The following is a 1,153,433-nucleotide window of genomic DNA, read 5'->3' as shown; positions in this document are numbered from 1 at the left end:
AAAATGCTGCATTCCAATACATCACCATGTCTCTTGTCTTTAAAATTTGCCTGACTTCTTTCTATTTCCTCACAATTTTCAGTTCTCTGCTTCTATGATCTCTGCTCCTTACCACCCTATCCTGTGGTTCGTCTCTTTATAATGCTTATATATTGCGTTGTTGTATCTTTTCAAATTTACGTCATCTTGGTGCTGTTTTATCCTTTCTTCGATCTTTCTTTTTAGTTTCTCCTATGTAAATTTTGCTACACTCAACGCACTAAACAAGAATACATTTCAAAACAAAATTGTATATTACCCCATTTTATCTGTTTCTGCTATTGCTTTTTTCCTTGGTTTTTATGACTACTTCGAATATCCTGATTCCTCCTTTGACATAAAATTGAAAAGGGGCAACAGTGCAATATATAAGCATTTCAAAAAGACAAAACACAGGATAGAGTGGTAAGAAGCAGAGGTTATAGAAGCAGAGAACAGAACATCGGAGAGAAAATGGAAAGAAGCCAGGGAAATTGTGAAGGCTGGAGACAAGAATGGAGAAGATTCTACTTAGAGAAGAAGAAAGGAAAAGAAAAAGAAAGAAACAGAACAAATTAGCAAGGAAATATAACAAAGATAATTAGAGGCCAACAATGTATAAAGCAAAGTTGTATATAATTGGACATGTGTACAGCTGAGCAACTAAAACTGAAAATCACAAGTGGTACTTTTTAATATAAGGGCGAAGCCTAATTAGAAGTTGATCTATGGAAAGTATATAAGAGGTGACTAACTCCCAAGTACCCAGAAGGAGTAGAAGTCTGACAAAAACACAGTGTGTTATATATATACGAGGGTCACTACGAAAGTTTTGAGATGTGAAATACTTAAAATGCCTAAAATCAATTTAACACTTACATCTTCTCAAAGTATTCACCATTACACTGTACAAAATTTGGCATCCTCGAAAACCACTTTTGGAAGCAGTATTGCCAGTCTTTTTCTTCAAGTGTTGAAAGTTCATTCTCGTAAGCCACTACAGCTTCTTCAGGACTGCAAAATCTCTTCCCACGCATGCGATCTTTGATCCTGAGGAACAAAAAATCACACGGGGCCAAGTCAGGGCTATACGGCGGATGAGTCACAAGTTTGACCTCCGTAGATTCTAAAAACTGAATTGTGGTGTTAGCCGTGTGTAGGTGGACGCGTTGTCATGATGAAGCAGGATCCCACGCAATCCAGTTCTTGGACGCCGTTCCCGAAGCTTCTAGAACACTTTTGTTAGGCAAACAGTGGTTTACCACTGGGCAGTGACAGTCTTTTGTTCTTCAAGTGGAACATTTGCAACATGGCTAGATTTGGACAAGAAAATTGCGACCATCTTCTTCGCCACACTTGGCGGTCGCTTCACTTTCGTAAGTGGATTTTCGTCTGGAAAGATCCAAACTGTAGACTGGCCTTTACTTTCAGGGTCAAATTGATAGATCCAAGTCTCATCACCAGTAACAATGTCAGAGACGTGTCGAGAATTGCCTCCATCAAATCGTGCAAGCATTTCTTCACAGCATTCCACACGCATGTGCTTCTGATCTTCAGTCAAAGTGTGAGACACCCAATCAGATGAAACCTTCCTGAGCCGAAGATGATCATGAAGAATTTTTGCTGCTGCTGGCGATCCAATGTTCACTGTAGATTCAATGTCCTTGAAAGTTGTTCGAGGATTTTCTCGAATTATTTGTTCCACAGCGGCAATGTTTTCATCTGACACAGCTGTTGCCGGACTTTCAGCTCTCTCTTCATCTTTAAGCGATGTCCGGCCTCTTCTGAATTCACCAAACCACCGAAAATTGTAGCACGGGAAGGAGTAAGGTCCCCAAATGCCCCCTGCAATTGGTCAAGGCCTTGTGTCTCGTTCAAACCACTTTTGAAATCGTAAAGGATCATTGCCCGAAAATGTTCCCTTTCGAGCTCCATTCTAGACAGCCGAATACTGCTCACATCAACAAACAGGTAAAGGCGATACGGCCACCCCGATAAGCGAGGCTAGTTGAAACTTGCTTCGTTTCGTCGCTCTGGATACCACTACCGAACGCAATTGTTGGAATTCAAATACTGTGCCACAACAATGCATATCTCAAAACTTTCGTAGTGACCCTCGTATATTATATATATATATATCACATAGCCTTCCTCAATGTGTTGTTTAGTTTGACAATTTGCAAACAAAGCCTAATAGAATAGTTTTCTTCTGTGGGGAAGGAAGAATCATGCTGATCATAGATACGAAAGATTACGTTCTGGACATACTTTCTTAGGACGTACAAGTCTTTATAATAAGCACGTCTGTAGACACTCTCCCAGCTTTAGTGTCTTCTTTGGAGCACGTCTTAAACACTTATTCCCCAATACATTAACACTAAACACTTATTAAAAGAGTTACAAACTCACACGCACAAAAACAGGATATAATAATATTGTATACGCTACATGATTGCTAAGCAACGTAACAGTAGGCCTATGTCTTTATTCCGAATTATAACAATGCGTATTCAAGTAAGATTTCTTCAGAGAAAGATAAACAAAATCAAGCAATACTAAAAGTAGGCAAGCAAGCTCCAAATTAAAACAAATATGTACACTAACAAACATTGTTATAAACTGCATAATTAAAACTCAACATGTATTTGACCATTGTTGGTTACTGCTATATAATTTATTTGTAGACTAGCTGAATTGCCCGTTCTTTGCATGGGAAGACACTATTTGAATTCCATTCCCTTTCGTATACGTATTTTAATAAAAGTGTAAAGTGTGGTAAAAATCTACAAGGTACTCTACTTTCAGCATAATGTTTCAGACATCCTTTCCACCTAGAATACATAATTTAATTAAATGTATATGATTTTGAAACCAAGCATGAGGTATGTACGAGGGTAAGTCAACTGAAAACCATAAAAGTAGAAATAAAAATCCGCATATGGCGCCCAGTGAGCTGTAAGTTGGCATGCCTGTTTACGATAGTATGCCGGATGTCTCCTAGGTGGCAGCAGCCGGCAAATGCACAAACACCGGCGCAACAACAGTTCCAAAATGGCAGCCCCACTAGTCACATGCACCGTTGAAGCCATCGTTTTGGAAAACCGCCGTGTGACAATAGACGAAATTGCAGCATGTGTACACATGAGTCATGGATCGGCACATCATATTGTGAATGATGTTCTCCAGTTTCATAAGGTGTCTGCAAGATGGGTGCCCCGACAACTGACGCCTGAACTGAAACAGCGACGTGTTGATGCGTGCGAAGACCTTTTGTGGCGTGCTGAACGTGACGGTAATGCCTTCCTGTCACGAATCGTCACTGGTGACGAAACATGGGTGCATTACCATCAGCCTGAAACAAAGCGAGCGAGCAAGGAGTGGCGGCAGGAAGTTCCACTCCGATGAAGAGGTACGCAACGCGGTGCACGAGTGGTTGCGCCGTCGCCCAAAATACTTTTTTTGTGCAGGTATTCAGGCTCTTCCGAAACGCTGGCGGACCTTGGTGTGTCCCAATCGAGTTTCACAGAATACTCTGCAACCGGACACACTTGAAACGATGCTACAAGAAAAGAAAAGTTGCATGAACATAAATGCATGAAGAAACGTTTGGTTGATTATGTGTAGTTCTGTGTGGGCTTGAGGGAAAGCAAAATAAAGTTTAGTGGATGTCGAATTAGTGAAATTGCTGCTTGTGAAAGGGTTTCTAGGAGAATAGTAAAAGCTGGAGTAGATTTATAGTTTAGAAATATCATCCATTTAAGAGTCAGGTTTAGATTAAAGTACAACACTGTTCTAAAGTGATTTAGAACGGGTTAAATGTTTCTCCGGCTCCAAAAGCTATGAATTCGACACTAAGTCAAGTCATTTTAGATATTTTAGTTTTCACTTCTTTTCACACCCATGCTGGTGCTGAAATTGACTTAAACGGTATTGTTAGATTGACTATAATTTCATCGTCCCCGAAAACTATGGATTGCATATTTAAAATAGCTTGCTCTAGCATATTGTTACATGTCACCTCTCCAAAAACTAATGCATTTAGGTGACACTCCCACACTATTTTTTTCGTGTTGTTACTTGTATGTACAGCAAGTTTGGTTTGCTTCAGGTTTCCCAAAATTATGCTGGAATATACATTCATACGTATACTGCTCCAAAAATAAATAGAATAAATCCAGAAAATGAAATTTATTTCACATTAAAGTACAAATTACTAAATTTCTTCAAAATAGCTCCATTGTTCATCGTCATAACGTTGTCATCAATTTTGTCGGTGTCTGTACGCTTTCCGGAAGGAGCCGACGGAAAATTTGTTCAGGCTCCAAGTATCTTCTTTAACGTTATCCAGGTTTCCAAAATGGATATCTTTCACGCTCCTTCGTATTCTTGGAAACGGAAAGAAGTCCAGTGGTTCCAAATCAGGACTCTAGGGTGGCTGGGAAACCTTTCCACTTTGTACTTGGCCAGGTGTCAATCACGAGGAGGATGATGGAGAGCGCGTCATCATGGTGCAGTTTCCACAGTCCCTCCCTGCGGCACAAACAATTTGTGGATAACGCCTTTTGAGTCGAAAAAGACGATGAGCATCCCCTTCACTCTGGACTAGGTCATCTTTGCTTTTCTATTGGGTCCTAGGGATCTTAGTCCTACTGAACTTGGGCTTGGGCTAAAATGAAATCGAGAATGTCACCAAACAGGTTAGCGGCTCCGAAAACTATTGATTAGACAGTAATGTGTCACTTGCCATTATTTTCATGTCACCCTTTTCCTCCCTCTGGAATACACGATTCATCTTTGAGAATCCGCAAACTATCAATTCAACACTAATATCGGTCATTTTTGATATTTTTATAAGCCCTCCATTCCCACTCCCTTCTCCTAGCTGTGTTAATGGGCGTTTTCCCAAAGAATTCTCTCCCAGATTGTAAATAATGTATATACTATGTTTGGTTAAAATTGCTCCAGGCGCTCCAGAGTTATGCTGGAACAGACATACATGCATATATATGTCTGACCCCCAGACCCCCGCGTTCGCTCGGCCTACGGCCTCGCATCTCTTAGGTATCAGCCTTTGCATCAAGAGTGAATTTTGTGCATTCGCCCTTTAATTAAATTTTCTTAATTTGGCACAGCTGGGGACTTCGCCCCCGGACCTTCACGCTTACTCCGTCTACGGCCTCGCACCTCTTAAATCCACAATTCTACCAAATTTCAAGTTTTTTTTCTATTTCAACTATGTAAAAGATAAGATTTTGTATCCCCAAAAAATGCCCATTTAAATAACATGAGAATTTCTTCATCAACCATTTAGACTCCTTAGAAATTAAAAACATTCACTTTTGGCAGTTTTCCTTTCGGTTAGTCCCGAAAGTCTACAATCATGCGAAATTTCATCATTCTAATCCTGCCGGAAGTGCCTAAACATTTTGGGGTGTAGAAGATGCCTCATATAAATAACATGGGAAAGATTTTTCAGTTAACCATAAAACCACTCTAAAGTTGGAAAATTTTATTTTTAGCGATTTACTTAGTTAACGCTAACGAAAACGTATAAGCAAACCGAATTTCAAGTTCTTATTTCAATTAAAAGTACCTAAAATATGAGATTATGGGTCCAAAAATGATCCATTTAAATAAAATTAGGAATTTGTTCATCCATTCTTTAGCCCCCTAAAAATTAAAAATATTCACTTTTGGCAATTTTTCACTTTCTGTTAGTTCCAAAAAGCTACAATCATGTCAAATTTAATTATTGTAGCTCTACATGAAGTACCCAATAATTTGGGGGTGTAAAAGCTGTCCCATATAAATAAAATGGGAAAGTTTTCTCAGTTCCCCATAAAACCTCTCTAAAGTTAGAATTTTTTTATTTTTAGCGATTTACTTAGTTAACGCTAAAGAAAACGTACAAGCATACCGAATTTCAATTTTTTATTCCAATTCGAAGTACCTAAAACATGAGATTATAAGTCCAAATAAACACCCATTTAAATAACATGGGGAAATTTTTCATCCCTCCTTTAGACCCCCTAAAAATTAAAAATATTCACTTTTGGCAATTTTCCCGTCGGTTAGACTTGGAAAGCTACAATAATGCCAAATTTTAACTTTCCACGTCAACCGCAAGTACCCCTTTAATTTATGTCAGCTCATGTATTTTTATATATAGTTAAGATATATATATATTTCTGAGAAGTATGTAATAACTTATTGATGAATTATGTGTAATTTATACATGCAGTAGAAGACAATTTGAGAATTTAGTAGAAAAATATAAGGGCACAACGGGACGGTAGCTATATATTAAGTTATTGTATGTTTTAAGTTCGCAAGTTCTATAATTAATTATATTTTTAAAACTTTTCTTATAGTCCTAACACCAGCAACTCTGCACAATTTGGTGAATATGTTCAAATCACTGGATACGGGAAACTTTCCAAGTTAAGAAGACGTATGCGAGTTTTAAGAGGAATGGTAGACATTATAGGTACGGTATGTTTAATATCCCAACAATGTTAGAAAGAAATGGATTATCGAAACATGGACCATATATATTTTTTCGTTATATAGTCGTATTTCATGTAAACGATATTTTTAATAGTGCACTAATTCAATGTAAACTATGGATAGGTTAATACAGCTGTATGCTTTATGGGACATAGTATGAATTATAGCTTTATGGAACATGATAAAGTCGCAATTTACTATATTTTTAACTTAAAACTGCATAGGTAAGTCGATTCATTAACATGTTAAATTACAAATTTAATATGCATATGAAACTTCAGTTGGTACAGATACGAGTACTATTTTTTTTAACTTCAACTTATCAGAGGAGAACCACCTGAGATGATGAAACGTACATAAGACATACCGCATTCAACGTCGCTCATTCTCTACACCGAGAGACGTTCAAACACTGTAGAGTAGTAGTCGTGAAACATATCCAAGCGTCCGGCCAAGTGTGAACTATGTGACGTAATCCTATGCTTCCTGAAATTTGACACTATTCAAAAATCATAACTTGCTATTATCCCGAGTCCCATAGTACAAGCCATCATCCAGGTCGTCTGCCGCCATAAAATTACACCGTTGGCTGCTCTTGTTGGTAAGTCCTTAAGCCATCCTTTAAGCTTCTTGTAGCACTTGTGCTAACAGTTATTATTTATGGATTTCCGCCATAACCTTATCTCATTTGACGATGAATTTCGGCAGTATTTTATGTTGTTCCGGCCGGAGAAATAAAATTATATCACGTAGTGTACATTTGGAGGGCATCTCGACTGCAATTCATATAGCAATTCGATTCTCGCTACTTCACAATCAGTGAATAGCAGAGTCTGTCCATCAGTGTGGGGATGGACGATATCCAATGAAGAGCTTCATGTTATCTCTGTTTTAAATCTCATGTGCTTCTGTTCTCGTGGCTGGAAGGAGGATCAAGAAAATGTTCTGGTACGTTAATGTACTTGTTGCTTACATTAAACTATTGCGTCATGTTTTAAAAATATATATATTAAAGATAAATAATCAAAAATGTCTATATCACATTTAAATTGAAGTTTTTTATGCATTCCTGCTAACTGTTAAAAATTAGTTTAAAATGTATCAACTCCGTATTCAAAATAAATAAATAAATAAATACAGTTTGACCTCATTTATTTTCAGTTATCATCCCTTTTAGCACCAAAACTATGTGAGACATGCATTTACATTTATCTTTGGACACGAACCACATGGACTCCAGTATGCAATCAAGATATAACATTTAAAGTAGTATTACTAGGTTGTTAAAAATAAAATGTTCACTCCAATTGCATCATTCCAAAGACAAAATAAATAAATATATTCACAATACTTGGTTAATAAACGTAGTTGCATCAACAACCAGAAAAGTTTCCATCATTTATCCAATGATAGAATTTTTGTTGAAAGAAACCTGAAGTCTGCAATATGAAGATGTCCTCAACCGTACGTTGTACTTTCAATAATCAGAAAATACATATCTGATTTTGTATTGTATTGTATTGTATTGAAATTTTATTTTCCCTAGTAAGAATTGGTAGTGGAAATGGGAGGAGGATACGGTGAATGAGAAAGGGTTTCACACTGAATTAATGGAGTGTCTAAACTTCTTTTAATTTCGACTTGAGCGAGCATTGTCACGTGACAACAAGACGACTTTTGAGCATTTCTGGATGGTTGAGGGCAATGTTTGGGTTGCATTTCATGGAGCTCATTACCTTAACGATCCGTAGTGATGGGCCTCGGCGTTGAAAGATATGATGAATCAACCTTATCACAGATCACCATATCAGCAAGAACATCTTCTACGGGTTTGGAAATCGTCCTTAACTTCGATCAAGATCTAATTACCGTCTTGACCGTTTACGATTGTTGTAGGAAATATATATTTTTTTCTAATAAAGTAACAATCCGATTGCAGGAAATTTTGCTGGTTATTCCTCACACTCTCAGAACTGCACGCATAAAAACAAGGATGAATATTGTTTGCTGTTACCTCGTCTGGCGCCTATGAGTTCAACTTTCTCACCTTATTAGTTGCACGAGCTGCTAAATTAATATGTGGTGTATGCCTAACTTCTCTGTAATGACACGAACATTTTTCCGAAAAATCCTCTTCTACGGTTCGGAACGTCATTTTTTTTGGCAGGTGCTCCTGAGCTCATTTTGTAATACTGTCACCAGAAAGAAAATTAACAAACCAACGTTGAATGTTGCATTCTTTTTTCATTCCTCGGTTAATTGAACTATTAATATATTGCGATTTGATGTTAAGAATGTCTCAATTTGAAGTCGAAGAAGAGAATCATTGGTAATTGTGAGTTTTCCATCCAGCACCTTCATGCGATTCTGCTTAACACTGCTTTCTGATTGTCTGGATCTCCCAACCTGTTTGCTGGACATGTACAGAATTTGTGACGTGAGATGTGTGATCTTAGTTCATTCCTATGTTGTGTTTCTAAGGTGAGTTCCCTACCAAGCGTCAGAGTGGACATTTCATCTCAACATCCTAATATATCGCTAACAAAAATTAGTAACGAACGTATTTGGCGTTCGTTTCAGTTCTGTAATTCATGACGCTTTTTCTCCGTAACTTTACTAAATCAAGGTCATGACATCTCCACCAAATATCACCTTAATATTTCATATATGTTATTTTCTATTTATTGTTAATTTGGAAGCAACAATTTGTGTCGAGTGGTTTAATATTCTTTCTAAGTTATACTTTTATCTCCTTGTTAATGATTGCAGTTATGCAGCGAATGTTTATTTTTTGATAATAAGTATTCGCTATGGCCAAGGATCTTATAAAATAGAGGATCTGCCCTTACAACAAAATCTTGAAGCCATACGTCACAGTTTCGCCACGCCTACTCTGCCCACTCCGCCCAATAGGATCGCAATGTTTTGAGCCAACAATCATGGCGGAAACAAAGGATCCAATCAAATAATGGCAGAAACGAGAGTAGCCAATCAGACGTGCCGATGCTCGGTTGTTTTTTGGCTTCATCGATTTAATATTATGAAGATACATATGTGTAGATCCTCTATTTATAACATCCTTGGGTATGGCAATGATCTGTATACGAAACAGCATACATAACTAAGACTTCCTTTTCTCTTTAGAGATACTACGTACAGTTCTGTTCAAAAATAGTATGATCAAAACACGTTTCTAGTGTTAAACATTACTAATAATTTGAACGTAAAACGATAAAAAGGCAACAAAAAACCTAAGTTCCTCGCATATAGTTCGTTAGAAATACTATAATAGATTATTTGTCTTGCATGGTGTGTTCTCGTACAAACATTTCTCTCTAAATACGCTTATGCTCAAAGCTTATTAGTCACTGATGCAACGCCTTCAGATAAACGAAATCACACGTAGATTTTTTTAAAAAATGTATATCATTTATATATAATAAATTTAAAAAAAATGTTTTGTTGCCGGAATAGACGTTGTTTTGTATTCCGACTCCTTAATGTTAATTTAAAAATGTGTGTTATATAGCAAATGTGCTTGAATTTAATATTCTAGAAGTAATTCAAACAATGCATTAGATAATATGTTGTATGAAGTATATTTTACTAAACGTGGGGAAAATGTATTTCGTTGATTACTCTGTCGCAACAGCTTGTTAAATGTATAGACACTTATTATTATCATCCGAGAGATATGATGTATCTTACTGTTCTACATAGATTGTTCTATGAATAACAGGTTCGCCTTTCGGTGACAATATTGATTAACAATTCTAATATATTTAATTGGTTACATTTTGGAGATTTTCTTTCATTATAAGCTGCTATTTCATCTTGGTAGTGGGAACTCAATTGTACATGTCCGAGTCTGCACTCTAAGAGAAGTCCGATACGTAATATTCAATGTAGCAATGGTAATACTAGGGATGGCCAGAACCGGTTCCTTGTGGAACCGATTTTCGGCTCTGAACGTATCCGATTCTAGAAAATTTTCTTCTGGAACCGGTTTTTCGGAGCCAGTTCTGGAACCGGTTCCTAATATCCGGTTCTGAAAACCTAATCTTCAAGAACCGGTTCCGCCGGAACCGAAACTTTGTAGCCATCCCTACGCTAAACCCGAGCTGCTGGCAGGCTGTGAACAGTGTGCTAAAAAAAATGGAGGAAGTGACAGACAGGAGCCCAGGCGGCGGCCGCTTGTCTCCTTTGGCCAAACAAACTGAGTAACTGGTAAACTCGTTGGCTAAACAGCTAAACTGGCAAACTCATTCGGCTAAACACCCACTGGTGGACCAAAAGCGGGTCTGTGCGGGGAAGACACAAGCACGTGGTTCTCTTTGCGGTATTTTGAAGGTGAACTTTGTGCCTCCTTTACGGGTCTTTGGGGTCTTTCGGATCCAGGTCTGGAACCGGTTCCTAAGATCTGGTTCTGGTACCGGATTTTCGGATCTAGCCCTGGAACTGGTTCTGAAAACTGGATCTCTAAGAGCCGGTTCCTCTGGAACCGGAACTTTTTGGCCATTCCTAGTTAATACAGCTTACGCAGATCCAGAGTTATCGGCATTTATCACCTTCAAAGAGACTTCTGTGTGAGTTTTATAGCCTGAAAATATAGACAACTGTACTATTCACCTATCGTAAGGCGTTACCACTGAAGCGAGAAGATAAGAAGAAGCGATTTAGGCTAAAGGTTAGCATGTATTTAGTCTAAATCGCTCAACTATCGACCATATATTTACTGTTCGTCAATTACTTGAAAAGAAATAAGAATATTATACCCCAGTACATTAATTATTTATTGATTTCATAAAGGCCTACAACTTTATTAAGAAAGAAACATAGTTAAACTTTCTTACATAATTTAATAAAGCGAAAAACCTAGTTATATTAATTAAGATATGTTTAAAAGAACCCCAAAATAAAACGCAAGTATGAAAATAGCAAATTATGGATACAATAAAATATCAAATTATACTTTCAACAAAGTAGACATTTTCAAATAACTACGATGAACATTAGCAGGACAACACCACATCCAGAAAAAGATGAAATGTCGATTAAGCAGAGAATTTGTATTATTATTTTGTCAAAACTCTTTTGTCCTTGCGAATTCTGTAGACGACTTTGAAACAAAAAGTATATAAAATCATAATCATGGCTATGGTGCTTTTTCATTCCGTAATATTGTCGCTTATATTAAGAGAATATTGCACACCAAGAGTATTTGAGATTAATCTTGGGACCTAAGAAAGATGGAAATGGGAATTGGCTTAAACTTCATAACGAGAAAATGCATGTTATACCATTTATGGAACATTGTTGTCGTCTCCAAGCTTGGGATTATCAGGTGGGCAGATCATGTAACCAGAATGGAAGAAAGTAGAAATGCTTTCAAACTTTTTTTTTAGCTGGAAGCCTAATCGAAAAATGATCATTACAGGGAGAACAATATTAAGTTGGAACTCATACACATAGGAATACAAAGTAGAAATTGAATCCAGTTACTAAGGGCTGAAATCATTGGAGAGGATTTGTGAGTATGTCATTGAACCTCGTGATTCTATATATAATCGAGTTAATGTAGTTAGCTTACGTACTTAAACAATAACAAGCAGTTCCATAATTGTACAGTAGGTTGTTAAGCAATAAAAAGCAGCTACACAGTTAAAAAATAACAAGCTGTTCAATAGTCTACAATAACAACCAGGTGCATAGTTATTGAACTACAAACATTTGCATAGTTGCATGATAACAGTCAATTACGTACATAGTTAAACAATAAAACGCAGCTTCATAGTTATGCAATGACAAATCAGTTACATAGTTAAACAATAAAAGTCAGTTTCATAGTTGTACAATAACAATCAATAACACAATTAATGAGTAACAAGCTATTGCAAAGCTGTACAGTAAGTAAATTCCATAGTTAAATGAAACCAAACAGTTCCATGGTTCCGCAACAGCAAGCAATACGTGGTTGGGTAAGCCAAGGCAGATACAGTAACTTTTAGAAATATTTAATAAAAATCTGGGTTCCAGTCTAGCTCTGGACGGCCATCTTATAATTTTCAATTTCTATGTAAATTCTGATTCTGAAAAGGATAATCTAATAATGCATTTCTCGAATTCAAGATAATTACCTGAAGATAATTTTAAGAATATAATCAAGTAGCTTACTTTCTACTGGTGTTCAAAGTTAGCTCTTTCGTCTTCTGTTGGTTATCTGTTGGTACATCTCTTAAACTTACTATCACAGCATTTTCCTAACGAGATTAAGATTGCCGTTCAGAAACCTCATTAATAAGTGTGGCTGTAGTATTTCAATTCACACTAATCCAATTACGAACTGAAAGTATTATTGATTTCTCAAGCATGGAACTTCACAATGATGGAACTTTTCATTTTCCAGAAACCTTTCCCTGTTCAAATAGAGGTGCAGAGGAAGAATAGTTTGTCAAATTAAAAACATGATATTCATTTCACTTTTCTTGCCATAGGTATTTTTGAAGCACTCTGGGCTGTTGTTACTCTGGCGAGTGCCTAAATAACTACGTACAGATTAATAATATGCGTGCAAACTTACGTGCACTTGAAATGAGTACGTACTATATTAGTACAAGCAATTATTTCATCACAAAATTCACTCGCAGTGTCCTAGAAGATTTCTTAGGATAGGAATTGCATTCACAGGTGCAGATTCACATTAACATGATTTCCCTAACGGGTATAAATACGAGTTTGAATGAATGCCATAAAAACTACTGTGCAAAGACATACACCAACTTATGCTAGGTAGGTTCTAAACGTGAGGATGTTATGCAACTGAGTCAAGACAAAAGAACAGCAGACGACTCTCGCACGTGCAAGGATGTGTCTGCAAGAAGCAGGCGCGTCTGCAACGCAGGGTTTGGGTAAGAATGAGGATAAGGGCGGATTTTCATGGAAGCGTCCGTTGCTTTCGATTTCTATGTGTAGCCAACAGAAAGTTGTGTTACACCTAGAACTGTACTTAAACAACTTTCTCAATTGGCTATTAGGCCACATCGCAAGCAAAGAATGCGACGGACGCTCGTATGAAAATCCGCGTTAATGCAAAAGAAACATTTCATATCGCTAAAAATCACATAAGTTGAAGCACTTGTAATGGTTACACACTTGTAACTCTTTACATGTAAACATAAAATTCACTTTTTCTACATCGTGCACAGATGCTCTTTAGGTGGAAATTAGTATGTTATACAGTCGTCTTTGATATGCACTGATTTATTTAAACCCCCAGTATAGCCCTTGTAATGCCATCCTACTTGCAACATTATACTTGTCATCAGGAAATACTGATTTCCTACATCGTAAAACAAATTTCTCCGCCCGTGGAATTTCATATCCTACACAACTCTCTTCAACATGCACTCATTTATTTTAACCCTATAATTGCTATTTGTTTTATGATAGACTGTTCTTGATCAGTAACTTTATAGTAACATATAGTTAACTTTCTGTTACAGTTTCTGTTGGTGGTGTCTCCGGATTTTTCATAGGAGCCAGTGTGATGAGTGTAGTAGAATGCGTATACTACATTTTCTTCAGACCTTTCTTTCTATTCTACCAAAGAAAACTTCAAATAAGAAAAAGAAGAAGAATCATGTCTTTTCCCTAATGTAATAGATCAGATGTGAATGAAGGTGAAAACAACAGACAAGGGTGTGACAAGCTGGAACATGGAAAACGAATGTGAATGATGGTGTCATCTAGTGTTTGTGAAGATAGTGTATTTCGTGGTGTAATGATATTGCTTTACCATGATCAAAACAATTTTCACTAGATTTTAACATGTTTAATACGTTGGCTTAAAATCAGTCAAACATATGGTATTAATTTGCTAGTATTGGTATGGTATTTGCTATGGTATTAACTCTACAAAATATTTTTGCGGTTGAGCACATCATTAAAAAAGGCAATGGTACCACAGATTCTAGTTAGTGTATAAAATTTAGTTTTATGTGATTTGTATATACATATACTTTATATACCCACGAATAAAATGTCTTTGCTGTTCTGTGTTGTAAATAAGAATTTTTGTGTGTAGGTTAGGGTTAGTGTATAGAATTTTGATGTTTTGGCTTAAGTCCTAGGCTTACCTATATTATAAAACACAATAGCTAAAACCATAAAATAGTCACCACTGCACATAACAATGAAGGATACGGACGAATAGTGAATTTCCTGGTGTAATGATATCGTTTCACCATGATCAAAACAATTTTCACTAGATTTTAACATGTTTAATACTTTGGCCAAAATCCATCTAACATATCGTATTAATTTGCTAGATATTACTCTACAAAATATTTCTATGATTGAAAACATCATGAAAAAGGCAATCGTACCACAAATTCTAGTGTACGAAAGTTAGTTTTATGTGATTTATATATATACACTCGGAACCTTTATATTCCCACAAATGCAATGTCTTTGCTGTTCTGTGTTATAAATAAGAATTTTTTGTGTAGGTTAGGAGTTATGTACAGTGTATAGAATTTTAATATTTAGGTTTAAGTGCTAGGGCTATCTATATTTTAAATCACAATGGTTGAAGCCATAAAATAGACACCTCTGCAGATAACAATGCAACAATGTGTATGTCTAATATAACTGAATTTCATCCTATGCACATGTTTAATTTCGATAAACTGGCGTCACAAAGTTAAAGAGAATATATATATATATATATATATATATATATATATATATATATATATATATATATATATATATATATATATATATATACTTTTAAAACAGAGCAAATCGGAGGTCGCATGCTAGAAGTGAATAAGTTAAAAAAGAGAGAGAGACCTCTATTCAAGAAAGAAGTAGTTGCTCTCTTTGAAAGTATAGTTTCTCACTTAATCTCTTTTACCTTGTTGCGCTAATAACAAATAAAAAAGTTTTTAATATTGAGAGTTCACCTTTGCATGTGGATGTGTAAAATGAATGCATCATGACTAGTTTTGCATGTCTATCTTTTAACTTGATTTGAATTCTCTATATGTCCGGGATTTCTCCAGACGAAAGGTGGTAACCCTAGTAGTATCAGAAACAAATTACTCGAATGCTCAATCAACCTACGTGAGATAATGGACTGGATTGCCTTGGAGTGACTGAATCGTGGCTCAATGAAACAGTGAACGACAGTGAACTTAACTTCTCAAGTAATTTCCCCATCTTTCGTAAAGACCGTATAACTCATGGAGGTGGAGTAATGATTTGTATAAATAAGTGGAAGAGCAAGAGAAGATTGGATCTTGAACGGAATTGTGAACTTATTTGGGTGGAAGTTTTTATTTCAAAGTGTAGCTCTGTGTTTATTGTGTGCTTCTATAGACCGCACAAGAACACTCCTCAGTACATTTTAGAAGCTTGCCATGACTCACTGTTACAAGCGTTTTCACACAGTGACGTCATCCTATTGGGTGATTTCAACCTTTCTATCATGTGGCAGCACAGTAAGCATGGCATCGCTAAAGACGGAAATGATAACTATTTCATGAATAATTTTATTCATGGACTTGGACTGGGTCAGCACAATATGCATAATACCCGTAAAAATAGCAATCTTGATTATGTTCTCTCTTAGAACCTCGTTGTATTGTTCCTTGCAGAAATCTTTTTCCCTCGGATCACGATTCCTTGGATATTTCATTCAATTTCCTCCTCTCCTCTACTGCAAACCAACACCTTAAAAGTAGATCACAACTTCTTTGGAAGAAAGCACAATGGGGTGACACCTGTAGGGCTATTGAACTCTTTCCTTGGTGTTTGTTGGGGCAGAATCTGTCGACGAGGCGATGGACCTATTCATATCTGTTGTCCACTCAACTATAAAGGATTTCGTCCCTGGAAAAACACCAAAATCGACAAAAGCATCCAGTCTGTTATGACAATGAGCTACGTGATCTTCTTAAAAACAAAAGGCTTGCCTGGACTCTATGGAAATCACATCCGAATGATTACACATGCAAAAACTTTGCTAAAATTAGAAGCCTTGCCAAGAAGGTACACAGCGGCGTAAGTATTTTGAGTGCATGGACTCAATTGGTGATTTTACTGTTAGCAACCCTAAACTCTTTTGGTAGGTAAATCTAGATCAAAATCTCCGGGCATACCGGCAACAGTTCAAGATGAAAATACTGAAACGAGTGATGATCAAAGACCCGACCTCTTTAATAATTACTTCTCCAAAACATTTACTTCCCTTCCCTCTACAACCCATCTTCCCCCTCTCTGCCCCATCTGTTCGGACACCTTATCCAACTTCTCTACCACCCCGGGTGAAGTCCTGGTTCACTGGCAATCGTTATTTCCGCATAGATCAATTGGACCCGATAACATTGGTCCTCTCTTTCTCAACAAAACTGCTTCAGTTATTGCGGTTCCTCTATCTATCTTATTCAATAGATGCTTCAAGGAAGGATATTATCCCACCAGTTGGAAACTAGCTCACGTAACCCCAATATATAAATCAAGACGTAGAGATCATGTATCCTCCTATAGGCCAATATCTCTTCTTTCTGTGTTATCTATTATCTGCGAAAAATAATCAAAGACAGGCTACTTAAAATCACCTCACCTTACGTCCACAGTTCTCAGCACGGCTTTCTACCGAAATGCTCAAGTCTCACAAACTTAAGTACTGTTCTTTCCTGTGCAGTCAAATGTATGAATAGCAATACTCAGTTAGATGTTATCTATTTTGATATCTCTAAGGTCTTTGATTCTGTCAGTCACATTCATCTTCTTCATAAGCTCTCCAATAGATTTAAGGCACAGTACATGGCAAATTTCTGTGTTTAATCACCAGCTACTTCAAGGGCCGTAAACAGAGAGTTGTTCTTTCAGGGACGACTTCTAACCCCCAACCCGTGATCTCAGGGGTGTCTCAGGGGAGTGTACTTGGGCCCCTATTTGTCCTGTATATGGATGTTCTCTACACGCAGTGGCCTTCTGCTTTTTGCTGACGATTGTAAGTTATACAGAGAAGAATTGCGTCTCCATGACACAATTGGCCTACAGGAAGACGTAAATTACCTTATAAGCTGGTGTGAAATATTGCACTTCAAATTGAACAGTAAGAAATTACTATTACTTTGATGTGCCAGTATTACTATTACTTTGAAAAAGTTTCCTGTTCTTTCCACATATCATATCAATGATTCTCCTATCACACATTCTGCTAGTTATAATGATCTAGGTGTCATCTTTGATTCAAAACATACATTCTCTGACCACACCTCCTCAATACTTAAGAATTCAATGCGCATGTTGCGACTTCTCTATCGATTCACTGAACTACACACTGTTTCGTCAATAGCAACTATTCATAAAACCTTAATTGCTCCCAAGATCGAATACTGCTCTCCCATATGGGTCATAGCAGCACCCACACATCCCTCTAGACTTGATCCTATTTTGAATTTCTTTATTGCTATAGTCCGTTTTCGTGTTCCTACACTTCGAATATTATCTAAGAAGGAACTCTTGCGACATCTTACGATCCAGACTCCGGAAGTACGCAGAATTATCTTTGACCTGAAATATCTTCATAAAGTAGTTAATGGAAACTTAAGATCGGAAATATTACTTCAGGAACTATCCTTTCGTGTCCCTTCCCGCATAACCCGGAATACCCACCTATTCCATCTTGCCCGTCGTAGGTTGGCAATTATACAGAATGCCAAACTGTTATAATCAAGTAACAACTGATGTGGACATATTTTCGAGCTACCCGGTGTTTGAAAGAGCAATTAAACTACTTTTGACGGAACAATATTAGTTTTACACTCTTTGTTGACACTGTTTTATATTGTTGTTATTGTCTTGTTTTTCTCTCTATATTTTGTTATTTCCCTGTGTAAAATGGCAAAGGTATGCTGTATCTGGGAATTTGTTCAAGAAATACAATAAATACAAGAAACCTGGACAAAAACTAAATTTCCTTTAAAAAATATCAGGGTTATATCATATATAGACTTAGACATTTACGATTTGATGAATACCGAGGTCTAGTGAATTGTGTCCAATCCCATATCGTACATTAAGTTACTATCATTGATTTTTAAAATTTACCTTAAAATATGCAACTATCTGGATCAAAATTCGTAATTTGTCAATTGTAAATGTTTACCCACCTCCAAATGTTCTTCCTTATCTTTTCTGGCATGAATTATCCAAGGAAATAGGCAAACCATTTTTTGTAGCTGTAAGAGGTGGTAATTGTCATTCAAGATTATGGGGTAACTCGTATACAGATGAGGCATATATTATTCATCAAGCTCATTTAGTCAATGGGCACACTACTTATTTTAATGATGAAACTCCCATTAGACTTACGTACAATAATACTAGTGTTCCAGATGTTACAATAACAAATTTAGAAAATTACCTTAGCTGTCATTGGAATATTGCAATTCTTTACGAAGTACCTATTACCAGACAAGCTGTCAAATTCACAACAATAAAGCAAATTTGGTATTAAATTATAGTTTTATAAATATGTTTTCATGTCAAAATACCTGCTATTCCGTATTTATTAGATTGGAGTCAATGTTTCAATAATATGGAACATCATTTCAAATAATTTGAGAGTGACAATAATCATATTTGAGAGTGACAAAAACTTTAAGAAAGGCAGTCAAAAACAGATAAAAGTGCAGGTCAACAGATCAAATCCAACTAAGCACAAAAGTCCTATCTGTTGGAGCGTAGAATGTCAAAAGTTGGTAAATACTTGTTATTTGAATATTAAGAACTATTTTAAAGTAAAATCATATTTTTTCTTATATCACAGATCTAAAACTTTGATGAAAATAAACTTTTTTGAGAAGAATTTTTGTAAAGTTTATCATCTAATTCCTTTTCTTATATTTGATGGAAATATGTAAGGAAGCACACTAATCAAACTCAATTGCTTTACACAACTTTTATAGAAAATTCATTCTCGATTGATGAATTCCATAAAGATTTAACTGCAGCTTTTGTGAATAATGACCGTAGGTTATTAGCACATATTCTTTTACCGAATAACTCATGTCCTGGGTCCGCTAAAATTTTGGAACCTCCTTTTAAGTTAATAGAAGTTAAGTACGTTTTGCAACAAGAGAAGAAAGATACAGCCCTAAGTTTAGATGCGGAGCGCTATTCACATTTGCGAAATTTACAGCACTCAGGAATAGATATTCCATTGGGCATTTATAATAAGATTTAGGGCATCTCGTAAATTCCTAAAATTTGGAAAACTATTATCATAATAGTTATAAAAAGTATTCAAAAAGCAATAGTCAGGCTAATAGTTATAGACCAATGCCCTTACAACATCATGCATGCTTAATATATATATCAACAATTGCTTTTAAGTAGACTTATCTGGTATACTGAATTGAATAATCCATTTCCTCCAAATATTGTTGGCTTTAGGAAGAACTTTTTTTTTTTGCTTTAGATGCAGTCGGATTTTTAATTCTAGAAGTATGATCACTTGTCAAAGTGATCAATCAATATTAGCAATATGCGTAGATATAATTAGAGATATAATATTCTATTGGATAATTTACTTTGGACTATGCGCAACCTCGAAATCCCTTCCAAATTTATACGAATGATACATCATATACTACTATACTTATAATATACTTATTAATAGAGAAATGCATACTAAATTGCGCAAGTTCTACAATGCTCTTGGACAGACGTCTAGGAGTGTAAGTCAGGGCAGAAAATTAAGTCTAATCTTTTTTAAAGCTAGCATACAATTATTCAACAAGCAAATTAAACATCATAAACACCTTCACAATAGTTTCCTTTCTTGACGCTTCAACATCGTCTAATTGCCAAGCTTATCCGATGGTGGCAACACTACCGTGACTGTTGCCGCAGTCTCACTAAAATTATGTTTGGAATGGGTATAGAATGTGTGTAAACTACAGAAATCATTTCTAAAAATGTGTCCTGAACATTCATCGAATTTTCTTCATGCAGCTCGTTTTTGTGGACACTCACTATTTTTGGCCAACTTGACAGTTATGAAATCTGGGCTTCATTTCTAAAGCCGTCTTGCCTACCTCACATTATAGTTGAAATGTGTTACGATTCGTCAAATATTTTGTAATGGAAATAATGTAAATGAAACCATTATTTGGAAAGTTATTAAAACAGCCGCTAGATGGAACCCATTGTCTACCAGACCTGAGTAACTCCTTTTAATGGTTACTGAAGTTTCCAGCAGTTGGCGGAAGTAGCAATGACGTAATTCCTCCACATCCTGCTTCCGCCAGATCCCAAACAGGGAGCTAGCTCCCTAAATTTTTGTTGGCACCCTCTAATCAGAAAGTCATTATGTGCTATACAAAAACACTATTTAGATTTCTCTAACAGATGGTTTATTTTAAATTCATTTCAATCCATTTAAAGAATTACAAGATGAAGAAATGTAAAAATCTAGGAATGAATGATAGGAAGTCTTTTCCAGTCTTGGGAAGTAACGTATCGGAAGTAACATGTTACTTTTAAGTAACGTTTCCTAGTAAGGCTTTACATTTTTCCAAAGTAGCTGTAACTGTAACGAGTTGCAAAATTTTAAGTAGTGACCCTAGCTTGTGTTATCTTTTTCGCATTACATTTCGGATGAGTAACTACAATATGTGTTTTCGGAAACACATTATTCTTTCTTGTAACTGTCAAGTAAGAATTTGGTCTTGCATCTACATAAAGCGATTCAAAACGTGCAATATTGCGTTTGTAAAATCAGCGAAGCATATCAAATTTCCAATAAAGTAGCTGCCCGCATGAAAAGATATGGCAGTGCTACTATTATCAACCTACAGTTCTAATCATTTACGATAATTAGGCAAAATCAGAATGTATAATAATAATAATAATAATAATAATAATGAGAAGAAGAAGAATAGTGATAGTAGTAGTAGTATGATAAATTGATTGTTTTCTTTTACATATTGAAAGTTTCGGACCTAAAACTAACGCGTTACTTTCGAAGTAGGGTAACAGTTACTTTTCTGGTGGCAAGTAACACATTAGTAACGCGTTACATTTTAAGGGAAACTAAAATAACTTGTAACGTGTTACAATTTCACAAGTAACTTAACCAAGATTGGTCTTATCAGCGAATTTTTAATACACATTTCTTGGTAATTTCTCAAGGAGATCGTAAATAACATAACATAGCTATTGGAATGATGGTAATCATTAAAGTCCGGAATTAGTGGAGAAATAAAAGCCCGAAAATGGCTTTCAAAATTGCAAAATAAACACCCAAAATTGGCAGGTAAAATGGCAAAATAAAATAAACAAGCAATCACGAACTTTGGGGAAAAAATAAATACTAAAATATGTAAAAGCTATAATAGGCTATAATTCGTTTACTAATCGAATAAAATGTTTCGTTTTGCACTTTGTACTTACCACTTAAAATTCTGAAAACTTACGCAACCCGTGAAGGGACGACATCTAACAATTCATTCACCATTCTTCGGCAGTAACAATGAAACAATAACTTAAAAACACTATCACATTTTATTCACACGCGGTAACATTAGCATAAACATTCAAAGCTCAAGAAATACTAAAGTGAAGTCATTTTACACTACACTAGCAGTTTATTTTCACTTACGAAAGGTTGTTAATAATTTCAGAGAACAAAAATATGAATTTCTTTTTAAATTTTCAACGGAAAGGCTTTGTGTCCTGTCAGAGAGAATTCGCTTTAGATGTGAAAATGATTTTTCCACATCTACAGATGTCACTGGAGCATACTTGAAACATGTAATTTGGAAAGGATCCATGTCACTGTCAACAGTTGTATCAGCATCACCTTCCATAACACTAGCAATGTCCTTCAATTTTCCCAAATCTGGATTAGCACTTACAACACGATCACACTTACGCCAAATGTATTCTCCCTTGTCACCAGGTACAACACTCAGATCGTTGAGAGTATCATTGAAGATTTTCAGAGAACTAGCGAGAGTCTGTTCTTTTTTTTTAAGCTTGGCAATAGCATCTGGTAACTTTACAAAAGATGGTGCAATGAAGACTAAGTCCTTTTTCAAGGAATTATTCTTAAGCAAACTTTGAGCAACCTTAATTGAAGATGCGTCATCTTTATCAAAAGAATCAATGATTCTTTTGATGGGTTCAAAGTTGTTAGCATAATACAAAACAGCTGTAATCCATGTACCCCATCTCGTTAAGACAGGCTGTGGTGGAAGCGGAAGTTCAGGGGCTAATTCGCGAAACGCACTTGTTCGCGAGGGAGCTTTCAGAAATACCTTTTTCGCATTTGACACAAGAAGGTCAACGTCAGGAAAATGAGAACGAACTTCCCCTGCAATTCTATATAGCGCGTGTATCACACAGGCAACATGCAGCATACGTGGGAATAGAATCTTAAGGGCTTTTGCTGCACTTTTCATGTATGCAGCTCCGTCTGTGACAAAAAGAAGGACCTTATATTTTACACATTCTGGCCACATAATACTCAGCAATTTTGTAAAAACCTGTGCAATTGCCGTGCCATTTACTTTCTCCAGAACTTCTGATGCAGTCAAAAATGTTTGTGTGCCTTCTTCCCCTCCCAAAGTTCCAATTACAACGTTGGCAATGGACGTCCTAGAATATCGCAAGTTTCATCAATTGAAATCCATATATTTTTGTCAGCAACACTTTTATGGATATCGCCTATAGTTCTGCTGTACGCGTTATCAACGTAAGTCTTTCTCAAAGATGATTTACTTGGAACTGTTTGTTTTGTGTATTTCTAGAGAAAGTTTCTAAAGGAAACATTTTCTAACGTCCATAAAGGAATGTCCGCGTTAATTAGAACTTTACACAGATCGTTCGCAAAACTGTTAGTGCGCAAAGCGGGATTCGTGACTGTTCCAAGAAGATTTTGAACCTTTTCACCAGCTGATTTGCGTGTCCCTGCAAAATTGTGTTTTGCAGTGCTTATATGGTGTGTTACAAAATAACGCTTTTCAGTGGAAACCACAGTTTCACATAGCTTACAAAACAGTACAGAACCGTCTGATGAAAACACAGTACGCCCGAGCTCACAATTTTTTCCAATTTCTGTTGCCTAGAAAGACCAACTTTTAGCATCTTGAAATACTGAAACGCACATAAATACCAGTTCTTTATCACGTACGTCTAAAATTCACAATAACTCCCCACCTGGCTACTTCTTGAAAGTAAGCATCTTCGTTTGTCATTAGAAGAACGTAACACTGCTTCAAAATTCCAAGAACAAGATACACACTAGCATCCCCGCCCTTCCACTTGTCACATTTGAACGGGAGTAGACCAATTATTATCAGTCACCGAGATCGCTTGGCCAGATAAGAGTGACTAAGATCTGTGGTATGCTGTCATTCGTAAGTAAATAAAGTGTAGTGGAAGAGAAAATCTGTGACAATGGCAACAAATTGTTTCTAAATTGTGAAATTACACTTTTCCTGAAAATATCATGAAAATTGCAATAATAGCACTTATGGCATTTTGCCATTAATTCCAAAATCCGCGATTTCTGACTGAAGTGGGGGTGTTTTTCGCATGTTTGAGCACACATCTAGGAGCTACCATGGGAAAATGAAATTGACAAATCAATGAAAAGCAACAAAGATATTTTTTTCAAACATTGCTTTTTTTTGCAAATGTGAAAGAGCCTGGAAATTGGTATACTGTAATTGAATTTCATATTTAATCGATGGTACTGTCGAACACCAGCTCCAAATCTGCAAACTTTTGGATAGAAGTTTGTTACTTTGCCAAAATATAGTGCTACTGAAGTTATGCAGGTTTTGTCTAAGAACGTGTAATTTCGGGAAGGTTATACAATACTGTGCTCTCCTTCCTTTTCGTAAAATTTATTTCAGTATAGTTTCCACGTACCCTTTGCACGTAAGATCTTGTTCTTTTATATGCTAATTGTTTCTCTTTTTATTTGCAACCGTTGGTAACTAAAATGAAAACAGCACTGATACCAACCAGTTAACTTATTACTATATCACATTTATCGTCTTGTTAGTAACAAATCACTTTATGCATATGTTCAAAATAAGACAAGTACAGTTTCAAAGATTTCAGAAGTTGTGTTCAGAAAATTTTAAAGCTAACTGCGAAAATACACACATCCTCGATATTCATTTGGTAATAACGTGCGAATAAATTGACCTCTGCTATTTTTTTTACAAAGAACCAGATTCTGTCTACGGCAAAGAAAACTGAATTAAAATTGATCAATTCGACTCGTTCCCAAGTTATTGACGGAAGGACGTGTAGGGTTTGTTATCCCATTGCTCAGATATAGCAATGATAAAAACAACTGTTCGGAAATCATGGGCTTGCTTCTTACACCAAATCATGAACAAGGTAGGTGCTTATGTCAAATATTTTTTTAACTAGTCGCCAGTGGCGGATCTGACCCCCAGGGTCCTCGGCTCCCCAGTGTTTGTATGTCAAAAATAACCTAAACTATTATTTATATATTTTTGTAAGTATAGTAAACTCATGATATTCCCACCATAGTCTGGGTTCTGGTTGAACACCCAGTTTTACCTCCTAGATCCACCACTGCTAGTCGCAAATTCTATTGGAACCGTAATTGGTTAGACTTGAAATAAAAGATCACAACTGGTTAAGGATTATTTGTCTGATTTAATTGTACTTGTGGGTAACAATACAGAGGTTTTCACCGTGGTAGAGGATGTGAAGGCAAGTTTTATAAACAAAACCATACATCTGATACGATTTAAACTATAGACATTTTCCCTAAGGTTACTAGAAGGAAAGGTTGGGCTATAAGCGCAGACGCTTTGCTCTTCGTTTCGCGTGACGTCATGAGCAAGGGGAAGCAAGTTTTATAAACAAAACCATACATCTTATACGATTTAAGCTATGGATATTTTCCCTAAGGTTACTAGAAGGAAAGGTTGGGCTATAAGCGCAGACGCTTTACTCTTCGTTTCGCGTGACGTCATGAGCGAGGGGAAGCAAGTAGGTACCGGTATAGAAGTATACGAAGCAGGAAGAACATATAATTTTTTTCTTTTTTGTGCATAACATTTTTGCTGTCGCAATATTGTCCTAGATACAAACTACGAATAAATAAATAAATAAATAAATAAGCTAGCAATAAATAGATCATAATTTATTATGGAAAATTAGCGATGTACCTATATTGCATGACCATTTATTTATTTTTTGATGAGATAGATAATTCTTGAATTATAATTACATCTTAAATTTATTTATATCTTAAATGTTACTGTGAATGTATTTATGCAAAGTTGAAGATAAGTATGTGTTTTACCAGGGAAATCTCTTAAATTTCCGGGTCCTAGAGTTAAAGTAATTGCGGAACCAATGATAAGTTGAGTTCCACATCTGGCATGAATAGATTACTTTGTGATTACTGACAGGAATATGCCAATCATTATTTAAAACAATGGGTAATAATAATAATAATAATAATAATAATAATAATAATAATAATAATAATAATAATAATAATAATATTAATAATAATTACAATATTAATAATAATTAATAATACAATCACTTTATCAATTTATAGTTTTTAAAAAAAATATGAACCTTGTAACACTAAATCAGTGTTTAAAGTCTAATACTTGGGTGAACTAGTGTTCCCAATGAGACTCGTGAAATTTCTAGTCTTGCGCGAAAACGAGACGAGAGCTGCCATGTTTTTAAACTCGAATTTAAAAGATGCTTCTCGTCTCGTGGACAGCACTAATCTCAGCAATGAATTAGAATTAGTAAACCTGCTACTTTTCTTGAACTGTCTAACTCTTCCATTCTGTGGTGCAAGGCGTGGAGCAATAACTTATGTGAGGTAAAGGACTAATACATATGCTGCAACAATATTTAATTTCCCTGTAACGTTTACCAATTGCGCGTAAATCAAAATTAACATCACCATTGTTCTTCTGATTAAATTTTCGCCTTAAATCATGTATCACATGACCCTATTCCTATTTTAAAAACTTAACCTTAATTCAAAATGGCGGATTTCAAGATGGCCGCCATCCGGTATACTCTTACTATATGACTTACCCCTAGTCCTAATATGTACCCATATATTTGTTATTTACCTTTTGTCGTTACAAGAGGTCTTACAGGGATTTTACCTCCAACTGTATGAAGACTATCCTGTACTCCCATGTGATGTTCTGGTAGCTGTATCTCCTAAACCCCTGGAGCTTCGCACCTACAACTTCACTGAAATACTGACCACATTTAGTACTACTTTCTCATGTGTGTCTCAGTCAGCAACTCGATTCACCCAAACGTAAGGTTTACTTGTTAGGGTTCGTCCGTTTCCTTCAACTTCATTCCACCATTTCTCATCATCACAGTCTCCTTTAGCTTAACGGGCATAACTGTAGGACGTAAAACTAAAAGATTTAATTTCATTTTTGAAAAAGAACAAACAGAACAAGAAAATTTCCAGTCTTGTGGTTACATGCTGCATTACCCTATAGATCATAGAAATATTCACGTACTCTGTATCTAGTCTGGCATTTGTTCCATAGAACGATTGTGGACAGATTTCGTTTGTTTATTGCTGGACTCATGTTCCCTCCTTCACGTTCAAACTCAAACTACTACTCGGCACCGGCATTACCGGGATGTGTATGCAAAGCAGCGACGCACCAGTTTTGCCGGCCGCGTGTGCAAAGCCCGGTTCCGAATCCGGCATTGTCGGTGCCAGGGACGTGTGCAAACGCTGTCAATCTTTATTTGAACTTACAAGATAACTCGCAATTTCCTAAACTAGTGTTTTACAACCTTTCCCTTATGACGACAGTACTAGTACACAAGTTTAAACTATACTAGGTGCCTACCCATAGAAAATTTTGTTAGGGAGATTTAAACTCGAAGGATTGGGGATCCGGACGAGGTAGACGCCTCGTGATTACGCCCCTGACACAAATAAAACAAGTGTATTATTTAACAAGTTCCGAAGTTTTGAAAGAATTCAGATTGTGGGTACGCCATTGTATTACACCCAATCACTAGCTTTTCTCCACATATTGAGCATTCTGGTATAGGAAAGTACCCTTGATCGATACAGCATGTGAAATCCATTTTTAAATATTCTTCGGTGCACGGTCTGAAGTGTTCTTACAGTATTAAAAACAGACATCTAGTTATATCATTGAACATTACTCACACAAAACAAATCAACGTACCGATCATGCAATTATGCGCTGAATGAAGATAAGGATATTTAGTATTCTTTTTATCAAATCGTTCATTTCTTTAAAAATTCTGCGTTTCTAAAAAATATCCGCGATATCCTTGATTGTACAATCCGCGGCAAAAAAACCTGCAACATGAGCATATAAGTTTATTGTGAAATGACGAAGTCTTTTGCTCCAAAATAAGTGTACACGGGAGGAGGCCGAGGTTTATCCTGGCGTGATTCGTTTCACTTAGACGTTATGTTCATTCCCTGTGCTGTTAGGCGTAGTTTCACAATAAACTTACATCCTCATGTTGCAGGTTTTTTGCCGCGGATTGTACCATGTGATAACCTTAGCTGTCGCGACACTCAAGTTGGAAATCCCTGTTCTGAACTATCCATCCTGAAATAATTATTCATTAACAGGCATTCCTGTCTTTCACAGGTTGCTTCATTTTTTTTTTTTACAGTGGAATAATTTTTATACAATCTGCGTATACCTCAGTAGAGGTCCACTGAATTGTCGATTATGTTGTGCTTGCGTTGGCAATTTTAATGAATACTGCTATCTGCAATAAGTCTTACTGTAGAAATCGTGAACCATTTCTATATTCAATAACTATAATTTATGCAGTTCTTTATTAACAGCAAAGTATCAGGCTACTTACAGCCTTTAAACTTTGATAAATCGCTGGATACACTAGAGCAGTGACTCCGCTCCCCCTGTCCTGTGCTTTTCTAGTAGTTGCAGTAGATAAACCACTAGGGCCTTAACCAAAATCACTTCTATCCTGGTTAGGTAAACCTAAATTTGCTGAATTGCGTGTATTCGTCTCTTCCGTATTTTGTTACCTCGTATAGTTTTGGCGTCTATTATTGGAAAGAACTTAGTTGTAATAGAGAGTTACCTTTAGTTGATGTATCTTTATGTTTTAAGTGAATCTTTTTACCATTAAAATGCAACAGCACTTCCGCTTGACCCTGCTGTTAACTTTCATTACTGTTAGGCCTGACTTTCCGTACTTCCTTTTATATAATTGTGTAAGTTTTTCTATGAATTCCTTATCTAAGTGTCACTTACGAATTTGGTAATGCTATAAATCCTGGGAAAAAGTTGTTCACCATTCGAGGCGTTAATACTATAGTTCTATCTTTACGAAACTTTTGCAGTAACCTAAAACCTAACTACATTAGTATATAAGCATCCTGAGGTTGAATGTTCATTCAGAAGATTTTTCTAATTACGGTGAACTATATACCTTGGAAACTTATCAATTCAATATTTTCAGTACCGGTATTACGCGGCAGTATTACCAAGTTAAATGTACAGTCATATCCAAAATTGTCTCATGTCTATAAATATGTTGTTGTAGAAATATAATTTGATAACGAATTCGCCCGGTATTTCTTATAATGTTAGTATGTGTATAATCGGCTAAGACATGTATGGGCCAAATTTCATGTCAAAAGAGCAGTAAATAAGAATAGAACGAAAATAAAACTTCCTTGTCCATTTAGCAACATTTTGTTTTACTCATTCTGATTTTCGTATTTATAATTCTTTTCCTATGAAATTTACCACAAATATACATTTTCCGATTATAAACATAGTATCAGTATTAAAAGTACTCTGCAAAATCATTATCAAATTCTTACAAGGGGAGAGATAGATATACGACAATCATTTTGAACATGAGTGTACTTATAAATTGTAAGTTCCAATGAGAATAGTGTTTTACACCAGGGTCGTACACAAGTAATATAATCTGGTTAGAAGTAAATGAAGCATTCTAGCTGCTACAATGTCCTACATTCATTTATAAGTTTAAAAGGTAAACTTATTTCAGCATTTTAAAATTTCATGACTTTTATTAAAGGTCACAAAGTGACCAAGTCAGCAACTATTTTTGTTTTGGATGTGTTCCATATTCAGAGAATCCATCCGATTATTGCAATATGAAAGAGTAAAATTCGGAGAAATTTAGCAGTAGTAGTTCCACTTTGAGAAGGAAATTAAGGTTAACGTTCATGTTTATGCTCATTAGGCTTAGGGAGACGATTAAAGCAAGAAGTGATCATGAGCAGTCTAAGCGAGCATTATCATAATGTCCATCACAAACTTATTTGATCATGGATCGATCCGGAGACCCCACGCACTAGAGGTAAGCGCTTTACCACTGAGCTACCGTGCCCCCTAGTTAAACCTTGAATGTTGATTTGAACTACTAATAAACGATAAGTGTTTTTAAATAATTTTGAAATATTAAAAAAAGGTAATTAGATTGTACTTATTACTAACATATTACCCGCTTCGCTGGGTTAAAACGAAAACTCAAGTGCAAAACTCCGCATCTCATGTGTTTAGTACCCGTGAAATATGCGGTTTTCTTTTTAATGGCATCGATTTGAACAGCTCTGGAAGATCATTGATCTCGGCGACCCCAAAAACCATGGATTCGACACTAATATTGGTCATTTTCGATTATTATTATTATTATTATTATTATTATATAGCTCCCCTCCTCCGTGCTGCGGCACACGGCATCAGAATTGTCACTGTTAATCTCAGCTACTCCTAAAAATATGGATTTGACATCACTTTCGATCATTTTTAAATGTTTATCCCCCTCCCCTCCAACTATCAGGGCTGGATTTGGATTGAAACAGCATCAGAAGTGTCACTGTTTCTCTCACCGACCCCGAAAACTATGAATTCAATACTAATATCAATCATTTTTAAATTTCTTTTTCCTCCCCCACGTTACATCGTCAATATGAATAGCCTAAAGTAATCCCTGTCCCTATACTCATGTATGTAGAAAATTTGATCGAGATCGGTCGGGTGATTCAAGAGCGATGAAGTCAAAGGCAGTCTTTTTTTACATATATCTCCCCCCCCCCCCGTGCTCTAGTTTGGGTCGTCAAAGTAAAACGATAAAAAAAAACACAAGTCCCGACCCTCGTATATGTTGAAAATTTAATCGAGATTGGTTGGGTGGTTCAAAAGTTAGGTTTTATTAGTTTTTATTTATGTCTCCCTCCCCTCCCCTAGGATTTACCGTTAAAATGAAATTACAAAAAAGTTTCCAGATCCGAACCTCATGTATCTTGAATTTGATAGAGATCGGTCGGATAGTTCAAGAGGGTATTAAGTTACAAAAACAGTCACTTTCAAGTTATATTTATATTTATATATATATATATTTATATATATATATATATTTATATTTATATATATATATATTTATATTTATATATATACATATTTATATTTATATATATATATATTTATATATATTTATATTTATATTTATATATATTTATATTTATATATATATATATATATATATTTATATATATATATATATATATATTTATATATATATATATATATATATTTATATATATATATATATATATATTTATATATATATATATATATTTATATATATATATATATTTATATTTATATATATATATATATATATATATATATATATATATATATTTATATATATATATATATATATAAATTTATATATTTATTTATTTATATATCTCCCCTCCTTCTCCCCTACGTTGTTCCGTCAAATTTATATGAAAACTATCCCAAGCCTGAACCTCATCTATGTGGAAAATTTGATCAAGATCGGTCGAGTGGTTCAGGAGATTTGGAGTCAGTAATTTTCATTTTTATATATATAAGCTTTTGAATACCATCCTCGTAGAAATCCGCCGCCTGATTTTACACCCTCTGTCCCTTCTGTCCCCAACAGAGTGTACATGATTTTCCAAGTTGAAATTGTTTGTTGAACTTCACTTTGAGATGTTGAATGCCTCCATTCCATGGATTGTTGTTTCGATTCCGGTGTAAGCCACCCATATTTCGTTGCCTGTGACACTTTTCCTTCAAATATAATCACCTTCCTCACTGTGCCGCTCAAGAAAAATCAACGCACTGCCTAAACTTTTTGTTTAGTGCACCTCCATCAACATTTTCAGTACCAGCATGACCATTAACTTTCGATTATTTAATCACTGAGTCCATTTCATAGAGAACATTTCTTGGAATATTCAAGAAACTTACCAAATAACCACAAAATCGTGATGCATCTGTTCTCTTTCACGTTTTCGTCAACGGTTTGCAGCAAGTCTTTAGTAAAAAGAGATGGTCGCCCACTTCGATCCTCATCATGAATATTGGTGCGACTATCTTTAAAAGCTCTAACCCATTCCCGTACCATTCCATTGCTCATGTTTTCTCCAGACATTGCACTAATCTGGCGGTGAATTTCAGCCGCTTCCATGCCTTTAGCAGGAAGAAAAAGAATAATAGCATGTATGCCACAGTCTGCTCAATGCTCAATCGGTAGAGGCATTTTAACTAATAATCGACTATTAGCAGTTATTTGGTAAGCGTTGCAGCACCGAATTTCAAAGCTTAAAAAAAGAAAACATGCCTCGCATACGTTCTACAAAATATTGTGCATACACTCATAACATTCGTTTCATGTTTCCAAAAATTTTGTAAAATTTTATTCAAATCAATTTATTCAAAAGAAAAAATTGAAGTAAATATCGTGAAACTACATGTAATCAATATACCATCTATATATTGTGTCATCAATCAACATGTATTATAACGTTTAGTAAAACAAGTAAAAAAAAACTCCAAATTCAAAATTATCCCTTTCCTGGTAGTGCACCTGAAGTATTGAAACCAATCCTCTTCCTAACTATATCTAGATACAACCTTGTTTGAGACAATAGGAGTTAAAGAAATTCACTTTTTATTGCAATAAAAGATGCTTTATTTTTAAAAATACCCCGTAATGTAAAAATTCAATATACCAATTCCTAAATACACATTAATTCGTTACAATATAAGACGATTGAAATAATCTTACATAGAATTGTTACAGTTTTTTTTAAACTACATGCTGAAACATGATACACTGGGATACAAGTATACTTTCAATCAAATTGAAAGTTTTACAAATTTACATTTTAAAAAATTGATATTTAAAGAACCAACTTTCAGAAAATCTAAATCATTGATCTTCCGATTAATACGTAAGCAATAAGTTTTTAAAATGTAAAATGATATAAATTGATTATACTATATGAATATATAGAAACAAATTTGTGAATGCACTTTTTTTTTAATTTCAAGTTTTTGATAAGCTACTTCACAATGATCAAAATACAAGTTTCAATACACGTAAAATTATATATTGCTCTTAATACATGAAAAAACTAGTAAAATTTCTGTATCAATACTTAACAGCAATATTTGGATCCTTTACGAGATCTAGTAGATTTGGAACCTGATTTATAACACGACACTGGGGAATCACAATCGTAAAAACAACTATCTGCGGAATCGCTATCACTAGCACCACAGCCATAACCAGTGTGTGAGCGACCACTGTAACAACCTCCAGACCCACAACCACTCTGTGAGCGACCACTGTAACAACCACCAGACCCACAACCACTCTGTGAGCGACCACTGTAACAACCACCAGACCCACAACCACTCTGTGAGCGACCACTGTAACAACCACCAGACCCACAACCACTCTGTGAGCGACCACTGTAACAACCACCAGACCCACAACCATCGTATGAACGACCGCTGGAACAACCATCAGAACCACAACCAGTGTTTGAGCGACCATTGTAACAATCACCAGAATCACAACCAGCGTATGAATAACTGGAGCAGCAGTCCCCATGTCCGCTACCACATGAACCGTATTTGGACCTTGAATTACGTGCACTTCTCTTGTTATTCGAATGATTGTCGCTATAGCAATCGTAACAAGAACTAGATCCATCGCAACTGTTATCATAGCAGTTACCGCTCTCAGAATTGGAGCAGGAGTAAGAAGCACAAGACGATTCAACTGGAGTCCTTGATCTACGCCTGGAGGTTTGTTTTGCGCTTGCTCTAGATGGTAAACAAGAATCTCTCTCAGATCCGCATGAGCTGCCCTTTCCGCGTTTTGATTTCGGAATAGTTGTTGAAATCATTTTCTTAAATCTGGAAATAGAAAAAATGTACGTTAACTCAAGAGCAAATTTCAAGTTTGGAATTTAAAATATTCCATTTTACATATCAATTGTGACATGAAACCAAGTTTACACTTCAGTGAAGTGAGATTATCATTTGCACGAAATAAATCCAAACAAGATTCACGACTTTTCACTTAAATCAATCTTACCGGAAACATGTAATAAATTTATACCCTGTGACAGTTATACGAGGACATACTGAAAAGCAAGACCCTTATTTTTTTGTAAGAACTAAACAGTATAAAACAAAAAAACTCATGCATATTATTCTTATCCATAACTATTAACTCAAGAAAAATTTACGCCTGTTTGTGAATTTACCGTTGCTGCACCTGACTAATGTGGAGAATTAGACAAAGCTATATAGTTTTTTTTGGGGGGGAGGATATAATGGATAGAACTTCCAAGTGCAAATAATGTACAGTAAAGATAAGTGACAACGTAAGAGAAATTATGAAGCAAAGAAAAATACAGAAGATTCGAAATGGGGATATAATTTCCGTAAAGACAATTACGACAACGTATTCAGGGCGAAGTGGTCGTGGTCTAATGGTTAATGTAGTTAATACGAATTTGCAGGACCATTGATAGATACCACTTCAAGTCTCATTCCGAGCCCTTTTTTCTTTTTTACTTTTACGATTCCTCATAGGTCAAACCTAATTATATAGCTCTAAAGTAAGGTAAAAATGGCATGGTCGTTGACGATAAAATTTTAAACTATGAAAACATGAAATTAAATACTTACTTAGGGGATAAAAGAAGGACTACACAGTTATTGCCGAGAAGCAAGTGCAATTACGAAATGCATATTTACAGTATATCATCCAAAACCTTTATTCTGACAAGCAAAGCCACGTCACTACCGTGCAATCTCTAAGTGTTGACAGTACCAAAGAATGGTGAAATTATGAGTCGTGCGTTAAGGCCTGAGAACTTCGTTGTAACCGACGAACTGTTTGCAAATGTTTAGACTGACAGCAGGATGGAGTTAAATGGGATAAATCTTCTCCCACATCAGGTACACCTAGTGCAACAACTTCAATTGGACGTCAGAACAATCTAATACGCCACATATTTGTCGTGCAGGACGAGACTATAGAGTACGGCTGTTCCTACAAAACTAACAGACGAAATGTAGCCTTCCTGAGAACTGTCGTTCTGCCACAAACACCCTTCTTACAAAAGCGCACAAAGCAATGCAGAGTTGGTATAGTTCAACACATTCATATTGAACTAAATCGAGTAATGAGAAGGTATTCCTGCCACGCAATTAAAGGACTCATCCTCTATAGGTCACACGGGACATATATGCCTCAACGTGTACTTCATACAGAAATTCGGAAGGATTGCGGCACACTTCTGAGGTTACATGGCAACCTCTGGCCAAGGAGAACAGAAGCCAGTGCCAGGTGAAAGACCAGCCAGGTTTACATTGATATCCTGAAAAACATCTTGCTACCATACCCACGTGCAAATTTTCCAGACTAATTAGCATGCACAGCAACAGTGCTATACATAGGTCCAGGTATACCCAAGCAGAGCTACAAGAAAACTAGTTTCCATGGGCTCTTAATCTTAACCAAATAGAATATTTATAAGGTTTCATGCTGTATAAATGAGTGGAAGTGAGAGAAAATAGAAACCAGACTTTTCTATAAACATGACAATACTATTGCAATAGTGTCAGGGTCACTTTTTGCATTTGCTGCAAGCATGCAGGAACGATCATGTGCCGTAATTGCAGCACACAGTGATTACTCCAAATTTTAATACGGATGTTTTGTCTGTCTCTTGACATGATCATTTGCAGGAGGCACGTAGCTATCCATATGAGTTTTGGAATGGTCAAACATTGTGACAGTGGATTCTCCCATTTCCTCCCACTTCATTCCACTATTTTAATTGTTTATCCATCATTTGTACTTCAGTTTTCTTTAACTTTTATTGAATTATAGTGGGATTTTAAATGATTTATTTTTTATTTCCCTCTTGTTTATTTTTCGATTACGTAATTATTAGTGTACTAATGCTGGATGCGAGAACAAGAAATCGTTCCGCTTGAAAATGTCATTTTATTTTCATGTTCTACTCATTCCTCGCAGAAATATGTATATACTTAGTTTTATTTCTCATGGTTTGTTTCCACATCACTGAGTAATTTTATCGCTAACAGGCTGAAATTACTCTTTCTTCAAAAGGGAATATGTTTATGGAAAGTATTCGAACCCCTGATACCTGCGAACCCCTGAGGCGAAAGTATCCCCTCATAGAATACTCTTAGGATACGCATCAGAATGGAAGTGATGACAAAAATCTGTAATAGCTATAATCTTTCTATTCATCATCCTCATGCCAATGAAGGCTGAACTGAAATTTTTCATGAGACGTGTCCCGTAGGTGGTCTAAGTTTTTTTTATAATTCCAAACCTCTAGAAGTAAGCATCTCGACCACTAATACACCGTATCAACATAACCAATCATAACTTATGAGCCCACCTACCACATGTGACAAAAATAAATCTATTCTCGCTTTGGCCAAGATATTGTAGTATAAGAAATGTGATTGAGAGTGTCCCTACTCATTTCTGCATCTCAGAAAACTATAGATTAATTAATATCGGTCGTTTTCGATTATTTTTACATGCCAATTTTTCCAATAAAATATGACCCCCGCTCCACCTTAGAGATATGCATTTTCATCAATTTTATACAATCTTCGGGAGGGCCAAGGTTGATAAATTGCAGTACATGCTGAGTTGCAGTACTTATTGCGTGATCCGATCTAACTCTCATTCGTTTCGATATAAGATTGTGTTTCACATCTTACTCAAAGATCGCTATGTCTCGGTCATTACTTTGTTTAGTTCCACCCCTGCTCCGCTAGACCTGTCATGTAACTCATTCGCAACATTGTCTTGTTGAAAGATTGTACCAGTGTGCTCTCACATGATGGGTAATACATGCATACGCAGAATCTTGCTCACGTGTTGCTGTGCTAAGAGATGACTAAAGTCGTACGCGATGGCTCTATACCATGTCAATAATGGCGTGACGTTATACCATATTGGCTGGATGTGACCTCTTCCAGTGAAGCCACATGTACACACAATGGTCATTGTCGTAATGCAGAATCAAGACTCATCACCGAACAATCTTTTGCCATTCATAAGGATTCCATGCTACCCGAGTAGCAACACCACTCCACAGTGTCGTTTATGCACTGGTTTTAACCTACCCAGAAGACTATGTACCTACAATCCAGCTTATACCAGTCGTCAGGACAAGTGACACAGGGCATTGTGGAGAGTCCATTACTTTTATCCAAATGGCAGGCGCAGAAAGGATTACATAATGCTTCACGCACAACGTGAAGATCGCGTGTAGCGGTCTGTGTTGGTAGACTTTAATCTTCATGTTGTGCGTTGATGCCTTCATGTATCTACTGGTCCCAACATGTGGCAACAGTAACATTGGAATGAACCATACGTCGACAATTGCACGAAATGCCCAACCGGCTTCCAGCGGTTCCTTTCGAATGCCGTTAATAGCCGGTAAATTAAAGCAGAGGTGATACATTGTGTATGTTTATTGACCTTACTGCATTGTGCTTACTTCCACGCTTTTTGACACGACCAGGACAGTTTCTAAACACTTACTCCCCTCTGGTGGCCATTCGTGATGTTCACGATCTTCAATAGTTTACAAACAGTTCATGGCGCTACACCTATCGAATGGCAGTTAAATTGGACGATTTCTTGGTGCTTCAGTTATTGAATCAATGATGATTATCGAAGTACCTGTTACACGATTTTACAGGAGCATTGTACAAGACAGTTCAAAGTTTCTTTTAAATGAATATTAAAAGACATTTGAGAAAGCCAATAGTTCATAACTCTTCCGTAAAAGCTCATGTCTCAAAACAACCACTACCACTTATTGAAGTAATGCTTAACTGGCCTTACCTACTCACACCTTATCTACAATGTTAAAAGACTGTCAGATTTACTTAGATATAAGAAGTTTTCAAGTCTAGTTAGTAAATTCGTGACACTTGTTTCACTTACTAACAGCAAAGTAACCAAATGAAAGCTTCGTCAAAATAATATCGCGCAACACATTGAAATCGGCAAAGGAAAGCTGAACTCAGATACAGATCTTTATCAATTTAATAGGAACATCTGGAGCTAGAAAGACATCAGATGTCTGCATTGGCAAATGCCAGTCTATAATCGCAGCACTAGGATGTAACTGACTAGTGTGTGAGCAAATTGTATTATGTGCCGTGTATGGTCAAACGGAGGTGCGGAGTGAACTGAAGAGATACTTGGGTAAAATGGGTGACCTCTAATTTCCAAAGACAAATTGTTGACGCTTGGTTATGTGGTGCAAGCGTGACGAAAGTGGCAAGTACGATTGAACGTATCGCAAAGAACATTATTCAAGCTGATGGCTGCTTACAAAATTCACGACAAAACTAAATTGGCAAAGAGGAACAGTGATCGGAAGAAAACCTTTCGTGATACGTCTCACCGAATATATTATCGAGGATTGTCACTCAATCGCCGTGTGACTGCGGTGAAACTGTTGGAAGTGCTCAAACAGTACCTCACACAGTCTGTATCGGCAATCAGTCTGCCGCTACTTCCATGACATTGTCATACGAGGTCAAGTTGAACGAGAAATTCCTGATAAAAGGTAACGCTTCAGAACGACGCTAATGATGCTGCGAACATGCAATATAGAACGCTGATTGCAAAGTGCGATAAGGTTGGATGGATCATTGTTCACCTTATTTTGAATTACTGTTTGGCACACGCCCAAAGAAGTTTATGATCAGCGGCATGGCATAAGGGAACGCCGGTATGCCCGACATCCCCTGTTAAGAAAAAGTACGTATTTCATTATATAGAAATTATTTGCTTGTAATTATCACAATTATTTCCATTGCAATCTTCTGGATGCGGGCTGCCGGTCTCGCGCCTAGCTTTGACAAGTGGAACCTACGATGCGCCTCACTCAGATGAGCATTTTCTCTTTCCTCTTGTCGTATGCTATGTTCCTTGGACTTCCAGGCCTACTGCAACCATCGGAATTTTCATCTGCTTTCTGACGAATGTGCATGCCCAACTAGTTTCTTCATTCCTTTCCACTCTACATTTGCTTTAGATATAAGCTGAAGTATTCGCAAGTATTACCAACTATTTTGAAATATGCGATAGTTTCTGTACAGAACGTACGAGTGCTATCGTCAAGAAAATACAACGAAACATAAATGGTTAGTTCAACGCCTTTTTAAAGCATGTCGCTTATGTACATGATAATATAGAAATAGTTATACTTTAATCGTAATTAAATGTATCGTATTTGTAATCGTAAATAAAGACAAACCATTAATTTTCATTATAAATACATAGTATGCCTAGTTGCGTTGCCAGAAACTCTTAGAAGGGGCTCATACACACAAGCATAAATATAAAACATTCTGTAGAATCACGGTCACAGACTTTGTAGGCCAAGAGAGCCAGCAGCCCCCGTCCCTCGCAGAATTGTTTTAATTTCTTTCTATTTGCTTATTCAAATGATATACACTCAGGCTCATATTCACCAACAGGCGGACCCAAGATAAATTTCTAGGAGCGATAATTTAAAAAACTAGATTGAATTATGGTATGCGGAGAAAGAAGCTGCCTACAAGAAAGGGAACTATATTGAAAACAATGTTCATACAACAGTGGGGCAGAGTTTCCGTCATAACGGTAGTGGTACGAAGCTGAGACAGTTGCTTATTGGCTTTTAACTCATCTACGCATTTGCTTCTGTATACCCAACTAGGTCCGTAATTAGGGGTGCCAGCCCCCTAAAACTTTTTACAACCTACAATCCTGAGGGAGGATTTCTCTCGTAATAGCTATGTATTGCTGATTGGAGTAGTATTGTATTGCACAAGTGACTAACTTTGGCATCCCCAGTTCGGAATACCATACTACGCTACTGGTTAAGATACGGAGTGCCTCCGCCAATCGTGAAACATGACGTCTGTGATTATAACAATTTTAGATAATCTGGTTCCTCAGGTTCAAGTGATTTCGGGCAATGACAACATTCTAGGATTACATTGTACACGCACACACAGCTGGAGCTGTTGCTGTATGGTTTGAGGAACATCGAGATGAAGTTAAACATTTTCCTTGGCCCACACGTACCTGAATAGAATTTAACATTGTGGACAGTTTTGGCGACAAGAATCCCGTCATCATCTCACGGAACTATGTTCCATGCGGAATGGTGTAGAACTCCATTTCCTGCCATTCACGGCGTCTATGATCGTTCAACGTAGCATCAGAGCTGTTCTGAGGAAGGTAGCTCAGAGCAACCAATCTGGTTAGTTTACTTTTAAATATTATTGAAGAAAATTGAATACATTTATGTCTAAGGAACATCTATAAGTTCCTTTAACCCTTTCGGACCCAGTTAGCCTTTTCTCCCCATGTAGCTTCCTTCGTTGTAGAGAGGTATCCTTAAGACTTGGCAGGTAGATGCCTCGAATGGATAGCTAATTGTTGACATGAATTAGACTGGCCCGCGCACAGTGTAGGCAACTAGGGAAATTAAAACTTCCCTAAATTTGGGTAAAATTTTGAAATTTTCTATTTTTTTGTTTCTAAATCCGTACCTATACGTCCTAGCGCAAGTCAACTTACGCCAGTCGAACATTGGTCCTTATTAAAGAAAATTGCGTCCAGATAGTTACAATGGGGTGATAAGGGGGCACAGTAAAAATTCGTATTTGGGTTCTAACCATTGATTTTTCTAGTTTTTCCCCTACTTGTCTGTTTACCGTAATCTATTTTTTGTAATTGAAAGCTTTGTTTCTTATATATCGCCATGATACTTGTAAAATATATTAGTGGTGTACCAATGATTAAGGTAGTTTGAGTGTCTGGTAGCAGTGTTATCAGCTACAGAAAATTTTAACTCCCGATTTTAGGTGAAAATTCGGAAATTTTCCTTCCCCCCCCCCCTCTCTTATTTGCCTCTTGCTGGCTACATTGGAACAAACTTACCACTATGAAAGCAGCCTCTTTGACCACAGAACGCAATACAAAAAGTTAATAGGATAATTAGGGAAGCTCTTGCTTCTGATGTTTGCTTCTGAGGCGTAAAAAAAATCAAAATTGCATGTGTATGATTTTTTCTTGCTTTGTATAGCAGCCAACGAATTCAGGTTTTCACTGTAGCTTGTCAACATCTCAAACAATTTTTAGATGACTTAGGCCCATTTGACAACAGTGGTGCCAGCTGCAAAAAATCTTGAATTTCAGTTAGGAATTTTTTGTAAATTTATTCCTATATTTCCCTCCGGTTAGCAACACTAATCTGACTTACCCCAAAAAAATAGGCTCATCCCTCTTAAAAACAAGGCCTTAACCATATCAATCGGGTAAAAAGATTTTGATCAATAAGTCACTAAATGAAATTATTGGAAAACGCCAAAAATAACCCGGATCCGAAAGGGTTAAAACTATGTTCTATTTACTTTTCTGATGAAAATTTGATCTGATCTTATTGAAACTAGACATTAAATGACAGCAAAAGGGGTTTTAATCATTAACATATGTTCTCATTTTAAGAAATTTTAAAGCAAATTAAATATTCTGAAAAATAAAATATTATGACATTTCTGGATATGCATATACAAAATGTTTAATAAGAGAAACTGCTTGTATGCATATGAAGACTATTAAATTCTATTTAAGTATCATTAAGGTTACGTTCGATTGTTCTGCGCAAAGGTAGGTTCTAGCCTACTTATCCTATGAAGCTAGCTGATTTCATTAAGCCAGTTTAAACAGCGTAGCCAGTTTATTGTTCTTGTGATTCAAAAAGGATATTGCGAACTCAATAGGGATGCAGAGAGGAGACTAGTAGAGATTTAAGATTGTCTCAACTAGTCTCGAGAAAATGTCTGCGCCAATCTCGAAACTATAGGTTTATCATGACTTGTCTCGAGGATGAGAGAGAGATATGTTGGGATCGATGTAATACTACGAAGGTCTTATTTTTTTCCATTCGCAAATGTCAAATTCAATAACAAGTCCGCTATGAAAGAAAATGTAAGATGGAAACTTGTAAATTTAGTGATAAAAGCACTACAATAAAAGTCAATAACACTCGGATAATATCTTGTCATGGCTATACGAAAAGGGCAAGGAAAGGTCCAAGTTAGTATGAAAGAAAAAGAAATACTAATTGATATTGTACAAGTATGTTGAACTGAAAACTGTTTTAGTGACAGGGGACAAAGAGGCAAGAAATCAGTTACGTAAAAACACGTAATTACAATGCGGCTACGACATGGATGTAACAAGGTAACAAAAACCCTGAGACAACATTCGATGGTAATCTCCGAGCAGTGTTGCTAAGTGTGCTAGGGCAAGGATAGGTAGAAACGAAACATGATGCACAAGCAAATGTTTAATACTTTGTCTAGCTCTACATGCCGAACACAATTATGGGCTTTGCCACGAAGTAGAAATCCATGTGTTAAGTGAATGTCTAATACAGAATAGTTAGAATTCCAAGCTTTCGCTCCAAGCCTTTTCATTACTAGCTATGCCAACATACCTAGCTTGGAAACCAGCCGAGTTGCACCACACATCACTGAACTTACATGACAGGACGATTTGCTGGGCAAAACAATGTTTACTTGCACATCAAACAGGCTGAGCACTTTGGAAAGCACAACGGGTTAAGATCCTCCCTACACGACATGCAGAGACAAAGTTCGTAAAATTGCGACCAGTTAAGCAGTGAATATTGAAGAATAAATGGGTAACTTAAGCCGTAAGTACGTGGTTGTAAGAAAGTGACAGCCAACAGAATCAACATCTTTGGAATCATCAGTGAAAAAGTTTGCTTGAAACAACTACGAGGAAGAGAAACTTGTTGAAATTCGTAACGGCTGGTGTTTGGCTTCTTATATTGGGACAGATGTAAATAAATGGCTGGATGAAGTGCCTTCCATGAGAATATAGGTAGAAAAAACAACTCAAAATAGATACTTCTACGACAAAGTCATCCAAAAGTTCCAGAGCTCAAATTCCCAAAAGCCTGGTAGCGTTCGATCGTGTCTGAACGTTGGTAGTGCTCTCCAACTTCTAGTACAACAGGTGAAAGATGTTGAGGCATTGATTTGACACTAAAAATAGAATATCAACAGATGACGTCGCTGAGTTAAAGATGGCCCGTGCGCTTCAACAAACAAGCCTTGAATAGTGCCGACCTGTTGCCAAGATTGACAGTATTCAGTTGAACTTGGTAACTCGGGAGGATCCATACACGATGCACGGATAGTCCAACTTTGAAAATACTAGGCTACGATACAGTAGCAAAAAGATAATGCGATCAACACTCCAAGGTATATGGAACAACACTTTCAGAATGAGTATTCTTAGACAGCTGTATTTCAGCTCTTAGATGGACTGCCCAAGACAGCCGATGATCCCACTGAAGGACCAGTTATCGTCAAAAGACAAGCCTGTATGCCCCGATAAAGATTTGAATGATGTGTAGCTGCGTAAGCGAAAACGCGAACAACATAAGATTGCGATCAGATGTTGGTCATAGCACCAGCATAGTTCATATTGAGAGACGATTACAAGATTAAAATTGGAATGGACGGTCCGGAAACCGCATTGGAGATCGGAAAGCAGAGTTTTTCTAAGCAACTAGTTAAGGGTATCTCCCTATAACTGGAACTGGTCATAGTTATTCTCCAGAATGGAATTCAGAATAGGAAAAATATTTTTACCCCAGGCTACAAGAAATTATCCTTCAATCCAGTTAGAATATAGAGCTCAAAGATGTTGTGGTTTAACTTATAGGAAGTCAGATGAATAACTAGCCGAACTACAAACTGCAGAAACATGCTGGCCCAATTCGTTAGCAATCCGCTTCCGGCTAGTGTTCAGTTCGTCTTGCACAAGAATAAACTTCGACGGAAGTGGAATAGCCGTGGAGACTACGAGCTATGGAAAAAATAGCACTCATGAAACTATCTGCAGTTCAAGTGGAGATAGTTGCACTAGCTACGGATTAGTTTCCCTTGTTTAATCAACTAGCGTGCTCGAACGATGGTAATGAAACCGCTGATTGTCAACAGTAGGAGGACGATTAAATCGACAACGTGCTCGGCGTAGTGCAGAATAACTTCAGGCATTTCTTCCGACCACCAAGGGTTTTCCAGGATCGCAATCTAACAGTGGAATCGAAGTGTTAGAAGCAGACATCACAATTGCGTGAAAAGGTGTTCAATCACAGTAATCATGGAGTCAAGTATAAGGTCAAAGCTGCCAGAAAATTGCCCTAGTCTACCTGTCAGATTGTAACAAGTCATTGAGCAAATTGTGAAGCAGGAGCACGCCAGTAAATGATCAGAGAGTGATCACTGCCACAAACCATGACAGACACGCCACTCCAAAATTAATTGTAAGTCGTGGGCTGCAACTAAGATCAAGATGTGAATATGTTCCTATAGCAATGGTAAAGTGTGGACTGCCATAGTTTAATAAGGTAAAGTGTGAAGTCTTGAAAAAGTTGCAAATTCTCGACCTCGAGGCTCGGTGCGAGAAGAACCCCAGAATTTATGATAAAGAGTAGGCTATGTCTTCCACCAGAATACCCGGATGTGGGAGAGAGAGTCATCGATATCAGCCGAAGTAAAAGCTTTAGTCTGTAATTTAGATGCAGAAAGTGATAGGATGTCCAAAGGAGATTCGAACAGCTAGAACCTGGAAATAGCTACTCACTTGGATCGAAGTGAAATAGTATTTGTTCCGTATCCCAACTGTTACTCAAGCCAGCCGCACAGTCATTGCCGTCCTTATGCCGGTAACAATGTATGTAGAAGCAAAAGAGCGAGTAGCAACAAGGTGAGTTTCTTCTACAAAATTAGAGATCGAATGACAGTTAAAGGTGTTTTAATTCTTCGAGGTGTGTGGAATAATCATTTACATCACATTGAGAAGAGCTATTAGTCAGAATTAAGAACGAATGAAGATTTGTTTTGTTTTTTCTTTCCTTTAAAAGGAACTAAATTATCAAGATCGTTCTTCTCCATACTTTTCGTCAGATTTATCACACTGTGTAACTGAAAAGTTTTCTTATAGGGAGAACAAACTGATGATGTGCAAGTTTCCATTTGTAACGTGATTCTTTTAGTTACATTCCCTAGTTCCCAATATATTTTTAGTATTTATAAACTACACAAGATTATGATAAATCACACCATGATTATACACTTTAGAATACGTATTTTTCGTAATATATATCGAATTTGACACATTAAATAATGAACATTCAATTCTTACAAGATAGTTCTTCATTCTATATTTCTTAGTTACCCTATCAACAAGATAAACAGGTTATCATAGCAAACAAAACAAGAAATTTGTCGATACAATACAAATATTTAAATTATTTTCATTTATATCATCATCTTAACAGCTTGTCCCTATTTAAATAGCACTCTTGTCCCTAAATAGAAATAATACTGTGAAGAACTTACAAAATATACATTATCGTTGTACATTTTACAGTAGCTTATCGCTAAACTTTCCAATGTGGACTTACATTCTGCAGTAGCATGTTTAATACTTTCAACATAGAAGTGGTGTACTCTAAGAATTGTTCCTACAAGTATGAGAATCTCCATTTGTAGTACTAGATTTCTCCACAAGTTGTGGTGGTTTGGTAGCACTAGATATTTATGGCTATTGCATACTAATCACTGCCGACGCAACAGGAAGATCACATGTGATTGATGAGATCAACAATATTCCGTGTGAACTAGTAATTTCACATCAGATGAAAGTGTAGTAAGCGCTGGTTTAATTTAACGCTTGGCCTCAGTGGGGAAATCCTTACAGTTATCATAAGTTTACAAATTTAGTTTTCGTTCTTGAATATCCAACAGTCACGAGACTAAGCTGGATGTTCTGCTCTACAAGTGGCGCACTTAGGCGAGGCCCACACTGCGCGACTACATGCTGCGTCAAAACAATTGCCACCGATGGAAGAATCACTGCATGACGTAAATGATTGGCCAAAATGCCAGTATTTAAAACAATGCAAAAGGACCAGAATGTATGATCTTACCATTAAGTCGTAATATGCTGAACAAGCAATTCATCCTTGATCTCTGCCTCCGACAAGCTTCGAAGGTCAAAAAAAGTAATCACGCCCTTGTCGATACAGTTGATGTACTTCAACTCGTATTGGAACTACCCAATGTGGTGCATTTTACCAATAACTGTCATTGAAAGTTTGAATAAGAGTCCCATTTCTAAGTTCGAATATGCTCTGGTGGAGAAGTTACAGTGGCAACATGTTGCAAATGTCAAGTAGAAAAAAGTGAAAACATTCAAATTATCACTGGTCTCTAATAACCAAACATCGTGGAACACGCTTCACAATCTTTTCCTCGATCGCATTCTCTGATTATTTGAAACCGACTTAAGAGGATTTGATATCGTGCCATGTTGTGAAAGTAACTACAATCTTCTCCACTTCCCATTTATCGTTCTGGAGGACCAATGAGGCAAGTAAGTAGTATCTACATTAGTCTTTAAGGTGAGCGACGACTCCAGGCCCAATGTGCGAACTCAGAGCTACTTTTTCTCGATTGATTGGTACTTCTAAAGAGACTACCATCCCACCGGTATGGTATAGGCCAGGCTTCTTTGCAGGTCCAACATGCCGCACGCCTTGCCTTCCCTCTCAGCGCATCACTCCATGCAGTATGGCTACACACCAGCAAGCTTCACTTTGTCGTCACAAGGTCTCAGGCCAACTCAACTTTGATCCAAAAATTAGCCAGGTTGAAATAAATAGGAACCCGGCCCGTAAACAATCTTAGATCAAATACTGTAAGATCACAGCAGAGAATCCAGTCGCTGTTATCTAAATCGTAGCCAATTGTCAACGTAAGATCACAACAGGAAATCAGGCCGGTTTCATTCGAGGTATCATTTTATACAGTACTATTTCTCTGTGGCAGACTAGTTATCGAGGTGATCATCCGCAGCAGAGGTTTTGCGCCAAGGGTGATGAGCTCCTCAATCTGGAGGACAAGTGGCTATTGCAGTTCCAAAAAAACTAAGGGATGGGCTCACTACATGCTCGATGCCAAACATGGACAATGTGTGGATGACACGAGAACTACTTTCATCTTCAATGGCTTCGTCAATAAGCAAAATCTCCGAAATTAAGCAGTTGGAAACTACATATTCTAAATAGTGACTTAACACAGCAACAAAGTGACTTCATGGTGTCCAGTGTCATTTGACATGTCCTTAAAGACACGAGTGGTAACCCAGAGAATTCCCAACATTGTTTTCATTGGTAAATATTTTTGTTGGTCCGGGACTAGATCCTTGTCCAGACATTCGTAAGAAAATGAATGGTTAAAACCAAATGGGGTAATATCAATAAAACTCGCCAATCAACTGCAACATTCAGATAGCTGTTAGGCAGTCGTGATTTCACGATTTAGCGACATTCCAAGCCTCAAATTTCTGTCTCATGATCTGATTTCTACCTAGAGACAAAGGTATGATCAATAATTATTTTGAAGAACTGAAGACTGACAATTACCGCTATATTCTTACAGTGATTGATGTGTTTAGTCGGTACGGGTGGGCTGTACCACTAAAATCAAAAAGTGCCGAGGATATAGTGAATGCATTTGAAATGATTTTCCAGGACAGGAAACCAATTGTGCTACGTAGTGATCAAGGAACTGAATTTACCAACAAGACAGTACAAAAGTTTCTCAGGAAACAACGTGCAACATGTTACAACAAAGGATCCAGATATTAAAGCCAGCATCGCAGAAAGATTTAATCAGACATTGAAACATCGTATGTGGAAATACTTTACCAAATATCAAACATACAATTACATCAAAGTATTGCCTTTACTTGTAAAAGCATACAATGAAAGTCGGCATTCCAGTATTAAAATGGCACCTGCAAACGTTTCTCAGGACAATTTACTGGAGGTGTGGCATAACTTATACGACAAAAAGCTACAACGTTCAAAACAAGATACGGATTTATCTGTTGGTGATACTGTTCGTATAAGTAAAACAAAACGTATCTTTGACAAGGGTTACCTCGAGAACTGGACTTGGGAAATATTCAGAGTAAAAGCCATTGTACCAAGAAACCCACCAGTGTATCGACTAGAGGATTTAAATCATCAACTCATCGATGGTGTTTTCTACAGAGAAGAATTACAACCAGTACCGCTCCCTTCGACGTTCCTCATCGATAAAATATTACGTACAAGAACAAAAGGTCGCAGAAAGGAGTATCTCGTCCAGTGGAAAGGATATCCTTCCTCATTCAATTCGTGGATCCCTGCAACTTCATTGAAGAAGAAGAAGAATGGAACCTGATCAAGATTTTTACGTTACACTTCCCAGTAATAGTTCCATGGATTATTTTCCAGAAAATACATTGACTTCATATATTACGAAATTACAACGACGTGTAGAGTTTCGCCAGAAATGGGATGTGGCAATTGTAGAGATTCATTATCCACATTCTTTGCTGAACATTAACAGTGAAAACAATAAAATATATTACAAATCATCAAGTAGTAATGATCAGGAACCGTGGAAGGTTGTAACGATCCCTGTTCGCTATTATAACAATATACGGGATCTTATTCGTGCAATTAATATACATCATAAAGAAACCAATTTATTTATATCCCATGATGCAACTAATAATATATGCCTCATAAGACATCCCAATAAGGAAATCCATACTTCTGTACAAATCTCACCAAGTGTTAGTTTAATGCTTGGATTTGAACCAAAAAGTGATTTAAAAGATATGCAAAAGGGACAATATACACCGGATGTACGATTAGGTTTACCATCACAAATGTACGTCTACTGTGACATTATTGAATCTGTCATTGTTGGAGATACAATGGTACCCTTGCTACGAATTGTCAACATGGATCCTGTGAATCATACTTTTGGAAGTCATGCAGTACAAATCTTTAATCCTGCACATTATGTTCCGGTGGAAAAAATGAATTTTGAGCAAATACAAATCGATATAAGGGACAGCACAGGTCATCCTATGCCATTCACCTTTGGAACGGTGTGTACAAAACTACATTTCCGTCGTCGTCGTCATGACTGATCCGTATTTGCAATACTACCAAAAACAAGCGTTATCCGGTATCGGCAACGTCTATGTGGGAAGTCCCTATCAAGCAGGACATGGCATTGGAAGTTTCCTTGGTGGCTTATTTCGTTCAGTGTTACCACTTGTGAAGCAAGGAGCTAAAACTGTGGGAAAAGAATTATTAAAATCAGGTGCCAATATGATTAATGACGTTGTGATCTCGAATCAACCGCTGGAAGAATCGTTTCATCAACGTATGCAAGAGGCAAAATCAAATTTACAAGAAAAAGCTAAAAATAAGTTGAAAACTATGCTGGGAAGTGGATATCATAAACGAAAATGGGATGACTGCTCTCAGTTTGAGGTTGACCTTCCAACGATCAACAACACCATCAATCCTACGAAGAGACGTAAATTATCACATAAGAAGAAGAAGAGATCATTGGCATCGTCACCAGATATTTTTGATTAATTCAACGATGGCTTTCTTACATCATCAATCCTGTGAATGTGTAAAAAGTGAATTGGACATTTTTTCAACATTACCCACGCAAACCAGTGTTCTGGACAATCGTATTATTGGCTACAAACCAATTAGTTCAATAGCTGAAAATTCACCAATAGAATTTGTAGTGAGTGGTAGCAGTGATGAATATATTGATTTGCCACAAACCTTATTGTACATCCAAGCACAAATTGTGAAACCAGATGGTTCATCCTTCACCGAAACGGATAAAGCAATAATTGCACCTGTCAATGATTTTCTAAATGCTATGTTTAGTGAAGTACAAATCTACTTGAACAATAAACTGATCTCATTTCCGTCACATAATCATCCATATCGTTCGTACCTGGAAAAACTGCTCAATTATAGTGATGGAGCTAAAAATACACATTTACAAACAGCAATGTGGTTTCAAGATACGGCTGGTCATATGAACGCAACCACCAGGGAGAACAAAGGATTTCAACAACGCTATGAACTGACAAAACAAAGTATGAAATTCGATATGATTGGACATCTTCATTGTGACATTTTTAATCAAGATAAATTTTTAATTCATGGAGTGGAATTACGTGTGAAACTTATTCCTGCAAAACCAAACTTTTGTCTCATGGCCGGTGAAAGTGGTGTCAGTGCAAAAATCAATATTCTAGATGCATCGTTGCAGGTGAAAAAAGTCAGCATCAGCCCTAGTGTCAAATTGGCACACAATAAAATTTTACAATCTACACCGGCAAAGTATCCTCTGACAAGGGTTCAAATGAAATCATTTACCATCCCGAAGGATATACAATCCAAAACTATTGATAACCTGTTTATGGGAACATTGCCAAATCGTATTATTGTAGGATTTACATCGAATGAAGCATCCAGTGGAACTATTACCAGCAATCCATTTGAATTTCAACATCTAAACATTAATTTCTTTACATTGTATGTGGATGGAAAAGCTGTACCTTCAAAACCGTTGCAACCCAACTTTGAAGAAAATCTCTACATTTCATCGTACCACACATTGTTCTCAGGTTCTGGCATACATTTTACCAATACCGGAAATACAATTTCAAGAGCCGACTACAAGAATGGATATACACTGTTTGTATTTGACCTAACTCCCGATTCTTCTGCTGGAGATTTTCACTATTGGAATTTACAACGACATGGAGCCATCCGATTGGAAGTTCATTTCCAAGAGAAATTAGCAGCATCTGCAAACTGTATTGTGTATGGAGAGTTTTCCTCACTCCTAGAGATCGACCACCAGCGCAACATTATCCTGGACTTTTAAATTACAAGGTACGTATACGTTATGTATCATTTCCATTCACGATGTTGAATACATTACAATTAGCTAGTGCTTTAAACGGTAGTCCATTATTCAGAAATCATTTTACCGGGGTATTTGCAAGCGATGAGTTACCCTCACGGTTTTCTCTTCCTCTGGCAATCATTGTAAATACAGATCCATCTACAAAACTAGGAAGCCATTGGATTGCAATTTATATTGATCATCGCGGTGTTGGAGAATATTTTGACAGCTATGGCCTTCCTCCTTATGTACCACAACATGTTGCATTCTTAAAACTTCATTGTATATACTATAAATATAATAATAGCCAAATGCAAAGTCTTGGTTCATCCGTATGTGGCTATTATGCTTATTTTTATTTGTGCTGTAAAGCCCAAAGAAAATCTCTGCGTGAAATTCAATATTTGTTCACAACAGTACCCACGGTTAATGATCGTAGACTGCTGCAATATACCTTCCAGGTAATTTTATCATATTTATCATTGAAAGTGTATTTGTTTAATCATCATCTATTTCTATACTAATCATCTTTTTCCTCGTTCTTTTTACAGAATTCACAATACGAAGTTTTGCAAACGGGTGCTATGCTGCAAAAACATGGAAACAAATCATCACAATCAAGAAGAGGAGGTGGTCTAATGAAGAAACCCATCTCAATATACAAACATTGTCAATACCTTAGTGTAACAAGAAAGAAAAAGAAGAAACCAGAAATATGAATAAAATACAATTTATGCTGATCTATGTGTTTTTATTGTTCATTCCACATACAACGTTATCAGATTCTCCTAAAGAACTGTGCGATATAAGACGAGAGCCCTGTGCAAAGTTTCCACCTAATTCCTAGAGAACATTGACCAGGGACCTCGTCGCGCATCAAAACCAAATCATCGATCACGTGACCGTACTACACCCGAGGGGTTATACCAAATTGAAAGGGGATACCCGTCCATACCTTATCAAATAGGATACATTGAGTCAAACACGTGGTTGTACTAAAAAAATTGGCAATAGGACCACCGAAACATATTGAAGTCCTGTACTATGCTTAAATTGGACAATTTCAGTGTACCCCTTGCCAAATTTTAAGAAGGGTGCAACAATATACCCATGTCTTATGATAGGAAATAGATCCCTGTAATCATAGGATCTCATCCAAGGGGATAAAATGGACCAAAAAAACCAAACACGTGGTACAACATATTTCTTACATTTATATTTTTGGCAATTTTGTACCCCTAAAAGGGAACGAGGTGGACCATCCAAATTTATCATGATACATATTGAGGTCCTATACTATAATACCCAATGTTTAAATTGGGCAATTTCCAAAATTTAAGGGGTGGGCCAAGGTACTCCTCCCGGGGTGCACCAATGTACCCATGTCTTATGATAGGTTATGGACCCCTATACATGACCATATAACTATATAAGGTAATAGGACCTCATCAAAGGGGGATAAAATGGACCAAAAAACCAAACACGTGGTACAACGTATTGCTTAGGCTACGTTTATATATTTGGCAATTTTGTACCCCTAAAAGGGAACGAGGTGGACCACCCAAATTTATCATAATACATATTAGGGTCCTATACTATAATACCAAATGTTTAAATTGGGCAATTTCCAAAATTTAAGGGGTGGGCCAAGGTACCCCTCCCAAATTTTTCAAGGGGTGCATTAATATACCCATGTCTTATGATAGGTAATGAACCCCTGTATACGTCCATATAACCATATAGGGTAATAATACCTCATCAAAGGGGATAAATTAGGTCAAAAACCCCCGAAATTTGACTTTTTGGCAATTTTTTACCCATGAAAGGGAACGACATAGACCCCCAATACTGATAGAGGTACATACTATGGTCCTAGGCTACCACACCAAATTTTTAGATTTGGCAATTTCCCAAATTTAAGGGGGGTGGTCCTATGTACCCCTGCCAAAATTTAGGGGGTGGGCCAAGGTACCCCTGCCAAAATTTAGAGGGGGTGGTCCTAAGTACCCCTAGGTCATTGACCCCGGGCCTTGGGGCCCCTCATTGAGGATAATCAAAAGTTAGGTCAAGTCAGGCCCTTACTACTCATATTACCCGCTTCGTTGGGTTGAAATGAAAATTTAAATGCACAACCCTGTATCTCATGTGCTTAGTACCCGTGAAATATGCTGTTTTTGTTCTTAATGGCATCGATTGAAGCAGCATCGGAAAGATCATTGATCACTTCGGCGACCCCGAAAAACGGATTCGAAACTAATGCTATATATATTTCCCCCTCCCCCATGTTGCGGGTCATGGCATCTGAAGTGTCATCGTTATCTCAGTCACCTCAAAAAAATGTGGTTTCAGCACTAACATCGGCCATTTTCAAATATCTCTTCCTCCCACTCTCCCAAGTGACGGAGCTGATTTTCGATTTAAAAAGGATCGGAAATGTGGCTGTTAATGTGAATGATCCCGAAAACTGGATTAGACATAATATGGTTATTATTATTATTATTATATAGCTCCCCTCCCCTCCTCCATGCTGCGGCACACGGCAGCAAATGTCACTTAATCTTAGCTACTCCTAAAAGTATGGATTTGACACTAATATCAATCATTTTCCATAATTTTTAAATATTATCCCACTCCCCTACGTTTACCCTCCCCTCCCTAACTATCAGGGCTTAATTTGGATTGAAACAGCATCAGAAAAGTCATCGTTTCTGTCATCGACCCCGAAAACTATAGATTCAACACTAATATCGGTCATTTTTGATCATTTTTAAATTTCTCTCCTCTCCCCCAACCCTACGTTGCATCGTCAAAGTGAATAGCCTAAAGCAATCCCTGCCCCTAAACTCATGTATGTTGAAAACTTGATTGAGATCGGTCGGCTGGCTCAAGAGTTAAGTTACAAAAATAGTCACTTTCAGCCTTATAAAATGATTTTTATACATCTCCCCCTCCTTCACCCCTACGTTGCTCCGTCAAATTTAAATCAAAAACTATTCCAAGTCTGAACCTCATCTATGTTGAAAATTTGATCAAAATCGGTCGAGTGGTTCAGGAGTTAAGTTTTATTTATTTTTATACCCCCTCCACTCCCTCCCCTTAGTTCTACCATCAAAGTGAATACCCTAAAACCAGCCCAGCCTCGAACCTCATCCATGTTACAAGTTTGATCGAGATCGGTCGGGCGGTTTAGGAGATTTAGAGTCACAGTGATTTTCAATTTTATATATAGAGAGATTTCAAAATGTCCCGTATTTTGGAGAGACTTTATTTATGCTATACGGGACAAGATCTGCAGTTTAATAGGAGCGTTCAATGTTGTCCAACCAGAAATCGAACCCAGAACCTCCTGCTCCAAAGGCATACTTGCTAGTCACTAGGTCAGCGAGGAGTGTAAGTAAGAAATTTAGTAAATTTTATAATTTGGTAGATCTATGTAGGCTCCAGGAACTAATCACATGTCAGCAAGTTCAGAATTTTCATGTAGACATTCATATACATGAAACTCAAGGACGTCAGCGGTTAGGTGAAGGAAACTTCAGAAAAGATGATCAATGCAGGATTAGACAAGCACGTGAATAATACTTTTATTCTGAAGATGCTCAATACAAGTTGTTCAGTGATCTGACATGAGCATTCATTAGGGAACTACATTTGAAAATGAAATGAAATCTTTAAGTTCCACGATTATGCCGGTTAGGCTAAAGGAGACTGGTGAGAGAAATTAAATGGTGGAATGAAGCAAGTGGGAAGAACGGGAGAACGCCGAGAAAACCCACGAGCACGGTGTTTGTCCACCATAAAATCCACACGGCGCGAGGGAATTCCATTTGAGATGGTAATCGAATTGAATTTACCGAGTATGTTCACGTATGAAAATAAAACTGGGTCATCACTATGATTCTCATTCTATAACGCACACAAAGGAGAATTTCTCTTTTAAAAAGTTACAGCAAAATAAAAATATACCATATATGAAATGAAATTGAGTTACGTCCCACGATTATGCTGGCTAGGCTAAAAGAGACTGATGAGAAATGAATGAAATGGTGGAATGAAGAAAGTGGGAGGAAACGGGAGAACCCCTAGAAAACCCACGATCACCGTTTTCCACCACAAAGTTCACTTGACACGAACTGGGATCTAAACAGGGACCCGAAGCACCAGAGGTGAACACACTCCACTAAGCCACCGCGGCCCACTATACCATATATGAATACAGAAGTCACGTGTTACCCTGAAACTAAGCTTTGATACTCGCTCAATTTCAATCAATGTATGTACCACTGATCCTTTACTTGGGACCCTGGTGGCTTAGTGGTAGAGCGCTCACCTCTGACGCGTGGGATCGGGGTTTAATCGTGCAGCGCATCAAGTACGCTTTGTGATTAACAAAATCAGTGAACCTTTTCTTCATCATGAGTCCCCATTAACTTCAGAGCATAACGTGGGATCTTTAAATTCAAAAAAATAAGTCCCACAATTATTTTTGTTACTCATTTAGTAACGAACTATCCATTTTCAAATATTGGCCATTAACAATTTATAAGATACACGTACTTAGTTGGTATAAAGACATTTTAAATGAAATTTGAGTGCCTAACATTTAGGATCAAGTGACCCTTCTGTAAGGAAAGCACTGATAATTATTTAACAGCGTATTTTGCAGATACAACTTCCTCGGTTTATCGTTCTTCATTGTTGATGCATTCACTAGCTTGCTGAGGGCACGGTGGCTCAATGGTAGAGTGCTTACCTCTGGTGCGAAGGGTCCCTGGTTCGATCCCCGGCCAAGTTAGTTTGTGGTGGACAACATAGTGCTCGTAGGTTTTCAAAAGGTACCCCGTTTCCTCCCACTTTCTCATTCCACCAATTTATCCATTCACTTGCTTCAATCGTCGTCTCCCTTAGGTCTAATAAGCATAATCGTGGGACGTTAAACCCAGATTTCATTTTTCCACTATTTTCATTTCTCAAAAAGTAACATTCTTAAAGTTTAGCCTCTTTCCAGTTTTCCCTGCATCCAAATATGAAGATCTTATTCCAATGAATTAGTTAAGCACTCCAAAACTATTTTCAGCAACCCTTTCAATTGATCTTTAATTGCATTACGCAAGTCAGTTATTTGCAACCGATGTGTGACGTACGAACTCCTCTTTAAGATCTGAGAAATGACGTAACATAGCCAAGAAGAGGAATCGAGGTAGGGGAAGGGAATAAAACAAATGCTGGCAGTGTACGAGTAGTCCTGGATTGGCAGTGTATGAGTAGTCCTGAATCCAGAGAACTGTATCTACAAAGCCAATTACATCTCTTGTTCTTGTTTGGCTGCCATTACTATCAAACAAGTTCATCACTGCTTCGTTATTTGTTTTGTTTGATGAGAACAGGAGCAGCAAACTGACGTTAGGAAGCACCCAGTGTGAAATGTCGGGACTAGATGTAATTCTTACCACTGCATAGTTATTAATTTATCTGTTATCAGTACAGTGAAGGGGAAAACTTCAAGCTGTTAAATTTAAATTGATAGTATGATTCACTTACGCCCGTATCAACTGAGATTAATCAAATTCCATTTAAAAAAAAAAGAAAAGAAAAAAAGAAAAAAGAAAAGAAAAAAGGTGACAGCACCCTGTGGCTACATGATCGAGTACGGGGGTCTACATGCTGCCCCCCTTAATTTAACTGTTCACTACGATTGAGATATTTGTATATCTGACAATTAAGCTCATATATAAAGAGATCCCCAAATTACAGAACTATGTGTCGATACCTTGAGCTTCCACTGAGAATTTAGTACGACTAAAATTGACTTCGAATCATCTAGAACAAAATTTTTGTACTAGCAGGAGCTATTACAATATTATTAACTGACCGGAATCTCAATACCTCCTTTCTTGAAACTTTTATCACTAGCGTACTACTAAAGCATACGAACTATTAATACCACCACCAGCGGCTCGCGTACCACGGTTAGAAACTATGATCTAGAAACATTACATCATTCAGGAGATTGAAAACTGCAATCACGTAATCCTGTGGCATTATTTTAGTTCTAATTTTGTTGTGCAATGACACTACCCAGTTCCAAGAGGGTAGCGTTTCTAAGTTAAATTTGATCGATTAGTCATGAAAATCAGCATTACTAACTGAAGTATGTTAGCCAGAAGAACATAAAATATTTCAAACTACACTTTCGAGTCAATTTCCTGAATTTCTGATCTGCCCCGTCCTTCACTATAAAGTAGCCCATAAATTTATTCTTCAAATATCAATCCGTAATTAGATTTCTCCCCTCCCCTCGAAAACACTAGATCGCTCTTATATATAGCCTAACTAATGGTGATAATGGTTAAGTTCATATCAAACATAAAATTACTTTCCCATAGTCAAGAAGTTATTAAATCGCTAACTCAAGCCCGACATTCAAATCATTAAATTAAGCCCGTAGGAAAAATTAAAACTTCTTTCAAAATTATTTTCGTCAAATCTTAAATGGTCTTTCTTGAAGTCTAGAATTTAACGAATCACTTTCCACATTCAAAAGATATAGATTCACCATTTTATGAAAAGAATTGGCGAACCAAAAGTTTTTGAAATCTTGCTCCACCCTCAATGTTACTGTCCAGTTCACTGGAATCTTTAATGTATGAGATGTAGCATACAGTCCTGAGATTCCAAAGTAAATATTTGAAAATTTGACCAATGTTGATCGATTTGTATTTACGTTTTTTTTGTCAGCAATAAGCATAAGACGATCTGGTTTATTTTTGTTTTGGAGTTCATTGTCCCTTTTAGTACAGGTTAATACGAGACTTGGGCCTACAGCTTAGGCCAGCGCTAATTGACAGTAATCTAGGACATTAATTCAAGACAGGATAAAGAAAGTAATCGGTAAGTTTTGCGTTCAGGTCGAGGATTGGCGTCTCGCTTATGAAAGCGCACGATGAACTAAACCAAGGAAAGCGCAGTAATTTCTTACTTAGAAAAGACAAGCAATAGGAATTTATGCTACAGTCAGGACTTGCCATTTTCACGGATGCTTTATAATTAAATCGATGGAAGGCATTAATAAACACTACGAGAAGTAGACCCCGGTATGCTAATGTTCACGTTGAGATAAAGGAAATACTTAATACTCTTTATATTGACTGGTATGGTTTATGCTATGCATAGTCTAAATTCATGTTACAAATATTCCCAATCAATATCCAATAGATTAACTTACTTGGAACATTAAGCGAGTTCTGTTAAAGAAGAAACAAGACTAAGAAATTAATCTTAGAGGTGTCATGGTATAATGTACTGTCAGAAAAAAAAAAAAAATATATATATATATATATATATATATATATATATATATATATATATATATATATAAATACATTATTACAGCTACTTTTGTTACAGTTTTAACGCTGACATTTTGAACAGTGTTTACTCAACTGTACACTACGATTACTTTTATTGGAAACGGGGGAGTATATAAGGGTGTGACACATTCACCTTGTAACAAATCAGGTGCGCACCCAGAAATTTTTGTTGGGAGAGGAATCAAGCTTTAGGGGGAGTCCAATATTACAACCCACCACTTCTATGTAGTACTGCACCCATTGTAAGTAGTTGTAAAATACTTCCATCTACATTTTCAGAAAAGAATGATTGAGCTACATCGTTATTATAAGAGAAAATACAGATGAAGTGTGAAATGAAATATTTAAGTTTTACGTCCCACGGTTATGCAGTGTAGGCTAAAGGAGACAGTGATAATGAGAAATGAATGGAATGGTAGGAGGAAACTGGTTTTCAACACACGGTGTTTGCCTATCACAAAGTCCACTTGGCACGAGCTGGGATCGAACCAGGGACACCATGCACCAGAGTTGAACCCTCTACCTCTGCGGCCCAGATGAAGTGCAAGATCAAATATTCACTCTACATCAATCATTTTTCTGTTCAACAAGTATAGTTTTATTGAAAAAGTAAAATCCTATGTCGAGTTAGGAAGTTCGGGGGGTTGGCGGTCCGGACCCAGTGAACTTCCCCGTGGGTGCGCAACTGAAACAAATATTTGAAAAGACTCACTAAGCTGTCGTGGGATTGATCTTTTCCAAGACAGGCGATTTTTTCTCCTGAACAGTAGTACAAAGTTAATAAATGAATGTAATAGGAATACTTTTACGTTACTTGATACTAACTTTTCTTTCAGCAGAAGTACAAATATGCTTGTAATAGACTTACACTTGCAGAATTCGGTCCGAGAATAAAAATTAATATAATTATTCCTTTTCTTAACTCCAGGCAAAACAGGAAGTACGTAGCTCGCCATCGTTAAGTATACTCTGAGCCTAGACTATTTCTAACTGAAAATAGTTTTGTAACTATTTCCATTACAAAACCCATTCTGGAAGGAAGTTCCTTCGTCGCTATGCGGATAGCGTACACGCTCTTGGCACCAGACACACGCGTTCGACCCCCGTTCGGATTCCACGTCTCATAGCCGCGCTGCCGAAAGGGATGGAAAAAGTCCAAACCCCGGTTTGAAATGGGAATGCGTGCCGGTTTTTTTTTTTTTTTTTTTTTAATAGAAAAACGCAAATTTCATACAATTACTTTCAAATATTCCAACAATTACAGCTTCACCTGTTGCGAGGGATTCCAGGCTCTATCCTATCCAACGTGAGTATTGTAGACAACTTATTCGTAGGTTCTTCCTTATCCTCCACAATTATTAACTTTCGTTAATCAGACTCCTTTAGCCTAAAATGGCAGAGTCGTGAGCCTTAAAATTTAACTTTACTTCCAAAATTCCATCTAAGATTTATTAAATATTGTTCAGTATAAAACTGTTACATAACTAAGAACTTTGTTAAGAGACTTAAACTTAAAAGTCATATGCCACTTTCAGTTTTTTTTTTTTTTTTTTTCTTTTATTCATTTTAGGATCACAAGCCAGAAAAATGGCACTTGGTTATAATTTTACGATAAGAACCATGGGTATCCGCCTACGCTTCCCCTTCAGCTCACGAAAATGTACACAATATAGCAAACCATGTATACACTGTATTAAATATCAGATGTAATATACAACCATGGAGACGTCCCCTCAAGAAAATTTTCCTCGGGCGCCCCTTCACTACAATTTGCAGAATTCTTGAAAGTGTTCCAGTCAAAAAGAAAGGTTCCTAGTTTTTTTTTTTTTTTTTTAATTTATTTATTGGGGCAGCTTTACTTCAATTCATAAGACTATCACCCTCCCACTTAAAAAAACACTGCATTCTGAAACTCCAAGAAAGTTGCAGTTACTGCTTGTGATTCGCTTCATAATATCCTTCATTAGCTTATACAAGTTATCTTCTCAGGCTACACCAATAAGGTTCTTAATTGTGAAAAATATTGAAGTGTTCCATTCAACCTGATAGGAAACTCCCCTACCTCCAGGGGTGTAGCCAGCAAGTTTATGTAGGAGGGGCCCGTCGTTTTTGAAGGGGGCCAGCTATAATGTAAAGAACTCCCCAAAAATTTGTGTTGCAGCTAGTATTCTTGAGGCCTGAAGAAACCGGAAAATTTTGGTTTCTTTCCTGAAAACTAAAAACACTTTTTAGATTATTATTATTATTATTATTATTATTATTATTATTATTATATTTATTTTTATTATTATATTTATTATTTTTATTATTTTTTATTTCTATTTATATATTTATTTATTTGCTTTTTCTTCATAAATTGTATTCCAGGTAGTTTTTATTATGTTTAACCAAGAACTACTGCTCCGAACCAAACATTATACCTTTGTGCATAACTATTTCAATTTAAGCTCTTGACACAGAACCTATGTATAAAGGTAACCAAGAAAGTTGATCGGTTTCTCACTTACCACCTCCGAACATCGATGTCACCTGGGGCTAAGACGCACCTGGAAGATCAAAAATAGTCCCCATCAAAATCGACATTATCTGCCAACGTTCTGGGAGGCCATGGATTCCATCGCGGTAAGAGTTCGTGGGCCGTGAAGCGAAGAAGATATCAAGTGCATTTTGCACCTCTACTAGGGATTTGAACTGGCGTCCTCTAAGGTGATTGTGCAAGGAATGGAACAAGTGATAATCGGACGGCGCAATGTCCGGGGAGTATGGCGGATGCAATAGTTACCCATCCAAGGCGTAGAATGCTGTGCCAGGTCATCCTAGCCACATGGGGCTTAAGCGTTGTCCTGTAACAGGAACACCCCTTTGGATTCAGAAGTGCTGGCTTCCGAGTTTTGAGTTTTTCTTGAACACTGCTCAACTGCTGTCAGTACACAGTTGCATTAATTCTCTGACCAGCTGGTAGCAGTTCTCGATGCACGATGCTGCGAGCAGTCCGCCAAACACACGGGATAACCTTCTGGTGCAGTGATTGTTTCGGCTGTTTTGGAACCCGGTTCATGGGATGCTAACCAATGATGACGGCGCCGTGGAGCTTCGTACAGGACCCATTTCTCATCACATGTCAACACCCTGTCCAAAAATTGCTTCTTCCTCAGACGAGACAGCAAAGAAACAGGTGTCTGCTCGCGTTGCCTTCTGGCCCAGAGTCAAATCATATGTTACCCATCGACCCAACTTGTAGTGTTTCTCCAGTTGAAGGAGGTACGGTGAATTATTTCTCTATTCACACTGATTTGTAGTCCCAGTTCCTCACATGTCTGGCTACTGTTCGCCTCAATTGCTGCCTGAAGATCTTCATTTTGCACATGTGTTGGTCTTCCGGTGTTTCGTCACCGTTCTTAAACTTGTTAAACCACAGTTTCACTGTCAGCGTAGTCACGATATCCTCACGGAAGGCCTGGCATATCTTCCGCCCTGCTGTAGTGGTGTTTGACCCCAGTTTGAACTCTTACAGCATACACGCCTTATGACGCTCTGTGAAGGTCCCATGTTCAATCTTCCTGACGCAAGTTCACGGTGTAACTGAACTGTCACAACCAGAAAGTACGTTGGATATACCCACACCAATAACTTACCTTCGCCTTATCTCCATTCGCATTCAACTCATGGTGTGAGGACCAATAGAACACAGACCTCCACAAAAAGAGACAGAACTTTCTTGGTTACCTTTATACATAAAACGGATTTACTTTGAAATTGCACTTAATTTCTTTAAGATTTCCTGATAAAAGTATTTATTCGTGACTAAGAAACAATGGATATAGTATACATGAAGCTGCATCAGTTCCCGAAGGAGCAGCGCGCTCATACTTTTAGGGATTATTTATTCAGTATGTACGAACTTACAAAGGGGGTAACAAAGCGACTTTTATTTACTTATCGACTGATACGAAAATAAAGAACGTACCTGTACTTTATATCTGCATGTGTAGTGCCCTTGTACTTTATCTATGACTATGTGTATGGGGGCGGGGGGGGGGGGAATTTAACGCATATCGCATGTCTTGTGCACATGGACACTTCTTACTATTGCACTACGTAGAAAATTTATGGTATTTTATGTAGAAGTGGTAATAGAACACAGAAGAAACGCAGATCAGGGGGTTCTCATGTATACTATTACCGAAACAATTATTTTATTAACAGCTATATTTCACTTCCTATTTTACACCAAGTAGCACTGAATAAGCGAACTGAAAAATGAATAAAGACGTTATTTTTCACAAAATTTTCCATCTGAGAAAAAAGAACACTAGTTACCACATATGAAACACAAAAAGTACTTACTAATTAGTTTAGTACCATGGTCGTATTTATAGTACCTTGTTAAAACGTTTGTCTTGAAACTGTCAAATATAAATCGCAGTAAATTGTATAATCTGCTGTCACAAAAAGTATACCATATTATTTTGCGATCGGTATAAGGAAGAGACACCATACTATTTTTCGATCGATATGGTGAAATTGTGTTTTCCACTATTTTACCGTAAATTATTAATTATATATAATATTTGTTATTTTTAAATGACGGAGGTGAGATAACCTTACGATGATGTTTTAAAAGCTGGTTACATGGGGGGACAGGAAATCATTTGGAGGGGCCTAGCCCCGATGTCCCCCCCGTGGCTACACCCCTGCCTACCTCCCACCACTTACCACTGCAGAAGGGGAAAGCAATTCGTTGACCTTCACAAGAAGGGAAGCTTTTCTAATAAACAGAATCGTGTAAACTAAATTCGTACATCAATTCCCTCGCACCTGATGTTGAGAAAGCACTGTTGTTCCTTTTAGCTATCAACCCCGAGTAACAAACAATTACTGTTTGTCTTGTTGAAAAGTATTGCATATTATTTATGTACTAAAGTTTAACCTACTGTAAAACATTTTATTATCTTAAATATCGAAAACATTGATCAATAAGAGTTCAATGTGCCCAATTTTGTATGAATGTCGAAGTTTATCCCTAACACGAAAACAAGAACGGAAACTGCGAGATTTGGAAAATAAAGTGTTGCTAAAAATATTTGGAGCAAAAGAGGCACACATTCAGGTGAATTAAACTGCCATAAAGGGCGCCCATTTGGGGGGCAAAGTGGAGTTCCCCTCCCCCCTAGAGGAAATTTTACTTCGGAATATCGAGACGGAGGAAACTATTAGCTGGGCGAAAGAGAAGGCTCCCAGAAACGTAAAGCAAGATATTTGAAAGATGGTTGATAAACATGATACATTGACTTTTCGCAGGTTAAAATCTAATGGAAATGTTTGTTTCTGCTACGATTACCCTTTGTGCTTAAAGCCAAAGCGTTCGCTATTTTTGTATAATTGAACGAACTCTTATTTATCGTTATTCTTTCTTATACAATACTAAACTCTTGTTAACATTAGACTATCCTGCACGCCTGGGGCCGCGGTAGCTCAGTGGTAGAGCTTTCACCTATGGTGCATGGGGTCCCTGGTTCGATCCTAATTCGCGGCAAGTGAACTTTGTGGTGGACAAACACCGCGTGCGTGGGTTCCCTCGGGGATCTTCAGTTTCCTCTCACTTTAATTTCTCATGTCACCGTCTCCTTTAGCCTAACCGGCATAATCGTGGGACGTAAAACTTATAAAAATTTCATTTTCGGTTTTCGATTAATGAAATTATTGTATTAATAAGTAAATACCCATTCAATTACCAACACTGCCATCACTTGCCATTCCAACATTATGTCACAACCCTGATTGCCAAAGGAAGAAAAATTAACAATACAACTGTTCAATAAAATTTACATTATAACAACACGTGTTACTTACCTCACTAATACAGGCAAATGTAATTGTTTAAAATATGTAGTGTTATTATGAAAGTTGTAATTTATTATTTAAACATATTTAGATACACTATACTTCTGTGTGCAGGGGCTGATGGAAAACTGAACACTAACATTCACCTGTACTTGAGCGTGGTGGGGGAAATAACTTCTTTTTCCTATCAGGTTACGTGAAACAGATTATAGTACACATGTCCAAAATTATTGCCGCATGTCTATAAATATCTTGTTGTAGGAATATAATTTGATAACGAATTCGCCCGGTATTTCTTCTAATGTTACTATGTGTATAATCGGCAAAGATATGAATGTGGCCAATTTCATATCCAAAGAGCAGTAAATAAGAATAAAACGAAAATAAATGTTTAACTATTTAGCAACATTTTGTTTTACTCATTCTAATTTCCGTATTTATAATTCTTTTCCTACGAAATTTACCACAAATATACATTTCCCGATTATACACATTAAAAATACCCTGCAAAATCATTATCAAATTATATTCTTACAAGAAGGCACTGATAGATATACAACAATCATTTTGGACATGAGTGTACATATTGACTTCAGCAAATCTACTGTAAGTACATACTGCATTTATTTAACGTTTGTTGGTTGAAAGAATTCAACTTATATTTCAGCAACGAGACTATGAGGCTTGCGACATACAACTTAACATGGGATCGGAATCACAAGCTCCACCGGGAATCAAATTCAGATCTCCCGCGTCACAGGCGCATATGCTAACTAGTCACGAAGAAGCTCTGCATTTATTTAACATTAGCCCCTAACGTGTAGAAGTTTTTTATGTATAATGTTTGCTCTCAAATTCTTGATCTAGCACTTATTTCTAAGGGGAAGGGTAAGTTTTGACTAAACTCCAGTTTTGGTAAGCAACAACCCTGTAACCACAACATGCAATTCACGAACCTCCAAACAGCCGTAACATTTTACAGATCAGAAATCTGCAGTACACAGCACACAATAGCTTACCCTGCTTACATAAAAGTTACAATTATATAATACAAACATCGCACTCGAATCAAAACAAAAAGAATCTATAGTTCTACGTCCAACGATTATACATAAAGCCCAAGTGATGCTGATGGGGTGGATGATTAAAGTGGAGGAAACTGAAGAAACCCGATATAAAATACGTACACTATTCACCGGAAAGCCCACTTGGCAGGAGCTGAGATCGAACCAAAGACCCACGCGCCTGGGGTAAATGATAAAGGCAAAATAAAATAAATCTGGGCTTCACACCCTACGATTATGTCGGCTAGACTAAAGGACAGTCATGATGAGAAATGAAATTGTGGAATTAATAAAATGGGAAGAAACGGGAGAACCCCAAGAAAATTCACACTCTCCACCACAAAGCCAAATTGGTGAGAGCTGGGACCGAACTAGGGACCTCACGAACCAGTGGTGAACGCTCTACCACAGTCACCGTGCCTCTTAAAGGCAAGAGCATTGAGGGAAAAAAAACTTGCTAGAAAAGAAGTTTCATTTCACCAGTGTTCAATGGTTCTATATTCAAAAACTAATAATGATAATTACAAATCGTTGAAGTATCTACTTGTTAATAGTATCTCACACATTGTGGGCTGGGCATCCCTGCTTTGAATATTACACAATTGAATCGGATTTGACCTAGCGTCAAAATATACTGTTAAACTAGTTCAATAATAATTAACATTTATCTTAAGTTAGTAAGAACTTATGTCAAATGAAACCTACAACAGAACGAAAATTAAGATTATCGCCAACATTTATTACTGAGCTTACGGGCACCCACATTTATATACTATGAAAAAGATCTTGAAAATAATTACATGTATTACGTAGTTGATGTAATAACATTTTGCATGTCATTAATCTCAGTTTCTACACTGGTCAAATTCTTCATTTTTTCAGTTAATTACTAACATTCAACAAATGGGGATGAATTTAGCGAAGGACATTTAATGTCCTTTAACACAAAAATTTCTAACATTTAAGTTTTTAAAGCATTGAATTATTTTAACATACTATGGTTATGCAATTTAGGCTAAAGGACACAGGTAATTAAGGAAACTGAATGATTGTAAATTAAATTGTCTGTGGTCTCTCACCGGGAATCGAACCCGGGACAATTTGTATCAAAAGCACAGGCGCAAGACCAGCAGAGAGGGTTACATTCAAATTAGAAAAATATAAACGAAATCTTTAAGAGGCCTCATAACCGAGAAATTAAAATACCGCTAATTTTATAATAATTATGAGATATCTTCAAATAGATAAAAGATAATCGAAAAGTGGAACAAGAGCTCGCTAGACTATATTATTTTACATGAGATAACGTTATCATGGCTCACTTGTCTGCTTTTGATTTCCAGCCATTTACAAAATAGGCATTTATTTTCGCGTTTCTAAATGGCTGCAAACGGAAAGCTACTAGGTGGCTCGTGATAACGGTATCTCGTGTAAAATAATATTGTCTAGGGCGCTCTTGTTCCACATTTTGATTATCTTTTATCTATTTCAAGATATCACACAATTACTGTAAAATTAACAGTACTCTAATTTCGCCATGATGGGCCCTCTTAAGCGTTATGACCCACGGTTATGCTGGCTAGGCTAAAGGAGACGGTGATTGTGAGAAATGAATGAAATGGTGAAATGATAAAAGTGAAAGGAAACGGGAGAACCACTAGAAAAAACACGCACAGGATGTTTGTCCACCACAAAGCTCACTTGGCACGAGTTGGGATCGAACCAAGGACCCAGTGTACCAGAAGTGAACGCTCTACCACTGAGCCACCGCGACCCCTACAATCAAATTAAAGTGAAAGAAATTTAATTCATCACATTGCAAAATAAAATGTCTCCAAGAGACTGCTTTCGTGAATAGATTAGAGAAACAGTTTTAAATACTTATTTTTGTTTTTGTCTCAAAATAAGTTTATGATAATCTTATTTTTTTTGCCAAACTACAACGGAATCCCAGGAATTCTATCTCCCATTTATCGTTAACCACACTGTGAGGTTGGGTTGCTACATGCTTCATTTCAGATCGCGTGAAATAAATAATCAAATCAATTAAGCCGAACTCCTAACTCCAAATTTAAAAGAAACTGTAATAAATTAGTTTCGTAAGATTATTATAATTATAGCTTCTAGCTCTCTAAAAGTTTTACAAGTAATCATACACCATTGGCTTTACAATAACGTGTATCTTGAAAAGAAATCACTAAACTTTAGCCTTTTAAAAAAAATCAAATTACATTCACTCACAAAATAAAACAAAATATAGAAGAAAAGTTATAGCAAAATATCTATAAATTTAACAAAACAAACTAGCCCTACTTGTAGACTTCAATATAACCACCTACCTAAATCTTTCCAATTAAACTCCAGAACAGCACGGCGATGTTACTGCTGCTTGGCTCAAATAGTCTGTCCAACTTCACACTAGATTCTACGGTGTAATTGTCCATTTTGTATCATCAAATTTTGCTACCAGATGGAGTGGTGGTAGGTATAAACCATGGATTTAGTATATACACTAATAATAATAATAATAATAATAATTTTATTATCCTTGAACCAATTATGGCAATAGACAACGTCAAAATATACATCAAAATTACAATATGTTAACTTTCACATTTAATTTCCGTAAAGTATTCATCTAATGAATAAAACGGTCTTTCTAATAGCCAATTGTATAATTTATGTTTACACACATTCATGGAACTTGAAGATAATTCACTTGGTAACCCATTATACAATTTTATGCCTAGTACATCATAGTTATTCTTCGACTTGTTGAGTCTCTTATATGGTACATCTATGAGTTTATTGTACCTTGTATTGTACGAATGCAAGTTGTATCTGCACTGTAATTCAGGTAGTCTGTTTTTCACAAACAAAATAGCTGTATATATATAAAGGTTTACAATGCACTGTTTGATGTGAATTTGTCATAATTCTAATTACTTTTTTCTGTGTTAATAGGATATCATTGATACGTGAAGTAATGTTGCATAAGCAACCTCAGCCGACCCCAAATCGAACGAGATTCCCTCCCCCACCTCAATGTTAGCTCGTTCATTATTAACAATTATGGGGCTTAAGACACAGAAGCAACAGAGCTGCCGGCAGCATCAAATTTTCGTTTTTGTGATTCCGTTTTCATGTGCAGTGTTTCTTCCATACCTGTTTTTTTGGGGGGGCATTGCCCCCGGACCCCCTGAGAGTGCCCCCGGAGGAAACCTAAATAATACGTCTATAATATAACAATAAACAAAATAGAATCAGCAGTGCCCCCCCCCCGAACATTGTTTCTGAAAAAACACTGTTCATGTGTAATACACGCGAACCGACTACGTGGGTGCTCCGGGACTTTAGCTCCACACAAATACTCTTGTGGGTGCCGCGCACCCACAAGATTTTTAGTTTAATAGAAACAAGATAAAATAAATATTTCTCACTTGCCATTACCAATAATAATAATACTCGTAAGCAATTAAAACATTGAGATGAAAGTTTAAAATTTCTAATCTCTAAAACATAATTGTTTGTTTCAGATGCGTTTGTGCAAAATCAACCAAGCAATACATTTTGTAGTTTGTTCACAACAAAATCCTTGTAAGTTCTTTCTGCAATGCCATTAAAATTATTTGTATTCATGAAGACTTTTTCACTTTAATTATGAACGTAGTATTTTTTTTTTTTTTTTTTTTTTAGTAACATGTTGATAATATCATTGCCTCTTAAAGCATTGTGCATCATGTAAGTTGTTTAAAGTATACACTTAATTTTACAATTACATATGTTGAGAATATTCATTACAGTAAGTTATCCGTAAGCTTGGACCCGGGTTTGAACCCGTTTCTCTTGCGTTTAAGTCTGCCGTGTTACCGACTGAGCTAGCACAACCCCAACTTATCCTTATAATACCGGTATATTTTACTTTATCATAGCACAGCCCTTTATGACAGTGTTCATGAAATATTTTAACAAAAAGGAAGCCGATCAAAAAATATCGAGACTCCCCTGAAAACATATAACACGACCCGCCATTGATCTGCACCTACATAAATATTGGGAAGTCGGCGCCGTTGGTGTAGTATGCAACAAAATGCCGATGATTTTATCATAACACTTCTTTCTGGTAGATCTAAACAACTACGATATACTGCAGCGTCTGAGAAAACGTATTTTCTTTCTTGATAGAATTATAAGACCTGAAGCATTTGAAAATCTTGTGAAGATTCGTTGATTGCTAAAAGTGCACGTAATTGCTTCGATTGATCTAGAAGATTATTTTTTTCTCTCTCAACGTTTCCAACCGGTTTTAGAAGTTGATAGACCTGCAGTTTTGTTTTTCTTTCCATACGTTTTTTTTTTTTTTTTTAATACCTGTGTTTGAGGCGTATTTTCTCACAGCCTTCGCAAAGTTTAAGCGCAAAGTGGGGTCAGCCGCATGCAGTCAAGAAATATTTCGGATACAAAAGAAAATACTACGAATAATATTCAGACTAAATAAAAGAACATCATGTAAACAAATATTTAGATCTCAAAAAATTTTAACCCTTCCAAGCCTATACATATATAATAAATCTATACACTTCGTGAAACAAAACAAACAGATGTTTGTACAAACAAGAGATATTCATGCATACAACACGCGGCAATTAAACATTTACGTAGTACAACAAAATTACTCCAAGTACCAAAAAAATGTTTATTTAAATTGTACGAGACTTTATAATATGTTACCATCACGTTATAAAGAGATAAATTTTAATACTCAGAACAAAATTCGTACTCTGTTACTTTCTAAAATATATTATTCAGTTCAGGAATTTGCAAATGATAACGATGTATGAATATGATGTAATGATGTAACAAATTTAACGTGTGATGTTTATTATAATTTTGTACTTCAAATGGTGTAATAAGCTGTAATTACAATTTGCATTTATATACTTGACAACTATAGAACTTATAGGAGATACTCTCCGTATTGTGTCAAAACAGGCAAAATAAATAAATAAATAAATAAATAAATAAAAGCAATGTAAAAGATGCAACAAGCAAATAAAACTACCATACCGAGTATTGCAAACTAAAACGCAAAATTTGAGTCATTTTGATGTAGACCGTTATGGAATGTTGCCCTTCATTCGTTTATTTCGTAAAGTGGAAACAGAATTGAAATGCATTTCGACACATCGATTCTATTCCTGGAAGGGAAAACCAAAGAGGTTCTGATGTGGAAATAGAATCGAAATACATTTCGACATACTAGTTCTGTTCCCGGAACTGAAAATCAGTGTTTTCGATTCTAGTACCAATTCTTAAATAAATGTAGAACCGAAATATGTTTCAAAATATTGGTTGTGTTCCAGGAACCGAAAACCAGTGTTTTGGATTCCGGTACCAATTCTAAAAGTAAAACTAGAACCGAAATACATTTCGAAATATTAGTTCTGTTTCACAAACCGAAATCCAGAGTGTTTTGGGTTCTAGTACTAGATCCCAAATAAAAGTTTTAATTCGATGCGATTCTGAGAACAGAAGTGAAATACAATGGTTCTGTTCACGGAACCGGGAACAAAAGTCACTAAATTATGTTTCGGAACTGTCTAATTGAAATAGGTTCCCTAGTAGTTCTTTTTCAAATTGTGAATGGTAATACCAGGTAGTGCAATAATATTCAATGAATGTACGTTGAATATTAAAATCAAGTATACCAAATGTATGTATTCGCAGTTGGACGGTTTGGACACATTCCGCCTTATGCAGTCATTTTGTTGTATGATTTGCGTCATACTAAAGGCCTGACTACTGCAGGAAACATATATTAGTCGAACTCTTTAGTACGGTACTAATCACACGTCAGAACGACTCTGCATAAGGCCCTTAAAAACTATTCAGTTAATATTTGACAAATGTGAAAAAGCAATATTTAAGGAGTATTCGGGAAATGTTCTCTATCTAAAGCAATCAAGTGTTAGGATAGCTATATAAATATTAACACGAAGCGCGTCCCGCTAGGTTAAGGCTTTGGAAATGTTTATCCACTTGTCGGTTTCTAATTAAATGAAATGAAATCTTTGAGTTTTACGTCCCACGGTTATGCCGGTTAGGCTAAAGGAGACGGTGATGATGAGAGATGAGTGAAATGGTGGAATGAAGAAAGTGGGAGGAAACGGGAGAACCCCGAGAAAACCCACGAGCACGGTGTTTGTCCACCACAAAGTTCACTTGGCGGGGGCTGGGATCGAACCCGGAACCCCAAGCACCAGAGGTGAACGCTCTACCACTGAGCCACCGCGCCCCCCCGGTTTCTAATTATTTCAAAGTCAAAGTCAGATGTCAAATTATACATTGATATTATAGCATGTTACCTTGATTCCATGTCAGAAGGGCCCGAACGAAAGGATGAAGACAGAAGAGCACTGGTCAAAACGGCCCTAAGTTCAAACGATCCTGCATCAAAGGGAGCCGAATGAAAACGACCCTCGTCAAAAGAGCATAAGACCAAAATATCAAAAACACATTAGTAAAAACAGAAAAGAAATCTGTGGGAAATACTTATATTAGGAAATAAAATATTTGTGTGTGGGTCTGCGTGTGTGCATGTTCTACTTTTCTTGTTTTACGAGGGTCGCTCAATAAGTCCTTAGGAACAGATTTAAAAAACAAATCATTTTGGGTAGATTTTTTTTTTATTTTTCAATCTAATTTCCTTGTAGCTCGACACAATTTTCAAAAGTCTCTTCAACTTTTATAAGTCGTCCAACAAGTAAAGATTTCGGAAGGTCCTCAAAATAGGCATCTGCTTGGGTGATGACCTCGTTACATGGGAATCGTTTTCCTCCCGAGTCATTTTTCAAGTTTTTAAGTAAAACAAGTCAATGGGAGCCAAATCCGATGAATACGATGGATGTTGTAATAATTCAAATTTTAATTCCATAGCCTTAATTTTCGCCATCGAATTTATCTTGATGAAGAGAATTTTATCTTTGCCAAATGACGACGTTTTTCTTGATTTCTTCTCTCAAGCGTTGGAATAACGACTCATAATAATATTCATTTATCGTTTGTCCTTTTCCCAAGTAATCGATATAGATGATTCCACGTGCATTCCAAAAATACTGTGGCCATCACCTTGTTGGCGAAATCACTGTCTTCGCCTTCTTCGGAACTGGATTATCTTTAGAAACACAGTGTTTCGATTGTTTCTTTATTTTCGGAGTGTAGTAGTGTATATATTTCTTGTCTGCTATTATGTATTGACGCAGAAACTCCTCGGGATTGCGAAAAAAATTGCCAAATCAGCTTCTGAATCGACCACACAATTGCATTCATTCTCCACTGAGATATACAAGAGTTGGATTTTTAGTTATGGCAACAGCGAAATATCTTGAGAAGCAGAGTGCTTACTAAGTCAAAGTTTTACAGGCCCTCGATGTAATCACCAGCATTGTGAATCACGTGTTCCCAGCGATGAGGAAGCCGCTGGCAGTGCCTAATCTCTGGATAATGTGGATGGAGCGATCGGTCGCCCCGAGGACATCATCAACTGTACGGAAGCGTGTCCCACAAAGTGGTTCCTTCATCTTCGGGAATAGGTCGTAGTCGCAGGGACTTAAATCTGTTCTTAGATTTATGACCGCACCTGCTGAATGTGCCCTTGCATTGCCATGTAGAATGATGGGTGGGTTCGTCAGGAAGTGTCATCGTTTCCGTCTTACAGCTGCTCGCAGATTGTTTTGTAAAAAATTGCAGTAGTACTCTGCAGTAATGGTGTGTCCTTGGGGGACGGTAGGTTTATGATTACACCATCCCAATCGTATGCAATGATGAGCATATCTTTCACATGGTCGGGGTATTCCGAACTGCTGTTTTTCTCGGTGACCCAAGATGACTCTACTTCTTTGGTTGCCTTTTCAGCTGTGGTTCATACGCTCTGGCCCAGGTCCCATTAATAGCAATGATCTGCCATAAGAAGGCCTTAAATTCACGTTGATACTGCTCCAAGTATTTTCGAGCGACATGATATCGCAGCCACTTGTGTTGTTCAGTCAGATCATGTGGAACCCACCTTGAGGCGCTTATACGCAATCCCAGGTTCTTCTTCAGAATTTTCAGCACAGTCGAATGCACTAGTTCTGTATCGTTGACCAATTAACGAATCGTGGCGTTCCGATCCGCTAGCACTAACGCGTTCACGTTCTGCAAATCTTCTTCACTTACAGGAGGATGGTGGGAGCGAGGCACGTCTGTGACATTTTGTCGTCCACCATTAAAGGCTTTGACCCACCTTGCTACTGTACAGTATGGTAATGCATTTGCACCACAAATATCTTGCAGTACTTCGTAGCACTGTTTTGCATTCCTACCTTTAGCGCATTCAATTTTCAACCAGCTCCTCTGATCTTGCTTCGGAAACATGACTGTATTCGGGTAGGACTTACGCAACGTGACTGTAGTCCACGAGCACTCACTCAGAACTACCTTCTAACTGCTGGCGCTACGCACGCATGGAGTGGAGGGCAGGCGAGTTCATGTGCTCTGAGGAAGGGTCGGCATTTAACCTACCGCTGGTATGAATTATAATGGATTGCTTTGTTCTCGAATATATGTATAGCAGTGTTGTCATTACTAAAAGACTAACCCTTGTATTTTTAAAAAATATGAGAAATTCCGCCAAGTAATCAAATATTACTAGTAATACTTTCAGTTGCCTCGAGCTATTTCTAGCGTCAATCTATCTAATCTGCATGATTTGTTTAATGACAAATTAGTATTTAAATGAGCGCTTACATTATTTTGTGAAAACAGCAACAACCGGTATTGAACGTGAACGTGTTTTACGCTCAAACTTCACCTATATTTTCAGTTAAACTCAACTCACGATCACATTTTAAAGCGAGTTAGCTCATGATGAAACTTACGAAAAACGAGCGCGCTTTAACGAGCTAGTTCAAATGAACGCGCTCATTTAGAACCCTGGATATTGTATACAGCGAAACCTCTCTAAAGCGGACAGCCGTGGGGAATCAAAAATTGTCCGCTATAGAGAGCTGTCCGCCTTAGAGAGGTTTCAATATTTTCTTACGTAAACTAATAAACAAGGTAATATGCGATTAGAAAAAAAATATTTTTGCATGAATCACGTATTTATGAATATTACCAAAATGTTATTGTACCTGCATTATCTTGCGCTATCCAATTCGAGTCACAACCTTAATAAGATGTTACAGTTCTCTGCACTTTACACTTATCGCTACTTACTACGTTTTCGGTGTATTGCTTTAATTTGTGAGTTAATTACAGTCCAGCAATGACTTTTTTAAAAAAGACAATATGCGTACCCGTGGTCAAAAATACCAAACTTGTCTTCTGTTTGGTTAGAGATTCCAGCAGGACAGTAGAATGATGTGTCATCCCAAACAGTGGGCAACTGTCAATCACTTTTGTTTCTGAAACAGGTTGGGTGGGAGTGGAATGCAAGCAAAGGATACAAGGGTGTTGTGAAACAGAGACCCTTCCCCAGAGTTGCTGGACAGACAGTTTAGGAGGCAAAATTTTGTCACACCCACATGTTCTTCCTTGGTGACATAGTATGAATTACTAAAAGTGTATTTTTACTGTACTTTTCAACTTGTTTTTAGAGAAAGTGTCCGTAATAGGAGGTAAATAATACCTATAAAAGGCAAGAAAGACTGTCCGTGTCCGTACTAGAGAGTGTCCGCTTTAGAGAGGTTTGCCAATATGTTTGTTCCTATTACGGTGTTTGGGGATTACAAAATATGTCCGTTATGGGAGGTGTCCGCTTTATAGAGGTGTCCGTTAGTAGAGGTTTCACTGTATATATATATATATATATATATATATATATATATATATATATATATATATATATATATATATATATATATATTAGGTTGAACTTGAAAGATCTGTACAAACTCCAGGAGGTAAATCGTAGCATCAAAAAAGACAAAAAGTCATCTTGCATGTTGTCGGATTCCGCATCGTGTATGAGTGACAGGGATGCAAACTTGGAATCGACAGTCTAATCCTGACAATTGGAACAGGACAGAAAGATGTGCACAGACTCCGGAAGATGATTTCTGACATCAAATAAAGATAAATATTTCACTTGCAATCAATCATAGCACTGCGTTGGCAAAAGTAATCATCGCTCTATGTTTGTTTAAGCATTTGCAATATTTTAGTGAAAGTTTTATCAGATTTACACAAAATTTACTCCAACCCCTTCATTACCGCTATTTCACTAATTCAAAAACACCTTATGTACGACATCACTCAATCGGTATTGACTTGACAATAGTGACGTAGGGAAGGGAGGCCAAGGGGGCGATCCCAAAGAGTTCTGACAATGTACAGTTCGCGGCATAGAAATCATTACACAAATTCTGAGTCCAAATTAATAACGGCAATAGGTTTTAAGTCCCCATTTTCTTATGCACCCAGAAATACATGTGTCAATCGATTAGTTGCTTCTAGTGTTCAATCCAACTCCTCCCCCTCCTCCACTTCTCCTTGTCTAAAGCAGTGTGTGTGACGTAGTACAATCTTTCCATTCAGCTCAAAAAGGAACAGGAATCAAGTTTACAAAGTTATAGCTTCAAACCGTCTTTCCTATTCGTTTGTTCTGAAATATTTTTAAGAGCCTAAATTTCAAAAAAAGTTACACAATGTTCCCAGAGCTTCATAAAGAACTTTAGTTTCATTTTTTCCCTTCTTTAAAGACTGCAAGCTAGTAAGATGCTCCTAAGAAATCTATAGAAATTTCCAATAACGGCAGTAGGTTTTGTACTTCCTAAAATCTGTAATGCACGCATAGAGCTCTAAGATATCTACTGACAGAAATGAGTTTTTTTCAATGATTCATTTCATTTCTTTTCAGTAATTACAAGCAAATGTTCCAGTTGCGTCATTTGGGCAGGACAGGAGGGTGTATTTCCCCTCTCTTGAGCTTCATAAATACGTATTGTTTGATCAAATGTATAGTAATATAACAATAAAAAGTGAAAATCTTGTGTCGGCGGAGAATCTCACTCCCCCCCCCCCCGAATAAAATCTAAAAGACATTGCTTTTAGCAACAAACCTATAGAGTTACGATAGCACATTGCTAGAGAGTTTACATTTGGTTTCAAAAGTCGAAGGTTTGATCTCAAACCATATGAGTTCCTGGGCGACATTAAGAGAAAGGGAGAGAGAGAGAGAGATGATTTATATACACAGATTTAGAATTGGGGGAAAATGATCGGACAGCATTCGTATTATGACGAAAATTGTGATTTTGTAAAACTGAAGAAGGGAAGGTTTCGAACTGCGAGGGTCACATTAGGCAATTGTCGAATTAAGGTGGAGAACTCTTTTTAAAGCGTCAGATGATTATGAAGGGAGAGAAAGATCTCGAGAACTGAGGAATGAAGTATTTAACAAATCTGCAGCTTCCGAGACGGGATACGAACCACGAACCTTGTAGTTATCGAACAATGACTATATCCATTCTGCTACGGAGAACTCTATGTACTCCTCCACATACGTTTCCTTTAGCTCACATTGAAAGCTAACTTAATGGGATATTCCAAAGTTGGCTCGGTGGATGCGCCCTTCAGATAGTGCGTAAACCTCTTGTAACTTAGTTACAATGTGCATAATGAACTTCCCCTTGTTCAGGACACTTTCTAAAGCAATAAAATTTGTTACTATTGTGTTAATTAAGTTACATTTGATAGAAACATCTGATAAAGTAATGTCAAACCCTGTGCGTCATTGTCTGTTAGGTGAATTACTAATGTAAGTTACTCCTTCGTGGATGGTCGGAGCTTCCAATCAAGACCATTCCTATTGATCATTTTCTTTGAGCTACGCTCAAACTGTGAATTCCGCAAGTTCAATTTTTAAGTAATGTAGTCATAGTTACTTTAATTCGAAATTATTTTCAAACATGATATTTGTTATTACATGACACTCCTCACTTGTTTGTAGCCCTGCATAAATGTAAAATTGTTTTAAAAGTATATTTTACTTTCAAGTATGATTGTTTTATTAAACAAAATTGTCCTTCAACTTTATTTTATAATTATTTTCTATTTCTTGTGTTTTCAACTAAAGCAAGTGAATGAAAAAGGCACAAGACATAAACGGCACAAGTCCTAAAAGGCAGAAGTCCTAAACGGCAGAAGTCCTAAAAATCATATTGTGGCACAAGTCCTAAACGACAGAAGTCCTAAACGACAGAAGTCCTAAACTGCAGAAGTCCTAAAATTTAGGTCTAGTGCCTATATTTTTAGGACTTCTGCCGTTTAGGACTTCTGGATGTCATCCGCTTATGTTAAATAAACGTATTACTTATCTACATCCTTTACAATATTACTTATCTATAACAATATTTAAGCAAGTATTCTATTATATATATATATATATATATATATATATATATATATATATATTGAAACGCTCATATATTTACTAACATAAATATGTAAACAATTACAATTTTTTTAAAAAATAAGCGATAACGCCATTTTTGAGCTAAAGTGCTCTTTTCTGTTTTAGAAATAATTACATGAAACTATGTTTTTTTTTATTTTTTTTAAATCGTTTAGAAATTAATTAGGCGGTTTTATTTTCTTGGGTCTGTCAGATCCAGCCCGACCATTTATGTAACCTTTCCCGCCAGACCGTTGTAGGGCTAAATTAAATGAAAACAAGTACAGCTCACAGATCACGAGAAGAACCCTTAAACAGGGTTAGCGGTGAAAGGTCAACGACACAGTCAAGTGCATTTTGCGGGAATATACTTACAAGGCGGTTTATACTTTTGAGGTGCGGTTTATACTTACAAGGTACATTCGCGAAGTGTCCCCTCGGGATTGGTCTAAAATTGATTTAAATGTAAAGTTTTCCGCGGCTTAAAGTGTATTGTACTAATTTTAGCTGCTCATACCATAGGTGTCCAAACTCGCGAGCCCGACGCTCGTGAGCTCGGCACTCAAGCTCAAACGGACTCGGGTTCAATAATTTAGCGCGAGCCCGAGTGAGTCCGAGCCCCAATGAAATAAGTGAGCGCGAGCCCGAGTGAGCGCGAACCTATTTGAGATTAGTGAGAGCAAGTACCAGTGAGCGCGAACCCAATCGAGAGAAGTGGGTGCGAGCCCAGTTAACAGATCTGATCGCGAGCCCAGTTAAAGAAATGAGAGCGAGAGCGAATGAGCGCGAGCTCAGTTCAGAGAAGTGATCGCGAGCCCGAGTGAGCGCGCGCCCAGTTGGGAGAAATGATGGCGAGCTCAAGTGATCGCGAGAATAGTTAACAGAAGTGATCGCGAGCCCAATTAAGAGAAATGAGTGCGAGTGCGAATGAGCGCGAGCCCAGTTCAGAGAAGTGATCGCGAGTCCGAGTGAGCGCGAGCCCGAGTGAGTGCAAGCTCAGTTGGGAGAAGTGAACGTGAGCCCGAGCGAGCGCGAGTTAAATTGAGTGCGAGCCCGCGCTCACTTCACGATCACGTGGATTCATTTGCTTTAGAGCCAAAAAAAAAAAGAAAAAAAAAATAGAAAACTCATTCCATGTGCAGAATTGTAAAGGAAGAATGAAACAACTTTACGAAAAGAAAAAGCACATTCTTGAGGTCTGAGCTGTCATTCTATTGTCCAGAGGACTTCAAACACCTTTCGATAGAGAACCGACTTTTTCATGGTTATTATGAGAGGATGGTATTTGTTTGAGGCAAGTATTTGTTTTTGTTGTTTAGTAACAACTTCCATGACCCAAGCTTTTTTTTTTTAGATCATAGAGCAGCGTTTCCCAACCTTTTTCAACTTGCGGCACACTACGGGTGTAACTTGAATTCTCGCGGCACACTCATAGATATTATTATTATTATTTGCAAATATAAAATACCATGGTATTTTCTTTCTGTGATTACTGTTCTCTTTCTCACAGAGATGAAAGCTCGATCACTGGTTTTCCCCGTGGTAATTCATTATGCTTATTTTTTATTCTAATTTTAAAATTGAATAAAATTGCAATGAAATATAGGACTCAGATTTTTAAAAATACGCTTTCTTTTTCGAAAACTGTATCCAACCTTTCACTAAGAACGAAGATCACTAAATAACGAACGAACAAACAAATGTCTTGTACTTTTAACTTTGCTGTTTTAACCAAAACCGGTGCATATTATTGGAATCACACAGCTTGCGACGCGTCGGACAAAACACAGCTGTTGAACAAAGTGTTGTTCTGTCATTCACGTGCGAATGAGTGTTCTACGAACGTTCACTTGACGCATACTGTACAAGTGCTTCAATTTCTCGGTGTTAGTATGACTCGATTCAATCGTAATATAGCAGCTAACCGTGAAAATGTGTACGAGCCGAAATACTGTCTTCTACACAGTAATAGATGTAGAATAATATATTACAATTACAGTAATTTTTTCCATGGCAGAAATTCATAGTAATGTGAAATACAAAAATATACATTTTTTCCCTTGTCTTGCAATTTGGTTGCTATAGAATTAATTTTGTTTCGATTTCCTCGCGGCACACCAGCGGTCCATTCGCGGCACACCAGTGTGCCGCGGCACACCGGTTGGGAAACGCTGTCATAGAGTAAGGAAACTACTTGACCTTGGGAAGTAGGAAATTTATTTACTAGCAACTAATGAAGCTGTGCGTTCATAGAAAAGACGAGCGAAATAATTATGTATTATTTAATTGTAGCTTCTTTAAATCCCAATAAACAAGAGTAGCTCTTAAGAATGTTGATAACTTGCACCATAATGGTTATTCAACCCATTAATTTATATGAGGAAACATTGTTTTAATTTTTTGAAATAAAAGAGTTTTAGCCTGTTCATTTTACTGACTACTTCTTCTTCTTGAGATCTTTAAATGTATTCTAAGCGAAATTTAACTATTGTATTATGTAATTTTAATATATACCGGTATAAATAAAAACTAAAACAATATTACATTGAATATTTTTAAAGCAAGGAACTCTTAAATAGGCCAGAAGAAGAAATTAGTAAAAATTGAATGATTAAAATCCCGTCTATTTAAAAGAAAAATACTTCCTCATATAAGTCAATGGACTATTAAAAAAAAGAAAGATAACAGTTCAACATCCAAAAAAATAAGACACACACACACCTCCTTTCACTAAAGTCTTCTTTCGAAAGCTACCCTGAAACGATGGCGTGTCGTTTGTTACAACCAGTGTTAAAAGTGAGGAAAAACATGAGGGACGTCATCCACCACTTCCAAAAATATATATGGCGTCTCTTCACTTCCTAAAAAATATAGTGGGCAAAGATAGGCACAGGGGACGGCATGACGTCATGCGTTCCCCAACCTTTTCAGATCCATTTTTACCCCTGATTACAACTCGATTTTGATGTTGTTTGACACAATATTTTCATTGCGGATTTATCAAATATAATTATCGTGAAGATTAGCACATACCTGACGAAATAGCTAAGGGTTGCCAGCACTTATTCGTATTGATTCACTGTGAATAAGTGGTAAGTATTCTCATCTACCAGACGAGCGAAATCTCATATAACCTAAGCTCCAAACAAACAAATATAAAACATTCTAAATTTCACGATAGCTTCGTAAATTGACATAATTACATTTCCTCTTTTAAAGTAGTCCTTAATATTACCTCATTTTATATAAGTACTATTTTTCCGTTATGTTACGCCATTAAAGAACCGGCTTTTAATATACATAAGGAAATGTAAAGATGAATTGAAAACTAGAACCATAATACGCTTACCATTTTCGAAAGTATTACACATAACTTTTCGACTCAAACTGGTGTTATGACATACATTTATTCATAAACATCTTTATTGAGCTTTCATTAACTTCTAATTTTCTTTGGTGTTGTTTTAACAAAATACAGGCTATAATCAACGCATACTTTCAAATTTTCAGTTTTAATACTCTTAAACGTGGCCTAAATTAAGAAATATTCATATTTAATGTATTTTGCACGACAATATGCTTTCAAATACATAATTAAAAGTAGAGGTTGCTCCTAAGGTAAGTCACAAAGTTAAAAAAAAAATTCAAGTTTTCTTGCTTCAAAGTGAGGGGAAAAGTAATCTAATGGACTTAGAAGATGCGGGCCCGAATGGGAACACTATTGTGGGGCTCCAGCTTCCAGAAAAACATATAAAGAAACCGCATTAAAACTATACAAGGTGTGATTGAAAAGTACCGAAACTTTTCCCGCCGAGCGGCTCCCTGGCGTTCGAAAAATGTGAGTGGTGGGGGAAAATATGCGCGGGACCTTCCTCTTTCAAGCGGTACTTGGCCCAGTGCGCTGCGAGCAGCGGTTGAGAAAGCATCGCTGTCCGCGCGAACGTCGTTTTGGTCGTCGGTCACGTTTTATGAGCGCCGAAAATGGAGTCAAAGATTGACCAACGCTACGCCATCAAGTTTTGTGTCAAACTAAAAAAGACGTTCACCGAGACCCAGGACCTGCTCAAGGAAGCCTTTGGGGAAAATGTGATGTCCCGTACTCGGATCTTTGAGTGGCACAAGGCCTTCAGGGAAGGCCGGGAGGACACCGATGACGAACCACGCTCTGGGAGGCCGTCGACGTCGAAAACCGATGAAAACGTCGACCGAGTTCGCGAATACCTGACCCTGGACCGTCGGACAACCCTCCGGGAGATCAGCGAAGAACTTAATTTGACATACTATGCAGTGCAAACAATTGTGACTGAAGAATTGAACATGCGGAAGGTGTGCGCCAAACTGGTCCCCAAGGTGTTGACCGAGGAGCAAAAAGAACTGCGAGTGAAAATGAGTCGTGAAGTGCTGGATTGTGTGGAAGCCGACGAAGAGTTATTAGATAGTGTGATCAGTGGTTATGAAACATGGTGCTACAAGTACGACCCCTCGGTGAACGTCTTTTTTAGTTTGACACAAAACTTGATGGCGTAACGTTGGTCAATCTTTGACTCCATTTTAGGCGCTCAAAAAACGTGACCGACGACCAAAACGACGTTCGGGCGGACAGCGATGCTTTCTCAACCGCTGCTCGCAGCGCACTGGGTCAAGTTCCGCTTGAAAGAGGAAGGTCCCGCGCACATTTTCCCCCACCCCTCACATTTTTCGAACGCTAGGGAGCCGCTCGGCGGGAAAAGTTCCGGTACTTTTCAATCACACCCTGTATCATTCCGGTATTCATGGAGGTGTCATATCACTTAATAGGTATATTTTTTCATAAGAAGTTGGAAATGCAAAGAAATAAAGAAACTACTGCAGAATTAACTTTAGAAAATATTGCGTGTTTGTTAATACAAACTATTCACTCCCTCAAATTCTAGATAGAGGCCAACAGGCTATACGCTCCCTTGTTTATGTTCATGGATGTACTCCCATGCGCAATAAAAATTGCGCGTATACTGTAACTCACGATTTTTCACATTTATTCCATTGTCCTTACGTTTATAGGTAAAATTCAGTTATTAGTAAATGGAGATAATAGAAAGCAATCCATCTAAGGAGATATTTCCAAAAAAATATAATAAAATAATAAAAATATAAGCAAAAAACAAAATTATGTTTGGTTTTGGTATACTGGCAACGATGATTTCTAGGAACTTTTTCAGTAACAGAGCACGATTGCGGAGGGAATTCAGTAAGGGAGTCGAGCTCCATCGTGGCTAAGCGGTTAGCGTACGCGCCTTTGGCGTGGGAGATCCGGGTTCGATTCCCGGCGGGAGCTCATGTGGTTCGGATTCCACGTTAATCAGTAGGTCCACGTCTCATATAGCCTCGCTGCTGGAAGGGACGCTAAACTAAAATCAACTCAACTCAGTAAGGGAGTCGAATTGGATCAAGGAACTGGATAGTGGAGTAAAATGTTGCATTTATTGGTTAAAACCTAGTGTGTAGATTGCCTGCCAAATATAAATTAGGTTCTGTAACTAAGATGTACGAAAATATAGAATGAAACAGGAAAACTCTTATCTTTAGGTTCGAAGCGATACTCACCATGGTTATGAAGATTATTTCTTAAGAAAAAAGAGTAAACACAACGTAGCCTCCGTGGTTAGGTGGATTGAGTGGTGGACTCGTAGTTATTTTATTATTTTGACACCACATCGAATCCCATCCCATCCCATTTTTTTACAAAACATTATAATTTTCATGTTAATAACAACCGAAGCAATATAATAAGAATAACTTATTGATATCCAGGATTAGAGTACTATTGGTAATAGCTATTGTTTTTAGTTCATGCTGTTGTATAGCTTCTCTCATCCTGTTTTCTTGGGAAAATAACAATTTTGTCTCCAACAAAGTGTGAAGGATATATACGGACAGAAAAAGACATCTTACATGTTAGTACCAAACGTGATTTATCGTGATAAAATGGACTAGTTTGCCATTATTAAAAAAAAAGTAATGAAGTTGGCTTCTCTTTAGCTTTTAGCTATTTTTTTTCTTTATAAGACTATACTTTATGAGGAAAGGTGTGTGATCATACCCACAAATTTAGCTAGGGAGTGAAAGATAATTGTTTATAGAAACATTTTACAGGTTTAGGTGGGTGAAACACCAATACACCATGGTCTCCCTTATCCGACCATCCTTTGTTCCACATACCGTATGATCCGATATATCATTGCAGATAGCACCAATCGGCAAAAAGAACTGCAAGTTGTGGTCTTAATCTATATTTCATGCTCTGAAGTCTATCGCCTAGCGCGCCCGTCTACACCTTGACTCATACGTCTATCATTCAGTGCAGACACGTATCCAGGTTTTCTATTTGGAGGGGGTCCAACACGAATCCTCGTAAGCACGTAATTCTAATGTTTTAAAAATATCAATATCAATAATAATAATAATAATAATAATAATAATAATAATAATAATAATAATAATAATAATAATAATAATAAGCAACAGTTCTGTACTTCTCTTAAACTTTTTCCTACTTTTCATTTATAAACCGGTTTACTTTGGAAACTGCATTATAGCACAAACAAAATGAAACATATTTCGAGAGAAATGTAACTAAAGAAAACTGTCTGCTACGTATATCACATAACAAAAATAGCAAGAAGACATTGAGTGTATCGTTCTAATATATTAAAGTTAAAAACAGAGCGGAAACGAAATGTTAATCCTATTTAAAACTGTTGTTTAATTCCAAATGGTATAATGGCATTATGGTATGTTCTTAGAATTATAACAAGACAACAGCACATTGCCCAAATTTTGAACACTGATTACTAGTAAACTGATATAAAAGAACCTCAGAAAGGTAAAAGCAAGTTTATTAAAAGTGCTTGAGTTTTGGAGGGGGACAGCCCTCACGCTGGATACGTCCCTGATTCAGTGCAGTGCAGTTATTTGTTATAAAACATTATTATTAAATGCGTAATATGTAAAATTATATCATAAGTTTTACTTTTAATAGGTCTTTTCTTAACACATCCATATTATTCAGCGTTCTGTCTGCCTGTTTATGTCGGATAAGCGAAACTCTAATGTATTTCCAAAGCTAGCCTATACATGGATTAGAATTGTATCGTCCTAAAACAGATAAAGTGTGAAATGTTTATATTAAAAGGTTGGAAAAAAGCATAAGTACTGTTTTGGTAGCGTGAGAACAAATTAAAAACAATTCAATATATTTCCTAGGTATCAGATTGTCATCTTATTGTGTCGATATGTATTCTTTTTTAAACAGTTTTAAAAGTCATACCATTCGCAACATTCCTAAGGAAATTGAAAGAAAAACTCCTATTGTGCCGTAGTGATCTTTACATTGGTATTATAGAGTAAAATGCATGAAAAAGGGATTTAATTTAAGATTAGAAACAGCGCTGTTTCCTTCTATACTGTTTCCTTCTATATTATTATTATTATTATTATTATTATTATTATTATTATTATTATTATTATTATTATTATTATTATTATTATTATTATTATTGGTAACCTATTCACCTTCCTTTTTCCTCCCTGTATTCCACTACAGTATATTTTTGCGATAGAGAGTTGGTGTTTTCTTAATTTAAATGATCTGGTATTATGGTTAGTCTTTTGTCAATGTCATGTGATTGCTATACTTAAATTTGATTGGTTGTTTATCCTTCCGATGAAGGAGCTTTGAAATTAAGTGATTGGGCCCGTCACTTGTTCTCTTCGCTAGGTATGTGTTACACCATATGTAATATTGTATATAGTATATTTTATTTTGTGAATTTAAAGTTATTCTGGGTTTTTCCGTGAGTATATATATATATATATATATATATATATATATATATATATATATATATATATATATATATATATATATATATATATATATATAACATGTAGATAGAAAATTGATAAATATTCTAATTGAACCATCAGTTCAAATATTGGTATTGAATTTCTATAATATAAATATGTGTATTTCAAATATGGTTTATGCTGAATATGTCTTGTGATAAGGCAGGAGCCATCTTGGACTTTTTACTTCATGCAACATGTGCCTGATAAATTTTTCAGTAATTATAAATTTCTTGTGGTTCTTGCATGAATCGAAATTGTTTAAATCTACTAGTAGTTAAAAATATTTTTCAAAATCGGATAAATTTTTACGAACTTTACAAATTTGTTGTTAGATTCAACATTACGTTTATATATATTTTTTTTACAATAATAATAAAATTTGCTAATGCTATCGGAATTCTTTTTTTGTGTTGTTTATCAAGTAGAGTTATGTTCCTGCAACCTTTGAAGACTTATTATTATTTGTTGAACTTTAGCATACCATTCTCTTTCAGTAGCTTACATTTTTACGTGCGTTAAGCGGCGTTGTAAACCACATACCTGGCCCGGGAAACTCTTCTCGGAGGGGCTACTTGTTTGAGTAGATGGAAGGGAACGTAAAACTTTCTTTCCTGATTTTCAAAGATTTAGTTTTTCTGGGAAGGGACGGTAATGGCAACATTACCCACCTTGGCTGTTACAAAAGAAGAGAACAAGTCTTATTTTTTTTATGGTATGCTTTAGAAGTTTAAAGTCAGTTATAGTCTTCATTGGTAAAATGAAGCAGGCGGGATTGAACCCAATTCTTGGCACATGTTAGTCAATATCCTTGCTTACTTGTTTATAGTCATCATGGCTTTTGGTGGTGATAGTTCCTTTTTTATGGATGAGATACCACTTTTTAAGGAAAATGAAAATGTAGAACACGCAGAGCAAAGAAAGGTCGAATCAATATTTTTAAAAGAAATTGTTATAATGAATCCAATTGACCAAAGACAGGTCGTAGAAACGTTATCAGAAGGAGAAGCAAAATTACTACTCTATAGATTCCTTGCAGATAAAACAGCTGACCCACAGTCGTCTGTTGACCTTGATAAGCAGGAGGTAGCTAACGTAGTACCTGTGAGTAATACAAACACGGTGCCTGTTGTACCAAGTGTTCATTCACCTTTTGCTGGCTCGCTAGTTGATAAGAATGTGCAAGGTCAGCAATGTAACTTAACTTCTTCTTCGAATGCTTGTTTTCCAAAACTAGAACAGAATTCCGCAGCTTTGGTACTTCGATCTTTCTTTGATAATTTACCAAGTTGTGATGGATCTAACCCTATAGTGTTATATGAGTTTGTTAAACAAATAGATGAGTTTTATAATGTAGACCGTTTTCCCTTCCCGGCATTACTGTATTCCTTAAGAGGAAAAGTATCAGGTCCTTTAAAAAATGTATTACTGGAATTGCCTAGTCAGCTTCGTACCTGGGAGCTCACGCGAGATTATATTTTTCATAATTTATTATCGGAATGTGCTATACAATCCATAGTTGTTGAATATATGTATAAGCCCCAAGGCCAGGCAGAGAACTTGAAATACTTTGTTAAACGTTTAGTCACAGTGGATCGCTTGCTTAAATTAAATTGTGGTGATGAGAGATTAATAAGTTTCATTACCAGTGGCGTTCTGCCTCGAATTAAAGGGAGGTTATTTTATAACCAGAAACCTAAAACTATGAGTGGATTACACCGATTGGTTAACGACTATACTTTTCATGAACTCTATTCTAAGCAATTTGATTTTAAGGTGCGTTCTCAAGTAGGGTTGCCAATTGTGAATAAAAACTTTACAAATAAACAAAAACAAAAAACTGTTGCGTGCTTTCTTTGTGGCGGTCCGCATTTAAAACGGAACTGTAGTTTAAATAAAAATTCGTCTTCATCTATGTCGTTTGTTGGAAATAATGAAAAGAAAGTGTGCTCTGTAGAAGATAGTGGGGGTGTTGCCTTGGTGAACCTTAAAGTTGGGGATTTTTCAGTCGTCTCTGCCTTAGATTGTGGGTGCACGGCTAATTTAATTAGTTTGGACCTTTTTAATAAAGTTAAGAACTTAGATGAAGTCCGTGTTAATTATAAAGACTGTTTTCGTGGGAAAGCTATTAACAGAGAAGCATTAGTGTTACGTCCTTCAGTGTTGCTACCCTTGGTTATAGATGGATATAAGTTTCAGTGCAAGTTTTATGTGATGAAAAATCTTGAATATCCAATTCTTTTAGGACTGGATTGTTTTCGTCGAGAGGGATTATGTATTGACTTTGATAAAAACACGTTATATTGGACCAAGTCAAAAATAGAAATTCCCTTAGTAAAATCTTCTCCCCCCTCCCCTCTTACTTATAACAAAAGGAAGTCTGTTGCTGGTTTTTATCCTTCCAGGGAGGGGAGTGTGAGCGAAGCTGCCGCCAAACTTTTCTTGGGAGATTCTTCGCCTCATTCCCGTAGGCCCTGGACTTGTAAGAGAAATTTTGACAACGGAAGTAAACATCCTAGTAGGGAAGATTTGGATGCGACCAGGGCACCGCAGATAAGGAGCCGTAAGCCTTCTAAGCCGACCAGGAGCGACACAGTGGGACTACATGGTTACAGGTACTCTTGCAGCGAAAATTTTTCTTCCAGGACATTTCATTTGCCTTCATCAAATTTAAAAAGAAAAACAAATGTTACTTCGGACTCTAATTTTGAGAAAAATAATATTTCTATGTTAGAAAATGAGCCCGTGCCTGGGCCTTCTTCGCGACCTGATACTTGTAATGTAGTAAATGACGATAACGTCTGTGGGAAAGGTGTGAATTTTGATGTCAATAATGTCAATTATGATAATGAAATAGGGGGCGATCCATTGTTATGTATGTTACAGTCAGGTGATGAGAGTAAGTGGGATATTACTGTAGAAGAGAGAAAGAAAATTATAGATGGTATAGATAAAAAGTTATTGGAACAAGACAAGAGTTTAGGGGCTTATGTAGATAGGTTATTGAGTAAATATGATAATGTGATCACTCATCGTATAGGCTGCATTAGTGATTTTGTATACCATATCCAAAGAAAATCAGATGAAGTGATACGTGAGAGACAGTACCCTTTTTCGAGAACTCAGCAGAAGGAATTATCTCATATTATTGAACAATTATTGGAAAATAATGTTATTCGTCCTTCACTCTCTGAGTTTAGATCTCCCTGTTTTCTTGTTAAGAATAGGGATTCGTCTTCCAGGCTAGTAGTAAATTTCGCTCGGGTGAACAATATCATTTGTGGAGATGGGGTCCCGTGTCCGAACCTCGACGAGTGTATTAGTTCGCTTTCTGATGCAAAAATTATGTCAATATTCGATGCCCGTCGAGCTTTCTTCCAGGTCCAGCTATCCCCTGAGAGTAGACAGCTCACCGCCTTCGTTGTACAAGACAAATTATATGAATACGGGCGTGTACCGATGGGAATCTGCATTGGGACACAGGCCTTAATGAGGGCTCTTAATGATATATTGGGAGACTTGAGGGGAAAGGGAGTTGAATTCTACGCGGACGACATTGTCGTATATGGACGTTCTATTGAGGAACACAATTCCATGCTTGAACAAGTTCTCTCTCGTTTTTCGAACAGAGGACTCACTCTCTCTCCCGACAAATGAAAGATATTGAGGACAAAAATTGAATTTTTGGGCTTCTTGATCGAGGACGGTGAGATTAAGATGTTACCCGAAAGGCTACAAGCAATTAGGGATATTAAACCCCTCAAAACCGACGTGGCCTTGTGAAGATTTTGAGCTTTTTAAACTTCTATTCTCGTTTTTGTAATGACTTCGCGGGCCTTATCGAACCCTTATCGAAAATGCGTTCTCCACGTGAGAAATTTGTTTGGGGTCCCAGAGAGGACTCTTGCTTGGAGCAAATAAAGCGAGCTTTTGAAGAACAGATTATTTTGTCCATCCCCAATTTAAATAAAAGATTTTATTTGCATGTAGATTCGACGTTGAGATCTCAAGCCGCAATTTTGTCTCAGAAAACGGACGAGGGCTTGTTGAAACCAGTTTGGTTTTTCAGTAAGACTTTAAAACCCGCTGATTTTAATAGAACAATATACCAATTGGAATTACTTGCTATATATAATGCGGTGATGCGGTTTCGTTCATTCTTGAGTAACGAATTTACTATATTTACAGATAATAATGCTCTCGTACACATGTTACGTAATCCGAAGAATTTAGGTCGTTATGGTAATATAGTACAGAATTTATTTGAATTTAAATTCAAAATTGTGCACATTTCGAGTGCGAAGAATTTTCAAGTGGATTTTTTGACGCGGATTTATGAAATTAATCCCACGGATGTAGACGTTGATCCTTGTTCCATTAATTCCGCGGAGAATTGTATGTTTAGTCTATGGAGTTTACCATTGTCACATACAGATATTGTACAACATCAACGAACAGAAGCTGATACTAAAGATATTTATCGGGAGGTGGTTGAACATGGTGGGGAATACCAAGATTATAAGATTGTGAAGGATATCTTGTATCAAAATACTAAGGCGAAATATTCACCTTATAAGGTTTTGGTTCCCCGTTTACTTGTCCCTAGGTTATTAAGTTATTATCATTCGATGTTACCCAATGGGGCTCACCTTGGGATTTTGAAGAGTTACAAGAAAATTTCCAAGTATTTCACTTGGAAGAACATGTACGATGAAGTTCGAGAGTATGTGAGGGGGTGCCATGAGTGCCAACTCTCGAAGGCTCGAAATTATCTACCTCAAGGGCAGTTGATCTCAGAATATTGTTCTGAGGTGAATGGCCATAACTACGTAGATTTGGCTGGGCCTCTCCCGTGTAGTTATGGATACCGATACATTCTACTTTGTCTCGATAATGCGTCTCGATTCCTTCATTTAGTTCCTTTACGTAATGCAACGAGCAAGCTTGTTATCAAAGCCCTGAATGATATTTTTTGTCGTTTCGGATTTTGTCGTTCTCTTACGAGCGATAGGGGTCCGTGTTTTTCTTCCGTAGAATTCAAGAATTTCCTTTTTGGAAATGGAATAAAACATATTAGGAGCTCTCCTTACTTTCCTGGTGGAAATGCAGTTGAAAAATACGTGAGATTAGTAAAAACTAGCCTGAAATCCTACTTGAATAGAAAACAGGAGAAATGGGCATATTTTATAAACCAACTGCAGTTTTCTCTAAATACTGCTGAACATTCAGAGTTGAAATTTTCTCCATTTAGATTGTTTCTTGGGAGAGATCCTATTGATACCTTGATGGTTAAGTGGAAAATTTCCTCTGAAGATATTGATGGCCCTAATAATGCCACTATATGGGAGCAAGCTTTAGAAAACATGCACAAAGCTTGGGAAGAGAGACGAAGGATATATAATAAGCGTACTGTTCCTGTCACCTTTGCTGTCGGTGATCGTGTTTTGATCAAATCACAGCAAAAGTCATCCCTACAGGATAAGGTTACAAAATCATTAGCCTTTTATTGGTGGGGTCCTGTTACTGTGATTGCTAAACCTACGGCAAATACATTAAAATGCAAAACAAATGATAATAAAATAGTCGTGACGCATACTACTTTAGCTAAGCTCTACAGAGAGCCCAGAAATGTGTGTGGTGGAACCATGTAAGGAAAATTGTTGTTTCTTGAATTGTATATTTATTGTTCATGTTCATCATCATTCATTCGCTACTAACCCTTTTCATCATCATTTCATCTCATGCTCATTACTATATTGTATTGTACATATGTTTTTTTTTGGTATAAAATGAAAAATATTCTGAAGAATTTTTTTTTTGGAGGGGGATGTTGTGCCGTAGTGATCTTTACATTGGTATTATAGAGTAAAATGCATGAAAAAGGGATTTAATTTAAGATTAGAAACAGCGCTGTTTCCTTCTATACTGTTTCCTTCTATATTATTATTATTATTATTATTATTATTATTATTATTATTATTATTATTATTATTATTGGTAACCTATTCACCTTCCTTTTTCCTCCCTGTATTCCACTACAGTATATTTTTGCGATAGAGAGTTGGTGTTTTCTTAATTTAAATGATCTGATATTATGGTTAGTCTTTTGTCAATGTCATGTGATTGCTATACTTAAATTTGATTGGTTGTTTATCCTTCCGATGAAGGAGCTTTGAAATTAAGTGATTGGGCCCGTCACTTGTTCTCTTCGCTAGGTATGTGTTACACCATATGTAATATTGTATATAGTATATTTTATTTTGTGAATTTAAAGTTATTCTGGGTTTTTCCGTGAGTATATATATATATATATATATATATATATATATATATATAAAACATGTAGATAGAAAATTGATAAATATTCTAATTGAACCATCAGTTCAAATATTGGTATTGAATTTCTATAATATAAATATGTGTATTTCAAATATGGTTTATGCTGAATATGTCTTGTGATAAGGCAGGAGCCATCTTGGACTTTTTACTTCATGCAACATGTGCCTGATAAATTTTTCAGTAATTATAAATTTCTTGTGGTTCTTACTTGAATCGAAATTGTTTAAATCTACTAGTAGTTAAAAATATTTTTCAAAATCGGATAAATTTTTACGAACTTTACAAATTTGTTGTTAGATTCAACATTACGTTTATATATATTTTTTTTACAATAATAATAAAATTTGCTAATGCTATCGGAATTCTTTTTTGTGTTGTTTATCAAGTAGAGTTATGTTCCTGCAACCTTTGAAGACTTATTATTATTTGTTGAACTTTAGCATACCATTCTCTTTCAGTAGCTTACATTTTTACGTGCGTTAAGCGGCGTTGTAAACCACATACCTGGCCCGGGCAACTCTTCTCGGAGGGGCTACTTGTTTGAGTAGATGGAAGGGAACGTAAAACTTTCTTTCCTGATTTTCAAAGATTTAGTTTTTCTGGGAAGGGACGGTAATGGCAACATTACCCACCTTGGCTGTTACACTATGTGCCTCTTGTGGCAAAGCAACTTAAGCGCATGGTCCGAAACAGATTCCCACGTTAAGGTATAGATAGAGTTCCCGTACTTCAAAAATGCAAATCCGGGACGTTACTAAATTACGAGAATCTTTCAAATGCCTAAAATTGAAAGAAGTGTTGAATACTAATTTACTTTCCTCCATTAGATAGAATTGTTCAAGTATTACGTTATCACATTTTTATTCAATTCACTAGACCTTCTTCCAAGGACGCCGATTTGTCTATAAATTTCGGGGGGGGCATTCAAATGCAGAAGATATATGTATGAGGATTATGCCTAATATTGTATATTCATAAATACAAAGAGGGCCTACATGAGATTTGGGGGGGCCTGGCCACCCAGGATCGGCGTCCTTGCCTTCTTTCTAGTTAAGCAAACGTAAGCAGATGATTTACTCCCTCCCCCTGGTAAGCAAAATTGTTTTTTTCTCTCAAAATCTGTTGGGTTTCGTGAAATAACAGCAGGAATTTCTGATTACTTAAACATCTAAATGAATGTTTTCACTTAGAACCATCCCCTCGATTCGCGTTGCCTAGGACTAAAATAAATTAAGGGTCAATAATGAAGATGAGACTTTCATATCAAACATGAAGAGATGTGGATCGGAGATCTTTCTTTGTTCGAGCTTTGATTTTTTCAAATCCATGATGGGTAATTATATTATGAACAATTTTCGAAATGAATACTATACAATCGTAAAAATATCTTACAAAAACGATGGTTTATTGCAAAATATTTTGACTCAAAGAATAAATTACAAGTAATAAACTTGTTACTTTTCCTGAAGAGTCTAAGTCTTGAATGAGACGGAGGCTATCCAGCGTAGTGCTTGGAACGATTGCCTCACTTGTTCTACCTTCCCGTGGCGCAGCCTTGATTCGACTTGATCCTAAACGGTTTATTCAGAAGTCGAAGTCGGAAGATGTTTCCCATTTTTCCTAAACACTCTTGGTCAATTACAATCTGCCTCACTTGTGAGGGGACAACCCCATGCCGTAAGCGTCGGTGGACCACTGATAGGCAACTAGCGACATGTCCCCAAAAACTGGCGGTCCCGCATCCAAAAATTGATCCCACTTCCGTTTTGAAAATTATACCACCAGCGGCAGAGAAGCGACAGAACGCCAACGAACCACAAAATTATTCCCCTAAAATACGTTAAATCGCCTATATGCGTAATTTCTTTGTATTAAGGTGAGTCTACAAACATTTTTAAAAAAGTGCCCTGAGCTGGGCGTGAACCACCAACCTTAGGGTTACTAGTTGCGTGTTCTTCCGAATTCACCACGGAGGCGATTATGAAGGCATAGCTTGTAGAGTGATAAATCGTTGAGGTCTTTTTAATATTTCTAATCAGAGTGTTCCTTTAACCGTGTATATTTGACGATAACTGTTTGGAATCAGATCAAATGCACTCGTCATATAATTTTATAACAAAATGGCAAGCGTCTATTTACTTTTTTCATAGTTCTCCCATATTCAATTGCTAGTGATCGGCGACAGTTGCCAACTAAATTCATACAATTATACGTACCCATCTCAATATTTTTCACTTCATGATGTAAAGGCAGGAGTTACTCTTGACCCCAGGAGCTGAAGTATTGTCCTTATAATAACAATTTGTCAGGGGAAAAAATATATAATAATAACCGCATGCACATGACTGGCGATAGTTTGTGTTGGTCCCTTTGCGATTCTCCGTGACAAATCAAAGGACCGTGGATCAAAATGAAGTCCTCGCTGTTACGTGGTGGTAACTTCAATACCCCCGATTCTAGATATCTGCTTCGACTCGACTAATCCCTGCCACTAGTGGCACACTAGCGGCAATCCTTCGACCCGTCGCTATATCGACGATCGCCATTTACCGGCAAGTGGGCCACTAGGTGTTGGCGACGTTTACGGCATGGGAAAGCTAATAAACAAACAAACCAATAAATAAATCTAAACCCTTATAAAAGTTTTCCCAAAATTTACATCTAGCAAAATCATTTGTTGGTATTCCAGAACTGTAAATTCACCTTTATTCATAATTTACTTCTATCGTAGTTTTGATATGAGAATGATATGTCTGAAATTGTAACACAGGTCATTAATACTTTTTTTTTTTTTTTGCTTTAGTCAGATTTAGCAGTTTTACTTAGCAGTCAGTCAATTTGGATCTGTGATTTCAGAGTTTTAGAGATTTCCTTAAATTTTTCATTTCTACAACCGTTTGCAACTAACACCATTAACGTATCTCTTTCGATATTTCCATACGTAATGGCTTGGTCACTCCCAGTATATTTCAAACAATAAACTATTTACGGTGTCTTACTCCATTAATCCGAACTACATTTAATATCCAACAACTCTGTGCATTTTCTCTTAAATCTGCAAACTTTGTACAAGGTTAAAGCTGAGTATTTTCTATCTTTTTCCTTTCTTGCTAAAACGAAAGTGTTCTTTACAACCTGAAATGATTACTTTATACTACATTACGTTGCATACGGCATTTTATGTAGCATATCATTTGATAGTTGGACACTTTCTTCGTATATTGAAAGCAACAGGGATTAAGTCCTTCTACACTTACATGAGAAGTAAACAAATTCTTTTTAATTCGTGGAATTGTGCCAATGCACTAGGTCCAGAGAGTTGTTAATTTAAGATTATTATTATTATTTTATTCACTTAGATTTTCCTGAATATTAAGCAATATTTCACAAAAAGCTGGTATTTTTAAACAAATGTGTTCGATATCAAGTTTTCATAAAGTAGTCACTCTCTCCTATAAATAATTTCAGAGGGCTCAGTGATAAAGCGTTCACCTCTGGTGCATGGGATCCTTGGTTCGACCCCAGCTCGCACCAAGTGAATTTTGTGGTGGACAAACACCATGTGATTGGGTTTTCTCGGGGTTTTCCCGTTCTCTCCCACTTTCTTCATTCCACCATTCATTCAATTCTCATCATCACCGTGTCCTTTAGCCTAACCGGTATAACCGTGGGTCGTAAAACTTAAACATTTGATCTCAAATAATTCCAACCCAAACAGTTGCAGGAAGGATGTCATTTCGAAAAAAACAAACTACTCAATAAAATTCTGAGTATTATTATTTTTAAATATACAATTCTAGCGGACCTTATTTCTAAATCGAAGAGTAAGAAGACTAAATTCACTCTCTTATTATTATAGATTCATTTCAATTGAAGCAGTTAAAATAGTTGGGAAAAATTAGAAAGCCATACCCTATATTCCAGTGTGCCACAACCGGATAACACGGCACATTGGCGTGCCCAGCAATTTACAAGAATATTTGTCGAGTTTATTTTATTTATTATTATCAACGATTCTTCCACGAATCAGCTGTCTGTATACAGTTAAAGAAACAAGTATCACGTTGAGAGAATGAGTGTAATCATTTACTTTAATAGTAATAGAAAGGTATATTTTCTTATATTTTCTACCGGGAATAACTGCATCAGGTCTAGAAAGCTGGGGCTAACAACGAAGGAACCCGTTGTGCCAAACACACACCACCCTATAGTCGTGTGTACAACAAGTCCTTTTCTAAGTCTTGATACCCTAAGGATTGTTGCCTTCAAAGAGAGAAAGAGAGAAAGAAACGACTTAAGTCCATTGCACTTACATGCTTAAATAAATAAATTATTTATTTAAGTTTCGTTTTCTGTTTCGTTTCGTTTTCTGATTATTATTATTATTATTATTATTATTATTATTATTATTATTATTATTATTATTATTATTATTATTATTATTATTATTATAAATTTCTTAGGAAGTTGACTGCCATATATATGCACACTGCTCTCCCGTGCAGCGCCTCGTGTATGATTTTCCATGCACAAACTCGTATATATTCCAAGTTTGTTGTGTTCGTTTTATAGGTGTGTTTGTAATTAGATGTATATGGCGTAGAAGTCAAAATTTAATGTCCACGCTGCATATATGCAAAACCATAGACAAATAAATTTAAGAACAAAGACATTTACTTTGACATTTACAATCATTAAACTTGAAATTTACTTAACCATGTTTTACTTTCTGAGAAATTATTCAATCAATGTACCTGGATCAGACTCGTCCATAACCCCAATTGTCTTTTTCCCGCCTTCAGCAGACAGTAGAGCCACCTGTAGGTAAAAACAAAAACCAGCTGCCTTTTCTGCAGTAATTTCGACACATCCCGAATACAAGAACCGAGATTCGGGCATGTTCTAAAAATATTCGTATCCATGACGGTCGTTCGAAAAACGTATTGTATGCAATACACAGGGTCTCAGGAGGTTAAACAAATAGTTTTAATTAAGCACGAATTTAACTTATTGTGTACAGTGGCGAAGGCTCAGGAGTTCGCTAGGATCGTTACAATATCGAACCCCGTGAAATGCATTGCAAACCTGTCCGCAAGCCCCCCGTAATGTTCAACAGATATTGTGTGTTAATGCTCATTTCAATGCAAACCTATATAGACCTACGCACTTCAATACTCAACGAAGGTGCAGACTATTCATGAGTTCCAATATTAAACTCTCTCACCTAACATATCTCCCATCGATTACAACATTTTTTTGATATCTCAATCACTTCCTAGTAGGATAGCGTTAACTAGAGACCACTGATTAACCTGGTATTGGATGTTTCACTTTCTTACCTTTGGAGTTGACAGTCATCGGTTGGACATTTTACACGCAAATATCTAATATTAACAACGTTTTTTTCTATAGTTTCGTAATATTGTATTATTTCTTTGTATTATTCATTACCTTGGTTAGGCATGTTTAAACACTTTTCTCTTTGCACCTATACCTTAACGTTGGATAAAAATACACTACCTCTTACCGGGAATCAAATCCAGAACCAATGCACTTGAACCATTTGGCCACAACAAGGCACATTTAAAAAGAAGTTTCCATTTTGTTAGGAAAATCGTGATTAGGTATAACATTTAAAAATATATTTAAGAATGGGTAGGAATGAAACGCACTGAATTTTCTCGCTCGAATTTCTTAAACTGACTCGTGTAAGGCTGCAGCTATTACTGAAACATTTATTTGGGAAGTGCGAATAAAATAATGTGTTTTGGAAAACTTTGTTCGAAGCAACTTACGTCCAAAAGTAAAATACCCATTCGTCATAATTCTGTTAGAGATAATTTATGCCATACATTAGAATTATTAAGGAAATAATTGTATGTGAACTATGAGCAAAAGCGTCTGAGTACTTTTTGAGAAAATCGTTAAAAAAGTCATCCCTAAGAATAAAATATCCCTTGTATATCTTTTCAGGACGAACGAGTTATGCTATTTATGAAATACGAACAAAATTGCCTGAGTCGTTCTCGACAAAATCGTAGCGTAAAACTTGCTCCGAAAAGTAATATACCACTTCTAGCTTTTTAGGATGATGGAATTATACCATATCGTTAGGTTATTTATGTAACATTTATTTATGAAATATGAATAAAATTGCGTTAGGCGTTAATGGGGAAATCGTCGGAGAAGAGTAAATTACTCCTGAATGTTTACAGGACGAACGAGTCGTGTCATATTGTTAGCTTATTAATGATACATTTATTTATGAAATGTGATTGAGAAAATTGTTCGAAAAACGCATCCCATACAGTAAATTACAACTTACGTATTTTTTTCAAAGCAATGATTCATACTATATTTGTAAAAAAAATAAGCAAAATTTTTACAACCGTTTTTGAGACAATTTAATTATTTTAAACTTTCATCCTTCAGTAAACTACCCTTGTTTTTAGGTGTCGGAGGATATAGAATTCGAAACGATAACGTGTTATAAAAACTTCGTGTCTAGAATTTGGTCCAGATACGTCGAACAGTATGGCCTCTATTTGAATGCATGAAAAAGCATGACGAACCGACAGACGAACAGATGGACAGACATCAAAATCACTTTTTTGATATGTGGGGGCGTGTAACTTGAATTCATTGAAATCTCGAATTCGATTTTTATCACTATTACTACAATTTCTTCTTTCATTGCTCGAACGTGAAAACGAATAGGAATACAACGACACGTAAGGTGATAATTTGTAATTCCCAAAATTTAATGAGTTACGTTTAACGTGTTGCCATGCTAGAAAAAAAGGCTAATGTCTGTTTGTTATATGGTTTTAATACAAGTTTTTCACGCTACTATATAATGTAAAAATATGGTATGATTATCGTGCATATTCATGCTATCTTTTGGAAATATTCGTGTTCCGCATACATAGATCTGTATAATTTAGTTTCGTTCAACGTAAACATTCCTTACAAAGACTTATGATTTCATTTTGAAATCGTGTTTTTGTCGTCGTTAGAATTTGGTAAATATAAGCCTAACACTCAAATTAGTTTTTGACTTTTTACAGAAAATCACATTTCTGTAAAAAAAAAATAGCCCAAAAGAAAAAAACTGTGGCTGACTTAATCCCCACCCTCCTTGTGAAGTGCATAATAAAACGCAAGTGTTATATAAATTATCCCCTACTCTCATTCGTGGCCGCTAGCGCAAATTATAAATAAAATTTTTAAAAAATCATTCCCATAAATCAGAAAGGTCATCTAATCAAAGTAAATAATTTTAAAAATAAAAATTAAAAATAAAGTAATTGTTTTAAGCGCTTAGGTTGTTAAATATATAATTTACTTGTAGTTTACATATTGTATATGATTTGTTTAACCATAATATATAATACTCGCAATTTTATTCTCACGTTTAATTCTTAGCCGTAATCGCTCGTAACTTTACAGTGTATTATAACGATTTATAAATTATTTGTTTTAATTTGTTTTATTCATTAATCTTTACGGCAAGCACTCTTCTCTTCCCCAATATCTTTTCAGCGGTCGGTGAAATCGGGAACTGCTTATATAGTTTATAATGACCTTTTATGGGCGCTAAAAACCACAAAGCCAAAGTTTAAAGCAAATGGTTAAAAATGTCGTCTGTTAGCAATACAAAATAAATCGTCCTATTCGCGATAAGCCCACAAAGGTCGGTCATAATTTCTTGCACTTGTGGATATGAAAAAAAGAGAGGGAGAAAATCAATACTCCAAAAAACACAAGCAAATAGTAGAAAAATGATCGATCTGGCTCATAAGAGAACAATCCAAGAGCCCATGGGAAATCGAACAGCTTGAACCGTCCACCCACGGTCTTTTGCGACCTTCATTTTCGGGGTGTATCTGTTCCCTTTTATGAGCACTTTTAGGGAGTGTACTCGTTCTCTTTTATGAGTACATTTTAAGGGGTGGACTCATTCCCTTTTATGATCACTTTTTCCACCCCTTATTTTACCATAGCAGACTACGTAACATAGCAGGGGTGCACTCGTTTCCAACCCTTTAATTAACATAGCAGAAATTACATAAGACTATGTAACATAGCAGGGTTGTACTCGTTCCAACCCATATTTTAACATAACAGAAATAGTAGACAATGAGCACATTATAGCAAAGATTACAACCGTCCACCCACGGTCTTTAGGGATGACATAGCAGTAGCACAGATAGTCATTTTAGGGGGTGTAATTCGTTCCACCCCTAATTGAACATAGCAGAGATGTATTCGTTCCACATTATCCACCCCTTATTATGTTGATGGCCTCCATTTTAGGGGTGAACTTTTTCTCTTTTTGAACATAACAGAGATAATTTTCTTTTACGGGGGTAGCAACCCCCAACCCCCCTCCTTTCTCATCCAGGGCTTGGGATGGCAATGGTGGAGTTAAAAAAAAATAACAACACAATTTAACAAGTCTGGTTTACGCAGAACTTAATCTCAGGCCAGTGACCAACATCATCATCATACTCTCATAAATGAATAAAGCATAATATCATTAGCATCAATAGTGGTGAGTGAGGATTTGTTTTTATTATGTTGATGGCTCTTTTACTTATGACCTCCATTTTAGGGGTGAACTTGTTCCCTTTTATTTTTCAACCCCTATTTGAACATCTGGCAATATATCTGTAATTGCTGAAAGCACTGAGAAGTACATCACATTCTCCAAACATTTTAATTTTAACGGTACACCTATTGAGTTACGTTTTGTGGACTTATATAAATTTCTTCCGTACAGTCTCGAAAATTTGGTGTCAAAATTAAAACCTGAGCAATTCGTATATACAAAGCAAAATTTTTCACACGATAAGTTTCCTTTAATTCTCCGTAAGGGAATTTATCCTTATGAACACATAACAAATTTAGATAAATTTAAAGAAACTGAATTACCTGTAAAAGAGACGTTTAATAGCAAATTGAACGGAACACAAATTTCTGAGACCGACTATCAATATGCACAACAGTTTTGGCATACGTTTAATTGTCAAAAGTTAGGGGACTACCATGATCTGTACTTAGAATGTGATGTACTTCTCACAGCAGATGTATTGGAAAATTTTCGAAAGACGTGTATAAATGCTTTTAGTATTGACACAATTAATTGTTTTACTGCGCCTGTTTTGGCATGACAAGCCATGTTATATAAAACAAAAGTTGAACTTGAACTCTTATCAGATATTAATATGTACAGGGTTTTCATAAAGTATGGACGGATTTAATTCGCTTATAATTTACATAAAAATGTTCATATTTAAATCAAATAAAGTGCAAACGGTAGCGGAAGGATTAAATTGTTACCTGTAATCTGCACCAGCTCAGTTCATTCACCGCCACACCTCCAACTGGGCGCCATTTACGTCCACACATTCGCGTAGGTGGCGCTGGAATCCACTCACAGCGTTCCGCCGTGTTTGATCCGAAATGCCAGCCACAGACGCCCTGATTTTGTCCTTTAAGTTCTCCAAACCACTTGGCTTCTTTGCATAAACTTCCGTTTTCACATGACCCCAAAGCCAGAAGTCGCAGGGGTAAGGTCGGGTGATCTTGGCGGTCAAGCGGTCGGGCCACCGCGGCCAATCCATCGGTTAGGGAATTTCTTGTGAAGGAACTGTCTCACCTTGATTGCATAGTGAGGGGTGCCCCGTCCTGTTGGAACACGATGTCGTTCTGGATTCCACGTGCCTCCAGTTCCGGAATGAGGTATTTCTGCAACATATCCAGGTACGAATCTCCATTCACGGTCTCCTCTTCAAAAAAGTACGGTCCAATCAGATGATCATAGGACACAGCGCACCAAACGTTCACTTTAGGGCTATCTCTCTCATGTGTCTCAAATTCCTTTGGGTTTTCCGTGCCCCAAACGCGACAGTTGTGTCGGTTAACCTTCCCGGAGACATGGAAGATTGCCTCATCAGAGAACATGATGGCTGAAAGGAGAGCGTCGCCATGTTCCAACTGCTTGAGCATGGCGTCACAGAAGTTGAACCGGATGTCCAAATCTTCATCATGCAGATCCTGGACTATCTTGATTTTGTAACCTTTGGCCTTGATCGTCTTCTTGGCTATCTTAAACGCGGTTGTCTGTGGAATTCCGAGTTCCATGGACCGTCTAGGAATCGACTTCTGTGGGCTGTTGATGGTGATTTCCCTTACCCTGCTTACTGTTGCAGGCGATGTTGGCGGCCTCCCACTTTGAGGACGGTCCAGGACGCTTCCTGTCTCCAAGAACTTAGCATGCCACTTTCGGATTGCACTCTCAGTCGGTGCCGGCTTTTTGAACTCTTTGGTGAACTTTCGACACCGACAGAATTGGTGATTTTAGCTCTGCGTACCACAGAACACATTGCGCTTTCTCTTTCAACGACGCCGTCTTTGATACGGTAAAAAAATAGTCTTCTCAGAGGAGTTTTTCATTTATTTATTTCTTTAAAAGATACACACACCAATACAGCTTACAATTTACTTTTAACAGTCAACATTGAAACAACAATGAAAACAACAATGGATGGAATTTGGAAAGAAACTGACCCGTGCCCTCCCTCTCCCTCTCTCAACGTGTTCAGAGTTGCCGCTTATCTAACAGTGTTGCCAACTAAAAATTTAATCCTTCCGCTACCGTTTGCACTTTATTTGATTTCATTATGAGTATTTTTATGAAAATTATAAGCAAATTAAATCCGTCCAGACTTTATGAAAACCCTGTATATGTTTGTAGAAAAATCAATTCGTGGAGGCATCACACAAGCTGTATTAAGGTATGCCAAAGCTAATAATCCCCACGTACATGATTTTGATGAGGAAAAAGAAAAATGCTATTTACTGTATATTGACATGAACAATCTATACGGACGATCAATGATTGATCATTTACCATATGGTGGTTTTCGGTAGGAAGACAAAATTGACGATTGGCAAGACAAGAATAAAATTATTAATTGATCCACTGATAGTGAATGTTTTTTTTTCTAGAAGTGGACTTAGAGTATCCAAATTATTTACACGAATACCATTGTGATTTTCGTGTGCTCCCATGAACGAAATTCCACTGAATGGTAAATACTCAAAATTACTATTAACACTTAAATCGAAATCGAATTATATATTTCATTATAGAGTATGACAATTTTATCTAAAGCAAGGTTTAATATTGGTAAAAGTACATAAAATATGGTTTCGTCAATCTAAATGGCTTGCATCTTATATAGAAGAAAATACTAAGCGTCGTACAAATTCTACAATTGAATTTGAAAAAGATTTCTATAAGTTATTAAATAATTCTGTATACGGAAAGACAATGGAGAATATACGAAAACGAATTGATATAAAATTAATTAATAATGAAATAAATGTAAAAAATTAGCAGCGCAAGATCAGTTCAAAATTGGGTAAAATTAGGAGACAATCTTGCATTATTCCATATGCTAAAAACATCTGTAACTCTAAATAAACCGATCTATGTAGGAGCTACAGTTTTAGAATTATCAAAATTAGCAATGTATGAATTCCATTATAATGTAATGAAACCCCGATATGGAGATAAGATTAGTATTACTTACATGGATACTGACTCTTTCATTTACTACATTAAAACAGACGATATCTATAAAGATATAAAAGATATGAATGAATATTTTGATACTTCTAATTATCCGGAAAATCATGCTTTATATAACACAAAAAATAAGCACGTTTTAGGTAAAATGAAAGATCAAATGAAAGGTAAGCCAGTCAGTGAAGTAATTTGTTTACGTGCTAAAAATTATGCCATAAAAGTAGATAAACAGGAAGAACGTAAAACGTGTAAAGGGATCAAGAAAAATGTTGTCAAAAATCAAATTACTTTTGAAAATTACAAATCTTGTTTATTCTATAAACAAATTATACAAAAAACACGATACGCTCTTCAATGGAAACAGCATAATGTCACGACGAATAAAGTGAAAAAAGTAGCGTTAGACCCTCATGATGATAAACGTTATATAATAGATTGTAATGTTCATACTTTACCATGGGGTCATTATAAGATTATGGAAAAAGATAATCCATTTAAAATATGTAAATAATATTTTAAGAGAAATACATAGAAGTGATGTCTTATCAGGATGAAAGAAAAATATTGTAAATGAATTACTAAATCTGCTAGAAAACACTATGCTAGAATTCCTGTTATTACCAAAGGTATTCACGATTTATGGCAGGCAGATCTTGTAGAAATGAATAGTGGAAAATTAAAAGGTCTAGCAAAAATTAATAAAGGTTATAATTATATGTTAACTATTATAGATACTTTTAGTAAAAAAGCACGGGCGGTGCCTGTGAAACAAAAAACTGGTGAACATGTAGAAAAAGCTTTTGAGTCGATTTTAAAGCAAAATCAGATAAGTCCTAATTATCTTGAGACGGATAGAGGCAAAGAATTCTACAACACATACTTTACTCAATTTATGAAAAATATAATATTAAGCATTATTTTACATATACTGAAATAAAAGCTAGTATTGTCGAAATATTTAACAAAACGCGTAATTTAATGTGGAAACGCTTTACTTTACAAGGTAATTATAAATGGGTCGATATATTACCAGAATCACTAAAACAATATAATCATACTAAACATAGCACTATCAAAATGAGACCTGCAGATGTAACCAAAAAACATGAACAAGTTTTATTATCAACCGTGTATTGTAAAAAAAAAAAATGCTTCCTTTAAAGGAAAACCAAAATTTAAAGTGAATGATTATGTTAGAATAAGTAAGGCGAAGAAGCAATTTCAAAGAGGATTTACTCGTAATTGGACGACTGAAATCTTTCAAATAGCTACAGTATTCCTGACAAATCCACCGACCTACCACTTAAAAGATAGCAAGCAACAACCTATACAGGGACTTTTTATGAACAGGAATTAATGAACACCAAATATCCTCATACGTATTTGATTCAGGGGCGGATCTAGGACTGACTTCTGGGGGGCGGTGGGTTTTCATACTGCTACTTTTAAGGGCTCCAAACTTTGGGATGGGTTTTATTTATATATATAAAGTAAGAATTTCCTATTCTGGGAGGGGCGATCGCCCCGATCACCCCCTGGATCCGCCCCTGATTTGATTGAAAAAATTTTGCGGAAGAAAAATAATAAAGCCTATGTGAAATGGTTAGATTTTCCAAAAAGCGAAAATTCTTGGATTGATTTAAAGCATACTCTATTGTAAAAAAGAAAGAAAAGAAAAGAAAAAAAGAAAATTCAGAGCCTTTATAGGTGAATCATGTCATCACAAGTATTTCTTGTAGATTTCATAATTTCAAAAGTTGAATTTTATATTTTAAATTCTAACAACACTGTAAATTTTCGTTGCTTAGTTAAATTGTCATCATCATCACGAGGTTTATCGGTATCACAAGTAAAAGGTATATTAAATCAAATTTGTTCTTCAACAGACGCTGTGTTTTTATGTAAAGGAGAAAATAAACAAAATGGTTAAAAACGTTATTTAAAATAAATGTGATATATCTGTAATAGAAAGAAAAAACATGGAGTGGAAAATTTCTTTTACATGTATGGTAGCAGGTCCTACAGGTTGTGGAAAATCATATTTTGTTAAAACATTTCTTGACCATTATAGTAAGTTATTTAAAAATATTGTAGGGTGTTATGGTGAATGGCAACCATTGTATGATACTCTTTCAGACTGCACGTTTAAAGAAGGTTTACCTCAAAATAATGAATTTCAAGCACACGAAGGTCCACATCTTGTCATTATTGATGATTTAATGCGTGTGACCATCGGATTGTAGATATTTTTACTAAGGGTAGCCATCATAGAAATGTAAGTGTAATATTTATAACACAGGATATTTTTCATCAACAAAAACGAATGCGGAATATTTCGTTAAATTGTCATTATATTGTTTGTTTTAAAAATCCTAGAGACCAAGCCCAAATTAATTATCTGGCACGGCAATTGTATCCAGGTAATACAAAATTTATTCAAGAAGCATATCAAGATGCAACTCGAATTGCACATGGTTATTTACTTTTTCATTTAAAACAAAATACTACTGATGAGCAGCGAGTTCGAACAAATATCTTTCCAACAGATTCTTTTAATTATGTTTAGGTGCCTGTAAAAGAATAATTGCAATATGGTTTATATTCTAACAACTATTTGTGTATAATAGCCGTAAAAATGATTAGTAAGGAAAATGCACATTTGTTAAAACTTTTAGCAAAGTCAAAACCGAAAGCACGTAAGGCAATTTTACAAAATGCAGATCCTGATTTAATTCGCTCTATTTGCGAATGTTCTTATAACGTATTACAGGGAAATGTTCCATTAAATAAAGCGGAGATAAATAAATTAAAAAAATATAAAAAGGAACTGAGATATTCGGTGAAAAAAAGGTCCGTCATTAAAACAAGAAAAAACGAATAATTTGTACAAAAAGGTGGTTTTCTTACTGCATTGCTTGCACCTATTTTAAGAGGTATATTATCAAGTTTAATTAAGTAATTAGCCAAAACACACAAAAACTTATTTTAATCTCACCGGAAAAATTACATCATTATCAAACGATATCTCATCTTGATGATGAAATGAAAGAAATTTTAAATAATAAAAGTTTAAATGCAGAAGAAAAATGGGTACGATATAGAGAAGTCTTACAAAAATATTTAAATATAATTCAAAAACCGGCAGCAGTTACAACAACAACTACTACTATTGATAAAGAGGAGGAGGAAAAAGAAGAAGACGAGGAGGAGGAGGATGAAATAATATCAACTCTCCCCGAAATTTGGAAACGTAAAGCAAGACCTTTATTACGTAAATTGAAACAAAATCCTAATATTCAATGGGATGATAATGGAAATGTGAAAATTAATAATAAATTAATTTCAGGTGCAAATATAATGGATTTGGTATCCGATTTTGATAGATGTCGTAAGAAAAATATTTCAGTTGCCGGTTGGAAACCTTTTGCTACATTTTTAGCAAAAGCCAATATACCCTTAGAGTACATCGGTAATCCTCAACGAACAGAATATATTAGAAAACTCACACAAGTAGAAGGTGGGGAAGAGGACGATGATGAGAACGAATAGGATGGTCCTCCACCACGTAAACGTAAAGCTATCAACAGATGGCGTACCTATAAGCAATAATACTAATATTCTATTGTTATCTATTGATATATTTGAGTATATAGAAAGAAATATGAATAACCCGTATTTTCGTTATTACAGCAATCAAGCAGGAGGGGGTTACAATGTATATAAAGGTACAGCATATCAAGAAGGTTATGGCATTGCTAGTTTTCTAGGAGGTTTATTCCGCACTGTATTTCCTTTATTAAAACAAGGTGCAAAAACTGTTGGTAAATAGTTGATACGAAGCAGGAGATGTACTAGATAATAATAGACCTATTGAAGAGTCTTTACAAGATCGGTGGCAAGAAGCGAAAACAAATGTAAAAAACAAAGCTCAAAATAAATTATATCAGGTGTTGGTAGGAGCTGGAAGAAAAAGAAAGACAGGTTGTGGTGTGAAGCGGAAAAAAAGATCCAAAGATATCTTAGATTGATTGATTATGGAGCAAAGTGATTATGGAGCAAAGTGATCTCACATTTCCTAGCAATAGTTCTATGGAATATTTTCCTCAAAATAGTCTTGCTTGTTATACTGCTAAATTATATCATCCTATTGTACTGGAGAAGGGAGTGTGGGAAACAGCTTTTGTTGAAGTACATTATACAAGTTCATTTCAGAATGTTTCCAAATATACTAATAATATTTATTACCGTATCATGAATACAAAAAGCTGGAACATAACTAAAATCTTACCAGGACACTATTAGCATGTTGATGATATTCTATCTCAAATTAATCATAAAAGTGATATATTAAATTTACAATTAAAAGTTAAAGCATCAGTAAAACGAATTGAGGTTAGTAGAGTAATAAAAGATCAAAAGAAGCATATAGAAGTACGACTATCTCCTGAACTAGCCAGAATACTGGGGTTTGATCATATACAACAGGAAGATATTGCAGTTGTGCATAATGCTCATTATCCACCTGATTTACAAAAATCGCTACCTACACTTATGTATATTTACAGTGATATTGTAGAACCACAAATGGTAAGTGATACTATAGCTCCATTGTTACGTATTATAAATACAAATATTACAGAGTATGGTATTAATAATGTACAAATTTTTGACAATCCTCATTATGTCACCGTGCAACGTAAACAATTTGATCGAATTATTATTGATTTAAGAGACAGTATAGGTAATCCACTTCCTTTCCAACATGGCAGTGTATGTGTAAAATTACATTTTCGTAGACGTAATACGGTATTGTAAATCTTAACTTGTGTGAATATTAATAGTAAGAAAAAAGACAAAAATGCAGTGTGCAATCTAATAAATCAGAATTAGATTTATTTGCTGGTTTACCCACTCAAACTAGTATTATAGGTAATAAAATAGTTCCATATAAGCCTGTGGTTTCAATATCTGATAATGCACCAATAGAATTTGTTGTTCCCGGTCATGGGGATGACTATATGGACTTACCGCACACAATGTTATATATTAAATGTAAAATTACTAAATCAGATGGTTCTAATTTAACTTTTGCCAATAAGAAAATTGGTCCTGTAAATGATTTTCTCAATGCAATGTTCAGTGAAGTGCAATTATATTTGAATAATCAACTTATTTCCTACTCTTCACATACATATCCATATCGATCATATATTGAAAAAATTACTAAATTATAATGCTAATGCTAAATCAACGCATCTTCAAACATCAATCTGGTTTAAAGATACTGCAGATCATATGGACAGTGTGGCCGATGGTAATTTAGGATTTAAACAACGTTTTCTTCTCACTACTTTAAGTAGTAATTTGAATTATTGGGTTATATTCATGGTGATATATTTAATCAGGAGAAATTTTTACTGAATGGTGTACAACTGCGTATTAAATTAATTCTAGGGATGGCCACAAAGTTCTGGTTCCGGCCGAACCGGTTCCGCGTAGAACCGGTTCTCGGAGATCCGGTTTTCAGAACCGGTTCCAGGCCTGGATCCGAAAACCCGGTTCCAGAACCGGATCTTAGGAACCGCTTCCAGACCTGGATCCAAAAACCCGGTGCCAGAACAGGATCTTAAGAACCGGTTCCAGATCTGGATCTGAAAACCTGGTTCCAGAACCGGATCTTAGGAACCAGTTCCAGATCTGGATCTGAAAACCCGGTTCCAGACCTGGATCCGAAAGCCCCCAAAGACCCGTAAAGGAGGCACAAAGTTCTCCTTCAAAAAATGCAAAGAGGACCATGCGCCTGTGCCTTCCCTGCCCAGACCCGCTTGTGCCCCCAGAAAAAATTTTGGCTCACCAGTGGGTATTTTGCCAAATGAGTTGGCCAGTTTGCCTGTTTAGCCCCTGAGTTTGCCTGTTACCCAGTTTATTTAGCCAAATGAGACAAGCTGCCGCCGCCTGGGCGCCTACCTGTCGCTTCCACCATTTCATTTAGCATACTGTTCACAGCCTGCCAGCAGCTCGTGTTTAGCGTAAGAATGGTCACAAAGTTTCGGTTCCAGTGGAACCGGTTCCACGAGGAACCGGTTCTTGAAAATCCATTTTCAAAACCGGTTCCGGATCCAGTTCCAGACCTGGATCCGAAGAATCGGTTCTAGACCTGGATCCGAAGAACCGGTTCCAGACCTGGATCCGAAGAACCGGTTCCAGACCTGGATCCGAAAAATCGGTTCCGGAACCGGATCTTCTAGAACCGGATCCGTTCAGACCCGAAAACCGGTTCCAGCAGGAACCAGTTCTGGCCGTCCCTAATTAATTCCAGCTAAACCTACATTTTGTCTAATGAGTGACGCAGATGCTGATGGAAAGGTTGTAATTACAGATGCAACATTGCTTGTGAAAAAGGTTGATGTATCACCAGCAGTTAAAATAGTACAAAATAAAGTATTACAAAATCCTAAATTTAGAATAAAATATCCTCTAACAAAAGTGCAGGTGAAGACAGAAACTTTACCACAAGGAATTATGGATAGTACACTTCCAGATCTGTTTTTACTCATAGTGCCTAAACGTATTATTATTGGGTTTGTTACTAATACTGCTTTCAATGGTACTTATCAAACAAATCCGTTCAATTTTCAACATTTTAGTATGTCGTTTTTTACACTGTAGGTTGATGGAATGCCTGTACCATCTAAATCACTACAGCCTGATTTTGATAATAAGCTATATATACAAGCATATTCTACGTTATTTACAGGTTCAGGTATTTATTATTCTAATCAAGATAATGATATTTCACTTGCCGAATATCCTAATGGTTATACTCTACTGGTGTTTCATTTAACTCCCTATTCTAGCGCAAGTGTTGCATTTTATACTAGTCCACAACGGCAAGGAAGTGTACGTTTAGAGGTTCATTTTAAAGAAGCACTTCCATCTCCTGTAGCAGCAATTATTTATGGTGAACTCTCTTCAGAATTAGAAATTGATTTCCAGAGAAAAATATATATTAATTAATTAAAAAATGTTAACTACAATTGAACGTATGAGGCACTACAGCAAAATTTGCCTAAAGATCATTTTATTGGTGTGTATGCTGCAGATGAGCTACCGCTGTTTATTCATACATTTCAAGCCGCCATAATTATAAATACACATTCTAGTGATAAGTCTGGTGAACATTGGGTTGCTGTTTATATATCTAATATATGTGTAGGAGAGTATTTCGATAGCTATGGTATACCTCCCTATATACAACATTATATAAGGTTTTTAAAACGAAACTGTATTATACATGGAATAATAGACGTATTTAAGGTGATTTATCTCAATTTTTGGACATTACTGTTATCTATATCTAGCATGTCGTGCATCTGGTTATTCACTACGCGATTTCTTAAACAAATTCTCACTCACCAATATTGATGGTAATGATATTATGCTTTATTCATTTATGAGAGTATGATGATGATGATGGTCACTGGCGCGATATTAAGTTCTGCGTAAACCAGACTTGTTAAATGGTGTTGTTATTTTTTTAACTCCGCCATTACCGGTCCCAAGCCCTGGATGAGAAAGGAGGAGGGTTGGGGTTGCTACCGTCGTAAAAGAAAATTATCTCTGTTATGTTCAAAAAGAGAACAAGTTCACCCCTAAAATGGAGGCCATCAACATAATAAGGGGTTGGAAAGGTTGGAAGAGGTTGGACCATGGCTGGACGGTTCAGGGGTTGGAACGAATACATCCCTGCTATGTTACGTAATCTGCTGTGGTAAAATAAGAGGTGGAAAAGGAATACATCCCTGCTATGTTACGTAATCTGCTATGGTAAAATAAGAGGTGGAAAACGAATACATCCCTGCTATGTTACGTAATTTGCTATGGTAAAATAAGGGGTGGAAAAAGTGATCATAAAAGGGAACGAGTCCACCCCTTAAAATGTACTCATAAAAGAGAACGAGTACACCCCCAAAAAGTGCTCATAAAAGGGAACAAATACACCCCGAAAATGGAGGTCGTAAAAGACCGTGGGTGGACGGTTCAAGGTGTTCGATTTCCCATGGGCTCCTGGATTGTTCTCTTATGAGCCAGATCGATCATTTTTCTACTACTCAAGCACACACATATACACACACACACAAGCGATAATTTGACATCAGCTTTTTCCTTTCTTCCTTTTTTCATGACAACAAGCATCATTCGATGTAAGGTCATGTCGATATAACAAAGGGTAAGACTAGAAAGACTGTCAAGTTCGCGTATGTTCTTTTTCCTGTTCCTGACACAAAAATCCGAAGTGAGTTGTCTGCTGTTCAAGAACGGGCAGGGGAGGTGTAAAATGCAAGACCATAAACTGAAAACAATAACTGTTTCCAATAGTACATGTATTCTAATACTGAATAAATACGTCGATTAAAGGATACTATCAATAAGTTATTTCCTTATTATACTTTTTCTGTTCTTATTAACATCAAAATTATACACTCTCTATAATGCTTTGTAAAAATATTTTTATATCTGATGAGATGGGATTCCATGTGGTGTCAAAATGATAAAATAATTACGAGTCCGCCACTCTATCCACCTAACCACGGAGGCTACGTTGTTTACTTTTTTTCTTAAGAAATAATCTTCATAACCATGGTACGTATCGCTTTGAACCTAAAAGATAAGAGTTTTCCTGTTTAATTCTATATTTTCGTACGACATCTTAGTTACTGAAGCTAATTCATATTTGGCAGGCAATCTACACACTAGGTTTTAACCAATAAATGCAACATTTTACTCCACTATCCAGTTCCTTGATCCGACTCCTTGACTCCCTTACTGAATTCCCTCCGCAATCGTGCTCTGCTACTGAAAAAGTTCCTAGAAATCATCGTTGGCAGTATACACAAAACCGAACATAATTTTGTTTTTTGCCTGTTTTTATTATTTTATTATAATTTTTTGAAATATCTCCTTAGATGGATTGCTTTCTATTATCTTCACATACTAGTAACTGAATTTTACCCATAAACGTAAGGAAAATGGAATAAATGCGAAAAATCGCGAGTTACAGTATACGCGCAATTTTTTTGCACATGTGGGTACATATATTACAATATGTTATTGTGAGCACTCCACAAGCCAAGAGTAACAATGCCATCTAACAGTCTGATGATCACTAGGCCGAGTGTCCCGCGAGCAGAATGTATTGATTACAAGTATTACTTGCAGAATTTAGTCATAGGATCCAAACTGGTTTCCACAGGGGAACATTATGGTGCTAAGATGGCACTGGATAGTAGATTACACTTTAGCGCGGGACCCGACTGGGAGCAATCGGTCCAATCTGCTGAAGTTCGGCCCTGATTGTTGTATACGACAATTAATATAGTAGGAAAGTTTTCTTCTTCTAGTTTGAAGCAACAAAAAGCCACCTCCGATTAAAAGTAGATTTTTAAAAAATCAGAAAATATTTTTCTACATTTCCTTCTCTCTATATATAAAAGTTATTGCTCTGAAGGTATACACTACCAAAATTTCTCAAAAACTGCTAATTTTCAATGCTTTGATTAGCACGTCCCTGTAGCATAGGCCGGAACTCCTACAAGTATTACTGGAGCCTATGAGACCATTGACATTGCAATACCCTCTGAAGTACTATTTTTCGTTGTGTTACATTCAAACCGATATAAGTTAAAGGGGTCAGAGAAAGTTCCTTTTTTCTTTTGGTTTGCTTTTAGCTTCCGGAGAGGTAGATGTTTTATTATAAAATGGTTTTGACCAATACCTATAGTCACTGATATCAGATCCTGTTACTTCCTTTACCAAACATTTAGCAGACTTTCGGGAAACGTTTAGCTCTTGTTATTATAAGTTCTGTAATTTCACGAGTGTTGAATACCTGTAATGTCTCCTTAAATTTCTACTTCTAATTTTGCTTCTAAAGCTGTCTTCTCACAAAAGTATAAATAAATAAAAATTAAAACCTAAGAATCTGTGTGTTAGTTAAAAACAAGAGATATATATGCGTAATGTAGGTGTCGGACGTAAGCTCACCGGCAGAAAGCTCACCAGACATAAGCTCACCAGCAAAAAGCTCACCGGACATAAGCTCACCGACAGTCTTACATTACAGGGACGATCAAAAGCTCACCGATAGAAAACATAAACTCCCTTGAGGGCCTTGTAATAAAATTCACCGAATATTGAAATTCAGGTGTTAGTTACTTCCTAAGGAGAAAATGGAGCTACTATCTTATATGACTTATCTATTAGGTATAAAAAAATAATAAGGACGTTGCGGAGTTGCGTTGTATTAAACGTGGGTAGACCTTGAGGAACTTCTAATAAAATGCCCTGGATATTAAAATCTAGCTTTTGACTACAATTACAAATAGGCCAAATAACTCGGTAGAAAGTAAAGCTACTAATGTCGTATAGCAGTTATCAGATATCAGAATAAAATAGGGATGTTGCAAGTTTAATGTGTGAAACATAGGCGATAGTAAGCCTAATTTTTGCCCAGGAAATTTTCGAACCAATTTTTTCTTATAAGCCTGACAATTCATCAACTGCATTAAAATAATTTCATGATTAGGCATGAATACTTACATAATAGAATTTTGTTGCTAACAGGACTGGTGATTTTTTTTACGAAATCATCATACACAGATAGGCCTTGCTTCTTAGTGCTGCCGTCGTGCTTGCAGACCAACACTGAAACAAATCTCTTTCTTATTTACTAACACTAAGCTTTTTTGGTTCATAAGTTATTTTGATCTTAGTAAATCAGGAAGAGATTCATTTGATGAGTATTGATCTGCAAGTATGATGACAGCCTTAAGACTTGAACTCTGACACACTCTTAATATTTTATTCTGATGTCTGATAACTCCTATATGATGTTAGTCATGTAGCCTATTTTCTATTGAGGAACTAGGCCTACTAGTAGTCAAAGCCCAGATTTAAATATCAGGAGCATTTTAGTTCAAGTTCCTCAAAGTTCGCCCACGTTTAATACATTAAACCCTGCAACATTCTTATTATTTTATTTTTATATCTGACAACTGATATATAGCATTAATAGCTCTATTTTCTACTGAATTAGGCCTACTGCTAGTAAAAGTCTGGATTTTAAAACCTCTTTATACCCATCATATGTTTTTCTAAAGCGAAATGAAATATATCTCAGATACTTTCAGCCATAGAGAAAAAAATAAGAAGGAGGAGAGGATACCCTTTCCCCAAAATCGTTTCCCGTTATTTCTGTGTTGCAAAATTTCTTACACCGAAAGTTTCAGCATGGGGGAGGGAAATGGATTGCTTTCTTCAGTAAAAGGAAGTAGTATTCTTTTGTTTGTCCAAATCCATTTTCAATTTATATTTTAATATTCAAAATCTACTTCATATTGATATTCAAAGTCTAGTTTTCATTTTTGTCATATTTTCCGTTTGCAATTTTTCCATTGCTTACTTGTATTTGTTTTATTCAGGTTTATTTTCCTTTGCAATTAAATTTATTAACCTATAAATTTAGTTAGTTATCATTATTGTATTCTTTATAGCATTAATTATCTTATAACACAATTATATTATTAGCGGTGAGCTTTGGTCCGCTTTTTCATTAACATAGGTGAGCTTAGGTCCGCGACATTTAAAGAGGGTCGCAATCCTGGCTTGTTTCTTCCCTACTTGACAAATGTTATATTGCTTTGCTTGGTGAATCCGTTTCCTTGAACATTCAGAAAATCAACTTAAACTATTGCTTTTGCAAACTCCTCTTTCTTTTAATCCCCAAATGAAAACATGACGGCAGAAAGTTTCGGAAAGTGTTGCTATTTTCACTGCTACTTTCTCATTTTAGATAGTGTGTATTTACAACGAAGTCGGTGCACGTGCACCAGTTCACCCTCCTAAATCCGGCCCTGAGCTCCCTCGTAGCTAAGCGGTTAGCGTACGCGCCTTTGGCGTGGGAGACCCGGGTTCGATTCCCGGCGGGAGCTCATGTGGTTCGGATTCCACGTTAATCAGTAGGTCCACGTCTCATATAGCCTCGCTGCTGAAAGGGACGCTAAAATCAACTCAACTCAAATCTGGCCCTGTACATTTATGTATGTTATATAGTCAATTTGTATATGAGATCTCGATCGCCCATATTGTTTCATACGGAAAGTACGTACACATGGAACACTTACAGAAAGTATTATAAGTCATGCGTTTTCAGTTATACGTTTGTAGTATGTTTGCAGTCCAAAAACTACAGGATTTACAAATGTAACATACGATTTTACGTACGCCACGTACACTTTTTTCTCAGTGTATGGTTTTGAACCATGGTCTCGGATACATAGCTATAATCTACAGAGCCCGACAATGTGTGAGCCTCGAGGCTTTGTAATACAATAAAACTTGAAGGTTAAGGTCTGCTTTTAACATATCTGGGATTTACTAATTTTGTTGTACTTACTAATTCATGCAGTTCCTGAGCACAAAATTATCATCGGCCAAGGTCGATTTCCGCTTCACTGACTCGGGGTTGGATAGTTGGTTTCTTAACAATGGGGATGGGACGGGGGAGGGTTAACATTCTTCAGAGCACTAACACTTTCACTTTGAATGCCTTGGTGACAGGGGTTCAGAAGGTTTATAGTGGATTGTGGACCACACAATGGTTCAATACTGGTACTATCACATTCACAATCAGTATATCATACTGTAATTTGGACATCTTCGTTAAGCTGACTAAACGATAAAAAATCACCTATAATTTATTCCTAATAAAAATCATTGGACAACAGTATTACAAGGCCTCCCACTGGTCTAGTGGCTAGCACGCGCGACTTTGATGATGGATTCCGTGGGAAAGTTTTGAACGACAGTGGTTCAGATTCTACGTTAAAACTATAAGTCCATGTTTCATATAGCCTCGCTGATGGAAGGGAATGGTGAAAGATAATCAATTAATCAATCAACAATATTTCAAATTTCAGCTGCATAAACAACCTATGAGTTGTAGAACTAGTTCATTTTGTTAAAACAGCTGTTTTAACGAAATTTAGTATTAACGTGTCAGGTATTTCTATGAGATAGGAAAAAACATAATTTTGTAACTAAATGATAGCTCGAGCCTCAATGAAAAAAGGCAGTGCGAGCCCAACTCAGAGGAGTGAGCCCGAGTGCAAGTGAGCTCGCGCCCCAATGAAATACGTGAGCGCGAGCCCAATTGAAAGAAATGAGACCGAGCGCGAGCGCAGTCGAGAGAAGGGAGCGTGAGCCCAAGTGAGCGCGAGCCCAGTTGAGACAAGTGAGCGTGAGCCCGAGTGAGTGCGAGCTCAGTTAACAGAACTAAGCGCGAGTGCGAGCCCGGGTGAGTGTAAGCCTAGTGGAGAAAAGTGAGCGCAAGCCCGAGTGAGTGCGAGCCCAGATAACATAAGTGAGTGCGAGCGGGAGTGAGGGCGAGCCCAGTTAGGAGAAATGATCGCGAGCACTAGTGATCGCGAGTCCAGTTGAGACTGGTGAGCGCGAGCCCAGTCGAGAGAGATGAGCGCGAGCCCAGATAAGATTAGTGAGTGCGAGCGCGAGCGCGAGTGAGCGCGAGCCCAGTTGGGAGAAGTGATCGCGAGCGGTAGTGATCGCGAGTCCAGTTGAGACAAGTGAGCGCGAGCCCAGGTGCGAGAAGTGATCACGAGCACTAGTGATCACGAGTCCAGTTGAGACAGGTGAACGCGAGCCCAGTCAAGAGAGATGAGTGCGAGCCCAAATAAGATTAGTGAGTGGGAGCGCGAGCCCAGTTGGGAAAAGTGATCGCGAGCGCTAGTGATCGCGCGTCCAGTTAAGACTGGTGAGCGCGAGCCCGAGTGAGAGCAAGCCCAGTCGAGAGAGATGAGCGCGAGCCCGAGTGAGTGCGAGCTCAGTTGAGAGAAGTGAGCGCGAGCGCAGTTGAAACAGGTGAGCGCGAGCCCGAGCGAGCCCAGTGGAAAACGGCCATCTATGACGGATTGTAGCAGCTAAAAAGAAGACCACTCCAATGAAATTACGTCTGAACTCAATTCCGGCCTACAGAACCCAGTTTTATCGAAAACAGTGCGACGGAAACTTCATAAAATAAAAATTCATGGCAGGGCCGCTATCGCCAAATCCCTGGTCACAGCAGTAATTGCGAAGAGGCATATCTAGTGGTGCAAGGACGACAAGGCGCGGACTCGTGAGAAGTGGAAACACGTAATGTGGTCCGATGAATCAACCTTCACCTTGTATCCATAACCGGTCGTGTTTACGTATGGAGAACACCGTCGTAGGCCTATGATATAGGCTGTCTGCTCCCTACTGTAAAGCATGGGGGTGGTTCTGTTACAGTATGGGCAGTGATATCGTGGTTTTCTCCAAGTCCCATCATAACCCTGAATGGAATGATGAATGCTAAGGCGTATGAGACAATTTTGGGGGACCAGGTTCTACCCATGGCCCAAATATTGTTTCCTGATTATGATGGCATCTACCAAGATGATTTGGGACCCTGTCAAGCTGCAAAAACGGTGAAATCATGTTTTGAATAGCATGACTAGGAGCTATTACACCTCCCCTGGGTCCCACAATCACTAGATCTGAACATCATTGAGCCATTGTGGTCTGAGTTAGAAAGGCGTGTTCGGTCTAATTACCCTCCACCAGCATCCCTTAAGGAGCTGGAGCATATTTTGAAGGAATAATGATAAAAAAAAAAATTCACACACCACGATTCAGGAGCTATATACGTCCATTCCACGTCGGATCCAAACTGTTTTGGACACAAAAGGAGGCCCCACGCCGTACTAGGTATGATTTTCACAATTTTGCAAACGTTTTAGATATTTTGTCCCACCCCTTTACATATATATATATATATATATATATATATATATATATATATATATATATATATATATATATATATGTATGTATATATATATATATATATATATATATATATATAGATAGATAGATAGATAGATAGATAGATAGATAGATACTGAAAATATTGACAAACATATCCTACCGGTGACATATACTCCTCATTGTGACATACATACTTGTAACAATGGCACATATACACCTCATTGTTACATTACTCTTAAGAGTGACATACATACTGCTAATTGTGACAAGACATATATATCCCTAATAGTGGCATATATACTCTTAATACTGAGATACATACTTCTAACAGTGGCATTCATACTCGTAATATTTACAGACATACTTCTAATATTCACGTACCTATTCTTTTCAGTGACGCACATACCCCTAATAATAACATACTTACTCCTAACATAGTGACATACACATTCCTAACTGTGACATATATACTCTTCATAGTAGCATATATACTTCTAATAATGACATGCACCTAGCAGTGATATGTATACTCCTAAATATAGATGCAAGGGCTCGGAAAACAACCGGCTTTGTTGAAAAAACTCGGTTTTATCTGCTTCGCTTGTTTGCTTGGGAAATTTTGTTTTTTTTTGAAAATTTTGCTTTAAACTGATCATGCAGACTTTGTTTCGCTTCTCTACTACAAAAAATCTCATTTAATTAGTGGTTGATGCAGATAATAATATGAAACCTCGAAAATAAACCATGAATTTCAAAAAAAATTAATTCTTAACATTTTTACATTATGAATTCCGAAGGATTAACCAATATATGTAATAATATTTTAACCTCTTATATACAACAAGTACTTTAAAAATGATACATAAATAACTAGCAAAATTGTATGTAGTATTTTTACTTCAAAATATCACACACCCTCTTTTTGAAGCAAAATAAAGAAAAAACATGAGAAAAATATGTACATCAAGAGCTTTGTTTTGGGTAGCTCTGTACATTCTTGAAATTTTTCAGTTAAGTTTTAACTTTCATATACATTGTATGAATATTTCGAACAAATTTCTCACTGATCACATACGTAATAATCTGTTACCACCTATCAAGTGCTTCGGATCTGCAAAATCGGTAAAGCTCCAAATTCTGTAATGTACTGACTGTCCCTTAAGCTTGTTCGGAATCGGGAAAGTATCGAATTTTCTGTTTATGGATCATATACGTAATAGACGGTTCATCTGAGCGTATGATTTCCTAGGCTGTAGAATATATGACCACCATCACGGTTTATCCAGTCCTGAAAGTTTCTGAATTTTTAACAAGAAAATTTAACATATCGTTACGAAACTTTTTTTTACCAAAAAGAAAAATTATGGAATACATTTAAAAAGAGTGGAAGAATCAATCACTGTTTCAATTCACAAGAAAGACGACAAAATTGATTGTAATAATTATCGAGGCATTTCTCAACATTCTATTAATAAGATTCACCCCATACGCAGACGAAATTATTGGAGATTATTAGTGTGTATTTAGTCGAAATCGATCAGATATTTACCATTCGACAAATACTCGAAAAGAAATGGGAATATATTACCCAGTACATCGACTGTTTATCGATTTTAGAAAGGCTTACAACTCGGTTAGGGGGAAACATTGTACAACATTCTTACAGAATTTGGAATACCGAAAAAGCTAGATTTACTAAGTGTTTAAATGAATCCCAGAGTAAAGTCCAAGTAGAAAAATGCGAGCTTCCACATCGAGATTGGCCTGAAACAATGATATGCGTTATTGCCGTTATTATTCAGCTTTGTTCCGGAGTACGCTATAAGAAAAATCAAAGATAGGAACCAGGGCCTAGAGTTGAATGGTATTCACCAGGCTATGGTGTATGCTCATGATGTAAATCTAATAGAAGAACAATCGAAAGAAATGCAGAGGCTTTATTAAACGCTTCCAGGGACATGAGTAAATGCAGAGATATCTAAATACAAGGAAGTTCACAAGAATCGTAATGTGGCAACTTATGAGTGCGTTAAAATATCAATTAATACTTTCGACAAAGTGGATACTTTCAAATATCTTGAATCAGTATTACTAGACCAAAACCATACCCACAAAGAAATTAAATGGCGACTGAAATAAGGAAATTCATGTTATTATTCAGTTCAAAATATTTTGTCGCCGCGAATTCTGTCAAGGAATTTAAAGCTTAAAATATATAAAATTATAATCATGCCTGTTATGCTTTATGGTTGTGAAACATGGTCGTTTACGCTGAGAGAAGAACGCAGACTGAAATTATTTGAGAATAAAATTCTGAGACGAATATTTGGACCCAAGAGGAACGGGAATGGGGAATGGCGGAAACTTCATAAGGAGGAACTACATAATTTATACAGTTTGCCAAACATCGTTAGAGTCATCAAGTCTAGGAGGCTCAGGTGGGAAGATCATGTAGCCAGAATGGAAGAAAGTAGGAAGGAAGTTTTAACTAGAAATCCAATCGGGAAACGTCCATTAGAAAACCTAGACCCAGATGGGAGAACAATATTAAGATGGATATAGCAGAAATAGGAATACAAAGTAGAAACTGGATTGAATTGGATAAGGACAGAAGTCAATGGAGAGCTTTTGTGGCCATAGAGAAAGAGAGAATACATTTAAGTTTAGCACAACGAACATGAATGAGTGGTTAGCTTTTGGGCTTCTATCGTGAAGTCCGGGATTCAACCCCGCATTCGACCATTTTGACAAAAGTTTTCTTAATCCCATCTGTGAATGTAGAGATAGTGCGTGTACTGTATGTCCTGGCCGACTTCCTTTCTAATCATTTTTAAACCTTTGTTATTACTAATTACCAGCAGTGATGGATTTGCAAAGAGGGCTAGGGTGCGGATGTCTTTCGGATTGAAGCCTATACCTCGAAATTACGGAATTTCTAAAACAAACTAAATATTAGTTTTGCCTTTACTCATAAACTTCAAGCTGTCCTCAAATAAAAAAATAGGAATTTTTAGAAAAACTAAGCATTAATAATAAAAGCCCCCATAAAATAATTTTCTAAATCTGCCACTGATTATCAGTATAAAATGGTCTTCAAGGTTGTGTCTGGAAGATTATAGCTGAATATACAAACAAAACGAAATATTTATTATGCCTATACTCATAAACTTAAGCTCCTTTTAAATAAAAGTTAGGAATTTTTAGAAAAAACAAACATTATTCAGAAAAACCCTTCCCAAATATTTCTCTAAATCCGATACTGATTATTTCTATCAAATGGTATTCAAGGTTGTGTCCGGAAGATTATTGTTAAATCATTGCACATCTACAGTATAACGGAAATATGGAAGTAAGCTCTGATGGATATATTGAAAAACGTAAGTTAAATTATGTGCTAGAAGCTAGGGTTCTAAGCTTTAAGAAATGAAACACGGATGACTAAAAAGAAAAGATCTAGAGAAGAAAAAATGTCGATGATTCAGAAGTTAAAATAAGGTTAAACAGCTTCTAAAATTGCCCTCAAATACTACGTACTTTATGTTTACTTTAATTCATAAACCATGTGCTCCATCCATCATGGTGAATTCCAGAGCGAAATATGGCATTTAGGTCACGAAATCTTATTTAACTTTAGAGTATACTATAAGAAAGCTATTTAAACAGAAAAATCATGAAAATGATAAAAGCCAAATTTCCAAAATTCTCGATTTTTTACCAAAAAAGCCGACTTTTTATGTGCAAAAAACCATCGATTCAAAAAAGCCGGCTTTTTTGAATCTCTACACCTAACAGTGATAAAATACTGTTGGTAGTGACCCACCTACTGGTAAGAAGATACCAATATATCAGAAGATCAAAGTGTCAAGAATAAGAGGTAATAGCGTAGCAGAAGTTTGTCCAGGGGGTCAAGCTCTAAGTTTATATAATTTCAGGTTTTTATATGTACTGTATATCTGTATCTCAATGTGGTGAACTTTTAATTTTTATATTATTTTGCTCAAGGGAGTTTTAAAACCCGAAAGCTTAATTGCGCACGGCACTAGGTAGGAAGTATAATGATTCCAAAAGTTTTATAACCAATGAAGAATATAAGAATACCAAACAAAAACTAAGGAATATAAAAAATACTTAAGAATACTTTTACTCACGTTAAAAAGAATAAGGAAACTAAGATTCTTACAAATCGTAGGATAATAAGGAGTAAAAGTTAAAGAAGAATAAATTACAAAGACAAAAGAACAAGTAAAATAATATTAAAGAAGTTTTAAAAGGATATAAAAAATCTAGTAAGAATAAAAAATCAAAGAAAAATTGTAAAAGGAATGCCCCTGTACTAAACATCTATTCCAGATCAATTGTCCCTCTCATGTTGAAGAATAAACTATCCGTGTTATATATCATTATGCACAGGTCGCGTTAACGATTTTTTAAATACGGCTTTAGTTATATTTGTGTATGTACGAGTGCTCCATGTAAGTTGTTATCTTAACATTTCATTGTCATTATTTTACTGGAGTCTTGTGTAGAAAGGTCACTCAATATATCATAAAAGGGTAAGGGAAAAAAGGAGAAAGGAGGGATGTCACAAAACTGCATTTTCGAGAAAACTGCGTTTTTATATTTTAAACCGCGTAAAAAAGAAAAGGGTAGTCAAATCTTTTGCCCCTTTTTCCATGGACATTTCTACATCCACGCATGCATGGCATATACTGTCAAATAGTACCAAGAGTCACCAACAGACAGGACAAAGCACCCGATCAGTGTTGGGCAAATTTCAATTGAATTAACAATTAACAATTAATATGTAAATTTAATTGTTAATTGCAATTAACAATTGAAATAAGTAATGGTTAATTGTTAATTGCAGTTGGCCATTAATAAAGGAAAATCAATTGCAATTGATCAATCGATTGAAAGTAATTGCAGTGGAAAGTAATTGCAATTGAATTCTGTAATTCAATTGCAATTGAAATTAATTGGCAATTGATTCAATTGCAATTGATTTCCACAGCAATTACTTTCGATTGATTGATCAATTGCAATTGATTTTCACTGATTAATTTTCAACACTGTAGTTCAGAGAGGGCGTGGGGCAATGAAAACTTTAGCCACGACCAATTGACTCACCACTCGTCGTGACCCACGGCCCACCGTGACCCACTGTGACCCACCACCCACCATAAACCACTCTTACCCACTCTGACCCACAGACCCACCAAAACACATTGTCATAAACTCTGACCCATGATTAACGCCCTCTTCACTACTGACTAAAGAGTTTAAACTTGTAATAAAACAAGCCTATAAAATTATCACTCATCGGAGTTTGAATTTCTACGATCAATCGCTCAAGCACCGCACTAAAACAATAACGGCGGATCTGACCTTTTTAATATAAATAAAATAGAGTTTGTTCGTGTGTCTGTCTGTCTATCTTTGTGCGGCCTGTGGACGAGACGAGTGGACCGAAACTTTTCAAAATTTGATCACGGCTAGCTTGGTCTAGGCCCCAGACCAAGACGAAGAGGTTTTTTTTTTTTAATTTCTTACTAGGGGTCTCCAGGGGACGTTCACCGGGACGGCCTGGGGACCAGAAAAGGCTACCGAGAGTTACCAAATTTTGGTCAAAGATACCTTGGTCCAGGTCCCACACCAAGGCAAAGCGTTTTCGACAAAATTCGAACCAGGGGGTCTCAGGGGGCGTTTACCGGGACATGTAAAAGTAGTAGAAAATGAACGATATCAGTGTCGATTTCATAGTTTTCGCGGTCGCTGAGACCAATGGTGAAACTCCGATCGCATTAACTTCCAAATTCATCGTATTCGGCTGCGGGCCGTGGGTCAACAAGGGGAGGGGATACCGAAACGTAAAAGTAATCCAAAATGACCGATATTAGTGTCAAATCCATAGTTTTCGCGGTTGCTGATATCAATGGCGACACTACCATTAGCGATGACTTTCAAATTCATCCACCGTTGTATGCGGGCCTTGGGTCACCAGAGGGGGGAATTCCGAGACATGTAAAAATAATCGAAAATGACCGATATTAATGTCAAATCCATAGTTTTCGGGATAGCTGAGCTCAATGGTGAAACTCAAGACCGCGTTTATTTTCATATTTAGCCCCCATCAGCTAAGAAAGCGGGACATTATAAAGGGGATCACGAGACATGTAAAAATAATCCACAATGACCGATGTCAAATCCGTAGTTTTCGCGGTGGCTGAGATCAATGATGATACTTTCATTAGCAATGATTTTCAAATTTAGCCACCATTGTATGCGGGCCGGGAGTTACCGGGGCTGGAGAATTGCGAGACATGTAAAAATAATGGAAAATGGCCGATATTAGTGTGAAATCCATAGTTTTCGCTGTTGCTGACACGAATGGTGATACTTCCACAGGCGTTGACTTCCAAATACAGCCCCCATCGGCTGAGAGCCAGAGGCATTGTTTTTTCAAAATTGGAACCTGAGGATTAAAGGGACTTTTACCGGCATATGTAAAAAGTAGTAGAAAATGGCAGATGTTACTGTCACATTCATAGTTTTCGCGGTATTGGTTGGGGGTTGGTGGGGGCCAGAGGAGATTTTTTCACAATACGAACCAAGGGGGTCTGAGGGGGGTTCACCGGGACATGTAAAAGTAGTAGAATTTGTGTCGAATCCATATTTATTGGGTTGCTCAGACGTATGACACTCCCGATAGTGTTTACATTGAAATTCAGCCCCCATTGGCCTTCCCAATGAAAACACATGTACGTTGTTGGATATATATTCACACAAAATATATCCAATTTTAGAAATGTTTCTTAATTGTTCTCCCGTTGTTCAGTTTGTTTACATTGATACTTTATCTGATCCGTGCGAAGAACGGGCATAACAGCTAGTAGGAAATGGTAAAGTGTTTGTTATGGAACAAATTACAATGAATTCAATTATATAGATAATAATTATAATTATAATTAATAATTATTTCCTTGTTGAATTATAGATACTTTTCAGTGGAAAACTGAATAAAATTTAAAAGTTCCAAATCAACGTAAAGTAGACCAACGTAAAGGAAAAATGTATAAAATTTTCCATATAATTAAGCTTACAAACTTAATTGGAAATTTAGCTTAATTACATGGAAATTTTTTGTGTCGTTTTGTGCGCCTATTTCCTCGTTTTCTGCGTCACCGGAAATGAATCAATGTTATCCTACAAATATGGCGGAACAAGTTAATGCTGTTCCGTCAGGAACGATTTTAAGGTCGTTTCCTTCGCATCGTCTTGTGCGTGTTTTCTACCGTTTAGTAAGCCTATTTCCACGTTTTGTGAATCAATGGTAGTGGGTTAAAATGGGCATTCAATGTGGGAAGAAAAATGATCCACTCTCCTACCAGTATCGAATTTCAAGGTCGCTTTTCCGCATTGTTTAGTGCATGTTTTTACCGTTTTTGCGCATATTTTCACGTTTTGTAGGCCAACGAAAGTGGTTCAAAGACGACCTACAAATATGGCAGAAAAAAAAACATATTCATTCCACTTTCAAGGTCCATTTTGATCCTCTCCCACTGATGCACAAAGCGACACAAATCATGCATAAAAAATGTGAAGGAAACGACCTCGACATTCGATGGTGACGGAACAGCATTAAGTTATTCCGCTATACTTGTAGGTTATTTTGACCCATTTTCGTTGTCGCACTAAAGTGGAAATAGGAGCAAAAAACAGTACAAAGAAGGCACTATACGATGCTAAAGAAACGACCTCCAAATTCGATAGTGGCGGAACAATGGCTCTATTTCCTCATATACATTGATGGACCATTTTGACACATTTCTGGTGATGCTCAAAACGTGGAAGTAGGCGAACAGAACGGTACAAAATCCACACTAAACGATGCGAAAAAACCAACCGCGAAATTCGATAGTGGTGAAACAGTGAGCCATTTAACTCCCACTTTAAAGCCCCGTTTAACTCACCTCGGGTGATGCACAACACGAGAAATAGGTGCAGAAAACTTTAAAAAAAAAAGGCACTAAACGATGCGAAAGTAACAATCTAGAAATTCGATAGTGTCGGAACAGTGGGTCATTTAACTCCCACTTTAAAGGCCTGTTTAACTCACTTCCAGTGACGCACAAGACGAGGAAGTAGGTACAGAAAGCTTTTTTTAAAAAAATAGGCACTAAACGATGCGAAAGAAACGACCTAGAAATTCGATAGTGTCGGGACAATGGGTCATTTTGGTCACACTTTGGAGGCCCATTTTGACGCACTTCTGGTGACGAACAAAACGTGGAAATAAGGGCACGAAACGGCACGAAACATTCACTAGTCGATGCGAAAGAAAGGACCACGAAATTTGGTAGTGGCGGATCAGTGGGTCATTTTCGTCCCACATTTGAGGCCCATTTTGACCGTGACGCACAAAACGTCGAAATACGCGCACAAAAGGGTACGCGATGTGAAATTAACGACCTCGAAATTCGATAGTGGCGGAACAGTGGGTCATTTTCGTCCCATCTTGGAAGCCCATTTTGTCCCACTTCTGGTGACGCACAAAACGTGGAAATGGGGGCACGAAACAGCACGAAAATTCAGTAGTCGATGCAAAAGGAAGGACCTCGAAATTCGGTAGTGGCGGAGCAGTGGGTCATTTTCGTCCCACCTTCGAGGCCCATTTTGACCGTAATCCAGTGACGCACAAAATGTCGAAATAGGCGCACAAAAGGGTACGCGATGTGAAATTAACGACCTCGAAATTCGATAGTAGCGAAACTCTTGGTCATTTTCGTCCCATTTTGGAAGCCCAATTTGACCCACTTCCGGTGACGCACAAAACGTGGAAATAACGGCACGAAACATTCACTAGTCGATGCGAAAGGAAGAACCTCAAAATTCGGTAGTGGCTGAGCAGTGGGTCAATTTCGTCCCACCTTTGAGGCCCATTTTGACCGTCTTCCAGTGACGCACAAAACGTCGAAATAGACGCACAAAAGGGTACGCGATGTGAAATTAACGACCTCGAGATTCAATAGTGGCGGAACTCTTGGTCATTTTCCTCCCACCTTGGGGACTCATTTTAACCCACTTCCCATGACGCACAAAACGGAAGTAGACGCACAAAACGGCACAAAACGATGTGAAGGAAACGACCTCGAAATTCATTGGTGGCGGAAGAGCAATAATTTGTTCCGCCATATTTGTAGGCCCATTTTGACCCACTTCCGGTGATGCACAAAATGTGGGAATAGGCGCACAAAGCGACACAAAACATGCACAAAAGATGCAAAACAAACCACCTAGAAATTCGTTGGTGGTGGTACAAGTTAATGACGCCGTGAGCACCAATATAAGTATATACTGTAGTTCTTACCATGGGGCGCGGTGGGTCAGTGGTAGAGCGCTCACCTCCGGTGCTTGAGGTCCCTGGTTCGATCCCAGCTCGCGTAGTTTGGACTTTGTGATGGACAAACACCGTGCTCGTGGATTTTCTCGGGGTTCTCCCGTTTCCTCCCACTTTCTTCATTTCATTCATTTCCCATCACCAGCTCGGTAAAGACGAGTTTTCGACTCGGCTCGATTGGAGCCAATGGCTCGAACCAGCTCCGTTGAAACGAGTCCATAGGCTGGGTTCGAGTCAGCTTAACTGAGCCAATGGCTCGAACCGGCTCGATTCGGGTAAGCATTCAGCTCGGTTCGGTTCGGCTCGTGTGAGCCACCGACTCGAGCTGGCTCGGTTGGATGAGCTGTTGGCTCGGCTCACTTCTCGGTTCGGCTCGATAAGTGAATGAGCTGTGAGCGAGCCGCTTGAGTCGTTGACAACCCTAAACCCGGGTCGAGCAGTTTTAAACATGTTTGGCTGGAGTCCCATTACTTCTAACAATTTTTGGCTCGAGCCGGAATATTTGCTCCTCCTGAACTCAAACCAAGAACCGCGTGACCGATGTCCTTGCCTCCTGAAGATTTCTTGACTTCCGAGATGGACAGTCAACTAATTTTTAGTATTCCGATACAAACCGCCTATATTCCATGTTTATACAGGTACACGGTGTTATAATAATAATTAGTTATAGTAGTAGTAGTAGTATCATTGATAATTATATTGTCTATGTAGGATACTTGAAGATAGTAGTACTTGGAACTACACAAAGGATTTAGCTCGAATTGGCTCGACTCGACTGGAAACTCGATCCTAATTCGAGTCGAGTTGGGGGAAATTATTCGAGCCGAGGTCTCGAGTCGAACTCAAAGATGTCTGCTTCGAGTCGAGTCGAGTTTTAAAGAAAACTCGCTCGAACTCGCTCGTGCTCATTCCTATTGTATGCATGACGGGCATATAGAGTTCTTTCGAGGGGGATAGAACCATAAACATAATATATTTAAAAAATACTTAGTTTCACTGCTTTCTTCCCAGGGGGGAAAGGGATGGTAGGTATCCAGCATTTCTTATAAGTACCTTATTTGAAATATGTAAAACAGTAACAAGTGGACAATACAATATACACACATCTTCTTATCTTCAGTTTTAATTGCTGATTTCAATTGCAATTAACAATTACAATTAACAATTACAAGTTTCAATTGTCAATTGCAATTAACAATTGAATGTTTCAATTGCACCCTTTGCAATTGACAATTAACAATTAAAAGTTTCAATTGCCTGGTGACCAATTAACAATTAACAATTGACGAAAATTTAATTGCAAATTTTATGATTGAATTCAATTGCAATTGAAATTAATTGTCAATTACAAATTGAAATCAATTGCAATTGATTTTCAGAGCAATTACTTTCAGTTGATTGATCAATTGCAATTGATTTCAATTTATTTTGCCCAACACTGCACCCGATAAAGCACACACATGAACATTCCCTGTTCTTTCCCGTTACCCTACTTATAACAGCTACTCAGTCATGCAAATTTCATATGTTTATGCTTCATCACCGTGGCAACATATATGCATGTAAATATACGTCAATACTAATAGTCAGAACGGCTGCTTTGGAGGGGTAAATTTGTTGTTTTATTTTACCTGCAGTGATCGTACAAATTGATGTATCAAAGAGCTTGTATTTGTAGTTGGCAACAAGCTGGTGCGATTGGAAGGCTTGTTAAGTATAGTTTGCGAAGTGTTCTAGAAGCATCAGCCTATATCGTCTTTTAAAGGTAAGTTAAAGTATATTTCAGTGTTATACATAGTAAACGTTTTCCTTTTATAACATCTTGCATGTAATGTATTCCTATGTATAGTTGTGGTTTAAACCAGTTCTAAACATTAAACAAAGATTTAAAATCATATTACTTTATTTTAGAATGATAAAAATTTGGCGTTCTCGCAACAGATACCGGGCCGTATATATAACAGGTGATCTACCCTATATTTAACATTGGTTATGAACATAGGTTTACCGCAGGTGGGTTCAGTTGCCTCCATGACAGTTTTTGGGGAGGGCACAATGGCACAATTGAACTTTGATTATACATAACAATGCTTTTAAGAACGCTGTCTGCGAAGGAGAACTTAGCACGATTATCATTTTAAAATAATTAATTGTCATAAAAAAAGAATGCATTCTCTTCTGATTGAACGAACAAAACTGTGACGGAAGGCATAAACAGACATAGACTGGCTCTGTTTTAAAAGAATGGAGCACAGGCTACCACATGAAGTAGCTTGTAATTTGGGCAAAATAATGGCAAATTTAGGGGGAGGAGATTACGCCCAATCACCTGGGAGGATGAACACCAATGGTTTAAAGGGTATTAATCACTTGATTTCTGCACTAGTGTAATTTACGATTTGTAATTTAACCTAACGAGGCAATAGAAATTTTTCTTTCAGTTTAATGGCCCACGATTATACTCTTTGTTTGGGATTATTTGTGTATTTAACAGTGTGTGTGCGTTTAACTGGCAACAGTGTTCAAGTTGCTCAACGCTTTTCTTTTGTTTGTGAACAGGGTACGTGTGGAGGCAAGAACATGCAGTTTTTTGGTGAACCATATATCATGGTTGAATATCATACAATATAGACTGAACAATTAGCCATCGTTGTTACAAGCACTTAGAACTAAAAAGATCTTGAATATGTTTATTCTCGTGTGTTATTTTTGTGTGCAAACTGAAGTTGTAATCATTTAAATACAGTGAATTTATATTTGGTTGCATTCATGTGGTATACGAATCAAGCCTTACAGTTCAGTACTCAGAAGATTGTTTTTAGCACTGACATTGCAGACATTTGAAGCATGAATGCACTGTCATCTCTGAAAAGGTTCGTATTCTCTGTTTTTCAATTTATTTATTATATGTTATGCACCTCAACATCTGTCACTGATGGCGTAGATCATCTTACCTTTCAAAACTGCCTCTGTAGCTTATTTGTCCAAACATTAATCTCCAGACATTATATAAAGAAAGGAGAAAGAAAGAGATGCAACATCTGTAAAATTTATGTAATTCCTTAAGGGGCTATAGGGACCGACTGAGCTAATTACTGCTACTACCGCTTTTCACTCTTCAGGAATTTACTATGACATGTTCGCAGGACACTTTTCTAAGTCCTAAATCTGTGCATGAATTATTTCATTCGCCTCATTGTAATTATTTGAGAATGGGAACTGATTACGCTGAACGTGAATATGTTTCACTGTCGTAAAGCAAGGGCCGTAATAGATGTAAATAAGGTTATCGTGGATATAGTATACGACAGTGCCTCGTTACTTCCCGAGGACGCACGAAGTGCAGTCTTTTACAGATTATTCACTGAACATCTAGGAACTTAAAAATGGGGTAAAAAAGCGAGTGTCGTTCACTTTTGTGGTGGTACGAATATAAAGAACAACGTATGTATTTCACTTTTGGGATCGTGCAACTTGTTTATTTTGATGCACGGTGAACTCTCTTCAACTGTTTGAGAGTTGTATGCAATAGTAGCAGGTCTACCGTGATTGATTACCGGTTTTTGAAGGGTTGTTTTCAAGGGTTGTTTCGTGAAGGTTTGGGCTCATTCCGTAGAGGTTTTTGTGAGCTCGCGGTTTTTTTTATTATTATTATTACTTTCGCTTATTGGTAATTTGCATTTTCGGGATTTTCTTGCGGGCCGTATAACGTCCTGCAGTTCTAGACAGAGGTTCCGCCTACATGGGGTGCCATTTTTTTTTTTTTTTTTTTTTTTGTTCTGCATATATTGACGGAGCTTGTGCTTTGTGTTCTGCAGGTGGCAGTACGGTAGGAAGAAGATGAAAATGGTGATATTTGTACGTGTTAGTAAGTAAAGTGCGTGGATCGTGAAGTAAATGTGCGATCTTAATCTTTTTTTATATTTGTGCTTTAAAATCTTGTATTGCAGATCTTGTATTGCAGATAATAAGTGATTTTTTGTGTTGATTGATAGTTTAATGTATTAAAATTTCAGCACGTTGGCGGTAAGCACTTCTATGTTGCTCAGTAGGTCATTGTAGGCATTAACTTTTCCACAGCTTTATATTTCGTGATTAACAATAATATAGCCCTTGTACTTCGCTTGGTACTCCCTCCCTAATTTTTATTGCATTCTTAAAATGGCCCTTGTACTTACAGATGTTTTTCTAAGAATGTTTTTTTATATGGTATGCGAAGAATAATAATGTGCCCTTGTGCATTTTGTATGAGTATATGTGGGGCATTTGAAACACATATCGCATGTCACGTGCACGTGGATGCTTCTTACTGTTGCACTATGTATAAAAATGATTTTATTACATGTAGAAGTAGTAATAGAACACGCAAGAGACCCAGATCATGTTGTATTCACACTTCATATTGGAGTGTGAATACAACATGATCTGGGTCTCTTGCGTGTTCTATTACCACTTCTACATGTAATAAAATCATTTTCATACGTAGTGCAACAGTAGGAAGTATGCACGTGCACTGGACATAATGAGGTCCTCTTGTATACTATTACCGTTATCGTTAATATATAATATCAGAAGTATTTATTCCGTGTATAGAACAAAAATACAGAAACTAAGCAACATCATAATCACTAACTCCCGCAGGATTTTTTTCCAACGGGGGGGGGGGCAAAAGACCGATACAGAGCTTTTCGGTTTATTCCCAATATATATTAAGTTAAAAGTCATAACATTTATCATTGATATCGTATATCGTCCTTCGCCGCTGTAGCCTATTAGTCAGAACATTCATCTCCAGACATGATGTCGAGAGATTAGAAAGAAAGAAATATGAACAGTGGTGTAACTAATTTTACTGCGCCCTGGATAGATCAATCATCGATTTACTCATACTCCTCCAAGCCCCTGCCCCAGGTATTTCAGCTCCTCTGATATATATATGGTTCCATGTCAGAAAGGCCAGACAAGAGGGCAAATACAGAAAGACCCGAGTGAAAACGACCCTGGTCAAAAGGGCCCGAGTCAAAAGTGCCATGCGTCAAACGGACCCGGACCGAAAGGAGCCCACTTCAAAAGGGCCCGAGTCAAAACAGTCTCACGTCAAATGGGCCCGGGTCAAAAGGGGCCTCGCTGCTGAAGGGCCGAGTCAAAACGGTCCCGCGAAGAAGGGGCTCGGGTCAAAAGGGTCCGAATCAAAACGCTCCTCGTAAAAAGGGCCCGGCTCAAAAGGGTCCCACGACAAAAGGACGCGAGTCAAAAGGCTCTGCGTCAAACGGACCCGGGTAAAAACGGGTCCTGCTAGAAAAAGGCCCGAGTCAAACGGTCCTGTGTCAAAAGGGGCCGAATGAAAACGCCCCTCATCAAAAGCGCCCTGGTGAAAAGAGTCCCACGACAAAATGACCCAAATCAAAAGCTCCTGCGTAAAATGGGCCCGGGTGGAAAAGGGCCCGCTATAAAAGGGCCCGAGTCAAACGACTCCGCGTCAAAAGAGGGCGGGTCAAAAGGTTTCCGCAACAAAAGGGCCGGAGTCAATAGTCCGGAATCAAAACACCCCTCATCAAAAGGGCCCAGGTCAAAAAGGGCCGAATCAAAACGCCCCTCAAAAAGAGCCCAGGTCAAAAAAGTCCCACGTCCAAACGACACAAGCCAAAAGGCCCTGCGTCAACGGGCCTTGTTCCAAAAGGGGGCCGCTACAAAAGGTCCCTAGTCAAACTACCCCCGTCAAAAGTGCCCGGGTCAAAAGGTCTCCGCAACAAAAGAGTCCGAGAATCGTTTCTTAACACACAAATTTGGGATTTAGGTAGCGATAATAAACATAACAATTATAATCACTGTCTGCATTTTTGCATTACGTTACTATACTCAGAACTTTTGCGAAGACTGGTAAGAAGTGGCAACCAACGTCAGTAACAGACGCGACTTTTGAGGAAAGTTACATCGGTAAAAATTAACATTTTACGAATGCAATCCACGAGAAGTTAACTGCGCAAATGTATGATGCAATTTCACTTACAGTGGAAAATATTAATGGGCTCAAAACAAAAGTTCAAACAAAACACATCAACTACTTTTTGTTCATTGTAATGCATATTTTGATTAGTATATTATTATTGTTATTATTATTATTATTATTATTACTTTTATTATCATTAATAATAATAATAATATACAAGGTCAGTGGTAGTCCATGCCTTCAAACCAGTATACGCTACTGCTCGAAACTATTAACTATATTAACAGTTGTCGTCTGTCGATCATTTTATGTTACTCCCTCCCACTCTCCCAAGGTGTACAAGGTTTGCTTACTTCTTACTAGTTCTGTCGAAATCGGTTTTTGAGAAAAACGAAAACCTGCTTTTGAAAAAGTGAAATTTCATAAAACCGAAATGTCGGTTTTGAAAACCGCTTTTGCGGTTTCGGTTTTTAAAACCGCATTTGCGGTTTTCGTTTCTAGAAAACCGGTTTTCTGAAAAACCGAAAACTGCAAATGTCTCAAAAATTCGACAGCACTAATATCAAGTAATGACAAGAAAACTGCAAACAATCTTTCCCCACTCCAGCTCTCAGTTGCCAGATGGAGAGAAATTTTCTTCTGCGTAGGAAAAAAATACTAAAAATTTGCAGACAGGAAAGGTAGTTTTTAAATGTCTTAAAGTGTAGGGAAAATCTTGGTGAGTATACTTTTGCAATTGGCAGAATAAAAAAATAAGTTGCAATTTCTCACAAAGGCACTGCTATCGTCATTGGGAAGTAAAAAGGTACAGAATAAAACATGATCGGTGTTTACGTATAAACTATTGCAGATGTCTGGAACTTGCGATAAGAAACCAGTCAACACATGCAAAACCACAACACTCACATTCATCGGAGAGGCAATAAATCAACAATAAAATTGTGTATTGAGATCGATTTTCTTTCTTTCTTTTCTATTTTTAAGAAAGGGTGGTGGTGATATTTTGTTAACAAAAGAAAGAGTGGCAGTACTATTTTTAAAAACAAGGAGAAAAAGTAATGATAATATAAAAGATCTCAGTCTAAGTGGATGAGATTTCAAATTGAATTTCATGAGTTGCATGTGTAGTGATCTTAAATTGGTACATACGTTATTTTCCATTTAGTTTAGTATTGGCTTATTATCCGATCTTAGCGGGTACCACCCGAGTTTCAGGTTCTATATTCGTACCCCGCTTAAACAGATCTTAATCACGAAAAACCATCCGGGGTTGGAGAAAAACTAAGACGACTTAGTTGATAAAGTGTTGATATATTCAACGTAAACCGCTACATTTCTGACAATCTCAATCGCGATTGAGTTAAATTTGGACTCACGCTCAGTCTCTGGGATATCTGAGCAGTGCGGGTGTGCAGACCCATTTGCGAATAAGAGATTTGCTCTAATGCACAATGGTTTTCTTTGTGTAGTTCATGTGTTTTCAACGTAATGTATTGGAGGTTCTATACGAATCAATATTCATTTCTAGATGTTGTGACAAACATACTTGAATTATTCATGCGTTCATAAGCTAAAAGAATGTCGAACGATAATTTCAAGTGTAACTTTAAAGACTCTTATAGAAGCGAATATACGTTTGCTAGCCAGGGCAAAATTCAGCTTGAAGCAAAATGTACACTCTGGAAAACTGTTTCGTTTGAAAAGCAGGCTGCAGGAAAGCAAACTGAACCTCACCTAATTTTTATATATTTTGTAAATTAGACCGCGAGGAATACGAATCTGATGGAATTTTGACATTCCGAATATCGGAACTCGAGATATTTGATCAAAAATGACCACGGAAGCAAACTGACCCCACCTGACTTTTATATATTTTCTAAACTAGACCACGAGGAACACGAATCGCAAGGAATTTTGGCGTTTCGAATTTCGGAACTCGAGAGATTCGAACATAAAGTGACCACGGAAGTAAACCGGACTCCATCTGATTCTTATATATTTTGAAAATTAATCACGAGGAACACAAATCTGAAGGAATTTTGACATTCTGACTTTCGGAACTCGAGATATTAAAACTTAAAGTTTAATATAGACGCTATCTATCTACATGAAAAACACAATATTCTCTATACGAAACATATTATGTCCTGTGATATATATATATATATATATATATATATATATATATATATATATATATATATATATATAAAGGTAAGCAAGAAAGTTCTGTCGCTTTTTGTGGAGGTCTGTGTTCAATTGGCCCTCACACCGTGAGTTGAATGCGAATGGAAGTAAGGCGAAGGTCAGTTGTTGGTGTGGGTATATCCAACATTCTACCTGGTTGTGCCAGTTCAGTTACAACAACAACTTGTGTAAAGATAGAGTGAATATGGAACCTTCACAGAGCGTCATAAGGGCGGAGATGCTGTACGAGTTCAAACTCGGATCAAACGCCACTGCAGCGGGGCGGAAGATATCTCAAGCCTTTCGTGAGGATGTCATGATTACGCAGACAGTGCAAGGGTGGTTTAGCAACTTTAAGGACGGTGACGAAACACTCACGAAAGACGCACCACACGTGCCAGGAGACCACCACCTGTACAAAATGAAGATCTTCAGATAGCAATTGAGCCGAACAGTGGACAGACATGTGAGGAACTGGGGTAACATTCAATGTGACTGGAGAAACCATTGGCAGCACCTCCATAAACTTGGGAAGCACTACAAGTTGGGTCTATGGGTCCCACATAATTTGTCTCCGGCCAAGAAGGCTACGAGAGCAGACACCTGTGTTTCTTTGCTGTATTGTCTGAGGAAGGAGACATATCTGGACAGGATGTTAACATGTGATGAGAAGTCGGTCCTGTACGAAACTCCACGGCGTCGTCATCATTGGTTAAAATCCCATGAAGCGTTTCCAGAACAGCTGAAACCAGTAATGCAGCAGAAAGTCCTCCTGTGTGTTTGGTGGACTGCTTGCGACATCGTGCATCGGGGACTGCTACCGGTTGGTCAGAGCAGAACATCAATGTAACTGTCTACTGTCAGCAGTTGAGCCGTGTTCAAGAAAAACTCAAAACCCTGGAGCCAACACTTCTCAATCGCTAAGGGGTTCACCCGTTACGGAACAACGCTATGTTCCACATGGCTCGGATGACCCGGGACACCATCCTACGCCTTGGATGGGGAACAGTATTGCATTCGCCATACTGGCCGGCCATTGCACCTTTCGATTATCACTTGTTCCATTCCTTGGAAACTCACCTTAGAGGACTTCAGTTCAACTCTGTAGCAGAGATGCAAAATTCACTTGATACCTTCTTCGCTTCAAGGCAAACCAAGTTCTACCGCGAAGGAATCCATGCCCATCCCGAACGTTGGCAGAAGGTCGTTGACACTGATGGCTACTATTTTTGACCTTCCAGGTACGTCTTAGGTGACATATCGATGCTCTAAGATGATAGGTCAAAAAGCGACAGAACTTTCCTCGTTACTTTTATACCTACTATATAAAACTACTGTATAAATTCTTGTATCAAGAGTTCGGGAAGTCGAAATGTCAAACTTCCTTCATGTTTGCACGTATTTGTTTAGCCTATCTGTTTTGGTAAAATCATTAAGTATGGCCTATCACCTCCTTTCGTCAATTGTCAACTATTGGCACCTGACTTCTTGTCGAAAGGTAGCGGAGGTTTTGAAATATGAATTCCCTAAACATTTCTCAAAACATCTTTTGCTCCGAGGAAAATATTTGTAGCTCATTCACAAGAGGTAATTAAATGATTAATCTATATACATTATTTTAAAGTAGCTGTCGTGCCATTGCTTATTAACAAGCAAGTAATACTAGAAATCCTATTCTGAAAATTCACAAATCACACTTATTTTCTGTAAGTTGGCCAGTTTTCATTGGAACCAATGTTGGCCAACATAGACAGGTTTCACTATATATATATATATATATATATATATATATATATATATATATATATATATATATATATATATATATTAGTATTTGTAAGGCATATGTTTACTCTCTTCCTTAAAGTATAAAATTTTATAATTTCTGAAACTTGGTGTATAGTATTTTTTCTGAAGCATAGATTTCTGAATGGTACCTCATTTGCAAGAAATGGGGGCATTACTTCCCCATACCCCTTATGGATAATCATTTGTAAATACCTTACAAATGACCTGTAAAGTAAACAAAAAACGATAAAAGTAAAAACCATACACCTTACAACACCTAACGTAATACCTAATACCAAATACCTTACCTAATTAATACCTTACACTCTTGTAAATGTGCTACACACTCTGTTCTTCATTTCGGCGAAAATATTAATAACTCTTTCTTTGAATACAGGTATTCTACAAAGCTTCCATACCAAGTTCTTTATGGTAAGTGTCCGTAATTTAGAAAGTTTGTCTTGCTGTTCGTTAAGTAAGTTACACTCTTTTCAGGGCATTCATTGAATGTTTACAAAAAACTGGAGTTGATGGAATGCCCAATACCATATTTAGCAGCTTTGTTGTTTCTTGATATATGCATTGAGGTTCATTAATAAGAATATATTTCAAGTATTCGGGAAGAGAAATGTGTTTGTTCTATCGGAACATATGTTGATAAGTTCATTCTTAAGCTGATCTGAGCAAAAAGTATTAGGAAAGGTGGATATGAAGTCATTCAGTTTGTCGTATGGAATAATTTGTTGATACATACTAAATATTCTATAATTTATTACTTATACAATGACCAGATTTATGTATTTTCCAAATCTTTCATCTGCACAATTATTGAACGAAGAATCTAATATAAATAGAGTTTGTTTGTGTGTCTATCTATCTATCTTTGTGACTGTGCGCCAGAGGACCAGACGAGTGGACCGAGTTACCAAAATTTGGTCACGGGTACCTTGATCCAAGCCCCAGACCAAGACAAAACGTTTCTCTTTTTCAACATTCGAACCGGAGGGTGTTTACCGGGACATGTAAAAGTACTTGTTACTCTCGCGAAAAACATAAAAGTGATAGAATTGCCAATACATATAAATTTTCGTTAGGGAATTTTTTATTCTGATGTTGGAGAAACATAGGGACTATATATATACTAATGTTCTTCAAGGGTAAGTTATGACAATGTAACATTTTATAGAGGGAGCTCGAAAGATGGTTTAAAATAAAAACAAATAACAAGAAATAGAGGTCTGTTTCTGCCACTTACAAATCCAGCTTAAAATTAAGATAGGCAGCCCTGTAAACGAAGACAGAACAGCAAACGTCTTTTTGCAGGTACTACTACACAGCGCGAGTCTGGACTTCTTACGTGGCTGTTTCTCCTACGTTTCTATAGGTTGATGCAAGTTAAAGGAGCAGTTAGAATTAAAAACAAGTTTGGTGCAATAGAAAGAGTAACAAAAATAAGAGACCTGTATTTTTTATATGTTCATAGGCTGTCTCGTTCAGCTTCTATAGGCATTTGTTTTTTGATGAATCGCAAATGTTGACGTCACGTGTGGGCTACACGAGGAACTCAATGTTAGTCACCAACCACTCCCTTGTACGCATCTGATAAACCTTTAATAGTGCAGTGGATTTAATAGATTGTGTTTCGGGTTTGTTACCAGTCTTGAATTGTGTTGAATTCTTGAGGGACGTTTTTGCAAGTTGTTTCTCCTACAGCATTAGTATAAAAAAGAGTAGAGAGCAGTAATTACGTAGCGTTGCGAGAAGCAGTGTTTCTTCCAGACATGTTTTTAGGGAAGCACTGTCTCCCGGAGATCTGAGAGTGTCCCTCGGAGACCAAAATAATACGTCTGTAGTATAATAAATATAATAGTACTGTGTGAAAGTAATGTGCCTCTCCGAATACTATCTTGTCCAACCACCGGAACATTTTTTAAAGAAACACTGGTGTGAAGTAGAAAACACGTGTTAATAGGGCGCGTGCTGTGTCTGCAAAGTGAAGTAGAAATGCCTAACACGTGTTGTGTTTTCGGTTGCAATTATCGCGCAATTAAAGCTGAGAACACAAAGTATCTCTTTTTACGTTTCCAACTCGTGACAAATTACAAGATCGATATAAATATTGGCTCAGGAAAATCAATAGGAAAAACATTTGTGCCAAATAAAAATACTCGTGTTCCAAACATCTTGAAGAGTCCGACTTCGAGCAGTCAGGTTTACTGAAAGAAGAACTAATGCCAGTGGACCCTAGGCACCCCTAGTTTTTTGAGTGACAGAAATAATTTAAGGAATTATTTAGATATTTTTGAAAGTTTATAGTAAACATGATACACCTATCATAGTCTGGGTTCTGACAGCCCCCCCCCCCAGTTTTTACCGTCTAAATCAGCCTCTGGCTAATGCCAGGAGAATCATTTACACGCAAACTGAGAAAGAATGCTGTTGCAAGTATATAATTGAAAGGTTTATAATCCGAGCCATTGAACAAGCAGCTATCTATGTCCAGTTACCAACATAAAAATGTCGTACAAAACGCAATTGACAATTGTAGTCAAGACGAGGCATTAGAGGGTAACACCAACGGTGTCACTCATGATTATGAAGATACTGCTTTAGAAACAAGCTATAAAATATGAATTAGGGAGTAAAATATACCGGCTTGTAGAAGGAATCAGTGACGATGACAGTTTAGTTCCTCCGGATATTGATTCATCGTTTATTTTTTCTGTATTATGTGACAATGATAATGAAACGGGTGATGAGAGTTGTCCCTCGGAGAGCGATGAGAATAAAAGAAATTTAACCGGTAAAGTGTTTTTCGCATTCTGGCAAACTTTGTAGATATTACGCGTATTTCATTTTTGTCTGATATGTCGCGCTCCTGTACATACCTTGAAGCACAAAATTATAGAGTCAGCGTTAAAAATTGCAACGAAACGTGAAAATGAAAATACTTATGTTTGGGAATCAAGAGAATGATTTTTTTTAAAAAAAGGTATTTACTGTAGGTATTGTAGCAATCTCGTCTGCCATCTATTTACATGTTATTGGTTTCGAAAGTTTAGTTCCTTTTGTGAAACGCTGAACTTATGCTTTGTAGGACAAACTACGTTTTATAATATTATAAAAACTTTTCTGCAGCCTACCATCATATATTATCATTTTCTCCATGCTGATGACATTTAAATCATTGCAATCAGTTCTGGGAAAGGAAATCGTACTTTAAAACGTGCCACCGCACCTCTCACAAAGGAAATGCTTGGCACTGTGTGGAAGCCTGATCTCGCTGCTTGACCAAGTATGACGTCATCACAAAATATTTTTTCCTCTGTTACTCGTTAACGACTGAACGTATCGCGATCAAACTAACACCATTTCTTTTAGAATTTCCAAATCTACAAATGGAAATAATTTGTAAAAATGCATTTCTAAGTCGAACTGCTCCTTTAAATAGATGCAGCAGCGGAATAGTTTTCAAGGTTTCGCGAGACGTTTTGCCTTCTGTCTTTCACACAGAAGCATTAAAAAAGCTCAGAATAACTTACAGGAAATTTTAAGTCCAGAATCTAAATTGCAAAATTTTAAGTTAGAAATTCAAGCATAATGGCTTAATACATATAACATTCTAGAGGGTAGAGGCTGTCTACCTTGTCTCACCTCAGACTTTGCCACTGCGTTAAACACAAAATCAAAACTCAATAGATACCTCTTTCTATTTAAAAATATAGTGTGGTATACAATATGCGGAATTCAAGATGGCTGCTATGATGTATACTAAATCATTTAACGCAGTTTCTACACCAATGCCAAATGGTAACATTTGCCTTTCCTCCGTCTATGCGTCTTTTTGTTACTACCCTATCATGATACATTTTTTTTATTAGATACATATGTTAAATTTGGCAAACTCAGTCTCAAATAGATGATGTATCAAAAATGAGTTCACATTCTCGTTTGTGGGAATATTCAAGCCTAAATTGAAGTGTAAAGTCATAACCTTTTACATTTAAAACAATATTGTGTGATATGCAATATGGCGGAATTCAAGATTCCTTCCATGGTGACTACACTCCAAATCAATGCAGTTTTTGCGATAATACCAATTGTAACATTTATTTTTCCTCCGTCCGCACATGTCGTTATTATTGTTCTGTCCCAATACTTTTCACTAACCCTGTATACAGATCCACATATGTCTTCTCACAGTAAAATTAAACTAATCTTTTCCACAGAATATTTTTCATAATATACTTTGATCCAGGTAGAAATGGAATTTTAGAAGCAAGGGGAAAGTCAACAATAGATAAAGATTGATTGGACTATGTCACGAGAATACAAACTCAGAAAGACGGGAATCAGGGGCGGACTTGCCAGGGCCGTTAGGCCACAATCGCGGCCTAGGCCCTCTCTGAAAAAATAATGAAAAAATAAAGAAATAAAGAGGGAAAAGCTAAAACAGAAGAAAGCTAAATAATTCGGCAGAACACTATTCGGCAGAACCTTTACTCCCTATACCTGTTATTTCCCTAGTCAAAGTAAAAACTCTTCAAAATTAATTACAATTTCTTATGCAACCATCCCTTCCTTAGAGTACTGCGCGGTCATATACCCGTCACGGCGATGTAAAAGCACTTTTGGCGACGACTATACAGTGGTCCATTAATAACGTTGTTGTGTAGGCGGACAGCTGTTGTATCTAGGATCAGGCTTCTGGAGTCAATTTCATAGGTAAAAAAGAAAAAAACAGCATTTACAGGTCAGTAGTTTTTTATTCTTCACCTTTCTGCGTAACATTTAATCATGATTGAATCACAGCTGCGTCTTTTAAGACAAAGATTAGCATACAGAGGCCAGTTAACCAGAATAAATACCTTCGGGTCATTCCTATCAAATCACCTAGAGCACTGTGCTTCAATGTCTCACATTCTCTACATGTTTTTCATATATAAATACCAATGAAATTATGCCAAATTATTGTTTTCCGATTTTTTGAATGAGACATGGGCCGGGAAGAAATTTTTGAAAAATGGGAATTTTGGTTCCATTTCACTTTTTGGCACTCAGCGTCATGAAACTAAATTACCATAACCTCCTTTTTTTTTTTTTTTTGAAGTTATTGAGCTCATCCAGGTGTCAAATGAAAGTTTAAGTTTTGCTCTTTCAGCAGATTCTAAGAAACATTGCAAAACATTACACTGTCAGACATTAATGGACACACAAAGTAAATTTTAGGCTTTTTAGAATTTGTGCCATTGCTCAAAAGTTACAACCATGAAACTTTTGAAACTTTTTAAATAGAATCAACTTAGCACATACATGATATGGTTAAAAAATAAAAAGGGTGTTTTCGTAATTATACATATACTGTATTTTACATGTACGGAAATATATAGTTCTAAGTTTTGTTACAAATTATGTCATTGCTCGTAAGTTACATCTATGAAACTTTTGAAACTTTTTGAATAGAATCATCTTAGCACATACATGATGTGGTTAAATAAATAAAAAAGGGTGCTTCTGGTATTTTTGTAATTATTATTTTTGTACGTGAGAGTACAATTCATAAATCGCTCTCAGCCTTCTATATTCTACTGGCCAGAAAATGAATACTGTTGTTGGATACCTTTTGAAAATGTCATCTAGGAAGATCCTGTTCCAACTGTTACAAGCCAATCAGCCCGGACTTATGCAACTGAAAGAAAAATTAAAAGAAGACATCATATCATCAATGAAAAGAATGAGCTGTGAAATATAGGACACAACATTTTGTATGTAAATCTATGTACATCTATGTAGTACTGGTATGTATGTTCATTATTTTCATCTATGTACATTAGTCTATTATTTCTTATCTCTGTTGATAGGGTTTGTAATAATCACTCAACCCCTTACATTGCTAGGTCTATATTTCCATTCACAAAACCGAAAGATTATTACAAAAGAGGCATCCCTTTTTGTTATTTAATCATACCTAGTAAATGCAATCTAATCCTATAAAAAGTTAAACAAGTTTGATAGTTCTAAGCGATGGTACAATTGGGAAAAAGGTTTAAAGTCATAGTTAAAGTACAAAAATATAATATTATGGTAATACCAAAACTACACATTACACCAGTTCTATTTTCAAGCATACCTAATATTTACTAAGATGATTATTTGAAAAAGTTTTAAAAGTGTGATAGTTGTCACTTCAGAGTAGGAATGGCCAAAAATTTTCCGGAATCAAAAATTTCACTTTCCGGATTTTTTCCGAATTCCAGATTTTTCCGAAATCGGAATTTTTCCGAATTCTGAAATTTTTCCGATTTTACTTTCCGCAATACGGAAAGTAAACATTCCGGAATTGGCTATCACTACTTCATAGGAAAGGCATAATCTGTTAACAGCAGTAAAACTGTATATTTCTGTCCATTTAAACACAAATAATAATAATAATAATAATAATAATAATAATAATAATGATAATAATAATAATAATAATAATAATTATTATTATTATTATTATTATTATTATTATTATTATTATTATTATTATTATTATTATTATTATTATTATTATTATTATTATTATTGCAAAAATACCAAAAGCACTTTTTTATTTTTTAACCGTATCATGTATGTGATAAAATGATTCTATAAAAAGAAGCTTCAAAAGCATCATATTTGTAACTTATGAGCAATTACTTAATTTGTAGCAAAACTTGAAACTGTACCTTTTTATACATGTAAAATACCAAAAAAATAATATTTACAAAAATACCAAAAGCACCCTTTTTATTTTTCAACCATATCACGTATGTGCTAAGATGATGCTTTTTGAAAAGTTTCATCGCTAAGATGTATCGCATAGTCAATGTTCATCCAGAAGAAAACCACTGCATCCAGACAAGGACATATTTCTCGTTGAAAGCAAGACGTCAACAATAAAGGTTCAAGAGCGCATTACTGAACGCATTGCTTCAATCATTGCCACTATATTCGATCCATTAGGAATAATTTCACCAGTTGTCATTTCATACAAAATTTTTTTGTAAGAATTGTGGCGACAAAAGGTTCAATGGGACGACAGATAAAATTCGACAGATATGTACTCGTTCAAGAAGACATAGCGGAGATTCAGATCCATGGTTTTTCAGATGCTTCTCAGAGCTCCTTCGTGGCTAAACGGTTAGCGTACGCGCTTTTGGCGTGGGAGACCCGGTTCGATTCCCGGCGGGAGTTCATGTGGCTCGGATTCCACGTTAATCAGTAGTTCCACGTCTCATATAGCCTCGCTGCTGAACGGGACGTTAAACTCAAAATAAACTCATCTCAACTCAGATGCTTCTCAAAGGGCATATGGAGCTTGTATTTATATGTGATCGATCAATCAACAAGGAGAAATATCAGTTATTATGTGCTAAATCACGTGTGGTCCGAGTCAAGAAAATCACTCTACCACGTCTGGAGTTATGCGCAGTAGTTGTTTTGGCAAAATTAATTCACAAGATTTTACAAATTTTAAAATAGAATATAAGTAGGTCCATCTTTGGACCGACTCCAAAATTGTGTTAGCATGACTAGCTTCTCCGTGCAACAAATGGAAACGTTTCGTGGCCAACAGAGTAGCTCAAATTCAAGAATTAGCTGACGTTAGATGTTGGAAACATGTAACTTCTTCACACAACCCAGGAGACTTGATTTCAAGAGGAATAGATGCAGTTTCCATAAAGGACAATTCATTATCGTAGCACGGTCCACAACGGCTTTCTAGTTTAGAATCTAATTGGTCAGTCACAAGTAAGGATTCATGGCAACCAGATCAAGTTCCAGACGGTTAACTCATTAAGGGAGCAATAACATTTACAGTCACTATAGACAATTGGTGCAATGAAACCATAACAAAATTATCAAAATTGTCAAGGTTAGTTAGAACAATAGCATATTGTAGATGTTTTGTTCACAACAACAGACAGAAGCAAACCAAACTAACAGAAGGTCTTTCAGTACAAGAACTCCACACAGCGCTCCATGTTTGCATCAGATGGACACAAGAAATTGGATTTCTCAGGGAATTACAGCGTCTTCGTGATGGAAACATTGTTCCGCCAAGAAGTAAATTGAACAATTTATATCCATTTTTAGATAGTGAAGGCATGATCCGAGTTTGAGCATAGTCAACTTCCGTTTCACGCCAAACATCAAATATTTCTGCCTTCAGATCAATATTTAACAAAACTTATAATTGAAGCAGAACACTTAAGATTACTTCAAGCTGTACCCCATTATTAATATCATCACTACGCCAGAAATACTGGATCATCAGGTGCAAACAAGTAGTAAAACAAGTGATCCATCATTGTTTGACACGTTTCAAGTTAAAGACCAGTGGTTCAAAACAACTTATAGGACAGTTGCCAGCAGCTTGTGTGCGGCAAGCCAGACCATTCCTAAACATAGGCGTGGACTACGCTGGAGCGTTTTACATAAAATCAGGAGCAGTTAGAAATAAATCTGTATTATTTGTTTGTTTGTCCACCAAAGCAATACATCTGGAATTGGTAACAGATCTTAGTGCGCAGTCATTTATAGCAGCTTTACGCAGATTCATAGCCAGACGAGAAAGATGTCTCAATATATACAGCGACAATGGCACAAATTTCGTTGTGGGGGCCGCGGTGGCTCAGTAGTAGAGCGTTCACCTCTGGTGCATGGGGTTCCGGGTTCCATCCCAGCCCCCGCCAAGTGAACCTTGTGGTGGACAAACACCATGTGCGTGGGTTTTCTCAGGATTCTCCCTTTTCGTCCCACTTTCTTCATTCCACCATTTCACTCCTTACTCATAATCACCGTCTCCTTTAGCCTAACTGGCATATCCGTGGGACGTAAAACTTAAGAGCCTGCCTTACTAAAAATAATACGAAATTTACCATTTTTCTTTTGCTTGATTATTCATCAGAGAAAGGAGATAATGAAATGCAGGTCACCACAATCATAGATAATGCTATTCTACAACAGAAAATATGAAACTGAAGAATGTTCAGTGTTGCAATCCATAGAAATTACAGTGTTGCCAGAAATACAATTTCCCTAAAATCTAAGTTAAGACAAAGAGTAGAGGAATGAACTCAACTGCATTTGATTACGTATCATGTTGCTTCGGTTTCTTGTGAACTACTTTTTAATTAACATTATTATTTAGTTTTAATAACTGTATGTTAAAACTATTTTGTTTATTACAAACTAAATACAACTATTCTTTAAAAAGTAGTTCACAGGAAACCAAAACAATATGATACGTAACCAAATGCAGTTGAGTTTGTTCCTCTACTCGCTGCCTTAACTTAGATTTTAGGGAAATCGTTTTTCTGGCAACACTGTAATTTCTATGGATTGCAACACTGAACATTCTTCAGGTTCATATTTTCTGTTGTAGAATAGCATTATCTATGATTATGGTGACTTACGTTTCATTATCTCCTTTCACTGATGAATAAACAAGCAAAAGAAAAATGGTAAATTTCGTATTATTTTTAGTAAGGCAGGCTCTTAAAGATTTCATTTCATTTTCATTTTACAAATTTCGTTGGAGCCAACAATGAATTGAAAGAATTGTATCAGCTGTTTTCATCAGATCCTTTTAGTTCTCAAGTTCATGATTTTAATGGACCGAAGGAATTCAGTGGCACTTCATACCCCCAAATTCACCGCATTTTGGAATGGGAAGCTAGTATAAAATCAATGAAATAGGTCTACCATCCAGTTCGTATTACAAAAGATGCAGTGTTAACATATGAAGAGTTTGCAACATTACTCACGCAGATTAAGGCCTGTCTCAACTCTCGTCCGCTTACAGTGCTATCAAATGAGCATAACGACATCAGTGTTCTCGCACCTGGACATTTCTTAATTGGCAAAGCACTTACAGCTTTACCAGAGACTAACCCCACCGATCTACCAGACAACCGTTTATCTCGTTGGCAGAAGATACAACAACTAAAACAGCACGTTTGGAAGAGATGGTCCTGAGATTATTTACATGGTCTTCAACAACGCTCTAAGTCAACTTCACCGCAACACAATCTCAAGGTTGGAGATGTAGTTTTGCTGATTGAAGACGACGTTCCTGCATTGCAGTGGAAATTGGGCATCATTGAAGAAGTGTTCCCAGGAAAGGATTTCTTATTTCGTGTAGTGACGGTTCGTACTACAACTGGAACATACAAACGTTCGATCAAGAAACTAGTTGCATTGTTATATAACAAGGACTAGAACTGAGATTTGGGTAGATAAAATAAGTACAGTTGTAATTTTGTGTTAATGTTTCGTGTTTGATAAGTATCATTTTATTTTATTTGGTCAGACCTTAGCTGACCAACAGGGGGAGTATGTTTGGGATTATTTGTGTATTTAACAGTAGTGTGCCTTTAGCTAGCAACAGTGTTGAAGTTGTTCAACGCTTTTCTATTGTTTGTGAACAGGGTGCGTGTATGAGGTATAAACATGGAGTATTTTGGTGGACCATATATCATGGTCGAAGATCATACAATATAGTTTGAATAATTAGCTATCGTTGTTACAAGCAGTTAGAACTAAAAAGACCTTGAATATGTTTATTCTCGTGTGTTATTTTTGTGTGCAAACTGAAGTTGTAATCATTTCAATACAGTGAATCTTATATTTAGTTGCATTCATGTTGTATACTAATCAAGCCTTACAGTCCACTACTCTAAACATTGTTTTTAGCATTGTCATTGTAATTTAGTGAAATTACAAATATTCATATTGTATACTCTTTAACCTAAGGAACACAATGATTAAGACAAGTGAATGATGATGAAAGAATTGGCGGAACGACAATGTGGAGGAAACGGCAGTACCCCGAGAGAGCATACGAACAGGATGTTGTTCACCACAAGCTTACTTGGCCAAGGATCGAAACAGGGACTCCATGCACCAGAGGTTTCATCACTGAGCCACCGCCCCCACACAAGCCAATAGAGAAAGCATTTGAAAAAAATGTGTTAATGTGCAAACACGAGGAGAAACTAAATAAAGGAACAGTGCATTGAAATAATTCATTGTGTCAGTTCCATCGATATGTATAGACCAGTCTAAGTAAATTTTCAGTCTTTTTAATGAGTAATAATGTGATTTATTACTGCATATGTTATTACTTCCCATTACCTGATGGTCTAAGTAAGTGGTTCCCAACCTTTTTTTGACCGAAGACACAGTTCACTGAACACCGAAGATATCACGACATCTTTTTTTTTTTTTTAATTAATAATAGTGATGATACCGGCAATAATAATATGTAGTATCTAAATCCAAGTATCTGCCATCCAGTGTACACAGACCGATGTTTACACGCAACTTGTGAATTCTTTTAAATACTGCACGTTGAGTGTCATCAGGGAAAGACAAAACTAAGTGCCTGGAATACCGAACTATCTATACCAAAAGTAATATTTTAATTATAGCACACGCAAATTATTTTCGAGATACATTAGTCTATTCCTCTGTTTAGATTTTACTATTTTCATTGTATTGTAGAAAATGTTAATTCACACAAGTGTAACGTTGGAAATGGCAGCAAAATATCTATGGTACTGTTTGTGATTGTGGGATATTGATATCTCGCATAAAACCAAAAGGACTGTGCTGGGCTGTCTAAAATTTTTTTCATGACAGAGTCGCATAAAAACTCTCACAATTTACTTTTTATTCATAAATAGGTTATTGGTAGTTTTAATGTTCTCAACAAGTACACCAGATTTAACCAGTTATTGAAAAATAGACAAAGTTACCCATCTTACTATGTTTATTTCCTTTGGCCCCAAACTACGTCTAGACACACATAGCAGCTCCCGAAGCAACATAAAGAATTTTACAACTCCAGTGCCATGGTTTTCAAATTGCGGTTAGAGAACTTGATTCAGGTAATGTATTTTATTCTCCCTACCCTATTTTATATAGTATATCGTTTCACCAAAGTTTACATAATAAAAGCAGTATACCGCGACAGATCGGTTGGGAACCCACTGGTGTAATTGATGTTAAAATATTTTATAAGGCGAGGAAAGTGTGATATAGGAGGTTACTTAAGGATGAAAATGAAATACAATTCTGTAGACTTAGGTTTGAAATTTTCAGCCTTCAAATAATTATACATGTTTAAGATTTCTTAAATTTATATACGTTAAGGAGTAACATGTTAGCTCAGTGATTGAGCGCCCATTTCTTTTGCGAGAAGTTTCTGGTTGTCTCGTAGACTATGTTAGTTTCAAATAGAAACATCGTCTCGGTTAGCATTCTTTAGTTCTCCCGCTTCCTCCCTCATTATCATTCTACCTATTATTTCATCATCGTTTTCTTTCGTTCTCAATTTCCTTTAGTCTACAGGGAATAGACGTGAAAGGCAAAACTAGTAATTCAATTTTTGATTTCTATATAATTACTGTGATTGGATAGTCATAAAAACATCATCATTTCAGCAATACGATACGATACTTAAGGCAAAGAGAAAAGACAACTGGGTAAATTTACTTTAAAGATTTCGAGAAGCTGTGTCAAATCATCATCGAAGGTATTCTGCACAAATCATAGCATCATCAAAGGTATTCTGCTGTTATTTGCAGGTCACTTGCAGCAACTGAAAATCTTCCATGCATCCGGTCTTCCGCCAAACTCTTCGTCTTCACATATGATTTTGCTGTTTTAATATCGTCCATTAATTGTAGTCTCTTTCGCCCTTTCTTTCCAGCCACTAAACCCTGTAGTACGTCCCTTATAAGACAGTTCCTTCTTGAATAATGTCCCAACCAATTTATCTTCCTCTTCTTAATAATATCCAAATTTGTTCTTTCCTCCCCAACCATTTTATAACACCCTCTCATTCGTTTTTCGCTCCACCCAGCTAATTTTTTCCATTCTTCTTCACAAGAAAATAAATAAATAAATGAAATTTTTAGAATAAGGGAAATAAGTCATGTATGTTCCACTTATCGCTGGGATGGCTACCAGTGTTATCTTACATATGGACCATTTTGAAGCCAAGTGATAAATCCAAAATTGAAATTTTCCAGGAGAGAACTTTGAACTTCATCTCATGTAAATCGCATCAACAGAATGCTATTTAATATCAGCATTAGAAAGTAAACTTCATAATTATTTTCTTGCGATAACTATAAAATAAATACAAGGTTTTCATGAGAACTTCAAAATTCTCTTCTGAAAATCTTGCATTGTCAAAATTGCACTACCTAGCATCCAAGCGGCCAATGTGATTATAGTAGTATAACAGTTTCATCAACATGTTACCGTGGCTTGAAAGTGCCGTTGTAGAAATGTTTGTCCAATCACAGTTCCTTTGTCAAAGAAGTACGGACCATAAACTTTTGAAGATGAAATTGTACAAAACACATTCGTCTTCGGTGAATCACGCACAATTTCACAGATTTGGTGAGGCTTCTCGGTTCCTCAAATGCGAACATTTTGTTTATTCACTCTTCCTGTCACATGGAACGTAGCCTCATCACTGAAAGAAAGTTTGTCCAAAAAATCATCATCAACACTGCACAACTTTTGAAATGACTCACAAAAAAGTCTTGCGACACGTGTGATCATTAGCTGTTAAGTGTTGTAACAACTGCACTCGATACGGATACATCTTTAAATGTTTGCGCACTACACATCAAACAGTTGTTTGAGGCACTTGAAGCTCTTTGCTAACTCTCCTTTTTGACTTTTGTGGGCTGCGATGAAAACTGGTTCGAACCCTTTCGACATCTGCCTCAGTGGACTGCCTACCGGGCGATTTTTCTTTACAAATGCATCCCGTTCTGTTGAATCTGTCATACCACTTACTTATGGAGTTCTTTGATGGTGGATCTTTATGAAAGTTTGTGTGGAACTCGCGTTGAATACTAACAACAGACCGACAAATGTGAAACTGTAAAACGCAAAATGCTTTCTCTGTACCACAGGCAGCCATCTTGAAACTAATCACTCTGCCACCTAGCGGATGAATTTTAAACTACTACGCTCGTTTCAAACAATACTTGAGGATAATATTGGAAGTATTTCCATGGAGATTTCATTGTTGATACAGTATTATCACTTATAGAACGTTTTCTTATCGTTCACATCATTTTGAATCACGCTGTATTAAAATTGTATGCAGGAAAGTAACACTGACTTGAAATTAAATCACAACTAAATTAAACACGATTTGATCTGCCACTGACTTAATTATCTATATTTGTAGACGACAATACAAGGATTTTCACAGAGACGGGGAGGTGAAAGTAAGTTTTATATACAAGACCGTACACCTGATACGGTTTAAGCTATAGACAGGGCTGGGTTAACCCATTTGGAGGCTCGGGGCTGTAGCCCCTGCTGACTTCCCTTAATGCATTTTTGTGAAAGTACAGTAGGAAAGTTAAGGGAATATGTTTCATATTTTTGGTCATATTTTATTTCATGAAGATAATTGTATCTTCATAATTCTTCTTAGATAGCTAATTGAGATTTTGATCAGAGTGAAGGCCCCTGTCTACCTGGAGGCCCGGGTCTATAGCACCCCAAGCCCCTCCCTTAATCCGGTCCTGGCTATAGCTATCTTGTGTTTCCAGACTGAACTCAGTCCTGTAAGTCAATCGACAAATAGTTGGGCAGAGTTGGTGGAAGGACCGTAACATAAAGTTTTCTTTTCTTTGCTGTTTATTATGGATCGGGATGTCGTCTCTCAGATTCCGATGGGTGCCGCTATGGCACCCTTGGGCATTTTCAGTATGACATCATTTATGACGTCACTTGTGCACCTGCCGAACTTACGTAACAAACTGTAATCCGCAAAAAAAAGTTCGCTCTAATTCACTGACAATACACAATACTAAGGCGATATTTTCAGAATAAGATGTGGCTTATCAATTTCAAAATTCGGATCATTCTGGTGGTCATAGGTAGTATGATGACGTCACAATAATGTCACAAAAATCTTGCATCTAGATTTTAAAGGTTTTCCACTTTATTAATTTGTATAACATAAATTACGTTATCAAATTGAACTAAAGTTAAGGAACTAGTATGAAAGTCCAACCATACAAAGCACAGGTACACGAAAGAACCTGAAAGAAATTCGTTTAGAGTATGAACAGTTATAAAACTTCTTTCAAAATATAACCGAAAACTAACAATACTAATAAAGTATATTAGAATCTTCTTTCTTTCACATATAAAGTATTATATATTTTTTACTGTTCTACAAGTGAAACAAAAGTTAGTAAGTTTAACACAAATCATCAAAGCTTTCACCATCACTATCACTACTTCCATCAACATCGCTTGTAGGGTTGTGATAATTAGAAATAGCTCTGTTGTACACATTCATGCACATATCAGTGCATCCACACTTGCAATACGTTGTACACGATTTACAACTTTAAATACTTAGCTTACAACACACACATCCACAGGACATCAGCTCCATCACTTTTGAGAGTCCAATAGTTGTTAATTCAGTTCGTGGAAGACAACTATCATTTTCAACTTCCCATCCATAGTCATTCAGGCGTAACCCGGAAGAGGAAATTTGTCTGCCGATTTCCAATATATCACCTGTAAGTGGGCACGCTTCATATGTTGCTGCATGCCTCATCTGTTGGTGGCAATGCCTTCAGGTTGCTTGAAGCATCCTTTTTAGTAACAAAGATACTGTCGCAGTTGATTTATAGATTCGCAGGTTCTTGCTCCATACAAGACGGCGAAGAATTTATTATCAGCTTTAAGAATCCCCTTGTGATGCACATGGATCTCTCCAAATAAGTCTGACCCAAGGCTTTCGTGTTTCAGTAAGAGTTTGCATGTAGCAGCTTTACCTTTACGATATGGATAAGAGATTGAATCACTAGTATTTCCTTGCATTTGTCACCCAAATGAATGGCACTCGCATTGATGCCAGTTATATTGTTATTGAACTTTTTCATGGAGAAAAGGGTGTCTGGCTTATACTTCCAGTAAACATGTAACATTAGAACAAACACATCCGTATTATGATTGAGAAGCTGTACGCTTTTCTTTTCATTTTGGGAAATTATCTGAAAAGCGTAAGTGGTAAGTGTGACGTCTGCTTTCTCATGCGTAAAAATGGCTTTCTCACTATTTATAAAGTTTACAATAGGGTAAGAATGTTCAATACAGCACAGAAGATGAATGAGTTGTATCTAATTATACACATTACTAAGAACAACACTTCGCACGAGCAGTGGTGTCGAGGGAGTCAAAACAAGTTACACTGCACCACCAACTAAACGTCTGTCTCGTTCATGAGACTTTATAGATGGAGTCTTATAACTGTCGTAGATTACGTACGTATCATGGTCATAGGAGATTACATATAAGATATTGCAATAAACATCTAACACACTATCCTAACTGGCCACTGCACATGGTACAATAAAGGATTCCTATTCACTAGCAAAACATCTGGTCTTGGGTTTGCTGAAACCATGATAGCAAGTTTATCAGTATTGCTTTGTTACCCTTTAGCATGTTACTATACTTATCAAACAGGGAAAAAAGCTCATATTGAAGAAGAGTATTAAGATCTATATTCCTATGTTGAGAGACAACCAATAATCGAGTGTACAGCTTTTCTACATCATATAACTCTTCTTTTTTTCATTCATTCTATGGTGATTACTTCTTTGCGGATGCTGTCATAGAATCCATCTGCGAGTTTGTTTTTAAAAGCAGTGGCCATTCTGCCGCCAATTACTAATGCACCATGCACATTGACTTTCTTTTAGTGGTACAGACGACGACGATGACATTTATTACGTTTCTTCTTGAACCAGCAGCGGGTGTATATACTGAAAAAGACCTAGTTTATTTTCTTCCGGTCATTAGCATTTACGTTTTGTCTGCGTTGTCTGACTTCTTTATGTGTACCACACTCCACATCATCCGATGAAGTTACGAACATAGTATCCATTAACATAGACAATGTCTTGCAGATACTATGCGAAAGGATCCACCCTTGTGTTTGACCAACAGACATTCTCATCCCAACAATACCTCCTTTTGCTTTGCCATACCTGATGTAAGTTTGCTTTCCAAACTGGTCAAGCGGCACAGCATTCCAGATATCTGATCTGTGTCTACATACATGCTCTCCCTTCTCTAGAAGAGTTCTTACGTTACTATATAAGGCATTTTCCAATTATAGTACAGTCTGTAAGGAAAGTAAATGTAAACCTGTTTTTTGAGTCTGGCATTCCTCCGTTCCATCGATGGAGAGTATGAGAATTAAATCAATCAAATGTTTACTGAGAGACAAGAAGAAAATTCTAATCTGAATAAGACACTGCAGAGGGGCACAAGCTGTGAATACGAATAGTGCATAGTGTAAATAAAATGCGACACCGGAAGAGAAAGCCAGAAACAGCTGCTAACCGGAGAAAAAAAGAGTAAAAATTGTCGAAGTGGGAACATAAAATACAAATACAAGCAAATACACCGACAACTAAACGTCTACCAAGCAATGATCTTAGTGTAATGGTTAAGGTGCTGGCTTATAAATTGAAAGGACGTCAGTTCGAATCCCTTGCAAGGACAATTTTTTAATTTTTTTTAATAATGCATACAGCTCAGGAGAGATGATAAAAGAGATCGTATTTAGTCTTTCGTAGCAATTATTATTGGTAATGTTTAGTACTGATAATACTTTTTGTCTTTCCGTGTTGCCTTTATTCTTGTCTTCATTTCGAAAGAGAAGAATATCCGAACAAATGCCATCAAACTTCCTCTTATTTTGAATGTAAGTGCTATTTGCAATTAGTAAAGAATAAAAATCGAACGTTCCGACGTAGCTGCAAGAAGTAACAAAGAAGTGCAGAGGTTCGAACCCATACTCATGGTCATTAAAAATACAATCACTACATGCCTTAAACCTTTCGACCACGATTTCTACGTTGAGTACTGGAAGGCTTGTGTTTGGGTTAGGCTGGTCAATAAGTTTTGCAAAGAGACCCGGTTTAGCTCTGACGCAGGACAGGTGCGAGAAGAGAGAAGGATGCCAGGTACTTTCTCTCTCTCTCTCCCTCTCTCTCTCTCTCTCTCTCTCTCTCTCTCTCTCTCTGTGTGTGTGTGTGTGTGTGTGTGTGTGTATGTCTATCTATCTATATATATAACGCGTTTTGTAAATGTCATAACCACCTTAATTTTCAGCGGATTGAGACCAAACTTGGAACAAACATAATTGTTGAAATATCTTGAATGAGTTCGTTAGCCAGAACAATCAGATGAAAATGTTCAAAATGGCGGCTCTTCAAAATCTTAAAAAGTTCCAAGGGAACCAAATTTCGCCCATAAATTGGTATTCACAATGTTTCAGTGACTTTTCCTCTTTTACTGGAATATTTGTGTACATGGACTTATCCTCTTTTCTTGACATATTGGACCAGATTAATCACCTAAAGAAGGTTAACGTCCTTTCGCTACGGTCAGGCTTTTTTTTTGCAAGGGGCAGATATTTTCCTATCGAAACAAGATTATTGTTAGTGATGATACGAAGTTACATTTCGAAAGTGAAGTAACTTGTGAAACGTGTTATTTGACAGAATAATATAATAAATGTTCTTTCCCTAACACAGAGAATTGTAAATCATATTTCGAGTTCGAGAGCGTGAATGCCGAGGAGTGTTATTTGATTTGCTTTTTAGTAACACATTACATTGCAAATAGTGGTAGGCAACATTAGTTGTAATTATAATAATAATAATAATAATAATAATAATAATAATAATAATAATAATAATAATAATAATAATAATAATAAGTAGTAGTGTTTGTGGCAACGCAATATCTTCCTCAATTTTTCATCAAACGTAATTGTTGAAACGCCATGTCACCCTTACAATAAAATATTAGCAATTTATATCGAGAGAACGGGAAATGGGAATGATGGGAGCAACGTTGGATAGTATGCACTCATAGTACTCAGAAAAATAAGCGATTTCGAAGCAAAAAGAACAAAGTAGCATTCTCATGAGGAGTCACGGGCCACGGCAGAGCCCTCTTTAGGCAAAATGTCGATAACATATCGAGAGAACAGGAGGTGATAGTGGGATGGGACCAACATTGAACACCGTGGACCCATAAGGCGCATCGAAAAACTTATGAGCGGGCGCCAGCCAGCTTTACTTATTTCCACATGATACAATAAAACTGTATTGTGCGAAATATACGCACGAGTTAGCTAGTAATATTTCATATTATTATTATTATTATTATTATTATTATTATTATTATTATTATTATTATTATTATTATTATTATTATTAACAACAGCGTCTTTTCATGACGTGTGCATGTTTGACATGAAACCAAAGAGAAGATCCATCATTCGTAGAAATAATATGAATAGGCAGTTACTTTAACTGTGAAGGACGACGAAAAATACAAAAAGAGTGACTACCTGTAACGAAAAGAAACAATACTTTCTCTCAAATGGATAAAAAATCAAGCCAAGATAGATTCGAACTCGGGTGGACGGCGCGGAAAGCCAGTGCTTTGTCCACTCATCCACTTTGTCGTTACTGATTAAGACCACTGCATTAACAGCTATCACTTCCGTGGTTTGTATACTATGATCACACGTTCCTTCTTTGCTGGAATTCGACGATGTTCTTACACGTAGTAGTTAAACCTACTTGCTATGTAATACATGAGATATTTAGACCTACATGCTCTTCGTATAATGTAATAAAAGGGTAATGGCATCAGAAATATTTATCTACGAGGCATGCTCAATAATATAATTCAGAATAGTCACTGCTTAGTTCAGTAAACGAAGAAGGGTGTATAGAAAGCAAACATGTCGCGTCAACGAGATCGACCAGAGTTGACAGAGGCGAAAGTAGTGGTTAAATTAATAACTCGTTCTGTATCCTGTAGTAGATCGTATTACAACTTCACGGGAGAGCAGAGAAACACATACTCACGCTATCATATAGAACGCTTTACTTACCCGATCATATAGACTCAAATGAATGTAACTGTAGACACAATACAATTCTTCATACCTCATCCTCCAGTAGCTAGATACATGCTATTTCTGGTTAGATACTGGAACTGTTGTCTGATTTTTATACATGACGTATTGCAGGATACAAAATGCTTTGCATTCCTTGTTTGTTTGTAGACAACTAATAATTTAGTATTCTGAAAGGTTGTGTGTAAACTAGGGATGGCCAATTTCGGAATGTTTACTTTCAGGACTCCCGAAAGTAAAACTAAAGAATTCCGGAACTCGCAAAATACCGTAATTCGAAAAATTCCGTTTTTGGAAAAAAACAAAATTTAGAACTTTCTAACTTCGAAAACATTCCGGAATTCCGGAAAATCCGGAATTTTTACGAAATCCATTTTTTCTGAATTTCGAAATTTTCTGAATTCCGGATTCTTACCGAATTTCGGATTTTTTGCAAATTCCGGAGCTTAACCGAATTCCATAATTTTCCGAAAAGTGAAAATTCTGCTTCCGGAAAATGAATTCTCTTAGTTAATATGTATCGTGGCGGACATAAGTCTTTGACCAGGTAATGGCGACTGCTTTGAGACAAATGCAGAGTATGAGAATTAAATCTGTCATATCTGTAATTTCGTGTGGAGTAAAAACAAACTTGTAAACCAAAGGTTTAAGAACAACTCAAGTTATTAATATAAAGTTTGCCGAAGATTATTCACTTATGTCATCATAAAAGAGATATGAAAGACGTTTTGAATCGAAGAAATATAACATACAACTTTCCAAGCGGAAGCAACGAAACTTAACGTAACCAGACTAAAGAGCAATCGTTTACCGTAGCGATCGCGTTTCAGTGATGAAGGTGCTTGTTCGAATCCACGTAGCACTTTTTTTTTACTTTAGGAGTTTTGATGAGTTTTGATGAGATTGATCGGCGATGACATCATTTTATTATATTCAGATATTTGAATATTCGGATGTTTCAATACTTGAACTATCAAATCTTCAGCAATAATAATAGTAATAATAATAAAATAATAATAATTATTAATATTTCGTAGACGATTAAAAGCTAGGAGCTAAGTATCGCTAAGGTTATATCATTACAAGCAGAAATGTGACATTTGGAAAGAATATTTCGGGTTTGTTTACTGTTGCCCTCGAGAAGAACAATTTCTTATCTCGCTTCTAAAACAAACAAGATAACATGAGAATTAACATTTTACATGCGAGACGGGACAAGGCTTATTCAAATTATCGTCTCGGTTTGGAGATGAGAATCGAGACGAGACGAAAAGTATCGTAAACATGTCTCGTCTTCTCTCGATTCTCGAAATGGTGTATGTCCATTCTTTAAGTAACAATTGCTCTGTAGGCTGAATTTTATAGGCTAATTTGTTTCTTTATATTTCAGAGCTCATTCAATAATGGTCTGTGTAGGTATTTCTGCAGCAAAGCTTTTATATTTCCCTCTATATATCCTAAAAATTAGTTTATTATATGCCTTACTGTTGCGTGATATTCAGTTGTTTTATTACACTTATTTTCCTTAAAACATGCAGTAGAATACATTCTACATGAATATTGGGTGGAACACTCTAGTTTTAAATTTGGGTAGTTCCAGAAATATGTCTTGAACGTACGGAACGCTTTCCCCAAAATCTCTACTTTTAAGTAAGGTTTGCCAAATTTAAGGGCAAGTTTAAGATTTTTAATACCATTATTATTATTATTATTATTATTATTATTATTATTATTATTATTATTATTATTATTATTATTATTATTATTATTATTATTATTATTATTACTCAAGCGTGAATTGAATGGTTTACCTTGTTTTAATATGAGATTTTAATAAATAGAAATGTAAGCGTGGTTTATCTGTGCGTATTGCTGAAACTGCGCAACTCACTACCATAGTTCCATAGGGGTTGTGCGCGTATGGTACAGTAGCCTTGCATCCTCCAACCATAAAGTAAGTTTCGGTTTGAACCTATGCGTGTCCTAAGGGGTAGAAGAGGATTCAAAGAGAGAAAAGTGGTTTAGAAATTATAGAAAAGTAGAATATCTCACGAGGTGAGGTGATATAGCTGCGAGTCTATATAAGACATGGTACGCCCACGAACTTTAGAACCTGGAGGTTGAATATATAAGATATGTAACTTTTTCCAGTAGCAGAATAGTTTCACTGTATGTCTGATAGTTGGACAACCAACATGACAGCAAATACATGCTCGAAAACATAACATACCTGGATTTGGAGGGAAAAGTATTACTATCTGAGAGCATCACTTAGAGAAACAACCACGAGATAAATCTGCAGAAATTCTATTCACGTTAAGTTCTAAGAGAGATAAATTAATGCAAAGAAAACGAAAATAATAATACGCATAATGCAGAGACCGAAAAATTATGGAAAGTTAAACAAAATGAGAAAAAAGGAAAGAGCCAAAGGCATGCGAATAAATTAAATTTTAACACGCAGTCTGCGTCTTTCCCCCTGCCCCCCTGTACCTGTCTTAGTTTTCCTCCCTTCATAGGACGAATCACTTTCAGCATCGAACGCGAACATCATTTATAGTGTTTAATTCCTTGATAGAAAATGTAATTTAGTCTAAGGTGCGACTCGAACATAGAATTTTTAGAACAACAGTTACACACGCTACCCATTTCTCTATAAACGCTATATCAAGTGCATTTATAAATCAGCTATTACACGCGCTGTTATCAAACGTGTTAAATCAGTCATTGTCGGTGAGTCGGTGAACTATTACACACGCTGTTTGTCCACCACAAAGTTCAAATGTCGTTGACTGGGATCGAACCCAGGACCCCAAGCACTAGAGGTGAACGCTCTACCACTGAGTCACCGCAGCTCCAGCTCTATTTAGAAGCTAACGCCTTTGAAAGAATTACCATTCATCTCAGCGACCGTGAAAACTAGGGATTTGACACTAATATAGGTCATTTTGGATTATTTTTACGTGTTTCGGTACTCCACCCCCCGGTGATCCCGGTCTGCATACAATGGTAGCCGATTTTGAGTCATTGTTAATGAAAGTGTCGCCATTGATTTCAGCGACCATGAAAACTATGGATTTGACACAAATATCGGCCATTTTCTAATATCATTACATGTTCCGGTAAATGCACCCCTCCCCTGAGAACCTTGGTTCGAATTTTGAAAAAATCGCTTTGTCCTAGTCTGGGGCCTGGTCAACAGTATCCGTGATCAAAATTTAGTAACTTTATGTCAACTCGTCTGATCCCCAGGACGCATACAGACAAACACAAGCAAACTTGTGCTTCATACAAACAACAGATATAACAAACAGCGTTCTTTGGCATAGAACGTTGCTATGTTGCTTCCACCCAGTTAAGCCTTCTACTAAGTGCCAGAGGACATTAGTCTCTTATACGTAAACACGTCTGTTGAATTTGCCTCTTCTATCGAAGTAATGGGTCGCATGTAATCTTAGTATTAGCTATTTTGTTGTTATTAACCTTGAAGAACCAACAAATAGTTTTTCATGAAGCACAAGTCGCTTTGGTCCGTGAAGTTGATATACAGTAGAAATGACCTATGCATTACTCACCCGTTGTGAAATAGAAAGATTATGTTGGTTTTATCTATAACAGTTTACCCACAAAACTGTTATAGCAAGAGGTCTTTCCACAACTAATTCCAATCTGAATTAAATTTCACGGCTAACGTTTTGAATTATACACAAGAGTATCATTGATATGTTAGTTTTAATAATATTTATGGGACCAAGGACAGGCTTTTAACTTCCAAACTATGCTGTGCATAAAAGTAGGAAAAGTTCCAGAGCCCTGCAAACCCAGACACAAAGACCGGCCCCTGCCCGGTCTGGATAAATCTGTATTCAGTGCCCGGCTCGACCCGATCCGGCCCGGCCCGAATCTCGAGCCGCTCACAAACGGGCCGGACCCTAAACTGGCCGGGCACGAACGAGCCGGGCTCCTAAACGCGCCGGGCGTAACCGGCCTGGGAACAACCAAGTTGATAAGTCAAGTCAATCCTTCAATATGCAATGCGAAATGAGAAATGTGTCGTCATAATATTGCAATGTCTATTTGTCCTTCTCGAATAGGAAAAACGTGTGAAAGGTTGCCAAGGGTTTTCTTTCTATGTCCCTATTCTGTCTGTCTATTTGTTATCTGTGCTTGCTCTGTCCAGCCATGTTTATTATACAATAATATAGCTCATGGACGTAAAAGTCTTATACTACGCTCAGTAGTGCATTACGAGTAGCAGAGAAGATATGTAAAACTGCTACACCATATGTGATACTAATACTACAACTACTACAGCTGATACTACTATTACTATTACGATTACGAATGCTAGTGTTAATTCCACTATTGCTGCCACTGCTACTACTATTACTACTACCACTATTGCTACTACTCATTACTATACTAATACGGCAGCGAATACCACTACTGCTATTACTAGTAATACGAAAACAAAACAATCAAAATGAAGTCTTTGAGTTTTACGTCCCACAGTTATGCCGGCTATTCTAAAGGAGGCGGTGATAATGAGAAATAAATGAAATTTTGGAACGAATAAAGTAGGAGGAATCGGGAGAACGCCGAGAAACCCCCACACATGGTGTTTGTCCACCACAAAGTTCACTTGGCAAGAGCTTGCATCGAACCAGGGACCCCATCCACTAGGGATGCACTTTCCAAGCACTGAGCCACCATTCCAGGAACACCTAATCGACCCTGGCATCTTCGTGATTTATTTAATCATTATATTTTGTTATATTTGTAGTATCATATATGAAGCTTGAACTCCGGTTTCAGAAAACAGTATCATTCTCACTACAGTCAATTCTCGCCTGTTGGGATTAGAACAAACGTTATATTGGTAAGTAGGGTTGAAACTGGTTAAGAATTTTGTGACCTGGAATCTGTCAGACATGTGACTCGGTAAGACTCGAACAAATATGAAGAAAACAAATCATCATACACACGAAGAATTTGTATGACATTGTTAATATAGTTCTATCCTTTCCTGCTGGTGTAGTGGCTAGCGTGTGCGCATTTGGTGTATGTAGTCAGGGATTCGAGTCCCGTTAGAAAATAACTGAAACTTTAACTAGGTAGCTAACTTTATTAATTGTCCGTCTCCTTTAGCCTAAAAAGCTTGGCGCGAGCGGTCGCTGGTTCGATTCCCGGTGGGAGCACTCGGTCGAAAAAATGTAAAAAAGCTTTTTCAAGCCAGCCATCCTGAATGAGGCTTTCCTGGGTTTTCCTCATTCACACCAGGCAAACACCGGGGGTGGGACCTAACTTGTAAGTCCCAGGCCGTTTTATCCTTCCCCTATCCCTTATTCCTTGCCTTTCCCCGGATAGTGTGCTCGCCGAAGGACGTCGTTCCTCAAACGTGACGGGCTAAATGGCCATAGATGCCGAAAGCCCAGAAATCTAAATCCTAAATGACTAAACGTAGGACGTTAAACTCCTTTTTATTAATGTTCATTTAATTTTGAAACATGATTCTAGAAACACGATTCTGCGGTCTCTTCTCACTATATCTATGTTTGACTATCTCTCTTGATGTGTGTTGTTTGTCACATAAGTTTATGCATTTCCGCGGGATAGTATCTTTTATGCCTTGAAGCGATGGAAGATATAAGAAAAGCATTTGACTTAATGTAACTGGCCTTAAAAACTTTTAAAGCTGTGGATCCTGGTAAAACAATAAAATATATTACGTTTGCAAATGCAATTTACACAACAAATAACACAAATAGTGTAACAAGCAGGGAAAGCAGGGAAACTGTTATACGGTAAGACGACAGAAACAAAAATCATATGCTGAATATTTAAAGTGTATAGCAAGAAAACAAGCACGTGAGTGTGTGGTGTAGTGGGTAACGCTCTATCCTACCAATCAGCTGATCCATGTTCAAATCTTCAAGTGCCTTTTTTTCTTTCCGTCGAAAGAACAGCCATTACTTGTGGTATTAGAGTTTTATATATGGTGTCATTCTGTTAGATTTTTAAAATTCTTGTGTAAGGTAGTATTATAAGGCTTCAAGTATCATTCTACCTACGTAGATCAAAAGAAACGAAGTTCTAGATTTCTTTCCATTGATAAAATTTAAAAATAAGCTTACATCCGAAACTAAATATAGAAGTAATTGAAATGAAAGCAGCAGGTTGGTCCAATATAACCTGAGGGCAGAAGAGCAAATGACTAGGCAGAAGAGGAAAGCAATATAACCTGAGTCGCTTTCAAGTGGCTGTCTTATCTCTGTCTTAACTGAACTGAACACCTATTTTGAAACACAATGTTATCAATGAAATACTGATCTGTGTGAAAACGTAAAGAGAAAAGAAACAATATTAGTATATTTTGCTTGTATTATTAGATGTTTCAGTATGTTGAAAAAAGAAATCATATCCACTATTTAATGAGAATGTGATTAATAAACTAGTGTTCATTCCGAGGGAAAGACAGTATGTATTCTGGAAGGTTATATTCTATTTGGAAACATTCACGTGAGAATGAAAAGAATGTAACATTTATGGAATCAACCCTATCAAGAGATTGATTTCTGATGGGAGTTCATTTAGTTTATAATCCCAAGTTAAGTTGTAGAACCATGTCTCATATAGTCTCGGTGCTGAAAGGGATGTTACACTCCCAATGAACCAACTGATCAGTCTTAGAACTATCAGTTTCAGGAAATATGATTGGTTTGTGAACTGTGAAAAGTATCTATTAATCTACAAGCCAAGCTTGGATCAATTTCTATGTAACCTTAAATAGACTAAAGTTATAAATCTGCGTATAAAAGTTGCCCGCTAGCTGAATTATTGTGACCCATAATTAAACTTGATTCTTAGCTTCCTAAAATTGTGTTTCTAGCTTCACTGGAGCAAATCCTGGGGGGATGAGAGGAACATGTCTCCTCCAATCTTGGAACGAGGGGAACTGTCCCCCCAATAATCCGATTTGAAATGTGTTTTAGGGGCAGAAAAGTGATGCTTTGTGTCCGATTGCCAAAAAGGAACGTGAGATGAAATTGAGGTCCCCCAGAATAAACCTCAAATCTACCTGCCTCCCAATTTTGAAGACAATTCTTCTCCCTTGATCCTCCACAGCATTGTTTTTCAACTTCAATAATATTTTGAATATCGCTTAAAAAAGATTGTGATCGGTCTTATCCCCCCCCCCCTCCCACCTTAATGTTAAAGACAGGCTTGCGCTAATATCTAGGTTCCTAATACAGGTTCAAAAGATCTGTAAATATATTCTAAAAATAAAAAATAAATACACAATTCGTTTAAAAATATGGGCTGGAGCAATCTTTAAAGGTGAGACAGAAACTAGTTGAAATGCTCATTCTTCGAGCGAGAAGAATAAGTTTATGGAAATGTTATTCGCGAAGGATTCAAATCTCTTCCCCAATAAAATAGCATATCAAACAAAGTGAAATGAAGATGCAAGTGAATCCAACTGCTAAATATATTGTAGATTTAATTTAAACAGCTAAAATGCTTACTCACATTTGCCAGTTTATGAACACAAAATGGGAAATTGAGATATTGTAGCATTTCCCTTGCTTTCTTTGCTAGAGTTGGAATTTCCGAAAACGATGCACCACGTGGTCACAGATTTGTAAGAAGGAGTTTAAATGCCAATTTTCGTCTTCCTATGGTAAGAGATTCGTTAGAAACTTTCTTTCTTTATATTTTTAATACTCCTTTCATCGCTGAGAACATGTATTGTATGAAAGTAACATGGTTTTTGGGGGGAAAGCGAGGATCTGCGGTGGGGATACTTCAGTTGATATCTTTCGGGGAACAGAATGTGATTGACGGGGAAAATTCCCCTCATCCCCAACGGTAATTCGTACCCTGAAAACAAGGGTACCATAATTAATAATATACAGTAAGGGGTTAATATGAATAAACTGTGTTCTGATGAGCAGGCCTACTGTACTACTAGAAAATAGTTTGTTGATGGTATGTAATAGTGGTGTTCTTTCAGATCAGTTTGCATATCCTACGCTTCTCTATATTCTGTATTTTTAATTTCACATAACAACATTGTTATTATTATATAATTAGTTTAGCAGAATAATAACAAGCTGCCATTTTTTCCAATGCCTTGGGATGGGCACAAGTCGAGCTAAAACTCGACTCGAATTCAAGTCGAGTTTCGAGTCGAATCCAAAGTAATTTTCTCGAATCGAGTTCCGAGACGAGTCACTGTTTTTGACTTCGATTTTCTAGTCGAGCCGTTTGATAAATGGCTCGCTCGTTCCGCTCGTTTTAGAAAGACTTCCAGCATTTATGCACAGCATAGGTTGGAAGGGCTTTTCTACATCAACTTCATGAATTAAAGGGAATTTGTATTACTCGAAAGGCATTTGTTTTGTCCTTCAAGGTCAATAGAAGAATGCAAAATCTGATACTAGGAGTACTTTAACACGCGACTCACTATTCGTTTTTTCACGAAGCTTTGCAGCTCTTGTAAACAACGCAGACGGCAGTGTGTAAATGTTGCCAACTAACAGACTAAAAAGTTTATAGAAAACGTCGAGCTAACAAATTAAGAAAAACCGAAGAGCGGGAGATTGAAAATGAAATGGCATGGACTTCTGGTAGATTACCAAGATGCATTTGCTCTCTTCTGAATCTTTGAAGTAGCATATAAATATAGACACAGAACACTAGAAAGCATGGCTGCCCGCAGCGGGGAAGGGGCAAAGGGGATGTTGCCTCCCTGGGTTTTGAAAGGTTTCTGGAAGTGCATGTCAAGACATACCGGTACTAATTTGCTTACTTAAATGTTATAACACTTAATATATTCATATAAAAATAATATAGTATCTGGTATTATAGATTATTTACTGTAGTTAATAAGCATACGCGCGTAAATAACTGTTGTTTTACTTGATGTATTATGTGCCCTCGTGTACCAATATATTGTGTATTCGCGACTGAGTTTGTGTGTCGGTCTTTTGTCCCCTTCCCCCCCGTGGAATCAGTATTTTACCTCCTTGAGAAAGTCCTGCGGACCGTCTATGCCTGGAAGCCGGGCTGAACAATCTCTTAAATTTTCCCTGTAACTGCAAATCATGGCTAATCGTGGTTGACCATAAATCTTCGTCCTCTGTATATCAGGGAGTTCGCATTAATGGTTCAAAATATTCAATCTATCACTACTAAACTTTATTTAGCCTGCCCATAGCGTCAAGGGATAACATGGAAAATTAGAATCAGAGCTATTGGATCTTACTATGTTCTCTAGTCTTTGTTGTCTTACTATATTTATTAGCTTGACTAGCAGATGTACTAAAACATATGCTCTTTTACCCCCATCCGTTTCAAAACTCTGTTTCGGATGACTACGTGACTCTCAAGTAGAGGCAAGAGAACATGTAGATAATTGTTCATTTAAAAAAAAGCGAAAGAGTTTATTTATTGAATGGATTACAATTTTAGTATCCCTTGAAGATTTTTTCAGATATTTTGTTACTCCTGAGAACGGACAATCATTTTTACGACTCTTCCTAACTCGTCAACGTTGTTTACCAAGCTGGGGTCTTCTGGGGACCCCAAGTATTATTTTAAAATTTCAACATAGTATTGCAACTCAAATTATTATTTTTTGGATGTCTAAAAGCATACCTAAGTTAAATGAGCATTGTTGACATCAAATATTATGTTTACTTGAGTAATATTCAAGTAAACATAATATTAATATTCAAGTAAAGTTTTTCGTACAATTTTATACTTTTGTGTTCGTAAATCTGAAATACAAGTTTAACAATGGAGCTTTTACATTTTCAAGTGTGTTTTTATTTTTTGTATTTTTTTTAACGAACGCATCGTTGATCTAATTATGTAATAGATAGTATATCCCAAACAAATGCAGGACACACATAAAAATCCAGAATAAATTGATTCTTATAGTTGCAGCAGTATCACCAAATATCGCCCTCTAGGGTTCCTAGAAGACCCCGCTTGGTATGTTAAGAGTTAAACCCGATCGTTTCTTTTAATCGATATGCGAATTATAACCAGGGGTAAAAGTGGGGGAACGTGGGAGAACGCCATCCCCGACCTCGGAAAAATATGTACGACGTCCCCCAGTTCCTAAGAAATTAAAATGGGCAAGGATAGGCGGGGGGACGGTGTGACGTCATGCCGCTTGCTAGCGTACCTCTACCTTTTCAAATCTACATTTACCCCTGATTATAACATACAGAATTAACATCAGACGTTACGCTACTTCGAATCGGTGAAATTGCTTTTATCTTTATTTCTTACTTATCTTTAAAATAATAGGCCTACAACTTTTTATATCCAATGAAAGGCTCTCCAATGATCTGAAGTATTATGCATTTAATATATTAAATATAAATTTAGTACAAGGGCTCAGTTTTTCTTTTTGGTAACATAATGAACATTTGCATCCCAGTTCTCTGAAGCTGACTAAACAGTAGAGATGCAAAAAATCCGGCTTTTTTGAATCGATGGTTTTTTTTCACATAAAAAGCCGGCTTTTTTGGGAAAAAAACGAGAATTTTGAAAATTTTGGCTTTTTTCATTTTCATGATTTTTCTATCTAAATAGCTTTCTTATAGTATATTCTATAGTTAGATAAGAATTGCATGACCTAAATGTCATATTTAGCTCTGTAATTCACCATCAAGATGGATGGAGCACATATTTTACGAATTAAAGCTAACATGAAGAATGTAGTATTTGAGGGCAATTTTACATGCTATTTAACTTTATTTTAACTTTTGAGTTATCGACATTCTTTTTCTTCTCTAGATCATTTTAGTTTGTCATCCGTGTTTCATTTCTAAGAGCTTAGTACTCTCGCTTCTAGCACAAAAGTTAAACTTACGTTTTTCTATATATCCGTCAAAGCATACGTTTTTCAATATGTCCGTCAAACCGTACTTCCACATTTCTGTTATACTGTAGTTGTGCAAGGATTTAGCAATAATTTTCCAGATACAACCTTGAATACCAATTTATACAAATAATCAGTAGCGGATTTAGAAAAGTATTTTGGGAGGGGTTTCTCTGATTGTTTCGTTTTCTAAAAAGTCCTAATTTTATTTGGGAGGTTCTTGAAGTTTATGAGTACAGGCATAACTAATATTTCGTTTCGTTTATATGTTTAGCAATAATCTTCCGGATACAACCTTGAAGGTCATTTTATTCTGAGAATCAGTGGCGAATTTAAAAAAGTATTTTGGGAGTTTTTTTCTTACTAATGTTTAGTTTTACTAAACATCCGTAATTTTTATTTGACGGCAGCTTAAAGTTTGAGTAAAGGCATAACTAATAGATATTTCGTTTGTTTTAGACATTCCGTAATTTTGGGGAACAGGCTTCAGTCCGAAAGACCGCCCCCCCTAACCCTCGCAAAACCGTCACTGCTGGTAATTAGTAATAATAACGATTTATAAACAATAAGAAAGGAAGTCGGCCAACTCACAGTACACGCACTATTTCTACTTCACAGATGGAATGAAGAAAAGCTTTGTCAGAGTGGTCGAATGCTGAGTTGAATCCTGGATTTCCCGATACAAGCGCAAAAGCTCCACTCAGTCATGTTTGTTTTGCAGTTGTATTTATCTTAAGTAAAATAGATTCCGTAGCCCTTTTCTTTTGGGTGGTGGTGGGTTGAGGAGAGTCCCATAATGATATGAAGTGTGTGAGCCAAGAACATGATAACTAACAAATTTTTAATTGCTGAGTTATGCAGCACCAGATAGACAGCAACGCATACCGCTTCGTTTAATCCTTCATGTATAGTCTTAATGTGAAAAATTAGCTTTCCGACTTTCAAAATGGATTGTGCAGCAGCAAATCTCTAATTTCTTAAAATAGTAAAATTGTGGGTTACCATGTTCTTGCCTCATACCCTTCATATGTTGAATCCCTCTTGTTAAAAATTCAGAAAACTTGAGAACTGAGTAAACTGTGATGGTGGTTATATAAAACTGTAGAATTTCAAGAATATACAAAACCAAAAGCTCTAGATGTGCAGCCTTTAAGTGCATCATATAAATCTAAGTATTTTTTTATGTTTTATTTTAATTTTATTTTGTTCCAAAAAGAGGGTATGGAATATTTTGAAAAATACTACATAGAATTTTGCTAGTTATTTGTGTATTTTTTTTAAAAAAAATAGTATTTACTTTTAGGGTTGGCTGGTTTACACCAGCAGGTTTATTTTCTTTTTTAAAAAAATAAACAACTGGTTTAACCAAAAATAAATAAATAAATAAATAAAATAAAAAGAACGAAAAATGCGAATCGTGTGAACTTCATGGTGACTGGTGACGTTTCCCCACATCAAACCGTCTGCATTAGTTTTATTTCCTTTTCACCTTTTAATCAAGGTGTCCCAAGTTAAATTCTCGGTCGAACCACAACCCTTCTTTCATGTGTAAACCAAGTAGCGGTTCGGATGTCACTTTAAGCGAAAGTCTTCTCCTTGATAACCTCCGTATTACGTAAGGATGTTAAGTCTAAACATACGAAACGAAACCAAATTATATATTTCTGCATGCCTGAATGCCTGTTTTACAAAGAAGCCAAGGTTGTTTAAATAAATTGATAGAAATTGGTAAAATTTATCGATTGCCTACGTAGCTTCCAACATTAGCTTGGATTGGACTTTCAATGATATCTACATACTAAATTTGTAATTTAATACCTCAGTTTTAGCGTACTGATTATAATACGTTGACCTTTAAATTTTATATAGAAAGCAATAACAGGATTTTCCCGTTATTGTTTTACATTTAAAAGAATGACGGGATTTTCCCGATGGCTAGTTCGGGAGTTTCTCAATTTAAGAAATTTACTGACTCGACTTCTTTAAGCTTATGGGACCTCTTCCAGCATAACCCCGTTGTTGCATAATGACACCAAGGCGAAACAAACTTATTTCCGTGAATATGTAATATAAATACATAAAACAAAATATCTAAATCAAAAAAACTGGTTTAAACCCCAAAAAAGCCTGGTTTAAACTGCCCCCCAAAAACGGGTTTTTGGCATTTTCAGAAATAACCATGGTTCTTGCCAACTCTGCTTACTTTTGTATATAGGAGGTTATTTTTTTTTGTTATATACATTGGTTAATCCTTTGGAATTCATAATGTAAAAATGTTGAAGTAAAATTGTTTAAAACATCTTTTCGAAATTCATGGTTTATTTTTGAGGTTTTATATTATTATCGGCATCAACCACTAATTAAATGACTTTTTGGGTTATAGAGAAGCGAAACAAAGTCTGCTTTATTAATTTAAAGCAGAATTTTGAAAAAAGCCCAAAATTTCCCAAGCAAAAAAGCGAAGCAGAAAAAACCGAGTTTTTTTCCAAAAAAGCCGTTTTTTTTCCGAGCCCTTGCATCTCTACTAAACAGTCTGACTACGACTCTTCACAACAACAAAAAAAAGAAATATAATCAGAAGTGAGCAACACTTGCAATGAGCCAAATGACCATTATTCTTCCATAAGAAAATAGTCCCCAAGAAATTCCACTTGTTCAACCTAAGTAGCAATTATTGTATTTTTAAATCACACAAAGAACATTTTAGTTTCAATTAAAAGCACATCTCTATATGTGAATTGACATCTTACACAAAAATTTAAATTTAACAGGAAAACAGCTACACCCACTGACAAATACGCAGAGCGCGCGCTATATTGATGATGGCCATGCAGGCAGGAAGGTTACCAGTGAAGGATTACATGCACGTGCAGAAGCAGAAATATTGCGGGAAACAGACGAAGCATTTTCTCCTGCACCAATCGCTGAATACTCGTGCGCGGAGTGATACAAATTGAGTTACGCGGTTTGTTTTTGAAGAGTGCAAAGGTTTGTGAAAAAGCGAGTACATCGATATAACATAATTCTGCCCCCGGCTGTTAATAAAAGCCTTAACTAGCTGGAACTCGCTTGTATAATAGCAACGTTCTATGCCAAACAACCATGTGCTGTGTAAAAAATGCTAGGGGTTGTTTTGTCCATGCGCGCCGACTACGTGGGTGCTCCCTGGCTCCAGCACTCACATAAATAATCTTGTCAGGGCGCTGCAGGCAACATTTTTAGGTTCGTAAAAACATAATAAAATAAATATTTCTCACTTACCACTATCAAAAAGTAAACAATTAAAACATCGAGATGGAAGTTAAAATTTCTAACCTCTAAAGCATGATTGTGTGTTTCAGTGCAAAGGCACTAAGTTAGTCACTTTATGCTTTATGTCCACAACAAAATCCTTGGAAGTTCTTTCTGCAATAACATTAAAATTATTTTCTTTTATGATGACTTTTTCATTTTAATTTGTATGAATGTAGTATTTTCTTTTAGTAACTTGTTGATAATATCACTGCCTCTTGCACTCAATGTGCATCATGTAAGTTGTTGAAAATATACACTAAATATCACGATTATATATGTTGGGAATATGTATTACAGTAATTAAACTTGTACCCGGATTTAAACCTGTTTCTTTACGTTTAAGTCAGCCGTGTTACCGACTGAGCTAGGACAGCCCCAACTTATCCGTATATTACCGGTATATTTTACTTTAGCACAGCACAGCTCTTTATGACAGTGTTCATAAAAGATTTTAACTGAAAAGAAATCAATAAAAAAAATCGAGACTCCCCTGAAAACTTATAACATGCCCCGCCATTGATATGCACCTACATACATTTTGGAAAGTCGGCGCCGTTGGTTCTATCTGTTGTGTTTGAAATCAGTGTTTCTTTCAGAAACTATGTTCCCGGTGGGCACATTTCGTATTCCGGGGGACACTGTTGATATTATTGTATTTATTATTATATTATACATGTATTTTTTTGGTCTCTTCCCGGGGTACTCTCAGAGCTCCGGGCGGGCAGTCTCCCATAAAAACACTTCTGGAAGAAAAACTGTTTGAAATACACCTAATCTAATATAAATAAAATAAAAAGTTTGTTTGTGTGTCTGTCTGTCTGTATGTATGTATCTAGGCATGCGCACGAGACAAGGTTTGTGGCTGTCTGGTCTCGAAAATGTGCTGTAAAAGTGATGTCTCGACTCGAAAAATGTATATTTCACTATTGGAAGAGCCGTGTCTCGACTCGAATTTCGTCAGGAAAATCCCTTCTCGACTCGTCTCGTGCGCATCACTGTATCTGTGTGCTGACTGGAGACCAGACGAGAGGACCAAGAGTTACTAAATTTTCATCTCGAGTACCTTGGTCCAGGTCCCAGATCAAAATCAAGCGTTCTTTTTTTTAAATCGAATCAGGGGGTTTCAGGAGACGTTTACAGGGACATGTAAAAGTAGTAGAAAATGACCGATATTAGTGTCGAATTCATAGTTTTGGCGGTCTCTGAGATCAATGGTGGAACTCCGATTGCATTAACTTCCAAATTCAGTCAATTTGGTTGCGGGTCGGGGTACCAGACGGGATACCCTGACATGTAAAAAATGTCCGATATTAATTACCGATATTAATGTCAAATCCATAGTTTTCGCACTCGCTGAAATCAACGGTGATACTACTACAGGTGTTGACTTCCAAATACAGCCAACATGCGAATAATGGGTTTTTCAGAGAGTTATTAATAAACGCAAGAAATAAATTATTAATAATAAATGGGAATTTATAGGAATATACTTTGACAGAAAGAAACGAAAGTGTAAACATACATAACCATATCTGACTTTGCATAATCTGTCCTAAACAACGATTACTAATCTAACAAGAAGAAAGTAGACTTTGATAAATTAATTCGGTGTCATTTTTCGCGAGGTAGTATTGCACATTTAAAATATGAATATTTAGGGATACGCACGAGTCGACATGTCTCGAATCTCGACTGGAATTCCAGTCGAGACACACTTTGTAAAATTCGAGACGTGTCGAGACAAACGTATTTCTCGACTCTAATTTTCGACTCGAGACACGAGTCGAGTCGAGACTGTTCGTAAAAATCTCGACTCGACTCAAATGTCTCGAAAATCTTTCTATAATTTTTAATATTATTTTGAAGAAAGTATTCACTCAGAAACACCCTTGAAACCAATTCCAATTTAGAAAGGTACAGAACAGATAAACTTAATAGTTGATCTTTCGAAATCAAGATTTAATTATCAGCTCAATTCAGTTAATTAAAACTAATAATTAATGTCGTGTTATTGGATTTTGCTTCAAATGTAATAATAATAATAATAATAATAATAATAATAATAATAATAATAATAATAATAATAATAATAATAATAATAATAATGCTCTGGGGAACATTCACGTGAGCATCCATGTGTCTAGTGGAGCTCGAGCAAGGCACAATGACGGCCGAGGAGGAAATGCCCATTGGTAATACTGGATATTGCTATAACCAAAGATGTCCTTCTATGTCAAAGAACTATGTGCTGTGTAATTAAAATACTATGAGTAGTTCTATCTGTAGTGTGTATGAAATAAACTATTAAGAATTGCAACCTATGTGACTTTCCGATTTCAAAAATGGCTTTGGTTCGAATAACATCATAAAACAATAAAAAGAAACTAAATTTTATTGTCAAACCAGCATCCTTTCAAACTCAGGCAGAAAAAGGCTGACACGTTTGTGTCTTTGTTCGGAACGAGAAAACTCATGAAACAATGGTTAGTCACTGATGAAACTGGCATTAAGAGAACTTGTATTTCCATAAAGGATTTTTATACATACATATAACCACCAGCACTCAGAATGAAATCTTCTGTGATCTCGATGAATAGTTTAACATTTTACTTGAATCTGGAACAGTATCACAAAATATTTAAAGTTGAATCGATTGGAAAATGCAAATGAAAGCTGTATGTAAGAATCATTAAAAAAAACTTTAGGTATTCCTTGTTTTTAGGATAGTCCTCATTTGAAATAAACGCTGGTATACTTTCGAAGGCAATAATTTATTCCGAGTTTATGAATTTTTGCATTTTTGTGACATGAGACGAGACGAGACGAGGCATTTCAAGAGACGTCTCGTCTCGTCTCGGAAACCTAGCCGCCGAACAAGCATATGGTCAAGGTAGGAACTAAAGCATACTTTCCAACTTTATCCAGTGTAAATAAAGTAGGATTGAAACCCATTTTATCCAGTGTATACCAGGGCGTCAAGGGAAAAGCGATAATTATTTCACAACTTCACACACGGCACGATCAAGCACTGAATCTATTGAAAACTTACTACGTAATAATTATCGAGTGGCTGCACTTTTTCTATTAAAACTCATAGTATATTATATCATAATATAAATAATCACTCATGTACTGTATGCTAATGTAACTCATGATAAAAGTGTTTTGTTTTAAAACAAAATGAAACGGTTGAGGTGGACTCTGGCGAGTAGAAGACATGCAATTTATTATATCGCCTTGCAACCTACTTGGCCACACGCTTAGGTTACACTCTTCACCTTTTTTCCATGATATCTAAAGTATCGACTAATCTTAAATTCGCGTTGCCAATTCGGGTTTTCTAGCAATTATTATGTTGCAACTTTATTTGGATGCAAAATCCTGACTTAATTAGCATTTAAGAACTTTACAGTGTGAATTAAAATGATGACAGAAATATAGTGAAATCTCAGTTTCAAATTTCATGTCTACCTTGAATCCAAATACCTGTGCCGTCATTTCCTTCAATGTTGAAAGGAGACGAAACTTGCAATAGATCTCAATTTTTCGCTTATATAATCTTTAATTCCTACTATTTGTTCATAAAATTTTAAAGAAAAAAATCAAATGAAATCTTTAGTTTTACGTCCTGCGGTTATGCCGGTTAGGCTAAAGGAGACGGTGATGATGAGAGATGAGTGAAATGGTGGAATGAAAAATGTGGGAGGAAACGGGAGAACCCCGAGAAAACACACGAGCACGGTGTTTGTCCACCACAAAGTCCACACGGCGCGAGCTGGAATCGAACATGGGACCCCAAGCACCGGAGATGAACTGAGCCACCGCGCCTCCAAAACTTTAAAGAACTATTAGTTACAAACTAACAATAAAACTTCCGATGTGTAACACTTTGATTTTGATATAATTTGGCAAGTAGATATTACACATGAAATAAATGAACACGTATCTCCTATTTTCTGCGGAAAACCAGTTTTAGGGGGCAAAAAACCCCACGCAAAATTTTGAAAGTTGGCGCCCAAAAGGCAAAGAAATTGAACAGAAGTCAACGAAATTTTATACACATATTGCAGACAAAATTAGGGAATACGTGCTTCGTATTTTCCTTTAAAAAAACGGTTAGGTGGGTTTCGTGGGGTAGGATCACGAAATATTGAAAATGCTAATAACAGTATGTCAGATGTGTGTAAAGGACATGAAGAATTGCAACGAAACTTTGTGTAAGAACAATACGCAAAAAATAAAGGATTACGGTTTTTTATATTCTGGGGAAAAATGGTTTTAGGGGGCAAAAGCCCCACCCAATTTTTTTTAAAATATTGAGACCCGAAAGGCCAGAGGAAGTCAACCGAAGTCAATGAAATTGTGCTCAGATATTGTAGACATAAAATGAGGAAATACAGGTTCTTTATTTTCTGGAAAAAAAGAAAACCGCTTAGGTGGGACACAGACCCCTCCAAAATTTTGATCGTGAAATATCAAAAGTGCTAATAACAGTATGTCACAAGTGCTTGAAGGACATGAAGAATTGGAACTACACATTGTGTAGGGACAATACGCAAAAAAAAAAAACGAATACGGTTTCTTATTCTGGGGAAAAACGGTTTTAAGGGGGCAAAAGCCACACCCAAAATTTTGAAATTTGAGGCCCAAAAGGCAAGAAGCACTGCACCGAATTGAATTACATTGTGCACAAATATTGTAGACGTAAAATGAGATAAGGTAAGTGCACCAGTAGCTGACACTGCTCCAAAAGCTGACACTTTTATCTTAAATTGAACACAATAAGGTTATTTGTGATCATTAACATATTGCTCAGCGCACACACTTTTCTTGATGGTTTAGCAACATTTTGCTTAGTCGTAGTTAATTTGCGTGCCAACTGATAGAAGTATGACGAAGTTGAATTACGCGCTATGAAGAAATATGCAAAAATGAGAAGAATTCTTAAGAAATACGGTAAGCCTACTTACCTTGTTACTCTTATCTTAATTTATGATTTTTTTCTAGTTCAGTAGCATGTTGAATATGTATTCTGTTGGTGAAACAGTGTAGTGAATTGCGGGACGAAAATTTTGTTCAATTTCAAATTCTAAAGCTTCAGGAGGGGGGTGTCAGGAATTGGTGTCCTTTTGTGTAGGGTTATTCCAGTAGCTGACACTGCATGTCAGGCATTGGTAAACAGCATAACGACATTAATTTATGAATTTCACACATAATTTACACGAGAAAGTAACACTTGTCTTGTGGTATCAATTTCACTAAATTTGGATGTCTCGGTCCAAAAGCTGACAGGGGTTGTCACTTATTAGAGCAGCAAAATACTGTTTTGTACCAAGACCTGACATAAACATTTTCAATGGATTTGAGCAGCGCAATGATGCAAACATCATTTTACAGAAAAAAATGTGGTTGTTCTGAAACAGATTTAAGACAAAATAAAAATTCGTGATCTGCTTCTTTTTAACTTTTCATTGATTAGAACGAACACAGATAGATAGTGGCACTTTCTCCTGTAGTTGGAAACCAGATGAGCCGAGGTGAGTGAACAGCCGAAAGTGCGGTATTTTATCCAGGCACCTTAAGATCCATCCAGAATTCTTAACGCAGACGAGACTGCATCCTTTTCGTTTCCGAAAGGAAATAAGGTGTTAGTTCGTAAGGAAGAAAAAACTATATACACATATGCAAGCAATGATGAAAAAGAATGTATGATTACAATGCTGATTACAACTAGTGCATGTATTTTGGCTCCCCCGATGGTTGTATAGAGTTGCAAACGAATACCAGCTTCTGTAGCTAATTCAATGCCTAAGAATTGGAGTATTGGTAGATCTGAGTAGGTTGGATGACAGTAGAGACATTTTATGAATATATGACTAATGTGTTTCAACCATGGCTTGAAAAGTCAAATATCAAAACTCTTGTGTTGGTTTTCCTTGATGGTCATGCATAGCATCTCACTAAGCCTCTAAGCACTTTTTGTAGTAACAATGGTATTGTGCTTGTAGCTTTGTATCCGAATTCCACTCATGTTCTTCAACCGATGGATGTTTCAGTTTTCCATCATCTCAAGAGCGCTTGGAAATGTGGTGTGCATCAGTGGAGAATCAAACATGACGGTAGAAAGCTAAGAAATGAAGACTTTGCAACTCTTTTGGAAAAATACAATGAAAATGTCAATAACTCCTACTGCAATACAAAATGGATTCAGAGCATGTGGTCTCTACGCATTTAACGCTGATAATATAGACTATCAAAAGTTCAGGAAAGGAGGAACAACTTGAGAGATATCTTCCGGAAATCTCTCCAATGAAACTCATCACGGCCAAATAAATTAATTCTTGTGTTTCCTAAAGCAAAGAATTTGTACTGAGAAAGTTAAAAGAAATCTCCGATGTTGCTTTTAGACAACATAGAAGATAAAAATCTTTTCCTCCTATGGATGCAGAGAAGTGTAGCAGACATGTTTCTGCACCCAGAATAGACAACAAACAAGTTACGGATGAAATATCTACTCAACAAAATACGAATGACACTACTAATATATCAATTTCAAGCACTTCGGAAATTACAGGAACTGACGTTTCTACGCTAGAACAAGTTGCAGAAGTAACTAAAATTTCTACTCATCAAAATAGAAGTGAAACTATGTTTTCAGTTCCAAGGACTTCGAAAACTACAGAAATTGACGTTCCTAACCATGAACAGGGAGCAAAGAAAAGTACTGATACTATTAACTCCCTCGCCATTTAAAAGATCTTTATTTTGCCGCACCATACAATCACGCCTACCTTAAAGAGTAGGAGAGAGAAAATAGTTTCAGTCGCAACATCGGCATAGTGGAAGAAATATATTATAATATAAAAGTGAATATTTTCCAGGAAGGATTTTGAAGACTAAGCAAAACGAAGCTTTCGTCAAAGTTACGCTAAAGAGTAGATATGGCTGGTATTGGCCGAAAGTTGAAGACAAGCTATTGTATGCATATGAAGACATATTAAAAAAATCAATTCACCTAAATCTTATTTGATTCCAAGTTGGGGGCATATCTGATAGAAGAAATTGAGAATTATCGCGTTAACAAAAGGTAAGAAATGTCTTGAAATTTTAAATGGATATATTTGAATAAATACTAAACAAAAAGCATATTCTACCTATTATAAATCTGTTACTTCTGTTTAACCTATATTTTAAAAGAATACGTGATGTTATTTTTACTAATAAATGATTTCATTTTAATGTCAGCTTTTGGTACATTACTATGTCAGGCATTGGATCATTGGTATTTTCTGCGTGTCAGCAACTGGTACAAGTAGGTTATGTTCCATATAAATTTCGGTAACTCATATATGTTTATCTGAAGGTCTTATATCAATTGAAAACCATTCCTTAAACTTAAATCTTTCAGTTACTAAAGGCATAATTTTCCTATGTTGTTTTATTTACAAACCAAAGCATTACATTTAGAAATGCATCCTTAAAGTGTCAGCTATTGGTGCACTTACCTTAATTGGGTTTCGTATTATCCTGGAAAAAAAGCGGTTGAGTGAGGCACGGACATTCTAAACCGTTGATTACTAAATATCAAAATTGAAAATTAGCATATGTCAGACGTTTCTAAAGAATATTTCGAATTGCAACGAAACTTCATATATTCCAAAACAATAAATGAAACGTGTTTCACCTTCAGTGGAAAAACACTTTTGGGGTCTAGGCCCCATTCGAAAAAAAGTAAATATTTCCGTAATAGCGCAGGAAGGAGTGAACCGAAGCAAATTAAATTGTGTGTAGATATTATATACACCCTATGTAAAAAAAAAAAAAAAAAAAAAAAGCCCTTTCGTTTTTCTCAAGTGTCCCTATCCGTTTTGCTTCAAATTTGGCAGATCAAGAGCAAACTGGAAATAAATCGACACGTATTTTTGTTTATGCGCAAAAACATTATAAGGGTTAAAAGTGCCTTCTGAAATACTACAAAAAACGCTATACTGTTTGTGCTTGTAGTTGATCTGAAAAATTTAAAGAAATCGGATGGAGACTAGGGATGGCCAAAAATTATCGTATCCGGATATCCCGGATCCAGTGAGATCCGGATCCGGATCTCGGATCTGGATTCGAAATTCGGATCTCGGACCTGGATCCGGATCTCGGATCTGGATCCGAAATTCGAATCTCAGATCTTGATTCGTATCCAAACCTACATCTGAAATTGTGATGATAAAATTGAATATCTAAAATTCGTTAAAACTTTTCTTAGGATTCACTGATATAGTTGGTTGCTGTGCTTTTAAATGTTTCCATAACACGTTTGTGTTACCTTTGTTCTTTATTTTATTTTAACCTTGCAATATTTACATGTTGCACTTTCTGTCGAAGTCTCTTTTGTAAAATGTTTCTAAGTTTCATTTTTTTCCATTTCAGAGTATAGTGAACTATCTGAAAACTGATGTAAATGGTAAATTCTTCTGTTTAGCTCATCTTCGAAACTTAATGTTAGCTTCACATTGAAAATATTTATTTTATTCTTAGAAAATAAACTTTCTTCTTTTCTCATATACAAATGAAATATCTTTTAGATAAGGCCCTTCTAATCGCAGGAATACTGGACGAAACAAACTCTTTATTAATAGTAGTTTCTGACTGACTAGAGTCCAACCATCAACAAATCTTTCACTTCGAAGGTACAACAAAAAATATAGACTGGTTGGCGTGGAACAACAGTAGAGTTTTAAACATACATACGAGAATTTCAGGAGAGCGATATGGTTGTGTTCGTTGTATGACTTTATTACCTAACTTATGGTTTGTCCTTCTGAGGTCGGGAGTTTGTTGAAGGAGTAAATATGAACGAGATTTCTGTTATTTTTTCTTCACCCTCCAGGTTTCTTTAATCATACAGTGCAGGACGTAAACAAAACACATCCATGCATCGTATCATTGAAGCGTTTTGTGTTTTGTATATTAAAGTGTTTAAAAATATTATTTAACATATTCGCATTTGTTCATGTGATCTCAGGTTCAATTCTCGGTGGGAACATACATGAAAAAATTGAAAGCTGAAACAATATGAAAATAGTATATAAAAGTCAGGAAATTGATATTAAAACTTTAGCTATCCATCGGGACTGTAAGGCTGTAGTTAAATTAACCCACACGTTTCGTGAAGACATATTACGTCGTTATGTTTATTTACTATAAGCTACCAGATACATCCCCAGAGGCCATTTTACACTGTAGTAATCAACAGATGAAAACATTGGAAAAGGAATGAAAGGAAGGTCTCCAGAGCCTTAGATCAAGGTACTAACCTGGCATTTGCCCAGTATAACTGAGGAGCAACCCTGGAAAATTCTCAGTCAGGATGGCTGTTCTCCGAATTCGGACCCGGTATTATCCAATTGCGAAGCAAGAATCCTAACAAGTAACCTGAGCTCGCTCCGTATTATTATTATTATTATTTAATTAACGTAATGTTTTAAAATTAGTGCAAATTAAACCGTACTTTCTTTATTGCTGATGTTATAGTTAATAAGCCTACATGAGACATCAATCCCCCATTAAGAAAGAATACTAGAACTGGAATTCAGGAAGCGGGGGTGAAGAGATTAATAAGGATGACGAAACTATGTACGATGCAAAAACTGACTAATTATGACTTCGTCACAGATATATTCACTTACATACGTCATTTAATATTTCTCTGATACAGTGCACTCTTACTTTCTATAGTGGCAGAAAAACGGCCCGCTTTTGTAAACGAACACACTAAGCACGTGCGTATAGGCGCAATGTCCGTGCAAAGAAACATAGGTAAAACTAGAAAAAAGAATAGGGTAAGCGAGGGGAAAATGATAAACCGCCCTTCAACTTGAAAAACAAAGAAAACTAAAAATAACTAAACTTAGAGCTACGAAAGACGCGAGGCGAATTTTATTGAAAAGATTGTTTTTCCTTAGTGATTAGTTGTGCTAACTATGAACATGAATTAAAAAGAAAACAAGTAGCTAGCTCTGAGTTTCCCAAACTAGTTGAAAAGAAAATATTGGATAAAATTTAATAATAAAGAAGCCATATATGATAATTAAAACAAACTAAATTCTTGGCACGACAGTCCTTTGGTTCTTACCAGCGGGCTTACGTTGAAAGTGGGGATATGTAGTCAACGCATCGACACCCGAAGACCCTAACGCCGGCTTTCTAGACTGCAGTCCGCTATCTCTTACTTAAGATAACTCCCCAATTGTCCTCACGATGCTGGGTCAACATCGAAATTGTTGAGTGCCTCTCCGGGAATTGAACCCATGACCACGGGCACCCAAGGCACGCTCTCTGTCTTCTATAGACGAAAAGCTATAGTTACCCACATTGTCTATACAGAAATAAGTTCTGATTCTCTAATAGCTGCTGATGGTGATAGTCAAGGTTCACCGAAGCATGATCCCAAACCCAAACTGAGATATTGATGTCACTGGAATGCCTGAAAAGGCATTGTGGGTAAGGGAATTGCCCATTTGTCAGGATGAAGGGCGATGGTGATGTGAAATGCGGGGCTGTCAGAGGTACTACTTATGATAATTGGATTTATAATATTCTGTTGCCATAAACCCTCTTCAGGAACAAAACTGTTATTCTTAGCTTTGGAAATGTTACATAAGGAGTTTTATTGCTATCATTAGGTTGCATTAGGAATTATCGGATTTATTTTAACGCTTAACTTTTACATCTCTTCTGATTTACGAATATTTAAATCGCGATTATCCCCTTAAGGTCAATTAGTGATATTTTAAATCATTTCGAACCAACTTTATATATGATTAGTCTTGTTATATGGGAATAATTGAGACCAGAAGCAGTCTACAGGCTAAGTCCAAGAGAATCTTGGCCGACCTCCTGATAAACCACGTGTTTCAGCAAGGTGAATTGTGGCAATCCGATACCCACATGAGGAAATCTTCGGTTCAGTGTGAAAGCTTCCATAAGAACCAGCACTCTAATCAGTGAAATGTGTTTTGCTAATTTTTATTCAATGTGAAAGTACCTAACTTTATTGCTAAAAAAGAAAAGGCATTTATTTCAAACAAGTCGCCATTACAGTTTTCGTATTTGAACACAACACTCATGAAAAGTCATGTTAAAGCGCAACTTGCCCCTGAAAAAGAATATTTATCTGTTTTTAGTTTCTCGGGTTCACCAAAGTACCGGAATATGCGGAATTAGTGCTCGCCTTCCGCTCGCATTACCTAGGTAAAACGGCTACGATCTTGGTACTTGCACTTGTTTTGGTGTCCAGATCTCAAATATTTATCTTTCAGCCTGATTCTATGTATAAATCCGAAATTTCAAATCTAGATAAGGGGCACTAAATTTCATAGTTTATTCTCGGTGCTCATACTGTGATTTACTAAATAATTATTAAATCTAATTGTAAGGTATACATTAGATATTTAGAGCAGACTGAGCAAGATAAATATACGTAAAAACTAGTCAATACTTGTCTTAACTCTTTGTTTTCTTAACTGTCAATGAAATAAGTGTATTGAGGAATTTTAAATATTCGAGTTTTGCATTCCGGTTTCAAATATAAATATGTGTGTATTTCATCTCAGTCCTGCAACCGGGTGGACCTAGATTCGACATTCGAATTCTCATCCGGGTCAAATCAGATTATTTTTTAGTAAGGCAACCATTTGATCTTTAGTGTAGAATGAAGGAGACAAATAGACTTGTCAGTATCCGTCTTAATTTTCTGTTTTCTTCTTCACTGTCAGGACTTCGTGAAAACACTTTCGGCGAATTTTTGATATTCAAGTTTATCACAATTTGGGTGGGATGTGGGTTTGGATAAGAATCAAGATCTGAGATCCGGATTTCGGATGCAGATCCTAATTTCGAACCCAGATCCGAGATCCGAGATCCGGATCCAGATCCGAAATCCGAGATCCGCACCCAGATCCGAGATTCAAGATCCGGATCCAGGTCCGAAATCAGGATCCAAAGGATCCGGACCCAATCAGTTCCGGATCTTCAGATCCGGCCAGATCCGGATCCGGCCATCCCTAATGGAGACACGACACATGTGAAACATGAAGGGCCATAGTTTACACACCCAATATCTACATACAATTACATTCGCTTTTGTCCACCCCTCTAGCCCCTCAAAGCCTCGCTCCACTCAACAGTTTTTCCTTCAGGAAGAATACGAAACACATATTCCCTCATCTTACCTCTACAATACTTGTGCACATTTCATTCATTTCGGTCCATTTCTTCTTGTCTTTCTTGCGTCAACTTTCAAATTTTTGAGTGGGAGCTTTTGCCCCCTAAAACCATTTATCTACAGAAAATAAAATAAAAGCGTATTCGTTTATTTTTTGCGCATTGTTCATACAAAATGTTTCGTTCAAATTTTTCATGTCTTTACAACCATCTGACATACTGTTACTAGCACTTTTGATATTCGTGATTAAAGGTTTGGAGGGGTCCGTGCCCCACCTAACCGTTTCTTACAGGAATATACGAAACTCGTATTCCCTTAGTTTATATCTGTAATATCTGTGCAAAATTTCATTCACTTTGGTTCACTTCTTCTTACCTTTCGGGAGTCAACTTTAAAAATTTTGGGGTGGACTCTTTAGCCCCCTAAAACCGTTTTTCCGCAGCAAATAAAAACAACAGTATTCGTTTATTTTTGGCGTATTGTCCATTCACAAAGTTATGTAGCAATTCTTTATGTCCTTTACACACACCTGACATACTGTTACTAGCACTTTCGATATTTCGTGATCAAAGGTTTGAAGGAATCGGTGCCCCAAACAACCCCTTTTTCCAAGAATATACTTAACCCGTATTCCCTGATTTTATGTCTACAAAATCTGTGCACAGCTTCATTCACTTTGGTTCATTCTTTTTGCCTTTCGGATATCAACTTCAAAATATTTGGTGAGGGATTTTGCCCCCTAAAACCGATTTTCCGCAGAAAATGAAAAGCAGTATATGTTTATTTTTGCGTATTGTCCATACACAAAAATATGTTGCAATTCTCCGTGTCCTTTATAAACATCTGACATACTGTTACTAGCACTTTTGATATTTCGTGATCAAAGGTTTGGATGGTTCGGTGCCCCACCCAACCGTTTTCTGAAGGAAAATACGAAACCCGTATAATCATTTCACGTCTACAATGTCTGTGCAAAATTACATTCACTTTGGTTCACTTCCACTTAGCATTCAGCATCAACTTTCAAAATTTTGGGGTGAGTTTTTTGCAACCTAAAAACCGTTTCTCCGCAGAAAATTAAAAAAACTGCATGCGTTTATATTTGGCGTTTTGTCCATACCCAAAATTATGTTTCAATTCTTCATGTCCCTTACACACACATCTGACATGCTGTTACTGGTACATTCGATATTTCGTGATCAAAGGTTTCGAGGGGTCGGTGCCCCAAACAACCCTTTCTTCCCAGGAATATACTAAACCCGTATTCCCTCATTTTATGTTTACAATATCTGTGCATAACTTCATTCACTTTGGCTCAATTCTTCCTGCCTTTCGAGCGTCAACTTTCAAAATTTTGGGTAGGGGGCTCTTGCCCCCTAAAACCTTTTTTTTTCAGAAAATAACAAACAGTATATGTTTATTTTTGCGTATTGTCCACACACAAAGTTTCGTTGCAAGTCTTCATGTGCTTTACACACATGTGACATACTGTTACTAGCACTTTCGATATTTCGTGATCAAAGGTTTGGAGGGGTCTCTGCTCCACCCAACCCTTTTTTGCAGGAGTATACGAAACCCGTTTTTTTTTTTTTTTTTTTTTTTGTCATTTTACATCTACAATATCTGTGTACAATTTAATTCACTTTGGTTCACTTGTTCTGGCCTTTCGGGTGTCAACTTTCAAAATTTTGTGTTGGGGATTTTGTCCAATAAAATGTTTTTTTTTTTTTCGCAGAACATAAAAAACCCGTGTTCGTTTATTTTTGCGTATTGTCCATACACAAAATTATGTTGAAATTATCCATGTCCTTTACGAACATCTGACATACTGTTAATAGCACTTTTGGTATTCTGTAGTCAAAGTTTGGAGGGGTTCGTGCACCACCCAACCGTTTTTTGAAGGAAAATACGAAACCCTTTTTTGTCATTTTACGTCTACAATATCTGTCCACAATATCGTTTACTTCGGTTCACTTCTTTTTGCCTTCTGGGAGTCAACTTTCAGAATTTTGGGTTGGGGCTTTTGCCCCCTAAACCGTTTTTCTGCAGAAAATAAAAAACGTATTCGTTTGTTTTTTCCTATTGTCCATACGTAAAGTTTCGCTGCAATTCTTCATGTTCTTTACACACATCTGACATACTGCTACCAACACTTTTGATGTTTCGTGATCAAATGTTTGAAGGGGCCAATGCACCACCCAACCGTTTTTCATTAAAATACGAAACCCGTATTCCTAAATTTTACGTCTGCAATATTTGTGCACAATTTCACTCATTTCAGTTCAGTTGTTCTTGCCTTTCGGGTGTCAACTTTTACAATTTTGATTGGGACTTTTATATTAAACCTTTGCATTATATAACTCTTTTATGAGATTCTTTTTGGGGAGCGAAGGAGAGAAATGGCTTCCTCTGATATCTGTTTCTAAACATTCACCTAGTTTGAACTGCTTAAGTAAGAACATTTTGTAACTTTTGATGAAATTCAACTCCTTCACCATAATAAAATTGTCATTCTAAAAGATTTGTCTTATTCTCTTATTTGCAGTTTGCCACACTGATATATTTGTTACAAAATTGAGGTTTGGTCCAACGCCTTTCCAATTCGCAACCAACCGAAGCGCCGAGATTTTTGGGATGCCTGCTATTGCAGGAAAAGGAGAATAGCAGGTGGTAATGCACTTTTGAAGTCGTGTATACAAAGAATGTTCTTTTTCTTATTCTCAGCATGACCCTTTTATTACACTATATGAAGAGCATGTAGGTCTAAATACCTCATGTATTACATAGCATGTAGATTTAACTACTACATGTAACTTCCAGCAAAGAAGGAACATGCGATCATAGTATACAAACCACGGAAGTGATAGCTGTTAACGCAGTGGTTGTAATTGCTAACGACACAGTGGGTGAGTGGACAAAGCACTGGCGTTTTGCGAAGTCCACACGAGTTCGAATCTACCTTGGCTTGAAATTTTATCCATTTGAGAGAAAGTATTGTTTCTTTTCGTTACAGGTAGTCACTATTTTCGTATTTTTCGTCGTCCTTCACAGTTAAATTAACTGCCTATTCATATTATTTCTACGAATGATGGATCTTCTCTTTCGTTTCATGTCAAACATGCACACGTCATGAAAAGACGCTGTTGATAATAATAATAATAATAATAATAATAATAATAATAATAATAATAATAATAATAATAATAATAATAATAATAATAATAATAATAATATGAAATATTACTAGCTAACTCGTGCGTATATTTCGCACAATACAATTTTATTGTATCATGTGGAAATAAGTAAGGCTGGCTGGCGCCCCCGCATAATATTTTTGATGCGCCTTATGGGTCCACGGTGTTCAACGTTGGTCCCATCCCACTATGAAATCCTGTTCTCTCGATATGTTATCGACATTTTGCCTAGAGAGGGCTCTGCCGTGACCCGTTACTCTCCATGACAATGCCTCTTGGCTCTTTTTGCTTCGAAATCGCTTATTTTTCTGAGTACTATGAGTGCATACTATCCAACGTTGCTCCCATCACTCCCATTTCCCGTTCTCTCGATATAAATTGCTAATATTTTATTGTAAGGGTGATATGGCGTGTCAATCTTTACGTTTGATGAAGAATCGAGGAAGATATTGCCTTGCCACAAACAATTTATTATTATTATTATTATTATTATTATTATTATTATTATTATTATTATTATTATTATTATTATTATTATTATTTTAATTACCACTAATGTTGCCTACGACTCTTTGCATGCAATACGTTATTATAAAGCAAATTAAATAACACTCCTCGCCATTCACGCTCCCGAACTCGAAATACATGATTTACAATTCTCTGTAATAGGGAAAGAACATTTATTATATTATTCTGTCAAATAACACGTTTCTCAAGTTACTTCTCTTTCAATGTGTAACTTCATATCATCACTAACAATCATCTTGTTCCGATAGGAAAATATCTGCTCCTTGCAAAAAACAAGCCTGGCCGTAGCGAAAGGACGTTAACCTTCTTTAGGTGATTAATCTGGTCCAGTATTTCAATAAAAGATGATATGTCCCCGTACATAAATATTTCAGTAAAAGAGGAAAAGTCACTGAAACATTGTGAATACCAATTTATGGGCGAAATTTGGTTCACTTTTACTTTTGGTTTGGTCTGGCTCAAACTTTTTAAGAGTTTGAAGGGCCGCCATTTTGAACATTTTCATCTGATTGTTCTGGCTAACGAACTCATTCAAGATATTTCAACAATTAATGTTTGTGCCAAACTTGTTCTCAATCCGCTGAAAATTTAAGGTGGTTATGGCATTCACAAAAAGCGTTATATATATGCAGATAGATAGATAGATAGACACAGTGAGAGAGGGAGGAAAATGGTGCCTCGCACTTTTCTCTCTTCTCGCGCCTGTGCTGCGGCAGAGTTAAACCGGGCTTCTGCAAAATGTATTGACCAGACTAACCCAAACACAAGCCTCCCAGTACTCAACGTACAAATCGTGGTCAAAAGGTTTAAGGCATGTAGTGATTGTATTTTTAATGACCATGAGTATGGGTTTGAACCCCTCCACTTCTATTTTTGTTACTTCTTGTAGCTACGTCGGAACGTTCAATCTTTATTCTTTACTAATTGCAAATAGCGTTTACATTCAAAATAAGAGGAATTTTGGTGGATTTTTTCGGATACTTTTCTCTTTCGAAAAGAAGAAGGAAAAAAAGCAATACGCAAAGACGAAAAATATCATCTGTACTAAACATTACCAATAATAGTTGCTACGAAAGAGTAAATACGATCTCTTTTATCATCTCTCCTGAGCTGTATGGATTATTAACAAAAAGTTTAAAATAATCTCTTTGCAGGGGACTCGAACTCATGCCCTTTGCATTTGGAAGCCAGCACCTTAACCATTACACCAAGATCATTGCTTGATAAACATTTACTTGTCGATGTATTGGCTGGAATTTGTATTTTATGTTTTCACTTAGACAATTTTTACTCTTTTTTCTCCGTTTAGCAGCTGTTTCTGGCTTTCTCTTTAAGTGTCGTCCTTTGTTTACACTATGCACTATTTGGATTCGCATCTTGTGCCCCTCTGCAATGTCTTATTGAGATTAGACTTTTCATCTTGCCCTTCAGTAAACATTTGATTGATTTAATTCTCATATTCTCCAACAATAGAGCGTAGGAATGCCAGACTCAAAAAACAGGTGTACATTTAGTTTCCTGGCAGATTGTACCTGCCACGTAACATATCTCCCACAGTTCCAATGCTCTGCTGCAAAGAAATACGGTACCATGCGTTTCAGGCAGTTCATTCCGAGAAACCAATTTCCTTCTCTCTGGGATCGTAATAGTAAGTGTATTATCATGACGGGTATAATGACCGTGTTTGCCCACAATCCACCATTAATGTTCTGTCGGATTTTCTCAAGTTCTGTCTAAAGAGTATTCACGTTTTCAATTCCAGTTTCCAATTCGGATGGTAATTTTTATGTAATCTGCTTAAACTAAGTAGGGTCCACTGCATTGTATGGTCGATTGTGATATGTTGTTTTTGCTTTGGTAATTTCCATGCATACTGTTATGTTGCTAACAACATCTTCATTACTGCAGAAATTGTGAACAGTTCCTGCATTCAGTAACAGGCCCCTAGTATCAAAAACCAGCAGATCCATTTAGCTTAGTTTCGGGTAATCTCGCAAAACTTACAGTGAATCTCCATATATATGCCTACGAGGTCCCATATTTGAACCAGTTTTTAGTGTAATTGTAATGTGCCATTACAGTCAAGGTAATATAAAATTTTTCTTTTGATACCAATACTTTCCGATCATAGACCGTTCATTGAAAATTTTAACATAATTTTCGGTCTATGTATTAAATCCATTTGTTTTTTATTTAAACTAAAATTAATGCAGGAGCTTCAGAATAACCTAGAAAAAATTTTATTTGGGGAAATACTTTCTTTATTTATATATTATTTCATTATAAACTCCGTGTGTTGTTACTTTTCTGTTTTTTCTGCCGGTGAATACATAAAGAATGCCTGTCGCGTGTCGCTTGTTCGTAACTGCTGGAATCATGTTATTCTTGTTTTCCTCTCTTCTTATCTTCTCTTTTCTTCTTCCGAGCTGATACGTTCGTCATCATTATCCCTGGATATGTTCTTCGGCGTCGTAATGTGGTTTAATTCTATCGATGGAAATATTCTGTTCTGTCTCCCTGAAATTGCTGGGCATGCGAACTCGGTAGAGATTATTATTTAGTTTTGAAAGGATTGTGGCCGGTCCGCAGTACTTGTTGGTCCATTGTGATGACTCTCCGACCCTTCGAAAGGGGAAGTAAATTAACAATTTATCTCCATTGTGGAAAGAATGTGGAAAGAATCTTGCTTATGTTTTTTGTCAAAATACTTCTTTTGCTGTTCGAGAGCCTTTAGTAAATTTTGCCTTATTTTTTTTCTTAGTTTTACAAATTGGTCTCGTTCCAACTGTATCTGAGGAGTTGTCTGTAATTGCCAATCGCTGATTGTTCTAGGCTGGTATTCGTACATTAAAAAGAAGCTTTCTTCCTTCGTTCCTAATTGGACGAAACTGTTTAAATCAAAAGTGATGTGAGGTAATAGTTTTGGTCATGTCTCATAATTCTGTTGGACGAAAAATTTTGAAGTATTCTGTATAGCCTTGTTCATGACCTCAACTAATCCTATATATTGGTGATTAAAAACAGGGCAGAACTAGTTTTTTAAGTTTCTTCCCTCTGTGAACTTGGTGTTTGTCCAGATGAAGGAAACGAAAGGCGTCAAATTTTAGAATAATTTCTTCCAGTAAGAATTGTTCAATTGTATCTCCCGTGATGCTATTAACAGCCTTCGTCACTATATAACGAGTACTTGTTTCGATGGCGACTAAAACGTAGGGCTATTTTGGTTTCCCTTCTTCCTGTGGATAAGGACCTAATTCGTCAAACATACATCGTTCTCCTATAATGCCTGGCGGGTGGTGTAGAAGTTCTCCTTGTGGCTTTTTCGGGAGATTCCTTAAGAGTCGACACTTTCTGCAATTCTTGATTCTAAATACTAAATATGATTTCATGTTTGGCATGTAGTATTTTTAAAGGACTGTCTTATATGTTTTCGAGAACCCGAAATGAGGTTCCGACGGACCTTTGTGAATAGACTCGAACCAAAGTCCTGCCAAACTTTTCGGGATAGGCAAAAGATAAATTAATCCAAGTTCTGGATGTTTCTGTGTACGATACACTATGTTGTCTCTTAATCGAAAATACTTAGCTGCTCTCATGGTAGAACTTTTGTCGGTATTTTCCCTTGAAAGACTACTATTATGTCACCGTATGAGTCATCTTTGCACTGTTCTTCCCCTAAGTTCTTCATAGGCCATGGTTGTTGTATTTGAAAAATGGGTTATTCTAGAGAATTGGATCTGTATGCATATAAATCCTCGGCTACCTGATGTGGTTCCGTAGGTTCTGGAGTATCATTGCTATTTTGTTCTAAGCGGCTGATGATATCGGCCGGCTGCTTCATTCATTCAATATGACAGATGTCAAAATTATAGTCAGCTAAGAAAAGTCTAGAACGTGTGTATTTCTTACATTGCCCGGGTGCGTACGAAGAGAAGTTAGACATTTTGCGTCTGTAAACAATTTAAATTTACGGTTAAGTAGAAAATATCTGAATTTGCGTAGGGCATAAATAATAGCGTATAGTTCTTTTTGCCATACTGAACTTTTAGTCTCGCTAGTTGTAAGGCGACCGCTTCAATAGGAAACAATTCTTTCTTCGTTGGTTTTGGGGTTATTAACAGGCTAATAATCCTCCTAGCTGATGTGAGGACGCATCTGTGTAAAGCCTTATGTCTAGCTTTTCGTCGAAATGATAGAGAGAAGGAGCATTCAAAATATCTTCTTTCAGCTTGTCAAATAATTCATCATGTTTTTCTGCCCATTTAAATTTGGCATTTTTAGTAAGAAGCTGCTGGAAAGGTTCTACCTTGGTCGCGAAGTCCTTGATATGACTTCGTAAATAAGAACATGTGCCAATAAAGCTATTGAGTGTGCTATTAGTAGTCAACCTTTTTAAAATTCTTGATCTTCTTTGCTATTTTTGGTAAGATGCTTATCTTCTCTCCAGATACAAGGAATCCTAGTACTGAGAGTCCTCTATATAGCATGTGCGTCTTCTTGGGATTGGCTTGGAAATCGTGGTTCCGTAATTTTTGGAATAAAAGCTCCAAATCTGAGAGTTGTTGTTCCCATGTATATGAACCGATCACGATGTCATCAGCAAAATTGGTAAGCCGTCTAATAGCGTTTTAATAACAATCGTTAAAGATTGGGAAGAGGAACAGTGCCCTATTACGCATCTAAAGAATTTATAACTTTTGCGCGATTCACCTCAAAAGTCGTGTTTTAGTGCTTTTTGGATGTATAATATTTTGAAGTAGGATTCAGAAATGTCCAGGATTTAATTAGGGTTTTTCCTTTTAAAACTTGCGAAACGTCTTATGTAGACTGGAATGCTATTCTTAAATATTTGGTATAACTATTACATGCCTGTAGATTCAAGACAAGCCTGAATTATGAACTGTTTGGTGTCTTGGTCGCAATTAAAGGCGAAGAATTATTACTCGTCTGTGTCTCAGTTATAATTTTAGCATCTAACAGTTGCTGTAACTGCTTATCAATTTGGTGCCTAATTCCTAATGGAATTGGTGGGGAACGGTGATGGAATGACGCACTTTTATCTATACGAATTTTATGTTCGTATCCTATAAAATAATCTATATCCTCTGTGCTGCATGAAAAAACATCCCTGCATTTGTATAATAAGATCGTTACAGCTGTTCGCTGGTATTCCGGTAAATCAGGATTTATATTTAAAAGATTAATGTTAAACGTTTTAGCGGTCTGTCTTAATTTTTCCTGTATTTCTTCTTGAGTTCTAAATTGATGTATTTTCTTGCCGTCTTCTTCTATCTTGAAAGAAAATTCTTCCGCGTCCTCCTCTGTATACGCCACTAGTGTACCTTTATTTAGCGTTATCATTCGTGTCGTAGGGTTGGAAATTAGTAACGTAAGGTCGTTACTCCGTACCCTCATGGTCATTTCCTCTAAGCCGTATTGGTCTAATAATGATTGTAGTGGAGTAATATAATGTAGAGATATTGCCGAATGCACAAGCGTAAGAATAAGCTACTTCCTTTAAAGTTAGAACTTTGTTAACAATGCCCTTGATACGAGATTGAAATGGTATTAGCGTACATTTTGAAGGTGCGTCTCGCCTGGACCATTGACTAAGACTAGATCCCGTATCTATTATAACTGGTAGACTGCTTGCATTTACTCTAATATTGAGCAATAGTTTATTATTTTCTGTTCCCAGCTTACCATGTTCTCGGTGTTCATTATAGGTCGTCTGGGTGCAAAATTGCCGTGTGTATCCTTAAAAGTTTCCACTATTGCCTGCTCTTTTTGAATGTTATTGCGTTTTGATTGTGGTGGTGTCTGTATGACCCGCAAGGCTTGGCTTTGGCCTGCGAGCCCAGTTTAGCGTTTCCCTGGTTGGAATTTTTAGGATTATTCCAAGACGTGGATGCTCCGTCGTTCTTCTTATAACAAATTGAGCATACTGAAATTTTATCGCCTTTTACAAAATTGTTCTTTTTTCTACTACCGTTATTTCCTTTATTGGTATTATTCGTATCATCTTTCTGTCCGTTTCCTTTACTATTTTCTCCTCCGTTGTTACGCTTAAAATTGGTCTTCATGGCACTCTGTACCACAATTAAAGATAGCTCGGCCATTTTTTTATTAGCCAGTTTGGTGAGGTCCGTGTGTGAGGGCGGGTTTTGACTTTGGTGGGGGTGCGGATTTGAATCTTCAGGTGGAGTGGAAGTTGACTGTAGAGTGGAAATATTCTGCAATGATAGTGCCGAAGGTAATGATTGCGAATAACAAGGAGCAGGTTGGGTGTGATGCACAGCAGAAGTTGGCTGTTGTATATAGGTTGGCAAGTATGAATTAGTATTCGTTGGGCTATGAAAGTCGTTCACAGGAAATGTTCAGGGGCGGTTAGGCTCGCCGATTAAAGAGTGAATCGCCTGTGACAATTCCACATAATTCCTCTTCTACATGAGCTCCTGAGCTTTTTCCAATTCATGAAGTCGATCCTGCAGCCGCTAGACTGTATGAAAAGATTCCAACGCTATATTCTGTAGTAAAATTCTTTGTAACCCCATTGAAAGAAAATGGATTTTCTGTTGCTCCAAAGCCTCTGGCATTAGCTGTCTGATGGCCCTTAATTTCCTTAAGAAATATGAATCGACCGACTCATTTTCGTTTTGCTATATTTGGAAAATTTCTAATTCCGCCTTATACACTGGTAAATTTGGACGACAAAAAGAGATTAATTTGGTTTTAAGTTGATCATAATTTAGGGTGTCAAATTTACTCTGATTTTGTAATTGTAAAACAAAGTCAAGAGTTACGTCCTGCAGATACATTGGGAGAATTTCTTTCATCTTTTCGGGGTTCCATGCCTGGAGTAAAGCCAAATGACATGAAAAATCGATATTACGGTGAGGAATATTAACAGGTATACGGGAGCCTGATTCTGCCATATTATTATCACTTTCTCTATACGTATTTTTTCCAGATCTAGTTGTCGGTATAAATACCTGCCAGCCTAAAACGAATCAATTTACCGCTGAGAGTAATGCATGTGCATATAACAATACGGATATTATTTTTATGTGATGCTGCTTTAGTAACACTAACTTTGAGGCTAGTGGTCTACTGTGCCACACTTAGTTGTATGCACGGAGAGCATGCCCGCGACCGTTCGGTCTATTTAATGGACGGGTTAGGCAAGAATATGATGCACCCCGCCCGTAGTTTCTCAATACGCTATTGATTTCTCGTGCACAATGTGCACCGTCAGAATTTGTCCCCTAATTCTGACTCGCCTAAGCGATGTAACCCCCATTCACTGAGGAAGTTGGATACGCCCACTGCGCGGCCAAACCGAAGTCCTGAGTGCCTACTGGTTGAGGCAGACTGCTAGCGAGTCAGTCCTACCATGGCGCCCGAGCGTTTCAAGGCAAGCTGACCTTCCCCGTACGCTCACCGTTACCCAGATTCCTGGGATTAGCTCCCGCATGGTGCCGAACCCCACGGTATGACCACAGCCCGGCAGAGTCCAACCCAAATCAGGGACCCCAGGCAATGCCCAAGGGGGCTTGTTCAATCCCGGCCCTGCCTACCTCTATCGTTCAACTGGCAACCGCCTTGTCGTGTAGAGGTACCACGCACACGTCGAAAGACTCCTGTCTCTCATCCCGGACCCAATGGTACGTGTTAAGTCACCATTTGAGTTCGGTGCCGGCCCATATCCCACAGAGTTTCCTCCCTTTAGCAGGATCAGAACCGTTACCCAGATTCCTGGGATTGGTCCCTCCCCACCTCCGTTTGGCCCCCCTGCAGGCAGAAATCCGACACTCCCCCCGGTAGGGTCGTCCAAGCAATACGGGACTTCCTCTAATTACGGTAGAGGTACACCGTACATTACCAGAGTCAATGACTGATGTAGACCGTTTGCTCGAAGGCAGACATTGCCATTTGGGGGCCGTGTCTCCCGAGGGAATCGTATCCCCCCTGGTAGGCCCGCCCAAACAATACTGGGCTACCTATCTTTAACGTGTTTAGGTACCACGTACACGTTGTAGCAAAGCTACTTGTCCAGAACCCATTAGACCACCATTAGAAGGGACACCCACACACTTCCTCGGTAGGGCCGTTCAAACAATACGGATCTACCTCTGATTACGGTAGAGGTACACCGTACATTACCAGACCCAATGGCTGATGTAGACTGTCTACCTTTAAAGACAATGGCCATTTGGGAGCGGCGGCTTCCCTGGTAAGGTCGTGGCTCCTGCACCCAGCTCACACTACTGGGACGAAGGAGTGACCCAGTTCCTCAGCGCTGCTGAGGTACGAGTATGCGTTAAGATACTTGGTATCCCATCCCGGACCCAAGAGAACGCATTACACTCTCTTTGAGGGCAGTACTTACATCATCCTCCCGGTAGGGCGCTGGATCCGCCCACACTCTTGGACACACCAGCTACCCACTCTTTTTACCGTGTTGGGGTACCACGAAGTCTTATCTCCCCGACCCAAGGGCACGGCTTAGTTGCCCATTTCGGGGGATACCCGAAGGTTTACCCCCGCCGTTAGGTACGGCAGCCTAAACTACCTACCCCACTGAGGACGTGATGGGGTCACACGTAATCTCCCAGATCCAATGGCACGAATTAGTCGCCGATTTCGGAGGATACCCGAGGGCTCACCTCCGCCGGTAGGTTGTTTGGCCCAGGGACGATCCCGCTGCCATATGCAGTTAAAGTACCGGCAGCGAGCCTGCGAACTGGACCATTCCTAGCTCCCCCGTGAAGGAACCGCTCACGGAAAAGGATGCGAGGATGGGCAAATCACGGGGGTCCCTCCCTCTTTCTCAGCACGGGCCACGATAAAAAGTTTCTAAGTCCGTTTTTTCAAGCATATATAGTCAAAATAATGAATTACCATTAACACGTAAACAGATAAAAGATTTCAACAAATCCAAATCCTGCTCTTACTGTAAAGTAAAATATACACCAGAAAACCACAAAGTTAAACATCACGATCATATAACAAGAAAGTTTGTAGCTGCATTATGTAACATCTGTAATTTAAAAGTTAGAATACCTAAGTTTGTACCAGTGATTATACATAACTTATCAGGATATGACTCTCACTTGTTTATGAAGAACTACGATGTAATAAAGAGCAAATAGAATCGATACCAAATAACGAACAACGCTACATATCATTCAGTAAAAAAGTTGGAGCTATCAAATTAAAATTCGTAGATTCATTTAGATTTATGGCATGCAGTTGAGACAAATTATCATCAAACCTAACGAGAGAACAAATGACTCACACACAACACTTCTATCCTGATGAAGAACAATTTAACCTTGTAACAAGAAAAGGTGTTTACCCGTACGATTATGTTAGTGATTGGAATAAGTTTAGACAAAGAAAATTACCTCCAAAGAAAGCATTTTTCAACAAGCTTAATAAGATACATATAAGTGATGAGGATTATAAGCATGCAAAGAAAGTGTGGAAAACATTTAAAATTAATAATCTCGGACAGTACCATGATCTATATCTAAAAACTGATGTGTTGTTATTAGCAGATGTGTTTGAGAACTTTAGAGAAACATGTCTTAAAGCTTATGGTCTTGATCCAGCTTGGTATATGACAGCACCAGGTTTAGCTTGGGATGCAATGTTAAAGATGACAAATATAAAACTAGAGTTACTAACTCATTACGATATGGTACTGATGATAGAGAAAGGTATAAGAGGTGGAATTTCCAAATGTAGTAAAAGATATGTAAAAGCAAACAATAAGTATATGGAAGGTTACGATGGAAATAAAGAAGATTCTTACTTAGTGTACTTGGATGCTAACAACTTGTATGGATGGGCAATGAGCCAATACTTACCATTTAAGGGATTTAGATGGTTAAGTGAAGACGAGGTAAGAGAAACAGATTTCACAAATATAGCTGATGATTCTGATACTGGTTACATATTAGAAATTGATCTTGAATATCCTAAAGAATTGCATGACTATCACAAAGACTGCCCATTAACACCTAAAAACATGTGTCCACCTGGTTCAAAACAATCAAAACTGTTAACAACCCTATACGATAAGGAAAAATATGTAATTCACTATCGAAACTTAAAACAATATTTATCACTTGGATTAAAACTTAAGAAAATTCATCGAGTAATAGAGTTTGAGCAATCAGATTGGTTAAAGAATTACATAGATTTAAACACACAAATGAGAACAAGAGCAACAAATGACTTTGAGTAAGACTTCTATAAGCTAATGAACAATTCAGTTTTTGGAAAGACTATGGAAAATATTAGAAAGAGATGTAAACCTATAAAAATAGAATATGACCCAAAAATAGTAGAAAAACTAATTGCTAAACCAAATTTTAAAGATAGAATTATTTATACTTAGAATCTATGTGCAATCATAATGAATAAAACAAAATTAACTTTTAATAAACCAATATATGTTGGAATGAGTATCTTAGATCTATCGAAATATTTAATGTACGACTCCCATTATAATGTGATGAAGCCAAAATACCAAGACAAATTAGAAGTATCTTATACATATACCGATAGCTATATATACCATATTCAAACAGAAGATGTGTACGAGGATATGGAAAATTATATTGATTACTTCGACACGAGTGATTACTCTAAAGATAACAGATATAAGATTTCACAAGTCAATAAGAAAATACTTGGTAAGATGAAAGATGAACTTAAAGGAACAATCATAGAAGAATTTGTTGGTTTAAGATCAATAATGGACTCAATGAAGTTCGAAAAAGATAAATGTAAAAAAGCAAAAGGAATTAAGAAAAATGTTGTAAGTAAAGAACTGTCATTTAACGATTATAAAGACTGCTTGCTCAACCAAAAAGAATATTATAAGAAGATGAATTTAATCAGAAGTTGTAAGCACGATTTGTACAGCATAGAAGTAAATAAATTAGCTTTAAGTTGTGTAGACGATAAGAGATGTGTTTTAAAGAATGGGTTAACTACTCTACCATCGGGACATTATAAAATAAAAGAGATGTAGTTTTAGATGTAAGTATAACTTTATGTATATAAATATAAAGTTTTCGCAGCCTATATAAAAATGAATTTAAATATAATATATATATATATATATATATATATATATATATATATATATATATATATATATATATATATATATATATTTCTACAAATCTGAGCAAGACGATTTGTGAACCATGTAACAAATACTTACTAGATATAGAAAAACATAATAAGACTAAAACAAATAAAGAAAATAGTAAAACTAAAATTTGTAAGAAATGTAAAAAAGAAAAATATAAAGCTGTTTAGATATATAGAAAAAGATTCTCTTTGTCGTGAATGTCTGTACGAAACATTACCACCCTTAACATGTTTAATGTGTCAAAAATAATTTTAAATAAACCCAAGATGTGCAAATGCTAAAAAATGTATAGAATGTAGAAAAGTAAACCAGACCTTAAATATACTATAGTTAAAGGTATTTATTTAGAAGGACTACAAGATATTTTTGATTATGTAATTATTCATGGAGAAATTTATGCTGTTTTATCACCTAAAGAAGAACAAGAAGAAACTTTATTGAAACTACCATTTAGATACGAAAAGCACTATGATCATCTTAGAAAACATTAAAAACGGAAAATTACATATATACCAGAATGAATATAATCGAAATTATTATAGAATTATATTTATTAACTCCAAGTCTTTATGTGGTAATGAGGATTGTTTAAATTGTAAATGTATTTTCTAATCATTAAAACTTTATGGTTATTACATCATAAAGTCCTATGCGCACAAAAACTATTTTTTCAATCAAAGACAGCACTATAAGCTATGAGTTTTAGATGTAAGTTTTTATCATTTTAAATGTGTTAAAAGCCAATGCACAGTGTACAATACCCAATCTACTTTGTGCTATTCTTCTTTGTTAAAGTACTATGGACAATGGCGGCTTTATAATTTTTTGGCAGTTAGGGGTGAAAGGGAAAAGTGCGCTCACGGTTAGGTACCTGTGCTATTTAGGGGGTTCGTTAATCGTCATAATAGCCATTATTGGATAGAAGGAGATCCCAAAGAGACCGTTGAAATAATATAGGGCGAGCTGAAAGTGGCAGTGTGGTGTAGATTAACTACTTACCGTATTACTGGACACTACCTGTTGAGAGACACTATGGACGATAAAAGATACCTGTAAATGTTAGAAAATTTGTATGACCTAAAATTTCTGATTGGGACGAGTCAAATGAGCTGTTATTTATGCAAGATGAAATTCTCCCTCATTACATCTTGCCTGTAAGACAGTGGTTTGATGAATACTAACGAACAGCCCCCCTTAGTTCCAGAAGACCCTCACCATCCTTCCCTTTTAATAGAATTTAGACAGGCACATCAGCCTAAATCTTCAACTTCTGAAATAAAACCGCGTTATAATTTTTCCAAAGCAAATTTTTTTTGACTTGTATAATGAACTTTCGCGTGATGACTGGAAACGGGTAAATGATTGTGCTAATGTAGATCTAGCGGTAGAAGAGTTCTATAACATTTTATACTCAATCTTTGACAAATGTGTTCCATCAAAAAGATATTCTCGTAACTATCCCATATGGTTCACTAGAAATATAATTAAACCTGTGAAAAGTAAGAAATACCACCATAAAAAATGGAAACGTGGAGGAGTTTTTTCAGAATATCATCACGAAAAATTTTGTAGTATTAGAGCTTGCCTTAATAGAGAAATCAACGAAGCTTATAAAAACTATGTACATGACTGTGAACAAAATATACTAGAAAGTCCAAAAGCTTTCTGGTCGTATGTAAAAAGCAAAACTAGAAAATCAGATCATAATACTCTTCGATTTGAAAACAATATTTTAAAAGATAACCTAGAAATTGCAAATGCTTTTAAACAGCACTTTCAAAAAATCGTCAGCAACTCATCACCTACCTATGACATACAAAACACTTCAAATCTTGAAACTTCTGAAATAATTGACAACCTAAATTTTCACCCCATACATCTGACCGAAGTAGAAAATGCAATTAAAAATCTCAAGCCTAGAAGCTCCCCTGGCCCGGACGATGTACCTCCATATGTAATAAAGGATGCGCTGAAATCCTAAAATATCCACTACTAGCTATATTTAATAAATCGCTATCGTCATCCCTGTTCCCTTCTAAGTGGAAAATTTCGAATATTTTACCAATACCAAAAAGCAACTGCGACAACCATAACGTTCAAAATTATCGGCCCATTGCCTTAATATCTGCCCCAGCTAAGATATTTGAATCTATAGTTTATCAAAGAATTTTTAACCATATTCGTCCTTTAATATCTTCATATCAGCATGGTTTTCTGCCGAAGAGATCTACAACAACTAATCTCGTTGAATTCATACACTTCATTGCGGAGCAAATTGACAGTAGAAATCAAGTTGATGCAATATATACGGATTTCAGTAAAGCTTTTGATACATTGGATCATGATATTTTATTGAACAAGCTTATTTCATTCAACTTCACTCTCGAAGCTAGACAATTCCTAATGTCATACCTCTTTCATCGCAGACAACATATAATTTATAAAAATATAACAACTCCAAGTTTCATTGTAACGTCAGGGGTCCCTCAGGGCTCAAACCTTGGTCCATTATTATTCTTAATCTTTATAAATGATCTCCCAAATGTGCTACCAAATTGTACTAAATTATTATTTGCTGATGATGTAAAACTCTATCGAAGAATTTCCCAGCCCTCCGATGCTCTCGCACTACAAGAAGATCTAAGCGCACTACATACTTGGTGTATATCGAACAAACTCAATCTTAACATTAAAAAATGTAACGTTATTACATTCACTAAGAAAACTAATAATCTCATATTTAATTACAGTATAAACAACACTCCCGTACAAAGAGTGGACACTGTAACTGATTTAGGGGTCACTATTAGCTCCAACTTTTCCTTCAACAAGCATATCAATCGCATTGTTAGTGAAGCCTACAGAAACCTCGGCTTCGTAATCAGACTTGGCTTTGACTTTTCAAATACTAATGTTCTTAAAACCCTGTTCAATAGTTACGTTAGATCCAAACTTGAGTACTCTTCAATCATATGGCATCCCAACAGTCAGAAAAACAAAACACGTCTTGAAGCGATTCAATCTCGTTTTGTGAGGTACTTAACATATGAGGAAACGGGACTATATCCAAAATTCGAAAAATATACCGACCTCCTTCGTAAGCACGATATCTCATCTCTCGAAGATAGACGTACCACCCAACTTTTGATTTTCTTAATGAAATTATTGCAAAATAATATAGACTCTGAGTATTTACTATCCCAGTTAGAATTACATGTCCCATGTAAACGCACGCGTCCCAGAAATATTACTTTTCATTTACCTACTGCTAGAACAAATACGCTACACATGTCACCTATTAGGAGAATGTGTTATATTTTTAACTCCTATGCTGAAAGTAATTCTGAACTTGACACATTTAATATAAATGACCGTTCTCTAAGAACTATTGTGAAATCCTATTGAAGATTCATTAATTAAAATGGTCATATCAATAAATGTGTATTTGCAATCATATAAGTGAATTCTTGCATGCTCTAACTATGTACAAACTGACTAGGTCACTATCTTTAGATAATATACCTGTTGTGATCTATATTGTGGCAGTATCCGCTTTTAAATCGAAAGATTATGTATAATAATTTTATTTTATCAATCAATGTTTATTTATTTTGCGAAGATCGCGTTTTATGAAAATAATTAGGTGAAGGTGAATAATGGTTACGAGTTGACTTTAATGCAAGCTGAGGAAAAGTTATTATTTAATGGTCAGCGAAATTATGTAAATAAAAATGTTTCATTGAGAGTCTGCCAATGCAGGAAGACAATGCATGCAATGCGTCAATTCCTACATAGGCTAAATTCTGTAAATTATGAAAAGAGAGATTGTAAGCTTTTGTGAACATTTCACACATTTACGGATATGAGGAAATTGCTTAGAATCGGGAAATCGGAGTGTGTCGAGAGTTGCAGTTTTTGAGTCTTGACACAAGGAAAGAATTCGTTCTTCCAAGTGAAAGGAGGTCACACGTGCCGTCCAGCAGACGACAGGAGAAAATTCTAGAAGGACCAAGTTGAACAAAACCAGGAGACGGGAGGTCTTCAGGATGAGTCTTCGAGGAGTCTTTGAGTGATCAGTCAAAGTGATCATTTGGAGCGACAGAGAGCGAGACAGTCAACTGACAGTCAACCGACAGTCAACTTAAAATTTAATATTCTATCTACGGAGATCGTCGATTCGTCCTTAGCATTTGGGAGTAAACCTGACTCAATGCTCATCTACAGCAACCATTCATAAGAAGTATCAACTTGGCGATACTAGATACAACACCTAGGTCATCAGCGAGCGTCATCTGAAGAGATAAGGTATGTGTTACTCCTATTCAGGGCTCAAATGCTCAATACTCGATAGGCGATACTCGACTGGCAAAGTTTCCGATTATCCGTAATCACATCACAACACTTACATTCACAATTTTTATCTAAGAGAAATATAATTGTTATTGAATGATTGAAGTAAATGTTTTATTACCAGAATTAATCCCCGATTGGTATGTGTAAATTAAGTTAACCTCTCGCACATGTATAGGAGATCATTCCCACTCATTCTAGATGGTGAGTGGAAGGCGCTCAGTATCACTCAATTAGCATCCCCAAATTTGGCACAGAGTGACTGGGTTATCATGATGGAGATGCTGACAGACTTAAAGTCAAGGTAGCGATCCTAGTGCAATACATAGATTTTTATGGTGGACATGCTGTGAGGCTTAGGCCATTTTTGTGGCGATCCCAGTGCGATACATAGATTTTAATGGTAGGAGATGCTGTGTCGATCGCAGTACAATTGTAGCATATCATGGTGGAGTATGCTTTGGGTTCGAGTCCAGGCAGCGTAGTTCATTATAAGAAATTGATTAAGTCCCTCCCTACCCACCCTTTCGTGGTTGGATATTGCTGGCTTGTTAAGATCTCAGTAAATAATTAAGCTCCTCCCTACCCACCCTTTCATGGTGTAGAGCTGGGATCAGATCTTAGTAAATTTAATTCCCTCCCAACCCACCCATTCATGGTGAAGTACGCTATATTATGTTACAATAGCAAATTTAAATGGTAAATTTAAGCATTAGAAAAATTAAAATCCCACACATCCCACCATTTCGTCTTAAGCATGTTAAGCATTGATAATATGAACAAATGTAATTACTGAAAAGTAACAAAAATAGTGATAATAAGGAATACCTATAAACCGTGCTGACGAATAGTATGAGTAAAAGTGTTAACAAGTGTGAGTACGTGATCTTGTTGTAATTAGGTTCGATCCCTGATGAAAATAATTATGTACTTAAAGGGATAATATTTAGGTTTTCCATATTGTTTAATTTTATTGCATATATATCTTAGTGTTAGTTTAGTGAAAATAGTATCATATTCATGGTTAGAGGGAGTGTTTGTTATAAGTGGAATTATAGTGAAATTATAATCAAAGTAATATCAGTTAAAGGAAATTTAGTGTGTAAGAATAATAGTCAGAACAAGACAAGCATCATTTTAGCCGATGCGTGTGAGAAGCGCACGGACCACTTGCAAGCGTTAAAGCCGAACGGTTCCGAGCTGCTACGACGTTCAGCGAAGTCGTTGCATGAGATACACAGGCTCAAGGTCGCAAGTACAGCAACGAGCAGAAACGAATCACACAAAATCACAGTGGAATGAGCATGCGCTATTCTAGTAATAATAATAAAGATTGACGTTGTAGAATTTAGACTATTACTATTAAGGTTAAACAATATGCTTTCCTTGAAGAATAATCATAGGGTACACTACCCGGTGTTGAAAGACAATGGGAAACCAGTGTCAATGTTTTCCAAATCTCGGTATTACTGTTTAGATTTAGGAGTGTTAAAACATTTTACCAAGATTGGCCAACTTACAACGTAAATAAAGAGCAAGTATTTAGAGGTAATGTGCTAGGCTATACATACAAACATTACTATTTAATTGAGTTTTCTCAAAGAAATTTTTACATTGAAGAGTTGGTAGAATTAGGATTCCGACATTATTTGTCAATTTTGTCCGGAATAGCCGAGACCAACACATTAATAAGGAATGCTGTATTTTTCGCAGTAAAAGAAGACCAGATTAGATACAAAATATGTGCATTGTTTTCTAATGGTGCGAGCCAGGACGTGGTGAACGGATGGCTAGACAGATTTAGAATTAAGTTTAATTGTACGCAGGCTGTTAAAATAACAGATTTTGTGTCAACGTTGGCTCAATTAGAAAAACAATCGAAGATTGTTGTAGCAAGTGATAAATCCTTACTGGATTTAGCAGTATTTGCAGCATTGTTCAAAGAGAGGACACCATGGTTGTCAACATAAAGATATGTAGAATGTAGAAATGTTGTAAATAAGATTATTAATAGTATTTAGAGGTTCATATACGTATAAGATATAATTTTAGCTCATATTTTTGATTATGAATATTAGTTTGGTGATTAGTTACATTATTAGAATATGTATAGAAATAAGCATGTTATAAGGATATTTAGGAATGTAAGTATAGTGTTAATAGAAATCTGACTATTTATTTTATTAGTGAACTATGTCTTTAAGACATATAGTATTTAAATTTAGTGGCGTAAATAGTTTTATGAATAGATTAAAATTAGGGAAAGACTATGGAGAACAATAAACAAAATTATATGAATGATTTTTGTAATTAGTCTTGTATAAGGGAAAAGTAGATTTAAGAGAGGCAAGAATGAAAAAAAACACAAGTAAAATGAATGATGCAATTGGAATAGATTTAAGCTAGACAAGTAAGTTTAAAATTAGAAACCTAGAGATTAGGCGAACCTTTCATTAGGGGAAAGTCTAATTAGGAAGGAAATCCCATTCTCTTCGAGTTGAATTGGGTGTTTACCAAACTTCGATGAGAATATTTTATTTATCTAGTCACATAAGTCTTCCGTGATTGTTGATAAGAGACACAAAAGTAGACTCGTACATCACGCGTAAAGCCGTGCAATTTTTTTTTTTTTTTGTGGTGATATCCTTCGTTTTTAGCTAAACCCTTAGTGTTAATTAAAATTAAATTACCATTAGATTAGTGAGTAAGTAATTCTGTATCCTAACGAGTAGAAATAGGATGGTCAGAGTAATTATAGATGTTAGAAAAGCATCTAGTATAATAAGAATAGCGAAGACTAAAATATTTAGTTATTTTAGTGTTTTCATATTATAAAGAATTAGTCTAGTTTTAATCTTGATCATTTGTATTGGTTCGAAGGAAAGAGGAAAAGAGATTGTCGGTAGGAATGTGAGTAGTGAGAAGAAGGAAACTTCAGTTGTAAAAATAGATTCTAGAGAAGTGAATTATTAAATATAGAGTAGACGTAAGAAAATTAGTAAATATAGATAGATAACATAGACGTAAATATAATAAAATGTGAATATGGAGAAGAGAAATGTTATAATAAATAGATAAATAAATAATTACTAATGAATAAGAATAGAAGAGTATTAATAGATATTGAATATTTATAGAAAATAGAAATGCATGCATCGTCGAAAGAAATATAGTTATAGAAATACATGTATAGAGATATGTTAAGCGCTATAGTACTGAGATAATATGAGTATATAGAATATGAAGATATAAGCGCAAAGAATAGAAATAAGAAATAAATTTTCGGGGACAAGCAGACGTAGTTTTCCTGCAGAGAGAAGCCCTGAACAAGATAGTACATTTCGAGTTGGACAAGTGTAGCAGTCATACGACCTACTTCGAGGTATCCTTCTCACAAGTTAGGCCCTGTCGGCATACTTTAATAATTTAATACTTTAATAATTTAATATAGTGATAATAATAATAATAATAAGTATGGTAAATAGTAAACAAATAAATAAATAAACAAGTAATAATGGAATATTAATTAATAATGAAATATAAGTAATAAATATTTTGATCTAATGAAATTGTTGTGGGAATGGCCACCCAGAACAAAGTAGTTAGGCAATGACTGATTAAATAAATAATAACAAATCAATATGAAGTCTATGATTATAAGTCTATCAAAATAATAGATCATCAGTTACGTCTATGAATTTAGAAAAGAAAAGCGTCACGAAAATTTTATTGAAAATTATTTTTGAGTATAGAGAAGAATGGAAATTTTGAAAATTAATTTTAGACAGTCAGATTTTTTTATAAATATGTAAATAGTTTAATTGTAAATGTGGTAGCTGGAGCCAAATTTTGATTGGGGTGTACGGCTAGGCAGGCAGCCGTATTTAACAACCAAGGCCTTATCGAATCTCAAGGAAATGTGAGATTCCATCTATTTTTCCCCGAATCTCAATCAATTTTTGTATTCAGTTATCAAGCATTAGGTAATAATAATAATATTTATAGGTAAATATAGATAAGTAGACACAGTGTTAAATTATATATTCGTGTTTTAAATAGGTAAAAGAAAAAGAAAAAATTTTAAATGTACTCACCAATATAAGTATTATTCCATTGTATAGTCCAATGTTTATGTCCTTTAGTTAATTATTTATATTCACTAAGTTGTATTTATCACTTTAATAAAATCTCACTTACACCACATTTTAATAAATGAATAGTAAATAAAATCCAGTTGAGTATAGCATAATCAAGTAGTAGCACGAATTCTGAAATAAGAGTAACACTAGTGAAGTGTATAAGACCACGCATATACCACACACTTTCTGAATACCCGTTAGACATTCGACATGGACAGAAAAACTCCAAAACAACATGTGATGTCATTGTGTTGTAAAAACACAATATTTTCGGCGAAATTAATAAAAATTCCGTAGTGCGTTTTAACAACCAGTGTTCACGAAACCAAACCGACGCGCAAATGGGTTTGTTGGAGCGGAAGTAATCTTAACCTTGGTAAAATTTTGCTGAAGTTGCAGTCGCTACCCAGAAACTCTCGCAGTGTAGCAAATGCCCTAGAGCAGAATTTTATTTCCCCACATCTAAAATTTTAGTCTTCAGTTTTATTGAAGAAAATAAAAACGATTATATTTTCAATTTTTTTTAGTGCTACGATTATACTATCAGTGAATATGTTTTAATCATTTGTTAAAAAGTTTTATCTTCTAGATTTTGAAGTGCATGACAATTGGAATAAACAATTATCATCCGTTACTAATACTGTCAACAAATGCTTGAGTTGGCAAGTATGGACAACCAAGTAATGGAAAGTTCCAGAAATTTGACACTTAAAATTAATTGCGAGGAGAACTTGCAATGCAGAGTACCTTTGAATGTACATACATATATTTTTCGCACAGAGTACTTGTGCTGATGTTATGCTCATCTAATAATTCTGTTACATCTCACAAGATGTCGTGAGTATATACTTTTGAGCATAGAGATTCTGAAGTTTTTGCTTCATGTAGTTTTTTCATCAATTAATGAAAATGGCTAAAAGTTAATATATATATATATATATATATATATATATATATATATATATATATATATATATATATATATATATATATATATATAATATTAATGTTTTGGTGCAGGAAAATCAATTATTGTTTATAATGTTAATTTACGTATTTACACATGTCTCACTCATTTTTAAGTTTATATTCATTTTCAGTATTATTTATTTTTCATATATTGTATATCTACAGGGAGTTTAATAATATATCGCCCTCTTACGAGGTCTAGCTTGGATTGCGAAGCAACCAAGATTTTAAGGGGGGACATGTGGCAGTATCCGTTTTTAAATCGAAAGATTATGTATAATAATTTTATTTTATCAATCAATGTTTATTTATTTTGCGAAGATCGCGCTTTATGAAAATAATTAGGTGAAGGTGAATAATGGTTACGAGTTGACTTTAATGCAAGCTGAGGAAAAGTTATTATTTAATGGTCAGCGAAATTATGTAAATAAAAATGTTTCATTGAGAGTCTGCCAATGCAGGAAGACAATGCATGCAATGCGTCAATTCCTACATAGGCTAAATTCTGTAAATTATGAAAAGAGAGATTGTAAGCTTTTGTGAACATTTCACACATTCACGGATATGAGGAAATTGCTTAGAATCGGGAAATCGGAGTGTGTCGAGAGTTGCAGTTTTTGAGTCTTGACACAAGGAAAGAATTCGTTCTTCCAAGTGAAAGGAGGTCACACGTGCCGTCCAGCAGACGACAGGAGAAAATTCTAGAAGGACCAAGTTGAACAAAACCAGGAGACGGGAGGTCTTCAGGATGAGTCTTCGAGGAGTCTTTGAGTGATCAGTCAAAGTGATCATTTGGAGCGACAGAGAGCAAGACAGTCAACTGACAGTCAACCGACAGTTAACTTAAAATTTAATATTCTATCTACGGAGATCGTCGATTCGTCCTTAGCATTTGGGAGTAAACCTGACTCAATGCTCATCTACAGCAACCATTCATAAGAAGTATCAACTTGGCGATACTAGATACAACACCTAGGTCATCAGCGAGCGTCATCTGAAGAGATAAGGTATGTGTTACTCCTATTCAGGGCTCAAATGCTCAATACTCGATAGGCGATACTCGACTGGCAAAGTTTCCGATTATCCGTAATCACATCACAACACTTACATTCACAATTTTTATCTAAGAGAAATATAATTGTTATTGAATGATTGAAGTAAATGTTTTATTACCAGAATTAATCCCCGATTGGTATGTGTAAATTAAGTTAACCTCTCGCACATGTATAGGAGATCATTCCCACTCATTCTAGATGGTGAGTGGAAGGCGCTCAGTATCACTCAATTAGCATCCCCAAGTTAGGCACAGAGTGACTGGATTATCAATATGTAACCATAAATAAATAAATAAATAAATAAATACTTCGCAGAACGCTGAATAGATCACCGGTGTCCCATAGAATGGCAAACGCGAAGTCCAGACCTCGCTCCACGTGATTTCTTTTTATGAGGGTGGGTTAAGGAAGAAGTGTATCCTAGCAAACCACAAACTCTTTGTAAACTTGAGAATAAGATCCGTGAGGTCATAAGTGGTGTTCCTGCTGAAGTCTTGAGGAATGTCGTAGCAAACGTACCTGTTCGTTTGAGATAATGTGTAGAAAATACTTGACCACACATTGAGTTGTGTCTTTTGGAAACGTAATTGTAGGTAATAAACTACATGTGAGCAAAAAATGAATTTATATCTACAATATTTTAGGAAGGAAAACTATTACAAATAGGGGGTTAGTTTCCGCCCACCCTGTGTGTGTGGTGTAAAAATACATAACTTTATTGACTGTCTCAATTTTATAATGTATATTTTAGTTTGTTAATTATCATATTTTGATTTATAATGGTAGCTTTTCACAATGAAATATTAATTTTCTTATCTCTAATTTTGTCAATTAAATTTTACATGGATTTTCAGTATCTACAACAATCTTCATTGCGTATTATTGAAAACTGTCACCTTTAATTGATTAATATTTGGGTAAGGGCCTATTCAGTTTGCCGTAAGCACCAGACTGAGTCACGTGATCAGGTCAAAAGTCATGTTGCGTGCTAAATCGAGTCTAGAGATCACAAGTCCAGATGTGAGATATTTCAAGCACGTAATCTCAGTGAGTGGCGAACTGGGTAATTCGAAGAAGATGCACATACTTTATGATTATTATTAATATTATTCAGGCTGTAGTTAAAGACTTAGTGCCTTTCCGTAAAATACTTTCTTCAAAGTTTCCCCCGTGGTTTGATGAGGAACTAAAGTGCATACTTCGCAACAAAAAATGAGCATGGAAGCTATGGAATGATTTTCCCAGTGAGTATACTTACAAGACCTTTGCAGATATTAGAAGACATAGCAAATATCTTATGAAAAGAAAGTATGGGGAGTACATTGAACACATCACAATTGATATACGTAAAAACCCTAAGCGTTTCTGGACCCTAATAAACAATCGAAGAAAGAATTCTCGCATACCGACAGAACTGACATACAAAAATGCTTGTGTAAATGAAGAAGACAGGGCAAATATATTTAATGAATATTTTGCTAGCAGCTTTGCAACATCCCCTCCCACCTCTCCTTCTTTCCCCTACCCTCTTCAACCTGTTTGTTCTGAGTTTTTGTCTTGTATCAGTACCACACCGGCTGAAGTATTATCTCTTCTCTTGTCATTGCCCCAACAGTGCACCTTAGGGCCAGATAATATCTATACTTGCTTCCTACGCAGTGTTGCCAGTTCCCTTTCTCAACCCCTTTCGGTTTTACTAAATCGCTTTTTCGTAGACTGTGTCTTTCCTACCAGTTGGAAGAGTGCTAATATCACTCCTGTTCATAAGTCTGGTAAAAATAAAAATTATGTGTCCTCCTATCGACCTATTTCCTTATTATCTCCACTCTCACTTGTTTGTGAAAAGATAATCAAAAACAGGCTCTTTCAATTTGTTGCTCCATTTATAGACTCCTCACAACACGGCTTTTTGCCAGGAAAATCTTGTCTTACTAATTTATCTGATCTTCTGTCCGATGCTGTGGACAGCATTTCAGAGAATTCTCAATTTTGTATTTGGACCTGTCTAAGGCTTTCGATTCTCTTCCACACCATCTTCTTCTATCCAAACTCAGTTCTACATTCAATATACATGGTAAATTACTTATACTCTTTGAAGACGATCCAAGAAAGCTTGAACAAGAGTCTTATTCAAGACCATTCAAGACTATTTGATGAAAAAGACGTCCGCACTGACGTCATTTTTGTCTTGAATTCAATAGTTTCGTTCAAGAAATTTCGTTTCGGTCCTGTTCTAAACAATCCAATTCAAGAACGTTCAATAGCCAATCAGCGCTCGAGTTGAGTGCAGGAAAATACGAAAGAACTATGATGGTGTCGTGACAGAACGGCAGTTGTTGAATAAATATCTTTTCATTACTCTCTTCCATAATTATCTGATGTTCAAAGTGCTTATAATAATAAACGAAGTCTGTCTGCGCGGGAAGATATTGTTAGTATTTTTTTATGATCAGTGCTTGCATGCGTATAAAATATTACAATTGGTAAATTTTGTGGCAATGATATAAGTATTAATTTGAGAATTTAATATACAAGAATATCGGGTGTAGAAAGAAAAGTCCATCAAATAAGAAACATATATTTGATTTTTCTTACTTTAATCAGACGTTTTGTACTGTTATTAATCTGGGATAATTAAAAAATAATTGCATACAGATTGATTATATGCTCGCAAACTGAAGTACCGTGGAAATTATTACATGTTATCCTATTATAAGATTGCAATTATTTTATTACGGAATTCACATGTAGCATTTCAGAAGTTATTTCTTAAGATAGAATTTGCTTCCATACGTGCAGGTTAATTTTACGAGGACTTTCCCGTAAGGTACAAATGCGCATCCAGACATATGCCACATATACGAAAGTGAAAAAACACTAAAATCGAGAATGCTATTTAACAGAACCAGAGCAGGAACATAGAAAGGAACCCACGCGAGAGTACGAAAGTAGGGACCAGGCGCTTCATCGACGGAGATTTTACTGCAAGTAACATAAGAATAAGAATATTGCAACAAACCCTTCATGTCGTATTCACTCATTTGAACTTAACTATAGGCCTTGTAATGATTTGATACCGGTAACATTAAACTTCTAAACATAAAATACTTGTTTCCTACATTATACAGGCATGTTCCGACAGTGGAAATTATTATCCCAAACAGTCCTCTGTCATACGCACTCACACATTTTGAAAGTAAAATTACTATTTGATTGGCGGGTTATTCTTAACCACTACCAAATATGGGATACGTTTGTGAAGAAAGTGTGATGCAGATATGGGCGGTAAGTCCAGTGGCTGAAAACGTTATCATTGCTCTGTTTGGTTTTTGTGCGTTTTCAGCCTTTTCTCTAATCAGTCTTCGATGCCATAGAATAAACAACATCTAAAGGTAGTCACTGCCTCGTGATACAATTTTGGGAAACAGTTCGATTATTTCTTTTTGAATGTGATTCTGCCATCAGTACGCCATTTGAAGAATCAGATTTTTAAAAAGCTTAGTGCAGGGATTTTATATCTAAGCAAGTTTACTCTTTTAACTTAAGCTAGCCTAACCCGCATTTAATGTAAAAGGAGGAAAATACTTAGTGAAAATTCGAAGGGGTTGCTACAAAATCAATTGACCTGTTTTCTAAATGATTTAATATACCGGTAATCTATTAAATTCCAAATGCTTGCAGAAAGTTAGAAAAGATATGCTAACATTATAGCTATTCATGTGCGGTCTGAACTACATCAGTACGCAGTTTTGCTTTCATTTGTTTACATAGTTTCAGTCACTTGTTTTGGACTGCCACTTATCAACAAATATATAAAACATGATTCAATACCTCTATGATCGTATAAAAGTTGTTTCAAGACCATTCGAGACTCTCGTTCAAGTGTCTTGAACAATACTCCTTTGAACGTGTAAATCTGAGATATTGAATGGTCTTGTTCAGGCTTTCTTGGATCGTCTACAAGAAGCATTAGTCTTCTAGAAATATATCTCAGTAATAGGATACAAAGAGTTTCACTTTCAGGTTACTTTTCTGACTTTATTCCTGATGATTATTATTGTAAGTTACGCTTTATTAGATATTTAGCAGACTATACCGTACACAACAGTAACATTAAAAATATAACAATTTTAATCCAATGTAATAATTACTAGAAACTTAGTTGTAAAGTTTTATTACTCTTAATATGGCAGCCTAAATTAGGATTTACTTTTTTTGGCCACAAGAGATTGCTAGGGCCTTGATATCGGTATTGCCAGAGTTGACACAAAAAATCGCTAAATGGGAGATAAAAGACTCCAATTTTCCGTAAAATGTCTCTAAAAATAATTCGCTACTCTGTCCCTCATATAGGCCTACACATTAGATCTGTGATCAGTTTCAAGTCACAGTGTTCTGTAAACTAAAGAAAAGTACAAGTAAAAGCGCAATCAATTACTAACATAATATATCATTTAGATTATAGTACCTTAACAATAACTATTTTTACTACAATATATTTCTTTACTTTACTAGCTATTTCACTTCAATGAAAACAATGTTTTTTTTTTTTAATGTACGAATGTTAAAATCTTTAAAAATTATACATCAACTTCACCTTACCTCACGTTGCTATAGCTAGAGTCTCTCTATCTCAGCTGTGCCCTCTGTAAATATGCAAAATTTAATGTGTCTTATCTCCCGCAGCCGTCGGACGGAGGAAACTCCCTTTGCGTAGGGTAAAGAAGAGAATGACCTCAACTTTGTTGCCAATTTGTCATTCAGTCGTTTAGTCTTGACGAGTGAAGATCGTAGGCTACTTAGAATGGCTAACAAGACAGACCACAGCGATGTTCGTGAAATAATTTATTGTGGCAACGCTTCCGCATCCAACAATTGAAAGATCTCGGTCGCAGCAACTTGTCTCTCCTCTTTCGAAGGAGGTACGGGAAAACTCACATCGACAGCAGCACCAGAAGGGACACAGTTAAAATAGAAAGGCTCCAATCGGCTTGCAATTGGTAATACTGTATAGATTGTGCTTCTCAACGGAAGCTCTAAAAACTAAAGGGAATTGACGGTTGGAACTGTTCTCCATTAGAACATTTCCAGTGAATGTGAAAAGTATTCATACATCTAGGAAAATGATAACATGTAACTTATCACGGTGAACAAACACCACTTGAACTGAAAAATTGTATTTTATTTCTTCAAGTGTAGTAAACATAACACAAAAATACAGTGATATTAAAAATTGGGACTATAGCAAATACAGAAGCTACTATTCGTGCAGGAAATTCAAAAAGGTAGTGAAAAGAAATAAATATCAATCAACAAAAAGTATTCATACATTTCACTTAGTGTCTTTGTTTCCGTCAGATTGGGCCACTTTAGTACTTCGTAGGATATCCTTTTGCTGCTATAATAGCTTTAATACGCTTTGGCATTGACGTTACCAAAGCCTTGGTCTTTGATAAGGGAATTTTCTGCCATTTCTCTTGCAGAGCATTTTGCAGGTCTTGTTTATTTGAAATCGGTCGTTTTCTAATCTGTCAAGGTAGTCCCATAGATGCTCAATTGGATTAATGTCGAGGGATTGGAGAGGTGTTGGCATGTACTTTGGCGTATTGTACAAGATCCAAAGGCGTGTGTTTAAAGCGGAATGCTTTGGATCGTTGTCCTGCATGAATATGACGTTTTGTGTAATGCCCATTTGTTCAGCAGATGAATAGAGATTCGATTTTAAAATATCAATGTACTGATAATGGTTCATCGTACCATCTATAAAGTGCAAGGTCCCTACAACAGATGCCCCCCCCCCCCGAACCATGATAGAACCACCACCAAGTTTCACTGGGTTTCAGGTTTTGTTTTCGAAACTCTGTATTCTTTTGCCTCCACACCATGGTTCGTCCATCCGATGCAAAAATGTTGAATTTGCTTTCATTCGTAAATATCACATGGTTCCAGAATTCTTGAGGTGTATTCCGGTGTGCTTTGGCAAACGTTAACCTCTTCTTCCTATTGTCTTCACTCACAAAATATTTTCTTCGGTCTACCCGACCATGAAAGCCACGCTTTCTCAAGTAATTACGAATCGTAGAATGTGAGACATGCACTTTAAGTTCATTTTAAAGCTTACTTGCAAGCTCTGGCACACTCAGACGTGGATGCGTTTTTATTTTTCGAACTATCAATGACTGACAACGCGTATTTGATTTCACTGGACGACCATTCTATGTGCATTTTTCAGCGTTTTTCTTTGTCTCACTCTATCAATAATATTTTGAATAGTCCCCCTAGGCCTACGAACAATGTTTGCGATTTCAAAAAAGTGACTTAGGCTAGTTTTAGACGGAAGCATTTATCGTAGCAAAAATCGTATCATCGATATCCTACCGTGTAAAGTAGCAAATGCTATAGCATTTCCCATGCCATGGCATATCCTATAGCATTTCTTGTCGATGGAACCTGCTCTATTTCCCAGCATTTTCCCCAGCATTTCTGCTCCGATTGCAGCGCCGTGGTGTGTTAAAAGGAAGCGAAAGATTTTGTGTCAAATATCCATGCTCTTTGTTCTGTGTGGGAAATTGAATTGTAGTAAAGAAAAATGAGTTGGAGTAGGGATACTATTATTATTATGTTGATTAAAAATATGAGGAATATGCTTGTTTGTACAATCCGCGGCAAAAAACCTGCAACATGAGCATATAAGTTTATTGTGAAATGACGAAGTCTTTTACTCCAAGATAAGTGTGCACGGGAGGAGGCAGAGGTTTATCCTGATTTGATTCGTTCCGCTTAGACGTTATGTTCATTCCCTGTGCTGTTAGGCGTAGTTTCACAATAAACTTACATCCTCATGTTGCAGGTTTTTTGCTGCGGATTGTACAAAGTTGAAAGCGTGCAGTTTCACTATACGGATCCACACAGAAATTCATTTTTAAAAAACTTTCTCGTTTCATTTATTGTACCTTCAGCAATCATTTCTGAGGTGTGCTCTTGCATTCTCCGGTGCAGGTTCACTTTAACAGGTGGCAACATGTAGTTTTACTATATGGATCCATAGTATAAGTAGTAGTAGTAGTAGGAGAAAGAGGACGAGTAAGTAGTAGTAGCAGTAGTAGTAGTAGTAGTAGTAAGAGTAATATTAGTAGAAGCAAGTAGTAGTAGTAGTTGTTGTTGTTGTTGTAGTATGAGTAAGTAGTATAAGAGTAGAAGTAGGAGTACTTAGTAACAGTAGCAGTACGTGTAGTAATAGTAAGGATAGTAGTAGTAGTAGGAATAGGAGTAGTAGTAGGAACGGGTAGTAGTAGTAGTTGGAATAGGGGTAGGAGTAGTAGTGGTGGTAGCAGTAGTAGTAGTAGAAGAAGGAGGAGTAGTGCGAACGGGTTAGAAGCCCCGGAGGGGTTGGTTGGGTTCTGTTCTCGATACAAAATGGGGAAATTACAGACTTGCCAAAATTTTATGGCAGCTTATTGAATAATACGTGTATTTCAGGTTCGACTTTAATTTCTATATTTCCACGTAAATACGCATTTCAGATGTAAGTGCACACCATATTTCCATTACTTATACACTACTCTCTTAAAATATTAGAAATTTCTTCTGTAAATTTTAAAATCTATGGATCTGTATAGTATAACTGCACCATTAAAAGTCCTTTGTATCATAATAAGCATATGCGAAAAAGGGCTTTAGAAGAAATAGTGACTGAAATATCTGTTTTTAATTTTGGAGCCATAATTGCGCTCTTTCAGACGTTGAATATTCTCTTTATTCAACGATAATATCTTTCTTATTTTCACTGCTACCAGGTAGTGATCAGTGTCACAGTTGGGTCCTCTGAACGAGCGAACATCAATTATGGTAGACTGTCTTTTTCAATCTACTAAAACGTGATCAATTTGATTGTTTGTTCTTCCATTTGGTGAGGTCCATGTGTATTTGTGAACGTGGCAATATGGACATTTTGTACTCTTCACGATAAGGTTTTTTGATGTTCCAAAGTTCACACGGTTTCCGTTTTCATTACTTTTCTTATGCAAACTTTCTTTCCCTATAACCGGTTTGAAAACATTCTGTGGCTTTACTTTCGCATTGAAATTCTCTAATAGAATTTTCATATGGTACCGAGAAACTTGGTCGAATACACATGATACTTCTTAAAAAGTATATTTTATCTCGTCATCCTTAACTTCTGTTATGGTATATACATTTAAAACAATAGTATCACACCACCGACCAGAGTTGGCGTGGGTCAATGAAAACTTTACCCATGACCCACTGACCCACCACTCACCGTGACCCACTCTGACTCACGACCCACTAACCCACTACACACCGTGTCCCACCACCCACCATGAACCACTCTCATTCACTGTGACCTGCTCTGACTCACCAAAATCCATCGTCATCAACTCTGAACTAGGGATGGCCATTTCCGGAAAAAGAGTTTTCCGGTTTCCGGAAATCATATTTTCCGTTTTTCCGGAAAATTTTCCGTCTTCCGATTTTCCGGAAAATTTTCCGTTTTCCGATTTTCCGGAAAATTTTCCGTTTCCGTTTTTCCGGAAAATTTTATTTTTTCCGATTTTCCGGAAAATTTTCCGTTTCCGTTTTTCCGGAAAATTTTCCGTTTCCGTTTTTCCGGAAAATTTTCCGTTTTCCGATTTTCCGGAAAATTTTCCGTTTCCGTTTTTCCGGAAAATTTTCCGTCTTCCGATTTTCCGGAAAATTTTCCGTCTTCCGATTTTCCGGAAAATTTTCCGTTTCCGATTTTCCGAAAAATTTTTCGTCTTCCGATTTTCCGGAAAATTTTCCGTTTTTCCGGAAAATTTTCCGTCTTCCGTTTTCCGGAAAATTTTCCGTTTCCGTTTTTCCGGAAAATTTTCCGTCTTCCGATTTTCCGGAAAATTTTTCGTTTCCGATTTTTCAAAAAAATTTCCGTCTTCCGATTTTCCGGAAAATTTTCCGTTTCCGTTTTTTCGGAAAATTTTCCGTTTCCGATTTTCCGGAAAATTTTCCGTTTCCGTTTTTCCGGAAAATTTTACGTTTTCCGATTTTCCGGAAAATTTTCCGTTTCCGTTTTTCCGGAAAATTTTCCGTCTTCCGATTTTCCGGAAAATTTTCCGTTTCCGATTTTCCGAAAAATTTTTCGTCTTCCCCGTCTTCCGTTTTCCGGAAAATTTTCCGTTTCCGTTTTTCCGGAAAATTTTCCGTCTTCCGATTTTCCGGAAAATTTTTCGTTTCCGATTTTTCAAAAAAATTTCCGTCTTCCGATTTTCCGGAAAATTTTCCGTTTCCGTTTTTTCGGAAAATTTTCCGTTTCCGATTTTCCGGAAAATTTTCCGTTTCCGTTTTTCCGGAAAATTTTCCGTTTTCCGATTTTCCGGAAAATTTTCCGTTTCCGTTTTTCCGGAAAATTTTCCGTCTTCCGATTTTCCGGAAACTTTTCCGTCTTCCGATTTTCCGGAAAATTTTCCGTTTCCGATTTTTCGAAAAATTTTCCGTCTTTCGATTTTCCGGAAAATTTTTCGTTTCCGATTTTTCAAAAAAATTTCCGTCTTCCGATTTTCCGGAAAATTTTCCGTTTCCGTTTTTCCGGAAAATTTTCCGTCTTTCTAATTTTCCAGTTTCCGGAAGAATTATATTCCGTTTTCCGTTTTCCCTGAAAATGTAGTCATCCCTAGTCTGTAGGAAGTTTAACCTTTTAAAGAGTTCTGGTATATTTATATACCATGGCGTACTATCGTCTTTGACCGCTTATTTAGGTTCTATAACAGGTATTTAAGCCGGGATTTTTTTATTTTTCAAGTCAAGGATGGACCAAAGAACACCGCAGATGCGTTTTGGAACCGGATAGTCAACTTGGCGGCGCCAAGTGGTGCGAAGGGGCGTGACTTTTTTCTTAAGGCAAATTTCAAAACTTTTTCACGCCTTTAGTTTTCAAGATATCAGATTGAAACCTGCATAAGGATTATGTGTAGACCTACCTTTGGGTATTTATCAATTTTTTTAGATCCCTACGTGAAACCGGGGACGGGCCCGAGGGGCGCAAGTGTTACGAAGGGGCGATTTTTTCAGAAAAATTCCGTTTTTTTTTCGATTTTCCGGTTAAGGTTTATGATACCGACACGTGGTACCGTTGGTAAGTATGCTCTATCGTGAGAAAAACGAGGTATGAACCATGATCCTACGATAAAGAGTAAGGAAGCAGTAGCTGTTTGAGTGAAAGTCTAAAATTTTGGACATCCTTAAAGGGTTAAATTTCTTGCAATCTGACGCCTTTGTTACATTTCTATCTGATAATTCATTGTTAAGAGCTCTTCTTTGTTCTATCAATCTCTCAAGCATTTCATGTATGCTGTTCCACCGAGTTTTAACTTGCTGTATAAGGAAATGTACTTCCAATCCTAATAACCTTTACTGTTTTTCCAGTTCTGACATTGCCAACGTACTATATTTAAAGTGGGAAACAATCCGACTAACAACACTTAACATTTTCTCGATTTTCTTTATTGCAAATCCCTTAATTATAGAGAGTTTAGGGTCTGAGCAAAACAACATATGCTTGCATACGGAAGTTCTCGTACCGCACTTGTGATATTACTAGCATTGTCATAGACTATTGCATGTATTTTATCTAAAATATTCCACTACTCTGCAACATGGGCTAAGTGCTGAGTTAGGTTTACCCTTGTGTGCTTCACTTCTATTTCAATTATTTCAGTTCAATGAAGGACTGAACTTATTACGTACTACTACTACGTATTACTCTTACGTACTACTATGTTCCCTTATTTGTAAAACATTTTTTCTGGGATCTTTCTGTTACTTTAGATGCATTTGAGCGTGCGCCTGGTGAAGCGATAATCTGAGATATAGAAGTAGCAGCACCTAGATTATCATCTACGCTTATGAAATAATAATAATAATAATAATAATAATAATAATAATAATAATAATAATAATAGTAATAATAAAACACTTTGATTGCATTAGGAGTTTACAATTTAGTAACAAAACATGAATGTAGAATAATAAGTAGAGCAACCCACATTATGCTTTATTTTTTTCCAAATTATGCTTTATTATGCTTTATTATTAATTTCAATCATTGTTTTACATCAATCGTGTATAACGTATAATATTTACTATACATTAAATATTCTAAATATCTTGATCTATTTATTAATATTTTATGCAACCAGGTTCTTTCATATTTAATGAATTTTCTACCTAATGCACTGTAAAGAGAGGCTTTACTCGAGTCAGTTTTTTTTTTTTTTTTTTTTTAATCACTTGTGTGCGCCTTAGAGGTGCATATATACAGAAAGGGAAAGTAAAAGATGCCACCATTAAGTACAGGAAGTGCTCAACTTCAAGAGGTACACATAACATAGTTCTTGTGTACTATTCATTGTTGGTGGAAGTTTTCTTCTTTTTGTCCTTTATTCTTTTCTCCACGTCAAAAGATTAGACCAAAAAGTTTACAAAAATAAAAATAAGCTTTTCATTGTTGCATTGTTATGTTCTCAATGATTTTGCACTGTAAATATTGTTTCTTAAAAATATTAATACAATATGTTAAACTTGAAGTTAAAGAGATTTTTTAAAGAATTGTGCTATATCTTTTAAATTATGTTTTATGCTTTATTTTCTAAAATTATGCTTTTAAAATTAGTTTCTTCTGGACCCTTAGACAGCCACAACCATGTTCAAGGTACCAACCATATGTGTAAATAGCTATTATGCTTTTTATGCTTTTGTATGCTTTTGGGTTGCTCTAATAATAAGTAAAACTTTCAAATGCATACAGAATCATAGATAATAAGTCAGCATTGAGAACTGAATTGATGTATCGATAACTAGGTGGAATCGTCCTTCAGTTTAAGAGAAAGTAGCGGAAAGTAGCTCAGTTGGAATACGTAGTGTACTCCCGCCAATACTACTGCTTGTGGATTCTATAGAATCAATCTAGGGCCCCGATGGGCGCAAGTGTTATGAAGGGGTGATTTTTTCAGAAAAAATCCGTTTTTTCCCGATTTTTCCGGTTAAGCTTTATGATACGGACACGTGGTACCGTTGGTAAGTATGCTCTGTCGTGAGAAAAACGAGGTATGAACCATGACCCTACAATAAATAGTAAGGAAGCAGTAGCTGTTTGAGTGACAGTCTCATTTTACGTCAGAAAGTGGAAATCCTTAAAGGGTTAAACTTCTTGCAATCTGACGCCTTTGTTACATTTCTATCTGATAATTCATTGTTAAGAGCTCTTCTTTGTTCTATCAATCTCTTAAGCATTCCATGTATGCTGTTCCACCGAGTTTTAACTTGCTGTATAAGTAAATGTACTGCCAAACCTAATAACCTTTACTGTTTTTCCAGTTCTGACGTTGCCAACGTACTATGTTTAGAGTGGGAAACAATCCGACTAGCAATACTTAACATTTTCTCGATTTTTTCTATTGTAAGACCCTTATTTATAGAGAGTTGTAGGGTCTGAGCAAAACAACATATGCTTGCATACGGAAGTTCTCGTACCGCACTTGTGATATTACTAGCATTGTCATAGACAATTGCATGTATTTTATCTGAAATGTTCCACTACTCTGCAACATGTGCTAAGTGCTGAGTTAGGTTTACCCTTGTGTGCTTCACTTCTATTTCAATTATTTGAAGGACTGAACTTATTGAACTTAGATGGAAGCATATAGTGGGCTGTGATTGTAATATAACTTGCCCTGGCCTGCGAAGTCCAGCTATCTGTTGTCAAATCAATCGATTTCGCAGCCACACTTCTCCTTAGAAAACAAGGCCTCAATACGGCGAGTCACAGTTTGCCTGGATGGTGAGTGGTAACTTGATTCTACTTCATTCATAAATTAAAGAAACCGAATTGCTTCAACGAAAGGCAAAGGAAGAAGATCCTTTGGTACCATATTACTTATTTTACTATCAAGCACCTCTGCTCTTGCGGAAGAACAAGGTTTAGGGTTTAGGGTCTCTGAGATAAAACAGAATTCTTTTCTGTTTCTTACGTACTACTATGTTCCCTTATTTGTAAAACATTTTTTCTGGGATTTTTCTGTTACCTTAGGTGCATTTGAGCGTGCGCCAGGTGAAGCGACAATGTGAGATATAGAGGTAGCAGCACCTAGATTATCATCTACATTTCTGAAATAATAATAATAATAAAAAAAACACGTTGATTGCATTAGGAGTTCACAATTTAATAACAAAACATAAATATAGAATAATAAGTAGAACAACCCACATTATGCTTTATTTTTGTTTAATTATGCTTTTCTTTCAAATTATGCTTTATTATTAATTTCAATCATTGTTTTACATTAATCGTGTATAACGTATAATATCTAAATATCTTGATCTATTTATTAATATTTTATGCAACCAGGTTCTTTCATATTTAATGAATTTTCTACCTAATGCACTGTAAAGAGATGCTTTACTCGAGTCAATTTTTTTTTTTTTTTTTAATCACTTGTGTGCGCCTTAGAGGTGCATATATACAGAAAGGGAAAGTAAAAGATGCCACCGTGGAGAAAGTGCTCAACTTCAAGAGGTACACATAACAATATAGTGTGGAGTTCTTGTGTACTATTCATTGTTGGCGGAAGTTTTCTTCCTCTTGTCCTTTTTTCTTTTCTCCACGTCAAAAGATTAGACCAAAAAGTTTACAGAAATAAAAATAAGCTTTTCATTGTTGCATTGTTATGTTCTCAATGATTTTGCATTGTAAATATTGGTTTTTAAAAATATTAATACAATCTGTTAAACTTGTAGTTAGAGATATTTTTTAAAGAATTGTGCTATATCTTTTAAATTATGCTTTATGCTTTATTTTCTAAAATTATTCTTTATTATGCTTTTAAAATTAGTTTCTTCTGGACCCTTAGACAGCCACAACCATGTCCAGGATACCAACCATATGTGTATAGCTATTATGTTTTTTATGCTTTGTATGCTTTTGGGTTGCTCTAATAATAAGTAAAACTTTCAAATGCATACAGAAACATAGATAATAAGTCAGCATTGAGAACTGAATTGATGTATCGATGACTAGGTGAAATCGTCCTTCATTTTAAGAGAAATTAGCGGAAAAAGTTACGAAGAGAATTATGTGGAATAGATCATTATATGAATAGCTGGCGCTAGTTTCAAGTAGTGCTACATACTATGGTATTTATAGTCAATAGTACCGGTATTTGGAATTCGTGACGCTTATAGTTGCAAGATGGTGACACTAGGGTAAACTGTAAAATTGAATTACATCAGTAGAATTGAATTTATCTTAGGGTTAAAAAGTCTATGGCACATGTCGGATGTAACTGAGTAATAAACTTAAAAAACAGTCGGGACGGTAAGGCGCTCGAATCGAACATCGGTCTTCTGAATGTTAATCCGATGTTCTAACGCCTGAGCTCAGTTGGAATCCGTAGTGTACTCCCGCCAATACTACTGCGTGTGGATTCTGTAGAATCTAGGGCGCCGATTTCTCTGTAACTTTGGGGATCCATTCAGATGCAGAAGGTATATATGAAGGTTTTAAGACAAACTGAATTCAAATTGTGCAAAATATTGTATATTTATAAATACAATGCGGGTCCACATGAACTTTGAGGGGGCTGCCCCCGCCCTCCAGGATCTGTGATCTTGACAGATCACCGTGGTCATGATAAGCAATGAAGAAATGGTTGGAATATAACATACTAGTTGTACTAATAACACACTGCCAGCTCTCTTTACTGCCAGGGTTCTGCCCTCAGGTACACGCATAATCGGGGATTCCCCGAAACACACGCATGATCGGAATTTCCTGTTGCAAACTAGGGATGGCCATTTCCGGAAGTGATTTTCCGGTTTCCGGAAATCACATTTTCCGTTTTTCCGGAAAACTTTCCGTTTTCCGGAAAATTTTGCGTCTTCCATTTATCCGAAAATTTTCCGTTCCCGCTTTTCCGGAAAATATTACATTTTCGCTTTTCCGGAAAATTTTCCGTTTTCTGCTTTTTCGGAAAATTTCAGTGCATCGTTTTCTGGAAATTTTCCGTTTTCATCAGTTTGCAGATGATTCCCGCTTTTCAGGCAAATATAACTCAAGAGAAATCCTTTTCTATCTTAGGATTGAGAGTAATCTGTGTATAAGGATAATTACTGGTTTGATCTTTCATAATAGTTATTGGCATATTTTATTACATAGTTGTTTTCTATAAATTGCTACAGTCCTTGAACGACGGGTAAAAGTGTTTCTGGAATTTGGAAATATATGAAGCAATTATGTGTCGATGTGAAAAGTATTCTATTATGCCAACCTTTCATTAATGCAAAATGCCTACGGTTCCGATCTCTCAACTTTTGAGCTTACATACTATGAAATATTTTCGACAATCTTACGGGATAAGTAAGAAGGAAAGCAAACACAACTTTCATGTTTCATCCTGCTTAATCAACAAAGCAATTCCATGAATTTGAAAATATTAGCACTTAAATTATTACGCTAATATTAAGAACAGCAACAAACTGGCATAGATTATATAATTATGCATTTAGGTATTTCCAACGGAGTGATGTCTTGACGACCATCCAACATTTTCCGACAAGGATATGACACTTTTTAAAAATATGCAATTAGATAACAATAATAAATTGATGCATTCTTGCGCCTATTGCCCAATTTAAACAAGACGACAGCCGTTTTGTCGGTAATTATTTAATTTGTAATAGTTGCAACAACAATTTTGAAAATTAAAAAGGTTGAAAAGTCTAATACAGTATTACTGTTTCCCAATTTCATGTCCATTCGACATGAAACTTGTTGGAAACTAAATAACTAGTTAATTTTGAACAAATTTTATAATGTGAATATTTAACGTACAAAATAATAGTTAAGATCAAACTAAAGTGGATAATAAATTTTTCTCAGCAAAATTAAGAAATTTAGGGTTGTCAATTATTCTTTGAGTTTCTTGTATAGTCTATAATGGGATTTATTAAACTGAAATGTTTTGTTAACTCTATAACAACATTATTTCAGTGCTTTCATTTAAACGCATCATCTGGGAAATTTATCTTTCTTTTGATTTCCATGTTTTTAAATCTTTGAAAGAAAAAGGAGAGAGAGAGAGAGAATATAAAGAACACCTGACTTAAAGGTTGGTAGTATTTAACTCTTTACTATCTTTTGAAAATTGTTTCAAAATGATAATTCGAGAATTATTTAATCTACATTCCGCATGTTTACAAACATTAAATAGCATATATTTCCAATTGTGCGCAGCGGCTGGTTTACAGGAGTTTCGCGAATTATTCTAGTATTTTCAGTGAAATGACACGGTGTAAGACCACACTGTTTTAGAATAGTGAGATCGCAACGATATTTTAATGCCGTGATAGGAAGGACATCGAAGAGAGACTACTGATATTTGAAATGTTATTTTAATCTAACTCCACTATAATGTGCAAGTGTTAGGCCTACATTCTCAATTGGGTAGCCATGCAAAAATTCTGAAGCTAAGAATAGTGAAAGAAAGAAAAAATGTTTCGAAACTCCACTATATGTAGTTTATAGGCGTAGCTTCGAGGGAAAGTTTATGATTTGCATCGAACGTTTTATATTGGTCTTTGAGTTCATTATATAAGGACACCTTTATAACACTAACTGCAACTGCAGATAAGGTCAATGCTAAAGTAAGATCCACAGCCTTTTTTTTCCTTTTACATAAAGTATTATTGCAAAGCAGTTTTACACTATTTAACAACTACAAATAATTTCAAAATGCAGTTAAATGCCATAACATTCGTCACATGGTTCCATGTATACACTGTACGTTGAATTATACAGTTATCAGACATTTAATGTCAATGTTGGCGTGCACATGGAAACAGTTAATGAATTAGAATCTTTGTGCTTATTACAATGTTTGTGCTTTAAACAAACCTTTATAATATGGTAATTTCAAATGTAGAAATATGCGTAAGGTAATTTAATCTTTTCTTTTTTCACGTGAACTATTCGTAGAAGGCAATTTCATACTACTTAAGTGCTGCTAATAATTTACAAAATAAAGTAATATAAGTGGGAAAATACGGAGGGAAAGAAGAAGAATCTGTTAAAATTCTTAACTTTGCTAGTCGTGTACAATAAGAACGTTTTGGCAACTTTTTATTTATTATTCATACCCTATTTCAGAAAATGCGAACTATGAATCTGTAATAATAAAAATGACCAGACAACCTAAACCGAATATTATGAATTGACTTTGAAGTTTATCATTTTTGAAGAAAAAGTAAAACAAAGCACTTTTTTGTTCCGTTTATCTTATGTCTGAAAATATACTGTATTGTTTGGTACACACCATACAACTTAATTTCTACATTTTTAACAATAACAACTGCAAATATACGTTTCATACAGAATTTCTTGTAAAAAAAATACACTATATTACTTTTCAATCGTTAGCTTTCATTTTATATGTGCGTATTTCATAGATATTTTCTTACAAGCTAATCTCTCCAAAACAAATATTGTAACACATTTTAAGAATGTATTTGATTCATATATTAATTCAGACTTACAAATTAGATACACAAAGTACGAACAATTACAGAGCAAAAGTACCAAACTATAATAAGCAAGCAAGAAAACACCAGAAAAAAATTCTATATTGCTACAAACATTAATGTAAGATCTCAATAATTGTAAGTTTACGCTTTACACATGAAATTCAATACACTAAAATATTATATGAAATAGATTTTAATCCCAGATTTCTACAGTAAAGCGATACTAAACACATGTATCCGATTCCGAAATTGCCATGTTTTGTTATAATCATTAATTTTTAACTTATAACCATATATGTAATTTAGAAACACATATTATCTATACAATCAGAATAAACAGTGAACTAAAATTTACATAAGATCTCCGAACAGACGACATTCTTTAATGTTGATTTTTCTCAGATAGCCATCCTGCTTGAAAGGAACGCTAAACTGAAGACTAAACTAATGTCGATTTACATTAATGCGACTTCTCTAAAATAAGTTACAAGTGAATTAAACTGATATACTGATTGAGTCTGGACTAAGACCTATCGAAAACTATATTTTGTACATTTACTTTTCTATATTCTTGTTAAGGAAGATAAGTATATTGGCATGTTCTGGTGTTAGTCTGCTTCTTGATGCATTAACTATAAGTCCTGCTGTCGAGAAAACTCTTTCGGCTGGTACTGAGGTGGCTGGAATAGTGAGATACTTCTTTGCAAGCTTTACTAATTTTGAAAACCTATGGGAATTGTCTTTCCACCAGTTCATTGGATCTTCAGACGGTCTTATTGGAGGGTCAGTTTTATACATTGTAATTTCATCCCATTCTTCTGTTTCCTGTACGTAATCTGTCCCTAGTAGGAAGTCCATGGTAGACTGAAAAGGCTCATCTTCGGTATTTTCATCACGTACAAACCGCGTATCTTGTTGTTGCAGTTCAGTTCTGATTAATTCTTCCGTAGTTGTGACGAAGCCTTCTGGGAGGAAGCGCAAACTCTTATATCTTGGATCCAGAAATGAAGCTATGCAAGCCGTTGACTTACTCACAAACTCGGAATCATCAAATTTCATTCTAGCAGACAAATCAGCAATAACAATTTCCTTGAATCTTTTGATAACTTCATGATCCGTCTCCTTTATTTTCAAATGTCTATTTATCAAACTGTAAGCGATAGGAAGCACGCTCGATAAAGTGACGAATTCCTGTCCACATAATACCACAGTTGCTGCCTTTAATGGTTTCAATGCGGCTTCTAGGTGTTCCATAAGCTCCCATTGGTCTGTAGTAAGTTCAAACTTCTTGCAATCTGACGCCTTTGTTACACTCCTATCTGATAATACATTATTAACAGCTCTTCTTTGTTCTATTAGCCTTTCAAGCATTCCATGTATGCTGTTCCACCGAGTTCTCACTTGTTGTATAAGGGAATGCAATGGTAGTCCTAATAACTTTTGCTGTTTTTCCAGTTCTAACGTTGCCAATGAACTGTGTTTAAAGTGGGAAACAATCCGACTTGTAACATTTAACATTTTTTCGATTTCCTCTATTGCAAGACCCTTATTTATAGACAGCTGTAGAGTGTGAGCAAAACAACTTATGCTTGAGTACGGAAGTTCTCGTACCGCACTTGTAATATTACTAGCATTGTCATGTACAATTGCATGTATTTTGTCTGATATGTTCCACTTCTCTGCAACATGTACTAAATGTTGAGAAAGGTTTTCCCCTGTGTGCCTCACTTCAATTTCAATTGTTTCAAGGACTTGTGTTTCAATATTGAACTTAGATGGAAGCATATAGTGGGCTGTGACTGTAATATAATTTTCCGTAGCACGCGAAGTCCAGCTGTCGGTTGTTAAAGCAATCGATTCCGCAGCCACAAGCTGATCTTTCAGCTTACACTTTTCCTTAGAAAACAAGGCCTCAATACGGCGAGTCACTGTTTGCCTGGATGGTAACTGGTAATTTGGTTCTATTTCATTCATAAGTTCCCGAAACCCAACTGCTTCAACGAAAGACAAAGGAAGAAGATCCTTTGCTATCATATTACATATTTTACTATCAAGCAATTCTGCTCTTGCGGGAGAGCAAGGTTTAGAGTCACTCAGATAAGACAGAATCCTTTTCTGTTTCTTACAGCTACGTTCCCTTGTTGGTAAAATACTTCCCTGAGATCTGTTTGTTACTTCAGATGAATTTGAGCTTGTACCAGGTGAAGCGATAATCTGAGATGTAGAGGTAGAAGCACTCGGATTATCATCTAGGTTTCTGAAATCGAAAAAGGAACACTTTGAATGCATTAAGAGTTGACAATTTAGTAACAAAACATGAGTGTAGAATAACAAGTAAAACTTTCAAATGCATACACAAGTCTAGATAATATATAATTTTTTGAAGTCAGCATTAGAACTAAATTGATGTATCAATGACTAAGTGGAATCGTCCTTCAGGTTAAGAGAAACTGGCAGAAAAAGTTATGAAGATAATTATGTGCAGTAGATCATTATGAATAGCTGAAGCTATTTTCAAGTAGTGCGACATACTATAGTATGAATAGTCAATAGCACCGGTATTTGCAATTAGTGACGCGTATAGTCGCAAGATGGCAAAAGTGTGGTATACTGTAAAATTGAGTTACATAAGTAGGATTAAGTTTATCTCATGAGTTTTAAGTATCTATGGCACAGGCTGGGGGTAACTAAGTAATAATTTTACAAAAACCGGGACCGTTGGCCGTGCGAAACAAACACCGGCCTTCCGAATGTTAATCCGACGCTCTAAAGCCCGATCTCAGTTGGAATCCGTGGAGTGCACTCTCGTCCATCAAATAATACAAGACTACTGCGTGTGGAGTCATTCAGCTGACAATCTGACAGATTACCGTGATCATGATAAGCAATAAAGAAATGGATGGAACATAGGGTTAGGCATACCAGTTACACTAAAAACACAAATATAACTGCAGATACCTTCCTAGAATGTTTAAAGTAATTTCTGATTAGTGCATACAATATGCTATAGAGCGTCTCACCCTTAGATTGCAGTACAGGAGTAAATGGCAATGCTTTTCCTTATGCCCATTGTTGCCAAACTAAGCCTGAATTTTAGAAATAGTTTTTTTTACTAGATATGGATAGATTATTGTAGAACATTGTATTCTCTGTCAAATAATCTGTTTTTCCCATATCAAGAAGAATTTTCAAGTATTGAAATAAATTGAAACAGTAAAATCTTACTAATGGCAAATTCTGACGTCGCATTAAATATATCACATCATAAGTTCGGAACTATAAGAGATACAAAGTTGAAACTTAAACAGGTATTAACACCATATTTGGTGTCAATGTTGGAAAAGTTTGCATTCAAAAACCTTTCCGAATTTTAAAATAAAAAAAGTAAAATGTAAGAGAAAGTGCGTACACTACTGCAATGCATTATGTAAAAAGTTGACTAGTGAGAAACTTTTTTATTTTTCAGGTTAAATGGTGGTGCAAAGCGAGAAAAATGTTGAGAAATGATTCAAGTTATTTCTTTAAAAAAATGCAGGTCGATATCTTTCTTTATTTAGGTTTTATGACTTTTAGTGTTAAAAGTCAACTTTCCAAAGCGCCACCTGACCAGAACAAATGCACTGACAAATCTTGCCAATGTTATTTTTCCTTATAATATTTGTTTTAAAGTCACTGATATAGAGTTTCTTGTTATACCGATGAGTTTTTCACTGTTGATGCTATGCGAGCACGAATCTACTGCTTAGAAGCATGATCGCTCGCCAAATCGAATCCTGGACCACACCTGCGAGAAACATTGTCAACTCCACTCAATCTTATGTTTCACTTACTTCGCTCGTTTCCCTTTTATATATATATATATATATATATATATATATATATATATATATATATTCTTTCTTCCAAGAAAGACAAATTTCAATCGCTTGTGAATTGTAAATACAGTGGGCACTTGAATCAGGATAGTAATTCAGATAGCAATAACATAAATCACAAAAATGCAGTTGACACTCAAAGAAAACCAACTGTTTCTTCAGATCAATATCTATGGAAGAGGAAAAAGCAGGCCAATATCTTTTAATAATAAAACTCCTCACTCATTGGTGATGAAAAGTTATTACGTTTTGTAATTGATTCGTTTACAGTTCGCAGTTGGTCTCTAATGTCCTTTCGAATGATGAAAATTTTCTTATTTACTGTGGATACGCAGATGAAAATGAAAAAAAAAGCGTTCATAACAAATAACTTCATGAACTCACAAAACAGAATGAAAAGGCTCTTTGTTCTTTTCCCCCTATGTTTCTTTAGGAAGCATGAAAGAAACAAAATATATTTTCGGAGGGTTTGATTATTCTGTGTGGTTTTGTTTCTTCGCCCAACTATCTGTACCTTGTTGGCTGTCACTAAACGTGATTTAAAGTCACAACTTGTGCGTTTGTTTAGAATAGATATAATAGGGTGTCTTTTCATTCTTCTTCTGTTTCCAGTTTGATAATGTGTGTCTGAGGTGTCAGAAGTGAGTATGGAAACCAGGGCGATTCAATTCCTATTCACCATTACATTTGTAGATTGTTGAAATATTTAAAATATTTGATGTGTCGTGTGCAATGTATTTACTTTATTGTTCTTTACGGAGAGTGAAGTGCGGAAAAGACGTTCAATTGGTAGCTGCGTGGGAGAGAGGGTCAAATAGTGCCGAAAGTGTTTAAGTGGAAGCAATGAAAGTGATTAAAAGGTATTTAGGATGTCTTTTCTCATTTTATTTTATAGCCTATTTACAAATCTGTCGTTAATATTCACAGATGCATTTACAATTTCTTTTAACAAAAGAAACACTGACCAAAGCTTCAAACCCGCTGTATTTTAAACCATAATATGTAACGGTTTCGGATATCTAACATATTCTTCCTTAGACACTATAGAACATAAATGAAAATACATACATAGTCATTATTATGAATAATTTTCTCTTAAAGTTCTTATAACAGGCATGTATATAGTCATTGTTATTTTAAAAAAAAAAGTTTAATTTCTATTTGCTGAAGCCTTCAGCCAACCCCTTAAGTCTCCTGAAAAAGTTGTTTGGCTACTTAGGACATGTCTTAGGGACTTTGTAAGCTGAATACGTATAAGGAATATGTCAGATGGTTTCAATATTTGAAGCGGTTTGAAACAGAAGATGCCTATTGTGGTTCAAAAAATGACAGGGGACAAAAAGGGCTTATTATTCAATGGTTTCAAGTTTGTACCAGTGATGTGCCGTAAACTATAATTTTACGTCTACGCGATTGTCTACTGTAATCTATACGTAATCTACATTACACCTTTTCCCGTGTAGACTATGTAGACAACCACTATCAAATGTAAGGAAGAATTTCATTGCTCGTTTGTTCGTATTTCCTCATTCAGTTGTTTTGCTTCGGTGCAGCGAAAGATTAGGGAAACGACTAACATATAAAAAGTAGAGGGAATTATCTAATCTGTATGTTTACTCTGCTCTGCACAAACCACTTCCTTAGATTTTCCACTTCGAGCACTGCTTTTATAATGAAACTTACAAAACTAATTCTCACCTGTGGGCTTTCAGTCTTAAAGCTGCTGTATTTGCCAATTTTTTTCTTGCATATTTTACAAAATGTATAATATTTTTCATTTTCCTTCATCAAGACGAAACTGAGTATTCGAAAGTTACTATTCACTGGTCTAGGCATTTTATTTTGTACGCAATTTCGCAAGGTAACGACAAAAGAAAGCTCCTTTATTGTCCACGACGCCATATTAAATTACGTGTTGTTGACATATTCTACATAGTCTACGTTGTTTACATTGTCTACGCATAGTTGACACGTAAACGTAAAGTATCGTTTTTTACGCGTAGACGCACATCTCTGGTTTGTACTAGCTTTTCGTGTACGTTGATGATATGATTTAATTGGCGATAATATAGTTATACTACAAAGTAACAACAATGTCTTTTAAAAGTTTGCGAGGAAATAGATTTGCAAGCAAACGTAGATGGAACTAAATACATGGTTTCAACCCGGAACACGAAGGGGGATAAAAGTAGAAGTATAACCACAAAGAATGAGATATGATAAAGTAAATAAATTTAAATACTTAGGGTAGTATGTAACAAACAAGAATGAAGTAAAAGAAGGAACAAAAAGTCACTTGGTAAATGGAACCCATCGTTTTATTCAATTCAGAAGCTCCTAACATCGCGATTAACATAAAGAAAGTTGAAAATAAGAATATACAGAACGGTGATTCTGCAGTAATGGTTTATGATTTCATAAGTTGGAACACGACCCTAGGAGAGAGTTTTGAGAAAGATATACGTGCCCAAATATGACAAGATTACCGGAGAATGGAAAAAACTACATAACAAAGAACTCCACAGGCTGTACGATTTATCCGATGTTCAGAGACTAATGAAATCACGGCGATTAAGATGGCCAGGCAATGTAGCTAGGATGGGGGAAAATCGAAGATTATATTTTGTCATGATTGGGAAGCCGGAGGAAAAGAGACCGAGACAACGTTGGGATGACAATATTAGAAGAAATCTTCGAGATATATGTGCTCCTCATCAGGGGTAAAAGTGTATCTCAAAAGGTAGCGGGACGGTAGGTAGCGGCATGACACACGCCGTCCCCTTGCCTATCATTGCCCATTGTATTTTTTTTAATAACTGGGGAGATGGCATACATATTTTTGGAGGTTAGGGAACGGCGTCCCTCCACGTCCTCCTCACTTTTACCCTACCCCTAAGAAAAAGTGTCTTGAACTTGCTCAGGATAGAATCATAAAGTGAAAGTTCGTTACAACGGCGATGGACTTACGAGTTCCATAAGCCATAGAGTGAATTAGCTTCATTTGCCACATAAATAACGTTTATTTAATAAACGTGGCAGGTAAAATTAAAGTATTTCCCATCTAGCTACAAATTTCCGGTTTGCGCCATCGTCTTTAACGTGATAACTTTCAAATGTACCAAAGTGTGCCGGTTTGTACAATACCATACACATTGTGGAGAATAGAATTTTCGAAGTTTTTCACGGAGATTCAACATTCACCAACATCGTTCAAACTTGGTCACTACATAGAACTCGAGGAATTTAGTGCATACAAGTTCTGGTTGCATGGTCTCGACTTCAGAAAAATGGTTCTTTTTTATTCTCTATATTTCGGTAACGGAAGCATGTAGAATATTACTGTTTTACTCGTATGTAGCGACTGCTTCAGTCCAAGTATGCTGTGAGTTCCATTGTTCTTTTCGGTGCACTTTTTATTCTACAGGGTGTGTGTGTGTGTGTGTGTGTGTGTGTGTGTGTGTGTGTGTGCAAAATGGTACTAAACATAGGCGTGCCAACCAAAAATTTTCTGGGGGGGGGGGACAGTACTCTTCACTTAACATTGTGGGTCAAATTTAAAGAAAGGCTGATGTCATTGCACTCCTCCCCCCCGATTTTTAAAATGTATCATAATATGAATTAAAGTGCTACAATTTAGGATAAATAAATGCTATCAATGGTGATAACAGAATCTATTCCAACGACACGAAAAATCCTATTCATGGTACTATTGACAATATTTATTAAAATTAATGGGGATTCCAGGGCAATGATTGATTTGTAGGTTTCATGACAGTACAATGAACTTATGATCAGTGACTAAGCATATTATTCAAGTTCATGTTTTTATTTATGATTTGTATTGTTTCCCATTTTGACACTGAAATTGGGTCTTTAAGTGTCCTGTTAACAAGCTTCAACCTCTGATAATAAGGTCTATCTCTAGCCATATGAGCCCAAGAAATGTAGATCCTTTTTCAAAAAGCCTCAAAAGCCCAGCTGCTGATCCTAAAAATGTGTTGACAATTCCGTCACTCTTCATCTTTGTTAAACAACTCCCATTATTAGACTGAGTCTACAAACTCACCTAGTGGAACACAAGGGTTTAATGTTTACAATGTTTGAGACGGGACCACCAGCATTAGCCTCGATCAGAGCAGAAAATCTTGACCTTACTGAAAGTGACTGCGAAATCAGTACTCCTAGTTCATGCACCCATTGCAAAGAGTTTCTCACTACTTCTGACGCACTACAGGCATCCTTAATCACAAGATTAGTACTGTGAGCTCCATAGTGTACGTACAAGGCAAGAAGTTGCTGTTTACATATAATAGATGGAACACGAATGTTTGCACCACTCGTATTTCCAGAGCTATCATAAACTTGTCCTCTGAGTTGAGCAATGGGAAGCTGGAGTCTCACCATCTCATTCAGAATAACTGAAGCTATAAACTCACCAGTAGGTTTTTGATATACTGTAGAACACAAGAAAACTTTCATGAGAACAGAGATCTTCATCAACTCACCTGGCATAAATACTTAATTGTTCTTCACCATTCACATCACGGGAACCATCATACACGATAGAGAACAGAGGATGGTTTTGAGGTTTGATTTTGTTACATATATGAAAAGCAATTTCTTGGCCCATTATTTCGACATTTCGTTCTCGATTTTAACATATATGAAACCAAATCTCTTCGTGTTTTCCTTTATCCAGCTCTTCAATCGTGGAAAATCTTCAGAGCTAAGGCTCATCAACTTAAAGAAATTCCTGAACCGGGGGTCATGTCCTCTAGATGCAAGTCCTTGTCTTGCAAGATAACGTATACTTGAGATTCCATTTTTTCCAGGAATTTCCTGGCTTTCAGTTGTTCATCTAAAATTTGTCTGTTTAGTTGGTTTTCTATTGGATTTTTTTTCTGCATGTAGCGCAGTACAGCCAGTTTGTGGCATTCTGAAATTTCGTGTATACGGAATTTCCCTTTAGCCTTCTTCCAGTTGCAAAATCCTACAGTAGAGAGAGCATCTTTCATGGTTTTAGTAAGAACTTTTTAAAAATTGTTTTTCAAGATATTCATACAGTAGAAACAGAAAATGACGTTAATTTTGTTTGGATCGACGTGCAACCACGGAAGGAACCAAGTTGGCACAAATTTCAATGTTCGACATTTCAGAGACTGTTGTGGAAAATTTGTAGGTAACACTAAAGTTTAATTGGGCTTTGAAAATTTCGAAGGGTGGGGAGAATCTGAACTACTTGCTAAACGTGGAGATTGAGAGGTTTCTTCTATAGATGGTGATGGTGATGGTGACCGATACGAGATTTGAATTTCCATTGTCACTTTCAGGTTGTAATCCATCAGCAAACCTATCATTGGAATTAATTTTTCTCTTCTTTTCTTCAATAATGGCACTGCATTGACCCACGTGCTGTTTTCTTTTCATTTTCTTATGACAAATTGATCCATTTCAAAAAATAAAACAACACTAAACAGAAACAACAGATGAAAAGCTTCATATCAACGTTATATTCACAGTAACACACATAAACACTGTTGTCTAAATAACATTACTGTTGGAGAAAATACGCTGCAAAATATATCCTTTCAAAAACAGTGGAGCACTTGCGCACAGCCCAGTTGACGAAATTCAATAGTACATAAGAAAGAACACACAAATAGACCTACGTTACCCGCACACGAAGAAAAAGGTCTTTTTAGGCAGGTTTTGAGTTATATTTCCGAAACTAAACACAGTGCTGTAAGTCTTCCATCGATTGTCAAGATTGACGCAATAATGGTGGTATTTCTACACGAAGCCGATGCAGCAAGAGTCGGTATATTAAATTTAAAAAAAAAAAAATCATTCCACGTTTTCTCTTTTCTCTTTGTAATGCTATAAATGTAAAGGGAAAGGAATCTTTTTAGATACTTAGAAAGCGCCATTTTTTCTTCCAGCTACCCCTTTCGTGGAAGACTAAAGATAAAATCTCAAGGCAGAAATATTTAAAACTGAGCATGAAACTTTTGATAAGTACTAATTCGAATTCGAAATATTTTTGCCTTGGAAGCAAGTTGTAATTTTTTCACAAAGCGGTAGCTGTTCAAAATAAAAAGAGACACTAAGAACTGCGTATTTTCAATTAGAATCTACTATTTTCATAAAGGTACTAGCTCAGCCTGCGCTTACTACACAGAGCATCATTCACATATGAGCATGAATCCCCTTGTCATTCCTCACAACATTTGTACATGTCACTCTACAGACACAAGTGAAGGACGTCTTGATAAAAATTGGCAAGGGGTATCATAAAGTTGAGATTTTTTCGATTATTTTTTCAATATCTTGCACCGTTTGTAAGATTTAAGACTATTTCCGGCTGGAGTTTCTAATTCATGTATGATCAGTGTTTTCTTTCTTCTTGCATGCAGTATGCAATGAGCAAACACATTACACACACAATGAATTATAATGTCAGTGATAAGCTATATAGTGTTCACTGGGCCAAACACTCTAAACAGTAAAGATACATTTTACACTGGAGAAATAGTTATGCTTCGTTTTTCATTATCATTTGAGCATGAAACAAATGACGGAGATATATACTAACCTCGTATACAAATGTGCGGTGTTGGGATATATAACGCGTAGGAGATGACGTTTTACTTTTTAAATGTTCAATACATCCGTGTACTCCTAAAAAATGTAATAAAGAAATAACGTCCCTTTAAAAAGAATATTAAATTAGAACTCAATCTTCACAAAATTTGCAATCGATCAGTGAAAATGGCATTTTTTCAGAGTTTGCAGTTTTCGAGATATCACTGTTAAAATAATTTGCAACAAACATATAAACTTTTCTTGACCACAAACATGTAAACGTAGCACTTTAATATATAGATATTTCAAAATTTTCTTTTTGCTGATAATAGGGATACGCACGAGACAAGATTTGAGACAGTCTCGTCTCGAAAATGTGCTGTAAAAATGATGTCTTGACTCGATAAGTATATATTTTTCTATTGGAAGAGCTGTGTCTCAACTCGAATTTTTTCAGGAAAATTCTGTCTCGACTCGCCTCGTGCGCATCCCTAGCTGGAAATGAAAGTGTGCACGTTTTATGGTAGTTTTCGACGTAGCTAATACAGTGTCCCTATGTTCTGTACTTCATTTGTATACACTGGTAATTGTTACAGAATTTTCTTCAATGAAGCTGTAATTCCTTTAAATTGCAGGAGTTATTAATTGGCAATAGACGTTCCCATTCCAGTATTTCATCATTTTTGTCGAGATATTTGGGGAAGAATTCCTGCTATAGTTTTCTGGAGGGGACAATCTCCTCCTAGAAAATTTCTGGGGTGAACGCGTCCCCCTCATCCCCCCGGCTGGCACGCCCATGCACTAAACGTTGTCTCTAACTACTAAATGCCATATAAAATACAGGTGGCATATTGCAAAAGTTAAAAAGCGATCTGTTTTCGATTGAGGTACAGTAAAAGTTATTGCAGATCCAGGTTTGTCATAATTTTGCTATCGTGCAGGGTGTATCTAAAGTATCAGATCAAATTTTCAATGTACCCCCAAAAGGTTTTAATATTGGCGACCCCCTGCTTGAAAACATTTTCTGTTACTTTTTTTCTAGAGAGAGAGATATACCTTTCTAAAGGGAAAGAGACTATTACATCCGATATGCAGGCAGTCCAGACACACTCAATGACAGCTGAGCCTGGTTTCTTTATGGGAGTTTACATTAGTACAAACATTAAACTAAATGCAATAATTATTCAATTTAATACAGAAGTTTTAAATATTAAAATATGTATTTTCATGTTTAGCCACTTGCTGTAAATGAGTAGGCCAATATGGGGGATTACTTATATTGGCATGATATCTTGCAATATGTCTATATTTAGAAACAAATCGAGACAATTTGCAACTAGACGAGACAACCTAAAGACTCGTCTCGCCGGCAACACTGTTAACTGTCGTAGGCTAATTAGTAGAGTGTTGGCTGTGGTTTGGGAGGTTCGGATTCGATTCCTGTGGTTGGCCATCCACACAATTTTTTCACGAGTTTTCCTCATTCCCACCTGGTAAATACCAGGAAGTTACCTTTAAATTAGACCATGGGCTTACACCTTCTGTTCTGGCACCCTTACTCCTACCTAGTTCCTTACCCTTTCACATGTTCTAGACATTAGAGCATGCCATAGATTCCTAAATTCTACAAAATAAAATTCAATTTTAAAACAATGGCAATTTTATGAGCTGCCCTGCCACGTTGCTCAATTAGGACATACAAATTCACATAATTAACAGTTTTCGAATCTCAGTAAGCTTCGTGAAACGTGTGAAATAAAAGCTGACTCAAAAAATCCTGGCCGACTTTCAAGCTTGAACCTACACAGACTGATTGACACTGTAAAATTATTGTAATTGTTATTTGTAACGTTGAATTTAGGGGCTGAGTATAATAAATATGTAACCCACTTCTAATGTTTCTTAAGAAATTAACGTTAATTGTTCTATGTTTTAAAAAAATACTATGGAATTATTTTTTTTATTATTATAGCACCGCTAACGGGCACAGCTTTCTGTTTGACGATAAAATTCTATCTCCCTGCATGTAACATATATATATGAAAATGAAATGACGTCCCACGTCTTTGTTTTACGTCCCACGCATATGCCGGCTAAAGCAGACGGTGATGATGAGAAATGAATGAAATGGTGGAATGAAGAAAGTGGGAAGAAACGAGAAATTCCCGAGAAAACCCACGCGCATAGTGTTTGTCCACCACAAAGTCCACACGGCGCGAGCTGGGATCAAACCAGGGACCCAGTTCGATATAGGGTCTATTCAGTTTTGTGAGTTACATGTTTGTTACATTCACCCCTTCATTTGAAATTGACTCTCTGTCTTACCTTAAATCTGAAGGTCTTCGCACTTCAGTAACTTCTGTGACATCATCAACGTTTTCATCTTGAGAAATTGTGGCCGTCCCTGTATTGTCTTCTATTATAGTTGGATGTCTTGCTCTCATATGGTACCATAGACCACCAGTACTGTTTCCAATTACAGAAAAACAGTATACACATTTTGAAGTTGAAGAATTCTTCTCACGTTTGAAATGCTTCCAAATGTTCGACTTCCCCATTTTTTAGGTATTACTATTATCTTTCGAGATCTCAATAAGCGATCACTGAACTGTGAATGTGAAATCTAAAGTTCTTTTAACTACTGCCATGAGTCTGCCTTCAGGGGCACGCATAATCAGGTTTCCCCGAAACACGCATGATCGGGGATTTCCCGGTTCATACGAGTGATCCGAAAACCCTCACGCAAACAAAAAAATAAGTGATTAAGCAAGAGTTCAAGTAGATGTGGCAGGAAGGAATATTTCTACTCTGAGTTGCTCGACCTGTGCTCTCCTAGCTTTTTTATTTTTCTTAACCTCTTTTTTGTTGCAGTCCATTTTGTTACGTAGTTGGTCGCGGGCGAGCCAAGCGTTCAGCAAGGTTACCAGAGGTTACCCGCGAAGCGTTCGTCTTCATTTTAACCCTTGTCGTTCTGTCCTTCCTTCTTTTCTAAATACCTTGTCCTCTTCAAATCAGTGTGCGAATTGAAAAATTTTCCCAGGGGGGGATGAATTTCACTCATATGCGCACCCAGTCCTCCCCCCCCACATATATATATATATATATATACTAACAGGTACAAAACAGTTGAGATGTGAGATCTTTCATAAATTTTCACTCAAGTAATATTTAGGTTAGCTACGCAAAGTAAGAATTGTTCCCTTTTTCTATCTTATCTTTATGTCCATTTAAAAATACTCCAGAGGGGGAAAAACGTTATCCCTGCCAGGGATAATTTTTTTCTTCTCCAGGGTGGGAAAGATTTTTGTCAAGGGGGGAAATCCCTGGTATCCCCCCCGCCAATTCGCACCCTGCTTCAAATCATCCTATTTTGTTATTATAGTGTTTTTTTTTAAATATATATATAACGAAGTTATTTCCCTGGATCTAACACAAACATTGAGTTTATCCCTTAATTTGTTGTCAGTGAGCTGACGAAAGAAATAGATCTTCCTCTGAAAGAACAATGTGGTAACAGTGGTAAGGTAAAAGTAAAGAGTAAAGAGAAGCTTGAAACTGCTTTCAGGCAACTTTGGGTCAGACTGCTGTTTTCATTTATTATCTTATGTTCACTTTATATCAGGGATGCAAATAAGCAACAAAATTTTACTAGCCCAAGAAAAAAGCTACTAGCCCACATCCCACAATAGAAAGCATTTACTTACCTTCGGTACCATATTAAATACTCGCCCGCACGGATGAACTATTCGCCCTGGGCGAGTGGTTATTTGCATCTCTACTTTATATTATTTACTTATATTGAATATGGCTTTAAATTCGAACTTAAAAGTTCTTTCGGCAACTTTTAATCAGCCTGACGAATGATGATGGGACGATTGATGGAAATAAGAAAATGGGAGGTAACGGGAGAACCCCGAGGAAACCCACACACGTTGTTTGCCCCACAATGCCCACATGATATGAGCAGGAATAGAACCGTCAATCTCACGCACCGAAGGTGAGCGCTTTTCTACTGAGCCACCGCAGCCCGAAATACGTATACATTTGAAGTTCATGGGTTTTACAAAGTTATGTGTACTTGCAATATAAGAAATAAATATAGACAGAACAAATTAAAATTGTAAGTAAATTATAACAAAATCCTTATAAAAGCTTAAGAATATGTTCAGAAAAACACTTGAAATTTCTCTCGCGCGCACCTATATCATTGTGCTGCTAAAAATGTTGAAAGGTTATGTTTTATTAAAACACATTTAAAAAATTCTATACTGTCACCTACAGTTTGGATGACGAATAGCCAAGCTTTTTTTTTTTTTTTTAATGCGTGAGTTCAAATTGATTAATCTCAAAAGGGGCTTTCACGCTCCTTCTTCTTCTTCTTAAACAGAACCGAGAGCAACAATTCATCTTAGCGTCCCTGAAAACTTGGATTCGACATTAATATTTATGAATTTCGATTACTTTTAAAAACTCATTCCTCCCATTTTCACGCCAGGTATAAATTTGAACTTCATGGAAACTGTCACTATTCATCTCAGCGATCCGAAAATTATGAATTCAACACTAATATCGATCTTTCCGACAAGTTCAAAATGTCACCCCTCCCATCCCCAATCCTAGGAATGCTTGCCCCCAGTACTTCTTGCTCCCTAGGTTGTGCTTTAAAAGTAGCAGATTTGAACTATTTACAGCCCAAACATAAAAATGAATTACAGGCCTAATATATTAACTAACTAACTCTATGGCCTATGGAACCCGGAGGTTCAATGCCGCGTTCACAAAAGCTCTCCACTGACTTCTATCCTTAGCTAACTGCATCCAGTTTCTACTTTGTATTCCAATCTCTGCGAGATCCATCGTAATATTGTCCTCCCATCTGCGCCTAGGTCTTCCTAATGGTCGTTTTCCGATTGGTCTTCCAATCAAGACTTTGAAAGCGTTTCTACTTTCTTCCATTCTAGCTACATGACCCGCCCACCTAAGCCTCCTAGACTTCACGACCCTAACAATGTTGGGTAAACCATATAAATTATGTAGTTCCTCGTTATGAAGTTTCCGCCATTCCCTATTCCCGTTCCTCTTGGGTCCGAATATTCGTCTCAGGATCTTGTTCTCAAATACTTTCAGTCTATGTTCTTCTTTCAGAGTAAGCGACCATGTTTCGCAACCATACAAAACAACAGGCATGATTATCGTTTTATATATTTTAAGCTTCAAATTCCTCGACAGAATTCGCGACGATAAGAGATTTTGAACCGAATAGTAACACGAATTCCCTGCTTTAAGTCGACATTTAATTTCTTCGTGAATATGATTTTCCTCCGTTAATATTGATCCTAGATATTTGAAACTATCCACTTTATCAAAAGTACTGTTTAATATTTTAACGCATCCATAATTTGCTGTATTCCGGTCCCGACGCACTTCCATGTATTTAGTTTTCTCTGCATTTACTTCTAAACCCATGTCCCTGCAAGCGTTTAATAAGATCTCTGCATTTCTTTCTATTGTTCTCCTATCATCCCCTATTAAATTTACATCATCAGCATATGCCATAATCTGGTGAATACCGTTCAACGCTAGGCCGTGGTTGCTATCTTTGATTTTCCTTATAGCGTATTCCAGAACGAAGTTAAATAATAATGGCGACAAAGCATCTCCTTGTTTCAGGCCATTTTCGACGTGAAAGCTCGTGGACAAAAATTTTCCTACCCGGACTTTACTTTGGGACTCATTTAAACATATCTTAATTAATCTAATTAGCTTTCTCGGTATTCCAAGTTCTGTAAGAACGTTGTATAATGTTTCTCTCCTAACCGAGTCGTACGCCTTTCTAAAATCAATAAATAGTTGATGTACCGGGGTATTGTATTCCCACTTTTTTTCGAGTATTTGGCGAATTGTAAATATTTGGTCGATAGTTGAACGATTCCGTCTAAATCCGCATTGATAATCTCCAATAATTTCATCTGCGTATGGGGCCAGTCTTGCTAACAGAATATTTGAAAGGATTTTATAGGATGTTGACAGAAGAGAAAGGCCTCGATAATTATTACAGTCAGTTTTGTCGCCTTTCTTGTGAATTGGAACAATGATTGATTCTTTCCACTCTTGTGGCAATTCTTCCTTGTTCCAGATAAGGATAATGAGTTTGTGTATCTTGTTCCACAATTTTTCGCCTCCAGCTAGAATTAACTCAGCCGGAATTTCATCTACACCCGGAGATTTGTGTTTCTTTAATTTCTTTATAGCAGTTTCTACTTCTATTCGGTTGGGCTCTGGAATATACGGTTCTGCGGTGTGTATCTCCTTTTCTCCACGCACACTAGTTTTCGGTTGCGTGTTAAGCAAATCGTCAAAGAAGTCTTTCCATCTATTTAAGATGCTATCCGTGTCAGTGAGAACTGTACCGTCAGATTTCTTTAATATATAAGCACGAGGTTGATAGCCTTTCTTAAATTCGTTTATTCCCTTATACATGTCCCGGATGTTTTTATTTTTACTATTATCTTCAAGTTCCTTAATTTTGGCTTTCAGAAAATCGCGTTTCTTTGTTCTAAAAGTTTTGGAAGTTTCCCGCCTGATATCTGCGAAATTTTGTGTAGTTATTTCATTCGGATTTTGTAGCCAACGTAATTTTGCCTGTTTTCTCTTCTCTTCTAGTTTTATGCATTCCTGGTCGAACCATGGTTTGTTCCTACGTATTTCCATATGTCCCAATTTTTCTTTTGCTGAAATTTTAATGCTATCTCTAATTTCAATCCAGGTATCCTCAACACTAGTGCACTCCGAATCTTCTAAAGCCGAGAATCTATTCGAAACTTCAATCTGGTATTTCTCTCTTACCTGGCTCTCTTCTAATTTCTTTAAATTGAATCTCTCCGTTTTCGGACAATGAATATTACTTTTATTCAACGATAACCTCTCTCGTATTATCGCTGCTACCAGGTAGTGGTCAGTGTCACAATCAGCCCCTCTAAACGAACGGACATCAATTATGCTAGATTGCCTAATATATATAGATAATTATATATATCGATTTAATGAAAGCACCTAGAATTGGAAATATGTGAGATGTCTTGGTTGGCAACGATCAGGCGGCGATCAGGGTTTCGGACTGTTGTCGTTGGTGTGTTATGGTAAACTCTTTACTACGAGAGGAATAACAGAACTGCAGTGTCCAATGAACTGGGCAAACGGTGATGGTATAAAATGGTCTATCTTTCTGATTTCCAAGGAGACATGTTTATTTAAGTCAGTTTTATGAGCTCTTAAATACACTTCATAAAATTTCAGTATGATTTTTCACTGTCGTTCCTCAATTCCAAATTTCATTTGCTATTTTTTTTTACTTGGGAGCCATGACTTTTGGAAGTTTTTCATTATTCCACTCACTCATTATGTTAATATGGATAATACGCTAAACACTTAAATCTGTGATGTTCACGTATACACAGGTTCGTACAACCATTAGTCTTAAGCATTAACTGCGACAGCAAGACGTTCAGTGCAGTGGCTGATCCGGTGGGGGGGGGGATCGGGGCGATTGCTCCCCCCGGAAGAGGAAACTTTTTTATTATATATATATATATATATATATATATATATATATATATATATATATATATATAACTCATTCTAGAGTTTGAAGCTCTTAAAAGTAGCTCTAAGTAGCAGTATGACAATCCACCGCCCCCCCCCCCCAGAATTCGTCCCTAGTTCAGTGATAATGCAACACCGTAAACTTAAGAAAAGTCTAGTGTTGTCAGATCTTCAGACTGAATAGTAATAAAACAATAATTAAACTGGTTTCGAATATGCTAGTTTTAGTAAAGCTATCGTTCATTATGAACAGAATACTCTATGAAGAAAACTTTTTTTTTACGTTATATAAAACTACTAATTTTTAAAGTAGAAAATAAGAAAGTAGTGCACTCATAAGAGTTATAAAGTTATAACCTCCAGATAATTAAAAGCAGTACAAAACTAACGTGACGCCCAATTTGACATTTTGGTAGCGAGGAATTTTAAAAAATCGTACCCAATCTGAAAATATTAATTCTAAGTCGTATATGTACGAAGTTTAGTTGAAATTAAACAAAGGGTTTTATAATTATGCAGGAAAATGTATTTTAAAGTGCTTGACGATATTGACGAACCTGAGTGTATGGGAGACGGGTGCATCTACAGCATGTTTCCTATAGTGTTGAATTGTGTTTATGCCAAATTGGTGTATGTACCTCCAATGGTACAGAAACCATTCAAAAATATATTTAGGTTGCCAACACTGACAAAGTAGGTACTTTGTGTTCAAAGTAAAATGTAATAAACTCCTTTGAGATAAAGGTCTAATAATGTACCAAAGAAGAACATGATTAATACAGGCGTTTAAGCTTGAAGCGCGAACATGCATCGTACCATTCATTTTTATTTGTAGGTCTATAGATTCACATGTATGTGATATGTGTAGATTATTTCTGGTAAGATAATTTTATGTCCTTGTTTTCCCGTAAATTTTCCGACTTCTGTTTTTCCGGAAAATTTCCGTCTTTTCTTTTCAGGAAAAATTCTCTTATTTTCCGGAAAATTTTCCGTCTTCCGTTTTCCGGAAAATTTTCCGTTTCCGTTTTTCCGGAAAATTTTCCGTTTCCGATTTTCCGCCTTCCGTTTTTCCGGAAAATTTTCCGTTTCCGTTTTCCGGAAAATTTTCCGTCTTCCGATTTTCCGGAAAATTTTCCGTTTCCGATTTTCCGGAAAATTTTCCGCCTTCCGATTTTCCGGAAAATTTTCCGTTTCCGTTTTTCCGGAAAATTTTCCGTTTCCGTTTTTCCGGAAAATTTTCCGTTTTCGTTTTTCCGGAAAATTTTTCCGTTTCCGTTTTTCCGGAAAATTTTCCGTTTCCGTTTTTCCGGAAAATTTTCCGCCTTCCGATTTTCCGGAAAATTTTCCGTTTTCCGTTTTTCCGGAAAATTTTCCGTTTTCCGGTTTCAATTTTCCGGTTTCCGGAAAATATATTTTCCGTTTTTCCGGAAAATGTGGCCATCCCTACTCTGAACACGATCAACGGCCTCTTCTGTACTGACTAAAGAGTTTACACTTGTAATAAAACAAGACTGTGAAATTGTCACTAATCGGAGTTTGAATGTCTAGTCAATCGCTCAAGCACCACTCTGTTACAATAACGGTGGATCTGACCTTTACGATATGATATGGTAAAGTGTTTGTCAGTGAGGAAATTGAAACAGTCCAAAGTGGGGGGAAATTAGTGTGTTCCTAAAATATACTTGTACTAATAAAGTATTCTTGCAAGTGTTAATTTATGAACGCATTCCAAAAGAAAATTCTATTCTCAGGAAAATATCCCTGTACAATATGGAAAAGGTTATGGTTTCTCAGTTCACAGTATTTTCCTCACAAAAGACTTGAAAAATCAGTTTTCCATAGTGTATAAAGGTGCTCGGGTACCCTATGTGAGAGCATCTCCATAAAGTATGCTCATAATTGTAATTTGTGTAATCATTAAAACACCCGTTAAATTTAAGTTACAAATATGCATAATTGCAATTATTATGAATATTTATTCAAAGTAGTTTACCTAAAGCAAAGGAGAGACTTACTAAAAATTAAGTACAAAGTTGAATAACACAAATAAACCATTAGTAATACAAGTATACATTTTCCATAATTCGCAATTTTCCACCATAAAACAAATCTGAAATCGAGTTTATTTCCTGTTGATAACTTTTTCGTGGTAAATCATCCGCAGCGGAATGATATCCATTCTTCAGTCAAGGAAAAACTAGCTCGTCTACTTTGAGCTTGTCTAGCGGTGGGCCATTAACATTGATGAACAACAAGTTAGACAACGTTAGAGCACTTAGTCTATTTCTAATATCAGCCATCTGTAAATTCATAAGGGGATAATGTCGACTCATGGAGAACAGACACTTCATCTACCACACCTTCGATAGGGAGTCTTGTGAATAAATGATCAATTAAAGCCTGATAAACTGATGTTTTCTTATTTGTTTATAAATTTATTTTTTGTAATTACACATGAAGGTTTGATGCTATTACCAAGGCCCCCCATCCCCGTCTAGAATGCGAAAGGGAACGAGGTTCCTGGAAAGTGTTCAGAGGTGAATGGGAATTTTCCTCCTTCTTCCTCTTCAATTACCACACTGATGTTTGCTATGTGCCAAATTACGAGGAATTTCAATTAAATTATCATAGTATAATTATTTCTTAGTTGAATTATCGATACTTTTCAGTGGTAAAAATGATGAAATTTGAAAGTTCCAAATCAAGGTAAGTAGACCAACGTAAAGGGAAAAAAAGTGTAAAATTTTCCATACAATTATGCGTATAATTCAAACTTAAAATTTCCGTGTAATTAAGCTTACATTACAAATTTTATGCCTATTTTTCTCACAAATTTATGAGTTGATTGTCGTGTGCTGTAAGCGCTCCATATAATAAACATAAGCTTTAGCAATTATTATAGTAGAAAGCAATGGATATATGAAGCCAAGCACTGTATTCTTTGTTTCTATTTTTTTTTCTTAAATAACATCGATTGTTTTCGATCATTTTTACAAAACAACTCACTACCAATTTTCCATATATAGAAAGTGCTCCCCTCCCCATAAAGGAGAATTTTAAAAAATGCTACGACACATTCTGTTTATTTTCAATAAAGAGTTAATATACTGAATTTCAGCTCAGTAAGTTTCACGGCTTGCGAGATACTCATTTTTTTCGCAAAAATTCGGATCCTCACTACCTCCTTAGGATATTCTGCATTATAATGAAAGCAATATAAGATCCCAGTTTGGATTAAGGCCTTACTATGTACCAAAAGTAATTTCATTTGACTTTGCAATTTGACCGTGATGATTAGGCACACATAGATACATTCAATTTTTTATATAATAATTTATATATTACCAGTGGCGGCTCGTGAGTATATGATATGGTAGTGCCAAACGTACACAATAAAAAAGCGCATATCCGTAAATAAGAGTATATGTAAAGGCACGAATAACATTATTTTATTACAGTCACACACACACACACACACACACACACACACACACACACACATACACACACAAACATATATATATATATATATATATATATATATATATATATATATATATATATATATATATATAGAGAGAGAGAGAGAGAGAGAGAGAGAGAGAGAGAGAGAGAGAGAGAGAGAGAGAGAGAGAGGAGAGAGAGAGAGATTTAGAATTAAGTTGTTTGTGCCTACAGTAAACTTATTATAAACATAAAGTAGATTTTGTCCAGCTTGCGGAAAACAAAATAAAGGATTGGCTACATCACAACCACAAATTCGAACTGTTTTTCAAATATATGTTCATGCTAAATTGATGCAAACTTTCCTTATTACGGATCACTTGCTTAACACATAATTTTAAGTTAGGCATTTGCTTTCCTAAGTTTCTTGCTTCCAGTTAGATTATCGTCATATGATAGGGACGAAAACGGATATATCACTAAATTACTTGCCGCATTCATCGTAATGTATTGTACTAGTTTCACGGAAAGTAGTTACAAATATAGAGAAAGAAGAAAACAGCACTACACTTAAATACTCAGCATCAAAAGTTCACAAAAATATATAATAGGTCTACACACACCACAATCAACACCACAAACACTCAGGCGTACAATGTGTTTATGTTCAGATGGCGGGGGAAATCACACCTGCGCTGACAACACAATAACGAAATAAATTCAAAATTGATTTTTGGGAGGATCAAATCTAGATGGTACATATTGATATGTAATAAGTAACTAGTTTGGAAACACTGCAATAGGAACAAGTGAATCAGGAGTCACGTGTTAGAATTCATCAAAACATAAGACGAAACAAATCTCCCGCTTCGAGCCACCTTCGATCGTGGCACAAAACGCTAGTTATTTCTCCGTACTTTCCTCCTGCTCTCCAACTAACGAGCATGCGCACAAACCATTTTTTGAACAGTCGGGAGAGCACGGGAGAACTTGGCACGAACAGAGTAGAGATAGGCCTATGTACCGCTAGCGTGCGAGTAATTCTGAGCGCATTCAATCACTGAGCGCAACTCAAACCAGCTTCTCGTGAGCAATGATGACGTTGCAAGTAAACTATTGTGCATAAAATTAAAAAGTTTGTTATTTAGTAAGATGCAAATATTATTTATATTATTTTTTGTATTATTTGTGGCAGTGCCACGGCACATTGGCTCCCCTTCAGCGGCCGCCGCTGTATATTACAGTGATTCAAAAATGTATTTTTTCCAGTAGTTAACTCCTCTAAAACCTCATAGGTCTCGAAAGCCAAGTAACAGTATAAGTCCTATTGCTATTATTACAATTAAAAGTATCAATATCCAAAAGTGCCCGAAGTTCTTTTTTGCATTTGGTTAGATATACTCACCTCAGGTAAGTAGACAGAATCAAATGGAAAAGGAAGGGAAATGAAGGTCTTGAAAATAAAACGAAGACAAATTTACCAGTCTTCAGAAGATACTGTCTACAATGCAGTGAGTAGAGTGGGTCGGTAGATCAGACTGAGTCGGTGAGTCGAAAGGGTCATGGTGGGTAGTGGGTCGCAGTGGGTCACGGTGGGTGGTGGGTCACAGTGGGTCATGGTGGGTGATGGGTCACATGCTGTTGACCCACGAACCACTGACCCACTTAGAAAACTTGACCTACCGACCCACTCCATCTCTGCCACCGACCCCTAAGAGTAATAAAAAAAAGTCTATCATTAACAAGTTTAACCCGTTTAATTGCTGATATTAAAATAATCGAAATTAAAATGCTATTTGTGTGGCCACATACAGAATAAAATTACAGAAATTTACAATTGTTAGTGGAAATTAATGGTGTCACCCATTTTGAACATTTTGAAAGTATATAGTTTCTAATGTATTGAAGTTTCATTTCTTATCGATAGTGTGAAACGTTATAAATAGTAGTATTGTAAATTTCCGTAACTGTTCTTCAAGTGGATTTCTGTACAGTCTGCAGCAAAAAATCTGCAACATGGGCATGTAAGTTTATTGTGAAACGACGAAGTCTTTTGCTCCAAAATAAGTGTACAGGGGAGAACGCCGAGGTTTCTTCTGGCGTGATTCGTGCCACTTAGACGTTATGTTGATTCACTGTTCTGTTAAGCCTGGTTTCACAACAAACTTACATGCTCATATTGCAAGTTTTTTTTTTTTTTTTTTTTTTTTTTTTTTTTTTTTTTTTTTTTGCTGCGGACTCTACAACCAAAGGTAGTTTTGTCAAGTTTAACAAAAAGTCCAAAATAGGCCTCTCGAAAACAAGTCCAAAATAGGCCTCTTCTTATTTGTAAAAAAAAAATACATAATGATCGCTTTTGGCTGTTGCAATGGTCTGGCCAAGCAGCTTAATAAAAAATCGGTGTAGTATGACAATAGCTGCTGTTTTTCTTGTAAGTAAAAAAAAAGAAGGAAAAGCTCGGTGTGGTGAGTGTGGTTGGCGCGCCGAATTCTACTTCGCCCCAGATTCAGAGATCTCTAGTTACGTCTCTGATCGAGAAGGAGAGGTAGTATCGATAGTAGATAATAGGCTAGGCTAGTTTTAGACGGAAGCATTTATCGTAGCATTTCTCGTAGCAAAAATCGTATCATCGATACCCTACCGTGTAAAGTAGCAAATGCTATAGCATTTCCCATGCCATGGCCTATCCTATGGCCTATCTAGTGGATAGAACCTGCTATATTTCGCAGCATTTTCCCCAGTATTTCTGGTACGATTGTAGCGCCGTGGTAGGAGGCGAAAGATTTTGTGTCAAATATCCATACTCTTTGTTTTGTGTGGGAAATTGAATTGTAGTAAAGAAACATGAGTTGGAGTAGGAATGCTATTATTATGCTGAAAGAAAAATATGAGGAGCATCCTTGTTGGTACAAAGTTAAAATAACACAATAACTTAATATGCATATACAACAAAGGGCTTTAGAAGAAATAGCGACTGAAATCTCTATTTTTAGTTTCCGAGCCATAATTGCACTCTTCTCCAGTGATTTGTTTGCTACGTCACTACAAGACGCTACAGTCAAAAAGCACGATATATTTTTGATGCCATAGAATATTATACGACATTTTTGGCAGCACATCTGCTACCAGAAATGCTACGATAAATGCTTCCGTCTAAAACTAGCCTTAGTGCTCGGTATATTATCTTCCTTAAACGATCGGCATACGAACAACGAAAATAATTATTATTTCAGAAATAATAAAAACTAGTACTTTCTTCTAATATTAAACAAGACGGCATGACCATTTTAATAAATATTTGACTTTTATAAAGATCCATCGATTCAATAATTAATAACGTAAAAACAGACAATTATGAATTCAGATTTGTTTACATAAAAGTATATAATGGTGGCTTGAAACAAACTTATCAATTTTTATTGTAACAGTGCTATGCCTTGAAAGGGGGAAGCGAGTGGGGTAACGGCTCCGGGCGCCGAAGTAGGAGCGCAAAATTCGGGTGATTGAAAGAAAAGAAGGAAAGAAAAAAGAGAGGAGAAATTATTTGGTATAATACTATTATATACTTAAAATCTCTTCCTGCTTTTGGAAGTGGTCTTATAATGTTACTCATGTTAGGGAAATGCATGTGCACATATATGAAATGTAAAGAAAAAAGTAATAAAAAGTGCTCAAAATCAAGGAAAAGAAGGGTTTATTTTTATTTTTTTACGCTCCGCGCCAACAACGGTGGCGCTTCACGGCTGGTCTTCCGAACCCACTCAGTCATGTGTAAGGCCGCGCCTCCATTGCTTCCGAATGCGATTGCGAATTTCCCAGCACGTGTAAATAAATAGGAGTGCCTCGACTAGTTCCGACCTGCGAATTGCGAAAGCTGACGAAAAGATGCGAATGCGAACGATCCCAACATGCTGGGATTGTTCGTCCAAACTCGTGCGAACGGAGAGTCGTCTGGAGGGAAATTGAGCGCTAAGTGAGAGAAGAAAGTTTTGCGTGAAAGCAGACGACGTTGCGAGGTGCGGAGATAAAAATAAAAATAACAATGGAAATAGATATTGATGCTTTAATAAATTGTGTATCTGATAAAGTTCCATTGTGAACCAAGCTCATCCAGATTACCACAAACGACAAATCGTGAACAAATTATGGGCAGAGGTAAGTAAAGAACTTGGTTTGGAAGGTATATATATAATTTTCTTCGTTTTCTCTTTAAAATATGAAGATTTAATTAATACACGAACCGCAACTTTTTATTCAATTTATATTTCCTCTTCGTTCCTCAAATAATGATTTTACGAATACATATAATTATTCACTAATATGTGTAAAACAGCAAAAATGAGTTTTTTACTCCTAGAGAAAATTTTCTTAGAAAGTTGGTTGATTTTGCAGTATCTAATTTTATTTAATTAATTTATTTTAAAGTGAAAATAGCGGTTACCACAGAAGCATAATAATAACAGGAGTGACATTCACTCTATTTTGCACACAAAGGAAATTTATTATTATTATTATTATTATTATTATTATTATTATTATTATTATTATTATTATTATTATTATTATTATTATTATTATTATTATTGCTCTGAAAACTTTAAGATATGAATTTTAAAGCAATATTGAACTATCCTTAAAACTACTATACATGCCTTGAGCACCAAGACATTCTCTCCACCCTTGATCAATATTATTATAATATGCACCCCCTACATATAAAGGTAATTTAATAATATAATTCGTTGATAAGTAAGGTAAAAATCATACAAGGTCTGTATGATAAGTAATGAGACTCGCCGCGCCGCGGCGCGCGTGTCGCTGGAGCGGGTTTGTCGGTGATGGAGGATGTAGGGGGGGGTCCGAGCAAAGCAACGCACCGCGCGTCAGTTGGCTCCGAGCCTTAGTGGAGCGCGGACAAGCCTTGGACAAAGCCCTTGTGAACATTCTTGTCACGGCGGAAAATCAACAAACATGGAGGGTTCCATCGAACAGCGTTATGCGATCAAATTTTGCGTTCGCCTGGGGAAAACGGCTACTCAGACGCTTTCTCTCATCACGGAGGCCTACAAAGAGGAAGCCCTATCCAAAGCCCAGGTGTTTCGTTGGCACAGTGCGTTCCGGAACGGCCGGGAAAGCGTTGAGGATCTGGAGAGGGCTGGACGCCCGACAACAGTGACTACGGACGAAACTGTGGCAAAAGTGAGGGATCTCCTGAACTCAGACCGTCGATTATCGTTGAGATTGATTGCTGATGAACTCGATATGAACCACACAACAGTGCACAAGATTGTGACGGAACAATTGGGAATGAGAAAAATCTGTGCGAAACTGGTGCCGCGAGTGTTGACTGACGAACAAAAGCAACGACGTGTTGATTGTTGTCAGGAACTGTTGAACCTCATGAACAGTGACCCTAACTTTGAAGATGACGTCATAACAGGTGACGAGTCGTGGGTGTTCCAGTACGACCCTGAAACGAAACGTCAAAGCGCGGAGTGGCACACTCCTGCGTCCCCGCGCCCCAAGAAGGCCAGAATGTCGAAGTCAAAGGTGAAAACAATGTTGATTGTTTTTTTTGACAATGTGGGGGTGGTCCACAAGGAGTTTGTACCCCAAGGACAAGCCGTCAACGCCGCCTTCTACAAACAAGTCCTTGAGAGACTGCACAGGAGCGTCAAGCGGAAAAGACCGGCGATCGCTAGCCGGTGGAAGTTGCATCACGACAATGCCCCTGCCCACACCGCCTTCTTAGTGACCTCCTTTTTGACCCGGATTGGGGTGGAAGTCCTTCCACAACCACCCTACAGCCCAGATGTGAGCCCGGCCGACTTCTTCCTCTTCCCGAAGCTGAAGCCACGCTTGAAAGGAACCCGTTTTGCAGACGTCACAGCCATCCAAGCAGCCGTGACCACATTTCTAAAGGACATGCCGGCTGCTGACTTCCAGGGGGCGTTTGCAGCGTGGAAACATCGATTGCAGAAGTGCATCGACGCAAGAGGAGAGTACTTCGAAAGCTTTTAAGTCCCTGTACAGATCAGATCAATAAAACAATGTTTCCAGACCTGGTCTCATTACTTATCATACAAACCCTGTATACTTCCTATCATCGTAGAGCTAAAATAAAAATTCACACACATTAAAAACTGGCCGATAGAATAACTTGATAATAAAATGCCAACCCACAAGCCTACTACACTTACAAGTAGCGCGCCCGTTTTTAAGTGTAAAGGTAAAACAACACAATTAACAGTAGGAAAAATCAATCAACTCAATGTTGCACCCCCTAAAATTGCCATCACTACTAATCCTAATATTCCCTTACACATAGTCCAGCCTTCATTATCACTAATAGAATGAATATTACTACCTCCAAAGCCCTTACCTGTTAAATAAAATCTTAAACGTACTGAATAACATACAGTTAAGCCCGTAGAAAAAAATAATAAGAAAAAGCTGACTACATTAATTAAAAACAAAGAAGAAATCTCCAAAATTAAGTCCTTAGAATAAAACCCAGCTAAAATGGTATTGCACATAAAGCCAAGTTAGCTACATTTAAACAAGACAAAGTAAGGGGTATCTGACTTACAAGTGCTCCTATTCTACGAATATCTTATGTATCTCCCACACCATGAATAATTGCTCCTGCACATAAAAAAAGTAATGCCTTAAATAAAGCATGCGTCAATAGATGAAAAAAAGCTAATACAGAAAATCCCATAGACAAAATTATTATTATAAGACCAAGCTGACTTAAAGTAGATAAAGCAATAATCTTCTTCAAATCATATTCATAATTAGCACCAATACCAGCTATAAATATTGTCAATCCTGACAATAAAAGTAACACATCTCCCGCATAAACACTCAATAAAACGTCTCTAAAACGAATTAGCAAGTAAACTCCAGCAGTCACAAGTGTAGAAGAATGAACTAATGCTGATACTGGTGTAGGAGCAGCTATTGCCGCAGGCAATCATGCAGAAAAAGGAATTTGTGCACTTTTTGTTATTGCTGCCAAAATAATCAAGCTAGAAATAATTACTATCTCATTATTATTTAAAACTTGTAACGTACCCTTTTACCGGTACTTTACATTGTTACTGTTTTACCGGTACTTTACATTGTTACTGTTTTACCGGTACTTTACATTGTTATTGTTTTACCGTTGTTAAGTGGCCCCCATTTGGTATAGTCATGCCATTAGTTCAAATACATGTTTTATTTGTTTTTACGTGTTAGTTATTAACGTTAGTAGTTGAAATGTTTCTTTACTATTAATACAATTCACTGGATGGTGGGGTTATTCTATAACTATCCACTATATTCACATATAACTAATATCAATTACAAATGATTTAATATTATATCGGATTCTTCTAAATTTGCTAGGTAGATTCTATTAACACTGTAATAGTAAAATTCTTATTTCCATAACACTCACCCATGACATTGTATAATCAGTCGTGTCGAGCATCGGTTCATGGCATTCAATTGTCTTGTGCTTGCGGCATGCTGGGTAGCGAGGCCAAGATGGCGATAGCCGGGTGAGAAGATATGAAAATGTCGTGAACATCGATTGGTGCTCTTCAAGTAAATGGACAGACACGACTAGGTGAGAATTATCAATATTCTGTTTTTAGTTTGAGGAATTATGTGTCTCATTAAATATATTATAAATATTATTAATTCATTAAGTTCTCAAATTTTAGGGGAGTAACTACAATAGAATATTAAGTTTTACAATATGAAAAATATCGTGTAGTTGAGCTATGTAGTCACCAGGTATTGCATGATGCTCAGCCATCTTTACCGTGCTAAGAAATAGGCGACCCCTTCGGTCATCCATGATAATTTGAAATTTAAATACGTAAATCGTACTTTTAGGACTCAACCTCATCAAAATTTGTGTTTTGATCCAACCTAGAAATAATTGGAATAAAAGAATTGGATGTCGAAGGCTAAATTAATCTTTAACAATTTTGGTAAATCGTCGCCTGATGCAACCACCTATGAATGCTGAAAATAGTAGGTGTCAGGTGGTTTAAAGTTGGATGTATTATCGTCAATGCTTCGGAGTGCACAATTCCATGGATTCGTGAAAAGGTGGGATCCGGAGGAGTGAGGAGGATACAACCAACGTGTCATAAGGTAAAAACTTTCCTTACTTATTTATCCTGAACCGGGAACCATTCAGGTTGATGACAGCAAGGGTACCAGTGGTGCTATAAAACCCAAACTATTTGCAACTTAATGACTGTTTGTGAAATTTTTATTCAGTACATCAATAGCATGACACACATGTGTAAATAAAATCTCGTGTTGTGCCACGCATCTAACAGGATTATCGTGATACTTCCATTAATATAATTATTAAGACTGATATTATTATGAAATAATAGTATGCATTCGGTAAAAAAATCAAAAACTTAGCTTCCGGTACAGAGTTCTAATATGATGTCCTCGTGCAGTCTTAAAGGTTAGGTTAGCTATGCTCAACTTGTCGTTCTCGTATTTCCATATACTGAAATGTCATGTTCACAATATAGTCAGGAAAGTGATAAATATTGTAGATATATTTTTTTTCATACTCATTTGTATATAAATATAGATCATGTTCATTCATATTGATAATCGATGCAGTGTTGTTATATTACAGAAAAATGTGACCCAGTGTCATAGAAATAAACTTGGAATATGCTACAGATATAATTTATGAAACGATTCCTAAGAAGGAATAATAATAATAATACTAATGTAGTATATAGATGTTAAAATGACACAAGTGGGCACGTATGCAACACGTGACGTAAGTGCACGGAGCATATTTTACTTCTTCATAATTTTTTTTATTCTTCACACTTTCCTGAGTCTTGAACGAAAATGAATGGATCAATGAATAGTGAGAATTAATAGGATTGTTCCATTGGAACGTAATATTCTATGTAAACCTGCCTAAGAAGCTAATTATAATGTATCATCTATATGTTTAAAAGTTATTTTTTCTTCTTCTTTCTTATTTGTACCGGTAAGCTACGAATATGTAAACTTTGTTACAATACTAACGTGGTTACTGAAATCTATGTAGTCATAAAATGTGAAAACTGAAACAATACAAAGTCAAGATATTTTAAAGCTAATAGATTCTGAAATCCATAACCTTTGTAGATTGTAATTCGATTTTTTTCTTTCTTTTAATCTTCTTTCTTCGAATCAATAAATGATAATCTCCATTTTTGAATTTATAATTCCATTCCAGAAATTCATATTGAATAACTAGATTATTTGATAGTAATAAGGTACTTTTTTTAAGTTTGTGTCGAACATGTGCTAGATTGCACATCCGCTAAAATCTCATTGAGGGTCTACCGCTACAGCAAGAACCTGTGATAAATGTTAAATTCTTGTTGCGCGTGTAAATTAGAAATCATTATTAATTTTCATTTTGATTTTTTTTATATTGGGTTAAGTTAATCAATCTAATGAATCTTTAAAATACGTATTTTTTTTCAATCCAATCTCAGATTTTGCTCGTTTCAAAATTGGCGACCCTTCAGCCTTAGGATATTTTATTAGCTTAAAAATTAAAATTTGTTAGCTTTAGCAGGTAGGACTAAAATGAGATTTTAGAATGATTAGCGGAAGTATTGGGATGAGACTGAGAGATGCGTAACTCAACTAATATACATGTGAAATGAGTGAAACGGATATAATGCATGAGACTGAAGAGTATAGTTGTAGTAACGGTGCTAACATTGATGAGAACGCTATTGCAATTTGCTGTGAGAGTTGCGACAAATGGTACCATATGAACTGTTTAAACATTCCTGAACCGGAACAAGAGGTGCTAAAGCGGTCAGAGGAAAAATGGTTTTGTGCCAACTGTGTAGTTGAACAGCATGTAGACTCGGGTGCTGAGAAAGTGAGTCGTGCTCGAAATCCAAAGAAAGTGGTTCCAGAAATAGAAATTGGGGGAGGTCCATTGTTAGAGAAATTGATGGACATAATTAAAGATTTAAAGTCTGAGGTTTCAGCTGTAAGGGTAGAACTTATTAATCAAATGACCGTTAACAAGAATTATACGAAAACTGAACTAAATAAAATGAGCAATGGAATAGTAGCCTTAAAAGAACCTTTTGCAAATGTAAAAGGGGAACTAAACGTTGAAGTATCTAAATTACGAAATGAAATAGATGAAACTAAGCAGAATTTAGGTCAATCTGTAAAAAGTGTACGGGAAAATTGTATGGCTGAAATTTATAATGTGAATCAGGGTGTGAATAATGTTAAAGTAGATTTAGATAAGATCACTAGAAATTTTACTGAATTCACTGAGAATGTAGATTGTAAGTTAGAAACTACCGTTAAGGATGTGTCAATGTTGAGAAACGAATTCGGAAATCTAACCTCTAAATTTGAAACTGAGCTAAAGAATGTGAAAGAACGACAAGTTAATGACTATAGGAAATTTCGGGATGTAAACGAACAAACTGTAAATATGATTAAGATATTGGAGCGTGATGTAGTGGATGCATATCGTCAGAACCGGGAACGATGTGAACGGAACACCGAGAATTTGAGAAAGGTACTCGAATCGGGTGATAGAAATACAAAGAGTGAAAATTCTCCTCGTGAAGGGAATTTAGTTGAAAGTGATAGAAGTTATCAGGATGGTAGGGAACCTTCAGTTCCAAATCTCGAGAGAATTCGATTTGAAGAAATTATAAATACGACTGAGGTATCCTCCTCATCTGACGTGGAAGCGATTGGGGATGAATCCGCTAGTAAACGTAAAAAGATGAGACAAAAGAGAAAAGGGAAAGAATCTCGATGTGAGTCGCGTACAAAACAATGTAATCCGTTAGATCTAGTTGTTAATGACCAGGAAACTGTGGAAATATCCAAATTAGACCGTGAAAATAGACACTGGGACAAGAGTCCTTCATATAAAAGGGGTGCAGGAACCTATCTGAAGGAACTGCATCACTTCCCAAAATTTGATGGACAGCTGACTCAGGGAGTGGCGAAAATATTTTTAGATGACTTGTTACAAACCATGAACATGTACGTTCTCACCGACAGGGATCGGTTGTATATATTAGGACGGGTTTTAGAAAAGTCTGCCAAGATATGGTACAGAGGTGTTGCTTCACAAATACGAACCTTTGATGATTTTATAAAATTATTCAAGATACAGTACATATCGGAGCGAATGGAGAGGGCGCAGAAACGTCATCTCTATTCATTGCGATATGATAGATCAAAACATTCTTCGCTTCTGGGGTTTGTCAGTCACATTGTGGAAAAGTATAATTCGATAGTGACTTCTCCATCGGATCAGGAGTTAAAGGACTTGATTTTGGACTGTCTTCCTGGGGAGGAATCTAAAATTCTGAAGTTAAGTTCAGTTAGTACAGTCCAAGATCTGATTTTAAGAATTGCAGTGTTGGAATGTGGTCCGAATTCTATTCCAGAAAGTTATGGGGGTGCAAAATTCCAAAATAGAAAACCACAAATTCGGAAAACATTCCTCTCAACAACTCGTTCCGATAAAATAGATAATGCGGTGCAAACGGAACCAGTGAACAGAGAAGGGTTAGGTAAAGATAATAATTTTGATAATACTAAACCTAGAAAATTTAATCGATCAAATTGGAAGAAACCTAAAAATCTAAAATCCGCCTGGGAAAATCGTAACATAACTAGACCTATGCCACCATTCCCCATGATGTATGGTCAAGTACCGGTATCATATGCGGTACCAGGAATGTATACTTTTAACAGTATAAAACCACCTGTTGGTCAATTCCTGTCTGGTCCAATGGTGACATCTCCATTTTCTTCGAACATGCCTATAGTGACTACGGTCACATCTGCACTGAATCCGCCGTATTCTTCAGTTGCAGCGGAGCCAGTTAGTAACAATAACAACAATCATGTTTCTCAGTTTGTTAGTAATCCTGTTATTAATCAGGAAAACATATTGAGCAGTCGTCATTAAGGGGAGGCGATGGCTGCTCGACTGAACTTCTCTCAAAAGAACGTTTTGAAATTAGAGATGAAGTAGTTCCAAAAAAAGTGAGCTTGTATTACCCTCTTTGAAGTTATTAACATACTTTGTTTTAAAAGAAGAAGAGGAAGGAAATATAGCTAATCAAAATTTCGAGATATATCCTTCCCCTTCTCTAGATTGTAAAGTGGGGGAAACACAGATAAAGTGTATCCTGGATACAGGGGCTGAGTTAAACCTCCTAAATTATAACATTTGGCAAACCTTACAAAATTCTTTTCGTTCGGCCAAACTCCAACCTGTACCCAGTGTACATTTAAATGCATTTGCGGGAAAAGATAGCTTCCCAGTGAAAGGATTGTTGGAACTAACGTTAAATATACAAGATAATCTTTTTGATGTTCCCGTTTTCGTAGTAAAAGACATGAAAGCTGGTCTGCTATTGGGGTCACCTTTCTTCGCGAAGTTTCAAGTCACTTTAGATAGTAGTAATAGAAAATTAGTATTGAAAAATAATTATCAAGAAGAAGTGACGTTGGACCTTTCGTACCCGAATATATTATTAATTCATGTGGAAAATGCTAAATCGTCAACTGAATTAAATAAAAATCTTTCCCCTTCTGAGGAACAAAAACACGACTATGGTGAAATTTCAAAAACAGAAATCCAGGAATACGTAGATAATCGTGTTGATTTAGATAGAAACACTAAAATGAAACTAAAAGATTTGTTATTGAAATACAACCATTTATTTTGCGAATACCCCAAACCGATAAATTGTGAGCCTTATAAGATTGAGCTTAGAGATCAAGACCCTCTTGTGGGAAAAATATATCCCATTCCCCAAGCTATGCAGGAAAAATTCGAGGAAGAACTCAATAAGTGGATAAAGTTGGGGATAGCTAAAGAACAAGCTAGTAGCTATAGAAACCCCATCCACTGCGTGAGAAAGGCTTCAGGGGGGGTGAGGCCAGTGATCGACCTCAGATCCCTGAATTTGAAAGTCATAAACCCTAAAATTCAAGTTGAACCGATTAACGAAATACTTTCTCGAATATCTGGTGCAAAAATCTTTAGTTCAATGGATGCCACCATGGGTTACTATGGTGTTCGGCTTCATCCTGATTCCCTTTCATGCACTAGCTTTATTTATCTAGGACGACAGTATGTTTTATGTGTCTTACCAATGGGACTCAAGTCTAGTCCTAGTATATTTCAAAATGTTATGAATTCATATTTCGGTCTAAACACTAGAATGTTTGTGGTAGTCTATCTGGACGATTTGTTATGTTTTAGTTCAAACTTAACTGAACATTTTGAAAATTTAGAAACCCTCTTCAAAATTCTCGAATTTGGAAATTTTGCCTTAAATTTTAAGAAGTGTCAATTTGTAAAAACTGAAATTTCGTTTCTTGGACATGTAGTGAATGGAAAGGAATTGAAGCCGAACCCTAAACAGAATGAAGCCATTAAGTGTTTTCCGATTCCTAAAAACAAAAATAAGTTAAGATCCTTTTTAGGTATCCTTTCGTGGAGGAGAAAATTTATTCCTCAATTTGCTGCGTTAACGGCTCCATTCTTTGACCTGTTAAAGAAAGATAGGAAGTATTGTTTTACGGAGGAACTAATGGAGAGATTTCAACAATTGAGACAGTTACTAAGTGAACCTCCTGCACTTAGTCAACCAGATTTCAACAAGCCTTTTCATCTATTTTCGGACGCTTCGTTAGAAAATTTGGCGGGTTATCTGGCTCAATATGACGAGGATGGAGAACTTTTGGTCATCGAATACGCGAGTCGAAAATTAAAACTCCATGAAGTGTCTTACTCGATTTTTCAATTAGAGTTACTAGCTGTTCTGTTCCTATGTGAACATTTTTCGTACTATATATTAGGCAGGAAGGTGACGGTTCACTGTGACAATAGTGCAGTGACCTATGCTTTCACTTTGCAAAACCTTGACCCTAGAACGACCAAAATTTTGTTGAAACTCCAAAGGTTTGATCTCCGATTTGAGCATATCAAGGGAGTAGATAATAAAATTGCAGATATATTGAGTAGGAATTCTCCTGAACTCCCTGCCAAATTGGAGGACTATCATGTAAATTTCATAAATTACAATGAGAATACCTTGTTTGATACAAACGAGTTGGCTCGAATGCAAGCATCAGACAAGTACTGTCGTGAGTTGAGAGCTAAAATGAATTCGGAATCTGTGAACTCTAGAATCAAGGTTATAAATAATCTAATTTATATTCAAAATTCAAAAACTAAGAATTGGCTGCTGGTGATTCCACAATCTCTGATTGAAAGAACAGTAAAACATATTCATGACACATTTTGGCGTTGCTAAATGCATGAAATTAGTGCAAGAGCTATTCTTTTGGAAAGGTCAAAAGCGAACGTTTCGGCAACATATAAATAATTGTGAATCGTGCGCGCGAACGAAAATTTCGAACAGAGCTATCTCTCGCGAAGATTTGCATATTGAGGCAGATAAACCACATTACAAGGTGTGTGTTGACCTCGTGGGTAAGCTCCCATGTAGCTATGATATTACTATGTATTGTCAATTGTTGATGTACTCCAGATTCCTTTGTTACCTACCTTTAAGGACAGCAACAACAGCTGAAATTATCCGGACTTTAGAGAAAGATTACTTTTATCTCTGTCCATACCCAAGTTATATCGTCTCTGATCAGGGCCCACAGTTTGTTTCTCAGAGGTGGAAGGATTACTGTAAGGAACATCAGATGCAGCATATTCTGATATCTCCTTATAACGCACGGGCAAATGGGATACTTGAGAGATCGCATCGTGATTTGAATAGGATCATCAGATTGCTATGTAGTAGTAATCATACCAAATGGAAAAATGTCTTGAAGATCGCCCAAGACCTATTAAACTATTCTTACAATAGTTCTATAAATTGCACACCCGCAGAAGTGTTCATTTCTTTTTCGGCTGCAGATAGGTTTCGGGAGAAATTTCCTTGGCCTCCTGAACTTCAAAATGTAGAAAATTCAAGGAGGTTGATACAAATAGAACCTCGTTTGTTGTCGAAGAGGAAGAGGAAATTGAAAAAGAATGTAGTTGAAATTAAAGAAGGGAATCTAGTCATGGTGAAAACTCATTTTCTTTGGGACGCTTTCAAAAAGGTCACGCACAAATATTTTCCTGTGTTTACTGGACCTTATGTTGTGTCAAAACTGCAACATAATTCTGTATTTTTAAAGGATTTAAAGGGGAGAGAAGTACCAGTCCAAAATTTAATAAATGTTAAATTATTTAATTGTTCAGAAGAGAAGCGAATTGAGTTATTAAAAGATTCCGAACAACTTTAACTTAAAAAAAATTAAAAATATTTTTTTCGAGGTCGCTGGGAAAAATGTAACGTACCCTTTTACCGGTACTTTACATTGTTACTGTTTTACCGGTACTTTACATTGTTACTGTTTTACCGGTACTTTACATTGTTATTGTTTTACCGTTGTTAAGTGGCCCCCATTTGGTATTGTCATGCCATTAGTTCAAATACATGTTTTATTTGTTTTTACGTGTTAGTTATTAACGTTAGTTGTTGAAATGTTTCTTTACTATTAATACAATTCACTGGATGGTGGGGTTATTCTATAACTATCCACTATATTCACATATAACTAATATCAATTACAAATGATTTAATATTATATCGGATTCTTCTAAATTTGCTAGGTAGATTCTATTAACACTGTAATAGTAAAATTCTTATTTCCATAACACTCACCCATGACATTGTATAATCAGTCGTGTCGAGCATCGGTTCATGGCATTCAATTGTCTTGTGCTTGCGGCATGCTGGGTAGCGAGGCCAAGATGGCGATAGCCGGGTAAGAAGATATGAAAATGTCGTGAACATCGATTGGTGCTCTTCAAGTAAATAGACAGACACGACTAGGTGAGAATTATCAATATTCTGTTTTTAGTTTGAGGAATTATGTGTCTCATTAAATATATTATAAATATTATTAATTCATTAAGTTCTCAAATTTTAGGGGAGTAACTACAATAGAATATTAAGTTTTACAATATGAAAAATATCGTGTAGTTGAGCTATGTAGCCGCCAGGTATTGCATGATGCTCAGCCATCTTTACCGTGCTAAGAAATAGGCGACCCCTTCGGTCATCCATGATAATTTGAAATTTAAATACGTAAATCGTACTTTTAGGACTCAACCTCATCAAAATTTGTGTTTTGATCCAACCTAGAAATAATTGGAATAAAAGAATTGGATGTCGAAGGCTAAATTAATCTTTAACAATTTTGGTAAATCGTCGCCTGATGCAACCACCTATGAATGCTGAAAATAGTAGGTGTCAGGTGGTTTAAAGTTGGATGTATTATCGTCAATGCTTCGGAGTGCACAATTCCATGGATTCGTGAAAAGGTGGGATCCGGAGGAGTGAGGAGGATACAACCAACGTGTCATAAGGTAAAAACTTTCCTTACTTATTTATCCTGAACCGGGAACCATTCAGGTTGATGACAGCAAGGGTACCAGTGGTGCTATAAAACCCAAACTATTTGCAACTTAATGACTGTTTGTGAAATTTTTATTCAGTACATCAATAGCATGACACACATGTGTAAATAAAATCTCGTGTTGTGCCACGCATCTAACAGGATTATCGTGATACTTCCATTAATATAATTATTAAGACTGATATTATTATGAAATGATAGTATGCATTCGGTAAAAAAATCAAAAACTTAGCTTCCGGTACAGAGTTCTAATATGATGTCCTCGTGCAGTCTTAAAGGTTAGGTTAGCTATGCTCAACTTGTCGTTCTCGTATTTCCATATACTGAAATGTCATGTTCACAATATAGTCAGGAAAGTGATAAATATAGTAGATATATTTTTTTTCATACTCATTTGTATATAAATATAGATCATGTTCATTCATATTGATAATCGATGCAGTGTTGTTATATTACAGAAAAATGTGACCCAGTGTCATAGAAATAAACTTGGAATATGCTACAGATATAATTTATGAAACGATTCCTAAGAAGGAATAATAATAATAATACTAATGTAGTATATAGATGTTAAAATGACACAAGTGGGCACGTATGCAACACGTGACGTAAGTGCACGGAGCATATTTTACTTCTTCATAATTTTTTTTATTCTTCACACTTTCCTGAGTCTTGAACGAAAATGAATGGATCAATGAATAGTGAGAATTAATAGGATTGTTCCATTGGAACGTAATATTCTATGTAAACCTGCCTAAGAAGCTAATTATAATGTATCATCTATATGTTTAAAAGTTAATTTTTTTTCTTCTTCTTTCTTATTTGTACCGGTAAGCTACGAATATGTAAACTACATACAATTGCCATAATGTTTATCCGAATGTAACACTAAAACAATGTAAAGAATCTAATTTATTCTGAAACAAGATTTCAAAATTTATAACCGTTTTTCTTAAGCTATAATTCGATTTTTTTTACAATAAATGATAACTTGAACTTCAATGTATGATTCCGTACCAGTAATTCATATTAAGTACATAGATTATAGGATAATAGTAACATAAAGTGCAAGTTGATGTCGAACATGTGCTAGATAGCACAGTTGCTAAAATCTCATTGACGGTCTACCACTTGACAAGAATCTGAGATTGCTTTCAAAATTCCGATGCGTATGTAAATAAGAAATCAGTTCTCGTTCTTTACTTTAACAGAATTAAGTGATTACAAATTGATAATTCAATCTAAAATGTTGTTTGGTATGTTTTCATTTACTTTTATGTCCCTAAAGCAGGACGTTACAAAATTGGCGATACCATCCAGGATTTTTGGTTTGTTCTCGAGATTTTCTCATTCCTGGAAAAGAACGTTTCAAAATTGGCTACACCAGCTATTACTGATTAAATCATCTTCTTCTTGTATGAGAGAAAGGTGTAGTATAAAATTGGCTTAGTTCAGCCTAAACATTAAGTTTAAGTAACTGTACAGAATTTAGTCCGTTTCAAACTCTATGCAAATAAAAGACATAATTTCAACTTCCATAATTCAATATTCAAGCAATAGCTAATAAAATTGCTACGTCTCCAATACGATTAGAAAGGGCGGTTAACATGCCACCATTATAAGACAGCACATTTTCATAATAAATAACTAAACAATATGATACTAATCCTAGTCCATCTCACCCAAGGAGGATTCTAATTAAGTTAGGAGAAACAATCCATAAAACTATCGAAAGAACAAATATTAATACAAGTATAATAAACCGATTGAGATATCGTTCAGATCCTATATACTGTCCACTGTAATAAATTACCATTCTAGAAATATAAAGTACAAATCTTATAAATATAAATGATATTCAATCAAATAGAAGAGTTATAATAATTTTATTTCTATTAAAAGAAATAACTTCTCACTCAATAAATACGCTATATCTATTAATTAAAAAACTCAAGCCTATTATAAATAAAAAACACTTATTCTATTTAAAAAGGCAAATCTAGTCACACAAATTGAAAAAGGTCAAACCATGGTTTAAGGGCAATAAACCTTCTTTAGTTCCACAAACTAAAATTTTATTCTAAACTACTCAAGCAACTACAATCATAAGAATCTCGGCCCCGCAAAAAAGATCAATAAATTTAAAGGCAATCAGTGTAATATCAATAATAAATATTCTCGTACACTTCCCCCCCAACAAGAATATAAATTAGAATAAGGCATTCCATGTTGAGTATATGAATATAAATACAATCTATAACCAGCTCTAAAAAAAGAAAGTAAAGCTAAACCTAATATACTCAACCAAGATCAACCAACAATTCTATTTAACAGACTAATTTCTCCTAATAAATTTAATGTTGGCGGCGCAGCTATATTAGCAATTCTTAGTAAAAATCATCACAGCCCTAGACTCGGCATAAAAGATAATATTCCTCGATTAAGTAACAGTCTTCGACTTCCTAAACGTTCATAAGAAATATTTGCAAGGCAAAATAATCCTGAAGAACATAGACCGTGAGCAATTATTAATGTAAGGGCACCTCTAAATCCCCATAATCCCATCGTTAGAAGGCCCATCAACACTAAGCCTATGTGAGCAACAGAAGAATAAGCAATTAAAGACTTTACATCAACTTGTCGTAAGCATACTATCTAACTTATCAAATACCTACAACTCTAATACCAAATCAAATTAAATTTATATTTACAGCTACATTTTCTATAAAATATAAAATACGTAATAGTCCATACCCTCCTAGCTTCAATAAAACTCCTGCCAAAAGTATTGAACCACTTACGGGTGCTTCAACATGTGCCTTAGGTAATCAAAGATGAACTAGAAATATAGGCATTTTAATTAAAAAAGCAACAACTAAAGCAAAATATCATATATAATATGTAATTCCTAAATCTATTACACTTCTCATATTAATCATCAATAAGCTACCCTTAACATATTCCAAATAAAAAATACCAATCAAAAGTGGCAGCGAAGCAAACAAGGTATAAAACAACAAGTATATCCCTGCCTGCACCCGTTCGGGTTGATAACCTCAACCCAAAATTAAAAATAATGTAGGAATTAATGAGCCCTCAAAAAAATAAAACATAAACAATCTAGAAGAAGAAAATCTCAAGTAGAGTAATACAAGTAATAATAAAACTAAACTAATAAAACTCGTACTATAAAATGAACTTCTCAATACACTTTCTCTAGCCATAATTATAAGAATAACAATTCAAATACTTAATAAAATCAACGAATATCTCAAACTATCTCTCCACAAATAATAACCTACCTCCCAAGGAACCAGCCCTATACTATTTCTTATTATAAATAAAAAACAAACTCTAATAAGACAAAACTGAACAACTCACCATAATTTAAAATTAAAGCCTAAAGGTATTAAAAACAACATAAATATTAAATATTTTAACATCGTAATACAACTAAAGAATTCAAGTAATCATCTCCATGAGTTCGGACAATAGACACTAAAATTGACAAGCCTAAGCTACCCTCGCTAACACTAAAAGTTAGAAATAATAAACAAAAATAGTTTTCAACATACAAACTGCCTAAAGAATAAGATAGAAGAAAAAACTTATCAACACAATGAATTCAAGTCTTAATAAAACCATCAGTAAGTGCTTATGTTGAATAACAAAACAAGCTATTCCTAAAATAACTAGAAAACAAGAAAACAAAATAAATAATATTTTCATAAGCTTTTATAGTTTAATTAAAACGTTGGTCTTGTAAACCATTAATGAATAAAATTCTAAAAGCATCAAGAGAAAGTATAAACTTATCTTTAGTCCCCAAAACTAATATTTTAATAAACTACCTCTTGAAATTAAAATAACCTGAATATTACTTATAATTTTAGTAGTTTTAAGATTTATTCTGATTCAAATATCTCACCCCCTATCAATAGGACTAATGCTTATTATCAACACTATTACTACCTGCTTAACTATTTCAACTATAAGAGAATCTCCTTGATTTTCTTATATTCTCTTCTTAGTTTTTCTAGGAGGTATATTAGTCTTATTTATTTATGTTACAAGACTAGCATCAAATGAAATATTTACTTTAACACCTAACCTTTTCCTATTAATTTTTCTAGTTCCATTCCTCTTAGTTCTTATAATAATTATCGACCCCCTTCTACTCCCGAACATAATTTCACTACCAGATGCACACCACTATACAACTAATTACCAAGAAATCCCCGGTATAAAATTTTATATAACATCAATCTTAATAAATACTATAATATTAGCGACATATCTATTTATTACATTAATTGCAGTAGTAAAGATCACTTCATTATATCAAGGTCCTCTTCGGCCCTCTAAGTCATATGTCAACACCAATTCGCTTACATCACCCCCTTTCTAAATTGCTAATAACGCCTTAGTAGATCTTCCAGCTCCTATTAACATCTCATATTGATGAAATTTTGGCTCTCTTCTCGGCTTAGGTTTGATTATTCAAATTGCTACAGGCCTATTTCTAGCAATACATTATGTATCAAGTATTGAATTAGCCTTCAATGGAGTAATTCACATCTGCCGCGAAGTAAATTTTGGATGGCTTTTACGTACTTTACATGCTAATGGAGTATCATTTTTCTTAATTTCTCTTTACTTACACGTCGGCCGAGGAATATACTATGGCTCTTATCTTTATCTTCATACTTGAAGAGTAGGAGTTGCTATTCTACTGTTAGTGATAGCAACTGCTTTTGTGGGTTATGTCCTGCCCTGAGGTCAAATATCTTTTTGAAGTGCTACAGTCATTACAAATCTATCATCAGCTATCCCCTACCTAGGAACAATATTAGTACAATGAATTTGAGGGGGATTCGCTGTAGATAATGCTACTTTAAACCGATTCTTTGCCTTCCATTTCCTCTTACCTTTCATTGTAGCTGCCATTTCAATAGTGCACCTCATATTCCTCCACCAAACAGGATCTAACAACCCTCTTGGCCTTAACAGAAACCAAGATAAAATTCCTTTTCACCCTTATTTCTCAACTAAGGACACTATTGGATTTCTAACAATAATAACAGCCTTAATATTACTTACCCTCTGAAATCCCTATATACTAGGAGATCCTGTAAACTTCACTCCAGCCAATCGCCTAGTTACACCAGTACATATTCAACCAGAATGATACTTCTTATTTGCTTACGCCATTCTTCGTTCCATTCCTAATAAGCTCGGAGAAGTTATTGCTTTAGTAATATCGATCCTCATTTTAATAATTATACCATTTTTTCATACTAGAAAAATACGAGGCTTACAGTTTTATCCTATTAATCAAATTATATTCTGAATTATAGTTAGCACAGTAATCCTTTTAACTTGAATTGGAGCTCGACCAGTCGAAGATCCTTACATTCTAACAGGCCAAATTCTCACAGTTATCTACTTCGCTTATTTCCTATTTGTGCCTTATCTCTCCTCCTTATGAGATTTCCTACTAAATAAGACTTAGTTCTTTGGCTGAGAATAAGCATATGTTTTGAAAACATACAACAAAGCAAAGCTCTAAGAACTTATTCTCAATTTAATACACTTAAATTAAAAGAGAAATAAAAAGAAGCTTTATACCCCCTAAGAATAAAAGATAATAAAGAGATAAAGGTAAAAAACACTTTCAAGCCAGATATATTAATTTATCATACCGAAACCGTGGTAACGTTCCTTGTACTCAAATAAACGCAAAAGATATAAATACTACCTTACAAAAAAAAACAGAAAAAATATCATGACCTAAAAACAAAATACTAAATAAAGCTCTCATAAACAAAATACTAGCATATTAGGCCATAAAAATAAGAGCAAATCCCCCTGCTCTATACTCAATATTAAATCCAGAAACAAGTGTGACGCTGAATCCAAAAATATGGTTACATTGCTCTTTATTGAAGGAATTGAGAAGGCTATTTTGGATTAATATGCATTATAAAAGACATTTTCTCTCTCTTGACTTGCTACAAGCTAGCAACAGAAACAGGAAATACGTAAAACTTTCTGAAAGTGACTAATGTTGCTTTTGCTGCGCAATTTTGTAGGAAGTTTACTTGTCGAAGATTACTCATAAGTCATCCTACAGGATACATAATCATGATTTTGGCAACGTGACACCGCATTAATATGTTGAAATTGGTTATATAGATATGAATCTATAGATAAGTCTAGAGATCACGCTATTTAATTCTTCCGGCTGTGACAGTACACGTATATACATGTGTGTCACGCCACGTATTTTGGGTGCGGCAGTCTCTAAGAGCCAATCAAAATGCAAAAGAGCAATAAGTTTCCATATTTGTGGAGATGATAAAACGGATGTACTGACGGATGTGAGGCTTGGGTGTGACCCTCGAGAATAATATAAAAGAACCTCAAGGTCTCAAACGGGTGTGCAGAGATTAAGAAGTTCAGAAGTTCCGGTGCAAAGGTGCAGAGGTTCGAGACGTCGGTTGTGACCAGACAGAATCATCGTCAAAGTTTCTAAGAGTTACAAGAATACTACCATAAGGTATGTATAATCTCTTGTTGCATCATAAAATTCAAGTTTAGAGATGTCATGCGGTACTTCAAAATGAATTGTTTACCTACCATAAAACTTTCAAGATTAAGAACTGTTGTCACATACTTGTATTTCATCTTCCGTTTCTTCTAACTTAAATATTTCAATCTCTAGCCTGTCACTCAATATATATATAAGTTAAGGTATCAATCTATCAAACGAGCTATCAGATATTCCATTACTTTTGTTGAATCACTAAATCAAATGTTGTTATATATTACCATTTTAGTTATGTAATAAACTTACTTTTTATAAATAATGTTGTCGTTCCCCTGGATTAAAACCACCTTTTCCCATGAAAATAATGGTGTAATTTAAGTATATTTCTTTGTGACATCCGCTACAAATTAGCGTGAGCAGATCTCTACATTATGGTGGAATAAAACGAGCTAAATAATTAAAAAGAGTTTGCACATCGTCACAAATGGGGGCTCGTCCAAAGCTTTTCTTCTTTTTTCATTTTTCGGGACGAAAAATTTTGTGGTGCTGCTATGACATCTTTCCTTTTCTATTTTGTGTCTTATGTTTAGGTTTTGATATTATGTTCATAGTGCATGTTATTTTAAGTGAATTATGTAAATTGTCGCATTACTGCAATTGTGTTATTTTGGATTCTAATGGAAATTAATGATCTGATTATATTGCTCATAGTGAAATACCCCCCCCCCCAATATTTTTTTGATTTGAGTAAAAAAAAAAGTGAAAACAGTAATTCAAAATGTCTTCCCATTGGTTCCCCTTTTCCAAACCTAAGAAATCCCCACCAAAATTTAATGCTTGGTATTTTGTAAAATCGGGGGAAGCAAGTTGCAAATATTGCAGAAAAACTCTTACTCAGAACGCCGCTCTTACGCAGGCTTTGCGCTCCGAAGTATGTCCCCTGGCAAAAGAAGCAACAGATCTGCTCGTGCATCAAGCCAGTTTGCCAGTAGCCAGTTCACCTACTTCACTTGAACCGCGGATAAATCATCCACAGCAGTATAGTTTACCAGATCCTGTGGATAGGCAACCGATAAAGAAAACGCAGCGTTATAAGGAAAATTTAGCTAAGTTTGAAGAAACTTGTAATAAAATGCCATCCTTGACTCCTTTGGACAGTACACAGTATAAACCAGTGGTCGCGAAACGCACAATTTTCCTTAAGCCAGAACAACTTACTAACCCTTCTAATGAAGGTGCAGATAGCTCATCCGAAGAGTCTCCTGGCATTATAACGAGTGATTTTAAGTTTGACCCTACATTAGCGTCAACACCTTTAAAGAAAGAAGAACAGCAGCAAATAGTTGAGGATGAAGTTTATATTCCATTTGATATACCACCTCACGTGAAAAAAAAAACTTGGAGGGTCAACTCCCAGAAAATTCACCACCAGAATCAAGTAAATATGATTCCAATGACGAAATTAAACAATTGGCAAAGAAGGTGCTCTATCAGGAAAAGACTGCACGTGACGTAGTAACACCAAGTCCTTTCTCATATGACTGAGGCGAAGAACTTAAAGAGTTTATAAATGAAGAACCTTTTATTGAGAATCTAAGTTTTCCTACATATCCGCAAGTTGCTTCTCACCCTCCTCAAATGAAATATTCCCCCACTGTCGATAACGCACTTGAATTTTTGTTATATAATAATATTAAGCAAGAAATTTTAAATAATCATGAAGTGAAACTCCCTCAGAGGATTCATTACCCTTGGACGAGAATAAGGCAATAGAAGTTAATTCACCCCCTCCGAAAGAACCCCAAGTAGAAAATAGACAAAACCTTGATGAATCAAGTGCAAGAGAAGAAAATGGAGATCGACTAGCCAGTGTACCAGTATTGAAATTGCCGAAATTTAAAGGAAGTCCTAAAGAATCTATTACTAGATTCCTTGATGAATATCAGACCATAGCCGAGAAATATGATCATAATTTGGCAAACTAGTTGAACAAATATGTGTCTACTTCTCCAGAAGGTTGGCCTCTATTTGTTAGAACTGCTTGTTACGCTTATAATACTGCGAGACACGAACACCATCCTTATTCTCCTTTTGAATTGGTGTTTGGTAGAAAGGCTGTATTAGGTATCGAAGTCGAGACACCATGTCGAACCCTGTATGGGAAACTCGTGAAAAAGAATCTTAGTCGTATAAGAAAACTAGCTCAAAAGACCTTAATTAGTCAGCAGTAAAAACAAAAGAAAAGAAAAAATGATAAGTGTAGAAAAGCCCATACGTAAAAGGAAAATGATTTAGTCTTCATTAGAAATTTGGCAACTAAGTCGGGGTTATTTCTTAAATGTAAACGAGGAAGATCAGCCAAAGAAAGTTAATGTTGAACGAATGAAATTATATTATCTAAGTTCTCTAGTTCCAAACCTGATCGATTTTGTTAGATCATCCCACACTGCATAGTCAAATTAAAAATGTTATTTTAATAAGTTATCGCGATAGGCGTAGGAACTTCTAACGTGAAATTCAATGTTGATGCAGGCTTTCTGAAAGAAATGTTATGTTAATACATAAATAAATCAATCAATAAATAAATAAGTAAATAGGTACCTAACCAATTAAGTAAATACATCTATGTGTATAGGAAGAAATAAATAGAGAAAAGAGTAGTATAGAGAAGTACAAGATAGTTTAAATCCATATATGGTCGGAAACCCTGCCACAAAAGAATAAAAAGAAAAGAGAATAAGAAGAATATATATATATATATATATATATATATATATATATATATATATATATATATATATATATATATATATATACACAACTAAGGAAACAGTTTGATTCCTTGCGTAGGTATTATATTCCTGGTGTTGACAGACAGACCGATGGCCAGACAGACAGACAGACAAAAAAACACCAAGAGGAAGAAGACGAGAGAAGGGGATAGATACACAAAAGTTAAATTCTATTTATTAAAAGTAAAACTTCCGTTAGAAGGATTGAAAATCGCATTAATGAGAATATTAAAAAGAGAATAAGAATATATTAAGAGAATAAGAATATAAAAGAGAATAAGAAAAAATAGGATACGCCTTCGTATTTTATACGTCCAGATAGGCTTTTGCCTTCGCAGCCTCCGCTAAGCTTGGTGAACCATTGTCTTATTGGCAAGACGGAATAAAACACCTCATGAACGTTTTCGAATTAAGTATGTAGTTCTAAGAGTATGTACTAAACTATATTTTAATATGAGTGGAAACGACATATATGAAAAGGTTTGGACCCCCGTGCTTTGGAAATTATCTTTACTCGTGAGCCAGGTCGTGTGTAAATGAAGTTAAGAGACTACTTAAATTGTATGAATCTGCTAAGGTTCAAGCAGGTTTACGTGCCCTATCTGATGCTCCCTTGGAGCTCCATAATGTGGAATGTAGTCAACCAAAGTTAAAATCAATCGACAGAGTGTATCGATAAATCGTGGAGAACAATGATACTATAATAATAAGGGTCGTGGTAAAAGAGGTTATTATAATAATAGAGGTCAGCCGCATAATAGAGGGACGGCATTCTAGAAGACGCCTTAATAGGGAGAGACAGAACAATAATGTAGGTAGAACTTAAAATGTAGAAATTCCTAATAATGCCCAAATCTCAAGTGCGTATTGGTACCCCCTCCCCTCACTTTCAAGAATTCGACAAATTTGAATTTTGTAAATAAAATTCACGCAGGACATATCTTTAGAAGGAATTCGATCCACCAGATAACCTCCATAATCTGAAAAACAAGGTACACGAAAACAAAACAACACAAAACATATATTATATTCATTTAGAATATATGAAGAAGCATGAATAAGTTCATAAGTTAGGTTAAGTTGCCTTCGATTACGGGATATTACTCCCCGCCACCAATCTATAACAGAATCTGAAATGTATGATTTGAGAGTACTATTCAAAAGACATCCGTGCACAAAAGCTAGTGCAATGCGAATGTTTAATTCAATTATGATTAATTCAAGTGGCAACAGTATAGTCTTCACTATGTATATAGTAGGTTTGCTGTAAATAAATGTATGTATATGTCAATATACATTTACTATACGTAAATCATTGTAATCATTTAGCCTGTGCACCTACTGTGCAGACTCAACTCGACAATGTGTTATTTGTAGACACCCGTTGTTAGAGTATAGAGCAACATTATAGTATATATATTGGAATTAATATGTTAATGTTATCTGTTACAACGGTAAATATTAACTGCTTGTAAATTAGAAACGCACTTCCTTATTATACCATATGTCTCTATCTCAACTATGCGAGATTAGCTAAGTTGTTCTCTCTCTTTTCTATTTTATGCGACAGGAAATAAGATTTTTTTGCGTACTTATTCGCTTTAAGTGTTCTTATGTTCTTCAAAAGTAAATGAAGTCAGTATAAATTCAATAAAGGAATAGAATATTATGTATATAATATTATTGCATGGCATTGTATGTACCCTTATTAGTTTTTGTTAGCTTAGTATAAGTTGTTCCTTAGTTATATTAGGAACTCTCATTTTTATGTGCAAATATAGGTTATAAATTTCATATACACTGACTACCTATCTTATTCAAGTAGTAGCCTACTACCTTTATAAGCAGATGCAATTCATTATTAGTATTCTATTAGTAATCAATTCCATAATTCTATTAGTATTATTTTACTCTAGAACATTATATAATGAAGCAGTGAGAACGTAGTTGTCATTTGAAAACAAAAACAAAGACAAGAAAAGAACACGAGCGACAACAATCTTAATTTTGTATAATCATGTTTTGCTTCCTTTTACAGATAAAAGTCTCTATTAATTGCCATTGGTCGTAAGTAATTACGTCTTGTTTTGTTTGTATTATTGCAATGCAACATTATAGTATATTCTATATAAAGTATTATAGTTACATACATTATTGTATTACAAATATTGCAGATGGATGACGATTCACAATTCACCGTTTGCGTAAGCACTATAGGTAGCCCCGAAATACCTGTGTACCCCCTGTTTATTTTTTTTCATTGGCATGAATGTAGGTATAGTACTCTGTTACGAAGCTAGGACGACTTCTTTCCCCTTTACTTGTTTTTCCGGTCTATTTTCGGCCTGATCCTGCAACGTTCTGTACCCTTTTTAAAGGTCTCCCTCTCCAATCAAGTATATGTTTTGTTATGTATTTCATATTTATTAAATAAAATATTGTTATATACTTCATATTTGTTAAATCAAATATTGTTTCTTTTCTCAACGATCTTACTTCATAACAGTATTATCTGCTATTATGTAATAATGTTCTCTTGCATAGTTTCTGCATTCCGGAAGTAAGTTATCTACTTCCTTACTCAACTGTTATCAGCACACACTCTTAGTTCTACTATTGGAATTAGGTCAAGTTGAATAGCAGCAACCTTACCCATAAGTTTTCATGCAATACTAATAATGCTAATACTAATAATAATAATAATAACAGTGATAAAATACATATGATTTGTACTGTCATCTAAGTTAAATAGTAATACTAATGAGTATATATAAGCTATTCACTTTTCGATTCCTCGTCTAAATTACCATCGATCCCCACTTACTTAAATTCGTTACATTCAATTGAAGAATGTACATGTTACACAACAATTGCCCTCATTACTCTTCCTATAACAATTGTTGTATAAAACAAGTATTACTTCCTATAACAATACCTTCTTCTAATACCACTACTTCCATTGTGACTACTTGCATAGCTTCCTGTGCGTATTTCTTGTGCGCCCAATATTGGATACGCTCCCTTCTTATATTAGTGAGACTTTCTAATCGTTGTAACTACCATTTACTATTGCAAAGAATTTTATTTTTCTTTGCTCCAAATACTTTTTTCTTTTAATTTTGTTTCCTTATTATAAGTTCATTTTTTTTACTACTTAATATATCTATATAATTTTTATCAACATTGCGTTAGGAAATTCTGCTTATACTATGGTGTATCAGTTTTTTTTTAGTTAAATGGAGAAGTTATTTAGTTATTTATTAGTTATTTAAATCTTTTAATTGAAAATGGTATATTATAAACTAATCGTGTTTTATTCTATTTTCATGGATCTAATTGACTTCTGAGTGCGAGTTCTGTTCCTTGAAAAATGGAAGAATACCTAAGAAGAGTAAACTTTGTAACCCCCCCCCCCTTTGGAAATAATTTGGAAATCCTTACTGTACTTCGGACATCAGACTACAACTTCAAGAAGTAATTGTCTTTAATGGTGTATAGTGGTGTATTTTAGTGGCTTATTTCATTCAAAACGTGGCATTACATTCAAGTGTTAGAGTATTATACTATGTAATATTATACTATGTCAGAATATAGTTTCTACTTACCACTTGACACTTTTCCCATGGTAATCCATAGGTAGGATGCTGAAGTAAATCACGCCGACGCGATTATAATATTTCCAAAATGATTTAAATCCCTAACTACCCGTAGTATTAAACGCACTTTTATATTTTAGTAAGAATTGTTGTACTTGCATTCAATATGCATTTCTTACTTAAACAACACTCACACAAACACCTACATTACGATCACTTCGCGACTCTCAAGAATAAGAGTAACTACGATGTGCATGTCAATCCGCGAATTACCAATGTTTGACTACGTGGTCACAAGCTTTGCATAATACAAAATATCCGGCATCCACCCATCCGCTATTGGAAATAATTAATAGACCAAAAAGAATTGAGACACCTATTACTTTCCTTATATGATGTATGGCGTCATCCTTAGAACATTAACTCGAATAAGGAGTATCCAACCCGACACTTTATTTGTGAATTATGAACACTCAATAACACTCACAATTAAGCCCCTCATTCTTGTGGGTTCCAACAGTAAAAACAAAAAGGAATATAGCATTACTTCTTATTCAGTTGGAAATTTTGTAAACGTTTTCCTAGCTGAATTGGCACACGCTTCCTGTCTATGCAAATTGTAGACAGTAAACAGGAAATGCCTGCGGTTTTACCTAATCTAAGATTGCGAATAATCGCCTGTGGCAATATACTTTAATGCCAGCGAGAAGTTAATAAAATAAAATGTGAATGATTAAAATTCTCTAATTGGCTAAATTCGGTATACCTGATAAACGCCCACAACCTCTAGCGGAAGTAAGAACCACTAGGTGTGGAGGTTCCAAATCTAACTAAGTATTGGTTCAATTCTCCGAAGTCCCCGAATAATAAACAACAAGGGATTCTTTTCCTTCCTCGCTCCTTTTGAATACACCTGTAAACTTTTAAAACGCACAAAAAAAGGAGAAAGGAAAGAGAGGATTATTCATTATTTGGAGGATTACTTAAGACGAAACAGGGTTCCAATAAATTTTAAATTCATGACATGTAGACTCAAGGCAATGGCTACGAGTAAACTCAATATGGTACTATTATTTGTTTGTTTTGTCACGCTCAAAATAATATAACCTATAGTAAAGAGATAAATTAAAATTCAAGATCATAATATCAACAGTTTGACGGTAGTTCCCCCTTGAATCTACATCAACTTAAATATTGGAAATTCATTATAATAAATTAACAAATCAATGGTAGTCAAACATTGTAATTCAACCCTTGTTGATATCTCGAATCCTTATGTAACCAAATCTCTACGAGCTATGTAACTGTAGAGATCTCTATTTAAACCCCATTACTAGTTGACGTTACTAATTACTCATTACTAATTACTTGGGGTGACTAAATTGTAATCATTCATTTATCTTTGTAAACAACGAAACAAGGCTGTCTTGCTATGTAATTACCACAATTTAAGTATTGGCATATCTTCTTTTCCATTCATCTTAGGTGCCAATCTCTTCATCAATGGTTTATGTTCTCTTATTTCATTCAATCACTTCATAAGCACAATATTGAAATTAAAATATGTGTGTAATGTAATGAAATAATGCAAACTATTGTGCTCCTGAGTATATTACATTGTTACTAATTATAACATTACTATTTCTTACTTACTTGTGTAGTGTTAAATTTCTAATGGGACCCTATTTCGTTGAATATGAGATGGTACACATCTCAATAGATCGTAGTATTTAACGTACGTAACCGTATATTAATACTTACTTTTATTAAAGTCCAGAATTTGCCATTAGTGAATCTACTGTACTAAAGAAACTGAATTGAATCTAAGATAGTGTGCTGAACATTACAAAATCACCGTTAGAATGATAAACCGAACGGTTCTCTGTTATTGTCCAGTAGTCTAATTCACTCTCTGTCATTACTTTATTCTCTGTCCTTTTTGCATATATTACAATTCCAATAAAATGTGGATGTTTGTCGTTAAGGGTTTTATGCAAGATTTTTTTTAATAATGAATCTTTAGAACTGAGAACTGTTAGTTGTTAATGAACATTATGTAGGTTGTTCTCCTGTTGCATTCTTGCAATCGTAGCATTTATGATAATTGAGAAAATTGACTTTTTCTCTAAATGTAGCATGTTCAATGTGTCATTGACTTTTCAACTTTAGTGTAATATTTCATTCAAGTGACTTCTTACAAATTTTAGCACACTGAAATGTTGTTCATCTTTAACTTTGTTATAGTACATTAGTTATAAAATGTCAAACTAAAATATTCTTGTTAGTAGAAGTTACTCATTCATAATCACCTGTACCTCCATTTAGCTGAGTTATGTGAAGGAACAGAGACACCATTTTGTTATAAACGTTCTCTGTATTACTGTTAAGAAAAGATGAAATGCGACTATGCTGACAACAGACTCATAAGTATACATAACCTATGCTTTCTTCACTTTGCAAAAACTTTTTTTTCAATATAATTTTTTTACGAGGGGCACTCGGAAAGTAAATTACCCATGTTCCAGCTTTAAACTCGCTTCTTGATGATTTTCAAGGTCGAAAATTATGAAGCAGTGAGAATGTGACGCTGAATCCAAAAATATGGTTACATTGCTCTTTATTGAAGGAATTGAGAAGGCTATTTTGGATTAATATGCATTATAAAAGACATTTTCTCTCTCTTGACTTGCTACAAGCTAGCAACAGAAACAGGAAATACGTAAAACTTTCTGAAAGTGACTAATGTTGCTTTTGCTGCGCAATTTTGTAGGAAGTTTACTTGTCGAAGATTACTCATAAGTCATCCTACAGGATACATAATCATGATTTTGGCAACGTGACACCGCATTAATATGTTGAAATTGGTTATATAGATATGAATCTATAGATAAGTCTAGAGATCACGCTATTTAATTCTTCCGGCTGTGACAGTACACGTATATACATGTGTGTCACGCCACGTATTTTGGGTGCGGCAGTCTCTAAGAGCCAATCAAAATGCAAAAGAGCAATAAGTTTCCATATTTGTGGAGATGATAAAACGGATGTACTGACGGATGTGAGGCTTGGGTGTGACCCTCGAGAATAATATAAAAGAACCTCAAGGTCTCAAACGGGTGTGCAGAGATTAAGAAGTTCAGAAGTTCCGGTGCAAAGGTGCAGAGGTTCGAGACGTCGGTTGTGACCAGACAGAATCATCGTCAAAGTTTCTAAGAGTTACAAGCATACTACCATAAGGTATGTATAATCTCTTGTTGCATCATAAAATTCAAGTTTAGAGATGTCATGCGGTACTTCAAAATGAATTGTTTACCTACCATAAAACTTTCAAGATTAAGAACTGTTGTCACATACTTGTATTTCATCTTCCGTTTCTTCTAACTTAAATATTTCAATCTCTAGCCTGTCACTCAATATATATATAAGTTAAGGTATCAATCTATCAAACGAGCTATCAGATATTCCATTACTTTTGTTGAATTACTAAATCAAATGTTGTTATATATTACCATTTTAGTTATGTAATAAACTTACTTTTTATAAATAATGTTGCCATTCCCCTAGATTAAAACCACCTTTTCCCATGAAAATAATGGTGTAATTTAAGTATATTTCTTTGTGACATCCGCTACAAATTAGCGTGAGCAGATCTCTACATTATGGTGGAATAAAACGAGCTAAATAATTAAAAAGAGTTTGCACATCGTCACAAATGGGGGCTCGTCCAAAGCTTTTCTTCTTTTTTCATTTTTCGGGACGAAAAATTTTGTGGTGCTGCTATGACATCTTTCCTTTTCTATTTTGTGTCTTATGTTTAGGTTTTGATATTATGTTCATAGTGCATGTTATTTTAAGTGAATTATGTAAATTGTCGCATTACTGCAATTGTGTTATTTTGGATTCTAATGGAAATTCTGATTCACCTTCCGCAAAATCAAAAGGAGTGCGATTAGTTTCGGCTAAACAAGAAGCAAATCAAACTAATGCTAAAGGAAACGTGATTCATAAAAATCATAACTCTTCCTGATAGTAACCAAAATTCAACAATCCATATCTCTCAGCTAAAAATACAAAAGACAACAAAATTAAGGCCAAACTAATCTCATAAGAAATAGTTTGTGCTGCGGCCGCCCAGCAAAGAATATGAAGAGTTAGATCAACCAACAATTATTACAGTATATACACCCATACTTGCACAACATAAAAAAAATAATAAACCTAAAAAAAGTCAGTATAACACTTAAATAGGGAATTCTTAATCACACCAACAAAGACAAAAATAAACTAATAACAGGAGCTAGATAATAAGGATAATAATTAGACATAGTAGGAAAAACTTGCTCCTTAGTAAATAACTTAATTGCATCAGCAAAAAGGTTGAGGTAAACCACAAATACCTACCTTATTAGGCCCTCGACGAATTTGAATGTATCCTAAAACCTTCTGTTCTAATAAAGTTAAAAATGCAACCCCAATTAAAACACAAATAATCAAAATCAAATAAGAAACCACACATATAACATAATCATAATACATTATTCCCTGGACTCGATTCATCCATTATTAAATCCTAAATCTAATGCACTTATCTGCCAAAGTAATTGCCCATTATATTTATTCTCTAATAATAAATGTTACTAGTACTTGGTCCTTTTGTACTAAAGTACTATTTTCTAAATAAAGGATAGAAACCGATCTGGCTCACGCCGATCTGAACTCAGATCATGTAAGATTTTAAAGGTCGAACAGACCTATACGCTAAGCTTCTGCACCTATATAAAATCTTAATCCAACATCGAGGTCGCAATCTCTCTTGTCGATATGAACTCTCATAAAAAATTACGCTGTTATCCTTGAGGTAACTTAGTCTATTAATCATTAATAAAGGATCATAAAAATACTTAAAAGTAATTATATTAAGAAGAGTTTATTTTATCTTCTCGTCACCCCAACGCAACAATTAAATAGCAAATTTATTCATTAACAACTACAAAAATTACTACTTAAATATAAAGATCTACAGGGTCTTATCGTCCTCTTAAATCATTTAAGCCTTTTCACTCAAAAGTAAAATTCAACGTTACGAATAGAGATAGTCTTCCACTCGTCCAACCTTTCATACAAGCCCACAATTAAAGGACTAATGATTATGCTACCTTCGCACGGTCAAGATACCGCGGCCCTTTAAAGCCTCACTGGGCAGGTCAGACCTTCTATTTTAACAAAAGGACATGTTTTTGATAAACAGGCGGAGGAAACCTTTGCCGAATTCCTTTAATCATTCTCTCCAATATACTAATAACACCATTATAAATTGTCTTAACTAATTTAAGACAAAAGTACAGTAATAAATTAAATGCAATAAAATATGATAAATAACTCAAATAAGTTAGAACAAAATTACAAATGATGGCTACTTCTAAGCCCACATCTTTCATTTAATATAAAACCACATTATAAATAATAAAAATAAGGATCAAATCCGCCTTACCATTACTCGCAGCAAAGATATAACAAACCAAATTTACAACAAGTCTAACCGCAGCTGAATTAAATTCAATTCCTGTACAACCAGATATAATGGAAACCGAAAGGTATTTCACCACTAAAATAAAATTTATAAGTAATATACTACCTATAATATCATAATATTTTAGCTCTTTCCATTTCGGGAAATAATTATATAATAATATTATTTAGTGCCCCCCTGATACAAAAGGTACAACACTTCATGTTTTCTTCCTCCCCAAAAAATTTCACTTATTTAAACATTCCCTTACGTTACTAATTAACTATAATATCAACAAATTAATTATATACCCTATACAATAACATCAATTAAAGTTGATTCACTTAGCCTCAATATAAAAAAAATATATATATAAGTAAATCCTTCAATCAAAATAATCTGAATTGCACAGAAACCTCCTCGATGTAAACGAATAGCTCAACTAATAAGCTCTATTTTGCTATTAATTCAATCTAGGCACACCTTCCGGTACGCCCACTATGTTACGACTTATCTCACCTAAACAAATGGGAGCGACGGGCGATGTGTACATATCTTAGAGCCCTACTCATAATAGCAACATAACTAACATTACATTCAAATCCACCTTCATTTAAATAATTTCATAATAAAATCCGTATAAACATTACATTGTAATCCATCTCCTCTTACTGATAAGCTGCACCTTGACCCGAAGTCCCCCTCAATAAAGATAATGAAGGTGTCTAACCTCTCCTTAATACCTTCAACTACGGCGGTATACAAACTGCCAAACAACAGTAAGTAAAATATATCGTGGATTGTCGATTACGGGACAGATTTCTCTGAACAGCCTAAAATACCGTCAAATCCTTTGAGTTTCAAGAACATAACTACTATTACCCAGGTATTACATTTTACATTAAAAATAATAGGGTATCTAATCCTAGTTTAACAAATAATTTCATAGCCTCAAACATAGAACTCATTATTTTAAATAATAATTTCACCTAAAAATAAATAAAACAAAGCCCTATAATTCAAATTTATAACTACAGCTTAACCATTACTACTTCTTCCCTTCAACCCCCTCGTCTCACCGCGGCAGCTGGCACGAATTTCGCCGGGTCTCCTTAAACCTTAACTGCTTCAAACATTAATCAATAAACAAAAACAAGTACTGCAACCAATTATACTTCATTATTTACCTTTAAGATCAATAATATTTATTTCTTATCCGGAAGGTTACATGTACAACTAGATAAACAAGAGAAGAAAAGCCAGGATAATATTTTATTATTAATTTATAATGCTAAATTAAATAATTATTAATTATGTATTTAATCTAATTAATAAAAATTAGTATTAAATAAACCCTATTTTCCCCCTTGTCTAGGATACAATTTTGTTTTTCCCCCCTCAAACAAAATTGTATCCTATACAAGTATATTTATTTTCTCCTTACACATATGCTTTAAAAACTAGCATATACTGGATACGTTAAGCTAATTAATATACCTTTAGCCGGTATCTCAGGCTAATTAAGAGGATTTAATAGATTTTCAAGTTTTAATTATTATTAATATATAATATTTCATATATATTATATATTTATGTTAAAGGGAGGTTAGGAGTAAAAACAGACATCATTGGTGCATCAATTTATGTAGCAACCGAGCAAGGAGCATGGAGAGACAGCTCACAGTCCTTAAGTTTATATGAAAAAAAAACATCATGTGTGCTGTACCGTACGTCAAGACAGTGACATAACATGACAGGTTGGAGCCTTTGAAAGCAGGAGATTTAGTAGTACCTGCCGAACATCATGGGAACAAAGTACCGAAGAATAGATATTTACTGTTTCATTTGAAACTTTCATTATAACAGTTTTTTTAATAATCATTGTTATTTTACAATTCTTATGTAATTACTTATGGTTGTATCTAATATATGTATATAATTTAGATTGTAAGAATTAAAATTATTATTATCATTAAAAAAATATATTTCTAAATTTAATTATTACAACACAATATTGATCTATTTAAATTCTCATATACCACTATAAATAATTATTAAATAATAAGATGCCTGATTAAAGGATTATCGTGAAAGGATAAATCAAATATTTCAATATACTCTTATTACACCTAAAATAATTAAACTTTCACCTTTGACATCAAAAATCAACGTGCGCCGTACACTAAAGTGTAGAAAGATAAGCTAAGATAAGCTAGTGGGCTCATACCCCGCATATGAAGATTATTCTTCTTTTTCTAATGCTCACTAATCCTAAGACTCTTTTATTCTCTACAACACTTGTGTTAGGAACTCTTATTTCCCTAACTTCCTTATCATGATTTGGTACTTGAATTGGTCTTGAAATTAACCTCTTATCATTCATCCCCCTGATTTCAAAGACCAACAATCAACGTCACACCGAATCTGCTTTGAAATACTTTTTAGTACAAGCCATTGCAAGATCCTTACTTCTAATAGCAATTATTTTACTCTACATGGGACTGCAAACTACAGACCATTTAATCACTATTTCCTTACTTTTTCAAATAGGCGCAGCTCCCCTCCACTTCTGAATGCCCGAAGTAATAGAGGCCATACTTTGAACAGACTGCATTATTTTAATAACATGACAAAAATTAGTACCCCTTGGCTTACTTTCTTACAGCTTAAAACTCACAAATCTAATCTACCTAACCTTAATTTTATCTTTAGTAGTAGGCTCAATCGGTGGTTTAAATCAAACATCACTACGTAAAATCATAGCATTCTCATCTATTAATCACACTGGCTGAATACTTATAGCCCTACTATTAAGTGATATAGCATGATCCCTCTACTTCCTATTTTATGCCTTACTTTCAGCAATAGCAGTCACTCTTTTCGCAATAAACAAAATATTTCATATTAATCAAACTTTTTCTAATAAAATTGTTGTAACAACAAAATTAGCTATTTTTACTAGTCTTTTATCTTTGGGTGGCCTTCCGCTATTCTTAGGATTTTTACCTAAATGAATCATCATTATAAAAACTGCCGAACAAATGTCTATTATTCTCACCCTAATAGTAATAACAGCACTAATTACCCTTTTCTATTATATGCGAATTGCTTATGCTGCCTTCATTATTAATCATCATAACCAAACATGAACATCCTTAATGAAAAAAAATCAACAAACGTCAATTAGATCGATATTCATTATTATTTCATTAAGAGGCATAATTATTTTACCTTTAACCGTCAACATACTTTAAACAAAGACTTTAAGTTTAAAAAACTAATGGCCTTCAAAGCTATAAATAAAAGGTAATCTTTTAGGTCTTAGTATATTAACTACTACTCCGGAATTGCAGTCCAATATTATAAATATTGACTATAAAACCTAATAGGAGAATTATTAACCATAAATAGATTTACAATCTATCGCCTAATGCTTCGGCCACCCCATTTAATTTCACTTGCAACGATGATTATTTTCTACAAACCATAAAGACATTGGTACAATATACTTGATCTTTGGGGCTTGAGCAGGAATAGTAGGAACATCACTAAGTCTTCTCATTCGAGCAGAACTTGGTCGACCAGGTAGCTTAATTGGTGATGACCAAATTTATAACGTAATTGTTACTGCTCATGCTTTCATTATGATTTTCTTCATAGTTATACCAATTATAATTGGAGGCTTTGGTAATTGATTAGTACCTTTAATATTAGGAGCACCTGACATAGCATTCACCCGTCTAAATAACATAAGATTCTGATTAATACCACCCTCACTAACTCTACTATTAACAGGAAGAATTGTAGAAAGTGGTGCGGGAACCGGATGAACTGTATATCCTCCTCTCTCCAGAGCCATTGCTCACTCCGGAGCCTCTGTCGATCTTTCTATTTTCTTCCTCCACCTAGCTGGTGTATCCTCAATTCTTGGGGAAGTAAATTTTATTACAACTGTAACTAACATACGAACTCCCGGAATAACTTTAGAACGAATACCATTATTTGTTTGATCTGTAATCACTGCTGTATTACTTCTTTTATCTCTTCCCGTATTAGCAGGAGCTATTACGATACTTCTAACTGATCGAAATCTTAATACCTCCTTCTTTGATCCTTCAGGATCCAATTTTATATCAACATCTTTTCTGATTCTTTGGCCATCCCGAAGTTTACATTTTAATTCTTCCGGAGTAGTATAGACCGTACTTCTCCCCGTAATTCGTCGCCAACCCCATAAAATTAAATTATCTGTTTTTATACTTATTTATTAAAATTTTACGAATTTTATGCTATTTTTGGTACAATTTATGGTGATTTTATACAATTTATGGTGATTTTATGATAATTTTATACAATTTTTGGTAATTTCTCCTACATTTTGCCATATTAATAGTGATTTTCAGTGTTGCCATCCAACAAAAAATTATTGTAAAATATTTTTGATAATATATTTTGATATCTAAGAGGGTAACACTTGATAGAAACACACAAATGGTTAAGAATACAAAGGTTACTTACCGTTCTTCCGAAGCCTCTAAGAAACTTGTTCCTTCCCTTTCTTATTCCTCCCTGAAGTGGTGAAGAATAGTTGAATGAGCTTGAGGGGATGCCAAGAGAGGGTTATGGTAATCTTAAATAGAACTGGTGTTTGTATTCAAGAAACTAATTGGAAATGGTTGAAGGAAGGAGAGACATATGGTGAAAGAATGATGGGTCCTAAGGTCAGGTAACAAGTGGGGGAAAGGAGCAGGAAGAGGGGGTGAGAGTAGTGATATTGCTGTATGTTGACTCGGGCCCTCTGATTGGATGATCCCTTTCCTTTGTTTAGTGAGAGGTAGGGGGGATACGATATGAGACGACAGAAAAACGGGTTGGAGGGGGATGAGAAGGTGTATAGAATTCTTTGACGGCATGTAAAGAAAAGGATTAGTGCCAGGTGGTATGCATGTTGATGGTCCAGAGGATTGGAGGTGGAGTGGGAGTCCTTTCATGAGGAAATGAACCTTTTTTAAATTGGCTTGTTATTGTCAACCAGCTTGATAATGACCCTGCTACCTGAGGTTAGGGAAGATCGATCCCTTCTTTACCTGAGTTTAAATTCATTGCAGATAGAATAAAATCTTTACCTGAGTTGAGTCTTTCTTTTTCCTTTAGCAGGAAGGCTTCAAACAAGATTCCTTTAACACATTTTTGCATAAATTAGTTTAATTTTTAAAAATTAGATTAATGAATTAATTATTCATGAATATTAATTAATTGGTAATGAAAGGGTTAGAAAGAATGATTTTTTCGTGTTTAACGTTTATTTTAGAGGTATATTGTGATATGTATAGTATAGAGTAGTACATATTGTACATAAATGTATCAGATATTGTGGGAGGAAACAGACGTAACTCTAAGAAAAGTATTTTATGTATTTATATGGTGTTTTCACTAGCTGATAGGGAATTTTAGCATAGAGTATCATCTTTGGGGTGATGTAAGGGTATATTCGTGTACGAAACTCAGTTGAATTACAAATTAGATATGTATATATGAATAGTTTAGTCAAGGGACGAATGTATACATATTGTTTTGATATGTGGACAGGAATATATGTACCATATTGCCTGCATATCATCTTCCGTTTGCATGTAAGTGTTTTAAGCATGCCCTCAATGTAATGATGGGTTGCATAACCTCTGTGATGTTATGCTAGGTTGTATAACTTCCACCTTTTGGGTTGTATTGTAGACTTATATATTATGACTTTTTATGCATGTAGGGGTTTAATCATGCGTTGAATGTAATGATGGGTTGCATAACCTCCAACTTTTCGTTTGTATTGTAGGCTTATATATTATGACTCTTTATGTATGTAAGTGTTTTAACTTTACCTTGAATGTAATGTTGGCATATATATTGTGATTTTTACGTGTGTAAGTGTTTGTTAAATATGTCCTAGGTGTACTTTAAGTATAAAGGATATCACTGTAGTATAACCCATTTGCTTATGTGTATCTTTTAAGTCATGGCTTCTAATAAAAATATTGATACGTTTACTTACTTATAAAGATGATTCATCTTGTAGAAGACATTATGACGTCAACATGGTTTCCAACTTAGGATGATTTATTGTAGGAACATAAAATATTATAAATACGTATAAATAACCTTATATGAAGCATACGTATTCTTCCTTTATCTTATATAGAATACACATACTTCGTAATATATCAATATTTGTTTGTATATATTTATAGAATAAAACATAATAGCGTAAATTGTAACGATTTATTGTATTTATATAGTTTACAATATTCTATTTCCAATAATGGCATATATTTCTATATTTGCAATATTCTTTAGATAAGATATTTACGATACTTACAATATGCTTTAATAACTTATTCCCATATTTACATTATATATATATATATATATATAGGTAGTAGTACCAACTGAAGGGTGTTGTGAAAAACTTCAGAACATATCTGAGGATATTATGACTATGTTACGACACAATGTTACCTTTACACAGTTTACTATTTACATATTTACTTATATACTTATATTACACAATACCAATCATTTAACACACTTAATACTTTGATAACCATAAGGTAATGTCCTATAGTCAGTAATACTGTCATGATTTAATCGTCGTCTTTTATTTTCAACTTTTTGATGTGTTTTAGCTTCAGTTTTGGACACGATGACAAAACCTGGCTTTCGTACAATCCTCCCTGGGTTGTTAACTGTTTTTTGTCAACTTTATCCCGAACTAGTTGATAAAAATTATCAAAATTAATTTCTTGTCGTGTGCGATGATTTAAAGTTATTCCTCTCATTTTAAATACATAATCTACTTTCCCCGTTTCAACTTCTTTTAAACGATACGCATAATTTTTTGGCCCTAATCCTATAAATGCATTAATTTCCCATCCCTCGGAAACTTCATTAGTTAGTTCACCCACGTAGGAACCTAAAGAAAGTGGAGGCTTTTCATCATGTCACTGTACAAACATAATACTATCAGTGTCGCAGTACAATACACGATCAGCCTGTACAGCTGTTAACAACTCGTAAAGTTTTAGACGTGCCCACGAGGTGATGAATGCTGCAAGGACAACATTTGAAAATTTCCATGGTTTGTTTTTGTTTTCAATGTTTTATACGTTACAATGAGATGTTGCTCCCCAATGGGTAATACAATTTGTACCTCATATTGTCATTTTTAGTCTTACACCAGCTGGGAAACCCTGAAGACTCCTGTTTCATTTTTAGGAAGGAATTCACATAATCTTGAAACAGATTATTTTCCAATCCGGATAATTTGAATTCCCAAATTTCGATAATTTGCAGAATTTTGTATCCGAGCTGTAAAGCTACATGAAGTTCAGGGGTACAGTACGTACTAGTGATGACACGTTCGGAATCGCAATGCATGCAATTGTTAATACTTTGTTCCATACACGTACGGCATAACCCAAACAAAAAGCGTCCATTACACGTATATGGTAAAATTGGAAAATATAAGTCTTTTGGAGGCAAGATGGTGCATTTGACTAATCCATGAATACTTTCCACTTGAGGAAAGGGTGGCCCCTTGTATATTTTTGGTTTACCTATAGGCAATGGCTTAGGTGCCATTATCCACGGGTATAACGATGTTACATCATAATATGCCACGAACTCTTCGCTGGTACATTCGTACAATGCATTGAAACATTCAGTACCTCCACCATGAAAACTATCCTTAGGTACCAAGTGATCGACAAGATCATGACACTGTGTTTGAATAAACTCTTCTAATTTTTTGTCGTTTCTCACCAGGTGGTCCCATTCGCATTCCCACATTTCAACGACATTAAGATTTAATTTTTTAAGAAATACTATTTTCGTGATAGTTTTTTCATACCGGTCTTGTAGTGATGTACATTGCTTAGAGGTGGAATTCAAGGATACGTGTCGCAGTGTAGGATAACAGTTCAAGCACCCGTGATAGTAACATCCATGAAATTCGTAAACTGTATTTGTTTTACTTTCAAATCCATTGACCTTATACCTCTCAAATCGTTTTTCCAAACCATTTCCGGAATGACGGATTTCATTACCAGTAGTACGTTCTAAGTACCGTAACCAGTACATCGCCTTTAGGCTTTGACGATCACGATGGTCGAACCCATAGGGTGGAATAATTGGAATAATTTTTCTGGGTAAATATAAGGTACGATACGTCAGTATTGCCAAACTAGCAATAGTTGGCGCGACGATAAAACATTGGATACCATTTGTTTTGTCCCCAATTAAGTTTGAAAATTTAATGACAGCCTCTGCTAAAATTTTGACATCATTTCTACAATATTCCATCATTTCCTTTTGGAGATCATACTCCTCGCCACTTGCAGCACGTTTTTCGTACCAGGCGATGAGTTGGTTTCGATCTTCGGTGCTCCGTGAATCAGGATCAAAATACATTAGCTCGGGAATTTTGCCTACATAATTTTGGTTGTTTAATGTATTAAACAAGTATGGGAAATCTCCCTTTCGTAAATATGCAGAAAGACCTAATGTCTTCGGGAGTTTTGATAATTTAACTAACATATACAAATACGTGTCACGGAAGTAAATCTTTTATCCTAAACGCATTTCAACAATTTTTTGCCCTGACATTATTACTTCAGGTGTAAAATGATGGTTCATTATTAAAGTTTTGGCACAGAATTGCATATAATAATAACTGCCATTATGTGAAAGTACAATGATTTTTTTAAATATTGGTCGAGTTATTAATACATGATTAACAAATCCATCAATGTCGTAGAAATCAAACGAACGGAATCCGTTTTTATCTCCGCATACAAAGCATGTATCATCAAGCTTTATGTCCTTACACTTGTAGCAGGCATGAATACAAATGAGTTAATGTTCTTGTTCTCCTTGTTCATTTTTAGGAAGCAACATTGTTTCTACATCAAAGATGATATACAAAAAGGTATCTGCGTGCTGCACCATAGCCGTTTGAACAAAACAAATATGGTCATCGTTTTCATATGTACAACATGTTTTACAATAACGTTCACCACATTTATGTTCAGACTTACGTGAACGCATGTCAGCCATATCACCGCATTGGACACAGATTTTCTTTGTTTCGCATAAACTCTTTCCGCAAACAAATACTGTTTTATGATTGGCAGAGCATTCATCCCTAGAAAACAGTCTATGACAATCAGGGCACTCGAGTTTAATATTATTATTACAAACATTGTGATACTTTTTCGCACATTATGCATTTGAAGTTACACTTATGGTTTTCTGTGTGATGATAACCTTTCAAACAAAACAATACTGACAATAACTTTCCTTGTTTAATAGCGTTCTAATATTAGTAATGAATTCATAATGTCCTTCAGTATACAAAATAAAAATTTTCTTTGGTCCATGTATTCCAGGATAAATTACATTGTAGTTTCGAGTTAAACGATTCTTTTCGTAAACAACAATTTGATAATGAGGTACTAGCTTATTTTGAAACTTTTTTACATCATCAATAGTGCATCCATGTTGGATTTCAATGTTAACTTTAGCATTGACACAGAATTCTTTTGCCTGATTTAACAAACGTTCAGAATTGTTTTTCAATGTATGTAAGTAGTTATAACGATAATCAGCCCTACCCATTCCAAGAATAATACCTTTGAGAAGACAATACACATCCTTTTGTATAGGAATAGTACATTGCTGCATGTGTGTTACAAGATCAACATATTTTGCTGAACCCATAGTTCGTCCCCTACCTTTACGTGAATCAACAATATGAATTTTGAAATTTACTTTATCACCAAATAAATAATTTTCATTACTATTTAATACATTTTCAATACTACGAAATAGAATGTCGGAGCGTAAATCTGACTTTTGACGCCACGAAATGTATATTGGTTTATTAATCGTCGAAGCAGAACTTTCTATTGTTATACCAACATACATATCATTGTCGGCATCATTTAACACATTCTCCTTTACAAATTCAAATAACAACTGAATATATTTTTCAGGATCATCAATTCCATTTGTGTGTATACGTTCAATTGTAACTTCCTTTCCTTTAAGTCCAAAATAAGTATAATGTTTGGTTGTATTATTAACAATACGAAAATATTCAGCCGTTCCACCACTCCCATACATGTTAGGTTCTGATACAGAATTAGTGTTAGGACTTGGAAAGTTTATAGAATTTCCCATGAACACGCTAAAGTCATCGGTAGTTAAACCGTTAGTTTTCCTTCAGACACAAGCTTTATAAATTTTTCACGGGCTAAATTCCTCATATTATCTTGATGAAAGAAGCCTACATGATATAAATCAATAATATCTTTCGCAGTCTTACAAGTCTTCAAAACAACATGAGGATTACAACTAAAATGCATAAATAATGCATGCAATAACTTTACATATGATTCATTGCTTACCCTTACACCCGTACCATGGCATTGCGTTAACACTTCCCACCTAAATAAAACTTCGTTAGGATTTTCGTATCCGCGCGATTCTTGTGCTGACAACATGGTGCAGATCACAGAGTGTCCTTCCATTGTATTACTCTTGCACAAAGTATGTAATCGCAGTTTCAATTATTGTTTCTTAAAACAATAAATATTTTACACGACGATGTACTATAAATAAATTAATAGTGTTATTCACCGTGGACACAGAAGTTTTGATAGTTCTTTTCGTAGTTTTCAAATGACAAGGTTCCGTAGCTAGACTTTGTGATATGATCCAGAATGTGTTTACCGAAGATACACTTTTTAAGAATCCTTTCACACTTATCAGTAACTATAAATCAAAATGTCCCGTATCTTTTTCAGTTCACTAAGGATACACTTAATACTGTACTGTTTCAATGTAATACAACTTCACTTAATCCACAAGATTTACCGGCAATACACTTGAAAGCTTATCGGCAATTGCACCAATACTTGCCGTTGCTAAAATAATAATATTTCCCGTAACTTTCAGTTCAGCTTAGATGCACTAGTACTTGCCACTAACTATATTTTATAGTTCACCGAAGATATACTTCTAAGTTTATCGGTTAATCCTTCACTACTTTCCGATAATTGTAATTTACAAATTGCCGTAACGAAATTGTTTTTAGGCTAATTACAGCACGCAGCGTAAACCAGGAAACGTATTCACTTTTTCAATGATTCTTCAATACTGAATTACAAACAATGTATTGTTTTATTATGAACACAGACAATTGGAAATTATAAGAATTTTATACAGTTCTAAGAATTCTACACGAATGTTTCCGAAGATTGCCGAACTTTACCGAAGATGAAACATAAGAGCTTATCGAGAATTCCTGTACACGTTTGGTAAATGTAACTTCCAAAGAATTGTAACTTTAAAGATCAGCAAAGGTATACTGAAAAGTTTATTGTTAGATGTACGTGTACTTTGCAATAATTGTAACTTCGTAACGAAATTGTAGTAACAACACACAGAATATAATGATGGACGGCTTCACTTTAACAGTACTAGTTGTATAGGGCGCGGTGAGACTCTCTGCGCGAAATTTTTACTTTTCAAAACGTAATCGTGTACACAGTTACATTTAGTTTGAAGTCTCGTACTCAGATGTTTGAAAAATAGGTGAAAATATTTTTAAATTAGTAACAGTAATATTACGAAATGTAATAATTATATTATATTGTAATAAACACAAACTAATTTCATCAACATTCCGCAACGTTACACAATATGTTGTAATACTTCGACCAAGTTTAGTTGGTTCGTATCTTTTATTACCTCATAAGAACAGCTACGCTGAAAACCTACAAATAATTCGTTTTACTACGAAAACTCCGAAGAATAAAATTCTGAAATAGTAAAAACTCCTAAGAGCAACTTATTTTTACGGATCGCTTGCTAAGCAAGCTCCGAGGAACTATGTTCCGAAAATACAAATAGTTGCGAAAGAACAAATAATTGTTACACAAACTCCTTATTTATTTATCCTCTCGTATTACTAACAGATTCGTTTTCTACGAAAACTCCTAAGAGCAATCTTTGATTGTGAACCGATAAGAAATGTTCCAAAAATACTAAAATGTGAGAACCTACAAATAATTCGTTTTACTACGTAAACTCCTAATTTTTAATGGATCGCATGCCAAATTATTTTTACGTTTCGCTTCCTATGAAAGCTCAGAACAGCTACGCTCTGATCCTACAAAATACTTCTCTCGTGTTATTTCAAATAACACTCCTTGTTAAAAATGTTTCGAAAATACTTATTATTTTACGGATCGTATCTTTTATTCTCTCGTATTATGAACAGATTCGTTTTCTACGAAAACTCCTAAGAGCAATCTTTGATTGTGATCCGTCAAATAAATTGATTGTGAACCTACAAATAATTCCGAAATATTAAAACTCGGAAGAGCAATCTTTGATTGCGAAAATGTTAAAAATGTGAACCTACAAATAATTACGAAAATACTAATTATTTATATTCTCCTAATAAATTAGTCGGAAGAGCAAATTTCATTTGTGAACATATTAAGAATTCCATAGGAATGTCAGCAAACTATGATTGTGAACTTACTAATAATTCCGAAAATATTAAAACTGCAAACTGTTAAATAATCAGAAATACTAAACTTGACAAAACATACGTTGAACATAAGAAAGTTATTTTTCTTAACACAACACTCGTTCAGTGTGAACCTATTTAAAAATCCATAGAAATCTGAGCAATCTATGATTGTGAACCTACAAATAATTCCGATAGAAACTCAAAGTAACATAGTTGCAAACTGTAAACTAATTCGAAATACTAATTGACAAAACATACGTTGAACATAAGAAAGTTATTTCTGTAACACAACACTCGTACTGTGAACTTAAAAAATTAATTACATGAAACACTTCGATTGTAAAATGGAGAAGTAAAATTTTAAGTCAGTGTTGCAAACCAATACGCAACTAAAAATAAAAAGAACAAGTTACGAAATAAAAATATAGAACTCAAAATTAAAACGCAGAAACAAAATTTAAAACAGTGTTGAATTCCAAAATGCAAGAAAGAAAATTCAAACTACAAGTTACGAAACAAAAGCGTAAAACTGAAAATAGGAAATGCACAGAAACATTTTGAAACACGATGTCGAAATTCAAAATGCAGAAAATAAAAAATAAAAATGCAGAAACAAAATTAAAACTACAAGTTAAGAAATAAAATGCACAACTTTAAACAAAAAGAACAGAAACAAAAAAATTAAAAACACATTGTTGCAATCCAAATTGCGAAAGATAATTAAAAGTACAACTTTTAATATAAGAAATGTAAAACTCAAAATAAAAAATACGGAAACAAAATTTAAAACACAATGTTGCAATCAAAAATGCAAAAAGAAAATTTAAAGTACAACTTTAAAATTAAAAGATGCAAAACTAAAAATAATAAAAATGAGAAGTAAAATTTTAAAACACAATGTCACAATTCAAATTCCGAAAACAAAATTAAAAATACAACTTACGAAACAAAAATGTGAACGAAAAATAAACAATGCAGAAGCAAAACGAAAGCTACAACTTTTAAATTAATATGCAACCTAAAATAAAAAGTGCACAAACAAATTAAAAATGTAAACTGAAAATAAAAATACAGAAATGAGATTAAAACAATAATGCATTCTAAAATACAGAAAGGAAAAATAAAAATGCAGAAAGTAAAAACTCGAAGTGCAGAAACAAATTAAAAATGTAAAAATGAAAATGAAGATACAGACACAACATTAAAACAATGTTGCAATCCCAAATACAGAAAAGAAAAAATGCAGAATGTACAAAACTAAAATCGCAGATACAAAATTAAAATTACAAAAAATAAGAATGCCAAACTGAAAATAAAAAATACAGAAACAAAATTTAAACCACAGTGTTGCAATCCAAATTGTAAAATTTTAGAACACAATGTTGCAATTCAAATTCCGAAAACAAAATTAAAACTACAAGCTAAGAAATGAAAATGCAAAACTAAAATAAAATGAGGAAACAAATTAAAAATGTAAACTGAAAATGAAAATACAGAAAGAAGATTAAACAATGTTGCAATCCAAAATACCAGAAGGAAAAATAAAAATACAAACATAGGATATACACGAAATATTATGTAGTAGTATAGACCGTACTTTTCCCCGTAATTCGTTGCAAACTCATGTCATTAAAATAATGACTGTAGAAGTACGGTCTATACTACTACATAGTGTTTCGTGTATACCCTATGTTTGTATTTTTATTTTTCCTTCTTGTATTTTGGATTGCAACATTGTTTTAATCTTGTTTCTGTATTTTCATTTTGAGTTTACAACTTTTAGTTTGTTTCCTCATTTTATTTTAGTTTTGCATTTTCATTTCTTAGCTTGTAGTTTTAATTTTGTTTTCGGAATTTGAATTGTAACATTGTGTTCTAAAATTTTACTTCTGCTTTTTTTCAGATTGCATCTTTTAATTTTAAAGTTGTACTTTTAATTTTCTTTTTGCAATTTGGATTGCAACATTGTGGTTTAAATTTTGTTTCTGTATTTTTTATTTTCAGTTTTGCATTCTTATTTTTTGTAATTTTAATTTTGTATCTGTGATTTTAGTTTTTTACTTTCTGCATTTTTTCCTTTCTGTATTTGGGATTGGAACATTGTTTTAATATTGTGTTTGTATTTTCATTTTCAGTTTTACATTTTTAATTTGTTTCTGCACTTTGAGTTTTTACTTTTTGCATTTTTATTTTTCCTTTCTGTATTTTAGAATGCATTATTGTTTTAATCTCATTTCTGTATTTTTATTTTCAGTTTACATTTTTAATTTGTTTGTGCACTTTTTATTTTAGGTTGCATATTAATTTAAAAGTTGTAGCTTTAGTTTTGCTTCTGCATTGTTTATTTTTCGTTCACATTTTTGTTTCGTAAGTTGTATTTTTAATTTTGTTTTCGGAATTTGAATTGTGACATTGTGTTTTAAAATTTTGCTTTTGATTTTTATTATTTTCAGTTTTACATTTCTAATATTTAAAGTTGTACTTTTAATTATCTTTCGCAATTTGGATTGCAACAATGTGTTTTTAATTTTTTTGTTTCTGTTCTTTTTGTTTAAAGTTGTGCATTTTATTTCTTAACTTGTAGTTTTAATTTTGTTTCTGCATTTTTATTTTTTACTTTCTGCATTTTGAATTTCAACATCGTGTTTCAAAATGTTTCTGTGCATTTCCTATTTTCAGTTTTACGCTTTTGTTTCGTAACTTGTAGTTTGAATTTTCTTTCTTGCATTTTGGAATTCAACACTGTTTTAAATTTTGTTTCTGCGTTTTAATTTTGAGTTCTATATTTTTATTTCGTAACTTGTTCTTTTTATTTTTAGTTGCGTATTGGTTTGCAACACTGACTTAAAATTTTACTACTCCATTTTACAATCGAAATGTTTCATGTAATTATTTTTTTAAGTTCACAGTACGAGTGCTGTGTTACAGAAATAACTTTCTTATGTTCAACGTATGTTTTGTCAATTAGTATTTCGAATTAGTTTACAGTTTGCAACTATGTTACTTTGAGTTTCTATCGGAATTATTTGTAGGTTCACAATCATAGATTGCTCAGATTTCTATGGATTTTTAAATAGGTTCACACTGAACGAGTGTTGTGTTAAGAAAAATAACTTTCTTATGTTCAACGTATGTTTTGTCAAGTTTAGTATTTCTGATTATTTAACAGTTTGCAGTTTTAATATTTTCGGAATTATTAGTAGGTTCACAATCATAGTTTGCTGACATTCCTATGGAATTCTTAATATGTTCACAAATGAAATTTGCTCTTCCGACTAATTTATTAGGAGAATATAAATAATTAGTATTTTCGTAATTATTTGTAGGTTCACATTTTTAACATTTTCGCAATCAAAGATTGCTCTTCCGAGTTTTAATATTTCGGAATTATTTGTAGGTTCACAATCAATTTATTTGACGGATCACAATCAAAGATTGCTCTTAGGAGTTTTCGTAGAAAACGAATCTGTTCATAATACGAGAGAATAAAAGATACGATCCGTAAAATAATAAGTATTTTCGAAACATTTTTAACAAGGAGTGTTATTTGAAATAACACGAGAGAATTATTTTGTAGGATCAGAGCGTAGCTGTTCTGAGCTTCCATAGGAAGCGAAACGTAAAAATAATTTGGCATGCGATCCATTAAAAATTAGGAGTTTACGTAGTAAAACGAATTATTTGTAGGTTCTCACATTTTAGTATTTTCGGAACATTTCTTATCGGTTCACAATCAAAGATTGCTCTTAGGAGTTTTCGTAGAAAACGAATCTGTTAATAATACGAGAGGATAAATAAATAAGGAGTTTGTGTAACAATTATTTGTTCTTTCGCAACTATTTGTATTTTCGGAACATAGTTCCTCGGAGCTTGCTTAGCAAGCGATCCGTAAAAATAAGTTGCTCTTAGGAGTTTTTACTATTTCAGAATTTTATTCTTCGGAGTTTTCGTAGTAAAACGAATTATTTGTAGGTTTTCAGCGTAGCTGTTCTTATGAGGTAATAAAAGATACGAACCAACTAAACTTGGTCGAAGTATTACAACATATTGTGTAACGTTGCGGAATGTTGATGAAATTAGTTTGTGTTTATTACAATATAATATAATTATTACATTTCGTAATATTACTGTTACTAATTTAAAAATATTTTCACGTATTTTTCAAACATCTGAGTACGAGACTTCAAACTAAATGTAACTGTGTACGAGATTACGCTTTGAAAAGTAAAAATTTCGCGCAGCGAGTCTCACCGCGCCCTATACAACTAGTACTGTTAAAGTGAAGCCGTTCATCATTATATTCTGTGTGTTGTTACTACAATTTCGTTACGAAGTTACAATTATTGCAAAGTACACGTACATCTAACAATAAACTTTCAAGTATACCTTTGCTGATCTTTAAAGTTACAATTCTTTGGAAGTTACATTTACCAAACGTGTACAGGAATTCTCGATAAGCTCTTATGTTTCATCTTCGGTAAAGTTCGGCAATCTTCGGAAACATTCGTGTAGAATTCTTAGAACTGTATAAAATTCTTATAATTTCCAATTGTCTGTGTTCATAATAAAACAATACATTGTTTGTAATTCAGTATTGAAGAATCATTGAAAAAGTGAATACGTTTCCTGGTTTACGCTGCGTGCTGTAATTAGCCTAAAAACAATTTCGTTACGGCAATTTGTAAATTACAATTATCGGAAAGTAGTGAAGGATTAACCGATAAACTTAGAAGTATATCTTCGGTGAACTATAAAATATAGTTAGTGGCAAGTACTAGTGCATCTAAGCTGAACTGAAAGTTACGGGAAATATTATTATTTTAGCAACGGCAAGTATTGGTGCAATTGCCGATAAGCTTTCAAGTGTATTGCCGGTAAATCTTGTGGATTAAGTGAAGTTGTATTACATTGAAACAGTACAGTATTAAGTGTATCCTTAGTGAACTGAAAAAGATACGGGACATTTTGATTTATAGTTACTGATAAGTGTGAAAGGATTCTTAAAAAGTGTATCTTCGGTAAACACATTCTGGATCATATCACAAAGTCTAGCTACGGAACCTTGTCATTTGAAAACTACGAAAAGAACTATCAAAACTTCTGTGTCCACGGTGAATAACACTATTAATTTATTTATAGTACATCGTCGTGTAAAATATTTATTGTTTTAAGAAACAATAATTGAAACTGCGATTACATACTTTGTGCAAGAGTAATACAATGGAAGGACACTCTGTGATCTGCACCATGTTGTCAGCACAAGAATCGCGCGGATACGAAAATCCTAACGACGATTAATAAACCAATATACATTTCGCGGCGTCAAAAGTCAGATTTAAGCTCCGACATTCTAGTTCGTAGTATTGAAAATGTATTAAATAGTAATGAAAATTATTTATTTGGTGATAAAATAAATTTCAAAATTCATATTGTTGATTCACGTAAAGGTAGGGGACGAACTATGGGTTCAGCAAAATATGTTGATCTTGTAACACACATGCAGCAATGTACTATTCCTACACAAAAGGATGTGTATTGTCTTCTCAAAAGTATTACTCTTGGAATGGGTAGGGCTGATCATCGTTAAAACTACTTACATACATTGAGAAACAATTCTGAACGTTTGTTAAATCAGGCAAAAGAATTCTGTGTCAATGCTAAAGTTAACATTGAAATCCAACATGGATGCACTATTGATGATGTAAAAAAAGTTTCAAAATAAGCTAGTACCTCATTATCAAATTGTTGTTTACGAAAAGAATCGTTTAACTCGAAACTACAATGTAATTTATCCTGGAATACATGGACCAAAGAAAATTTTTATTTTGTATACTGAAGGACATTATGAATTCATTACTAATATTACAACGCTATTAAACAAGAAAAGTTATTGTCAGTATTGTTTTGTTTGGAAGGTTATCATCACACAGAACATCATAAGTGTAACTTCAAATGCATAATGTGCGAAAAGTATCACAATGTTTGTAATAATAATATTAAACTCGAGTGCCCTGATTGTCATAGACTGTTTTCTAGGGATGAATGCTCTGCCAATCATAAAACAGTATTTGTTTGCGGAAAGAGTTTATGCGAAACAAAGAAAATCTGTGTCCAATGCGGTGATATGGCTGACATGCGTTCACGTAAGTCTGAACATAAATGTGGTGAACGTTATTGTAAAACATGTTGTACATATGAAAACGATGACCATATTTGTTTTGTTCAAACGGCTATGGTGCAGCACGCAGATACCTTTTTGTATATCATCTTTGATGTAGAAACAATGTTGCTTCCTAAAAATGAACAAGGAGAACAAGAACATTAACTCATTTGTATTCATGCCTGCTACAAGTGTAAGGACATAAAGCTTGATGATACATGCTTTGTATGCGGAGATAAAAACGGATTCCGTTCGTTTGATTTCTACGACATTGATGGATTTGTTAATCATGTATTAATAACTCGACCAATATTTAAAAAAAATCATTGTACTTTCACATAATGGCAGTAATTATGATATGCAATTCTGTGCTAAAACTTTAATAATGAACCATCATTTTACACCTGAAGTAATAATGTCAGGGCAAAAAATTGTTGAAATGCATTTAGGACAAAAGATTTACTTCCGTGACACGTATTTGTATATGGGAGTTAAATTATCAAAACTCCCGAAGACATTAGGTCTTTCTGCATATTTACGAAAGGGAGATTTCCCATACTTGTTTAATACATTAAACAACCAAAATTATGTAGGCAAAATTCTCGAGCTAATGTATTTTGATCCTGATTCACGGAGCACCGAAGATCGAAACCAACTCATCGCCTGGTACGAAAAACGTGCTGCAAGTGGCGAGGAGTATGATCTCCTAAAGGAAATGATGGAATATTGTAGAAATGATGTCAAAATATTAGCAGAGGCTGTCATTAAATTTTCAAACTTAATTGAGGACAAAACAAATGGTGTCCAATGTTTTATCGTCGCGCCAACTATTGCTAGTTTGGCAATACTGACGTATCGTACCTTATATTTACCCAGAGAAATTATTCCAATTATTCCACCCTATGGGTTCGACCATCGTGATCGTCAAAGCTTAAAGGCGATGTACTGGTTACGGTACATAGAACGTACTACTGGTAATGAAATCCGTCATTCCGGAAATGGATTGGAAAAACGATTTGGGAGGTATAAGGTCGATGGATTTGAAAGTAAAACAAATACAGTTTACGAATTTCATGGATGTTACTATCACGGGTGCTTGAACTGTTATCCTACACTGCGACACGTATCCTTGAATTCCATCTCTAAGCAATGTACATCACTACAAGACCGGTATGAAAAAACTATCACGAAAATAGCATTTCTTAAAAAATTAAATCTTAATGTCGTTGAAATGTGGGAATGCGAATGGAACCACCTGGAGAGAAACGACAAAAAATTACAAGAGTTTATTCAAACACAGTGTCATGATCTTGTCGATCACCTGGTACCTAAGGATAGTTTTCATGGTGGAGGTACTGAATGTTTCAATGCATTGTACGAATGTACCAGCGAAGAGTTCGTGGCATATTATGATGTAACATCGTTATACCCGTGGGTAATGGCACGTAAGCCATTGCCTATAGGTAAACCAAAAATATACAAGGGGCCACCCTTTCCTCAAGTGGAAGGTATTCATGGATTAGTCAAATGCACCATCTTGCCTCCAAAAGACATATTTTCCAATTTTACCATATACGTGTAATGGACGCCTTTTGTTTGGGTTATGCCGTACGTGTATGGAACAAAGTATTAACAATTGCATGCACTGCGATTCCGAACGTGTCATCACTAGTACGTACTGTACCCCTGAACTTCATGTAGCTTTACAGCTCGGATACAAAATTCTGCAAATTATCGAAATTTGGGAATTCAAATTATCCGGATTGGAAAATAATCTGTTTCAAGATTATGTGAATTCCTTCCTAAAAATGAAACAGGAGTCTTCAGGGTTTCCCAGCTGGTGTAAGACTAAAATGACAAAGAAAAATATATTGCAGACTATTATGAACATGAATGCATTCAGTTAACGGAAAATAATTTTCAATCGAACCCTGGTCTAAGGTATATTTCCAAATTATTCCTCAACTCGCTATATGGAAAATGGGGACAGCGAACAGATTTATCGCAATCTGTAATTGTTGATACTCCAGAAAAATTTTTGAGTTATCTATGGGTGCCACAATATGAGGTACAAACTGTTTTACCCATTAGAGAGCAACATCTCATTGTGACGAATAAAAACATTGAAAACAAAAACAAACCATGGAAATTTTCAAATGTTGTCCTTGCAGCATTCATCACCTCGTGGGCACATGTAAAACTTTACGAGTTGTTAACAGCTGTACAGGCTGATCGTGTATTGTACTGCGACACTGATAGTATTATGTTTGTACAGTGACATGATGAAAAGCCTCCACTTTCTTTAGGTTCCTACCTGGGTGAACTAACTAATGAAGTTTCCGAGGGATGGGAAATTAAAGCATTTATAGGATTAGGGCCAAAAAATATGCGTATCGTTTAAAAGAAGTTGAAACGGGGAAAGTAGATTATGTATTTAAAATGAGAGGAATAACTTTAAATCATCGCACACGACAAGAAATTAATTTTGATCATTTTTATCAACTAGTTCGGGATAAAGTTGATAAAAAACAGTTAACAACCCAGGGAGAATTGTACGAAAGCCAGGTGAAAATAAAGTTGAAAAAAGTTGAAAATAAAAGACGACGATTAAATCATGACAGTATTACTGACTATAGGACATTACCTTATGGTTATCAAAGTATTAAGTGTCATAAATGATTTGTATTGTGTATATGTAAGTATATAAGTAAATATGTAAATAGTAAACTGTGTAAAGGTAACATTGTGTCGTAACATAGTCATAGTATCCTTAGATAAGTTCATAAGTTTTTCACAACATGCTTCAGTTGGTACTCCTACCTATATCAATCTATATATATATATATATATATATATATATATATATATATATATATATATATATATATATAATGTAAATATGGGAATAAGTTATTAAAGAATATTGTAAGTATCGTAAATATCTTATCTAAAGAATATTGCAAATATAGAAATATATGCCATTATTGGAAATAGAATATTGTAAACTATATAAATACAATAAATCGTTACAATTTACGCTATTATGTTTTATTCTATAAATATATACAAACAAATATTGATATATTACGAAGTATGTGTATTCTATATAAGATAAAGGAAGAATACGTATGCTTCATATAAGGTTATTTATACGTATTTATAATATTTTATGTTCCTACAATAAATCATCCTAAGTTGGAAACCATGTTGACGTCATAATGTCTTCTACAAGATGAATCATCTTTATAAGTAAGTAAACGTATCAATATTTTTATTAGAAGCCTTGACTTAAAAGATACACATAAGCAAATGGATTATACTACAGTGATATCCTTTATACTTAAAGTACACCTAGGACATACTTAACAAACACTTACACACGTAAAAATCACAATATATATGCCAACATTACATTCAAGGTAAAGTTAAAACACTTACATACATAAAGAGTCATAATATATAAGCCTACAATACAAACGAAAAGTTGGAGGTTATGCAACCCATCATTACATTCAACGCATGATTAAACCCCTACATGCATAAAAAGTCATAATATATAAGTCTACAATACAACCCAAAAGGTGGAAGTTATACAACCTTGCATAACATCACAGAGGTTATGCAACCCATCATTACATTGAGGGCATGCTTAAAACACTTACATGCAAACGGAAGATGATATGCAGGCAATATGGTACATATATTCCTGTCCACATATCAAAACAATATGTATACATTCGTCCCTTGACTAAACTATTCATATATACATATCTAATTTGTAATTCAACTGAGTTTCGTACACGAATATACCCTTACATCACCCCAAAGATGATACTCTATGCTAAAATTCCCTATCAGCTAGTGAAAACACCATATAAATACATAAAATACTTTTCTTAGAGTTACGTCTGTTTCCTCCCACAATATCTGATACATTTATGTACAATATGTACTACTCTATACTATAGGGGAAGGTCGGGTAGTATCGGACACTTAAGGAACATGTGATGTAACAACTTTACGATAATCAGAAATTAAATAAAAACCTCATATGTGCAATGCTCATACATATCTTTATAACACTACATAAACCATATTTCACTTTTACTACAAAATTTAGAGAAACTGAAAAAAATGTAAAAGTCTAATTTTTCAAGATATAAAAAACTGGCGGGTTATATCGGACAGATCTGTTATTACCTTCTTAGATTTCTTTCATGTCTTCTTACATACGTTACAAACTGCAGATTGTTATGTTGTATTGCAAATATCACATTTATAATAAAATGCATCTCTCTCAAGACTTTCACAGTTTTCATGTGCCCAACCTTTGCGCGAATTACACTGTATCCAGTTCTCATCAAAGTTTTCCCCACAAATTACGCAATCAGTCTTTGTTTTGCCGTCGAATTTCAGAGACTTCCTTGCTGATCCAACTGCTTGGTTGAGGATCAAATTCGGCTTCTTTCGGGAGCATCTTTCGTAAGTTCTTTGTCCATTCTTACTCTTGGGAACACAAATAATGGAGGGATAAATTGATCACTTGACGCGTTTATGCATAAAAGAATTGTTACGTTTTTGCCTTTCTCTCCAGATGTTAATTTCCCTACCTGCTTTTTCCCTTTTATAGACACAACTTTTAACTGATTTTCATGAACTACTAACACACCAGTTTCATCAACATTAAAAATTCTCGATGGTTTAAAATAATATTTATTCATAGGTTCAGAGAGTTTGTCAAAAAATATATACCAACGTGCTCCTTGTTAAATCCTATAGCCCGCAGCAAACTTGTGGACTCCGCGCACCTCAAACTTAAATTGGGATGTCTCTTCATGAAAGAATAATAAAAATCTTTCCCGGCTAGTCCTTTATTTCTGTTAAATTTATGGTTCAGTTTCAAGTGTTCAGCGAACTTAAAAACTAGTTTCAAAATTTTTTTTCTTGTTGAGAGGCATCAACTGGCTGTCCAGATCTTTGACAAGATTACAAGGTTTGTATGATAAGTAATGAGACCAGGTCTGGAAACATTGTTTTATTGATCTGATCTGTACAGGGACTTAAAAGCTTTCGAAGTACTCTCCTCTTGCGTCGATGCACTTCTGCAATCGATGTTTCCACGCTGCAAACGCCCCCTGGAAGTCAGCAGCCGGCATGTCCTTTAGAAATGTGGTCACGGCTGCTTGGATGGCTGTGACGTCTGCAAAACGGGTTCCTTTCAAGCGTGGCTTCAGCTTCGGGAAGAGGAAGAAGTCGGCCGGGCTCACATCTGGGCTGTAGGGTGGTTGTGGAAGGACTTCCACCCCAATCCGGGTCAAAAAGGAGGTCACTAAGAAGGCGGTGTGGGCAGGGGCATTGTCGTGATGCAACTTCCACCGGCTAGCGATCGCCGGTCTTTTCCGCTTGACGCTCCTGTGCAGTCTCTCAAGGACTTGTTTGTAGAAGGCGGCGTTGACGGCTTGTCCTTGGGGTACAAACTCCTTGTGGACCACCCCCACATTGTCAAAAAAAACAATCAACATTGTTTTCACCTTTGACTTCGACATTCTGGCCTTCTTGGGGCGCGGGGACGCAGGAGTGTGCCACTCCGCGCTTTGACGTTTCGTTTCAGGGTCGTACTGGAACACCCACGACTCGTCACCTGTTATGACGTCATCTTCAAAGTTAGGGTCACTGTTCATGAGGTTCAACAGTTCCTGACAACAATCAACACGTCGTTGCTTTTGTTCGTCAGTCAACACTCGCGGCACCAGTTTCGCACAGATTTTTCTCATTCCCAATTGTTCCGTCACAATCTTGTGCACTGTTGTGTGGTTCATATCGAGTTCATCAGCAATCAATCTCAACGATAATCGACGGTCTGAGTTCAGGAGATCCCTCACTTTTGCCACAGTTTCGTCCGTAGTCACTGTTGTCGGGCGTCCAGCCCTCTCCAGATCCTCAACGCTTTCCCGGCCGTTCCGGAACGCACTGTGCCAACGAAACACCTGGGCTTTGGATAGGGCTTCCTCTTTGTAGGCCTCCGTGATGAGAGAAAGCGTCTGAGTAGCCGTTTTCCCCAGGCGAACGCAAAATTTGATCGCATAACGCTGTTCGATGGAACCCTGCATGTTTGTTGATTTTCCGCCGTGACAAGAATGTTCACAAGGGCTTTGTCCAAGGCTTGTCCGCGCTCCACTAAGGCTCGGAGCCAACTGACGCGCGGTGCGTTGCTTTGCTCGGACCCCCCCCCTACATCCTCCATCACCGACAAACCCGCTCCAGCGACACGCGCGCCGCGGCGCGGCGAGTCTCATTACTTATCATACAGACCTTGTATACAGTAACTTATCTTGTTCATCCGTAAAAGTGTTTTGAAATTTACCCATTGGCGGTTTTACTTGAATTTCTTTTCCAAAGGAAAGAAATCTGACCCTGTCACCTAAAGTGCTTTTCGGGACGGAAGACTGTTTACTTGCTTCTCTTGTACTCATCCCACCACTTATCACTTTTCAATTGCTGTTTTCATATTTTCCTCTGATCATTTACCTCTCTTTTTGTCCATTTTTATCTGAAAAACATGAGAGAATATAAGATTTCGCATTGAAACTTCGAATATTGCTGTCCGATATTGCCCGCCAACACCCTGTCCGATACCACCCGACCAACGTGCATGATAATAAAGAGTCTTGAAATAATTTGTCTTGCAATGTAGGCAATGATATAATGCCAATTAGGATACAAAACTACAAGAAAAATGTACAACTACTTAAATTCATATTTCACTTAATTTTGTTTCTGTAATTAGCCGACAAAATTAAGTACGTGCAACCACAAACCGCACAAAAACTACAAATCGTCGCACCACATGTACACCTTTCAACGTACTATCTCAGAATGTTGGCGGCACGCTTCCCTCACAAAGGACTACTAATACATGGGTAAAGAGTGTCACCATCCTGTTCCGAAAATAGTGAACTATACACTGTCCGATACTATACGCTGTCCGATACTATCCGACTTTCCCCTACATATCACAATATACCTCTAAAATAAACGTTAAACACGAAAAAATCATTCTTTCTAACCCTTTCGTTACCAATTAATTAATATTCATGAATAATTAATTCATTAATCTAATTTTTAAAAATTAAACTAATTTATGCAAAAATGTGTTAAAGGAATCATGTTTGAAGCCTTCCTGCTAAAGGAAAAAGAAAGACTCAACTCAGGTAAAGATTTTATTCTAACTGCAATGAATTCAAACTCAGGTAAAGAAGGGATCGATCTTCCCTAACCTCAGGTTGCAGGGTCATTATCAAGCTGGTTGACAATAACAAGCCAATTTAAAAAAGGTTCATTTCCTCATGAAAGGACTCCCACTCCACCTCCAATCCTCTGGACCATCAACATTCATACCACCTGGCACTAATCTTTTTCTTTACATGCCGTCAAAGAATTCTATACACCTTCTCATCCCCCTCCAACCCGTTTTTCTGTCGTCTCATATTGTATGCCCCCTACCTCTCACTAAACAAAGGAAAGGGATCATCCAATCAGAGAGCCCGAGTCAACATACAGCAATATCACTACTCCCACCCCCTCTTCCTGCTCCTTTCCCCCACTGGTTACCTGACCTTAGGACCCATCATTCTTTCACCATATGTCTCTCCTTCCTTCAACCATTTCCAATTAGTTTCTTGAATACAAACACCAGTTCTATTTAAGAAAACCATAACCCTCTCTTGGCATCCCCTCAAGCTCATTCAGCTATTCTTCACCACTTAAGGGAGGAATAAGAAAGGGAAGGAACAAGTTTCTTAGAGGCTTCGGAAGAACGGTAAGTAACCTTTGTATTCTTAACCATTTGTGTGTTTCTATCAAGTGTTACCCTCTTAGATATCAAAGTATATTATCAAAAATATTTTACAATATTTTTTGTTGGATGGCAACACTGAAAATCACTATGAATATGGCAAAATGTAGGGAAAATTACCAAAAATTGTATAAAATTATCATAAAATCACCTCAAATTGTATAAAATCACCATAAATTGTACCAAAAATAGCGTAAAATTCGGAAAATTTTAATAAAATAGTATAAAAACTGATAACTTAATTTTAGGGGGTTGGCAACGAATTACGGGGAGAAGTACGGTCTATACTACTTTCCGGGATTCGGCATAATTTCACATATTGTAACCCAAGAAAGTGGTAAAAAGGAAACTTTTGGTGTTTTAGGAATAATTTATGCAATACTAGCAATTGGATTTCTAGGATTTATTGTCTGAGCTCATCATATATTCACTGTTGGTATGGACGTTGATACTTGCGCTTACTTTACCGCAGCCACAATAATCATTGCTGTTCCTACAGGAATTAAGGTATTCAGATGAATCTCCACACTTCACGGAGCACAAATAACTTACTCACCTTCAATCTTATGAACTTTAGGTTTCATTTTCCTATTTACCGTAGGGGGTCTCACAGGAGTCGTATTAGCAAATTCATCTTTAGATATTGTTCTCCACGACACTTATTATGTAGTAGCGCATTTTTATTATGTACTATCTATAGGTGCTGTATTCGCTATCATGGCAGGACTTATTCATTGATTCCCCTTATTTAGAGGAACAACAATAAATCCTTCATGACTAAAAATTCAATTCTTAGTAAATATCACATTCCTCCCTCAACGTTTCTTAGATCTAAGAGGAATGCCTCGTCGGTATTCAGATTACCCTGACACCTACACTACATGAAATATAGTATCAAGTATTGGTTCATTCCTCTCCTTCGTTGCCGTCTTAGTGCTTGTAATTATTATATGAGAAGCCTTTGCAAGAGCTCGACCAGTAGTCTTTTCAGATCAACAAACAACATCTTTAGAATGATTTCAGAACCTATTACCCGCAGAACATAGTTATGCAGAACTTCCCTTACTAACAAACTTCTAAGGTGGCAGATAAGTGCATTGGGTCTAAGCCCCAAATATAAGAGTAATCATCTTCCTTAGAAATGGCCATTTGAACTCAACTAGGTCTTCAGGATGCAGCATCCCCTGTAATAGAACAAATAGTATTTTTTCACGATCATATAATACTCATTGTAACCATAATTACAATTCTTGTAGGTTATCTACTAACCTCTCTTCTACCAAACACATATATTAACCGCAACTTATTAGAAGGACAAACCCTAGAGACTATTTGAACGATCCTGCCTGCTATTACACTAATCTTCATTGCTCTTCCATCCTTACGACTCCTATACTTACTAGAAATTCATCAACCAGCAATCACTCTTAAAACAATTGGGCATCAATGATACTGAAGTTATGAATACTCTGACTTCTCCTTAACAGATTTTTGATTCTTATATAATCCCTATCAATGAAATACTTGAGCAAATACTTGAGCAAATAGCAAAACTTCGGATGTAGTAGAGGCACATGAATTCGCAGTTCGCATTCGCATTCGCGTTCGCACTCGCATTCGGATGCAATGGAGGTGCGGCCTAAGTGGGAGCCGTCATATATACTAGCGCCGGGCGCTGATTTTCCACGGCACGTCACTGTCTTGTAATATTAGGCCACTAACATAGGCGAGTACACAATAAATTTTTATTGTGTACTAGATTATACACTTTATTATAGTTTGTCTAGCCTGAGCATTTTGATAGGAGCGTCCCCTGCTAAATTATCTTTGTTTCAATGATATTATAGTCTACTAGTTGTACTGTGCATTTGGAACGAAGTGCAAATGAATAGGAGGAAACAATGGAAGATTTTAAAGAACACAAATTTTTTAAAAAAATATATTGTGGACTTTCTACTTAAATCTCGTAACATCGAAGATACAGTTTGGTTATAAGAGTTAAAGAAAAAGAAAATATAAGTCCAAGAAAGAAGAAGAAGAAAATGAGAGAATGCGCATGCGTAGTTTTACATCAAGTTTCTCTCGGAACGTGGTTAGCCTTCAGCCGAAGCTACCTGGCAGGGATATAAATGAAATTTTGTGATTATAAAAAATGGTAATGTTTTAGTGAGTTACTGAAATCATAATTTAAATTTTTGTGTAAATTTTTCATATATGTGAAAATGTAACGTGGATGGTTTTTGTTGTATGAGATAAAACTAGATATAAAAGTGTTGATTGTACGTGGTCAAGTATCATGGCGGAGAGACAGTGATGTGTTACGGTGTACGAAAAATAAATGTAAACCAATAAAATTACTTTGTACGAACCAATTGTAACTCGTGATACAACAACGAGAATATAATAGTGGCATGTAAAGAGGGCAATGTAACCGAGTGTTTAGAAACTAAATATTGCAGTTTCAAAGTTCGTACCTGTGCTATGTGCAGTATTGTAGAAATGCGCAAAACGGGTAATTTAATGCAGTTATTTCTGATACAATAATGTCTTTTAGTTTATTGAGAGTAAAATTTTATAAGCGTTCGTAGTCCATGTTTCAACTGCGATCATATGTTCTCTTGTTTTAGATGTTCGGGAGTAATGACCTAGTTTTAGAAATGCAAAGAACTTCTAGGAATCATATAGTAGAAATGTACAACAGTTAGCGAACATTGGGATAGTGCAGATTGTGAGCTGCAGTGCTCGGAAAAGGACAAATATGAAAACCGTAGTTGCTAAACCGCAAAAATTATTCGTACAGGTTTAAGAATACCGGGAATGATTGTTGAAAAATTACAATTCACTAATCGTCCTGCAAAATATTTGCGCTGGGCGAAATAATCAACTTACCATAGATGAAATTCTATGGAAGCACAATAAATAATTGTTGAAAAATTAGTTATAGCGTTGGACACATACGGGAAAGTTGATTACTGGTCCCCCATGTAGGTTAGTAGCTGGATTGGTTTCTTTCTGTACTAAAGTTTATACATTTAATTTACACAGTATTGCCGATCGAGTGTGAGTGAGTGAAGGCGGATTAGAGCCACGGAGGGCACGTTGTTTTCTGTCTTTATTACTGCTCAATGGGAAGGGGGACCAGTAATCTAGAACCTTGCCGAGACATTCCATTTGAAAAATTACACTGCAGAAAGACAGAATGCCGAATCGGACCAGAGCGAAGCGGATGGGTGTGTGTGTGTCATGAGATAGTGGGAACACAATGTTTCTCATGTTACTATGTATCTAACAGCTTTTACCTTTAGGGATTGCACACTAGGGTAGTGTATGTTGCATTTACGAGTACCTTAATGTACATTTTTTTTGCAGCAGTGAGAGTTCTTATAGCACTTGAAATAGATTCAGGCTAGTAACGTTACACTTGTAAAATAAAATATAGCTTTTATACACAGTACAGAAATAGTAAACCGGTAGTAAGTATCTAATCTAGTCCTTTCTTGTATGCAGGTACTTACTTTAACAGTTGACGGATTCCATTTCAAATCGTCCAGGCAAACCACAATTGGTCCCCATCATGGTCTCAGATTTAATTTATTTTTTTTATATGGGATCTACATGCAATATTATTAGACCCATATTTTTTCTTTTTGCTGAAAAATATTTTTCCTTCGATATACAGCCTTCCAAAATGGCTGCCCACCTCTCCGATTGCTCGAAAAACTCAAAAACATGTCAAATTAAAAGTTTTGTTGTGGAGAAACGAGTGTACTTAGTAACATAATCGCAATAGCAGGAAGAGTATAAAGTTGTGTGTTTCGGTGGAGGGCCAAAATTCGTCGATTGGTCCAATAGGAATCGTGCAATTCACTCGCAATGTTGCAAACTTTGGTGAAATTTTTGCTAACTTCAAACATTTTTTTTCTGTTCTCATGAACATCAACTATCTGCTTCTAGCATCGAAATCTACTCCATACGGTCTCTTGAAAATGTAAAGGACTTAAGTTTCTGATTATTACATTCCACGTTATAGCATGATGAAAAGCTGAAAATTTCATTAAGACGCCATTTTCTCAAAAACCCCACCTTTTAAAAATTGAATTTTTTACATGTATTGGAGAAGTATCTAAGTATTTAATATCCGTTAACCGTTCATGCGGCTACGGCCCCTAACATTCACAATTAATTATTGAAATTTCGATTTTTGTACTTGAAATGTAAATATTTCCTATGGGCATTTAGATCCTATACACAAGGCGAATTGAAAGGGAGTATGAAATTTCTGAGATATGAAACCTGACATCAAACCCAGTAGAAAAGTTCCTATAAACATGAGTCGAATTCCGCTTAGTTTCCGAGTTACAGGGTTTCCAACTCGGGATCCAAAATCGGCTCGCAACAAGGAAAATAAATATAAATTTCGCGTTAAACCAGAACTATGTGTTAAAGTTATGATAAAGTTCAGAAAGTTGATTTGTATCAATATGATAATTTTTACGTGCGTTGCAATTCGGTTGGCAGTGTTGCCAACTTGGTAGAACTTTTATTTGTTTCCAAATGACACTACATGGTTTTTATTTGATATTTGGTATTCATTAATGATTGTAAACATCACATGAAGCACGATTTTCCCTACACCACCACAGTTTTCGAAAACGTACATGCATTTCATTAAAAGGTTTTATCTCGTGCGTTATTGATAGTTTGCATGATTAAGTGTGAATTTCACTTGATGTTTGCCATCATTAGTAAAACCAAAATATCGAATAAAAACTACATCTTTGTACGTTGTCATAATAATAATAAAAGAAGGATAAGAAAATTTATCTTTTATTATTGCAAAACCTCTCATAACTCCGCGCATCAAGTTCGAACTTGTTCAAGAAGTTCTGCTGCAACCACGAAACATTTTATTACGTGATTCAGTGTCGTGAACATCGTCCTAGTGTTCTCTAGAACTATGAAAATTGTTTTCACTGGTAACATAATATTCTAGTGCACTAGTTGCAGTGTTTGTGTGAATAATAATGGAAAAGTCCTATTACAGTAAGGACCGTATTAAATGTATTGATTTTTTTAAAAGGCATAAGATAATTGTGTACAGAAAGAATTCTTGACAAAAATTTTATCTTGCGGTAAAATATGTGTATTGCTTACAACGCGTCTGCTAAAACGTAGTATTAGGAGAGGATGATTATTTGTGTAAAGGGTGCTTTGAATATTTACCGTGAACAGCGTGGATGTGTGTGAGATATTGGTGACCACGAAAGAAGGTGTAAATATGAAATTATGCACCAGCAAGATAAAGAATTTGTTCCTCTGAATGTAGACTTGGAAACCATTAACCAGACATTTAACATGCTAAACATGAATGTGTCGCCATTAAAATCAGCCGTTATCGGTGAAACCTAGATTACGGTGATTCACCTCTCAAAATTTTTCATACTGCCGTTCAAATCGCCTTGTGTACAGAACACAAATAAACATCCTTCCCTAATAGTACGTTTGGGCAGACACGCTGTACGCAATCCATATATTTTACCGCAAGATAAAATTTTTGTCTGGAATTCTTTCTGTGCACAATCCTCCTATGGCTTTTAGCATATACAACACATTTAATACCGTCCTTACTGTAATAGGAATTCTCCATTATTATTCACACAAACACTGTAATTAGTGCACTACAATGTCATGTTACCAGTCAAAACAATTGTCATGGTTCCAGAGAACACTAGGACGATGTTCGCGACACCGAATCACGCAAACTATCAATAACGCACGAGATAAAACTTTTTAATGAAATACATGTAAGTTTTTTGTGGTGATGTGGGGGAAAATTGTGCTTCATGTGATGTTTACAATCATTAATGAATACCAAATATCAAATAAAATCCACGTAGTGTGATTTAGAAACAAATTAAAGTTTTGCCAAGTTGGCAACACTTCCAACCAAATTGCAACGCACGTAAAGATCATCATATTGATTCAAATCAACTTTCTGAACTTTATCATAACTTTAACTTATAGTTCTGGTTTAACGCGAATTTTATATTTTATTTTCCATTGTCGCGAGCCGATTTTGGATCCCGAGTTGGAAACCCTGTAACTCGAAAACGAAGCGGAATTCGACTCATTTTTATAGGAACTTTTCTATTGGATTTGGTGTCAGGATTCATCTCTCAAAATTTTCATACTCCCTTTCAATTCGCCTTGTGTATAGGATCTAAATGCCCATAGGAAATATTTACTTACGTTTTTCTGGACTCCTTGTGCTAAACATAACCCATTTCTAAAGTTTATTCAAGGAACGTTCAGTACCTCATGTAAACAAATACACGTGGTGTTTGTTTGATTTTATTGGTTAGAACGCTTATAACACCCATGCGGCAGAAGAAAATAGCCCTTGCTTATAAGGCTCATTACCAGAATTCCTTACAATTAGACAACAGAAACAACACTTCACCTAAGATCTAAATTGAATTAATGCAATAAAAGAGAATACGCATGCATTGAAAGTGGTTTTGACCCAACTTTAGCGCGAATTACAATTAACAATATGGCCACATGCGGGGAATAAGTAAAACATCGAGAGGGTACAAGCACGTGCTTCTCGAAAGAAGCGCTGACCGATAGCCAATCACCCGATGACTGGCGGAGTAATACAATTCTGCAATGTTTACATCAGGATCAGAAGATTCGTTGAATGAACTTTAGTTGTAAATGTTAAAATTTAAGTAACGTTTACTAAGATAATCCTCCTCCTGTCCGAGGCTTTTTCAGCCACCCGGTCGTAAATTTCGGTTCTAACTTTTTATTTATTTTTATTATTATTTATTATTATACTTCGTAATGGACATTACTGAATTCGTAAGCTACAGTGACTACCGCGGGCTCGTCTTCAATGGAGTTGAATAATTTCATCATGGATTGATTTGTCACAGTGGAGAAATCCAATGAGAATGATTTTTTTTTTTTTTTTTTTTCTGCAGCAGTTAGTTTTAGGGTTTTTGAAGACAGGATGTGTTCCATTAAATATTAAGTTAGTCTTTCAGTTGAACACAGTAAAACTACCGTACAATAAGCGCATGTTTATTTTATTATTATTTTTTCGAAAATTGTGCTTCTTGAAACATCGTATTAGATTATTAATTTTCCTTCTGCTTTCACCATGCTGCAACAGATGAATGTAGGTGCGACTATATAAGGCAGTAATTTCCAACTGGCGGATGTATGACGTAGGTATGGACTTTTATGATCAGAACCGGGACAGAGAACGTCTTGAACAAATTTGGGAGAGGAAGGGAATGAAATAGATGTTCGCAGTGTTTTCTAGTTTCTCCGCTTCTAAGGGAAGTGATGCGACCGAACGGAATGATACAGTGAGGAAAATGACTGAAACAGTAGAATCACGAAAAAATCTCCCAATGTTTGCTCACCACAGAGCCCACTGTGTGCGAGCTGGAATCAGACGAGACCGCACGCTCAGGAGTGAGTGTTCTACCATCATAAACAAGGAATTATCAACTATACCAATCTTATTGTATGAATCTTCTCGTAGTATTAATTATTTTTTGTATTTGTCTTGAAGTAGTTTGTCACTTAGCGTGAAGACGGTGCGTCACTGTCTCATTTACTTCCAAACATTGGCATCATCTTAGCGGACAAACTATTCGAAGGAAAATGTCCAAAACTGCGAAGAGGAAACAATTAGGATTATAAACCCAATGATTCCTTAATTTGTTCTACCACTAAGCCGTCCGGCTGTGCTAGTTAACAAATTTACCAGTAATATGTACCGGTATATATAAAACTATTGATTGTGTTTTGTTCGCGTTTCACCACTGTTATCTATTAATGTTCGTTGCTCTTTCTATTTAGTTTACTGGGAATATAAGCAACAGGGTGGATTGATTTAAATCAGTCTGATTTAAATCACGATTTTAATCAAGATTTAAATCACTTGATTTTTTTAATAAAAATCGTTGATTTAAATCAAATTCCGAAATGAATTAATTTAAAGTGAAAGTAAGTAAAATCCCGTTTCTCTTCTGTTATTTCGATTATGGAAAATAATAATCATAATACAATGAGACTCAAATGTATGTAAGCACAGTATGAAAACGAGTATCATGTAGGGAACGACCAGGGAAAATCCCGTTTGAACGGGAACGGGTGAACCCTGCTTTCTTCTCTTTGTAACACAGGGTTTTAAAATTTCTACTCCAACGGGGAAATCACCATGGACATTTAAGATGAAAACTCTTTTGTGTTCACGTCTATTTGTTTGTTTCCAGATAATAGGGGCGTATTTAGAGGGGTCCGATCCCCTCTCCGAAACAAAAAAAAAAAAAAATAGATTTTAAAATTTTGGGCGAAATTTATGTACTAAATACATAGAAGTTCCTCGGGATCGTAATACGACAAATTTTGGATGCGTTAAAATATCGAATAATACTTTTGATAAAGTGGATACTTGACCCCATTGCAGAACATGCCGCGATCTGCGATGTGATCGCAGAAAATTTGCCGCACCTGTGCAGAAAAAATTGTTAGAGGAAATAAAATAGCCAACAGAAAAGTATAAAAACGTGCCTGCTATGTATAGATGTCTTAAATGCACGGACAACTCGCATTTGAACTGTTTTTCACGTCACATAAAGCATATTTTTAACAATCACAAGTGTTTCTTCTTCTCGAACTGATCATTTTGATTTTTTTATTTTGGAATTCCTGCAGGGAATTCGTGTTATTATTCAGTTCAAAATCTCTTATCGTCGTGAATTGTGTCGAGGAATTTGAAGCTTTAAAATATATAAAACGATAATTATGCCTGTTGTGCTGTATGGTTGTGAAACATGGTCGCTTACGCTGAGGGAAGAACGCAGACTGAAAGTAATTGAGAATAAAATCCTGAAACGAATATTCGGAACCACAAGGAACGGAAATGAGGAATGGCGAAAACTTCATGATGAGGAACTGCATAATTTATACCATTCACCCAATATTGTTAGGGTCATCAAATCTTGGAGGCTCAGGTGGCCAGGACATGTAGCGAGAATGGAAGAAAGTAGGAACGCTTTCAGTTTTAACTGGAAGTCCAATCGGAAAACGACCATTAGGAAGGCCTAAGCGCAAATGTGAGGACAATATTAAGTTGCATCTCGCAGAAATAGGAATACAAAGTACAAACTGGATCCAGTTGACTAAGGATAGAAGTTAGTGGTGAGCTTTTGTGAACATGGCATTGAACCTCCGGGTTCCATAGGTCATAGAGTGAGTTAGTTAATTTTAGGCGAAATTTACGTATTTTATATGTATTTCGTGCCGCTAGCTAGTCCCAATTGTTTAAAAATATGCCCCTGTCAAATATCAGTAACTTTCGTGAAAAGAAAAGTGTCATGTTGATATACATTGCTGTACTTTTTCCTTAATGCTTAAGAAACTGTTTGGTATTAAAATAGGTTAACGATTGGGAATTAATTCAAAATTAAAACCCAATACTTTCACTTAAATGACATAATTAACATTTAATACTAATTCCTAATGTTTTTTCTTCAGTTCGCGACTTGTATTATACGAAAAAAAAGATTTGATTTAAATCAAAAAAATCGATTTAAATCAAAAAAATCAACAAAAATGATTTTTTTGAAAAAAAATCATGATTTTTTTCCACCCTGATAAGCAATAACTTGTGACACTAAAACGTCTAGTTGGAAATAACTTAGTTTAGTTTAAAGGAGTGCAATTCATAGATGGCAGCCCGTTTTGCTTATCTTTCCACTGTGGTTTGTAGGAAGCTACAATATTTAAGAAATGAACTGTTCATTGACAATTGATTCAGTAATTAGAAAATAATCTGTGCGCTTCTGTGATTTTTGGAAGCATGCATCTGAAGATTGCTCTGTACAAGGAATAAACCAAGATAATCGAAAAATATGGATTACTTTAAGTACTAATCTGTATTCAAACAAAGTTTATATATTCATCTCTTGAAATTGATTCAGTTACTGTCGCTCCCTGTAAAATACCTTAGAAAGATAGGAAATATGTGCTACCAACTGTTTTCGGTAGACAAGCTTTTACGTACCTAGACTGTTCATACGGTTTGTTTCTTAACGCCTTAAGGCGGCAGACTACTAAATATTTTTGAAAAACTAATAATTTTTCTTTTGCCCATTTTTCGTAAGTGGAAAGAGGTAATAAAATGTAACTTACTACAATAATAGATAATGTTATGCTACACCCGAAAATACGAATCGGAAGAATTTTCAGTGTTGCCATCCATAGAAATTACAGTGTGACCAGAATTTGAATTACTCAAAAATCTAGGTAAAGGCAGCGACTAGAAAAATGAACTCAACGGTAATTGATGACTTATCATGCTGTCTACCTTTCTTGTTTACTACTTTTTAAATAACATTTCTATTTATTATATAAAACTTACATATATTATTACAAAATAAATAAGTTATTACAAAATAAGTAGAAACATTTTTTAAAAAGTAGTAAACAAGAAAGGTAGACAGCATGATAAGTCATCAATTACCGTTGAGTTCATTTTTCTAGTCGCTGCCTTTATCTAGATTTTTGAGTAATTCAAATTCTGGTCACACTGTAATTTCTATGGATGGCAACACTGAAAATTCTTCCGATTCGTATTTTCGGGTGTAGAATAACATTATCTATTATTGTAGTAAGTTACACTTTATTACCTCTTTCCACTTACGAAAAACGGGCAAAAGAAAAATTATTAGTTTTTCAAAAATATTTAGTAGTCTACCCCCTTAATTGCTTCCATCAGTAATTAAGAAATATTAAATACAATATACAATAGATACGTTTGCAGGAAGGCTTTTGCTTCTCAACACTGGGAAATGCGGGAGCGAAGGAAGGAATAGCACAGAAGGTTGTTGCATACCAGGGTTTGTCCAAGTGGGCCCAGCCCGAAAAAAAAAAACCATCGGGTTTTTTCGGGTTGTTACCTTTCTGTTAGTATATTATTGGTACAACTAAGGTGATCACATTGAAAGTTATTATTATCATCAGATTTTGAACTTTCTTTGGGCGAATTATATGCTTTCATGTTAAGGTAGTCAACAACATGCAACATAAGACCTTTATAAAGCTCTGAATGCACTGAATGAATTAATTTTAAAATAACTCAGCTTGAGATAATTATAGAACAAATTAATGTGTGGACTATGCTTATAGCCGATATGAAGTAAAATATGCAATTCTGTATTTTAGAAAATACTTTCCGTGAATAGTGTGCTTCCTGACTCTGCGCCGCCGAGGGACGTTATCCCTTATACGTTGATGGGTTTAAGATCATAGGTGCCGTTACTAACAGTAAATATGTAAATACATTAGTATTATTTCTTACCTTTCACGGTGACAAAAGTATTCAGTAAAATTTTATTTTCCAACAACAGTTCAGTTCAGTCATTTGTTGCTACCCGTAAAATAAGCATTGTGTAGAATCGACACCAGCAATAACGTGAAAGTTCTTGTCAAAATTAAGAATCTTAATGCTCGGAGCTCCCAAGACTACGTAACACGTACTATTTTAAGTGCTGAATTCAAACTTCAGTATTAATGGAAGTTTCGATGTACAGTAAAGCAAGCTGCATTTTCAAGGAAAACCCGCCGTGGAAGAAATGTTCAGGAAATTCCCGCAATTGAATCCACAAGGTATCGGAAGTGAATACTTCAACAATAAAACTATTTATTTTACGCTGAAGATATTTAATTTTATTTATGACATTTTGAAACATTTACTTTAATAAAATAAGCATTATAGGCCTATCTTTGTTAATTGTTTTGAATTTTCAGGAAAGAACCGTCTAACAACAAATGCTCGGGAAATTCCCGTAATTGAATGCACAAAGCCTCGAAAGTGAACTTTAACAATAACACAATTTATTTTACGTTGAAAAATATTTATTTCATATGACATTTTGATGAATTATGTCTTAATGTAGATATTTGGTATTCATATTTGGCGAACGTCACAGGCTCTTGGGATGACTCGATCTACATTTGTTCGTTTGTGTGTCTGTACCAGAGGGTGTTCAACTTTTGGTCTTTTAAATTTCAGGATACAAGCTGGAGACATTCTAAATTTTCTGTATAGATTTTTTTGGCATACCAACGTAAAATTACAGAAATAATAAACACTTCTGACCAAAGTATATACACTTGTTTATTAAAAACTAAATTCCAGTATTACTAAACGCTGGAATTTAGTTTTTAATAAACAAGTGTATATACTTTGGTCAGAAGTGTTTATTATTTCTTTAGTGAGTTCCAGAGTCGTGATGGATAGAGTTGCATGTAAAATTACAGAATGGCGCTTTTTTCTTTCTTTTTTTCTTCAAAATAGCGAATGTCCGCGCTACAAAGGGCAGTTTACGGTCTTTCAAGTTAAAATTTTCAAAGTAGAATCACGAGAGATTAAATTAGCTGTATATATTTTGGCGGCATAAAATTTTAAAATGGCGGTCATTATTCAAAATAGCGGCTACGCATGCTACAGGGTGCAATTTTCGGACTTTTTAAGTTGTAATTTTGAGGGTAGAAGCGCAAGATATTTTAAATTTGCTGTATATATTATTTTCGGCTATCCAATATAAAATTTCAAAATGGCGGCCATTTTTTCAAAACAACAGTGAATAAAAAATTATTGCAAGTTGTGACAATGACAATCTTGAGATAAATCATAATTTTAACATTTTTTTACCCCAAAGACATCGAAATATTTCGAAAAAAAAAGGACAAACCCCAAAAAAACCCACATGGGCCTTGTTGGGTTGAGTTTTTTCAAACCCCGTTGCAGACACAGGGGTGTGTTGTTTACTGTCACTGACATTTAAAATTCTCTAGGAAAATGCATTTAAGCTGTGCAGTGCCTTCTTTAATGAAAGATTATATGACAGAAAGGCATGCATTAGTATTATTACTACTGATTACCACTTTAGTGAGTTACCTGCGTTTACAGGATCACTAGTTTTATCTATTAAGTAAGTGGGTTTATGCATATTTGTTTTTTTTAAAAAAAATCTAGGCTTCTGTAATTTCATACTTGTATAATACGTACTTTAATAAAAAGAATTAAGTTTAATTGGCTGGGTTTTAGTGTTGAGGCAATATGAAATGTAAATTACAGCTTAACGAGAGAACCGAACCACATGAGCTGCCGCCAGGAATGGAATCCGAGTCTCCCGCCGATGCTAAGAAAATTACGGTATTATACCCTAGCTTATTAGAGGTTTATTATTGGCCTAGCATATCTATGCAAAATCTATCTAGACATTTTCAATCGGGCACTGTAGTTTCGAAGTTTCCGAGTTTATAAATTTTTACATTAGATTACGTGTGTAAAATTGGATGAATCCGTGATGTACTTCTGGCGAGTTCCAAACTGCTACATGTAAATTTTATAGTGTGTGTGTTGTTTTGACGTGTAAAACTTAGTTGTCCGGTCTAAATTTCCGAAACCTCAAAGATAAGGAAGATTTGCAAAAAGAAAGAAAAAAATATAAATTATGTACTGGCCCATGCTTTACGTAGTAGCCGTACTGTTGGGAAGGAAAATTGCAACCTTTCACTTCGTTGTCAGCGGTGACGAAATAGTTAACTCGTCCATTAATATTCCGGTTTCATGAAGGGCACATATATTCATAAGATTCTATTCATAAACTGCTCAGTCCAGAAGAGATGCTTAATTTTGAATATTTTCTTTCAGTTAAGACTTCATATAAAGAATATGGGTTTATTTGACAGATTCCATTTCAAATCGTCCAGGCAAACCACATTGGTCCCCATCATAGTCTCAGATTTCATTTATTTTTTTTTTTTAATATGGGATCTACATGCAATATTATTAGACCCATATTTTTTCTTTTTGCTGAAAAGAATTTTTCCTTCGATATACAGCCTTCCAAAATGGCTGCCCTCCTCTCGGATTGCTCGAAAAACTGAAAAACATGTGAAATTAAAAATTTTATTGTAGAGAAACGAGTGTACTTAGTAACATAATCGCAATAGCAGGAAGAGTGTAAAGTTGTATGTTTCGGTGGAGGGCCAAAATTCGTCTATTGGTCAAATAGGAATCGCACAATTCACTCGCAATGTTGCCAACTTTGGTGAAATTTTTGCTAACTTCAAATATATTTTTTTTCTGTCCTCACGAGCAATATCAACCATCTGCTTCTAGCATCGAAATCTACTCCATAAGGTCTCTTGAAAATGTAAAGGACTTACGTTTCTGATTATTACATCCCACGTTATAGCATGATGAAAAGCTGAAAATTTCATTAAGACGCCATTTTCCCAAAAATCCCACCTTTTAAAAATCTGAATTTTTTACATGTATTGGAGAAGTACCTAAAAATATTAATATCCGTTAACCGTTCATGCGGCTACGGCCCCTAACATTCGCAATTAATTATTGAAATTTCGATTTTTGTACTTGAAATGTAAATATTTCCTATGGGTATTTAGATCCTATACACAAGGCGAATTGAAAGGGAGTATGAAAATTTTGATAGATGAATCCTGACACCAAATCCAGTAGAAAAGTTCCTATAAACATGAGTCGAATTCCGCTTCGTTTCCGAGTTACAGGGTTTCCAACTCGGGACCCAAAATCGGCTCGCGACAATAGAAAATAAAATATAAATTTCACGTTAAATCAGAACTGTGTGTTAACGTTATAATGAAGTTCAGAAAGTTGATTTTTATCAATATGATAATTTTTACGTGCGTTGCAGTTCGGTTGGCAGTGTTGCCAACTTGGTAGAACTTTGTATTTGTTGTCAAATGACACTGCGTGGTTTTTATTTGATATTTGGTATTCATTAATGATTGTAAACATCACATGAATCACAATTTTCCCCACATCACCATAGTTTTCGAAAACACATGTATTTCATTAAAGTTTATCTCGTGCATTATTGATAGGTTGCAACATTAAGTGTGAATTTCACTTGATGTTTGCCATAATCAAAAAAAAAAAATATCGAGTAAGTTGTAATAATAATAATAAGGAGAAGAAGAAGAAAATTTATCTTTTATTATTGCAAAACCTTTCGTAACTCCACGCATCAAGTTCGAACATGCTCAAGAAGTTCTGCTGCAACCACGAAACAGTTTATTACGTCATTCAGTGTCGTGAACATCGTCCTAGTGTTCTCTGGAAATTGTTTTCACTGGTAACACAATATTGTAGTGCACTAGTTACAGTGTTTGTGTGAATAACAATGGAGTGCTCCTATTACAGTAAGGACCGTATTAAATGTGTTGATTATTTTAAAAGGCATAAGATAATTGTGTACAGAAAGAAATCTTGACAAAAAAATTATCTTGCGGTAAAATATGTGTATTGCGTACAACGCGTCTGCTAAAACGTAGTATTAGGAGAGGATGATTATTTGTGTAAAGGGTGCTTTGAATATTTACCGTGAACAACGTGAATATATATATGAGATATTGGTGACCACAGAAGAAGGTGTAAATATGAAATTATGCACCAGCAAGATAAAGAATTTGTTCCTCTGAATGTAGATTTAAAACCATTAACCAAACATGCTAAACATGAATATGTCGCCATTGAAACGGCCGCTATCGGTGAAACCTAGACTACGGTGAAGGATTCACCTCTCAAAACTTTTCATACGGCCATTCAAATCGCGTTGCGTACATCCCCTAATAGTACGTTTGGGCAGTCACGCTGTACGCAATTCATATATTTTACCGCAAGATAAAATTTTTGTCTAGAATTCTTTCTGTGTGCAATCCTCTTATGGCTTTTAGAATAATCAACACATTTAATACGGTCCTTACTGTAATAGGACTTCCCCATTATTATTCACACAAACACATAACTAGTGCACTACAATGTTATGCTACCAGCGAAAATTTTCATGGTTCCAGAGAACACTAGGACGATGTTCACGACACCGAATCACACAAACTATCAATAACGCACGAGATAAAACCTTTTAATGAAATACATGTAAGTTCTCGAAAACTGTGGTGATGTAGGAAAGATTGTGCTTCATGTGATGTTTATAATCATTAATGAATACCAAATAAAATCCATGTAGTGTCATTTGGAAACGACTAAAAGTTCTACCAAGTTGGCAACACTGCCAACCGAACTGCAACGCACGTAAAAATTATCATATTGATAAAAATCAACTTTCTGAACTTCATTATAACGTTAACACACAGTTCTGATTTAACGTGAAATTTATATTTTATTTTCTATTGTCGCGAGCCGATTTTGGGTCCCGAGTTGGAAACCCTGTAACTCGGAAACGAAGCGGAATTCGACTCATGTTTATAGGAACTTTTCTACTGGATTTGGTGTCAGGATTCATCTATCAAAATTTTCATACTCCCTTTCAATTCGCCTTGTGTATAGGATCTAAATGCCCATAGGAAATATTTACATTTCAAGTACAAAAATCGGGGGCGCGGTGGCTCAGTGGTAGAGCGTTCACCTCCGGTGCTTGGGGTCCCTGGTTCGATCCCAGCTCGCGCCGTGTGGACTTTGTGGTGGACAAACACCGTGCTCGTGGGTTTTCTCGGGGTTCTCCCGTTTCCTCCCACTTTCTTCATTCCACCATTTCACTCATTTCTCATTATCACCGTCTCCTTTAGCCTAACCGGCATAACCGTGGGACGTTAAACTTAAAGATTTCATTTCAAGTACAAAAATCGAAATTTCAATAATTAATTGCGAATGTTAGGGGCCGTAGCCGCATGAACGGTTAACGGATATTAATATTTTTAGGTACTTCTCCAATACATGTAAAAAAATTCAGATTTTTAAAAGGTGGGGAATTTGGGAAAATGGCGTCCAAACATGGCGTCTTAATGAAATTTTCATCTTTTCATCATGGTATAACGTGGAATGTAATGATCAGAAACGTAAGTCCTTTACATTTTCAAGAGACCGTATGGAGTAGATTTCGATGCTACAAGCAGATAGTTGATATTGTTCTTGAGAACAGGAAAAAAATGTTTGAATTTAGCAAAAATTTCACCAAAGTTGGCAACATTGCGAGTGAATTGTGCGATTCCAATTGGACCAATAGACGAATTTTGGCCCTCCACCGAAACATACAGCTTTATACTCTTTCTGCTATTGCAATTATGTTACTAAGTACACTCGTTTCTCTACAATAAAATTTTTAATTTCACATGTTTTTCAGTTTTTCGAGCAATCCGAAAGGAGGGCAGCCATTCTGGAAGGCTGTATATCGAAGGAAAATTTTTTTTCAGCAAAAGGAAAAAATATGGGTCTAATAATTTTGCATGTAGTTTCGTATTTTAAAAAATTAAGCTAAATCTGAGACAGTCGTGTGGACCACTCTGGACGATTTGAAATGGAATCACTCATTTGTAAATAGAAAGTGAATATTGGAATTATTCGCAAGTAGAATGATTTACAAGGTTTTACCTTTAACTGTAGAAGTTATTTAACTTTGGAATTCCGTGTATAACTTTTTCGTAGCAGCTATCTCACGGAAATGTTTTTTAATCGATACATCGTGGTTTCCGGTCAGTCTCATTTGTGTTTCTATCGTCTCGTGAATCTTTCTATTGTAAAAATGTAGGGCAGACAACTGGGCAATTCACATGGAACTCGTCTTATTTCGTAGAATTTTGTTTCATATTGCGTTTGGGCGGTAAGCATTGTAAAGAAACCTTGATATAGTAATGTAAATTCTTGCACTAGGATACTCTCAGCTGCAAGGTATGTACATTATCATCAAGTTTCGTCACATCATTATTTACCGTGTACATAAAATAGTGCGCAGGAGAATTCTAAGAAGTGAAATGTGTTTCGTGTGAGTTGTCCAGATTTGCTGAGGAAGCTGACAGGCAGTTAATAATACATTAACTATTACTCAGTAAATGAAGAATACATTTACGTTTAGAAATTATAAACGTGCATCAATTCTCACTTTAAAATAATCCTGTTCTAGAGCTGTATATTCTTTGTTTCTTTATGTATTGAAGTTAAATACCCATATTTAATAACTTACACTAGAATAAAAATCGCTGAGCAAAGCGACGTTTATTTATAAAATAGACCTAATACGTAACAGTTTCGCCAACTAACTGAACATATTTGCTTCATCAGACTCTGTCATTAATGTAAGTTATTCAATATAGCAAAGCTAGTATGAATCAGTTACCCATATTTAATTTTTTTGATATAGGAACTTAGGATAGGTCGAAGTTTTAGTAGGTTAAAACAACATGGCCCACAAAAATTATAAAAAGCTGCTGAAAGTTCTGAAAATGACATTCGTGTCTTATTTTGTCGCCTGTTGAGTGATAATAGAGCTTAGTTTCCCAAAGGGAATTATATATATATATATATATAATATATATATATATATATATATATATATATATAGATAGATAGATAGATATATCTGATAATCATGGATGCCTTTTGTTCGCGTATTGCTGTTTAATATCTTTGTCACTACACTGCAATAGACGCACATACATTTTTTCTCTAATTTTAGAATTTTGAAATAATAATTACAAACCTCTTAATATACCACTGTTGCCGTGTATGAAATAAAACGGATGTTATTAATTCCGAATTTGACAAATTGTGTTGCAAAAGGTTGTTTGTTTCCGCAATTACTAGTAATTCCCACATATGTGTGACTACTAAGCCCTGTACATGTATTCAGGAATGTTTGTTTGCATTAGGCAGTGTTCGTCGTTCTTCTTTATCAGTTTTATATTCAGGTAATTAGAAGTTCCGCCCTCGTTACTATGCCAAAATTGGAGAAGGTGTGTATCTTAGTAATTTAAGCTTTCTGATCATGTGATTGAACAGTTGGACAAGGTCAATCTCCCTTAAATTCAGTTTCTGTATTGTTACATCTTCTGTTTTAGAACTGTAGTTTATTTCTACTGTGTACGTTTAATGAAGGTTGATGTTAAAAATATAAAGCGGCAGATTCAAAATACTATATTGCAAATTATTTGACAGTGTTGTGGAAATAAATCTTTCCGCAGTATTAAGTTCACAAACACTGGCACTAGAATAACCACAACTGAAAAAGTAAATAACGTAGATGCCTGAATCGTGAAGTCCGTACCAAGCTTTTAATTTTTCCGAGTTTTTTTTAATCAAAATCAAAAAAAATAAAGGTACACAAAGTGAGAGGTGATTTGACGCAAAGTATTTTTGTTTTGAGTATCAAGAAAAGGAGGCTGACTGACTCATGATTAATTGCTAATAGAGCGTATAAAAGTGTGGTATGGGAGCGTGCATGTATTGCGTCACTCGCAAATAATACTGGTGTCCTCAAGTGTCATTGTGTAGGATAAAGTCACTGATATCAGAGAAATCAATTTTGGTCCTTTTTGACTATGAACACTTATTTTCATTGGGTGTAGCCTAAACCTTTAAATTTTGTTCATACTGACTGCAGCAGGAAAAAATTTTATTAACACCAGACGACGATCACAAGATCTTCTTTTTGGAGATGCAATAGCATTTACCATACGTAAACCTCGCTCAATGCTGGTATGCTTGTGCAGGTTCAGATAATCTTAAGTTAACATGGCGCTTGTACGTTTTTTTAATGGGGTTGTAAGATTTTAAAACTACCTATAGCCAGTGATTTGAATCCATGGATGATTGGTATCCATGACTCAGTATTCACTACAGAGACCAAGAACTGACCGCGCCATAATTTTTAAGCAATAGACGATTTTAGTAGAGGGTAACTGCCTTTTTGAGTGGTATTAAAGAAGCTTTAGTAGTTGTAACCGTGCATCTTGTGAAACTAGTTACTTGAGATTTATGTTTTGGTGTGTAACTACGTTTGCCACCTTAGATGTGGACGAATATATAGTTTACTCTTTCATGTGCCCTAGACATATTTGCTTGGAATAATTTCAACACCTTAATCTATAACCGACCTCGCTAAATTTAAAATGATAATACTGGTCAATTTGTTTGAAACTTTGCTGTGGAATATAGTAGAAAAATCGTTGAAATTATTGCCAACAGATATGTCCAAGACACATGAAAGGAGTTACAAAAATGTGGCAAACTCTATCCTTAGCTACATTTACTATTATATCATGCACTTCTAAGTCGGACCGTGATTCCGGTATTTCCTCAACTGGTTCATATGTAGATCTTCACATAAAACGTAAAACAGTATGTAAGGAACGGTTTCGACAGAAGTAATTAATATTTTAAGTAGTAGTTTTTCTACCTGATTTTAAGATTTTTTAAGATCATCATAATCATAGGTATTCTACTCGTAGTAGCAGGTTATTTACAGCAACCGAGAAGTTTTCATGCTCCACGGTCTTCTGCTAACCTCTTCGTATCGTCCATTAATTGTAGCCTCCTTCGTCCTCCCTCTTTTTCCTGCCACCATACCCTCTAGCACGTCCCTCATGATACAGTTTCTTCTCAGGCAATGTCCCAACCAATTTCTCTTCCTCTTCTTAATAGTACCTAAAAGTGTTCTTCTCCCCACCATTTCTAACACCCTCTCATTCGTCTTCCTCTTGACCCAACTAATTCTTTCCATTCTTCTCCACACCCATATTTCGAAGGCTTCCAGTCGTTTCACATCACTTGCGTAATGTCCATGTTTCCGTCCCACACACTTAAAGCGCTCCACACGAACTATTTTACAAGTCTTTTTTTCTCAACTCTCTCTCAAGGTCCCACAAAACACTTTTCTTCCTCCTAACTGCTTCTTTCGCCATTCCTATCCCTGCTTTTATTTCACGTTGGAACTTCATGTCATTACTAAGAATACTACGCAGATATCGAAAACTATTCACTTGTTCTATTTTCCCCCCTCCCACTTTTATGTTTGACACAGACCGCTTCGCTCCAATCACCATGCTTTTGTCTTTCTAACAATTATTTCCATCTCGTGTTGTTCAATGCCCTTCCTCAAGTTTTCTAACATCCAATTGAGTTTCCTTTCTGATTCTGCAACCAGCGCCATATCATCTGCAAATCCTATACATCTAATTATTCCACCTCCTACCGAAGTGCCATCTTCATCATGTAGGCTCTTTTTCACAATCTCTTCTAAAAAGATATTAAATAAAATTGGCGAGAGACAGCATCCTTGTTGAACTCCCCTTCCAATTGCACTTTCCTCTGTCAGTTCCTCCTCTATCATAAAACTTACTTGTTGGTTCATATATAAGTTTGAGTCTTTGATCTTTCCATTCCAATCCAATATTCTTTAGAACTCCAGCAACAATTCCCAATTCACGCGGTCAAAAGCCTTTTCTAGATCAGTAAATACAACATACACTGGTTTCCCTTTTTCTGTAAACCTTTCACCGATCACACTTAATCCAATTGCATCTCTTGTGCCCTTTCCTCTCCTGAACCCAAACTGTTCCTCCTCAGCCGTTTCGTTTGTTCTTCCATATAACCTTCTGTTCAGTATTCGGAGCAGAATTTTAGCTGCATGAGATATGACACTAATAGTTCTGTAATCTTCACATCTCTTTGGGTTCGATTTCTTAGCCATCGATTTTTCCAAAATGATGTATTATAATTTGTAAAATATGGAGCAGAAATACATCAGTACGAGAGCTCGCATCTGACAGCTGGACTTAATATATGGGAGATTGGAGTTACTGTTGACAAAGAAAACTTGTTCGTTTAACAAACCATAATCTGTAATTGTAGTAATATGACAAGATGATTTCTAACGTATGATTTCCAAATAACAAAAATAATAGTGAAATAATTGACAAAAGATTCCACATTCAAGTACCGGCAAAAGTTCGATCAGTGGCCTTGGATGCCTAGAAATAGACTACTGCAGTGATTGGCGAAGAACCTTTTCCTCCGTTTTTTTGAAGCCCGTACAGCTCCAGCTTTCGTTCACCGCACATCAGTAATGTGTAAATACCAATTTGCTCCTTGCGAAGTTGATATTGTCATTTGCATTTTATGATTCATACATTTGAAAGGAATGGTTATTGATAACAGTTCTACTCTGACCGTTTTCCTTTTCCTTGGTGTATAAACGTTAATAGTTCTAATACTAATGAGATAAGATGATTATTTTTTACTTATTTATTTTATGAAACACTTCAGGACACTTTAAAATCTTTGATTTTTCTAAAATGTAACATTCCTTTCTTTTTCAGGGTTTCGTGAAAGTAGTTAAGAACAAAGCGTACTTCAAGAGGTTTCAAGTAAAATTCAAGAGGAGGAGGGAAGGAAAGACAGATTACTATGCTCGGAAACGCTTGATAGTTCAAGATAAAAATAAATACAATACTCCCAAGTATCGGATGATAGTCCGATTCACTAACAGGGATATAATATGCCAGGTAAGGAATTTCCTGAGTAACCTAGATTTAAAAATATATTATTGAAGATTAACTTACGAGGACGGATCAGTAAGTAACGCGCAACAGTTTTTTTTTCATGCGATATACAGATTTAAGATGTGAAAATTGAAAGAGAATTATTTTGAAGTTTACTGTAATCGGCAATTTTTCGATCAGGTGTACCTGTAATGGCAGGAATTACACATATAATTTCTTCAAAAATTATAGAAGTTTTGAAGAAATTAGTTTACGTTGTTGTACTTTAAGTATATAATAATTAAACTTACGTTCGCTCATAATTCGAACACACGATAGGCTAAATTCTAATCCTGGGCGTTTATTTTTGTACTTTAAATTGGATTTAAATTAGAAAAACTTTCATGAACAGTTAGAATAGTAAATAATTGATATCCATAAAACAAACATTCGAAAACGATGGGGGAGATACCATGGCTGGTTGAGCATGACTTCTGGTGTGAGGGAACCGAGTTTGATCCCAGACCATATGAGTTAGTGGAGGACATGATCGTGTTTGTAGGTTTTCTGATGTTCTCCCATTTCTTCCCAATGCACCAATCCTTTCAACATTATTCTCTTAAATTAATCATTCGTGTTCTTTAGCCTTATTTCACATACTATATATAAATTTCGTAACATTAAAATGCTTCCATGTTCTAAGTTTACATCATGATCATTGTTTCCATATAATATTCTTAAGTTGGTAAATTTTTGGGTATTTTTGTAGGCGAGTTCCTTAAGTCTTGATACGGAAAGTTTAGATGCGCAATGGGAGAAACATAAATTTTACAATAATTAATGTACATAATAGTTAATGAAACAAATTGAGGGGGTGAGCGCAACAGTAGTCTAACCCACAGTTTTAAAAATGGAGAAAAGTTAAACAGATGTGGTTTTTTGTACAATATATATATGTACAATGTATGACATATTCAACCACTTGTGGTTGCTTCAGGTATATTGGACAAAAAGCACATTTGTTTAACTTGATTTTTCTCCATTTTTAAAAAATGTGAGTTAGACCACTGTTGCGCTCAACCCCCAATTTTACTTTGCCTACAGCTTTATTATTAAGTTAATAATGTGTCAGGTGTTATTGTATAGTTTATATATGCTTCTACGGACACAATGATTTTTCAGAATAAATAAGATAGTGATATCGAGGTGGAAAATTGGCTTACGTTGTCATGCATGATGGGAGTGAATGATGATACAAACATGTATCTCTATAGAAATTGTAGGGCACTGTTCTTGAGGAAAGTAATTCAACGTTGCATTTCTGGAGTTGATTCTTTCCTCTCTGGGAAAGTCTTCAATACAATTTATATTAATGCGCGACATGATCCTTGCCTTTCTCTCTCTTAATGTAGTTTTTCTTATAAGAATTATTTGTACAGAGTGCCTGTATTTGTAATTTTGGTTTTTAATTTTTAGTAATGATGTCCCTCTATTTGTATGTGTGAAAAAACTATTTTTAATATGTGGAATTTCGCAGTATATCTTGATTTAAACCGAAATTAGTGTGTCAAACAGTGACTTCAAGGAGAAGTACATAAATCAGTGAATAAGGGCATATTGTGCAATTCCACAAATATCAATTTTACGTTGTTTTTTTATTATTATTACAAAAAATTCAAATTGACTGTAAATACAGGACCAGTCATTAAGGGAAATCAGAAAAGGAAATTGAGTTTATGTAATACTGTGTACAAATTATTCTTTAAATGAACTTTAAAAAATACAATAAGAGATGTAAACATCCGGTGACACAATAAGTGCTGAAGACGTTCCCAGAGAGGAAGTAAATTTTCAATTAAAGGAGCAAACACGGAGCCACGAGGTAAGACATTTTTCTTGGTGGTAAGTCGTTCGTTAAGAAATGACAGTCACGCAACAGTGAGGGGAGGGGACGCTATAAGTTAGTATGTAAATCGTAACAGCATATGGTATATTTACAGGGGGAGGGGCTTTCAAGAAAAAGATGAAGTAGACTCATTGATGTCTTTTGATGTTTGTACTTACAGTAAGGTGATATTTAATGAACTCTAAAGAATAGTAGAAAGTTAATATTATTGAACATATTATATATTAATAATATTATAATTAATAACTTTAATAATATTATTAATCATATTATTAAAGTTAATATGATATCTGTTACAAAAGCAGTTGGTAGAAGTATGGTTGACGTGAAGATGAAATCAGGATGTACGATCTTGAAATTTCGAACCGTAGTCTTGCTCTTAGCATTTGTAAGAGTAGGTCACTTCATAAAATTTTTGCGCATGTAATTTTTCCAGGTAATATGACAGTAGTGTTAAGTTCTAAAACTGATATTTAACATAAACTGTAATTTTTATGATTATCAATTAAGACTTTTTTTTTCTAATTTTACAGATAGCGTACGCTCGAATCGAAGGAGACATGATTGTATGCGCTGCATACAGTCACGAGCTCCCTCGATACGGCGTCAAGGTAGGGTTGACCAACTATGCTGCTGCTTATTGCACTGGACTGCTACTTGCAAGAAGGGTAAGTTAGAAGCATCTTTCGATATTTTTTAACTACTGCCAGTATGCTGTTGAGTACAGCCAAGAACTTTGTAAATCAAATTTTTATAATCTTTCTTGGTTCAACAGGTCATGGAAACAACGGTGTAAAGTGAATACTGAGATTAGTCATATAACCAACTATGAAAAGTATTCTGAATAATTTCCAAGTTAAAAAATTAATATATTCCAATCATTACTGATAGAATGTTTATTTGGTTGTAACAAAGAAATCGGGCATAGGAGTGCTAATATTTTTTTTTTAACATGGTACATTACAAGTGGCGTACGTTAGAATGAATTTCTTATGGTTTCGAAAATAGAGTAGGGTTGTGTGATTAGTGTGAAAAGGGAAAGTGGTAAACTTTTTAGCTCACTTAAGTTGGAGACTCAATTTGTTGTTCTTTATTGAATTTCGTTAATTGTGTGCTGTTTTGTCTAGGGTGAATAATGATGAAATAAGTTCAGCACTTACCTAAAAGTTATATTGCGTTTAATTATTGAATATTCTAATCTGAACAGTTTCAGTATATCCTGCTTGCTTCAGTAGAGTTGGATAACTTCTGGCAAATCGTTTAACTATCTTGCACTTGAGCGTGTCCATTGTTGAAGAATAATGAAGACAAAATATCGTATACGCGTGCTTAATGTCTACATTAAAAAAAAAAAATGAAATAAAATTGAGATGCTAAAATACGGGTGCGGACGTTATGCTGCATTTTTCCGGTATTGATTTTCGGTATGAACTGCACTTTGAACCTCCTATGTAATACCGTCATTAATTGAATGAAAATGTGAGGGGTTAGTATAACCAAATTTTCTCTCGCCAAGTGGATATTTCTTCAAAGGTGTATATGACGCGTTTTTTCGCCCTTTTTATTCAGAAAAAAATCCCTCTCACTATGACTAAAAATGAATGAAAGTGATGTTATATGACAAGAATAAAAATACAAATACCCGTAACTCATTTTCAAGTAGAAGAAATCTGTGGTCCAGGGTGCGGACATTATTCGGTTTATATATATAATATAACAGGGATGTGAAAGCCCAGATTTAAAAAAAAAAAAAAAAAAAAAAAAAAAAAAAAAAAAAAACAAGCCACTGGGTTTTATTGGGTAATATTGGTTTTATTAAATTTTTCACGTATATTTAAAGCCATATTCCTACTTAAAATACCATATGAGAATTCATGTTCTATTGTACAAATGAAACAAAGTTCTCGTGCCGCCGCAGAGATTCACCTCTGGCGGGGGTTCCTAGTTCGATTCCAGCTTCCGCCAAATGCACTTTGTAATGGACAAATACCATATGCATGGATTTTCTCGGGGCTCTACCGTTTCCTCCCACTTTCGTCACGCCATCATTATCATCAATCTCATCATCACACCCCCCTTAGTCTCGGTGCATAATCATGAGAAATTGAACTGAACGTAAAAATAACAAAGAAAAAGATCGCGAAATCTGTAAGGCTCATCCACGTTTTGTGGAATACACCTTGCCCCATTGACACTCGCTTATATTTCCCGATGTGAACACTCGTTCGGAAGTGTAAAAACTTTTTCAGGTCAGTCATCGTGACTGATGCTTTTCTGGGTTTTCCTCATTTACATCACACAAACGCCGGGATGGTACCTACATACAGGTCCCAGGAAGCTTCCTTTCTTTCCTCGGATAGTGTGATTAGCTAGGGACGTCATCCTCATACGTGACGAGCTAACATCGCCATAGGTGCCAAAACCCCAGAAATCTAATTCCTAACGTAACTCACTTATATTTCGATTTCTAGAAAGAAGAAAATACACGATTTTCTAGAGTAACAGAGTGGTGGATAATTTTATGTACGGTAATACAGAATAGGAATAAAATCCCCTCTTACACTCAAGTTTCAAATCCTTGAGCCAGCTGTCCTGACTAAAGATTCTTTTAGTCTCCCTCAAAGCACGCCAGGCAAATATTAGAATAGTACCTTAAGTTCAGGAGCCAGAGATAAAAATGACTCTTGAATGGATATCGTTTTTCTGAAAGAAAAAAAGTGTTTTTGTAAGAACTGAAATGTTGGAAATAGATTTTTTCTAATTTTCAGTTACCAAATTGCCTTCTTACAATAAATTTTATGATTGATGGGCTTTTTTTACATAAAATAATTACACTGTGTTTCTATGCTTCCACATAAGCAAGAAGAATTGGGGGTTTTCACAATCTGATTGCCGTTAGTATTGAGAAGATAGAGCTACATCTTTAGTGTTTTCGAAAATGTAGTCATATTACTTATTATTCCATATTAGCTGTAATGCCAATTCTTTGCATGAGGAGAAATAGTTTAATGGAAAATATCTGACCCTCCTCTCTCCCGTACGATACACATATCAATGGAAGTGTTGTCAGATGAGATATTCTATTTTTGATATGAATTCTGAACCCCTTTCTCCCTTAGAATGTGCTCTTCACTAAGGAAAGTTATATAATAAGATCCCACCTAGAGGTAGGTATTAACTGTTGGAAAACTAACTTCAAACTGTTCAACCATTTCCCCGTGACGCGATCACAAACAGGTGTCGTCATTTTAAATGTGAAGAAAGAAATTACAGAAAACGCTGTCTTTCTTCCCTTCAAAAACAGGAAGTGACAAGACCCTTATTTTTAATGAGGAATTTATATATTGGCAGGCTCATGATATGATGTTTTTTTTTTTTTTCACATGATTTTTAAACCCCCCTCTACGCCCTTTCCCTAGGATCAAAGTAATGTTATAAAAAAACCAGCTCTGGGTGCGTACTAAATGTTCAAAAATTAATTTCAAACTGCTTAACCGTTTCCCTGTGATATGATCAGAAACAACAGGCAATATCGTTCTCAGATTATAATAAGTGATCCTCTTTCCCACTTAAAATGGCAATTCTCAATAACGTTGGGGCACAGTTCCCCTTATTTTTAATGAAGAGTTAAGTTTCACTTTCTTAACTCGGAAAGATTGTGACATACTAAATTCTTCAAATAGATATTGATCCCCCTCCCCTGCAACCTCGTAGAAGATTAAAAACTCAGTTTGAGGACCCAATCACCTGACCACGTTCGAAGTCTGAGAGTTCCGGAGAGCGCCCCATTCTGCTTTCTCACGATGTCTAATGACTACTGAGGTCGCTGATAATGAGTACCTGGCAGTAAGTGGCAGCACAATGCACCTAATATAAAAAAAAAGTTTATTTTTGGGGGTGTCCATATACTTTTGATCTAGTGTACAGTCGCGGCCACCGTTAAGTGACCCTTACCCATACCCTTCGTAAGAAACAGCTCCTTCCACAAGCATGACCACAAGTGACCACAAAAGTGTTTTCTGCACGTGCTGAGGGACAAGGTTGTCACATTTTTTCTTGAAAATGTCTGGACACCATATGTTCTTCCTTCTAGAGAGAGCCATTGAGAAAGCCGTAGTAGAAACGTACTGACTCGTGAATTGTGTAATAAAAAGTGATCTAAGAAATATGTTATGATCGGGTGCCAACAAAATTCAAATAGGGCGAAAATACCAAAACTGAACACGAATTATTTATGAGTTTTTAAAAAGATATATACACTATTTTAAAAATTAAAAAAAAAAAAATTATATCTAAAGTGACTTACTCATCAATACTTTACTCAAACTATTATAGATAGAAACATGGATTTGTACAGAATATTCCTTTGTCAAAAGGTAAGGGGTAATAAAACAATTTTAAAAATATATGTCCTATAGGAGACAAAGAGAGTTTTTTTTTTTTTTTTTTTTTCCTTAAAATAGAATATATCATAAATTCTTGAAGTTAAGAAGATGGAACTAGGGGATAAATTCTTCATTAAAATTAACAGAAAACACGTTTCAATGATTGCGAAAACTTCGCTCCTATAGGAGAAAAGAGGGGGTTTGTATTAATATTCAAATTTCCGATTATTTGTTTAGAAAATGCCGAATGTGAGGATTCGCTTAAGAAGGAGTAAAATTCAGCACATACACTCCTCATTAAAAAAAAAATCAGGCCGCGACCTTCGGATTTTCTTTCTTTTTAAAAACAATTCTCTTCTTAAAGGGGAAATGGGGTCAATTTCTATAATATTATAATTTTAGTTTTACTAAAGAAATATCCTCAGGCAATTAGAAACAAAGATTAGTGCAAAATGTCAGCAAAATTGCAAATTTGATTAGCACTCGCTTGCTAAATGTGTCAGTACCGAAACTTAAAATAAAATTGAAAACAAGCTGTTGAGAATATCTGTAAATACTTTACTTTTGTATTGAAATCAATGTAATTCAATTGAGTGCAAGTATCTTACATGAAAACTTATCCTAAGGTTAGTGACGTGGGCTGGGTCTATGGTTTCATCATTGAAGCCAATAAACTAGTGATATTAAATAAATGTTGTTTAGAATTATTTTATATTATTCCGATATGTGATCTTCTTTGATTAAAGTAAGGTCACTGGTTTGGGACGCGCAAAAACTATTTAACGCAGACTTGACTAGTGTTGTCCACGAGAGGAGATGTCTTGTTAAGGTTGAAGAAGTATCGTCTTGTCTCGATTCTCAAATAATTCTTTATCCTCTCTTTCGAAAATGTTCTCGTTTTTTAAGTAATTTTATATCCTTGACTTTTGAGAGTAATGTACGTCAATTTTTGCACTTAGTAATAAGAAAATTAAATGCTTTCTGGGGATAAGTGTTGAATAATTAGCATTAATTAAAAAAGATACATATCGCCCGGATTTCTTAACCAATATTCATATCGAAACCAGACCATAGCTAGGGCTAGCTTCGACCACCTTCAGCCCCCTGAAACTTTCGTGTTTTGCTTCCTCTGCTTTGCTTCACTTCCAAGTACACGATTCTTTATTTGTTACTTAGAATTTTCTGGCCAGAAGAACCAGATTGCTTATCTGGTACCGCCGAAAGAAATTAGACATTTCCAATCAGCAAGAAAATACGTAGACACCACCAGCATACTACAATCTCTTCGAACAAAATCTCAAGGGAAAGTAGAGAACTAAAACTTACCAACTGACAACTGTGAAAAACATTGATGGCATAAACAATAAATTGAAGCGTTCTATAAGGAATGAATTTTTTTGAGAAAGCATTCCAAGCTAAGATTTTCACGTCCTTCTCTTCGTTTCTTTAATTTGCAAAACAATACAAAAAAGTTTTAACTTTTAACTTCTTTTTGTGTTGTTACTCAATCGTGGATGAAGACGTAAAACTTCTTTTTATATATATATATATATATCTATATATATAAAAGAGAACGCACAAATCCTTTGTTACCTCATCACGCTAATACGGCTGAACCAATTTCTTTTATTTTTGGGGGGTTATTAGGATTTGGACCCTAGATGGTTTTTATCATATCACTTTAATTTTTAATTACCAGTGTCTTGAGATAATTGACCATTCAAGTGTCCATAACGTACAAATCCTTTGTTAGTTCATCATAGGTAAAAATAAACGTATTTATATGCAACCCGCATGACCGTGTCACTCGGCGGGTTAACATAAATGACAGGCGATATAATGTTAACATTTACTGCAATCTACTATGGTTTTTATCATATCACTTGAAAGCGAAAACTTCCGGGGTGACCGCAGCGAAGCGGGGCGGGTTAACATAAATGACAGGCGATATAATGTTAACATTTACTGCAATCTTCTATGGTTTTTATCATATCACTTGAAAGCGAAAAAGTAAAAATTATCTAAGTAACAAAGTTTATTGCGTTCCGGGGTGACCGCAGCGAAGCGGGGTGAACGCTGCTAGTATATATATATATATATATATATATATATATATATATATATATATATATATTATAAACTTAAAAAAAAAATGCTTAAATTTACAAATATATGATTCATTTTATTATGGCTTGCAAAAATCGGAAAACTATAACGGGAAGTAAGGAGAACCACCCTATTACCTGCCTTTAGTTGTAAACTATAGCGCCAAAAGTTGGGCTCTTGCAGAAATTGAGAATAAATACCTTTTAAGTGCGTAAATTTTTCCCCTTCAATACTTTTTTTTTTCCTTTAAAAAAATGTCATCCTGAAGAAAATAGAATCCGTTTTAAAAAAAATGAGATACTTCGTTAGCTCATTTTCCCTACAGATATTTTATGGGCAATAAATAAACATATCACTTTATCGAAAACTTTCGAATACTAACATAATACAAGTTGGGTCTAGGTTGAACTAAAAAATAAGTTTTTACTTCTGCTATTCCCATATGACAATCTGGAATGGAAACCTTCAAAACAGAGAGGATCCAGTGCAGTTTGTGGTTGCTAAGCCACAGGGGGTAGAGGAAAGTCTTCCTTCTTCCAGGAAAAATAGTCGCTTATCCATGGCCCCGATTTTATATGGGTTTTTCTGTATTCATCAAACATGAATCGTCTGGGAAGCTACTTCAATTGAATTGATGAAACATGCTGGAAATGAATGCGCTTACCATATATCACGTAATCGATTGTATGCATTTGGTCGCATTTATCTTTGAGTGGGCTCTGGCACCATGATCTTTATTTTCGTGTCCATATTTACTCTTTGTCCACAAACGCGTGAATTATTCATAAGGCCGAAATCACCGCATTAGCGAAGTACTTTTGATACCGCTTCAGTCAAAAATCTCTGTATAAGGTATGCTTCTAGTAGAATACATACATCTACACTTTCTTTAAAGCTGCTCATTAATCAATTCAGCTCGTACCTTCTCTGTTTTCAAAAATATTGCGAGAGAATGAACTAATAAAAGAGAGAGAGAGAAAAGATAAAACTTTTCCTGCATAATTATTTAGCAGTAGAAAGTATAACGCGATAAATTATTTTGGTTATCGATATATTTCCCATTGATACAGAACAAGTTTGCAGCTCAATTTTGATGTCATGTACTACAGACTGGGTAAGAATGAAGAGTATTCTGAAACACTGGTTACTGTGCTAAAGTAGTATTACGTGAGTTTTCACGCATGTATAATACGCACTTTAAAATGGAATAGCTGCTATATTATTGTATTACAACAATCCGCATAGAAAAGTTAAACAGCAAACATATATTCGCTTTCTTTCTGGAAATTTCAATGTTCAAGATACTTTTCTTAGTGGGCGATCAGAGAAAATGTGGATGATATTCTGGCACAAGTCGATGAAGACTGGCCTGTATGCAGTCATGACATCGCCAATGACCCTAACATCCATCACCGAACATGTTAAGCCATTGGAAGAAAGGTAGCTACAGACATATTTTCTATCCCTTGGATTAAGTAACCTACTTTTGTCGAATTTCTGGTTGCAACCTATTTTAGGATGTTTTACTCATTAGTTCAGCAATTGCTTCATTAAAAAAAAAAAAAAAAAATATATCAGTATTTATTTTTTGAAACCTTTTATATGTAAAAATCTTCTCTGGGAATAGTTTATTCGAAGAGTGAAAACTTTATTGAAACATGACCAACAGTTCGCAATATAGTCAGTACAACGGTTCAAACTGAGAACATCTTTAAGTTGTTTAAAAAGGAGTCAATAACAAATTTAGTTTCTTCGATGTATTAATATCTTGAAAATAATTTCACAGGTAGCAGATCAGCGCACCCTCCACAGATGGAGGCCAGCGTCCAGAAAAAGTTTTTCTGTAGGAAGTTCATATCTTGTTTTGAAAAGGGAACGAAGAGTGAAGACTCAATTACCTATTTTTGATTGAAGAGAGGGAGGGGGTAGAAAAGACACGACCTTCTATGTTAGGAGACTCCTCATTAAGGATAGGAATTAATTGGACTAGTGTAATTTTAAACTACACGTAGACACTACACGTGATGATAACTTAGACATAAACGTTATTACCTTTTATTAGAAAATTTGAGAATAATCCCCTAATGCAAGGTAAGAACGTTTATATCTAAATTATTCCGTATGTGTCCTATAGCTAAAGTTAGCAAGCTGAAATGCAATAGTGAAACATAGGAAATATACGGAGAAACATTGACAGTTTACAAAGTAATTGTGTATGCAAGACATGCATATATAGTTACTACGAAAAGAAATCGGTACTAGACTTACGGTGCATTTGAGAGTCGAAGAAACAAGAAAAGCAGCAGCTATTCTTGGTGCCTTCACAACACTGGAAATAAATCTCATGACATAAATGTTACTAAAGTCTTAAGAAAATCCACTAGTAATACCCAGAGATAGTAAAGGTGGTGGTTTATTATTGATTTTCTAAGAACGAAGAATTTTTAATATGCATTTAAGCAGGTGGACAATTAAACAGAAACGAGATTCCAATTATAAATGTTTTACGAAGTGTAGGCGATGCCAATGATTTAATTGGTAGCGAGCCCCATGTATAACTATCACTTAGCTTTTAGTGAGTTTTTACACTTAAAGCCTGGATATCTGTAATTTTTTTTCTCCTCTTCGGAACAGTTAGGTGATAAGTTACGAGCAGTTCCTTACTAGTCTGGTGGCTAGAACGTCCGCCTTTGAAGAACATGGTCTCGGGTTCGATATATATATTGTGAAACCTATCTGTTGGCCACCATCGGTTCCATTGAAAAGTGGCCAACTTACAGAAAATAAGTGTGATTGGTGTATTTTTAGAATAGAATCTCTAATATTACTTGATCGTAAAATTCTAATAAGCAATGGCACGAAAGCTACTTTCAAATAATGTATATTGAGTAATCATAACATATGCAATACTAGAAAAAAATACTACAATATGTTTAATATATGTACATACCTTTCCCTCCCTGAAAACTAATCTTGTACACTGGATTATTCGCACTGAAAACACAATAACACAAACAGCCACAAAATAGAAACACATATACGCAATTCATTGAAATTAATATTGTAACACACGGACTTATTCAGATTTAAAACAATAGAAACAAGTTTATAAATTGAACATTTTTATGCTGTTTATACGACCTTTTCTGTTGTTACTGTTCTTGTCTATTGCAACATAGTCCCCTATTTTTGTCTTTCCATTTTTGAAAAAATCCAATGTGATTCAGTCCTGTTGTACAGACGAAACATATCATCTATAAACTGAGGTTCATAAGTGGATGTGTACGCAAGAAGTTGAGACGCACATTGCAAAGCTTCTGCATGACTCATTAGTGGAACTTTTGCGATTCTTCATCTTCACTATCCTCAGATACTGACACTTTATGCTGCCTATCCTTTACTATAGTTTCTAAGATGTCTTCTGGTGTAGTAGGGATTTCCTCGGGAACAACTAAACCATCGTCGATTCGATAATTTCATCCGCTGGCACTAAATCTGCTTGAGTGTTTAACGGGAACGTGCTGATGACTTCATTTAGCCTCTCAACCTCAGCATCACCAGATTCGCTACTTTGTACTTCGCTGTAAACTCGTGCACGACCAAAACATTTCTTTTATTGTTTCCTTTGAAACTTGATCCCAGGCACTGACCAACCAACGGATAGTGTCCAACACTGTTATTGACTTTATAAAGTCTGCCTTATTGCTACTAGCTTCAGCTGCAGTTACCACATATTGTAGCATGTGCTGACGAAACCGAGATTTCATGTTTTGAATTATTCCCTGGTCAAGAGTCTGAACTTTTGCTGTTACATTTGGAGAAAGAAATTTCACTTCGATATTGCTAAAATCATTTGTTTTGCGGTGGCTCGTTGCGTTGTCAGTGATCAACAAAATTTTGCGATTTTGCTTTTTCATTGACCTTTTTAAATTTTCGAGCCGGTTTTCAAAAATGTCCAGTGTCATCCATACCTTTTTGTTCGAGTACCAATGAACTGGCAAATTCTTAACGTCAATTCGCGTTTCTTTGAACACCCTGGGACGTGCGGCACTACCGATCACCAGTGGCTTCAGCTTTTCACCAGCAGCACTAGAACACAAAAGGACCCTTAATCTTTCTTTAGCAAGCTTTCCTCCTCTGCATTTCTCGCTTTTCTGCACTAGACTTTTCCTTGGGAGTTAACGGTAAAATATTCCCGTTTCATCGGCTTTAAATATGTTTTCTAATGGGTAACCACTGATAACTTCATGCAATTTTGACTTCCAGCCTTCAACTACTTTTGTGTATTCCTGCGGATTCATCGGAAAGGAAACCAAAATTAATGTTATGGCGGGATCTAAAAGATTCTAACCACCCATTACTAGCATGAAAGTTTTCAATTTGAAATCTTTGGGAAATTTCCTTTCGCTTTTTCTTGCAGCATCGGCCCTGTAACAGGAATGTCCATCGCTCGACACACTTGAAAAAATTCAAGGGTTAACGAATTGACTACTTCGTGATCTGTTTTTCATAATTTTCTTTTCCTGTCATTATTGCAGTTTTCTTCCCAGGCTTTAATAATGAATCCCTGTTTTTATTGATGTTCCTTACCGTAGATTTTGATACCCCAAATTGTACAGATATTGAGCGTTGACTGACACCTTGATCTATCAAATCTAACACTTCCTGTTTCTTCTTTACGCACAATTCATTCAACTTCCTACGTTTTGAATCCATTATGAATTCAAGAACTCAACACGTCCCCTTCTACTGAACACACACACAGAAATCGGATTTTTTTTTTTAATTTTTTTTAAATCTATCTTTCTTGCTATCTGTAAAGTAAGAAACTTTCATCTGAACTGACTAAACAGTGACAAATATTTCATGGTTGTTCATTCTAGAAGCATTTCTTTTATTCTTTTTGGCACATATGCACATTCTAATTTTGTAATTCTTGTATAGTATCGTCTACCTCTTGTTAATGAGCTGCAAGTGTTTCCCTCGGAGCAAAAGATGTTTTGGGAAAATCTTAAGGGAATTCAGAACCTCCGCTACCTTTCGACAAGCTGTCAGGTGCCAATAGTTGACAATTAAGATGGTTAGCTTTAACCTTGAAAATTTTCCGGAATTACTAATGCTCCCCACTGATGAAAAGAGCTGATATAGCTAATGGTTTTATTACCAAAACAAACAGGGTAAGCAAATACGTACAACCATTTCCTGAATTCCTGTACGTGCTTTTTCTTATTCTCATCTTCTTTCACCACCCCTTTATCGGGGTAGTGTTTTGGCCATTGACTTCCAAGAACAAATCGTGGGAATTGTTCTTTGTCTCCAGTCACAAATACAGAACATCTGCCTCATATGTAAGTACGAAAGAGTTAAGAAAAATAACAAAATGATATTTTGCCAGGCCAAGATACGCAGGTAAATTTATCATTATAGGATATCATTGCTTCAATGCGGCCAACTTCCAAGATAGACAGGTGGCCAACTTATAGAGTAATAAGTAACGAATCTCTTATGGGAGAATGCAGGTTCAAGACGAACCAGACCAAGATAAGCAGGTGGCCAACTTGACAGGTTATACTATATATATATGGGGGATAGACAAAAACATCTAAAAACACTTCATACAGGGCACGTATGTTTAGCCCTCCACTGTAGAACACGTGTTGCGGTTGCCGATCGCTTTTTGTTTTCAATGTGTCATGTGGACCTTCCTCTTCCCTCAGCAGTAACCAGTTCACCTGTGAGTGGCATGGTATGAAAGTGGTGCGGTAAAATGGGCGACCTGACAGTCTTCCAAAGAGGCATGATCGTTGGTGCCCTTCTGGTTGGAGCTTCAGTATCAACAGTGGCGAACATTCTGGGGGTATCGAAAGGCACTGTGTCCAATGTCACGAGAGCATATACAATTCATGGGCAAACATCTGCAAAGCACAACAGTGGTCGAAAGATAATCCTGTAAGATAGGAACCGGAGGGCATTAAAACGGATTGTAGCAGCTAAAAAGAAAACCACTGCATTGAAAATTACGTCTGAACTCAATTCCGGCCTACAGAACCCGGTTTCATCGAAAACAGTGCGACAGGAACTTCATAAAATGAAAATTCATGGCGGGGCCGCTATCGCCAAATCCCTGGTCGCAGCAGTAAATGCGAAGAGGCGTATCCAGTGGTGCAAGGACCACAAGGCGTGGTCTCATGAGCAGTGGAAACACGTAATGTTGTCCGATGAATCGACCTTCACCTTGTTTCCAACAACCAGTTGTGTTTACGTATGAAGAACACCGTCGCAGGCCTATGATACAGACTGTCTGCTCCCAACTGTAAGCCATGGGGTTGGTTCCGTTACAGTATGGGCAGTGATATCGTAGTTTTCTGCAGGTTCCATCATAGCCCTGCATGGAATGATGAATGCTAAGGCGTATGAGGCCATTTTGGGGGACCAGGTTCTACCCATGGTCCATACATTGTTCCCTGATGGCATCTACCAAGATGATTTGGCATCCTGTCACGCTTCAGAAACTGTGAAATCATGGTTTGAGAAGCATGACCAGGAACTGTCACACCTCCCCTGGGTTCTCTCAATCACCAGATCTGAACATCATTGATCCATTGTGGTCTGAGTTAGAAAGACGTGTTCGGTCTCATTACCCTCCACCAGCATCCCTTAAGAAACTGGAGCATGTTTTGGAGGAACAATGGTACAGAATTCCACACACCACGATTCAGGAGCTGTATACGTCCATTCCACGTCGTACCCAAGCTGTTTTGGACGCAAACGGAGGCCCCACACCATACTAGGTATGATTTTCACACTTGCAAAAGTTTTAGATTTTTTTGTCCAATCCCTATATATATATATATGATATGTATAATTTCAGCCATCCACTCTTATTAACCATCCGGGAGCCGCGGTGGCTCAGTGGTAGAGCATTCATCTCTGGTGCGTGGGGTCTTTGGTTCTGTCCCAGCTCGCGTCAGGTGAACTTTGTGGTGGACAAACACCGTGTGAGTGGGTTTTCTTGGGGTTCTACCGTTTCTCCTCACATTCTTCATTTCACCATTTCATTCATTTCTCATCATCACGGTCTCCTTTAGCTAGCTGGCATAACCATGGAACGTAAAACTTAATTTAATTTCATTTCATTTTTTCTTATTAATCATCCGTCTCCTCTATCCTAACAGACATAATCATAGGACGTTAAACTAAAAAGAAAATCAATTTTTCAAGAATTTCAATTCAAAACGCAATAAAAAAAAATAATGTGTATGAATATTGTAGTTGTTTGTCATTGGTGAATGCAAAGTATAAAACTCGTTGCATGCATTTGCCGACATCTATTTACAGAGGGATGGAGGGTCAGGAATTTTGAACAGGAAAATTTTATTATTATTATTTTAGGATTTGGTGCTAATTACTTTTTTATGCATTGTAATAATCATACTTTTTATTGAATACTATACATAAGTTTATTTGTTTGTTTACAGCTGTTAAAGAAATTAGGCCTCGACGAATTGTATGTAGGATGTACAGAAGTGACAGGAGAAGAATATAATGTGGAGTCGGCTGACACTGGTCCAGGTGCTTTCCGTTGTTACTTAGATGTAGGCCTGATGCGTACAACAACCGGCGCACGAGTCTTCGGAGCAATGAAGGGAGCTGTGGATGGCGGGTTGAATATTCCACACAGGTAACTTCGTTGTGAGGTGTAAATGCCGTACTTAATTGAACTAAGGTAATGTAAGTTTTTTTAGGTAAGTTTATGATCTATTTGTAATTGTAGAGAATAAGTGCATTTTACGTACACAGCGTTTAGTAACTCGAAAGGTATTTTAGTTGTATACAGTAGTACCTATATTACTATTATTACAGTAAAATTCCGTTATAGCCCAGTTGCTGGAGGACATTCTTTATTCTCGACAGCAGTATATCGGGATGTGACCGTAGGAATGACAAAACTCGATTCCTGGAGACGGATGAGACGAGACATCCGTGCAGTAATAAACTACGATATTATACAGTACTTCTAAAAATTAATCATCCGTTATGTTGTTTATTCTAGTACTGTGACAGATCTTAATTTACATTACACTGAACATATGATCAAAACAGGATGTAGGAAATGAATACTGTTCGATTCATTTTGCTCCGTCACCCACGATATCACCTTATTTATGTTGAATTACCACTTCATAAATAACAAGTGTGTTTTCTTCCACCTCACACGATTGATAATTTTCAGTTTTAACTCCTGCTGCTTTCTTGTGCGACACTTTTTACTTTTCACTTGTGCGACATTTTTTAATCGGAACTCGCGACTGTAAACCGATTCAGGCCAAAATCATATTTCAACTAACTTAGATTTTCCTGGTACGTGCAGTTTTTTAGTGTTGTACACTATTGTTTCCATGTCCCCTTTCTTAGGGTGTGAAATCCATTGCATTGCAGTGGTCACGGTCAACTAGGTAAGGGGGGGGGGCGGAAGCGAATCTAACTAAAATTGTACTACAGAACCGCTTTTTGCCGAAATTTTAGTGTTGTAACTTAACTTTTAAAAAGAAAACATAACGTTTTAATAAATTACTATATCTTTTATTGGGGGTCATACTTTCCTTCGCATTGCTATTTCAGGCTTAAACTGTAAATATTATTATTTGTGCTTCTACTAAACGGAGTAGAAAATTTTTTACTCTGCAACTAATTTCTTTCATTAACTTTTGCGCACCTAATGTCTTCGAGGTTATTTTTTCGAGGCACCTTTTGTCCTTTTGTTTAGAATTATATTTTATATTCGTTATGTAATTGAATATTTTTCACAGTAAGCCCAGAAGGCCACACTTGTATGACTGTGCTGCAGGTTTCCCATCTCTGACGTAGATTATTTGTATTAATATCAATAGTTACAAACCCTTCCTGCTAGTCTAGTAGCAAATGCGCGCTCCTGTAGTGCACATGGTCCCTGCTTCAATTACCGTTGGAAGAATTTTGAAATTTGGGCGCAGTACGGTGGTGGTTCGAATTCCATCTGAAACTTTAAGTTCACATTTCATATACTCGTTGGTGAAAAGAGACACTGAACTGCAGATAACAAACAAAATAGTGGCATGAGACTAAGAAATAATTTTGAAGTAGCTGGAGATGAAAGATGCAAGCGCCCATAATTATTTTTCTTTCCTCCAGAAAATTCGATTGATTTTACATCAGGATCTTGCTTTTTCAGAATTTAGTTGAGTAGGGGGAAGTGGTCTAAAAATAGAGATATAATCTGTAAAACATGGAAAAATGGCCTAAAAATTGATAATTATGATTAAATTTGTGTCTGTAACTAAAAAAATGAGTTCAGCGAACATACCAAAGACATCGTGTCCGCGATACCAGAAAAAATAAGGTAGCTTCTTCAGTTGAAAGTTTGATTTTAAATAAAAATAACCAAATAAAATATACATTAAACAATTTAGTGTTTAAGACAGCAGATTATACAGCGTAAAATGCACTTATTTCCCCCCTCCCTCATCTCGGCCTGTTATGTAGCATGGTGTGTTTCCATGTCCTGCACTGTACTACAAACATAAAAAATAGTGTCAAGTAAATCGTTTAATTATTGTTTAGGATTAATAAATTGTATATGAAAAATCAGTGAAAATCAGGACACATTCAGTGAGGGAGACTTTCTAAGCACGCTGCCATTTTCAGCCAAAATAGAGACTGTCGAAAAGGTGATAGATTTAAACGTCAGTAAAGATTTTAAAAATATTACACACCCAAATTAATTTTGGAAATATATAACGAAACTGAGAACTCCCGACTTTTTCCACTTAATCACATATGGTTGCAGTACATTACCATAGTCTTGACAACATAGGAACAAAGACTAATGTCTGTAGTCATTTCCTCTTTCTTTTACTTGTAAATTGTCATCTTATGAGAAAATCTTTACCGTTGTACAAAATCTCGAGCATGTTGTCCAAGTTAAAAGATTGACTAAAAGTAATGAAAAGTTACCGAAACTTAAGAAAAATGACAGGGGAAAAAGCCCTAAAAGCTGAAAATTGGCAGAAATGCACGTTAATTTTTTTTCTTTCTTTCTTTCAAAACGGAGCGTAATACTGTGTGTATTTAATGGGCATTGTATTCGCGATACCAGAAACATGATCACATTTCATTAACTTTAGTTTCCTAGTTATGAAAAATTCATTTTTTCCTCCTCGCTGCTATTGCACGAAAAGTAGAGAGACAAAACTGTCATTACGCAGAAAGAAAAAAGTAAAGGCTTAAAATTTGTCATTTGAAAGGAAAGGGATGTGGTTAGTTCTCCAGTTTCAACGAATAGTTATAGTTTCGTCGAGTTGCTGTCTGTTACATTTGATGTGTGAGCATAAACCGAACAAATTTAAATCGCGGTGTATATATTTCAACGTACCATGATGAGTTCATAACATACCGAAAGGAATAGTTCATTGTGTAAAGTCTTATTTGTATTATGCTCTTCAAGTGGAATGTTTGAAGCTCATTACTCTTGAGGATATGGTGTAAGCGTATTTTTATACTAAGAGGAAAAAAGAAAAGCAAACTACATGTTTATTACTTTTAAATCTTTAATTGAATTTCAGACAAATATTTTGACTAATCCTCCACACATGGTTGAATCAGCGATTCTATGTAAAAGGTTCTGTTGAGAAATTGTGACGTTCTAGAACTACGTGATTTAAAGTTAAGTATTCTGACCAAGAGTTTTTAGTAATATGCGTTTCTATGTGTAACTGAGAAAACAAATGGGTAATGTTTCGTTAAACATAAATTTAGAATACCATTAACTCTAAGATTTGTCATTACAGCACGAAAAGATTCCCAGGTTATGATGCGGAATCAAAGGACTTCAATGCAGACGTGCATAGGAGGCACATTTTTGGTCAACATGTTGCAGAATATATGCGTCAATTAGCGGAAGACGACGACGAAGCATATAAGCGTCAGTTTTCCAGATACATCAAGTTGGGAATTACAGCTGATGACGTAAGTAACTTGCTAATTAGAAATACAGTGATTCGCTACGAAAATCAATCATTCTGAATAAAAGCTAAAAGATAATTCTCTAAAAGCATACAACACATTGGTCGCCAAAAACTTAAATGTTCCAGTAAGAAATTTGAATTGACATAAGAAAGTTCTACGGTATGACATATACGAGGTGTGAGGAAAGTAATGAGACTGGCAACACTGCACGAACCTAAAACGCAGCTGCCTTCACCATCACATGGCAGTTAACTCTTGCCATTGACTCAAAACAGTCGTGAGATGCGTTACGAAAATTCACTGGCAAAAATTTGAGCAACGTTGTTTTTTGGTAAAACTTGGCGAATCAGGTACTCTATGACTTATGAAAAGTTACAAAGAACTTATCGAGATTATTCCCCGTCCAGGCCACAAGTGTTCAAATGCTGTAAGTTTTTTTGAAAAGCCGAGAACAATTGAAGGCGAACCAGTGAGAATGAGCAAATCCAAAATCAAATTGACGCTCATTTGTTTATTGACAGTCGGGCTGGGCCATCGGCCACAAGAAATTTGTGCCCCAGAACTCCTTGAAAGACTAAGGAGAAAAAGTGGTACGTGTGCGACCAGGCGGTGCACATACTTGGATACTGCACCATGACTACGCACCATGTTCTATGACAGTCTTTATCAGTGAATTTTAGCAGAAAAAAAAAAGCATTTTTGTGGTTCCTGAGCTCCCTTTTTTTCGCCGGATCTCAGTTCCTCGTGAATTTTTATTCTTGTTGCAAAAAAAAAAAAAAAAAAAAATCTTAAACGGCTCTATTTTAGTACTTTGGATAATAATCCAGAAGAGCATAAGCGACGAACTGAGAGGTATTCCAGCACTGCTACGAAGGATGGAAACATCCTCCATCGCTGTGTATCTGCCCAACGGGACCATTTTAAAGGGAATAACCTTGATACCTAAAAGTAGTAAAATAAGTCGTTGACAGAAAATCACTCATAGTACTCTAACACATCTCTGTAACATTACTTACACACGGTAGATAGCGTTATTTTTTGTCAGGTGCTGTTGGACTGCTGAGCCACATTTGCTCAAATTCAGTAAGTGTGTTGGTATTGATGAACGGCGAATTATTGCCATATTATTATTACTAGTTCCGCCCTAGCCTTCGGCCCGCTGCATACTAAAGTTTAAAATCGTGCCCCTAATTGTTTACGGTTAACAAATTTGTTTAATTAGTTTTGTCCACCAACCAAACCGTACCACATTTATGTAATTATTCGAGAACTTTATCATACAGGTAAGCGATAGAGCAGGTAGCGACATTATTAACATTAGTTTATTATTAGGATTAACGTGAATCCCAGATGGAGACGACTCTACTATGAATTATTTGTGATTAATTGCAGGACTTAGGAAACTGCTTCGTCACTGCAAAATAAGTTACTTTTATTCTGGATAAAAACAGTCCATTCAGATTCGTTACAATCCATCTGCCCATTACGTATGTACAGTTAAACCTCCCATAACGGATACCTACGAAGTTCTTTTTCCTCTTCGAAAATAAATGCATTATTACGGGACTTCACGGACAGGAATCTCTGTTCTATGCATTTAGCACAGAAAAATGCTTTCTACAATTCGAAAATGAGATACAATGCAGTAGGCAGAAAATCACATACCCCAAAAAGTATCAATGTCAATGACTCTGTGAACCTTCACACACAACAGTTGTAAGCTGGATTTCAAATTCTTTCGTGAAGGGTACAGTGGCTTGCTCAGTGGTAGAGCGCTTTGCGGTCCCTGGTTCGATCCCCGGCCAAGTAAGCTTGTGGCCAAGTCGTGTCCTTGGATTTTTCGGGGCATTCGGAAAATTTAAAGGTCAACGTATCAATCAGTACGCTAAAACTGAGGTATTAAATTACAAATTTAGTGCGTACATATCATTGAAAGTACAATCCAAGCTAATGTTGGAAGCTACGTAGGCAATCGATAAATTTTGTCAATTTATATCAGTATATTTAAGCAACCTTTGCTTCTTTATAAAACAACAGGCATTCAGGCATGCAAAATATACAATTTAGTTTCGTTTCGTATGTTCAGGCTTAACATCCTTACGTAATACCGAGGTTATCAAGGAGAAGACTTTCGCTTAAAGTGACATCCGAACCGCTACTTTGTTTACGCATGAAAGAAGGGTTGTGGTTCGACCGAGAATTGAACATGGGACACCTTGATTAAAAGGTGAAAAGGAAATAAAACTAATGCAGATGGTTTGAGGTATGGAAACGTCACCATGAAGTTCACACGATTCGCATTTTTCATACCTTTTATTTATTTTTTTTTTTTTTCGGTTTAAACCAGTTGTTTAAAAAAAAAAAAGAAAAAACAGCTGGTGTAAACCAGCCAACCCTAAAAGTAAATACTTCTTTTAAAAAAAAAAGTACTCAAATAAGTAGCAAAATTCTATGTAGTATTTTTGCTTCAAAATATTCCATACCCTCTTTTTGGAACAAAATAAAATTTAAATAAAACATAAGAAAAATACTTAGATTTATGTGATACACTTAAAGGCTGCACACCTAGAGCTTTTGGTTTTGTATATTCTTGAAATTCTACAGTTTTATATAAGCACCATCACGGTTTATTCAGTCCTCAAGTTTTCTGTATTTTTAACAAGAGGGATTGAACATGAAGGGTGTGAGATAAGAACATGGTAACCCATAATTTTACTATTTTAAGAAATTAGAAATTTTCTGCTGCACAATCCATTTTGAAAGTCGGAAAGCTGATTTTTCACATAAGTCTATACATGAGGGATTAAACGAAGCGGTATGCGTTGCTGCCTATCTGATGCTGCGTAACTCAGCAATTGAAAATTTGTTAGTTACCATGTTCTTGGCTCACACCCTTCATATCATTATGGAACTCTCCCCAGCCCATCAACACACACACAAAAAAAAGGACTACGGAATATATTTAAGTTAAGATAAATACAACTGCACAGCAAACATGATTGACTGGAGCTTTTGCGCTTCTATCGAGAAGTCCGGAATTCAACTCAGCATTCGACCATTCTGACAAAACTTTTCTTCATTCCATCTATGAAGTAGAAATAGTGCGTGTACTGTGAGTTGGCTGACTTCATTTCTTATTGTTTTTAAATCGTTATTATTACTAATTACCAGCAGTGACGGTTTTGCGAGGGTTAGGGGGGGGGGGGGTCTTTCGGACTGAAGCCTGTTCCCCAAAATTACGGAATGTCTAAAACAAACGAAATATCTATTAGTTATGCCTTTACTCATAAACTTTAAGCTGCCGTCAAATAAAAATTACGAATGTTTAGAAAAACTAAACATTAGTAAGAAAAAAACCCTCCCAAAATACTTTCCTAAATCCGCCACTGATTCTCAGTATAAAATGATCTTCAAGGTTGTATCCGGAAGATTATCGCTAAATATATAAACGAAACGAAATACAGTATTAGTTATGCCTGTACTCATAAACTTCAAGCTCCTCCCAAATAAAATTAAGAGATTTTAGAAAATGAAACAATCAGAGAAACCCGTCCCAAAGTACGTTTCTAAATCCGCTACTGATTATTTGTATAAATTAGTATTCAAGGTTGTATCCGGAAAATTATTGCTAAATCGTTGCACAGCTACAGTATAACAGAAATGTGGAAGTACGGTTAGACGGATATATTGAAAAAACGTATGCTTTGACGGATATATAGAAAAACGTAAGTTTAACTTCTGCGTTAGAAGCTAGAGTACTAAGCTCTTAGAAATGAAACAGACGACAAACTGAAATGATATCGAGAAGAAAAAATATCGATAACTCAAAAGTTAAAATAAAGTTAAATAGCCTCTAAAATTGCCCTCAAATACTACATTCTTCATGTTAGCTTTAATTCATAAAACATGTGCTCCATCCATCTTGATGGTGAATTTTAGAGCGAAATATGGCATTTAGGTCATGGAATTCTTATCTAAGTATAGAATATACTATAATGAAAGCTATTTAGATAGAAAAATCATGAAAATGAAAAAAGCGAAAATTTCCAAAATTCTAGTTTTTTTTCCCAAAAAAGTGGGAGTGGGTTTGTGAAAAAAACCATTGATTCAAAAAAGCCGGCTTTTTTGCATCTCTAAACAAAAGGCTGATATTGTGGGAAAACCCACGCCCTTCGTCGACAAGATTCTATCGTCCAATCAAACTAATGTAGTAGGAGGAGACGAAAGAATCAGCAAGAAAAGCAATACAAATCATTGGACGACAGGTATCAAGAATTTCACCCAACAACAGTGACTGAACGAATTGGATGTGTGTGATGACACACATGATGACAACGGTGGATGGAAAGATATGCATTACTTTGACACTCTTTCACAGTATTGCTATGTGTGTGGGACTAATTCATTTAAAATGAACAATTTCGACTTGGCAAACGAGCAAACGGAACATAACCCGAAAAAATATCGTTTTGGCCTATCTGTGGTGCATACGTGAATATGACTTTTCGAATGTGTTTCTCCAGTCCGTCTACATTTCACACAGTCTTGAGGTGAGAAAATGGCATATGAGAAGTTTACCTGACAATAACGCCTAAGAAGCATGGAAACATTGTTACCAATGCTTACGTCAAATGATGGATTTGCTCGTCGGTAAACCGAAACTGAGAGGTAGTGGGTCCACGAATGACGGTAACACAACTCTGTAGAATGTTCAGTTAGCTATGTCCTTGTTGTTCTTTAATTGCAGGCGTATATTCTTATTTAAATGTACTATGTTCAAATTTATTTATTGTTCCTTGTTTCGATTATTGTGTCTGTATTATATTTATATTCATCTTTGTCAGACTGGGTTTCTAATTACATGAAGTACGATTAAGAAAAAAAAAATCGCACAACATTCGTCACTTTATCGGCATAGAAAGCAGGGTTGGCTGGTTTAAACCAAGGTGGTTTAAACCAGCTGTTTTTTTTTTCAAAAAAAACCAACTGGTTTAAATCAAAAAACAAAAAATGTTCGCAAAAGTGTAAGTGTTTGTAAAATTTTGATGAATACACATTTGTGGGTTATCGCGTTTTACTCCTGTATATTATTCGTATTATATTCAGACCTAAATTCCCCATTCATTACTCAAAAAGATTATATTACAAAAGCAACTCTTTTTATATGTTTATAAATGTTTGTTTTGTGATTTTTGTAGTTGTTATTATTATGTAATTGCAATCGAAGAAAAATTCTAAATATTGTTTCGTTTCAATGTTTACTATTGATAAAATACATCGAAAATGCCGTACTTTTTTTTTTGTGTGTGTGTGTGGGGGGGTCATACAGACCCCACGAGAGGCATTTAGTGAAATAAGTATCTTTGGTATATATTTATGTATAAATGAGTCTGAGCCAAAGTGGACTCAAATAATTCGTATCTTTATTCACTTTTCTTATTGATATGCAGATTAAGTCGGTGTATTTCTTTAATTTGGACCAATAAAAGTCGTTGTTAACTAACTTGAACTAAATTAGTTCTTCTGTACTCCGTAGTACTTTGAAATTGTTCATATGTAATTCTGTGTAATGGTTTCTCTTGTGCAACTATTTATCTTTTTGTCCTTCTGAAATGACTCTTGACAATTATATTAAGAAGCATGTAAAGATCAGTACAACGTATTTTTATCAGGATTCTTTCGTGAGTGAGTCGGCAGACGTATCGCATTTGTGGCCAATTAGTCCTGGTTCCGAGTTCAAATGGAGGACAATTTCTCTCGGATGTAACTCGAGAAGCGGTTTTTATTCCGCTTTAAGCTTATGTGACCCCTTCCAGCATAACCCGGTTGTTGCATAATAACATCAAGGCGAAACAAACTTATTTCTGTCCATATATGATATGAATATATAGAGCAAATTATTTAAACCATAAAAACCTGGTTTAAACCAAAAAAAACGGTTTTTTTGGTTTTTTTAAATAAAAACCATGGTTTTTGCCAACCCTGATAGAAAGACTTCGCGTATAGTTTTCAAAACAATCCAAAATTTGCCATTAGTGCAAGGAGATATGGTCTAGTCGTACTATAGGGCACTGTAGATGCATAGGTAACATATTCAATTGGTTACGAATTACATAATTGGATTGATGCCGGCCCATTTATTACGCACATCAGATTTTTTTTTCTTCCGGCTAGATCCTGATTTTTGTCCACTGTGGCATGGTGCGTAAATGCATTGTTGTCAAATTAACAAATTAAGAGTAGGAAAGCTGACAGTAGGGGTCGATCTAGAAACAGAAGTTATCTTTAAAAATTGCTACCTTGAAACCATGTTTCAACTGTTATTGGTTCCGTATTAATCTTAGTATTAAAAAAGAAAGAACAACTTTCACTTAAAAAATTTGTTATTTTAACATTAAGTTAATGGGATAAATGTGTAAGTGCAGTCTCAAAAATGTGTGTTGAGAACTGAAAAATTAGTCAAAATAAGAATTTCTAATAATTTTGGATATTCCTGATTTCAGTTAAGAGCCACAAGTGTATGAAACGTAATGCAACAAACAATATGATATAGTTGTGCAGTTTTCACAGGTATTGTTTTCTGATATCGGGGTATTCGAATTCTTATAATAATATTGCAGTAGGTATCAAAATTCGGCGACTTGAAAGAATCTATACAAAAAAAAAATCAAATTGTAACTAACATCAAACACTCACAAGAAATACGTGATAGTTTTCTAAAATCAATATTCTTAGATTTAACGTTACTTGTATCAAATATTTGCCGTAATTAGTATCCAGTGCCTAATCTTTAATATTTAGGTACCTGCATAGTAACAAAATTTTGTTAAATTGACGCAATTTTTCTGAATGATTTTTTTTTTTCTCTTTTAGATTGAAGAAATTTACAAAAAGGCGCACGCAACCATTAGAGCTGAACCTGAACACAAGCCAGTGGAGAAGGATAAGACAACTGTTACCAAAAAGAGGTGGAACCGAGCAAAATTGACTCTAGGAGAGCGCAAACACAGAGTTGCTCAAAAGAAGAACGCGCATCTGAAAAAAATAGCAGCGGGGGATGTTGACGCTGATTAACGAAATATTAAAACTATGTATTTGAAGACCGATGGTCAATAAAAGATCCCTTGTACCTCCTGGTGTTGTTTTTAAATACCTAGTTCGTTGGTGGTTAACCTTTCTAAGAAACTAGTAACTCATCAAATTGTGCTTGTTTTCCGAAGTGAATATGAAAATTTAGTATGTGTAAAAGAATAATTCTTAGCTTGTTAGTGGCGAGCTTTTTATAAATACAGAGATTGATTCATCTATAGGAAATGCCTTGTTCACCACCGGTTGTATTCGATCTGCAGAGTCGTCCTCTTCAGTCTATAACTCGGGATTGGACTTTTCATTGCAGGAGACCGCGTTGGAGCTGGACCATGGGTATTGCATCCCACTCATCTTTAGAGGCTTTTAACAGGACGGAGATGGTGCGGACTCGACGATGGGACGCGCCGCGTAGGAAGTCCAAAAGCACAATAGTCCATTAGGCTGGTATCTGGACTCCGTTGACAGGGATGTTACAGAAGGGAATTGCTACATCAGTTTCCTGTTCCATACAGCGATAAAATTCCGCCGGTTTTCTCGCCGTCTGGCTGGATACCATGTCTTGGTGTAATTCAACATCGTTAACATCTTGTCCCTACAATGCTGGGATTTCATACTGGTATATTTGTCAGGACATGTCTGGTAGTACGCATCCCTGTACGAGAAACCGGGCATAATCGTGGACTTGTAAGAAACTCGCTGCGCACTGGCGGAAGAACGTTACTCGGCCCTTAGCATCAATAGATCTGTAAGTAATGGCACGAACTTCGCCACGGTCTGTGAGGTAAATTTACGCGTCATCAAGGATAACAGACTTCCACCGATCACCCGCAAGATGACATTCATACAATTTCTTGCAGTTATTTTTCTGTCAACCATATGGCACGGTTTCAGGGCGTGCACACTATTCTTCCGAAAGACTGAGGCATAAATCCCTGTGAATGGCGTAGGTGTATCATTTGCGGCATTTGCTTGCCATCGCACCCGTGTAGGAGGCCACTATTCACTGAACATCTCGCAATAGCCAGGGTCCTCTTCACGGGAAGCCGGTTTCAATCTGCTTGCGTAGGTGTGGTGGGCCCATGACTCTGTGCCGCATATTCCGTATAATACTTTGCGCGACACCGGGAACTTAGCGTCCGAAAGGACAACAGTGAACCCCCTCCCAGTATCGTTCAGTTTCGGTGGCATCAGATTACGCACGATCACACTGCTCTACTACGTGATTAACGAGATACTGTTGCTTCTTTCGTGGCAATCTCACAGCAATGTGCGCATACGCAGTAATTGCACATAGACTTAGGTTCAATATAAAAGAATCAACCTCTGTTCCTAAATCATTGTTGATTCCGATATAGAAATTGATTTAGGACTTCTAACAGCTCGAGGATTTTCGTATATTGAAAAGTTTCTGCCAAACTTTCTGGTTATAAGTTACACTATTAGTACAGAATACTGCATAGTCGAGAGAAAAGTACCGATACATTACCGTAAATAACCAGGTAGAAGCTGCCAAAGCGCAACATGTAAGGCCGACCGCTGTTGACTACAATGTGGAACAGCCAATCCAAAGGAGAGGAGATAACGGAGAAAGCCTGTTCCGTTCACCGCACGTTGAAAGCAGTATGCAATTGACCAAGTGGATTAGTATCTCGCTTGTAAAAGCGCACGGTGAACGAAACAGCGGAAGCACTCCTGGGGATTTGTACTAATCATGTGTTAACATTGAGTTTCACAATTTATAATTCAGATGATGGAAGCGTTCCTAAGTAATGAGTATACTTTTTATTATTATTTAACGAGAAGCAGAGGCCGGTATGCTATAGAGGAGCTAGCAAGAGGTGGTCTCGGACAGCTCGCAGTGACGTTGCCACTACTCATGTTTCAAGCCTTTTTTTCGGTACATCTATAGTGGCAATTTAATTATTGGTTTAAGACAATGACTGACTGACATAACACTAGTACCAAAGTAGGGGCTGCATTTTCCCTGCGCATGTGGTAAACTCAATGTTAACACATGACCATCTCTTGTTGGCCCTGCTATAGTATTCAGATTAGGATGGAGATATTCTGTTATAATCTTTATATTGACTCAAAAGATTTACTTTATACGTACTGTCAATTCATGTTACAATATCGCCAATCAATATCCAATTTATTAATTTACTTGGAACAGCAAGTAAATTGTGTTAATGACTGCCATGAGCATCATGTGGTGGTGTTCACCTTATTTCTCTGTGGGGCCACGAGCATCATATATGATGCTTATGCTTGATATCACAAATTACTGTGAGACCATAAGTATTACATATGGTGCTCGGCTCCCATTAGTACATTTTCGGGAGAAACAAAATATCGCGACATAAATATCCATAATCGAGCCAAAGGTCAGAAAAAATTTCTGGCCTCCTGGGACCAGTACCCTAAAATCACGTTGGCAGTCAACCTACTATGTATAATCAATCTTAGAAGGGTCATGGTATGGCATACCGCAGAAAATAATCACTAATTATTGATATATTGATACATGATTAGAAAGGGTATGGGTGTTCGAAACACTCAAAGCTTCGTGACTCAAGTTTTTCAGACTGCTATTGCTCAAGAAAGAAAGAAAAAAAAATAGATGAATGTAGTATTTGTTACTTGCTGTTAGTGTGCTCTGCATTAACATGTTTGTTATTAAAACTTGATTTTTTTTAACGTATTTATTAAATTACTCTATTGCTTGACGTGAGATTGGAGTGTATTTGAACACTAGAAATAGGGGAGAAACAGACTTGGTGGATCGGTGTGAAGATGGACATCATAATACACGAAACTTTTATTTTTACCTGCGAAGCTCTGCGGCTCATTCTGCAAGGGAGCTCCCTCGTGGCTGTGCGCGCGCGCATTTGGCGTGGGTGACCTGGGTTCTATTCCCAGCGGGAACTCGTGGTTTGGATCTCACGTGAAGCTGTAAGTCCACGTCTTATATAACATTCCTGCCGATAGGAATGCTAAACTCTAAACCGATTTTTAGAAAAATAAAAATTTCTTTCAGATTGGCCTAGACACATCAAACAAGTAAGGTACGGAAATACAACAAGGATTTAGAAAATGTATGACTTACGCGCATTCGACGAACCCTGGCCTCAAAGTTTAATTCTTATTTTCTGGTCCACGTGCGTTAAAAATTGGGTATCAGTGCAGTAAACTATGAAACTAAGCCTCATACGTTCAAGCGAGAGCAAGCTGGTGAAAAGCCCATCGCCAGGGCCCCACACAACCTCTCAAAATTTCAGTTTGTTGGTATGTGTGAGATTGAAAGATGGAAAGTAAGCCCCATCAAACATTATCTCTGAGCCCCTAGCTACGGTGGCGGTTGTCGGTGATTCTGTTCGAGCAAACAGTGCTGCAAAATAGAAGATATGTTAGTGAAATCTACAGAAAGCAATCAGTTTTGTTGACAGTAACGAGTTTGATTATATTAGCGATAAAAGTGTTACAAAATAATCATGTGATGGCTATCTCAATGATATATAAATTTGTCAATCTATCTATCTGTATATTGAAATACGCCCCTCCCCCCCAAAAATTTATATATATATATATATATATATATATATATATATATGCCTAAATCATAACGGGCCTTATGCAGAGTCGTTTTCAACGTTGTATGGTTTGACTAACGCGTGATGCTAACTTTTGTATTTAGTAACATGTTAGTGAAGTTAACAATGTATATCGAAGAAAGCCAATCTTGACTTTTTGTCAGAGTTGTCCAAACAGTGTTTTAGAGAAATCGGGCCTTATGCAGAGTCGTTTTGACGTGAGATAAGTGACATGCTAAAGAGTTCGACTAACATATGTTTCCTGCAGTAGTCAGGCTTTTAGTATGACTCTAATCATATCTCAAAGCGACTCTGCATAAGGCGGATCAAGTTTAAGTGAGTCGTATTCTATGTCATTGATCTCTCCTATTCTAATTGGACATCCCTGTGGAAAAGTCGAAGTTGACCTTTTTTTTTATTTAAATCGTTAACTTCACTTATATGTTACTAAATACCTAAGTTAGCATCACACTTTCAAGCCCTTAATACAATGCTAAAAACGACTCTGGATAAGTCCCAACGGGCCTTATGCAGACTAGTTTTGACGTATGATTAGCATCATACTAAAGGCCTAACTACTGCATGAAACATATGATAGTCGAATTCTTTAGTATGGCACTAATCACACATCAGAACGATTCTGCATAAGGCCCAACATGTTTAAAAGCTCCTCGTGACTACATAATTTGCGTACGCGCGCTCGATGTGGAAGACACGAGCTTGATTCCCGATGAGAGTTCATGTAGTTTGTATTGTATATCTCATATAGGGATGTTCAATTCCAAATCAGTTAAGGAATCTGGCCCGTTTCAAAGCTAAAAACGAAAAAATTAGGATGTAATGGGGAGTGCAGAAATACAATTCTAATTTACATTAGCTCTGGAACTGCACTTACTGCTAGATGTCACTAGAAAAGTGACTTCTCCCTAGTAATCATGCGTGGAATTACTCGTAGTGGATCACGGTAATAGTTTCCATGTTACTGAGTAACTTTCAGTCTCCAATAAAGAATACTTAACATTTAAAAATTATCTACCTACCATATATATTTCATGAGGCCGCTGGCGCCAAAGGGAATGTTCGAAAACGGCATAAACAGGGCTTCTGCGACCTCATCATCGGAAGGGGGAATGGGTTCGATTACTGCGGTAGTGGTCATAAGCATTTCAAGATGTCGACAATAAATAAAAGGGCAGGCTCAAGTCTCGATTTCTAGTCGTTACATATTACTGCATAGGCATTTCAGGATGGCAGCAAGGAAGCAGATGGTGGACAAGATGACGGTAGAAAAGAAAATGTGAACACTGGCGGAAGAGCGGGCCTAGCTTATTTTTCACTCACATTCAGTAAGTATTTGGTGGAAAGAGATCTTTGGTAATCTAATGAAATTTAGTTTTCTGTTACCATCCCAGTATTCAACTTTTTGATTTTAATTAAAATTTAATTGGGTTGTACGAGGGTCACTACTAAAGTTTTGAGATACGCATTGTTGTGGCACAGCATTTGACTTCCAACAATTGTGTTCGGTAGTGATATCCAGAGCGAAGAAGCGAAGCAAGTTTCAACTCGCCTCGCTTATCGGCGTGGCCGTATCGCCTTCACTTGTTTGTTGATGTGAGCAGTATTCGGCTGTCTAGATAGGAGCTCGAAAGGGAACATTTTCGGGCAATGATCCTTTACGATTTCAAAAGTGGTTTGAACGAGACACAAAGCCTTGACCGTTTGCAGGGGACATTTGGAGACCTTGTTCCTTCCCGTGCTACAATTTTTCGGTGGTTTGGTGAATTCAAAAGAGGCCGGACATCGCTTAAAGATGAAGAGAGAGCTGGACGTCCGGTAACAGCTGTGGCAGATGAAAACATTGCCGCTGTGGAACAAATGATTTGAGAAAATCCTCGAACAACTTTCAAGGACATTGGATCGCCAGCAGTAACAAAAATTCTTCATGATCATCTTCGGCTCAGGAAGGTTTCATCTCGTTGGGTGCCTCACACTTTGACTGAACAGCAGAAGCGCATGTGTGTGGAATGGTGTGAAGAAATGCTTGCAAGATTTGATGGAGGCAATTCTCGACGCGTCTCGTGACATTGTTACTGGTGATGAGACTTGGAGGATCTATCAATTTGACCCTGAAAATAAACGCCAGTCTACAGTTTGAATCTTTCCAGATGAAAATCCACCCACGAAAGTGAAGCGACCGCGAAGTGTGGGGTAGAAGATGGTCGCAATTTTCTTCTCCAAATCTGGCCATGTTGCAACTGTTCCACTTGAAGAACAAAGGACTGTTACTGCTCAGTGGTACACCACTGTTTGTCTAACAAAAGTGTTCCAGAAGCTTCGGGAACGGCGTCCAAGAACTGGATTGCGTGGGATCCTGCTTCATCATGACAACGCGTCCACACACACGGCCAACATCACAATTCAGTTTTTAAAATTACGGTCAAACTTATGACATCCGCCGTATAGCCCTGACCTGGCCCCGTGTGATTTTTTTCTGTTCCCTAGGATCAAAGATCGCGTGCGTGGGGAGAGGTTTTGCAGCCCTGAAGAAGCTGCAGTGGCTTACGAGAATGAACTTTCAACACTTGAAGATTGACAACACTGCTTCCAAAAGTGGTTTTCGAGGATGCAAAAGTGTGTACAGTGTAATGATGAATACTCTGAGAAAATGTGTTAAATTTATTTTAAATATGTAAGTTATTTCACATCTCAAAACTTTCGTAGTGACTCTCGTATAAACTTCCGAAGAGAAGGAAGGAAAATACCTTGAACCTGAACCTGAACCTGAACTTTAAACTATTCTAAGACATATCAGTACCTTGGTAAATCTACCTACTTCACATAACCTGTTAAAGAAGGAAGAAAAAAGGCTAAAATACTGTACTGAAATTAAACGCCATGCAAAAAAATGACTAAATGATTATAGTGGTAATAGTAATAGAAGTAGCAGTAATATTAGTGAAAAAACAGTAATAATAATAATAATAATAATGGTCGTAACATCAACCACATACACATTACAATCCATCGTTAATAGTATCAATACAGAATTAAACATATGGTATTTGGATGACGGGACTATAGCTGGAGGCAAGGATACAGTATTAGAGACATTAGAAATGATCCGTAGACGGGCTAAGGAGATCGGATTGCAAATGAATTTCTCCAAATGTGAGGTCAGCTTTCTCGGAGTTTCCAATGAGCAGTCTAATAACCTCTTCAAGCTGTTTGACGAAGCTGCGCCTGGGATTCAAAGAATTTCGACAGATGACGCCAGCTTATTAGGAGCAGCATTATCTAATGAGGCAAGACGAACAATATTAAAAGACAAAATTTCTAAGTTAGAATTCTTCTTTACACGTCTTTCCTTGATTTCACCTCACTCTGCCTTTTACCTACTACGTGCCTCATTGTCCATGCCAAGGCTGCTATACTTTCTTCGCTGTGCTCCTTCTTGGCGGGATGCTGATCTACTGGAATGCTATGACAACACCTTGAAAACCGGTCTAGAATCTATCCTGAATTGTTCACTCAACAATAACTCTTGGTTGCAGGCGTCCCTTCCTGTTAACCACGGAGGTTTCGGCATTTGCCGCGCCATGGATCTGGCTATTTCATCCTTTCTGTCTTCATGCTATGGCGCTAAACCATTAATCGAGACCATTCTCCAACAAGATCTTAGCCTAGTATCGGATTCGGATGTCAACGATAGCATTGCTAAGTGGTCATCTATAATGGGATCAGATCCCCCTGATCTTGATAAGAGAGGACTACAATCCTCTTATAAATCATCACTTTTCAGCTCTGCTTCAGTCATCCGATAACCCAGAAGATAAGGCCAGACTCATAGATACATCATCTCCAGAAGCAGGTGCTTGGCTCCATGCTATCCCGTCACCTTCTTTAGGATTACATCTTTCCAATGACAGTTTTCGAATTGCCAGTGCACTGCGTTTGGGAGCAGATGTTTGCGAGCAACACACATGTCCTGCCTGTAGAAGTGTCGTAGACAAGAAGGGCCTTAATGGACTCTCCTGTGCCAATAGTGCGGGCAGACACTCACGCAACTTTAGCGTCAACGACATTATCATGAGGACACTAATTTCAGCAGGCGTTCCTTCTATATGTGAACCGTTGGGATGCAGTCGTGCAGACGGCAAGAGGCCAGATGGTATGACCCTAATACCGTGGAAGAAAGGAAAAGCACTTCTATGGGATTTTACTTGTTCCGACATCTTCGCCCCTTCAAATCTACATTCTTCCTCAACACAAGATGGCAACGTGGCTGCTCGCCGGGAAACAGAAAAGTGCAGGAAGTATAGCAATTTACTCGACAAATATCATTTTGTCGCTATAGCTATCGAATCGGGTGGTTCATGGGGTCCCGAAGGCCTTAACTTTATAAAAGAAGTTGGTCACCGCATTTATTTATCGTCAGGAGACGCTAGAGCAACCCCTTTTCTACTACAACGCATCAGTATGGCAGTACAAAGAGGGAACGTTGCATCAGTTTTGGGAACGCTACTGGAGGATCTCTTTTGTCTGTAATCTCGGCGAAAGTTTGAAAATGCTGTTGCAAAGCTTATCACAATAACGTATATTAGTAAATTGCGTTTGCACATACACATTATATTCTTTTCATGGGTCTACAAGCAAAATTGGGCAATTACATTTTCAATGAACCTTTTATCTACAATTTTTCCCCATTACAATAAAGGGCTGTGAATGCTTTTATTTATATTTCTTTACTTCTATTTTGTGAAACAATAATGAATGCAGCAATTACGTAAACAATAATGCATAATTCCAACATATAACTTTTTACATTTTAAAAAAAATTGCTCCATTACAATAAATGACTGCGAATGATATATTTCTTCAGCGGCGGCCGCTGGTAAAGAGCCAAGGTGCCATGGCACTAACACAAATAATACAAAAAATAATATTATTTGCCTCTTACTGAAAAACAAATCACTCAATTTGACGCACACTACTTTAATTGCAGCATCAGCATTGCTTACAAGGAGCAAGTTTGAGTTGCATGGTGATTGAAATGTCTCAGAACCACTCTAGTGCCAGATTTCTCTTAGCTCTCCCGATGACCTGAAAACTGCTTTCTGCGCATGCGTGTTATTCGGGGATCAGGACAAAAGTACGGAAAAATAACTAGCATTTTGTGCCATGGTCGAGGCAGGCTCCAAACGGGAGATTTGTTTCCCAGCTGAATTGTCACGTGACTTCTGATTAACTTGTTTGCATTACAATGTTTCCAACCTAGCTACTTTCTAGCTAAATATTATTTATCATTTCTTAACATTTGGATTTGATCTAAACAAACCATTAATTTGGAGGTTCTTTTTTAATTTTGTTGTCAATGCAAGTATGATTTTTCCTCTGGTTATTGAAACAAAAACAACGTGTTGTGTGGTGGGCATTTGTGGTGTTGCATAGAGTAAGGTGTGAATTCTATATTTTTGCTAAGTTTTGGTGTGCCTTTCAATGTGGTGCTGTTCTCTACTAACTTAAACAAAAAAAAAAAAAAAAAAAGCTAGGCGAAGTCAGGACAGTATATTACGATGAATGCAATAAGTAATTTATTGAAATCTCCGTTTTCATTGCTATCATATGGCGAAAAACTAACTCTTAAAATTTTAGAAAGACAATGTCTGACTTAAAATTGTGTGTGAAGCAACTGACCCATAATAAAGAAATTTAACAAGAGCGTGTATTTGAAAAACAGTTGGATTTGTAGTTGTGATGTAGCGAATGCTTTAGGCTGTTTCTTTGTCTTGTTCGGAGGGAACGCAAGCTGAACAAACTAGCGTCACTGACTTAGTGCATATTTGGGATAAAATTTAAAAAATAAATGAAAGTCAACAATACACTTGAACAATGAATTTTGTCACGGTATTTTTTACTTTTTTTCTTTCTTTTAAGAGTGAAACAAAACACTGCGGTGTGTGTGTGTTATTCCGATTACGAGGGATCGCGATAATATATGTACAGAGAGAGAAAGAGCTATAATCAGTAATTACTGTGTAATAAAACAATTCTAAAATTATGTTATTTGTACCTCTGCATTTTTTTTTATTATGGACATGCACTTTTTATTATCCTGTACAATTTTGGCACTACCACTTCATATAGTTACGAGCCGCCACTGTATTTCTTTAAATTATTCTGTGATGTAAAAAGTAATAAATCCAAGGAAACTTTTTTGTATAACAATGAATGACTTATTTTTCCTTATCTGTGATGTATTTTATTGCAATCTGCAAAAGTAACACAATACTTTACGGTTTGTGCATGTAAAATATTTAACATACAACATACTTAAACAAAAAACACACTGTGCACTGTGATATGTGTCTGCCTCAATTGAGACTAGGAATGTTTTGGAACAACATGCTTATTGCTGGAAAGAGAAACCAACTGATTCACGTGTTCTGCTGACAAAGACATCCTATGATTTGAAACAACATTGCTTCCCATGCTAAACACTGTTGGAACGCTTATTGCTGGTATACAGAGATATTTCGTTGCTAGTTTAGCAAGTCAAGACCAGTTTTTCATGCACCATCCACCACTCGAAAGAATCTTCATCAGTAACCTTGTTCATACACAAATACTTTCACTTCTTTATCTTCTTCCTTCTCTGTATTTTTCTTCTTTAAAAATACTGTAAAGCTTAATTTTTCTTCTGCTCAGGAGTATGTTCCTCGGCATCTTGAATAGTTACCATGTTTATTTCCTTTTGTATTTCAGCACGAATTACTGACAAATCACACATCAAAATACAGATCCGAAATAAGGATCTAATATCAAAACTTCAGAATAAGATTCTTTGTCTTGGTCTTCTTATCTTTGTTTCAAAGGAATTGTTATTTTCTTTGTAATTTCCCTTTCCAATTCCACGAGAGCTTGTAACATAGCTGTAGCTCATCATTTTTCTCATAAGCTTCAGTGAATACTGAAAAATGTTCATTGACTTCATTTCATTATCGACTCTACATTTTGTATCCATGAGTCATATTTTCTACAGAGAACTGTTTCTGAACCATCAATTTCTTTCATATCTTCCTTCAACTGTTGATATATAGAGGCCAAATCCCTGAAGCTGTGACATATTTTTCTGCCAACATAGCTTCGCTCATGTTCTTTAGTGGATTCAGTACTGAAAGGAGCATTTCAACGAAGCATGAGTACTTGTTATTAACAATTAGATCGATAGGTTTGGTTTGACTCAGGACATGGTTAATCACATATTTTTGTTCCTTGTAATACAACGATACGTTGTATATACTTATATTTTTGGGGCAATGAGTATTTCTTTATACGTACTAACCCAGGTTATTATGAAGAAGAAGTTAGTTAAAAATAATATAATTGTCAAATATACAGAAAAGGATATTCATATGTTAAATAATGAGATTGACAATATCCGGTTGGCAGGCAACCAAATAAATAAAAAATAAATAATATATAAATAATAAATGGAATCAAATAGAAACGAAGTGTGCGTATGATTTAATGTGGCTCAGTAATAAAGAACCAGTGTCCGGATTTATCGTTGTAAATGGTACAAGAAACCCGGGAGTTGAGAAGGAGCGTTTTTTTGAAGTTTAGTAAAAACAACGACCAAAATTGAATCAGACATCAATTATATTTGTTTAAGAAGCGGCCGAGTTATATATCGGAGCAGAATGAGTGACATAGATGGTGAAACGATGGACAGCCCAACAATAGATTCATCCAATATGTTGGAAATTTTGAAGGAAATGTCCCGACATCAAGCAGAACAATTTGCTCAATTGAATCAGCAACAAACTGACGTATGTGAAGTTGGCCCCCCCACTTTCAAATTTCGATTCGAAACTGAAGCCAATCGATTGTTTTTCGTTTGTTATTGATTGTTTTGAAGAAAAAATCGTTTGTTTCGAAAAACGTACAGAAATATTCAAAAAATAAAGTTGGGGGGCCAACTTCACACTAGCCCCCCCACATTCAAATTTCGATTTGAAACCGAAGCCAATCGTTTGTTTTTCGTTTGTTATTGATTGTTTTGAAGAAAAAATCGTTTCTTTCGAAAAACATACCGACATATTCACAAAATAAAGTTGGGGGGGCAACTTCACGCTGCCCCCCCACTTTCAAATTTCGATTCCAAACTAATGCCAATCGTTTGTTTTTCGTTTGTTATTGATTGTTTTGAAGAAAAAATCGTTTGTTTCGAAAAACTTACGGAGATTTTCACTAAATAAAATTTGTGGGTTGGCAATTTCCCGCTGAGCTCTCTAGTATGAAATGTCGACTCAGAACTGAACACAATCGTTAGTTTCTCGTTTGTTATTGGTTGTTTTGAAGAAAAAATCGTTTGTTTCAAAAAACGTACAGCCATATTCAGAAAAAACATGGGGGGCAACTTCACACTAGCCCCCCACTTTCCAATTTCGATTCGAAACCGAAGCCAATCGTTTGTTTTTCGTTTGTTATTGATTGTTTTGAAGAAATGATCCTTTGTTTCGAAAAACGTACAGAAATATTCAAAAAATAAAGTTTAGGGGCCAACTTCACACTAGCCCCCCACTTTCAAATTTCGACTCCAAGCTGATGCCAATCGTTTGTTTTTCGTTTGTTATTGATTGTTTTGTGAAAAAATCGTTTGTTTAGAAAAACGTACAGAAATATTCAAAAACTAAGTTGGGGGGCCAACTTCAGACTAGCCCCCACTTTCAAATTTCGATTTGAAACCGAAGCCAATCGTTTGTTTTTCGTTTGTTATTGATTGTTTTGAAGAAAAAATCGTTTATTTCGAAAAACTTACGGACATATTCACAAAATAAAGTTGGGGGGCCAACTTCACACTAGCCCCCAACTTTCAAATTTCGATTCCAAACTAATGCCAATCGTTTGTTTTTCGTTTGTTATTGATTGTTTTGAAGAAAAAATCGTTTGTTTCGAAAAACGTAGAGTAATATTAAAAACAACATGGAGGGGCAACTTCACACTAGCCCCCCACTTTCAAATTTCGATTCGAAACAGAAGCCAATCGTTTGTTATTGATTGTTTTGAAGAAATGATCGTTTGTTTCGAAAAACATACCGACATATTCACAAAATAAAGTTTGGGGGGTCAACCTCACACTAGCCCCCCCACTTTCAAATTTCGACTCCAAACTGATGTCAATCGTTGGTTTTTCGTTTGTTGTTGATTGTTTTGAAGAAAAAATCGTTTGTTTAGAAAAACGTACAGAAATATTCAAAAAATAAAGTTGGGGGGCCAACTTCACACTAGCCCCCAACTTTCAAATTTCGATTCGAAACCGAAGCCAATCGTTTGTTTTTGGTTTGTTATTGATTGTTTTGAAGAAAAAATAGTTTGTTTCGTAAAAGTTAGGGAGATTTTCACTAAATAAAATTAGGGGCTTGGCAATTTCCCGCTGGGCTCTCTAGTATGAAATGTCGACTCAGAGCTGAAGCTAATCGTTAGTTTCTCGTTTGTTATTGGTTGTTTTGAAGAAAAAGTCGTTTGTTTCAAAAAACGTAGAGTAATATTAAAAACAACATGGGGGGCAACTTCACACTAGCCCCCCACTTTCCAACTTCGATTCGAAACCGAAGCCAATCGTTTGTTTTTCCTTTGTTATTGATTGTTTTGAAGAAATGATCGTTTGTTTCGAAAAACATACCGACATCTTCACAAAATAAAGTTTGGGGGTTCAACCTTACCCTAGTCCCCACTTTCAAATTTCGACTCCAAACTGATGCGAATCGTTTCTTTTTCGTTTGTTATTGATTGTTTTGAAGAAAAATTGTTTGTTTGGAAAACGTACAGAAATGTTCAAAAAATAAAGGTAGGGTTGCCATTGAGCCGTTTCATGCTGTAGAATACATTCTGGTCGCCCCTTGATGAGATTCAATTTACACTTCTATAACTTACTCTCTAATTAAAGTAGGAAGATAATTTTGGTATCAATGTGATTATGAAGGATGAAGCATCCCGCCGATATGTATTTCATGTATCTGACAGTACTTCAACGGACGGGGGTGCGAAGCTCTTTTTTTTTTTTTTTTTTTTTTTTACATCAGGATTTTGGAGATGGCATTCCTTCCCCCTTGGGGTGCACTCATAAAAATTGGTTTAGGAAGCAATGAAGTAGTTCACTACATGCTAATACCCCTATATGCGTACTTGTTGCTTGTATGGGGGAGGAGGCCAAAGTTGGTAAAGTTTTTGAGTCTCAGTTTTTTGTCGTAAATTACATTTATTTTCAGGGCGACTTTTTCTAAGAATATGGAGGGGATTGTACAAATGTTACCTCGTTGAGATCTGCGTTCTATAGTTTCCAATGATGTATGAATCATGACTCTGTTGTAATTAAGTGTGTCATCAGAGTTCCTATTGTGAGAGTCTACGATTTTGTTCAAATCAGTACAATTACAAACACAAAATGTGCATCATCAGAGCAAAGAATACAAGTTGGCATAATCAAACCACACCCTTGGGGTTTCATATAGTGGACTACTTTATTACTTCACATACCAAATTTTTTGAGTGTACCCCGAAGGGGGAAGGACAGGGGCGTAATTTAGGGGGCCAGGGAGGGGGCAATTGTCTTCCCAAGAGTTTGAGGAATACATTTACTTTAATCAATTGTCTACTAATATACTAGTACATAACGTGAAAGTCTTATGTCGGTGGTGCTGTTGTCAGCCTCAAGCGAAGTATGAAATGACGCCCCTGGGAAATGAATGCCTTCCCCAAAATCCTGATGTAAGAAACAAAAAAAAAAATAAAAAAAACACGTAGTTACCCTCCCCTGTCCACCGTGGTACCCTCCCCATACATGAAATATATATATCAGCCGAAAGCTTCATCCTTCAGAAACACATTGATATTAAAATTTCCTTCCTAGCTTAATTAGTAGGTGAACTATTGAGGTTTAAATTGAGTCACGTTAAGGGGCGACCAGAATTTGACTGTTAACAGCATCAGACGGCTCAATGGCCGTAACTCTGTAACGATGCATTTCCTGACATATAGTCATATAAACTTTTCTGCTTGTCTACCCATAAGGGATCCACCCCTGAAATTTTGCCCTACCTTTTTCTTACACCCTATATATATATATATATATATATATATATATATATATATATATATATATATATATATATATATATGTAAGTGTGTGTGTGTATGTGTGTTTGTGTGTGATAAATGCTTATTTATGCATAGTACCTTGCTCCAGGGAGGTTTTAAAACGCGAAATCGAATATAGGCTAGATAATAAACTAGTATTTCATTCTTTTATTTTAAAGTTTAAAAATTAGAATTGAAATAGTACAACACATATAGATTAGATAATAACGCGATGCTTTTTAATTGCTATATACATTACAAATTGAGCAGAAAGAGAGTAATACGGTAGTATGTGAGATTAACAAAGATTGAATAAAACAATAGTGTTTCATCCTCTCTTTACACAGTAAACAAATGGCAGTGTCACGTGTACACCACGTGATTTAATTTGGTTTTTATGGTGTGATATTTTTTCAATTATTATTATTGAAATTATAAGTGACAATAGATTTATTTCGCTTCTGGTTTTAGTAGAGGTATTAGGGTACAGAAAATACTAACAAACGAAAAACTAACGATTGGCTTCAGCTCTGAGTCGAAATTTCATACTAGAGAGCCCAACGGGAAATTGCCAACCCCCAAATTTTATGTAGTGAAAATCTCCGTACGTTTTTCGAAACAAACGTTTTTTTCTTCAAAACAACCAATAACAAACGAAAAACTAACGATTGGCTTCAGTTCTGAGTCGAAATTTCATACTAGAGCCCAGCGAGAAATTGCCAACCCACAAATTTTATTTAGTGAAAATCTCCGTAAGTTTTTCGAAACAAACGATTTTTTGTTCAAAACAATCAATAACAAATAAAAAATTAACGATTGGCATTAGTTTGGAATCGAAATTTGAAAGTGGGAGGGGGCAGCGTGAAGTTGGCCCCCCAACTTTATTTTGTGAATATGTTCGTAAGTTTTTCGAAACAAACGATTTTTTCTTCAAAACAATCAATAACAAACCAAAAACAAACGATTGGCTTCGGTTTCGAATCGAAATTTGAAAGTGGGGGGGCTAGTGTGAAGTTGGCCCCCCAACTTTATTTTTTGAATATTTCTGTACGTTTTTCGAAACAAACGATTTTTTCTTCAAAACAATCAATAACAAACGAAAAACAATCGATTGGCTTCAGTTTCGAATCGAAATTTGAAAGTGGGGGGGGCAACTTCACATACGTAACAAACTGAACAATTTGCTCAATTGAATCAGCAACAAACTGAACAATTTGTTAAATTGAATCAGCAGTTAGAAAAGCTAGATCAAAAGACGAATCACCAAGCCCAACATGTTGATGAGCGCCTGGAGCAATTGCAACAACGGAATGACGGTTTGCAACAGCAGTTGAAACAAATTAATCAACAGATCAAAGCTAAATTTGAACATCATGAGGATGAAATGGGCAAAATAGTTCACAGGTGTACTGACATTCAAGATTCTGTGAATGCTGTCGAGACGAGAGAAGAACATGAGAACCGGATTAAACTACTGCAGGAGGAATTGACTTTTATAAAAGAAAATCGTATGTCAGAAGGCGCAGTGCAAGATGGTGGGCACATGAATCCTGCACATCCCACTTCCAATGATTGGGTATCTCCACGTCATCACCGAACAACGCTTGAAGATAACCCGTCTTCGGGTAATGAAGATAGTACAGAAGGAGAAAGAAGAGTGAGGCGATCATCTCAGCAGAAGCGGGCCCATCACAGGTATTTAAGGGTTAAAGCAAATAAATCTTTGCGTGTTAGTGAAGTGAAGTCAATCACAAAATTTAGTGGTATACCAGAAGATATAACTGCGAGGGGATTTCTCGAAAAGTTTGAAGATGAATGTGAGTTGATGGACATAGACGAATCTCAATATTTGAAATTACTGCCCCATGTATTGTTGCCACCATGTCTAACGTGGTTTAAGGCCATAAGGAATAATCTCCATACGTATGCTGACTTTAAAAATGCATTGCTCTCTAATTATGAAAACGACTTCATAATAGCAAATAGAGACGCGCTGTTAAGATCGAAACCCTTCAATCTAAAGCTGCATAAGAATATTACAGAATTTGTAATTTCTACTTTTAATGAGTTGAGAGCGTTAAATCCGGGTAATCCGGAATCAAGAATTATCGTCTCTATCCGTATACTATTGCCCTTTAGATTACAACAGTTTTTAATGTCCGCGCAATGTGTTAACTTTAGTCATTTAATAATGCTTGTTCAGGGTTATGAAAGTCAATTTGTAGCACAAAATTGTAATAGAGGACAGGACAAAGGTCAAAGCAATTCTAGTCGGGGTCATGTACAATATGCCCCAGTGCGCAATTTAAGTATACATTCCGAAAACACAGTTGATGGCAGAACAAACAATGCTACCGGTAACCCGGTGCAAGCAAACCGTGGAAACGCAAACAGGAGAAATAACCACAGTAACAACCGTAATTTTAACAGTAAGAACAACTGTCGCTCTTTTGTGCAAAATAGAAGTTCAAATGGTAGAAATGACTTTGATAGAAGATATACAGATGGCTGTAATTACACATGTAGAAATCCGAGTGCTGTAACAATGCATAATCGCCAAGGAAGTACCCAAGAATGTGGAGTACAGTGTAATTTAACCGAAGTTATGAATCAAAGTAATTTAAACTAGATTGTGCTGATGTGGAAGGGGTTGTACCCACGTCAGCGTTAGATACTTCCAATCAACTTTCTGATTGTGAGACATTTAAAAACCCTAGATACAAACGTCGTTTATCAATACTTACCAATTGTTAATGGTTTTTGGAGATTTGATGATGATATGGAAGTAAATATAGATACCACTGAAAAGGATTTTGTCTTTTTAAAAACCTTTTGTACGGCGAGAGTGAATATAAAAGTTAATGATATTCCCATTCATGCTTTAATTGATACAGGAGCTACCGTATCCCTTTTGTCATATGCTTTTTGGCGTGAAATTACCAAAAATTATTCAAATCCTACATTACAAAAGGTAGACAATTTGATATTGGTTGATTACACAGGCAAGCATAAAAAAAGAGTACTAGGCAAAACACAAATAGAAATTGAAATACAAAATTATAAAGTCACGATACCTATTCTAGTTATTAGTGAATTGAACGAAAAGATACTAATTGGATTAGACTTTTTAACGCAATTACGTACCGTTTTAGATTTTGAAAACAAGACGTTTACTATACATACATTAGATGACGTAGTAATTCAGAAATTAATCCCCGCTAAAGATAACATCGCATCTCAATGTCAACCTTTCATAAATAATGTTTTAGATATTAAAGCTAATGAGTTGGAGAAAGCTAATGCTAGTAAAAGGATGATAGAAAATGGGGATCTTTCTTTTCGTAAATGTGTAGATGATATTCTAAATTCATTGGGTTCTGTTGATAACCGAATTATTTCATCGTTTAAAGATATAATCTATAAATATAAGAGAGTGTTTTCACGTAACCCAGATTGTTGTAAGGATTTTGTATATACTATTGAAGTAGATACTAAAGATCCCATTGTGACGAAACCTTATATTATCCCATATCGATTTAGAGAAAATGTGCGTAAACAGATATCAGAGATGTTAGAGCAAGGAATAATAAGACCTTCTCAAAGTATACATTTAAACCCGTTGCACGTAGTACCAAAGAAAGACGGAAAACTGAGAATAGTGATGGATCTCAGAAAATTAAACTCACATGTTAAGTTACAACAAGTAAGATATCCTCCTGTAGATGAAATCCTCAGTTCATTACAGGGTAATACCGTATTTGGGAATTTAGATTTGGTCATGGCGTATAACCAAATTATGTTGGATGAAAGTTCGAAACCCTTCACTGCCTTTTTGTTTGAAGGTCAGTTATATGAATATAATCGAGTGGTGTTTGGATTGATAAATGGTAGTGCAGCATTGGCATCTTGTTTGAATCAAGTGCTAAGGCAAGATTTACGTAGTAATGTCGTATATTATGCCGATGATATTTTGATTATGGGAGAAACACCCGAGGATTATTTGAAGAATTTAGACTTAGTTCTTCAGCGATTAGAAAATTTCGGCTTAACTGTAAATATTGAAAAATCCAAATTCTTTCAAAGGTCTATTGAATTTTTGGGGTACTTAATCGATGCAAGTGGAATGTGTTACAGTGATTCCAAAGTGCAAGCAATTAGAGATCTACCAGTCCCCACTAATTTGAAAGAAACGACAAATATTAGGTCTTTTCAATTGGTTCAGGAGATCAATCCCAAAATTCGCTAAAATCGCCGAACCTTTATTCTCAATAACCAAGAAAGGAATACCATGGCGATGGGGAGATGCCCAAGAACAAAGCTTTCAACGTTTGAAAACATGCATTATGAAAAATATTCGTTTGAATCATCCTGACTATAATCGTCCTTTCTATGTTCAATGTGATGGTGCACTTACAGGAATTTCTGGGATACTTTGGCAACCTGGTGTTTCTACAAATGAACCTTCTGTAATACATTGTGTCAGTCGAACCTTGAAAAACGCTGAAAAATGGTATACTATTACGGAAATTGAACTTTTGGCGGTGCGTTTATCGTTACAAAAATTCGCTCCCTATCTCAGTGGATGTCATTTTACGGTCATTACGGACCACAGTTCGTTGTCACTTGAAGAAAATACAAGGATATAATAGCCGTTTATTAAGATGGTCATTAGAGTTACAATCTTTTGATTTTGAAGTTAAACACATAAAAGGGGTGGAGAATGTTCCAGTAGATACGTTATCCAGATTATTCCCTAGTGAAAGTCACCATGTGTTATCGATAAATGTTTTCAAAATTTTACAGGAAGAAATTTCCAATATTTCCGTCGATGAATTGCAATATTCCCAAAGATAATATGAACCTTATGCCAAAATTATTCAACATTTGACCTCATGTGCAGATAAATGTGACTGTCCTCGTTCCTGGAACACCCTGTATCAAATGTCGGACAATATTTTGGTAATTAAAGACTTCAGATATGAACATAGGATCAAGATTTGTGTTCCACCAAAATTGGTTCCGTGTATATTAAAGGCGTATCATGATGATTTTGGACACTTTGGATATTTAAAAGTGTATTCCCTAATTAACAAATCCTTTTACTGGAAATCGCTTAGATCCCAAATCAAGAATTATATTAATGATTGTGAAGAATGTATGAAGATCAAGCATAATTATCGATCCATATATAAACCTATGTTGTCCATAATACCTGAACGTCCACATTCGTTCATTTCTATAGATTTGTATGGACCGCTTCCTAGAGCTCCTACTGGCGAAACATTTCTGCTTACCGTAATGGACATTTTTACGAGATATATAGTCGCTTATCCTCTGCGTAGAGCTACCTCATCAGCGATTGTTAACCGTATACTGAACGTTTACATCCCACATTGTGGTCCGGTTCAACATATACTATGTGATAATGGAGGACAATTCCGTAGTGATATATTTATGCGTGCCATGAATACTGCTGGCATTAAAATACACTTCGTAACGCCGTATCATCCCAGCAGTTCAGTTGTTGAGAATATACATCGAAACCTTGGAATGTTATTCCGACATTACTGTCGTGGTAAACATAGTGATTGGGTCAAACATATGACTGAAATTACATATTTTCTAAATTATTTGGTGTCCGATACTTTAGGAGTTGCACCTGCCAATATTCATTATGGGACCGACTATGTCGCACCAATTGAACAACATTTTGAGATTCAAACTGATGGAAATAATGAAATTGATTATTCACATCTTGTGAGTATGATACATTTTCGTAGAATGCAAAAATTCAAGTCTCGAAACTTGAAAGTTGAAGAACAGCAATTGGGTAAAATTAAAATTAAGCCCAATGATTTGGTATTCGTAAGATTACATCCCCAGAGCGATGCTTCATTAAAAATATTAAAAATATATATATAAATTTTGTGATTTGTTTGCTGGACCTTACTTATGTACAAAACAAATTAATCCTAAAGTATTTGAACTAATGGATATAAGGACTAGGAAAATTTTAGGATTACGAAATATTGATGAAATTAAGTTATGGCAGCCTACTGAAAACACTAGAAAACGATGGATGGATTTAGTCAAAACTTTAGTTCCTCCTGAAGTCATAACGAAAGCTAATGTAAAGAACACTTAACAGTATGGAAATATGTGAGTTGATTTAATGTATTTTTATTTTATGCTATTTAATCTTGAGTTCATATGCCTTGATGTTATGTGTATTACTTAATATTTGTGTTTCATACTATTTATGTTCTTTTTTTTATTTTGTATTATCAATCTCGTTATTCGTGTTCCATTCATGTAACTTAGACTGGAATTCCGATGTTTGAAAAGACCGTACTCAATTGATTTTGCTTCAACTATCATTATGATTTCAAGATTTTACTTTATGTTATTTAATCTTGAGTTTCTCAAATGTTCCATACTATTTATGTGTTTTTCTTATGGTTGCCAACATATAACATCAATTTCATTATTCATGTCATGATGTTAATAAGACGTTAATTAATATGCTATGTCCTGATTATTATCGATAATTCAATCTCAATTTATATTTTGTTTAATTATATGTTATATTTGATCATTTTGGCGTTCAAAGAACGACTATATGAATATCACATACATCTTTTTCAAAACCTTTTTCATGATGCCCAAGTAAATAATAATTAAATTGTAACAAAGCATGTAATGGCCCCGAAAAGGAATCAAACAAATTGTAAAAGCTTTTTAATGAACCCGAAAAAGGACTTAAATAACTTCTTAATCTAATTTCGAATGCGCCTCATCGTCGATGAAACGTATAAATATATGAAAATGATAATAAGGTTTAAAATAAATATGATAAATAAATATGATAATGATACTGTTATAGTATTAAATACGATATATATATATATATATATGTATAATTATATGAATTGTATTTTTTTATATATACGAGGTGCACTTGAAAACTCGAATGATCCATATGTATATAAACGGTCCAGAATTCTTTTCCTTTTTATGAAAGTTAATGAATAAAAAGGAAATTCCGTTCGGGCGTCATTATATACAACGATACGTTGTATATACTTATATTTTTGGGGCAATGAGTATTTCTTTATACTACTAACCCAGGTTATTATGAAGAAGTTAGTTAAAAATAATATAATTGTCAAATATACAGAAAAGGATATTCATATGTTAAATAATGAGATTGACAATATCCGGTTGGCAGGCAACCAGATAAATAAAAAATAAATAATATATAAATAATAAATGGAATCAAATAGAAACGAAGTGTGCGTATGATTTAATGTGGCTCAGTAATAAAGAACCAGTGTCCGGATTTATCGTTGTAGTAAGCCCTTAACTGAGGGATGCAGAACCACCATCTTGGAGTGATTAAGGGAAGAGTACGTTCACAGATATCTAGTTCAACTTGTTTTCTTCAGACAAGACGCGTGATACTAACTTAAGCATAAATTCGGTGGCGTAGTGTTCGGTGGAGAATTCACTTCAGGGGGAAAAGTTATGCGTTCAAACCATGGGTGTGTGAAATGGGTTTTATGGTAAGTAAAGACCAAGTGCGCGAATTTCCTTGAGATTCTTCCATTCCTCCCCTATTCACATTCCTTTCGTTCTTGCATCATTAACTCCGTAATTACTATCTCGTTTGTGGGACGTTAAACTAATGCTTTAGTGTGAAATATATATGTTAAGCAGTTTTTTTTTCTGTTAATAGCCGTAAAGCGCTTTCGAGAATTATAAAACAACGAATTTCCAATTGACTTCTTTCATCCGTGTAAACATGGTCCGGGCCACGATTTTATTTTTCTTAGGAATCAGCTGTTCTCTGCTTGCTCTATGGCGTGGGAATTCAATTTACTTTTGCGATACTATTGGTTATTAGAAAACAGAATTTTGTAAATACCCAAATACAAACCTAATGGTTAATACAATGTAATAAAGACACTGTTACAAGAAATTGTAAATGAATAAATAACAACATGAGAATGAGTGTATACACTTTTATTATCGCATATTTAGCGCGTGGTCGTGTTTGTTCAATTCAGCAGAAACCTAACAATGTTTAAAGGTCTAAACAAACAAACAAACAAACAAACAAACAAACATACATACATACAAAAACCTGGCTGTGTCCCAAAATGGGGAAAAAAAGTAACAAATGTTAATTGATTTTTGCAGTGGATCAAGGCGGGGTACATGCCAGAAGAAAAATAATTAATGCAATCGTCGACAACAGACTTTGATTTACGAAAGCATATTCCAATTTACTACCAACGAAGAAACTCTGTAAATATATTCCTCACTAAAAATAAGCTGACAAGTGTGCCAGCGCTTTCAAAATTCGGTCTTAAAAGGGGTCAATTTCTACAATTGTTATCACCACATCAGATTCGACGGTGTATGTTGGTTGTGATCATCACGGAGAAATGGCTGGCCGTTTGGAGCATGGTTAATACCTACCTGAAGCTGTTTTTATCACGTTACTTTCATTAAAGGGCGTTTAAAGTTTTATGTCCCACGGTTATGCCGGCTAGGCTAAAGCAGACGGTGATGACGAGAAATAAAGGAAATGGTGAAATAAAGAAAGTGGAAGGAAACGGGAGAACCCCGAGAAAACCCACGCACACAGTATTTTCCACAAAGTTCACTTGGCGCGAGCTGGGGTCAAAAGGAGGACCCCATGCACCAGAGTTGAATGCTCTACCACTGAGCCACCGCGGCCCCGTTTCCTAAATGGGATAGTGGGGTTCAAAATCTATGCCAAAAATAAGAGTATCTTACGTGTTTTTATTAGTACACTTTCAGTGAAATGCGTATCCTAAAGGAGAGAAAAGGGGTTGAAATATTTTCAAAAAACCTATTCTATCCACGCGAAGAACGGGCACTGAAGCTAGTCTTCTATAAATTTAAATATACTGTAAAGCTCCTGGGTTTCGTACAAGAGAAGGACACTCTTACTTTCTTGAAGTTTGTTTCGTATCTTTTCTTTAAAATTTAGAAATACATAATTGCCTAATCCAAGGAAGAATCACACACAATATGCTAGAATTTAACGACATTACAAACTTATTTTCGTTGATAAACATTAATTAACATCAGTTTACCTCCTCACATTAAATAACAGGTTTCTGCATGATATCTGTACCAAACTGTGAATATTAGAAAAGTAGGAAATAACTGTTCACTCACCTGGTATTTACCAGTGCTGTAGAACCAAAGTACACACAAATGTATTATAGATAGAATTGGTAGTCTTCTCATAACTCTTATAATAAATCGGCGTACTAGTGAAAACCAAACATTTCATACCTTTTTCTTAAGGAGTCTGTGTCTATTCTGAAGCGCTTGACATCTAAATATGCCATTGGATTATCACCATCTCTTATGCATCTTCTAGGTATTTAATCAGCTTGTTTAAACAACTCGATGAATTCAATCGTCATGAATACTCGTTTTGCACCATGCGCGTCCATCCTGTGTAGCTAAAAGGACTGCTGCGGGCTAACAAGGAGAGCTTTGAAGCTCCGCAGCCATCCCCTCAACTTACGGGAAGGTTGCAGGCTTGTTTGACCCTGTAGGACAGCGTTTCCCAACCGGTGTGCCGCGGCACACTGGTGTGCCGCGAATGGGCCGCTGGTGTGCCGCGAGGAAATCGAAACAAATTATTAATTCTATAGGAATCAAATTGCAAGACATAGGGGAAAATGTATATTTGTATTTCTCATTACTATGAATCTCTACTATAAATCTACAATTTTAAGTTTCATACTGTGTTACTTTTCTGTACATTTTTAATGTTGAAAAACGTATTTATCATTGTCATGACCATTATTGCTTCTTTATTGTTGCAGACTATTTCGTAACTGGAAATTTTAACATATCATTCAATAAATTCAACAAAGCAAATATGCATACAAATTACCTACATTTGCTTTAAAAGTATAGGAGATTGTTTATTTATTCGTTATTTAGTGATCTTCCCTTTTAGTTAAAGGTTAGATACAGTTTTCGAAAGAGAAAGTGTATTTTTAAAAACCCGAGTCCTATATGTCATTGCAATTGTTTTCTATTTTAAAATTAAAATGAAAAATAAGCATAATGATTTACCACGGGGGGAAATCAGTGATCGAGCTTTCTTCTCTGTAAGGAGATCAGTAATCACATAAAAATACCATGGTATTTTATATTTACATATATATATATATATATATATGGGTGTGCCGCGAGAATTCAAGTTACACCTATAGTGTGCCGCAAGTTGAAAAAGGTTGGGAAACGCTGCTGTAGGAGAACTCTGCAACGCAAATTATCAAGTATCCCGTACGTGGCCTATAAGTAGCCCGCAGCCCTAAATGTCATAGCACATAACAAAAACACAACTTCCTGTTACAAGAATCTGATTTAACTGATTTTAGAGTTAAATGAAGATGGCAGCGTTATCCAAAACTTTCTCACTCTCTCCTCTTACATTTTAGGTTAAGTGAATCATAAAATGCCAACATATTACAATGGCTTAATATGTACTTAAGGACATTGAAAGGAAACAAAATATTTCTATTATTGCTAATTTTATTATAAAAGTAATATTCAAATAATCAGCTATTTACATAATTGTACATATATTTATTAAATACGTTCTACACAAATGTAACGTGTAGAAACAAAAAGTCACTAGTCTTCATTGAAAAGTCTTGTAATCTTTTCCGCAGACGAATGTGTTTTCTTCTTACGTGGTTACGTATATGGTTAGCATGCACACCTTCGACGCGAGAGACTTATGACCTCGTGGTTCGGATCTGACTAACCTGAAAGGGAGATTAAACTCCAAACCATTTTTTCTCTCAATAATTATATACCCACACACACGCACATTTCGGTAGCAGAATAATTACGAGAGATGGGTGATTAACAAATACTGAACATAGCAGCGTACTACAATTTCCGAGCTTACGACTTAAGTTTCAACCTTGTGAGCTCATTTTACTTAGCCAGGCAGTTTTTTCCTTTCGTTTGTGCTCTTCAATTAGTTTATTGCACTGTACCATACTATTCAATATGTGTTGTAATGTCCAATGTTTTCTTAGCAAAGCATTTTCAAGTGTGAAATAAGCGTATCGAACACACTGGATCTGCGAGCACGTAGCCAGAGTATACAGATGAAATCCTATGTCTCGGATAAGTAGCTTGAAGTATTCTTCAGTTTCGTTAATGCAGTGGACTTCTGTAAGAAAGAGAAAATAAATATATAAATACATAAATGAAATAAATTGAAGTCAGATGGGAAAGGCAGGTTCCAGACTTGCAGTACACTTGCGAAACTGGGGCACTGCTGAAACATAAAATATATTTTTCTAAATCCTGTTCCTGTTATAGTGAACAGAAGTCACTTGATTAAACTCGATTTGAAACGCGTTATCGATCAATTTAAAATTACTACAAGCTGTATCATAACATTACGTTAGGATATATAAATTAAGTGTTCAAAATGTCTTCCATTATTCTCAATCCATAAAACACTGTGTTACTGTCTTTAAGATTTTCTTTTATTGTCTCACATTTAGGCCTACCTGGTCTAGGAATATCTACTACAGATCCACTCTCAAGTTATGGATTGCTTACAGGGTTGCCAAATTTCTAACATCAAAAGGAACACTTTTTTTCCCTTCACGACTAAAATTTTTGCGATTGCTTATATTCAAGTAATCTTCATCCGTGAAAACGGAGCAACCAAGACGGAGAAAAGTGAAACTTTGCACGAAGCAACTATAAGGAAGGGGACATCGTTCCACGTATTAAGCAACACCACCCAGTGAACAGTGTTGCCATCCCGTATAGTTATATTTTCTCAAATGGCACTACGTCAGATTATTACATATTTCAAATCAACATGTTGAACTAGAACTTAAAATACCACATTTATTATTCAGTATTGCAAACTAAGGATGTTATAGTATCATAAACACCCAAAATTTGGAAGCCTCGATCACACATACAGCAAAACGGAAATAGACAAGACAATGCACATCGGAAGTACCTTAGCGTTTAATACTGTGGTCATGGTATGACTTGTTTTGAATGAATATCAACAAAGTTACAAAGGCTTAAAAGTTTTTTTTTTTTTTTTTTTTAATAAGGCTTTATTTCGATAACATGCTTAGATAAGTATCATATCTAATTACTTGTGTAGTTTGCAATTGGCAAACAAATCATTTTGCCGTTTACAGCACTTTGATATCTTAAACCGTTCCGGAAATAAAAGTTCGCAACAATGCTGAAAATGGCGCATTTCTGGACAATATTTAAACTGTTCCTTCTCTTTTATAGCATTGCAGGAATAACGTTTAGTAGGTGTAATTAAAACAAGTCCTCGCAATTACATGATTTAAGCAGTGTTGCAAACTTCAGCAATGTTTATCATATGTCCGGAACGGTTTGAGATATCGACTATTTTGCTGTAAACGGCAAAATAATTTATACATCCATTACAAACCACACAAGTAACTAGATATGATAATTATCTCAGCATTTTTTCGAAATAAAACCTTTCGAAATTATTCAAATTTTCAAGCCTCTGTAACTTCGTTGCATTCATTTAAAACAAGTCATACCATGAGCATAATATTAAACGCTAAGATACTTCCAATGTGTATTGTCTTGTCCATCTCCATTGTGCTGTATGTGTCACAACTTTGGATGTTTGTGATATTATAACATCCTTAGTTTGCAACACTAAATAATAAATGTGGTATTTTAAGTTTTTGTTTAACATTTTGATTTGAAATATGTAATAATCTGGCGTAGTGCCATTTGAAAAAAACTATAACTTTATACTGGGATGGCAACAACACCGTTGTTTAATACGTAAAATGATGTCCACCGCATTGTTTTGGTTTCTCCGTTATCATGAATGTTCCAGATAAATTGTCCACCCTGTATATATATATATAATGCTTTCCACGAAAAAGTTTACACCTGTGATACTGTAGAAACTAAGGTAGATCGAGATATGGAATTTTGTACCATGCAAATATCGGCAGGGACATTTCCACATTAATAGCGTTGTTAACTCAAATGTTTGTGAAGCTGTGCCGCCCACCTAATAACTTTTTCCTTCTTATATCTCCATCGTTAGTTTATGTTACTTTTGCTAAAACTATCGTTAGTTTCATAAAAATACACTTTTTATTGGGAAAATAAATGGGCAGGCAAACTTCACGGTTCGCCATCCCCAAACAAATTTCAACATTTATTCACCTAAAACTATTGTTAGTTTCGCAAAAATACACTTTTGATTCGAGAAATAAAATTGACCGCCAATTGTAAGGTCAGCTTACCCATAAACAATTTCCATAATTTTCCATATATCGTTAGTTTTGCAATATTGTACAAAGCCTTTGCTGCGATTATTTTGACATAATTCTCTCACTCGGTTAGTAACACTTCTTTTTTAATCTTTTATCAAATTCTCTCGGCAGCTGAATACTCTGGCTAAACTTCAAAGCTTCCTCGGAGTTAAAAATGTTTGTATTGATGACGTCACAGAGCACTGATCGGTATTGATCTATAGTATGAATTGACAGACAACAGTGACCACTTAAATGGAGGGAATATTTTTATTCCTGGTGCAAGTGTTAGTGTCCTACAGATGAACTACTTATAGAACTGTAGTAGTTTTACTATTCGGGATTTTCTAAGCTTCAGAATTTTATTGAATGACGCATAATTTGTCTATAAGTATTTTAAAAAGTTAAGAGTATTACTCTGAAGCACGGGACATCGAGCACTTGCCCGGCTACCCTATGTAGAGAGCGCCACTGTTTCAGATTCACTATTCACCAGTTAGTCAGTCATTTGTAAAAAATCTGAAGTTCAGTTTTTACTGTATCAACATTGAGTCTATTGTTAATACCAATCCATAGAAACTTAGTTTTTTAAAATATTCTCCCACATTCAGTATTATTATTTTGTAATTTCTGGAGTACGTAGGGGAACATTACTCCAAAAAGTGAGCGGATACTTTTCTTCGTAGAATTCCTCCATGTTTAGATTCTCATTTTTTTAACAAGAATTTTTTAAGACCCTGACATGCTAAAAATAATACAAAATTTACCATTTTCTTTTGCTTCTTTTTAATAACTGAAACGAGACAGTGAAATGCAACTTACCACAGTCATAGATAATGTTATTCTACAACAGAAAATATGAACCTGAAGAATTTTCAGTGTTGCCACCCATAGAAATTACAGTATTGCCAGAATAGTATTTCCCCCAAAATCTAAGTTCACACAGCTACTAGAGGAACGAACTCAACTGCATTTGATTACGTATCATGTTGTCTTGAAATCCTGTGAACTACTTTTTAAATAATAGTTGTATTTATTTTATAATAAAGAAAATAGTTTTAACGTACAGTTATTCAAATTAAATAATAATGTTATTTAAAAAGTAAATTGTACATTTCCGCTAGGCTAGGCTAAAGGAGACGGTGATGATGAGAAATGAATGAAATGGCGAAATGAAGAAAGTGGGAGGAAACGGGAGAACCCCAAGGAAACCCACGCACACGGTGTTTGTCCACCACAAAGTTCATTTGGCGCGAGCTGGGATCGAACCAAGAATCCCATGTACCACAAATGAACGTTCTATCACTGAGCCACCGCGACTCCTCAGATAAGAAGGAATATTCATTAATTTTAGTCGTAGGTTCCACTAGTGCACAATTGGATATAGCAATGAGCGTCGCAGGGATGAAACCTAAATACACTGAAGATATTTCGTTAACAAAATTGAATAAAATGACCAAATACAACATTGTAACAAGTAGGAATCATAATGTATTGTTCAAGCTAGAATACTACTAGACTTCGAAAGAAGGAGAGATAGACATGTTTAATTAACATACTTTGTCTCAATGCAGAATAAACTCTCGGGGAAAGAACTATGATTCCAATGGACACAAATTTTGAGTGTATGACTTACCATTTACAAAAAATACTGAAATATGTATATTATGTAAGATTTCGCAGCTTTTGTAAGTGTAGGGGGCCGCGGTAGCTCAGTGGTAGAGCGTTCACCTCTGGTACATGGGGTCCCTGGATCGATCCCAGCTCGCGTCAAGTGAACTTTGTGGTGGACAAACATCGTGTGTGTAGATTTTCTCGGGTTCTCCCGTTTCCTCCCACTTTCTTCACTCCACCATTTCATTCATTTCTCATCATTACTGTCTCCTTTAGCCTACCCGGTATAACTGTGGGACGTAAAATTTAAGATATCATTTTTTTTTCAATTTGTACTTTACGAATAATCCACTTTTCTCTCTAAGAACCTACTTTTTCTGTTCTCTATTTTTGATTATAGAATTTATCACACCACATTTCATTTGATGTGATAATTTTATGCCCTAATAAGTTTGATATACTCTGAATCAGGCACGTAGCCAAGGGAGAGGTCCGGACCCCCCCTCTTTTTTTTTTTTTTTTTTTTTTGAAACCAGAAATGAAAAAAATAAGGAAGGATGAAACAAAAAGAAACGAGAAAATGAAGAATCAGCGTTAAAAATAAAAAGCTACAGCAAGCGTTTGGTTACTTTTTCTTATGAGGAGATTTGTATTACTTGCAATACATGGTGGCAAATGAGCAGGATATCCTAGAAGTCAGGGAATTTGAAATTTCTACAAAAATTACGGAATTCTCAGAACTTATGTTACTAGTCAGAGAAATTTCAAGCTTTGGAAAGCATAGTGCCGTTCTGTAACAATGTAGGCATCTTTTTATCATAATTTTTCGTCATCGCTTCTCTGCAGTATCAAACATGTCATTTCAGAAACAGTTTTTTACTGCTCCCTTAACTTGTCATTTGGAACAGACAGTAGTTGACGGAATAATGAAAACAAAAAAGTTACGTGGAAAGAAATTTCTGTTAACATTTGTTTCAACACAGAAAGGAACACAGATATTGTAAAATATTTTACAACACATTATTGAATATGTACTTTTTACAATAGTTGAGGTTATAATGAAAGGAAAATTGTTATATTTGATTGAACAAAGGAAGGAACGTAAATATTTTAAAATCTTTTTCAATACTTTATTTTTCTTCTTTTAATCGAGACTTCTTCATAGTTTGTTATTGAAATACTTACTAAGATATCTTTGTTTTATTGCCCTAACAAACCAATATAGACAATGTTGCCAGTAAAATAGTTTAGATTGATCGAGCTACTGGTATGATAACCACAGTATTTCATGTCACGCCCCTACCCCAATTACGAAATTCTGGCTAAATGAACCAATATATGTTGCCAGTAAAATAGTTTAGAATGATGGGAGCCCCTGATGTGATGACCACAGCAGTTTATGTCACGGACCCCCCTCGCTACGTGCCTGCTCTGAATTATGTAAAAGTTAAGAATCCTTCATAAGTTCCTGTATCAATTTATTCCCAATTTAACATACTTTTCACTCATATAAATTGAAATAACCTGTACTATTTCTTGATGTAGTCGCTTGCTACTTCTACATATTTTTTGCCATCTGGCTAAGAACTTCGGGATCGTAAAATTCTATTTCCCCGTCTCTCCACCATTAGAAAACTGCCTGAATCACTTCATTTCCGTTACACGACTGACAATGCTTAAGAGTCATAAATTGAAGCTACACGATGTGTTTATAAACTATTTATGTAATTTGCGTTTTCTTACAATTAACCTAGAACAATAGTTCTCAGCCTTTTAAGCCCTAAGACTCCGTTTTCGCTGGCCTTATTCTTCGTTACAAATAATAAAAATAACAAAAAATATTTTTTAAAAATCACACGGCAAGCCACTAATGTACTTATCGCTCCCGGATGAAGAAAACTATGAATTCCACATTTTGAACGTCAGTAGTTTGTGTACATTGGTTTATTACACACAGTATTTATTCGACCGACACATTAGATTCATAGTTCTTTCTCCGAAGTGAGGGCACGATGATTCAGTGATAGAACGCTAACTTTTGGTACGAGAGGGACCTGTTTGATTTCAGATCACGGAAGTGCGGTGGAAAACATAATGTCTGTGAGTTTTCTCCGGGTTTTCCCTTTTTCTCTCACTTTCTCATCTTGCGAATTATTTTACAATATTCAACTTTCATTAGTCATCCGTCTCCATTACCTTAAAAAGCATAACCCTGAGAAGCTAAAGACTCGGTTTCATTTCAGTTCTTCCTACGAGAATTTGTTCTGTACTAAGAAATGAGTATCTCTCCTTCTTTCGACTTCTAACAGTACTCTTGTAAATTGAACAATGTACTATGCTTTTTACTCGTTGAAATATTGTACTTGCTGTTGTTTATCTTCGTAATTCAACTCTTGTTAAAAATCCCAAGAATTCCAGTTTCTTTGGGGGTCAACCTTTTCCACACCCCTGTACTACAATTGTGCACTAATAGAATCTACAATGAAAGACACTGAATATTCCCTTTCATTTTCTCGGACGGATTTTTCGCTAGTTGTAGCACCGAAAGGAAGCATACTGGTCCAAACGTTTTGTCTTATCTTGATGCGAGGAATCACCTCCCAAACATTGTTGATGTTGTTTATTTAGAAACACTCTGTATAATACCAAGAAAATTTTCAAATAAAATAATTAGAGAAATATTACCTAATGTAAAGTCTGGTGGTTCGAAGTGAATGCATTTAATTCCATACAGAAGAGGAGGCGAAAGAGAACTTGGTCGAATCGGACCCTGGGATGCCAACTCTCGAGCAGTTTCACTGTGGATATCCACTCCTGCATAGCTTAAAAAAAAAAAAAAAAAAAGTTATTTCTTAAAAGTTACATAAATTAAATCTGATATATATATATATATATATATATATATATATATAGCTACAATGTCATCTAAAGTAAAGCGTCTTATAAGACTTCATTTGGGAATCTGCAATTTCTTACGCTACATGGATTCCATATTCCTATACAAGTTGGCCATCTGAGTATCTTTGAAATTGGCCACATTCAAACACGTTTTTATTATGCCACTAATGCATCGGGTCATCCTATAAGTAAATGTCGTTTCCTGTTACCATGAAACAAACACTTGAAAAATGCCAGATCGAAATCATCAGATATTATAATAACCTCCCTTTATTTACACAACGCTGTGCCACCTGTACCCAGTGTGAATCCCCTGTTGTATCGAAAGAAAGCAAAGAACCTTGAACACATCTTTGGCATAACGCAGTCTTTCCATCAAGTTGGTTTTGAAGACTACAAAACAGATTGAAACTTATCGGTAAATACGGTACGTGGTGAAGCTTCTCGAATCGTGAGATTGAGAAATGACTTTCGACATTACGTAGTATTCACAGATTTCTACATTTATAGGTTCAAGACAGGGTTTGACGAAGTGGGCCCAGCCCGAAAAAAAAAAAAAAAAAAAAAAAATTAAAACCCACCTGGGTTTTTGACCTTTTTGCTAGTATATTCTTGGTACAACTAAGGTGATCACATTGAGTTATTTTTATCAGATTTTGAACTTTCTTTGAACAAATTATATTCTTTCATGTTAAGGTAGTCAACAACATTCAACATAAGACCTTTAAAGTTCTGAATGCACTGAATGAATTAATTTTAAAAAAACCCACCTTGAGATAATTATAGAACAAATTGTGTGGATTATGCTTATAGCCTATTTGAAGTAAAATAAACAATTTTGTATTTTAGAAATTACTTTCCATAAATAGTGTGCTTCCTGACTCGGCGCCGCCGAGTGACGTTATCCCTCATACGTTGACAGGTTTAAGATCATAGGTGCCGGTACTAACAGTAAATATGTAAATACATTAGTAAAACTATTAGTATTATTTCTTAACTTTGATGGTAACAAAAGTATTCAGTAAAATTTGGTTTTCCAACAACAACAGTTAAGTTCAGTCATTTGTTGCTAGCCTTCAAATAAGCATTTTGAAGAGTCAACACCAGCAATAGCGCAAAAATTCTTGTCAAAACTAAGAAGCTTAATGCTCGGAGCTCCCAAGACTATGTAACGCTTACTATTTTAAGTGTTGAATTCAAACTTCAGTATTAATGGAAGTTTCCATGTACAGTAAAGCAAGCGGCATTTTCAAGGAAAGCCCGTCGTGAAAGTGTTCGGGAAATTCCCGCAACTGAACCCACAAGGCATCCGAAGTGAATAATTCAACAATAAAACTATTTATTTTACGCTGGAAGATATTTAATTTCATTTATGACATTTTGAAACATTTACTTTAATAAAATATGAATTATAGGCCTATCTTATTAATTGTTTTAAATTAATTTTCAGGAAAGAACCGTCTAGCAACAAGTGCTCGGGAAATTCCCGTAATTGAACACACAAAGCATCGAAAGTAAACTTCAACCATAAAACCATTTATTTTACGTTGAAAAATATTTATTTCATATAAGACATTTTGATGAATTATGTCTTAAATTAATATAGCTATTTAGTATTCATATTTGGCGAACGTCACGGGCTCCTCCGATGACTCGATCTACATTTGTTCGTTTGTGTGCCTGAATCACACAGTGTTAAACTTTTGATCTTTTAAATTTCAGGATACAAGCTGGAGACACACTAAATTTTCTGTATAGATTTTTTTCGGCATACCAACGTAAAATTACAAAATGGCGCCCTTTCTTTTTTTTTTTTTTTCAAAATAGAGGATATCCATGCTACAAAGTACAGTTTTTGGTCTTTCAAGTTAAAATTTTCAAAGTAGTATTAAATTAGCGAGATTAAGTTAGCTGTATATATTTTGGCGGCATAAAATTTTAAAATGGCGGCCATTATTCAAAATAGCGGGTATCCATGCTACAGGGTGCAATTTTCGAACTTTTTAAGTTGAAATTTTGAGGGTAGAAGAACAAGACATTCTAAATTTGCTGTATAGATTTTTTCGGCTATCCAATATAAAATTTCAAAATGGCGGCCACTTTTTCAAAACAGCAGTGAATAGAAAATTGCTGCAAGTTGTGACAATGACAATCTTGAAATGTAAATCATATTTTAACATTTTTACCCCAAGACATTGAAATATTTCGAAAAAACCCAATTAAACCCGAAAAACCCACATAGGCCCAGGTGGGTTGTTTTTTTTCAAAACTAGCCGGGTTTTTTCAAACCCTGGTTCAAGACCACCCTATATATCCTTCACCCTCCATTTGATATAATTCAGTTTGGGGTAACTACGATATTCTGCTGATCGGGTTTTTTATACTAGATTCGATCTACATTTGTTCATTCGTCCATTAGATCATTAGACGAATATTTCATCTCCATCAGCTCTGACCGTCCTTCCCCCCCCCCCCTTGGAGGCTATCCGCCCCTGATGTACCACACATACTACAGGGTAAGACTTTCGGTCTTTTAAGTTTAAATTTTCAGGGTACAAGCACGACACATTCTAAATTTCCGGTATAGATCCTAGCGGCATACCAATGTAAAATTTCAAAATAGCAGCCATTTTGTTCAAAATAGCTCTTATCCACGTTACGAAGCGCAATTTTCAGTCTTTCAAGTTGAAATTTTCAGAGTAGAAGCACGAGATTCTCTAAATTTGCTGTATAGATTTTCCCGGCGATCCAACGTTAAAATTTCAAAACGGCGGCCATTTTTTCAAAAGAGCAGTGAATAGAAAATTGTTGCAAGTTGTGACAATGATAATCTTGAAATATAAATTACATTTTAACACTTTTACCCCAAAAACATTGAAATATTTCGAAAGAATCCAATTAAACCCGAAAAAACCCATATGGGTCCAAGTGGGTTGGACTTTTTTTTAACTGTTTTTTTCAAACCCTGAATGGCTAGCACAGTAGTTTTAATAACACGTTAATAATATCTTTAATTAAGAATTTCTTGATAATTACTCGAATTTAAGACGTCCTCGAATCTAAGACGAACCCTGATTTCGCTGGGTTAAATTAAGGAAAAATAGTAATATGTTTCGTTTTTACTATTACTAAAGCGCTCTTTGATATTGGTCATTTTCGGTGATTTTTATATATCCCTCTCCCCTCCATGTTGCTGGGCACGGCATCGGAAGTATCATTGTTCATTTCAGCGACCCCAAAAACAGAAGTGTCACTGTTCATCTCAACGACTCCAAAAACTATAGATTCGAGACTAATATCGGTCATTTTCGATCATTTTTAAATGTCTCTCCCCCTCTCTTAAGTTACACGTCAAAGTGATATGATAAAAAACATGGCTGAAAATTTGATCATCTGCTCCCCCTCCCTCCCCTATGTTGCATCGTCTAAATGATAAAAATTATCCCAGGCCCGAATGTCATGTGTTAAAAATTTGATCGAGATCGGTTGGATGGTTCAAAAGTTAAGTTTTATTTATTTTTATATATTAATCTCCTCCTCCCCTAGGTTCTACCGTCAAAGTGAAAATATTCAAAAAACATTTTCCAGGCTCGAACATCACCTATGTTGAAAATTTGATCGAGATCGGTAAAGTGGTTCAAATAACTCTCTCTTCCCCTCCTCCTATCCTAAGTTCTACCGTCAAAGGGATATGATAAAAAAAAACACCCAGATCCGAACCTCATCTATGTTGATAATTTGATTAAGATCGGTTCGGTACTTTAAACGTGACTGAAGTCACAAAGACAGTCACTTTTATTTATTTATTTTTTTTTTACATATATGTCCCCCCTTCCCCTCCCCTACATTGTGCCGTAGAAGTACAATGATAAAAACATCCTAGGCCCGAACCTTATCTAGGTTGAAAGTTTGATCGAGATCGGTCGGATGGTTCAAGAGTAAAGTTTTATTTATTTTCATATATTTACCCTCCTCCCCTCCCCCTCCCCCCCAGATCTACCATCAAAATGAAATAATAAAAAACTTCCTAGATTCGAACTTCATCTATGTTGAAAATTTGAATGAGATCGATCGGGTGGTTTAAGAGTTATTAACTCACGAACATGGTCACTTTTATTTTTATATTTATTGATTTTTGTATATCCCCCCCCCCCTCCTCCCCATCCCCTAAGTTGTTCCGTCAAAGTGAAATGGTAAAATCCATCCCAGGCACCAACGTCACCTATGTTGGAAATTTGATCGAGATGGTCGTTTGGTTCAAGAGTTATTAAGTTTTATTTATTATTATTATTATTATTTTTTGTAACTCCCTCTCCTCCCCCATCCCTAAGTTCTACGTCAAAATGAATAGCTAAAAGCACTCCCAGGCCAGAACTGCATCTACGTCAAAAATTTGATCGAGATCGGTCGGGTGGTTCAAGAGATTAAGAGTCATAAACATAGTTACTTTCAATTTGGATCTGAAGATTTTCGTTCTCAGACCGCTATTAATATATAGATAAGAAGTTAAATACAATTTCCATTTTATTATGTATAGTGCGTACAAGCAATATGAAAACCCTATTACTTTATGAAATGAAGTTTAAGTTGATTCATTAGTTGAGTAAGTTCCCATTCTTGACAATACAGTTTCCACTTACTTATCGAGCACGAATTCCCTGACTTTCCAAGGTCAAAATTTACTAATTTCCAGGTCTATATACAAGTAAAATGCAACTATATTTTCCCCGACCAGGTGTTTTTCGTTTACTATGCATGTGACCCCGCGTAGCGTAGACGCTAACGCACTCGCCTTCGGTGCGAGCGGTCCCGGGTTCGATTCCCGATGGGTCGAAAAGGTGTAAAACGCTTTTCAGGCCAGCCATCCTGAATGAGGTTTTCCTCATTCACACCAGGCAAATGCCGGGGTGGTATCTACTTATCGGTCCCAGGCCGCTTCCTTTCTTCCCTTTCCCCGGATAGTGTGCTCGCCGAGGGATGTTAGTCCTCAAAAACGTGACGGGCTAAATGGCCATAGATGCCGAAAGCCCAGTAATCTACAATCCTAATCATTTACTATACATGTATACAGTGTATGTGAGATGAGAAGTTTTGCAAAACAATCTTAATTGATTTATAATATTCTTTTACTCTATCAAATAGCTGGATAAGGAAAAAAAAAAAAAAAAAAAAAAAAAAAAGGTTTTGAGAAGTATAAAGTCGTACTTAAAATTCCCTGAATTTTCAAGGTTTTCTTTAGCTTTTGGTGAAATTCCCTAAACTATCTAGGTTTTCAAGATCGGTGGGAACCTTACAACTTGATCACTAAGTAGGAAGCTAGTAGGCATCTAGACACGATATTTTGATTGTACTTTTCAGCTACTTTATATCTAAAGAAATGACATTTACGAAGTAATGATATACTTTTGTTGCTTTTAATAAGAGATGTGCTAACTGGTGGCACTAATTATTAACATTACTATTGAATTATTCATACAGTAATCTATCTGAATCTTACAATTCGGTGAGTATAAAGGAAAGAGAGAATATAGCTCAGTAGATACAAAAGAAATCTGATTGAAACTTTATACACCATCGTGCCGTCAAGAAATCATTTAAAATCGTGTAGCTCGCGCATATGAAATACTTTATTAACATACCCATCCAAATTTAACAAAGAAGTGAGTGGGAGAATATATCCATTCAAATTTAACAAAGGAGTCTGAGTGGGAGGGATGCGAAAATGAAAATGAAAATATATAAATCAAGCTTGTAGCACTTACTCGTACATCTTCCTCTGATAGATAGACTGAACTGATGCTATTATTTTATCCAAACCTCTACGTTTCACTTTCTCACACGAAACTTCTTTCACGATTTTGCCATCTATAAAACCATTATCCGTTGCAATTCCCATTTTTCCTTTCACATGGTATGCTCGTAATAAACGATCTGCATGGAGCTGTCTTGCCGTTTTTACGCCACGATTCACACCAAACACTGCAATGGAAAAGATGATTCAGAGTTCACAAGTCATACTATTATTTCTAGCATAATTTGTTTCACGCATAATATAGTGAGAACACTAATAATCTCCATATTGGCTCGAATATTGTACGGAATTTTTAGTATAAAAGACAGTTTCGTTTTTTTTTTTAAAAAAAAAAAAACTCTTATAATCATACAGTAACCATTTACTTTAAAAAAATGACGTAACGTATCAGATGTCAGCATGCAACATATAGAAGAGTTCCTAACTTTTCCTTGGGGACACATACACCTTCATTAGTATATGGGCACCTTGCCCTCGTGATCTTTTCTCCTATATCAAGTCTTTTTTCGTTTTAATCGGTACAATATTAAGCGTGTTGTTAGTGGTTCGGATACAGACGCAGATAAAATGTCTGTCTCATACGTTTTAACTTTTCAGAATGGGGAAGTCGCCTACCTTATTGCTCGTACCTTGTACTTTAAACCTTCCCGTATGTGCTCGTTTGGAGGCTGCCTATGAAAGTAATCATAAACCCAACACGGAATAGCGCAGTGGACCGAGGCCCGTCATCCAGGTACACCTACTGGTAGCGTTGAGGCAAGCTCACAAACTTATTTTTCTATTAGGAGTAGTTCCGACATTGCGAGATACCGAATCCTTTCGTATGACCACAATTCGATGGAGTCCAACCCCTTGCTGGGAACCCCCTGGCAACCAGGAAGGGTCTACTGTCCCAGTACTGCTTACTTCAGATTATGGTGGAGATACCACATGCACTAACCACTCATGCAGGCTGCCCATTTGGGAGTGGGACAAACGTCCCTATTTAAACGCCATGCCCATCGAGTGTCGTCGCAACGTTCCGCGCCATCCAGAAGATTCGCGCTCCTCCCCCTCGCCTTGTTGGCTCCAGAACCTACGTCGACGTTTTTAGAATATTCTCGCTCGAAGCTCGGCGGTGGTATAAATTAAATATTGCATACTTCGGACAACCAACCCAACAGGCCAGATTATTGTAGCTTAAGCTTTAACGATTTTAGTTCACTACTGATTCTCTTAAGACCGAGAATCTGTGCGAGTGTGCGTTGTACTTAACATTACAGTCTTCTTAGTGCGATACACTTCAGTGACATTTTGCATACTTTGGTTTCAAAGTTCGGAAGCAATGGAAAGCAAGAGGAAGAAAAAGCCTCATAGCAGACCAACGCGGGAAAGTGTGAAACGAGGCTTATTTGACGCTCCATGTGAAATGAGTGAAGTGCAGTTACCCACGTACGCCGACGTTATGCGACATTATCATTGGTTTCGAAGTAGTTAAGTGGTGACGAAAGTATAACTGAACTACCAGTGACTGACATTTGTAAACAAGTTGGACAAAGCATTGTTCATTTATGGCGTACAGCAAGCATTCCTGTGGTTTCAGAAAAGAGTGTTTTTGACATGCTTAAAACATTTTATAAGTATCGCACCACAGGAAAACATTTCAGTCGACAAGAACAAGAAGCAATACTTCGTACAGGTTTTGTTGCACACACAGAAAAGTCTCTTTTTGATATTGCGTCCTGCAAATGTAAAACCGCCGAAGATTGCAGCTGTGAGAGAATACGCAAGATTCCCAAAATTGAAATCTCTTGTGGACCAGAGAACATCACAGAAAATAAGCATGGGTAACATAGACGTCCGAACAAGGAAATCTTTGTCAAAGACGTTTTCCCGTAAGATAAATAGATTGAAAGGGAAGGGAATCAAGAAAGAGGCTAGAAGCATTGCATCAAGTCCATCAACTAGTGGGACCAGGTACAGGCCAAAGATCTGGCGTCGTCAGGAGAATCCAGTGAACCTGTTGAATTGGGAAGCACGTCGGAATCTGACTTCGAAGCGCGACCAAGAAGGAAATATAGCCTAAAGCGCATCTATCTTCACAATAAAGCGGAGGCAGCGTTTAGAACTGGAGCTTCAGACAGAGACAGGTAGCTTTGATCGCTTTTGCCGCACTTCAGGACGCGAGACTCATAACGCCACAAGACAAAAATCTTGTTGTTGACAGATCTAAGTTACGAAGAGGAAAAGATACACTGGGTAAGGAGACCCAGAAAGAAAAGGATCACGTAGACCGGTCGATTACAAATATCTACTTCGACGGAAAAAAATTATGCAACTCTTGTAAAAAAAAAAAAAAAAAAAAAAAAAAAAGGAAAACTACGCAGACGAGATGTTACAGAAAAGCAGATCACAGTTCTTTCGGAGTCCGATTCAGAATACTTGGTCATGCCACACCTAAGTCAGGCACTGGCAACGATATAGCCAACTCTATATTGGAGCTTTCAGAGAAGAATCAGTACGATGTGTTGGTCTTGAGGCGGTCGAAAGCGATGGCGAAGCCAAGAACATAGGATGAAATAACGGTGTGATAAGTCAGATAGAAAGATCCCTAGGAAAGGAACTGGAGCATCTCATTTGCCTTCTTCATACAAAACGTTCCACCCTGATATAATATTTGACATAGAATGGAAGAAAAGGGAACAGTTGTAGTTTCCGCACAAGGTGTTGAAATTTCGTGCGAGACTAATCCTACATGAACGATGTAGTAGAACAAATGCAAAATAAACCCGCAGTAACGTGGGAGCATTGGCTAATATAGAGATAAAATTATGAATATTTGAGTGCAAACAATTGATCTGAAAATGAAATGAAATCTTTCAACGTCACGTCCCACATTTATGCACTTTACGCTAAGCGAGACGATGATTGAAACAAGTGACTGATGATGAAAGAATAGGTGGAATGCGAAAATGGGAAGAAACGGGAGTACCCCGAGAAAACCCATGGACACGATGTTGTCCACCACAAACTAACTTGGCCGGGTACCCACGCACCAGAAGTAAGCGCTCTATCACTAAGCCACTCGTGCCCCCTTGAAATCTCTTGAGTCCGTGGCCTATGTAGTCCCTACCTTTCATGAAAATGAGCACTCTCGTACAGTTTAAATAATTAGTGCGTTAGTTCCGTTTAAGATTCCCAATAGGAGCATATAATTTTCAGTGATGACCCAGCATTATGATACCTTTGGAAATATTCGTGTTACGAAGTAGCGAATTTCGTTTCCAGAACGACAGAAATAACGATGATGATTGTCAACATGCTGCATAAGACATAATTAAAAACTTGCCGGTTAGAACCCCTTGTAAAAGTAACGCCCATCGATTTAATAATTAGTTTGGATCAAAGTAAATCTTGGAAGAACATATAAAATTATTGAATATTAGCGTTTATCGAAGGAAAATAAAAGTCGAAAGATGAGACATACATACCAATCGACTGAACTTATTAAGCTCAGCAAAATGATACGGGTGAGTGTAAGTCAGTCCTCATGCGTAGTTTTCAAGAAAGACGAGTGTTCGTAAACCCAAAAGCTGATCGTGTACCATAACCACGCTACCTATTAAAACCGTGACACTAAAGTACACCCTTGTTAAGCTTATTATGACACTAGCAAAATGGAAGTATACAGCGTAATTAACGATATGATTTACTATACACCTTCTATATTTGTCCAACAATCGATAGACTAATCGATAGACTTGGAAAAAGAAATCCTTGAGAATAAATTCTGATGTGTACTGTTTGAGAAAATCAAGATTATTGACATGAGAACGCATCACTCTACGTTTCTGTAATATTTGTCAAATTATACGAGAGTTGTTCCGAAAAGTATTGCCTCTTATTTTTTCATGGAAACTAACGGAGATACAAAAATAACAACAGCACGGTTAAGAACACAGCAATATTTCAGCTAGACTGTCATTTTTCCACATAGTTCCCACCATTCGTTATGCACTTTTGCCAACAATGAACCAGAGCCTGCATGCCGCGCTTGTAAAAATCGGCATTCCATGGACTCTTTTGGATTCCGGCTCCAGCGACGATGCTATCTAGAAAATTGTCACATTCAGTTTCGTACTGGTCCAGCAGGTCCCGACAAATTTCCATTCGCTGAGTTTTATACTCTTTTGTAAGCATCCACGGCACCCATCTCGCACAGACTTTGCGATAACCAAGATGTTCCAGCATTTTTTCCAAAGCATTACAGCAAACATTCAGCTTTGTACACAATTTTCTGGTCGTCACCCGGATATCAGCACGGATGAGTTCATCAAGACGCTCTTCACTGCAAGGAATGACAGCTGTGCAGGACGACCGGGCCGTGGCTTGCCATGAACACCCTTTTCACCACCTTGAAAATACCGTATCCATCGCCTCACAGTGCTCACGTCTATTGTATCGTCTCCATAAACCTTCATCAAGCGTCGATGGATTTTATTCGGCGTAATTCCTTCAGCAGTGAGGAATTCAATCACGATCGTTGTTTTATTAGCACATCCATACCAGGCTCCATTTTGGAACACTCATATCTGGCGCCAACTATCGCAGAACAATGGGACCAGTTGCAAATAATAGAGAAAGGTTCAAGCATTAGCACTACACCAACGACATCTGGCATGGACATACAAGGTCAACACAAAAAAGGAGGCATTAATTTCGGAACGACTCTCGTATGTTAACATATGTGACAAATTTTACCATTTTGCTTTTTGTGCCCATATTACTCAAAATTACCCTATGGCATGTTTAAGGATAATTTCTCATGCGTAGATTCCGAGAAAAACTAACACTTATGGGGCCAATAATAATTTAAACTTCTACTGGAACAGATTCTTTATATATTTATTCACTGAATATATAAAATACATATGTCGCTGTTGACTATAACTTGTGTCTTCTTTTAATAGTAATACTCATACTACACATAATTCTACAATGTTATTATCCTTTCACGGAAAAAAAAAATTACAGAAAAGAGACATATAGCAATAGATTGAATACAGGGTAGCCTAAAAGTAGGTATACACCGATGCATTGATCAAGTATAACATTCTAGTTTGTGAGTTTATTTGCTTCGGCTATTCCGAGCTTAAGATATAAGTAAAAAGACTTTAAGAACAAATAATAAAGAAACTAAGTCTACCTGATGAATAACAACAATAAATGATATAAAATGCAATGAGCTGATCAGTACAGTACTGTATACCTACTTTTGGGTCACCCTGTATACTGAGTCAAGCAAAGTGATATGTATGAGTGTAAAAGATCATCCATAATTTTCCAGAACATGGAGGAAAATCAGTTAATTCATAAACCTAAACATTGATGCGGTACGAGAACCATCATTAAGCTTTTCCTTTATGATACTAGAAAGACGGCAGTACACAGAATGTTACAAATATTTTGGGAATGGATTCCTCATATCAAAATAAGAGAAAAGTTCATATGGACCTGTGGTCGTAAGTGCATCGATTCGTAGCTATAGGCTACGAAAACGTGAAAAAAATGTACTTTAAAAGGTCCATAGTTCCACTACTATAGGACCGATAGTAGTCTGGGCAAGACATCACTGAGGAACTAGTATGTTAACTATCCAAATATGCATTTTTCAGAACCTCCAGTACTTGCACAATCATTTTCAGAGAGGCTGTTTGGAAGTACTTGATTACTCTCCACCTACCTCTCTAAAAATTGATGTGCAAGTACTGGAGCATTCTTGAACATGGATACTTGGATAGTTTACAAACAAATTTCTCAATGATGTCTTGACCCGACTACGATAAATCCCATCGTAGTGGAGCTACTAACTCTTAAAGTTCGCTTGTTTCACGTTTTCGGCACTCCATAACTCCGAAAGTATCCACTTTTGAGCACAGGTCCATATGAACTTTTTTTCTTTTCTTATTTTGATCTGAAGAATCGGTTCCCAAAATAATGCGACACATTCTTTTAACACCCTGTATAACATGGTTAGTGAGATACGATATAGCCTTAAATTATGAATTACACTTAAATTTTAATTTCTTTTTAAACAATTTCATAAATACATCAGCCGACAAATCACGTCAAGCTGAACACAATAAGATACATGAGGGTAAAGTATCATGCGAACTAGTTTCCGAGAAAATAAATAAATAAAAAAGGAGTTTGTGCTGCTAAAAAGTATGCAGTTTGTTGGCAATAATAATAATTGACTTTTATTCTGTTGGAATGCATTTATGTACTGCATATGTACGTATGTTAAGCATACATAAATGTACCTACGTTAAGCAACAGATTATACCTAATGTTATTTGTCTCCTTCAAATGGTACTGACATTGACGCAGATAATACTTCTAAAACGTAACTAAGACATTTGCTATACAGAAAGCAACTTCATAGATATATTATGAAATATCTTCTGACTTTTGTTTAACCAACATAATACCTACAACAAACTCCAGAAGTATTTCTTCCCATATGCGTAGCCCATGCACAGCGTATATCCTTGGGTTGATATTGTGGTCCAATTACTAGTGGATGTTCTGCATAGCTATCTGATACTTGCACAGTTAACGAATTACTAGTATTTCCTTCAATTGATACATATTTTGTGACTTCTCGTGGTTCTAGCTCATTTAGACCTGAGAAAAAGAAGAAAAATATGATTTACAAGTTTATTTTCCCGTTAACTAGATTGTTAAAATTTTACAGTTTCTTGCTAATTTTACACGTTTTACCTACACTAATAGTTTAGAAACCGAAATATAATTTCTTTCCTCACAACGAATGGTTTCGTTTTAGGTCCATTTTCGTAAAAACTTCTGCAAGTCGCAGGACTTTAATATTACGTGTTAACGTAACGTTCGATGTGAAGTTGAAGTTTGGCAATCACAGACGTTAGCATGCAGTGCCAGTTATGTAAATTGTTGCTTCTTGGACTCTGATACTATTTGGCTGAGAAAACGTCTGCAGCAAATACAACATCGACATTTTTGCTCACAATAAAATTCTCTGCTTTTGTTACATCAACACTTAATAGCCCTGTATCTGTCCGCTGTTCTGGTCTCACACATTGAATAATGAGATTTCGTACACGTTGTTCTATAGCATCGAAGAATAATGAGGCCGTTGATCCTGAAGTCTAAAACTTATGCAGAAAGGGCATTTAACGGCTATCATCTTGTAGAAAGCCAGTTTACCTTTTATAAATGGATCACTTCCTGCCTTCTTCATGGTTTCTACAGGTTTCGTGTTTGGTAGCTTTGCCTGTTGTAGAAATTTAATTATAGCCTCAAACTTCTAAAACCCTCTAAAAATAAGTGGCATTTTCCAACCACTGAACATCGCATAACTTCACAGGAAATTTTACGCATCTTGTGATCTCAGTAAACTTTTCTCTATGAGCTGGAAAATCACTGAGTAACTAGTGCAAGTGATGTAAGTTAAGAGATATTCCAGTTCACCGATTCAACATCAGTTTTCATCACATCATGGACAACATGCAAGCCGCACGTACCGAGATTTACCATGCTTTTCCTTGGGTTTCCGATAACCGTTTTGATATGGTCCTGGAGAAGAGAATGGAAGTTTAAATTAATGTTTGGATTATTCATGGAAATTTTTAACAATATCATCAGTGCCAAAAGGAAAAGTTCTTTTAGAAACTGGTCTAACAGTTTTTCTGCAGTTGTTCGTCAGGGACACACTAGAAACGTAAAAACTTTTTGATCGGCATTGTCCCAAAACCTTGCACGATTGATTGTCATTCGCTCCTTCTAAATAACGTCATTTAAAGCCTCGTCGAAGCAGATAAGAAACTCACAACCTTTCAAGCGGTCTATTAATTGCTGTTGAAAAAATGGTCTAAATACATGGACAACTGCCTCTCTGGTCCAATAGTGGACGCTTTAGCAATTTTGTTATTGTGGAACATTGTCCTGAACACTGAATTTAAGTTTTTGCAAAAAGAGAATGACATTTTTTTCTGACACAAGCTGAAGATTTCAAATAATTTCGGCTTTGTACACTTCATGGGTTTTCTCAGGATTCTCCCTTCTCCTCCCACCATCTCATTTATTTCCCATCATCACCGTCTCCTTTAGCATAACCAACATAATCGTGGGACGTAAAACTTAGATTTCACTTCATTTTTCATCTATAACAAAACTATTAAGGTTTTCTGGATCACTTTTTTTTCGCACTCGTATGCTAAAGACTCTGGAGATACAGATCTTTTTTTTGATATTCTGAGTTTGTAGAAACAGAGACATTTGGTTTATTCGTTAAAACAACAACAAAAAAAAAAAAAGTTTACAAAGAGTGATGACTAGTCACGCTCTTGATATTTTTCAAATGGGTTGGTCCTTTGGCGTAAGATTGCAAAGCCTGCATTCCCATAATGCTTAGATTTATAATACTTTTACGTGTTTTAAACTTGTCACTAGGCACAGTTCTTCCTACCCATGACGAAAATAGTTTAGACTGGTTAAAAACAATTCTTTTTTACTGGTAATATTTTCTCTCAGGTTCGCTTAACATTTTTCTCTTGAGCTACAGGATCTATGAACACACACACCAATATATATATATATATATATATAAAATAAAAATAAATAAATAAAAAAAGTCCAGGTGCTGTACGGAGTTGATGGTAAATTTTACTGTTACTTAGTACGGTAATCCTAAAACACAAACAAAGGGAAACTAAAGTTCGGAAGAGTTAAGGAAAAGAGTTTGGACAGAAAGTTAAAAAGAAAGGTCCGTGCACAAGTAAGTGAGAGCAATGCCAGTGATCTTCATAAAATGTAACCCTTTGAGAGATTTGATATAATAAACATCAATGATTCATAGTGGCATTATGTGCTAAGAATTTTGAGTTACGTTACAGATATTTCTGGCAATTTTAAGTGTTGTCTATTTACGAAAACAAATAAGTCCGATGAAACTTAAAATTTTCTCCTGGCTTTCAATCGGTTTCCCTGACATTCTCTGACCAATTTTAATTTCGCTTACTTTCCAGTTTGTATGTACCCTGCTACAGTCCAAATTATGTTTCTGGCTAATTCAGCGATTTTCCAAGATGACAAAGCGCCAATTCACATTTTGATGGAGTTCTTGGGGCGTTGTTTCATGAGTATCGGAATGATCTAAAACACTTTCCCAGACCTGAATACCTGTGGTTAATTCTGGAGCTCAGATTGGAGTATCTTCCTCCATCATCGTTGATGGAACTGAGTGTTGAATTGCATAAGAAATGTTACAATATCGTTCTGAAAATCATTCCACTGTTCTGTAAGCTAACGGTAGTCCCACACCACATGAACAAGCTATTCTACATTTTCTTCGGGTATTTTGATAACCAACTGCACATGAAATGGCAGTGGCATACACGGCATTTTATCATTACCAAGCATGTAATCTCACATGATTTCAAGGTCACGTGTAGTTTCCCTAATATAGTTAAAGTTTAGTTTTCGATATCTTGCTCAAGAAGGCGGAGTTAAAACCTTGACCTCTCCATTTACGTGTGATACTGTGAAACAGAAATTGTTCGAAAGATTTCTTGAAGACGAAAATGATATAATTAGCTAAGAAATCGAAACAGAAAGATGTGCCAGAGGCCAGAGTATTGTGCAACTAGTCTTAATCGCACGCAGCAAAAATTATGCTTTGAATGTTGAACACAAAGCTGCGTGGAAGAAAAAATGAAGAAAAAAGAATAGATAGGGTTTAGAACGGATAACAGTTGTGGTTTAGGACAACACTTGCTATTTTCTTCACGCTCGCAACCACTAACCACGCGTCAAAAATTTATTCTCTCGGGAAATCAGAAAGGTTGCCCATTTTACACCTCAGTTTACTGCAAAACAGGGTGGAAAAATCATGATTCTTTTAAAAATCATTTTTTGATTTTTTTATTTAAGTCGATTCTTTCGATTTAAATCTACTCTCTCTACTCGTATAATACAAGTTGTGAACTACAGGAAAACATTAGCAATTAGTATTAAATGTTAATTATGCCAATTAAGTGAAAATGTTGGAATTCAATTTTCAATTAATTTTCAAGCTTAACCTATTTCAGTCCCAAACAATGTTTCTTGAGCATTAAGGACATAGTAGCAACGTTTATTAACATGACACTTTTTCCCCCACAAAAGTTACTGATGTTTGGCACGGACATATTTTTAAAAAATCGAAACTAATGCATAAATTTCGTCTAAAGTTGAGTTCCTTTGTGGCTAAGCGGTTAGCGTACGCGCCTTTGGCGTGAGAGATCCGGGAGCTCACGTGGTTCGGATTCCACGTTAATCAATAGGTCCCGTCTCATATAGCCTCACTGCTGCAAGGGACGTTAAACTCAAAATCAACTCAACTCATTTCGCCTAGTTATAAAATCTTTAAAAAAAAAAAAAAAAGTTTCGGAGAGACGATCGGACCCCTCTATATACGCCCCTATTTCCAGGAAACAGACCCACACAGAAAAGAATTTTCAACTTAAATGTTCATGGTGATTTTCCCGTTGGAACAGGTAACGATTTACAAACCCAATGTTACGAAGGGAAGATGGTTACCTGTTCAAAACGGGACTTTTCCTAATCATCCGCTCCATGACACTCGTTATCATACTGTGCTGTACATACATTTGAGTCCCATTGTATTATGATTATTATCTTCCATAATTGAAATAACAGAACAGAAATGGGATTTTACTTATTTTCACTTCAAATTAATTTATTTCGGAATTTGATTTAAATCAACGATTTGTATATATATATATATATATATATATATATATATATATATATATATATATATTTAATCTGATGATTTAAATCAATCCTCGTGTAGACTGGCGTTCTAATGCTCTTTACGCAGCACGCAGTTTACCTAAACACACCTCTGTAAAGGTCCCGCGCTGCTGTCGTCCCCTGAAGGTTGTCAACTCAGACGTTAGACGTGTTTCCAACTCAAAGTATTTCAATTAAACTTACAAATATCTGTACCATCTGGAATAAACATCCTTCAACTCACCATGCATTCGGCACAACTCAACGCTATTGATTTCGCACTGACTATGTCGGGACAACCTGGCCTGGGTTTTCAGTGCAAAAACGCCTTTATTGATTTTGGAATACAATACTGTATTCAGGGTTTGAAAAAAAAAAAAAAAAAACGAGCATTTAAAAAAAACATCTGGGCCCATATGGGTTTTTTCGGGCTTATTTTTTTTTCGAAATATTTCAATGCCTTTGGGGTAAAAGTGTTAAAATGTGATTTATGTTCCAAGATTGTCATTGTTGCAACTTGCAACAATATTCTGTTCACTGCTGTTTTGAAAAAGTGGCCGCCGTTTTGAAATTTTACATTGGATCACCGAGAAAATCTACACAGCAAATTTAGAACGTCTTCCACTTCTACTCTCAAAATTTAAACTTAGAAGTCCGAAAACTGCACCCTGTAGCGTGGATACCCTCTACTTGAAAAATGGCCACCATTTTGAAATGGATCATCGCCAAAAAAAATATATATATAGCTAATTTCGAGTGTATCGTGATTCTATTCTCAAAATTTCTATTCAAAAGACCCAAAATTGCGCCTTGTAGCGTGGATACCCGGTATTTTGAAAAACAAAAAAATGCCGCTATTTTGAAATTTTACGTTGGTATGCCGCCAAAATCTATACAGGAAATTTAGGATGTCTTGTGCTTGTACCCTAAAAATTTAAACTTAAAAGACCGAAAGTTGTACTCTGTAATGTGTGTGTGTGGTACGGCAGACAAACTAACAAATGTAGATCGAGTCATCCCAGGAGCCTTAGTAACGTTCGCCAAATATGAATACCAAATATATTAATTTAAAACAAAGATATCATTCATGTATTATAAAATAAATGTTTCAAAATGTCTTATATGGCAAATATTTTACAGCGTAAAATAAATGGTTTTGTTGTTGAAGTTCACTTCCGATACTTTGCGCGTTCAATTACGGAAAATTCCCTAGCACTAGCAAGAGGGTTTTTTCCCGAAAATGAATTTAAAACAATTAACAAAGAGATAATTCTATTTTATAAAGTAAATGTTTCAAATTGTCTTAAATGAAATTAAATATGTTCCAGTTTAAAATAAATAGTATTATTGTTGAAGTATTCACTTCCGCTGCTTTGTGCGTTCAATTGCGGGAAATTCCCGAGCACTTCTTTCACGACGGGTTTTCCCCGAAAATTCAGCTTTCTTTACTGTACATCGACACTTCCACTAGTACAGAGGTTTGAATTCAGCACTTGAAATAGTACTGTTACATAGTCTTCGGAACTCCGACCATTAAGCTTCTCAAATCTGAAAAAGAATTTTTACGCTATTGATGGTGTTGATTCTACAGAATGCTTATTTGAAGAGTATCAACTAATGACGGAACTACACTACTGTTGTTGGAAAACAAAATTTCACTAAAGAATACTTGTGCTACCACCAAATGTATAGAATAATAATAATGTATTTACATATTTACTGGTGGTACAGGCACCTATGGCCTTAAACTCGTCAAATGTATGAGGGATACCGTCCTCCGGTGTCGCCGAGCACACTATTCACGGAAAGTATTTTCTAAAATATAAAACTGCATATTTTACTTCAAATAGGCTATAAACACAATCCATACATTAATCTGTTCTGTAATTATCTCAAGCTAAGGTAAGGTAATGTGATCACCTTAGTTGAATCAATAATATACTAACAAGATGCTCAAAAACCCAAGTGGATTTTAGTTTTTTTTTTTTTTTTTTTTTTTTTTTTTTTTTTTTTTTTTGGAGGTGGGTCCAACCCGAAAAAACCCGGCGGGTTCTTTCGGGCTGGGCCCACTTGGGCAAACCCTGACTGTATTCCTTTTGTAATGTGTCGTGTCATAATATCGGAAAGATATTATTTTGGTAAACTTCACTGACCTCAAGCTCGCCAATCTTATACTGTACTTGGGAGTTTGGACATCTGTACGATAGCAACTCCGTGCTAAATTCGTAACCAATTACCAGTTAATATTCTTCGTATTATTAATATTTATTTTTGTGGGTAACAATGACGAGTAGGGTCCTGAGAAATCGCACAATTAGTTAATTTATAGAGGCGTATTTTGTGAGATACGCAATAGTGAAGAAAAGATACAACAAAAATCAATGTCGTGTACGATGCAATTCCTTATTAATTCAATTCAATTCAATTCAATTATTACCTCTTTTAATTTTTTAAGGTAAATTATAGATTTTCAGTAAAGCAGCTACATCATCATCCCTATTTATCCTAGGATCATGGTTCGTACCTCATTCTCTTCAGCATAGAACAGTCTTTCAAACGGCACCATTTACATTTCCCTGAACGTCTGAGAGAAATCGTGACTTTTTTCTGAAGATCTTTTTCTTTTCAAGTTTTGAACTTCTCTGGACCCCCCCCCCCCCCTCCGCTGTGTTACCGCACAGATCTCAAAATCAACTGAAAAATACTAAGGTGTACTAAATGTGTGTACAAAATTTCGAGCTTCTATCTTGAATAGTAAGGGGGGGGAGAACATTTATCAATAAGCACCACAATGTCCCAGATTATCCCCAAAGACCCAAATATAATACAAAAATTTCCTGAGACATCCCTTTTTATCCTAGGGTCATGGTTAGTATCTCATGCTCTTCAGAACAGAACAGCCTTTCAAAATGTACTATTCACATATCTCCATTATGTATCTGAGGCGGGAAAATCGCGAAAAAATTGATTTTTGTCAAACAAATATCTCTATTTTACCTTTTTGCTCCTCTGGATCCCCCTGTGTTAACGTAGAGATCTGAAAAATACTAAGGGTGCACTGAATGTGTATGCAAAATTTCAATCTTCTAGGTGCAAAAGTAAGTCCGCCAAAAAATAATAAAATTAGGCATAACAAAAAATATTTCTTTAAGTTATGACGTCATCATTCCCTATGTCTCGACGCAGAAAGACATGAAACCAAACGTAACGTGTTCTACAATGCCTCCACGCTTGAAAAAAATAATTGAAATGGAAAGCTTTATTGTTTCTTCTTCAATCGAATAATGAAGACACTACGATAGTACCTAAAAATAGGTGATAAGATTTAAAAACGTTAAAAGAAACCATTGTGCAGTATTTTTTCTTCCTTTCTCTTTCTCTCTCTTAGCAGGTGTTTTTTATGTCCAAGTTCGAATGGTACACTCATGTCCAAAATGACTGTCGCATATCTATAACTGTCTTCTTGTAAGAATATAATTTGATAATCCTTTGCAGGGTACTTTTAATACTGATACTATGTGTATAATCGGGAAATGTATATTTGTGGTAAATTTCATAGGAAAAGAATTATAAATACGAAAATTAGAATGAGTAAAACAAAATGTTGCTAAATGGACAAGAAAGTTTTATTTTTGTTTTATTGTCTTACTTACTGCACTTTTGACATGAAATTTGCCACATACATGTCTTTGCCGATTATACACATACTAACATTATAAAAAATACCGGGCGAATTCGTTATCAAATTATATTCACACAACATATTTATAGACATACGACAATAATTTTGGACATCAGTGTACAAGTGTGAATTCTAAAAGGAAGAGAAACATTATTGCAACACTGTCCTTTATAACGTAACTATTATTCGTAGTGAAAGCGTAAGTAATAACGAAATAAGTGGAAGTTGTCGGCAGTTCTGGAACCACTGGGCCGCATAAATCGAATTGTAATAAAGGAAGATATCAACCTGGAAAACTAACCAGCTTTCACTCGCTCGGCATTAATTTGTGAGTTGAACATTGAGTTTTGACAAAGAAACTCTCCACTAACTCACCTTCACCAATGTATGCGGACAAGCATTCTCAAACCGCCCCGAAGTTGTCTACCGCAATCAGGAGAGACTGAACAAGTTACAGAATAATACGTGCAGTCACGTGGTAGTATTAGAAATCCTATCCTGTGAAAATCTAACAAAGATTGGTCCGTGTCTTTGTTTTGTTTTGCTTTACAGACATACCTACTGCTGCTAACGTACTGCTCCGTACGGACGTAACCTACTGCCCAAAAAGCTTCGACCTGTCCTGAACCAGAATGACCATGTACCCCAAGTTGATTCGTGTTTCTCGCAGGACACCTTTACTTTTGGTGCATCACTGAAAATGATTGTTCAAAAATTAGAAATCTTATTATTGCCTAAATGATTTGCCCTGGGTGACAAAATATCTCACATGGTATAGTTAAAATTCAAAGGGGCCACCATGAGCAATTGTTGAAAAACTACAATTCTTTTACGATATGCATATAAATACGGCGTCCGTTACATAAAAACTAGTGCAAAAACGAAACAACCTATGCTAGGTGGACACTAAAATGCACGAATGCTATCTAATCGAGTCAACACAGGGCGAAGCTGAAGGGCACAAGCGTTAGCGAGAAGTGCGTCCGAAGAGAGCAGGCGCGTCAGCGAAGGTGAGTATCTTACACCATAAGCGATGGTAGTGAAAACGAATGGGTTTTGGCAGTGATACGAGTTTCAATAGCACTTGTCATGGTTTCATACTAGCGTTTCACTAGTAAAAATACAACTTGCGTACACTGTGCAGAAATACACCGCCGGTGGGAAATAGTTCCTAATACAGTTATCTTTCATTTGCACTGACTCACTTAATCTGTAGTAAAGCACTTATAAGGATTTTACACTAGTAACCCGACACCTGAAAACAAAACAAAGGTGTATTACTTTGTATATAAGTCTATCGCTTGCAGAAATTTGTTCTTTATAAATATGTCTTTTCATGCCACATAAATTTATTCCGGAGTATGTTTAGTACAAGGGGTCCAGAAGAACGTAAAAAACACGAAATTTACGGGAGAAATGAATGAAATGAAATGAAATTTTGAGTTTTACGTCCCACGGTTATGCCGGTTAGGCTAAAGGAGACGGTGATAATGAGTAATGAATGAAATGGTGGAATGAAGAAAGTGGGAGGAAACGGGAGAACCCCGAGAAAACCCACGCACACGGTGTTTGTCCACCACAAAGTTCACTTGGCGGGAGCAGGGTTTGAACCCGAGACCCCTAGCACCAGAGGGGAGAAATGAATGATGCAAGTACTTAGACGTAACATAAGAAAATCTAACCTAACCCAACGTAAGCTAACCTGAAATAACTTAAACTTCGTTAATATTTTTTAAAATAAACGAAATTCTATCATTTTTAGGAAAATTATGCGGGACCCTTACACTGATTGAACATAAAATAACCTAACCTACTCTAAACTAACGGAATGTGAACAGAAATTACCAAAACTGTAACATTTTTGAGAGAAAACAGCTGGACCCCTTCTGCTAAACATAGGCCTTTATTCCTTATAAACATGTCTTTTCATGCAAAGTATTGAATTTTAACTGTAATTTTCGAAAATGTGGTGCGCCAAAACTACACCTGCACCCAATACTTTAGGCACTAAACTACACCTGCACCCACTACTTTAGGCACTACCACGAAAAAAAACCACAATTAATTCACGTGTATTACATCTAAAAATACCTTTAGTCAAATTTCCGATTATGGCTTCTCGCACTCTATATACAGAAACACCTGCTGGTTTATATGCACAGAAAACACCATTCAATAATCGCCATGCATCAGGGGCATGAGTAATTACAACCATTCTGTGCACTAATTTCCAAAGATAATCACAGGATACTTAATTTATAGGTTCTCCATATCTCTGAAAATGATATAATTGTTATTTCGGTATAGTCTTCAAACGTAATTCCATTTAAATTACTAAATCTGGACATTTGAAGCCATAGCAATAATTTCAACACCTTAAAAATTGACGGAACTTGTTTTTCATATCTTGAAAGTGTTGCCATACAACACTCAGATATATTTACACTGGAATTAAAACAAAAGTTGGACTACGATTTGCATTAAATAGTTTACGACAAACTTTTCACAAAATTATATATTATTTATAATTGATGACATATAGTAAGGTACTTTTATTGTCAGTTAAATTTGATCATTTTTATTTTAAAATTGATCAAAATTTGTGTTTTCACAAAGTGGCTTTCCGGTCGTGTTCTTGGCAACGATGTTACTTTACGTTTCTTCTGCTTTAAAAGGGGCGTGTTGTTTTGTTTTCGTTGTTTTCGAATGTTCGGCGCTGTTGTTTCGCGAGTGTATAGAGGTAAATATAGAGTAAATTTCGCAAATTATCAAACCAACTTATCTAAATTTTAAATAAATAGAGTATTTGCACAAATAAGTATGTTGTAGGATGTGCAATCAGATTAATTGTAGTAAAAGTAGTACCAGAGGTTATTTATGGTACTGAATAGTATTTATTTTAGGAAGTTTGCGAGTATTTTGGTCTACATTAGGATCTAGTAAAGGGTGTCATTCCATATAAATCTGTTTTGTGCATCCTGTATGCTATGTACTTCTCTAGGCAATATAATCATTATGTAATAGGTTACTATTAGTCAGGTTATGATTTGAATTAACTGAACACTGTGTGCAACTTCAGTCCAACCAAGCTCGTGTTATTATTCAGTCCAAGCTCGACTTCACAAAATCGGTTGAAGAATTTAGAAAGCTTAAAGTATATAAAACGATAATTATGTCTGTTGTGCTGTATGTTTGGGAAAGATGATCCCTTACTCTGATAGAAGTGCTCAAGCTGAAAGTATTTGAAAATAAAACCCTGAGGCAAATATTCGGAACCAAGAGGAACGGTAGTAGCGGAAACTTGATAATGAAAAACGGCATAATTTGTATATTTTACCTATCTAGAAGGCTCAGATAAGCAAATCATGTAGCCAGAGTGGAAGAAAGTGGGAATGATTTCAAAATTTTAATTGGTAACCCAATCGATTTAAAAAGCTCTTAAGAACTCGTAGGCGTGGATGGGAGGCCAGTTTAAAATGCTATTCGTAGCAAAAGGAATACAAAGTAGAGACTGGATCCAGTTGGCCAAAGACATAAGGCAACGGGGAGCTTTTGTAAATGCGGCATTGTACCTCTGGGTTCCATAGATCATAGAGTTGGTTGATTGTACCCAAGTGCGGAAATGCAAGCTAAAGAAATGCATGGAAGCCTATTTGTGAGACTGAAATGAATATTTGAAATATAATAAAAGAATATGTGGTTAACTTTACAACGCCCGCTCCAGCTGGTATACTCACTCAGAAGCTAGAAATTACAATTTATTAATTTTAAAAAAAGGATCAGAACTTCCCTAACCTTACGCTAACTCGTTCTTACCTCCACCATTCTTATCCCTATCTGACTGCTGTACTATACTCTTTTAAACACCGTGTGCGTGGATTTCCTCCGGGTTTTTCCGTTTCCTCCCACTTTCTTCATTCCACCATTTCATTCATTTTCTCATCATCACCGTCTCCTTTAGCCCAAGTGGCATAATCGTGGGCCGTAAAATTCAAAGATTTTATTTCGTTTTTATACCCTTTTAAAGCGGTTCTACTTAGCGATGCACAGCTGGACCGTGTTTACCCCAAATATGTAACCTGAGAAAAGTTTTTTTTTTTTTTTTTTTTTTTGTAGTTTCTTAACCTGAATGTTTCTCAAAGAATTTGATTCGCTGTAAGTGGTTCCACCATCAATCCCTCTTCTGTCAAATCACGAAACAAACCAAAATCATCAACATTCTTGCCGATTTACGTTATGCGTACACTTTGATAATATACCGTAAAAACTATTGTGCCAAAAACGCTAACCAACCTGTAATATGTGGCCACTAAAAGCACGAATGCTGTCTAACCGAGTCAGAATAGGAACGCAGCAAGGAGCCCGCGCCGGAGTGCGTCTATAGGGAGCAGGCGCGTCAGCGACGAGGGTATGCGCATAGGTGAGGATAGTGGAGAAAACACTTTATATCTCATAAAAACATTGCATTTGTAATGATTTCACCTTTGTAAACACAAAATACTGATTTCCTACATTGTGCAGTGGAAATTAATATCTTAGAGAGCTCTCTTTCATATACAGTCATTTATTTTAACCTTAAAATTACCATTTTATAGTAGTGTATTGTAGATCTGCATCTAAGAACTTTAGTTTCATCCATTAATTTTAAAAATCCTCCTTCTCTCTTCTTTTACTTCGTATCATATCCGTAATAAGACTACTTGTTCTCGGATAGTAGCTCAATTACTTTCTTTTTAATTATCTGAAGTGTTATTTGTCTCTTACCATTATTGTTAAGACTTCCTCTTTGAAGTTCAAAGAGTATAAAATGAATGAGTGGGCCTTGGAATCTACTAGATCTTTGGCTTACCATACATTCCGCTTCTTAACCAGACACGAGTTACCACTCTGGAAGTAGATACTCATCCATTTAAATCACATGAAATGTACATCTCGAGTCAATTGCTGATGTCGTGTTTCATTATAACCTTACATATACACAGTAAATGGCACTACTTGCAACCGCAAGGACAAACTGTCATATGAGAAAACGATGAAAGAAACAAATATCCCTTTATACGCATAGTCACCTTCGCTGTAACGCGCCTGCTCCTTATGTTCGCTCCATCACGCAGGCACTTCTACTTCGCTGATTCCTGCGGATACATCTAATACTAGTAGCGACTTCCTAGCACAGTTAGTGTGTGTTTTTGTACTTACTGACATTTTACCGTAAAGATACAATGATGTCATCTATCGCAGAAGAGTTGGAAACTAGTGCTAGTTTTCTATAGGCATGAATTGTGTTCATGGGTTCTCTCAGGATTCCATTTCCTTCTAATTATTTTGTAATCGCTCACTTGCATTAATTCACCCTTTTCCTTTAACCCTTTTAGGATTTCCACTTTTTGAGGTAAATCTTAGACTTTCAATCAAACAGCGTATTATGCACCAGAAGCGGGAAAATCGAAAAAAACGAGATTTTCCAAAGAAAAAAAAAACTTTTGGAAATTTTTGTGCCCTCTGGCTCGGACCTGGGTTCACATTAAGGATCTGAATTTTATAAAAGAAATACGTTGTCATGAACATAATACGTGTGCAAAGTTTCATTCGTGTATCTTGAAAATTGAGGTCGGGAGAAATTTTTGAAAGTCGGAAGGTGACTCATTTTTTTCCTTATCATGCACCTGAACCGGAAAATTAGGGAAAAACCCGAAAGTATTCTTGGGAATTCAACCAAAACACTTTACCCCTCTGGGCCAGGCTTGGGTTGACGTAGGGATCTGATTTTTTTTTTCCTTTTTTTTAAAAAAAAAATACATTGTTATATACATAATACTTGTGCAAAATTTCAATGTTGTATCTTAAGAACAAATGGCGGAAAAATCGTTAAAGTCTGAATTTAGTCTCTCTCTCTCTCTCTCTCTCTCTCTCTCTATATATATATATATATATATATATATATATATATATATATATATATATACGAGGGCTATCCAGAAAGTAGATTACATTTTGGAATAAAAAATCAACAAAGTATAGGAAACAAATTTTATTATATACAGATGAAAGCCACACACAAATACTACTTTTCGACATAGTCACCATTCAAATTAAGGCATTTATCGTAGCGATGTACGAGCTTGGAAATTCCTTCGTCGAAAAATTCGGCCGCCTGCGACTTCAACCACTTCGTTACCTCTTCTTGCAGCTGTTCGTCGTCATCAAAACGCTGCATAGCCAGCCACTTCTTCATTGCTGGGAATAGGTGGAAGTCGCTCGGTGCCAGGTCGGGACTGTACGGCGGATGAGGAAACAACTCCCACTGAAAAGATTCAAGAACTTCACGCGTGACATTTGCCGTGTGGGGCCGGGCGTTGTCGTGAATCAACAAGATCTTAGAGCTCAACATTCCTCTGCGCTTGTTTTGAATTGCTCTTCTGAGGTTTTGCAGAGTTTGGCAATACCTTTGAGCGTTTATTGTAGTGCCTCTTTCCAGGAAATCCACCAAAATCACACCTTTTCTGTCCCAAAAAACAGTCGCCATCATCTTCCTTGCCGACATTGTTTGCATGCATTTCTTGGGTTTTTGGGGAGAACCTGTGTGCCCCCACTGCATTGATTGCAATTTCGTTTCACAGTTCACGTGTTTCACCCATGTTTCGTCACCAGTAACGATGCGATCGACTAAAGAGTCACCATCCTTATTGTAGGCGTCCAGAAAGTGCAACGCTGCAGCCATTCGCTGATTTTTGTGGTCCTCTGTCAAGATTTTTGGAATCCATCTTGCACAAAACTTGTGGTAACCAAGCTTTTCGCTGATGATTTCGTGCAACAAACTTCGCGAAATTTGTGGAAAACTCAAAGAAAGTTCCGTTATTGTGAACTTTCGATTTTCACGGACTTTAACATCGACTTTTTCGACAAGTTCGGCAGTCACTTTGCTGGGTCTCCCACTTCGATCTTCGTCGTGAACATTGGTTCGGCCATTTTTAAATCTTATGACCCACTGTCGCACTCCACCTTCAGCGATAATGTTGTCCCCATACACTTCACACAGCTGCCGATAGATTTCTATCGGTTTACAGTTTTTTGCTGTCAGAAACCTTATTACTGCACGCACCTCGCAGCTCGCGGGATTTTCAATTAACGCAGACATTTCAAACCGTCACAGTATCTTAACGGAGCACAGCACGAACCTCTCACTAGCACGGCTAGATGCCGACTGAGCTGCGCAACGCTCTGACCCCAAGATGGCCGCGCTAGCCCCGCCCCTAGCGGACACAGACGAAAACGTAATCTACTTTCTGGATAGCCCTCGTATATATATATATATACACATATACGTATATACTTATTATAAAAACGGGGGGCGCGGTGGCTCAGTGGTAGAGTGTTCACCTCTGGTGCTTGGGGTCCCGGGTTCGATCCCAGCCCCCGCCAAGTGAACTTTGTGGTGGACAAACACCGTGCTCGTGGGTTTTCTCGGGGTTCTCCCGTTTCCTCCCACTTTATTCATTCCACCATTTCACTCATCTCTCATCATCACCGTCTCCTTTAGCCTAACCGGCATAACCGTGGGACGTAAAACTCAAAGATTTCATTTCATTTTTTTTATTATAAAAATGTACTGCGTCATTACTATTTGGCCTAAAGTCATGGCTAAAACATATTTTTTCAGTATCACGACCCCTTTTCATTGATAACCTCGCATTACATGTCATATACCTGAACCGGAAAAATCAGGAAAAAACAAATTTTTTCTGAAAAAATCACCCCCCGAAAGATTTACGTCCCTCACACAATGCGTATGCAAAGTTCCAACCTGATATCGTGAAAACTAAAGGTGTGAAAAATTTTCGAAATTTAACTTGAGAAAAAAAAAAGTCACGCCCTCCATCCCCACTTGGTGCCGCCAAGTTGACTATCCGGTTTCAAAACGCATCTGTCCACCTTTCTTTGGTCCATCCTTGACTTGACTTTAAAAAAAAAAAAGCTTAAATACCAGTTATAGTACCTAAATAATCGGCCATAGATGATACTACGCCATAATAACAAAATGAAATGAAATGAAATCTTTAAGTTTTACGTCCCACGGTTATGCCGGTTATTCTAAAGGAGATGGTGATGATGAGAGAAGAGTGAAATGGTGGAATGAAGAAAGTAGGAGGGAACGGGGGAACCCCGAGAAAACCCACGAGCACGGTGTTTTTCCACCACAAAGTCCACACGGCGCGAGCTGGGATCGAACCAAGGACCCTAAGCACCGGAGGTGAACGCTCTACCACTGAGCCACCGCGCCCCCTACATAATAACAAAAGTTAACAAAAATCCTAAAAGGGTTCATCTACAGCGCATATTGTCACAAATAAATCTAGAAATTTCTTATCATTTCGATACTTATGAAGATGAACTGGAGCGTGACATGAAAATAAACTCCACAACTCTTTTTATATTTGAATAACCAATATTCATAATAGTGAGCAGACCTTGGAATTACATGGGTTGTTCAATATATATGTTTTCCTATGTCTAAGTTGGTCCTTTCTCACCTCTCCACATAATCCTCACTCAGATTCAGGCACCTCTCCTCCGTTCCACTTCATCTGTTTCAAAACGTCCACCTTGTAATGAAGACTTTAACACCGGAAAAAACAAAACTCGGCGCTAAATTGAGGCTATATAGAAATTGGAGCAGCCGTTCCCACTCTAATTCTTCAATTTTGTCTTGTTTGCGTGCTAAGTGAGGGTGGGTGTTATCGTCAAGAAAAAGAGACCAGGTTGGTTATGTCGAATTGCGTTTTAAGTTCGACATAAGCGACCTGGTCTCCTGTCAAGTGATGATGTAGAAGTGAAGCGAAATGTGAGGAGAATGCTAAATATTTGTTGAGCAACCCACGTACATTGAAATGACAGCAGTAGAGGATATAGTATAAAATCGAATCAGTTGTTAGGTTTGTTTATCATGTACCTTATTAGTTTTGTTACATGCAGCCATTTTCTATTCTTCTCTATCAATATAATGTTTGTGGGTTTTCTTGGGGTTCTCCCACATTTTTATTCCACCATTTATTTCATAATTCTTCTCTTTCATTAATCATCCGTCTTCTTTTCAGTTCATTTTAAGACACTCTATGTATTTTACCATGATTTTAAACTTTTCTTTTCCTTTTATCCTTGTGCTTTACACTTGCATGAGACTTGATAGTAAATGGTAAATCTTTATTCATCCGTTTTTAGTGCATAATAGGTCAGACACCATTACATAGGAATTGTCGTGTAAAGTCGAGATATTTGAGTATAATTACTGTTACATTAAATTTTACTTACAATCGTTTAAATGTTCTTTAACATCGTCGTATCTTTTATTTGTTGACAAATACGTAAACAACACCTTTCTGAATTGTTTGGATATAAAACCTCGTGGCCCAAAATCTCGCCTGGCCAAAACCTCGCGGGACAAAATATCGCCAGGCCAAAACCTCGCGGGTCAAAATCTCACCGGGCCAAAACCTCGCGTCCCAAAATCTCGCCTGCCAAAACCTCGCGTCCGATCTCTGGACACAGAATCTCGCCTGGTCTAAACTACGCGGGACGTGGTCTTGCCTGGGAAGAAATGTCGTCAGTATAAAACCTCGTCACGACGATTTCTTCGATGTAGAATGCTCTATATATTGCTATATATATATATTTTTTTTTTGTAATAACACATAATTGCATTAAACTGATAAGAAGAAACTATTCTAACGCGTGCTTTGAAAATCTGTATATATAAAAATGAAAATTACTATCTTTGTGACATCATACCTCTTGAGCCCGATCTCGATCAAATGTTCAGCATAGATAAGGTTGAGGCCTGGGATGTCTTTTGTAATTTCACTTTGACGGCATAATAAAGTGGAGGGGGATATATGTAAAAATAAATAAAACTTAATAACTCTTGAACCAAGAGACCAATCTCGATCGAATTTGCCAGATAGATCAGGTTACCACCTGGGATGGTTTTTATCATTTTACTTTGACGGGAAGGCAGAGCGAAAGGGGGAAACATATAGAAATACATAAAAAATAAATTGGCTGCGTTTGTGACTCAATAACTCTTGACCCACCCGACCTGTCTCGATCAAATGTTCAATATAGATGGAGTTTGAGCCTCGTATGGTTTTTATTTCACTTTGACGGTGACCTTAGGAAATTCTAAAAAAATCGAATAATATTTATGAAAGTATGAAATAATATGTGAGTTTTTACGTCTCACGATTATGTCCTGTAGGTTAAAGAAGACGTAGATGATCAGGATGAAGGAAATGATGGAATGAAGAAAGTGGAAAAAGACGGGAATACCCCAAGAAAGCCCCCACACACGATGTTTTGTATATTATTATTATTATTTGTAATATGGAATTGCATATTAAGAAACTCATTGGGTAAATTTTAAGGAAAGGTTTCATTCCGCAAACTTTTGGCTAAGCGAGGTTTTGACCAGGCGAGATTTTGGCTCACGGGGTTTTGGGCGGCGAGGTTTTGGCCCGCGATGTTTCGAGCGTCGAGGTTTTGGGCAGCGATGTTTCTGCCGCGAGATTTTGTCCGTATTCCTTCTGAATTTCTGTCTGGGTTGAATGTCTTTTAAATAGTAGTAGTAGTAGAGGTATAGTTTCGATACAGTGTATATAAGTTGTTCTTATTCGAGCTCCCGCGTGGCTATATAGCTGGCGTAAGCGCCTTTGGCGTAGGAGGTCCAGGTTTATTCCGGGTAGGAGCTTATGCGGTTCGGATCCCATGTTAAACTGTAGGTTCACGTCTCATACAGACTTGGTAATGAAAAGCCATTATAAGTCCACTCCAACCAACTAAACCAAGTTCTTTTGTCTTGTATTATATGACTGTACATTATTAATATAACAGGGTTCCCACATTCTGGAAAGTCAGGGAATGTCAGGGAAATGAAAAATGTCAGGAAAGGTCAGAGAAATCATGCATTTTTCCGTAAAATGTTATGGAAAATCAGGGAATGTAAATGTGCAAGTGTAACATTCTTTTTTTCAATCTAACATTGTTTCCTCTCTATCAGTTGTACAGATTGACATGTGAAGAGGACCACATTGATACAGCATTCCCAATGATGACGGTGATGTAGTGTTGCTATTTTGTGCTAAGGCAGTGAAGTACTGTGTGTATTTGTGTGTGAGACAGAGAGGGCGTAAAAGGGTCATGTAAAAGCAGAAATCGAAGTATGACTTGTCATCTTCGTGGACATCGGTTTTAAGGCAGAAAAACTACTGAAAAGAACTGAAAGCATAAGATAAAGATAAACTAGCGTTTAGGCTTGACTGTCGAAACTTTTTGTTGGGCACAATCAAGAAGATTGTGGAAAGGAGCCCTCTGAAGTACAAATTGGTACGTGCTCTGTCAATTTTGACCCCAGAGCTACAAAAGAGCAATCCAGAACTTGCTCAGACTAGGATGAAACGCATCCTACGAACTGCATGAGCATAACAGAATATCTGATTCTGTAGTTGAGAAAGCAAAGTGTCAATTTACGTTTTTCTGTACTGAAATTCAGGGGTCTCATGACTTCAGAGAATACGAAGAGAAGATGGGCAGCATCAGGTTAGATGACTTCTTTGCAAAGGTAATGTCCGAGGAACAAGAATAGTCTGATTTTTGGAATGTAGTAAAAAATGTTTAATTTCATCCCACGGTAATGTCTCAGTGGAGGGCGGGTTCTTAGTCAATAAGACACTTATTGTAGAAAACCAAATCGAAGATTCTCTGGTACGCAGAGGCGGATACATGATGCAATTATGTACTGTGGAGGTGTAGAATGTGTTCGTGTTGATCGAAGAATGCTTCTCTCAGTTATTTCAGCTTGAAGACATTATGATGAGTACCTTAAACAGAAACGAATCAAAAGTGCAGAGGAAGATAAAGTCAAAGGTGAAGAGAGAAAACTAAATGATGAAGTTAAGAAATTGGAAGCAAAGGAGAAACAAATGCAATTATGTTACAAACAAGAACAAGACGCTCTCGTAGAACAAGTTCAAGAACTGAAAGCTAAACAAAATGCAGTTTAAAAAATGTAAATGTGAGAATTAACATGTTTCAAAGTTGGCAATATTAAGACTAATAGTGAGCAATGGTGGCTCAGTGGTAGAGCGTTCACCTCTGGTTCAGGGATCCTTGGTTCGATCCCAGCTCGCGCCAGGTGAACTTTGTGGTGGACAAACACCGTGTGCATGGATTTTCTCGGGGTTCTCCCGTTTCCCCCTACTTTCTTCATTCCACCATTTCATTCATTTCTCATCATCACCATCTCCTTTAGCCTAGACGGCATAACCGTGTAACGTAAAACTTAAAGGTTCCATTTCATATCATTTTAGGACTGATAGTAATAGTTCTCAGGGATAATTGGCAATGTATTCTTGACTGCATGTTATGTTGCTTTTTATTGTTTTTTCAAGCAAAAAAAAAAATCTACTTTGCAATGTCAAGGTATGTGGTACCGTATTATACATATATTATTATATACTTACATGATAAATTTTGTGTAAATAACAATTACTCATGTTGTACTCATTGTGCTCATGGTAATTAAAGGAGTGTGTTGGACGGTTATGGGGATGGAGGTAGCCGTTAAAAAAGTGTATGATAGAACTTATCCCGTATCTTCCTATATATATTCAAAAATTTAGTCGGGGAAGGCAAGAATTTTTGCCAGGGAAAGTCAGGGAAATCGATCTTCACTGTTTTGTGGGAAGAGACTTTCATTATTTTTAACATATATAATAATTTTGTATATATGTAAACAACGAACAGTTAAATTGTACGTGACTGAAACATTACTGATATATTAAAAATGTATCTTGTTGCCTTCTTCTGTAAGCGAAGGAAAAGAGTAGTACTAACCCCGATGACAGAACTTTCTTTGTCTTTCTGCGGTGAGCTTTTATACGTCAAAAATTTTCTGCAACAATTCCAAAATAAAAAAATCAAGATGATCCTATCATATTTTTATTACAGCGTTACATGGCAATTATTCTGCACAGGCTTGGCAGATTTTCTGCGATCACATCGCAAATCGCGGCATGTTCTGCTATGAGGGTACTAACATACGAAATTCCCCGATTTTTTTTTCCGAAACGTAATAAGAATTTGGAACTTAGTATAGTATAAATTGGATTGGGTTAGAGTTTAGTGTCTCTTTACCAATGAAGCTATATAAGACGTGGAATCCGAACTACGTAAACTCCTGCCGGGAACCGAGCCCATGTCTACCGCGCCAAAGACGCGTATGCTGACCACATAGCCACGAGTGAGCTCTGAACATAGTAAAACTATGGAAAAGTAAAGATATACCCCTTCTTTAGATCCTGTTAATGATTTTCGTGGGTTCTTCGATGCCAGCTTTTCTGTTAAAGTTTTCATTATTGATTGTACTAACTTGTAATATAAGAATACCACAAGGTAACAGCTATTTTTAATATTTTAATTCCTTGTATATTTTCATTGGTTATTACTTCCTTTTAGAATTCCCTTGGGAATAGGAGTAAGAAACTCACGAATTTAGCGTATACGTTACATGCAGTGACTTACCTTAACACTTGCTTATGCAAACAATCTGAAATGCAATGCACTATTGTTGAAGTTTAAGGAAAATTGGCAACCATAACAATTTAGTTGTTTCTCTTCTGCAGTGCTTCTGGGCTTTGTGTCCTGCCACAGTTAACGTGTAACGTCTCCAAGATGCAGTACAGGGATCAGTTTGTAGTGAAATCTTGCGCGTTTGGAATACTAATATGTCTGAATGGTAAGGATGCACATATAATAGGAATGGTCCTATACAGAGGTGGGCATTCCCTTCAGACCTCAGTCAGCCTCAACCTCAATGCTAACATTTTTTTAGGGGGGAGGGGGGAGCTGATTGTATACATAGATGTTACAGGATGTCTTGTAGGGTTTACCCAAGTGGGTCCAGCCCGAAAATAAACATTAGGTTAGTTCGGTTTGAACCCACCTTTAAAAGATCAATAAAACTCACTTAAGTTTTTGAGTCTTTTATTAGTAAAACCAGACACTATCACATTGTTTTTCTTTTAACGAAATTTTGCATTTTTATTGGGTATTTTGACATATTATTAAGATATACTCAGTGGTGCTATTCAGCTGGTTCGCACCAGTTCGCTAGAACCGATTGTTAAAATATTTCAGGTTCGCAGAACCGTTTGTTATACGCAGACATAAATACACACATATACATAAGGCATGGCCCAACCAAGAGTGAAAGAAATAAGCCAAACAAATTTGTAAAAACACCTCTGTATTTTCCCGCTCGCGTGCATTGTTATAACAAGCAATTTTGAATTGTTTCAATTCAATGAGTACTGTGCCGCATTTAGGAGTTCGGCGCCCAGTGGCGTCATTTCAGACTTCGCTTGAGGGGGGAAAGAGCACCTCCGACATAAGGTTTTCAAGTTTTGTACTAATATATTAGTAGACAATCTGTTAAAGTATGGCAATTGCCCCGTCCTGCCCCCTAGATGACGCCCCTGTCGGTGCCCTAGGCACTTTTGCTGTCTGCGCTCCCAATGATTACATATTTCTCCAACCCTTCATCCCTAACTTAAAAATAAAACTTAATCCAATTATTATTAATTTGTGAATTAACAGTTTATTATAGTTAAATATCACGCACTAGATGCTACAGCTACAACTACGTAACAGAAAGTAACAAATGGGAAACATATTCTGAATTATTTTTAGATTTCTTACACTTTATTAAACATATTAGAACAGTAAAAAAAGGATTGTTCATGAAATGGTATATTTGCTCTTGATTTTTAAAACTTTTTCACAGTAAACAATTTTAAAATATTATTTAATTTTTAAATTTTGCACCCTTCAAAAATGTTGCGCTGTAGGAAATGAAATCTTTTAGTTTTACGTCTCACGGTTATGCCGGTTAGGCTAAAAGAGACTGTTTGCGCTCTAGGCACGGACCCAGTTGGCCTAATGGAAAATACGGAACTGTGTGTAGACAAATTTGAATAAGCGGGCGCCAAAATATTTATCTGATGCGATCGATAGAGTTTTCAGGGCTTAATTGTTAATTCTTGTAAGTGCTTCATATTTCAATTGGTGAGAATAAATGTTTAAAATTTATAGACACCAAAAGGCTGGTTTTGGTAAAGCTTTGACTAAATCTCACTAACAAAAATACACTATTGTATATTCTGTCATATGTTTTCCCCTCCTGAAGTCGGTTTTGTTTGAAGGTGACGCTAAAAATACAATAGAAACAGTTCTTAATTCGAACCATTGCGTTCTAGGACGTAAGAACTCTTGTATCTACCTTGTATGGTTTGTTTCCTAAGAACCAAATATAGATATAATTCTATATATCTACCTATCCATCTACTATCTCTCAAATTATGTATATATCGGGTGTTCTAAAAATGGCGCCCACGGACAACAGAGCGCTATGTAATTCCATTTTCTCCAGGGTCTCCTTAGCCGCTATAGGTATCAAAACTTGGAACCATTAGTATTGCTTTACGAGTCCGTCAACCAGATACATCGATTGTTTTGCTACCAAGTAATCGTGGTGTCAACTTTAACTTCCATCTTGAAAAGAATCGATGTAACTGTTTGATAGATTGGTAAATCTCCATTCTGGTACCTTATCTACGACGTTGCCATATAGTGCAATTCGCGTCTCCAAACAAAAACCCGAAAGGTACACAATTATACCTAGGTATATCTCTTCAAAGTGACATGTGACAATATTCTTTACTCCTGACAACACTGATGCATTGAGGGAGGAAAGTATTTTAAAGAGAATCGCAAGTGTTATGCAGAAAAAAAATTCTCTCGTCCTGGCTTCTGTTTTCTTCCCCACTTGAGAAATGTTATATTGTTTTGCTTGGTGAATCCTTTTCCTTCAACCTTCAGAAAATCGATTTAAACTATTGCTTTTGCACAGCTCTGTTTTCTTTTAAGTGCCAAACGGAAACGTGATGGCAGAAAGCTTCGGAAAGTGTTGCTATTTTCACTGATAACTTTCCATTTTAGATATTGTATATTTACAACGAAGGGGAAGAGGAGTGCATGTGCATCTTTGTACCCTCCTAAATCCGGCCCTGTATATATATATATATATATATAAAATAGAGAACCGGTTGTTAAAAAATTAGAACAGCACCACTGGATATACTGCATATAATATTTGTTAAATACTAAGGTTATTATAAAACTATCGGGAAATTCTGAAAATACTAAATGAATAACAAAAATAAAATTAAAAAATTCACTCTGGTCTGAGATAACTAAAGAGCAAATTAATGTGTGAATTGTGAACTATGTTTATATTTGAAATAGCATTTGCAATTTTACATTTTAAAAAATAACCAAAGCAAAATTTCGAGAACATTGTGATCAGTGGGTTTGCTGATACTTCTACGTTCCTGAGATCGTTCTTCCACTTGGTCACACGTTCTTGAAATCAGTGGCTCTGGGGTCATTCTTTATATATATATATATATATATATATATATATATATATATATATATATATATATTATTTTATTTGAATCTATTATTCATGAAACAAAGTTACTATTTTTTTTTGTTGAGAGGCTCTAAAACATGTTTTCTGTCGAACTGGGAAACTGATTTATAGATGCAAGATATATGCCATTCTGTTAACATCTGTATATGAAGAAAATGAAAATTATAACCAAAACTAACCTGGATAGTGTTCCTTTTAAAAAGATTTTTGCCAATATTGCCAGCACATCCCACGGGTACTATTCTTCGGGGCTAAGGTTTGAGAATATTCTTTATGCTGTTATTCACATGTTAATGTTTTAACAAACAATGGTGTGAAAATGTGTACAAACTCGAGATATTATGCCAACCATCGAACATAGCGAGAAGAATTTTTTCTGTATGTCAGTCGTTGGGTCAGCGTTAATAGAGGTCTTTTTGCCATACTTGCGTATTTCATTACTGTCTAGTGGTGATGAACCTGTCTATGTAGATGTGTTTCTCAATGACTCATGCGTTTTCATCGGTTGTGACAATTGACGGTCTACCTGACCGTTTGTCGTCCTTCATGCTGCAATCACCACGCTGAAACATTTGAAGCATCGACGCACATGACTTTAATTCGTTGTGTTTGCACCATAGACTGGTAACAGCTTACTGTGAATCGGTGTTGCTGAATTATCCTCAGATTTGTAAACGCATTCGATAACTACACATTGGCGTAGTAAATTTTCACGTTAATCACCCATACTGGCTTACCTGGAACAGCAGCAAATAAAAATTAGGTGTATATTACGTAGTCAAGAATCAATGCTCCACCTACAAAATTTCATTCCTCTAGTGCTTACCATCACTTAGCTACAGAGGCATGTGCATTACCTTTTTGATCTATCTTTTGTATGCATCCTTTAATGGTTCTCGAGTTTATCCTATGATCTTGGGCCTGTGATGTCAAAATTTCCCAATAAAATTTTCCTGGACCCTATCTAATTGTTTTCTTTCTTTGCTGTATTAGTTTTTGTGTAGTGTTATTTATGTGACTGTATGGAAGTTTCTGGGTATTTCTTTTGTAGACGCATGTCGGGATTCGAAATCCACTATTTCGTTGGGATTGAATGTTGCTGTGGGCAATTATTAATTTTCTTTTTTAACAAGCTATTCAACTTAATTGTTTTTCCACATAGAACACTAAAATCTACAATAAATTACAAAATTTTAATGATCACTGCCGGTACCTATATAAAAGCAATGTAAGTTGCTCTTAACACGCATTTCATACAATTTAAATTGTTTCGCTTCATTTGCTTCCTTTTTCTTTTTCTTTTTCTTTAACCCTACATCAACTTACACAGATTTGCCTATATAGAAATCTAAAAAAATGCGTAACTTGTACAATTTGAAGTCACAAAGAATTACGTTTTTGAATATAACTAAATCCCAGTTTTATGTCGTAGTTTCCTTTGTCCAAATTTAACGTTGAGTGTATTGTTCTAATGTTATAGATCCGAACACATTTCTTCCTGCTGGTGATGAGGTTTTACATTCATATAATTTTGACGTACATAATTTTGATGTTGTGTTTAGTTATATCTAGAAATTTTGATAAGCTAGAAATGCAGAGTCCTGAACTTTTGCGTCTCTTATATGTTCTTGTTTTTCTAGTTCCTATATTTCTCTTAGTCATTGCAGAGTAAGAACTGTTACATCGACAAATGGCCTGATAAACCCCCCACACGTTGCTACACTAGGAGTTTATTTAGCTACAAGAACGTAGCCAAGAGAGAGGACGGATGGGACATGCCTCCCCCCTTCCAAAATTTTGGATAACATCAAAAGTAGAAAGGGGAAAAAGAAAAACTTAGGGGAGAGAAAAGAAGGGAAATAGAAAACAAAATAATAGTTCTAATCAAATCTACTCTCTGCTTTAGTATTACGATAGTGGAGTGGAATTTAATACTCATAGGACGAGTTTCACCAAACTAGTTTAAGCTGTTACTCTGGAGTAAATAGGTACTTAATCAGGAATAGGATACAATTTGTGTTTCTTTGGCGCGATTACTCCGGGTAAATTGACTACTCAAGGGATGACATTTACTGTGCCAGGGCGAGTAAATTCAAAATACGCAAGTAAATTGTGAATTCCTGCAAGACATACAATGGTGGTGAGGTTGAGACAGTTAGTGTTTGCTAATGATTCTAGTGAAGATAATGTTTATGCTGGAATTCGGTGAACAATACAAATCAGAGAAAAATCAAACTTGTTTGAAGATTACGATGATGGGCTGAATTTGTAATATTTTCAAGTGAATAAAGATATTAACTTGCACCTACTCAGCATCATTGAACATAAGTTAGAATTTTCCTCTGACATGAAATTTATTTCTTGTTTTCTTTGGTGATATTTCGGTGTAATAACAGGAAGTCTGTAATTCGATGATCTTTTGTTAGGCCTATTTATTTAAATTTAAATCTTGAATGTCGAATGTGAGTGTGTGATCTTTGATTTTTATAGTTACTGAGTACTATTGATTTCCAAATATTAGGTATGATAATACTTAAGGAGAAGGATTGCTTAGAAAAGCACGTCACATTAACAACGCCCAGTTTTTAAAAGCTGTACCAGACGAGGTTGTACTTAGTGCTGCGTTAAAGCGTAAGTACATGTGTGCATATTTGAATTATAAACACTGGCTACAAGGACGACCTCAGTGTGAGGTGCTTTGCTAAGTAGTCCCTCTCCCTAGGTATTACCAAATATAATATTTGGAAGTAAATAACGCAATAACTAATAAAATCCAAGATCACGAACTCATACTCAATATTGAAGATTCAAACTTAAGAGTACGATCAAAAAACATTATCATCGTTATTCAGAAACCTGTTTTCGGGAAACAAGCAGCCCACTGTACTAAGCGAGAGACAAATACCTTATTATTTACATCAGTATTCAGAAACGAATCCCGTGCGCTGGTAGCATCGATAGTTTAAACAAGAGAAGGGCTTAGTTTTCAGTGGTACAAGCTTTTCTGTATCTAAAAACGCGTTTGGCGATATTTTCGAAACTTACTCTAGAAGTTCCTTTGAGTGAAATTCATCCCCCTCGAGTGACTGATAAACAAACGAAAAGATAAAATTCACCAAGAAATTTTCGGAAGAGTATTTCAGAAGAACAGTCTTTGCACGGTGCTTAGATGATTTAATTTGCGGTCGTAAAACAAGTTTTTGTGACAACAAGATAGAGATAGTGTTATGTTCTCTGGAAATACTTTTGGAAGACAATCTGATGAAGAAAATCTAAAAGATCTCGCAAAAATTCAGAACTTTTGGATTGAATTTTCTTCAGGATCCGTCGTCAAGGCTGAAGTATAGTATATGACGTGAAAAATGACATCATCAACCAAATAAACGTGTCAAAATTATGGATGTGTTCGATGCCTGTAATTCACTTTCTTTCCTACAATCGGTAAGCTACTCAATATTTTAGCTTGCTTGCTTGTTTCAATTACGTCGATGGAGAGATAATTTTTCTTCAATGAAAAGAATAAAATACTATCTCCGAAATAGAATATGTGGGGAGCGACTGACGGGACTTTAGTTCCTATCACCGCATTCCCATCTGTTACCTAATGTTGAGTAGGTGATTGATGTTAGAGCCGCTGACGGACAAAGAAAATTACTTCTGCGAACGGTCGGATAAGCTCTTTTTCCATTGTGGGGTCCCTGGTTCGATCCCAGCTTGCGCTGTGTGGACTTTGTGGGCGACAAACACCGTGGTCGTGGATTTTCTCGGTTTCCCGTTTCCTTCCACTTTCTTCATTCCATCATTTTCACTCATCTGTCATCATCACCGTCTCCTTTAGCCTAACCGGTATAATCATGGGACGTAAAACTTAAAGATTTCTTTTTCCATTGTGTTTTGCAGTAAGTGCATGTCTATACTTTAAATAGAAATGAGAGTATTGTTTATTAATAGATTGAAATTTTATGAATGTAGGTGCGTGTGCTTCCCAGTCGCAACATGCAAGCCTTGTACAAACCTTGGAAGATTTTCATGTCCTTGGCCCTTCCCGAAACAAAATTCTGGCTACGTGCCGGTTTAGTTGAGTTGAGTTTAGGATGATGGCATCGTTACCAGAAACTAGCTGAACTTTTCAAAGGATTTTCGTTTAGGTATCCCAAGCTTTTGATGACAGTAATTGACTAATACCGATGCTGAATTAGCTTTGAAATTTTATAGCAAATGAAAATCCAACAGGTATTTGGTTGTTTATTAAAGTTTAGTGTCTCTTTTCAACATGAAACTATATGAAACATGAACATACAGTTTAAGTTTAACCACCGTAATACGATCAGATTTCAATGCTGTCCCATCGAAATTGAACATAGAATTGCGTGCACTAAAGACACGCACGCGCTGGCCAAAATACCAGCAGAGAGAGCCCAACAGGCATTCAGTACACACAATCACTTACAGGCTGAAAGTTCAATTAGTAACTCTCTTTGGAAGCGGGAAAAAAACACGTATGCGCATGAAGGTCCCGTAGGCTTCCGCATCAAAGGACATCTCCCTTGCTTTATATATCTACGGGAACAAATACGATCGTGTAACTTTTAGAATAGACCAGAGTGTGTGAATGTGTGTATTTACCTATTTGTTTGTTTGTTTGTTACAGTTTTCGTGCCGTCATCAGTGCGTATCGTGAAATACGGAATGGCTTTTGAATCAAGGTGGACTGAAAAGCTAAATAGCATACCGGAAGTGGACATTGATGCGGATGGCAAGTTCAAGTATATTCAAGTAAAGGTTTATGCACCAGAACCTAGACCAGATGAAATCAAGACAATTGTCCGAGGCAATAAATCAGCAGCATGGCACTGTAAGTTAGTAGGTTTTAAGAACTTTATCATCAAGAAAAGTGGATGTGTATCCCGCACGCGTTTCTAATATTGTGGGAACGAATAGAACAACGTAAATAGAGATAACATTGAATTACATTCTCTATAGCACGTTATTTTTCCCTTTTTTTTATTATTACTATAAGAAAGCAGAGTGTCTTGTATCTGAGAAATGTTAATTGTGGTAAAGTGGACATCGTGTAATGAAGTACATCGTATAATTGTTGAGCAATAGAAAACGTAGCACCGTTAATCCATATTTATCCACTTTAAATTCCTAATTTGCAATTTTCCATTATTCTTTAAACTACAGGCCATTTTCGGGGGACATTGTAGTCTAAGGGTTAGAGCGTTGTACTTACGTCCACGTGGTTCCGGGTTCGATTCCGGACCGGTGCTTTCGGTGTCGTGAGACAAACTGGGGAGTCACGTAAACGAACGACGTGACGGTCACTATTTCTAGAAAGCTCCTAGACCTAGTACTCGTGGTGCGCCGGTTAGTGATAGGGTGACGTAGCGCTCTGACCACGTGCTTGTCGCTAGACTAGCCGTAGTTCACCCGGTTGCTGACAGATAGCGTTGGAGCGGCTCGGCCTTCAAGATAGGCTCGTTTCGCCAAGTGGTTTGGGTTTGGTACAGGGTAGTTTCAGGAGTGTCATGAAAAGGAACAACACAGATTTCCATTACCTGCTCCATATCATGATAATACCGGAGGGATAATATGGCTGGATAGCTGGATGCTTTATCCATGTGGAAGCGCACCTGTTTTTTGTTGGCTCTGCACAAACGAGGAATAAATTGAAGTTGTGATTGATGACTTGAAGTAAACAACATTCATCTTTACGTTTTTATCCACCTTGCATACCTCCAACTTTTCTTTGTAACCACATCAGCCGGGATAAACATGATTCCGTGCGGGAAGCTTTCTCTACATTGGTGATAAAACCCGGCACGTCCCTCGCTAGAAATATCATAGTACCTAGTTTCCCGAATATTACCGTTACTACTAGCTACAAGCTACTACTACAAGCTACCGTTACTACTAACTATCACTCATTATTAGTCCTATCCGTGTAGATGTTTTTGACATAAGAACCATAGTGAGTAACTTGATGTTGGTGTCACAGCCACACACACATCACCATTTTCCTCTTCTTCAAACAATGGAACTGTAGACTATTTTATTTTAAGGATCAGGATATCGCTTTTCCAGATTCCCTTAATATGGTTTCCTGAATGTCAACTGTAATCACCGGCTTCATACTTTTCTTTCCTTCTTTGGTGCTTATATAGAATTATTGTGATTAACCAAATTTCAGTGGAAATATATATATTTTGAAGAAACGAATAATCTCACCTAAAACTGACGATGACTATATATAAAATATAGACCAGAGCATATGAGAAATATCACACAAAATTAAAGCATCTAGAATTTAATACTAACAACACAGGCAACTACTCCTGAGAACCACAGGCGTGATTTCCGATGCAGGACTCAACGCACCAATATTTATCTAGAACAGGTTCGGCATTTTACTTCGCTCGAACTACTTATCCACAAGACGGTTTCCTACCATGGTATCACCGTGATAATATAATTATAAATTGACCTAGTTATCTATACATGCTGACTTTTCAAGAACATTTCCCATACTCAGTTCTGAACAAGACATTACTATAATATCTATCAGCCATCGTCATCATAACGGAATTAAAGGTGATTTAACTAGCAATCGATCATTTTATCAATAAATTATTCAGAAGATTAGAAATGATGTAAGGACGGATAACAGCATATTGTATGGAGAGACTGAAGCAATTGGAGGACCCTGAACTTGTTTTAGTCGTACATATTTTCTATCGTACACATTGCAAAATCATACTTTAAATTCTTCGCAACAACTTCAAAATTGTTATAGGAAGTTTTAATGATCTTTAATTAACTTACAACACATCTATATCTCCCATAAGATTACCAAATCACTGAAAACAGTATCACTTAATTCGTAACTATGTATATATTACATATTCCACGACAATCTATATTTTTTTACTTTTTTCTTCTTCTGAACGTTAATTAGATTTCCGATTTACATTCTATCGAAACCAATACATATTTAACATATTGTGCATATGAAATCATTCTAATTAACAATATAAATTTTTTAAGACGTATTTTGTGAACATTCAGTGGATTACACACGTTCAATTATAATAATAAATCGTATAGATACAATATAGTATGGTACAAATATTTGAAATTTTACATTAAACAAAAGGCCATCTTGTGATATTTCTTAGCATAAATAATCTCTGACAAGATATTAAATTGAACAATTTTCTTGTTTCTCCGGGATGGAGGTACTTAAAGAGATGTCAGAGTTTATTTTTCTGTAATGGAACAAATCTAAAATTTGGTTCCTTACATTGGTCTGTGTTGGGGGCGCGGTGGCTCAGTGGTAGAGCGTTCACCTCCGGTGCTTGGGGTCCCTGGTTCGATCCCAGCTCGCGCCGTGTGGACTTTGTGGTGGACAAACACCGTGCTCGTGGGTTTTCTCGGGGTTTCCCCGTTTCCTCCCACTTTCTTCATTTCACTTATCTCTCATCATCATCGTCTCCTTTAGCCTAACCGGCATAACCGTGGGATGTAAAACTTAAAGATTTCATTTTTTCATTGGTCTGTGTTATATGTACAGTAGTAATTAGGTGTTGGTCTTCTATTTTTGTTTTGATATCTGTATGAAGGGACTGTATTCATAGTATAGTAATTTGGGTACGGGATTTTCCTTATCTGGATCCATTTCGGCCTATAAAGAACGATATTAACGATTGTCCTAAGCTCTTGCTAGTTCGAACTTAAAGTATTAAAGAACAGCATGACTACACAGTGGTACAGTACACAGAACAGCAGAAGTACACACAGTTATTTCTTTTCTTTTAAATAATAGTAGCAACTCACCTTTGTTATTTTCTTTAAAAAAAACTTTCATGCCTAATTATTATACATTTTGTTTCTAAATTTTCAGAAACTTTCACAGAAAATCAAATTTACGAACAGTGTTATTGTCGAAGGAAGTTGATAGTCTCTTAAACATGAAGATCGATTCGCACACAGTTCAATCATGGAAAATAATCTGTTATTGAAAGTATTTAAGAGTAAATTCAATTTATGTTTATTTTTTATAGTGCCTTAACAGAGAAAAAACAAACAAATATATATTTTTTTCTGTGTTTGTTTTTGATTTACTTATCATCCTTACCCTATTGATACCGTGTATAGTAGTATTCCAAAAACGGACGTAGTAGAAAAAGTTTTTTTTTTTTTTTTTTTTTTCTAATGCCTTCGACATGTTTATTCACTCTGATATGTGTGTTGCCTGATTGCTACTTATATAGTTTAGCTCGTACATCTGGTAACTTAAAAGACTCATTTTCAATTGTGAAAATAGAGCGTTCGAACTGAAACAATAGCACAGGCGTTCTCTAAGGCTTTGTCTAGGCATTTTTATTTGTATTGTGTTTTATTTTTCATCTTTTTTCACACGTACGTAAGTATGATACGTATTAAGTACGTACTACACGTATGGATCTGATACGTCGCGCAGTTACAGTCTAAAATAGAATCACAGAGTATAAGTATGTACTATTAGTGGAAGTACATAATGATTATAGGAGTGTATTCATATATTACAAGTCATAAGTACTAAATATAACCCTCTTCCATCTTTGTAATTCTCCAATTTTGGTATTTATCTCCAGAATAAAAGTAATGATAAAGCAAAATAATGATGCATTATGGGGTAGCATGTAAAGATCGTTTTGGCTTCTAGTATTGTATGAATGTTTGTTTTCATTGAACTATGAAATATGATTCAAGTTTTCTTTAATAAAGATCAAAATTTAAAGGATTTTCTTAAATACATGATAATGTGAAATAGCTAATAATAATAATAATAATAATAATAATAATAATAATAATAATAATAATAATAATAATAATAATAATAATAATAATAATAATAATAATAAATTATTGACACAATTCCCTTTGTTTTTCATCAACAATAAGTGTTAGTAACTCTTTTTGTAAATTCCTGGTTAGAGTTGACATAATTCCGTGTTAAGCTGTGGATCCACGTTTCATATAACCTCTGTGCTAAATAGAACGCTAATCTTTTTTGTGATAAAAATATACGTATACTAGCTGTATTACCGTCCCAAAATTTTATATCATAATTAATAAGTGATTCAAATAGACTTGAGTATACTGATCAAGCACTATTTTCATTTCCTACAGTTTTCTCAAGTTTATGTCGAAGCAAACAGTTCTAAGATTTTTTGCTAGTAGTTGGATATGAATATCCTATCCAGCTTTCACTTGTCAACGACAAACCTAAAAAAAATTACATTACATTAATATTTGTATCCAGCACCATACTCAGTATTCATATGCCATTTTCCGTTAGCTGTATGCTTTCAATTTTATGAAACCAGAACGGCATGGCATACCATTGTATAAAGCCTCACTTTAACGAAGAATACATGTAGTTGTAACTTTGGAAGATTATTAACAAAATAAGATCAATGTTAATATCTACCCATTTACCTACGTTTCCTTTCGTTTTATCTGACGCAAATCATGATTTTTTTAACTAGTATGAACGTTTTAAAATGTTATTCACGTTATAGGTGAATGTGTTGTGTCATCATTTTGCAGTGGCATTATTAAATTGACAAAAAATAAATAAATAAATAAAATAAAAATAAATAAATAAATAATAATAATAATAATGAATAAAGAAAAGTGGAAACTGTGTGCATGGAAATAGAGAATTCCTCTTAAATCAATTAAAATATTATAATCAGTCTATTCTGTAACGTCCATCTTAGGCAGTGGTTCCCAACTTAAACTATGCATCAACCTGTTCATGAGTACGTATATGATTTATTGTATTTATTGCGCCAAATACTGTGCAAATTGCACCTTGGTATAAAGCATATCAGATAACAACCCAATTAGAATATATTATGTGTACAGATAATTAATAGAGTACAGTACAATTAAAGTATTATTTACATGAATGGCATTAAGTGAAACAAAATAATAATTGAAAGACAGGTGTGGAACTGTTGTTTGTGCTCTTTATTAACGAACTCATTTAATAGAACTTTCCTTACTGGTGTCTTGAATATATTAATGTCTTGATTCAGTTTAATGGTTTGTGGTAAATGAACTTCTGCTGCATGTTTCCCGTTTACGTGCAGGAACATGTATATTTTCTGTAGCTCATATATTATGATTATGTACATTTACATTTTTGTATACTTTTTCGTTTTTTTTTTAACATACATTGCATAGTCTAATATGTATTGGCAGATGGACGACCATTTTAGTAATGGCGAATAAAACACCTTAACTTTCTAGATTGATTAGATGGCAAAAGGGCAGATGGAATTGTGAGCCAGTTCAGAGAGTTTTGTTCAAATCCAGTTATAAAACAATTATGAGCCAGAATTTTACTCGTAGAACTGGTCAGCATTTCGATGACTTTTGGGTAAATAATTTGGATATTTCAGAGTGCAATGAGTTAAGAGATGTTAAAATGTTCTTGATTCCTCTCATGAAAATTCAAATCTAGGAAAAGGCTTGTCATTCAATGCTTAATGTGTAGCAGATTATTAAAAGAATAAACTTTAGTAGGACGCAGACTTGTGACGATGCAGTAGCGTCTTCAGATTTCCTTGAAAAACTATCTATAAGGAAATCCATGATTTATTATGCACAAAATGCTCATACTCGTTTTGCAGAAGCAACAAATCAAAAACGAGAGAAAAAGGAAAAGAAATAAATAGAAACGGAAGACAGTAAAAATAATGCAGGATATGTTCAATATTAATGTGTAAATAAAGCGTTTGGAGAAGTGAAACTAATTACATAATGCTATTGATTTGTTTGTAAGAGCTTGTCGTTAATATAGAACAGCCAGTTTTGTGTACATACATCCACTCTTTTTCAGTGAATGTCTCACTGTGACGTTTTCCTTTCATATGCGATGAAGATTTCATCATACGATTAACGTTACAGATTAAAGTTTAAAGGAAGATTAAAATTATTATGTAGGTGTATGAGAGGATGATTTAAATTAACAAAAAATTGGTAACAAACTCCTGTGGGGAATTTAGACACTGTCCACACGTTTCGGAACAACAAGCTACTTCCATTTTCAGTGGTAAGGTGAGAAGGATAATAACAGATGAGAGAAGAAAAGGTGTAAAGAAAAGAATACTTACCTCACAATGAATAAATATAACGTGAGGATACTAATTATATTACAAGCAGAGCACAGTACAAAAGAATGAGCTGAGTTGAAGGAAGCACGATGTCTATATTACGTCACTACTGCCAGATCCAATATATATATATATATATATATATATATATATATATATATCAAAAGCAGGTAACCAGATTCTATCTATGTTGCCAAAACCCAGATATAATCATCATCATAGGTATTCTGCCTTTATTGGCAGGTCACTTGCCGCAGCTGAGAAGCTTCCATGCTCCACGATCCTCCGCTAACCTTTTCGTCTTCGCGTATGATCTTTCTGTTTTAATATCATCCATTAATTGTAGTCTCCTTCGCCCCCTCCCTCTCTTTCCCGCCACCATACCCTCTAGGACGTCCCTCATGATACAATCTCTTCTTAGGCAATGTCCCAACCAGTTTCTCTTCCTCTTCCTAATAATATCTAAAAGTGTTCTTTTCTCACCCACCATTTCTAACACTCTCTCATTCGTTTTCCGCTCGACCCAACTAACTCTTTCCATTCTTCTCCACACCCACATTTCGAAGGCTTCCAGTCGATTTTCGTCACCCTTACGCAATGTCCACGTTTCCGCCCCATACAGCACAACACTCCACACGAAGCATTTTATGAGTCTTTTTCTCAACTCTTTGTTCAAGGTCCCACAAAACAGACTTTTCTTTCTTTTAAAGGCTTCTTTCGCCATTCCTATCCTTGCTTTTATTTCACGTTCGCATTTCATGTCATTACTAAGAACACTACCCAGGTATCGAAAACTATTCACTTGTTCTATTTTCTCCCCTCCTATTTTTATATTTGACACAGACCCCTTCGTTCCAATCACCATGGCTTTTGTCTTCCTAACATTTATTTTCATCCCATATTCTTCAAAGCCCCTTCTCATTTTTTCTAACATTTTATTGATTTTCTTTTCAGATTCTGCAACAAGGGCCATATCGTCTGCAAATCTTATGCATCTAATCATTCTACCTCCTACCGAAATGCCATCATCATCATGTAGGCTCTTTTTTACTATCTCTTCTAGATAGACATTAAATAGTGTTGGCGAGAGGCAGCATCCTTGTCGAACTCCCCTTCCAATTGTACTCTCTTCCGTCAGTTCTTCCCCTATTCTAACACTTACTTGTTGACCCAGATATAAAGCTGGTTTATATTTATGAATAAAGAAAGATTCTTTAATCTCCCGTTGTTTCCTTGTTTTTGCTGAACCTATTACATTAACATGATTTATATTGTTTTTATGTTGTTTTAAGCGAAGCGTCAGTCCCGATATGCCCTCTTCTTGTGACGTATTTTTATTGTCTAATATGTTTTTTAATTCGGATGTTAATATTGCGTATCGTTTGACCTATATATGAGGAGTCACATTCGCATTAAGCATGATAAATACCTGACTTATTTAGTGGGTCAACAAAATAACTTTCAATTCCAGTAAGATGTTTTTCTAAACTTTTCGGGGGGATATTGGAAGCAGATATGTTATGCTTTGCAACAATACGTTGAATTTTTGTCGATAATTGTGGGAAATGAGGAATTCCTATCCATGCTTTTGCTCCTTTGGAAATAACTTTTTTTTTTTTGTCCTATTTGATATAAAAACTGTATTTTATCCTTAAGATCATTTAAACAATCACAAATTAATAATAATGCCCTACGATTTTTAGTTTTTTCAGATATTGGCCTTCTACAGTGGTAGATGGACTGACTGTTGATGTATGTAAGTAGTGCCCGCAGTAGGTTTTCGATATACTTTTGTTATAAATTTATTGTGTGAATGGGTAATCAATAAACTAAAAATGGAAGACATTTATCAGATTCACGCTCGAGGGTGAACTTCAGCCTGGAACGTTGATTGTTGAACTGTTCAAATATTTGTAAAAGTGTACTTTCATTACGGATAAATAGTAAAATGTCATCGGCATAATGGTAATGTCTAATAAACCTAAATGTATTCTGCTGTAAAGTAAAAGTTACAATCTGATTTAACCCACAAATCACATTGATTTCCTGTTAACCTTATAAAGTTAGTTTCAAACATTTTACACAAATACCCATTGTACTTTATAAGCCACACATAAACCTTTGTAGCAAGCTTTGTTTCGTTCCTTTTCTTCAGGTTTTAGCAATTTTATTCAACTTTTTTTGTCAGTAGTTGCATGTGCCTCATGGAATTTTCGAGCGCCTTTCAGCTTCCGGATATATTTTATTTATTCCTATGATAAGTAAGTATGTAACTCCCTAACAATTTATTTTTCCTGTATCTAAAAGGGTGGATAATTACTCTGGTAAAATAGTAATTGTTCATGTACTAAATTAAAGTTGTAAACTACGTCTGTTCCTCGCTGAGTCACAAGTGTCATATTGGGTTTCCAATTCATTCAAAAACACTTTTTGGACATTTCTGTTATCTAAGACCCTCATTTAGTGAATCATGGAAGTTTTGTTCAAAAATTCTTACTTGAACAATGTTTGGGTTTTTGTGGGTTAAAACAATGTTGGACAATATTGGGGATACTGCGTTTCCCATGGCTAGACCATTATTCTGAGAAAAGTAATGATTTTTAAATTGAAATACATTGGTTGTTAAACAAACCGCAAGCAATTGTAATAAAAACTTAGTTTCATAGGTAGATGCACCATTTTGTAATAACCGGGATCTTGTACTATTAATAGTAAGTTCCAATGGTATAGACGGATACATATCAACAACGTCTATGGAAGCAAGTAAAATGGCATTAGCATTTACAAGTGATAATAACTATTGTTCAACATCAAGACAACTTTTCATAAGATATTTGAAACCACTATTGTAATTATTAAGTTTCTTATATATAACCATTTAGATAGTATTTAAGCTGGATGGTTGAAATCTAATATGATCGGACGAAGGGAAATGTCAAGGTTGTGCATCTTAGTATTCTCACGTTATATTTATTCATTGTGTGGTATGTATTTCTTTCTCTACGTCTTTTTTTCTCTCATCTGTTATTATCCTTGTTACCTTAGCAATGAAGAGGGAACTGGCTTGCTATTCCGAAACATATAGAGAGTGTCTAGTTTCCCCACAAGAAGTTTATTGTAAGTAACCAATTCTTTGTTAATTTGAATAATCCTCTCATGCACTTATATAATAATTTTAATATTTTGCTACCAAAAGTGGTGGATTGGCGCTTATTTGAAAATGCAAGGATAAAATTACGAGATGTAATTCTCGATCTATCGTTTTTAGTCATGCATTTATATATCTATATCTATATCTATCTATCTATTGATATATATATATATATATTAATGAAAAGTATTAGATTTTAATCCATCTTTACATAACACATGGTTTACAGCGTACAGAGTAGAGCACTAAATCAGATTATTAGCTTGAAATATGTTTTAGTAAACAGGCTTAATAATTACTGTTATCAGATGTGGTTGTCTTTAACCTTTCGTACTGACCCGTTTTATGCACACATTTTACAGAACAGATAGCATTCTAGGTTATGAATAAAATACAAAATTAAACTTGCACGCTCTGGAATTAAAATTACTCGTCTAGGTAGTATTCTTGTTACCAATAAACGCAAACCGACAAAAATAGACTTACACCCCCTGTTGTAGAATTGTTTGTTAAATCTTACTGTTATTGACATACCTGAGAAATTTTATCAAATTTTTAGGTTAGTTTAAAATTTAGTCACCTTCCGCTTTTCATTCCATTAGAAAAGATCATTTGTTCTGTTCAAAGAGCTATTGACCTTGGACCTGATATTAATTCCGCTTAATCTATTAGAAATGAATGTTTAGCGAATATCAATACATTTTTATACCCATACAGAAAGATAGTTCCATATTCAAAATCAGGCAATGTACAAGAGCTTATTACACAATTTAGAAATTTTCTTAATAAACATGAAACCTGGTGTATAAAGGCCGACAAAGGAAATCAATATGTAATTATGTCAAGACAGAGTTATGCTTCTGATATATTGAAAATAGCAGAGAAATGCAATTTTGTTTCACATTCGCGTAATTCACTGCTACAGGTCATACAAAAGGTACAGTCGACAATTGATTTTTCACTGTTAACTGACTCTAAAACAGACAAGATAAAAATACATGTATCTAGCCTTCCCTTTATTTATGACCTTCTGAAGGTGAACAAGCCGACATTTTCCTTCGTATGATCATATCAGGGTTCAACCATCCAGCTCAAATACTATCCAAATGATTATATAAGAAACTTAATAATTACAATAGTGGTTTCAAATATGTTGTGAAAAGTTGTCTTGATGTTAAACAACAGTTATTATCACTTGTAAATGCTAATGCCATTTTACTTGCTTCCATAGACGTTGTTGATATGTATCCGTCTATACCATTGGAACTTACTATTAATAGTATACGATCCTGGTTATTACAAAATGGTGCATCTGCCTATGAAACTAAGTTTTTATTACAATTGCTTGCGGTTTGTTTAACAACCAATGTATTTCAATTTAAAAATCATTACTTTTCTCAGAATGATGGTCTAGCCAAGGCAAACACATTATCCCCGATATTGCCCAATATTTTTTGAAATCAGATTGAAACTTCTGTTTTACAGTAGGATACATTTAGGTATATTAGACATTACCGTTGTGCCGATGACATTATACTACTTGTACGTGATGAAAATACACTTTTACAAATATTTGAGCAATTCAACAATCAGCACCCTAGGCTTAATTTCACTCTCGAGCATGAATCTGATAATTGTCTTTCATTTTTAGATTTATTGTTTACCCGTTCACACAATAAATTTATTAGAAAAGTATCTCAAAAACTTACTGCGAGCACTACTCACATACATCAAGTCAGCTCATCCACCATTGTACAAGGCCAATATTTGAAAAAAAGAAAAAAAATCGTAGGGCATTATTATTAATTTGTGATCGTCCAAATGATCTTAAAAATGAAATATAGTTTTTATATCAAATAGGACCAATAATAAAAAAAAAAAAGTATAAATTGCGTACCTTACAAAAGTGGTTTAATCAAACACGCAGATCGGTGCAAGTCCCTAAAACAATTATTTCCAAAGGAACAAAAGCATGGATAGGAATTCCTCATTTTCCACAATTATCGACAAAAATTCAACATATTCTTGCAAAGCATAACATATCTGCTTCCAGTATTTCCCCGAAAAGTTCAGAAAAACCGGATTTGAAAGTTATTTCATTGATTCATTAAATAAGTCAGGTATTTATCGTGCTTAATGCGAATGTAACTCCCCATACATATGTCAAACGAAACGCAATATTAATATCCGAATTAAAGAACATATTAGACAATCAAGAAAGTCACAAGAAGAGAGCATATAGGGATTGGGGCTTCGCTTAAAACAACATAATATGAATAATTTTAATGTAATAGGTTCAGCAAAAACAAGAAAACAACGGGAGATTAAAGAATCTTTCTTTATTCATAAATATAAACCAGCTTTAAATCTGGAGTTTGGCAACATAGGTAGAATCTGGTTACCTACTTTTGATGTACATATTTTGGATCTGATAGTAGTGACTTAACATAGACGTCACGCATCCTTCAGCTCAGCTCATTCTTTCGTACTGTGCTCTGCTCGTGATATAATTAGTATCCTCATGTTATATTTATTCATTGTGTGGTAAGTATTCTTTCCTCTACACCTTTTTTTCTTTCATCTGTTATTATCCTTCTTACCTCACCACTGAAAATGGAAGTAGCTTGTTGTTTCGAAACGTGCCGAGAGTATCTAGTTTCCCCACGGGAGGATTTAGTGGTAAGTAACCAATTCTTTGTTAATTTAAGGTAAAATGGTTAATTTTTTGCTTTGTGAAGGAATTTTTATTAGGGAAATGTTCTGTAATTTCATTATAAAATATGTTTTATTTGCTTTTATATTATTTATTGTTCTAGTTGAATAGGGGGAAAATATATTATTTATGTATGGTCTTTTTTTTTTTTTTTTGGTCTTCTTTTTCTATGAACGTAGGAAAGTCTGTGTGACTAATTATATATCAGAAAAAAAATCGAAAAAATGTACTGAAAAAGAGGGAAAATCAGGGAATTCTTTCCCGTAAATTTTGTTGCTACCATGTTCGTCGTGTACATGATATACTTCATCGAAAGATACCAACGCTCTAGCCATCACACTACTGGAAGATACATGATGGTAACGCGCCAGTTCATTGCGCGCAAGTGATCCTAGTCAACTGAAGTTGAGGTATTCCGTACGATCTGTTAGTAATAAGCAACAACATTCCTGACATGCTTCAGACCCACTACTCTTTGGACGTGGCTCCTTTTCAACTTTCGGCTTTCTCTGGAAGCCAAAAGAGAGCTTAGAAGTAGCCGCTGTCAAACAAGAAAGGATAGCATACACGGTGTATTACAGCTAAATTGACATTAATTTCAAAGGAAGCGTTCCAGATCTCCTTGCAAGCAATAGAAGGATCATTGGGTTTGGTGTTTAGAAGCTGCAGGATCTACTTTGAAAGTGGTAGTTAAAGCATATCGGGTTAGTAACTTCATTTATTTATTTATTTTATTTAAATATCGCTCTCTATAGAATGATACTTTTTGACAGAACTAAAATATATTAGACTTCTCGTTAATATATAACCGAACGGTTCAAAAATTTTAAAGAGTTTACAGTTTCTTTCTCTGTTGTGACTTTAGTTTTATGGTGGATAAAATAATACCGTATTGGTCCGAATATGGCACGATACCTTTAATATAAAAACAAGTTTATAAAATTTATACTCGCAGCCCAGTCTTTTACAATTTAAAATAGTTTATTTCATATCTTATTTAATGTAACTCAGTGGCTCATTTCAGTAGGAAACAGGATTAACTGTGAACCTATTGTTAAGAGTTCAAAAAATTCCATGTGTCCAGCAATATGGATGATGATAATAAAACTGACATTTGTGGAATAATTATCAATCTGAAGAAGAATTCAGTTCCACTTCAGGAGATGAGATTGTAGGAGATGATGGTGAGAATTGCGAATGAAAACCATCAGATGAAAAAAGAAAAAAAAAAAAAGCTTGGGATTTAATTATTAAAAGGAATTTGAAATTTAGCAGGTATTTCTATTATACAGGACCGAAAAAAAAAAAGACACGGTTTTCAAATTATTGCGGCTAGACTGATTATTCTGCATAAGATCTTTTGTTTCCAAGCATTTTGGTTACAACAATTAGTGATGAAATATAACCACATCTACAACTATATCTTACTTGTATAACTATTTTATTTATTTATTTATTTATTTATTTATTAAAAAAGATGAATTCTGCGAAGACGTGATTGTTGAAGATGACCGTGACATTGTAGGCAGCTCGCCATGACATTTCAGTCGTCATGGAGCGTTAGTCAACAGACTACCGAGCATTCACCATGCAGACTTAAAAGAAAAAGCGTTAGTGATTGTTACGCAGCGTGCATTTCGTCGGCAATTCAACATTAATCAGAGCTGCAGTGTCATAGTGTTGTCCACCATAGTGTTGTGAGTCAGGAAATTTCGAGACACAGCTTGAGCAGTAAAGAAGAGACCTTAAGGAAAACCACGTACCATTTGAACTTCAGAGAATACTAAAGTGTGGATTGCTTTGTTCTGCAAAGTCCAAGGCGACCTCTAGTAAAACATGCTAGTGTCTTCGGAATTTCTACTGTTCCATATACACAAATATTTTATATGTACCTACACTTCCCTTGCAAATTTGCTGTGGAGCAACAAAATTGACAGCTGCAAATAAGAGAATTCATAGTCTTCGTTGCAATGACATTTTGAATATTCTTAATGGGGAAATCTTTGAAAAGTGTAATTTTCAAAACGAATGAGCGGTATGTTTCATGTTGTAAGCAGGACGCTTTAGTTCAGTTTGGAAATAAAGTATCGTTTGTGAAATAATTGATCTAGTCACAATTTCAATTTAAAAACCGCCTGTTTATTCTGCCGGACCCTGTATAGTATTTTCAAATTGTGTGTAATATTTTATGATGGGTATTTTTATTTTTCAATGACAGTTATCTTAAAGACTATATTGTCATATTGTGTTCGAGTTCGTGCCAATTCATGTTAATACAGCACTTCATGTGACACATTAAATTAATTGTAATTTTAACAGACGCATCAAGAAATTCGTGAAATAAATAAAGTACATAAAAACCTTAACGTATTTATTTAACATTTTCTTTTTTAACAAAATACATATACAGTGTATACAAATATGAAACATCTCAATGTACTTTGTACATTTTTTCTACAAAATTTGACAAAGGTGGACTAGATGATTGATAAATATGAAACAACGTTATGTGATTACATCAAAATGCAACTGTAAAAATAACATGGATATTACCTTTTTAACAGTGACTAAGTTTGCGGTTATATATATATATGTATATATTTATATATGTACACAAAAACAAGATATTTTCTTATGAGCAGTATCACTTAATTTGGCGCACATTATCCCTACAGTTTCTTTCATTGAGTAAAATTATGGAGACAGTTATCCAAAAGAATCTAAATATGAACTCAATATGTAGTGTTACACAAACATTAATAAAAATAACCGTCTTTTTTTCTTAAATAGTGGAGGGGAACAAAATTATTACAGGCCTTTGTAGTTGAAAGAAAAAAAAGTTTAGTGAAAGCAGTATTTACTTTCTTAAAAGACAGTAATCGACATATTTTTCGAAACTCTTACTTTGTTGATTGTGTATACAAGAGTTTTCCTGTACGGTTTCAATAACTTATTCATTGACTTTGTTCACCAGGTTAATTCAATTACATGAAGATCATATCACTTTATAAACACATTTACATTATTGGTGCAATGGTCCTAAAGGTGGAAAACGTGAAAGCAAAAGGCGTAATCAACATAAGAATGTATTAAGCAGTTCAGAGGTCACCCTCTTTGAAAAAATAAAACTTTATGTTGGGTTAGCAACACTGTTAATCTGTTTGTATTGCCGAGTGTGTCAAACAATGTCCCTCTGTTGATATGTGTATCGTACAAAATTTCTATGTTTTTTATTTGTTAGTTTAAAAATTACAAGGGCGTTTAAAAAAAAATGACAGCCCTGTATATGTCGCATTATATATAGGTTGGATAAAAGGTAGTGACAACACTCTTCTCACATCAGAGAACTGTGTCTTAGCATTTTAAGAGTTCCGTGGCTAATAAGAGAATGTGAGGTAATGAAGTGTACCAAGTGGTAACGACTGTGTGTTATCCAATCAGAAGCACCAGTGCCGCAAAGTAAAGAATAATAGAAGCGCCATAACAGTATGTTTCGGAAAGAACAACAACGTGCGTGGATGGAGATTGAAGTGGCACCTGGGCAAATTGAACAACATTTTCAGGGATTTCGTGATGATTTTTTCGTCAAAATGAAGAAGCCATTTCACCGGAAGCACTACGACTGAGGAGAAACCACCATCTGTACCATATGGCGACCCCTGCAGGATATCGAAAAAGATTGACGCGCTGACGACGCATTTCACACGTGTGGCAGAAGGTAATAGGATTAGAGGTGATTATGCTGAAGGAGCAACAGGTGTTCTTTTGTGCATAAAGCCAAGTACGAATTATAACAGTGTTCGCCATTAGTTTTTATCCAGCTTTAGTATGTTGTCTGTTATATTTTATATGTAAAAATCATAACTATAAGTAGACATAACACAATATATTATTTTATTTATGTAGATATGACACAATAAACTTCACGTTGCATCAGTAACATGAATGAATATGTGTTTAGTGCAGTCATGTCCAGCTTTCTTTCTTCCTTTTGTCAGTGCAATGTTCTACTACTTAAAGATATGTATGATATCTCAGCTTGCTTCTCTGTGTGACTTACATTGGATCAAAGCTTACAAATACCGTCAAAATATGCAGTCCTTTGAAACCGCAACATTACCTTTCAGAAAGAAGGGAAGACAATCTGAGACGGACACTGTTACGATTTCGTAATATTACAATAAGTTGAGACTTGGTAAAACTTGTTATTTGAATAAAAAGAAAAAAGAATGTGAGGGATCGAACATGACTGTACTTCGAATAAAACTAGATTACAAATTCAAACATTATTCTTTACGTATTGTTCAATGGATTACATACGTTAAACAATTTATAGAGTGTTAGTGAGTTGAACTGTACAGTAAACAGCGTTACAAACTTAGTTCATGTCCTTCCTCTCCATACTTATGAAGGTGTAAAACTGAAGAAGTTAATAACAATTTGTTGACATCTATTTGGAAAAGGAAGAAAATCATATTGGAAGAAAGAATAAAAGGAAGAAAAGGAATTATGTGTCCGTCTGTACACAAATATTAATACAATTTGGCAGTTCAAGATTCTTGACAAATTACAATACATATATTTATTTCCACATTGTTGAGTAAACAAAATTGATTTTTTAAAAAAATATTACCCAATTCCTACATTGTTTATGGATTACAATCCTAGAATTTTAATTTGATTATTAAAACCTCGAAGATCCATATATGTATAGTCCGTGCTACTTTGTTCCAATATCACAGATGAACGTCAGATTCCTTAGAATTTAATAACTTTACTTAACATTACTTTGGCAAAATTCATAATGTAGTTAATTTGGGATCATCAGTGACAAATAATAACAATATCAAAAATATGGATTTAGTGTTATCAATTTCATTATATTTATATATATAAATATTCAGCTTTAGTGGTTATAAGTTTGTTTTGTCCCTTCTAAATTTCCTTACGAATTTGGAAAGAAATTGAGTATTTGAGTGATGACTTGTATGTAGCTTGTTTGGCTTAAGTGATGAATGTCCAAATTATATATTTTACGAAACGCGTTTGACCCATTAGAGTTTGTAGTAATTACTCTTGCTTTTTAAATAGAAATTCAGTGAATTTATAAACCGAGTGGGTATAGGTGAATGGTTAACTTGAAATTGGGAGGGCTCCGTTTTGTCCGTGTCATCCAACTGTGGTTTTCTAGAGTTTTTCTGTTCTATTCGAATGCTGTTAAGGATTTCATTAGTTACTTCCAGTCTTTCATTTGTAGTTGTTTTATTGTATTTCTAGAGTTAATTGTGTGCTTATTTGCAGCAATATTTCAATAGTTTATACCAGAGTTTCTTAACGTGAGGGTCGTATAGATATATTTTTATGTCCATACTTATCAAATACACCAAAGTATATTAAGCAAAAATTTAAACTGTTAATATATCATTTGAAAATCAATTGAAATAAAATAAATAAAACTGATGATAAAGTACGTTATTGAAATACAAGAAAAATACAAATACAGCAAACACCGAATATTACGAGGAAGAATCAGAAATTAAAGTTACAAGCCTGATATTTGTGGAGTTTCGTCTTTGATAAAGGAATGAGGAGGTACAGTAATTTTAATACATGGAGTTGGTAACTGTGCAGTTTCAGCCACCCGCCACCTACGGCGCTAGTTGCAGGTAAACACAAATGGCGACTCGTTTGCAAAACTGGTCTCGCGAAGAAGTCCGCTCAGTTATTCGATTTCTGCGGGGCGAAACATGTAACCGCGGCTGAAATCACCGGAAAATGGTAGAGGTTTACGGAGAGACTGTAATGTCTCGTCAGCATGTCGCAAAATGGTGTCGAAATTTGCGGCTGGTAGAGGAAACGTCACTAGCGAGGAGCGCAGTGGCCGACCCAGCACAGCATCAACAGATTTGATCATCGACCACCCTCTCTACAGTCTGGACCTCGCTCCAAGCGACTTTTACCTGTTACCGCACTCGAAGGGACATCTAGGAGACCGTCGCTTCACTTCGGACGAGAAGATGAAACACTTCATGAAAATTTGGCTGAACACGCAAGGACAGGATTTTTACCAGGAGGGAATCTTCAAACGCATCCCACAATGCAACAATGCCTCAACCGATATGGACACTGTCGGAATATAACCTAATGTATGTACTATTTGTTGGCTGTATTGGTTGTATGAGATAATATGTACACGTTTCACTGCAGGCTTTGTAACTTTACTTTCTGATCACCCCTCGTAAAATACAATTCAAAAAGGAGGCTACATATACAACTGTAAGCGATAAGCATCAATAATCAGAAACTTATTACAACCCGAAAATAAATTGCGGGAGTCGCTGGCAAGAAGATGTGATGAAAGGAGGTCCCGTAATATGAAGTAACTTTACAAAATCCTGATTTAGGCCTACAGGAAAACAGGAAACAATATCATGGCTTTCAAACAAGATTGAGTCAGCTAATTAGCTTCCAGGTTTGTTAATGATAACGAAACCAAAAATGTTAAGGGTTCCGATCCCAAAACCTAAATAAACATTTTAATTTGGCGTGATTCGAGAAGAGAACCGAAATACACTTTTACTTGTTGGTTATCTTCAGAAAACTGAAATACGTACATTTTAATATATCGGCTCTATTTATGGAACCGAAAACCAAAGTCAACAAAGAACGTTAGCTCAAGATCGTTAAAGCTGTAAAGGATGCCGAGGAAATTTGAAACAATAACTCGTGGGAACCACTTAGAACGAAAGATCGGTTTTGTTGCAATATTTTTTCTGGAATTTCGCTTCCATTTTAATATCAGTCCAGTAATGGATTGAAAAAACTTTTTTCCAAAAAATCGGTTTCAGTTCTAGAATAATAACCGTTTTTCTCAGAAAATTTGTTTCGGTAATGGATCTGAAACCATTTTTTTAAAATCGAAAACTCTCTTCTTCGCGCCTCGAATTGCTTTTTCGGGAAAATCGGTTGCGAAATCGAAAGTTAATAAAATGCGTTACACCTATCGATATCAGTAACAACTGTATTGGCTTCTAAAGCGTTAGATTTCCTTTCCAATCCTAACTTCTATTTAGTTGATAACTATAATAATTTGTGTTCAAGAGAAAGAAAAAGTGTCTCTTGTTTCTGTTTAATTCCTTTGTTATAATAATGTTAGAAACCTGGATAGAGATTATGTAACATTTGCAATATTGTTGTACCTCATGTCTCATTTCATTGAAAAAATGTCTTTGTAAAGTCCTACTGTCTTCACTTAGACATAAAAACGTATTGTTGATATATATATATATATATATATATTTAAAATGTGTTTAGTAAGTGACATATATAGAAGCTCCAAAATAACTTTGTAGTTGGAAAATACAAACAAGAGCTTTATTTTCATACTAGGAGCAAATAAGTTAGGCCATACAGATAACAGTACATTGGTATAGGTAATAAGAGTACTGAATGAGATTGGGAGACTAGCAAGCAACTGTCAATACCAGTAAACATAGCTTTCTCGGGGTTTTCCCGTTCCCTCGCACTTTTCTCATTCCACTATTTCGTTCATTATCATCATTGTCGCCTCCCTTAGCCTTGGAGTGTAATGTGGGACGTTAAACTGAAAAAAATAAGGAAGGTTTACACAATTTCAGTTTGGTTGACTTGTATCTCCATATCGAAAATTGTAGCAGCAGTACTATAGTTCACTATAGTCTGGATAGTCACATTTCTCTATGTTGATCCAGTATCGTGAGGTAATTGGGGATAGATATGTGAATTAAGTAGTATCGAACTCCAGTCTTTATAGCCAGAAATAAAGTAGTAGGAAACCGATGCGCTGACCACGTATTTTCCTGTTGACCGTTCGCCACTTGGGCTTTACCACATGGAAGTTCAGTTTCAGCTTAACTAGTGGGTTGGTAATGTCCATGTGCAATAAATATCCCAAGATGTCACCAATAATATTTCCTGGGTTCGTGAGAGTACAGGCTACTTTAGTTTATACAGCAGAGCTGTGGAAGGTATTGTTTATTGTTATCATGATAGTTTAACAAAATTAGAACTTATTTGATCAGTTGCATGGGTGGATTTTTGAGGCACAGGTTGCACCCAATTTTTGGTTGAAAATGGTATAATCAAACTGGAGAACGGTAAACTGGGAATTCAAAATGGTAAATTTGGGGATGGAAGAATAGTTAGTTGTACATTTCTTGGTTTTATGCAAAAAAAAAAAAAAAAAAAAAAAAAAATCATAATATAGTTTCTCTTCATGAATTCGTCGTATTTTTCAATAGTTTTAGCTAGATAGGTAAACAAAACGATAACTTGTTTTGATTAACTATATTTTTTGTTGATTTTATCCAAGAGAGTGCTTCTGATAATAAAGTATCTCTTTAAGGGTTCGCTGTATTTTTTAAAACAAATTTTTAAAGTAAAGAAAACAGAGACAAAATGGAAATTTGTGTTTCATAGCAGCCCAACACTTAACATACGGAAAAAAGTGATCAGCGAGATATTTTTTAATCCCACGTAACATTTTCTCCTGTTATTGCTACATACAAAGGGTGACGCGGCAATAAACAATATCTCAAGTGTAGGGTTTGGCTACACTATATGTACTTTTCCGGATATAAGGCGTACAAGAACATTTTTGATTGAAATATATTGGATCTTTTGAACCAACAAAAAGCAAATGAAAATAATGGTAAATCCACTGAGACCTCTTCCTAAGCCATACATTATCGTTCTAGATATCATGTTCCTTTTTGTTTTGTAAGGACGAGTATTCGTCCTTACTGTGTTTTATTTTTAGAATAAAGGATTAGTGTAAAAGTGTATATAATTTTGTTATTGTTAAAGGTAAGTCTGGCCAGACATATATATTTAATTACATATATACGTATTATGTGTTATATATTTATAATTTCATCTTGGTTATTACTTACTTATTTGTATGTGTATATCTGCTTAAACTATGTATTTCTTGCTTAGATTTCTTTCAGCTTTATTTAACGAACTCAACATTCGAGTTTTTTCTTATAGTGGTCGATGGAATTTTCCAGAGGCTTGCAACGGTTGCTCGCATTCAAAAGACTTTTTTAAGGATTTTTAAGCGAAAATAAAATTAGGTAAACTAAAAGGAGAAGGGTCGTCGACCATATAAAAGGAAGTCTCTCGGAGCATAGGAGGCTGGATGACTATGGCTGTTAGAGCCGTTCTACGTTGAAGGTCCTGCCTCGTTTTTTTAAAACTTTCCTATCTTGTAGGGAACGGTCTGAATGATGACCGATGACAGAGAATAAATAATTTCTCTGGAGCCTGAGTGATGGCATTAGAATTTTCTGATTTTATAATGAAATAAGTAAGGGACTGGCCTAAGTGATGGCTAGAGCAAGGAATAAGTGATTTCCTTCGATCTGAATGATGACCAAGCTTGATAACATTTAGCTAGCCAGGTGATAAGCTTGAATGATAGCTTATTGGATAAGTGATTCCCATTATCTTCTAGTTAGGAAAAGTAGGTTATATATATATAAATAACCTCAGATGCAGAAAACGCTTTAAGGTTTCTTATGTTTATTGCTAGACCAGAGAAGCCTGATTGATGGTCTTGTCTTTAGAGAAAGAGAACCATCTTCAACATCAGTCTTTGGACCAAGTGATGTCCATCGGCAACAGGGTCTCTTACATTTTTAGACGGAAAGTTGTAGTCAGGCTTTCCTGATAGTGGTAAGCGTCAGACAAAACTGTGAGGGAGTGACGAATCGGTGGAGTCTGACTAAGAAAATTTTTAGGAGTCTGTTGGTCTGAGTGATGATCATCTGACTTAAGGGATAGGGCTCTGAAGTGAAAGAGTTCCGGATTTTTTTTTTTTTTTTTTTTTTTTTACCTTAAGGAATTTCGTCGAATCACTTCAATTTATTTATTTCCTGAATAAATATTTATTTACCCTGATAAGACTAATTTTCATTTGAGAATAAGACAACCCATCATATTTGCTGGTAATTTTAATTATTTGTTTGTGGTTTATTGTGATTGGATACCCTTAGAGAGCCGAAACAGTCTGGAAGGAGTGAACCACAATAGTTTTAGATTTCATAAAGTCATGAGCTAAGTTTTACCAATGTTACGTAGATTTAGTAACAGTTTCTACGATAAATTATACTTCAAAAAAAGATTTGATCTGAAAATATACTGTACGTAAATTTGTAAGATTTTTAAGATAGATATCTATGTGTAGATGTTTTGTCTGAAGCAAATTCTAGAATATTTGCTTAGCACAGCAATCCACTGAAGCAATGGTGTGATGGTCAGTTTCTTTTCGTGAGTGTGTGCAAAACCTGAAGTTAGGGAGCTAGAGTGAAGGGATAGATTAAAAATTAGGATTAGGAACACCACATTATTAGAACTGAGTAGTAAATTCTGTTATTAGGATTAAGGATACCACATACAAAAACTGAGTATCCAGATACAAGAACTGGTATCCAGATAATAATTACTTGCGTACGTTAAGTAATGTTCCTGCTCTAATGTAGTGTTTTTTTGAAATTATATAGTGAAGAAGCCTGATCCTTTAAGAAAGTAAAGCATGCAAAATTAATGTCGTGTCTGAACAGTTGAATCATTTTTATTTCATTCAAGAGATTACTAGAGCTTACTTGCCAGGTCATATCGGATCCCTACGTTCCTTTGGGGAATCCCTCACACTCATCTTGCAGATGTTTGAAACATACATTTTTCAATCGAGCAAGTATGACTTCGAGTGTCGTGTTCTAAACCACACTCTCTACGTATCGTTGTTTGAGAATTACAGCCCTCTGAAGTTCATTTTCCCACGCTTTCGGCACCTTATATCGCCGAAACTATCCCTCACTGACCAACGTTTCAGAGGACTTTTTTTTTTTTGCTTGTTTCGGTGTCAGATATCAGCTCCCCCGTAGTTTGTTCAAATAGTTTCTTACCAACCTGTATATATCATATATATATAATATAAAACAAGTTTCACAACTTCTAATTATTTTCATGATTTAATTTTTTTGTGCAGTCATCCAGGAAAGTTGATGAGTATTCCTTTATCTTCTGTATCTATGTGTCATTCGTTTTCTCTCTTTTGCTAACGTTTATACAGAGTGTGGTAGAGTTCGTGTTCTGAAATACGTGAAGATCTACTTCCATTAACTGCTAATTGATACGGTAGGATGCATACAGTATCTATTAATAGTAATTAAGGTTTCTACGCCTTAAAACATCCAAAGGCACGAAATTTCCGAACGAGAGCTACCACGTAGCTATATGGTTAACGTACGCGCCTTCGGTTCGAACCCTGGTGGGAGCTTATGTAGTTCGAATTTCACATTAAAATGTAGGTCTATGTTTCATATAGCCTCGGTGTTGGAAGGGACGCTTATATCCAAACTAACTAAAATCTGTGAGCGGTTTCGAGGCATTCCTCACATGTTCCTCAGTGCATCTAATGAAAACTTGTAGCTACATAAAAGATGTGATGTATAAAATTCTCTGCGTATTCATTTTGTAGAAGGAAGAGAAGAAAATCTTACTACTTATCTAATCTCTCTTATTCCATAGGATGGTTGGAGAAGAAGGGCAACAAGTGTTCTAGATGCGCTGAGGAAGAGGTGAGGAATACCTCGAAACTGCTTTTGGATGTTTTATCTGCTTCCATTTTTTAACATCTTTTTACGTTTATTTAATAATATTCAGATAAATGATGGATTTTTTTTTTTTGTAAGGTGAGACTTCCATAAAAATAATTACGATTCACTTATTACTTTGGAATCGATCAGTTAGGATTTATAAGCCCGCCATATGATCCTATTTTGACTTATCGGATCTAGTTACATGTATTCCTCAATTCCCTCAAATCTTGCTGTGTATTATCCTCCCATCTTTTTCTCGGCCTAACAAAATGCATTTTTCCTATCTACTGCCTAACTGTTACTTTATGCCACCCGTACCACTTCCCATGAAGCCACGTGTTCCTCTCATCGTAGGAATCTCGATTTATTCTGTTAGTTTAAAATCAGAGATTTAAAGTCTCTCGAATACAACTTTTTACCTCATACTGTTTTCCTCCCTGCTTTCTCCTACTTGCTTTACTCACTATAAATACTAAGTCAATGTGCTCCTGTTGCTTCAGGATTGATCATTTAATCCTGCTATCTTAGTTATATTTTAAGGTCTCTAAATAAGATTAATTAACTTATTTGGGGGTGTATTCTTATACATAAACTGTATGCTATTAATTATAGTGAATACTTTTCACACGTATGTTTTCCGGGTGAATAACATACCATTTTATAGCAGTATTCACAGTATCCGGGTTTGAACCTAGTTCTCACCCAAGCTCTTGCGATGTTGTGTACGTAGACACGTACAATCCATAAACCACTACCACAAGAGCAATTTACCTGTGTATAAGGCGCACTTTTTTTTAAAAAATTTGAAAATAAACCTAAAAATGGAATATGTCTCATACGCCAATACAGAGATTTTAATTGTTTAAATTTAAAAATAAGAATTCCCGATTCTATGTCGTTTGATATCTTCCCTGTTTTCTTAGGATGTGCAACAGCATTCAAGCTATTCAGTATCTCAGTAAATGTAGTTTGAATAATTTTTTAAAGTTTTATAATATATATATATATATATATATATATATCTGGACACACATCCGCTATAGACATTCCCAGACGCGCATATGGTTGTACACTTAGTTAAGCATTGTTAACTCTGTATATGTTTCTTGGCGATATCATTTTGTACTAAAATATCTATTTATAATATGGAATGAATATATATATATAATATATATATTCAAAGTTGAATGCTGAAAATGAGGTGCATTTTATATGCTGCAAATCCGGTAATTTATTCTAATATTATAATGGATAATTTCTCGTAGAATAACAATAAGTAGAAAAATCGCTTGATCTTTTTCTTTTGTTGTTTTCCTTCGGTTGCTGTATAATTTATAAAGTGCTTATTTTTAAAATTATCCTAATTGAAGTACATTTCATGATGGATATAGATAATGTATCTATTCTGAATGCAAAGTTGAATGTGTGTGAACAAATTTTTATTTAAGAAAAATGACTCACCTTGCGCCTTCATCTTTATATTTCCTTCCTCTCTGGAAGTCATCAGCACCATTTTTATTACTGTATTCTCTGATCCTTAGTTTTATATCTTCTATTGTAAATTTTGTTTTATTATTATTATTATTATTATTATTATTATTATTATTATTATTATTATTATTATTATTATTATTATTATTATTATTATTATTATTAATAATAATAATGCGAAGTATTCAGTGACTTAATTTCAATTTGTGATTCCCTTAATAATTGTTCCTATATTTCCGTCAATTTACTGTTTTTACAAAAATACTATTCACAAAGTAATAATTTATTCAAAATTCTCTGTGCACGACACTGAAGAATTACACAAATGTTATCTCCACAAGTATGTAGATATATATTTCTATATGTATGATATGCATGTTGCTTCAAAAACATTGCTTTACGGACTGTGTATCTTTCTATCTCATTTATAAGTATATCTTTAATTTATGCTCTATGGGGTTGTCTATTAATTCATTTTTGGTTATTGTAAATGATAAGTCCACTGGCAGATTTAACACTTCGCAAATTCTGTAAATTTTATGATTAAAGAATTGAAAACTTGTGTAGTTTCTCAATGAAATGTATTCTGAAAGCTATTTCTAGATTTTTGTTGGCATCAGGTGTGCTTAGGTAAGGGCAACCTAGATCACAGATAGAACAATATAATTTACATCCAAGTAGAACGTAAACTTAATGGACAATATTTATTTACATTTTATTACATTATTTATATTTTTTCTACAGACCGTTTCCCGTTCACAAAACTTCATCGTTAAGAAAATTAACAGTCTTATTAAAGAACCTAAATAGGATTTCAATTGGTGTTTCCTGAGGATATTTACAGTACATCAAAAATTGTATCTGAACATATTGCCCTCACTTAAATTCAATTGTCAATTAAAAGTATTTCACTAATTCACATTTGATGCCAACTAAAATGTAGAACTAGCATCCAGAAGAAATCTCATTGACAAACTACACAAGTCAAAATAAATATTTAACTACCTTAGTCCTAAAATGCACAGAATTTGTAAAGTATTAAATCTGCCAGTGAGATTAATGTTTACAACAACCAAAAATAAATTGAGGAACAACCACATAGAGCATAACTTAAAGAATATTGTGGAATTCTGCTTAAATTATTAATGTGAGTAATGGTTTTGTAAAAACAATGATTTGACGGGAAACACAGGGACAATTATTAAAGGATAATCAAAAATCGAAATTAAGTCATTGACTACTTAGCTTTTTTGTTAAGAAAGCAAAACCTACAATAGCACATGTAAAAGTAAAAATCTGGTGATACAATAATAAAACTAGTGCTGATGGCGTTTCCATAGAGGAAGGAAATATTCAATTAAAATAATAAATACGGACGCACAAGGTGAACCTCTTTTCTTATGAATATGTGCCCTTATAGTTCTATTCATAAACTTTTTATTTACCTAATATGATTACTTTTGAAATGGGAGGAATGCAAATGACTAACAGCAAGGATGTAATGGGATATACTGAAGTACGAAGTATACCCACCTAATATTTTTTATAGTTCAACGTATTCTCATTTTAAATCAGGGATGTAATGGAGGGGTATATGATAGTAGGTATACGTTATATTTTTGAAAACGGTCGAGCGTATGCCTACCAAAAATTGTAACAATACACCCTTGGCTGATAGCATGTTATGTAAAGGGGACAATTTTACCAGGGTTAGCAACCTTGTTTATACAGTTAAGGTGTAGGAAACAAGTGCTACAAGAACGTGGAAAGGTGGATAAGTGAAAGAACAGAGGACTGTTACAAAGAGTGACCTTGACGTCAATTGTAAAGTAAAGTATTTTAATTGCACTGCATTCGGTGATGAGTTCATCTTCTTTATTTCCACAGTATGTAAACTTCTCTATTCATTCTTTCATTCGTCTTTGGTTTCTCCGATTAATTAGATATATTGTCAAAAGTCTAACTTCGAGAAGTGTCCACAAACGGGCGAAAATACAAACTATAAAATGCTTCTAGTTCTGCTAGACTCTTCCATTAACTGTCATCAGCTTTTGTGGATCTGTGTACGACATTGAAGAATTACACAAATGTTATCTCCACAGGTATGTAGATATATATTTCTACATGTATGATATGCATGTTGCTTCAAAAACATTGCTTTACGGACTGTGTATCTTTTTATAGCATTTATAAGTTTTGATAGTTTTAAAATAGTAGATAAATGCTATTGACAACCCATTGACTTTTGATTATCGGGAGTAATTTTACATGCAGAGGCATGAGCTGCTGGTGGGTCTCTAATTGTAACAAAACAACAAAATAATCCCCCTGTTGGTTGTTTCTGTTGTTCTTTTTGTTGTTGTTGTTGTGGTTGTTGTTGTTGCTGCTGCTGCTGTTGATGCTGCTGCTGCTGCTGTTCTTGTTTCCTTTCCTGGGGACTTTCCCCAGGTTCGTTTTCTCATGGATGATCATGCACTAGTACTGTATGTTCTTCATGATGGGCACTGTTTTTCACTGCCGGAAATTCACCCAACATACACTTAATTGCTTCTACGTCTTCATTGTGATCTGGTTGTTGGTCGGTTGTTTCAGACTCAGGTTTGGCGGGTTCGATAATGTCAGTAAACACTGGCGTCGTCCGTGAAATTTCTTCATCTTCATCACTATGCATGAGTACGAAAGGAAGTTTTAGGGCCACTTCCCCACCCATTGCACTCATCACTAATTTCACTTTCACATAATATGACACATAAATGGCAAACACATTTCGGTCATCCTGAGCATGTTTCGTAACGGTTGAAGCGAGTGAGGTTCCTGCTTTACTATAGGAGTCTTCCAATGCAATCCAGTTTTTTGTGGCACCTTTCACAGGCTGCATTGTATAGGTACGTTCTAACGTTGCTCCAGGTAAAACTGGACAGTCTTCTTGACTATTTATTTGCGCCACTACGTTTTTAAACTTGCCGTTTGAGAACATGCAAACGTCTACGTGTTGAACTATGAACACCTGAAACATAGGGAAAACATTTATCAGACATGTATTCTTTATATAGTGTTACAGGTTTGCTTCTAGTGTATTAATTTTAAATAAACATATTGTGAAGACAGTTTTAAAATATATAAAAATAGACAATATTCATATTATTAGAATTGTTTTAATCTTAAAAAAAAAAAAAAAAAAAAAAAAAAAAAACACTACCAAATAATACGAGGATGAATCAAATATGAATAAGACCTTGTAAACAACGCAGAATAATTACTCGCGTATGAAATATGAATCAAGATTGCTCGTTGATGTGGCAACAGTGTCATAATTGTCATTTGGTTTAATTTTAAAAGTACTTTGTCAATAGCTCTGTCCATGAAGCTAGTCTATGAAGCTATCTGTCAATGCGATAATTCATACATTGGTATGGACAAGAAAATATTATTTCTAGAATTAGGGATCATGTGAAAGATTCCAATGATCAGAATTCAGCTGTTTCTGGCACGTCACACAGCTCCAGCCACAGTATTAAGATTAACCACCAGAAAATCTAAATTAGGATAGTATTATGCATATCACACCTTGCTCATTGCAAGAGTTCAAAAGTGTTCTCTTAGAAGCAACTGAACGTGTGAGAAATGTTGCACTGACTTAGGAGCAACTGAACATGTGAGAGATGTTGCACTGACTTGAAGCGTGCTTACTAGACAGATAATAATAATAATTTAGCAGTTATAATTTTTATGTCCCTGTATAAGAAGAAATAAACTATGTGAGAGATTCTAGAACGAATTACGCTTTTTTTAAAGATGTTATAATTTCTGTGCAGCTAATGTTGACTAATCAGATGTGTGAGTTCTTAGCTTTAGTTAATTCAACTTATATCGTGACCGTTACAGGCAGCAGAAGAGTTCTTGAAATAGTATCACTAGATGAACATACAGGCAGAATAGATTTAGTTTTTATTAATGTAATTTTTCAGTTTTCAGGGCGCAAAGGCGTTGAACCAACTGAAATTTGCATAGATTGCGAGCACAATTCAGCTATGATTATCGCCAAAGCTTCAAGTGTACAAATGTCTTTTATTTATTTTGTTTATTATTTCGGAAAGCAGGTAAAATATTAGTAATCTTTCTCAAAGTCATCGACACAAGACGAGAAATATACCACAAAACGTTTTGCAAGTGTCAGATCTTATTCACGACGACCGACGAGTAACTGACCGTGGAATTTGTGCAGAAGTAAATAAGTTACGTAAATGTACAGATTATCACTGCTAGAGAGTTCCGGAAAACCTCTCTAAAATGAGTGCCACGAAGTTTCCTACATGATATGATTTTCCAAGACTCCATGGAAAATTGGCTACAATAAACATCCAGCAAGCTTTCGAGAAAACGGAACTCAAAACGTACTAGTGCAGCAAGAATATGTGACATTTACAGAAGATCGTTTCAATAGAGTGATTTAAAATTCTTGTTTATATTTGATTCACCTCGTGTATAAATTGATGGTAATTTTCTTTAAAATTGACCTTAAAATGAACAAAAGGGTACTTTGAATCTTTGATAACTTTTTGTTTAATTCTATTTATATTTTTGTTATTGTAAAGAAGCAGCTAACAATACTTGAAACGTGAAAATTGTAATTATATGTTGAAAGGTTCAGTTCCTTTTGCTTATAACGCATATGCGAAGATATGAGTTGCCCAATTCAAAGAACTTTCTTGTCCACTGTTCGGGAAATCAAGTTTTTTATGTTACCATCTTATTGTGCATATTTTCAGGTGTAGAAACTAAGCACAATAAGTTTTGTAAAATGTAAAATAAATATCTGAAGACATTTAATGAGGTAAATTAGCTGAAATTTATTATTAAGAAATCATAAACAATGAAAAAACATTCCAAAGAAGTGGACAAGAAACATTTTGGAATTTTGCTACTCACATGTTCTTCCCATACACAGATATACCCTAAAACGGTTCTATAATGTTTAGGTTTTTTTTAGGTATTTTTTAAATATCAGTGCTTATATAAACTCAGATTTCATAATCCAGAAATACTGAATAAGAAGAGGATAAAAGACAGATCACTTGACGTCTTTTCGTCTGAATCTGTACATATTTGTGTCCATTATATTCATATACTATTCATATATTTTCGTTGTAAATAGAAACATGGAATTTGAAACAACTCAGACGAATGAGTAAGTAAATAAATATGCAACTTTAAAGCCTGAAGATTTCTTCAATAGAGTCTACCTTATATGAGGCGTTCCGATAGTAAAGGTGAACTAAACAAAGCTTGTTTCCTCAAAGTGCCCACTGAATGGTCAAAATAGTTGTCCATTTATTTTGAAACTGTATGTCCTAAGATCAAGAGGTACGATTCCACAAACTATAGATGTAGCACGAGAACTAGCTGCTGCGGAGCAGTTTGGCATTACTACTCGAGCACCTCAATTGTAGTTTCCGAGCGTTCGGATTGCACGTAGCTTCCCTTACTACATGGAACGCCTAATATATTCTTACATTATCTTTATTTATCATTTACAAAATGTTATGAAATGATACTATTTTGAAGGTGTTAGTTAAAATTATATCACAAAATTAAAAAATTAAATCAATATTAAAAGTTCAGAATACAAAAGTAAGAAAGAACACTATTAAATAATGAATTTTGATTTTATTTTAATAGTGGGAGTTTACGTATGAAATAGAAAGTAATGAGGTTGTTGTCAATATTATTAGTATTTCTATTTAGTGTATAGTGTATAATGTATGAAACTTGTGCAATATTTAAGTAGATGTTGCGGTTACGCTTTTAAAGTGCGCTTTATAGCAATATATGTATGAGAGACGTCCACAAAGTAATGACCGTTTGCGCATCGTCGCCGCGCAAGTTTTGCTCTATCCTTTAGTCAGGTTCGAGTGGTTTCTCCAACATCTTTTCTCAGTATTCTGTGAGTTATGGTTGTATTACTTCCTACTATGCATTTGTTGCATATTAGGATAATGAGCGCATTGATACAAAATACAGTTAACACCCAGGGTAATGGACATAAGACAGCCAAGTGCAACATGGGGATTGTCTAGTTGTAGCGTTCAGTTTTTCCCCTACAATATTTTGAGTATTCTGTTCATAATGTTTTTGTATGTTTTCATTTGTTTATGTAATTATTATTGTTCACTCTTTTGGTTTGGTGTGTTTTTGAGATTGTTTAACTAGTGTTTTTTCAATTGTCACAATTAGTTTTTATAATTTGTATACTGTGCTTTTGAAAAGTATTTCCGTAAAGAAAGAGGGTAAGTTAAACTGTTCACCGTCCAGAATTGTGCGGCATCTAAAGCAAAAAAATTAAAGCGTGTTACGTATCTAATAATTAGCCTTAAAACTCATAATGCATTAACAGGATAAGTATATCTTTTAAAAAAATAAAACATTTAAAATACAACATTCCTTGTAAATTTTAATCTTCAAAGTTATAAATCCAAACTAACGACAAATCAAAGTAAAAATAGCAAGCGGGTATTAATATCATTATAGTGCTACTAGCATGTGGTTTTTGCACTTATAAATAATAATATTATTTTTAAAACATCAAAAAATACTAAAGACTCATCCGCATTCTTTAAGTATTACAGCACAGCTGCAAATTATTACAGGTGTAAACTTACTACGGTAAGATTTACGGCGTACAGTATAAACTGTATAGTAAGTGTTAAATAACTGATATTTTACTATCCTTCAGAAATGACCGCTAGTATTTTTTCAATGACTGGTTCAGATTTAATATAAAGTGTCATGTGGCAACAAAATTATAATAGCACAAGTCTAGAAGCAACAAACCTAAATACGTGAAGTAAAATTAGTTCCTTGATAAGTTTTTTTCTTCTTTTTATAAGAAGTGGCGACCCATAAAAAAAATATATATAACTTGTGTTTTACGTCGTGGCTAGTTCGTTTATAAATAATAAAAAACACAAAATATTACCAAGCGTTTTCCAAAATACAATTTCCGTAGCGTTACATAATAAATGGCGACCCAGCCAGGATATTTGCTTCTAGACGTTGACTGCTAAATTTTGTTTCAATCAAGCCAAGATAGAAAGTATTTTTAATAGTACGGTTATGAACAATTTGTGTTTACTGAACTTTTAAGTGAGCTTCTGAAGGAAATTTAATAGTAAATATCAAAATGTCGAGCGATAGCAGTAGTGGAGAAAATTCTTACGACGAAAGTGTTGGACATAGTTGTTGCAATCGAAAATATAGGTACAGTGTAGCTTGTAGTACCTGTAAACGCTGGTATCATTTAAGGTGTCAGGGGATACCAAATACGAAATATGAAATACTAAAAATGAAAAGTGTAAAATGGAGCTGCTCAGAGTGTACGTTGAAAAATGGTACAGATAGAGAAAAGAATATAGATCGCCGTAATGCCAAAATCACAGATAATGATAACGTTGTAGGGAACAGTGTGGAGGAAATTCAAGTTATCGGTAAGGATATGGAGATAAATGGTGCTTCAAAAGTTACCACACAAAAAGTAAGCAATGACTTAGTAAATGAAACGGAAGATCTTGTTAACGCTAGTAATCAAACTAGTTCAAACGTCGAGTTTGTAATGCTGTTAGAAAAATTAAACAAAATGTCAATAAAACAGGATAATCAGTCAAAAGTGTTAACTGAAAAATTAGACTATCAGGCAAGGGAATTTAGTGAAAGGTTAGAAACCCAGGTTAAAGCAATAAGTGATAATTTTGATAAAAAAATAATTAAGTTACAGGGTGAATTAAAGGCTTTTCAGTTAGAGACTTGCATTGAAATTCGTAGGGACTTAGAACTTGTACAGGACAATGTTGAAACTTTAAAGAACAAGTGTGAAAAAGTAGATTCACAAGTAAAAAAACTAAATGACCGTTTAGTGACTTTAGAAAATGATAAGAAGAAACACAAATCTAGTATTTGTCAGTTAAATGCACGTGTAAGTTCATTAAAAGAAGGAAATAGGGTTATCAATAACAAAATAGAAAAAAGCATTAAAAAAAATGTCCATTTGTGTAGCCAAAAGAGTCAACACCTAAACCAACGTTTAAAAAAATTAAAAAAGCAGGTAAAAATCTTTAGTTCAGGTAAAAATAAAGCTACATCAGAAAGTAATTGCATTGATAATCAAAAACAACTGCAATATACTGTAGGTTCTAGAAATTCTGAAGTTGAGGTGCAAAAAATTCCAATCGCAAGTACTTACAAAAATTGTACTACTACAAGTATTGTTACTACAATAGCTAGTACTACTCCGTGCAATGGACGAATTAATGTTACATCGCCTTTTTGTTTGCCTTTTAAACCACTTAGGGCAAATACAATATATGGTACTAAAGCGACAAACGTTCATAGTAATGCTAATAGTTTTTATCCTTTTAACACTACTAAGAGCCAGTTAGGTTGTTCAACTGCTATTGCATGGTCTGGTTTAAGTTCTTTACAACCAAATACAAATACTTTTAGTGCTAATAGTATTAACAATCCTTTTTACCTTCGACCAATAAATCAAAGTAATACTGGGTTAAGTCAAAACGTAAGTATGTTCCCATATTCAACTCAAAAGTCTAGTAAACGAGAAAATGGTAACAATACAAGCTTTTCCTTAAAAAATTTAAATGCGTTTCCAAAATATAATGGTAATCCTACGCAAGGTGCCGCTCGAAACTTTTTAAGAGAGTTAGTTCAGTGCATGGAATTGTATAATATGTCAAAAAGGGAAAAATTGTTAGTAGTTCAGAGATTGTTGACACATTCGGCGTCAGCGTGGCTAAAGTCAGTTTCAGGAGAAATAAATTCATTCAATGATTTTGTATATCAGTTTAAAAAGCAGTATTTCTCAGCGCGCCTGGAACGTGCACAAAAAAAACAGTTGCAAACTCTTCGTTACGACAAAGTAAAGTTCCCGCAAATGGTAAATTTTGTATGGTACATTGTAAATCAATATTACAGTATTTGCAATACGGTAAATAAAACAAAACTAGTAGATCTGATACTCAAGTGTTTACCAGAAGGGGAGTCAAAATTGTTAAAACTAATAGGTTGTCAAAATACGAAATCCCTAGTTGCTCATTTGATAGAATTAGAAGCACAGACGGACGTTGCAGAGTGTCAATCCTCTAGTGTGAAGCAAACAAAAAAAGCTTTTGTTAGAAATGTTAATATTCAAAAAAGTAAAAAAACAAAAATTGATTCTTCGGTGCAAAAAAAGCAGTTTTTTGGTAATAGAAACAGTAAAACTTCTGACCGTGAAGGTTATCAGTATTCTTACAAGCCATACCGCTACCAACGGAATAATAAGTTCAGAAAAAATGGTCGTGGTAGGAAAAGGATGTATAATAATGATAATAATAAGAATTATAATTCAAATTGGAGACGTGACGACCCCGAGTTTAATTCGTATCCTAATGAGTCGCCAAAAGTACAATATTCATCAAAAAATAAAAAAGGCGAAAGAAATGTAAATTATCGTATGAAAGCTAATTCCATTCAAAAAAATCCTAACAAAAATACGGTAGTGACAAATGCTGTTGTTCATCACTCGCGCGAGGAAAACTTCCCGTGCAGTCGACATTAGAAGGGGGCGATTTCGACTGCAGTTTGAGTCCCCGGCAGTACTCAAATTTCGAAAATACTTTTGGTAATAAATGTTTCGATTTAACGAACACTTTGCATGGTGATAAATCTATTGTTTGTATTAACAATATCCAAAAAAAGGGTAAAAAAATCCAAGTTAATAAAATTTCAGTAAATAGCAGTTGTGCATCAAATAAACTTTCAGAATCGTTCTCAAAATTGGTTTTCAAACCTTGGCAGGATAATTATCCACTTGTACAGCGAAGCCAAAACGTGCCATTGCAAATACGTTTTGTTATCGATAAAGAAAGTGAGTTAAATAATTCTAGGGTAAAAATAACAAAGTGTCATCCTCCTACTGTGGATTGCAAAGTAACTAAACTTCCTATAAAATGCATAATTAATAATGGCTCAAAGTTAAATTTACTCAATTTATCTATTTAAAATAAAATAAAAAATAAATATCCTTCCGCCAAATTACGCCCAAATCCTAATATTGTTTTGTGTGGCTTTGCTAAAAACAAGAAATACTTAGTAAAAGGTTACCAACTTTTAAATCTAAATATCCAGGGCAAAATATTCGAGACGCCAGTGTATGTGGTGAAAAACCTAAAGACTAATATGATACTAAGTGTCCCATTCATTAAAAAATATAATGCTGCTGGCATTCAAAATTTTTCAAATTTAAAAATATTTAATTGTTCCCAAAAAAAACAAAAAAAACTGTTAAAGGACTATATTATAGTTACATAAAGTTAGTTTGTTTTGTGCACTTTTATATATATCAATATTTAATAAATTTAGTTTATTTTCGTCTTCGTTGTATAAATATTCTTTAATAGCATTTGTGTATCTACTAAACACTAAAATAGTAAATTAACTTTACATTATTATTAAACATAAACTTTTACATATTGAAAACTAAGTAATTTTAGTAAAAGTTAGGTTAAAGTAAGGTTAAATAATATAAGCAAAAAAAAAGGGACAATTTAAAAACTGTTAATTTTTTTTCTCATATTATTTTTTTTGTGTGGCAGGGGAGGATGTAGCGTTCAGTTTTTCCCCTACAATATTTTGAGTATTCTGTTCATAATGTTTTTGTATGTTTTCATTTGTTTATGTAATTATTATTGTTCACTCTTTTGGTTTGGTGTGTTTTTGAGATTGTTTAACTAGTGTTTTTTCAATTGTCACAATTAGTTTTTATAATTTGTATACTGTGCTTTTGAAAAGTATTTCCGTAAAGAAAGAGGGTAAGTTAAACTGTTCACCGTCCAGAATTGTGCGGCATCTAAAGCAAAAAAATTAAAGCGTGTTACGTATCTAATAATTAGCCTTAAAACTCATAATGCATTAACAAAATAAGTATATCTTTTAAAAAATAAAACATTTAAAATACAACATTCCTTGTAAATTTTAATCTTCAAAGTTATAAATCCAAACTAACAACAAATCAAAGTAAAAATAGCAAACGGGTATTAATATCATTATAGTGCTACTAGCATGTGGTTTTTGCACTTATAAATAATAATATTATTTTTAAAACATCAAAAAATACTAAAGACTCATCCGCATTCTTTAAGTATTACAGCACAGCTGCAAATTATTACAGGTGTAAACTTACTACGGTAAGATTTACGGCGTACAATATAAACTGTATAGTAAGTGTTAAATAACTGATATTTTACTATCCTTCAAAAATGACCGCTAGTATTTTTTCAATGACTGGTTCAAATTTAATATAAAGTGTCATGTGGCAACAAAATTATAATAGCACAAGTCTAAAAGCAACAAACCTAAATACATAAAGTAAAATTAGTTCCTTAATAAGTTTTTTTCTTCTTTTTATAAGAAGTGGCAACCCATAAAAAAAAATATATATAACTTGTGTTTTACGTCGTGGCTAGTTCGTTTATAAATAATAAAAAACACAAAATATTACCAAGCGTTTTCCAAAATACAATTTCCGTAGCGTTACATAGTTCATGGACAGATGTAACAAATGCTTAAATGTAGGAAGTGATTTTGTAGAGAAGTAAACTAAAGTGTACTTCTGTAGGATAAAATATTGTTTCATTCAACATTTGGTCTTGTTATTACAACCAATTAATTGGTCTTTGCTTTGTGGATGATCCTCATTTAATATATATATCCATTTGAAATTCTCCTGTTGAGTACATTTGTTATAAGAGCAAAAGATACAAAACAATGTGTCAGTGAACTAGATCAGACTAATGAATTCGCATTACCATTCAGTTGTTCATTTCCTAATTATAATCTCCATATACGGTTATAATCTCCATATAATCTCCAATAATAAAGAAGTTTTGAGGGATCCGTTAAAAATGTAAGTCACGTTCTGTGTAACCACTAACCATTTTTTGAGCATTTTTAATATGAAATAATACATTATGATGCACAATTACATCATATGATAGTTATTTTGGCACTATGAACAGGCTACAGAAACAAGGTCTGAAGATAGATAGTGTATAAATATGTCATATATATGCTTTTTGAGTTTAAAGATCGGTTCACGTGTTCACTGAGATCATGTCTAAGATTAAAGATGATCGTTGTAACTAAACATATAAAGATAAAATAATCAGGTTGTGTTACAACTTGTTTGATTTTCCTATATTATGCATTAAGATTACATAATTTAAGATCGTATTTTTTTAATTCTTTAATTAATTATGGGAGTTATTTCCTCTAACTTTTGACATAGTCCTTTAAAGTAACCTCTAGGCACCGGGTTTAACATATGCAGTTAACAGGGTTCCTACTGATCTTCAGAAATCTGTTTCCCTGACTTATCCCTGACCTTTGGCAGGAAATTCCCTGATTTTCATGACAAGTGTCGGATGACGTTGACATATAAAATATAAATAAGGAATAAATGAAAGTATATATATATATATATATATATATATATATATATAATGAGAACATTCATTCTATAGAGACAAATAGTAATCAATTGCTCATATGTACATTCCACTTATCCCCATAAAAATCTGAGCAACGTCCCATACTATGATTACTAAGCTGAAATTGGTGTAGAATTAATGTTAGAAAAAAATATATTTCATAAAATTTCCCTGACTTTCTCTGATTTCTAATCTTTTTCCCTGATCTTCCCTGACTTCCTTGACCAGTAGGAACCCTGGTTAAATATGCAGGTATCGTGAAAGAGAGGATATTTCGTGCAAGAAAAGTCTTAAAGTATGCTTTCTTGTTTCTTTATCATGCCATTTATTTATTTTTATTTTATTTATTATTATTATTATTATTTATTTTTTATTTTATTTTATATATTTATTTATTTTTTTTTATAATAGTGAGCAAAGGGGCTGCGTGCGACAAATGTCAAGCTTAAATACACGCGTAGTTGTTTCGGATTTACTTTTCAGAGCTTAAAAAATGACTAATAATGTTCTTCTTGTTTGTTCATAGTTCAACCAAGAACGTAAGAGTATATGCTTATAATTTGTGTATGAAAGTTTAATCGTGATTGTGAGAGTATTAAAAATCCGGTCTATGTATAGCACCTGTCAACATCTTTTGTCCAATTATAGTGCATGTTGGTGGCGAAGTAGATAAATAAAGGTTTTTCTGATTAATGTTGTCCTCGGAAAATAGTGGCCAACATTTTTCATTTGATTAAGATCGAAATAGAGATTTGCCATTGTTAGGTATAGTGATACACGTGGTTTCTAGCAGGGGTGCGCCGCAAACTGAGATTACGAACTATGCCGAACACCGTGTGACGTCATGAGGTAAGCACAGCCAAGCCAGTAATGCCAGATTGTGGAAAATTTCCCGTAAAATGCGAAATTCTGAGCACTGGCGGGAATTTTTCTTTAAAATAGGCTGGAAACGGGAAATTCTCAACTTTTTTAAAGACACTATAGACGAACAAATATTCCATCATATATTGTATTAAACATTTCATCAAAGTGGAATTTGAACATTTATGATACCAAGTTGTATGCAACTTTTGGGTTGGTTACAACATTTGACACAACTGCTGTAAATTAGAACTTGTTCTATTTCTATCCAACATTATATCAAAGAAAACAAACGAAAACCGCTATGCGGTGACACTAAAATTGAGTATGTGGACACGGGAAGCAATTGACATTATTTTGATGCATACTAGCAGTAATCTGTTTTGTATAACTATAAAATTAAAGAATATTAGGGCTAAGTACCACAGGCGACTTCCCAAAATTGGCGTAGATTGAGAATATTCCGTGACTTTTTTTTTAAAGGCAAACATTTTTTTCACTTGTCTTGATTTAAAAGATTTCTTAAGACGTTCTGGCATGTTATTACTTTGGCGCATGCTCAGATTATTGCGTACAGATTGACAATATGCCTGTATATGATGTGTATGGAACGATCATGTGCTATCTTGTTATATGTAGTTATTTCTTCACGAAATTAATTCGTAATGCCTTAAAAATTGTTTCTCATTGTAGGAGTTGCATTCATGAGTGCAGATTCACTTTACGAGGACTTTCTTTAAGTCTTCACTTCAGCGAAATTAAACTACCGCTAATTTTAGTTTTTCTATAATATCTTCAAAACTAATAAAACTATTCGAAAAGCAGAAACGTAGTGAACTAGACAATACAATTGTGCATGTGATACTTTTACTACAATTCCCTATCTGTTTTTGAGGGTTAAATTCCAAAGTTGGGCGTCCGTTTCCAGCAAAATTTTTAAAATTTACAAGAAAGACATGGATAATTTGATCGTTTGTGTGCTTGATAATATATATGAGACTCGAAAAATCTGTTTATTTGTTATATATAAGCGGTTATAAACATGGGACTATACGGCGAGCGGAGGGAACTACTTGGCGCAAGGTAACCGAACAGTTGCATTGTGGGAAAGAAACGAGCTTTTATGTTATCAACATGGCGAATGTACAAGGGCTATGAACTAACAGTTTTAACATTTGTGAAGCAATACGTTGATAACGAGCAAAATCTTTCTGAAGTTTCTGAAGAGCACGGATTAATGAACCTAATAACAAATTGCAAAAAGTGTGGAAAGGAGATAACAGCGAAAAAACGTGGCGGAAGAGGACGCCCAACTTCGGAATAAATGCCGTTTTTGATATGCCGCTATTTATATAACCCACAAAAACTGTTAAATCTATCTACAGTTGCAAATCGAAAGCAGATAGATGAGTTGTGATATCGGTATCACACACAAAATCGTATTGTTTAGTTTACTACGTTTCTACTTTTCGGGTATTTTTATTTATTTTGAGGATATTACAGAAAAACTCTAAAATTAGCGGTAGTTTAATTACGCAATAGTGAAGACCTCTAAGGTGTAACTACGCATCGAACGAATATCATTTAAAAAGAGACTGCAGGAAAAGCATCTTACGATAGGTGGCCATTAAAAGCGAGGATGATATTTAACGGGTTCAGAGCAGGAGCACAGCATGGGACCCACAAGTTAGCACAGGGTTTTGTTCGCAAGAGGCAGAGGCATCAATAGCTGAAAGTGAGAGCCAAAATGAGGGTAGCGAAAAACATTTGATGTTGCATAAAATCAAAATAGGTTAGAGTGCGTAATATTTTCGCATTTCTAAATATAAATTAGAAGTTTCCTACACCGAAAAATTCCTCGGGTATTTAATATCCCACAGAACCCTCGTTAAAAAGTACTCTCTCATTTTAACTGTAAAACCTAACATTTGGTAACTGTTTAGTAATGGGGGGCCAACACTATCGAAGACTGAAAACAATGTGCCCTGCGAGACTCTAACCCGCCTTTACTCGCTAACGCTCGCTCGGCAATACTGTGTGAATTAAATGTCATTAAGCTAATCTAACCGAATGTTAATAGAAAATCGCAAAAAAGTCAATTAAAAACCTGCCCCCCCCCAAAGCTAAACAATAGCCAAACATTTTTATGACGGACTATTTATTCTTAATCAGTGCCCCAAACTTACAAAAGTTACTCGAAAATTAACTGAATTAGAAGAAATTTAAGCATCGGACTATTAAATAGAATGTAGATTCATACGTATTTACTGAACAAGAAAGGAACCATGAAAATAAGAGTTATTTGGGAATAGCAATAAAGGAGGGACATGAGACAGAAGTAACTGTGAATAATCATTCCATTCATTTCTACAACCTTATTCATTATAGTTACACCAGCAGGTGCCACCATAGAACTCACGTACACTACATATACGTTCATGTGACCTAACAACTGAATCAAGAAATATAAACAACTGAGCAATGATATTCACCTTTATATTTGATCGTTTATAATGGGTGCGAAAGTTTTACCCATCTTATTTGACCAAATTATCGTCAAAGAAAAGTTTGATACAATATTTGATGGAAAAGATTGACGATGTATAATGGGCTTTAGGTGTAAGACCCTTAACACTGAGCTCTTTTGTGATACAAATGAACCTCAAAAATACAAAAAGACTTGAAAAATCAAGTTAATGTAAAGCAATTCCAAAATACCCTGCTTTTTTGGTGACGGAACGGGCAATGTGCTGCAACACAAAAATCGTTAGGCCAAAACAACTTAATTAATTCTGGCTTTCCTGAACAAAGCAGTCTCTTCCAAACGATAAAGAACGACATAGTGTTTGTTACAAAAAAGTTTACACAGTATTTTTTTTTAAAAATTGTTTTTTACCTTATCATGCATAACTATAAATAATACCTTTTTATACTACGAGAATGAATTCCATTGTACATCATTGTCAGTCTAAAGCGGTATTTTTTAAAATTTTTTACTGCTAGATGAAAACTATATCTATTTAGGTTAGCGGGAAATTTTGCATCACATCGGGAAATTTTGTGGCTTTGGACGGGAATTTTGCTGTTAAAAGACTGGCATCACTGAGCCTAGGAAATACTCGCGTCTGCTTACCCGGTGACGTCACACATCCAACGATTGGGCTGGCGCAACCTTGGTTTCTAGTTGCATCTGGATAGCAGTGTTGCCAATTCGGGAGCAAAATCGCTAAATCTAGGGGATTCGACTTGCAGGATAGCAACAAGAAAATAACGTTTTCGATTAGCGACTTTTTTTTGTGTGTGTGTGATTTTTAAGTAACGATCTGGCGACTTACCCATAAATCTGACGACTTTTGTGCTGCGAATAACTTGTCTTTCTAAACTCGAAGCAGTTTAGATATACTGTGTGTTTGTTGTTATTTTGTTTATTTAAATCAGCTCAAGCGACGACAAGCTGGGCAAGTACAAAATGTGGCCAAATCTGAAGAATCCCATTTTGATTCCTGTTATCCCTTGCCCTTTAACGGGGATCAACTCCAACTTTTAATGCCCTTTAGTTTGCAGAACTTCCGTTTAGAGGAGCAAATAATACAACATTACCGATAGCAAGCTGATTATCTGTAGATGCGTAAAGTGAAGTAAATATAAAATTTCTAATAATAAAAAAAATCTTTCTAAACATACTTTTCTGCGTTTTTCTAAACTCGTTTTTGATTTCGTTGAAGGGAAATTGATCGTAAAGTAAAAAGGTGTGTATTGTACTAACAATGAAATTATCGTTGAAGTACTATAATATGAATGGTATATCACTGTTTGTTAGTATATGATTCATTCAATTACATTTTTGCTGTATATAGCTATATGGAGAGAGAAACATGGGATTCCACAAATAATTTTTTAGCGACTTTTTACGCAAAATTGGAGTCATTTCATCTTTCATTTAGCGATTTTCTGTGTCAACTTTTTGGCAACACTGCCGAATAGGGGCAGATGGAACAACTGTGATTTGATTATTATTGTAAACAGTAAAATTTCGTTCTTCATGAATTGAGATCTTTACCGGACTGCGATTATGCCTTGTGGCTGAAGGAAAGAATGATAAGAGCGATTAAATTATTCTGAAATATAAATATGTAGGAGTAGAGTACAGACCTTTAATTCCCGTACTTGTTTTATTTAATTTTCCAGAGCAGCATAATAGAGATGGTTGAGTTGTTATTTCCGTACATTTTCTTTCTTCATCTCTTGCTTTCATTTTTGTGCATTTTCCCTACATATCTGAAAATATTCAGATTGATTTTAAAATTAACTGTGTTGAATACCTGCACCATTTTTGTTTTTCAGCCCATTAATTTATACAGGGGTTTGTGTTCTTTGAAATGAACTGGGATTTTAATGGTTTAGTTTTACTAGTTTCTCCTTCAAATCATTACAAATGCCCCTTGATTCGTAAAAATTAAATTTTGTTATACGAGGCGCATTCGGAAAGTAACCTCCGATTGGTCTCTGTGCGTGAAGTAGTGGGAGCGTCGCTACAATCTTTGTAGATCACTCTACATCCATCCGTGGTAGAGTAAAGGTTGTCTACTTTTGTAAAAACCTCACCCAAGTGCGAGGTGCGAGCTGTTATACATTTTCTTACGGCAATATTCACTGTGTATGGACCAAGCGTGATGAGTGAAGGAGTTGTTCGCGAATGGGTGCGTTAATTTAAAACTGGACGAACAAACATTTATAGTGAAGGTTTAGGGTTTATTTCTGGGCTTTCGGCATCTATGGTCATTTAGCCCGTCACGTTTGAGGGATGACGTCCCTCGGCGAACACACTATCCGGGGAAAGGGAAGGAAAAAATGAAATGAAATCTTTGAGTTTTACGTGCCTCGATTATGCCGGTTAGGCTAAAGGAGACGGTGATGATGGGCAATGGAATGAAATGGTGAAATGAAGAAAGTGGGAGGAAACGGGAGAACCCCGAGGAAACCCACGCACACGGTGTTTGTCCACCACAAAGTTCACTTCGCGGGGGCTGGAATCGAACCCGGGACCCCAAGCACCAGAGGTGAACGCTCTACCACTGAGCCATCGCGGCCCCCAGGAAAGGGAAGGAAGAAAGGATTGGGGAAGGATACCACCCCGCATTTGCCTGGTGTGAATGAGGAAAACCTCATTCAGGGGGCTGGCCTGAAAAAGCGTTTTACACTTTTTCGACCGAGTGACCCCACCGGGAATCGAACCCGGGACCGCTTGCACCTACGCTACGCCGGGCCATCATTCATAGTGAAGAGAGGAGTGACAAGCCATGAATGGTCACTGCTGAACTCGTTCAAAATATTGATGGAAAAGTTCGTGAAAATCCTGATTATTATCTCTTCATGCATATGAAGAAGTGGCTTGGATCTTAGCGCTTTGGTAATTATGAGGATCTGAAAAATGTGGCCATAAGCAGGAGATTTTTATGCTGATGGAATTTCTAAGCTAGTGCAGATATATAGTTAGTGTTTGTATGTTTATGGGAACTATGTTGAAAAATAGAGGAAAGAAGTAGTTTTCAGATGTATATAATTAATTATTCTTATTTACTTTGGTGTTTGTTTTTAACCAATCGGAGGTTAAATTTCCGAACGACCCTCGTAAATAATCATAATATTTAATAATCAAAATTAGTTCAAGTAATGCTAAATTTAAATATAATGCAAATTGATTTTGAAAAAGCAAACTTAAAGAAGGAATTAGTAAAGTTGTATCATTAAAATTCTTGTTTATTTCAATGAAAAAAAAAAAACTCCCTATACAAATCAATGGGCTTAAAACGAAGATAGCATCGGCACTTAATACCATAATAATATAATTTATTTCCACCAAGGAGTCTTATTGGTGCTTTACGGAGCCAAAGGAGAAGAGAACTTCTTTTTTCTCTCTTCTGCATGTTTTGATGATATTGGTTTCCCAGTTAGTAAGGTTATCAGTGTATTTTTGTCTTCTCTGTTGAAGGTCACAAAATCTTTTTGCGCTTTTGTATATTCGTCATCGTTTCTTTACACTCAGCTTAAATTTGCATCTCAATCCCTACCATCTAGGCACTAGCAGATAATTACGTCCTACTAAAGAGTTTGTGTGCAGTTACTGGTTGTGACTATTTTACCTTGATCCTCCTGACAGTCTTATTACTGTTATTAGTGATAGTTACTTTGACGAGAACTGATTCACCGTGATTGTAGAGGCCTTTATCGAGAGAAGCTGACAAACTCACTCGTCCATCGCTCAAAAGGAATGGTTTCTCGATAGAGGCATGAGGAGTTTCCACATCGGTCGATGCACTGGAACTCTGAAGCACACGGATTCCCATTCGCACCATGCTTCTTCGATGGGGTTTCTCGTCTGGACGTTCACCTGCAATTAAAGTACATTCGTATATACAAATAGCTTATACTTGTTAGGTTACTGTTAGAAAACTAACGTGTACTAAACTCAATCTCACTTTTAGACAGTAGCAAAACGGAAGTGATGTTCAACATGATGTCGTGCAGCACGATGTTGCCACTAATTATTACAATGGTAGCAAGAATACTGTCAAGAAAGGGGTAAAATGGAAAAAGAAACGAACCAAATAGCGGTAAGTGACTCAATAATAAATTTAATGCAATTGATCAGTTTTCAGCATTGTATTACGTTGCTTTAAGGATCGCTTTTCTTCCTGGTATCAATCAACAAAATCAAACTGCAAAATCACTGAATTCCTCACATGGGTCACAGTCAGTGAATAGCAACTGTAATCCTGCTTAACAATAGCGACAACAGCTGATTTAAGCTAGTGTTGCTCTATGCAAGAAATTTCACGAGAAAGAATAAACTCGGCCATTTTCTTACTGTCATTCTAACAATTATTCTTCTTTTTATTATTTACCTACTACAAAAATGACTGTTTGATTAAGTTTTATGTACACTTTTATTTGAATACAGTTAACTCTGACAATCTTACTTGAGTCATACTTCTCTTCTTATCGTCTGCAGTTAGGGTTGCAAGTACTTATATGAATATATTGGACTACATAGACTTAAAGTTATACACGTAAAAAATATTTTATGAATAACTACAAAAAGTAACATGTGCCATTCATCTTCCACCATTTCTGCAAATACAAACAACAATCTCATCTTAAACGAATGTTGCATTATATGCACGTGTGTAACTGTAGTAAATAACTCTTAATGTTTTCTGACAGAGAAGTGCACCATTTACTACTTGTTACCCTGTTATGACGTATTTTTCCCACTTCCGTTTTAGTATATTCAAAACTGAGACAGAGTAATCAGATTATATTTGTACATTACGAGAAAATTGCAGGCTAACTTTCTTTCTCAATTTGCTGGTGCATGTAAAAGGAGTTCAAAATAAGGACTGGCCGATCACTAGGGCCAAAATTCATGGTCCCGTAAAGTGAAAGACGCTGTATTCTCGAAGTCACCATTAATCATCTCATCAGATTCTTCATTTCGTACCATATCATCTTACCTTATACATATCTTCCAAATTTCACATTCTAAGATATTAAATTATATGTACTACAACAAAAATTTATCTCATAGTCAGACATAAGGTGCAAAGTAGTGACTGTGAAAATACTTTTAAAAACATCACCTTTATAAAAATGCACTATTTGTAGGAGGGAGTGTAAGAAAGAAGAAGTGGAACTAAGGCTGCAAGGATTAGGCACTCTTCCTAAGGTTAAGGCTAAACTTGGCATGGATATTATGGAAGAGGTTCGCAGTATTCCACATGATGGTAGATAATAAATGGCTACCTATGAGTAAAACATTTTATGTGAACATGCTTCCAATGTTTTTAATCTAAGTCCCATTTCTTCATTTCACTCCACTACTATTTTATAAAAGCATTGTTTTTAAGTTTTTTTTAAATGTTATTTACATTTTAATCATTCTTCAATATTCTGCAAACAACTCTTTGCTCCTAACTTCCTTAACTTGAAAATGCTATGTGATTTCAATGTGTAAACTTATATATTTTCCAAGAATATTTTACAAGAGTTAAACTTTTTTTTTTTTTTTTTTTTAAAAAAAAGGAATATATATATCAAATCTATTTGGAAGCTTGATGAGATTATTGTCTTACTGTTCCGTTAGAGGCGCCAGATATCTTAAACTAGCACTGAACTACTTCGCCACCTACTGACGTTATGCTTAACTAACTGACGTTGCCTACGTATATACGCAACCTAAATACTTTTGTAATATCAAAACTGACGAGTGGTTGATCTCTGCGCCGGTTAAAATATACAGTAAAATTCCAATTATCCATCCTAATGTGTTCTAGACTCGAATCGGATATTTAGAAATTCGGTGGAGCAGTCATCCAATGAAGTTTATGTTGTTGTGAATGTTATATAAAGTGTTATGTAAAAATTTCTTTAAATAGCTTTGGTTTAATAGAAAGGTAGATTTCATACGTGTATTTGGGAATAAGATTATTTGTATTACAAACAGTTTTATAACTACAGTACAATACTTACGTTTAAAAGTAATAGTTGAACTTACTAAATAAACTCAATTGTTTTGCTGTAAGTACAATGGACTCATTTGCATACTGCCATTATATATTTACGAATGAATACATAACCTGTTTGCATTTCAATAAGTTTTTTTTTTTTAAATATTATTTTATTTCTTGATACAGATTCAGATATTTTTGTGATCTGGATGGCTGGAGTTCGGATAATTGGCGTTTTACTGTAGTAATATACGACACGCTATTCTATGCCATCATAATTTAAAATCTACAAAATCATTTTCTTAGCCTTTTTATAGAGGTTGTCCACATGAAACCTCTCTGATTACAAATATTAATTGCATGGAAACTATTAGTGCTAGAGAATAACCGTTTGCGGCATCTTGAAGAGCAACTCAAACAGTTTTTGTTGTTGTTGTTGTTGATTCTTAATCGTTATTTGTTGCAGGTGTTCACGAGCAAAGATGACAACAGCACAAGAGAGAGCGCAGTGTGTGGTGTGGTTGACTGAGACTAAATCACCGATTACCGTGCAAAGGAACTTCAGACGAAAGTACCAACGGGACTCACCAGCAAGCCCATTAAAACATGATTGAGAACTTTTTAGCCACGGGGAGTGCCAACCGACAGCCTGGCTTGGGCAAAGCAAGAACGTCTGAGAAATCTGTGGATGGGGTTAGGGAGGCCTTCATTAGAAGCGCAACAAAGTCAGTTCGCAGAGCGTCACGCGAGCTTAACATCCCACGTTCAACAGTCCATAAGGTGCTCGATAAAAGACTGCGTTTGTATGCATATAAGGTGCAAATCGTTCAGGCGCTACCGTCCAAGGACCTACCAAAACGAATCAGGTTTGCAATGAAGATTCTGGAACAGATCGAGGATGATTCCCCGATTACTTTGGGAGGGTTATTTTCAGTAATGAGGCAACATTCCACATATAAGGCAGGGTGAATCGTCACAGTGTGCGCATTCTTGTTTCGAACCCCATACGTTGTTCGTAAATATGTCAGAGATAGCGAGAAAGTGAATGTTGGTGTACTTTGGGACGTGACAGAATTATCGGACCATTTTTCTTCATGGAGCACACAATAACTGGTCCCGTTTATCTGGACATGCTTTAACACTTTGCTTTTCCATGGCTACTCCCTTTACAACCAAACGTGATATTATAACAGGATAGTGCCCTACCGCACTGGTGTTTAGATGTTCGTAGGGGTTTAGACCGAACGTTTTCACAGCGATGGATTGGACGCGATGGACCCACTCCTTGGCCACCACGATCTCCTGACATAATCCCTATGGATTTCTTCCTATGGGGCTGTGTCAAAGATAGAGTCTATGCCACACCTGTATGTGATATTCCTACTCTTCGTTACAAAATTGAAGAAGCCATCAACTTGATCACACCGGACATGCTACATAACACATGGCGGGAGATTGAATGTCGAGTGGACATTCTTATTCGGAAAGGTCCCATAAGTTGTCGCTCAAATCTGATTGCCACATAGCACATCCGATAAAGCATCATGAGAAATGAAAATGAGCAAAATTTAAGGTGCTATGGACTAGAAGGTTAGGATCTACAGGGCTTCAAAATTTAAATATCCAAAAAATTATATCATGGAATTATGTACGTTTAAAGTAAATATCTTGAAAACCGTTAAAGCAATCGGAACAAAATTTGCACAATATAATGAGAACAAAATGCCCTATCAAAAATCATAAACAATGTTGCCATAGATGAAACAGTGCTGCCAACTCAGCATAAAAATATTTTGTTTAAAATAGCACCATATACAAGTGTGTACAGATTTAAAGTGCACTATTATCACTAAACACAATAGTGAAGTGTATAGTGGTACAGTGTTGCACACTGCTGGAGTTATGCGTGCTGAAAATGTACAGTGGAGAAGTTTGGTATGTGGCAACAGATGGTAATAAAGAATCTGGGTCTCATACTATGAATTTAATTAAAATGCATAACATCGACAGTATAACATAGCAAAATGTCAGCAGTGTCACAAAATATTAATGCATTTAAAAAGCGAAATTGAATTATACCATTTTTACGTCCTGTTTCAGCTCCGAAGCTATATAGGACGGGCCCATAGTGTAAAGTGGGATCCGAACCAGTGTGAAAGAGAAATATAATAAAATGTAAGATGAAAAGTACAACAAAACGATGTCCGAGGCGGGATTGGAACCCGTGATCCCTTATAGACCACACGGCTATCCGGGCCGACTAAAAACGAAATGAGGTAGTATTAAAATAATTATATTTCCAATGTGAATATGGTAATATTGCAGTGCACAAACATAAACATATGGTATGTGGGAGAAGAAGTAAAAGAATATGTCACTTAACGCGAAAGACATAAACCAAGAAAGTACTCTTCCAAATATTGCTGCGATAATCTGGAGAACCAGTTTACAGAATTAGAAAACACCTGTTTCTTTCATCGTGTGTATCATTTTGTTTTCGCCAGTTTTTGCTTATTCATCGGGGCTACAGAAATATAATGCAAACTTTCACTTTTTTTCTAACGCATACCTTTATTACCATCTGCCGCCACAAATCCGACTTCTCCATTAAACATTTTCAGCATACGTAGCTCCAACTGGGTTCAACACTACCACTACACTTCACTGTTATGTTCAGTGATAATAGTGCATTTTAAATCTGTACATTTGTATATGGTGCTATTTCAAGCAAACTTTTATGATGAGTTGGCAACACTTTGTGATTTTCGATAGGGCATTTTGGTCTCATTATATTGGGCAACTTTTGTTTTGATTGCTTGAAGGATTTTCAAGATATTTACTTTAAACGTACATAATTCCATGATATAATTTTTTGGATTTTCAAATTTTGAAGCCCCTTAGGTCCTATCCTGGTCCATAGCACCGTAAATTTTGTTCACTGTAATTTCTCATGATGTTCTATCAGATGTGCTATGTAGTAATCAGATCTGAGCGACAACTTGTGGAATCTTCCCGTGTGAGAGCTACTAACGGAGCCCATATAGAAGTGTATATATAGACCAAAAAAAAAAAAAAAACTACATATTTGCTCTTCAAGATACCGCAAACCGTTATTCTCTGGCACTAATAGTTTCCATGTAATTAATATTTAATCAAGAAGGTTTCATGTGGAGACCCTGTATATACCTTCTTACCATTATTATCATTATTGAATTCCTTGTCGAAACGTTCTTTCAGAAAATCGCACATTTATTAAAACGTTCGAAAGCAGTAGGTTTGAAGGCATTTAACTGAACTTATATTCTCGTCCGTAAAATTTATCATCAGGATTTACTCTTTTCTTCATTTCGATGAAGCAAACCAAATGCCAGTACTAGTAAGAATTTGTTTCATTTTAAGTTTTTCTGATTCCCATGTGCTCAGTGGTGTCAGTCAAATCACTTAACGACCGGTTCTATGGCCAGTATATAAGCTAACTTAATATTATTACTATTTGATTATGTTATTGTTGCTTATTCCAGTTATAATCGTACTAGCAGTGGTAATTGTATTAAATCATGCTGTATAGCATTTTATATTGATATTTTGAATATTGCTTTTCAAAAATAGTACCAGAGCTCTCTCGTGGCTAAACAGTTAGCGTACGCGTCTTCAGCGTGGGAGACCCGGTTACGATTGCCGGCGGGAGCTCATGTGGTTCGGATTCCACGTTAAGTTGTAGGTCCACATCTCATATGGCCTTACTGAGAAAGGGACGTTAAAATCAAAATTATCATCATTATCAAAAATAGTACTAGATTTTTTTCCTAAGTGCTAAATTTAGATGTAAAGAGTCAATTTTAACAACCGGTTCGGGCAAACCGGCTGAATGACATTCAGGGACGCCTGCAGGAGTTTTCCAAGTAGGGCAGAAAACCAGGAGGGCACTGTAGTCCAGTGGTTAGATCATTGGATTCATGTGCACGTGATCCTGAATTCGATGCCCGGTCAGTGCTTCCCAATATTCCGTCCACCCGGTGTCGTGAGGCAAACTGGGGAGTAACGTGAAAACAAGACGTGACGACCACTAGGTCTAGGAAGCTTCTGGTGCACCTGTTAGGACGTTGCATCGTGCTGACCACGTGCTCGCCGCTAGGCTGGACGTAGTTCAGCCGGTAGCTAGCAGATGACGCTGGAGTAGGTTTAGGCTCCAGCCTGGGCTGTTACGCCAAGTGGTTTGGTTTTGGCAGAAGACAACTCGAAGGGGAAAACAAAAGACCGGTTTAAAGAAGGGGGCGAAAGACCGATACACAAACACAGTTGCGAATAGACCCTACACACATACTTCAATGTACACGTGCACATAATCCATAATATAAAACAACAATTATTAATGGCCATGTCCTTATTAACTATAGTAGTATACAGGGTGCACATACGGGAGGTCCACCGTGTTCGGGCCCTCCAAAACTTCCTAACTCAACATACATTTGTACATTTTATAAAACTACACTTGCTTAACAGGGCATGAAAATTGGATCCTACATTTTATGTGCACTTTCTCTTATAAAAGCAATCTAGTTCTATCACTTTTTCCCCCCGAAAATGTAGGTGGAAATATTTTACAATTACTTATTGTCTTTTCGGGTGCAGAATAATACCCGCTCAATACTAAAGTTCATTCAACAAACCTTCTGATCCTGATGTAAACATTACAGAATGGTATTACTCCGCCAGTCATCGGATGATCGGCTATCGGTCAGCGCTTCTTTCGAGAAGCACGTGCTTGTACCCTGTCGGCGTTTTACATATTCCTCGCACGCAGCCACACTGTAAACCGTGATTCGCGCGTAAAGTGGGTCAAAGCCACTTTCTGCGCATGCGCATTCTCTTTATTGCATTAATTCAATTTAGTTTTTAGACCGTGTTGTTTCTGTTATATAACTGTAAGGAAATTGCATTTCTGGTAATGAGCCTTACACGCAACAAAAACATTGAAAAACAGCTTATTTGACAATGGACTATTTTCTTCTGCTGCATGGATGTTCCAAGGCTCTTGAACCAATAAAGTGAAGCAATTACCACGTGTATCTGTTTACATGAGGTACTGAACGTTCCTTGAATAAACTATACATAGTCGTAGCTTGTAGTATTGGACCCTTCCCCCAAAGCTTGGATCCCTCCTAACAGAAATTTCTGTGTGCGCACCTGGTACTATAGTATTTAATATAAATATGTTAAGTATGTGAGAGCAAAATTAGTATATATTTTGACATGTATTTTCAAGAACTGAACATCTTTCGAAAATCCAGGAGGGCAACTGCTCCCCGCTGGGAGCGGCCATGGACACACTGCATATAATTAACTAGTTAACGTCGGTCTTAACTTTCACTAAAGGATGATCTAGTACAATGTATTGATTAATGTTCGTTTTTACTTAATCTTAAATAGTTCTTTCTCATCCGTTCTCTTTATAGAGCATGTCACGGAATAAAGAAAAAAAAAAAAGAAGTATTAGATCGAAACAACCAAATGTCATGGGAGCTGAATGTTTGATTGTTGCGTGCAAGTGAGCATCGTAGGCCAGTGTTGTCAATTTAGTAATTCTGTGGCTAAATCTAGCCATTTTGAATACTGATAAGCTATAATGTTGGCCAATTCTGCGTTCAAAATATCCAATTTCTGACCATTTTTCTCAGCAGTAATTGAATTGTCTTTTCCTGTTTTCCAACCAAAATTTCTTTGAGAGAAGTATTAACTGAAACCAAAAGAAGCTTACTATTTGCTTTCTTCTGCTTGCAACAGTAATTATAACGCCATACCGCAATATGTATCTCACTTATTTCTTACTTACTTGTCAGAGCCTCACCGCAGACCGGGGTTTCTAAAACTTCTAGTCAAGTTCAGCGCGAAGAAGTTAATTTGTGTATAATTTCTTTCGAGTGTATTTTTGGCTTGAGTCAGGGCAGGCCCGTGTCCAGGGGGGTTCTAGGCGCCGGGCTCCCCTAAAATTTAGCCGGCCCCCCAAAATTTTCACGGTAGGCTTGCAAATGAACTATAATATGGTTGGGTCGGGCCCCCTATCTTCAGCCGGACCCCCCTACATTTTTGGAATGGCTACAGGCCTGGGCCAGGGGCGCATTCACGTGATAATCCATCGGGTCCGATCCCCCCAGAAAAAACCCCTAACTCAACATACATTTGAAGGGTAAGGGTAAAAAACAAGTAATGTCCATGTATGTGCTTTATCGGGTGCTTTGTCCTATCTGTTGGTGACTCTTTGTACTATTTGACTCTATATGCCATGCATGTAGAAATGTCCATGTAAAAAGGGGCAAAAGATTTAATAACCCTACTCTTTTCTACGCGGTTTTGAATATTAAAACGGTTTTTTCTCGAAAATGCAGTTTTGTGACATTCCTTCTTTTTTTTTTTTTTCCTACCCTTCATTTGTATACTTTCTCAATAAAATTATACTTGTTTAACAGCGAAATGATCGATGTAACATAAAAATTTTGAACATGCGCTTCATCTGTAGTCTTTCTTTTACAAAAAACAATCTAGTTCTATCATTTTATTCTTAAATATAGGTGGAAGTATTCTACAATTACTTATCATCCTTTCGAGTGAAGAATAATAGGTGCATTTCGCCAGCCCCCCCACCTTGGAGTTTCGAAACAAAACCTATGCCAATCGTTTGTGCTACGTTTGTGCCGGAATGTACCGCAAAAATTTTCTTTTGTACCACTTCAGATACAAAGTTACAAGAGTTTTAAAGTGGGGGGCTGGGGAATAGCAATCCTCTACCTTGGAATTTCGAAACGAAACCTATGCCAATCGTTTGTGCTACGTTTGTGCCGGAATGTACCGCAAAAATTTTCGTTTGTACCACTTCCGGTACGAAGTTATAAGGGTTTTAAAGTGGGGGACTGGAGAAATGGCAGACTCGAACCTTGGAATTTCGAAACAAAACCTATGCCAATCGTTTGGGCTACGTTTGTGCCGGAATGTACCGCAAACATTTTCGTTTGTACCACTTCCGGTACGAAGTTAAAGGAGTTTTAATGTGGGGGCTGGGGAAACGGCAACCCCCTACCTTGGAATTTCGAAACAAAACCTATGCCAATCGTTTGTGCTACGTTTGTGCCGGAATTTACCGCAAAAAGTTTCGTTTATACCACTTCCGGTACGAAGTTATAAGGGTTTTAAAGTGGGGGGCTGGAGAAACGGCAGCCTCCAAACTTGGAATTTTGAAACAAAACCTATGGCAATCGTTTGTGCTGCGTTTCTGCCGGAATGTACCGCAAAAATTTTCGTTTGTACCACTTCCGGTACGAAGTTATAAGGGTTTTAAAGTGGGGGGCTGGGGAAACGGCAGCCTCCAAACTTGGAATTTCGAAACAAAACCTATGGCAATCGTTTGTGCTACGTTTGTGGCGGAATGTACCGCAAAAATTTTCGTGTGTACCACTTCCGGTACGAAGTTATAAGAGTTTTAATGTGGGGGCTGGGGAAACGGCAACCCATTCCTTAGAATTTCGAAACAAAACCTATGGCAATTGTTTGTGCCGGAATGTACCGCAAACATTTTCGTTTGTACCACTTCCGGTACGAAGTTATAAGGGTTTTAAAGTGGAAGGGCTGGGGAAACGGCAGCCCCCCACCCAAGAATTTCAAAACAAAACTTATGCCAATCGTTTGTGCTACGTTTGTGCCGGAATGTACCGCAAAAATTTTCGTTTGTACCACTTCCGGTACGAAGTTATAAGGGTTTTAATGTAGTGGGGCTGGAGAAACGGCAGCCTCCAAACTTGAAATTTCGAAACAAAACCTATGCCAATCGTTTTTGCGGAATGTACCGCAAAAATTTTCGTTTGTACCACTTCCGGTACGTAGTTATAAGGGTTTTTAAGTGGGGGATTGGAGAAACGGCAACCCCCTACCTTGGAATTTCGAAACAAAACCTATGCCAATCGTTTATGCTACGTTTGTGGCGGAATATACCGCAAGCATTTTCGTTTGTACCACTTCCGGTACGAAGTTATAAGGGATTTAAGGTCGGGGGGCTGGGGAAACGGCAGCCCCCACCTAGGAATTTCAAAACAAAACCTATGCCAATCATTTGTGCTACGTTTGTGGCGGAATGTACCGCAAAAATTTTCGTGTGTACCACTTCCGGTACGAAGTTATAAGAGTTTTAATGTGGAGGCTGGGAAAACGGCAACCAATTCCTTAGAATTTCGAAACAAAACCTATGGCAATCGTTTGTGCCGGAATGTACCGCAAAAATTTTCGTTTGTACCACTTCCGGTACGAAGTTATAAGGGTTTTAAAGTGGAAGGGCTGGAGAAACGGCAGCCCCCCACCCAAGAATTTCAAAACAAAACCTATGCCAATCGTATGTGCTACGTTTGTGCCGGAATGTACCGCAAAAATTTTTGTTTGTACCAATTCCGGTACGAAGTTATAAGGGTTTTAATGTGGGGGGGCTGGAGAAACGGCAGCCTCCAAACTTGAAATTTCGAAACAAAACCTATGCCGATCGTTTTTGCTACGTTTGTGCGGAATGTACCGCAAAAATTTTCGTTTGTACCACTTCCGGTACGAAGTTATAAGGGTTTTAAAGTGGGGGGCTGGAGAAACGGCAGCCTAAACTTGGAATTTCGAAACAAAACCTATGGCAAACGTTTGGGCTACGTTTGTGCCGGAATGTACTGCAAAAATTTTCGTTTGTACCACTTCCGGTACGAAGTTATAAGGGTTTTAATGTTGGGGAGGGGGGGCTGGAGGAACGGCAGCCTCCAAACTTGAAATTTCGAAACAAAACCTATGGCAATCGTTTGGGCTACGTTTGTGCCGGAATGTACAGCAAAAATTTTCGTTTGTACCACTTCCGGTACGAAGTTATAAGGGTTTTAAAGTGGGGGACTGGAGAAACGGCAACCCCCTATCTTGGAATTTCGAAACAAAACCTATGCCAATCGTTTATACTACGTTTTTGGCGGAATATACCGCAAACATTTTCGTTTGTACCACTTCCGGTACGAAGTTATAAGTCATTTAAAGTGGTGGGGGTGGAGAGACAGCAGCCTCCAGCCTTGGAATTTCGAAACAAAACCTATGCAAATCGTTTGTGCTAAGTTTGTGCTGGAATGTACAGCAAAAATTTTCGTTTGTACCACTTCCGGTACGAAGTTATAAGGGATTTAAAGTGGGGGGGCTGGGGAAACGGCAGCCCCCACCTAGGAATTTCAAAACAAAACCTATGCCAATCGTTTGTGCTACGTTTGTGCCGGAATGTACCGCAAAAATTTTCGTTTGTACCACTTCCGGTACGAAATTATAAGGGTTTTAAAGTGGGAGGGCTGGAGAAACGGCAGCCTCCAACCTTGGAATTTCGAAACAAAACCTATGCCAATCGTCTGTGCTATGTTTGTGGCGGAATGTACCGCAAAAATTTTCGTTTGTACCACTTCCGGTACGAAGTTATAAGGGTTTTAAAGTGGGGGGCTGGAGAAACGGCAGCCTAAACTTGGAATTTCGAAACAAAACCTATGGCAAACGTTTGGGCTACGTTTGTGCCGGAATGTACTGCAAAAATTTTCGTTTGTACCACTTCCGGTACGAAGTTATAAGGGTTTTAATGTTGGGGAGGGGGGGCTGGAGGAACGGCAGCCTCCAAACTTGAAATTTCGAAACAAAACCTATGCAAATCGTTTGTGCTAAGTTTGTGCCGGAATGTACCGCAAAAATTTTTGTTTGTACCAATTCCGGTACGAAGTTATAAGGGTTTTAAAGTGGGGGACTGGAGAAACGGCAACCCCCTATCTTGGAATTTCGAAACAAAACCTATGCCAATCGTTTATACTACGTTTGTGGCGGAATATACCGCAAACATTTTCGTTTGTACCACTTCCGGTACGAAGTTATAAGTCATTTAAAGTGGTGGGGGTGGAGAGACAGCAGCCTCCAGCCTTGGAATTTCGAAACAAAACCTATGCAAATCGTTTGTGCTAAGTTTGTGCTGGAATGTACAGCAAAAATTTTCGTTTGTACCACTTCCGGTACGAAGTTATAAGGGATTTAAAGTGGGGGGGCTGGGGAAACGGCAGCCCCCACCTAGGAATTTCAAAACAAAACCTATGCCAATCGTTTGTGCTACGTTTGTGCCGGAATGTACCGCAAAAATTTTCGTTTGTACCACTTCCGGTACGAAATTATAAGGGTTTTAAAGTGGGAGGGCTGGAGAAACGGCAGCCTCCAACCTTGGAATTTCGAAACAAAACCTATGCCAATCGTCTGTGCTATGTTTGTGGCGGAATGTACCGCAAAAATTTTCGTTTGTACCACTTCCGCTACGAAATTATAAGAGTTTTAAAGTGGGGGCAAACTTCAGAAACATCAAATTCAATACAACGGGGGCTGGAGAACGTAGCACACATAGGTTTTGTTTCGAAATTCCAAGGTTGGAGACTGCCGTTTCTCCATCCCCCCCACTTTAAAACCCTTATAACTACGTACCGGAAGTGGTACAAACGAAAATTTTTGCGGTACATTTCGGCACAAACGTAGCACATCCGATTGGCATATGTTTTGTTTTGAAATTCGAAGGTTGGAGGCTACCGTTTCTCAAGCCCCCCCCCATTTTGAAACCCTTATAACTTCATACTGGAAGTGGTACAAACGAAAATTTTTTCGGTACATTCCGGCACAAACGTAGCACAAACGATTGGCACAGTTTTTGTTTCTAAATTCCAAAGTTGGAGGCTGCCGTTTCTCCAGTCCCCCACTTTAAAACCCTTATAACTTCGTACGGAAAGTGGTACAAACGAAAATTTTTGCTGTACATTCCGGCACAAACGTAGCATAAACGATTGGCATAGGTTTTGTTTTGAAATTTTTAGGTGGGGGGCTGCCGTTTCCCCAGCCCCCCACTTCAAAACCCTTATAACTTCGTACCGGAAGTGGTACAAACGAAAATTTTTGCGGAACATTCCGGCACAAACGTAGCACAAACGATTGGCATAGGTTTTTCTTCGAAATTCCAAGGTTGGAGGCTGCCGTTTCTATAGCACCCCCACTTTTAATCCCTTATAACTTTGTACCGGAAGTGGTACAAACGAAAATTTTTGCGGTACATTCAGGCACAAACCTAGCAAAACGATTGACATAAATTTTGATTTGAAATTCCTAGGTGGGGGGCTGCCGTTTCCCCAGCCCGCCACTACAAAACCCTTATAACTTCGTACCGGAAGTGGTACAAACGAAAATTTTTGCGGTACATTCCGGCACAAACGTAGCCCAAACGATTGCCATAGGTTTTGTTTCAAAATTCCAAATTTGGAGGCTGCCGTTTCCCCAGCCCCCCACTTTAAAACCCTTATAACTTCGTACCGGAAGTGGAACATACGAAAATTTTTGCGGTACATTCAGGCACAAACGTAGCACAAACGATTGGCATAGGTTTTGTTTCGAAATTCCAAGTTTGGAGGCTGCCGTTTCTCCAGCCCCCCCACTTTAAAACCCTTATAACTTCGTACCGGAAGTGGTACAAACGAAATTTTTGCGGTACATTCCGGCACAAACGTAGCACAAACGATTGCCATAGGTTTTGTTTCGAAATTCCAAGTTTGGAGGCTGCCGTTTCTCCAGTCCCCCACTTTAAAACCCTTATAACTTCGTACCGGAAGTGGTACAAACGAAAATTTTTGCGGTACATTCCGGCACAAACGTAGCACAAACGGTTGGCATAGGTTTTGTTTTGAAATTCCTAGGTTGGGGGGCTGCAGTTTCCCCAGCCCCCCCACTTTAAAACTATTATAACTTCGTACTGGAAGTGGTACAAACGAAAATTTTTGCGGTACATTCCGGCACAAACGTAGCACAAACGATTGGCATAGGTTTTTCTTCGAAACTCCAAGGTGGGGGGGCTGGCGAAATGCACCTAAGAATAATACCCGTTTAATACTACATAGATATACGGCTTGTAGTATTGGATATTCCCAAAAGCTTGGATCCCTCTCTTCCCCAACATAACATTCTGGGTGCGCATCTGCCTTGGACTGAATGTTTTTAGTGTCTTTGTAGATCAACAATGTCGTTAAAATGTAACCAAAGTGACTGCAAGAATTGGAAACAGAAAATAATTCAATCGGTTTGAGCACTCCTCCTCAATGAAGAAGCTTAGTACAAAAAAAAAAAAAAAAAAAAAAAAAAAAAAAATTAAGTGCAAATCATGAAAGTGTTTGATTTGAGTGTATGAGAAAGAATATTACTGAATGTTCGAAATTAGCACGTTAAAATGATGAAATGCTTTGCTCACTCTACTGTTAAATTCTGTTACTGTTATAATTTGAGATAAGTTTAGTCACTTTTTGCCAGACTTTGTACGTCATTTAGCTACTTTGTGAAGACACACGTTGGCTACAGTGCCGTAGTCTTTCGTCTCTTAAAATGCCACTTGAGTTCATGCGCGATGTATTATTAAAGGAAATCGGGGAAATGGCTGTAATGCATTGAATTTGATGTACTTCTCGTTAAATAATTTTAAAGTTTTCTTAAACTGAAAGAGTTTTAAAATCAATTATGACGTCATATGCTCAGATCTTGAACTGAGAAAGAATGAAGATTGTTTCAAAAGTCTTAACCACTTTACTGAGTAATACGGGTGCGTAAAAAAGAATGTCACTCTTTGGACTGTCATTAAAAAAAAAAAAAAAAAAAAAAAAATCCAAACCTACAAGGTTAAATTTCTGGGAAAAATAAGACGACAATCGAATTCGAAAAATAATTGTACTTTTTGGACAAACTGAATGTTCCAAATGGCGGTTAAAGTAAATGTTTAAAATGGTGGCCTTTAACATTGATACATTTCTGAGTACGAGTTACGACTACTTCCGTACTTCATACCAAAGTGACCAATAGAGTTTCTACGCACACCATTTGAATCTCGTCCCAAAATATTTACAGCTTACATGGTTTACTACGGTACACCTAATGTTTCACTGTGCCCCGTAATGAAAAAATCGAGCAGCTTAAGATCTGGAGAGTGTGCAGGAAACTCGATTGATCCCCTGCGCCCTACGCACTGACCATTTTCCTAGTCAACCGTCGATTTTATAAAACATTTAACGTATCAGTAAAGTATGGCGCATTCAGTGCACAAGAGAATCAAGTTCACTTTTTGGTCATTTTGGACATATTTAATCTGTTTTAAGATCTGAGGCTGCCTGCAGGAATTAAAAGATTTGTCCAGGCATTGTAAATAACTTTTATAATGAAAAAAAAAAGTGTTAACTTTTCTATGTACTTAAGCGTACCATACAATCTTTATGTTTCTTTTCTATGTCTTTTTTTTTTCACAACTTTTGTAATATGACATGATTCCCTTGTAAACACTCCAAATACTAATTGTTCTTCGTTAATTAATATCCTACGTAGCGATAATAATATGCATTAGGTAACTTCCTGTGTTTGCTTAAAACTTTGCTTCTCAAGATTACTCGAAACGCAATTCGAAAAGATAAGCAATAGGGTGTTTTATTTTTCATTTTGGACTAATCTGCATTAATTACAGAGACGCCTAATAAAAAGCAAAGAATCTTTTAAAAAAGAAATGAAGATTCTATACTTCTGTTATTCCTAATAATATCTACGAATAATGATATAGAGTTTCTGAGACACACAAGTATTTAACCTAATTATATACTGCAAACATGGCTGCTCGCTGCGGGGGTCCAGGGCGCAGTTGCCCCACTGGATTTTCGATGGACGTTTAGTTCTTGGACGTTTCGGTGCTCATTGTATGTCAAGGCATAGCCTACTAATTTGCCTACTAACATATTATGGCACTTGATATATTCATATTAAATATTGTAGTTTGTTTACTGTAGTAATAAGGATAAGGATATTATACTGTAGTATTAACTTTTGTTTTATATTACTAGCTGAACCTGCACTCTCTATACAACGCATCATTCACATATGAGCATGAATCACCGTGTCATTCCTCACAACATCTGTACATGTCTCTTTACAGAGACAAGTGAAAGAGGTCTTGATAAAAATCGGTAAGGAGTACCATAAAGGGGAGATTTTTTTAAATATTATTTTTGCAATATCTCGCACCGTTTGCAAGATTTGAGCCTACTTCCAGTTGGAGTTTCTAATTTATGTATGATCAGTGTTTCCTGTCCTTTTGCATGTAGTATGTAATAAGCAAATACATTACATACACAATTAATTGTAATATCAATGATATATGGTGTTCACTGGGCAAAACACACCAAACAATAAAGATTTATCTTAGACTGGAGAAATGGTTATCCTTCGTTTTTCATTATCAATTGGCCATGAAAGAAACACCTGAGAAATACACAACCCTTGTATACAAATATGCGGTGTTGGAATGAATAACTCGTAGGATATGTGCTTTATTTTTTAAAAAATTGAACACTTCCCGTGTATTCCTGAAAAATGTAATAAAGAAATTGGCTATTTTAAAACAAAATTCGATTAGAACAATCTACACAAAATTTGCAATTGATCAGCGAAAACGGCATCTGCCTAGAGCTTGTGGTTTCCGAGATATCATTATCAAAAAATTGGCCACAAACACATAAACTTTTCTTGACCACAAACATGCAGTATAAACCTATCATTTTAATATATAAATGATGTATTGTGCGCACACGTGCATCAAAGTATATGTGCATGTGTGTGTATGTATGTATTAGGGATGGCCAGAACCGGTTCCTGGTGGAACCGGTTTTCGGGTCTGAATGGATCCGGTTCTAGAAGATCCGGTTCCGGAACCGGTTTTTCGGATCCAGATCTGGAACCGGTTCTTCGGATCTAGGTCTGGAACCGGTTCTTTGGATCCAGGTCTGGAACCGAAACTTTGTTACCATCCCTACGCTAAACGCGAGCTGCTGGCAAGCTGTGAACAGTATGCTAGATGAAATGGTGGAAGCGACAGGCAGGCGCCCAGGCGGCAGCAGCTTGTCTCATTTGGCTAAATAAACTGGGTAACTGGCAAACTCATTGGCTAAACAGGCAAACTGGCCAACTCATTTGGCTAAACACCCACTGGTGGACCAAAATTTTTTTTCTGGGGGCACAAGCGGGTCTGGACGGGGAAGGCACAAGCGCAAGGTCCTCTTTGCATTATTTTTTAAGGTGAACTTTGTGCCTCCTTTACGGGTCTTTGGGGGCTTTCGGATCCAGATCTGGAACCGGTTCCTAAGATCCGGTTCTGGAAGCGGGTTTTCGGATCCAGGTCTGGAACCGGAACTTTGTGGCCATCCCTAGTATGTATGTATTTCCTACTACGCCTGTATGTCTGTCTTTTGTCCTGCACTTGAAACAAAACCTGCGGACGTCCTTGGCTGCAAGTAAAGATTTTTTAAAAAAAGTTTATTTCTGTGTCAGACAAATTTACTCCGTAAATTCTAACAGAGAAGAACGTATAAGAAGGCAAAATAGTCTGTATTCGTGCAAAGAAAATAAACTAGAACTACAAAAAGAAAAACAAATGAAGTTTTCAATCGTGTACCAATTCAAATAGGTAATCAGAACTGGGAAGTTAACTCTGTAAATAAAATGCGGTGAGGGTAGAATTTTAAATTAGACCAACCTTAATGGGAATTTAACGACAGAGAACGACTGAAAATCAATTAAATCTCCCTTCTAACGAATCAATACCATCTAAAAGCACTCCCCGCAATGCTCATCTAATGAAGCTCAGAGTAGTACGTTAATTTTTGTTAGAGTTTGAAACTTGCAAATTGCAATTATTTTACTGCTTTCAGTTGTTTCTGAGTGAAACTAATATATGTTATTTGAACAAAACCAATCAAGAACTTGTGTCATTTCCCAATAAGCATACTTGCACAATTCTTGCAAATATTTGTTATTACACGCAGCCTTAAAGCATAGTTTCGTATAAGCTTTTTTTTTTTTTTTTTAAGTATAGCTAGAAATATGCTAGTGACTATATCAAATACTCTAAACTGAACCGTGTTTGGATGGTTGTAAATTTTGTTTTAGAAAATAGCCCAATGTTTCCATCAGATACGACGAATCCTTACTTTTGGTGTCCAGGAAAGCGATATAGCCGTCTTCACTTTACGGAAGCTATGTTTGGGATGGTCGTTGGGGATTAACCTGCACTTTCAGCTCAGATATTTTATCAGACATGGACTTACAGTTTAAGATGGAATCCGAACCATTGTAATTCATTCAAATTTCAAAGCTGTCCCACCGAGAAACGAATGCGGGGCCTCGGATACCGTGCTCCAAAGGTGTGCGCACTAACACTAGACCAGCAGGGCTTGAGGTAACTTCGGGAAAACCCTTTTAAGGATTTTAAGATTTTTTATAACTGGGATGAACCTATCAATTACAATTGCAAGAAAAGAATTTAGCAAGATTTCTACTTCAGGGAAAATAATTTTAGTGTGTGTAAGTATTTTTATGAAATAAGATTAAATCTAGTGTTTACGAATACGAGAAATTAAATTGGAGACGTCTTAAATACGCACATAATATTTACATGCGTATATATTGATCAGAAATTACATGCATATAGTCAGTCAATATATTGATTTATTTCAGTTTTTTTCACTATTCAAACATTTTAAACTTCCGTTGTTTCTTACAAACTGTCCAGAAATGAATGTCATTTAGAACATGTTGGTTATAAATTAAAACAGGTGCGTCTCGACACCTTGAAATGTGTTGCAACACAATCGTCCCACTTTTAACGGACTAAAAGGGGGAATACGATTCGATGTTGCCGATTATCCATCCATAATTTCCGACACTATGTTTGCAATGGCTAATATCCACAGTTAACCAGGTCCAAGCATATTTGTCTATATGACTGAAATTAATGACCAAGTTCGGGATATTTTGAATGACTGAAATACAAGTCTCATGACAATTTCAGACTCCTCATGAGACTGAATAATGAAACTATTCGCCAAATAATAATAGTGGGTTTAAAGAAACGGAAGCTGGGTGCACGTTTCTTGCCCCGTTATTTAACAGCGAAACAGAAACTGGAAAGAGTGCACCATTGCCAGGAACTGATGGCTGCTGCTGAAACAGCCAATTTTTCTTCAGAGTACCATTATAGAGGATGAAACGTGGATTTTCGAGCGCATCCGGAAACCAAACAGAAAAGTGCTGAGTGGAAGGATTCTGATTCACACCAATCAAAAAAATAGTCAATCAAAATCAAGATACTCCTGATTTTTTTAAAGATGACAGTAAAGAAATAATTCACCGGAAATTTGTACCCAGGAACCAAATTGGGGCGTTTTATGTGGAAGTTTTGAAAACTCTATTGTAAGCATAAAAGCGGAATGTTGGACTGGCCTCCACAGAAAGCTGTTACATCACAATTTCGCCAGCACACAACGCACAATTTCGATTGTTCGTAAGTTTCTGACCTAAAAATCAATTTGTGTGTTACTACATTCTCCCTGAGATTACTTAAGAAAAAAATAGAACTAAGCGGAATCACAAGGGACCGAACTATTTTTTCAAATTGGACAAGTTTCCGCATTATATAAAATTGTATAAACAGATTACTATAAATCGGAATAACCTTATATTAATTTTAACTACATACCAATAGGCATATTTATTGTTTAGGGGTGTAGATTTTCGCTGATTTCAATCTTACACTGGTATATGTAAAATTGCACAGTATGTTTATCAATCATATAATTATTTATTACATTTGTACACTAAATTTCACTGCACTACACTGCCCTATATTGCATAAAACTATTATGCAGTGCATTTTAGGAGTTTCATTTTGTAGCATTGGTTCAGTTATGTGCATATTCTCTTAATCTAACATCAATGAACCATTCCCAAAAGACTTCGTTAATTTCTTCGTTGCTGGTTTTCTTTGGTTTTCTCTTGATTTGACCATTTCCGTTATTTTGTCTTTACGTATTAGTGCATCATAAATTAATATTTTCGTGCACTTAAATCGCGTTATTATTTCCCGTGCAGAGAGTTTGTGTCTGCCTTTAGCTTTGATAACTTTATCATTAAAAGACAAGACATAGGACTTAGCTATAATGTTCCCTGTTAAAAACTTGGGAACAAACTAGTTCACTAAGATGTAAAAACCTCAATGGATTGTCTTGTATAAAGTCAGTAGGTCTAATAGGAATATTCTCCACGAATTCATATGTTTGCATTCTCTCTCATTCTCTTTGGAATATGCACAAAAGCGCTTTGTTAGCATTGATAAAGCGAAAAGCCAGGCTGTTTGGTCATTCTCACATCTTTTCACTGCCTGCCAGGCTTCGTTATTATTCGTACCCCTATCAATGAAATGTATACTATATTATCCGCAAACAAGAAAAAAGCTTTAAAAGTACTGGAATATACTAAAAAAAAATTTCTATTGTTAATTATTCTGAAAATATATTTCGAAATATTCACGAAGTATATACAGAATTCTTCAATTAATGCTTTCCGTTTTCGAATTGGATGGATTTCGTGTTATGCAAATTATAATAATAAATAAATAAATAAAAGGAAGAAAGAAATGCCTAACCTATTTCCTTGGTTGGAACAATGGAATTTGTTCACAATGAACAAGTTTCCGCTATATCTACATTCCGCTCTAAACAAGTTGTATTACTGAAGGGTTGCATTTTTGACAATGTTTCTATTATCCAAAAAGCGGTGACGAGGACTTTGAATACCATTGTAGCCCAAGAGTTCCAGAAAGTCATTCCAGTGTCTTACTAGATCGTCAAAGTAGTTTGTGGACAAGGGATAGTTGACTCAACTTGTTATAATTTTTTTTAACGGACTTAGACTCGTTTTCTAATTGCCGCACTACTTGTATCGGAAATAATTCAAATATTTCAAATTAATTATATCTACAAATTATTCAATAGTACGAGTTAGCAGTTATATATTACATACAACAGCTAAATACATACAACATACGTACTCAAATTTAAACACATTCGCATATACACGTGCCTAATTAAGAACAGTGTATATACTCGTACGTACAGTGACGATCGTAAGTGCTTGGTAGCAAGACCTAAGGATGGAGCACTGTACTCATCACTTCGAATTTTTGTATTATGTAAATCAGTAATTGAGTTGGGAGAAACTTATCTAGAGTTCTAATTGTCGTTGGCTCAGCAACTAGAATATGAACTTATTGAAAAAAAAAAAAGAAGAAGAAGCTCAAAGAATTTTACTAGATTGTAAGTTCGAAAATCATTATATCATCCAATAAATTTCATATCATTATTATCAAATACTTAGGCTATTTTACATGCAATGTGTGGCAAGTACAGTATATTCACACGGCATTTCAGAGAAAATATCTATAATATCTTTAGCATTGTCCACTGGTCTAGTAGCTAGCAGCAGAGCATGTGCTTTTGATGCTCTGAGTCCCAGGTTTGATTCCAGAATTTCATCTTAAATTGTAGATCCACGTCTCACACAGCTTTAATACTGAAATGAACTACACCTTAACACAACCATTATAGATATCTTTACTAACGACGAGGAGAAATAGCATTAGAAAATCATTACTAGATAGATAGGTTGTTTAAAAATCTGAACGCAAAACAAAAGACTTAAAAAAAGATGTAAAAAAAAAGTAACAACTGCATCTTTTTTTTTTAAAAAAAAAGGAAAAAGAGCATCGCACACTTAAAGATTAATTCACCCATAGTGTCGTTCCTATGCCGTGGTCCACGAAGTTTCTTTTCAGACCTTGACATTGAACATTCATTGGGTTGTCTTTTTTTCATTCACACCTGACGTGCCGTGTCCCGACAGACCGCCTTGAAGAGAAACCAGCCCGGTCGTAGCTCGTTGGCCGCTATCCTTCGGGTTTCTTCGGAGTACTCGAAGCGTCACGAAGTTGACGCTCCTTGCAGTTCATCTTGGGAAATGGTGTAGAAAACAGTAACAGAACGGCATGGCACTGGACGGTATATGTGAATCAGCGTTAAGAGTTTCTAACAAAGGATTTACCACTTCTTTAGAGAAAAACAGAAAGAGAAATAGCATTTAGTTTTTTTTTAACTCAGCATAAAAGTACTATTCCCCCTACGTACATGAACCAGACACCTTCCAATAGTAATGGAGGACTACATAATTTGTTAACGTGATGGAACATTAATTTCGAATATCAGACTATAATACATTTCTTTCACAAAGAACTAACGATTATACACACAACTAGTAAAAAGTCCCCACGTTTGGATAGATATCTAATTTGAGAATATTAAATTAAATGGAACTATTTTGTAAACATAGGTGTCCATTCATGGGATCACGGGGAAAATTACCTCAAATTTTGATTCTTTGAAGCACCGCTTATGTCGTTAGTAAAAGTGTCCATGCTTGGATAAATTTCTGATTTCAATTTTTAATTTGAGGTCGCTAAATCCAATGCAACTATTTGCAAACGTACACATCAATGGGGTACCTAGGAAAGTGATCTCAAATTTGGGGTATAAATAAATATCACAAGTTTGAGTCATTTTTCTCGTGATCCCATGGACAGATGTGTTTAAAAATAATTTCATTAGATTCAACATCCGTAAATTAGTATAAAAATCGCAATTAGAAATTCAAGTTTGGACACATTTTACTAGTAGCATGCTCATTAGTTCTTTGCGCTTTTTTTTATAATGTTAGGAGACTGAAGAGGAGGTAAATTAAAACAATAATAATTCATAACGTTGTAGGAATACATACCAACATAAGCTCGAATATCGTAGCTGGTGCCAATCGGCGCACCGTTATACTCTTTTGCAGGAACTAGTTGGACACTAGGAGGTGCCAAATGAGTTACCTCCAATGAAAATGGATAAGCGTTTGGCCCAAGTCGCTTTATGAGCGCCTCCTGTTGATAAAAGTGAAATTTTAAAATTAGACACTTTATTATGTACAATCTTGCTATATGAATACATTATTGTTTTATCATTTGATTGTAATGCAAACAAAAACAACTAAAAAAAAACAGCGTTTTCCAGTTGATCTTATTATCAAGCAAAAACATCTCTGTCTGTGAGTAACATTAATAATTGGCAAACTTCAAAACATTTAGGGGCACGGTAACTTAGTGGTAGAGCGTTCACATCTGGTGCATGGGGTCCCTAGTTCGATCCCAGCTCGCACCAAGTAGGTTTATGTGGTGGACAAACACCGTGTTGGTGGTTTTTCTTGGGGTTCTTCCGTTTCCTCCCATTTTATTCATTCCACCATTGCATTCATTCCTCATCATCACCGTTTCCTTTAGCCTAGCCAGCATAACCGTAGGACGTAAGACAAAGATTTTTCAAAACATTTATAAGTTAGGAGTTGCATAAACATTTAAACGAAAATATTTAGATATTTTTTAATCCTTATTGAAAACGACAGGTGCCCCAGTCTCTGTCACCTAATTCCCAATAGCTCACAATCAGGCAAATAGTTGTCGTTAGCCACGCTTGCCTCTTACCTGACACCAAGATATGTATTAAGTCTGCCTGCAATTTGAAGACGAGACGGAGGCTTGAAGAAAACAACTAATAATAGCAATAGAAAATAACGAATAACGAGATTTGCTGTAAAAATGTAGGTTTGCTAACTGTCCGAAGCAACACTAGTTTATCCTAGCCGTTAGAAGTCGAATAAAATTTTGCAACGGGCCCAATATCATTGGGGTTAGTGTCTATGAATATCTATTGAATGTCATATATTTATATATATATATATCCTTGCTTTGATATTTATAGGTGCCCAATATGTCAATATTCATATGTTCAAAAATATGATGATCAATACTAAAACATATTTTGTCAGTATTTATATTATAAATTTGTTACAAAATCATTGTATTTGGTATATTTATGGTGAATGATTCTATGATTTTAAAAACCCTAAGGTCAAGATTGGCTGATTTAAACCAGGTGTTAAAGTAAGAAAATTGGTTTAAACCAAAATATGTAATTGCGACAAATCGTGTAAATTCATGAAATTTCCACGTACCTCAAATCATCTAGAAGAGGCTTTCCTAATCTGTGGTCCGTGGATTACAGTGGGACACGAGAAACTGAAAGAAGTTCGCGGTACATTTTATTTCTATTACACTTCGTTATCGTGTTGCTCACACCTTGGATATGTGTAATGTACATTAGCTAAGTTTCAACCAATTGAAAAGAATAGAGTATCAAAAGATAAAAGAAGAAATAACATAATAATTTTAAAAGATATTAACTAATCTCAATAAAAGCAGTAAAAAGTATAAATTATAAAAGTGCTTAAAAGCGAAAGTAATAATAATAATAATAATAAAGCGCTTAAAAGCAGACAATATTTGAAGTATTTGTAAAGCCAAACAAACTAATATCTACTGTATATAAAATTAGTTTGGACGACAGTTTTATAAGGCAATAATTTGTTTGGCTTGATACATATTTCAAAATTTTTATTGGTAATTTTAATGATTTTTCTGCTTGTAAGCGCTTTATTTTTATTTGCTGCTTTTAAGCGCTTTTATTATTTTGTATTTTTTTAGAGCTTTTGTTGAAATGGGATAACATTTTTTTTAAAGTTATTGTCTGCTTTTTAATGCTTCGTTGAAATAGTTTTTTTTAAGCTTCTCCTGTTTCTCAGTACTCCAGTAGTTTAGTTAGATAGCTAAACTAAACTAAACTAAAGGTGGAACAGTATCATTAAATCATGATAAAATTTATGTGAAATCTACAAGAAAGTATACTCTTTGAAACTAAGAAAAAAAAAAGAATAATCAAAATCGGTACATCTGTGTTAAAGTTATGCGTGAACATGCGCATAATGAAGTCAGTTAATAGGATATTAATACAGTCAGCCGTTAAAGAATTTCATGATCTAATTCCAAAGACTATCGTAAAATTAAATAAATTTACATGGAAACAGCGTAGAAAAGCTACTCAGAAAGAAAAAAGAAATCAGTGCACCTATGTCGAAGTTATGCGTGATCATATACACTATTATGGTATTAACACTGTCACCCATTAAATAGTTTTATAGTATAGCTCCGAAGACTATAGTTATATACTAATGAAGTTTATACGGGGCTACCGGAAAAGAATAGTCTTTTAAACAAAATAAGAATCTTCAAAATCGGTGCACCTATGTCGAAGTTATGCGTGATCGTACATACAATTATAGTACGAACATTAACAGCTATTGAAGAGTTTTATGGACTAATTGCAAAGACTATTATTATATCCTTATAAAGTTTATATGAGATCACAAAAAAGTCGGTTAATTACACTTTTTACACTACACTTATTGAGGTATTTCATAGTCTAGCTCCAAAGACTATCATTACATCTTAATCAAATTTATACGGGACCAGGACCACCGGGAAGATAACGTTCTTTCAAACAAAATCGGTGGAACTGTGTTGAAGGAATGCGTGACATAAGATACAATATATACTGTATAAAATATTGTATATGCATATATATACGACTGACAGTCAAAAAGTTCCCGAAATGTAATTTTGGCATTTATGATGCAATCACACTGGATCTTGTATATAGTACAGTTCATAGGTTGCCTAATTATAAATTTGAAAAATGTAAACAGGTCATAACAGGTAGAGTACGAGTAGTGAGCTCAACCGAGGAACTCGGAACCAGTTGGCGCAATGTCGCGGTTCCGGCAACGCTCAAACATCAAGTTCATGTATAAATTCGGGAAATCTGCTTTAGAGATTTTGAGAGCCTTAAAAGAAGTTTAGCACCATCGGATGTTTGGCTCTTCCCAAAGCTCAAAGATATCCGGTACCAACTACGCCATATAGTCACGTGCTACATTCCTTCCTTAAACTTTAAATATGCAAGTGATTTTTATGTTTCTGTTGTGTGGAACGTACTGTATAACAGTTTTTTTCTGTTTTCCCCTGCTTGTTATATTATTTGTGTTATGTATTGTGTAAACTACATTTGCAAACCTTATATATTTTGTTATTTTACGACCAGAATCCACAGCTTTAAAAGTTGTAATAATGTCAGTTACGGGAACGGATTTTCTCGAATCTTCCATAGCCAAAAGATATTGTTCCGCGAAAAACACGCGTTTTCTTTTGGAGCAGGTAATATATATTGACCTTACATTGCAGGACACGTGACCGAAGAGGAATACTAGTGCTGCCGCTGTCCATGAAGAGTCTATAAAACATGCTGCAGGACCTTCATCGACATCGGTTTGGGCTGGTTATTCCCAACCTTTAGTTTGCCTGAAGTAGAGGTCTCCACGGGCCGGAGTTTTTAGCCCGGCCCGTGAGTTTATAACGTGAGATCCGACCCCAGTCCGAAATATGTTTTAGCATTTAGGCCCAAGCCTGGCCTGAGCTCATGTGATAATAATCAAATGAGCCCAAAATAAGTCTGAATTGCAGAAACTTAATAATTAATGCAAAGTTGTATTTTTATTTACAGCACTTAGCGGTTTAATTTTGCAGTTGTGCTTTAAAAGTTCTCCAGAAAGAACGGTAATGTATCGTTGTACAGTATATTTACAAGTTGAGTCCGAAAAGGCCTGAGAAATATGGTTGCACATTTAAAAATTTACGGCCTTGGCCCGAAGTGATATATGCTTTGTAGGCCTGGGTCCGGTCCGCGGGCTCGGCCCGAATCCGTGCAGACCTCTAGACTGGAGCTCTAGGTGTCCTGCCCACTTAGCTTACCTGGAGCTCTGTGGGAACTCAACCCCTCTTATAAAATATCCGCAATATTTGAAAATTCATAAATTTGTTCACAGTCATAGACCAAAGTTGAAATTTTTACTTTTTTTATTTTTTTATGGATGTATATTTGGTTAAAAAAAAAATCATGTCCCACTAGAATTTCGTACTTTAAACTTTGCAAAAATTACAAAATTTCAATATTTTTAATCATGAAAATTGTAAGATGCATTTATCAATGTTGTTACTAACTATAGTAACCATAGTAACATATGTACTTACAATAAAAAAAATCAACTTTGATTTTTCACCTCTTCGTTATAAACTTCAACTATAAAAAGTGGAATTAGTTCGCTTTCGAAATTAAACTTAGGGATTACTTTTCACCTATTAGGGTTCAATAAAGGCTTCTTGGGCTAAGCAACAAGATTAAAAAAGAAGAAGCGCTGAAGAAAATTGAGTTTTCTTTTTCCAATGTTTTTGGATAATCCAGTCCTTAAATATACACACTAATGTCTGCGAAGTCACTAACTGGCACGCGCTTTTCAATAAAAATGGTTGTCACTCACAAACGGGCTGGGATTATTATTTCTTGTTCTTTCTTTCTCTCTGTTTTTTTTTTTTTTTTTTTTTTTTTTAAGAAATCAGTTTTATGTTGTCAATGTATATGGTAATAGTATATAGGAAAACTTAAAGAAATAAAAATGGTCAAGCAATACCCTCCTCAAAAATAAAATAAAATAAAATGGATTACTTCGTATTGATTGGCTCTGAAATTAAAAAAAAAAAGTACTGAAGCTTATGAAAATCTCATTAATATAATGTAAATACATTTAAGTTTCTTCTAATGAACCGCTTAAGTTATGTAGAAATGAATAAAATGGTCTTACTTTTCAGTTGAACGTCCAACTATTATGCTCCGATGCTAAGAAAGACTATGCTGGTGGTGAATGAAATAATGGAATTAGAAAGCGGGTGGAAATCAGAGAACAAAAAAAAAAAAAACGCACACGTGTTTGTTCACCACAAATCCTACTTAGCGCTAGCTAGGGTTGAATCAGAGATCCCTCGCACCAGATATGATCGCTCTACCACTGAGCCACCCTGGTTTCCAAGAATCCATGTTAGCTAATTGCACTCACACAAAATTACCAAAAATAAGAATTTTAGATTAAGTAAAATATAAGTTGTTATAAATCTATATTAAAATAATTGTTTTGTTTTGTTTTTTGCATACTGCCTCCAACTTCCGTATTATTCTTATTGCATTAAAATGCATATCTTTGAGTTAGAATTGCATCTTTTGAATTCCAAAGGATACTGAAAATTCAGTGAAGGATCCATTTCTCCCCGTTCAACGTGGCTTTAATTGATAACATGGCGCCAGACTAGTTGACTCACAGAAACAAATGAAGAACCCTTGTTTAATAATGGACGTGTTTTGAGCCTTTGACAATGCAAAGGTAGCCATTGAATTGTAATAGAGACAATAGAGGACCTGTGGGAATGGTGATGAATCATAGAGAACCAACAAAGGCTAGCATCACTGAAGCAGCATGTTTTCGTTGTCTACCGTGTACCTTATTTTTCTACTTTAGAGGTTCGAAACGTTGTAATAGTTCATAGATTAATGTAATTGAGAGGCTTTCTCGTGTACCTTATAATAATGTCCGTTTGGAAGCTCAAGGGTGCAAATAATATAATGTATAGAAAAAGTATAATTATTTTTTATTATAACGCATAAACACTAAGACAGCGCCCAGGTCAAACTGGAATACAATTTCACGTGAGATCAGCGGAGTGAAGAAATGCTAAGTCTAACCAGAGGAAATATTAATGATCATTCTTACTCACTAGATTGTGTTGACATTGCAGCGTCCACAGAGCGTCATGAAGACAATTGCGGAGCTACTTGAAAGAAAGAAGTAACGAACTCCAGTTTAGAATGCCATATTAACAGCAAGGGAAGCCGGTGTACTGACCACATATAACTCCAAAGGCATGAGTGCCACAAGTCAGCTGATAGGCCCTAAGCCTCTAAGGTCCGTTGTGTTAGGACTTTAGTTTCTTTAGTATAAATATTTTTTTAGAAACTAATAATCATAATTATTAAATAATATATTAATAGATTACTAATTTATCTCAAATAAAACTAGTAATATAGATAGATAGATAGGGTGGACCATTTATCTTCATACGTCCTTGTAACTTTTAAACTAATGAACATAAACGTTGAAATTTTGTACTATGCAAATGTCAGCAAGGTGACATCGTTTAACAATCTGCGATGCACCATGTTAACAGTGTTGACAATTCAACATAAAGTTATACTTTTTCAAATGACACTACATCAGATTATTGCATAATTCAAATTAATATGTAAAATGAAAACTTAAATATCAGGTTTGTTGTTCATTGTTGCAAACTACAGACGTTACAATATTACGAACATCTAAATTTTGATGGCCTTTATAACAAACAGTAACAACGCAAGTGAGACGGACGAGGCAATGCACATTCAAAGTACTTCATTCTCTAATAGTATGGTCATGACATGACGGATTTCGATTGAATGGGGTCAGAATACAAGGAGTTAAAAATTTAACGTTTTTCGAAAGTTTTTACTGGAAAATTTCGTAAGTACCTATCTAATTGCATAGATGGCTTTTAATAGATGTGACTATCATAATGCAGTTTACAGCAACTTGATATCTTAAATCGCTGTTGATATATGGTATATATTTGAAAGTTTACAATACTGCTTAAAAGTATATAATTCCGAGAAATTATTGTAATGTCATAAAAGCAAAATAAATGAAAAAAATTTTCATTTCACATTTAGACTTGTAAAATGATTTTGAGTGAGCGTCAAAATTAAACATTTTTTAAAAAATAAAAGAATTGAACAAAAATTTTCAAACAACATTGTAAATAAAAAAAAATATAGTAAGTGGAAAATTTTTAAAAAACTAAAGGCTTTTAAAAATCTTCAGTAATTGCAATTTTTCAAAACTAAAAAAATATAAAACAAACTTTAATGCAGTTTTATTTTTTCAAAATTAAAAAAATCAGGTAAATTTTTAGTTAGTAAAATTTTCAAACTAAAAAAAATAGTAAGTGGAAATTTTTAAATAATTTTCAAAGAAAAATCGGAGTACACAAAAAAAATACAATTTTCAGACAAAAAGTTTCTAATGAAGAGTGTTCAAATAAAAATTTTGGAGCTGAAAGCCCTCACTGAGCGCAAAAGTTCTCAAACAAAAATTTTATTTTTTCAGTACCGTAAAAATATAACAAAAAGTTTTAAGTATTTCTTCAAACTAGAAAGATAAGTAAGTGCAAACATAATCAAACAGGATTTTTGAACACATTTTTCAGTGAAAACAAAATTTTTCACAGTGTCAAAATTCCAAAGATTTTAAAACAAAAAGATTCAAATAAAAATTTAAAACAAAAATTTTGAATTCAAAAAGATTTAAAGATTTTTAAAAAAAAAGCTTTTTTAAAATTTCAAACAAAATTTTGAAAAACTTTTTTTAAAACAAAATAATTTGAAATATTTTTAAAATAAAAAGTTTCGTGAACACCACTATCAAATTTACCTTCTTAAATTTTGAGAAAAGGTATCTTTTTCTAGGACCCAGACCGGATATACATCTTTTAAGATAGTTCCAATTTGGGAAAAATGTTTGGAAGGATACTTTGAACTAGATGACACCTAACGCTTAAGTACTTCTATGGATCAAGTGAAACGTCATCTAAGGTTCTTAAAATGACTTCCTAAATTCATATACGAAGTATGTCTCCTAAATTTTTTGAAGTAATGCCAACGACCAGATATTACCTCTTTCAAATGTACCTCTAATCATATCTTCCGGAATCTAACATTCAATGTATCATAAGCTATAATACAATTCCAAATTAGAGTGACCTGCAGTAGTGCATTTGAGGTACTGGAAATGGGACCTGGGATGTTATGCCCCAAAGACAAGTGGGATAGTTTCTAGATCAGCGAAGAGGGTAAGTTTTCTTTGCAATACTACTGGATCTTAAGATAAGTTTAACAGGAGCCAGATTTTATTTTTTTTATTTTAAATGCAAATTTGACGATAAATAATAAAATATGCAGTCGTCGAATTGGACCGGTATATCATGCTGGTAGTGAATTAAGATGGAAAATATTGAAATTGGAAAAATTTAGAATAAACTGTACTATATTGAAATAATGCCTAAGTGCAGACGCATTCATTTATTATTTTTCTCTCTTTTTGTTTCTTTCTTGCTCGTCATGAAATTATTACATTTTATTTATTTATAATTGTTCTATATATTAAACATGAAATCTTTGACAGCTCAGTAATGCTATGCTTCTGTTTTATACACTTCTGTAATATGACACGTACGATATTACAATTTGCGCGAAGGAGAAATAAATAAGGAACGTGTTAATATTGGTAAAAGGAGGACAATGGAAAGCGATAATTTATTTAACAACTTCTTAAACAGTATTCTTATCCATATGGATACAAGCATACCGGCAGAAACTCATTTTCAATTTGACCACTAAAAACATGCCAATTTAAGGAATCGAATATGAGACCCCTGGTACTGGTGATGAATGGTTTACAATTGAGCCATCGTGCCACCATGTCCCGTCAAGAGCTTTATTGTCTTCACAGAACTATATAATTTCGGTGCACTTAAAAGTATTCAGAGGCGGTCTCGCATATATTCTGGGTCCAAATTTTGCAATGTGTTATTCTATGGCTGTTAATGAATGATGATGTGACATTCTTTCCGAAAGTAGGTATTTGACCTAAAAGTCCTTGGCAAGGTGAATCCATGGTGGTTTGCCATTGCTTTCCATGGGATGAATGTTCATAACATCCTAAGGAGACGGAACCTAGAGTTCAACATGGTATCCGAACTTGTGTCCAAATTAAAAGAAAAGTTGTGCTGGAATTTGATTGCTGGACCATTAATTTTCGTCAAATTAATAGCATAATTTACAGCAAAACCAGTATAAATTGTTGCTGGATCCAACATTGTTTTCCAGCTTAGAGGTCTCCAGCAATATTTGGCTTTTCTAAAATATCGTCGCCACTATCAACATTTACACGTTTTGGTCGTTTCCTTGGAGGGTGATTTTCCATTATAAAAATGTTTTTATACCACTAAAAGCGCTTGTAGACAACAAAAGAACTCCTCACAACACAATACCACCCAATTCTTTCGGTTCGTTCGGGCTTGTAGCAATGTTGCATTATCGCATTTTATCAACTTTCGCTTTCAACTTATATAGTGTTGCCAGATCTAGAAAATAAAATTACTGACAGATATAGGGCCATTCCTACCATCTCCCACCAAACCTATAGGGCCATCCTACCAAACCACTGTTTGAATTAAACTTCCGAACTAGAGGGGGATGTTTTTGATAAATGCATAGAAAGAAAATATTTATTCCATGTAAAAATATTAGAGATGCAAAAAAGCCGGCTTTTTTGAATCGATGGTTTTTTTCACATAAAAAGCCGGCTTTTTTGGGAAAAAAACGAGAATTTTGGAAATTTTGGCTTTTTTCAACTTCATGATTTTTCTATCTAAATAGCTTTCTTATAGTATATTCTATAGTTAGATAAGAATTCCATGACCTGAATGTGATATTTCGCTCTGAAATTCACCATCAAGATGGATGGAGCACATGTTTTACGAATTAAAGCTAACATGAAGAATGTAGTATTTGAGGGTAATTTTAGAGGCTATTTAACTTTATTTTAACTTTTGAGTTATCGACATCTTTTTTCTTCTCTAGTTTGTCATCCGTGTTTCATTCCTAAGAGCTTTTAGTACTTTAGCTTCTAGCGCGAAAGTTAAACTTGCCCGTTTTTCTATTTATCCGTCAAAGCATACGTTTTTCAATATATCCGTCAAACCGTACTTCCACATTTCCGTTATACTGTAGCTGTGAAGTGATTTAGCAATAATTTTCCGGACACAACCTTGAATACCACTTTATACAAATAATCAGTAGCGGATTTAGAAAAGTTCCTTAGGAGGGGTTTTTCTGATTGTTTCGTTTCCTAACAAGTTCTAATTTTATTTGGGAGGTGCTTGAAGTTTATGAGTACAGGCATAACTAATATTTCGTTTCGTTTATATGTTTAGCAATAATCTTCCGGATACAACTTTAAAAATCATTTTATACTGAGAATCAGTGGCGGATTTAGAAAAGTATTTTGGGAAGGGTTTTTCTTACTAATGTTTAGTTTTTTTAAACATTTGTAATTTTTATTTGACGGGAGCTTAAAGTTTATGAGTAAAGGCATAAATAATAGATATTTCGTTTGTTGCAGACATTCCGTAACTTTAAGGAACGGGCTTCAGTCCGAAAGACAGCCCCCCTAACCTTCGCAAAAAAAATCGTCAGTGCTGGTAATTAGTAATAATAACGATTTAAAAACAATAAGAAAGGAAGTCGCCCAACTCACAGTACACGCACTATTTCTACATTCACAGATGGAATGAAGAAAAGCTTTGTCAGAATGGTCGAATGCTGGTTGAATCCCGGACTTCCCGATACAAGCGCAAAAGCTAATCACTCAGTCATGTTTGTTGTGCAGTTGTATTTAGCTTAACTTAAATATATTCAGTAGTCCTTTTTTTTGGGGGGGGGGGGATTCCGTAATGATATGTTGAATCCCTCTTGTTAAAAATTCAGAAAACTTGAGGATTGGGTAAACTGTGCTGGTGGTTCTATAAAACTTAACTGTAGAATTTCAAGAATATACAGAACCAAAAGCTCTAGATGTGCAGCCTTTAAGTGTATCATAAATCTAAGTATTTCTCTTATGATTTATTTTAATTTTATTTTGTTTTAAAAAGAGGGTATGGAATATTTTGAAGTAAAAAAAACTACATACTATTTTGCTAGTTATTTGTGTATTCTTTTAAAAGAAGTGTTTACTTTTAGGGTTGGCTGGTTTACACCAATTTTTTTTTTTTTTTTTTAATAACTGGTTTAAACCAAAAAATAAAATAAAAAGAATGAAAAATGCGAATCGTGTGAACTTCATGGTGACGTTTCCAGATATCAAACCACCTGCAATAGTTTTATTTCCCTTTCACCTTTTAACCAAGGTGTCCCATGTTCAATTCTCGGTCGAACCACAAACCTTCTTTCATGCATAACCCAAGTAGTGGTTCGGATGTCAGTTTAAGCGAAAGTCTCCTTGATAACCTCGGTATTTCGTAAGGATGTTAAGCCTAAATATACGAAACAAACCAAATTGTATATTTCTGCATGCCTAAATGCGTGTTGTTTTATAAAGAAGCCAAGATTGCTTAAATATATTGATAGAAATTGGCAAAATTTATCGATTGCCTACGTAGCTTCCAACATTAGCTTGGATTGGACTTTCAATGATATCTACGTACTAAATTTGTAATTTAATACCTCAGTTTTAGCGTACTGATTATGGTACGTTGACCTTTAAATTTTACATGCAAAGCAATAACAGGATTTTCCCGTTATTGTCTTACATTGAAGTAATGACGGGATTTTCCCAATGGCTAGGGCGGGAGATTCTCAATTTAAGACATTTACTGACCGGACTTCTTTAAGCTTATGGGAGTTTTTCCGGCGTAACCCCGCTGTTGCATAATAACACCAAGGCGAAACAAACTTATTTCTGTGAATATGTAATATAAATACATAAAGCAAAAAATCTAAATCAAAAAAGCTTGGTTTAAACCAAAAAAGCCTGATTTAAACATCCCCCAAAAAACGGGTTTTTGGCATTTTCAAAAACAACCACGGTTCTTGCCAACTCTGCTTACTTTTGTATATAGGAGGTTAAAAAATTCTTATTATATACATTGGTTAATCCTGTGAAATTCATAATGTAAATATGTTGAAGAAAAATTGTTTGAAATATCTTTTCGAAATTCATAGTTTATTTTCGATGTTTTATATTATTATCAGCATCAACCACTAATTAAATGATTTTTTGTGTTATAGAGAAGCGATACAAAGTCTGTTTTATCAATTTAAAGCAGTATTTTGAAAAAAGCCCAAAATTTCCCAAGCAAAAAAGCGAAGCAGAAAAAACCGAGTTTTTTTCCAAAAAAGCCGGTTTTTTTCCGAGCCCTTGCATCTCTAAAAAATATAATGTTATTTCTGCGAGCCGGGCCGGGGATAAACTTTGACGAGAGGGGATTTCCCCGCCATCCCTCAACATTAATCGCTAGTAGTAATGTGAAAAAGACAGAAACAACAGAAATATCACATTTCGCAGCAATAGGGAGTCTTATTCGCTTTTCAGACCAAAAACAAGTTCATGTATTCGTGCGCGCCCGCGTGTATGTGTTTGTGTGTCAAAATAAAGTCCTAAATCGATGTTGTAATAAATTTCCAATTTACATAGCTTTTCTTTTTTAATGATGTTTAGAAACTAAAGAATGCTTTAATTCTGAAAATCAACCTTGAATAATAATAAATCTCATAAAATGTCTATTGCCCCAATCACTTTTTTGTTCCTGGAGGCATTAACGCTCAACTTAGAAAACTCAATAAATGTAAAATCACTAAATGTACAATTAAATGTAATTCATAAATGTTGCAAGACTGCGAGAAGTCTCGCGAGACTTAACCGAGTCTCGTCTAGCGTCTCGTCTCGCACGGTTTAGTCTCGTCTCGTCTCGCGTGCATCCCTAATGATATGGTATTTGACCTGTACATTGGGACCTACATTGGAACTTATTACTCTAAGAACTTATAATAAATTTAATATAGTTAAATAATTAAAAAGACTAGGCTTTTAATCCAACGTTAGAAATTCAATTATTGTTTAATATTCAAGATCTGCTAACATCATCCTAGTTAGATGGAAACACCGTCAATCTTTTCGTTCAGTAGATTCTATATCGAAATTACCATTCTACATCAAGCTTGTCACGCATGTTCTGCAAACAAAGAGCTATTCGAAACGAAGAATGAAGTTCCAAGCTTCAGAAACAATAGCTTTCACGAGTAACGCTTTCCATATCAACTGAATATAACTGTTTCCAACTTAGAGAACCCACTTGAGCACGCACCTACCTCTCAACTCAACAATAAGCGAGTGGAACATAATTTGAAACCTCTCCACTATTCTCTAAATATATCGAGACATTGACTGAGAGAAGCGATGCCTTTAAAACTTCTCAAAGTTAGGTCGTTACATGAAACCACAATTTCCTAGAAATCAAAGTTAATATTTTCCACTGTATTCTGCACGTAACAAATCCGAGTAAACAACAAACGAAATCAATTAACTAGATTTTCTTTTAAACAAACTAATGAACTCAAATGATCTACTATTAACTGCCTAGTAAAAGCAAGGAAGCAATTTTACTTACATTTAGTAATGACCAGTGATGATTGTAGGAAAGGATTTATTTGTAGAGAAGTAAGTCAAATTATTTCCCTATTCTAGACTTTCCATTCCCTGTGCTTACGTTTAATCTGTCTTCTCAGCCTACGAAAATCTCTTCTCAAACGTCTTCAATACTCTTCGACACAGAGGAAATCTACCTTCTCTACGTGTCAAACGCACATTAAAACTGTGTGTATGTAGTTCTTATTAGTGCTTTTTCTTGTTAAAAATTCCGCATGAAAAAAAATATCAAATTTGTGCAAATATGACAACTTTGCAGAATTTCTCATCTCAGGATAACTCGTAAGCTCGAACTGATTGAGCAAATTTTTGTTTAATCAGATTGGAAGATTTTTTTACATACTTATACTTTCAATTGTGACTGGTTTTTAAACACACACACACACACACACACATACATACATACATACATATATATATACATATATATATATATATATATATATATATATATATATATATATATATATATATATATAGAGAGAGAGAGAGAGAGAGAGAGAGAGAGAGAGAGAGAGAGATGGATTGATTGATTGATATAGTTTCATTTCTGGTGGTAGGTAGGGAACGGTATGGCGTACCGGTACCTTTTTAATTAGAACGGAATATTTTATCTTCTGGCTTAAAAAAAGATTGACGAAAAGCTTCGAACATCAGAGTTTTTATTGTTTTCCTTTTCCTTTTTCCCTTTCAAGAGAAAGAGTTGCGAATCTTTGTTCCTTCTTGAAATCAGTTAATTGTGTTCAGGGACTAGAATTATTTGAGCCCTTCTGTATCTCGCTCGCTGTCACGTCCTCGCGCTTCTCTTTTTTTTCATTCCTTTTTCGCACGGTAATATGAACCATAAAGGCTCTGAACCGACTAGATTTTTTTTTTTTCTGAAAAGACTTACTTCTTACAACGAAATAATCCCAATAAATTTCTCTGTCGCTGAAGTTCTATTAAACTAGAAGCCAGTACAAAAAATTATGTTGGGACTCCACCTCTGTACTTTCTCCGCAGACGAGCCTTTGCTCAGTTCCTATTTTAACGTATCCAATTAATTGTTTTTTTAATTATTCATTATTAGGAAGAGGATTAAGTGAAAACATCCCCTAGTTTGTTTTTCGCAAAGTTTATCCATTAATTGAGCAGAGGTTCATAGAACATTTTGGTATTATGATTAGTATTCTGAAGAACATGTGTACAGTGTACTGTATATGTGTTGTTATTGAAATTCAGTATTTGCGGAACTCTTGATGCCATTGGAAAACAAAAGATAACAGCTTACTTACAGGGTAATTCGAATAGGCGGGGAATTTGAATAATGTTAAGCATTTTGCCAGCTGGAGTGGAAACCGGCTCGCCATGTTAGTGAACCTGTGGTGGATTTGTAGGTGGTGGTTTGCAGAAGTCGCTCTCAGAACTACAAACTATTCCTTCGGTTCTGAAGGCCTATACGATTTTTTGTTTGCTGCAAGGTAAGTTCGAATGTGTGTATTTTTAGGGCGTTATAATTTTCAACGTTGTTTCCTTAAGTGTTCCTTATTGATAAAGTGAAACCGCTCTGGATTATAATCGTATCAGTAGCATATGGGGCATTGATATACTGTACACTGGCGTCAACTAATCAGCAGTTTTCATACCACGTTCTGAATGGAATATTCGTCGACTGCGGGGCAATTCGGATAATTCAAAACGGGGCAATTTGAATAGAAGTGAAATTAGAACTATAGGCCTACTATTTTATATTTGTTTGTCAAAAGCGAAAGCTTCTAGTGTTAAGGAAACTGCGAATTTTTATTTTGACTTACTGGGAAAATTAATGAACGAGTATGATCTCCATAAACCATCGTAACCGTATTTATAATATGGACGAAAGTAATTTTCCTCTAAATAACAGACCCCTAAAATTTTTGCAGAAAAGGGTAGAAAAGAGGTGGTAAGTTTAACATCTGTTGAGCGAGGGGAAAATGTAACGATGATAGCATGCTGCAATGTCAGAAGGTCCTTTATGCGGACTTTAAAACGCAAAATCTCACTCACAACTTTTGCCCTTAGAGTTCTACCAAAGTCATGGCATCGAAATGCTTTACCTACCTACACACACAACACACGTATTATAACCACTCGATCGCTCTGTTTTTAAGGCCCTTAAAGCCAATTACCACCAAGAGGCAACTATCTGGATTCACTAAAACCCGAGGTCAGTGATTAGTAAATCTCAGTTCTGCATTTTGTTCACTGAAGCCTAGAAGTGGACAGCTTCTGTTGGACTGGCAGTTAATGGGTTTTCATGTACTGGTATCTACCCGTTTAGTCCACAAGCTATTGAAGAATTTCGATTCGCCCCTTCGATTCGCCCCTATGGCCTTATTATACATTTTGAGGAGCAGTCTTCTCGGGAAGATCTTAACAACGCGCCGCCTTCTTCCGGTCATGGCTCTCAAAACTTTGTCCCAACGAAGCCTGTAGATGAACCCATACAACAAGTGCTTCCCAACCCAGAAAAAGTTTGTGTGCAGAAGAGACGTCTTGTCGCAGGAAAATCATGCCACTCAACTTCTGAAAATATTCGGGCAATGAGAATAAAACACCTCCGAGGAAAGACGCAAGCATCGGGTGCTACAAAATCCAAAGACACTACAGGAAAGAAGAGTGCTAATACAGAACCTGCCAAGAAAAAAACAAATGAATGCTCGAAAGAAGCTGATATCCTCTACCCCTTCCAGTGACGAAAATGTAGGCCTAAGTCTAAACATGGCTACAGGCGATGAAAGTCAAACAAGGAATTGCTGTTTTTGCCTTCTTAATTACTATTCAGAACGTTCTGCTAGAAAGGGAGACTGGATTCGTTGCCAGCGTTGTAAGACGTAGTTCTACGAAGTCTGTGTGAGTGCAGAAGGTCGAAAACAGTTTATTTGTTGTTGTTGTTGTTAAATACGAACGATGGAAGGTGAATTAACCAGTTACGGCTCTTTGCCTTAGACAGTGTTCTGAACATTTTTTAGTGTAGGCCTACATTCAAAAAGATAGCTATAGGTGACACATATTTACAATTTATGTAGGTCTACTTCTTTTCATTCAAAACTAGCATATTTCAACTACCGTAGAAATTGCAATCTAACTATTAAATAGTTTATACATTATTTCTATAAGACTTGTTTATTTTGTTGGTTATTCATATTACCCCACTCGTTATTCAAATTGCCCCTCACATTTACGTTTTTCGAAATTTCGGCGGGGAAATTGAATAACCAGCTTTCACAATGATGTATTTCAGATATTATCTTAAGAAAAATTGTTAAGTAGTAATAAGGTTCAAAGTTTTTGTTCACAATTTTATATTTGAATACCAATTACAGTTTCCGAGATATATGAGAAAATGTCTGAAATTATTCAAATTACCCCGCTGTACCCTAGGGATGGATCCAGAAATTTCTGACCAGAGGTGCATCAATAACTACTACAACATTTGAATTAAATTTGAATTTTAGGCATCTATGGATGTATGATGTGAATAAGGAATTGCCATGGAAATAGTGAGTGTCTAGTCTCACGAATCGAACCAACGGCTTTCCGAATGCAAGACCTATGCTTTACCAATTGAGCAACGGCTGCTTTGTATCGGTGTAATTATCAATATATGATTAGCTTGCTGTTTCAGATTAGAAATTTCTTTAATCATAGACATTTAGAATATGATGGATACTTGATCGTTCAGAAGCCTTATGAAAGTGTTACTATTTTCACTGCCACCTTCTCATTTTAGATAGTGTATATTTACAACCTAGGGGGCTGCACGTGCACCGGTGCACCTCCCCTAAATCCGACCCTCTCTCTCTATATATATATGCCTCAAATGTCCGTTGTTATAGACCAACTCGATTAAAAGTGAAGATACAAAAAAAAAAAAAAAAAAATGCAGTGGCGTGTGGTGCTGTTTTCGATTGGGGAACATATCGTAGATCAATCAACATTCTCCCGTTTCCTCTCATATTATCATTCCACGTATTATTTCATAATCATCAGTTTTCTTTAGCCTAATGAAATAATCGTGGTATGTTAAAAATTTCATTTTATTTTTACGTGTACTCGGCCATTATTGCAGCTCATAGTTTTCCGGTAGTGTCTGTTAATCATGGGAATCATTTTTCGATCTTGTCACCATGGACTCGATCTTGAGGGACCGAGGGAATGTTGCCTTTTAAATCTGAACATGTTTGTTTGGATATATGACAAGGAAACACATAAAAATGACTTAACGAGTCCTCCGAAAGTTATACAGAAATCAACGCCGCTGTAACAATATTATTCAGAATTGCTACGCCTGCTTTATTTTCTCAAGTAATATTGCGACAAAGGGAGAACTGAAAATTTCACACCACTTCATTACATATTTCTTCTGCTACAGAATTGCTTAGGTCCAATAGTTTCGTACCATATTTTGCAAATTCAGCACTTCAATTTAGTTGGTCTTTTTCATTGACTCACTACTCTCTTCATGTAAGTTCCAATTCATGCTTTGCCAAAGAAAAATCTCTGGCAGTATAGTATTATATTACTTAAAAAGGAACCCCGGTGGTTCAGTGGTAGAGCGTTCACCTCTGTGCATGGGGTCCCTGGTTTGATCCCAGCCCACGCTAAATGGGTTTTGTATTGGACAAACATCGTGTTCGTGGATTTTCTTGTTTTTTTTTCGTTTTCTTCCACTTTATTCATTCCATCATTGCATTCATTTCTCATCATCACCGTCTTCTTTAGCCTAGCCGGCATAATCGTGGGACGTAAAACTGAAAGATTTCATTTCATTTTTGTAACTTGATCTTTCATGATGGCTTATGGATCCGCCAACTACGCCGGGTTCAAGCCTCAGTCGTGGTTCGAAATCACGTTAATAATTGCTCCCGTCCTTTATAACTTCGGTGTTGCATGAAGAAGCGTAACACAAAAACTGAGTATCCTGTAAAACAGTGTTATTATATATATTATCCTAAAATATAGAAGTCAGGATGTTTGTGACTAAACATGCAAAGCAAGGTTTCACTTGTATTTTCTACTTCACTCCAGTACGTGCCTTTGTCCCTCACAAGCGAGAAAAGTCACAGTCTATAAAATGCTTTCGCTTCTCGCTTTTGATCTTCAGCAAAATCTATCTTTACTCTCGCTTCTTCTTCACCTCAAAGAATTTGATATTCTGCTTTTCATGGAAGCTTGCTATTCGCATGGGAGAGTGATGCCTTTATACTGGAAGCAGTCACGTACATGTTTGAAACGATCTTCGGAATTACAATGATACATTTGACAACCTATATTGAGAATCAATGACAACTCAATTTTGTGTCTTCAAAGGAGCATAAATAACTTGAGATACAGGTCGTGCCTGGAATTATCAAAAACTGGAAATTTTTTTAACGTGTGTCAAGATCACATTGAAACATTAAAAGGCGTTATCGTGACATTGTGATATTCTCGAAAGCAATGTCACCACCATTTCAGTTTACACGAATATGTTGCATTCGCAATTAAATTGATCGCAACGAGTCATGAAGCGTGTCATAGAGCTACCGATTTTATCACATAGTAGAACGCAAGAATGTGTTGCGATAATTAACCCTAGCTATAAAATTTTGCCAGTTTCATCTCTTGCGCTGTACGAAGAACGTCTCGTGAGGGTACAATGTTGTCGGATTGACACTAAGTTTCGTTTTGTTAATTGCTTTTTGTTGTTTATATTTTCGTTGCTCTTGTTACTCGGGTTATTGTTACCATTTAATTCAACTGTTATATTTGGTTACTCATTCACCTTGTCTTTTAAAGTTTGACAGTATGGTTAGTGAACTTTCGCTGTTTGACGTTTTCTCACAATCAGATGTGCGTTCGGAAGGCAGCTCCACAAATCGTACCGAAATTTCCATATACTATATTAGAAGATAAGGAAAGCACTTGTATGATTGGAGTAGAGTCCAAGCGTCGTAAATCGTTGCGGTCAGTATAATTGGTTCCAAGAAATGTTCGCACTATGTAAATGCGCGTTGTTCAAGGGTTCAGTTTACATTGGGTTAAATTGAATTTGTTCATCACATACACACAAGGATAATAAAATGTAAAAAGTGAAATGTATATTTATTTTAATACAGAGACATATCTTAACTAAATAGGCACCTCTATTTATAAACTTTTCCCTTGACGCAGAAAGCAAATGGTAACCAAAGGATACAGATTACTATTGTGTATAGCCTTTAGCTTGAAGCAAAATCTTAAGCTGTTGAGACATGGAATTAATGAATTTCGTGATTTTGACCTGGAGAATTAGTGACCATTTTTCATGCAATTGGAGAAATTCTCCAGAGGAAGAGGATTTCTAAAGACACCATGTGATGGCACGATCTAAAATAGCGCAGGCATATTCAATTGGATTCATATTCGGGAACTGACTGACCCATGATAATTTTTAGATGCCATTTTGTGTCTGTTAGATTTGGGTATTTTTGGCAGTATGTATAGCGGTCCCATTTTGCATAAACAGAGTTGTTTTTGGAAGCAATCCAGTGGAAAATATAGGTGGCAGGCTCCTTTGCAAAATGTCTATATATCCAGTGCTGTTGAACGTGTCAACATATTTCAGCAACTTGGAACGTCCAAAGCTCCAAATAATTCTTCACATCATCAGTGAAGACCTTCATGTTTGACCGTTTGTTATAAATAATCCAAGTGGAATTTTAGAAAGGATTGCCTCCAGATCCACGTACGTCCGCTGGATAAAAATTGGGAAAATATGGACTTATCAGAGAAAATTACCTGGCGCCAGAATTTAACATCGAACCGCACCTTGTTTTTGTCCACTGTTTCCGCTTAGCTATGCTCTCTGTGATAGGCAAGGCTTTAAGTCCTCCAAGCTCTCCCATGATAGTTAAATTGATCTAGATTTGACAGTTGTAATCCGGCTTACTTTCAGATATTCTGGCACGTCTCGAGCCTTACATTTGTGATTTTGGTCCACACACCTTTCGGTAGCCCTCAACTGGCGTTACATTGATTGGGCCTGGTCGGCCAGAACGTGGACTCACACTTTCCTTTTTGTGTTTTAATCTGGGTAATAATCCGACTGATGGTGGACAGTGGAATCGGAAAGTTTTGGAACATTTGTCTTTGGCTTGCACCGAAGTCGCATTGTCTCACTATCCGACCACTTTCGAATTCAACGCTCTAGCTCCTTTCGGTCGCGGCATAATTGTTTCTCTTGCGGTATCTTCACACTGTACAAACTTAAAATAACAAGTAAATTACAGCCATTAATGACCTCAAAATCATTATATTTCATTATATGGGAAGGTGTATATTTTATTGTGATTTGTCTCCGTATATAAGGTCCTTTAAACATGTAAAAAAAAAAAAAATAAGTACCGGTATTCCTTTATTGTAAGTGAAAAATAAAATCTTTCAATTTTACATTCCATGCTTATGTTCTGTAGGCTAAAGGAGACCAATAATTAATGAAAGTGAATGATTATGAAAGAATTGATGGAATGAACATGTAGGAGAAAACGCGAAAAACCTGCTAAAACATATGGATGCCTTGTTGTCAACCACAAATTCAAATGGCGTAGGGTCGAACGAAGTACTCCTCGCATCGTTGGTGAGCCCCCTACCAATAAGTCACCGTGCTACCACTCTTGAACTGTAGTTAATATCGTCATATCGCAAACCAACGCATGGATGGACTAGACTTACACAGTACATATTTCTATCTTATACGCTACAGTATATACTGCTTTCATTTGGTTATTAAAAGGAATTGACAAACCTATTGTCAATTTGTAAGTACTTGTAATAATAATAAAAACCGCGTGAGGACAAAGCTTTCGGTTTTTATAAGAGTGTTTATTCCTATATATGTGATAGTACAAAATTATTATCATTGGCTATATCATCATAATTCTGCTATGATTAGCACTTGCCACCAGCGGTATCACTAGAAATTCACTTTCGCGAGGCTTTGACTAGAATTGGTTGCCGTTAAAGGGTCTATTCAGATATATATGGTGTATTTGTAAAGAAAGGATAGTATCTAATATCGGTAGCTTATAAGGATATTCGTTGTATAATGTTACTCTGAAATTATGTGTAAAGCCCCGGAAACGTTTGTATAATTGGAATAAAACTATCTGATAATGTTGCCATTTTGGGAGAAAAGTCGATAAATCTAGGAGATTCGACTTCCAAGATAGCGACCAAAAGATATTTTTCCGGTTGGTGACTTTTGTGTGTGTGCTTTTTAAATAACGGTCTAGTGACGTACATTTCTTGCAACTTTTGTGAAGCGAACTTATATTTCTGTAACTAAGCCCTTTTTGTTAGAGGTAGGCTGGTTTTGATAGCTGTATTTTCCTTTTCTCTCTTTTTGTTTGTTTTAATCAGTGGAAGTGACGAGGAGTTGCGTAAGTATAGAACTTGACTAACTAAGAAAAACTTAACTCTATGGCCTATGGAAGCCGGAGATTCAATGCTGCGTTCACAAGAACTCTCCATTTACTTCTACCCTTGGCCAACTGGATCTAGTTTCTACTTTGTATTCCTATTTCTGCGAGATCCATCTTAATGTTGTCCTCTCATCTGCACATAGGTCTCCATAATGGCCGTTTTCCTATGGATTTTCAGTTAAAATTTTGAAAGCATTTCTGCTTTCTTCCATTCTGGCTATATGACCTACCCACCCGAGTCTCCTAGATCTCATGACCCTTAACAATATTTGGTAAAAGGTACAAATTATGCAGTTTCTCGTTTTGAAGTTTCCGTCATCCCCCATTCCTGTTCCTCTTGGGTTCGAATATTGTTCTCGCAAATCCCGGGGAATGAGGGGGACATGTCTCCTACAATCGTGGAACTAGGGGGGACTGTTCCCCCCAATAATCCGATTTGAAATGTGTTTTTTGGGGAGAAATGTAACGATTGCGACAAAGGAAAGAGAGATGAAATATATGTTCCCCAGAATAAGCCTCAAATCTAGCGGCCTCCCAATGTTGAAGAAACTCTGTTCCCCTGATCCTCCACAGCATTGTTTTTCAACTTCATAAATATTTTGAACATCACAAAAAAAAAAAAAAAGTATTACCCCCTCCCCCAATGTTGAAGACAGATTTGCGCCGCTGCTTTCAGTCTACGTTCTGTACAACTTAACTATCCCTTTAATGTCTTATTTTGTTTCTGTTCCGCTTGCCCTCTGATGGAGCACAATTCTTTAGTTGGAAGGACTCCTTTTGAGAACAGCATTAACGATACCAATCAGCTGCAAAAGTTTGAGTTGAAGTAAATTGAGTACTAGTATTAGTATAATACGACTACTAGGCCTATACTAATGAAAACTATGAAACTCTACTCATATCAGAGGAAACCCCTTTCTTCTTCCAAAGCAAAATCTAAAATAAAGCTACTACTTCAAAATACCAATAAAACTATAGAAAACAATGGTAAATGATCTCCAAATTCAATGATTGTTGGCGTTACCTAAATGAAGATGTGACCAAAGCATAGACCCTATTGTTTGCGTGCGTAGTCGTAGTAGACACTGACCTTGTTGAAAACATGATAACACGTATTAATTGCATCAAAAAATTGAAAGTAGTACATATGGACAAGAAATTTCACGAATAAGTTTTAGCGACTTTGCATATAAAATTAGGGGAGCTCATGTGTTTCGGATTCCACGTTAATCAGTAGGTCCACGTCTCATATAACCCTGCTGCTAAAAGGGACATTAAAATCAAAATCAACTGAACTCATCCAAAATTGGAGTCTTTTCATCTGTCATTTAGCGACTTCTTGCGTCAACGTATGGCAACACTGCTACCTGATGCTACAGTCCAGGAAGGGCTGTGATCAACCAAAAATAAACTTTCAGCTAAGTAACGATTGGTCATTGCATTGGCTTTCAACACCATTGTTTCAAACCTAATTGAAGCAGCTGTGCATTTGCCCCACGATGCTTATTCAGCACTGAAAATGTTATGACTCATCAAACCACAGATAAAGCTGATGTAGGTACAACCCTGTTTAAACGGCAATATACAGGCTTTTCAATTATTGTGCTGCAGATGGCATCAGTGTAGAAACAAAACACCACTGCCGATGAGGCTATGCACTGAAAAAAATATATTAATTCTTCAAAAGTTAGTTCTTTTAATATTTTCTTCTAAAGAAGCATATTTACAGAAGCTAAAATTATAACAGTTCTTGAAAATAATATTATGTGAAAAATATAAAATAATTAGTGACATCTGCACGAGAATTCTATGAAACAATTGAAAACTAGACACCACTGACCGATTGTCATTCTGCATCCTTTAGCAGCACAGTTGATAGACTCTACGTAGGCTAATGGTCGGCCTGGTTGGAAATTGGTAGGCTAATGGCGTGGCTGGAAATTGGTAGCCTAATGGTTGGCATGGTCAAAAATTGGTGCGCATGGCTAGGAATTGGTAGGCTAATGGTCGGCATGGTTGGAACTTGATAATTGCAAACATAAAATACATGACCTAACGTAATTTAAAGTGTATTTTGCTCAGCCAACAATTTCCTATCATTTATCTTACAGCGTCGACCTCGTACTACTCCCAATCGCTGCAGTTGTAAGGACTACGTTGGCAGCTCCTCGGTAATGTGGCTAATTGTAACGAAGGACAAACGTGATATATGGTTATTATAGCAGACAGCTACCGAATTAAAGGCGTTTCACAATGCTTTCTAGGTTCTTACGGCAGTCTATCGGTAAGCTAAAATGACGCTTCGAAGAGCAGCAGTTAGTGGACATCAAATTTTGTGTTATACTGGGTAAGCCATTTACTGAGACGTATACTCTGCTACGAGAAGGAAGAAATGTAACGGATTCAAATTCAAGAGTGCTATAAGCCAACTAACTCATTTACTAACGTGAACTCAACAGCCATTTCGTGTAACTCGGATTGCCAACTTTTACCTACGCTGGAGCAACGAGCTTCATGGTTGCAATGTGTGGTCAATATAGGTACATTGCAAATGTGAAATTGAAGAATGCGTTGGCCCATCGTACGTATTTTAAAGTGTATATTGTGTAGCCAAATATTTGCCACCATTTATCCAACATTTTGTCCCTCGCACTCTCATTTCAATTTTATTTCCTTCGTAGAGTTTACGTTGCCAAGGGTATTGGTTGGCAGAATGGCCAATTGTAATGTACGGCCAACGCTGGCAGTTGGGTAGCCAACCGTTTTACCTGTTGCGCCTACTGTGTGTACTACAAGGGATGGGGTTGTCTGTGATTAAAATTGGTCCAATGCAGACTCAGTATGTATTCTGTTAAGCTTTTAGAATTAACCACCGACTCGCTTCGTAATAGGAAACGCGTTAATCTTATCATTTCACCGCGCAAACGCACAGGACATTTGACTCACGAAGCGTTGACGCTCGTACGTCAAAGATAAACATTCCCCCAGCCCAGCATGCATCACAGAGCCATTTTGTAATTGAGCTTAATAAGGCTCATGCTTACTAAGGACCCAGATTTTGTATCCTCGATTGGGCTTGTACTCACTCGTCGTTCCGTTCACTATTCATATTGAGACTTGGATTGAAGGTCGCTTTTCAATTATTGGTCTCTCGAATTTAGGCGCCTTTGGCACGCATGAGCGATCTGATTTGTTACTTACCTGTTACAGAAAGAATACCACTGTTTTCGGCTTGCCTAGTATTCGACAGCAGTCACTTCCATTTGGCTAATGTATGAGGTGGACACTCTTGTATATACGTAGAATACAGGGAGTAGGAGGGAGTTATGAAACAGTGGTAAATAAATGTTGGTAACAAAGGAGTATTTACGCTTATGCTAATATGGGCAGTGATCCGGGGAGGCAAATTTTCTCGGACCAGTTGAAATTTATATACTATTTTATTTATTGTGTATATTTTAGGTTTTCCATTCCCACTTAAATATTGATGGTTCACTTCACTGTTTCTGTTTTTTCTACACCATAATTCTTGATATTCAAAGGCAGGGCTTTTTAATGGCCCGGAGCGGCAAGATTGTTAAATATGGCCGTGATTGGAAGTGTACGAGTAGTCATGGAACCATGAGTAGTATATGCCTGTACAACCATCGATGCTTTTGTTTGTCTGACCCTGCTGCTGTTTCTCAATGCCACATGTTTTCCTGCTTGCTCCTTGCTCTCTGTCCGAGTGGTTTATTGAGGAAAGGAGCAGTAAGTTAAGACTTCATTGCAAATGCCTCAGCTAACTATTTTAAAGTGATAGCACGGTTCACCACTTTGACCCATGTCCCAATCTCGCTTCTCTGGTCCGGTGATATGAAAAGACCTAGCAATTCCGACAGACTCGATGATACAGAAAGAGCCGAGATATAACCTCTACGCCATTACTACAGAATTTTATAGTGGGGTAATGATATACATTACTCGAGCTCGAGTATTCACGTATTTGGTTTCCTCTAACATAAACTGTACAAAAAGATTTCACAAAGTACTCGCTTATATTCTACACAGGTTATACAGGCTCACTCGATTAAATTTTGACAACCCTCATAAGAAAAGTACGTTGCATTTCTTTTCTGTGATTCTTGCGCATTCATATTCTGATAGATCTTGTAGTTATCTTGGGGGGCGCGGTGGCTCAGTGGTAGAGCGTTCACCTCTGGTGCTTGGGGTCCCGGGTTCGATCCCAGCCCCCGCCAAGTGAACTTTGTGGTGGACAAACACCGTGCTCGTGGGTTTTCTCGGGGTACTCCCGTTTCCTCCCACTTTCTTCATTCCACCATTTTCACTCATCTCTCATTATCACCGTCTCCTTTAGCCTAACCGGCATAACCGTGGGACGTAAAACTTACAGATTTCATTTCATTTGTAGTTATCTTTCAGTGTAATATTTTGACTTAAACGCATATAACGATAGAGAAGGAAAAATATCGATTTAGTGAGAAGAGAGAGGAAAGAAATAATCATATTTCTTAGAATTGCTTTAGCAAATTCATAGTACTCCTCATGTGTATGACGTTTGGTCGTCAGCAGGATTTGGGTCTGACTGCTTCAGGGCCACAGGTTATGAAGTTCGGTCACGGGAAAACTTTTTTATATTTTCCATAAGTAGAAGTTTTGCTTTGTATATACGAAGCAAACAAGCTATTTGCTCAGCAAAACAATATATTCGCATTAAAAAAAAAAAAAAAAAACTACATTTTATTTATTAACAAAAGACGAGAGGGAAACCTTATTAGATTAGGCCCCAGTTACTTTCTTCCTCAATTTCAATACATAAGATTGACGAACAAAAATTGCTGTGAAGTTGAGATTAATTGAGCTTGAGGATCTAGCACAGCGTTTCCCAACCGGTGTGCCGCGGCACACTGGTGTGCCGCGAATGGACCGCTGGTGTGCCGCGAGGAAATTGAAACAAAATTATTAATGCTATAGCAACCAAATTCCAAGACATAGGAAACATGTATATTTTTGTATTTCACATTACTATGAATTTCTACCATGGAAAAAATTACTGTAATTGTAATATATTATTCTACATCTATTACTGTGTAGCAGACAGTATTTCGGCTCGTACACATTTCCACGGTTAGCTGCTATGTTATGCTTCAATATAGAATCATACTAACACCGAGAAATGGAAGCACTTGTACGGAACGAGTCAAGTGAACGTTCGTAGAACACTCATTCGCACCTGGATGACAGAACAATACTTTGTTCAACAGGTGTGTTTGGACTTCGACGCATCGCAAGCTGTGTGATTGCAATAATATGTACCGGTTTTGGTTAAAACAGCAAAGTTAAAGTACAAGACATTTGTTTGTTCGTTCGTTATTTACTGATCTTCGTTCTTGGTGAAAGGTTTGATATAGTTTTCGAAAAAGAAAGCGTATTTTTAGATATCTGAGTCCTATATTTCATTGCAATTGTTTTCTATTTTAAAATTATAATAAAAAATAAGCAAAATGAATTAGCATAGGGGAAAACCAGTGATAGAGCTTTCATCTCTGTGAGGAGATCAGTAATCACAGAAAAAAAAATACCATGGTATTTTATATTTGCAAATAATAATAATAATAATAATATCTATGAGTGTGCCGCGAGATTTCAAGTTACACCCGTAGTGTGCCGCAAGTTGAAAAAGGTTGGGAAACGCTGATCTAGCAGGTTGCTTGAAGTTCAATGAGGCTTCGAAAAATATACATACCTTTGACCAGACTTTAAAATTCGTTTTGTGTAAATGAACATTAAAGATGAATTGAACTTTTTTTTTTTTAATTCTAAGCTATTTTATGGAATCGAAAGGTTGATTTTGTTGGCAACACTGATGATCGATCTCTTTTGCCACTCAGCAGCTATTTATAACCCTTTTAATCCCCTCCCCTTTTACCCGTTGCTACACTTCCTTTTCGGATGCCACAGCTGCTTTCAGTGGGCTAAAACATACGGCTTTTGTAGTGTTAATTGGAAAGGTGGCGGTTTCGGCGATGTTGAAAAGTGTGCTAGATTGAACTTTGTCGATAGCTTGCTCTCAAAGTGTTTCACAAAATTATTCATTTTCGATGTTGTAACTTCATTGGATTTTTTTAAAAAGGAAATACTAAGTATTATTCGACGTCGTTATTTCTTTATTTAAAATATTCACAGGAGTTTTAGAAATGATAAATAAAGACTTCATTGTCACGAGTTACTAACGAAGATGACTACTTGGTAATGAGTTTCTTGACAGTGCTTCTTAGTAAAGATAATTATTACGTATGATTAAAGTTTTTTCGAGACATACTTTCGGGGAAACTTTGCTTATTACTTAAGCAAATATTGTCCCAGTGCAGTCCTCTAACATTTTGATATTGCGCTCCCGGACAAAGTTTTTCGGAAAGAAAGTCTCCATATAATGAATACTGTTACTGCTTTACATTATCGTATAAAACAAAAAATATCCTGAATGATTGACAGATCAACGCCTAAGCTAAAAATTTGAAACCTGGACAGTACAAAGGATTTGTGACGTAAGTAAGTTACCACTAAGAAAGAAATGGAAATTCACATGTAAGGATGTGTGTATGGAGGGGAGATGAGGGTTGTAATTATTACGATAATATGTCCTTATCTCGAAATCTCTTTTTTCCATGACAAGAAAACGTTCAAGGAATTTCCAGTAGTCGGAGGGAGCAGAGGGGCAATTCGAAAATTCACCGATAAAAGCGCTCTAAGAAATTGTCTAGGTAGAACGAACGATCGGTGTTGAAGACTATATATATATATTCTTTATAACTTTGAGATCGTCAATCGAAATAGCAAGTGCACATCTTGATTACTAATGAACTTCATTGGTATAAAAGGGTGTCCCGACAAAACGTACCAGCGACAAAACGTACCACTTGAATTTTCGCGACAAAACGTACCACTTTTGACGACCTGTCATAAATGACAACCTGTCATGGATTAATTAAAGCATTTCTGATATTTATTCCACGACAAAACGTACCACTTATATAAATTACAACCTGTCTTGGACTAATTAAAACATTTCGGATATTTAATCCGCGACAAAACGTACCACTTCAAGTTTTTTTTTTTTTTTTTTTTTTCAGTGTGTTCACAGATTATTCTCCAGATCAAACAAACTTCTCTTAAAGATTCTGTACGTGACAAACGTAACATTAAACACATTTATCAGCGAGTAAGAGAACACGAGTCTTCTAAAATACATTAGACCAATGTGGGTGCTTACATATATAACAAAAGAGAACATAATGTTAAGAAACTACTTCCTCATGAACAGGTAAAACAACGGCAGTATAAGGTTGAGAAGAACAGAAAGGTAATGTATCGAGTTGTCAAAGTGCAGAAACTCATTGGTAAAAGAGGGCTTATTTACAGAGGAAATGTAGCAGCCCATAAACTGAAAGACATAGCTATACATCATGGAAACTTTTTGGGTATTATTCCTTTCTTAAGCAAATTTGATCTTCCGCTTAAAAGTAATTTAGATAAGGTCACCGAGAAGAGTCATATACGAGGAAGTAAGCAGGATAGTGGTCGCATAACTTTTACTAAACACGATGAATTTTGTTTTGAATGCTATCAACACACTTGTCAGAGAAGATATTTCGAAAGAAGTCTCTCAAGCTTCAATATTTTCTGTTCTATTAGACACTACTCAAGATATAGTAGTTTCAGGCCAGTGCTCTGTTGTTTTACGGTATGTTGTTAAAATGGTTGTTAAACAAAGTATTATTGTCATTGTAAAATGCATATCTACCACAGGCCAGTGTCCTTGCGGTTTACTGCTGGAAATTCTGCAGAAGTTGAACCCTGATATTAAGAAGTGTATTTGAAATTCAACCGATGGCTCAAGTAACATGCAAGGACAATATTCGGATTTTTTCAATTCACCTATGATCAGTTACACTGTAATTCAGTTGATTTTAAGTTTAACGGCCCTTTTAGCAGTGAGGCTATATGAGACGGGAATACTGATTTACGGGAAATCCAAAGCACACGAGCTCCCGCCAGGAATCGAACCCAGGTCTCCCACGACAAAGGCGCATACGCTAACCGCTTACCCACTAAGAAACTCAGTTATACGTGTGGTGTTACGCTCATATACTCAATCATGTCATATGTGATCTGACAAAAAATTGTATTGATTCTGTGTCATTGTTCTGCTGAATGACTGTGCGATATTTATGCGTGAGTCTTATCAGCGAATGGACATTTGGAAGATCAAATGTTAACAAAGGCGTCTTTCAGTTATGGCGGAAACAAGATGGTAGAAAACACACTGTTTTTCAGAAAAAGTTTGGTCATTTTTCGAACCCAGAAAGTGCTTTGTATATAGAGTTGACCATAATAATTAAGAAAATTGCTTCTACAGAAAATATCAAACCAAAAGCTAGGTGTAAAGCGAAAGGATATATAAAAGATCTTCTCAAGTTCAAAACAACTCGGACAGCACAAATGTTCCTTAAGATATTTCAAGTGACGACCTCTATGTCAAACTATCTCCAAATAGATGGTGCTGCTAGTGTAGTCCTATAGGATGGTGCAGACTACTCTGTTCCAAGTGAAAGAGTAGAGAGATGATTTTGAATCCGTTAAGAATGCAGCATTAAGCTTTGCAGAATGGGCCAATAACAAATTTGAAGACTTAAAACGTGATTTCTTTTCTTTTTTCTTTTTTTTCTGTTGACCTGTCGACAATTCGCCTTCAGAGGTGGACAAAGATTTTCCTGTGAATATGAATATGAAGCTGCTTCTATCCAATGACCAGGTACTGCATCGAAGCATTCAACACAATATTCGACATGGTAGTTTCGAGTATTTCTTCAAGATTCAAGAAGCAATGTACTTTATGGATTATTTGGAACCTAGACACTTCAACCAAGTAACAGAACTTCCAGACGTGCCTTTCGATAAACTTACATATTTTCTAAAAAACTTCAGTAAAGAAGTTTCCAAGGATAATATAAATGTATTCTCTTGGATTTTTGAAGGACGTGGATATCCTTGAAAGTCAGTCTTGATGACGAGCACAACCGAGAAAAAATGACTGTCCTGATGGTGCAAGTGATTCAGAATTAGGAGAAAATACATTTGTTTTCAAGGAAAGCGAATGCAAAACGTGTTGCAAAATTGTCCAATGTGCTGCTTTTTAATTTGGTGGAATTGTAAATTTTGCAGTAATACTTATCCAGGTTTCCAGCATACAAATTTTTATTAACTTTGCCCGTAACTCAGTTAACATGTAAAAGAAATTTTTCAAAACTTAAATAAACTGAAATACGTTAAAAATAGGCTAACGAGTACCATGTCTCAGGAACATTTGAAAACATTTATGTTGATGTCTATTGAAAAAGATTTATTAAAAAATATTTCGAATGCAAAAGTGATAGATACAGTAGCATCAAAAACTAGTACACTAAAACATCTGCTAATTTTGTAATATAGTATACGTTCTCCTTGAACTTCATATAATATTTTGAACAATTCAAAATAATATACTGATGAAAGAATATCATGTTTTAATTGTCAATTGTTAATACTATTGACTTACTGTAGAAAGAAAACTGTGCAACTTGATTTGTGACATTGAGATACTGGTGGTGGTGGGAGAAAGCGCCCGCGCCCCTCTAATAATACCTATCCGTCCCTGGTCCAAAGCCTGGATAAAGTGTGATGGAAATCAGCAGATATTAAAATATTACATATGCAAGATTCTTGATGGTATTGGTCTGGCGAGAATCTTGCAGGTATGGTCTTGGTGTTGCGAGAATCTTGCAGGCATGGTCTTAGTCTTAGCCTTAGTCTTAGTCTTGGTCTTGCATCGGTACTTTTCTCACCACCAATCTGTTCAACTTTTAACCTTATTTTGGCCGATATATATATATACTTATATGCTGTCCTATCAAGTGGTACGTTTTGTCGCCTGTCATTATTTGATGGCTGATTGGAAGACTCTTCGCAAGTAGCCCTCCAGTCAAGTGGTACGTTTTGTCGCTTCTCATTATTTAAAGTGTTTTTAGAAAACCCTTCACAAGCATCCCTCAGGGTAAGTGGTACGTTTTGTCGGTGGTACGTTTTGTCGCTAGTACGTTTTGTCGCGTATTCGTATAAAAGTGGCTCCGCGTAGCATAGTCGCTAACGCTCTCGCCTTTGATGCGAGCGGTCCTGGGTTTGATTCCTTGTGGGGAACACTCGGTCAAAGAGGTGTAAGAGCGTTTTCAAACCAGGCATCCTGAGTGAGGTTTTTCGTGGGTTTTCCTCATTCATACCAGGCAAATGCCAGAATGGTCCCAGGCCGCTTTCTTCCTTCCCCATTCCTTTCTTCGTCTCCAATTGATCGCCGAGGGACGTCATCCCCCATATGTGTAACGGGCTAACATGGCCGAAAGCCCAGAAATCTAATCCCTAATCTATTGATATAAAATTATGTATTGTATCCATTTATTATTATATTTTGTTTCTTTGTTTCTTTCTCTCTTATGTGTCTGCTTTGTAACAACTTCCAGAGAGGAATACTATTGTAATTAACATGTACAGAAGCAATATTCTTAATTAGAGACATGAAATTTGATGTTTCGACTTTTTATTTACCTATACTAATATAGTATAAAATAATCTGTGCGTGCGTCTGTCATCAGATTTCGCATAGAAAGGACACACCTAATGCCACCAAATTATGTAGACAGGTACTCATGAGACCAGAACTTCCCTTAAAAAAAAATAGAAAGCTATGTTTCTTTGGTTTTAATAAATTACACATTATTCTAAGAACAAATTATTATTATTATTATTATTATTATTATTATTATTATTATTATTATTATTATTATTATTATTATTATTATTATTATTATTATTATTATTATTATTATTAAAAGAATAATGGTTAGACTCAATATTCTTCCTGCCTTGTGCAACAAAATGCTAATTTATTTTAGGTAGAAAATTAACTAAAAAAAAGGGGGAGGGAGAACAAAGGGTTGAGATTGAAGGGAAATAACAATAAAACAATGTAGATCTGTATCTTTTCATGAAGGAAATATATCTAACAATAAGCTGCGTTGCTGTATTGCTTCATGGTTGTTGTCATATGTTGTCATATATATGAAACTTCAAATGATTTTAAGTTTATTTCCCGCGTACAAGCCTATAACGGTCCGGGAAATAGAAATTTGATTTACGTTGAGATTTTTGCTCGTGATGAAATTTTAATCATGCGTGTAAATGCCTTTTATTTGTTTGTAAATTACTTGACTATAAACGTTTCTGCATTATTCATTCTATCGTCGCCAAGCAAAGAATATGTTTATTTCGAAAGCTTTCTACTCGTCAGATAGTTAACTGTTATGTCTGCAGTACGTAAATTCCTGCTTGATTCTCGATAGGCGTGCATTTAAACGAAAGCTACTTCTTCACATGGAACATTATATATATATATATATATATATATATATATATATATATATATATATATATATATATATATACAGTGGCGTATTTAGGGGGGTGGCTTCCGGGCTTTTGCCCCCCCCCCCGAAATCTTACTTAGTATAGTAAAGTAAATGAAATATCTTGCAGAATTTTCACATTTCTAGGCAAAGCCCCCCCCCCGAAAGTTTGCAAAGCCCCTCCCGAAACAAAATCGTAAATACGCCACTGTATATATATATATATATATATTTATTTAATGACATGTATATTCCCTTAAGGGTCTTCACTAAGCGAAATTAAACTACCGCTAATTTTAGAGTTTTTCTGTAATATCTTCAAAGCAAATAAAACTATTCGAAAATCGGAAACGTAGTGAACTAGACAATACGATTTTTATGTGATACCTTTACCACAATTCACGTATCTCCTTTTGGTATGCTGCTATTTACAGAAACCCCCAAAAATGCTAAATCTATCTACAGTTGCAAATCGAAAGCAGATAGATGAGTTGTGATAACGGTATCACATGCAAAATCATATTGTCTAGTTCACCACGTTTCTGCTTTTCGAATATTTTGTTTGTTTTTAAGATATTACAGAAAAAACTCTAAAATTAGCGGTAGTTTAATTTTGCTGTAGTGAAGACCCTTAAGAATCTACTTTACGCTACCCGTCTTTATTTTCCTAAATTCTTGTAAATAACCCTAAAACAATAACATAGTATTTCACTTAGTATTTATAAAATGCTACTAAATATGGCCTGTTTACGAAAAAGTTAGAGATGGCGGATCCTGGACCTGTTCGGGCCTTAGGTTCATTTAATCTAATTTTAACATTCAGCGAAATAATTCTATTTCCATTAAAATTTTAGTTGGCTAATAATGATGTTAGAATAATATTCTTAGTTTATTACTATAGTTATGACAAATTTGCTAGCTTGCTTTATTCTCTTCAAAAACTTTCATGTGTTGGGTTCATTTTGATTTTGGTTGTAAATTGCCTGACTATGAGCGACACTTTGTCGGGAAAACGATGCAATGGGCAAGTTTTAGCAAGTAATGATAGACGGATACTTGTGAAATATTTGATTATTTTGACAGAAATATTAATGTATCTAATGTTATCACAGAATCTACCCTCTCATCCGGATGCTCCGAAAAATAAGACATTGATAACTGGAGACTGGCAGTTGTGGTAAAATGCCACATTTAGCTATTCTTACTAGAAATTGTGAATAAATTCCAATTTTTAATGGGATCATTGGCCATATATACCATTTTATGATTGTTTCTTTAACTGAAGGAAACACACAGTTTTCTCTCTTCAGGTCCTGTCATCATGGCTGCTAGGAAAAGTGAGGCATTGTTGGCTTTTAAGCCACGTTGTCACATTACATGAATCTTGTAGCTGTCATAAAAAGAAATCTCGAAACCCTACTATATTTCTCCATGTAAACATAGTTTTGAAAGGGACATCACATTTTTTTTTTTTTTTTCATCTTGCAATGAGTCAAACCATGTGCAACTTTCTGGGTCGTCTTGTTTGCTATTACCTGACCAGGATATTAGTGCGGTTTTTCGTGGAGGGCGCTAGTGTAGTGTTTACATCAGTTTCTAGGTAAGCGCGGTGGGACAGGGGAACGGAGAGCGTCACTCTGCAGTGTATCCAACGATTTTCAAAAGTTGCAGTTTACATGTTATAAGTAGCCTAATCTGTTTCGCTTAATAAAGAACTCCATAAATTATATAGTTGTTATTGAATGCAGTAATGGTAATTCCTGAAGTAATGCAGATGTATTGTGGATAATGGCATATGCATGGAAATTAACAATTTAAGAACAAGATAGCATACAAGTGAGTTTCTACCGTGTATTAAGCAGATTATATATAAAAAAAAAATGATTACGTTTTATTTGATTTCATTATAAAACAGTAGAAACCTGTAAAACTCAGTAATAAGATGTAATGACTAAAATATTAATTATGGGTTGGTAGCTTAGATACTTGCGCAATATCTTGTAACTGTAAGTTTAAATCAAGTTAAGGCTCGCGATGCTTGTATTTGTTTTAATGTAGGTCTATCGATTGACTAAATTATTTTCTTGAGTTGTAGCCAAGAAAGAATTCCGATACGTTTCCACTCGAGAACTGTGGAAGTTCTCTCCGTTGGCCTATTGGCTAGCGCATGTGTCTTTGTTACGTGGTTCTGTGAGAGCCCAACAATTAATTTTATAAATTGTTTCACTTTCATTAATCATCTGTCTCCTCTAGCATAAAGAGCATAATCATGGGACGTTAAACTAAAGAAATTTCATTTCATTGTTTCTATTAATGTGAACCCTTTGGGGGAAAAAGAAGTGAAGAATAAATTTTCCTTAATTTTTTAAAGGGCTACGGGATTGCCTTGTAAAACCTGATTACAATGTATCTTTCTTTTAGGATTATAATCGTAATCCAGCCTTTTGGTAAATGGGAAATAAAAGTATCGATAAAACATCAGCGTATGGGTAATGTAAGCATAAATATCATTGGTTCAATACACAATAAATTCACAACTTTTATTTATGAGTATAGAAATTCCCTTTGAACTCCCTCTGAATTTCTTTCAGACCCTAGGTTTCTTGTGACAAAGAATTAATTCTATTACCGTATCTGTTTTCATACACAATATAATTTTGAAACTTGGGAGCCTAGTGTTGTCTTTGTGTCTGTAATACGTAATCATTTGTCGATTGACTTCAGAAGACTGAGTTTAGCCCGTGAGCATAAGTTGCATATAGTTCAAACATATCAGATGTACGGTCTTGTTTAACAAATCCTGTGTGTACATATGAAATTCAAAGACAAAGGTAATCAATCGTCTTTAAACAGCTGTATTTTTATTTCAAGGTAAGTACTAAAATGTGCTACGTAGATTTCCGGCCAATTGTTTCATCGCCGGTATCTTTGAGCAATGAGATAGCAGTGGAAGACAAACTTCGTTCTTCTAACTTGATATTTTGAAAAACTTACGCAAGTGGTTTTGTTACTTAAATACATATCTATTCACTCTAATCAATTTCAAAAGTACCATTAAGTTTATAATAACATAATGAATGTAAGAGTTACCCTGAAAATGTATTTTGTATTTCTTTTTTAATATGAAATTCATTTTTTCTGAATTTCACGAGCTATAAGAAATCAATTGTCAGGCTCCCCACTTTAAATTTTAATCGCTCCCCTACCGCCTCAATGTAACATTGGGTTTATTTCTTTTAAATATTTTTTTTTTTTTTCAAAATATGGTAGAAATACTGGATTTTTAAATTACCAAACCATGCTAAATAATGACAGTTTAGATATCAGAGAAAGTTATTTTTGTCTACCTTCTTAATTAGGGGCGGACCCAAATCTCCTTCGGAGGCGGTTAGATTATCAGTTTCTCTCTCACCAGTCTTTTCCAGCACATCCGAAAATGATCTCAATGCAAATTTGTTATTGAAGGTACTGTCAATCGATCGATCACATGGTTCAAATTGGTAGCAATTTCGAAGACGCCTTATCTCAAAACTACACAATAGAACTTGCTTTAAACAATGAAAGCGCAGTTGTATGCCAAAGTATAACTTTGATTCACAAAGATGAACTTCGAGATTTCGTTAACAGATGACTTAGGAATTCCTTACACTCTAATGCTACAAAGTTCTCAGTGTTCCTTTGTACAACACTGAGGTTAGTTTATTCGCAAGTTATTGTCATATTAATATGGAGGGTGTATGTACTTTTTTTTTTTTTTTTTTTTTTTTTGCAGTCCCTTAAAATGTTCTGAAAATAACTTCCATAACTTTTGAAATTGTGTTTGTCTTAACTTGAACATATGCGTGAAGTGGTTTATTATGAGCAGGGCAAAAACAACTGTGATAGATTAATTACAAGTGATCCGGTTAGAAACACTGTTGTTTGTATTTTAGTTCCAAAATCGGCCGCCCGCACTCGTTCGCTGGTGTACTAATACCTGCTATCGCCCTCCCGCTGACATAAAGAAAAAAAAAAACAGTTTTGCAGGTTCCGAAGTAACGGATTCTTTTGGACAGGGAAGTTAAGCGAGCCAAAATACACGTTTTTAATGAGGAGGTTCACTATTTGTCCACTACAATGCAGTGCTGCATGGGTTGAGATATTTTTCTTGCTTTCAGAAAGTTGCAATTGTAAACAGTAAATAGAAAGATCGAGTTACAAGATTTTTTTAATAACAGCTACAAGATTCATGTAATGTAACAACGTGGTTTTATTGAAGCTTATCGTGCTCATCCCGAACTTTGGGACATGCAACATAGCATTTTGTAAATAGGTATAAATGAAGGGTGGCGTATAATGTGTTAAGGCACATTGTCACGCTACAAGAACTTGTAGCTGTCATAAAAAAAAAAAAGCCTTGCAACCCGACCTTTCTATTTACTGTTTAGATGTTACAACTTCGTGAAATCAAGAAAGGTATCTCCACCCATACAGCACTGCACTCTAGTAGACAAACAGTGAACCTCTTCATTAAAAACGTGTATTTTGGCGCACTTCCCCTCCCTGTCCAAAAGAATCCGTTGTTTCGGAAGCGGCGAAACTAGTTTTTCCTTTATGTCAGCGGGAGGGGAATAGCAGGTAGCAAGCAAGACGACCCAGAAAGTTGCACATGGTTCAACTCCTTGCAAGTTGAAAAAAATGTTGTGTGTCCCTTTCAAGACTATGTTTACATGGTGAAATATGGTAGGGTTTCAATATTTCTTTTATGACAGCTACAAGTTCTTGTAGGTGGCAAGGCCCCTTAACAAAATTAAAAGAGTTAGAACCTCAGGCAATACGCGATACCGTTATTTAAAAATTAACAACCTACGGTCGGCATTTAAGAAGGAACTGCGGAAAGTGGACGAATCCAAGAAATCGGGGACTGGAGGTGAGGAAGTGTACATTCCAAAACTTTCTTACTTCAAAGAACTTAAAAGTGCACTCCACAGAACATCTGATGAAACTGAAGTAACTGAACTCGATTAACTGACGGTTCTCCACACACTATCAGTTCAGTTCATCGTACGATCGGTTAAGTCAGTTTCTAGCTCAGTTGGATTGATAAGTTAAAACTGATAGTGTATAGTGGGGTGGGGGGACACTGAACAATTTCATGGTAATTTACGTTATAAGGAAAGGGTTCGCAACGAATGGAAGAAACTTTACATGGAATCGAAACCCCAATATGTTGTTCAACACTCGGTTCAAGCACTGCGCGATATCTGGTATAGAATGGATGCTACGTGCGTGAAAATGAGCACGCGTGTTCTGTTCAGAGTCACCCACGACCGAGAGGTGAAACTGAACAAGGGAGGGGTGACACTGAACATTAAAAAAAAAAACACTAAAAATATGCAGAAATACTAAACGTATATATTTTAGGGAAGAATAATCTGTCCAATGAAAACAAAGGAAGAGATTTACTAAAGTCAAAACAAAATCAATAATATATCTACTGTGTATTAAAACTCCTTGGGGAACGTAGACCCCGTAAAACTAAGCAATGCTGACATGTGCTCACGCACTGGTTTTGCTTCGTCCACAGATAAAAAGTACATTGTAACCAGTGCTAACACAGACTATGCGGTACCAACGACTGCATCTTCAACATTGGATCCAGTTATCTATTGCAGATAACCCAGGATAGAGAATTGAAAGCGCTTACAGCATTACATCACGTGATTAACTAAACATTTTCTCCTTTCTCGGCGAATGTCACGAACACTGCATTTGAACAACCTTTGTCTGCCACAACACGCTTTGGTTTATTGTTGAAAGAAAGGTCAGTCTCTTCCACATTGTAGATGTGTTCCGGAGAGTTGATCAAGCCAGTGCCTTCTACGATTTGATGCAGGAGATCAAAATGTTCTGTGACAACTTCCCTGTTGAAACCTTTTGCTCTTGTAAGAGATAGCTGTTTCAGGGTTCGTAATAATAATTCATGGTTTCGTTTGAGAAACAATCGAAGCCAATCTTTTCCCGCCGATCGCGTCTCCCTGTTGAAAGGATGTTTCAGTGCCTTCTTTTCAGCGTAGAAAAATGCGGTTTTTCTTACATTTTGCAGTGTTATAGGAAAAGCTTTCCGTGCCACCTTGAGCAACACTTCCTCTTCTTTCCCAAACACGGGCTGACCTCCTTGTGACCTCCTACTGACAGATTTCAACCGCAAGTGCAACGTGCCCTTGGGTATCTCGTATTTCTCAGTAGCCTGGCAGAGAGACAGTTTTTAAATTTCTTCGAAGGTTTGCGCCATTGTTTGCTCATTCCATCGTTCATATTTTGTGCCATTCTTTACTCTCTTGTAGTCTCTGGGCAGCTATAATGAAACATGAAACCCTGATAAGGCACTGTATACAAATTGTACAGTAAAAACATCATAACAGCAATACAAAGCTGTGTTCAGTGTCACCCCATCAAATCTGTTCAGAGTAGCCCCACAACGCAGGTTGTCGGTTAAGTGTTCGTAATTTTTCACAGATGGCAGCACCAGTCAGCATGTAGCAGTCAGGCATGACTAAATCCCCGCCAAACTTCCATGCATCAACAACGTGGTTCTGTGCTGTCTCTCATAGAAATTACACACTATATACACAAGGTCTCAAACTACAGTATGACTATTTTATTACTTGATCCTTACATTTGTGTTTGTCTCTTTCGCTTTCCTCTCCAAAACAAACGCGAGTTCCTCACGTCGCACGCATATTTAGCTCACCACACAAACGTCTTCCAATTCCACCACTTTCTATTAAACTCAAGGTGGCAGTTTTTGGAAACAAATGACAAACGTTAATATGTTCAGAGTCGCCCGCCGTTCAGAGTCCCCCCACCCCACTCTATGGGCCTCTTTAAACACATCGTAATGGACTGACGACATAACTTGTGTGCAAGCAACATAAAGAAAATGCTTGTAATATCATGCAATCAACAATGAACTATGTAGTATTTATGTATTGCATGCATGACTGATTTATAAGTGACAAAATATCGTTTAGCAAATATGTATTATTATTATTATTATTATTATTATTATTATTATTATTATTATTATTACATAATTTTTGCTCACAATGTATAGTAGCACATTTTCTCTGCAGTTTCGTGTTTATAATACTAATATTCCCATCATTTGTGATTTTATTTTCTTTTTTCATTTTGATGTGTTCTGGATATCGATACTATACGTAGGGCCTATTATTATTATTGAGTTGAGTTGAGTTGATTTTGAGTTTAACGTCCCGTTCAGCAGTGAGGCTGTATGAGACGTGGACCTACTGATTAACGTGGAATCCGAACCACATGAGCTCCCGCCGGGAATCGAACCCGGACCTTCCACGCCAAAGGCGCGTACGTTAACCACTTAGCCACGGAGGAGCTCCTATTCTTCTTCTTCTTCTTCTTCTTCTTCTTATTATTATTATTATTATTATTATTATTATTATTATTATTATTATTTATTGCTCTTTAGAATCACTAATGTAGATTAATGTACTTAATGTGAGCTTTTGGCTAATGAATGACATAAAAATACAATGAATCTATTCATTTTTCATATATGATATTTTTAATATCATTTTTAAAGTTATCTTCCCTGCCATTTTGGCACTTCATTCTACCATAACTGCTGGTCTTTATTTATAATATTCGATAGGGAAGTATTGCATATCCTCCTTTAAGAATACCAGTTACAGTTGGCGACTGTCCTTATATTTTTTTCTAATAACAAAATGAATGACTGAATGGATAATACAGTCCGAAGTTTACTAGATAATGAGCATAGGCACCATGTAAACTAATAAGTAAATAATTAAATAAACAGAAGGAATGTCTAGCTTATACCAATTCTTTATAAATGAAGAAATTAGATTAAGTCTATGTTCTTGTATACAGGGTGGTAGGTAACTCCACCAACAAACTTTGGGAGGTGATTCCTTATATGAAATGAAAGAAAAAAGTTCTAATAAACATGGAACGAAAAACGTCTCCTTTCAGAGAACCGCCGAAAATTCGAAAATTTACGTTTCGAAACGCTCTGTCTTAGAAATTAAAGGATCGATCCCAAGCGGTTTAAGGAATTACACAGGAACTAGTATGCGAACTATCTAAATATTCATGTTTTACCATCCTCCGTTATCGGCGAAACGAACTGTAAAAAGGAAATGGAGGTATAGGGATACTCCTTTAAGTACTAATAACGGAGGATGGTAAAACATGGATATTTAGATAGTTCGCAATCGCATACTATAGTATTCGCTCCGAGTCGTGAAGCTTGACCTAGATCTACCGATTTCACCACCCAATAGAACGCGAGGGTGTGTTCCAGTCGTCAACCCCCACCCATCAAATTTTGTCAGTCTCTCCTCTCGCGCTACACGGAAAACATCTCCCGAGAGTACAATGTTGTCGGATTGGCGTTAAGTTCCGTTTTGTTAATTCTTGTTTATTGCGTTATGTTTTCGTTGTTACTATTTGTGCTATTGTTACCATTTTAGACTAGTTGTTACAGTAGTTATTGTTGTGTAGTGTTATTTTTGGTAATTTTTAAATGCCTTTTTTATCAAGGATCTTATAAAATAGAGGATCTGCCCGCCATACGTCACAGTTTCACCACCACCTACTCTGCCCACTCTGTCCAATAAGATCGCAATGTTTTGAGCCAACAATCGTGGCGGAGACAAAAGTAGCGAATCAGACGATGGCGAAAACGAGAGTAGCTAATTAGACTTGCCGATGCTCGGTTGTTTTTTGGCTTCATTAATTTAATAGGATGAAGATACATATAGGCAGATCCTCTATTTTATAAGATCCTTGTTTTTTATATACTCATTTACTATGTCTTCAAAGTTTGGTAACATTGTTGGTGAATTTCAGCTATTTGACGTTTCCCCAAGTGTGCGCTCGGGAAGCGGCTCCACGAATTGTACCGAAGTTTTACGATGCATCGGAGCTCAAGCAAAATATTTCTATGGTTGGTTTAGAGCCCATGCTTCACGACTCGGCGCGAGTACTATAGTTCCTGTGTAATTCCTTAAACCGCTTGTTATAGGTCCTATAGTTTCTAAGGCAGGCGTTTCGAAACATGATTTTTCGAATTTTCGGCGGTTCATAAGTCTGAAATGAGACGTTTTTCGATCTATGTTTGTAAGAACTTTTATTCTTTCATTTCATATAAGAAATCACCTCCCAAAGTTTGTCGGTGGAGTTACCTACCTCCCTGTAGAGGAGACATATACTTAATATACTTTTTTTAAACTTCTAATCTAAAAATTTTAAATTAAATTATATGTCTAGTTTTTACGCTCCACAGTTATGCCCTTTAGGCTAAAGGAGGCGGATAACTAATGAAAGTGAATGACTGTAAAAGAATCGGTGAAATGAGAGTGTGGATAGAAACGGAGAACCTCGCAGATACGATTTTTGACACCACTAAACTAACTTTTGACTTTTTTCGCTCGTTTCTTAAGTCCAAGTGCTGCTGTATTATTTAATTTAAAAGTATTTGTCTTGTGCTTTTCATGCTCATTTTTGTTATACTGCATAAAATCATTCCCTTATTTAATGTACTGCAAATGTGTGTGTGTGTGTGTCATAATTGTCAACTATGAAATGTTTTAGTGCAAAACGTTACATAAACTTAATTAAATGGCTCACTTAAAAAAAAGAAATTTCAATTTAAGGTTATAATGTAAAGTTATTCTTTTTTATTTATTTTTGTTTATTGTTTTTCTTAGTGGCAAAAGAGGCGCACTTTATCTTAATAATTAGTTTGTACATAATTTGTAACATTGAAGATTCAGTAAGTCATGATTTGATTCAATAGGTTTAGTAGTTTGATAGTTTATATAGATGTTATACCTTACCACTAGGAAGGACAATCGTCCGTATCCTTTAACATAAAAGGCATAACAGACGTTGAATTAAAGGTTTCTTTTCAATTCCTTATTCCTTTAAATCCTTAACTTGGAACTTTCAGACACTAATGGCCCTCTCTGCAGCTGTGTTTTTTGCGGATTTAAATTTCTACTACTGGTTACTTAAAATAATATAATGTATGTCCAAATATATAGGTTGTGGGCAGGGGTAAAAGTGCAGAGGAACGCGGGGGGATGCCGTCCCCACCTCGAAAAAATACGTACGGCGTTCCCCCAATTCCTAAAAAATACAATGGGCAAAGATAGGCAGGGCAAACGGCGTGGCGTCATGCCGTTACCTACCGTCCTCCCACCTTTTCAGATCCACTTTTACCCCTGATTGTTGGTGCAAATTGATATCATTCAAAGGACCTGTATATATCCAGGTAGTTTATTAAAGAACAATTCTTTTCGTCCTTTATACTACCAGTTTTATGTTTTTCGCGTTACTGCACTCTGTTAGGTGTCGGAAAAGTATGTCGCATTTTTGCAACAAGTGGCGCTAGTTCATTTTCTGAAGTACTTATAGAATCATTTGCATTTATGTTATTGCTATGTAATTTATCAACTGATAGTAGTTGTTTCATTTTTTAAAAAGTTGAGCGACTTTGTTGAGCATTGCATATTTTACTAGTCCAAGATGGAAGACCAAACTGTGCATTTTTGTCATATTTTGCTGTTTTATTCCATAAAATAAAGATCGTGAGCCAAACTTCTGAAAAGTTGCGTAAAATTTACAATGACAGTGCTCTACAAGAAAATCAGCGCCAGTAATGGTTTACAAAATTTCGTACTGATGATTTTTGATCTCAAGAACGTTCCAGGATCAACGACGCCCACTGAGGTTGATGAGGGCAAAATACAACCATAGATCGAATGAAAACCACATCACATGACGCGAAAAATCGCAGAAACATTAAGAGTCTTCATCCCGGCGAAATTAAAATACCGCTAATTTTACAGTAATTATGTGATATCTTCAAATAGATAAAAGATAAATCGAAATGTGGAACAAGAGCGCCCTAGACAATATTATTTTACATGAGAAACCGTTATCACGACTCACTTATCTGCTTTCGATTTCGAGCCATTTTGAAAATCGGCATTTATTTTCGCGTTTCTAAACAGCTGAAAACGGAAAGCCACTAGGTGACTTGTGATAACGGTATCTCACGCAAAATAATATTGTCTAGGGCGCTCTTGTCCCATATTTCAATTATCTTTTATCTATTTGAAGATATCACATAATTACTGTGAAATTAGCGGTATTTTAATTTCGCCGGGATGAAGACTCTTAAGTATCAAGCGTTCATTCGTTATTCGTACAGGAGTTGTAACCTATCACTCGACAACACGTGACCACACTCAAGAATGATCATCTGCCAGAAATTATTGAATCTTACAAGGAACCCTAGGTATCTATCAGAGCCCGATTTTCATGAAACTTAGTATATAGGTAGAGTACCTCGGGAAACACGCACAGCCAAAATTGTAGCTGCAGAGTCCAAGACGTTGGGACACTAGAGCTCGAGAAAGATCAAATGCGGAATGTCAGTACATTAAGGACATGGTGAGAAAATGCACGTTTTTCTTTAAAACTCGTCATGGTAACCACACGAAATTAGCATACATGGATACGAGATGGTAGATATGATCTGTTAAAAGTGATGAAAAGAATATCTGCCATCTTGAAAGAGGCCATGTTGAAACTGGTGCGATTGCTGTAAATGAGAAGAGGGTCCTGCGATGCATCAACTTGAACATAAATATACACAAAAAACAGTTGAAGTTTGTTGTGGGATTACATTATTTCTGTGCTTCTGGCAGTGGTTTAGGCACAAGATGAGCAAAGTGTATCTCATGACACTCGAGTAGATGCAGGTTATGGTGCGTTATGAGTGAGATAAGTGCAACTAGAAAAACAGCGAAATATAACTTCAGCAATACATGATTTGTGTCAGAGTCAACATATAATTGGTGTGAATGTGCTGATATAACGGGTTCTTCATAATAATACCATGGTTAGCATTAATTTGTAACTGTTTATTATATTTCCATTAATTCGAACAGAAATCAGAACGCCTATCAGTTCACTCATAGCTCTCCATACCCTCCATCTGCTCGAGTGTCACGAGATACCTTTATTCATTTTGTACATAAACCACTCTACCAGAAGCACAGAAATAATGTAATCCCACAACAGACTTCACCAACGGGTTTTTGCGTCTATTTGCGTTCAAATTGATGCGTCGCATGACCCTATTCTCATTTCCAGCAATCGCACCAGTTTCAACATGGCCTCTTTCAAGATGGCAGATATTCTTTTCATCACTTTTAACAGATCATATCTACCATCTCGTATCCATGTATGCTAATTTCGTGTGGTTACAATGACGAGTTTTAAAGAAAAACGTGCGTTTTCTCACCATGTCCTTAATGTACTGACGTTCCGCATTTGATCTTTCTCGAGCCCTAGTGTCCCAACGTCTTGGACTCTGCAGCTACAATTTTGGCTGTGCGTGTTTCCCGAGGTACTCTATCTATATACAAAGTTTCATGAAAATCGGGCTCTGATAGATACCTAGGGTTCCTTGTTAGATGGAATGTTGTCACACCTATGATACTCCCCTGAGCTTGCTCCATGCTAACTTCCACGTGTTTGCTATCTTCAAACCTCCTTCCGTGGTTTAACGTTTGAGGATATGAATCAGCACCTTGTTCAGTTTTTCGCCAATGAAGAGAAATTATGAAGATCACTGAAAGATGGCAAAAGGTTATCAAACAAAGGGTACAATATTTCATTGATTGATGTTTGTTCTTTAAATAAATAAATGACCTTAAAAAATATTTTTAAAAAGTGCACCAATGCTTTTTCTACAACCCAAAATTATACAAAAAATTAAGCTCTTGAAATTAAAATTCCACAAGAACAATTCTCAAGTTCTATGTAATTTCAGTGAAGGGAGGAAAAAGTTACAAAACAAATCATGAAAGCAAACAATTATAGAACCAAAGTAAAATAATATCCAGAGACAACTAATAATTATTTGCGAAAAGCTTCGCACCGTGTGGGTTGTTTATTTACATTCCATACTTTTATGAGCGAATTGTTTGTTTTCAGAATCTAGTTAAAGCTGTTTGCCTAACGGGAACAGAATGGATCTTGTCAACATAAAAATAACCACCAGAGTTTTCTCTCATTTTTCTGACTGACACAAAATGTTCGATTTAACAGCAACAGTTTCGCTAAAAATAAATCAAGCATATTAGTAGTACGTTTTCTGTTTGTGGGATTAAGGGAAAGTGAACATGTACGTGTAAAAGATTGAACAATAGCAATTTGCACGTTAGCATTCTTCATGAATTCCACTAGATTGTTCGCTTTTATACTTTTAAATTATGCGGGAGCTCATGTGGTTCGGATTCCACGTTAGTCAATAGGTCCACGTCTCATATAGCCTCGCTGCTAAACGGGACGTTAAACTCAAAATCAGCTCAACTCAACTTTCAAATTATGCAATGGTGCGAAGTTTTATAGAATGGTCGTGTCTATGTGTTGACAACTATCACAGAAAAAACAGTGAGAGATACAGTAGCTACAAATATTTTATATTGATTTACCATCCCTAGAATTCATTGATTTTTTTGTAAGTTCAACAATTATGCACCGAGTCTAAGAGAGACGCTAATGATGAAACACATGTTAATGGCAGAATAAGAAAAGTGGGAGTAACCGGAAGAATGTCGAAAAAAATACATGTTCGTCCACCGATGTATTTTGCTGAGCTGGGATTCAACCAAGGATTCCACGCGCCAGAGATTAGCTCTCTACCCTTGTACACTGTGGGCCCAATCTCTGTTTTTGTCCCTTTGTTTCAACAGAGTGTGATAGAAATTTCCAATTTACGATCTCAATGTTAATCATAATGAGCAAAACTGGTTTTTAAAAAAGTCGAGGAACGATTTCTTGGTATGGATTCAAATGAAAAATGGAATGAAATCTCTCAGTTTAACGTCTCAAGATTATGCCCTTTAGGCTAAGGGAGACGATGATGGAAGAATTGGCGGTGAGAATGCGGGAGGAAACGGGAGTACCCCGAGAAAACCTGCGGACACGATGTTGTCTGCCAGGCACTTACTTGACCGGAGATAGAACCAGGGACCCCAAGCACCAGAGGTAAGCCCTCTATTACTCGATATGGTTTCAGAATCTCACGAACAGACCCCTTGTCTTCCTTTATTACTCTGCTAATACGAGGAATCGTTAAAATCTACTGCAACTTCCCGTTTCAATATTAATCCTTGTAGAGCAAAAGCGGTAATAAATAGTGGAAAATTAATTTACTGTCCCAAGAGTAGATTCAACCTTGGCTCTGGTGCCTCTATTGCAACCAGAAATTTATAGAAACACGTCGTTTTCGTTATTAATATTGAATTTTCATAGAACAAAAAAAAAAAAAAAAAAAAAAACGGTAAGAGATAACGAGATTTATATGTATAATTATGTATATTTATTAGAGGAGGTTCTATCTCGACTATTAAAAACGAAAGTGATAAATCTGTTACTTCTGGTTAGGAGCACGCTAGTGAATCAGTCCGTCCATTATTCTACACGATAATTCTTAAGCGAAAGCGATTCTTCTTTTTATTTTAACGTTCTACGGTTATGCCCTTTAGGCTAAAGAAGACGTATGATTATTGCAAGTAAATGATTGTAAAGTAAAATTTTTGTGCTTTTCCACCGGAAATCGAACCGGGAATCACGTGCACCAAAGTGAAAAGGGCTAAGCGAATTTTTGAATTTTATGTTTTGCTATAGATAGTCAGAGCGTTTATCTTGGCCACGGTCGTTAATAGAGTCAATACATTAACATTTTCACGGGTGACGGTGATTGTAACGGTTGGTATCCAATAAATATGAGTTTCGCATGTTCCTCTTTACTGTCTTTAGCATAGTTTATTAGAACAATGAACCCTGATAATTAGGTAGTCTACCGTAGTTTCGCAATGTAAAAGGAAACTCACTTTATTATTATTATTATTATTATTATTATTATTATTATTAATAATAATAATAATAATAATAATAATAATGAAACTTTCTTGTGTACAAGTTCCTGATTTTTCTTTGATGTTATCCAATAGGGTTTTATGCCTATTAAACACTAATAATTATTGAATTTTCTTAAACAGTAGATGAGACGGTGGCAGTTTAGTGGTAGAGTGCTCTCCTCTATCGCATGGGGTCCCTGAATTGATCCCATCTCCTGTTAAGTGAGTTTTATGATTGACAATACAATGTGCATGGTTTTCTAGGGTTTACCTATTTCCATCATTATCATCCATCTCATCATTACCGTCTCCCTTAAGTTTGCTGGGTTAATCGTGAGACGTTAAATCTAAAATAAGCAGTAGATTTGATTTGAATTGATTTTCAGTTTAGCGTCCCTTTCAGCAGCAAGGCTATATAACACGTGAACCTACAGCTTAACGTAAGATTCAAACCACTTGCGCTCTTGACGGGTATCGAACCCGGATCTCTCACAGTAAAGGCACGTACGCTAACCATTTAACCACGAGGGAGCTTAATAAGTAGTACACACACACACACACACACACACACACATACACACACATATATATATAATGTGTGTGTTTATATTGTTGCTTAGATGAAACAATGCTGCATTATTATTTACAGAATGTGATAATAGTTACTATAGTAAAATATTTCCAAGTTGTTTTTCCTTTGTAAAACTTACGCAGTCGCAATATGATTGTTCACAAGATAGCTGCCGAATGAGTACCAGAGTTTTAAACGTATACTTTATTACAAATTGTATACTTTAAAATAATTTATAATACAAAGAATTCATATTCTACTCAGCCTTTTGTAATACATACATGATGATGTAGGAAATATCCGGCAACAGTATCAGTATTTATTTAAGACAATTTTATTGTTTAAAAATATAACAGGCAAGTCGTACTAATGTCCGTACTATTTTGGTTACAATATGTACTGTAACTAGTGCAATTACTTAAAAATTAAAACAATTTCTACATTAGGTTGGAGCGAAAAAATTCGAATTTTTAAATTTTATTTCTAATAGTATGAAAAGGTTTCATTTTGATGCTGAAAAGACAAAAGAAAAATTTTTAGGGTAATTGGAGCATGTTTTGAAATGCTGCAAGTAGGATAATGTTCCATAAATTTAAAATTTCGTGTACTATTTCAGCCTCTTTCGCTCTTTTATTTGCACTATATAACATTTATTGTAAATGTTATATCTACGTATAAAGGTAACCAAGTAAGTTCTGTCGCTTTTTCACCCACCGCATTCAAACATCGATAAGTCATCTAAGACGTACCTGGAAGATCAAAAATATGACCCATCAGCACCGACGACCTTCTGCGAACGTTCTGGAAGGCCATGGATTCCATCACGGTTGAACTTGGTGGGTCGTAAAGCGAAGAATGTATCAACTTCATTTTGCACCTGTGCTAGAGAGTTTGGCGTCCTCTAAGGTGATTATCCAAGGATTGGAACAGGTGATAATTAGACAGTGCAATATCTGGAGAGTATGGCAGATGCAATAGTGTTTACCATCCAAGGCGTTGAATGGTGTCCCGGGTCATCCTAGCCACATGGGGCTTAGCGTTTTCCTGTGACAGAGAACCCCTTTGCGATTCTGAAGTGCTGGCTCCAGAGTTTTGAGTTGTTCTTGAACACGGCTCAACTGCTGACAGTACACAGTTGCATTGATGCTCTGACCAGCTGGTAGCAGTTCCCGATGCACGATATAGCGAGCAGTCCACCAAACACAGGAGGTCCTTCTGGTGCAGTGCTGGTTTCGGATGTTTTGGAACAAGTTCATGGGGTGCTAACCAATGATGACGGCGCCATGGAGCTTCTTACAGGACCCACTTCATCAGATGTCAACACCCTGTCCAGAAATGGTTCCTTCCTCAGACGAGACAGCAAAGAAATACAAGTGTCTGCTCGCATTGCCTTCTGGCCCGGAGTCAAATCATGTGGAACCCATCGACCCAATTTGTAGTGCTTCCCAAGTTAATAGAGGTGCTGCCGAATAGTTTCACCATTCACACTGAACTGTAGTCCGAATAACTCACCTGTCTGGCCACTGTTTGCCTCAATTGCTGTCTGAATATCTTAATTTTGTACATGTGTTGGTCTTCCGGCACGTGGTACGTCTTCGAGTGTTGCGTCATTGTCCTTGATCTTATTAAACTACCGCTGCACTGTCCGCGTAGTCACGACAACCTCACCAAAGGCCTGGCATATCTTCCGCCCCGCTGCAGCGGGGTTTGACCCTAGTTTGAACTCGTACAGCTTATACGCCCTAATGACGCTCACTCTGTCCTTACACAAGTTCATGGTGTAACTGAACTGCCACAACCAGGTAGTATGTTGGATATACCCACACCGACAACTGACCTTCGCCTTACCACAATTTGCATTCAATTCACGATGTGAGAATCAATTGAACACAGACCTCCACAAAAGCGACAGAACTTTCTTGATTACCTTTATATTTATTTATGAAAGAAACTTCTGGTAGGGGAGGTGAATCGATTTAAATTTATGATGAAGTTAAAAAATAAATCATAAACCAAAAATGAGCAAAATGTATATTTTTTAAAGCGAAAAATTACTGTATGCTAAGATAAAATTATTACTCCTTATTCCTCCTTCTTCCCCAAAACGTTGATTTCTTCAATAACAAGAAATAACATGTACAATCAATGTTTTATAGTGCAAATAAAAGAAAAGTGAAAGATGTTGAAATGAAATAAGAAATGTCACATTTGTAAAACTTTATCGTCCTTGCGGCATCTCAACATATACTTCGATTACCCTAAATTTTATTTTTCTGCGTTTTACATCAAAGGGCAGCTTCTCCTCTCTATTAGAAATAAAATTTAAAAATTCGAGTTTTTTCATTCCACTTGTTTTACATATAACAAACTCATTGGTATAACCGACTCGGTCTTAGAGTTGCGACTTTGAAATTTAACCCTTTAGTGGGCAGTGTTGCTTTTAAGCAACATTGCATTCTATTGCGTTATCCACGAATTATAACTTCAGTGTTCATTTAATTGGCATTATTGCTTTCACACAATATTCATATGTATATGATTGCGGGTATATGTATATGTATACATGATTTGCGGGTCACTTCTTTAGATACTTCTAATCTTCGTCAAGAGGGCACAGTCAAAGTTAGTATGGTAGAAACTTTATCTCCTATGTTCTGCGAAAGTTCTTTTTTATTTTTTATTTGTGGTTTCTTGCTCTGTAGGAAAATATTTCAACGAAACTGTTGGTAATTACTGAGAGTATTTTTATGGTATTTTACCATAATAGGCAATGCTGCTTAGTAGCTACACATAAGACGTGTTTTATGGCAATGTTGCTTTCAGATAAACACACTGTATTTTGTAACCAAAGTACAAAAAATACTTGAAAAATTACAAAGTTCTGATCAGAAGGACATGGTTCAACCATAAAAGCAAACTAAATATTGTAATGCTAATGCTATCAATGCTTGCCCATTAAAGAGTTAAAATCCGTTAAGGATTGAAAAATAAAATATTCGCGAGCAACTGTAAACATCCACTGATATAAATTTTTCGCTGAAGACAATTTTTGGAATATGCAATTCGGTAATTTAAAAAGAGTAAGATTTCTTTAAAGTTTTAACAAACTGTATTCACTCAAATTAGACATACTCTTGTAAAAGAAATGGGCCGTAAAATAATGAGGACTACCTTCTCTTGTTTTTTACTTGTTTTCTTTTTTAAAGGAGAAAAGAATTGGATGTATGCAGCCGTCTTGTTTCTTTATACTTTGTTAACCTTAATGGATATAGTTAAATAATATATATAATTAAGCAATGAATGTAGTTAATTAATATATATATAATTATGCGTATAATTAAGCAATGAATGTAGTTAATTAATATATGTATAATTATGCGTATTACACTCTGAAGCTTTGGACGAAAGAAATTGCAAAAATGAAGTTTTGTTTTCTTTTGTGAAACTTGCGAAGTCATTAGCAAATTCAACAACCGATATAACTTTTGTCACTGAAGACAACCTTTAGAATATTCAATTCTGTTATTTAAAGAGGGCACGATTTCTTTCAAGTTATATCAAACTATATTATGTCAAATTATCTGAAATACTGCGCCGTTTTTGAGAAAAACAAAATCAGGAGATAAATTGGTGGTTGGTTATTTGCTTTTTTTTTTGTCTGGTTTTTGATATCTGATATCTCAGTTCTCATGTTAGGTTAGGTCATTATATACAAAATATATAATCGTAGGCATTAGAAACTCAGTACCAAGAACAAGAAGAGGTAGCAGCAGTTCTAAATGTGACGTACGGATAATTTAGAGTACGATAAGTGTAAAATTGTTATACTGTTACGTACTATCCTTTGTCATGTTTGACAGGTTACAAGGATCTAGGAGAAACTGCAGAGAACAGTAGCGTGTGGGTACATTATGCGTCGCGAATACCTGCAACAGGACGAGGCATAAGGAAATGTAGGTATTACATTGCATGTCACATGCAGTTTCGCATTATCTGTTGGAAAGCCATTCCATGTAGGAACTGCACCAAAGAGCCAACACTTGTTGATGTATTGTATGCTGATCAATAATTCGTCAATACGTATTCTACGTGATCGAGCACGAAATCCAATGTCACTTCCCCCGGGCCGGTGTAGCCAGCGATGCAAAATGCAGGCGTTACTTATATCCAGCCTCTGGCCGTGGTACCGCCGTCGCAGATTTGGCCATCATCATGCAGCGGACGGAAGCGTCAAAATGATGTCTTCCTATTCGACTCTCTATGCACAAAGTTTGCAACACCCTTGCTGTTGCACAAGCCTATACTGTGATGCCAAAAGGAGACACAGCAGTGGCAAATATGTTCCTACTTGCCAGATGATTTTGAAGTGTTCGTAAGGGCAGTGATTGCTGCGTAACAGCACCGAATTCATGAACTCAGAGTGTTGCTGTCTAACCCGCCACAATTATATGATCAAGAAATCTTTACTCTTAACTTGTGTTATGACAGAATGTTGCAATCATGCATGTCATTGTATATTGCCTCACTACATCCATTGATTCCATGTTTGCATTCATTCTAGCATGGGTACTAATGCCGTGGGAGGGGAAATTTGCCCCAAGTCCTTCACGATCAATAAAAGTTGTATTAAACTGAGAAGCTTTATTGATCTGTCACATTTAAATTTTAATGTTTTGTAGTTCATTTGGTTGACTGCAAACATTTTGCTTATTCTGTAGGATCATTAGTGCTTATAATACAATCATTTTATACAGGGGGGGGGGCGCGGTGGCTCAGTGGTAGAGCGCTCACCTCTGGTGCTTGGGGTTCCGGGTTCGATCCCAGCCCCCGCCAAGTGAACTTTGTGGTGGACAAACACCGTGCTCGTGGGTTTTCTCGGGGTTCTCCCGTTTCCTCCCACTTTCTTCATTCCACCATTTCACTCATCTCTCATCATCACCGTCTCCTTTAGCCTAACCGACATAACCGTGGGACGTAAAACTTAAAGATTTTTTCATTTTATACAGTGTTCGAAGTGGGAAAAAAAAGCAGAGATGGAATGTTTTATTATGATTTTGACTCAATAAACCGGCTATTTAAATGTTGTCTTACAACAGAAATAGGGTCCTCATCCAGAACCACAAGTTGAATGACAGGCAACGGTTATCAGCATCGTCAGAACATCGACCAGCTACGAAATACAAGACTAGCAAAGCAAATGACCACTTGACGAAAGACAGTTCAAAGGACCATTGTGACCTTTGTGACCTGTGTATTTAAGAGACGATTCTTTGGGCATCACGACGGCGTGACGTGGATCGCTCCCCCCGGAGGGTGTCCTTTCTGATAATGATAAAGTATCAGACTATGCTGACTGTGGGGAAAATTTGGAATGGACTTAAGAAAGAGATGACTTATTAAAAAAATGGTAGATGTTATTTTGACGGCACATAGTTAGGAAAGGGAAGTTTCTGCAGACTTCATTATATCGAGTTGCGTAAGCTTATATAATGTAAGTTCTCCGACTACAATAGAATGGCTTATATAACTGATGAGACGTTCAAGCTTCCTCCTTGGCTGTCTGGCCGATGTCCTGCCGTGTCACTGGTTCGATAACTGATGCCAATCGGTTTCTTTACATAACAATATTATCAGTGCTGGGTATTATTATTTTTAACTTCTAATACGGTATCAAGTTTCGGTTGTTATTTTAGAAGTCGTTTAAAATGTAGTTTACTTCTGCGCGAATATAAAGATTGATACCTACACGAAAATATTTCGACTCTTGGATTAATTTAAAAGAAAAACATAACTTCGAAAATGATGTCATAGGAAGTAAGATGAAGACACTTCATAAAAGAGTGGAAAACTGACAAAGAGAAGAGGATGATTAAGATGATTAAAGGAAGAACTTGACAAATGAGGACATAAGAGCTTTTGGCGTTAAAAGAGCTGTGAGGCAGAAAAGAACAAGAAGTTTTGTTGTACATGTGTTCAGTTTAAAGCAACATGATGAAGTGATCTGTGATTAACGACATATTGTCGTCTGTGCTTAGTTGTGTGCTGAACTGGAAATCTTATGATAATAGAGGGGAAAACATTGATATTAAGTTTCTCTTCACTACAAGTTTGTTTTTCTTGTGCGTTGTTGTGTTGTACGTAGATTTGCCTGTGTTTGAAATTTAGATAACTCATTTAGCATCATTATCAAAGCATCATTCGTATATTCTTGGAGGAGCAGCATTCATGTTCGTAATACACCATACTTCATATCAACAAATTAATGTAGGGAATCGATGTATATCGCTCATTGAACGTGCATATCTGGTTTGTCAGAGCAATTAAAAAGGCCTTATTTTTACTACTATATGTTGGATATATCGTCCTTGCAATATGCATATAACTTTTATACAGTGGTGTCATTGAAATAGTTTAACAATTGGTTGTATGATTAGTTTAGAAATCGTTATTATTATTATTATTATTATTATTATTATTATTATTATTATTATTATTATTATTATGCCAAAACACAAGACAAGAGGGGCTCCGTTTTCATAGCATTTTATGTGATCACAACGCAAAAATTATTACAAAAAATTAAACAAATGTTACAGGAACGAAATGTGTCTGTACATCGGCACAATTACATATCTATTGATAAAACCTTGTAGAAAATTTAAGTGTCATGTGCCAATCCTAGCATATATTAATTGAATCGCTGAAGTGAAGAGGGCAATATCTACACCACACCTGTATTCAACAAACTCCGGAGATTCGTCTGGTTTCTCAGTCAATACAAACGTTGTCCTGCTGTACGCTGTAGGGTGGTTGTGCCTGTCTTCGACCACCCCCTAGTTACCGACCACTTTTCACTTTAATACCATGTTTTAGGCTTATTTTCTGATAAAAAAAAAAGCATGATTTTCCGATATAATTGAATTATAGCTTATTCTGAACCAATTCCAAAGGTATTGTCAAAATATATTGCACATGCATTCGGTAATAGCCAATCAAATGTATGCTTACGGAAGACGCACTGAGTTTCCGACAGCTTTAATCTGTTGCAAATGGGAACGACAGTGCTCTGTTTTTCGTAGTTTTATCGCACCAGGTAAGAAATGCACATACTATTATGTTGCATGGAACTGTAGAGCACATTTTAGTACTAAAATTTTAGTGACAGATGTAAGATTTGAAGAATAAATCGATAAAATATAGTGGTCGGACAGTGACTTATGAAACATTCTTTGTTAACTAGTGCTCGACCACGGGGTGGTCGAGCACTGAAAATGTGTAAAAACGTAAATAACGACAACTTTCGATTCATCTGCATGAAATGAGTTACTAGTTGCCAATTTTAAGATTATAATGGTGTACAAAATCATTTACTAGTGTTCGACCACTACTCTTCATAATACATTTGCACTGGTCGACGATTAACATTTTTCGTCCAGTGTCCTACCATGCTTTGCGTTTGTATTTCCTCGCAGAATTCCTTGATTCAAGCATTAATTGATCACTGAATTAATGCTTTACGTTTGTATTTTCTCGCAGAATTGCTTGATTCAAGCATTAATTCAGTGATCAATTTACATTTGTATAAGCACCTGCTGAATCTTACTGTTAATAACTGAATATTCATCGAATGGCTGTAGCTCACTGAATATTCATCGAATGGTTTCGGGCATTAGGATTCGGATCATGAGGCAGCAATCCACTTGGGATTCGAATCCCTCTAAAGAGCAAGGTCATTTTTAACTGTCCTCTATTTCTATGTTTGTGTCCCTGTCGTGATTGGATTACGCCAAATTTGCGCGAGGAGCCTTAAGGCTGAATATCTCGGTTGAGACGAATATATATATATATATATATATATATATATATATATATATATATATATATATATATATATATATATATATATATATAGAGACCTGCACGGGCCGGGCTTGGGCGGGCCGACTCTGTTATTTCTTTGGGCCGGGCCGGGCTTGGGCGGGCCGACACTGTTATTTCTTTGGGCCGGGCCGGGCTTGGGCTGACCGACACTGATTTCTCTTCAGGTCGGGCCGGGCTGGGGCCGATCAATTGCAATTCTTTAATAATTATTGACTTTCGTTAAACGATAATTGGAATAAAGCCAAACGTTGAAGAAGTGTGTCCGTGAAAAATGTTACAAAGAATGCAATAGCTATTTACAGTTTGTGTTGCTTAGCGGCTCCACTTTCACTATAGTGGATTGCAGGCATTATGCGGTAAATTGAGCTTTGACCTTGACCTTCACTGAACTCAAAATATAAAAAGAAGAGGTGGGAATGTTTTGCCTGTCGCTAAACAATATTGCCATCTTCACTTTATGCTAAGAAAAATGAAGTAAGTTTTACGTCCCACGGTTATGCCGGTTAGGCTAAAGGAGACGGTGATGATGAGAGATAAGTGAAATGGTGGAATGAAGAAAGTGGGAGGAAACGGGAGAACCCCGAGAAAACTCACGAGCACGGTGTTTGTCCACCACAAAGTCCACACGGCGTGAGCTGGGATCGAACCAGGGATCCCAAGCACCGGAGGTGAACACTCTACCACTGAGCCACCGCGCCCCCCATTTTATGCTAAGAATCAATTAAGTTAGATTTTTGTTACAGGGAATGGAGTTTTTGTTCTCTCGGTGACAGGCAAAGTTCTAGGTGGCAATGGTACCATTCGGGAGGCAAGCGTCAGGTTGTGAACCAGAGTTTAGAAAATGTTTCTGAGGGTTAGGTCAAATTTAGTACTAAATTTTGAGAAAGATTCTGGCTCTAGCTAATTTTTTAAAAAATTTATCGGGCCGGGGTCGGACCAAAACCTTTTAAAATTTATCGGGCCCGGGCCGGGCTTGGGCCAAGAATTTTGAAAAACTTATCGAGCCGGGCCGGGCTCGGGCCGAAAATCTCCAAAACTTTTCGGGCCCGGGCTGGGCCGGGCCTAGGTACGTTCGGGCTGGATTGGGCTCGGGCCGAAAAATTCGGCCCGTGCAGGTCTCTAATATATATATATATATATATATATATATATATATATATATATATATATATATATAACTGGTAGAGAGCGTTGGCTTAGCATTCGGATGACCATCCTGACTGAGGTGTTTCCATGGTTTTTCCTCACCCACACCAGGCAAATTCTGGGATGGACCTACAAAATAGGCCCTGGCCGCCTACCTTGCAACATCCTGTTCCGCACCTTATCCCGGCCGGAACCTTAGATGCCTTCTGAAGTGGTTCAAACCAGAAGTGGCAAAAATCAATCACTTTCGGTTTTAACGTTGATTGCTATAGAGTGTAAACGGTAGTAAATATTGAGAACCAGTTTTCTCCAATCAAGTATTAAAAGAATATATTCCGCCTCTATCTAATCTCTCTACCAAAACCAGAAATGGTAGTAGAAATCTACTACTACTTCCGGTTTTGACATAATTTAAATTAGATTAAATTAGCGTCCCGTTCAGAAGCGAGGTTATATGAGATGTAGCCCTGCAGATTAACGTGGGATTCGAACCATATGAGCTCCTGCCGGAAATCGAGCGACGGTACGCTGTCCGCATAGCCATGAGGAACCTCAATGTTGAGAAAATATCTTGCCGTACATACGAAACTATTTTATGTGCTATACACGTAACATTGATACTTGTTGATAATAATAGTAATAGTAATCAAGGACGTAGCGGCAATGGAAATTCGAAGTGCTATTTCTGCTGAGTAATAGAATAAGCACTAATATAAATAATACAATAATGGTTTCAGAGTAGTCCAGAACAATAACCCTTTACTGGTAGTTTGCTTTCAAGTTATTAGAAACATTATGAGGACGTGGTTTTAGAAATTTAAGGGCACAAAAGCATTTTAAAATGTGGAATTTTAATTACGTAATTTATTTCTTATTGTTAAAAATTTGACTTTGCAAAAATGCAACAAAATTTGTTAACTGCTACATTTATTATCATATTGAGAGAGTTGTTTGGCTCAGACCATGAGATTAAGAAAAAGGCACACTGACAAGACATCCCGGATTTAAAGGGACACTTTTGGTTTTATGCTAGTTGTTCCGAGAACGCTTTTCGGGCCATCTAAATATTCCGGGTTTTAAAAATCGTTAATTTCTTCAATAATAATAATAATAATAATAATAATAATAATAATAATAATAATAATAATAATAATAATAATAATAATAATAATAATAATAATAATAAATAACGGTGCGAGGAAATACCTATCACTTTTGACAATATCTACAAAATTGTGATTTGTTTTATGTGTGTTTGTAATAATGCTTATGTAGAGCGCATCTCGATTGAACGTGCATTGAACTGAGAATATGGTAATGTTCATAGCGAAAACATACTATCATTACTTCCACTCAGAATTTGAGGATTACCTTATGCAATACAAAGAGCCCTTTCAGAAAATTCATTCTTCTGAGAAACATGTAGATTATGAAATAAGTTAAATCCCCTTCATGTTAATACTGGTAGTAACTACTGAGCCGAGCAGTAAATTTTTAAGAAACGATAATATAACGGAACGATGTCAAAGAACTCAGATTGTGTGACTATGTGTAATGTCAGTGTGTAACAAAAATAATAATACTAATTGATCGTATATTGTTATATCAGAAAGTGTGTTGTATAGTATAATATTATAATTATGTAGTAATTAAAGTGGTTATTGATTTTTAGAATAATTCTTGGTTTGTCATTATATTTGCATTAAATTAGCAATTCATGTAGTGTTAATTGCTCTCGGTTAATTCATTTGCACTTACACTAATTAAATTAATTTATTCCTAGGTGTTATATTCTAATAGTTACTTCCTAACATATGCTGTAAGTGTAAAATATTAGTATAGTAATGTTTAGGGACGTAACAAATGACACACTAAAATTAAAATCTGACTTCATGTATAAGATATCCCGGTTTTTCAGTTTGAGAATATGATCAAGTTGAGAGAATAATATTGGGTTAGAAAAAAAAATGTATTTTCTGTTGTTTGAAGTTTACCATACTTTGTTGTGCACGATGACTTGGTTGTATGAGTTTGGTTTCACAGTGTTAGCCGTTGATAAATAAAACACGTATAGGAATGTTTATGTCCAGCGATAACCGTCATCTGAACGTCAGCGGTTTACGATTATGAAAGGATCTGACTGAACCAGGTAGCCTACTTTTATAGCATCATATTTCATTTTGACAATACGTCCGGTATTATAGCTCCACGTATGTCTAGCTGTACAACATAATTGAAGGTTTACTTTTAATCTGCTGAGCAACGTATACAAATGTTTGATTCTCCTCGGAGGCTTCCAAAAAATTTTAAAATCTTAAAGAGTATACTATTTGTTGGTACAAATTTGTTCGTCATTTGTCTGGTGTTCTCTCCCCAGAAATCAAAGAGATCGATAGGGGAATGTCAGATGAAGTTATTCCGTGAAAAATGGCATGTCTTAAAATATTTTGACATTATTACTCAATTAATTCTTCGATGCAAGCTGCGCATATTCCAGCATCATTTACGTCATAGTTCTGTGTTCTTTCTTCACAAAAACATTTATGTTTAGTTGGAGTTAGAGAGTCTTTCACGTTTGCTAGTAGTTTCAGAATCCAGGAACACTTTAGTTTTCCGTGTTTGTGGATCTCTTCCTCGTACAGAAATGGATTCTCTTCTGTTCACATCGGCATTCTGTCTTTTCTCCAAAAGTAAGAATAAAGGACACCCAGGATCGTATGTTAATCATACACTTGTCATACCTTTTACTTGTCATAGGTTCAGCTGTCAGCTGACAGTCATAGTAACACACATCTGTATGGTCAGTCATTCTTCGAATTATTATCGACTTATCTCAACTGCAAGTTTTCATCTTAGCAGAGTTCAGTATGGCAACTATCATTAAAGACATCTATTCTTATTCACAAAGATTCACGTTTTCAATATTAATCACTATAGATCAAAAATGATAATGGATAGCGAGAGGTGGTTTTGCTGTAATCGATTAGATGTCCCAAAAATACATTTAGTCTCTATCCGTAACTCTCTACTATAATAATATGTCATAAATCCACTACAACTTCCGGATTCAATACTGATTTAAATGAAGCAAAAACGACAAGAGATAGAGAGAAACGGTTTCTTGGAATCGATTAGCGTTCTAAGAATGGGCACCATCTTCCATCTTAACCTCTATTCAAACCGGAAGTAGCAGAAACCAACCGCTTCCGGATTACTGTTGATCACTACAATGTAAAAACGATAATACCGTAGATAGCGAGAAGTGGTTTTCTGCACTCAATTAAATAACCCAAGAATGTATTCTATCTCCACTCCACTCCAGTAGAAATCTACCATCACTTAAGAAAATATCACAGCATACAAACCAAACTTGTTCACGTGGGGTACACACGACACCACGTGACCTATTGACTTTACGTTACACTTTTGCCACGTTTTTTTCTTTTCTAGCCGTATCTGCTATTCTGTTTTTCATAATGTAATTCCTTTTCCAACAATGAATGAAATTAGTTTTCATTCATGGTGTTTGCACTTCCTAATTAAGTTTCTCTTCCACTTGGGTAGTTTTCTTAATCAAAAGACTAATTTCTGTATAATTATCTATATAGTTTACAAAGACGAAAAACACAGAGAAATATTAATGAATCTTTTAAAAATCAACTATATACAGAAATTGCATTGTCTTTTAAATACGAAAAACCATATTCTCATCAGTCATTCTTTTTAAAAGTTGTTAGCTTTGAAATTACTGGGTTTCACAGCCCCTGGGTTCTCTGGGAAAATCAGGAAATGTCAGGGAATTTGATTTTTGTCAGGGGAAATCAAGGAAATTATTGAAAAGTTCATAATATCATAGAAATTATTGAAAAGTTCTTAATGTCAGGGAAACCATGTAGACGTTCTCAGCATTGAAGGCAAATTTTAATAATGAAGTAACAAAGTTATTACTTCATGATTACGAATTTCTATTCTATTCTGTTTCTAAATCCCAAATAACTTTATTACTTTAATGAACTAATAATGTTGTGTGGGATTTAGAGATCATACAACACAAGAATATAGAATAAGAGGTCACAGATGCATTAAGTTGTATCAAGGTGTGTTGTGCCAAGATTTATGGTTATATTCTTAACTCTAAAGTCAGTTGAGCTACAGCATCTTGAATCTCTTAATGTAGACAGAGCGTGGCGTCTCTGATCATCTAAGCTTAGATACATATGTCTTTTTAGCTGACTTAAAAAAAGCGTTCTAAATTCTAGCCGTTTATACAGGATGGTAAGAAACTATTTAAACAAACTTTGGGAGCTGATTCCCGACATCGAAACCAGCAAAAAAAGTCCTGTGGCACATTGGTCAGTGAGGGATAGTTTCGGCGATATAAGGTGCCGAAAGCGTGGGAATATGAACTTCAGAGGGCTGCTAATTCAAAAACAATGCAGAGAGTGCTGTATAGAGTATGGCACTCGAAGTCATGCCCGCTTGATTGAAAAATGTTTGTTTCAAACCTCCGCAAGATGTGTGCGAGGGATTCTCTAAAGGAACGTTGGGATTCCTATAACCTGGCAAGCAATTCCTACGTTAGTTTGGAGAATCCCTCGCACACATCTTGCGGAGGTTTGAAACAAATATTTTTCAATCAAGCAGGCATGACTTCGAGTGTCATGCTCTATATCGCACTCCCTGCATTGTTTTTGAATTACAGCCCTCTGAAGTTCATATTCCCACGCTATTGGCACCTTATATCGCCGAAACTATCCCTCCTGACCAAAGTTCCAAAGGACTTTTTTTTGTTGGTTTCGGTGTCGGAAATCAGCTCTCGAAATTTGTTCAAATAGTTTCTTACCATGCTGTATATGTGTGTTTTATGCGTATGTTCAAGCGAAACTCTTTGACACAGGTGCACCGATTTTAATGGATCTTTTTTGTTTGTTTGTTTGTTTGAAAGAGTATTCTTTTCTGGTTGTTCCACATAAATTTCTTAAGAATCTAACCATAGACTTCGGAGCTAGAACTGAAACTTCTCAATGGCTGATGGTATTCATACAATAATTGTGTGTATGATCACGCATAATTTTGACATTGGTGCACCAATTTTGTTGATTTACTTTTTGTTTAAGAAACATATGTTCTGGCGGTGGTTTCATATAAATTTCATTAGGATCCTGATAATAGTCATCGGAGCAAGACAATGAAACTCCCCAACAGTTGATAGTGCTAATAATGTAATTAACCGACTTCATTGTGTGCAGGACCACGTATAACTTCAGCGCAGGTCTACTAACTTTGATTATTCATTTTTAGTTTCAAAGGGCAGACTTTCTCGCATGTTTCGTATAAATGTCATCATTATCTATTGACAACCTTAGGAGTTAGACTGTGAAAATTCTTAACAGCTGACAGTCATAACATTGTGTGTATGTTCACGTATAATTCCGTATGACGTAAACCAAGTATATATTTCGTCATGCATGTTTTCTAGGCTGACCATTTTATGAAAAAAATAGTGCCCTACCTTTAGTTTAGGTATCAAACTAAACTAGTGGGATTACGGAAAAGTGGAAAAATTGGACAAATTGTTGTCAGGGAAATAGGTGAAACTTTGGCTAGGAAAGTCAGGGAAAACAGCTTACAAAATTCTGTGGGAACCATGAATTATTATTAGGTGCTTTTCACTCAACAATTTCAATATCAGGTAATCTACGTATTGTAAGTGGTTAAAAATAAAGATAAAATGAACCGTAAAACTAAATGTGTGTGTACAAAACTTACGCCAGTTGTTGAAGAAAGACAGATTTTAGGAGAAAAATAGTTCAGGAACTAGTGGTGGTTCGTAAACGTTTGTCCTTGCTTAAAGATCTAGAGGTATAAGAAAGTTTGAAAACTTTTCTTAAAGAGCCGTAAACTTGGAAGTTTAAAAAATAAAACATAGTTAAAGAGATATAGACGGGAAAGTTTGTAGAAAGACCTCCGACAAAGGGTTTGAAGCATGGAAAACTTTGGAAAAGGACTCCCCATACAGAGCTAGAGTCACAGAAGATTTTCTGAAAAGTCTTTTCGCAAAGACCAAGAAGAGTAGAAAACTATTTAAAAAAATAGATAAAGAGCCAGAGACTTGAGATATTTCTGTTGAAGTATTTAAATAAATAAAGAACTAGAAGTGTGAGTAACTTTTGTCAAAAAGCTCAAAGAAAGAGTTACAGGAGTGAGAAATTGTATGGAAAGAACTTAGATAAAGAGCTAGAAGCATGGGAGATTTGTGTGAGAAGACAGGTGAAAAAGAAATAAAAACTAGAAGCATGGAAGATTTTTGTGAGAAGGCACAGCTGGAAAAAGAAAAAAATTAGAAGCATGGGAGATTTTTGTGAGAAGACACTGGTGAAAAAGAGAAAACTGAAAGCATGGGGGATTTTTGTGAGAAGACACAGGTGAAAAAGAGAAAACTGAAAGCATGGGAGATTTTTGTGAGAAGACATAGGTGGGAAAGAGAACACGAAGTATGGGAGATTTTAGTAAGACAGATGTGAAAAAGAAAAAACTAGAAGCATGGGAAATTTTTGTGAGAATGCACTGGTGAAAAAGAGAAAACTGGAAGCATGGGGGATTTTTGTGAAAAAAACACAGGTGAAAAAGAGAAAACTGAAAGCATGGGATATTTTGGTGAAAAGACACAGGTGAAAAAGAGAAAACTAGAAGCATGAGTGATTTTTTGTGAGAAGAAGTAGATGAAAAAGAGAAAAACTAGAAGCATGAAGATTTTTGTGAGAAGGCACCGGTGGGGAAAAAGAAAAAAAACTAGGAGCATGGGAGATTTTTGTGGTAAGACACAAGTGAAAGAGAAAACTGGAAGCATGGGAGATTTTGTGAGAAGACACAGGTGAAAAACTAGAAGTACGGGGGAATTTTTTGTCAAAAGACTAAAAGGGTTAGAGGAATGGGAAATTTTGTGGGAAGACTAATGAGTCAGAGGCGTGAGAACTTTTGTGGGAAAACCTCAGGTAAGGAGCTAGACACGTAGGCACTTTTTTTTTTTTTTTTTTTTGTAAAAATAAGTAAAAGAAAACTAAAGTGTAGGAAAAGAATAGATACGTCGGAATATTTTGGTCAAGAGACTTTATGTAAAGTTTTCAGTTTTAAAATGTTTGTTTTACGTTTTTATGCAACACAGAAATTGTGAAGGACGGGACCTACTATTAACATGGGCTCCGATCCACAATTGAGGCTTGTATCCCATGCAGCTGACTGGCACACAGATCAACATACAACATTAACGCTCACAGTATAAGCCGTTCGTACTTTATCATCTCGCCTTCAAAGGAGATGGATAACAGGATCATGCCACCGGCCCCGACTTAGATAAAACGTTAGAGGAGTCAGGATATTTTGTAAAACGACCATTGGTAAAGAACTAGAGGCGTGAGAAATTTTGTAGAAAGATCTTAAATAAAGAACCGGAGCCGAGATAAAGAACTAGAGGCGTGAGAAATTTTGTAGAAAGACCTTTGATAAAGAACTAAGGGGATGAGAAATTTTGTGAAAAGATTTTAGGTTTTTTAATAAGACTTAGGTAAAGAGCTAGGGGTGTGGGGAAATATCTATGAATAGATCTTTCTTCCGTCACTTTTAATTAATCAATATACAACTTCGAATCACGCTTATATGCAGCAACTAAGAGAAATAGGTGTAGGAAAGGAGTAGAGACAACGATACAGGAGATTGTTTAAAGAAGCTTCCTGACTGTTTATGCGGCTCATTAAAAGCGACAGCAGCAAACAGTGATGTCATAGAGTATAGTTTTGGAAATTATTGTCTTGGGTTAAGAACTAAAACCATGGGAATAATATAATGCCTCAACCATGTGGTGAAAATTGTAGTTGTCAAACTGACAAATACTCACGCACAACTATTGACTGATATAATAGCGACTGCCAGAAGTTGAGAAAATCCTTGTTAACGTAGAACTAATTTATCAGTTACTAGCTGTAAGGATCTTACTAGCTGTAAAAAGAAAAATCGTATTTGATGATTGAAAAAAGTGAAAGCACTTTCATTTACTTGGAAAGACTTTCACTTTGCTTAATCTAAAAATAAATAAATAAACCAAAATAAAAATACATCAACTACGTCAGGAATACGCTCTTTCTTATAATTTTAAGTGTTTTTAAGTTAATTATTTAATTATTAAATACGAAACACTTTCCATTACCTTTAGTTCCTCAACAGAAAATTTTGAACTCATTTAAATTACAGTCCATTTATGCTCTTTTCGAATCAAGAATTGATAATGTAAAATTCGCTAGTATTATGTCTATAAAGCATTACGAAGGTCCACTATGATCGTCAAACGACTTTAGGTGATTCCGATTGGTCAGATATTGCTTTCATTTATGACTTTGTAGATGGAAATTCATTATCTTGTAATGCAAGTAGTTCCCTTATTATATCTTGATGCTGGCTGAACTCTGAAAAAAAATAAATGCCTCAACCAGGATTGAACCTGGTACCATCCTCGCTAAAGACACATATGCCTAAAATGCTTTCTCTAAAGAGCATCCCATCATGCCACTAGTAAAAAAAATGCACACGCTTGGATACATTTCTAATTGCACTTTTTTATACTAATTTGAGGACGCTGAATCAAAAGAAAGTATTTTAAAACTTATCCGTCTATGGCGTCACGAGAAAAATGACTTCAGTGTCGGAGTTTTAGAAGTACCACTTATGTCAATTGTAAAAGATCCCATCATTTCTAATTGCACTTTTTATAGTTGTTTGATAGTGCTAAGTCACTTTCCATTACCATTAAGGACTATTTTAACACTTATCCATCCATAGTGTCACGAGAAAAATGATATCAAAGTTGGAATCATTGAAGTGCCTCTTATGTCAATAGTAAAATGTGCACAACATTTCTAATTACTTTTTTTAAATATTTGTTTGAGGATACCAAATCCAGTGCATTATTTTAAAATTTACCATTCATGACGTCACGAGAAAATGATCTCAAAGTTGGAATCATAGAATTACTGTTTATGTCAATAGTAAAAATGCCCAAGATTTCTAATTGCTCTTTTGATACTTGTTTGAGGGTGCTAAAGACAATGGACTATTTTAAAACATATCCGCTCATGGCGTCACGAGAAAAATGACCTGAAATTTGGAATATTTTGCGTGTGACCTCACGGACGGAAACACTTAAAAATTTCATTAGATTTAACTTTCTCAGAATAGTATACGAACTGCAATTAAAAGTGTGTTCAAGCGTAGGCACTTTTATTATTGGTATAAGTGGTGCTTCAAAGAGTTCAACTTTGAGGTTATTTTTCTCGCAACACCATGGATGGATAAATTTAAAAATAATTTACTTGGATTCAGTGTCTTATAAAAAAACGCAGTGTGGAAATTTATCAAAGTGTGGACACTTTTTACTAGTGCCAAGATTGTATGTTTTTTGTTCTCTTATATCTTTTATTTGTCATAGATAAATAGTGTATTTCGTTTACGAAAAATTCACTCTTTTTATGCATTATATACTGAAAAGCTATAATAAGTTTTAATTTAATTTTTTATGGACTACTAGTGCTTGTCCTTCCTCCTGGGCAAAACAAAGAGAGAGAGAGAGAGAGAGAAATATACTGGACAGTTTCTGCTTTTACTGCATATCGTCTAACTTCATTAAGTATTCCTAAATTTAAAATTTAGAATAGCTCAAGTACGTTAACTTAATTTGAAAAACATTTGCATAAATTGTCAGTACCTTTTAGTGAGTCCATTCTGGGAGACCACCTCATAGACTGTAGGTGGCTGTAGATTTGTTCTTCGCAAAAAAAAAAGAAAAAAAAAGAAAAAAGAAAAAAAGAAAAGAAAAAAGAAAAAAAGAAACAATATTTAAGTTTACAGCAACAACTTTTAATTATCATTTCCATTGTCTTCTTTAGTATCATGAAATTGTTCTGTCAATATTAAATGTAACTTTAGTATCATCCTTTCTGTCGTTTTACTGTATATACTGTATTGCGGGACTGGAAGTTTACTTTCTTACTTTCGATCGCTGGTAGAACAGAAGAAAGGATTGTAATTATAAGGGAAAAAATCGAATTCGAAATTTCAACGGTTTTACACGTATCATGGCTTCTACATATTGAAAAAAAGTTATTTTTGAATACTACCCATCCCAAGTTTATATACACTCACCTAGAGGACAATGTTCAACGTATCCGCTCCAAAGTTTAAAATTAACGTTTTCGTAAGATTCTCTGTGACTTTTTCCCGAATGATTTCCTACCCCGAAAAATAAGGATAGTTTACTGAAAAGTGAACATAAAAAAATGCGATTTGGTCGATCATAGCTCTTACGATTTTGTTTATAGGCCTATTTCATTAACAATCCCATACTGTGAGTAGTATTCGGGACCGCTGATATCACTTTGAACTTTGACCCCTCAGTGCCTCTGAATCCTTGATTCAGGACCCATGGTCCCTGGCCCAGCATCAATGACCTAGGGGTACCCCTTAACTCTCTATATTTTGGCAGGGGTACCTTGGCCCACCCCCTAAAATTTGGCAGGGGTACGAAGGACCATACCCTTAAATTTTGTAAATTCCCAAATCTAAAAATTTGGTATGATAGTATAGGACCAAGCTATATATACCTGTATAAGTTTTGGGGGTCCATCTCGTTTCCATTTATGGTAAAAAAATTGTCAAAAACTCAAATTTCGGAGGTTTTTTTTGACTCAATTTATCCCCTTCGATGAGGTCTTATTACATTATATGTTTATATGGGCTGTATAAGGGTTTATTCTCTTTTATGTTTTCAGAAAATGAGTAAACTCAAAATAAAAAAATAAAAAAAATGAAATAAAGTTTTCAAACGAAAAATTCATAAATCAAAATTTTTAAACTAAAAAGAATTCAAATTAAAATTTTCAAACAAAATTCTTAAAATTAAAATTTCGAACAAAAAATTTCAAACCAAAATTTTCAAACCAGAATTTTTATATTAAAAATTTTCAAATTAAAATATACATTTTTTAAATTTAAAATTTCCAAACGAAAAAATGTCAACAAATCAAACTAAAAATTTTAAACAAAATTTCGCTTTTATTATTTTTTTTTAAAAATTTCTGGTTTAAAAATTTTGGTTTGAAAACTTTCAGAATTTTGGTTTTAATGTTTTAATTTGAAAATTTTAATATAAAAATTTTAATTTGAAAATTTTGGTTTGAAATTTTTAGTTCGAAATTTTTTTGATAATTTTAAGTTTGAAAATTTTAGTTTGAATTTTTTAGTTTAGAAATTTTGAATTGTGAATTTTTCGTTTGAAAAATATTTCAAAATTTTGTTTGAAAATTTTTTATTCCGAAAGCTTATTTTTTCACTGAAAATTTTTTTGCTTAAATCTCATGAATCTTGTTCAAAATTTCCACCTGACTCATAACAAATGGCCTAGAGAGCATTGATAAATTATTATTTTTATGACCAGGGGTGGTTCAAAAATTTACAATTTATACAATGTATCCTGGTCGTATCAAAGAGAATGTATCCCCATACCCGTCCAAGGTAATAAAGACTCATCAAAAGTCAATCATCAACCACGTGACCGTACTAATATTTGACATCCAAGATGAACTACCAAAATTTAAAAAATGAGTCCTATCAATTTTTTTTTTTGGACAATTCCCAAATTGAAAGGAGTGATTCTAGGTACCCCTCCCAAGGAAATATCAATGTAGCCATGCCTTATATAAGGAAATGAACCCTGTACACATCCATATAAGATAATACGACCTCATCAAAGAAGACAAATTATGTCAATCGAATATCTTCCACGTGGTACAACTTACTGCTTACTTTATAATTTATCAATTTTAAACCATAAAATGGAACTAGATGGACTACCCAAATTTATAGTGGTATATATTAAGATCCTATTTTAAATTTTGCAATTTCCAAAATTGAAGGGATGAGTCAAGGTACCCCTCACTAATTTTCGAAGTGGTGCACTAATATACCCATGTCTTATGAATGGAAAGAGAACCAGTACACACCCATATAATCATATAAGGTAATAAGACGTCATCAAAGGGAATAAATTGGGCAATAACCGAACACATGGTTGTACTAATATTTGGCAATTTTTACCTATGAAAGGAAACGAGATGGACCACCCAAATTTATAGTGGTATTTATTAGGGTCCTATACTACTGTACCAAATCTTTACATTTGGCAATTTCCAAAATTGAAAGGCTGGTCAGTGTGCCCCTACCAAATTTTCAAAGGGGTGCACCAATGTAGGGTAGAGTGGGGACAACTGGGACATTTTCACTTCTGATTTTTTTTAAACCTACAATTTTGCTTCAATTGAGAAACTAAAGGTGTCATATTAAAAGTTGATCCTTTGGGTTAGTCCACATTTTTTAAGGTCAGTAGAACAACATTTTATTAAAAATTTGTTAAAGTTACTTCGACAGTGCATTTTGTCCCATTTGACCACATTGGCAGGTGAACTGGGACACTTGTTGGGGTCAACTGGAACAAAGTAATATTATGTAAATAATGGAGAGTTTACCTTAAATGGTGAACATTACACGACAAACCAATATCAATTTTAAATATATGACTATTTAAACAAGAAACATCATACGTAGGACATACTTTTAATTGCTACTCTTAGTGATCAAAATTGTACATGTAACCTTTAGACCTATCAAGAAAAATTACGAGAAAAATGTTGAGAATGCTTCTAACTTTTATTGTTATTAGTTCTAATTTGAAAAATTTGTGAACATGAAGCATCTAATAAGTAGTAGGTAGGTTGATTAAACTAGTCACAAGGCGATAAACATGAAGTATGGTAAACAATGCCTGTAACACAGTCCTTACGATTAACTGCCATTAGGTTTACAAGAACAGAATATATTAAGCTATTTACAGTATTAGAACCACTACATACACTACTACTATGCTGTCCCAGTTGTCCCCACGCGAAATTCCCAGTTGACCACTCACGGCTATTTTTCACATTCCATCCCCTCACTCAAACCCGCTTAACGTAGCCATGGAATCGGCTTTATGTGTTGGAGCTCTAAAAGCACGTATTCAACATAGATATTCGCCTTAAAGAATACATAAGTGTTCTGAGATGGAAATTGCATTCATAATACGATACAAAGAATTTAGTTTTACGTATCAAAAATGTTCTTCTTGCTTTCCTCTGCTTTGTGCTTGTTAGATTGTACGACTCACACGCTATAAACAACAACCGTCTGATACTGCATCCACAGTACTACAAACAGTTCTCGTTAGTCCCACCAGGTGGTACCAGCCATGGGCGGCGATTAGGGGGGGCAGTTGCCCCCCCACTTTTTTGAAGCAACCCATTAATGTATATATCGTAGTTTCATTTGGAAGTATAAATTTTATGTATGTATTACTGTTTCATAAGAAAAATGGTGCTATGTAACATTTGCCGTTGCGTAAGCACGTATTGGTTGTCTACCCGTGAAGTTAAGAAAGCTACAGGAATTGCGTTTTAAGTGCGACGGAAAACAACCTAAAATTAACCTATTGGAGCACAACAATTCGAGCACACTTTCAATCCAGAGGTATAGAAGCCAAACCTGCTAAATCCATTTTCAGTTTTGTCAGGAAACGAAAAAGTGATGTCCTTATGTTTCAGAACTGTTTAACAATTTTCTTGTTTAGAGGTCCCTACTTAATACAAATGAGTAAAATCAACCATTAAAAAAAAAAAAAAAAAAAAAAAAAAAAAAAAAAAAAGTTGTTCAACAATTCTGAAAGCACGAGAGCGTCACTTTTTCTTCGTTCCCAGACAAAATTCAAAAATGGATTTAGCAGGTTTTGCTTCTATATCCCCTTCTTACAAGGGCTCGATATGTTAGTCAGCCGCTTTGAAACTAACTGAGAGAACATTTGGCAAAAAAAAGAAGTATTTCACAAGTTATTCTTTAATTGCGCAAAAACTGACAATTCCTAAAATGTCTTATCTTCTTTCTAAAGTAAGGAATATTCATTAAAAAGAGCGTAATAAAAAACAACTTCGACCTTTTCCATTGTTTTGTAATGTAATATACGAGTGAAGTGGTGTGTGTTAAGTGTTTAACTGTATATACAATTAAATTTAGTGAATTCAACATAATTCTAGGTTTTAGGATTATTTTGTATAGCTAAAGTGTAGAGTGATTCTAAGTATTGTTGACTTTTGATGTGTTCCAACAAAGTGAAAACTGCACCTAGTGGCAACAAATATGTTTCGGGAAGCTGCAAAAGCAAATATTGCTTTAAATGTCGTAGCCCATGCTTGTAGTATTTACTGTCTTTCATTTTCTAAGAGTAATAATATGCATTTAATAGCATGTGTGGAACTAAAAATTACGTTGTTCAATTATCCCCAGTTTCAGTATAGCATCTACAAAACAAGACTCCTTATTCATTACTATAATTAATATTGTTATTTCTACAAATTTGTTGTTAAATAATTTGATTACACAATTTTCCAGACAGAATTTTAAGATGTTCATGAGCGAGGAATCAAATCTCTTCTTACATTTTCGTTATTTCAGAGTATAAAGGTCTAGTACCTACTTGCGTTGGTTTTGTCAATTTACTTAATAAAATATGAAATACGATATACAGTATTTTAACTTAAAAATTTAGTATCCTATTAGTTATACAACCTTTCGTGAAACAAAGTGTTAGAAACAACCAGGAAAACTAAGTCTGACATACAAATATTCAGATCATGTCTGCCCCCCCCCCACTTTTAACGTCGAAACGCCGCCACTGGTACCAGCAATCAATGTCCCAGTTAACCTGCCGTTCCAGTTTTCCCTCTCTAACCTACCTATGTCTTATGAAAGAGAATGAACTCCTATATACGCCCATATAACCGTATGAGGTAATAAGACCTCATTAAAGGGGATAAATTGAGTCAAAAACCTCCGAAATTTGAATTTTTGGCAGTTTTTACCCTTAAAAGTGAACGAGATGGATCCCCAAAACTTATAGGGGTACATACTCTGGTCCTATACAACCATACCAAATTTTTAGATTTGGGAATTTCCAAAATTTAATGGGTGGTCCTACGTACCCCTGCCAAAATTTAGGGAGTAGGCCAAAGCACCCTTGCCAAAATAAGTATACAGGGGTTGGTCGTAAGCACCCTTAGGTTATTGACCCCGGGCCAGGGACCATGGGTCCTGAACAGAGACCCAGGAGCACTGAGGGGTCAAAGTCCAAAGTGAGATCAGCTGTCCCAAATACTACTTCCATTAGTACCTTGATAATATGGTATAACTGATTTGTCATGAAAAAAAAAATCGAGAGGTACAGGGTGCGGCACGTAAAACCGGCCCGTCGTAATACGAGGGCTATCCAGAAAGTAGATTACGTTTTGGAATAAAAAATCAACAAAGTATAGGAAACAAATTTTATTATATACAGATGAAAGCCACACACAAATACTACTTTTCGACATAGTCACCATTCAAATTAAGGCATTTATCGTAGCGATGTACGAGCTTGGAAATTCCTTCGTCGAAAAATTCGGCCGCCTGCGACTTCAACCACTTCGTTACCTCTTCTTGCAGCTGTTCGTCGTCATCAAAACGCTGCATAGCCAGCCACTTCTTCATTGCTGGGAATAGGTGGAAGTCGCTCGGTGCCAGGTCGGGACTGTACGGCGGATGAGGAAACAACTCCCACTGAAAAGATTCAAGAACTTCACGCGTGACATTTGCCGTGTGGGGCCGGGCGTTGTCGTGAATCAACAAGATCTTAGAGCTCAACATTCCTCTGCGCTTGTTTTGAATTGCTCTTCTGAGGTTTTGCAGAGTTTGGCAATACCTTTGAGCGTTTATTGTAGTGCCTCTTTCCAGGAAGTCCACCAAAATCACACCTTTTCTGTCCCAAAAAACAGTCGCCATCATCTTCCTTGCCGACATTGTTTGCATGCATTTCTTGGGTTTTTGGGGAGAACCTGTGTGCCCCCACTGCATTGATTGCAATTTCGTTTCACAGTTCACGTGTTGCACCCATGTTTCGTCACCAGTAACGATGCGATCGAGTAAAGAGTCACCATCCTTATTGTAGGCGTCCAAAAAGTGCAACGCTGCAGCCATTCGCTGATTTTTGTGGTCCTCTGTCAAGATTTTTGGAATCCATCTTGCACAAAACTTGTGGTAACCAAGCTTTTCGCTGATGATTTCGTGCAACAAACTTCGCGAAATTTGTGGAAAACTCAAAGAAAGTTCCGTTATTGTGAACTTTCGATTTTCGCGGACTTTAACATCGACTTTTTCGACAAGTTCGGCAGTCACTTTGCTGGGTCTCCCACTTCGATCTTCGTTGTGAACATTGGTTCGGCCATTTTTAAATCTTATGACCCACTGTCGCACTCCACCTTCAGTGATAATGTTGTCCCCATACACTTCACACAGCTGCCGATAGATTTCTATCGGTTTACAGTTTTTTGCTGTCAGAAACCTTATTACTGCACGCACCTCGCAGCTCGCGGGATTTTCAATTAACGCAGACATTTCAAACCGTCACAGTATCTTAACGGAGCACAGCACGAACCTCTCACTAGCACGGCTAGATGCCGACTGAGCTGCGCAACGCTCTGACCCCAAGATGGCCGCGCTAGCCCCGCCCCTAGCGGACACAGACGAAAACGTAATCTACTTTCTGGATAGCCCTCGTATTCTGGTATATTGTGTTTTTGGCAACACTTAAATAATCTACCTTCCTACCAAGAGATGACGTGTCGAGGTCGGGTCGACTTACGTGACCTGCAGCAGTCACGTGCAGCCGCAGTCAGTGAAACTTGTCGAAACCAGTTGAGAAAAAGGCCTCGTTGTGTTAAGCCGGGTGAGTGTCAGTGTGTGATAATGCCGTATTCGATACCCAAGCGTGTTGCCATTGTTGAAGGGTTCATTCTCACTGGATCTGTTGTGAAAACAAAGAATTTGTTTCGGGAGAAATTTCCAGGACGTTCTGTGCCAGCAAAAAGCATTATTCAGGAATTGATTGAAAAATGGCGGCGTACAGGATCGGTTCAAAATGCTCCCAGGAACAGACGACCATCTGTCTGCACACCTGAATTAAAGATGCAGGTGGAGGAGATAATGACAAGAAGTCCTCGAAAGTCAACCAGGAGATTGAGTCAACAAGTTCATGCGAGTGAGAGAAGTTGCAGACGTGTTTTAAGGGGACTGAAGTTAAAACCGTACCGAATAAGTGTTTTGCAAGAACTGAAGGAGCCTGACCTGCAGAAGAGGGTGCATTTCTGTTCATGGCTGTTGAGCAATGTTGCCAATGGTTTCTTAGATCCACTAATGCTCATCATGAGTGACGAGGCGTGGTTCCACCTGTCTGGGTACGTAAATTCCCAAAACAACCGGTATTGGTCGACAGAAAATCCACACGCAATCCACCAGGTACCCTTGCATGATGAGAAGATTGGTGTTTGGTGTGCCATTTTCGCCACATGCGTTATTGGGCCCATATTCTTTGAGACGACAGCGAACAGTGACGTGTATATGGGAATCCTGGAGGAGTTTTATACACACTTGACCGAAGAGGAGCGTCAGTTATGTTACTTTCAGCAGGACGGTGCAACATGTCACACATCAGCTGCATCATTGTCCCTTGTGCATGAGATGTTTACACCAGAGAGGACAATCAGCAAAGGCTTGTGGCCTCCCCGATCACCAGACTTGTCCACGTGTGACTTTTACTTATGGGGACTGTTAAAGGGAAGAGTATACGAAACAAATCCACACACAATTGAAGAACTCAAGACCAGGATCCAGGATGTCACCAATAGCATTACAACACAAGAACTGACAAGGGTATATATGAATCTCCTCAATCGTGCTCACATGTGTGTTGAAGTGGGCGGAGGACACTTTCAGCACCTGCTGTGAAGGCTGCTGTGAAGGTGAGTAGTCATATTCAATACATTACATTTCATTTATGTGTTGTAGTTAATCATATTCAATACATTACATTTCATTTTATGTGTTCACTTTACGGGCCGGTTTTACGTCCCGCACCCTGTAGTTCATTCCTAGGAGTGAGTATTGTTCGGACTACTTCCTCTGAAACGACTCAGGATTTTGTTCATATTTCATAAATAAGCATTTTGTTAATAACTCTATACTGTTCGGTAAATTGTTTCTTACGAAGGTATCAACAAAGAGTAGTTTATTCTCGGGGCGATTTTCTGAAAAACGAGTCAGGTAATTTTGTTCATATTTTACAGATAAATATTTCAGTAATAATCCTATAATGTTGCGTAAATCATGCACATAAAGATATCAATAAAGGGTTGTTTACTTTGGTATAATTTTCTCAAAAACGACTCATATGATTTTGGTGATACTTTATAAGCAAATATTTCCATATAAACTCTAACATATGGTATAATTCATTTTATTTTGAAAAGTCCACAAGGGATAGTTTACTTTTAGGTGTAAGTTTTCTTCAGGCAAAGTTTTTCGATAATGCCTTATAATTTTGTGTGTATTTCACAAGAAAAAATTTCATTAATAGCTGTAGCATAACATCATTTAGTTTAAGCAATTGGAGCGAAAAAGTTTATTGCGGTGGCTCGTACCTTTTATTTAGCGTAAATCAAAATATCAATTGTGAAGTGTTAAGGTGCAGCTTAAATTTGGGATCTTACTAGGATTGCCTTGTACGACATTCCTTCTCATTGTATGGTGCTTAAAATTATGCTCAGTTTTCATTTTTAACCCTTGTTTCTCATATAGACATATACGACATACCTTCCCGCATTATATTGAGATCTTGTGGACCAAATACTAAATATAGAGTACATGGTAAAAGGAAATCACTGTTGTTGAATCTATGTATCTCCGTCCTTCGAATTTTGAAGGTGCGAGTTACATTATAGTATTGTCTTTTACTTTTTCCTCTTGAATTTTAAAGAAAGGGCTTATATTCGGATATTATATTTACTTTTTTTCTCTTGAATTTCAAGAGAGCGGCATTCAATCATTGTGTCTTATTTTTCTCTCTTGAATTGTAAGGAACTGGCTTATTGGATTGTCTTTTATTTTTTTTTCTCTTGGATTGTAAAGGAGAGGCTTATATCCGGGTTTTCCGGAAACTCTTCCCTTTTTTGGAATTAATCGTATGGCAAAGATGTCCATTTTACAATTGCAGGTCACTGAGGCTTACGCGGGGTCAGGCCTACTATACTTAATGAAGTATTCCGTCACTAAACTTAGTGTGGTTTACGCTAGTTCAGGCTCTAGGTTGGGTTTACCATTATCAATGAGACTCGCGGATACTAAAGGCTCGGGCTCGCTCGTGCTTTTGCTTACTAACCTGAGGTACACTGGCTCGGACTTGAGCACTTGCTCACTCTCCACTTATAGGGTTTACGTTCACATAGGGTCGTGCTTAATTATCAAGGTCAAGCCTAGTTAAGCCCGACAGCTCGGCTTGCGAGTTCAGACATTTTTTCTACCATATGGACGGCTATGAAACCAACGTTAGATCGCATAAGTGCCGAAGATCATTCTTACAAGGAACAGGCATGAACGTGTCATCCGGATATCCGAATCAAACCTAGTCTATTCGATAAACATAACAAAGATGTACTAATGTACAAAAAATTAAGTGCCATGAGCCACGGAGTAAGTCCCTGGGGCCCATAACCCTGTTAGTATAATATAAAGAAAATTGAAGACTCGCAGTGAAATAGCTATTATATCAACACTGTTGATTGGAAAGTCATAGTTTCTACTTCATTCTCTTCAGCATGAAACAAGCTTTCCAGAGGTGCTATGTATTGGGGTCCATAACGTACTTGAACAGAGAAAATTGGGAAAATGTCAGGAAATTCGCTCCAAAAATCCCTTCCATCAACTTTGGTCCCCTCTGGAATGGGCCCGGGTAAAAGCACACAATCCAAATGTATCTTGAAAATACTGCAGGCAATAACAAATATGTGTATCTAATTTTGTATTGATAGACAAAATAGGTATGAGGGGGAAAGCGTGTATTGGTATACAAGCTTTTCCGTCATATATATTCCGTCTATCAATACAAAACTTGGTACACACATTTCTTATCCCCTATTTTCCTTATCCTCTATCCGCTATTAGTTAATTTCCCGACAGTTTCCCAACTTTCTCTGTTCAAGTACGTCATGTTCCCAAATACATAGCACCTATGGAAAGCTTGTTTCATGCTATAGAGAATGAACTATAAACCATGACTTTCCAATGAACAGTGTTGTTGATGCACTAGCTATTTCACTGCGAGTCTATGATTTTCTTTATAATAAAGGGCTCCAGGGACTTACTCCATTGCCCATGGCACCTAATTTTTTGTACATGAATATCTCTTTGTGATGTTTATCGAATGGACTAGGTTTGGTTCGGATGTGCGGATGACACGTTCATGTCCGTTCCTTGTTAGATGCTCAAGGTCAATGTAAACCATCATATGAAACCAGTTTTACTCTACAGTTAAGTGGGGTTATTTAATATACAGGGGTTGCTTTTCAGAAATTCAAGTAAAATTTTTTGGGTGAGAGAAAAGGATTGGCAGGGTGAAAAGGTGCCTGTTATGTGTCAGAAACCTATCAGCATCATCTAACGTCTATTTTTGAATTCATGGTAGCAAGAAGATTCTTCAAGGTTACTTTTTTGTTGTGCACATTAAAAGCAAAAACTTTCAGGCATCATCTCGACTTTCTTCGAAAAGAAAAATAAATGCCCCCACAACTTTTGATTGAATTAAATTTGAGTTTAGCGTCCCGTTCAGCAGCAAGGCTATTATGAGACGTGAACCTACAGCTTAACGAGGGATCCGTGTCACATGAGTTCCTGCCGGAAATCGAACCGGATCTCCCACACCAAAGACGCGTACGCTGTACATAGCCAAGAGTTGTCAGAGTTCAAAGCACAGACGAACCTCTTATGGATCCACTTTGCATTTAGCCTTTCCTGCTGGTCAAGTGGCTTGTGCTCAGGGTCCCATGTTCGATTTCGAGTGGAAGAACGTGAAAATGTATAGTAATAGTAGCCACATGTGATTAGGAGTTAAAGAAATTTGTAACCGAAAAGACTTTGAGGATAATCACCGAAAATTTGCGCCGTAGACTTAACGTTGCTATGGCGATTATTATTGTTTTCAAGTAACTTTGTTTACGTGTTTTATTAGCATGTAAGGCTACTAATTGTAGCGAAACCTGTCTATTTGACATTTGCAGACGAGAGTTCAGCTTGGGACTAATGCACGTTGTATTGTGTTGTGTTAGGACTATTCAAGGCTACTTATAAAATCAACTCACAATTAGCATCGTCTGTTAAAAACTAATGACCAATTTGGTAGAGATTTTTAATTCTTATTGTGAATTCGCTCAGTTCAATTATGGATTTTATCAGAAACATATCTGATCTAGTCCAATAAATCGTTTTTAACGCGTAAAGATTTAATTAACTAATTAGCTTTGAAACATCAGTCCAGATGAAATTGTATAATCCTAATTCTAAGAAGAGAACATTTTCTGAACTGAACTTGAAAATAATTGTTTTTTTCCTTTCAGATCAGGATTATGTTTAGCAAAATTTAAGTCACTCATACACAGTGAATTTCATTGCAGCAAAATAACCACGGAAAGTAAGGGAAAGAACTATAATAAACTATACTCTTCACGTTGGAAAATAAGCTGTCATTTATTGCTAACTACGATGCTCATTCTGCAGCAATTTCGCCGTTTTGGCAGCTTTTCTGACAGGTGAAATTGCCCATTCGTTTCACTACCTCTTGAAATTAAACGAAAAGAACGAAAAGTTGGGAAAGATAATCACCAATTTTCTTTCACTCTGGGATTTCAGTATCTTGTTTTTTTTCTTTCTATGCTTTCGTCTACTTGTTTATACACTTCGAGATCAACGATGCGAGAACTTGAAGAGAGCTTTTCCAGAGTTTTCCTTTCTCTAAAGTTTTTATCAACAACTCTGTCCCTTATGCAGTTAGGAAGGTAATGGAGAAAAGGAGAATTAGGAGCTGTGTTTTCTTGCCTCATTTCTTTAAAGTAACATTGACTTTTACTTTACGAAATTGTGAATGTGGGAAACATCAACTTGGATGGCTCTAACCATGTACCTCAGGGATTGCACGAAGAAAAGTTGAGTATCTTGCCGACAGAGAGCATTGCACTACTCTTATAAATTATATATAAGTGCTGATGGAAATGGAAGAGAGAGGAAAGGGGAAACACAATTTTCTAAGTAGAGTACTCTAAGAAAACAGAAAAAGTTGTTTTAGTCTTCTTTCATTATTGACCAAGAATAGGTAAAAGAAAATCAATGATAGCAGCGATTTTGTTAGGAAAGGAAAGCTCGAGGTCTGTGGAGCAAGACGCAAAAAATTATGCATTGTCAATTTTTCAGGAAATTATTCAGAATATCACTAGCTCATCCATCCAGTGATCCTTAAAGTAATAATCTGATACCTGCACATTGTTCGACGAAGAGAAAACATAACCTTATGAATTCTCTCCTTTTTTATAGGAAGGAACAAATTCCTATAAAAAATATGTTAGAATACTATAGGTATCACACACCAAGTTTTTGACCTCTGATCTTCATTCTCAAAGTTTTTTCGTTTGAAGTGTTATATCCACAGGCAGGTTCTAGCCCACTTATTGTAGTGTAGTTAGGTATCGCTGGTAACCAAATAGAGCAAGGAGTAGGATGGCCTGTTGCTTCCTCTTTAGTTTAAGAAAAGATATAAAAAACTGAAATTTAAGATGCTGGAGTGAAGGGAGAGTTTCAAAATTAGAATTAGGGGTACTGTGGATACAAAAACTGGATAATTATGACTTCATTAAGTAGGTTTTAAGTTACGTGTTAAAATTAGGTCTTACAACGTTGTAAATGCATTGTCTCATACGTCTTTGGTAAAGACCCATAAAATGAAGGCAACATTTACTGTTGGTACCGTCATTTTAAAGAAATTGCTTCTATAAATACAAGAACAAGTACCAGACGACCACCTGTATCGGGTGAGAATGTCGACATCAAGAAGAGCCTCCACAGGAAGACCTCGTACGCGTAAATCTATATATCAACAGGTTACTCGATCTTACACCACAATCTTGGGGTTACTCGATCTTACACCACCACTTTCGTCTTGGGGTATGTGAAAGATACTACCTTCGTGCCACTGATTTCGCACACTATGCCTTAACTGCAACGTCATATGCCTATCTCCACTCACAATAAGTCCATATATGTTGATATATTGATAGTGTGCGGCAAAAATTTCATTATTGTTTAATGTATGATTATTTCCAATTTCGCAAGTACGTTGCGTATCTCTGTGTGTGATTCATGAGCACAATTGTTCCAAATATCAAATACCACTGAAATAAAAAATAAAAGATTGGACCGCAGAAGCTCAGGTAGAGTACTCGCCTCTGGTTCGTAGGGTTTCTGGTTCGATCCCAGCTCCCATCAAGTGGGCTTTGTGGTGTAGAAACACTATGAGCGTGGGTTTTTGCGGAGTTCTCCTGTTTCCTCCCTGTTTCTTCATTTCATAGTCATCACCGTCTTTCTTCGCTTCTTTCATAATCGTGGGACAAAAACTTTTTTTAAAAAAAGTTTCTGACCGGAAACATTGACATAAAACTTCTTAATTAAAGGTTGATGAAAACATATATTTGGAGTGTGGCGTTATGCGGATGTGGGGTATGAACACTAGAAAAGAAAAAGAAACGGAGAATTGAAGCGTTAAAAATGTAGCTCTATAGAAGAATAGTGAAATTTAGATGAGAAAATATGATATAGAATTAGAAATAGGAGAATCTGAAGACTATTTCGAAAAGAAAATATAGGTTGATTAGACAGAAGATTGAATGAGAGGAGAAAATTACTTAGAAGGCATGATTGAGATATAAGGCCAAATAATACAATACTAAATGTAGGGAAGAAAAACTACAAGAAAATGAAACTTTTGGATCACACATAGGGAAGAATGGAGAACTACGTCAAAGCCATTAAGAGATTGCTGGCACAAAAAGAAGAGTGAATATGTTCAACCAGATATCAATCAGAATTAGACGAATACCGATATTACTCTGCCTTTGGGTACTCTAGGTTCAAGCTAGAATATTTCTAAATATTTTTCAGAAAACATTTGTTACTCGAACATAATGAGGAGCAAAACATTAGAATAGTTACTTCTAAGTGGCTGATTTATAATACCAAAGCTAAGCTTTCGCTCAGAGCATCGACACTTAGAAACAAATAGGACTAAGTAGGAAAAGAGGCTAAGCGACAAAAAGGTGTAGAGAAGCGTCAGCAGTGTAAATATACGAACATTATTGAGTAATATCTACTAAAATTATTGAGTAATATTATCCATGAGTAATATAACTAGCTGCAAAACCGACGATTCCCTCATCGAAATTCTTGTTTGCTTGTCACTGCTGTGAGAGCTCCTTCGTGGCTAAGCGGTTAGCGCAGGCGCCTTTTTCGTGGAAGACATGGGTTCGGTTTCGGCGGGAGCTCATGTGGTTCGGATTCCACGTTAATCAGTAGGTCCACGTCTCATATAGCCTCGCTGCTGAAAGGGACGCTAAACTAAAATCAACTCAACTCAACTCCACGTTAATCAGTAGGTCCACGTCTCATATAGCCAAGCTGCTGAACAGGCCGTTAAACTCAAAATCAACTCATTATCACTGCTGTCTTAGCCATCGCCAGTTTGCTCGATCTACTCGCTCTACTGGCTTACTGAGAATAGAAGACGCATCATATAACATCGGACCAAAGAGTATCGAGTTAGAAATAAATGCATTAAAACGCCTCGACCTACAAGTTCTTCATCTTTCCTAATCAGCATTCATTTTCTCAAGATAGATGGACAACGTACAAAATAGTTGTAAATGATGACACGAGTTATCTTGGTCATTTAGGTCATGACTTTTGTCTGGGCCTTGGTCTCGCTTTTCTGACCCAGAAGTAGCCGGTATAATTATCACCAGTTTAACTGCAGAATTGTATAGTGAATTATTAATGTCCACTACTCTTAACTCGAATATTCACATATTCAGTTCCCGATACGTACCTCGATTTCTCAATCAAAACACGTACCATGTCTTGAATATTTCAAATGTAATTTTAGGTTTACGCATGTTCTCATGCTGAACATGATTTTGAACACATTAAACAAAAACGATTTAACACTGTTTGGTCCTAACGGCATCTCTCATATTCTACATAACAAGTTTTATAGGTTCGCGTGATCAAACTTTGACATCCTTTATAAGAAAATCATATAGTTTTTTTCTCTGCGATTCTCTCGCGCTTACACTTTGATATACTTTGCAATTATCTTTCAGTGCAATGCTTTGAGAGGCACTTACATAACAAGAGAGAGAGTATCATACTCATGAGAGTTACATTATTAGCCTCATAATATTCTCCATGTATGACAATGTTTCCATTGTCTAATTATCCCACTGTTTGGGTCACCTGTTTTCCCGGTTCACCTTATGACTCCGTGTCACAGGCCACTATGTTGATTATCCGTTCAATTACTGAAGACGCAGATGAAATTATTTTAGTAAGATAATAACTAATATAATTATATAATTATAGAAAATGTATAAAATTCAAATTTTACCTGCAAAGGAGTCAACGGCTCTTGAGCTACTTGTTCATGCACTGGGTAGAGTTGAGCCAGGCACATTACTGCTTCGTTACAAAATTTGAGCCCCATTACTTCTTCGTCCTCTCTGCCATACCGAAATGTTAGCGTTACTTGGCCATACACCTGAAAAACCAAGACAATACACATTGGTTAGACCTCCAAATATTGTATCGTAAAACTTCGAAAATTTTTGTGTCCTTTGTCACAAAAAGCATGTAAAAATATTAAAAATATAAGGTTTCCACTGTGCCATCGCTTTTCTACAAAACAGTAACCTATGAAAACCATAATTGGGCATATATTGTAAACAGAAACAACCTAGACGCATGCATGGATTATTATTCTCATACGCAGTACTCAACGTTCCGTCACAATCAGATCAAGTAGAAACGTAACGACCTGGGTCAAGCAAAAGAGTTCGCCAATGGAATGAATCTCACCGAGATGTGTTACCCTACCATTATACAAAAATCACAAGCACCAACTTCAACGTTCTTCTACTCCAACACCCTTTAATACCCTTTAAGAGTCGATAATAAACTCAACGATGGAGACATAAGAGATGCAGTTAGCTTATTAAATTTCTGAAGATATGATCACCTTATCTAATGCCTTTGTTGTAGAAGCACTTAAGGAGAAACACCATTCACATTCAGACACCTTTGCTTTACCAGATTCTCCTAAAGATCAGCCTAACATACCAAGAGTTTCAATTTCTTAATTACAGTATGCTATAAAATACTTCCCATATGGATGAGCTGATTATATTAATCACAGTTATTCTAGAATTACTTATTTAATCCTTTCAGATAACATACCACATGAAATAAGACCAACTTTTTTGGAACACCACTTATCGCAGTTAGTAATAAGAGTGGTGGAATTCGACCAATTGCAGTGGGCAACATTTGGAGAAAGATATCTGCAAAAGTTAAATGTTCCTAATTTAAAGAATCCGTCGTAACTTTCCTTTACCCTCATTAATTGGGAGTATGCGTCCCCAATGACGCCGAAGCACATGGAGTTTGCACTTTTCTACTCCTAATTCACAACGAAAGGCTTTTCTAAAACTAGGTTTTCGTATCGATTTCAATAAGTTGAACCGAGACGCAATGTTACAATTAAAATTAATTTTCCGTCGACTTTCACTGTCTATCAATACTATGCGCATTCGAGTAACTTATTTCTAGGTGATAATATTATACTTTCACAACGTGAAGTACAACAAGGCGATCCTTTAGGTTCCGCTTTGTTCGCCATGACAATTCAGTCCATAGTGTTTAGCATTAACACCAAATTAAATATCTGGTACTTAGGTGATGGTACTACAGTAAGAGATCATGACACAGGTATAGGTGAGCTACACAATACTCGAACTGTGGCAGTAGCCATTGGATTTCACTTAAATTTTGTGAAGTAGGATTCTTAGGAGTTTCACAAGATCAAATGGAAGTGTTATATTCACAATCTAAAAACTCAACACCGAAAATAAAACTTATCACAACAGCTTCATCCTTTCTACTTGGTGCAGCCCTTTCACCCGAGGCAACACGTAATTTGTTAGTCGAAGCTGTCACGTCTAGCCCTAGTCTTAGCACATTCAGCTTTTTAACTCCTTCATGCGTCATTCTCTATGCCAAAACCAATATTTTTTTACGCCGTTCTCCTTCTTGACGTGAAGTCGTCGTACTAGAGAAGTTTGACTCCATTTTGAAAACTGGGCTAGAATCATTACTTAACTATAACCTAAATAGTAACGCATGGATACAGGCCTTCCTTTCAGTTGATTCTGGATGTCTTGGTGTTTGTCGGGTTATCAATTTGGCATATTATGCATTTTAAGCTTCGTTCTACGGATCCCGGCATACCATTGAGATATTCCTCAATCGGAAGGATGAATCTCACATAGAGTCTGAGTCCAAGATTGTACATCTGACTGGTCTAACATAACCGATTTAAATCCTCCTGAAATAACGGGCAGAAGTTCACATTCAGTTTGGGACAATCTGATATTCAAATTACATCAATTAGTGTTAGTACAGGAAGCAGACAGTCAAGAAAACATGGCCGGACTTCTCGCCTACTCATCTCCAATTTCAGGCTCTTGGCTACAGGAATTATTGTCATACACCCTAGGACTGCACCTTTCAAACGAAAGTTTTCGTATTGCAGTTGCACTTCACCTAGGGGTAGACATCTGTGAACCACACAACTGCTCTAAATGTGGTGCATCAGTCAAACAGAATTATCTATACGGCCTCTCTGGCATAAGTAGCTTCAGAAGATATGTGAGAATGCCAACATGAAAGACATTATCTGGAGAGCACTCACATCAGCGGAAGTTCCACCTGTTAGTGAACCAGCAGAATATAACCGGTCTAAGGCCAAAGACTAGATCAGCGTTTTCCAACCGGTGTGCCGCGGCACATTGGTGTGCCGTGAATGGGCCGCTGATGTGCCGCGAGAAATCGAAACAAAATTATTCATTTTATAGGAATCAAATTGTAAAAGGTAGGGGAAAATATATATTTGTATTTCACATTACTATGAACCTCTACTATGAATCTACAATTTTAAGTTTCATACCGTGTTACTGTTCTGTACATTTCTAATGTTGGAAAAAGTATTTGTTGTCATTGTTATGACCATTATTGCTTCTTTATTGTTGCAGATTATTTCGTAACTTGAAACTTTAAAATATCATTCAATCCTTTCGAAAAATTACCTACATTTGTGTTTTAAAAGTAAATGGAATTTGTTTGTTCGTTCGTTATTTAGTTATCTTCCTTCTTAGTAAAATGTTGGATACAGTTTTTAAAAAGAAAGCATATTTTTAAAAACTTGAGACCAATATTTCATTGCAATTGTTTTCTATTTTTAAATTAGAATGAAAAATAAGCATAATGATATACCACGGGGAAAAACCAGTGTTCGAACTTTCTTCTCTGTGAGAAGATCAATAATCGCAGAAAAAAATACGACTGTGTTTTATATTTACAAATAATATCTATAAGTGTGCCGCGAGAATTCAAGTAACACCCGTAGTGTGCCGCAAGTTGAAAAAGGTTGGGAAACGCTGGACTAGATGGTATGACGCTGGTATTATAGAAGAGGGAGAAGATTCTTCTCTGGGATTTCACCTGCTTTGATGCTTTTGCGTTATCTAACCTTACTCTTTTCTATATGATGAGAAGAAGCTATTGCAATCCGCTGAGAATGCGGGAAAAGAAGAATATATATATATATATATATATATATATATATATATATAAAGTACTTGATAGATACATGTTCGTGGCGATAACCATTGAATCGAACAGCACTTGGAACCTCGAAGTACTCAATTTTATCAAAGAAGTAGGACAACGTATTGCACAGGTTACTGGTGGTAATCGGGCCACTGGTTCTCTTATACAACATATCAGTTCAGAGAGGCAATGTGGTTTCCAATTTAAGTACCTAACTTCCAAAATTACTACTTAAATTATTAGAAGAGGTTTTTATTTTTATACTAACTGTGCAGAGTAAATAGCTGTTTTGCATACACGATAGTTTTCAATGCATTCATGCTTAATAATTGTAGTACTTCAGATCAACTATTGTATGACGTATTATTTCTTCAAATAAGTCAATAAGGGATTCCAAAAGCAAACAATACATATATATTTTTAAGTTAATGTCCCACGATTGTGATCCGAGGCTAAGTTACACTAAAAATACAAGTTTCTGAACAAAACAACGTTTATTTATAAAATAATAAATGTGTGACAGTTTCGCCAACTAACTGAACATATTGGCTTCATCCGATACTGTAACACTGTAACGGTATTTCTGATTTTCCCTGATATAACGTTCCTTTTTTTTTTTTTTTTTTTTTTTTTTTTTTTTTTTTTTGCCGTTTTTCCTCTATATGTTGAAACCGAAAGTAGTCAAAACTACATTCCTTAATAATGGTGGAAATAGAAAGTATTCTTCGTACGATGATGTACATAAAAGTATTGGTGCTATATCTGACCGTTTTTGCTCTATAGGGATCCAAAATTTATTGACACTGGAAGTGGTAAAATCGATCCTATTCTTGGAAAGCTGAGTCCACATCAAAACATCATTTGTCAATATGTAGTGTTTTTGCTGTAACATTTATCAATAGATAAACGGATGTAGTTGTTTTACATACATATATACATACAAAACAATAAATTTACTCTGTACTAGACAGAAAAAGGCCTTTAGCATATTAATTTGCTATTTTGTTCATTGCAATCTATTATTTGGAGGAACGAGGTGAAATGATGAAAGAAGTCGGAGTAGGTTCTAATTTTTGTGTGCGTTGCCGAAGTGGTTTCATGTTGAGGTCTTGTGGCCCTGTTTCTTGCTTTGGTGGTGATCTGTCTGCGATTGTCCACTGGCGTCGTTAGCTTTTTAAATCTGAGGGGTCGGATGAATCAAAATCAAAATCCTGTTTCCGACAAACTTTATATACACAAAGTTGTCTTAGTTTCTTTGAATACATTTGACTAAAATCTGGGGGACGCGTTCCCCCGACCCCCTGCTAACGACGCCTGTGGATGGTCGCATGCTGCTGTTCTGAAACTTGGTCTTCCGGCTGTAGAGTACATCCATAAGGAGTGCAAAAATATGAAACTTGAGGAATTTAATTGAAAAACATCGGTGTGTGTTTTGTGTGAGTTGTTTGTGGGTGGTATTTCTCTTGGTGCCAGTATTGTGTCGTTAATATACTTAGGTGGTGGTGGTGGGTATATGGTGAGTGCTTTGCTGTGTGCTGTTCTTCTTTGTAGGTTTAGTTAATTTTAAATGAGTGATGTAAAAGTTGCCTTATGTCGTGGTGACTCTGGTGAGGATGTTGAGTTGTTGTCGGAAGATGTGTCGGGTAGCTTTTATTAGTTTGGTGCTAGTACGTGTACAGTTTAATGGGAACTGACAACCAATTGAACGCCTATTTTTTTTTTTTTTTAATAATAATATAGCTAATTGGTAAACACAAAAAGATCACGCCTTTTAGACTTTCAGCTAAGTATTGTGAGTGTTGTTAGTTGTTCTAACAACACTTACAATACCTACACTGAAAGTCTAAAGGACGTGATCTTTTTGTGTTTACCAATTAGTTGTATTATTTTTAAAAAGTAGGCTTGCAATTGGTTGTCAGTTTCCATTAAACTGTACACGTACTGGATGTTATAGTTTAGTATGTACTTCAGGTATCCTGCTGAGGCGTCATTTCCGTATTTGTTCGTCATATAATGTTATCACAAAGGACATAGAATGTGCCTTTGGGTAGACTTACTGAAACGTGAATTTCACGGAGACTTAACATTCAATGCTAAAGACATTGGGAAACAATTGTTAATGTTTAATTAGGTAAAATGTGCTGTCTTATTTGAAAGCAGATTAGTCACACTTCGTTAGGCCTATTCATTTTGCTCATTTGCTCATTACGCTTTGTCTTCGGTTTTTCATTTCTGGGAAGTCAAAGCTAAGTTATTTGGGTGTAGCAACACAGTTTTATCAGGGAAAAATGGCATATAGCCTTTTACTACAGTCTTTGAGAATTATGTCCCGTAAAAAGTTTAAAAATATTGTTGTTATTGACATGTTTTCCAATATAACCAAGTTTTCATTCTCTTTCTATCTCTTTTAATTATTACTCTAAGAAGTTCAGACTAACTCGTACTTCCCTTTAGAATACGTATTAGAGATCTTTAATTGATTGGTTGGTTTGTATTTACGCTTTTTGTCAACTATATAGAATCTATAATGTCTTATAGTTTAAAGTGGGATCTGAACCACTGTAACGCGTTTGATGATGTCCCATAGAATATCGAACTCCGGGACCTCGTGGACCTAAGGCCAGTGATGACGACAAGAAAACTTAATAATGGGCAGAAATGGCCATTTTGCAAAAGCGACTCATTCGAGCTCAGGCTTACTATTTTCAATGGAGCATGTGCTCACTATTCTGAATGGGGCCTGCTTTCACTAAGAGCTTAAGCTCATTGTTTTCATTAGAGCTTGCGTTCACAATGAGTTCAGGCTCCCTATCCTCAAGTGGGCTCGCGTTCACTAAGATATCATGCTCACTATTCTCAATGGGATTCGCGCTCACCAAGAGCTCAGGCTCGCTATTGGGGCTCGCTTTCACCAAGAGCTTAAGCTTACTTTTCTCAATGGGGCTCTCGCTCACTACGAGCTCAGACTCACTATTCTCACGGGACTCGCGTTCACTAAGGGATCATGCACACTGTTCTCAATGGAGCTCGCGCTAACTAAGAGCTCAGGTTTACTATTTTCAATAGGCTTCGCGCCCACTACGAGCTCAGGCTCCCTATTCTCAAGAGGACTCGCGTTCACTGAGAGATCATGCTCATTATTCGCAATAGGACTCGTACTCACTATGAGCTCAGGTTTGCTATTTTCAGTGGGGTTCAAGCTCACCAAGACCTCAGGCTCAATATTCTCAATGAGACTCCCACTTGTTCGAAGTCGGGCTTTGGCTCACCTTCCACTTACAGGACTTGTGTTCACATGGGCTTCGGTTCATTTATTGAGCCCATGAGTTCGGGTATCTCGGGTACCTCCGTCGTCTTTGTTTATTTGTGCATTCATTTATATAAGGAAGTATTCTATATTTTCTCTTTGTAATGAACATAGTTTTTAATGATTTTATTTTAGTGATATTTCCCAAGGTAGAACAAAAGCCCAATCACCTGACCACGTTCGAAGTCCGTGAGTTCCGCGAAGCGCCCCATTCTGCTTTCTCACGATGTCTAATGACTACTGAGGTCGCTGAGAATGAGTACCTGGCAGTAGAGGGCAGCACAATGCACCTAATATGAAAAACGTATGTTTTTGGGGGTGTCCGGATATTTTTGATCACATAGTAATATATATATATATATATATATATATATATATATATATATATATATATATATATATATATATATATATATATATATATAAAATTTTTTCCACATGATGAAAATGTTCATTCGAGTGAGTGATTTGTTATCCTTTCGACCAAGAATATTTAATCGATGCCTCATAAATATTCATGATTATCGATTAACGAATTATTGAATAGTCTAACATATTCAGTTTTTTCTCTCTGTCTTACATTTTACAAGTTTAAGCTGAATATTTCAAAGCAGATAATTCAACTTTCTTTCTTTATGAACTGAACTTATTTTATATTTTTTTTCTCCTCTTAACTTACAATTAACTTATTTTGCATTTCATCAAGAAGTTTCGGAATCAAGGAAAGTAAGTGTTTAAAATTTTTATGTAAGTCATCTGACGTTTGTTTCGTCCTTCATTTTATTTTTCTTATTAAAAAATCATTTACAAGAATAAAATACATGGAATTTATGAACACAATGTACAGAAATAATCCGATCTTAACCAAACTTAGCACGTACAGTCCGCAGAAAAAAAAAAACCTGCAACATGATCATGGAAGTTTATTGTGAAACTACGAAGTATTTTGCTCCAAAATAAGTGTGATGGGGAGGACACCGAGGTTTCTTCTGGCGTGATTCATGCCACTTAGAGGTTATGTTGATTTCCTGCGCTGTTAGGCTTAGTTTCACAATAAACTTACATGCTCATGTTGCAGGTTTTTTTGCTGCGGACTGTACACCTTGTATTACTTAATACATACATGAATTATATTCTTCTATAGAACTTTGGTTCCACGTCATTGGCCTTAAAACTTAATGTTTTATTTAAGCCAATTTTTGCAAAAAGTTTCACTAATTGCTGTTTAGATCAAGAATTATAGTAAAATACGTGGAAAAATTTGTTAAATGTTAAATAGATGCAGTGTATACTTAGTCTGTAAAGGTAACCAAGAAACCTGTCGCTTTTTCACCCACTATCTTCGAACATCGAAATGTCACCTAAGACGTACCTGGAAGATCAAAAGTTGTTCCCGTCAGCATCGATGATCTTCTGCCAACGTTCTGGAAGGCCATGGATTCCATCCCGGTAGAACTTGGGGGCCGTGAAGCGAAGAAGGTAACAGATGCATTTTGCATTTCTACTAAGGATTTCAACTGACGTCTTCTAAGATTATTGTTCAAGGAATGGAACAGTTGATAATCGGATGGTGCAATGTCCGGGTAGTATGGTGAATGGAATAGTGTTTCCCATCCAAGGCGTAGCATGATATCCATGGTCATCCTAGCCACGTGGGGCTTAGCGTTGTCCTCTAACAGGAGGACCCCTTTGCGATTCAGAAGTACTGGCTCCAGGTCTTAAGTTTTTCTTGAATATGGGTCAACTGTAGCAGTTCCCGATGCACGATGCCGCGAGCAGTCCACCAAACACACAAGAAGAACTGGTTTCGGCTGTTTTGGAAACAGTTCATTTGATGCTAACCAATGATGACGGCGCCGTGGAGCTTCGTACAGGACCTGCTTCTCATCACATGTCCAGAAATGGCTCTTTCCTCAGACAAGACAGCAAAGAAACACAGGTGACTTCGCGTTGCCTTCTGACCCGGAGTCAAACCATGTGGGACCCATCGACCCAACATGTATTCCTTCCCAAGTCGATGGAGGTGCTGCCGCATTTTCTCTACTCACACTGAATTGTAGTCCTAGTTCCTCACATGTCTGGCCACTGTTCGCCTCAATTGGTGCCTGACGATCTTCATTTTGTACATGTGTTGGTGTTCCGACACGTGGTGCGTCTTCGAGTGTTTCGTTACCGTCGTTAAACTTGTTAAAACTACCGCTGCAATGTCCGTGTAGTAACGACACCCTCACCAAAGGCCTAGTATATTTTTCGCCTCGCTGCAGCGGCGTTTGACCCCAGTTTGAACTCGTACAGCATACGCGCTCTTATGGTGCTCTGTGGAGGTCACATGTTCACTCTGTCCTTACGCAAGTTCACGGTGTAACTGAACTGCTAGAATCAGACAGTATGTTGGATATACCCACATTAACAACTGACGTTCGCCTTATCTCCATTCGCATTCAACTCACGGTGTGAGTATCAATTGAACACAGACCTTCACAAAAAGCGACAGATCTTTCTTGGTTACCTTTATATAATAAATATGTATTAAAATCGAAGAAGAACGAGTTGTTTCCGTGATAAGAAAGCTCCTGTAGTAAATGGCACTTACTGCTTGAACTTGGATCCGAAACAGTAACTGGATTTTTGTCCAATAGAGGATCGAACTCGCGACCACGCATAGAAGAAAGTACGCATGTTGATTAATTGATTGATTCGAGTTGAACGTCCCTTTCCAGTACCAAAAGTAGATCTGTACTGTACGAGAAGGATCCTCCTGATTAAAGTAAGACTCGAACGAGTACTCCTTGCAAAACAAAACTTTTTGCTTTTCAAATGCTTTTTTCCCACATTTTCATTAAACGAAGTGTTATAACCATAAGCAGTACCTAAAGTTTTCCTTTTCTGGCTCTAAACATTCGCTTAAATAAGATTTTAAAACATATTCCCATTTTAATCCTCAAATTTGGTTAAAACTGTTTTAAAGTGAAAATAATTACTTCAGGAATTTGAGTGTTTACTTATGAATAAAGCCCGGAATTAATGGCAAAATGCCGTAAGTGCCATTATTGCAATTTTCATGATATTTTCAGGAAAAGTGCAATTTCTCAATTTAGAAGCAGTTTGTTGCCATTGGCACAGGTTTTCTCTTCCACTACTCTTTATTTACCCATGAATGACAGCATACCACAAATCTGAGTCGCTCTTATCTGGCCAAGCGATCTCGGTGTCTGATAATAACTGATCTATTCCCGTTGGAATGTGACAAGTGGAGGGGTGGGGATGCTAGTCCGTATTCAGTTCTTGGAATTTTGAAGCAGTGTTCGGTTCTTGGAATGACAAACGAAGATGCTTACTTTCAAGAAGTAGCCAGGTGGACAGTTATTGTGAATCTTAGGCGTGCGTGATACAGAACTGGTATTTATGTGCGTTTCAGTATTTCAGGATGCCGAAAGTTGGTCTTCCTAGGCAACAGAGGTTGGAAAAATTTGTGAGTGAGTTCGGGCGTGCTGTGTTTTCAACAGACGGTTCTGTACTGTTTTGTAAGTTATGTGAAACTGTGGTTTTCGCAGAAAAGCGTTATTTTGTAACACACCATATAAGCACTGCAAAACACAATTCTGCAAGGACACGCAAGTCTGCTGGTGAAAAGGTTCAAAATCTTCTTGGAACAGTCACGAATCCCGCTTCGCGTACTAACAGTTTTGCGAATGATCTGTGTGAAACTCTAATTAACGCAGACATTCCTTTATGGAAGTTAGAAAATGTTTCCTTTAGAAACTTTCTCGAGAAATACACAAAACAAAAAGTTCCAAGTGAATCATCTTTGAAAAAGACTTTGATAGCGCGAACAGCAGAACTATTGACGATATCCGTAAAAGTGTTGCTGACAAAAATATATGGATTTCAATTGATGAAACTTGCAATATTCTAGGACGTTCCATTGCCAACGTTGTAATTGGAACTTTGGGAGAGGAAGAAGGCACGCAAACATTTTTGATTGCATCAGAAGTTCTGGAAAAAGTAAATGGCACGGCAATTGCACAGGTTTTTACAAATTCGCTGAGTATTCTGTGGCCAGAATGTGTAAAATACGATAAGGCCCTTCTTTTTGTCACAGACGGAGCTGCATACTTGAAAAGTGCAGCAAAAGCCATTAAGGTTTTATTCCCACGTATGATGCATGCCACCTGTCTGGCACACGCGCTACATAGAATTGCAGAGGAAGTTCGTTCTCATTTTCCTGACGTTGACCTTCTTGTGTCAAATGTGAAAAAGGTATTTCTGAAAGCTCCCTCGCGAACAATTGCGTTTCGCGAATTAGCCCCTGAACTTCCGCTTCCACCACAGCCTGTCTTAACGAGATGAGGTATATGGATTACAGCTGTTCTCTATTATGCTAACAACTTTGAACCCATCAAAAGAATCATTGACACTTTTGATGAGGATGATGCGTCTTCAATTAAGGTTGCTCAAAGTTTGCTTAAGAAGAATTCCTTGAAAAAGGACTTAGTCTTCATTGTAACAGATTTTGCCAAGTTACCAGATACTATTGCCAAGCTTGAAAAAAAGAGAAAAAAAACAGACCCTTGCTAGTTCTCTGAAAATCTTCAATGATATTCTGAACGATCTGAGTGTTGTACCTGGTAACAAGGGCGAGTACCTTCGGCGTAAGTGTGATCGTGTTGTAAGTGCTAATCCAGATTTGGGAAAATTAAAGGTCATCGCTAGTGTTATGGGAGGTGATGTTGATACAACTGTTGACAGAGACATGGTTTTTTCCCAAATTACATGTTTCAAGTATACTCCAGTGACATCTGTAGATGTGAAAAGATTATTTTCACATCTAAAGCGAATTCTTTCTGACAGGAGACAAAGTCTTTCCTTTGAAAATCTTTAAAAATGTTAATAATTTCAGAGAACAAAAATATGAAAAACCTTTCGTAAGTGAAAATAAACTGCTAGTGTAGTGTAAAATGACTTCACTTTAGTATTTCTTGTGCTTTGAATGTTTGTGCTAATGTAACCTCGTGTGAATGAAGTATGATAGTGTTCATATTTTTGTTTCATTGTTACTACTGAAGAATGGCGAATGAATTGTTAGATGTCGTCCCTTCACGGGTTGCGCAAGTTTCCAGAATTTTAAGTGGTAAGTACAAAGTGCAAAATAAAACATTTTATTCCATTAGTAAACGAATTATAGCCTATTATAGCTTTTACATATTTTAGTATATATTTTCTCCCCAAAGTTCGCGATTACTTGTTTATTTTATTTTGCCATTTACTTGCTATTTTTGGGTGTTTATTTTACAATTTTGCTAGTCATTTTCGGGCTTTTATTTCGCCATTAATTCCGGGCTTTATTTATGAATAATAAATCTCTGTATAATCTTTTGATTGTATGGCTCTTCATTTGTCTTTAAATAGAACGTTCCAGATTTCACCACGTGTAGGAGGTTCACCGTCCAATGTCCCCAGCCCAACCACCCATGCGTTTACCACACCTTTAATTTTCGCAGTCCGTTGTAATGAAATTATTCTTTGTTACAACTTCTCATTTTTTTTTCCTTCAATCAATTACGTCTCGACCAGAATTTAGCTCGAGTCTCCATTTTGAACAGCACTGAAATATTTAAGAATTGTTTTATCCGTGAAGAGATATACTGCGTTACTATTGTCATCTGACGTCTCACATAAGAGGCAAGGGTTGATAAACAACTTGAAATTCACAAGATGAATTGAGATTGGAATGAGACTGAACTCTTTCGAATTTGACTGCCGGCAGCCTCTCACATAACTCAAGCTACTGCATATTCCGATAAAGAGTAGGTCTCAGGTATACGTCTATTTAAATAATGCAGCAGGTAACATAGATGAAGATCATTGCCATGCAGCCTACAAATATGTCAGTGTATTAGTTTTCCATCTCTTCTTTTATCAACCGAATAGCATGTCCCTTTGATTGTGTGTTCACTACAGCCCATCGTAGCTAACAACCATTATATTTTCAGTTTTCGTAATAATATCCTTTAGTCAGCAACACTTGATTTAATATCGCTGGATGTAACAGAAAGTAATAAGTATAATGTGATCAGCATATTACGATTGTGGTTTTGCACGCAGAACCTGCTCCTGAATTACAATCTGCATGTCAAATGTTCTTCCCATATTTAATTATTTAATACTTATATTCCTTCTTTCATTACAACCGACAACTTTTATGCTGATAATTTCATCAGATTACTTTTCATTAAATTCACAACTTTTCGTGACACCTTACTTCTGTCAATCGCTTTTGTTTCATCTTCTTTCCTTGATGGACCCTGTTAATCATCAGTCTTTCAAGGCAAACTTGCAGTTTTAGGTCCATCCTTGGAAGGCATTCCTATCGAGTCACACTTGCAAATGCAGGTAACCTAGTGAGCTTTTGAGATGTAACAGTGGGTATCTCTAACTTAACACTTTCTTCTGAGTTTCTGGTGGTGTCTGCTCATTAAAATAGGCACAAAGGCAGAGTTTCTAATTCCATTTGAGGTTGAGAAGATGAAACTCTAGAGGAGCCTGACTCTACAAGCTCCCGTAGAGTAAATGTCGCTTATTGTGCCGAGTCTAAAAACGAGTCGAGATTTTTGAAAGCTCAAAATGAAGCGTTCTCTTGAGGAACTATTTGCCATTGAACTTGGCTTCAAGCTTGGAAAACCCGCTTCAAAGACGTTGACCATGATTAAGGAAGCCTGCCAGGACCAAGCCGTGTGAAAGAGTCTATGCTTTCTGTCGTCATGGAGATGTCAAGAACGGACATGAAAATGTGGAGAACAATGAACATCCTAGACACTCATCGATAAGTTGTGTGGGCAAATTTTCGTCAAAGTGAAAGAACTCTTCCATCGTTTGAGTGTAAGAATGATATCCGAAGAACTGAATCTAACGAAAACAGTGGTGCATGAAAATGTTAGAGAAAATTTGTACGTGCGCGAGATTTGTGCGAAGTTAGTGCCAGAATTGCTGGATGATGGACAGAAGGAAAAACTACTTGATGTTTCATGTCAAATATTAGACTAAGTAAAGAGTGAACCGGACGTTTTTGGACGACATAATAACAGGCGATGGGACGTCGTGGTATTCCAATACGACCGTGAAATCAAGTGCCAAATTTTGAAGTGGCACACCAAGGAGTGCCCGCGTCCCAGAAAGGTAAATATGTCCAAATTCATGATCAAAGCAGTGCTCATTGTTTTGTTTGACAAGAAAGAGTTATAAACAAAGAATGAACACAGTTTACTACATGGAAGTCCTCATATGCCTACAAAACATAGTCAGTCTGGTCAGGACAAAGATTTCCAAATACTGGAAGCTCCATAACGCGCCGAGTCACACCGCATTCGTTGTGACGTAATTTACTGGCTAGCTTCGGTGTTAAGACATTGCCACAGCCACCGTAAAGTCTTAAAATAAGCCCAGTGGATTTTTTTCTATTCCCCAAGTTCAAAAGAAGCGTGAAAGGTCACCGTTTTTACGATGTTTTGGCCATCCAAGCAGCAACGGTGGGTGTTCTGAAGGCTTTGTCGGAAACTGACTTCCAGAAGGTGTATGCTGCGTAATAATCGTGCTGGCAACTGTATGCCGATAGCGAAGGAGAGTACTTCGAGGAATTTTACCAAGTTGGACCGATCAGATCAATAAATTTTATTTTCTGGATCTAGTCTCAATACTTTCCGGACAAACTCTCTACTCATCAGCAATTTATGTAACACTTGGCACTTTTGCATCTGGAACACTACACGTGGGAAACCGAAACTAACGTATCGTGGTTTCATATGTTGGTATAGTTAAGCAATTCTTGTTTTTAGTTGCTTTAAAATTATACAGGCTGCTTTCATTTTATTTACACTATTTTCTTCAGCAGAAGTATTCATTCTGAAGTAAACTCACTAACTCAAGAAAGAAAAGAGCCTATATAGAAAAATATATACATAAACACTGAAAATCCTACGATTCTCGTAAAATCCGTAAGATAAATTCTATTTATGCCCTTTCTAGTTGTGATTGATCGCACGCAAGTACACAATGATTGAGAACGAATGCAGGATTGTTTCCTCGCATCAATGTGGGAACAGAAACCTAGGCTAGATTCAGTACAAGTGAGAACTATCTCGTTGCTAAATGGTTAATGTACGTACCCTTGGCGCGGGAGACCCGAGTTCTGTTTCCGGTGGAAGCTCATGTGATTCGGATTCCACATTATAAGTCCTTGTCTTATATGGACTTGCTCCTGAACAGGACGCTAAACTCCAAATGAACTAACCAAATCGCGACAAACATACAGACATTTTCCTGAAACTGTCAACATGAAATGTTGGCCTAAAACCACCGAAATAACGGAGAGAGATTGTGTTATTAAAAAGTAAAATGAAACTATTAATGTACAAAGTTGATGCTTTTTAAATATAAAACTAGTATATATATATATATATATATATATATATATATATATATATATATATATATATATATATATATATATATATATATATATATATATATATATATATGTGTGTGTGTGTGTGTGTGTGTGTTTAAAAAAAGAAGTATTATTTAATAAAATGTTTGAAAACTTTAGTGTATTCTTATGGTTATAACTCCTCGTTTATCAGAAATATGAAAGAAATGCATTTGAAAAGATTTTAAAATGCGTTGTTTTGCGTGAGCACCGAGAAATGACACTAGTGGTACAAGATGCCCGATTTGATCCAAATCTTGCACGTTTACTATATATATGTGTACACAATTTTTCCGCACTAGGCTGTTTTAAATTTCGAAAAGAAGTTTGAAAGTGCCACTTTTCGATCTAGTGTGTTATGCATGAAGTGATATTCTGACAAGTAAACCTTACGTTTGGGTGAATCGAGTTGCTGACTGAGACACATATGAGAAAGTAGTACTAAATGTGGTCAGTATTTCAGTGAAGTTTTAGGTGCGAAGCTCCAGGGGTTTAGGAGATACAGCTACCAGAACATCACATGGAAGTACAGAATAGTCTTCATACAGTTGGAGGTAAAAGCTCTGTAAGACCTCTTGTAACGACAAAAGATGAATAACAAATATATGGGTACATATTAGGACTAGGGGGAAGTCATAGTAAGGGTATACCTGACGGCGGCCATCTTGAAATCCGCCATTTTGAATTAAGGTTAAGTTTTTAAAATAGGAATAGGGTCATGTGATACATGATTTAAGGCGCAAATTTAATCAGAAGAACAATGGTGACGTTAATTTTGATTTACGCGCAATTGGTAAAAAGTTACAGGGAAATTAAATATTGTTGCTGCATATGTATTAGTCCTTTACCCCACCTTGTAAATTTTGTGTTAATGATAATAATTAAATAAAAAGCAGATGGATAAATATTAGGTCTATGATAAGAGTTGCCTTGATGGCGACCATGTTCAAATCCGCCATTTTGAATCAGACAAAAGTTTTAAACAAAACGCATAACAGTGACACCTTATTAATAGCAATTTTTACCATAAATCCAACGGTATAACCATTTTTGCTTTATCATTAACCAGCACTTGTTATCGCATAAACAAGTTGCTAATTTAAGAAAAAATGACCAAAGTAGAATTGAGTGATAATTGAACTTGGGTCTTTCTTCCAGAAAAGTCCTCAATTAGTACAATCAATATGTAGTTCAGAAAAGAGTGCATGACTTGCACAAATGCTCTGCTCACAGTGAGCACACCTGACAAAGGCAATCCAGTTACACTTAACACATTTGTCGTTAACAATTCCGTCAAAGCAGTAGTCGTAAGGAGCGATCCATTTAATTTTGTGCTGGTTAATGATAAAGCAAAAATGGTTATACCGTTGGAGTTATGGTAAAATTTGCTATTAATAAGGTGTCACTGTTATGCGTTTTGTTTAAAACTTTTGTCTGATTCAAAATAGCGGATTTGAACATGGCCGCCATCAAGGCAACTCTAACCATAGACCTAATATTTATCCATCTGCTTTTTATTTAATTATTATCATTAACACAAAATTTACAAGGTGGGGTAAAGGACTAATACATATGCAGCAACAATATTTAATTTCCCTGTAACTTTTTACCAATTGCGCGTAAATCAAAATTAACGTCACCATTGTTCTTCTGATTAAATTTGCGCCTTAAATCATGTATCACATGACCCTATTCCTATTTTAAAAACTTAACCTTAATTCAAAATGGCGGATTTCAAGATGGCCGCCGTCAGGTATACCCTTACTATATGACTTCCCCCTAGTCCTAATATGTACCCATATATTTGTTATTCATCTTTTGTCGTTACAAGAGGTCTTACAGAGCTTTTACCTCCAACTGTATGAAGACTATTCTGTACTTCCATGTGATGTTCTGGTAGCTGTATCTCCTAAACCCCTGGAGCTTCGCACCTAAAACTTCACTGAAATACTGACCACATTTAGTACTACTTTTTCATATGTGTCTCAGTCAGCAACTCGATTCACCCAAACGTAAGGTTTACTTGTGAGTTTGCATCGCCCGATAAAAATATTGATAGAAACCAATAAAAGCTTAGCTCTGATGATAGGACAGTATGGATTCCGCGAAAATTCGTTTATGTTCTTTAGTAGAAATGATACTGGGATATGATTTTTTCTTGTGCAATAAAGTTGCATATTTTCGCAAAATCCGAAACAAAAATTATAATTAAAAATACGGTGAAATACACAAAAAATAAATTTTAAAAATTATAAAATGTAAACGTAAAAAATCACAGAATAACAGTAGCTTCGAACTATTTATAGTTGTTCATCTCTTGTATTGCACCTGTTAATTTTCTTAGCTTGTACTAAACTCTTAATCAGTCTTTTAATATTTTTATACTATAGCTAATTTATCATATGAATATTCACCTTCTGCTATGTATTCCACCGTGCACCGACGATCAGCAAAACACAGTATATTCTATAGTATTATGGTATGATGGAATTTAAATATGGTAACATCTACAGATCAAAGTATCAAAATTCCACTACTGATATATATATATATATATATATATATATATATATATATATATATATATATATATATATATATATATATATATATATATACACAAAGTGTTTCAAAACAACATCGACAACATTTGGGAGATGATTTCTCACACCAAGATAAGACGAAAAGTATAGACCAACCTCGGTGCACAAATGCTTTCTTTCGGAGTTTGCAGAAAACATGAAAAAAATTAAGTTTAAAGGTCCATAGTTCCAAAACTATGGAACATACCGTAGTCTGTTCAAGACTTCTCTTAGAAACTAATATGTGCACGATCTAAAAATACATGTTTCAAAATCCTAAGGTACTCACGCAACAATTTTTATAGAGGCAGTTTGGCTATGGGCATATAATTTGAAGTACTCACCAACTATCTATAGAAACTGTTGCGAAAGTACCACAGGATTCTGAAACATGGATATTTGGATAGGGCACATACTAATTCCTAAATAAAATCTTGACCCGACTATGGTAGGTCTCATAGTATTTGAGTTATGGACCTTTAAAATTCATTTTTTCATGATTTCGGCATCCTATAACTCCGAAAAGAAGCATTTGTGCACCCAGGTTAGTCTATATTTTTCGTCTTATCTTGGTGTCAGGAATCACCTCCCAAACATTGTTGGTATTGTTTTGAAACACCCTGTATATCAGAGATGCACATCCTCACTCATCTTTGCCGTCAAGAGGCCCACCGTCATCCTCATTTTGATAGATGAGAGTGGTATGGCGAATGAGTGTGAGTGTGAGTTAGTTGATATTGTGAGAGCTAATGAGTGTGAGGGTGAAGTTGGGTGAGTGTGAGCGAGATCATTGAGTATAAGAGCGAGTAAGTGTGAATGAGTTGATTGAGGGTAAGTGTGAGTGAGTAAGTATGAGGGCGTTAATAATATTTGAACGTGAGGGTGGGTGAATGTGAGTGAATTGATTGAGGGTGAGGGCGCGTGTGAGTAAGGGTTAAAAAAATGCCCATCTCAGATAAATATAGAGAGATGGGGATTTATGCTCTGAAAAATATGGAAGCATCTTTTAATAAAATATCACTGGCTTCCAAGTGCTACTATAGTTCTTCAGTGACGAAAGTAAACTTGCTGATATCAAACGTTAATAAACTGTAGAACGATTTATTGGCTATATTTCTTCATTGAAAAACTGAATGAAGACATGATTTAAAACTCATACAAGAAATGTGTAATCAACAGGTTTGGTATATCCGTCCTCTTCCTGCAAGCTTTAATTTCCGGTCAATTAAACATGTGATAGATCTTGGGCGTAATTCTATTGAACTAACAGAAATTTCATATCACAGTGAACTGATAGAGAAATAATATTTCACAGTATATCGCTGTAGGGTTTTCTAAAATATAATATAAACCATCAAGGACCATTTTTTCACTTTAAATTTTTATAGTCGTCCGTAACGTTCCATTATAAATGGACACTTACTTTGATCATCTGCTCTACCGTTACATTCGCTTACAACCGCAGTCGAGCGTCAATTTAAGCCTATGGGTTTTTATCGAGGTCGACTAAGGAAGAAGAGATGACAACGAAAAGCCCAACAGCAAATGCTCGCTTCCCGCATGCAAACACAAGCTTAACACCTACAATGAATATTCTACCTACTAATCGATAACTGCATTTCACAGCTGTAATATCTTTATAGTGGCAATAGCTTTTTTAACTAACCAGATTCTTTCAGTTTCATCTTTTTTTTGTGCTTGTTTTGGAAAGAAAAAAATGTTACGAGAAGCATACACATCAGTGCGAATGTATCCTAATGAGACACTAATCTGTGTTATTGCAAATAATAGTCACTGATATGTATCAAATGACGCATGTTTTCACAACATTTAAGCATTAAAAAGGGAGTTTGACTACGGGCCTATGATATAAAGTACTCTCCAACTACCTCCATAAAAATTGTTGCGTGAGTACCTTAGGAATCTACAACATGTATTTTTGGATGGAGCACATACTATTTCCTAAGTGAAGTCTTGACCCCACAACAGTAGGTCCCATAGTTTTGGAGCTATGGACCTTTAAAATTCATTTTTTCATATTTTCGGCAGCCTATAACACGTAAACTATGAGGTTTTCGCCCTATGTTTATTGGAACTTTTTTGTTTGTTTTACTCTCAGGAATCACTCCTCTGCTTTTGTACAACGAATTTAGCGCCATACTATATATATATATATATATATATATATATATATATATATATATATATATATATATATATATATATATATATATATATATATAAACTTTGTTCGTTGTAAGACGAAATTAAGAGAATCATATAGTTTGCTCACAGTGGTGTTATCTTGGATATGAAATGGTACTGTACAAAATCACAGTTCAAAACGTCAGTAAATACGAAGGATATTTTTTCCTCCAACTTCCTTCAACGGCGATATAACAAATTGTTAATTGGACATTGCCCATCCACCACACCGAAATACAGATTCTGTCGTTGAATCTTTGTGCAGTAGCCAACGAAAAAAATATACTGACTGCAATCAAAGCGCTCGCCAAATGTGTACTACGTGACCCGATTTCCCTAGGCAGAAGAGTATGATGCAGATATAATTCATTGTCGCATAAGGTTAACGCCAGGAACTTGATAAGCGATGGTTGCTTGCAGTATTGCTGTAGAGAATTTAAAGAAAATCTTACCAACGTATACGATAAGAGTAACTAATTGTGGAAATCTATGGCAGCAGACAACGTATAATGAACATGTTCGTAAAAAGGGTTGGAATTTCAGGGAACTCGGCACTCACCTGGAGAATCGAATTACATGATGATGTACACACTTGGTGGGCGCTATGACTTCACTGAGCATGTTTTCATGCTGGCTACTCGACAATGACTGAACGATAGAACCTATCTTTCATTTTGAGAAATGGCGATGTCCAGTAAACGATTTGTCGTATCTCCGTTTCGTCGTCTCACGGTTCTCCTTTGATGGCGTAACGAAGGTTGAGAAGAAGTATTCCTCGCACTTCCTTTTGATAGACCAATAAATTAAATAAAGCCAACGAATTATTGCGTGTAATTGAGCAAATATTTCTTCATATGACCAATTAACTTTCCACTAATAAATGGCATGTACATTTATTTTGAATTTTATATAAAACTACTTTTTCTGTTGATAGTAGTATGAAGAAAATATTCTTGCAATAAATTCTTTGAACTTAGCTACCTGCGTTAAAAAAAAAGAAAAAGAAAAGAAAGAAAAAAAAAGAAACCTGCATTCTACAATAAGGCATGCACTGTGTATTATTCCATAAGTTGATCATTTGACCATCTTGGAGCTTGGCCATAATGAAGCAATGCTATTGTTATGCTATTAATGTTAAATTTACCCATGTATACCCTTTAAAAACATCTATTATTGCCATACCAAGACCGTCTACTAAATTTCAAGACTGTTTTTTCTGTACAAATGTCAGGCGCGCCATCTACCAGCTGATGACGGAAACAGAAATAGTTTTCGACACAGTGGAGACCGAGTTTTGTGTATGTGTGACTGATACTGTTTGTCACGTGTGAGATATAAACAGAGTTGTGCTTGTCATGGATTCGACTGCGGAACAACGAATTGCGATTAAATTCTTTTTTAAAACTGATAAAATGACGATAAACTCTCGGTATGGTAAATGTAGAATGCGGAAACAAAGCATTGTCTCGTTCTATTGTTTTCCGGTGGTTTGTCAATTGAGTATCGAAATGAACAGATCATGGATACAGTTTGATACTTGCTGCTTCGGAACCTACATCTTTTTCCTAGAATGATAGCGAACTAAGTAAATATCGGCAAGGATGTGATGAGGGAGATTGCTGTGGAAGGTTTATTCACGGTTCGTCCCAAAAGATGTGATTCTAGAAGAGGAAGACCAATGTTCTGCCACTTGCCAAGACTTGATCACTACAGCTGACAGAGATCCTGTTTCCTTATAAACAATTGTAACGAATATTGAAACGATGCTACAAGCATGGCTCTCTTTCTAGACGTCAATCGGCTGCACTAGTTGGAGAAATTTCACCAAGATCGAAGAAAGTTCGACTCGAGAAATCTCGTGCAAAGATGATGCTCATTTGTTTTTTTCCAGCTGGGAGGCCGTTATCCACAAGAAATTTATACTAAAAGGTCAAACGGTGAATTGACAGTACTACAAAGGTGTAATGAAAAAAAAATCTTCAAAGGATTCGGCGTTTCTGCCCGATCATAGCTGAATCCAATAACTGGTTCCTTGTCCATGACATGCCCTCGTGTATAATACGATTATTGTGAAGTAGTAATTGGGCTGGCTAAATATCCAAGCTCGCTACATATACCAATCAATGACAATTTTATTTAAAGTTTTGACATTTGGTGTGCCTATATATCTTTTCAATAAACTACAGTATGTTAGAGATAGCCACAATCGTGATACTCGCTCTAGCACATCAACACTGTTGTCGATACCTCGCCATAATACGAATCAAATGGCTAATTCATTCACAATCTCTGGTATTAGAGAATGGAACAGACTTCCACCAGATGTAAGGAATTCACCCTCAATTGCCACATTCAAAAGAAATTTGAAGCAATATCTGATAGCCTTAGCCAATGTACACCAATCTCGGGAATGATGTTTTTTTTTTCTTTCTTTCTTTCTTCACAAAGATGAGCAGTAGCAACCAAATGTAAACAGAAACTTGAGGTATGTATCTATAATACTAGGTTTGTGGGAAGGTATGGAGGAGGGGGGAATGTAAGGTAGTATACTTTTAAGAATACATATATTGTTCTGTGTATGCTGTATGTATAGTTTTCTTGTTTTTATGATAAATAGTATGATGGTATGGCGGGGGAGGGGGTATGTAAGGGAGCATATTCGTGTGTAGGGGTATATATATGTAGGGGTATGTACATATGCATTAATGTAGTAATTGTAACTTTTATGGATTAGACGACAATGGTAGTACATATATCGTGTATACATTTTAGTTGGTTGAGTGTAAGAAAAGGCAAATATAGCCTTAACTCTGCCGTTAAATAAATAAATAAATAGTTTTTGGCGAAAAATGTGACTGTTTTCAGAGCCTACCTTATTCACCCTACTTAAAACATGCAATATGTTTTCTGTTCCTAAAATTAAAATACAAATAGAAAAGTCGAATTTTCGACTCGATTCCAGACATTCAGCAGCTCGTAACGAACAAGTTAAAGAAGATTCCAAAACGGGGCCTCTACCAAGGCAACCAGAGGCTGTGCGATTGTATAAGCAAGCGTGTGAGGTTAGGAGGGATATGTATTGAAAAGTGAACAATGATATTAGTCATTTCTTTCCTTTAAATATTTTTTAACGTGTTTCAGTCCTCAAACTAAAGTTGGCTCATTGTATACGTTTCAGGATGTCAATAAAGATCAAAATGAAAAAGAGTGGAAAAACTTATTCATTGAAAATAATTTCCCCAAAAGTACAGGAGGTAGTGGCTGTTTATAACTTCTATGAATATTGTTGGCAATTAACGATCAGATTCGTGTTACAAAGAAAGAGGAAGAAGAGTTAAAAAGAAAGAGGATAATATAGAAATATATATTTTTGTTTCTTTTCTTGCTGATAAACTGTTTCTAACGGCATAACATAGTCGTTTGTGGCGTCACTGCTTAGAGATATATCGCCTTATGTAGAGTCGTTTTGACGTATGGTTAGTCATACTAATGGCCTAACTATTGCAGGAAACATATGTTAGTCGAACTCTTTAGTATGGCACTAATCACGTGTCAGAACGACTGTGCGTAAGGCCCATAATATTCTTCACACTTAACCGGTCCGTTATTTGAATGTTAATATTTTCTTAATCTACGAGTATGTTAACAAGAATCAGTCTAATAGAGTCTCACTTTCCTTTAAAAAAAATATTATGAAAATAGATATTGTGAGCTTCGTTTTCAATGTTCTCTACAGTAGTAGGTCCTATAGTACAAGGTACCTGTTTCCACCAGGAAAAAAAGAAGTAAAGCTTACATCACACTTTTAATCTAGTGATCAGTTCAATTCATCAAGCGCCTGTTAATTAAAAGATAAAAGGAAGCGATACATAGAAGCGATCATTGTACTGCAGTGATTACATCATACATATTCAATTTGTATGGAAATTTTAGCCAATAATCTATCATTTCTCTTTCCAAAGTTCTCAACTTTTTCCCACCTAGCATACGAAGTATTTTTAAAATCATACATTACTTTAATGAATTTCTGCGATTACAAATCATGCTTGTGTTTTAATTTTTTCCGGCGTATCCACTTTCTTTCTAAAATATTATTTTGTAATTCGTCGTTTCTAATTATGTTCTTTGTACGTACAGACCCGTATTTAGGTAAGTGCTATTCTATGCTCGTGTACAGGGCGGCTAAAATTTTGGACTTGTTTTTAAGATTCACAATAAAATAATATTTAATAGTAGCAGCCCGCAGAGTTCCGCGCAAGCGCGAGAAAATATGTTAATGTGTTTAATTCGCTCTAATTACAGTAGTTACTAATTAGCTACCTTACCTGATTATTTTTAAAAAGTCATCCTCCACCACTCCACCCCAATGGGTGAGGCTGAACTTGAACATCATGAAAACTAATACCGTTAAACTCAGCGACCTCGAAAACTATGAATTCAACACTAATATTTGTCGTTTTCGATTAATTTTAAAATCCCACTCCCTTCCTGGGGAGTGAAATATGACCTTGAAATTTAATTAGATTTAAACTGTCAGCCACCCTAAAAACTATGAATTCAACTCAAATATCGCTCGTTTTCGATTATTTTTAAAATCCCCCATATTATTCTTATGAGGACTTTGCACCCCCATGTCTCAGCTCAGTTGTGACATAGGGATCTGGAATAGGTCGTTTTGATAATTTCTTTGAGAGCTTTAAAACATATTAAAATTTCATGTTGCTATCTGATGGACTGTATCACAGAAACGCTGGTTCGTTCTTTAATAATTTGATTTAATAATATTGTTAATATTTCTTACAATTCCCGAGTTAAATAAAATGCACATTGAACACTACGATGATGTAGCTATAGGCTACGCGCTCACTCACACACACTGCTGCTATGCACAGTTTCAACAAGCAACTATGCCTTGCTTCTTCTTCTTCTACAGGTAACCAGTTACATTAAACAAACATCTTTAAACAAAACTAAACAATTTAAATAAACAAGTTAGGACTAAACATAGCCCCCACCCTTGAACAATCTAGTTCAAGATACACACAAAAGATGAATTAGTAATATATTGGAAATGGAATGTAAAAAGTTAAACAAAACGGTAAATGAAAAATGTCTTTTTCAATCAAATGGCAATGGAGATACTTTCACAACTGGTCTTTTGTAAACTTCATCTGAGGTCTTTACAGTCACTGCACGAACGACGTTATCGCTTCCAGGATGAATATTTACAATACGTCCCAACTTCCATTTTAAAGGAGGTAAGTTATCTTCCACAAGTAAAACTAAATCACCTTCCTTCACATTGTTGTTTCTTTTCCACCACTTTGGACGCTGTTGTAACATAGAGATATATTCTACACTCTACCTCTTCCAGAAGTTTTGCTGAAGTCGTTGCACTAATTGCCATCTTGACAGTCGATTAAGTTTCTTTTCTGTATAATCTGGTTCAGGTAATGCCAACATTGGAACTCCAATGAGAAAATGTCCTGGAGTTAGACTACACAAATCATTGGGATCTGAAGACAAAGGGGTAATTGGCCGTGAATTCAGGCACGCTTCAATTTGACACAACACGGTTGACATTTCTTCAAAATTTAACACAGCATTGCCTACTACTCTTTTCAGATGATACTTCACTGATTTGATTCCGGCTTCCCACAATCCACCAAAATGTGGTGCATGAGGTACATTAAAATGCCACTGTATGCCTTCTTTACTAAGATAATCTGTGACACTAATATTATGATGATCAGATTTTAGCAACGTAACAAAATCCTTTAGCTCTTTGTTAGCTCTGACGAAGGTTGTGGAACAGTCACTAAATATATCTGTTGGTTTTCCCCTACGAGCAACAAATCTTCTTAGAGCAGCTAAGAAAGCTTCAGTTGTACAGTCACTCACAATTTCTAAATGAATTGCGTGAGTAGTAAAACATACAAATAATGCTACATATGCTTTGTAAGTTGTTCGCCCTCTGCCTTTAATTGCTTTGAGATGAATTGGCCCACAATAATCTATTCCTGAACTACTAAACGGACGACTGGGATTTACTCTTGAAGCAGGCAAATCTCCCATAAGCTGTTCTACCGTTAACTTTTTATGGCGATGACATGTCACACATTTCCGAAGTAATCTGCGAACAAAATCTCTTCCATTTATAATCCAAAATGTCTGTTGTAAAGATGATAATACCAGTCTTGGTCCACCGTGCAAGCACAATTTGTGTTCATTCCACACAATTAATTCTGTTAAATGGCTATCCCTTGGAAGTAAAATGGGATGCTTTCGATCTTCTTTAACATTGGCATTTTTAAGTCGACCCCCCACACGTAAAATACCTTTATCATCCACAAATGGGTTCAAGCAAAGCAATTGATTTTTGGAAGGTAATGATTTTCCGTTTTTCAGGTACTCAAGTTCTGATGCAAATGACCTTTGTTGAACAATCTTTATCAGACACATCAAGGCATTAGAAAGTTCTGTCACTGTAAGTGGACCTGTATGCTTGTTTCCTTGCGGCACACGACAATTATTAATAAAGCGCTTACAATATGCAATAGTTCGCTCAAGTTTCACCAACGATGAACAATTGTCAATAATGGAGGTATCAACATGAACATGAATAGAAACTATATGTTTTCTTTCCTCTTGGTTGACTAACTTTGAATCCACTGTATATTCATTGCACTCTGGAAGAATGGGGTTTCTGAGCCACTCTGGGCCTGAGAACCATAAGTGATGTGCAAGTAAGGAAGAAGGTAATAAACCTCGAGAACCACAGTCTGCTGGATTATTCTTTGAATCCACTTTGAGCCACTTCACTGATGGCAAAAGAGGTTGAATCTTTGCTACACGATTCACGACAAATACTTTCCATCTGCTTCAATCCGAATTCAGCCACGATAACACAACAGTAGAGTCAGAATAGGCAATTACATCATGCACTTCCAAACGTAATGAATTTAATATGAGATTCATCATTTTAGCTAATAGCAAGGCACCACAGAGCTCTAATCGGGGCAAAGACACTTGTTTGATTGGAGCAACCTTCGTTTTTCCCATAACAATGTTCACACTCACTTGGCCGTCTTGAGATACAGACCTCATATACACCACTCCACAATAGGCCTTTTCGGAAGAATCACAGAATCCTATTAACTCTCTTCTTGTAGCTTGAGTGATACTGATACACCTGTTGATTTTGATGTGTTTTAATAAAAAAAGCTCTGAGTAGTAATTCCTCCATTTCCTCAAAATCCATTCAGGAACTGGACTGTCCCATTCTAAATTTAGTTTCCAAATTTCTTGCAATAATATTTTCGCAATAATAGTAGTTGGAGAAATCAAACCTAATGGATCGAACACTTTTGCACTTTCTGATAAGATGTTACGCTTAGTTACAACTGACTTAACTGACACAAGATTGACATTAAACGAAAATACATCATTTGATGGATACCCCTGAATTCCTAACGTTTTCACTGAATTACTACTATCAAAGTCTAAACTATTCGTCGCTTGTTTCAAATGAGAGGGTACGGAGTCCAAAACGTTGGGACTGTTGGATGCACATTTTCTCAGTTCAAAACCTCTTTTTTGCAATAATGCACTAAGTTGTTCTTGTAACTGAATTGCTTCACTAACTGAGTTGGCACCACTGATTAAGTCATCAACAAAAAAATCTTGCATCACTACAGCCGCTGCGATAGGAAATGATTCTTCTTCATATTTCGCTAATTGCTGCAAACTTTTCACCGCTAAATACGGTGCTGAAGCTGTACCATAAGTTACCGTCACAAGCCTGTAATCTTTGATCGGAAGATTAGGTTTCTCACGCCACACAATTCGCTGGAAGTCTCTATGTTCTGGTTGGATTCTTACATGTCTATACATTTTCTCAATATCAGCAGTCAGTGCCACATTATGTTGTCTAAAACGCACAAGTAATGGAATTATGTCACATTGCAACCTAGGTCCGACAAGTAACTTATCATTCAATGACACATTAGATGAAGTTTTACAACTACCATCAAAAACTACTCTCAGTTTTGTTGTAGAACTGGAATCTTTTAGGACTGCATGATGAGGTAAATAACACACTTCACTGTTTGGTTTCAGTATTTCACTTTCTGGAATAATCTCCATATGCCCAAGTACCTCATACTCATGCATAAAATCTACATATAATTGACGCATCTTAGGCCTCTTCTTCAAACGACTTTCTACTTGCTTAAGGCGTTTAATTGCCACTTCACGTGACTCACCAAGTCTTGCACTGTTGTCCCGAAACGGTAACTGCACATGAAACCTACCTGTCTCATCTCTTTGATGGGTCTTCTCGAAATAAATTTCACACTGTTTTTCTTCTGACGACATTATATTTTGTGTAGGAATATCTTCCAATTCCCAAAACTGTTGCAAAATTCTTTCACTGTTGCACTGGATATGATATGTTGACGCTGTGAATTCTTTACGTCGCACTTCATCGTCGCCAATAGAACCAAACAACACCCATCCTAATTTGGTATTCACTGCTACGGAAGAACCATTAACACCACTACACACACCCACCAATAGCAATTGAGGGTAAATATCTGCACCCAATAACAGATCAATTCTGTCAGGAACATTAAAATTCGGATCTGCTAATGTTAACGTGTTAACATGCGACCACTTCTTGCTTTTATGAATATACCGTTTTGGTAACATACTTGTTACCTTTGGCAATACAAACGCTTCTATAGAAAATTCTGATTTAACGTCATAACTTGATGTAAACACAATATTAACAACACCTTTTGCCCGAGCAACATTACTGGAACTCAGTCCCGAAACATGTACATAAACCGGCTGTTTTGTAAACCGAGTCGTTGTATGCAGTTTTCTGACACAAAGCTTTTTTCACTGGCTGAATCTAACACGGCTCTCACAGGTTGTAAATTACCATATGAATCCTTCACCATCACTACTGCAGTTTGTAATAACACTGCATGTTGTACATTAGTTTCACTTGAAAAATGAGTCCCCACTGAAACACCTGAGTTCTGTTTATTTGGAAAATGAAGTAAAGTATGATGACGTTTGCCACACTCACGACACGATGCTGATTTGCAACTGGATAGTTTATGATTAGATTGTAAACAATTAAAGCACAATGCTTTGTTTTTCACTAAAGAATGACGTTCGTCAACTGACAACGAAAGAAAGTCATCACATTTATGCAAAGGATGATTTTTGCTTTTGCACTGGCAACACGAAAATTGAGCTGAAGCATGATGCGCTATTGTTGATTTTTTATTACTCTTGTTTGGCTCACTGGGTGGGGTTGATTTTACATTTGAAGTGCTACTTGCTAATGCGCGACACCTATGATCTATGAATTTCACCAATTGGTCGAATGTTGGTAGTTCACTGTCTGACAATGAAAGTTCCCACTGTCTTTTTGTTTCACTGTCTAGCTTCTCTGTTATATGAAATATAAGGAAAGGATCCCATTCGTTTACTTTTATGTCCAACACTGATAACGATCGCACACACTCAACACTTGTATTCAACAACCGACGTAACGCGCCAGCTGATTCTTGCTGCACTTGACCTTGACTTACAAACCGCCGCAAGATAGACGTGACTAATTCTCGTTTATTTTGATACCTTAAATTTAGCAGGTCCCAAGCTTCTTTATAGTTATCGTCAGTTATTTGTATAGATTGAATAAGTGTTGCTGCTTCACCTTGCAGACTAGTTTTTAAGTACTGAAGTTTTTGTGCACCCGTCAATTTTTCATTATTATGCACTGCTGCGATAAACAAATCACGAAACGAAAGCCAATCATTTAAGTTCCCACTAAAGCATGGCAACTGCAATTTTGGAAGTCGAATTTCTGTTGTGTTTTTTTTGATTATTCACATCACTAGAAGAAGCGTGAGATAATTTACCCTGCGCTTCCACTAATTTCACGTTAAGCTTTGTAAGTCTATCTTCAATAGCAGCAAGCTCTTCTTCTTGCACCAAATAAATTTCTTCTTCGGCACACAAGTTACTGGCTAGAAACAAAAGCTCATTTGTTTCACGTGACAGTTCACTCACTTTGTTTTCGTAGACCTGAACTACACTAATATCTTCCTGTTCTGTGATATTGTTTATGCAGTTTTCAGCACGAGTGATCTTACCTTTTAAAACACGCTTTCGGGAATTGTAAGCTTCCATTGTCGCCCACACAGTTTTTTCTTTCTTGTTAACACACAAGCCTTAGCACGTAGGTCACATAAAACACATAAACACGTATTAACATCTGGTTAGGAGGACCAAATCTTTATGATGGACTGTATCACACAAACGCTGGTTCGTAATAATATTGTTAATATTTCTTACAATTCCCGAGTTAAATAAAATGCACATTGAACACTACGATGATGTAGCTATAGGCTACGCGCTCACTCACACACACTGCTGCTATGCACAGTTTCAACAAGCAACTATACCTTGCTTCTTCTTCTTCTACAGGTAACCAGTTACATTAAACAAACATCTTTAAACAAAACTAAACAATTTAAATAAACAAGTTAGGACTAAACACTATCTAATATGGTTTTCAAGTTCAAAAGCGCTAGACAGACAGACAGCTTAGGAATTAATAGAATACGTTTTCCCCGGACAGTAGATTAAAACCTACTTGAATAAATTACATGCCAGTATTGAGAACATGTCCCCCAATGGATGAGTGGCTAAGCTCGTTGCCTTGTAATCAAGGGATCTAGGGTTCGATTACCGGTGAGGACACAAGTGATTCGGATCCCAAGAAAGCTGTAGATCCCGTCCTTAGTACATCATTATCATCCCATAGGAGACAGTGACAAACTACCATGGGACCAGCGACTTTCGGCTCAAGCACCTACCTTCGGGCAGAACACTACATCATAGTCACCATTGAGAGAATTAGGTCACTTAAAATTACGTTGTAACTTTTGTAACTTGTCATATCTAAACTCTGCTGCTCAACAAGAGCTGATATGTTTGCAAAATCACGGCTTGTTTCCTTGTTTGAAACAAGTTCCCTAGTAGCAAGGTTGGTTGGCCCACCGTTGGGGATTGAGTGGGATTTGGTCAAAACAGTGGGTGATGGTCGGTACAAGCCTATAGCGGAGAAACGTACGTTGGCCCACCGTTGGTTAAATGTATGGTTGGCCAACCAACTATTCTCCCGACCTTCACGCAACTATACTCGAGTTGACTGTTTTCCCAACCAAGAAATACGTTACTTTAGCGTTGGCTAAATGACGGGGAATCGCTCTACGAAAAGCACTTTTTCCCACCACACGACCACTGATTTTTATCGTTGGGTAAAGGTCGCTAACTCCATCATACTTCATGTTGGTAGAGTGCTTTACTGTTCATGCGCAGTTCTTCACCACCATATTGTCGTTTAGAGTAATGACAGAAGTGTTGTGGTCATCGCTTGAGTTACAGAAGAGTGTGGTCAAACTGCTTTTCTAAAAAGATTTAGAAAAAGGAAAGGTAAGTAGAATATTTAATCGTTCTATATAAAATAATTTCCATACTTTTTTTTTTATGAAAACATGTGGTGAACAGGTTATGATTGTGCATGGAGTGCTAATGTAGAATGTGTTAACACTAATTAACATTGAAATGATTAATATCCATTTTAAGAAGGCAAAATTAGTTTACGTGAGCCAGTTACACTCTTCACTGGGTTACAGTACAGCAGATGTCTGCATGGAAATTAGAGTTAATAAATATTTCTGGGTTCAGTTTGGCCGATTACCTTTGGCTACAATGCATTGTTCCCGCGCATGCACATTTGGTTAGGTTAATTCTACTCTTCTACCCAAGAATGACATAATGCTTTGACTTTGTATAAGTTTATGCATTAGTAACGATTCTCCAGTCACTTGAAAAAGGGGAAATAGTGCCAAAATGTACTGAAAACAGCATGCAATAAACTTTGACATATGACCCTTGTACTTAGATTTTGGGTGAATTGCCAAAGTCCCAACCAATTTCAGAAACTTTGCCGAATAAATTGAACAATTAGTTTTGGTTTTCAGAGGAACAGTGTGTATCAGTTAGGAGATTTTTGTTTTTATGTACTGAAATGGGCATTACTCGAGCACACGATTCTACCAAATTTTGACACGTTTCCTACATTTTCAAGTTATGTTAGGGCTTTGTATTTATTTTAGCAGAGCAGGCATTAAGTGAGGAGCTCAGGGTTTGCCCAAGTGGGCCCAGCCCGATAAAACCCACCGGGTTTTTTCGGGTTGGACCCACTTGAAAAAAACCCACCTGGGTTTTTGAGATTTTTGTTAATACTTTTATTGGTACAACTAAGGCGATCATATTGAAAGTGATTTTTATCAGATTTTGGACTTTCATTGGGCGAATTAGATGCTTTCACGTTAACGTACTCAACAGCATTCAACATAAGACCTTTATAAACTTTAGAATGCACTGAATGGATAAAAAAAAAAAAAAAAAAAAACTTCTCTTAGCTTGAGATAATTATGGAACAAATTAAAGTGCAGATTATGCTTATAGCCTATTTGAGATAAAATATGCAATTTTATATTTTAGAAGATAATTTCCGTGAATAGTGTGCTCGCCAACTCTGCGACACCGAGGGACGTTATCCCTCACACAAATTACAATTCATAAAACACGAACTAACTTGTACTAGGTGGCCACTAAGAAACACGAATGCTGTCTGAGTCAGAGCAGGGAGGCGCGAGCGAAAGCGAGGGGGTGCGTCCGTATGGGGCAGGCGCGTAAGCGACGGAGGGTGTACGCATAAACGTGGATAGTGGAGACGCACACTTTCACTCACTCAAAATTCATTTAAATATGCTGTGCACTGACAGTAATTTCTTACATTCACACTTCCATTCTTTCACAAAAGATGTTTCACATCGTATATAGCTATAAATTTTCTTTTTGGTAAAACATTCTGCTCGAGTGGAACCGCGAAATATATGCTAGGCCTGGTTGTTGGCTATTTATTGTGTTTTTAAGTAGCACTGTATCTGTACGTGGAAGGAACTGTGATATTTGGCGCAAAGGCACACTTTTTTTGATTTAATGGCGGAAATACGCCTACTATTGTTTTTTTTTTTTTTTAAACAACGAGTCTGCATTGTTCAAACTTCGCAAAGATATAGAGTACTGAACACAACAATTTTTGTTAAAAGTAGAAAGAGGAGAACAATGCAGACTTCAGGGACGTATTTCGGGTGTTCCTCCCCCCCCCCCCATCTGCACCCAAGGTTGGAAACCTTGTGCATTTTACATAACTTGAGTCGAAATTTATGCATCTCATGCCGTAAACTAGTTCTGAACCGGCCGATTTTACACACACACACACACACACATATGTATCATTTTGTTGAATGTTGATATACTTTTTCCTCAATGCATATGAAAAAGTGTTTGGGATTGCAATCAGTTAAAGCTTGGGAATCAATTCGAAATTTAATCTCAATTAGGAAATTTGCTATGAAAATTCATAGCTAATTAACATTTAACTCTAATTCCCAATGTTTTTCTCAGGTCTCAAGATGTATTATCCAAAGCGAAAGAAATTATTAAATTAAAGATAACACTGTTTAAAAGAAAAAGTTAGTATTTTTCACCCTGCACCAAACTCCCGCGTGGTGCAGAGCATGTTTGCGGTCAGTAGATAAGCTGGACTGAACGGCTGAGAGGAGAAATTAAAATACCCAAACTGTAAGATCAGTATCATAATATCGGATTTGGAAAGCAGGCATATAAATGAGTATATCCTAGAATTGTATATTCAAAATATGTTGCAATGAATGCATTTGAGGCTGGCAGAAGTAAACTCCTTCACCCATTAACTACTATATCTTTGAAAGCAGAAATGGTTGGTTGGTTTTGTACCGTCTATGAAACTGAACTGGTGCAAATATTTATTAATAAATGAATAAAATTCTGAAAACAAAGTTCAGAAATTATTAGTAGTACTATTTTTAACTCTTGTGTATTACCATGGGGTCTTTTGGAACCCCAGATTTGTTTCTCATGTTACAGCTGTTAAACAAGTGAGATTACAGTTCATCTTTTCTTGCAGACTATCTCGAGTGTATGCTAAAGATGCATACTAAATATTTAAGTTGTCTCTTTGATGGTTCTGCGTAAAGAACATAATTTAGGTGGGATTCTAGAAGACCCCATGTAATTCCTGTGTAAAAGTGTTCTTGGTAGTACACAAGGGTTAACATTCTTAAACAAAAAATGCCGAAATTATGAGCATTCGAAATCGTAATGTTGCAAAAAAAAAAAAAAAAAAAAAAAAGTTTAAAGTTATTTTCCTTCTATATTTCTTTTTTTCTTTCTTTCTATTTCTTAAAAGTTATTATATATGCAATACAGGTTATACTTCATATGTCCCGCAGGTTTCACGGTTATTGCTAAGCATTTGGCGAACACTAAGGGACGTCTGGAACGCATAGAAGAAACCCAGTCACGCATACTGGAATACGTCCACGGAAATTTACGTTCACCGGGAATTTTGCAACCACTGGTATTACCCGACGGTCTGACTCTACCCTGTGAAACGGTATCGTCGGTTAAATCACTGGAAGAATGGGCACACAATGAAAATAATGCTACAAGTTTGGTAGGTTTTGAGCTCACTGTAGTATTTTAAACCGTAATTTCCGTATTTTTATATTATACGGGGTGATACTTCCCATTAGGTATCTTGCATTTGTTCAATGACACGTGGCAAGTTGAAACTGAATAAACAAAGTGGGTCATAATTTCCTTTGTAGTTTCGAACATTGATAATGCAGCAACTATGATAGAAATAAACTTGTTCATACCAGCAATTGGCGTTTCTCCTAGTATGAATCTATATAACATGCCACATAAATTGTTCATATATTAAGCCGCTACAGAGCAGTCAACGACCTTAACGTGTCTGTTGGGGCGTGTGTGGTAGAAACATTCGGCATCTGTTTCTATGAATGTCTCAGTTGTTGTAATATGAATATTCACAACCGCGGAAGCAATTATGAATAACTTCGTTCCAGTATACATAACCTAATGAAGCCTATAGGGCATATTTATTTTATAGAGACTTGGATTTGCGTTCGTTGTATTTTGGGCTCAAGTTCGGCTCCGCCATCCTAACAGGGACTTTCAGGGTTTTCCCACCAGGAGAATTTTAAGACTATGCCTATAGAAAATTGTCATAACTTAAACATTTTCCCGCATCTTAAGCTGTTATGTAACGTGTGTTGTATCTAGATTATAAACAAAATGTTATACACAATGCAATGGAAATATCCCTGAAGTAGCATCCCTGCTTGCTTTGTTTTTGAATCATAAGAAAACAATTATATATTCAGTGTTGGCGAAATGATTAAAGAGAAATAAATTTTTCATTGTATATTTGCTACACATTTTAAGTATTTTTCATTGTAAATCTTGGGTACAAGAATTATTAAACGGTATGTCACTTTCAGTTAAAGGGGCATTCCACTTTCCGAAAATTATTCGTTATTTGCACAGTATGTTCTTTATGCTTCATTATGCTTTTAAAATTCGGTTCGTCATTATTTTCATGTTTGGAAATAATAGCATATTTTACTGTTTGCCTTATCCGGCTAGTTGTTACGGGATGTTTCATATTAAAAATGTTCTGTTTCCGTTTTTTCGTGTGCAAATTGTATTGCTCTGTGCACTGGTACAAATATATTCTATCTAAACATCTCTAAGTAGTAGTATTTAAGAACCTGTAAAAGTCAGGAAATTTGATTTTGCCAAACGAGCTGGAACCCTTTCATCGATTACTTCTAGTTTTCTTCGTTTCTATGCTAGGCAAGGAAAAAAATTGATATTTTTAGTGGCTATTCGTTAGTAACAACTAGTGTATTGGTAATATGTATAATTATAACTGCTTTTATTATATTTGCTTACAGCAAATAGCTTTGAGTACCTTGGGTGGTAAAAGTGTTGAGAAGTTAGTGAGACGAATGTTAGAAAAAGTATTCAGTAACGACGCAGCAAAGAAATTCAACTGGACCGGTAGAAAGGGTAAAGAAGCACTAAGAACCCTGAGAATAATGCAAATACTGAAAGGTATGCTTTGATTGGAAACTCCTGTCTAATATGCACTTTGTTTGAGGACAAATTTTGGACAGTCACCACTCCTGTCAAGTACATTGAGCAAAATGCCACCTTCCCCTACTTCCTCCCGCGATCTAAGGTTCATATGTGCGTTATTGTTGTGACTGAATCTTGTGTAGGTTCCTTTCGTGGATAACAGACCTATAGGATTTACTTACTATTCATTGATGCTCGTTTCCTCTGATAATATGCGCGAAACACAACTTGTACGCTTTACAAATTCAGGGGTGAAAACGCAAAGGGGCATAACTTGAAAAAAAGTGCGTTTTTCTATTATGACTTCCACGTGTTCTATCAACTGTTAAAATGCAGTATCTCACTTCATTATAGTTCCGGCGATATAAAGATTTAAAAAGCAAATTTCCCGTAGAACTTTAAATCGCTCTCCTGTAAACTTGGGAAAAGTCAAGATGCCCCACTTCGAAATGACGGCTTAAATTTCGTTATAGTTTCCTCGTTGGCTTTTGTCACTGCTTAGATTTTCTAATATTTGACCTGTCGGTATCTTGGGCAAGAACTAAATGAATGATCTTTTATTTATCTGGCTTATCACTCAGTTGTTGCTACTAGTATTTACCAAGACAGTTTCTGTGCGGTCATGCAATGAGAGTGCCTAGCTGGATTACATGCAAAATAACGTAACCTTACACAGCTACTTTCTAGCTTTCATAGTAAAACTTAATGAATCAAATTTGCTCGCAGGTGACATAAAATTTGTTTTCTACGCCATATTAGGACAAACTGGTCCCAAGCTAATTATTATAAAACCGTTTATTAAAAGTGTCGACAAAACGCACAGTAACTACCTTCAACATGGTCGTCATAAGGCGTTCGGTCCTCATGTTATTATTACTCCATCGTAAGGTATTGCCCGATTTCTCCAGCAATGTTGAAAATATGACATGTCCAGACTTTTGCCTCGGCCTGCATACATGTAGAATTTTTACAATTAACAATTTGAAAAAAAAATAGTTAATTTTACTGTTATTACTATTATTATTTAGCTTTATAAGAATTTTTCTTTCCCCCAATACAGAGAATTTTGAATTTTCTTTTTATATTTTTTTATTTTTATTTATTTATTTATATTATTTTATTTAAATGTCAAAAAATTTGAAATAAGTTTTAAACGATGTCCAAAATTCACATATCGTGAACTGTTGCTTCCAAATAGAAGTGAGATTACCAAATGTGAGTGTTTTAGTAAGTATAGTAGATTTGTTTAACAGACTCATTACCTTATCGGCATTATCCTTGTTCTCCATGCTGCAATAGATTATTGACAGTAAGTTGCATTACTACTTCGACTATGTCCTCTCTCTTCACTTTCTTTCTTTTCAAGTCTGTTCTAAAGATAAATGTTCTGTATTCAAGTTATTCGTTGCATGTCAGAAAAAGAATCCTGAATAACGCACGTTAGTGTGAAAGCCTATGATATTTATTACACTTCTTTAAGTTTTACGTCCCACGGTTATGCCGGTTAGGCTAAAGGAGACGGTGATGATGAGAGATGAATGAAAATGGTGGAATGAAGACAGTGGGAGGAAACGGGAGAACCCCGAGAAAACCCACGCACACGGTGTTTGTCCACCACAAAGTTCGCTTGGCGGGAGCAGGGTTTGATACCGAGACCCCAAACACCAGAGGTGAACGCTCTACCACTGAGTCACCGCGGCCCCTTATTACACTTCTATATCAATTTTTTTTCCAGCCAAAATGCTTCAAGGGAACTTTTAAGCATAGAGCGAAGTTTAACATTAGTCTCCATCATTCGACCACACAGCATTTTAATTCGCTATAGTGGTTCGATCCCAGCTTGCGCTGTGTGAACTTTGTGGTGGACAAACACCGTACTCATGTTTTTTTTTGGGATTCGCCCGTTTCCTCCCACTTTTTTCATTCCACCATTTTATTCATTTCTCATCATCATCGTCTCCTTTTGCCTAACCGTCATAACCGTGGGACGTAAAACTGAAAGATCTCATTTTCATTTAATTCGCTATACGTTACAGGGAATAGCCAATTTTCTCTCGAAAATAAATTACAGGTTTCTCAGATCCAATTTTGGTCCATTAATTTTAAATTACTCGGGTGTTCCGTATAGCAACAGTTAACTTGGGTTCACGGTACCATCTCAACATTTAGTCCATGGTTGGGAAGAATATTATTGAAGTATGATTTTTTCCAAACTCTGTAAACAACTAATACTGCACTCACTGACATAGAACACTGTATCATTTTGTTATGCATGGATGAAGATTTTTTTTACTTTTTTTGGATTCGAATGAAACTGCAGACTAACCACTAAATCACATTTATTTGTTTATTGATTGAAGAGAACCTTACAAAATTAAAATATTGAGAAGGAATTTATTGAAGTAAGATTTTTTTAGCAGTCCTTCTAAAAACCAACTAACACCACACTCAGTGATATAAAACTCTCTCTCTCTCTCTCTCTCGGGTTTCCCCGTAGCCATCGTTACGGTTACAGCGCTCGCCTTCAGTGCGCGTGGTCGCAGGTTCAAATTCACCTGGAAACCTAATGCCTCGGATAGCAACTCGAGTAGTCGTTCAGATCCCACCTTAAAATTTAGGTTCTGTCTCTATATAGCCTCGCTGCTGAAAAGGGACGCGAAACTCCCACCAAACAGACAAAACACATTATGTCTTACGTTATTCATGGATGAAATCTTCCATCCATAAATAGCAAGAGAGAATGTGTTTATGTCAGTGACTGTAGTCTTGATTGTTGTTTGTAGGGACTGGAAAAATCTTACTTCAGTAATATCCTCCACTACCATGGATCAAACGTCGAGATGGTACAATCAATACAGGCTAGTTGGTATAGGAAATATCCGAGTGATTGCAAGCGTATGGACCGAAATCGGATCTGGTTACAAGGATCGGAACATTAACACGTCATTCGTGTTTGTGACCATTTAGTACTGTTTATAGGAGAATGGCAGTAAAACTTTTACTTCCTACTTCGAAGGTCAGGATACCAATGTCGGTAATCATCCTGACTGAGTTTTTTGGCGGGTTTTCTCAGTCCCAAAGAGGCAAGTGATATCGCATCTGAATGGAAAGGGACGCCAGATCTCAGGTGTGACGACCTTCGACCCTAATGTTCACTTGGCTACGAAACATTAAAATTGAATTATCTTCAGAATATTCCGAGTAATTTAACAGTGAACGATTGTACTTTTTAATTCATAAGTGTTCTATACATTGCGTTATACATGTTAATTACATTGAAACTTTGTAATCATTCCAGATGGCGTTCGGCGGGTAATACCATCAGCAACCGATGATCAAATAGAAATGCATATAAGGAATTGGTTTAAGTACTTCATCAACAGAGACGGTGGGCGGGAACGAAGACGACCATCCTCTGCGAGTGGGGAATCTGAAGAAACAACTAATACATTTTAAAAAAGGCAGAAAAAGAAGCATTTTTTCGGCAAGTTATTTCGATGTAAAGTAATTGTATTTAAGATGGATAGATTTAAGTTAATATTATTTAAGTCATAATTTTAGTGCGTTTAACATTAACCTGCCGCTAATTTCACCGTTTTTCTGTAATGTCTTCACAATAGATAAATGAATCGAAAATTATCACTTAACTCTGTATGAGCTTATTCCGTTAAAAAAAAAAAAAAAAAATGAGGTGCCGTTCAAAAATTTTGTAGCTCCTGATCCGAAAACTAATTATCGGCCAAGATCGCTATCTTTTGCTGCTTTTTTTTTTTTTTTTGAGGGGGGTTCATTCCTAAAATTCTCTTTATCTTTTAATATGTTGTATAATATGTATAACAATAAATTTGTTTTGTTGTGATACCAAGTAGGATCTATTGCAATAACTGAAAAAAAAAAAATCGGTAGGAATTGGTATGGGCAGCTGTAATGTTCGCTCGTCATAACTTTCATTATGTTAAACTTTCAAATATTTTTGCGTTTGTTGGTGGAAAATTCACAACTTGCATTCTCACAGTTGCATATACATTTACACATTATTTTGAAAAGTTTCTCATTGTTTTATTTTTCATTTTATTGAATTCAAAGAAATATTGAGAAATTCCATTAAAGTATCGTTTTTATTTTGGTTTGTTTACTAAACTTTTAGGAGCGCTTATTTTTTTTCGAAATTTATAGAATCAATTTATTGCCATTTTTTTTAAGAATTCTTAAGTTACAGCTGCTCGTTGTGCAGAAGGATGGCTAATCTTTCAGTGTTTTATATAAAGAAATATAACGTTAGTGTATAATATTATTTGAAGATGTATTATAAAGTCTCTTCACTAGCTCAAAAGGCAATTCCTTGGATAACTTACACTAGTCTACTATTATTAGCCTTTTGTATGGCTCTGTGTCTACTGTATAGTGTTACAAACGGAAAGTTCTTGATCTTTGGCAGCACACAGGTTGAGAATCACTGCCCCAAGTCTTTATTTAGTTTTTACGGGCATTCATCATCAGTACACCATTATGTTATTAAATGCCGCGGGTCAGGGAAAATAGGTGATCTTGCACCTGGAAATCAGGGAAAATGATAAAAGTAATTTGTAAGAACCCTGTGTTGGGTTAAATTCTTATTTTAAAATTCAGCCATTCATTACTTTTATAAACGTCATTTCTAGCGTATTGATTATAATACAATGTCACTAAAATGACGTTACATACTTGTTAATATTGTTGATAAATAATAACGCAGGCATGATTATGACGGGAATTTCCTGGTCTAAAAAATACACTAATAGAACCGCACAACTCTATACGCAAAGTACTATTTCGATTCCCGAATATACTTCGTATAGGAGTTGTAGATCTTGTCCTTTATAACCCCATTGCTGGAAATACGTGAAGGCCAAGTTAATTTATTTCTGTCCATACGTATTTTTTTCAAATCAATCACAGAAACAGGTTGACTTTTTATTTTTTGTAAGAAAACGTTTTTTGCCAACCCTGGTTCGCAACACTTATTACAAGAGAAAAATGTTATTTAAAAAAGATTGAAATAAAAGAACTGCCAAATGAAGTTTTAAAAATATTTTTTCCACTTCATTATTTATTTCGATAGGTTTTAAGGTGTTAAGTGTATATGGCACAAGTCGGAAGGACAAAGGGCTCTGGTAGGGTCTGTTTTGAAAGTTTTATTCCAGTATTCATCTGAGGTGTACATGAAAATTTCTACCCAGTATTGACATTCGCGAAGCACAGAATTTGCAAATGCTAAACCAGTGGTAGAATGGACCTTTATTTGTTTACTTTAGAAAATCGCGAACTACAAATGTATTTAAATTATATTTTATAAATTAAGTTCGGCTGTTTTCACTTTGTACATATGAAATATATATTACGTTGCATTGGAGGGGATTGTTTGTGCTAATAAGCTACTTAACTTTTATTTGCAGTTCTGGTTGGGATGAGAGGCCAGCTACTGAACCTACATCCAATTCTTCGATTTTAAAAGGACAGCTAAATAGTTGAAAAATGGAGGAAACAGTGGAAAAAGAAAACTTTGGAGATTCTGCGAGATCTAAGCGCCGCAAGATTCAAAAGGAGTATGAAGAAATTGTTAATGAATACAAATTTCTCTCTGCAGAAGTAATAGGACAAGAAATAAAGAAAACTAATAAACTAGATTCAGATAACAATGCGAATGAAACTTCGTGCAGAAATGATAATCAAGTTCTACGTGTCAGTGACCTCGACATTTCAGAGGTATCCAGTGAATATGATAATTCTAGTGATTTTGGAATGTGGAGTGATAGTTCACATGGTGAAGTTCCTGATTCTTTGGAAGTGAAGTTGGTGCAGTGGGCAAAGGAATATAACATAACTAATACAGCCACTACCAATCTGTTACATATTTTAAACCAATATTTCCCTCAACTTCCTTTAGACGCACGAACTCTATTACATACACCGTCTTGCTCCAATGTAGATACACGTGCAGGGGGTCTATTTAAATACTTTGGCGTAGAACATAATATTGTGAAGAAAAAGTCATCAGGTTTGATTCCATGTATTTATCCATTTGTAAATTCCAAGTTGTTGGTAGAAAATGAGGGAACATGTTTGGTAACTATTACAAATAATGTGGATGGTTTACCTTTACATTCGAATTCAACCAAATGTTTTTAGCCTTTAATGGGAATTGTGGTTCAGGCAATGATAAAACACCAGTTTTTCAAGTGGACATTATTATTAATTTTAAAAGTGAAAAATGTGTGACAGGACTCGAGATCAAACCCAGGTCCTTAGGTTTATCGCGCCTGTGTGCTAACCAACTTCGCCACCCAGTCGATCCATTTTCCAGTCACACAATTTACACTTTTGAGTACGGTGTTCTTTTTTTTTTTTTTCAGACTACGGTATATGCAGAGTCAGGATACCACAACTTTCTGTTGTGATTGGACTTCCCAGCAGACACTGGGGTAGTCCAAACTCAACGAAGTTGTAGTACACTCCATGTGGTCAGAAAGAATTACAACACCGTCCTCAATAGTTGAAATTGTGTGGTTGGGAGTTAGATCGACTGGGTGACGCAGTGAGTTAGCACATAAGCATGATGAGCCTAAGGTCTCAGGTTCGATTATTGGTCCAATCACACATTTTCTACTTCAAAATTATAATGTCTGCACTTGCGGAGGCTTGGTGTAAAAATCGGAAGTCACCCTAATTTCTTTATTGAGATATTTTTATTTTCTATAGTCCCTACTTTTCGAGTGTTGACTTTGTAATGAAGTATACTTTTAAGAGGCCCCGTCACAGCGAAATTAAAATACCGCTAATTTTACAGTAATTATGTGATATCTTCAAATAGATAAAAGAATCGAAATGTGGAACAAGAGCGCCCTAGACAATATTATTTTGCATTAGATACCGTTATCACGAATCACCTAGTAGCTTTGCGTTTGCAGCCATTTGTAAACGCAAAAATAAGTGCCGATTCTTTAAATGGCTAGAAATCGAAAGCAGATAAGTGAGTCGTGATAACGGTATCTCATGTAAAATAATATTGTGTAGCGAGCTCTTGTTCCACTTTTCGATTACTTTTATCTGTTTGAAGATATCATAATTACTGTAAAATCAGCGATATTTTGATTTCGCCGTGACGGGGCCTCTTAATTTTAGAAAGAAAGCAACGTTTATTGAACTTTAAGCTGTACGTACACAGGCCGGGGGGAAGGGAAACAGTAGGTATGTTTTATCCAAATCATCATCCTGTGCCTTATAAAATCGAATCGAACGTTTAATGACTCTTTGAATTTCCATTCGCACTGTTAGGTCTACTTGTCTTTTCCTATGATGTAGCTTTTTTTTTTTTTTTAATTTGTTTGCTTTCTTGGATTTATAAGATAAAAAGGCATTTACTTGTTTTATCTGATCAGAATATTAAGTTGTGTATGTTAAGAAATTATGAAATATATAGGTTTACTAGCCAGTTACACATCTCAACGTTTTTCTTGTAATGTTACAACATATGTATGGGTGCATGCATTTAGAAAGTAGACACTCAGACGTGTTGTATATATATATATATATATATATATATATATATATATAATCGCATTCAAAAAAGTCTATTTTATACGTATATGAGGCGATGGTGCTGTAAAATTTCTTCATATGTAGTAGAAGTAATAACTGATCTACGCTATCTGAGTATAATTGTAACATTAACAAAATAAGAATTGTATAGTGCTTCAAAATATGCCATTTTCATGCACAGATTTACTTCTATCATTAACCCACCGGCTGGTCCCCTTTCATATGCTCGTACACATATGTGAAATAATGCTGGGATTTCAACATGGATCCAGATTTAATATGCATATCTCATTGTTGTTTACAATGAACAGTTACCAAAATTTTGTTTGCAACTTCAAAATTATTTACTATTTTTATTTGTTATTGTACTTTTTTACATGTAAGAAGATTGTAATGTAAAACAAATGATTTTGCAACTTGCAATTATAATAAAAATTATGTAGTGGAAACTTAAGAACAGTGTTTAATTTATTTCATTAATTAATACTGATCTCTTTTTTCAATTACTTTGTTATTGCAGTAGTATTGTGGATTGGTATATAAGATAGCAAGGAAAAGTTCCTCAATCTCTAATGGGTATAATGCGTGTTTGTTATTTGGCTGTTTGTCTATTGATTTTTATTTTTCAATAATATGCTTGGTTAGTACTAGTATGCATTAAAACGCAGTTCTGAACAGAACAAAATGAATTATATTAATAACTATACGTTACAGTTTCAAGGACCTAACGTCCTCTTTATCAGACGCAAACATTGAGAAAAGACTGTTGACAGCAGATCTTATCAACTGATGGTTATTTAATGGTTAATGGTTTTCCAGAGCGTTTTAATGGTTATTGATTATCCAGAACCATGGAGTTTATTGTTTAGTACTAGTATAAATGTACAATCGGAAGACGTCGCATCCTGATCCAACATGTAAGTATTCCTCTTTAGTGTTTTCCTACATTTTTGCACATGTAGGGGGCTTTACCCCCTCCCTCTTGCCCAATTTTCCTCTCCAATGAACTTGGTATGTACTTTGAACGAATAAATAATCATTAAAAGTTTCATTTGAGTCGGTTCAGATGTTCGAAAGTTGTCGTGAGACCAACACACAATACAAATGCTGAGCGAGTCGAATCTCAGACTGCTTCACACATTCAATAATCCATATTTTCAGTCTTCCGAAGTTAGCCCAGCCAAACCTCTACGTTGAATGGTAGTTCATCATCCAATGCTGTCGTGTGCGCAACCAAATGTAGCATAATTCCCTGACGTTCCCTAACGTGTCTTCGCTGCGGATGAGGTAGGGTGGAGATGCATTCGGTTCGACACATTTTACTTTTTACATGGTATTCCTGATACTCAGATCTGTTATTTATTTAGGCATGAGTTATTATTTATATAGTAATAACGCAAATACACTTGATCATATCTGCGTCATTATATATGAATAATAACTGTGTAAATAAATAATATCCGAATATCTCAGGAATACCATATAAAAAGTCAAAGGTGCCAAACCGAATGCATCACCACCCTACCCCATCTGTCGCAAGGACACGTCAGGGAATAATGCTAGATTTGGTTGGGTAAACGTCAGCGTTTGGATGGAGAACCACCATTCAACGTCGAGGTTTAGTTGGTGTAACGTAGGGAGACTGGTGGGATTTGGTTGGGTGAATGTAGGCCCAACATTCTCAAGGTTGTTGGGGTTTAGTTGGCCCAACGTTGGGAGATGGTTGGGAATTGGTTGGGTAAACGAAGGCCCACCCTTCTTTTGGTTGGGGAATAAGTGGGAAATGGTTTGGGTGGGAATTGGTTGCCAAAGCGGCCAAACATGACGTTGGGCCACCGTTTGTATGTCGCACTACCACCATTTTCCCAACGTTGGGCCAATCGATTTTGCTACTAGGGTTTGTGCGTGGGGAAGGGGGTTGAAGCAAATTGTTTAAGAGTACAGTGGCGCACAAAATGTAAATACGGGTAAAGTAAAATAAAAACTAACTGACATGCTAACAAGTAAACCTTGCAGGTTAAAATCGACTTTGTTGAACAAATTTGGCGGCGAAGTAGGGAATATCAACAAACAAGCGTAAGCGAAATTTAAAGTGTTTCCGTCCATAAACGGAAGCAGTAACCAAAAACCCGATTGATCAGAATAAGCCAGAACAATGAGTGTTAAGTCTGAAAATTGTTGTATGTGTGTAAAACGGGTATAGGGCTGGAAAACAGAAAGAGATTAATAGACACCGGCAGGACATAGACATCTATTAGAGGGTAGGCTTGTCGTGACTGCCATCTTGTATCTCGCTGAATTGTTGTAAATAGGGATCAGATAGTATACCAAACTGGGCTAGAATTGTAAGGGAAATACAATGGTGAAGTCAATGTTGCCATACGTTTATATTTGTAAGACATAATGAAATGGAGACGAGACGATTATGAACCTTAAGCAACTGTGGGAGACAGATGACGTGTTCTCCATTGGAGTATTCGAGAGGAGAATCAAGTTAGAAGACAATCCTTCATAAGCAGACAATCCTTCAGTACGCACTAGCGCACATTAGGTCTCTCTAACTTGAATTTAAGTTGAGTTAAGTTCATTTTTAATCATCCGTTCAGCAGCGAGGTTATATGAGACGTGGACATACTAATTAGGTGGATTACCTGACGTGGAATCCAAACCACATGAGCTCCTGCCGGGTCTCCCACACCAAAGGCGCGTACGCTAACCGCTTAACCCGAAGGAGCTCTAACTTGAATTTTGTTTAAAAAGATACAGTTGTTAAAAACTCTCGGAATCAACGAACTTAACTTGCCATTTCATTATGTCTTATAAATAAACATATGGCAACATAGTAGGGATGGCCAATTCCGGAATTTTTACTTTCCGGAATCCGGAAAGTAAAATCGGAAAATTCCGGAATTCGGAAAAATTCCGGATTTCGGAAAAAATCCGGAATTCGGAAAAATTCCGGATTTAGGAAAAAATCCGGAATTCAGAAAAATTCCGGAATTCGGAAAAATTCCGGATTTCGGAAAAAATCCGGAATTCGGAAAAATTCCGGAATTCAGAAAAATTCCGGAATTCGGAAAAAATCCGGAATTCGGAAAAATTCCGGATTTCGGAAAAATTATTTTTTTCTTTTTGTAATCCTAAGAATTTTGTTCAAATGCAAACGAACAAATTTCCTTTTTGTAATCCTAAGAATGTATGATGCAAGTTAAGTTGAAACTTACATCCTAAAGTATACACTACTCAATCTTCCCATGGTTAATGAGATGTAGTCCAAAACTACGATGTACTCCTAATATTTAATTTTTGTTTTACTGTGATATTGTCCAGAGGTAAGACATATATCACACTGAGATAAACAACTTGACATAATGAAGATGTTATCATACGTAGTTTTCCAGAAAATCGTGAGAAACGATTTTTTATGAAGTTAAAATATGCGTCGCTTGTTGCCAGTGTGATGCAATTGATAACTTTTATGCTGGAATAGTATTATTATTATTATTATTATTATTATTATTATTATTATTATTATTATTATTATTATTATTATTATTATTATTAATCGTTTATGTACTGTAAAAGAAAAATATGAACCGTTAAGTAGTAGATTTTATCTGTTGTTTTTTTATATCTTCTAACAGTAATAACAAATTGCTTGTAAATACGCAATGATTATCAAGGACAATGGCATATTAATGTAAGGACTACTCTGCAGACTAGCAATAAACAATAAACAATAACAGATAAACAATAGTCCCCAAAAAAAAAAGTAACTAACTTGGGCACGTCAGAATGTTCGCGAGAATATAGGGACGCATTGAGACTAGCAAAAAACGTGGTGTTATTATTACTCAAAGGGCCGTAGGATGGAGGCATTAACGTTAATGTTAATGGCACCAATGAGCACTTACTGGCTCTAACGGTTAACCTCATTTTTGAGATGATTCTTAGAAGTGGGCGTGTTGGCATGCAGTTGGAGTACTAACGATTTGCGTCACTATCGAACACTAACGTAGCACTAGCGACGTTTAAAGTCGAAATTGGAATCTGACATAAGTGGCTTGTCAACTTCACGGACATTATATTTTCCTTGAATGCGAGAATTTTGCGCCCGGGAAATTGGCACCCTACCACAAAAATAGGAAAAAATGCGCTCGCAATATATTTGCACTGGGATGTTTGCGCCCTACCCCAAAAAGAGGGGGAAATGCGCCGGCTATATATTTGCACTGGGATGTTAGCGCCCTACAATTCAACTTATTATTGTATTGTGTAAAGTAACTTCACTCGCACTTGAACTAGGCTTGCCTCTCATCGTCTCAGTGAGTTACTCCATCCGTTATAATATTCCGAACAAATGAAAAAAATACAATTTTAGTTCACTAAAGGGCAATCCATACAAATACAATTTTTCATTATACTACAAAATTTACAATAAACGTATAAATGATTGATATATAATTATTTATTAATATAATCAAAGAGTATAATTTAATCTACAAAAGGCTGTTTGGCTCTATCCAGAAATCTCTGTTCACAATCCTTGCGAGTTGTTTGGCTTTTCAGGACACAAAATATAGAAAAGAAAATGTAAAGTGAATGTAAAATCAGTTCAGTAATATTATCAAGAAAACTATGTACAGTGTGTTTACTTGCTGGAATTACACTTCAAACACACAATTGCGTTCAGTCGTTCTTTCAGGAAAAATGTTCCGGGGGGCACATTTAGTATTCCGGAGGGGGGTCACTGCTGGTACTATTCTATTTATTATTATATTATAGACGTATTATTTTGGTCTCCTCCGAGGGGGCCCTCTGAGAGCTCTGAGAAGGCCAGTGTTCCCCCAAAATCATCTCTGGAAGAAGCAGTGATTGCGTTGATCCGTTGTGTTCTTTTGGCTTATATTGAAGTTTATTCTCCCCTTATATAGCCACAATGAAAATAAATCACAAATGGCATGGTTGTGGGGGGAGGATTGTTTATGCTGTAATGTCAGCCCCTCCGAGCAAATGCGTAAGCTCCAATAGGTTCTTTTATTTCGCAGGGCTCAAACTTCCCGGTGGAGGTACATCGCAGGCGCAATTTTCCCTGTTCTTGAGGTAGGGCGCAAATTTCCCAGACGCAAAATTCTCGACACCGTTCGAATGACCTCGGAAGACGATATCTTTTTCAATACTTTTTTTTATATTCTTTTACTCGAGATTTCTTCATAGCTTCTTATTAAAATACTTACTAATATATCCTCATTTTATTGTTCTAACCAATCAATATGGGTATGTTGTCAGTAAAATATTTAGATTGATCGAGCCTCTGGTGTGTAACCACAGTATTTCATATCATGCCCCCATTAGAAATCTTGGCTAAACGAACCAATATATGTTGCCAATAAAATAGTTTAGAATGATTGAGCCCCTGGTAAATAACCACAGTATTTCGTGACAGATCCCCCCCCCCTTCCTATTACCATATTCTAGCTACGTGCCTGACTCAGCTAATTCTCTACATTCTTTACCAAGCACACATTTTCTAAAGCGGAAAATGCTCTCTAAATACCTAAGCTCATTATTTTCAGCAGATGCACAAACTGGGTAACATTCTATCTACATGAATGTTATATATGTCGATTACTGGAAACCGCTTCTCGCTATCTATTACCATATTTACTATATAATGATTAACGTTAAAACCGGAAATGGTTGATTTGTACCGCTTCCGGTTTGAATATTACAGTCATCAGGGAACTCGATTCTTAACTATTGACTCTGTACATCATGGCCAAAATTGATTGGTAATCCATCAGATAGTTCTTGAGACTGTTTGTTTCACTGACGGAGAGAATGAATATATGGCTATAGAGTTTTGATAAACTAAATTCGTTAATGAGTGATGATGGAACAAATATAAGAAAGGGAACCAAGAGTACCACCGGGAAAATTTTCGAACACAAAATTAGCCATCGAAAACCCACATGTCCTGGGTTAGAATACCATAGATGAAAACTCTACCACTGAGTCATCAATCACCCGCTTATTAGTTTTGTTAATTATTATATTAATATAAATTAATGAATGCCTGCTTATGTTAATTATTGAACAATTACATTGTATACTTCGTAAAGTCAAAAATTATAAATTTGTATTTACTGTACATACAGTGAGCGCAGAAAGTGTTCGTACACCTATGCTATTGAAACGAGAATGCCTGCGAAAAAGAAACAGAAAATTTAAGAAGTGTAATAACACACACAATATGAATAATGAAAACTAAGCTTTATGAATATATCAATAAAGAACCACAAAGACAAGTTTAATGGTCAGAAAGTAAATAAATTCCGTAGAAAATGTAGAGTAGACGCAAAAAGTGATCGTACACCTGACGCACAACTGGGGATCACTAGTATTCACCTGAGTATACACCTCTGTATAGCATGACGAGTAACAGAATGAGTTTAGTTGTGAATAGGAGTGAAAAAAACTGCACGGTGGGCTGTCGAAATGGGAAGCAACCGAACAGAAACAAATGAGGAGACAAGAAAAGTAATTATTAAAGTGCATAAGAAGGGTAAGTCTTTGAGAAAGATAGCAAACCTCAGGGGCAGATCCAGAGGGGGGCGATCGGGGCCATCGCTCCCCCCCACAAGAGGAAACTTTCTTATTTTATATATAAATAAACCCATCCATAACAAGTTTGGAGCTCTTAAAAGTAGCAGTATTACTGCCGACCGCCCCTTCCCCAGAAGTCCGTCCTGGATCCGCCCCTGTATAGAGTAGCCACAATCGAGTATTTTCCGCCGTATGTTTGGAGTCGTTGTCTTGCTGAACAATAAATTGTTTTCAAGAACCATCTTCTGCGCACTAGTATGGAGATATTCCTTTAATATGTTAATATACACTTTGTGGATCATCACTCCATCGATAAGGTGGAGGCGACCCACTCCTGAGGCACTCATACAACCCCAAACGAGCACGGACCCTCCTCCGTGTCTTACTTTAGAGACGAGATTTTGAGGATTCATCTCTATATTCACCTTGCGCCATACCATACGCCTCCCATTGGACTCGATAAAATTAAATTTACTTTCGTCCGAAAATATGACCCTATTCCAGAAAGAAGCCTGATCCCTTATCTTTATACTCTTTTTCAAACTTTAGTCTTTTTATACGATTTGTCTTGTTCACCCAGAACATTTTCCTGGCTATCCGACCATGATACCCTGCAAATATTCCGCACTGTACTGGCTGATACTTCAACACCGCGTGTTTCCAGATCCGTTGCCAATTGCCCAGCACTACTTTTTGGAACCTTTCTTCTTTCCCTAATAATGTAACGTTTAACTTGTTCACTCAACAATCTTGGTCTTCCAGTTCTTTTTTATTATTATTATTATTTTTATTATTTTTTTATGGTTTCGCACAGTGATAGAAACATTATACATCGCAATTATTGTTTGTACTGTTGAACGAGGCCTGTCTGCAAGGTTTGCCAGGGGCGGATCCAGGACGGACTTCTGGGGGGGGCGGTCGGCGGTAATACTGCTACTTTTAAGAGCTCCAAACTTGTTATGGATGGGTTTATTTATATATAAAATAAGAAAGTTTCCTCTTGTGGGGGGGGCGATCGCCCCGATCGCCCCCCTCTGGATCCGCCCCTGACTCTATAATACCTTGAAACAGCTTCGCACACCTCCCCAATCCCCAGACATGAACCCCATAGAACATCTATGATCTGTTCTGGAGATAAGAATCAGAAGGCACAGCTTGTCTACTAAAGAAGGCCTAAGAAAAGCTATTCAAGAAGAATGGGACATAATCAGTCCCGAAGCTACAGAACTACGAACTACTACAGGTGAAATCAATGCCACGAAGACTACAGACAATCATTAACGCACAGGGTAATCCCACAAAATATTAAATAACGTAATATACTTTATAAGCATTAATTCAAGCATAAGTGTACGGTGACTTTTTGCGTTTACAAAAAAGGAATTCTCTCTTTTCTTCTGAACAAAACAGTGATTGTGTTTGTTTGGCCTTTCTCTTGTATATAGAAATAAAATGTATGAATGTGTAGTCTTAATTCTGGTTATATATATATTTTCCACCTCCCGTTCTCATGCTAGCTGTTTTCAATATAAAGTATGCACGGTGTACGAACACTTTCTGCGCTCACTGTAGGTACGTTGACAATAAGCGAATGTTGTTAGAATATTTGTTGAGATTTATTTTCCTTCACTGCCTTTCGCCTGGTTAAAACGTAGTTTGCAGTGCTTTCGAGCAGCTGCAGGTGGGAACGCGATAATGTTTGAGACATACCGGCGACTTTTTTGTGTGAAAATAAGACCTTTCTCAAAAAGTAGTAAATAACTGCAGTAGCAATTGTCTACGTAAATGATAAAGACATATCCAACTACAAGAAATTAATACAGTATATATAGCCTATTCATTATTGTTTCTCTTTTAACAGCTACTAGCTAAGGATGGCCAATTCCAGAATTTTTACTTTCCGGAATCCGGAAAGTAAAGTCGGAAAAATTCCGGATCCTGGAAAAATTCCGATTTTTTCTAAATTCCGGATTTTTTCCGAATGTCGGAATTTTTCCGAAATCCGGAATTTTTCCGAATTCCGGATTTTTTCTGAATTCCGGAATTTTTCCGAAATCCGGAATTTTTCTGAATTCCGGAATTTTTCCGAAATCCGGAATTTTTCCGAAATCCGGAATTTTTCCGAATTCCGGATTTTTTTCCGAATTCCGGAATTTTTCCGAAATCCGGAATTTTTCCGAATTCCGGAAAGTAAATTTTCCGATTCCGGAAAACAAAATTTCCGGAATCCGGATTCCGGAAAATTTTGGCCATCCCTACAACATAGACTTCATCATTGTATTTTTCATAAAATTCTAGCCCAGTCTGATATATCATCTTACATGATCCCCTTCCTACTTAAAACAATCGAGCGAGATGCAAGATGACCAAGGTGGTGGCCATGAGAAAGATACCCTCTAATTGATGTCTACTTTCTTCCGGAATCTATTAATGTGTTTTGTTTTTTTGCCCCTTTACCCATTTTACAAATACCCATTGCGCCCGTCGTTGTGGACAGAAGCACTTTAAATTTTGCTTATGCTAGTTTGTTGATATTCCCCACTTCGCTGCCAAGTTTGTTCAATAAAGTCGATTTCGGCCTCGCAAGATTTACTTGTAAGACTGTGTTAATAATAAAAATTCATGTTTGATAGGCCTTCTCACTGTCTGTTTGCTAGCGTCCGTACCTTTCATACACGAGATTCTGGATTTAATACCCGCTAGGAAAGCATGATAGGAACTACAGATTCAGGTTCCTTGTTAAACTCTAGATCTCGTCCGGCCTAGCCTCACTGTCACGACAGGTCATTAACACAAATCAGTAATGTTTTAAATTCTCTACATATCTTATGTCAAACATAGAAGAAAATTGTATAAGTTTCAAAATTAATTTTCTTTTTCACATTGATATATTGCAAAAGTAGTGTATAAAGGGATCAACTCTGATGTGTGCCAATTGTTTTCCTAATATACATTAGCCTAAGTGATCTATTCATTGATTTTTCTGCTTTCGTGATGGAAAATGACTAGGATCTGAAATCGAATTTATTAAACAAACTTTTCATGTACCCGTGAAACTCGATTGCAAAAATAAATACGACATTTCTTCAAGCGCAGTCGTGAAATAGTTAAAAAGGTAATTTTAGTGAAGTGATTTATTTCTTTATTTGTTTATATTTAAGATGGCAATAGTGTATATACTAAGGGCGTTTTAAAGTAAGGGCCAATTTGCAATAAAATGAGAACTACTAACTATTTACAGAACGTTTATTATTCTCAGAATATATCTTCAGCTAGTGTTGCCCACGAGAATAGATTTGAATTTTCTCGTCTCGTGTGGTTCGGATTCCACGTTAATCAGTAGGTCCACGTCTCATTAGGGATGCACGCGAGACGAGACGAGACGAGAAATGGAAAAGTCTCGTCTCGTCTCGCAGCCTCAAATGTTGGTCTCGTCTCGCGTTTCGTCTCGTCTCGCAAATGTGAAGTCTCGTCTCGCGTCTCGCATAAAATTTTGAGTCTCGTCTCGCGTCTCGCGCGAGACTTTCTCGCATGGTCTCGCAGTCTCGCATATATTCTGGTCAAAATTTTGCAATGTGTTATTCTATGGCTGTTAATGAATGATGATGTGATATTCTGTCCGAAGGCAGGTATTTGACCTAAAAGTCCCTTGGCAAGCTGAGTCCTTGGTGGTTTGCCATTGCTTTCCATGGGATGAATGTTCATAACATCCTAAGGAGATGGAACCTAAAGTTAAACATGGTATCCGAACTTGTGTCCCCTCCGCTCCAAATTAAAAGAAAAGTTGTGCTGGAATTTCATTCCTGGACCATTAATTTTCCTCAAATTAACCCTTTCCGGTACCCGGCTTTTTGGGCTATTTTTTAGACTTTCAGTCATCGTCACTATTTATCCTAGGATCATGGTTCATACCTCATTCTCTTCAGAATGAAGCTGGCTTTCAAATGGTACCACTTGCATTATCGTACCATATACCAGGAGCGGGAAAAATAATGTCAAATAGAAAATTACGGAGAGAATTTTTTCTCGCACTTTGGGCCCCTCTGGAGCGGCCCTGTGTGAACGTACCCATCTAAAAAAATCTGATAAATAGTACTTGGTATACTAAATGTGTGTGCAAAATTTCAAGTTTCTATCTTGAATAGTAAGGGCGGAAGAAATTTTATCAGGAATTCCCACCATGCCCCAAATTACCGTAAAACACCATGATCTCAGGTAAAAAATTTCCTGAGACATCCCTAATTACCCTAGGGTCATGTTTCGTCCATCATTCTCTTCAGCTTAGAACTGCCTTTCAGGCGGTATGACTCACATGTCTCCATCATGTATCTAAGGCGGGAAAATCCCGAAAAAAGGATTTTTTGGGTCTAAATATCCTTTTTTTTCAACTTTTAGCCCGTCTGGACCCCCCTGTTTTAACGCAGAGATATGAAAAAATCTGATAAATACTACTAGGTGGGCTGAATGTTTATGCACAATTCCAATTTTCCAGGTGCAAAAGTAAGCCCGCCAAAAAATATATATATATACCGACAATGTCCCATATTCCCGTATACAGAGGGAAATTTTTAAACATTCCCTGAGACATCCCTAATTACCCTAGGATCATGGTTTGCACATCATTCTCTTCAAAATAGAACTGCCTTTCAGGCGGTACCATTCACTTGTCTCCATCATTTATCTGAGGCGAGAAAATCCCGTGAAAGGGATTTTTGGTAAAAATTTCCCTTTTTCAACGTTTAGCCCCTTTGTACCCCATGTTTTAACACAGAAGTACGAAAAGAAATCTCGTAAATACTCCTCGGTGGACTGAATGTTTGTGCACAATTTCAATCTTCTAGGTGCAAAAATAAGCCCGCACAAAATAATACCGAAAATGTCCAAAATTCCCCTATACAGAAGTATATTTTCATAAAAATTCCCTGACACTTCCCTAATTATCCTAGGGTCATGTGTCGCACATCATTCTGTTTAGAATAGAACTTCCTTTCAGGTGGTACCATTCACTTGTCTCCATCATGTATCTAAGGCGGGAAAATCGCGAAGAAATGGATTTTTTGGTAAAATATCCCTTTTTTTCAACTTTTTGTCCCTCTAGATCCCCCCTGTTTTAACGCAGAAATCTGAAAAAATCTGGTAAATACTACTCGGTGGACTGAATATTTGTGCAAAATTTCAATCTTCTACGTGTAAAAATAAGCCCGTCAAAAAATAATGAACATAGACCGGCCCCGCAATATTAAAAGAAAATATATATTTTAGCATTATGACGTCATCAACTCCTATGTCTCGACGCAGGAAGGTGTGAAACCATACGTAAGGTCTTCTACAATGCCTCTGGACTTGAAAAAAAAAGAAAAGAAAAGAAAAGAAAAAACCGGACGAAAAAGCTCAAATAGGAGAGTTATAACGCAATGTACCATGAAACATCCTGTATGGTACAGATTGTACCGAGATCCCCAAAGGGTTAATAGCATAATTTACAGCAAAACCAGCATAAATTGTTGCTGGATCCAACATTGTTTACCAGCTTAGAGGTCTCCAGCAATATTTGGCTCTTCTAAAATATCATCGCCGCTATCAACATTTACACGTTTTGGTCGTTTCCTTGAAGGGTGATTTTCCATTATAAAGATGTTTTTATACCACCAAAAGCGCTTGTAGACAACAAAAGAACTCCTCACAACACAATACGACCCAATTCTTTTGGTTCGTTCGCGCTTGTAGCAATGTTGCATTATCGCATTTTATCAACTTTCGCTTTCAACTTATATAGTGTTGCCAGATCTAGAAAATAAAATTACTGACAGATATAGGGCCATTCCTACCATCTCGCATCAAACCTATAGGGCCATCCTACCAAACCAGTGTTTGAATTAAACTTCCGAACTAGAGGGGGATGTTTTTGATAAATATATAGAAAGAAAATACTTATTCCATGTAAAAATATCATGTTATTTCTACGAGCCGGACCCGGGATAAACTTTGACGAGAGGGGATTTCCCCGCCATACCCCAACATAAATCGCTAGTAGTAATGTGAAAAAGACAGAAACAACAGAAATATCACATTTTGCAGCAATAGGGAGTCTTATTCGCTTTTCAGACCAAAAAAACAGAAGTTTATGTATTCGTGCGCGCCCGCGTGTATATGTTTGTGTCGCAAAATAAAGTCCTAAATCGATGTTGTAATAAATTTCCAATTTACAAAGCTTTTCTTTTTTAATGATGTTTAGAAAGTAAAGAAGGCTTTAATTCTGAAAATCAACCTTGAATAATAATAAATCTCATAAAATGTCTATTGCCCCAATCACTTTTTTGTTCCTGGAGGCATTAACGCTCAACTTAGAAAATTCAATAAATGTAAAATCACTAAATATATAATTACATGTAATTCATAAATGTTGCGAGACTGCGAGAAGTCTCGCGAGACTTCTCGTGCGAGACTTAACTGAGTCTCGTATCGCATGGTTTAGTCTCGTCTCGCGTCTCGCATAAAATTTCCAGTCTCGTCTCGCAAATGCGAGACGAGACGAGACTTCTCGCGTCTCGCGTGCATCCCTACGTCTCATATAGCCTCGCTGTTGAACGGGACGTTAAACTCAAAATCCACTCGTTTCTTGAACAACACTACCTTCAGCTTCTTTTCAATGTATGTTGGTATTTTAGTATTTTTCATAGCGTAGGATAAGTTTTTGTAGATTTTCCATATGAAAGACAGCCACCTGAATCATCACCCCTAGGTTGTTACTTCACATCGTCGATGTTGAAACGTTTACCTCTGAGGAACCTGTTCAGCTAAAGAAGGATTTGATAATCTTTCGATGTAAAGTCTGTGCTGTATGGAGGATGGTCCAAGTGCAATCTTAAAGATGCTAAAAGAGTTTGCATTTGATCTATCTAACTGATAAGGGGAAAGTGAGACAGTGTAAATCGTATGTGCCCCGTAAATATATATATAATAAAAATGTCGCAAATTTAAATAGAATGTAGCCTATGTATTGGCCTGAATGTTACATACCTAAATACATGCAAAGTAGAAAAAAATAGTTAACCATCCCAATACTTTAATGTAATTTTTGTTGTACGAACAGTACCTTTTGTTGCTGTTATTGATTCAGCAGTTACCACTCCCACATCTACTGCTCTCATTTAAATGTAATTCATGGTCACTTGTTGCTGCTGCCTTGACAAATCTATCTTCACCAATTGCAAAGCAATCTTAAAATTTCTGTTGCAAGGCACAGTGCCATCTGCCTGTTATTGTTTTGAGGTTTTCTCTTTTGTTGAAGGCTCTGCATCGTGTAACTATAATAATATCAGTGACGTACAGTTCACCCAAGCAAACCAAGCAGTGCCTGAGCTCTGCTTGATTTTTTTTTAAATAATATAATATCGTCTTGAAACTTTTCATCCCTTATTTTTATAGTCATAAAAATGACGATTATAAATCCATGCGTAAACTTTTTGTTTATTTAATACTGAAATTGTAAAGAATTTATAAATCTGCTCTGTACCTCACGATCGGCTCCAATATACATATCTTCGCGATAACAAGCCGTAGCCTCTGATGTAAGTCATAGATTACTTATTCGGAGACCGATATACACACAAGCAACAAGCTAGTCTTCTCTGTACCAAAGCATGCAGTGCTAACAAGTCGTTGCCATGACAACGCACTTCAACATACCTTTTAACCAATGAGAGAAGCGTCGTGAGCGGAGCGCGGACAAGCCTGAAGCATCCTTTCTCCATGAGGACAAGTCTAACCAAGTATCCTGTTGAATGAATGGGCTAGAACTGGCTTGTAGTGTGTGCTTTGGCTGTACTGTTTTCTTTTCCTCTCTCCCTCTCATATTGTAGTACCTAGTATAGTGTAGTGTTTATAATGTAGTTTGTAAAAAACTTTGAATACGGTAATGATGGAGAGAAGCAAAGAATGAACGAAAAGTAAGAAAATATGAAAACCAAATGCCCAAAATTTGAAAAATATGAAATCACCTTAAGTAACGTATTCATTATATTTCTTAAAACATTATCAGACGTAAATTAACACCATTAGCCTATTTCAATAAGAACAGCTTATGGTTAACAATTGGCGTTGCTAATAGGGGCGTACTCACGAGTGGAGTCTTCATGATAAAGGCTTCCTAATTCCACATACATTTAAACTTTCTTAGTAAATCTATACTTGTTTAGCAGAAAAATGATTGACGTAACATTAAACATTTGATCTTACACTTCATGGGTATTTACCTTTAAAAAAAACATAAAAGTCAGCATTTAACAACTACTTATCGCCTTTTCGAGTGCAGAATAATACTAGTTCAGCACTGCTTAGACTTAGCGTCTCGAAGTATTAGAGTTCTCCAAAATTTGGAACCCTCGCAAGAAAAAGTTTTGGATACCTATCAGCTGTACCTTAAAGGATACGGTAACATACAAGAGGGCACAGTGGATTAGTGGTGCCAGCGTGGTGTAGTCGATCATTCTGAGTCAAGCACTATCCCAAAGTACTTCAACTATTTCTGACATGTTTGCTGAACAAGATGGAATTACTCGTCACGATTTGTCAATACTGTTTATGAAAAAAGGTTAGCTTAGCCTAATCTTTTTAACATCAATCAACAGTGGAATACTTTTTCTGTTATAGGGACATTTAACAAATTGACAAAACGTTGAGTTTTGCTTTCTGTTTCACAGTATATTTTCGCCAACTGATATATTTTAGTGTCCTACGAATTCTTAATTAAATATTGCTTACTGCAGAAGAAATATAACAGAAACGCAAAATACTGTGAAATTTCTTAGAAACGATTTTAAGATGTTTCCGATGATAAACTCGAGGGAAAACGAAACAGAAGTCTTCGTTAATATTTTGTTAATATATATATATATATATATATATATATATATATATATATATATATATATATATATATATATATATTTAGTACTAGCCTATGATGTAGCGTCATTTCAGATTTGGTCAGGGGAAGCAAGGTGTTCATTGAATGTTTGAATGTTTCGCGTTTTTTTTTTTTTATTAGTACCGGTATATTAGTATACAGTTTATTAGAAAACACTTGATTCTCAATCTCAGGGGGGAATTGCCTCCCATGCACTCCCGAAGACGCTTCTGTATCACATATAAATAGTGAAAACGGGAAAAATAACGACTACACTGCTGCTTGGGTAATTTGTTGGATCACCAGACGTCTCTGAATAATATCAATACTATTACTACTATTACTACTACTACGTATACTACTACTACTACTACTAATAATAATAATAATAATATTAACAATGATAGTTACTAATTTCATCAATAGTATATATGAAAGTCGGGACATTTTAAAGTCCGGACAGAGCTGCGTCCCAACGAAAATGGGGACTGGCCCGACAAAATCGAGCCGGGTAGCAACCTTATTTCTGCTGGTATACAATAAAACATTGATATATGTGCTGTCATCGGGTCACTGTTATTTACAATTATGCGTACCAGATTTACGGTTGATATTAAACTAATGATTGATGTTAAAATAATATTCAGTTATTATTTATATGCATAATCTTCGATCAAGATTGAAAATGTTTGTCCACCCCTAGAATCGAACTGGAGTCACTCACCTTAACATTTTGCCTTTCTACTGGAGCAGAATGAATTTGTACATTTATTCTTCGTTTGAGGACCTGGATTGAAAGAGATTCCAAATCCAATTTTTCCTATTTTCATTTTTTTCATTCGTTGGCATCGCATCTATATTTCAAGGGCTATTCACTTGTGTACAATGATATTGCAACCTAAATCCAATTCAAAATCTTATTTTTAATACAAAGTAATTGCAGTTAAAGAGAATAACATCTCAAGTCAAAAGATTTATTGAATTCAGTTGAGGGGTTTACGACTTTTCTAGATCCGCCATTGTTTTTCATCAAATGCACACTAGTATATAGTAATATACAAATGCAAATTAGTATATTAAAATGTAACCTATTATTCACACTTTAAACATGTAACGGTACTTAACAACACAAACGAAATATCAAATTGAAAACCTGATCTTTTTTTTAAAAAAATCCGAACTCCATAGACATACATACATATTTTTCATATTGATATATCTGTTTCACACAGTTGGAACTTCTTTAATAAGGAACAATAAGGAACATAATTAGTAAGACAAACCATAAGAAAGGACTTCCAAACAAAAACATTCAATATGATGGCTTTTGTTCTTCCTCAAAAGAAAAACATTCAGGTAGACTTGAGGCATTTTTCAATTCAGGTCTTCATTTGAGTTTTGTAAGTAAGTAACAGTGTCACTTGTGCACCACGTGAAGGAGTTTGGTTTGTGTTGTGATACTTTCCCAATTAATATTGAAATCGGAAGTAGCAGTAGATTTCTAAAGTTTCTGGTTTCAGTAGAGATATTAGGGTGAACATGGAATGTTTAATTGATTGCTTAAAATAGTTTCTCTCCATACTGTCTTTACTCTATAACGGTCAGCGTTAGAACCGGAAGTGGTTGATTGTCTGCCGCTTCCGGTTTTAGTCTTATTACCCTTCTTATTTTATAACGACCAAAGTTAAAACCGGAAGCAATTGATTTCTATCACTTCCGGTTTTCGTAGAAAGTTACGGATGAAGAGGAAAAGTGTTCTTGCGACGCTTAATCGATTGCAGAAAATCGCTTCTACTATTATCTTTTCTGCTTTATAGTGACCAATGTAAAAACCGGATATGGTTTGATTTCTACCACTTCCGATTTCCTTATCGCCTGCGTCAACGAACTCGATTTCTAACTTTTAAGCCTCTACATTCTGACCAAATTTGGTGGTGATTAATCAATTAGTTCTTGAGAGTTTTGTCTCCTGGACGGAAGGACAGAGTAAATATATAAAAGAGCTTTTGTAAGCCAAACTTCTTAAGGTTTATTCAAACATAGTATGTCGTTCCCATGCCATGTTCAATCCGTGCCGTGGTTTACGAAGTTTCTTTTCAGACTTTGACACTGTAACTCCATTGGTTTGTCTTGTTTAGTTAACACATGCGTACCGTGCCTGTGCTGTTCCTATGCCGTACCTCTACAGGCCGCCTTTTGAAGCGAAACCACTCTCGTCGCGACTGGGCGGCCACGATGCTTCGGCTTTCCTCGGAGTACTCGGAAGTTGCGCGAAGTTGACCCCCCTGGCAGTCCATCTTGCGAAATGTGTAGAAGGTAGTAGCGGGATGGCACGGCACGACACGGTATGTGTGATTGGTCACTGTCGTCGCACAGAAGGAACATGGTAGAGGAACGCCATAAGTACGGTACCCTATGTACGAAACCTATCACAACGTGATCTATAGAATTCATCCGATCATGACCAAATTTGGCACGGGAATAGACCTATACTTGCTCATTACATGTGTATAATGTTTTCGTATGGAGACATTTGGTTCTCGAGTCATGAGCCATCGAAATTGGGTTTGAACTTAGTCAACGAATTTTCCCAAAGCAATTTTACTAATTGTTATTGTGTCCTTTTAATAAATTAGTGTTAATTATCCGCTTCGCTGGGTTAAAATAAGAAAAATTAGCAATGTTGCATTAGTTAGCACTTCTTACCATTTCTGAAACGCTCTCTGATATCGGTCATTTCGATCACCTTTATATTATCTCCTTCATCCTCAAGTTGCGGGGCTGAATTTGGATTTAAACTGCATCGGAAGTATTACTGCCCATCTCAGCGACCCCGAAAACTATGGATGCAGCACTAATATCGGTCATTTTCGATTATTTTATATATCACTCCCTCTCCTTCTCCCATGGTGTAGGGTATAGCATCGGAAGTGACACTGTTCGTCTCAGCAATCCGGAAAACTGTGGATTCGACACTGACAAGGGAACATCTTATATTGATAGTAGCGTTGTCCAATCAAACAATGTGCAATCGATACAGGAGTTTAGGAAAGTGAGAAATCCAAAGTTTTACGGGTCGACACCCAGAAACACAGGAGATACAGAGGAAAGAAGAATCTAAAATCATGTGAAAATAGCAATGCAAAAGATACACTGGCACACAAAGAAGTTCAAAATGATTAAAGTGATCAAAAGGACATTTACACAACAGTATAGTTAACAAACATTGTACCCACAGACATTCTCAATAATATCATATGCAGTGCAGTGTTGCCAACTGTGCACAAAATGAAGTTTTGTTAAATAGCACGGAACACAAATTATAACATGTAGAAAATCTAATTATGAGTAGAACCATACCTGTGAAGTCATGATGTACAATGTTGCCAACGTTTAAAGATAGGTCTATATGAAATCCTATGTGAATCTCGGATGTAGAAAAGAACATACAGTACACGATTCAAACTAGTTAAAATCAAAATATGAGGCCACAAACAAGAATATAATCACTGAAGTACGGAAATAAGGGACGAAGCCCAGTGTCGAAGCAGGTTTGCCCAAGTGGAAAATCAGAATAGTATCAAACACAACACACAAAACTGAAACGATGCATGCTCTTGGATTGGTTAGCAGGCTCACTTTTCTGATGCACGTAATATTGTACCACCTCACACATTATTGGTAGTCAATATTTCAGTGTTGCTGTTGATACAGCGTTCCGCAGCGTGTTCGTACTGTATGTACTCTTCTACATCCGAGATTCATGTAGGAATTCATATAGGCCTATCTTCAAATATTGGCAACGTTGTACACCATGATTTAGGTATGGTTCTACTCATAATTAGATTTCCTACATGTTATAATTTGTGTTCTGTGCCATTTAATAGAACTTCATTTTGTGCTCAGTTGACAACTCTGCATTACATATGATATTATTGAGCATATCTGTGGGTACAATGTTTATTTACTATACTGTTGTGTAAATGTAATTTGATTACTTTAATCATTTTGAAGTTCTTTCTGTGTCAATCTATCTTTTGCATTGCTATTTTCGCATGATTCTAGATTCTTCTTTCCTCTGTATCTCCTGTGTTCCTGGGTGTCGGCGCGTAAAACTTTGGATTTCTCACTTTTCTTCATTCCTCTATCGATTGCACATTGTTTGATTGGGCAACGCTACTATCAATATAAGATATTCCCTTCTGAGATCAATAATTTCCGGTTATTTTTATATCTCTCTCTCTCTCCAACTTGCGGGGCTGAATTTGGATTTAAACGGGATCGGAAGTGACAGTGTTCAACTCAGCGACCCCGAAAACTATGGATTCGACACTAGTGTGCTATTGGTCATTTTCGATCATTTTTAAATATATTCCCTTCCTCTAAGTTGGACCGTCAAAGTGAAATGATAAAAACCGTTCCAGGCCCGAACCTCATCTATGTTGAAATACGATCGATATCGGCCGGGTGGGTCAAGAGTTAAGTCAAAAAGATAGTCACTTTCATTTTTATATATCTCTCCCTCTCTGTCCCCTACGTGGTACCGTCAAAGTGAAATGATCAAAACCATTCCAGGCGCAACCATCCCAACTATCTATGTTGAAAATTTGATTGAAGTCGGTCGATGGTTCAAGAGTTATTAAGTCACAAACATAGACTTTCATTTTTATAATATAGATTATATTAACGGTGACTTTCTTTAGAATGACTATTAAATGAGAAAACTACCTATTTTAAGAAACACTTTCTTTGAAACTGAACTTATTTATAGTGTATTCAAAGGTACAAAACGAAACGTTTCGTTATAATTTGTTCAATATATTTTTCTCTCTTTCTTTCTTTTTCTTTCCTGATGAATCAATTCAGCGAATGACAAAATGAATGTTTTGAAGTATGCAAACAAATTTCAGTTCTCGTTGACTGCTGTTACAGAAAGAATATTTGTTAGCTTCCCTGATTATCTCCACCAATACTTAACAGCTGGATGAAAGCTATTGTCTCTTTTCAGACAGCTCTTTTGTACCTTGAACCTTCTGAGTTCAGAAAGAAGGACAATAGTCTTTCATTTGTTCATTTCATTGCGTTTATCACTTTATTCCATTCCACGTTAGCACAAAGCAGAAGGAGCTCTTACTTACGAGTATTATTTGTTCATGCAACCACCTCAACACAATTAAAGAAATATAGATGAAATGGAATATGAAATTTATACTGTTCTACGATAAAATGTTCATTGATTTTTTTTATATTCGGTAATTGTTATTAAATTGAACAAACAGCTGCATACTTCTATTGGAGAAGCATGATATTTTTATCTTACTTTTCAAGTTCCTTGTTTGTTTTTAGTTTATTGATATTTTATTTATTTAGAAGAAGAAGATAAATGGAATTTTTACAAATTATCTACATTCAGTCTCCAATGTATGATTCAAATTCAATTAAATTTTATAATTATATAAAATATATCAGTGTAACACCAATGATTCTAAAATATTACGAAACAACAGTAAATAAAAATAAAATGTATGATAATTTTAAAATCGCTTTTTTTAAAAGACAAAATAAATCAAACTAAAAAGTATTCTACTAAAAAGTAATAATATTTTTTTTTAAGTATTTCTTAAAAAATCTACGTATGACTGAAAAGAACATTATGAGGAGCACTTTCATATACAATCAAGACAGGGGTAAAAGTGAGGGGGAACGCAGGAGGATGTCATTATTCCACTTCCAAAAAATATCTATGGCATCCCCCCACTTAGTAAATAGAGAGCGTTCAAAAAGTCTCTATACACCTGAATTGTCACATATTCAAAGCAACGAGAAAATTATTTTACTAAAAATTTATTATATTTTATGGCATAAAAGCATTATGTACAGGACGTAACATATACACACACATTTTAACACACATTTTCACAGCAAATGTTGGAAATGTCCCCCATGAGCCTCCAAACATGCTTGCATACGTTTCTTCTTGTTCTCAAATACTCTCACAGGTAAGGATAGGCACAGGGGACGGCGTGACGTCATCCGTTCCCCCTACCTTTTCAGATCCAATTTTACGCCTGGTTATAAGTATGAAGACTGCTTCCCGTGTTTTTCTTTTGAATTATGCATAAGGATTTTTTTTAAATAATTTTCTTAAAAATTGAGTTTTTAAATCATTTTACTATGACATATTTTGTTTTTTAACGAAAACATTTTTATTCTTACTTTTTTAGTACAATTGTTTTATTTTTGAAACAAAGCAAGTATCTTTTAGAAATATTTTTTTAATACTTTTTACTACGTTTTCACGTTCAATCACTTTTTGAAATATTTCGTACTTTCACAATTTGGAATGTAGTTTATGAAGATCTCCAATGTACTATAATATTCTACGGTATTGGCTAACTCCAGAGGGTTCTCGGTTGCATAATGTAGTAAGATATATATATATATATATATATATATATATATATATATATATATATATATATATATATATATATATATATATATATATATATATATATAGTAGAGGGCAATTTTAATAACTTTTATATACAGTATACATATATACAGTGCTTGAAAAATCCACTCGCCTGCTTGCCAGTGGCGAGTACGTTTTTACATTTGGCAAGTCAAGTTAGATCAATCAAAAATGTGAATTCAAGAATAAATAGCATATGTCACTCTTTTTTTTATTTGTAACAGACATGCCAATAAACAAATTACAAAGTATATTGATATGTTTACTGTGTCACAAAGTTATTTTTGTTTATTTGTATAAACTCTGACTTCAAAATGGTCTGGCTAGTAGATTTTTTGGCTGGCGAGTACGTGTAAGCAAGATTTTTCAATCCCTATATATATCCGATTATATATCATCGGATGTTCTAAAATGGTGCCTCAGTGGTAGAGCGTTCACCTTTTATGTGTGGGGTCCTTGGTACGATCTCAGCTCGCGCCAAGTGAGCTTTGTGGTGGGTAAACACCGTGTCCGTGGGTTTCCTCGGAGGTCTCCTGTTTCCTCCCACTTTATTCATTCCACCATTGCATTCATTTCTGATCAATACCGTCTTCTTTAGCGTTGTCGGCATAATCGTGGGACGTGAAACTGAAAGATTTCTGAAAGTGGCGCACACGGTCTACAGAGCACTATTCTACAAGTCAAAATAAAGCTAAAAATATATATAATCTTATTCCTTTCGGGACTTTGTCTGGAGACGTCAATTGCACTGTGTGGCAACATCGCACATAAAGAATCATACAGTAGTTCTACCAATCCATCAAATAGTTACATCGATTCTTTCTAGATAGAAGTTAAACTCGACAGACGTTGACATTAGTACCAATTATTATCGTAACAATCAATGTAACTCCTTGATAGAGTCACAGAGCAATGCTAATGGTTCCAAGTCAATCTGTGACATTGCCAGATAATGGATTTTTTGTTCCCCAAAGTAACTGAAGCGAGGTCTCGGAAGGTGTATCATTATATAACATATTCGCTTAATTTTCCCCATTTTAAGAACACCCCATATATATAAAAGTAAGAATGGGACATTGTATTGTCACCTGACTTACGCTCATGTACAAAATTTCATCATTCTATGACGTCGAGAAATGAGTCAAATTAAGGTTGCAAGATTTGAGGATAAAATTGAACCAGGACATGACTTTCTATGAACCACTGTAGGTTAAAGAAAAGATGCAAAAAGGAAAAGTGAATGTAATATTATTAATTTCATACGCTTTCTTCTCGATCTGATTCATGTAGTTGTATCATGTCTAAAGGATGTTTCCTGGTTAGTTGGAGTTCATTGTTCCTTTTCACAGGCACGTAGCCAGGATTTTGTAATAGGGGGGGGGGGGTCCGTGACAAAATACTATGGTTATCACACAAGGGGCTCGATCATTCTAAATTATTCTACTGGTAACATATATTGGGGGGGGGGGCGTGACACGATATATACTGTGGTTACACACCAGGGGCTCGATCTGTCTGAACTATTTTACTGGCAACGTACCCATATTGGTTTGTTAGGACAATAAAATGAGAATATGTAAGTATTTTAATAACAAACTATGGAAAAATCTCAAGTAAAAGAATATAAAAACATATTGAAAAAGATAGTCTTTAGAGGTCATTCGAACTCGGTTCTTCTTGTTTTCTTTCTTCTTTTTCTTATCTTCGTTTAATACTGCCAAGGACAGCAACAAGATCTCTTTCGGCAGTAAAGACATTCTATAAAATGGATTCAGTTGCCGCAAAACTAAAAATTTCTTTAATAAGTGTAACTGGAATCTATGTAGCCAGGTTCATATTATTGGTAATTGTGAGCATTTCTTAAGTTCTACCTGAGAGTCTATCTGATCGAACCAGTTTATCGATCGTGATTTGTAGTCCATAGGATTAACATGGAGCTCGATGGAATTCGCAATGCTCCGTTACAATAATATCCAATTTAATTTAAACTTGACCTGCCGTTTGCTCCACACAAAGCTACTCAGAAGAAAGAGTAATCAAACGCTTGCTGTAGCTTTATATTTTTAACGCTGATTCTTCTTTTCCTCGTTTCTTTGTTGCATCCTTCCTTAATTTTTTTTTTCATTTCTGGTCCCGAAGGGGGGGATGTCCGGACCCCCCGGACCCACCCCTTGGCTACGTGCCTGCTTTTCAGTATCGAGAACGTAGGAGACGGGGCCGACTACTTGCAGTGGGATCCGACGGAGTTGCCAACCTCAGAGAACAAAATTATCGATTTTTGTCTCTAAAATTATCGTACTTTACAAAAAAAAAGTATATTCGTTATGCACGTGATAATCGTAGAAGCAAGTATACTACTACTACTAGTAAGAGCAATAATACAAGTATACAATAATCTTATATATACTAATAGTAGTATACTTGCTTCTACAATACGATTATCACGTGCATAACGAATATACGATACTTTTCCACTTCAAGTAGTCGGCCCCGTCTCCTACGTTCTCGATGCTGAAAAGGAACGTTGAACTCCCAACTAATCAAGAAACATCCTTCAGACATGATACAGCTACATAAACTTATTTAGTAATTTTCAGTTTTGGGCTCCAAATCTGCATCATTGTCTCACCAGTTTTTAAAATCCTTATTAACACTATCTGGATAAGAACAATATTTCCATCACTTCGTAAACATAATTGAATTTAAAGAATGGAAGTAGGATTGCCATTTCCCAATTTTCAAATCTTTATTAGTGTATTTTTAGTGCGAATGACTGTTAAAAACTTCAGTATGATGCACATCTACAATTTATTTGCACATTCAAAACATTCAAAAAAAAAAAAAAAAAAAAAGTGCGATCTAAAATTATCATATATTCACCTATTATCGCTAGGGCATTATCGTTTATAGCTATAAGGCTTAAATTTTCGTATATCACGGTAAATTATTGAATGGTTCGTAAGCCTTCGTTTCGTTTGTTTGTTTGTTTGTTTATCAGAGACTTTGTACTTCCGCCAGAAATGGAATGTGGAACTACAATTTCTTAAAAAGTTTTAAGTTGCAACCTTTAAAAAGAAGAAAATTTATAAATGTAGCCTGAGCCACCATGTTCACAGATTTTCCCCTTGAGCTAAATGCAAAATTGAAATAAATCACTAAATTAACAATTATACTACAAATTAAGGATAATATCTCTCAATAACATGAAATACTAACAACATTTTCGAAACGTATAATAAATCAAGGAAATAAAGCGAAGCATCTATTGGATGACATATTCTTGCAACATTCCTGGGAGTTGTCTGTGTAAAAAAGTTGACTATAAGTAATAAGAGTGGAACAGACGCAAACTGGTCTGTTACAATAATTGGCGTAACTAGGATATTTTCCTAGAGGGTGGGGCATGGCCCCTTAGTTCTGAAAATTGGAAGAATCTCTTAGAAGACCTTGTTATAAGTTTTTATGTTTCCTTCTGAGTTCTCTCTTTCCCCGCACTCATTATCATCTCTTCAAGTTATTTAGTTCTCCTGACACGACACTGTCATGTAAGAGTTCAGTGAAAATCTATTCCATCAGAAATTTGCTTAAAATTGTATATTTCCTATATACTATTGCTACTAAATACACTACCTAAAATCTGCTCTAATTATGAAAACTCATAACTTTCTATTACTGTTTTACTCGTGCAATTCTGAACGAAAGTACATTATTCGTAAACGTTAACTATCATGTTCTAAGTTTATTCTTACATCTAATAGAAACACAAATAAATATACAAGCAATGACAAAATTATAACTTTTTAAAAAACAGTCATGGGCTAATATTTATTCATTTCTGTATTTAAAGTAAAGTGTAAAATCTTTCCATTTTATGTTTTACAATAAATCATTGTTGTTTACTAGTGTCGCAGCTTAATTACACAAACCATAGCGAACAAAGAAATACAATCATTTTTGATCCCCAATTTTTTTTACCTAAAAAGGTTAATAATGGTATGTAAAACTACCGAATCGGAGAAATATAGTAGGCTAACTTCCTGTATAACTTAAATATTTTTTTTAAATGCAATTAGAAGAGAAGCATGTCAACAATATGAGAGAAGACTTATAGACGGACTTGAGAGACAGCAATAGCAATCAAATTAAGTTGTTAGTGAAAACATCACGTTTATCAAATGCAACATTTCTAAGATTGGTAGTAAGTACAAATTTTTATTAGTTACAATACACAAAAAATCTACGTCTTATATAAACAAAGTCAAAATTAATATTAGTTCTCTTAAAGATTCTAAGTGGGTGTCGTCTACAACCACACAATATAAAAAATAATTAACTATATAAAATCTAAGCTATGCATTCATACACTGCAAATTTTAAATATTAATATAGCCTAATTGCTTAAATTGCAGTTAGTTACACATTTTTGTGATTTTATAAGCAATATATTTAACGTTTTGCAGTATATGTAAGAACTCTTGTATATTCCTGAATTACATATGCACTGTTAAAAGTACTTTCTTAAATCTGAACAACCGTTTCTTATCTGTGCACCGAGAATGTCTTTTCTTAGAAAGAAGAGTTTGAAACTCTCATTAATGAGAAATGAAGAAAAGTAGATAAGGTTGTATAAAGTGAAACGAGAAAATATACTGTTACTTTCCTTATGAATGAGAATTGCCAAATCCCCTTTCTTTTTTTTTTTAAAAAAAAAAGTCTCAGTGCACAGATAAGAAACGGTTTCTCAAACTTAAGAAATTATTTTTAACAGTGTGAGCTTCTTAGCGTACTGTTGTAGTTGCCATGTTAGCACCAACCATCGGAAAATATGGTTACAGCCAGGGGGCACACACGGAGGGGTCCATCCTCGAAAAAAAAATTTTTTTTAAATGATTGTATTTTGACTGTACCAGGGCGTACTCATGGAAAGTCCATCCGATCTGGACCGCATGCAATCTTAGTAACTTCACATTTTTGCACTTTCTTAATAATACCATAGCATCTACAGCCCTCCAGAATTTCGTACCAATTTTGCCTTCCTATCACTAAGTTCAGTTTTCTATATTTCATTTTGGCAACATAAAGTAGTTGCATACAGAGAGAAACAAGTGAACTGGATGACCATATATGCTTTTCGTATATCAAAGTTTTTTTTTCTTTCTTGCTGACATTTGGAGAGTTTTTGTTGCTGCGCGTAAGTGGAAGGAACAAGTAATTGCTCCAGCATATTTAAGATACCTATGTATTGCTTCTACATTCTGATGATTTTAATTTATTATGTACTCCTTTCGTTAAATTTACTTTTATTTATAAACAGAGCGATCCAATTACCAAGGGACACGAATTTTTATGTACCAAAGGACAATACTTTGAATAGGATGATAGCTATTTGATGTAGCCCGAATAAACTTACGAATTTGTATTTTTAATTAATGTGTGATGTGTGTGATGAAATAGATTCTTTTACGTTTATCAGATGTTTAAACATGATATATGCGACTGTTTCACAAAATGTAATTATAATGTATATTTATTTTTAAAATCAATATGCCTAGTATTTTTACAATACTCATTGCATGTTATTTCAGCAAATAATGTGATAAAACTGCAATATTGCTTGTTTTATATAACATTATATTCCTTGTGTTTACATACTTGACAATGCAAAAATTCTCATTCTATTGAGAATGAGGAAGCAAGCTATGGTATCTGTATTGTACTTATCATTGTTTAATTTAACAATCATCAGATTTATGGTTGTCCCTAGGTACAATAATTTAAGTCCCTTGGTACAGTCCGCAACAAAAAACCTGCAACATGAGCATGTAAGTTTATTGTGAAACGACGAAGTCTTTTGCTCCAAAATAAGTGTGCAGGGGAGGACGTTGAGATTTCTCCTGTCGTGATACGTGCCCCTTAGACGTCATGTTGATTCCCTGTTCTGTTAGGCGTAGTTTCACAAAAACTTACATGCTCATGTTGAAGTTTTTTCTTGCAGCGGATTGTACATGCCTCCCACCACCCGTACCAAGAGACGACATGACTTGCTCGGTTAAAATTGCTCTGGTTCTTGTTATTGCTGCGATATTCATGTAACTTTTACAATATGAAACTAAAATATAAAGGAACATTTTTTTATAAAGCGTAGCACAAATATATTCATTTTTCAAAAGCAATATATAAAAAAGTATTCCTGGTGTGCACGACGTCCGCTATTGGAAATTATTTATCATTTACTGGGGTGCAGAATAACGTCGCGTCTGTGTCTTACAATATTGTACCCCTCCCAACTTTCGACACCTTGCACAAAAATTTCTGGGTTCGGGCCTGGTTACAGTTTATACCTTAAGAATCTAAACACAAACATCAGTTCATTAATAATAAATAAATAAATAAATAAATAATAATAATAATAAACGATATTGAATAGTGACTTGAATGGGTATTATATGCATGTATTAGAGACCTGCACGGGCCGGGCTTGGGCGGGCCGACTCTGTTATTTCTTTGGGCCGGGCCGGGCTTGGGTGGGCCGACACTGATTTTTCTTTAGGTCGGGCCGGGCTGGGGCCGATTAATTGCAATTCTTTAATAATTATTGACTTTCGTTAAATGATAATTAGATTAAAGGCAAACATTGAAGAAGTGTATCCGTGAAAAATGTTACAAAATGAAACTTTTAAAATTTATCGGGCCCGGGCCGGGCTTGGGCCAAGAATTTTAAAAAAACTTATCGGGCCCGGGCCAGGCTTGGTCCGAAAATCTTCAAAACTTTTCGGGCCCGGGCTGGACCAGGCCTAGGTACATTCGGGCTGGATTGGGCTCGGGCCGAAAAATTCGGCCCGTGCAGGTCTCTAGCATGTATGTAGAAGGCAACAATCGCGTGAGTTTAGCAGTTCAAGAATTCGGCTTCTTCTTTCTTTCCTTTCTGTTGTTTTTAGTGTATCCTAATTATTTGCTCTGACGTGAGAATTCCTCAAACATTAGTATGCTATAAATAAAATAATAACAATAAGACTGGTTTATCATAAGTCCAATTATATAAACAAGAAAAACATACTACGTCAATAATGTTAATTACTTGAAACAATGAAAAAAAACGCATGTAACTCAAGTTGAGTGGTCGCTATACTGTCCCCTATCACACTGGTCCAATGATTTTATTACATCCAGGCACCAGCCCTTTTTTTAAAAAAAAAAAAATCGATGGGCTGACAAATATAGACACTATTAAATATGTCGAATGCAAGTATCACTAAAATTGTTAGTAAATTTAGATTAATAAATCAAATTATTTTCGTCCAGTAGAAAAATTCTAGGGGAAAGCTTTGCTTCTGGGGAGGGCCGGATCCCTCTAGTTCCGCCTATGGTTACAATAATCAGGCACGCACCCAAAAAAATTTGTTGGGAGGGATCCAAGATTTGGAAGGGGAGTAACCAATACTACAAGCCACTACACACCAGTATTGAACGGGCAACATTCTGGACCCGAAAAGGCGTAAGTAGCTAATTGTTAAATACTTCCACCTATAATTTCAAAGAAAAAAGAAAGAAAGAAAAGAAAAGAAAAAAGAACTAGAATGTTTTTATAAGAGAATGAGTACAGATGAAGTATAAGATCAAATTTTCATGATACATAAATCATTTCCCTATTAATCAAGTATAGTCTTATTGAGAGAATGTATAAATATATGTTGAGTAATTAGAAGTTTTGGGGAGGGGCCTGTTTCTGGTGGACCCCCGTGGGTGTGCTCCTGTATAGATATATTGTATATCCAACGTCCAAGGATAGGAATAATTTCCACCCTTACCTATCTATTGAAACCGGATATGGTACATTTATCACTTTGGTTCCAGTTATACATCAAGCTAACTTGAGAGCTAATCTTATAGTCACAAAGAGAAACGAAACTTACTTGTTTATATTTTACGCTTCTAATGTAAATCAAAAATACTAGAGTTACGTAATTTATTGCACCATTATTGCTCTTTCTTTGTTGTTTTAAAAGCATCTCCTGGAAGTAAATTAAACAAGGAATGACGTCCTTTCATTTTTACTCTCGAGCGTAATATTGGAAACCTTTGCTGAAGTTTCCTTTGAAGAAGTATTGAGAAGTTGTCTGTGATTTTTCTTTGAATTCGATCTGCAAAGTGCTTTCTCTCAGTTTTCATTAAGAGACAGAAAGGAAGGTAAATACTTTTCGGTTCCCTTTGAGCGCATTCATTTAACTCTTTCTTTCTTTTCTTTTTTTAAAGACATCTTGTCGATTTTGATCTTAGCTGCTCTTCGTATGGCTTCCATTAGATTTGCTTCTGTCTAAGGAAATAAAAATATAAAAACTATGCCCCTACTCATTTACATTAAAACGTTCTCATTAGGATTAAAATTTGTTGTCGTCAAATACGGTATTAGATTAACAACTATGATAACATTGTACAGTTTAGTGATTGATTCTTGTACGAATTTCTTATAAACTAGGCTGTTTTCAGAGCAGAAAATCAATTGATTCTAACACACTTGTATCTCTATATGTAATACTCTAATTGCGATCTCAAAATCTTTAAATCACAGAAAACAACATATCCATGAACATCCCTTTATTCTCAATCTATACGGTTCATATACTCATTAAATCATATATAATCTTCTGCATCTTAGTATCTTACTCTTAATCAAAATCTGTATCATATTAATCCGATTCCTAGAGTTCCAATAATCTTCGTAAAACTAATTCAATATGTATCATCAATCTAACACATCTTATCTTGTATCCCATAATCTTGCACATACAAACTCCTCTTTTCCCTAACACGTTTCCTCCCAATTTCTTCATTCCACCATTTCACTCATTTCTCATTATCACCGTCTCCTTTAGCCTAACCGCCATAACCGTGGGACGTTAAACTTAGATTTCATTTCATTTCATTTTTCTTTTCCCTAACAACGGACAGTGTCAATTAATGAGCACTTTGTGCCCTCTTATATTCCAACAATAGGACGTAGATTGAAACGTGCAGGAACATAAGTAAAAATAAATAAAAAGAAAACAAAATATATGAAGTTGTAGCTTGGCCTCAGCCCCGTCTTTCAAGTGAACTTGGCAGCAAAGTAAGATGGGTTTACTGAAGCATACACAGAGAAAGAAAATGTATGTAGTGTACGTAAAAACGTAATTACAGTACAACCCCTCTAATCCGAACTAATTGGGGCTGAAGCCTGTTTGGATTTCGGGGGGTTCGGATTACCCGGGAAATAATATTACGTACTTATTTCGTCACTGAATTGGCGGTAAAACAACGACTGAGGTTAGACAGGGTGGCCCAGTGATCGAAAGGGCAGTGACCTTGACTGGCGGGTGTACACTCATGTCCAAAATGATTGTTGCATATCTATAACTGTCTTCTTGTAAGAATATAATTAGATAATGATTTAGAATAAGCATTAAGTCTGAAAATGTCAAAACCTTAAAAAAAAAAAAAAAAAAAAACTAAATTTGTGTGTCCAGCTGTAGTTATTTTTTTCTCCTGAGAACGTGCTCGGATTTGCCGGGTTTTCGGATTTCCCGGGTTCGGATTTGAGGGGTTGTACTGTACATGCGTAAATCCTGTAGTTTTTGGACTTAACCTACGACTATATGCAAAATCCTGGAGCAAACGTATAACTGAAAATGTGAGTTTTATAACTTTCCGAGTATTATATATAAGTGTTCCATTTATACGTACTTTCCGTATTAAAGAAAGTACTCTATATAGACGGTAAAGATCTCACATACAGATGGACATATGTAACATATAGCTGACGTATATAACATACATATACATATGTAATATACGGAAAACTGTTAGATGTCTTGTAGTGGTATGATGTGACATCTAAGCGGAAAGAAGGCAGTACGGATGTAGTATATGGATAACGTATGCTCCGCAAAGATTTCCATAGTAAACATAGAGATTCCGTATATTTGTACAATATATCGCTGTTCGGATAACGAATTTTTCTCAATGATTTCTTTAAATCTTGTGTTCGATTTCACGCATAATATTAATTAGGGGTGATCAGAACCGTTTCCTTTACAAAAAGTTGCCAACCAGTTTCTACGAAAACCGAGATTTTCTCTCTCTCCAAAACCAATTCGGTTTTTTTTTTAAACCGAAACCTGTTTCCGTTTTCTCCAAGTGGTTCGAGTTTTCACTGAAACGTTTCGTTTATTTTTTTTTATGGAAAAATCGTTTCCGGTTTCTACTGAAGAGTTTCGGGTTGTTACTCAAACCAATATGATTTTCGTCGAAGCCGTTATTTATCTTTTTTTTTTTTTTTTTTTTTTTTGTTCTTGCAGTACTCATCCAAACAACTTAACGTGACCAGTACTGATAGAAAACCGAATCGTGTTTTTTTTTTTTTTTGTTTTTTAGTTTTTTAAAACCAGTTTTGTGCCTGTTACAACTATTAATAGAAGCATTAGTAAATACGGTCATTCAGGGAGATATGAAACTAGATTTTATATATACAAGGTGTTAATGAACTATACCGACAAACTGTAAGAGGTGATTCCTCACATCAAAATAAGAGAAAAAATTCATATGTACATATTGCCAAAAGTGCTTAGTTTCAGAACAAGGGCTGTCCAAAATCGCGAAAAAACTAAATTTCAACAGACCCTATTTCGAATTCCAGAAGCTGTGGATGGTGCTCCTTATGAGCGTAAAAGAAGTCACACATACACAATCCAAAAATGCATATTACGTCAATTTTCAATGGGTGTGCAGGGTATTCTGTACAGAGTATAATTCTCAAATATGCTCTCAATAGATATACCCTGATTCAAGGAGGGCCCAAAGTAAGCAGGAGAAGTCGGAAGTGTTAGAAACCGGCATCACCATTTTTTGTGTGTGTTCGGAATAACGTGTGATGCGATGTATTTCGTCACGGTATATTTCACGTTTTCTTCACTTTCAAGCATGAAGAAAAAAAAAACATGGCAGCATGCTCTTTCCCGAGTACGAGAGACCGTGCTGTTGACGGTCCTTAACACTTTGGACATGGCACCAAAGGATTCCGTGTTCACTGCCGTCAAGGCTTATAGTTTGTCTAGTTTGGATCAATCATAAATTCAGAGCATATCTCAAAATTCGGTTGATGGCTAACTAACTAAACTAACTAACTCTATGGCTTATGGAATCCGGAGGTTCAATGCCGCGTTCACAAAAGCTCTCCACTGACTTATATCCTTAGCCAATTGGATCCGGTTTCTACTTTGTATTCCTATATCTGTGATTCCTGTTCGGTTGATGGCATGTCTGGGAATTTCACCCTGCAGGAAATATTCTCCACACCCATTACACATTAATGAAATATGCATTTATGTGTGATCTTCCTTTACGCTGGTAAGGATCACTACTCCATGATTTCTCGAATTCGAAATAATGCCGCTTGAAATTTGGCTCTTGAAATATATATCCTTGCTTAATTTATGTTGGAAGTGTTTCCGTAAATGGAAACTAGTTGCGTGCTGAACGATATTACACCTAAATAAATAAATCTTCTCTGGCATACTTCTAGCCTCAATTTTTCTGTGTCAAAACTTTACTATTATTTAGTACAATGCCTTTTGAATGTAATATTCTTACTTAGCATTTTATGTTACTGTGCAAATGACTGTTGTTATAACACTAGAATCGCACTAATTCTCTTTGCATCGGTTTCAAACAGAGCCCTGCAAACCCAGGCCCGAAGACGGCCCGGCCCGGCCCGGATGGATCTGAATTCTGTGCCCGGCTCGACCCGGCCCGGCCCGAATCTCGAGCCGGGCTGTAACCGGGCCAGGCACATTCCGGGCCGAACCCGGCCGGGCACAGATCGGGCCGTCCCGGCTCGGCCCGAACACTGTGAAAGACGGATCGGAAACTAATGTTGGCAGCCTGTGTTAATCGTAATGTGTTTGGAAAATTAACTCTTTATTCAAGACTGTAAAGTACTGTACTTCTACTACTCTTATTATTACTACTACTGCTACTGCTATAATTATTATTATTATTATTATTATTATTATTATTATTATTATTATTATTATTATTATTATTATTATTATTATTATTATTATTATTATTAATACTATTACTATTATTACTATTACTACTACTACTACTACTTCTGCTACTACAACTGCTACGACTTCGCGTCAGAGTTGACATGTCTGGTGGTACATACTTTACAATCTTAGTACAGAAAAAATCAAAGAAATACTAGTTATTATTGTCAGTCTACGTAGAATGCGAATAGATGCTTGACTAGAGGCAACAGTGGCTCAGTAGGTAAAGCACTCACATCTGGTGCTAGAGGTCGTCGGATCGATCCCTCCTCGTGTTATGTGAGCTTTGTGGTGGACAAACGCCGTGAGCGTGGGAGTTTTCGGATTAGCCCGTTTTCGTCCACTGTCTTCACTCCACCAATTCATCCATCATCATCCATACGTCTTGAGCTGTAATTGCCTAAAGAACATATGAGAAAGGCAAGTCCTTGACCTACTAATTAGAATTTGTTCCCTACCATTAGACCACGAAAGCCGAAACCATCGCAATTTGTAGTAATGTTCAATTAGCACGGCAGATTCCAAATCATGTTACATGTTCCTGTATTCTTTATAATTCGATGCTACAATAATAATAACAAAAAAACAATGATCAAATAAATCACCCAGACCCCACGGTCGATGAAGTGTTCCTGGAACGGTTCGTAACAAGAAAATAACAGAGCTATATGACGGAATGTGAGGCAGTAAATCAAAACAAAATCCACACATATCATTGTTGAACGAAAAATACCTCAAAAGTCCCCTGAATGATAAATGTATAGATATCACCTATCATAAATGCTTCTTAAGATCACATATAATAGAAGGGATAGTTGATATTAAGAAAATGAAAATATAAGGTTTCTTAAGAAACCAATAGTGCAAAATGAACATCGCTTTACTGTATGTCCTTGTACGCATCGAATAGCACGGAAACAGAGTCAACAGCCTCAGGCTTTAGGGGAAAAACTGAAAAAGCTTGATTTTATAAGGGATTTGGGAGTTATTTTTGATTCAAAATTATCCTGTATTCAACATATTGAAACTATTTGCAAAGAAGCCTACAAAAATCTTGGATATATTTATCGAGTCAGTAAAGATTTCCAAAATGACCAAACTTTAATTGTACTGTATTATGCATACGTCAGGTCGAAATTAGAATATTGTAGTAATATATGGAACCCTAATATACAGAAATACTCATTCTTGATTAAGCGTAGGGGAAAGTCGTCTGGTATCGGACACCTTAGCTTTTTTTAGTCTGTCAGGCTGAAAAATACCTATATCCAATTATTTAATGCACAAAACGATACCTTGGTATCTTATACAGAACATGCTAAAGGTGATTTGACAGGTAGAAACTAATAATATTTATTTTTGTAAAAAATCAAAGATAATAGAAATTAGCGTCCTTAAAAAGTGGAGGGTGGTATCGGACAAACATAAAACTATAGATAATCGCTGTTTTGAGGTAATTTAATAAACCAATTACTTATAGAACCACTTACAATTGCTAGCTGTTTACTTACAGGAGTTCTTATACACAAAATACAGTTTTATTAGGCTTTGAAACAGCCTAAAATAAAAGTAAAACACAAATTTCAAACTTCTTAGTCTCGTCTCCACTTATCTTTTTATTGTAACACAAATCACAATGATAAAACAGTTTGTCATCAACATTGGTATATTGTTCATGGACCCAGTCTTTATATACGTTACACTACATCCAATCTTCATCAAAAGACTTCCCACAGATTATGCTGTTTAGTTTTTCAGCAAGTTTGTAAGTTAGTTTTGATAATTCTGGTTTGCTTAGTGGCATTAGTTGACTATCCAAAGCCTTTACATGATTGTATAGTGTTTCCTCTTGGTCGCGATCAAACGTTCTACTAAACGTGCCTTTGTTATCCGAGAAGCAAGGCTTCTTTTCCTTCCAACAGTTTTTTTCTTTTTTTGACACAATCTCCTAATGTACTCTTAGGAACACTAAATCTAAAACTGGCTAGACGTAGTGCCATTTATTTGGAAATAACTTTATCCATGGCCAACCTTATATTTTCTTCATCCCAATTGCCATGTACTTTCTCAATGGTTTCCTGAAAAAGCCAGAAACGTCATGTTTATTTACCAATGTAATGTCCGATACCACCCGACTCCACTTTGTCTCATACCAGCCGAATGACTTGCAACGTATGAATGGCTATCTACCGGATTGTAACAACACGAATGCAACTATACTCCTAAATTATAATATATACATCCTAATAAATGTTGTGATAACAATAATATATCAAAACACTTATTTGGTAATAAGTTATAGCCACATAAATCTATCTCCATGCACCTGATCACTCGCAAAAATACAAAAACCTTGAAGCACGAGACACACCGTTCATGGGACAAATCCACTATGGTGTGGGCTTGGTTAATTCATTCCGATCAACTCACTGTAAGCTTATTAGGTGCAGTCCTAAGCGGGAAATAACGAAAACTGCTTTTGTCCGATACTACCCGCTGTCCGATACCAGACGACCTTCCCCTACTCAAAATAAGTTTTTGAGGCTTTATGAAAACAAAATTCTACCCGAAATTTGAAAGCTACATTAACCTTGTTGAAAATTTTAAATTTGAAACATTAGAACTCAGGAGAAGAAATATTGATTTATTATTTTTACACAAACTCTTTCATGGCAAAATAGACTGTCCTGATCTTAACGACCAAATATGTATCCACGTACCGTCCACTAAATTGCGCACTGCTTCGAAAAATACATTAAGCAGATCTCCTATATGGAGAACTAGTGCAACCTACAACAAGTTAGTTAAAGAAAATTCCAACCTTGATGTACTGGCAATGGATGTAAGTAGTTTTAAGAATTCTATTAATTATGTAAGCCGAATGTAATTATTACCAATAGTTTTATTAACCTACATAACCTGTATAACGTATATACTATGTAACACTGTAATTAGGCCTGTGCCTGATATGTCAATAAATCAGTAAATCAATTTCTCCGTTCCTGAGCTATATAGCCTGTAGTACTAAAAGCTCTTTCAGTAGACGCACTAGAAGCAGGGATGACGAGATACTGACGCGCTAATTTACACAATTTTGGTAATGTTTGTTCTTGTTGCTTCCACCACTGCAGTATATCTAGTTGTCTTACACATGATGACATGTTGAGGTAGATGTCTACTTCATCATCAAATTCATGAGAGACTGAATGTCTATCTCCCCAATCCATTAGTTTATTCTTCTTGGTAAGTGGTTCCAAGTTATGCCAACTAGGCTAAAGGAGGCGATGATGATGAGAAATAAACGAAATAGTGGAATGAATAAAGTGGGAGGAAACAGGAGAACGCCGCGAACCCCCCACACGGGGTTTGTCCACCACAAAGTTCACTTGGCGAGAGCTCGGATCAAACCAGGGACTCCATACACCAGAGGTGAACGCTCAACCACTGAGCCACCGTTCCAGGAACACCTAATCGACCCTGGCGACTTGGTGATTTATTTGATCATTATATTTTGTTATATTTGTAGCATCATACTATAAACAATACATGAACATGTAACACCATTCGATATTTGCCTTGCTAATTGAACATTACTACAAATTGCACTGATCTTATGAGCACGCCAGTTCATGGTTTTGGCCTCCGTGGTCCAGTGGTAGCGTACCAAATTCTACTTACTAGGTCAAGTGCTTGACTTTATCATACGTTCTTTAGGTAACTACGGCTCAGGCTGTATGGATGATGAATTGGTGGAAAGAAAACAGTGGGAGGAAGCGGGACCACCCCAGAAACTCCCACGCACACGGTGTTTGTCCACCACAAAGCTCACATAGCATGAGCAGGGATTGATCCGGCAACCTCTAGCACCAGATGTGAGTGTTTTTTCTACTGAGCCACTGTTCTCCCTCGTAGATCAAGCATCGCTTCACATTCTAGCTAATAACTAGCATTTCTCCATTTTATTCTGTATTTAGAAGGTAAATTCGGTACCACCAGACATGTCAACTCTGACGCGAAGTCGTAGTAGTTGTAGTAGTATTAGCAGTGGTCGTAGTAGTAATAGTAGTAGTAGAAGTAATAATAGTAATAGTATTACCAGTACATCGCAGTCTTGAATAAAGAGTCAATTTCACTAACACATTACGAATAACATAAGCTGACAGTAAGAACGTACGAACACGGTAAAAATAGAGGTAGTGGAGGACATTTAAAAAAACAAATAGGCTGACAATATTAGTTTCCGAACCGCTTTTCAGAGTACCCGGGCCGAGTCGGGCCGGCCCGGTTCGGCCCGATATGTGTCCGGCCCGAAATGTGCCCGGCCCGGTTAGGGCCCGGTCCAGTTTGATATTACTTGAAACGGCCGGGCGCGCCCGACCCGTGCAGGGCTCTGGTTTCAAATCAATATTGCCACAAGTAAAACTAGTGTTTTCCTTTCAGTGGATTCATTTTGCCCTTTTCCAAACCCATTTTCTTATGCACACACACACACACACAAACTCCACTGCAAGATTAATCTCTGCTGTTTGGAGCGTGTTTTTCAATGAGCTACATATATCAATGGACATATACATGTAAAAAATAAATGTCGATAAATTTTTTATGGCGGGTTGGCAACACTATAGTGGGTGGTAACACTATAGTTTTTATGGTGTGTGGAAGTTGAGCATGCACGGAAGCATGTCTAGTAAACTGTGCTTGCAACAGAGGTAAAATCTGTCCGAATGGAGTTGCGTACGTGCGAGTAGATGGCTACCGTAATATAAAATCGCGCCAAATGTGAAGTGAGATCTGTCATACGATTTCTGAACGCCAGAGGACAAAATGCAATTGACATTAATGGGGATTTATTTGCCATTTACGGACCGACAGTCAGGGGCGGATTCAGGACCGACTTCTAGGGGGGGCGGTGGGTTGTCATACTGCTACTTTTAAGGGCAAAAAGTTTGGGATGGGTTTTATTTATATACATAAAATAAGAAAGTTTCGTGTTCTGGGGGGGGGGGCGATCGCTCCGATCGCCCCCCTCTGGATCCGCCCCTGCCGACAGTAACGTGTGAAGTAAAAGCCAGGCACTAGTGCAGAGAGTTTCGGAAAAGGCGTTCAGATTTTGATGGCGATGTGCATAGCGGATGGGCTAGTGTTCAGACGGACGATCTAGTGGAGCGTGTTAGCAAGAAAAGTGCAATCCAACTGCCGGATCACAATAACTGAACTCACCAGTTTCCAGAATTGTCTGCGGAAACAGTGCATCGAATTGTGACTGACAGTTGGGTTATCACAGACTGTGTGCGAGGTGGATGCCAAAATGCTGACGACGGAGAGCATAGAATGATAGTTGCACTGATTTTTTGGCCCACTCGGGGAAGGATGAGGATGATCTATTTTCTCACATAATGACGGGGATGAAACCTGGAATCGTACGCCACTGGGGAGTCGAAGTAACAGTCAATGCAGTGGCGGCACTCTGGTTCTCTTAAAGCGAAAAAATCCAATAAACACCATCAGTTCACAAAATCATGGCAATCGTGTTTCGGACCAAAAAGGATAGTTCTTGTGGAATTCTTGAAACCAGGACGAGCAATTATAGCAGGTGTGTATTGTCAAACACTGAATAATCTGCAACGTGTCATTCAAAATCGGCGAAGAGGAATGCTACGCTTTGGAATTATTCCGATCCATGACAACGCCTACCTACATACAGATGCTCATACTGTTGAGACGATTCAAGGGTTTTGATGAGAACTATTTAATCACCCCCCTTAAGCCCCGATCTTACCCCAGTGATTTCTGTCTTTCCCTTCATCTGAAAAAGGATTGAATCAAAACGTTTCAATGAAAGTGAAGTGCTCAAGACACCAGTCCTGGACTGGCTGTACTCTCAGACGGCAGATTTTTACACAGAGGATATACAGAAGCTTGTGCCGCGCTACCAGAAATATCAGGAGGTTCATAGTGACTAGATATCAATCATAAAAAATCTCTTCTCTTATCATTTTCTTGTTATTTAAAAAAATATATCGGCCTGTTTTTACATGCGCCTCTTAATTGCCCGCACACATCTGCTAGAATTTCTTCTAATATTTATCTCCTAGGTAACTCTTTCTTCTTCATCTGTAACTCTTTCTTCTTCATCATCATCATCTCTTTCATCCAAATACCTAACTTTATTACATAGTTAAACCCCGACATCCCGAGAAAATTCTATGGAGAAATTATGATTACATATAACACTGATAAAGTATGGATACCACTGAAGTAGGTGCTTTACTTGTTTTGAATTTAGATAGTTAGTTGTTTATAATAATGCGTGGAAAAAATTCGAAATGCGTGTATCACGTGAAAATATGAAAGACCGTATTTTTTTCTAACAATTTGTGAAACTAAATGTGCTCTGCATGACATCTGAAAAGTTAGAAGACGCAGTTCTATTTGAGAAATTTCAGTATGTCATCAAGTATGAATAATATATATTAAAGTATCACGATGCCTAGCTTGCACTAAGACAGAGACATATGTTGCGACGTTCAACAGACAGACTAGAAAAAGAGAACTCGTAAAACCTTATGACAGACAGCACATTAATATATATATCGTTACAGGCCAAGTTCCAAAAATGGAACATTCTAGGAAAAAGAGACTCAGCTAATCACGATGTAAATTAAAGACGATGAAAACATTTTCATTTCAACAGCACTACTTTAAACTCGCAAAGACATAAACTTCAGATTCATAAGGGTAATCAAGAAAGTTCTATCGCTTTTTGTGGAGGTCTGTGTTCAATTGGCCCTCATACCGTGAGTTGAATGCGAATGGAGATAAGGCGAAGGTCAGTTGTTGGTGTGGGTATATCCAACATAATACCTGGTTGTGGCAGCTCAGTTACACCGTGAACTTGCATAAGGACAGAGTGAACATGGGACCTCCACAGAGCACCATAAGGGCGTGTATGCTGTAGGTCCTTATGGTGCTGCAGCGGGGCGAATGATATGCCAGGCCTTTGGTGAGGATGTCGTGACTACCCGGACAGTGCAGCGGTGGGGTAACAAGTTTAAGGACGGTGACGAAACATTCGAAGACGCACCACGTGCCGGAACACCAACACATGTACAAAATGAAGATATTAAGAGAGCAATTGAGGCGAACAGCGGCCAGACATGTGAGGAACTGGGACTACAATTAAGTGTGAGCAGAGAAATCATGCCGCAGCACCTCCATTAACTTAGGAAGGACTACAAGTTGGGTCGATGTGTCCCACATTATTTGACTTCGGGCCAGAAGGCAGCGCGAGCAGACACCTGCATTTCTTTGCTATCTCCTCTGAGGAAGAAGCCATTTCTTGACAGGGCGTTGACATGTGACAAGAAATGGTTCCAGTACCAAGCTCCACGGCGCCGTCATTGATTAGCATCCCATGAACCGTTTCCAAAACAGTCGAAACCAGCACTGCACCAGAAGAAGGCCCTCCTGTTTGTTTGGTGGACTGTTCGTTATACCATGCATCAGGAACTGCTAGCAGCTGGTCAGAGCATCAATGCAACTGTGTACTGTCAGCAGTTGAGCGGTGTTCAAGAAAATCTCAAAACTCAAAACACTTCTGAATTGCAAAGGGACAATCCTAAGCCCACGTGGCTAGGATGACCCGGAACACCATTCTGCTGCTTGGATGGGAATCACTATTGCATCCACCGTACTCCCTGGATATTGCACCCTCGATTATCACTTGTTTCATTCCTTGGAACATCACCTTAGAGGACACCAAATTAAATCCCTAGTAGAGGTGCAAAATGCACTTGGTATCTTCTTCGCTTCATGGCCTATCAAGTTCTTCCGCGATGGTATCCATGGCCTTCGAGAACGTTGGCAGAATGTGTCGATGCTGGCGGCAACTATTTTTGATCTTCTAGGTACGTGTTAGGTGACATATCGATGTTCGAAGGTGGTGGATGGAAAAGCGATATAACTTTCTTGTTTACCTTTACAAAATAAAAGATAGGTTGAATATTTGAAGGAAATAAGATGTTATGGAAAAAATTAATGAGTTTCAGATTACTTAGATCATTCATAAATGCTAAGAAGCAAAAGTTTCGTTACCTGACATATTCTGAACATGCAGACACATATTTCAGAACTAAGGAAGCCACGTATTGAAAAGAAAAAAAAGTTACGAAAATGAATGTCGTTTTATCTTGAATAACATTTTGCTTAGAATATCCTTTGCTAGAAAATATACTTCGTTCAGTTTGACTTTGTTCTCCAATAATATAAGTAGGTTTGTTCTTTGTTTAAAAATTGTAAAGTATTATTTTTCGTGACTTGAATGAGCAAAGATCAAATATTAGAAGTTTCTCTGAGCTAATTGAGTGATTTTGCTCAGATTTCAGTAATCAATATAATAGCAATCACACAGTATGGTGTTACTTATTAGTGTCTTATAAATAGAAAAGGTGAATTACCTAGGTAACTACGGAAGGTAGTAGTAGTCTTACACTGATTTTCGCTTACGGATGAACTCTTTCGGTTTCTTTTACACATGAACTCAGAGTTTCATTTCCAGCTGAACTATTTGAGTAGGTTACCAGATGAACTATTTGAGTTTCATTTATAGGTGAAGTATTTGACTTAAATTTTCAGATGAATGAGTTTTATTTAATTTGAACTACTTGAGTTAAATTTCCATCTGAACATTTGAGTGATAAAGTTAGTAGAGTAGATTCGTGCTCTTAATTGTTGTGTTAATTTTGTGTTTTGTATTATAAATTTCAATTTTCGTGTATATAATTCTATATAGGCTAAATGCTTTCAATCTAATTCTACGATTTTACGAACTTTGATTAAAGCATACAAGAACGGATGTAGACTATTATAAGGTAAAAGGAAACTTATCCCAGTACTTAAAGTAAACTTCTTTGTATGTATGTTCTTGGAAGTTGAGGGAAGGGATTAATGATTTATTTGCGGAACTGAGTGCTTCCTTGGGTATTAAAGAAGTTCCTAGCACGCACGAGTATTAAAGTTAATCCATCACGCAACAAACATAAGAAGCTCGACTGCTTTTAAACGATTTTCATGGAAATTATTCTCGCTTAAAAATCAGCCGAGATTTTCAATTTAGTTATTTCACAGTGATTTCATTACGGGATATTACTACGCCTCTAAACGGAGAACAAAGAAGGCTTACCAGTTTCTCTTGTGAATATGATTTTCAGAATGTCTAACCCATCCAGGAAACATTTGGAGAAAGAAAAGTAAAAAAAAAAAAAAAAAAAGTATTAAATATGTAAAGCAGGAGAAAGCGAGAGAAAATTTTCATTTACAATTGCTTAAATAACTTCCGGAATCATAAAACTCTTAGGAACACAGCCCGACAGCTTTATGAATATTTATTGCTTCTAGGTTACATCGCGGTGACTTGAGAATGTTTTGACGAGGTTTAGTAAACCTTCTGAAGATGAGAAGGGAAACAGCGTTGTGAACGGAAAGCGTAAGCAAGAGAAACTGAACTCGCTTACTGACGTTGAGTTTTGTGAGACAGGTAAAACGTGATGAATTAAATTTATTCTCAAAATATTCAACCAAGATAATTTAAATTCGTAAGTACATAATAAGGGATTTTCTCTTGAAATTAAGCACTGACATGTTGACTACAAGAAATGGAATATTTATGTAAAATGAACTAAGTGGATTACCAATAAAATAAAATATTGAAATTTATTTGTTTAAAAAATGAAATTAAAGATACTATGAAACAGGAAATAAATCAACACTGTGCGTAATAAACAAAACTGTGATAAACTCTGACAGCAGAATTATCTCACAGTAGACTAGGAAAACGCTGTCATACATTGACTGAGGTTACTTTTGCACTCTTAAACCTTGTAAACCCAGTAAAAACGGTTCTCAAATAAAATATTTGGAAGTGTAATACGTTGCTTTCATTCTCTAGACATGTTAAGGTAAAGAGATGCAACAACAATCCTTAGAATGAAGATGTAATGAAGAGATATATAACGATCTTTTTGTGAGAGGAGGGTGCTAACAAGGTGTTTTAAATATGAACTTTCTGGAGGGAAACGTATATTTTAATATGGAAATCGAATATTGAAAAGATTAAAGATGAGAAAGTTTCAAATAGATTTGCTAAAAATTTTGAAGAAAAGTATTTGCATTCAGGAAGAAAGACAGACAGGACCTGAATATCGATGCAAGCATTGGGAAGTATATGTTAAAAGAAAATGGTAGGTAAAGAAAGAGTGGGAAAAAGGGTTACATTAGAAATGTTACGAAAAAGTATCGAAAGAAAGGCGTGAAAAGTAAGATGCAAGAAAAAAGGGAAATAAATATAGGAAGTTAAACAACGAATTGTAGGCAAACCGATGAAGTCAGAAAAAGTGTATTATATATGAGGGTGAAATCAGTGGAAGTAGGCACGAACATTGGAAAAAGAGAATGAAATTACGAATGGAAAGGCTAAGGAAAAAGACAATAAAACTATAAATGGAAAGAATAAACAAGTACCGTGATTGCGGGCTACTTGGACCCAGAAGGTGTTACTTGGACCCATAGCAAAAACTCGTTTAAACTCCCATATACAATGCAATGTTGAATGAGTTCACAGTCAGATTTTTACATGGGATTATAATGCAGGCGTACACAGTTTCAAAATCCATTACACATTTCCAAATCAATTACAATCGGAACAGCAAGAGAAAAAGACTAATCCAGCACTAGCTTAAGATTATGAAAATAAAGAAACAATATGAATTGCAACTACCGTATAAATAAATCAATGAGTTTTATACTAAAGGACTTGCACACGCATGATGTTGAAAAATCTAATGCTGAATCTCCGTTGAAAGACCAACTTCAATAGTTTTGTTCCTGACGATCGTGACGTCAGATACGAGATCGTTGGATGATCTCCACATGTGGTCGGAATATCACAAGTCGAACTTTACCAATTACAAAGTCAACCTTTCCTCTCTCATGTCCTTCAATAACCCAGTCCTGATGTTCCAACAGAAAAGTGGACATAGCATCTGCATTTTCACCAATGTGGCAGGAACAGGTCACATTCTGAAGCTGAAAAAGAATTTAAGACTTGACATTTCTCCAAAGTTTCTCCTCAACAAATCCTTTAGAATCGAAGTTTAACAGATGTTAAAACACAAACTCAAGGCAAAACATATCGATGTATCATGACTTGTGAAACACACGAGTAAGGAACAGGCTATTGGAGAGCACACAATTAAATCAATGTCCGTAAAAATAAAATAAAACTAAATAAAGGTTGCGTAATTACTGAAGAAATAAAATAGTTGCAATTGAGGAAAATAGAGGTGTTGTTATATCCGGGTGATAGCTGCTGGCTTAAGGTTTATTACAGTAATTTACAATTAATCGAATCCCCTCTTGATTCCAATAACAACTGAGTAATTAATTCGTATCGAACTTGATTGAATAAGAATAAAGTAAAAATGACAGTTGGTTATAGTTGGCGTCACCGGCGATGTAGCTCTCGAGGTTAAACAACCACGGTTCTTGACAAAGGTGATTTGACTTCCGTGTGCTGCTCTATTCTCGTGCATGGAAGAGATGGAAATAAATCGAAGAATAAAATCTTCATCCTTTGACTCGGGACCCAGGGGCTATTCATACAACACAAGGATACAGGAATATATCCTAGATATGAAAAATATGTACTTTTATCAAATTATTTATTGCATTCTCTTGAAACAAGAAGAGCAGTTTTTTTTTAATGGAAAAGCTTATCCATAATGGGATAGATAAAGATGTACATTTGTTGTGTTCAGTTTACAATAAAATAAAATAGTAGGTTGTCTTTGGTAGTAATCGAGGAAGTAAATGTATACAGGATATTCTAAAACAGTCATTTTTCATAAGCAGCATTGAAATGTTGTAGATCTAGAACATACACAGTTGAAAAAATAGGATGTAGAATTATAATTTTGGCTTTTTCTTGCATTGTATACATCCAACCCGTGACTTTTACTTCATCTGTGTTAAGGAAAACGTTTAAGGAGATTCTTCGAGTTCTCTTTAAATGCTGTTAGCAAATCGAGGGCTGCGGTATTGCCACGTCTTTGTCTACTTTGTTAAACTAGAGAGCAAGATGTATCCGACCTGTTCACCTGCTAGCACTATAGTGCATCCACTTAGCTACACCCTTTTACCACATAGCAACTTCGCGTTATAATTTTCGTTCATTCGTCAAGACCACACGCCATCGATTGTCTCCCATGCTTTACATTCGTTTGCATGCAGCAAATGTTATTATCATTTTTATTCCAACATTCCTACCTGCAAAAGAAAACTAGTTTCCTTTTTATTTACTCCAACGTTCCTACCTTAAATGATATTTATAATATAGCTATTCAACTAGCAGTATATTGAATTAAAATATTCAAGTTCAGTTAGAATAACAAAGTTTTATTTCCTTAACCCTTAACGCACCAAGCCTAAATCGTCAACGTTGTTTACCAAGCTGGAGTTTTCTAGGGACCCCAAGTATTATTTTAATTTTTCAACTTATTATTTTTTGCACTTTTTTTTAACGAACGTATCATTGATCTAATTATGTAGCATATATCCCAAAAAGATGCAGGGCACATTTAAAAATCGAGAATAAATTGGTTCTTATAGTTGCAGCAGTATCACCAAATATCACCCTTAGGGGGCCCTAGAGGACACCGCTTGGTGTGTTAAGGGTTAAAAAGAAAGAAAAAAAAAAGATTACGTATTCCAAGAAAAATGAGAACAGAAAAATACGTGGATATAAATTCTTCTGTACGTACTGTATGGTGTATAATTTGTATTGAGTTACCATCTCGTTCTCTGTCGCATTGAGAAAAATGACAACAGACGAGATCGCGTGGACATAAACTCTTCTGTATTGCTTTGCATGTAATATTGAGACACTATCTCGTTCTCTATCGCAAAATTGTTATAATAAACCTTTTGGAGCATATGGTACGTTTAGAAATTGTATTACAATGAAACATCATTACGTAAAGTCATAACTTCAACATTGTAACATGCTATTACGTCATTAAATATGTATATGGCTAGTAAAACTCTTTCAGTTTAACGTGCTACGTTTATGTCCGTTAGGGTAAAGAAGACAGATGATTAAGGCAAGTGAATGATGATGGAATAATTGGTGGAATGAGAATGTAAGACGAAACGGGAGTATCCCGAGAAAACCCACGGACACGAGCTGTCTACCACAAACTTACTTGGCCGTGGATTTAACCAAGGACCCCACGCACCAGAGGTAAGCACTCAACCACCTGAACCACCATGACCTCTATTTATGACTAGTGTTGACCACGAGACGAGACAAGACGAGAAACAAGGTTGTCTTGTCTCGTAAATTTTGCACACGTCCCGTCCCGTCTCTAATCTCGAAAGAGTTTTTTTTTTCTCATTTCGATATGGTGCAATGACTTGCGTATCTTTAAACATTGATAGACGGCCTGCATTATGTTTGTACTGTCACTTCATATATATATATAATTTTATACTCTCTCTCTCTCTCTCTCTCTATATATATATATATATATATATATATATATATATATATATATACTATATATATGTTATACTATATATATATATATATATATATATATATATATATATATATATATATATATATATATATATATATATAGTATAACAGTCGCGGATCTAGGATAATCAGGGGAGGGGTTAAACCATAGTTTGCCGCTTTAATCAGTGTAAAGAAAGTAGGATTGAAGCCCATTTTATCCAGTGTATACTTGAGCATCAAGGGAGGCTATAACTCCTGTAGCCCTTCCCTTGGATCCGCACCTGTATATACATATTGACAAAGTGATTGTACAGTACGAACATTGTACTATAAATAATGTAACATTAAACCAGTTTCTAACATCTAGGATTTGAGTGAACTAGTGTCGTCCACGACATTCAAGAAATCTCTCGTCTCGTCTCTGAAACAAGATGAGAATTACCATGTTTCTTCTTTATTACCTAGAATTTGAAAATGTACTTTGTTTCATGGGCAAAACTATTTATGACATTACTTAAAGTGGTTATACTACTTACCACTTACTACTGTAGGAAAGTTTCCGTACGCACCTATTTAAGTGTGAAAAGTGAATATCTGAATCGTTATTTTAATGTAAGAATTAAAACATAGGAATAGGTCTATTTATTTTTCTTAGAAAGTAGAGTACCATAGAAACGAGCTTAAAAAGATATTAAAATTGATGCAATTGAAACACAAAGACGCCATATTCAATTCCATTGTGGATATATATATATATATATATATATATATATATATATATATATATATATATATATATATATATATATATATATATATCTTTCTGGTCAGTAGCAGAAACTACGCAGAAACCCTTTCAGATGTTAGTGTGAAAACACCTTTTAGGCGTGGCGGAATTGCATAATCAATACCAACACCTGTCTAGTCTGAACCCAATGTAAATTTCCTTAGATCTTCATGATTATACCTTTATCTTCTATGAACGGGTTGAATTCGTTACATAAAACTTCATTTCATGTAAATATTCGTTTGTATTGCACAACATTATTTTCTAAACAAAGAAATCTAGTCTTTGGAATGAACGTTTGTTAACTTATACCTTATTTAGAAAGTAGGAGAGTATTAGGAAAATAATGTTGATGTGTTCTAAACCTTAGCATGGTTTAATGAATTTTAAATTTAAATTCGTTACTTAATTACTCGTATTTTAATATTTAATGTAAAAGCTCTTTGTCTGTAGTACCTATTATCCAAAAGACCCAACACAACTCATATTCTCAAAAATTCTCTCTTTACCCTGTTTCATTATGTTTTATAAGCATAACGATTTCTAACACTAGTTTCCACAAGGTCTATGTCGTTTCAAAGCTGGAGTGTTCAAAATAGATGTGTTTGAACTAATGATGTTCGAATATTTTAAAAAATGGAATGGATATCTTTCTCAGGTGCTCAATGTAAAATACCTATTTTCATGCCTGTCTTTTCATGACAATATTTCAGTTCTGTTTATATTTATGAATTGTAGCTGAAGACTCTAGATGACTTAAGCTTATGCGAAATGTCATTGTTTTATTGTTATATGTTCAAGCGTTCTTTTAACGAAAGAAAGGAAAGATTTGATACCACCTAACTCCTTACCGCATGCCGTGCCATATATGGCACATCCCTTTATTTTTTCACTTTAACTTTTGTGTAATTTATCAAAGGCGCCAATTGACTGTTTCGTTTTCTGTGTAAGATATTGACGTGTATGAATAAGATATTTTGGTGTCATCTGGTATGTTCTTTGTGAGTTGTATTAGGCGGGGAAACGTTAACATGTGGTATTTGTGAAGCAGTGGATTTTTATCAGTGATAATTGTTTTGGCGAAACATTGTGCGCACTTTTCCAAACAAAAAACATATTACATTCAAGATAAGTACTTTGAGAAGTGTTTCCAACAATACGATCTTCATTTTGTATGTTCTTTTTGGAGGAATGTGGAAAAAAGAACGTATGTGCCATATATGTCCAACCATGCGTTTACGGGTACTTTTATGTCCTTGAAGTGCGGAAGTGACAACTACTATAGTCGTTCTGCAGTTCTGTTATAGCAATGGATCCAGGGCTTTTTTTTATATATGATGGACGTTCATCAGTAGCTGTTACAGAACTTCCAAATGGTGTAGACAGTGAATTATCAGACTTATCCGAAGATGAATCAGCACTAGATCCAAGAAATACCAATATTTTGTTATCGGACTTGGATGAAGATTCTGTTGCTCCTTCCCCTGAGAGGATCGTCATACCCAATTCTGATGATGCAATGAATTCAGATGATGATGTCCCTCTCTGTTTCATAAATAATTCTCAGGATAGGAGGGCTACGTCATCGAGCGATTTGAAAAACATCAAACGGAGACCTAAAAGTCCCAAGAAGATGAAAAATTTCAAGGACCTCGGGACTTGCCTGAAGAAATCAAACAGCTATAAATGCCAATTGAATATTTCAAGTACTTTTTCATTGATGAGATTCTTCACTACGTAGTAGAACAGTTAAAGCTATATTCAACGCAAGATCAGCCAACAAATGACTACAAATAAATTTGAACAGCTTATTGTGTGGTTTTCTACATGTCAATTATTCAACTCGCAGCTACTAGACATTACTGGAACGGAAGGTTTGGTCATGATGCGGTAAATCAGGTGATGAGTTGTGATCGGTTTGAAGAGATCAAACAATTTATTCACTTCAATGCCAATTCAACCTTTATTCCTGCAGGAGAACTTGCCCATGGCATACTTCATAAGATTACGCCTTTTCTTGAACAGATACGAGAACGTCCGAGAGAAGTCTCCAAAGAAGAATTCATGGGCCACCCTCGCGAGGGTGAACATCTCTGATAGAAACTAATTTTGCTTTCATGATTACTTTACGTCATATAGCCAAAGCGAGCCAAATCCTGTGTAAGTACTGTGGATCAAGGAAAATGGAAGGGACGAGCATATGAAAGACTAAGGATTACACGCAAATTCATTGTCCACCCTTCACAGCACTGACGTCATCGTCAAGGACGAGGGAAAAGGTACAAAATGGAATTGAATTTAATTTAATTACAGCAAACTAATATCTTGGCTTTATGGCATTGGAAAGAAATGGGGGAAATTAGCTGACAGGTTAGTATATGTAGATGCCATCCCGATATCGCCTCGTAGATAAAAACAGCGTACCGTCTTTTTTCCGATGTCAAATAAATGGTATCAGGATAAAGCACTGCAACCGTCACAAAAAGATGCTGAACCAAAACCAACCTTGTAAGTGCAGTTTCAGGCCAAGACCGCCACCAAATATGGTAATTTTTACTTCTTTGGTTATGGGCTATTTGACCACTAAATTCGGTTCAGATCCAGCCAGTGATACTGAGAAATAAAGTACCACATACACACGCACACACGCGTGCGCACATACATACATCTGGAGTGAAACTATAGGTCGGGAGCAAAACTGTAAAAGTTGAAAAAATCGTCAATAACAGTGTATACTAAAGATCTAATCGGTCACAGGTGAAATAAAATAATTTTTAACACTTTTAGTTATTTCTGGCAAGAACTATGCTACATAAATAAAATTTGTTGAATCATAACTTCGCCAACGTTGAAATGTAGGGCTAGTAATTTATGTTTTTTATCAGTGTTAAAACTTTCAGTTGCCGCAGAACGCTTTCATTATAAAAACAAATATACATATGTGAGCTAGCATCTTTGTTTCTTTCTCTCTCTCTCTCTCTCTCTCTCTCTGTCTCTCTGTGAGTGTACCATATTTTTTAGAGTTGTTTTTGCTTTTGTCTGTTGCTCATAATGCTGTCTAGATTACATTAACTTTTTTGTTGTTCCCTCATAATTTTCTATGATAACTGGACAAAATTCACAGAGGACCTTTAATATCATTATTGTTTTTATCATTCTTTTGCCATGACATTTATTTTTGATACTGTTGTGCTTTTTATGCAAGGAGTTGGTTGTTAACATGTAAATGAAGATATTACCTTTAAAGTAAATGTTGGAAACAGGACGTGTATGGTACTTTTTTTGTATTATTTAATGGAACTACGAGTACATAGGCGGACAATTGGAGATGGAACGTATCCTAAGGTCACCAAACATCCACTTTTCTCCGGACACATATTCTTTTATTCTTCCTGGAAAATGCGTCGGAGTGTTTTTTTTTTTTTTTTTAATAGCAAATGTCCGGGTTTTTAAAGAAAAGTAATCAGAACAAAAGAAGGGTATTTATTTCATGGAATCTCCTAAATGAACTTCAAGCGGCAACCAGAATCATCAGCGTGTTTAAGCTACTAGTGATCTTGTTGTGTTTTGGGGTTAATACTAATGATTTTGTTTTGTTTAATCCTTCATTTCCGCACTATATATATTAAGTTCAGTTTTGTCACGTTGAAAGATAAATCCCATGACGTAGGGATTTTTAGTCTAATAAATTTGCAGTCTTAGTGATGTGTCAAGATGTTTAATGTTCGTACAGTCAGCGACAAAAGTTCTTTCAGTTTGGTAAACTTTATTTTGGGAGTAACGGTGGTATGTCTGGAACGTACAACGGTAGTACAGCTGGAACATACAGAAAATTACATTCCTCTTTTAATGTACTGGAAACTGTACTGAAATTGTCTATCCATTCTGCAGTTATTTACGAAACTAATTTTATCAAACGGAAACAACTTTTGTTGTTGACTGTACATGCCGTACCAAGAGTCCAGCGCCAAGTTAAAATACGAAAAATGGACAGGAAAGTTGTTGAAAATAAATGGTTTCCAATCCTAAATGGTGTAAATTTTTCAATCGCGCCAGACATCTAGGTTCTGCACTAGAGATTATCTATTTCAAGTGTGCCCTTGCTGGCACTGCTGTCGATGTGTGTTTTCCCGTACCTCCCACGAAAGAGGAGGAGGAAGAAGTTGCTGTGGCGGATATCCGTCAATGGTAGGAAGCGGACAGGGTTGTCACATTGAATTCTTCACGGGCTTCGCTGTGCACCGTCTTGTTAGCCATTCTAAGTAGCCTACGATCTTCATTCGCCAAGACCACACAACTTAATGACAATTTGACAACAGTCTCATTCTCTTCGTCCCCAAAGCAAAGGGAATGTTTCCTCCGTAAGAGGTCGCCGGGGGTGGGGCCGAAGTATGTTTCACATATTTTCCGAGAGCACACTTGAAATAGAAAGACTCAAGTAAGGCGCTTTATGTTAAATAATAATAATAAAAGGAACGTTCCCAGTTTAGTGGTTCTCTTTAGAACCCTCACCATACTAACAATGCAATAGTCTTCTGTAACGGATTCGACCTAACAGTGTGCACGTTCCCTGTGTCATTTTTGTGTTGCCTTACGTTCCGTTCGAACTGCCTGCTGAACTATAGTGAGACGACTCGTGAAGCCTGGGTTCTACAAAAATCATAGAGCTGTTTTCCTCCACGTGTGACGCGTCGGAAAAATTCGGGACTATTCGTGGAACTGCCTTCCGAACGCACTAGAGAAAAAGAGAAACAGCAGAAGTGCTCTAACAATGTTGCCGAATTTAGAAGACATGGTAAATGAGCGACAAAAAAAAAAAAAAAAAAAAAATTAAAGGACAATAACATGAATACTAACAATAATTCGAATTAAATGATAACGATAATAATAATAGCAAAAATATAAAATAACTAACACAACAATAATAATAAAACGGAACATAGTGGCAATGCGACAGCAATGTACCCTCAGGAGATGTTCTTCATACAGCGCGAGAAACTACACTGCCAAAATTTCATGGGTGGCGGGTTGACGACCGGGACAGACTCTCGCGTTCTATTGGTTGTTGAAGTTAGTAAATCTAGGTCAAGATTCACGAGTCCTTGCGATCACTGTAGAAATATTGCTTTACCAGTGTGGTGCCCAAACAACTGTTGCGATTGAAAAGTTCATCATTTTAAATGATAAATCACCTATTTCCAACAACTTTCCAAGTGTTTGTGTCTGATGAAGAGGACGTTAGGTCCTTGAAACTGTAACATTGTAAGTATAGTTTTTAATATATTTCATTCTGCTCTGGTCAGAACTGTGTTTTATTTGTAACTTTCCCCTCTTTCCATTTTTGGGCATCTTTGCTGATAACGGATATAGCTTATGGTCCCGGATTTTTGACCCACCTGGTATAAATTACTTCTTAGTGCGCCTTGATTCAAATACGAATACTTGAAGGAAGATATCCTCTTTTTAGTTGCATGAAGATTTTGTGACCCTCATGTACTCTGATGAATATGCAGTTACGTTATTTGAGACCACTGAACGTCATTATGTTTGGAGAACGCTCACAAAAGCCTTTTATGTTGATTACCTTCTTCTTACTGTTAAGCATCATGTAGTACAGACTCATCGATAGCATAGAATCGGAAGGTCTCAACAGAATAATATCCAGTAGGGATTAATATTTGTTCTATACTTCAGGTTGTGTTTTGTGTCGAATATGTGTTCCGCTCACGAAATGGATCTATATTCCCTTGAGCGTTTTGCATGACCTGTATTTGTCCTTCTTACATTAATACCAGGTAAAATTCAAGTCGAAGGTAGGCCAAACCAAGTTAATTGAAACAATGTATGAATGTAAGTTATTCAAGCGTAAAACATGTGTATCGCAATTTGAGAAGCCGCTGTACTACCTACTATCACAATGACCCAGCTAGTTTTGTTACATTCAAGCACCAAGATCATATTAAAAGAAATAAACAAGAAAAATAAAATCACTATAAAATTTGTCGAATGCAGATACCACTGAAAGGGACTGTGTAAATTGAGGTAAATTTATCACAATATTTTGGTCCGGTAGAAAGATTCTGAGATGATGTTGAGTTGAATTTGAGTTTAACGTCCTTTTCAGCAGCGAAGCTATATGAGATGGGACCTACTGATTAACGTGGAATCCGAACCACATGAGCTCCCGCCGGGAATCGAACCCGGGTCTCCCGCGCTAAAGGCGCGTACGCTAACCGCTTAGCCACGAAGGAGCTTAGATTCTGAGATTTGCAGCATTGCTCATGGCTGGGGTGTCTGTTTTTGCGGTATATTCCTATTTAAATTTGACTTTTAAATTTTCAGATTCTTGGTTTCAATCTTGAATCTTGATCCAAGTGATAAATACATACGTACTTTTAATCAACAAAATTGTTATCCCGAGATAAGTTTAGAGCGATATAATATTTTTAAAACATAAAATAATTTGCTAATATTGTTGATAAATGACTTATATTTACCTTGCGTTCCTGTAGGTAGTCTGGATCAACAAGAAAGACACCGTGCAACTTGTCGATTTTGTTATCCCTAATTATGAGGTCACGACTGCTGAGATAAATGGTCAGTTTGTTGTTCGGCGATGATTTCTTAAACACCCTGTTGTGAAAAAAAAATAAAATTAGCATACCTTCATTAAGAGCACTTACATTACTTTTGTCCAAAGAGAGAAGATAACAACAGTGTTTAGGTGCTATGTAATTTTTTAGACATGACAAGTATTATGTATAAAACAATTTGTTATTGTGTGCGGCAGCCGAATTGACGATTTGTCTTGACCACAGTTCTCACGTCGACCAACCTGCTTACAGCGCCAATACCGGCACCAAGATGGTCATCGTCTTGTATATTCTTAGTGATACACATATCTTCCCTGGCCCCTGAAAGTACATTTCTTTACGGAGTTTTGGCAATAACGCGTTTTGACTTCATTGGTCTACTTGAAACGTCAATTCGGCTGCCGCGTACTGTAGTCCTTATTTGTGAATGTTTTCAATGATTGTGGGTTATCCTTAAATAACACTTCATGATATAATACTGCGTAACACTCCATGGATACTCATAGCTCTTTACGAATCTTGTTGTATATAATCAATATAAGCTTTCCAGTTCCAAAAGCCACAAAATTGTTGGAAAATGAAGACGTCAATGGTCTTCCCCCTCATATTCCCGGATTCCAACTAGAAGTTTCAGCAATCGTGTGCTGAATATCCACATTTTAGCAGCGATTAGTTAACTTGAAGTTTCGGCAGCAACATATTTCAAGTAAGATAATATCTGACTTGATATTATAATATCTATTATCCTGAGGATAACCGGAAAAGGTCTTTAAAGTTTCTAACTTATATTTTCTCATATTCAGTATCAAGGTGTAATACGTTTCCGGAATTACAAATAAAATGAACATGCATGCAGATAACTTCGATCCAACGTTCTTTCGGAAGTACAAAATTGAATGTGAAGTGTTCATGGGAGTATGGGTGAACTCAACAATACTTACGCACAATCTGAATCTGAATCGAAAATTACTCTTGAAGTGTTCACGTAGTGTACCAAAGTGCTGTGTGGCAACCAGTTCTCGTGTCTTTACGGTATGTATAGTTTCTGAAAGTCGTTTTATCTTTCACTTAGAAAATACAGTTCTAAAATAAATGGACAATTATTTTGTTCAGAGTGCGTTTTCAGGAAATAAGCCTTGCTTGAGTTCACCTTTACTACTCAAAACTCCCTTTTAAACTTCATTGAAGAGTGGTGTGAACATCTTGTTGTGAAAAAAAAATAAAATTAGGATTACTTTATTGAGTGCATCATCCATATTATTTTTATCCAAAGTTGGGAAATAACAACAGTGCTTACGTAGTACTTAATGCTTAGGCACTACAATTATTATTGTAAAAATAAATTGTTTTGTTTAACAAAACGAACCAAATTAACATAGTAGATTGTACTATTACGAGGTGGTATCAAAAAGTATCGAGATTAGGTCTGTAATATGCCAACAAATGGCAGCATAAGGCCGTGCCCATGGTTACACTTAACAACGATTTTCGTAAGTCAATGTGCCAAGAAACATCGTACTGTGTACAGCTCATGCCATTGTGACCACAGCGGCTACCACTTTGCGATTCCAACGTGAACAGCAAGCTTGATCAAATAGCGAACGTGAAGTTTTGTGTGAAACTCGGAAAATCTGCCACTGAGACGTTGTACATGATGCAACAAGTCTACAACGATGCTGTCGTGACTCTTGCAAGGTGTCTGAGGTTGCACGCGCGCTCCAAGACCGAACGAACATCACTGGAAGACGACGAGAGATTAGGAAGACTCTCGACGATTTGAACACCGGAAAATATCGAAACCATCGGCAACTCATGCGTGAGGATCGTTAGAAAACAATCCATAACATTGGTTTCAGTGTCAGTGTGACATATGGAAAGTCCAGGCAATCCTCAAATGTTATTTGAACATGCAATCTGTGCCTTACAAATTTGTCCCCGGGATGCTGATCCAGAAGCGGAAGGAGCATCGCATCGAAGTCTGTCAAGAACTCTGTCAGCATGCTATGGATGATGATATCGAGGATCATTATCATTAACGAATGTTGAATATACGAGTATGCACTTGAGACGATATTATCTGCACACCGAAAGAGACGAAGCAGGTCCGCAGTTCAACCAAGTACATGCTCATAATCTTTTTCAACGTTTGCAGCATTTTGTACGAGAATTTGTCCCAAGTGTTCGGACAATCAATAGCACGTTCTGCTGCCAGGTTTTAATGCAGCTGAGGGAGGACATACGGCAAAAGCGACCAGAGCTGTGGTGCGCGGAAAACTGAATGCTTCATACATCCGCCCAAAATTCGCAGAGCCAAATCCTCGCCACCTAAAACCTCGATGCCCAAAATTTCCCAAAATGTCGCCATAACAATTTAGTCAATTAGTTTCTGTGAGGCAAAATAATAATGATAATAATAAGAGGGAGAAAAAGAAGAAAGACTTAAATAACATGGGGACTTAAATAACATGCTTACTTGAGGCACTAGAAGTGTAAAAAAAGGGGGGGGGTCCTAAAATGAATAGATATATAATCATATAATCCTAAAATAAATCGAAATTAAGAGAAATCTTATCCATCGAATTTAGTTTCGTCTTTTATATTTGTTTTTTACTGAAAATTAAGAACACTATATTGTCCAGTTCAACTAAACTCATCCGATCAGAAACAAAGTTAGTGTGGTGGTGGACTTAGCTACGGCTTCCGAGTTGTTGGCGGTCAAATTTTGTGGCATGTATTCCAAAACAAAAACACATACACCGAATTCATCGGATAGCGGATCAAACTTAGCATGGTGGTAGACTTTGATCTATTCGTTAACATGTGAAATATTACATAATGTACAAAGCTTTAAGTTCTCAGGTTATGCAAAAGCGAATTTCTAAATCACTGCACATAACAAAAACATAACACATGCCGTTTAAATAGCAATCAAAGATCAGTCTTGCTCAGGAATAATAAAGATCGATGCGCTTTTTACTTGCAATATAACTATCTGTGTGTTACCTTTTAAGTTTAAAGATATAGCAATATACAAAACACTCTACACTGAAATAATCGTTATAGAGAGGTTTTGTACTGACGGGATGCTTTCCCAGGTGAAATTGCGTTCCGTGAGGTTCTGGTCAAACGAAATTGTTCCCGCGATATATTGCACGGCGAGGTTTTAGCCAGGAAAGATTTTGGGCTTCGAGGTTTTACCCAGGCGATGTTTTGGGCCGCAAGATTTTGTACTCAAATCGTTCTTTAGTCACCCGTATCCATTGAAGTAGCCATTCTGACTTTTAAATGAATTAATGTGGCACTTGTTTCAGTCAAGTAATATCTAAAATTACTCAAGAGGAAAATAATACCTTGAAGCCAAATAAAAAATACTACTTCTTTAATAATAATAATAATAATAATAATAATAATAATAATAATAATAATAATAATAATAATAATAATAATAATAAAGTTGTCATTTCTAGCACGAATTCAGTAACAACCAGGGGCGGATCGGGACGATCGTTCCCCCCCAGAACAGGAAACTTTCTTATTTTATGTATATATAAATAAAACCCATCCCAGAGTTTGGAGCCCTTAAAAGTAGCACACCCACTGCCCCCCCCCAGAAGTCGGTCCTAGATCCGCCCCTGGTAACAACCTATAAAAGCTTAACCCTTTAATGCGCCATTTTTCCGATCAGACTGATTTTTTTAAAATTTGGAGTGGTTTCGGTGTAGGAAACTTGTGAATTCTTTTAAAAGCATCAATGTAAATAATATGGGGACTATGGGATATTTTGTGGTGTTTGCATGTAGGGTGTATGCAAAGTTGCGCGTTGATATCTACAAAGTCCGCTAAAACCAGATAAAACCAATAAAACGCGATGAATGTCAGCGTACTTGCACTTCTGCACTCAATACACTTCTGTCCAACACAGAAAATGTCAACATTTCAAAACGTGTCCACCTAAACGAGCAAAGAAAGCTCAAAAATGACAATATGGCGTAACTCCGCGTGCAACAAGTAAGACAAAGAATCCAACGTTGGCTTGTTATGTAAAAGCTGGCTTGTTAGCTGATATGCAAAGCTGCTTTTCTATGTCCGAACTAGAAACTACATGGTGTAATACAATTTCAAAGTAAACTTTGCATATATGCAAAGCTGCGCGCTAAAAGTTTAAATCTCTAAAATGAAAATTTCAATGCACTATAAATTGCGAAACATCACTTCAATTACTTCAGAAAGAAGCTACTTATACAGACAAAATAGTAAGTATATAAAGTGCAAGAACATTTCAAAGAAAGGTAAATTATTTCAAATGCATCTGTATTTATATTTGTACCATGTGAAGATTCGTAGACAGTATATAGTTTGAATGGTAACAATAAATTATACTTGTAACTTACATATGTTTTTTGTTGTTATTATTGATTGGTATCTCGAGTGTTGTTAGAATAATCCAGATTAACTATTGGCAATGTGTTGTACCAATTATTTTGAGAAAGTACTGCAATTAGTTATCGGTATAGCTATGCACTTGGCTACAACAAGCGGATGATGTAACGTTGAAATCTGATCGTTTTTAATTAACAATGTACACTGAAATCACGAACTGATCCGGGCACAAATGAGCCTTGAATTTTTAACGTGACGTGTAACAGCAATTCCTCCCACCACATCTAGCGTTGGAGAGAGTCTAATACCAAGATCAAAACAATTAATCCTTGTAATTGGTAGGTGATAATGTAGCAGTAACGACCAGATGAAATTTAATTATTAAACAGTGATCGTTTTTATGCAGAAAAAATAGTAATGTATAAGTAAATTTAGTTCTATACAACGTATATAGAGTTGATTTTGTTCTGGATAACACAAACAGAATCTCAGAGAATGTTACTCTTCGAATAGTAAGTTATTATTCGAAGTAAGTTTAACACATTTTTAAAAAGCAAAATGCAATATTAAAATTTGGAAAATATCATCATGGCGTAGGTAGTATTGATGAATTAGAGGTTTTCGTCCCTTTTTGCACCAAGTTCATACTAAAGGCGGACCTCAAATTAACATGGGATGTAAACTACATGAATTCGTGCCGGGAATCGATCTCGAATGAACTGTTCTAAAAGTAAGTCTTAAAAAGTTCTTAGAAAATATAATATGTAAGCTCACACATTTAAATCATGTAGTATTATTAAGTTACTAAAACTTAGAAGTAAACAGAAGTAAAAAGTTGATTACAGGGTTCTGAGTAAAGATAAAACGTAAATAATAACCGTAAAAGAGCTTTTAAGAAACGGAACTAAAACAAAAACTATGATTAGGACAAAGCATTGGTCGCAATTCAGACTTCACATAAACTGCTTTACTCATAGTGCATCCCATCAAGCATGAGATTCCTTTTATTATAATGAATTATCTACAGGGTGTGCGGAAAGTAGCTCTCTGTTTTTAATATTTTTCCCTTCTAAAATATTGTAGGTATTGGACACATGTAGTTTATTGCCTTTCCAAAAGTGACATCTCAATGTGTGCTTAAGTTCTTTCTACACACTGTCTCAAACGAACAGGTACGTTTGCTATGACCTTCCTCAAGACTTCATCAGGAACACAACTTATAATCTCATGGATCATTTTTCAAGTTCGCCAAGAGTTTGCGGTTTGCTGCAATACACTTCTTCCTTAGCTTACTCCCATAAAAAGAATTCGCATGGAGCGAGGTCTGGACTTCGCGCTGGCCATTCTGTGGGACCCCGGCGACCTGTCCAGGTCCTACGAAACGTTCATCAAGCCGTTTGCCTTACAGACAAAGCGTAATGAGGGGGAACTTCATAGTGCATAAATAACAGTTCATGTCGGTTGGTTTGGGTACAAAACCTCGCGGCCAGAACCTCGCGGCGACAACCTCGCGGACCAAAACCTCGCCTGGCCAAAACCTCGCCTCCCAAAACCTCGCGGCCCAAAATCTCGCCAGGCCGAAACCTCGCCTGGCCAAAACCTCGCCGCCCAAAACCTCGCGGGACAAAATCTCGCCAGGCCAAAACCCCGCCTGGCCAAAACCTCGCGGGCCAAAATCTCGCAGGCCAAAATCTCGCCGGGCCGAAACCTCGCGCCCCAAAATATCGCCATACCCAAAATCTCGCCTGACCAAAATGTAAATGTTCGAACAGATGATAAGGATGACGGTATAAAAGACGCTGTTTCAGAAGAAGTATCACGGGTATTTGACCAAGTCCCGCGATACCATATGAAAATTCTATTTCTGTATTAGAGGATTTCAATGTGAAGGTAGGGCGACAGGATGTTTTTAAACTGGTTATAGAGAAAGAAAGTCTGCATAAGGAAAGTAATGACAACTAACGAGGTTAGTTTCGTGAACTTTGGAACATCCAAAAATTTAAAATTTTAACAAAAATCTAATAATATTTATGAAAGTATGAAATAATATATGAGTTTTTACGACGTCCCTTCATTATGTCCTATAGGTTAAAGGAGACGTAGATGACCAGGATGAAGGAAATGATCGAATAAAGAAAGTGGGAGGAAACGGGAATAACCCGAGAAAGCCCACGCACACGATGTTTTGTATATTACTATTATTATTATTATTATTATTATTATTATTATTTGTAATGTGGAATTGCATATTAGGAAACACATTGGGTAAATTTTAAAGAAAAGTTTCATTCGCGGCGAGGTTTTGTCCCGGCGAGATTTTGGGCGGCGAGGTTTTGGCCCGGCGAGGTTTTGGGCGGCGAGGTTTTGGCCACGCGAGGTTTTGGGCGGCGAGGTTTTGGCCACGCGAGGTTTTGGGCGGCGAGGTTTTTGGCCACGCGAGGTTTTGGGCGGCGAGGTTTTGGCCACGCGAGGTTTTGGCCCGGCGAGCTTTTGTCCCGCGAGGTTTTGGCCGGCGAGATTTTGGGCGGCGATGTTTCGGCCGCGAGATTTTGTCCGTATACCGTTCATGTCACTCGCCTCATTCAGAAATTGTAGGCATACAAAACTTTCTAACATTTCTAGGTATCTTTCAGCGATCATAGCCTCTCAACGGATAGAGTCCAATCATGAGGAAAGAAGTTAATCTACACCACATTGTCACTTCTGGCTTGCCCTACAGTTTTTTCAATGGTTTCTTTGGGATCACTTTCTGCCCAATAATGGCTATTATGATGATTAACGAATCCCCTATGTGAAACACAGCTTCATTACTCCACATTTTTTTTTCTCAAACAGGTGTGGATGATCTTCATGTCATGCCAGCATCAGAAAATTCAATACTTCTATCGCAATCATCTGGATACAACTTTTGGATATAATGATTCTTCCATGGTCTGTAATGTAACTCTTTGTGGAGAATTGCACGCACAGAATAGTGTGTAATGCCATTCTCTCTTGCAGCCTGTCTTCTTGATTTTGAAGGGCTTCGCTCGAGCATCCCCCTCACTGTGGCCACCTTTTCCTCTGATACCGAAGTCGAGGACCTACTTGATCTCGTAATATCCACGATATTTCCGGTAGTTATTAATTTTCTGCGGCATTTGTTTTCATCCAGAATAGCTTGCCTCCCATGTTGACTCCTCCACCACCGTTGGACCCGAATTACAGACTGCCACCCCTCAAATCTTGCTGTAATTTTGGCTCTCTCCTCAATGTTTAATCGTCCTTGCAATTATGTGGCTTCAAAAAAACAACAAAAGTTTACAGGATCTGGAAGAATGAAGTAATTTAGTCTATTAAACAAGATAACTTTCATTGCTATGTACACAAACATCAATTGAAACTAAGAATCTAAAATAGGGAGTTACTATCCGCTCACCCTATAGTATCCATGAAAGTTTTAGATATGGAATGTATAAGATGTAAATCTGAGTGAGTGATTGAATTACTGGCTAAGTAATCAATGCCCAGGCAAAACTGCTTAGGATAGAAACTTGAAATTTTGAAAGTGCACAGGATTTGTGATGTAAGATAGCACCAAAAAGGATTTTTTGAAGTTTGATGAGGAATGAGGGAAATAGTTTTAGCTATTATTATAGTAAAATCTCCATATCTTTGAATTTCTGGAGGGTAAGGACTCAAAATTTGATATATGGATTTCTTATTTAAAATAATTAGACATGTATTTTATCATTTTTAAAGTTTATATTTCCCTTTAGAAAGAAAGAAAAACGATGGGAATTATACTTATCATAATGAGATGCCTGCATCTCGGAATGTCTTAAAGTTAGAAACATGAAATTTGGTATTTTGACTCCTCGTTTAAAAAAATTAAAGAATTGTTTCAACTTTTTTAAAAAGATATTTCCTCTAGAAGCGACATAAAAAGATGGGAAGAAAAAGAATGGGGTCAATCCATCTGAAGTGGTCTAATAATGGCGAAAATGGTTGCTCGACCATATCCGAAAATTATAAAAATTTGAGTGTGACGAACCGTGTGTATGGAAAGGTCAAAAACATCATTCACGTTTCCGTGCGTTATTGATCTTCTCATACACAAGGGTCATCACACTCAATTTTTTATAATTTTCGGACATGGTCAAGCAACCACCTCTGGACCACTTCGTATGGATTGATCCATGGGAGCAGGCACATAGCCAGGATTTCGTGAAGAAGGGGGGGGGGTCCGTGACATGAAATACTGTGGTCATCATACCAGGGGCTCGATCATTCTAAATTATTTTACTGGAATATATATTGGTTCGTTTAGCCAGGATTTCGTAGCCGGGGGGGGGGGGGTAACATGAAATTCTGAAAGCCCAGGAGCTCGATTAATCTAAACTACTTTAGTATAAACATATTTTGGTTTGTTAGGACAATAAAATGAAGATATGTTGGTAAGTATTTCAATAACAAACTATGAAGAAATCTCGAGTAAAATAATAAAACAAATATATTGAAAAAGATTATACAATATTTATGTCCTTCCTCTGTTTATTCAAATATAACAATTTTCCTTTCATTATGACCTCAACTATTTTAAAAAGTACATATTGACTATTATAAAAAGCACATACTAAATAATGTCGTAAAATATTTTACAATATCTGCGTTCCTTTCTCTGTTGTATCAAATGTTAACAGAACTTTCTTTCCACATTCATTTTTGTTTTTATTATTCCGTCAACTACTGTCTTTTCCAAATGACAGGTTAAAGGAACAGTAGAAAATTGTTTTTGAAATAACATATTTGACACTGCAAGGATGCGAGGACGAAAAATTATGATAAAAAATATCCACACTGTTACAAAACGGCACTGTGCTTTCCGAAGCTTGAAATCTCCCTGACTAGAAATTCTGAAAAATCGGTAACTTTTCTAGGAATTTCAAATTCCTTGACTCTTGCAGGATATCTCACTCACTTCGCCACCATGAATTGCAAGTAATACAAATCTCCTCATAAAAAGAGTAGCCAAAAGTTTCCTGTAGTTTATTTTTAACTCTGATACTTCTTTTTCTCATTTCATTTTGTTTTATCCTTCCTTAATTTCTTTCATTCCTGGCCTCGAAGGGGGGTCCGGACCCCCCTTGGCTACGTGCCTGATGGGAGATACAATCGTTGTAATTAGATGACCATATCTCGAGAGCCGATATTGATTCTTATCATTTCACTTTGATTGAAGTGTGTATTCTAAAGGGGAGAGAGATTTAATTTTTTCGCCAAGAATAATGTCATACATGTATTCTTACCGTGTGACGAATGGAAGCAAAGACTAGGTGCGAGGCAGTAGCAAGCAAACACGGGGATCTGGAACAAAATTCCCAGCTAGCTGGAATAAGATGCTGGATAAAAATTAATGGCAACATTGTTATAATTCGATCCTTCTATGTAATTGCTTTCCATTTGCATCACCTTCTGCCACACATGTGCAAGGCGTCGTCCACCGCCAGCGCTCTGTCTTTTGTCAATGTTCAGGAGGAACCACCATACGACACAAATGATAGTTTCTCGTGTGTCTCCTGAGAAGTGATTCCTTCATATTGACAAATAAAGGCCATTGTGAAGTCACTGAAAACATTGTTGTGCATTGCGCCCACGTTCTACTTCAGTCTTGATCCACGCACATTGTCTTTGCAAAACACATTGTTACGACGCTTCACTTTTCTCATCTACAGCGCTGCTGCTGAGTTGTTACCACTTACCACACTTCATTGTCTCACATTTCCTTATCATGTAGTGCTGAATTACAACCTTCAGACGTGAGAACACTATTGCCACTACTTTTGATCCAACCTATGTTCATTTTTACGGTTATTATGTATTTGAACTACGAAAAATCACCTTGTTATCTTACGACGTCATAGAGTTATCATATATTTCTAAGCTGGTAATATTATTGTATAACCAAAATACTTACCATTATGTTCTTAATACCTCTTACAATCAATTATGTAAAGCTAAAATGTTTGTCAGGTATACTTTCAACTGTTTCCAAGAATATAAGCATACGAACTGAAAAAATGTCTAGAGCACATATGTTGGTGTTACTTCCCTTCCCTCAATCATAGTGTGTTCATTGCACTTTTATCAATGAAAATTTGTTTTTTACAAAAAAGAAGTTTACATCCGAAGTGTCATGTGTCGTGGACAACTTACTATAATATGGTTCATGAATAATATAAGATGTTTTACAGTAACTGTGTCCTGCAATTGTTGAAAAAAAATGAATGCAAATGAAATCTTTAAAGTTAACGTCCCACGGTTATGTCGGCTAAGCTAAAGAAGATGGTGATGATGAGAATGAATGAAATGGTGGAATGAAGTAAGTGGGAGGAAGCGGGAGAACCCTGAGAAAACGCACACACACGGTGTTCGTCCACCACAAAGTTCACTTGACACGAGCTAGGATTCAACCAAGCACCCCTGCACCAGAGGTGAAGAATCTACCACTAAGTCACCGCGATCCCAATTCTTGAAATTGACGTTATCACGGAGAAATTTAGAATATCAAAATTCTGTCATTCAAATTAAATAAAATCTTGAAGTTTAACACGCATGGTCATGCCCTAAATTAAAAGACGGGATATACTTTGAGTTAGTTGAGATATTATTGTTACAGGCTACCGTCTTCTCATTTTGAGTTTTTAGATCTGAAAATTCCATATAAAATTTAACTTTTATGAACATCTTTGATAAATTCTTACTTTTATTCAGTGATGTCACCCAAAAAGGAAAACAAGGAGAGTACGAATACTTGTATTTATCCAATTTTCTGCATATACTCGCGTACATAATTTATTTTAAAACCATAAAAATAGCAGGTGAATATATTCCGTATACCTTGGTATAATTTTCGTTACTTTTTGGTTATGATCTTCAGTTTTTTTAATTGTCTTTTCTTCATCGCTGACGTTCCCAATAAAGCTCAAGAAACTAAACAGCCTAATATTACCTCTTAATTTAGAGTTAAGTAGAAAAATGTAAACTATTATAAAACGATGTTTACTCAAATGATATTGAATATTTTGTAACTTAAGCTGATTCATATGTCCATAGATTGTTAACTCAAAAACCCACTGATTGGTTTGCTATTACTTCATCAATTCATCATCGTAAGAATTCAACCATCACTTGCAGGTCACTTCATGTTTATTTAAGAAGTTTCCATTTACTATAATCATTAACTAGCCCTTTCATCGTCACTAATAAGATGCCTGCTTTAATAACGTCCACCAATTACTTATTCCTTCTTTTGTTTTCGGTTCATTCTACCCTATCTTCTGTAATATTATATGTCGGGTTGGTGAAAACTAGCTAAGTTTTTAATACTCTGTAAAAATATAAAATTACTGATTTCATATTAAAAATTAGTGCCATAATATATTTATTAACATTTCACTTTGCCTGCTTCATTTAGTTCAATTGTTGACCATCAGAAGTAACACGCGCAATGTAAACAAACACAGGCCCCAATTGAGCGACCTCATAGCGATAAATTATGAGCGACCTCAAATCGCTGTGCATTAGGAAGTGTAGGTGTAACAATTAATCGTTTAAGTGCAGAGATAATGGTGTACAGTGTATGGGGTGAATGCTACAATTTGTGCAGAGACAATTAAGAACTGCCATACAAGGTTAGTGACCATAGACTCGGTAAATGACATAAGAAGTGGCTGCCCATCCACTGTCGGAGGAAAATGTGGCAAAAGTTCAAGAAAAGTTTATCGCAGCCCGAAAGGATGAACACACCAGGAAGCTTCTGATACTAGATTATCAAGGCATACAATATATATGGTTTTGCATAAAGAACTCAATTTCCATCCATCGAAATACATGGAGGTATGAACTCAAGATGTTATTGCCAATACCTTGACTTCCTTCAAAAACGTATCAATTGTAGTCTCCTACAAGCAGAAAAAAAAAAAAAAACACATTACTTTCAAAAAATTCCTACAAAATATGTCTGTCGACTGGTGTCTTTCTATCACATACTTCTTGAGAGTGAAAAATGTTATCGTGAAACCTGTAAGTTTATTTGACGCGTTGAAATTTAAACAACAATAATACTAACATGGCTCTCCCGCTGGTCTAGTGGATAGTGGTGTGGTGTAGTCAGGGCCGTAACTTATGGGAGGCAGGAGACAATTGTCACTCAATTTAAACTCCCGCCGTTCAGGAGGAAGCTTCAAAGATAAAACTTGCTTACTCCATATCATACGATACGGACTTGAATGTATAAATGACGCATGGAATAGCTTCATCACATCCTAAAAACTACACACGCACAAACAAAATGTCTTAAATGAAGCAAAAATATGATTTAGGCAGTGAGCACATTTCAATAAAATGGTCACTATTAAGGCCCTCAGAAATAATATATAATATTTCTTAAAGGTTTCTGTCAAATATTATCCTCTCAGTTTAACTTCTGAAGCATGAAATAAGCTCACCATACATTTTCCAAAAGAATTGAAAATAATTTTAAATGCCTCACCATCTCAACAAAATAAATTTCCCTAAGATAAAGCGTTAATGTAACCCGGCTCTACTCTAGTATAATACCAACTAGGGCCCCTATAAGAAATAAAAATAGCTACTTATTTTAAACGTTTTAAATTATGATTCACACCAATTTTAGTATTTCATACTTTAACAGGAGCCCAATTTCATATTTTTATGGGTTCGAAACAATAATGTTTGGCTTCTCCGCCTCAAAATGTTCGATTCGCGGCACTAGGTGTGGTGTAGCTGTCTGATGCGTTAAGCTGATGATCGTGAGGTGAAACCTATTGAGGTTCGAGCTCGCTCCGAAGAATATGGCCATTTTTTTAATGTATTCTCGAAATTTCTGTTTCCGTGTTTTTCTCGTATTGGATTAAGTTGAAAAGTGATTAAGGAGAAGTCGGTGGAAACAAATGTTCCAGTTGGAATTAGCATTGCTTTCTAGACGAGAAGTACGTTTTTAAATTCGAGACGAACATTTCACTAGAGGCTTTCTATTTCAAGTGTGCCCTCCGAAAATATGTGAAACATACTTCCACTCCCCACCCCACCCCATCATCCTCTTACGGAGGAAACCATCCCTTTGCTTTGGGGACAGAAGTGAATTACCTCGGCTGAATTGCCAATTTGTCGTTCAGTCGTTTGGTCTTGGCGAGTGAAGATCGTAGGCTACTTACAATGGCTGACAAGAAGTATACAGCCAGGCCAATCAATGTAGCAACCCTATGTAGTCCACATTCAACTATTGAAAAAACTCGACCAAAGCAACTTGTCCCTCCTCTTTGGAAGTAAGTACGGGAAAACACACGTCGACTGCAGCGCCAGCAGCGGTACACTTGAAATAGAAAGGCTCTAGTGTCGTAGACAATATTAGTGCACCCAAGGCATAGATCTCAAACACTGCTTTACTGTTGCACGATTCATAGTATACAAAAAAATAAATAAAGAGATGATATCAATATTTAAAGATATGCAAATCATTACACAATATACTCCAATAACATATTTGGTTTCAATGTTATATCACACACTTCTTCATGCACCTCTGGGGACGCGGAATGATTCTCACAACCTTTAGATAAAATATTTTTAAAAATCAGGCATAAATGAGATGAGACAAAAGCTTTTTCGAAAATCGAGACGAGATCAGAAAGAATTCTTCGAGTGTCAGGACGATACTTCTTCAGAATTTATGACACAAGACGAGACTTCCACAAAATTTGCGATACTAGACGGCCTTGTATCTCGTCTTGTCTTGTGGGAAACAAAACTTAAAACAGATTCTTCTTCTTCTTCTTCTTTTTTTTAAAAAAAAGGGGATTAGCACACTGCTTCTTAACCTATATGTCGCGACACACTGGTGTGTCACGCAGTCTCCTAAAGAGTGTTGCGAAATTTTAGAATTTAAAAACCACGAAGAATTTAATAATAATTAGTTAAAATCGAGACAGACTGTACCAGTCAATACCTCAAGCGGTAGTAATAATGGTCAGTGCTGTATAGGATAATTATAAAATGTAATTGCTTTCATCATTTTAATATATATTATGGGGACATGGTGGCCCAGTGGTAGACCGTTCACCTCTGGTGTGTGGAATCCCTGGTTCTATTCCAGCTTGTGCCAAGTGGACTTTGTTGTGGCCAAACACCGTGTGCGTGGGTTTTCTCGGGGTTCTCCCGTTTCCACCCACTTCATTCATTCCACCATTTTCATTCATTTCACATCATCACCGGCTCATTTAGTCTATCGGGCATAAGCGTGGGATGTAAAACTGAAAGATTTCATTTCATTTTAATAGATATTATTATTATTATTATTATTATTATTATTATTATTATTATTATTATTATTATTATTATTATTATTATTATTATTATTATTATTTATAATAAAAATATCAAACAAGGTGTTACTATGTTCTGGACGTTCAGTAAAGTTTGCCGTCAGTCAAAAAACGTTGAGAACCACTGGGCTAGCACGCATACACGAACTAAGTGCATTGCATTGTGTCTCAGGTTCGATTCCCGATGGGAGAGCTTTGAAATTTGAATGCATTTCTATCGTTTATATTTCACCTTACTAGTAGGCCCATGTCTTATATAGCCTCGGTGCTCAAAGGAACGCTAAAATGTAGTCCAACCAAATCCATAAATAAAATTTTATTTTTGAAGAAGTCAAGTAATTTATCAGTACCCTTTGCTACATTACTTACTTACTCATCTAAATACTGTTGGGGTTGCGGTGGCTCAGTGGTAGAGCGTTCACCTCCGGTGCTTGGGATCCCTGGTTCGATCCCAGCTCGCGCCGTGTGGACTTTGTGGTGGACAAACACCGTGCTCGTGAGTTTTCTCGGAGCTCTTCCGTCTCCTTCCACTTTATTTATTCCACCATTTCACTCATCTCTAATCATCATCGTTTCCTTTAGCCTAACCGGCATAACGGTGGGACGTAAAACTTAAAGATTTCATTTCATTTTCTAAATACTGTTGTATGACGTGTTATTAATAATAGTAATATCTCAATAGAGTGTTTGTAAAATTAAGCTTTGATTTCTGAAACATCCAATAACGTACTCACAAAGCCCATCTTTTGTAGGAAAGTTCTTCTTTAAGCTGGTGTGGTTCTCATTCATCAACAACAAGAAGACAGAGACGTTCTGTAACGTCTTGTATTGAAATTAATGATGCGTAAGGTTAGCATTGATGTATTTCCTGTTTGGGTAGACTGAATCCTTTTGTGATGTGATAAACATATAGGTATTTTGACGTTATTCTGTAGACATCCTTATTAAGTATTAACGAATGTATCTAGTCTGAAACATGGTAAAGTATCTGAACAGCAACGTGAATAATAACAAAAGCTGATCCTGTTGTTATGATTATACAGGAGTTCATCTTTATTTATTACTACCCTGTCTGCCGTTAGGTCTTTGAGACTTTAAAATATCTATCCGAGACCCTTCAGACACGGTTTCACCGCATAAAACTGTTCAAGTCGTTCCTCAGTCAGCAAAAAAATTCTAATACTATAATGATGTAGTGCGTGGTTGTGTAACACGAGAAAATATCGCTTGTTAATGTAAACGAAAACTGCTTTTTACTCTCTCTCTTTAATCTTTATCTTCTCTGTAATTGAGGCATTATTATTTATGGCTTAGTACTTTATTATTTACACCATACAGTGCTATCAGTTGTTTCATTCATTAGGAAATCACGCAGTGGGACTTAAAGATTGTGCCGTTAGTACGTACATCCGTTACTCCACACAGTAAACCTTGAATGAAAGTTTATTTGTAATTTTATTTTTGCAATGGATAGCTAAAGCAATTATCTCAAGAAAAATTCTTAATAAAGTCAATCCGTTGACATTTTAACGAGTAACGGTGACTTTAACAGTGTCTATCCGTGTTCCGTTTAAAATCTATCACATTCCCCTAGCTTATATGCGACTTACACAGTAGCAAAGAAATATTGGTTGCCTATAATAAAGGATACGTAGAGAACTTGCTATCCATATTTTATATCCCATACCGTACATTGAATTGTGCAATCCTCTTTACTGTCTTTTATCAGAGTTTAATAGGATCACACAAGTGGGGCTTATAATATTGTAATATTAGTATGTCCGTTATTTCTCACGGTAACTAATGAATAGATGCGAATTTTTTGAATTCTGTTTCTTGCAATAGAAAGCCAGAGCAAGTGACTCGGCCGAGTTCGTTAACGGAGACCATTCGTTAACATCTTAACGGTTAACAGTGACTTATGTCCATCTGTTACTTCACATGATAACACTTGACGAAAGCGAATGTTTGAATTCAGGTTTACAAAGGTAATAGAAGTTACACATTTCTTCATTAGATGGCGGCAAACGTCCTCCAGCGGTTGACATCTACTGGACGAAATTGAAACTTCTAGTGCGTGATCCTTTTTACTGTCTACCTGAGTTTATTTCCTTATACTTTTGTATTGTTATTTATGCACAAATATAGTAATACTTTATTATTATTACTCATACTTACAAATGATGTGACGGTAAGCTTGTCAATTCAATTTTTTAAAATGTAAGTAGCACGTATGGATATATAGATCGATTCGTTAGTTGTTTGGTTTATTTAGAGTTTAGGGTCCCGTTCAGCACTGTGGACCTACAGTTTAACGTAGAATTGGACCTACATAACCTGCCACCGGGAATCGAACTCGGTTCTACCGTGTCAAAGGCTCGTACATTAGCCATATGTCCATGAAAGAGTACCATGTACAGTTGCAAACATTGAGCCATGTATTGGCTTGTGATGTGATGGAATTAAGGGTCTTCATTACAGCGAAATTAAGCAACCGCTAATTTTAGAGATTTTCTATACTGGTATTATTTTCAAAACAAATAAAAATATTCGAAAAACAGAAACGTAGTGAACTAGACAATACGATTTTGCATGTGATACCATTATCACAACTTATCTATCGGCTTTCGATTTGCAACTGTAGATAGATTTAGCATTTTTTTTTTTTTTTTGCAAGTTTTGTAAATAGCGGCATACCAAAAGCAGATAGGTGAATTGTGGTAAAGGTATCGCATGCAAAATCGTATTGTCCAGTTCACTACGCTTCCGCTTTTCGAATGTTTTTATTTGTTTTGTAGATATTACAGAAAAACTATAAAATTAGTGCTGGTTTAATTTCGCTGTAGTGAAGACCCTTAATTACAATTGAAAAAAAAATTCGGACACGGTGGCTCAGTGCTAGAGGATTTATTTTTCATATGAGCAGTCTCTTGTTTGATTCCAGACATGTACACTCATGTCCAAAATGATTGTCGCATGTCTATAAATATGTTGTTGTAGGAATATAATGTGATAACGAATTTGCCCGGTATTTCTTATGTTAGTATAAGTATAATCGGCAAAGACATGTATGTGGAAAATTTCATGTCAAAAGAGCAGTAAATAAGAACAATAAAACAAAAATAAAACTTTCTTATCCATTTAGCAAAATTTTGTTTTACTCATTCTAATTTTCGTATTCGAAATTTACCTCATATATACATTTCCCGATTATACACATAGTATTAAAAGTATCCTGCAAAATCATTATCAAATTATATCCTTACAAGAAGACAATTATAGATATGCGACAATAATTTTGGACATGAGTGTACGTTGTAGTAGAGAACATTATATCCTTGAGTTTTCCTGTTGTTTTCTTGTTTTCTCTCATTTTCATTCCATATATTTATTCATAATCATTCACTTCTAATAATCACCGTCTCCTTTAGCCTAAAGGGCATAACCATGGGACGTCGAAACGTAACCATAAAGCTAGAACTTTTATATACGAATTTAATTTTCTTCCTGAGTGACTTCTCAGATTTTACTGTTTTTGCACAAATATTTCCGAACGAGTATTCTAAATCAGCCTAATTTCTATTTGTTGTAAGCTTGTAATATACTTTTCCTTTCTTAGTCAATACACATACGTATATAGCATATCTTTCCATCCTTCGCTTGTAACTACAATTATAGGCTATTAAGTGTTCTGAGAGTAAGGGCCGCGGTGGCTCAGTGGTAAAGCGTTCACCTCTGGTGCTAGGGGTCCCGGGTTCGATCCCAGCTCCCGCCAAGTGAACTTTGTGGTAAACAAACACCGTGTGCGTGAGTTTTCTTGGGGTTCTCCCGTTTCCTCCCACTTTCTTCATTCCACCATTTCATTCATTACTCATCATCACCGTCTCCTTTAGCCTAACCGGCATAACCGTGGGACGTAAAACTCAAAGATTTCATTTTCATTTTTGTTCTGAGAGTAAGGACGAACTAAACATTGAGTCTTTTTTTTTTTTTTTGTATGAGAGATAGTTGGAAAAAAAAGTGTTACAAAGCATGTAACTTTTGCTATTCATTGTAACTTAACGAATTGTGCTCTGTGGATGAGTGTATTAGTATGATTCAATTTCATTCCATTTCATTTAGCAACAGGGCGGTAGCCAGCCCAAAAAGTTAAGGGGAGCTGAAGTTAGGGGGGCGATCCAACCATATCATATTTCATCACCATATTATAGTTCATTTCCAAGCCTACCGTAAAAAAAAATAGGGGAGAGCAAAAACTTAGGGGGGCCCGGCCCCCCTAGAACCCTTTGGATACGGGCCTGTTTAGCAACGCACTATTCAAAAAGCGTAGTTAATTTAATGAAGTGCATACTCCTTTGAAAATTATTAGAAAGTAACAATGCTCGTTAATTTCTGTAGTTTTGAACTGGATTTCTGTGAATTTTATTACGTAGTTTGAAATGATTAATATAATTTACAGGCATCTGACGAATTTCTCAGCGTTGAAATGTTCAACCTGCATCCTAGTCCATTATACTACCTGTCTACAATTGCTGCAAAATGCACAGTGAATACGTTGCTAATTCTGAATATGCATGATCACGTAGGTTAAAAACCTCTAGAGACAAATTGAAGGAAAAAAAAAAAAAGATAATTTATGAGGGTAATTAGCATTGCACATAAACTTATCTTGCATTCAGCGGTCCTGAACCTCTGGTAATCAAATAATCGTTTCTGGTTAGTTCACCTGTTACATTTTGTTTTTACTCACTTCATGAGAAGGTATGAGCCGACAGGTTAATTGTGGTTAAAATCGAATTATATGTTATAAATGCTTTGATCTAAATGAAACAGAATTCTTATCAGAGTCCACTGACTGTGTTTATATGGTATGAAAGTATGAGTGGCCTTTCTCCATATTTTCATGTGAGTTCCGTCTAAGTTGATTGGGATTTCATTTTTCTTCTTTTAATGAAACAATAATAGGAAACACATAAGTTTGTTTATACTTAAGTAAACACTACGAGTACAGCATAGAACTAAGTAAAATACAAGTTTTTTTTTTTTTTTTTTTTTAAATGAAGATACACTAAAATATTTTGTAATATTTGTGACCTTTAGATTATATCTTGTTTGTAGTTTTGCGTCATATGGTTATTTCCTTTACACTAAAGGAAACGGATAATTAATTAAAGTGAATTATTATGAAATAATTAATTGAAATGAAAATGTAGGAGGAAATGGGAGAAACCTGAGAAAACCTATGAACTCGATCACAGCTGGCCCTAGGCTATTTGCCACCCCGTGCAATGGAATCATTTTCCGCCCCTCTTTCTCCAGAAAGAACAAATCTTAAAAGCCGCCATTTTAAGTATGCTACTCCATCATGAAAAACCGGAGGGGAAAGGGGACTCGCACTCAGAAAGATCTAAACACTAGAAATAGAATTTCGTGTTTTTTATCTTTAAATAATAATCTTATCAGTTTGCAATTCCAGTACAACTAGCTGTTTTATCTTTATTTTTTGATTTTCTTTCCACATTTTAATTTTTTTAAAAATGTTTCCTCCTTCAATGATAAGGAACTTGCTTGTGACAAAAACAAAACAAGTTTTCATATTAAAACTGTGATAACTAAATGGAACAGGTATTTGCTACTGTTCTAGAGGTGAGTTCTTGTATTTAATAACAATCAACCTATACATGCGGGGATTTGTTTGACTATTTGCTTTAGCACTGTATATGTGACGTTAAAGTAATGCGACCTAAATATGACTTTTGAATGTAGAAGGTCAGCTTAGTAAATTTAACTACCAACAACATAGTGTGTTACCAACAAAAAATATTTTAAATAATATAGTTACGACAGATTTTTCCGCCCCGTGCAAATGCACATGCTGCATATATGATAGAGTCAGCTCTGAGTACAATGATACGTGTCTTTATTGGTCGAGTAGTATTCTTCGCCTAGTAAGCATTATCTATCTACAATTGCTGAACATCGTAGATATGAGGCGCTTAGTATCAAAATCCGGCAATTTATATATATACCAAAATTGAGTTATACCTATATCGCTTGTTATACGAGGACGGGGTGAAAAGTTCTCGGCCTGACAATGAAAGACTGTGAATTTCAGTTCAATAATGATTTTATTTTTCGACATAATCTCCCTTGACTTCAATACACTTTGTCCTGCGTTTCCCTATCAGTATTCCTTCCCGCAAGTGGGAGTCTGAAAGATTGTGAAAATAGTCATCCACGACCCTCTCAACTTCTTCATTCCATGTAAAGCGCTTCCCAGAAAGAAATTTCTCCAAGTTTGGGAACAGATATAAGTCCGATAGTACCAAATCAGGAGAATATGGGGATGGACGAACAAATTGTACCCCAAATCCCGCAGTTTTCCCATCGCCAACGCACCCTTGTGCACAGATGCGTTGTTCTGGTGAAAGATGATTTTATTCTTCTTCAAGCCAGGCCTCTTCTCGCGATTTTGACATCCAGCTGGTCAAGAAGGTTGGAGTAATATTCACCTGTAATTGTTCTCCATTTTGCAATGTAATCAGTTAACAGGATTCCTTTCGCATTCCAAAACACACTGGCCATGACCTTCCCGGCCGATATGATCGCCTTCGCTTTCTTCGGCGCTGCACCACCGGTTTCCACCCACTGCTTGGACTGCTGTTTCATTTCTTGCGTTTAGTGGTGAACCCATGTCTCATCCATTGTCACAAATCGCCGCACAAAATCAGTCGGATCCCTTTTGAATCGGTCGAAAGACTGCTGCGAAAAACGTTTTCGCATTTGCTTTTGGTCGGCAGTCAGCAAATACGGCACCCATCTAGCACAGAGCTTTCACATCCCTAGTTCTTTGTGCAAGATGTTTCGTACCCGTTCCTCCGATATCACCACACTCTCATCTATCTCATTCACCTTCACTCGCCTGTCGTCCAACACGATATCATGCACTTTTTCGATTGTTTTCGGTGTGGTAAGGGCTTTCGGTCTTCCTTCACATGGGTCATCTTCGAGGGATGTGCGATCTCGTTTAAATTCAGCTGCCCACTTTTTAACGGTAGACATGGAAGGAGCAGAGTCCCCGCAAAATATATCAACTTTGGATGAATTTCCGTAGGGATTAATCCATCCAGAACGAAAGATTTGATTACCGCACGATATTCAAGTTTATCCATTTTCACAACTAACACGCAAGACGTCTAACCGCAACAATGCCTGCACACAAACTACTTGAGAGAACAGGTTGAACTTATACGAACAACTGAAAAGCGCCCCTAGGCAAGAACAATAAAATTTTGCTGATTGGAGTGCCATTTCTGGGTCAGGCCGAGATCTAAAGGAATTCCATGGAAACAATTTTGTTTAAAACTTAATATTTCATACTAAAAAACTAGTTCAAATGTGTAAATTTGTACGCGTGTACATGGAGCTTCACACTGCACATTTTGCGAGATTACTCGAAACTTACGAGGAAGGTCCATAAACCATGAGAGTTGAATTTTGATGAAAATTTGTGACAAGATTCAGTTCAAGTTGCTAAGTAAAGTAGTAATAGTCACTCGATGCGCAAATGCTTCGTTGAGCTGCTACACCGACGCCATTTTGAAATCCAATAGGCAATGTCCAAGAATACCCTTTTGGCACAAAAATAAAAAAAGCTTTTGATAGATCTGATTTCAGTATTTAAACCAAGGTAGAGTATCTATATGTGGGAGTACTTCCAGTGCATGATCGCTATTTTGAAAGGCGCCATATTAAATCGCCGTCAAATATGATAAATGGCAAGGGGGTCATGTGGGGTATCAAATAGCACTAGAATTTTCTCCTGAATCACTTCCGCAGCCAAAGTTTAGATATCTGTTTTCACTTCAGAGTTAAGAGCTCTCTTACCCACAGGAATATATATATATAAACTGTGTGAATTAGAATTGTGTTATGAAACACGGTCGTGTGAGCACTTGCATACTAAATATTAACAACATCATTGATCCATGAGAGTACACGAAGTTCAAAATACATAGTAAATTAGCTTCATTTTTGTTTTAGTGCCCGATATGTAACATGTCAATTGAAACCAACTCAAAGATTTGATTGATATACTAACAATATGACCAAAATGTAATTTTCTTTTTTCCGAACAAAAAAATCTTTTTACCAATTTATTTTCTTATAGAAAACTTATGACAGTAATGTTTTTTATTAATTATTAATCTCTTTTCCATGGAACAAGCAAGAACTATTTCTTGTTTCGTATTTTTAGGTTCTTACACAAAATAATAAACATCTGTGTCCTTAGTTTGTTAAGATAGATTAATTTTAAATTCTCTCATTTAAAGAAAAACATATTTTTTGTATTATATTCAAATAAAAAATTGTTAAGGGTTTATATATTTAGCACACTAGTAGGTCTTTAGGATACTAATAGGTGTAAGTGCAACAATTGAGCTATGTTTAGGTATGATATAATATCTATCTTATTTGATGCGTATTTTAGAACTCTATAATTGAGCAGTAGTATATTGTATTCCTTTACAACAAACAAATAAAATGTTGTTTTCATATTCTTAAAGAATCTGTCCATCACAGACATACAATAGAGCGTCGATTATCCGAAGTAATTGGGGGACATGGGTGTTCGGAAAACTGGTTTGTTCGGATAATCGAACTGTACATGTTTATTTACCAAAAAGAAATATTGTACAGTAAATTTATTCATAAAAAGAAGTGTGCTGATTGTTGAAACACAGCGACTGGCGGCTTGGCCGGTCAGCAGCGCCTTATGAAGGCTCCATTAGAAGCAATGTTCCGCCAGCGGTGGCTCAGTGCGGCGACTACTGTGGGAAACTTGGTTTGGGAGTGAGGGGGATGATGGACGGTAGGGTGGGAGAGTAACAGGTGCGAGCGAGTACACAGTTCGGTTAAGCGGTCGTTCGGTTGACCGACGTTCGGATAATCGACGCTCCACTGTATTCATTTTTTGGAACTAAGAAAATTGTTGGGAAACAATTGCCAGGACTTTGCTGTTTCCAGAGTACAATTTTAAGTCCACAAAGAGGCTTTAATGGTAATTTCAACACAAACACGTATTATTCCTAGTGTACCGTTTCGTGCGCTTACGTTCATTGCGTGTGGCTGTGATGGGAAGTTGAAATCTGCTGACAGTATAACTTCTCTGATAAAATACCGAGTAAGGGTTTGAATTTTTTCTTTAAATTAGGCCCCGTCCAGTGACGACACCAGCTTGAATTTATTGACGGTAACGCGGAGGCAGGTAAATTTTGGGGGGAGCTATTTTTTGTATGCCGAAAACAATAGTTCTATATTTCTTGACCTACATTACAATATAGTTTGGTTACAGGGGAAGGTACTGGGGGACACTCACCCTCCATTATCGATCCTCTCTATCGTGTTCATTAGCCCCGTCATTCAGAATCTTGATGTTCCATAAGAACTTAAAACAAAATCATCAACCAAAATTAACCTATCCCTTGATGATTTCGATCGTTGTTATCGTTTTAGATGTGTTAACTAAACAGAATGATGTTAAGCTTTTACTTTAACAATCTGCTATGCACGGGCGTCTCTGGTGGGGGAACGAGGGGGACCCGTCCCCTTCAATATTTTGAAGTACAAAATATTCAATATTTTATTATATTTTTTATTTATTGACGATAGATAGAACAACATATAAATAATAATAATTTTTTATTTGGAATATAATATTCAGGCTGTGAAACGATTATAACAGAGTTCTTGATATACCTAGGGGATTCGTGAAGGTAAGTAGAAGGGTAAAAATGGAATCGAAGATAATAAATAGCTTGGACTAGGAAGTACCATTTAAATCAATTTCTGGGGTCGCGGTGGCTCAGTGGTAGAGCGTTCACCTCTGGTGCTTGGGGTTCCGGGGCTCCCGCCAAGTGAATTTTGTGGTGGACAAACACCGTGTGCGTGTGTTTTCTCGGGGTTCTCCCATTTCCTCTCACTTTCTTCATTCCACCATTTCATTCATTTCTCATAATCACCGTCTCCTTTAGCCTAACCGGCACAACCGCGCGACATAAAACTCAAACATTTCTTCAGATTCAAAAGACAATCAACTTCTTTGATGTCCCCCCCCAAATTTTACATGCCACAGACGCCAGTGCTGCTATGTATTATATATCTATTCGTTGTGCAACAGAGGAGTAACTCAGTTGCTGAACTTCGTAGATACATTAAATTTTAAAAAACAGAAAATTAGTATTAGGAGCATTGATTAGTACGAGAGTGTTTTATGTTAGTGAAGACTCGCGCCCACATTTTTTTTTTATCGGGAGGGGTCCAGTACTACAAGACACCACGTGTATGTAGTATTAAACTTGCTATTCTGCACCCAAAACGACGATAAGACGATAAGTTGCCACCTACGTATTTTTCAGCCAAAATGATAAAACTAGATTACTTTGTATGGAAAGGAAGAAAACAAATGAAGTATAAGATCTAAATCTTTAGGCTACACCAATAATTACTCCTCTAAACAAATATAGTTTTATTCTACACCCTAAACGAGCATAAGTAATTGTTAAATCGTTGCTGCGCCTCGAAGAACCGCTATGTGACATTTTTGTCGAAAATGAGTTATGTCTTCAAAATAAACCAGTAAGCTATCAGGCAGCATCCCTTATAATGTCATAAGTTAATATTCAACTGTTTCGCCACAACGATGAAAAATTATAGATTGAAATTAAAGGCTTCTGGTTCTCATCACGTACGCATTGATTAATGCATACAAATATTCTATGTGCTTATAAAGTCGCAAAAGGTGCTAGATAAACACAAAAATAGTAATATAATACTGTTCAAGCAAGCTACAACAATGTCCAGTGCATGATATACGCAAAACAAATTTTATTATATTTTTCAAGTGTTTTCTTGTATTTGGCAAAATTTTAAGAGTTCGGAATGTGTTTTTTTTTCTCCTGAAAAGTTGTGCTTTTAACACATAGCGGTTCTTCGAGGCGCAGCGACGAAATATTGCAAAAATAATAAAACTAGGACGTTTTTATTTTGAAAAAAGAAACAGTTCAGGTGAAATGTAAGCTTAAATCTTTTTACTACATCAATCATTTCTCTCCCAAATAAATATAGTTTTATTAAGAAAATATACGAATATATGTCGAGTTAACAAGTTCGGAGGGATTCGGACGCAGTGGACCTCACGTGGGTGCATTTCTGTGTTAGTAACAGCTTTTTACATTGCCTTTTCCTGTTAAATCATTTACTGTAACAAGTATAAAAACGGCCAACGTAAACAGTGCATCACAATAATTCATCATTGCCAGTATAATCCGAAAATATGTATCACGTGCCTCCTCCTCAAGCATGTGTTTATAGTACATGAATGATACACAAACATTAAAGACAATAAGCTGTTCTGATAATAGTGTAAACATGTGACGTTTGCTTTTTGGGCGGAGCGCGTAAGAACATATCTATTGACGACAAAGAATAGGTTGACATGTCAATCAATTTCTTATTTATTTCAAGATATTGTTATATAATTTACATAGTTTTGAGAGAACATCAAATCACTACATAGTATGCCCATGGCAATAAGTTGCTATGGAACGTGTGTTTTGTGTTATAATTTTAGCTAGGTAAAATGATTTGCGCTTCGGCTTGGCAAACAGATTTCCTCGCTCTTTTGCAAATTTACAGAAAATTCTGTGCACTGTAGTGAAAGGGGAAAAAAATACGATCAGAGTTAATCAAAAATACCTAAGAGGAAATAATTTTAAAATTATTACTTAGTATACGAAAACGCAGAAAAAGTAAAATTTATCTAATCTCAGGAAATTGTAAACAAGTTAAAAAAAGGAAAATGAGTTATTTTAAATATCTTTTCTATCTAATGTTCTGAGGAAAGGAAAAGTCAATCTCGAGAAAGCTATTTAAAAGAAATTAATTATTTCTGGCCGTCGTGGAAAAGAAAGAAAAAGAAATCGTTCTAAAAAGAAAAAAGAAACAAGAAACTCTGCTTCCAGCGAGATTACTTAGTTGAAAAGAGAACTCTTTAGTGAGCTACGGCATTGTTCGTTGCTATGGTGATTCATAGTACTTCTTTCCCTTTAAAGTAGGCTTTCCATCCAATGTATTGTGCTCTTATAGGTTACCTCAGCGAACATTCACTTTACTATTGTTCTTGTCTTCGGCAAGTGAACTTTTGTAAAGTGAGTACTAAATTCTTTTGTATCATCTTTTGATTTGTTAACCTAACCTTCTTGTGAATGATTTGATAAATTGTTTGGCTTAGTATGTTAGAAAATGAAGGGAATTTTACACCACGCTGAGGATTTTATAAAAAGCATTCGAAGTAACAAACGATTTATGTATTGTCAGGGTTGTTTTGTTTAAAACAAAATGTTTAAAACAAATGATTAAAACTTGTTTTAAACCATTGATTTTGTTTAAAACAAATTTTATATACGTTTTAAGCATTTTGTTTTAAACACGTGTATTTTTAAATGCTTGTTTTAAACATATGTTTATTTTTATTTTATTTTATTTTTGTAAAAAAAAAAGCCAGAGAAAGAAAATTACCAAAAAGTGATTCTGTTCAGAAGGCTATTTTCTTCCTGTACGGTGTTGCCACACTTGGTACAATTGTCAAATTCAGCCCTTTTTGTCATTCATCGGTCCGTTGGTACCACGCTGGCATTTTCAGCCCCTTTTGTGAAAAACGTTGGTACAATCCTATCCAATTCAGCAGCATTTAACAGATACTTGGCATATTTTCAAAAGTGTCAGTAAGACTTTTCCTACATCTCATGATTGATTGATTTGTTCCTCGTTTTATATTTTTCATATATGACCATAATACCGTTTTGGTCTATTGGTCACTTTGAAATACAGTAGAGGCGCGTTTGATTTCTTTACAATACATATGATAACTGTTTTCTCTTTTAATTTGTGGCCTCTGTTATACTTCCTACGTACGAGAAAAGTTTCATCTACTTTCACAATTGTTCGGGGTCTGCCTATTTGGATGTTTTTAAAAAGTAATTTTTAAAAGAGCAATTTCTTGACTTGCAGTACTCTACCGTATTAGTTATATTATCTGTAAGAGTTATTCAGTTATTTAGTAGATAAATTATTATTAAAAAAAAATATTTAAAAAAATATTATTATAGACATAGATTCAATTTTCTGTGACTATATATGCATTGCAACATGCATTCTACATATTTATAAACCTGTATTTACATCGATATTTAATGAAACTGAACCAATTCGGGGTGCATTCAGGTGGGAAGGAAACACGTACCTCTATTCTAAGTATTAGATATTTCTGCTATCATCAATGTTTATTTGGTCCCTACTCAGGGATATAATAAGACATATACTGAAATGTACGTCGTCTACACTGCACACCTAATATTTTTGTAGTCCAGCTCAGACTCTCCTTAAATTTACAAAATAACAAACGTATATGTGGGTGGTCACATCGCCGAAAATTCTAGCATTAATCACTGTGCCTATTGAGTCCTCCTCATTTTAGTACTGTAGATAATACAGCAGTTCTTAAATATGAGAATTTGATGAATATTAAGGAAACGATTAAATACAAAAACGATGTGTACACTTCTGTGCACGGTAAGATTATAATTAAAATTTCAGTGTTATTCATTCAATGTCAGAAAGATTGCCTAAAGTAGATGAAACTACTCGTGAAAAGTATTGACGAGAGATTAATTCTAAATTTCTTACTTGTGTGAGATGGGAAGAATTATCATAAATGTTTACTTTATTACAGTTTTGTACATCGTTAACGGCATTTGAATTGGTCATTTTGAAAAGGCTATATATCCACCAAAGTAAATTATTGAGGAGAAAGAAAAAAAGTTTGGATTGCATACTCGACTGTACACTGGCATCGATGAAATTGAGGCAATAGTGTAGGGTATATAAAAACTGTGACCAGATAATTGGTCTTTTCAGAGGGAATGCGCGTTTCTTCGCGTATGTCTCGATTTTTCACTAAAATGAAAATGTGGAGGGGATGAACATATGGCCCTTTCGCAATGACTGATTCATTTATACTTAAGTTTCTCATAACATACGTACATACCTCCTGCTTTTTTTTTTTTTTTTTTTTTTTTTTAACGTTAGGAATCTCCTGATTTCACGGTTGGTATGTAAGATAATATTAGGAAGAAGCAGTATGCGCGCGAGATAGTCCGTATAACATTTATAATATTGGTCAGTTTTTGAGACGGCAAGCCTTCTTTACAACCGCACCGACCTCAGTGGAAAACTAAAATGTTGAATTATTTGAAATTTTGATAATTTATCTGTTCTACCCAAAATGAACACTTAGGACTAGCTTACAAAATTACAGTAATACACAATTTGATTTTTCTCATTCAGAAAGGGAAAGAGTATATAGACATCCAAGCCATGACTATTCCTCCTTCATTGCAGGGCCTTAACGTTACGTTGCTGCATACAATATTGTATGCAGTTTTATATTCCTCACCGTGTGTTCTTTCGCCTTACCCTCCCTCTGTCTCTCTCTCTCCGTACCTCTCGCTCCCTACATGTGTTGTAGGGGGCAGCGGTGACTCAGTGGCAGAGCGCTAAGTGAGCATTGTGGGGACAAACACCGTATGCGTGGATTTTCTTGGGGTTTTCCCGTTTTCTCCCACTTTCTTCATTCCACCATTTCATTCATTTCTCATCATCACCACCCCCTTTAGCCTAACCGGCATAATCGTAGTACGTAAAGCTTAAAAATTTCATTTCATTTCTTTTTGCACGTGTTGTAAACTGAATCTCATCCAGTATTTACTTAATTCAGTACCTTGCGTATCAAACACTAGTGCGCTAAGTGTTAGATTATTCAGAAACTCCTTTAGTGATTTATGTATTCATTTATTGATTTTTTTTTTTTTTTTTTTTTTTTTTTACGTGTCGAAGTTAAGACTTTCTAAAACCTTTTCCAGGAACAAAAATTGTAACTAGTTAATTTATAAAGTAATAAAAAAAAGAAAAATAAATAAAATAGATCTTTTTTTAAATTCCAATATATTCCATGAATATATATAAATCAATATACATATCTAGGTTAGTATTTTTATATATTATTACCATTCTACTTTAAAAGTGTTATATAATCTCACATTTCAATCCCGAAGATATCTAAAGTTTTTAAAATAAACTTTTCCTGGAACTTTTTCAAGTTGATCCAATTGTGCAGAGGAATGAAAGATAACTTTTCTGCTGCTGGTTGCAGCACACGAAAGCCAAACGGAAAGTTACCTCCTCTCATCATTACGCAGAAGTGGCTTTTAATAGGAGCAGAAAATAAACTTTTAATTAGAATGGAAATTAGGGGGCACAAAAGAAGGAAGAAACCCCAGAGGGGGGAAACCTCTTCAGGTTGTTTGCATTCGTGAGTTTCTCTCATGGATTGACAGTCTCTTTCTCTCTCTTGGACTTTCATCGTATTCCTTCCATCGTGGTTTTACTTTTCGTTTTCTCCAGCTACAAATTAGGGATTTAAGAATGAAAGCAGTCCACCAACTCTTAATCTTCTGTCGTCCGTGAGTTCTATTTTATTTCTGTCATCAAAAATAATTTAAAAAAATAAGTATATATCCCGTAAATAATCTTTAGGCATTAACTTCGGAACGAGTCAGCTAGTTTTATTTTGGTCTTCTTTGATGTTGACATAATTGTCTGTATGGTATCGAAAAACTGTTTCAATTGGTTCATTTGTTCGGAAGTAACTTTTGACTATTGAAAACGTGTATAGTGAAATTCTGAGGAACGGACATCGAATGGACATGGCTATTCGTCCGTAAATAAGAGGTGTCCGTTACAGGAAGGTTACAAAAAATTAAATTACACACAATTCATGCAGTAATTCCATACAGTATATAGTATATATATATATGTATGTATGTATATAGATAGATAGATAAACATGATCGAAAATGACCGATATTAGTGTCGAATAAATAGCATTCGGGATTGCTGAGATGAACAGTAACACTTCCGATGCAGTTTCAATCCAAACTCAGCCTCCAGTAGTACTCCTAAGTATGTATGGTGACGTAAAAATAATTGAAAAGAACCGATATTAGTGTCGAATTCATAGTTTTTAGGGTCTGTAAGTTGATTGGTGATAGTTTTGTTGTCCTTTATGTCCAAAATAAAACGTATTCTCTCCGTGCGAAAAACAGGCATTCTGCCAATTAGTTATACATTTAAATATAAGGTAATAGCGAAATATTGTACTGGGTATTGGAATTGCTGAGGGAAACATTGGAAACAAGGTGATAACTTTCTGTTTGTTTATTTATTAATTAATGACATTTGTTCCTTTATATTTGACGTTGCAGGGGAAGATGCAAGCCAGAGGAAAAGAAGAATTAATTTGTCAGGAAAGGGAATGTTCTAAGTTCCGCGTACAATTCTTGGTTATACGACTCGCTGTCCACGATCATTTCCACTCATTGAAGATGTTTCTTAAAGCAATTTATTGTGGATAGAGAAAATAAGAGTTTCAAGTTCAGTTAGTAACCGTTGTGTGTTGTGATTCACCATGTCATTGACTTCCGATAACGACATTTTTGTAGGGGAATGGATTTTCTGTCTATTGTACTGTATCGCAAAGCACAGTAGACAAGAAAATCACTTCAAGATTAATCTCTCATCAAAAAAGATTTAACGTTGAGAATGGCTTGAAACAAGGAGTTGCATTGTTTCCATTATTATTCAATTTTGTCTTAGAATACCTATAAGAAAAATCAAAGATAGCAACGCAATGGCTAGAGCTGAGTGGTACTCACCAGGTTATGGCTTATACTGATGTTGTAAATCAGATGGAGGGGGAGTGGGAAGGCGGTGATATGAGAACAGTAGAAAGAAATGCAGAGATTTTATTAAGCGTCTTTAGGGATATTGGCTTACAAGTAAATGCAGAGAAAATTAATTACATGAAAATACGCCATGACCGTAATAATGAAAATATCAAATAATTCTTTCGACAAAGTGGATGCTTTCAAATGTGTAGGATCAACATTAACAGATCAAAACCATGTCCGATAAGAAATTGTATCGACTAAAAGTAGGGAATTCGTGTTATTATTCAGTGTGAAATCTTTTGAATTTGTGAATCTTGTCGAAGAATTTGAAGCTTAAAATAAATTTGTTGTACTGTTCGATTGTGGAACATGGTCGGTTACTTGAAGCGAAAAACGCAGATTGAAAGTATTTGAAAATAAATCCGAAGGTGACTATTCGAACCCCAGACGGACGGGTGTGGAGAACGCCAGAAACTTAATAACGAGGAACTGCATACTATATACGATTTACCCCACATTTTAGGGTCATTAAGTCCAGGAGATTCAGATGGGCAGATCATGTCATGAGAATAGAAGAAAGTAGATTGCTTTCAAACTTGTAACTGCAAACAAAATCTAATAAAAGCCATTAAGAGGACCTAGGCGCAGATGGAAGGACAATATTAAGATGTATCACGCAGAACTAGGAATGCAGATTAGAAATTGGATTCAGTTGGTTAACGACACAAATCAATGGAGATCTTATGTGAATGCAGCATTGAACGTAGCTTTAATGTATTGCAGATTGGTTTGAAAACTGCAGAAACTTTCGTATTGCTAAATACGTATGAACTGAAAGTAACTCCTTTCTGTTATGAAGAGGTTACTGAAACGTTGGAGGAAAAGAAGACTGTCCGTGTCCGTATCTGTGAGAGTGTTCGTGAAGGGGAGAATTCTGTTCCGAGGAGATTCTAACTGCTAGTTGTCAGATCTCAAACTGTCTGATGTCTTACATTAGTTACTCACAGAATCTTTCGAGAATTAGAGACAAAGTATAATAAAGAAATTCCAAGTGCAATAAAGGGTAACACTCTGGTAAAGACATTTAAGAGGATGAGACAAAACTGACATTCATGAATGAATCTATGACTCTCATACCCTAACTATATGAGGGGTTTTAATCTCATCAATGTTTTTAGGTTTAACCAAAAATCTTATATTTGAGATTAAAGTTATGCCAAACAACAACAATACTCTAGTCTATATACCGTCGCATACATCAAATATGTGTGTTTTTTTTTACCTTAGCAATATTTTTTTAAGTATTGTTGTTTAAACTGATGACAAACAGGTTGTTTTATATAGCCTCTCATTAACTCACCGATATTTTAAAGGTTTAACCAAAAATATGATCAACCTAAAAGTATATTTTATCTTTCTACTTAAACAAATTCTAACCTTAGCATATATTTTCATGTATGGAATATAGGTAGCCACAGTTAAAGATACCGTTGCCCACGAAGATGTTAACGATTGACTCCACTCACAAACTCAACCGAGAAAATCGCCCTCTTAGTGTAATGATACTTAAATACAATATATGGGATTTAAAAACAATCTCAAAAGGTAATGTAGAAGACACTTTTATTGTGATTCACTGACGTATGCTGTAGACGTTTTAAGAGGCCTAATCAGTGCGGAATTAAAATACTACTAATTTTACAGTAATTGTGTGATATATTCAAATACATAAAATATAATCGAATTGTGAAACAAGAACGCCCTAGAGAATATTACTTTGCATGAAATACCGTTATCACGAGTCACCTAGTAGCTTTCCGTTTGCAGTTATTTAGAAACGCGAAAATAAATGCCGATTTTCTACATGGCTGGAAATCGAAAGCTGATAAGTGAGTCGTGATAACGGTATCTAATGTAAAATAATATTGTCAAGCGAGCTCTTGTTCCACTTCTCGATTTTTTTTTATCTGTTTGAAGATATAACAATTACTGTAAAATTAGAGGTATTTTAATTTCACAGTGATAGAGTCTTTTAAAGCGAGTCACACCGAGACTTGTGTCACTATAGACAAGTAGGGAGTCTATGAATTATGATTCGAAGAACGGAAGACTGAATTACATGTTCAATCCAGAGAATCGTTTTATAAGAATTGTTGGAATGTGTTTTGCATGCCTTTCATATTTCCTTGTCTGAGAGTTTTGCGTGTCTGTCTGGTAGAATTAGATAAACATTTTATTGTCTCAGTAATCCAAATTACATTTTGAACGTTGAATTTGATTTTGGAAACAATCCTGAGTTAATCCACTCAGTTCAGACAGATGGTGCTTTTGTATTTAAGTGCCAGACTTAAAATTTTTACATAAATTTACGAAAGACAAAATTTTAGTATTTACGGATTACAATGATTTTCGGGTATAGTTTTGTTATATTACCCTATAGTAATATATGTTGTTACCGGGACAGAAAAAGAACTTCCGTATTATGGAGGTGTACGTTATTGAAAATGTCCATTAAGGAAGATTTTACTTTCTTTCTTTCTTTTGGCAAGGGAAAGGCTGATCAAGTACTTTTGTAATTTTATTTCCTTTGCTGTATCGTGTAGAATTCAGTTTGATCATTTTTCGTTCACTGTTTGGAATTCTTTGTCTATTGTTTGTACTGCATGTGTAGACGTGTGTTGAACCAAGCCAATTCAGAAATTCTGTGTAATACAATCTGACATTTTCACACTGTCTCCCTTCTAGATAGACAAAAAAAAAAAAAAAAAAAAGATTGTATGTGGCAGTGTATTCGAAAAAGAGAACGAAGAGCGATGGAAAAAAGAAGGACACGGAGAATATAAAATATTTTTATGGCTAAAGGGTAATGGGTGCAGGTGCTTTGCTACTTCAAACTATACAACAACTACAATAATAATAACAGTAATTTTCTTCTTTAAATAAAATAAATAAATAAAAATAATAAAAAAAAATTGTTTAATACTTTAATCCAAGAAAAACACGTCACAAAGTGTTCATGCGTACAGGTGAATTTAACTTCATCAGAGCTACTTACGTAATAGTAGCAAGGTTCTGGATACCGAAAATAATATTTAAATATTATTCTAGAGTTTTCTCCAACAGTTAGAATGAAGCATATTTCTTTTAACGTAAAGTCACTTTGAGAAAACCTAATTTTGACGAGGAAATCACAATATATGCTCGTTCTTATTTTGAAGTTTAATATTCCATTAAAAAAAATCGCTAATGATAATTTAGATTTGCAACTCAACATGGCATCAGAACCATATGACCTCTAGCGGAAATCGATTCCCGGTTTTTCACATCAAAGGCGAAAACTGTAATCACTTAACCACAAGGGAGCTCTCCACTTGCACTAGTAAATAACTTGTTGCGTACATAACATTTTCAAGAAATGTTTCAAACGAGCAGAAGTAGTACGTCTTTTTTCCTAAGTACATTTGAAGGGTAAGGGGAAAAAAGAAGGAATGTCACAAAAATTGATTTTTGAGAAAACAGCGTTTTAATATTGAAAACCTCATAAAAAGAATAGGGTTAGTCAAATCATTTGCCTCTTTTTGCATGGACATTTCGACATCTACGCATGCATGGCATATAAAGTCAAATAGTACCAAGAGTCACCAACAGATAGGACAAAGCACCAGATAAAGTACACACATGGACATTCCTTGTTTTTTCCCCTTACCCTTCATTTGTGGTTTCAGGTTAAACTACATCAATATTTTAGGTTAATTACTTCTGTTCAGGCAGTTGATACAAGAAAGCAATATGGTATGTAAATTGATATTGATAATCAAATTTTTAATTAACAAAAAATCACGCTTACCTATTCATTTATTTTTTTCTTCTTTAATAATAATGTTTGTGTAATGTGGAGACTTGTGACGCCTATTTGAAGCACCGGACCTTCCTACAGTTCAGTGCTAGTAGGAAGTGCCAAGAGTGTTATACGCAGTTTCGACGGTGGGGGTAGGGGTGTTCCAAGAACCGGTTATCCGGTTTCGGTTCGGTTTGTAGTTTAAACCGAATCGGTTTGGACTTCAAATCGGTCCGGTTCGGTTTGGGAACGGTTCGGTTCGGTTTGTAGAATGGTTCGCTTCGGTTTAACAACTGTTAGGCCCTTCTTGAGGACTGTTTTGTTCGGTTTGAGTTCAATATTTGAAATCGGCAGAAATGCAGTTTGCATTATTAGGAACCGTCCACTCAGATATTATAATAAGGCTGAATATTACGTTTTTCGGTATAACTTTATTCAGATTAAAATTATTTCGATATTACTGAAACAATTGAGGGGTCGTACTTGTGTGAGTACTTTCACTGATGCTTTGGATTTTCGAATAAAACTCTTAATATCAGTTGGAAGACAACGTTACGGCATGGGTGGATTTAGGAGATACCTTGGTAGGGGAGGCAGTTACTTGAAAGGTGGGTGTTATTCCAGGAGAAACTACGTTTAGAATGAAACATTAAACTCATCTTCAAATGACTAAGGAAGGGGGAATGATTTACGCCCTGTATGTGGAATATATCGTGGTGTAATATTATCAGGTAACCAAGAAAATTTGTGCTGTTTTTGAGAGCAGTCAGTTTTGTCACGTTAGTGTGGTAAAATTGATTCTGATTACTTGATACAGTATGACGCTAAATTCGTTGTACAAAAACAGAGGGGTGATTCCTGGGAGCAAAACAAGCAAAAAAAGTTCCAGTGCACATAGGACGAAAAGCGTGTCCTTTACTTGTTATAGGATGTCGAAAGCGTGGGAAAACGAACTTTAGAGTTAAATATTGCATAAACTACTGATTGTAGACGTGATGCGGCATGATATCGACAAAGGATCCTAACCTGCTCTATCCAAATTTGTAGTTTTCAGATTTGTGCATTGGTGGCGCAGGGGATTCCCCAAAGGACGTTAGGGATTCCCTGATATTTTATGACGTAAATTGAGTGGATAACAACATGTAAAGAACATTTTACTGCCTGGAAATAATAATACGTGGCAGGTCTATACTCATACACGAAGATAAAAGATGGCGGATGAAGTAAAAATTAGTGTGTGTGGTTGCATATTTCCTCAAAAAAGTACTAGTAAAGTCATTGTACAAGGATCCACTGGAAACTTTACGTCGCTAGAATGTAAAAATACGTACGGCACAAGCCGATAAGTAACAGAAAATTAAAAAATTCCGATTGCTGATCTGCTCATATTAATGATATCGCAACGCTTTTGAGAACCCATCTACCTTTACAACTACAGTAATTGAACAAGAACTACGGACAAATAAAGAACGCGTAATAATAATAATAATAATAATAATAATAATAATAATAATAATAATAATAATACACATAACTGTTTTAGCACATTCATTTCGATCAGTACATCACACAAATGCGACTACAGTACGTTTTTTTTCAATCAATGTTCTAAACTGACGGATGTGAAACAGAATATTCCTTCCATTCACGATATTTGTACGTACTGTAACAGGGCCGATATTTCTGGTTCCAAATCGTATAACGGGACTGCATACAGAAGGTAGTTCTGAGAGCAAAGTACAGAGGGGAGTCTTTGTTTACATGGAAAGAGGATGGTTGTCAGAACGGACACTGCAAAAGGTGTTCAAAGTTTCGACCCGCCACTTCAATGCAAAGGTTACAGCGGCGTCGAAGGGAAAGACACTGCAAACAGGTTGAAACACTCCTGGCGTTTCCTGAATACTCCGCGCTGCAGCAACAATTTGAGCAACCAAATCCTCCTCTGATTGCACAGGTGTCGCGTAGATTAGTTGTTTCGTATGGCGCCAGAAAAAGAAATCTAAGCGGTTAAGGTCGGATGAGCGAGGTAGCCAAGATACCGGTCCTTCTCTGTCGTTCATTTGTTCGGAAAGGATGCGCTGCGACAATTTCGTACCTCCACAGGAAATGTGCTAGAGCACCGTTGTGCATAAACCACATGTTTCGATGAACAGCCAGTGGCACAGTCTCTAGTAGTTCAGGCAAAATCTCTTTCAAAAATATCCAATACTCCCACACCCTTTAGGCATTATCGTAGTATGTACGGTCTGATGAGAATTATCAACGATTCATGCCCACACATTCACAGAACACCGTTCCTGATGGGCACGAGTTGACATTCCATATGGGTTTGCCTCAGACCACAAATGTTGAGTGTGAGTGTTCACTCCATCATGGGAAAACATAGCTTTATCTTTGAAGAGAATACGAGACGTGAAGCGGGATATATTAGCATGGTTCGCGTAGCCACTGGACAAAATCCCGCCTACGTGGATGGCGTGTAATGCACGCACCCTTTGGACATGGAAAGAGTACATCTGATTTTCGTGAAGCATGCTTCAAACCTGCCGATGATGGGTGTTAATTTCAGCAGCTACTACCCGTGTGCTGGTGGACGGTTTTCTCTGATCTCAAGCAAGAATTTCCTCCTTAAAAGTCACAATCCATATGGTTCTGTTTCGTCCATCATTGGGCCTGTGTGCTTCCAGCAATCCTGTTTCTTGTAATCTTCGATCTACACCGGAAAACGTTGCGTGGTGTGGAATTCTAAGATTAGGAAACTGTTGTCTGTACAGCCGTTGTTTCACACGGCCATTACCGTATGCCAGACCAATGTCTTCCAATTCCTCACGTATGTATTCCTCCAGTACCTCTGTAATCACACTCGTTGGCCGTATGTTGATGAAATAAAGCGAAATTAAAGTGGGAAATGGTAGATATTTCCTCGCCATTGTGTTCACTGTCCAGAATCGAAGATAGCAAGATTGCAACTTAGTGCTACTCTTCTGTCAGAGAATGATATTTATGCGTACGATTAGCAAATGTACAAAACCGACATCGTGACGGAGAAGATACCACACCCAGATCCGTAGCTACGGGGGGAAGGGGGAGCTGGTAGCAAGAGGATGCAGAACAAGCAATAAAAAAAATGAAATGAAATCTTTAAGTTTTACGTCCCACGCTTATGCCGGTTAGGCTAAAGGAGACGGTGATGATGAGAGATGAGTGAAATGGTGGAATGAAGAAAGTGGGAGGAAACGGGAGAACCCCGAGAAAACCTACGAGCACGGTGTTTGTCCACCACAAAGCCCACACGGCGCGAGCTGAGATCGAACCAGAGACCCCAAGCACCGGAGGTGAACGCTCTACCACTGAGCCACCGCGCCCCCAACAAGCAATAAGAAAAAAGAAGTGTTGAAAATGAATTAACGATGTGGTGCCCCGTAAAAGTATTGGCACCCTATTAAATCAATATTGTTGTCGGTTTGCAAAGAAATAGATTTGTTAAAAATTTTCTTTTTCACTACGCTCGCAATCCAAACGTTTCAGTAAAACTAACAAGAAGTTTTTACTTATTACTTACAGAAAGTTATTGTATAATGATTTGTTAACGATGTGATATACAAGGTGCCGAGTATTGACTTACATTGTACGTAGGAGCGTTTTGATGATGTTGAGTCTGGTTAGTTAATTACACTTTTCTTATAATATTAATCAGGACGGTGAGAATAAAAGTATGAAAAATGAGAGAAATGAAGACACACATACAAGCTGCTATTTGAGCGGGAATATTAAAAATAAAGGTAAACAAGGGGAATAATAACATTTTCGAATTTGAAGCAGTTGTAGAATAGGGGCTTAACAGGTCAGAACTTAACCCAATGAATTTAATCTTTTTCAAAGCCTGATCACTACCAGTGATTTTTTTTATACCGTTGACACATGAAATGCTTCTAATTTGAAGGAATTTATTGGGATCATTTCTCCATCAAATACTTGTATTGCCTTGATTTTTTTTGTGCATACGTGGTATCTAGTTGTGTGATATTTTTATCTATCTACATACATACAAAAGATATGCAAACATTTTATATATATGCAATGAGTACTTTCAAGATCAATGAGTACTTTCAAGCTCATTGTTATTTTCTTTTATTATATATAAATCTGCTAACTGGTCGTATGTTACGAGTGAGTTAAAGATTAAATTCAGCTCCATTTGGACACAGTTGAATTCGCTTTGACGGAGTTGGCTTAAGTTTTAGTTAGCCAATAGTAAATGAAACCACGTTTCAAACCCTTTGGACAGTTTAGTTTGTCAAAGTTCTACCAACAGTTCTGAACGCTATGATTCGGTTCGGTTTGTGAACGTTTCGGTTTGGGTTCGGATCAGTTCGGTTCGGTTCGGTTTGGGATTGGTTCGGTTCGGTTTCGGTTAACCGTTCCAAACCGGTTTAAGTGGCAAACCGAAACCGCGGCTTACGTTTTCAGGAACTGTCCACTCCTAGGTGGGGGAAAGAAGAAGAAACAGAAAAGTTCCTGCATGTTTTTGACTTGATGTAACTTTTTAGTGCAATATGTTAAGGTTTTACACAGAAGTAGTTGTCAACAAATGGTTAAGTAAGACATATATCGAAACGAAGACCCTACTTTACTAGTTGCGTATTGGAAGAATTGTATTATTTTGCGCGCGCCTGCTCCACGCGTTCACAAGTTTACAGTCAAAACGGGCGAATCCGGACGTTTATGGAAGTGTGAATTCGGACACGTTTATTACGTTAAGGTGAATCCAAACAATGTAATTAATTAACTATGAAGATTCAGAATACTCTCTTCTCTCTCGCGTTTCACGTTTATGAATGTGAATAGGGATGCGCATGAGTCGACAATGGCTCGAATCTTGACTGGATTCAAATCGAGATTAGAGTCGAGACACACTTTGTAAAATTCGAGGCGAGTCGAGATAAGCGTATTTCTCAACTCAAATTTTCGAGTTGAGACATGAGTCGAGTCGAGACTGCTCGTAAAATTCTCGACTCGACTCGAATGTCTCAGAATCTTTCTATAATTTTTAATATTATTTTGAAGAAAGTATTCACTCAGAAACACTCAGCACGAGAATTACGGAAACTACAGGTCCTTAGCTCGCAACACTGATTAATAAATATGATAGCTGTGAGTTTTCGTTTAACATATAGATTTGAAATGTGAAATAATCTGATTTAGTGCTATTTGGAAAAAATACTCTTGCATAACTTTATGTTGGTTTGGCAACTCTGTTAATCTAGTCGTATTATAGGATATGCCAACGTCCCACTGTTGATATTTGTACGGTAAGAAATTTTAGCGTTCTTTATATATTATTTTAAAAATTATAATAGGGTATCTAGATAAATGATTCACCCTGTATATCCAATATAACTTTTCGAAATATTTCTTTATCAAAGACTACTGGTTCTATTTATATGCATGCCTTTCATTCGGATCAGTATTCTGACCATTGTCTTTCTAATAGCAATAACCCGATGAATATGAATTATAGAACAAAGACACATTCATACACACAAAAGTTTTCGGAGAATGTTATGTAACCGCAGGAATTTGTTCAAAATTACTATCAGTTTTATGAAGCATTTTGTACGAGTAATTGTTTTATTTCAATACCTGTTCCTTTGATCTATTGTCAGTATTATAACGGATAAAGTTTAGTTGGGAAATACAATTGATTTATAAAATATTTCATGTTACGTTTTGAAAAACTTTTTTTTTTTTTTTTTAAATGACTAGCTTTCCTTTATAAAGCTACAAGGAAAGCTGCGTGGAACAAAGGTGTATTTACTGTTTTGTTTTCATTGGACATTTATTTAAAAGTGGCGTAGATAAAATAGAGAAAATTCAAGTTGGAGAAAAGAACAAAAAAAAAAAAAAAAAAAAACATTTAACATTTATTCACCACTCGGAATTAACATAATATTAAAAGGAAAATTGAAGATGAGAAGTGCTGGACGAAGAGTGGAAGAATTACAACGGTATTGTATATTTGTATATTTTTACTACTTGTAAATCCTTATTTTATTATAATTTTAGGGCGTAAGATATTTTAAAATATGTACTAGACTGATTATGTAATTCGAAGAAGAAAAAGAAATATGTTAATTATAATATCGATAAGATATTCATATGTTATAAAAATGTTTTAAATAATATGATTTTGGAATGTCGTTGTCAGGACGACCACAAAATAAATAGATTGATTGAGTGAGTTGAGCAGACATATTAGAAAGTTGTGTAAAAGCTATATGTATACATCTCCAGTATATTTATTAAAGATAAGTATATAAAGGATACATTGATGTATTTTAATGGGCTCAACAATTAATTTGATAAACGAACCGTTATAGAATATTGTAAGACATTAGAAAAATGACTATTTATATTTTTCTTTCATTGCTTTTGCTTAATGTCAATGTTTCTACACAATAGAGTACAATTCTCCATACGAAACATTTTATGAGTATTTTATTAACTCTTTGGGTTAAGTTCCAAAGTTGGGCGTCCGTTTCCAGCAAAATTTTTAAAATTATAGGAAAGATATAAATAATTTGATCGTTTATGTGCTTGATAATATGTAAGAGTCTCGAAAAATCTGTTTATTTGTTATATATAAGCGGTTATAAACATGGGACTATACGTACGGCGAGCGGAGGGAACTACTTGGTGCAAGGTAACCGAACAGTTGCATTGTGGGAAAGAAACGAGCATTTGTTATCAACATGGCGAATGTACAAGGGCAATGAACTAACAGTTTTAACATTTGTGAAGCAATACGTTGATAACGTGCAAAATCCTTTAAAAGTTTGTGAAGAGCACGGATTAATGAACCTAATAACAAATTGCAGAAAGTGTGCAAAGGAGATAACAGCGAAAAAACGTGGCGAAAGCGGACGCCCAACTTCGGAATAAATGCCAACTCTTTAATCAGGAACCCATTAAGTACATGCATCTTCTTCGTAAATGCTTTTTTTCGCCATTCATATTCTTTCTTTTATTTCCGTCCGCACTTAATATCTAGTTTTATAAATTTGATTGATCATTACTGTAATATATTTCTTTTTATATTTGAATTTTTATGGGAGCATAGTGGCTCAGTGATAGAACGCCTACTTCTGATGCGTGGGGTCCCTGGTTCCATCTCCGGCCAAGTAAGCTTGTGGTGGACAACATCGTGTCCGTAGGTTTTCTCGGTAGTACTCCCCAGGACGGATCCAAGGGAGGGCTATAGGAGCTATAGCCCCCCTGACGCTGAGATATACACTGGATAAAGTGAGCTTCAATCCTGCTTTACACTGGATAAAACGGCAAAATATGGTTCAGCCCTCCCTTGATCATATCCTGGATCCGCCCCTGATACTCCCGTTTCTTCCCATATTCTCATCCCATCAATTCTTCCATCATCATTTACTTGCCTTAACCATCCGGTTCCCTTAGCCTAACGGGCATAATCGTGGTACGTTAAACTGAAAAATTTATTTATTTTTATGAGTATTTTGTTACTTATTGAGTATTACGTTCGAAAAGCAGTGGATGTTTAACAGAGAATGAATATACCTCAACACTGTAGTAAGAGAACATTTTTTTCAGTTTCGATTGTCGATAGAAATGACGCATTCTGGCTCTCAACCCTTTATTTATAATATACAATAAAGCTCATAAAATCCTTTATAAATAGAACCGAATAAAATGCATAAAAATTCCAACCTCGTACGAAACTTAATTGATTTTTATCTAGAACTAAAATATTCTGCAACCGCTTACATACAACCTGTCAAAGGTTAATAAATATATTTGTTTCTTCTGTGGTAAGCTCGTTGGTTTGATAGAGACTTTAAAGTGCTCTTGAACATTTACGAGAGAGATCACAAAACGAGGGCATTCTCTGAATTTGCCTCTCCAGCAGTTTAGCAGAGCATTAAATTTACCGCGCAGCTCGAAGGGAGACTTGTGGGTAATTGAAACGCTTAATGAAACCTGCTTCCCTTTTTCTCTCTCATCCCTACAAGGGTAGCTTCTCTCTCTCTCTCCATCTCTCTCACTTTGCTGTTTTGTTGGACATGGTTGAAGTATCCCTTCGTGTGGGCTTCTATGAGGAAATAATAAGCTCTATGCTATGTCCAGAATGGTGAGCACATGACCGACGCGGGTGGTAATTTTTGTTTGATGCAACAGCGACTCAACTACTGGCCTTTCTAGCGGTTCTACGCGACAAAGGGCAATGAAGTTCAATGTCTCCACATTTATAACATCACAAGGTAGCTCAGTAGAATGACAAGGGTCTACCGAAGTTAATCACATGCAAGTGTGATACCTTCACGGAGAAAGGTAAACTCAATTTTGTTCAAAGGTAAAGGTTGCCTGTAAGGTACAAAGACCAAAGAGAGAGAACTGTTAATTCCATAACAACTTTGTTCTGGCGGTAATATCTAAACAATTTCTCTTACCTCTGCTGTTAATTATCCAGTTTGAAAATTTGGTTGGATAATATTGCTGTGTGATACTTATTGAAGTAAACTCGGTGGCGAAGTGTAATTCTACAAGTGTTCTCCAACGATAAACTAATAACAAAAATGTTCATTTCGAAACTTATATAATAGCGTACATATTAATATAATTTAAGTGAAGTTGAGTTGAGTTGATTTTGAGTTTAACATCCCCTTCAGCAGCGCAAACCCAATAAGATAATGCATGATATACAAATTTAAAAATGTCAACTCAATAACTTTAGAAAGCGAGTTTCTCTTTATGTATACCGGAATAAAATCTCGTGTGTTTACCAAATATATTGAAATATACCGGATGTTTCAGAGAAAACGTCCATTGCTTATACATTACAAACACCTGAAGATAATAGGCTGAAACAAAGAGTGAAGTATGAAAATGTCAGAAAGACGCATCGAATAGAATGATCTGCTTGCCTTACAGAGCCACTGTCATGGTGGCACCCGAAAGTTTTAAATGGTAGGGTTAGACATTTGGTAACATTATTGTAAATCTCATAGAGACCCTGCAGAATATCTTTGCTAAACACCCTTTAGTCAAGACATTTTTGAGAGATGCAATCAGTAAGAGCAACAAAACTGAGTCGTTGTTGCTTGCTGAGTGCCGGAACCGTTGGCATTCAAGGAAACGAGCGTGATAACACAGCAGTCAAAACGCACTGACAGATGTTCCACAGAAGCACTATTTTCCTTTAGATCTTCGTATATATACTTTCGTCCAATGGATGTGCTCTCATTGGTAAGCAGATTGAAACCAGACTAACGAAAATAAATTCCACACAGGTAAAACCTATTCTGGGCAATCGGTAGTCGTCGTCACGTAGTAGTCGCCGAGATAAAGTGAATTGTACACTTTTACGTATTATTCCTCTTTAATGCGTGGCGCTAATTGTCCACACTGTGATGACTATATATTGTTCCACTGAGTATTCAGCACATTCTGGTAGAATTTCCAGAATACTCATTTCTCAGAGAACATTTAGGACTAGTTAAAGAGCTTAATCAGGTTTTGGGGGATAATGAGGTTTTTATAGATCCTATTCTAACATTTATTCGTACTATTAGAATGGTTAACGTGCTCTGAGGAAGTTGCTTTTTAGATTTGATCCTGTTATGAGTTTCTGTTATTCCTATTATTGAGTCATTTTCTTGTTATATATTTTAGAGTTCGTTGTTGATTTCTTTATCATTATCGCGACCATTGTTTCATTTTTTTAAATGTAGATCTTGTGTTTGGTTTAAACTTTTTAAAAATTTTATTGTGAATTTCTAATGTGTGCCTTGTGTAGGACATTGCCTTTATCGTGACGAGGACAAATATTCTCGCTACTGGCGTCCCCATTAAAATTTAGTCAATCAACTCATTTGCTAACAAAAGAAAACAAAATTGACTCAACCACTAACTATATTAATAGCACTTGTATAATGGTTTTGAAAATGGAGCATCGTCTTTTATCAGACACGCGGCAATGTTATGTTACCGAAACCGTTACAAAGTGTTATTAGATATATTTACTATTTTGGTCAGTTTTGTTGTATTAATACGTGTTGACTGTTTCCAAAGTTATAATGAACATTATGAAACTTAATTGCATTTATAGTTAAAATATCTGCATTGCGCTTAGCTTTCGAGAATGATCGTTACACTGACGTCAAGTGAACGTTTGCAGAGTCTTGTAGAGAAACGACACCCACCAGCACATTCAGAGATACATAATGGTTCTACAATCCAATTGCATACAGATATACTTGCTCGAAATCATATACAGTACTTTTTCAGTAGACGTTTTATTTTATATATGAGCGGATCTGGTGTCAATGAGATCTAAGCAAGATACTGAATACGCCTTTTTATAACATTATAGATTTTGCTTATGAATGCTCATCTATGTTGAATGGATGGTTTATGAGGATCAGTTTGTCGTAATTAATGAAATTGCAAGTGGGTTGAGTATCAGACAAAATTCTGACCGTTAGTTTCCTGTGAATATTTTTTATTGAATACACTCGTGTGTGGAATACTCAATTGTTGGTACTAGTCACGAGGGTCACTTTGCTTATGACTTTTGTCCGGGCCACCTGGGTCTGAGTTTTGCTTCTCAGACAGTCTGACCTGGTTACCCAGAAGAAGTCCAAAAATGACCAAAGCCCGGTAGTCTACGATATTATGGAGAATTTTGGAGTGGATTCATGATGTTCACTATTCGATCTCGAATATTCACGCACTTGATTTCCAGTGAGACATTTCTTTACGTACCATATTTTGCCTATTTCATGCTTATTCACTGAAAAATAATGGAGGAATTTTGAACACAGACTATACAAAATGTTTTAACAAAACACTGTTCGGCCTCAGCGGCATTTCTTATGTTCTACACAAATTTTACAGCCTCGCTCACTTGAATTTTGTCAATCCTGTACAAGAAAAATGTAGCTTTTATTTACTGTGATTCTAACTACGTATTTATACTCTGACGAACCTTGTAGTTATCTTTCAGTGTAGTGCATTGGCACATGCACCTATAAACACAAAATAGAAGAGAAGGAGAAAATTATTGATTTAGTGAGAATAGGGGGCGAAAGAGAAGGGATCATACTTTTGGGAATTCAGTTAGCTGCTTTCTGGGGGACAAACACCGTGTGCATGTGTTTTCTCGGGGTTATTCCGTTTCTTCCCATTTTTTTTCATTCCACCGTTTCATTCATTCTCATCATCACTGTCTCCAATTGCCTAACCGGAATAAACGTGGGACGTAAAACTGAAAGATTTCATTTTTGTAAGCTGCCTCACAGATATTCTCCATGTGTATGATGATATTTCGACATCTCCGGGTCATACCAGTTCAGTGGTCTGTCTGGCTTTGGCTGCTTCTGAGTCACAGAGTATAGTGGGTCATGGAAGTTTCATTACTGGAATACATGTTATATGTCGTGCTTACAATAAAGGAAAGCTAAACCTTTATGCAGAATTCTAAATAAGTGAAGGTTGAGGTCCTAATTAAGTAATAAACATATATTCCTATTAAATGGTGGCTCATAAAGAACGCAACTTTTAAAATGCCCGCCATTTCTGTTCTAGTAAGTTGGCAGCACTGAACGTTATGCTGTTGTCTTTGTGGTTAGTAGTCATGGAGAGCCGAATGGTGCATGATCATCATCGGTTTTTCTGTATGGGTAGGAATGGAGCGCTTCACGATGGGACAGCGTATTGTCGTAATGAAAACTTATTACACATGTGGTGAATGTTGTGTGAAGACACTATTCGGAAACTCCGTAGAATATTTGGCCAACATAACGCACCTAATAAGTCGGCTGTGATGATGTCGATTAAACATTTCACGGAGTTTTTGAACAGTCTCTGAACAACACTCACCACATTTGTAATAAGTTTTCTTTATGACAACACACTGTTTCATCGTGAAGCGCTCCATTCCTACCCGTACAGAAAACAGATGATGATCATGCACCATTCGGCGCTCCAAGACTACCAACCACAAAGACAACAGCGTAACGTTCAGTGCTGCCAACTTACTAGAACAGAAATGGCGGGCATTTCAAAAGTTGTGCTCTTTATGGGACACCCTTTATAATAAAAATCATATTCGAATTAAACAATATATTGCACATTTGACAAGAATGTTCACATTTTCCATTTTTTTCTTTCGCCTGCTTAAGTGTACCAGGTGATGTTTTAAAACAGCTATTTCGTTAGAAAGTATATTGTTGTTAGTAATGAAGATCGTGAAAGGCACAGACAGAAAGGTATTTTCGCTTTTTCGTTACAGTAACCCGTATTGAATGTAAGTAAACGTGTACCATAATATTCTTATGAAGCGAACGTAGTATATATACTGCCGAATCAATATACAAGGTATGGAGCACTTTGAAGTTTTACGGTTTCATTTCGTTTCGTTCTAAAAGCTTGAGCGGAGGCTGTATTTTCCCAATAGCACGTTTCAACAGATATCACCGCAATAAAGTTACATACGAAACCATAACTAACAGAACGTATTGGAATTTAAAAGAATACTCACTATAAAATTATTTTTTGCTTCCGTAAAGGTACTAGATATATATTGAATATTTATTTATTTACTTATTTATTGAAATAAAATACAACATGTATTACACATAATTGTAGTTCCTACGTTTCACTGTATAATGTATGTTTAATGTTAAAACCTTGTAAACCAGTCAGAATACTGTTTGTTATTATATCAGTCAGCATAAGTATCTATATTACTTCTTGTTTTTCATGAGTTTATTGTGACTTGCAGTAATCTTCCAGTTGGTGACTTATTTAGAATATTCATAGGTATTCTTGTGCAATAAAAGAAATCATAGTCTTTTTCATAAGAAATCATAGTTTTTTAAATAAGAATATAGGAAATCATATACAGTATTCTTGATATTGCTTCATCACTCGGTGGTACAGTTTACTGAATTTTTGTTGTGTTTGTGTTACAATTTTAAGTCTACAAAGTCCTAAAGCGCAATCGTTCTCTCCTGAGCCCTGTGCTGATGCCTTCTCTGTTTATTAAGCCAACTAGTGCGACCATTCGCCGGAGTCATAAATTAGCGCATCGTTGCCTAATTTTGCTCACAATTGCCAGTTAGTTTTTCTACAACAAAGGAGATAGTAAAAAATTTTAGTCATTAAATTAAGTGTATGAGGCTCAGGTGGAAGAAAGTAGTGTTGCATTATTGTCCTTCCAACAAAGTAGAAACACTGACTCGAAACCCAATCGTAAAAAGATTATTACGAAACCCCAGACGCAGATGGGAGGCTAATATTAAGATGAATCTCGCATAAATAGAAATGCAAGTAAATTCTGCGTAACGTAGTCGCTAACGCTCTCGCTTTTGGTACGAGCAGATCCGAGTTCGATTTCTGATGTTGATATTCGATCGAAAAGATGATAAAGTTTTTTCTAAAGGCCAGCCATGCTGAATGAGGTTTTCCTACGTTTTCGTTACTCGCACCAGGCAAATGCCGGGATACTACCTAACATAATGGTCTCATGTCGCTTTCTTCCTTCTTCATTCCTTTCTCCCTTCCCGATTCCTCTAGTAGTGGGTTCGCCGAGGAACCTCATCACTCACAAGTGACAAGCTTAAGGCCAGAGATACCAATAGTGCCCAGAAATAAAAACAGAAATACAGAATAAAAACTATCTAGCTGGCTAAGGACAGAAGTCAATGAAGAGTTTTTTTTTTCTGGATGCGGCATTAAATCTCCGGGCTCCATAAGCCATAGAGTTAGTTATTTTTCATTGCACTGGAAAAGGAAGTTGACTGGAACATTTATGGACATGGGAATGTACCTGGGTACATCAGAGTCTGCAGTAGATAAATATTGATGCTCAAAAGTCATATAAGACAGAATAGGTGTTGGAGAAAAAACTTTCTTCTTGCTGACCAGTGTAATAAAAGATATGTAGCTATGTTCTTCCGTCATTTGATATCATCACCATGCCTACTTGTAGAAAGCTTTACTGTTTTCTTTTAGCATACATCAGGATTCCCTTTCGTATTTTATACGTTATTTGAAAGCAGAGGAACAACGTTCAAAGACTGTTTGAAGAAGCCAGTGAAAGAGTAGGCATTGGAGAATGTATTCTTTTGGGAGATTTGAAAGTTTTTTTTCTCTGTGATTTTTCGTTTGTTTCCTTGTGCTGAAAAGGAGACTTTTGTAAGTCAAGGAAAGAAGATACTGGAGTTATACTACTAGAAGAGAATAACAAATAAAATTGTTTTCTTTTGTTGGAAGTAAAGTACAGGTGCATTTACAATATGTGTTTTGAAGAAGAACGAGGAAAGACAAGATCCTGATGGTCAAAAAAATGTTAGGTGTGAAGGAAACTCATTTTACGTATGTTGTTGAATTTGTTTGTAAGTTTCATTTCCTGAATATGCATATAAAATATTCTTCTGTACAGATCTTTGGTTCCCAAGGTACTCACCTTGAAAATTGGGATTGCAACAATGACAATATGTGTATCGTATGCGATGTGCACAACTTATACGATCTTGATCAAACTTGTCATTGAAATAGATCCTGACATGCTTTAGTACATATGCGAAATATTTTTATATGCAGATATTTGATTCCAGAATTATGGTGTATCAAAGTTGGGTTTGGACATATAGTAGAGCGTCGATTATCCGAAGTAATTGGGGGACATGGGTGTTCGGAAAACTGGTTTGTTCGGATAATCGAACTGTACTGTACTGTACTGCACTGTACTGGACTGTACTTCTACAGCCAGTGCCAAACCGACAGAAGTGTGCTGATTGTTGAAACACAGCGACTGGCGGCTTGGCCGGTCAGCAGCGCCTTATGAAGGCTTCATTAGAAGCAATGTTCCGCCAGCAGTGGCTCAGTGCGGCGACTACTGTGGGAAACTTGGTTTGGGAGTGAGGGGGATGATGGACGGTACGGAGGGAGAGTAACAGGTGCGAGCGAGTACACAGTTCGGTTAAGCGGTCGTTCGGTTGACCGACGTTCGGATAATCGACGTTCAACTGTAGTTAAATTTTCAAACTTCAACTGACCTGGTATACAGTGTTTGTAGATTTCCTTAAGAAAATTTTCCTCGACTGACACAAAATTTTCCCCTTTCTTATCAAATGTTCATTACCTAGGTAGTTTGTTGAGTTCCAATTCTTATATAAGAAGTTATGTAAAAAGGTGAATATAACTGTGTTAAAGGAAGTGCCACCCAGATTTATTTGTTCATTTGCTTTTTGTTTCTCTTTGTTTTCCTTCACTTTTCTTTTCTTTTTCTTTTCTTTCTTTCTTTCTTTTTTTTAACATAAAACCACAAATATACCTAGTGAACAAAGGGTGCAAATTATGCTACCTTGAACACACACACTATTGCTATTGTATTGGTTCATGTCGGAAGAACAAAGAAAAATTTATACATTTATATTAATCGAGCAGCCCGCGCGAGAATTTCCGTGTATTTTCACGTTTTACCGAAAAATCTATTTTCCCGTTTTTGCTAAATTTACCTACGAAATTTCCCTAGAGTAGGGAAATTTCCCTCAAACTACGAACACTGCTGGTATCTCGTACCTGACCTACTGAGCTCATCCGATCTTGACTAAAATTTGCATGGAGGCAAACGTTGACTTGCTTTTTTGAAATGACTGCTAAAGTCCGAGCACGGAAGATAGTGCTCCAGTGCAACTCCTGCCTATAAGTCGCGAACTGAAAGCATTTCTTACAACGGATGCGCTGTCGCTGCCAAGCGGATTGGAACCAGACCAACGAAAATAAGGTCCATTCAGCAACAATTTTTGAGTTGAGTTGATTTTCAGTTTAACGCCCCGTTCAGCAGGAAGGCTATTTATGAGACGTGAAGCTACTGATTAACGTGAAATCCGAATCACATGAGCTCCCACCGGGAAATAGTTTTTGAGTGATTGTCAGATATCGTACTAATTGCCGAGTTGAAATGATCTTGAAACGTTTGCATATCGGACCTTATACGCTTGCATAAGACCGTATACCGATGAATACTTGCCTTGCCTAAAGTTGTCGAAATTCTCAAGAAGCTGCCCCTAAACTGAAAGATAGACACATGATTTCTTCCCAAGAATAAAGCTCCAGCACGCTGCTGCAAAGTGTATTCGAGTATTTCGATAGCACTGAAATAAATTGTTAGAGTACCTTCCTCATGCGACTTGCGACTTTGCGCTGTTCCACAGTTTATGAACCAACAGACCCGTATTTACATATTGTGCGCCTTTGTGCTCTAAATAATTTGCCGCCCCCTTCCGCAGAAACTTATGTCTCAAACAAGGAAACAAGCCGTGATTTTGCAAACATACCACTTTTTGTTGTGTGGAAGTTAAGTATTACAAGTTACAAAAGTTACAACCTAATTTAAATTGCCTAATTCTCTTAATGATGATTATAATGTGATGTTCTGCCCGAAGGTAGGTGTTTGACTCGAAGCTCTCTCTGTTCAAGGTGAACCCATGGTAGTTAGCCATTGCCTTCCATGGGATGATGACGTACTAAGGACGGAACCTATAGCTTAACTTGGGATCCGAACCATTTGTGTCCTCAGCGGGAATCGAATCCGGGGTCCCTTGATTACAAGGGAACGAGCGTAACCACTCATCCATTGTGAAAAACATAGGTATGGGGTAAAAGTGTATTGGTATACAAACTTTTCCCTCATATCTATTCCGTCTATCAATACAAAACTTGGTACAGTCATTTCTTATCCCTTATAGTCTTTTTCAAGATACATTTGGATTGAGTGCTTTTACCCGAGGCCACTCGAGAGGAGTACAAAGTTGAAGGAAAGGATTTCCAGAGGGAATTTTCCCGACATTCTCCCAATTTTCCCTGTTCAGGTACGTTATGGGCGCCAATACACAGCACCTCTGGAAAACTTGTTTCATGCTGAAGAGAATGAACCACAAATCATGACTTTCCAGTGAACAATGTTGATACAATAACTATTTCACTGCGTGTGTACGATTTTCTTTATACTAACAGGATTAGTGGGCCCCAGGGACTTCCTCCGTTGTCCATGGCACCTAATTTTTGGTGCATGGTCATATCTTTGTTATGTTTATCAAATGGACAATGTTTGATTCGGATGTCCGGATGACACTTTCATGTCCATTCCTTGCGAGATAAGGGGTACAAAGTTCCCATAAGAATAACACGGGAGCATTTTAAAAATAATCGAAAACTACTAATTCAGTTCATAGTTTTTAGAGTCGCTGAGATGAATAGTGACAATTTTAATTCAGTTCAACTTCACGGTCGTATTTCACTCCCCAGGGAGAAGGCGAGATTTTAAAAGTAATCGAAAACGGCAGATATTAGTGTTGAATTCATAGTTTTCGAAGTCGCTGAGTTTAATTCATAGTTTTCGAAGTCGCTATGTTTTCATAATGTTCATCCTCACCCTTGGGATGGGGGTGGGAGAGGATGACTTTTTTAAAAGAAATAGATAAGCTAGCTAATTAATAACTACTGTAATTAGAGAGAATTAACCACATTATCATATTTTCTCGGGTTTGTGCAGGACTCTGCGGATTGCTAGCTTTAAATATTACTTTATTGTGAATCTTTTTAAAAAATCCAAAATTTTGCCGCCCCCTAAATTCTGCCTCCCTGTGCTTGAACACAGAATAGCACTTACCTAAATACGGGCCTGTGAACCAATTGAAAAGAAGCTATTTTATGAGTCATGATGGTCTCCTAAGGGCTTGGGCTTGAAATAATGAGTGTATTCATATTTCCGACATTGCAAGGTTTGAACAGTGATTTCGAAGACTGAAGGAATGTATAATTCTGGGGTGAAATTTTAAACTGTAAAAATACAGTCTATTGCATAACTTTCCTATACTTCTTTGTACAAAGAAACGTTGTCATTTCCGCCAGTTAGTATTCGTAAACCATGTTGATTGTGCCTAATACATTAAAAAGCATTTTGTGGAAATTTGATTATTGTGATTTATAAAGTATTGCCACTTTGAATTTTATAATAAATCGTTGTCGTTCACTAGTACTGTAAGTCAGTCACACAAGCTCTTTCCAACAAGAAAACACAGACAAACACACACACACACACACACACAATTTCTTCATATACACAATATTAACTAGGAAGAAAGCCGATGTCCGGTCATTTACCGAGTCAGGGAAATAATGCTGTTTTCCCGTAAAATAGAGACAAAACCTGCTCTTTAGGCTGAAGAAGATAATCAGGTGATTGATACGGGTAGAGAAGGTAACAAAATACAGTTTGTTTCTGTATCTGTGACAAAGACAACATTGAGAACATCGAACACATCTTAAGAGTGTATTATGAGTGCAATTTTCCACTTACTTGATTATGATTCATAGGACTTGCAAGGTCTGAGTCATACTTCTATTATCGTTTCCTTACACTTAAACATATACCAACAAAATTACACAGGATGCGCATCACCAGATTGGAATGTAAGCTAATCTAATATTCAGTATTTTATTCCTCATAATTAAGATTCAATATATTTGTCTTGTACTAAATTGTATCAGTTCCTGTTAGGACCTCAAGTGTGCCTGGCATACAGCCCTCATAATAGAAGAAATTGTTAACCAAAATCTGTACTAAGCATGGACACGCTCCAACATTATTGTTATGATAGATATAGACCACAAAGTAAGTTTGATTATTATACTTGCTTGTGATGTTTTCGTTTTTACAGTGTTGTAGCACAGATTTTTGTTCCCTATGAATTCATTTTAATATGCAAACATTGGACAGTGGAGAGAGAGAGAGATCAATGATGAAATAAAACTAAGAGGATACAAATTTGATTCGGCTCGTAAATTACAGATGTTTTCATTTGTGCAGAAAGCGGATGATGTACTTTACAGGCATAAATATATCATGTTTTCGAGAAAGAGAGATAAAACAATCTGAAAAAATTAATATTTAATACTCATCATTTTTCCCTCTAAGAGTGGGTTATTTTGACATTCATTTATCACGGATAGCAATCAAGTTATCTGTTGTTTTCCTCCACATACGTGCCACAACGTGTCAAAACAAGCAGATGTATGAATAGCACACAACCTGTAGATTGAATTATTTCCATGCATCTGGCTGTATACAAGAAATTATTATTTTGTAATTTTGGTCAGGTGTTCAGCACCATTTTAATTGAAATTGTCGTAAGGTTCATGGGTTCTAAACAGTTAATTTGATGTTGTTAATAAGGTATAAATGCATAATATGAACGAATGAGTCTTTTTAATGTATAATTAACAACTGTTATTTATCTATATCATAACATTCCACCAAAATTTCCGATTTTCCCAGTTTAGGCAACGAAAACAAATTGTTGTGCTTGCTTATTCTACAAATATTTGATGATCTTCGCTCTCAGAAATTTTAATCACTTTCCTCAGTTTAAAAAATTCTATAAAAACTACTTATTTTTGACAATAATCATACAATTAATGAAATAAATAGTGGAAACTCATTTAAGAACCATTGAAATTCATTATTTGGCCCAAAGTTAGAAAACAAAAAGGTTGTCTATTATTGATCCTACCATGATGCCTAGGAATTTCTCGTTCGTCTTAAAAATGGGATGAAAATTAGATATTCAAATTCGAGACGAGACAATAAATTTCTCGAGCCTTGTGGCCAACAGTAGTCTACCTAAGTTTTAATTTTCAAACGCTGTTTTAGTATTGCATGATTCATAGTATAAAAACTATAAATTGATCAAATGATTGCGTAAACATAATGAAGATTTATTAACGTTTAAATCATTGCATAATATATTACAATAATAAATATGATTTGAATGTTGTTATATTTGTACATTCTTCGTTAACACTTCGTGACATGGAAGGATTCTAATAACTTCCGGACAAACTTAAGAAAAATTCAGGGCATAAATTTACAAAACAATAGAGATGAGAGAAGTTTTCCTAAAATCATGGCAACAAAGAATCCTCCAAGAATCAAGATACTGCGAGAATTCTAAAAAAAATTACTAAGCGAGACTAGAAAACTATATTCTTCATATCGTCTCCTCTCGTGGTCAACATTAATGGCGCCAGTGAAACATCCCTAATATGTTATACGAGGTGTTTAAAATATACAACACTCAGATTAATATCGTAAGGAGGCACATGATATCAACTCGGGCAAGGCAGTGGTTGGTCGTAAAGATTTGAATATCCGTTTGGAGATATCCACACTCACTGCAGGACTTGTAGAGCTGGACGATGGTCGTTATACTACAACAAGCGTCGTCGTATCATATTCCACACGTTCTTATTTTCAAACAGATTTTGGTATTAGAAGATACTAAAGAAAATAAGAGATCTAATCTTAGAGAATAGGATTTCGTTTGAAAGTATGCGTAAACGACATTACGACTGTTATCTTTGCAAATTACATGTACAGCATGAACTTGTGTATTATCTTGCAGAATCAAGTTAATATTCAGTAACTTTCCCCGGTGTTTACTATTTAATGTTTCGTTTGTTTCAATGAAGATATTAATGTTTAACCACTTCTCAGATAGTTTAAAAGGGGTTCCCTTCTTTTAAGAAATTTGAAACTTTCCCTCAGAATTCAATGGTCTGAGTTTTTAATATTCTTGTATACTAGAGGATGCCCGGGAAATAAGGACGAATGTGAATTTCGCACCGTTTTGTCATATGACAGTTGGCAGCCGTGGTTTTACCATGTTTGTTATCCTCTATCCTTCAGATTAGTAGCCTGTGTGGTGAGCATTGTTGGTTGGTGTTTATTTTGGCATGGAACGTTTGACAACAAAGCAACGCATCCAAGTGATTAAAAGTTATTACAAAATCAAGGGAAGTCCCACGGCAACCGTTCGAGATTTGCGTGTGACACTTGGACGCAATGTTGTTCCTACTGAATCATCAGTTCGGAAGTTGGTCGTGAAGTTTGAGACCACGGGAACAGTAGTGTCAAATGTTAAACAAACTGGAAGACCGTGTTCTGCTGAATGAAAAGTTTCCTCAAAAAATTATCTCTTTGTGAGGAAATCAGGAATGGCCTGCCAGATCATGCGATCTTACCCCTTGTGATTTTTTTTTTTTTTTTTTTTTTTGTGGGGAGTTGTGAAATCGAAAGTGTACGTCAACAAACCACGGACAATACAACAACTAAAGGATGAAATTAAGAGGGTTAGTAACGGCATCACACCAGATGTTTGTGAACGCGCCATCGCAAATTTCAATGAATGCATTGCTCATTGCCGTGCAGCCTTGGGTAGTCATATGCCAGATACAATTTTTCATGCATACATGTGAGAAAATTACCTAATGTGTATGTATACATAAATGGGAGAAGTTATTCAATGTGTTTATAATTTTTTAAAAATATATTTTATATTAGTTTTATAGCACTTTAATATTCGTCCCTATTTCCCGTACACTTTCTATATAGCATTTCCCCGACTTACGTTGTGTCCCGTAAATCTTTACATTACGTAGTTTTACGTAAGTTAATTTTCTAAATTACTTAAGTGTGATAAGAGTAAAACATCATTCAGCAGTACATACTCGGATATAAAAGTACGAGGAATAGTTTTTTCCATCCTCTGCTATGCTACCAGAGACGATAAAACGAGGGAGAGACAAATTGTTAATTGAACATTGCCCATCCACAAAACCTATAAACGTCGTCTTTCAATCATGCTGGAGTAGCGAGCGTGAAAACGTATCGACTGCAATCAAAGCGCTCGCCAAGTGTAAACTATGTGATGAGTCAATTTCTTCAGGTGCTGATGTTTAAACTTTAGAGAACTCAATAGACAGTTCAGAAATCATAATCTCCACCCTCCACTAATCACATGATTCACGTGTTCAGCAAGGTCGTTTGCCGCTTTGACCGTTCTCATCGTGTACGTCGTTCGGTAAGACCTTTAAACCCTCTGCAGCAGTCGTGCACGCAGACATCACTTATAACAGGCATGTGCAAGTTGGAACAGAGGATAAGCCAATCACAAACGCCTTACTAGAGTCGGGGGCCGTAGGAGAAAATATATTACATTTTCACAAGAACTGAACAGCCAAAACAAAGAAACTTGTTCATTGCACAGTAAATTCCAGGAACAGGAAAATTGCTACAACGGTAACCAAAATACTTATTTACTAAAGAAACGCACAAAAATATAGTTACTATTTTAGTGGGAAACTTGATCCTTCATGTTTTGAATTCTTAATATTCAGTGGTAAATTCGATGTTCCAACGCAAATGATATTTTAAAGGTGGATATCAGTTATTCAGGGAAAGATCAATTCAGTTTAAGAGGTTACGTAAGAAATACATTTCCAATAAGGGATCAGGCGGGCCGAATGAAAGGATTCAGTGAGCCGCAACCGGCCCGCGGGCCGGCTGTAGCATATGGCTGAAAGTTCTCTCTGTAATCCTTGCTCATGAATTGCGACTATATTATGCCCTTCTGCCTTGAAGAATACAATTACATCATGTAGTTTACTTCTGTATGATTAGACTGAATTCGATATATTTTCAAGATCGCTACTTCATCATTGTTGAATCTGTCTATCGGTGTAGCAGACGGGGGATATCCAAAGAAAGGCTATGTCTTATTTCTATTTCGTCACCTCACGTGATTCTACTTTTGTGAATTAGCGGGTGTTGAAAAAATATTCATCGTATAAAAATTATACAAGTTATACAAACGTCTTTTATAATATTTTATACACAAAAGTATACAATACATGTTCATACGCGCCAGTAGTTATGATTTTCGGGTGTTACGTAGCTGCTACTTGACGTAACTCGTGTATTATGTAAGCAAGAAGATTTACTACACTTAGAGTTTCTGATCGCTCAAGATTTCTAAGAGGTTTCGTGATATAAATTTTGCTTGTGTCTCAGTACTTGGTTTGCTTTAACATTAACTTTTCATGCTTAAGAGAAGTAGGTAGCTTGAGTCTCTTGAAGGCGAATCATGGAAGAGCCTATTAAATCCGTGTAGTGAGTCAAAACACAACTGTTTCATGTCTGTAACTTCAACAACAATGCATCTAATTCATGCGTAATTAATGGCGTGAAATGTTGAACGGACTTCAACCTAATATTATGTAATATAATTGTAATATGATAATATGTTGAAATACATACCTTTGAGAGTTCATAGTATCCGTAGTCACAGGTGTCGGTTTGCTCCTGGAATATAAACAAAAATATTGTATCAATGCTTCTGTTTTATTATTTGTAAATAATTTAATACTGCATTTTATATTTAATAATAATAAAATGTGCATGTGTTTTTGTATGTATGTGTCTGTCATCATCTTTTCGCATAGAATGGATTCAGCTTAAAACCCCAAATTTTATAAACAGATCAGATATAGAGTGGGTCAGTGGGCCGTGGGTCAACAGGACATGACCACTCTGACCCACCGACTCACTCTGCTCAGTGCATTGTAGACAGACACCGTCTTCCGAACACCGGTGCGTTTGTTTACGTTTTACTTTCAAGGCCTTCATTTTCTTCCTTTTCGTTTATATCTATTTACTTACCTGAGACGAGTATATCTAGGTGAGAAAAAACTTTAGGCACTTTTGGATATTGATAATTGTAACTCTAATAGTAGCAATAGGATCTAATACTTAGCTTTCTATTCACAGTCGAATTTCATTTTGTTTCCTTTACGTTGGTCTATTTTACCTTGATTTGACTTTCAAGTTTCCTTCTATTTTCCACTGAAAAGTATCTTTAATTCAACAAGGAAATAACCACATTATGATAATTAAATTGGAATTCATGGTATGACAAACACTTTACCATTGTATATCGTAAGGGTCAGATCTATCAGTATTGTAACAAAGCGGTGCTTGAGCGATTGACCGTACAAATTTAAACTCCGATTAGTGATAATTTCACAGTTTTATTTTATTACTAGTTTAAACTCTTTAGTCGGTGGAGTGGAGGACGTGGATCATGGATCAGAGTTGATAATGGTTGATTTTGGTGAGTGGTGGGTCAGAGTGGGTTACGGTGGGTCATTGGGTCGTGAGTCAAGTTTCCATTGAGCTACTCCGTCTCTGACACAGATAGATCTTCACCAGATCTAATAGCATAGAAGTCGTTTTTCGATTTTCAGTTCGGAGGATGCAGGGGGTTTAAAAGGTATGCTTGTTTCTCTCGGTTTTTAAGAACGTCTTGCCTGTATGCAACAATCAACATTGCATTTAGTTATGTGGGTTTAAGTAACAGCAGAGGATAAATACGCGGGCAATGGAATAAGGACAGTTTTCTTCCTATCTGTTTTATCCAAATTCTGAATTAAAACCCAGCAATGACGGGTGCTTATAAATGGGTTTATATATATATTATATTATTATTATTATATTATATATATATTATATTATATATATATATATATATATATATATATATATATATATATATATATATATATATATATATATATATATATAATATTATATAAACTGTGGCATAAAATCAGATAAGACTGAACATGTGAGATAAACCTACTCTTTGGATGTTCAATCGATTAAAAAAAAAAAAACGCTTCTCGATATATTTTACTGTTTTTGATCTGATATCTATCCTCAGACAGACACAGCCGTTCTGTGAGACTTCCTGCTTTTATACATATAGTTTGGAAGTCTAAGTCACGTTGTAAAACTGCGGTAGAATACCAGCTAATTGATTCAATATTGAAACCGGAAGTAGTATATATATATATATATATATATATATATATATATATATCCTTTTCCGATTTTAATAGAGGAACAAGGTCGAAGGTGGTGCCTGTTCCCATTAATCTTTGGCTGTCTTGGTTATATGAAATGCATATTAAAATAAGCATTTGTAGTAGATTTCTACCACTTCTGGTTTTAGACGGAATTAATTATTGTCACGCTGAATTAAAAAAAAAATCACCACTTTTCGCTATATTTTGATCAGTGTTGTAACCAGAATTTATACATTGTACCATTTCCATTTTGAATAGACAGTTAAGGAAGAAGATAGAACAAGATTAAATTTTTGAGGTATTGAATCCACGCATTATAGAATACCAAAAAAGCACTTGTTGCTAGCTCTGACCGTTTTTAGCTCCAATACTTATCAGCAGAAGCTCTGATAGACAGATATATAGAATCTGTTTTATAACACTTCCGATATTTATATACGTATATACGTATATAGCATTCTTTGGAAGTCTTAAAAAAAAGATGTTGGTTTGAGCTGTTTTTAATATTAAACGACACATTTGTCAACACACACACACACACACACACACACCGGGTATATTGATTCTTTAAAGCCCATGTATCATAACCAACTAAGAAAAATAATGGAAGTTGGAGTTGTTCTTCCACAAAATAAATACTTATAAATAAAATGAGGCGGTCACTTGAATTACACTATTCCTGTTGGAGATATGCTTCAATGCTTTTACAATAATGTATTACTCACTATCACCAGAATTAATATTTCAAAAGGTTTCACTCGAAAACAATCTTCATAACAAATAGTAAAAGTATAAACAAATATATAATAGAGTATTAAACAATACATTTATATCAAATCTGTAGAATTATTTCTTTTCTGTAAACATTAGAAAATACGCCATTCCAGAGCATGCTTTAAAAATAGTGATTATTTTCTAATAATACTTACAATTGAAATTAAGTAAATTGAGAAACAACCTGATATCATTTTGTACACGTTTCTTTTGTGTCTCGTCTGGTACAACTCACACACATAAAACAAACTGAAATGAGTTTTTAGGTGACATTTTACTGCTCTCCATGATTGATGTATTTGTCCTACTTACGGTACACTTGAATCAAGAGGCGTGGATTATCTGATAGCGGTAACTTATCGCGAACATTGATGAGACATAAATCACGTTACGTGTCTCTAGAGGCTATTCCCAAACAGGCTTTACTAAAAGCGCTATCGAAACTTTTTAAAATATTTTCATATAGGTATATAGTAGATTTATTCAATTAGAAGAACGTATTTCGGAGTTCAAGGAGAGTTTTTAAAAATAAAATTACTACTACTTTTTATTATAGTTTCTGCTGAAAGGTAACATATTCGGTATTGCTATTGTTTCTAAAGTATTCTAAAATACGATATTGTGTAATAGTATTAGTATTCGAAAATATATTTATCCTTTATTAGTGGCGAACCGTGACAGAAGGATAACATGAAACGGAATGAGAAATAGATCCTACCTTATAGGATTACATATCCTATTTTCAAAATACAATTAGCGTCAAATATAAGTAGTTTCTAATGTCAGCTTTATATCTATCTATCTATCTATCTATCTATCTATCTATCTATCTATCTATCTATCTATCTATCTATCTATCTATCTATCTATCTATCTATCTATCTATCTATCTATCTATCTATCTATCTATCTATAGATAGATAGATAGATAGATAGATAGATAGATAGATAGATAGATAGATAGATAGATAGATAGATAGATAGATAGATATTTCAGGATATGTTGTATAGTTTTGTTTTAAAATATACAAGACACCAGTAGTGACTCATAGCCTCTAAAAGCAGCGGCTTCAATATGAAACGCATATGCACAAACTCGGCTGCGCTCCCCAATGTTTAGAAAATATGAACAGACGAATATGTTCTTCTCTATTTTCACATATATTTATTTAAGTTTACATGCGCTAGTGTTACTATAATCATATTCCTATTCATTTTCAAACATTATGAACAATTAATGCTAAACATATTTTTTTTTTTAATAATTGTTTATATATTTGCCGTGATCGTAATACTGTAAACTATGGATACATAAAATATCAGATAATACATTCGACAAAGTGAACAGTTTCAAATATCTAGTATCAACATTAACAAACAAAAGCCATGTCCACGAAGAATTTAAATGCCGCCTGAAAGCAAGGAATTCTTGTTATTATTTAGTCCTATTCTTTTGCCTTCGCCAATTCTGTTGAGGAATTTGATCCTTGAAATATGTAAAATGATAACTATGCATGTTGCACTTTGTGGTTGCGAAACATGACCGCTTACTTTAGTGGAAGAACACAAGCTGAAAATATTTGAAAATAAAATCCTAAGGTGACTAATCGGGACCAAGGCGCATGGGAATGGGGAATGCCGAGAATTAATAATGAAGATTTGAATAATTTGTACGGTTTACCTAACATTGTTGGGGTTTCCATAGAAGACAGAAAATATTTCGATTCATGAAAAATTGTTTCCCTTGTTCCTACATAATACTGAAAATTGTCTGAGCCATGAACATTTTCAGATTCTGTAAACTATCTTTCATTTTTTAACAATTTGTTTAGAACGGAAAATTTTCCGGGAAAATATAGAAGGAAATTTTCCACCTCACATCACGGCTACACAACGGTGTAGGAATAAGTGGAGTATGTTTTTATGAATTGGAAAATTTTCCGGAAAATTTTCATCACTGCTTGCAATAAAATAAGATGATAATGCCTGGTACATATTTTTATAGAATGATAGAAAACGCTTGGGACGGAATACTCTCTATTATCTCGTGAGAAACTAGAATTCAGTTGTATAAAACCACTAAGATCATATTTGTTCGTTTTTGCGAAGCGTATTTGCATTTGATCAATAATCCATTTTTTTACCTCTTTCTACTACTTCGTTTCGTGCCCATAAGTTATTTTAAAAAAGTTTCAAGCACTGTTTAGTCGAGAAATTCGACGGAAATACTGCAATTGCGACAACATGTGGACAATATGAGAAAATAGGAGCGATACAGGTATAAATGTGCTTTTTGATGTTATGAAATAAAAGCTCCGTGTCATATGTCCAATGTTACTTTATGTAGTTACAGCTCTCATGTAACTACAAACGTGAACCACTCTATTTCTTCCGGCCTTTCTTTTACGATGTTTGACAGATCCATCAATATTTGTCTTCTGCTTGGTGGAAGGAGAACTAATGTGAGACGTAATTATAAATATCCAGTTCCATCTCAGTTACAAAATCATTGTGGTAAGCTGTATATTGCATCTATAATAGGTGAAACAGCTTCAAATGAAATCATCTTTAGTTTAAAGTCCTTCGATTATGCTCTACAAATTAAGCACACGAGTAACAAATGCATCTAAATCATGGTGTTAGAAAATTCAGTGCAATAAAGTGTGAGGGAGAGAGGGCTCAAAGGAAATCCATATATACGATAATGTCTATCGCTTTACCAGGTATTTCATCAGGTGAATGTCTGGAAACTTCTCCAAAAACTAAACCAGGTAATGATATTGTGGAACAATGTTTCAGTTATGTCTGATTTATAACATAAAAATATCAAATAATTTTTTACATGTGAGAAGCAAAGGTCAGAACTCAGAGAAGAAGATGTAATGATTATCTTCCGCAAGGATAATATCCAGTCAACTTATCCTCCCAAAAAGAAACATTTAAGATTTTGCTGTTATACCCTATTGTAAACTTTACTATTGTTTTCTGTAAGATGTTCAAACTTTGATAAGGTAAATGTGTCACTGTGAAGTTTTGAACTTAATAATTTACCAATAATGTGTTGTGCGGAGATATAACATGAATTTTATATATTTCACAAATACACATTCGTTCTACACAAATAATTAGATTTTCCGCTTATTATCATGCAGAGAATACCAAACTTATTAAACAAAGATTTATCACACTCATTTGTCATATCGTTCAAGTTTAGCGTCACGTTTAAGCATCGAAGCTTGTGAGATGTGGACCTACCTTTTAAAATGGAATCCAAACTACTGTAATGGGTTAAATTGTACTGCTCTCCCACCGGACTCCCGTTCACTACATGCACACGCGCTAGCCACTAGGCCAGTGGGAAGTGCTCATACTGCTACGTGTCATAAGATATGATTGCACTGTATGTTCTTATTTTTATCCTTATACATTGCGTACTGATCATAAAACTATGACGGGAACCGAATACTGCATATTTATTAGACCGTTCAAATGTATGTGTGCGTACTTAATCTTGCAATCCTATAATCCAAACTAACTTCTGGCATGATTTCCCCGAGAGGCTTAAATTGGCAATGTAGTCAGCACATTGTGGTTTTCATTGCTTTTCTTGCTGGCTTTTGTGATCTTGCATTCAAACAGCTCCACAATTGTTGTCATGAGAACGGATGGACTTCGCACTGAAGAATACCATTTGGTTTTCCCAATGGCTACCCATCAAGTTACTGATTGGCTATGGAAAACTCACGGGAACCGACAAGTCAGCACGGTCGAGGCACTTTTTACCTAAGCAAATTGCAGCTCGTAATTATTTGAAGCCACATACTACAGTTGTTGGTACTTTGAGTGAAGACTAAATAAGCAGATTACTCACTTGAAAAAAAAATTTTAAAAAAAGCGTTAAACCTTCAGTATTATATATGTGTAGATAACGTAGACCCTATGTAAACGAATTCCGAAGTAATTGTTAAATTGTTTAAATATGGATAAGCAAAAGTTTAACAAGCTATCTAAGGGTGTGTATATATAGGGGAACATCTAAACCGTCTTCTTTTCGTAAGAAAGTGTAGAAAAGCTTATGTTGAAAGCCAAGGAAATCGGATTCAAAATGAATATGAAAAATACAAAAAATTATCTTCTATAACTTCACAGAAAATCAAGGATATAAATTGAAAATACGGAATTAGGAGAAGTGAATACCTATATCCAGTGGCGGCGGTTGGACGTTAAAAGTGGGGGGGGGGGGCAAGATATGATCTGAATATTTGCATATAAATGTTAGTTTTCCTGCTTGTTTCTAAATTTTGTTTGACAAAGGATACTATCTTTTTCAGTTAAAATACCGTATATAGTATTTCATATTTTATTAAATAAATTGACAAGAGCAAGAGCAACGCCAGTAGGTAGTAGCCCTTTGTACTCTTAAACAACAAAAGTGTAAGAAGAGATTTGATTCCTTGCTCATGAACATCTTAAAATTCTGTCTGGAAAACTGTGTGATCTCATTACTGAATAACAAATTTGCAAAACAAATAAATAGAAAGGATAATATTAATCATAGTAATAAATAATGATGCTTGTTTCGCAAAAGTCATATTGAAACAGGGATTAATGAACAACTTAATTTTTAATTCCACACATGCTATTAAATGTATGTTATTACTCTTAGAAAATGGAAGACAGTAAATACTACAAGCATATGCTACGACATTTAAAGAAATATTTTTCTTTTGCAACTTTCCGAAACATGTTCGTTGCCATTAGGTACAGTTTTCACTCTCAGGGAGCACATCAAAACACAACAATACTTAAAATCACTCCATACTTCAATTATACAAAATAACACTAAAACCTAGAATTATATTGAATTCACTAAATTTAATTTTATATACACTCGTACACCCCTAACACACAACTTCACTCATATATTGCACTACAAAACAATGGAAAAGATAGAAATTGTTTCTTATTACGCTTTTTCCCCTTCTTTAGAAAGAAGAAAAGACATTTTAGGAACTGGCAATTTTTGTGCAATTAAAAAATAACTTGTGAAAGTCTTTTTTTTTCCGTGAAATGCTCTCTGAATTAGTTTCAAACCGGCTGACTAATATATGGAGCCCTTGTAAGAAGTGAATGTATGCTGAAATTGTTGTGCTCCAATGGGTTAATTTTGGGTTTATAATCTGTGGCAATTAAAACGCAATTCCTGTAGTTTTCTTTACTCCACGGGAAGACAATAAATACATACTCACTGAACGGCAAATATATGGCACCATTTTTTTCTATGAACCAGTAAATACATACAAAAACTTTACTTTTCTAAATGAAACTATATACATTAATGGGTTACTTAAAAAAAGTGCGAGGGCAACTGCCCCCTTTGCCCCCCCTAATCGCCGCCCATGGCTATATCTATTATCTACCTGTGACAGGATAATGCGTGCATACCAACATTCAAGAGAAAATTAAAAGCACGTGCGTATTAAGGTTAAGAGTGTATGTATACTAAAAAGTGAAATGGAAACGTCTCTAAAACATAAAAAGCCAATGTGAAGAAAGCAAAAAAGAAGAAAAAGAAAAAAAGAAAAGAAAAAAACAAGAAAGAAAAGTGAACATTTTGCCTGTTTCGACATACAGATCAAAGGGATATACATATATATACATCAAAGTGACATACAGATTATTGACAAAACCACATATTCATCGTCTGCGAATTACACAATAAAGTATTAAACGTTATATGCTAAGAATCACTCGCAAAGATATAAAATAATTACAGGGATTAGAAAGATTACAGGAATGAGAGAGATTATCGTGAAAGCATAGGGCCTAAGCACAGAAGTGATAGTGGGCAGGAAATATTGCAAGAAGAAATTATTGTTAAACAAGAGCACAATTCAACCCCACTTTCTAAATTTTAGTGAATAACTGTTTGCAGAGCTTTTTGAATAACCGTTTCCAAAACTTTTTTGTCGATTAGAAATTTGGCTGCGCAGTTTATGATGTCAAAATTGCTGGACACTCAAATTTATACAATATATGAAATGTAAACAATTATTACTTAAATATCTAATATAAAAGCGTTTTATAGGTATTGTCTGGCTTGTTTTGTTACGGAAGGAAAAAATCTAAGAAAAAATTCAGGAATACCAACGTTTCACTTATTTCCGAAACTTATAGAACTTTTGTCTGGAGAACAGCTCGCAAACGATGAGGAAGTCAAGCAAGCAGTGACAGCCTGGCTCATATCTTTGTCAGCAGATTAGCATAACATCAGCATTGAAAAACTAGTCCCATGTTGTAACAAATGTCTTGACAACTATGGCAATTACATAGAAAAGTAGAGTAGGGTAATGTAGCTTTGTATATAAAGTTTTGTGCTAATATCTTTTGTTTTTATTTAACCACGCCAAAACGTTCTTTATTTTCTGGACGACTTTTGTACTAACCATTAGATCCAACTGAGGTGAAGAAAATGATGTGAATTAGTCTAAATGCCTAAATAATTTTTTTAGTAAACCTGAAAAAATGTGCTGTATGATTACCTCTTCAGACGAAACTGACGCTAAATTATTCGCTCATTAAGCTTTTGGCTATGATACTAAAAAGAAGGCAGTATACACAGTATTGTAACATAACAGAAATTAATTGGTAAAACGAAAAAATATTTAATTAACTATAATCTCAATACTTTGTAAATTATTTATATTTTAAATAAAAATAAAATTCAACTCCCAGACTGGTGCTGTAGACCCTCTACATATATTCAAAACAATTTTTAAAAATCATGTAGTAACTTAAAAGCTATGTGCAGATAGAACATTCCTTGTAATAAAAAAATAAACTCTATGTTATGTAACAATGTGTTAACGTAATAAAACAAACACTTCCTATACTTCAAGGAATAAAATAAATCGTGAAATATTAAGGTAAGGGAAATAATAATAACGCAACCAAAAACTAAAAAGAGAAGGTAGGTGGACTAAATTAAGAAAAAGAATTCAAAATAGTGTACTACGAGGGTTGCTATATATATTTCTGGCCTAGGCAACACTAAGTGTTGCCAGGTGCAATCTGACATTTCCATTGGAAAGTTTGACATTTTGTAGCATAAATGTACTCAGAACTTTTTGACTTACGACAATTTTTTTTTCTTTTACAGGTACTTGAAGAAATCAACTTGGCAAAAAAATGGAATTAACTCGTGAACATTTTCGTGCGATCATTTTTCACAACTTTCGACGTGGATTATCACGACAAGAGTGCATCGATGAACTTAAATCTTTGTATGGCGACGAAGCACCATCCTATAGCACTGTGAAAAACTGGTACAACGAATTCAATCGTGGCCGACGCTCGCTCAAAGACGAATTCCGTGAAGGTCGTCCAAAAACAGCCGTTGTGCCAGAAAACATCGATGCCGTACGTGAACTGATAATGCAAGACCGTCATGTGACTTACCGTGAGATAGAGGCATGCCTAGGCATTTCTTCCACCAGCATACATTCGATATTGCATGAACACCTGGCCGTAAAAAAGGTTTGTTCTCGTTGGATCCCGCACAATTTGACAATCGCTCAAAAGAAAGCTCGTGTGGATTGGTGTAAAGAAATGCTGAAAAAATACGATCGCGGTGCTTCAAAAGACGTTTATAAGATCGTCACAGGTGACGAATCATGGATCTATGCGTATGAGCCCGAAACAAAACAGCAATCGACCGTGTGGGTCTTCCAAGACGAGCCAAATCCAACGAAAGTTGTTCGTGGAAGAAGCACTTCGAAGCAAATGGTCGCCTGTTTCTTCGGCATAACTGGTCATGTGGCGACTGTTCCGCTTGAGCAACGTAGGACGGTCAATTCTGAGTGGTACACCACCATTTGTTTGCCTGAAGTCTTCGGAGAAATTCGAAAAATGAACAAGAGAAGACGAATCATTGTGCACCATGACAATGCGAGCTCTCACACATCGGCTCAAACCAGCGCATTTTTGACCGGCCAAAACGTCGAAGTGATGGGTCATCCGCCGTACAGCCCTGACTTGGCACCCAATGACTTCTTTTTATTCCCACACATCAAGAAAAAAATGCGTGGTCAACGATTTTCGTCGCCAGAAAATGCTGTTGAAGCATTCAAAAACCATGTTTTGGAGGTGTCTCAATCGGAGTGGAAAAAGTGCTTCGAAAATTGGTTTGAGCGCATGCAAAAGTGTATAAATCTTGATGGAGAATATTTTGAAAAACAATAAAACCATTTTCGTTGATAAATATTCGTATTTTCATTATTAGGCCAGAAATATATATAGCAGCCCTCGTAGTAACCAAAAAAGCGGAAAAATGTACTCCAACATCCTCGCAAAACAAGTTTAGTAAATACAAAGCTAGTCCATAATTTAATAAACGCATTGCTTAAATACAACCATAATTGCTCATTTTTTCTTCTGTTAAAAGTTAACTTCTTAATTTAAATAAAATTAAACATTGCCCAAAACTATCCAAAGGGCCGCAGCACCAATTTTAAATATTTAACTAAATCTCATGTCTCTACAGTAGTTTTATTTAATAAATTAAAACATTACCAACTTGTCGTGGTATCCACGATTATCTAAGTTAAATAAGTTGATTATAAGATATACCAGGCACGTAGCCAGGATTTCGCAATGGGGGGGGGGGTCCGTAACGAAATACTGTGGTTATCACACCAGAGGCTCGATCATTCTAAACTATTTTACTGGCAATATTTCGTTCGTTTAACCAGGATTTCGTAATCGAGGGGGGTGACATAAAATACTGTGGTTACACACTACGGGATAGACCAATCTATTTTACTGGCAAAATACCCACATTGGTCTTTTAAGACAATAAAATGAGGATATGTTAGTACGTATTTTAATACGAAAAACTGTGAAGAAATCTTGAGTAAAAGAATATTAAAAAGCATTGAAAAAGATATAGTCTTCCGAGGTCATTCGAACTCGGTTCTTCTTGTATTCTTTCTTCTTCTTTTTCTTATCTTCGTTTAATGACTGTCAAGGATAGCAACGAAATCTCTTTCGGGAGTAAAGACATCCTATAAAATGGACTAGTATTACCGCGAAATTTAAAATGGCTCATTATTGGTGATTCGGGGCATTTCTTGAGTTCTACCTGAGGGTCTATCTTATCGAACCGGTTTATCGATCGTCATTTGTAGTCCATAGGATTAGCATGGAGATAGATGGAATTCGGAATGCTTCGTTATAATAATTCCCCCTCCCCCTGGTTTCCTCCACACAAAGTTCCTCATAAGAAAGAGTAACCAAACGCTTGCTGTAGCTTCATATTTTTGGCGCTGATTTATCTTTTTCTCGTTTCTTTTTGTTTCATCCTTCCTTAATATTTTTCATTTCTGGATCCGAAGGAGGAAGGGTCCGGACCCAACCCTTGGCTACATGCCTGTCTCGCTTACTACCATATTTAAATAAATTATTTTTGTTGTACTTTAAATCGAACATTCTTTACCATGAAGCTATTATGGTTACCAACTAATGCGTGTGATAGCCCATATTTCGTCATATAGCTATAAAACTAAAAGATTGCACCCTTCTCCCAATATTTTGATACCTGCTGCTCGTGTTGCAAACAACTCGATCAAAATATGCATGATGTTATCCAATGTCATGAACATATTGTAATAAATGAATTTTGTACAGGATTCCAAGTTTAGATAATTGTGTGGAGAGCCTGACTTAATTTTTAGAACATCGCAAAGATCGTTAGTCAGTGGAAGTGTTTAAGAGTAAAGATTGTCCATAATAATCGCCAGTGGCGGTTCTTGGAGGAAGTCACATAGATAAAAATAAAACATTTTATCGTTCCAAACTAAGGGGAGAAACTTTATATGCCTTCATCAAGTTATATGCAAGAATTAAGAATAAGATTTTCCCCTTCCCGAACAGCCCAAGATGTGCTAGGCATGTGCCATTTAGGTGTGCCAGCTACTTTTAGGTACCCGACACTCGGTGTATATGATATTCATGTGCTAATTATGTACTTCAGCTACCTACAGTTTTAGGTACTTGTTACACCTAATTGATATTTGCAACTATGTACCACAAATATAGCATCTATATCCCTCGCTCAGTTTCGCACTCTAACAGTCATTTTTTTTACGTCGTCACTTGGGACATATATCTGTCATGTTCTAGGTACGTCCTTTAGGTACATATTGTTTCAGATACCCTAACAGCACAAGATGTGTTAGGCATTTGACATTTAGGTGTTCTAAATTCATCTTCCACATTTGATGCATTTGTTGCTTCTTTTTCTAAGCGATTGTGTACTAGAAGGAACAAACGAATCAACTTTGTTAGATGGCAACTATCGCCGATCATTTGAAAGTGAATATGGAAGAACCATGAAACGAAGTAAATAGACACACTTCATTTTGTTATAAAATTATATGGCGAGTGAGTAGATTTTATCTGATCCCAAACGGTTATCGTCGAATATACGCGGTTAAAGGAGCACTCTGATCAGCCAAATTCAAAAGACCTCAACAATATATCCCTCTACAAGCGACATTGTCTTCATCGCCTCCGTGGCCAAGTCGGTAGAGCACGCGGCTAGTAATTCAAAGGTTGGTGGTTCGCGTTCACCCTGGAGTACATTTTTTTTACTTTTTAAAGAGTTTTTTAGACATCTTGATGTAAACACATTACGCATATAGGCGATTTAACATATTTTGGGGAAGTAATTTTGAGGTTCATTGATGCTTACGACATGGGGAACATAACTAGAACATACTAGGCACGTTTCCCAGGTATATGTCAGGCATGTGCCTAGGGGCGGACATAGACTGTGACTATTACTTCCTTAATATTTTTCTATTCTGGATCCCCCTTCGAATGGGGGTCCGGACCTACCCCTTGGCTACGTGCCTGCATATACTCAATTGCTTCGATAATTATTTATAGGTATGATCATTAATTTCTAAACTACATATGGGTATATGCATGGTATCAGCGTCTGGGTTTTATTTCGCGCTATATCTTTTTAATGAGATACAAGCTGAACCTGCGCTCTCTATACAGCGCATCATTCACATATAGGCATAAATCTCCTTGTTATTCCGCTCAACATCTGTACATGCCCCTTTACAGACACAAGTAAAATACGTCTTCATTAAAAAAAATTCGGCAAGGAGTACCATAAAGGGAAGATTTTTTCTATTATGTTTTCAATATTTCGCTCCGTTTGCAAGATTGAACCTATTTCTGTTTGGAGTTTCTAATTCATGTATGATCAGTGTTTTCTTTCTTCTTGCATGCAGTATGTAATAAACAAATGCATTACTTACATAATTAACTATAATGTCAGTGATATGTGATGTTTATTGGGCAAAATACTTCAAACCACAAAGATTTATCATGGCCTGGAGAAAGGGTTATCCTTCGTTTTTCATTATCATTTGGCCATGAAACAAACGCCTGAAAGATATACAACCCCTTGTATACAATAATGTTGTATTGGAATGTATAACGCATAGGGTATGATGTTTTACTACTTTTCTTTTAAATTTCAACATTTCCAATGTACCCCTAAAAAATGTAACAAACAAATAACGGCCACGTTTTTTTAAATATTCAATTAGAACTAGACAATCTACACAACATTTGGAATCGACCAGCGAAAACGCCACGTTTCTAGCACTTGTTGTTTTCGACATCTCATTATCGAAAGGATTGGAGACAAACATGTAAACTTTTCTTTGGAGACAAACACATAAACCTAGCGTTTTAATATATAGATAGCTCACAATTATGATAAGTCTCCAACTTTTTTCTTTGTTTCACTGTAATATTTTCCAAAGATGAAACATGTATCAATCAATAGAAACTGAAATGAAATTTTTGAGTTTTATGTCCCACGGTTATGCCGGGTAGGCTAAAGGAGACGGTGATGATGAGTAATGAATGGAATGGTGGAATGAAGAAAGTGGGAGGAAACGGGAGAACCCCGAGAAAACCCCACGCACACGGTGTTTGTCCACCACAAAGTTCACTTGGCGGGAGCAGGGCTTGAACCCGAGACCCCTAGCACCAGAGGTGAACGCTCTACCACTGAGCCACCGCGGCCCCTATATCAATCAATAGAGGACATTGATTTGAACAAAATATCACGCTTGAGAGTTAAGTTTTAATGCATAGTTTTCAAACAAATAAAGGAAACCTAAATTCTTTATGGCGCTATTAAAGTATGTCTTTCTTTTGCCAATAGTAGTTGATAGTTTTCATTGTGCAGCAATAGGTTGTTTATTTGTTTACTAGCTATAAGCATCTATCGTTTCAAGTCTTAATTCACAACATTGATTAAAATAGAGGAAAATGACCTTGCTTCATTCCGGTATTTATCCTACGCTGTTATATATGCCCACACAACCAGAAAGTAATGGGGGTTTCATATACACACGGCGTTGCCAGAAACTGCTAGAAACGTGCATACGGTTTCGCATATATTTTCACTCCCAAAAATTAGCCTCCCCGAGCCAAATATCGAAAAGAGGTTCTACAAGAATAGATCTGGTGAACATCTATATATGTACAAAATCTGGCGGTTTTTGGTCACTTCTTTCTACGCGAAAAGCTGATGGCAGACACACACAATTTTGTTTATTATATTAGTATACATGTACTGTGTATGTAAAAAGAATCACTATCAGTAACAAACTGTATCTACCGTTGTCCGTCTTCCCCTATGATAACACAGATACTTCTAACAGTAACACGCGTACTGCTACCAGTAACACATATAATACTTATAAGACTAACGTTCTTTACAAATGAAAATAACTGTGAATTGTTACGTGGGGTCATACTGGAGAGATTGTTCCCTACCATAGATCAAGAAAATGAGAAATGTTCTTTTAATTGTTGTAGTTTGGGAAACTTGACTTTTAAGAAGGCAAATAGTTTATAGAAGAAAGTTTAAGACGAGAAAAGATTTGTGGAAAAGTGTGAGGATGTTTCTTCAGTAGCACGATTATCCCGCTAGACAAAGCAAACAAATATAATGTTTGAGTAAATATCTTCCTCTTTGTTTCCATGTGAACGACGCAAAATCCAATTAAATAACTTTTTCTTCGCAGTATTCTTTTCCTCACTTCCCTGCCCGAATCTTTTTATCTTTTTTGTTTTTTCAGATGCCTTGGGCGTTAAGACAGAAGTGCACTAATGTTATATCTCTCTCAGAGACTGCTGTGAAGTGGTATGTCGTCATTTTTCTCAAGTTCTCTACTCTGCCACTCTTCTGGCAGTCGTTTTGTGCTTTATTACTTCGGGGATACATCAGTCAACGTGAATAAAGACGGATTTTGTTCGTTACTTAATAAAGACGTTTTTCCTTCTCTATGTCATCTAACTGTAAATGGTCAACCACAAACCTATTTTTTTTTGTAGTCTCATCTGTATAAATTTAGTAACTGTAGACCTATTTTTATGTCCTGTCCGTATAAATTTACCAACCATGGATTTGCTTCTTTGTCCTATAAACTTAGTAATAAGCTTATAGGTATATATAAACTTAGTAATCATAGATCTTTTTTGTTCTGTCCGTATAAATTTAACAACAATAGACATAGCAACTTTTTTTTGTCCTGTCAGTATAAACTTAGCAATCATAATCTGCATTTTGTCTTGTCCGTATAAACTCAGCAATCATAGATCTACTTTTTGTCTTGTTCGTATAAACTTAGCAATCATAGATCTACTTTTTGTCTTGTTCGTATAAACTTAGCAATCATAGATCTACTTTTTGTCTTGTTCGTATAAACTTAGCAATCATACATCTGCATTTTGTCCTGTTTGTATAAACTTAGCAATCCTAGACCTACTTTTTGTCCTGTCGTATAAACTTAGCAATCATAGATCTACTTTTTATCCTGTCCGTATAAACTTAGCAATCATAGATCTACTTTTTATCCTGTCCGTATAACCTTAGTAATCACAAACCTACTTGTTTTTCTTGGTTCTGTCCATATAAATTTAGGACTTGAAGAAACGCTCCTCTTAGTGCCTCATACTATTGTTTTTTTTAAACCTTTACAAGTAGTATGAGCGTCATTGTTAGGACTATGTGCGTCATTATTAGTCGTATGTGTGTCACTGTTAGGAGACAAACAACAATTGAAACAATCTCCTACTTAATAGTGTATTTTTTACATCTACTGTAAATAAATAAATTATAAGCAATCTGTTCCATTAGAATAAAAAAGTATCATTTATTGTTGGCAACGAACGACATGCTTTTAAGCACAACAAAGATTCAATTTTCTCAAAAAACTACGCATGAGAATTGAAAACGGTTGGATATGTTTTAAGTTAATTTTAATAAGGAGTGTATATATACACACAAACTTTTATCTCCCTAAGTACAGGAACTTCTGTAATACTCTATTCTTAACATAAATTTTAAACTTTTTTTTTTATCCAAATGGGATACACTATTTAATTAAAGTGACACGATGATATCTCTGCTTGAGCCAAGTGCTGTGTTCCTTAAATTAATATCAGGTTCAGTCTTCTCAGTTATGATAGACGGACAACATGAATTTGAATGTGAATAATTAGTTGTCCCTTTTCCCGTTAGAAGTAGAATTTTCGAAAATGCTGAAAACGCTATCTAATTATTTTTAATTATTTTTTTAATATACCGGGTTTAATCTCTTTAACTTGAGATACTCTATTTTTGGCATCAATTTTGAACATTCCTTCCCGCCTATGGGTATGCATTTTAATCAAAGTAATATTATAAATCTCAGTTGAAAGTATGTACTAATTATGTCTAAAAATAATTTCTAACGATTAAACCGTCGTTTCGTGATCATGAGACACAACGTCAATTTCATTTTTATATATTATGCTACGTAGATAGGCTTTGTTTCGTTTTTAAGTATAATGAAATAGCTCTAAATATGCTATTTAACGTGTTCTAATAATTTATTTTTGTTTATTTCAGGTGAGTACCTGGTTCGTTTTAAGTCTGTCGTATAAGAGGTAACTACTATTTTATAAGCTGTAATTTTTTAATAGACTTTAAATACTGTGGTTGGTGAATAGTTAAAATCATGGCCCTGCTAACGGGGTAGATAATGTTAGACGTCTTGTATAAAATACAGGATTCTATATTTGATTTAAGTTGTTCTTCAAATGGTAAATTACTTTTGGAGGAAAAGCAGTAATTTCCTGTTTGAGGGATGACTATAATGAAATATAGGATCATTTATCTTCATTATTTCTTTCGCATGTTGCCAGTAGTAGCCTTCTACTACAACGTTTCAAAAATGAACAACAAATTAAGGGTATTATATGAAATATCACTCAGGCGTTTGAAATTCCCGCGATTGGAAGCGAACGCTTAACTACATTTTATGGCCCCTCGCAGGAGAATAACCAAGGCCCCCCATCAAAACTTCTCCTCGGTAGAATGTTACGTAAAATACGGTAATTATAATCAAACTTCGCTATGTGTGAATAATACGTTAAATGCACGCAACATTAAACTCAGTTTGCCGATTTCTATATAACTTTAGGAGGGGGGGGGGTAATCAGATATTTGTTTCGTTGTCAGGTATCATCTTTAAAAGATCAATAAGAATTTTAATATAAATACGGGAACCCAAGCAAATTTTGGAGAAGACAGGTCCCCGCAACGTCCCACGGTCAGCACTCACGATTAAATGTCACAATTATTATAACATGATTGAACAATACTGGTAAGGAAATAGCAAGTTCATTGACCCTATTCTGTAACAGTTTGCTCCAAAGCAACGCGAAATCTACTTTTTAGTTTGCGATAATAGGCAAACTATTATGATCGATTTTTGCATGTTAGCGTTCATGTTACGCTGTAAATTTTTTGCGAAGGCTGATACGGAATAAGGTCCCACATCAATTCAGTTTCCGAAGTCAAAATTGTAAGAGCAAAAGTTTACTTATTATTTCGTTTGAATCATGTTCATTTATTTTTATTATCTATTTAACATTCAAAATTATCATACATTACCAAGACAAAACTAAGAAGGACGTTCATTTGGCCAATTGAAATGCTAGGATGAAGGGGCCACTTGAAACGCTCCTCCTCCTCCCCCACACACATTGTGGGATTTTGCTCCATAGTAATGGTTCGCAACAGATAGTATGGCTTGCTGAGTGGACGCACAGTTGAAACAAATAGCGACGTCCTTCGCATTAATAGAAGAGTAGTAAGTGTTTTATAGATATTAGAGTTTAGGTTAGAAACTAATCGTGTGAAAGCCCAAATGCCCAAATGCGGCCGTTGTTGATTACAGTGTGATCAACTGTTACAGAGGATCTAAGTACTACAAACTATGTGTACACTGGGTGTCTGGAATACTTACTATGAACTGAGAAGGATGCTTGTGTATACTTGTAGGTCACTTTTTGGTGCGGTTTAACGATGAAGGAGATGGCTTCCTAGTATGCATCGTCACAGAGAACAAAATCTGATTATGTCGCTACACTCAAAAGTGCAACACACGAGAGATTCGCCAAAAATGAGTGCCTTTTGTGCAATATCCAAAGAATAAGTGTATGTTTCTTTTAATATCACACACTGTATTTGGGCATGTACCAGCAACGTTTCTACCCTCAACTAGATCGTGAGAAAAAAGGAACTTCATCTAGCAACAAGACAGCATACCCCTTCACTTTCATCCTGAACTACGGAATTGGTTGACTGCTGTTGTTTCCCAATGATAGATTGGTCTTCATGGTGAGAATGACGTGGCTCTTCTGCAATGGCCCCCAAGATCTCTGAACGTCGCTCCCTGCGATTTCTTTTTGTGGGGGTATGTAAACGATCGTGCTTACGTGCCACCGCTACCTGCCGACCTCCCTGAATTGCAACGCAAGATTGTTGGAACAGTCTAGCTTCAGTGTAGGAAGAAATTGATTACAGAACAGTTGTATACTGTATCACAAGGGGATCTGAATACTTGTAACTTGTGACAAAAAAAAAATCAATTTTGAAATAGGCATACCATTCAACGCCTACAACAGCAGCAATAATACTTAATTCTACCCTAACTCAGTGATTCCTAACCTTTTTTGACTGTCAACATTTTGTTGAATACATAAGATATCATGGCACACTTACTTGATTTTTATTAATAATGATATAAATTATAGTAGGGTACGACTATAAGTTTTTATGAAGTAGGGACTCGATGTAGTTCTCAGCATTGTTGCTGCTACTGGAGGCGTTGACTGGTACAGTCTATATCGCAAAATTATTTTTATCTAATTATTAAATATTTCGTGATTTTTACATTCTAAAATTTTGTAACACACACTATGAGATTGTGCGACACACCAGTTGGAAACCATTGCCCTAATCTAAGCTAAGTGTTTCTTTATGTCATAGGCGAGCAGTAAAGTCTGTCGTTAGTCAAAAGAGGGTGGCAGGCAGGGGCTGGGTCCTGGAGGTCCGGATTCCCCCCCCTCCGAAATCCCAACTTTTTTGTAAATGTAGTCTACTTTTAGGGGCAATTTTAGACATGTTCATATAATTTAGCCTCAAATTGTATTTGGACCCCCTCCAAAACGCTTTAGACCCCTCCCGAAATAAATTCCTGTGTACGTCCCTGGTGGCAGGTACTGCTATACACTATACTTAAAGATCTTACCATAACCTATGTTACATCATTGACCGATGGGTTATTTTCCTATTTATTTTCCCATTTTAATATTCTATTAGGTCCTGATTTCAAGTGCCTGTTGCACGTTACGCCCTGATGAATGCTATAAGTTTCCTTTAAACTCTGGATGTCTATTTTTTTAAAAAAAATCAGAGTCAAAGTGATGTACCTTTATAGTACTGTTTAACATTTTTTTTTTCCAATTAATCCTTGGCTATTTGACTACCATATAAGTATGTACTATCAAGTCGAAAGAATATCAATTATATTAATTTAAGGTTACTTTGAATGAATCTGCTTACGCGTTGTAGTTTGTGAAGAGATAATACAGACAATATAACTTGTAATAGTGTTACAAGGAAGAAATGAACAGAGGCGGATCACGAGAGAAGTCACACTGGTAAATATTAAAGTTTTATCACTTGAAACTTAGGAATTGAAGGTTATCTAATATATTAATTTTTGTATATAACAACTAATGCATTAAGAAAGTTTCCTTCTTTTAGTTTCAAAGGGGAACTTTAAGTTTGGCCAGTATGACTTCCCTCACGATGCGCCTCTGCAAAGGAAACAAATAAAAAAATAAAAGTATAATGGAATATCTTGTGAAGCAAGATGTTTATTGAGGCCATGACATCCTCTTCGTTGTAAGTGTTTCTTTAAGAAAATTTAAAAGGTCTCTTCGCGGATTGTCCGTGGACTTCTAAGCGAAGACAGAAAGTCTACCATCAGCTTAGGAAGGGACAAAAGAAAAGAAGGGCGAGAAAGAAAGCCTTTGACGTCAGTCGCGGCGGATGTGATGATAGAAGCTTAAAATAAATGTTAAGAAGAGGACTGAAGAACCCTCTCTCTATGTCTTTGTGTAATGGTAAGTTAAAGGACACGCGGTATTACGGAGGAAGACAGAAAGGCGTAGCTGTAGTTCTAAATGGATACAAGCATTTGCGCTCTAAAGTAGTAAACGTTACTGAATAAAGCATCCTTTATTTGCCATCACACCAGACAAAATTATAAAATGCTGTCTCGATACAGTATTTGTTGTCTATGGAAGTAGTAACAAGAAAGGCTTGTCTAATTAATGGAAAGTCGTTCAACAGGATCAGGGTTTTCTACGAGACAAGATTTGCAGGTGTCTTGTCTCGGAAAGGTGTAGTAAAAGTGACGTCTCATTTTAGAAAATGTATCTGTGTATATTACATACGTGTCTTCCTTTGCACCGTCATCATCATAAGATTTTGCCATTACGTAACAACGTATATGAACATGGCGCCCAGAAAACGTAATATTGACTCTGGTACCTTTTCCATAAATAAAAACTACCTGTACAAACAAGTTTGTGAAGAAGTAAGAAATGCTATACAAACACCAGAAATTATAAAAGCTATCATACAATCAATAACAAGTCAGTCACAAAAGTCGTGATACAGCATTTAGAAGATACAGTAAATATCAACACAGAAATCAGAGAGGTACGAAGAGAAATCTATGGTATGGCAAGCTAGATAATGACATAGAAGAACTAGAGGACAAAACTGATGAACGGGAACAAGACCAACGAAGGGATAATATCAGAATATTTTGGTATCCTTAAAAGCGAGACAGAAAATACTGACAAAATTGTTGTATCTTTGTTCGAATAACGGCTGAGAATAAAAATGAACGAGAAAGACATATCTAGAAGCCACAGGTTTGGTCCAAGAGCAGCAGATAAACACATTCCAATAATTGTGAAGTTTGCCAACTACAGGACACGATTTTTGGTTTTCGGGAACAAGAGGAAACTGAAAAACGCAGGCTCTACCATAATATATCATCTGTGCCAAGCAAGACTCCATCTTTTGAGGAAGGCTACGGGCAAATATGGTGCTAAAATAGTTTTTACAAAACAACGGGAAGATTGTGGTTGTAAATGGTGACTCTAAGCACTTCCTAACAGCAGTGAAAAAGTTTTCCAAACTGACCTTCTATAAACAGAAAAACAAAGTGAGATATTATTTGAGAATTGATTTATTCTTGTCACCGTTTAGAAGAGAAATAGTATAAATATTTTGGAATTTTGACAAGCAATACGAAATTTGACCTAATTTGTTTCAAGAATGACTTGATAACACTATTCCCTTGCCAAAGAAATGTGCAATTGCATACTAGTAATTATCGAAACAACTATAACATTGTTTTAACCTGCTACAAAAAGTGTATATACATCTTGTGTGATTTACATATAGCAGGGATGCAAATAAGCAACAAAATTTTACTAGCCCAAGAAAAAAACTACTAGCCTACATCCCATAATAGAAATCATGTAATTACCTTTGAAATAAATAATAGTAATATTAAAAACTCACCCGCACCAATAAACCACTCGTCTCGGGCGCGTGGTTATTTGCATCCCTGGCATATGGTATACTTTAGAAAACAGTGGAACAATTTTCCGAGTTAATCTTTTGAAGAAACAAAAAAAAATAATATAGAGCATATGTTAATATTTACTCGATTTTATATATTTTAGTCAGAGTTTAGGTTAGAAATAGTACACACTTTTTATAATTCTGGTAGAGTCTATTGCAAGACCAATATTCTAACCTTTTTTAAAAGATAACTCTATTCTCTGTTTCAGTTATTTTACACTATAACCTTGCCGAAGAAATGTGCAATCACATACTATTACTGAATCAACGATAACATTTTTTTACCTTCTACAAATCGTGATTATATTCGCTGTATGATTTGCATATACCAAATACCTTTTCAATTTATATCAATTTCCGGAGTTCTTCTGATTAAAAAAAAGCAATGCATAGTACTACTTGAGTTTATTTATGTCAATCACAGTTTCGATAAGAAATAGTGAGTCTCTCTTATAAGTCTGGTACTGCAATACCAAACACTTTCTAATTTGCTTCAAAAAATGAATCTAAGTTATGCTCTGTATAATTTTCATACATTATCTAGATATACTGTTAGCAAATTGCCATACTTAACAGTACCGTGACTGATAATAGTGTTATTACTGTAATCAGTAGATTCAATTTAGTTTTCAGTGCTTATTCAAGACATGAGTCTCTGTAGAATTTGGAGTTGTCAAACGTACTTGTAAAAATTTCTCACCTCATAAAATAATGATTCATATGTCTCACAATGTATCTGGCCAGTATTTTCAGCAAAGAGTGAAGTAAGGCGAGTAAAAAACAATTTGGGATTCCAACATAATAGGCATGAACGATGTTTAACTGTAAGCACAGACATTCAGCTGCAAAGCTTCTACCCACTAGTGTCTTTTTTTTTTTAATCTAATTTTTAAGTGTAATTATGAGTGGTATTTAAACTACTACAGTCAATAAGTTCGTAAACTGGACACAGTGTGACGCTAGTGTATACTGCAGCTGATAAGTGATATCCTTGACAAAGCAGGGAAGCTCATCTCTCGACCCAGCAAGAGGCAGGTCTGTGCATAGAGTGTAAACAGACATACTATTTCTGTTGTGAAAGGAGTTGATTGCGCCGTGGCGGACTTGGAGAATGTCGCAATTTGAGCATCTGGCAAACATCAAGTTGTGCCGAAAGCTAGGCAAATCCGCTGCAGGAACGTTGCAGATGATCAGGCAACTGTGGTGACAACGCCCTGGGCCGCAGTGCAGTGTTTAAGTGGTACCCACAGTTTACAAGTGGCACAGTTTTCTGGTTCATAATCCTCTAGAGAAAGAGTTTAGAGGATTATGAACTAGTAGGTCGGCCAACAACTGTCTGAACAGAACCCAAGATCGAAAAGGTAGCAGTGGTTGTGCATGCTAACCGTTCCCAGTCGGTAGATGACGTCGCAGCACTACGGATCAGCCATGGTACATGTCACAACATTCTGACGGATGACTTGAACATGTTGCGTGCCACCCAGCACCATGTCCTACGCATTCTGACACAAGACGAATGATCAGAAGCGCTGACGCTGATGGAACATTCCTGAATCGGATAATAACAGGAGATGAAACATAGTGTCTCCTCTACAATCCATAACTAACGGGACAATTAGCCACCTGGAAATCACCATAATCTCCAAAATGCAAAAATCTGAGACAAGACAGGTCAAAAGAGAAAATGATGCTTCAACTATTTTGAATCTGAGCTATTCTGAACAATGTGGATCTGTGTAATTGTCTCTGTATGTATGTGTGTGTGGACGTTTACACTGAGCACAGCAACCATGGATTCTACTGGTTGCCTATATTCAGGGTATCAGTCCACGAATTTATTGACTGTACTACTGTAGTATATGTGTAGTATGTAGTATCAACGAGCTTTCTCTCTACTATAGTTACAGAAAGAAGCATGAGTATCTAAGTTGGAGTTTGGCTGGTGTAGGTCAGGGTAACGCATTATAACGTCTTCAGTTAAATATCTACAATTATTTACATAGTTTTCCACATACTTAATTTATACTTAATTTTTATGCTATGTTCAATAGGTTATGGATAAAAAGTCATAGAGACGTTGTTAAGCCTACGTTTGACTGATTTCGTTCAATCCCCCTCCCGGGCAGAATGGACTCACCCGACCTGGTTCGTGGCGTCCTGAAGTGTTGTGCAGTGGCTTCCTGGGAACGGAATTGTTTTCCCGCGTGGACGACAATAACGCACAAAACAGGACCATTGTTGTGAGTGTTGTGTAAAATTTGTTTCCAAGTGTGTGGGTTTCCGCTCTGTGACCAAAATCCCGCCCAAACTAAGCCGGTTTTGGGAAAGCTATGTTGCGGTTCTTTATGACGCTTACTTTAGTGTTTCAGTCGTTAGAAAACAGTGCAAGAAGAATGGTTGCAACATCAGTTTAAAGGGAATAAAAAATGTTATTAAAAGGTATAAGGGCAACGAAGCTCCACCATTTGGATCACCAACGAAGTTGCCTAGGAGGCGGGAATGCACCAAGGCCACCTCCACCGTGCAGAGGAAACTTCGCAAAATGGCAATGCAAGAAAATCCGCCAACACAAAGGTGTATGCCTAATCGTCTTGACGTGTCTTTGGGGACTGTGAGCCGGACATTACACCATGAACTCAAGCTGGAAAAAGTCATGAAAGCTCGCGGCCATCTTCTCACGGGATGCCCACCAAAAGGAACGAAAGTGTAACACCCGGAAGCTGTACGAACGGCATCTGGCAAAACAAAGGTGGATGTACGTCGTAACCCTCGATGAAGCATGGATTTACCTTTCCGACTGCGGCAAACCGAGAGCCATCATGTACCGAGAGAAAGGCGCCAAGAACTTCAGAAGGTGGGTCCGTGTCTGTTAAGAATTCTTTCCAAAAGGGTTCATGGTCGTTACTGGCTACTGTTACCGAGGTAAACTGAAGATTCGTAGGGTGGCGAAGAACCGCAAAATAAATTCGCAGTATTTTCAGGAGCAGATCATGCGGCCGATCTACGAGCATGAGATTCCAACAATATACGGAAATGATGCCAATCTGGTGCGCATTCATATGGACAAGGCCTCATCACATACCTCACGATCGTCCCTCGCATTCTACAGGGATATGGAGGAGGCAAGTGGTATACAGGTGATACCTTTCAACGAGGTGCCTGTTAAATCTCCAGACTAATGGACTATTGTGGATTTGGATTGCTGAAGCGGGTTTTGGGAAAACGGCGTGTGACAACTGTGGAAGGAATTTGAAAAGCTGTGCAAAGTGAAAGGGACAAGATTCCCCTCCAAGTTCTTCAGAAAAGCCTATTACAGTGGAAATTACGCTGTCGGGCTATTGTTAGGAACCAAGGGAAACACATCGAGCACTTACGGACCTGGCGCCATGGATTCTTCTAAATTTTTAGGTAAGTCAAAATTGGCCAAATGTAGACTGAACAACCTCTGTGTATAACAGGGAGAGATACAGCTCTCACAAACAATGTTAACGTATCATTAATATTGTCTGAATCTTCTAGCAACAAATCAATGAAGTTCTGCATTGCACAAGCAAATGTTTGCTACGTTGCTCCAGACATTGATGAATTACGAATCTTGGCCAATGAAGAAAAATGCCACCTTCTTATCCTAACCGAATTATGCTTTGATAGTATACTAAATTCATGAGCTATATAAAGTGACCATTATTATCTATTGAGAAATGATTGGATCAACAGGCGGGGAGGAGGATTAGCAATCCACTTTCGTAATAATCTAAATGTTAAACTTCTTAATGTCGATATTTCACAGAAAGATGAAATTGACTATGTATGTTTCAATAACGCCAATTCGGTTAGGTTAGATGTATGTGTCTTATATAGTCAACCTAGCGTTCCATACACTAGATTGCGATGATCGAAGAGGTAAATTGGAATATAGGTTTTATGACTAACAATTTGTTAGTCATAGGGTATCTGAATTGCGATTTTCTTACGCTTTGGAAAGAAGACACAGTTTATTTATGTTCAATACCCGGCAGCTTATAGGTGGCGCAAATTATACAAGAAGCGACCTGTATCACGGAGAAAACTGAAACGCTATTAGCTGTATTTATTGCTTGTAACACCAATGTATTAGATTCCGGTGGAATAAAAGTACCAATGGGTAGTTCGGGTACTCTTTGGTATTTTTATATTTACAATTATTAAGGCCAGTAAAGAATAAGGAGAAAACAATCAAATATTTTCTCAGCTTCAACTATTTTAATCTCTCCAGATTTACTCGTGACATGGAAAACATAAATTGGAAATCGATTTAAAACCAGCCTGATGTAGATAAGAAAGTAGAATTCTTAGAAAATACCATTACTAACATTTTTGACAAATATGCTCCTATAGTCCGCGTCATCCGAATTGGCGTGTGGTCTCAACCAATAAGCTCGTAGTGCGCTGTTACTAAACCTTCAGAGAGGAATCTAATCATTCATAACTGTCCACAAATATGAACAAAATCTATTATGAATGGTTAGATTCCTCCCTGAGGGTCTATTAACAGCGCACTACGAGCTTATTGGCTGATGCCACACACCAATTCGGATGACGCAGACTATATACGTACTGCGACAATACGAAAATTAAAGTCCGCGGTTAAAGGACAATGTTAAACTATTAATATATATATATATTAAATAGCGCGTATCTCAAATTCAAAAGGACGCGATCCGATATTCCCTGAAATAAATACAAACAACTACATAATTTCACTACAGTCATAATAAGGCAGGAAAGTAGGGCATAGTTTACAGAATATTTCAATAATAGTAATCTGACTTCGAAATATGGAACAGATTAACATCTCTCGGTATTAGTAGTAGAAAACGTTCCCACGAATTGCCAGATAATCTTGCAGACTACAATAAAATTAACTTATTCTTTGGTAAAATATGCAATGATATGGATTCAGTTAGAATGCAGTTCAAAACCGCATAACTACATATAATAAGACTAATTTATGTTCAAGTCTGAATTCGTTTGAAATCCGTGATGTAACTCATCTTGACTTACAAAGGCAGTTGATGGAATTCATAACGACTTACTCTTAGCTAAAATGAAATACTATAACATTTCCCCTGACACTATTGAATGTTTCAGGTCACATCTCTCAGGTAGTCAACAAAATGATAATAATAGATCCAAAACGTGCAATATCAAACCCAATTGGTCTTCAGAAAGAAGTGCCACAGGGTTCAATACTAGGACCTCTTCTATTTTGTCTATACACAGCAGACGTACCTAGTTGCACAGTAACATACATCTATATGCAGACGACACACCACTCTGCTTATCCACACATCCAAAGCATGCACCATACAGTGCCGTCCTCATAAATGAGAATTTAGAAACATTTAGTGATTGGTGCGTATTCGGTTCCCTGAAAATAAATGTAAGTAGATGCATATTCACTATCATAGGTGTTAGAGAAAATCTGAGGAAGTTGCAAAATGAGCAAATGAGTATTTCAATTCGATAATTTTAAACTACTCATCCATAGTTAAAAAAAAATCTTGGTTTATTACTAGATGAAGAGCTAAATTGGAAGCAACGCATATCTATTGTAACTAATAAATTGTTATGAATCATTTGATTATTGTAAAAATATAACGAACTCTTAAATGGGAACATAAAGCTATACAGGCTCATTCTTCCACTATTCTATTATTGTGACTCTGTAGATGGACCAGCGATCACAAAATCCTTAGTAATATCAACACAAAAAGTCCAAAATGCCAGCATAAGATTTATCAATAACACACAGAAATCTGAACATATACTACCCTTATTAAATAAGAGCAAAGTTCTAACAATGATAGTTGTTGCAGCTACGAGGCTACACTGCCAGGTACACAAAATAATAAACAATAATGGCCCGTTTTACCTTAAAACCAAGCTGACGTTTCGGAATGAAGTCCACTTATATCAAACAAAAAGTTCTCGAACACCCGATATCCCACGGCACACACTAACAAAAGCAGCGAACCCATTTTCTATTACAGCTGTGAGAGCTGTGGGAATTCATTATTTCCCAATATAGCTGTGTTGAGGTTTCTTGACCTTCAAACGTAGGATAAAGCATTTTCTTTTCTGCCAACAAAATCTTAGCTTGGGAACCTATTCCTTGTACTTCAGCGACTAAACTACTTACATATACACTATATAGTATTGATTACAGGTATTAATTCATAAAATAGTTATATTTTTATCGTGGTTTGTATATACAGGGTGCCCAGTGAGGAAGTACAGATATTTTTCGAGGTACTAGGGGAGGTCATATTAAGCCAAATAGTTTATATGAACATAGGTCTATTTCTCCTGGTTTCCGAGATAGGGGCGTACCTTTGCAGTCCCTGAAACTAATTGTACTTCTTAAAATGAGAGGAGGTCATTTCATGAACCAATCATATTCGTCCTTTTCTTTTTAACAATTTTTAATTAATACATATGCAACTTTTAATCATCAACTTTCACTTAAGAGCTAACCTTTTAATTGGCACACCTTTGTATTCTTAATGAATAACTTACACTTTAGAAAAACATAAACTTTTAATTGTCTATCCGCTGTTCAATACACCTGTTTTTTCCTCTTCTTTCTTTGTTTTATCCAATATTTTCCTCCATACATCATGTATATTTAGTCCGCTATTCCAATTCATAAGTTTTTCGTTTCCTTCCTTTCGTATCTATTCTGCCTCTTTCCATTTTCTTATAATTTAAACACGGGTTCGATTCCCGGTAAGATCTGATGAACTTGTTCTATGATATATTTCCTTTTCTGACAAACTGTTTCCACAGTACTAAAACTATTGTTCAAGATAAGTATGGACATTTCAATCTATGGTGTGAAGCACCATCAAGTTGGAAATATCCAGGCTACAGAATTGAGTTGATTTTGAGTTTAACGTCCCTTTTAGCAGCGAGGCTATGTAAGACGGGACCTATTGATTGCCACGTTATCGCCAGAGAAGGAGACATATCGAACATGTCATAACCTAAATTCGAATGTCTGTAGTGCCGTATACATATGCAATACAGATTATGTACTACGTAGTTCCAAACATGGAATCCGAACCACATGAGCTTCCGCCAGGAATCGAACCCGTGTCTCCCACGCCAAAGGCGGGTACGATAACAGCTTAGACACGAAGGAGCTCCCAGGCTACAGAATTTGAAGTGGTACAGGTATATTGTTTTCCTCACATGTCTCAATAATAAATGCCTTTTTGTGTTAAGCCCGTATATACAGAGGGATCAACCTTTTCTTAAAGGAACGTTATTATGTCTATAATTATCAGTAATGGAATTCGTCTTGATAAACTTGACATAATTCTATATGTGGTTAATTATGGTTGCAGATAGTTATTGAAATATGCGATAATCCATCTGTCCTGCAATCTTTCATCTTTGCTTAAAATTCAACCTGGTAGTTATTAGGATCCGTCCAGTCCTGCGAAAATACAAATAAGTAGTACCATATAGTGCACCTACAGACTTGCATCTCGTTTTGTTAATGGATTATTTTTTTGTGCCCAATGTTTCCAAGAATGGGAACTCCGTGTATTTTTTCAGAATGAGAAGGGTATCATATCATTACGGTATGCAAATCCGTGCGTGGTTAAACGAGCAGTGCGGCTATATTGACACTAGATCGGCTACCAAGGTCTCTAAATTTTTCAACGCTTTGAGTTTGATTGCTTTTACCAGGGTTTTTCCAGCTCTTCAATTGTGTTGTTTTCCAGGTGAATGCTTTAGCATCAGCATGATTGATAAGCGGATTTTCCTAAATCTTTTCCAAGGTTATCCCCTTACACTACTCAAACTGTTGAGATAAAACTTTACGAGATTTCTTACCCTCTGTTTGAGTCTTCTTTACTCAATGTTTTCTAGTCTTCCTATAGAAACTCTGATACTAACACACACACACACACACACACATATATATATATATATATATATATATATATATATATATATATATATATATATATATATATATATATACAGTGGCGTATTTACGATTTTGTTTCGGGAGGGGCTTTGCTAACTTTCGGGGGGGGGCTTTGCCTGGAAATGTGAAAATTCTGCAAGATATTTAATTTACTTTAATACACTAAGTAAGATTTCGGGGGGGCTTAAGCCCGGAAGCCACCCCCCTAAATACGCCACTGTATATATATATATATATATATACAGAGACATGTGATTTAGCTTTACTAATTGCGCTACATGTAGCAAAGGCATGAAGTTATATATGTTTGTATCTCATTTCTCCAGTGCGAGCTTTATTTCTCATTAATTTTCGTAATTTCTCTTGGGTGCGCCTGAAAATATGCTACATGAGATGATTCTTGATATCTACTCAAATTTGTGCAGAAAAGTGTACAGCAGCTTTGGACATGTTTCCCTGAGTGGAAATATCGCCTGAAACGTGGTCCAACCTTGCACGCGGAACAAAACAAACATATCATGTAACATGAACTTGTATGGATATTTGCTCTGTATATTACATTTATGTACAGAATAGCAACACTGTTACAACGCAGGACAATTATGCAAAGGAAACTAGTGAAATCGCATTAATCGCATTAGTGAATCGTTTATTCATTTCAACGATAAGAGAGAAGTAATTTTCTTTATCAGTCATTTCCAGTTGGCCTTTGAATGATATAGAATCACCTGTTTACTATCATAGACAAAATAGAAAGAGCATAAGACAGGTAGATCGAGATAGGTGATTGTAATAAAATAAGTGTTGAAAATGTACTTTGTAATCATAGTTTCATGAGTAGCGATCGGAGGAAGGACTAGGAAATAGATGGATCAAAAGAGGAGATAAAACGAGATAGAGAAATGGAATAAAACAAGTATTGTCCGCGTATTTTATAATCAGAGATCTACGAATAACGATAGGAGGAAGGACTGTGGGAAATAGGTGAATCAAAGGAGGCAGGGCGCAAAATTCACGGTCGCCAGGTCACCATTGGCGACTAGAAATTTAGAGCTGGCGACCAGTGTTTAGTAGGAATGGTTTCTGCCTAAGCTCGCAGGGCTGCGCAGTTTCTGTATCGCACTAAAATAATTGTCACTGAGTGAGAGAAAACATGGAATATGAAATCTTTCTTTCTCAAACCAAAGGTCGGGGAGGGGTGAGGCTCTCATAATTTGTACGTCAGAGATACTGACTACCATCATTTTTGGGTTGGAATGAAATAAATAAGTATTATCAGTGTACTTAGTAATCACGGATCCACGAGTAATGATCGGAGGAAGGACTGTGGGAAATAGGTGAATCAAAGGAGGACAGGAAACGAGGTAGTGGAATGAAATAAATAAGTATTATCAGTATACTTAGTAATCACGGATCCAAAAGTAATGATCGAAGGAAGGACTGTGGGAAATATTTGAGTCAAAGAAGGAGAGGAAACGAGGTGGTGGAATGAAATAAATTAGTATTATCAGTGTAATTAGTAATCACGGATCCAAAAGTAATGATCGGAGGAAGGACTGTGGGAAATAGGTGAATCAAGGAGGAGAGGAAACGAGGTAGTGGAATGAAATAAATAAGTATTATCTGTGTACTTAGTAACCACGGATCCACAAATAATGATCGGAGGAAGGACTGTGGGAAATAGGTGAATCAAAGGAGGAGAGGAAATGAGATCGTGGAATGAAATAAATAAGTATTATCAGTGTACTTAGTAATCACGGATCCACGAGTAATGATCGCAGGAAGGACTGTGGGAGATTGCGAATCAAAGGTTGAGAGGAAACGAGATAGTGGAATGAAATGAATAAGTATTATCTGTGTACTTAGTAATCACGGATCCACAAATAATGATCGGAGGAAGGACTGTGGGAAATAGGTGAATCAAAGGAGGAGAGGAAGCAAGATAGTGGAATGAAATAAATATTATCGTGTACTTAGTAATCACGGATCTACTATTAGCAATCAGAAGAAGGATTGTCAGAAATAAGTGGAGCAAAGGAGGAGAGGAAACGAGATAGGGAAATGAATTAAACTAATTTTTACAGTATGATGATCATGAATCCACTAATACCGTATCTGCAAAATCGATTACGTTTTGTTTGCCGATTACCACTGTATTTTGTCTGTTACCACGATAGATTTTTTTCTACTCCTTGTTCCCATTGTGTGGTTTACTGAGTATTAGAGCAGCAAACTGTGCTGCCACAGAGCATCCAGTTGGAAATGACTGCTTTAACTAAATTTATGTAGTAACTGTTAAAGATGGCGCCAGGGTATGAAGCTTTAATACGAAGCATACTACTCGAATTCACTTAATGCATACAAAAATATCAAAATAAAAGCTGAATTAGTTAATGTCAGTGATTGTAATGACGTTGCAATACAATTGTTTAATTTTGGAATGTATCTTTTAGTGTGAAAAGACGACGTAAATTATGTGAACACTCAGGTTACTGAAGCTCCAATTACAGAGAGACTATTGAAACATTGTGTCCTTTGCACCATATTTTATTGCACCTATAAGCTGAGAGTTTGTCTTTAACTATATAATAAAAGTTATTATGTTCGAAACAAATATAATAATAGGGTATATTTCTTGGGTGTTTAATTCATGTTTGTTTCTTTGGCTTGAAGCGTATACGTATATCTTTGGTTCTCTAAAAGGGAATTTCAGATTTGACTGTATAATACGCGAGCGTTTATCATTCCTCATCTCTATTCCTTTAGCTTATTTTCCAGGCTCACGTCAATCCGAGTTCTTGACAGGAAGTCGATCAGGAAGTGAATGCAGTCGTTTCGAAATCTCATCCGCTTTCATTGCGATATTCAATTCTGAGGAAGGAATCGTGGGAATTTTGACTTTAGAAAGAATGCTGGGTATTTTTGCTGTCCCAGAAGCTCAGCATTTTCCCTTTATCTGAAAAGTATTTATTACAAATAATTACGTAGTAAGGCTTGACGATGTTTTAAAGGAGTTAAATTCTTCTGGCCGTAGTATCAACATATTTGGTAAAAGGACGTACTTTTTCCATATAATATGCACGTGGTCGTTGCCAGAAACTTTCGCAAGCAGAGCAGGGCGAGGCAGCAGGAAATTGCACATGATTCTTCATAACTTATGACGTACATTGTCATCACTTTTGAAGTTCAGAAATATTGTTCACCTGGAAAGGAAACACGGTGCAAAAACAATTTTGTGATGTGGTAATGAGTGTGTTTGTTCATTGAAGAATTTGAAGGGAATCATGAATTACTGTAACCACTAATGTAATGTATAATTACTTGATAGTCATTATATTTAAAATATCCGAAAATGTGAATTGTGTGGTTTCAGAATGCTCATAATACATGGCTGAGAAAGAGTTTTGTTAGGTCTGAGCTGAGTTTGTTTGGTCGGAAAGTTTCACAGACACATGTAGTATTTTTCTTATTTTTAAATTTAAGAGAGCATCTTTAATAGTGCATTTGACTAAAAGTTTTACTAGATTTCTTCAATGTAAGTAGAATAAATTTTAGGGAAACAATGTTCTTTCATCGAAAAAAGATGATCAAAACCCCAATTAAACGATTGCAATATGATCTCTATTATACTTCAGTTGTTTAAGTTGAGGACCCTTGGAATGTGGTATGGATTACTCTTTTTGATGGTGTTGCAGTACGGGAACGCTATTAATACTTCTTACACTACAGTGATGTCTTGGATACGAATTTAATCCGTTCCAAAAACCCTATTCAGTTTTAAAACATGTTTCGCCTGTAAAATAATAGAAAATTATATTAATCCGTTCCTGAATCCCACGAACTCGAATAATTTTAACAGCAAATACTTTAGATTTTAAGGTAAAATATTAACAAATAATACTAATACTTGAGTAAAAACGAACCTTTTAGGACTCATGCAAAACACTAAGTTATTGTATTTTAAAAAAATGATACAAAAATAGGTATGAATGCATAAAATCAGCAGCGAAAATCACACGAAATGTTGTCGCTTCATCTTCCGACAACGAACTGAACGAAAACGCGCATGGGTGCGCAGAGAGAAACGTACATTAAAAACATACGTAGAGAAATGACACGAAATACATGTACAGTACGTGTTGGCTACTCGGACTCCAAAGTAGCATTCCTATTCCGACGCAAAATTTGTTCGAAATTTTCGTTTATATTTCAAGTTTCTCGGTGTCTGAGGCGTTCGAATTCTAAGGTACGACTGTACGAATACTACAGGGTCTGAAATATGAAATAAATGATGCGGAAAATAATTGTAATCGAATAAAAAGAATAAGAGCTTTCAAAAGAAATTGGCCCCGAGAGGAACTTTATTAAACTCATGAAATGAATATTGTTGCGATAAGTCTCAATCTTTGAAACGATTCACCACATAGCCCATATAGCTATTTTAAATTTACATAGGTATATATCGGGTGTTGCAAAATAAGTGTTACAACTCTTGGGAGGTGACTTCTGCCACTGAGACAAGAAAAAAAGTTCTCTTCAACTTTCTGCTATCGGACATAGTTTCAGATCTACAAGGTGCCGAAAGCGTGGGAAAATGACTTTTGGACGCCAATAGTTCGGAAACTATCCAACATAAAGGGGACGGGTAAAAAATTCACTAAAGAAGTCATACCTGCTCTATTGAATTTTGTATGTTTCAGAATCCTACCATGCACGCGCAAGGGATTCCCCAAAGGAACGTAGAGTCCCGGATAATCTGCCAAATGAAACTTGTCTAAATAGATATGAATTGATAGGCTTTCTGCCAGGTAACAATAATTCGTTTGTATTAAGTCGATATCTGGATCAAATACAAAATGGCGGACACCTTCATGCCCGTTGTGTGTGGTTGCATAATCGCCAGGTACGGATGCTGGCCAACAGTGACGTTCTGAGTATTAATTGTAGCGAATTTGCACTCAAATGCTCTAGAAAGACATCTAGAGTGTCGGTAGAGCATAACAGATGAAGCAGGGTGATTCACATGTGTGAAAACACTTAACGAAAAATGCCCAGAAATGCACTCATACTCAGTAAACGTGAGTTCAAAGCGTCGGAAATATAAAGATTAGCGTCAAAAACATGAAAGCCATTGCCAATTCACCAATAATATTCCTTCAAACCGATGCAATATGATGTGCACGGTTGCATACCAATAAGGATGCAACAACTGAGGCCAAGTTCAAATTGTGCAATTGTACTAACAAAGAAACTGGGTAAACTAAATTAATGTCACTAGTGGGATCGCATGATCGATATTGAAATGTGGCCAATGTGTGTGTTGATATCAACATGTAGCTGATGAACAAATGTCAACATGTCGCACTACTGCTGGGACATCGTCCCACGTGCGAAAAATAGGAAAATAACTACTCGGGTCTTGAATCTGAGGCCTTGGGCTCACAGTAGGATTGGAAACTGCGACCACGCGAGCAAAAGCGAGCGCTCTAGCCCTGAGGTTCGAAGGAGCCTCACTTTCTCTGTATTTATTTCTTCGAGGAGTACCCACTTTGTTTGGGAAGCCCTCTTGTACAGCCTCCCGATATACTTGTGTGTTTCATTTTGTTACTCCTACTGCACAGTTGTAAACAATCAGAGCTTTAAGATGTTTCTTGCTATTTCTCATGTCGTTTTATTTTCCATATGTATGTGCTCCAGCTGTAGTGTTAAATGTACCAAATCGGTTCATTTTCGTTTTTGTTTTGGCATGTGCACTGCGTGTAAGATACGAATTTCTGGAGGTATTTTCCTATATTTTGAGTACGTCATATGTCTCAGAAGACCTGGGACATGATACAAGTTTGTTATTTTCACGCTCTATCGGAATTTGAACCATGCAATAAGAGATTTCTTTTTATGTGTCGACTGTGGGACAATGTCCCAAAGAAAGAGGGACATTGATACAATCGTGTTCTAGTTACGTTCTACTAAAAGGTGCACCAGATGTAATAGCAGAATGTACAACGTTATTTTCCTAGTTTTCGCACGTGGGACAGTGTCCCAGCAATAGTGCGACATGTTGACATTTGTCCATTTGCAACATGTTGATATCAACAACCGTGCACATCATATTGCATCGGTTTGAAGGAATATTATTGGTGAATTGGCATTGGCTTTCATGTTCATGACGCTAATCCTTACATTTCCGACGCTTTGAACTCACGTTTACTGAGTATGAGTGCATTTCTGGGCATTTTTCGTTAAGTGTTTCCATACATGTGAATCACCCTGCTTCATCTGTTATGCTCTACCGACACTCCAGATGTCTTTCTAGAGCATTTGAGTACAAATTCGCTACAATTAATACTCAGGACATCTCTGTTGGCCAGCATCCGTACCTGGCGATTATGCAACCACACACAACGGGCATGAAGGTGTCCGCCATTTTGTATTTGATCCAGATATCGACTTAATACAAACGAATTATTGTTACCTGGCAGAAAGCCTATCAATTCATATCTATTTAGACAAGTTTTTTTTGGCAGATTATCCGGGACTCCCTACGTTCCTTTGGGGAATCCCTTGCGCGTGCATGGTAGGATTCTGAAACATACAAAATTCAATAGAGCAGGTATGACTTCTTTAGTGAATTTTTTACCCGCCCTCTTTATGTTGGATAGTTTCCGAACTATTGGCGTCCGAAAGTCATTTTCCCACGCTTTCGGCACCTTGTAGATCTGAAACTATGTCCGATAGCAGAAAGTTGAAGAGAACTTCTTTTCTTGTCTCAGTGGCAGGAGTCACCTCCCAAGAGTTGTAACACTTATTTTGCAACACCCGATATATATATATATATATATATATATATATATATATATATATATATATATATATATATATATATATATATATATATATATATATATATATATATATATATCTGGTTTACCAATAAGAAAGTTTAAACTTTAAAATGAGATAGAAAGAAAACTACAAGTGATAATGATTTTTTCTATAACTTTGAAAACTTATCTGTGACATTATATGACATTATATTATGAAGATAATGTCATTCAAAAGTGCTCTTCTTCTTTGGTGGGTAGAATTGATTACTGTGAACTAACTGAACAGAAGTTCCCCGGATGTGTTCAGTCGAGAAGCTACTAATGTGAATTGGCTGCCTAGATCATATAATCTCTTTCCGATGGATTATTTTCTACTAGCTGCCACCACCTGTCGTTGTCAGGTCTTAATTCAGAACTTGGATAAAAGGAGAAAGCACTCATGATTGCCGACTCTTAATTTAATTAATCGATTAAAAGACAAAGAAAAATCCTTACTTCCTTCCCCTATATATTATTCTCTACTGTTATATAAGTCCGCACGACCATGACATAATCGGGGTTATACACACGCAAGGCGTTATTAGTAACAGCAAGAAACGTACCGGTACATATGTTTTCGCATAAATCCTTCTCTAATTCGACCCCCGAGTCGAAAAACAAAAAAAGGGCGTTGTACAGGACTAGATGCGGTGAAGATCTATCATGTAGCCAATTTGGTGGTTGTAGGTCACTTCTTTCTATGCGAAAAGCTGATGACAGACAGACAGACAGACAGACAGACAGATACATATTGTTTTGTTTAAAGATGGGATTATCTCAGATCTCCATGAAATTAAGCCACGAATAATTTCTAAACTGAAAGAAAACTTGAACGCACCATTTCGAATTTACTGCACGTGTGAACAACAGTGTAGTACAATATGGACCTTGAGAATCTAATCCATATATTAAGGCAAAGGAAAACATTATATTTTGCACGACGTTATTTTCAAAATATAATGCTATTGATTGCTCTTCACAATTCTGTCTTATTGAAAGTTCTGACGTTGTTACTGGTAAACCCCACATTAATTCAATTTGGAATAGTAGTGTATACGAAAATGTAGGTTAGTTTTAGTAGTTTGTTCTTTCTAATGAAATCTGAAGGTTTATTTTTAGGAGTGTATCTCCTGTTTGTGTCCTTCTAATTAAACATGGATGATATATTAATTCTTTCCATATAATATTCTTATTGCTATTATACAAACATGACTTTTCGTTATGATCTAATGTCTCAATCTCTCCTTTTAATAATGCTTTCCTTTCATCTATGTTCTCTTAATAAAATAAGGACGAATCTTGTTAATTCTTCTATGTTACATGTCAATCCATATGATGCTTTAGTATTACTTTTTTTATGGTGTACTGTGGCTCAGTGCTTAGATTTCCCATCATTTGGTGCAAAAACATCCTAAGAGCATTGAATCCGTGGATTTTTCCAGATACCCCATTTCCTTCCACATTCTCATTCTATCAATTCGTTATTGATAATCTTCATCTTAAAGATTATAATCGTTGGACTTTAAAGATTTCATTTCATTTAATGATATTGTATCTGTTTAAGAACAGTTGTTTTCAGTTGAACAATTAGTGTGAGACATACTCGTATATTGTGACTAATTTGAACTTTTTTTTTTTAAAAAAATATGGAACATCTTGACTGTGTTAACTACTTTATTAAACATTGTTTACAGTACAGAAAATTACTCAGATTCATTGGTTTCATAATTTTCAAACAAATTCTTCTAGTTAGTAATAACAGGTTATTTCTTTTGTTAGCATGAGAAAAGTGTACGAAATTTTCAGTCTAGATTATTGGTCCAATTAATAGGCTATTCAAACTCTTTAGACACATTGGCAGTATTATTGTAAAATCTGTAATGCGTATACATTCATTTTCAGATAGTTGTCAAATGTGAAAGTCAAATCTTTTTATAAAGAGTAATTAAATCTTCAAAAGATTCGGTTAATAGCTCAAAGATGGAATTTTCCTCTATATATTCATCGTTGTCACAAAATAGAGTTACTTGCCAAAGAGTCTTGTAATATTATTACTGTGATGTAGGAAATATTAGAACTTTTATTTCCCTTTTAAGTAGTAGCTTGCCGTTACTAAGATCTCTGAAATCTTACTGTGAATTTATTTCTCCGTCTCCTTCTTGAGTGTAAAGTATCTTGATACACAAATCTGTTTTAATCCAATTAGGAAGAAGGCTCGGAGGTTTGTGTAGCTATTCGACTGAGTAAAACAAAATCTAATAGGCCTTTTCGTAACTGGAAAGGTGCAGCAGAAGCAACTGGAAAGTTTAGTTCATTCGTGTTTTGAAGAATTACAGTTTAAAATCTTGTTCCTTAAAGGTGAAATGTCTAAGGAGACATTTTGTGATGCTGAAATGTACTTTCAGAAGTTGTATATTTGTTCATAAATACCAATGTGAATAACAAATATACAGCTGTTTTACTACTCGTGTTTATATCAGTGAGAAATTGAGACGTAATTGGGCAATCTAAGATTTTTTTAAAAAAATAAAAATGGGATGGATGAACACAAACAATTAATTTATTATGCAATGAAGCGTGTATTTTAGCCAGAGGTGGGTCTAGAAGGTAAAAACTGGGCATCCCAGCCAGAACAAAGACTATGATAGGTATATCAAGAGTCTTAAACCTTAAAAATATATAAATGCTAGCTTATATTATTTATGTCACTCAAAAAACTAGCCCCCCGGCCCCGAGTTAGATCTGCCACTGGTTTTAAAAGGTTATAATAGATATCATTGTTGGGTTTTAAACAACTTTATTCGATCCCGCGAAATGAGTTTTGTGATAGACAGATATTCTGTGCATGTTTTCTCTCTTTCCTCCCAGTTTCTTCATTCTACCATTTCATTCTTCTCATTATCATCTTCCCCCTTAGACTCGGATGACAATTGTGGCACGATAAATTAAAAAAAAAAACAACAACAACATAGGAACATCTTTCTAATTGCTTTTAAATAACAGTTACACAATTTACGCTTATTATTTCTTCAAAATATAGTTTTCTTGAATAGTAACCAATCCCCACATCTGTTTGGATTATTCGTGGATTATGCCTCTGTGCAGATAACAGGAAACAGAATTTTCAGCTAACCCGAAATAAGGTTACTGGAATACTTTGTACTTTTATACAGTCTAGACCTGCCATGCCAGAACAATGATAACGAACGCCTATTGTGCAACTAAGTAATTTCGAGCGTGTCCATATAGTGAGGCTGTAAGAAACTGCATAGACGTTTCGTAGAATTCCCGTTAGCCTCGGTTATGATGTGTCGGTAATCTTGTAGTATACATCAAGGGAGTAGAGGATTCCTACACCAGATGTGTTCTCCAAAGCTTATCAAATGAAAACATCTTCGATAAGGTTAGAAGTAGAGACTGCAGGAACGAGTCGAATGGAGGCTCAGTGTGTTCTGCAATGATAATCATTTCCGTGTCTGACACAAGGGCAACCAGAGTGCAGTAAAGCATGTATTCATACTTGCCATATATTACCCGTAATCGGTATTCTGGTGTGAAAAAGCAATAAGCTGCACATCCCACTCACCTCTGACAAGGGAACCTTCCGAAAATGATAGTTGCAGGGAAAGATGTGGCCTATGCCAATTGAAAGAGCTGTAACAGAGATTTTCATTCCCAAAAAATTAGCTGCCCATAGCAATAGGTTCAAGAAATATAAGGGGTGGAAGTTCGGGAAACAGCAAGGTTGGACAAAGGAGGAAAAGTGCAAATTCCGCAAAAAAGGGGGGCACGGCAAAATACAATGCTGACAAGTGATGTATAGAAAGAGACTTGTCACAATAGGTAACAAAACAAATGAAGGCCACCAGTAGGGTTAACAGTGTTGCCAACTGCAATGAAAAGTACATGTTTTGCAAAGAGCACTATATGAAGTGAATGCAATATTCAGTGTCAACCTGTAATGTAGAACATAAGATATGACGTGTATAACCAGTGGTACAATCTAACAAAAGAAAATAGAAAAAACAGAAGTACAAAAAATACGGAAAAGATGGAGTTGGCCATAATGCGCCACATTTGATCACGAGCTGTGCGTATTAGAGTGAACAAAACAAGAAGCACCAACTATGCAGGAAACCGACGTACCTAGTGTCGAAAAGAAAAACGAATTCCAAAGTTGGCAACACTGGCCATGAACATCCAGGCAAGTCTAATATAGTTAGGCCAGTCGCTTCACAAAAAGAAAATTCCGGCAACAGGCATCACTCGGAATGCATCAATGCTAGAGTGATTGAGGCAATGTCAAGTCGGGGAACATGAAATGGTTGGGTTGAGCCAACAACCGATAATAGAAGTAGTGAACATTATGTCATGGCTGGGTCGTATGTAGGAATATACAGGGTGTCACACCAAACTTTGTGACCTAAAAAATTTGCAAAACGAACAAAAATATGACGGATTCAGTTGTGCAGGAATGTACCAATGTCAGGGGGTGATAAAAGTCTGTGAGAAGCAAGTGCCCCCATGAGCCAACATCAAACTTTCAAATATCAATAGAGATCGAGTGGTGCCTCTTTTGAGAGATCATGAACTGTGCAACAACACTTATAGGAAACATTTGCTATATGAAGCATGGTTTTCAAAATGAACTCTACAAATATATGTTGGTCTTAACATGGCATTGAACATTGCGATCTCAAATTGCTGCGAAGCGAAAAGAGATCTTGCAAATCCAATTGCACAGGAATGTACTCATGTCGAGGACCAAGAGAACTTTGTAAGAAGCAAGTCCCCCAGGGCCCCCATCATAAGGCTCGAGGGGTCAACCGCAACATTTCAAATGTTAACAGGAAGCGGATGATATTTCTCTGGATAGATGCAACACCGCCAATAAGAAACATTTGCTATATGAAGAACGGGTTTCAAAATGGCCGCAAAAAATGCACGTTGTTCTTATCACCGAGCAGATATTTTTTGGCGGCCATTTTGAAATCCCATATAGTAAATATTTCTGATGTGCGTTGTTGCATATTCCAAGATTTATCGAAAGAATTAATATAACTCGACCGATGGTGCTATTTGAAATTTTGAAGTTGGCCCCCTGGGACCCTATGAATGGGCACTTGGGGGCACTTGCGTCTCACAGAAGTTTGTCGCTCGCTGACATGGGTATATTCCTGCGCAACTGGATGTGGCACATTTTTTCGCTTTGAAACTATTTCAGTCGCAGAGTTAGGTGGAACACTCTGGATATATCATATAGGCGGTGATAGTACTCCAGACAGCAGCACACAGCAGATCAAGCCTTTGATTATGTTTGCTTTCTACAGGTGTGGATATGTGATAGAAAGAACACCAAAGGTTCCGACACCTCTAGAGTACTGTTTCGAGACATTCACAGGCGATCATTGTACCATGTATGACGGATTGGGAGTATTCCGCTGTGGACACTGCAAATGTATATTCTGTTTGGACCATTGTCTCATCGAACAATTGCACGCTACAATGTTGACGAGCATGTACAAATGATGCGAAGGCTAATGTCTGTAGCCGGAATTGGCCTTTGTGAAGCGAGTGGCCTAACTATATTAGAATTGTCTGGATTTTCATGGCCAGTGTTGCCAACTTTGGAACTCGTTTTTCTTTTCGACTCTAGGTACGTCGGTTTATTGCATAGTTGGTGCATTCTTGTTTTGTTCATTCTAATATGCACAGCTCGTGACCAATGTGGCGCATTATGGCTAACTTCGTCTTTTCCGTATTTTTCGTATTTCTGTTTTTTCTATTTTCTTTTGTTAGATTGTACCACTGATTATCCACGTCATATCTTATGTTCTACATTACAGGTTGACACTGAATATTGCATTCACTTCATATAGTGCTCTTTGCAATACATGTACTTTTCATTGCATTTGGCAACACTGTTAACCCTACTGGTGGCCTTCATTTGTTTTGTTACCTATTGTGACAAGTCTCTTTCTATACATCACTTGTCAGCATTGTATTTTGCCGTGCCCCCCTTTTTTTGCGGAATTTGCACTTTATCCCCTTTGTCCAAACTTGCTGTTTCCCGAACTTCCACCCCTTATATTTCTTGAACCTATTGCTATGGGCAGCTAATTTTTTGGAAATGAACATCTCTGTTACAGCTCTTTCAATTGGCATAGGTCCCATCTTTCCCTGCAACTATCATTTTCGGAAGGTTCCCTTGTGAGCTTCTTTTAGGAAAGCTGGACTATGCGTCCTGCGTCATACGTACATTCGCGACGTCACCAGAGTCATGTGGACGTAAAATGTACAAAAAGTTTGTATCTATTTAAGTTTTCGGTTCACAGATTGTAAATGTCGCATTCTTTTACATGCACTCTTGAAATTCCACCTGGGAATGTCGCCTGCAGATTTCACAAGTCCCCCAAACAAATTCAGTGGGAATTTCAAGCTTCAAGGAATCATAGTTGAATGTAAAATCTTTTAAAAAAAAGGTTTTTTACGAGCCCTCCAAAGGCGTGAGTTCCCCGACATTGTCTGGGCTGTCCCACCTTGTGTGCAGTTCTGCACCCGGTAGGGGTATATGAATTTAACTATATATTATTATTACCCTCTTTGAACGATTGTATATAAAGGCATGAAAGTCGTTATATCTTCAAGTGTTTTGATTGTGAATTTATTTGCGTGGTGATTTTATAATTTACTGAACATCTTGTACTCTGTGTTCTTGCGATTTTCCTATTGTTTCATGTCTGTGTCCCTTGTCTCGATTAAATATTCTTCAGATTTATTATTTCTAGATAGCGATTTCATTCCGTGCAAAATTAGATGTGCTTAGGAAGGTTCGAACTTTGCATAGAGTCTGTGATATTTACTATGAAGAGATTTTACGTATTAAGATTTGTGAGTTTGCCATTTATCTTGAAAACTTTCGTTTATTGAACTTTGCAGACAAATCCGGTTTCTCTTAATCTTCTTAAAAGTGTCCGGTGATTAATAGTTCGGGAGATTATAGAGTATATGAGGCACTGATCAGGTTTTAGTTTCAATTTTGATCTTAGCAGTTAAACTGTTTCTTCGTTAATGTAATTTTTTATTGTCGTTTCTTCCTAAGAGTAAGAATAATAAATATAGTTGCTTTTAGTGTGTTTTTTAATTTTTAATTTTAGGTATTTTGGAACTCTTTATTTTGTCAGTTAGAATGGGCTTGACTCAAAGGAAATCTCCAGTTTATGAGAACATAACACAATTTAGATGGGGGGGGGGTTTAAAACATTATATATATATAGGTTTAAAACATTATATATAATTATATATATACACTAATGCTGTTACTTTATATATCTACTACTTCGCGTAGCAAGCTATTACCCTATTCTTAAAATTGTTTCAGTTTAATGTCCCATGCCCTTTAGGATAAGGGAAACAATGATTAAAGAGAGTAAATGATTATGGAGAATTGATGGAATGTGAATGTAGGAGGAAACAAGAGTACCCCGAGAAAACACACGGACATGATGTTATCCACCACAAACTTACTTGGCTGGTGATCGAACCAGGGCCCCACACACCAGAGGTAAGCGCTTTACTAATTAGCCACCATGTCCCCTACTATGTTTAACGTTGGCTAGTGATGTAATAGTGTCACATTACATCACTAGCTATATATTATGGCTAGGCTAATAGTGCCATTAGTTATATTATAACAATATTCATTATTCTAGCTTTGATTACGTGAAGCATTTACGGGGCGATTTATAGTGTCCTACTTGTCTTTATTATTATTATTATTATTATTATTATTATTATTATTATTATTATTATTATTATGTTCATTGTTTGCAAGTGAATATTCCAGTCTTCCTAGCTAATTTGTTATCTTACCGTTTGATGTATAAAGTAAACTAACACAGTGGTGCCCACCCCCCTCATGTCCATGACGCACCCCCCTCAATTGTCTATCCGTAGGTGTTCTTCCATGAAAAAAAAATCTTTTCGAATAACTTTTACACTCCCTCAAACATATTTATATAGATTTTCAACCCCACCAAATATTTCAATGACGCAGTTTGCGTCATAGCCCCCCCCCTTGTGGGCACCCCTGACTAACATACATGCTACATTGTGTGTACTAAGATTTTATCGTTACTGTCAATAAGAGTGATAAAAGAAGTTGACATATTTTCTTTAGAAATGTTCAAATATGGTTTTAACGAAAAGTTTAATCCATTGTTCGTTGAAGTAATATTTGAGTCAGCCTGTACAATATTATTTCTGTTAGGACAAATCCGGTATGTAATATCAAAGGCAGGTATATTGACAAAACAAACGAGACATTTATATTAACCTTAATGCTTTGATAAAATTTTAAATCATGTCATTTCAGTATATGAAATATTTATCTCGATCATAACTCTCCTTCCCTTCACAAAAGAATAACGTGTATTCCCTGTTTTCTTGTACAGAGGTTAATTCTAATCTATGGCGACGAAATTACACACCTTCTGCAGCACCACCAAACGGGAAGAGAAGGAAGTTGCTAGTCGTGTGGGCACCTTGAACCATTGACTGTGCGTGACAGGTATGGTAAGTGCATATCGGGACAAATGCCTCCGAAAATAAGTGCTTATTTTGACGGCTACATAACTGCCCTTTCTGACGTGAACTATAGTTATAGTGCCATTATCAAACTGTAAGGAGCGTGGATTCATTGTGATCAAAAATGGGATATCACGAGTGTTGAAAGGGGGAGATAAGGCGAGGCGTGGGAAGATTCCTGTGGGGCTTAAACAGGCGAACCCCCGTCTTGCTACTAGCCGCACGCGAGCTAGAATTCGAGAAGTCGGGGCTCTGATTACGAGGGAGAATCCACCCGCACACAGGAGTATCGCGAACTTGCTACATACATCACTGAAGACAATGCACACCATCATTCACCACGATTTGAGGATGGTAAAGCGTCGAAAGGGGCGTGTTCATAATCTCTTGCCAAAACACATCCAGAAACGTCGAACCAACTGTCAAAATCTATCTGGCCGGTGAAGAGTGGAAGTTTGTTGTAATATTGATCGAGATATATGTTTATCTGGTTGACTGTCACAAGTCACGTGCAATTTTCTATCGATCGACAGGTGCGATAGACTGTCAAAGATGGTTCACTGAATGGAAGGAATGTTTTGGCACAGGTTTCATGATCATTGCTAGGTACTCGTAGCACGGCAAGCTGACCATACATCGTGTAGCCAAAAATACGAAGATAAATTTGCAATATTATTAGGATAACGTCCTGACATCCGTTTATTGCCATGGTATTCCCCATCTCTACGGGAAGGACAAGAATCATGTGTGGGTGCATCAAGACAAGGCGTCAAGTTACACCTCTTGCTCAAACCGCCTTTTCCTCCAACAAAAGGCAGCAGAAACTGGAATTCGTGCCGTTCCATTTATAGACATTCCAATGAAATCCCTTGATGTGTCACCGATGGACTTTGCGCCTTAGGCCTCCTGAAACAAACCTTGTCTCACAGGAGACCCCGCACTGTTGAAAGGCTATGGAAAGCCTGTCAAGAGGAGTGGTTGCGAGCGGCTTGGCATAACTACACTGCGTGCCAGTCTCCTACAGTGGAAACTTTGTTGTCGAGCAATAGCCCAGAAGCAGGACCATCTAAGACAGCGTTCTAGATGGTTGCGACATGGTTTCTCTTAAGGTAAATGCAGTTTGAAATCGTCACCATAGGTCGGAAACAACCTCTGTAAAATAATTACTTTTCGATACACACTTGGGAAAACATTAACGTCCCTTCCTCAAATATACTTGATGATATAGTAACATTTCTTTCTAGATCTGCATACTTTGTTAGGACAATGTTTGTCACCAAAATATGCTCTCTAAGATAAATTTAGTCACTGGAAAGTATTCCACGTTGTGACTTTAACTCATACTGTAAACGTATTTCTCCCATGAAGTGCACTGCGATTAATAGTATTATGTTTCATATTTTCATAATTACTTTCAGAAGTGAAAACATTTGCGTAAAGCTTTATTCATGTTACAAGTTCACTGTATATCAGTGTGATGAGTGTCTTATTTAAAATATGGATTTTTCCACCTTATACATTATTCAGAACAATATCGGTGTTGAATGTCTTCCCATGTCTTCATTCTTTCTTTTTTATTCTTGTGATAAACTTCCAGCGAAACTTACATCATTGTTGAAAGGGAAACATTCCTATTGGCTGTTTACAGAGTAAATTCCTCATCCCTCTATAACATCTGTAGAGAGAGCTCTTGGAAACGTTGATTTTTCTCTGCTAAAAAGACATCATGTGTACTGAAGGCAGAAGGCGCGGTCGATAGTGTTGAATATTGCGCGAAAGCATGAGATTCCAAGGATGTCAGAAACATTCCAGAAGTTCATCTTAACTGTGTTTTTTGATAGTAGCTTATTTTCTTCTTCTGTTTTCTTTTCTTTTTTAAAAAATAAAGGAAAGAATAAGAGCATTTCGAGGGAACGTGAAGGCAATTCTGGAAATTGAATGTATACAAGTTCTTGTGTTTTGTATTCCTTTTGTGATCGTCTTCGTTATCATCGCCACGGTTCCTGAAAATTGATCCCAGAAGAATGGAGGTTTTCGTGAACAACAACGTAATAGGTATCTTTGGTAAAGTTTTCTTTGTATATTGGCGCACGCATACGCTGAATAGTAGTTTCCAAGATAAGCCCAATAAAAAGAACCTCGTGGCATATGTGATAAGATAGACCTTTGTTAGCAAATTTTAAATTCTTCCTTTCTGTGCGGTTTTTGAAGGGTATTAGATAATTTTGAGTAAGGTTCAGAATAGGGTAAGCTGACCTTCATATGTAAAACTCATTTTTGAATCCAAATGTACAAACACAACATAATATTTTAAATTCATGTCCGTTGTCCGTTGTCTCATAAGTATAACTTAGATTTGGAAAGTAGCATGAGTTTCAATATGAGTTTCAAACAAATAGAAAGTAGAAAACTAACAATTGCCTAAATTTGAAGAGAAAACAGAAATCTCAACATTTACACCTATCCTTATATATTAAATCACTGGCAAGTAGATTACAACCAGAAAAACGAAAGTAAGCTCTATTTTCTTAAACCTTTTTGGGCAATTGGCAGACGTTGTCGTATACTATAGTAGTCAAAGACATGAAGTGGTCCTTCTAAGCTTCGGAATCGGATGCACTCATCTTCCACACTGCTGTTTAATGCGCCATGTCTTGGAATTATTAAAATCAAATTATGAAAACCGTATCATACCTCTGAGCATTCGGCAAATTCTTATAAAATATCCGGAATATCCAGACCTCAAAGAATATTTAGGATATTTAAAATATTAGTAGGTTTTTGGAAGATAATCCTGTTTTTAGTGACTTTATAATCAGTTTTGTTCGTGTAATTTTTAATATCTAGATTTCACCTGATATAGTTTATTATTGTTCTTATTAGTTGTTGTTTTTCTTGTTATATGTTCTCTACTTTTGGATCAAAGATCCGATGTATTTCAATCAAAGATTTTCTTATACATCATATATCTGGAGAGCTACATAATCCCTATAATGTAGCCAAACCCAAACTATCACTTAACTAACTATGATTTGCTTATTCCGTACAAAATTCGTAAATTCGATTTAGGAGCCGTTCAAAAATTTTGGAGCCCCTGACCCCAAAACTAATTCTTAGCCAAGATCGCAATCTTTTGATGCATTTTTTGATCATTCCTAAAATCCTTGTGTTACTTATTAGTTTAGTTTTATCACGACACCCTTTACAGATATTTTTTTTATGATTTCATCGAGCGTATATTAGATTTACATATTTTTGAAGACTTCTTCTTTAATTGGTCTATAATGGGAATTCTTTTTTGAACAGCACGTGTCGGCCATTGCACTTCTCCTGACAGACACAAATATTCTCGATGCTGACGTTTCGATCAATTACATAATCAGTCGATCAATAAATCATTGTACTTAAATATCAAAATAGCGTTTTCATCTAAACGCCCATAACGAAACTTTACGAACGTTTATGTACGCGTTTATGTACACTCATAATAAAACTTTAACGCGTTCATAAATGTTAACATTTATTCTAAATGATCTCTTAATTCCGTTACGTGCTGTAAGTGCATATATAGTGAAATGTTTTAGTTTCTCAATATATTTTAAGAACCAACTTTATGAACAGGAAAGGAAGTTATGTAACATACTTCTAACCCGTTGTGAATTTGAAAATTATGGTGAAACTAATTTTGTTCCTATTTCGTATATATTTTGTATATATTATGCTGATAATGTAAATTTAATAGGGGATGATAGCAGAACAATAGAAATAAATGCAGAGATCTTATTAAACGCTTGCAGGGACATGAGTTTAGAAGTAAATATAGAGAAAACTAAATACATGGAAGTGCGTCGGGAGCGTAATACAGCAAATTATGGATATGTTAAAATATTAAATAATACTTTTGATAAAGTACATCAATATCTAAGATCAATATTAACAGACGAAAATCATATTCACGAGGAAATTAAATGTCGACTAAAAGCAGGGAATCCGTGTTACTATTCGGTTCAAAATCTCTTGCCGTCGCAAATTCTGTCCAGGAATTTGAAGCTTAAAATATATAAAACAATAATCATGCCTGTTGTTCTGTATGGTTGCGAAACATGGTCGCTTACTCTGAGGGAAGATCATAGACTGAAAGTATTTGAGAACAAGACCCTGAGACGAATATTCGGACTCAAGAGGAACGGGAATGAGGAATGGCGGAAACTTCATAACGAGGAACTACATAATTTATACGGTTTACCCAACATTGTTAGGGTCATGAAGTCTAGGACGCTTAGGTGGGCAGGTCATGTAGCTAGAATGGAAGAAAGTAGAAACGCTTTCAAAGTCTTGACTGGAAGACCAATCCGAAAACGACCATTAGGGAGACCTAGGCGCAGATGGGAGGACAATATTAAGATGGATCTCGCAGAGATAGGAATACGAAGTAGAAACTGGATCCAATTGGCTAAGGATAGAAGTCAGTGGAGAGCTTTTGTTAACGCGGCATTGAACCTTCAGGTTCCATAGGACATAGAGTTAGTTATTTAGTTAGTTAGTTATTTTGTATAGCCTATATTAGTATATTCCAGTTTAAAAGTTTCGCAAGTGTGGTGTGACTTGCTTGAGATTAAATTGTTTTTCACATATCGTGATACTTGAAAGTGAATCACATAAGAACTCCAAACTATTATTTCATTTGCAATACACATGCAAACTTTGAGAGAAGTAGAAACCTCTCCTCCACAAATATGCCTATATATATAATATGTTTTCCAAGTAACAAATCCAATAAATAACTTTGGATTAACGTAACTTTTCTCTTTTTGTTTTATTGTTTTTTGGAAGATCGTTCTTGTTATATAAGATCTAAAGTGACAAACTAAAATGCACCCTATCAGTGCAAATAGTCAGCAAGATAGGTTTCATCAGTGCGAAACGAAACAACAGTCAAAACAAATTAAATATTCTGATTCTCCAACTCCAAAGAAGACCATATGTGTAAATTCTGCTAGAAAGATAATAGTTTCATTCTTTTGGGTTATAAAGGGTATCCTTGTCATTGAAGATCTTACATTTGATAAAACCATAACCATTGAGTATTGGCAAGGCTTTTAGACCAATTATGAAACAGATAGTGGGAAAGACCGGCTTTATCAAATAATAAATTAATCTTGCATCAGAACAATGTTCGCTCCCGCATGGTTATCGTTGCAATGGACAGAATCGGCGAAACGAAGGTATAATTTGTTGTCAGTGTCCATCTTATTCAGCAGATTTTGCTCCATCAGATCTTCACTTCTTCCTGAAGCTCAAAAGATTCCATAATGTGCGTAATTTTATTTTTCATATGAAGAGTTTAAAGCATCAGCGTAGGACTATTTTGTATTCCTGGAAGAATATGCTTTCCGTGATTATATAAAGCATATAGAGCATCATTGGAGTATGTGTATGAGTGCCAAGGGAAACTATATTGTAAAGCAAATACAACTGACAAGAAGCAAATCGATGTTTTGTACATTCTGAGAACTTTTCCAATGACTCCCGTAGTATGTATTTCAGTTCGTCGATAATACACACAGTCTGTAGGCAACTTTTGAAGCAAAATTCGTTTCATTGCAGTTTTGTAAGTTGCAGATTTCCTTTTAGCAGTAAATGGTTAGCTGTTACAATAAACTCAACAGGGTTTGTTAAAGAAATAATTCTTGACCATCCACAATTACTTTATTTGGCCAAAGCATAAAAAATTGTGAAGATGTAATGCAATTATAAAATTAAAAGGATATATGGCCATTATTTATTTAGATAGTTGGACATTTTCTTTACACTTCGAGATCTCAAAAATCACCCCCCCCCCAAAAAAAAAATATTTTAGCACACACGTGCATTGAGTAGTAATCACTTGCCATTATGTTGTTAAGGCATACACGTATCTAATACGATGCTCATCAATACGCTAGAAAGATTGATTTGATTGGAGTTTAACGTCCCTTTCAACAGCGAAGCTATATGAGATGTAACATCTACAACTTAACGTGGGATCCAAATCACATGAGCTCCCATTGGGAATCGAACCGGAGTTTCCCACGCCAGAAGCCGTGCGCTTACCACTTAATCACGCTCTACTAGAAACGTGCTAGAAATCTTATACGAGATATCTTCTTCTTTAAGTGAATACAGTAGCATCATTTCATATTTTGCTTTGAGGAAGATGGGATAAAATTCTCCGATATAAGTAGATTTAGCTTTTCATGTTTTTCATTAGCCCAGGAGTAGCAGCCATACCCCTTAAGGATCAAATGGTGCCACCGTAATGAAACGTTTTTCGAAACCATTATTGAAGGTGTAGTATTTGCTACGGATAACTAAACAATGCAGTATTTAATATTATATTTATAGAGTATTCAAATAAGAAAATGTTAATATTCGAATTTCGCAAAGTATTATTATTTTGTCAGATACATGTTGAGTAATTGTCCATACGTGAAACACACATAAAATTTGTTATAGTTTTTTTTATTATAATGAACTAGCATCGATTACTCACTTCGCTGGGTTAAAATAAAAAATTTAAATACACAACTCCTTATCTCATGTATTTGGTACCCGTGAAATATGCTGTTTTTGTTTTTAGTGGCATGAATTTAAACGACATTTTTTTGTGTAGTTGATGGCACACAACGAGGAACATCCTGGACATCAACATTTCCAGTATGAAAGCGACTGGCTGTTGCTTTTGATAACGTATCTTGCCCATAAACTGTACAAATTTCTTCACGGGCCTGCAAAACATTGGCGCCTTCCTCGAAATTGAGAAACGTAGCTTAGTTTTCCGGAAAATTCAGTCATCTTCAAGACGAAATACAGTATGTTACGTCTGATTACAATAATTCCTAGATGTTTTGCTCATCAACTAACATCAACTGTCAGCTGTCAAATAACGCCAGGCGTAACCCGCTGTGACTGATACGCTCTGAGATTTAGGACACTAACACCATCTTGTGCGTAAAAGGCCCACTACTTTTTAGACTACCTAATATAAAAGAATCGGCGCGAAGTGGTAAAGGAGAATTTAATTTTTATCTTAGATAGCCAATTTTGTGGTTGTGGTTAGATTTGCATGCTTCCTGTTGTCTTTGATTGTATATGTTCTCAAAATTTCAAACAATATGAGAGTCATGTAGATAATCTGGACAAGAAAATTAGAAGTTGCATTTTATTAAATTTTGAGGTAATTCAATATTGAAATATTTGAGTTTAAGACACCGATGGTATAGATGAACGTAGTCACCCTGCTCCAAATTACAGTAGGAAGTCGAAAATCCGAACTAATTGGGACCACAGGTAGTTAGGATTTTCAAATTGTTCGGATTTTCGAAAATTTATTGATTGATTTATTGACATAACACAACAGGCACAGGCCTAATTACAGTGTTACATAGTATATATGTTATACAGATTATATAGGTTAATAAAGCTATTGGTAATAGTTACATTTGTCTTACAAAATTAATAGACTTCTTAAAACTACTTACATCCATTGCCAGTATATCCAGGTTGAAATTTTCTTTAACTAACCTGTTGTAGGTTGCACTAACTCTCCATATAGGAGATCTGCTTAAAACGTTTGTTTGTTTTCGCTGTCATACAAAAAAAATGTATTTTTCGAAGCAGTTCGCAATTTAATGGATGGTACTTGGATACATATTCTTTCGTTAATTTGACGAAGAAAATGCCATTTAGGCTTAAATATACTGTACGATATACTCTTTTATCGATACAATGGTTATACAGCATACAGTAATTACAATACCGTACTAAGGCTACTTACATTTAATGTTTCTGAAGAACCTGCTCGTACACTAAATTACACTGCTTCTGTAACTCACACTTTAAACTTAACTTGTATAGGCCTAAGGGAAAATAAAAATATGTATGACAAATAATTACATATGAATGAGCTTTTGTAACAGCACTGACTTCACACAACGCCGACGGACAACCCTATTGTTTGTTTATCGCTAGCGCTAAGACAAAATGTAAAAAACTTCTAGGGACCGCGTTCGAATTTTTGACGTTTCAGATTTTTGACGATGGATTCGGATTGTCGACGTCCTACTGTATTAGTAAATTGCTTTAAAAAAAACATTCAGCTGTAACATTCACAACACACACTATTATATTCAGATTGGATTAATCTTTGAAACGAGAAAAAGGAGAAAAACATGTTTATCTCTGTTCATAGTCCAGTGTTGTTTTGCAAGATTGCTAGAAAAAGGTTAAATCACGTAGGTAAGGAGTGAAGAAACTGCGTATCGTATCGTTTCCTCTTGGCTTCTAAATATGAATACGTGAGTCCAACAAGAAAATAAAAACTACTAGAAGCTTACTGCTTTTGATTGTCTGAGAAGACCTGTGTAAAAAGGAAAAAAAGAGATCTTGGAAACATATTACAAAATCCTGTCACGTGAAGCAGGCACATTTCAAGATCTCGCTAACTCATGTCACGTAAACCATTTCTCCGTGTAATTTGTTGCTACCCCCTCAAAATGAACTCCCGTTTAACGAAAGCAGTCATCAGTTGCTCGATGCTCGTTATTCAGCATGGCTGTGCACAACTTTTGAGTCGATTTGGTTTCTGTTCCATATTTTCCCTATTTCTCTTGCTCTCTCTTTACGTCTCTTATTCGCGCTTTATTTTCTTTTTTAAAGTTAAAATAGTTGTTTTCAATTTTATATTATACTAGCCTTAAGTGAGCTGGATTTTTAAAAGTCTGCGCTGACATTAAAATTTTTATAACTATTTTTTTTTCTGTTATTACGTGATGCATTTGTTTTATAAACCTGAAAGAACGTTTTCAATTTGTTTAATATAAGTTTGCAAATAATTTTATGTTTTACTCAGTTGGATGTTTTGTGTCTGAATGTGTTTGATATTCTTGTAAGACAGATTCGCAGTATGTTAAAAACTTGATTGAAAAGTACCGTGAATACTATTGTAATTTTTGGCTCGGATTGCACTCGAGGCAAGAATTGGCGCTGCCTCACCTCGAATGGATGTCCACAAAGTGATATTGGGTGGGAGGAGATTTAAGTACTCTCGGCTGAAAAGTAGTATTAGAAAATGCTGGGAATCTACATTGAGAACTATGTAGTATACTGTATGGTTTCGGGGGAAATTTCGTGTCTCCGGGGGAAGTTTCCTCTAGGGCTACCCACTTAAATCATCACTGCTTATAGTACTGAATCAATCCCTTATTTGAAAAACGAAAATTACTAGAAAATGTCTGTAGGAAACAAGGAATGCCTAACGACATGAATTTTTTGTATATACAGTATATATATATATACACATACATACAGTGGCGGATCCAGGATATGATAAAGGGGGGGGCTAAACCATAATCTATTACTTTATCCAGTGTAAATCAGGATTGAAGCCCATTTTATCCAGTCTATACCTGAGAGTCAAGGGGGAGGCTATAGCCCCTATAGCCCCCATTGGATCCGCCACACACACTCTCTCTCTCTGTATATATATTTCAGAGATATTCCTATTGTTTTCGTCTGGTGCTCTCATTTTAAAATCATAATTTCACTTTTCAGGATTTCGAACATGGATATTCTAAGAACTACTATGGATACCGCAAATTTATTCATATAAAAAGTTACAGACTTTCTCCAAGATTCCTCCTAGCTTACAAATGTTCGATATTACTCCTCTTTCCTTTCCAGATAGCCCGGCAGACGTAAATCCTGTATTTGAGTTCCTGCCATATACATTTCAATATGTGACGTCGATATCAACAAATACTTTCATGATTCTGCGTTGTAGTTGTGGTAAATCATGTGGCATAGTGCACAGGGGGGGGGGTGCATATACGTTATGGCACGAAATTGCCGTTATACCATCACAATTGATTCACATTTAGCGAATTTTTTGTTTCACCAGTTAATGCCGCCAGTTTGTTTGCCTTCTAGTGACTAAATCTACAACCAATTCATCTCGCTCGTTGTCAGTGGGAACTTATGGGTAATTTAGCTGTGTCTCTCATGGTGGTGTTTCTCTCATTCATGTTCGAAACTCTGTAGAGAATGTTAGAACTAGGATTAGGAATTAGATATCTGGGCTTTCTCATCTATGACCCTGTTGGTCCATTACGTATGAGGGATCACGTCCCTCGGTGATCACACTGCCCGGAAAATTGGGGAGGAAGGAAGGGTTTGGGGAAGGAAGGAAGCGGCCTGGGATCATTATATGAGGTATCATCCCATGGAGTGTGAATAAGGTAAACCAGGAAAAACTTATTCAGGATAACTGGCCTGAGAAAGCTCTTTACACTTTTTGGACCCGGTGTCCACACTGCGAATCGAACCCGTGACTGCTCGCACCAAATGCAAGAGAGTTAGTGACTACGCTACGCAGGACCGCTGAAGAGAATTGTAAATAAACCTTGTATATCTATCCGATCAGTATGACGTGTAAACTACTACGTAGTCATTACGGCATCTTGCTAAGGGTCAGACATTCTCGTAAAGAACAATAGTACAAAAGGGTCAATTTTAAAAGTATTAGTCTATAGACATTTTAAACTAAATATTGTGTGACGTCAAAGTTGACTGCTCCCGTACTTCAGTTTGCTGCGCCCAATTGGGAACGACTGCTATAGATGCTTACTTATAGTACAATCCCATAGAATATTATTAAAATTTCATCTATTAACTTGAAGAAGACAGTGTGAAATATTGGATTAATTATGCCATCATCTGGTAAATATGTTAAATATATTCTAATGAGATTTTAACAAAATTATTTCCAAAATTTGAAGAAGTCAATGCCAAATAATTGATTAATTATGACATCATCTTGTAGACGTTGTAAATGAATTCTTATGAAATGTTAACGAAATTATTTCCAAAATTTAAAGAAGAAAATATGAATTAATGAATTAATTATGTCATCTGATAGATATATTTGTATAAGATTTTAACAAAATTACTTCCGAAATTTATAGAAGACGCGATAATATAATGGATTAACTATGTAGTCATCTGATAAAATATATTGAAATACGTATTAAATAGACTTTAACAAAATACCTTTCAAATTTTAAATAAGACAGTGTAAAATCATGGATTAATTATGGCATCATATTATATACGTATTGATGATATTTTCTTACAAGATTTTCAGCAAAATTCCTTCCAAAATAATAATAATAATAAAATACAATGTCAAATAATGAATTAATTATGCCATCATCTGATAGATGTATTGAATATATTCGTATCAGATTGTAACAAAATTACTTCCAAAATTTATAGAAGACAATGCAAAATAATAGATTAATTATTTCATCATCTGATACACATACTGTACGTATTCTTAGGAAATTTTTTAAAGAAAATTACTTCCAAAATTCATAGAAAACAATGTAAAATTATGAATTAATTATCATCTGATAGATATATAATATTAAATTAATTCTTATGAAATTTTAATAAAATTACTTCGGGAATTTCAAGTAGACAATGCGAAATAATGGATTAATTATGTTATTATCTTATAGATATGTTAAATATATTTGTATGAGATTTTAACAAAATTACTTCCAAAATTTATAGAAGGCAATGCAAAATAATGGATTAATTATATCATCATCTGATAGATACATTAAATATATTATGAAATTTAAATAAAATTACTTCCAAAATTTAAAGAAGATAGTGTGTAATCTGAAAGATGTATTAAATATATTTTTATGATATTTTAACCAAATTCCTTCTAAAATTTAAAGAAAACAATGTAAAATAATGCACTAATTAGGTGTTATCATCTAATAGATGTATTACCTAGGTACATATGTTCTTATGAGATTTTGACAAAATTCTTTTCCACTTTTAATGAAGACAATGTAAAATAATGAATTATTTATGTCTCATATGATAATTATGTTGAGCATGTATATCTTTAATGTAACGTTGTTATATATTGTAAATTATACTTCTTTGAGAAAAATGAAACCTTTAACTTAATGACTCACTATTATGCCCTGTAGACTAAAGGAGAGGAATAATTAATGAAAGTGAGTGATTATGAAACAATTGATAGAATGAGAATTTGGGAGGAAACAGGAGAACCTCAAGAAAAAGCTACGGTCACGATATTGTCCATCGCAAACTTGCATGACCTGGGATCGAACCAGACTCCTTGGACCAGAGATGAACACTCTATCATTGAGCCACCATGCTACTCAACATTTTGTTCAATTTCTTCATTGCTAGACATATGAATAAAAGAAAAAAAGTATATAAATGAATTTGATGATTGGAAACCACTCTTTCTGTTTGAATTCTCTCAGTTGTATCGGTGGGACCACTTTCAATTGTATTTCAGAATATTCTTTAATCGCATTGCAATGAGTAGTAACATTTTCTGCCACTTTTGGCGACAATGAATAAAATTAAGACATCGCTAAATACTATTTAACAACCTGTTAATATGGCACTTTACTAACTGCTGTTTTTGCTGGTCATAATGGTGTCACTGACTAAATTTAACGATTCTAAAATTTTGGGGCCGCGGTGGCTCAGTGATAGAGCGTACACCTCTGGTGCTTGGAGTCCCGGGTTCGATCCCAGCCCTCGCCAAGGGAACTTTGTGGTGAACAAACACCGTGTGCGTGGGCTTCTTCGGGGTTCTCCCGTTTCCTCCCACTTTTTCATTCTACCATGTTCATTTATCTCTCATCATCACCGTCTCCTTTAGCCTAGCCGGCATAACCGTGGAACGTAAAACTCAAAGATTTCATTTCATTTCATTTCTAAAATTTTATAACATTGTTAACTATATTTCAGAGAGGTATTCACCGACTGAAACGAGTTCCTTCCTTTCAAAATCGAAAATTCATCCTATCGTTTTAGCTTATCTATAACTAAATCATTTTAAGATCTAATTGTATACATGTCGTACGTTACAAAACCACAGTATTTATGAGTTTAAAACAGATAGTGGATTATTCTATGCTATGTTGTGTTTGAAATTTCCATTTGAAATTAGAACCTAACACTATAACGGACTACTTCTACTTGTTATTTGGAAATTTCGTTTAAACTTGACATTTACTGTGGTGTCTCAACTCTAACTCAAGTACTTTAGCTTCATTCGTTTCGTTTAATTTTTAATTTTACTGTACAGGTTCTGAGGTACAATGCTTCCGTTTTATTGGCAAACAGCTGTAGCACGTGTGACCCAGAACGTAACTTCTGACCCAGGAACCAATCATTCTTAAAAGCTTTTGACCACTATAGATGTATTAATCGTTGCGAACTTTATAGATTAGCTTCTGTTTTTATTTATTTATTTATTTTTTATTTATTTATTTTTATTGAATATATATTTGTATTTTTCTTAGTATCGCTCATATAGATACCAAATCAAAAGGCAATTATACGAGTAATGTAAACCCAATTAATGTCAATCGAGAATGGAATTGCCAATGAAGAACGCTAAAACAGACAATTATCCAATCAAAATATCCGAAGCAACTCCCAAATACCCCCGAAATGACTGTCATTATTCGTAGTCGTGTAACTTCTATTTGTTTTGATAGTTGCACGTAACTCAATCTTGCTAATGCTGAGATGCGTTGAAGGAAGTTGCAACACAATCCAGTAAATTCGATCGGTTCTTTGCAAGACAACGTGCTAGTAATAAATATCGAAAACTCGCGCGCTCGACGGACGAATAAATGGGAAAAGATATAGGGAGTCTCACGGACCCGCCACGAATCGGTCACGAGACCTTGTGCTCAGTTAAGAGGAGAAATTGATTTGTTTGTCTTCCGGTATTAAGAGTCTCGTCTTGCGTCATCCAATTTTCTTTTGGAAAAAGCTAAATAATATAAGGAACAATACACGTATACACATACGTATTCGGTAAATCTCTTTCATGATCGAAGAGAAACTTTCGGAACTTTGCTTCATTCAACTTTATGTTGCATTAAGAGCATGGGCGTCGTAAGAAACTTCCGTAGAGGACTTCAGAATTAACTTTCTGGTGTTTCTCTTTAGCTCTTATAGAAGATGCGTCAAGGAAGTGTAGGTTAGTAGTTAACGGTTGTACTTCGTAGCTACAGAGGAGGTTCAGAGTTCGAATCCAAATGCCTTGCCTACTAACTCAAATAAAGTTTTTCTTGAGTTTCGCCCAATCCCAGCAGGCTTATGCCCCTTTGGTACCTGTAATATAAAGGACCCAGCCATTTTCCTTCCAAAATTTCCTTCCTTTTTGATTAGTGTTTCAATAGGGTCTTTCGGTTGTATCTGAAATTTTGACAAGTAAAATTTTGCTTTTGATACTAAAATAAATTAAGTCTTGACGAGTATTGTCGTAAGTTCTTAGACCCAAAGCTAGTAAGTTTTTAATGCTCTATAAACATAAAAATATTGCATATGCCAAACAAACGCAAAGCAACAGTGTCAAACCTGCAAGTTCACTTATTTTTAGCTATACATGCATATGTGAAAATATGATTATTAAATATTTAGAATTTCGTTTGTTCTTCTTCGTATGGGGCAGAAACATAGAAATTACGCAAAAATGATGAAAAATGAGTGGAAGGCTTCGAAATGTGGGTGTAGAGAAGAATGGAGAAAATTAGTTGGATCGAGCGGAAAACGAATGTCAGAAATTGTTAGAGAATGTTATAAATTATGGGAGAGAAAAGAACAGTTTTAGATTATTGAGAAAAGGAAGAAAAACTGATTGGGACATTGGCTAAGAAGCAAGTGTATCATGAGGGACGTATCAAAGAGTATGGTGGCAGGATATAGAGAGAGGGGGCGAAGGAGACTATAATTGATGGACGAGATCAAAACAGAAAAATCGTACGTAAAGACGAAGAGGTTAGCAGAAGACCGTGGACTATGGAAGCTTCTTAGTTGCGGCAAGTGACCTGTCAATAATGGCAGAATACCTATGATGATGATGATGAAGATGATTTTCTAACCTTCTTTGACAATAAACCATCTGTTTCTCTCTCTCTCTCTTTTAGTAGTCAGTTTCGTGTGTATGTTATCTATAAACACAACGTGAAGTCGTGAATAATATTTCTCCTTCGCAACATACCAAATCTTAACATAATCTATAAAATTCCATAAATATAAAACTCCACATTCCTTACAGAACACTAATATACTATTCAGCTTTCATTTGAGCACACATCACCTTTCGCACGACATAGTTATGTTCGTTAATCCCTCTTAATAATTCGTTAGACTCTGAAAAACACTATATACTTCAATTTTTTATTTAAAGGTAACCAAAACATTATATCGCTTTTTCACCCACTACCTTCGAACATCCTTATGTCGTCACCTAAGGATCAAAAAGATCAAATATATTCCCCATCAGCATGAACAACCTCCTGCCAACGTTCTGGAAGGCCATGGATTCCATCGCGGTAGAACTTCGTGGGCCATGAAGTGAAGAGGTATTAAGTACATTTTGCACCTCTGCTATGGATTTGAACTGGCGTTCTCTAAGGTGATTGTCCAAGGAATGGAACAGTTGATAATCGGATGGTGCAGTGTTCGGAGAGTATGGCGGATGCAATAGTGTTTCTCATCCAAGGCGTAGAATGGTGTCCTGCGTCATCCTAGCCATATGAGGCTTAGCGTTGTCCTGTAACAGGAGGACCCCTTTGCGATTCAGAAGTGTTGGCTCCAGAATTTTGAGTTTTCTTGAACACGGCTTAACTGCTGACAGTACACAGTTGCATTGATGTTCTGCTCTGACCAGCTGGTAGCAGTTCCAGATGCACGATGCCATGAGAAGTCCACCAAACACGCATGGGGGACCTTCCTCTGTTACAGTGCTGGTTTCGGCCGTTTTGGAAGCGATTCATGTCATGCTAACCAATGATGACGGTGTCATGGAGCTCCCAACAGGACCCACTTCTCATTACATGTTAACGCCCTGTTCAGAAATGGCTCCTTACTCAGACGAGACAGCAAAGAAGCACAGATGTCTGCTCGCGTTGTCTTCTGGTCCGGAGTTAAATCATGTGGGACCCATAGAACCAACTTGTAGTGCTTCCAAAGTTGATGGAGGTGCGGGCGAATGGTTTCGCCACTCACATTGAATTGTAGTCTCAGTTCCTCACATGTCTGACCACTGTTCCTCACATGTCTCAATTGCTGCATGAAAATATTCATTTTGTATATGTTGGTCTTCGGGCATGTGGTGCGTCTTTTTGTGTTTCGTCACCGTCCTTAAATTTATTAAATCACCGCTGCACTGTCTGCGTAGTCATGACACCGTCCCCAGAGTTCTGTCATATCTTCTGCCCTTCTGCAGCGACATTTGACCCCAGTTTGAACTCATACAACATACATACCCTTATGACGCTCTGTGGAGGTCTCATGTTCACTCTGTCCTTACGAAAGTTCACGGTGTAACTGAGCTGCCACAACCAGGTAGTATGTTGGATATACCCACACCAACAGCTGACCTTCGCCTTATTTCCATTCGCATTCAACTCACGGTGTGAGGGCGAATTGAAGACAGACCTCGACAAGAAGCGAGAGAACTTTCTTGACTACCTTTTAAATTATCAGTTTATTTTCATTTTAAAGAAGAAAGTAACTAGATTTGAAAGTTGAATCAGCTAACCCATTTGATCGCCGATTCCATTGCTGACAGATGCTTCAAAGATTGCGACTGACAACATTTATTGTAGACTTTGTATAAACAAACACAACTAGTAATGGGACATTATAGTGTCTATGTGTTGCAAAATGATGCAAGTAGTGTGTTTCAAGTGTGTATTTATGTAGACATATTGAACATTTATAGTCGCACAGTGAGCGTCAAAACAAGCTTAGAAGTCTTTTTAATGTGGGAGAGAGTAAAATGTTTCACTGTGATCTCTAGATTGTTTTCCAGGAAGAAGTCACTGAAGTTGTTACCGAAGAAGGTTTTCTCGAGAAAAGCTTTTGTTATTGTTTCCTTTAAAATTTTTTTTTTATGTAACGAAAAGAAGAACAGAAATCTTGTTGACAAATAGAAGAAAAATTCTCTTCTGATTTTCGTTTCTATAAAGCCAAGGATATACTAAGAACGATGGAAAATGATGAAAGAGAAAGACCGCAAACTGATATTATAAAATCACGGTGGCTGGGTGGTAGAGCGCTCACCTCTGGTGTGGTGAGTCCCTGATTCGATCCCGTGTCATATGAGTTTATGGTGCGTTTCCGTTTGTTTGAGGTTTATTTCGTTTGCTTCCACATTCTCATTCCACAACATTATTTCATAATTGTTTACCTACATTCATCATCCTTCTTCAGTCTAAATGACTTTATTATGGGGGTTGAACTAAAGATTTCATTGATACAACAGAAGAAACTGGCGATGAAAGGATGTTTTTTGTGCCATCTGCTTGTTTTTTCTTCCATCCGGAAAGAGGTTATCTTTTTAACCCTTTGACTACCATTTTTAAAAATGTGAATATACTTTTATATGTACACTCATGTCCAAAATTATTGTCGCATGTCTATAAATATGTTGTTGTACGAATTTAATTTGATAACGAATTCGCCCGGTATTTCTTATAATGTTAGTGTGTGCATAATGGGCAAAGACATGTATGTGGCAAATCTCATGTCAAAAGAGCAGTAAATAAGAACAATAAAACAAAAATAAAACTTTCTTGTCCATTTAGCAACATTTTATTTTACTCATTATAACTTTCGTATTTATAATTATTTTCCTATGAAATTTACCACAAATATACTTTTTCCTATTATACACATAGTAACAGTATTAAAAGTACCTTGCAAAATCATTATCAAATTATATTCTTACAAGAAGACAATTATAGATATGCGGCAATAATTTTGGACACGAGTGTACATGTACGACTCCTTCAATGTGGGATATTCCTGACATCTGAACACAATTTTGGAAACTAAACACAGTCTCCTAGTCACATCTGAACCGATGGGAGAACAACATGTATTTGTTTTAGAAGTTTCTAAAATAAATTCCCAACGATGTTTGAATTATTTGCATGGGACAAATGTATCTTGTTGGTAGTCAAAGGGTTAAAAAATGATGACGTTGAACAATAGACAATATGTTTCTAGAGAAGACAGTCGCTTTCTTTGAAAACTACTTCTTTCTCTTTTGTGGTTATTATCATAAATGAACTGCAAGTAAGAGAAAGCAACAACAAATCAATAGTAATTGTTGTATCTTTTGCATCACCAATAAATCATGATCGCAAAATCAGAACTGCCTCCCTCTCAATGCTCTCTGATGATATTTAGCCGAACTCAGCGATTTTATATACCTTGTCTGTCCTTTCTATGCTTGAATTTGTGGACATATAGCCTATATTGCAAAGTAGAAGAGACTGTTGCTGGAAAGAAATTCCCGTGAGACACACGACTGAGGAAAGTGTCTAACTAAGCTTCATTGCTAGTGGTAAAGGATTGAAGATCTTTGCTGTTGTTTTTAGTTTTCGTCTTAGTTTCTACAAAAAAAGTCGTGTATTTATTGTCTCTTCGGGAGACACAAGATCTCAACAACTAAGAACTAGTTAATGGATCACCATTAATTATAGCCAAGATGTAGAGAGCCAAAAGTTAGGAACTGTAAAAATGAAATGAAATCTTTAAGTTTAACGTCCCACGGTTATGCCGGTTAGGCTAAAGGAGACGGTGATAATGAGAAATGAGTGAAATGGTGGAATGAAGAAAGTGGGAGGAAACGGGAGAACCCCGAGAAAACCCACGCACACGGTGTTTGTCCACCACAAAGTTCACTTGGCGGGGGCTGGGATCTAACCCGGGACCTCAAGCACCAGAGGTGAACGCTCTACCACTGAGCCACCGCGGCCCCACAAGTTAGGAACTGTGTTCGTGTATGGTAAAATGTAAACCATGTTCATTTTAAACGTTGATCATTATAGAGAAAAAACAATGATAGCGAGAAGCAGTTTTCTGCAACCGATTAGGCGTTCCAAAAACACATTTAAACTCCATTCTGAACTCTGTACTAAAACCGGAAGTGACACAAATCTACTATAACTTCCGGTTTTAGTATTGATCTAAATGGGCCAACAAGGGTAAGAAATTACGAAAAACTTTCTTTTGAATCGATTTACCGCTCTAAGAATAGATACCAAACTGAAAGTGACAGAATTGAACCATTTCCGGCTTAACGTTGGTCGCTATAGAATACAAACTGTAATAGATACCGAGAAGCTGTTTTCTGCAGTCAATTAGCTAAGCGCCCTCTGATAATATATTCCATCTTCATTTTGGTCTCTTCACTAAAACCGAAAGGGGTCGAAATATATTAACACTTCCGCTTTCAATATTAATTGAGAAAATATCGCGTCATTAATAAATTTTCAAAAAGTCGGTTGTTGTGGCTTCGGGGAACGGAGGACGAGAGGGAATAAATTGTGTAGCCGTTAAAAAAAATGAACTTCAATTTTCACGTTGTGTGCATTGTGACGAACCAAACTCTTTAGGGTGGTGTACGTGGCACTGCAACACTGCTACTTGCTTCTACGTTTCTGTGCATGTACAGACTGTTCTACGAAAAACTAGTCCGCCTCTCCGAGATTGAACGGTTAGTTTTGTAAAAAGAAATAAATATTGTCTGATAGTACAGAAAAAATATACACCCATGTCATTAATTAAAAGCTCCTGCCTTAACCAGGGCCGGCGCTAGCAGTTTTGCCACCCTGGGTACTTTCACATACTAATCCCTTTAATCCGCAAACCTTATTCTGACAGAAGACGTTCAATTGTCCCAAAAAAATAAGATACATCATTTAAAAACATGTATGGAACGGAAAAGTAATAAATAAAAAATTGAACTATTCTCTCGAATGCTTACGTACGTAATATTTAAACAATCCAGCTGTGCATACAGAAAATATTATATATATATATATATATATATATATATATATATATATATATATATATATATATATATATATATATATATATATATATATATATGCTCTTTATCACAACTAAGCTTATTTTATATCAAAAGGTGTTTTCAATAGAGTATGGAGCATGAAGATAATATAGTAAATTAGATATTTTGGCGAAACTAAGTGATTAGCCTAAGCGTTGAGATAAATAAATTTAACGTACCTTAATTAAAAGAATCTTTTCTTGCTTTGATACAAGCAAATTCCTTGATCACATTCGTGTAGTTCAATGTTTCGCCTAATTCGTGTTCTGTTGATATCATCGCTAGACAATTCAAGCGTTTTTCAGACATGGAAGAAGGCAGATAGTTTTTTCTTAATAAGCTTAAGTTTCGAAAATCTTTTTCTCCACTTGCTACTGTTACCGGTAAGGTTAACAAAATCGTAAATGCAACATTGACATTGGGAGCAAAGTCATGTTTCTTAATTAATTTTAATGTCTCTTTTGATGAACGTTTAGGCTTAATTATAGCGGATAACACTTTCAGCTCATCTTTCAAATCGTTGGGGTTAATATCTTTCGATTCTTCATGTGTTTAAATGCTGGCAAGTTTAGTAGACTTTTCAGACAAAAGTTCAGGTGACATATCTTTATGATTATTTATACCATAAAGAAAATCGAAATACTCGCTGTGATGTTTAAGTTGATCTAACCTTTCTCTTAAATCTAACACAATCGGTTTGGGTACAAAACCTCGCGGACCAAAACCTCGCCTAGCCAAAACCTCGCTTCCCAAAACCTCGCGGCCCAAAATCTCGCTGGGCCGAAACCTCACCTGGCCAAAACCTCGCCGCCCAAAACCTCGCGGGGCTAAAACCTCGCCTGGCCAAAACCTCGCCACCCAAAACCTCGCGGGCCAAAACCTCGCCTTGCCAAAATCTCGTCTTCCAAAACCTCGCGCCCCAAAATATCGCCATACCCAAAATCTCGTCTGACCAAGATGTAAATGTTCCAACAGATGATAAGGATGACGGTATAAAAGATGCTGTTTCAGAAGAAGTATCACGGGTATTTGACCAAGTCCCGCGATACCATATGAAAATTCTATTTCTGTATTAGAGGATTTCAATGTGAATGTAGGGCGACAGGATGTTTTTAAACTGGTTATAGGGAAAGAAAGTCTGCATAAGGGAATTAATGACAACTAACGGGGTTAGTTTCGTGAACTTTGGAACATCCAAAAACTTAAAATTTTAACAAAAATCTAATAATATTTATGAAAGTATGAAATAATATATGAGTTTTTACGACGTCCCTTGATTATGTCCTGTAGGTTAAAGGAGACGTAGATGACCAGGATGAAGGAAATGATCGAATAAAGAAAATGGGAGGAAACGGAAATAACCCGAGAAAGCCCACGCACACGATGTTTTGTATCTTCTTCTTCTTCTTCTTCTTATTATTATTATTATTATTATTATTTGTAGTGTGGAATTGCATATTAAGAAACTCATTGGGTAAAGTTTAAAGAATAGTTTCATTCGCGGCGAGGTTTTAGCCACGCGATGTTTTGGGTGGCGAGGTTTTGGCCCGGCGAGATTTTGGGCGGCGAAGTTTTGGCAACGCGAGGTTTTGGCGCGGCGAGATTTTGTCCCGCGAGGTTTTGGCCCGGCGAGATTTTGTCCCGCGAGGTTTTGGCCGGCGAGATTTTGGGCGGCGATGTTTCGGCCGCGAGATTTTGTCCGTATCCCAACACAATCAAGTCTAAAACTTTGTATTAAAAATCGATCTTGTATCTTGTTTGTAGATTTTCAATAGCTTCATCCTCTGCCTCGTACTGAAATTGTCTTTTCTTTCGACTTCGAGTTTGCACTGTATTACCTATCCGTGGATCATTCATATCTAATGCGCACCTTCAGAATAAGATCTGTCGCAACTCAAAACAGATTTTACGCTGTTAATAATTTTTAACTGAAGTAATTGCAATTTGTATGTATTGTAAAAAGGGTTTTTTTTTTTTTTTTTTTTTTTGCAATGTTACAATTCTCAAAAACAGACAGATAATCAAGTTTCTTTAGATACAGCGATTTTATTTGGCTTACTTGTAAATTGACATTTCAGAGTTACGACAGTTTTATTCTGGGGGTGATGCCAACTACATCGCATCAACTAACAATGAGAAGGCACACTTTGGTAAGTGAACTTCGGGGCCATTTTTTGCGAGGTGGTAGTGCACATTTAAAGAGTTAATATTACAAATTTGGAGAGCACAATGGGCAAAAATGACGGAGAAAAACCGTCTTAAAGTTTTCTACTCGACGCATATATCGTACGACGCACAAACTTATTAAGTGACGGCGTGGCAGAGTGAGAAGAATCAGTGACTCAAGTGCAAAGGGTCTCGGGTTCGATTCTCGTTTGAGTCAAACTTTTTTTCTTGTTTCTTGATTCAACCAATAAAGTAGGCATTTTTAACTATAAGTAAAATATTAATTCACCATATGTTTATAATGAATAAAACAATAGAAATTTTCAATCAGTTGTAAATTCTTTTGATGTTCCATGTTAACTAGGAACAAAATTTAATCTCTTCCGTAAATATTATTGTTACTGCAGTCGTTGTGTAAAAATGATCTTGAAGCTTCGTGTCTACATCTATTGACAGTGTGAGAATTACAAGGGGAATGAGGGGGAAATCTGCTTTGGTTATAGCAACATCAAGTATTGGCAAAGGGAATTTCCCCCCTCAACTCCTTTGTAAATCGCACGCTGTCAACAGATGTAGACACGAAGCGTCAAGAGCATTTATTACACAACGACTGTTGTCAAGGGCGCCGATCATGGGGGGCGGGAGGACCGTCCCCCCAAGCTCATGTGGATCCTATATATTTTTATGAATATGTATTTTCATATGTAATTTTTATTTTTACATGTATTGTTGTATGTATTTTTTATGAATGCCCCCCAAATTTACAGAGAAATCGGCGCTGTTGACTCTCGTAACTTTAATACAACTCGTGATTTCAGTATATTTACGGAATAGATTAAATTTTCTTGTTAGTTAACATGGAACATTGAAATATTCTACATGTGATTTTAAAATTTCTATTGTTTTATTCATTATAAACATATGGTGAATTAATATTTTATTTAGTGTTACAAATGGTTACTTTATTAGTTGAAGCCATAAATCAAAACCGGGATTAGCTCGAACCAGAATCGAATCCGGGACCCTTTGCATATGAGTTGCACACTTTACTCACTCTACCACGCAGTCACTTGATAAATTTGCACGTCGAACAGTATATCTGGCGAGTAGAAAACTTGAAGACGGTTTCTCTCCCTTATTTTTGCCTATTGCGCTCTCCCAGTTTGTAATATTAACTTTTTAAATGTGCACTACCTCCTCGCAAAAAATGGCTCCGAAGTTCACTTAACAAAGTCTGCCTTCTCCTCGTAAGTAAGATTGAAATTTTGCATCATTTATGCTCCTCTCAAAGTACTCAGATATATTTTCAAGAAACCCGCCTTCATCCAACACATGAGAATCAATGCTTTGGAGACTTTTGCTTACTATGTTTATGTGGAGTCATACCAAATAACGAGTGAGCAAAGGAAAGTAAAGTCACTCAGCTGATTTGCTATACACAGAGCTTTGTGGGCGACCATTCTATCTGTTCTATTTTCGTTGCTAATTTGAAGTAAGGCATCACATAAACCTTCCCTATTTGATATTTAAGTGGAGTCACAGCACAAATTCGGCATACAGAAAATAAAATGAATGGGAATGCTCTGAATTCCCTGAGTATTTTCCTGAGTGTGAGTGAAGTAAGTTCAATTACATTCTCAGGTGAAAACAATTTTATTTTTGCATGTGAGCCTATTACGAAGCATTATATTTCAATAGTATTATCTTTTTAAAATTTTGCCGGCCATTAAACTTGCCGCCCTGGCCGTGTCACGGCTCGACCCTCCCTCGCGCCGGCCCTGGCCTCAACACACAATCAATAGCAACAACTACTGATGTCGACTGTGCAGGAAACTATAAGGAGTGTCGTTGCAAACATGTAGGCAGATCAGTTTGTCGTGGACCACCTGTTATAACCTATACTGCAAAGCAGGAGAAATCTCGTTTGCTGGAAAGAAATTCCCGTGAGACACACGACTGAGGGAGAGGTCTAGTCAACCTCCATTGCTAGTTATAAAGAATTGAAGATCCTGGCTATTGGCGAACGTGCTGAAAATGTGTTTTCGTTACTACACGAGAATTACAAAGAAAACAAGTTCGTTTCTATCCGATTTTCTTGTCTTGGGAAAATGTAATGTAATGATGAACAACAAAGCATCACCATTTAATACAATATAATGAAAAATAACTGGAGACTCGGAACACAAATTAAGCTCAAGTCCTGTGCTCGAATTTCAAACTGGGCAAGAAAACTGCCTTCCATTGAGTATGAGGAATAATCCCATGAGCATGAGATCATACAACACCCTCCTCTCAGTAGAATGAAGACTACACTACGCAAGTCTTCTCTTGTAGGAGAACTAACTGGTAACGTAAAGTTTGGTGCTAATTTGAGGCTCCAGCAAGTAATTATGCTAGTTAGCTAAATAAAACGAAAGGACGTCTCAGTAGGAGAAAGCTTTATATATCTTGTGGCTTGCATAGTTAAAATCTGTAACATGAGTGCGTCGAAAGTTCAGAACAGTACCACAGAGTTAGTTTATACTTCCAAACTATGCTTTGCGTAAGTATCGGAAATCGTTTTAGAGCGGCAATGTCTGTCTGTCTGAATAAGCATCAGATCAGAAACGGTCAGAGATATCGAGAATATTTTTTTAAATTAATTAATCTTATACATTAACCGTATACTCAAGCCAAAGTGGTAAAAGTTAACAGCTTTTGGTTTTAACTTTATTGCAATAAAACAAGAACAATAATAGATAATAATAAGCGAGTTTCTGGAATCGTCTCAGCATCTCAAGGGGAAGTACCATCTTCACCCGTATCTCTATACTAAAAGCAGAAATGGTAGAAATTGACCATTACTTCTGGTTTCTATATTAATCTCTATGGGACGAAAGCAAAGTATAATATATGACTTTTTCGTATGGCTTCAGAATTGAAAGAATAAGTTTCAACTATATCTTTGTCCTTCTGTTCAAATCGGAAGTGTTGGAAATTGACGATTTCCGGTTTCAATACTGATTCAAGGGAGAAAATGATAATATGGCTGGTTCCAGTGAATAACCGGCTAAGTTGGGAAAAGTAAATTTTACAGGAGAGCAGTTTAAAGGTAAATTTTACAATAGTTAACAGGGTAATTTTGAAATATCCAAATACTATAACTTCCTCAATTTTTATAGATTCGCCTTAGCCGTTTCCACGCAATGTAGAACTCACCAAAAGAAGCTTATACCTGTAAAATCTCAATTAAGAAAAAAAGTCGACTTAGCTGGTTATTCACTGGAACCAGCCGTATATAGAGAGAAGTAGTTTCTTGATCTGGATTCAGTATCCCAAGAATAGGTTTCATCTCTGATTTTGTGACTCTATTACAACTAGAAGTTGTAGATCTACTCCTTCCTGTTCCCGTAATGAGATCACATAGTTTGAAAGTCTTCCACAGCTTTACAATGTGAAACGAAACTCACTTGTTTATCTACGGCGTTCTATCAAAAATTTTGCCTACCAAGAATATCTTTGTAATCTCTCTTCTCCCTTAATACTGCCAACCGTCTCCAAAGCAGTGACTGATAAACGGAAATATGCAGTTGAATCATCTGTCAGAACTTTTAAAAAATATAGACTTTGAAGGTAACTGAAGAGAAGTTAAATTTATGAATTGTTCTTAGTAGAAGGTAGAAAGAATTATTATAGGCAACAGGCCCATAGATTTGGTCTGTAACTCAACCCGATTACACTGTATTTTAACGTTTGGACCTATAAATTTCCTTCTTCTCTGCTAAATTTTGTTACTAAATTTTTCTAGTTAAAGAAATTTTCCTTAAACATTGATCCGTGGATATGATCAATGTAACCTTCTTAGACCTTTCTATGTTATCATTAGCATAATTCATATTTGAAACCTGTAGCTATTTGTCACATTCAGCATTATTTAACTTCTCATTCATCTATTTTTGCTTCACGTAGTTTCTTCAAAATTTTGTTCTCTAAAACCCTCAACATGCTTCTTTGTGAGTTATCAATGAACTTTTACATCCATACAATATAACTTATAGAATTATGCCTTTATGACTTTTTACTTTCAATCTACGATATTAGTCGCATGGAGTAGAGACATGGATATCCTGTCATTAGTCTACGTGTTACTTTCCCGCGTACTTGGTTCTCACCTGAAATGTCTGTCCTTCGCACAGGAAGAATACTGTAGGTTTATGGAAAATATTTGCTAGATATCTCCTCTTCCTTAGGATGCGTATTTGATTCGTAATGAAATTATAAAATCCTAGATCAACCCAAGAACTATATTCAGAAATTCATTTCAAACGGTTCACTTGTTTCCTCACTTTTGCCATTTTGTGAATACTTGGAAATAGAAATAACGTAGAAATTGCTGCTTTCCCCGTTTGAAAGCATAACTTTCGAAAAGGATTTTAAATCAATACTTGATGTGCCGAATTTCATCTGCCTAACTTGCTGGACTCCTGAGAAACTATAGTGTTGGCGTAAATTTTTTAATCCTCTTCTCTTATGAGACTCATTTTACTAAGATAACATGATAAAAACCCATTTCGAGGCACTATGTTTCAAAATTTATTTCATGTGGTTCAACGGTGTGTGTTTATATAAGAGAGAAACATACGTATAACTTTATACAGAAGAGCATACCTTCGGGAAAGTAAATACAACATGAAACAGAACCCTTTAAATTAGTGATCGCCAAATTGTCGATTGCGAGCTACCAACGCTCCGATTGGCTAACCTTGATTCCCCCTACTGATCTGATGCTAACGACAGGATACACTGACGACAACTGTTTGTTTCTTCTGCGCAACTACCGTTGTCAGTCTAATCTCACAGTTGATTGTATACGCGTGGGGTTGTACACGTTATGTTTTTCATGTGTATATTAGACATTTGCTAACTTGGATAGTTTTGATTTCATATTTACTAGAAATGTAAGTTTATAGGCAATAAACAAATGTAAGATTAAAAAAAAAAGCTGATAGTTCGTTTAGTTGGTAGCTCACAGTAGGATTTAAAAATGGTACGGTAGCTCAGAAGCTTCAGAAGTTTGGCGACCACTGCTTTAAATGAGAGAGTATTAATGTACTAGATATCAAAGTTTCATTCCTTGAGCTCTGCCATCCTGAAAAATCCTGTAACCACCTTTATAGGAGGAGTTAGGCGAGAGATTGATGAACTTGTAATTACTTTTTCTTTTTTTGTAGTTTGTATGTATGAAAAAATAGCAGTATGGAGTTGCAAAAGCGTAATCTATCCTCCTCTAACTTCTAGACAAAAAATATTGTGGGCACTCGGAAGCCTTACGGATAATATTTATTCTGTTGTAAAACAGTTTAGAAGGAAAGCTTAGGAAGTTTTTTTTTTTTTTTTATATATAATTTGTATAAACAAACTATAATGATAAAATACTAACTTTGAATTTCAATGAAGTAGAAGGAAGTTCTATTTCGTTTTGTACTTTTTTTAAAAAAAAGTTCCAGTAACCGCTATGATGATACTTTAATATACTTGTGGTGAATATCATTTCTGTTGGAGTAGAGAGAGAGAGGCTCAACTTTAAAGCTTTAGAAAATAATAAATCCTATGTACGTTACAAATAGCACTTAGATTTGGGAATGGAAAAATAATAAATCCTATGTACGTTACAAATAGCACTTAGATTTGGGAATGGAAATCCATCTTCAAAGTAATCTCGTTCTGCTGGAAGTGCGATGTAATCCCCAAGATTTCGTCTCTCTCTTTTTTTCTGTCGTTTTTCTCTAGATCTCTCTGTCTGACAGTCTGTCCTCTTTTTTGTCTCTTGTTGCACACACACTTGGGCTTCTCTATTTTTTCTATGTATATATTAAGGACGAAAATTTAAGTGAAGAGGAATTTTCTACTGAGAATTCATGAAAATAGATCAAGTGAAAACGGTCGTTTTTTTCTAAGGGCTTCTCCGTCACATACTCAATCAATCTTTGCCACATGGTGTTAAGAGGAGAGAGACGCAAACAGCCAAAGAGCTTTTTCTTTCTTTCTTTCTTTTTTCTCTTTTGCTTCAACTCTTTAATCACGAAGCCATTTTCTCGGAGTTCTCTTTCAATGGATTCTCGGTGTTTGTTTGATGTCGTCTCCTATTATCCTGATGAGTGTATTTTTCTTCAACAGGTATGTTCTAAAAGCTTTCTTTAGTTAGTGAATTGTGTGGTTTAATGGTCTTCTATGTCCTTTGAGAGTAAGTGTAAATTTTGCCATTAACTCGACAGCTGTATTATCACCTCCGTTTTCCCTTTTTTTCCTCGAAGTTCCAAAGGATAGTTTATACCATTTATCATATTTCAGAAAGTTCTCTATACAGTTATAATAGTAACAGAAACGTGGATCAATGATACATCACGTTCAGAAAGATTGCGTACACTGATGGCGATGTCGTCAGATTTAACTTCATGAGCTACCGTTTTTATAGCAGTAAATTTTCAACTAGCCAAGTCCTGCCCACTGGTCTAGAGGCTAGCGCACGTGTGCCTTCGGAGCGCGGGATTCCTGGTTCTATACACAATGGGGGAAACTAGAGATTTTGAACGCATTAAATTTTAAACGCATCTTGAACTGTAGGTTCACGTCTTATATAATCTTGGTGTCGAAAAAGATGTTGAATTTCGATCCAACTAACGTGGCCCAGCGTAGCGCAGTCGCTGACGCTCTTGTCTTTGGTGCGAGCGATTCCAAGTTTGATTCCCTATTGGGACGCTCAGTCGAAAAAGTGTAAAAACTTTTTGAGGCCAGCCATCCTGAGTGAGGTTTTCTTCATTCACACCAGGCAAATGCCGGTATGGTACACAACACACTGAGAAATATCCGTTATCCGGACAGCGGTATATTGCACAAATATACGAATTCCTTATATTTACTACAGAAATTTGTACAAAGCATACATTATCCATATGCTACATACATACTGCTCTTTTCCCCCTTAGATGTTACATCATTCCGCTACAGGATGCCTGACATCTAACAGTCTTCCATATATTACTACATATACGTATGTTACATAAGTCAGCTGTATGTTATGTATGTTCATCTGTATGTGAGATCCTGACCGCATGTATACAATTGTTTCTTTCGTAGGAAAATTACGTTTATTATGAAGACTTACACTGAAGGTACGTATAAAACATATGTTTTCAATTACACGTTTGATGCAGGATATTACGCAGGGTTGTATGTTAAGTCCAGAAACTACAGGATTTACGCATGTAACCTACGTTTTTAAGTACGCTACCTACGTTTTTTTCAGCGCATACAGGTCCCAGGCCGCGTCCTCTCTTCCCTTTCCTCTTTAGTGTGATCGCCGAGAGATGTCATCCCTCATACATGAGGGCTAACATGACCATACATGTTAAAAACCCCGAAATCTAATTCCCAAATCCTAAATTTAGGACACAACTGACCAGTGTATAACGTAGGAGCGCGCTTTTAGAGTCAGATAAATTGCAATGAGAAACACAGTGAGAAAAGGAGGGCAAGGTATGAGGTACAGGAATGGAGAAAACAGGTGTTGCCAGTGTACGAGAGTAGTTATGCATCCACAAGTAGTATGATTGCAAGACCATTGACTACGCTATCGATATTCCTGTTTTGCCTATCACCAATCACCATTGTCTTTTATCAACATCAGCACAGAACGTTTATTAGAAATTACTGCTCTCTACTGTAGTACTTACTGTGATGTCAACACACACGTCGGCTGTATACAGTAATTTCTTCTTTGATTTCATCGCTGTTATTGTTTATTTTTTTTAGCAACAAAAAGGCACTTATAATACACAAAAGTAGATGAAATCATGTAAAAGTTTCATAATATCAATAAGTGAATACAAATTTGTCCACGTACTTTCCTTTCAAGTGATACGAATTGCCTAAGCTATTTTTCCAAGAGCACAGCGAGAGCTTCCAGAGTCAGAATTATTATATTGTCATGTTTAAAATATGTATCTACATGGTTAGCATACGCCCTGTGGACACGGAAGACTATGCTTCGATTCCTACCAGCGTAAGCTCATATAGTTCGGATCTTACGTTAAGGTGGCTGGTATAGGTGGTAGAAAGTTACGTTAAACTCCCAATCAATCAACTAACCATAAAAACCACATTTACACATACAACTCTTTAAAAGGCTATATTTACACAGTACTACATATAACAAATTAATACTCGGCTTGTAATAAAAGACGTAAACAACGGAAGAACATTCACAACTGTTTAATAGATCTGCAATAGAGACGGGAGGAGATCTTAAACAAGGCTATACTTAATTAACCCTTTAACCGCCATGAGGCATCAACGCTATGCCTCACTCTTTTTATAAATTTGTACCGCGTAGCACTTATGGATGCCTCACACTTTTTTGTTTTCGAAGATTATACATATGCAGTACGCAGAGTCGGTCACAATAAAATGAGAAAAATCAAACTTACGTTTTGCCCCCAGGGATAGGTTTTTGCTAATACATTGTGGCAGTTAAAGGGTTAAAATCCTATTAGAGGGTATAATGACAATTTTTAAAGTCCCCAAATTACATCAAGTGCCTACATTCAAATTATTATTATTTTACGTATTGTGTGTGTGTGTGTAGGTGTCATTTGTTCATAATGCAAGCAGCAGATTAGTACGTTATTTACAACCGTTTGCATGAGTTTTAGATTCCATTTATTATTCTTTCAGGTTTGTAAATTGAAATGTTATCTCCCTACGACATGATAACAAGGCTTAATATCAAGCTATAAACTTGTGAACTCTTGTAGACCGCTCTTGTTTCTCTTCTTAATCTACAAGGTTCAGGGAAAATATGAAATTCTAATTTTTGTTATAAAGTGCGTTCGAAGAGTTACTATATATCAATAAACACTTATATGTGCTGAGTGATAATATTCCTTGCGCTGCGAGTAATGTTTTCTACAAAAGTTAGTAATTGGTGTACTTGAAAATGTAATGCAAAACAGGTCTTTTACTGTCTATGTGTACTGACCATGCTCATAGAAGACATATTTAACGAGAAATATCCCTTTTCTGATGTTAACACCGTTCTGAGCGCAAACAGAAAGACATAGTCTCAATTATTCAAAGGCGATGCACACACATTTAGCAATAAAGAACCAGACGTACCTTCTCGTTTCAAAGTCATAAACACTATGTGTGTGGGTTTCCTCAGGGTTCTTCCGTTTCCTCCCACTTTCTTCATTCCACCATTTCATTCATTTCTCGTCATCACAGTTTCCTTATGCCTAAGTGGCATAACCGTGGGGCGTAAGACTTAAAGATTTCATTTCATTTCATTTTCGTTTCAGGATCACCAGCCTGACTGGCTTCCGGTTAAGCTAGAAGCAAATTACACACAACGCTAGATTATCTAAATCACGCAACTGGTATTTTATTTATTTATTGACACTACATGCGTTACTGCCCAATTACTGTGTCTACATGTAAACTTAAATACATAATGTTAGAGTATGACGTAAAACTTGAATACAAAAATTAAATTATAATGAATCTAATGCTTAAATATATAATATTAAAGTAAAATAATACATTTTACTTGATTTTTTTTTTTTTTTTTACAGAACACCCAATATTTATTTTTAAATGACTTTTCAGAACAATGAAATATCTACATCTTCATAACTCTTAATGATTTTATTGTATGTAGCTTAAATTCTCCATGTGGGTGATATATGCAGTGCATTTGTACGTACCTTCCTGCAGTAGAACAGGCCACTATTTCCCTTGTTTATTTTTGCAATTACGTCTATACCAGGACGCAAAATTTCGGATCACCAGTGCCAGGTCGCCATTGGCTACTAGAAATTTCTTGCGACCAGTGCAATAGGAATGGTTTCTGTCTAAACTCACAGGGCTGCGCAGTTTTTGTTTTGCACAAAAATAATTATCACTAAGTGAGAGAAAAACACGGAATTGAAGTTTTCTTTTGATTATCCTGTATCTAATTGCCTGGTTTTGAAATGTTATGCCCTGTTGTAATCTCTTTCTTTGTCAAACCAAAGGCCATGGGGCTCTCATAATTTGTGCATGAGAGATACTGGCGACCATCAGTTTTGGACTGGCGAATGCATCTGACTGAAATTTTGCGCCCTGATCTATACAGTCTATTTTGTTGTGCAAAAGTCTGTGTAAGAAGAGGAGGTTGCTCAACGTCCGTCTTTGTTCAAGTGCCTGAAGTGTAAAGTTATCAAGTAAATTATCATACGGTTCATATTTTGGGTAAAGTCCTGTCCTCTTGTATGTGAGAAAACATATGAATTTGTTTTGTATCTGTTCTACTTTTTGACTACGTGTTTTTATAGAAGTGTTCCAAATAAGTGAGACATATTCAAGTTTGGATCGTAAGAAAAATCAAGCGCTTTTAAAAGCGTTACCATTTGTAAATTCTTTGGCTGTTCTGATGAGAAACCCAAGGTTTCCATATGCATCTTTGGTGATACTTGTCACGTGATGCGAAAAGGTTAAATTTTTGTCAAATAACATACCTAGATCTTTAATTGTATTTAATTTTTCTAAGTTTGCTCCATTAATCGAGTAAGTAAAATCATACGTTTTCACGTCTACTGTATGTCATAGTTTTTCACTTATTAATATTTACTTTAAGTCTATTGGTAGTACACCATTTTAGTATATTAGTCAGATCCTGTTGCAAGAGTAGTGTTCTATAGATTTCACATTCACGAATATTTTTAAATCATCTGCAAAGATTATTGTATAAGAGTTATGGATATAAAATGGCAGATCATTAATAAATAATAAAAACAAAAGAGGTCCAAGATTAGATCCTTGCGGGACTCTGAAATTTACACGAAAGCTTTTAGTTTTATACTCTTTATACATAACGGATTGTCTACTTTCACGTAAGATTTTTTAAAAAGTATCATAGGGTGACTAAAATTGAAAGAGGCAAGTTTCTGAATTAGTATGTCCTGATCCACGGTATCAAATGGTTTAATAAAAACCGTATATATTACATCTACCTGTTCGTTATTATCCAAGGATGAAGTTATGAAATCTGAAATGATGGTGAGATTAGTTATCGTGGATCTCTTCTGTAGGAAGCCAGGTTGATATATTGAAATTGAAGGTTTAACATGATGCATGATCTGATCATAAATGACACTTTCAAATACCTTTGTAATTGTTGGTAATATGCTTACTGGACGATAGTTTCTATGCTATTTTTATTGCCGAGTTTCGAGACCGGACGTATTAGTGACTCTTTCCGTATGTCCGGAAACGTATTTGTCCTTATTGAGAGGCTGAAATAAGATATATAGCGGATATTTCAAAATATTACTACAATCCTTCACAATATAAGGTGGTATATTATCAGACCCAATTGCCTTATTCGGTTTCAGTTTCTTTATTTCATTCTCAATATCTCTTGTACTAACCTCGGTGATATGAAATAAGTTCTGTTATTCCCCATGTAGGTATTTTTTCTCATGTGAGTCAATACTATTTTTAGTTAAGGAGGAGGATTTATTGTAAATGGACTGGAAATGTTGAGCAAAAGCTTTCGCAATTTCATCATTTTTAGTCAGATTCCGTCCGTCATCGGTCATAGACTCAGAAGAAAGATATTGTGATTTATTTTTAATGTAGGTCTAGAAGTGTTGTGGGTCTTCGGTTATATTATTTTCAGTATTAGAGATAAAGTCATTATGTGCTATTTGTATTTCACGCTTAACTTTCCTACGTGGCCTGCAGTACTCGTTATAGTGGTACTGGTGATTAGTAAAATGGCCCCTTAATCCATTTTATGCGATGTTGCCACATTTATTTTTTATATTATACTGTTAGTAAACCAGCAAGGGAAGTTTTTTTGTCGGCATTTTCATGGGAATGCACTTCTCAAATGTCATAAATTACTTTATAGAATGTTTCAACTGCTTTATTTGGATCCTATATTCGTTTACATATTGCCAGTCTATTCTTGCTAATTCATTATAAAGATTTTTCATAATTTCCTTTCTTAAAATTGAAACCAAATACGTTTCTTTTGTTTCTTATTCTAGATGATCTAACACGCGGAAAGCTTATACAAAGAGAGGGTGGTAATTATCTTCTTTAATTGATGGGTGTGGTTCTCTTATTACTGTTACATTTGAAATATTACTTATTACTAAATCTAATGTTCTCCGTAAGCTATTTGTAACATTATTGAGTGATTCCATGTTATGATATAACGTAAAATGATGGAGACTTCATGATTTTTTTGGTTAACTGTAGAACATTAAAGTTTGAACCAGTTATTTCAGGCAAATTCATATCACCCACAAGGAGAATAGTGCTACCTATTGTGCAGTTACTTTCGATAAAATGAAAAAAAAATATTCGTATAAGGAAGGATCTGAGTTTGTTTCAAAATATACAACATAGATATAAAGCGGTTTGTAATTAACCATTGTTTCCACTAGAATGCTTTCTGGGCTCTGGTCAGTAACAGCTACTTGACTTACTTCAAGGTTCTGAACTGCCAGCAACACCCCTCCTTCCCTTGTTTTACCACTTGTATAATAGTCCCTATCTTTACGAGGCACTAGGTATCTGTTATCAAAATACTCTGAATCAAACTAATCACAAGATAACCAGGTCTCTGTTATAGCTACGATATCATAATTGTTCAACGAAATGTTGTTGGAAAACTCACATGCTTTGTTCCTGAGTGATCACGCATTCATATAGTACATTAGAAAATGATGATTTTCTGCGTTATCTATAACTAGGAACGTGAAGTTTTCGTTTTAACGATAACATCGAAAACCAGACCATTAGTCCTGTTATTTTTTAGACTGGTTGGTTAGTGAAGTTTGCTCCTGAGATTTTGCTGCCTGTGCTCTGGAAGCAATATCTTTGCAAGCTTCCAACATTGATTCTGAATTTTTCAGAATACAACTCCGTAATTACGGTAAGGAGGCAAAACCTTGAAGAAGAAAATGTGGAAATATTGACTATTTTGTCATTTGAAAAATAAGGAACATTGAAGAAACAATAAATTCGCCATTAACTGAAAATGTGTGTTGATAACGATATGAATTTCGTTTTAAATAAGCACATTGTGAATTGATTTTTTTTTTTTGAAATGAAGAAAATGTTAAGAAACACTGCAGTGTGGTTTTTAGTTGATATATGTATTCAAATCAAACATTAAATAAATTCAAGTTTAAGAGGGATATTGAGCCAGTTTTTTCTGTCAGATGGTAAGACCAAAAATATAATTTATTCTTTTAAATTTAAGAAGTCAAAATTTAAAACTACCTAGGTATTCGTTTAATTTTAAAATTAAATTTTATTTTAATTAGCTTTCACAGACCACTTTCCCTACGTTTACATTTGCTTTTCAAAACCATTACAATATAAAACAAATAACCCCTATAATCGCGAAAAATAACACCGATTTTGGGCAAAAAATAACACAGATTTTAAGGATAAAATAAAACTTCACGTCCCTACCCATAAAACACAATTGCTGTCATTAATACGTAATACGTCACTGCACTCACTTTGAGAAGTCTTATCTTGTTGAAGGTCATTCTCCCTTATTTGTCAAGGGATCCTTCTTCCTCCAGGGCGTGGTTGACCTCTATCTCTTCAAGCTGAATTTTTTGTTTGTCTCAAAGCTGGAAACTCTTCATCACTTATCACTACAGGCTCCGCAGGTGACCACACATTAAGGGCGCCGATTTTCTTTGTAAATTTGGGGGGCCCATTCAGATGCAGAAAGCATATATGAGGATTTTAAAACAAATTATATTCCAATTATGCCAAATATTGTAAATTTACAAATACAGTAAGGGAGCCCACATGAGCTCTGGGGGGCCCGGGCCCCCTCGGCCTCCCGGAATCGGCGCCCTTGCCACACACTACACGATGCACCTGCAGCTGCTAAGTTCTTTGAAGTGTTTCCATTATTCACACTCACTGAACATGCACCAATTGTATCACTTATACTAAACGCAATGTTAACTTGAGAGCCGCATCACAAGCGCATTAATACATGTCGGCGCGCGAACCTTTTCATAGGGAAGCCTTTGTATGTGTGTGTGTGTTTTGGTTTGGCTCTCAATCGCCAGGGTTTCAACTGGCGCTGTTCTGAGTTTCAGCTGATGTGCGCGGAGCGATGATTTCTCGTCCTTTTCCTGCCGCTTACGAAAAATATGTTTCTTGGTCTATTTGTTTTAATAATTCATGAAGACACGACAATAGTAATAAATGTATTGGAAATTCGCACGTCATGTATTTGCAATCCTCACAATTAAAACCCGAGAGCATGAAAACTATTTTGCTTATTCATTTCAATTGATTAAGGTAAGAAAGGATAAGAAATGAAGTTATTCTCATATATCTACCTGGAAAAGGTCAATCATAAACAGAAACATACAAGCAGCCACCCTTCCACACAATAAATTAAAAATACGATTTTTTTTTTTTAAAAGCACAGCAACTCTACATTGGCACTGAGTAAACCACAGCGAACCGGTAACAATCATATTAACAATTTCTTCAATAGTTTTGTCTGCATATTTTTCTCTTAGTCGAGAGTAAAAATTGTTGACAATTTACTTTGCTTGACTTTAAAGAGGTTTCCCTTCCTCGTGTTTGCGATAATACTTAGAAGATGATAATTCGGATTCATTCATATTTTTAACTTCGCGCTTAACATTCTTCATGGTTTCAGTTTCAGTACACCCACGTACCCACTCTAACGCACGCGCGAAGACGATATTTGGCAGAGCAGTGTTACTCTCTGCACAGAAATTGCAGAAGTTACATGTGAGTTCCGTTATTTCTTTTGTTTCATTTATCAGTAGGCAATGAGCATTTATCAGTTACTCTATTTAATTTATATATCATATAAAAATATTAAGCCATTTCCTATCTATTGTGGACGGTTTCTAACATTGAACAATTAAGTAATTTTACTGGTCCTCTGCTTTTGTTATAAGATTTTTCACGTTTATAATCTTGCAACACTTGCAAGAGACTCGCATCTTAGCTGCCGGCTTTACACTCCTTTCTTTCCTTCTCTCTTTCCGATTCTGAGTCGTGACGTCATTTTCATAACCCTTTACTAATAAATGTAGTATCATTTATTTTAAATATTGTTTCTGTATTGACATTTTTATATACTTGAACTCAATTAGCTCTTTGAATTGATCTCCTAAGTAATGTTTTACTTGTGTAACGGGAGGAACTATGTAATGTGCGCGGAGTCGCCTGAATTGAAGCTGCGTATCTCGGCTATCAGGATAAGGTCGCGGCAAGTATAGATGTTCGTAATCTGTGTTTCGTACACTGAGAAAAATCCATTATCCGGACAGCGGTATATTGTACAAATACAAGGATTCGTTATGTTTACTAAGGAAATCTGTACGGAGCGTACTTTATCCATATACTACATAGGTACTGCCTTTTACCCGCTTAGATATTACATCATGTCTCTGCAGGATGTCTGATATCTAACAATCTTCTGTATTTTACATACGTATACGTATGTTAAATACTTCAGCTATACGTTATATACGTCCATCTGTGTGTAAGATCCAGACCGCCTATAGACACTCTTTCTTTCGCCATGGCTGACGTCATTGAACTACCGTCTTTTGCTTGCGAAACGAGGTTGTTTACAAACGGAACAGAAGAGAGGAAGGAAACCTGGGAAGCCTGGGTAAGTACAATAGTTAACTATTACTTTAGTTAAATATTCCCATTAATTATATATTCTTTTAGTGTAACTTGCTTTAATATAGTACTAAGTAAGTAATGTAGTTTATGACTACAATTCTTACTATTGTAACTCGTAAATGATTGAGGAGAATGGAATGGGTGAATCTGAATTTTGAAAAAACTTTGAATATTAATGTTTTGAAACATATTATGTTTCAAGGTAGCAAAATGAATGTTATGTGTTTATTCATTCCATTTTATATGTGACGATTTATTACTTGGTGCAGATTTACTACAGGACTGCTTAACATAATTGCTAATAAACCGTTTTCAGCGCGGAAATTTCCTTGTGTAGTGAAGATTTAGGATTTAGATTTCTGGGCTTTCGGCATCAATGGCCTTGTTACCCCATATGAGGGATGACTTTCCTCGGCGAGTACACTATCCGGGGAAAGGAAGGGAAGAAAGGATTGGGGAAGGAAGAAAACGGCCTGGGACCTATATGTTAGGTACCACTCCGGCATTTGCCTGCTGTGAATGAGGAAAACCCAAGGAAACCTCATTCAGGATGGCTGGACTTAAAATCTTTTGATACTTTTTCGACCGAGTTCTCCCCCGGGATCGAACCCGGAACCGTTCGCACCGAAGGCGAGAGCGCTAGCGACTACCCTACGCGGGGCCACTTGTGTAGTCTAGAAAACTCATTTTTACTAGGATATTTGCAAAAATTTTTTTTTTTTTTTTGCTTTTAGTTTAACGCCCCATGATTGTACATCAATGTAAGAGAGAAGGTGACAATGAGATACATGATAATGGTGGAATCAAGAAAATGTAAGGAAACTGGAAAGTCTTAAGAATAACCACACCTACAGTGTTCACCAAAAGGCTATTTGTCGGGAGCAGGAATCGAACCAGGGACCTAACGCGTCAGAGGTAAGCGCTCTACTACAAAGCTTTCTTTTGTTTAAAGAACTTGTTTACATTGAAATATATATATTTTACGAAGATACTAACATATTTTACAGCCTCACTGAAATTAAAAAAAAAAAAAGTAGTCAGGGAGAGTTTACTTGTCAGATTTTTATTTTTTAATTTAATTTATTTTTATTTTTATTTATTTTTGCTTTGTTATGTTCCCTAGTTAATTAATGTTTGGGTTACTGAAAATTAAAACCTTTTTAGTATTATTGTTATGTCATCACTTTGGAACCAAAAAAGTTAGATTTTTTTTCTTGTGTTTTCATATAGGAAGTTGGTAAGTTTGTGCCTTAGCATTGGTTTGGTTTCTAGAACGTAATTGAAGGTCATGTTGAGTTGAGTCTTGGCGGGTTTAGAGTTCGTGAAGTGTCAGGCACTGCTTGTGCCCCTGTCTTCTGTCTGTGATGTTTCCTGGCTTTGGGCTGTGAGGTATTTATGTTGAGGAGTACCAACGCAGGCCGCGTGATATACAGGTAGCTTCAACAGCTACGAGTGCCAGATGTTCATCTTTCGTTACGGCGTGACTAATGCAGTATAGTACTAGGTTCAAATTCTATGGGTGGTAAAAATGGTCGTGGTGTGGTAAGAAATACAACGTAATTGTTATTAGTTTATTAGTGTTTCTTCATAGTATAGTTTCACTATTTCTAGAAGGAATTAAGTATTAACGAAGTAATGAATAAGCAAAAGCACACATTGATTGGCGTTAACTATTTCTCATACTCCATTGAGAATGTTTTGATCCTCAGTTGCGCAAACATCCAGTGTGCGTTTTTTTGTTTGCTTACACTGCCTTATAGATGAGCTCCCTCGTGGCTAAGTGGTTAGTGAACACGCCTTTGGCGTGGGACACCCGGGTTCGATTCCCGGCCGGGGGCCGCGGTGGCTCAGTGGTAGAAGGTTCACCTCTGGTGCTTGGGGTCCCGGGTTCGATCCCAGCCCCGCCAAGTGAACCTTGTGGTGGACAAACACCGTGTGCGTGGGTTTTCTCGGGGTTCTCCCGTTTCCTCCCACTTTCTTCATTCCACTATTTAATTCATTACTCATCACCGTCTCCATTAGCCTAACCATCATAACCGTAGGACATAAAACTCAAAGATTTCATTTCATTTTTTCGATTCCCGGCCGGAGCTTATGTGGTTCGGATTCCACGTTAATCTGTAGGTCCACGTCTCATACAGCCTTGCTGCTGAAAGGAACGTTAAAATCAAATCAGCACTGTTTTACAGATGCAATTGTTCGATTCCGAGTTCGAATGAAGCTTTTTACGGGCAGGGGGCGACTTTTATATATACAATCCAAGGATTTTAGTTATTAGTCAGTGATGCAATATATAGACCTATATATATTACAAAATTGAAAGTGACTATGTTTGTGACTCTTAATCTCTTAAGAGCTGCGGTGGCTCAGTGGTAGAGCGTTCACCTCCGGTACTTGGGGTCCCGGGTTCGATCCCAGCCCCCGTCAAATGAACTTTGTGATGGACAAACACCTTGTGCGTGGGTTTCCTCGGGGTTCTCCCGTTTCCTTCCACTTTCTTCATTCCACCTTTCATTCATTGCTTATCATCAGAGTCTCCTTTAGCCTAACCGGCATAACTGTGGGACGTAAAACTCAAAGGTTTCATTTCATTTTTTCTTAATCTCTTTGGAATCTTGTACTTAGGTTCACAGCGGAAGCGACGAAATAACTCGACTCATCCATTGTAGCTCTCTTCGCAACCAGTTTCCAAAATGTTGGTAATAAGTTTGCGAAACGGGATATGACGACTCCAATTTTGGGTGAAAAGTCGCTATAAAAAATAATAGAGAAATTCATTGTCTATAAGCATTGTTTTAAAGTTGTAGATGTAAACTAAACAATATGTTCTACTCACTGGCGCAAATCCGTGGGGTGGGGGGATGACGGATACATGTCCCCTCCAATCTTGGAACTGAGGGGGACTTCTCCCCAATAATCCGATTTGAAATGTGTTTTTTGGGAGAAATTTGATTATTTTTGTCCGATTGCTACAAAGGAACGTGAGATAAAATAGATGTCCCCCAGAATAAGCCTCAAATCTGCAGCCTCCCAACGCTGAAAACAACTCTGATCCTCCACAACATTGTTTTTCAACTTCATAAGTATTTTGGACATCGTCAAAAAAAAGTATGGTAACGGTCTTACCCCCCCCCCCCTCCCAATGTTGAAGACAGGTTTGCGCCGCTGGTTCTACTCACATCTTTGTAAATAGGGCGCAACCAATCCTTTAATTCAGGGATCATTTTTTTGTAAAAGAAAAAGTGCAGAATAATTAAAAGACCCCAAAGGACAAATATAACAAACATCTTCTTCGCCTTTATTCACGCAATCTATAGCTAATCTTGTTGCTATTGGTAATGATGTATTACGTGTGTTTCTCAACGGAAACTCTGCGAACTAAAGGACATCAAGTTTGTAGTTGTTCTTCGTTAGAGGGCAAGGGTAACATAACAATGCAGGATTGTGGGGCAGTGAGTATGCTGTATTTCCAAACTCTTCATCAGTTGCGCTGATTAAAACAAACAAACAGAAAAAAAGAACGTAAAAACTGTTTTGAACTAATAATGCTTCTCTACAGATGAACATTTTGTTTGGAGCAGAAAGTCGCTAAATGTGTAAGTAGGTAAATCGTCATTTAAAAATCACCCAAAAAAGTCTCCAATCGGAAAAAAATATTTTTTGTCGCTATCGTAGGGCGACCATACGTCCCGTTTTGACCGGGACAGTCCCGTTTTAGTGGCGTGTCCTGGCCGTCCCGTCAGTAGATGGAAAAAGTAGTATTCGTCCCGTTCTATGTAAATGAAAAAAGTAAATAACAAACCCAGTATCTTTACTCCTTTTAAAAGTATTAATAATTAATAATAACAAAGAGGCAAAAATTGAACTGAAATTCCCTATATTAAACATACTCTATAGTTCGCAGTACTGCTCGAAAGGCAGCAGAGGTTTTAGCAGTTGGTTGTGTGTTGAACAAATTTCAACGTGTCTTTCCTTTTTCATAAGTACCCGTTCTGTAACAAAGAGAGAGAGGAGGAAATCTGATATCAAGGCACTGATAAGAACAAAGGTAGATCTAAAAGTCTAGGGTTGCAAGAACCTGTCCCGTTTTTAACTGAAAATTTTATGGTCAACCTACGCTATCGTTGAGGTCGAATTCCCCTTATTTAGCGACTTTACTCAAAATTGGCAACATTGACCCCCACCGAACAACCAGGGTTGAATTCAGGGGGTAGCCCGGGGGGAATCTCCCCCCCGAAGAAAATTCATTCCCCCCCGGAGAAACTCCCAAAATTTCAGTCACAAAATGTAGAAATTAGTTCACCCAATTATTTGCTTTTCTGTCCGTGTACGTGCAGACGAAATCCGATCTCTCAATATACATATAAATGACGCAGACCCATTCTATATAAATGTTAACATGTAACATCTAAGATAGAATACCAAATAGTGAATAAAACTTGTATTTCTTAACGCTATGACTGAGTTTGGCAGAACATGAAATTGTTAACTGTTGAAGAAAGGTTTGTATTTTAGTAGGTACTATACTCTCGCCCTATATTATATATTAGTAGGTAGCACTAGCACAGGTTGAGATACGAAAGGAAAGATAGGGAAGATCTTTCGATCATTCCATATAATCTCTCATGTCAGCAGACTTCAGTTCTTGAAAATATACAGTTCCTACATTATTTGAAATAGGGCGCCTAAATCCCATTTCTCGCATCGGAAGTAACAGACGTAAATGTGTTTTACGATTGTTAAAGTAAACACATCTTTCTTTAATTAAAAATAATTCAGTTAAAGGGTGAGATTCAGTGGGCGTCATTTAGAGGGATCAGGGAGGAACAGTTATCCCTCCTTGATTAGAGACTTATATAGAATTTATCAATATGATAATAGTATATAAGTGAAAGATTGCTATTGAAGGTGGCCAAGATCCTGCTCAGTGCCGTTCCATGGGGGAGGGGCAAGCGGGGCGACGGCCCCGGGCGCCGAAGTAAGGGGTGAAAAATTCGGGAGGGAAAAAGAAAAAAGAAGGAAAGAAAAACAGAGGAATGAAATACATGTGGACATATATAAAATGAAAGGAAAAAAGTAATGAAAAGTGCTCAAAATCAAGGAAAAGCAGGGTTTACTTTTTAAAATTTTCCCACCTTTGGCGGCTGGTCTGTCGACCTCACTCATATATACGGGGATGCCGTCGTATACTCTCGCGCCAAGCGCTGATTTTCCACGACACGGCACTAATCCTACTGAAGATTTCGTCAACTAAACTATTGATGTATATGCAGTGAAGAAACCAAGGCTAATATGTTTGATTTAGAATCAGAAGTGTGAGAAAGAATGATAACTTTTTATTAAGATATTCCTAAGTATGTTTGTTTTAGGAGAAAAAATATTTCAGTTAATTTAAATCTTTTTAAAAATTTTTACATTAGTAACAAACAGTAATTACTGAATATAGGAAATAATAAAAATAGTTACTGTAAATAGCAGTTAAAGTTTAGTGTAAACTATTTTTGCCAGTCTTTATTTAATGTTTTAGATGAAATCAAACGATTGTTTTCTTAAAATTATAATCTCATTGAATATTTATCAGCAATTAGTCTCAATATTAGGTAAGATGTGTATGTGAATGGAATTGTTAAATATGCTGCTTTCTTGAAAAAAATACAGAAAAATAACCCTCCCCCGAGCAGTTGACATTCCCCCCCCGGGTGTAAATGTCTGAATTCAACACTGCGAACAACACCCCGTTATCTTTAGCCTAGCCAGCATAATAGTGGGACGTAAAACTTAAAGATTTCATTTCGAACAACACTCCCAGAAACCTATTGTTATACCATTCCCAAAACACCCTTTTGTACAGTTCTCCCTATTCGAAAAAAAAATTGTAAATAGCAGTGTTCATATATAAATATGGAACTCAATTTCCCTGAATTTTCCAGGTTTTCCAGGTATTAATTTTTCAATTTCCAGGTCTAGTGGAAGAAACTAATAGTACGAGAACACATAAATTTTAAGAATACTATATTTATATATTTGAGAATGGCCACCCTTCTCCCCAATGAACGATTGCAATTAAATATTGAGTCACAAGAAAATAAATAATTAAAATAAATAAAATTTAAGTTGAAAAATATGAAGTTGAGAAACCTACTAAGGGAATTATATAATACTTTTGTTCCATACTTGAATACATTCAAAATATACAAAAATATTGGCTTGGGGAAGAAAAAAGGGCCCGCGAGATTTTAACTGATTCTTATAGTACTCGACAACAGAAATAAATTACTGAAAGAATTTTCAAAATCGGCGCAGGTAAACATGCAGAAAATCGCATTTTCATGTACCGGTTCAAAATGGGGAAGAAAAGACGACCGCGAGGTTTTAATTGATTCTTGTAGTACTCGTCGAGAGAAATCGATTAGTGAAGGAATTTTCAAAATCGGTGCAGGCAAACATAGAGAAAATCTCATTTTCATTTTCCGGTTCAAAGTGGGGAAGAAAAAAGGGCCGCAAGATTTTAACTGATTCTTGTAATACTCGACGAGAGAAATCGATTAGTGAAGGAATTTTCAAAATCGGCGCAGGCAAACATGGAGAAAATGGCATTTTCATGTACCCGTTCAAAATGGGGAAGGAAAAAGGTTCCGCGAGATTTTAACTGATTCTTGTAGTACTCGTCGAGAGAAATCGATTAGTGAAGGAATTTTCAAAATCGGCGCAGGCAAACATAGAGAAAATCTCATTTTCATTTTCCGGTTCAAAGTGGGGAAGAAAAAAGGGCCGCAAGATTTTAACTGATTCTTGTAATACTCGACGAGAGAAATCGACTAGTGAAGGAATTGTCAAAATCGGCGCAGGCAAGCATGAAGAAAATGGCATTTTCATGTATCAGTTCAAAATGGGGAAGAAAAAAGGGCCCGCGAGATTTTAACTGTTTCTTGTAGTACTCGACGAGAGAAATCGATTAGTGAAGGAATTTTCAAAATCGGCGCAGGCAAACATGGAGAAAATGGCATTTTCATGTACCGGTTCAAAATGGGGAAGGAAAAAGGTTCCGCGAGTTTGAACCGCTACGATGTATGTTCACGAATGTCCCCGTCTTCTCAAATTTAGTTAATTACTGTGACACTGAAACATGTGACACAGAGTCACATTGTGGATGACTGCAATCGGCAACCACTGCACATATACTCCTCCCGCCCCACAGTTTGATTATTTCGATCCATTCCTCACGTGCTAACGGCATGGTTCAACATCTGCAAGAAAGAGGTAAATGTAACGTTCAATTGGCAATAGCTTTTCACCAAATTAAGCTGCATGAAATCTGATTGCATATTTGACATACTGAGAAAATTCTAGTCCGTGGCCATATGTATCACATATCCCATCAATTCATAAAAATTTTGAACACAAAAGTACGGTCGTCCGTGTGACGTACTCCCAAAAGGCCTAATGTGTATCACCCACCTCACATTCAATGAAACCACATCCGTGTAGAATTTAGAAAGGAACTTCTTATGATGTATACAGGATGTCTCAAACGTTCCCTGACATAGGATAACTCTGTTATTATCAGAGTTACAACAAAATGTAAGAGGAAAAACATCTCGAAATATGACGTTTTCAATCTAAAGTGAACACTTTTTAAAAAAAATCGGACGAGATGTTTGTGCTGTATACTCTTTATGCACCCAATTTTAAATGAAAATGCAACGTTGTCATTTACCTGGACCCACAACATAAGTGAATGAAGTTACTGTTTGAAACGGGGGCTGGCCATCGACATGTTAGCGTAAAAGACAGTAACTTCACTCACTTACGTTGTGGGTCCAGGTAAATGGCAATGTTGCATTTTCATTTCACATTGGACGCATAGCGAGTGTACAGCGCAAACGGGTCATCCGATTTTAAAAATTCCTTCACTTTAGAATGAAAACATTATATTTGGAGACGCTTTCCAAAGTAGTATAATTTAGTTTGTTTAAATTTACAATTTAATACAAGTAGATTCGGATTTATATGCGTAGGATTTTGTATGCATCTAACTAATGAATTCTTTATTTTCATGCTTAACTTAGTGACTTGGCTTTGGACTGCAACTGATTATTGTAACCCATTATTGCTTGAGAAGAAACAAGATATCCGAATCTTCATTTGGAGAAATCAAACGTCTATTGGAAAGCTGGGGATTACAATCATTAATTTGTACATTTCAAGGTGCGTAAATTATATATTCTGTGTTTGTTGTTAAATTACTATTACTATTATTGGGTTTAGAATCAATCAAGCACTTCATGATATTTTATGGGGATCAAGATGGGTGCCGGATAGATAAGTATTTGAGCGTCAGGCTCTTATTTCTTTTCAATTTAATATTTAATCAATGATTATTTTTCTCCCTCATTATTCCACCAAATCGTATTCCAAGATCATATATCCATTTTTGATCGATATATCCATATTTTTGATCTCTTTCATATTTCTATATTTTCGATTTTTGATATTGTTTATATTTCGATATTGCTGTATTTTTCGATATTTCGAACAAGTTTCGATAGTTTGTCAATATCGATTATCTATATCTAAATTCGGATATCCCAAAGCCCTATCGAACCCCCTCCGAAATGAAGTATTTGGCTATGGACCTGATTAGGGATGCGCACGAGACAAGACGAGACAGAATTTTTGTTACGAAATTCGAGACGAGATAGAGCTCTTCCAATAGAAACGGATCCAGTTTTCGAGACGAGACATAACTTTCGCGGCACCTTTTCGAGAGGAGACAATCTCAAATCTTTTCTCTTGCGCATCCCTACACTTGATCATGAGGTATCAAAAAAAAAAAAAAAAGTTAATGAGAAATACCGGTAACATGTAAATACAATATAGGTAGCTAAAACATTTTTGTTGTCATTCTTCAGTAATGCATTATTATTAATCTCAGGGGGGCGCGGTGGCTCAGTGGTAGAGTGTTAACCTCCGGTGTTTGGGGTCCCTGGTTCGATCCCAACTCGCGCCGTGTGGACTTTGTAGTGGACAAACACCGTGCTCGTGGGTTTTCTCGGGGTTCTCCCGTTTCCTCCCACTTTCTTCATTCCACCATTTCACTCATTTCTCATTATCTCCGTCTCCTGTAGCCTAACCGGCATAATCGTGGGACGTTAAACTTAAAGATTTCATTTTTTATTAATCTCTGTATTTTATAGTGTATTCTCAAGCTTAAGGTGATGTATAATTAAATTTTGAATTCAGTTAACTTATTTTGTTTCTCAGATTGTTTTTAAAATGTATGTACAAACGTTTATTTTCATTCTTGAGAGTTTAAAGTGACGTATAGTTATTAAACATAGTATTTAATATTGTACTCTTAACGTGGAAGTGATATACAGTTAACTTTTGAATTCAGTTAACATTTTTCTCTCTGAAATTGCTTTAAAAAGTATGTAAAAACGTTTTTATTTTATTTCTTGAGTGCTAAAAGTGATGCAGAGTTATTAAGCTTACTACTTTATATTGTATTCTTAACCCTAAACTGATACACAGTGCGTTTTTGAATAAATTATGTCAAGTTATTTGAGTGACGAACACTGGTAGAAAATCCTGACTACTACTGGAACATTTTGATTTTAAGGTGACGACTACTGGTGCAAGGATTTTAAAATATTGTTTTTCCTCCAACGGCTACTCCTTTTTTAATTCTAACTACATGGTCATTATAGGAAGGATCAGTGAGTCTTTCCAACTATGGTACAGCTCCGACAGATTCACGATGCTCAGAGAAGAGACAAAATAGTATGTTTTCAACCTTAAAGTGAGAACCACTGGCGTTTTTACCCTGCTATGCAAAAGTAAGTGAGTACTCCAATGGAGTTCCAATGCGGTACTTAATTTCTGTGTTTTAGATATATGGAAATACATGTCTCTAAAATGTAAAGAACTGATTTTTTTTTTTTTTTTTTTACTGAAAACTGCAACTCGGTAAGCCTTATGGATACCGAGGTATGGGAAAATAAACTATAGGTATGTGGGGCTTGCATACTTGACGCTACAATTCGGAAATTGAATTAAAATATGACTAACGGCTATCAAGATGTTGTCAAATAAAGGGAGGACCAACACAGTTAAGGGGTTTTCGTGTTAGATGCTAAAATTTCCGAAATCGGTCATGGAAAGTTAATAAACACCAGTAGCAATTTCATCTTAAAGTAATTAGATATCTTCATGGGGTGTTAGAACATCATGGAGTCTACCAAAATTAAATTTTAAAAGCTTTTGAAAATATAATCTGACATTTGTAAACAGTATTTGAAATATGTATTTACCCAAAACTTCCAGCTAGTACATCTAACATCTGGAGAAACACTGTGAAATAAAAGCTTGAAATTTCGGAAACAATTATTGGTCGCAACAAAATTAAATAAGATGGTACTTCTATGGGTTAAATCAGTACCTCAGTACAATTTCGATCGAAAGATTAGTTCAGTCCTAGGTTTTCTTCAGGCAATTCCAAGGGTTCATCGAGCTGTGCAAAAGAATGAAAATTCGCTGTCAATATCTAAGATAGTAAATAAGATATAAGGAATTATATATTTTATGACGTGAAAATAGAGATCTTTATGGATTTGTACTTTTGGGTCTTTCCTAAAAGAAAAAAATTCAGAAAACTACTGTATATACCTTAATAGACAATTCAGTGGGCGGGGACACAGTAGCTTAGTGGTAGGGTATTTAACTAATCTTTTTTTTTTTTTTTTTTTTGCAGAAACTATTGGAGTATTCACTTAACCCATAGAAATACGATCATACTTAACTCCCTATTTAATTTTAAAATTAAATAAAAGGAAATATTTCAGTGTAGCGACCCACGATTATGCATTTTAGTCTCAGGGAGATTATGATTAAAGCAAGTGAATGTTGTTGACAGAATTGATGGAATGCAAAGGTGGGAGGAGAGTACCCCGAGAAAACCCACGAATACGATGTCCACTACAAACTGACTTGGCCGTGGATCGAACCAAGAACCCAATACACCAGAGGTAAGCACTCTACCACTAAGCCACTGTGCCCCCGCCCATTTAATTGTCTATTAAGGTATATACGGTTGTTTTCTGAAATTTCTTCTTCTTACAGCAAATACTCAAAAGTACAAATCCATGTGGGTCTCTATTTTTACGACGTCATAAAATACATAATTCCTTATATCTCGCTTGCTATATTAGATATTGACAAAAAATGTTCACTTTATTTCAGAGCCCGATGAACGCTTGGAATTGTCCAAAGAAAATTTAGAGCTGAATTAATCTTTCGATCGAAATTGTACTGACGAGTCTGAGGTTCTCACTTAACCCATATAAGTACCATCTTATTTAACTTTTGTTAGGATCAATAATTGTTTTCTGAAATTTCAAGATCTAATACGCTTTTATTGTATGGTGTCTCTCTAGCTGCTAGATGTACTAGCTGGAACTTTTAGGTAAATACATATTTCTAATACTCTTTACAAATGTCAAAATATATTTTACAAAACTTTTAAAATTTAATCTTGGTAGACCCCATGATGTTCTTAAACTCCATGGAAATACCTAATTATTTTAAGATGAAATTGCTACTGATGCTTATTAACTTTACATGACCGGTTTCGGAAATTTTACCACCTAACACGAAAACCCCATAACTATATGGATCCTCCCTTTATTTGACAATATCTTGATAGTCATATTTTAATTAATTTTCTAAATTGTACTGTCTAATATGCAAGCTCCACGTACCTATGGTGTCGCTTTTTATTTCACCATATTTCGGTAACTGTTAGGCGTACCGACTTGCGGTTTCGGTAAACACACACCTCTAACGTTCTTTAAAACGTTATTAAGACATATTTTAGAATATTTAGAAATGAGAGTTCTGGGAATATCATGGTACCCGAAAACCCCCATCAGGGCGTGTGTGTAGTGTATTTAATTGAAACTACTTTTGAGGTTGTTGTAAGCCCTCGTAGTTACGTTTCCGAAACTGCACCATCTAGTACGCAAACTCCACAGTTCTGTAGTGTCGCTCTTTATTTTCCCATATCTCGATATCCATAAGGCTTACCGAGTTGAGGTTTTCGGTAAACAGATGTCAGTTCCTTACATTTTAGAGACATATATTTTCATATATCTAAAAAATACAGACATTAGGTACCCCATGGTAGCCCGAACACCATTGAGGTACCCACTTACTTTTGAATGGTAATACATTTTGAGTTGTTGTTCAGCATCAATAAACACTTCATAGTTTTTCTACGTGCAACCCAAAAGTCCATACCTGACCTAACAGATTTTGTCCATTTAATCTCAAAAATGTTAAGATACTTTGTATTGTTAAGTACAACCAAATTAAGCACACTGAATATAACATTTTAAATATTTTCTGATTTTTGTTGCAGGTATTTCGTGCATCAAACCAGGATTCTGCTTGAAAGACAGTCAAAAGAAGCAGTGTAGGTTGTGGCTAAAAGTACGTCCTTTCTGAAGACAGACTCAGTTGTACTTACATTATTTTGTACGAATATATAACCCTAATAAAGATACTGTACTACAAATTATTTCTTTCTTCCATAAATTATAATAAAATATTATCTCTGTTTAAAGAAAATGATTGTTAATGTTAAGTCATTTTAATTCTTTTTCTCTGTAATAAGAACATTATCCCTAGCAATATTTTTTTATCTTTGTGCTATTGCGATTGGATGAAGTAAAATTCTATACGAAGCACTATTATTTCAGACATGCATTAATAACTAATGTATTGTTCTGTATGTAAGACAATGTGTATACTGAACATGTCTAGCGAAGGTGTTGTTTTAATACAGAATCTATAACTCAGCTTTTCAGTAGTCAACTTTATTGGGAATCCGAAGAAAGAAGTTAAAAAAAAAAAAAAAAACATGTTGGACTTACCAGCGTGTGTGTGTTCGAATTCTGGACTAATCCAAATTATCCAGAGAAATCATTATATATTTCTTTGTTGCTATTTCAGATGTATCCTTTATCCAAGTCGTATGAAACGGAGACTTCATACATCGCTATACTTTGTATGAACTATGTTCCGTATTTACTTAATCACTTTGTAACTTTCTCTAGTGTTGACAAGGCCGCAGGTGTCAATCGAATAGTTTAGTGTTTCACTCATGTCACCTTGTGACTAAGGTACGTCCTGTCGGTATATATATGGTACTGGGTTCAATTAGCGATAAAATACATTTTTAGCGTTAAACAAATGCAAAAATCTATACGAAATGAGATACCGTGATCTCTGACTTACGGATAACACCAAGCAACTAATGGTACTGAGTGTGATTGAGTTTACTAATTACTATTTGGCTAAAATCAGTGTTCCTTTATCTATAGTTCTTTTCGTGCTTTGAATTGCAAAGTTTGAAATAACCGTTTTAAATTATTGTGTATATATATCTTCCGAGTAATTCTGAGAATCATTGCTCTTTCTTTAAGCAATGTATGAGACTGTTAAATTGCTCTTTCCTTAAAATGTTGCACTAAGAAGGATGCATCCAGGAAAGTCCAAATTTGCAGAATGTCTATAGCAGGGAAGAATAAATATGTTTAGTCGATGGCTGCACAACGCCTCCGCTGTCACCACGTTGTCACACAGCGAATACAGCGAACGTTTAAGAGTATTCTGCACTTACTATTAGGTATCGGCCTGGGAACTTTGGCGCATCTACCCAGTCTCCTTCTTGGTGTTTCATTTTTAATGGCGAGTACTGAGTAGGAATAATATTGTAAGCGAATGCGTTTCCGGCTGACACCACACTTTTAATTATTGCGACATTAAAAAAAAAAAAAAAACCTGTTAATTAAAATGTACAGAGAAGTTATTTCTGGAAAATTCTATTCAGGCCTCTTGTGGTAACAACTGCACTTTAGTAGAAGATACTATTAAGGAAAAGAATGAGGTAAAATAATCTTTATATCGTACAAGCAATGGATGATAACAGCTTAATAAATGATTGTACGTAAATCTTGTTTGAGTTTGAATATAGGATTGTATAAGGCTGTGCATTTTGCATTATTATTGAGGTGCTGCAACTAACTAACTGCAAACCATATGATAAATTCTTACAGTAATATATCACATATTGATTTACTCTGTATGGAAACGAAAATAGTTTAATATATGGTTAACCTCCTTTGTGCCAGGGGCGGATCCAGAGGGGGGCGATCGGGGCGATCGCCCCCCCCCCACAAGAGGAAACTTTCTTATTTTATATATAAATAAACCCATCCATAACAAGTTTGGAGCTCTTAAAAGTAGCAGTATTACCGCCGACCGCCCCCCCCAGAAGTCCGTCCTGGATCCGCCCCTGCTTTGTGCCCATAATTTTAAAATTAACGCTTGTGTCACTTTTCAACACTTGACTTTGCAGTAGCTTTCCAACGAATTAGCAGGAAGCCCAAACTTATAGGACACCCTGCAGGTAAATACATTTCTTTGGACAGTTTCACTGCTCCAAACTAAGATTTGAAAAGTGTAGTATTGTTAATTTTATTATTATTGGCACAAAGGAGATCAACCATATTTTAAGCTATTTTTGTTTTCATACAGAGTAAAACAATATTTGACAACATTACAGTAAGAATGTATCATGCACTTTGCAGTATGTTGCAGCACTTTAATAATGGTGCACTATACGTACACTCTAGATCCTGCATATGTCCGATCCATACATTACAAGAAGGCAATACGTATTCGATACAGGTAAAATCTGTATATTTCATATGGACAACCTATTAGCTATATACATCCAATCTATACATTACATATGGCCAACCTGTACGCGACATACGTATAATCTATATGCTGCATGCAGACAGTCTGTAAGCTACATATATGCACTCTGTATGGTGCATACGGATATTCTGTATGCTGTATCTGGACAAGCTGTGTGCGACATAAGGAAAATCTGTATAATACATACGTACAATACGTATACTGTATCTAGTCGTACGTATGGGGCACAAGTACAATATAGATGCTGTCTCGGGGTTGAACGCAAGAAACATACGTACAGAACGTATATTGCATACTTCTTGAAATCATGCTCCGTCCTGATAGTCAGTGTATGTCGTCATTATTAACCCACATGCTACATACGACCCTGACGTCACAAAGCTAGATATTACCTCCGTATATACTTGTTACTGCAGATAACGTCACACGAATGACGTCATTGCACTTGTGCAGACAGTACGTATAATACATACTTTTTCAGCTATACGTTTGCTGCAGGATGTTATATACGGTTGTACGTTAAGTCCAGAAACTACAGGAATTACGAATGTAACCTACGTTTTTAAGTATGCCACCTACATTTTTTTTTCTCAGTGTAGGTCCTCGATAGCATAGCATTTCCCATTAATATAAAGCTTATCGAATTGCATTTGCGCCCTTTGTCCGCGTGCCTTGGTTTGAATCCGGTATTCGTTGAGTCCTCTTCTAATGGCTATAACAGTATAGGAAAAATCCTCACTTATACGCACAGGTGTCCTCTTGGCATGATATGCATTTTTCAGTATGTCCTCTTTCCTTTTGTAGTATGCAAATTTAACAATGATCGGTCTATTTTTCCCCTTACCCATTCTGTTTGCCTGGTCTATATCAAACGGATTCAATTCAATTTGGAGTTTGTTTTTAATGAAAGCCCTGATTAAGTATTCACTTTCTTCCCAAGTTTCCTTTTCGCCCTCCTCAATATTATAGAATTATTAAGTTGTTTTTGCGCGAGAAATTTTCGAGTTTATCAGATTTTGACTTATTTCCAGCTGATTTTTTAGTTGTTCATTTTATCTTCGCACTATTCTTAATTCATCAGCCATGTTATTTAACCGTTTACCTAACTCATCCGTTGTTGTACATAAATTTGATATTTTCTTATCAATGCCATCGAGTTTAGAGATAACATCCTCTAGTGTGACCAGGCCTGGGTTTAACTCCACACCACCAAGTATCAATAACACAGCAATGACTATTCCCATGAAATAGACACTCCCGATTGAGGCAGTTCGTTCACACTGTGTGTTGGCACACCTCAAACTCACTCTTCCATACCACAAGTCTATCAAGGTTCACCAAGCCTGAATTTCTATTCCCATGTTGTCACGGTTCACTGCGTTCTGGAGCTACTTGCGATCACAACCTCTCACTATGACTATGTCCGAAGTTATGACAAATAATGGTGTATTCTTCAAAGCTTAAAATTGTAAATGACGCACTTACGAGGAAAGCACCAATACAATATTATAATGCTTTTATGATTTCACATTAGTTTTTTCGGCTTGTACCTACAACATATTTTAACACTTCTTCAGTATTCCTGTGTTCCCAGTGTATTAAAATCCTTGTTTTTACGTTTATGAAGTTTTAATTTTCGGCTGTTTATGCCACATCATGTCAATTTCTAACAATATATTTACGGCGTGTCTTGTCAATATCTAACGTAAAAGTAAATGACATCACAGAGACAATAGAGGCGGCCGTGACACTAATAACCATGACTTCCTCGGATTCCATTACATTTAGCACGCGAAAAACTTGCGTTATTTCAGTTCCGTTGTTTATGTACGGCTACACTCTGGTCAGTGGCTAAATATAATTATAAATAGCTACCTAACGATATCAACAGTTCATGCTCAACTACTGTATGAAGAGAAGAGGGAGTCTTATAACGGTGCAGAACACAGATTGTTTTACTCAATAACTGTGCGTTATCCAATTCAACTTATTTGCATGTAGAAGTTATGGAATGTGACGATTCAAGATATTCGAGCTCCTCCTCCACTTTCTGAAATTTACACTTTCCCCGAGTTACACAAAATAGTTTTGTTCTGGTCGTTTAACAACCCAGGTAACTCTGTGAACGGTTTCTCGTGGAACATTAGGCTGACGATAGTGAGACGAATTTCATTGGAGATTCGAGTCCCTCTGTAGTAGCAAGGGTGATTTTTTAACCGTCATCGATGTTTCTGTGTTCGTGCCTCTGTCAAAATGAAATGAAATGAAATCTTTCACTTTTATGCCATGATTATGCCGTTAAAGGAAAATGTGATAAGAATGAATGAAATGATGCAATGAAGAAAATGGAAGGAAACGGGAGAACCCCGAGAAAATCCACGCACACAGTGTTTGCTCATCAGAAAGTCTACTTGGCGCAATCTGGGATCGAACCAGAAATACCACGGACCAGAGGTAAACGCTTTACCACTGAGCCACTGCGGCTGCCCATTTCTGTTGAGACCGGTAGTCCAGCGGTCAAAAGAGTAAAATAAGTAGGTAACATGATGTTAGTGGGTTTACTTGACTGTCCTCCGTTTCCTTCCACATTTCTTCATTTTTTCTATGAACATTCATTTTCATCAGTTACCCTTTTTTAGCCTATATGTCATAATCGAGGAACGTAGAACTATTCATTTCATTTCATTTTGTTTCACTACGTTACACGCAAGCTTATACCTAAAAAAGTCTCAAAATATAACATGATGATAGATACTTGAGAAATACGCAATTACAGTAGTTAATCAAACTGGATTGAATTGTTGCGTGCTGAACATCGCAAATCATTACATTAAACTATTGCACTCCAAATAGATCCATTCTATTTATTGGAAGAGGAATGGGAGATTAATTATCTAAACTACAGGGAGTCATAGATTATATAGCGTGGTTATACATCTTAGATGAAACCAAGATAGACACATGACACATAACATACATCACTGCGAGTGACGTTGCCGTGTGATGGTAATTTGGCGAGCAGTCACTTGGCTGTGTCATATCATTGCCAGAAGAAGTGATACCGCTCAAGTGCTTCCTCTCTTTCTCTCGTCTTTCCAGATGATGTATTATGTGAGGAATGAGTTTTCTCTCGAACTTACAAGTAGCCTCTCCGCCTCCGTGGTTCGAGTTTAAGAAACATTATTCCATAGAGACTTACTTCATCAATTTTCCTCTACAAGAGATGTGCGTGAGGAAAAGAATGAAAGGAAATCTTTTTCAACCAATAACTTTCTCAAGTTCTTTTTTTTTAAATCGTTTTGTTAGCTTTTATGTTCTTATTTTTGTTTCCTTTTTTCGGCCGGAAAGAGAAAAAAAATAATGCTTTTATCTTTTTCATCCAACCTTCCTTTTATCTGTCAAAAAAGAGCTCTAAAGACGTTAAAAAGCAAAGTGGTTTCGTAAAATTTAAAGTAAAATAAGATAAACTTTTCTACATTATTATCATTTTGCCAATAGCATTGTAACAACGTTACCAATGTCTGCACAGTATATGCTATTTTTAAAGAGTAAATTTGTCACTTTTATAATGGTTCAGCGTGAAAATACAGTAAGGAATTAGAAAAAAACAATTATTTGATTTAATATATTTTAATATTCTCTATCAGTTAAACGTCATTTATGAAATAAAAACATACTGAAATGGAATGATATATCTAGTTTAACGTCCCACGAATATGCTATTGGGCTCAAAGAGGTGGATGACTTATGAAAGTAAATGATCATGGAAGATTTAGTGAAATGAATATGTGGGAGGAAACGGGAGAACCACGAGAAAACTCACGATCATGATGTTGTCACCATAACTCACTTGGTCTGAGATCGAACCAAAATCGTTAGCACCAGAGGTGAACATCCCTCTGCTTTCGTAGTAGGGGACCAGAGGCGGATCTAGAACTTGAAAACTTGGGGGAGCAGCCAGAATCCAGACTATGATAGGTATGTCATGAGTTTACTATAAACTTCCAAAAATATATAAATCATAGCTTAAATTATTTTTGTCACTCAAAAAACTTGGGGGACCTAGACCCCTGGTCCCAGGTTAGATCCGCCACTGTAGGGGACCCTGATCAGATGTTCCTGAGGAAAGAACTGGAAGAAAACCTCTCTCGCCCCAAAAGTTTCATTTTTTTTCATTTTCTTTATTTTGTTAGCTCTCTTGTTCTTATTTGTATGTTTCTTTTTCTTTTTACACCGAACGAGAAAAAAGTAATGTTTTTATATATTTTATTCTATTTTCTTGCTTTAATCTGTCTAAAAGAGTACTTAGGACATAAAATGAGAAGAGCCTGTTAAATTTTATGCAAAATTAAATAGATTGGTGCCAACTTACCAATAACATTGTGACAGTATCATCAAAGTATGTTGTATTTGAAGAATAAATGAGCGTATGTGTGAATTTTCTAGTGTTTTTTTGTTTTTTCTAGTGTTTTGAAAATCATTACGAAATCGAAAGTCGATCAGTTGAAAATCGAATTCTTTGATTTGATATTTTTCTAATTTTAATGATAAACGGAAGATGTCTAAATGTATGCTTCACGCTAAACCTAATAATACACGATCACGCTAATAGCTGTTGTAACATGCGCTATCACTTGGCCTCTGACGCCAATCGGGGTGTTAAACTGCACGGGAAATATGCCGATTTAAAACTATCATCACGATTTAATTGCAACTTCGATACTCTTTTGTTTCAGTTTAGTATTTAAAAAGAAATAGGACAAGGATCGTAATCATATTTAGATTTGAGCATTAATATTAGTGTATCAGGTGTTCTAAAACTGGCGCCCACGGACCACAGAGCACAAAATAAAGCGAAAATGTTATATGATGGTATGTTCAGCGGGGCCTCCTTCAGACGCTATGAGGAATCAAAATTCCACGACATTGGCAACGTCACAGTTTAACTTGGTGCCATTAACATTACTCTACGAACGCAAAAAAGCAGTTGAATCTATTGGTACACTAATAAGTGATGCTGGTTTAGTCAATATCGGCTTTAGCTGCCATCTGGATGGAACTGATATAACTATTTGATAGATTGGTAAATCTAATCTATGGTTCTTTATCTGCGATGTTGCCATAGTGTGCAATTTGTGTTTCCAGACGAGGACTCTAGAAGTACACACACACACACACACACACACACACACACACATATATATATATATATATATATATATATATATATATATATATATATATATATATATATATATATAGCTTTAGTTTGACTTGTAGAATAATGCTCTGTGGTTCGTGGGCGCCAGTTTTAGTACACCCGATATACCAGCAAACCTCCTTCCGACACCATGGATGCTGGTTGTTATACCTTGAAATCTGCAGTTCGTTATGGTATAGTCTTCCTAGTGCATGGAGAGAGATACACTACTAATACAGATATCAGTACTCCACCTCAAGTTCTCGACAGTGAATCAATTGAATTGAATTGATTTTGAGTTTAATGTCCCGTTCAGCAGCGAGGCTATATGAGACGTGGACCTACTGATTAACGTGGGATCCGAACCACATGAGCTCCCGCTGGGAATCGAACCCAGGTCTCCCACGCCAAAAGCGCGTACACCAGTGAATCAACCAACTCGCGAGACGGCACATAACATATTGGGTCACAGAGCCTCATTTGAATGAGAGAGTAAATTCACACCTAATGGGGATCGCACCCAAGCCATCTAGTTGATAAGTTGCTTGCTTATCGACTGCTATAGTGCCTCTCGTAGCTTCACATATACATGGTAAAATTCGTCAGATGGAGGTGGTCAATTTAAAATCACTGTATTTCGTCTAATCATATACTTTTATCGTGTGAGCCTTTATATACTCCAGAGAAGTTTTCTTTGGTACTGGGATATGTAGGCCCATTATCTTTATTTTTATCTATGGTTACAAATTCTATAAGATTACATTGATCGTACAATACAAAGGGAACATGTAAAACGCATGATTTTGTACACATTTTTCTTTCAAGACAACACATGACAGCAATATTATCCGTAAAAATATGAACTGGAATAGGATGATAAAATAATTACAGATAGAGAATAATTTTCCATAACAAAGATAGCAAATTGATGTTCAAAATGCATTCCCGACGATATCTCTCCCGTACGAATTGTGGCTGTAATAGATATAGGCATATCATCAGTATGTAAAATTCGTCTCTTCTGCTGTTAATTCGAATTGGGTGCTATGATGTCACATGACAAATGCAGTTAGTAATGAAAGAAAACAATTTTCCTTTTAGTATGTCCCATCTGCCGGATAAGACAATGAGATGGTTTTACTGAGTTGGCCAGACTACACGTCCCGCAACAAATCAAAGTAACCGCGGTAAAGGACATCCGCGTATGATTTTTTGTTTTAGATATTTTGATTGAATAATCATTTTGTTCCTATCGAAATCAATGTTTACCAGGTATGATGCAACCTGTAGTGACGTGAAATGGAAGTGGAACTGAATGCCATACGAGTCAACAAATGTTCGTATGGTGGGAATTAGACTTTCATATCATCCTGCTTTCCCACATGAAAAGTGAACTGCAGTAGAAAATACATTTTCTTCCCTCACAGTGTAGTAAATTAACAACTAGATTAATTGAAGGTCTACTTGAATGAATTGTATAAACGAGCTGTATTGGAAATTCCATTTGCGATAAAATTGCGACCGTCTCTAGTTCTAGCCTTGTTCAAATCTCCCTGCTCAGAAGTTGTTAGAATTCGTTATTCGCTTGTAATTAAATCGGTTGCTTAATTTAATAATCATACAGTAGAGTGGGAGCGAGCATTGACGTGTGGGCTCCAGTTGCTAGCTGAATGGTACGGGACTTGCAATTACTGTCTTGTTTTCTAATGTTGCTAAGCATCTCGTACCTGCAATGAACCTCGGCACAAATATTCCAGAAATAGAATCTGTTTGCGTTTGTAAGCGGAAACTGATAGAAAAAGACCGTCTTTATTTTATTCGATAGTGAAATGGTAGAATTCGAAACGTTACTCATTAACTCAGAATAATGAAGTTCGTCATACGTTTTTGAAGATCAAGTATATATAGTTTTCTCTCTTCTGCTTCCCCACTCTCTCTCTCTCTCTCTCTCTCTCTCTCTCTCTCTTACTCCCTAACGACGTGCTTGGTCACTCGTGAAGTTGAAAATACGTTTAGAAATAATCCTGGGTACAAATCGACTGTTGATGCAATTACAGATATTGTAGAAGTATGGTCTTGCAGCCCAGATCCACTAATGTGATTACCAAGAAGCTGATGAAATGCTTTCATATATGAGAAGTAGAAAGAAAGGAATATTTAGATGGAAAACGTATATATATATATATATATATATATATATATATATATATATATATATATATATATATATATATATATATATATATATATATATATATATATACAAGGTGTTAATGAACTGTACTGACAAACTGTAAGAGATATATTCTTCACATGAAAATAAAAAATAAAAAGTTCGTACAAATTAGCGGCAAAAACGCATAATCTCAGAGCTAGAGCCCTTCAAAAGTAATTGTAACACACGTTATTTTGAACACAAGAAAAACTGTGGAGTGACGGTTCACATCAACGTAAATTAAGTCACACAAACCCTATTCAAAAATTGCATATTTCAGAAATGCGCAAGGGTTTCCTTTTAGAGCATAATTCCCTGACATATTCCTAACAGAATTCTCACAAGGAACGGACATGAACCTGTCATCCAGACATCCGAATCAAACCCAGCCCATTCGATAAACATAACAAAGGTATGTTCATATACAAAAAATTAAATGCCATGGACAACAGAATAAGTCCGTAGGGTCTATTAACCCTGTTAGTATAAAGAAAATTGGACACTCGCAGTGAAATAGCTATTGCATCAAAACTGTTCGTTCGAAAGTCATGGATTATAGTTCATTCTCTTCAGCATGAAACAAGCTTTCCAGAGGTGTTATGTATTGGGACCCATAACGTACTTGAAAGAATGTCGATAAAATTCCCTCCCATCAACTTTGGACACCTCTGGAGTGGCTCCGGGTAAAAGCATACAATCTAAATGTATCTCCAAAAATACTATAGGGAATAAGAAATGTGTATACCAAGTTTTGTGTTAATAAACGGAATAGATATGAGGGAAAAGCTTGTATACCAATACACGTGTTTCTTTCGCACCTCTGGGAAACAGTGTGAAACGCAACTCTTTCCGTTTTTTTTTTTTTTTTAATTATAAATAGAAACGCAAATAAATGCAGAAAGATATCTTTACTTTTACTACGTTTAGAGTAAATCAATGAAACGAATATGTCTTATTTACTCTAAAAAAGATAGTAAAAGTAAAAATATCTTTCTGCATTTATTTGCGTTTCTATTTATAACAACATATATTTGTTCGATTTCTTTAAACATATTCAAAATATGCCGTAGAGCGTTATTATATAGCATGTTTTAATGTAGACGCTCTTGAAGCACTTCTTTTCTTCTGTGTATATAATATTCCATCGCTAAGCCATTTAGATCTCTTTCTTCAGCTTCGCCTCTTTTATTGTGTTCCCCATTTTATTCGATGTAAATAAAATCTTAACGACTAAATAACAGAAAACATGTCTGAAATTTGAAATTTTTTGTATTAAAATTCATTGAAAATTCTATTAAGATGAACCTCCTCTTAGTATTGTTACCACCATTTAAAAACATATGTTTTCAAGATGATATGATTTAAGAGATGTTAAAGAAAATCATTGAAACGAATATGGTTTACAGTATATATATAAGATTAGAGCTATTAAGATCAGGCGTGGATGCTGAACAAATCTATTTTCTTTTCAAATTTGATTTACGCCAAGGTTAATTGCACTTCCTGTAATTATCATGAATGCAATTAAGCCGAACGTCTCAGTTCATGTTTTCTGCTGAGTCAATTTAAAATGGATGAAGTCCATAATTATTTTCCGTGCGAATTTACGAGAAAAGTTTTAATGTATTTCTAAGAATGAGTGCATTAAGCTCCTCCTGCAATAGAAGATTAATAATGTAATGAATGTATATTGACTCGTTTTGATAATTGTTTTGTTAGAAATGTATATGAGCAAGCATAAGCCAAAAGTTCCTTTATACGTGTACTCTGACCATGTATCCGCCCAAGAGACACAAAATCTTAAGTACTACTTTTGATATGTCATAATCAATTTTGATATGTCACCATCAAGGATGTACAGGGTAAAGTTAGAAATCCAGTTAGTTGATATTCAAACCGAAGTGGTAGAAATAAACAATTGCCTTTATTTTTTACGTTGATCACTATAGAGCAAAAACGGTAATAGACAGCAAGAATCGGTTTTATGCAATTGATTAAGTGTCCCAAGAATACATTTCATTTCCATTCTTAACTGTTTACTAAAACCAGAAATGAAAGAGATACACTACAACTCCGGTTTCAATATTGATCTACATAAAGCGAAAATAATAAGAGATTCGTTTTTTAAAAAATCGATTTTGCGTTCATAAATGTGCATCATCTTTCCTCTTAAGCATCTATTCAGACTGGAAATGGCAGAAATCAACCAAATCCGGTTTTAACGTTGATCATTTTAGTTAAGCGGTAATAGATAGGGAGAAACTATTTTCAGCAAGCATATTATACGTTTTGAGAATATATTCCATCTCCATAACCTTTTCTAATCTCTGTACTAAAACCGGAAATAGTAAAATCTACTACCGTTTCCGGTATCAAAATTACTTAGAGAAACATCACGTCATACAAACCAAATTCCTTCACGTTGTATGCGCACGTGACACTGTACTTATTAGATTAATTAGTTGATTGGACTTCAACGTAGCATTGCAGCAACCAAGTTCCTCATAACAAGATTTATAATGGTAAAATCTGTCATGTACAGTACAATCATCGACGAAAGTAAATATAATATGTTATGTGCGTTTAGTATGTTTGTTATAAGTTATTATATCAGTATTTGTTATAAGTTCAGTCTTTTGGGTGTAATGGCTCAATGGAAAATCATTCATCTCTTATGCGAGAAGGTTCTTATTCAATTTGAGACTATGTGAATTAGTTGTGGACAATATCTTATTCGGTGGATTTCTTTTACTTTTCGTTTCTTCCCACACTTTGTCACATGAGTTCTTTCAGAATCGTGAACTTTTCATTAGTTATCCATCACCTTTAGCCTAAAATACATTTACATGAGTCGTAAAACGAGATTTTAACTCAATTTTCAGTTTCTAGTTAGATCTTGATTTTATTTTTGATAACTTCGTCCTTCGAAACATCTTGAGATAGTATTGGGATTTACACTGTAGCAAATTAACCTTTGTTTTTATTTCTCTAAAACAAGAAATGTTATAATCTTGCGTAAGATATTAGGTTTACGAGGTGGGATCAAAAAGTAAGGTGACTGTAGTTGCACAGCGCCATCTATCGATGATGTATCCATTTGAATTAGTAAGCCCGGTAGCCTAAACCTTTGGTACGGTTAGTTTAAGTTTTGTTCTAAGCGGCAAAAAAAAAAGTGCCAAAGAAGCTCACGAAAAGGCAAAATCAGTGTATGGAAATGATTCGGTGTAATTGAATACTCTTTACAAGTGGTATGAGCCGATTCAAAAGCAGTAAGGAGTCGGTTGAAAACAAACAACGATCGAGACGTCCTTCGACGTCAAAAACGGATGAAAACATGCTAAAAAGTGACACAAATGGTTTGTTCAAACAAGAGAATGACTATTCGAAAGCTCTCCAAAGAACTAAATATCTCCTATGGGTCCGTTAAATGTATTTTAATCGCCGATTAAATGGGCAAATGGCTTTCTTCTTCACCACGAAAACGCTCCGTGCCCCACCTTGCTTTTGATCCGCGAACTTTTGGCCGAAAAAATGTTTCATTCTGTTCACATTCGCTGTGCTCTCCAGACATAGAACTATGAGACTTCTGACTCTTGCCAAAACTAAAACCGTGGTGAAAGGAAAACGTTTTGACACCATTCCTGACATTGAGAGGGCCCAACTGAACAGCTGAATGGTCTTCCAAAAGAAGCTTTCCAGAAATGCTTCCAGTCATGGATTCAACGTTGGGATAAGGGCATTGCTAGCCAAGGACAGTACTTTGAAGGAAATTAAGTCAAATTTCATCTAAGCTTATAACTTTGTTTCTAATAAAATTATTCACTATATTTTTGATTAGACTTCGTATATCAAAAAGTATTGAGTAAATTTGAATGTGTTTTATAAGGCAAAAACAAAATTGCTAAGATCATATTCTACGAGTGGAATTCTTGTACTTAGTTGTAACTCAAACGTAAGGATCCGTTTAAATGTTATATTACGAAACAATTTTCGATCTCTTGCGTGTTGCTTCCTGATTTGGTTAATAGCTTCAACCGCCATTCTGAAGGGTATTGAATTAATTCTTGGTAAAAGTTAGACACTATGTTCCTGCCTACTGTACGAAATTTAAATAGGAATGGCTTAAACAGTTTAATGTTCATAATCCGCTGAACTATGAAGTCACCATATTTGAAATTGTTATTAAAAATTGCGGGTTGTTAATTCATAAATTCGAAACTTTTGTATGAACATTGATTCCGAAAATCTTCCACGTCTGCAATATGTTTACATAAAACTTGTTCACTCGCGTTCCATATTATTTGTTATCAAATGTTCTTTGCTTCACTGTCTTCGATTTGTATCTAATGCCCTTGTTTCTGAATTACATTAACAGTACTACTCGTATTTTACATATAGTCATAGATTTAGTAAATAATTAGTATGTTTCATTATTAATGACAGAATTTTGAATATAATTTATATATATATATATATATATATATATATATATATATATATATATATATATATATATATGCAGACTATCATAAGGTAGGTGCAGGTAAATATGCCATGTTATGGGTGTTGGGTTTTTTATGGTCTTAATTTTCATGAAACACAAAGAAAAACACTTGTGCGTTGCAGAGTAGCCTTTTCCGCGTGTAGAAAAAAATGTGACAGTGATGCGACTCCTTTTTATTTTGTACCCAAGGTAAAAGAAAAAAGTGTTACAAAGTGGTGTATTTACCACCACGTGTAGGTAATTACGCCAAGCCTAGGATATTAGTAGAAACCTGTAATAAATCTTGCAACTCCTTACATCGCCTGTATTATACGAACTCAAATATTACTACATAACATGGCTAAAGCAAAAAATAGAATGACCAAAGTGCAAGATAAAGATAAAATGTAAAAGGAATAATCTCCAAAGTTTAAATGAAGTTCCAAACTGAAAAGTTTTAGTCCATAAGAAGACAAACAAACAATGTCACTGTACTGTGACTTTAAAAACTACACCAATATTACATGGAACATGTGGAACAAATAAAATCATCTTTGTTTTCTGTAGTCAGTACTGCACAAGCCTTGGCGTATTTCGGTGCACCATGCTTGGTATTGATCTAGTAGCCATGGAATCACAAATGCTGAAATATTACACTTACAAAACGAAGTGTTCCTAGACGGACATGAAACAAGACGTACATTGGTGTAAACAATCCGTAATGTTCTGAGTTAGCACGGTACTAATAACGCTTTCTTACCTCTATTGAAATAATAACGTAATTCCATGGAACATTCCCGAAGCAAACAACACTGCACGGTGTGGCGGTCTCAGCGCTGTCTCCCAGAGTATTCCTCAAATCGGACTTGTCTAAGACCATGGCACATTTTAGCGGATTTTGTCAAAAACGTCCCAGTACTGAACACTTGTCGTATTTAGCTGCACTGGCGTACATACCCGCAGTTACCTTGTAGCAATACAAAACAATGGAAAAATCGGTCTAGATTGTTAGTAGTGCTGATTCTCAAGTAAACAGCACTAATTAAGCAGAAACTTTAGTAAATACCCAGTAATTGTTGTAGATCTGAAAGTTGTAAATTAGTCACAAGTTAGCCAATATGTCGTTGTTTCGTGTAAATTAAATAACATGAAGTAATATTTGAAATGCTCTTTCTTACTACTTAAGAACAATTGAAGGGGAGGATTCCAAAAGAGCCTAAGTCGATTTTAGTCAATTTTGAGATATTAATTCTATTAAGTTTCATTTCAGCATCTCCGTATATTAAACGGGACTTCATGCTAAACCCCCATAAATCAAATTAATTGTAGGCAAAAGAAAACAGTGTTGTTTTCCAAAATGTCCTTAGTCAACAGTGTTCTCTGGAGTTATTTTCTGACTCATGCTTGAAAACGCTTATATAACTCTTGCTAGAGATGATAATTTCACCGTTATCTTACGAAAAGTAAGCAATCACAATTTTCTTTTATGTAGATTACTTTTCTTTTACAGAAATAGAATGATGGAAACACAAAAAATCGTCCCCTGAAAAACTAACTTTTTTGACTTAGGCTCTTTTGGAGTTGAGCTCTTCATATTAGTTATGTGTATAAATATATACCTTAATAAACTACTAGGCTTTCAATAATTCTGTGATATTCCCTCAGAAAGTTTATACATGAGATCAATTTATAGACCGCATCTTCCCGTGACAAAAATGAGTCTTCACAGTAGCGTAGCCAGGATGTGTGTTTGGGGGGGGGGGGCAAGTGCTGTTATAGGTACATATAGAAAAATTACAGTTACCTATGGCTTTTTTCCTTTTTCATTTTTTGTTTCATCGTTTTCTACTCAGCCGTTTCTGATTTATAAGTACTGGAAATTTTATCTGATACAGGACCATTTTTGGTGGCCATCTTAAAAACGGTGCCCAATATCAAAAATTGTTTCCTACAAAAAATTTTCAATTTTCCAAGCTCTTTCGAAGGAGGTATCACTTGACCTATCTTCCCATTTAAAAATTTCACGTACACCCCCTCCCCCAAAATGAGGGGCGGGGGAACCTCAAGTTTGACTCATTTGTAGGCCCCTCTGTATTGTACATTGACTCTTAACATTTTTCTAATTTGATGTATAGTTCGCGAGATATAGGCTTGTAACACTTATTTTGACCCACCGTATATACTGTATATGCATAGAACCGGTTATTAAAGAATTAGAATAGCACCACTGGCTACAACGCCATTTTTAAAAAAGTTTTATTTAACAGATTCAGTGTTCCTTTCGATCACTTATTTCACAATCCAGAACGATTACACAACACAGCACATGCAGTCACGTCTTACTGAATACTGCCTGAGTTCAGATGGGCGATAGCACATGAATCTGCACGAAGATTCCTAAAGCCTATGACAAACATCTTAGCATTTCAGCTAAATGAATAAAACGCAAGCTCTGTCGCAACGTTGCCAAGTGGTAAAGGGGTGTGGCTATGGCTAAGCAGACAAACTACAGCGCGATCAGGTAACAGGGAATAGACGTGGATGTGTTCAAAATAAACATGGCAATACCGCTGGCCTCGCATTTGCTAGCAGCATTTAAAGGAAACTTGGAGCGCCGCCTTTAAACGCCAAGATGTTTGTCACGCCGTTTAGCTACAATTAGTACTTTTTTGAGAACGAAAAACAATTTTGGAATTAAATAAACATTCCTTGTATTTATTCCAATTTCCTAAATTTTCCATTTTTCCATAGCTTTTTAAACATTTGGATAAAGGAACTGACCACTCTATTATTTTGCCGGATAAGTAGCCCTGTGTAGTTATACGTTAGATTAAGAGACTAGGTAGAACCTGTCATTTAGAAGACTATTTCGATAAACCCTTATTTCTATGGTATGTATTTGAATACTGTTCGTACGTACTCCAACACATCCTTTAAATCATTCGCTTTTATTTAGTTTATTTTCTTTGGGCGGCTTTTTGAGGTTACTGTGAGGTCAATTGCTGCACTAATAGCCCAACCACTGATTCGGAACGGAATCATTTGCTGGACGATCACCGTGCTTCTAGTACTATCCACTATGCCACATGCTGAGCTAAAAATAAATTGAAAGCAGTGACGCAGAATAATCTAATATGCTCCACCTTTTAGTTTCACCTTTTGTCTTTTGTTGCTGGATCAAATAAATCACTAGGAGAATACGGTCGACCTTCTCATTTCGAGGAAATTTCTCGCAGTGGGAACGTCAAAATGAGATTAGTTACTTCTCTTTGTTGAGATTTTTTTTAAAGCTTCATCTTCAGTCTGAAAGAAGGATTTTATATTTCCCTTCAGCGACATATAAAAACATCACGTTCGATACTCCCACGGTGTGCTCACGACGTATTTATGACTCCGTTGTCTTTTTTAATGTAATCTACTACCCTTGTGTCTTTCTGGCATAAACGGAGTAATAAAATTAATGTATAAACCACAGTTACGTCTGAATATAGGAATATGGAAACTTTCTTTAGTTAAACAAAAATAGAATAGAGCGTATTTGAATAGACGTGACGAGGATGGCTATTTTTTCTTTAATTTAAGAATTCATCACGAAATAAAATTGAAAAATATAATTTAACAATCACACTTGTTAGAACCAAGGATTTATAAAGATATAGGGCATGTCTATAAGTATCCTTTGTCTTTAATGAATTAAAGCCAAAAACAATGTAGCCTCGAGGTACTGGCTTGCTGCTGGATTTACTGTCATTCGACGCGTTCAGTGTACATGGGAAACCAATACATTTTTTTATCATTTTAAATATATTTAATCTTTAAGATATTTACCTGAAGCTCTTTTCAGAGTTTAAAGCATTCATGTTTATAAATTGTAAATAACTCTTATAATGTAAAATACAATGTTAACTTTTCCATATATTTAAGTTCCGTATAAACATTGTTACTTTTTCTCACAACTTCGGTAGTCGGGCTTAAAATTCTTGTGCACTGAAACTCTATATAAAACATGTTGAACTTGACTATGTTTACATTAGCAGCACAGTTGGTAGGCCCTATGCAACGTTATGGTTGAATATAGTTAGGAATTGGTAATTGCAAATATGCTGAAAATAATAATAATAAAAAAAAAGAGTAGAGAGAGTAAAATTAAACTTTACAAATTGCAAGTCCATACAACTTTATTATAATGATTACAATGTCAGATCAATCCGACGACGGGTCTGATTGTACAAGCGTAATAAGTATTACTTATCAATAAGTGTAGCACATCTTCAGGCATGAATACATGCGTTGTGCGTTGGGTGGCTCGTAGTTTGGTTGCATTGAAATTTAGCGTCCCTTTCTGCATTTTGGCTATTTCAGTCGTAAAGTCGTGTCGTTGCCTGCGGCAAGTCAGTTTATAGCTGCTGTAACTGCGCCTCGAGATCTTGCACATCGGATGGCACTGAATAGGCGTCCAAATTCGTCCCAAATATGTTCAATTGGGGATAGATCTGGTATCCTTGCTGACCATGGAAGAATCTCAACATAACGTAGACAGCCCATAGATACACGTGCCGTGTATGACCGAACGTTGTCATGTAGAAATATTGTACTAGTGTACACTCGCAGGAGGAATAACGCATGCGGACGCAGAATCTCACCCATCAATAGCTGTGCTTTCAAGGTTCCGCGAATCACTACGAGAAGTGATCGAAAGTCATACGCGATGGCTCGCTATACCATGATGCCAGGAGTAACGTCAGTGTGCCTTCCACAATATTAGGTGGATGTGACCCCTGCCTCTGGCGACGCTACACACACACACACATACACGATGGCATGTGTTGTGATGAAAAAATTACTTGAACACGATCCGTTTCATTCATGAGGATTCCATGCTGCCCGAGTAAGACATCACTCTCAACAAGCTATCGTTTATGCACTGGTGTTAATGGCAACCTACACAGGCTTTTATAGTTTTATAGGAGCGATTTGAAATTTCTTTTTAACGTTATACCGTGCTATTTATTTCAAATACGCCATTTTTAAAAAGTTCAAATTTTCGTTAACATAAGAAAATCAGCTATGAAATCTTTATGGTTGATAGAACAGGTTAAATAAGGATGGACGGTCGTCATAACTCAAATGACGATTTTTCGAGTTACATCACTTCACCTTTTCTGCTGTTTGTGCTGCTAGGATAGTTTTGTCGAAATGCATTTTCTTTTCTTCATTTAATACCCAAGTTATTAGCTGGATAAGGCATATATGACGTTTCTGTTGAAAAGTTTTGTAAGAATTAAAGTTCATATGAAGGAATCTAGGTATGTGCCTCAAGAATGATATAAACTTTGGTTCTACTCTACTTATTCACCACTCAAAACGAGTTTTTTAAATATTTTTTTTTTTTTTTTTTACAAAAAAGCAATAGTATACATTTACAGTGATACACAGTATTTTCATCTGCCCTAACGGCTCCTTAGTAAAGTGTAAAACCTTACAACTGACTTTTCACATATTCAAAGTAAGTATAGTGAAAAGCTCAGTTTTTTCACAATGAAGAAAACTTGAAATTTACGCAAATTGACGAATTGACAACTATAAAACTGGGCTGTGCGCGGGAGTGGAAAATTTTGAAAATGACATAATGTACAGTATTCTTATGTAATTCTGGATAGAATTAGATAGGCCTACATGTATACCATTTACATAAAAACAAAAGAAACTGATCTTTTGAAAATAATGTCCTCTAAATGGCTTCTCCCTCTGAAGTCACATTCCTGCATTCGCAAATGGATGTTTCTCATAACTTTCTGCAGTACGTGCGGAGTAATGGATCGAATCTCTTCACATATCACAGATTTGAGTTCATACAGTGTATGAGAACGAATAGCAAACACCCGATTTTTTAAATAGCTCTGTAAAAAGAAATCAGACACTGTAAGTTCTGGTATTCTTGCAGGTCAGTTCATATCGCAATTCTTGACATGATATGCCTTCCAAACAAGTTTCGTAAAGCGATGACCAATATTCTCGCAGTGTGAGCTGTAGCTCCGTTTTGCTGAAATGTGGATTTATTCACTGCATACTTTTGTAATTCATTCCTGTAAAACGTTTCAATGATGTAACACAAAAAATGCCCGCTAGTAATCATCTTCAAAGAAGTATGAACTAATTATTCCTTGCGTTGAAGCGGCACCTAGAGTTGCTTTTCCACTGGGTAACAATCTCTGGTATATAAAGTGGAAATTATTGGCAGTCCAGTACGAAAATTTTGTTTGTTTACGTAGCCACTCAAGTAAAAATGTGCTTCGTCGGATATCCACAAGCTTTAAAGGAATTTTGGATCTTCGTTACTTTTGGTTAAAAATGTTTCAGCAAAATTTCTTCGATTGTTGACGTTGCTATCATTTAAAGCAGGGTTTCTCAACCTGAGGGTCGTGAAGATAAGAGGATGAGATAAATATAATTAGAATCTAATACCGGAGAATATTTTTAAATATTATTTTGAATTTTGTTCTGATAGGCATATTTTTATACATACTGTTAAGAACAACAGAAAATAGGTCTACTAAACATGTTCAATAGTTGCAGAGTTGTTTAAAAAGTAATTTAAGTGAAAGAGGTACGATATGAAACTAATAAGAACTGCATATTGAAATACAATTAAAATTGATAGCTAGTGAGATACCTGAGTATGGTGTGATTTCATTAGAGCGAAAAGATCCGGTTCAATCTTCGTGACGCACATTATCAAGTCATTTAAAATACTCAATAAGTTTTTTAGCAACTGTTCAAGTTTTCTAAACCAAAATTAAAAATCACTTTATTTTTTTAATCATATGACCGAAAGTTAAGGGAGTTATGAAGTTTTAAAATTTTCAAACTGCCTCCATTTTAAAACAGTATGACGGATGAGATTCGATATTTGTAATATGAATGAACTGACCAAATTTGGTTTTAATCTAATGGATTCTATATTATAGAAATAGATGGATATCATCAGATATCCGCAATAGATATATTAAAAATCCCACACAAGCTTTTTACAAACCTGGCAAGAGTATAGGATAAAATGGGGATCATGATAGGTTGAGAACATTGCTTTAAAGAATAGATTACCTGAGCTCATTTGAATACAGTTTTAAATCTTGATGCAGTGGTCTATCGGAACTCCGACGTGTTACTCGTAATGACTTAGTATGTCGTCATGCAGAACGTTGCGGACTTTGCTCGATTCCTGCATTTACTGCTTCGGTAGTTTCTGGAGTTTTTTTCTTTCTTTTTTGTCCTATATGTGTCAAGTTCAATGTTAATCCATTACTTCAAATCCTTCCACTCATTTCTTCACAGCATGGGCCGACGGAACCATATCATGACGGCGCAGTTGAAAACGAAGCCGAAATTCACGTCGTGCAGCTTTTCACACTTTGTAATGGATTTTCTCGGGGTTCTCCCGTTTTACCCCACTTTCATCATCATCACCGCATCCTCTAGCCTACATAGGAAAAACGTAGGACAAAGTGAAAGATATCATCTTATTTCATTTTTCATTCACCTAGTTCTTTAACATTACTGTGCTATTATTTTCATACATGATGTGTGTTACACCGAGACTGTGTTAAACACAACACTAGCCCCTTAATGTTGAAATAACGCACTAAAGTTGTTGTCAAGCTGGGGCCATACCCTGTGTTAAAATTGATTTTATTAACACCGATTTATTATTATTATCATTGCTCTGTAGACTCGGGAAATTCAACTCAGTTTATGAACACTGACTGAGCTTAGTATTTTAGTGTTTCTTATCTGGGTCAGGGCCATAACTAGTCCTAAATATCTTGTAAAATTCAAAAGATCTTTAAGAAGCGCGTGCAATTGTCGAAACAAAACTCGATAATTGTGCTGCGTATTTTAATGCATTAACTTGCTACTCGAAGTGGAAACCCGTTTTGATCTTTTGCCCGGTAAAAGAACTAATCAGCGTTCGATTTCGTTTTAAGAAGTTGGTGCTGCTGTCGCCTTTCGCATTTGATATCATGGGCTGTGACAGCATGCTTTCATCTGCTAAACTTACCTCTGAGTAGCAGATTCAGTCAGTGTTTATAGTTTGAGGGAAATTTCACTAATCTAGGGAAATTTCATTGGTAAATTTAACAAAAAAGAGAAAAGGAGAATTTAGCAATAAAACTTGAAAATCCATGGAAATTCTCACGGTGACTGAATGACCAATGTTAAAGCTTAAATTTTTCCTTGTTCTTCAAGAAATAAACCAATGGGATATCAATAGTTTTTGTGTGTATTTTTGTAATTTTTGTTTAAAAAATAGAAGAAAAACAATGAATAAAACCAATGTTGTTGGCACTTCCTTTATTATAACTAAATTAATCTTAGCACATAATTTCTGTCACAGGACATTCAACAGACTAGGGAAAATTTGATAAGAAAAGGTAAAATCTTTTGTCAATCGAGGGAAATTTCTTAAGGAAATCTACGATCACCAGCGGAGAGAGAATAATTTAAAATTAACACTACTGCGTATCTGTTTGCTACTCATTTGTTATGCTATTGTGGCCCTTATTAACATAAATAAAAGCAACTTATGTATCATTTCGATTTTTTGGACAATAGTATTTGTACTATACTGCAATTGATCCTACTTGTTCTTTCTGACAGCTCGCTGAGCGCATGTGATGTTCAATGCTGTGTTGCTAGCATGTGCGTCGGGTATTGAAATACGAAATTGTTCACTGGATGTAAATGTCAGTTTTATAAAATTAAATGACACAAAAGAGAACTAAAAAGAATGCTCTCAATACTCAAGTTGACGTTCAACTAGAAAAAAAAATGTGCATTTGTTTATATTAAATTGACAACGTGCAGAAAAGGTGGAATGTTTACCATTGTAGAGCGAGAGAAATGAGCAACTATACAGTGAAACCTGTCAACTTGGCCACCTCTCTAAGTTGGCCACCTGCTTATCTTGGCCTAGTTCGTCTTGAACCTGCATTTTCCCATAAGACATTCGTTACTTACTACTCTATAAGTTGGCCACCTGTCTATCTTGGAAGTTGGCCACACTGAAGCAATGTTTACCCTATGATGATAATGATAAATTTACCTGTGTATCTTGGCCACGCAAAATACAGTTTTGCTATTTTTCTTAACTCTTTCGAATTCCCATATGAGAGGCAGATGTTCTGTATTTGTGACTGGACACAAAGAAGCATAGATTCGCACGATTTGTTTTTGGAGGTCAATGGCCAGAACACTACCCTCATAAAGGGATGATGACGGAAGGTGTGAATAAGAAAAAGCACGTACAGGAATTCAGGAAATGGTTGTACGTATTTGTTTACCCTATCTGTTTTGGTAAAATCATTAGCTATATCAACTCCTCTCATCAGTGGGGAGCTTTAATAATTCCGAAAAATTCTCAAGGTTAAAACTAACCATCTCAATTGTCAACTATTGGCACCTGTCGGCTTGTCGAAAGATAGCGGAGTTTTTGAGGTATGAATTCCCTGAAGATTTTCTCAAAACATCTTTTGCTCCGAGGGAAACACTTCTAGCTCATTAACAAGAGGTAGTTAACTGCAATATTAGAATGTGCATATCTGCCAAAAAGAATAAAACAAATACGTCTAGAATGAACCACCATTCAGTAACAACTAAAAAGAAGTCATATAAATTGCATATGAATTTCTCAATTTATAACTTAGCTTTTCTTGTTTTCAATCTGAATAACTCAGTGTGTTATAATATCAATTTCAATAAACTGCGTACATGCGCTTCTATTTCATGGTTGTTTGTGTTATTGTGTTTTCAATCCGAATAATCCAATGTACCAGACTAGTTTTCAGGAAGAGAAAGCTATGCACATATATTAAACATACTATAGTAATATTTTCTAGTACTGTATATTTTTATGATTACTCTATATACATTATTCATAAGTAGCTGTCGTGCCACTGATTATTAAAATTTTACAATCAGGTAATACTAGAAATCCTATTCTAAAAATACACAAATCACACTTATTTTCTGTAAGTTGGGCACCTGTCTAAGTTGGCCACTTTTCGATGGAAGCGATGGTGGCCAACATAGACAGGTTTCACTGTAATTGGCCAATGTTGTCATATAAACAGTTCTTCTTGCCTGATTGTTATAATCATGTGCAGGAAGGAAAAAACAGAGGAAAGCAAACTGTCAGAAAGGACAAGTTGTATCAAATAGATTGTAGGTTTAAAGTTTTCTTGTCGGAGCATACTACGATTTCTTCACATGTTGGTTGACGGTTGGATTCAAAATTTCCATGCAGCTGGCTGACGTCAGTTCCGAAGGTAGTTTCTAAATTGTGAAGGAAGCGATGTTACTGTGCCCTGTTCTTTTTTTCTTTTTCAAATGTGTTGTGTATTTCTTACCTGTGACTACAGTGCGTCAAACGTTTGGTCGTTTTCTGCTGTCGATAAACGCATTGCAGTATTCCAACACGCTTTACATTTACCAGGTTTAGTTTCATGAAAATGTGAGTCACATTTCCTTGTGTTTGTTTGTTTACAACTATTTGAATAGCTCAGCGACTATCTAAATACATAATTTTAAATATAAATTAGTTTTGTCACAATTCATAATTTTTCCTCTAAAATATTCTCTCTTATATTTGTTTTAAGTAGGATAAGCTCATATACTTAATTAGAATTTACTTTTTCTTGCATCCTTTGCTTAAAATTATGATATAAGATGAATGTTCATAAAGCCTACCTTCTATAGTTGACAGACTGTAAATTTCAACTTTTACTTGACTCGGTTCTCTCTTTTTTTTTCTTTCTCCTTTTTAAAACCAGCTAATTAGCTCAATGGATGTTACATGTACGATAGAGTTATGACTTCCCGTTTCTTTCCTCTCTTTACATTTTGCAGTTTATTAGCTGTTTTATGGTTTGTTTCAGCGCTGTTTTACTTGAAGTAATTACGTTTAAGCTAATAACGTATGCATACGTTATAACTTCCGTTATACTTTCAAAATTCTGTGCTATATTGTATTCTTATATTTGCCCATACTCATGTGGCAATTTTTTTTTTAAAAAAATCTATATTAGTATTTTTTTGTGATTTCTTGGATGACATGGTAATAAAAAGGATAATATTAGCAAGTGATTTATTATAAAATATAAAACAATGATTATGTTCTAGTACTTGAATATATAAACCCATTAAATAAGTAGGAGTGTAAATAAGATGTCTTTCTTGTTTTCAACACTTATGCAACCAGTTTAATTATTTTTATATATACTGTCGTAATTTATCAGCAATGATGATTTTAGATTTTCTCCGGGGCTGGGTAGATTTTAACACAGTGGTGGTGAAAAATAGTATTGCGAAAATATTGGAAATCTGCATTGAGGACGATAGGGTATATAGTCTCGGAAGGGGATTTCGTAGCTCTGATGTGGGACAATGTTCCCCCTGGGCCACCCTGATATCATCGCGGTTTATCAGTAGCATCATTGTCTACTTTTCTTGTACGTTTGTGCTTTAAATCTCAGTCAGTTAACTAACTTATGGCTTATGGAACACAAAAATTCAGTGCCGCGCCCACGGAAACTCTCCACTGACTTCTGTCATAAGCAAACAGGATTTAGTTTCTACTTTGTATTCCTATTTTTGTAAAATCCATTTTAATATTGTCCTCCCATCTGCGCCTAAGTTTTCCTAATGGGCGTTTTCCGATTGGACTTCCTGTTAAAACTTTCAAAGAATTCCTACTTTTCTTCCATTCTGACAACAAGTCCTGCCCGCTTGAGTCTTCTAGACTTGATTATCCTAACAACGTTTGCTAACAGTGTTAACTATGCAATTCCTCGTTATGAAGTTTTCACCATTTCCTATTCCAGTTCTTGTGGGTTCGAATATTCGTCTCAGAATTTTATTCTCAAATACTTTCAGTGTACCATGTTTTGCAACCACACAGCACAACAGGCATGATTATAGTTTTATATATTTTAAACTTCAAATTCTTCGATAGAATTCGCGACGACGAAAGATTTTAAACTGAATAATACATGAATTCACTGCTTTTAGTCGACTTTTAATTTCTTCATGGATATGGTTTTGTCTCAGTCAGTTATAGTGTTAGAATGATATAATTAAATGTAAATGTAAAAATATATTTGTGACGCTGATTCTATAAAAGTAATGCTCCAAAGCCTTGAAGAGATCAACTACATTCAACTATATTATTGTGGTTAAATAAAAATAAGAAAATAATGTCCAAAGATGATAAAATATACCAACCTATAGATCTGATTGACGTGAATTAAATAGTTGATAAACGTGACTGCCAAAGCTAATGCATAGTTGTCGAGAAAATGGACACAACAAAATTAATTTGTAAATGTAGGAATTGAGAACTATGACATTTATTGAAGTGAACCTGGTAGTGAAATAAACTTTTCATTAACCTGTTAATTATGGCCATAGTACTACGACAGTACATAGTATGGTTAATGAGATATAGCCTTAAGATTATCAATAACTCTTAAATTTTAATTTCTATTTAACACAAATCTTCTCAAAATGTAAGGTATATATATATGTCAATAAATCGCATTCAAATGAACCGAAAATGAAATCTTTCAGTTTAATGTCCCACGACGTTTCCGTCTATATTAAGGAAGACAATGATTAAAGTAAGTGAATGATGATGGGAAAATTGGTAGAATGAGAATGTGGAAGTAAGTAAGAGTATTCCGAGAAAACCCACGGACACAATGTTGTCCAACACAAACATATTTGGGCGGGGATCGATTCAGGGACCCACGCTCCAGAGGTAAATGCTCTACCACTGAGCCAATGTGAGATTCGAATCTGTAGTTGAATTTGTATCTGATGCAAGTATCTCCACCATGAATTGAACAAAGGGCTAAGCGTACAAGAAAACACATGTGTTAGCCACAAAGGGGCAGTAGTTGGAATAGGATGTGGATCACCATATTACAAAAAATATAGTAGATAGCGACATAAAGAATTTTGGAGTCGATCAAATGCTTCAAGAAAGGATTCCGTTTCAGTCCGTATTACTCTACTGAAACTGGAAGCAGTGGCGGATCCAGGACGGACTTCTGGGGGGGGGGACGGTGGGTTGTAATACTGCTACTTACGAGGGAACCTATCCAACTGTAACTCTGACTTCGAGTCGAGACTATGGCCGTTGGATACCTTGTCCCGAAAGAACATAACACGAAAAGGGATACATCCTCGATCGCAACCGTTGCGGAGATATAAGCGTGAAAAGTTAGAAATCGAGCTCCTTACTATACATTAAAATGTCAGATTCCGGGTCAGATTTTTCGGAAACGGTCGGGAAAGGAAACTCAGCGAATATATAAACTTATCAAACTAGTGTGGGGAGCCCAGCACCTTTTGAATGAAAAATTTGTGTCCCCGGGGTACTCGCAGGGTCCCAGATGGGGTCCAACTCAAAATTTGCAAATGGAACTGGGGGTCAAGTAACATATTGTATGAAAGCTATTGTTACATAAAAGAAGATAGAACAAATCTAAACTCTCTACGATAACCCTGTGCAAAAGGGCAACTGGTCAAAATGTCAATACAATCTACATCAGAAAATCTATGGCCACGCTTCTAAATCCGTTAAGTTGCGACAATAACAAAACAGAAAAACACGTTTAAAAGTGCAAGGTATTGAAGTAAAGCAAATTGCTGCAGTCTCTCACAGAGTCGCACAACGGGCCTCATTCAGGTATAAGTGTGACTTCAAATGACCAATGGACCATAGAATTATCATGACCATTGAATTTCGTGTCCTGGAAAAGAAAGAATACATTGTCAATCGCAATCACCTTTCTCAAGGGATATCAGTTGAATTGAACGCGCACACATGCGTATAGTAAGCAAGCGATTTGACAAGTAAATCACGCCGATAACAACGTTCTTCTACAAACTTTTCCCTTTTCGTACGTTCACCATGTTTTTACTCATCTACTCCACTATGCTTCTGTTTTTCTTTGTCACGTTTACAGTTATCAAACTGATTTCTAATTTTATATTTTCACGAAATATTATTCTTGACCATTTCCTATATCCCTAGACAAGCGCCCTCCGATATACTTTGTTTTTGCATCACTATTCACGTTTTCTCCACCACCTTATTCTTCAATGTGCCTCAAAGTTTCAAGGTCAATCGTTCTCGTCTTTACCATCATGTTTCTCGTTCAGCACATCCCCCGACAGAAATTTCCTGGTGCACTCTGCGAATTTGGGGTCCTGATTAGCGAAGCGTATACCGTTGCCTTTTGAACTTCTCACCCTACACGACGGTTGCGACTTACAATGTATCCTTTCTCTTCTAGGACACGCAATCCAATGGTCATGGTCATTCTATGGTCCATTGGTCATTCGACATCACACTTATACTTGGATAAGGTCCGTTGTGCAACTCTGTGAGAAACTGCAGCAATTTGCTTTACTTCAATACCTTGCACTTTTAAACGTGTTTTCTGTTTTGTTATTACCGCAACTTAACAGATTTAGAAGAGTGGCCATAGATTTTCTGATGTAGGTTGTATTGACATTTTGACCAGTTGCCCTTTTGCACAGGGTTATCGTAGAGAGTTTAGATTTGTTCTATCTTCTTTTATGTAACAATAGCTTTCATACAATATGTTACTTGACCCCAGGTTCCATTTGCAAATTTTGAGTTGTTCCCGTCTGGGACCCTTCGAGTGCCACGGGGACACAAGTTTTTCATTCAAAAGGTGCTGGGCTCCCCACACTAGTTTGATAAGTTTATATATTCGCTGAGTTTCCTTTCCCGACCGTTTCCGAAAAATCTGACCCGGAATCTGACTTTGTAATGTATAGAAAGGAGCTCAATTTCTAATTTTTCACACATATCTCCGTAATGATTGAGATCGAGGATGTATCCCTTTTCGTGTTATGCTCTTTTGGGACAAGGTATCCAAGGGCTATAGTCTGGACTCGAAGTCAGAGTTACACTTGGATAGGTTCCCTCGTTAGAGCTACTTTTAAGAGCTCCAAACTCTAGGATGGGTTTTATTTATATATAAAATAAGAAAATTTCCTCTTCTACGGGGAGGCGATCACCCCGATCGCCCCCCTGGATCCGCCACTGATTGGAAGTGGTAAACATTTACTAGTATTTCCGTTGCAACGTTGGTAGCCATACAAACAAGCGGTAATAGCTAGTGACAAACCGTTTTTCACAATCGATTCAACGTGTTAAGAAAATGTGCTATTTCACCTGTTACACTCAATTAAACCAGAAGTGATAGAAATTTACCAGCACTTCCGATTTTAATATTGGTCTCTACCTCACGTTTCGGTAAGAGATCGAAAAGCATTTTTTGAAATCGATTCAGGTTCCAAGACAGATACCATCTCCACCCGCATTACTATACTGAAACGTGTAGTGGTAAAGTTTTACTAGTATTTCCTGTTTCAACGTGAATCGCTATACAACCAAAACGGCTATAGATAGCGGTAGGAGGTTTCTTGGGAGAGATTAAGTAATTCAAAGAAACTTACAATGACCACCCGAAGTTTACTAGTATTTCGTGGTTCAATTTTGATTTCCATAGAGCAAAAATGGTAAAAAAAAAAAAATAAATTCTAAAGTCAATTCAACGTCCCAACGACTCCTCCATTAAGTCTTTATTCAAACTGGAAATGATAGAAATTTTCTTCTTAACAGGTTTTATTTCTCACTGTTCCTCTATCGCAGGTTGCAGTCTGAAATTATTCATCTGCTTCAGTATTGAATTTGCATGGTTTAAAAATCTTCTGTAGTTTCACAATAATGAAAAGGAACTGATTAATAAAAATTAAATCTCGGGAATATAATCAGGGATAACATCGTGAACAAACTAATTAATGATATTTGTTGTTGAAAACTTGCAAAATTTGAGGAAGTACAATTCATGAATCTTTTTCTCTTATTAAATACCGCAAAAACACTTTATTATTGATGTAATATTACTCTGACAAATGGATTAATAGATATGAAAATTCAGTTCATACATTAAAATTGTTAAAAGCATTTCTGAATCCGATCCATATTGTTTGTAATCGGGAACGAGACACAGATATGTATTTTAAAAAAATACTAAAACATCTCGTTCAATAGCCTGTGATGTGTATATGTATATGTGTGCATGTTTGTAATCTGATAGAAAACAGAAAATTGAGAGATTTCTAAAATCACATTACGGAGAGGTAGATTTCTGAATACACAACCTGAGTAAAAACTTTTTTTTTTTTTAAATTGTTTTTGCGTATGGCATTACGGCTATACCATTGCAAATCTTTTGTGGTCAGAAAAAAAATGTTTGTTTTACTTCTGAGCATAACGTGAATCCATGTGCAGAAAAAAGTCAATATTTCAAATCCTGAACTTTGTGTGTATGTGTGACGAGATAGAACAGAAATAAAATAAGTTTTTCGCTTCAGATTTGCAAGTGAGATTACCTTAGGTATAAATCATTCATAACCTATGAGAGTCCTTCTCTTCTATGAAAATTTGTGCATGTAAAATCATGATATATGATCTCACAGAAATATTTTTCTCTCTATTTTAATTTAAGGGAATGAGCGAAAAAACTCCTCCACAGTGTCCATATGTGATTTCTTTTTACACCACCATCGAACGTGATCTCTGTTCTGAAAACTTTGAATTCAGTTTTTGTTTATACAAGCCCAGATGCCTCCAGCAGTAAAATAGCTAATGTGTTACGATGTTACTCTGTTCTGCTTGGTTCCTTCTGTTTTGCAAGTCACAAAAAAGGGTTCCCGTGGCAACGTATTCATCAGTGATAAAAATAAGAAGACATATTTGTAAATAGTGAAATCTATGGTATTCATAAACATTAGTCTAAGTTAAAATGTTAAATGTTTTTTTCAAATTGAAAGGTTTGTTTTTACACTTTATCCTACGCTGTGAGAAACATTAGATGATCATTGTTTTTGAAAACTACATTTCAGTTAAAAATAAGGAAAAAAAGTGAGTATCGTTTTATAGCATGAGACTAAGACTTCTACGAAATCAATACTCAAACTTGAAGTAGTGCATCTGTAAGTACTAGTTGTAATAGAGTAGTAAGAGGAAAGATAGGACCTGTTCCTCGGACGCTGAAGCCATATCAAAAAGCCATTACTCGCTTTCTTTGCTGTTTATGTTCTATGGCAATAAAGGTCGAAACCAATTTTTATTTTTATTATTATTATTATTATTTATTTATTTATTTATTTATTTAAACCACTTCCCGTTTGAATGAAGAGCTAAAGGAGGATATATATTCTCGGGACAATGAACCGATTGCATAAAACCGCTTCTTGGTACTTTTACCGCTTTTGCTCTACAGAAATCTGTATTGAAACTGGAAATAATAGTAAATTTAAACCACTTCAGGTTTTAGTGAAGTGTTGTGGTCATGATATGGTTTTGAGACGCTGAATTGTTTGGGAAAAAAAAAACTCTTCTTGCTATCTATTGATGTTTATTATGTGCCAATAAACGTTTAAATCAGAAATGGTTAATTTTAACCACTTCCGGTTTGAATAGAAGGTTAACGGAGCAGATGGAATCTATTCTTGTAACGCCGAATCAATTGCAGAAAACCATATCTTGATAGCGTTTACCGTTTTAGCTCTACAAAAATCAGTATTGAAACCGGAATTAATAGGTCTAGTAAATTTGAATCACTTCTGGTTTGAATTTTGTGGATAGTCATGATATATTTTCTTGAGACGCTGAATCGTTTGCGGAAAACCGCTTCGTGCTATTTCTTACCAATTCAGTTCTATGGATATAAACGTTGAAACTTAAAATAGCTAATTTGAACCACTTCCGATTTATGTAGGGAACCACACATGATTATTATAGTAGAAGGAAAGCAAGTTAATATTCAAAGTACAGCGACTCGTTGAGCTGCATTCACCTTCTTGCCGGTTCTTCGATTCCATGTTGATACCACGCCTATTCTTTAGTGGCAAAGAAGTCAGTCACTGTTGTTTTCACCTCCTGCTAGCTGGTGAAACATCATGGTTGCAAGAAGTACGCCAAGGACCGAAATAGGTAGTAATCCGAAGTGACAAGGTCAGGACTATATGCTGGGTTGACATCAGTTCGATGCTATCAACTTTCTGCATTTTGGCTTTCTCGATGACAGTAAGAAGATGAGGCATCCAAGTGAGCTTAGAGTCAAATACAACGCCAAGATATTTAAGAGTACTATGGCTTGTAACCGAAGTGTTGTCAACATGGAGACGTAGCAAGTGGGGATTTCGTTGGACCCGTGATCGTCGTCCAGATGGTAAGAAAACGATCGCTTGCGTTTTCGTAGCATTGATTGCCAATCGATAGATGTCGCACCAGTCAACAAAAGCATCAATGACCAGTGGAAGGCGATATTGAATAGTAGTAATTGTCCGACCGACAGCCAGAAATGCTCTATCATCAGCAAATTGGAAAAGTTGTACGTTAGGAGTAGTGGGCAAGTCGGATACGTACAGCAAATATAATAGGGGTGAAAGAGAAAATCCCTGTGGAACGCCAGAACGCAAAAAGCCTGGAAAGGACAGAGCATCATTGATGAAGATGTAGGCAAGTCGGGCTGTAAGAAAGGAATGTATAACTCTGATGTAAGAGCGGGGAAGATGAAAAGAGTATAACTTGTACATAAGACCCTGGTGTCAAACTTTATCGAACGCCTTTTCTAGATCGAAGGTGACCAGACTAGATAGATTGCCTCGATTGAATTGATTATATATAGAAGTACTGAGACGTAGCAGGGGATCTAAAATGCTATAGTTAAGTCGAAACCCAGCTTGGTACAAGGGAAGTAGCTCGTGATTCTGCAAATGGTCATGGAGGCGGCGAATTAATATGTGTTCCAAAATTTTGCTTAGTGTAGATGTTGGTTTTATCAGCTGATAAGACATGAGATCAGAAGGAGACTTATGAGGCTTTGGAAAAAGTAAGACTTTTGAGTACTTCCAAGTTATGGGATAAAACCAGTTCGAAGTATGAATATATAAATGATACTTAGTATGGTGAAGACAACAGGAAAGGCGTTCTTAATCAGAGTATAGGTAATAGCGTCAAAGCCTGGAGCGGAATTTCGTTTGTTGAGGAGTGTAGCCTGGATATCAGTAGGTTGAATCGGTAATGCAAGTGGATGATCTAATTCCAGAGCGTGATTGGGATTACGCTGTAAATGTGGTAAATTGGGGTCAGATCGACTATCGACAGCTGTGTTTAGATGTATTTAAGGGTGCCAGCCAGGTGGAAGAGTGAAGATATTTTGAAAGTGTTGGGTAAATGTGTTGGCTTTGTCTTGATCAAAAGATAGTGCTTGCTGATTAACAACTAATGGGTAGGGCGTCCTTTGAAATTTTCCGATGAGCTGATTGAACTGTCGCCAATATTTGGTAGGATGTGTGTTTTCGTTGATTTTGTTACACGTTCTGGTCCACAGAAGGCGTTTGTATGCAATGATATAATTGTGAGTGTTGCGCAGATACTGTCTATGGAGGCGAAGTGCTTCTAAGTTACGACTGCGTGTGTATTCTCTGTAAGCACGCCGAGCTGCAGTAATGAGAGGTAGGTATCGTGGAGGAAGTTTAGGTTTATGCGGAGTAATATAGGTAGTTGGAATATGCTGTTGGGCTGCTGTTTGTAAAGTCTGAGTGAGTCAGGTAACTGCGTTGTCAAGGTCATCTTGTGACGTTAAGGCAAAATTAGCTGAGAGAGAGTGTGTAATGGTCTCATGGTAGGCTGGCCAGTTAGCCTGATGATATAGATACACTTTCTTCTTGTTTACGGTATTGTATGGAGAAGTATTGGTAGTTAATGATAGCTTGATTGGAACATGATCGCTCCCCAAAGAATCTAAAACGTCAATAGTGATATGAGAGTTGATCGCTGTGGAATAAATTACGATATCTGGTGTGGTGTTGCTAGAGGGACGAGTTGGCTGTGGTAGAACATGAAAGGTGCCGGTTGTATTAAGACTGATAAAATCCAAAAATCGTTGTTTCTCATGTTGAGGCCTACTATGAAAATTGATGTCTGCCATGATAATGAATTTACGGTAGGTATCGGAAAGATATTGAAAAAATGGTAAGGTATATCGTGTCTCGGCCTGACATAGATGGTTGCGAAGGCTATTGTATGACCCTTGAGATATAATAATACATCATATTCTGGCAACTGCAATGTGTGTGGTAGGGTAATAATGCGATGTGATATGCGACATTGTAAACCAATGGCTGTTCCACCATGCATACGTGCGTCGCTGGGTCCATCGTGTCTGTGGAGAGTATATCTGGGAATAAAGCAAGTTATGTAAGGAGCTAGAAATGTTTCATTAAGTGCAAAAGTGGCGATATTCTCCTCCAAAAGAAGTGGCTGAAACAGCACTTGATGCGTGAGGAGAGACCGTATGTTAAGAAATAACAGGTTGTATGCCATAACGTATAGGACAGGAAGAATGGTAGTACTATAGAGACGACAAGTCATGTTCAGACAGTTGATTCAGTAGGTTGTATTAGGAAATGGACGTTGTATCCGCTGTATGTGGCGTGTAGTTGGAGATTATAGAGAAGTTTAGCAGAGTGAATGGTATGATTGAGAGCGTGCGGGCGTTGAAATGGCAGAATGTTTTGTAAGGTCAGAGTTAAGAATGGTAATAGATCTTCTACTGTAATAGGATGTGTCAGCGAGTTTGCAGGTGGAGTGGGGTCATCGAAAATTTTGGTGTGAGCTACTAATTCTGACTTATCAGAGGTAGGAGCAGGCTTGCCATGATAGCTATAACTGTAAGTTGGATGTTTTTCAGGACACGTGGTGCATTGAGGAGGTGCACTTGAATTTGGGCAATTTCGGGTCAGATGACTCCCGCTACAATATCCGCATTTGACAGTGTTGGTGCAGTTATGAGTGTAATGATCATTATACGACTGGCATTTCTCACAGCGGATTGGAAGCGGAGGAGGCGTTCGAGACGGTTCTACCTTGTAACAGCGGCGATATACATAGGCCACATTAGCTAAGAGATGGTCAATGATTTGTTGTTGGTCGGTCAAGACACGAACGAGGTAGGTAGAACCAGTGTTGCTACGGATTACATTTCTTAATTTCGAGAACCTCGTAGCGAAGCTCATCAAATATCTCATCGTCGGTGAGTCCAGGTTCAATGCTCCTGATAACAACTGATAGCAATGGTGGACGACGAGGAGGTGGAGGTGATTTTCGTTGGCTTGGGGTAAGAGGCGTCAATACAGTCTGCGGTCCAAAGATATCAAATGTAGCCTTGTTTCGAACATGGATATGGAAGTTAGGATTAGGAGATTTCAAGATGATGCACATCAGCGCGCGGTACATATTTATTGATTTGCATGAAGATTGCTCGTGCAGTTCGATACTTAGCGTCGAAGTTCTTTAATATGAAATTATACATTATACCCTGAGTAACTGGCAAAGTGGGAGACGGTGGAGCATTAGCTCAGTCCATCTCGGTGTTTCTCGCATTCACTGAGGCAGTGGAACTTTCTCCATCAGAGCTATAATGCCTCGCTTTCTTAGACTCTGACTCCTTGTAGTGTCCCATTGGAGATCGTGAGCGAGATCGACATTCAGCTTGTTTCGAGGTATCTGCTTTAGTGGTCTTCGTACCAGCAGAGTGGCCTGGTTTCGTGACTGTACCCTTCGCTCCCGTCGGGGGCGGGGGCATGATGATTTAACGTAGCAGAGTATGTAACTCGAAGGAAAGTTTTCCGAGGCAATCGTATGAAGTATGTGCTAGGGGAAGCCCACTGTGGCTCTCACTTGAGGCAGCAATACGTCTTCGCGGAGATGTCGGTCAGGGCAAGCACTGGCCTTCCACAAAATTTGGTGAAGAAACGACTAGGTAATGATGGCCACGGGCTCCCACTTGAATCAGCACTACGGACTGCATGGGGATGTCGATTGTCTGTAGCAGAACAATCCTCCCTAAATGAACAAAAATAGTATTAGATGCTTGCAGAGCGTTAGTAATCGTTCTCAGACCTATGAATCGATGATCGATCCTGAATTTTGAGCTATGAGCACCAAGCACGTTGGCTTTCGAGCATATCAGAAGTAACTCGTTACTATCTGAGATTTTGCATTGGTATTTATCGTTTAATATAAGCAAAGCTTTGCGAAATATATTTGGCACTTATGCTAAGTAACGAATAGTGTTCTATGTTTTCCGTAAGCGGTCACAATAATATTGTTGTAAACCTGCGAATCGTCTGACAACAGTTACATAGGTAACAGTCCTGCCATCTTCTGTTCATATGTGCTAAGATACAAGAATAACAGATAAAGAAAATAAATGGAAGCACTGCTATATGTGTAACTGTTGTCAGAAGATTTACAGGTTTACAACAGTATTATTGTGACCGATTACAGAAAACATAATTTTATTAGTTACTTGCAACAAATGCGAAATATATTTTGCAAAGCTTTGCTCATACCAAACAATAAAAAACGATGCAAATACTCAGTCACTAACGAAGTATTTCTGATATGCTCTGAAGGGATGTGCTTGGTTTTGAATTGACACACAAGTAACACGCCAAAGTGGTAGTCATTTTGTGTTGTTTCAACACCTCATTTTTTGCTGTGCAGTATGTGCGTTACTGCTAAGATTATTTACGTCATTGTTAGGACTATGTATTGTGGCATTATTCGGTGAAATCAAATATTGATACAATTTACTACTTAATAGCATATATTTTTCGTATATAGTGCTAAAATAAATAAATTATGTTCTAGCAGAATAAAAGATATCAACTGAATCAGGTTGGCAACGAACGACATAGAGATATTTATCAATGTAATGGAAACATTTGGAGTTGGGAACACGTAGATAAATACTTGTAGGTTGGAATATGTCGGGCTGTGCGACCGCAGCACCGGGCTGTTGCTATTTGCATGTTAGGACAAACTTTGTACTAAATAGCGTGTTAGAACAAACTACGTGAGGAGCAGTAGAACTTGAATGTATAATGAAAAGAGCATTCGGATGTATGTAAAATGAACGATATCTCTGATTTCCAAAGAAGGCAAAAAATTTTAGCGCCCGGTTATCTCGCTACTCCTAAATTACTCATCACCAGACATTAGTTTATATGGACTTCATATCTTGTTTTCACTTATAGAATCACCTTCCACAGCTTGTCAACATAGTTTTGGAACATCCTGCTAAATGAAAATACGTATATTGAGATTGTAAACTGCTCTTGTTAATCTCTTTCAGTTTCTTAGACACGCTTTTAGTGCCTTGATTGGTGTCTAGTGAGTGAAGATAAGTGACAAAAGTAGCATGACAATCACAGGATAAAATATTAAGACAAAGTCAATGTAATTCAACTTGTCTCTTCTCATCATAGGAAACTGTCAACAAGAGGTGCATAATGTCGTCTGACAGCTGGAAATCAACATGGAGTTAATGATATAAGTTACTACTTTTATCGCTCGGGAAGTTGACGACTAGAGAAGATGAACGAACGTTGGTAGAGAGTAAACAAATGAAAACAAGATTACAGCCACTTTCGCAAGAACAGAACTACATGGATAAGTTAAAAACCTTTTTCTCTTATACATTAGTGAAATTTCTGAAATATATCCAACTTTGATATGCCTTTTCCGGTTATCACTCCAAGCATGAAAATGGAAATGATGTTCATTTCTCCTATTCTTACAATATACAGTATATATATATATATATATATATATATATATATATATATATATATATATATATATATATATATATATATGCATCCTGAAGTCACTTTAGGTATATGTATGTGTGTATGTTTTGGAAATGTGCTTATAAATAAACTAGAAGTGTTGTATTTGTTGAGATGTACATTTTGAATGATACTAAAAATGTCTTTTCTCTCTCTCTTTCTCTCTCTCTCTCTCTCTCTTAGACCGAGCAGCGAAAAGGTAACATCTGCATTTTTTTTATTATTTTATATGCTGTTAGAACGCATAACCAGGGAAATAAAAGAAGTAAAACATACAGAAAAAAGAAGATGTGTTCGATCAATGAGGACTAAGTGAAGCCATCAAGCTCCACGCTCGCTTACCTCACCCACGTATAAAAGGGAAGTTCGATGTTGACATTTACTAAACTTTCGCCCGTTTCATATACGTATATCACTCTCTCTCTCTCTCTCTCTCTGTCTGTCTGTCTCACTCATTCTCCTGTTTTCTCAGTCTCAAAGCAACATGTACAGAATTGGATAAAATATCGCCCTGGTGGTTTTGGTTTTGTTACTGCTATTCGTGTTTTGAAAATAGGAAACCGTTTCTGCAACAACTCTGAATGGGGGGAGAAAAGGAAGGTTCTTCGGATAGCGCATCTCATGCAGAATATTACCAACCATTTCCATATTTGCTTATCCAGATATAAAGAGAAGAAACATAACATGTGTAGTTTTTTTCAAGTATTTGGAAAAAGTAAGAGAAAAAATTAATATGTCTATAAATAAAACTATGTTACAGTATGTGCACTTATTTAGCAACAAATATGAAAATTGGTCCAAAGCACTACAATTTAAACTCGAAATCAAGAAGTATGTAAAAATGTATTCTTGTCATTTTTTGCCTTCAGTTTAACCTAGCAATAAGGAAATATTAACGTTAATTTCTATTTCTACGTTCCTTCCTTATTCGTTTTGTTAGTTTTGAGTAATTTCTATACTGTAATTATAAAGAATGAAAGATTTTAATCAAAACCGTTACTAGTCGAATAATTCCATAGTTATATAATAGAGGAAAATAATAATGCAAAAAATTTTCTACACGGGTAAAAGAGAAATTGTTCCAATAACAAGTTTTCAGATTATTCGCATAATATTAACAGGATGTTTTAATAGAAAATTAGAAGGAAAAATGTAAATTTCACCATGGATAGATACATTGACTTAAGGAAAGATATAATATCTACCCATATTAGTCTACTAAAACTGGAAGTGGTAAAATTTACTCGTATTTCCGGTTTCAATGTTTATTTTCGGGGATAAAACGGTAATTGATAATGACAAGCTCTATTTGGAATAGATTCAGCGCCTGAAGAAAATACCTATATATCATCTGCACTCGTAACAATCTACAAAAACGAAACCGATTTCAATATTGATGTCCATATAGCAAAAACGGTAAAAGATATGGCGAGAAAGGAATATTTTGTAATCGATATAGCGTCTCAAGAATAGCGATTTAGCGTCCTCCACTAATCCTATATTTAAACCAGTCGTGGAAGTGATAGAAGTAATTTTTTCTGGTTTCAACTACGATCATCTAGCTTGCGCCAAATGCGCTTTGTGATGAACAAATACCATGTGCATAGGTTTAATTGGGATTCTTCCATTTCCTGCCACCTTTTTCATTCCACCATTTTATTAATTCTTATCATCACCAACTCTTTTAGCCAACACGGCATAACCGCGAGACGTAAACCTGAAAGATTCGCTTTCTACTTTCATCTAAGAAACTATGGTATAGAAAGCATAAGTGACATTATTAATCATACCCGGAAACAAGCATATCAAAGATTTGTGATAGAAGTTTGTTTGCTGAATCAAACTATCAAAACACAAATTGAAATTCTTTCTCACTTTATTCTAGAAAAGTTAAACAGTCATTTCTTTATTTATACCTGATAACACTGCTTTGCATTTTTTATATAAAAAAAAGTTGCGATGATTTTTGTTTGAGTGGCGTTTTCTTATAATTTTGGGGCACTGATTACGAATGTAACATCAATTTTCCCTCATTACGTCACGTTTTCCTGGTAATGGGGAATTATGTTTATATCAATAGTATAAACTTCATTATAATGTAGAGTACGTAATACATGTTTTTCGTGTACATACAGCGGTTTCAAAATGACAAAAATAACTAAATATACACAAATGCAAACAAATACCATAGTAAACTCAAGTATGTGGAATCAATCATATAAAACCCTACTACTTATGAAACAGTTTCCTTCGTTTTCCATTTTTCTAGGAGTATAACGCTTGTATTGTCTCTCTTAAGCAACCAGCAGTAGTCAGCCATCATATTAATGGTCCAACCACCTTGATACATATTTTCAATATCATTTAAGTCCTAGTGAAAGCGTTCACCGTATTCTTCACTATAGACAACAAAATTGTGTGGGAATGTTTCAAAATGTGCATGTAAGAAGTGTAATTTGACACTCATATTACACCCAAGATTTCTAAGATCTTGCAGCAACTCTTCGACAATATGTTCGTAATCAGGACTTCTTGTATTACCCAGGAAGTTTCTCACAACATTCCTGAAGCATTGTGCCATGCTTTCTTCTCCATTTAGGTCATAGTATTCTCAAAATGTGGGTCGTTGAGAAGTTTTCTTATCAGTTGACCAGTATATATACCAGCTGTGAGGTTTTCGATGCTCGTAGTAATAAATACCTTGCATATGTACTTAAAACACTTACCATCCTTATTTAGAGCACAAACTAACTCTGTCATGATGCCTAGCTTCATATGCAGGAGAGGGAGTCAAATTTTTGAACGCTCCACGAGTGATTCATGTTCAATATTCTTCACGCTGGGTGACAGAGATTTTCTGGATGGCCATTCTTTCCTAACCTAATGTTCACTCTTTGCACTAGGGATGCACGCGAGACGAGACGAGAAATGCAAAAGTCTCGTCTCGTCTCGCAGCCTTAAATGTTCGTCTCGTATCGCGTCTCGTCTCGTCTCGCAGTCTCAAATGTTCGTCTCGTATCGCGTCTCGTCTCGTCACGCAAATGTGAAGTCTCATCTCGCGTCTTGCATATAATTTTGAGTCTTATCTCGCGTCTCGTGCGAGACTTTCTCGCATGGTCTCGCAGTCTCGCATATATTCTGGGTCAAAATTTTGCAATGTGTTATTCTATGGCTGTAAATGAATGATGATGTGATATTCTGTCCGAAGACAGGTATTTGACATAAAAGTCCTTTGGCAAGGTGAATCCATGGTGGTTTGCCATTGCTTTCCATGGGATGAATATTCATAACATCCTAAGGAGACGGAACCTAGAGTTCAACATGGTATCTGAACTTGTGTCCCCTGCGCTCCAAACTAAAAGAAAAGTTGTGCTGGAATTTTATTGCTGGACCATTAATTTTCGTCAAATTAATAGCATAATTTACAGCAAAACCAGCATAGCTTGTTGCTGGATCCAACATTGTTTTCCAGCTTAGAGATCTCCAGCAATATTTGCCTCTTATAAAATATCGTCGCCACCATCAACATTTACACGTTTTGGTCGTTAACTTGAAGCGTGATTTTCTATTATAAAGATGTTTTTATACCACCAAAAGCGCTTGTAGACAACAAAAGAACTCCTCACAACACAATACGACCCAATTCTTTCGGTTCGTTCGCGCTTGTAGCAATGTTGCATTATCGCATTTTATCAACTTTCGCTTTCAACTTATATAGTGTTGCCAGATCTAGAAAATAAAATTACTGACAGATATAGGGCTATTCCTACCATTTCCCACCAAACCTATAGGGCCATCCTACCAAACCAGTGTTTGAATTAAACTTCCGAACTAGAGGGGGACGTTTTTGATAAATATATAGAAAGAAAATACTTATTCCATGTAAAAATATTATGTTATATCTGCGAGCCGGGCCGGGGATAACTTTGACGAGAGGGGATTTCCCCGCCATCCCGCAACATTAATCGCTAGTAGTAATGTGAAAAAGACAGAAACAACAGAAATATCACATTTCGCAGCAATAGGGAGTCTTATTCCCTTTTCAGACCAAAAACAGAAGTTCATGTATTCGAGCGCGCCCGCGTGTATGTGTTTGTGTCGCAAAATAAAGTCCTAAATCGATGCTGTAATAAATTTCCAATTTACAAAACTTGTCTGTTTTAGAAACTAAAGAAGGCTTTAATTCTGAAAATCAACCTTGAATAATAATAAATCTCATAAAATGTCTATTGCCCCAATCACTTCTTTTGTTCCTGGAGGCATTAACGCTCAACTTAGAAAACTCAATAAATGTAAAATCACTAAATATACAATTAAATGTGATTCATAAATTTTGCGATACTGCGAGAAGTCTCGCGAGACTTCTCGTGCGAGATTTAACCGAGTCTCGTCTAACGTCTCGTCTCGCGCCTCGCATAAAATTATCACTCTCGTCTCGCGTGCATCCCTACTTTGCACGGCTGTCCCATTCGCAGAGATAAGTAACAATGATTTTTGGTGTAGCCTGATTGAAGTCCCAACAGGAGGCCTATAACTTTAAAATCGCAACAGAAGCCATTGGTGTCCTTGTAGTTCACACAATCTAGCAAACACTTAACATTTTCACATGTCTCTTTCATACTAATAGAATGTGCAACAGGAAGTGAAGTAAGACGTCTTTCAAACTTTATTTCGATGCATCGATAAAATGTTTCTCATCAGAAGCATTGTAAGTTACATAAAACCATTCTACAAGTCCTGGTATGTCACGGCAGTAAATCATTGATCCATGTTCAGCAAAAAAAGAAATGATCTGGTGTTGTTTTTGTCTGTGGCAAGAGATATCTGACTGTAAAGATGTCAAAACATTGTAGGATTCGCCCATAGTAAAATTAATATCAATCTTGTAGCAATTACTAGAATATATTCATTTTCTCATAGACATAGGTAGTTTTTTCACTAAACCTTGATTTTGGAATATGTCGAATTCTCAAAACACCTGACGTAATAGAAAAACCGATTACATATTTGAAATCAGTGCAAAAATCCAGTTCATAAAATGTTATTTGTTTGAAAACATCAGAATGCATGCAGAGCGATGTAATCGATCTTCCTTATATGATGCTGTACATCATCAAAGCTATGAAGAATGTGTTATTCCATATGCATGACATCTTCGGTACACTGGAATTTCAATCTCGTGTGACTGGTGAGTCTACAGAGAATTGAGCAAAGTCACCTTGCGCAAAAGAAGTTATATCGCCATTACATTAACTTATCTACAAAAAAGTTGTATTACAGTACCTCTCATGGTTTGGTATAACTCTGATAGTCATCTTATATCAAAATATCATTGATACTGGTTTTTTGAACTATGCACTGAGTTATGAGACACTGAAATTGAATTAATGGGCGCAGAGAATGATGAAAGTACTGATTTCTTTTTAGATTCTCTTTCAACGATTATGAGGCTATATAAGACAAAATTTGCTGTTTAATGTGGAATTTGAACAACTAATATGTTTCCTGTTCTCCCATCAAGAATTGAACCCGAGACCTCATGCATTAAAATTAATAGTAAGTCCAGTCCAACATAACCTTGATCCTGCATAATGATGCAAAACAGAAAATATAAAACTCAAAATTGAATATAAAATAGTTGTAGAATACGAAACAATAACAATTTAACAGGAGAAAGTAAAGAAACTAATGCGCATTACTCTGGTAAAATATTTAAATCTGTATTCCTGCTAACAACAGTTATTAGAATCATTGGAGTTATACTGCATGCTAAGAAATACTATAGCTTGTAATGTGTTCCTTAAGTACTAATGTAAATCGGTTGTTCGATTTCAAGTTTAATTTTCCTCTTTAGCACCAAGACTGTGGGATTCATAGACTTACAAATTAACATTGAATCTGAAGCACCTGAGCTCTTATCATGAGTTGAATCAAAATCTCCTACTACAAAGGTGCGTATGCTAACCATGAGTCCACAAGAAAACTCTAATATAGATTTTACTTTCTTTAGTATATGCATGTTTGATCGGCGTCCATTTCTTTTCGTGCACCTAAAACTAACAGTCTGTTAACATATGTATAAATCTATAACGAAGAAAAGACCTAAGTGTCTAGCTGTAAGTGACAATACCAGGTATACTGTAGTATATGCTGATGTAATAACGATATCTATCTTTCTTTTATCACGCTTGACTTGTCTATTTGCATATTGAATTAACTTTGTGGTTTCTGTGGTGTATGTTGTTTGATTTACCTCAAAACAATCCCCTCTTGCTCTTCTCTCTGAGTTTTACTGGTAGAGATACGAAAAATGAGAGAAAGAATAGTCATGACCTGAGAATAGTGTTCCTAGTGGTAGTAGTTGTTAATTATTGCTAAAGATTCTGACTTTCCAAATTAACCCCAATGTACTATAAAAGTGTTTTGAAACTTTGCAATACAAATCCTGTGCAGTTATACAACCACAACCACGTTAAAGAATGTATGGTTGCCTATAAACATGTCACTTTCCCGTATTTAACCCAGCTCCCGTTGAGGGTTCCGTTGTCTATCTTGAGAGATTACTATTAGCTCCTAAAGAAACTTACGTGTGACCTCTTTCAAACAAAATGAAAATTATCAAAATATGTCCATTTATATCAAAGTTATGTGTGAACATACCGATTAATTTGAGAATGTCCTCTTTTTTCTTCTTTTTCTCCTTTTAAAGTCATTAAAAATATAGATATATGAAGTAACAATGGCTTATGGTATTGTTACCCGACATATGTCTTTGTGCAGAATTTCATCATTGTCGTACTATGACGTCAGGAAATCAGTTAAATTAAGATTGCAAGATTTGAGAACACGATTCAACCATTGTAAGGTACAGAAAAGCATGCAATTATCTTGCCTCACTTCCAGATAATTGCACTAGATTTGGAAGAATAATAATAGAATCTTACTGTCATTATTATTATATGCTTTTTCTTGAGAAAGGTCTTTCGTTTTTTCCTGCTAAAAATCAGTTTTTCTAAACAACTTTTAAATGTACGTAAATCTGTCAAAACTAAACATTTTCTAATAAAAAAATGTACGTAAGCTTTCTGTGTGGAATGTTAGGTACAAGATCGAAAAATCACAAAAAAAAAATAAAATAAAAATAAAAATAAAAAATAAAAAAAATTAAATATTTAAGGTTTTCGTCCACGGTTATTCTGACTAGGTTAAAGGAGACGGGAGACGGTGGTGATGAGAAATAAAGGAAATTGTGGAATGAAGAAAGTAGGAAGAAACAGCAGAACCCCGAGAAAACCCACGCACATAGTGTTTGTCCATCACAAAGCACTTGATGCGAGCTGAGATCGAACCAAGGACCCCATGCACCAGAGGTGAAGGCTGTACCACTGAGCTACTGCAGCCCCTTAGGTACATGGTAGAATATTACAACTGTTGTCACTTTAAAGCTGAACAATGCATTTTGATACTGATGTGCGTACATTTAGCTTCGAGCAAGTTTGTAATCCTATAAGTTGCGACAAAAATATCATGTTTGATTTATTTGAAAATCTTCTTCGTTAGAAATGTCGCCAATGACAGTGGATAATATATGTGAAATTATCAAATGCATTATAATGAGAAATTTAATGTTTGCCTATAGGATAGTTAGAATTTTTACTGGAAGCAATTTTGAAGAAAAAGAACGGTTTATTTTCTTATACAGGGTGTTTTCTTAAAACTCACGGATTTCATTTGGGTCTAGAATTTCTAACTAAAGTTCGATTTTCATGCGTTTTGTGGCAAATGATCAAGGAAGTTTGGGAGATTTATGGGACTATGTTTACTGGTTTAAATTCACCCAGGGTAATATTTCCTCAAGAAAAACAGCAAATTTTCGCCAGTGTACCTTACAATTGGAATGAGGTGCGGTGCGGCGTGGAGATTTGAGTTTTTTTTTTTTTGTTAGATGGCAACCTCGTCAAGGTCAATAAGAAACAGGAAACTGGGTCGGCTGTACTGGGAATTGTGCTTTACAGTTCAGTGCTACTGTGTGAGTACACAGTAAAAAATGGTTGTATTAATTCAACTCAATTTTAGCATAGGGCAGTGGTTCCAGCGAGACTACCACTATGAGGTATTAGTTTAACACAGACCCCGTGCTGTTGGCGTTTAACACAGGGGGTGTGTTACGTCTTTAACACACAACTGGTGTTGAACGGTGTTAAATTCGGGTCTGTGTTAGTATTTTCGGTGTTGATTCGGCACCATTTCAGGGTCGGTGGTGTAGAGAAAAGTGTTGAGTGTTACTTGTGGCGGTGTTGCACCAACACGAAGAAAGTAATACAGTGTGTAGTGTATTAATTATTTTGTGTTAATATTATACCATGTCAGAAATAACTCCGTGGTTGGTGTTGATGTAAGCATTTTTCTGTGTTGGAAAACCATGTGGGGTGCATGCTTACGCTTACCGAAGATTCTAATTTTAAAATAAGAATAGTAAACTATAGAACATTTCATATAGAAAATCTTCATAAAAATTTTTATCATCCTCCCCAACATTTATTGTGAAGTATTTCTTGATGGTGCGAAACACAACCGTCACCAACGTCTTGTTCAAGAATGATAGGAAACTCTTACCTATATCCTTATAATATGTTTGTCTCTTAATCGTGATTCTACTTGTTTCCGCTATTTTTGAAGCACAGTCCTCACTGTTGACTGGTGAGCTCTAGTGCAATGTAGAAGTGACACAGTAATATGATGCTGTTTCTCATTGTTGACATATTTCATCAAAAACATTATTAAAACAATTGAAAACACATCGCGCGGTTTGTATATTGAAATTTTGCGTATATCTGGATTTGTTTAAGTATTTTTTTTTACTGTGTTGGTCTGTAGCTTCAACCCATTAGCCTTTACAATTGGATGCCAACATATTTGGCAATCACGCAGAAAACAACACGGAAGATTTTACACTTGTGTTAATTTAACACACAGGCTGTGTGTCATTTCAACTACCAGCATTTGACACATAACTCCAAATGGAGAGTAAGTTGTTCTAACAACCTGTTTGTGTTATATTTTGACACAATCGTGTTAACACATAGGCATGTCGTTGAAATAACACAACGATTCTTTACAGTGTATGATCAGTGCACAGTGAGAATAGTGTACTCTTTGGAACAACATGAGTTTATCGTTCAAACTTTCAAGAACAGAATCTTTTGTTGCTATGCAAAGGGCATTCAGAATCAAATTTGCCTCACATTCTTTCCCAGACAAAAACATAATGTGGTCGCTAGTGAATAAATTGGAAGAAACAGGATCGCTTCTGAGCAAGACATTGAAGCATCCAATCCCACAGGCGGGTGTTGTGAAAGATGTCAGTTATCGATTCCTTAGGTCATCCAAGAAATCTCTGTCGTTTGTGGCAAGAAACCAGCTACAGCTATTCAACATGTCATATATGGGTGTAAGCACTAACACCTAATTTATTTTCTACAGTTTCGCTTCAAAAATCCAAAACCTCATTCTAATTGTAAGGTACACTGGCGAAAATTTGCTGTTTTTCTTGAGGCGTGATCGATATTATCCCGGATGAATTTAAACAAGTAAACATAGTCCCATACATCTCCCATCCTTCCTTAATTATTTGCCACAAACTGCTTGAAAATCGGTCTTCAGTTAGAAATTCTAGACCCAAATGAAATCCGTGCGTTTTAAAAGAAATCACCCTGTAGTACCATTTTAGGCAAAGACATATCAGAAAATAGCCAGGTGTGCCATCAGCGAATACTTTCATGAACTCTGGGCTATGTTACCAGCTCATACAAACTTTTATTCAGTCGAAGGATGTTCCAACTATCGATTTGCGATTAACGACAACAGTCACGGAGGTTTCAACTCAGTTAGCTAATTCGTCATTAACTTGGATGGACTCTAAAGACGGCATTTTCTGAATGTAAGTTATCATTTAAGATTAATCCTTAAATTTGCAATGTGACAATATTCACAGATGTCAAAAATGTTCAAACGTCTATGTTACGACACTAATCATAATTGATTACAATTTTAAATTTAAGGTTTAGTTTGTTGTATTCTCTAAAAAAATTAACTTGATTACGAAAATTTTTTTTTTTTTAGTTTAATGATCCACAATTATGCCATTTAGTTTCAAGGAGATGAATTATTATTAATGAAGGTGAATAATTGTAAAATTAATTTTTTGTACTCTCCCACCAGGAATTGAACTCGGGACCATGTGCACCAAAGACACACGAGCTATAATTTGATTACACTTAATCGTTAATAGGATTATGAGATTTACAATAATAATAATAATAATAATAATAATAATAATAATAATAATAATAATAATAATAATAATAATAATAATAATAATAATAATAAGCATTGTAAGATTTGGAAACTGCTTTGTAATATTTAGCAAATAATAAAAAGCAAACTTATAAATGTGGTATTGATATTGTTTATCGCTACTTTATCATCCGGTCAAATATAATATCTGACTTGAATCCCACTGACTTGGATTATAAATTCACTGGACATTGAAAATGAAAAATGATCCACAATCATGCTCGTAGGCAGAAAAGAAGATAGCGGGAGCCTTGATCGTCTTTCTTGGGGATTGTGATAATTTGAGTTCACCTTTCATTTGTACACATATATCAATAACAGTTGAAAGTTTCAGGGGGCTTAGGCCCCTAGCTACAGGCTTGTCAATAATAACATTATAAATAATAAGAGATATGCAATAATAGTAACTATCATAGTCAATAACTATATGGTGAAGGGGCATCATTAAAAGCTCTCATGTAAATAATTCTGAAGAAATTCCCTGTAAAGTATAGATAAGATATTGACAGAATTTCGTGAATGTAATTTCGCACTCTGAGAAAAATCCATTATCCGGACAGCGGTATATTGTACAAATATACAGTGTCCGTATGTTTACTACAGAAATCAGTAAGAAGCATACGTTATCCGTATCCTACATACGTACTGTCATTAGATGTTACATCATGCTGTTGTAGGTTGTCTGACATCTAACAATCTTCCGGATATATTACATACGTATACGCATGTTACATACGTCAGCTATATGTTACATACGTCCATTTGTATGTGAGAACCTGTCCGTTTATATACAGTGTTTTCGTTCGTACGGAAAGTACGCTTATTCGGAGCACTTATGCGGAAAGTACATATAAAATATACTTTTTCAGTTATACGTTTGCTGTACGTTAAGTCCAAAAACTACACGATTTACACAAGTAGCCTACGTTTTATGCACGCCACATGCGATCTTTCCTCAGTGCATGTAAACAAGTTATTGGTCGACTTTGTACAGGTATATCGCCTGTTAGTGACATAACTCAAAAATCGCCCTTATTGACCTATGGGCAGGAAATGAAACCCAATCTTGATGTCTATCGCTGATAAAAATTTCACAGATGTGCTTCCAAAACTAGGCGCTAGAGAGCACTTATGCCGTTTTTGTGCCAAGTTGTATTGCGTTTCGAAACTTTCAAACGCTTCTCCTGAAAAGTTAAGAATTTTGAGTTTTGTGGCTCATGAAATAAACACACAATATGTTCACCAATACTATTAAAGTTTTCAATTTTTTGTGTGAAGTTTATAATGGACTCTAAAGCATTCAATGTGCGGTTCATGTAGTACCCTGTTAGTACTTCCATTTCTACAACTTCAGGTTTTACTACAGAGATTAGAATGAAAGTGAAATATGTTCTTGAGATTGACTGCAGAAAACCTATTCTCAGTATCTATTACCACTTTTATTCTATAGCGATCAACGTTGAAACCGGAAGTGACTGATTTATGTCACTACCGGTTTGAATATAGATTTAAGAGAGCATGGTGTCTATTCTTAGAATGCCAAGTCGATTTCGTAAAACAGCTTCTCACTATTTTTCATAGTTGTTGCTTTATGTAGATTAATATTGAAAGTGAAATTTGTCGCGTATTTCTATCAGTTGCGTCAACAAACTTCATACCTAACTTTGGCCCTTCTACATCCTGGTCAAAATTGATGTCAATCTATCAAGTAATTCAGGATTTTTTTCTCCTAAACGGATGAATACACACAGACGTTCATAAAAATATGCATATATAAAGAAATTTTAGAAAAAAAAAAACTTGTTAATAAGGTGAAAGATAAGGAAGGTAGGGAAACGCATTGTATGAAAAAAATGTTAATCATATGAAGGCCTTTGCTTTCTTTATCTAGTAGCCATACGATTTGGAACTGAAATTGCAACTTTTGTAAATGCACTTTGGTTGTTACCGGAGGGGATGCAATTAATTGACTCATTCACTACTTCGCACTCTTCCATCAGAAATGAATTTCCGTCCTTTGAGAAAAGTGTCCAAATTTAGAAAAGGTCACAACAATTATTATTCATGGATTACGTTAGCCAGCTACTACGATTCATGAGAAGTTATTCGGGAAATCTTCAGATATTTACGTTTTCCATTTTCAAGCTAACATGTTTAGTGATTTAGTCAACAGTTTAGTAATCTTCTAATGTACATTTCAGCGTTATGTCTTGATTAGCTTGACTAAAACATTCAGTGTTGACTGGAGGTTGTTGAAACGATGATGCTATGCATATATGTGCGAAGCAATAACTTTGTAGACGGGTTTGAGTCACGAGGTCTTTAATAATTACGTTTGCTAGTTGAAGGGTATGCGTCATCAGTTCATTTGACATCGATTCTCGAGAGGATGTTCTAACATGGTTTGTCGATGCTAATGAAATTCCAAGTTCTGTACTCAGTAGGTTTCATACATCAGTGGGAGAAATCGATGAACCTTGTGTTTTACACACAGCATACACATTCATGTATGGTAAGCTTTTTCTGCTCTGTGCCATTGTTCGTCTTAGCTTTGTATCACGCATGTGTGTATGTGTGTGTGGGTATTTTATGTTTTTCCCCTCCATAATTAAATTGATTCTTGGCAATGTAAATTGTATTAGTCCACAGTATATGCTGAACAGAATGGTAGGAAATGTTCTGTTCAATTTCATATATATATATATATATATATATATATATATATATATATATATGTGTGTGTGTGTGTGTGTGTGTGTGTGTGTGTCTGTATGTACTTGATTAACTTGTACAAGGAAAAAATGACCGTTGGCTACCACATGTGTCACACGTACAACATTCAGCACATTCACTTTATGTCATGTTTGAAAACTACGAAACACATATACACACAAAAAGAAGACTTAGAATGAAAAACTGTATGTTGAGTTCAGTAATCGATACAGACATTTTCAACTCGTATTGTGCGCTATGTATTTACTGACCAAGCACGGACAGAGAACAGGTGGATAAAAAATTGAACGTGCCTGGTGATCCGAACAAGATCAGAAAAAAAAAACTTATCTTCCACTTCAAAAATATTCACATCTTTGAGAGATCTCTGAGAGAGACTTTGCAGCATTACAGAATTATACTTTAGTATAACTTTTTCTTTTCAAATTATTGAAGATACGATATAGACTCATACAGACTCAGTGCCGAAATAGGACACTAAATTTCAATAAATTAACAACAATTCTAACTTAGTTGTATAGCCAACTAATCTTGGAGATGAGATATTATGATGTAAACAACCTACCTAGGTACAGTATGAAGAGTGCCATTACATGGTGGTTTACGCACCTGCCTTCAAGAGCCGCTCATCTTTCAAGTCTCTGGTAATAGTAAATGTCCCTCATAATTTCAATCTTAAATATGCACGTAAAACAAAAGAACTGAAATTCATAATTAACCTAAGTAACTCTATGTCTTATGGAACCCGGAGGTTCAATGCCGCGTTCACAAAAGCCCTCCACTGACTTCTATCCTTAGCCAACTGGATCCAGTTTCTACTTTGTATTCCTATCTCTCCGAGATCCATCTTAATATTGTCCTCCCATCTGCGCCTAGGTCTGCCTAATGGTCGCTTTCCAATTGGTCTTCCAGTCAAGACTTTGCAAGCGTTTCTACTTTCTTCCATCCTAGCTACATGACCTGCCACCTAAGCCTCCTAGAATTGATGACCCTAACAATGTTTGGTAAACCGTATAAATTATGTAGTTCCTCTTTATGAAGTTTCCGCCATTCCCTATTCCCGTTCCTCTTGGGTCCGAATATTCTTCTCAGGATCTTGTTCTCAAATACTTTCAGTCTATGTTCTTCTCTCAGAGTAAGCGGTCATGTTTCGCACCATATAGAACAACAGGCATGATTACTGTTTAATATACATAAGCTTCAAATTCCTCGACAGAATTCGCGACGACAAGAGATTTTGAACTGAATAATAACACGAATTCCCTGTTTTTAGTCGACATTTAATTTCTTCATGAATATAATTTTCGTCTGTTAATATTGATCCTAGATATTTGAAAGTATCCACTTTATCAAAAGTATTATTTAATATTTTAACGCATCCATAATTTGCCGTATTATGGTCCCGACGCACTTCCATGTATTTATTTTTCTCTGCATTTACTTCTAAACCCATGTCTCTGCAAGCGTTTAATATCTCTGCATTTTTTCATTGCTTTCCTATCATCTCCTATTAAATTTACATCATCAGCATTTGCCATAACCTGGTGATTACCGTTCAACTCTAGGCCCTGATTGCTATCTTTGATTTTCCTTATAGCGTATTCCAGAACAAAGTTGATTAATAATGACGACAACGCATCTACTTGTTTCAGGCCATTTTCGACGTGAAAGCTGGTGGACAAAAATTTTCCTACCCGGACTTTACTTTGGGATTCATTTAAACATATCTTAATTAATCTAATTAATTTTCTCGGTATTCCAAGTTCTGTAAGGACGTTGTATAATGTTTCTCTCCTAACCGAGTCGTACGCCTTTCTCGGGGTATTGTATTCCCACTTGTTTTCGAGTATTTGGCGAATGGTAAATATTTGGTCGATAGTTGATCGATTTCGTCTAAATCCGCACTGAAAATCTCCAGTAATTTCATCTGCATATGGGGTCATTCTTGCTAATAGAATATTTGAAAGGATTTTATAGGATGCTGACAGAAGAGAAATGCCTCGATAATTATTACAGTCAGTTTTGTCGCCTTTTTTGTGAATTGGAACAATTATTGATTCTTTCCACTTTTGTGGCAATTCTTCCTTGTTCCAAATAAGGAGAATGAGTTTGTGTATCTTGTTCCACAATTTTTCCCCTCCAGCTAAAATTAACTCAGCCGGAATTATGTCTACACCCGGATCATAATTAACCTAGGTAGTATATATGTATATGATATTTTGGAATATTTGTAGTAAAGTTTTAACTCATTGAGTTATACGTGGTGGTTTGTTTTGTATTATTATTTTTTTTTAAATCATAGCTTTATTTCCAGTCATGATAAAAGTACTTGATATTTCGTGTTATCAGCATTCTTGTAATCGTTTTGTTTAGACAGAATATGAAAAGCATAATTGAATTCTGTATTAGTTAGATTATTCAGATAATGAAATAGCTAACAGATTCAAAGTTAGAAATTCTGTTTCTCTCTCTCCCTCTTTCGTGCTATGTGAACGTTTTATCATAGTGTATATAGCAAAAAAGTCTATGGATGCAGATTTTGTCACGTTAGTGTTTAAAAATTTACGCGCTATTTGTGTTTATGCAAGATTATTTCCATGGTAACTCACGCGACACGTTTTATTTTGTAGTCACCCAAAAGAAAACACAAAAATTCTGTGTGGTAATAAATATGTTTTTGTCTTTTGTCATTCTTCTGAGTTATGAGCTAGAGATTTACTGGATAGTAAAGGACATTAATAGTTATAACTATACAACTATACTTTATATTGTATGTGGTTTTGGAGTCAAAACAAAATAGAAAATTAATATCTAGGTCTGTTTACTGTTCCTTGTTGAATTAATCTGAAAGCCATTTTTTTTTATTTCTGCAACCTGCTTAATATTTTATTTTCTCTTTATGCTCAAATATTATTTTACATCTACTAGTAAAGGTAGCCTCAGTACCGTTACTTGTGATATGCAGGAGGAAATGCCCTTCAATTTAAGCTCTCTCCATTCGAAGGGGGGCTCACTTCAAGGGAAACTTTCTTATTCTGTATAATAACACACGATCATGAATGTACAGGATGTCCCAATAAAACCTTCCATATTTTAGAGGTTAATTTAAAAAAAACATTGAAGATAGACACTTATTTATTCAAAAAAATATGAAATGATATTGAAAACAGTTTGTAATTATGTGTTGAAATTACACAGTAATTGCAATATAACTATTGTAAATTACGCCAAATAGAACCGTCCACTTTTTGATTGGCTATAGTGCTTTCAGTGAAGGAACAAATGGAGTGGGGGTCTTCGCTTCCGCTCACCTCTCCTGTCGATTTTAGTCGTCATTAGTTTGGCCAGGGCTTATCACTCGTACGTAGTCAAAATGTTGGTCAAAAACAGGAGCTCTGTGATTACAGTGCAAACAGTTTTTCACTTAAAGTTTGCTATTTCACGTAGTGGAAAATGTTCCTGAACAGAAGACTATTTTGCTCTGGGTGAGAACTTCCGAACACCAGGTTTATCTTTGGAAATATCGAGGCTGTGACACAGTCTATTTTGCAGTTCCCAGAACGTTCCGTAAGGAAGAATGCTTCTACTGTTGGGCTTCCAAGGGAGAGTGTAGAAACAAAACAAATCAAAACAAAGTAATTACAAACTGTTTTCAATATAGTATTATATGTTTTAATAAACAATTTGTTTTATTCGCCTTTCAAATGTGGGAGATTGTTTTGGATCGCCCTTTACAAATGATGCGTGGAATAGGTTTACCGTACTTAAAGAAACTTAAATGAAACGAAAATGTGATCTGATTCGATTTAAGAAAAATTACTACTAATACACCCCCAGAAATAATATAGGAGTCTATATTTCTTAAGGCTTTACATTACGTCTAGTATTGTCCTCTCAATTTAACTTCTGAAGCCTGGAAAGGCCCCACTATACTATTTCCAAAAGAACTGAAAATAATTTAATGTCATCTTGCTGCCATGTCATCTTAACAAAATATATTTTCCTAACATGTATCATAATTGTAGTCTAAGCCATACTTTAGTAAAACGCCAATTGGGACCCTAGACGTAATAAAAATGTTTATTGAGGTTTTAAATTTTTATTCGTCTGAAGTTTAATATTTTCTTGGGGTGCCCAACGTCATATTTTTCTAGGGGGAAAGTAAGTGGAAGTAAAGGATCCACGCTTTCTTGACTTCTGCATTCATTGAGGTTGCGTAGCTGGCTCCAAGCTTTAGTTCTTTATTTCCTCAGGTTACCTAAACTATTCAAACCACTCACTGACACTGGGGTTTAAATCGCCACTTGACCGTAGGACGAAACGATATTTACATTTTGTACCCTTAACCCACATTCTCAAAGCGTTCTCTTCAAGATTTTTTAAAAAATACTCCGACTTGAACACATTAAATAACAAGTTATAGCATTTCAAACATTGCACTGCAAAAGTCACTACGTCGCAGTGATGCCTAAAGCATGTGAAAAAGAGAGGTCAGTGCTACGTAATTAGGTTGGAAGCATATGAAGAAGGGAGGGTCACTGTCACGTTTGTAGGGTGGAAGCATGTGAATAAGGGAAGATCACTATCACGTAGATACGTCGAAAACATGGAAAGAAAGGGAGGTTACTAGCATGTAGGTAGGTCAGAAGTGTGTGAAGCGTCACTACAAACTAGATAGATCAGAAGCACGTAAAGAAGGAAAGTTGCTATCACGTAGGTATGTCGAAAGCATATGAAATAGATCATGCCACTACCATGTGGGTAAGTTGGAAGCATTGAAGAAGGAGAAGTCACTACCACGTATTTAGGTGGAAGCGTGTAAAGAAAGGGATGCCATTATCACGTAGATAGGTTGGAAGCATGTGAAGAAAAGGTCACTGCCACATAGATAAATTGACATTGAGGATTTAAAGAGGCTGAATGAACCTCAGAGCCACATAGGAACAAAAAAAAAAAAAAACTCATTTTTCGGGATCCGACAGGGCCGTTGAGTTACCAGGTATACTGACCACAGTACCACAATGCTACATTTCATATCCATTTAAATATATATTTATCGATTGGGATTTGACCCATTTGTCAAATAGTTAGCTTGCTTGACGTGGTGCTTGCATGCATTTGATTTCTTTAATTTTATTGATGATGATAATGAAGCTTCTCCAAACCTCTACGGGAATTTGATCAGCATCCTCTGATTTTCCGTTTTTTTTTTTTTTTTTTTGTTTGTTTTCCGAACTCCATTTTCCTCTCCTGTACTGTTTATCTATTCCATGTTTCCTTGTGTTGCTACTCCATCTTCATATACTTCCTTCTGGTTCTCCTCATTTAGTAGCTTCTTGAAACAACTTCTCCACCTGTCTTGTATCATCTTCTGGTCTTGCAGCATTTTACCCTTGTCGTCTTTTATCTGCTTGATTGGTGTGGTGGAACATGAATGGTTTATCTCTAGATTTGGCTATTCCTATGATTTAACTGGTATTCGTCTTTCTTTCCCAACACTGCATAAACCTCGTCTATGGCCTATACTTTTACCATTACCATAGCTTATTTTGTCATTTTTATTTGCTAGTTTACATGCTGTTTTGTCTTTCATTCTGTATGTTTGGTCCCTTCTTTTCTTCATCTCTTTCTCGTACTTTAGTTCCACTTGCGCTTCCTCGTTTTACCAGCAAGTCTTCTTTCCTTGTAATGGTCATTTCCTTGATGATTGCCTTAGCTTTTCTCCAATTTTCCTCACGATATCACTATTCAGCTTTCATCTCTGTTGCACGTCTCCTACTAATTTTATTTGTTGTAGAACTTTCTCTTTTAACTGGTTCCTTGAGCCTTCTTGTTTTTAGTCTTCACCATTTTATTCTTTTATCTTTCTGTCTTGTGTGCTTCTCTTGTTTGCCCACTATTTTCTCACAATCGTCTATAAGCAGTCGATGCTGTAAGGAACACTCTATTACAATTTCACCTTACTGTCCTTCATTTCCTTAATGTATTTCTTGCAGGACATATTTATAGTTGATCTGACTGCTTCTGTCCTCACTATTGTAAGACTGTTCGTTTCGCTTCTCGACACTGAATTATTAAGTAAAGTTATAAAACAATATCTGCTAATTGTTCTTCATCTATCATATTTGAATAACGTTAACGGAAGGCTAGTTACTATTACAAATTCTTTGCTTATGATTGTAATTCGTGACCTGCATTTTCTAGTGACTACTTCTGACGTCTTTTATTATCATCATAGCTATTCTTCTATTACTGGCAAGTCCTTGCTACAAAATGAAAACTTCCACGTACCACGGTCTTCGCTAATCCCTTCTTCTTCATGTGACAAGTTTCTGATTTAATACTGTCCATCAACTGTAGTCACTTTCGCCCATTCGCTCTTTACCTGCCACTTTGTCTTCTATCGCGTCCCCCATGATACAATTCCTTCTTAGCCAATGTCCAATCAGTTTCTCTCCTTTTTAAAAGTTACATCTAATACTGACTTTTTCCTCCTACTATTCTTAGCATTTCTTCATTCGTTTTCCGTTCGACCCAACTAATATTCTTCATCCTTTTTCACCTCTAATCTCTATGAGGGTGAGGGATGTGAGTGGGAAGAGAGTGATATTAGATAATTTTGCAATTAAACTTCCATTGAAAGGTGTATTCTAAGAGAGGAGGGATTCAAATGCTTTTCATAAATCTATTCTCCCGTGCAAAGAAGAGACGTTTTAGCTACTTTACGATAGTCAACACAAAATATATCACAAGTTTTTCTTCAAACTATGTGCACTTGCAACGTATCAGTTTTGTTTAAATTTAATACCGCAATTTTTTAGAGAGAGAAAGATTATTTATCTATTTATGTACTTTGTTTCATTATTTTCTCGTTGTAATGTTGAATATATGTAAAAGAAAAGAATGTGTTACTGTTTACTGTTATTGATATTTAATATTCAAAAATACCTTTAGATATAGACAAGCAACCAGTCTATAGTCCAGTATTATAGTTATTATTTTCTCCCTTTTGTATCATGTCTGCTGACTTTTTCCTGTTCTATTGAGATATTGCTTCATTCCATATTGATGGAATTTAATTTGATTTTTAATTGAATTTGATATCCTGGTGAAATGTAATATATCTTAAGGACAAAGTTGTAGAAGTAAACACACACACACACACACATATATATATATATATATATATATATATATATATATATATATATATATATATATAACCACTACAAAATGAGACTACAATATTCGTAAGTCATAAATTATTTTTCTCCCATTTACGCTCCCATACATGCAGCGATTTATAAGCTAGTATTTCAATCTGTTCCCTTGAGAATATACCAGTTATAGCAACGATATGTTACTAGATGCTTAATTGAGTTTCTGTTTTTACGTTACACAAAAATCAGAATTGTAATTTGCATCAGATCTCCAAGTAAACATAACAGGACCTTTTGTAGCTGTTCATCTAATTGCAAAATACATAATATGTTTTACAATGTTCCGGAACAATCTACAGACAGTGAAGACAAAAAGGTTCGAAACTTATGTTTACACATACGTTTTATCCCTTCCCTATGGCTTTTTTTTTTTTTTTTTTTGTAGAAATCGTATAATAATGAGTACTTGGATTCATAATGGGTGTACGAATTGAAACACATTGATTGATTGATTGATTGATTTTTTTTGTTTATAGGAAACATTTAATTGATATGTGGCGATATTTTTTTTTATGGCAAGCATTATATCTGCCACTACCCGTAGTGCGTCATTATACAATATTTACAATTTTCTTTTCTTTTTGATTTAAGACAAACAAATTTCTGATAAGGAATTTACTATAGTGACTGTCTTCAGAGATAATTTAAGATTTAACAACCACATTTTACTTCCTATGATAATTTAAGATTTAACAACTACATTTTACTTCCTATGATTTTTCTTTAAAATCTGGATCAACGTACCAATGGACATTCCATCCTTTGCAGGGAACACGTTGGCTCAGTGATAGAGCGCTTACCTCTGGTGCGTGGGGACCCTGGTTCGATCCCCGGGGAAGTAACTTTGTGGTAGACAACATTATGTACAGCTCACAGATGACGAGAAGAACCCTAGCAGAAGTAGTGTGACGTAGGTATGGGCTCGCCCACTTTTCGCACGGGAGTTTCAAATGACACCACGGAATAGCACACAGATAACTACCCGGAGTAGCAGACAACATCTAAGTATAGACCACACCTCAGAAACCGAAAATGAACTTGACCGTGTCGTTGACCTTTCCCCGCTACCCCTGTTTTAGGGTTCTTCTCGTCATCTGTGGGCTGTACGTAAGTTTTCTCTGGTACTCCCGTTTTCTTCTAGTTTCTCATTCCAACCATTCTTCCATCATGAATTCACTTGCCTTAATCATCGTCTCGCTTAGCCTAAAGGTCATAATCCTGGGACGTTAAACTGAAAGATTTCATTTTCATTTTTCCATGATTTGCGGTTTTAAACGTATATCGCTAATAGAACAAAATCGGTAATAGATAGCGACAAGCAGTTTTTTTGGTATTGGTTGAGCGTTTCAAGAGAACATATCGTCACCACCCACAACACTCTAGCGAAACTGAAAATGTTGAAATTTACTACTGCTTCCGGTTTCAATAATACAGTGTGGCCCAAAAGTCGGTACACAGTCCCGTACTGATCGGTCATGACATTTTATATCACTTGCTTATTGTTACTCACACATGTATTGACTTAGTTTCTTCCTTATCTATTCTTAATTTATTTTCACTTATACCGTAAGCTCGGAACAAACCAAAGCAAATAAATCTATTATCTTAATAAAAAAAATGCCATACTTGATCAATGCTGGTGTGTATACCTACTTTTGGGCCACCCTAGCAGTTTACATAGAGCAAAAGCAATAAAAGATATTAAGAAGCCATTAGTGATTATTATTGAAAAATAAGATAGTCCTTTACTAAAATATTCTAATTCTGTTGATGACCATAATTACTGGTTTCTCGGAAGTTTGAAGAAAGGAACTTACAACCGGTGATGATTTTGGAATATTTCTCGTGTGGGGGAGAGGCAGTTGAATTTTTCTCAGGGGTTGTAGCGGGAGAGTGGAAATATAAAATGAAATGAAATATTTTAGTTTAATGTCCTGCGATTATGCCTTTTCTTAGCTAAGGGAGACAATTATTAAGACAAGTGAATGATGATGGAAGAATTGGTGGAATGAGTAAGTGGGAGGAAACGGGAGTACTCCGAGAAAATTCACGGACATGACGTTGTCCACCACGAACTTACTTGGAACGGGATCGAACCAGGGACTCCATACACGAGCCACCTCTCTACCACTGAACCACCGTGTTCCTCAGGGGTAGAAAGGGATAGTAGTAACACAAAAATATTAGTAACCTAGGTTGAGTAGAATCGGAGAAATGCCTTAGGATAATTATTATTCGACTTCCAAACTATGCTATACATAAATATCGAAAGTCTTATAAAATGGGTATATTCGTCCGTCCGTCCGTTTGTTGTCGACAGGTGTCAGAGGAAAAAACAGTAAGGGGTATGAGAAGCTGTGTTTTGCAATCGATACAGTGTCTGAAAAATAGGTTCCATCTACGTTAACCCACTATTCGACGCGGAAATGGTTTCAATTGACCTCTTCCGGTTTTAGCGTTTATCGCCATAGAACAAACACGGTAGTAGGTAGCGACAATTGATTTTTTTGGGAATCGATTCAGCGTCTCAAGAGAACATATTGCCAATATCTTCAACATTCTATCAAAGTAGGAAGTATTGAATTTTACTACTACTTCCGGTTTCAATATTGAGACTTCTGTAGAATAAAACTAGAAAAAAAATATATCGTGAAACGGTTTTTTCTATTCCATCGAGCGTCCCAAGAATAGATTCTATCCGTTAACTTTCTATTCAAACCGGTTTTAACGTTCATTCTCATAGAACAGTAACGGTAACAAAACATTGAGGACCGATTTCTTGCAATCGATTCAGCGTCTCAATAGTAGATTCCATTTCCTCTATTCGAACCAGAGGAATCAACCATTTCCAGTTTCAACGTTGATTCTATAGAACAGAAACGGTAATAGATAGTGACAAGCGGTTTTCTGTAATCGATTCAGCGTCTCGAGAGAATATATCATCACCACCCGTAACACTCTACGGAAACCAGAAATTGTTGAAATTTACTAGTATTCTCTGGTTTCAGTATTGGCTTTCATAGAGCAAACACAGTATAAGATATCGAGAAGCGTTTTTTTTTTTTTTTTTTTTTTTTTTTTGCAATTGATTCAGCGATTCAAGAATAGGTTTCATCTCGTCTATTAACGTTCTATTCAAAGCAGAAGTGATGCAAATGAACTATTTTCAGTTTCAACGCTGATCCCCATAGAACGGAAATGGTAATTAATAGCAATAACCTGTTTTCTTGAAATCGATTCAGCGTCTCAAGAGAATGCCACCACCATCCACAACACTCTACGGAAACCGAAAGTGGTTGAAATTTATAGTACTTCTGGTTCAACATTAATTTCCGTGTACGAAAAGCGGTAAGAAATTTTGGAAAACGTTTAAAAGAAAACAGATAGAGCGTTCCAAAATAGAGACTTTTCTCAATTTTTATCTATCTGTTGAAACCACGAGTGGTGAAAGTTTAAAATCTGTTGATTATAATACTGATCTCATAATTGATGAAATGAAAATAGGCAGCTACAGGCAGCTTTTTGATTTGGATTTAGTGCCGCAATAATATGTTTGGAATGAGGAATAGTGTAAGGGAACGGAAGAACCCCGAGAAAACCCATGCATATGATGTTTGTTCACCACAAAACACACATGACGGAGACTGGAAAAAACCGGGGATCTCATGCACCAGTGGTGAGCGCTCTATCTTTTATTTTTTTCTGAATAATATTAATGATATATGAAATGTGAACGAGAACTAAGAATGAGGATGGGAATGGCAAGGAAAGAACTCATAAAGAAGAAGAATAATATTTTGTATGTTCCTGAACAGAGAGTTAAGAATATATCTAACATTGCCGACTCGTGAGGGAAGTCACACTCGTAAAACTATAGTTTTGTCAGTACAATTAAGGGAAGACAATCTCCCTGATGTAATTCTAGATGCAAGAATTAGGATATTACTTAATGTTTTCTTTCCTCAAATTGTAGTGATAAAATTGTAAGTTTTACGTATGGGACTTCCCGTACGAGCCTCCACTGATTTTATGTCAAATATGTCGTGTACCGTAGTGAATTTCATGGAATAGACATATAAATACTATGAACTGAGGAGACGCAAAAAATATATATATATATCGTGAGACTTTTGGAAAGCAGATAAGAGCGAAAAAGTTACCTGACTGGAACTGTAAAGCGGTAAAGAAATATTGATAAATGTGGAAGGGAAGGAAGAATACTGTAGGTCGGGCGGTCATTTCCAACTGAGCGCTCAGGAAACGGCCTGGCTTAGATACAAAAAGAAATTGGTAGCATAATAAGCATAATAGATGTTTTTACAGGCGTACTATTCGTGGATCAGTGACTGCGCATGCACTGGCAACACTAGTTCTCCTACGTAATCTCCTCTCTTCCTTTCCTCAGTTTCTTTCTCTCTTCTTTTCTGACTGTAAAACCGCGCTCCTACGTCATGCACCGGTCAGTTTGAAATGAGTGCCGCCGTAGATAATTAGAAAACGGGAAAAGAAGCTGGTTGGGACACAGTTCGAGAGAACATCGTGTTTTTGAGGATCTGATGAAAGCTACAACAGAAGAAAACAAAATGAAAGACAGAACAAGAAGCAGTTTTACGTGTACAGTACGTAAAGCGCTTCTCGCTATCCATTACCGTTCTTAGTCTATAGTGATTAACTGTAAAACTGGAAGTGGTTGATTTATGTTACTTCTGGTTGAATGAGTAAGCCCACAGAAAACATGGTACCAATTCTTAGAATACTAAATCGATTTTTTAAAAAGAAAACACGCTTCTTACTGCCTCATCGTTTTTGCTCTATATAGATTAGAATTGAAACCGGAAGGTGTAGTGGATTTGTATCACTTCCGGGTTTAGTAGAGAGTTAAGGTTGGAGATGAAATGTACTCCTTGAACGCTTAATTGATTGGAAGAAACCGCTTTTCGCCATTAATTACCGTTTTTGCTCTACAGTGATGGACTTAGGTCTGCAATTGATTCATTTCTTCCACTTTTGATTTGAATATCACTTCTGTTAACGCACTTAATTTCATATGGTTGACCCTCTATACATCTTGGTCAAGATTGATGGTGACCTATCAAATAGTTGTTGAGTTTTTTTTTTTTAATCCTGAAAGCATAAACACACGGAAAGACAAGGTAAGCATATAAAGAAGTGTTGGTAAACCAAAGACCTTTAAAATATAACACAAAATTTAATCTTCAAAAATTAAATGGTAAACCAAAGACCTTTAAAATATAACACAAAATTTAATCTTCAAAAATTAAATGACATTTAAAAAGACCATAAAAACAGTAAAATCAAGCCATAAGAGCCAACCATACTAAAAATAATACAAAATTTACTATTTTTCTTTTACTTGTTTATTCATAAGTGAAAGAATATAATAAAATGCTACTTACCACAATCATAGATAATATTATTCCACAACAGAAAATGTGAACCTGAAAAATGTTCAGTGTTGCCATTCGTAGAAATTACAGTGTTTCCGGAATAACAATGCTCCTAAAATCTAAGTTAAGGCAGCGACTAGAAGAACGAACTCAACTGCATTTGATTACGTATCATGTTGTTTTGGTTTGCTGTGAACTATTTTTTAAATAATGGTTGTATTTGGTTTGTAATAAACAAAACAATTTTAACATACAGCTATTAAAATTAAATGATAATGCTATTTAAAAATTAGTTTACAGCAAACCAAAACAAAATGATACGTAATCAAATGCAGTTGAGTTCGTTCTTCTAATCGCTGCCTTAACTTAGATTTTAGGGGAATTGTTATTCTGGCAACACTGCAATTTCCATGGATGGCAACATTCTTCACTGAACATTCTTCAGGTTCATATTTTCTGTTGTAGAATAACATTATCTATGATTGTGGTAAGTTACCTTTTATTATTTCCCTTCACTTATGAATAAAGGTAAATTTTGTAGTAAGGCAGGCTCTTAAATGCTCGTATTTCAGAGGAAATAGAAAACTACTATTGGAAACTAGAGGAAATAGAATAGTGTATTTGACATCCTTAATATTTTCCTTCAATCTGTAATTTTTCAAGGGATCCCTAGTTTACAAATTAATTAATTAATTAATTAGACACTTGAAAATCCGACTCTTGGAGAGCTTACGATAATTAATAGATGTAACATATATGCAAATAATGGAAATCTTTGGATTTAACGTCCCACGAGCATGCCCTTTAGGCTAAGGGAGATGTAATTAGTGAGAAATTCTATGCTTGTAGTATTGTAATGTCTGTCATTTAATCAACTAAAAGCCAATTATGTTGTGAATTCTGAGGGAAAAGAAACAAATGCTATTTCATCATTTGGTTACAGTATGATTATGTGCATAACCGTTCTTAGAAATTGCCAAATCTTTTTTTTTTTTTTTTAACTACATACCAAAGGATTGCCATAACGACCCAACTACGAGAGCGTTGAGTAAACTGTGGGAGATATGTAATGACGAATGCAGTTAAAAGCTGGAAATCGATTACAAGTAGGATTGACAGGCGTGCCATAACCTCATAACACGGAATGGGAATAACTCGAAACGGGACTCAATCATTGATGCAATAGCTCACATAATTGTTTCCGCTATTGGTATGATGCAGAGTGCTTGGAATTTCAGAGCTCTTAAATAATCTCTTGTTCAATTGATCAGCACGTGTGCGTACATAGAAGGAATTATTCGGTTGGAGCAACTAATTCGTTTGGTTTGCTATAAAGTGACTCTAGTAGCGCTTAGTGCTAGAGTTGATTCAAAACTATTTTTACAAATCATTTTATTAGGCTATTTTTCTGTTTGTTTGTTAAGGTCAAATCTGGCACTCTCAATTTCACGAACCTGCTTACTAAGTAGAACTTTGAAATTTGCACAAATACGTAAACCTGTTAGAAATACAGTATTTTTCACATAATTTTTAATCTAGCATGTCGTTTTACTGTAAAATTAATTACTTTATTACGGTTGAGTTTAGATTGCGTATATGACGTATGCAACGTTATTTTACTAAGCATTACTGTAATAGAGCGGTTCAGTTCTTGTTGCAAAACTTAGATGTGGCGCTTTTAGCAGAAATTTCAATAGAACTAACCGTCAATGAGCTTTTGTATGTCTTGCAAAAAAGTTTTTCCTTACTAGTGTATAGCAGTAAGGGTGCACTTATGAGGGTTCACGGGGTTCGGATCCCCCCCCAAAAAAAACAAACTTGCTAGCTTAACGTACATTTATACACTTTCACAATAAAACTGTATTTGTTTTAACAGGAAAGTGATTGATGTAGTATGAAAATTTGATGTTGCACTTCATCTGTACACTTTCTCTTATAAAAATAATCTAGTTGTATCATTTCTTTTCGGAAAATATAGGTGGTAGTATTTTACAATTACTTATCGTCTTTTGGAGTGCAGGATAGTACCCGTTCAATAGCCCCTACTGTATAGACATAGTGCTTTGTAGTAGTGGACTGTCCAAAGCTTGGACTCGTCCAAAAAGAAAAAAAAAAATCCTGGGTGCGCGGCTGTATAGCAGAATGTGTTTCTCTGTCTCTCTCTCTCTCTCTCTCTGTGTGTGTGTGTGTTTTTTTCTTCTATCATATTTTCGCATGGAAAAGATCCAGTGAGGGACAACAAATTTAAGGATTATTAATTAGATTTCTAAGCTTTGGGCATCTACGGCCTCTGGCCATGAAGGTGACGTCCCTCGACGATCAAATTGTGCATGCAACTGGATAGGAAGAAAAGAATGGAGCGGGGGGGATCGGCCTGGAATCTCTATGTGAGGTACCATCCCGGCTTTTGCGTGGTGTGAATGAGGAAAACCCAAGAAAATCTCATTCAGAATGACTGACTTGAAAAAGCTTTCACACTTTGTTCGACCGAGTGTCCCCATCGGAAATCGAATTCAGGACCGCTCGTACCGAAGGCGAGAGTGTTAGCGATTACGCTACACGGGGCCACACCACGAGATTTTGTACGTAAATAGTTCCTCAATAGGTATAAGAGGATCACTACGAAAGCTATGAGATGTGAAATAACTTACATACTTAAAATCAATTTAACACATTTTCTCAAAGTATTCACCATTACACTGTACACACTTTTGCATTCTCGAAAACCACTTTTGGAAGCAGTGTTGCCAGTCTTTTTCTTCAAGTGTTGTAAGTTCATTCTCGTAAGCCACTACAGCTTCTTCAGGGCTGCAAAATCTCTTCCCACGCATGCGATCTTTGTTCCTGGAGAACAGAAAAATCACACGGGCCAGGTCAGGGCTATACGGCGGATGAGTCGAGTTTGACCTCCGTAGCTTCGAAAAACTGAATTGTGATGTTGGCCGTGTGTGCGGGACCGTTGTCATGATGAAGCAGAATCCCACGCAATCCAGTTCTTGGACGCCATTCCCGAAGCTTCTGGAACACTTTTGTTAGGCAAACAGTGGTGTACCACTGAGCAGTAACAGTCCTTTGTTCTTCAAGTGAAACAGTTGCAACATGGCCAGATTTGGAGAAGAAAGTTGCGATTATCTTCTTCCCCACACTTCGCGGTCACTTCACTTTCGTGGGTGGATTTTCGTCTGGAAAGATCCAAACTGTAGACTGGCGTTTATTTTCAGGTCAAATTGATAGATTCAAGTCTCATCACCGTAACAATGTCAGAGACACGTCGAGAATTGCCTCCATCAAATCTTGCAAGCATGTCTTCACACCATTCCACACGCATGCGATTCTGCTGTTCAAAGTGTGAGGCACCCAACGAGATGAAACCTTCCTGAGCCGATGATGATCATGAAGAATTTTTGTTACTACTGGTGATCCAATGTTCACTGTAGATTCAATGTCCTTGAAAGTTGTTCGAGGATTTTCTCGAATCATTTGTTTCACAGCGGCAATGTTTTCATCTGACACAGCTGTTGCCGGACGTCCAGCTCTCTCTTCATCTTTAAGCGATGTCCGGCCTCTTCTGAATTCACCAAACCACCGAAAAATTGTAGCACGGGAAGGAGCAAGATCCCCAAATGCCCCCTGCAAACGGTCAAGGCTTTGGGTCTCGTTGAAACCACTTTTGAAATCGTAAAAGATCATTGCCCGAAAATGTTCCCTTTCGAGCTCCATTCTAGACAGCCGAATACTGTTCACATCCACAAACAAGTGAAGGCGATACGGCCACGCCGATAAGCGAGGCGAGTTGAAACTTGCTTCGCTTCCTCGCTCTGGATACCACTACCGAATGCAATTATTGGAATTTAAATACTGTGCTACAACAATGCATATCTGAAAACTTTCGTAATGACCCTCGTAATTCCATACGGCCTTTTTTTTCTTTTTAATATTTTCGACTCGAGGATAGGATTGAGATCTCAAGCTCTGAAAGCTCAAAAAATATAGAGTATCTCATAAGGCGTCAAGTTAGATAACTCAAACCACGCTGCTGTGTTATTGGTTGCATACTTTTCACTTTGAGCGATAGAGGGTATTTCTACTAGTAGAAAATAAAGTATGTAAGCTCAAGTATTGAAATAATGTGTTTTGAAGTTAAGGAAATTGAAAGTGAATATATTTTTTAATATAATACTAGAAAGTAGATGATAACCGCCTAAAAAATTAGAAACAATGTTTTTAAAAATTCACTGAAAACGAGAAAATAATATTTTGTGAAGTACAATGAAGAAATAGAGCTAACAAGTAAGACTAAAACCATTAGGCGCTACTTAATGTTCAAGTGACATTTCTGCTATCGACTATCGCCGGGATTTATTGTGTGCATGTGATAAGCACGTCGCATCAAACGACAGACCCACTCTTTATAAGCAACTAAACCAAACCACTTTCATAATATCTAAAAGAACATTAGCCCTCAACCTTAGGAAGAATGCCTAATGCTTTTAGTCTTAGTCCTAATTCTTCACTTTACCCCATTAAAAATAAATAATAATAATAGTTTCTCTCCTTTTGTGCGTTTCATAAATCCACTTGCGTCAATTAACCGCTTTGCTGGGTTAAAATTTTTAAAAAAATAGTAATACGTTTCGTTAGTCAGTCATTTTTTACTATTAGAGAAAAGTTCCCCGATATCAGTCATTTTCGATCATATATATATATATATATATATATATATATATATATATATATATATATATATATATATATATATATATATATATATATATATATATATATATATATATATCCCCTCTCTTTTGCCAAGTTGCGGGGTTAAATTTGGATTTAAATGACATTAGAAGTGTCACTGTTCATCTCAGCGACCCCTAAAACTATGGATTCGACATTAATATTGGTCATTTTGATCTTTTCTATATACCCCCTCTCCTACGTTGAACGGTCAAAGTGAAATGAAAAAATCACCCCTGAACCAAATCTCATCTATATTGAAAGTTTCATCAAGATTGGCCGGGTGGTATAAGAGGTATGAAGTAACAAACATAGTCGCTTTCCTTTTTAAGTATATAGATTCTTTTTTTATAAATGTTCTTTTACGGTTATTTTGATTATTATTGTGATACAAACCCGTAACAAAAGTACTATGAGATGAGGAAGAGCCGAGCTATTTTTAGAGCAAAATTTCTTAATATATAAACATTTTATTATGAAATAAGATTTTTCTGAATGAGCTACGTAGAAATGAAAGAATTGTTGTGTGTATTGAACAGTTACTACAGTTTATTGTAAGTTTAACAACTTCTGAAAATGAATTGTCAGGTTATTTTATTCGGTTATTTGGAAGTTTGCATCTCTCTGCGACACCAAGGCTTTAGAGACACTGACTTAGAGTTTAAGATGGGATCCGAACCACCGCAATACTTTCAAATTTCAAAGATCTCTCACTGGGAATCGAATCCTTGACCTTGTGTACCAATGGTGCGAGCACTAGCGGGGAGAGCTAACTACTGAGTGAATATGTAATCTATTATTATTATTTATTACTTGTCGTCAACTTAATGATTTAAAAAGAAGTTAAATTTAATAGCGAACGTACACAAAATCTGCCAGTTTTCATCTTTAATTCGAAAATTTTTAAATAAAAAGTATACTACATATTATATATAATTTCTTTCTTTTTCAGTATAATCTATTCCAAGCAGCATATACAAGTACTCAATATTCACCTGTGTGTATTCACCGTTCAAAGATGGAATCTTCCTTGTAACGTTACTCAGTTTCTCGGTTAATCACTAATCTTATTGTGTAACACTACCCACAACGTGACAGATTCTACGAGAAAGACTTCTGGAGGAAACGTAATTACAAGCTACAAACTTTGTACAACTTTGAGTTCTATCTTTAGCAAATCTTCCTGTTACACACCTTCCTAAAACGCAACTCATTATGTTGAAAATATCAAAATCTCTTGTAATGGGCTACTTTCAACAGCGTGGTTTCTTTATGCTATTAATAGGCTTTATGCTAATTTTTATTCAGAACAGATTGTAGTTTTTAGTACTTACCGCTTCCTTCCTTTACTTAGGTATTTACGTCTAACAAAAATACTTCCCTTGTTAGAAGTACTTTTGATTTCTTTTCAACCTCTTTTCTAAGTTCTAATTTTACGTTTACTTACGTATCAACGTTAAACAAAAATACTTCGCTGTGTTCTCTGTTTCTTTACAATACTTTTAATTCTTTTTCATTATTTGCTTCGAGTTCTAATTTTATATTTACTTCGGTACCAATATCTAACAAAAATACTTTTCTTGAGTATTCTGTGTGTGCAGAAATACTTTTACTCGTAATACTGCAATTTCCGGTTTTAGCAGGGAAAGATGCAAATGAAGATGTTATATATTTTCTTCAGACGCAAAATCGATTAAAAAAAGTTTGGTGGTGTTTGTTACTGTTTTTGTTCTATGACAATCAACGTTGAAACCTGAAATGGCTAATTTCTGCTATTTCTTGTTTGAAATGAAATGAAATGAAATCTGTGTTTTACGTCCCACGCTTATGCCGGTTAGACTAAAGGAGACGGTGATGATGAGTAATGAATGAAAATGGTGGAATGAAGGAAGTGGGAGGAAACGGGAGAACCCCGAGAAAACCCACGCACATGGTGTTTGTCCACCACAAAGTTCATTTGGCGGGGGCTGGGAACAAACCCGAGACCCCAAGCACCAGAGGTGAACGCTCTACCATTGAGCCACCGCGGCCTCAACCCCGCGGCTCTACCACTTCTTGTTTTAACAGAGAGTTAACGCATGTGATTGAACCTATTTGTTTTACACGATGAATCGATTAAAAAAAAACATTTGTCGATATATCGTACTGTTTTTGCTCTGATGCCTGTCCATTAAGGGACGGACGAACACACACACACAGGCATACACATTCTATAAGACTTCCAATACTTATGGCAAGCACTTGTAGGTAAATCACAATGAATTGCTTCATTCGTTTTCTTTTCTTTAAAAAATAACGGTCCTGTTTTTAATATGCAAATTGCTCCTCAAATACTGCCATTAGGCATGAGATAAATGTAAGCCTTATTCAGCGTGACAACCTTCTTCCATTTCAACCCATAAAGTGTCTTTGGTACAGTTTGTCTTACGTTAGTAATGTGGCACGAGAGGAGGTTGTGTACTTGACCCTTATGTACGCACCTCAGGCCAGAACGGCAACAAATGTCGTAACTGAGAGTGAAGTGCGTCAGATTTAAACTCTGAACCATGTCATGTTGTTGTCTTGGATTCCCTTGGCCTGCTAGTCGACGAATTCCACAAAGTACCTCAAACGAATTTCAACGTGCCCTTTTTGTTAATGGGTGTTTCGTGTTTCTGTGGAACGTCGTCCTCCCACTTTCATAAAATATCTATGGCGTTCCCCACTTTCTACAAAATTAAAGCGGGTAAAGATAGACTAGGGGGACGGCATGATGTCATGCGTCCCCCTACCTTTTCAGATCCACTTTCACCCTTGGTATGGACTTCATTTGCGTTTACCTAGCTACATTATTTTTAGCTGCTTTGTTAGGCGGACAAATACTATCGCTGCCAACGTCCCTTTTAAAATTAACCGATCAATCAATTTAGCAATGGTCACTCCGATACTGAAACATTTTCCCAACACTGTTTTTACTATTCGGTTGTACAAAATATGTAAGTAGAAAAGAAACATGATCTTTTACAATAACTTTTCACTCTCGGCGGCATTTTTCCAACGTACACATACGACACTCCGGCAGCTGCAAACTGTGACGCCACACTAGGAACGACATGACGCTGATCTGTTGTTCTGACGCAGCTACGTAAATAACAACCGTGTTGGCAAATCAGTCTAATGTAAATCGATGAACCTTCTGTACATTTTCTATTTTCTATACATTTTCTGAACCTTCTTGTACAGTAATTAATAATACAAAAAATTTAATAAGAAGTTTGTGGATACGATTTCGTTCTTTGAAATTAACAAAATGAAAATATTTGTTCTATCATATTATCGTTTTTATGTCTGTGACATAAACTATAGCGCGAGCTATGTTTGCAGTGTTCCAGTAATCTTTTAAATAAATAATAAGGATTCACTGTAAGTTTTATTTTGCTTTTGAAGTCTTCTGTATCTATTGAAGTATTTTAAATTGTTTCAAATTTACTTCTTGTAAAGAAATAGATTAATAGAGCTAAGTGATATAACTGACCTGTTATTAACTTCATATCTATCATGTACTCGTATAAACTTGGAAGACAACTTACCTGTAAAAGGAAAAAAAAATACAATGCAATTAATTAAATATTATAATACCCATAGTCAAACATATATACAATATTCACTGATTTAGAATGATATATTATATTGAAAACTTTAAACTTTCTATCAATAATATTTTCATATACAGTATATGCCTGAAAACTGTGACAATCCTATATGCGTAAAAATTTACATAGACCTAATAGGAAAGATGTTCATTTAATTTTACAGTTGGACAGACAATCTTGAGTAAACGACTGGGCCACGGTTGCTCAGTGGTAGAGTATTCACCTCTGTGCGTGGTGTCCCTGGTTCGATCCCATCCAGTTCGCACCAAGTGGACTTTGTGGTGGATAAATACCGTGTCTGTGGGTTTCTCAGGGTTTTCCCGTTTCCTCCCACTTTATTCATTCCATCATTTTCATTCATCTCTCATCATCAGCGTCTCCTTTAGCCTAGCTGGCTTGACTGTGGGGCGTAAAACTGAAAGAGTTTGAATAAACGAAACTATAGAACTAGAAACACAGGATGTCTCATGATTCGAAACATATCATAGTACAACACTTTTGGACTTCCAAACCATAGTAAGCATAAATGACGGAAGTCGTATAGAACGGCTTTGTCCGTCCGTCTTCTGTCGACAGGTATCAGTACAGAAACGGTAAGAGATATCTAGAAGTAATTTTTTGCTGTCGATTCACTGTCCCAAGAATAGATTCGATCTCTTCCGTTAACTGTATATTCAAATTGAAAGTGATTCAATTTGGATTCCCAGTTTCAATGTTTACTGGTATAGAACGAAAACGGGAACAGCGAAATCTGTTTTTGCAAACGATTCAGCGCCTGAGGGTCACACACCATGACTATTCGCAATACTCTACCAAGACTGGAAACGGTTGAAATTTACTATTACTTCTGGTTCAACACTGATTTCACAGAGCAAAATTGGTAAGAGATATTAAAATGTGGTTTTTGCAATAAATTCAGCGTCCCAAGTATAGGTTCCATCTCCTACGATAACCCTTTATTCAAACTAAAAATAGTTCAAACTAACGATTTCCAGTTTTATCACCGTAGAACAAAAACCGTAATATATATCGACAAACTGTTCTCTCGAATCGATTTCGGGTCTCAAGAGAACATGCCATCGCAACCCATAAAACACTACCGAAACCTTCGTTGTTGAAATTTACTACTATTTCCGACTTTAATGTTGATTTCCATTAGCATAAACGGTGAGAGATATCGAGTCGTGGATTTCGCAATCGATTAAGCATCCCAAAATTAGCCTACATTTCCTCCCATAACCCTCTATACAAATCGGAAGTGGTTCAAATTAACCTTTCCTGACTACATGATTTTTCCCTATACAAAAAATGGTAATAGTAAACGACAAGCGGTTTTCTGTAATGAATTCAGAGTCTCAAAAGTACATATCACAACATGCAATACTCCACCGAGACCGAAATGGTTAAAATTTATTGCTACTTCCGGTTTGAACACTGATTTCAATAGAACTAAAACAGTTAAAAAAAAAAAGCTGCTGTTTTACAACAGATTCAGTGCCACAAGAATAGGTTTTATCTTCTTCGTTAACCCTCTATACAAACCGGAAATGATATAAATTAGCCATTTCCGGTTTCCACTTTTGTCGCCACAGAATAAAAATGGTAACAGATGGCGAGAAGCTGTTCGTTTGCGAACAATTCAGTGTCTCGAAGCTTCATGCCGTGACTATCTGCAATACTCTACCAAAACCGGAAGTGGTTCAAGTTTATTATTCCTTCCAGTTTCAATAGTTATTTCCATAGAGCAAACAACTGTAAGACATATCAGAAGCGTTTCTTTACAATCGATTCAGCGTCCCAAGAATAGCTTGTATCTCCTTCCTTAACCCCCTATTCTGTTAACCGGAAGTTGTTCAAATTAACGATTTCCGGTTTTAACATTTATCGCCATATGGCATAAACAATAAAGGATAACGAGTAGGCCTAATGACTTTTCGATATAGATTCAGCGACCGAGGAACAGGTTCTATATTTGATCTTATTACTCAACTGCAAACTAATAGTGATAGATTTATTACTTCAAGTTTGAATATTGGTTTGGAAGTCCACCGTAGTTTCACACTGAAACGAAAGTCACTTGGTTTTATTTTCTTTTGAAATAGCTTTTATTTGTGAGGACAATAGATGTCCATAATCTTCCCACAAACAAATATCAGCGCTCAATCTTACATACTGTATTATTGAACACGTTATAATGTTGCTGGAGGTATGTTTTGATTTTTAAAAATTTACTATTATTATTATTATTATTATTATTATTATTATTATTATTATTATTATTATTATTATTATTATTATTATTATTATTGTAAATGCGAGAACCAATGCCATCTGGTATCGCGTATCGTTTGTGCGGGGGGATTCAAGTTAGATTTCCGGCGGGAGCTCATGTTCTTCGGGTTTCACTTTAAGCTGAAGGTTCATATCAGATATAGCCTCGCTGCTGAAAGGGACGCTAAACTCAAAACTCTAATCAAATCCGAAGTCACGTGCTGTTTTAAGAGCATGCTGTGTACTCGTAGACATTTTCCGGTCAGTTTAAATTCAATAATAATTATAATAATAATAATAATAATAATAATAATAATAATAATTTCACTGTAATCGTATAAATACATTTATGATTAGTTTAAATTTATTCAAAAATGTATAATCGGCACAACATTATTTGCTAAAAATAAATAAAAATAAAAGAAAAACGTGGATATCACATCACGGATATATATATATATATATATATATATATATAAAGAAATTCTCTTCTCGCACAGAAAGGTCCAGTTCATCGTAAATATTTCATTAAAACTTTCAAATGAATATTACATGTTTACACCTAAGTCAAAAAATTCTCTCCCCTCAAAAATAGCTGATAAGTTTAAGAAGTTGTCTCCAAAGGTAATATCTCACGTGATCTTTAGTCTACGTTGCTAAAATAATTACATGATTTCAGTTCGTACTTAATACAGATTTCTAAATGTGTCATAGGCTGGCACGATGGTTCAGTGGTAGAACGCTCACTTCTGGTGCGTGTGGTCCCTAATTTGATCCCCGGCCAAGTAAGGACATCGTGCCCGTGCGGTTTTTCGGGATACTCCCGTTACCTCTCACTTTCTCATTTTACCAGTTCGTCCATCATCATTCACTTGTCTTACTCATCGTTTCTCTTAGTGTAAAGGGCATAATCGTGGGACGTTAAAGTGAAATATTTCATAAATCTGTCCTTGAGTTTTTCCGGACTTTTCTCTTTCCCCCCACATTCTCATCCCACAATTTCTTTAAATCATTCATTTTCATTAATCATCCATCTTCTTTAATCTACAAGAAAGAAGGGATAACTGTAGGATGTATAACTAGAAATTTAATTTCATTTTACAAGTTATCTTCTTGAGTTGTGTTACAAATTTCGGGTAAACTACGCTTAATCCCCAAAGCGTTTTAGTTTATTGTCCATGGTTATGCCGTTTAGGCTAAAGAAGATGGATGATTAATAAGAATGAACATTGTGAAACTAAATTTTTGTGCTCTTAAACCAGGAATCGAGCCCCAGACCACGTGCACCAAAGGCACACGTGCTAACCAGTAGACAAGAGAGGAGGGTTCCCAAAGTTTAGTTATTTATCTAAATTTAATAAACAAGTCATATTAAAATAAAATCTTTAAATCAATTTTGTCTTAACTTTTTAAGACACACTGTGGTGGAAGGTCTACTTAGTAGTACTTAGTTGTGAGGTGGAAAGTTGATATTTGCATTTAAAAATAAAACGTTTATTGTGTCCTTGTAAGTACTGTCCAATTAATGTCCAGAAGAATGGGAAAGCTTTAATCTTCTTTCAATTACTTATGGATTCGCCTTATTTGGAATCTACTAACGAGAAAACAGACCATCTTTTTTTTTCTACGTTACTCATCATTCTAGCACATAGGTCACAGGGCCTGGGTCTTACTTTCGAAACATGGAGATCCAAGCAACCCTGTCCTGACCCAGTTTAATACAAGCGAGTTCTTTACTGTCATGTTGTTTCTGCATAAATGTGCGAATGTGTATATGTGTGTGAGTGAGAGAGAGAGAGGATTGGCTTATTAAAATCACATTAATGCTCCTGAATGGTAAACTCTTATTTAGTTCTTTGTAACACGCGTTCACATGGGATATTGGATCTGCAGGCCACGTCAACAAAAAAATCTGCGGGCTCACCGAGTCTACTCAACTTATTGGCTCCTTAAATTTAGTGTATTTGGTCTTTGTTTTACGGTTACGAGTCAGCCTGTATTTCGTAGTGATGCTCCGTCTTAATATCCTAGCAACAATATAATTTATGTTCAACAATTTCCTGGTAAACATTATCTCAAATACAAATACGTTCCTTGATATTGAATTGAGGATAAAACCAAACATTCTTGTATTGTCAGTTCAGGGATCTGTGAGCATGTTGCGGATTGTTCTTGATTTGTTGTCAAGAATTGAAAGAATGTAAGGAATGTTGCCTCGCTAGTAAATTGTTGGCAATAACTGTCTGAAGAAATGTTTACAGCAATTCCAGAAGCATACATACAAAGCCTCTCTCCAATACACTGTTCCAGAGAAAAACAGGAAAAGAGATAGAGAGAGAGAGAGATCTGTATGCATTTTGAATAAGCCCAAGAATTTCATATACGACTTGGCAGACCTTTAATATTGTGTGGTAGGTCAAGCATGGATTTTCTTTTCGTAGAGTTATTATTTTTTTACCGTTATCATTTATTGAATGCTAAATAAAATTTGATTAAACAAAATATGCCTTGGCCAACTTTAATAATAATAAAATAATAATAATAATTATTATTATTATTATTATTATTATGTTTTCCTAAATTCGTAAATATGAGTATAAAAATAAACAACTATTTTATTTTTGCATTTTTTAATTGACATACATAATTACATGTATAGCTGACGCCAGTTTACATTAGAACATCCAACACTATCAAATTTAAAGGAATGTTATGTAGTGTTCACTAATAAAATAATAAATTGCCCTATTGCGGAGAAAATCGTCCTCAATTACTTTTTTTTTTAAAGGAAATACGAGCTGAAATGTTTTCTTTTCGCAAGAGGAGAAAATATTTTGGGAAAGTATTTAAAAATCTCCCCCTTAAGATACGCATTACAATGAAAGTGAAATGATAAAAATCCTGATTCTTCCTGTTTTGCCTATTCGTTTCGCCTACTAACGTCGCAGCAATATTTATCAAGATTTCTACCTTATCAAGATTGTAGGCGAAACAGGAATTCCTGTTTAGCCAATTCCTGTTTCGCCTTCTGTTAAGACAAAGGGAAATTTTTGAGTTTGGTTATTTTAGCTTCATATGAATCCACAATATTTATTTAATGCAAGTTACCAAAATGGAGTAAAAAGATTTTATCATTAAATAAAACTACGTGATCAGGATTAAAAGAAATGAGAAATAGAAATGAGCTATGTTATTGTACATGTTTTATTATACTACGAAAGCCTGTTGCTTGCACTGTGATAGCAATAACTCATCGAAGTTAAATTTTTTTTTTTAAATTCACTGTGTTGTGCCTTGCAACAAAGAACTGAACGTACCTGTAAATCTTTGGAAGTGGTTGAATTGGATCCTCGATTACCTTGTCTTCATTTTATCCAGTAAACGTCTGGCTTGAATTGACGTTCTTTGCGGATCGTGCGAATGTATACCTGACGACTTTATGGGCTCATCACCATGAACAACAACAATGGCTTTGCATTTTCTATGTCTTCTCACCATTACGCCTACTAATCCGATATAAATAACCTTCATATTCAGTTTGTCTCCACGTTTAATGTTAACAAAGTTCGACATATCTTTGACGAAACTTGTTACAAAAATATTGTGAGTTGTGGGCTAGTAGCTTTTTCTTGGGCTAGTAAAATTTTGTTGCTTATTTGCATCCCTGCCTTAATTACATACCTCAATGAATGCTGTCAGGAAAAGGTTAAGAGAACTACATCTAAAACCTAACTTTGGTGGCCACTAATTCGGAAGACGACGTGTTCACTTCATCATACTTGAAATGATGATAAACTTTGATAATCTTACATTATTAGTAGGCATAGTATTGTGTTCTGCAGTTTTTTTTAAACTTCTTGGCCATCACATTTCAGATTTGAACTTAATAAAAAAAAGTAAGTCCAATTTCAGCTTTGATGGAGTGCAATTTAAGAATCAAAAACGTACATATCATATTACTTCATATACCTACTAAGCTCATAACGATCCACCACGCCCAAATTTAGCTAAAATCGGATGAACTGCATCAACCGTATTTTAGTTACATTTCTTGATTTCATTGAATCCAAACTCAATTTAGATGGCCATTAACTCGGGAACTAAAACTCTACAGACACAGCATGTATCATATCATGCTAATAGGGGTTACAAACTCATCGAGATCTATAAGATCAACGTTAAAACTGGACTCGTATTGTTTTTTTTTTACACACACACACACACACACACATATATATATGTGTGTGTGTGTGTGTGTAGCAATACTGAAATCGGAAGTTATAATGTTTTTTTCTGGTTTCAGTACGTAGAAAGTTGAGGATAGATGAGACCTTATGTATATTTGGTACACTTAATCGATTGCAGAAAACCGCATATCTCTATTCCCGTTTTTGTTGTACAGTGACCAACGTTAAAACCGGAAGTGATTAATTTCTACCACTTCCAGTTTGAATGTCGGGTCCAAATGCAAACTCGATTCCTAACTCTTGACCCTCTATATTCTAACCAAATTTGATTATGCTTGATGAAGCAGTTTTTCAGATTTTTTGTCTCCCGGACAGACGGACGGACGTAGAGAGTTGGTGTCCCGCATAGCTCCAGGCAACTAAGCTTGTAGGGAAACCACAGAACACCAGGCAAGCTAAGTGGTTGCGGTTAGGATCTCTCAGAACTCTAGCCAAGTTATGAGAAGGGAATTGACCAACCGAAACTGGTGATCATGGAGACCTTAACTTATACAGTGTTTTATACCCTCTTCTGGAGAGCGGTGGCATTTAGGTTTCTCTTCTGTCAAATGACCTGATGATGATGAGAATTCCTGTCGTCTGCTTCGTGTAGTAGTTGTAGTAAGAGAATAAGTGGTTTTCTTTATAAATAAGATGCATATGTTGTTGACAAATATAGACAATGTGTAGGTTATTGGAATATATAAATGGATTTTGGTAAACCAAACTCCTTAAAAGTCTTACTTACTTACTGGTCGGCGCTACAGCCCTTGAAGGGCCTTGGCATCCCTAACCACTCTCTTCCATTCTTTTCGATTCACTGACTTTCTTCTCCAGCCCCTAATTCTTAATTTCTTTACATCCTCTTCTATGTCGTCTATTTTTTTCCACCTCTGGTGCATGGGGTCCCGGGTTCAAACTCTGCTTCCGCCAAGTGAACTTTGTGGTGGACAAACACCATATGCGTGGGTTTCCTCGGTTCTCCCGTTTCCTCCCACGTTCTTCATTCCACCATTTCACTCATTTCTCATCATCACAGTGTCCTTTAGCCTAGCCGGCATAACCATGGGGCGTAAAACTAAAAAAAAATCATTTCATTTCATTTCTAAGCCTGCCTCTTCTCTTTCGACCGTCTGGTTTCCCTACGAACACCTTCTTAGCAGTTCTACTTTCCTGCATGCGTTGTACATGTCCTGCTCATCTTCGTTGTTTGATTCTTGCAATTATATTTGGTTGGTCGTATAGTTGTAATTCTAAATTCGTTCTAAGGCACCATGCGTTATTCTCTCTTATTGGTCCATATATTTTTCTCAGAATTTTTCTTTCCCATCTCACTGGCCATTCGTCCTCTCTCGTGGTTATTACCCAACTTTCCGAACATACATGACTATTCGTTTTAGTATCGTATTGTACAGGTTTAATTTTGTTGAGTTTAGCATCATGTTCAGCAGCGAGGCTATATGAGACGTGGACCTACTGATTAACGTGGAATCCGAACCACATGAGCTCCCGCCGGGAATCGAACCCGGGTCTCCCACGCCAAAGGCGCGTACGCTAATCGCTTAGCCACGAAGGAAGGCTTAATTTTGTTTTTCTGCTGACGTTCCTAGATTTGAATATACTCTGTAATGAATAAAATCATTTATTTCCGTTTCTTATTTTTACCTGTATCTCATCTGCTGTGTTATTGTATTCGGTGATTGTCTTGCCCAGGTCCCTAAACTCAGTGTTGCCAGATCTACTGATTTTGCAGGAGATGATCTGCTTTTTCTACGTTCTACTGATCTACTGCGAAAGAAAATGAAAAGTGAACAATCTCCTGCTTTTTCCTTACTTCGAGAAATTAAAGAAATATATTATTATTAATATTGAATTTTCAATGTTTCCTCACATAAGACGAAATTTCTCTGTTATAATACACAAAGCTCTGTAGAGTATATAATTATAGAGTTTTATTTTATATAATATGATTCCAAAGAATACAACTGTACGTCATCTTCTATATGCATTATGGTTAGCGTTTTTATGACTTTCTGGAAGATAAGTGTTGTTTAGATTGGGACTTGGGTTGGAAGAGTGGCTTAGATCGTTTCTCCACGATCGTCAGCAAGAAATCGTCTTACGTCACGATCACGTGTGACTGCACAACACAGTTACGTTATCGCTACGTGCATGAAAAGACATTTTTCCACTCCACTTTGCTCTTCCACTACGGTTTACTTCCAACATGTGTGTATCAAATAATATTAATATAAATCGGGACTTTGCCCTTTCATTTGCTCAACGTAGTTCATCGGAAATGAATTCTGGACTTCTTGTTTTGACTACTTCCCCCATTTATAATGGCAAATTTTATTGCCTCCCCCCCAGGATTTACATTCAAACGCCAACACGGTATGTGTCTACTGCTTTTTCTCCTGTTTTTTGTCTTCGAATCTCCTGCTTTTCCAACTGGCTGGTCTGGCAACACTGCCTAAACTTTCTTGTTCGTTCTATATTATGGTCATCCATATTTAAATCCCCTTCCTTATTGGTCCTTTTGGAATCTTCGAGTTTCATATAATTTGTTTTGTTTGCATTTATTTCTAGCTCTATTTCCCTTGCTTTATTTTTCATTACTTTGTAATTTTCTTCTAGTGTGTGTCTGTTTCTTCCTAGGATTGCTATATCGTCTGCATATGCTAGAATTTGAGCCGTTCTATTTAAAATGGTTCCTCCTGGGTTAATAGGGAGTTGTTGTATTACTTTTTCTAGCGCTACATTAAAAAGTATTGTTGAGATTACATCGCCTTGTCTTAATCCCTTCAATCAAGTCTTGTTCTATTCTTACTTTACACTTTGTAGATTTTAAGATTATTTTAGTTAGACTGACTAGTTTCTTTGAGATTCCAGATTCTTCAATTATTTCGAATATCTTGTTCCTGTATAGTCTGTCATATGTGTCATGTATAATATCACTGTATCATAATTTGAAACAATTATTTGTATTATTAAAAAAAATCATAAAAGTAATTCATAGCTAGGAACTAGAGTATGTAAAATGAAAAGCAGGCAGGAATATTGGAAAGCAAACAACAGGTGAAGTATGGAAGTAAAAAAGTGAAAGTACATAGTCTTGTTAAATATAAATACTGAGCTTGGAAATCACAGATTATCTTACATTTCTTGGATCCTTTATCCTGTTGGCTGAACGCACATCAACATTCACCACCAATATGATCTTTCCACCTGGAATAACGTAAGTTTTCCTTTCAAATATTCCTTGCTAGATATTTGGTTTAGATCTGGCTGAGTGTGATTAAGATGGATTTCCCGACAGCCGAAATTTCATTTGTACATTTTAATCTGTAATTTTGATCACTATTATTACCGACTTTATATTTGTTGTAGATTAGTTTGAGATTGTTTTAGAGTTATCATCTATAATGACTCCCAATCAGATATAAAGTTAAATGCATTGTTGTTGTTGTTTAAATGTCTTAAATATTCATAGATTGCTGTATAAGCTAATTAGCACACGTCTAATTGCTAGGAATAAATATTCCCTTAATTGTGCATTACAAATAGCTATACACAGCATCTACTGATTGTGCTATTGTTCTGATATAAGATAAATTGTTAGCTAACAAACCTTAACCCTTTTCATTTTAAAACAATATATATTATCAATATCCATATTAGTAATCATATTATCAAATATTCTTAAATATTCAATTATATATTCTTATATTCAATAATATTTTTATAAGTTTAACTTAAATTTTAAGATACGAATCATATGCTTGCTTAAAATCTACATACATCTGGTACAGTGGCTTGTCATACTCGTAGAATTTCTCTAGTATTTGACGTAATGTGAATATTTGACCCGTTGTTGATCGTTGGTTCCTGAATCCTGCCGGATAATCTCCTATTAGTTTATGCGTTCACCCCAGTGTTCTAGTCTTGTTACTAATATTTTGCTAAACACTTTATATGATACATTTAACAACATTATTCCTCTACAATTTCCGCAGTCTGTCTTATCTCGTTTCTTATGTATGGGGTGTATTATGCCCATATACAACCCATCAGGCAGTTTTTCTTTTTCCCACACCTCCATTATTAATTCATGTAATGTTCTTGCCACGATTTCTCCACTTCCCTTTAGTAGTTCTGCTTCTATTCCATCTTCTCCGGGCTCTTTGTTATTTTCTAACTTTACCTTTTACCGTTTTAACTTTAACTATTTTTTAAATTTCCTTCTGCACCTCTTCCTGTGATGGAGATATGGTTTCTTCTAAGATTTCCTGAGGTGATTTCTCTTTATTTATTTCTCCCTTTACTTTCAGTTCTTCCTCTCCTCCATTTAACAGTTCGCAGAAGTATTCTTTCCATCTCTCTAATGCCTTCTTTATGTCTCCTACTAGGTTACCTAACTTATCTTTGTAGAACACTGCTCTTGGCTGGAATCCTTTCTTTATTTCCCTTGTTCTTGCATAAAAGTTTTTGATTTCCTTTTTCTCGTTCATTTTCTCTAACTCCTCTATCCTTTTCTTCTCAGATTATCTCTTCTTCATTCTACATATTTTGTTTGCTATTGTTCTTTTCTTCGTGTTCTTTTCTTTTCTTCGTGTATTCGTTAACTGTTTGACCTGTCCGCCTCTGCATCATTCTATTTCTGGTTTCGTTTCTTTCTTCTATCGCCCCTTCACATTCTTCGTGAAACCATTCTGTTTTCTTCTCCCGTTTCTTCTTTTCTAGGATTTCTTTAGCTACGTTGTTGATGCTGCACTTGAACATGTTCCATTTTATATCTAAGCTACTTTCTTTCCACTTTCCCTTTCTATATCCAGGTTTTCCTATAACTTTCTCTTGAATTTATCCAGCAATCCCTTATCTTTCATTCCTTCTATGTTGTGTCTTTCCTGTCTTTCTCCTTTTATGTTTTTCATTGTATTTATTTTTTGTCTATATGTAGCCCCAACTAGGAAGTGATCCGTATCCTCATCTGCTCCTCTACATCTGCTTACTTTCATTATGTCTGATGCATGTCGTTTATCTATTATGGTGTGGCTATTTGGCTCTTTGTGTTTCCATCCGGAGAAGTCCATGTTTCTGTATGTATATCTTTCCGAGGTAGCCAATCGCTTTTCCTATTCTTCTCACTAGTAAAATCTATTAATCAATCCCAGTCCATTATTATTGCTGTTATCCCTTAAAAGTCTATTGAAGGACAAATCGAATGAATACTCTTTCCTCCATGGTATTGATGGTTCTTTAGCTATCTTGTGTGTTGATAAGTGAGTCTCCTAACAGCGCTGCATTTGTAATTAGCTGTATTTGATAAATTTTGCTATATTTTCACATTCTTTTACCTTTTTAATGTTTAATAACATTACTATTATATTTAGGTAGTACTGGATACAATTTGATATATAATGTAATAATACGTGCTGTACATAATTTAGTTAAAACTGATTTTTCATTTCCTTATGTTCTTGGTAAAATCAGTCAAAATAAGGGTATAAATTAATACGAATAAAGTCTATCTTTAATTGAAAAGTAGTGTGGGTGTCATTGTTAGGCATATGTGTGTGTCACCGGTAACAGAAGACAGAAATCAACTGATACATGCTACTAGCTAATAGTACTTTTTCTACCTATACACTACATAAATAAATATAAACATCTTCTCCAGCAGAATGAAAGTATGAAATCTTTTCCAGCTATTATTAGCAATGAACGACATACTTTTAGCGTAATAAACATTGTTTTTTTTTTGTCGAAAACTCCACATTAGAATTCACCCTTAAGCACGTTATATTGTTCAAATTGATAAACTCTTATCTATCACTATTAGGTATGTCGCATCTTTGAACAATACAATAGTTTAACAAAAAGGACTTCGTACACGATTAGATTGGTTAAAATCACTCCGTGTACAAAATGTAGTACCTCTGAGTGATTCCTTTCTGTGTGAAAATCTGATGACAGTCACACACATAGACACACATTCTTTTGTACATACGTATTTTAGTAAGGAAGGATATAAGAATAAACGCCTTTGTTTAATGGTAGTGGACGCTGTGTGACCAAGCACACTTGACTAAAAATAATAATTGCTTTATTTTCTAATGAACAAACTCTTCTAGCATATTCCTTACAATAGTCAGTCTACTACGTTTGATGTTCAAAGTTGGATTCCATAATCTTGGAATTTATTAAAATGAAACGAAATCAAACCTTCCGGTTTAACGTCCCACGATTATGCCCTTTAAGAAGGGAGACAGATGATCAAGACAAGTAAATGATGATGGAAGAAAAAACGAAAAATGAAATGAAGTCTTTAGTTTTACGTCCCACGGTTATACCGGTTAGGCTAAAGGAGACGGTGATGATGAATAATGAATGAAATGGTGGAATGAAGAAAGTGGGAGGAAACGGGAGAACCCCGAGGAAACCCACGCACACAGTGTTTGTCCACCACAAAGTTCACTTGGCGGGGGCTGGGATCGAACCCGAGACCTCAAGCACCAGAGGTGAACGCTGTACCACTGAGCCACCGCGGATGATGGAAGAATTGGTGGAATGACAGTGTGGGAGCAAATAAGAGTACCCCGAGAAAATCCACGGACATGATGTTATCCGCCACAAACTTACTTGGCGGCCGGGGATTGAACCAAGAACCTCATGGACCAGAGGTAAGCACTCTACAACTGTGCCACCTGCCCCCCGGAAGTCGAAAGTTCGTACTTTATGCGTAAGAATTCGTAAACAAAAAATTCAGCTTCTTATTCGTGACAATCTTGAATGTTTAGGCTGTGAAGTGTGTACTAATATTATTAGTTTTAGTTACTCTTCATATACGACTTAGTTTTGAAAAAGAAATATAGTTTTTCCCTTGAAAATAATTACATGAATGAACCAGTTTATTACAGGACAGTGCTCCTAGTGTTTTTAACTCAAAGCGGACTTGAAAACGTTGAATATTCTGTCCACACGTAGAAGCTAAAACTCTTAAATAATTCATGTCCTGGGAAGCATTAAAGAGACAGATTTAATGGTGCCTCTAATTCGTAAGTTACACGAAACCCACAAGGGTGATAATACCAGAAAGCACATGTGACATATATGCACATACACAGAGAGTAGGAAATAATCCATGCAATGCCTTTCATGTTTATCTTCCTCTCTCATTTCTTTTATCTCAAGCATACAAGTTGTCATCTCTCCGTTAGTCTTTCTCTTTTTCTTTTTTTTTTTCAGTGACGCATAAACTTGGAGAAGTTCAACAATTATATACACAGTGCTCCTTTCTAGGCCGGTCTACACTGACTAGAAGCATGACATTCAAGCCGACACCGAATTTAGCAGAAGATGATGCGAAAAGAGATGTCTGAGTGGATTTACTGTGTGTCGCAATCACAAATTGGAGAGGCTTTTTTCTAGAATGTGCTCGAGTGAATATGTTATATGAGGCTTTTTTTTATATTGCTCACAATACTGAACCTGGATTTGGCTGTCCTGTCCTCTTGTCGATGTGTGGACGGAGATAGCGGATAGAGCAAATGAGGGGAAGTAACGAGATAGTTGAATGAAAACAAACAAGTGTTGGTAGAGTAAGATCGACCGCATATTGACTAGAGGACAGGACAACCGAGCCGAGGTAGACGGAGGCAGAAAGGGACGCGGAGTGAGGCCTCAATACATTGACCATGTGTCTCAGTCACAACGTTTGAAAGGCCTTTGTCTAACGCGTACTCGAGTGAACATGCTGTGCGAGGCTTTCTTACATTGCTTACAATACTGAATCTCGATTTTGCCGTCCTGTCCTCTTGTCGATGTACGACCTGCTGTACAAATGGAGGAGAGACAGAGTCAGGGGGTAGAGCAAATGAGGGGAAATAACGAGATAGTTGAATGAAAACAAACAAGTGTTGGTAGAATAAGATCGACTGCACATCGACCAGAGGACAGAACAACTGAGCCGAGGCTGAGGAAAGCAGAAGAGGATGCGGAGAGAGGCCTCAGTACATTGACCGTGTGTCTCAGTCACAGCGTTGGAAAAGGTTTTGTCTAACACGTACTCGAGTGAATAAGCAATACGAAGCTTTCTTACTATTGCTCACAATTCTGAACCCCAATTTGGTTGTCCTGTAATCTTGTCGATGTAGGCCGGTCTTAAGTCTGGAGGAGGGACAGAGATAGCAGGTAGAGAAAATTAGGGGAAGTAACGAGATAGGGGAATGAAAACAAACAAGTGTTTGTAGAATAAGATCGGCTGTACATCAACCAGAGTACAAGACAACCGAGCCGAGGCAGAGGATGCGGAGAGAGGCCTCAGTACACTGACCATGTGTCTCAGCAGTCACAACGTTGAAATGGCCTTTGGCTAATGCATACTTGAGTGAATAATTTATGCAATACGAGGCTCAAGTGAATGTGTTATACGAAGCTTTCTTACATTGCCTACAATACTGAACCTCGAATCGACTGTCCTACCCTCTTGTCGATGTGCTGCCGGCCTTACGACTGGAGGAGGAACAGAGATAGCGGGTAGAGCAAATTAAGGGAAGTAACGAGGTAGGGGAATGAAAACAAGCAAGTGTTGGTTTAGTAAGGTTGCCGCACATTGCCCAGAGGACAGGACAGCCGATCCGAGGCAGACGGAGGCAGGAGAGGATGCCGAAAGAAACCTCAGTACATTGACCGTGTGTCCCAGTCACAACGTTGGAAAGGCCTTTGTCTAACGCATACTCAAGTGAACATGGTGTACGAGGCTTTGTTGCATTGGTCGTACGAGGCTTTGTTGCATTGTGTTGCATTAGTGGTTGCATCTACCACGATTCGACTGTCCTGTTCTCTGATCAATGTGTAGCCTGCCTTATTGCCAGGGCTAATCTAGGTCTCTTGAAGGCAAGATTGTCTGATCCGAACAACCTGTGGTCTAAATGTTGATCTTGCATAATGGGTTTGTCCATTCGCTAGCTGCGCTGGGTTCAAGCCCTGGTCGTGGTTCGTAGTTCGCGTTAATAGTAGTTCCTCTTCTTCATAATATCGGTGTTGCATATATATACGAAATACAAAAACGGGGAAAATATCAAACTCAGATCTGGTTCGAAGGATGGACATTTGAAACTTTCTTGGAACGCTTAGTCGATTTCAGAACACCGTATCTCTCTCTGGATTTATGTTACTGTTTCTGCTCTACAGTAATCACTCTTAAGCTGGAAGTGATTGATTTTCTGGCACTTCCGGTTTTAATAGAGAGAGATTTAAGTGGAGATTGTAAACATTCGTCGGATGTTTAATCGATTCCATAAAACCGTTTCTCGCTATCTGTTACCGTTTTGACTCTATAACATTCAACGGGTAAACGTAAGTGGTTTATTTCTGCCACTTCTAGTTGGAATACCGGTTCCGAAATCGAACTCGCTTTCTAACTTTCGACAGTCCACCAAATTTTCTGATGATTGTTGACTTCTTGAGATATTTTGTATTTACATACTCGTATATACAGAAGTTTTGTTAAACCAAACTCGTTAACAAATTGAGTTGAGTTGATTTTAGTTTAGCGTCCCGTTCAGCAGCGAGGCTATATGAGACGTGGACCTACTGATTAAGGTGGAGTCCGAACCACATGAGCTCCCGCCGGGTCGTTAACAAATTGAGTATGATAGACACTAGTTGAAGAAAAAGTACTGATATATTTCAGAACGTTCTCATGTGAGTTTAACTTTCGTTCATAGTTTGATATTATGTACTTGAACCCAAAACTGTGCTAATATTGGGTGATCATTCTCATATATTGCCAGTAGAAATGACATTCTAAACAATATTAATAGTGTATTTGTGGAGCAATTCTGTCAACTATATTAATGTACAATTAATCAGTGGCGTATTAATAAAGATAACGATATAATTTCCATCGAAAATTTTCGATCAGCGGAACTGAGTTGTTACTGTCAGATTTCTGGCGAGAATGACTAACATGGGAACCTCATGAGATGCCTATGAGATACCGAAGAACAAATTAGCTCGTTAAAAGGCCCTCATCATATTAACTATCAAACCCAAAAGTTAAAGTCGAAATCTAAAAGCAGTTCCACAAATCGATGTTAACTTTCTGACATAGGAGGCCAAAGTGAACCATTTTGAACACAAAACATAAATTAAAAATTAGTCCTTAATAGATTTTCAGCCAACCACTTCCGATAAAATCGCCCCCAAACTTTACCACCTGCTACAACCACATAAAAAATATGAACCGTACAGTGTGACCAAAATTCAGATGATAGCACTAACACAGGAAAGTCTGTAGGTCCACATTGGACATATATGTTGTTTCGGGGTTCTGGCAACTCAGAAACACAAGCGACCATTACGGCTACCATGTTGAAGTTCGTCATCTTAAATATTACTTTATTTTTTTTAAATACAAAGATATGTAAGCGATACATGTTTTATATAGAATATTTTCTCAGGAGTGCAATGTCGCTGATGGTTTTGTCCGATCGATAACTGTCCTCTGTGCTTTTTATGTTGATCATCTTGAAATAACTCTCTTCTGCAACGATGGTGTATGCCACATACCTATTCCATTCCCTATGCACGGTGGCTAGCAATGTCTCTGGACTCACAACAACATATACATCCTCCATTCGCAGCACCAAACGCTATAAATTCAAAATTTTGACAGAGCACACCATGGCTTTAAGGTAAGTGGCCCTACAGATATAAGTCCAGTTGCGTGAAATCAAGAGAGTGTGGTAGACAGTTCACTAGTGCCTAACATTCGATTCACCTCCTAGGAAACTGGTGATGCAGATAGTTCCGCACGCTGCGTTTGCAATGAGAAGGGTATCCATTCTACTGGAAAAACGTTGGGTGTAAACCTCCTCCGACAAAACTGACGGCCAAATCGTCCTATCGTGCAATCTCAGGTATTGCTCGCCGATCAGCGTGTCGTAGATTAAGAATGGACTAATATTTCTTCTGTTAAAAATACCACACCATACTGTAAATTTTCACCACAAACTATTCTTGATATATCAATTCAATGTAGATTTAAATCGCCCCGATAGCAATAGTTATGTTTCTTGACTTCTCCGTTCACGTAAAAATACACCTTGACGAAGAATATGTTCAAGGGGAGATCCAGATTTGATTGGTAGTTCCTCATTCGCACATTCGGTAAACTACATCCGATGATGTGAATGTTCTCGCATTTGAATTTTAGGTACGTACCACTTGTTAGCTTAAAGAATCCTCCGTTTGGACGTTCGACTCTCTCTCTATGAACTCCGTGTGTTACGTTGGGAGATTTTGCTGAAGAATGCGAGGACAGCGACTGTGGTTGCCGTATCTGTAGACAATTTCGGACTAGTACTGCGAGGCTTATCGGACACAAATCTCGGAATCTGCTGATGAGTTCTTTTAAACATAATTGTGGAAAATGGGCTCTCTATCGAGATGAAACACATTGAACTCTGCAACTACTATACACTAGTTGTGATTTTTACACATCAGGATTATCTCTACCCGCTCTCCAGCCATTAGCGACATTGTTGTCAGTGACACCTGCACAAATAAAGCAAGTCGTAATTTCTAATGATTATTGATAGAACAAAGCGATCAACACAATTGTTCATTAAGTGACACCTACAAATACAAAACAAAATATAATTAATGAACGGTTAGTGGTTAAACAAAATGGTCAGCGACATTGGATTCCTGTGAAGAACAGTATATAAAACATGTGTCGCATGTCGAACTTCGTATTTAAAATATTCAAGTAGTATTCATGATACGGTCTTCAACATGCTGGCCGTATGGTCACTTGTGCTTCTGAGGTTACCAGATTCTCAAGACATCATCTATGTGCATTGTGGACACCTAATCCAACACCCTTTCCTGTGTTGGGTCTATCATATGAGTTTTGGGCCACACTGTACAAACCACTTTTTATGTCGATATTGCAGGTGATAAAGTTTGGAGGAGATTTTGTCGGAAGTGATTTACTGAAAATTAATTAAGCTGTGGTGGTCGGTTAAGCATTGATTGTTAATCTATATTTTATGTTCACAATGGTTCACTTTGACTTCAATCGACGTAAAAGTAACGTCAATTTTCTCGAATTTCTTTTATGGATTTAGAGTTAGCTTCTTGGGTTTGATAGTGTGATGAGGGCTATCTAAGGAGTATTTCGGTATTTCGGTGGCATCTCGAGTATTTCAGTGGCATCTCGAGACGTTCACGTAAGCAGTGGAAGATTGAAAATTGTGTATATAATGAAAATACTTGACAAAAATCTTAATTTCCAGACTCTGTTAGTTGTTATTACAGTTCTGAAGTGCATATAAACAGTAGAAGGACAATTTGAAACTATTTATTGTCTAATGATGACCACAAATACTATTTTGGAAATATTCTGTTCTACCGCGATATAAACATTTGTAAACGCTCTATGATTTATATTGTGTAGCAAAAAATACAAAACCTTCATATATTATTCTATTGCAAAATCATATAAGTTGTGTTGTTGTGACAATAACATCATCAGCAATCATCAGTATATTAGAAATACTCCGAATACACGACGTGAATATAAAATTAGGTTTTACTTGAAGACGATTACGTAAGTAGTTAGTTTGTAAAGTGCACTCGTGGAAACAAGGTTGTGTGCAATGGACATATCATCACTTTGTTACCCACGCCATGGTTACGTTATCTACTGTTGTTCTGTTACAAATTTTCCTTGTAGTAACTATATGAAGACACTTTAATATAGTTGGTAGTAGGGAACAATATTCTGAAAAGTAGTAATCATAAAGTTACATGATATTACCATGGAAACGGGATCGAAAATCCAGCTCCAGCCATAATTTATTAACTGTACAAGGACCAGACTGTTATATACAGCGTGTCGTGTCGTTTCGTCCCAAGTAGAGTTTCGTCCCAATCCCATCACGAGTCGTATCGTTTCGATCCAAACAGCATTTCGTCTCAGTAGCGTTTCGCCCCAATTCCACGAACACAAAGCTTAGGTTTCGGTTCGTCACCTGATCGAATAGTGTTTCGTCCAGTAGTTACACACACACTTTCCCTCTTTCACACACATTGATTATTTTTACAGTGCGATAAAGTCCATAGTTAGCACCAGCCAAGACTGCATGTTCTCTTTTATTGGCACATCTCTGACAGAGGTGGGTGTGCTATATAAGGTTCGCCCTCAGCATGTACGAAAGGGGGTAGTAAGTAAACCACGGACGCAATGGACCCACACTTTTGATTGGTGGAGTATTTTTTTAAAAAATATCTAAAATAAAAAATCTACGGAATTACCGCACACAGCCTTAAAATTATCAATAGCTTCGTCCAATATTTTCATATGTCAGTCCTAACAGCTTTCCTTCTCTTTAATCCATGTGGATTATGTAAGATACATTTCTTAAGAACTTCCCAATGTCTCCTGACTTTTCCAGTGATTCAGTTGCTCTTACAATTCTGTTATCCATCGACACATACACATACCTTTTCTGTGAAATCGATATGTTGGTCTCCTTGCGAGCTCTCTTCTTCGCCTGCAATATGGCCTTGTGTAAAGCAATGTTGGCAACATCAGGAACACAATCGTGGCTCTCTTTTTGAAAAAATTCTCCGTTGTTGGTAAACACTTTTCCTTTGCATGGTCGTGCAATACAACGCCAAACACTTTCACCATCCTTCCTCTCCGCTTTCTTTGTATATCGATATCCACTAAATATCAAACTGGGTTAACCTCTCTTTGAGAACTCCATTGGAGAAGGTTGATACAAATAATGGCCTTATTAAAAAATATATAGAAAAGAATGCAGTACTTGTTTGTAAGTATTATTTAGTAAATAATAATGATGTTTTTTTTAATTTAAAAATATATGCAAAAAAAGTAAATTGTTAGTGTTAGTGTCTAGTAGGCATATCCGGGTGTGCTGCCCCTAGTTTAAGTTTCACGAACTACCGGTTGATCGACGAGTGAGTCATCATCTGTGTACGCTGGGACGAAACTCTACTCATTAGCCCATTCACTAATCAATAAAAAAATAGCTCGAGACGTACAGCCACGGATTCGCAATGGGACGACATACTACTGGGACGAAATGCTACGGATTTTGCCTCGGGGTGAAACACTACGGAACCTATTTACAGTATTTAACCAATAAGAATAATTTGCAATCACTAGCATAATTAATAGCACAAATTGAAAATTTTCTACATTACAGACTTTCTTATACAGGAAAAAAAGAGATTGTTCCTGATTGGCTGAAGAGCCAATTAAAGTTAACTTTCCTACAGAATCAGAGGGGACAAGATGATTGAGAACTACTTATTGTCTGACAGAGAAATCAAAAGTTGTGTGTGGAGAAAATCAAAGAAAATGTAATTTCCAATTTTATATATATATATATATATATATATATATATATATATATATATATATATATATATATATATATATATATATATATATATATCGGGTGTTGCAAAATAAATGTTACAGCTCTTGCGAGAGATAACTCCAGCCACTGAGACAAAAAAAAAAGTTCTCTTCAACTTTCGGCTATCGGACATAGTTTCGGATCTACAAGGTGCCGAAAGCGTGGGAAAATGACTTTCGGACGCCAATAGTTCGGAAACTATCCAACGTAAAGAGGGTGGGTAAAAAATTTACTGAAGAAGTCATACCTGCTGTATTGAATTTTGCATTTTTCACATTCCTTCCATGCACGCGCAAGGGATTCCCCAAAGGAACGTAGGGAGTCCCGGATAATCTGCCAAATGAAAATTGGTCTAAATGGATATTAATTGATAGGTTTTCTACTAGTTAACAATTCGTTTGTATTAAGTCAATATCTGGAACAAATACAAAATGGCGGAAACCTTCATACCCGTTGTGTGTGGTTGCATAATCGCTAGGTACGGATGCTGGCCAACAGTGACATTCTCAGTATTAAGTGTAGCGAATTTGTACTCAAATGCTCTAGAAATACATCGGGAGTGTCGGTTGAGCACAACGGATGAACCAGGGTGATTCACATGTATGGAAACACGTAACGAAAAATGCACTCATACTAAGTAAACATGAGTTCAAAGCGTCGGAAATATAAGGAATAGCATCAAGAAAATGAAAGCCATTGCCAATTCACCAGTTATATTCCATCTATCTGATGCAATATGATGTGCGCGGTTGCATACCAATAAGGATGCAACAACTGTGGCCAAGTTGAAATTGTGCAAGCGGATTCACGAAGAAACTGGGTAAACTAAAGGAATGTCACTAGTGGGATCTCATTATCGATATTGAAATGTGGCCAATGTGTATGTTGATATCAACATGTAGCTAATGGACAAATGCCAACATGTCCCACTACTGCTGGGACACCGTCTCACGTGGTGGCTCAGTGGCAGAGCGTTCACCTCTGGTGCTTGGGGTCCCGGGTTCAATCCCAGCCCCCATCAAGCGAACTTTGTGGTGGACAATTTCTGTGTGCGTGAGTTTTCTCGGGGTCCTCCCGTTTCCTCACACTTTCTTCATTCCACCATTTCATTCGTTTCTCATAATCACGGTCTCCTTTAGCCTAGCCGGCATAAGCGTGGGACGTAAAAGATTTCATTTCATTTTTTTCACCGTCTCACGTGCGAAAACTAGGAAAATAACGTTGAACATTCTGCTATTACATCTGGTGCACTTTTCGGTAGAACGTAACTAGAACACGATTGTATTAATGTCCCTCTTTGTTTGGGACAGTGTCCCACAGTTGACACATATGAAAAGAGATCTCTTAATCCATGGTTCAAATTCTGATATAGCGTGAAAAATAACAAACTTATATCATGTCCCACGTCTTCTGGGACATATGACGCACTCCAAATATAGGAAAATACCTCCAGAAATTCGTATCTTACTAACAGTGGACATGCCAAGACAAATACTAAAATGAACCAATTTGGCACATCTAACACTACAGCTGGAACACCATACATATGGAAAATAAAACGACATGAGAAATAGGAAGAAACGTCTTAAAGCTCTGATTGTTTACAACTGTGTATTAGGAGTAGCAAAATGAAACAGATAAGCATGTCGGGATGCTGTACAAGAGCGCTTGCCAAACAAAGTGGGTACGAATACAGAAACGAATACAGACAAAGTGAGGCTCTTTCGAGCCTCAGGGCTATAGCGCTCGATTTCGCTCGCGTGGTCGCTGTTTTCGATCCTATTGGGAGCCCACGGCCTCAGATTCAAGACCCGAGTAGTTATTTCCCTATTTTTCGCACGTGTGACGGTGTCGCAGCAGTAGTGGGACATGTTGACATATGTCTATTAGCTACATGTCGATATCAACACACACATTGGCCACATTTCAATATCGATCATGCGATCCCACTAGTGACATTCCTTTAGTTTACCCAGTTTCTTTGTGAGTCCCCTCGCACAATTTTAACTTGGCCTCAGTTGTTGCATCCTTATTCGTATGCAACCATGCACATCATATTGCATCGGTTTGATGGAATATTATTGGTGAATTGGCAATGGCTTTCATGTTCTTGATGCAATTCCTTATATTTCCGACGCTTTGAACTCAAGTTTACTTAGTACGAGTGCATTTCTGGGCATTTTCCGTTAAGTGTTTCCACACATGTGAATCATCCTGCTTCATCTGTTGTGCTCTACCGACACTCCCGATGTATTTCTAGAGCATTTGAGTACAAATTCGCTACACATAACACTGAGAATGTCACTGTTGGCCAGCATCCGTACCTAGCGATTATGCAACCACACACAACGGGTATGAAGGTGTCCGCCATTTTGTATTTGTTCCAGATATCGACTTAATACAAACGAATTCTTGTTAACTAGTAGAAAACCTATCAATTCATATCCATTTAGACCAATTTTCATTTGGCAGATTATCCGGGACTCCCTACGTTCCTTTGGGGAATCCCTTGCGCGTGCATGGAAGGAATGTGAAAAATGCAAAATTCAATACAGCAGGTATGACTTCTTCAGTAAATTTTTTACCCACCCTCTTTACGTTGGATAGTTTCCGAACTATTGGCGTCCGAAAGTCATTTTCCCACGCTTTCGGCACCTTGTAGATCGGAAACTATGTCCGATAGCCGAAAGTTGAAGAGAACTTTTTCTCTTGTCTCAGTGGCTGGAGTCACCCCCCAAGAGTTGTAACATTTATTTTGCAACACCCGATATATATATAAGGTGTACAACTTTGCTTCCACCGTTTTCCGATAGGTGGCTACAGCGGTAAGTAGCGGTCGAAATAAACAGATTGCAGACGTCAGGCAGTTAGCTTTGACCTCTGTTAACATAACCCCATTCAAGCATTAGTGATTTGTGTATGCATCGTTGTTCTCGATTGAAAATGTCAGTTTACGAGCTAAATTCTCGCCATTTTTTGTTTTAATATAAAGAAAACTGCGGCTGAGTCTCATCGAATGCTCTTAAGTACTTATGGTGAGGACGCTATTAGTGAGAGAACGGTGACTTTAACGTCGAGGACCGGCATAATGGTGGAAGACAGAAAGTTTTCGAAGATGCAGAATTGGAGACATTGCTGAGTGAAGACTCGCGTCAAACTCAAGAAGAATTGGTACGATCATTGGGAGTGACACAGCAAGCCATTTCAAAACGGCTCAAAACCATGGGTATGATTCAGAAAGAAGGAACTTGCGTCCCGTAGAGTTGAAACCAAGAGACGTTGAACGGCGTTTGTGTGTTTGTGAATAGTTGCTTCAGAGGCAAAAACGGAAGGGATTTCTGCGTCGCATTGTGACCGGGGACGAAAAATGTGTTTATTACGATAACCGCAAACGCAAAAAATCATGGGGATATCCCGGCCATGCTTCCACGTCGATGGTCAACCGAATATTCATGGCCCCAAGATCATGCTCTGCATTTGGTGGGACCAGCTCGGCGTCGTGTACTATGAGCTGTTAAAACCAAGTGAAACAATCACAGGTGATCGTTATCGAACGCAATTGATGCTCTTGAGCCGAGCATTAAAGGACAAACGGCCGCAATACAGCGAGAGGCACGACAACGTTCGATCCACGTTGCAAAAGTTGTCAAAACGTACTTGGAAACGTTAAGATGGGAAGTCGTACCCCACCCGCCGTATTCTTCAGACATCGCTCACTCTAATTATCACCTGTTTCGATCAATGCCGCATGACCTGGCTGACCAACACTTCCGATCTTATGAAGAAGTCAAAAAGTGGATCGATTCCAAAGATGAAACATTTTTTCGACTCGGCATTCGTACACTGCCCGAAATATGGGAGAAAGTAGTGGGCAGCGACGGACATACTTTGAATAATGCCTGGGTAAGCAATTTGTTTCATTAAAGTGTCATACTTTGAGGAAAAAACGGCGGAAGCAAAGTTGTACACCTTGTATATATATACATATATCGATTTCCCCGATTTTCCTTCAGGTGAAATGAGAATTAAGCAAAACAAAGATAATTATTTTATGATTTATCGTCATAATTGCGAGAGGAAAATTAAGATAGATAATGCAAGATCGTGCGTCACGTATTTTAAAATGAAATTAATCTTTCAGCTTAACGTCCCACGATTATGCCCTTTAGGCTAAGGGATATGACGATTAAGACAAGTAAATGATAATGGAAAGAATTTGAAGAATAAAAATGTGGGAGGAAACCCATGCGCATGATCTCCACCATAAACTTACTTGGCCGGGGGATCGAACCAGGAACCTTAAATACCAGAGGTAAGCGCTCTACCACTCATTCACCGTGCCCCCGTCATGTCTTTAAGCTTACATGCAAGAGCATAAGATGCAAATTTCATTTCATTTAAATTAAGTTAAAAATTATATTTAAAAAAATATGGAATCTGCTTGTTTAGTTTAAAATCCTCACTAACATATACTGTAATCCAATTGATTTTCAAAACGTGTTGTCGGGAAGCTGTTTGTGAGTGTAGCATTATTGGTGAAAACATCAAAGGTCGATAGATTGGATAGGTCATTCGTGCACGTATTTGTGTTTTTGATGGGGAATAAATTACAACAGAGAAAAAGAGAAACAGAACGTTGAAGGACGGCGAGACGACACTAACAAATCGGCTTAATGTAAAAATGGAAAGTGATAATCATCCAGCTTCCTGAGCACTTTGCCCACTGAAATATTACAGATTCCGTCTATGGAAATACTTATTACACTAATTAGACTCTAATTACCAACGCCGATTTGCTTGCCCAACGAAGCGTATGATGATGGTCTGTCACCGTAATTTGTCACCACGCTAGATTTTTCCCTCCTTTTTTTTTTTTTTTTTTTTTTTTGTACATTCACGATTAAAACTGAGAGGAAAATCATATACGTGATAATTGCTATAAAGATTTAGCCTGCAGTAAATCACTTCTTACGCATTTTAAGTCAAATACGCTAACGCTTTTAGTTTTTCAAAAATAAAAATTCATTAACTAAGTAATTAAAAGACAATAAATTACCTTTGATTGTGTTGCTCACGAGATGAGACGAAAAATAAGTTTTTCTTGTCTCGTCTCGTAAATTGTTGTCGAAATATTATCTCGTCTCAATTCTCAGAAAGCATTTCTTGTCTACACAGGAAAAAACATATGTGGAGTACGTAAAAACGTGGGTTGCATGCATAAATACTGTAGTTTTTGGACCAAATATGCGACTATATATATAACATCCTGTAGCAAACTTATAACTGAAAATGTATATTTTATAATACTTCACGTATAAGTATTCCATTTATACGTATCTTCCATATGAAAGAAAGAACTGTAGGCGGTAAGAATCTCACATACATGAATGAATGAATAGGGGGAATTAATGGGGACGTCAGCAACGAGGCTATATGTCCCCGTCACGATAATCTCACACACAGATGGACGTATATAACATACAGCTGACGTATATAACATATGTATACGTATGCAATATACAGAAGACTGTTAGATGTCAGACATCCTGTAACGGCATGATGTAACATCTAAGCGGGCAAAAGGCAGTACTTGAGTATCATATGGATATCGGATGCTTTGTACAGATTTTCCGTAGTAAATATACGGATTCCGCATATTTGTACAATATACCGCTGTCCGGATAATGGATTTTTCTCAGTTGTAAGTTTATGCACAAAATATATGCTCTCACTTTTTTATCTTAATTTCTTCTAGAAGTTATCAGAATTGTTCCGCGCCACGCGTGTAGGATGTGATATAAGAACATTTAAACAATATTTATTGTTGGAGTATATCGTGTATCTTTAAACGTTGACAAATACTCTTTATTATATTCGTGCAATTACCTTCCCCATGTGTAAAGTGCCCCAACTATTATCGGTCCACTGTCGCCTTTTGGCGGATAGCCGCCGAAGTGAAGAAAAAATGACTGCCGAAATCGTTCCGTTGGAAGCGGAAAGCCACCGAAGCGGAAGCGGAAAGCCACCGAAGCGGAAGCGAAACGGCTGCCGTCGTCCTAAAGTTAGATGGCAGTTGTCGTTTATCCGCCAGGCGGTGTTATAGAGACTTTTCGACGAATGACCGCTGAATGCTTGTGGGAACTCGGTAACTTCCGGTGAGCTAGGATATAAGACCAACAGGTGGCAGCACTGTACTGATGTAACTATTGTCAGACGGTTCGTAGGCTTACAAAACTATTTTCGTGACCGGGCAAAAGTTTCAAATATATTGCTTAAAGCGTTGTGCATTGCAAACAATAAACTCCAAAGTAAAATTCTCAGTGACAATTACTAGTTACATCTGATATGCTTGGAGGGCGATGTCTTTGGTGTTAAATTAATATACAAGTACCACGCTCAAGTGGTAGTTATTTACAGCTATATATCTCGAGACTCTAAACTAAATTGGAAAGCTCATTTATAGGAAATAACACAGAAGGCCACTTTGCGGCTCAATCTTCTACGGCGTCTAACAGGAACTATTTGGGATTTACACGCACATCTCTTAATCAATACATACAAAATGTTCCTCAGGCCCATTTTAACATTTGGCCACGTTGCTTGCTGCAATGCTCCAACGAAGTTCTACACCCGATTATCGATACTAGAACGCCATGCCATTAGACTTGCATATCGCATAAATTTACCATACCCGAACTTCATGACATACGAACACATCAACAACTTTCCTCACCTTATACAACATCTTGCAAACCTCCGTTTGAAATACACACTATCTTGCCTCCCAATCTCCCATCAATTACTCCTAGACACTTTCCAGTCTGATGCTGAAACTGACGCACCGCATAAATATCTACATACACCGTTAAACGTTCTCCTCAAACTATACCTAAAATATGAACATCCTAAAGCTAAAGAACATGACATCTTTTATATATATCTTATACCAGGTCATCTTCATCATTTGTTTCCATTTTAGCACTATGTCTCAATTCAATATTAACTTTGGGCTTTCCCCGTGCCTCCATCAGTCTTGAGTCGTCCCGAGACAGAAGAACTAACATGCATTCGTGTATCTAACACTGTGTTTGTGACTGTGGCGTGTACGCACTGCATTTCATTTTACACTATCATGTTTATTTCCTAGAAACACAGCACACTGGTTCTATGCCACAGTTCCATTCTGTTTATACCTGCACCATTTATATATGTATTTTGTTTTCTTATATGCACATTTATATTTATTCACTCACTTAATGTTTTGTTTTTTTGTTACTTTCAACATTATTCGTTTGTAAAACTGCACTTAGACCATCTTATATGATATAACCCACCAGTGTCGTCAATTCTGTGCCAAAGAGAGGGCGTAACCCTCTAATGGATAGGGTTAGAAGACACTCAACAAGCATACAATTTTGAAATGAAAATCGATGAATAAAGTATAACCTACCAATTCCTAACCCTTTAACCTTTAAAAAAGAGTAGTTATTTTGTATTTTAACCATGAATTGGTAAGTACCAATACGTTGTGGGAAAATTGAGACTAGAGGATTAAAGGCAGAAGTGAAGAGCCCATAAGCGGCCATATGGCACTTTAATGGCGGCATTAGCGGTTTAGGGGAGAAGAAACGGCGGATGCCACCTTATTACCGCCATGGCGGTAAAATTGTGACATTCGTGTAATTTCGTAACGGTACCGCCGCGTCTAGCCACCGTCGGCCCGCCTAATTTTTGGCGGAAAGCCACCGCGGTTCGCGGTCGATTCGACTACGTCTTGCACATGGGGTTATCAGTTTTTAGTTCTTATATTTTGAATCAAGTAACACTAAAACAGTATCTGCGATCCAGTATTTGGATGAACTATTCTTACCTACGAGACTCATGAAATTTCTAGTCTCATTCCGATTATCCTCTCAAAAACTAGACGAGAATTTGTCTACTTTCTCGTCTCGTCTCAAATTTGAAAACGAATTTGAAAATGTACTTCAAGTCAAAGGGGGTTAACTCTATTTATAACAAGTAAAGTTTCGTATTATATTGTACTTAAACTTGATCATTAGTATCGCTATTCATTTCGGAGAACGCGAAAACTATAAATTGGACACTTGTATCAGCCGTTTTCGATTATTTTTACAAATATCACTCCTTCCCACTATTTATACAAATCTCAACCCTTTCCACGCTAACCGACTCCTAATTCCTGTTGGCGATGGGAGATGAATTTGGACTTCAACCTCATCCGTAGTGTTTGTATTCATCTCAGCGACCCTGAGAAATATGGATTGGACAGTAGTAATATCGGTTTTACTTTTTTTTTTATGTTTACATGTCAGCACTTCTCACCCGTTCAGCCCCATGCCGAAAATTTTAAATATATATATCATAAGACCCTTCGGAGACCTAAGGCTGAAAATAATCATGCAAGCATAATTTTAACTGGTTCAGTAATTGTGTGATTCGATCACACACAAACTTCGTTCACTTTTAAATAGGCTATATTGAAGTAGATTATTGAAAACCCATTTTAGTGTTCATTATAAATATTTTAGTAAATTAGTAATCTAGGTACCGGCTACATCTAATGTAATAAAATTAATCTAATGTAACACTAATCTAATGTATATCAAAAATTAATATAGTACATAACACGAAACCAATTAAAGACATGCAACATAGAAATGTATTGTTGCTGTCAATTGTTGATGCAATTTATTATTAAAGATGTCATGGCGATAAACTTGTTGCAGGAATCAATCTTGCTCTCCTCGCTGACCTAATGGCTAGCGCCCATGTCTTTGGCGCACGTGGTCACTGGTTCGATTCCCAGTGAAACTGTACTGAACCTATGAAGTGGTTCGGATTCAACCTTAAACTATATATATATATATATATATATATATATATATATATACGTTTCATTTAGGCTCGGTCCTCAAAAGGAACGCTGAACTTCATGAAACAAGCAACAAAAGAATCAAACTTTCTCTATGTGCTTATGAAGATTTCAAATTGTATGCCCTTTTTCTTTGTAAGTCATCATGTGATTATTTGTCTATGTTGATTAATCATTTCCTTCAAACGTTTCCTCTTTTCGTTTTCTTTTAAAAAAAGAAAAATGCTGTGCTCCAATAAAAATGATTCTTTTTTCTATCTTTTTTTTTATCTAGCAGCATCTCCTTGGGCAAAAAATTGATCTTGCGCCGAGCAAATTGAAAATTGGTAATGAAAACGAAACATCAGTGTCGTAGAGTTTGTTTTCTCTCACACACATCTTTCGAAATTATTGAAGTTCCTACAGCTATGTTCCACGTCAGTTTTACAGCTTTCCTTTAGTGTAAAGAGCATGTACATATGTATAAACTTGTACTAAAAACTCAATATGACTCAGTGTTTCTTGTGGTATGTTAATATAAATTGGTATTTGTTGTATTAACTTACATAATCGTACTAATAATTGAAGTAAATTTGATGAATAAAGTAGTAATTGCATAATATGAAAGAGGATTACCTTTTCTTTAAAACCCTGGGCTAATAAACTGGCGTCAGCAGAGTATAACATTGGCATTTTGAAGCTCGTGAACAGATATAACAAATGTTTAAATGAAGGTGATGATTATGTAGGGAAGTGTAGGAAGTTTCAGGTATGTAACAAAAATGTTTTCTTTTCAGTAAATATTGGGCCTTATGCAGAGTTCTTTTGAAGCGCGATTAGTGCCATACTAAAGAGTTCGACTAACATAAGTCTTCTGCAGAAGTCAGTAATTTAGTATGACGCTAATCATACGTCGAAACGACTCTGCATAAGGCGGATTGTGTTTTTCATTTTATATAACTAAACGGTCTTTATTTTGTAGATGAACCTCATATTTTGTTTTGTACATGAACCTCATATTAAGGTAAAACTAATGCCCAAGAATACCCTCATCAAAGTTTTCATTATCACGCTAGCGAGAGGATAATAAATATTATAGTCAATGAGATTTAGCCCTAAACTTTTATGTTTGCTAACGTTGTGCAAAAGTAAGACATATACCAATGGATGAACTATTTAGATCTGAACAAAATAATATGGCAGTGATCGCTAAACCGTCGATAGCGAGCTATTATTAGCTCTCGGGGACATTTTCGCGAAATCGCGTTAACTCTCCGGTTGGCTAACCTTGATTCCTACACTGAGCTGACGCTAACGACAGGGAGCACTGACAACAACAACTGCTTGTTTCTCTCGCATAACTGCCATTGTCAGCCTCATCTCACAGTTGATTGTTTACGCGTGGGGGTTGTGCACGTTATGTTTTTCGTGTGTGTATTAGACATTTGCTAACTATTGTATACGCGTAGGGTTGTGTATGTTATATTTTTCGTGTGTACATTAGACATTTGCTAACTATTGTATACGCGTAGGGTTGTGTATGTTATGTTTTTCGTGTGTACATTAGACATTTGCTAACTATTGTATACGCGTAGGGTTGTGTATGTTATGTTTTTCGTGTGTATATTAGACATTTGCTAACTATTGTATACGCGTAGGGTTGTGTATGTTATGTTTTTTGTGTGTACATTAGACATTTGCTAACTATTGTATACGCGTAGGGTTGTGTATGTTATGTTTTTCGTGTGTATATTAGACATTTGCTAACTATTGTATACGCGTAGGGTTGTGTATGTTATGTTTTTCGTGTGTATATTAGACATTTGCTAACTTGGATAGTTTCATTTCATATTTACTACAAATGTAAGTTTATAGGCAATAAACAAATCTAAGATCCTTTTAAAAAAAAGAAAAAGAAAAGAAGTTGGTAGTTCTTTTGGTTGATAGTTAAAATTGGATTTAAAAACGATACGGTAGCTCAGAAGCTTCAGAAGTTTGGCGACTACTGCTTTAGGGTAAATTTCCATGTATGGTTTCCACGAAAAAGAGTAAAATCAAATTTTGTGTGAACTACCATTCGTTACCAATAATAAAATTGATGTATTTTTTTATTCTTCTGGGATAGATGGTTTATTCGTTCATATTCTGTACATGTAAAAAGATAACTATGCTATTAACTAGAAGACCGTAACTATTGTTTGTCTTTTCCTAATGGTGAGATGTATACTAATAATAGTGATGCACATACTTTTGATAATGACGTACGTACATACTAATTGCCAGTAATGAAAACAAAACGCAAACGATAAACAAACAAAAAATGTATGTTCTTACATAAACACATAACTATAATTGCTGCGATGTATGTACATCTTGCTGATTCGTAATTCAGAACTACTTCTGTTTCTGCCCTTTTAACTTTAAAATGACTCCGCATGGAATAATATACATGCCCAGAAGATATATTAGAGAGTTCCCTAGCGTCCAGAGATGTTAGCCGTGAAACGAGCCTGAAGCTCATTATTTATTCAAAATAGGTCTCTTGTGAGAAGCGTATAGCGTTGAACTTCATTAAACTTTATTTTATTTACTTTTTTTTTTTTGAAATATCATATTCTAAATATATTACAGAAAGGGTGTGAGATCGATTGCAGATCTCGTATAGTGTACTTTGTTCGATGTGATTAGGGAAACTTTCTCAGCACCTATTGAACAAGAGTTTAAGTCATTAATTCTTTAGCACTTACTGAGAACGACAGAATTATGTAAATATGATCCGAAGATTCTGTCATATTGTGAAGAATCTGTAGTTTTTCATCTCGAATGACGGGGAAAATTAAAAGAAAATATACCATTCCAATAAAACGCAGGGTATACCATTTTTACTTTCGAGCAACGGTAGAAGAAAAGAACGTATTATAAAGTATTCAAAGTTAATTCCTAATTATTTGTAAATTTATTTTATTTTATTTTTTAGATTTGTAGAGTCAAGCTCTACACAATGTGTTTGTACACTACATGCGTGAAAAATAGTCCTATACAAAAAATAAATACAACGTAAAGAGATTTCATAAAAAAAAGACTTACATAAACATTATGCAACAACAAAAAATGTTTAAAGATACAATAAAAATCATTGGTCGGTACAAAAAGTTAATTCTAAGGGTCAGCAAAGTTAAAATTAATAGTGTAAAGTCAATACAGATTAATAGAAAAAGCTAAAATTCATCATAACATTATTTCACAATGTTAAAATAGTTTTAATAAGTAAGCCTTTGTGCCACTATTGTCAAAAAAGGCCAAATTTATACAATGTAGCCCAAAATTCTTTAATACAGTGTTGTAATGACTAAACACTTCTCAATTAAGTTCAAAAGTACAGTATTATTTCATTTGTAAAGCCCCAATAATTGTCAAATAATAGCTTGCAAGTTGTCATTACAAACATCAGACGAATTACTCTCATTACTTTCAACTCCTAAAGCCTGGATTCAGGTTGGCTTTAAGCCAATTCAACTGTAACTTGTAGCACATGTTATGGTGAAGACGCCAGATTTCGATCACCTGCACACGCCGAGTTTCGACCAACCACACATTAGTATGGTAATAGTGAAAAAAGAAATCGGATTCGATATTTCAATGGATTTATACTTTTATAGCCTCTACATGTAGAAAAAGAACATATTTTTGGATGTCTGATTTTAAACTTACGGTTTTTATAAGCTTCTCTACGGGGGTGTTTCGAATTTCCTTTGTACTCTGCAAAATACAGGTAGTTTACTAGAGAATGAAAACAAAAATAAATGTGAATTTCTCGAAAATGACTCAAACCTTTTCGTTTGTGTTTCATGAATCAATATATAATTAGAATTCTATAATATGTTATGTCACACTTCTATCAAAATAATGCAATAGTTTACTTTTGGGAGTAAATTTTTCCTTGGAAAATTTCCCCAAATATAATTGAGACGATTTTGTCCATATTTCAAAAATATATTGCAACATGACAATTTTATTTAACCCTCGCACTACCTAGGCATTTTTTGTAGCGCGGACTGTCAAGAGGTGGTCATTTTGTATCCACCTGTTAAGATTAAATATGAGTTGAGTTGATGTTAGTTTAGCGTCCTTTTCAGCAGCGAGGCTATATGAGACGTGGACCTACCGATTAACGTGTAATCCGAACCACATGAGCTCCCGCCGGGAATCGAACCCGGGTCTCCCACGCCAAAGGCGCGTACACTAACCGCTTAGTTAAGATTAAATAGGGGAAACTATACAGTCGTGGGCACTCTGATAGTGATGGGCACCTATGAAAATTATTTTCAAATAATAAGAGTCTGAGCGCCTGTAGCGAGCTATTGACGATTTTCAAATGTTGGTACGCCTTTCTTCTTTACGCTCACCGTTTGTCAATTGTCTTTCTTCTTTCGTGTGTGTGGCAGGATGTAGAAAAGTGCGCGATGTGAAACGTTGTGATAGTTGTTGTTCATTTCTAAAGAATTCTTTTAATCAGATAGGTGTACTGATTAAGGTTTTGTTTCATTATAAATCAATTGGAAATTAAAATTTTGTGTTTTGAGTGATTATTAAATGATAAGAGCACTTCATGCTAATGAGATGTAAGTCTAAATGAGTTTTGCTCTCAAATCATGAGGTGCTCACCACTGTATTTTAATTTAATGGAACATGACAGTGATGGGCATCTAGTGCCCATAACTATATTTTACTATATGAATTTTTTTGTCGTTATTTTAAGCCTAAAGTGCATTTTAGGTTGTTGTGTTTCTTGCTCGAAAATTTCATGAAATTTAAAGGTTATTTAACAGTGATGGGCCCAGTGCCCATTACTGTAGACTCACTATGCCCATCACTGTATGGTTATATTGGATTAAGCCACGGCCTCCTTTGTTATACAAGCCAGAACCTTGAATGTGGCAACTGCGCAAATCGGTCTGTCACAGACTATCCACCTTCAACACTTGGCAGTCCTCAGACTATTTCTCTACCATTTTAGCGAGGATCCTCCCTTTCTCTAGACATTAATGCAGAGAATTTGGGCAGCCGGCTGGGCTGGGTGGATAATCTGTGGAAGGCAAAAAGACGTAGTTGCCATTTCAAGACTGGCCTGTATAACAATAAAGGCGGCCGTGATTAAGCATAACAATAGAACTAGGCTTATTTTATAGAGACCCCTTTCTGGAAAAATTGTACAAGGGATTGTATAACTACGATCTCGGTATAGGGCCCATTATAATCAGGTTACTTAAGTAGATTTAAATTTCTCATGTATCTGATTACATTTAATTTTAGGGAAAACGAGGAAATCTGCACTTTTACCAATATGAAAGGTAGGTTTCGACGCTTCGACTCAGCTAGACCTAGATCATGATCCCAAAAAAGAACAAGAAGGGAAGCGCTGCACAAATGTCAGTGTGCGTTGGAAGTCCAAAGCCTCTTTTTTTTTCATATTGCAAAGTGTACAGATTTTTCCTTGAAAATTAATAACAAGGCCTATTCATATTTATCACATATGATTACATTTAAAATATAGCTACAGTCCTCGCGCTAGAAGAAATGCCAGTGACTTACGTTGTGGCCATGTATAGTACTTACACGTGAAGTTATGAAGTATGAAATAGGCCTAGTTGCTTTTTTAAGCTGAATTTTGTGATGTAGTGGCCAGTGTCTATCGGTGATTTTTGCATTGATGCCTCGGATGTGATTACTCAGCACATCATTTGCCAGTGTTGTTTATACCGGCTTTTAAGAAACTAATCACAGCGTTTTCACTCAGGTAGCTGCCCAAGTTAGTTTGCGGCCCTGAGTGAGGACTGAATTATTTCCAAGATTATTTAAATACAATTTAAATGCAATCAAGTTTTCGTGATTTGACTTGTGAGAAGTTTTGTGATTTACTTGGGCCCGAGAAATGCAATCAAATAAAACAGTTTACAGATAAAGCTGCAAATGGTCATGAAGAAAAATGTGAAGATTTTCGCCTTCTCTGTAAGATATTTGAAGAATTTTCTAAAGACGAAACACTCATAAAAATCCACACAAATGATGAGTTGCCATCAGATGAAGCCTCAAACTCAACAAGATTACAACAGACTGAAAGTGCTTTAGCAGAACAACTTGAGGAAGCAAGCACTTCTCTACAAGTTGAGGTGACACCAGAAGAGCAAAACAGAACTACTGACCGGGGTAAAATGTATCCAATCAAGAAATCAGATATGCCGCTTTTTTAAGGACTGTTTGGTATGGCCAGAAACGCCAAAGCGGAAAGGTCGCAATATTCAAAGATTCCTATTTGTAATAACATCAGATAAATGGAAAAGAGCTGCACAAAGAGAAAAGAAATACAAGAGAGGGAGAAAGAGGAAAAGAGAAGTTAAACAGTTAGGTCCAGCTGAGAAAGTAGAACAGACACACGAAGATACTCCTAGTGTTAATCTATTTTCTTCTGAACGTACAGGTATAACTGGAGCTGATGTGGAGAAATTACCTTCTGCCGCTCCGGCTAAAGAGTGCTTTTTGGCGAACGACAAGAGTACAAAATTGAAGGAGTTCATTCTTCTTCAGTATCCAAAGAAGATTCAAACATATTGAAAGTGAGGGTGTTGGAAAACAGTACGGAACAATTCGAAAACCGTACTTTTTTCACTTTCTGGATTGTGTAACCAGTGTGTTGAGAGTGTAGGACCTCGTTTACCAGGAATGAACTGCAAACGCTGTGGACAGGCTGTTCATAAAGCTTGCCTTTCTGTGGAGAAGCCTACGATGATGATGTATGTTATTGTATCCAGTGTTTGCAGATCTTAGACGAAACTGAAAGAGACAGCGATTAGGCAAACAGAGTGCCTAATTTCTTGTTTTTTTTATTAAAATTGTTATTATAAAACTACAAAACATCAAAACGGGATGCTGTATTATGCTTTTATGTAAAAAAAGTAATGTATCTTGACATTAGTAAATAATTTTAGAAATTTCTGCACAGGTGCCCATAACTGTAATCAAAAGTGTCCAACTCAGTCTCTGTAGGGCCCATCACTATAAAAGTTATAGTACTTTTTTTTAAAAAAAATATTACACGTACCTAACGTTAAATTTCAGTCCGATATCATATTTGTTTTAAAGCCCATACTGTAACAATATTATTTAACAAATATCAGATTAATATGGCCAAACGTATAAAAGTTATAAATTCATTACTAAAAAAAATGCCTTAAGGTGCCCACGACTGTATAGTTTCCCCTATATCTCGCAAAAGAAACAAATTAGAAACTCTCACAACAATCTACAATGAGTGAACAATAGGGGAGAGGAAGGGAATGGCGATCAGCTCACTTTGCCCTCTTGCGTGACTACGTTTTACAGTATAACCAGCTCAATTTTCAAAATGGCGCAATGTTGGGAATGCCGATGAACGTGATCGGTTTACCATCATGGTGATGGCCATTCCTAACAAACATTTGGAATACTTCTCCAGCCAAAAATTATAAAAGAGGCTAGACCTAAGATAGGTAATACGCCTACTGAGTCAAACACTGAAACTTTGGTATCGGTGTAACCTTTGTAGATCGTGGGTGCATGCTGACTGTACTGTTGTGGACTACCACGTGGATGTATCTGTGACATGTCTTTGGAAAAACATCAATAAAACACTCAGTTGACGTTTCTCAGTCTTTCGAAGGCGCAGTTTAGAAAAAAAAAACTTGAACTGCCTATGAAACTATGTGTGTTTATTAAGCTTGTACTGTGATCGCCATTACCAACATGTGATGGGAATGGCGACCAAAATAGCAATTTGAGTTTTTTCCATCGTGTTCCCGAATTAAAAAGATTATCCTCTTTTTTATTTTACACACTTATTGTAGAAGGATTGGAGTACGTATTTACAAATTTGTTTCAATATATACGTACTTTGCAAATGAAACTACGTATTAACCCATTTTTGTTAGGTGATCGTCATTGCCCACCTCTCCCGTACACAAGATGAGATTAAGAGCTATTTATTATACCGTCATCCAAGAGTGACACCTCTAAATATGTCACATATCCTACCGACGGGGGCGGAGGGGGGGGTACTTTGTGCCGACAAACTTAAAATAGCAAATTTATAAGACACACTGACGTTAAATTTGCACCATCGTCAAATATACGCTTTAGCTAAACATATTGAGAAATTATATGTATATATATATATATATATATATATATATATATAATCAGGGTGTCTACTGAAATTTCAAAATGAAATTTCGTGACTTTTTCGTGACCTTTTCTTAATCAAACCATAAAATTTCGTAACATTCTCAAGTGCAAATTTGAGTACGAATTAGGTCGAGTTTTCATAGATGTGATAGAAGCAAACTTTGGTTGCGATTTGGTAGCGTCTAAAGCCGACCATAGACATTTTTGGTGGTGAATTTTGACGTTTTATAGAACAAAATTCTCCGGTCTGCACTTATATTTGTACAGGTAAAAAAAAAATCGCGACCCAAAAGATAAATTTCGTGACTTTTTCATGACTTTCATGACCGTTTTCTGATTTTGTGACTTTTTCATGACTTCCGTGACTTTCGTGACCGATAGACACCCTGTATATATATATAATTCTAAAGAAACGATTGAAAGGGTAATTACAGAAACATACTGTGATGGGCACAAAGCCCCGTTCTTAGTGTGAGGATTAATAATCGAAACTTGAAAATTTACTGCAGTGCCCTATACTTTTTCTATTTTTTTTTACCTAACTACGATTGATAAGTAAATAAAACTCACTGCGTATGTATTTTGATTTATAGGAAGTAATAACCAGTTTTAAATAAATATATCCCTTAAGAGAACCAACAGATTATCGCTGCAGAAATAAAACCTCGCCATTGTTATTGTATATATTCCTAACACCCTTTTTTATATATGTATTTTTCCGTCATCTTGTTCTACATCTACCTAAAGGTCTACGTCTGTGAAGTTGTCCCGCCCACCTAATGAATTTTTTCTTTTTCTTATCTACATCGTTAGTTTATCGTTAGTTTACGTTAGTTTTGATAAAATTATCGTTAGTTTCGAAAAAATAAAATTTTTATTCAACAAATAAATGGGCAGGCCAACTTCATGGTTCCCCACCCACAAACGAATTTCAAAAGCTTTTCATATCACATCGTTAGTTTATCATTAGTTTACGTTAGTTTTGCTAAAACTATCGTTAGTTTCGCAAAAATAACAATTTTATTCGAGAAATAAAGTTTCCCACCAACTGTGGATTAGCCCACCCATATTGAATTCTCATAAAATTCCAACTCATATCGTTAGTTTACGTTAGTTTTGCTAAAACTATCGTTAGTTTCGCAAAAATAACGATTTTATTCGAGAAATAAAGTTTCCGCCAACTGTGAATTAGCCAGCCCATATTGAATTCTCATAAACTTCAACTCATATCGTTAGTTTATCGTTAGTTTACGTTAGTTTTGCTAAAATTAACGTTTGTTTTGCAAAAATAACGATTTTATTCGAGAAATAAAAGTTCCCGCCAAATATAAACACAATTACATAGCAGGCATACGCCTATCATGTTCCCTCAGGTACAGTACATGAGAATGTGTCCAGTATGTGCCTTATATACTTCTTACGTATGCCTGTTATGTAAATGTGCTGTTAGGGTTTACATTCGGCGGGAACTTTTATTTGTCGAATAAAATCGTTATTTTTCCAAAACAAACGTTAATTTTAGGAAAACTAACGTAAACTAACGTTAAACTAACGATATGAGTAGGAAGTTTAAGGGAATTCAATATGGATTGGCTAATTCACAGTTGGCGAGAAACTTTATTTCTCGAATAAAATCATTATTTTTGCGAAAGTAACGATAGTTTTAGCAAAACTAACGTAAACTAACGATAAACTAATGATGTGATAGAAAAAAGTTTTGAAATTCATTTGCAGATGGGGAACCGTGAAGTTGGCCTGCCCATTTATTTCTCGAATAAAATCGTTATTTTTGCAAAACTAACGATAGTTTTAGTAAAACTAACGTAAACTAACGATAAACTAACGATGTGAGTTGGAATTTTATGAGAATTCAATATGGGCGGGCTAATTCACAGTTGGCCGGAAACTTTATTTCTTGAATGAAATCGTTATTTTTTCGAAACTAACGATAGTTTTAGTAAAACTAACGTAAACTAACGATAAACTAACTATATGAAATGGAATTTTATGAGAATTCAATATGGGCGGGCTAATTCACAGATGACGGGAAACTTTATTTCTCGAATAAAATTGCTATTTTCGCGAAACTAACGATAGTTTTAGCAAAACTAACGTAAACTAACAATAAACTAACGATGTGATGTGAAAAACTTTTGAAATTCGTTTGTGGGCGGGGAACCGTGACGTTGGCCTGCCCATTTATTTCTCGAATAATTTTAGCAAAACTAACGTAAACTAACGATAAATTAACGATGTAGATAAAAAAGGAAAATTCTTTAGGTGGGCGGGACAACTTCACAGACGTTAAAGGTCTCTCTTCCGAATGCTTCCCAATAAAATTGCCAACAGAATATTGTGGATGGTTGAAAGTCAGGTCAAAAGTTCTTTTGCTTTCCCACCTCTGTTTTGATTGGGGTTCACATTGTTGTTAATTACGCTCACTTTTGCTTCTACAGCTCTTTTCAGATTAGAAGCAACATAAGCAGTAGCCAGTGGTACGTGATATTTAGCGCAGCGTTGCAGGATTGCGGATTCCCCTTTCCCTTCTGACCCTTTCTCCACCTAGCATTATTTCAAACGAATCGGCAGCATTATTCATAATGTCAATAATGTTATTCCAATAAATATTAGAATATTCACTGCCCGTGCTTGAAATACAAATATGAACTAAATTAATTATCTTTAAATTTATTTTATTAGAACTCCTAAAAATTTGTCTCTTTCATCTTGCTATCACCACCGTGTATTTTGTCAGTTTGTTAGTCTGAGTCTTAAATTTTTTATAACAGGTTACACATTTATTTCATCAATATTTCATGAAATCTTCTCTTGTAGTTTTTCTATATCTTGTGCAAAGGATTATTCCAAGTCTTCCTGTTAATGTAGTTAGTTTCCTTGATGGCTTAGAGATTCCTTCCTCGCTGACGACTTCCTTGCTTCAGCACGGATGAATCACAGAAATGAAATTCAATTCTAAAGCCTCTGTTTTTATAGTTTCGGAAATTAAGTTTTTGCGTTTTCTTCCTCTAATGCGAATTTCTTTCTTACTCTTTTTTTTAAAAATATATATACACTAAAAATAATTCTTGGAATCACTCGAAAAGAGCTTTTCATTTTCATTCAATTATTTTCTAAACATATTTTCTATACCTCACGAGAATATTGTGAATTTTATTTACTAAAAAAGAATTCAAGGAACAGGTATACGAATAAAGGTAAGAAGCCTTGTTGCCACCTAATTGTATCAGCTCTCCCTGTTTCAAAGCAGTCAAGTTTGTTTTGGGTACAATAATTGTGGTATCATTTAGATGCTGGCGTGTTTGTTCAGCAATCACGAGTTCGTATGTTGATAATCAAGAAGGAAAGAAATAGATGATGAAATAGTCAAACGTGAAACGCTAAGAAAAACCAGAAAAAAGAGTATGTTTCAAAATGTTTTTTCGAATCAAACATAATCTAATTTCTATATTTACACTACTTGTATAATATTATACATATGAAACTGTTTGGTTAAAAATACACAGTTACATATGCATCTCCAAGCAAAGAGAGCCAAGTAGTGTTTAGTAAGTTATTTTGTTTACTGTTCTTTGATGGGTTATGGGTTCAATTTTATATAAGAGGGAAATATTCAACAAAAGCTTGGATCAAAATCTACTATCAGTTATCTAAGACAACGTATTCTAAAGATTTTCACAATTGAAAGGTAAGGGGAAAAATCAAGGAATGTCCATGTGCGTGCTTTTTCGGGTGCTTTGTCCTACCTGTTGGTGACTCTTGGTACTATTTGACTGTATATGCCATGCATGCGTAGATGTAGAAATATCCATGTAACAAGGGGCAAAAAATTTGATAACCCTATTCTGTTTACGTTGTATTCCATATTAAAATGCCGTTTTCTCGAAAATGCAATTTTGTGACATTCCTTCTTTTTTTTCCCTTACCCTTCATTGTTTTCTATGGAAACATTTAAAAGTCTGTATCATGACCATCAGTTGACATAGAATCATGTGGTTTGCACGTATGTGTTTGCAATTGATTTTTCTACTTGGAAAAGACAGAATTTAATGTAGCGATACAATATTTCTAGGTAGTCTGATATTGACAACATTAGCAGTGGTGCGGAAAGTCAGTTTATACTATTGCCTACCACAAATTGACAACACCGCGTTAACTCCGGTTGGAGAAAGTAGACAGTTCGCTCAAAGACACGTAACTTACCATTTGAAAAGCGCTATAGACTTCCCCATTGCTTCGTATTGGAGCGGATGGCGTAGTCTTGTAATTCAGCTTGTGTTGAGGGGAGGGGGTAGTATGGGAAAAGGCCTGTACGGTGAAGGTTGATCTTGTATAATGGTATTTGAACCCTCCAGTTGCATCGGGTTCAATCCCTGCTTGTGTTTCAGAGCCTACGTTAATAGTAGGTACGATTCATCATAACCTCAGTGCTACATAAGAACTCAAAACACAAAAGCTATCACTCAAATTCACAGAGACGATTTTATAGATATATGGTGCTGTGTTATATGGCAACGCTGTCTTGTGCGACATGACCTTGAAACATATAGTTTTTTGTCACTTACTATAGAAATCGCGCATATTTCTATTCAAGGTACGTGCAGTGATTTATCCAGAATTTAAACTTAGGGGAGTGTTCAAAAAATCTGGGGGGTGCAATCTTGCATTAAGGTCGTATACTATTATGGTCTTTTTAATTAGCTTTTTTTTTTCTAACCAAACTAAAATTCGTTGATGCACGAACGATTGCATTGGATTTCCTTCCTCAGCCAGAGCCAATTAGCGTCGACTTTCTCATGCTTGGTGTGACGTCGAGATGAAATCATTGGCAATCGATTGATCAAACGTTGTTTTGACGGTCATAGCCGTGTAAAGGTTGATTTCCATTCAATCTTACGTTGCGTGCTTTGCTAGAAAATTTATCTTGTCCAAAGTAGGTTGTTTTATTCTATTGGCACTTAAAAACAAGAATTTAAAATCTTTTAAAAACCAAAATAGCAAGATTTTTAATAGTTTCTTCCCGTTCTGCCTAAAGGCCCTCCAGCACTTTGTAGAAAATATTTTAAATGATCTTTTGAGACGAGGAATTCTGTCCAGGGATTGATTTCTTCAAGAGAATTTTTCTTTAGTAATTGTAACAGACTCTGTAATAAGAATAACTATTTCTTTAAGTTTTATCATAAATTTTAGATGTTATTCTACTTGTTCTTTTCGGAAAAATGACTAGATACAGTTCTGTTATTAAGTGTCATTCACATCTGTTTAACTAAAAATGAATGTGATTTTTAAAAAACTACGTGCAGAGAAATGGGAAATTGATTGACTCAGTTGCAAGAAAGCCGTTTGACATTGTATCTGAAACGAAGATAAAACAAACTTACTTCGGTCTAGTATCAAGTCATTTAACAACAAAATTGTTATTCAGTTTTCCAGTAGTTCACCTCCAACATCCTAAGGCTCGCAGTCAGGGGCGGCTTTAGGATTTAATTTTTGAGTAGGCCCGCTCCCTCGCGTATGGATAAATATGCACATTTGATTGATTAATGATAATAGGAAATTACTTTTACAGTAGTGGTTGATTTTGTTTATTGAATAATTATTTATCATTAATATAAAAAGTGAAAAATATATTTACTCTTTATTATATCTTTTAGTATTCATATATTTTTCAAAATTTTGGGTAAGCTCGTGCCTACGCGGCCTACCCGCTAAAACCGCCACTGCTTGCAGTACGTAAAAGGTGGCACAGTTCATATCCTCAAGACATATTTGGCCATATACGTGGTGTGATTGGAAAGTTTTAAGACAGTTGGCAACACTGCTCAGAAGGAGTAGATATAATCGCCCGTTAGAATGGAAGCGGTGGCTTGGTGTGTCCTTGAGACATGTTGAAACATGCACCCAGATACCTTTATTGAGTACGGCGTAGCAACCAGTTGAGTGCGGCCATGTGTGTGTGTGTGTGTGTGTGTGTGTGTCTTGGCGGATTTTTAAGTGTGCAAAATGGATAAAAAATTGGAACAACGCGTTTGTGTGAAATTTTGTTTTAAAACTGGGAAATCTGCTTCGGAGACTTACGAACTCTTAAAAACAGCTTTTGGAGACAAATGTCTGAGCAGGTCAAACGTGTTTATCTGGTTTCACAGATTCAAAGATGACCGCGAATCAGTAGAGGATGACCCCGATCTTGGCGGCCTTCAACATCAAAAACTAACGAAAACATTGCGAAAGTTGGCGATTTAGTGCGCTCGAACCGTAGACTTACAATTAGGGAGATGGCTGAAGACCTAAATTTAAGTTTTTGTGCGATTCAGTCAATTTTAACTGATGATTAGAACATGCGTCGAGTGTCCGGGAAATTCATTCCGAAAGTGTTGACACACGAGCAGAAACAACAAAGACTTGAAGTGTCCCAAGAACTGTTTAATCGAGCCGAAATGAACTCAGATTTCTTGAATAGGGTAATAACAGGTGATGAATCATGGGTTTATGGGTATGACCCAGAAACAAAGGCCCAGTCTTCTCAGTGGAAGAGCCCAGATTCACCAAGGCCAAAGAAAGCGCGACAAAGTCGGTCGAATGTGAAGACAATGTTGGTGCTTTTTTTCGATTTTAAAGGTATCGTGCATCATGAATTTGCCCCTAGGGGACAGACAGTCAACCAGGAATACTACATAAGTGTCCTTCAACGTCTGCGCGAAAATGTACGATGGAAAAGGCATGCCCTCTGGAAAAAAATTGGATTCTCCACCACGACAATGCACCAGCGCATTATGCGTTCTCGATCCAGGAATGTTCGGCCAAATTCAACATTCCTGTGCTTTCGCAACTCCCGTATTACTCAAATTTGGCTCCGCCCGACTTCTATCTCTTTCCTAAATTAAAATTGTCATTGAAAGGGAAGATATTGAACTCAGTTGAAGACACTCAAGCAAACACGGAGAGTACTTCACACCATCAAAGAAAATAATTTTCAGGAATGCTTCCAGAAGTGGAAACAGCGTTGGAAACGCTGTGTTCATTCAGCAAGAGACCACTTTGAAGGAGATCCACCACAATAGCCTATAAGTACTGCCATTTTTAAATTACAAGCCCAGTCTTAAAACTTTCCAATCACACCTTGTATTATGCAAACAATGCAAGAGGATGCGTAGGACGGCCCTTATCCCCGATTATCTGACTTTTTGATTCGATTGAAACTACAAAAAACATACAAGTATTTGAATATTGATATTGATATTTTTATTGCTGCTATTTATATTGATAATATAAATATGAAAATAGAAGTATATATACTATTGCATATAGTATAGAATTATGTATATAAGAAAAATTAGCTGATAAGGTGATGCCGAAAAAGGAGTTGCGATGCAGAACACTAACATTCTCTCTTAAGAGTCGCCTTATGCATCCTCTTGTCCTTACTAAATATATGGCCAAATATGTCTTGAGGATATGAACTGTGGCACCTTTTACGTACTGCGACTCTTAGCATGTTAGAGATAAACTACTGAAAAAGTGAATAAAATCTTGATGTGAAATAATTTGACATTATACCGAATAAAGTTTATTTTATGTTCGTTTCAGTTACAATATCAAACAGCTTTCTTGAAACTGAATAAATCAATTTTCCATTTGCCCGCAGGTATTAAAAAAAATCATCTTTACCAAAGTAGATGTGAATAACACTGCCGATAAAAAACTGTGTCCTCGTCATTTTTCCGAGAAGAACAAGAAGAATAAAATCTAAAAATTATGATGAAACTTGAAGAAATAGTTATTCTTCTTACAGCCTCTTTTACATGATCCTGAAACGAATATTCGGACCCAAGAGGAACGGGAATGGGGAATGGCGGAAACTTCATAACGAGGAACTACATAGTGTATACGTTTACCCAACATTGATAGGGTCGTCTGTCTATGAGGCTTAGGTGGGCAGGTCATGTAGCTAGAATGGAAAAAAATAGAAACGCTTTTCAAAGTCTTGACTGGAAGACCAATCGGAAAACGATCATTAGAAAGACCTAGGCGCAGATGGGAGGACAATATTAAGATGGATCTCGCAGAGATAGGAATACAAAGTAGAAACTGAATCCAATTGGCTAAGGATAGAAGTCAGTGGAGAGCTTTTGTGAACGGGGCATTGAACCTCCGGGTTCCATAGGCCATAGAGTTAGCGTCTTACAGCCTATTTTAGAATTCCCAAACAGATTATTACGAATGCAGGACAATCTCCAAAGAAAATTCAGACAAAACGGACTAAATTCAGGCGACAGAATAATAGGCGCAGATTAATAAAAGAATTATTATTTTTTATTTCAACTGTTACGCGTCTAAAATGTTATCTGAAATAAGGGACGGATCCAGTGGAGCGACCGGGGCGATCGCCCTCTAGAGGAGGGAACTTTCTTATTTTATATATAAATAAAACTCATCCCACAGTTTGGAGCTCTTAAAAGTAGCTCTAAGTAGCAGTATTACAACCCACCGCCCGCCCCCTCAGAAGTCCATCCTGGATCCGCTCCTATCTGAAATTCTTCACTTTATGGAAATAACATTTTAAAAAAAGCTGAAAATCCAATAAAAGACGTAAGACTTATACTAAGTATATATTTCACATTTTGATCTTTGCAAAAAAGTAATAAAAAAATCGGCCAGTATTTCAGAATTAAATATATATACAGTACATTACTCAAAATAAAAGACTGTTATATGCTACCACACAAGAACGACATTTTAAAAATCAAATAGCATCACATTCAGTTTTCGTAATTAAATGGATGGTCTTACTGTAATATGCTAAACGTATTTAAAATGTATTAAAGGTATAATAAATAGGAATACCCAGAACTTTTCATATGGGTATGCGTAGAAGTAATTAAAATTAATTTGTCCCTTTATTACAACATTTTTACGTTTTATTGAGATTTCAGCATTTTAAAAGAAAGAAAACTTTATTTCAGTTGAAAAAATACAGATAAGATTTCAGAATATATGACAATTGAAGAGAAAAAATAATCATATAGGGTGTGTCCTGGTACATCCAAAATATACTCCTGTGATTTTGTCCCTTGGAATTTGACCTCGTCAGAATTTTCCTTGCATTTTGACCGCTTGGATTTAGTTCCCGCTCTCGTTACTACAGCCATTTTATATAATATGAGTTCCGATCTCCACAGAAACACGCTAGGAGTCAAGCTTTTCGGTGCTGCATTTCTCTTAAAATTTCCTCTTCGCACAGAATTCCCTGTCTCCAAAGATCAGGCAATACAGGAATTCCCGTTCTACCTAAAGATAAGATCATTTAAAATAATTCCTATAAAGTCCTGGAGAGCTTTAGACAAAACGAGAATGAATATTTTTAATATTGCACCCCCTGGTTTGGGAAGTGTAAGAAATTTATTTCCGGGGGTGTCCAAAAATTTTAGGGGGGTACTGGGGGTGTATATAAATCACTGGAGACGTGTCCTGCTATATTAGACTTCTTGATTGTATTATCCTACGATATTCTATGACCTATAGTCAGTGGCGTATTTACGGGGGCTTCCGGGCTTAAGTCCCCTCGAAATCTTACTTACTACAGTAAAGTATATGATATATCTTGCAGAATTTTCACATTTTCAGGCAAAGCCCCCCCGAAAGTTAGCAAAGCCCCTCCCGAAACAAAATCGTAAATACGCCACTGCCTATAGTTGTTGTCATGTTCTGTATTATGCAGTTTTTCTTATTCACCGGTTTGTTTGTGCGTATGTGTTTCTTTGAACAAACAGAATTTCCTTTTAAAAAAAAAAGTTATGAAAGCCTTAAGGCTATATTCTTCTAAACGAGGCATTATTTTTCCGATGCGCTAAGCCATTCTTTCCTCTTCTTTAAGTCACATACACCCACCATTTCTCGACAACTGTAACAATGCTCCAAAGTAATGGTTTGTACTTAGCACAAGCCAAACAGAAACAGATCAGTGAGGACGAACATATGGTTATTCGCTGATTTTCATTTTCATTGGTTATACTACCCCTGTGCTGTACCCAATTTCTGCACCTTATCCAATGAAAGCAAATGGCACATAACGGTTGTATGATCGCATTCCACAATTTGTGCTAATTCCTGCTTTATTTGGCGAGGATTATCGCGAACCAACTGATTTAGGAGGGTCACAATGAGAAGACAAGATTCCAGAACGTGATTCATCACACAAAGCTCTTCTCAAAAACGAGAAAACCATTTCTGTGCCATTCTCTCAGAAAATGCTTCATTCCTATATACATCACAAATTTTTCTCGTGGCTTCTTCAGCACTAGATACTCGATTAAAGTCGTAGAGTAAAATGTGCCGGGGGTGTTCCTTTCTCTCTACTTGACACTCCATATTGATTAGCCTTGAACAATGATAAAACGAGCTTTTAACATCTTACTAACTCCTGTTCGCAACAATCAAACTCCAAACTGAAGAAAAACTATTGAATAATGAGGTTTTACATTGCAGTGTTGCCAAACCAATGAAGTTTTGCACTGACTTAAAATTACAATATGCTAACTCTGCATATCTAATCTAATATAAATAAAATAAAGAGTTTGTTTGTGTCTGTGTGCGTCCTGTGGACCAGACGAGTGGACTCAGAGTTACCAAATTTTGGTCACGGGTACCTTGGTCCAGGCCTCAGACTAAGACGAAGCGCTTTTTTTTTTTAAAAAAAAAAATTCGAACCAGGGGGTCTCAGGAAGGGACGTTTACCGGGACATGAAAAAGTAGTAGAAAATGACCCATTCATAGTTGCGGTCGCTGAGATCAATGGTGAAACTCCGATTGCATTAACTTCCAAAGTCACCCCATTCAGCTTCTGACCGGGGATCACCGGGGGGATACCGAGGCATGTAAAAATAATCCAAAATGACCGATATTAGTGTCAAATCCATAGTTTTCGCTGTCACTGTGATGAATGGTGACACTTCCATTAGCGATGAATTTCAAATTCAGCTAGCATTGTATGCGGGCCGGGGGTCACCTGCGGGGAGGGGGATACCGAGACATGTAAAAATAATCTAAAGTAACCGATATTAGTGTCAAATCCACAGTTTTCGCGGTCGCTGAGATGAATGATCTGACCCATGCGAAGAATGGGTATTTCAGCTAGTAAATAAATAATATTTCTTATGCTTTTCGTTAAGTGAGCCAGACAATATCAACAAAATACTATTAAATAAATTAGTAACCGTCTCCAAATCTTTTCTTATAAACCTAAATTTGGGTGCGCAGTTTATTACGTCCTAATCCTTGGGCATCTTAATTTATACACTATATGGAGGTCTTGAAAGAAAATCACTAGCTCATATACGAGGAAGAATCGGAAACTAAGGTTACAAGCCCGATATTTCTAGAGTTTCATTTGTTATAGAAAAATGAGGAGTTTGCGGTAATTTTAATACGTGGAATGAACAAGTGTGCTGAGTTTCGGCCACCCGCGAACTAAGACGCTAGTTGTGTGTAAACACAAATGGCGACTCGCTTGGAAAATTTTTCTCGCGAAGAAGTCCGCTCAGTTATTCGATTTCTGTGGGCAAAATATGTAACCGTGGCTCAAATTCACCGATAGACTGTAATCTCTCCTCAGTATGTCGCAGAATGGTGTCGAAAGTTTACTGTTGGAAGAGAAAACGTCACCGGAGCGCAGTGACCGACCCATTACGGCATCAACAGATTTGAACACAGCTCGCGTGGAGCGATCATCCCTCATACAGCCCGGACCTCGCTCCAAGCGAATTTTACCTGCTCCCGCACACTTGAAGGAGCATCTAGGAGATCGCCGCTTCGCTTCAGACGAAAAGGTGAAACACTTCGTGAGAACTTGGCTGAACACACAGGAACAGGATTTTTACCAGGAGGAAATGTTCAAAGTCACCCCACGTGGCTCAACCGATATGGAAACTGTGCCAAGCAATACGTATGTACTGTCTGATGGCTGTATTGATTGTATGAAAAAATATATACACGTTTCACTACAGGCTTTGCAACCTTACTTTGTGATCACTCCTCGTACAATATATTATAGAAAGAAAACAATGAACATTTGTTTGATTATTGAGTTGTTGATGATTGAACTTTTGTTTATTGTACTTAACGCGTTACTATGTAACTATATTATATTATATCGTGGTGAAATGTGTTCAAGAACTATAGAATAAATATTTAAAATAATTTCCGAACTTTCTTGTTTGCTTTACTTCGACGAAGTAATGTTGCTAATACATCCGTGTGCTGAGAAGCGTGATGATCTCTTTATGTGATAATTTTTTAATTGATTGGCTAGCGTTCAGTATGCAGAATTCAAATCAGTGAAAGGAAGTACTGTTGCTTTTCGGAGCTTGGTCCAACTGAATTTTGTTGTGGAAGCGAGAGGAATGACTTCGTACTACCGGAAAATTGAAGGATTGACATTGAGACAAAGAATTTAAGTTGGAGCTATGGTACAGATTGCTTCGTTCGAAGAACAATGTGGCAAAAGCGGAAGAATATGTTATTTTTCTTTATAATAATAATAATAATAATAATAATAATAATAATAATTATTATTATTATTATTATTATTATTATTATTATTATTATTATTATTATTATTATTATTATTACAGCATTTTCTTCTGTCTTCTATGGACGGTCGGTAATAAAGTAGGAACGAAAATGAAGCCGCAGGTCCAAAGAATAAAACAGAAACAATGCCAACAGAAATTGAAACTATTTGTGACGAGACTGAATTTGGTTTCAGTTATATTCGTCATATTGTATTTGGATTGCTTGCTCGCTTGATTCATTCATTCACTCATTGCAGTTTAACGTTCCTTTCTAATATCTAAGCCATCAAGACCCTAATAGAAGTAGTCTGCAGTTTAAACCAGCATTCAGAGCAGTACGAAGGCTATTTAAGGTGTAACTTACTGGTTAAACTCAGCATTTAGAACATGAAGGTTATATGAGATGTAACCTGCTGCTAAAGCTCAGCATTTCTAGCACCTAGACTATATAAGATGTAATCTACTGCTTAAGCTCAGGATTTTGAGCACCAAGGCTATATGAAATGTAATCTACTGTTTAAACTCAGCATTTTGAGTACCAAGGCTGTATGAGATGTAATCTGCTGCATAAACTCGGCATTCATACTGACAAGGCTATATACATGCAATCTTCTGCTTAAACTCAGCATTCATAATGCTAAGGCTACTTGAGATGTAATTTACTGCTTAAACTCAGCATTTATAGCACCAAGGCAATATGAGATGTAATCTACTGTTTAAACTCGGTATTCATAGCGCCAAGGCTATTTGAGATGTAATTTACTGCTTAAACTCAGCATTCATAGTGCCAAGTCTAAATGAGATGTAGTCTACTGCTTAATCTCAGCATTTATAGCACCAAGGCTATATGAAATGTAATTTACTGCTTAAACTCAGCAATCATAGCGCTAAGGTTATTTGAGATGTAATTTACTGCTTAAACTCAGCATTTATAGCATCAAAGCTATATAGATGTAATCTACTGCTTAAACTCAGCATTTATAGCACCAAGGCTATATGAGATGTAATCTACTGTTTAAACTTAGCATTTTGAGCACCAAGGCTATATGAGATGTAACCTCCTGCTAAAGCTCAGCATTTCTAGCACCTAGACTATATAAGATGTAATCTACTGCTTAAGCTCAGGATTTTGAGCACCAAGGCTATATGAAATGTAATCTACTGTTTAAACTTAGCATTTATAGCACCAAGGCTATATGAGATGTAATCTACTGTTTAAACTTAGCATTTTGAGCACCAAGGCTATATGAGATGTAACCTCCTGCTAAAGCTCAGCATTTCTAGCACCTAGACTATATAAGATGTAATCTACTGCTTAAGCTCAGGATTTTGAGCACCAAGGCTATATGAAATGTAATCTACTGTTTAAACTTAGCATTTATAGCACCAAGGCTATATGAGATGTAATCTACTGTTTAAACTTAGCATTTTGAGCACCAAGGCTATATGAGATGTAATCTGCTGCTTAAACTCCGCATTCATACTGGCAAGGCTATATAGATGCAATCTTCTACTTAAACTCAGCATTCATAGTGTCAAGGCTATTTGAGATGTAAATACTGCTAAAGCTCTGCATTTATAGCACCAAGGCAATATGAGATGTAATCTACTACTTAAACTCGGCATTCATAGCGCCAAGGTTATTTGAGATGTAATTTACTGCTTAAACTCAGCATTTATAGCACCAAGGCAATATGAGATGTAATCTACTGTTTATACTCGGTATTCATAGCGCCAAGGCTATTTGAGATGTAATTTACTGCTTAACTCAGCATTCATAGTGCCATGTCTAAATGAGATGTAATCTACTGCTTAAACTCAGCATTTATAGCACCAAGGCTATATGAAATGTAATTTACTGCTTAAACTCAGCAATCATAGTGCTAAGGCTATATGAGATGTAATCTACTGTTTAAACTTAGCATTTTGAGCACCAAGGCTATATGAGATATAATCTGGTGCTTAAACTCCGCATTCATACTGGCAAGGCTATATAGATTCAATCTTCTACTTAAACTCAGCATTCATAATGCTAAGGCTATTTGAGATGTAAATACTGCTAAAGCTCTGCATTTATAGCACTAAGGCAATATGAGATGTAATCTACTGCTTAAACTCGGCATTCATAGCGCCAAGGCTATTTGAGACGTAATTTACTGCTTAAACTCAGCATTTATAGCGCCAAGACTATATTGATGTAATCTACTGCTTAAGCTCACCATTTATAGCACCAAAGTTCCATGAGATGTAATTTACTACGTAAATTCACCATTTATAGCGCCATGAGTACTGCTTAAACTGAACATTTAGAGCTTCAAGACCATATAAGATGCAGCCTACTGTTTAAATTCAACAATTATAGCACCAATGCTATTTGAGACGTAACTTACTACTTAGTCTCAGTATTTATAAAAACGGAGCTACACAGGATAAAACCTACTGCTTGAACTCAGTATTTATAGTACCACAGTTATTTGAGGCATAATCTGCTGCTTCAACTCAGGATTTAGAGCACAACCTATTGCTTAAATCCAGCATGTACATTGTACAGCCTGAACGTTATACGACTTTTGGGTCATATTGTAGGCAAAAAATCTTTCTTTATACGTGTTTCTGTTTACGTAAAGAATAGTTTTTAATTGCTAAATTAAGATGGAGGTTCATGAAAAATATATAAAGATTTTGTTGGTAAAATATCAAACTACTGCCAAAGAATACTTCTTGAAATTGGACCTTTCAAAAACGTGAATTTTCTCTATTTGGTACGAACGTTATAAAATAGAGCAAGATGTTAACATATTTCATATTAGACAACACAAAAATCCAAAATATTGACCGAGGAAGTTTCTTGCGAAACGAATAATTTCTAGAAAGTTAACCTTGACAAATTATTATCACGACACGTGTGTTCTTCCCATGTGTAAAGACTTCTTGGAAGTGAGTATGAATTATGCGTGAAATGTACTATGTTTTTTGTAAAAGATCTTTTATCACAAAGACTTCCTGTCGCAAGAGGATTCAGAAATTAAAAATTCTATTTGGTTTTAATACTACACACAGGAATTCTTTCCCCAACACTTGCCATCATGGTGTTTGTATTGTTAGCGCGCATGCCTTTAGATGCGCGTGATCTTGGGTTCGATTTCCGATGAGGACAAAGAATTATTTATGTTGACCTAGCGTGTTAAAGAAATTAGGAAGCTCCTTCAACCAATGCGATGATTACGGTCATGCAATTCAGCTGCATCAATTCTTGGAGGGGGACGGACAATAGTACAGGAAGTTCACAGCTGTAGTAAATTTAAATGATGTTTGTGACTTAATAATTCTTGAACCACCCGACCGATCTCGATCAAATTTTCAACATAGATGATGTTCAGGCTTGAAATGGATTTTATCATTTCACTTTGACGGTACAATGTAAGGGAGGGGGAGATATATAAAAATAAATGAAACTTAATAACCCTTGAATCACGAGACCAATCTCGATCAAATTTTTAACGTAGATGAGGTTCAGGACTGGGATGGTTTTAATTATTCCACTTTGACTATGCAACTTAGGGGAAGGAAAAAATATGTAAAAATACATAATAATGAAAGTAGAGGAGGGGAGACATTTAAAAATGATAGAAAATGGTCGATATTGTTAAATCCAGTTTTCGGAGTCGCTGAGACGAACAGTGACACTTCCGATGCCGTTTAAATCCAAATTCAGCTCTTTATGTCCAAAATGAAACGTATTCTTCCCATTCGAAGAACGGTATTCTGCTACCTCTTAATAATCTCAGAGGTTAACGTAAAGACGTAAACGAAAATCTCGTAAATTGAATTAATAGCATACAAGAAATTACGCACGTTACCCACAAACTATGTGCCGGAACATTAGAGATTATTTGTTGCTAGAAGTTTAGCGGCCCATTTCAGTACCAAGGCTATATAAGACGTAAACTTACAGTTTAAAGTGGGATCCGAGAAAACGTATTGCGTTCAGTGTTCCCGCACCGAGGATCGAAACCGGAACCTTGTGTACACGCACTAGCCACTAGACCAAAAAGGGGAACTATTAGAGATTTATAGTAATTGGTATGTGAAACTTGTTTGGATATATGAAGCAAGGCGTAGAGAGTAAATGTTTATTACCAGAAATGCGAGAAACTTAAAATATATCTTTCTGTTCAAGCGTATTTCGACTGCTTACCATTTGTAATATTTAAAAGTTATGCTTCTTTAGAAGTGATAATATATTGGTAACATGTCTTCGACCACGAATCTGCAACTAAACATTGTTCAGCGTAAGCTCTAAACTCCGATAAACAAAATATTTTTATCCTTCCGCTTGTCACAAATACGATTGGCTAGTGATGTATCACTCCCACTTCCCACGGGGAGGAGCAAATTGTGCACGTGCATTTTGACAATACTGCCTCGTGTTGTCCAGATACTTACGGCAGCAGCAGAAAAGAAACTCGAAAGATAAAAAAAAAAAGTATTTGAATTTCGCTCGTAAACAATTGTTGCTTACAGTAGTGAGTAAAGGTTTGCCTTGTTGGTGTTTCACTACAACACTCGCGGAACCGGGATTCATGCCAGTCATCTTTCAGACTTTAAAAGCAGAACACCCGTCCACAGTTGAGTTGGCGCCATAATTACTGCGCATGCTTAGTGTTTATTTCTATTGTTTCATTAGCCACACTCGATTGAAGTATTATTAGATAATCCGTATTATATTTTTTTTGTAAATAATATAGAAGTTTTATATGAAGCTTCATAGTAAAAATAATAACGCAATCACATGAACTATTTTGCGGAGGAGTACAAGCGTCAGTAGGACAACAACAAATCAGCGAGATTTAGTTTCACTTGGCTTTGTTTATCGCAGTTTAGAGCTTACGCCGAACAATGTATAGTTTCAAAACTTTATTGTATATGCAAAACAACTCAAAGTATTTTACAAAGTTACTTGTAAAGACATGCGACAATCTTAAGTGAATTTACGTTATTTTGTAAAGATACAATATTTGTCATAGAGTTAAATCTTCATATTTCTAAAATTAGAATATCAGAAAGCAAACGTAGATTGAAAGATTAATTACCTCCTAGAAAAATTAGAGTCAATTTTTACGTGGTATTTTCCATAAGTAGAAGCTTTGTTTCGTTTTAATTATATACACACTAATTATTTGCTGAGCAAAACTATATATATATATATATATATATATATATATATATATATATATATATATATATATATATATATATATATATATATTCACAATTTGTACTTTAAGCTTTCGTAACAGTTTATTCCACTGTTGGTCTATGTTAAGTCCTGAGTTCCAGTTCATTGCTTTATTAACCTCCATTTCAATACATCGTGCCTCCTTCCATTTTCTGACTATGCTTCTATTCCACATGGTGTCCGATGAAGCCAAAGGTGACTCGAAAGATTCGACGTTCAGAATTAATAATAGTGATACTATCTATTTATATGAAATGACACTAAAAATTTCATATTTAGTTAAATGTGTTTGTATAATTACTAGAAGATACTAAATTTTTTTTTATTTCGCATGTTTCATTTAAAAACATGTTCCACGGTAACTTTTGTAGAAATATTTATATTATATTTACGAGAAAAAGACGAGGCCCATATATTAGACCAAAGGATATGGCATGAAACCTTTAAGTTTTACGTCATAAAGTGACAGTGATGATGACAAGTGAATAAAAGGGTGGAATGAAGAAAGTGGACAGAAACGGGATAACCCGATGGAAACCCTCGCACACGATGTTTGTCCACCACAAAGCTCACTTGGGCGATCTGGGTTCGAACGAAAGACGCTATGCATTAGAGGTAAACGCTCTATCACTGAGCCACCGCAGACCTCAAAATTAGACCAATAGTTTATCTGGATGAAATGTGCACTTCAGAAATATTGGTATAATGGGTTGCCATTATACAGTTATTCATAGTACTCCAACATTCAGATGTTGATAATTTATCCTTTAAAGTTGTTTGAATGATATAAACTAACATAGTGATTCTAGCAACAACTGGGTTAGTCATACGCGAGCATATATCCGTATTTTATTATCTTACATTGTACAGCAAGAACTTTTTATCCCACAAAATACTTTTCTTAGTATAGAATAGAACGTCGTATAATAGATTTAAAAGCCACCATTCCTGAATCGACAAAGGAAAGAGCTCTTTTCTTCGAAAACGTTATTCACATGTCAAATACATTTCTAAAAATATCGTAAGAATACCACTGAGAGATGAGAACACTGGTCGATAAGTTGATGGATGGTGACAGATTTTCTATTGACTGACGAGATATTGAAATAAAACTCGAGTTGAGTTGACAAACATTTCTCCAGCATTATTTTAAACTCATTTTATGTATTTAATATATATAAAACTTGTTCAGAAAACTGACATTAGAAGCAAGATATGTAAACAAAAGATAGTGATTTAGATGGAACGTGTCGCGTAAACTTTTCCTTTTCTATAGAAAAAAAAAACGTTCAAAAGTGTTGCTTTCAGAAATGCTTTTGGTTGTAAAGCAGAAAGCATTGGTGGAGCTGAATAAGCATTTTTTCTGTTCTCTTATTTCTTGGGATTTTCTATAAAACAAACTCGTAGACGAAAAGTTACATCTTGTGTTTCATTTTATTTCAATAACTAAGATACGATGGGCCTTATGCAGAGTCGTTCTCACTTATGATTAGCGTCATACTAAAGGCCTGACTACTGCAGGAAACATGTCAGTTGAACTCTTTAGTATGACGCTAATCATGCGTCAGAACGAGTCTGCATAAGGCCCTATATGTTTTTCTTAGTAAACCATTTTTTTTGTTTGTTTGAAATTTATTTTGTCTGAGTCTTATGCTCAAAAGCAGTTGCAGTCTGTGTAATAAATATCCATGCGGGGACTGCAAATTTAGTAGAAGATTGATTGATTTTTGTGTTTAACGTCTCGTTCAGCAGTGAGGCTATATGGGACGTGGATCTACTGATTAACGTGGAATCCGAACCACATGAGCTCCCTCCAGGAATAGAATGTGGGTTTCCCACACCCCAGGCGCGTACGCTAACCGCTTAGCCACGAAGAAACTCTTAGTAGAAGAAGAGTAGAATGGCCAGTTTGTGTGCTTTCAAAATGTTTGTGAATAATCTGAAAATGGCAAAAAAAAAAAAAAGTAGATAATTTTAAAAATAGTTAAAATGTTAGTATTATCAATACAAATTTATAAAATCTTTGTGTCAAACCAAACAAATTAACTTCTGATATAAAATTTTAGTTTAAATGATAATTTTATAAGGCATTAATGCATTTGGCTTGCCACAGACTTCAAAGTTTTTATCCGTAAAAGTTAGGTCTTTTTAAAATTTGTTTTCTGCTTTTTAGCGCTTTTTCATTATTTTCTGCTTTCTAAAGCTTTACACTTATTTTCCACTTTCTAAAGAGTTTTTTAAAAATTGTTTTCTGTTTTTAGCACATTTTCATTATTTTCTGCTTTTTAAAGCCTTTCACGTATTTTTGAACTTTTAAAATTGTTTTTTAATTATTTTCTTTTTTAGTACGTGTTTTCATTATTTTCTGCTTTTTAAAGCTTTTTGCTTATTTTCAACTTTTTAAAGTGCTTTTTTAAAATTATTTTTATGCTTTTAGCACTTTTCTGACGTTTGTTATTTTTAAAACTATATTTTACTTTTCCATTTTTTGTGATCCCAATAATGTAGATGTGCATCTAAAGCGAAGGTAAGGCATTAAATTATATAGAGTTGGTCGGCTCACGGGACATGCGTGAACAAATAATTTCCTTTCGAGTTGGTCTACTCATTATGTAATTATACGTGAACATATACACAATTACGGGTAATAATACTGTCAGCCACTAATGTGTTTCATGGTGTAGCTCCTAAGACTACTATCGAATCCTAATGAAATTTGCATGGGGCCATTGCCAAAGCATGCTCTTTCAAACAGAAGAAGATGCATCAAAATCGGGGCATCTGTGTAGAGTTATACGTGGTTATACTCACAATGACTACAATATTAACACTGTCACCCATTAAGGAATTTTATGGTTTAGTTCTGAAGTCTACCGTCAAATCCTAATGTGGTTTACACGGAAACATCTTGAAAGCATACTCTTGTAAAATAAATAATTCAATTAACTAATCGGTATATGTATGAGTCGAATTGGAAATCTATTTTTTTAAGTTGGTTTAAAAATACTCAGTGGAGAGAGGTGAGATAAAAGAATATCACGTATACAAGAACTACGTAATTACGGCTTCATTATAGACCTTCACTTGCATGCGTCAATTAATATTTCTTGTAGATAACTTGAAGAGTCAAAAAGCCAAAATAGAGGTAGATGACCTTAACATGCTATGCATGTGGGATTTTGGCATCGGAGAAAACGCAAGTAGTTGTTTCGATCTCAGTTTAACTTGTAGGTCTCCTTTCGTGTAGCATCTGTGGCTGAAAGAGACATTAAATCTAATCAACTTATCGCAAGAGCAGGCAATATTTCAGCTAGAGTTGAAACAGAAAATAAGTTTTAATGTGCAATTCAACTATTTTGTTAATAAATTTAAAACAATAAAACATTGATCATTTTGTAGTTTTACGTTAGGGACAAACATATTCAATACAGGTTGTTATTCAACTAAAAGTTTTATATTATTTGCAGTAGAAAAATGTCTATCTTGTGATCAACACTGTGAATACGTATTCTGTTTTGTATGACACCGACCAGAGTTTTAATGTATACTATGTATTAATTTTACGAGTCTAATGGACGAGACTTAATGGAAAATTTAACTCCTAGTCTCAGCTTCAGAAAAGATTATTCATAATTTCCGTATGTGCTAAATGTTTTCAAATATACTTATATTGTAATGTAGGGAGGGACGGTCAGCTTGTATTACAGCTTGGGTCTATGTAGAACCAATGACAGATCTACTTGGTGATTCTCTATGCTAAAACTTCAGATGACTGTTCCAAACAAAAAAACTGTCTACTTATTATTTTCCTATACTAAAATATTTTCCAATTACACAATTTTATTAATTATTTCAAAATCTTAAGTAAATTCATCTAAATACTGCAGGACCTAACAGAACCTACTGCGTATTTTATGGACCCAAAAGAAATTTCCATTTGCAGGGTTAATAGTAAACAAGACATATACTGATTTGGTAGAGCTTACATAAATAAAGAGCAATTAAGTAAAATAATATAGCTAGTAGACATCATATAAGATTTAACCATTACTTAGAATTTGTAAGATTTTTATCAGTAAGCGTAAGTTAGACAAAATAAAATCTACAAGTTTTACGTCCTACATTTATGTCATGTAAGCGAAAAGAGACTGTCATGATCAGAATGAATAAATTGGTAGAATAGGGTAAGTGGGAAGAAACGGGAGAACCAAATGAAACCCACGCATACTGTGTTTGTCCACCATAAAGCCTCTTGGCGCGATTTCGGATCGAACCAGGAACCCTGTGCACCAGAGAAGCGTAAACTAGAGACTTAGCGATAGACCTTTATAATGATAGTTACTATGCCAAGATGAAAACTGATGTCGGGTTTCGAATATAAATTCTGAGTGTATAAATGTGTAACAGTAATTATCACGAACATGTTTTTTCTTATTTTTTTTTTATTTTATTTTTTTTGGAGAAACAGAATGCCGATGTAATCACAAGAGTATCCGCTTCTGTGAAGAAATGATGTCGTGGGAGATATTAAGAAGCTCTATATGAAGGGATAAGGGAAGGAACTTCAATTGGTGCGACAGGTGTCCGTCTCTAATGTCAGGTTCCTAACTGAACTAATTGTTGGTCATTGACATTGTTTTGTTTCATCCAGAGGACTGTAATGAAAAGTTACGAAGACATTCATCACTGTTTCATGTCTTGTAGCTTGTGCTGTTTATACGATGGATCGTATGTAGTATGATATACATCATATACTATCTACAGATCCATAGAAGTCATCCGAACGTATGTAGTATGATATACATCATACACAGAAGGCATCCGAACTTGACCAAACTTATCATAAAGGAAATCTTGTTTCCCTTGGTATGTGTACAATCTACAGAACTCCTCCGATCTTGACCAAACTTGTCATAAAGGAAGACCTAATTTCCCTTGGTATGTACATTATCTACAGAATTCATCCAACCTTGACCAAACTTGTCACAAAGGAAGATCTTATTTCCCTTGGTATGTATACAATCTACAGAACTTGTCCAATCTTGACCAAACTTGTCATAAAGGTACACCTTTTTTTTATCTTACAAGGCAGGGTACCTCGGTGTAACACACCGATTTTGATAAGATTGCACAGACATAGAGAACATCGAAAAAGAAGCGACACGTATTTTTTTATATCGTCCAACAAGCGCATTGAAAGGGTCAAATAGGGACATAAAAATGGGGTCAAAATGAGATCAGGGGAAGGTCGTCTGATATCGGACACCTTAGCTTTTTTTTTTAGTTTGTCAGGCTGAAAAATAGCTATATCAAATTACTTAATGCGAAAAATGATACCTTGGTATCTTACACACAACGTGTTAAAGGTGATTTGATAGGTAAAAACTAATAATACATATTTTTGTAAAAATTCAAAGGAACACAAATTAGCGTTCTTAAAAGTGGAGGGTGGTATCGGACAAACATAAAACTATAGAGAATTGGTCTTTTGAAGTAATTTAATAACAGAACAAATTGCTAATATTAGCTGTTTACTTACTGGAATTCTTACACACAAAATAGAATTTTATTAAGCTTTGAAATACAGCCTAAAACAAGATTAAAAAATAGATCTTATAATTCTTAGTCTCATCAAGATTTGTTATTTTTTATTCTGACATAAATCACGGTGATAAAACAGTCTGCCTTCAAACTTTTCATATTGTTCATGTACCAAGTCTTTACATATATTGCACTGTATCCAATCATCAAAAGACTCCCCGCAGATTATAATGTTTAGTTTTTCAGCAAGTTTCTAAACTAGTTTTAAAAATTCTGGTATTCTTAGTGGCATTAAGCTAGTTAACTATATAAAGCCTTTACTTGGTCACGTTCTACTAGATGTGTCTTTGTTATCCGAGCAGCAAGGCTTAGCTGTTACCTCTTTCCCTTCCGACAGGTTTTCGACACGATCTCGTCATGTGCTCTAAGGAACACCATATCTAGCACTGGCCGCACATGCTTCTTTGGAAATAACTTTGTCCATCGCCAACTTCATATTTTCTTCATTCAATTGCCACGTATTTTCCCCGTGATTTCCTGAAAAGGCCAGAAACCATTAAAAACATCAAGTTTACTTACAATTGTTTTGTCCGATACCACCCGATTCCCTTTTGTTCGATACCAGCCGAAAGACTTGTAACTTATGAATGGCTATCTACCAGTTTGTAACAACACGAAGGCAACTATACCCCTAAATTATAATATATACACCCTAATAAATGTTGTGATAGCAATAATATATCAATATATTTACTTTGTGAGAAGTTGCAGGCACACAAATCTATCTCCGTGCACCTGATCACTCGCAAAAATTCAAAAACCGTGAAGTACGAGATCCACCGTTCATCGGACAAATCCACTATGGCGTGGGCTTGGCTAGTTCATTCCGATCAAGTCACTGTATGCTTGACAGGTGCCGTCTTAAGCAGGGAATAACGAAAACTACTTTTGTCCGATACCACCCGCTGTCCGATACCAGACGACTTTCCCCTATGTGGAATATAGCGAGAACGAGAAGAGATATCGGAAAAGTTTAAATGTACGAAATACTACCCATAGTCGACACAAGACAATGAGGTAGAACGCACCCATGCGAAGAAAGCGGAACATCCGGAAATGGACGAATCACGTATACAACATTGTCGCATGTGTTACGGAAATGAGTGAAGAGGTTGGCAATGAGCAGTAAGAAAGAAGAAGCGAAAACAGAAAATACGTGTTTTTACTTTGGATACATATGTCACCTGTATGCGAAAGAGAGGCAGATTCATCTTAATGTACGAAAATGGGAGAACACGCAGTAAGGATGCAAATTCCGTCCGTATAGACAGCCAGCGAGACAGTATTGCGCAATGGGTTGCATATATTGTGTAATGTAAAGAACGATGAGATATATGTTGGAAACAAAAAATTGTGTGGACAGTAGTAACACACAAATAAAAATGTTACTATTACTGTTATGTTGTACGTGTATTTTCATAGTGATGTAATGTTGATACTCATGCGTGGTACTGATACTACTGTTGCTGTTTATCTTAGGTACGTGGATTACCTGCTATTACATTCTACTGTCCTATGCAGTTTTGTACCCATTACGCGATATATGCAACCCACTGCGCAGTACTGTCTCGCTGGCTGTCTATACAAACGACGTTTCCCTCCTTCCTGCGTATTCTCCCATTTTCGTGCATTAAGATGAATCTGCCTCTCTTTCGCATACGGGCGACATATGTACCCAAAGTAAAAACACGTATTTTCTGTTTTCGTTTCTTCTTTCTTACTGCTCATTGCCAACCTCTTCACTCATTTCCGTAACACATTGCGACAATGTTGTACACAAGATTGGTCCATTTCCGGATGTTCTGCTTTCTTCGCATTGGTGTGTTCTACATTGCCTTGTGTCGACTATGGCTAGTACTTCGTACATTTAAACTTTTCCGATATCTCTTCTCGTTCTTGTTATATTCCACATAATCTCATTTTAACTCCATTTTTATGCCCCTATTTGACCCTTTTAAGCGCTTGTTGGCCAATATAAAAAAATACGTGTCGCTTCTTTTTCGATATTCTCTATTTCTGTGCAATCTTATCAAAATCGGTGTGTTACACCGAGGTACCCTGCCTTGTTAGTATGTATACAATCTACAGAGCTCACCCGTTCTTGCTCAAACTTTTTATAAAGGAAGACCTTGTTTTTCTCGGTATGTATACATACTACAAAACTCGTCCAATCTTGACCAAACTGTCACGAAGAAAGACTTTGTTTCCCTTAGTATATGTGTAAAATATTTTCTTGTGCAGTTCTTTGGTTCTTAAGTCGTGAGACATAGAATTTGAAGTTTGAACTTAGTCAAATTTTGAAAATGAAAAATGACTAGTTGCCATGTGGAGGAAGAATTGAGGCAAAACTTCAATCTGCTAAATGTTAAGTAAATGGATTATGTACTTATAAGAAAGATTTTTAAAAAATCTATGAAAGACATTTTTTTCCCCAAGCAGGCAACTTATACTTGTGTACTGATAGAATGCTTAGTCTAGATAGAGTTAGAGTAGCTAGAGCTAGTAATATAATCAGAAACGTAAGTGTTCTAATTGTGAAATATTTAGACGTTAGATGTATTATAATTTGATTGAGAGCAAGATGTTGCTTGTATATTGAAATGTACAGCCGCTGCTTGCTTATTAAAAGAAGCAACTGGCAAACACCTAATTTCTTCTGGGAGGTTAGGCACATATCCAACACATTTTGGGAAATGAAATGTGAATATTAAATACAGACAAAAAGTGAGAAATGAAACAAAAATAAGTTTCTTGGGTTGGTACACTTACAATGATGGCGTTCATATTTATTCAATAATACTTCTTTTCGGAGATTTTTACACAACACTTCTCTAATATTGCTCATAATTTATTATTGTATAGAATCTTCTCTTCTCGATATCACAGTGGCGTACGGGCCGCGGTGGCTCATTGGTAGAGTGTTCACCTCTGGTGCTAGGAGTCTCGGGTTCAAACCCTGCTCCCGCCAAGTGAACTTTGTGGTGGACAAACACCGTGTGCGTGGGTTTTATCGGGGTTTTCTCGTTTCCTCCCACTTTCTTCATTCCACCATTTCATTCATCTCTCACCATCACCGTCTCCTTTAGCCTAACCGGCATAACCGTGGGACGTAAAACTTACAGATTTCATTTTTTTCGCAGTGGCGTATTAACGGGGTGGATATCGGGTTCAACCCTCCCCGAAATAAATAAATTTTTATATGGTGGGTGTAATAACTATATACCTACATAGACCCAGTATATATCTCCACTCAGGAGAATGTGCATAGCCCCCTCCGATACAAAATCCTAAATACGCCACTGACAAATCATATGGGTTATTGACAGAGAAAAGCCAATCTAAGCCCCTGGTAAACTGCTGAATCTTCATATAACATGAAAAATATAAGATTTTCGTTATTCATTTAAACAATGATTCATAACGAAAGACGAATTGTTCCAACTACAATATTATCAAAGCCATTTCTTAGCAAAGTCAAAGGAAATTGTCGTCTATTAAATGTAGGAGTACACATGGCGTTTGGATAACTACCAATATTTTTACCAAATTATTTAATAGACTTGTATATTTACTGTGTTTACATTCTTGACAATTTTTGTGTTGTTGTGAGCTTCGTACCATGAACGTGAAGTGAGATACATTCGGCGCCAGTAATTCTCCACAGTGATAACATTTTACTTATATTATGATTTGTACTTCTATAACGCAAGTCGGCTTCATGTTCGTGCCATTAACAGTTAATACGAGTACAATTTGTGCTTTCACAACGAACATAGTGGCATAGCTAACATGGCTGCTGGGCTGTGGCATTTTAAACGAAATATCTCAGTAGAGGTTTAATAATACATATAATTATGATGTGTATAGAGTGAGTTTCAAGATGGTGGCCATATGGATAGAAAAAGGAGCTTATTTCTGTCCTGGCCTTTTTCAAACGTTTATAACAAGTATAATTTTTAGTCAAATAATTGTAATTATAATCAAGTAATACTTTCGATAAAGTGGATACTTTCAAATATTTAGGATCAATATTAACAGATGAAAACCATATTCACGAAGAAATAAAATTTCGACTAAAACAGGGAATCCGTGCTATTATTCAGTTCAAAATCTTTTGTTGTCGCAAATTCTGTCCAGGAACTTTGAAGCTTAAATATACAAAATGATAATCATGTTTGTTGTTCTGTATGGTTGCGAAACATGATCGCTTACTCTGAGGGAAGAACGTAGACTGAAAGTATTTGAGAACAAGACCCTGAGATGAATATTCGGACCCAAGAGGAAGGGGAATGGGGAATGGCGGAAACATCATAACGAGGAACTACATAGTTTATACATTTTACCGAGCATTGTTAGGGTCATCAAATCTGGGAGACTCATGTGGGCAGGTCATGTAGCCAGAACGGAAGAAAGTAGGAACGCTTTCAAAGTTTTAACTGGAAGCCGATTCGAAAAACGGGCATTAGGATGACCTACGCGCAGATGGGAGGATAATATTAAGATGGACCTCGCAGAAATAGGAATACAAAGTAGAAATTGGATTTAGTTGGCTAAGGATAGAAGTCAATGGAGAGCTTTTGTGAACGCGGCATTGCATCTTCGTGTTCCATAAGCCACAGAGTTAGTTAGTTTATAATTTTTAGTGTTATTTTTTTATTATTTCAATGTGTTCTTTAACTCAAAACATTAATACTAATTCAACGATAATTACAGTTACTTGGTGTGAAACAAGGAATTGCTAATGATGAATCCATAGAAAACTTTTTTTTTTTTAAGAATATTCTACTTACTTGTTTGTACTTGTAACACCACTTATTACAAGTTTCAACATAATATAAACTTCAAATATAATGTACGGTGACTCAGAGCGTTCATCTCTTGCGCAACGAGTTCCTGGTTCGATCCCAAGTCATATGCGTTTGTGGTGGACAACATCGCCCTTTACGTACACGCACAACCTTTGGCCTTCGTCCCGAAAGAAACTGAGGGAGATCATTATTTTACTTTTGTCTACCAATTTGTATTGATAACGTCGTGAAACATTATTCTATTAAAAAAGGAAGAATAGTTTTGTAACGTCATGTGCACTACTTTAATCTATCTTCTTAGAAGAAATGTCACATCAGTAAACAGTTTCTGTTTGTACTTAACTCCATTAGAAAATAATAAAAGAGATAGGTGTTGCAAAAATAGAGTGAACTATGGCAAAAGATAGAAGTGGAAGTGTTCTTATATATGTATACACACTTGCTTTTAGCGAGAAACTCCCACCTGGCCGCGAGAGAATTCATCTCATGAAAGGCTGTGCGCCAATTCCCACAATACAAAGAAGGTTGGAGGCGAGTAGGACTACCTCCACAGTGTCACTGGAGGAAATTCTTTTGTAGACACCGTTTACGCTTTAGGAACACTCTTCCCACTTACAGCAAGGAAAAGTGTTTTTTTTTTTTGTTTCATTTCCCTAGCTTTCACAGAAGAAGAAAAAAGTAAAGAAAGCATACTTTTTTTGTTACACTGTCCTTAGTTGAATATTCAGAAGTTTTACAGAATAGCTTGAAGTAGTTAGTAGAAGTATTTAAGTGCAGCAAAATGAACTACGATTGTGTCTTAACATTTACAGAAGTTTTGCATTAAAAAGAAAGAAATTATTATTGTTAGTTTAAGGAATTAGGTTTATCAAAACTCCTTCCGGTTGTCCTTATGTTCGTCCATTCCTGAGGTCTACAAAATTTCAAGAACTCTTTAATGTATCACCATCAATTTTGGTCATAGTGTGAAGGCTTAAAAGTTAGAAATCAAGTTTGTTTATACAGGTAAAATTCAAACCGGAAGTGGTAGAAATCGATCCTTTCCGGTTTTAACGCTGATGACTGTAGAGCAAAAACTGTAATAGATATCGAGACACGGTTTTCTCCAGTCGATTAAGCGTCCTAAGAATACATTTCATCTACATCCAGAACTCTTTACTAAAACCGGAAGTGCTAGAAATCCAATACAACTTCCGGTTTCGATATTCATCTATATACAGCAAAAATGATAAGAGATAGCGAGAAGCGTTTTTTTAAAAATTGATTTAGCCCTCTAATGTGTACCATCTTTCCTCTTAATCTTCTATTGAAACCGGAAGTGATTGAAATCAACCACTTCCGGTTTTAAAGTTGATTGCTATAACATAAAAACGTAATAAATAGCAAGAGGCCGTTTCCTACAACCAATTAAACGTTCCAGCAACATTGTAAGGTTCCATGTGCTTCCAACACCTTGTGCTGGCTATAAAAACACTTCAGACGACAGCCATGAAGAACGCGTCGTCAACCATCGCCAACGATCGGCAAGTGACGAAAAGTCAATCAGTCAGCAACATTTCGGCATAAAATGAGACAGGACACCACATAATCAATCGGCAGATCGGCAATCAGATCAGATCGGCAGATCAATCTCCACCGATTGATCAGCCCCACCTTTCTAAGTCGCCTAGTCATTGAGATGCACCTATCCAACACGCCCTAAGGCGCATGACCTTTGGGCTCTTACTATTCACCAGCAAATCACCAAGTTATTTTTACTGTAATTACTGTAAGTATTTTTTCTGTAATATTTATTACTGTATACAAGAGGAAACTTTATTATAATAGGTAATTGGAAAGTCTAAAACTGCCGTGAACCCTCTTCTAGCTCTACCATTAAGAGACAAATTCTTTTCAACCCCTTTAATCTCTCCATCTCTCTTTAATCTCTCTAAAACTGGAAGTGTTAGAAATCTACTACCACAGGCAGTTGCAATATTAATTTGAGAAAATATCACGCCATTAGTAAATCTTAAATATAATAAAATCGGTTTGTCATGGCGACACTGAAGTTTGTGAGTGAGGAATGGAGGGTGGTGTGAAATGCATTGTTGATAGGAGATTCCATGTGGTGTGTGTGCAATTTAAATTTGTGAGTGAATACGAAAGCTTCCCAAAACCGTAATGTACAGGATGTTATGCAACTAATGTACAGGATGTTATGCAACCAAATGAAGTAGGAAGTATGAGGGGTTGCATAAATCTCAGGCATCCATTCGTTAACCTCTCATGAGCATTTCGATAATTGTATTCATGAGCATCATCACAATTTAATGTATAATAGAGATTTGCATGAGTCCAGGACTATAACTTACTCAGAACTTCGGTCTCGAACCGTAATTTGTTCGTGGACTTCTGACAGTGTGTAAGAATTTAGAAAAATGTAGTTGGATAGGAAGGAAGTAAAATGCCTTTGCATGAATTTTACTTTTTTATTTTTTATTTATTAATTACTATTTTTATTTTGTTAAAGTTACTGCTTTTCTTTTATATAACTATAGCAGAAGTGTTTGTTCTTCGCACGAAAAAATAGGTTTAATGAATTTAAAACCTGAAATTTGACTTCCTTTAGAAGCGGAAATTTTGAAAACAGAAGCAAGGGCTAATGTATATTGAATAACTAGTCTAGTGCGAAGTTTTATCTCTCTAACTTGAGGAATCAGTGATTATCATGTGGACAACTTTGAAACCTCCTTCACTCCTTTTAACAATACACATAAAAAGCAAAAAAATATTTTATAGCTTGGTTTCGTGACAAAAGAAGTTTTCTGCTCATGTTTCACTTTTCTAGCTGTAGTTGTATGGCCTGCATTAATGTGTGACTTACTATTACTTTATATATAGAGAGATACATAATAGTATAGGTAAAGTGATCCTAATATTAATTTTCAAAGAATAATATATGTATAATACAAGAAATTATTTTCCAGGTTTCTAAAACAACTTTAGTTCAGACACTATCGTTCCGTCTCCAAATTATCACTACTGATATTATTTAGCTGGATCTTGGTGAAATGAGAAATAGGCATTAGGCATACGAAACGTTCACGTTCAGTATGTTTCAAATGTTACATGCTTACAAGAATATATTTTGGGATGAGAAGTGAGAAAAAGTCAAATTGTTGTAAAGCTTGAAAGTGCACTTTCCATACGACATGCTTGCTTCTCACTTTTCGAGTTAGCCACTGGGCTTGGCAATTAATATAATTTTGATCTTATTATGCGAGTTGTTAAATTCACCACTATATTGGTTTCTAAACTGAATATTGGATGTCTAACTACTTTCATTTACAAAGCTATAATGAAATTGTAATATCTCATAAAACAACTAGGTGATGGAATACTCATTGATGGCTTATAAGTGCTACTGTTCGAGAGACAGTTAAAGTTTAGTTTCTAGTAACACATCTCAACACTAGAGAAAACAGCAAGACGTGAGATATTCTAATTATCAGTAAATCTGGACTAGCTTCTCATCAGTAATTTCCTATGAGAATTTACACTCACTGATAAAGTTTGTTTTACTGAGTGATATCTATAGATTCATACAAGTTTCATCATTTGTACATTATGTTTCGTCATACGCTAATCATATAGTAAAATATTTACTAAAATTGAACAAAACACTAATGAAACGTTTTCAAACAGGGAGGGGGTATGTGAGAGACTTATGTCTCGTTCACGTGAGTGTGAATGATATGTAAAGGACGTTAGAATGTGGAAGTTCATTAACATTTTGGACGACTTTCCAGTTTAAGAGCAGAGCCTATGATAATGTAGAAAAATAACCATACAAGTCGAGAAAACCGAGGACTGGGCATCCGAATAATAACGGAAACTATAAACATTGGCGAAGAGACTGCGTGGAATATTTTAGTGAGGATCTTAACTTAAAAAAAAGAACCGATATTCTTGTACCAGAGAGAAAATTTGCGTTGAAGTGTTGCAGACATCTAATGCCAACTTCAACTTTTTCAAAAATATGATGAGTTGGCTGGATCCTCCAGTATCCAGTATGGCTAGACTTAATCCTGTGCTTAAAGGAATAATTTTTAAGTTAGTTGATGCAGTAAGAAAAGCAAATGGCTGATGTGCTAAAACAGCTTAAAGAAACTGATCTACAGGGTAAAGCGTAAGTCGGTTAACACCTCTGTAGCACATGAACAACTCGGCGTTCACACTTGGTTCATGGTATTCGGGTGGATAATGGACTATATTGCATAAAAGAGTTGCCCTGACGCGATCTTGGAAGCCACCATCTTGAATCCAACTTCGAATTTTTAAATGAGAAGGGGGCATGTGGGGTATTATTTGACACGAGCTCAATCTCAGGGAAGTGGTGCAGTCTAGTTTCACCTACCGTTATTGGTTAAGAAGTTATTGCTTCAAAAAGGGTGAAAATTCGGCATGTTTTTCTCTGTTGTTCCAGGTGATGTAAGATGTCGCTAACAATCCCAGAACGACTCGAGATCATGGAGAAGAGTGGTGCACAATCTACCAGGGTGATTGCAGCTGAGTTTAATGCATCTCGTCCAGAGAGGGAAAACATCTCACACATTGCAGTGTTCAAGTTGTTAAGTTCCATGAGACGGGCTTGGTGCACGACAAGGATCGATCTGGACACCCACAGACCGCTACTGCCGATGACAAGGTGACAGAAGTGTTGGATATTGTTGAGATAAGCCCAAAACGTAGTTCTCGTCGCGTGACATCCATAACAGGAATCAGTCAGCGATCAGTGCTACGGGTGCTGTATGTGAACAAGTGGCACCCATACAAGCTCCAACTTCAGCAGCGGTTAACAGAAGATGATCGAGACAGGCGAGTGCAGTTTGCTGAATGGGCCACAGAAAGGTGTGAGGAGGATCTCACGTTCTTACAACGTGTTCTTCTCAGTGATGAGACATTATTTTACATCCACGGAGAGGTCGATAAAAAACCAGATACTAGAGTGACACAAACGCAGATTGGCGCCAAGACAGTAAAGAGATGGTTGAGGAAAAGGTGATGATGTGGTATGGAATCTTGGGGACGCGCATTATTGGATTGTACTTCATCCACGGCACCCTGACTGGTGACAGATATCGTGATCTGCTCGAGGATGACGTGTTCCCTGCTCCCGTGAATGAGGACGGACATTTCTCATCCTTTTTCAAGCAAGACGGGTCACCATCTCACTATGCGTTATGTTCACGCCAGTGGCTCGATATACAATTCCTGGGATGTTGTATAGGGCGACGGGGACCGATAAAATGGCCACCACGAATCCCAGATCTTTCTGCACTAGACTCCATCCTCTGGGGCCATCTGCAGAACCTGGTTTATCAAGAACCCGTCCGTGATATCCACCATATGATACAGCGAAATCTGCAATCTTGTGAAACTGTCGGACATGCTATTGCGAGTCCATGCGGATTGGCAGAGGCGCCTTGCAATATGTCTTGCTCAAAAGGATAGCACATAGAGCACATGCTGTAATTCAAAATGTTCACCTTTGTGACGCAATAAATTGCTAACCAATAACGGTAGGTGAAAATGGAATATACTACTATTTCCCTGAAATCGAGCTCGTGTCAAATGATACCCCACATGCCCTCCTTTCCATTTAAAAATCCAAAGTTGGATCCAAGATATCTTCTTCCAAGTTGGCCGCAGTGACAATCATGTCGTGCAATATGGTCCATTACCCATCTAAACAACATACACCGTGAATCAAGTATGAGAGCCAAGCCGTTCGTGTCTACAGGGATGCTAACCGAATTACGCTCCACCCTGTATTTCACGTCTTCGACCAGTAGAAAACAAAACTGGATTGATATGTAAGTGCAAACCCCATGAATAACACTTAAAATTGTTCCGCCAAGTTGAATCCGACTGCCGACAACGAATTCCTGTTTTCTAGTTATGTTCTCTTCCCTCCATGCTTATTTGGAGACCTTTATTTCAGAGACTTGTGAAGAATCCCTTAACATCCTTTGGAAAATCCCTTGACGTACTCATGAACCACTAATGTACGTTAATTGCTTGTTTAAGAACCATTATCAAGTTGTTTTTACTTCTGTTTCCGGCAGTCTCTTGCTCGAAAATTATGCGTTTTACCACGTGAAAACTGTTAAGAATCACCTCTCAATTTATACCACGGTATTCATCTTGTATTTATTTAGTGCAGAGAAAAATCGATTTTGACCATTTTGGACATATTTCATCCTTGATATCTCTTTTCGAACTTCCTTTTAGAGCTTAAAATATACATGTCTGGATATTATAAATAAATCTTATAATGAGAGAAGCAGTCTTAACTTTTTCAGCATAGCGTACAAATTTTATGTCTTTTACTCACATGTTTGCTAATTCGACTTGATGTCATTTTGCTCTGAATGTCCCATATATAGTAAATATAGCATATACAGGATGTTTCAAAACAACACCGACAACGTTTGGGATGTTGTTCCTGAAACCAAGATAAGATGAAAGGTATAGACCAACCTGGGTGCACAAATGCTTCCTTTCGGAGTTATAGGCTGCCAAAAACATGAAAACATAACGTTTAAAGGTCCATAACTCCAAAACTATGGGAAGTACCGTAATCGGTCAATACTTCACTTAAAAACTAAGCTATGGGGTATCCAAAAATACATGTTTCAGAATCCTAAGGTACTCACGCAACAATTTTTTATAGATTCAGTTTGGCTCCGGGCATATAATTTGAAGTACTCACCAACTACCTCTATAAAAATTATTGCGGAAGTACCGCAGAATTCTGAAACATGAATATTTGGATAGGGCACATATTAGTTCCTCAATAAAGTCTAACCCGAGTACAGTAGGTCCCATAGCATTGGAGCTGTGGACCTTTAAACTTCATTTTTTCATGTTTTCGGCAGCCTATACCTCCGAAAGGAAGCATTTGTGCACCCAGGTTGGTCTATACTTTTCGTCTTATCTTGGTGTCAGGAATCACCTCCCAAACGTTGTCGGTATTGTTTTGAAACACCTTGTATATTTTTATTTAATAGACATATCCCTTATATTAATCGTGATTCAGTTTATCTTTGCCAAAGTTTCAAGATCCATCTCTTAAATTTGACTGGATTATTGCGAATATTACCGCTTCGTAAAAATATGTTAGGAAGTATGAGAGATAGACTTCTGTCTAATACTGTAGGAGTAGCGCTCCTTATTACGATACTTACTTAAGTAGTCGGTATACGTACAGTACATTTGAAGTACGTATATTCACTAAAATGTAAACCGTTGAGGTAAATATTGTGTTAATAATCCCTTGTTGTTTACAGACAATTACGTCTGTCTTTTGTTTACAAGTGTGTATGAAGGAACTCATAGCTTTGGGTCGTTTCTGTCTCTCTTTGATGCTCGTGGAAGCAGAAAATGTGAAATTTGCACTTAACACGTTTTTGTTGTGTTCTCGCCGTAAAGCTCCAACGCAGCAAAGAGATGCTACATGCTTTTACGCAAACTTAACTAACCCTGGAAAACTTCGCTGTTTTTATTCTCTGTCAGCCCATAGATTAATTGATGTTGCTTTCATCAAGAAATTTAATAACGGAGCAAGTCAATCTCAGAATTAAATCTTTGCCTAAATAACTCGACAAATAAAATGCATAAATTTAAGAGCATTTATTAATTTTCCCTATGCATCGCTATTTTCGGTTTAGACTACGAATACGGTATATGTTTGATAATATTAAGTTATTTTTTCTTAAAGAAACTGAATGCATTTATTTCTGAAAAAATCGACCGCTATAACTAAGATAGTATACTAAACTTAAAAATTAATTTTAATCTGTATAACGTTCCCTATCTATACTTTATTTTCCAGTTTGCACTACGAGCATGTCTTTTAAGATATGAAATCAATTTTCTCCTAAAGAAACTGAACCCATTTATATAGTAAAGTATACAGTTTAGTTTGATCACCATATTCAATAGAGTATCTCAAGTATGCCTAATTCGAAGCATCCCAAATTTCGCATTATTTCGTCAAATGATATATGAAAGGGTTCGGAAGTAGCTCCCATCACTGACAATTGCAGACTTGTATTTTATTATATGGAAGAATATTTATTTTCTATGTCATATGGAGCATTTCTAAGAAACTAGATGAAATTAAAATGTGCGGGATTTTTTTTTATCATTTTATGGCCTGAAATTCATCTTCCCATTTCACAAGGTATACATAGCATGTGTGTAAATGTAAAGGAGAAGTGTCGAAGATTATAATGATACACTTAATGATTTAGTTGGACTGGAACATACTGTAACGCTGTTCTGGAAAATATTTATCTTAAATATTTGCAGTTCCGTAAAAAATTGGTTCGAGAGCGGTGTGCGTTATAGCCGTTCTGGTAAATATTTTCTACTTAAATCATTGGGTATACTCAAGATTTCTGTAGCCATTCTTGAAAGTTCGTTACAGGCTTAATTTCGGCAAGTTTTTTTTAGTACCCGGTAGAGTAAAATTACACAGAGAGTTTTGGTGATAAAAAAATATTTTGCAAGTAACGTCAAATATAGCACATACCATTCTTGGATTTTTTTTATTGTGGAAATATTAACTCTACGAAATCGCTTGTAAAGATTTAAAATAGTTATTGTAATATTAGGATATTTTACAGTTTTGCTATTTAAAGGATGTCGTCTGGGGAAGTCAGTTGGTGATCATTGAATGTTTAAACACTTGACTGTTCTAGTTCTCAGACTTCAATCAATTCTTGAGTTTACAGTGTAAATACAGGCGGACATTTATGTCACATAATTTGTTTGTTTTTCGCTTGAAATATTAGAATTAATTAAATAATAGGTAAAGACTCACCAAACGTGAGTGACAGAGAGAAGATTATTCCTATTGGTTGAGTATCGATCACCAATAAAAGCAGTAAATTTTAAATATCACATGAATGATAATAATCTATGTGTTGTAGAAAAATTGGACTTTCAAGTTTTGAACAATTCTTGGGGAACAGAAGATTATATTTGGGACTGTCATAGCTGAACCGAAACATCTGGGAACCCTATGCATGTAATAAATTCTTTACTAATTATATTGGATATATGACAAGTAACATACATTGCAAAGTCAGCCCAGAATGATAATGTTGCTAAATTAACCAAGTCTATTGCTAATAAAGGAAAGACTATTGCGAAGTAAGGAGTAATCGTAGCCTAAACTTTAAGGCACATGTGTATCTGTTCATGTTAGAATGGACCTATTAAATAATCTGGTCTCTTATAATTTTCCAAATTTCTAATTGATAATTTACTGCGAAATTGGGCATACTTGCGATATCCTAAATCTTAAAGCTGTACTCCTTCGTGGCTAAGTAGTTAATGTGGTATTACCAGTGGCCGATCGATTTCCGGTGCCTCGGATAAAAAATTGATCCTAAAACACCATGTAATATAGCACGCCTAAATTAACTTTAGTTAAGGCAAACTGTTACATTTTAGAGCAGAATACAAAAATGATATGTATAATAAATGATATATTAACCTTCGAATTGTGTTATGAGCAACTCCAGATTTTGATAACACACATAACTATCACAAATAATGAAGGAGAGCCTTATAGTGTAAAGAAAAGGAAATCATAACTGAAGTCTGCCCTCCTCTCAGTGGCGTAGCCAGGGTGGGCTGACCTGTCAAGGTTCCCTTTGTACAGTAATATCGAAAATGATTCTGCTTACACCCGATGTTACGACGTTTCTTTTTAAAACATCACAAAAAACAAATTTTATACAGTAATGTTCGAGAAACTTTCTTTCAGGTTTTTTTTTTTAAAAAAACTTACTTACTTTCAAAAAACTTGTTTAATACTACGTGGTGTCGCATAGCGTATCACTAATGCTCTTGTCCTTGATGCGAGCAGTTTGGGGTTCGATTTCCAGTGAGGACACTGGGTTGAAAAAGTGTAAAAGCTTTTTCAGATAGCCATCCTGAGTTAGGGTTCACTGGGTTTTTCTCATTCACACCAGGCAAATGTCGGTTTGGTACCTAAAGTACAGGTTATAGGCCGTTTCCTTTCTTCCCTTTCCTCGAATAATGTAATCGCCGAGAGACGTCATCTCTCATATGTGACGGGTTAACATGGCCATAGGTGCCGAAAGCCCAGAAATCTAATTCCTAATTCTTATTTAACACTACATAAGATTTTAGCAAATTAGTTATATGTTGTATTTTTCATTATTTTGAGTTCTTTCAGTGGAAATGTCAAGCATTAAATAAGAAAGTAAACTTTTTATTATTTTTTTTCGAACGATGATAGAAGAGAAGAAAATATAGTGATTATACAAAAAGTCGAGTTCCGATATTTCAACGGATATATACATTTCATAGAAGCCGAATTTTTTTTTTGGGGGGGGGATGTCTGTTCGTCCGCCCGTCCCGATGTAAATGTGTGAACTCAGCTAGTACTTTCAACATATCGGTACCAAACTTACGGTTTTATAAGATACTCCAAAGGTATTTTTTTTAAATTTTATTCCTACTCCCAAAATAAAGGGTATTACTGAAGGGTGAGCACTTTTAAAAATGCTATTTTCCAGAAAACTGTCTAATGATTTTGTTTTTATTTCACACATTGGTATATCATTACTACTCTATAGTATAATATAAGTCGTTTCTTTGGGGAAATCAAGGAAGAATAATTTACTTTTAGGTGCGGGTTTTATTTGGAAAATTATCTCATAAACAACGCAGGCAATTCTGTTCATAATTTATAAATAAATGTTTCAGTAATAAGCTGACAATATGACGTAAATCGTTTCTCCTGAAAAGTCTCACAAGGGATAGTTTACTCTTGGGATGAGTTTTTCTTATCGAGTGATTTTATTCATATTCATAAAGCAGTCATTTTCTATCGTATTTGTACCGTACATAAATTAGTCTGTCATTGTGAACTCAAGATGTCGCGTTTTTGAACATTTCGTATCTTCTCGTCATCTACGCTTATTGATCGACATTCATGCCTTTGGTTTTCCTAGCTTCAGCAGTTTGGAGAGCCTATACTTTCGGCATGAGTCTTAAGCAGCAATCTTGGATTCAAGGAGGGCATGGACTTTTCAATTAAGTTGTTGTTTACATTTTGTTCTGCCGTCATTTTGCACAGGGTTGTCGTAAAAAGTGAAATTTTTTGAGTTCTACGTCCCACGCTTATGCCGGCTAGGCTAAAAGAGACGGTGATGATGAGGTGGAATGAATGAAATGGTGGAATGAAAAAGAGGGAGGAAACAGGAGAACCCGAGGAAACACACGCACACGGTGTTTGTCCACCACAAAGTTCACTTGGCGGAAGCAGGGTTTGAACCCGGAACACCATGCACCAGAGGTGAACGCTCTACCACTGAGCCATCGCGGCCCCCAGGGTTGTCGTAGAGAGTCGAGACTGGCTCCATCTTTTTTCATTTAACAACTTTCTAACGATGTGCTGCTTAATCTCCCTTGGCATTTGAAACTTTTGAATTGGACCCCGTCTGGGACCCTGGGGCAAACTTTTTTAAAACCAAAAAGTGTGCCCTTGAAAATGATGGGATACGTGTTCGTCGAGTTTTCCATATATCCAATCGTTTGCGAACAGATGACTAGAGGTTCAAACTATCCTGCCAGCTAATAGCTTTTACATTACAAAATATGCTCTGACTCATGATATCCCGACCGGTGGCACGTATAACTTAAGGATTCATCTAGTTATATCAAATTCAAACACAATTATCTCGTTCGGATCTCAGCGGAGGCACTTCGTGATCTTTCCTTGTTAGTATTAAAAAAAAAAAAAAAAAAAAAAAACACCTGGAGCTAATACTCGTAATCTTGATGAAAAGAATTATGTATTGCCGTAACAATTTCCTTCTGATTCTAATTTTTTATATATATTGGGATGTGGTTCATCTGTCTCATTAAGCAGGTAAACTTATGTAAGTTTTTATAGTTTATTGTAACATCACCCTAAATTACCAATACTCTCAGATTCTTCTTTCTCTGATTTGTTATGTATTGATCTTTTGTGAACGTTACATGTTGACCAAACATTTTACGTAACTTGAAAATTTTTCCTGGGAAACCAACATCTGCGGGCAACGACTCCTAATAAAATCGATTGTGTCGACTTTTCCAATAACAAGTTTTATTCTTCTCTGTTCCCATATTTCTTTTTGCTCTAAGGAATAGGATATCATTTAGTGGCTTTTACGAGTAAATAGAAATTGATCTTCTCCTTCAGGTATTTGTGCAATAAATATCTTTTAAATTCAAGTAGTTAATGTATCTTTCTTCGCGACTTCACAAAATATTAATACTGAAATTAAAGATATCGTATCAATGTTAACCTTGGGAGCAGTTTTGTAACTTGTGTCACCATATGAGATGGAGCTGTAATTTATTTGTTTTATTCTGATTTAAAAAAATCATTTCATACACAAACACTCTTATGTATAGAGAATTAAGGAACTAGATGAAGGTGTTTATGTATTATGTCATCAATTTTGTGTACAGCAGAATTGCCTTATGATAATGTACTTCTTCGTTTCTGTAACGGCAGTTAAACGGCAGTTAAACCGAATAGTATGCGTAATTGGTGTTGGTCCACTATTGAAATAAAATATGCTAAGGTACATCGTTTATGGCGTTGGAAGGCGGAGCTCCGAGTTTTCATTGAACACCGTAAGTACAGTCGAGACGTTCTATTGGTCCCCAATCGGCTTCCTTTGTATTCAAGCAGAAAATTTACCCTAACCGCCCTCATAAATAACACTCCAAATAAGCCATAAACGGCACGTGTTTGGTGTCGAAGCGATACGTTGTTGCCATCGCTCAACTTATATTATCGATGAAAACATTATGTAATAATAATAATAATAATAATAATAATAATAATAATAATAATAATAATAATAATAATAATAATAATAATAATAATAATAGACCCTAATAATAACACAACAATTAAAATAATTCAATATAACAGTACGGACAGTGGCGGTGAAGGACAGATTTCCGGGGGTAGCAAAGAAAGATTGTATTTTTTTCTCATCGGGCTTTTGCGGCACTGATTCCTTACGTGGGGGAGGGGAAAGGGGCGAACCACTTAACATGTTTGGTTCGTACAAGCGTTATTGTTATGGAAGTTACACAATATTAACAATATGCTATATTTAAGAGTAAAATAAGCACATATCATGAAACTAATGATTGATTTCTTTTTCTCTTCATTACAACATAACCAAGTTGAACTCAAATTAAATGAAATATATCAGTTTAACGTAACATAACTATGCCCTTCAAGCTAAGGGAGGCGGAAGGAGGAGGATGCAACGAAAACAAAAGTAACAAGCAACTAGATAAATCTGTCTTTCTGCGAAGACTACTAAAGAATCAGTAAGCAAGAGGGTGAAAATTGCAACATCGCCTTCTTTTTCAGCAGGTCAACTCGAAGGCCACCCTCAACTGGAAGGACTTGTTGAATTATCTCTCCCATGTAACAAAGAAACATGTGGTCTTCTTCAATGGTGTTCCGCTTCCTTTGTACCCGCCTGGGGACGGTTTGAGCGATTTTACTTTAAATGTGAGCTGCGGTGTTGCCACATCTTTGTCTACCTTATTAAAACAGAGAATTATATATATGACCTGCTTACCTGCTAGCGCTGTAATGCGTTTGCTTAGTCACATGCCTTTACCACATGGCAACGTCGCATCACAATTTGCGGTACATTCGCTTAGCCCACGTACCATCGAGATTGTGTGCCACGCTTTAATGTTTGCAGATTACCATATGTTCAGCTATTCCAAATTATAACCTATCCTTAAAACATCAAATCTGGAAACCTTTGATAAAAGAATAGAAGTTAATTGTTCCCTAGCAGTGCAGAAATAGATCTAATAGTGGGAAAACGGTAGGCTAACCAACTGCCAACGGGGTTGTATGTCGTAATTACAAGGGCTGAGTAAAAAGTACAGTAAGGCAACATTGTTATAATTTGCACTTGGTTTTATGCACAAAAGGACACGTATTACATTCCTTCAATATAATCGCTTTCTATTTATATCATTTTCTGCCATACGTGTGGAAAGCATCGTATATCATCACGTGTCAATGTTTGTCGATGTTCCGCAGTGATCGCCATAGGGTAGGGATGATGGCTTTTCTTGTGTTGTAGTGCTTCCCATGTTGTAGTTCCTTTATTTTTACGTAACGTCCGTCACGAAGTCTCTGAAAACACTGTTCTGCGCTGCGCTCACTTGTAACTTCAATCTTGATGCACACACGCTGTTCGTCTTTCCGAAACATATTATTACGGCGCTTTCACTTTTCTCTAATATTTTACGACACTGTTGGTTTTGACCGAATAACACACAATCGTTACCGCCTACCACACTTCATCGCCTCTCGTTCGCTTATAAGCTACATAACTCTTATCGGAATGATCTACCTTTTCTCGGCACAAAAATTTTTATATTGGACCTTATGGGGAGAACATGGCTACCGAATTTCCTCAGTTTCTAAAGAACTAGGTATCTCTAATGGGAAAGAAAAATTTTGCAGCATTCTACAGAAGTTTATTAACGGGTTGAAATACTTAAATTGTATATTTGTCTGCTAGTTTAGCAGAAATAAATTATTAAAAAATAAATAAATTAGTTTCTTTTTATACAAATTAAAATATGTCTAACTTTGGAACCAATTATGGTAGAAAGATCAACTTTTTTTTGTTTTATTCCTTGAGAAGAAACGACTCTAATGGTTTTAATCACAACCCTATCTGATACGCCAATTTAAAAATAGTATTTGAATATAAGTATTAAAGTCCACCTGTCAAGAATTTTGACGAGGGTAAGTCATCCGCGCCCACCCTTTTGTTTTCGTCCCGAGAGATATGAAGGAAAGGGTCTTCACAAATCGCTTTCAGCTATGTACACAGACCTATTTCACAGCAGGTGTCAATGCGAATGTAAACATCCTGTCCTCACGTTCAATAGCCCAAGTTCAGCCACTTTCTCTCTCTCTTTTTTTTTCTCTCTCTCTTCCGTGGAGGTGTTTCTACCCTGTAAGAAAATTATAGATATGTAGAGAAAATGGTGATCAATTATTTCTGATAGACAGATGATAGACAAGCATTCTAAAATGCCTTCGAATTCCAAAAATGTATCGACCATAACTTTACCATCTGGTTATTTTCAGGAGGCAAAAGTTATATTATTATTATTATTATTATTATTATTATTATTATTATTATTATTATTATTATTATTATTATTATTATTAATATTAATATTAATATTATTATTTGGAGTTGCAAGAGTGCAAAGCCACGAAGATACAAATGGCTCCATTGGCTAAACATACACATAGCTGCCCCGATTCAGAACATCCCTTTGTGCGTTAGAAAACATGCTATAACAATGCGTCCCTCGGAAAAATCTAATTCAACTCTTATTGACCTCAGTAGCGCTTACTAATAGCGTAAATGCTATAAATCAGGCATTTGCAAGTAGGAACAGGGATTGGTCGAATCACAGAAATCTTACTGTCGTCACGGGCTGTAAAAGGTAATATATGACATTTTCACAAGAAATAATTATCGGACCTACCGTAGTCGGGTCAAGACTTCACTTAGGAACTAACAGGTGCGCTATCCAAAAATACATGTTTCAGAATCCTAAGGTACTCACGCAACAATTTTTTATAGAGGGGCTTTAGCTACGGGCATATAATTTGAAGTAGTCACCAACTACCTCTATAAAAATCATTGCGGAAGTATATCGCAGGATTCTGAAATTACGAGTTGGTCTATACTTTTTGTCACGACTAGCTATATACCGTATATATGCTAGTCAGTGGCGGATCCAGGGGGCAATCGCCCCCTTCCCCAGAAGAGGAAACTTTCTTATTTTATATATATAAATAAAACCCATCCCAGAGTTTGGAGCTCTTAAAAGTACCTCTAAGTAGCAGTATTACAACCCACCGCCCCCCAGAAGTCCGTCCTGGATCCACCCCTGATGTTAGTCCTTAATACTCTACGTTGAAATGTATCATAACTCTGTCATTTGAAGGAAAAAAGGAAGGAGAGCTGTTGTGCAACATAACATGGTGTTGACATACTCAACCAAAACGACCAGAATGCTTCATTCGGGTAGGTTCAAGACGATTCTTAGTGCACGTACGGATACAACAGCTGTAAATTCCTGGATATTGTAGAGAGTTGTCAGAGAAAATCATAAGAGTAGAAGAACCTCTATTTTGAATTTGTTGGGGAAGATAATAGAGCAGAAACCTAGAGTTGCAGATCCTTCAAGAAACTCAAGAAAGTAAAAGAGAAGAGACCCTAAAAGAGGCGCTTGTTTACATGAGAAACCTCAAACTAATTTTGTGATCAAAGGTTTGCAGTGCTATCCTAGAAATGTTGGATATTACAAGTGTCAATAGTTGAGTAATTCTGTTAGAATCATGTACAATAGTCTATTACAGAAAAAAGTCGATAGAAGTTATTCAAAGAATTCTTGTAATTTGTCAACATTATTTTCAAAGACGTAGCCTTCAATGTGAATGTATTACTAGAAAATAAAGATTATACGGGGGGCAGTCAAAAAGTTCCTGGAATATTATTGTAGCTATTTATTACCACGTACAATAGTCTATTACAGAAAAAAGTCGAAAGAACATATTCAAAGAATTCTTGTAATTTGTCAACATTATTTTCAAAGACGTAGCCTTCAATGTGAATGCATTACTAGAAAATAAAGATTGTACGGGGGACAGGGGGCACGGTGGCTCAGTGGTAGAGCGTTCACCTCTGGTGCTTGGGGTCCCGGGTTCGATCTCAGCCCCCGCCAAGTGAACTTTGTGGTGGACAAACATCGTGCTCGTGGGTTTTCTCGGGGTTCTCCCGTTTCCTCCCACTTTCTTCATTCCACCATTTCACTCATCTCTCATCATCATCGTCTCCTTTAGCCTAACCGGCATAACCGTGGGACGTAAAACTCAAAAATTTCATTTCATTTTGTACGGGGGACAGTCAAAAAGTTCCTGGAATATTATTGTAGCTATTTATTACCACGTACAATAGTCTATTATAGTCTGCATATATATATATATGTGTGTGTTTGTATGTATGTATGTGTGTGTCGTGGATGAATAGTTACGCTCAACCCTTATAATCAAGGAGTCCCTTGTTTGATTCCCGATGGAGACACAAGTGGTTCGGATCCTACGTTAAGCTGTAGGCCCCACCCATAGGACGTCATCATTCTAAAAGTATGTTATTTTCTGCGTATCCTGCTTCTTGTTTCAATTCTTTAGGATAAATCGAGACTAACTGACAGTGTGTAGTCTTAGCGGGGTAAGCGCGGAAAACGAAAAAGTCAAAGAAGTCAAGGCTTTGCTCCCTTGTCCCCATATAACAATGCACAGTATGGACACCGTTCCAAATGGGTCTTATAGGAGCTATCATGGCCACATTTTTGTATAAGACAATTAATTGGTGTGTGTCGTCTGCATGGTTGTCTGGGGACAAAAAAGGGCAAACATGTTTTTCAATAAATAAATAAATAAATAAATAAAAGAAAACGTGCATTTTTCAATTCCCATATCCTCGTCCTACGAAGGCGCTTAGCGCAACGAGCCTAAACTTTAAATGCTTTGAAAGTTTGTTCTTTTTTGCGTATCCTGCTTCTTGTTTCAACTCCCTAGGACAGTGATGATTTCAGGGATGATTCTCGGGGGAAATTCTCCCAAGAGCTACGAAATTCACCCTCGGGTGCTTGAGATCTTCGCAGAAATTTCTGTGGAGCACGCAATTTTTAGTCGCTTTCCCCCTCTGTGCGTGGTGCCTCCGGAGGAAATGATCTAAAATTAACACTGCTATAGGATAATTAGAGATTGGCTTACAGTGCTTAGTCTTAGCGAAGTAAGCACGAGAAACCAGAAATATCACAAAAAACAGGGCTTTTGCTCCGCTGTTCCCCCGTAAAAATGCACGGTTTACACACAATACAGATTGAATCTAACAGGGCTATTTAGAGAACGTCTTATAGAGCATTTGGTGTGCAGTGTTATCTGCGGACAAGGAGGCAAAACCGTGTTTTTCATTAAAAAATGGAGTATTTTAAATTCCCCTCGCCTCCTCAGGAGACGCTTCTTCAATGAGACCGTATCCTGCCTCTTTCTCCCATTCTCTAGGCTCTAGGCCAATTAGGACGGAAAGGCATTTGAATAAGTCCATTACTTGGTTGCCTAGTAATTAGCCATCATATTGCCTACCATATTGGATTTAGACAAATGTTCTCTCATGTTACCATGTAAAATATGTCTTGTCGTGATGAAAGCTACCAGAAAAAGTAGGTTTCGCTTAGTCCTGAGGAAGTACGCTACATCCTAGAGTAATGCGTGCATATACGCATTTGTAACTTTGTACAGTTAATCGTTAGACAACAGTGTTGCCAGGTTGTAAAGTTTCTAAGTGGCAATAAACAATGCCATATTTAAATTCATCGGCCTCAAAAACCTATACTTTGACACCAAAATTATCTTTCCAAGTGCCTTGGTTCACGATCTCTCTCTTTATATATACAGAGAGAGAGAGAGAGAGAGAGAGAGATGTACGTAGGGCGGCGGCCATATTGGAAAATGACGGCTACCAGGAAAACACCTCAAATTTGAAATATATTCCCAAGACATTATAAAAAAAAAAGATAGGGGACATTTTTTTTACGGACACCTATATATGGGGGCCAGGACTTTACATTGTCGAAATCCTGTGGGGGCACCCCTCTGCTCCCTTCCCTTCGCCACTACTGTATGCTATAATATTTGTCCGGAAGGGGGGAAAATCCCAAAATAACAGCGTTTTCTGATATATACTGTTCTTCCTGAGCACTCTAGAATGCATCTTGATGAACTTCCAGAGGTAACGGGGAAAAGAGGATACTTCACACCACATCGTCCAGTCTCTTAGTATGGAACCATTGAGGGAGACAAACTCTATAAAGCTCACAGTATTTGGCAGCTGACAGGTAATCTCAGAAACTGGTCGAGAACCTGTTTCATTCAGATATCCACCCCCTTCCCCCTCCATTTCACCAACCCCCGCCCTTTCCGCGGCCAAGCTTAGAGTGGGCGTGACTTACCCTCGTCAAACTTTGACAGGTGGACTTTAATACTGATATTAAAAAACTATTTTTTAATTGGCGTATCAGATATGGTTGTGATTAAAACTATTAGAGTCGTTTCTTCTCAAGGAATAAAACAAAAAAAAAGTTGATCTTTCTACCATAATTGGTTCCAAAGTTAGACATATTTTAATTTGTATAAAAAGAAACTAATTTATTTATTCTTTAATAATTTATTTCTGCTAAACTAGCAGACAAATATACAATTTAAGTATTTCAACCCGTTAATAAACTTCTGTAAAATGTTGCAAAATTTTTCTTTCCCATTAGAGATACCTAGTTCTTTAGAAACTGAGGAAATTCGGTAGCCATGTTCTCCCCATAAGGTCCAATATAAAAATTTTTGTGCCGAGAAAAGGTAGATCATCCCCTTATAGTGCTGACACATATCCCTCTGACGTGAGAACAGTGCTGCCACTACTGTCTGTCTAACATGTCTAGCCGTTTTTGCCAATTGTCAATGTAACCATACGAAAGAAGTAAAATTAAAATTGGGAATGCGAAGTCGAAAATGTTGGATACATTGCGATAAATTGTTGCTTGGCCAACAAATACTTGGAATTATGTTTGGCCAACTTATTTTTTCAACTCTATTTTTGCAATTCATAATTCTCAACCATTATCGTACATAGGGCCTATCAAGTATGATACTAGGATAAGAGAAGTTTGTATAGAGTTGACAAGTGGCTACGCGAATTGAATTTAATCTAATAATTGCAAGTTTTCGGTCCAAAAAGTAAAAGAACGTTTAGCCTAAAGGGCTGCTTTGTCAATTGCGTTGATATATGTGTATTTATATTGAAATGGAAATTTTAAATAGCTTCCTGATGTTTGAATGTTGGATGTATGTTTGTCCTTATTGATGTTTTGGTGAGTGTGTGTTCTTCTTTGTGGTCTATGTGTTCGTCTTTGTTTTTAGTTTGTTCTTTTCTATTCTAATTGTGCTCTTCTTTGTTCTTAGTGTGTTTTCTTTTCTAGTTGTTTGTTTTCTCCTTTGTTTTCAGTATGTTCTTCTTCGTTTTCAGTGTGTTCTTTCTACAGTTTGTGTTTTTTATTGTATCCTGTTTGGTCTTTATTGCTTTTCTGTTATCTCTTACGGGCTGCCCTTCCTAGCATATAGGAATGTTGTCATTTGTTAGTAAGTTTCGTCGCCTCCGTCCCAAAACGGCGCAGTTTATAAGTACCAATCTTTTACTTTCCCATTATGATAGATCAATTTAACATTTGTTGTAGGAAGTTATGATATATTAATGCTAAACAACAAAAACTGCATTTGGAAATTCACTTAAAGCTGCACCGTATTCTTAGCTCAGTGTTGGTCATTATTACCCCTTTTATCAAACATAGACAAAATATTAGCGCACGAAACAGGAGTTGTAAATGCACCCTGACTACTTTGTACTCTAGTTCAAGTGTATGTTCCATGTAATACTGTAGCAAAATTACGAATTTTAGTAACCTGACTGAAAAACAAAGCAACATTAAACTACCAGTAATCTCAATGTAGACTTCCGTGCATATATATTTAAGAATAGCATTAAATTTTACGAGAAGTGACAGATAATTCACCACAACAGATGGTCGCAAGAATAAGCAAAGAGTGTTGCCAATTTAATTATTTTATGGCTGAATCTAGCCATTTTTACATGCTACCTGTAAAAAATGCAATTTAACTATTAGTAATAATTTTATCCAATTCTACACTTATAATTGCCCATTTGTAGCCATTTATCTTTAGCGGTAATTAAATATTTTGTTAACCGAAACTGTTTAAAAATATGCTTCCTTCTGCTTGCAATAGTATTTATTCCTATGCCTAGTCCACAATGTATCTTATGTTCGCTCACTTGACACGGCGTGGCGGAAGATCGTGATTTCGTGTATTTCGCTTCCAGTAGCTAATATAATGCGTGGTCGAATGGCGTGTTAGTATTTCGAGAATGATTTTGCCAAGGACTGTGTAGTGTTGTTCTAAGTCAATAGAGCATGAATGTATAGATAGTATTACCGCAAGAATTGAGAATAATGGAAAGAATTCAAGGGATGTTTAGTATCTGTGGTTAGTGAAGAGTTCTATAAAAATCTTTAAATATGAATTAAGAGTAAAAGGCTTTGATATGATAAAGTCAGGTTTTAGCCATTTTTAGTTATATTCTATAAGGTATTTAGCTGCTTTCTTAAGTATGTTGTTAACAATACTGGAAACAGTTCATCTCTTGAGATTACGAGTAAATGTGGCGCGAATTCCTATTGTTCTCTGTAAGAGGAAAATATATTATTCAAGTGAACAATAAAGCCATGATAACGACCGTTTTATAGTTATATCAACAGCTTAAGCATCCATTAGTTTGCAAGCGCTATTCATTGTTTTTGCAAATGATTAAACTTCTCTCTAATGTTGTAGGATTCTAGTAAGTTTCGTCTGGCGCGTGGTTTATATATTCTGACTTTCATAACGAGGACAACTGTCCATAGACTTGACTTGTTTTCCAAGGAATTGGGTTAAGATATGCCAACGAACGGCAGTTCTATTATAATTTATAGCAAGCTTGGTTCATTGCGTTCATTTCGTCATTCTTTATGAATTCTAATTGTCCCTGTTCCAGTTAACATATATATGTAGGTTCCTTTATAATTCGTTAATCAGTTTTATTTAATTTGCATGTATTCTGCAATATAATTGGTCCCTGCTACTTTGCTATTAATTTGTTCAATCAGTTTCATTAATTTTGATTATACTATTTATCACGCCGAAGCTTAATCAACTCAACATTTATAGGATGTGAATAAAATGCAAAATACTCACAATTTTCAGTAGGCGCGTCATTCATTTTCATGAATGTTTTGCATACCTTTGTTACAATCCACTTTAATGTTAGAAACCATTTTCTTCTGCATATGGAAAGGTTAGGTTCAGTGTTACTTACCTGCAAAGAAAAAAGATAAATATTATATATAACAATAATATCATATTTTACAATAATAAAAGTAAGATTATACAAGATAGAGTAGTTTGTTGTTAAAGTTGAGTATTTCTCTTTCAGTACCGAGGATATGAGACGAGGACTGACAATTAATGTAGAATCCGAAGCACAGTAAACGTTTACTCCCACTGAGAATGGAAACACCACTGCACCATTGACGCGCACGCTGGCCACGAGAATAGCTGGAAATGAGTATACAAATTGAGTATTAAGTCTCGAACCAATCGAAACACTGATGAACATAATATTACCTTAATACAAAATCCATTGTAATTCACACGTCAGTCGCCATTCTCGACATAATTTGATAAAGTATCAACTTTCTTTTTTGTAGGTTTTAAACTCCGCTTTATATGCGAAGTCTATGGAGTTGAAATTCCCCTAATTCATGTCCGAGAAACATGTCTCTGTACGCCATGGCTTACATGATGTTATCTGCTTGTCCTTTATTCGTAGTAGAATATTACTCTGTGGATCCCATGATTAAAAGCTTTTGTGTTGTCTTTTAGTACACATACAGTATATAATTTATTTATGAAGCACCACCACCATTTAACGGTACTCAAAATGAGAGAATATATATCTCAGTTAGGTTCTTCCGTCAAGTTCATAATGTTTGATCTTCAAAGTAAGCTACTTGAACGGAAGCACCACTCGTTAAAATTTATTTAGGGTTGTCATACGTAACGAATGTGTGAAATAAAACGAGGGGAAATAGGAGACAGAAAGAGAGAAAAAAAGACAAATGTGTAGGCTAGAAATATTGGATAAGGATTATGGATGATGTGCCATGACCATGTTGATTTGAAATGTCGAACAGTTGTTCATTCCCTTTATCCGATTTCCACTTGGAGAGACTTAAACATTTGAACGCATTACGGTGGTACCTTGAATAAAGAGTTGAGAAAAAGACTCATAAACTGTTTCGTGTGGATTATTGCAGTCTGTGAATCAGAAACATGAATATTACGCAGAAGGATGAAAAACGACTAGAAGCCTTTGAAATTGGGGTTTGGACAGAATGAAGAGAATTTGTTGGATCGAGCGGGAAACGAGTGAGGGGGTCTTAGAACTGGTGAGGAAGAAAAGAACAATTTTAGATATTATTAAGAAGAGGAAGAGAAACTAGTTGGGGCATTGGATAAGAAGGAACTGTAGCATGATGAACGTGGGAGAAGGTATAGTGGCAAGAAGGAGAGGGAGAGGCGAAGGAAACTACAATTAATGTACGATATCAAAAGAAAAACGTTGTACGTGAAGACGAAGAGGTTAGCGGAAGACTGTGGAGCATGGAAGTTTCTCAGATGCGGCAAATGACCTGCCGATAATGGCAGAATACCTATGATGATGATGATGACGATGGTATGGATTCCACCATAAACTGTAGATCTGGTCTCATATAGCCTCAGTGCTAAAAAGGGACGCTAAACTCCAATCCATTCAATTTCCCCTGTATTCCACTATTTAAGTGATCCAAATTAAAATTGTGTAGCTTATATGAGTGACAGATTCTTATTCTCTCATAATAATAAAAAGTATCAAATTTTGTTCTTCTATGTTCTACAATTTCAATATACCGACATTAGAGCAACGTAGGTATGTTAATGATTTAGCTTTTCTACATAAAATAATAAATAATAAAATTGATTGCATAGAACTACGTTCCAATATATTTCTGCATGTTCCGACGTCTAGAACGAGATTGAGCAATAGTAGTACCATGTACTGTAAGAAAGCACGTACTGACATCCTGTATAAAACCCCTTTATGGAGAATGAGCTCTCACTACAGTAATATTGAAGAAAAGTGTGAAATGATAGACATATTCAATATGTCTTAAAAATTTCTGTGTTTTTCTTCTGTAAAAATAATGACATTTTCACCATATTTGTAAACAAACACTGTAAATAGGCAGAACGCCTGTTGTATTGTTACAATAAATAAATAAATAAATAAATAATAAATATGATGTTCACCGATTGAATGGAAGCTTTTCTCCTACACAATGCCTCATTTATGTTGGATTTGTTCCAGATAATGACATATTCACATACGTGCCAAACCCTTCACAAAACACGAAACTTCGTGCATTTATACAGCGTTTTAAAGTAAACAAATACAGTGGCGGCTAATGTTAGTGTTGCAGCGTTGCGCAACAACCAAAGTATTTCAAGAAACAAATATTATTATCAATAGTAGTAAAGAACAGAAAAAATACTTTTTAATACTTGCATATATACACTTTAAATAACATATTTTTTACTTCTGTAACTGTCCGTTCCGTTAATCCGTTTGAAAAACCGAAAAATAATCCGTCACAGAGTCTCTAATTTACATTGTGTTGCAGCGAGCATGCAACGACCAGATTCCTTCAGCGCGGCAATTGGAGCAAATGTTAAGTCTCCTTTCCCCTATCTCAAAAGTTAAAGGGACTGGTCGTTGCAGTGCTTCTGCAACACAGCACGGTTTCCAGTGAACGACAAGGTTTTTCACGCTAAATAAGATTTCTGAATTTTCTTTCACTAGCAATTAACAAATGGAATTTGTTTTTATGCATTCATATTTTTAAATTACTGGATCATACTGAAGCAAATCAGTATAATGACAATTAAAAAAAGTGATTACAAAATTACAAAATAAGAAAGAAAATACTTAGTAGAGGAGAAAACAAATGAAAGTAGACCCGCATTTACAAGTTAATTCTTAGCTTATATTGATAATGAAGGCTTCTTCTACAGTAATTTGTGAATAAAATATTAATAAGTAAGTATCTAGAATCGCTTTCCCCCCCCCCTCTGTGGATAGTATTTTAGTATAAACATATTTCTTTTATAAAATAAGTATATTTTTACTCTTGATAATTTCCGCATAAAACTGTATGATGGGGAACGCCACATTTAATTTGGGACTAGTTAGCAATGCTCAGGGGCGTAGCCAGGAGGGGGTCCACCAGGTCCGGACCTCCCAAAAATTTCGAAACTTGACTAACATTTGTAGAATTTCTTAATAAACTATACTTGTTTAACACAGAAACGATTGATGTAGGCTAAATATTTTATTTTACGCCTCATCATGTACTCTTCTTTTCTTATAAAAATAATCGTTCTATCGTTTTTTCTAAAAATATAGGTGACAGTAAGTAAGAATTACTTATCGTCTTTTCGGGTGCAGTATAAGACAGGTTCCATATTATGTAGACGTATTGGACCTCCCTCAAATACTTTGGACCCCTCCCAGTTAACATTTCTTGTTGTAAAACTGGCAGTGCTGTTTGTTTTGATGTTCTTTGATTTTATTTTTATTTATTTATTTATTTATTTATTTATTTATTTTTTGCTTCTGTTACATGATGATCCTTCATCTGGCGGGTTTCGAGGTTTCCTTTCCAGAACATATCCCATTGGTAAGCATTGTTTCGCCTCATGTGGAAGTATATTGTGTTCATCGTGCATTGCGTAACAAGCAAGACGGATGATTTGGAATGTAGTTTTTTCTTTTACGCACATGTGTGTGTGTTGACGTATGAATATGTGACATTCGGAATTCATATACCAGTGCCTATTTGGTATCAGCTGGTTTGGTTTTTAATTATTAGGTTTAATTTTATTGTGTGTGCTTTAATTCTGTAAATAACATACACATTCTGAATGAATTGTATACCATGACTTCTGTAAATATCTTACAAAAAACATTGACCAGCTTTCAACTGAGGAAAAATTTGCAATTAAGGTTTAGACAAAACAAGCAAAGGGCATGTTAAAAAAAAATCCAGTTTAAATTTACAGGATATCTTATGCAGTAGTGTTGTTTGCACCAGATACATTTCCTCAATTTATTTTAAATTTTCCTGGATAAACTGTGAATAAAGTGTGTTCAATGTACTTTTTTTTTTTTTTTTTTTTTTTTTTTATAACACTAATCTCTGCTACGAACTCTCTTCAGTCAACGCTGAAGAGGAATTCAGATCACTGTCAGGGACTGAGTTTGCTAGAATGAATCGTTCGCAATAATCTAGAAAAATATTTAGTGAATCTACAAAGCTTTGAAATTAATATTAACAGTACCTATGGCGTCAGCAAAAGACGAAACGTTTTTTTCCACATGAGAAAGAATTGACACTTTCAAGGAATTGAATGTCCCAAGAAAGGTTATCACCATTGGTTATGCTTTCCATCGATAAAGACCTGACAATAAGAATACCAGAGTTCAACCAGCGTGTATTAGACAGATTTGCTCCAATCAAAGAGAGGAGAATGAACTTACTAATTAATTAAGGTGATTAATCGGATAAAATGTTCTGCATTTTTTATTTTTTAAAAACAGAATTTTATTTACGCGTAATTTAACATGTAACATAGCATTTCCATTTAAAGTTATGCTGATTAGTCAATGAGTCAACTTTATATTTTCTGTCTCTTATCGTTCGTACTGCAACACCCGAAACCACAATCCACCGGCCGCCACTGAACAAATACGTAAATAAAATGAAACAAAATTAAATAAAAATTCTACCATTTTGTTATAGTGGTTAACAAGGAAAAATATTCAAAGATGAGACATATATCTATCTCGATAAATCTAATTGAGCTCAACAAAATTATATGGGTATGTGTGAATTATCATGTGTAATTTTCGAGAAAGACGACAAAAACGAAATTCCTTAAAATTAAACTGGTACTTAAAGAATACCATTACCAAGTTTTTCATTATAACACTAACACAATGAAAGTACCCGGTACGGGTGATGAAATATAGGCTAAAATTATGACCGACTTTAAAATTTCAATTTTTGTTCACGTACAATATTGTCTAAAGATGGCACGTACCATTCAATACGTTACATCAAGCTGAACAAAGTGAGGCGCTGTTTTTGAAGAAATAGAGATAAAACTTATTCCTTTTTGGCGTTGAAAAGTATATCGTTTGTCGCTGATAGTCTGTTCTGCAGAAACGGATTGCTCATTAATTTACTGTGTATAAGCGGCTCCGGGAAAGACAATGGTAAGCGCCCTTTCAGGTGAAATTCAGTTATTACATGGAATGGGTTGGGATTGAAACACACGAAACAGTATGTAGGTAGTTGAATTTCGGAAATATGCCTGGAGCTGAAGCTTGTTTGGTATGTGTCATTGGATTACATTTCATGGGAAGGTTTAACTTTCTTTTCCTATTTACTTGAAAGTTAGAGAATGTGACATATCATTGTCTTCTCCCAAGCCGCTCTTATGTAAGAGTACACTATACAGTAGCAGAGTGTATCTGTTATTTGTTTTTCTTCTTTTAATGATGACACATATACCTAACAATGATATACATAGTCCTAATAGTGATATACACCCCTAAAGGTTAATTCACATATAGTGTGCCGTTCCCATGCTTTGCGCCGACGGGCCGCCTTGAAGAGAAATCAGCCCGGTCGTGGCTTGTTGGTCGCCAGCTTCCGGCTGTCTTCGGAGCACACGAAGCGACACAAAGCATTCCTTTTTGCAGTCTATCTTGGTAAATGGTGAAGAAAGCAGCCGCGGCACGGCACGGTTTGGTATGTGTAAATAGTCGTAGCCGTGGCAAGAACGGAGCATGGCCGAAGAACCCTACATGTGAATTAGCCTTAAGATTGATACAAATTCTGATTTTAGTAATACTTCAAGAAAAAAAACTATATAATGCCTTTATTTCCTCAAGAGACATATTTCACTCACGTAACTACACATAAAACTGTGTTATCCAAAGTATATTTAGCTTAAGCTAAATATTTATACAAAATTTTAAGTTCCTGGGACCAACCGTTTTGCAGATCTAGTAAAGACCTGAAAACTTTTAATCCTGTTTCCTTTCTTAATGAATCGAACTTTGTAAAACTTCATCAGATCCACAGTCTATGGGAATCATTTCCAACTGGTCGTTCTATAACATAGAAGTATTCTTATGCGAACAGAGAAAGGACAGAGGCAATAGAGAGAGCAAAGGATAGAAGGCGACGAAATAGGGGATTGAAATAAACAAATGTTAACAGATCCACGAGTAGAATGTGTGCAAAAGCACTAACGATGTATGTCATCGATGTTCTTACTTTCCAACGTCACGTATGATGTCAGCTACTTGTTCTCTCCCAAAATATAACATGTATTTTTTGGGGAGAATTATTATTACTTTTATATTCTGAAAGAAAACTTTTGGTTTCCTTTTAGCATGTAAAATCCCCTCCTCCCACGAAGAAACATTGCTCGTCTAGAATAACTTGATACTTACACCACTGCACTACAGTGTATTCAGTTAGTTATGACTGGTCTAGAATTTAAAAAGAGTACTTGCACAAGATTTTTAACTTCCTATACTCAATTGTGTCGGAGATATGATTTTGACCTAGCCAATGTGTACTAAATTAGTCCTTGGGTTTACCCTTTTTCTATAGATAATACTCCTTATGATGAATGCAAACTAAAATAAACTCTCTTATAATCCACTAAAGCTATGACAACGTTATTTTTATTTTAAAAATAATAAATTGTCTTATTTGAGAAGATTATAAAAAGGTATTCTGTTTTAATTACAAAAGTCCATTTTCCTTATCTGCCATCCTGGTGTTAAAAATGCGACATTTTTTGTAAACAGCAGATGATCCTGGCGTTTACATATATTTTTTTTTCACGCTTGGGAGATAGGACTGTTTAATTCGTGATAGCAAGTTCAGTGAAACGTAGATAAAGCGGATACGTGATATAGATATGTCAAACTGGCAGAGTTCCCATTTAAAGTCAAGCACGATGCAATACTGCTTTTATCTGTTTATTGCAAGGATTACAGGAAAATATTGGCATGTGCACAGATGAACATTCTATTGATGGCAATACTTATGCTTGAAGATGAATTAACTCTTATTTTTCTGTACTAAATTTGAACAGAAGCTTTCCTAAAGCGAAACGTAAATTCTCCATAGTGTAGCTTAAACCAGCTTAGCTTAAAAGAGCATGTCTTTTCAGTGAGACTTAATGGATCGTGTAATACATTATATATAATAGTACACATGAGACATTTACTTCTCTTTGTGATTGATTGTTAAGTAGTAAAACCTCTATTTTTATGTTCCCAGTTTGATATTAGGAAAACCTAAAAGACGTTTATTTGAAGACCATGAAGTCGTGTATTTTATAAAAGCAGATTTATTTGCTATGTGCAAGAAGTTTTATTACTTTTATCGAGGATATTTTGAGGTGGTTTGTTTTTCTGTTTCCGTTTTTCTTTTTAAATACTAGAAATGGTTGTCGAATCATTTCAAAAGTACATGCTATTTTTAATCATGCTTTTTTTTTAATATTCACAAGACTTTTTCTTACATTGGACATGTACAATTCTTTTTATCTTTTACAGCTGAAGTGACAAGCTATACGAGGGTGTTTCCGAAAGTTTCCCGCTTCTTACTAAAATATCGCGCCACTTGTAATAAGCCGTTCATGGCATATAGTGCCATCTGTGGATGAATTAATGTATTAATCTCAACGTTCTAGCTGTGTCAGTTCGTTGCAGAAAGTCACTTGAATTATTCACTGTGTGTTTGGTTCGCAAACTGCATGATAATGATCCAGTCTACAGGGCTGTTGTTTCCAAGGCAACAGTGAAGAATTGTAGCTTCGACCAGATTCAGCACAGAGCTTCTTCGTGGCTAAGCGGTTAGCATACGCGGCTTTGGCGTGAGAGACCCGAGTTCGATTCCCGACGGGAGCTCATGTGGTTCGGATTCCACGTTAATTCGTAGGTCCCGTCTCATTTAACCTGACTGCTGAAAGGGACGTTAAACTCAAAATCAACTCAACTGAACTCAGATTCACCAACTACCATATATTCCAGATTTATCACCGCAACCTTGGCGACAACCGCCGTCAATTCACACTGGCTGATTCAAATGACTGTCCCCATCGAACTGAAGCAGCTAAACAGCTGTAACTAATACATTATGTCTTCCACAGATGGTACTATATGCCATGGACGGCTTATTACAAGTTGCACGATATTTCAGTGTCAGAGCGAAAATTTTATGAAATATCCTCGTACTTTTTGTACAATAAATTGATAAACGAGGAATTGGCGAAAATAGATTTTCATTGTCAGATCATCGAAGAAACATTCGACACGAAGTAGTGAAAACAATCAAATGACGTTAAGAGAGTGAAGTAAAATCTTTGATTTGACATTGCACAATTATGGATTGTAAGCCTAAGGAGACAGATAATTAGTGAAAGTGAATTATTATGAAAGAGGGGAGGTGAGGTGAGGTTGAGGTGATTTTGAGTTTAACATTCCTTTCAGCATTGAGGCTATATGAGACGGAACCTACTGATTAACGTGGAATCCGAACCACATGAGCTCTCGCCGGGAAGCGAACCCGGGTCTCCCACGCGAAAGGCACTTACAATTATTATCAAAGAGCTGGTATAATGAGAATGTGGGAGGAAACGAGAGAACCTCGAAAAAATCTTCTAACACAGTTCTGTCCATCACAAACTCACATGACCTGGTATGTAACCAAAGGTACCTTACACCAGAGTTGGGTGCTCTAAATCAATCACAGTAAATTTGTTGGGGAACATACGTTGTTTCTATATTTGGTGTGGTAAGACGTTAAGAAAAGTCCATGATCTCCAAGCGAGACTCTCAGGATTTGGTTAAGTATATAAATGCATGGAATAATGTATATCGTTTCTAAGATAAAAAAAAATCCCTTTGGATCTGAACTGCAATGATATGCCAATCCATTATTAATTATCCATTGATCTGATGTCTTTAGCGAAGTCGCCTCAGTCAGGTAAGCGTCCGTGTTCATGGTTCTGGCAGACAGATGAACAGCAAACCTTGATAAGTGAATTTCACTTTAACTTTCCTACAGAAGATGATAGATTCAACGATTATTTGCATGATTTGAAGAATTCTTCATGTTCATTTAATTACAAGGGAGTTACTATAACATCGATTGCTCCCCACGGTTCCCACTTTGAAGGTATAACATTTGAGAAGAATATAGCAGACGTATAGCAGAAAAGGAAAACAGCCCTTCATTTTATGATTATATTTTAATAAGCTCCTACGCTACTTCACGTGGTACTCAATTGTATAATAGAGCCGGAACGGAATCTACCAACGTAACGTCCCAGATTCGATCTCCGGTGGGTGCGGGATTATTTTTCATGCTACCCTAATTTCAATGCCACTCAGAAGTTCACCCAGTTTCTCTGAGTGTCTGTAGGAAGCTGTGGGTACAGGTGGCTGGAATAGTGTTGACTACATCACCAGTTGTACGCCTCGAAATCCAGAAGGTGTCAACTCTTTCCACAAGAATGTCTGCACCCCCAGACTTCATCGGCGTCCTCGAATGATCCTAAGTGTACGCGTTCTTTATTTTTAACATCAACTATAATAACTTGCATATGAAGAATAGTCCGTTCTGAATGCAACCAACAATATCTTATTCAAATATGACGGTACATAACTGCAGACTTATGGTTTTGTGATTTTTTTTTTTTTTTTTAGAGTACTCAACTATGCTGTGCATATAAGCATTTGAAGCTGTGCTGTGCATATAAGCTGTGCATATACCCTTATTGAATGGGTATGTCTGTTCGTCTGACAGTACGTCAATCGGAATCAGAACTAGAACAGTAAGACATAGCACCTTTTAACACTTTATTAACCGGAAGTCTCAGCGGTGAGTACCATAGAGTAGGAAATGGTAAAATGCGTTCCATCGACACCCTTATCTCTCTACTGAAACTGGAAGTGGTGGTAGATTTTAACCACTGGCTTCAATATTCTATTCTAACTGCAGGTGGTAGAAATCAACCATTTCTGGTTTGAACAGTGATCAGCATTGAAGTGAAATGGTCATAGATAACGATAAGTGGTTTCGTTATATGAATTACGTGTTGTAGGAATATGCTTGATTTGCCATTATCGTATCTCTTTACTGATACCGGAAGTGATAGAAATGTACTAGCACATCCAATTCCAATATTGGTTCTCATGGAGCGAAAACGGTAGTAGGAGGTGGCAAACTTTTTTTATGTGGATTCAGAACTCCAAGAATAGATTCCCTCTCAGCTCTTACTCTTTTATTGAAATGAAATGAAACTGAAATCTTTGAGTTTTACGTCCCACGGTTATGCCGGTTAGGCTAAAGGAGACGGTGATGATGAGTAATGAATGAAATGGTGGAATGAAGAAAGTGGGAGGAAACGGGAGAACCCCGAGAAAACCCACGAGCACGGTGTTTGTCCACCACAAAGTTCACTTGGCGGGGGCTGGGATCGAACCCGGGACCCCAAGCACCAGAGGTGAACGCTCTACCACTGAGCCACCGCGGCCCCTACTCTTCTATTGAAACTGAAAGTATTGTAATTTAAGATAGAGAAGCGGTACACGGATTTTTTCTTCACCTTTTTTTCTTATAAAAGTTTCTATAAAGTCTCTGTACCCTGTACAAATAAGGAATGTCTCTAATAATCCTTTCTTTATAAGTTGGATCTCCTGCTCAGAGCAGCGCAGAAGTCTTGCGGTTTTTGTTTAGGAAACTCCTGCCCAGTGCAACGCAGATTGGTTAGGAACCTCTTCAGGGTCGTAACTTGTGCTGGGAAGGGGGCAACTGTTCTCCACGGAAGCTGCCCGCCGTTCGAGGGGGGCCCATTTTAAGACAAAATTTTCTTGCACCATATACGATACGAACATGAAATTATAAATGAAGCATCAAACAGGTTCACTACATTACATAACCAATACCGCCCGCACACTGAAGGTAAATAAAACAAAAATGAGTCGTGGGCTCATTTCAGTAAAAATGTCTACTATTAGGGGCCTTAGAAATAATATGTATGTGTCTTTGAGATTTGTCAATGTTATTCCCTTAATTAATTTGTTATGTATGGAACGGGCCCAGAGGCGTAACTAACGGCTCCGCAGACCTTGCCGTGCGGGTGGGCCCACAGGATCCGGAGGCCCATAAAGAGTACGAGAAAGATGGAAAGAGGGGGCTCAAGAAACAGAAAAACAACTTTTTCTAGAAGGCCCAAATACGCGTATTAATACTTGCCCCCTCCAGAAAAAATCTAACTAGGGATAATTCCATATCGGACCAAGTACCCGGGGAAAAAATATATATCGTCTGAAAGCTCTTGCTATGAGAAGTACGAAACCGTTTTCAAATTATGGGCAAACCCGCAACTTGACCCTATAAGGGGCCGGTTTGTTGGTGTTTGTGACCCTATGTGTGGCATATTCGACAGAATGAAAATGAATGTTACGTATAAGTGCCTGAGGCCATCATGTTCCTTTTTGACTCATTGCTAGAACGTGACTCAAGCAAGGATTTGATGATATCACTTTGCACCCAGACATACCCATTTGGTCAGTGTTGCCAACGAACAATAAATACAATGTGGAAGATGGTTTCTGTATCACTGGATGTATATCCATGAGACGTGGGATAAACATCATTCGTCATTAGAGAAAATATACTGTGGACATGTTCCTTTCCCAAGTACCCCAGTTTGTCAGTGTTGCCAACCAATTGTAAAATGAGAAGTTGTAAAGCTGGTTCCGTACGATTAGACGTTTATATACCAAGCTTGGCAGAAACATCACACGACACTATAACAAAAAGGCGTTGAGTGTTACCGTCTCCCAACCATTCTAGGTTGTCAGTGTTATATACATCCAGTGGTACAGAAACCATCTACCACATTGTATTTATAGTTCGTTGGCAACACTGACCAAATGGGTATATCTGGGTGCAAAGTGATATTATCAAACCCTTGCTCGAGTCACGTTCTAGCAATGAGTCAAAAAGGAACATGATGGCTTCAGGCGCTTACGCATAACATTCATTTTTATTCCATCGAATATGCCATACATAGGGTCACAAACACCAATATACCGGCCTCTTATAGGGTCAAGTTGCAAGCTTGCCCGTGATTCGGAAACGGTTTCGTACCTCTCATAGCAAGAGCTTTCAGATGATATATAGGTTTTCCCCAGGTACTTGGTCCCGATATGGCATCATCCCCAGTAAGTTACAGCGCTGAACCTCTTGCCCAATACAGCACAGGGATAACCTTAAGGAGTCTCTCCGTCCAGAGAAGCTTGGAGAGAAAGGCACGGCATGATCAGTTTTCTGCCTCTAAACATCCTCTTTTATAGCCAGTTTTGGAGGCGGAGCGTGCAGAGGGGTTGTAGGGGTCCTCTTCGTGACGTTCTCGTATTTCGTCGTGTCCTCTTCGTATTTATTCCATCCGTCAGCTGCTTAGTGATCCTTGTACTGAAGCACGTGATGTTGTATATAAATATGAGAGGATATTGCGTATTAAGAACTAGTACAACTTCCGATTTTAATATTGATTCGTTTTGAGCAAAAATTCCAAGAAATATCGAAAAAATGTTTTTAATATGAATTCAGCATCCGAAGATTAGGTTACATCTTTAGCCTTCTCCCTATATTGCAACTAGAAGTGATAGATGTTCTACTTCAGGTTCTACCATAGTTTCACAACGAGGAAAGGAAATAACTATTCATTGTTATACATAAGGTATGCAAAGAATGATGGCAAATCCGGTAGGGAGAGATTTTTGGAAGATTTGAGGAAGGAACGTAATAAGACTTTGGATTGGATTGGATTAACACGTGATATAATCTAATGTTAACTTTTGTTTCTGCGGCATTGGACATCTGAATTACGTAAGAATAAATTACTTAATTCTAACTTACAAATAGACAAACACTTTTGTCAGGAAGTTTACAAAACTTCCCTGTGTTATTTCGTGTTTTGCGGAGAATTTAAACTAGACATATGGCAAAGGAAAGGAGATTTAATTGCAATGCAAACTAGGTATAACTCGTATTTTTAATTCGGCCACAGTAGCTCAGTAGTAGAGCGTTCACTTCTAGTGTATGGGGTCCCTGGTTAGATTTCAGTTGGCGCCAAATGAGCTTTGTAGTGTATGTGGATTTTCTCGGGGTTCTCCGGTTTCCTCCCAATGTGTTCATTTTATTTATTGCTCACCATCACCGTCTCCTTTAGCCTATCCGGCATAACCGTGGCATGATTTCATTTATTTTTCGTATTTCTACTTTAATTAGGGCTTAACTTATATACGTTTTAATGAAAATCTACCATTTTGCCACAAGATGAAAATTTTGTTAAGAGCGAAAGCGTTAAATGCATCTGCCTGCCAAACTACTGGCGGTCAAGTTGCAAAAAATTTTCATGAACACTTCTTTTGACATAATGAATACAATCAAATCAGAAATATTGCGCACATCAGAAAGTTTACTTGTCAGCTAATGTAAATTAAGTCAAGTTGATCTACATTTAAGTAATATGTAATATATTGCTTTTTAACAGTTACTTGTGTTTTTGCTTTATCTCCTGTAGTGTTCTCCTTTAAGAAATGGCTAGGAGGATAACAGAGATTTGGATGATATCATCATCCAGTTGGAAGTTAAATTAAGCTTATTGAAAAGGACAGCCGATTGCGAAGGAGCATGATGAATGAGACGAATAATTTGGGATTTGAAAGATAATTACATCCGCTTTTTTTCTGCTCCTAGACGAGTTCGCTAACCAAAATGTAGACATGCTATTTCTCCCCCAACTTTTTTGTTTTATTTTCTTATTTTTGATTGTCGAGATGTCGCAATTATCTTCTAATGTTTCAAATTTTAGATTTGTTATCTTTTTCTTTTTTTCTTTTTAAATATTCTGATTCTGTTATTCTCTTACATTAAACTTAAAAAATAAAAAGATTTCCAGTTTGTGTAGTGAAAAATATCGCTAATTACATTGATAGAAGAGTATTTTCCTTAAAATGGTTACATTTATATTAAATTTATCTGTACTATAATTAAATAATAATTAGAAATTATAGGTAACTTACTCTCGTTTCATAAAATGTATTAAACCATATTAAAATACAGGGCAAGTCAAAATGATGGATTTGATTCCAGAAATGTATCCTGTGAAATCTAATAACCATATGTTATTGTGAGACATGCGCTTCGACAGGTTAACTTTCAAAGTTTAATTTCCGTGCAGTGTTTCCACTTTCTACCGCTAAGAGTCAGCAGCGAGCAGTTAAGGAAAATGACGTTGACTGGAAAACAGAGACCTTTTTCTGTGTACTTGATTATCATGTAAACAAGTCTGTGATTAGTGTGCAACCAATATTTGGCATTACTATACCAAATATTGAAGAGACCCACCCATCTATGGCGAAGGCCGTCCACCACTTCCAACAACATTGGGTGACCTGCGTGTCCTCCTGATATTGCTGATATTGACCTCATGTTACAAAAAGTTTGGCAGTAGATATAGACTATCGGCTTGATGTGTGCCGTATTACGCAAAATGTTAACATAGAACACTTGTGAAGAAAACTTCGATATTTTACCTCTCTTAGCACATATCTCACAATAACATATGTTTATTAGATCTCGTAGAATACATTTCTGAAATCAGGTCCATCATTTTGACTTTGCCCTGTATGTCAGTTTTACTTCGAAATGAAATGAAATAACATTTTTAGCTTTAAGTCTTACGATTATCCCTTTATACTATAGAATGAAGAAGAATGATGATAGTGAATGATTAGTGACATGAGAATGTGGAGGAAGCGGAACAGCCTCTTAAAAATTCATGAACACAATGTAGTGCACTAAAAATTTGCGTGAACGAGGATCCGAACCAAGGACCTCTTGCAATAAAGGTGATCGCTCTATACAGAAAAACAAAAACGTATGTAGCGTCCGTAATAACGTAGGTTACATGTGTAAATCCTGTAGTTTTTCGACTTAAACAGTAAACGTATAACTGAAAAGGCATATTTTATATCCGTACAAGTATTAGGAATAAACGTACTTTCGTACGAATGAAAGAATTGTATATAGGTGGTCAGAATCTCACATACAGATCGACGTATATAGCTGACATATGTAGCATAGGCATATGTAAGCAATATACGGAAGACTGTTAGATGTCATAATCCTGCAATGGCATAATGCAACGTATGAGCGGGAATAGTATGTAGCATATGGATAGCGTATGCTCCGTACTGATTTCCAGAGTAAATATAAGGATTCCGTATATTTGTACAATATACCGCTGTTCGGATAACGGATTTTTCTCAGTGTACATCTGAGCCACCGTTTCCTCAACTTCCTTTGGAACTTAATGGTTAGTCTAGCCAATTATATGAATTAATTTAATATTGATTTAAAATCTTTTAGATACAACTTTCCTTTGTTTGGCTAGTTGGAATTTACCGTACCGTGTCAGCATGAAGACTATATGAAATCTGAATCTGCAGTTTAAGGTACAATCTGAACAAATGTAATGCGCTCATATTTCAAGGATATCCGACCGGGAATCGAACCCGAAACGCGCACCATAGGAGCACTCGCTAACCATTTGACCAGCAAGGAAGGAATACATTTGCTTTCTTTAACATTTATGCTATCCAGGAAAAATAGCAAAAGGAATTTAATCCTTCAATTCATCACATAGCATGACATATTATGCTTGTATAATACCTGTATTATAGGAAGAAATTGATTAACACGATATGTTTATACAGCTAAACTGTTTGTTTCTTTTTATGTAAAGTGTTAAAAGCACAGTTTATCCCTTGTTCCTCATCAAAACGAGCGATATCTTGTCGTGTTTGGACGATTTATTGCGAAGACCTTGTTTTATGGGTTTCCATGCGATCCTCGCGAATACTCGAAAGAAATATGTGACACAACGTAAACACCCAGGTGTGTGTGTTTTACGACGCCGGTATCGGATATAAGGAGTATATTATTTAATAAAAGTATCATATTTGAGACTGTTTCAGAAGCGTTTGTTGAATGCTAATACTTCCGTAAAATTTCAAGAAATGATTTACGTAGCTGAAGAAATAAACAGATGAAGAAGGAACGGAATAGGAGTGAATACAAACCATAGAAAATAAATATTTGGAAATGAGGAAAAAAAAAGAAACGATATGAATTTTTATGCATTAAGATTTGTTTTCCTGTTTGACTTCCTTTCTTTCAGGAAATGCTCTTTTATTAGTTACTAACAAAGAAAGATAGATCAAAGTTCAGTACTTCTTTGTAAGCAATTTCATTTTATACATACATACGTATATCGTATATTTTCTATCTCTTGTTTTTATATCGCGTGTAGGTTTATTGACATACTTCGTACTCCTTGCAAGCGAGGCTGCAGTCTCAGGTTCCATGGTTACACATCAGCCTATTTTTGCACCTAGGGTTACCATAATCCTATTTTGACCGAGATACTTCTGATTTTAAGGTTTTTGGCCTGGTGTTCTGTCCATGCTGAGGCAATTATTGTTTTTCAAGATTTATTTTGGTAATTGGTATATGTTTCTCCGTGGCTTTTGTAATAAGTACAATGAGAAAGTTATTGGCAGTGGTGTGGATAGGGCCTGGGCGATGTTTATATCCTTGATGAGATTGTCGAGAGTTTTCTGGTAGCCAGTCTAATTAGTGCAGTGATATTGCACTGTAGTTTTAGTGTTGTTACGATATTTGATTTTGGCTTTGATGTGAAGGTACACTTCCGCATGGTAAGATCCAAAAGCGAAGTCCGGTTTATCACAAGAGACATGTTGATACATATTAGACGAGATGATGATTTCATCCGGTTTCGTATCGACATAATTTTACAATTTGTAGGACCTGGTATGTGTACTAATATGCAGGAACTGAGAATGAAATAATCAAAACAAAATTTTTACATTATCATTGATAATAGGATCATTTAACAAACAATGTTGGCTATAACTATTCTATGAAATGAGAGTAAGTATTGTAAGAGAGAAAATCTACTGGATACATCTTGAGATGGAGCGTTATAGAAAGTAGCAAGAGGAGTTTCAGCTTATATATATATATATATATATATATATTGTGGCAGAGCCAGTATTTTAATTAATAAAATTATAATTTAGGTTAATGCAAGTTTGTAAAATTATACTATTTTGCCGTCAGCGGATAAAAACAAACAATAATACATAATTGGTAGTTTGCAAATGCAGGAAAGAAATTTATAAAATGCGTTGGCTATAACATTTTGTAAAATTATATGAGTTGCATTTGTACAATGTTTGTAAACTCGAGACACATTTACGGATATGTAAAAATTGCCTAAAATCGGGAAATCAGAACATTCCAAGTGTTGCAGTTTTTGTTTTCAAAATGAGAAAGAACTTTGTTTTTCAAAAAAAAAAAAAAAAAAAAAAAAGGAGGACACACGTGCCTGACGTTAGACAACGCCACCGAATATAATAATGATAGGATTTCCAGGATCTGGGTATCTGATACTGAGTAAAGCGAATATTTAAACGTATGAGAATAAGCATACCACCAGTTGATGTGGGACGATTAAGAAATCGTGACAAGCGTTTTTTTATTAGGCTGGATTTCGTTGAGAATTATCTAAAATTTATCTTCTACACATTTTCGTAGTTCCAGAAGTTTAGTGTGAAAGTCGTGTGTGTTAATAAATACGACTTTTAATTGGTTGTGAAAGTTTCTCTCGCAATTAGTATTGGTTATCATCATCATCATCGGAAGAAGGCCTATCAGAGTGGTACTTGCAGTAGATTGCTTGAGTTTATGGTTTCTTTGGTCGGTGAAAATCCTCGTGCCCAACACATATATTGCCTTTGCTGGATGTCATTATGTTAAGGCATTTATTAAAAAATTGTTCCGTAGTTCGTGAAAGGGATAGATCCTTATGATATTTAGGAAGATGCGTGGATGGATCATCTTGATGTATTTAAGTGAGCATAACACTAACTCAATTCAGAATATTTTCCTCAAAGTTGATAATAATTCTGAGAAGTTCTTGTTTGATTTCTTTAAGTGAAGTTGAGAGTGACACATCAACAGGGGCACACTCAGATGGGGCCCATCGGGTCCAGACCCCCCCCTTAAATTTCCTAACTCAACATACATTTATCCACTTTCTTAATAAGACTGTACTTGTTTAACAGTGAAATAATTGATGTTGCATAAACATTTGATTTTGTAATAAAATGAAATGAAATCTTTGAGTTTTACGTCCCACAGTTATGCCGGTTAGGCTAAAGGAGACGGTGATGATGAGTAATGAATGAAATGGTGGAATGAAGAAAGTGGGAGGAAACGGGAGAACCTGAGGAAACCCTCGCACACAGTGTTTGTCCACCACAAAGTTCACTTGGCGGGGCTGGGATCGAACTCGAGACCCCAAACATCAGAGGTATTTGTTTTTGTAATTCATTTGTACTCTTTCTCTTTCATCTGTACTATTTCTCTTATAGAAGCAATCTAATCTTATCATTATTATTTTTAAAATTTAGGTGGAAGTATTTACAATTACTTATCGGGTACAGAATAATAGCCGTTCAATATTATATAGACGTAGTGGGTTGTGTAGTATTGGAACCCTCCAAAGCTTGGATCCCCCAACAAAAATTTCTGGATGCGCACCTGCATATCATCCTGTGGTGCACAGGATATGTAGAGCGTATGTAGAGCTTATGTAGAGCGCCGTTGGTGATGGGTTATGCGTTGGTGTTTTCTCGTAGTTTGGTTTTGGGTTCTTCGGTGGTGATATTAAACGTTGTGTATACGAGCATCTTCAATACATGTTGTGTTGTCAATCTTTCCGTGTGGGCTTACTAGTAATCTCTTGGTTGAAGAAAGATGACTGCATTTGTTGTTTGCTAGGTCTTTGAAGAAAGTATGGATGATTTGTATTTCTTTTTATATTTTAAGGTTGCATGCCTGAACATTTATGCGTATTTTGAAATGAAATGAAATTTCTTATTTTACATCTTATGATTATGCTCTTTAAGATAAAGGAGACTAATAATGAGTGAAATTGTATGATAATGAAATACGTAGTGAATAAGAAAGTTGATGACATGTGAAAACGCATAGAAACTCTCGGATACAAAGTTGTACACTACAAACTCACTTGACCGGGAATTAAACCAGGGATTTCTCGCCCCAGAAGTGATCCCGAGCCACAGTGGCTCTTTAATATAAATATTTGTGCGCTCGTATCTAACTTGTTTGTTCTAAATGGCGAAAACAGTAATTTTTTTTTTTTTTTTTTTTTTTTTACCGAAAGTACCTTACAATTTACAAAACAATATATCTTGCTCTGCCTCAGTCATTTACAGTTTTGTTTGACTATACATGTACCTTATTTAATATAACAGGAAAGCAATTTCATGTTTATTTTAAAAAAGTAACGGAACTTATTGAGACAGAAAAGATTTTCCTCCTATTTGCAATATTCTTTTTTTCTCTTTTTTTAATCTTCTTTCTTCTTCCTTTTTCTATGTCGATCCTTGGTGATTGGTTGATGTAGAAAACTTTGAAGGGTCATAAAGAGGATTGAGTAAGATGAGGTCTTATTTGTCTTCGGATGTTGATTGTTGACTTTCCTCTCCTTTCTTCCTAAAAGCTATTAACTCTTCACCGTCTTCTTTTTTTTATTCTTTCCGGGCTTTTTCTTCTTTTCAGGGGTCTAAGTGGAAGAACAAAGAGGGATCGATAAGGAAATTTAGTGAAATGAACCTTACTTGCAATCTGCTTTTAGGGTCGTGTTGAATTTATATTTTAGCTGAACTCGTCAGATTTATCTTTAAGTCCATGAGATCAGCACTCTCGTTATAGGATTTTGTTCTCTGCGTCGGCCAAATTTTACAATTTAGATGTTTCTATCGATCGACTTTACTAAACTGTTGCGTACATGTTTCTCTCCGATGGCAATATGTAGCTTATTTAGAAGAAACGCCTTACTAGTATAAAGTGCGTTTTTAAAAGTAAGTTCCACCATCATTTAAAAGAAAAACAAACAAGAAGAACGTAATTTGCCTAATACTTTACTTCCGTAGAATGCTACACTCCTTATACTACTTCTTCATAAAGTTTCCTGCATTATTGAGACACTTGTTGTAACGGGAGACCAGTTTTCATGATATAAAAACTCTTCGTCATAGAAGGATGCAGCCTGTGATGATAGCCAAGTCTACACTGCTTATATTACATCCTCGTCTTCATTGAAATATTTGCCAACCAAAGAGTCTCTTCTTGTAAAGAAGTAGGTGAAAATCTCTTGGTTCTAAGTCAAGGCTGCACGGGGGATAGTCAAATTATTTCCAACGAAGTGACACGATTAGGTCTTGGGCTTGTTTGGCTGTGTTTCTCCCAATCACGAACTTCTTTGAACTCTTTGACCCATTTTTTCACCATTTGCACAATGATCACATTTGACCCATACACCTCATACAGTTAAACGCTGCAGTGACGTTTCATACAATCAAGAAACAAATTACGAACCTTGCCTCACAGTCGGTAAGTCGTTCGAGAGACTTTAACATTTTCATATAATCTTAATAAGAATCAGACATACTATGACTGTCCTTAGACCTGCATCTAACTTGCGAATGGACAAAGGAACTTATTGCGCACGCTCAGAACATGCTTAGAACAGCAAACGCAGCGCCGACGCGGAAGTATCTTGCAATGACTCTAACCGCACTGGAATACCGCTTTTCATGAGATTAGCAGAGTGAATCAGTACGGGATCTAGATCAGAGCAAAAAAAGATGATCGTTCGCACTCACTAGATGGTATTGGGATTGCGGCATCTACTCAACGTCGTAGCACGAATGAAAAATTACTTGAAAGAAAAACGTATAGCGAACTCCGGTTAAGAAAGCTAGCATTAACGGCGCGGTGAGGGGAGCCGATACACTGACATCACGCCACTTCAAAGACATGAGTGCTGCAAACTAGCTGGTAGGCCCTAACTCTCTAGAGGCTGTTTGGCCAGAAGAGAGTTAGTTTACAATATTTGTAAACATACCTCATATATTCAGGGAATGTACCATTAATCAGGTTAGTAGTTCGTTATTACTCCATAGACTAACCAGAAAGGCTTCCTGCTTTATCATGGTTCCCAATTCTATGTGGGTATGTGTAGCTATAATTTACGGTGGATAAATATTCACAACTACTTAAGCTTAACCAGAATTCTTCACAGTAATCACAAAATCAATCCAGACTTTTTGGCTTAGCAAATATGAAGGAGCATCAGAAACAAAGATTATAAGACCGATATTTCTGAAATTCGTCTGTTATAGAGGAATGAAGAGTGTGTGGTAATTCTAATACATAGAGTTGGCAACTGTGCAGTTTCAGCCACCTGCCACCAAACACAAATGACGACTCGTTTGGAAAATTGGTCTCGCGAAGAAATCCGCTCAATTATTCGATTTCTTTGGGCGAAAAATATAACCGCGGCTGAAATCCACTGGTAGCTGGTAGAGGTTTACGGATAAACTGTAATGTCTCGTCAGAGTGTCGCAGAATGGTGTCGAAAGTTTGTGGCTGGTAGAGAAAATGTCACTGACGAAGTGTGTAATGGCCGACCTAGTATGGTATCAACAGATTTGAAGATAGCTCGCGTGAAGGAACTGTTTCAGGACAATATGAAGATCACGTTAAGGCATCTGATGACAGAAATGGGAATGTCTTTCGGAAGCGTTCGTCATACTGTGCATGATATTCTGCAGTACCGGACAGTTTGTTCCCGATGGGTTCCTCGCAATATGTCCAACCACTACAAGAAGAAACGCATGGGGACAAGTCTGCAACTTTTGAAACGGTTTCCTTGCAAGTGAACTCTTTTCTCCACCGTGTTGTCACGGGTGATGAAAGATGGATCTAGCATTACACTCCCAATAGTAAGCGATCATCAAAGGATGGAAATACCCCTCCTCTCCAAAGACAGAGAAGTTTAAGGTGACGCCATCTGCTGTGAAGTGATGGCGACATTGTTTTCGGACAACGCTGGTGTCATACTCCTGGAGGTTTTGGAAAGAGGGCGCGCAGTGACCGTTAACAGATCCTGTGAGCCCTTGCCACGATTACGCGAAGCAATCAGAACGAAACAGCCAGGACTTTTCACCGAGGGTATCCTCTTCCTTTACGACAACGCCCACCGCATACAGCCCAAAAGACCATCACGTTGTTGAAACATTTTTCTGGGACATCATCGATCACCCTCTCTACAGCCCGGACCTCGCTTCAAGCAACTTCTACCTATCCTTGCGCTTAAAGGAGCATCTAGGAGGCTGACACTTCGCTTCAGTCGAAGTGGTAAAACACTTTGTGACAACGTGACTTAACACAGGATTTTGTCCAAGACAGGATTTTTACCAGGAGGGAATCTTCAAACTCATCTCACGTGGCGACAAGTACGTCAACCAATATGGGCCCTATGTCGAAAAATTACCTACTGTATGTACTATCTTTTGAATGTATTGGTTGTATAAAATAATATATAAACGTTTCACTGCTGGCTTTGTAACTGTGCTTCCTGATCATCCCTTGTACTTCTCATAACTTTTATTATTATTATTATTATTATTATTATTATTATTATTATTATTATTATTATTATTATTATTATTATTATTATTATTATTATTATTATTATTATTAATGTTACATTCCGATATACTCCGTGCCTACAATTCATCTTGAGAAACAAGCCACAAACGAATGATTAATTGGACCTTCACTATTCTTAAAGGACATTCTAATTACTTGGACACATTTTACCCGTTACTAATACAGTTAACCTTTAATACAATAAAATACGCTGTCGATTATACTCAATTATTTATTTATTTATTTATTTATTTATTTGAAAACTAAACAAAATCGCTAATTAGTAACGTGCTTGCCATTGATTGCTATGCAAGAAATGTTATTGTCCAACACGATATGTACAAGATCATTTTTATAATCTTCTTGCCGTTGACAAATGAAACATTTTTCTTTGATTATGAAAAAACAAATAAATATATGATAATACAATATATGCATATACTTTCTTGTTTGGTTCAAATTATAAGGTGTTGAATACTACACAACATCCCAAAACATTTTATTACTATTGTTATACGCTCAAAAGTTTCAAACAACATATATTTACTGTAGTAAACGTATTAACATTTTTGGGAACTTTTTAAAAAGTATTTAGACGTTTACTATCATACAAAAGTTCCACGTGTAATAATAATACGTATATATATATATATATGAACTAGTATGTGCATTATCCAAATATCTAAGTTTCTGAATCCTGTGGTAATTTCGCAACGATTTTTATACAGGTAGTTGGTGAGTACTTCAAATTATATGCCTGTAGCCAAACTCCCGCTATAAAAGTTGTTGCGTGACAACCTTAGGATTCTGAAACATTTTTGGATAGTACACATGTTAGTTCCTAAGTGAAGTGTTGATCCGACTGCGGTAGATCCCATAGTTTCGGAGCTCAGTCTATAACTCCGAAAGGAAACGTTTCTGCACCCAGGTTGATCTATACTTTTTGTCTTATGTTGGTGTCAGGAATCACCACGTTATATATAATGTTCAGAAACTATTTTTCGTAAAAAAAAATCGCACAAAAAATAGCTTCAATGAGAGAAAGAATGCAAAGTATTGTTACTCTGTGAAGATTGAAAAAAAGCTTCAACTCGGTTAGTCTTCTCGATCTACCTAGGTTTGGGAACAGAATATTGCGAGAAATGGGAGGAAAGTGTAACGAAGAGAATGTAAAACAAATGCTTAAGTGGAAAACAAGTTCAAATGCCGCTTACTATTCACAAACAGGTTACTTGCCACTTACTATTCTCAACAAGACTCATAAACCAACAAGTAAGTGTTAGAACATGGGAGAAAATAACAGAGGAGAATGCAATTGGAAGGGGTGTTCGAGAGGAGTGCTGTCTCTCGCTAACATTATTTAATATCTATCTAGAAGAGATAGTGGAAAAGATCCTACATAATAAAAACAGTATTTTGGTAGGAGGTAGAATAATTAGGTGTATACAGTTTGCAAGTGGTATAGCACTTGTTGCGGAATCTGTAAAGAAAATCAGTAAGATGTAAGAAAACTTGAGAAAAGGTAGTGAAGACTATGGGATGAAGCTAAACGTTACACAGAAGCCATGGTGATTGAAGGTCAGTGTGAAATATAGAAGTAGGAGAGGAGAAAATAGATCATGTTACCAGTTTCCGATACCTGGGTAGTAGTATTAGTGATGATATGAAATGTGAACTTGAAGTATAAAGAAGGAGTAGTTAGGAAATGGCTAAAGAAGTATTTCGGAAGAAGAAAAATTTGTTTTGTAGATCCTTCAATAAACAGTTGATGAAAAGATATAAAATGCTTCGTGTTGTGTACTGAATTATATGGGAACAGAAACTAACATTACACAAAAGTGATGAAAAAACAGAAGCTTTCGAAACGAGGTTGTTAAGAAGAATATAGAGAAATAGCTGGGTCGAACAAAAAACGAATGAGGTGTTAGAAATGGTGGGGGAGAAAAGAACAATTTTAAACCTAACTAGCTGAACCTGCGCTCTCTACACAGCGCATCATTCACATATCAGCATGAATCATCTTGTCATTCCTCACAGCATCTGTACATATCCCTTTACAAACACAAGTGAAAGGCGTCTTGATAAAAACTGGCAAGGGATATCATAAAGGGGAGATTTGAGCTTACTTCCGGTCGAAGTTTCTATGATCACTGTTTTCTTTCTTTCTTTCTTTCTTTTTCTGCATGCAGTATATAGTATGCAAATACAGTACATAAACAATTAATTACAATGTCAGTGATATATGGTGTTCATTGGACAAAACTCTCCGAACATAAAGATTCATCCTAGACTAGAGAAATGGTTATCCTTAGTTTTTCATTATCATTCGGCCAAACAAACGCCTGAGTATATACAGCCCCAGCATACAACTATGTGATATTGGAATGTATAACTTGTAGGATATGATGTTTTTCTTTTTTGTTTTTAGAATTTCAACACTTCGAGTGTACCCTACAAAATGTAATAAAGAAATAGTGGCTGTTTTTTTTAATATTCAACAGGACAACTGGACAATCTACACAAAATTTTCAATCGATCAATGAAAACTGCATCTTTCTAGAGCCTATGGTTCCTGAGACCAAAGTCGAAAGGATTGGCCACAAACATATAAACGTCCAGAAGCATATAAACTTTTCTAGTATTTTAATTTATAGATTGAAAAGAAACTGATTGGGACATTGGCTGAGAAGGAATTGTATCACGAGAGAGGTGCTCAAGGGTATGATAGTAGAGAAGAGAGGGAGGAGCGAAGAAAGCTAAAGTTGATGGATAGTATCAAGACAAAAAAAAAAATCGTACGTGAAGACAAAAAGGTTAGCTGAAGACCGTGGAGCATGGAAGTTATTCAGTTGCAGCAAATGACCTGCCAATAATGACAGAATATTTGTGATGATGGTGATGACAAATATTCACTAATTACAATAATTTTGGGGTTTTAAGTTTGGTATACTACAGTACATTTAAAATATAATTTTATTCTAAATTTTTCCAAGCTTGTCCAAGAACTGCGTTGTATATAATACAATAGAAATTTTACTTACGGTAGTTTTTCTACTTACTAAGATGTTACATACATTTTTAAACCATGTGTAACCTACCAACTATTTGAAATGCAAGAAATGTTTTTATATTGTAGTTGGCATAAGGATCTTGCTGCATTTCCTTAAAAGACTTTTACTTCTAATAGTTTGAAAAGTTAAAGACACAAGAATATTTCCCACCACATACTCCATCATCTTGAAGTTTATTGACAACCGTTGTAAAAAGAATGAACAAAGACAAATGAATGAAGTTGACGACTTTATCATGTGATATTTCTCATGTGAAAACATCTTTCTCTTGCACCAGTTTTATACAAAGTCTTGGAATTATATATATATTGAGATACACGTATGTATTATAGAAGTAACATCCAAATACAACTATCCAACGAGTGACAATGAGAAACGGTAGAACTTCTCATCTTCTTATTGTTGTTAGTATTGTTGTGTTCTCAGAAAGGAAGAAAGGAAGGACTGCAACGAACAAGATTTTCCTGAGAATTCTCTTGGCTTTCCTCTGTATCGATCAAAATGTCATTGTGTCTGTCACCAGGGAAAGTTTATTTCTACTATTCTGAGTTACCTACTCTTGCCTTGCTGTCGAGCTCAAAATGTCCATTATGTTATTTTCAATTGATAACTTCAAAACATAAAACTCAAAGGGAAATATTAGCTCGTCAAGTAGGTTGTTCCTTACAACTTGATAGCGATATCAAGTAGATCACTGGCATTCAATCTGGGGTATGCGTGGGTATGCACGGATACGTGATGACTTTTTAGGTGATACGTGAAATTTAAAATAACCATGTTCAAAGTCGAAGAATTGGTATGCAGAAAACAAGCTCATCCATCTCATTAACCGTTCAGAAATATTTGGATTCATAATGTAACATTTATTCCATGTTAACTGTAACATAGTTCAACTAAAGATCTAACGATCATGCCAATAGTAGAAAGTGCCCAAATACATAAAAATTGATACATTTCTAATTGCGCTTTTTATATTAACTTAAGAATGGTGAATCCAATAGAATTATTTTTAAATATCCGTTCATGGAATCTCGTGGAAAATGGTCTCATATTTGCGATCTTTGAAGTACCGCTTATACCATAATAAAAATTGTCTACGCTTAGATACATTTCTAATTGCACCTTTTATGCTTATTTTAGGGCACTAATTTCAATGTAACTACAAGGCCCATTCAATAAATAACAGGAAAAGCTGTATAAAAATACAAAACCTCGATAAAGTTTGTACTTATTTGTTAGTTTTTGGTGGTGCCCTAGAACTATTACCAGATGTGCCTGGCACGCCTGCCTCGCGAATAGGATGCTGGGAATCAATGTAGCAAAATGGCATCACCTTTGCAGGTTTGCACCAACGTCGAGCAAGGAAGTGTTATCAGATTTATGTTAGCTGAAGGGTTGAAACGAATCGAAATTCACCGTCGGATGGCAGTGCAATATGGTGAAGGTTGTTCGAGTTGAACACAAATGTAATACGCCTGTTTTCTCGTATCAAATCATTAACTTTCGTAACGTTGTTCTCCGTGACTGCATAGACGGAGCGTCCTGCGTGTGACGAATCTTCAACACTTGTTACACCCAGTTCGAACTGATCTGCCCAGTCGTACACTTGTATTCGACTCAACTTTCATATATTGCACTGCCATCCGAGCTGTATCTCCACGTCATAGAACTCGCGTTGGACTAATTGTCGATACAAGCTGTGGGAGGTGCAGCTTAAATGTCTCCTTCACGTACATTGCAATCACAAATAACAATCCGCTTTAATTCTCGGCAGGATCTGTCCCTGAGGGTTTTATTCCCACCACTCGCCAATGTGGTTTTGCCGTGATGTTTGTAGGTCTTCATCACCTCGCAATGCTTAACACTTTCGTCACATTTGTACCACAAATACGGGCGCCAACAGTTTGCCCTCTTAGCAAATCAGAAAGGTTGCCCATTATGCACTGTTACCCTTTGCTCTGTACATTGCACACTGGTATTCTATTGATCCTCACGTAGTACGGATTTTACTCTAATACACCACCACCAATAACCTGTCTGTACCTAGCCAACCGAAACCTGACGTGTTTCCGTTATTCTGATAACGTTCAGTACATGGAACTCTAATTAGAATGCACTTTGTCCAAAATGTTGAGATAAACTAGTGTCAACTAGACGTTGTAACAATGAGAATTTTGGACATAAGTTGGTATTTATAATAAATGAGTATGAAGATATAAATTTTATCATAACTCGATAGATGTGTTTCAGCTGAGAGGCAAATGCTAATTCACTAACGAACTTGGATAGTTCTTTTATTGTTCTTATATTTCTATTAATTTGCTGTTAAGAACTCACCTTTTACGTGTCAAAGGCTGAGCAACATACTGATCTTATGAATCCCTAAAGTGAAAAGAGTAAAGCTTTGCCGAATGTAAAGTTTCATGGTGAGGTTAGAATGCTTTTATTTCGATAAAACTAACATTAAAATCTTTATTTGAAAGTTTGTTATTTGAATTTGTCTGAATTCTTTTTATTAGAGTTATTGTTCTTTTATACGTTGACTACCTATAACATAAATTGGTACTTTTTTTTCGAAGGTTAAAGTTAAATTAATTATTAGACAGTTTGTTGTTTGTTTTGGTGAATATTTTGTTATATTTCTATTGGACATTTCAAAAATCCCAAATCATGTCCAAATATATGTAAAAACTATTTCTTTAAATGTCATTCCAATAATATACTATCTCTTGCTTTCAACGTATAACATCCTCCCATCCTCCTTTTCACCAAACATATATAAAGAAATAAAGAATGTATCATCTCTAGTTAGATGTGTTATACATATATATATATATATATATATATATATATATATATATATATATATATATATATATATATATATATATATATATATATATATATATGCGTAGATCCAAGGGGGTTATAGGGGCTATGGCACCCCTTGACGCTCAGGTATACACTGAATAAGATTGGCTTCAATCCTGCTTTACACTGGATAAAGCTGCAAACTATGGTTTAGCCTCTCCCTTGATCATATCCTCGATCCGCCACTATATATATATATATATCGGGTGTTGCAAAATAAGTGTTACAACTCTTGGGAGGTGACTTCTGCTACTGAGACAAGAAAAAAAGTTCTCTTGAATTTTCGGCTATCGGACATAGTTTCAGATCTACAAGGTGCCGAAAGCGTGGGAAAATGACTTTCGGACGCCAATAGTTCGGAAACTATCCAACATAAAGAGGGCGGATAAAAAATTCACTGAAGAAGTCATACCTGCTCTATTGAATTTTGTACGTTTCACAATCCTACCATGCACGCGCAAGGGATTCCCCAAAGGAACGTAGCGAGTCCCGGATAATCTACCAAATGAAACTTGGTCTAAATGGATATGAATTGATAGGGTTTCTACCAGGTAACAATAATTCGTTTGTATTAAGTCGATATCTGGAACAAATACAAAATGGCGGACACATTCATGTTCTTTGTGTGTGGTTGCATAATCGCCAGGTACAGATGCTGGCCAACAGTGACGTTCTGAGTATTAGGTTTAGCGAATTTGTACTGAAATGCTCTACAAAGACATCTGGAGTGTCGGTAGAGCATAACAGATGAAGCAGGGTGATTCACATGTGTGGAAACACTTAACGAAAAATGCCCAGAAATGCACTTATACTCAGTAAACGTGAGTTCAAAGCGTCGGAAATGTAAGGAATGGCATCAAGAACATGAAAGCCATTGCCAACTCACCAATAATATTCCTTCAAACCGATGCAATATGATGTGCACGGTTGCATACCATTAAGGATGCAACAACTGAGGCCAAGTTGAAATTGTGCAATTGGACTCACTAAGGTTCAATGCCGAATTCACAAAAGCTCTCCACTGACTTCTATCCTTAGCTAACTGCACCCAGTTTCTATTTTGCATTCCAATCTCTGCGAGATCCATCTTCATATTGTCCTCCCATCTGCGCCTAGGTCTTGCTAATGGTCGTTTTCCGATTGGTCTTCCAGTCAAGACTTTGAAAGCGTTTCTACTTTCTTCCATTCTGGCTACATGACCTGCCTACCTAAGCCTCCTAGACTTGACGACCCTAACAATGTTGGGTAAACCATATAAATTATGTAGTTCCTCGTTATGAAGTTTCTGTCATTCCCCATTCCCGTTCCTCTGTGGTCCGAATATTCGTCTCAGGATCTTGTTCTCAAATACTTTCAGTCTATGTTCTTTCCTCAGAGTAAGCGACCATGTTTCACAACCATACAGAACAACAGGCATGGTTATCGTTTTATATATTTTAAGCTTCAAATTCCTCGACAGAATTCGCGACGACAAGAGCACGTCAAAAAGTCAACACAATTTTAAACCTCATTTGTACCAAAGAAATTAACAGCAGAATATCTTTCAAAACTAATAATATGTCCGATAATTCGTCCTACCTGTAACGTTCCTGTTGAGTTGAGTTGATTTTGAGTTTAACATATCTTTCAGCAGCGAGGCTATATGAGACAGCTTCCTAACAGTGTTAGTATAATACAATATCCGAAGGAATAGCATTTCCAGAATTAATTCATGATAATATATACTTAAATACTTATATAACATATTGTTACTTGTACATAGAAAACCTGAGTACAGTCTACATGATCTTTAGTTGTGAACTTCGGAAAAAGTTGTCGAATTTTAGTTCAGTTGTCTTTGACGAAAAGAAAACATATAGAGTCAAGGTTGTTGTCCAATTGGTGAATTTTGGTACAGTTGGTAGTTAGATGTTATTGGGGAAAAAAGAAAGAAAAATGTAATAAAATGAAATATTTCAGTTTAACGTCCCACGATTATGCCCGTTAGGCTAGAAAAGCAATGATTTAGCAAATTATTGTGGAATGAGAATGTTTGGAGGAACTGAGAGTACCCTGAGAAAATCCATGCACATGGTGTTGTTCACCACAATCTAGGAACCCTACACACAAGAAGTAAGCGCTATAAGGGAGTGGGATGTGTACGTTAATTTTTGCTGATAACTATATAACTAACTTTCGTGATTCGTGGTATAGAATGCCACTTAAAGTGATAACAGTAATAACATTATGTTGGAGCATACTTTCGTCAATGTTAAATAGACTCACATAATGATAATTCATTCTGATATGATATATGACACCACCTGGTTGAATATAGGATGTGTCAAGGAATTTTGTCACTTCCGGTTGCAGAGGTTGTAATTTTCTGTTCCAAATAGTATTTTTGGGTAAAGCAAGCACATGTCGATACACAATTCACATGTATTTTCATACAATATGTTTCCTTTTATTTTTTAAAAAGTTTCTTGATTAAAAGTTTATCAAAACTCCTTTGTATTTACCTGTTTTGTCCATGTGTGGGTCTCCGTCCGGGAGCCCCCCCCCCCAAAAAAAAATCTCAAGAACTTTGATAGATTAGATTACCATTAATTTTGGCCACGATATAGAAGGTGAAAAGTTAGGAACATAGTTCATTAATGAAAGAAACATTAAAACTGATAACGGTAAAAATTAACCATTTCCAGTTTCAATTAATGAAGGAAACATTAAAACTGATAACGGTAAAAATTAACCATTTCCAGTTTCAATTAATGAAGGAAACATTAAAACTGATAACGGTAAAAATTAACCATTTTCAGTTTCAATTAATGAAGGAAACATTAAAACTGATAACGGTAAAAATTAACCATTTCGAGTTTCAATTAATGAAAGAAACATTAAAACTAATAACGGTAAAAATTAACCATTTCCAGTTTCAATTAATGAAGGAAACATTAAAACTGATAACGGTAAAAATTAACCATTTTCAGTTGCAATTAATGAAGGAAACATTAAAACTGATAACGATAAAAATTAACCATTTCGAGTTTCAATTAATGAAGGAAACATTAAAACTGATAACGGTAAAAATTAACCATTTCCAGTTTCAACCTTGATAGTGTAGAATAGAAACGGTAAGAGATAGCAAGAGATTGCTTCTTGCAATAGATTATGCTTCCCAAGAATACATTTTATCTTCATCCCTAACTAGAAATCTATTACAGTTTCCAGGGTCACGGTGTGTCAGTGGTAGAGCGCTCAGCTATGGTGCATAGGGTCGTTGGTTCGATCCCAGCTCGTCCTAAATGAACTTTGTGGTGGACAAACACTGTGTGTCTGGGTTTCCTCGAGGTTCTCTCGTTTCCTCCCACTTTCTTCATTCCATCATTTCCTTCATTTCTCATCATCACCGTTTTTTTTAGCCTAGCCGGCATAATCGTATGACGTAACACTCAAAGATTTAATTTCATTTCCACTACAGCTTCCGATTTCAATATTGATCTGATAAGAAAGAATAAGGAGCGCTTTTTGTGGAAACGGTATAGCGTTTTGAGAAGAATATATTCCGTATAGCGTCCCAAGAATGTATTCCATATTTATTCTAATCCTTTTACTAAAACCATGTGTAGTATAAATCTACTACCACTTCCGGTTTTAATAATAATTGAGAATATATCACGTCATATAAACAAAACTTTTCAAGTAGTGTACACGTGGCACCGCTACTTGTTTCAGAAAGATAGACAAAAAAACTTATTCTTTCTTTGATTTTAATGTCTGCATGTAAGATAAAATACAGCCATTGTTCAGTTCAATATGTAGCGCATTTCCTTGGATCCCACTGACAATAAAATGGCGAAAATATATTTTGCTTGACTTGGCATTAGTGTGACAGTGAATCTTACAGTAAAACGAAAGGCGACAAAATTATCTACAAATACGTTACAGAGCCAACAGTTGCAGCTTTTAAGGGAAGTCATATTAATAAAACATACAGCTGCAAACTAAAGGGAAAAATTAAATTTTGTAGCTACAAACTAAAAGAAAAACTAAATTTTATAGCTACAAGCTAAAGGAAAAAATAAATTTTATAGCTACAAACTAAAGGAAGAATAAATTTTATAGCTACAAACTGAAAGAAAAATAAATTTTATAGCTACAAACTAAAGGAAAACGTTTTATTTTATAGCTAGAAATTAAAGAAAAAATAAATTTTATAGCTACAAACTAAAGGGAAAAATAATTTTATATAGCTACAAATTAAGGGAAAAATAAATTTTACTTTATGGCTACAAACTAAAGGACGAAAATAATTTTATATAGCTACAAATTAAGGGAAAAAATAAATTTTACTTTATGGCTACAAACTAAAGGACAAAAATAACTTTACATAGCTACAAATTAAGGGGAAAATAAATTTTATAGCTACAAATTAAAGGAAAAATGAATTTTATTGCTACAAACTAAAGGAAAAAATTAAATGTTATAGCTACAAACTAAAGGAAAAAAATAAATTTATATAGCTACGAATTAAAGGAAAAAATAGATTTTATAGCTACAAACTAGAGGAGAAAATTATTTTTTAGCTACAAACTAAAGGAAAAAATTAAATTTTATAGCTACAAACTAAGGAAAAAATTAAATTTATATAGCTACAAATTAAAGGAAAAATGAATTTTATTGCTACAAACTAAAGGAAAAACTTAAATGTTATAGCTACAAACTAAAGGAAAAAAATAAATTTATATAGCTACGAATTAAAGGAAAAAATAGATTTTATAGCTACAAACTAGAGGAGAAAATTATTTTTTAGCTACAAACTAAAGGAAAAAGTTAAATTTTATAGTTACAAACTAAAAATTAAATAAAAATTAAATTTTGTAGCTAGAAACTAAACAAAGAAAGATTACCTATGCACTAATTCTTGTGTACAGCTTTCTGAAGCTGTCTTCTCTTAGCCTATAGCTTTAAGATTTAAATTTTTTTAACGATGTGACTTACCTTAAGAGACGCCACTGAGAGTAGGTGACTATAAAAATCCGGACTCTATGTTTGTTTCCCCGTTATTGACGTCATGTTTATTTAAGAGCTGTACAAAACAGAGCGTTCCCCGCACTTTTAATATAAGTTCTAAAAAAAGGTAAATAATTTTTTTCTGCAAGTATGACAATATTTTATCACGATTATGTTTCAGTAATTTTACCAAAGGTCTTGTCAATAAATACCTCTCCGTCAATAATTGTAATTGAGTTTACGTGTTATCTACTCATTTTGTTTTGTTATGACGGTTCTCATGCTGTTGACACACTAAGTGACATGAAAGGCAAATGAAAATCATTTGCATTCTATTTCCATTTGTTGTTAATTTACTGGTATGATACTCTCACTGATGAACAAGAATTGCATTCTTTTTTTTATTTTTCTGTTTTATATTCAGTGTAGGCAAGTGAGATGAGTTGAAAACAAAAGCAGAATATGCTGACAAGAGACTAGTTATTTGTGAGTTGAATTGAGAGCTGAAAATCATATTTGCCGAAAGCGTTCGGTATAAATTGCAAAATTATCAAAAGTTCTCGCTTCTTTTGCCTTTCATTCAATTTAAATGGATTTTCATTCCACATCACGAACTTGGGGTATTTGTTCCGTATTTGCCTCTTCTTTTTATCTTTAATTATCTTGAGTAACTTGGGAATTGCTGCATGAAAGGGAAACGAGGGGAGGGGAACTGTGCTGATTCCTTATTTTGTCTTAGAAACGAACTGTGAATTTCATTACAATAGGATATGGAGCCATGTTCAAAAAGATTTGTAGGCTCCTAACCTCTCTTTGATTAACTATATACCCTTATCAATAAATGAAATTAACTTTATACATACATATATACAGGGTGATAGGTAAGTTCACCGACAAACTTTGGGAGGTGATTCCTTATATGAAATGAATGAAAAAAGTTCTTATAAACATAGGTCGAAAAAGTCTCATTTCAGAATTATGAACCGCCGAAAATTCGAAAAATCATGTTTCGAAACGCCTGCCTTAGAAACTATAGGACCTATAACAAACGGTTTAAGGAATTACACAGGAACTAGTATGCGAACTATCTAAATATCCACGTTTTTACCATCGTCCGTTATCGGCGAAACGAACACGTTATTAGTACTTAAAGGAGTATCCCTATACCTCAATTTCCTTTTTACAGTTCGTTTCGCCGATAACGGAGGATGGTAAAACATGGATATTTAGATAGTTCGCATACTAGTTCCCTTGTAATTCCTTAAACCTCTTAGGATCGGTCCTGTAGTTTCTAAGGCAGAGCGTTTCGCAACGTGAATATTCGAATTTTCGGAAGGGGGCACAGTGGCTCAGTGATAGAGCGTTCACTGAGGTGCTTCCTGGTTCGATCCCAGCTCGCGCCGTGTGGACTTCGTGGTGGACAAACACTGTGCTCGTGGGTTTTCTCGGGGTTCTCCCGTTTCCTCCCACTTCCTTCATTCCACCATTTCATTCATTTTTCATAATCACCGTCTCCTTTAGCCTAACCGGCATAACAATGGGACGTAAAACTCAAAGATTTCATTTCATTTTCATTTCGAATTTTCGGCGATTCATAACTCTGAAAGGAGACTTTTTCGTCCCATGTTTATTAGAACTTTTTTTTTTTTCATTTCATATAAGGAATCACCTCCCAAAGTTTGTCGGTGGAGTTACGTACCACCCTGTTATGATAATGTCCGTTTCTTAATGTTTTGTAAGTTTTGCATTGTAGGCTAAGTATGTTATTAAATAAGCTTAAAAATTATACATTTCGTTTTCTCTGTTAGATATGTGAGCGAACTTTACGTTATTTATATACCTTTTACATTCTTAGTATATGCACTACAATTTTTTCTCCATAGTAGGCAACAGTAGAAAGTGAAAACATAACGTTTTGTGGCGAAATACGAAAATGTAGACAATTCTAATTTAGATTCATGTTATTTAATTTTCAAGTTGTTTACCATGCGTGATATTTAAAAGTGCTTCTGGTGCTTTGAATTCAAAGATTTCAAAGGCGGAAAGAGATGTTTTAATTAAAAATGGTCGTACAGTCATATGAGTAGCTTTTATTTCTAGCAACAAAATGAAAGTCAACATGTATATTTTTACTTATGGCTTCATGTGTCTTTTGTTACTTTTTTTCGACGTAGAGGATACCATTACACTTGTGACGGGTTTGTTTTCAAAATGGGTGTTGTCCATCTGACAAAATTTATGAAAAATTAAGTAAAACGTCGAGGTATCTAAACTTCTGATTCAGTTATTTATTGATTTTAGAAAGTTCTAAGATTTGGTATACCAAAAATGCTAGGTAGACTAATTAATATGTGTTTAAATAAATTCTAAAGTAAAGTCCGCGTAGGAAACTACTTGTCCATGGCCTTCACATAAAGAATAGCCTGAAACAAGGAGATGCGTTGTAATCACTATTTTATTTTTGTTCTCGAATACGCTACAAGGAAAATCAAAGAGTAACCAGGGCCTAGAGCTGAATACCATTCACCAGATTATATAATATATTGATTATGTTAATCTGATAGGGGATAATATGAGGACAACAGATAGAAATACCGAGATTTTTTTTAAACATCTTCAGGGACATGGGCTTAAAAGTTCATATGCAGAAAACTAAATACATGGAAACTTGCCGTGACAATAATACTGCAAATGATGAATACGTTAAAATATCAAATAATACTTTCGACAAAGTAAATACTTTCAAATATCTAGGATCAACATTAATAGACTAAAACTGTATTCAGGGAATTTGTGATATCATTTACTCCAAACTTTTTTGTCTGCTCGAAATAATTATGCCTGTTGTACTGTATGGTTGCGAAACTTGATCGCTTATTTTGAGGGAAGAACGTAGTTAAAAAAATATTTGAGAATAGAAACCGGAGACGAATAGTTGGACCCAAGAGGGATGGAGTTATGGAATGGCGGAAACCCCATAACGAATAACTTTATAACTTATATCGTTTACCTAATGTTGTTAGGGCATTAAGTCTAGGAGTCTCAAGTGGGCAGGTCATGTAACCAGAATGGAAGAGAGTAGGAACTGGAAGCTTTCAAAATTATTTTACTGGAAATTCAACGGGAGAAAGACCGTTAGGAAGACCTAGGCGTGAATGGGAGGACAATATTAAGATGAATCTTGAGAAATAGGAAACAAAGTAGAAACTGAACACAGTTGGCTAAAAATCGAACTCAAGAGAGCTTTCATGAATACAGCATTGAGCCTTCGGTTTATATAGGCCATAGAGTTAGTTGCACTGATGTGTAACACTTAGAGACGAAAGGAAGTTTCACATCCTGTATCACTCCCAAGTGACATACAATCGGTGAAACTTGAACCATACATAGAAAGTTGTGCTACAATATCATACAAGAAACAACAAACAGAAACACGTGATTATAAGAACAAAGATGACACATTTTTGCAGAAGCAATAACTTAAACTGAAAGCACTGCGAATCGCGATGCTCCCTGGCATTACAGGAGGAGTGCAATGGTCCTTAAAAGGCTGTATGATCGTCACGAATAGCGATGTATGCTCTGCAACGTGCTCCCATACTACTTGCAAGGCTGGTAATGAATTGTTATGATATAGAGTCCCTGCTAGATCGAGACGCGTTGCAAGAAGCCTCCCCACATAGCATCCCACACGGCTCTGGGTACAAAACCTCGCGGCAACAACTTCGCGAACCAAAATTTCGCCTGGCCAAAACCTCGCAGCCCAAAATCTCGCCGGGCTGAAACCTCGCCTGGACAAAACCTCGCCTGGACAAAATTTCACGGGACAAAACCTCACTTCCCAAAATCTCGCCTGCCCAAAACCTCGCGACACAACATCTCGCCTGACCTAAACTACGTGGGACATAATCAGGCCCGGAAAGAAATGTCAATATAAAATCTCGTCACGACGATTTCTTCGATGTAGAATGTTCTATATATTGCTATATGTATAAGGTAGTTTCAACAAATAAGGCCCGGAAGGAAATAAGGTCCAGTGCAAAATTTCATAGGTTAGATGCACTATAGGAGAAATCTGCCAACATCACAAGTAGTGTTTACTCACACAATGCCTGCTTGAGAGAGTTCGTCTTCTTGTATACATAGTTAAACGGAACGCAAAAAGTATTCAAGCATCGAGAAGCCAGTTTCCATGTGTTGATATAATTTAGGGGACAAAGTAAGTTCATTTTTTCTGTATAGAATAAAGCCAACCCGAAATATCTTGTATATTTGTGATGATCATAGTGTTTAGTATTTGGGATAGTAGTTACTTCGTTTTAGTTCATAGCATGTATGTAGATAATAATTTATAAAATGACGAGTATCTAGTCGATAAGTAAGGCCCACCAAAAATCTACTGGCCCTCATTACCCTACAAAACATTTATGCATTGTTAAATGCTTAGAAACTGGCAACTTGAATGTGTGTTAGTTTGTTATTCTTTCTTGGCTAGTGCCAGCCTCTGTAGTAGGGCAGTCTATCGTGTTCGGGCCTAGTTGTTGACTATGGGGGTTCGCAGGTTCGAGTTCGGCATTGGCGTCTTTCATAATGTAAATCTCTATTTTTAATGCATGCGAATGGCTCATACTACTGTTTTTGGGTATAGTCAAAGCATATTTTCTTGCGGTTCTGAGCGTTCGAGGTATCGTGGTATCGTTCATTATGCGCCAAAGAATAGATCGGTGACATGCGAAGCTGTAAAGGGTGTGGTGTATGGGTATACGATGAATGCATTGGCTTGTTCGACGCCGATGATGAGGAATTCATTTGCTACAAGTGTTATCAAGTGTAAACATTATTGAATGTTAGTGTGATATCGGTTTCCAATGATTACTTGTTTATTATTTGTCCAAGATTATACCTTAAAATTCAGTTAGTTGCAACGATTTAACTAATGATTGCATAACAGAAGATAGGTTACTAGGTTACCTATATCCTTAATATTTCATATCCATATTGTTACTAAATGAAATTTTATTATCAGTATTTGAAGTACTGTAAAAATGTTTGGTGTTAATTGAGTTCCAGTAGTCTCTCACGTCGTAAAATTTTACTTTTCAAATAGTGGGCCCTATACAAAATGGCCTTATTACCCGCACGGTATTTAAATGTTTCTCTTTCAATACGTTTTCATACATTTAATTAAAGTAAATATACCATAATGTAGATAAAACATTGACAAATAAAATGCGTATACCATATGTGAATATGATATTAATTTATTACCATAACTATGTACGTAAATATGGTATTAATATATGGTATTAATATATGGCATCACCATATGTTGTAAAAATACCATAATGGTAAAGTTAAAGTAAGTATACCATAATATAGATAAAACGTTGAGAAATAAAATGCACATAATTTTTTGTCTATTTCATCATATGTATTTACGTAATAAAGCATTTATACTTAGGTGGTATTTGCCGCAAGTACCTTATATTTAGTAATAACACATAATTACATTGAAATAATGACAAGAAGAAAAAAACTAACGCATGTTTTGGAAATCTATATATAGAGATTAAAAATGAAAGTGACTATGTTTGTGACATCATCTTTTGAGGCACCCCACCGATCTCGATCAAATTTTTAACATAGATGAAGTTCGGGCCTGGAATATTTTCTATTATCTTACTTATATGATCATGATGAACGAAATGGAGGAATGAAGAAAGTGGAAGGAAACCCACGCACACGATGTTTTGTCTCCTCTTCTTCTTTTCTTCTTCTTCTTCTTCTTCTTCTTCTTATTATTATTATTATTATTATTATTATTATTATTTGTAAGAAACTCATTGAGTAAATTTTAAGGAGAGGTTTCATTTGACCAAGGTTTTGACCAAGCGAGATTTTGGTCCACGATGTTTTGGACGGCGAGGTTATGACCAGGCGAGATTTAGGTCCACGAGGTTTCGGGCGGCAAGATTTTGTCCACGGTAGGTTTTGGGCGGCGAGTTTTTGGCCATGTGGGGTTTTAGGCGGCGAGGTTTTCGACGGTGATGTTTCGGGCACGCGAGATTTTTGGTAGCGAGGTTTTGTCCACGCGAGGTTTTGGGCAGCGAGTTTTTGTCCACGCGAGGTTTTGACACGTGAGATTTTGTCCATATCGCTCCCACATGTGCTTGATGGGATTCAAGTCGAAGAATGGACAGGCCAGTCCATTCGCCAAATATATTCTCGTTCTAATAGCTCGGCTGCCTGCGCTCTTCGATGTGGTCATGTTAATATCCATAAAGTTGAAGTCTGGGCTGACCGTCTGCACCTTTGAAAAGACGCACGTGGATTACGAATACAGCGTTACAATAATGATGACCGATGAGTGTACCGCGTTCAAAAATTGGGAGGGCTATATGCCTATTAAATATTATCCTTCTCCATATAAACACTGAACCATCAAAATGATCATGTTTGACAATGTTCTTGTGTTTATTGCGTGACTCCACCTATCGCCAGATGACCACTATTCAGACTGAATCTACTCTATCGTAGAAAAGAATGCGACTGACATCAAGGCGTTCTCGGTTCAGTTTCGATGTTCTTGACACCATTGCAAACTGACCGCCAATGTACTGATGACGGCAGAACTCAATATAATGACGGTCGGGCAAAGAGACTATCCCCATCTAGTCGACATACTACTATGAAGCGTGAGATTGGACGACTTGCAATCCTCTTAGATATATTTGCAACTGCACTCGTAGTTTCACGTCTGTCCCTTCTTGTTTGTTTCACAATGTAGAGGTCGTCCTTTGCTGTAGTTATTCGTGGTTGACCATCATTTTTCCTTCTCATAGTATTATCTTTGATTCCGAATGCTTCTCATGCACGTGGAACAAAGCTGTAGGCTATACTAAATTTCTGGCCTACACTAGTTACACTTCGTCCTTCTTCCAGTTTGGTTACCACTCTTGCCCCGTGTGGAGTCACTCAGATGTTGTCTATGAGTTATATTGTTGTGAGTAATACCATACAATGCACCATATAATAATCCTTAGTCTAACACACAATATCTCGTCCCTTTCATTAAATTGTTTCGTTGAGGAAGCAGACTCATTCGGCGCTACGGTCATACTGACGTCACACTATGCAAGAACTTGCTGCCTGATCATGTACGGGAGACCTCTGGGAACATGCTTCCGGAATTTCATTCTTTCGATCGACTACGCAATATTTTATATTACCTTACTTGTTTCTTCCTTAAGTTTTGCAAACCAGTGTAGTTAGTTTAATAAATTTTGGAAAAGAGACGTTCTGAAAATAAGCTCGTCGTAACAGAAAATGTGATATATTTGATCACTATTTGGATTCGATATATGAGCCATACCGGTTCATAACTTTTACAAACAGGGGCTACTGGAGTCAGGGACTATTTTAGTCAAAATAAGAAAAAACATTCTCAACGCATTTACTGTGCAAAGGAGTGTGATAAACTTCTGTTCACTTTTCAGTTTGTACTTTGTGTAAAAGGTTAGTGCACATAGAGTGCGTTTTTGAAATGGGTATTGTCCATCTGACAAAATTTATGGAAAATTAGGTAAAACGTCGAGGTATCAAAACTTCTGATTCAATTATTCGTTAATTTTAGAAAGTCCTGAATTGGTATACCGAAAAACTAGGCAGATTAATTAATATGTGTTCAAATAAGTTCTAAAGTAAAATCCGCGTATGAAACTACTTGTCCATGGGCTTATGCTACAATATCATACAGGAAACAACAAACAGAAAACCATGATTACAAGAACAAAAATGACACATTTTTACAGAGGTAATAACTTAAACTGAAAGCATTGCGAATCATGATGTCCCCTGGCATTACAGGAGGAGTGCAGTGATCCGTAAAAAGGTGTATGATCGTTACGTGCAGCGATGCATGCTCTGCAACGTGCTCCCATACTACTTGCAAGGTTGGTAATGAGTTGTTATGGCATGGAGTCCGTGCTAGATTGAGACGTGTTGCAAGGAGTCTCCCCATAGCATCCTACCCGGGTCTGGGTGCAAAACCTCGTGGCGACAACTTCGTGAACCGAAACCTCGGCTGGCCAAAACCTCGCCGCCCAAAATCTCGCGGGACAAAATCTCGCCGGTCCAAAACCTCGCGTCCGAAAATCTCGCCATACCCAAAATCTCGCGGTCTTGATCTCGCGACACAGAATCTCGCCTGACCTAAACTACGTGGGACATAATCTCGCCTGGGAAGAAATGTCGTCAGTATAAAATTTCGTCACAACGATTTCTTCGATGTAGAATGTTCTATATATTGCTATTGTATATGGTATTTTCGACAAATAAGGCCCCGACAAAAATAAGACCCAGTGCAAAATTTCATAGGTTAGATGCACTGTAGGAGAAATCTGACATCACAAGTAGTGTTTACTCACACAATGCCTGCTTGAGAGAGTTCGTCTTCTTGTATACATAGTTAGACGGAACACTAGCAGTATTGAAGCATCGAGCAGCCAGTTTCCATGTGTTGATATAACTTAGGCGCAAACTAAGTTCATTTTTTTTCTGTGTAGAATAAAGCTAACCCGAAATATCTTGTATATTTGTGATGATCATAGTGTTTAGTATTTGGGAGAGTAGTTACTTCGTTCTAGTTCGTAACTTGTTTGTAGATAATGATTTATAAAATGACGAGTGCGTTGTCGGTAAATAATCAATGTAGTTAGTTTAATAAATTTTGAGAAAAAAAAGTTCTGAAAATAAGCTCGTCGCAACAGAAAATGTGATATCTTTGATCACTATTTGGATTCGATATGTGAACCATGCGGTTCATAACTTTTACAAACAGGGGCTACTGGAGTGAAGGGACTATTTGAGTCAAAATAAGATAAACATTCGCAACGCATTTACTGTGCAAAGGAGTGTGATTAACTTCGGTTCAGTTTTCAGTTTGTCCTTTCTCTGTAAAAGGTTAGTGCACAGAGAGAAAAGAACGTATGTGGCTTACGTGAAAACATAGGTTACATGCGTAAATCTTGTCGTTTTTGGACTTAACGTACCACTATAAATAACATTCTCCAATAAACGTATAACGAAACACGTGTTTTATACGTACTTTTCGTGTAAGTGTTCCGTCTGTACGCACTTTTCGTATGAAACAATGAAATGTATATAGGTGGTTAGGATCTCATACAGACGAACGTATATAACATATAGCTGACGTATGGAACATACGTATATGCATGTAATATGCGGAAGACTGTAAGATGTCAGGCATCCTGTAGCAGCATGATGTAATATAACATCTGAGCAAAAAAGGCAGTACGTATATGGATAACGTATGCTCCGTTTCTCCACTCACACTGAATTGTAGTCCCAGTTCTTCACATGTCTGGCCACGTTTCGTCTCAATTGATGCCTGAAGATCTTCATCTTCTACATGTGTTGTTCTTCCAGCATATGGTGCGTCTTCGAGTGCTTTGTCACCGTTCTTAAACTTGCTAAACCACCGCTGCACTGTCCACGTAGTCACGACACCCTCATCAGAGGCCTGGCATATCTTCCGTCTCGCTGCAGCGGCATTTGACCCCAGTTTGAACTCGAACAGCATACACGCCATTATGACGCTCTGTGGAGGTCCCATGTTCACTCTGTCCTTGCCCAAGTTCACGGTGTAACTGAACTACCACAACGAGATAGTATGTTGATATACCAACACTAACAACTGACCTTCGCCTTATCTCCATTCGCATTCAACTTAAGGTATGAGGGCCGATTGAATCCAGACTTCCACAAAAAGCGATAGAACTTTCTAGGTTACCGTATAATTTCTATTTCCAATACTTTTTCCTCCAGTATGCCCAAGTGACTAAACTCTTTGTAAAAAAAAAAAATCCTTTAGTTTCTAGATTCCTGGCGAAACGTAATATGAGAATCTGCTTTCCTTTTTAATCCACTAATCTGCGTAATTGATAGTTAGTAGGTAAAATGATTTACATTTTGCCACATGACATACAGATTTACAGACTGCCAAGGTTTATTTTTTTTTAAATTTACGTCCTATCCACGAAATTTTACACAGTGTCTTTCGGTGGCAATGAACCTTTTGATTTCTTTATTTAAGCCGTATAGTTGTAACAGTAATGTTTATAATATGTAACTAGTTGTTTAACATGTGCAATTTTTAGAAAGGCCGCTGATGAAGTTACAATATTTGGATTTTTTTGAATGTATTTGATGAACTGATTGCAGCCTATTTTGAGGTAGAAGGAGCTGTGTGGATCTTATCGATAACCACATATAATATTACGTAAGCATTGTCTGATATCAGAGTTTTTTATTTCGTCTGGTTTATGCTTTCCCGTGAAATAGGTCGTTGCGTGACAGCACGGAACGATTTCAACTGATGGATGAAGTAGAGAAGATAGCAGCATTCATTAATCATCAACATTCACTGGCCTTTTCTCTGTTCTATTTTTCAAATGCATTCTTCTGTTCTACTACTCTTTAACTACTTACGACTTGGGCTCGAAACAAGTTATGCATTATTTAAAAAGATCTCTCATCCATATTTTAGTATGGTGTATCTTTTCCTTTTGTATAGGCTTTTGTGGAGTAGTAATATCCGCTTAGGTTTAGAAGATTCTTTTTTGTATGTATCATTTTCTCTGTAAAAGCTTGTTAAAATATTGAACATCAGTTTCTATATACTTTCCCTCTCTTGTTTAGTTCACTCCGAAACCTTTAACATTGTCTTCTGAACCTTTGCCTACAGACAGCTCAACCATCATTACAGAATTAATTGTAAAATGCTCCTACGTAAATCTACAAGTAAGGAACGTCTTTTGCATTTTGAAACGAAATGGGAAGAGGATTGACCAGGATGGTTTTCTGACTACATCTCCACTTAAGGATTATCATTTGCATTTTCATATTTAAATTGGAAATAAAAATGCATTAAGTGCCTCATTCTCTCTCAGTTTCAAAACTACAAGTGGAATGGACATTGGTAGGTAAAACAGAAAATAGTAACGGCAAGCAACAGATCGTGGAAATCTTAATTACACGCCACATGCATCACAGTCCCAACCATAGGCCATTGTCTCAGACAGAATTGAACGATTTTGTAAGAAATCTGATTATTTTTTTAGAAAAAGAAAAGGAGAATAGTTGTGTGCTTTTTGAAAGGAAAACAACGCGCTACAACAAAATACTATCATATCATTCCATAAACAATGACTTGGACTTTCCACTTTTTTCTCAAGGAAAGATAGTCTTATGTCTTGTATATTGTAATAGCATAAAGGGACTGCTTATAGAATTTAAAATGATTTTACAATCCGGAGAAATGGTGCCTATCTATAGATTCCTCACAAATTAATCTCCGAGCTGTTCTCTTGCATAAGGTAGCGAGAAATCTTCTATACTACTTGCCCATTCCATTCAGTTGAAAGAAACGTACGAGAATATGAATATACTTCTGAAGTCAAACCACAGATGAAAAACATATGGAAATCTCAAAGTTTTGGCACTTTTGCTGGGAATGAAACCTGGTTACACCAAATAATGCTATTTCTTGTGTCACTGGGACGACAGGAAAAGAAAGATCATTATGTAATAAAATATAAGCCTTCAAGAGAAAGCTTCAATTCTGGTGAAAACAATGTGATATGTGGACTCTTTGTTGACAAACACAGTGTGCTGGTGCCATCGCCCCATCTGATTTTTTTTTTTTTTTAGGACAATGGACAGAGATGACAGAGGTTTCCAATTCTTCATCTCGAAACTTCCTGCGATTAGTACTGCAAAAATTAACAAAGTTATTTTCGTTGTGTGTCAGATTCGTGACTTGATGAAATGCTACTTTTAAAGAGTTTCTGAGTGGTTATGAGAGGGCAACTTGGTTTGTCTTCAAAGATGTATGCAAAAATTTCTTAGGAAACATCAGGCTGGCAGTTACAAAGAACTGACGAAACATATGCTGGACAGTTAGAAGGCTATGAAGTGCAACGTCTCTAAACTTATATTTCCTACATTCCCATTTGCAGTCAGTTCACATAGTGAGTCAGTTCATCAAGAAATCGCTACCTGGAAACACAATATAAGGAAAGATGGTCACTAAATCTTTTGGTAGATCATTGCTGGATCTTCCTGCAGGAAGCTTCGCTATCCATCCAGAAACGGAGTGTTTCCAGGAAAAAATTCTGACTTGCAAGAATATTTCCAGTTTTTCAATCTTGTTTATAAAGTTTTTGTCCTTTCTGTAACGCAAAATATTATTTTTGGTACATGATGCTGGTAGCTTTTACGCAGTTATAAGTTGATCATGTACTGTACTTGAGTTGTTTCCAAGTATTGCGTAAATTGCTACTTTGTTTCCCATGAATTACGATATATTGCATTTGATATGAAATGTAGGCTAAGTGGTATTTGTGGCATATCTTGTCCACAAACGTCGGTACGTGATGGAATATTTTTTTGTCATTTTCGTAGTCAGCGCATGTGATTTAATAAAGAGCATATACTTTCATCTCATGCCACCAAATCAAATAATTAAGACTAGCTGCAGATCACAGGAGTAGCTGTCTGACTTTGAATGTCTTTTTTCAATTTTACCTTTCTTCATGTATTATACATCAACTCATTTTAAGCCGGTCTTAACCTTGTTTATCTTTTGCACTAGTTTTTTTTTTTTTTTTAACTAGAAATTTTGTTTTTCTGTTTTTCACCACCATTAGAGTAGCCTTGAAAATGAAGGTTTTTCCACCTGTTTATTCTGTCTTAAATTAATATTTTGTTTTCCTTTCCCAATCAGCTGCGAGAAAATGCTTGAATCGATTATTAAAAATGTTGGTTTCTGGATTGTTTATTATTATATTTATGTATGTTGGTAGCGCACAATTATTATGCGTCTGATATGTTTGTGGAGACAGCAACATTGCGAACTGACGTCAAACATGTGACAGTGTTATCAAAGATTTTGCTTTTTCCGTGAAATTTCTTGCATGTGGGCAAGGGCGCTCATGTTGTGGTTTCCAACGGGGGGCAAGTATAAGCAACGTTTTAAATATAGTTTCAAATTTTGCTGTAACTAATGTAAAAGTTCTATTGGGTTTTCGATATTCCCAAGTACAATTTCCTCTTAGGGGGGCGAGCGCCCCACCTGGTCCCCCCTGATGGGCGCCCTTGTATGTGTGTAAGTTTTGCAATGGAACACAAAGAACAAGTCGAACCTAATCAGATTTAACTAAGAACAGTCGTGTGGATACTTTTAAGTCTCTTGCGCTGAATAGATTAAAACTATTTAACATAGGATCAAATATAAAAGTTGAAAATGCTACAAGAACGAACGATTTTTTTAAAATTCTTATTAATTTCTATAGGCTTTATACCAATTGTTCTATGTACTTTATTATTATAATTATTAAACAATTCCTGTAATATATTTATCCATTTACAATTTGCTTGAATACTAAATTTTTTTCATATGTTTTGTTTAAAGATTCTATTAAAATATTCTACAATATGATGTTTTACGAAGAGACATGCTCAAAATTGAAAAATTCGCAAAATATCATCTCTCTGTGACATACGGTTCCCGAGACATGACTCCTTAAATCTCTCGAAATCGGAACTTTTTCAGCCAATATCTCCGGAACGGTAAGACTGACGTGAAAAAGGAAATTCCATCAATTCTTTCAGATAGTTTTTGATGCTTTATCGAATGAAAGCCTCAAAATTGAAAAATTCGCAAATAACAGACACATACACACTCAAACAAAAAATTCAGTGACGAACTTTATAAGTTCGTTGAAAATCATACAGTTGGTTATTTTGTTTTAATTATGCTATATGAAAAAAGACCTTAAAATGATTAACATTATTACCTCTATAGTTTAGAGTTTTTATCTCCACAGAATTTCAATAATTTTCTATAGTTCTCCTAGTATCGGACCAATTTACTTTGTTGGCAATTGTTTCTGGCGTTTTCGTATTCAAATCACAACAATCACTTCTTATACAATAAGAAAACAAAACGAGAATGGACTTTGTCAACTGACTTCTACAGCTCTTGTATTCTGGCAATCGTGCAAAGTACTTCACGCACTCATGCCTCCCCTCCAAACACCCCCTTTATCCGATAGCACATGTAAACATCACAGCAACGAATCTACAGAACAAACGCAATGTCTAATCAAATAAGTAATACTCGTAGAAATATCTAACAGATCTTCTTAATAGCTTACTACTTACAAAACTATTCAATTGGCATAAACGTGACAGCTGACTGACTTTGTACATAAACAAAGGTCGTAACACATGACATCCACTACGTCTATTCAAATCGTCTTTTTTCTTCTTTTCCTTGGCATGTGTTCATTTCAAAGCACTTTCTGCTATCCATCACAAAATCACATTGCCTGTGATTGGACTACATATTCTACATCGGTATCGAGTGTTCTAGGAGCCATTGTGTCTACTGTGAATATCTACCATGTTGGGTAATTACCTGATTAATTTAGTTGTAGAAAAATGTAATAAAATAAATGACATGATTAATAAAATAAATGAGATAATGTTTCAGATTGTAAAACTACGGTAAACTTACAAACTCATTACTGAAACATGATAAACTCGGATATTGAACCAGTTTTTGATATTCTGAACTTAGTTGAGAAAAAATCTCGTTTTTGCTTTAAGAGAATCAAAATTGAAACCGTAATTTGTTGGAAATATTTACAGCTTCCGGTCTTTCTAGAAAGATAACTTCTAAGACAGGAACTATTATTGCGATAGTGAGTCCATTTAAACACTTTTCGTTATTTGCTCGTTTTATCTTCATGATGATTAGTGTTGAAACTGGGTATCATTGATTCCTACCACTTCCGGTTTGAATATGGTTAGACATGAAGATAAAAACTATCCGTGAAATGCTAATACGATATTATAATATCATTTCTCTCCATTGCTTACCGTTGTTCTATGGAGATAAAGATTAAAATCGGAAGTGATAGTAGATTACTGTAATTTCCTGTTTTGTTAGAGGGACAAGAACGGAACTGAAAACTATTCTTGCGAAGCTAAATATTTCTAAAAAAACACTATCTACAATTATCGTTTATATGGCAATATCCCCTCATATTTCTAAACAACAACATGCCACGAAGATCTTCAAGCAGCCGACAGAAGTCACCTACGAAGAAGTACGAAGAAAGACTCGGAGAGCTACGAAGGACCCCTACAACCAACCCCTCCATAGTCTTCGAAACCAAAATCGGCTATAAAAGAGCTCGTCGAGGAACAGAAGACATCAGTTCCAGCTTATCATTCCTTCCTTTCTCTTCGCGCTGCTCTGGGCAGGAAAAACTCCCTAGCCTTATCCGCGCTGCACTGGGCGGGAGACACCAACTCACCTTCGCGCTGGTTCGGGTAGATGGTTCCTAACCATCAGCCTCAAATACCTCTGCGTTGCTAGAGGTAGGAGGCACAACCTCGTAGAGAAAGAACTATTATTTAGATGAAACTACTTATTTGTAGCATACTGTACAAAGAATTTATATAGAACTTTTGTGTGAGGAAAAAGAAAGAACCCGTGTACCTTCTCTACCATACAATACAAAATTGTGTGGTGGTCAATGTTGAAACAGGAAGTCGTTGACTTTTGCTACTTCCGCTTTAAATAGAGAGAGAAGAAGAGATGCAACCGGTTCCTTGAACACTGAATCTATATCAAAAAAACTTTCTCGGTATCTCTGATCACTTTTGCGCTGTTATCCGTCGACAGACAGACGAACGGACATAACCTTGCTATAGGATTCCCTATACTTGTTCATAGCATAGTTTGGAAGTCTAAAATAATTGATTTTATGCCAATTATTGATCTTGTTTCCCCGTCGTTCTCTTCAAAGTGTTTGCAATATATATATCTGTGGCTTGTACATAAACTAAGTTTTGCCTATACCGCCAGTAAATTGTAATTTCATTGAACAAAATAGAAAAAGAAACTAAAGGAAAAAACACTAGGTCAAACAATCAAAAGAGAGGTAATTTGTTAAAAGAAGTTAGATTATGGTTTTGTGTAGTTTCTGTGAGAACCACGACAGGTAACCAGGGCCCTGCCAACAAAGCTTCGAATCGCCAACGCAAATTAGGTTAGTTGCCAAGTTAAATTATCTGACTTCATGTTAAACGTGGTTGAGAGACCGCTGGGGTTTCCCTCGAATCCTTGCTTCTATTTAGCGGAAAGTATAAAGTTCACGATACATAAGCGATACATTTTACTGCTCAGACCTCCTGTTATGAGCTCCTTTGTTGGCTACAATGTACCTTTGTAGTAAAAATGCAATATCTTAAATAATGAACTTTCAATATGGAAATGTTAATGTAAATTGCGGAGAGAACAGTAATTTTGAAACGACTCAACTAGACAAAACAAAATTTATCAATGTATTATTAGAGAAGAAATTATTTGGTTAACGTTTGTGATAGAAAGTGTTGTGGAAGTAAAAATAGGGAGAGTTCACTGCTTTACACAGATAGTCGGAAAACTTACGATAAAATGACCAGAAAATGCTAGTGAATCTACTCTGTATAATATATTCTCACTTAAGTTGTTTACTATTTACTGTGATGCTTTTGTCGCTGGATGATCAAATGGAAATACTACACTAGAGAAAATGACGCATTTTGATTCGGTAAGGTTTTTTTTCCTTTCTTATTTTATAAAAGAAAATATAAACGATTTTCTTATTTTATATCAATTTTAAAGTGCAGATTTTTTTAAAGCAAAATTATCTTATTTGTTGTTCAATTTTGGGGATGTACTTCCATGTATATAATTATATGTACCTATATATATATATATATATATATATATATATATATATATATATATATATGTATGTATATATAGGCTATTTATTCAGAACTCTTCAGACCAATTATTTAAAATTAAAACTTTTTTTTTTTCCTGTATACTGCTTCGTGTGAAATGGAATCCGTACCTTTAAATGAGGTAGTTTGTGCTTTCCTTTTTTCCAAAAAAAAAAAAAAAAAGAAGAAGAAGAAGAAGAAGAAGATACAAATATTCGCTTTTTAAAGAATATTTAGAGTAATTTTGGAATAAAAATGTTGATGGAAAGATAGCAAAAGGTGCTGGGTCCATGGCTAAAGTGACGTCTGCAAAATTTCTTGTCTTAAGTTTCCAAAGAATTTCCTCATGAATGGGCACAGATAAGACTCTTGCTTCCTTATTGGGAATTGAAGATACGATAAGATACAGCCAGACCACTGAATTAACCGTAACTCATTATTATTATTATTTAACGTTTTGATTATATACCGTAATCTGTAACTGTTTGAGATTCTCAACTACAGTACCGTATATATGATACGAAATTCAGTTGAATTCCATTTTTGCTGCCTTGTTTGGACTATTCTTTAATCTTAAAGAACTGTAAGGGAACATAAAGCTCGAGATGAACCGCGGATCACAGTTTGAGAAACACTGGTTTAGGATATAGATCAGGATCAGTAGAAAATTGCTTTGCGGTTGCGAAACCACGAGAATGGAAGTTCGTTTTAAATTTGTTTTATACAATGTACGTTCTTTGTTTTTTCTTCTGAATTTTATATATGTAAGTTTCGGATTCTGATCAAAATGGCTTCCGATGTTATCCACAGTAGGAAGAAATAATTTAATTTTTCTTTTCTTTCTTTCTCTCTCTCTGTTTAGCCGCATTGAACTAAATAGAGTTTATATCTACTTTTATTCTTTTCCTTTTTGTTCTTTTCTTATTGTCTTTTTTTTCAGTTTCCAAGTGTAATTGAACTAAAGCTACTGTTTTCACGATCACAATGCAAGTAAAAACCGATCATGGCAAGAAACGAAAAAAAATCCATTTGAATGTTGCCAGAAGCAAAACACGATGTTTCCCGTGCCTTCTTCATTTTTTCTTAATATAATACAATAAGAATAAAAATGGGAAAAGTTAGAGGAAGAAGTTTTTTGTTCCTTTTTTTTCCTCCCCCTGGACACTTTAATCCAGAATTAAAGTCAATAACTAAAGAGGTAATTTCGTCTCGAAGTTCCTGGAAATAATTTAGAGCGCAGAGGCGAGCATATTAATAGAGATTTATTACGAGTGAGAATTTATAGCTCGCGAAGTGAGAAACCCAAGAAACTGTGAGGTAACGGAGGAAAGATATTTCAATGTCTTTGTTCAGACAAGTCAGATGCAAACCATAGATAGACTTGTGGGGAAGGAACTTGAGTTATTTTTATCCAACGTATTACAAACTTGGTATAAGAACTAAGTTAAAATATGTAATATTAGAACTGCTTCGTACAAATTTTTTCTGTTTTCTTGACTATTGTTGAAGAATTTGAAGCTAAAGGTGAATAAGAAGCATAACTGTGTTCATTGTAGTGTGTTTGTTACAAATCAGGCCCGTAGCCAGACCAAAAATTTAAGGAGGGGGCGGTAGAAGTTAGGGGGGCCGATCCAATCATATTATACTTCATCACCATATTATTGTTCAATTGCAAGCCTACCGTGAAACTTTCTTAGGGGCCAGCCAGAGTTTAGGGGGGCCCGGCCTCCTAGCCCCCCGTGGATACGGGCCTGTTGCAAATTTTAAGTGTAAATTCGCAAAGATGAAGTTTGCGGATGTTTGAAAAAACGAAAAAGGAGAGCACGGTGGTTTATTGGAGCCATTTAGTTAACATCGTCATCAGATGTCCACTTCTACCCGGGCATATCTTCTATTTTGGACCTTGAAACTGTCCCGGGCAGATTATTTTTATTTACTTTTTAGAAAGACAAATGTGGTGCTTTTTTTTAAGGTACAAACTACTACAACTTCAAGAGTCATAGCCCTTCCCAGCGATCTTCTTGGTGGAGCGCGTGCCTTTGGCGCACAGGTTAATCGGTTTGATTCCCGGTCGGAGAGCTTTAAGATTAAACGCACGGTTTGGATTCCACCTGAAACTGTGGGTCCTTGTCTCTGTGCTGAATATAGATGCAGAACTTAAACTAAGCAAACTATTCAAGTGTTGTGTATGACTCGACAAATGCCTTGCATAGCGCGAAAAATCTTTCTTTCTTTGTTAACTACAATTGAGGTTTCATATCTTCAGGTACGAATCTAGGTCCAGGCACCTGCCTATATCACAGAGTTTTGTTATAAATTGTTGTTTTTTGTATAAATAGAAGTAATTTTAATGAAAATGTGGATGACGATGGAAGATGAAGAATGAGTCTAACGGGAAAATACAATTTATGCAAGTTACAAACATATGAAACTCAAATTTATCTCTTATTTCCAAGCGCTGAACCATGGCATTAGCCAAAGCCGATCGCATCGAGATTGTCAAGACGTGAAATGGTAGAAGTGTCTGTGCTGTATCTCCTGATTTCAATAGAAGTCATCCTTAACATGCTTCATTTCACACGTTGTAGTGGCACAGTTACTGACCAAGTTCGAAGAAATAGTTACAGTCGACGACAGGCCACGATCAGGTAGACCCAGAGCTACTATTGACGAAAACACAGATACGGTAGTGCAAGCATCATTTGTTAAGTCTCTACAGCGCAGCACACACCGATTTTATCACTGAAATGCCATGTCAGCCAAACCTCCATTGGTGTAGGAAAAATTATGATGTGGGCATGGATCTGCGGACATATATCATTAAACCATTTGTTATCTCTGACATCTTAACTGCAGAGCGTTACATGGGTATATTAAAACAACTTTTTCTGCCTTCAGTGTCAACCTGGACGGCTGCTTTCTCTTATTTTATCAACATGATAGGACGCTACCTCATTATGGATTGAAAGTTCATCAGTATCTGGATGAACAATTACCTGGTTGACATGATTAGTGGAATAGTTGCCAGATCATCTGATTTTTCACCATTGGAATTTTAGCTGTAGAGTCACCTAAAGACAAGGTTATATAGCGAAAAGATTAGGGATTTGGGTCATTAGGAGCAATGGATACAGAATGCATGTGCACAAATCAGACCTCGTACAATGCTTCGTGTTGATACAACTTGGAAGACAAGTCTGCAAACACGCAACACGGCAAGTACATTGAAAACAGTTTGTAAGAGGTAAAATGAGTTTCATGTGCTTATAACTTCAAAGTTGTTACAGTTATGTTAAATTTGATATACCATTGAGTTTTTCTTAAAACTCTACTCTTGTTCCATATATCTCTTGACCCTCTTCCTTTTTACACTTTTTGAGTGAGATTCATAATGGTGGACGGCAAAATGGCGTCCGTTCATCTGATACGCACAATAAAGATTCAACTTCGGCCTAACATGTCCCTACAATTACCAATTCCGGCAATCTAAACTCGCTTTCATTTTATAAGGGTTGGTAAGGGACTTTTGACTCACCCTGTAGATTAAGATAACGATTAACTCTTAAACCTCAATTTTTGTTTAATTCTGAAAAGATATATGACATGTTGAGAATAAATTATCATGCGTAGTTTTCGAGGAAATAGCGAGAAACTATCGCTTATATGCTGCATGAAATAGCTTATTTATTTATTGTACCGTATATAAGGAAAATATTGTGTTACGTAGAATCTTGTCTGTATTATTGTTTAACTTCCCCTAACAGTGACACATACATAAACCTAGAAGTGATGCACACACTACTTGTGCTTTTAGACCGTATGAAAGCGGGCAACTATTCTGACGTGGCTTGGATTAAATACAACGTTGAAACCAATAATAGTTTTGTTTTTACGGCATTGAACCTTTTGTTCCTTAAGGTATTGAATTATTCGGTAGTAAGAAACCATATCTTTGAAATATTTAAAAGGATATACTGAAATATTGTAAAATATAATTTTGGTTATTTTCTTTCGAATCTTTTGTGTTGATTACTTTCACTGTAGTTTCATAATTTTGGTGAAATGCATGGTTCTACGTTTCGTGGTTCCATTATCTTGTGGGTAGTTGTGCATACTTTCGTCCTATATATTTGTAAGTTTTGTAGCGGAATGTAGATGATCCACATTTTACAGAGCATTTGGAATTGAATTACTGGAGGTTCTCTGAAACAAATAAAAACCAGCGGAAACTAATTTCATTTTTTTTTTTTTTTTGTAATTACGGATCAAATCTCTTTTTACCGGTAAAATCATTTTATTGATGAGGGGTAAGATAAAAATAAAATGAAATCATATTAACTAATCCTGATTAATATGAAATAAAATAAGCATATCCTGAAATGACGTTTTTAAAACATTTATTCGACTGTTTGTGCTAAAAAAAATGATATTTTAGTGAAACTTGACAGTAAAGGCAATTAAGCGGTTCTTAAACTTTGATGTCTTTTGTGTGTGTATACAGGGTGTTTCAAAATAACACCGATAACATTTGGGAGGTGATTCCTGACACCAAGATAAGACGAAAAGTATAGACCAACCTGGGTGCACAAATGCTTCCTTCGCAGTTATAGGCTGCCGAAAACATGAAAAAATGAACTTTCGAGGTCCATAGCTGCAAAACTATGACACGTACCATAGTCGGGTCAAGACTTTACTTAGGAACTATTATATTCTCTATTCAAAAATACATGTTTCAGAATCCTAAGGTACTCACGCAACAAATTTTTGTACAGGCAATTTGGTTACGGGCATATAATCTGAAGTACTCACAAACTACCTTTATAAAAATTGTTGCGGAAGTACTGCAGGATTCTGAAACATGTATTTTTGGATAGAGCACATGTTAGTTCCTTAGTAAAGTCTTGATCCGACTATGGTAGGCCCCATAGTTTTGGAGCCATGGGCCTTTACATTTCATTTTCTCATGTTTTCAGCAGCCTATAACTCCGAAAGGAAGCATTTGTGCACCCAGGTTGGTCTATACTTTTCGTCTTATTTTGGTGTCAGGAATCACCTCCCAAACGTTGTCGGTGTTGTTTTGAAACACCCTGTATATTTGCACAAGTATAAGTGTGTAATATGAGCGAGACTAACACACGTCACGTATTAAGTAAGTTGACGTGATTCCCTTAGGTTGTCACTGTCCTTTAATGTATTAATTAGAAGTTATAAAGGATTTTTAACTGAAAAGTAGGCAGAGAAATATTTTCAGTATACAACTCATTTTGAGTTGAGCTTTCGTGCGTTACAAACACCTAATATGTATGCAACACTGTTGTCAATATTATACTAATTGTTGAATGTCTTAAAAACTATTATTATTATTATTATTATTATTATTATTATTAAAAGGTTACATTATTACAGTACAGTGTCCGTTCAGTTACAACTAAGTAATAGAAGCTGCATTTTCTATGTAGTACAAATTACATTTCTCCTTTTCAGTTTCTATTTAAAGGAAACACTAAGAACAAAGTAAACATGAGTCCAATTTGTGGTGCTGAAATTTTAAATACAAGTACAGTCAGAGGCGTACCCACGAGGTACCACCGGGTTCGGACCCTCCCAAAACTTCTTAACTCAACATACATACATGTGTACAATTTCTCAATAAAAATATACTTGTTTAACAGGAGGATGATAGATGTAGCATGAAAATGTGATCTTACACTTCATCTGTATTCTTTCTCTTATAAATACAATCTAGTTCTATTAATTTTTCTCTATAAATATAGGTGGAAGTATTTTACAATTACTTATCGTCTTTTCGGGTGTACAATAATACTCGTCCAATATTACATGGACGTAGTGGCTTGTAGTATTGCATCTCCCACCAAAGCTTGGACTTTTCCGAACAAAAAATTTTGGGTGTGCTTTGGTGAGTACAATAATTGTTTTTGTTTGGTGAAGTTTAGCGTCCCCTGTCAGCACCAAGGCTATGTGAGATGTGATATACTTTAAGGCATAATCCAAACCACTGTTCAGAGTCCAATTTTACCATTGGAGGATACCATAGCTATCCACTAGACACGAGGGAGAACAACGAGTATAATAATTCTTTCCTCTATTGTTTAAGAGTTTTTCATGAAATCTATAGTGATCCCAATAACTAGTGAAGCTTGGCCTAGATTTACCAATTTCATAACCCAATAGAACGCGAGAATGTCCCAGTCGTCAATTCCACCCATGAAATTTTGCCAGTGTTCCCTGTTGCACCATACGTAGAACATCACCTGATGGTAGAGTGTTGTCGGATTGCCGCTGTTTTGTTTTGTTCTTATTGTGGTTGTCGTTGTTTAATACTTTTGCTATTATTATTGTTACTGTGTAATTCGAACACTCGTGTTATAGTTCTTAAAGTGCTATTTTTTCGAACTTTTGTCATATCGTCTAAGTTTGACAATGTTATTGGTGCACTCATGCTGTTTCACTTTTTCTCAAATGTCCGTTCGGAAGGCAGCTCTACGAATCATACCGAATTCTTCTGATCATCACACGTGACGGAGAGACGTTCTATGATTCATGTACAGCCTAGACTTCACGAGTCGTCGCAATCATAATATCGAATTGATGTTTAGGTAACAAATGTCCTCTTTTATTTCCAAATTGCTTCTCACTGCTTTCTTTGCACTTTTGTACCTGTTGTATATTCACTGGAGGTATTTACTTCTTTGGATAAAAATCTAAAAGTGGATTTCACTTGAAGCAGTTGGTACTGTTGTCTATAGCCTCGGTGCTGAAAATAAAACGTTCGACTTAAATCAATCCAGGTAACAAAAGTAGAACGTACTGTGAAAGTATAGTAGACCTGCAAACTTTGTGAGTTCAATATTGAAACTAGTAGAAAAAGACCTAAAACTTCCGGTTGAAATTGAGAGATAAAATCAGTGATACAACCTGAGCTTCAGACACGTCTTACAATTACAACTTCAATGTTTTACAGGTACTATTATATAGCAATTAGTATTGAAACCGGAATTTATACCAATTCTTGCTACTTCTGGTTTCAGTAGAAGAATAAAGAGCTGAGATTAAAATTATCTTTGTGATTTTGAATCCATATCAAAAGGTCGTTTGTCGCTTCCTGTTCAGTTTTAGCCCTATGGAAATCAATATTGGAACCAGAAGTGGTTGATTTTTACCAGTTCCGGTCGCAATAGAAGAAAAAAGACACAGATATGAAATCTGTTCTTGCGGTACTAAATTCATAAAAAAAAACCTCCTCGATATGTATTACCGTTCTTCACTGTGGTAACTGAAACAGGAAATATCAGATTTCCACCACTTCCGGTTTGAATAGAAGAATAAAGGCCAATACAAAATTTATTTTTGTAATGCTGAATTCATGTTAGAAAGCCACTTCTTGATGTGTCTTACCGTGTTTGCTTTATGGAGATTAATATTGAGACTGGATGTAGTATTGTAGAACATTTGTAACAATTTCGTTTCAGTACAGAGATAAAGATGGAAATTGAATCTCTTTTTCGGACACTGTATTGATTTACGAAAAAAAAAAAAAAAACATCCACTTCTCATTATCTTTCAGTGTTCATGTTCTGATCAGTGTTCGTAAGTATCCTTATAAAATAATTCCCTCGACTGACAAAATTTTTCTTTTTCTCATCAAATTTTCCGTAGTTTTTTTGAGTATTCAATTCCCACAACAGAAACTATGTGATAAGATTAATTTGGCTATATTAAAGGAAGTACCAACCACATTTGTTTTAGTCATTTGCTCTTTTACCTTTATCTTTTACTGTTCCTTCACTTTTTCTTTTTTTACTAAAGAATATACCCAAATACACACAGTCAGCAATGGATATAAATTATGCAACTTTGAACACACATACACGTACACACATACGATTGCTATTGTATTGGTTTATTTCTGAAGATCAATGAAGAATTTAAGCATTTATATTGGTCAATCAGTCAGCGCGAGAATTTCCCGGGATTTTCATGTTTTATCGAAAAATTCCCTTTTAGCTAAATTTCCCTAGATTAGGGAAATTTGCCACAAACTACGCACACTGACTCTGATACCTGTCAACTCACAGACGGACGCACGGGTGAGCATGGGCGTTCTACAAGATTTCTTTCGCTTATACTGTATATAGTGTACTTTGGAGATCTTGAAGACAAGTCGAAATAAAACTTCCAATAAACCATGATGTAATTATATCAAGTCTTTATCAATCAGAAAGTAAATTAATGTGTGATATAAATATTTAGAATTAGGAAAATACTGGAAACTTCCTCTGTGAAAGCTTAATCATTATTTTCGATAATATGTTGCACCGTAAAATAACATTTCATCACTAAAATTTTTCTGAGATTTGTAAGTGTACTTAAAATAATTTTTCACACAAACATAGGAAGATAAAAAAAAAATAATGAGTGTAAAGTGATGTGCTGGAATTAATCTATTATCATCTATATGTAAGCTTTAATTAATTTGTTGTTCCTCTTACTTCCATGATGAGCACGAGAGAAAAAAAAGAACAACATTTCAAACACTAATTGAATTAGTGAGTTTCAGTTTTCCACACAGACCACACGTTTGTGGTTAATCGTTGCAAGTGTTGGAGAATGTGAGAAAAATAGTTAACTATTGAAGAGAATTACACTTTCTGATCGCCTGTTGAACTGTGTCGTAGCCATCAGGGTAAGCAGGAAAGCAACGAGCCTGCGGCAGGAAGGAATTCCAAATTACATCTTTAAAACAGTTGAAATGAAATCAAGAAAGATGTGGTAAATATCTGTTTCGCTAGAAATATTATTTACTTTTATAATTAAAATTTATGTTGTAATTAAAGTTAGCGAATAAGGAACAAGGAATTAATCTATCAAAATAGAAATGAATATACATTGGCTTGCCTAATAATGCAGGTTTTGCTGCAACGCGGTGCAGGTTTTATTACTACACATATTCACGAATTAGTAATACATTTTTCAATTCAAATATTTAAAAAACTAACGAAGTTAAAGCAGTAAATGATACATATGCATGAATAAATGGAAATACTGTATACTAAATTCGGTTATTGACCTGTGATAGATGATATTAATTACAGAGATTCGCTCCTCTTGTAAAAAAAAAAAAAAAAAAGCTTTGTACCTTTCCCTTTGCAATATGGATTTACGAAAAAAGAAAAAACCTTTTTTATTTCTTTTGTTCATGACAAAAGGAGAAATTCTATCCAGAGTTCATGGTTCTAGCTATAATGATCCTTTTAATCTTGTGATTGCTGTAATGGTTGCTAAACAGCTTCGTTTTCGACCTACATTGAGCTAAATGAGTCTTTTTATCCACGGCGGAGCATATCTCCAACCGTAGCAGTCTAAAAACTCAATCGCTGGTAGTTATGATCCTCGGCCGTTAGGTGGTTTTTAGTTGCAGTGTATCATATGGAACCTTGTATCCATAGCCGTTCGATCCGCCGACCGCTCACAGCACGTCAATTCTCACGGTTTACACCTACATGTTCAATTGCTTGTTATTATCTGAAGTGGACGAATCGAAACATAAGTGGCTTGAATACAGAATGTTACAAATCTCCAACTGCCCTCCTACCATTGCCAGTAGTGTCCGCAGACACAGCCTCAAGTGCAAATGGCGCTGGCGGATCCTCGGCGGTCGAGCAACTGTTACCAGAACTTCAAAGAAAAAAAGAATCCTAATGATAAGGTAGGCTATGGGTATTGATGAGTAAGTCGCTTTAAGTTGATATATAGTACAGGGTGCGGCACGTAAAACCGGCCCGTCGTAATATTCTGGTATATTGTGTTTTTGGCAACACTTAAATAATCTACCTTCCTACCAAGAAATGGCGTGTCGAGATGGCAGCCGCAGCCAGTGAAACTTGTCGAAACCAGTTGAGAAAAAGGCCTCGTTGTGTTAAGCCGGGTGAGTGTCAGTGTGTGATAATGCCGTATTCGATACCCGAGTGTGTTGCCATTGTTGAAGGGTTCATTCTCACTGGATCTTTTGTGAAAACAAAGAATTTGTTTCGGGAGAAATTTCCAGGACGTTCTGTGCCAGCAAAAAGCACCATTCAGGAATTGATTGAAAAATGGCGTCGTACAGGATCAGTTCAAAATGCTCCCAGGAACAGACGACCATCTGTCTGCACACCTGAATTAAAGATGTAGGTGGAGGAGATAATGACGAGAAGTCCTCGAAAGTCAACCAGGAGATTGAGTCAACAGGTTCAAGCGAGTGAGAGAAGTTGCAGACGTGTTTTAAGGGGACTGAAGTTAAAACCGTACCGGATAAGTGTTGTGCAAGAACTGAAGGAGCCTTTCATTTATGTGTTGTAGTTAATCATATTCAATACATTACATTTCATTTTATGTGTTCACTTTACGGGCCTGAACGGTTTTACGTTTTACGTGCCGCATCCTGTAGTATAGATTTATATACGCCTACGTCCTAGCTTATCGTGAAATTAGTGAAGTCAAGCAGTGCTGGAACTGGTCAGAAAGATGGATGATCGTTTGTATTCACCAGATGTTGTTGGCATTGCGGTGTCCACTCAGCGTTGCGAGAACAATTAGGGAGCTATTTGGAAGAAGGAAATGGCGATATCTGGTCCAGAAAGAGACTATTAACTTCGAGGGAAGCCAATGTACTGACCACATATCACTCCAAAAGTATAAGTGCCACAACCTGGCTGATGGGCCTTACTCTCCTACGGGCTGTTGCTCAAAGAGTTTAGTTTAGTTTGTAGACTTATTTACAGACTCCGCATTTGTTATCTTAAAATGTAGTGTATATATAATTTTTGAGTTTTAGTTTGTTGGACGTTTTCGTCTCTACTCTGAGCATGTATATTTATATATGTTTTGTCTCGTATCGCTTTTTACCATTATTCAATCTCTGTAATAAGACTGTATTTATTATAAGATTCGAGGAATGGATGCAAGATTCGCTGCAAAGAACTTTCCCGGAAAGCTACCCATCTTTTCATGTATCAACTTATCTTTTCGGTCTGGTTTTCATTCTTGACGTAGCTTTTTTTTTTTCAATTTTCCATTTAATCTTCCAATACTTTTCTTGAGCCAATTTTCTTCTGAATTACGAAAGATAACAAGCGTTCTTCTAGTCAATACTACTACTTTTCGTTCTTGTACATTTTTTTTTCATAGTCTTCAATTTGTTACTAAGGAAAACATACATATTTGTGAAAAAAGGACGAAGCAGAAATAGGTAAATTTAAAAAAGAAAACCTTCTTATACCTGTAGCAATGTTGTCCATCTTTTCCTTTCATCACAGTAAGATTTAGATATACAAATATAAGTAAATTATATAACGTCCTGAGTCGATATGTTTATGCCCATTTCAATAAAATTATATATTTTGTTTGCACTTTTATTATGATTATTTGTTTTAAATCAGTGTCTTCCTGATAACCAATATTACCAAACATGACTTATTAGGAGGGGAAAACTATAATTTGCAACAGAAGCAAAAGTTATTTATATTTTCAATTTTATTGTATTGGGTTTCAAGCAATCCCTGTGCTGTGGAGCAATGTTGGGCAACAATAATAATTTAAAAAATCCGGTCCCAGGGTTTAAGTCAAAAATTAATTATGGTCTCCTGTTTTGTAGACGTGTGGGGTGCTACTTGCAATATTACAAACACAATTATTTTATGTTAGTTGCTTATTCTTCGAGCCTCACTTAAGCAGATATATTCTGGAAAATATCTTGAAGTAACGGAGAATACCATGGCTAAGTGGCTGGAGCGTTTCTCTCTGGTCCTAAGTTCCCTTCGCTGTTTTTCAAGAACAACACCAATAGTAATCCTAATCGGTATGAATGTAATTACTTGTTGATAAAAAATAAAAATGTTACTAAATTTGATTGAGATTATTTAATATCGATAGAAAAACATTGATTGAAATCAGTTAAGGCCATTAGAAAAACTAAGCTTTAGATTAGTCAAGACCATTAGGAAAAATTTGATTGAGATCAATAAAGGGTTGTGAATCGTGTAAATTTGTGGTCGACGTTATATCTTCGAGTTTTTTTTTTCTTCAAATTCTTACAATCTTCATTTGGCATATTCTTTTATAATCATTTACTTACATTCATAATTCGTCTCCTTTAATTTACATTTCATAACCATGAGAAGTTAAAGCTGCAATTTTTGTTTGTTTTAATGCATTTTCTAGAAATAAGTGGTGCTATCGATAATTTTCGTATCACTACTTTTAACCTTTGCAAATTAAAAAAAAAAAAAAAATCATTTTACACTATCTAAGGAATAGTGGTTGAACTACAAAACAAAACTGATTGTGTCGTTGGCGCAAATAAGAATGGAACATTCATCTCACAAGTGAACAATCCGATTCCCTAGTACATGTTTCTGTTTTTATGTGACAATGTTCCATGTAGTAGTTTACCAGTAAAGGAGAGGCCAAATGCTATGTATACTCCCATTTCAAATAGGCGAAATGTTATGCAAACCCGGCAAACAGTATTGGCGGATGGGTTGCCTATATTCAGTGAATAAAATTTTTCTGACAAGTAAAGTGTGTGCGTTGCACAATAGTGTCACATACGTTCATAGAAGAGCTAATTCATCATGAGAATATCAGAACTACTTAATGTATTTCTACATACATCTATTAGTAAAATTTACACTCAAAATATGAACAATGGAACGTGGGAAAGATGTTGGCTAGGTTGTTTATATTTAAAACTATTATGGTAGCATTCGCGTGGTTGAACTGAAAAAATTACAGTCAATATAATCAGCCGTGACACTTGAACGCGAATCTTTCCAATTGTGAAGCGAGAAATCGAACCGTTCACCTACACTCACATATACATTCCTATATATGTAGTATCCGGCTTGGATTCCCGGCGGGAGCTCACGTGGTGTGGCCCCACGTTAAGCTAAAGTTACACATATAGCCTTGGTTCTGGAAGGGATCCTAATATCCAAACGAACCAACCAGCTCAATATGGGATCGAATTATATATCCTAAATTTAAAAGTAAGCTTTGTATTATTATATTACGATTATGATCTCTTATGTTGCCCGAAGAAAAGTAATTATGATTCTTTATGCGCCTGTTAATCAAATTCTCATTTATTGTTTGCTCTTTACAAATCAAGCTCATCTTAAAGACATATATATTATAATATTGTCGTACGGAGATATAAATAAAAATATCTAAAATCGAGTCCAGATGCATCTGAAAAGAATTTAGCTTGCGAGCGGATGCTACTGATAAGCGTTCTTGCTTTGTAGTCGGACGTTCCAGATTCAAATACCGCAACCAGCCATTTTGACAGTTTTTCCGGAATATTTTCGTCAGTTCTACCAAGTAAATAAATACCTGGTTGATAGTTTTAAACATTAACCGTGTTTCCCATTGGTGTTGCTAATACGAGTAATTACACATCATAAGCTGAGATCAGTAAACATCAATAAGAGACCTTTGACTGAGATCAGTCATTACAAATAGGAAAAATGATTGACATCAGTCAACACTAATTAAAAAAATTGTATTGGAATCAGCCAAGACTATTAGAGAAAGAAACTATGATTGAGATCAGGCAACATCAATTGGAAAATTTTGATTGGAATTAGTCATGACCAATAGGAAAACTGAGATTGATGACAGTCAAGACCAATAGGAAAATTGTATCTGGGAGTTCGTTACATAAACATTTAAATGGAAAGAAACAACTAAATATGTGAATCAATTATTATAAAAGGGTACAATTTTGTCAGTCAGGGCCTGCATAGGTACTATCTCAACATCATCTAGTGGAACTGAAGAAACTACCTGGGAAAACTGTCGGAATATACTAGTCCTGAGTTTTGAACCTAAACCTTCCAATTGAAAAGCAAAAGTTTAAACAGGTAACTACGCTGGCTTTATTAGCATATGTGCTAATGTGTTTGTTTGTTTAAAATTGAATTTCTCTTCAGTGAAACTTGGCACCTAAACCACAGAGAAACTTGATTCTGCAACTAGCTGCAACCGAGAATCGAGACCGCGTATTTGTCATTAAAAGTAGTAAACGACAACAATTTAAACAAAAGTAAATTCTAAATATTATTTAGATCAATCATTATCAATAAGAAAACTTCGATTGAGTTCAGTAAAGCCCAATAGGAAAACTTTCATTGAGATCAGTCAAGACTAATAGGCAAACTTTGATTGAGATAATCAATGTCAATGGAAAATCTTTGATTTGAATCAGTTAAGAGAAATAAGAAAACTTTGGTTGAGGAAAGTCAAAATCAGTAGAAAAACTATGATTTGGACCAGTCAAGACTAATAAGAAAAATTTGATTGGAGTTAATCAAGACCAATAGGAAAACTTTGATTGAGATCAGTCAAAAAGAATAAGTAAACTTTAATTGATGGCAGTTAGCATCAATAGGAAAACTTTGATTGAGATCAGTCAACAAAATAAGTAAACTTTAATTAATAGCAGTTAGCATCAATAGAAAAACTTTGATTGGGATCAATAAACACCAATACGTAAACTTTGATTGAAATCAGTAAAGACCAACAGGAAAACTGAGATAATAGGAAAATTTTGGTTTACATCAGTCAATACTGTAGATAAACTTTGATTGAGGTCAGTGAACATCAATAGGTAAACTTCGATTGAGATCAGTTAACACGAATAGCGAAACTTTGACTGAGATCAGTCATCATCATTAGGTAAACTTTGATTAAGATCTAGCAATTCCAGTAGGTAAACTTTGATTGAGATTAGTCAACATCAATAGGTAAACTTTGCTTGAGATCAGTCAGCACGAATAGGTAAACTTTGAAATCAATCAACACGAATGGGGAAGTTTTGATTGAGATCAGTCAACATCAATAAAAAAGCTTTCTTTGAGATCAGTCAACACCAATAGATAAACTTTGACTGAGATCAATCAGCGCCAATAGAAGAAGTTTGAGATCAGTCAACACCAATAGAAAAGCTTTCTTTGAGATCAGTCAATGCCAATGGGTAAACTTTGATTCAGATCAGTGAAGACCAATATGAAAAGTTTTATTAGAATCAGCCAAGACCAATAAGCAAACTTCGATTATAGGGAAGTCAAAACCAATAGATAAACTATAATTGAGATCAGTCAACACTGGAAAACTTTGATTGAAATTAGTCAAGAAAAGTTAAATTGAGGTCAGTCAAGACCAGTTGGAAAACTTTGATAGGGATAAGTCAAGATTAAGAGGAGAAACCTGTTATTGCTTAACTGTAATATAATTGAGGCCTACATGTTTATAAATGACACACTCGCATCTTTTGTGACAGGCTTGTTGAATATATATGTTGAAATAATTATTTGGTGTTACGTATTGATCATAACTTGAGTTTTATTTTCTATCTTTTTGAGAAATATTTTTTAAAGAAAGCTTTAATATCTATTTATACGTTAAATGATTTACTAATCGACTGTGATATTATCAGCCATTTTACATAAAACAAATACTCTTATATGTTAAAAGTTAATACGCCCAGTTTTGTACAGAAAATTTCTGGCAACCACCTTTCTTTTTCCAACAAGAAAAGAAATCTTGTCCACAAACGTAAGTAAGCTAAACAAAAGTCGATTATTTTGGCATTTTTAAAATCTTTGTCACCCCAAAATTGTCTAAGCGCGACTATGAGGCTACATAAACGAAAGAAAGAAAAAGCAGTAGATGTTTCATTCAACACGCGTGTAAAATAATAAAAGTGATTTAGCTGAAATTTGGGCAAGAGGGACAGGATTTTTCAGAGAAGGCTTTCAGACACAACACTCTAATAACATTTTGTAAAAGAAATTATTTTAAAAATGAATTTTAAGTTTAATAAGTACAGCCATATCCTGGAATCCAAACTTAGTCCGTTCCTGTGTTCCAAAAAAGTTTTTACCCTTTAAAATAATAATTAAAAAATGGATTAATCTGTTCCTACACCACACGAACTTGAATTTTCGAAATGATTTCGACAGTAAATATTCTGGATTTTAAAATAAATTATTAACTACTACTACTTACTAACTAATAATAATAATAATAATAATAATAATAATAATAATAATAATAATAATAATAATAATAATAATAATAATAATAATAATAATAATAATGAACTTCCTAGGACTCAGCAAATACACTAAATTGTTATTATATATAAAAATAACACAAAGCAGTTTCAAAACCATAAATAAACAGCGAAAAATCTCAAGAGGTGATTTCACTACAGCTTCCGACAACGAACAGAACGACACGCCATTCAGGTGGCGAAATCGTGGTAAAAACGTATGCACAAATATACATGAAAAATATGTTGGGCGTTTGTGTTCTTGGGCAGAATTTGCTCCAGTTTGTGTTTCGGATTTCAGGATATTCGAGTTCTGGAACTTTTGGTTTCTGAAGAAAGTATTTTATTAAGTGTAATGTTTTGTTTGTTAAAGTTTTCGTTTCTTTCGGGAAAAAAGCTACATGAGACGTGGACCAACAATTAAAATAGAATCTGAACCACCATAATACGTTCAACCTTTAATGCTCTCCAAATGGGAATTGAACTCAGGGCTACATGCACGCAAAGTGCATGTGTTAACCACCGAAAGTAGGCAAAACTATATTAAGATTAATAATCCACTTTATTTAAAAATTTGATACACTGTTTTTTTTTAAACAAATGGATTGAATATTGATTAAAACACAATAAACTCCCATTCAGTTTGTATTCTCCATTGAAAACAGCTAAAGTACAAGCTTTGTTGAGAAAAGCGTCCAACTTTTTTTGGCCTAAATAAATGAAATTAAGAAGGTGGGTTTGATGCACGCATGTAGGATATTGATGTTTTCAGCCTGTAGAAGTGGTCAGCCACTGGCAGACCACCAATGAATGAAATGGTGTAAGTGAGCGGCGTCAGAATTTTGTTTTTGACAAAATTAATTTGAACTGCATTAAATTTTATGTTAAGATTAGATAAGAGTTACACAATCCGAAAGAGTCGACAGGCCTTTGGGGACGAAGCAATGAGCAGCACACAGATGAAGAAGTGCTACAACTGCTTTAACTTTGCCAGCTACTTGTGCTTTGCCAGACTTCATACACTCACAAAATGGCTTAAGGGGACAGACTACTAAATATTTTTCAAAAGCTAACAATTTTTCTTTTGCCAGTTTTTCGTAAGTGAAAAGAGATAATGAAATATAACTTACCCCAGTAATAGATAATGTTATTCTACACCCAAAAATACGAATCGGAAGAATTTTCAATGATGGCATCCATAGAAATTACAGTGTGACCAGAATTTGAATTACCCAAAAATCTAGGTTATGGCAACGACTAAAAAAATGAACTCAACGACAATTAATGACTTATCATGCTGTCTGTGTTCCTTGTTAACTACTTTTAAAATAATATATGTATTTATTTTGTAATAAAGAGTACAAAATAAATATTTTTTAGTAAACTATAGAATTAAAATACAAATATTATTTAAAAAGTAATTAACAAGAAACACAGATAGCATGATAAGTCATCAATTGCCGTTGAGTTCATTTTTCTAGTCACTGCCATAATCTAGATTTTTGGGTAATTTAAATTCTGGTCACACTGTAGTTTCTATTGATGGCAACACTGAAAATTCTTCCGATTCGTATTTTCGGGTGTAGAATAACATTGTCTATTACTGAGGTAAGTTACATTTCATTATCTCTTTCCACTTACAAAAAACTGGCAAAAGAAAAATTGTTATCTTTTAAAAAATATTTAGTAGTCTGCCCCCTTAATGAATTTCTGGCTTTTCTCAAAGCTGAGAATGCCCCTGAAATGAACCAGAGAAGATATCATGCAGAAGGGAATAGCATTATGCACCTGCGCGTAATCCCAACAGAATCATTCTTCTAACGGTGGGTGAACCGTTGGGAGAAGTGGGTAGCAGCCCAAGGGGACAGCGTTGAAGGAGATTAATGTAAAATTAATGTAAAATTGTAGTATCTTAATACACAATTCTTTATGAATAAAAGACGGATACTTTTTGAACAAATCTCGTATGTATTTACCTCAATACTTATACGTTTCACCATGCTTCGGACAAACAACCTGTGCAGCAGATGTGAAACAAGAACAATAAAAACTATTATGTCATATAATAATAATAATAATAATAATAATAATAATAATAATAATAATAATAATAATAATAATAATAATAATAATAATAATAATAATAATAATGTTATCACCAATTTTAGTCGCTGTGTGTATTACTAATATTTCAAATATATCACTACTCACAACAGGCTAATTGTAACATACAACATTAAAGACAAAAAGAGTGTAATAAAAGAGCCATATGGTAAATGTGTAACTCCTGAACTCTGTTAAACGCTTCCGTTCTTTGGCATGTAGCCAATGGCGATGAAGGGAAGTTAACGCAAATAAACGCTCTTGTGTTTAAACAACTAAGTAACCGTTTCCCAATGCTTTTAAGAACTTCGGCTTTCAGATGAAACGAAGTCTCATATAAACAATGGATATGCCATCACACGACGTTTTTAAATGGCGGAAGAATATACGGCAATTACTTCCTTCTTTCCCTGAGTTTTACTTGTTGAATTCAAGGTTGCTGACGAGGCCCTTTAATAAACACATTGCCTTTTTGCTTAGGCTTGTGACTTGTTGTCCAAACTTTAAAGATTAAACAACATTGATAGTGTAGTCTAATGAGTTAAAAAGGAAAAGTTGCCATCATTATAGCTATTATGAAGAAAAAAAATATGAATTTCGTTTTACATTGCGAAGCTGCAGTAGACTTCTAAACTATGTTAATTCAATACTGAAACCGGAAATAGTAGATCTATAACATCTGGATGCAATAGAAGGATAAGTCACAGATAGAATCTGTTCTTCGGGTGCTGTATCCCTTATGAAACCAATTTGTCGCTATCTCTTACAATTATGACTATATAGGAATGGATTTCAGTAGACGAACAAAAGCTGAGATGGAATCTCAGTCACAAATGGAACCTGTTCTTCGGGTACTGAATCCATATAAAAACCAGTTTCTCGCTATCTTTTACACTTATGACAATATAGGAATGGATTTCAGAAGACAAATAAAAGCTGAAATGGAATCTCAAAGTCACAAATGGAACTTGTTCTTTGGGTACTGAATCTATATGAAAACCGGTTTTTTGCTATCTTTTACAACTATGGCAATAGAAGAATCGATTTCAGTAGACAATAAAAGCTGAGATTGGATCTCAAAGTCACAAATGGAACCTGTATTTTGGGTAATGAATCCATATTAATACTAGTTTCTCGCTATCTCTTACAATTATGAATATATAGGATTCGATTTCAATACATGAATAAAAGCTGAGGTGGAATCTATTCTTGTAATTCTGAATCCATAAAAAAGAAAAAAACTGCATTTCTTTATCTGTCGCCGTCTTTTTCATTATGGCGATCAGGTTGAAGTCGGTAATCATAAATTTTCACCACTGCTAGTTTGGGGAAAAACAGTTCAAGACGAAACTTATCCTTGTGACACAAAATCCATATCACAAAGCAGTTATTGGCTATCTATTACCGCTTTAGTGGAAAGTGGAAGTAAATTAGTAGCACATTGTGTTTCACTAGAGAGAGATAAGAGTGAAGATGGAATTGATTTGAAGGAATCACTGTTACAATTTTTTTCTTCTGTTGTAATCAACATTAAAACCGGTACCGTTTGATTTATACTACTTCCAGTTTAAACAGAGTATTAAAGGAGGAGATGGAATAATCTAGGAACGTTGAATCGTTTACAAAATATTTTTAGATATTTCTTACCATTTTATCTGATACTAGATGGACGGTATAGCCATTCTAAGATGTCCCCTATTTATACATAGCGTACTTTAAAAGTCTAAATAGAAGAGTTTCTACTAAATCTATTAAATTATAATTCTGTTTGAATGGAACTATAATTCAGTATAACTTAATGCTACGTTGAGAAGCTGCTTCTACCGAATGCATTCGTACAACAATTCTCCTTTTCCACGAAAGTGATTTTCATGGTTCGTGGTAAAACGTCTTGAGGATAAGTAATGGACCCACTGATGTAAAATATTGAGGGTCATAAATAATAATATTGTTATTGCATGCAGAAAACAAGTTATGAAAAGATTGTATGGCACTTTATTACCGTCATAAAAGTACTGATGCGTCAAAGATTAAGGTGTAGAAGGATTTTCTTTTTGCTAAGTAACCAATTCCATGACCTAGAGTACATTAGCTCATGCGCAGTTTGTGTTAAACGGAAATTGTTGAGTCGTAAATAGTCTAATGTGTTTGGGAGAGTAATAAGAGGTTGTATAATTGTAGAAAACTCAGGGTAGTATGTATTAGAGTGGTTCAAATTTCCTTCACTCCTCCATTTCTAAACATTTTACATAAAATCTATTACCTTTATGGGCAATTGACCTTGTATCAATATTAGGGAAGATTTGTGTGTCGTATAAAGGAAGTAATAGCCAGTTTATATCCTCCTCGTAGAAATTCTTGTGAGTAGAGGGTGATAGGGTTTAGCTTTCATGTAATTCCAGAGTGATTCACGAACCTACGCTACCATATAAAAGACAGAATTCAGAATTATGCTCACTATAAAGGTAACCAAGAAAGTTCTGTCGCTATTTGCTCAATTGGCCCTCACACAATGAGTTGAATGCAAATGGAAATAAGGCGAAGGTCAGTTGTTGGTGTCGGTTTATCCAACATACTGCTTGGTTGTGGCAGTTCAGTTACACCGTAAACTTGCATAAGGACAGAGTGAACATGGAACCTCCACTGAGCGTCATAAGGACGTGCATGCTGGGCGTGGAAGTACGAGTTCAAACTGGGGTCAAATGCCGCTGCAGTGGGGCGGAAGATATGCCAGGCCTTTGGTGAGGGTGTCGTGACTACGCGGACGGTGCAGCGGTGGTTTAACAAGTTTATGAACGGTGAAGAAACACTCAAAGACACGCCACATGTACTGGAAGACGAACACATGTTCAAAATGAAGATCTTTAGACGAAAATTGAGGCGTAGCCAGACATATGAGGAACTGGGACTACAATTCATGGTGAGTGGAGAAACCATTCGGCACCACCTCCGTCACATGTCGGGAAACACTACAAGTTGGGTCGATGGGTCCCACATGATTTGACTCCGGGCCAGAAGGTAACGCGAGCAGACACATATGTTTCTTTGCTGTTTCGTCTGAGGAAGAAGCCATTTCTGAACAGAGTGTTGACATGTAATGAGAAGTGGGTCCTGTATGAAGCTCCACGGCGCCATCATCATTGGTTAGCATCCCATGAACCGGTTCCAAAACAGCCGAAACTAGCACTGTACCAGAAGATGTTTCTATGTATCATGCATCGGGAATTGCTACCAGTTGGTCAGAGTATCAAATGAAACTGTGTATTGATGTGTCACAGGTCTGATTGCTTTCGGGTCTTCAGAGTCACGGATCATGAATCTTTGACCCATTGCATCACTGCTCCCAATTGCACTGAATTCAAAGCTCGGTGGTGGTTGAGCCGTGTTGAAGAAAAAACTCAAACCCTGGTACCAGCACTTCTGAATCGTAAATTTCTCTTGTTACAAGACAACGCTAAGCCCCACGTGGCTAGGATGACCCGGGACACCATTCTACGCCTTGGATGGGAAACACTATTACACCCGACATATTCCCCGGACATTACACCGTCTGATTATCACCTGTTCCATTCCTTGGGCAATCACCTTAGAGGACGCCAGTTAAAATCCCTAGTAGAGGTTCAAAAGGTATTTGATACCTTCTTGGCTTCATGGCCCACCAAGTTCCACCGAAATAGAATCGATGGCCTTCTAGAACGTTGGCAGAAGATTGTCGATGCTGATGAGGACTATTTTTGATTTTGCGAGTACGTCTTAAGTGACATATCGATGTTCGAAGGTGGTTGATGCAGAAGCGACAAAACTTTCTTGCTTACCATTATTCAAAAAAAACCACTCTATTAACGCTATTCAGCACTTTGTGCAATATATATAATGCTTCATAGTTGGTATGGATTGGATTGATGTGTATTGGCATCCTTTGTCAGTGAGTTGTATAATACCAGACCTACAGTTTAAAGTGAGATCTAAGCCACCGTTGTGTGTAATGCTTTCGATCATTTCCCATCAGAAATTTTACCCAGGCGTCGTACACTGAAGATACGCAGGCTAGCCACTAGATTAGCAAGGAGTGCTTAGGTTAAGTTGTATTACGCCACGTTGGTTTAGGTCATGTTACGTTACGTTATGTTAGCTTTTGTACTAAAGTGGCAATACTTCAGATTTGGTTTAGAGTAATTAAATGTCTAATCTCGAGCTCTTTCAAGGTTATGTGGTTAACAGTCGTGTGACAAGAGACACGGATTCGATTCTGGGTGAGAGTTCATGTTTTTCGGATTCCAAGTAAAGATGTATGTCCGCATCTTTTGTTTCTCTATACTGAGAAAAGACATTAGACTCTATCCAACCACTGCCCCTTTGTAGCTAACTCGGGTGCTTTCTGTACGCTTGGGCCTTTGTTCAATTCTCGGCTGAGATACTTATATAAGATACAAATCCAAGTAGAGGGTCGAATCTCACATTGGGGGGTCACGATAGCTCAATGACAGAGTACTTATCTTTGGCGCGTGGAATCCCTGGCCTAGTTGTGGTGGGCAACATCGTACCCATGGGGTTTCTCCGGGATACGCCCGTTCCTTCCACATTCTCATTCCACCAATTCGTCTATCATCATTCGTTTACATTTATCATCCGTCTCCCTTAGCCTAAAGGGCATAATCGTTAAACGGAAAGATTTGTGAATCTCACATTAAATAATACAGTAGGTCCCGTTTCACATAGCCACCATGCTGAAAGAGAACATTATCTCTTCCCATTGCTCTAGTAGTCTAGCGCGTGTAACCTTGGTGCACGTAGTCCAGGGTCAATCATCCATGTCCTTTAGCCTAAGGGGTACAACTGTGGGACGTTAAACTAAAACTTTTCATTTCAATTTATCGAAAAAATTAATCTCTCATCAATCAATCTATCTATCACTCCAATACTCCAATCGTCAATAGTCACGGTCGATTTCCAATAACCTTTTAATAACCTCATTTCCAGAAGTAAACTGAAACGAAATATTTGGTTTAACGTCTTGGAATTGTACTCTATCAGTTAATGGAAAGGGATGGTAAAATAAAATTGTAGGAGTAAAGCGAGGTATTTCTTTGTACTGGAGTAAAGTAGGTCAGTGGCATGACACCACTTATGGTATTAGGAGTCCCAGGTTCATTTCCCGGCCGCGCGAATTTGTGGTGGATAACGTTGTAACCGTGGGTTCTCTCGTTTCCTCCTACCTTATTATTTCATTAAAATTATTTTCTAATAACACTCTTTCATTAACAATCTGCAACCTTTAGTCTAAAGGGCGTACTCATGAGACATAAAACGTGAAATTTCATTTGATTTTATGGAGTTTGCAACTGCTTAATTCAACTAGTTCCCATAAAGTAGTTTGTTCTTGGGTCAATATTGTAATTCTAAATATGGTACTTTGCACACTAAGGTTATTTAATTTAACCTCTTGCTGGGGTCTGTTGCACGATCTTTTATTCATTTTTGTGGGATTCAAGATAATGTACTAGAGAACTACGTATACTATGAGAGTTGATCTTCCAAGATGGTCTTTGTACCTGCCAACAAGTCACGTCACAAGTCACAACTTTTGTTCTGCTCATTCGGATGTGGGTCTTGCTTCTCAGACCCGGTCTGACCCGGCCACGCGCGGCGACTCGAGCAGACTTGATGACCCAGAAGTGGTAAAAAAAAATATCAACTCTACAGCATTACGGAAGAACTTTATACTGTATTAATTGATTTCCAGTACTCGAACTCAGATATTCAGGTGTTTGATTCCCGGTCTGATATTTCTTAATTAAGGTATCAATTCTGGACTATTTCAAATGAAATAATGCAGTGGTTTGGAACACAAACTACACCAAAAGTTCTAATATAACGCTCTTTGGATTGAACGATATATCTTGTATTCTACACGACACGTTTTACAAGCTCGCTGGATTCAATTGTGACGATCTATCACAGAAAAAGCATAGCTTTTATTTCTATAATTTTTGCATGTTTATGCTCTGATAGACTTTGAAGTTATCTTTCAGTGCAATACTTTGACACACATACACACACACACACACACACTATATATATATATATATATATATATATATATATATATATATAATTGATTTAGTGGGAAGAGAGGGAGAGGAGAGAATCGTGTTTGTTAGAGAGCATCAATGGTTGAGCGCTTATCTGTGGTGTATGGGGTCCTTGGTTTAATCCCCGGCCAAGTACATTTGTGGCGAACAATATCTGTAAGTAGATTTTTCGGGGTACTCCCGTTTCCTCCCACTTTCTCATTCCACCGATTCTTACATCATCATTCACTTGCTTTAATTATCGTCTCCATTAGCCTAAAGGGCAAAACTTGGGATATTAAACTGAAATACTAATACGTTAGTAGCTTTATAAATGTTGTCCATGTATATGAGATGTTTCGTAGGCTCTGAGTCACGATCTGCTTTCGGGATTACCGTGTCTGGTACGTCACAGGTCTGATTACTTCCGGGTCTTCGGAATCACGGGTCACGAATCTCGTCACCCATTGCATCACTGCTCCCAATTGCAGCGGATTCAAGACCCGATGGTGGTTCAGAACTCACGTTAATAGAAGGTAGCGTCCTTCATAAACTCGGTGTTGTACAAAACGCAAAATACACACACACACACAAACGCCTGATAACTCTATAATCCCTAATTATGTGATTTGATGTAATTTCCTCGTCCTTTTTGGTCCTTTACAGTCTAAACAGCATTTCGTTATCCTCCTAAAGTGATCCTTAATTAGTTTCATATAACAGGCTAAAATGATTATATGCAACATGATATTTGCATTAATTCCTGATCACAATCCTATTTCAGTAATTACACAAAAACATTTGCATATAATTCCACACAATATTTATCCGGAATATGACTCGTAAATAGCTTAATTAAATTCATATAATCGAGCCACTGTTGTTACTCATTAATAAGTCTATTTCCATTATGAATCTCAATTCAGGTATTTCATAATAGTGCACACATTCTCTTTGTTTCACGAATAATACTAAATAGTGCTCTCAGTGCATCGTGTATTATGTTTATCCAAGTCTCTTAGTTATTAGTGTTTGAATTTTACTAATGCTTGAAATCTAGTTCCTAATCCTAGTCCTACTAATTGTTTTGTTCCATTATTTGCATCTTAGTTGTGAATGCAGCACTAGTAATTTTGTATGACACGTCAATATATCACTTTTTAAGGAATTTGGTTTACCAAAATCTTGTTTATATATTTGTTCTCTCTGTCTGTGCGTCCGTCCAGGAATGACACAAAATTCTCAAGAATTACTTGACAGATCATCGTCAATTTTGGCCAAAATGTAGAGAGTCAAAATTTAGAATTTGTGTTCGTTTATGGATGTGATCCATTCAGTTGATCCGAAGATATGGACAATCAAAAATCGCTTCCTTATTGCATTCCTATGAAATTAACTATGGATATCATCCTAGCATGATAGACTACCCATAGTGCGGTTTATATTAGCGGGTTAGTATAACACCCAGGATGCAAAATTCTAATCTGTCCATAGAATATAACGCTAAAATGAAACTAAATTACTTTCTACTCGACATATCTGAAAGAGCTCCTTCGTGGCTAAGCGATTAATGTATACGCCTTTGGCGTGAGAGAGACAGGCTCAATTCCCGGAGGGAGTTCATGTGGTTCTAATTACACATTAATCAGTAGGTTTACGTCTCATATAGCTTCGCTGCTGAACTGGATGTTAAAATCAACTGAACTCAATTCGACAAATTTAAAAACTTAAATATTTTCTATTTTAAAATATTTATTTACCTTAAAATATACTTCATTTAATTTGAAGTAAAATGCTATATTCAAGCGCAAGCTTTGTAAAATGTAGCGTATTAAGCAGTTTGGTTTACCAAAAGCTAGAACAAACCTCTTCACGTGGTGTACACTATGACAGTGCTACTTGTTAGGTACCTAAATATGATGCACATTGATAATTAACAATAATTAATTGTACAAATTAGCTTTATTCTACTATTAGTTGTATTTAAGTAAAATATTTAAAAACGAATCGTGTAATGATATTATTTAAGAAGTTTGTTTCCATCTTGTAGAAAGTTCTTCCTTAGTGGATAGGTTTACCTATCAATATTTTTAAATAACCTAGCGTCAATTACCCTTTTCGTTGAGTTAAAATAAGAAACATTAGCAATATGTTCCGTTAGTCAGTCACTTTTTACTATGGATTCGATACTAATATTGGTCATTTTCGATCATACTCCTCCCCCAAGTTGCGGAACTGAATTTGGATTTAAACGGCATCTGAACTGTTACTATTCATCTCAACGACCCCGAAATCTATGGATGCGGCACTAATATTGGTCATTTTCGACAATTCTTGTCTTTCTCTCCATCCTTCTTCCCAAGTTGCGAGGGTAAATTTGAATTTAAACGGCATTGGAAGTGTCACTATTCATCTCAGTGACCCCGAAAACTATGGATTCGACACTAATATCGGCCATTTTCGATTATTTTTATATATATTTTCCCCTCCCCTCCCCTAAGTTGCACCGTCAAGGTGAAATGATAAAAAGTATCCCAGGCCCGAATCTCATCTATGTTGAATCTTTGATCGAGATCGGTCGGGTGATTCAAGAGTTATTAAGTCACAAACACAGTCACTTTCTTTTTTATTTTTATAGATAGATTGCCACATATAACTCTTCTAAACATTCACGACATCGTGACACTTAGGTTAGGTTTGAATTAACCAACGCTACAGCAGTTAACTGGTTAAATCTGTTTCAGAATTGATTTTCACCTGTTACTAAAGTTTTCATGGTAAAAGAAAATTGAGTCGTATAAAAAGAACTACTCTTATAGGACTTCTGAATGACATAACATTTAAACTTTCGGTTCTGAAATTTTAAACTTTCGGGACACACCCCATAAGACTGCGCGACACACCGTTTGGGAAAGTGTGCTCTAACGTATGTTTGCAATATCGAAATATTTTCTATTATTTTACGTCTTTATATATTTCATATATGCAAACTAAAAATATGCTTATTCAGATTTTTTTAAAAAAAAAAATCTTAGGCCTAATTCAAGAATTTGCTTTACTACAGTAGTTAGCGACTCAAACATAATCAAAATTGTAAATGACATCTTAAGTTTAGAAATTGGCGTAGTGGACCTACTATTAACGTAGGCTCTAAGCCAGAACCAAAGTTTAAATCCGATACAGTTGGTGGATTCATAGATCATGATGAAATATCAACCTACAGTATATGCTGTTCCCCAGCACATTACATCGCCTCCAAGACAGCTGTTCCCCACCACATTGCATCGCCTCCAAGACAGTTGTTCCCACCATATTACATCGCCTCCAAAACAGCCGTTCCCCACCACATTACATCGCCTCTAAGACAGCTGGAACGTGGGATCATGTCAGTAGTCTCGACTAGTGCGTTCGTATATTAACCACAAAAAAACGTGGAGAAAAGTGAAATTAAACTTGTTGATTTTAACAATTGCAACTACATTGAGTCAAGCCGATATACGATGGAGCTTGTCTTTTCAATCGGGAAATGGAGGTTCTATTCGAGTGTTCGGGTATCGTAACTGAGGATTTCCGGTGTCGTCCCACTTGCGACAGTCCTATTAGCGACAGGAACTGTTAACTGTCCTATGAGCGACCGATTCGATCTATTAACTGCTCTGAGTCACCGATTCGTTCATACTAAGATGGAAGAACATAAGGTTCTTTCTTCTTTAACTTGTTTCATGCTAGTGTGATTTAGAACCTAACAAAATGTATTATGAAAAATTTCGCTCTACCTGAATTTAATACGTGAGAATGCTCTCATTACATTAACAATCTTTTGTACGTTTTTCCTAATATTATATTTTTGAATTAATTTTTAGGAATACACTGACTGTATCAAGGGGAAAACTAACTAAATATTTAGAGTACATTAGCCTTAAAATTTAATGTTAAAATGATATGGAGTATAAGTTTAGATTTAATATGTTTATGGCATAAGAAAGATCAGAAAGAGATAGGGGCGCCCGAAGAAAATTTTATAGGGAGAGGCATCTCCATGGTTGCTGTATTACGTCTGGTATATATGGTATTTAATATACGTGGTTTGCTATATTATGTATACATTTTCGTGAGTCAGGGGGGCGGTCCCTGCCTTCCCATCGGGCGCCCATGGAAAGAGGGTGTTCACCACGTAAGGATATCAAAGAAATCTAAAAACACGGTGTATTCGAAAAAATTATTACAAAAGTTACAAATCTCTCTCAGGACTTAACAGTTCGTCTAGTTATAAGGGATTATTTCAGATTGCTATACGACAAGCTTTTATGTGTAAGTCAAAACAAGGGAGGAAGGCAAATTAAGCAATTAGCTTACGTTTTAGTAGCTTACAATAGGGGGAAGGTAGTTTAGTTTGTTTACCTTTTAGATTGTTTAGAGTGAACTGCATTGTAATTGGTGGGATTGGTTGTGAATAACCAATCAGATGTAAGGGATCTCAAAAGCTGTCTTTTATCATTGACATTTTTTTTTCATTTTATTCAGTGTCTTAGGAAGTCTAAAAAGTAAATAGTTGGCGAAACTGTTACACGTTTAAGTTTTCCAAAATAAAGTATATTACTGTGCTTAGTGAGTAGTTAGATTTGAATCAAATTAAGTACAGAAAACAGAGCTTTTGAAGAAAGGATATTACAACTGGATTTTCAATAATTACATAGGAATATACTTTTCATGGAAATATCCATGTTGTCTCGTTAAGTTATTTGATATGTTTTATGTCAAATCTCTCAAAATAAGGTTTATTTACACTCATAGAGAGAAAAAAAATATTTGACGAACAGTATCACTGGCACGTACATATTTCATACCAAGGTTGTTCGGGCGCTAATAACGCCAGAGGCAAACATATTTTACGAGAGGGAATCATATCACCTTCCATCATCTCAATATAAATGAATCGGTCGCTCATAGGACAGATAACAGTTCTTGTCGCTAATAGGACTGTCGCTTCTGGGACTAATTCAGGATTTCCATGCTTTTTAACGATTTTACTAGGCACATATTGGGATAGTACTTTCCAATACTAATAATCTAACGTATCATATATTGTGCTCTAGACTAAGGGAGACGAATTATGGTTGAGAGTGAATTATTATGAAGAATATGGTAAAATGAAAATGTGTGAGGAAACGGGGAAAAACTAAACCCACGAAAACGATGTTATCCAGCACAAATTAACATGGCCTGGTATCGTGTCAGGGATCCCTCGCATTGCATGTGAGTGCCTCACCAGTGTGCCTCCATGAATGAATACTCACTAGAAGTAAACATTTTTACAAGGGGAGTATAGTTAATCAACTTCTGTATTTGTAATTTAAATTAACAACCTTTCTCAGCATATGAGACATAGACATGTAAATTTTCGTGGAATCCAAACCATATAAAAGTACTTCCACAGAGAACTGAACCACAACATCCCTAGCATAAAAAAGAGCCCCAGTCAACAAACTTAATTGTAGAATAATTAACGATGATGAATCATGCATACCATTAGGCGATAATTAGGATGTGGAATAGCGGTCAATTACAAAGGGCAATGACCTGTCTGGCTGCAGTCTTTATTATGCAGGTGTTATATATAGTTGAAAATACCTGCATCATTGTATACTTTCATTTCACAAATGAGAATTTATATACATATGTATATAGAGGCAGGTCAAACAGGAATGGATGGTGTTCGCATTGAATATCAAATTTATACTTAATAAAATAATACTTTTGCCACGTCGTATTTGACAATAGACAAAATGACATATACGTGTACGTGTATAGTTCTCTCTTTCTTTCTTTCTTTATATATCTATCTACACACACACACACACACACACACACACACATATATATATATATATATATATATATATATATATATATATATATGCAGAATGAGACATGGGTTACGAAGTTTTATTTGTAAGTTGTAGAGCACTCATTTCTGCTGAAATGGGTCCTTAGTTTGATATTAGGCCACGTTAGTTCGTAGTCGAGAACACCGTGCCCGTAATTTTCTTGGGGCTCCGTTTTCTCGCACATTGTCATTCCATGAATTCATTTCATACATGCTCACTTTCATTATTATCCGTTTCCTCTAGCCTAGAGAGTACAATCGTGGGGCATAGAACTACTACGACTTACTACCAGAATTACATGGGAAGAATAATATTTATTAGAGAAATTCAAAAGGAAAAAATGGACTGTATATGAACATAATATGCCGTGGAGTCTCCAACTATTTACTACAACTATGTGGTGTGGGTTATCTAACATTCCAGCAGTTTACGTTGTTCATCTTCCAACTCAATGGACATTTCAATGATGAATTATCTCAACTTATGGCTAGTTGATCATCAAGATAAAATGATAAATGTCCAACTTGACCCAAGCGCTAGTCAGACTCAAAAGTTAAGTGTTAGAATTGTGTGTACATACAAATCAAAAGTATACAATAATTTTAGAAAACTATGTTTATAAGTTCCATTAAATAAACTAGAAGTTTCAACCAGTTATATGGGAATTGTCACGTGTGCGATTTGTTTTATTTTTAAAAAATATATTTCGCACGAGGTGTATTTTCCGGAACCGATTTTGTTTATTTTTACAATATGCATTACAATTAATTCATAGGTTTAGAATCTTTATGATCATTTTGTGTCATCTGATATCTATACGCATTTAGGTTTTGTTTATTTTGGTATTTTCCTATGTGGAAGACACGAAATGGATGGGAAAGCAATTGTGTGTATACTAATCCACCATTTCGTGTCAAGCAGGTATAAGAATGGAAGTCAGCAATCAGAACAAGGACTTTTTGATTACGAAGTCCGTAGATCTAAATCCGTTGTTCGTTAAATACTTTTCTCGAATACTTTCATCAGATTACATTCTTTTTAACCTTCGTTAAGGTAAAAGTATTTGATCTAGTTATTTAGTTGATGTTGTCAATACTATGTAACTTTATTGTACATAAACTGCGTCACAAATTTATTTTCGTAGATATAATACTTGCCATAACGAAGTAATATGTAATGAAATATAAACAAAAGAAAATCTTTATGCCTTGTACATGCTAGGGGTTATACGGACATATAAGAGCAATTAATATATTTTCTTATAATTGCACTCTTGCGGAAAGTTCACTTCTACCCTTACGTCAGATCGAATGTACTATTCAGCGGCAGTGACAGATAGTATTTAAAACCTGTGAAAGTTAGCACTTAGCGTTTCGTGAGAAGTTGTTAAGAGGCAACATTAACTTCTCTTTATGAAGGTACAGTACTCGCCCTTAAGACAGTTCGAAATTAGTTACTGTTCTTATATGGTAAAATTACGTAACTAGGTATGTGAATGAAAATTTACTATTTTTTTTTTATTGAACACGAATTAAGAAAGTCTAGAAGATTTGGTATAAAATAACCAGACTTTTTATATGATTATTTAATTTTTATCAACCTTCAGTACAGGTATTAAATAACACGTTAAAGACAAACATAAGTGATCGAAATGTTATAAAACTTTAACTACAATAAGGAAACCATTTGAATCTCTCACGTTTTGTATAAGTACATTATGAACGGAAGCTTGATAATTTATGTTGTATGTTTACGTAATTTTTTAATGAGTAATTACGGAGTATCGCGAAGAAATTTGTTTATTACAAGGTCCCAGTCATTGCGAATACAAAGCTCTTTCGTGGTTGAACGATTAGCGTACACGCCTTTGCCGTGGAAGACTCGGGTTCGATTTCCGGCGGGAACTCATGTGGTTCGAATTCCACGTTAATTAGTAGGTTCCGTCTCATATAGCTTCGCTCCCGAAAGGGACGTTAAACTCAAAATCAGTTTAACTCCTTGCGAATACAAGATTATTCTAAGTTGAAGAAACTTCCCGATGGGAGCTGGGAATTAATATTTAGTAATAAGTCAGATAAAGTCAGTAAGTCTGGTAAGTCAGGTAAATTTAAGTCAATATACTTAAATTTACCATTGCTGTATTTGTGTTGAAGTACTGCGGTAAAACGGAAAATTTATTAACTGATCATCTAATTCGAACTTAGTGCTTTTCTTTACAAATCAAGGAATGTTCATATTCACTTATACTTACGTAAGTAATCTGAAACTTAAAATTTCACAAGTTGTTTCGAAGGAAATACAGATTTAAACTTACTACAAATACGAATCTTATGATCTTATTGCAAATATTACAATTCAGTGATTATGTTTTTAGCTCTTTTGAGCTCCTGCGTCGCTAAATAGTAAAAGTGCGCGCCTCCGGTGCGGGAGACCCGGGTTTGCTGGAAGTCGTTTGATTCAAATCTCACGTTAAGCTATAGATCTACGTCTTATATAATAACCTCGGTTGTGAAGGGGGACGTTAAGCTCAATATAAACCAAATTTTGAAAAATACGTTTTAAAAAAATCACATATTATTGTTGACAGTAATTATAATCTAATGGTTAGCATGCTTGATTTCTATGCTCGAATTTCGGAGTTTGATGTCCAATCGAAATACATGTGATTCAGATTCCACCTCTGAATCCGCGCTGTATGTTTTGCCTTATTTAGTCTTGCTGCTAAGATGTGGTAAACTTTAGACAAATAAACTGTTTAGGTGGTATGTGGTGCGCATTTCTGAAACTTAAGTTTTATACCCTTGTAAATTGTTTTATCTGAAGAATTTCAATATTTTGTTAATGCTGCATCATATATTATTTTGTTTTACGTTTTATCAAACTGATATCATAAGCGTAATTTTGTCATGTCATTATTTTCATTCTATAGCATGACAAAAAAGTAAAACATTATTTTTTCAAGGTGAAACGGGGTATTTAACAGAAAAATAAAACTTGTTTTGCTGTAGAACATATGTTCGCGAGAAAAGAATGAGGAAATTAAGACAGATTAATTTAGGAGAATTGCCAAAGAAAATATTACAGATTTGTGTGATGTAATAGGGAAGTTTGTTTTCCTCTCAGAAATTCGGATGAATTAATGCCACACACACACACACACATTGGCTATAAAACAAGTTGTAAAGACGTTTAGGGAAAGAAAAAAATAAAAAATAATGAACATGAGCTCACCTGTCTCGAGAATGTCCTGGTTCCTCTGCTTCCGTCATGATTTATAAGTTTAAGTGTATCTATATATTATATATGTACTGTTTATAAGTATTTAATGTAAATCTGAGGGAAACTGTCACGAGAACTTCACCGCGCTACACTCAAATGAACACTGAACCTTTGGATGCGAAAGGGGAGGACACGATTGTAGCCCGACCCGAGCTGTGGATCGATTCGACAACATTGCGCAGTGGCGATAACTTAGGAGGATGGTCCTCTAGTATTTAAATACACATGGAAATTTTTGCTTTTTTTTCTTATTGCTTCATACAAATAATACTTACTTCTATGTAGAAAAATGTGTCAAATCGCTCAAAAGTTATGTAGTATGTGTGAAATATTTTTTAAATATATAACAAGAACATTTTTCTTAGTTTTCAAAGACACGAATTATACAGAATTATCTTCCGGTGGCATTATCACGTGTGTTACTGACCTATCTAAGATGCTTCAACGAAGACCATAGATATTGGATATTCAAATTTTTTTCTAGGAAAACTTGCAGACAAATCTGTAACATCTATGAAGAATTCGCCTACGCTTACTTCTCAGAAAATTGAAACTAATTTGAGAACTCAGTGTGTCTCTCTCTGAGATGGACATCACAGTCTTCTAGTTAGGTTTGCACTTGGGTAGTTTCTAATTGCAACATTTAATTACGCCACTGGTATTTGTGTTTTCATTAGATTGGAATTTGCTATGTCTTAAGACTCTTTGCTGCACTTCCAGCTATTTTTAACAAACTTAAAAAGTTCGTTGCTGAATTTTTTATGTGTGTTTGTGTGTATGTATATTATTTGCGATTTTTTTAAAATTTTGAGCCCTCCGTTCGATAGAGTATCAGAAACTATCTCAAAGAAGTGATGGATTTTTTTTTTGTGTGTGTGTGTGTGTGTGTGTCACTCCTACCGTTTCCGAGATATTGACCAAAAAAAGCTCTGATTTCAGGAGATTTTAGGAACCAAATCTCGGGAACCGTAAGTCATAGAGAGATGATATTTTGCGGATTTTTCAGTGTTAAGCCTTCCACTTTGCCCTCTACGAAATTGCTTGGCTCCTGAATGTCGATTCATTTATGAATGAGGGGGGCCGCGGTGGCTCAGTGGTAGAGCGTTCACCTCTGGTGCTAGGGGTTCCGGGTTCGATCCCAGCCCCCGCCAAGTGAACTTTGTGGTGGACAAACACCGTGTGCGTGGGTTTTCTCGGGGTTCTCCCGTTTCCTCCCACTTTCTTCATTCCACCATTTCATTCATTACTCATCATCACCGTCTCCTTTAGCCTAACCGGCATAACCGTGGGACGTAAAACTCAAAGATTTCATTTCATTTTTTCATTTATGAATGATATATCATTAAAAATGATCCATGTGTTAAAAAAAAAAAGAAATTAGAATCTTTTTCTTGGATTTTATCATCTTGGATTCCGGCTCTTGAATTTTGCCCCTGTCCAATTTTGAAGAGACTTCACAATTATTATAATATTATTGCCAGTCTGCAAAACAGATTGCTCTAAGCAGTATCAAGATATGCAGTTATAAAATCCCAAAATTTCGTGTAACTCCAAAATTATAAGGATTATAATTTTCATAATAGAAATAACTTTGAGGATTAATTATAACATTCACATACATAAGGAAAATAATATTAAAGGAAATTAAGAATATTAATTATAATTTTGGGCTTTCGATATCTACGTTCATGTTAACGTATCACGTATGAGGGGTGACGTCCATTGGCGATCATACTGCCCGAGGAGGAAGAAAAGAATGGGGTAGGAAGGAAATGGTCTGGGACCATTATGTGAGGTATTATCCCGCCATTTGCCTGGTGTGAATGAGGAACTCCCAAGTAAACCTCATTTAGAATGGATGACATGAAAAAGCTTTTACACTTTTCCGACTGAGTGTCCTCACCGAGAATCAAACCCAGGAGTGCTTGCACCAAAAGTGAGAGCATTAGCGACGTAAAATAACACGTGGGGCCATGGAAAATTATATTAAAATACTATGTATGAGATTTTAGTTGTACAGAAAAGTTTTTATATACTGTACTTTTAAGGTGATATTTTAAATATAATTTACAGACTATAATTTTCCACATTTGTTTGCTAGCTGTTACGATAAAATGAAACATATTAATGTTTCACAAAAGAATTAGTGATTTCGTCATTTCCAGTGACAGCGAAAATGGAAGTCCACAAAAATTGGATTTTCAGTTTCAAACAGTATGACTGTTACCTAAAGTTGGTTGGATTTCAGTTTAGAGTCATTTCAGTTCACCAGCGAGGCTATATGAAACGTGGACCTAGAGCTTAACATGAGATTTAGACTACATCATCTTCCGCTGGAAATCGAACGCGGGTCTCCCACGCCAAATACGTGTACGCTATTCATATAGCGACGAGGGAGCTCAACATAAATTTTGAGTATACCCATTACAATATTTTTATTTCTCCTCTACATTTATATAGATAAGCCGTAATATACTCTAGACTCTATTCTATAAATACCTGGTGAAATAGAGTGCTGCACTTCATGTCCTAATAATGCAGAAAACCACACCACATCTTGTATTTCATCTTTTTATTTTTTATTTTATTTTTTTTCTATTTTATTTTAGAAATTCACCAGATGGCATGTTCTAAATTACAGAGATGCAAACTATTTCCCAACTTTTCACAAGTTTGTATTTGGTCTAGGAATTAATTCGTGCGGTTGGTACGCACACATTGAAGCTGTAGTACAAACACAAAATACATAAATACCTTAAGAAAAATATTGTCCATCGCTAGCCACCACTTTCGCCCATCTGTCAGGCAATGTACGGATTCCGTGGCGAAAGAAGTCCTCATCCTTGGAAGCGATCCAGTCAGAGACCCATGTTTCGATATCTTCTGAAGAAGTAAACCGCTGTCCAATCAAATCGTTGTTCATGCAATCGAACAAGTAGTAGTCCGAAGGAGCAACGTCTGGTGAATACGGCGGGTGGGGTAAAACTTCCCATCCGACATTTTCTAAATAGGTTTTGACCGGTTTTGCGACATGTGGGCGAGCGTTATCATGTTGAACAATAAGTTTATCATGTCTGTTCTCCCATTCTGGTCGTGTTCTGGCCAGAGCTTGCTTCAAACGCATTAATTGTCGTCGATAACGTTCTCCATTCATAGTTTCACCCGGTTGCAGCAGCTCATAGTACACCACACCTTTCATATCCCACCATATGCACAGCATAACCTTTGCACAGTGAATATCTCGTTTTGGTTGTGATGGACCTGGTTCACCTGGTTTCACCCAGGCCTTTTTTCGTTTAGGGTTCTCGTAATGGATCCACTTCTCATCACCCGTAATAATTCGATGCAGAAACCCCTTTCTGCTCTGTCGTTGAAGCAGCAATTCGCAAATGGTTTTTCGTCTTTCAACGTCTCTGTCTTTCAATTCATGTGGAACCCAATGTGACATCTTTTGAATCATTCCCATGGCTTTCAAGCGTTTGGAGACTGTTGTTTGATCAACGCCTAATGCTGCTGCAAGTTGTTCCTGCGTTTGACAAGAATCCTGCTCGAGCAATGCTGTCAATTCTTCGTCTTGAAATTTTGTTGGCTGTCCAGCTCGCTCTTGGTCTGCCAAGCCGAAATCACCACTTCTAAACCGTGCAAACCACTTCTGACACGTTCGCTGAGCTAGAGCATGGTCACCATACACTTCCACCAAAATACGATGACTTTCAGTCGCACTTTTCTGCATGTTAAAGTAATGCAGCAGGACACCCCGCAAAAACACTTTATCAGGCACAATTGCGCCATGTTCACTTAACTACAAACTGGTGTTGTTGACGCTTTAATCCACTGCCCTATACTACGAACGATACGCGATGACAGGGGTTTGCAACACATGTGTGGATACACGGAACTGTGGGACGCTCCGTTCGTTGCGCCATCTCTTGTCCACCCGCACGAATTAATTCCTAGACCAAATAATATTTTACTTTGTGAGGTACTGCGAAACACGGAACGATGCAAAATTAGGCATACTTACCCTATCGAATAAAAAAAAAAAATAATGCTCGAAATTTATACTTTCGTCGTGTATGACAACACCAACGTCTGTGTAATTAGCATTCTTTAATGGTAAAACATTGAACTAACTGATAGATATCACAAAGATTGTAGTAGTACATTCAAATGTTAAAAGTCTACAATATACATTTTCATTCGTTAGTGATTGTGTAGTTCCTGTAAGTTTCCATTTCCTTTGGTTAGGTCGTGCAACGTTTGGGTATGGTTCCTCAGATATCTTGTGCGACAAAAGATGACATTGTGAGTGCGACTCCCTCATCACCCACAAAAAAGAAAAAGAAATGAAATTCGGACTTGAACTGTGAAGTCCTTAGCTCTTTAACTCAAAGAACTAATAGTTTATCCTTTTTAAAAGAAAAATATGGTGTAATAATTTTGCTTGTTCATAAATGATAGTGTAGTGTAGAATATAACTCTTTGACATACTTTTGCTTTTAGATAAGTAAGAATATTATATGACTCGTACGAGCACTTCATTAGTTATATGGTACTTGTGTTCTACATGTGCACTGAGAGAAAGAAGGGTCCATGGTTGTTCAGCGGTAGAATACTCACCTCTGGTGAGAAGGTTCCTGGTTTGGTTCCCGGCCACGCGAATTTGTGGTGAAAAGTATCGTGTCCCTAGATTCTCCTGTTTCTTTCCACATTTCCATTCTACCAAATCCTTCATGTCATTTTCAATATTCATTCGTCTCCTTTAAGCTGAAGGACACAAACTTGGAACGTAAAACTAGATATTTCATTCCATTTTCATTGAAAGAATTCTATATATAACGTAATGGTAAGTACGAGAATCATATGAGCGTCGTTCAATAAGTCTTTAGAAAATCAGAAAGATAAGAGTGATAGTATCGAAATACTTTGCTTCTAGTAAGCGTCATTCCTCACTAGACCAGGCCCGCAACCATAGGGGGGCTAGGGGGCCTGACCCCCCAAAACTTTTCATGGCCCTTCCAGACCTTAATACAAAATGCTATTATTAATACAAAAAACACAATCTTGCTATTGGTAAGAGAATGTTTAATGACTTGGCACCCCTATCATATTCATGCCCCCCTCCCCGAAACCCCTGTGGCTGATTTCGGGCCTGCACTGGACTGTTATTAAAGTTTCAGCTATAATCGTGCCGTGGTTTCTTTGTCATAGTCGATTGAAGAAACAAACTTGTGTTTATTTAGAAAAATGGAAAGAAATGTGCTTCGTGCGGTAATTAAACACATCTCTTTAAAAGGTTTAACACCGAAAGAGATGAGATCCGAGTTAGATGAAGTTTATGGCACATCTGCTCCTGTGTTCCCGACTGTTTACAATTGGGTAAATGAGTTTCAACGTGACCGTACATCCACAAATGATGAACATCGTTCGGCATGTCCGGTGGAAGTGACTTCCTCCGAAATGATTGACAAAATCTAAGATATGATTTTGAGTGATCGACGAATCAAAGTGTGCGAAAAACTTGAGACCACAGGCATATCACAAAGTTCAGTGTTTTCAATTTTGCACAAGAAATTGGGTTTGAAGAAAAATCTTGGCAAGATAGGTGCCGCGTTTGCTCTTAGTGGAGAATAAATGCAATCCTGTGATCGATTTGGAAGCTGGTTTGGTGGTTTCTCATCGCAATCGCGACGAGTTTCTCCGTCCCTACATAACAGTGGACAAGCCTTGGATACACTACTACACTCCAGAAACAAAGGAACAGTTGAAACTGGATTTTTAAAGGCGGTTCAACTCGGCGAAGACGGTTAAATCGGCCGACAAAGTGATGGCCATGATCTTTTGGGATGCACACGAAATCATCTACATCAATTAATTGGAAAAAAAGTACAAACGAAAAATGCAGAGTATTGCGCGGTCGTTATTGCACCGATTGAGAGAAGAAATCAAGAAAATATGTCCTAATTTGTCAAAGAAAAAATTCTTTTCCATCAAGACAAGTTTCGATGGCGGGATTTATGGAATTAAAATTCGAATCATTACAGCACCCACTGTATTCACCAAATTTGGCCCCAGTGACTATTTTATCTCCAAAGTTGAAAAAAACAGCACGGTGGAAAGCAATTCACATCGAACGAGGAGATCATCGCCCAAGCAGATACCTATTGTGAGGATTTTCCGAAATCCTACTTTTTTGGCAGCTTAAAAAAGTTGGAGAAAAGCTGAGGAAAGTGTATCAGGCTAAAAGGAGATTATGTTGAAAATTTAAAAAAATACCCAAAATAATTTGTTTTCTTTATCGTTTTCTGTGACTTGTTGAATGACCGTCGGACGGGCATTATTCCAAGTGTCAATTTGAGTTCCCTCGTGGTCATGTGAATATCGTACTTTTTTTGCTGCCGAAGACCAAGTTCGATTTCCTGCGGGAGCTGATGTGATTCAGATTACATGTTGAGCTGTAAGCCCACGTATCACATACTCTCACTGCTGACAGGAACGTTAAACTCATATCAAATCCAAAATCCAAATTAGGAATGTTCAATTCCAGGATTTTTACTTTCCGGAGTCCGGAAAGTAAAATCGGAGATTTCCGGATTTCGGAAAAACTCCGATGTCGAAAAAATTCGGAATTTAGAAAATTCCGGAATTTTCTAAACTCCGGATTTTTTCCGAAATCCGGAAGGTAAAATTTCCGACTTCGGAAAATTTTGGCCATCCCTAATCCAAATGCCAATTTATTGATATATGAGATATATGTTCAACATTATTAATAATGAAATGGTAATCTAGGACTTTGTGTAAGTCTAAAGCTATCAGCAATATTCAAATACGACTACGACTACTACTACTACTACTACTACTACTACTACTACTACTACTACTACTACTACTACTACTACTACTATTACTATTACTACTACTACTACTACTACTGCTGCTGCTGCTGCTACCACCACTACTAGTACCACCACCACTACTACTACTACTACTACTACTACTACTACTACTACTATTAATAATAATAATAATAATGATAATAATAATAATAATAACAAAATGTAACATTTTGGTTTAACGATAAACAATATTACATACTTTTATAGTAACATGTTTGGTTAAGTGAGATCAAAAGGATCTACCAATATTTTTTCAATATTTTATTGTTAGTAATTAGGATTAAATGAAACACATTAACAAAGCTTCTTTAAGGTCTACAAGAGTAGCTCTACTTTCACAAGGGTGTACATCTCCCGATGTTCACAACTACTCCTTCCACCAAGCTTTTCTTCTTCTTTATCGCCGCCTGACAGCTCAATCTTTTTTAAAACCTTCCTCCGACAATCCTTCTCTATGTTATAAGATCTTCAAGAACATATTGACCTTTTCCTAGAAGTAATATTTTCGCTTGTCATTTCAGGAGTTTCTTTGAAATCGTTGGGGTATGTCACAATCTTAATAAAAACTGCTGTGACGGTTGTTTTATGATCGAAGAATATGTCTCAATGTTATAGGCATGAGTGTTTTCGTGTAAACAGATAATAACAGTACATCATATTACAGGTGTCATTATAATGTAATGAAAATTTGTGAAAACGGATGTTGTAAAAGGTTTTGGTACGAAGGAAACTGGCAAGAAAAAGGCCATTTTGATAAGCATATATGCAATACTGACAAAATTAATAAACCAGTGCATATTCGTTGTAAACATGAAATCTTTTCGTTTAACGTTCTACGTTTATTCCCTTTAAGCTAAGAGAGACAGATGATTAAAGCAAATAAATGATGGTAGAAGAAATGATGGAATGAAAATGTGGGAGGAAACTGAAGCGCCCAGGAAAAACCCACGGACATACTGTTGTCCACCATAACCTTACTCGGTCGGGTATCGAACCACGCACCAGAGGTAAGCACCCTATCACGGAACCACGTTGCCCTTCTTGTTGTAATCATGAATGTTAGCTTAGCAATATTACACTAACGCAAGTTGGTAACCTTTACAGGGTTTGTCCGGAAAGTAATAGGACTGAGTCGATTTAAAAAAAATATATTGAGCCAATCGTTACAATTCTTTAAAAACTTTCAAAATAGGCTCATTCTGCGTCGATGCAACGCTGCCAGCGCGATTTCCAAGCATTGAATGCGTCACGGAAGTCATTCTCCGGAATAGCCTTGAGAGCTGCGTTGCAAGCTGCTTGGATCCCCTCTGTCGTCTCAAAATGCTTGCCTTTCATCGGGCGTTTCAGGAGAGGAAACAAAAAGAAATCCGGGGGGCCACATCTGGGCTGTAGGGCGGCTGCGGAAGCGTTGGGATGCCGGCCTTGGTCAGGTAGCTGTTCACAAGAAAGGCGGTGTGAGCCGGGACGTTGTCGTGGTGCAGCTTCCAGTCGGCTCCGATGTCTGGTCGGACCCGATTGACCCTTCATTTGAGTCTCTTGAGCACTTCCACGTAAAACTTGGCGTTGACGGTTTGTCCCGGAGGAACAAATTCATGGTGAACGATGCCTTTGATGTCAAAAAAGACAATGAGCATCGTTTTCACTTTGGATTTGCTCATTCTTCCCTTTTTTGGGCGAGGAGACGCGGGCGTGTGCCACTCGGAAGATTGCCTCTTTGTCTCGGAATCATACTCAAAGATCCATGATTCGTCACCTGTGATTACGTTATTCAAAAATTGGGGGTCACTTTCACACATGTTCAAATTTTCTTGGCACAATTCCACTCGCCGCAATTTCTGGTGGTAAATGTAACATCTGGGCAATTTAACGAATACTTAGTGGATGGTCTGAGTTCAAAACTTCGCACACACGAATCACATTGTCGGTGTTTGTCGAAGTCGAAGGCTTCCAGCACGGTCTTCATCGGCGACCTCTTCCCGGCCCTCCGAAAACGCCTTGTGCCACCGAAACACACCACTTCTTGCTAAAGCATCATCTGGGTAAGCCTGCTTGATCATATCAAACGTCTCTGTCGCAGATTTACCGAGTTTAACACAGAATTTAATCGCGTACCTCTGCTCTAAGGAACGCTGCATTTTCGGCTTGCACCACTCACAGAAACACGTCGCGCGAAAAAGTCTGTCCTGACTCTCCGTGTGCTCGGAGACAACTGACCAGCCGCTCGTTCGTTTGCTAGGAACGCCCTCTACCGGATCCAGTCGGTGCGCGCACGCTCCGAAGTACAGTCATGGCGGAATAAAATAAGTCATATTACTTCCCGGACAAACCCTGTATATTGCTTCTAAATTTATTGTTTGTAATTGTTTACTATTGTCTGTTTTATTTTTTTTATTTTATTTTTTTACATTGAGTAACTTAACGTTCAGCATTCTAATAACGTTATTGAACGTTCATAATCAAGCTTATATGAAATGTGCATTGCTACAATTTAACGGCTAGCCCATTGTATAATTTTTTAGGAACTGGGGGGACGCCGTACATATTTTTTGGAAATGGCAGGACGGCTTCTCCCGGCATTCCTCCGCACTTTTACCCCCTGTTCAGAACAATCATAATGTGTTGTTAGATCTGTATATAAATCTTAGAGGATTCTCGAAAAACACTTTATATTGGGTGGCTAAAGTCTTTGAATAACCTATTTGAAAAATTACAGTACTTAACTAAACGTTATGTAGATGTAATTATTGTTTCTTTTTTTTAAAAAAAAAAATCGAAGCATGTCTAGGTTGCTGTAGAGCTAGTAGTGGTGGTATAATTGATATGCTGCTTATATGGATCGTCCAGAGCATAAGAGAATCAAACCCAATTACCAAAGTTGTGAGAGAAAGAGAGATACTTTGTATGGGAAGGTTAAGTACCTATCACAGCCGAATTCTTCAATGTAGTCAATCCGTTAACATATTCACGGGTAACAACGGTTATTCATATTCCATATTTGAAATAGTGAACGCTTCAACTACTAGCATAGATCGCGTGATCTTCTTAACTGTCCTTATCAGAGCTTATTCGGAAAGTTTTCTTAATGAGCGACATGCATTGTGCATTGACTTTATCGCGATGAGGACAAATAGAATCGTTTTTGATGCCCAAATTCAACCCCTCATCAACCAACCCAATATTGATTATAGAAATATATCGAAAAGCAACAGAGACAAATCATGTTTAAAATTTGGTTCTCAATGTATGTTTACCTTCCTGAAAATAAAAGCCAATATTTGTCATTTTGCTTGGTGGAAGATGTTCGTATTCATCTTCCCTTCCAGCAACCTACTATTTCTAATATAACGCTAAAATGCAATTGTGAAGTAGTAGCCAGAGATGGCGTTTCGCAACCAGAGTTGCGCGAGTTCAGGTTCATTATTTTCAATGGGGATCCGCTGATTAATCTCAGTGAGGCTCACGCTAGCTCAGGATCGCACTCACTCATGCTAGCTCAGGCTCGCATTCGCTCAAACTAGTTCAGCTCGCACGCACTCACACTAGATGAGGTAAGCACTCGCTCAAGCTAGTTCAGGCAAGTATTCATTCAAGCTAGCTCAGATCACATTCCCTCAAACTAGTTCAGACTCGTATTTGCTCAAGCTATTTCAGCTCATGCGCTCTCACGATAGTTGATACAATCACTCAATCAAGCTAGTTCAGGCAAGTATTTATTCAAACTAGCTCAGATCACACTCGCTCAAGCTCAGGCTCGCACTCGCTCAATCTTGAGTTCAAGTTCTCTATCCTCAAAGAGATTAGCCTTCATTGATTTTATTCGGCTTGTGCTCACTAAGGACTCGTGCTCGATATCCTCAGTGGGGCACTCGCACAAGTTAATTCAGGGAAACATTCACTCAAGCTAGCTCAGACTCGCATTTGCTCAAGCTATTTCAGCTTGCGCGCTCTCACGCTAGTTGAGACAAGCACTTAATCAAGCTATTGTCCGTTCACTCTAGGATGGAAAATTGTTTACAAACAACGATTGTAGTGCGAGCGTCAAAACCTTGCTTCTCACCCCTACATGGTTAATTCATGGTTGCCAGGCACATGAATCGCCGAGCCGAATGCACCTACTTCTGCACAGTCATGGACCAATTACTATTACTACATAAATTGCTGCTTTTGAGATAACTGAAATATTAACGCTATGACAAATCGAGTTAGTTATTATGTAATACGATCTTACATATAATCCACACTCAATTTTGTACAAGTATTCTTGTTCGAAAGTGTGCGAAAACCTTGTACGCCTGGCAATATTGGAAGGATGCAGTTTGTGTTGTAAACAGTAAAAAGAGACAGCGAAGACCATTAGGTTCGCTGGACAGCATTGTTTTCATGATAAGGTGACAGAAACATATTGTACTGGTTGTAAACAGGGGCTGGGAATTTCGATGCGAGTATAGGTGGAAATATTCTCGCCACATATTGCCTGTTGGTGAAGGTTTGTAATGTTGCAAACTGCCAAGTCTAGAATTTCATACTAATTGAACGAGCTTTGAGAAGGATTAGTATGATGCAATAATTATAAATACTAACAACCATAGACTTAAAGTATTAGGAAACAAAGCATGCTGCTGTAAGAAGAATATAATACACATTGAATTACGTGTTCAAAGTATAGTATGAAGCGAATTTTAACATGTAAACATTTTAAAGCAGTACACATTTGCGCTGTTTGGGTGCCCTTACCAGACACTGTCCAACACAAAAAAAGGCGTTAAAATAGGTAGATCGAGCGTGGGAATGAACCCGGCTCCGGCTGGTATTACTTATTAAGGTTTTCTTCAGTCCCACGAGGTGAATGCCTAGATGTTAGCTTCTGTAAGGCAGGGGCGGATCCAGGACGGACTTCTGGGGGTGGGTGGGTTTTAATACTTAGAGCTACTTTTAAGAGCTCCGAACTCTGGGATGAGTTTTATTTAAATATATAAAATAAGAAAGTTTCCTCTCCTGGGGGGACGATCGCCCCCCTGGATCCATCACTGCTGTAAGGCCAGAATTGAGCCAAACACTGAGGCCCCAGAATTGGCGGGAAATATATTCCGCCAGAATATTATGTTGCCAACACTTCCACAAATATTATGGTGGTGGATTCCGATATCTCTTTTTCGTTTATATATGCTTAAATTCATTATGAAGTAAATGTAGAAGTGTTTCTTTCATTCTCTTTCTTTCTTTCTTCTCATTTTTCTCATCCTCGCTCTCTTTTCCCCACCTTCTTAAAATCTGAATACTGTCCTTCTGTAAGATTGTTTCTCTCCACGGTCCAAGGTTTAAAGAGACCACCAACTATTAGCAGAACTGTACCAATAAATTCACATTAGAGACAGCGTAACTTAGATTTTTTTCTGGGGGGCAAGCATTAATACGTGTATTTGAGCCTCCTAGAAAAATTTGTTTTTCTCATTCTTGCCCCTCCCCCTCTTTCTATCTTTCTCTTACTATTTATGCCCCCGGAGCATGTGGGCCCTCCCTCACGGCAAGGTCTGCGGTGCCGTTACTTACGCCCCTGGGCTCCTTCCATACATGACAAATTAATTATGGGGACAATATTGACAAATCTCAAAGCCATACGAATAAATGTTATTTCTAGGGCCCCTAATAGTAGACGTTTTTTACTGAAGTGGGCCCACGACTCACTTTTATTTTATTTACCTTTTGTGCGTTGCTTTATGTAATGTAGTGAAACTGTTTGATGCTCCATTTATAATTTCATGTTCGTATTGTATATGGATTAAGAAAATTTTGTCTCCAAATGGGCCCCTTCGAACGGCGGAGAACCTCCCTGGGGCAGTTGCCCCTCCCCTGCCCCACACAAGCTACGGCCCTGATTAGAGAAGAAGTAAACTGTTTCGAAATTTACGCAACTTGCAAATACCAAACCCTACTAGTGCTAAAGTTGATGAGTTGGTGACACTGTTACCATTGCTATAAGGGGAAAGTCGGGGAAGGACTGCTAAGATTCGCTGGCCAGGTTTTGTGTCAAAACACAGCGCCAAGCTACAGTAAACGGACAATAGTTCAGGCAAGTATTCATTCAAGCTAGCTCAGATCACACTTCCTCAACCTAGTTCAGATCGCAGTCGCTCAAGCTAACTTAGACTTGCACTCGCTCAACTTCGAGTTCAAGCTCTCTATCCTCAATAAAAATCAGCACTGATTGATCTCATTCGGTTTGTGCTGACTAAGGATTCGTGCTTGATACCCTCAATGAGGCTCGCACTCGTGTTCAACAGCGAATAATCTCGCTCGTATTCGAACTGTGGCTCGCTATCAACTTATGGGAATCGTGCTCGCGAGTTTGTATTTGTGTTCAAGTTTTTCATTTTGTACTATTATTACATTGATCAAACTTTGTTTATTCGTAGAGTATGAAATGTTGCAACTCTAGGCAGATTGGTCTGTCAAAAGTATATTGACTATAATAAACATTAAGGGCAAATAAATGAAACTTCTCAAGAAAACCAATATAAGTTGAGTTGACTTTCTGAAGCGTGCATGCAGGCAGAAGAAGATTATTCCAAGAATAAATTTTCTTCCTGTAAACGTGCAAAGCATCAAAGAATCTAACGATTTATGAGTCTTCTGAAAAAAAAAAGAAATAATTTTTTTGAGAGAATCAAGTTTGTTTCGACCCAATTCTTTCTCTTTTCCATCCCATTGTCTCAATGGGAATTCTGTTATTTTGGATTCTATATGTCTGTTTTCATCTTTTATGCTTTGCCGTGTCATGGTAGGTATTTGTTGGAAGATTGCCTGCTATGGCACCAGAGCGTTTTGTTTCTATGCCAATCCAACGCGGAAAATCATATATTTTGCCCGACACTTTCAAGGTTTTGTGTATTAGAGGCAGAAGGTTGCAAAATGCGCTGTACTGAATAGTTCAGATTCTAATATTGAGAACGGTTAAATTTATAGTTACCTTTTTTCAAGTTGATTTTTTTCTTCTTTTTTTAACACCTGCTCAGGAGACAAGTGTGCGAAATGCCATAACGAGTAATAAAGCTTAATACGAGAGACAGTTATTGAAAGCTTATCTGGTGCGGCAGTTATCAATGCATTGCTGTTTAGACTGATAACTTTTTACGATAGTGATATCAGGGTGATTCAACGTGTGTGTGCATTGTTATGTCGTCATGAATACATCCGGATGAAATTTGTGTTCGCTCGTAGAATATTCGTGTTAGTTTAAGGGAAAATTTACACGGCGTAGGGAAACATTAAGCCAGCCTTTCCCAACCTTTTTCAACTTGCGGCACACTAGGGGTGTTACTTGGATTCTCGCGGCACACTTAGAGCTTTCTTTTCGGTAAGAAGATCAATAATCACAGAAAAATACCACTGTGTTTCATATCTACAAATAATACTATCTATAAGTGTGCCGCGAGAATCCAAGTAACACCCCTAGTGTGCCGCAAATTGAAAAAGGTTATCACTGTTTTTCCCCGTGGTAAATCATTGTGCTTATTTTTCATTCTAATTTAAAAATAGAAAACAATTGCAATAGAATATTGGGCTCTTTTTAAAAACTGTATCCAACCTTTTACTAAGAAGGAAGATCACTAAATAACAAACAAACAAACAAATATCTTTTATTTTTAAAACACAAGTGTAGGTAATTTGTCGAAAAGATTGAATGATATTTTAAATTTTCAAGTTACGAAATAGTCTGCAACAATAAAGAAGCAATAATGGTCATAACAATGATAACAAATACTTTTGTCAGCATTAAAAATGTACAGAACAGTAACCCGTTATGAAACTTAAAATTGCAGATTCATAGTAAAGGTTCATAGTAATGTGAAATATAAATATACATTTTTCCCTATGTTTTGCAATTTGATTGCTATAAAATTAATAATTTTGTTTCGATTCCTCGCGGCACACCAGCGGCCCATTCACGGCACACCAATGTGCCGCGGCACACTGGTTGGGAAACGCTGCATTAAGCGATTATTTGTTTTCAGAGAAAAAATAGGAATTTTTTAAAAATAAAAAATGCAAAGGAATTTCATCTTTCAAAAAACAGGAGCTATCACACACTGATATAATCTTTGAAGCATTTCCCAATCTTATTTATCCTTTATTTGATAAAATGAGAAAGAAAATATGATATCTGTTATGCAAGTATACCATATACAGAAGTCTGGACGCAGCAACAACTGTTTGGAGGCAGAACCCCGTCACCACATGGTATCTTATAGAAAAGTTGTGCACGAGGCGAGACGAAACAGAATTTTCGTGACGATGCATTTTCGAGACGAGATAGCCTCGAATTTGGTCTTGCGCGCATTTAATTTCTTCGTAAATATAGACATTCTAAAGACATATAGGGTGCGTTTTAAAGTCCCATCGAATTTCAAAGCGTCATGAGTTCCAAAGGGAGAGTTGCTTCAAAATGATATAACTTCCGTGAAACAGTTCTCAAACTTCAAATTTTGATTATAGTATATTATCAATCACTTTTGCAGCCGCTACTTGAATCTCAGAACTTCACATTGGAGAACTTTATTCTCCTAAATTACCGTTCAAATTCTCTTTTATGTCACGCACATTTAAAATATATTTCTGCACACACGATTGTTTTTATATCATGCAGCAATTAGAAGTGAAACCTGGATATCTTGCGGTAGAAGAAACGGGATCTCTACGACCAATTCGTCTCTCACTAAAATTTTCATACTTTAATGTCATTTCAGATTTTGTCATGGGGTAGGAAGCAAGATTGTCCGCCTACGTAAGAGATCCACGTTATATATTAGTATATTAGTATACAATTTATTGAAAAGCGTGGTTTTCTCCAACTGAGGAGGGAGTTGTTTTCCACCTCGCAAATGACGCCTCTGCACCTAGACAATGTCTCACCTGAAGAGCAAAATGAGGGAGTACCTATTTTGTTGAAAGTAAACGACATTACAAGTATGTGCTTGTCTGTCTAATTCTGAATTCATTAGCCCGTCCGACTGGGATTACAAGATTTCTTGGGTCTCGTCCATACTGTTTGGGTTCGAAACACATTCTACAGGTCGAGGGGTCAACGAACTAAATCTAAACTCTTAAATTACCTATGTTTAATCAGTTATGCTTTATATATTATACTTAACTGCTGTTAATTAGATTAGTATTTTTGTTGTAGCAAAAAGATAGGTTCAAATTCTTTTCATTATTGTGTCTGTATTAACGTGCAGCATCAACACTTTTCATTAATGATTTCACAGAGACGAGGATTAAACTTCGAGGGATATGAACTGCAGAATGAGTTCTTTGTTTTGAAATCTATAATACCAACACTTTCTAGAAAGGATAGTACTAACTGTTGTAACGTACTTAGTTCGTTTCTAGAATGCACATAAAACTTGCTCAAACTAGAGGTCTGCACGGGCCTGAATGTTTAGCCCGGGCCCGGCCCGTGAATTTACAATATTAGGCCCGACCCGAGTCCGAAATATGTTTTAGCATTTAGGCCCAAGCCCGGCCCGAGCTCGTGTGATAATCAAATGAGCCCGAATTACAGAAACTTGATAATTAACGCAAAATTGTATTTTTATTTACAGCAATTAGAGGTTTAATTTGCAGTTGTGCTTTAAAAGTTCTCCAGAAATAATGGTGCAATACATAAAGTTGTACAGTATATTTACAAAGTTAGGCCCGAGAAATATGGTTGTATATTTAAAAATTCACGGCCCGAGCACGGCCCGGGCCCGAAGTGATATATGCTTTATAGGTCCGAGCTCCTGCAGACCTCTACTCAAAACAATGCAATATATTCTTGCTATACCAGTTAGTAATACACATATCGAACGAGTGTAGTGTAATGAAAGCTTCATGATCAGATGATAGAAACAGGATGTCAACAGAATTTGTGATAGCCGAAATTTAAGACATGAAGTTTTAAAATAACCTTACAAAATTTCCACAAAACGGTTCTAGGAAATAAGGGTTTTTCATGATGTAGTTTCAAAAATATGAATAACGAGATAGGCGTCTATAATCATTAATGTTTTGAATTGTTTTCATTAAGTTTGGGACAATATGCTTCATTAGTGATAATGGTAGTGTTAGCAATTGTGATTGAAAGTGTTGGAAGTATCAGAGGCAATATATCATACAGAAATTGAGTTTCAAATTTGTTATCCCAATTGGACAAATATCGCTGGTCGCCTTTGACTTGCCTTTAGTTCATTCAGTCTAGCAACCCTAGTTCTGACAGACTTTTTGGGACGCCTTAGCACACGCGTCCTCACAGATTCAACCACTTTATAATGATTGTAGGCAGTAGAAGTTTCAGGAGGTGGCCTGCGGGAGGAATTTTCCCCTTCGAACTATGATATTCACTTCGGGGCAATATTTCAAACCGAACTCAAAATAAATTACCAGTATTTTTACAATACTTTTCATCCCCGGTATATTGAAATACCCCGGAAGAAATCTGAAAATATCATTGGTGGTAGGTGTACTAATACAAGATAAATCAGCGGAAGTTTCAGTTCCTCTGAAGTTCCTAAACCACTGACCCGAAGCTTTGTATCTATAAACATTTTTTTTAAATTTGAATAGCTTTGATTTCAGTTTAGCGTGCCTTTCAACAGCGAGATATTGAGATGTGGAGCTAGAGCTTAACGTGGGATCCGAACCACATGCACTCCTGATGGAAACCCAGTCTTTCCACGTCAAAGGTGCGTACGCTAACCGCTTAGCCACGAGAGAGCTTTAAACCTTTTTGAAACTTATATGTCCAACACATGATTTAAGTTCATCAATCACAAAACACATTGTGCATTCTTCAGAACCGTCGCTCTTGTAATCAAGTGTCCTTCATAATTAGCTACGAGATCCTTCGCTTGTGTATATTAATGTACACGTTTTCTTGTGAAAGATTTCCAGCAGGAGTTCATGTGATTTGGATTCCCGTTAAGCTGTAGGTTCATGTCTTACATAGAATCGCTGCTGAAAGGAACGCTAAACTCTAACCCAATCGTGATAAGCTGCTTGTAACAGTGTTATTAATTCCAAACTATTAAATCATCGTGTCTACTGTACATGTTATTTCATGTTTATACAACTCTCTATTTCGAATCCATAACGCTTTTAAATCAGACAGGACTTTTAAATATACCCTTTTGTTGTTAGATATCATTAGTTACAAAAGAAATATGATTATTACTGTGAAAATAAGCTTAAGATGTGTTATTGAAAAACTAAAAAGAATGTGCATCTGAATTCCAAGGAACTGATTTTTGAGTAAAGAAAGTAAACATGTTTTCTCTTGAAAAAGAAAAAAAAAGCGGCTGCACACTTACAATTTTCTCAGTGAGAGTAGGGTTTGGTTTGTTCTTATTTGTTCACTCGCGCGCGAGTTTTTATGCGGAAAACAAGCCAGTATATATCTTAATTCCCTTCCTTGGACGTCGTGAATAGATATACAGTTGATATCATTAACATCTAGGAAACGATGCATAGGGAAAATGTGAAATTGTAAGTACTAGAAGACGCGATCGGAATCCCACTACACGGTACCCTTTTGTTCGGATTCAATCTATAATTATATGTTTCGTCCTAAGTACTTAAATTACTTTCGTGCTGCATTGAACATTGAACTCTGAAACCCTTTCCGCTAGTCTAATGGCTAGAACGCGCGCTTATGATGCACGGCCTTCCGGGTTCGATTCTCGGTGGGAGACTAATGAACGTATTATGGCGGTTCGGTTTCATTTTAAACTGGAGACCTATGTCTCATATAATCTTGGTGCTGAAAAGAGACGTTAAACTTCAACAAAGCAAACCAACCATTAAGCACTAACACATGTCGCATTATACGAAGCCATTTTTGAATTACTAATCTAGTGTATTACCTTGAAAGTCCAATACTGTTTCTGTTTGTTTTTCATTTGCGGTGGTATGTATTTCGCTATGCGAAAGTAACCATAAAGGCCTAATGCTAGGAAAAAAAAAAAGACCAAAAATTCAAACAAGTGGAAAAGTATTACTCGCACGTGGCTTTGAACTTACGTCAATTGCAAATGATATGTAGTTCATTTTTGTTTATGAACAATAGCTTCCTCATAGACTTAACATTATTTTCAAATAAAATGAACTTTGTTGCAAAGTAAGTAATTTGTAATTGAAAATATTTTATATTTCATTTGCGAAAGAAATTTGGGTTCCATATAGAAGTATTGACGAACTATATTGCCTTTCGTGGACTAGAACATTAACGATAAAAATAAAATGTAAAAGCCGAAGTGTTTTATTTTTCGTAGACAGGATTCGAACCTATGCTTAAAAGGAAAACGCCTTCGTACAGTAAGAGACGTTGCTTAATACACCTTGTAAAGCACTACTAATATAACCTCTCTCTCTCTCTCTGTCTTTCTATTCCTTCTCTTCTTTTCTCGGTGATAGTTGGTGCTCTTCTAGAAGTTTAGCTCATCTGTCATGCAGTATGCCAAGTTTTCCCTTTTAATTTCTTTTGTTGTCATCACATCTCTGAATCCAAAATAGTGTATTTGATTGTGGAAGTACATCTCTTACTCCAAAGAAGTTTCGTATTCAATGAGCAGCCAGGAAGGTTATAGGAACTGTTTTCTGGAATGTCAAACAGATATTGCTGGTAGGTTATGTGAAACGTGGAATCACAATTACGGGCCAGTTGTACTGCGCTGACTTAATGCCAACAATGAGAGCCACAGTCAAGAGCGAGAGAAGAGCATTGAAGCGTGGTATGCTGCTGCATCAGAACAAGAATGCTTTCATTTATAAGCGACATATTGCGATGGCTGCCATTCATGCTGTTCTGCTGGCTTCAAGCTGATGAATTTACGGGCGGATCCAGAACGGACTCTAGGGGTATCATGATGAAGATAAGGACAGTGAAAGATTCTTAGTATTCTCTCCCACGGACTTTAGTAACACTGGTGCCTGTGCTGCTGAGAGGGGAGGGAGAGAGAGAACGAACGACTCTTCCCTCCCCTTGGATCCACCTATGAGTGAATTAGTCCTCGTACTAATTTCACCTTCCTTGGAATGACTCACTTATTTCCAGAATTGCGGCAACATGTCCAAGTACAGATTTTTCCTGGGAACAATGCCGTCGGCCAACTTTCTCAAGAGGAAAAAGACTTGCATGGAGACACTATGTTGAAAACGAAACATGTTTTCATTTCTCACAGTGGTGTAGCCAAGACGGGAGGTGATACTGACCTTCTTAGTGCACTGATACTGAAAGTACATTCTGCTTACATGGAGTATGTTCCATTTGCAATCCCGATTTTTTTTAGCTCCCGACTCAAACATACGTGAACTTATAGTTTCATCCGTGTGTTTGTGTATGTGTGTGCGTGCCGTTCGTCCGTGTGCGCGGGCGGTACTTTTATTTTTCTGCAACTATTGGCTGGATCTAAGCCAAATTTCTGGGGCGTGTAGTCTATCGTAAAAGGAATAAATATCACTATATTTGATAGAAGAGCTCAGCCAATGACAGGGCCAGCTCGGCCCAACTCGTATTCGTAGACCTACTCTCTTTCCCCGTAACTATTGGCCGAATCTAAAGGAAATTTAGTCCGTCGTGTAAGAAATAATGATCGTTATAGTTGTGAGCCGAAGTCGGCTATGACCAGGCTCGGGCTCTGCTTATATATGGTACTTTATTTCTTGGTAAGTGCTGACCGGAACTGAACGAAATTTGGTGAGCTAGTAGCCCATCATGTAACCAATGAACATCACTATATTCGGTAGCTGAGCTTCGCTAGAGACAGACTTGGTTCAACAAGAAATGATGCATTCCATAGCTTTGCACGCTGAGAGCTTCTGAGTTTGTTTCACCGTTTATGTTCCCCTTGTTATAATTTATCATCTAAAATAGCATTGTATTTCATGTTAAAAGAAAAATGAAATCTTTAAGTTTTACGTCCCATAGTTATGCCGGCTAGGCTAAAGGAGACGTTGACGATGAGAAATAAATGAAATGGTGGAATGAAGAAAGTGGGAAGAAACGGGAAAATCTACGCACACATTGTTTGTACATCACAAAGTTCACTTGGTGCGATCCTTCGTGGTGGGATCGAACCAAGGACCACGTTAAAAGAATAGAACTTACTTTCCATAAGCTGCATGAGATTTCAACATATATGAAGTATTCTTAACCTTTTCTCCCACGCCAAAGGCGCGTACACTAACCACTTAGCCACAGAGGAGCTCTGCATCGACAGTTGAACGAGCACTTTCTGACTGTCCATAGATCTGTATGGACTGTAGCAAGAGGGAGTTTAGTACTTCTCTCTGCCTGTTAGTAAACCAAGAAAACTGATAATATTACTCTGGGCAGTAAGATAGTGCCGATGATAGTGGTCAGTCCCCAATTAGCACATGCGCTGAGTAGAATGGAGCCTAATGGGCTACTTAGATAGTACAGATTAAATTGATTTATTGTGATAAAAATTTCCAATGTGGACGTTTTTGTATAACATATTATAAACTGCTTTTCTCTTTTCGAGTGGACCTGCCGTAGAAACGTGCATTCAGGAATGAGATTCTGTGTACCCGCAACTGAATACTAAACCCATTATTGGTGACAAGTGGGTCATACAACACAAGACTACTTTTTCTTTGAGGGGGAGAGAGTCGTGAAGTATAACCACGGGTGCCAGAGTGTGTTGATTCGGCTCTGTCCGTGGCCAGTTATTGCCTGCAAACGCTATATTTCTTACCTTCCCAGGACTGTACATCTAAGACTTCTGTAATGCTTTATTATTATACCTAGGGCAGAACTATTATGCCTAGGTATTATGGGCAGAACATGAAATATCTGGTCTGAATCCAGTTGCCGGATCAGAGTTTTTTTTTCTCGCACAGATGTAATTTATACAAACCTCAAACTAAAATATTTAGTCACCGATAACGACCTGGAAATCGAAAATTTCGACTTGTCAAACAATTTTATACATCGTCGTATATGTTTTGGCCTTAAATTAGCTACACGCCAGATTTGTATTTCCAGTCACTAGGGTGACTTGAGGCCCAGAATTTTCCAAGCCATATTGATTCTTAGTGATGGTTAGTGCTTGTCTTCTCTTGTATAATCAAATAGTTTTTTCAACTTCGAAGTTACTATCAGCGGAATTCACTTTTTCTGTCACTGAACGAAACTATTTATTACTTTCGAGCGACGATTGGAGAGATAAAAAGGTAAGGTAATCGTAACAAGAAAACCTGAATTCTAGATTTTAACGGATTTACATCTTTCTGCCTTCTGCATACCGAAAAAAAGTTATGTTTAAATACATACCCATTTGTTCGCTGGTTTGAATAAGGGGTCTACAAAGATCGATATAAAACTTATTATTGGGATGCTGTGTTCCATATCAAAAGGACATTTCACGTTATGTTTTAGTGTTACCTCTCATTGTTACTGTATGGAGAGCAATGTTGAAACCAAAAGTTATGGATATCTACCATTTGCGATTTCAAAAGAGAAGTAAGGGTAGACACAGAATCTGGTAGGTTGAATCGATTGTTGAAGACCTTTTCTCACTGTATTAACATCGATTTTTGCTCTATAGCATTCAACGTTAAAACCTGAAATGGTCTATTTCCATCATTAACGATTCGAATAGAGGGTTACTCTTAGGACGCTTAATCGATTCCTCTCCTAGAAAAAGGTTTCTTCCCATCCCTTATCGTTTGGTTTAACCTGGCAACAGAGAAATAGATGGATGGATAGACGCGCATAGCTGTATATTACTCTTCCTCTGAATTCCTTCGTGGCTAAGCAGTTAGCGTACGCGCCTTTGGGATGGGAGATCCGGGTTCGATTCTCAGTGGGAGTTCATGTGATTCGGATCCTACGTTAAGATGTAGGTCCACGTCTCGTGCAGCTTTGCTGCTGAAAGGGACGCTAAAATCAAATCAAATAAGTTTTCCCATATTTTTACTCAACATAGTTTGGAAGTCCGAAAATGAGATGAAGAATGCATATTTTTTCCTCTTGAACATTTGTTGTTTATTCCATATCGAATGTTATGACAAAATTAGGATATCCTTCTCCTATTCTTCTCTTCATTCTGTATGAGTGTGTCTGTGTCTGTATACGCGCGAGGAGAGGGGAATCATGGTTTTCTTTCTCTATTTCCCATTCTGTTTTCCATTCTCTGTCACATGACGGAGACTTTGTCTGTGAGAAATGTAGAGAAAGTGTATTTGCGTCGTGTCATTTGCAGGATGTTATTGCTTTATTTGTTGGTGACCACACTTTTACAAAAGGACGAAAATGTCCTAAATATTACGTTCACAACTCTGCTCTGAAGTGTAATAGTGTGGTTAACATATTTCCATGGCATTTCTGCAACCGAAAAAGAAAAATGGATACCGTCATTTCCAGATTTTCTTGTAACTTACAACCAGCAGGAACGAAACAGGTGAATACAAATTTAATTTTGTAATACTAATCGACATCATATGCTTGTTCTCGTATGTATTATTTAAGGTTAATTTACAGCTCTTACATTAAAATGAGTGGGATCAGTATACTTGTAATTATGTAATTCAGATATCCAACTTTTAAGCATATATTTGAATTATTTTTAAATAACGAGAAATCTGATTTCTGTGAAAAGAAACAATGAAGTTCAATTTTCAGTGTTTCTTATATATGTAGCATCATAGTCAAATGTGTATGTAGTTCCAAACACCAGTGTGTTCTTAATTGGTAACCTCTACATGAGTATGCACTCTATATCAGTGTACACTTTATTTATATATACTGGGTTACTAGACAATCCCTGGATTTCTCAGGATTTTTAAAGCAAAATCCGTATGCTTCGTGACTGAAGTAGAAAGGCGTCCCTGAATTCAGTGAAAAATAATGACACTCTTAGTATATTTAAATTTACTGATTGGTGTGACTGAAATAACTATAATACCGGTCACTCAAAGTGGTCTCCGTCTACAACCACACGCGTTTGCTATTTCGAAGCCAACGATTATGGTTGATTTTGCACCTTATACACTGAGAAAAATCCGTTATCCGGACAGCGGTATATTGAACAAATGTACAGAATCCTTATGTTTACTTCGGAAATCAGTCCGGAACATACTTTATCCATATGTTACATACTTTTCCCTACGTATGTAACATTATACCGTTGCAGGATGTATGACTTCTAACAGTCTCCCATACGTAATGGATAAGAATAAGAAATGAGATAAAAAAAAAGTAAGGAGTTGATCAGTACGGTACTGTACACCCACTTTTGGACCACCCTGTATATTACATACATATACGTATGTTACATACGTCAACTATATGTTACATACGTCTATCTGTATGTGAAATCCTGACCATCTATATACAATTCTTTCTTTCGTACGGAAAATACGTTTATTCGGAACATTTATACGGGAAGTACGTATAAAATATACTTTTTCAATTATACGTTTGCTGTACGTTAAGTCCAAATACTACAACATTTACACATGTAACCTACGTTTTTACGTACGCCACATACTTTTTTCCCTCAGTGTACTTGACTAACCTCAACTCAAACAAAAGGCTTATTTTCAAGTGTTGGAGGAAGGTGCTTGCAAACTTTTATTATAACCGGATATTTTAATCCGGACACTGTGTCCGGATCTCCCCAAACTTCCTAACTCAACATACATTTGTACACTTTCTCAATGAAACTATATTTGTTTAACAGGAAAATGATTAAATGTAGCATGAAAATTAGATCTTATACTTTACCTGTATTCTTTCTTTTATAAAAGCAATCCAATCCTATATTTTTTTCAGAAATATATTTGAAAGTATTATTCAACTACTTATTGCCTTTTCGGGCGCAGAATAATACCCGTTCAATACTACCTAGACGTACTAAATATATGCCACATTGACTTGATCCCTAGTCTTCCGTTTCAAGCGCTGCTATCGGCTGAAGGAATTCCACTCGCTTTTTCTCGCTTAGCAACAGCTGAACCCTTATTGGCTGAACGCGTGGGGGTGTGAGTATGTGAGCTTTAGTTCACATTTTTGCCACGGCTCAAGACATTTTTGCAGCACAATAGCTTGTAGTATTGGACATCCCACCAAGACTTGGACCCTTTCAACAACAATTTCTAGGTGCGCACCTGAAAGACACACACACACACACATACAGAAATGTCGTTTGAGTCGAATAGTACCTATGTAGAAGCTTGTTTCAATTAAAATTGCAATTGTCCTCTGTGGATTCTTGATAGAGGTTCGGTTCTTTGAAATACATGTCAAAATGTATTAGATTTGCTTATGCATCCACAAAATTTAATAACGACTGTAGTCGATAAAATAGTGTAGTGCGCATCAATAATAATTATTTCACATAAAACACGTATTATGTGCATTGAGATGTATATTCGCGACTTTGCTCATGTGTAAGTCCTTTTCCCAATTTGGAAGAAAAATATGAGCGTTTCTGGCAATAACAATTGCTACTTCAAATTAACTGACAAGTAACACTTCCGAAGTGTAGCACTTCGATTTTGATAAAATTTGGCAGGTAGATACTACACATGAAATAAACAAATACGGGCTTTTTAATTTTCTGCGGAAAAACTTTTTAGGGAGCAAACGCCCCCCATCCAAAATTTTGAAAGTTGACGCCCGAAAGACAAATAACAAGTGAACCAAACTCAACGAAATTGTATACACATATTGTAGACATAAAATGAGGGAATATGTGTTTCGTATTTTCCTAGAGAAAACGGTTAGGTGGGGCAAGGACCCCTCCAAGCCTTCGATCACGAAATATCAAAAGGTGCTAGCAACAGTATGTCAGATGCGTGCAAAAGACATGAAGAATTGCAACGAAACTTTGTGTATTAATAATACGCAAAAAATAAACGAATACGGATTTTTTATTTTCTGCAGAAAAGCGGTTTTAGGGGGCAAAAGCCCCACCCAAAGTTTTTAAAGTTGATGCCCGAAAGCCAAAAACAAGTGAACCGAAGTCAAAGAAATTGTACACACATATTGTAGACATAAAATGAGGGAATACGTGTTTCGTATTTTTCTCGAGAAAACTTTTGAGTGGGGCACGGACCCCTCCAAGCCTTTGATCACGAAATATCAAAAGTGCTAGTAACAGTATATCAGATGCGTATAAAGGACATGAAGAATTGCAATGAAACTTTGTGTATGAACAATACGCAAAAAATAAAGGAATACGGTTTTTTAATTTCTGCGGAAAAACGGATTTAGGGGGCAAAAGCCACCATCCAAAATTTTGAAAGTTGAGTACCGAAAGGCCAGAGGAAGTGAACCGCAGTGAATGAAATTGTGACATGAAATGAGGGAATACGGGTATCTTATTTTCCTGTAAAAAAAAAAAAAAAAAAAAAAAAAAAAAAAAAAGAAAAGAAAGAAAGAAAACGTTTAGGTGGGACACAGACCCCTCCAAAACTTTGATCGTGAAATATCAAAAGTGCTAATAACAGTGTGTCAGAAGTGCTTAAAGAATATGAAAAATTGGAACGACACATTGTGTAGGGACAATACGCAAAAAATAAAAGAATATGGTTCTTTTATTTTCTGCGGAAAAAGGGTTTTAGGGGTTAAAAGCCCCCACCCAAAATTTTGAAATTTGAGGTTCGAAAGGCAAGAAGTGCACCGAATTGAATGACATTGTGCACAGATACTGTAGGCGTACAATAATATAATTGGGTTTCCTATATTCCTGGAAAAAAGCGGTTGAGTGAGACACGAATCTTCTAAACCGTTGATTGCGAAATATCAAAAGCAGGGGTGCTCACAAAGGGGGGGTATGACGCAAACTGCGTCATTGAAATATTTGGTGGGGGTTAAAAATCTATATAAATATATTTGATGAGGTGTAAAAATTAATCGAAAAGATTTTTTTTCATGGAAAAACACCTACGGATAGACAATTGAGGGGGTGCGTCATGGATATGAAGGGGGTGGGCACCAATGCCTAAAGTGCATATAAGCATACGTCAGAAGTTCCTAAAGAGTATGGAGAATTGCAACGAAACTTCGTATAGGGACAATTTGCAAAGCAATAAATGAAACGTATTTTAATTTGTGCGGATAAACAGTGTTGGGGCTTAGGCCCCATCCGAAAAAGAAAGTAAAAATTACCGTAATAGCGCAGGAAGGAGTGGACCGAAGCAAATGAAATTGTGTGTAGATATTATATAGACCCTATGTAAAATAAGGCCTGTCGTGTTTCTCAAGTGTCCTTATCCGTTTTGCTTCAAATTTGGCACATCGACAGCAAACTGGAAATAAATCGACACGTGTTTTTGTTTATGCGGAAAAAAAACTTGTAAGGGTTAAAGGTGCCTCCTGAAATACTATAAAATACGCTATATTGTTTGTGCTTGTAGTTGATCTGCCAAATTTGAAGAAATCGGATGGAGACACTTGTGATATAGGGATGGTACCGAGACCGAGACTAGTCTCGGTCTCGTCTCGGTATCGTCTCGAATTATCGAGACGAGACCGAGACCGAGACGGACTTTTATATACCGAGACGAGACCGAGACCGAGACGGCCTTTAATCTACCGAGACGAGACCGAGACCGAGACGGACCTTTATAAATCGAGACGAGACCGAGACGAGACTTAGCTCAGTCTCGAAAGTCTCGGTCTCGTCTCGAATATTGATATAGACAACTATTAAGATTGACCTTTACTCAAAATTTCTTTCGTTGCTGTATTAGGTAATATGGGAACGGTTGACTAATGTTCAGTGGCGTATTTAGGGGATGGCTATCGGACTGAAGCCCCTCCCGAAATAGATTTGTGATCATTTTTTCGCATTGCACGTACAACACAAATATTTCTTACTCGTTCTCAAGCCTCTCCCGAAACAAAATCCACTGCTGATGTGCATAGTCATCTCTGTCTCTCTCTCCCTCTCTCAACATATATATATATATATATATATATATATATATACTAGCGGATCCAGGATATGATCGAGGGAGGGGCTAAAGCATAGTTTGATATTTTACCCAGTGTAAAGAAAGAAGTAGGATTGAAGCCCATTTTATACAGTGTATACCTGAGCGTCAAGGGGAGGTATAACCCCTTTAACACTCCCCTTGAATCCTCGCCTGTATATCATATCTAATATAAGTAAAAGGAAGAGTTTGTTTGTCTGTGTGTATGTCTTTCTGATTGCCTGTGTGCGGCCTGGGGACCAGACGAGAGTCCACGAGTTACGAAATTTGAGTGACAAGTATCATGTCCCAGGCCTCAGACCAAGAAGAAGCGTTTTTTTTTTTTTTTAAATTTTGAATCAGGAGGGGCGTTTACCGAGACATGCAAAAGTAGTAGAAAATGACCGATATTAATGTCGAATACATAGTTTTCGCAGTCGTTGAGATCAATGATGATACTTACATTAGCGATGACTTTCAAAGTCAGCTACCAGTGCATGCGGGCCGTGATTCACTTGCGGGGCAGGGGAGTACCGAGACTAAAAAATAATACAAAATGTCCGATATTAGTGTGAAATAGTTTTCGCGTTTTCTGAGATCAATGGTGAAACTCCGATTGCATTAACCTCCAAATTCACCCCATTCAGCTGCGGGCCGGAGTTCACAGGAGGGATACCGAGACATGTAAAAGTAATCCAAAATGGCCGATATTAGTGTCAAACGTATAGTTTTTGCGGTCGCTGAGATCAATGGTGTCACTTCCATTAGCGATGACTTTCAAATTCAGCTACCATTGCATGCGGGCCGGGGTTCACCTGCTGGGGAGGGGGTACCCAGACATGCAAAAATAATACAAAATGACCGATATTAGTGTCAAATACATACAGTAGTTTTCGCGGTTACTGAGATAGTGATACTCCCACAGGTCTTGTCTTCCAAATACTGGTCCCATGCGAAAAATAGGTATTTCATCTAGTTATATATAATAGTCATATATATTAAAAATGCTGAATTTTTTAATCATTCTGTGTGAAATATGGAAGGGGAAATTCTTCCAGATACTCTGCAATACCACTAGATAAACAAGCAATGTTGCCAACGCAACATAAAGTTGTAATTTCTCAAATTGCACTACGTTTGATATTACACATTTCTGTTCAGTTAATTTAGTTTAGTGCATGAGTTTTCTCGGGGTTCTCCCGTTTCCTTCCACTTTCTTCATTCCACCATTTCATTCATCTCTCATCATCACAGTCTCCTTTTGCCTAATCGGCATAACCGTGGGACGTAAAACTCCAAAATTTCATTTCATTTTTTTAATTGAGTTTAACGCCTCTTTCAGCAGCGAGGTTATATGAGACTGAACGTGCTGATTAACGTTGAATCTAAACCACATGAGCTCCCGCCGGGAATCTAACCCGGGTCTCTCACGCCATAGGCTAACTGCTTAGCCACGAAAGAGCTCTACATATTTCTAATTTAGATATTAAATTAAACCACGCAAGCACATATATTATTCAGTGTAACAAAAGACAATACATATCACTAAAACCAACAATTTGGAGATCTCTAATAACTCAAATGGCATGAACATTATAACATTAGTGTTCAGTAGTTTTAATTACAACAAGTCGCACTTACATTATTTTAAGCAGTGTTGCGAACTTAAATAAATTGCTAAATATTATTATAAATATAGTGCAAATGACGTAGCTAAAGTGCAAAATATTTTAAAATTACTCTAATTTGTTTTATGGTGCAAGAATGTTTTCAAAACACGATGTTTTTCATAGTCTTTGGGCTATTTATAATGTTAATGTCAAAGTTTTCGTTCCAGCAATACACGTAAAAGCAAATTGTAACTGAAATTAAACGTAACTGACAACTTTTCAGTAGCACTAGTTGTTCTCCCTAAGCCTTAGGCCTGGTGTATGTTTTAGATTAAAACACTGCTTTATTAAAATTTTAATTACACCCTAACTGCATTTCATTTGTTATAGTTTGACCACCGACCACCTCAAACTCGATCCATATCATATAGCTATATGCAATCATTCAAAGACTTACAGTTAGTAATACACATTGTGTTGATTTTTGGTTTGTTTTGTTTTAGTTTAACGTCTCACGATTATGCTAGGGCGGCTAAAGGAGACGTGGAGTTACTGATCATAGTGGAATCCGAAAAACTTCGGTCGTTGAACATTACCGCAACCGGGAATCGAACTCGGAACCGTGCGAACCAAAATCAAGGGTACTAGCCATTACAGCAAATGGGGGTCCTTACATTGTGTTGATTTAAATAATTGAGTCAGTGTTGCCAGATCCGAAGATCAAAAAGTAGCGTGTCTGTGCTCCAAAAGTAGAGGATATGAACTATTTGTAGCTTAAATATATAGAAATGAATTATTTGGCAACTAATGACTGGTACTAATGAAATAATGTTTAAAATAGATCGGAAAATGTTATGGACATATTGCAAGACGAAATTATGATCGATAGACGAAAGCAATTTTAGATTGGATACGACGTGACAAAAACAGCCTAGGAAATGTCCACATACAAGAAATTGTGACAAAATCAGGAACCACTGGGGAGTAACCTGGAAAAGAATTACCCAAGATAGATAGTTGTAGAGAAAACTTGGGAAGACTTCATCCAGCAGTGGATTGATAATGCTTGATTATGATAATGGTGATGATTTTATATCGAGACCTCAGAGGTAAACTAAACCAAGTCATAATTTCGTAATTTTACAGGAGAAGCGAAAAACCGGTTCCTTAACTAAGATCTATAATACTGTTTTTCAAACTATACTAAGTAGTTACAAAGTAGTAAGTTGGCTTTAGGCTTACATTATTACACCACTAGAAATAACATCATCATCATAGGTATTCTGCCTTTATTGGCAGATCACTTGCCGCAGCTGAGAAGCTTCCATGCTCCACGGTCCTCCGCTAACCTTTTCGTCTTCGCGTATGATCTTTCTGTTTTAATGTCATCCATTAATTGTAGTCTCCTTCGCCCCCTCCCTCTCTTTCCCGCCACCATACCCTCTAGGACATCCCTCATGATACAATCTCTTCTTAGGCAATGTCCTAACCAGTTTCTCTTCCTCTTCCTAATAATATCTAAAAGTGTTCTTTTCTCACCCACCATTTCTAACACTCTCTCATTCGTTTTCCGCTCGACCCAACTAACTCTTTCCATTCTTCTCCACACCCACATTTCGAAGGCTTCCAGTCGATTTTCGTCACCCTTACGCAATGTCCACGTTTCCGCCCCATACAGCACAACACTCCACACGAAGCATTTTATGAGTCTTTTTCTCAACTCTTTGTTCAAGAAAGAACATAGTGTATTAAAAAAATATTCTAACTCAATTTGACCAAAAAGTGACTTAACATAGTCTACCACTAGTGTTCAGATATATATATATATACTGTATAAATTTAGTAGGTAAGCTAGGATAAAAGTGGATCCAAAATTTAACGAAAGTCATGCAGCAACATGAAGTATTAAATAGTCAAGTATTTTGACTATTTAATACTTCATGTTGCTGCAAAACTACGAAAATGAATACAAAAGAAAACTAGAAAGCTAAGAATAACTTGTTTTGGCGAGAGAGAGAAAGTAGATACAGCTAGCTCGAATTACCTATATATAGTTATATAATATGTATGTTCATGTTTCGCAAGTAATTTTCAATCAATATAAAATTTCAACGTAATGAATGCACAATTGGTTTTCTCGAATAAAGATCACATGCACCGCTAAGAGCTCAGGAATAAGCTTAATCTATGTTACGGCAGTGGATATACGTATGCGTATGTAATGCATTACAACTTTAGGAACTTGTATAAGAAACAGAATGTACTTAAATTTAGACGAGAACTATGCGAAACATCTGACTTTGAATCTAATTGTTTCGTGATGCAATCCGAGGCCACACATAGCAAAGATGAGTGCCGTAGCCCCCATCACAAAGTTCAGGAATTTCGTGTTATAAGGTGTCAATTAAACACGTAGATGTGAAACGGTAACAAAGCATTTGATCAATTTTAAACAAAATATATTGTAGTAATAGTTTACCCTATTTGTTCAGATAATGAACGTTATATTATGCTTTTAAAATGACAGTCAAAACAGAATGTATTGTATAATAAATGAGAAATTGTAAAATTTCAATTTCGGTACGATTAAATACATTCATGCTGCTATGTGTTGCGTTATCCGTTAGAATGTATTGAACAATTCTTATTCTAAGGAAGGAAATAAACTACTGTATAGTACTGAAGTTAATTTAATAGAGTTTAATTTATAGGCAGTACTGAGGCCATATGAGAATGTCTTTTGCTGAAAGTGAAATATGGGTTACTATTAGAATTTTATCCCAGATATGATATACCCACTGATGATTGAAACTGGAACACACGCATGGAAGGCATCAGCGCTAGCAAATTAGCTCTGAAGAAGTACACCATACTATGATTCTAAGTCAAGAATAAGGCCAAAAATAAAAGCAGAAACGACAGACTTTACAATAATAATACTTTTACAATTTTAATTTCACCTATTTATTTCGAGACTTTCAAGACGAGACCGAGACGAGACCGAGATTTGGCCCTCGAGACCGAGACCGAGATCGAGACAAGCATTTGTTGACCGAGACGAGACCGAGACCGAGACGGCGATTTTTGACTCGAGACGAGACCGAGACCGAGACAGCTATTTTTAAACCGAGACGATACCGAGACTGTACAAAGTCTCGCCTCGTCTCGTCTCGATACCATCCCTACTTGTGAAACACGAAAGGACATATTTTACATATCCAATACCTACATACAATTTCATTCGCTTCGGTCCACTCCTTCCGCCACTCAACGCCTCCGCCCACCCAACAGTTTTTTTTTTCAGGAAAATACGAAACATGTATTCCCTCATCTTACCCCTACAATATTTGTGCACATTCATGCACTTCGGTTCACTCCTTCTTGCCTTTCGCGCATCAGCTTTCAAAATTTTTGTTGGGGGTTTTTGCCCTCTAAAGCCGGTTTTCCGCAGAAAATAAAAAAAAGTATTCATTTATTTTTAGAGTATTGTCCATACACAAAGTTTCGTTGCAATTCTTCATGTTCTTTACACACATTTGACATACTGTTACTAGCAGTTTTGATATTTCGTAATCAAAGGTTTGGAGGGGTCCGTGTCCGACCTAACCGTTTTTTCCAGGAAAATACGAAACCCGTATTCCCTCATTTTATGTCTACAATATTTGTGCAAAATTTCATTCACTTCGGTCTACTTGTTTTTGGCTTTCGGGCATCAACTTTAAAAATTCTGGGTGGGAGTTTCTGCCCCCTAAAGTCGTTTTTCCGTAGAAAATAAAAAAACGTATTTGTTTATTTTTAGAGTATTGTCTATACACAAAGTTTCGTTGCAATTCTTCATGTCCGACCTAACCGTTTTTTCCAGGAAAATACGAAACATGTATTCCCTCATCTTACCTCTACAATATTTGTGCACATTCATGCACTTCGGTTCACTCCTTCTTGCCTTTCGCGCGTCAGCTTTCAAAATTTTTGTTGGGGGCTTTTGCCTTCTAAAGCCGTTTTTCCGCAGAAAATAAAAAAAACGTATTCATTTATTTTTAGTATTGTCCATACACAAAGTTTCGTTGCAATTCTTCATGTCCTTTACACACATCTGACATATTGTTACTAGCACTTTTGATATTTCGTGATCAAAGGTCTGGAGGGGTCCGTGCACCATCCAACTTTTTTTATTTTTTTTTAAGGAAAATATGAAACCCGTATTCCCTCATTTTACGTCTGCAAATCTGTGCACAATTTCATTCACTTCGGTTCATTTGTTCTTTCCTTTCGGGCGTCAACTTTCAAAATTTTGGGTGGGGGCTTTTGCCCCCCTAAAGCCGTTTTCCCGCAGAAAATAAAAAAACAGTATTCTATTATTTTATGTGTGGTTTCTGCCTGCCAAATTTTATCAAAATCGGAGTGTTACACTTCGGACGTGTTACTTAAGAGAAAAGCTACCACGAATTTGTACTGATAATCCATACTCTCTACATTTCTGTCATTTTTTCTAAGTCAGGTCTTGGAGAATCACATTTAAGCAGAGCAATACGTTGATGTTGATACCTCACCTACTGTTAACTGCTTCTATTTGAAACTTTGGAGTATTTCTCTAATGAAATCTTCATATTTTTGGCATATGATATTTACCATTCGATTCAGGGATAATTTTGAATTCGTTATCCTTCTACACCCTCTACGATAAAATAGTAGGAATTTTATTAAGTCTAACGTATTCAACATAAATTAAACGATAGAATTGCTATTAGAAATAAGTAGATGATTGAAATGTTTTCTTTTTGTGTTAACGGTTTGGCATGAAAATTGGAGCTGAAAAGTGGTCGGTTTAGCTCATAATATTCAATTAAAATGTATAGAAGATTGTGATAATAATGAAAAAAGAAATTAAATTGTTGGTAGGATGGCTGTAGTTCACAAGAACACTCATACTTAATTTAATTGTCTGCCATTGGATTTCAGAAATTAAACTGGAAAATATGTGCTTCAGACTGAAGTGCTTAATAGCACTAGGTCGCTATTATGTTTTTTTTTTCATTATTAAAGTCAAGTTCTTTTCCTTTTCAAAGTGAAATGACAAGTGCTGTATTGGACATAAATAATATTAAAATAGATCCATCAAGTTATGTTAAAATTGACAGTATTCTCTACGCACTTTCAATAACAGCATTGAATACTTTTGAAGAAGTGACATATTTTAAAAGCTGAGAATCTATTATGATGTTTGACTTATTCCTCGAATGTTTCTCAGAAAACGATTGTGTTGCGCTTTCTTTATTTGTCACTTAATAACGTGTTTTATGTAGTGAAGGTTTAATACTATTTAATCTTCTTTAATCACTTAAATTCTCCCTATTTAACACATTCCCGACAGACTACGAGCTAGCTCGCAGCAAGGGCGCCGATTTCTCTGTAACTTTGAGGGGGCCCATTCATAAAAAAATATATATAACAATACAGATAACAATAAAAAATACATATAAAAATTATATATTCACAAAAATATATGGCGGCCCACACGAGCTTTGGGGGTGCCCGGGCCCCCTCGGCCACCCAGGATTGGTACCCGTGGCTCGCAGTGAAGTTTTTGTTCCGAGAATGTAAATGTCAAATGTTGCATGTTATACACCTGTGTAAAGAAGAAGTTCTTTAGATTATAGAATGGTATAAGAAATCACATTGTAGGGCCACGGTGGCTCAGTGGTAGAGCGTTCACCTCTGGTGCTTGGGGTCCCGGGTTTGATCCCAGCCCACGCCAAGTGAACTTTGTGGTGGACAAACACCGTGTTTGTGGGTTTCCTCTGGGATCTCCCGTTTCCTCCCACTTTCTTCATTCCACCATTTCATTCATTACTCATCATCACCGTCTCCTTTTAGCCTAACTGGCATAATCGTGAGACGTAAAACTCAAAGATTTCATTTCATTTTCAAATCACATTGTGTTGAAAATTTTATTTTCTTCAAATTTTTAAAATATGTCAAAAAAACGTTGTCTACAGGGAAGAACCTGGTATTTAAAGTATCACACGGGCTGCTAGATGACCTCATCAACAGTATGGGCATACGGTGTGTAACCTGTTTAGACGTTCAGGATGATCACACACCATACTGGACATTTCGGGCAATGTCAAATGGGACCGATGTGCAATTAACAGAAGGAACTACACGATGTAGGCTCCTTACAGTTCGTCATTTACCGTGTTTCCTTGTCATGTTGGACCTTCAATTTACTTCCTGAGTATATCTTGCACATATTTGATTCTACACAGGCATCTATTTCTTGTCTTCATTTGGGTGTCACGTTCCCATGATATCTGTTTACTCCTAGACATGAGTTTATTTTACCACATAAGTTAATAATGTGATTTAATAAATTAGTATGACTTTGTATAAATTTGAGACTTCGTTAATTAAATGCGAAACAGTTTTTGTCAACAAAGGTTATTTCATGTGGTAAGACTGTACGCTATTATTATAAATCTTGGCTTAGTTGTGTGCTTATGGTTATATTCAAGAAACGTTTGGGCTAGAAAATCTTCCTACAAATTCTCGCGCGTGTGTCGTTATTCTCCCATTTACTCACTATTTGTTCCTTTTACGTGAGATTTAACGCTTGCTTGCTGAAACTAACAACGTCTGGTGAATTGTGGGTTGCGTGTCACACAGGATGAGCACGTCCAATAAGTCCATCTACACTAGTGAGCACGAAATCCCGTCGCGTAGAAACGATGTGATTCATATGAGTAATTAAAGCCAAAACTCACCTACGGATGAGGAATGTCCATTCATTGTCCTATATGATATTATTACTTCTAGGCTAATTAGGACTCGCTATAAACATAAAAAAAAAATTCTAACGAGATTTCCAGCGAAATATTTGAAGGTAGCTCTATATTACCACTATTACAATTCAAATTAACGCAGCTACAATCAGCGGAAAGCTTTGGCTTGAGAAACGGCTGAAGCTGAATGTATTGGCGAGCAGATTGTTTACATACACGTAGTAGCATTATAAGTGTTTAGTGTTGCAGTGGCGGCTATTGAGGAAATTCATTTCAGTAAATATTAGACTTTTATCGCTTGAGACTAAAGGAAGAAAACTTATGGAATGTACTAATTCGTATATACAGGGTTGTCCATAATTATGTATATTATGTTTTAAAGACTGCGGTAAAGAGACTATCAACGTAATTTGAGCATAAAATCGAATATAACCACATTATTCTCGTATCTTTCCTTATAAAAATTTTAATTGCTTTTCTCCTCGGCATGGTCCTCCAATGCACCATAAAAGTTGATACATGGCTGGAGACAAAGTGCAACATTATTACAAACAGCTTGACAGACCCGTATTGGTATCGTATGGAACTCTTCTATGATGGTTTCCCCTAGTTCTGCCAATTTACGTATGTGATGTTTATACAATTTGTTCTTTAAAACACCCCATAAGAAAAAAATCAGTTACAAATCGGGAGATCGAGTTGGCCTCTCCACAGACCCACGTCGACCGATCCAGCGCTTCATTCAGCCACTCTCGCACTGGAATGGCACAAAAACGGTTCTACTACAGAAATGCAAATACTACAGCCAATCAAACATCGTGTACGTAGTTATGGGCCACCTTGTACAAGAGTTAAAACATCAGGTACTTTCTTATTTCAGTTTTTAATGAATCAGTTTTACTTTTTACTGATATAACTTTCCTCAAGAACTGCTACTGTAATATTTGTATTAGCATCAGCAGTGTAGGCACTTAGTTGTAAATTTTTCCTCTGATATTTCGTTAGGATAACAACCTCCTTAAATTATATGTATGAGCGGAAGCGAAAACGGTAAGAGATACCGCGACAAGTACACTGAGAAAAATCCATTCTCCGGACAGCGGCATATTGTATAAATATACGGTATCCTCTTGTTTACTACAGAAATCAGTACGGAGCATACGTTATCCATATGCTGCATACGCAATGCCCGTAGATTTTACATCATGGCGTCGCAGGATGTTTGATATCTAACAGTTTTCCGTATATTATATGCATATACTTATGTTACATTCCTCAGCTATATGTTATATATGTCCATTTGTATGTGAGATCCTGACCGCCTATATTGTTTCATACGGAAAGTACGTACAAATGAAACACTTATACGGAAAGTATTATAAAACATGCGTTTTCAGTTATACGTCTGCTGTACGTTAAGTCCAAAAACTACAGGAATTACGCATGTAACCTACCTTTTTAAGTACGCCATCTACAATTTTTTCTCAGTGTATTTCTGTAAGTTTCAAGTATAGGATCCATCTAATCCCTTACCTTCTATTGAAACCTGTGCCGTGTGGTCTTCGGAATGAGGCCGACTGAGGAATGAGGCCGACGAGTATGGACACGACACAAGAAGAATTTAATCCAATGAAGGATAAAACAATGTAAAATAGATTGAGCTAATCAAATTTCATTGTAAGAGTCACTATGGGTTGTTAGATTCATTGATTTTGTTATATTATGTTTTCTTTTTTTTTTTAAAAAAAAAGAAAAAGTAAAAAATGTTGGAAGGAAGGAAGAAAAAATATTGAAACTGTTAAAAGTTTTAAGGAAATAGAGTTGGTAAGACTGTTAGAGGAAAGATTGCAGTCGCGAATTGTGGGCGTGGTCTTAAAAAACCGAATCTACAAGTTAAAGTGGGTCCCATGCCTACTTTACTTGTGTTCGTATTTATTTAACCGGAAGGTTACCCTTCTGTTTCGTAGTGGTATAGCCGGATGATTACTCTGTTCGTATTGTATAGCTGGAATAGTGTCAAAACGGAGTATTGGTATAACGAGAGGATTTGTGCAGTCAATGGAGTTTTGTTTCGTTTCGGCAGGATTTCTCTTTTGAGAATTTGTTCACCGTTTTTATTCCTGTTTTGTGTGATGAGAGTATTATCGTCGACTGTCGATGAAATCACATTGGTGTTAAGTCAGTTAAATAACGAAGTGATCAGTAAAAAGTGGAATGTTTTATTCCTCGTCTATTCTATTGACGCAAGCAAACTTAGTGGCAAGTCAAACGGGCTCTTTTTGTTTCCTCGTTTTGTGGTCGCTAAGTAATGAAAGTGAATAGTAGAGTGAAAGTTTTCTTTCATAGTAAATTGTATGCTTGTGAAATAGTAGCACAGAGTGTTATTTGCTTTATAAGCTTATTCTTGCTTTTTTGTTACTTCTGTGCAGAGGAATAGTGAAGTTTAAAGGGCAGTGCTTGTGGGGCCTATTGTGCCGAGTGAAAGCCCGCTTAGATCACCTTATTAGTAATTCCTATCGGGCACTAGCTGGTGTGGGTAGCTTAAACACCAGAAATATTTCATGCTTGCTTTTCTTTTTCGTTCGGAAACTAAGGCATAGAAAGTTTATTGCAAGGAATTACTTTACTTTCAAAAAAAGATGTCTTTACCACCAATCTGATTTCAATCGAACATCAGAAAGCTCAGACGGAAGCCTGACTATCGAAAGAGAGCGAGCATTACACATAGAAGGTAATCCATACTATAAACAAGTCAAGGTGAGTGTAATTTTTGAATTATTACAAGTAGTGACTGTGACTTGTCTTATTCTGTGTTTTGTGAGGTTGTACGCTTTGAAATCCACTTCAGGTTGTATTGCTAAGGCAATTCCATCATTTTTTCACCCTTACGAAAATTTTAGAATTTTATGGAATTTTCCATCTTTTCGGAGTTAAGTAGTACGGGCGACAAAAGTGACCAATTATTAAAAATCCTTAAGAATTCCAATATTTCCAGTTTAATTTGGTTTCTTTTACAGTATTTGGTTAAGATTCATTTTATATGTGAAGTTCCGAGTATTTTGCCGTTAGAAAACTAGAATGCAAATATCTTTTCCTCTAACATTCTCATTCCACTTGATTGAAAAGAGTAATGAAAGAAATTAAAAGGTATTGATTAAGAATTGTGTGAAATGTTGAATAATATATGTTTAAATTAAGAATTGAGATTCAACATTTTCATTCCACTTTTATAATATTTTTTGAGACTGAGAGTTCATATAATAGATGCATTGTTTAATACATCATAGAGCCATATTGTATAGACTTATTTGCTTGAAATTGAATATTTCAATAATAAAAATCTTTATTAGAATTCTTAAAGAAAGAGAAATTTAGATGCGCGCTTGTAAATTGTTAGTTTGATTATCTTTATGAATTCAGGTAAAAAGTAACGTTTATAGAATAATTGAGAATCATTGATATTTAGAGGAATTTAATTTAACGTATTGAATTTTGTATTTTCTTGCATAATAGAAGATACATTTAATTATTTTTTTGGATATTTACTATTTAGTTTTCAAGTTTATTAAAGAAATTTTTGCTTATAGATTCACTCAGGTTTTTTTTTGATAGTATTTTTTTATATAAATTTTTCTTTGATTGTATTTTTTTCAATAGTATATTTACACTATTCTAACGCAATAGTGCAAATATACAAACCAAATATTGTTAATAAAAGTTATTGAAAATTGAATTTTTGGTTGTCGTCATTTATTTATTATTTAATATTTTGTCTCCTATTTATTTTGGATTTACTGTTTGGAAATATTGGAATGATAATTCTTTCACACTGACTAGATGTACGATGGAGAACTAAATCTTCTGGTTCAAAATCCCATCGACTAGGCGTTAATCGGTTTATATGCGGTCTGACGATTATTATTATTATTATTATTATTATTATTATTATTATTATTATTATTATTATTATTATTATTATTATATCTTTGAATAATAATAGTTGTTGGACTGGGAGCTTTCTGTGTATGCTAGGTGGAAGGGGCGTTACAAGATACGAACACAAGTCAAGTATTTTTTTGTTTTTTTGATATAATTAGTTTAGAATATTATTGTTATTGTTAATATTTAAAATAGATTCTCAGTCTCTAATAAGTTCTTTGACTATTGAATTATACTTTGAAAATACAATTGTAGTAATTTGAATATTTTGAAATTGAGATTGAAAAAAATTTTTTCTCCTCCAACATTATAATTCTACCAAATTTTTTTTGGAATTCTGAATACAAAATTAATTATAATATTAATTTTTGAAAATTATAGTGACTCAATTAATTTAATTCAAGAATAATATTTTTATTGAATTTAAGAATTTTGATTGAAATATTTCAGCCAGCTTTTACAATTTTTTTATATATTAAATGCTATTGGAATCTTTGAATATTTTCGATTTTCCTTCCAGCGTTGTTGCTTTGGTCGTGTAGATTTCCATCTCAGTATTATTGTAGAGTAGAAAACAGTAGTATATGTTTAGTTATAGTATATTATTTTTATATTGTATTGTTGTTCTTAATAAAATTGTTTATTTAAATACTGATCATATAATGGAGTCTCGACAAGACTATGTTAGCATCGATATGTCGAATGCCGATTTCTTAACAGTAGACGCTACTGGTTATCCTAGTTTAGATCAAAACTCAACTTTTGGTCATTTGAGCATGGAACTTACTCCTCCATTAGCTAATAGCTTTAATGTAAGATCGTTTAGTGTTCCTATTGATAATAATCAATCGATTATGAACTCAGTTGATCTAGATAGAGCCAGTCGTATGGCTAATCCATCTAATAGTCAAATTGTTAGAAATGATCCTAGAGTAACTTTTTCGGAACCGCCTTTAGGTAGAAATATTCCGAATAATTCTGATAATGGTAACTCAGGAGAACGAGTTGGAATGCAGAATAGATATCTAAATCTTGGAAACTATTATAAAAGAGTTTCTAATGTTTTGAGTTCGACTCCTAAAGTGGGTTTAAATAATCCTAATCTTAGAATGCATGGTCATAACCCGAATTATAGAAATCAGAATAGTTCTGAAGGTAATAGGGATATTAACGTTTCTACGATTAGACAAGATCATGTATATTCAGATCAGAATCTAGAAAATAAGCTGATGACTAAATTTACCTTTCATAAATCTTTAACATATTTAGAGAATAAACTGTCAGAAATTAAGAACATTAGTGTAAATAATAGCATTCAGACTTTTAAGATGTTATTTAAAATCTAAGAAATATTAATGGATACTAGTTATTCATTTAATATGATTCTTTCAGGACTTCTCTCTAAATGTGATGGTAGTATATTGAAGGAAGTTACTTCAGCTTTGAATAATAACATTGATTGGGTTTATTTTAGAGATATTATTATGCATAGATATATTACACCCACAGTTGTGCATTCACTAGTAGGTGAAAAGGTTTATAGAAAACAGGGGTTGACAGAATTAATTAACGATTATGTTAAATCAGTGATGATATCTATGGATATTTTACAACTCGGGTTGAATGAAGGTCAACTAGTTGGTATAATCTTAAATGGTATGAATCCAAATCAAAGATTTCGGATGCTAAATTATTATTGTCCAGCGAATAGACAAGAATTGTTAGAAATATCCGAACAATATGTTTCGCAAAATAGGGAACAAATGGAGTATGTTAAATCATTGAGGATTAACAAAGGCAAAGAGAAAATGTCTTGTTCGAATTTAGGTTCTTCAGTAAATAAGAAAGAATATGTTAATAATAATCCGAATTCTACATTACCTAATGTAAAATCGAATCCCATGAAGAATAGTTTTAGGGTTTCGGATTCTTCAAGATTTTCTGGGAACCTTAATAGGAATCGATTTTTTCCTCCAGTTAATAAGAAGAATAGTGTCCCATCAGAGATGAACGGATTAGTGGCAACGTTCGTCATTGGAAAAATCAATAATATTTTAACAAATATTTGTGTTGATGGGGGCTCTAGTTTTAATTTAGTGAATCGAGATCTAGTGAAAAGATGCAATGTGGAAGAACATGTTCGTAAGGTGGAAGAACGAACCATCAATGCGCCTTCTGGTCTTAACTTTGTTACGGACGAAGAGGTGACTTTGGTGATAAACTTATCCGGATTTTTTCAATCTGTGATATTCAGAATAACTGATAATCTTCCTTGCGACTGTTTGTTGGGAATTCCATATCTGCGTTTAACGTCAGCGTTAGTGGATTACGAGAAACATTTGTTGGTTCTGTGTAATGGAAAGAAACGTGTGCGACTTAATTATTGCAGGGATTTTGTGGAATCATTCCGAAAGGGAGTTAGATCTGGAGAACAGCCTAGTCAACGAGAAGGGACTGGTGTAAAGTTTCGAAAGAGCTTATCTAACAAATCTTCTGGAATATCTTCAATGTTTATTAGGGCAGATTCGTATTCAATCCGTCCAAACGAAAAGGGTGTGCAGTGTGACCTCGATCTTCAACATCTAGAAAAACATTTATTAACTATAAATGCTCCTGATGCTTCGCAGCTTCTTGGGCTACGAAATTTAATTGAAGGAGAGTTATCGAGAGACAGCATTAGTGTGGACCACCAGATTCGGAGGTTGGATACTGATCAGGGATGTCCAGAAACCTCTTCCATCACGCATAAGTCATTGGATAGTGATCAAGATGGTTTACATCATACATCTTCAGTGGACTTAGCGATGATTTCGACGAATGTTGGTAACATTGAAGATAAGAACAATTCGAAAGAAGATATGAATTGTGACACCGGTTATCAGACTGTTCCGGATTTAAACCTTTCAGAGAAGGATCCCAAGATTAAGAAACAGAAACAATCGAAGAAGAAGAAGAGGCCAAAGAAAAAGAAGACAAACATTATGGATTGTGCAAATGATCAACAGATTAAGCACGATCGTAGTGTTGTGTGTGAAAAGGAAAAGAAGAACGTTGTTGTAGTTCCTGCAGCGACTTCGAAAGTTAAGAACAATGAACCATCTAGTTCTTCGGAAGCTTCTGACGTGGACGTCGAGCAGTCAGACAAATTCCACGACTTATTGAATAAGAAAATGAAATATATTGGGGAGGAAATTAATTGTGATCTAGTTAATAGTTCTGATCGATTCCCGCAGGTGAAAAACCCAGAAAACATACAGGTGAAAAACTCTAATCGATAATCGTGGAGTTTTCGGAATCCTGATATAGATTCTTTCATGGGCTCGATAAGAGCTGAGTACTCTGACGTTATTACGAATAGAATCGGATGTATAAAGGGTTGTATAGGCAAATTATATCTGTCCGACAACAAACCTTTTAAGCAAAATTCATTCCCTGTGCCTAAGAATAAAGAAAAGGAATTTGATGCTCAAATTTCAGAATTAATTCGACAGGGTATATTAATTGAAGTAGACCATTCGAACTACGCCAGTAGTTGTTTCTTGGTGAAGAACAAGGACAACAGTTATCGTATTGTAGGGAACTTTGTTAAAGCAAATGAGCTTATAGTAAATGATCCTTTCCCGTCTCCGAACATTGAATAGAATTGCTTGCCTGATAAGCCAGCTAAACATTCTTCTAAGATTGATCTTAAGAAAGCATATTTTCAAGTTGTTCTTGATTCTAGCTCACGTGACATCACTACAATTGTTACGCCAAAGGGTCTTTATCAATTTACGAGAGTCCCAGTAGGTATTAAAACTGGTAGTAACATTCTAAATAGAGTGATGCATAAAATACTTGGAGATTTGGAAGGGGAAGGAGTACGATCTTATTTTGATGATGTTCTCATATTTTCAGAAACGATAGAACAACATAAAAATACTATAATTAAGGTATTAGAAAGATTTCGAGAATATAACGTTACTATATCTCCGGATAAATGTTTGTTCTTTCAGACTACGATAAATTATCTAGGTTACATTATTACCGGAGACCAGATGGAAATCGACCCGGCTAGGGTTTCAGCAATTAGAAATATACCACCTCCACGGAATAGGAGAGGTCTTATGAAGATCTTGGGGCTTTTCAGTTATTACGCGAAATTCGCTCCTGAGTTCCAGGAACTGATGGGACCTCTCAGTGAACTTAAATCTCCTAAGAATAAATTTGTCTGGAGACACCTGAACACCAAAGGATTCTAGACAAATTAAAAGATATATTGTGGATACTATTGTGTTAAAGAACCCAGATCTAAATAAGAGATTTGTATTAAATGTAGACGGATCAGGAAAGAGCATAGCTGCTTGTTTGTCTCAGGAGAACAGTAACGGGGAACTTCAACCTGTTTGTTTCTTCAGCAAAAAATTATCAGAAGCAGACAAACATAGAAGCATATACGAGATAGAGTTTATAAGCCTAGTAAAAGCTATGTCCCGATTTAAACACTATTTGGTTAAAGAATTTGATGTCCTGACAGATAACAAGGCCTTGACTTGGATATTAAGCAACTCAAAGCGTCTATTAAAGTATGGCCCTCTTGTTGAGACATTATGAAAGTTTTCATTTAAGATCAAACACGTTAGGTCTGCAGATAACGTGATAGCTGACACTCTCACAAGAGTTTACGATCCATTTGAGTTTAGTTTAGTAGACGGACCTTTGGGGTTAGCGGCCTTTGATAGCAACTTAAGGTTAGCCCATAGATGGAAGTTGCCTCTGATTCAGGAACCAATTGAAGATCTTCAAAGAGAAGACCCAGAATTGAAAGCGACAATTGAGAGATTAGAAAATGGCGACATCATTCCTGGTTTTGTTTTAAACAAAAAGATACTTATGAAGAAAACCAATTCAGTCCACAACCCATTTAAGATTTTTATCCCTAAGGCTCTTCGTAGAGTTCTGATAGAGTACTATCATGATGACAAGCTTGTAGGAGGTCATTCTGGTACCTATCGGACTCTGAAAAAGCTAATGAAAAGATTTACGTGGGGAAATATGAAAGAGGAAGTGGCTGAATATGTTAGATGTTGTCATAGGTGTCAGCTTTCAAAGGAAGAGAATAAAAGAAAGATGGGGTTACTGATATCAGAATATAGTTAGAGGATTGGATCGCATTGGTACTTTGACATTATTGGTGTATTGCCTAACTCTAAGGGGTATAGGTATATATTAATTGGGGTTGATAACGCTAGCAGATTTGTAGTGCTAGAGAAATTGAGATCGTTATCATCAGCCTCAATAATGGACAAAATCTCTAATATCTTCAGTCGTTTAGGATATCCAGAAGCTATTTCCACAGATAACGCTTCTGTGTTTATTTCTGAGTTCTTTAAGAAATTCTTGTTCGGACTGGGGATAAAGCATATTACATTAAGTCCATACCACCCTGAAGCGAACGCAGCGGAGCGTTTTATAAAAACGCTTAAGTCATCTATTCGTGCTTATTTTGCAGATAAGCAACATCTTTGGTCGACTCTAATACCAGATTTACAGTATACGCTAAATATTAGCGAGCATTCCGGTCTTAAGATGTACCCTATCGAAATATTTTTAGGACGTCCTTCTTACACCCCACTAGAAAATCGATGGGACATCTCAGAAGGAGATATTGCCGGAAAGTCAACTAAATCTTTATGGATGGATGCCATAAAGAATATGGAAAAAAGCTGGATTAGAAGGAAACGACTTATGCTGCAAAGAAGAAGAGAGGTAGCGTTCCAGGTAGGCGACAAAGTACTAATTCGAGCGCATGTGAAATCTTCCTTAAAAGATAAAGTTGCTAAATCACTCAGTGATAAATGGAATGGACCATTTGTAGTCAGGAGGTTCTTGACACCAAATACTGTTCTAATTTCGGACGAGAACGATAATCCTGATTCGTATAAGCGGAGTCACGTCTCCGAAATTAAGATTTATCGGGTCCAGAGAAATTAAATAGTAAATGAAAAGCTGGAAACGAAAATTGGAAACGAAAAATAGAAAATTCGAGAATGGTATAGTAAAAAAGTGTATATATTAAAATGTCAAATAAAAAACTACTACTAATAAATTGTATATAATTATTCATTATTTTAATCACGGCCGTGATTATCAAAATTTTTGTATATAGAGTTTTGTATATAATAATTAAATTTTATCCTGTGTATAGTATATAATGTAGTAGTTAGACATATATTTTTGTGTGAATTTAAGAAATATTTATGAAATTATATTTTGTATATTAATGTTAACTTTCTATATTTATAGATATCATTATTATCAAAAATTCTGGAGCAGAATTTTTTTGTAAAGGCCTGGTGAATGTGCCGTGTCGTCTTCGGAATGAGGCCGACTGAGGAATGAGGCCGACGAGTATGGACACGACACAAGAAGAATTTAATCCAATGAAGGATAAAACAATGTAAAATAGATTGAGCTAATCAAATTTCATTGTAAGAGTCACTATGGGTTGTTAGATTCATTGATTTTGTTATATTATGTTTTCTTTTTAAAAAAAGAAAAAAGTAAAAAATGTTGGAAGGAAGGAAGAAAAAATATTGAAACTGTTAAAAGTTTTAAGGAAATAGAGTTGGTAAGACTGTTAGAGAAAAGATTGCAGTCGCGAATTGTGGGCGTGGTCTTAAAAAACCGAATCTACAAGTTAAAGTGGGTCCCGTGCCTACTTTACTTGTGTTCGTATTTATGTAACCGGAAGGTTACCCTTCTGTTTCGTAGTGGTATAGCCGGATGATTACTCTGTTCGTATTGTATAGCTGGAATAGTGTCAAAACGGAGTATTGGTATAACGAGAGGATTTGTGCAGTCAATGGAGTTTTGTTTCGTTTCGGCAGGATTTCTCTTTTGAGAATTTGTTCACCGTTTTTATTCCTGTTTTGTGTGATGAGAGTATTATCGTCGACTGTCGATGAAATCACATTGGTGTTAAGTCAGTTAAATAACGAAGTGATCAGTAAAAAAAGGAATGTTTTATTCCTCGTCTATTCTATTCACGCAAGCAAACTTAGTGGCAAGTCAAACGGGCTCTTTTTGTTTCCTCGTTTTGTGGTCGCTAAGTAATGAAAGTGAATAGTAGAGTGAAAGTTTTCTTTCATAGTGAATTATATGCTTGTGAAATAGTAGCACAGAGTGTTATTTGCTTTATAAGCTTATTCTTGCTTTTTTTGTTACTTCTGTGCAGAGGAATAGTGAAGTTTAAAGGGCAGTGCTTGTGGGGCCTATTGTGCCGAGTGAAAGCCCGCTTAGATCACCTTATTAGTAATTCCTATCGGGCACTAGCTGGTGTGGGTAGCTTAAACACCAGAAATATTTCATGCTTGCTTTTCTTTTTCGTTCGGAAACTAAGGCATAGAAAGTTTATTGCAAGGAATTACTTTACTTTCAAAAAAAGATGTCTTTACCACCAATCTGATTTCAATCGAACATCAGAAAGCTCAGACGGAAGCCTGACTATCGAAAGAGAGCGAGCATTACACATAGAAGGTAATCCATACTATAAACAAGTCAAGGTGAGTGTAATTTTTGAATTATTACAAGTAGTGACTGTGACTTGTCTTATTCTGTGTTTTGTGAGGTTGTACGCTTTGAAATCCACTTCAGGTTGTATTGCTAAGGCAATTCCATCATTTTTTCACCCTTACGAAAATTTCTAGAATTTTATGGAATTTTCCATCTTTTCGGAGTTAAGTAGTACGGGCGACAAAAGTGACCAATTATTAAAAATCCTTAAGAATTCCAATATTTCCAGTTTAATTTGGTTTCTTTTACAGTATTTGGTTAAGATTCATTTTATATGTGAAGTTCCGAGTATTTTGCCGTTAGAAAACTAGAATGCAAATATCTTTTCCTCTAACATTCTCATTCCACTTGATTGAAAAGAGTAATGAAAGAAATTAAAAGGTATTAAGAATTGTGTGAAATGTTGAATAATATATGTTTAAATTAAGAATTGAGATTCAACATTTTCATTCCACTTTTATAATATTTTTTGAGACTGAGAGTTCATATAATAGATGCATTGTTTAATACATCATAGAGCCATATTGTATAGACTTATTTGCTTGAAATTGAATATTTCAATAATAAAAATCTTTATTAGAATTCTTAAAGATAGAGAAATTTAGATGCGCGCTTGTAAATTGTTAGTTTGATTATCTTTATGAATTCAGGTAAAAAGTAACGTTTATAGAATAATTGAGAATCATTGATATTTAGAGGAACTTAATTTAACGTATTGAATTTTGTATTTTCTTGCATAATAGAAGATACATAAAGAAATTTTTGCTTATAAATTCACTCAGGTTTTTTGATAGTATTTTTTTATATAAATTTTTCTTTGATTGTATTTTTTTTCAATAGTATATTTACACTATTCTAACGCAATAGTGCAAATATACAAACCAAATATTGTTAATAAAATTGTTATTGAAAATTGAATTTTTGGTTGTCGTCATTTATTTATTATTTAATATTTTGTCTCCTATTTATTTTGGATTTACTGTTTGGAAATATTGGAATGATAATTCTTTCACACTGACTAGATGTACGATGGAGAACTAAATCTTCTGGTTCAAAGTCCCATCGACTAGGCGTTAATCGGTTTGCATTCGGTCTGACGATTATTATTATTATTATTATTATTATTATTATTATTATTATTATTATTATTATTATTATTATTATATCTTTGAATAATAATAGTTGTTGGACTGGGAGCTTTCTGTGTATGCTAGGTGGAAGGGGCATTACAAACCGTAAGTGGTGGAGATCAATCCTTTCCAGAGTGATAATTAATAACGGAAAACGTTTTCTATAAATCGGTTCAACATTCCAACAATAGATTGCATCTTCACTCTTATCTATCTACTAAAAACGGAAGTGGTAGAAACTAACTACCAATTGCTGTATCACTATTATTTCCATAAAGCAAAAACGGCCAGTCGTAGCGAGAGTCTTCTTGATTTAGCGTGAAATTTGTCGATGGTCCCTCTAGGTAAGGAGCTATTTGCGACAACAGTTTCGGCTCCCGTTTTACGTTCACAAGCGTATTGCATATTACATTCCTTGTATACATGTTTAACAATAGGAGACAAATAATCGACTGACACAGTGAGTGGAATTAACTAGAATGGTTATGCGTCAGCGGTGATCGGTAATTTAGACACATGTTACTAGCAAAATTCAATCTATCAGATCATCTAAAAAGTATTGAGATATTTGTGCACAAGATTGCGTTAGTGTCTCAAATCTCAGGGTGTGTGAGTCTCGGTAGATCGGACCTAACTTCATTCAACAGTTAATAGTTGAAGATAGTAGATATGCAAGAAGTGTTGGAATTGTTATGATCAGACGTACGATATTACGCCGTGAAGATAAGTGAACTTTTCGCAAAACTGTGCACATTTTATAATTTTACGATAAAGGAGCAAACGGTGTGCAGACCCTTGAAGAAGTTTGTGCTGTTTTGGGGCGAGATACGTCATCAAAACCTATAGCCAAAACGGCTTAGATGCTTTCATTCTGGAATTTTCGATGTCCGAATGAGCGGCTAATCACAGCAAACGTAGATGTTATTATGGCAAAAATCAAACACGTCAATGACCTAAACATCTATCACGAAACAGTGTTAAACCGTTTGGAGAAAAGTGGCCACAAAATAGAGCTTGACGTTTTGTTGTCACATGACCTGACTCTAAAACATTTACTCGACTGCGAATCTCTCTTGAAACGTAATGAACTCGAGCTATTTCTGAAGCCGTTGATCACGAGTGATGAAAAGTAGATAACTTATGATAATATACGAAAAAGAGCGTTGTCGAAGCGAGGAGAAGCTCTACAGGCATGACAAAACGAACATTGATTCCAGGAAGGTTATGTTGTGTGTTTCGTGGGATTGGAAAGGCATCATGCATCACGAGGTTGACAAGTAGCTCGAATGTACCTACTAACTCAAAAGAAAAGGCCGTAATTGGTCAAAAAGAAAGGGTACCGTATACCACCCTGACCACGCCATACCACATACATCTTTAACGACCCAGAAATTGAGAGGCATCCAATCTATAGCCCGGACCTGGCACCATCAGACTATTTTTTATTTCTGTTTCTGTACAACACCGTGAATGATGTTAAATTAGTTTCAGAAGAAGCCTATGCAAACCAAATGTCAGGATTTTTTGACCAGAAATCACAGAAGTTCTATAGCGACTGAATTATGGTGTTGCAGGAAAAAGTGGTCCACGTGTGGTTGCATAATAATGTTATTTCAAAATCACAATAAATGTATTCTCAATTTTGACCTCCAAAGGCTCAATACCATTTAGACAACTTATATATGGAAAACGAAAGGTCAGTATGCGTCCTTTCTCTTTTAGTGACAAACGATACGATTAACACAGAAATCATTGAGGTCCGCATTGACCTCAGTTGGATAAAGTACGTTCGTTTTAGCTACTAAAAGGCCACGTAAGTTGTAAATAAAATAACACAGTATAATAATAATCTGGTAAAAGTAAGCTGTCCTATCGTGGAATGCTGTCCTAAGACCTTGTTCAAAAATGTAAAAAGAAAGACGAAATACTTGAACAAAAATCATTCCTGGGTTCGGCGTGGACTCAGGATTGGCTTCGTAAGGTTAAACCAAAAAGTATGGGCGACTGCAGTAAACTTTCTCGCTTCCATTTCGTTATAATGTCACACATCAATTATTACTGAACTATTTATTCATGAAATACGAACATTTGCCTAAGCAATTTTGATTAACTTTTCAGCAGAAACTACCCTTAATAGTGAAATAGCACTTGTCGAATTTTTAAAAAGGAGAAAGTGAGTTATGTCGTATTGTAGAGTTGATAATGGAATATTCATTTATGAAATATGAGAAAAATGATCCAAGTTGTTTATTGTTTTTTTTTTTTTTTTCGGAAAGAACTAACCTCAAGGGTAAACTAGTCTGTAGATTTTTCCACAGAAAAGGAGTTATATCATATTATAGGTTCATAAATAACAATTTATGAAATATACTAGAGCAAAATCATTAAAGCCGCTTTCTAAAAGTTTGTGATTTTTGGCTTTCAACTTCAGTAAATTACTCTTTTTTGTTTACAAGATGCCTTGAAGCCACAAGTTACGATCTCAGAAATTTGAAGAGATTTTTTTTTAAATTCTGAATTCCCTTAAATGAGCAATATAGGAATTCATTGTTCAGATGAATAGCCAGTGTGCTTGAGCTAAGGAAATTGTCGATAGAAGATTCTCTTCGAGAGATAACCATACAGTTTTCCTTTATAACCACCTAAGATAAGAACGTAGAACACGACGGAAGTGTGTTGCCTTTTTTTCTCCCTCTCTAGTGACCACCACTTGATAGCTTTTATCTAGTGCTATAGAGGGTGAAATTGAAGTAGGATGTCCAAGGGATACAATTTTCCGATACTTGTGTGGAAGCTTAGCGTTTGTTGTGTCTGATATAAGTTTCGTTCTGGCAATCACAATTTATAAGTTCCAGTCATGTCTCGTGATCTGTTTCTTGAGAAAGAAACTGCTATCTCAAAAGTAACGCGTATAAACGTAATGCCAATAGAACACTTTCTTTATTACATGAATACAATGAATCTTGAAATCGTATTACTCAATACAGGGTGCTAATGAAGTGTACCGAAAAACGGTGGGAGATAATTCCTCATATCAAAATAAGAAAAAAGTTTACATGCAGAATAAGAATCGTCCAAAACCATAAAAAAGATACATTGCAATACCTGTTGTTTCGAACACGAGAAATCGTGGAGTTACATTCCATCTCAGCGTAAAGTAAGTCATACATATGCCATCCGAAAGTGTTTGTTTCACCAATTTCCAATGAGTGTGCAAGGAATTTCCCACAGGGCATAATTCCCACACATGTTCACAACGGAATTTTCAGATATGCTGTAACGTAGTAATAGTAGGCAAAAAGTAAGCCTCGATAGCATGATAATTGAATGTGTGGACGGGAAATCAAAAGTGTTAGTAACCGCCAGCTCCATAGTTCGTGTTCGGAATAGCGGGTGCTGCGATGTATTTTTTTTTATGCGTATAAAACGCTGTGTAAAAATACCGTAAACTATGACGTGACAAAATACATCACGTCACGCGTTATTATGAACAGGGCGAATCATGAAGCTGGCACTCACTAATATTTCTGATTTCCCGCCGGTGCATTTAGTGATCACTGTTGTCAAACCTTACTGTTTGGGTACTTTGGATCCACTTTTAAGTCCCAGCATATGTGAAAACTCTGTTGAGAGCATATCTGAAAATCATGTGGGGAATCCCTTACGCACCTATTGCACATTGCTGAAACAAGCATTTCTAGATAGCGTATTTATGACTTTCTTTGTGTTAATATGGGACATCAGTCCATGGTTTCTCGTATTCGAAATAACGCGGGTTACAATATAGCTTCCCACATATTTGGATGGTCGTAGCTCTACAACTATGCACTTTTCGCCTCAAAGGATCATATGAACCTTTTCTCTCATTTTGATGTCAGGAATTACCTTTCTTAGTTTGTCGTTAATTAGCACCCTGTATATAACGGTGTTGCCAGTTAAATATATTTTTCTACTTCAAAGAAAATAGACGTTAAACTTACTGCAAAAAGAAAAGGAAACATTTTATTTTTAAATGCTAACAAGGAAATTGCCCAAGTATTGCAACGTACTTTTATTACGTCATAACGTACTACTAATTAAACTAGAACAAATATCTGTTTTAATGTAACTTATTTGTAACAAATGTGTCATTTGAAATGTAGTCTGTGCAATGAAATCTAAGCTTTAATGTTATTGCGTAAGCATTTACTGTCATTAATTCACAGGTAGAACATGAAAAACGATCGTCCAAAAAGAATGGTCTCATGTGAATGGAATTTTATTCTCACATCTCTGTAAGTTGTACATGAATCTTGTGCTTCTGGCACTACACTAAATGATAAAATGTGAAAAGAATTGTGACAACGCATGTTTGTGGCCTACTACAACAGATTCACCCCAGATTCAACAGAGCCTGTGTTAAAAGTATATTCAATCATTCATGACCTCGGAAGACATAAAACACAAATGCTCAAAAACGCTTCAAACTGGTTAGGTAATGGCTCTGGAGCTGCACTTCAGAAAAGCCCATTGCTTTGATCATTTCTATGGTAGTGATCTGTTGGTTTGGAGTTTAACGTCTACATCAGAATTAACCCTATGTGAAATATGAACCTACAGTTTAACATGAGATCCTATCCATATGAGGAATTGAACTTGTCTCTTCTGCACTAAGGCTTGTATACTAGCCATATAGCGAGCTCCTTCGTGGCTAAGCGGTTAGCGTACGCGCCTTTGGCGTGGGAGGCCCGGGTTCGATTCCCGGCGGGAGCTCATGTTCGGATTCCACGTTAATCAGTAGGTCCACGTCTCATATAGCTTCGCTGCTGAACGGCACGTTAAACTCAAAATCAACTCAACTAGCCATATAGCCAAGAAAGAGCTCGGTAGTGATTTGCCTGCAATAACTTAGTTCTTATATGTTCGGAAATACAATCTTCGTTTCGTTAAATAGAAAAAGTTAAACGATGTAGGGACTTATTTGGGGCTCTAGAGGGTAGTTTCCTCCCCTGAAATGAAAAATGAAATGAAATCTTTAGTTTTACGTCTCACTGTTATGCCGGTTAGGCTAAAGGAGACGGTGATGATGAGAAATGAATGAAATGGTGGAATGAAGAAAGTGGGAGGAAACGGGAGAACCCCGAGAAAACCCACAAGCACGGCGTTTGTCCACCACAAAGTCTACACGGCGTGAACTGGGATCGAACTATGGAGCCCAAGCACCGGAGGTGAACGCTCTACCACTGAGCCACCGCGCCCCCTTTTCTTCCCCTGAGTTTGACATGTATAATATACAAATGAATACCTAAAAGTCTACTGACATCTAGGGTTTAGACCCCCCCTCCCCCAAGTAAAATCTGAAATGATGGTGCTGAAATAAGTACTAAAATTCAACGATATTATTAGCGGAGTAACGAAAAATTGACCAAAAATTAGACACATACCAATCTCATTAAGCTAAACAGAATGATGTCAGTTAGTGTAAATAGATAATACTCAATTAAGCAAAAATAATTCCTTGTCAGCGATGTGAAAATTGTCAAGCTCTCTATCTATCTAAAACAAAGAAAAGCTAAGAACCAGGGTAGGATCCAGGATTTTCTGATGGTGGGTGCATCATAACTACCAGAAAAAAAAAAACAGTCTCATTGAAACTCTTCAAAGTGACATGTGACAATATTTTTTACATCTGACAACGCTGATACATAGAACGGAGGGCGGGGAGAGTATTTTAAAGTTGGTTACAACTGATATGCAGGAAAAATTGTTCTTCTCTCTTCCTGGGTTGTGTTTTCTTCCCTACTTGACAAATGTTATACTGGTTTGCTTGGTGAAACCTTTTCCTTGAATCTTCAGGAAATCAACTTAAGCTATTGCTTTTGCAAAACTTCTCTTTGTTTTAAGCCCCAAACGGAAACATGTTGGTAAAAAGTTTCGGAAAGCGTTGCTATTTTCACTGCTAGCTTCTTATTTTAGGTATTGTATATTTACAACAATGGGTAGGTGCACATGCACCGGTGCACCCCCCCTTAATCCGGCCCTGCTAAGAACAGTTGTCTAAAAAAAAAGTTAGCTTAATTTTGTTAAAGCTATTGCTTAAAAATAATGTCAGGTCTCACAGAAAATTTTCACTCGCTTTATATAGTCTGTCAATAATAATAATAATAATAATAATAATAATAATAATAATAATAATAATAATAATAATAAAGCAGACTTCTATGACGCTAAAATGTACGTTGCTCGGTGCTAATAATATTTGATATTTTTTTTATTCTACTCGAACAAATTGTTTATTTATTTGTGTAAAGTATATAAACAATTTACACGGTAAGTGTAGCATATTGTATCTAAGGATGACATACTTACTCCTGACAGTGACACGCATGCATACTTCTAACTATAACGCATATACTGTTTGTAAAATAATGTTTATTCGAACCGTAAGAACCTATTCTTTAACTAGAAAAGTAGAATGATTTACCTATAAAATGTACAGTGAATTAACTTTTAACTTTATTATTCTGTGTATATATGACAAATTAGTATATGGAGACATATAGTTCCTATTAAATCAATGAGGATTATAGGAATTCACATTTGTTTTGTAATCTTTAAAAATGATATCCCTTTTTTGTGTTGGATTCTATTTTATGCTACACATGCTGAAGTGTAAATCTCATTTGCAGTGTGTTAGAGAGCTTATATCTCATATGTTGAATATTTGCTTTGAATCTAGCATTCATCTGTGTTTATGCATAATTCACGCTCTAGTTAATTTCTCATGAGGAGTAGCGCTTAACCCTATGTTTTGTTTCATTCAGTAACAGCTTTGTCATTATATGTATTTGTAACAGTTAATGGATCTTTGACTGTTACTCGAGAGCATTGTATACTTTGAAGCTTGAGAAATTGTTTAACACAACCAGGCCCGCAACTAGAGAGGAGCTAGGGGGGCCCTTAAACTTTTTGTGACCCCTCCAGGCCTTAATACAAATTTCTATTATTAATTCAAAAAAACACAATTTAGATATTTGTAAGATAATTTTTGGTGACTTGGCCCCTCTCTAACATATTTGTGCTCCCCCCCCAAACCTCTGTGGCTAGTTGCGGGCCTGAACACAACAAAACAGTAAGACATATTTTCTCTTATGTGGTTTTAATCTATATATATAAAAGAGAACGTACAAATCCTTTGTTAGCTCATCACGCTAATACGGCTGAACCAATTTCTTTCATTTTTGGGGGGTTATTAAGATTTGGACCCTAGATGTTTTTTATCATATCACTTTAATTTTCAATTACCAGTGTCTTGAGATAATTGACCATTCAAGTGTCCATAACGTAGAAATCCTTTGTTAGCTCATCATAGCTAAATCTAACCGTATTTATATGCAACCCACATGACCGTGTCACTCGGCGGGTTAACATAAATGACAGGCGATATAATGTTAACATTTACTGCAATCTTCTATGGTTTTTATCATATCACTTGAAAGCGAAAAAGTAAAAATTATCTAAGTAACAAAGTTTATTGCGTTCCGGGGTGACCCCAGCGAAGCGGGGTGAACGCTGCTAGTCAATCATAAACATAAATGTAAGATGTATTAAGGTTATTAATTTTGGAGTTTGGTTACTTTATTTCTGTTGGAAACTTTTCACTACACTGTAAAAAACTGTAGTGTTTCAACATTCTTAAAACTGTTTCTCCAGAGGAAATTGATAAAATTGTGTTACTAACGTGTATTGCCTGTGTTTCAAATATCCGCTAACTCGAAAATCCAAACAAACTACAGTTAAAGCACTCTTTTTTATATTGAGCACTGTTAAAAGACTATGAAAATACTTTAAATTACATTTTAGCAATTACACCCAGAACATTGCTGAAGCACACAGTAATAACCTTTTTCCGTGTGAGATTGTATGTATTACTGTGTGCTTCTGATATAGGCGAGTGGTTCATAAAAGCAGCGTAAATCTCTTGATTTGAATATCACTTATAAGTGCATGATAAACTACTTTGCTCTTTTACCACCTTCTACAATCAATATCGTTCAATTATCATCGTCTTCTTTTCCATACAAGACAGTCGAAGACGTGGAATTAAGCAATATATACATACACACACACACACACACACACACACACACACATATATATATATATATATATATATATATATATATATATATATATATATATACCGTCAAACAGGTCAAAAATACAATATTTCTCTGTCTGTACAGAAGTCAGAAAAATCAAATGTTTCTGCTTCTTCCTCAAAACTTAATGAAACTAAGAAAATGTGTAAAACTATTTTCTCTTAAAAATCAGAGCGGAAAGCCAGTGTGCTAAGGCTCCAACGGTTAAATTTTACATGTAATGTACACCCATGTCCAAAATGAGTGTCGCATATCTATAACTGTCTTCTTGGAAGAATATAATTTGAAAATCATTTTCCAGAGTACTTTTAATACTGAAACTATGTGTATAATCGGGAAATGTATATTTGTGGTAAATTTCATAGGAAAAGAATTATAAATACGAAAATTATGAGTAAAATAAAATGTTGCTAAATGGACAGGAAAATTTTGTTTCAGTTTTATTGTTCTTATTTACTGCGCTTTTGACATGCAATTTGCCACATACATGTCTTTGCCGATTATACACATACTAACATTATAAGAAGTACCAGGCGAATTCTTTATCAACTGATTAAATGGTGTATGATAGGTCTATGTATCATAAATGCTTAATTGTCGAAAAAATAAGCATTTCGAAGCTCTTCTTCTAGGCATGTAGTGGTTGATTGCAACAAACTTGTTCAGAAGATCACGGATTTCTTTTCTCAGTTGAAAAATCTCTGAAGACAGTTTCCTGCACTTAACCACTTAACGTATCCTTCCTTATATTCCTAGAATTATCAACTTATATTCCTAGAAAAACATATTTATAGACATGCGACAATAATTTTGAACATGAGTGTACATAATTCTGCTCGTAGAGCGCAGGACAAGTAACCATTGCGCCCAGATATTAAGATACTATGTCTCATATCTTGTAAAAATTGACGAAGCTCATTGCATTGCGTAGAAGAGATTTATTGCTTGAGTAATCATGTTGATACTTTGACAATTTTTTTGAGGATTTTGTCTGCTTTAGAGATTTGCCATCAGGGCAATTTATATAATTTTCTTTCAAAAAGGACTATTAGTTTAAGCTTCTTCCCTACCGTCACCAATGCACCATGTTACAATTGATGAACATTACTCAAAACTTCCAATTTAATCAACAGAATTTTTAATTGTTTCATAAATATCTGTTTTCTTCGTAGTGCCGTAAAGAGGACACACATTTAACAGCTTCTCTTTACTAGAAAAAATCGCTGTGTCGTGCATATAAAGGTCAGAAGCTGACTTACATCTGACTTGTCTATGTTTCCATCGTACATATGTTAATTTGATCTTTACAGCATACATTCCATCCGTAGCTACTTGCTGACTTTTGTTGTGTAGATGTAATAAATAAATAAATAAATAAAAGTAAATACACAGTATTGAAAATATTATTACCTAAAACTAAAATGAAATCACATATCGCGAAAGCGTTGCGGGTCTCACAAAACCTTTTCGCGGGCTGCCATTTGGATAGTTCTGTGCCAAACAATGAAACATTTCAACGAATTCTGGGTTTACGGTAAAGCAACATGCTTATAGGCAACCATACCTTCTTTATCGTTATTGTGGTTGCATAATAGCACAGGGATTGTACTGCAGAATTATGGAACACTGCCCATGTGCATTACACTGTCTCTCTTGTTTGTAACATTTTAAGCAATTGGATTTTGTGTGTGAAGCTCGGAAAGATTTTTTTTTAAAAATAAAGTTTTATTATTTTTTCGCTCTTCTCTATTGTGTAAATTATGTTTTCGATCATCGTTTTCATAGGATCATAATCGGCGAGGACAAATAACTTCGTCGCTGATATCCTCATTAATTCTTTAATTAATAAGAATCAATGTATCACCGCAGTTACTTTTGTGTTTTGTACTTTTGTGTTTACGTAACATTGAGGTTCTGACGTACAGAACCTACTATTAGGCCGGCCGTATATTTACCAGAAGACAGGATAGCCGAGCCGAGACAGCGTACTCACTCAAGCAGGCGCTAGGCAAATTCCTCTCCAGTGTTATAACTGAGACACTATCAGTATACTTATACCTCTCTCTCTGCATGCCGTCTTGCTTCCATCAGCCTCAGGTTGTAGTTCCTCTGGTGAATATGCGACTGACCTTAACTTGAGCTCCAAACCACGAATACACAGACCATCATGAAGATCAATCTTTACAATATTGGTCATTTATCCTTCTATACACTATTTATCCTCTAGAGTCCTCGCGGCTATCTGATTACCGGACGCGCTTTTGGCACGGTGAACTCGGATATAGTGTTGCCTACTAGACAGAAATTTCTCGCATCGTCTCGAAAACAAAACGAGAAGTAAAATACCTTCTTAAAGTCGAGACTAGAAAACAGATGTGATAATTTTCATTTCGCTTTCGTGACAGAAATTGATATGAGACAAGAAACTTCATGGATCTCGTGAGCAACACTAGTTTATCCAAGTCTTAGATATCAAATCCTATTTTTGTCTCGTAGAGAACACTACGTGAGTTCGATTCCTGTGAGAACACATGTGGTTTGGATACCACACCTGAAAGAGACGCTAAGCTTTAAATTAATCTGCTATTTTGCCACTAATGCACTTGACAACCACGCTACTGGCACCGAAACATCGAAACATGTTATATTACTGTTCCTTTACTACTACTACTACTACTGCTACTACTACTACTACTACTACTACTACTACTACTACTACTACTACTACTACTACTACTACTACTACTACTACTACTACTACTACTACTACTAATAATAATAATAATAATAATAATAATAATAATAATAATAATAATCTTCTTTTAAGTACTGTGAACAGCTCATAGATAAAAATACACCACTATGTTAAAACCATTATATAATAATTTTAAAGATACAACCAACGTTATAATATAGAATGAATATTACAGTTGTTGACTTAGCAGGTTAAGGCACTTGGCAGGAGGATAGTGTATTCAAATTATAACTTTCAAACTGATTTGTAAAACAAGCCTAAAGTAAGAAATAGTAAATTTCATAATATACTGTTAACAGAAATGTGGGAATTAAAGTTTCATTTAATCAACCTTGCTTAAAAATCCATATCCGACATGCAAAAAATTCTTGGTCAGTTATTGTCATATATCAACGTAAAAGATTATAACGTTAAGATATAATAATAATAATAATAATAATAATAATAATAATAATAATAATAATAATAATAATAATAATAATAATAATAATTTAATAGTGTTAGCAGCAGCAGCAATATTAATGGTGATTATGGTATCCGAGTAGACACTATCATCGTACTTGATTATCTCAGTTCTATTTGGTTACGCAAATGCGGCGCTATTAAAATTTTAATTTATCCACAGGTAATTGAATTCGGAGGTCGTCGAGCGCAAATCCGATGGTAGATGGCAAATCTCTCTGTCTGTATATATCCGTAGGAACTATTACTTCATTTAATAAAGTTATAAAGGAATTAGGCATGGTAGCTCAGTGGTAGAGAGAGCGCTTATCTCAGATGCGTGGTTCGATCCCAGGCCAGGTAAGTTTATGGTGGACAACATCGTGTCCGTGGATTTTCTCGGGATACTCCCATGCTTCTCTCACATTATCATTCCACCAATTCTTCTATCATAATTCACTTGTCTTAATTACCAGTCTCCCTTAGGCTAACGGCCATAATTGTGAGACGAGAAACTGTCAGATTTCATTTCATTCCATTTAGAAGAATTAGATGGTCTTCTTTCAAAAATGTCGTCTTCTTTGTTGGTCTTGAGTTTCTCTTAGAAATTCAGGGGAAAAAAAGGAATAAGAAACGCGATGAAGAGTCTTAAAGACTGTATCGTACTACATCTTATGTGTCAATACGTGTTTTGAAATATAGCAAAGAGTGCTATTAAGGCGCAAAAGTTGTGTGTGTGTGGAGGTAAAATGTATCATCACTTCGGAACACATATTGAATGTAATTAACACCTACATTCGGCCTATTTTTTACTTCCTCAGGTTGCTCCTGGTACCCATTTTAATAAGTCTGGTCGAATCTCAGAGTCGAGAATAGAAGGAAAAAAGTTTCCTGACTTCCACTGGGAATCGAACCGAGATTGCCATATTTGCAGGTAGACGCCTTACTAACTACAGTACCGCGAGTCTCATATATTTTGAAATAATAATGTAATAAACGATGATATAATGTAGCAGTGATCATGTGTGCACCACGGTAAGGAGTTTGGTTTGTATGGCTTGGTAGTTTCTCAATCAATATTGAAGCCAGAAGTGGTAGTAGAAATTAAGAGACATTCTTCCACTTTCGGTTGTAGTAGATTTTAAAGATTAGAACGGAGATGGAATTTATTGTTGGAACGAATAATTGATTGCAAAAAAACCCACTTCACTGTATCTAATACAAGTTTCTTTGTATAGCGATTATAGTTAAAACCGGAAGTGATTGATTTCTGCAACTTCTGGTTTTAATTGACAGATTTAGAGATGCAATATATTTTTGGGACGGTTATAAACCGGAAGGTATAACGTCTCTGACTTCCCGCGAAAAGTTGTAGTGACGTTTATAGGGAGTGACCAGCTTGGTTGCTAGTGGCTCACTGAGTGCAGTAGACGGTTGGTGGTGATTGGCTACCATTTTAACACACCCCCAGTGACGAGCAGGACCAAGCGCGGGAAGCCAACGACGTTATATCCTCTGGATACTAATTGATTATAAGATACCATTTCTTGCTAGCTATTACGGTTTTTACTGTATGGCGATCAACGTTAGAATCAGAAGTAATTGATTTGTGACACCTCCGATTTCAATAGGCAGTTACCTATTCTTAGAACGTAAAATTTGTTTCCGAAAAATCACCTCATCCTATCTCTTATCGTTATTGCTCTATTGTAGATGAGTATTGAAACCAGAAGCTGTAGTGGATTTCAAACATTTCTAGGTTTAGTAGACAGTTAAGGAGAATAGGAAATGTATTCTTTGAAAAAACGCTTAATCTATTGCAAGAAAAAAAATATTGCTATCTATTACCGTTTTTGTTCCATAGTGATCAACGTGAAAACTGGAAATGGTTGATTTCTACCACTTGCGATGGATAGATCGTCTCTATGAACGAACTCGACTCCTAACATTGACTCTCTATATCCTAACCAAATGTGTTGGTGATTCATCAAGTAATTTTTAAGATTTTTATTCTTCGGACATACAGATAGGGTAGTACAGTAGACTCTCGCTAATCCGGCCATTTCTTGCAAAGCAGGGTGCTGGATTAGCGAAAGTGTCAGATTATTGAGAGTGTCTGAAATTGGATTTAACACATATAGTACTATATTTTTTTAAATATAAGCTTATATATATTTACGTAGAGGTCGACTGGAAGCCTTCGAAATGTGGGTGTGGGGAAGAATGGAAAGAATTATTTGGGTCGAGCGGAAAACGAATGAGAGAGTGTTAGAAATGGTGGGTGAGATAAGAACACTTTTAGATATTATTAGGAAGAGGAAGAGAAACTGGTTGGGACATTGTCTAAGAAGAGATTGTATCATGAGGGACGTCCTAGAGGGTATGGTGGCGGGAAAGAGAGGGAGGGGCGAAGGAGACTACAATTAATGGATCATATTAAAACAGAAAGATCATACGTCAAGACGAAAAGGTTAGCGGAGGACCGTGGAGCATGGAAGCTTCTCAGCTGCGGCAAGTTACCTGGCAATAAAGGCAGAATACATATGATGATGATGATATATATATGTAATCACAGAAAAAATAGACAAAATTAATGCTCGAAATTGTACTAGACTATCACTCACTATGAAACATGTCTCAGATGTTCAGCTGAAGCAATGGATATGCTCGACGGCGGCAAGAAGTATCACGCAACCGCTTTCCAAGAAACAATAAATTGAAGCCACAATAATACTGTGTACTTTTCCGCAGCTAAAGTGTAAACGAATAAAATCGTTGATAGGTTGTTGTAACGTTGTATGCTGCAGATGTGGGGCCGGATTACTGAGAGGACGGTCTACTGAGAGTTGGATTAGTGAGTGTCTAGTGTATACAGGGACGTTACGTAGGGGGTGGGTCCTAGGGTTCGGACTCCCAAAATTTCGACTTTTCGGTAAATTTAGCCTAATTTCAGAGGCAATTTTAGAAATTTTAATATAAAATACGCTCATATTGAGTTTGGATCCCCCCTCCAAAATAAATGCCTGCGTACGCTACTGAGTGTATACGTACGTATAAAGAAGTTTTGATAAACCAAACTCCTTAAAAACTACAATAGAATTTTTATTATTTCAATGCATTATGGCTGAATTTGCCAATTCTAGCTCGTGGTGTACAAACCCATTGCTCTTAATTACGGCTCTTCAAATAGATGCTTAAAAATACAGTTCTTTTTTTCTGAAATTACACATCAACTTGTTTTTCTGAAACGTGGTTTTATTAAGATACAGTTCAACAAAGCTTTCGATACGAAGGCAATATTTAACATGCACTTACATTTAATTGTGAAATCCGAAACACTTGGAATCGAACGCTAAACATTTAAAAACAAGAGAAGTTTATTTTCTTTTAATAGATCGGGTAAGGGTAGTTACGTCAGGACAAAACGTCGAGAGTAGATGTTCTTCAGACTCAAGCTTACAGCAAATTGCATTGTATCTAGCGTGGTAGTGATGAAACTAGAAAGTTTTGTAATTTACTAATGCAGTAGTCCAGGGAGAAATGACGTGAGTAGACTCTTAGCAACTTTACTGAACCACTGTAGGTATTTGGAAAATGGAAATGTTTGCATCATTGAATATCGATTTTCAAATAAGATGAAGTAGTGGCGCCATTTCTTCTTCTTCTTCTTCTTCTTCTTCTTATTATTATTATTATTATTATTATTATTATTATTATTATTATTATTATTATTATTATTATTATTATTATTATTATAAACTATATTATGCGTAAGTGTCGCAAGTACGCATAATAGAATGGCAATAGCTGTTCGTCCGTTCGTCTCTTTCAATATATATCAGAAAAAAACTTTAAGAGAGATCGAGAAGCGATTTCTTGTAATCAAATCAGTATCCGACGAATAGGTTCCATCCCCTCTGTTAACCCTTTATTCAATCCGAAAGTGGTTTAAACTAACTATGTCCGGTTTCAACATTTACCGCTAGAGAAGAAAACGGTAATAGAGGGAGACAAGCGGTATTTTGTAATTGATTCGTGTCTCAATGGAACATATTGTCAGTACCCACAGAGATGGAGTGGGTCAGTGGGTCAAGTGGGTCAAAATTTGTGGACGTGACCAACTGCAACTCATCACCTACCGTGACCCAACGATCCATTCGGACCCACTCTGCTCAGTGCTTTGTAGACAGCATCTTCTGAACATTGGAGAATTTGTTTACGTTTTACTTTCGAGGCCTCCATATTCCTTTCCTTTTTATTTGTTTTTATTTACTTATCTTATATATATTCACTTGAGATGAGTATGTCTAAATGAAAACAACTTCAGGCATTTTTGGATATTGATATTTGTAATCGTAATAATAGCAGTAGGATTTAGTACTTTCCTTTCGAGATATAGTCGAATTTTGCACTGTTTTTTTTCTTTAAGTTGGCCTACTTTACCCCGATTTGAGACAAATTTGATCCTACTGTGTGCTGAAAACTATCTGTAATTCAACAAGGAAATAATAATATATATGACAATTAAATTCAAATTCATTGTAATATTGCCCATGACAAACACTTTACCATTTTATATCGTGAAGGTCAGATCCATCAATATTTTAACAGAGTGGTACTTGAGCGATTGACCGTAGAAATTCGAAGTTCGATTCGACAGCCTAGTTTTATTACAGGTGTAACTCTTTAGAGGATCGTGAGTCAGAGTTGATGAGTTTTGGTAGGTGGTGGGTCAGAATGTGTTATGGTGGGTCTTGTTTCAGAATGGGTCACTGTGGGTCGTAGATCACAGTGTGTGGTGAGTCAGTGGGTCGTGGGTCAAGTTTTCATTGATCCACGTCATCTCTGCCTACAACACTACCAAAAACTAAAGTAGTGAAATTTAGTACTACCGTTTCAATACTGATTTTCCACTAACCAAAGTCGGTGAAACATCGAAAAACAGTTTCTTGCGATAGATTCAGCATCCCAAGAATAGGTCCTATCTCGTCGATTAACCCTCCATTCTGTTAGGAGTAGGAAATTAGTGTAGGAAGTTACTAGGTTAGAAGTGTTTAAATAATAGCACTAGCCAGAAGAAAAAAGAAGGAGGAGAGTTCTTGATGTGGTTAAAAAGTAGTTGTTGATTTTGAGTTTATACAGATTGAAGTTAAGTTGGTTGATAAATAGTAAATGGAACTTGAAGGAAGTTAGATGTAGAGAGGAATTAGATAAAAGAGAATTAGTAGAAATGAGAAATGATCGATAGAAGTGAAGTAAGGAGCTGTGTAATAGTTGTAATTGTACTTGTGTAAAAGTGACAATAAATAGTTGAAGGCAAGAAATTTATGGAGGCATTGGGCACTCATATGTTATGAGAGATATGGTTGTGAACTATCTCAGGAGATAATCAATTAGCGGGAACCAAACCTAACAGTTGTTGTGTGAATTAGAGAACTTAACCTAAATAAGAATTTAATATTATTTAAAAGTTTTTACCCCATACATTCAAGCAGGTTATTGTGGAAATAAATCGTTTTTGGTTTCAACGTTTTTACCCAAACAACAGAAACGATCACAGATAACGACAAGCGGTTTTTGAGTCAATGTCTAACATTTTCAGCTTAAATCATTTCTTCGTATACGATAACATCTTGCATTTTGTCGCGTAATGTCACGAAAATTATTTGTTACATGCAATTGAAACTTTATCCACATGCCTACCTTAATACTAAATGTTCACTTTTTTAAATTTCTAAACTAACTTTCGTAATTAATTAATATTATCTTTGATAAACAAATATGGCAGTGCTGGAGACAACATGAAACAGAGATGGCGGGTACACACAGATGCAGGTATTGGCAAATATGTGGCTTTCCCTTTATTCTCGCCTAGCTATGTACTCGTCTATAAAGAGGGTGAGTAGGATTTGGAAGAGGAAAGAGTTAAGGGAGAAAAGATTGGTTGTTATCAGAAATCAATGTTATCTCCCTACAAATATTTGTACTTACAACAGTTTTGTGAAACGGGGTTCGCTTTCTCTATTTAGATAATTTTTCAATCATTTTTTTGTTGTCTTTTCTTACCCTTTATTCTAATCCACAAGAATATCTATCATCTACAGCATATCTTGTTGCTAAAAGGTTGAATTCACGTTTATTTATCGATTCATCACTTTCACTAACTTAAATTATTTTCGGCACAAGTCTAAGCCTTCAATCCGGGAAGTTTTCTTAATAATGATTAATAATTTTTGTGCAATGAACAAAGGAGGACATGCGACAAACGGGACACAAAACTCAAAGCATCACCATCGAAAATGACTATCCATTTGGACCATTTTTGACACAAATATAAGTATTTAGCCTTGCATAGTTTATCGGCGGGAGCTCATGTGGTTCGGATTCCACGTTCATCAGTAGGTCCACCCCTCATATAGCTTCGCTGCTGAAGGTCTCATATAGTCAGATTTGATAGAATAATAAGGTACATGAGATTTTGACTTTCTCCCACAACTGTGATACAATGAAATTACACTTGTAATGGAGGTCCGAAGATCAATGTAGTCCCTCAAATTGATAATTGGTAATTAGGGATTACTAGGGCCCAGTCGCAGGTTCGGGAGGTCCTCGGGGCCCAGTCGCAGCCAAGAGGTGGGTGTATGGAGTTTCTCAGGGCCCAAGTGAAGCCAAGAGAGCAATAATGAATTCTCAGGGCCAGTTGCAGCCAAGGGAGAGAAGTCTTAGTCTCAGGGCCCAGTTGCAGCCAAGAGATTGAGTTAGGGCCTAGTTGTAGCCAAAAGAAGGGAAAGGAGTGATCAGGTGTCTTCTAATGTGCTGCGGCGTCTTATATCCCCTCCTCAGGAGTCGTCGTAGAACCTCGGGGCGGAATAACGTTCGTCCTTTTTCGGATCACATGTTGTTTGTTGATATCTGTCGTCCACTTTGTTCTTGTTGAGCACGCAGAGTGCTGTCATATGCAGGGGATATTATGAGGGATGACTGAAAAATTCTCAGCCAACCCATGAAATACGTATCCTAACCAAATATCCTTATAGAAACTAATAGTATGTATGTTTGCTAGCTTACATGCCAAATTTCACATTAACATCTTTTTGTTTGTTTCAAATATTGAATTTTGAAATTGCGAAGGCGACCACATTTTGAAAAACGGACAAAGCGAGCAAACGTGCAGTCATCCAATATCTGCTGAAAATGGGCATGAGTACACAGGAAATCCACAATGACATGGCGCAAACAGTACTTCCTATTCTACTGTTAAAAAGTGGGTGGCGGAATTCAGCGAGGGATCACGTCTGTCCAAGATGCCCCTCGCAGTGGAAGACCAGTCACGGCCAGTACCGAGAAAAACATAACTGAAATTCAATATGATATTATAGCAGACCGGCGTGTGACAGAACGCTACATTGCTGAGAGAGTGAGCATATCTCAAGAACGCGTTGGACACATAACAAGAGATGTGTTGGACATGCACAAAGTTTCATATCAATGGATTCCAAGAATGTTGACAAAATATTAATCAAGACTACTACTTAAGGGTGATGTTTTCTTGTTGAATGCTTCTTTGGCTAGAGGAATTCTTGGCCTGATCTCTTTGGTGTAGTACGCGTCTTTCCCCAAAATATTTCCCAGATATTTGAAATGATCAACCTCTCTTGAAATGATCAAGTTCTCTTTGTTCTACTCTGACTCATAAGGGCGTGTTTCCACGGGATATTCTCAGGACTTTCGATTTTTCGATGTCCTGTTGTATTTTGACAACCATGCAAGGAAGTCGAGGTTGGCCTTTTTCGATATACATCTTTCTTAACTTCACTAATGTGTTTCTAACTACGGAAGTTAGCATGACACGTAGTCAAATTTCTAATACAGCATTGAAAATGACTGCATAGAGCCCTCTATGTATATTATACAGAATACTAGGCGTTTAGAAAAATTAATCATGGTTACAACTTAAAATGTTACTATAGTTAAGACACTGAAGTCAACGTATCTATTTTCAACAAGAAACTCATTTTAAACTTAACAAGAATTAACTATAATTAAATCATAGATGCAGTACAACTCTGGCACTTGCCTGGCATCTTGCTGTTCTCAGCTAACATTACTTTTTTGTGTCCTTTAATTTGATTTGCAATAAATCTCAAACATGATATTTGTACAGCAGTATAATACATAATAGAGGATTTATCTGTCAAAATTTCAGATTTTAAACTTTGTCTCTACAAAGATGAGTTTATTTATTTATTTATTTATTTATTTTGAAACTTTCCGTTTCTGAAACATTGTATCTTGTAACGAAAGCAACTCTAGGCGTTTTTGTTTCTCTTACACCTAGGTAGTGCATTTACAAAGCTACAGTACACACGCTGAAATAATTAAGTCTGAGATTACATTTCTTCTTGGAGTAATATGCCTTCGAACATTGCAAATTTGTCAATTTTGATGTCAACTGTTGGTCAATGTCGAGGTAGATTTGTACTATTTTGCACACATATTTCGTTAAGTATATACCAGATAGCCTGTTCTTTCCTGAATAAAATGTTTCTTGTTTCATCAGCCTAGGGTTCACCACTTCTGGATAATATTAGTTAATGTAAACTCCCTACCAACTCAAGAGTCAGCGTATGTTGTGAAACAAAACTGGCCGACATCGGAGGTTGAAAAACGATTTTAAAAATATTATTTTTGGATTTTGAAATCGTGCTGGAATCCACAAACAAAAAAGACATTTAAAGACATTTGATTATAAGTTGGTCAAGCAGCTAATTATTGTTTTTCTGGTACACTTGACATGTTAAACCACCTGACCAGCTCTTACAACAGAAAATTACTATGTGAAGACAACAGCTCTTACAACAGAAAATTACTATGTGAAGACAACAGCTCTTACAACAGAAAATTACTATGTGAAGACAAAGAGATTATCTGAGGAGCGAGGGACATGAAAGCTTCTTAGTTTGCAGTAAGTAACCTGTCAAAAATGGCAGAATTCCTACGATGATATCAGAATTAGTATTTTTAGGGGCTGATTTCATAGAAAAGAATAGAAAGAAGATGTTGTAAAGTAATACGAAAAAAGTGCACTTCGGAAATGGATCTGGCCGACAATACTCTGAAAGCTAATCTCAAACTTTATTTTACCATAACAATGTAACTGTTACCTCATGGAAATAGATAATCAAAACTCCTGTTTTAAACGTAGTTGTTGCAAGTTTTTAAAGGCAGCTTCCACATACCTGTAACCAAAGATACAAAATAGTTCTGTCTGGAAATCATGAATGTGGAATAAAACCGCGAAAAGTATCAGTAAGAAAGGGAATGTAGAGAAACAACAAGGGAGAAAGGGTCAGAAAGGAGGGACAAGTGCTGGAAAAGGATCTCTATTTTCAACTGGAGCAATATTTGACACCTAGAGTATTTCCAGACTCCTTGTTGCTCTAAAAAAAGTGCGCATCTAAAAGTTCTAAATCTTATGATAACTACCCACATGTGATCAGTAGTAATTCCGGCATCAAACGTAGAAGAAAAACTAATAGTGTGAACAATATGTCTGATTGCTGAAGTGTATCTAAATGGCTCTTGTTCACATAATCGTCAATCAACAAACAGCATCTGTCAAAGGGATAACTTTATGTTTAAAGGTGTCTGATGTGAGAAGCCAAGGCTTTTGACACCTAATTGAAGATGATCAATCGATAATTTCAATGATAGGCGAAAATTGTTCGCAGGTACCATAGATCATTTTTTTCCCCTACGCTTGGCTGGTAATTTAAGAGAAAATTCTTTGTCAGAATACTAACTCGGATTCATGGTCTAAAGCGATTATACATTATCGGTTGAGCCAACCTTGGGTATATATTCGTGATATTGACGTTTGTAGCCTACCATACATAGAAAGGAAACGTAGAAATACGTTTTATATCTACGTATATTAAAGAGGATGCATGTTATGAGGATTGAAGTTTATAGAAGTAAAAAAGATATTTATGCAATAAATATATACGTTAAAATGTCTGCAAATTCTATAACTACGGGTATTTTTGTGATACTACACGGCTAAGTTCGTGATATTACATACAAAATAGTTAAATACTGACTGTAACGTTACTTACTGTTAACTATAGAATCTCTTTCACTGTACCCTCTTTCAGTCATAAGGTTTACTTTACGAAACACGCTCCAGTCTTCTTCATACACATCGAAAAGTAGGACTGGTTTAGGAAGTTTAAGGAACGCAAAAATAACTTTGCGAAAATTATATCGATTTATGTATACAGAGGCAGATTCAAGAGGCACAATAGGGCTCCCCTTGAGTTTTGAGTAGTGAAGTAATTGCAAATCCAAGGAGCATTATTTATCTACGTTAAAAGATGTAAAGGCTATTAGACAATATCCTTTAATTATACGTAAATATTGTTTTCGTATACTTTATATACTTTAATTATACGTAGATCTTGCAACTTAACACAACATAATCGTAGTCTATTTCCTATATAATTCAACATTATCTGAATACTTAG

The 1,153,433-nt window shown here is 36.0% G+C and overlaps 6 protein-coding genes and 1 pseudogene across 12 annotated transcripts; 2 read left to right on the top strand and 5 right to left on the bottom strand.

Annotated features, from left to right (window-relative positions):
• Window positions 1-32,583: 32,583 nt before the first annotated feature.
• On the bottom strand, window positions 32,584-67,667 carry LOC145690178 (uncharacterized). Its single transcript, XM_081764815.1, has 2 exons — window positions 67,512-67,667; window positions 32,584-33,842 (listed from the first exon to the last, which is right to left on the bottom strand). Exon 2 carries the CDS (start codon window positions 33,649-33,651, stop codon window positions 33,070-33,072), a length of 582 nt encoding a protein of 193 aa, XP_081620941.1. The 5' UTR covers window positions 33,652-33,842; window positions 67,512-67,667; the 3' UTR covers window positions 32,584-33,069.
• A 159,915-nt stretch (window positions 67,668-227,582) lies between these two features.
• LOC145689207 (E3 SUMO-protein ligase ZBED1-like) lies at window positions 227,583-235,306 on the bottom strand. The gene is made up of 2 exons (XM_081763342.1): window positions 234,969-235,306; window positions 227,583-229,284 (listed from the first exon to the last, which is right to left on the bottom strand). The coding sequence occupies exons 1-2, from the start codon at window positions 235,304-235,306 to the stop codon at window positions 227,583-227,585; spliced, it is 2,040 nt and encodes a 679-aa protein (XP_081619468.1).
• Window positions 235,307-267,166: 31,860 nt separating this feature from the next.
• LOC145689206 (NADH-ubiquinone oxidoreductase chain 4 pseudogene) lies at window positions 267,167-268,506 on the bottom strand (annotated as a pseudogene).
• A 43,606-nt stretch (window positions 268,507-312,112) lies between these two features.
• RpL5 (ribosomal protein L5) lies at window positions 312,113-358,994 on the top strand. The gene is made up of 6 exons (XM_081764814.1): window positions 312,113-312,272; window positions 332,303-332,488; window positions 334,904-335,038; window positions 348,340-348,542; window positions 351,688-351,865; window positions 358,739-358,994. Exons 1-6 carry the CDS (start codon window positions 312,270-312,272, stop codon window positions 358,937-358,939), a joined length of 906 nt encoding a protein of 301 aa, XP_081620940.1. The 5' UTR covers window positions 312,113-312,269; the 3' UTR covers window positions 358,940-358,994.
• A 25,264-nt stretch (window positions 358,995-384,258) lies between these two features.
• Window positions 384,259-414,285, bottom strand: LOC145690176 (pseudouridylate synthase TRUB2, mitochondrial). 2 transcript variants are annotated; one of them, XM_081764812.1, is made up of 5 exons: window positions 413,960-414,283; window positions 403,849-404,040; window positions 397,325-397,541; window positions 391,350-391,486; window positions 384,259-384,928 (listed from the first exon to the last, which is right to left on the bottom strand). In XM_081764812.1, exons 1-5 carry the CDS (start codon window positions 414,081-414,083, stop codon window positions 384,669-384,671), a joined length of 930 nt encoding a protein of 309 aa, XP_081620938.1. In that variant the 5' UTR covers window positions 414,084-414,283; the 3' UTR covers window positions 384,259-384,668. The 2 variants fall into 2 exon arrangements, with proteins under 2 accessions (XP_081620938.1, XP_081620939.1); XM_081764813.1 differs by lacking the exon at window positions 403,849-404,040 and having other exon boundaries at window positions 413,960-414,285.
• A 234-nt stretch (window positions 414,286-414,519) lies between these two features.
• Window positions 414,520-759,769, top strand: LOC145690174 (uncharacterized). Of its 6 annotated transcripts, none has more exons than XM_081764807.1 (3): window positions 414,520-414,608; window positions 433,063-433,266; window positions 624,136-624,315. In XM_081764807.1, exons 1-3 carry the CDS (start codon window positions 414,575-414,577, stop codon window positions 624,291-624,293), a joined length of 396 nt encoding a protein of 131 aa, XP_081620933.1. In that variant the 5' UTR covers window positions 414,520-414,574; the 3' UTR covers window positions 624,294-624,315. The 6 variants fall into 6 exon arrangements, with proteins under 6 accessions (XP_081620933.1, XP_081620934.1, XP_081620935.1 ...); XM_081764808.1 differs by lacking the exons at window positions 414,520-414,608; window positions 624,136-624,315 and adding exons at window positions 425,546-425,654; window positions 759,455-759,769; XM_081764809.1 differs by lacking the exons at window positions 414,520-414,608; window positions 624,136-624,315 and adding exons at window positions 425,546-425,654; window positions 757,641-757,709.
• LOC145690173 (phosrestin-2-like) lies at window positions 457,895-1,082,777 on the bottom strand. Its single transcript, XM_081764804.1, has 7 exons — window positions 1,082,642-1,082,777; window positions 742,088-742,132; window positions 683,348-683,483; window positions 584,847-584,996; window positions 501,223-501,370; window positions 478,117-478,364; window positions 457,895-461,583 (listed from the first exon to the last, which is right to left on the bottom strand). Exons 1-7 carry the CDS (start codon window positions 1,082,677-1,082,679, stop codon window positions 461,035-461,037), a joined length of 1,314 nt encoding a protein of 437 aa, XP_081620930.1. The 5' UTR covers window positions 1,082,680-1,082,777; the 3' UTR covers window positions 457,895-461,034.
• Window positions 1,082,778-1,153,433: the final 70,656 nt, after the last annotated feature.

Source organism: Thermobia domestica, chromosome 7, assembly GCF_964235325.1.
Source record: "Thermobia domestica chromosome 7, izTheDome1.hap1.1, whole genome shotgun sequence".
Lineage (NCBI taxonomy): Eukaryota > Metazoa > Arthropoda > Insecta > Zygentoma > Lepismatidae > Thermobia > Thermobia domestica.
Note: the sequence above shows the minus strand (reverse complement) of the source record. Positions and strands in the feature narration are given on the sequence as shown.

Coding starts and splice junctions, on each gene's coding strand:
- LOC145690178 (XM_081764815.1), bottom strand. CDS start 33,651: ATGATAACAGTTGCGATGGATCTAGTTCTTGTTACGATTGCTATAGCG.
- LOC145689207 (XM_081763342.1), bottom strand. CDS start 235,306: ATGGTGAGACTCCAGCTTCCCATTGCTCAACTCAGAGGACAAGTTTAT. Junction 229,285..234,968: donor AAACCCTTGTGTTCCACTAG/GTGAGTTTGTAG, acceptor TTTCGATTTCAG/AAACCTAGATGATAATCCGA.
- RpL5 (XM_081764814.1), top strand. Junction 332,489..334,903: donor ACAGGGATATAATATGCCAG/GTAAGGAATTTC, acceptor CTAATTTTACAG/ATAGCGTACGCTCGAATCGA. Junction 351,866..358,738: donor TGGGAATTACAGCTGATGAC/GTAAGTAACTTG, acceptor TTTCTCTTTTAG/ATTGAAGAAATTTACAAAAA.
- LOC145690176 (XM_081764812.1), bottom strand. CDS start 414,083: ATGGTTGTAATTACTCATGCCCCTGATGCATGGCGATTATTGAATGGT. Junction 397,542..403,848: donor AAATACTTCTGGAGTTTGTT/GTAGGTATTATG, acceptor TTTCCATTGCAG/TGTTTGGTGTGAATCGTGGC. Junction 384,929..391,349: donor ACCACCAGACTTTACATTAG/GTAATATTTCTC, acceptor TCTTTCTTACAG/AAGTCCACTGCATTAACGAA.
- LOC145690174 (XM_081764805.1), top strand. CDS start 619,090: ATGCAATACAGGTTATACTTCATATGTCCCGCAGGTTTCACGGTTATT. Junction 619,348..620,653: donor AAAATAATGCTACAAGTTTG/GTAGGTTTTGAG, acceptor ATTTGCTTACAG/CAAATAGCTTTGAGTACCTT. Junction 620,814..624,135: donor AATAATGCAAATACTGAAAG/GTATGCTTTGAT, acceptor TAATCATTCCAG/ATGGCGTTCGGCGGGTAATA.
- LOC145690173 (XM_081764804.1), bottom strand. CDS start 1,082,679: ATGACGGAAGCAGAGGAACCAGGACATTCTCGAGACAG. Junction 742,133..1,082,641: donor CCAGGACATTCTCGAGACAG/GTGAGCTCATGT, acceptor TTTATATTCCAG/GAGCAAACCGACACCTGTGA. Junction 584,997..683,347: donor ACTACCTACAGGAACGCAAG/GTAAATATAAGT, acceptor TTGGTTTTTCAG/GTGTATGGCCAAGTAACGCT.